This window comes from Schistocerca cancellata, chromosome 8, assembly GCF_023864275.1.
Source record: "Schistocerca cancellata isolate TAMUIC-IGC-003103 chromosome 8, iqSchCanc2.1, whole genome shotgun sequence".
NCBI classification, from domain to species: domain Eukaryota; kingdom Metazoa; phylum Arthropoda; class Insecta; order Orthoptera; family Acrididae; genus Schistocerca; species Schistocerca cancellata.
In genome coordinates, this window is record NC_064633.1 from 363,401,187 (window position 1) to 364,554,619 (window position 1,153,433).

The following is a 1,153,433-nucleotide window of genomic DNA, read 5'->3' on the forward strand; positions in this document are numbered from 1 at the left end:
CGCTTGCTAGGTGGTAGCTTTAAATCGGCCGCGGTCCATTAGTACATGTCGGACCCGCGTGTCGCCACTGTCAGTGATCGCAGACCGAGAGCCACCACACGGCAGGTCTTGAGAGACTTACTAGCACTCGCCCAGTTGTACGGACGACTTTGCTAGCGACTACACTGACGAAGCCTTTCTCTCATTTGCCGAGAGATAGTTAGAATAGCCTTCAGCTAAGTCCATGGCTACGACCTAGCAAGGCGCCATTAACCATATCTAGAGACAGTCTCACTTGTATCATCAAGAATGCTGTATACAAATGATGGATTAAAGTTAAGTATTCCAGCAGCTACGTACTTTTCTTATAGCATTCATTACGTATCCTGTTTCAGACCTAAAGCAAGCCTGCGTGTGTAAACGTGTGCCTTTCGGTTACCCGTCACTGTGGACTGGCTGTCTTGTCAGTCCACAACAGACATTGCGCATGCGCTGCTCAGCGTGCGCGTTCATAACAGCTCTGTGCGCTGCGCTTCGCACCCTCCACGGTGAAAGCTTGGCGTATCGATATCAGGTCAATTTTCATCTTAGTGCAGATAACTACATCAACTACGAAGTTTCTCTATAGCAGGATTCCAAGCAGAGTTTAGCTGATAACCACTATCTCGATTGATGAGAGTCTCGTTGTCAGACCATCTTATTTCCACAGACTCATTGATAATCGAACTCCAAAAGTTTGATGTATAGGCCAAAATTTTTTGTTGTTGTAATTCATGGAATGGTCTGCGGAAATATAATGTTTGGCGATTGCGGACTTGGTGGGTTGGAGAAGGCGAGTATGCCGTTGGTGTTCCACAATGTGTTCCTGCACAGTTCGCGTTGTTTGCCCTATATATGATTTGCCGCATTCACACGGAATTTTGTAAACATCTGATTTAAGCAGGCCCAGGTCGTCTTTAACAGATCCCACCAGTGACGAAGGAGGGCGAAAGATGACTCTCACTTGATACTTTCTCAATATTCTGCCTATCTGTGAAGAAATATTCCCAATAAATGGTAGATAAGCAATCGATCTGAAGGCCTCTTCCTCTTCCTTGTTCCGTCGTTTGTAGGTCTTCATTACTCTGTTCACTTGCCTAGGTGAAAAGCCATTCTTCAGAAATACTTTTTGCAGGTGTTCCAGATCCGCTTGAAAACTGTCGGCGTCAGAGATGGTATGGGCATGGTCGATCAAGGTTTTGAGAATGCCCATTGGTTGTGCTGGATGGTAGCAACTAGCAGCTTGTAGATACAGGTCTGTATGAGTGGGCTTTCTTTACACCGAGTGACCAAGTATGCTATCACTCTTCTGTCACACCAAGACGTCTAAAAATGGCAGACAACCATCTTTTTCTATCTCCATTGTAAACTTTATGTTTTCATGTATGGAGTTCATGTGACGTAAAAATTCTTGGAGACGGTCCAGACCATGAGGCCACACTATAAAAGTATCATCAACGTATCGCCAAAATACTGTCGGTTTAAAAGTGGCAGAGTCGAGTGCTCTCTCCTCAAAATCTTCCATAAAAAGATTGGCCACCAGGGGAGACAAAGGACTCCCCATGGTGACACCATCAGATTGTTCGTAAAATTCAGTGTTAAATATAAAATATGTAGAGGAGAGAGTGTGCTCAAACAATGCTGTAATGTCTGCACCAAACATATTGCCAATGAGATGTAGTGAGTCCACCAGAGGCACCTTTGTGAAAAGTGAAACCACATCAAGACTGACCAATAAGTCGTTACTATGCAGTTGTAGTGACTGAAGTCGGCTGATAAAATCACCAGAATTCTTTATGTGATGTACACACTTGCCTATCATTGGTTTGAGCAAAGATGCCAAGGATTTGGCTAGGTCGTAGGTGGCTGCTCCAATGTTACTCACAAATGGATGTAATGGCACATTTTCCTTGTGGATCTTAGGCAGTCCATATAGCCTAGGTGGAACTGAACTGTTTGGTTTCAGTCTCTTGATGACCTCCTTCGGTAGAGAACTGTTTGATAAAAGTTCTGCTCTTTTTCGCGCCACTCGGCTCGTGGGATCCTTATCGATGTTGCGATACACTGAGTCACATAATAAAACATTGATCTTATTAATATAGTCATCCCTTGGTATGAGGACAGTAGCGTTTCCTTTGTCAGACTTTAAGACTACTGTATCCACATCTGCTCGTAAGTTACGGAGGGCTATCCTCTCCTTGGGCGAGATGTTACTCTTCATTGCTGCAACTCTGGTCAATACACGGCAAGACTCTCAATGAACTTCCTCCCCTTCATCTGTATAAAGACGGCATACAGCTTCTTCAATGGCACTGATGAAATCCATTAGTGGCGGGGAAACAGGTGTGGGAGCAAATTCAGTCCTTTTGCTAGCACAGACACAGTCGCGTCATCTAAAGTTTTCTCTGTCAAATTAACAACAGATCGTCGAGTTGGAACTTCCTGCTGCATCTGTTTAGAAAGTCTGTCAATCTTGACAGTTTGCCTCGTCACAGCTTTATCATGGCTCCAGTTTGCCCATACATCAAACTTTTGGAGTTCGATTATGAATGAGTCTGTGGAAATAAGATTGTCTGACAACGAGACTCTCATCAATCGAGATAGCGGTTATCAGCTAAACTCTGCTTGGAGTCCTGTTATAGAGAGACTTCATAGTTGACGTAGTTATCTGCACAAAGATGAAAATCGACCTGATATCGATACGCCAAGCTTTCACTGTGGAGGGCGCGAAGCGCAGCGCACGGAGCTGTTATGAACGTGACCACTGAGCAGCGCATCCGCAATGTCACCTCAGTATGGCTTTAAATAGCGGAGCTCAGTGCGTACTCGCCAGTACTACAATAGTGGCACTCACCTGAAGATGGCCAGAAGACTCTGTGCCGAAATATCGTGGCAGGACATTACTGATATCCGGGAGTTCTCCCGTGTTTTTATGGACTATCTTCAGAATTTCTAAAATAATTGGGGAAATAGCAGCTAAAGAATTATTCAACTTAGTGAGACTGTAAGCATACCATATTTGTAGGTATCTTAAGTGTTTCAGTTAGGTGGATTGAACAATGATGTGCTGTATGGTGGAGCTAATGGGAATGGAATGCTCAAGTTGTTTTTCCTGTAATTATTGCCTAGTTTTGGAGGATTCATGAAGATGTGTCAGTGGTTACAACAGAAGATGATTGAGATGTGGGTGAAGAGATTGATGGGATGAGTGTCAAGGAAGGCAGTGTCACGAGCACATTAGATTAAGTTCACCAGAGGTGTGGTTTTTAGATGTTTGCTTTAGATAGAAGGTAGAGGGGTGGGTGTCTGGGGAGAGGTAGGGTAATGGATAACACTCATATTGTTGTTATAGATATAGGTGAAGGAGATCATCACCTGCAGAGAAACTGTGACAGAAGCCATATGATCTGATGGGAAGGAAGATGTATCTAGAGACAAAGCATTTCAGCACCTTGATGTAGACTGAGGTACGCCTAATGGATTGGTATGAAGAGAGCTGTTAGATTGTTGGCAAAGGAGAATTATTGAGTTTAGAGTATGCTTGTTTACAGGCCCAGTATCTTTTTATATTGGGTAAATTATGCATATGTCTCTGTTATTGGTAGTAGCATTTTAGGGTGTCCTAATCATGAGTGTTGAGGAAAGAGTAGTAGATTTGGCATGACTGTCTGCTCTATCATAACGGAATATTGTCAAATGATCTTTCACAAATTCCAGAGAAATTCTGGTTGTACATAATGCCAGTTAGTGCACTAGAGTTTTGCCCCATCACTCCCAAACTGAACTGAAATTTAGTGTATCAAAGCAAAAGCTGAACTTCGTTTCCAATGTTCCTTTACACAGGAAAACCCAGGAGCATCAGTCCAACTTAATCCTCATACCACTGAAAAGATTTACTGTCAGTGGTGTTGAGAAACAGCTGAAATTTTTAAAATTGAGAAAAGCCCCAGGGCCCAATGGAATCCCTGTCAGATTCTATGCTGAATTTGTGACTGAGCTAGCCCCTCTTCTAACTATAGCTTATTGTAGATCCTTTGAACAACAAACCACAGTAGAATTGATCCACTAAACCTGATATCAAATTGTAGAATTTTAGAACATATTCTGAACATAGACATAATGAGGTAACTCTAACAGAAGACCTCCTCCATGCTAACCAGGTTGGATTCCAAAAACATCAATCACACGAAGCTCAACTCACACTTTTCTCACATGACATACTGAAAGTTTTGCATCAAGGCAATCAGCCAGATGCAGTATTTCTTGGTTTCCAAAAAGCATTTGATTCAGTGCCACATCCATGCTTATTGTCACAATTATGATCATATAGGGCACCAAGTGAAATTTGTGATTGGATTGAGGGTTTTTCAGTAGGGAGTATGCAGCGTGTTATCTTGGATGAAAGTCATCCTCAGATGTAGGAGTAGCATCAGTGACAGCTTACTTCAAAATTTGAAGGACCAAAATTAAGTGAAGAATCTAGAGATATTCTTCAGCCCCCTATGTATTGCCCTTATGTATTGCTGCTCATGTTGTATATTAATGACTTTGCAGATGATATTAATAGTAACTTCAGACTTTTTGCAGATGACACAGTTATTTGTAGTGAAACACTACCTGAAAGAAACTGCATAAATATTCAGTGAGATCTTAATAAGATTTCAAAATGATGCAGAGATTGACAACTTGCTTTAAATGTTCTGAAATGTTGAACTGTGTACCCCACAGAATGAAGAAGCATAGTATCCTATGACTATAATATCAATGAGTCACAGTTGGAACCAGCCAACTCCAATAAATTCTTGGGTGTAACATTCCGTAGTGCTATGAAATGGAATGATCACATAGGCTCTATTGTGGGTAAAACAGATGGTAGACTTCGGTTTGTTGGTAGAATACCGGGAAAATGCAATAACAAATCACTCATGAAACCCATTCTGGAATATTGCTGAAATGTACGGGACCCATTCCAAATAGGATTAGCAGGGAAAATCGAATGTACACAGAGAAAGGTAACAAAAATGGCCACAGGTTGTTTGACCCATGGGAGAATGTCACAGAGAGGCAAGAAACTGAACTGGAAGACTCTTGAAGCTGGAAGTAAACTATCCTGAGAAAACCTATTTATAAAGTTTCAATAACTGGCTTTAAATGAATCTACTACAACCAACCATGGATCATTCTTATAGACATCATGAGGACAAGGTCAACTAATTACAGCACACACAGGCATTTAAACAATCATTCTCTCCGCTGTCAACATGTGAATGGAACAGGAAGAAACCCTAATAACTGGTAAAGTGGGACGTACACTCTGCCACATACCTCACAGTGATTTGCACAGTACAGAAGTAGATGTAGATGTCAAGAGTTTGTACAGAGAAGGTTGATGTGGGTAGATGGGATGAGTGAGTATTTGTATAGTAGCTTAAATTGAGGTTTGCTGTAGAACAGAATCAATATTAGTTATGTCTTCAGGATTTTAGTTTCTTATCTGTGTGTGGATGATGATGATAATGATGTCTGGTTCGTGGGGCTCTCAACTGCTTGGTTATCAACGCCGGTACAAATTCCCAACCTTTGTTCAGTCCAATCTCGCCACTTTCATGAATGATGATGAAATGACGAGGACAATACAAACACCCAGTCATCTCAAGGCAGGTGAAAATCCCTGATCCCACCAGGAATTGAACCCAGGACCCCGTGCTCGGGAAGCAAGAATGCGACTGCGAGACCAAGAGCTGCGGACCGTGTGCGGCTGTACTGCTGGTAGGCATTTGAGTTGGCATGATTGTAATTGTGGATTTGTTTGGGAGGGAAGTTATGGGATCAGTTTTGTTCGTATGGAGAGCTGCCGAGGATTGAAAGGTGGATTGATTCATGATTACTTCTAATCAGATCAAGGACATCTTTATTTATGTGTCTATTTTTGTTAGCAGATGCTATTACTATATCAGGTGTGGCAGGGAAGAGATACACGGTCTTCTGCAAGGAAGGCAGTAAACTGCTAAGTTCAGCTGAGCAGTGACTACTGATTTTGAGGTTGGTGGAAACAATGTGCGGGGGGGGGGGGGGGGGGGGGGGGGGGGGGTGATATTGGTCAAAATTGAAGTAGAATTTATATAGGATGGGATGGCTCATACAAATATACTGTGTGTGTCTCCTAAAAAACGACAATCACATTTTCCCAGGAGTTTTGTGAGATATTTGCAATTTTGTTTTTGCAGTATGTATATGGAGTCAACCCAAACAAGTACTGCTCATCTATTGATTTGTTTCTTGTAACAAACAAAAGTTTTTAAAGTGAAATTTTATATTTAGATTTATTTATTACCATCTTTAAGCATTAACAAATGCGGTTAATGACATCGTAAGCGTGCACGAGCTCTTACATATACAATTACATAAATAACATATGTGATGTAAAAAGATATTTTAGATCATTATTGTCTACCAAAATATGAAATTATCCATCATACTGTACATGATATAGGCCTACCCAATATATTCACATAAATAAGTTGGATTTAAATGAAACTACAATAACGTTAGGATCATCTTTAGGGCATATTTTGAACTCTTCTATTGTATAAAATGCTTTTTTCACAAAGCCATTTCCTCATGACACTTCCAAACATACTCAGCGACGCATTGCATGTCTGTACTGACAACATGTACCTGTAGCTTTCTTGAGTTTTCTTAAGTTTACTGACTGTGATATCAGTCTTTTGTTTTATGTATATATTACGTTGATGAGCAGATTGTCATAATTTGTGACTGTGCTGGTATTCTTTTGTATGTATTAGACAAATTATATAAAAAGGGACTTACCTGTTTGTTTTTTTTCAGTTTTTTGAAATGTTGTCGACGAGACTCATTATTTCTGGCTCCACAAATGGATTCGACTGCCTTCTTATGCCAACCAAGAACTTTTTTTGACTGCAGGGTAATTCTCCCATAACAAAATGGCATATGTCAGGTGGGTGGGGAAATAGCATCGTATGCATTCAGCAATTAACTTATCACTAACACAAGACCTTAGTTGACCTAACAAATATATCACAAGTGCTAACTTAGCACAGATACAATAGGCTCTTCCATATTAATTTCAAGTAAAGATGGCACCTGAATGGTTTAGCTGAAGCAAAATCACTTCTATTATCATTAATACATACGCTAAAGAAGGAATTTACAGTTTTTCATGATTAATACTCAATTCATTGACTTGGAACTACTTATTGGCTGCTCTGAGATGCTCCCTACTTTCCTTCTTTAATGTTCATAAGTCTTTCCCAGCTGTAACAAAACTGGTATCATCTACATAGAGTATGGATTTACACAACATAGAGTTGGAAAAGTCACTTAAATATATTACAAAGAGTAAAGTTCCAAAAACAGATCCTTGTGGCACACACTGCATGATATCCAAGACATTTGACCTCATACACCCATTCCATAGAGAAGACTCATATTTAACAATATGTGTTAATACGCGCTGCAAAACATGAGTAATAACCAACGGAAATGTTGAAAAGCCTGAATTGGCAGATTCATGAAGAAAGAAACAAATTACCCAGTGAGAGCTTACTTCACAATTTCTAGGACAAATACTAAGTAAAGAATCTAAAGATATTCTTCAGCCACCTTTGTTTTGCTCGTATAGGAACACTGACGATAAAATTAAAATTATTACAGCACTTACAGAGACATTTAACCACATGTTCCTCCCGCATTCCATACTGAGTGTTTTTCTTATTTAATTTGCATCCAGAAACTGAACACAATTCAATTCTTTGGGACACGGACGATGTTCTCAAGCACACAAAAGGCGTGACATCTCAAATCAAATGTATCACTGAAACTTTTACGATAAGCGATGCTCTAATGCCAAAGAGAAGTTTCGTGAGTCCGTTTAATATGCGACGCACAGGTTTGAAAACCGAAAAACTCAATACTTCGGTACGAAATTCATTTTGAATATTACCGCTACGAAGTACCACAGTGCAGTGAGCGGACTGCAGAGACGTCTATTGGTCCGCGCTTGCTGCCTTTCTTTTGTCAATCAGCGCTTGTGCCTGTCTCTCTTGGCGGGCGGGTCGTAAGAATTACGCTGAGTTTGCGCCGCAAATGTCAGTTCTATTTCGAAATACAAAAGGAAAATTTTTGGACAGGTAGTTGAGCGGTCTGTTTAAGACCAAGGCGACCAATCGCTACTATTACCAAATTGATATGAGTTGTTATCGTCATGAAAACAGTCTTGTCATTTGCCCATATTGTTACCATGGTAACACGAAGTAACTGTTGCGTCTCAAAACACATAAATTAAATGAAACAGTAGTGCGGTGAAGTACTTTGGGACATGCGACAATGCCTTGTGCTGTTTGGGTGATGTGTGATATTGAGCGCGATTGTAATGTGGTTGATTTATGAAATTAGAGCTGAACTTTGGAATAAACCAATGAGTTGTCGATATCAACCCGTGCACAGCTTTGGACTGTTGCTAAAGAAAAATGAGTATTTTAACAAAGTATGACAAAGATAACATTAAATCTAAAAGTTCAGTGGAAATAACGGATGAAGCGAATGTGAAAGATGAGTACGTTATTAGTGTTATTTTGTCCTGTATCTGTTTCAACACTTTTTAGTTTTGTGTAGACAGAGGGTAATGCAACGATTTTGAGCTCCCGGGCACGTTTATTTATGATCCGTTAATTACCCTCTGCTTGGCTTGTCAAACTATTCCAGTTCTGACCGTTTACAGTAGTACTAGTTCTCAGAATGAAAAGATAGTGAACGAGTTATTCGTAACATCAATATTTAAATCTGACACTACAACCAAAATTTCAGCCCACGAGGGGGGAGGGCTGTTACATTACTTTATGTTTATATTACATTAGTCGTATTCTATAGATACCATGCAGAGAGTGGCCTTGGGATGTGGAAAGAAAACGGAAATGTACATTTAATTTTATTTCTTTATTTATTTACACAAGTAAAAATTTATTCCAGATTGTGGGATACAGAACAACGCCGTAAAGATACAGATTATTTCAGCTAATACATAAATTTTTGCATTACCCACAAGAGAGTTTGCACTACTTGCAGTAGCTGCACTGTCTTGTTCTAAGTCTCTTGTATCTCAACTATTCTAAAAATTCTACTTCTAAATAGAAGCAATGATCCAATAAGAATGCCCTTAGGCTTTTACAAAAGGATGTGATTGGCGATACGGTTTTAATCTTATATGAAAGACTATTGTAAATTTGTATACCACTGTTTGTTGTGAAGTTTTGTAGGCTGATGTCTTTATTGACAGGATATGAGGCTTTTACTATTGTCTTGTATCATGCTTATGGAGATTAACATTTTCATTTATGTCTTTGAAATTCATTGTGACGTACTTACATATTTCTTGGTTGTACATACAGAGAAGCTAGAGAATTGTAAACTTTTGAATGAGGTGTTTGCAGGAATCTGTTTGTTGAACATGTTGCACTGCTCTTACAGTTCTTTTATGGGTTAAGAAAAATGAAAATGAGCATATGGCATTGTTGGTTAGGAGGCCCCATCCAGGGAACTTCAGCCGCTGAGGGCAAGTCTTAGTACAGTCAACGCCACATTGGGCAACTTGTGTTCCGGTGACGAGGATGACACGCAGTCCATGAGTGGAGAAAATCTCCAGCCTGGCTGGGAATTGAATCTGGGTCCGTCGCATACGAGGCAAGCACATTACCACTGAGCTAAGCAGGTGGACTGGTTTAGGAAAATCAGTGAACTATGTGGTGCATTACCCCAGAATATAATTCTGTAAAGTAGGATGCTAAGGAATTGAGCAAAGTAGGCAATATGGGCAGTGCTTAAACTTGCTTTAACAGAGAGTAATTATAGACTATAACATATTTTATTTAGTGTTCCATTTATTTAGTTTATTTGTGTGTGCCACTTGAAGTTATTTTGAAGCCATATGCCTAAAAACTTTGTATCCAGAGAAGATAAAATTTGGTTGGAGTTTATTGCCACATTGGTGTTGCATGTGTCATTTTTTGAACAGAAGTTCAGAATTTTTTTGCGTTTATTGGTAGTTTATAGCCCCCAAAAGATCTGTTTAAATGTGCTGTAGTTTTATCTACAACTGCTTGTAGTCGACTTGCGATGGTTCCTGCAATAAGGATGCATGTTTCATCTGCAAAAGCAGTATTTACTTGTGACTCAATGTTTAGGTCTAAATCATTTATATACAGGAGAAAGAGGGTTAGCCCAGGATTGTTCCCTGAGGGACTCTTTTCTTTTTTCTTCTCTCACTCTGAGAAACGTATCCTAGTATTTTCCTGTAGTTCATGTTTTTTTTGTATTTTATGTTCCTGCTTGTCAAGTATAATATGAATCATTTTAGCGTTGTACCTCGCCATATACTTGAAGCTTGCTGAACAGTATTTTGTGGTTGAATATGTCAAAGGCTTTACTTAAGTCTGAAAAATGCCATTGGCACTTTGTTTTCTGTTCATTGTTTGCAGGACGTTGTGTATAAAATAATTGATGGCACTAGTTGTTAATTTATTTTTCATGAATCCATTCTGAATATCTGTGAGAGTTTCATTTTTCTCTAAAAATTTCATTAACCTATTATGCACCACTTTTTCTATTATTTTACTGAAGCCTGATAATAAGGCAATTGGTCTAAAGTTTTCTATATTTGATTTGTCTTCTTTCTTATGAATAGGGACCACTTAAGCAATTTGTAAACAGTCTGAAAATGTGCCTGTCAGAAGAGGTGAATTGACTGCATATTCAAAAGGCATTGAAATGTTTGTAATACATTGCTTTACAGTGCAGTTGGGAGTACCGTCAATTCCTGATGATGTTTTCTTAAGAGTTTTGCAACATGGATGGTTACGTCTGGAGTTCTTCCACAGACATAGATTGAAGAGGAACATGATCACACTTTGTTTTTCTGTATCTTTCTAGTGTCAGGTTTGCCTCTAACTATTAAATTATGTGTGACATCTGCATAGTAACACCTGAAAAGATTTGTGCTGTGTTGGGGATTATCATTACTCTCTTATTCTCATGGTTCAGAATGATATGTTCTATTTTAGGGTACACTTCTCGAACATTTCGTTGGTGTCATACATTCGTAAAACTTCGTAACACATCTCTCCTGATAATAGGGAACTGAATGTTTCTATATTATGTGTGTTGAAATTTCTTGCTGTTACAGTTATTTTGTAGTTCTGAATGGGCAGCAAGTATCTTTGGAGGGTAACAACTGGTAACAACTTGAGTTTCATGATCACTAAGGCTTTACTTATACATCTTACATTATAGTTTGTATCCAGAAATATCTGATTTAGGGTTATATAAGAAATAGGAATAGGACATTTTCAGACAGTGTGGTTTTGAATGTGGAAAACAGGTTTGATCTGCTGTCACAGCTGGAAACTGATGAGCCACAAATAGATGTAGGAGTAGACAGGACAAAACAAACTTTCAAAAAGTGTTTGACAAGTAAGAAGTCAGAAAAAGCAAGTTAGGTAGTTCACATGATAGAGGTGTTGGCCAACTGTTGCAGGATGTACTAGGGTCAGATTACCAGGTCACAAGCTTTTTTAAACCTAGTGCAAGTCTGGGTCAGGTGATAGAGGATGTAGGTTCACTTTGTAAAGACTTCACAAAGGAAGACACCATGGTAATAGTAGGTGGGGCAGGCAACAGCGTACATAGGAACCGAAATTATTCAATTGAGAGTGACCCGGTGAAGATAGCTTCAGCAACGAGACATACTGGTGTTGGTCGTGTGTCTGTTATGAGTCTCCATGACCGGGCTCTTTTAAACTCTTCTGTTAGGAGAGTTAATTTAGAGGTGGAACCGCTGCTTGGAACGGGCATGAGGTCTCATGTCGGTGTGGTTCCTGTTGACTCTTTCAGCAGGTGGGACTATTCTAGGCATGGCCTTCACCTCAACAGCAAAGGGAAGGGAAAACTGTGTGGGCTAAGCTAATAGCAAATAACTTATGGGGGGGGGGGGGGGGGGGTGCTGTGTCACAAGTGGTAAAGTACCAGTGGTTACAAGTGACAGATCAGCAGTTTTTTTAGGGTAGGAAGGGCAGAAACAAAAGTTGTTCAGAAACAGGATGAAAATGACATTCACATTGATAAAACAGGCAGCCAGAAAGCAAATTTTTATATACACAATTCAGGCAGATAGCCTCTGATTGCAACTAAAGATACTCAATAATTGGCTGGAAAATTCGGTTCATCCAGTTGTAATCCAGCCAGTGCACAAAATCAGCTATCATTATTGCATCAGAATATCCGAGGACTAAGGGGTAAGCTTAAAGATTTGCTTATTTGTGTTGAAGAATTAGCAAACCAGTTGATATAATCTGTCTCTCTGAACATCATGTGACCACTGGTACAGAGATGTTAAAGGATTCAAGTTAGCTTCTTATTTCTGTAGAGGAAATATGGAGACTGGAGTTGTCATATTTGTCAGAAACTGTTTTGATGTCAAGAATATTGATATTAATAAATTTTGCTCAGAGCAGCACTTAGAAGCTTGTGCAACAGAAGTAGTATTTCATAGTAAGTCCTTTATAATAGTAGATACATACAGATCTCCTTCGGGAAATTTCTTTCATAAATTCAATTTCTTCATAAAAAATCTGGAAGCTCTGCTATCCCACTTCATGGCAAAAAATAAGGAAATAGTGGTTGCTGGAGATTTTAATGTGGATTTATTGGAAAGCTCTGTCAGTGAACAATTATTTCATTAATAAAGTTCATTAATGAAGTTGCCTCCACGTTTGAGAATTGTTTTCCCTGTTTTCCCCTGAAGGTAACTCAACTCACACACAAGTCAAAAAATAAACCATGGATTACACAAGGAATAAAGATATCATGTGAGACAAAAATGAGACTCTATCTACTATCTAGGAACAGCTCTGAGGTTAGAATTGTAATGCATTACAAAGAATACTGCAAAATATTGAAGCAAATAATCCAGAAATCGAAGCAGCTTTATTATGAGAAAAGGATAATTACATCAGGTAACAAAATAAAAACTGTATGGGATATTGTGAAGACAGAGACAGGTGGGGCCAAAAAGGAAGAGGAAAAGATGGCTCTAAAAATAAATGAAACTTTGGTAACAAGTACCGTTAGTGTTGCAAACCTCTTAAACAACTACTTCATTTCTGTTACTGACAGGTTGGGGTTATCAGGTTCGGTCAACAGTGCAATGGAGTATCTGAGACCAGTCTTTAAAAGTAACTTTAGTAAAATGGAAATGACACATCTCCCAAAGAAGTAGCATCCATCATAAAATCCTTAAAAATCTGAGTATTCCAGTGGGTATGATAACATATCAACAAAGTTAATCAAAGAGTGCTCATGAGAATTAAGTTCTATCTTAAGTTATTTGTGTAATCAATCCCTTATCAGCGGAACATTTCCAGACTGGCTAAAATATCCTGAAGTCAAGACTCTATACAAGAAAGAGGATAAAGATTTACCATCAGACTATTGACCAATTTCACTTTTGCTGGCTTTCTCAAAAGTATTTGAAAGGTTGTGGTCAAGTGTCTTCCTTAAGCATCTGACGGCAAACGATACATTGTCCAAGTCACAGTTCGATTTCTGAAGGGTCCTGATATAGAGAAAGCTATTTACAATTACACTAAGAATGTACTTAATGCATTAGATAATAAATTAGAGGCTACTGGTATTTTCTGTGACCTGTGAAAAACCTTGACTGTGTGTAGCACACCATTCTCTTAAGTAAATTAGAATATTGCCGTGTCACTGGCAGTGCTGCAAAATGGTTTGAGTCTTATCTAACTAACAGGAAACAAAGGTTGTTGTTGCAAAATACTGGTGCAGTAAGCAGTCAGTTTTCATCTGACTGGGAATTAATTACATGTGGTGTTCCTCAAGGTTTCATTTTAAGTCCATTGCTTTTTCTTGTGTATATTAAAGACCTCTTATCTCTTACATTGTCAGATGCTAAGTTTGTTTTGTTTGCAGATGATATAAACATTGCAATAAGTAGCAAGTCAAGTACAGATTATGAAAAGAGCTGCTAATCAAATTTTCACTGACATTAATAAGTGGTTTAAAGCTAATTCTTTGTCATTAAACTTTGAGAAGACCCACTATATGCAGTTCAGAACCTGTAAGAGATTTCCTTCCAGCCTGAGTATAACATATGAAGACATGCAGATCAAAGAGGTTGAAAGTGTTACATTTCTGGGATTACAACTCGATAATAAATTCAGTTGGGAAGGGTATACCACAGAATTGCTTAAGCACCTAAACAAGTTTGTATTTGTCATGAAAATGATGTCAGATGTAGGAGATAAAAATATAAAAAAGACTTGTATACTTTGCTTACTTTCATTCTATTATGTTGTATGGTATCATATTCTGGGGCAACTAATCAAACCTAGCAAAAGTTTTAGAGTGCAAAAGCATGTAATAAGAATAATTTATGGTGTAAATTCAAGAACATCTTGTAAAAACCTCTTCAAGGAACTGTGTATTCTAACCACTGCTTCTCAGTATATTTATTCCTTAATGAAATTTGTTGCAAGTAATATGTCTCTGTTTCCAACCAATAGCTCAATACATAGTATCAATACTAGGAATAAGAAGAATCTACATAAAGTCCTAAAATCACTTGCCTGGGTCCAAAAAGGGGTCCAATATTCAGGAACACATATTTTTAATAAATTGCCAGTAACCATTAAAAACTTCGTTTCAGATAAAGCACAATTTAAACAGAGTTTGAAAGACTTTTTGATAGGCAACTCTTTCTACTCCGTAGATGAATATCTTAACAGAGACTGTTCAGTCAGCTTAAGTAAAAATATCTGTTAGATTTCAGTTTTGACATCACTTTGTCACAACAGTCAAGATTAGGTATCTTGCGTATGATAAATTTATTAATAGTGGATGACAGTGTTTCATTCTGACAGTGTGTTAATTCTGTAAATATTAGCTGTCCCAGTTTACTGCATTGTATTAGCTTATTTTCTACTATCTCCTGACAAACGATCGGGGTAGTAAGTATTATATTCAAATGTTTTATGCTTTTATGTCATATTTTCTGACATGTTCCACACCCATGAGAATATCTCATTTTTTGGGTCTATGGAACGAAAACTGAATCATGCTTTTATGTCATATTTTCTGACATGTTCCACACCCATGAGAATATCTCATTTTTTGGGTCTATGGAACGAAAACTGAATCTAATCTCATCTAAAAAGGGCACTGGCAGTAGTTTATGTGATTTTTGTTGGGGTTCTTTTAAGTTAAAAGTATTTGTAGTGTTGAGCAGTAGCTCTTTTCTTTTGCTGGTTCCAAAAAAATCAATCTTTAAGTCCCCACTAAGCACTTTTAATTTCCGATCTAGACAGAGCAAAAAATTTCTTATCTAGATGGTGCCTGTTTAGTACACATTCAAACTAATTCAGGTATAACTCAGAATTTCCCATTGGGGAGCTTACATAAATGCTACAGCTGTATTTGTCTCAATGACTTCAGTGAGTGCCAGCTCATATTTGCCTTGGGATGCTGAAACTTATTAATGTATTTATGTTTTAGACCTTTTGTGATGAAAATTACAGTACCTCCATTCTTATAACTGCTTCTACAGAAATAATTTGCTTTTATAGAAAAGGATACAATTTAGTCAGTATTTAGCCAGTGTTGCTGCAATATGTTTGATTACCGGTACTGATTTTTACATTAACATTAGAGTTCCCTAAGGGCATTTTTATTACACAACTAACCTCATCCTTGCTTGGTAAGGATCTATCCATAAAAAACCATGTGTGTGGGAAATAAGTGAAACAATGTTACATTACTTATTACAGTGCTACATTATTTACATGGAATTTAATGTGCCCTGGTTGATTGTTGAATACATGTGTATCTGACTCCTTTCTGTATTAATGTTAACCTGTAGAGATCCTTGTAGAGATTTTTTTTGGTCCTGGTGTTACATTCATGCTTTACACTATTTATTTTTATGAAAAGTGAAATATTTGTAATGTCTAAAGATATTAATCAATGTATGTAGTGTGCAGTAAGTGTCAAAATACCCAGTTTTTTGAAGAGGCCTCTTCAGGATGTTCTTGAATTAACACCAAACATAATTCTCATAACACACCTCTGTATTTTGAAAATAATAAATTATACCTGTTACTTCAGTTTCTTCAGAAAATGATTCAATGAATCATTATTGACCAATTTCACTTTTTCCAGCTTTCTCAAAAATATTTGAAAAGGTTGTGTTCAAGTGTCTCCTGAAGCATCTGAATGCAAATAATATATTGTCCAAGTCACAGTTTGGGTTTCTTAAAGGTTCTGATATAGAGAAAGCTATTTACACTTACACTGAGAAGGTACTTAATGCATTAGATAATAAATTAGAGGCTACTGGTATTTTCTGTGACCTGCGAAAAGCCTTGACTGTGTGAAGCACACCATTCTCTTAAGTAAATTAGAATATTGCCGTGTCACTGGCAGTGCTGCAAAATGGTTTGAGTCTTATCTAACTAACAGGAAACAAAGGTTGTTGTTGCGAAATACTAGTGCAGTAAGCAGTCAGTTTTCATCTGACTGGGAATTAATTACATGTGGTGTTCCTCAGGGTTCCATCTTAGGTCCATTGTTTTTTATTGTGTCACTGTCATTAAACTTCGAAAAGACCCAGTACATGCAGTTCAGAACATGTAACATATTGCCATCCAGCATATCTATAACATATGAAGACATGCAGATCCAAAGAGGTTGACAGTGTTAAATTTCTAGGATTACAACTCGATAATAAATTCATTTGGGAAGGGCATACCACAGAATTGCTTAAGCACCTAAACAAGTCTGTATTTGCAGCAAGAATGATGTCAGATGTAGGAGATATAAATATAAAAAAAAATATGCACACTTCGCTTACTCTCATTGTATTATGTCATACAGGATCATATTCTGGGGTAACTCATCAAACTGAGCAAAAGTTTTTACCATGCAAAAGAGTGTAAATTCAAGAACATCATGTAGAAACCTGTTGAAGGAACTTTGTTTTCTAACCAAACTTCTAGGTATATCTGTTCCTTAATTAAATTTGTTGCAAGTAATATATCTCTTTATTTATTTATTTGTCCATATAAATCTCTTTTTAAGTACATATATTGTACACAGGATATTGAACAGAAAACCTTTTTAAGTATTGGTTTTTCAAATGTCAAACATACATTTTATAAATTTTTATGACAAATTGGATCCATACAGTTAATAATTACAAATTTTTGAAATATTGTATATTTATAACTTATTTCTACAATTAAAGATACAAATTACATTTTTTCTTGCGTAAGATACTGTGAGTGAATGTTTCCAACCAGTAGCTCAATACATAGTATCAATACTAAGAATAAGAATAATCTACATAAAGACTTACCTTTTCCAAAAAGGGATCCAATATTAAAGAACACACGTTTTCAATAAATTACCAGCAGCCATTAAAAACTTGGTTTCAGATAAAGCACAGTTTAAACAGAGTTTGAAAGACATTTTGAGGGGCGACTCCTTCTACTCTATAGATGAATATCTTGACAGAGACTGGTAGGCCAGCTTCGGCAAAAATGACTGTTAGATTTCTATTTTGACAGCACTTGGTCACAACAGTCAAGATTAGGTATTTTGTGTATGATAAATGTATTAATAGCGCATAACAATATTTCATTCTGACAGCATATTAATTCTGTAAATATTAGCTATTACAGTTTACCGTATTGTAGTCACCTATTTTGACAATGTCCTGACAAATGATCAGGATAGTAAGTATTATATTCAAATGTTTTATGTTTTTTTTATGTTATACTTTCTGACATGTTTCACACCCAATGAGAATCATCTCATTTTTTGAGTCTATGGAACGAAAACTGTATCTAATCTAATCTAATAATAGAGAATGGAAATATGCAGAATAAATCATTTTCTTCATTTTTAACTTTCCTACAGCAGTGATCATACCTACTGCAAACATAGCTGAACCAAGGCGCTTTATTAATTCTAGGCATTGTATTTATCAGCTGAGGTAGTGATGCGTCTGTAGTAATGCTCTCCATTTCTTGAATTTCATTGTTTGAGAAACTCATATTTGTAGTTTGTGGCATTCTGTGTGAAGTATTGGGCTGTGTGTATTAAGTCTTGTTAAGATTCAGTGATAATCTGTTTTTCTTAAGCCTTGTTAAGATTCAGTGATAGTCCATTTTCCATGAACCACTGTTCACATTTTCAAATATTTCATTACCTGCTTTTTCAGGAAGGGGGTGATATTATTTTTTTTATTTCTGTGCTTGTATCATTTGCAAAATTTGTAAAATTTGCATCTTCTGAAATGGCAAAACAAATTTAAATTAAGTTATCAGAAACAACAGTGGACCCAAAATTGAACTTTATGGCACTTCATATCTGATTGCTTCAAATTCTGAGAGCCTATTATTATGTGATTGACATGGACTATCACATTGTAACCCAAAGGAGCCCATAAGCTGTAAAAAATAGTCTACTCAAACATTGAAATACAAGAAGTAGAATGTTAATTATTTAGAACCACAGATTCTACTACATTTGTAGTACACTTGATTACTGCTATAGATGATTTAAAAATGATGAAACTAGTTTATTCTGTATGTTTCCACTCAATTCAGAATTACATAATAATTTTCGGGAGAAACTCATCTTGATGTTAGTTGTGGACATAACATGGATTAAAATGAGTCTCTACAAAGATTTCAAGGAGAAAACTGTGATGCCTGAAAGAAGTCAGATAGATGGATACACATGCGTTCAACTATCAGCCAGGACATATAAAGTAATAATAAAATAAAATAAAATGTCTTGTGGATAATGCGATGAACTAAAAATTTGAATTAATAACTTTTATTTTGGGCAATTTTTGCTGCTCCATCCAAGATTCAACAGTATCATCACACAAACTTTTACAGACAATGTTTTAAGTTTTTTATAATTACCACCAACATTGTAATACAACAATATTTCATAATTTTATGTCATTACATTATATTCTGCTTTAATAAAATGAACACATTTGACTTCTTTTCACCTCCCAGAGTGTCGTCTCTGTGAGATCCATGGAATATGGCTAGTGTAAAGTACTGAATGTGTTGGTTTATCTCTGTAAATACAGTAGGAGATGAAAGAAGCAACCACTGAAACATTTCTTGTAATTATTACAGATATTATAAAGAATATCTCGAACTGCAGCTGCAAGTGGCTGTGTGTAAGGTAAGGAGCATGCCTTTTGAAACATGCAAACTGTTTGATGGCTTAGTTATTTGCATGTTGCATGGATCATAGTTGAGACTCTTGCTATGACGTGGAATGAGTTAGTATTTTAATTGTAGAACGCTTCCCAGTGAATAGTATGGCAACATTCCGACCAGTTGTATGGTTGTCTTAAGCAATTTTTTTAAATGTTATAAATATAATTTCTTGAATTCCGAAAAGCATTTGACTCAGTACCACACCCATAGCTACTGTCAAAAGCATGATTATATCGGGTATCAAATGAGATTTGTGATTGGACTGAGGACTTTTTGGTAGGAAGGCTGTTTCTTGGATGGAGAGTCATCATCAGACGTAGAAGTAACTTTGGATGTGCCCCAGGGAATTATGTTGGGATCCTTGCTGTTCATGTCATATGTTAATGACCTTGCAGACACTATTAATAGTAACTTCAGACTTTTTGCAGATGATGCAGTTATCTGTAATGAAGTACTGTCTGAAAGAAGCTGCATAAATAATCAGTCAGAACTTGGTAAGGTTTCAAAGTGGTGCAAAGATTGGCAACTGGCTTTAAATGTGCAAAACTGTAAAATTGTGCACTCCACAAAACGAAAAAACATAGTTTCCTATGACTGTAACATCAGTCACTTACAAAACACTCATCCAATCAGTTCTAGAATTTGCTCAAGTGAATGTGACCAAATAGAACTAACAGGGGGTTTGAACATATGGAGAGAAGGGCAGCACGAATGGGTTCAAGTTTGTTTGATCTGTGGGAGTGTGTCATGGAGATACTGAAGAAACTGAACTGAAAGACTTGAAGATAGATGTAAACTATCCTGAGAAGGTCTACTAACAAAATGTCAAGAACCGCCTGTAAAAGATGACTCTAGGAATATTACAGCCCCCTACCTGTGGCTCATATGGGATCGTGAGGATAAAATAAGAATAATTACAGCACACACAGAGCCATTCAAACAATTATTTTTCCCACACACTGTACGTCAATGGAATGAGAGGAAACCATAATAACTGGAACAACAGGACATACCTTCTGCCATGCACTTCACAGCGGTTTTCAGAGTGTAAATGTAGACGTATATCAGAAGTTTTCTTTTTGAATTCTATCCTGTCCTATCCAGCATAGCCACTTCAAAGTGAAATTGTGTTGGTTGTCATTTTTGCTTTCTATTTTCAAACACCCAGCCCTCGAGTGAAGAAACTCTCAAGTCCTGCTGGGAATCAAACCTGAGATCTTGTGATCTAGAAGCATCAACGCTAACCACTACTGGATGAACTGCTGACTGTGTCTTAATAAATTGTGGTTAGTGGAAACACCAGCAAAAGTTACATATTGAAACCTCCTTGCATTCTTCAGTATGCCATGGATGTAAACCTCAGGTTTCGCTATTGATCAGTTTCTTTATGACAGCATATATTTGGCTTTTACATCCATTTGCTTCACCAGCTCACAACCAGATTTTCACTTTTTAACCTAACCTTATTCACAGTAAATATTATGGTGTAAAACATGTGAATGGAGTAAATGTTTGCAGAGACTTAATGTGCTGGTCCTTTACAGGTTTGTATTCAGTTGTTTATAAATATCATCAGAATTTTGGTCCAGGTCAGATGTTTCCCACACTTTTGATTGTTTTTTCCGCAGTAATTTTTTCATCATTACAGCATTAAACAATTATTTATTTTTATTTCTATGCAGTTTATTTCTGTGGATGCTTGGTTCATAAGGCTGTGCTTGTTAAGTTAATGTGTATGTAATATCAAATTCATATGATATTACTCATAAAATATTTTGTGAGTAGAGAATTATGTCAACATATTCACTCTTCAACCCACTGTGAAGTGCATGCCGTGCATTAAAAATAATATAAATGTAGGCAGTAGGAAGAATGTTTAAGCATTACAGTAACAGAATTGAAGGTATATGTACCACAGCCTTTGTATTCCCCCACAGGAATGAAGTTATAAGAGCGGAACTATTTGTAACCAGCCATGAAAATAATAAATTAAAAAGGCTTAGATGTGAAATAATTTTTAAAAAAGTATTAGTGTTCTCGTATACCTTTGTACAAAAATGGTGGTGGTCAGACACTTGTTTGTGATACATAAATTCAGATTGATCTGCATGTGCAGCCAAGGGCATTAACATGCCACTTCTAGCATTCCAGGAGGCGAACATGTTCTAGATCAAATCCGCTTCATGGATTAACAATCAGGGATGGCGAGCCGTCAACTCTGAATGTGGTCTTTACATCATTTCCCACATCCAACTAAGTAAATACTGAGCTGGTACCCACATCCCACCTCAGATACACACTACACAAAGATGTAGAAAACATTCTCCCACTCGAACATGAGATTACTCTAAACGCAGACAGATGGGCTACATAAAATCCATTCTGGGGGGGAGTGGTGGCATCAGGAAGGCAATCCAGACACCATCACTACCATTTACAAAACCCATACAACTATGGCAACCCCATAGAGAAATGGAAAAAGGCAAGAAGGAAAAAGAAGAAGAAGAGACAGATTGAGATTAATAGCAACAAATCAAACGGAAATGTCAAATCTCACATTGAAAGATGTTATTTGATTAACCATCACTGTAGGACAGAGGAATAGTGAATCTTTTAGAAAGTGGTAGAACAGATTAATTCGGTTAAAACATTCCATAAATCATACATCCAGTTTTATTGGTTACAGAGATAAGTTTTCATTATGCATGTTGGTATTCCAGTTGCTATGGGTTTAGCAACTGATTGTCATATTGGATTTGAAGTTCAAATTGCTATGGGTTTAGCAACTGATTGTGATTTTTGATTTGAAGTTCAAATTGTAAATTTGTTTTAGAGTTTAAATAACTGAAATTTTGAACTGTGATTGTGATTATGATTTGTTGGCCAATTCTACTGTATCATTTAACCATATTGCATATATTTACGAATGATAAGTATGCCAGTGTAGTATTTGTGTAAGAGTTTTGTAATGGAAACACTGATACAGCTTGTAGGGAATATGGTAGACCAGGGAAAAACAAGAATTTGGCATGTGAAAAAATCTCTGGCTCATGTGCCGTAGCTCACTTGCCTGTCTGCACGATTCCCACACTGCTACGCCATGGAAGATGGGGAAACTACAAAAGTGTTGCATTGAAATGGCAATACAGTTGCACTGCATATGAATTTGTTAATATTTTTGAACAACACAGCTCACAAACGAAACAAACTTTCAGTATTATTTAATTATTTTTGGTGTGCTGAAGATGTCTTATAATTTTTGTCTGGTACACAAAGTTGGCATATGGACAGCTGTAGACAATTTCACTGATTCTCTCACTCAGTTTGCCATGCACTTGTGATTTATTTAGTGTCATAATTGAAAAAAGCCTCAAATGCACATATGTTGATCGAAATATTTTATCATGTTTGCGACCTCATTAATGAGATGTGGAAATTCTTCCTGAGGAAAAAAATTTTAATGTTAGAGAATTTGTCTTTTAAATGAAAATTACATTTGTAAAAATATTGCGAAAAGAAAAGTTGCTACTCACCATATAGTGGAGATGCTGAGTGGCAGATAGGCACAACAAAAAGATTGTCACAAATATAACTTTCGGCCATTAAGGCCAGTAGCACAGACGCACACACACAAGACTGCAGTCTCAGGCAATTGAGGCCAGTTGTTAGGTATTTTGACAATCTCGTGACATATGGTCAAGGAAGTGCGTATTTATACAAATGTTTTTTATGTTATACTTTCTGACAAGTTCCACACCCATGAGAAACTTCTCAATTTTGGATCTCGGGAATGAAGACTGAATCTATTCTAATCTAATCGAAAGTAATTGATCAGTTTCATCTGCTCATGCAAAGAAGCACTTTCAACTGAAATGGCAAATTGTCTTAAAAAGAGGTGTAAGATTGGCAGTGCTTTCATCGTCACAATGAATTCTTCAAACGTCATGTTTTCTTTAATGCCAGTGAGCTTAGGGAAATGGACATTATCTTTGGTCAGAATTTGTCTCTTCCACTTATTGTCTTTTGTCAGAATTTGTCTCTTCCACATTTCAATTTTCTTTTCAAAGGTATCAGATGAGAAATAAGCTGTTTCTTGTTCTTGCTCTCCTTTTTCCTTTGTAAATTCAACAATAGCAGTTTTTAAATTGAAAAATCATTCCAGGCATGCCTATTGACTTAACCAACATACTTTTCAGTAATATATAAAGTCTCCATGCTCTTTGTTTATTTCCAGTGAAAACTGACAGTGGAATATTGCTTATGACTTCAGAAAATTTGCTATTGATACCACCAATTTCATCATGTGCTCCATGTCTGCAATTTTAGTGCAGAGTCCTTCTTGATGAATCCTGTCTGTCAATTATTGTACTTTTTTGCTCTTTCATTGTCAAATAACTCTTGAAATTTATCTACAAGATGTTGCAATGTCATTCCATAGCAAATTACTGGTATCCGTTGATTATGCAACTGTGTATCACATAGAAGATATTGAGATTTCGTATCTTTATCTACTTCTTTCTGAAAGGTTTGTGCTGATGGATTGTGAGGCTGCCTCTTTTTCGTACAAATGGCTGCTGGTCATGTAAACTTCTTTTATGCCCAAATAAATAGTGAAGGGTGATCAGTGCTAACACCATGATTCTGCAGAACTGCAGAAAATCGTGCCAACCAGAAAATGCCGCACTGTGGTGCTAAATGAAATATTACTCTGTATGGGGTACTTGTGAGATGTACCAAGCAAAGATGAGATAGGCTGAGCCTCTGCCCACACCCAACCTGCATTGTGCTCGCATGCAGTTTGGAAAGCAGTGGCTGACCCTGTGGTAGACAATTTCCTAAAGGCAGAGTAACAGATTCAAGAGTGTTCACTCATGTTTTCACTAAACTGCAAGAGACTGGTACTGTGCTCAGCAGTCATATTTCATCTGAACGTGCAAATGAATGGAGTACGGATGAAGTAGAAGACGTCATTCAGGTGACAGAACATAGTCCTCTAACAAGTTAATGCAGATATTTTGCACGTACTGGTGTTCCACATACAAGAATATGGCGAACAACATATACATAGCCTATTTCCTTATCGTTTACAATGGATTTAACATATTTGAGAAGGACAAGAAAGTAAACAACTGGAATTTTGTCATTAGGTATTTGCAAATTGCTGAGTAATCTCATTAATAATGTTTACTGATGAAGCTGCTTTCTTTTCTGATGGTATCAATATCACTAATAATTGAGCGACTGTAGAAGGATACAGTGTGACTTAGAAAGAATCTCAGTTTGATGTGATGAATGGTAGATTTCTCTAAATATTGAAAAATCTAATTTAATGTAGATGAGTAGGAAAGACAATCCTGTAGTGTATGAATACAGTATCAGTGGACTGAAGCTGGACGCAGTCACATTAATTAAGTATCTAGGCACTACGTTGCAAGGTGATATGAAATGGAATGGGCATGTATGTATAATAGTAGGGAATGCAAATGATCGACTTAAGTTAATTAGAAGAATTTTAGGAAAGTGTAGCTCATTGATTAAGGAGATGACGTATAAAACACTAGTGCAACCCATTCTTGAATACTGATTTAGTGTATGGGATCTCCACCAGTTCAGGTTGAAGTAAGATATAGAAGCAATTCAGGGCCATGCTGCTAGATTTGTTACCGGTACATTCAACCAACAGAAAGTATTACAGAGATGCTTCATGAACTTAAGTGGCAATCTGTGGAGGGAAGATAAGATTTTCTTTGTGAAGAACAGTTGAGAAAATTTACAGAACCAGCATGTGCAGTTGACTGCAGAATCATTCTATTACAGCCAGTGCACATTTTTTGTAAGGACCGCAAAGACAAGATAAGAGAAATTAGGGGTGTTACAGAGGCTTATAGACAGTCACTTTTCGCTCACTCCATTTATGAGTGGAACAGGAAAGGAAGTGACTAGTGGTGGTACAAGGAATCCTTTGCCATGAACCAGACAATGTCTTATGGAGTAGGTATGTAGATGTATAAATAGATGTAAATAACAATTAGATCAGTGGATATATGAAAACACGCATGCCTCTGTGGAGACATGTTTTCAAGAACACTTTTCTTAAATGTATGGTGTGTGTGACAGACAATCACTTACCTGGGCCTGTTGTGTTACTGCATCATCTTGCAGGGCCCATTATCTAGATTTTCTTAAAAATGAGCTTCCTGAATTATTGGAAGAGGTTCCTTTGGCTACAAGGATGGGTATATTCTTGCAACATGTCAGTGCCGTTTCACATTCTAGTCACTATCTGTCACATCATCTAAATCTAACATTCCTCAGAAAGAAATGGTTACTTTTCTTGACCATTAAGTCCTCTAGAGCTTAGCACTATAGACTTTTGTCTTTGGGAATGGTTGAAAAGTGAAGTCTACAAAGAAAAATTTAACGCAAGGGGCAGATTGATCGCTCTGATTATGAGTAGTGCTGTCCTCATGAAAGAACACCAAGACAGCCTCGGAAGAGCTGCATGTAATGTTGTCAACATAGTTGGAAAGTTCATTGAAATCAGTGGAGGAATTTATGAAAAACAGCTTTTGACTTAGTCATTTATCTTACCTTAACAGAAAACTGTGTAATAGGTGCAGAATGTGTCATGAATAGGAAGGTAGAGCAGAGAGTGAGTTACTGCAAACAGTTCAGTGAATGGATTATTCTTAAGAGAATCAACAGCAAACCAACACCAACAACAATAGCTCAGGACAAGCAGAAGATGAAGAGAGGAGACAGAATGTGTAATTCAGTATGTAAGTGAGATGAAAATCTAATAATTAAGAGTGTTTGGAGAACTGAGATTTGGAAATCAGGTATTTGATTGTAAGACATACCCAAGACTAGAACTGTCATAAATTTATGAACATAGACATTCATAAATTTTGCCTAGAACAGCATATGGAAGCATGTGCAAATTTCACAAAAAGTCTTCATAATATTAATTGTATATCGAGCACCTGCAGGTAACTTTAATCTGTTCATAAAACACCTTGAAGCTGTACTGGCCCGTTTAACAACCAAAAGCAAAGAAATAGTGGTTGCTGGTGACTTCAATGTAGATTTCCTTAAAGACTCTCCCAATAAGAACTTATTTGAGTTAGTAACACTATCATTCAACTTCATTCCCACTGTGAAGTTCCCCACTAGGGTAGCCAATTGCTCACAAACAGCCATTGATAATACGAGGGCTATCCACAAAGTACATTACATTTTGGAATTAAAAATAAATAAAGTATTGGAAATTTTTTTTATTATATACAGACGAAAGCCACACTTAAATACTACTTTTCTACATAGTTTCCATTTAAATTAAGGCACTTATCGTAGCGATGGACGAGCTTGGAAATTCCTTCGTCATAAAATTCAGCTGCCTGCACCTTCAACCACGTGGTTACCTCTTCTTTTGGGACAGAAAAGGTGTGATTTTTGTGGATTTCCTGGAAAGAGGCACTACAATAAACTCTCAAAGGTATTGCCAAACTCTGCACAACCTCAGAAGAGCAATACAAAACAAGCGCAGGGGAAATTTGGGCTCAAAGATCTTGCTGATTCACGACAACACCTGGGCCCACACAGCAAATGCCACTTGTGAAGTTCTCGAATCTTTTAAGTGGAAGTTGTTTCCTCATCCGCCGTACAGTCCCGACCTGGCACCGAGCGACTTCCACTTATTCCCAGCAATGAAGAAGTGGTTGGCTATGCAGCGTTTTGATGACGACGCACAGCTTCAAGAAGAGGTAACCACGTGATTGAAGGTGCAGGCGGCCGAATTTTACGCCGAAGGAATTTCCAAGCTCGTCCATCGCTACGATAAGTGCCTTAATTTAAATTGCAACTATGTAGAAAAGTGATATTTAAGTGTGGCTTTCATCTGTATACAATAAAAAAAATTTCCAATACTTTATTTATTTTTAATTCCAAAACGTAATGTACTTTGTGGATAGCCCTCGTATCTTTATAGAAAAGTCCAATGAACAAAATTATATTACAAAACCAATAGTCAATGGCCTCTCAGACCATGACATGCAGTTTCTTCTGTTAAATGTTAATACTGAACAGGATATAAAATCTGTTAAATCTGAGCTCAAGAGTGTAATCAATAAGCCAAAAATTGATTATTTTAGGACACTCATCAGAGACATTTACCGGACTGATGTTTACAGTGCTCATGGCATGAATGAAAAATATAACACTTTTGCTAATAAAGTGCTTACCTTATTCGAACACTGTTTTCCCCCAAAACTTACCAAGGTTAGAGCAAAGTCCACAAAGAAGCCATGGATTACTCAGGGAATAGGGGTATCTTGTAAAACACAAAGAAAACTGTATCTCAATCCGAATCAGTTCCGATGTTGATGCTATAGCACATTACAAGAAATATTGCAAAATATTAAAGACTGTAATACGGACATCAAAGTAAATATATTACAAGGAAAAGATAGTCATATCAGATAACAAAATAAAGACAAATGGGATATAGTGAAGGAGGAGACCAGTAGAGCCAGACATGAAGAGGAACAAATAGCATTAAGAGTAAATGATACATTGGTGAGAGATGTGAATAGTCTTGCAGAACTTTTTAACAAAACAAATAGCATTAAGAGTAAATGACACATTGGTGAGAGATGTGAATAGTCTTGCAGAACTTTTTAACAAACATTTTATTACTGTTACTGAAGAGATGGGGTTGTCAGGTTCGGTAGATGCTGCTATGGAATACCTCAGACCAGACATTTCAAGGAACTTCCATAATATGAATTTGACCCCTCACTACCCCAGCAGAAATAATGCCCATCATAAAATCTTTAAAATCAAAAACATCTAGTTGGTATGATGAAATATCAACAAAGTTAATTAAAGAATGTGATTCTGAGCTAAGTAACATATTTAAGCTATCTGTGTAACCAGTCATTTATCAGTGGAATATTTCCTGCGTGGTTGAAATATGCTGAAGTTAAGCCACTGTTTAAGAAGGGAGATAAAGAAATAGCATCAAATTTCCGTCCAATTTCACTGTTGCCAGCATTCTCAAAAATTTCAGAAAAAGTAATGTACAATCGGCTTTATAACCATCTTATCTCAACTAACATAATGTCAAAGTCACAGTTTGGATTTCTAAAGGGCTCTGATATTGAGAAGGCTATCTACACTTACAGTGAAAATGTGCTTAATTCATTAGGCAACTGGTATATTTTGTGATCTGTCAAAGGCATTTGACTGTGTAAATCACAATATCCTTTTAAGTAAATTAGAATATTATAGTGTAAGAGGAAATGCTGCAAAATGGTTCAAAATCTTATATCTCTGGCAGGAAACAAAGGGTGTTATTAGGAAAGAGACATGTATCAAGCATCATCCAACTGGGAACTAATTATATGTGGGGTCCCACAAGGTTCCATTTTGGGGCCCTTACTTTTTCTTGTGTATATCCATGACCTTTCATCAGTAACATTACCAGATGCCAAGTTTGTTTTGTTTGCCAATGATATAAACATTGCAATAAATAGAAAATCAAGTGTAGTCTTAGAAAGATCAGCTAATAAAATATTTTTGGACATTAATCACTGGTTCCTAGCCAATTCCTTATCACTAAACTTTGAAAAACACATTACATGCAGTTCAGAACTTGTAAGGGGTGTCCCACGAGTATATGCCAAACATACGATGACAAGCAGATAGAAGAAGTGGACAGTGTTAAATTCTTGGGATTACAGCTTGATAATAAATTCAACTGGGAGGAGCACACCACAGAACTGCTGAAGCGTCTTAACAAATCTCTATTTGCAATGTGAATTATGTCAGACATAGGGGATATAAAAACGAAAAAGCTGGCATGCTATGCTTACTTTCATTCCATAATGTCATATGGAATTATTTTTTGGGGTAATTCATCAAGCCAAGCTAAAGCTTTCCGGGCACAAAAACATGCAGTAAGAGTTATATGTGGTGTGAACTCAAGAACATCCTGCAGAAGTCTGTTTAGAGAACTAGGGTCACCAACTACTGCTTCCCAATATATTTATTCCTTAATGAAATTTGTCATTAAAAATATACCACTTTTTAAACCAATGGCTCAATTCATGGGATCAATACTAGAAATAAGAATAATCTTCACAAGGATTTAAAGTCACTTAGTCTTGTACAAAAAGGCGTGCATCATTCAGGAACACACATTTTCAATAACTTGCCAGCAGCCATGAAAAGCTTAACAACCAATGAAATTCAGTTTAAGAGAAGCCTAAAGGATTTATTGGTGGCCAACTCCTTTACTCCATTGATGAATTTCTCAGTAGAACTAACTGATTTGTGTGTGTGATATTATAACTTCTGCACAATTTCAGTGCAGTAATGTATTCATTGTAAATATGTGTGTGTGTGTGTGTCTGTGTAAAAGTACAATCTAACTTCTGCACCATTTCAGTGCAGTAATGTGTTCATTGTAAATAACTATTATAGTAGTTGTATTGCACATTTATTACCTTATAAATAAATAAAAAACTTTTTTATTTTAGATTCAGTGCATTAGTATTTGTAAAACGGCTCTTTCATATAGTGTTCATTAAAAAATGACGATCATTCCACATGGGACATGTGGAATGGTACATTAGCTTATTTGTTTTAGTTGCAAGTATTTGTCATGAATTATTGGTTTTCTGACATGTTCTACATCCTGGAGGACCTCCTCACTACGCATCAATTGAATGAAAGTAAATCTAATGTAATCTAATCTAGATATAGACTCAGATCACAGTTTAGTGATAGTGAAGAGTTCACTGAAGTTTAGGAGATTTGTCCAGAAGAATCAGTGTGGAAAGAAGTGGGATACTGTAATACTGTGAAATGATAAGGTGTGTTTAAATTTCTGTAGATCAGTAGATACTGTGATAATGAATCCCACAGTAGGCAATACAGTTGTATAGAAATGGCTATGACTAAAAAGGGCAGTCACAGAAGCAGAACAGACAAATATATATACAAGGAAGAAATCTGGGAAGAAACCTTGGGTAACAGAAGAAACACTACACCTGACTGATGAAAGGAGGAAGAACAAAAATGTCTGAAAACGAAAGAAACACAACAGTATAGTTTTCATTGCAATCGGGTCTGCAGTTGCAACAAATTTGTTGAATGAGTACATGATGCTTTCAGCTGCTGTTCTCCTTATTTCGGTGTAAGGCCATTTTCAAGATCCTCAAATGGTAGCACTAAACATTGGATACATGAGTGGTACTTGTGATTTTAAGATAGGAACCAGTCATGTCTCTAGATAAACTAGGTGCATTATAACTTACTTTATGGATGGTTCTTTAGTGGTTTATATGCCATGTACATCCTTGCTCCTATGACTGTATGTAGTTGTTATAAAATAACTTATAAAAGGTTTTTTGCTGTGTTAGGAGCACATTACTTTTGATCAGTTGTTGAAAAGCTCCTATATAAGTGGTTGATGTCTTTAACATACTTGATATGACTTGTTCCTGTGTTAAAATCACAGATGACACTAATGTACCCATTTCTAATGTTAAGGCCAAAATTGTACCATCTTACATGAAATAAAGAGAATGGCAGCTGAAGGCATCATGAAATCATTAAAAAACAGCAATAGAAATCAACAATGTAGGAAAGGAGAGATTGCTACTTATTGTAAAAAAGACACGTCAAGTTGTAGACAGGCACGATTAAAAGACACTCACTTATAGTTTTCAGCCACACCATTTGTCAGTAAAGAGGACACACATGCAATATTCATACACACACAAGCAAGCATACCTCATGCACACACAACTGCCGACTCCAGCATCTCGGGCCAGAAAGCTAGCATTCTGGCCTGAGACCATCACAAATGAAAGCAACCTCATTAGTAAATATTATTAATGAGATTACTCAGCAATTTACAACTAGCTAGTGACAAAATTCCTCTCTTTCTCAAAGATGTTAAATCCATTGTAAACCATAAGGATAGGGACTATGTATAAATAATATTTTCCATATTCTTGTACGTGGAACACCAGCATGTGCAGAATTTCTGCATGTACTTGTTAAGGGGCCATGTTCTGCCATATGAATAATGTCTTCTACTTCATCCACACTCCATTCATGTGTACATTCAGATAAAATATGCATAATCGATGGACACCAGTAATTTACTATGGAATGAAAGACACAGGCTTGATTAAAAGACATTCACTTTTAGCTTTTGGCCACAACCTTTGTCAGTAAAGAGGGCACACGCACACACACACACACACACACACACACACACACACACACACACACAAGCAAGCACATCTAATGCACACACGTCCGCCCATTCCGGCATCTTGGGTCAGAATGCCGGCATTCTGGCCCAAGTTGCTATATTTGGTGGTCGTGTGTGCATATGGTGTGCTTGTTTGTGTGTGTTTGTGTTCTTTTTACTGGATAAGGCTGTGGCCTAAAGCTATAAGTGAGTATCTTTTAATTGTGCATGTCTGCAATTTGACATGTCTTCTTTACTGTAAGTAGCAATCTATCTTTTCCTACATTATTGATACTCCTACCTGGAGTTCCCATTGTTTGATTTTTGCTGAACCATATAAGCCAGTTAGGAATGAAATAAATAGGAAATGCAGGGAAGCCAAGACAAAGTGGCAGCCGAAACAATGTGAAGAAATGTAAATATAAAATGGTGCAAGACATTGGAAAGTCTCAGAAGGATTTGTGTAAACTATAGGGGAAGATGATGTTTTCTGCAATACATATAAGAACCAAGAAATCTCAGGAGAGAAATGAAAACTCGGATACGAGTATCAGCCGCTGCCACTGACGATAAGGACCAAGAAGGTATGATAAGAATGGAAGACGAGTAATGAAGTGCTTGGATTAAAAAGGGCATAAGATAGGGATGTAGTCTGACTCCTGTATTGTCCAGTCTCTACATAAAAGAAGCGGTGGTGGGAATAAAAGAAATGTTAAGGGCTGGGATTAAAATTCAAGGTGAAAAAATATCAATGGTAAGATCTGCTGTCGATATTACTGTCCACAGTGAAAGCAAGGAAGAATTAAGGGACATAGTGAATGGAATGAAGAGTCTGTTGAGCACGGGCGGGTTTTGGAGAAAATCAAAAAAAGACGAACATAATGAGGGCTAGGAAAACTGAGATTTGTGACAAGCTTACAGTTCTAACCCATGAACATTTTAAATTTATTATGTAAAAAAGCATAAACACATGAGAGACAAAGTACTTCCAATGGACAACACACAAGTAGCCAGCAGAGCCTGGCGCTCTGGCCTACATAATCTTTAGTTCTAACAGGGGGTGCAGGTGGCAGGCTGCACACACAACTACTGTCGTACTAGCAGGCCAGGCAGCTTCTAGTGGTCAAATCAAGCGCATACTTTATGCATGAACTGTAGAGTGGCACACACGCAAATCTGGTAGTTACAGCAGTCCTCTTCCATTGTGAAGAAGTGAGCACTGTGCTTATGTCCATTTCTTCTGTTTTCAATGTTGGTTGTTGAGTCACGTGACATGCTGCCACTGGTCTGAGGGTCGGAAATGGCGTGAGTGCGGACGGGTACTGCAGCTGCCCTCCTGTGAGAGACCATAATGGTAGGATAGTGTACACAGTAGTGACTTGCATTTTCATGTCCAAATCCAACCCTGGAGAAGGAGGCTGTGATAAAGGTGACTCAATAGGCGGTGCTACTGCAATGGAAGCAGAGGCGTCAACTGCAACAGTGTGGGAGACAGCTCCCACGTTGGCCCCCAGCACCTAGGGGGCACCCACATCATGCGAGGGTGGCAGAGCCAGCCATCCATGTGACTTCATAGCAAGTCAAAGCGTCACAATTTCCTCCTCTCAGCAGTGCGAATGGTGCACAAAGGCATAGGCCACAGTGGCACTTGATGACTGCTGGCACCCATTTTGGTCAGCAGCCAAAACCACAAACCCAAACATCTATGCCAGGTTGGAAGCATTGCAGTGCCAGTGTAGGCATATGTCCTGGAAGGGGGTGTAGCAGATGTAGCAGAATCCAAGGCTAACAGCCATGCAACAACTGTGCCAGATTCTAATCTCCAACGGGGGTAAACCTATAAGAACTGAGGAACTGGTCAAGAGCCACTTCTGGTAACACATCTAAAATGTATTTTTTCATTTGAGCCCTGAATGTTCATCCTACTCATTTTACGTTGCCATTTGACTGAGGGTGGAAAGGAGAAGCCACTTTTCTTACAAAAATCTTCAATTCCTGAGACAAGAACTGGCAGCCGTTGTCTGTAACTAAAGTATACGGAAGAGCTTCCATTGCACAAATTTTTGACAGAGCAAAAATTTTGGCCACTGGAGAAGTAGACTGCACACCAATATGGAAACTTAGAAAATGCATCAATTACACAAATTGCTATTTAACTTTCTAAGCTGTAAAACAGAAAGTAGAACACGAAGGTTCCACAAATGTTCCTCTGTACAGGCAGCGGACACTACTGTGTCATCTAAATAGTTGATGCAGCCTGGAACAGATGCAATGAGTTGCTCTAGAAAGCATTGAAAACTAGCTGGTACACTTGCCACATCAAAAGTCAAACACTGGTATTGATAAAGGCCAAATGGTACATTGATAACTAGAAGGCATTAAGAATCCCCATCTAGCGGCAGCTGTAAATATACATCTGCTAAGTCAGTCTTTGAAAAATAACGACCCCCTGATAATTTTGCCAACAGCACATCAGGGTACTGAAAGGATAGGTATGAATGATGGACTGAATATTAATTGCTTTTTTAAAATCTCGAAAGAGGCATAATTTTCCTGTAAGTTTTCTTACTATCACCATTGGTGTTGACCAATCAGTGGAAGAAATAGGCTAAATAACACCAAGGAATTGAAGACAATCTGATTCTGCTTTTACTTGATCCCATAAAGTTACTGGTACAGGGTGCCTGGAAAAAACAGGAGTGGGCCGACTTTCATCATCATATGGTGCACAACCCAGTCCTGGAGAAAATAAAGAGGAAAATTCGGCACAGAGTCCAGTAACTGTTGATATGAAACTTAATCAAAAACCAAATGCACTTCGTTATTGATGGAGAACCCAAAAAAATTAAAAATATCCAAACCAAACAGATTTTCAGTGTAAGCATTGTTCATAACTAGGAATGTTAATGATCGAATCACAGCCTTGTAAGTCACAGGTGCAGAAAACTGTCAAAGAATGGGTATCTATTGTTTATTATAACTCACCAGCAACTGTGACACTGGAGTCAAATGGGGAGAACCCAAATCCACTTAAGTTTGAGAATTCACAACGTTGCTCTTGCACCTGTGTCCACCTGCATTCTCAATGGTTTCTTAATCACATACATTTCAATGGATACCTTGCTGGGAGGCACTATTACTCCTGACACACTTTTTACATTTGTTTCATTGTCACTCAGGTCTGGAAGAACTTGCAAATAGAAGCAATCTGTCCATTTTTATGGCACCTATTACATGCGGCCCAGCCACTTGGGGCACATGGTTCATTCGTGCTGAATGAAAAAAACAGTATGGGCATGAAGGCAGTAGAGCATGAGGCTGTTACTGTCGTGACACAGATAGTTGTTATTGCGAATGACGATTACCTGTATGATGCACATATCAGTTGGAGTGCTGCAGTAGCTTCTCCATTCCCTTGTGAACTGAGTGAAGGCTGGAAGGGGTGAAGAAACTGATTTCTGAAGCTTTGGACCAGGCTTCTGTCTGACTACCTGCAGCCTTTGGAACTGTAAATGGCTGAGCTGTGTTTAATACTTCCAAAAGCACAGCATTTTCACAGTGTAGAGCTCGCTCTCAAACTTCCCTATCAGGAGCAAGACATATGATTGCATCTTGAACCATCTGATCTGTATAAGATTCCGTACAAACATTTGTCACAAAATTACGACTTCAACTAAGTCCATGTAATTCTGCTGCCCATGCCCTGTGTGACTGTTTTGGCTGCTTTTGGCAGTGGTAAAACTCCAAACTAGTAGTAGTAATGTGAATATATTTACAGTGATAGATAGAAAGTAACTCGTACATCTGATCAAAAGAAGGACTTGAAGGTTCTTGTAAGGGCGTGAGCTGACGCAAAAACTGATATTTGTAAGTGTCCTAATCTTCTGCTGTGATATTGTGCACAGGGAATGGTGACGTGATTAAACTGGAAATAGCTAATGTCAGCACCTGCAGTTGCTTGAAAAGAGATTTAGCACTGCCTCTATGGAAATTACTCTCAAAGGACCAATGAGTGAAATGGAACACACGGAGTTGAATATTGTAATTGTTGCGGAGGTGTCCTAATCCAAGAACACTGTAACTTTATGACATGGAAAAGCATAAACACATGAAACACAAAGTAGGCCAGCGGAGTCCTGCTCTCTGGCCTATATACTCATTAGTTCTAACAGGGGGCACAGCTGGCAGACTGCGCATGCAACTGCTATCGTATTAGCAGGCCAGGTGGCCTCTAGTGGCTGAATCAAGTACAAACTTCAGCACGAACTATGAAGTGCTGCACACACAAATTTAGTAATTACTGCACTTACTATCATCATTGATCTCCTGAGGTAGACAAATTGAAGGAATTCTGCTACCTTCAAAACAAAACAATGCAAGATGGATGGACCAAGGAGGATATAAAAAGCAAACTAGCACAGACAAAGAAGGCATTCGTGGCCAAAAGAAGTGTACGAGTATGAAACATTGGGCTTAATTTGAGGAAGAAATTTCTGAGGATGAGGCTGTACATTTGGAAGACTGCCTTGTGTGAAAGTGAATCCTGGACTGTGAGAAAGCCAAAATGAAGAGAATCAAAGCATTTTAAATGTGGCACTATAGAAGGATGTTCAAAATTAGGTGGATGGATGAGATGAGTAATGAGGAAGTTCTCCACAAAATCAGTGAGAAGTTCATTCCTCTCCAACTATACTGCCTACTGAGCTATTCCTTATTGTCCTATCTATAGCCTTAGAGAACTTCAAACTTATGTCTTCATTGCTTAGCACTTCTGTATACCAGTTCTTTGTGTATTGATTCTTCCTGACTAATCTATTAAACTTCAACCTACTTTTTATCATGACTAAATTGTGATCACAAAATCAGTGAGAAGTCCATTCCTCTTCAACTGTGCTGCCTACTGAACTATTCCTTATTGCCATATCTATAACCGTAGAGTGCTTCAATTGTATATCTTCATCCCTTAGTACTTCTGTCTCCCACTTTTTTATGTATTGATTCTTCCTGACTAATCTATTAAACTTCAACCTACTCTTCATCACTACTGAATTGTGATCTGAGTCTTTACCTGCTCCTGGGTACGTCTTACAGTCCAGTACCGGATTTCGAAATCTCTGTCTGACCATGATGTAATCTAACTGAAATCTTCCTGTATCTCCCAGCCTTTTCCAAGTATACCTCCTCGTGTGATACTTGAACAGAGTATTTGCTATTACTAGCTGAAATTTATTACAGAACTCAGTTACTCTTTCCCCTGTATCATTCCTAGTATCAAGCTCATATTCTCCTTTAACCCTTTCTTCTACTCCTTCCACTACAACTGCATTATAGTCGCCCATGACTATTAGATTTTAATCTCTCTTTACATACTGCATTATTTGTTCAATATCCTCATATACTTTCTGTATCTCTTCATCTTCAGTTTGTGATGTCAGTATGTATACCTGAACTATCATTGTCAGTACAGATTTTTCTGCTGTTGATACTACCTCGTACCATCTGACCAGAAATCCTTGTCTTCTTGTCTTCTTTCCGTTTAACTTCCCTGACACCTAGTTTATCTAGATTGAACCTTTGCATTTCCCTTTCCAGATTTTCTAGTTTCCCTACCATGTTCAAGCTCCTGACATTCCACACCGTGGCTCGTAGAACATTGTTCTTTCATTGGGGATTTAATCTTTTTCTCATGGTCACTTCCCTCTTGGCAATTCCCTCACGGAGACCCAAATGAGGTACTATTCTAAAATATTTTGCTAATGGAGAGATCATCATGACAAGTTTTCAATTACAGGTCATATGTCCTGTGGGTAATCATTATATGTCTTTAATGCGATGGTCTCCACTGCCTTCTGTGTCCTCATGCCGTTATTCATTGCTAATTCTTCCGCCTTTAGGGACAGTTTCCAATTCCAAGGGCAAGAGAGTGCCCTGAACCTCTGTCTGCTCCTCTGCCCTTTTTGACAAGACCGTTGGCAGAATGAGAATGACTTCTTACGCCAGAAGTCTTTGGCTGCTAATATATCCTACATCCCCCCCCCCCCTTTTCTGTCCCTCCCCTCCCCAACTCACTCCATCTGACCTCCCGACTGCACCTCACTCCCCTACCCTCTCTCCACCTCACCCCTATAAGCTTCAACAAGCAGCACTTCACCATCCACCAGCCCTGCCTACTATCCTTACCCTTCCCCGCCCCATCCTCCTCCTTATCCTCTTACCATCCAGACCGCTTCTCCCATCATGCACTGTTACTCTTAGTCTGGCCTCAGCAGCCAGAGATAGTGGTCATGTGTGTGTGAGTTTTGTTTACATGTATGTGTATGTTTTCTTATTCAGAAGAAGGCCTTTTGTCGGAAGCTTACTTATTTAGCAGTCTTTCTGGTGTGCCTGTATGCAACTCAACATCTCCATTATATAATGAGTAGCAGTCTGTCCTTTTCATAATATTGTCATTATTTCTTCCTGGATGGTCCATTGTTTGAATTCTTTTTTATGTCTATATTCTTACATATTGCATGTTCATGGACATTAAGTTACATATTACAGGTTCAGGGATATTATTTGACAATCAAGGGTTATTTTAGACCTTCATTTACAGTGTAATAACTCGTATTTAATAAAATATTTAAGCTTTTAGACATAGTCCTTCTTTTAAAGTAGAAAACAAATCAACATTCTCACAAGCACAACTCTCTCTCTCTCTCTCTCTCTCTCTCTCTCTCTCTCTCTCTCTCTCTCTCTCTCTACACACACACGGCCACTGTCTCTGAGCACTGGAGCCTAACTTCAACAGCATCTCAAGTGAGCAGCAACCTGCTGGGCTGGGTGGTGGGAGCGAGGAGGAAGCATATGGTGGATAAGGGTTAGGATAGCAGGGTCTGTGAGGAGGAAGATCCTGTACTGCCTGTGGAAGCATGCAGGGACAAAGTGATGACAAGATGGGGCTAGGCTAGGTGCAGTGTCAGGAGACGTGCAGGGGGGGGGGGGGGGGGGTGTTAAGGTGGTAAAGGAGAGAAATAGTGAAGGTGCTTAGGTGCTTTGTGGCTTTGTGGGACAGAAGGCAGAAGGCATTCTTAGTTCTGGAATGGAGAAGGGAAAGGGGCAGGTAGGTGGAGGACAGGGACTAGCAAGGGTTGAGGCCACTCCATGGGGTTACGGGAATGAAGGCTATGTTGTAGGGAGAGTTCCCAACTGCCCAGTTCAGAAGCACTGGTGTTGGCAGAAAGAATCTAGATGGCACAGGCTATGAAGTGGTCATTAAAGCAAAGTAGATTCTGTTGGGTGGCATGTTCAGAAACTGGGTTGTCCAGCTGTCTCTTGGACATAATTTGATAGTAGCCATTCATTTGGAGAGACAGTTTGTTAGTTGTAGAAAGTGGCACAGACCGTCGCCTAGTACCTCACATACACCCAATGTCCAGCCTGAAAGAAACACTCCACTTGTGAGTCAGTAGCTCCCAGGACTGGAGCAGCTGAATCACATTCTCCACCAGGGTTTGACTGCCTCTCGTCATGCCCTGAAATGAGCAGTATCTGTATCACAGTTTTCACCACCTGTTTCATTGTGGTATTCAGGTGACAAGTGAATCTACGTAACATTCTTGTCCATCCATAATCCATCCCTGGTCTGAACCCATAACTTCATGGCTCATATCATTGCAACAGAATTAGATGCAAGATCAGTCCCTTATATCGTTCCACTACCATCTAGTCCAGTTCTGTCACAGGCATGTCCTACCCTGTAAACGGCTGGGCTAACTGTGAAAGCAGCTATATGATCTACCAACTAATCTTCGACCATTATGCCACTGGTGGGGAAGCGGCTGGATATGTCAGTTGTTTAGTGGTTGTAAAAAGACAAAGACATATGGCTCCAGCAGTCTAAAATATTATTTGAATATTCTATTGTTTACATTGTTAAGTGTTCAGATCATTGGCAGCCATAACTTTATTTTACCAATTTTGTGGACATACCATAGCATTAGGTGGCACTTTCACAAGCTGACCTGAAGGGAGAAGCTGAAGGAAGATGTACAGAAATATTCTGGCAATTTGTATGGCTCTTCAGGTTTCCCATCGCATTATGGAAGAAAATTATCTGGATTAACAACTAGATGATCATGGCAAACATGCACAATATTTCAACAAGAAATCGAGTAGCCATCATTATGCAGACTTATGGATTGATGATGGTAAGCTGGAGCACCAACAACAAAATGGAAAGGGTAATTTTGGGTATGCTGGACAGAATGGAAGAGCCACTCTGCCTGTCCATTGGGGATGCTGGACAGAATGGAGGAGCCACTCTGGCCTCCCTACATCAGTCTGTTGTGAGGGTTTATGCCAACGAACTGCAATATATATATATCTGTGTGTGTGTGTGTGTGTGTGTGTGTGTGTGTGTGTGTGTCTATTTTCGCCAAAGATCTTGTTGGCCGAAAGCTTATATTATGACAGTCTTTTTGTTGTGCCCATCTGTGACTCATCATCTCCTCTAAATGGTGAGTAGCAACTTACCTTTTCATAATGTTGTTATATATGTAAGAGATCAGATCAGAACTGCTCATTCACTGGAATGACTCACCACCCACTCCCAAAATAAGTAAAAGGAAGGCACATTGCCTTTTAATCCAGGTTACTAAACCTGTATTTTTATCTGATTTGGTCCTGTTTCGAAAGAACATATCAAGAGGAGTAATAATTTTGTGTTACGTCCCTAGTAATATTGAGATATAAAAGTTTTAAATATTGTCTGCTGTAAAAATTATAAATATTACAACAAAATCCTAAATATTTTTTATCAAGGGGAAAATTTTTAAGAATGAAGACTGGTCTTGTTATATTTTGATACTTTTATTGGAAAAAATACAATATAAGAATTACAGCATCACTGTAATCAGTGTGTGTCTGCTATCAGCATTTGCAGTCAGTATTATCAATTATGTACCGAAAGAGGAAAAGTTATTCAGCATTGTGTTTTATAAATAAAATCTGACCCATTTTAGTCAATGTGAGTCTGTTTCTCTTCTCAGTGCATATTTGTCGTATTTTTGAAAATATTTGTTCACCGGGCATTGACGTTGTTGTAACTTTTAGAACCAATTGATACAACATTAGCCACAGCAATTTTCTTGTTTGCATCAGTTTCTAGGCAAATATCTCTCTGCTAAATATTTGTCCAAGTCGACAGTTGCCACACTTTTCGGGTCATGACTTGCTTGAAGCTGACCTATAGTTTAATCAAACTCCTCCCAGGTTGAAAAAGTGTCAGGCATTACAGTGGTTACTGGTTAAGAAATGAGCTGTGTTTCTTCATTTTGAACAACCAAAGCAGTTAGAAATAAATCAGGACTTAGTCCAGAACCTGATGCGCTGGATGCAGCTTGAGACCCTATTTGCCTTTCTCAGAGGATAACTTCACCCAAGGTGGAAGCAGACGCCAGTGAGGACAGTTCACGAGAAATGATTTCTTGAATCTCTGCATTGATTGATGGCAATCTTCATCTGCTTCCTGACCCACATAATTCCAGAGGATGCTTCGATTTTAGATATCCCTTCAGGTTTGATGGTGAGCCAGAAGCCATGGAAATTATCTCCTGACAGTAGTGGCATTTTTGTTTTTCTCCCATTTTGGTAAAATGGTTCCATACATCACTCATAATTCTTCTAGACGAAGGGGGTGTGGCTGGCATATTGTTGTGCATCACTGAAAAGTAGGCTGGAAAAATTAAAATATTTACTGTTAATGTAGACGTTTTAAATTGTAAAAGCTTAAAGTGAAAATAAATATACATGCAATACATTATATAATCAGAAGTTATAGAGTAGGATGTAGGACGTTATGATCTGCGAAATCTGGAGCCACAGTCGTGAAGTTTTTATCGTATGCAAAAAGGTTTGAAATAGGCACATTAATTAAGGAACTCACGAAGACAAGTCTGGCAGTATGTGAGGATTTCACTGCTGAAAGATAAAAATTTTGAGTAATATGATAGCCATACTTGGACTGCATTGTGTGTGAACAAGAGATGGCCAGATAATGGTGGAGATATAAGCTGGAAAAAAGCAGTGCAAATGAACTTTGAAGACTTCCCTTTAGGAGCTACAAACTTGTCTACTCGTGCACCCATGGGTTCTGCCAGTGTGTCTGTATTGTTACTGCAGAACATAGTTGGCCATCACCTTCAACTCATTTCAATGAACTCTGCCACATATTTCAGAGTGTTGACATTCATGTCTTTCTTCTAATGAATGTGGACACGTGGTTCAAGCCAAGCATGCCCTCCAGTTCTGTAAATTTAGACTGCATTGTCCTAAGACACCACAGAAGTAACAGATGAGGAGCTGCAGTAGCAGCATACAAATGCTTTGACTTATTACTGCCTGCACTACTCACATCCAGTACTAATGAAGACAAACAAGTCAAATAAACATACATAAACATCAAAAGACAAACAAGTCAAATATATGTTTGTAAATTTCAAATCCCATAGCAAAATTTGCCTAATCTGTGTCCTCCAAAAGTGAACGAGGTAGCATAATGCTCGTAACACTTAAATATTCTGCATACAAATATTAGTCACAGAATCTAAAAGCAAAGAAATTTGTATCTGTAATCAGCTCACAACATTATTTTCATGACTTACTCTAAAATATCCAAGGAATAACCTGTAAGTGACAGCATGCAGGAACTTACAGTGTGTCATTGTACTTGAATTTGCATCAGAGGTGAAATAGATAATTTGGAAGAGGACTTCCATTCCATTCCTGGACTTGAAAGACAAGCTCCATGGATTTACTACCAAACTAACTCAGTTACACAATAAATATGCTCCCCCAATAACTGGAAACCTGAATGGAAAACCTGCACCTTGCCTAATTGAAGAGCTAAAACAGTTTATGAATCGCGGAGACACTGCACATCAGACTTATAAACGAACTTCTACTCTTGAAAATAAAATTGATTGCAAGCAAAAAGGAAACAGAGTCAATCAATATGAGAGAAACAATAACTAAGGCATGCCAATACATTCATCTAAAACATAAAGACCAGATGCTCTTAATGGAAAAGCTTGTGTGATCTAGAGAAGTATAAGCAAGGTACAAGCTGCAGCTGATCCCTTTGTCCCAACCAAGGAGTTAGACCAGTACTTGACTTTTAGCAATAAGTGTCATTGTCCCATAAACAAAGCAACAAAGCGTAGACTTACTGATTATTTCATGGAAGTATATGACAGTAGTTGCGAAAAATTCTGTCTTGAGGTGACAACGCCGTTGAAAAATCCTTCAGATTTTCATTTACTGTACAGGACAGTGTCACAATCCAAATGATGAAACTTACTGTTGGCCCACTGCTGCTCACAATAACTGCTGCTCTCTAAACATTGAAGCTCTTGCCTGGACAACACCGCAGAAACACTCAGTCCCATCAAAATACAAGCACTAGAGATCCAATTGCTAAGAAGAATAGCTGGGTACATTCTTGAGATGATAGTACTACCCAGAGGGCAGATGTTTAGGAAGACCAAGGAAACTCAATAATTTCAACCAAGAGGGCTAACAACCAAATACTTAATACATGCAGAGAGAAGAAGAAGAAGAAGAAGGAAGAAGAAGAGATATCATATTAAAATATGATTTTTTAAAGTTTTTTAATTACATATAAAACTCGAGTCTGATATAAGAGAGGTCCCAGGTGCATTAATCTCTCCAGGTTAAAGAAATAATTAGAAAATTAAACACAACAGACAGGTTGCCCCAGGATAAATGATCAATACTCAAGGAACATTCACTTGAAGCAAAAACATTCTTCTGAACGTATGCATTTTGTTTACAATGTGTCACACTAGTGTAAACAGAAGTTCAAACGAATAACTTGATACAGGACACGTGGGCTATCAAGTCAGGAAACTACCTCAAATTGGCTTACAGTACGTATATACATCCCAGTGCCTACATGTCATGTGAGATTTTCATTATTATCTCTCTTTATGCGAATTATTAAGTCCTAGAGAAAGAATTAATGGTACTTTTTTTATAGGAAATTTAATGTAGTTTAATTTTAGTCTGTGACACGTTTTCGCTACAGGCCATGGATTTTGAGTTTTCAAGGAAAACATACGAAAGTAACTTTAAATGTGTTCTGTCTCAGAAAACTTTGGAATAGGGCATATGTACATATTTAGCTTTTTCTTCAAATGATTGTTCCTGTCATAACCCTGAATAATGACCATTCTTTCTGAGGCAATTGGTATACATGGACTAGCATATATGTTAAAATAAGTATGTGTTACACATACCATTATTTTTATAAAAAGCTTAACTCGGATGGAGAGGTGTTCAGTCAGGAAGGCGAGTTGCAAGCTGTATCCCTGTGCCAAGAGTGCAGAGAACAAAGTGACACCACAAGTCACCATTTCATCTGCTCCGTGTGATCTCATCTGCGTGTGAGAGTGGTGGGGAACAGTGAGCTACCTTGCAATCCAATCTATAAGAGTTGTGGGGAGAATTGAGCAAGTGAACTACCTTGTGATCCAATCCCTGAGAATGGTGGGGAGAAGAGAGGCATTGAGCTACCTTATGATCCAATCTCTGAGAGTGGTGGGATGCTGTGAGCTAGTGGACAGCTTATGGTCCAATTGGTGAGAGTGTTGGGAGATCCGAGCTATTGGGAGGGGAGTGATGCCTGGGTTGCCTTGTGGTATGATCGTACCGCATGGTGGCTGAAGACCGCATCTTATATAATCACTGAAAACACATTCCAAATGCGATGCTAAGTCAAAAGATAAGAAGTAACATATCTCTCAAAAGTATGTAAATGCTTATTGAGCTTCTTAAATGTGAGGTTATCTTTTTGAATGAAGCATGGAAACATGATGTGGAAAGAGTTTTCTATCTCAGTATACCATTCTAAAGAAGCAGTCAGTCATTAGGCTATGGTAGCTGCTCAGTCAGGGTGGCGGATTACCAAGTGAAGAGACCCAGGTTCGATTCTCGGCTAGGTCGAAACTTTTTTATTTTTTCCACTTGGGAACTGGGTATTGTGTTGTGCTGGCTTTCATAGTGTCATAATTGACATTGCTATTGAGATGACAGAATGAGTGCGTCCTTACAGCCAATAAATTGAAAAATAAAAAAATAAATGGAGCTTTCTTTATTTCCTATTGTTTTTGTGGATGAGAAAAGCTTCACATACTAACAAGGTATGCAAATTCACATGTGCATTTGGTCTATAATACATTTTTTTAGCTTGGGAAACATTTTCCTAAGGATGTAGCAAAGGGCAGCATTGCAGCAGCCTACCAGAGAATTTTCACTTTGTCCATTATAGTGATCAGAGATGCATTCTGAAATTAGATGAACTACCATTTATTTTTTCTGAATCACCTATCACCCCCTCCAGAGAAGAATTTGGCTCTTTGAATCAATTCAGGAGTGGACTGTCCATCTCTCTCTCTTTCTTTATATTTATATATGTTCATAGGAGTTTTTGGTTTATTTTCACATGTAGAATCACCTCACAAATTAAGTGACATTACTGCTGAATCAACCTGTGTGTGTGTGTGTGTGTGTGTGTGTGTGTGTGTGTGTGCGGGCACATGCGCGCATGCCTATACACAGTGTGATTTAGTAGTAATGCCACATAATATGAAGCTTACTTTTAAGTAGAATGCTAATGCACTGTGTTCACTGTGCACTATTGTTTCATGTCCTGCTAATAAGTGACCAAACCACTGCTAGTGTCTCCTTCTTTGTAACTTCATAATTCCTCTCAAGATATGTTAACAACATACTAGCAAATGTAATCGGGCAGTGTTTCGTTCCATTTGAGTAGGTATTTCACGATGCAGATGGATCCAGTGTCATATTCTGATACATCGGTAGCCAGATGAGAAGGTACTTTAAAGTTTGAATGTACTAGCAGTGGTGACTCCGCTAAACTATTTTCCTATTATTAAACTCCACCATGCAATCTAGCAGCTGCTGCCAAGGTGTGTTCTGCTTTAGAAACGCTTATAAATGATGTGCATTCAAAACCTCTTGTGTTAGAAACTTCCTGTTATAACCCAGCATTCCAAGGTATGATTTTAATTGTTTTTATTAGATAGTTCTGTAAATATGCTTATCTACAACAAAATTGCAATAATGGAAGCTTAATAATTATTCCTTGTGAATATAATATTGTAAAAAGTTGGTCTAATGTTTAAAGGTGTTCATTCCAAGTTTTCAAAGTGACTACACTGTCTTCCATGTAAAATAATGCCTTTTTACATAGTTTCTTGCCTGTGGTTTTATCCAAAGGTCTAATAATTGCAGATCTACCTTCAAAAACAAATGCTTTATATTTCCTGGACTCTGCATGTAACTAAACCTGCCAGTACTCTGACGTAAGGTCCATTGTGCTTATATATTTCATTTCTGTAAATTTCAGCAGTAACTCTTCAATGATTGGAGACCAATCCCCTTCTGGTTCTATGATTTTGTTCATTGTTCCGGCATCTGATAAAACCATACCGATCCATTCTATTTTCTGATAGCTACCAATGGCTTGTTGTAATAACTAGGTTGATGATCCTATTACATCCTGTGAGACCATTCTACTAATTTCTTCTTTTACTACATCTTTTGCTGCTATTGCTATGGTATAGGGTTTTACAAAAAGCAGTTTGTGTAGCTTTACCTTCAGTATACCCTCAATTTGTTTAATCATCCCATGTTTTAAAGAAAAAATATCTATGTGTTTAATCCACAGTAACATTAGGTCTGACTTCTCATGTAATGACGTTCCCGGAGCTTTGTTAACTATAGACACTATATCTTCCTCCTTAACTTTCATATTATAATTATATATAAAATTCTCTATACTGTTGTACATAACTGTTTCAGCAGTGTATGATATTTTATCATTACTCAGAGCAGTTGTATCTAAATATAGTGTCACACTTGTCTTATTTATCTCATAAGGAAATATCAGTACGCCCTCTTACAATCCAATATAATCCTATGTTCTGATAACTAATTTACTCCTATAATTACCAGTACAGTTAAACGTGGTACTAAAAAATGGGGTATTCAAAGGCATATCTTTGTGGACTAAATTTTCCTAATAATTCGGTATAAATTTGCCTACCTCCCCCCATGAACCATGGACCTTGCCATTGGTGAAGAGGGGCAGCAGCCTTTTCAGTAGTTGCAAGGGCAACAGTCTGGATGATTGACTGATCTGGCCTTGTAACAATAACCAAAATGGCCTTGCTGTGCTGGTACTGCGAACGGTTGAAAGCAAGGGGAAACTACGGCCGTAATTTTTCCCGAGGGCATGCAGCTTTACTGTATGATTAAATGATGATGGCGTCCTCTTGGGTAAAATATTCTGCAGGTAAAATAGTCCCCCATTCAGATCTCCGGGCAGGGACTACTCAAGAGGATGTCGTTATCAGGAGAAAGAAAACTGGCGTTTTACGGATCGGAGCGTGGAATGTCAGATCACTTAATCGGGCAGGTAGGTTAGAAAATTTAAAAAGGGAAATGGATAGGTTAAAGTTAGATATAGTGAGAATTAGTGAAGTTCGGTGGCAGGAGGAACAAGACTTCTGGTCAGGTGACTACAGGGTTATAAACACAAAATCAAATAGGGGTAATGCAGGAGTAGGTTTAATAATGAATAGGAAAATAGGAATGCGGGTAAGCTACTACAAACAGTATAGTGAACGCATTATTGTGGCCAAGATAGATACGAAGTCCACACCTACTACACAGTAGTACAAGTTTATATGCCAACTAGCTCTGCAGATGACGAAGAAATGGAAGAAATGTATGATGAAATAAAAGAAATTATTCAGATAGTGAAGGGTGACGTAAATTTAATAGTCATGGGTGACTGGAATTCGGTAGTAGGAAAAGGGAGATAAGGAAACGTAGTAGGTGAATATGGATTGGGGGTAAGAAATGAAAGAGGAAGCCGCAGGGTAGAATTTTGCACAGAGCACAAATTAATCATAGCTAACACTTGGTTCAAGAATCATAAAAGAAGGTTGTATACATGGAAGAAGCCGGGAGATACTGACAGGTTTCAGATAGATTGTATAATGGTAAGACAGAGATTTAGGAACCAGCTTTTAAATTGTGAGACATTTCCAGGGCCAGATGTGGACTCTGACCACAATCTTTTGGTTATGAACTGTAGATTAAAACTGAAGAAACTGCAAAAAGGTGGGAATTTAAGGAGATAGGACCTGGATAAACTGACTAAACCTGGAAGAAGAATGGGTAGCTTTGAGGGAGGAAGTAGTGAAGGCAGCAGAGGATCAAGTAGGTAAAAAGATGAGGGCTAGTAGAAATCCTTGGGTAACAGAAGAAATATTGAATTTAATTGATGAAAGGAGAAAAAATAAAAATGCAGTTAATGAAGCAGGCAAAAAGGAATACAAACGTCTCAAAAATGATATCAACAGGAAGTGCAAAATGGCTAAGCAGGGATGGCTAGAGGACAAATGTAAGGATGTAGAGGCTTGTCTCACTAGGGGTAAGATAGATACTGCCTACAGGAAAATTAAAGAGACCTTTGGAGATAAGAGAACCACTTGTATGAACATCAAGAGCTCAGATGGAAACCCACTTCTAAGCAAAGAAGGGAAAGCAGAAAGGTGGAAGGAGTATATAGAGGGTCTATACAAGGGCGATGTACTTGAGGACAATATTATGGAAATGGAAGAGGATGTAGATGAAGATGAAATGGGAGATACAATACTGCGTGAAGAGTTTGACAGAGCACTGAAAGACCTGAGTCGAAACAAGGCCCCGGGAGTAGACAACATTCTATTAGAACTACTGACGGCCTTGGGAGAGCCAGTCCTGACAAAACTCTACCATCTGGTGAGCAAGATGTGTGAAACAGGCGAAATACCCTCAGACTTCAAGAAGAATATAATAATTCCAATCCCAAAGAAAGCAGGTGTTGACAGATGTGAAAATTACCGAACAATCAGTTTAATAAGTCACAGCTGCAAAATACTAACACGAATTCTTTACAGACGAATGGAAAAACTAGTAGAAGCCGACCTCGGGGAAGATCGGTTTGGATTCCGTAGAAATACTGGAACACGTGAGGCAATACTGACCTTACGACTTATCTTAGAAGAAAGATTAAGGAAAGGCAAACCTACGTTTCCAGCATTTCTAGACTTAGAGAAAGCTTTTGACAATGTTGACTCGAATACTCTCTTTCAAATTCTAAAGGTGGCAGGGGTAAAATACAGGGAGCGAAAGGCTATTTACAATTTGTACAGAAACCAGATGGCAGCTATAAGAGTCGAGGGACATGAAAGGGAAGCAGTGGTTGGGAAGGGAGTGAGACAGGGTTGTAGCCTCTCCCCGATGTTATTCAATCTGTATATTGAGCAAGCAGTAAAGGAAACAAAAGAAAAATTCGGAGTAGGTATTAAAATCCATGGAGAAGAAATAAAAACCTTAAGGTTTGCCGATGACATTGTAATTCTGTCAGAGACAGCAAAGGACCTGGAAGAGCAGTTGAACGGAATGGACAGTGTCTTGAAAGGAGGATATAAGATGAACATCAACAAAAGCAAAACGAGGATAATGGAATGTAGTCGAATTAAGTCGGGTGATGCTGAGGGAATTAGATTAGGAAATGAGACACTTAAAGTAGTAAAGGAGTTTTGCTATTTGGGGAGCAAAATAACTGATGATGGTCGAAGTAGAGAGGATTTAAAATGTACACTGGCAATGGCAAGGAAAGCGTTTCTGAAGAAGAGAAATTTGTTAACATCGAGTATAGATTTAAGTGTCAGGAAGTCATTTCTGAAAGTATTTGTATGGAGTGTAGCCATGTATGGAAGTGAAACATGGACGATAAATAGTTTGGACAAGAAGAGAATAGAAGCTTTCAAAATGTGGTGCTCCAGAAGAATGCTGAAGATTAGATGGGTAGATCATATAACTAATGAGGAGGTATTGAACAGGATTGGGGAGAAGAGAAGTTTGTGGCACAACTTGACTAGAAGAAGGGATTGGTTGGTAGGACATGTTCTGAGGTATCAAGGGATCACCAATTTAGCATTGGAGGGCAGCGTGGGGGGTAAAAATCGTAGAGGGAGACCAAGAGATGAATACACTAAGCAGATTCAGAAGGATGTAGGTTGCAGTAGGTACTGGGAGATGAAGAAGCTTGCACAGGATAGAGTAGCATGGAGAGCTGCATCAAACCAGTCTCAGGACTGAAGACCACAACAACAACAACAACAACAAATTTGCCTACCTGCCACTCCTGCAATTCTTGCTGTTTTTACACTGTTTACAGGTAATCCAGGGAACATGTAGAACATGTTGTACTGTTCTAAGAAGTATTGATCTGTACCACAGATTTCACTACCGGAATCCACAATGTTGGTCACCAGAATGGTGCCTACGGTTCCATTCAATTTTAAGTGCATATGTCTCTTTGGATTAGTACTTCTGGATTCTGTAGGTCGGAATTTCCTATGATTATTGATGTTGTTATTGTTATCGAGATTACCTGTCCACTGCTGTCTATGCTGTGTATTCCTCTGTTAATTATTTTCAGCTCTAACATTTCTTGGTCTTTGACTGTTGTTATTATTCCAGTTTTTATCAGACTGGGGTATGTTCCCATCAGAATGCCGCCACTCCAATTGAGTGTCTGCAATGTCTAATTGTTCAAAGCAGTCTAAAAGAGGATCCACCTTTCCCTGACCTCTGCCCAAGAGTTTATCCCTTACTCGCCAAGGTAGTCGTCTTATAATTACTTCCAGCAAATGTTTTTCTCTGATTGGACCAGCTAGATACTTAGCTTTATTGAAGTGGTGCTACACAATGTCTCGTTAGCCTTTCCAATTACCACTATTTTGTGAGTAACCCAGATGCAAAGCTACTAAATGCATTTTTTGTCAATTTTGAGTTGAGCACACTATTGTACAGATTTTTTCAGTGCCTACACTATGGAATAGGTTTCAGGGTGCAAAACTCATTATGAATCATTGAAATTGGCTGCAGAAAATCGTGTTCAATTACAAAAGCTGTTAACAGCACACTTGGTTGTAAAGCCCACTAAATGTCAAACATTTGCAAAACCCACCAAGTTCAACAGGAATGGCAGTCACTGTGCCATGTCCAGATGCAAAGCCTCCCAACTAATGGCAGACTTACCAATCTAGAAATTCAAAGCTGCTTTTCAGTTTAGAAGGGATATTTTAGGGATATTTTTCTTACTCAGAGTTAGGTTGGTTGCACTGCAGCGATCATGTACGCAATAGTGAAGCTCTCGCTGCCAATGCATTGTCGAAATATACATAAGCACAGTTCAGCTGATCGCTAGAATGTTTGTTGACATATTTGTGTGAGTGTTTTGAAGAAAATAAGTGATTTTGTGGACGGTTTAAATGCAGAAGATGGTACAAACAAAGTTGGAGTAATTGAAATAGTAGGAATTCTGCAAGAAGTCGAACCCAACATTTTAATTGCAAATGGCTAGAACAAGACCAAGGGTGACATTCCCTCCTAGAAACGGAAGGGGCGTTTTGATCAGTGGAAAAGAAATTATTTTAAAACGGAAAGGTAAGAACTTAAAAAGTATTATTAAAGCAATGTTATGCAATAAAAACTGTGATGACACTTATTGTTATGACATGTGGAAGGATTAGTGAAAGTACAGGTAACTTGGATTTCCAGATTCAAAAAGCCAAACAAAGCGTGTTTACAAAAAGCAAAAAAACAAGATCTGTCTAGTTCGCGGAGAGCCCTTTTACAACTTTGAAGCTGAAGAGGGGAAGAGCATCCAGGAAATGACACAACACCAATCGCAAGTGGTGTAGAACTTTCAGAAGCCAAACTGGGAGACATCAGAAAGCTTTTGGTGCTGCACTTTGGTGAAGATTGGGCGACCAATGACAAAATCAGATTCTACACAGAGGTGTTAGATGAGCAGGAAGCCACTCCTAGAGTCGCTTCTACCGTTGCTGGAATCAATTTTGAGTTGATGGGCAGTGGTGAGGTTTATGTCATTTAAAAGCAATTTTCAACTAATTTCATTTTCTAGAATTTTTTGTGTTTCTACAGTGTCTTGTGATGTAAAAAACGCAATGGTATATTTTGTTTTTAAAAAAAGTCTTGTGTTGAACTTTCATCTTTGTTCTCTTTTTGAGATTAAGTAAGTCAGTTTTTCCTAGTAAAATAATGTTACCTTCATATTTTTATATGCCAATTTTGTAGAATTTTCAGACTTCTCTTTGAAATAAAACATATTCTGTTTATGTTCACAATAATTGAATTCCACTTTTCTGTCCTTCCTAACATCTAACATATCACCAAATAGTGGATTTTGCAATTGAATGCTTGTTTTGTAATTGGATCAATATGTTTGCTAAATCTCCAAACTGCATAAATCGGATGCAAGAACTGCTAAGTCAGTATTTAACTTAAGATTTTAAATCATAAAACATAATCACAGATTTCAGCCATTAATTCTGTGCAGTTAATTATTTTTACTTATTTTTAGAAAAGAATGAAGTCTTTAAATTTAATAGTTTGGATAGGAAGAGTTTTTCGAGATTGTATCAGTTTCGTGCGTCATGCAGTTAACGGATTTTGCATCTAGGCTACTCATATGGTTTGAACCCTAATAATTCCAGAAGTAATTTCTTCTGAGTTCTGCCACTCCAATATTTCAAATTTGCACTCTGAGATACTGTAAGCTCTAAATTCCTGTAATTTAAGCATGCTTCATTGTGCGCATTTTCTATTAAATGACTGAAGACAAAACATATCTTATTATGCCACTCCACATATTTGGTAATTTCCCTGTGACAGTTTTCAAGAAAATCTTAGGCTTGCATCACCAGATGGGGGAAACTTTAGAAATTTGTGGTTTAATGTCATATTCAGCACAGTGGAAAAATCATCTTATTTATAAGACGGTGACTTATCTTTAATTAAATCAGCATTTTGGTTCTTTCTTTCTTTGTGATGTGCAAATTCAGAATTCAGTGTGACATTATTTGTTATCTATATGTGTGCTACTGTTGGTTTCTTTTGAGTTGGCTGGAATCATTTGAATTCCCATCAGTAATGAATTAAAAGCTGTATCTGCAAGGTTTTTATAATATGCTTGGGTTAAATATGCATACAGCTAATCGCAAGTTTCCTTTTACATTCTAGCTTCTGTATTCTGTGTTCTAAATCATTAATCGTGTAATTGTATCTACATATCTAGTTGTTACGTTGTGTAAACTAATTTTTGCTTGTAAAAGTTCCTTCTCAAACCTTTCTGTCCTCTTAAGTAAGTCATCTTGTGTGCCTTCGTAGCATACACACAGATCAATTTGCTGTCTAGTTTACTTGTATCTCGAACCGTTCATCTATCTCTTCTACTTGATTGAAACCCATATCTAACCTTCGTTCTAAACGATCCATTCTCCCATTTATCTGTGATGTAAAAGTGGACATTTTTTTTCCACGGTTGAAAATATATCATTCATTCACTCTTCAAAATTTGTGAATTTGTTATCCATGTGTGTTCTGGTGATCTGTCACTGGAGACAGTTTTCAGTATCAAGCCAACACGGTGTACAAGGATGTATGGATTTTTACAGTTGTGTAGACACACACACACACACACACACACACACACACACACACACACACACACCGCTGTCTTTGCAGCATATTCTGTACGAGCTATGGGGTACTGCTCAAAGAAACAGATTTTACAATAACTGATCATTCCGCCCTATTCAGTTCACTTGCGTGCTGGTATTGTATCTCTGGCATCAAGACTTACTGGCACTTATTTGCACATTTCCACATAGTTTAGTGTTTGTAATTATGTGAACTTGGTGTAACACTGATCTTTTCTGTTAGATAAGCAGACATTGTTGAACCTACAAATGGCAAATCTTTAGCTGTTGCTGTTACAGTATTCTGCACATTCCTCAAGTTTGGATTCATTCTTGGATGTAGAAGTTTTCAAGAATGTTACTGTAAGCATGTTGAAGTGGGTACTGAAGTAAGTCTGTATACACTGGGAGAACAGTGATGACATGTTTTTGATTATTTCTGTTACTGTCTTTATAAACGGGCAGGAAAAAAAATGTTAATTGTTATCCAAAATTTTTAATAATTGACTGAAACAAAGTGATCAGAAGAAAGTTTGGTGAATATCCATTTTGACACTGAAGAGTTTTTATCCTAGTGTAAGTGCTGGATGTGGCTTTAAATGTATAAAAATTGTGACAAAATTATTTCATGAACACTGTTCAGGTATTATGAACCTCTTGTGGAATAAATCGTACTTTACAGATATTTTGGAGTTTCTGTGAGGAACACGTGAAATGAAACGTGCATTTTAACTTAACTGTAGCAAAATGAGATAGGTTCCTTCAGTTTGTTGGTTGTTTGTTCAAAGTAGCAGAGACTTGTTCTGGAGTATGAAATTATGTATGTTTCTTGAGTTCTCAAAAAAAAAAAAATAAATGTAAAGAAGGGGTAGCTTTTACTTTAATAAGTATTTTAGGCATACTGAGGTGTAGGTTGTGCTTTGTATAGCCCACCATCCATTAGGACTAACTGATGCTTTGGTTAGTACTGATTTAGTGTTGAGTCTGCCCTTGCATATTGATAAAAGTATGTAGATACTAATGGAAACATATTTTTGGTGTACGTTTACCACCATTTTTGAAGATAAGCTATATATGTTGTGATTGTTCATGTTCAGAATCTCATTTCTCTTTCTCTCTAAGGCATGTCTCTCCTGTCACACAGCATATTATGAATACCTTTTCTTTAGCACTTGTTTGTCATAGATCTTAGTCTGTGTTTTCCTTTTTCTAGATTTTTGTTTTTTTTTCCCTGTTTAGTTTTCTGTTCTTCATCCATCTCTTTCAGCTAATGATGGAACGAATTTTGGTTCTTAGCCCTGCTCCTCTTTCAGAAGTTGCAGAAGAAACCTTTTCTGTCTGACTGAAAGGGAACAAGTTTTGTGTGAGCAAAACATTTCTGTCTTTGTCACATGTTTATTGTGTCCCATATTTGTATCTTTTGTCTCACTTACATTGTGTATACTACATCTAACCTTTTCCAGAGAGAACATGCACAGTTGAAGAATGAACTTAAGAAAGTTCTTCATGAAAATGATGTACTGTCTGAAAAGCTGAAAGTGAATCTGGATTCAAAAGTATGTTCCAGAGACCACAAGAATTCAGATCTTGTGTCAAATCTGGAAAAGCAGCTCCAGGCTGCACTTCAGGTACTGTTGAATTAACTAATTTACAGTACATCTCTTAATCACACACAAAATAAAGAAAAGGCAACCATTTGCCTTTAGAATACTAACATGTGCAGCATAGACAATATAACAGGACATGGTATTAACTAGCTTTTGATCTCTAGCTCTTTTTATGGTGGAAAGTACACACATTCACACACAAAACAGTACAGACACCCAAATGCTCACTACCATGGCTCCTTGACATTTCTTAACCAATGGTTTAGATATAATTATGTACTCAGATATTGTACTGTCTCATAGGATATATTTTATAGTAACTGAGGTAAGTGACCAGAATGGCTAAAAAGTGCAGAGCTGCTAGGAATTATATATATTGCATTATAATAGTATTGCTGAAATATATCACATGTAGCAGTGATTGATGAATTAAAACCACGACAGTTCTGGTGGAAGTATATTTCCATGTTATCAAAAGCTTTCTGCAGTATTACTATTGGTTGAAGAAGTACTGCATCTATAGTTTTGTGGGACCAGTCATATTTGATCCCATACTGTAATATTTCTTTCTCTAATCTTGATTGGAGGATCATTGATTGTTATCAAAAGGCAGCTTATTCAGAGAAAACTAAATCTGAATTTTTGGTATCACTACAGTGTAAAAATCACAGTCAACATTAAGATTTTTTACTATCTTTATTATAATATTTGTATTACATTTTCAATAATATTAGATTTTGTTTAACGGAGTTGAATCTCAGAATTGTATTTCTTCAGACATTTAACATTGCTAAACATTAACAGATCTATTGATGAGAATCAAAGAGCAGAAACTGTGTGACATCTTGAATAAGTTAAAAGTTACAAGCCACAAACTCCAATTATCTAAAATCCAGCTATCCAGGTCACCTATTGTCCAGATTGCTTTGAGGAAAAAAAAATGTACAACTAAAAATGTTGGTTTTCTTTGATATTTATTACAGTATATAGTACACTATAAACTAATGTATTGTTCTGAAATTAATCTGAAGCGAATGTATTAAAAGACAAAAATCTTCCAGTGCACAATGAATACAGTATGCAAATTGTTGTACACACAATGTGAGCATTGTTGTGTGTATGGCACTCATCATATTGTGACCTATATCAGTATGTGTCGTGTCCTTAATGTATAGACTGATTTGTCCCTATATATTCCATCTTCTGTGTCTTTTGCTTTGCTTTGTGCACATGGTTTACTTTACTGCCCAGCATATGTCTTCTGAAAGGAAATGATTTGTTTTATCGTTGGCAGACAAAGTAAATGTCCTTGAACAATTAGGCAAAAGCATGAGTGGTAAGCAGTTAGGTGAGATGTTTAGTGTGGGAACGTCTTCAGTTTCAGACATAAAAAACAAATCCTCAGTTTTAAACTTTGTGTTTGTCCTTGAGAATGAAGATGGGATTTCATTGAGCAAAATCAATGAAAACAGCAGGGGGGGGGGGGGGGGGAAAGCTTGAAGAGGCTGTGTTCAAGTGGTATTTGCAGCAGCGAGCATTGGAAAACCCTCTTTAAGTGCCATTTGTTTGCAAAAACCATCTTTTAGCTGAGAAAATTAACAGTTTGTGTTAATTTAAAGTGAGCAATAGCTGGCTACAGAATTTCAAGGCAAGGCACTGTATTAGCAAGATGAAGTTTAATAGTGAAAAACTATCATACACCCAAAAGCAGCAGAAAATTTTATTGAGAAATTCAAAATTTAAGCAGATCCTTATGACCCTGGATTTTCGTTCAACAAAGATGTGAGGCTTTACTTGGAAGGCCTTGTCTAAAACAACTTTAGCTTCTAAAAGGAAAACTATTGTTTCTGGCCATAAGGTTTGTAAAGACTGTGCTAATTCTATGGGAAATCACAATATACCCCTTCTGTAGATAAGAAAATCGAAAAAAAAAAAAAAAAAAAAAAAAAAAAACAGGATTTCAAATATGTCAAAAAATTTCCCATCTTTCACAAGAATCAACCAAAGGCCTGAGTGATTGCTACTTTTTTTCGTAAATGGTATGATTCAATTTTTGCAACTGGTGTAAAAAAAAAAAAAAATACCAAAAGGCCTACTGCCAAATGAAACGAATTTGCTCCAGCCAATGGGTCAGTTAGTTACCATGTTACAAAAGACAACTGTTGAGGAAGCTTTTGATAGAAGTAAATGAAGGTGGCGTTGCAACTCATCACCAACAATTAAATATAAAAGACTGCTCTCAGATGGTGGCAGAAACATGGAATATGATGAAGACAACCACATTAAAAAGAGCCTGGAATAAATTGAAAGGCATTTCAACCAAAGATGAGGTACAGAAAGACAAAGGTGAAAAGAAGAAGCATGAAAAGGAAGAGGAAGAAACAGAAGTGGTAGAGGATGAAGTATCACTTGAGAAAATAAGAAAGATCCTTTTAAAAATTCCTGGACATTCAGATTGCGGTGCAGAGGATATAGGTGAGTTACGTGGTTGTGATTCTTCGGACCTGGATTCCAAATACTCATTGATGATGAAATCATTCAAATTGTGAGAGAAGAAACTGATGGCCAGGTGGGTGACAGTGTCGCTGAACCAGATGCGCGACCTTTAGCTGGTGAAGCATTTGCGTGTCTAACATGGGTGAGGCAGCAGCCTGATTCTGACAATATACAGCCTCTCACCATCAAGTGGATGCGAGACATCACTGGATGGAAATGACTGAAGACAGCAAAATAAGTGACTCTGACCGTTATGTTCAAGAAGTAATACTACATAACTACTGTACTGTACAAAATCTAAACAACATTGTTTTGCAATCATTAAATTAATATTACAGTAGTATGTAAATACAAATTTAGCTGTTTTAAAAAGAAATTACCTGCGTTCATGATTTATTCAATTATCTGGATATTTGGTTATCGTTATCAGGTCTGGTACTGAGTCATCTGAATAATTCGAGTTCCACTGTGGGTTCTTTTGATATCAGCAGTTTATTCACTAATATACATGTACAGGAGGGCATAAACATTCTTAGACTTACTAGGTAAATCAGAAGTTAACCCAAGTTTCACAGGTGACATAAGTTTAGCAACACATACTTGACTAACAAAAAAGCCTGGAGTGAAAGCAAGTGCTGGCTAATGGTTGTGCAGCAACTTAAGTACTCCTGTGCAGAGATTTACTTTAGAGTCTCATGAGATGAGGATGCATATCATGTGGCACACAGGAGAAAAGTAATGCCGCATTTGCAGCACTGCAATCAGCTGCATGCACTGCTGACTGGCGATGCTGGTGCCTGTTGGGAGTCTGCTGGAGTCTGACACATACACAGAGGGATGTTTATGTTGCTGTTGTTGTCTGGTATGAACACAGCAGGATGTGTGCGACCATAGTTCGGATTGCCGCATGTATCTGGCTTCAGCAGAGGACGCTGAAGGTACGGCAGTCCACCTGCCACATGTGTGTTCCATGGTGGTACATTGCCAGGTGAGTGGCCAGAAATCACAGACCCTCTCCCCTTCAAAAGAGATTGTGAAGCCATCGGTCACAGACGGCTGGGAGGGGTAGGGGGAGGAGGAGATGAACGAGAGATGGAGAAGGGGTGCTGAGGGCAATAGAGGCACCAAAAAGTGTAGAACAGGATGAGCACACAGTGAGTTTGGAGGGGGAAGTAGTAATCCATAATGTGAGTGCGCTAGGTAGATGAAGCCGTTGGAGGCTGTGGCACCAATTATGCAGAAGGAGCAAATGGATTGGAACATGTGAAGGAAAGGCACTGGAGGAAAAGGAAAACCTGTGCACAAAGAAGGCACAGAAGAAAACATTTGCATCAGAGATTCACAAAAGGAAAATGGAAGACCCATCCAGAAAAGTTGGTGTCCGACTGGCGAGGAAGTGGAGCAATGCCACGCAGACTGTGGTCCAAGTTCCAAGTGCAGAAGCAGCAACAGGTGCAAAAGGCTGCAGTATGGTAGTGGACTCGCATGGTGAGGTGTGTAGGAGTGCAGTGCTGCATGTAGGAGTTTGGTGGAGCATGTAGGAGCACAGTGGCATGTGTAGGAGTGCAGTAGGTTACATAGGAACATGGTGGCATGCGTAGGAGTGCAGTGGCAACCCAGATTGTGTTGTTGGGAACAATCAAACAAAAACAGGCAATTCAGTTGGTTGTTGAAAAATAATCAACTCTACATATCAGTTGGATTATTCATTCATCCTTTTGAGTGAAACCAGTCTATGGGAGCAACCAAACGGAAAGGTAAAGGTCCCGAGTCCGAGTCTCGGTCTGGCGCACAGTTTTAATCTGCCAGGAAGTTTCAAGTTTCAAATGGAAACAGTTGACACAATCTGGTGGTGTTTTGTGTGCTGACTGAGTTATTCATTGTTCCTTTTCAAATGAAACCAGTCTTTAGTTTTTGAGTTGGTTAAAGCATATATTCTTTTGTTCATTCAACTGAAACCACTGTTTAGTTGTCTGAATTACCCAGTTATTCTTCTGAGTGAAACCAGTCTGTAGTGCTTGCATTAGGTGAAGTAAAGCAGTGGCATATGATATAAACTGGGGTATGTATACACCCAGAAAGTAGCCCCACACCAGGTATACATGAAGGCATCTCAGTGGACGTGTCAAAGTTAAAATAAGCATACAAGTTCTTATTTAATTATGTACTGAAAGACTAATTCTTCTTTTCGCAATATAAAATTGATATATAAATGGATGTGAATTACATTGTTCCAGGTGAAATTAACAACACGTAACTAATAAAGCTTTATTGAGAGTACAAACTTGAACGAGCACAAAAGTTCTGTTAGGGGTATGCGAAGAATGCATGCCAGATTTTTGCAACTGTTTGCAGTCTGTTTTACCAAAAAGATGCAATGATCCATTAATTATAAAAAGGAGCCTCTGAGCATCCTGCATGCTCCATGTCAGTATTCTGTTGCAGCCATGGCCAGGGCAACAGATGGCAGAAGGAGGTGGCCAATTGCCACTAACGCAGGTCCCGGCAGTGCTGCACTCGTGCTGGCCACTGCACCACCTCCTCATGCTGGCTGCAAACTCGACCCTGGTATTAGTAGGAGGAGCCTGTGGCGGTTGTGCCACATGCCTGTCCCAATGACTGTTGCCCTCATGGTAAAGGGTGAAAAAGTATGGGAGTGAAATCACTCAAACAGAGACTGAGAGAAAACATTCATATAACTGGTGCAAGTGACAGATACTTGCGGCAGTTGGTTGTCTCGCATCTAAGGAAACCACACAAACTAGACGAGTGAGCACAAATGTTCCGCAATGGCCACAGTCGACAGAGAGCCGGAGTCAACAGAGAAGTATGTCAGTCGGTTGTCTTGCACGGAATGAAAACATTCAGACCCATCAGCGAGTGAAAACGTTAATATAATGGCCACAACAAATGGAGACTTGTTTTAGTCGGTTGTTGACTGAAACCAATTAAACCCAGTGTGTGAGTGAAAACATTCATATAGCCCAATTTGCCACAGAGAACAGTTGCATTTGATTATTTCATTCAACTGAAAAAGTTGACTGAAGAAAAAAGCAGTTGCCTGGCCAGTCATTTGTTGAAAACAGTCAGTCATCCCATCACTACGATATGGAGGCGCCAGAAGGCACTGAAGCAGGAGGCAACTGAGTAGGAGGCACCAGAGCAGCAGGTACCGGAGCAGCTGGCACCAGAATAGAAGGCACTGGGGCAGCAGGCACAAGAGTAGGAGTCACCGGAGCAGGTGGTACTGGAGCAGGTGGCACCGGAGCTGGTGGCAGTGGAGCTGGTGGAACCAGAGCTGGAGGTCCCAATGATGCTGAAAATGGCAGGGGCCGTTTTGCAGGAGCTGGCAGGGCCTGCAGAGCTGGAGCTGGCAGGGCCTGCAGAGCTGGAGCTGCTTTGGAGGTGGCTTCTGGGGTGTAGGAATTGGCAGAGCCTGAAGAGGTAGGATTGTTGGAGAGGGTGGTGGAGCCAAAGGATTTGCCAGAATTGGAGAAGGCAGCAGAGGCCGAGGAAGTGCTGGAGCAATAGGGAGCAACAAAACCTAAGGAAACAGCAATGTAGGCGGTGATACTGAATACAGAGGAGCTGTAGGCAGCGAGCAAAGGCACATTGAGAAGCCTAGAGACATTGAGAAACAAGTTGAGCCAGTGGGTCATGAATCCGAAGCATTGTCGAGCTGTGGAGGATTGAAAATAGCTGCACTGTGTCCTGAGCTGGGGGTAGGCTTCGGAACAGTTGAGACTCTGTCAAAGAAGCTCAGTAGTGCACAGGAAGTGCCATTCAGGGTGGAGAAGCCGTGCTCTTCTGTCTTTCCGTCTGTAGTAAGTGGGGCACTTGTCACCGAACAGTGGTGAGTCGAGTGAGAAATGCCCTGGGATTGACGGCAGCTGCACTGTGTCCTGGCAGTTGCACTGTGTCCTGAACTGGGAAAGGGCATCAGAACAGTTGAGACTCTGTCAAAGAAGTTCAGTGTCATGCAAGATGGAGAAGCTGTGCTGTTCAGTCTGTCCGTCTGTAACATGTGGGGCACTTGTCATCAAACAGTGATGAGTCAAGTGAGCAATGCCTTGGGTAAGATGTTGCAAATGCAGACCCCGTAACTGGGAAAGTTGCAGGAGTGAGCATTCTAATCCAGGACAAGTCTTGGAGATCATGTAAGACCATTCCTCATTGTCTCACTTGTAAGACCTTTCTTCATTGCCACCTTTATGTCTTGGTCTTCACAAGTTGGCGAGGATAGCATGTAATGAAGTTGGTCCACAGCTTACAATGAAAGAACATTTTTATTGGTAGCACACAGATGATTAGTTCACAGTTCTGAGATTAAATGGAAATGATGGAGTTCTCACTATAGTCCAAATCAGTGTCCTAGGTCAGTGTTTGGTCGATGTCTGGTTGATGTCCTAGGTGATGATCTGGCTGGCGTCCTATTCTGTGTCTGGTGCAGGCACATTAGTGTGTTGGACAGAGTCCTGGGCCATATTGGGTCAACACCTGGTTAGAGATTGGATCAACACCAAAGACTGCTAATGAAGATCACTACCAACGGATGAGCTGGTGTTTAACACAGAGGGAGATCAAGAGCTGGCTAGTCATATTCATTGTTTTTCCCATGACTGTGGTGCACTGTTCTATTGCAAGCATTATGATTTTTTCTTGATCTTCAATTAATAATTTGGAACTGTCACTGATTGATTTGAAATAGAAATACTATATGCATACAAGTTACTAAAGATAAAAGTACTCTACTCTGTTGCTAAAGATCGTTTGCAGGACACGGCGTAGAAAAAAAGTCTGCTTACTCTATATAGAGCATTTTGACATATGACTAGGTAACGCTGCACTGAATGTTGCTGGGTTTATGTGTGTTTCACTGTAGACAGTATGCTGCTAGTTGGGTGATAACTTTAGCTGTGGCAGGGAAATTGCACTGAGGCAGCTGCGCCGTGTTGTAGAAACCCCTTCTCATATGAAACCTGCTGAACTGCATTCCAGTTACTGCATCATATTTTTGCTACGGCTTTACTGTATGGTTAAATGATAATGGCGTCCTCTTGGGTAAAATATTCCGCAGGTAAAATAGTCCCCCTTTCGGATCTCCGGGCGGGGACTACTCAGGAGGATGTCGTTATCAGGAGAAAGAAAACTGTCATTCTAAGGATCGGAGCACGGAATGTCAGATCCCTTAATCGAGCAGGTAGGTTAGAAAATTTAAAAAGGGAAATGGATAGGTTAAAGTTAGATATAGTGGGAATAAGTGAAGTTCGGTGGCAGGAGGAACAATACTTTTGGTCAGGCGATTACAGGGTTATAAAAACAAAATCAAATAGGTGTAATGCAGGAGTAGGTTTAATAATGAATAAATAAAAAGGAGTGTGGGTATGCTACTACAAACAGCATAGTGAACGCATTATTGTGGGCAAGATAGACACGAAGCCCACACCTACTACAGTAGTACAAGTTTATATGCCAACTAGCTCTGCAGATGACGAAGAAACTGAAGAAATGTATGATGAAATAAAAGAAATTATTCAGATAGTGAAGGGAGACGAAAATTTAATAGTCATGGGTGACTGGAATTCGGCAGTAGGAAAAGGGAAAGAAGGAAACGTAGTAGGTGAATATGGATTGGGGGTAAGAAATGAAAGAGTAAGCCGCCTGGTAGAATTTTGCACAGAGCACAACTTAATCATAGCTAACACTTTGTAAAAGAATAATAAAAGAAGGTTGTATACATGGAAGAATCCTGGAGATACTGAAAGGTTTTACACAGATTATTTAATGGTAAGACAGAGATTTAGGAACCACATTTTAAATTGTAAGACATTTCCAGAGGAAGATGTGGACTCTAACCACAATCTATTGGTTATGAACTGTGGATTAAAACTGAAGAAACTGCAAAAACGTGGGAATTTAAGGAGGTAGTTTCCCCTTGCTTTCAGCCGTTCGCAGTACCAGCACAGCAAGGCCGTTTTGGTTAGTGTCACAAGGCAAGATCAGTCGATCATCCAGACTGTTGCCCTTGTAAGTACTGAAATGCTGCTGCCCCTTTTCAGGAACCACACATTTGTCTGGCCTCTCAACAGATACCCCTCCGTTGTGGTTGCAGCTACGGTACAGCTATCTGTATCGCTGAGGCACGCAAGCCTCCCCACCAATGGCAAGGTCCATGGATCGGGGCGGGGGGGGGGGGGGGGGGGGGCGGGGGGGCGGGGGGGCGCATTACTTAAATATACCAAATTTCTGTAAATTTTTCCTAAAATTTATTTTATGGGTTGAAAAAATATTAAATTAGTTGATCAATATTCACCTTGAAAATGTTGAAATTGGTGAGTGATGATCAGTCCTGCAGAACAGAATTTTGCAGTGTTCAACTGTCACTTATTTTTTGTAAGGCTTCAGTGTAAAAGAGTCACTGACACACATTTTAAGACCAACATGACAGTCGTGCAATGTTGAGTAGAAATGTGGCTAATGTGAGAGGAAATAAATGGGGTGGGCACTGATAAGTGAAGGAAAAGAGCTTTCTTCTATTTCTGTAATGGTGCTTTGCAGGTATTCTGAAAAAGGGAAGCAGTATGTGAAAGATGTTGTTTCTTTTAGTGAGCATATATACATATTGGTTAGTGCACATGGGATTAGTAGCCTTCTTTTCACATTTTTATACCAAATAGGTCAGTTCATGTGGTTTGAATTAGTCTTATTTATTTAGTGTGTTGTTATTGCATATTGTATGTCCAGTTTGAACTAAACATACTGTTTATTTATAACAGGAGAAGGAAGTAGCTGTTGATATATGGCGAGTAACTGTTAAAGAAGTTGATATTTTAGAGAAGGAGTTAAAGCTTTATCAAAACAGTACACATGTGGAAACAGCCTACAGGGAGCTTAATAAGGTGACCCACTATTTGTGTAAATGAGTTATAGATGTAATAATATGTTATTTGCCTAATTATTGGATGATTGCAGACAAAGGAAGAATACTCTGTTGCTCTGAAACTCTTAGAAGCAAAATTGGTGGAAGTTAGTAGGGATGAAAGCAAAGAAAGGCTTAGAAATAAAATCCTTGAAAAAGATTTAATAGAAGTTAAAAATCAAAAGGAGGCTCTATCAAAAGAACTACAAGAAAATAGTTTACTGCTGAAAGAAGTTTTAGAAAGTAAGTGTAATATTTTATCCCTTTATTAAAATATCTGGCAAAGTATTCCACAGATCTTTAAACTCCTTTTGTCAACATCCTTCATCTTATTGTCAGTGACTTATAGTCATAAAAAACGTATCTTGTGTGCGAATTTTTTAACTGTTGCAGCTGTTATTATCAATGTCACTGACTAACATAAGACAGCTGACAGTGCAGTTATTAAATTAGTATTTTGTGAATTATGCTTTGTGCTAGTGGATTAACACCTTCCATTTCTTGATTCTGTGAAGTTTTTTCCTCTGAGTTAAACATATTTTAATTTCCATCATTAAAGAAATAGTTTCCATGACTTAAACAATGGAAAATCCAAGATGGAATGTAACAATATAATGAAAAGGGTAGTGGCTACTCACCATATAGCAGAGATGCTGACTTGCTGAAAGGCACAACGAAAACACTGTCAGAAAGTAAGAATTTTTGTTGTGTCTTTCTGTGACTCAGCATCTCCACTATATGGTAAGCAGCAACTATCCTTTTCATTAGATGATAATTAATTGAAACCCTCAGCCACCGAGGACACAGATGAATAGCACAACTGCAGGGACTTACCCCGTGCCCGCTTCCTGTGAGACCCACATTCCCAACTGTCCACAATCTACGTACGTAATGTACCTGATAGATATTTGCCCATCCACTCATTACTCGCACACACTAAGATGACGATTCCCGTAAGAGTTCAAGCAACCTGTGCACATTCACACAGGTTATCCTCGGTGGCTCAGATGGATAGAGCGTCGGCCATGTAAGCAGGAGATCTCGGGCTCGAGTCCCGGTCGGGGCACACTTTTTCAGCTGTCCCGATCGAGGTATATCAACAACACCTCCCGGCAGCTGAGGGTTTAAATTAATTATCATTTATTCTAGAGAAGCTGCACGGCCATCAGTAGTATCTGTTCTTTCGAGAACAGTTACTATCTTCATATACTTTTCATTAGTTTCCATGATTTGAAATAAATAAGAGCCTAAGCAGAAAAATGTTGCATTCATTTAATGTATTTGTGTGTGTCGCACCCACAATGAAGAACATCTTTAACAAATACACCATTTCATTCAGTTACTCCTAATGTGCAATTCTGTTATAGTTGTACATGCTTGGAACAAGTTAGCTTAGTAATATGAAAAATAATGACATGCTGTTCATTTAGTTTCACCACACTTTTCACTACTCACCACACATGTTTGAATATGACTTTTGGACACTTCTGTTAAGTCTCCATGTTTTCCCATTTGCCTGTATGAAAAACTCAACATTCACTCAGAGGGAGTGAGATCTGAGATGTTGAAGTTATGATACTTTAATAGGCACTAATAATGGCATCTTTGACACCTATCCTTAGTTCTCTAAGTAATCTTTAATTGTGGAAAATCCAGGCTGGAATAATGACAATAGTATGAAAAGGAAAGACTACTACTCACCATATTATGGAGATGTTGAGTTGCAGACAGGCAGAACCAAAAGGTTGCTACACAAGTAAGCTCTTGGCCGAAAGGCCTTCTTCTGAAGTAGACAGTACATGCATACATATTCAAGCAAACACAACGCACACGAACATGACCACTATCTCCGGCTGCAGAGGCCAGACTGCGAATAGCAGCGTATGATATGAGAAGTGGTTTGATGGCAGGGTAAGGAGGAGGCTGGAGTGGGGAGGCAGAGGGATAGGAGGGTAGGGGTGGGGAATAGTAAAATACTGACTGTGGGAGCATACAGGGATGAGATGGGAAGGTGGTAGGGCAGCTAGGTGCATTTGGGAGGTTAGACGGAGGGTGGGCGGGAGGGTGGTGGGTGAGGGGAGGGGGGGGGGGGGAGCAGAAAAGCAGAGACGTATAAAGACTGTGTGCATTGGTGGCTGTGTAGTGCTGGAATGGGAACAGGGAAGGGGTAGGTGGGTAATGGACAATGACTAATGAAGGTTAAGGCCAGGAGGGTTATGGGAGCATAGGAGATATTGCGGGGAGAGTTCCCACCTGCAATGTTCAGAGAAGCTGGCATTGATGGGAAGGATCCAGAGGGCACAGGTTGCAAAGCAGTTACCGTATTTACTCTAATCTAAGCCACACTTTTTTTCCGGGTCTTGTAATCCAAAAAACTGCCTGCGGCTTAGAATTGAGTGCAAAGTAAGCGGAAGTTCTGTAAATGTTGGAAGGCGCCGCCGCAACTAACTTCTGCCGTCGAATATATGTAGTGCTACACAGGCATGCTTTGCAGTCACAAAGATAAATATTGGCACCAAAACCTGGCGTCAGTAAATAAATTTAAAAAAAAAAAGATGGAAGATGAGCTTTTTTCTTCGCCCCAAGTTTTGACCACTGCATTTTCATACATTATCCAACGAAGTAAATGCAAATTCCGTATTGTTCATTTTCAAATGTAGCATCCTTTCAATGTATTTTGAAAATCCGACTGGCCAGACTGTTTGGGATGTTTGTCAATATTGCCAACTCTATGTTCTGAATTTTTTCCTACCTGTGGCAAGAGATGGTTGCTAATAGGAACTTTTATTAATTGTGAATCACATACAGTATTCTCTTCTCCATAAGAGTAATACAAATATAAACATTTTGCCATGTATTGTTTCGTGTTTGCTGCTATCTCATTTAAATCCTGACTGCCTAATAAACTACGAAACTAGAGTGAGACAACAGCAAACGCGGAAGATTATTCATATCATGCCATGTTTATCTTCGTATTATTCTTACGCCAAATAGTGATGAGATGATTACTCGATGTTTACTCTCTCTCTCTCTCTCTCTCTCTCTCTCTCTCTTTTTTTTTTTTTTTTTTTTTTTTTTTTTAAAAAAAGCCATGCCGCGAGCGGTGACAGGTCGGAAACACTCATTATCAGAATGCAACAAACAGTGTATGACACAGTACAATAATGCATTTTCAGCTTAGAGTGACGTAAACACCTATAACAAAGAGAACAGCACTTATCAGATCAAAGAAAAATAAGCAATCAATTCAAACCAGACGAAGCACATGAAAAAGGAAGGGTACCCGTATAAATACAGATGGAGCACCTGACGCATAGCAATGGCCACCTGGTAAAGCTTAACTGCCTAGCTTACGACTCGAACCAAACTACTGTAGTTGTATAGTCATTCATTCGACCTAAATTGTGTCTCATATTACAATGGACCAACTTTGTTTTGATTTGGAGGTGTGGCCTAAAACTGTTCTCTCCCCCTGAATTTCTAGTCTCAAATTTCAGGTGCGGCTTAGATTTGGGAAAAATTTTTTTCCTTGATTTCGAGTCTCATTTTTCAGGTGCGGCTTAGATTCGAGTGTGGCTTAGATTCGAGAAAATATGGTATTGAAATGAAGAAAATCGTCTTGGGTAGCATGCTCTGCAATAGAGTGGTCCAGCTGTTTCTTGGCCACAGTTTGTCGGTGGCCATTCATGTTGTCTGTTGGTTGTCATGTCCATGTAGAACACAGCGCAGTGTTTGCAGCTTTGCTTGTAGATGATGTGACTGGTTTCACAGGTAGCCCTGCCTTTGAAGGTATACATGACACTTTTGACCGAACTGGAGTAGGTGTTGTTGTGGGAGATCTCTTTCTGTATAAGGTTGAAAAGGTAATTTCAGTCTGTGTAGGACTCAGTGAGGCCATTGGTATATTTTGAGAGGGACTGCTCATCACTACAGATCCAATGGTCAAGGGTAGCTAGGTTGTGTGGAATGGGTGATAGCTGTGGAGGTATTGCTGGTGGGTGGTAGGTTTGGTTTAATTGCAAAATTCAGCAGATGCTGAGGAAGCAGAGGCTGTTGTACTCTTGGTTCAAAAGGGAACTCATAAATGATGACAAGTGAAGATTAGTAGAGATTCATGCATCTGTGAAAAGATCTATGCGCGAAACATACAACATCTACCACTGTCACACCTTAACAAAAGATCTTTCAGAAACCCAAGAAATTCTGGTCATACTTGAAATCACTAAGCGGGTCTAAGGCTCCCATTCAGTCCCTTGTTGACCAGTCTGGTGAGATAGTTGAAGATAGCAAAACAAAAGCCGAAGTCTTAAATTTCACACAGGAGAATCGTACAAACATACCATCATTTGTCTTTTGGACAGACTCCTGTATGGGTGACATAGTAATAAGCATACTTTGCATGGAGAAATAACTGAAAGACTTGAAAGCAAATAAACCACCAGGTCCAGAAGAATTCCTTTTGATTTTAGAAAGAGTAGTCGAAGTAGTCTATGGCCTTGGCCCCTTACCTAACTTGAATTTATTGTGAATCTCTGTGTTCAGTTTCATTCCATGTTTCACTGTAGTGTTTTGTAATCCTTGCAAGTCTTGTGCCTTGAACACATATGCGTTTACTCCAATCTTAAGTTCATTGGGAAAAATGTCTGTTGGGTTTTTCCTTGGTTTCATGACAGTCAAAGATTTGAAAGTTATAGTTTTTTTCATTACTGACACATACTGACTTTGGTTTGGTTTTTAAATTTTAAAAGGAAGCTTAGATGGATCTCTAACACAGGCTGTAGCTTCTGCCTTCCAGTCTTGATTGGCCCTCCTTTCCTAAAAGTTTGATTGTTCCATGATTACTAAATTTATCATGGCACAATGGAAATTGTCAACAAGATCATATTTTTGTTTTGACCTGTACACCAATCTGACACCAGCCATGCATTATCTTTGCCTTGAAAGTAGGTGGTTGTAGATTTATTCAACTTCCTCAAACACTGCAGAGGTTAATTCATTTGATGACTTCTCCATTTCATGCTCTGCCCAAGAATAAATTGATGCATTCTCTTTATGCAGAGCTCACGTCCACTAGAACATCCAGAAACCACTGTCAAATCATAGCAGTATAGCTGCTTTTATTAGCATATGCTTTGATCTAGAATCTTTGGTAATGGCTTGTTTTTTGCATATCATATGATATTACAGCTATATTATTTTCTACTTCCTTCATAGCATGAAAAAATCCTGATGCAGAACACACTGCTCATTAATATGTCTCTAAAACGTGATGAGATTGTGATGTCCCATGACTGAATTAAGCCTTGTGATTGGTGCTTTGTGGAGGTGGCTGTTTCTGTCACCAACATAATTTAGGGCTGACCAATACAACCAATGCAAATATTCAAAAATAATTTTGAAATGGTTCTGGCCATTTTGTCACTATAGAATGCTACAATTCGATTCCCAGTGGTATGTGCTCTTGAAATCTGTCATTATCTCAAATTGTTAAAGAAATGGAGTTGGCCATCTTTGTATCTAAGCTACAGGTGTATTTATTATATTGTGTCAGTTGTGTGCATTTGACGGGTTCATTTGCTTCCTCAGCTAGGAGGACTGTAACATTACCGTCAAGCACTGAAATGTTACTTTCATCAGCAAAGATTATTTTTTTCTCCGTGTCTTGTATTGTCTGCAAAATCATTGACATCATTCCTAATGTACTCTCCTGAGGAACACCTGTGTTAATGTGTTTTTGGTGTAATTATGACTTCACTAAAAATTCAGCTTCACCTAGAGTGTGGGCCGTCTCTGGCTTTTGACTTTGTTTGCTGCATAGGAGTGGTACCACTCATTAGCTATTCCTTTTACATCTACATCTACATTTGCATCCAAACTCTGTAAATCACCGAGAAATGTATGGCAGAAGGTATGTGCCATTGCACCAGTTATTAGGGTTTCTTCCTGTTCCATTCACATATGGAGCATGGGAAGAATGATTGTAAGCCTCTGTGCATGCAGTAATTATTCTAATCTTATCCTCATGATTCCTGTGTGAGTGATATGTAGGGGATTGTAGTACGTTCCTATAGTCACCATCTAAAGCTGATTCTTGAAATTTCATTAACAGACTTTCTTGGGATAGTTTACATCTCTTTTCAAAAGTCTTCCAGTTCAGTTCCTTCAGTATTTATGTGACAGTCTCCCATGGATCAAATGAATCTGTAACCATTTGCACTTCTGTTTTCTGCATACGTTCAATATCCCCTGTTAGTCCTATTTGGTACGGATCCCAAACACTTGAGCAGTATTCTAGAACCATTCACATGAGTGCTTTGTAAGCAATCTCCTTTGTAGATTGATTGCATTTACCCAGTGAAGCAAAGTCTACCACCTGCTTTACCCATGACTGAGCCTATGTGATCATTCCATTTCATATCCTTAGAATTTGTTACACCCAAATATTTGAGTTTGTTTAGTAGCATTTTATGGTCAATATGACCGACAGTGTCAAAAGTCTTCAGTAGTTCGAAAAATACATCTGTAACACAGTCATTCCTGTTGATAGCTTGAAGTATTATATTTATAAACTCTGTTTTGGCGTATACTGTATATCTGCTTCCTCACAAACCAACCTGTACTCATTAAGAATATTGTATTTATTCAGGTAACTCATTACTCTATCCTTCAATATTGGTGCTATTGCTTTTGAGGCTGATGAGAACAGGGAAACTAACCTGCACTTAAATTGTTCTCTGCATTACCTTCCTTTAGCTGGAGCACAATTTGTGGGTACTTTAAATGTTCCAGAAAAGTGCTGAAACTGAAAGAGTAATTTATTGTGCTTACCATCAGGGCAGAGATTGGCACCTCACCCGTCCCTCCTGCCTTTTAATTTTTGTTTGTTGATTGTGGGATACATCATTATGCTGGTTACATAATTTGTTATGCGTGCTACACTTGTTTTATGGAGAGTTTGTTGCAACTTACCCACAATATCTGAAAATTAGTAATTTTCAGAATTTCAACAATATAGAAAGGATAAATTGCTACTCAAGGAGACAATGAATCACAGACAGTTACAACAAAAGGGAATAGTAGACATATTTAAGGTTTCAAACAAAGTCCTTCCTCAGAAGTAGATCTTTCACACATTCACACAGCAAGAAACCATACACACATGGCTATTGTCTCAGGGTGCTAAGGCCTGACTACGATTGTGTTGCTCACATCAGATGCAGTCACAGTCAAACCTTAGTGCCAGGAAACAATAACCATATGCATTTGACTTGTTGTTGTGGGAATGTGGCAAGAGTTTCACTTCTGAGGAAGGACTTTGTCTGAAACCTTAAACATTTTTAGTATTCTTTTTTGTTATATGTGTCTGTGACTAAGGCCCCCTTTGTGTGGAGAGGAGCAATGTATCCTTTCCATGTTGTTATTATTTCATCCTGGATTTTTCCATTGTTTCATTTACAAAATTTTCTAGCACTCATGGATTTTCTATTGATCTATGCCCATCTTTATCTCATTGTAATTGTTTTTCCATTATCCAGTTTCTTGTTTATGATATACCATACTGCTTACTTTCTGTAATTTTTCTGAAATTAAACGATATTTATGCAGCAAGCCGTATCTCCTGCATTCTTTGTAATTGTGATGATACTTAAGAACTATTGATTAGTACAGAATTTTTGTAAAGAATTGAGGTATTTAAGATCCTCAGAGGATTTAGCAATGGAGTATCCAGGATGGAATAATGACAATATTATGAAAAGGATAGATTGCTATTTACCATAGAGTGGGGATGTTGAGGTGCAAGCAGGCATAACAAAAAAACCGCCAACCAGAGACAATGGTCATGTGTGTGTGAGTTGCATTAGCGTAAATGTGTGTGTGTGTGTGTGTGTGTGTGTATGTATGTTGCCTCATTCTGAAGAAGGCCTTTTGGCTGGAAGTTTTCTTCTACATTGTTTACTGTATAGACTTCATACCAGGTTTAATTAGCCAATTGTATCTGGCAGTAACAACCTGGGAGGCCAAAATGTATTATGCATTGGAGCACATAATATTTTTTCTTTGCAGTTAGAACTAAATTTTTTGCATTCTTTTAAATACTGTGTTGTACATGAGGCAGAGTGCATAGCTATGAATGAATCTTTGTGTTTCATTATTTCATTGATTGACTTGCTATGCATTGCTGTTTGGTAACTTTCACTTTGCACATGTTTTCACTAACAGAATACCTATTGTTGTTAATACCGATAAAAGGTGATGCAGGGGTCTTATGTACCAACACTGTTGCAAAAATATTAGATAGGTGATAAGTAAAAAGGTCCTCAGTTATATTGGCACCATACAGAAATGTGCCGTGTAGTGAGCATAAAAGAGAGACCAGTCAAGGAGAGAGAAAATAATCTTATATTGGATGCATCTCATTTCAGTGTGTCTTGTAACAGGAGGTAATAACATTTGAACAAAAAAATTCTTGTAACTTAACAGTTTGTGCATTTTATTTTCAACGCTCCATTTTTATCTCTGATATGCAGGTTGATTATATTAGGAAAATCCACCCGTTCATATTTCCAAAAAATGACTTAATGATACATGCTTTGTGCATTCACCATTCAGTTTATAGTCACTGGTGTGACATTAAAATTCAATTGCAGAAGTTCTGTTAGGAGGATGAATGATGATTTAGAAATCAAAAGTCCATAGACTGCATAGCATCTTAATCAAACATGCGATTTATTTCTCCTACAATCTTTTTCAGGTCTGAGTTGTTTTATTCCATAATGCTTTTTTCTGCCACACATGGATATTTACAGAAGACAGTAACAATAATTCTAAGAAGTGCATTTGTGCTAATAACAATTAGTCAGTTGACTTTTAACATCATATTAAATTATGTATTGTTTCCTCTTTAGTGTTTTGCATTGTATGTATTCTTTATGTCTTCAGTGAGTTTTACATTACCAGAGTCTTGCATAGTGGAATGACAGAATAAAATACTTTTCGTACTAGGATAATCCAAATAAAATTCTTGAGATTTTCACTTCTGTCAATGTCATTGTGTTCAGATGTAAACTGCTGGCTGCTGAGAATGATACAATGTCCACTTTATATGTACATGAATCACCAGTGTCCAGAACTTCGCCGATATACAAAGATGGAGAAGATGACGAAGCACTGTATGGTAGAGCCAATCCATTGTGCACGGAAGGAAGGAAGGTTAGGGTTCAAGATTCCATTGGCAGTGGGGTCTTTGGAGATGTAGGACAAGTTCAGATTGAGGAAGGAAGTCAACCACATCCTTTCAAAGGAACCATCCCAGAGTTCACCTGACACGATTTAGGGAACTCGTAGAAAATATAAATCTGGAGAGGTGGATACAAGTCCATTGTTTTCCAACTGTGTCACCTTGCTTGATCCAACCCATTGTGAGGATATGTAATGTCACATTGCGTCCCAAGAATCAACTAGCATCATTCTTTGCTTTTATCTGCTCTCCAAAGACTGCCCTGTGATGTACAAAGTGCATAATTCCCTAATCTTCACTGAAGTAATTGCATTGTCTCAGTTAACTCTTTTAATAATATTATTGTGTTATGAAGTAAGTATCATCTTTTCAAACTGTTTTTTTGTGCCTATTCTCTAGGGAAAAATAACAGAATGAATAGACTGGGAGTGGTGTCACTTCTGAATAGGCTGTCCATGTATACTCTTTTAACTCAGGCTGTTCCAACTCTGTCCCGTGAGTGAGTCACAGATGCCTGTGAGCACACATAGCTCATCTGCTGGCAAAGCACCCTGCTCTTTCATGTCTACACAGATTCTCTTATTTGTGTGATAACTAATTTAAATAATTTATACAAATTGCCCCAGAAATGATGCAGTAGATTTTGAGGGGTTATAGGGGACATCTTGAGGAACAAACCAAGAATAGGAACCCATATCCAGAAACATCATCCAATGATGCTACAGAGAGCCAAAGTTTCTGTGCTGGCTCCTGCCGCTAGTCCACATCTTCAGCAGCGAATATGACTTTGTTTGATGATGGACTGCAGGTAGAATATTTCACAGTGTTGTTTGTTATTCAGTGATTGCGACAGGTTGCCACAATTACCAGTGGAGAAGATGGAGCTAGCTGTTGTGTAGAAAGGCCTTGTCTGCTATGAATGTGATGCTCTGTTGCTTTGATGGATAATGATTTCAGACATGGGTTTCTGTCTACACTTTATTTTCCTACTGGATCCTCTGAAATCTCCAGCATTTTTCAGTGTGCAGGAGAAAAATAATCTGCACATGGAAACGTGTGCTCGAAACCATCATCCACCAAGGCAATAGAGCTTTGCATTCGTAAGAGACAATACCTTTCATGCAGCAGCTAGCTTCATCACCACCACTGGTGATCATGGCAATCAGTTGTGATCATTGAATAACAAACAAGATTGCAAGGTGTTCTACCTACAGTCAGTTCACCTACAGAGTCAGGTTTGCTGCTGAGGGGGTGCCCTAGTGGCAGGTGCTAGTGCCTATAACTTCAACATTGTGTAGCACTGCTTGATGACATTTCTGGTCTCAGGTTTCTATGCTCAATTTGTTGCTCAAGACACCCTTTACAATGACTTGAAGTTCATCACATCATTTCTGGGACACCCTTTATGTGATAATACGAGTGAAAGATTTGCTGATTATTAATTTTTATGATAAAATGAATGCATTCATGGCTGAACTGCACCTGTTTCAAAGGCAGCTTGGTACGGGAAACACAAATGCCATTCATTGTTCATGTTACCTCCAGACACATGTTTCATGGTTTTTTAACAAAAAAATATGCAGCTTTGTCAGAGTTTTTAGGCAAAGATTCAGGATCTGATTCCCTAATGTCTCAGAATGTGTCCTCTCAACCAATCCCTTTTTTTTAGTGTGGTTGTCCATAAACTTATTTTTCCCCAATTCAAGTCTGTACCTCCTCATTAGTAATTCAACCTGCCCACTTAATCTTCAGCATTCTTCTGTAGCACCACATTTTCAAAGCTTCTATTCTTCTCTTCTCTGAACTGTTTAACATCTACATTACAGTTCTGTTCAGTGCTACAATTCAGAGAAGAAAAGGCTTCCTAACATTTAATTTTTTTTTTTGATGTTAACAAATTTCTCTTTCTCAGAAAACTTTCTCTTCCTGTTGCCAGTCTGCACATTATATCCTCCCTACACCAGCAAATAACTGTTATTTTTGTGCCCAAATTGTAACACTCATATAATACTTTTAGTGTCCATTTCTTAATAGAATTCATGCAGTATCACCTGACTAATTTGACTACATTCCATTAGCTTTATTTTACTTTTGTTGGTCTCTTTTCGAGACATTATACACTCCATTAAATTGCTCTTCATAGTCCTTTGCCATCTCTTACAGAATTACAATGTCATTGGCAGACATTAAAGTTTTTATGTCTTTTCTCTACATTTTAATTCTCTTTCCAAATTTCTCCTTGGTTTCCTTTGCAATTTGCTTGAAGTATAGATTGAACTACATTGAGAAGAGGCTAAAACCATGTCTCACTCCCTTCTCATTACTGCTTCCCTTTCATGTACTTTGACTCTGTGGGTCAATATTTTATTGTGGACATGATAAAAACTGCAGAAACTGCAGGTAGGTCCTAACTTCAAGATCAAACATTGATGAGCATTCTGCATTTTGCGGTAAAACAGAGTCTGACACAAAATATTTCATCATTTGCAAGTAAAAACATAGATCGTATTCCACAAATGTAAAAAAGTTTCAGTTTCAGTACCTTTGGTTTAGGTTGAATTTTTTTATTTGGCTTAGATTGAATTTTTTTGTTTAACATGTGCTGTTTCCATAATATTTTTGAAGTTATTGTCAACTGCCTAGCCAGTATTGTTGTGAGTAAAGTGTTGACTGCAGGCCATAAGTCGCTTGCCCACCCCTGACTGTTAGTGGGTGGTAGCCTGACATAAATGCATGAGCAGTTTGTTCACCTCTGCCTGCGAGCACCTGACTGCCTGCAGGTGAGCACTGAAGCTGGAATAATCTGTTTTAGCTGAACAAGTGCTGTCGTCAAAAAGTTCCATGACCCTGTAACCACAACCAACCTCTTGTACAGTGATTAATATTAAAAGAATAAATAATATGAAAGACAGTTGTTGTGTTGATACTCCTGTCACTGACTGTATGAATTATTCATGAAATATTTTGAACAGTGAGCTGTCAACTGCACATATCACTTTACAAAATAAGCTTTCAGCCAACAAGGCCTTCGTCAAAAATAGATGACACACACACGCGCGCGCACACGCGCGCGCGCACACACACACACACACACACACACACACATGCAAACACAACTCATACACACATGAATGCAGTCTCTGGCAGCTGAAGCCACACTGCAGTGTGACAGTCTTTTTGTTGTGCCTATCTGCAACTCAGAGTCTCCACTACACAGTGAGTAACAATTATCCTTTTCATAATATTGTAACATTCCGTCCTGGATTTTCCATTGTTTAATTTTATGAGTGCGACATACAGATGATAGGTTCAGTAATGTATAGAAACAAAATTAATGTATAACATTGGAGAAAACTCACTGTCATACAGCAGAAATAAAAATACAGACAATACTCGTAGTTATGTAATGCTATTGTGTGAGAACTCCATCATCATAGAGCTGTTTATAAAGTACTAATAAATTACGTCACATACTTTTAACTTCTCAACTAACATTGGTGACCATTATTTAAAGGTTGAACATTTTATTTCAACTGACATCTGTTCAAAACAGAGAGAGTTTGATTTAATGTGAGCTTTGTTTCAAATCTTGTGATTCAGAAATATCTTATTCTATAAAAATATTGTATGGTATTTTACAAAGTGGAATAACTTTCATATTCTTCTGGTTCTACAGGAGAGTGTAAACTTATGGAAAAACTGCACTGTTCAGGAAACAAAGAGACGGAGCTTATTCATAAAACAGAAACATTGAATGCCACATGTAAAGATTTGGAAGCTGCTCTGCTGACTTGCCATAAAAATATGGAAGATCTTATAACTCGTGAGTCAGAGGCTCAAGAGAAAGTGAGAGAAGCTATCACTCTCGTTGAAGCAGCTATTGCAGAAAAAGATTCTGCCTTAATGAGGGAAATGCAAATAAATCGTTAAGTATTTACATATATTTACACCGATGAGCCAAAACATTACGACCACTGCCCACCACGAGAGTGAATGCCACCTGCTGGAATTATGGGCAGGTGATGTAGTAAGGAAAGTAGACAGACCAGAGGGGAATGGGGAATCATTCTACTGATGATATGGGCCGTAAATGGGGTAACTCACTGATGTAAGCAACTTTGACAAAGGGCTGATTGTTACAGCCCAGCTCCTGGCAACGAGAATGTCGGAAATGGGAAAACTGGTCAGCTTTTAGCAGAGTACTGTATTAGGCATCTATTAAAAGTGGTTGAAGAACAATGAAACCATGGGAACAAGTTGTTGGACATCCGTGCCTCATCACAGAGACTTGGCCACTCTCTAAAGCAGGACAGACAGTGACGTGTTGCAGATTTGATGACAGAGTACAACACTGGTGCTGGCATCATTGTTCATAGCACACCAATCAGTGGACATTGTGGAGCTTGGAGCCCCACAGCAAACAGCCCCTACCTACTCCCATTTTGATCCAATGACAATGTCAGTTATGATTGCGGTGGGCATAGTATCATTAAGATTGGTTGTGGATCCCTAGAAATGTGTCACCTTTTCAGATGAATCACTTTTCTTGTTACACCAGGTTGACAGTTGTTCCTGGATACTTCTCCATCCAGCAATCAGGCCAGTGTGGGCAGGACTATGCTATGTAGGACTTTCACCTGGGCTTTTATGGGGCCTTATTAGTAATCGAAGGCACCATGACAGTTGTGGATTATGTGACCATTATTGCAGACTGCTTATATCCATTCATACTTAAGGTCTTTCCTCATGGCAGTGGCATTTTGCAACAGGATATCTGTCCCAATCACAAGGACAGAAGGTCTGAGGGACATTATAGTGAACTCACATTGCTGTCTTGGCCATCAGTTATGCCTGATCTGGACCTAATGGAACATCTTTGGGACACTGTTGGACACCACCTCTGGGTGCAAAACTGCCAGCTCCTGATTTATGGGAGCATAGAAACCTGGTGCCACATACCTCCAAAAAAACTACCAAAGATGCCATCAGGATCACTGATTTATTTCATTCTAAGGGAAAACAAAATGTTACTGAGCAGATGGCCATAATGTTTTGGCACATCATATGAAATAATGTTATTCTAATGAAGTACCTTAGTAATTTTAAAATATGTTCTCCCCTTCCCCCTTTTCTTCTGTTTATACATTTCCCCCCTAATTTCATTGTTAAATAAACAATGGCAACTCATTATTCAAACTGTCACTTGCTAATTAATGTATATGTGTATCTTGGAACTTGCACCATTATTATGCATACTTATTAGGATGACCCCTTGAACAGAAGTCAGTCCTATGTTAGAACAAAGAAGGAAACCAAAAACTTCAAACAAAGAGGAAGATGAACAAGAACACAAAAATTCTGAAAAACTGGATTAGCTGAGAGGCAAGGCAAGCAAAAGAAATATACTTGACAGTGGAAGATTATATGAAAAATGATGGAATCAGAACATAAAGAAACTGTTTATAAACAGTAGACTGTCTTAAATTACTATAAGAAAGAAACAGAGAAGTAGATGCAGGCTGTATTGGGAATTTGTCTTCAAAGAGGTCCATGTGTTTGACAGAAACCTTGTAATTCCCATCTCTAACAAATGGGGAAACTCCCATCACCTGGACAGAAACAGTTGAGAACCAAATACAGAACTGGAAATCCACACTTACAATGAGGAAACTCCCATCACTTGGACAGAAACAGAGGCAGCCTTAAAATCTATGCCTAAAGGAAAATCTTCAGGTGCAGATGAAATGAACGCAGCCATGATAAAGGCTGCAGGTATCCAAGGCATACAGTGGCTGCAAAGAGTACTCAATGCCATATGGGCAGATAACAAAATACCTGTGGATTGGAGCAATGATGTAATAATTCCCCTGTTAAAGAAAGGTAGCAGGCAGAAACCCACCAGCTATAGAGGAATAACCCTATTGTTTCATGGGCTGAAAATACTTGAGAAGATCATAGAAAAGAGGCCGAGAACTATCATAGAACCACAGCTGGAGGAGTAACAATACGGCTTCAGAAGTAACAGATCAACAATAGATCTAATTTTTAGCACCTGCATGTTGATGGAAAAGTATTGGGAGAAAGGCAAGAAACTGGTCATTGTATTCCTGGGTATAGAAAAAGCCTGTGATAGTGTTATAAGAGATAAGATCTGGGAATACCTGAGGAAAAAGAATGTGCTGGAAGGACTCTCTACTAGCTGCGTACAAATTGGGGAAGGACAATCATCATGGTTTCAGACCAAGAGTGAAGCAAGACCAAGACAGTGGTGATGGCAGTCAACAGAGATGGACAACCAGCAAGTGTAAAATTACGAGACCACCAACTAGAGTGTGTGGACCCTTACCTTGGAAGTGTAATTTCCAGTGATAATTTGGTCAGAAATGAAATCATCAACAGAGTGCAAAAAGGATCTGAATTCTACCAACAAGTAAGATCACTTTTATGGGATGACTTGATTCCAAAACCAGCCAAACTTATGATGTTTAATAGCTATTTTGTACCAATTTTGACCTATGGTATTGAAACATGTACCCTCGCAAAAAGAGAATCATAAAGGCTGCAAGCAGCAGAGATGAAATTTTTTAGATCCACCATCCAGAAGACCAAGATGAACAAGTTAAGGAATGAGGAGGTGAGGAAAGAAGTCGGAATAAAGACATTGCTATTAGATTGAATTGGTGCATCTAGTCTTCAATGGTATGGGCATGTGATGAGAATGGAGCCAACTAGAACAGCCAAAATAAATTTGGAAAGACAGATGGATGGGAAAAGACGTCAAGGAAGACCTCATACCCGATGGATGGACTTAATTAAGGCAGATCTAGTGACCAGAGGATGGACAGTGTATGATATTCTCTGTGAACAGGTGTATTTGGACAGGATGAAGTGGAAATGGCTCATTACCAGTACCTGGGAAACTGGAACTGTTAAGTGATGATGATGATGATGTTGATGAACAAATGTGAAATTGGGTTGGCCTAGGCACTGAAAATAATAACCACATCACTCTCATTTGAATACAACAAAAAGTTGAAACTGCACACTCAAAAGATCAGTTCAAATTCTGAAAAAGCTGAATCACCAGAGGAGCAATATTAGTTTTAAAATTCTCTATAGATGAAAGTATATAAAAGAATTTAACAATATAGATAAGTCTTAAGATATAAATAATATGTCTGCTAATGTAAAATGGAAAAAAAAGCCAAAGCTAATTGTGTAACATTATATTCATTGTGCCTGACTGCAACACGGCATGTCATCATTAGAGAAAGTAGGATTGTACCCTTCTCATAATACTGCTGATATTGTAATCTGGGATTTCCATTGTTCAATATACACTCCTGGAAATGGAAAAAAGAACACATTGACACCAGTGTGTCAGACCCACCATACTTGCTCCGGACACTGCGAGAGGGCTGTACAAGCAATGATCACACGCACGGCACAGCGGACACACCAGGAACTGCGGTGTTGGCCGTCGAATGGCGCTAGCTGCGCAGCATTTGTGCACCGCCGCCGTCAGTGTCAGCCAGTTTGCCGTGGCATACGGAGCTCCATCGCAGTCTTTAACACTGGTAGCATGCCGCGACAGTGTGGACATGAACCGTATGTGCAGTTGACGGACTTTGAGCGAGGGCGTATAGTGGGCATGCGGGAGGCCGGGTGGACGTACCGCCGAATTGCTCAACACGTGGGGCGTGAGGTCTCCACAGTACATCGATGTTGTCGCCAGTGGTCGGCGGAAGGTGCACGTGCCCGTCGACCTGGAACCGGACCGCAGCGACGCACGGATGCACGCCAAGACCGTAGGATCCTACGCAGTGCCGTAGGGGACCGCACCGCCACTTCCCAGCAAATTAGGGACACTGTTGCTCCTGGGGTATCGGCGAGGACCATTCGCAACCGTCTCCATGAAGCTGGGCTACGGTCCCGCACACCATTAGGCCGTCTTCCGCTCACGCCCCAACATCGTGCAGCCCGCCTCCAGTGGTGTCGCGACAGGCGTGAATGGAGGGACGAATGGAGACGTGTCGTCTTCAGCGATGAGAGTCGCTTCTGCCTTGGTGCCAATGATGGTCGTATGCGTGTTTGGCGCTGTGCAGGTGAGCGCCACAATCAGGACTGCATACGACCGATGCACACAGGGCCAACACCCGGCATCATGGTGTAGGGAGCGATCTCCTACACTGGCCGTACACCACTGGTGATCGTCGAGGGGACACTGAATAGTGCACGGTACATCCAAACCATCATCGAACCCATCGTTCTACCATTCCTAGACCGGCAAGGGAACTTGCTGTTCCAACAGGACAATGCACGTCCGCATGTATCCCGTGCCACCCAACGTGCTCTAGAAGGTGTAAGTCAACTACCCTGGCCAGCAAGATCTCCGGATCTGTCCCCCATTGAGCATGTTTGGGACTGGATGAAGCGTCGTCTCATGCGGTCTGCACATCCAGCACGAACGCTGGTCCAACTGAGGCGCCAGGTGGAAATGGCATGGCAAGCCGTTCCACAGGACTACATCCAGCATCTCTACGATCGTCTCCATGGGAGAATAGCAGCCTGCATTGCTGCAAAAGGTGGATATACACTGTACTAGTGCCGACATTGTGCATGCTCTGTTGCCTGTGTCTATGTGCCTGTGGTTCTGTCAGTGTGATCATGTGATGTATCTGACCCCAGGAATGTGTCAATAAAGTTTCCCCTTCCTGGGACAATGAATTCACGGTGTTCTTATTTCAATTTCCAGGAGTGTATTTTTAAGCTTTACATTGAGGATGCAATGCAAGAGTCAGGAAACATTTAGATATTTGTGTAGAATACATGGCAAAGTAATGTCTATGCTGGTGACAGTTGTTTTACCTGAAAGTGAAGAATACTTCAAAACCATATCAAACGAATTGGATTAAGTTATTGAAAAAAATGCAACATGAAAATGATTCTAAAACGAAGGTAATAGTTTGCAGCAAAGAATGACAAGTCATAGTATGATATAATGTATGTGACTTACTGCAAAAATGAAGGTAATGGTTTGTAACAAAGAATGACAAGCCATAGTATGATTACTTGTGTGTGACAAGCTACTGCAACAAGTTGAGTCAGTTACTTATTTAGGAAGCAAGATTACTAGTAGAAGTAGCAAGAAGAAATAAGAAGTAAAATTGCCTGAGCAGAAAGTGTCTTAAGGAAAAAAGAAGATATTAATCTCAAACAGTAACGGCATACAAATCAAGGAAAAATCTCTGAAAACATATGTTTGGATTGTGACATTGAATGACTGTGAGACCTGGACTATGGGGTGTGAAGAAAGGAAAAGACTGAATATTTTTGAGATGTTTTGTAACAGGCAGGTCCTGAAAATCAGATGGACTGATAAGATCACAAATGAAAAAGTCATTAGAAGGGTAAGAGGGAAATGGACTTTATGAAACACTACCTTAAAAAGAAGAGTTCCAACTATTGGTCATCTGTTAGGACATGAATGGCTCCTAAAACAAACATATGTCAATAGAGAAAGAATTACAGGAAGACCAAGCCTCAAATACATCAACAACATTATAAAAGATGTTGCTTAACTCCTCTACAGAAATTAAGAAGGCAAAGCCTTTAGGAGTAAAGGAGACCACTCACCAAAAACCAGAAGCGTTGAGTCGTTGACACAGTAAAGACAAAATACTTGCTGGCTGGACACACAATGCCAGGAGTGCAGTTTTGCAGGTGGACTAGAGTGGTGTTGAAATTGTTGGGTGGGGTGGGTAGCGGGAGGGCGGGGGGGGGGGGGGGGGGGGAGAAAAGAGGGGCTGGAGAGGAGGGGATAGCTTGCAGTTTGGAGGGATGCAGCCACTTTGCTGGCTAGGAATGCAGGGGGAGGAGTGGCAGGTGCATAGGTTATGCATGTGATGCACAGGTGTTGAAGCTAATGGGAAGCAGTACATGATGAAAGTGAGGGGGAGAAGGCAATTGGTAGGCAATGATGGACAGAGGAAGGGAAGCAGTTGGGTGGAGGGTGTGAGGACAGTCAGTTAATGGAGACTGAGTCCAGGATGGTTCCAGGAGAGAAGGATGTGTTGCAACAATAACACCCATCTGCATAATTCAGAAAAGCTGGTGGTGGAAGGAAGGATCCAGATGCCCTGGGTCAAGAAGCAGCTGTTGAAACTGAGCATATTATGTTCAGCTACTGTCTTGTTCTTGGCCACATTTTGGTGGTTGCGACTCATTCTGGTGGACAGCTTGTCAATTGTCTTACCAACATAAAGAGCTGTAAAGCAATTGCAGCAGAGCTGGTATATGATACGGCTGCTTTCACAGGTGGCCCACCCTCTTACGGGATAATATAAGCCTGTGGCAGTACTGGAGTAGGAAGTACAAGGTGGGTGGATGGGGCAGGTCTTGCATCTGGATCTTCCACAGGTATATGATCCGTGTGGCAAGAGCTTGGGGGTGGGAGTGGGATAGGAATGAACTAGGACATTATATAGGTTGGGAGGGGTAGGAAGGATCTTGGTTAGGATGTCTCTCATTTCAGGGATGATGATAGATAATGAAAGCCCTTATGAAGGATATGGTTCAGTTGTTCCAGTCCAGAGTGGTATTGGAAGATGAGGATGACACTCTTCTGTAGCTGATTCTTGGCGGTGGTGGGAGGGTTAGGTATGTGTGAGGAATTGGATGGAAAACCTGTTTGCAGACTTAGTTTGGGGTGGGGGGTAGTGGTGGATTGGGCAGGTCTTGCATCTGGATCTTCCACAGGTATATGATCCGTGTGACAAGGGCTTGGGGGTGGGAGTGGGATAGGAATGAACTAGGACATTGTATAGGTTGGGAGGGGTAGGAAGGATCTTGGTTAGGATGTCTCTCATTTCAGGGATGATGATAGATAATGAAAGCCCTTATGAAGGATATGGTTCAGTTGTTCCAGTCCAGAGTGGTATTGGAAGGTGAGGATGACACTCTTCTGTAGCTGATTCTTGGAGGTGGTGGGAGGGTTAGGTATGTGTGAGGAATTGGATGGAAAACCTGTTTGCAGACTTAGTTTGGGGTGGGGGGTAGTACCTGTCCTGAAGGCCCTCTTGAGACCTCAACATAAGGGGTAAGGGAGGTCACATCACTGCAGATACATTGCCCCAGTTGGCTAGGCTGTGTGGAAGGGATGACAACTGTTGAAATACAGGTACTGTTGATGTTTTGCGGAATTAATATGGTCAGATGTTCTAACATTTTTGACGACAAGTTGGATTGCAACCTTCCCACTTCTTTTACACGAGTCATCTTACTTGGTATGCACAGCTGATTTTCTTCTCTGGATAGCCGGCTACGTCAGTCTCTAAAAACTACTTCTCCGAAGAATGATGCTAGTTAAAGTAACATATAAAACTCTCTCTTTTCTCGTGAGATAAGTAGGTACTCGAAGAATACTTTTAGTTCACTCTCAGTATATCTCAACTTCCACAAAGAACAAAAATTATCATTTCTCACATAAATATTCGACTTCTTGTAAAAGTCACCCATGTCATCTCACATTAGACACAATTAAGATACATTTACAACAGAGTTGGTTTAAAAACCACAGAAACCATAAACATGTCTTGCCTCTAGCAAGCCTGTGTTAAGAGTTCCTTAAAGTCTTCTCAACTCAACTGTTATTTTGCCACTAATAATAGCCGCAATTACAAAACAGCGCAGAATAACACTGAAGTTCCTTGGTTCTGCCATCTGCTTTCAGTACGACTTCCATAGATCGACTGACAAGTACTTGTCGGTGCTATTCGACCGTCGTGACTACAGTCTTCTCACGACAAACATCAGACCTGCACGCAAAGACAGGTGACGCGCAGTAGAAAGAGGTACTTCTTCCCACTCGCATCTAAAATATCATGTGTTCGAAATGCAGGAAGGCCGATTGGTTCTCGTATTTGGTGTGATTTACGAAATATATCCAGTGGTAACGTTAGGTGACTCACCATGTATATATGTCTGTGTGTGTGTGTGTGTGTGTGTGTGTGTGTGTGTGTGATGTAGAACCGTCATAGTTTTCATATCCATATACATATATGTGTAGGTTTCCCTATATACACATATTTTTTCCCCTGCAACACCTGGCAGTTCTCACATCGTGACAGGTTTCTAATCTGTAATTTTAATGTTTGTGTTTAAATGTAATTTTGTGTGTATGTGGATGTGTGTTCGTGTAGTCTGATTCTTCGGCCTGCTTATCTGAAGATGGGATTAAGATTATTAGAAACCACGGAAACTAGGAAGGACTTCTGCAATAGAAGTATGTGAGTATAGTAAGAGGGAAAAAATAGATAGGTCCTCAAATGAGAAGTAAGAAAGAAAATAAATAGAAATGGTTGCTAAGATTGAATAAGAGAAAGGAGATAGCCCCAAAGACAGGAAACCCTTCCCACCCCCCTTCCCCAGGATCCCTAGCTGTCAGGTACTTGAGTGAGACATCGGAGGAGATTTGGTGTTAAATCGTCTCCTACAGAAAGGACATTCCCACCTTCACCCTTGAGGTCCGCAAAGGAAATCTGAGCAACCTTATGGGAATGGCAAATAGTGAAGAATCAGGCACACTTGTTTGCGAGGGTTGTCTGAAAGGTGCAATGGGTATTTGTGTAAGCCATGATTTATCTGTTTGTGTAAATCATGCTTTTATCTATATTATCCATCCCTTTCAAACTTTATATAAACCCACCCATCTACATCACATTTCATAAAAGGTATAAAATATTTTATACAAAGTAGAAAATTTATACACTATGGTATCACAGTTGTTTAGCTCTTCATATTATATTTTATACACATATAAAATACTCTATTTTATTTTATGCCAGTATCACTTTCTTTCTTATTCTGTGATCCTCCTAAGTTTTCTATGTAATAAGATTATAGGATAGTTTAAGATTTTAGAAACAGATGACAGAATAGTTTAAGATTTGCAAGGAATTCCGTACAGGAAAACTATTTTGGAAGAAACAACGGGATCCGATGGTCATCACTCCACCCGTTAACTCAGAATGTTAATGTCCCTGGGGGTTATACAACTTCACGTCCTTTACATTGTACTTTCCCTTTTCTGATCCAGTTGTAGGATCCACTAAAAGTAATATTTTGGAGTGGGTTACCATTTGTACTCAATATGGTCCTTCATGTTTTTGGAAAAACTTGTGTGTCTCTTATTTCAGGCCAGAGCTTTGAAGATGTTGTTTTACGAGAACTAGGTCATCAACCTTGTTCTGTGGTTCAACAGATTTTTCATTATGTTTACTTACTCTTTGTTGTGCCTTTTCAACTAAATACTTAGAAACTATTTCCTGGTTAATTTCATAATTGACACTCAGTTGTTCAGGCCAACTGAAATATCTAATGAGAAGTTCTCCTACAAAGGGTTTGCCTATTACTTCTGAAGGTGTCAACCCAGTTGATAAATGTGGTAATTCATTTAGAATAAGTTAAAAGTCTTTAATTTTCATTGATCATAAAGTATGTTTTTCATGGCAGTAGGTACGGCATAGTTTTCCAATTTCCTTCATTACTCATTCACACGGATTCGAGGATGGGTTATAGTTGGATATTAACACTTGACGAATACCTTCTCATGCTAGAAATTCTTTAAATTCATTACTCACAAATAGCGGGCCATTATCCGTAAGAAACCGTTTTGGTTTACATACTTCCAGAAAATATTGTTGTAAACAGTGTATAACTGTCTGTGTATTTGCTTTTTTGATGGGATATAGTTTAACATATTTTGACCAGCACTATATGATGACCAAAATGTATGACACTCCTCCCTTTCCTTTAGGAACTGGTCCAAAAAAATCTGCTGCTGTGAGAATGTGTAACGACTTAGGAACAATCGGATACATTTTGTGTTTCACATGAGTATTATTCTCTTTCACCTTCTGACAGATTTCACAGGCTCTAATTAAAGATGCTACTTTATGCCCTAGCTTCTTAAAATAATAAAACTTATTCATATGGGCTATACACTTTTTGATTTCGAAGTGTCCACATCCTGTATGAACATACCATACAAGTGCGTCTTCCATTACCTTCGGAATGCATAAGTGCCAACATTGTGATGTTACACTGTCTCTCCAAAACAAATTATGACCTACAGTTTTCCATTTTCCTACTTGATTAGGAGGTAAGGATTTCTGTATACACATAGAAAACATTTCTGTAAAATAGGGATCATGATGGATATTTTCTGTTATTCTTTGAGCCATCTCTTGTACCCTGATGTTTGGATAGTCTACTGACATAAAATTAATTGCAAATATAATGCTGGGTCCTTCATACATTTTAATTCTTCCATTCCTATGGGTTACCTAGACAAAGCATACAGTACAATATTCTCGGAACCTGTTACATATTGTATCCTAATATCATATTCCTGGAGGAAAAGCATCCATTACATTAATCTACTGTGTAACAATCAACTACTCATTAGAAAGGATAGAGTTTGATGATCTGTATCAACATGGATTTCTGAGCCCCATACTAGTGTTTGAAATTTTTGGTTACTCAATACAATTGCCAATAGTTCTTTTTCAGTAGCTGTGTGATTCAATTCATGCTTATTTAGACTATGCCTAGAAGAGGCTATGGTTTTGTGTTCTAAATTATTTAGATCGCACTGTGCATGGAAAAGTTCTGCAGCAATTCCGTATCAAATGCATCTCTGGAAATTTTAAACAGTTCGCCCATAACCGTATGATGTAATGTGGGTGATTCAACAAGCGCACTTTTGACGTTTTCAAACGCATTATTTACCTCTTGATCCCAAATCCATGACACTCCTTTCCTTAATAAACATAAAATTTTTGGGTCTTGACCTCGTATGTACCGTCAATAGTATCTTGCCATTCCTATAAATACCTTCAACTGTCTTACATTTCTTGGGTGTGAAAATTCTTTAATAGCTTTGATGCGCTCATGGTCTGGTCTAATTCCCTGCACCCCTACAGTATGACCTAAAAACTTAAGCTCTTGGCGTGCAAAGTGTGATTTAGACAGTTTCACTGTAATACCTTTCCCATTAAATTTTTTCAGAGTTCTGCAAAAGGTGAGACAATGTTCTTCCCAAGTAGCTGATATTATTAGGATATCGTCTACATGTATTATCAGATCCCTTAATAAATCCCTAATGCCTCATCCAGCGCATGTATAAATACGGATACAGAAATATTAAGTCCGAATGGCAGTACATTGAAATGATATGATTTACCACCAAACAGAAACGTTGTATACTTTTTGGATTCTGGGTGTAATTTTATTTGCCAGTACCCTGCAGTCAGATCCATCATGCTAAAAAACTTTGCTTTTTCAAATTTGGCCAACAATTCATCAATATTAATTGGTCTGTCTCTATATGCTTACTCAATATACAAGCGTCTAACACTAGTTGTACCCCACCTATAGCTTTTCTCACCATGAACAAAGGGTTATTCATTATGCTGGAACTACGTTCTATTATATTGTCATCAATCATTTTGTTGATTTCCTCCCTCACTGCTTCTTTCAGACTTACAGGTATTGGATATGGCTTACAGAAGAATGGAGTGTCATCTTTGATTTTGAATTTAGTCGCTGATATTACCTGGACGATCGGAGAACGCTACTTCATACTCCATTAAAATTTTATATAAATCTCGCTTTTGTTGATTGGTCAATATTAGAGATTCATTAACTTTGTCTTGTATACCAATTCGATGTGTTCCTGGATCTACATTATTGATCTGTGGTGACAATTGTGCTGAAGCTGTTAATCGCAGACACTGACACTCAGTTGTTTGTTTACCAATGTAGCTGTCTGTCACAAACAGTATCCAGCATCTACTGCTCCTTTTACAAAAACAAAGAAGATTTTTCTCAAAGTTTAACATGATTTTAAATTCTAATAACCAATCTAAACCAAATAATACATCTCTGAATATTTTCTACTGTTAAAAGTGTTTGACAAAATAAGGTATTTCCAACACTGCAGTTCACTTGGGTTTCGTGTTTCACAACTTTAGTTTTCATTCCTGTTATACCGATTATGTAAGCTCCAGTCACTGGTAATAGCAGTAAGTGTTGTTTAATCTGTAGTGAAGTAAAGAATGTGTTGGAGATGAGTGATACCTCACTCCCTGAATCTGTAAATATGTTAAGCTTAGAATTCTCTGCGGTCCATGCTATTATAGGCTGTGGATTGTTGATAATTAGGTTTGGTTCTTCTAGCTGTAACCATTCTTTTTTAGGTATTCTGTGTGTGAAATTAACATACTTATTATTAACCAGGCCTCCTAGTGTATCTCTACAACCTGGGCCCCGGCCCTTGATCCAGATCGCACCACGTTTTCCTCATTATTACTAATTACTGGTTGGTTACCAAATTGGGATATTACATTAGCATTCTGGGTTCTAGCATTACTTGGTACAAATTCCTGCGAAGTTTCTGGACCTAAATTTGGAGGTGGATACTTCTTTTGATAATGGTCATTACAATTCTGCTTATTATACTGGTGTACTTTCGCAATGTAGACTTCATGCTTTTTGAAATTATTCACACTATTCCTTTTGTAATTCAAATTTTCCCCTTGATGTAAAGTTTCATTACAGTCTTTATTTATGGCATCGAGTGCGTCATCGAAGGATAACAATTCTTTATCTGTTTTCCAGCCCCTACACAAGATGTCTTTTCTTGCATAGATAAGTAATCGTCTAACTAAGATTTGAACCAACCCCTCTTCCTCCATCAGCTTATCAAAATACTTTGCCCGCATTAGATGCCACTTGAAATACTTTCTCATAGTACCCCACATATTATTGTAATACTTCAGGTCCCACAAATCTGATATTAATTTCTCCTGAGCACCAGCAGACCAGTATTTCTTTTTAAATTTCTTCTGGAAGTCTCCCCAATAAGAAAAGTTCTCAATATTTACAGTACCCCATTCTGAGGCTTTCCTAAAAGGTACCCCACAGCAAATTCAATCTTTTTAGAATCTTCCCAGTTCTTTGGCAAGACTTGGTTGAATCTTTTCAAAATATGTGTCGGATGTACATCCCTGTCCGGCTTAAACTTAGAGAATTGCCTGGATAATCCTGAATTGGTCCCCCAGTCTAGATCAGTCATCACTTCACTAGTCAGTACCATGTTAGGAGAAGTCGCCCTCTTGTCTACTCTATCCTGGATGAGTTTGAATTCTCTCCATAGTTCATCCATACCTCTCTTGGTATCACTAAGTTCAGAAGATAAAATAGGAGATACATTCCCAGAGATTACACTTGTGGAAACTTTTTGATCTATCATTTCCTCTACCTGTTCCTCCAAACTACTTACATTTATGATGTCAGAGTTCGCTAGTTTCTCTTTGAAGTTTCTTTCCACATTATCTACTCATGTATTATCTTGCTTTTCAACACTCTCTTGTAAAGTATGCAATCCCTGCTTTACAGCATCAAACTTAACATTACATACATTTTCAAATGATCCTAACTTTTCATTGATTTCAGATTCTACATTTTTCCTCAATATCAAATTAGGCCTATAACTTTTTTGTCAGCTCCTGAAAATTATTTTTATGTTTTTGGTTGAATTCAGTAAACATTTGATTTACACAAATGTTCAAAGAATTAGTTAGTTCATCTAATTTCAAAATTTCAATTTTACTATTTAGGGCGTCAAATTCAGTCTTTAAAGCATCCATGCCTTCACATAGATTACTAAATTCTCTACTCTGTGTGTCAACTTTGGCATTTAGCAAACCTAGATTTGTTGCTCGATTATTTAGAACTTCACTTTGCGCATCTACTTTATTACTTGATTGAGCATTTACTGAGTCTAACGTAAGACTCTGGGCGTTTAATCGAGAGTTTACTGAGCCTATTTCTTCACTTAGAGTCGCTTTTAAATGAGTTTTAATTAGATTTACTAACTCAGACCAGTCAGGCCCTTCTTTGGTAATTCTCATAGCCATAGTTGGTTCTGGAGTTTCCTCGACTTGCCGTACGTTATCCACATTCTTATGAGCTTTAGATCTAGTAAGCATTTAAATAATTAACTCTAAGTATAATAACTACACTAATAAATTTCACTCAACAGTTTATCCCACTATGTCCTAAAACAATAAAGTTCTGTTTTACACTCACCCAACGTAGAATTTAGGCTGTGTCGGTGAGCGGATGTGGAATCAGCACCGGTAAGCAGCAACTGGTGCTGGCGGCATCGGTTGCTGGCTTCTGCATAGGCGTCGGTGAGTGGATGTGGAAGTAGGTCAGCACCAGTGAACAGCAAATGGTGCCGGCTGTGTCGGATGTTGGTTTCCATGTCTGCATACCCGTGATGTGTGTGAAAGCTATCCCCTCCCTACACCAGATCTTCTTAGTTATATCATTCTAGGTGTATCTCTTCTTAGTCTAATACATCCAGATCTTCTCCCTGGTTTTTACGTTGTGACTTTTTCACATCTTCTTCCATATTTGCATTTACAAATTTTTCTCCCTCAGCTTCTGCGGCATTATCCAGTTTCTCTTATAATGGTTCTCTTGTCTTGTTATGCTCGGTTGCTATGGTGCAACACTTGATAGCTTTTTCTCTGGTTTTTTCTCAAAATTCCTTTTTTCCTTTGGTCCTTTCACTCCAGTTGCCACGTTCTAATGTTTTTGACGACAAGAATGTGTGAAGTTGGATTCCAGTCTTCCCACTTCTTTTACACGAGTCGACTTACTTGGTATGCACAGCCAATTTTCTTCTCTGGATAGCTGGCTACTTCAGTCTCTAAAAACTTCTTCTCCGAAGAATGAAGCTAGTTAAAGGAACACATAAGACTCTTTCTTTACTCGTGAAATAAGTAGGTACTTGAAGAATACTTTTAGTTCACTCTCGGTATATTTCAACTTCCACAAAGAACAAAAATTATCATTTCTCACATAAATATTTGACTTCTTGTAAATCACCCGTGTCATCTCACATTAGACACACTTAAGATACATTTACAACAGAGTTGGTTTAACAACCACAGAAATCATAAACATGTCTTGCCCCTTGCAAGCCTGTGTTAAGAATTTTTCTTTTTAAAATTGTCTTGATCACACCACGTATGTTACAAGAACATAGGTGACCAGTTTCAGTCATATCACATGACCATCATCACACCAGCTGAGAGGAGTGCTCCACCTACCATCATGGAAGGATGCCATGGGTCTGATGATGGTCATGTGATATGACCGAAACTGGTCACCTATGTTCTTGTAACATACTTGGTGTGATCAAGACTGAATTTTAAAAAGAAAAATTTTAAAAATTTTTGATCACTGTTCCAAAAATGTTTATTAAAATTGTTCATTTGTTAAGAGTTCCTTAAAAGTCTTCTCAGCTCAACTGTTCTTTTGTCACTAACAATAGTCACAATTACAAAACAGCACAGAATAACACTGAAGTTCCTTGGTTCTGTGGTGTGCTTTCATTACGACTTGCATGGACCGACCGACATGTACTTGTTGGTGCCGTTCAACTGCCGTGTCTACAGTGTTTTCACGAAAAACTTCAGACCTGCACACACAGGCAGGTGACACGCAGTAGATAGGGTTCCTTTTCCCCACTCACATCTAATGTATCATGTGTTCAAGACAGTGGAAGGCCAAGTGGTTCTAGAATTTATGCAGAAATTTTTGAATCGCTACAATGTGTGGACAGAGCAATCAGAGAGATAGAGGCCTGTATTGAAGCAGATGGGAGGGAAGGTGTTGAGATTTTGAAGGAATGATAATACGGTGCCTTCACCCCGAGTCCAGATCATGAAGACATCATCAAGGAGACTGAACCAGAAAAGAGATTTGGTGTTTTGGGAGGCTAGCAAGATTTCCTCGAGGTTGGTGTAAGGAGGGTGCCATGCAGGTGGCCTTGGCTAGTTTTCGGGTGGTTGATTGGATGTGTTGGTCAACAAGAATAATTTTTTTTTTCAGTAGGAGTACTATAACCAGCTACAATGGGGCATCCAGGATTGTTGGGCTTATGAATTTTGGGGAGACTGTAGAAGTTGGTTGGGTTGGGTGTGTGGGGCGATGGACATGGGGAGCATGGTTATGGGATGAGCCTGTGGATTTCACTAGATATTGGAGGCTATGTTGAACTTCTGTGATATGATCACTGTGGCAGAGCTTGTAGGTAAAGGAGTGAGGGAGCTGGAGGAAGCCTTCTGTCAGTTAATCACTGTGTTTCACCATGACAGTGGTGGAGCCTTTGTCTTCAGACAGTATGATTAGGTTAGAATCTGTTTTGAGGTTGTATATAGCTGTCCTTTCTTCTGCTGAAAGGTTAGTGTTCATAGGAAGGGACCTGAGAAGGATGGTGAGGCCAGGTTGAAGGTAAGAAATTCCTGGAAGGTGACCAGGAGATGGGAAAGGGGGAGGGTCACACTCTGTAGGTATGAACCTTTCGTCAAACAGGTGGTTGTGTATGATTACTAAAAATGCAGCTACAGCAGAGTGTTGATTATCTGAATGTATGGTGGCATGAACTGGGAGAGGCATGGTTCAATATTGGGATTAGGTTAGCTACAGTTGGAGGGATTTATGGCAAAGAAGCATTTCCACTGTAGGGATCTGGAAAAGGAAAGTAGGTCTTTGACAAATCCAACATGGTTAAAATTGAGTGTGGGACTGAAGGTGAGGCCTGAAACTTCTGTGGGATTGACGTATTTGGTGGAAAGAGTAACATCAGTGTTTTGGGTTTGCCTGGGTTCTGGATTTCATGTAGTGTTGGAAGGGAGTTTTGGAGGATGTGGAAGTTTGGAAAGGTCATATACACAGGGTGTGGGTGCTATAAGCAGTTGACAAGGTTATTCACTGTGGTGCTTGAAGGCAGGAGTAGAATCATTTTGTATGTGCAGCAAATACATGCAGAATTAACACTTTGAAAAATATTTAATTTTGGTCTTTCTCAGCAAACCTACCCACTTATGAGCAGCTAAGTCAAGCATTTGTTTCAGGACAGACATTTGATGTTGTTCACTTTTATCTCTAGCTTCAAACCATCACAATGCATTACCTAAAGATGTAAATGCTTCAGAAGCAGCTGGTATATTTTCGTCTTCATTTTCTGAACCACTAGTTGAAGAGATGCTGGTGGCATCAGATTTATCAGCGACAAGGTTAAGGTTTCGCTATCCTGCATGATTTTTGTTACATCTGTCAATGTTGACTTACCAACCCAGTATTCATTAGATAACTTGGTTGCAAATTCACTTTCCTACAACCTTTCTTTTATCTTGTATTTATTTCTCCTAGAAAGAACGGACATTTACGTCACAGCATTTCATATCACAAGTTTACTTTACCCTGCAAAATTTACACAAGTTACTATTTGGTTACTATTCACAACTCAGTGTTGGTGTATGGTAGGAGGGTGGGGAGGGGGTGGGGGGAGAATGCCATATGCAAGCGAGTATCAGTTTGGTTAACCGGTTGCTTGGTTGATCAACATTCAGATAATCAACACTCTGCTGTAGCTGCATTTTTAGTAATCATACACAACCACCTGTTTGACGAAAGGTTCATACCTACAGAGTGGAAAGTTGTACAGGATACAGTAATACACAAGAAAGAAAATAAAAGTAATCCACTGAATTGTAGACTCATATCACTCACATCAATTTGCAATAGAATTTTAGAATGTATGCTGTGTTCTAACATTTTGAAATACCTCAAAGAAAATGATCTATTAACACACAACCAGTGTGAATTCTTGCGAAATACAGCCTGGTTATCAACAGAAGTCATCAAGGTGATTTCATTATTTCTAGATTTCCAGAAGGTTTTTGATATGGTTCTTCTTCACAAGTGGCTTGTAATCCAATTGTGTGTCTATAGAGTAATATCTCAGTTTGGATTTGTCTTTTCTTACTAGGAAAGTCACAGTTCATACTGACTGATGGAGAAGTCAGCTAATGGAATTGAAATGATACCTGCATTTCCCCAAGGAAGTGTTGTAGGCCCTCCTGTTGTTCGTAATGTATGTATACAATTTAGTAGAAAATCTGAGCAGTGGTATTACATTGTTTGCAGTTGATGCTGTTATTTACTGTCAATTGAAGTCATCATAACCAATTGCAAAATGGTGTAGATAAGATATCCACATGGTGAAAAGTGGCAATTGTCCCTAAACAATAAAAGTTACGAGGTCCTCCACATGAGTACCAAAAGGAATCTGTTATCTTGTTGTTACATGATAAATAATGCAAGTTTATAGGTTATCTATTTAACTAAATACCTTGGCATTACTTTTACAAAGAATTTAAATTGGAACATCACACAGAAGAAGTTGTGAAGAAGGTGAACAAGTGACTGTGTTTTATTGTCAGAACAATTAGAAGAAGTAACAAATCTAGTAGACTGCCTACATTATGCTTGTCTGTCTTCCTCTGGAGTATAGATGTGCAGTATGGCATCCTTAGCAAGTTTGGTTGACATAAAAAAGTTCAAAGAAGGAAAGCTTGTATTATGACAAGGTAGGTGAGACAGAGTCTCAGACGTGTTGAACAACTTGGGGTGGTAATCATTGAAACAGCTGGTTTTCATTGTGAAGATATCTTTCACAAAATTTCAGTCATCAGCTGTCTCCTCTGAATGCCAACATATTCTTTGAACAATAGGAGGACCTGCATCAGCATACTACCTAGAAGGCCTGCTACCAGTCATTTTGACCAGTGAAATTTTTGCTCTCTGTTTCCAGTTTTACTTGTTAAGGTAGTTGAGTACGGCGTCTTTATAGGACAATAGTTCTTTATGCTTATCTTACAAATGCATGTTGCATAAAATTTCTGTAGAAAGTGTATTTAATTAAATAAAAAAGATCAAAATAAGGAATACATAGTAAATACAAAATTAATTTAAACTAAACTTAAAAATGCAAAGAAACATATAATTTTGCAATAACATCTTTTATCTGTGTGACCTGTACTCATTCATAGCCCCAAATAGGTCATTAACATGTATTTAGTCTGAAACATAAACAAAAATGAACACACATTACTGTAGCAATAATGAGAAAATAACATTTTTTTCTCCCTGTGACACCTTTTCAGTCCAAGCCACCATCTTCACCAAAACACGTTACACACATACTGAACACTTCCAGCAAATGGACGACGTTCAAATTTCTTCCTCTGCACACACTGATTTTTAGTTTTGTTCAAAACTTGCATCCTCCTATCTGGCAGGTCTTCCATATGATACCTTACATATTTCAGGGGTCACAGTGAATGTATGAAAAGGTCATTTCCTTGAATATACATATGCAGAGGAGAGTTCTTCTGCTAATTTGAAAAGAAATATTCACCGGCTAACTTTTTCTCGTGTTGTCTATCTGTAAAGGAACCAGGTGTTGATTCCAGCAAGGTCAAGGATGTTGAAAACATGTGCATAGGCCATCTGCGGCAGTTAAACTCGACAGTGTACAGACGAGATATCTGGCCCAAAATATCAACTTCAAATTTAATGTAATTGTAGAAGCTCACAGTTTTAGGGAGTTTCTCCTGTGTTTGTTCATCCACTGCAACTGGCTGGTGCATTGTGCTCAATAGAAGAACATTTTTGTTGGCCTTCCTCTTATAGCAAGTAGCTGTTGTGACACCAGATTTGTATAAAATAGTATCATACAAAGATCCAGCAGTAGACTTTGCTAATGATGGAACTTTTTTTTGGGTTCTGTTCATTGTACCCATCATGGTTGTGTTCTCCCACTTCAGTGCTCTGCAAGATGTTTGGCTGTGAAGATATTGTCACATGTTACATTTCTTCTATGCTCTGCATCAAGTATGTTAGTGGGTCTTGCACTTTGTTTACCCAAATAAGAAAACCCATTCACAATATATTTACAACTGGCACCTGCTGCAAGCCAGAACTTCAAACCAAATTTGTCTTGTGCATTACTCATGTATCGTGTATAGCGGCACCAAGCTTTGTGTTGATAGACCTGCTTATCCATGGGTATAAATGCACCTGGTTTATAGTTCTGGATAAAGATAGCTGCAAATGAATTCCAGACTGGAGTAGCTGCTGCGAAGCATCAGTCTTGGGTCTTTCGGCGTGAGTGTGCTTGTCACTGAATCTCAAAAATTGCTTGACATCTATGAACTTATTTCTTCCCATAGTGCGAGAAAAAATGCTTGGTTCCCACACTTGAGACGACAGAAGTTTCAGGGGGAAATTCTTTCCTCCATACACTCCACATGCTTACATTGCAGCAATGGCAGCTTCTAATTGGGCAATATCATGTAACCATGACTCATACTGGAGAAGTTCTTGGCCCCTAATTTCTGTGAAGTTTTTTATATTCTGTAGAATATTATTGTCTATCAACACTCATAATTGCCTGAAACTACAGGTTATCCCAGGAGTTTCTAACAACACATTGTGATGCACTGATCTTCCAGGTGCATTCCCTCGTGCAATTCAAGTTCACACTGTTCCGTTGACTGCAGTCTGTGCACTTCCAACTTCCAGATGGTGAGATGGATGCCATTTTTTTCTGTCCTTTTCTTCAACTGTGTGTAGGAATTTTGGTGTCACTGGAATCGAACATCTAAGCACTGGGTTATTCATATATTGTTGTACAGTTTCTGAATATTCATCTTTTGATCCTAATGATTTGCCTCTTTCTGTTTCATGGGGCTGACATTTTGTATCAGCTTTATAATCTTTGTCATCTTTATCATCCAACTCATTACAGTCAAAAATATCTACTCTTTCAGAATCTTCTTCTGGTAAACTGTTCATGTAATTCAGTAATTCTTCATCAGAACAAAAACACTGGTGCCCCATAATAATGAAGAGAATGCTAAACTTCTTCACAGCACAACTGCGTATTGACAGAGAACAGCAACTAAAGTATGTCCACTCTTCCACTAAATAGAGTAAAATGTGAAGAGAGAGTGGGAACGACATCATAACAATGAAATAAAATAAGCTAAGTGGATGAAAAATCAGTTGTTGTGCCTTTACAGACATGAAATCTACACTACTGCCCACTAAAATTGCTACACCATGAAGATGATGCAAAATTTAACCGTCAGGAAGAAGATGCTGTGATATGCAAATGATTAGCTTTTCATAGCATTCACACAAGGTTGGCGCTGGTAGCGACACCTGCAACGTGCTGAAATGAGGAAAGTTTCCAACCGGTTTCTCATACACAAACAGCAGTTGACCAGCGTTGCCTGGTGAAACGTTGTTGTGATGCCTCGTGTAAGGAGGAGAAATGCGTACCATCACGTTTCCGACTTTTATAAAGATCGGATTGTAGCCTATCGCGATTGCTGCTTGCGTTGGTCGAGATCCAATGACTGTGAGCAGAATATGGAATTGGTGGGTTTAGGAGGGTAATACGGAATGCCGTACTGGATCCCAATGGCCTCGTATCACTAGCAGTCGAGATGACAGGCATCTTATCCGCATGGCTGTAACGGATCGTGAAGCCACGGCTCGATACCTGAGTCAACAGATGGGGACGTTTGCAAGACAAAAACCATCTCCATGAACACTTTGACGACGTTTGCAGCAGCAGCTTGGAGAACATGGCTGCGGTTACCCTTGACGCTGCATCACAGACAGGAGCGCCTGCGATGGTGTACTCAATGACGAACCTGAGTGCACGAATGGTAAAACGTCATTTGTTCGGATGAACTCAGGTTCTGCTTACAGCATCATGATGGTCGCATCCGTGTTTGGCGACATCGCAGTGAACGCACATTGGAAGCATGTATTCGTCATCGCCATACTGGCATATCACCCGGCATGATGGTGTAGGGTGCCATTGTTTACACGTCTTGGTCACCTCTTGTTCGCATTGATGGCACAGTGGACGTTACATTTCAGATGTGTTACGACCTGTGGCTCTAGCCTTCATTCGATCCCTGCGAAACCCTACATTTCAGCAGGATAATGCACGACTGCATGTTGCAGGTCCTGTACGGGCCTTTCTGGATACAGAAAATGTTCGACTGCTGCCCTGGCCAGCACATTCTCCAGATCTCTCACCAACTGAAAACGTCTGGTCAATGGTGGCCAAGCAACTGGCTCGTCACAATACGCCAGTCACTACTCTTGATGAACTGTCATATCGTGTTGAAGCTGCATGGGCAGTTGTACCTGTACACGCCATCCAAGCTCTGTTTGACTCAATGCCCAGGCATATTAAGGCCGTTATTATGGCCAGAGGTGGTTGTTCTGGGTACTGATTTCTTAGGATCTATGCACCCAAATTGCGTGAAAACGTAATCACATGTCAGTTCTAGTATAATATATTTGTCCAATGAATACCCGTTTATCATCTGCATTTCTTCTTGGTGTAGCAATTTTAATGGCCAGTAGTGTAAAAAATATCTCACCAGTCACAATGACCGACTGCGATCCTTTAAGGTAAAAACATTTATAATTTGTTCAGATTTGTAATAGACATATAGATGTATGTCTTTTACAGAAATTATAAACTATCAAGATATATTGAAAGTCATAACAAATAAGGTCCATAAATTAAAACATACGCTATTTATTAAATAGTAAACAACATTCACCTGTCAGTTTGACCAGTACAGTCCTTCTAGTATTAACTGCCACGTACAGGGGAAAAAATGACCATTGTAATAAAATAAGAGGTTGCACAAGGAGATTTATGTGTTCATTTTTCCCAAATGCTATTCACAAATGGAATAGTCTATAAATACTAAAAATCAATTAAAAACAGTCTTCATTGCATTTTCATATTTTTATTCTTTAGCAGCCAGTTGGGCCCTTTCCTCAGACCATCTTCAAGGCGCTGTCGAAGTAAGGATGTCACTGCAGTGCCATCCTTACTTCTATGGATCTCGCTCTATCTGCTGCCACCAGCAGCCAAAATGGTGGGGAAAAGTTTGAAGATAGTCCGAGTAAAGGGCTGAAACCAGTTGGTAACAAATAAAGATCTGAAAACATGATCAAGACTATTTTTATTTGATTTTTAGCATTTTGTACCAATTGCTGTTTCACTCCAATTACAGAAATGTTTCCAAAACTTTAGAGTCAAGAAATAGTCTGAAAGTTTTCTGAGAACACTCTGCCACATACTTAAGTCTGAACTGCAGAGTAATTGTGTAAATGCAGATCGTGGACAAGCACATTATTTGTGCAAGTCTGTATGATAAACCCAGGAATTTCATCAATTTCAGTTGATTTTTATTCTTCGTGCTTAATGTAATGTTGTCAGAATTGATTTTGCAAAAGAATGTAGAGGCTGCTGAAGATTTTATTTTATTTTTTGTATTGTGTAAGGGTTTAGTGATGGTTTGTAGTAGCTTCTTCACAATATTTGCATAGAAAGTATTGAATATATTTTTAATTTACTGTGGGTTTGTGGCACTGAAGTTGTTGAGAATGAAAGCTGTGTTCTTGTGTTCGTGAATCAGTTGATTTGTTTTAATTCCTACAACATAGCACATTGCCTTTGGTTTGTAAAATGTAATTTTTTGTGGCTGGGAAGGTTACATTTATTAAAATGTTCCAGGCCATTATGCTGTGGTTGTGTGAATTGTTTGTTGAAACCTAATGTTTCATCTCCATCTGCGGAGGATGTCTTCAAGGGGGTGGATTGAGGGAGAGGGGTGTGTTGTAGCTTTTTTGAAGGCCTGATGCACATCCTAGCTTGCTATTGACTGAAATAAAATTCTGTTTCTGCATGCTCTCAAGTGGATCAGGTGTGGCAGAAATGACTTGTAACCAGGAGACCACCAGTTCCTGTTTGATAAGACTTAGGTACTGGCAGCCACATGTGAGTACTATGAAAGGCGGCACAGAGAAGCCATAAAGATTAATAAACACATTTAAATGTAAGGAGGAGGGTATGGAACTGAAAGCTATTTGGATTCCAGTATTGAAGAAGATCACCACACGGTGATAGCAGTAGTGGCTAACAGCACTTAATAATGACCAATTGCTCATAAGTTTTCAAAATGTTTGATGTCATGCCATTTCAGGGGAGCACATGGAAGTGGAATTTTACTTCAGTCGATAGCGAGCCAGGGTGTCTGCGTTTTGCCTTCAGGAAAGCTACAACCTTCCTTGATGACATTTCTGCAGTTAGGGATGAAACATTGGATTGTTGTTGTGGTCTTCAGTCCTGAGACTGGTTTGATGCAGTTCTCCATGCTACTCTATCCTGTGCAAGCTTCTTCATCTCCCAGTACCTCCTGCAACCTACATCCTTTTGAATCTGCTTAGTGTATTCATCTCTTGGTCTCCCTCTACGATTTTTACCCTCCACGCTGCCCTCCAATGCTAAATTGGTGATCCCTTGATGCCTCAGAACATGTCCTACCAATCAATCCCTTCTTCTAGTCAAGTTGTGCCACAAACTTCTCCTCTCCCCAATCCTATTTAATAACTCCTCATTAGTTACGTGATCTACCCATCTAATCTTCAGCATTCTTCTGTAGCACCACATTTCGAAAGCTTCTAGTCTCTTCTTGTCTAAACTATTTGCTGTCCATGTTTCACTTCCATACATGGCTACACTCCATACAAATACTTTCAGAAACAACTTCCTAACACTTAAATCAATATTTGTTGTTAACAAATTTCTCTTCTTCAGAAACGCTTTCCTTGCCATTGCCAGTGTACATTTTAAATCCTCTCTACTTCGACCATCGTCAGTTATTTTGCTCCCCAAATAGCAAAACTCCTTTACTACTTTAAGTGTCTCATTTCCTAATCTAATACCTTCAACATCACCTGACTTAATTCGACTACATTCCATGATCCTCGTTTTGCTTTTGTTGATGTTCATCTTATATCCTCCCTTCAAGACACCACCCATTCCGTTCAACTTCCAAGTTCTTTACTGTCTCCGACAGAATTACAATGTCATCGGCGAACCTCAAAGTTTTTATTTCTTCTCCATGGATTTTAATACCTACACCGAATTTTTCTTTTGTTTCTTTCACTGCTTGCTCAATATACAGATTGAATAACATCGGGGAGAGCCTACAACCCTGTCTCACTCCCTTCCCAACCACTGCTTCCCTTTCATGCCCCTCAATTTTTATAACTGCCATTTGGTTTCTATACAAATTGTAAATAGCCTTTTGCTCACTATATTTTACCCCTGCCACCTTCAGAATTTGAAAGAGAGTATTCCAGTCAACATTGTCAAAAGCTTTCTCTAAGCTACATTGGGTATCATCAAGAAATTCATCTGATGATGGCATGATAGCTTAAATATTTTAGTAAGTGTGCCTTTGCTTTGTTTCCAAATGTTGCCACATAACTGACATTAACCATGCATTTGACTGGTACTGTAACTTTCTTCTGGAGTTTGACACATTGCTTTATGTACTGGTACCTCTCATTTTGGCAGATGATAGATTTTTTTAGTATTTTTTTTTTTAGATTTAGTATTGGAGGGCAGCATGGAGGGTAAAAATTGTAGAGGGAGACCAAGAGATGAATACACCAAACAGATTCAGAAGGATGTAGGATGCAGTAGGTACTGCGACATGAAGAAGATTGCACAGAACAGAATAGCATGGAGAGCTTCATCAAACCAGTCTCTGGACTGAAGACCACAACAACAAGAGATTTTTTTCCTTTCACAAGAAATTTGTATGCCATCTGTTAAACATTTGGCTTCCTTTTAGATTATTTTGATTTAATATGTTTCAGTTTGAGAAGAGAAGCAATATGGAATTCGTAAAGGAATGTATTCAGATCCCACATATTTGCCCTGTAATACACTTGACACCATTTTTCTATTGGTAGTGAATTGTTGAAGGTTTTTGTACTTTTGCTGCTGTAATTTCTTACTTCAGTTGTCCAGCTCTTGTTACAGTTTGAAGGGAGAGATATTTAATGAATGTGATTGCTTCCAGTGATTGTTCTGCAATGGTGTAATCATACAGTAAAGACTCTTTCCACCTATTCGTACGCAATACTTCACACTTGTTTATGTTGAAGGTCAACTGTTAATCCCTGCGCAAAGTGTTGATCTTCTGCAGGTCATCCTGCATTTTGCTACAATTTTCTAACATTGCGACTTCTCTGGATAAAACTGCATCATTCATAAAAGCATCTGGTGAAAGTCTACTTACAAGAACCAACTTTAAATGAGTAATCTAGGAATATATTACAACCCCATACAAACTGATCCTGTAGGGACCATGAAGAAAAGATTGGGTTAATTAAAGACATTCAGAGGTATTTAAGACATCATTGTTCCAGTATTCCATATGCAGATGGAATGGGAAGAAGCCCTAATAAGTGTTACAATGGGAACTATCCTTTGCAATGCAGTTCACTGTAAGTTACCAAATAAAGAAAGTAGATATCTAAAAAACCATTTACAGATAGCTTCTCAAATTAGATATTCCTGAGGTTTTATAAGGAGTAACCACTGGTTGTCCATATCAAACTCTTTGGATCGATCAAGAAATAAACCTAAGCAAACTACATATGATTTATTAAACTTGCTATTTTGTCAAGAAATTCATAGAGGGCATGTGTGCTAAACCAATTTTTGTGAAATCCATATTATGGAGGTGAAGTAATATTGCTTGTGTTAAACTTTATCTTTACAGCTCTAGCTTTACAGCCATTAAACATCCACAGATCTTTACAGAAGACTCATTATACAGCAGTTGGTTGATAATTGGTTGTATTAGTGTTTTCCTCTCTCTTCTGCGCTGGTACAATTTTTATTACTTTAAACTGGTCATATATATTCTCTTTTGAACAGATACAATAATAGTATTGAACAGAGACTTTCTGAGATAGCTGACACACTTTTCATGGTGGAGGAGAGGGGGGGGGGGGGGGGTCAGCGCAGGGACTTATTTTGTGCCCAGCAGGCTTAATTTTCTTGGTATTTTGTCTTCAAATACTTTCAGTTTCACAGTCTGTTGAAAGAGATGAAAAAAAAGAAGCGTGAAGGAGTACTGTTGGTGGAATTATAGGTTGCTTATTCATAGAGTCATGCAGGCTGTTACTTGGATTTTGTGAAAATTACTCATTAAATTGACTGGCAATTTTGTGCAAGTTTTCTACCATTTTCCCCTTTTATATTCAATGTAATTTCTTCGTTTTGAAAACATTCTTTCCAGTCTGGTCATTTGATACCTGATAATGACTTGCATTCCTTTGAAGAGATTCCAATAATGGAATTATTATGAGCCCTGTTTGCAGCTTTGATCACTTTCTTGTGAAGGTGCTTTTATTTTTTGCAGTATGACTTAAATGCTACAGAGTTAATACAAACTATTTTGCTAATTCTTGTTAGGAATCTCATCTTACAGAAGTACAGAGAAAAATAAAATTTACAGTTGAAAGTAATAATCTGAGTAAAAATGAACATTGCCCGCATTTAAATCTTAGGTAACAGGCTACCAGTAATAAATAAATATCTTCTCATTGATTTGCAGACCACTTTCATTGTGTTTCTATCCACTTTCATAGTTGAACAGTCTTCTCTTTGTGTTGAGCGATATTTTTTGCTTCATTAATAGACTAGTTTTTCTTGCATGGATACTATTTTCTGAATTTGGTGGTTTTCTCTCATGCCTTTGAAATCTTATTTGATTTTCAGTGACGTCAACAGTACATTTAACAACCGTCTCATGTTTCAGTTTTACTGTCTATGTTCTGCAACTGTGCAGGGGAAAATAAAATCGATGATTGATAGTAATAAATTCAGTAAGAATGAACATTGCCGCATTTAAATCATAAGTGGTGATCTTTTCTCCATGTTCAGTGATTTTCTTCATTTTTGATGGCTTTTCTTCTACACTTAGCTATCTCTTTTTAACCTGTTTAGTAGTCCACAGCATCTCTTTGTTTGACTATATTTATTCTTTATTTAGCAATCTTTTTTCTTTGTTTGGCAATCTTCTTTCTTTCTTTGGCAATCTTTTATTCTGCAATTGATGATTGCCGTTCTTTGTTTGACACTTTTTAGTTCTTTAATTATCTCATTTCATTGTTTAGCAATGCTTTCTTTGGTTGGCCGTCTTCTCTCTATGTCTTTCGCTCATTTTCCCCTGTTTATCAACAGCTTTCCTTATTCAGCTACTGTGTTCTGTATGTTTAACAACTATCACTTTTCTGTTATATTGTGAGCATTCTTTCAGTGTTGCATTTGTCCTTATTCAGAAACCCTTCACCTTGCTTTAACCTTTTTTTCTAATTTAAGTGTACCATTCCAAGTCATCTCACATTTTTTTCAGTAATCTCAACAGATTTCCTAACTCTGTATGTAAATATCTGCATTTCTTCTGGAAACCTGCTGCTTGCACCATAGCCAAACAACAATCTCACATACTTTTCCTCCAGTCCTGCCTAACCTTTGGTACTGTTCCCAAGGGCCTTACATTTAAATAATACATTAGGATACTATATGTTAATATATATCAACAATGTTAACTAATATTTTCCGACATCTGCAACACACTGTGTACCATCAGATCACATGGAATGAATAAATAAATAATATAATTCCCCCATCTCTGGCTGCACCTCATATTTCAACAGGCTTTCTTTAAATTGCAGATTGATTGATCTTTAGCCCTTACCCACCTTGTACTTGACCATTAAAGTGCCTGTACCCTCCACCACTCCCAACATCTACTCTCTCTTTTTGTATCTCCTTGAAATCACCACCTTTTAATTCCTGGACTTACTAGTACACATTGTGCATTCCCCCTTTGAAGCGAGTCATAAACATGAGCAAAACATCTCATATTATCTTGTTGGTCAAATACATCACAAGTCATGTTCTCTCTCTCTCCCACTTTTACAACTAGCATCCCCAACACTGCCACCAACAAAATCCCTCTTCCTGGCGAATAAGCCCAGCCTGGCCTCCTTACTCAACCCCAGCACATCTTCCACCCATGCCCAACTATAACCCTAATCAATCTTCAAAACCTCACAACCCTGGCCCTCATTCAATCCTTAACCTCTCGTCCAGATCATTTACTGATCCTGAGACATTCGTTCTTTCCAAAGGCCCCATCTTGAACCCGACATGCAAATGTAATGAGAACCACAACTGGAAATACTACTTCATCACCTAATCCTAACCCAAAATTGCCAGAATGAGCATAAAATCCAGTCTATAAGAGGTCTACCCAAATCCCAAAGGGATACCTTTTCTCTTACCCAAAACCATCCACTCCAGACATTCCATAAGTTTTTCACTTCCAACATTGCCCCTCAGACCATCCTGAGAAATATCACTGAAATTCCAAACTTTTGAACTGAGTCCGTAGCTTTCCATTACCTGAAGGCACACCACTCTGTCATTATTTGCCATATGCATAAGGGCTTGACTACCGTAGTACTTGACTGGGGTAGGTGAAAGAGCAGCACTATCAATTCTTGGACTCCTTCGACATACAAATTTCTTCGTAATGACTCCGTTCCTTCCACCCAGACTCAGCAGCAGGAAATCCTGCAAACCCTAGGTCCCTCACAAGGACTCATAACTACTTTTAAAGAACTCCATGCCCATCCTGATCAACACACATCCACTTTCTACCTACTTCCTAAAATACGCAAATACAACCATATTGACCATTTGCAATAGCTGGCATTAAAGACCCCACCAAACACATTTCAGTCCTGGTTGACCAGCACCTCCAAGTCATCACACAGAGCCTCCCACCCTACTTATAGGACAACAATAACTTCCCCAAGCATCCATTCCCCCCATCTCCTACCTGTAATCCTCCTGGTCACCATCAATTCAATCTCACTTCAATTGAAGCTGACAGACTTACAGAAAATCTTAAATAGCTCTTTGCGAAATTGCTCAGCAATAAATTCCACTGCAGAATCACTAAATATTTAGAGAATAACAATTTCGTCTGCACTGCACCTACAGTATGCAGCTATACAAAGTATTAGACAGTGAAAGGGTTACCGATGTTATGGAAGTAAGCACTACAACAGAAATACAAGAAATTGTTATTAGTTATGAATAGACATAGAGATATGCAGTAACAACTCCTTATGTCTGCAGATAGCTTGACAATGGCCAAGAAGTTGAAATAAGTTTGTATCACCAGAAAATGAGTCTTTTAAAAAGTCTTTGAATATCTCAGTGGTTTAGCTTGCTACACATACACTGTAGCACCAAAGAAACTGCTATACACAGGCGTATTCAAATACAGAGATATGTAAACAGGTAGAATATGGCGCTGCAGTCGACTATGCCTATGTAAGACAGCAAGTGTCTGGTGCAGTTGTTAGATTGGTTACTGCTGCTACAATTGTAGGTTATCAAGATTTAAGTGAGTTTGAGTGTGATGCTATAGTTGGTGCATGAGTGATGGGACACAGCATCTCCAAGGTAGTGATGGAGTGGGGATTTTCCCATACGACCATTTCACGAGAGCAGCGTGAATATCAGGAGTCTGGTAAAACATCAGATTTCTGACATCCTGCAAGAACAAGACCAATGGCAACTGAAGAGAATCATTCAACCTTCTGCAAATTGCTCAGATTTCAGTGCTGGGCCATCAACAAGTGTCAACATGTGAACCATCCAACGAAACATCATTGGCATGGGCTATTGGAGAAAAGGCCCACTCATGTACCCTTGATGACTGCATGATACAAAGCTTTACACCATGCCTGGGCCAGTCAAGAATGAAATTGGACTGTTGATGACTGGAGACACGTTGGCTGGCCGGACGAGTCTTGTTTCAGATTGTATCGAGCATATGGACATTTACTGATACAGAGACAATCTCACAAATGCATGGATCCTGCATGTCAGTGGGGGACTGTTCAGGCTGGTGGAGGCTCTGTAATTGTGTGGGGCATGTGCAGTTGGAGTGATATGGACCCCCTGATATATTTAGATACGACTCTGACAGGTGAAACGTAAATACACATCCTGTATGATCACCTACATCCTTTCATGTCCATTGTGCTTTCTGATGGACTTGGGTAATTCCAGCAGGGCAATGTGACACCCCACACATCCAGAATTGTTAATGAGTGGCTCCAGGAAAACACTTCCACTGGCCACCAAACTCTCCAGACATGAACATTATTGCACAGATCTGGGATGCTGTTCAGAAGAGATCTTCACCCCCTCGTACTCTTATGGATTTATGGACAGCCCTGCAGGATTCATGGTGTGAGTTCCCTCCAGCACTACTTCAGACATATTAGGCAGGTGTACCAATTTCTTTGGCTCTTCAGTGTATAATGTCGTTACAAGACATCTATAATGCTGCAGAATCAGAAGAATTTAAAGTACCTCCCAGATCTTATTCGAAAACATATCTCCCGAGCTGTATCCTACTCTCACACTCTTGAGTAAAACAGTTTCCACTTCCAGAAAACTGAGAAGCTACCCCCCTTTTCACCTAGTACTGCCAAAGATTTGACTGCTTCAATAATTTACTTCACCAAAACTAACATTCTCAAATCAAATCCTGAAATGAGACACTCTCTCACTGTTATTCTCCCCACATTGCACACCTACTGTTGCTCTGTTAACATCCAAGTCTAACCATAAGACCATCCCAAACCGTTATCCTTACCCCAAGGTTGTTACCCATTCAATCAGCCCCTGCCCCCATTCTCCCTGTAGAACTTGCTGCAGCCATCCACTAACCCACTACCATGTAGTCCAGTCCCACCACTGGTAAATCCTGTAATATCAAAGACAGAGCAACTTGCAAAATAATTCATGTTGTATATCAGCTAACTTGTTCACTACATAGCATTTTATAAAGGTATTACCACCACTAAATTGACTGAAGGATGAGTGAGGATAGAAGAGCTGTCCTCATTACACACCTTGTACCCAGCCACTGAACATGCTCTGCAGCATGACTCTTTACTTCTCACTCTGTTCTTATTGTCTCTGGACTGAACCTGACACAGTGGTTACCAATATACCATATCTGGCCACTTTCTCAGAAAGATCCCCCTTCATCTTTGTCTACCCTTCTCCTCACTGCAGTTGAGTCTGCCTCATCTTGGAATACATGTCCTTCCTTTTCAAACTTCTTCAGCCTATCTCTCACTCCTTTCCAATGAAGGAACTACTAGTTCCAAAAGCGAAGTAGAACATCTCTTTTATTTATATGTGTGTGTGTTGGCAATACTGTACATTACACCTCCTGAAGTTAAGTACTGGCAAACATTTCTCTCTCACTATTTATTTGTTTTCTCAGTTAAATTTCTCTTTGATGCAGTATCACTGTAACTCAAATATTAGATTATTTCACTAATATTCTAGAAAAATGCTCGGTGGTATAGACTGTAGTAGCTTTTGATGAATACTAGGATGGTTCTTGCGAAAGTGCACAGCCGATTTCCTTCTATATCCTTTCTCAATCTGAACTTGCACTTTGTGTCATCGTCCATACTTTTTTTTTTATACTGGGTTTTGCCAACAAGCAGACAATACTGTCTGCCAGTGAAACTTCCCAAATGCAGTGTAACACTTTTTAGCTTTACAGTTTACTCCCTCTAATTAGATATCAATCTGGGTATCTCTCTGGTTGTGTTGCATGTTCTACTTAAACTAAACTACTTAACTTTAAAGGTTTCAGTTTGTACTACATTGACATCACATCTGGAAGTAGGCAATAATGCTTCATGTTTGACAGTGAACTGATAAGATTTTCAACAATTTGTATGTCTTTGAAAGTCATATCTGATGATAAAATCAATTTACGTGTAGACAAGAATAACAACCTTTTCAAAGTCACTGCCAATTATTATTTTATTATTATTGTTACTATTACTATTGGCATTGTAATTGTTCACTGTATTTAATTATTATTCACTTAATTTAATTATATGTACCTAGATTGTAGCAATGTTATGCCAATTCTAAGGAATAAAAAAAAAAAATGCAGTGTTGTTCAATCAGTGACTTTTATTTTATCTTTAAAAAACAGAAGAGAATGTTCAGCTCCAGAAAGTTCTGCAAAATGTATCTGAAGAAGTTAACAAGAATGTGAAGAAGGAAACTGACTTAGTGAAAAAGCACTGTAATTCTAAAATGGAAATTTTTCTTCGCGATATGCGAAACCTTGAAATGGTAAGCTGTAATTAGGACCCAGACTTTAATGACAAGCCATATTTTTTTCTGAACTTTAGAGTGAATTTTACAACAATTTATGAATGAATTTGGGTATTATAGTACAGAAAAACATATTTTTATTGTGCGTATAAAGTCATACTTAAGCCTTTTTAATGTTAGTTCCTATTTCTGCAAACTTTTGCCATGATAAGTTATATTTTGACCAATTTTGATCAACAATGCACATATTTGTCATATCCCTAAGGGTGCAAGAATAAAAACACGAAAATGTTGCTCAAGTGACAATCCTTGTAGGATGGAAATAATAAATAAAAATGAGGACAGACAAATTCATTTGTAGCAAATTGATGGGTGGCCTCTCATTGCCCCTTGCATCGGCGCCTCTTGCTTGTCTGGCACATTATACTTCTCAGCTGGGGCAACTGTGCTAAAAGATCAAGGGCACGGTGTTTCAGGTGGTTACATGTGTTTATTATGACTGTGTAGATCTAGTGACAGGAAAATTTCATGAAAATGATAATGCAAAATTAGCAGTTTTTAGCAAAGTAATGCAAAATTGGCAACTTTTATGATATATTGCATAATTTATAGCTTTGCAGTGTATAAAAATATTATAAAAATAAGGTCAGCAATTTACTAATACTCATAACTGATAGTTACTGAATGTTAAAACTGCATATTGGCTTCTCACCTCCTCAAGGCTGGGGGTTCATGTATGATCTTAAAATGAATTCCGTTTCCTGCATAACAATTTCTGTTTTGGCGACATATATAGCACAGAAATTAGGAAAAGAACTACCAATTTGCCAGAAAGTGACACCAAATTTGACAAAAAAACTCCACCAAATTGTACAAAAAAAGCACCACTAAATCCGGCAAAAATACCATTGAATTTAGAAAAAAAATCCGAATTTTGTATTAAAAAAAACTCTAAGAACTACACAGATTTGGCCAAAACACAGAAATTCGCAAAAACACTGAATCATCCCACTGATTTACCAGGTTGAAGATACCCATTTGGTAAAACAGTGAATCCAACTGCACAAAAACATCTGTAACTGTCTGCTGCACATCCTCATTCAATGGCAATTGTTGACCCTTCGAAGCCTTTTTCAAAGGACTGAAGACATAATAATTGTGCGGGAAGAGAGCCAGACTGTAGAGCAGGTGCTTGAATGTCTTTCATTTGAGTTGGCTGGCCTCCCAGATCAACCGGTGTCTTGTGTTGAATTGCAACCGGCATGGAACTCGGCACGTCATTCCCTAACAGCAGTTTTCAACAGACATGCTGCACCATACACATTCTTCGTTCTCTGATTGCTGTCTGCTGGTGCTTGTCCTTCAGCAGCCATGAAAATGCTTGGATGCATTTGGTAATAATGTCGTTATGGTTCACATTTTCCCATTTACTGCACACTTGTTGGAAAGACATGAATGCCATACCAATCCCTTGGCAACAAGTCAGTGCTTATAAACATCTACATACATACTCCACAAGCGACCATATGATGTGTGGCGGAGGGTACCCTGTACCACTACTAGTCATTTCCTTTCGTGTTCCACTAGCAAATAGAGTGAGGAAAAACAACTGTATATACGCCTTTGTATGAGCCCTAATTTCTCATCTCTTATCTTGATGGCCCTTACACGCAATGTATGTTTTTGGCAGTAGAATTGTTTGGCAGTCAACTTCAGATACCAGTTCTCTAAATTTTCTCAATAGTATTTCTTGGAAAGAACATCACCTCCACTCCAGGGATTCCCATTTGAGTTCCAGAAGCATCTATGTAACACTTACGTGTGGTTTGAACCTACCAGTAACAAATCTAGTGGCCTGCCTGTGAACTGCTTCGATGCCTCCCTTCAGTCTGATCTGGTACGAATACCAAACACTCAAGCAGTACTCAAGAATAGATTGCACCAGCATCCTATATGCGGCCTCTTTTACAGGTAAACCACTCTTTCTTAAAATTCTCCTAATTAACCAAAGTCGAGCATTCACCTTCCCTACCACAGTTTTCACATGGTTGTTCCATTTTATATCGCTTTGCAACATTATGCCCAGATATTTAAACAACTTGAATGTGTCAAGCAGGACACCAGTAACACTGTATCTGAACATTATAGGTTTGTTCTTCCTAAGCATCTGCATTAACTTACATTTTTCCATGTTTAGAATTATGTTTTATTCATCACAGAAAATAGAAATTTTAGATCTAAGTCATCTTGTATCTTTTGACAGTAACTCAACTTCAACCCCTTACCATACGCCACAACATCATTGGCAAACAACTGCAGATTGCAGCCCATTCTGTCTGTCAGATCATTTATGTGTACAGAGAACAACGGCGGTCCTATCACATTTCCCTGGGGCACTTCTGACGATACCATTGTCTCTGATGAATATTTACCATCAAGAACAACATACTTGGTTCTATGATTAAAGAAGTTTTGGAGCCACTCACATATCTGTGAACTTATTCCATATGCTCATACCTTCGTTAACATCCTGCAATGGGACGTCGTGTCAAATGCTTTCTGGAATTCTAGATCTATGGAATCTGCCTGTTGCCCTTCATCCATAATTCACAGTGTATCGTGAGAAAAGTGCAAGCTAAGTTTCACAAGAGTGATGCTTTCTTTAACCTTGCTCTTTCATGGACATAATCTTCTCAGTCTCAAGAAAGTTTAATAAATTCAGACTGAGAATATGTTCAAGGATTCTGCAGCAAACTGCAGTTAAGGGGTATTGGTCTGTAATTTTGTAGATCCATTCTTTTACTCTTCTTATATGCTGAAGTCAACTGTACTTTTTTCCAGTCGTTTGGGACTTTGTGCTGGGTGGGAGATACATGATAAATGTAGGCTAGGTAGGGGGCCAGTTCTATCGAGTACTCTTTGTAAAACCGAATGGGGATTCCATCCGTACCTGGTGATTTATTTGCTTTCAAATCTTTCAGTTGTCTCATCCATACGGAACTCTATCTGATGGTCGAATGATGGTGTGTTTACATGTTTCTCCAGTGTGAACGATTTCTTGAATGTCTTATTTAAAATGGCACTGGAGTCGCGATACATTGCATATACCGTGCATACTGTATTAGGTTTTCAAAAAGTGATCAGTTGGTACAACAGTGTACTTTCCTAAAGTATTTACACATGCAACTGTCTCCTTGTAACGTAATTAGGTAAGGATCCGTATAAAATCACTGTAATGTTATAGTTATAAATGTATAGATTTTTGTATGATGATACTAACTGCACATGAAAATGTTCAAAGGTGAATAAATATTCTACTCTATTCCTGTTTCTGCAGCAATGCCCTCAGATGGAAACTTTTTGATTGCCACTTATACATATAATATGTGTGTGTTGGTGAGTGAGAGTTGTGCAGATTATCAAATCCTCACTGGTGTCTCAATAGTATAAACCATGTCTTCTGTCACACCCTTGTTTTTATCTCAAAATCTTATGTTAATAGTGTGGAAAAGCCAATATTTTGATTTTGTTTATGCATTATGCTGCAAAAGCTTAGTACTAAGTAAATGAAAGTAATGTTTATTGTGTATAATGTAGTATGAAATATTAACAGAATCATAAAGAACAAAGTGAGAAACTTGAAAAGGCTCAGCAGGAGTGCAAGAAGCTTGAAGAAGAACTGAGGAAAGTACACACAGAAAAAATGATATTTGCAGTAAATAGCAACAAACACACAGAAGAAAATCTCAAAGCTCTATATCAGCAACTACATAAAGCAGAGAAAGATAAGCTGCAGATTTCCAGAGAAAAGGATGAGCTCCTAACAAGAATTCAGCACATCCAAGAGAGGTAATTGAATCTGGCAAAAAAATTTAAAAATGATGGTTTCGTACATAACATGATACGACATAATGCCTCTCAGAAATCTGATGCCTCTCTGATATCTCATGAACTTTTTCTCTTACTGATGGTAAATAGGCACACATTGGAGATACAGGAACAAATGCAACAGTATTTAAGCTTAGAACAGCATGTGGCAGAACTAACTGTAGCATTATTAAAAGCACAGTCTGGCGAGAACAAAACAGCTCTTCATAGCATTAAGTAAGCTGATTATATGGTCAAGTGCTGCTCATTTATATTAATTCGTTGAAATTTATCTATCAATCATTTTCATTCAAAGAACTAATCTCATTTATGCTTACAGGGAAGGCAGTTTATTAACTAGTTTACAGGAACTAAAGAAAAAAGAATTGGAGACAGCTAATGAACTTCAGCATCACCTCAATGCACAAATATCTTTGAAAAACAAGTAATAAAAATTTATTTTATGAATATGAAAACTCCACAGACAAATAACACTTGATATTCAACTTCAATTAAATCTTTCAGGTGGGAGAACACAATATTAAGCCTCATCGAGAAATTTGAATCTCGAATAAAGAATCTGCAACGGCAAAGAAATGAACTGAAGATTCGAAATAGATTTTTAGAAAAAGAATTGCAGAGAACATTACGAGAGGTGGCTTTTGACCATACTCGGTTAGACAATAGTACTTAATGTTATTGTGTTGTAAGTGCATTAGTCTTTTATTCTTCCTTATTTTCTGTTTTGACACATAATCTAATGGAAATAATGCAGGGATATGTTATTCTAGTGATTTTCTAATAATTGCATTGTAATTTATGTACTATCATATGGTTTTGTAATAAAATAAATAATCATGAAATTTATTGAATAAAAATGGATTATTAGTTAAATCATCTCTCTGTCTCAGAAATTAGGGGTAAGTGATGATTTAAGCTGTTATTATAGGATAACAGAAGCTAACTTTAGAAACTGGAGAGTCCATTGTGCAAAAAAGAAGAAAAGGCTGTAGAAAACAATAGTATTCAAAAATTAAATAAGGAAGTTACCCTTACAATATTGATTGCACTCACTGTTAACACACCTCTTGCCATGCCCAACTGCCTCTCCCAGACCAGTCTAACATCCCCATTTGGCACTTGAAGCCAGTATAAAAACCCTCTACCTTTCATTAATAGCGGGATGTTAAAAGCTCTCTGGTAACTGGTGGACACTGAAAATTGCATCTACAATGCAGGAAGTAACTTAATGATGTCTGAATAAAAGCAGGTGTCAGCTATGAGTTATTTGTCTTATGAGAGAAGTGGGATATTTTAAGATGGAGGTACCAGTTGTTCCAAAATCAAAATTTAACCTTCTCTCCTAAGGCCAGAAGATTGAACTTAAAATTCCACTTTCAGATACATTGAGTGTACAGTTACTTTACCTAAAAGGGGATGGCTAAGTACAATGCTTCAGAAAATGCAATTGTGTGGAATATCAAAAGAATGGTGTGCTTTATGATTGTCTTAAGTTATCTTTCTCCCTCATTCTGTTGACATGTTATTTCCACTGTGTGTGTGTTCAGTTCTTCTCTCTTTAATAGTACACACATTCAACTAGTTACAAGTGGTTTCGTTTCTGATTAGATAACATTCTTGTCAGAGATGGGGGATCCGCTCTTGAACTGATTCATAGAGTTGAATCTTTCAAAGGAGTGAACAATCAGTGATTCAGAAAAAAAGAACGGTAGCTCCAAACGTTTCCCACGGAAGAGAGAGAGAGAGAGAGAGAGAGAGAGAGACGGAGCATATCAGCAGCGCCTCTGCTGGTCACAGTACAGTGCACGCCACACAACACAGCCAGCGCCGGCCTCTGCCCTGCTTCTACCTTGGCTGCCTGCATTGTGCAGTGCCCCATTGGATTTTGTGTTTCACATATGCCGTGCCGTCTCTGTGCGTCGTCTGCCGCGTGCAGTGTCTGGCGCAGCTTAACTTCGCATCGCACTCTGTCGGCGATCGTTTCAGTCGGACGTCCTGCCCTCTGGGCAATTGATGCGAGCAACAGGACAGAGCCACCTAGCGGATAACATAGGAACTACTTGCAACAACCTGCTCGCAAGGGAACGGACGATTTGTTTCGGAGCGGGTGAGTTCACCGCTCACCCCACCGTCGGAACTCGCCCGCTCAACGCTCACCCCACCGTTCTCGACTCTAGCCTGAGCGTTGAGCAAAGCAACTCAGGTGTCACTCTGGTCTCTGCGGTCTTAGCTCACGCAGTAATACAGCTCGCGGCTCGACCTGATCGACTCAGTGCTTCTGCATCAGAGTTCGTCTCTACTGGATATTGTTCTTCGTAGTAATACCGCTATGTATATTACATTATTATGTTATGTATACATCATTTGTTTTTATTTTATTTTTATTTGTTTAAACTGATCAGATTAGGTTCCTGACGACTCCTCTTACTATAGGATTTTTATTATGGACACTCGAATTTTCGCTTTAATTACGAGCGAACCGATAAATGTATCGCAAAATGTGATACACCAATATTTTCCTTGTTTTATTCTGCGCAAGGCTATATGCAGCACTTTCGTTTTACAGTCAAATTTATAATTTTTTTTCTTATTCTGGTACGGATTTTGCGATTTTAGGCGTCTTCGGAAGGAAACGTTCACTTTAAAAATATATGGCTTGCGATGTATTTGTATGAGGTTAATGAAATTTTAATACATTATAGCCAAATATATTGTTAATGTAAATCTCAAGTTACAACATTTTCCGATCACCCAAAAAAACCACGATAGTGCAAAACAAATCAATAATCAAAAACTTTGTCATATTGTGGAAATTTCAATAAACAATACAAAATTCTTACTCATTATCTGTGTTACTTCAAAATAGGATCAAATAATATCAAAATACAGGTATAGTACTGGAATAAACCAAGTTTAAAGGGCAATGTGCCTTCCATTTATTTTCTATTGTAAATGAGTGGTGAGTCATGAAAAAGAGCTAATTCATTTCAGGGAGTGAACAGTTCTGATCCGATCTCTGAAAAGAACAGTTTTGCCCATCTCTAATTCTTGTGCAAACCTTCATTTTCCTGAAGAATCTCATCTCTCCCCCTTGTATTTTGGTGTCATCTTTCTTCTTATTTATCCAATTACACTTTTGCATCTTTTTATATTTTGAAGGTAAGTGTTCAAAATCAAACAGGAAAACCAAGAATGGAATGTAGCAATGTGTTCTGTTTGTAGTTGTATGAGTTAGTGAGGACCTTAATTGTATGAGTCTGACATCTGACCATCACTGTAGAGTGTATGGAGGTGGGATGCACCAATGCACATTTCAGGCACACAGCCTCATGCGTAATTTGTGTTTTGGGGCAGCTGCATTTATGGATTTCAGATAGTTCTCACTTTTTGCAAGGTAATTTGATGGCTATATGCTAGTAAAAGAGAATCCTCCTACCAACATTTTTGCAATTGGAATGTCTTTTAACAGATAATGCTTGTGCACTCCAAGCCTCAGGAATTGACCGAATGGAATAGAATGTGGGATCTACTGACATGAACCATAGTAAATTCACTTGGGACACACTGAAATTTGCTGTATGTCTGCACTGGAAACTTTCTTACACACTGGCTCCCTGCAGGAAAGCTACCACCAAAACTAAGACAAGTTTGAGCTGCAACGATCTTGTGAACAGAATGCTAAGGATGATGTTAGCATGCATATCACAAGGTGTGTAGGGAAGCAAGTTATTCAAGGTTATTGGAATAATGTGCACTTTCAGACAGACTGCCTTTCCTTTAGTTATTGTGTTGTCTTTATTTGACAGTGAAGTTAAATTTTGGTGGTTTCATGAAGCTTATTCTTTCTTAACCCCACCCGCCCCCTCATGGAACTGAAGCCCACGAAGTTTGCAGATACCAGGGGTTGTCATAAAATTTTGGCTGTTCAGGAAATGTTCCACCTCAAAAATCACTTCATTGCCATTCTTAAAATGTCTGCCACACAGTCGTTTATTGTCTGTCTGTCTTGTGCAGGATGACCCTGGGCATTGTCATGGAACGGAAACATTCCCTTGAGCAGCTTTCTGTGACACTTAACATCCGCGTGTAACCAAGTCAGATGTCAATAATATGCTCCTGTAACGTTTTGCTACTTACAAGCAAAATCTGCTACCACCACATCATGGCGGTCCCAGAAAACATTCAGAATTACCTTGTTCAATGATGGTTCAGTCATCTTATTTGGCAAAGATGAATCCAAAAATTTCGATTGCCTGCTTTACTCCCTTGTGTCAGGACCATAGTAACGCATCCAGCACTCATCCTTGGTGATTAGGTGACTTACGGAGTCATCTGAATTGCTTGACACAGCTGCAACAGTTCGGCTGTTGCATTGGTTCAGCAGGTTTTTTGGTTGTATGAGTAATCACAAAACCTAGCATGTGGTGACCTTTGTTGTGTTCAAAATGTTATGTAAGACGAAAACTGATTCATGATTGATTTTTAATTTTTCCACCATGACATCGATTATGGTACACAAGTCTTTGAGCACCAGATCCTCCACCTCATTTGTGTTTCCCAATACTTCACAGATATGCACTATGGCACTTTGTTCTCTGTCTTCACACTTGTTTGCCCACTCTGGAAGTGTGTATGCCAGCTAACCACTGTGGCATATGATGTACATGCACTTCCATGCACTCAGCACGGATTGCTGTGGTGTCGTTCCCCTTTAAATCCAGATAATGAATTACCGCCCAACAATTGACTTTATTGATAGGCTATGCCCTTTTTTTTACTTCTCTTGCAATGTGCTACAGTACAGTGTCATGGAAAGTTCTGTGTATACCAGGTTTGCAGACATGTGCCTGCTAAAGAGCAAAAATTAATTATACAACTTTTTTGTGCTGATAGTTTAATCTTTATGGTAATGCTCATTAGCTGCTGTCATTGACAGCAGGAAACTCTTAGAGGCAATCTTCGATGCTTTGTCTCTCACAATAGTGGTTGAATGTTTGAATGACATTGTTGTGGCGCACTGTAATTAGGCAGATGACTTGTTGACAATCATTCGTGACAAAAAATGCTAATACATGCACAATCTAAGCTTGAAATCAACTTTCAGGCATGTCAACAGACTGAACAGTGTACCCAAGGCACATTGTATTACCGTCTGGAAAGCCAATTGACTAGGATTGAACTGATAATGCAGGTTTACTTTTACCTCCACTACATCGCTATATAGAGATGTCCTGTGGTCAGAAGAATATTGAGAAAGAGGTTTCTGACAGGAAAAAGAAAACACAGACTGTGCTAGTCAATGGGCTTCAGAACACTTTTTGAGTAATTTATTTAGTTTAGCTATTGTACTGCCAACTGGGATTGTCTTCTTTTTCATGTATTATTTATTTGTTATATGCAAATAGTAGTCACTGACATTGACACAATTTTCAACTTGATCCAAAGTGTTTTCAAAACATATAAAATCAAATATGTTTTTTCAGATTAAATTCATTGTATTTCAATGTAAAGATGCTTTTGGGAAACTTTTTTTAAAAATTAAATTAGATTTTATTCCTTGGAGAATTGTGTCAGATGGAACTGTTATTCTATTGTTCAAGATGTTTGAATATACAGCAGACTAACACCTCTAATTTCCTTGAGTAGAACCATGCTTAGTAAAGTGCGGCAGTATTCAAACTAACCTTAAGACTGGGATAGTTTTACCTCAGACATCTGAATCTGTTCCAACAGGAACAAGTACTATCAGTAGTGCTTTAGTTTTACCACCATTTGTCAAGCAGTATTGTTATAAGGTAGCAGTGTGTGTTTGTGCATATAATAAGCAAAAGGTACCAAATTTTGAAAATATACTGCTGTTTTTGATTTGTAATGGTGGTTTCGTATTGTCTCCTTGGTGTTACTGAGTATATGTTTGGGGGGCTTAGCGTAACCAAAGAAGCAGCAGCTTTTTTAGAAATTAGCAGCTTTTTTGCTCATTTACTTGATTAAATTCAACCATCATATGCATAAACAGACAAAATGCTGGACATTAGAAAACTAGTATTTACTGTTTTCATAGATTAGAAAAGCCTTGAATAATGCAAACTTGAATATGTCTGTTGGCCAACATTTTAGAGCCAGACAAACAGTAAATGAGCAGCGTAAAACCCAAAGAGGCAACATACATACAAACAGTGAGGGCCAACAGCAGTCTTATGTTTAAAAAGCAATATGTGAGGTGTGTAACTTGTTACAGTTTGTGCAATCTGTGCATTGAGAAAGGCATTGGAGAATGTCAAGAGGATATGGAAGAATAAAGTGTGATGGAATGGACATCAAAATGATAAGTACTGTTAACTACTTAACGGGCAGTTCAAATGTATGTAGAATAATGATAGCTATAGGAGAACCCAAAGTATTAGTATAAGATCCAAAGAAATATCACTCATGGATGAAATGATTAAAATCATAGTGAACATTTGCAATTAAGTCCCAAATTTTGCAGTAGTCAAAAAGCAGTGTGTGACATAGCTAGATGGATTCTTCCCACTTGGTTTATTTTTTTCCGTCCCATAAAAATAACCAATTTTGTTGCTAATTTTATGTTATTTTTAATACATTTATTTATTGGCTTGTAACGTTTACATGAAAATCTCAAAAATCTCATTTAGACTTAATTTCACATGACGTTATTGTTCAACAGATCATTTTGGTTGTCGGACGGGATCTAAATGGTCATGTTGGTGGAAGGAAAGGTGGGGAAGGGAGGTGGCATGGAGGATGGGGGTATGGCAAGAGAAATGAGGAAGGCAAAAAGATAGTGGAGTTTGCAGTGGCTTTTGGTCTAGTGATTACAAATACCTACTTCCAAAGAAAAAGAGAAAAACTAATAACATACAGGAGCGGCAAAAATAAAAGCCAAATTGATTACATATTATGCAGAAGGAAAAATAGTGGGGAGGTGTAAAATACTAAGGTCATATACGGTGAAGGAATAGCAAGTTGATTGTAGCGGATTGTGAGATGAAAGTATGTAAAAGACAGAGGCACATAAATCAATGTGAAAGGAAAATGAAGTGGTGGAGATTAAAGGATAAAAATTTCAGAGAGGAGTTTAGTGAAAAAGTACTGGGAAAGGTAAAATTGACAGAGAGTGTGCAGAAGTGGTGGAAAATAAGTAGTGCTGTTATAAGGAAGACCGGGGAGGAAGTGTTTGGGTTAACATCTGGGAGAGGGATGCCAAAAGATAAGGATGCATGGTGGTGGAATGAAGAGGTGCAGAAGGTTGTGAAGGAAAAGAAAGACGCTAAGAGGAAGTGGGATATGTCCGGAAGTGCTGAGGATGGGCAAGCATACAAAAGTGCAAAGAAGGAGGCAAAACAAGCCATGGCTAAAACTAAAGCTGAATCAGTAAGGGAGGCATACAAACAACTACAGAAAAATCAGGATATGAGACAACTGATATGGTTAGGCAAATCAAGAGATAAAGCTTCTAAGGATCTAACAGCAATAAAACAAATGAAAGATGAAACAGGAATAATTCTGCATGACCATGGAAAATAATCCAAAGGTGGTTGAATTATTTTGAGAAATTGCTGAATGAAGAAAATGTACAAGTGAAAACTGAGGAAGGAGGGGCAAACGAAGGATTAACGATGGATATAAGTAGAGATGAAATCAAACGGGCAGTTGAAAAGATGAAAAATGGGAAGGCAGTTGGCCAAGACCAGATGCCCATTGTGGCATGGAAGTGTCTCGGTAAAAAAGGGAATTGACCTCCGTTGGGATTTAATGAAGAAGATTTGGCGACAAGAGGAGATGCCAGACGAGTGGAGAACTAGTGCACTGATCCCAATATTTAGGGGAAAGGTGATGTGCAGGACTGCAGTAACTATGGAGGTATTAAACTGATGGCACATGCAATGAAAATTTGGGAAAGAGTTATAGAAGCAAGATTACGCTAGGAGACTGTGGTGTGTGAAGAACAGTTTGGGTTCAAGCCTGGAAGAGGAACGACTGATGCAATACATGCTTTAAGGTGGATAGTGGAGAGACACAGGGAGCTATAAGCCGATCTACATATGGTTTTCATTGATTTGGAGAAAGAATATGACAGAGTCCCAAGGGAAGAAATATGGAGAAGCATGAGAGAGCAGTGCGTGCCAGAGAAGTATGTGAGGTTAGTGAAGGAAATGTACAGAGGAGCAATGACAACACAGGTGAGAAGTAGTGTGGGCATGACAAAGGAATTTCCAGTAAAAGTAGGGTTACATCAAGAGTCTGCACTTAGTTTCTACCTCTTTGACCTGATTATGGATGTGCTGGTGAAAGATGTGAAGAAGGAAGTGTTGTGGAATACGAAGTTTCTGGATGATGTGGTTCTTTGTGAGCAGAGCATCGACAGATTTGAGGAAAAGCTGGAGGATTGGAGGAAGGCACTAGAAGAAAGAGGGATGAAAATTTAGCAGGACAAAGTCAGAATATTTAGCACTGAAGGATGTGCAGATGAGGTCTTGCAAAATCCAGGATGATGAGCTGAAATCGGTCTGCAAATTTAAATACCTGGGGTTGTACATACAGAGAGACGGAGGACTGGAAAGCGAGATACAACACCGAATAAATTGCGGCTGGAACAACTGGAGGAAAATGAGTGGGGCGTTGTGTGACAAGAAGGTGAGCATTGGGTTGAAAGGGAAAGTGTACAAGTCAGTGGTAAGGCCTGCTATGATATACAGGGCAGAGACATGACCAATCACAGTAGCAGCCCAGGAAAGGAAGATGGAAGTGGTGGAAATGTGGATGCTGAAGTGGATGTGTGGGGTAACAAGAAAGGACAGGATTAGAAATGAATTTGTTAGATGAGCTGTGAAAGTGGGACTCATGGGGAAAAAGATTGGTACAGACACTTACAGAGAAAAGGGGAAGAGTATATCGGAAACAGAGTTGAAGATATAGAGATTGAAGGAGTGAGAAGGAGAGGAAGACTGAAGATGAGGTGGAAGGATAAGATATCCAGGGACCTAAGGGAGAAAGAATGGAAGAAGAGAAAGGCAATGGATAGAGTACTGTGGAGGAGAAAGATCCAGAAGAGCAACACCGACCCTACGTGACGTGGGACAAGATGACAATAAAGAAGAAGAAAGAAGATCATTTTTGTTGTTCTATGTGCATTGATGTAATTAGATAACATTAGGGTACTCATAATTTGAAAATATAATTAATTGGTGTTGGTACTGCAGTTCGCAGCATGCAAAGCCCTATGAGCTAATCAGTATATTTGAGAAAGAAACGGAAAGTCTGGCAGACCCGTTTCCTGGGTAACTACTTTAAATTATCTGAAACTAAATAATATATGCAATAGTTGACAGGGAGCTGATGGGGAGAATGAGCAGAAAAGGAAAAATTTTATCAGTGTCAGAAGGGAGGCAAAGAATCTTAAGAGCAAAGAAGAGAATATAACGAACCAGTTTGCTAGAAAAAGTTGAGGCAGAGAGCCAAACAAGATTCAAGGCAATTCTTCCAATACATGAAAAATCGGAAACATGGATTTTAGAGCCCAACTTTTTTCATTAGAGATAAGAATGGCAACTGGATAAATGACAAGGAAAAAATTGCAGAAAGATGGAAAGAATACTTCTCAGAACTGTTGAACTGCCCAGACCCAGATGAGATGTTGCCTGCAGACACTATGGAGGAAAGGAAATATGAAGAAGAATGGGAAGTTAGTGAAGAAGACTTGAATACTGCAATCATAGGACTCAGAAACAATAAAGACCCAAGGGAGGACAGAATACTTTCAGAATTAATCAAGGAGGGAGGTGAGAGCTTACACTTAGAGATATATAAACTGATGCAGTTGATGTGGGAGAAGGAGACACTGCCAGAAGAATGGAAATTGGCTATAATATGCCCAATATACAAGAAGTGAAGCAAAATGGAATGTGGTAACTACAGAGGAATCATGTTGAATGTAACATATAAGGTACTGTCCATCATTGTTGTTGTTGTTTTGGTCTTCAGTCCTGAGACTGGTTTGATGCAGTTCTCCATGCTACTCTATCCTGTGTAAGCTGCTTCATCTCCCAGTACCTACTGCAACCTACATCCTTCTGAATCTGCTTGGTGTATTCATCTCTTGGTCTCCCTCTACGATTTTTACCCTCCACGCTGCCCTCCAATGCTAAATTGGTGATCCCTTGATGCCTCAGAACATGTCCTAACAATTAATCCCTTCTTCTATAGTCTATTCACCGAGAGCTGGGACGAAACATAAACAGTGTCACGTGAGCGACTACACTCGTTTCCAGAGAAAGCATTCGATGGTCACGTGATACGTAGGGGTGTGGCAAATCCTTGGCGCACGCTTTGCAGCTGGCGGCGTTCGGCTGGCTGTCGAGCTGTCACAGCAGACCGTGGGAAACCTGGGCAACAATGTACGAAATACATTTAACAATAATGTTAAAATGAGTTCATTCTGTCGAAGCAGATTTATTTTCATTCAGGTTGCTAACAAAAGGCTCCATTCAAACACAATTATTGTAAATTTTAATAACAATACCAGTAATAATAATGACAAAGGACAAAACAAGGTTCACTGTGTCGAACTTGAACTACTTTCATTGAGGTTTATAACAAACCACTCCTCTCTCTCTCCTCAATAATGCAGTCTAATTTCCACATATGAGTTTCCATTTTTTCTACGACATGGAGGACGCACTTGTTCCAACCCTCTGCAGTCACTGTTTTACTGCTTCTTCTAGCAGTACTTTAACTTCCGGCATTTTGTATGTTTTGTTTTTCGCTGCAACATAGCCTTTGATTCTAGCCCACACTAACTCGATGGCATTTAATACACAATGGTAGGGAGGAATTCTGAGAACAGTTTTCCCTGCATTCTTTGCCATTTCATCTACTGTGTATTCATTGTGCGCTGTTCTGTGATTTTTAACTATATCTAAAAGTTCTTTCTTCGACATACCGTCTTCAAAATCGATGTTTTTAGATTTTAGCCCGTCTGATATTTCGTGCTTAGTGGAATTCGCATTGGGAACTTTCCCTTTACCTGATGGGCCCTTGCTTCCGGTGGATAATCCGGACAGAAAAGCTTGTTTTGAGGAATTTGTAGTCTCATCTACCCAGACGTAACTTCGGGTATGTCCTGCGTTCACCCACGTCTCGTTCAAATAGTAAATTGGGTCTGCCTTCATCTCTCAACCGTTTAATGGTTCGAAGATAACGCCGCCTCCATAAAATGATGTCATCCCTGTCTGTTAGCATGCTATCGCGCCCACGCCGGGCATGTTTGAAATTCATTTCTCTCAATAACTTATAAAATGTAGTTCTCCGAAAATTGCCCAGGTCTGCATCTTCGTTCATGACTGTAAGCACTTTGTCAATTGCTGGGAATTCGTTACGAAAAAAAAAAAAATCATGTACTTTCCTTCGTCTCGCATTTATATCGAAGTCATCAAAACTTTCAGAAAGTTTCTGTCGTAATTTTCCTTTCTTGGGAGACTTCAAAGAGTGTGTGGCCTTGTACTCACTTATCACACGATACACTGAAGAACGTCCAATACCTGCAGCTGCAGCTTTTTTCAAAACAATGTCATTCATCGACTGCTCTGGATGAACAGTTCCATTTTATATACATTAAGCATCATTTGCTTCTCAGAAGAACTTAATGATTTCCTCTTTGCTCACTTCTTTGGTGGACTCAGATTTGAGACATCAACCTCGCTCGCTGAATCCGTGGATTACATAATGAGGACAGCCGTATGTGATGCTAATGAAATAGTGAATATAAAAAATGAGAAACCATGCGATGCTATTGGATGCGCAGATAAACAGTGAATGCTCAGCATGACTACAAACACATATACTTACTCTAATAATCAACAACTAGTCTTTCAAGCGTCTTTACATTTGAACTTAAGATATCCTGAAATTGCCGCTGTACAACACCCACTAACGAGCTCACACCTGCAGCTGAGACGGCCACGCTGACTGAGCGCCACACCTGCGAACCGCACAATGCATCGCTCATAAAGGACAAATGGTTGCACCCATCGCATTCGAACAAACTACAAAATTAAATTAAAATCTTTGTGAAACTTTTCTCGCTTACACTCCCACATAAAAATTTAAAGGGGAAAAGTTTGTCGCTTACTATATTTCGGATGATGATTTGGTAAACGTTCTGCATCAGACGTCAGATTTTAATTTATTACTTCACTATTGCTGACTCTATTGGGGAGAAAATTTGCAGACATCATCAACATACGGTATTGAAGGCAATTATAAAATTATTTTTCTGTGCGACACACACTTTAGGACATATGGATTGATAAATTTTAATGTAATGTAAAAAAAAAAAGGTGTCGGAAGGTACTTCTAGGATCACTTTATCATGTTCAGATGACAAATTATAAAAAACACTACTTTCATTTTTTTATTTCTGACGCCCCTACCTTGTACACCCCTCGACGGCAGCACTGTGGTCATGAACCTTGCCGTGTTTACAGTACGTCTCTTGTTTCGGTGAATGGAGTATAGTCAAGTTGTGCCACAAACTTCTCCTCTCCCCAATCCTATTCAATACCTCCTCATTAGTTATAAGATCTACCCATCTAATCTTCAGCATTCTTCTGTAGCACCACATTTCGAATGCTTCTATTCTCTTCTTGCCCAAACTATTTACCGTCCATGTTTCACTTCCATACATGGCTACACTCCATACAAATACTTTTAGAAACGACTTACTGACACTTAAATCAATACTCGATGTTAACAAATTTCTCTTCTTCAGAAACGCTTTCCTTGCCATTGCCAGTGTACATTTTATATCCTCTCTACTTCGACCATCATCAGTTATTTTGGTCCCCAAATAGGAAAACTCCTTTACTACTTTAAGTGTCTCATTTCCTAATCTAATACCCTCAGCATCTCCCGACATAATTCGACTACATTCCATTATCCTTGTTTTCTTTTGTTGATGTTCATCTTATACCCTCCTTTCAAGACGCTATCCATTCTGTTCAACTGCTCTTCCAAGTCCTTTGCTGTCTCTGACAGAATTACAATGTCATCGGCAAACCTCAAGGTTTTTATTTCTTCTCCATGGATTTTAATACCTACTCCGAATTTTTCTTTTGTTTCCTTCACTGCTTGCTCATTATACAGATTGAATAACATCGGGGAGAGGCTACAACCCTGTCTCACTCCCTTCCCAACCACTGCTTCCCTTTCATTCCCCTCAACTCTTATAACTGCCATTTGGTTTCTATACAAATTGTAAATAGCCTTTCGTTCCCTGTATTTTACCCCTGCCACCTTCAGAATCTGAAAGAGAGTATTCCAGTCAACATTGTCAAAAGCTTTCTCTAAGTCTACAAATGCTAGAAACGTAGGTTTGCCTTTCCTTAATCTAGCTTCCAAGATAAATCATAGGGTCAGTATTGCCTCATGTGTTCCAATATTTCTACGGAATCCAAACTGATCTTCCCAGAGATCGGCTACTACTAGTTTTTCCATTCGTCGGTAAAGAATTCGCGTTAGTATTTTGCAGCTGTGACTGATTAAACTGATAGTTCGGTAATTTTCACTTCTGTCAACACCTGCTTTCTTTGGGATTGGAATTATTATATTCTTCTTGAAGTCTGAGGGTATTTTGCCTGTTTCATACATCTTGCTCACCAGATGGTAGTTTTGTCAGCACTGGCTCTCCCAGGGTTGTCAGTAGTTCTAATGGAATGTTGTCTACTCCCGGGGCCTTGTTTCGACTCAGGTCTTTCAGTGCTCTGTCAAACTCTTCACGCAGTATCATATCTCCCATTTCATCTTCATCTACATCCTCTTCCATTTCCATAATACTGTCCTCAAGTACATCGCCCTTGTATAGACCCTCTATATACTCCTTCCACCTTTCTGCTTTCCCTTCTTTGCTTAGAACTGGGTTTCCATCTGAGCTCTTGATATTGATACAAGTGGTTCTCTTTTCTCCAAAGGTCTCTTTAATTTTCCTGTAGGCAGTATCTATCTTACCCCTAGTGAGATAAGCCTCTACATCCTTACATTTGTTCTCTAGCCATCCCTGCTTAGCCATTTTGCACTTCCTGTCGATCTCATTTTTGAGACGTTTGTATTCCTTTTTGCCTGCTTAATTTACTGCATTTTTATATTTTCTCCTTTCATCAATTAAATTCAATATTTCTTCTGTTACCCAAGGATTTCTACTAGCCCTCGTCTTTTTACCTTCTTGATCCTCTGTTGCCTTCATTACTTCATCCCTCAAAGCTACCCATTCTTCTTCTACTGCATTTCTTTCCCCCATTCCTGTCAATTGTTCCCTTATGCTCTCCCTGAAACTCTGTACAACCTCTGGTTTAGTCAGTTTATCCAGGTCCCATCTCCTTAAATTCCCACGTTTTTGGAGTTTCTTCAGTTTTAATGTACAGTTCATAACCAATAGATTGTGGTCAGAGTCCACATCTTCCTCTGGAAATGTCTTACAATTTAAAAGCTGGTTCTTAAATCTCTGTCTTACCATTAAATAATCTGTGTAAAACCTATCAGTATCTCCAGGCTTCTTCCATGTATACAACCTTCTTTTATTATTCTTTAACAAAGTGTTAGCTATGATTAAGTTGTGCTGTGTGCAAAATTCTACCAGGCGGCTTACTCTTTCATTTCTTACCCCCAATCCATATTCACCTACTACATTTCCTTCTTTCCCTTTTCCTACTGCCGAATTCCAGTTACCCATGACTATTAAATTTTCGTCTCCCTTCACTAACTGAATAATTTCTTTTATTTCGTCATACATTTGTTCAATTTCTTCGTCATCTGCAGAGCTAGTTGGCATATAAACTTGTACTACTGTAGTAGGCGTGGGCTTCGTGTCTACCTTGGCCACAATAATGCGTTCACTATGCTGTTTGTATTAGCTTACCTGCACTCCTATTTTTTTTTATTCATCATTAAACCTACTCCTGCATTACCCCTATTTGACTTTGTATTTATAACCCTGTATTCGCCTGACCAAAAGTCTTGTTCCTCCTGCCACCAAACTTCACTAATTCCCACTATATCTAACTTTAACCTATCCATTTCCCTTTTTAAATTTTCTAATGTACCTGCCCGATTAAGGGATCTGACATTCCACGCTCCGATCTGTAGAACGCCAGTTTTCTTTCTCCTGATAACGACGTCCTCTTGAGTAGTCCCCGCCCGGAGATCCGAATGGGGGACTATTTTACCTCCGGAATATTTTACCCAAGAGGACGCCATCATCATTAACCATGCAGTAGAGCTGCATGCCCTCGGGAAAAATTACGGCTGTAGTTTCCCCTTGCTTTCAGCCGTTCGCAGTACCAGCACAGCAAAGCCGTTTTGGTTATTGTTACAAGGCCAGATCAGTCAATCATCCAGACTGTTGCCCTTGCAACTACTGAAAAGGCTGCTGCCCCTCTTCAGGAACCACACGTTTGTCTGGCCTCTCAACAGATACCCCTCCGTTGTGGTTGTACCTACGGTACGGCTATCTGTATCGCTGAGGCACGCAAGCCTCCCCACCAACGGCGAGGTCCATGGTTCATGGGGGGGTGTCCATCATTATCCTCTGAAAATTGCAACCATTTATAGAGAACAACATACAGGAGTACCAAGCTGGCTTTTGACCAAACTGACCGACAATACATCACATTTTCACACTAAGACAATTGGTTGAAAAACTCTGGGAATATGATAAAAGATATCTACAGCCTGTTCATCGATTTTCAACATGCATATGACAGCACCCACAGGAATAGCCTATACAATGCAATGCATGGCTTCAGAATCCCTGAGAAACTAGTGAGAGTGATGCAAGCTTATATGGAAGAGTCAAAGGTAGCAGTACATTTCTGAGTAGCCACTTCAGAAACATTTGATATTCAGACAGGCCTCAGACAAGGGGTAGCTCTCTCATGTGTTCTGTTCAATGTCATCTTAGGGAAAGTAGTAAAAGAGTGTAGGCAACAGGAATGGGTTGGAGTACATATGGACGGTAACTTCAATCGTCTCGCATATGCAGATGACTTAATACTACAAAGTGAATCAAAGCATGAGTTGGAAGGAATGTACCAGAAAATGGACAATTATGCACAGAAGGCAGGGCTCAGGAAGAAGACAAGAGAAGGCAGAATTTCTTGAGATAGATGGCAAGAGGTTCAAGAGTGTACACCAGTTGCCTTACCACGGACAATATAAAAATGGACATCAAGGAAAGAATAGCAGTGGGAATAAAATGCATGCATTCCCTCAGAGACGCTCGGCTCTAAATTGTTCTCAGTGAACACTAAGATGAAAATCAGCAACAAATTGATATTCCCAGCAGTAATGTATGGTTCAAAAACATGGAGCATGACTAAGCAAGAAAAGGAAAAACTATTAATATGTGAAACAAGAGTAATGATGAAGATATGGGGACCAATTTTACATAACGGAGAACGGAGGAGGAGGAAAAACGAGGAAATCTACCTTCTGATGTGACAAACAGCTATCCTACAGAAGATAAAGAGCAAAAGAATACAATGGGTGGGCCATGTAGCCCCTATGCCAGATGGAAGACAGACAAAGGTGGCACTAGAGGAGAAACCAAACACCAAACGCCCCATTGGATGACCAACGCAGTGCTGGATGGACGACAGATGAAGGACCTAGCAGCCCTGACGATTGAAGACACCTGGAGGAACTGGGCACAAAACAGGAAAAAATGGAGGCAGTTTGTGGAAGCAGCGTGTGGTCTGCAGGGCCTGTGATTGCTGGGATGTCTGTCTATCCATAGTTAACATCAAAGCTCAAGATTATTGCCATTTTCCATTGCAGATTTTATCGTAACTATTGTTGGATTCTGAACTTTGATTACATACTTTTGTTACTTAATTTTTTTGTAAAAATGACATGTAGCATTGATTAATTAACTGACTAATTAATAATTTCATGTAATTTATGTTAATTTGCAAGTTGGTGTCCATACATTCACAGTTAGTTAATTCGTTTCACGTTCCATGGATCCTTTTTACAATAAATCATAATTGTGTGGAATGAGTGGAAGAATAATAGCATCCATGTATTTTTCTAAATTTGTAACTAACAACATTTCCTATAAGCCAGAATCACATCAGTTCTGGTAGTTCACGAAAACACAAAAATCCACGCTAGCCAATTTTCAAAGCATAATGTAATTTATGTATTTACAATTTATTAATACACCCATATTGAAGTAGCCAGACATCACCCAAAAGTTGTTTTTGCACCCTAAAACAAAACAAACAAACAAACCCAAAATTGGCAGTTTGTGGACTGAAAGCTCTTGAGTAAGATATGCTGGGTGTGCTCCCAGTGTTAACTAACACCATTACTCTGCTTGTACTGCATGCAAAAATATGTGCATCACCATCCACAAAACTCAATAACATTAATGTTTAATAACTTTCGAGTGTTTTCTGTATATCAGAGGAATGAACATTTTAACTTAACTGTGTTGTAATTACCAAGAAGGTATGATGTCATTATCACCAGAGCAACCTATTGTTCAACATGGTGGTTCTCATTATGGACTGAGTTAATTGAATTACCATAGTGTACTTTTCTCCGATAAATTACTGCAGGATAGTACTAAATATGAACTGCGACTTTTTCATGTAAATCTGAACAGTGTTTAGTGCCTAAAATAAAATAATTAACTTCACCACTGAACTGTTGGTACATAATGCAGGTGCAGATCTGTTTTTATGCACCAATAGTGATCATCACAAATAATTGACTTTTGCAGGGATTAAATGTGTGTGTTAGTTTAATTCAAATTATGCACAAAAGCTAGGTCAGTAACGTTACAAATGGAGCTCATACAGAACACTGGCTAAATCTCAGAATTGATAACAGTGAGATTTTTGGGGTACATCTGAGTTAATAATTTTTTCATAATGTGGGGCCACAGTCATAGTATATTTCTTTAAAGTCGGTACCGCCATTAGACTGTTTTTTATTTGCTGTATTACATTTACACGATCATGATTTCGGCTTAAAATGCCATTATCAAGTGTTTTCATGTTATACAGTGCGTAAGATGGCATACTATCGCATTTAAAATACAATGTGTCTAATAGTGTATTTTAAATACAACAGTATGCCATCTTTGGCACTGTATAACATTAAAACACTTGATAATGGCATCTAAAGCCGAAATAATGATCGTGTAAATGTAATACTGCAAATAAAAAACAGTCTAATGGCGGTACTGATTTTAAAGATCTGAGTTAATGTCAAAAAGATAAGCTAATGGAGAATGGTGGTGGTGTATTTGTCACAGTAGATGAGATTTTCAAATGTACCAAGGTAATAGTATGTACAAACATACATACATACATGCGTACATTAATCCTTAATCCTTGTTCCATAGATCATGAATGCGACATTTCATAATGATGTGGAACGTGTCACTTTACCATAGGTTTTCTTTACACAAAATAATTAATTATTTTCTATTGAGTAGAAGTAGTTGTCATCCAGAAATTCTTTTAATTTGCTTTTAAATGTTGGTTGACTACCTGTCAGACTTTTAATGCTATTTGGCAAATGATCAAAGATTTTTGTGGCGGCATAATTCACCCCATTCTGTGGAAAAGTGAGATTTATTCCAGAATAATGAAGATCAGCCTTTCTTCTAGTGTTGTAGCTATGCACTTTGCTGTTATTTCTGAATTGGGATGGATTATTAATGACAAATTTCATGAGTCAATATATGTATTGTGAGAGTACTGTGAATATCACGAGTTCCTTAAATAAATGTCTGCAAGATGATCTTGGGAGTGCTCCAGCTATTATTTTGATTACACACTTTTGTGCAATGAATACTTTCTCTTTTAATGATGAATAACCCTAATAGCATAAGTAGCTGAACCTAACCGTTTCAGCAGATCATCTATGTGTTTCTTCCAATTCAGTTTCTCATCAATGTACACACTCAGAAATTTTGAATATTCTGCCTTAGCAACAGACTTCTGTTCATAGTCTTTATTTATCAATGGTGTTATGCCATTTACTGTACAGAATTGTCTAAACTGTGTTTTCTCAACATTTAGTGAGAGTCCATTTCCAGAAATCTACTTAATAATTTTCTGCAAGACTTTATTTACAATTTCCTGAGCTGATTTTTGCTTGTTGGCTGTGATTACTATACTTGTATCATCAGCAAAAAGAAGTAGCTTTGCATCTTCATGAATATAGAGTTTCATGTCATTAATAAATATTAAGAACAATAAGGGGCCCTGTGGGAAACCATTCTAGATACCTCCCCAGTTAGAGGACTCTGCTGATTTTTGCAGACTATCTGTACTGTTCATTTCAACCTTCTGCATTCTTCCAGTTAAATATGAATCAAACCATTTGTGCGCTGTCCCACTCATACCACATTACTTAAGCTTATCTAGAAGAATTTCATGATTCAGACAATCAAAAGCGTTTGAGAGATCACAAAATATCCCAATGGGTGATGTTCAGTTATTCAATGCATTTAATATTTGATCAGTGAAAGCATATATAGCATTTTCTGTTGAAAAGCCCTTCTGAAAACCAAACTGACATTTTGTTAGTACTTCATTTTTACAAATATGTGATGCTGCTCTTGAACATGTTACTTTTTCAAGAATTTTGCATAAAGCTGTCAGAAATGAGATTGGGCAGTAGTTATTAACATCTGACCTATCCCATTTTGTATGCAATGGTTTAACAATAGCGTATTTCAGTCTATCTGGAAAAATGCCCTGTTTCAGTGAGCTACTACATATGTGGCTGAGAATCCTACTTATTTGTTGGGAACGAGCTTTTAGTACTCTGTTGGAAATGCCATCAATTCCATGTGAGCTTTTGCTTTTGAGTGAATTTATTATTTTCCTAATTTCAGTAGTAGAGGTGGGTTGAATTTCAATTTTATTAAATTGCATAGGTACTGCCTCTTCCATATACTGTCTTGCATTTTCTAATGAATAGCTGGATCCCATTTTCTCTAAAACACTTAAAAATGGTTATTAAAAATGTTTTCTACTTCTGACTTTTTGTTAACAAACTTTTCATTTAGTTTGATAGAAATACAGTTTTCCTATGCTCTCGGTTGCCCTATTTCCCTTTTAACAATATTCAAAATTGTTTTAATTTTATTATCAGATGTGCTAATCTCAGACATAATGCACATACTTCTGGACTTTTTAATAACTTTTCTTATTACAGTGCAGTAGTTTTTATAATGTTTCACTGTTTTGGGATCATTACTCCTCCTAGCTATAAGATACATTTTCCATTTCTGTTTACAAAATGTTTTTATCCCTTTAGTAAGCCATGGCTTTTTACATGGTTTCTTAGAATTATATTTCACTGTTTTCCTAGGGAAACTGTTTTCAAATATACTCGCAAAGGTATCATGAAATAGGTTAAATTTTAAATTAGCATCATGTTCCCTGCACACCTCATCCCATTCTAACTGTTACAAGCTTTCCCTAAAATTTTGGATTGTTAAATCGTTAATTGAAAGCACTGTTTTAGAGGACTGTTTTGCATTCCTGTATGGAGCTATATCATATACTGTAACTAGCTGTGCATCATGATCAGACAGATCATTCTTAACAGGAAAAGTTTTTATTTGATTAAATTTATCTTGGTCTAGAAAACATTATCTATCAGTGTGCTGCTTTCCTGTACCATGTGAGTAACAAAATCAATAAATGATGTCAAATTGAAAGAACCAAAGTCGAGCTTTCTATCGGACTCCTTCAAAAAAGATACATTGAAATCCCTGCAAACAATAATTTGCTTCCCTCTGACTGACACATAGCACAACAAAGAATCCAAGTTTTCCAAAAATATTTGAAAATTTCCCAATGGTGACCTATCCATGGCTACAATTATAAAAGTGCAATTATTTAGATTAAGCTCACACGCACATGCTTCTATATGTTGCTCTATGCAAAATTTTTTGGTTTCCAAATTTTTCACACTAAGACAGATTGGAACAAATATGGCAACTCCTCCTCCCTCCATAGTGTTTCTACTTACATGTGCTAAAACTTATTTCCACCTACAATTTACCATTTCCATACCTATGACTATGTGCTGTTCAGACAGGCATAGTACGTCTATTCCACCCTCAGTTTCTAAATCTTCTAAACAAACAAGAAGCTAATCTACTTTGTTGTTTAATCCCCTGATATTCTGATGCAATATACTAACACTATTTTTCACTGTGCATTTATGAGAATCTTGTGACATACTAACATTATTTTTCACTGTACTGTTATGCGAATCTTGCAGTATTCTAAAATGTCTAGTACATGCCTGTATGAACTTCTCATTAAGCTTAATTTCAATCAGTGTTGGATGATTGGACACTTATATTAGCCTAAAAAGTACTCCCATGAGTTTCAGTTCTCTCACCCCCCCTCCCCCTTAAAGATTTTGCTATCATCCCAGCCATTTTACCCTTCCCTTTCCTATCGAGATGCAGGCCATGTCTTGTGAAGTCCTACATACCAGTACCATCAACTAGAACCAAACCTAAGCCTGACAAAGTAGCCACCTGAAGCAGCTGATCAAGCTCCATATTGACCCTCCTGACAGAGCTGTTCAATTGGGGCCAATCATACCGCATGAAATCAAGAACTAAGCCAACATCTGTATAGTTTGTTGCAGATGCCATTTTTACCAGGTCACACTCAATATTATAGCCCTGATCCCTGTCATTACTATTTCACGCTTCACCCACTACCACAAGATGATCCTGTTTTGTAAAACCCTTGCAGAATGATCCTACATCGTCTGTCACTTGGCTAAGACATGTACTGGGCTTGAAAATACTTGTGACCTGGTACCTGTCACCTAATTTTTCCTGCAAGGTGTGGCCCACACCTCTTCCATGGCTACTTCCTAACAACAGAACTTTCCTCCTACTGTCTACTTTTTTTTGAAACAGTTGGTTTCCTAGTGAAAGTCTGTTGAGTGCTGACTACACTTACATCTACTTGAGCCTCTTCCTTAGTTGACTGAGGTAACCAGGCAAATCTATTGTTTATGACAATGATGAAACTGTCAAATCCTGTTCTCTTTCTGTGGCCCCTGTTCCTTGCTACTACTTCCCACCTGTCTTCACTCTTCTCCCCCCTTAACCTCATCAGTTCCTCCCTAGCACTACCCAGTTTGCCCGAAGGGCTCTAATCTTCCCTTCCTGTTGAAGCTGCATGTGATATTGATTGGCCAAGACTCAGTATCAAGAGCAGGTATAAATTTATATTTGGATAATAACAATACATTGTGATGGTTAATGAAGATAGTTATATTTGGAGCTTTCTATCAGACACCAGGCTCATTCCCCAGACAAGGGCATCCATACGATAACTGAGGAAGGACAGGCACACAGCAATAGTCACAATAGATGTGCCTGTGTGCCTCTACTTCCTTATAGTCTATAGTCACTTTGCACAACAGTTCCTTATGGCATCAAAGCTGGTTAAGAGTCTCCTGAACTGGGCAAGTGCAATGTATTATAAGTACAAACATTTAAGGATCAGACTTGCTAAATCCATCCAGATTATTGTGTTTAACAAAGAATGTATTGTGAATAAGATAACACCAAGATATGAACTGACAAAATTCAACAGCAAATGCAGAAATAGGAATGTTAAAGTGCAAATGTAAGATGGTAATTACACGAACTGAGATTAGAGACTTATTTATTAAAAAAGAAATAATTAGCTGAGTTTACAGGCTGCATTTTGAACTGGCATGGCTACTAACCCCTTTGATGTTTGATATGTTATTTGATGTTGTAAGAGACATTGCTAGAAGAACAGCTAAAGAAACAAGGTTAAGACATAATAAGAAAATTCTAGATCTGATAGGTCAATCGGAATGCGCTAATATAGACAAGGAACAGATCTTTAACTCCTATCCAAGAGTGGTCAATTTGATGAACATTGCGTTAAATGAACAAGAAAAAGTAGCTCTACACAAAGATTTGAAGTACAATTTGAACACAAAAATAGGAAGTAGAGCTATCAGGGACTCACTTGTGAATGTGACATAGATACTTCAAAGGTTTCAAAACTTGAACAGTGAAAAACTGCTGTAACAGTAAATAAAATCATTACATGTGAATCCAATAGACCTGCTATATTAAAGAAAAAATGGTTGTATATCATACTAACCAAAAGCTTATTGATGACGATGCTATCATTATGAAGTCAGATAAAGGGAACTCGGTGGTGATACAAGGGTGAGTCAAATGAAAACTTTAAATATTTTTCTTAAATATTATTTATTGTGCAGAAGTGGTACAAAGCTGTATCACTTTTCAACATAATCTCCCCCACACTCAATGAAAGTCCTCCAGCACTTACAAAGTGCATAAATTCTTTTAGAAAAAAATTCTTTTGGTAGTCCGCACAATCACTCATGCACCTCATGGCGTACCTCTTCATCAGAATGGAACTTTTATCCTCCCATTGAGTCTTTGAGTGGTCCAAAAATACGGAAATCACTTGGGGCAAGGTCTGATGAGTATGGTGGATGAGGAAGACATTCAAAATGCAGGTCTGTGATTGTTGCAACTGTTTTACAGTCAGTGTCGGGCCTTGCATTGTCATGTTGCAGAAGGACATCTGCTGACAGCAATCCATGTCACTTTGATTTAATTGCAGGGCGCAGATGATTTTTTAGATCTGTGTACGATGCACTGGTGACAGTGGTCGCTCTAGGTGACAGTGGTCGCTCTATGCCTGTAATGCACCAAAATGACGTCTTTTTCATCCCAAAAGAGAGTCAGCATAACCTTCCCTGCTGATGGTTCTGTTCGAAACTACTTTGGTTTTGGTGATCAGGAATGGCGCCATTCCTTGCACGCTCTCTTCGTTTCCAGTTGGTGGAAGTGAACCCAGGTTTCGTCCCCAGTAACGATTCTTGCAAGGAAGCCATCACCTTCTCGTTCAAAGTGCCGAAGAAGAAAATGGTTGTATATCATACTAACCAAAAGCTTATTGATGACGATGCTATCATTATGAAGTCAGATAAAGGGAACTCGCATCAGCACGTTGTTCTCTCATTTCAGGAGCCAGCTGCCGTGGCACCCATCTTGCAGACACTTTTGAAACTGGAGAACATCATGCAAAGTGTGGTGTGCTGACCATGACTAATCTGTAAACATGCTGCAGTGTCACTTGGCACTTTTCCTTCACTATGGCTTCAACTGCTGCAATGTTCTATGGAGTCACAACTCGTTGTGCCTGACCTGGACGAGGAGCATCTTCCACTGAATTCACACCATTTGCGAACTTCCTACTCCATTTGTGAACTTGCTGCTGTGACAAACATGGATCACTGTACTGAACCTTCATTCGTCGATGAATTTTAATAGGTTTCACACCTTCACTACGCAAAAACCGAATAACCGAATGCTGTTCTTCCCTGGTGCAAGTTGCAAGTGGAGCGGCCATCTTTATACTGATACTGCGATGGTATGTGTGCATCTGCACTATGCTGCCACCTACAGGCCATTCTGCACTCTGTTTGTAGCACGCTTACCAACTTACAGGATAATGGCACGAAATTTCAATTTGTTATTACAGATTTAAGGTTTTCATTTGACTCACCCTCGTAGTAGGGAAGGATGAATACATCACTAAGACTAAAAAGCTTTTTGATGAAAACAGTATCAGATGAATAGATAGAGATCTAACATCAGAAGCACATAAAAAAACTGAATGATAAGTTACAAACATGTAAAGAAATCTTTCACGTAGAGAATTACAGCAACTCCAGGAAATGAACCCATGCATCCCTACACTTAGGGCACAGATTAAGCTCCATAAAAATTCATTGTCAATAAGACCAATTGTCAATGGAAGGGGGACCTATTCAGTAAAGTTGCTAAGAAATGTCTTAATTTCTTAAAGAAACATTATCATTTGAGTAAGTAATTTTGAATCAAAAGTAGTTATGAACTGACCAAGAACATTAGTAATATATGAATGTAGCAGTTACCAATACCATTGGAATCATTAAGGAAAATTTGTGCGATTAGAGTAAGCTGTCAAATGATGAAATTAACAAATTTATTGATTTGTTGTCGCAAGTTTTGAAGCACAGTTACTTTAAGTTTGATGGAAACATGTGTCTCCAAAATGATGGGCTTAGCATGGGAAGCTCCATATCCGACTTAGTGGTTGACATGTTCATCAACTGTCTAGAAAATCCAGATCTGTCAGTAAAGATAGTGTACTACTTTAGGTACGTTGATGACATAATGCTGCTGGTGAATGGCAATGATGATGTAATTCATACAATTGCAGACAGGTTCAATGGACTACATCAAAAAATCAAGTTCACCTGCTAGAAAACAATGGTTCCATTGACTTCTGAGACATAAACATAAGGAATGGATTTTCAGAAAAAATACTTATACTGATATTATTATTGACTACCATTCAAATCAAGCAAATCAGCATAAGAAGAATGCCTTTTTTTATTTTTCTGTTAATCTTCTTCTTAAGCTCCCACTCTCTCCAGCTGAACAGGAAAAAGAATTGGGCACTATTCAACACATTGCCAGGGCAAACAACTGCCAACCTCATTATGTATAAGACAGGGATAAGAAAACATTTGCTTGCCATACTATGACACCTTTAGTACAAAAACAGTATCAGTTTAAAAAACATAAAGGTTTCCTTCTCAACTACTAACAGGTTTGGCCATATTGTGACTAATGAGGTTGATAAAAGAAACATACACAAGGAATCAGGCGTGTACAGAACATATTGTCCAGGCTGTGACACCTATTACGTGGGAGGGACAGGTAGAAGACTTGATGATGATGTTTGGATTGTGGGGCACTCAACTGCGTGGTTATCAGCACACGTACAAATTCCCAACCTTTTCTCAGTCCAATCTTGCCACGTCCGTGAGTGATGATGAAATGATAAGGACAACACAAATACCCAGTCAACTTGAGGCAGGTGAAAATCCCTGACCCCGCCGGGAATCGAACCCGGGACCCCGTGCTCGGGAAACAAGAACGCGACCGCGAGACCATGAGCAGCAGACTAGAAGACTTGAGACCAAGTCTGGTGAGCATGTAGTTTTGGATAGGTGGGATATAGTTGGGAGATCCAACTTCGCTGTCCACCTAGGTGACAGTGGACACACCCTCCTCTCTCTGAGGTGAGGAGTCAAGTTGTTGCACAAGGCTGAGAAAGGCAGATTCATGGACCTCCTGGAAGAGGTGGAGATTACTACCATCTGAGGTCATCTGATGTTCACCTGCCAAGTGAGTAGATGTTGGTGAAGGGCAGCTGATCTTGGGAGCTCTTTGTTGATCTCCTGCTTTGTGGTAAGAGAGATCATGAGCCAGGAGGGATACAATATGGGAAATTCGGCCTGCCTTTAAAAAGACAAGACTTGGCATGGTAGTATGTGAGAACATCACGTATTATTAAGGATCATCATGTCTTTCTTTTTTCTGGTACTATTCAATGCTATATCTATTTTACCACCAAACAAGTGAATCACTATTCAGTTTTTGGCCTTAAAGGCAGCATAACATAGTTGGAGCTACACCATATATTTATGTATGAAATTTTATGGCAATAGAAGGCATTTGTATGTTTTACTGAATGTACCTGGTTAAACCAGCCTTGTTATGTTGATCTTCATTATTTTACAGTTACATTAACAGGTCTTCATAAAAATTGCTTGCAAGGACTTTTATATTTCCTTTATATTAAATATGCAATGTATCACTTAAGCACTATGATATGACTGACTACGCTAGGTTTTAGCTTTTGACGAATTTCAGTTTGGTATGTCTCTGTATTTTATCAAGATGATCTTCAACAAAATCTTTTTATTTCTTAATTTTTATTTATAAAACACTGTAATAATTTTGTGTAAGATAGTTGTATGAACCTATTAATGATTCTTTGCATAGGTTTTGATGGATCACTTCACCAGTAAGATTTGAGCAAGCATGCTGTAAGTTGGCATTTCTTGAATATGTTAAAGTGATATGGAAATGTGCTTGCTGATTATAGACATTTAAAAGGAGGTTTTTAAACTACTGTATTGAAATGAAACACTGTTAGTTAATTCACTACATAGAGGGCATTACTTGCACTATATTACGTAAACTAAAACTGTTGTACTTGCTGTAAAGAACCGCTACAGTTTCCTTCTATGTTAAACACTAGTAAGATCATATGGTGACGTGTACTGCCATGACTGGTATGCTGACCAGAATGGACAGCTGCCATTGAATAACATGGTGTTCTACTTATTGTTCTATGTAAAGTAAATTAATTCTGATTCTGTAATTTTCCTTGTATTGCAGTGTTGAAGATGGCTATTTTCCAAAATCTAGATACACCAGAGTAATGAAAACTATTGGGATTGCGACTGATTGCTATGTGCCCCTCCTTCTTTAGAGCCTACGGTCATTGTGCACAACAGTTCCTTATAGAATCAAAGCTTGACATACAATAGTTTCTGGAAAAAGTAGCCATAAAAAAGTTCCAGCTCTGACCCAGTTAAAAACCCACATAATACTGACTTTTAAATCATTTTCTTGAAAGAAAATGTGTAACTACACTATATTTTTTTCTATCCCTGAAAGTTAGGGGAGGGGGAATGTGACATCCCCATTGCCCCTGAGCATGGATGGCCATGTCCCTTGATGTAACCAAGAACTTGAGAGAAAACCTAAGTTTACTAGTACATATGTTCCTCAACCATACTATCACAATTCGGGGGGGGGGGGGGGGGGGGGGAGACATTAATCATCCAGCAATTGAATGGGAAAATTACTTGTCATAAGTGGTGAGCATGACAAGACATCCTGCAAAATAATATTACATACTTTAAAAAAAATTGGAACTAATAGTTCAGGAGCCCACCTATGATGAGAATATATTACGTATAATGGCTTAAGTAGACCTGACTTCTTAGTGATGTTCATGTTGAAATAAAGATTATGTAAGTTCAAAGGGTAAATAACACAAGCAGAAAGATCTCTGTGCTCAGTAAGCTAGATAAAAACAAAATCATGACATATATCAAAGAGGAAATCGAAACATTTACCTCTGGGCAGGGCACACAGAGGAAATGCAGCTCTAGTTTAAACAAACAGTTGACCACATATGTACCTAGTAGAGCAGTTCACGATAGAAGGACCCTCCATTCACTATAAAGAAATGGAACTACTGTGTAATGGGTATAAAACAAGACATAGGGATATAGGCAGAGAAATACTGAGTGAAATTTTTTGGCTGTCAAAAGGGTAAAAATGTGTCAATCCTTCAAAGACTACTGTAGCAGAACCTCATCAAAAGTTTCTCATAAAACCCAAATAAATTATGATCATATATAAATGCTGCAGTTGCACCAAAGTTAGTATCCAGAGATTCATAGATGATTCAGCAACTGAACAGAAAACTAAAAGCAAAAATACTAAATTGTTTTTCCAAATGTTCCTTTACAAAGGAAGATACAGAGTGTTGCTCCAGTTTAATTCTCACAACAATACAAAGGTGAGTGATATAGATATTAGCGTCAATGGCCAATGTTATTGAAAAACAGGTACTGTTGAACAAGGCTCTTATGTCTGAAGGAGTTTCTGTAAGATAATATACTAAATTTTCTGCTCAGATAGCTCCCATCTTAATCAAAATACACCATAGATACCACGAACAAAAAGCTGTGTCCTGTGGCTGGAAGAAAGCACAGGTCACTCCCGTCCACAAGAAGGGTAGCAGGTCTTCTTCTTCGTATATACCGTATCCAGTATTAAGCCTAGTGATCTGTTATGGTCTCATTTCATCTCCGTGCTGATCTTTCTACATCTCTTCTGTGTCTGGGTTGATATTTGAGGATTTTTCAGGGGGTGCGACTGGTCTTCGTCTGTTGCGTGTGGTCTTTCCAAGTTGTTCTGAACCATGATGAAAATGGGTTTTATTTTCAGATCCTTAACAATGTCATCAGATCATTTCCTGTCTCACTGTGTGTAGTCAGCTTTTCATTTCATGAACTGTGTCTCGGCACTCGTTAATCTCCATTTGTACTCTGTACGGAATGTACAAATTTTTGCATAGTTTGAGTCTGGTTTGCTGCTGAACAAGAGGTGGCCTGAAGATGCTATTTAACAGCCCTCTGACTTTTTGTTGTGCATTCTTTTGTTGGGTGTACACGAGATTTTGCCTTACAATATGGAAAGGATAGATTGCTATTCAGCATACAATATGGGAAGGATAGATTGCTATTCAGCATATAGAGGTGGTGTTGAGTCACAGACAGGTGCAATGAAAAAGAATGCTAGAAACATTGAGACATCGGACTAACTGCAAAGGAGCAGCACTCCAGACTGGAGCAACTGAATTATGTCCTTCACTAAGTTTTTAATTATCTGTCATCATGCCCAGAAATGGGGGTGTCCTACCCATCATCCTTGCCACCCGTTCAGAAGTGGTATTCCATTTCCCACCTGATCTACATAACCTGGTCCATTCCTATGCGCTTCCACTTCCTTGCCAGTAATGTCATACCCCTGTGGAATACTCAGGTAAAAGACCTGCCCGATTCACCCACCCAGCACATCCTACTCCAGTCCTGTCATAAGCTCTGTAGTATATCATCAGAGGCAGGGCCACATGTGAAAGCAGCCATGTCACACAATAGCTCTGCTGCAATTTCTGCATAGCATTTTATGCAGGCATGACAATTAACCAAATGACCACTGCCAAACTGTGGCCAAGAACAGATTTGACCACCTAGTTGCACAGCACACTGCTGAGCACAACATGCTTCAGTTGAATGGCTGCTTCACAACCTGTGCCATTTGGATCCTTCTCTCCAGCACCAGCTTTTCTGAAGTTTCTGAAAGTTAGTTTTTATTCTTTATTGAGTGCTTATTTATAACTCAATGCTTTTTCTATTGAGTGAGTGGTCTCCTTTACTCCTTTATTTATGGGCTATGTCCTCCATTGGACGTAGAAAATGCTCACACACACACAGCCTCCGTCTTCTCTGGGCACCAAGGCCTGACTGCTAGCTGTTGTCTACAGTCATGACTTAGCACCTGGAGATGACAGTGGCCATGTGTTTGTGAGTTGTGAATGTGTTTCAGTTGTGTACATCTGATGGACTTAGTCCGACAGCTGAATATTTATAGCATTGTTTTTCACTGTGCCTGCCTTGTGACTCAACACTAGTTCTACATAGTGAGCAGCAATCTGTCCATTCCATATTGTTGTTATTACATTCTTGATTTTCCATTGTTTGGGGCTGTACCCTAGTTATTTGAATTTGAAACTTACTCTAGAGTTGCATTCTCTGTTGAAATTTTAGTTCTCTTCTGACCTTTCCCCTGAAGACCTTAACTTTGGTTTTGTTGAGGGAACTCTCCATATAGTACATTTTTACTCTGGTGTGCAGGTTATGCACTGATCTGAGTACATTATTAACAGATCTTGTGAAAAGTACCTGGTCACCTGCAAACAGTAGCATATCTAGGTCATTCCCTACCTGGATTCTACCAAGAGGTTTTTGTCTCTATTCACTGATGATTTTATTTAAATATGAGGGTTGCGCAGAAAGTAATGCACCACATTTTTTCTCAGCTGAAAACAATGCTAAGAATGCGAAACATTACGTATGTATTGTTTGAAGTCTCCTGAGTGAGCACGCCAAGTTTCTGTCACTTCCAACAGATACCGTAGCTGCAGAACAGTTTCAAAATGCCGTCTGTAGATGATGTATGTTACAAGCAATGTATCATCATTGAATTTCTCACTGCAGAGAAAGAAACTGTGGAGAATATTCACAAACACTTGTGCAAAGTCTAGGGAGCACCTGCTGTTGACAGAAGTACAGTTAGTTGCTGGGCACGGAGGGTGAGGTCATCAGAAGTCGGTTTGCTGGAGCTCCACGATTTGCAGCAGTCGGGGAGACCATCCACGGCTGTCACACCTGACATGTAGCGAGCTGATGTTGTCATTGGTGAGGACGGACGCTTTACAACTCGGCAGCTGGTGCTGCATCTATCAATCAGCAAAGAGGAAGTATGGATGCAATTATCTGCACTCTTGAATATTCAAAGTGTGTGCAAGATAGGTTCTGGGGTGTCTAACAGTGGGTCACAAATTGCCCAGAAAAAACATTTGTCTTAAATTTGGTGCAACATTTTGAAGCTGAGGGGGAGGCCTTCTTGTTCTGGGTTGTGACAGGTGTTGAAATCAGGGTTCACCATTTAAGCCCGAAACAAAATGATAGTCAATGGAATTGTGCCATTCCCACAGAAGAAAAAATTTAAAGTAACTGCTTCCGCTGGTAAGGTCATGATAACCATGTTCTGGGACTGTGAATGTGTGATTCTCATTGCTGTGATACCAAGAGGCGGTACCATTAATTCCGAAGCATATGTCAACACATTAACAAAACTCAAGACACACTTCTGGCGACTCCACCACTGCAGCAACCCAGATGATGTTTTGCTGCAACACGATAACACTCGGCCCAACACAAGTCTGAGGACTCCTGAACACATTGCAAAACATTGTTAGACAGTGTTACACCATCCAGCCTACAGCCCTGACCCAGCCCCTTGGACTTCTACTTGTTTGGGCCATTAAAGGATGCCATTCATGGAAGACATTTTGCAGACAATGAGGAGGTTATTCACACAGTGAAGCACTGGCTCTGCCACCAGGACAAGGACTGGTACCAACAGGGCATACATGCCCTTTTTTCGTGTTGAGGAAGGCCATTGAACGGGATGGAGTTGAGGTGGTTATTTACACAGTGAAGCACTGGCTCCGCCACCAGGACAAGCACTGGTACCGACAGGGCATACAGCCCCTTTTTCTTGTTGGAGAAAGGCCATTGAACGTGATTGAGATTATGTGAAAAAATAGGGGGTGTAGCTAAAGCACAACTCTTTCATGTGTGTGATTCTCATTACGTTTAATAAAGAATTGCTAAAGGAAAGGAAAAAAAAAAAAAGTGGTGCATTACTTTCTGGGCAACCCTCATAGATGTTTAATAGAAATGGCGAGAGACAACATCCTCACCTAACTCCATGTTCAATGTGTTTCCATTTTTACATCTATTGTTCAGTTCTGCCTGAAATCACATTTTGAGTGTGTGTGTGTTCTAAATTCCTTTTATGATGTGTGTTGGAGTACCACTTTCTGTCCGAAATTTCCAAAGTTTTCGCTTGTTAACTGTGTTCTTTAAACCAATCAATGTCAGATGTGTTTCTAGGTCGAATTCTTTCCTTTTCTCAGTTAGCATCTTGAGTGTGAAATGGCCATCTTCACATGATCTGTCTTTCTGGAATACATTCTACTCTTCTTACAATAGTAGTCCATAAAAATGTTATTAACTTTGATATTATGAATACTGGAATAAATTTTACCAGTGTTGAATAAGCTTATTCCATTGCAGGTTCTGATATCACCTTCTTTATGGATTTGGATGACAACTGTCTCTGTCGTCTTTGTGATTGAGTTTGTTCCCTAGATCACGTTTATGAAGTTCTGCACCTGTTCCTCTAATATTCTATAACTGACTTTAAAAGTTCCACATTAATGCCATCCTCCCCAGGATATCTGCTACTTTTACTGGATTTCATCTGGTGTGTTAGTGTCTATTAGATATATTTCCTCTTGTCAATATCCAGTTTTATTCTAGGTCTATAGCTCTTGAAAATAATGTTGTCAAATCTCTTCATCATATGAAAGTCTGACTTGCACCTTACTTTTCTCTTTAGTTTTTTAATGTTTTTGAATGTTGAGGATTCAGTCTTTCTATCTCTTTTTCTAGGTTGTTGGTGAAATGACCCCATTTTTCACTGTGCCTTTTTCTAGTCTCTCTTTTAGCCACTGTTCATTTCCTTTCCCACTCTGTGAAATCTTCTGCTTCCTTTGTTGCCAAATATCACTTCAAGCATTTCTGTCATCTTTGAAACTTTCTTCTTATCCTTGACCCAGACATTCAGTCTTTGTTTTCTACCGCAATGTTTCTTCATTCCTATGCTTTCATTTGCTGCTGCTTTCAAAATTTGTATCACGTTTCCCATCATATTTCATCTGTTTCCCCTACTTCATACTTATATTTTTCTTAATCTGCACTGTTACAGCCATTTTATACTTTTGATCTTGTAATAGCTCCATTCTATAGTGCATTGGGTTTGACCTATGTGGCTCTCTTATCTTTGTGTTGTCATTTAGTCATCTGTGTGGAAATCTTGCTGCACCTACCGGAAGGTGATGGTCTGTATCAATTTTATAGGCCTTAAAGACTCTTGTGTCGAGCAACATTCTCAACTCGTTGGTTATCATGTAGTCTATGATTGATGCTTGTCCTCTTGCAGACAAAGTGCATTTGTGAGAGTTCTTGTACAGGAATAATGAGTGCAGCAGAACTGACCCACAAAATTGCTGTTCAGTCTCACTGATGGCCATTTGTTGTACAATACTAGAATATATTCTGAGCCGAAATATAATGAGGTTTGTACAACATAGTTTTCAACTATATTGGATTCCAAAACATTTGTAATGTGAAACCAAACTAGCACTTTTCTCACACGACATGCTGAAAGCTGTGGATCAAGACAACCAGATGAATGAGGTATTTCTTGACTTCTGAAAAGCACTTGATTTGTAACTCACTAATTTTTACTAACAAATGTACTATCACATGAAAACAAAATATGTGACCAGATTGAGGATTTCTCGTTAGGGAGGCCACGGCATGTTATACGGGATGGAGAATTGTCAACAGAAATATGCTCCAGGTAAGTGTACTGGGACTCATGCTGCTCAGTTTACATGTTAATGGTCTGGCAGACAATATTAATAGTAACCTCAGACTTTTTGCCAGTTACGCAGTTATCTATTATGGAGTACTGCAGGAAAAAAGTTGCACAGTTATTGACGCATATAAGATTTCAAAGTAGTGCGTAGGTTGGCAAGTTTCTTTAAATGTACATAAATTAAAACTGCACACTTCACAAAACAATAGGACTAGAGTATCAGTGTGTCATGATTGGAATCAATCAACTCAGGCAAATATTTGGGTAGAACAATTTTTATGGTTATGAAAGTGAATGCTCACATAGGTTTGGTTGTATGTAAAGCTGCTGGCAATATTCAGTTCATTGATAGGATACTGGGAAAACGTAATCAGTCCATGAAGGGGACTACTTGTGCATCCCACCGTAGAATAGTACCACATTTTGTGGACACATAGCAAAAGGACTAACACGGGATACTTAACATATTCAAAGAAGGCCAGCATGTAAGGTCAGGTTTGATGATTCATGGCAGAGCATCCAGGGGAAAAAAAGAGGGGGGGGAAACCACACCTGAATTGGTAGACACTTATAGATAAAACGCAAATTATCCTGCAGAAGCCTACTTCATGTATCAACCCCTTCTGTATCACTCCCACATACTAATCACAGCAAGCACAAAGGCATTTAAGCAGCCATTCTCCCTGCACTCTATATATGACTTGGATACTGTACCATGCCCTTCACCATAGTTTGCAGAGCATGTCTGTAGATGTAGAGGTCTGGAACGTGGCCCTGTATGCGTCACAGTCATGATATACCAATATATGTCGCAGAACAGAGGAACAGAGAAGGGCAGCACAATTGGTCACTGGTTTGTTTAATCTGTGGGAGAGTGTCACAGAGATACTGAAGGAACTGAACAGGAAGACTCTTCAAGACAGATGTAAACTATCACAAGAATGTCTATTAACCAAGTTTCAAGAACCAGTTTTAAATGGAATATATTACAACTCCCCACATAACGCTCACATAGGGATCGTGAGGATAAGATTAGTGTAATTACTGCATGCACAGAGGCACTCAACAATTATTCTTCCTATGCTCTATATGTGAATGGAACATGAAGAAACCGTAACAAATTGTACAATGGGATTTACCCTCTGCCATGCAACTTACAGTGGTTTGCAGAGTATAGATACAGATATAGGAAATATCTGGAGGCATTTGAAACATAGTGCTTGAGGTGGATGGAAGAAATCTTGTGGATAGCAAAATGCACAAATGAAGGAACTCTTAAAAGAATGGGGGGGGGGGGGGGGATCTCTTTACTGAGAACACAATAGTTTCTCAATTAATTTAATGGTAGGAATGATTCAGGACAAAGTATAGTGCTTTGACAAAGTTCAGCTAAAATTGCCAGGAGGATCTAGACTGCAATACTGAGCAGTTTCATGTCAGGAAATAAAAAGACCAGTAGGAAACACAGAGGATTGGGGAGGAATGGCAGCCAACTAACCTTCAAACTGAGAATTAAGAAGTAGCATTGATAACATTAAGCAGTATAGTGCTAGTTTATAGTTAGTGCAGTATATGGATAAAGTTTCTAATATGTGATTAAAATGTGAAGCAGTCACCAACCTGAAGATAGAACTGAACAAGACAGTGTTTTAGTAGGTATGGTGTCCACCTCGATAGCTGAGCAGTCAGCATGAGGGAATGACATGCTAAGGGGCCCGGGTTCAATTCCCAGCTGGGTCGGAGATTTTCTCCGCTTAGGGACTGGGTGTTATGTTGTTGTCGTCATCGTCATCTCACCCTATCGTGTCGCACAAGTTGCCAAAGTGGCTTCAAATCAAAAGACTTCCACCAGGTGACCAGTCTACCTGACGGAAGGCCCTAACCACATGACTTTGCCTTTCAGTAGGTATGGTCCTATGAGAGGTGGCATGCTATTGCCTTCATCTGACCTTTGAACTGACTTAACCAGTTACAGGGGGGCCTGCAGTTTAACATGGATTCTGAACCAAGATGCAACTCGGCATTCTGCACATTAACAAACACTGCCAGAGGTGAAGGAAGTGATAAGTGCTAGATTAAAAATCTAGAAATGACTGGGGATCTAACCTGTGACCCTTGTAGTCCAGGGCCGGCCGTGGTGGTCTAGCGGTTCTGGTGCTGCAGTCCGGAACCGCGGGACTGCTACGGTCGCAGGTTCGAATCCTGCCTCTGGCATGGGTGTGTGTGATGTCCTTAGGTTAGTTACGTTTAAGTAGTTCTGAGTTCTAGGGGACTTATGACCTAAGATGTTGAGTCCCATAGTGCTCAGAGCCTTGTAGTCTGGCACTTTGCCACTAACACTTATCTTTTGTTAATGTTTACCCTGCCCATTCCACATCCCTGAAGGTTGCCCTTGTTCATATCTATAAAACATGCTAGATGGACATAAGAATGATTTGGTGTATGTCACAAGAAGGATATTAGTCAAATCATTGCATACTACAAAAATTCTTCCTCGTGACTACATATATTATTAACTTAAGCTTGAATGATCCATGTTCCACATGACAAAGTTCAGCTAAAATTGCAATATGCATCAAATAAGTATAATGAGAAAAAAACTTATTACACTAATTTGAATGAAAATACCCAGTTTCAATGCTTCTACAGCAAAATAAAACATATGTACTTGAACAGCAGTACTGCAATTGTTAAAATAAATGCCTGACAATGATCATACATTTGCAACAAGAAACACATCACATCATGTACAATATATTTTATTTTCTAACGCCAATAATATTTTATGTAAAGTACATTCATAGTCTGAACAGATGAAATTTGCTTTGCTTCTTGACAATTCTGTATTAGGCAGCAGATACACAGGCAGCAAATAAACTTGGAAACCAATATAATACATCTTTAACATCTTGCGTGTCAATCCAAGCAAGACCTTCTTTGACCATATAATCGAGGGCTTTCTGAGCACGGTTTCTCTCCCACCGTAACTGATCCTGTAAGTCGGATACAGAGACATTTGCTTTCCCACTATTAGCAGCTTGTTGCAGAACAGCTGTGTGATCCATGCTGAGTTCACCTGGTACTGACTGAACTAAGTACTGTCCTTTACCAATTGGTACAACAGAAAATCCGTCTCCAAAAATTCTAAGTTTTTTTGCTGCGCTTAGCAGGTCGTCTACTGTAATATCCTGATGCTGTTTATTCTTGCCTCTAGCTTGTATCAAACGGTGTCTTAGTTCGTCTAAACTAATAAGGCCGCCGTTTTTATAGTTGGTTGCTAAACAGACTTCCACTATTTGTACACTTAGTTCATAGTAAAAGTCGCCAATTCCGAGAACAGACCAGAATCCTTTGCCGGACGCTAAAGGGTCGACGCCAATTGATGCACACATTTCCTGAAACTGTCTTCTGAACTGGGCGTTTTTCTTGATTTCTTTTTTATGTTTAGATGCGAATTCTTCAAGATTTGCTCGGAAAACTTCAAGCTGTTTCGTCATTTGCTCCAACTGATTTTCCTGCAGTTCAGTGCCCTTGTCTTTGTATTTCTCTTGTTCCAGTCTTTGCTTTTGTATAGCACCAACTCCTGCCCGCCGCCTCATTATCAGCTAACTTCTTTTGCGTAGACAGTTTAGACGTATTTCCTAATTTTTAATTTGGTCCCAAACCACTGGATATTAATGTTCATAAGATAAACATACTTCTTTCACGCTTAACTTGGGTATCGCACGTCTCTACGGAAACACACATCAATCTACACAACACAACTTTCGGAATGAAATGAACTATGAAGGAATTGACTTGAGGGTTGAGTCTTGACACTTCCCACTTCCCAGTCCCCCTTGAAATAAAAAAAAAAAGAAACGCAAGTCAAAGAATTTATAAAAACATCTGACTATCTCGTGTGGTTGACAGCTGCAGTGGTAGTGGTGTCTTTGGGGGTGTCTTTGATACTTGTAAATACAGTAGGATTTTTTGTGTGTAGGGAATAGGGATTATGGAATTCGTAGTAGCGCAATGTATAAGTGTGTTAGATGCATGAAAATAGTGTTAAGCTCGTGTTGTTATTGGAAAACTGATTAACCATGACTTCAAATTTAAGAGAAAAGTGGCTCGACCACCTAAATAGCACTTGGGTGAATGAAAACTGCGAATATGTAGTAACCGGTCATAATTTAGTATCGCTTTTTAGCCGATTGTTAGCAAATAAAGAAGTCATTTTGACACCAGCATCACATATCAAACCTAATCAAGATGCTGGGTTACCTGATTTTGAATGCGAATCACCAACAGCAGCTGAACTCGACCATCACATAACAAGTTTACTGGCGGCTCAATTAGAGCTTGCTCAACATGTTTGTGCAGATTCATCATTTTCGTTAGTGTTGATGCATAGACTTCTAGTTTTGCGTCGAATATTTTATGCAATTTGGGCCAAATATCACGACAAGGACAAGGTATGTGAGAATGACAGTTCTCCTAGACACTTTGGTTTATGTGTTTATGATAGAAGTTTCCGCATTGGATCCATAATAAAGAAATGACAGATGCCAAGAACGTAAGAAACTGTTAATACTTAGTAGACTACAACCGTATGTACATTTAAATGCAGTGGAGTTCAAGCAATACAGTGTTTTCATTCTTTTGTTCAGTATTGGTTTAGCAACAAGTTGATATGGTACTTGTGGAACATATTGTCCTACGTTATTTAATGTATTTACATATGAGGATACATACTGGCCATTTACAAATGTATATAGCCTATTCGTTGTAGTTCAGTAATAGGAATTTGTAAATCCTTCCCATGCTATTCATTCCCCAGAGCCATAGTAATGATATGCTATAGGATGTTGAACATTGCAGAAATACAAAAATAAAACTGATATACCCACGTTCATTCAACTTACTGGGAGTGAGATGGCCTTCAAAAATGTGGAATAAGTATAATTAAAGAAATAAATTTACTATAATTTTATGTTCTGTATGTTTGGTTTATTAGGAAAAAAAGATTACTTTGATAAAAGCCACTGCTTTCTTTTTTTCTATACCTCAGCTGCTGTTTTCTTCTTTAATCTGTTTCTGAATATCTGGGCTGTCTGATGGCTGTTGGTAACCTGTTATAGACTATTACGTCAGAGTGTAAAACTCCATACAGAACTGGATAGGGTTGCATAATTTATTGGCAGTTGTTTTTACTCCTAGTACTGTGGTTATAAATTACATAATTCATCCTGAATTCACTCGTATTGTTGACTACAAATATCATTAGACAGAAAGGGATGTACATGTAAGAATCTCTAGTTTCTGGAGGAGAGTTCTGCATGGTGTTCAGTTTTGAACATTACACAGCATTCTTGCTGCATGATTCTGTGCAATAAATAGCTTTTTGATCCTGGATGGATTATCCCTGAATATTACACCTTAGTGAAGTACTGAGTGAAAGCATCTCATTTGCAGATCAACAGAAATGCTCAGCTCTTTGCTTAACTCATGCACATGATGGTGCCTTTTCTTTTTATTATCCATCTGTATGCCTATGAATTTCACTCATGTTGCTTTATCTAGTGTACTGTTTCTCAAAGTGGGGTCCACGAGACCTAACCAGGGGGTCCGATATGCATAAAAATTGAAATTCATTGTGATAAAATGGAACTCACAGCTGTTGTGCAAGAATTATTTAAGTATGACATCAGTGTGTATGCAAGTGCGTGCCCACACACACACACACACAAGGGAAAAAGTTTTACTGTAGAAAATAGCTATTAGAGACAGTGTTTGTGGAATGTGAGTGGAGATGAATAAACAGCAGATGTATGCGTACTGATTTGTCCTCAACCAATCTTTTCCTGAGTTGCTCAACATTCTTTTGTATGGTGATATTTGTTAAGTTTGCACTGGATTGATAATTGTAATCGTCTGCAGTGACATGAAAGACTGTTGATGATGTTAAGTTGGATAATGCTTCTGAAAGTGAGCCTTCACAAGCTGCTACAAGTGAAGTTGAAGGAAAGAAGAGAAAACTAGGCAGGAATTGCGATGACTACTTTCGTTATGGATTTACGTACGTAGGCGGTGATGACAGCTGGTAGCCTCAGTGTGTCTGGTGTTATGAAGTACTGGACAATGAAAACATGAAACTTGTTCATCTTCGAAGTCAATTGGATAAGAAACATGAGGGACACATTGGTAGGTCAAAAGATTTTTTTTTTTAATAAATAACCTCGGGGACATGAAATGCAGTAAAAATGTATTGTCAGAGACTGCAGTGGTTGGTATACTATTGTGAAATCTACTTTAGCGTCATATCGTGTGTAATTGATAATTGTTATATCTAGGAATCCCCATACAGTTTTGGAAAATTTGATCTTATCAGCTGCGAAAGTTGTGTGAAATTATGATAAGTGATACAGCTGCTAAGGAAATATACTAAATGCCCCTTTCCAATGACACAGTTAAAACAATAATTGACAATATGTCTTTTAGTGTGAAAAAACAGTTAATTTCAAAAATTCAGTGTAGCTAATTTTATTCATTACAACTTGATGAAAGCAAGATGGAAAAGCAAATCTGTTGGTTTTCACCTGTATTGAGTGTAAACAGACAGGAGCTGTTGTTTTTGACAGAGATTCTTCAAACAATGACAGAAGATGTGTGCTGTGCACTTAATGAGTTAATGATAAACAATGATATTAGATGGGATAAATGTGTAGCTGTCACTACTGGCAGAGCATGTGCTTTTACAGGTTCAAAGACAGACTTAGTGGCTCCAGTGAAACCTTTAGCACCAGAAGTAAAGTGTATTCATTGCTTCATACACAGAGAAGTTTTAGCAGTGAGAAAAATACCTGAAGATATGAAATGTGTTCTGGTTGAAGGAACAAAACTTGTTAACGTCATTAAATTGCATTCTCTAAACTCCTGTCTTTTCACTGTTTTACGTGAAGAAACTGGCAGTAGACACACTCAACTTTTCTTACATACTGAAGTACATTGGCTGTCATTTTTTTGAGTTGCATGATGAAGTATGCTTGTTTCCTTTAGACAAGCAATCTTCTTTATGAAGCAAGAAATTGTGTGATTTTGATTTGTTGAGAAAAGTGGCCTGTTTGGTGTGGAACTTTCTCAATGAACTTAGATGTTAATATTTCCCAGGTTGAGAGTAAAGTTGAAGCTACAATTAAGAAACTGCAGCTGTCGACAGTTAATTAGTTAGTATGAGTACTAATAATAAATATTCATCCTTTCCAGTGCTCAAGGACTTCGTTGACTCTTCAGATGAAAAACTTTCTGCTGAAGTGCATAAAACACTTGTAGGACACTTGAGAGCATTCGCTGCAAGTTTTCAAAACTCTTTCACTGTCCCACAACCTGGTAATTGTTGGACTGAAAATCCTTTCACTCCTGTAGAAATCCATGGCATGAAGGTGTAAATCTCCTTGACACAGAAAAAGAACAGCTGTTTTAACTATCGTGCGATACTTCATTTAAATAAACTTTGTAACTTTTGGTTGCATGTGCACTGTAAATATGAAGAGTGTTCTAAAAAGGCATTGCAACATGTGATGCGTTTTCTTACCTCTTACTCGTGTGAGCACACCTTTTCTGCTGTTTGCTGTATTAAAACCCTAGACCGAAATCATCTTAATGTATAATCAGACCTTAAGATTATGGTGACAAAATTTATTATGGATTTCAGTGAAATTATGGGAAAACACAAAGAATTTCATTATTCACAATAATAACCCTACATTTGAGAACATTGTTTATCAAGTGGATTTCCTTAAAAAGAAAAGACATTGATTTCAGTTACTGTACTTACTGTACTGTTCTGTCGTACTGTGTTTCATATATTACTGTACTGTTACTGTATTGCTGTAATTTTCTGTATTTCCAATTGAAATTTCGATCACTAGGCAACAATCTTTATCTTTAGAATAAATTACTTATTGGATTATTTTTCTTGTCAATGGTAATTCTAATTAGTATATTTTTTAATACCATGTGAAGTTTCAGACAGCATTTCAAGGGGGTCCTCAGATCACTTTCTGAGTAAATAGCGGGTCCACGTTGTTGGAAAATATGAGAACCACTGATCCAGTGTATGCTAGTTGGTCTCCACTTCTGCTGCCTACATATACATATACATCCGTACTTTGCAAATCAGTGTGAAATGTATGACAGAGGGTGTGCCCCATTGAACCATTTATTAGTGTTTCCTCCCATTCCATTCACATATGAAGTGTGGGAATAATGTTTGTTAAAATACCTCTGTATATGTTTCCTGTATTTATTCTGATCTTGTCCTCATGTTACCTATGTGAGTATCTTGTCCTCATGATCCCTATGTCAATGATACAAAAGGGTTACAGCAATTCCTGTACTCATCATTTAAAGCCAGTTCTTGAAACTTTGTTGGTAGACTTTCTTGGGATAGTTCATGTCTATCTTCAATAGTCTGTGTGATCAGTTTCTTTGGCGTCTCCATGACACTCTTCCACAGGTGGTGACCTTCTCTGTATGTATTCAATATCCCCTGTTAGTCCTGTTTGGTATGGCTCACACACACTTGAGCAGTATTCAAGAATAGGTTGCACTAGCAATTTGTAGGTAATCTCCTTTGTAGATTGCTTGCACTTCCCCAGTATTCAACCAGTAAACCGATGTCTACCACCTGCTTTGCCCATAGCTGGGCCTATGTGATCATCCTGCTGTATATCCCTACAAAGTGTTAACACCCAGGCGTGACTCATTGCTATTGCAATCATAGGACACCACATTTTTTTTTTTTTTTTCATTTTGTGAAGTGCACAGTTTTACATTTCTAAAAATTTAAAGAAATTTGCCAATCTTTACACCACTTTGAAATCTTATCAATACCAGACAGAATATTTATGCAGCTTGTTTCTGACGGTACTTCATTACAGATAACTACGTCATCTGCAAATAGTCTGAAGTTACTATTAATATTGTCTCCCAGGTCATTAATATACAACATGAACAGCAAGGGTCTCAACGCACTTTCCTGGGGTACACCCAAAGTTACTTCTACATCTGGTGGTGACTCTCCTTCCAAGATAGCATACTGTGTCCTTCCTACCAAAATGTCTTCAATCCAGTCTCAAATTTCACTTGATACACCATACTAATGTACTTTTAACAATAAGCATAGGTGTGGTACTGAGTCAAATGCTTTTGGGAAATCAAGAAATACAACTTCCTGGCTGCCTTGATCAAAAGTTTTTAGTATCAAGGGAAAATCCTGGTGGAATGTAACAATATTATGAAAAGGAAAGTTGCTACTCATCATATAGTGGAGGTGCTGAGTTGCAGATAGGCACAATGAAAAGACTCACAAGTAAGCTTTTGGCACACACACACACACACACACACACACACACACACACACACACACACACACACACACACGTGCGCGCAATGCAACTCAAGCGCACATGACTGCAGTCTCTGGCAACTGAAGCCACACAGGTTTTTAGTATGAAGTTTTTAGTATGTCATGTGAGTAAAGTGTGAGTTGGGTTTCACATTATTGATGTTTTCAGAATCCATGTTCATTCTGTTCAAGATATTTCCTTATGTTTGAGCTCAGAATATGTTCTACGATCCTACAACAAATCACTGTCAAAGATATTATGCAGTAGTTTCTTGGATCAACTATTGGGTATGGTTTTTTGTTCGAGGGATCTACGGTGGGTTATAGTTAGGAGTCGGTTAATTCAGCTGCAAATTCGTTATAGAATCTAACAGGAATTCCATCAAGCCCTGGAGCTTTGTTCAGTTTTAATGATTTCAGCTGTTTCTCAACACCACTGACACTAATACTTATTTCTCTTGTCTTTTCATGGTATGAGGATTAAATTGGGGTAATTCTCATGCGCTTTCCTTTGTAAAGGGACGTTAAAAACAGAGTTAAGTATTTCAGCTTTTGCTTCAATGCCCTCAATTTCAGTTCCTGTCTCGTTGGCTAGGGACTGGACACTTAACTTTGGTGCCACCAACGGCCTTCACATACGAACAGATCATTGTGTTTTGTGAAAGGTCATTTGAGAATATTCTACTTCGGTAATCATTGAAGGCTTCATGCATTGCTCTTTTGACAGCCAAATGCATTTTATTCCACATCTATATACCTATACTCCTATGTTTTGTTTTACACATATTATCCAGTAGTCTTTGTTTCTTTAGAAGTTTCTTTACAATGACTGTGTACCATGGAGGGTCCACCCATTATGCAATAGTCTACTAGGGTACATATCTGTCTTGTGCATGGTCAACTGTTCTTTTAAACTTGAGCCATAGTTCCTCTACATGCTCTGTCCTGTGCTGAAAGTTTCAAGTTCCTTAGTGAGATATGTCATTACTGACTTTTTATCCAGTTTACTGAACTCTTCTATCTTTCTGCTTGTTTTAATTACCCTTACTATTTTGGTAATCATTGTTCCCACAGCCACATCATTTTCAATGATGCCTCTTTCAATGTGGACATCTTCAAAGAGTTCAGATCTGTTTGTTGCAATTAGATCCAATATATTTCCATTGTGAGTGGGGTCGCTAACTATCTGTTCTAGGTAGATTTCAGAGAAGGCATTTAGTAATGTTTCTCAGGATGTCTTATCATGTCCACCACCAACAAAACTGTAATTTTTCCAATTGATTGTTGTCTGATTAATATCTCCACCATTGGTTACAGTGTGACCGGGGAAATTACGTATGAGCGAAATGTGGTTTTCTCGAACAATCTCAGTTATATTGGCAGATGAATCTGATGGGCGACAGAAGAATCCAGTTACCATTTTATACCCACCCCTGATTCTGACTCTTGCCCAAACAGTCTCATATGCAGCTTCAATTTTTGTCTCGTTGGATTTGATTTTATTGTCTCCTGTGGCAAATACACCACCTCCATTTCTCATTGCCCAATAGGTCGTCATGATTTGTTGGGAAATGCGTAATATGTGTGTCTGTAAAATTAATACAAAATTTATCACAGGTATTAGAATGTATACATAGTAAATTGCACAAGTTAATTCCCTGGCTACTATAGCCAATGGTTATCAGAGGAAGATGAACTTGCTTAGTTTATTGTCACACGGAGGGTTTGCAGATGTCAGATGTCACATAGTGTTCACAAAATGTGACTTGTTAGTATACATCAGTTTTTTCTCGTGACAGCTTTGTGACTATGGTAGAGCAGCTTCTTTAGACATTTTTTTAATTGTCTCTTATTAATAACCGATACATACATCTGCTGGCAAATTTTTGAAAATGTCTGTTCCTGAACAATGGAATTCTTTCTGGATGGCAGTAAATGGCCTTGAATGTTTATGTAGATTGTTCTTATATCAGGCTATCATACCACAGATTAAAATGTTGCTTTGAAAAATAAGATATGTATTAATTACAATAAATGTCATTGAAAAACAAATATAATGAGAAACCTTAGTTGGTATACCCAAGTTTTCAATAGATTTTTGCAAGACTTTATTGAATTCACATCACAAATAATTAATAATACATGTTTTTAGACACAGTAAGCTCAAGTGTGGCTTAGTAAGTTACCCACAAATACGATACTGTATGGAACAAAATTGAGCGTTTTCGTGAAGGTATAATCTTCTGAGTTGTTGGGTCATACCGTATTTCTTCTATAAGATTAGCATTTCGAGACCTCTGCTAGGATCTTCTTCAGGGTCTTGTGGTGTCTACGGTTGACTGAACATTGTCAAGGACTGGTGTTGCATTCCCTTATAAATGGGGAGTTTTCCTGTGCTTTTGCTGGATAAATGGGATTTTTGGGCAAAGTTCCTGTGGCTGCATTGGTGTGACATTGTCATTGGATAGTAAATGATGTTTCCCAGGCCATGGTGCAGAAGTAAATTTATTGGCTGAAATTCTTGTGACTATCGTTGTCATTGGATAGAATGGGATTTTCTGCATTTATGCTAGAGAAGAGTTATTGACTAAAATTCTTCCTGCTGCTATTGGTGGACCACCACCATTGATAGAAGGGAAATGGGCAGAGCAAGAAAGGTGGAATCTTTACCAAAAGTATTACTGTCTGCAGAGGTGGCTTCCTAGATGTTGTTTGTATTGCTCGCACACTGTGGTCACATATTTGCTTCCTTGGTGACAGAGAACCACGAAGCTGGAAGTCTACAGCCATCCTCTCTATTGAAGCTATATTCACTCTTAGAAATTTCAGTCGGTTCTGAGACTCTTTTTCTATAAATGTTGGTTTCCTTAGCCAGCACACATACATTATTGAAATCAATGTAAAGGCAACAGTACTTATGATGATCCACTGTCACAGATTTTACACTTTGTTTTAGGCCTAGCTGCATGTAGCTTTCATGTTCCTTAATACGTTCCGAAATATTCTTGCTGTTTCAGGTACATACATTTTGCTGCATCAGCACTTCATGTCATATATGCCTGCATTGTGGAGGTAATGAGATGGATTCATTTTGCTCCAGAAAAAGTTTTTTTTTTTTTTTGTTTTGACTGAAAAATAGGTCTTTGTACCATTTTTCTGAAGAAATATGTGATCAGTAACCCCAGAAACAAATGGTATCTTACCAGAGTAAGAAGTTGGTTTCTCAACATTCTTTTAGCATAATTAATATTCTGTTCAAAAGCTCCGTCTTTGGACAAACTGTCATAATTATTGGCCTTCAGTGCCTTCCTTAAGGAATCCAACAACTGCTGTTATTGCTGATGTGGAAGACATTTGAAGAAAGTGTGTTGAGCACTGATTGCTTCTTGTCTGGATGGTGGTACAAAGTGACATCTAAATACCTATTTGTGTTAGTAAGCTTTCTATACACTCTTTGTCCTAGAGTGTTTTCAGATCTTCTACCAACCAACACATCTAGGAATGGGAGACTGATCTCATTCACAGCTTCCAAGGTAAAGTTGATTTTGAGGTGAATCTCATTCAAGAAATTGTGGACCCTATGTCTGCTTTTTATTTTTACATCATGTTTTGTCTGATATTTCCATTGCAAATTTAATTTATTATCTTATAATTGTGCAAGACTGAAAACAAAATCATAGTTTTTTTTACTATCAAAACTTCCTGCTGTCATTCATGACTTCTTTTCCCACACTAGGAGCTTCACCCTTAAGAGACAGATCAAGTGCCATGCATGTACAGAGCAAATTTCATCAGTCTGTCAACAGAACAAAATGCTTAAGGATTCTATTCCTTAAATAATGTCCATGAAATGTTTTTGAGGAACTGGGTAGTGCCAACCCACTGGACTACCACCTAAATGTTGGGCACTGGCCACTGTCTCTGATAATTGCTGTTATGAAGAGACAGGGCAGGTCAGTTACCATCTGCTGCGTGTGTCTATGGAGGTGGTTGCCATCCTACAGTCTCTCATTCTGCTGCAGTTCTGCGCACAGTTTACTTCATTACTGAATTCTTTGTAACTGTCTTGCCAGGTGGCACCCTGAACGTTGTACTTGTTGTTGAACCTGGTACTCGTGATGAGAAAATATACTTGTTCTAGAGGTGAAGGTGTGTTTTTATGTTTTGTGTGTTACAATGTAACTGGTGACAGTCACGGGTATTTTTCGTGATCATTTCTCAACCATGAACTGTATGCCCCGGGATACCCCACAGAGTGTTTCGATGGAAGTCATACTCCAACACTTACTGTGTCAGAGTTAGAGGTACAGAAATGTCAGGAAACATTAACCATGTTGCTCTCCTGACAGTCGGATTTGAATTTGCTGCCATTCCTTCCATACAACAAGCTCAGGAGAGGAGTGAGAGGCATAAGAGAAATGTCTCTGACAGTCTTTCATTGCATTCTCTGTAATGGATCCAACCGTAGTCAGATCCATTTCCATGTTATGGATTTTGCCTAGTATGTACAAATTTTGTACAAACTGCACCTTCTCACAGAACTGACTAATCTGACCTTTGACGAAATGTTTGCTTTGTTATTGACCTCTTTTCACCACCACTGCCATGTAATTACATCCTGTGTGGAGTTTTATCAGTGTTGTAGACAACCTAACCAATCATATCATGCATGGGCAGCTGAACTGCAGGGGCTCAGTAGGAAATACTGTTTTGTGACTTGTTCACATAAGGATTGTATGCTGAAGTGATGATTCCGGATGCTATTATTGGGAGGGGGGAGCTCCAGATAAGGAAGTGTGTCAGAAAGCTCTACAATTTGAAAACCCTGCTTTGGAGGATGTTTTAAATTACCTCAGTCCTGTGGGCCATCAGTTAGATTTTGGAGGCAAGGTGGCATTCGTCGCTTCAGAACTGGAAGAGGAATCCGACTTAGACAAAGTTTCAACTGATGCCTATTTCTGTCATACCTGGACTGTTTTCGAAAATATGTCTGAGATGACTGCCCCGATAGATGGGCACAGTGCAAGGCATACCAGAAGGAAGGCCGTTTCGTGTCAGTCTGTTGTGTTAGGGAGAAACAACACACATCACATGAGGGACAACTTCACATTAATATGATTTAATAGAAATCCTCATACCCAGGAGTTTCCCCTTGGTAACTTTTCATCACATTCACTATGTGTGACAAACAAGTTCAGCTACAGGTCGATACAGATACCTCTGCATCCCTGTTAAACTATCAAACATATCTCCAGCTGGGAGCACCTCCCTTGAAATTCACAGCTCGCCACTTGGTGGCATATAACATGTAAACCATTCCATATAAATGACAGATCATGACTGCAGCATCTTTCAAACAGGTTGTACATCACCTCACCTTCCATGTGGCTCACAGCATGGATACAGAGAATCTTTTTGGCTGTGATGTCTTTTCAGTGTTCGGATTTATCATCAAGGACTTAGCCTTGTCTTGGAACAAACACCATTTCAAGAATTGGATGACATCTATAAGAAGTACTCGGAGGCTGTCTGTGGGGTATCTTGGCAAAGCAAGGAAACTTTTGGTGCACATCACCTTAAAGAAATGAGCAAGCTCCCACCGCTTCCATACATGACCCAAGCCCCTTGCAGTATAGGATACCATAAAAAATGAACTAGACAGATTGACAGCCTTGGACATTATTCAATCTGTGTCTATGAGTGAGTGGACAACATCGTTAGTTATTGTAAAAAAACCTTGGGTAAACTGCGCCTATGTAGAGATTTTAAGGTTATAGTCAATTCCCTGTCACAGATCGGATAGATCCCATTCCAAAACATGAGAAATTTTTCTCTATGCTCCAGTATTCTTGGGGAAGGTTACATATTATGGCAAATTCATCCCAAATGTGGCATCAGTTGTGTGCCCGCTAAACAGTCTACAGGAAAAGTGTGTCCCTTTTATCTGGTCAGAAGCATGTGAGCAGGCTTTCAAGACTTTGAAGCAGGCCCTCGTATTGGCCCCATGTCTCGCAAGTTCCAACCAGATAAACAATCGGTGGTGATGACCGACCTCTCTGAATGGGACCTGTTGGCCATCCTGGCTCACAAAGTCATGGATGGCTCGGCATATTCATTCACTTTCACATCAAAAACATCCAATGCCACACAAAAGAGATATTTGCAGATAGAAAAGGAGGCCCTTGTGGTTGTCTTCACCAGTGGTGTAGCGTGAGGGAAGACTTTGAGACTTAGTCTCCCCTGTATTCGTGCTTAAAAAAGATTCAATAGTAGTTCATAACAAAAATATAAATAACTTTCTGCTAAGAGCTCTAAATGTGCGAAGACATCAGTCTTGTAGCCCGCGCCGCACCCCGAGTATTGGTTTATTTGCCTGCTTGAGACTCGACTGCTCTCAGTCTCTGCCTAACTTTCCTTACCTGGCTGTGTGCGCCTGTGCCCCCTCCACTTCCCTCTTCCACGAAGGTCGGTGCGCTGCACTTGCTAGCAGGTATCGAGACTAGTCTCTGCCGCTTCTATGCAGGATTTTAACACGGAAGTGAACAGTCACGCAGCTTGTGTTCATAGTCATTCATGTGAGATTTTAGTGCACATTTTCGTTGTGTCACCAACATGAGTGAGCAAGCAACTGAACACCTTATAGAATTTTTATTAAAAATGCCTTTTTCTACATTAATGTACCGTACGAAAAAAAGTGCGAATTGAAGGACAAACAACCTACTCCTATACTCAGTGTAGTTTTAGGTGAAGCCAAACAAAAACTCACTTTTCAGACAGCCTGGTACGAAAAGTATACTTGGCTGACTGTGAATGCAGTTAATAACAGATTATATTGTTATATGTGTTTTCTGTTTGGTGGTGAAAAGGAATGGTGCAATGAGGGCATTTGTACAACAAAGAACTTTGACCGGAAAGCACCAAAGCATCAGATATCAAAATGTCACCTGCTGAACAAAGAATAATTTCAGTTTTTGGGCAAAAGTAGAATTGAGCACGCCCTTTCTGAAGCCACTCGTTTAACAGCAATAAAATACAACGAACAAGTTGCATACAACAGGAGAGTATTGGCTTGAATTATTCAGGCAATTGTAATTCTTTGTAAACAAGAACTAGCCTTTCGCGGCCATTGAGAAGATGAATCCTCCAGCTACAAAGATAACAATCTGGACTTGTTGAATTTACTAGCTCAAGGAGAGCAGTTAATCCAAGACCATCTATTATCATCTTCAACCTTTAAAAGAACTTCTCCAGATATACAGAATGATGTAATAGAAATGATAACTCTGGCAGTTAATGAGAAAATAATATCTGAAATTCAGAACTGCAATTTCATTTCGATTCGAGCTGATGAAATATTAGGCATGTCATGCAAGAGTCAAATGAGTATAATATTTAGATACTGTATTGCAGACAAAATTGAGGAAAGATTCATTGGATATTATGATGTTTCTGGAGATAAATCTGCTGAAGGTTTGTCAAACATTATGCATGCAGTATTGAAAGAATGGAATGTGGAAAGAAAAGTGGTTAGTCAAAAATATGATGGCACTTCCGTAATGGCGGGCAGAGAAAAAGAGGATTACAACAATTGGTGAAGCAGCTTTGCCCCTGTGCGCTGTTTATTCATTGTTACGCACACCAACTGATTTTGGTACTGTTACATGCCTCCAAAGCCATACGACAAGTATGCATGTTTGTAAGTGATTTTACTGCATTCCATTTGTTTTTCAGCAAATCATCAAAACGAACTGTATTGCTAAGAGAAAGGATTTAAACTGCCACATGCAAGAAATACTCACTGGAACTTTCATTCCAGGGCAGTTTGAACAATATCTAGTCATTTCTCAGAGCTATATAGTGTTTTTAATTATACAATTGATGATACAGACTCTCAGTTGGACCCAGAATCTTTGAGCTGTGCTGCGAGAATGAAACGACAGGTGGATGATCCTACGTTTGTCTACTTGCTTTGTTTCTACCGAGGTTGCTTTGTTTATGTTGTTCAATTCTTTTATGTTCTTCAGTCAAAATCTGTCAGTATAACTGCTTGCCACGACGAAATAAGAACTGTTATCAGAAACTTAGGGCAATTAAGAATGGAAACATTCGTTGATGAATGCATTAAATGCAGTTTGTGTTTGAATGACAACTTATCATTCCGTGACAGTCAAAAGACATCTCTCAGGGCACTAACTTATGAGATACTGGATTTGCAAATTGTTTAGATGGAAAGAAGATTTCAAGTTTCCCAAAATTCAGTTTGTGAACTTTTGAATGAAAAGTGTTTCCCGAACTATCAAAAAGAATTTCCAAAGTTGAAACTGCTTTAGTTATTAGAACAGTACCCATTTTTCAAACAAGAAAAACTTGAAAATGCACTGTGTAACGTATATGCTGATGTCAAAAAACACTTATCTCCAAGAATACTCTTAAAGTACATTGTCAGCAGTGATTTAGACTCTGTTTATGAAGAAACAACGAAGTTCCTGTGTTTGGTTTTGACCATACCTGCAACTACAGCAGGCAGTGAACGAGGCATGAGTACTCTTAAACGAGTGAAGAATTATTTAAAGAATTCAATGTCCAACATGCGGCTGTCATGTTTGAGCACATTAGCAATAGAAAAGACACTACTTGGAGAGTTATCCAGTGATCAGATCTTTGTAGACCGAGTTATAGACTCATTCGTGGAAAGAAAAGACAGGCGCATTGCACTTGTATACAAGAGAATATAAGTGCTTCTTCTCTTGCTGCTGGAGTTCTTCAAATTTGTCATCGTTTCTTGAACAAATTAGTTATTATTATTATTATTATTATTATTATTATTATTATTAGTGGCGGTGGTAGTGGTGGTCGTTGTAGTAGTTGTTGTTTTATTTGATGCATTTTGTTTCATTTGTTTAAATTGTTGTTGATTGTACTATTTTGTCTACCTATAATAAATGTAGAGTCTCCCCAACCTTTACAACCACGCTACGCCACTGGTCTTCACACTGAACAAATTCTATGTTTTCCTATAACAGGATAAAGTTTCACCTCATTACGAATCATATGACGTTACTATCTCACTTCAGTCCAGCAGTGAGGATATCTGAGAGGACTGCCAGTGCTGAGCACTTTTACTCAGCAGGCACCATTATGAAATTCACAAGTGCAAACCACATGAACACGAATGCCTTTTCCCATCTCCCAATGGGATCCAATGCAGAGTTTGATCAAGACAAGATCTGGTGTTTCCATTTGGATGAAGTGGCTCAACAGTGGTGGATGCGTTCCTTATCATGGTGACATCTGTGCCGGCAATGATGATGGAAGACACCATCTTATAACAGGTGCGGTGATACATCCAACAAGGCTGGCCCGACTGCATTCCCAGTCAGGACTCCAACTTGTTGCACCATTATTTTCACCTGCACCAGCAGCTCATCCTGGAGGATGGCATTATCGTCCTCACTACTCACTATTGACAAGCGATCTCTCTGGTGGTCCTGGCAGAACCTTTGCACCAAATGAAGAACCTTTGCACCAAATGATAGTACAGCTCCTGCACAAAGGTTACTGGGGAGTATTGCGCTCTAAACTGCTCGCCTGGCTCCGGTGTACTGACCAAGCATAGAGTGGGAGGCAGAGCATCTTGTTCACAGCTGTTCTCGGACAGAACAACAGGAGATGACGCTCCACCATACATCCATTTCCTGGCCGACACCCCTTCCCCCCCCCCCCCCCCCCCCAACCTGTGGCAGTGGGCTCAATTGACTTTGTGTGACCTTTCTTGGATACTACCTGCCTTATTGTCATCAATGTGTACTCAGACATTTGTAGTTAACTGTCGGTGCATAGTGCGGAAGCTACAGCCGCATGCCCTCGATAAAACCTTCACCACTGAAGATTTTCCTCCAACGTTAGTGTCAGAATATGTACGGCAATTCTGTTCCAGTTTTCAGCAAGTTCTGCCTCTGTAATGGCGTTCACCACCTTCTGTCACTGCCTTTCCATCTCCAGTCAAACAATGAGGCTGAAAGCTCGTATACATGTTAAAGACACAGATGTGGAAAAATGCAGCCAACACTTGTCAGAATGAGGCCCTTATTCTTTTTTTAGTTCATACAGGTCAACTCTGATAAGGGAAAAGAGCCCGGCAGAACTCTGTCATGGCCGTCAGCCTTGCATGTTTCTCCACCTCATGCTGCCATTGCCAGTGTGACAGTCCAAGGCACCATCTCCCTGTTTCTAGCCAGGCACCCGCATATGAGCGTGGGCTTTCAGCCGCCAGCAGAGGTTGGATTCAAGCAGTCATCTGGTGGTAGCAGGGCCACTATGTGTTCACTCAGGACATTGGGGACCGGACAGTGATGTGCCATCAAAATCAGCTGCACTTGCGGCAGGGGAGCCAGTTGTCCCTCCTCTGGGATCTCAGGTGTTTGCCAGCTGCAACATCACTGCTGACCTCCATTTCTGTCTCGTCACATGCTGTGCTTCCTTGCCTCCTGCCCCTGGGCTGTTCCTGTCTTTGAACTCGTTACCTTGTTTGATACCCATGGCTCTGCTCTCATCTTCCTGTTTGTAGGCTGCCTGTGATTGACCAGATGCCAGCAGATGACTAGGCTGCAGTACCACTGCTGCACTTCGTCACCTCACTTCCCTTCCATGCTAGGACTCGATATGGACGTGGAGTGGCGTTTTCTCCATGCGGTGGAGATGCAGCGACACTGACCGCACTGCTGGGTGGGGACTTTTGGACTGTACATGCCTGTCCACTCCAACCAGGAGATAGTGAAGACAGAGAGGCCAACCAGCACCCCCGCTGACATTGGCGTGGTTCAGTATAGTGCCAGGATGTTCATCCAGTTTGGTGTTGCCGCACTGAGACACAGTTTGTCACTCTCCAATAAACAAAGGACTGTGGTAACCCGCCAAACTACCACCTAGCTGTCAAGCACTGGCCGATGTCTCCAACAGCAGCCATTAGGAGGAGACTTGGCAGCCAAGCAGTAATGCACAATGATTGTGCAGGCGCATTCATGTGCCACCTGCCATACCTGTTGACATAGGCAATCACTGACCAGTGCTTGCCCTCATTCTGCTCTGACTCCTCCTGCAGTTCACTTCATTCTTGAACAGCTAATAACTGTCTCTCCTACGTAGCACCCCAAACATTGTACTCATTGATAAACCTGGTGCTTGTGATCAGAAAATATACTTATTCTAGAAGTGATGTGCTTTTATGCTTTGTGTTGTGGTGATGGGCGTATCACTGGTTCTGTGTCCAGACCATCACAGCCTTGGGTTTTTTGTCATCCATCCTAATTACAGATGAAGCTACCTGAACAAGGGATGGTATCACAAGCCTCCACAACACCTGTGGGCTGCAGAGAATTACCAGGGTACAATGGCAGTGAATCATCAGCTTTGGTTCAGCCTCAGTATGTCAGTGGAGTTTATTGGTGACCACATTATCGCACCCCTCACCACTTCTCTCTTGAGTGTGGAAATAAAACACTATAACAGACAGAACATTATTGCTTGCCTGGTGTATTCACATCTGTACTTTCTATAATTGTATCATACACCATCAAAATCTTTCATCTCCACCCCATGGAATGCATTTCTGACTGTATGTGTATGTTATCTGTTTTGCTTCTAATCTACTGACAAATCATTTCCTTCAGTTTGTCTCAATTAACAGAATCAATCAGTAGAAGAAAATAAAATTTTTAATATGGAGATGTAGGGTTTTGCAGGGTATCAGTGCAATAAAATATTCTCGAGTTTCATGCTGCATCAATTTGCAATGTGTTTGTGACATCATATTCTTGTCTCAACTTGTGACCAGAAGATGTTCAGCTCTTCCAAAAAGATCCCCTTCATGACACTTACTTAACCAAGGGAGCTCTAAAACATTACAGACCCACAACAAATTTGAACAGCAAGAAATGTGATTGATGATCTTAAGGTGTTATTCATGCCTCCTTGCTTGAGTTTTATGTTTGAAATATAATGGATATGTATGTATTTTTGTTTTTTGCACACAAAAGTGAACTTTCAGACCAAGGTGGCACAGTGGTTAGCATACTCAACTCACTTTCGGGACGATGATGGTTCAAACCCGCGTCCGACCAACCTGATTTAGGTTTTCTGTGATTTCCCTAGATCACATCAGCCAAATGCTGGGATGGTTCCTTTGACAAAGGGCATGGCCGATTTCTTTCCCCATCATTCTCTAATCCCACCTTGTGCTCCATCTCTAATGACCTCCTCCTCCTCCTCCTCCTCCTCCTCCTCCTCGCCCCCCTCCTCCTCGCCCTCCTCCTCCTCGCCCTCCTCCTCCTCCTCCTCCTCCTCCTCCTCCTCCTCCAAAGTGTAAGTGATGATTAGCATGTGTGAGTGTCTACAAAATAAGTACTCAACATTCCCCAAAATAAAACCAGTTTCATATGCCTCTATATCTGTAGGATACAAGAGAACAAGAAAGATAAATTTTCCAGTGATTACATTTCAGTAAGCTTTCCAAAACCAAGTACAACTGTTGCCTCACATGCATGCACAAATGCAAATCACACACTCATGATTGCAGTCTCAGGCAACTGAACTGGTAAAAGTTCGATGAAATAAATGTGATGTAAGAATGAATATAATTTCTACCGAAAATCGATAATGATCATTGACTGTTACTCAGCCATCTTGTAGCAAATATAAATAAATAAGAATTTTTGTAAATAGTTTTCCGAGTATACTACATAACCATGATCAAAAAAATATAAGCAAATTCCAGGAAAAGGCAAATTTTCTGTTGTAAGAAATTACTCAGTCTTTGATTCATCCTTCCAGTGCTTTCCCAAGCAGGCCTGTCCTATCACTGACACATCCTTGCATGCTCTCACAAGCTGCACTAGTATCTTCTCTCACATCTATCCTGCTATTCCTTCCTCTCACTGTCCCACAACTCTTACTGTATTCCCACTGCCCATCCCAGACAGATTGCTGCTTACGGCAGATGCAGCCACAGGTGAGCCTTAGTGTCCAGAGATAGCAGGCCCATGTGTGTGTGCGTCACACTTGTGTGAATGTGTGTTTTTTTCTACTTCTGGAGAATAACTTTATCTAAAAGCTGAATATTGCTAACATTCTTTTTCATTATACCTCTCTATGACTCAACTCACACTCTGTGTGGTGAGTAGCAGTATGTCCTTTCCATGAGGTTATGTATGCTGTGTTTTGATGTATTATTCTACTGCTGTCACAAAGAATATTAGCCTTAGAGAAACAGTTTTATTTATTTATTCATTAAATAATGTTACATTACTGCATGTATTATGTTAATTGAAAATCATGAACCAAAGACTGAGTTATCTCTTACCTATATGTGCCTTGTATTGTTGTTAGTCCACCCTGGACTTTCCATTGTTCCATACACAACTTTCCATTTTATTACTCTTTTAATCAACCTGAAACTTTTTTCGTGTTAACAGTTGTATGAGGGATGCAGCTTTTGTGTTTGTTTGTGCATTATATTTTGATGACTAAACCACTCATCTTCTCCATGTGCTGCTAGCTTACTGTTACATGTACTCACTGCCTGGTTAGAGTCCAGGCTGCAAGTACACATAACAATATAACTTGCAGCATCTGAAGATGATTGCACACAAAATTGAAACAACAACTTGAACGAATACCTGGAAACTCATTATTGATTGTCTTTGCTGCTTAGCTGTAACTCCTTTCCTAAATTGTTGGGTAAGGTTATGTATGCAGAATAAGATAGTCAGTCCCAGTCTGAATTTCTGAAAGGTGTCTTCACACATGATGTTGTTTTCCACCTCACTATCTAGACTATTTAGGTTAGGGAAATATGAATAGAATTGAGTTAACACAATAATTTAGCCAGTGGACATCCATTTTATAGGAGTTTCGTTAAATCAATGACTGGGCATAATGATTTAAGTTTCCTTTGGTTTCACTAAATCATCCCAGACAAATACTGGTTGGGTGAAGATTTCATCAACAAGAAATCTTACAGATAATTTTAAGATCACTATTATTTTAAAGTATCTGAATTACGCACGTAATTATGATAGATTTTCCAGTCATGTGTAGTTACATGTGTTAACAAGTTGTTTCTGTATATCTATTCAGAAGGTCAGAAACATAGTGCATGTAACAATATGAAATTCTAAATTTTTACAAATGGACATTGCAGGTGAAATGCTTACCACACAGTCGGGATCCTAAAAGCCGGAAGGAAATAAATGACTGTTCTACAGAAAAACCATGTACAGCCTCACAAGCTTTAATAGAGATGGGTGTTAGAACTGGTCTTAGTTTATTATTTGCACTATTACGTCAAACGTGGACTTTTCCTTCTACTACAGGTATTTAAATAACAATTGCTTTTTATTATTTAATTCATTAAAATGAAACAAAACATCACGATTATTTTATCTTTACAGGTGCTCCAAATTTGTGCAACGAAGTTTTGACGACTGCAATATCTGTCGTGAGGAATCTTCCTCCTCTCTCCCTAGCCAATGAAAGCCACATAACATCCCTTGGCTGCCAGAGCCTACAAGATGTCGTAAATTTTTTGCGGGACTGTACTCTTCCAGCATCTGGGTCAGATGAAACCTGTTAGTATTTACTATTCACTAATTTCGGCTTATGTTTTTTAAGGTACTCATTAGAAGCTTTAATGCAAACCAGAACTGACAGAGTAATCTGCAGGTAGTATCAGTCTGAAAGAAACACATTTATTCCACATACATTACTACAATTATTGTAATATAACAATTTGATTCAAGATATAACAGCATAATAACATTCAGTGTCTTTACAGTTATGTTATTGTAATGGAAAAGATGCTTTAACAATTGGAGCGTGAATTCTAAATTTACACAGTCTAATTACAATTGTGCATGTAAACAACAACAAAATTATATTCACTATCCGTAACATTGTCGGAGCAGATGACGAGGTGGTTTGCCAGTAGTTTTGTCATTGTGTGTGCCAACATTATACTTGTATGTATTTGCTCTGCTGTGACTTGTGCTGACTCTGTTTCTTCTCTTATAAAATGGTGCTTTGTGTGTGTGTGTGTGTGTGTGTGTGTGTGTGTGTGTGTGTGTGTGTGTGTCTGGTGCAACTTCTGTAGTCACTAGTCTTAGAGAAGTCAATTCTGTCTTGTGATTAGTTTGATGGAATCCTTCTTGTGGTTTGTAGATATTTCTCTGTGTAATCTTGGAAGCCATTGAGCCTCCTGACATACTGAGATCAGGGCCATGTATTCTGCCTCTGTCGTGGATTGGGCTCCTGTTTACTGTTTCTGACTATTCTGGAATAAAGCAGCTCCTTTAGGTTATTCAGTTGTCAATTTTGTCCTTTGAATGTCTAACTCAATTTGCACTCCAGTGACATATGGTGTAGATGTTGTCAGCTTTAGAAAAAAGTACCTTCCTGTTCTTGGTATCTTTTAGATATCTAAAGTTAATTTTGAATGCTTGCCATTGGCTTATCCCTCGCTTATTCTGCATCTACACACAAAGCCTGCAAGCCTGAACATTCAGCATTATAGAGGGTAGCTTATACCACTGCACCATTCCTTTTCCTGTTTCACTTACAAATGAAGTGAGGGAATAAGTGCCTGTATGTTCTGTAAGAGCCCAAATTTCTTGTATCGTGTCTTTTCGGTCCTTATGTGAGACATACACTGGTGGTAGTAGAATTGCTCTGTAGTCAGTTGTGAAAGCTGGTTCATTAAACTGTCTTGATAGTGTTTTGTGAAAAGACTCTCGTCTTCCCTCCAGGGATTCCCATTTGAGTTCACAGAGCATTTCCGTAGCACTTGTGCTGATCAAACATGTTGGTAACAAATCTAGCAGCCTGCCTCTGAATTCCTGCAATGGTTTCCATAAACCTGACTTTGAGGGGATCCCAATTTCTCAAGCAATACTCGAGAATGGCTCAAGCAATACTCAAGAATGACAAGTGTTGAATATGTGTTCTCCTACATTGTCATAGAGCTCCCCCAATGTACTGAAGTTGACCATTTGCTTTCCCTACAGCTGACTACATGTGCTTATTCCAGTTCACATTGCTTTGCAACATAATACCTAGATATTCAATAGTTTTTATTGGGTCATGCAATGCATCATTAATGCAGAATTTGAACATTACAGGACTGTTTTCCTACTCATCTGCATTAACTTACATTTTTCCACATTTATCACAAGCTGTCATTCTTTGCACCAAATAGAAATTCTGTCTTAAGTCGTCCTTTATCCTCCTACAGTCACTGAACAATGACACTTTTCTTTACCTACAGCATCTTCTGCAAAAAGTTGCAGATTGCTGATGACCCTATCTGTCACATGAGCATTTCTGATGGTACCTGTATCTCTGATGAACACTCATTGTGCAGGACAATGTACTAGGTTCTATTTCTTCAATTGTCAAGCCACTCATGTAGCTGAGAACCTGTTCCATATGCTCTGATAGTCTACAGTGTGGCACTGTGTCAATGCATCTGAAAATCTAGGAATATGGAATCTGCTCTGTTGCCCTTCATCCATGGTTCACAGGGTACATGTGATGGAAGATAAGTTGAGTTTCATATGATCACTACTTTCTAAATCCATGATTATTTGTGGAAAAAAGCTTTTCTGTGTCAAGGAAATTTATTATATTTGAACTTAGTATTTGCACAAGAATTCTACAGGAAACCACTGTTAAACATATTGATTTGTAATTTTGTGAGTGCATTGTTTTACCATTCTAAATATAGGAGTCACCTGTGCTTTTTCCACTCACTTAGAACTTTTCTCTAGGCAAGATATTTGCAATAAATATACTTTGCTAAGTAAGTGGCCAATGCCGTAGAGTACTCGTAAAACTGAATTGGGATTCCATCCACACCTGGCATCTTATTTGATTTGAACTCTTTTAATTGCTTTTCAGTGCCAGGGATGCCTGTTTCAGCATTCTCTGTATGAATATCTTTGTTATGGTCAACCAATGGTATGTCTCTACATTCATCTTGCATGAATGATTTTTTTAAATACTGACTTAAAAACTTCCAGCTTCCTTTTGCTGTCTCCTATTGCCATACTAGGCTGGTCGATGACTGACTGAATAGAACCCTTTGACCCACTTAGCAACTTTGTTTAGGATCAGAATTTTCTTAGGTCCTTGTAAAGGCTTTTCACTAATATGTGATGTTGGAAGTTGTATGCTTTGCACATCAATCTTTATATATTCTGAAAAGTATACGTTGCTTCTCATAATAAAGATGACACATCAAGTTGCAGACAGACACAATGAATAGACTGTTACACATTGAGCTTTTGGCCAAAGCCTTCCTCAGAAAAGGGAATACACAAACACATTCACACAAGCAGGTTCACCTCATGCACACATGACCACTGTCTCTGGCCGCTGCAGCTAGAATGCATCTCTCGTATTAAACAAAAGTAGCAATCCTGAGTGGGGGAGGGAAGGGGTAGGGATAGAAGGGTACGAAATGGGTGAGAAAAGAGTACTATCTGGTAGAGTGTGCAGGTAATAGATGACAGGAGGACAAACCTGCCAGGCGAGGTGGAAATACAGGGGCAAAGATGTTGTTGAATGACAAGTGATGTACGAGGGGGTGGCAACTAGAAACTTGAAATTAGCGGAGGTTGAGGCCTGGTGGGTAACGGGAAGGCCTCAACCTCCGCCAATTTCAACTTTCCGCTCCTCGTACATCACTTGTCACTCAAGTCATCCCTGACCCTGCACCCCCGCCCCAACCGACACCCCCGCCCAACCTCCCCGCCCCTGCACATGTCTGTGCGCGCGCACGCGAGCGCACACCCGCCACTTGGCATAACCCCCAAAGGCCTCACACTTAAAGTTCCCATCTCTGGCTGCAACCCTTCTTTCCATCAGTCCCTATACCAGTTCCAAACTGAACAATCCATTGCCCTCACCCACCTAATCCTTCACCTACACATCAACTCAGCCAATGAACACACCCGTCAACTCCTATCCTTAATAAAAGTCCTCAATCTTTCCTCTCCCACATCCACACCGGCTATCCAGAGCATCCTCCTACAGGCCAACCGCCAATTAGAACAGCATGCCACCCTTCACCTAAAAAAAACTATCCAATCTCCTGGTTTCCCACCTCCGGAAAGGCAACTCACTCACCCTTCACAACCTTTCCAGCAAACCTCAACCACCTCTCATTGCACACAAACCCAGTCTCTCCCATCTACTCAATCTCCCACTTCCAGCTCCACTCCCTCCAAAACCTCAAAATTCCGATCAACACAATCTGGCACCACAACACCCTAATTCAGTAGTTAACCTTCCCTCCAAACCTCTCTCCCAATCCAAAACCTTTGTCCTATCCAAAGGCCTCACCTTCAGCCCCACTCCCAGATTCAACCAAACAGCACTCGTCAAAGATTTACTGTCCTACACTCGTACTCTCTGCTGGAAGTATCACTTTGCCACGAAGAAAAATGATCCTAATCCTACCCCTAATGATCCAACTCCCCAAGACACTATCCAAATTGAACCCTGCCTGGAACAGTTCCGTCCTCCGTCACAGCGGGACCCACCTCCTCTTCCTCAAAATCACCCTCTCCAAACCTTCCAGGAATTTCTGACTTCCAGCCTTGCCTCTCAATCCTTCTTAAAAAACCTTAATCCTACTCCCAACATCACCACTGCTGAAGCCCAGGCTATCCGTGATCTGAAGGCTGACCGGTCCATCGTCATTCTTCCGGCGGACAAGGGTTCCACGACCGTGGTACTTGATCGTCGGGAGTATGTGGCTGAGGGACTGCGTCAGCTTTCAGACAACACCACATACAAAGTTTGCCAAGGTAATCCCATTCCTGATGTCCAGGCAGAGCTTCAAGGAATCCTCAGAACCTTAGGCCCCCTACAAAACCTTTCACCTGACTCCATCAACCTCCTGACCCCACCGACACCCCGCACCCCTACTTTCTACCTTCTTCCTAAAATTCACAAACCCAATCATCCCGGCCGCCCCATTGTAGCTGGTTACCAAGCCCCCACAGAACGTATCTCTGCCTACGTAGATCAACACCTTCAACCCATTACATGCAGTCTCCCATCCTTCATCAAAGACACCAACCACTTTCTCGAACGCCTGGAAGCCTTACCCAATCCGTTACCCCCAGAAACCATCCTTGTAACCATTGATGCCACTTCCTTATACACAAATATCCCGCACGTCCAGGGCCTCGCTGCGATGGAGCACTTCCTTTCACGCCGATCACCTGCCACCCTACCTAAAACCTCTTTCCTCATTACCTTAGCCAGCTTCATCCTGACTCACAACTTCTTCACTTTTGAAAACCAGGCATACCAACAACTAAAGGGAACAGCCATGGGTACCAGGATGGCCCCCTCGTATGCCAACCTATTCATGGGTCGCTTAGAGGAAGCCTTCTTGGTTACCCAGGCCTGCCAACCCAAAGTTTGGTACAGATTTATTGATGACATCTTCATGATCTGGACTCACAGTGAAGAAGAACTCCAGAATTTCCTCTCCAACCTCAACTCCTTTGGTTCCATCAGATTCACCTGGTCCTACTCCAAATCCCATGCCACTTTCCTTGATGTTGACCTTCACCTGTCCAATGGCCAGCTTCACACGTCCATCCACATCAAACCCACCAACAAGCAACAGTACCTCCATTACGACAGCTGCCACCCATTCCACATCAAACGGTCCCTTCCCTACAGCCTAGGTCTTCGTGGCAAACGAATCTGCTCCAGTCCGGAATCCCTGAAGCATTACACCAACAACCTGACAACAGCTTTCGCATCCCGCAACTACCCTCCCGACCTGTTACAGAAGCAAATAACCAGAGCCACTTCCTCATCCTCTCAAACCCAGAACCTCACACAGAAGAACCACAAAAGTGCCCCACTTGTGACAGGATACTTTCTGGGACTGGATCAGATTCTGAATGTGGCTCTCCAGCAGGGATACGACTTCCTCAAATCCTGCCCTGAAATGAGATCCATCCTTCATGAAATCCTCCCCACTCCACCAAGAGTGTCTTTCCGCCGTCCACCTAACCTTCGTAACCTCTTAGTTCATCCCTATGAAATCCCCAAACCATCTTCCCTACCCTCTGGCTCCTACCCTTGTAACCGCCCCCGGTGTAAAACCTGTCCCATGCACCCTCCCACCACCACCTACTCCAGTCCTGTAACCCGGAAGGTGTACACAATCAAAGGCAGAGCCACGTGTGAAAGCACCCACGTGATCTACCAACTGACCTGCCTACACTGTGATGCGTTCTATGTGGGAATGACCAGCAACAAACTGTCCATTCGCATGAATGGACACAGGCAGACAGTGTTTGTTGGTAATGAGGATCACCCTGTGGCTAAACATGCCTTGGTGCACGACCAGCACATCTTGGCGCAGTGTTACACCGTCCGGGTTATCTGGATGCTTCCTACTAACACCAACCTGTCCGAACTCCGGAGATGGGAACTTGCTCTTCAATATATCCTCTCTTCCCGTTATCCACCAGGCCTCAATCTCCGCTAATTTCAAGTTACCGCCACTCATACCTCACCTGTCATTCAACAACATCTTTGCCTCTGCACTTCTGCCTTGACTGACATCTCTGCCCAAAATCTTTGTCTTTAAATATGTCTGCTTGTGTCTGTATATGTGTGGATGGATATGTGTGTGTGTGCGAGTGTGTACCCGTCCTTTTTTCCCCCTAGGGTGGGTCTTTCCGCTCCTGGGACTGGAGTGACTCCTTGCCCTCTCCCTTGGAACCCACATCCTTTCGTCTTTCCCTCTCCTTCCCTCTTTCCTGGTGAGGCGACAGTTTGTTGCGAAATCTTGAATTTTGTGTGTATGTTTGTGTTCGCTTGTGTTCGTTTGTGTGTCTGTCGACCTGCCAGCACTTTCATTTGGTAAGTCACATCATCTTTGTTTTTAGGTATATTTTTCCTTCGTGGAATGTTTCCTTCTATTATAACTATATATATATATATATATATATATATATATATATATATATATATATATATATACCCTCTCCCTTAAAACCCACATCCTTTCGTCTTTCCCTCTCCTTCCCTCTTTCCTGATGAGGCAACAGTTTGTTGCGAAAGCTTGAATTTTGTGTGTATGTTTGTGTTCGTTTGTGTGTCTGTCGACCTGCCAGCACTTTATATATATATATATAACAAGGATGCTGTGACTTACCAAATGAGAGAGTGCTGGTAGATAGACACACACACACACACACACACACACACACACACACACACACACACACACAAAACAAACAAATTTCAAGCTTTCACAACGTAAGGTTGCTTCATCGGGAGGGTGGAGGGGGAGGGGGGGACGAGGGGATGTGGCTTTTGGGAGAGAGGGTGGGGAGTCGTTGCAGTCCCGGGAGCTGCATTTTGGCGCGCGCTCGAGTGTATACCTGTCCTTTTTTCTCCCTAAGGTAAGTCTTTCCGCTTCTGGGATTGGAATGACTCCTTACCCTCTCCCTTAAAACCCACATCCTCTCGTCTTTCCCTCTCCTTCTCTCTCCTTCTCTCTTTCCTGATGAAGCAACCTTAGGTTGCAAAAGCTTGAATTTTGTGTGTATGTTTGTGTTCGTTTGTGTGTCTGTCGACCTGCCAGCACTTTCATTTGGTAAGTCACATCATCTTTGTTTTTAGGTATATTTTTCCTTCGTGGAATGTTTCCTTCTATTACAACCATATCATATATATATGATGTGTGGATGGATATGTGTGTGTGTGTGCGCGAGTGTATACCCGTCCTTTTTTCCCCATAAGGTAAGTGTTTCCGCTCCCGGGACTGGAATGACTCCTTACCCTCTCCCTTAAAACCCACATCCTTTCGTCTTTCCCTCTCCTTCCCTCTTTCCTGATGAGGCAACAGTTTGTTGCGAAAGCTTGAATTTTGTGTGTATGTTTGTGTTCGTTTGTGTGTCTGTCGACCTGCCAGCACTTTCATTTGGTAAGTCACATCATCTTTATTTTTAGGTATAAGGATGCTATTTATTTACTGGCTGACTTGTTTCTGGCTTTGTCAATTTTCACAAGCCACCTATTACAGAGAACAACATTTGTTATTCATTTATATACATATATAAATTATTAACAAATGTTGTTCTCTGTAATAGGTGGCTTGTGAAAATTGACAAAGCCAGAAACAAGTCAGCCAGTAAATAAATAGCATCCTTTGTATTAAAAATTTAAAAAGATGTTTTCTTCAATATTTGAAAGCTACAAGATGTGAGTTACTGGAAATGTTAAACAGGTCAATGGTATGTGGAAACATTGCACTAATAACATACACTGATCAGTCAGAACATTGTGACCACCTACCTCTTAGCCGATGTGTTCCCCTTTGGCCCAGATAACAGTGGTGATGCATCATGGCATGGAAGCAATGAGGCCTTTGTAGGTTGCTGGAGGGATTAGTCACCATATCTGCACATAGAAGTCACCTAATTCCTGTAAATTCCCGGGAGGGGGGTGATGAGCTCTGACGCCACGTTTTAATCACATCCCAGGTGTGTTTGATTGGGACCAGATGTGGTGAGTTGGAGGCCAGAACATCAATTGGAACTCACAACTGTTTCCCTCAAACCTCACACTTCTGGCCTCATGACAGGGTGCACTATTTTGTTGATAAATGCCACTGCTGTCGGGAAACATGATCATCATGAAGGGGTGTATATGGTCTGCAACCAGTGTATGACACTCCTTGGCTGTCACAGTGCTTTTCACAAGCTCCTCTGGACCCATGGATGCCCACATGAATGTTCCCATAGCATAGTGGAGCCGCCACTAGCTTGTCTCCATACAGCAATACAGGTATGAAGAAGGTGCTCCCTTGGAAGACAAAAAATTCGCACCGCCCCCTCCCCACCTCCCCATCAGCATGATGAAGGATGTATTGGGATTAATCAGACCATACAATGCTTGCCACTGTGCTAACATCTCCAGTGCCGATGATCACTTGCCGATTTCAGTCATAGTTGCCGATGCCTTACTGTTAACGTTGGCACATGCATGGGTTGTTGGCTGTGGAGCAGTGTTTGGTGCACTGTGTAGTCAGATGTACTAGTTCTCTGCCCATCATTTAAGTCTGATAATAGTTCCACTAAAGTTCACTGATTTACCAGTCTGTCCAACCCAGGACGTCCGACATCTTTGATGAGTGTTAGCTGCCCGATCCCATAGTGCCTGGATGTGGTTTCACAACATATTGAAGACACTCACCAAAACACTCCACAAACACCTGAGAAGTTGTGCTGTTTCCGAAATGCTCATACTGAGCCTCTGGGCCATCACAGTCTGTCCTCGGTTAAACTCAAATAGATCATCCACCTTCCCTATTCTACACGCGAATAGCATGCTCACTGATACTACATGCACTGTGCATGTTGCTGAAAGTTTCTAAGAAGCATAAAATGACGATATTGTAAGAACTTTGTTGTGGAACTTGGACATGTTCAAAAATACACAATGTACACTGATTCGCCAAAACTTTATGAATACCTGCTTGACAATATGTTGGTTCCCCTTTGGCATGGAATATAGCTCTAATTCTGTATGGCATGGATTCAACAAGTTCTTAGTAGGTTTCTGTAGGCATTTGGCACTAGATGTCAAAGCACAGGTCACACAGTACCTTTAAATTATGGGCTGGTTGTTTGTTAGTGTCGACCAGACACCTGATAATTCTCCAGCTGTGTTCTGTCAGGTTCAGATCAGATGTTGGTCAACATGAGAATATACAGGAGTCACAAGCTGCAGCTCACAGGACTGCTGTCTTGCTCCAAAACCTGATTTTAAACCAGATAAATACTCACTGGACTTAAAACATACAAAAGATATTAAGTAAAAAGAGGAAAAATCCAAGGTGAAGGGCATTCCAGTGGCCCCTATGACACTGGAGTCCCCTAGTCCATATGATTCTCAACACATCAGTTGTTATTGTAACATCTTAGCCGGTGGCTAATGGTGATTCTGTGGTGTGGCCTTCCACTTGTGATGGTGCTTACCTGCATTGTCCATTAAACCCTTGGAGACTACATGATGAAAGTCTCATAGAACTTCTGTAAATTAATTTCTAGGAATGGTACTGATGATGTGCACTATACAGATTGTAAAATAGCATGGCATTTTCCACATTTACTGTCACTATAAAAATTATGATGACCAGACCCTATTTTACATCAGATGTTTTATGTAAGTAGGCATCACCACTTTACCATACATGGATAAGGCATTAACATTATAAATACACCGTGAAATTACAGTCCTTTCTGAACATAATATTAACAGAACACAGCAACTGTGTGGCATAGGAACAATGCACATGTTCAAAAGAGGTTCATGCAAAATCATACAATTTATCAAAGTTAACGTGTTGACTCAAACCTACACCTGAGTGAACAATATTGGTGGCTAGTTTTTTATACAGTGTTACAAACATGGACTCTAGCAAATATGTTATGTAGGTGTTATCTGTTTGATATCTAAGCCCAAACTTTTTTAACATAGCTGTTGCTTGTTTACTAGCTGGACGGGCCTGTCACAGAGTTTTTAGTATCTTAAGAATGGTAAGCTGACTTTTTACTTGTGAGAGTAATGTGAAGATGTTGGTATAGTGAATGATTCTAGTTGACTGACTCTTTTCAAAAATCAATTGTTACATTTCGCACTGACTAGTTTGTGATTTTTTATTTCTTTGGTAGGGGGTGTTCTATAAATACCAGAATATGAACATATTGCGATTTTGGAAACTACATTTTCGAGCATGTATTTTTGTTGCTGCATGATGATCCATCCAAACCTGGAGATCTACCTGGAAGCTGACCGTTGACTCAAAGCAAATTGCATGCTGAAATATAATGCCCTCTTGTATCTTAGTCATAACTCTGGGGACATGGATTGCACCACTCTGACTGTGTTGCAACTAGACTATTGATGCCAGATATGTAGTTTGGTAATATCGTTGGCTTTGCATACTGTTTACGCATATCTGTCCAGTAGTTCCATCATAACATCATCAGACCACTGCCTAAGGTTGTGGATTTACACTGATGTGTCTTATGGAGCTTACAGTGGGAAAGTGTTGGCGTTATTTGGCACTCTTCCCCACTAAAAGTGTCATAACACATGTTGGTGCATCTCTGTGATCTTGGCCAGGAGTCTGATGACATCACAAAGTGATTGTTGCAGGGATACGTATAAACAGTTGAGCTTTGTAAGTTTGGTACTTCTATCTGAATCTTTACAACATCTGATGATGTCTCCAGCATTAGGAAATGAAATTTTAGGCACAGAAATAGACTTGATACCCATAAAACAAAATTCAACAAGGACTCGAATGCTTTCATATTGGCAGTGTGAATGTGTGTGAGATAATTGATGGCTGTTGAATCCTGCCCCTTTGAACGGAAGCTTTTTGATTGCTCCTTATATCTTAACTTAATTGTTGATAACTAGTCATTGTTGAAAGCCATTGAATTCTTACAATATTTTGATAAGTTTTGAAAAGGCACCCAGTGAGTTCCATGACTTCCAAATGTCATTTACAAAATATTCAGTGCGGCTTCCAAATGAATTTCATTGTATAAATTAGTAGCTCTACGTTGCCAAATTTTATATTCAGTAAACAATATGTATGTGTAAAGTTTGACTAATTTATTAGCACTGTTTAATTTAGAAAAATAAGTAATTACTATACCATAAAAATGAATAACACAAGCAAACAAGTGGGTAGAATCTACATAACAGCATTTACCATTTGAATATGTGATGCCACATGGGGTAGCTGAGCTGTCTGAGGCGTCTTGTCACAGTCTGCCCGGTTCCCCCTGTCGGATGTTCGAGTTCTACCTCAGGCATGGGTGTGTGTGTCGTCCTTAGAATAATTTAGTAAGTTAGATTAAGTAGTATGTAAGCTTAGGGACCGATGACCTTGGCAGTTTGGTCCCATAAGATCTTACCACAAATTTCCAGTTTTACAATATGTGATGTAATTATTACAGATACTACAGATGAAACTGGCTACTTGCTTAGAATTGTAGATAACTGAATTGCTGAACACCCAACCAGAAAGATCACACTTTGAAATGTGGCTTAAATCAGGTACACCTATTCCATTGTAGTAAAGCAGTAGGTTGTTTCACTTTTGATTCATATCAGACTGCAGCAAGTCTTTCACTCAGGGTTAGTTGTACGGTAAGAAAATGTAAAATAAACTGCAGTATAATTAACAAGGAAGTTAAAAAAAATATGATTGAGATGGCTCTGAGCACTATGGGACTTAACATCTGAGGTCATCAGTCCCCTAGACTTAGAACCACTCCAACCTAACTAACCTAAGGACATCACACACATCCATGCCTGAGGCAGGATTCGAACCTGTGACCATAGCAGCTGCGCGGTTCTGGACTGAAGTGCCTTGAACCGTTCGGCCACAGTGGCCGGCTAAAAAATAAAAAAAATAAGAGAAGGAAACCACTTGGTTGGCACATAAGACACATGTAACAGCTTGGAACATTACCATAACTTTTGCGGAAGTTCTCTTTTCCTAGTTTAAATACTCTTCTGTCACCTATTTCTGGACTGTGACAACATGATTTTTGATTTGAAAATACTTCACCAGGAACTTTTTTACAATTTGTTAAATAGAAAACTAGAAGAATGTTGACAAACATAGGTGTTTTTACACGATTTTAAATTTGTTCAGAGAGAAAAAGTGAAAGCTAAAGATTAATCTTTGGTTAATATCTGTTACAACAATTTCTTATACTGTTTGCTATTCTCATTGAGTGAAAACTTCATTAGAATGAATTCTTGAAATATGTACCTGTATTGTCATTTGCAGGTCAGATCTTGTCTTTAGAGCTAGTCTTGGAATTGGCCTTACAGCGTGGTTCGCTTAGCCATCTTCTTCAGTGGATGGATTTGGCACTGACTGCAGCTAGTAAGGAGGAGCCCCCAACTCTACCAGCATCAGTCCTGACACGAGCAATTAAACTGGTCCGGTGCTCTGCTGGAACCATGCGTATGTCTGCTTCAATCATGGATTACCCTTCATTTGATAGAGAACATGTGCTTCTCTACAAGGCTGTTATGTTGCTGATGCAAGAAGTGAGTAAAGTCAGACTCTTCATATTTTATATTATATTTTTAACATGTGCAGAACTAGTTCATGTTCTTCCAAGAAAATATTACTATAGGAAAGAGAGAAAATAAATACTTACTAATGCTGAATAAAAGAAAAACTGCTCCAGAATCTTTATGAAAAGAAATACACAGTCTAGCAAAAGGTTTAGAAATAACATTGTGGTTACACACGTGGTTTAAGTGTCACTATTAGTATGTGCCCAGGTGTGTGCCTGATGATGAAGCAACACTGTGGCACGTTGTATTGAGGTACATGGAAGAGGGTGCTGTTTGGGTATTCAGACCAAACCAAAAAGGAAGCATTAACAATAATCTTTTGTAAGTGGTACTACTCTGATTTGTGAGGAAAAAAATGTAAGGAAAAGATATGTCTTGGGACTATTGAAGACAATAATTTTTGAAGAAAATGACAAATAATATGTATGTAATAATACCAAAATGAACTGTTTCATTCTTGTAAGTTTTAGCGCTTTTATTCGTTTTTTGGAAAAAGGGAACAGTTCATAGATGCTAATTGTGGTCTAGATTTTTTCATGTAATCATATATTATAAGTTACGTGATTATTTCAGTGAAGTAAAGTTTGTGTCGTTAGTGTATTCTCCAGTAAGTAGCCAAAATGAAAAGTTTGGAAATAAGTGAGAAGTTCATATATAGTGTAGGCTCAGTACTTTGTTTACTTTTGTTTTGTCGTGTAAACAATGCAGATTTAATCATTTCTACTTCTCCACAAGTTTTGAATTAGTATCCAAACTTTATGGCTAAACTTTCTAAGATATTTGATATATTAATTGAGTAGTCTAGGAAGTTATTCTTGTTTAATTTAGACTAAAACTAAAATAAGTTTAGACTAAAACTAAAATAAGTGTATGATTGCCATAGAATTGTTTGTTTCGTGGTGTGGTGTGAGGGTTGTTGCAGTTTATTTATAAAGGTGACTGTGGAGGCATGGGAATTGGGGAAATAAACAAGATTTATTTGTTGTGTAGGATTTACTGTAAAGATAGGAAGATAGTGGCACAGGAGGAGAACATTGTTGCCCCTCAGGTGGAACTAGATATGGCAACACAAGATCTGGAAAGGTTACAGGGGGTGAAGGGAAAGGAGATGTGGAAGGTGACGACAGTTTATAGAAGAAATAGGAGTTGGACTTTTTCAGACAGTTTTGTTGTCAATGTGGAAAACAGGTTTGATCTGTTGTCACAGTTGGAAACTGGTGGGCCACAAGTAGATGTAGGAGTGGACAGGACATAACAAACTTTCAGTATAAGTGTTTGAGAAGTAATAAATCAGAAAAACTTGTGAAGAAGAAGAAGAAGAAGAAGAAGAAGAAAGTTTTGTTGTTAGTTAGTTCTCATGGTAGAGGAGTTGGCTAACTGTTGTGGGATGAAGTAGAGTCAGGTTACCAGGTCACAAGTTTTTTTAAATGTAGTGCAAGTCTGGGTCGGGTGATACAGGATGTAGGCCCCCTTTGCAAAGACTTCACAAAGGAAGACACCGTGGTGATAGTGGATGGGGCAGCCAGCAGCATAGACAGGGACCCTAAATATTCCGTTGTGGATGACCTCATAAAGATAGCTTCAGCAATGAGACACACTGCTGTTGGGCTTTTATCTGTTCTGAGGCACCATGATTGGCTTCATATAAGCTCTTCTGATTGGAGAGTTAATTGAGAGGTGGAATGTCAGCTTGAATCAAGTGTGGGATCTCATATTGGTATGGTTCCTGTTGATTGTATCTGTAGGGGGGACTATATTAGGCATGGCCTTCACTTCAACAGGAAAGGGAAGGGAAAACTGTCTGGGCTAATAGGAAATAATTAAATAATTTAATGGGGGGGGGGGGCACTGTCACAAGTGGTAAAGTACCAGTGGTTACAAGTGACAGATCAGCAGTTTTTTTAGGGTAGGAAAGACAGAAACAAAAGATGTTGAGAGGCAGGTTGAAAATGACATTTGCATTGATAAAACAGGCAGCCAGAAAGCAGATTTTAATGTACACAGTTCATTCAAATGGCCCCTGATTGAAACTGGAGGTATTCAGAAATTGTCAGAAAAATTAGGTTTGTGAAGTTGTAATCCAGTCAGTCCACAAAATCAGTTATCCTTAATGCATCAGAATATCTGAGGACTAAGCAATAAGCTTCATGAGTCAGGATAAAAAAAAAAAAAATCTATTAAATCTGAGTAGAGGAGACTAATAAATCAGACAAAAATTGAGAATTTTAGGAAATTGCCCAAAGACATGAATTGGATAGATGTTTACAATACTTCTGACTCAAATGGAAAATACAAAGAATTCATAAATGAAGTTACTTCCTCTTCTGAAAATTGTTTTCCCCTAGAGGTAACTCAAATCAAACAGAAGTCTAAAAATAAACCAAGGAATAAAGATATCATGTAGGATAAAAAGGAGGCTGTATCTAATATCTAGGAACAGCTCTGATATTAGAATTGTAATGCATTACAAAGAAGACTGTAAAGTATTGAAGTAAGCAATCCAGAATCTAACCAGCTTTCTTATAAGAAAAAGATAATTACACAAGACAACAAAATAAAAATGATATGGGATATAGTAAAAACAGAGAGAATTGGGACCAAACAGGAAGGGGAACAGATAGTTCTAATAATAAGTGAGACATTGGTAACAATACAATGAAAGGATAGTTGCTACTCGCCATATACCAGAGATGCTGAGTTGCAGAAAGGCACAAGAAGAAGAATGTTGCACGATTAGCTTTCAGCCAACAAGGCCTTCATCGTATCACAAAACCAATACTATAGGGGCTATCTGATCATTACATGCTGAATCTTGTGTTAAATGTTGAAACTTGACAAAGGCCTTGTTGGCCTAAAGCTAATTGCACGACAGTCTCTTTCTTGTGCCTTTATGCGACTCAGCATCTCCACTATGTAGTGAGTAACAACTATCCTTTTCATTATATTGTTACATTCCAGCATGGATTTTCCATTGTTAGAATTAGTAACAAGTGCATGTAGTGTTGCAAACCTCTTAGACAAGTACTTTGTTTTTGTTACTGACAGCTTGTGATTATCAGGTTCAGTGAATATTGCAATGGAATATGTCTTTACAAATAACTTCAGTAAAATGCAAATGACACTAAAAGAAGTAGCATCCATCATAAAATCCTTAAAACCAAAGTATTCTTGTGGTTATGATAACATATCAATGAAGTTAATCAAAGAGTGCTTGTGTGAGTTGAGTTCTATCTTAAGTTGTGTGTGTAATCCCTCATCAGTGGACCATTTCCAGCCTAGCTAAAATGAGTTAAGCTTCTTTACAAGAAGGGGGACAAAGAGATACGATCAAACTGTTCGCCAGTTTCAGTTTTGCTAGCTTTTTCAGAAATATTGGAAAATGTTGTGTTCAAGTGTCTTCTGAAGAATCTGACTGCAAATAATGTATTGTCCAAGTCACAGTTTGGGTTCCTTCCGATATAGATAAGTGGATTTACATGTACAATGAGAATGTACGTAATTCAGTGGATAACAAATTGGAGACTCCTGTCATTTTCTGCGACTTGTCAAAAGCCTTTGACTGTGTGAATCACAGCATTCTCTTAAGTAAATTAGAATATTCTGATGTCATCAGCTCTGCTACGAAGTGGTTCAAGTCTTAACTAACTAACAGGGAACAAAGGGTGTTGTTAAAAATACATGGGCAGTAAGCAATGAGTCTTCATCTGAATGAGAATAAATTACATTTGGTATTCCTGAAGGTTCCGTCTTGAGTTCGTTGCTTTTTCTTGTGTACATTAATGACCTCTCGTATGTTACATTGCCAAATGCTAAGTTTGTTTTGTTTGCGGATGATCAAACATTGCAGTAAATACCAAGTCAATTGCAGTAAATACCAAGTAAAGTAAAGATTTAGAAATGGCCATTAATCAAATTTTCACTGACATTAGTAAATGGTTTAAAGATAATTCACTGCCATTAAACTTTGAAAAGACCCATTATATGCAGTTCAGAACCTGTAGAGATTTTCTTCCCGTAAGTATATAACATGGAGACATGCAGACAGAAGAGGGTTGTTGTTGTTGTTGTTGTTGTGGCCTTCAGTCCTGAGACTGGTTTGATGCAGCTCTCCATGCTACTCTATCCTGTGCAAGCTTCTTCATCTCCCAGTAACTACTGCAACCTACATCCTTCTGAATCTGCTTAGTGTATTCATCTCTTGGTCTCCCCCTACGATTTTTACCCTCCACGCTGCCCTCCAATATTAAATTGGTGATCCCTTGATGCCTCAGAACATGTCCTACCAACCGATCCCTTCTTCTGGTCAAGTTGTGCCACAAACTTCTCTTCTCCCCAATCCTATTCAATACTTCCTCATTAGTTACGTGATCTACCCATCTAATCTTCAGCATTCTTCTGTAGCACCGCATTTTGAAAGCTTCTATTCTCTTCTTGTCCAAACTATTTACCGTCCATGTTTCACTTCCATACATGGCTACACTCCATACAAATACTTTCAGAAATGACTTCCTGACACTTAAATCTATACTCGATGTTAACAAATTTCTCTTCTTCAGAAACGCTTTCCTTGCCATTGCCAGTGTACATTTTATATCCTCTCTACTTCGACCATCATCAGTTATTTTGCTCCCCAAATAGCAAAACTCCTTTACTACTTTAAGTGTCTCATTTCCTAATCTAATTCCCTCAGCATCACCCGACTTAATTCGACTACATTCCATTATCCTCGTTTTGCTTTTGTTGATGTTCATCTTATATCCTCCTTTCAAGACACCATCCATTCCATTCAACTGCTCTTCCAAGTCCTTTGCTGTCTCTGACAGAATTACAATGTCATCGGCGAACCTCAAAGTTTTTATTTCTTCTCCATGGATTTTAATACCTACTCCGAATTTTTCTTTTGTTTCCTTTACTGCTTGCTCAATATACAGATTGAATAACATCGGGGAGAGGCTACAACCCTGTCTCACTCCCTTCCCAACCACTGCTTCCCTTTCATGTCCCTCGACTCTTATAACTGCCATCTGGTTTCTGTACAAATTGTAAATAGCCTTTCGCTCCCTGTATTTTACCCCTGCCACCTTTAGAATTTGAAAGAGAGTATTCGAGTCAACATTGTCAAAAGCTTTCTCTAAGTCTAGAAATGCTGGAAACGTAGGTTTGCCTTTCCTTAATCTTTCTTCTAAGATAAGTCGTAAGGTCAGTATTGCCTCACGTGTTCCAGTATTTCTACGGAATCCAAACTGATCTTCCCCGAGGTCGGCTTCTACTAGTTTTTCCATTCGTCTGTAAAGAATTCGTGTTAGTATTTTGCAGCTGTGACTTATTAAACTGATTGTTCGGTAATTTTCACATCTGTCAACACCTGCTTTCTTTGGGATTGGAATTATTATATTCTTCTTGAAGTCTGAGGGTATTTCGCCTGTTTCATACATCTTGCTCACCAGATGGTAGAGTTTTGTCAGGACTGGCTCTCCCAAGGCCGTCAGTAGTTCTAATGGAATGTTGTCTACTCCCGGGGCCTTGTTTCGACTCAGGTCTTTCAGTGCTCTGTCAAACTCTTCACGCAGTATTGTATCTCCCATTTCATCTTCATCTACATCCTCTTCCATTTCCATAATATTGTCCTCAAGTACATCGCCCTTGTATAGACCCTCTATATACTCCTTCCACCTTTCTGCTTTCCCTTCTTTGCTTAGAACTGGGTTTCCATCTGAGCTCTTGATGTTCATACAAGTGGTTCTCTTATCTCCAAAGGTCTCTTTAATTTTCCTGTAGGCAGTATCTATCTTACCCCTAGTGAGATAAGCCTCTACATCCTTACATTTGTCCTCTATCCATTCCTGCTTAGCCATTTTGCACTTCCTGTCGATCACATTTTTGAGACGTTTGTATTCCTTTTTGTCTGCTTCATTAACTGCATTTTTATTTTTCTCCTTTCATCAATTAAATTCAATATTTCTTCTGTTACCCAAGGATTTCTAAGAGCCCTGGTCTTTTTACCTACTTGATCCTCTGCTGCCTTCACTACTTCATCCCTCAAAGCTACCCATTCTTCTTCTACTGTATTTCTTTCCCCCATTCCTGTCAATTGTTCCCTTATGCTCTCCCTAAAACTCTGTACAACCTCTGGTTCTTTCAGTTTATCCAGGTCCCATCTCCTTAAATTCCCACCTTTTTGCAGTTTCTTCAGTTTTAATCTACAGGTCATAACCAATAGATTGTGGTCAGAGTCCACATCTGCCCCTGGAAATGTCTTACAAATTAAAACCTGGTTCCTGAATCTCTGTCTTACCATTATATAATCTATCTGATACCTTTTAGTATCTCCAGGGTTCTTCCATGTATACAACCTTCTATCATGATTCTTAAACCAAGTGTTAGCTATAATTAAGTTGTGCTCTGTGCAAAATTCTACCAGGCGGCTTCCTCTTTCATTTCTTAGCCCCAATCCATATTCACCTACTACATTTCCTTCTCTCCCTTTTCCTACACTCGAATTCCAGTCACCCATGACTATTAAATTTTCGTCTCCCTTCACTATCTGAATAATTTCTTTTATATCATCATACATTTCTTCAATTTCTTCGTCATCTGCAGAGCTAGTTGGCATATAAATTTGGACTACTGTAGTAGGCGTGGGCTTCGTGTCTATCTTGGCCACAATAATGCGTTCACTATGCTGTTTGTAGTAGCTTACCAGCATTCCTATTTTCCTATTCATTATTAAACCTACTCCTGCATTACCCCTATTTGACTTTGTGTTTATAACCCTGTAGTCACCTGACCAGAAGTCTTGTTCCTCCTGCCACCGAACTTCACTAATTCCCACTATATCTAACTTTAACCTATCCATTTCCCTTTTTAAATTTTCTAACCTACCTGCCCGATTAAGGGATCTGACATTCCACGCTCCGATCCGTAGGACGCCAGTTTTCTTTCTCCTGATAGTGACATCCTCTTGAGTAGTCCCCGCCCGGAGATCCGAATGGGGGACTATTTTACCTCCGGAATATTTTACCCAAGAGGACGCCATCATCATTTAATCATACAGTAAAGCTGCATGCCCTCGGGAAAAATTATGGCCGTAGTTTCCCCTTGCTTTCAGCCGTTCGCAGTACCAGCACAGCAAGGCCGTTTTGGTTATTGTTACAAGGCCAGATCAGTCAATCATCCAGACTGTTGCCCTTGCAACTACTGAAAAGGCTGCTGCCCCTCTTCAGGAACCACACGTTTGTCTGGCCTCTCAACAGATACCCCTCCGTTGTGGTTGTACCTACGGTACAGCCATCTGTATCGCTGAGGCACGCAAGCCTCCCCACCAACGGCAAGGTCCATGGTTCATGGGGGGGTAACAGTGTTAAATTTTTGGGTTTACTGCTTAAATTTTTGGATTTATTGCTTGATAATAAATTCAGTTGGGAAAGGCATACAACAGAATAGCTGAAGTGCCTAAACAAGTCTGTATTTGCAGTGAGAATGATTCTGATATATATATATATATATATATATATATGTTGTAAAACCTGTCCCATGCACCCACCACCACCTATTCCAGTCCTGTAACCCGGAAGGTGTACACGATCAAAGGCAGAGCCACATGTGAAAGCACCCACGTGATTTACCAACTGACCTGCCTACACTGTGAAGCGTTCTATGTGGGAATGACCAGCAACAAACTGTCCATTCGCATGAATGGACACAGGCAGACAGTGTTTGTTGGTAATGAGGTTCACCCTGTGGCTAAACATGCCTTGGTGCACGGCCAGCACATCTTGGCACAGTGTTACACCGTCCGGGTTATCTGGATACTTCCCACTAACACCAACCTGTCAGAACTCCGAAGATGGGAACTTGCCCTTCAGCATATCCTCTCTTCTCGCTATCCGCCAGGCCTCAATCTCCGCTAATTCCTAATTTCAATCTGCCGCCGCTCATACCTCACCTGTCTTTCAACATCATCTTTGCCTCTGTACTTCCGTCCCGACTGACATCTCTGCTCAAACTCTTTGCCTATACAAATGTCTGCTTTCTTTTTAAATATATTTTTCCCACGTGGAATGTTTCCCTCTATTATATTCATATCATTAATTTGATCCCAACAATCACGTTTGTTATTGTTATTGTCACTGTTACATTTCGTAGTCTTTTCTGTCATCTTATTTCCTCCTTCTGTTTTTGCCAGCAGTTTTACTTTCTATTCACCTTCTCCTTTTTTTACCGTAATCCAGTATACAATTTTATCCCGCCGATATATACTCAATAATACGTAATAATACGTAACCCACTTCCAAACCATAACCAAAATTTTTTTTTTTTTTTTTTTTTTTTTTTTTTCCCGCTTTCAACACTACCGCTGCTATAAAATCCCCCGTTTCCAGTTCACAAACAGTTCCTTTCAGCTATTAAACAACCTTTTCGGCTAGTTTTAATATATTTTGCTTTATTTCCAGTTCCGTTTTTCTCACATCATCGATCATTTTTAGCCGCTTCCCACAGGTTTTAACGTCATTATTTCTTCATCAGACAATTGTTAGCTTCATTTCCATAATCTGCCACCACCAAACCACCCTTTTAATACATCCTCACGTAGTTTTTTCGAAATTTTCCCGTATTTCTCCACCCTTTAACGTGTTTTGGCGGCACTAACCTTTATGCACATCATTATCTACCTACACAAGTTCACCACAGGATCAACATAGCCCAGCTCTAACCAACCCCTTTTCGCCTTTTTTCACACCAGATCTCCATTTGCTTTCTAGTTTTACCTTTATCTCTCCCCATATATTTTTATATTTATTTTCATTTTCATTTCAGCCTCGTGTTCCACTTTCCACCTTCTAGTACCATGTCACCCTCACAACACCTCCACAACGACCCCATTAAGTTTTATTTACATTCCCTCCGCAAACATGCCTTCGCCCTAGCCAGATTACACTCCCATATTTTATTTTCTCAGGCTTGTCTGACATTTGGCATCACCCCCAAAGGCCTCACACTTAAAGTTCCCATCTCTGGCTGCAACCCTTCTTTCCATCAGTCCCTATACCAGTTCCAAACCGAACAATCCATTGCCCTCACCCACCTAATCCTTCACCTACACATCCACTCAGCCAATCAACACACCCATCAACTCCTGTCCCTAATAAAAGTCCTTCCTCTCCCACATCCACACCGGTTGTTCAGAGCATCCTCCTACAGGCCAACCGCAAATTAGAAAAGCATGCCACCCTCCACCTTAAAAAACTATCCAATCTCCTGGTTTCCCACCTCCGGAAAGGCAACTCACTCACCCTTCACAACCTTTCCAGCAAACCTCAACCTCCTCTCATTGCACACAAACCCAGTCTCTCCCATCTACTCAATCTCCCACTTCCAGCTCCACTCCCTCCAAAACCACAAAATTCCAATCAACACAATCTGGAACCACAACACCCCAATTCAGTAGTTAACCTCTCCTCCAAACCTCTCTCCCAATCCAAAACCTCTGTCCTATCCAAAGGCCTCACCTTCAGCCCCACTCCCAGATTTAACCAAACAGCCCTTGTCAAAGATTTACTGTCCTACACCCGTACTCTCTGCTGGAAATATCACTTTGCCACGAAGAAAAATGATCCTAATCCTACTCCTAATGATCCAACTCCCCAAGATACTATCCAAATTGAACCATGCCTGGAACAGTTCCGTCCTCCGTCACAGCGGGACCCACCTCCTCTTCCTCAAAATCACCCTCTCCTAACCTTCCAGGAATTTCTGACTTCCAGCCTTGCCTCTCAATCCTTCTTAAAAAACCTTAATCCTACTCCCAACATCACCACTGCTGAAGCCCAAGCTATGCGTGATCTGAAGGCTGACCAATCCATCGTCATTCTTCCGGCGGACAAGGGTTCCACGACTGTGGTACTTGATCGTCGGGAGTATGTGGCTGAGGGACTGCGTCAGCTTTCAGACAACACCACTTACAAAGTTTGCCATGGTAATCCCATTCCTGATGTCCAGGCGGAGCTTCAAGGAATCCTCAGAACCTTAGGCCCCCTACAAAACCTTTCACCTGACTCCATCAACCTCCTGACCCCACCAACACCCCGCACCCCTACCTTCTACCTTCTTCCCAAAATTCACAAACCCAATCATCCCGGCCGTCCCATTGTAGCTGGTTACCAAGCCCCCACAGAACGCATCTCTGCCTACGTAGATCAACACCTTCAACCCATTACATGCAGTCTCCCATCCTTCATCAAAGACACCAACCACTTTCTCGAACGCCTGGAATCCCTACCCAGTCTGTTACCCCCGGAAACCATCCTTGTAACCATTGATGCCACTTCCTTATACACAAATATTCCGCATGTCCAGGGCCTCGCTGCGATGGAGCACTTCCTTTCACGCCGATCACCTGCCGCCCTACCTAAAACCTCTTTCCTCATTACCTTAGCCAGCTTCATCCTGACCCACAACTTCTTCACTTTTGAAGGCCAGACATACCAACAATTAAAGGGAACAGCCATGGGTACCAGGATGGCCCCCTCGTACGCCAACCTATTCATGGGTCGCTTAGAGGAAGCCTTCTTGGTTACCCAGGCCTGCCAACCCAAAGTTTGGTACAGATTTATTGATGACATTTTCATGATCTGGTCTCACAGTGAAGAAGAACTCCAGAATTTCCTCTCCAACCTCAACTCCTTTGGTTCCATCGGATTCACCTGGTCCTACTCTAAATCCCATGCCACTTTCCTTGACGTTGACCTCCACCTGTCCAATGGCCAGCTTCACACGTCCGTCCACATCAAACCCACCAACAAGCAACAGTACCTCCATTATGACAGCTGCCACCCATTCCACATCAAACGGTCCCTTCCCTACAGCCTAGGTCTTCATGGCAAACGAATCTGCTCCAGTCCGGAATCCTTGAACCATTACACCAACAACCTGAAAACAGCTTTTGCATCCCGTAACTACCCTCCCGACCTGGTACAGAAGCAAATAACCAGAGCCACTTCCTCATCTCCTCAAACCCGGAACCCTCCACAGAAGAACCCCAAAAGTGCCCCACTTGTGACAGGATACTTTCTGGGACTGGATCAGATTCTGAATGTGGCTCTCCAGCAGGGATACGACTTCCTCAAATCCAGCCCTGAAATGAGATCCATCCTTCATGAAATCCTCCCCACTCCACCAAGAGTGTCTTTCCGCCGTCCACCCAACCTTCGTAACCTCTTAGTTCATCCCTATGAAATCCCTAAACCACCTTCCCTACCCTCTGGCTCCTACCCCTGTAACCGTCCCCGTTGTAAAACCTGTCCCATGCACCCTCCCACCACCACCTATTCCAGTCCTGTAACCCGGAAGGTGTACACGATCAAAGGCAGAGCCACATGTGAAAGCACCCACGTGATTTACCAACTGACCTGCCTACACTGTGAAGCGTTCTATGTGGGAATGACCAGCAACAAACTGTCCATTCGCATGAATGGACACAGGCAGACAGTGTTTGTTGGTAATGAGGTTCACCCTGTGGCTAAACATGCCTTGGTGCACGGCCAGCACATCTTGGCACAGTGTTACACCGTCCGGGTTATCTGGATACTTCCCACTAACACCAACCTGTCAGAACTCCGGAGATGGGAACTTGCCCTTCAGCATATCCTCTCTTCTCGCTATCCGCCAGGCCTCAATCTCCGCTAATTCCTAATTTCAATCTGCCGCCGCTCATACCTCACCTGTCTTTCAACATCATCTTTGCCTCTGTACTTCCGTCCCGACTGACATCTCTGCTCAAACTCTTTGCCTTTACAAATGTCTGCTTGTGTCTTGTACGTGTGGATGGATATGTGTGTGTGTGCGAGTGTATACCTGTCCTTTTTTCCCCCTAAGGTAAGTCTTTCCGCTCCCGGGATTGGAATGACTCCTTACCCTCTCCCTTAAAACCCATATCCTTTTGTCTTTCCTTCTCCTTCCCTCTTTCCTGACGAGGCAACCGTTGGTTGCGAAAGCTAGATTTTGTGTGTATGTTTGTGTTTGTTTGTGTGTCTATCGACCTGCCAGCGCTTTTGTTTGGTAAGTCTCATCATCTTTCTTTTTAAATAAATATATATATATATATATAATAGAGGGAAACATTCCACGTGGGAAAAATATATTTAAAAAGAAAAATGGGAACTTGCCCTTCAGCATATCCTCTCTTCTCGCTATCCGCCAGGCCTCAATCTCCGCTAATTCCTAATTTCAATCTGCCGCCGCTCATACCTCACCTGTCTTTCAACATCATCTTTGCCTCTGTACTTCCGTCCCGACTGACATCTCTGCTCAAACTCTTTGCCTTTACAAATGTCTGCTTGTGTCTTGTACGTGTGGATGGATATGTGTGTGTGTGCGAGTGTATACCTGTCCTTTTTTCCCCCTAAGGTAAGTCTTTCCGCTCCCGGGATTGGAATGACTCCTTACCCTCTCCCTTAAAACCCATATCCTTTTGTCTTTCCTTCTCCTTCCCTCTTTCCTGACGAGGCAACCGTTGGTTGCGAAAGCTAGATTTTGTGTGTATGTTTGTGTTTGTTTGTGTGTCTATCGACCTGCCAGCGCTTTTGTTTGGTAAGTCTCATCATCTTTCTTTTTAAATAAATATATATATATATATATAATAGAGGGAAACATTCCACGTGGGAAAAATATATTTAAAAAGAAAAATGATGAGACTTACCAAACAAAAGCGCTGGCAGGTCGATAGACACACAAACAAACACAAACATACACACAAAATTCTAGCTTTCGCAACCAACGGTTGCCTCGTCAGGAAAGAGGGAAGGAGAAGGAAAGACAAAAGGATATGGGTTTTAAGGGAGAGGGTAAGGAGTCATTCCAATCCCGGGAGCGGAAAGACTTACCTTAGGGGGAAAAAAGGACAGGTATACACTTGCGCGCACACACACACACACATATCCATCCACACATACACAGACACAAGCAGACATTTGTAAAGGCATAGAGTTTGGGCGGGTGATCTCCGCCCAAACTCTTTGCCTTTACAAATGTCTGCTTGTGTCTGTGTATGTGTGGATGGATATGTGTGTGTGTGTGCAAGTGTATACCTGTCCTTTTTTCCCCCTAAGGTAAGTCTTTCCGCTCCCGGGATTGGAATGACTCCTTACCCTCTCCCTTAAAACCCATATCCTTTTGTCTTTCCTTCTCCTTCCCTCTTTCCTGACGAGGCAACCGTTGGTTGCGAAAGCTAGAATTTTGTGTGTATGTTTGTGTTTGTTTGTGTGTCTATCGACCTGCCAGCGCTTTTGTTTGGTAAGTCTCATCATCTTTCTTTTTATATATATATATATACGAGAGTGTATACCTGTCCTTTTTCCCCCCTAAGGTAAGTCTTTCCGCTCCCGGTATTGGGATGACTCCTTAGGATGATTAGGTCAGGATTTGTTTTGAGGTTGTGTATGGCTGCTTTTTCTTCTACTGAAAGGTTGGTGTTCTGAGGAAGGGACCTGGGGAAGGATGGTAAGGCTAAGTAGGAGGTAAGGAATTCTCAGAAAGTGACCAATGTTTGGTTTTGTGGGAGGGTGGAGGATCATGGTTTGATGGTGGTATGAACTGGAAGAAGCAGGGTTCAGTGTTGGAATTAAGTTAGTTTTGGTTGGAGGGATTGATGGCAAAGAAGTGCTTACATTGCATGGATCGGGAGAAGGAGAGTAGGTCTTTGACAAACAAGTTCAGCATGGTTAAATTTGGATGTAGGGCTAAAGGTGAAGTATTTGGATAGGACTGAAACTTCTGTGGAGCTCAGGTTTTGGTGGAAAGGTTAACAACAGTGCTACGGGAATGTTTTGGCTTTGTATTTGGTGGAGGATTGATAGAGAGTTTTAGGGGGATGTGGCAAGTTGAGAAGGTCACCTAGGCAGGGTTTAGACAGTGTGACCACTGTGAGGGATGGATGAGGAGAAACGCGTGGATAAGATTGGGGTTGTATAGTGGTGCCCCGATGAGGTAGTAGGATGTCAGGCTGGATAATTTATGGATGTGGTGTCTGGAATGCCCCTCCAGGTGCTGGAGAGCAACTGATTCAATTTGAGAGATGTGATGCATGGATTAGGAGTTGCAGAGTATGAGTATCCTGCAGACAGAACAGAGGTGGTTCTGGAATGCCTGTACCATGGAGATGTGTTTTTGCAATACCAGGTTTGTGAGAGCCATGGACTGGCAGAACCTGAAAAGTTGAAGGCCGTAGTGAAATGTGGGGTGGGATCCAGAGAAAGGAATCATAATGGTTAGGTCATTTAAGGATATGCCCCTCACACCCACAATCCTCAAGAACCAGCCACAGAGGAGTGCCCCTTTATCACCCAGTACCACCCTGGAGTGGAACAACTGAACCACATCCTCCACCAGGGCTTTGATAACATATCATCATGTCCTGAAATGAGGCACATCTCACCCAAGATCCTTCCCACTCTTCCTGAAGTTGTGCCCTGTTGCCCACCCAGCCCAATAACATCCTAGTTCATCTCTATGTCACTCTCAATCCCAATCTCTTGCCACAAGGATCATGTCCCTGCGAAAGACCCAGGTGCAAGACCTGCCCAATCCACCCACCCACCACTTTTTATTCCAGTCCTGTCACAGGTTTATCATACCCCATCAGGAGCCAGGCCACCTGAGAAAGCAGCCAGGTCATTTACCAGCTCTGCTGCAATCATTTCATAGCTTTTTATATTGGTATGACTGCCAACCAGCTGTCTGCTGGGACGAAGGACGAAAGGCCACCATTAAACTGTGGCCAAGAGAAAAGTAGACCACCGTGTGGTTCAATATGCAGTTGAACATAACATGCTTGATTTCAATGGCCGGTTCACTACCCAATCCATCTGGATCCTCCCCTCCACCGCCAGCTTTACCTATGATAACATACTGTCCCCACACCGTCCACCCAACAGTTACCATTCCTTCTGTCCTATCATCTCCTTCCCATTCTCATTGCTCATGCTCTCTGTTTGCCAACCTGTGCCAATGCACCAGCTCGTCTTTCCCCCTCCTCTCCTTTTTGGTTCCTTTTTTCCCCATCTCCTTGTCCCAAAAGATCCTGACATTGCACCTGTTGTCATTCTAGTCCCTGCACACTCTGCCAGACAGCATTAGTCTGCCCCCCCCCCCCCCCCCCCCCCTGCCTCCTCCATCTGTACAATAATATCCCTTCCTCTTCGTCTCCCCCTCCCCTCCTCTTCCCTGACTCCTCCAGATTGCTGCTCACATCCCACATGATAGTTGCATTCCAGCCTGAACTGCTGGAGTTGGCGGCCACGTATGTATGAAGTGTGCTTGCTTGTGTGTATGAATGGTATGTGTCTCTCTCTTGCTGATGGAGGCCGCGGCTGAAAGCTTTATGCAAATGCCTGCGTGCAACTTAATGTGTCCTCTTTAGAGTAAGTAGCAATCTGGCTTTTCCTACATTGTTGGTTTCCTCTTTTTGTTGATGTATGCTTTGAAACTGTAAATGAGATAATTATAATTCTTGCTGCATGTTAGCTGCTTGAATCTTTTGCATCTAATGCTTCAATTAAGTGTAAAAATAATGGAAATTCCTGGATGGTGAATACATAAAATAAGGGAAAGGCAAACACCCTCCCTTAGCGGATCCATGTGTGGAGTACAGCAACACACAACACCATGGCCACTGGAATGTTTGTTTGGGTAACTGTAGTTGCGTGCGTGAATATATGCACTGTTGCTCCAAAAAGAGCTAGTGCTCAAAAGCTTGTGTGAATGCTGCTTTCTGTTATATGTTACTGTGCTTCAGTTAACTTTAATTTTTAAAAAAATGTAGTTAGTGTTAGAACATCAATACAAAGATACATAAAATTAAATTACTAAATACATAAAACAAGTTATTGTAAATAAACATACCAAGGTGTAACTACATGGGAGATTGTAGCCTGAATGACAAAAATGGGCAACCTGAAGACATTTGAAGCTGCCTGAAGCTGATCTTTCTCAGTGCAGGTTGTGGGATTGAACTGACAGCAGAACAAGTGTACTTTGGTTTGCACTTCTCCACAGTCACAGTTGGTGATTGTTGTAACTTGGGCACACAATACAACCAAGAATGTTAGTAAAACTCTATTAGACTGCGGCATACACTAATCATCATTGCATGCACTGAACACGAGAATATACGGCAAATGTGTGCAAGCAGTAATAACGTGACAACTAAGTGCAAGTGTAGCACAGTAGGGTTTAAATAGGCACTCATATGTGGCAGGCTCCATTGGAAGTTTACAGTATTGGTTTTTTGCAGTGCACTCTCGCGGATAACAAGACACTGCAAATGCACATGGCTTTCAAGTGCGCATGCATTACTTCTTTCTTCTTCCCTTGGGGAACAGCTTGGATTCACAAGATGTCCATGATGCCTTCCTTCGCGACACACTGACTGAGATGACATACTGATACTGGGCATGTGGTTGGAAGTTCTTGGGGCACAGGCAGCATCGCAGTGTGCCTTGCTGTGTCAACCCATATGGTAGGATGGGTGATGTAGGCACGAGCTCCATGTCCATGTCAAGTCCAGAGCCGGGTGGTAGTAGAGCCCTGCAGTTGGCGTCTGAGGCAGAGGAGATGGCTCCTGTGTGGACAACAGCTACATTGGTACTGGTGGCGGTATTGGAGAAGCTGTGCCAGGTTTGCTCATTGGTGGTGGGAGACACCTTGTACATTGTGACTGGGACTCAGCCACATCTGGTGATCTGTTGAGCGAAGCAGACTGGCGTGGCAACATTGGTGTTCCAGCCAGGGTTGTCCAGTCCACATGCAGGTACAACTGGTCGTAATGTCATGCACAGGGGCCCTTCTCCTTGTGGACATTGCAGAGACGGTGGCCACAGCATTGGGAGATGGCGCACCCAGACAGCCACTTTGGGCTGGAAATGGGACAACGGCTGCATGGGTTAGCATCCCTTGTCAGGCCGCAGGAGATGCAGGAAAATCCATCGCTGATGCCCGTGGACCAGTTCGGCAGGGTTGTTGTCACTGAACAGTGTGAAGCAATAGGAAGACAGAAATTGATTCAAGGCAACGTCAGATGGGGACTGAGTCATGTACTTTTTCATTTGCATTTTGAATGCTCTAACTAACCTTTTGGCCTCACCATTGGACTGCAGGTGGAACGACAGGGCAAAAATGTGGTGAATCCTGTGGGCATTGCAGAAGGAGGCAAACTCCTGTGACACAAACTGAGAGCCGTTATCAGAGACTTGCATTTCTGGAAGTCCTTCGATGGAAATTTTTTTTGACGGGACTGCCATGGTGTCAGCAGCTGAAGTTGATGGGCAACAAACAATGTATGAGAACCAAGAGAATGCATTATTTACTATGACTCAATATGCATTAAGGAAAGGGCCCACGAAATCAATGTAGAGACGGTCCCAGGTCTGTGAAGTTTGCAGCCACTGAGACAACTTTGCCCATGGAGAAGCTTACTGTGGTGCGCATTGAGAATATGACGTAACCAAATGAGTGATGTCGCTGTCCAAACCCAACCAAAAAACTGGAGACCTCGAGCCCAAGATGCAACAGAAGGCTGAATAAAGTGGCACTTTTGCAAATTGCATTTTAACCTGGCGGCCTGTAACACCGAAAAGAGCATATGTAAGTTGGTGAGATGTTCAGCAGTGGAGGAGCTGGAGATCACAATATCGTCAAGATAATTGGCACAGCCAGTCACAGTCCTCATAAGTTGTTTGAGAAACCATTGAAAAATCACTGGGGTGCTGGGCACACCAAATGGTAACCGCAAGTACTGGTACAAGGCAAAAGGTGTGTTAACGACCAAGAGCCATTGAGAGTCAGCATCATAAGGAAGCTGCAGATATGCATCGGAGAGATGAATCTTGGAAAATTTGTTAGTGAGCGGCAAGGGATATGCATCAGTGATAGACTGAGTATTGACAGCAACTTTGAAATCGCTGCAAAGGTGTAACCATCCCAATGGATTTTTGACAGTGACACAGGGTGTAGCCTATTTTCTGGATGTGATTAGTGGGCCCGGAGACCATGAGGCAGTCTAGCTCCATCTTGACTTGGTCACGGAGTTCCATTGGTACCAGGTGAGCCCAAAAGAAACGGGGTCTGGCCAAAGATTTAATGGTGATGTAGGCTTTGAAATTATTTGTACAATGAAAGCCGGCAGAAAAAAAGGCAGAAAATTCAGAGCATAAAGTGTCAAGTTGTGTATAAGGCCCTTGATCAGAGATGAGATTAACTTAATTGAAAGTAGTAAACATGAAAATCTTAAAGGTGTCCAAACCAAATAAATTTTCAGTGTGTACATTTTTGACCACCAAAAATGTCAACAGAAGAACTACAGAGTCAAGTCTTATAAGAATGTTCCGGTTTCTTGCGACACCAATAGAACTCAAGTCAAGCGGCAATGACGTGCATCCATTCACAGATAATTCGAAAGAAGGTCGTAAAAGTAATCAAAAGAGAGTGAAGATAAGTCCTGCAGGGGGGCAAATTGGCAAAGGAGTTGGTACATGGGAGGCGATAACCAAGACAAATAGAAAGCATGGCATAAGGTAACATCAGTCAATCCAAAAGCATGAAAATACTGCTGCAACCATTTTTTGTAGGCCTCCCATTCTTCAACAGATTCATCATAAGCCAGAAATTGGGGGGGAGGGGGGAGGAGGTGGAAGGATAAATGACCAGGGTACTGACGGGCAAAACAGGAGGTGCAAGGGATAGCACAGCAGGTGAAATAGACTGAGACAGACCCAAACTGGCCAAAACAGAAACAAGCATTTGCAATACCTGGGTTTGATCGTGTTGCACTGTGGTGAATGCCTCCTGCTGTTGACTGAGACTCTGCAGCACTGCAGTAAGAACCACTAGCTGATCACCCAGCTGGTGTAAATACTCGTGAGTAGCACTGTCAGACATTGTAGATGCAATGGAGGATCAACCAGAGACTGAAAACCGCATGGAGAACAATCTCACACTCATCACCACTTTGTTGTAACTTGGACACACAACGCAATGAAGAATATTAGTACAACTTTATTAGGCTGTGGCATGTATGTTAATCACCATAACATACACTGAACACAATAACACAAGGCAAATGTATGCAAGCAATAATAACATGATAACTGAGCATATGCGTAGTGCGGCAGGGTTTATATAGGCACTCGCCTGGTTTGCGTTATATTGTGTGTTCACAGTATTGCTTTATCATGGCACACTCTCGCAGATGACAACACGCTGCTAGTGTGCACAGCTTTCAAGTGTGTGCACATTACTCCAGTAATGATGAGTGGGAATCCCCATTTTTGAAGATTACACTTGGTTCTTCCATCTCCAAAGCTTAGGCAGTTGAGAGCATGCCATATAGCCCAGTTCTCGTGGTGTCCAGGAGTGAGATTACCAGATAGTTGAGGTCAATGAGGATTCCTTACAGCTTGTACTTTCCACTTTTCCGTTCTTGATTTTGACAGCATCATTCCCAAGACGTTGCCATTTTTCAAGGAACTTTTCCTTGAATTCACTTTCTAGATAGTTACTACATAATTATCTTATGTGGCTTGGATTGGCAACAAATTTGTTCTTTAACACTGGTAGAAACCTCATGATGATGTCTGGGCAAGCAATATTTACCAACTGATATGCTGTGACAAGTGGTGTAGTCTGCAAACATCCAGTAATAAGCCTGCATGCCTCATTCAGTACCTTATCAAACTCTTTGATGTGAGCGGACTTTCAGCCTTTTATGGCAGTTCTGCTTGTATGTTAATGTGCAACCCACTTCCAGTGTCGCATCTAAGTATTTTGCATATGATGTTGCATCCAAATATACTCCCCCTACTGTGAGTCACTGCATTTATAATTTCCCTGTCTGTGGTTTAAAATGGAAAGCACACACTTGGGTTGTGATAGGGTTTCGGAAAAGTTGATTGTTATTGTCATCGTCTTATTCCAAATTTTTCCTCTATGAATCTGAGCAATTTCTCCAAGTTTATCAAGTCCCTTGTAGCAACAATACCCTTTTTCTATTATCATTAACTTCATAACATTCACATTTAAATTATTGTATCTTCCTTCAATATTCATGATGGCCCAGATATAGTTTATATTTTAGTTCATGTAATGGATAGCACTGTTCTTGAAACTTGTATATGTTTATTTTTATAAATAGCATTTGCTTACTTTTATTGTGACTATTGTTAAATAAAACAATTTACCAGTCAATTATAATTTAAAATGCACACATTTCTTTCAGCTTGTGGCAATGGCTAGCGAGTATACACGATCATGCCTGGGCACTGACAAATGCGAACCATTTGGGTCCACCCGAGGAAGTGCTATGGAAGCTTGTGAAGTCTATGTTTGTGGAAGCAATTCATCACACCAAGTTGCTGAGGAGAATCAGGAGAAAATTCTTATACCACAACTTGCAAAAGCATTCACCCAAGTACAGCAGGTACCATGATGTTAAAATGTTTTGGAAATTTAAACCCTATATGCCGTTATTTATGAAAAGCAAAAATTGTGATCAGCAGAGGCAATCATTTCTTAATTTAATGTTATATTGAACTTGATGAAATCTGTTGTGTTAGGTGATACACACTGTTTATCAGAACAGGAGGGCCAGAGGACTGGAGGAAAAGAGGAACCAGGAAGGAAAAGATGTACATGTAAGGAAACAGTGCAAGGGAGCATAAGATTTGTACAAGATTAAGATCAAGTGTCTAATTTGAGATAAATGGCATCCGAGACACAACTGTGTAGGTTACATAATAAAATAACATCAAGGATGGAAACTGTGGCTTGAATGAAGCATAAAGTGTCAGTGTTGGACATCCTGCAAGTACAGGGGGTAATGCATTGCCTCATAACAAAACTGGCATTTACAGTGATGGATCCTTTGAAGTTTTCACAATGTGTTGTCATGCAGTCCTCTTTCTAAATGTTAAATCTTTTCATGCGAGCTCTGATTTCTCTCTCATGCAGTCCTCTTTCTAAATGTTAAATCTTTTCATGCGGGCTCTGATCTCTCTCTCTCTCTCTCTCTCTCTCTCTCTCTCTCTCTCTCTCTCTCTTTTTTCCCCCCAGGATGATCATTTCCCATATGTAGGTAGGTGTCAACAACGTATTTTAGCATTCAGAGGAGAAAGCTGGTGATTGAAATTTCTTGAATAGATCTTGCTGCAATGGAAAATGGCTTTGTCTTAATGTTTGCCACTCGCAACTTGTATATAATATCTGTAACACTTGCTCTCCTGTTTCGTGATAACATAAAATGAGCATCAGTGTTTGGTTTGCCTTCCTCACAGCATTATTGTTCATAATTCAGGGTGTATAAGATCTGGGACAACCGCGAGATCCGGGAAAAACCCGGGAATTTTTTCATCCGGGATAAACCCGGGAATTTTTTGGAATTCCGGGAATTTTTAATTGTTTTAGTTTTAAGTTAAATTTTTGTAATTTGGACTGGTAAGAACTGATACTCTAACAAAGAATGTTACTGTATCCCACTACTGAAGAATTATACTTCAACAATAAAACATAAACAATAGAAAAAAAGAAAATAAATTGCAAAGGAAATGCGCCATATACGTTGATTACACACAGTGCTCATGCAAGCATCTGCCAACAGCAAAATGTGTCAAAGGCTTTAGGAAGGCTATGCTTCATAACAAATTGCCTCCGATGAGCATGAAGTCACAATTGTTTACATTAGATTCGTTTTAGCAGTTACGAGTGGGCTCGTGCGCATGCACAGTTAAGTCGCGTTTGAGCAGTAGAGTCTCCCGCTTCTGGCGACAGGAATGTGGCTGTTGGCTGTGCAAGCAGTTGCAGCAAGCAGCTAGATGCTACCGGGAAAAGGGAGTGCCAAATTCATATTCTTGAGGGAAAAAAACTTGTTTCACAAAGCGCCTAGCATCCAGCGCACGTTTGTCTATCGATTATTTATATGATTTTGAAATGCTTCCCTGTTGGTTTTGAACACATTTTAAGTTGATTTATGAATGAATCATAAGTTGATTTTTGAATGCATGGATAGTGTACGTGATGTCTCTGTCAGGAGAATCCTCGTCGCATCTAGAAATAAACTTTCTGCAAACAAAAGGGGACGGGGCTTTACGAGCAGAGCGGAGTAAAGCCGAATGGTTGAATGCTAATCGCTGTCTGATTATGTGAGGGTGTGAATGATCAGCATTGTTATAATTACTAGTGAAATCCGTAGATTCAGACTACCAGAATGGAAGTAAACGATTGACAAGAATAACAGGTGAGAAAGAGTACGTATTATCTTCTCGGTGTGTCCAAGAAATTTTGACAGAAAATGTTTGGCCAGATCGCTACACTAGTAAGGAACAGTTGTACAGTCCTCAGCTAGCAGCCGCTTAAGTTCTAGTTTGGAAGTAACACAGAAAACGTGTTGTATGAACTCGTAATAACACCTAACCGGAAAATAATCGCGGGTTAACTAAACTGTGATTTTGGCAGGGTTAATGAAGTTAGAAAATCGGCGAACAAGTTTTCACAATGGCAGGTATAGCTACAGAATTGGTGATGACAAGGTGTTAGAATGAGAAAGGAGAAGAAACAGGGATGTCACACAAATTAAGGAAGACTTACAACGATTCCAAATTTTATAAAAATTTCGTAATACTATTTTTCGATCTCATGCTTGAGAAACTGGTGTGTATGAATGAAATGTGAAACTATTTCATAACATAAAGATTTTTACTTGTGGTAGGCCTAACAGACATTTGATATTGGTACTTCGTGAATTATATTCTGTCGTGTTATAAAAATGGCCCTTTGGGCCAAAACAGTCTCGTTTATTTGGTGTGTGTTACAAAATTGCTGCAATATTAAAAAGGCCTATTTTGTTTTATCTAGCAGACAGTGACAAAATAGTCGTAATCAGATTGAGAAACAACACCAATCTTCGGTATTATTTGTGTTAACAGCTTTTTCAGTATTAGATAACGACATTTCAATTTTTCGTGTAGAAAAGTGTTTGACGAACTTTGATGAGGTAATAGATTCTTTTGCAGAAAGGAAAGCACGCCATGTAAAGCTGTAGCAAGGTTATAGAGAAAAAAATCTAGGAGCTAAGGATTGAAGAAATGTGTACTTTCTTGCTTGTCTCTTGTCTTTATTGCTTTTATGTGTCCTATATTTAATTTTATGTCACACAAAACAGCAAGTTATTAGCTAATAGGCAATAAAAAGTGCAAATTTTCTGAAGAGTTTTTGTTCTCCCGATTACAAATAATCCCATCTGATATTAATTGCGAGAGTTTTTTAAAGAGGGGGAGGCTGTCAAACCAGCCGAATGGGATCAGGATAGGCACCACAGCGGATATGTTGCTGCACATTAAAGATATTTTTCCTGCGTTTCGTTTTCTAAAGTGCCGGGAAATTCGATGCCCGTGTATAAAACCATAACAATTCAAAGGATTGATAAAGGAAAATATGCTGTCACTTAACATGGAAAAAGCGTGTTTTCACCTGGGAGAAAGTGTATTTTTAACTGGGAAATCTGGGAATTTTTTTTCTTTGTCCGCATATGCACCCTGTAATTGACAAACTGCCTGTTGGCTTCTTTCTTGGGTTTTTCGGCTGACGTTCATCTGATGATTTTTCTGATGTTTCACCAGCATGAGTGGCTGGCATTGTCAAAGTTTCACCCACCATTGCTGGTGGTAGACTGGAGCTGAGCTCATGGCCACAGACTGTGTGCACCAAGGTCTAAGGGCTTCTCTGCGGTCATGTCCAGTTCTCTTGCTATTTTCAACAGTCATTCACTGCAGCACAGGAAACTGGGATCCGTTTACCTTGAGGTTTCCTTCTTTCTTGTTCAAGTATTCTCATGTTTATGTATTATAGCTTCTCTCAACAAGCAGGTGTGATAGTTCTCAGAATTCCCGTGTTGGCAGATTTTACTACAAGATCGGTCTCTCACAGCACATGATCTGCCACAGCCGATTTCTCCATCTGCCCCAACCTGCAATGTCATTTATGTTCTGTGATCCTGGTGTTGAGTAATCGTCTAGTCACTCCAACATAAAATTTTCTGCATGTGCGTGGTATGTGGTATATTCCCAACATTGCAAGTGGGTCCCTTTTCTCCTTTGCTGATCTGAGACATTCTTTGATCATGTTTGTTGCTTTGTAAATAGTCTTTACACCGTGTTTGCACAATATACAGCTGATTCTGTCCCTCACCCTGGGAATGTATTCCAGAATGGCTGTAACCAACTGATTGTTCCCCGTGTTTTATGTTCCGTTATATGTAAATGTACTGAGTTTTTTTCTTGACACCCGTTTCACTAGGATACTGAACGGGCGCTGAAGACCTTGCTGTCGTGCGCCCACAAAACCCTTCTACTACTACTACTACTACTACTACTACTACTGTAACCAACATTTCTTTTTCTGATTGTCACTTTGCCAAGTGTTTGGTCCTGTTACACTTCTAATATAACTTGTGGAGTACCCATTTTCCAAGTGTTGTATTTTGTGTCTGAGACCCTGGGGCTCACATATTAATCTTGCTTGCATTACAAGCATATTAATCATGCTTGGGTGGGGATTTGATAGTTTGTGCAGGTATTGGTCTATGTGTCCCAGTTTTCATCATCCCTTGTAACCAGCATATCTAGGAATGGTAGCTTTTTGTCCTTTTCTACTTCCATGGTAAATTTTATGTTGGCATGGAGGCTGTTCAAGTGTCTTTGGAAGCCACCGTGCTGCTCTTCGCCCATGGCTCCACACAACAAAAGTATCATTGCTGTAGCTGTACCACACATTAGGTTTATAGGATGAAGTTGCAGTTCCATGTGAAATAGCGCATGGTGAGACATGCTTTGTGATGTCTTGTGGGAAAATGGAAGCAATGTGTCAGTTTTCCCCACGTGTGGCTAGAGCAGAGGGGCCAAGTATTTTGCTAGTTCATACATTGATGAGGCAGGAGAGCTAACTATTGGTCTTAGTGGAAAGTTATTCTTATGGATCTTAGGTAATCCGAACAGCCTAGGTGGAAGGGCATCTGTATTGTGCAGGTTGCTCTGTACATCAACCGGCAGAGAAGATGCTTTGGTTAATCGATTTGTATTCTGTGTGATATGCTGCGTTGGATCTGCACTTAGTTTTTGGTACGTTGCCAGATCTAATTGGCCCCAGATCTTCTACTCATAATCTTCGGTCCCCATTACAACGGTCACATTTCCTTCATCAGCAGGCAGTACCAATATACTCTTGTTGGCATTAAGTTTCTTAATAGCTTGTACCTCTTCTTTCTTTAGGTTGCAAGCTGGTGGTTTTGCTTGGCGCAGTATTCTGGCTGGTTCAGTGCACATTTCCTCCGCTCTTTCACAAGGAAAGGCCCAAATGGCCGTTTCGGTATTAGCAATGGTGTCCTCCATATCTATAGTTCTTGGAATGATAATGAAATTCTCTCCTTTTTGAAGGACATAAATTGTGCTTTCTTCTTCCGTCGTGGGTCAAGGTGTTGGTACTGTCTGCATATCTCCTCCCTGTAGAGACCTGTGACGGTCGTTTGCTGCAGCACGGGAAGCCAGGATCCATTTTTCTGGTTTTCTATAGCTTCTCTGAACAAGTGGGTGTGCTAGTTCTTCTCTACAGCCAGAACTTCTGTGTCGGCAAATTTTACTACACAGCTGGTCTCACACGGAGCATGTTCTGCCATGGCTGATTGCTCCACCTGCCCCAACTTGCAATGTTGCTTATGTTCTATGATCCTGGTGTTGATTCATCGTCTAGTCATTCCAACATAAACTTTTCCACATGTGCATGGTATGTGGTATATTCCCAGTGTTGTAAGTGGATCCCTTTTTCCATTTGTCGATCTAAGACACTCTTTGATCTTCTTTTTCAGTTTATAAACAGTCTTTACGCCATGTTTGCGTGTCTTCTCTGCTGGCCAACATAGAGAGGAACCTGTGCAACACAGAAGCCTTACTACCTTGGCTGAGTGGATTACCTAAGATCCATAAGAATAACTTTCCACTAAGACCAATTGTTGTAGCTCCTGGCAAAATACTTGGTCCCTCTGCTCCAGCTGCATGTGAGGGAGACTAGCACATATGTAAAGGACTCGGGACATTTCATTGAGAAGCTGAAGAAACTAAAACTTGCACCAAACGACATCCTGGTCAGCTTTGGTGTTGTTTCTTTATTTATAAAAGTGCCACTCAGTGACACTCTGGAGCAAATCACTTCCAAGACATCACAAAGCTCTTTCACGTATTTCTCACCATGAGCTATTTCACATGGAATGGCAGTTTCTACGAACAGTTGGAATGCGTCACCATGGGTAATCTTTGTAGTCCACTGGTAGCCAACTACTTCATGGAACATTTCAAAGCACAGCCACTGGACTTGACACCTTGTAAATCTAATGTGTGGTACAAATACATCAATGATACCTTTGTTGTGTGGAGCCATGGTGAATAACAGCTTGGTGGCTTCCTAAGACACTTGAACAGCCTCCATGTCAACATAAAATTTACCTTGGAAATGAAAAAGGACAAAAAACCACCATTTATAGATGTGCTGGTTACAAGGGAAGGTGAAAATCTGTGACACAGCTTGTATAAAAAAAACTGACACACACAGACCAATACGTGCACAAACTATCAGACAGAAAAGAGGCACGAGTAATATGCTTGTAATGCAAGCAAGACAAATATATGAGCCGCAGCACCTCAGACACGAAATACAACACTTGGAAAGTGTTCTGAGGAGCAGTAGGTACTCCACAAGTTGTATTAGAAGTATAACAGGGCCAAACACACAGCAAAGTGACAAACTGGAAAAAGAAATGCCGGGTACGAACTTTCTGCCATACATTCCCAGAGTGATGGGCAGGATTGGCTATATGTTGTGCAAACATGGTGTAAAGACTATTTACAAACCGTCAAAGAAGATCAAAGAGTGTCTCAGACCAGCAAAGGAGAAAAGGGACCCACTTGCAATGTTGGGAATACGCCACATACCATGCAGCTGTGGAAAACTTTATGTTGGAATGACTGTATGATCAATCAACATTAGGATCACAGAACATAAGCGACATTGCAGGTTGGGGCAGGTGGAGAAATTGGCCAGGCAGAGCACGTGCAGTAAAATTTGCTGACGCGGAAGTTCTGGCTGTAGAGAAGAACTATCACACCTGCTTGTCAAGAGAAGCTATAGAAATACATAAACACAAGAATAGCTTCAACAAAAAAGAAGAAAGCCTCAAGGAGAACGGATCCTGGTTTCCCATGCTGCAGCGAAAGACCGTCGCACGTGGGAAGAGAACCGCACCGGAAATGACCGCAGAGAAGCACTTGGACATTGGCGCTCCAGGTACATATCTGTGGCTGTGAGCTTGGCTCCAGTCCAACAATGGAGGGTGAAACTTTGACAATTCCAGACACTCGTTTGGGCGAAACATCAGAGATAATCATGAGATGAATGTTGGCCAATAAATCCGAGACAGATGCCAACAGACAGTTTGTCAACAAGTGGCCATGAAAGCACTAACAATTTTGCTCATAATTGTAATCCTAAGTATTTAGTTGTTTTCATAGACTTTAAATTTGTGGATTTATTGTGTATCTGAAATTTAATGGATTGCTTTTCGTGCTTGTATGTCCCCACATTTTTATACTGTTTAGTGTCAATTTCCACATTTCACACCATGCGGATATCTTGTGTGGTTCATTTTGCAATTGATTTTGATCTTTTGACAACTTTACCAGCCAGTAAATGGTAGCACCATCTGAAAACAATCTAACAGAGCTGTTCAGATTCTCTCCTAATATTTTATATAGATTAGGAACTGCAGAGGTCTTACATCACATGCTTAGGAACACCAGATATCACTTCTGTTTTATTAGCTGACATACAGTCAGTTACTACAAACTGTGACCTTCCTGACAGCAAGTCATGAAGCTAGTTGCACAATTGAGACTATTTTATTAGAAGCCACTTCCGGGGAACGCTGTCAAAAACCTTCTGGAAATCTAGAAGTATGGAATCAGTTTGACATCTCCTGTTGATAGCATTCATTACTTTGCGAAAATAAAGACATAGTTATGTTTCCCGAGAATGATAATTTTTGAATGCATGCTGATTATACATCAATAATTTATTCTCTTCTAGCAAATTCATAATTTTAGACCACAGTACGTGTTCCAGAATCCTGCTGCAAATTGATGTTAGTGATGGGGAGCTGTAATTTAGTGGATTACTCCTATTTTACAAGAACCACAACAATGAAAATGGATTCTTCTTTAACATTTAGTGTTTTGAGCGAATCAGTGAAGTTTACAATGATTTTACAATCATGATAAATTGGTTGTATTCTGTAAATGTAATATATAACTGCTCTCAATTACAAGGCTGGTTTGAACACTGCAGTGTTTTACTACACATGGTCCTATTGGAGGTGGTGTGCCCTCACCTTCCACTGACTTTGTCAGATTAAATTTCTGTAATCTCCTTGTCTTTTGTTGATGTATATCTTTACTCATTTCATGTCTATGAAGGTTTCTCCTTCTCGGTGGGATCCACAGAACATAATGAATTAATTAATGAATGCATGAATGAATGAATGAATTTCATGTGACAGAAAGGGTAGGTACAGGCAGTGAACATAAGATTCAAGAAAAGGGCAGTAACTTAGTGGTACTTGTGTTTGACTCAGGATTCACAAAAATGTGGAACCCAAAAAAAAATCTCCTTGAAGAAACTATAAATGTCAAGAAGAAATGAACAATATACTGCTTGTCCATGAGTAGTTGACGATTCAAGCGGTGGCTGCCAGGAATGGCAGGAGGCATCCTTGCCACTGCATTAGGTCAACCCAAGAGAGAGGAGCAGTGAGGGAAAGGTACTGTTGGCACTTGGAGCAGTGCTGGCACCATTAACATTTCATGCCTTTCAGTATGTACAGCGATATTTTGCATCTAGGGACAGCTCAATGTTGGCAGTTCTCTGAGACAAATGAATATCTTTCAACTGTGCTGATTTTCTTCTGTTCAGGGCAGGACCATTGAAATCATCAAGTTATCATGGACGAGCTTTATCACAATTGGCTACGAAACAGTAATAACATTGTTGCAGACACAGGATTTCTTAAGTCAGAAATGTGGCAAGCAGCATGTATTGCATATGCTATTAGAGTTGGAAAATGTACAAAAGTTGTTACTAAGAGAAATACAAGTTGGTATTGTTAAACATAAATGATAGCTTGCTGCATATCCACCCATGTTCGCTACTACAAACTACCTTAGTAGTGTAATACAGTTTTAGAAATTCAAACCATTTAACTCACTCTATAGTATATTTAAAACACTTTCATAATGCCTTCCCATGTTTGTGGACCCAAAATAGGAAGACTGATGTCATTCCAAAAATATCAACATCATTACTGATGTGTAGTTCCATTAGTAACAGAATGACACTCAGTGATTGTTTTTGCGCATTAAGGATAGAAAAGACCAAGGATCATGATAAAAGACCAAAAATTTAATATTGCATTTTCTACATAAGCAAAGGCACACAAGTTATGTATTTTAATAGTTGAAGTTTCATTCGTATAAGGAGACTTACGTAAATAAAACTTTCTGGTAATGGAATGACACAATTCAGACATGCATATTGTTTTCATTCATAATGCAACAATAATTCAGCTCGTCCATTTCCTATAAAAATTCACAAAAATTATACTGTGAAGAGGGATAAATGGGAAACAAAATGGTGTAGAACATAAATGCATGGAACTAATATTTTACTAACAAAATTTTAAAAAAATCGCTGGTAACGGAATGACACTTAATAATAACGGAATGACACTTTCACTTGAAAATTACCAGTTTTATTCTTCACTGCTGATTGGGTAGGGAAAATGTTACTTATTGCTCTGATCTATAGTAGGTGCAGCTAGTTTCTTTACAATTTGTCTTTTTCTGACCAACATTTATCTTCCGTTGAGGGAAATGTAAATATCTTTCCATTTGCATCATTCTTTCTAAGATATGAAATTTCGTAACCATCTTCAGCATAAATCACCTGCCCCACAAAAAAATCTGGATCTGTTTCTTACAGCATAGGAACCAAGAGCAAAATCCCCTTGATACAAAGCTGTATGATTGATCAGTTCTTGTGAATTTTCTTTGGCTGAAAATCGCTTTTTGAAATTCTGCACAAACCTCTGGGGAGATAGCGAGTAATGCTGGTACTCAGTAATATATGGAGCGATAGGTGTAACAGCATGGATGGTTTTTATATGGTCTATTGGAACTATTCCTATCCACGTTTGATCTAATTCCTCTGTATTCTCTGTAATTTGCAAGGCAGAGATATAAAAAAAAATGTTTATGCCATGACATCTTTCATGTGCAACTTTTGCAAAGTCCTCAGCACCAGATAGTATGTGTTTCCCAGCTTTGCAGATATTCTAGACTGCACACTTTACAGTTCCACCAATCCCATCCATGACGCTTTTGCCGTGTGATGTGGCAAGGAAGTTCCATGAAATATTTATTCTATAACATTCTCTGAAAAATGTCAAGTTGGCAAACAGGAAACGCTGCTTAAATCGACTGGCTGCGCCATCACCCATGAATGTGACAGATCCTACCTCTGAGTTTGTGGATATAATGTGCTGTACAATTTTACTTAGGAAAGCATGCACTGAATATTTGTTATGATCAAGTTCATCACTAACAACAGCACAAGAATATCCATCATTTTGTGAGTCCCAAACATATGCTGTAAACAAAGTGATTTGTTGTTTTGACCAGTGGGCCCTCTGGACTTCATTCTGCAGTTGAACAATATAATTTTCTGCAAAATCTACTTGCACCAAGATGTTCTTCTTGTTTGGAGAATTCTTTTTGTTTTCAAAAAAATTTGATTGTTGTCTTTTAATAAATTTATGTTGTAAGAATTGGGGTAGCATGTTTGAAAGAACATCAAGACTCTGACCAACAGTACCATGAATCTCTTTCAGAGTGATTCACCGGTTCACTGTTTGCCATTGGGTCCATTCAGTCAGCTTCTTCATTAAGTTCTCATCCAAAGAATACTTGTCTTTCAAAGATAAAGTTGCACACTTTTCACATTTTGACATCATGCAAACGTATTTCTCTTGATTGCAGACTATTGTGCTAATGAAGTCAGAAAATGTGGTTTTCACTTGTGGAACAAACCTCGTTTATAACTTCCAAAAGTAGCTTTACATTCTCATGGTAGCAGGAGAGACACACATTGTGCAGTGTATCCTGTAAGAGGCACACAAACTTTTGTCTCAATGAACAGAACTTGGACAATTGTATTGGTATTTCAGGGAATTGCTCTTTATATACAGCATGGTTTTCTTTCAGGATCATGATCATGTATCTCTTCTGGACTTTGGTTTTTCCACCTTCCTTATCCTTCACTATCACATAATCTTTCATTCCAGGAGTTTGCCATGAAATGTCATCTCAAACATAAAAAGTAGCAACAGCTTCTTCTGTGCCTCGATTTAGGTGTTGAATCTGATTTTTCAGCTGTTGTTCACTTACTAAAACTCCATGAGCAGCAGCTAATTCCAAGACAACTTTCTTGCACTTTCTTGGACTTCTAGGTAAACAAGTTCCCACATGTTTAACTGCTTTCCTTAATGTAGATTTATATGGACGATTGGTGTAGATGATGCAAGCACCACCACCATTGCCTTCACTGCTGGCTCTAACTTTATTTCTGAATTTTCTTTTATCAAGTTTCTCTTTTTCCCTTTGCTTCTTAAGTTGAGCAGGAGTTAAACTTTGCGATTTCAGCCTTTTCCTTTCCCTGTCCTTCTCCTTAATATCACCACTTAACCCTTTCTCCTTGAGTCGTTTCCGGTGTTCTCTCATTTTCTCAGCTGATGTGAGAAGCATGATAACAACTGTAAAAATGAAATATCTTGTTTGAGAATTAGTGTGGAAACACTGTAATTGTTAGAAATAAGTCAATATCTATTTTAAATTAAAAAAAATTCTATTCAGCATAGTGATCTTCTAACAACACAATACATAAACATGTCTCTATTATTTAGGCATAATAATTAGTGACCTTCAAAGATAATCAACATTCTGTTGCAGTACATAGGAAATATTGAGGTTTTCTTATAATTTGCCATTGCTATTGCTTCCTATAGAAAGCATAGGTTATGGACGAATAGATAGTTTTTATCAAAATAATTAACTTCATTCTGCGTGTAGTATGCAGCCATTTAATTGTAATCTTCACTAAGGAAGCTTATTAACTCACCTTTCAGCAGTTACTCTTCAGATTCACTGAATGTTAAGTTTCTTCTCTTGGAAAAATACATTCTTGATTTATGGGATTTCCCCATTTTTCCTCCAATTTTTACTAACAGTATAGCCAACATATAAAATTGCAGTATAGCCAGCATATAAATGTATTTGACCTGCAACATCTCAAGGAATGTCAGTGAAATTCAGTTATAAAATTATTGTCATTCCATTACTCTATTTATGTCATTCCGTTACCACATGTATGTCATTGTGCTGCCACTACAAAATATAAATCTGTATTTGCATGCCTATTTTCAGGATGCTATAAAATTGCATTGACTTTGAAAAATAAATTTCACACTTTTTTGGTAACTGAAAGACAGGAGGTAACAATAAAAAATAAATCAGCCTGGGGACTTTACTAATTAAATAAAATCAATATAAGCTGTCAAAATGTGCTGACCTAAGATAATTGTAATGTTTTTCAGATATATTTTGTTAATAAATTACTTTACAACGCATCATTGTAGTACTCTCGAAAACTAATTTCTTAGGGGGTCTAGAAGCTGAAATTTTAGATGTGCTATAAAGCCATTTGTTCATTTCCAGCACTTCTTAACATGAAAATGAAGCTTCAAATTAAAAAAAAAAAAAAATTGTGTTTCAGCTAACAGAAATGATAGTCAGATTTGTAATAAGAATATTTTTAATTTTTAAGGTTTGTGTCCATGTTCTCATGGAACAGCCCTGCTTGGGTCAACCAAGTTGTAAAAGATTGTAATGACTATCAGGAATCTTGACAGGCTTCCTTACAGCAGTATTTGTTGTGGACACTGAGCAGTGAAATCAATGTTGTTATATCCTCCACAGTATTCATGTAGCAGTGGCACATAAAGGAATTCGGAAAACTGGGTGGACAAAAATGCATATTTAAATCCTGGTTTCACAGTTACCATTAGCAGTTAGGGAAAAACTGGCAAAGATTCCATGATGGTAAACTAAATTATTAATTTCTAATTACAAATGAAGTAGGTGATCTATGAGAAGAAGTTTTTAGCAAAATGACTGGGAATGGGAAGAAAATTATTAGTTGCATGATGGAATTTGGATGGCAGTAGAGCAGACAATGTGAGGGATAGTGATTAGCAGTGCCAATGTGAGAGGAATCAGTATAAAAGATTCAACTGTGGAAGACCAACTTCTCACCCCTACAGTACTAAAGATGGAGCACATCAAAGGGCACCTAAGTATGTTAAAGATGACAAAAGTTTCAAGTAATACCCTTCTCAAAAGATGACATGAAGTTGTTTCTAACTGGACCAGACGGTCTTCAGTTGTCTTGTTAGCTGCAGCGAAGTGTCAGAAATTTTACTGCAGTTTTGTCATCAGCTACTAGAAACAGCAATATTGTAACCATTCTCTGAGCATGATGTAAGAATTATAGACAATGATAGTAATAAAAGTAGGCTAGTAAAGAAACAAGTTTGACTTGTGTTAAAGTAGAGGGAATATGGAAAATTTGTCCTTGTAGTCCCTCACTGCTGAGTTAATTTTATACTTGGTATTTTCAGAGGAGAAGAAAAACAGACTGTAAAAAGAAGTGACAGCAGTAAGTTTGTTGTTTCAGATGAAGGTGATATTGTGAGACATATTTAGTTTCCTTCTTGATGCAATAATTTACCAACAGCCGTATTATTTGTAGTTTATTTTATTTTATGAACTTCTATGTGCTGTTACCAGTTTCGGTATTACATTGATGCCATCTTCAGGCCCAACTCGTCATAGTCGTAAAGTCGCTATACACGGAAGGAGCCTTATAACTGGATCTGTGAATCAATCATCCTGCAACAGTTCTTGGTGGCCAGGCAACACAGTCTGTGTTGCCTGGCCACCAAGAGCTGTTGCAGGACGATTGATTCACGGATCCAGTTATATGGCTCCTTTCGTTTATAGCGATGTTTTTGAATTCTACCTCTTTTCCTAAACCTCACCAGTCCTCCATCACCCCTCTTTCTTCCCCTTCAGCCCATCTGTCAGATGGAGCCAGTGGCTCCAATAGCTTACAAAGTGGGTCTTCTCCTGCCACCACTTGGTGAGTAGATTTTTTTTATCTACACAGTTACATTAAATTTTCAAAAAATGATTATTTTTATTTATTTGTAAGCAGTAAAAAGCATGAGGTCCTTCATGTGAGTACCAAGCAGACCACTAAATTTCAGATCCTTTATGCATCATCCAGGTTTAAATGTTATTGATTCAACTAAATACCTAGGGGCTACAATTGTGAACAACTTAAATTGAAACTACCACATAGAAAATGTTGTGAGGAAGAAGACCTAATGATTGTGTTTTATTGGCAGGACACTTAGAAGATGCAACAAATTTACTACACTGCTTACACTTCACTTATCTATCCTCTTCAGGAGCTTTGCTGCATGGTATAGGATCCTTACCAGATAGGGCTGATGGAGGAGACCAAAAAAGTTCGGCAAGGGGCAGATCATTTTGTATTATTGCAAAATAGGGGAGAGAGCTTCACATAGATAATAACATGAGTTGGGATGGCAGCAGTTAGAACAAGGGCAATTTTCATTGTGATAAGATCTTTTCATGAAATTTTGATCAACTTTCTCTCCTGAATATGAAAATATTTTGTGGACTCCTACCTACATAGGAAGCAATGACCATTGTGATAAAATAAGGGGAATCAAGAGCTCATATGGAAATATTTAGGTGTTTGTTTTCTCATGTGGTATTTGAGAGTGGAACGGTTAAGAAATAGTTTGTAAGTAGTTCTTTGAACCCTCCACCAAGTGTTTAAATATGAATTGCTGAGAAGTTATGTAGATCTAGAAGTAAATGTAGATAAACACTGATGAAAAAAAAAGAAAAAAAATCGCAGCACCATGAAGGGATTGTGCGACATAAATGAAAGTTGGTAGGTGTGTTTCTACATCTGAAAGATCATGTCAGATTCCATGCCAGTCGCATAAGAGTGGCGTTAGTAGTTACATTTCAGATTGGACATGATGAGCTGTTGATAGTCAAGAATGCCTTTAAGGTAACAAAGATGACATTTTCAACACCACTGTGAGTTTGAACAAGGACATGTAATAGGGCTATGAGAAGCTAGATATTCGTTCTGAGTACTGTAGTAAGACATGTCAAGAATATAGCCACTGTACATGATTGCTGGCAGCAGTGGTCACGAGAATGTACGCTCACCAGAAGACAAGGCTCCTGATGGCCACATGACTCTGAACGTACGGAAGACCACTGTGTTCGGCTTATGGCTCTGGCACATTGTACTCCATCTGCAGCAGCAATCTGAGCAGCATGTGGCACCACAGTGACGTAATGAACTGTTACAAATTGGTTATTTCAAGGACAGCTCCAAGTCATATGCCCTGTAGTGTGCATTCCACTGACCCCAAACCACCACCATTTGTGACTTCAATGGTGTCGAGTGAGAGCTCATTGGTGGGCAGGGTGGAGATCTATTGTGTTTTCTGATGAAAGCTGCTTCTGCCTCAGTGCCAGTAATGGCAGTGTGTTGGCTAGAAGGAAGCCAAGTTGAGGGCCTGCAAGCAACCTGTCTGCCTACTAGACACACTGGACATACACCTGGTGGGGGGTACGACTTGGTGTGACAGCAGGAGCACTCCTGCTGTTATCCCATGCATCCTGATTGCCAGTTTGTACATCAATCTGGTGATTCAAGCTGTGGTTCTTGCCATTCATGAATAATATTTCAATATTTTGGGGGGTGGGGGTGTTTTCCAAAAGGATAAAGCTTGTCTACATACTGCTGTTTTAACTAACATGCTCTACAGATTGACAACATGTTGCCGCGCTGTACAGATTGTCAACATGTTGCCTTGACCTGCTCGATCACCAGGTCTGTCTACAATCGAGCACAAATGAGACATCATTGGGCAAAAGCTTCGGCATCATCCACAAACAGCAATAACTGTCCCTGTACTGAATGACCAAGTGCAACAAGCATGGAACTCAATCCCACAAATTGACATCCAGCACCTGCACACCAATTTGCCTGCAAGTTTGCATGGTTGCAGTGAACATTCTGGCTGTTACACTGGTTATTAATGTATCAGCATTTCACATTTTCAATGGCATATCTCGCACCTACATTAACCTATGATCTTGCAGTGTTAATCACTTAAAAATGTTACCTACATAAATGTATTCCAGAAATTTCATTACTCTTCATTAATTACTTTTTAGTGTTGTGTTTGGTTTTTCTGTCAGTGTAGAAAAATGAGAACAATGTGAGTGCCCTGCACTGTGCTAAAGTGTTCCAATTTCAGCTGCTTAATTGAAGCAAAGGAAAATTCAACTTGTAACACAGAAAGCTGAGCAGTGCTGCCTTCATGAAGTGAAAGCGAAATATATAGTATGCTGATAGACATACATAGAGTAAAGGTGGTAACACCTTTTAAAACTATTAATTCCTTCCTTGGGTCAGGGAGAAGGATAGGTTGGCAGATATTAAAAAAGGGCAAGGGCACTCAGACCCCAGGATGGAGGGACCTACGTATAGGGAGGTCAAGAGCAGACAAAAATGAAGAGGAAGTTACGAGAGCAAACATTCTCTTCTCCACTCCCCCCACCCCTGACGAAGAAACTATCAGTTCTAGAGCATGATAGGATACTTCTACTTTTATGTGTGTATGTCAGTACTAAATATTTCATCTTTTAAAGGTAAATATTGGCCAGTACTTTTGTCACTTTATTTAATAGTTTTTCCAATATGAGGTATGTAAGTAGAGTAAGAATAATGTTAAGTGCATTGGTATAATAAATTGAAGTATCTCCTATTGAAGACAACAAATAGCATTTCCGAGAAGGTTTTAGTTGCCCATGAAGGAAATATCTTACAAGACACTTTTGCCACACAATTTGCATTGTTTTCCGTATGTATGGTAATTTTACCTAATAGAATTTACTAATGTGACCAAAAAGTCCAAAGAAAAACTGCATCAATTGTCAGAAAATTGTCTGATTCATTTGACAATGTTAGTGATATGCTCAGCAAACTGGTTAGCTTCGTGATAAGGGAAGTATTGTGCATCACTTATATAATTCTGCAAGTCTGTCTTTGCAGAGTTGTTTAAAAACTTGTTTCATGCTGTCATAGGGCATATTGAACAAGGACCACAGTGATGAAGAAAGGATCCTTCTTTAACATTTAGTGTTTTGATTGAAATAGGAAAGTTCACAAAGATACTGGAAACATCATAAAGTGGTAGCATTCTGTAAATGTGTCCGAGCAAAGTGGTGCAGTGGTTAGCATACTGGACTCTTATTTGGGAGGACAATGGTTCAAACTCACATCCAGCGACCCTGATTTAGGTTTTCTGTGATTTCCCTAAATCACTTCAGGCAAATGCCAGGTTGGTTCCTTTGAAAGGGCACAGCCAATTTCCTTCCCTATCCTTCCCTAATCCGAGCTTGTGCTCCACCTCTAATGACCTTGTTGTTGATGGGACGTTAAACACTAAACTTCTCCTTCTGTAAATGTAATGAAAAACTGCTTTGAACACTGCAGTGTTCTGCTACACATGGTCCTATTGGAGGTGGTGTGCCCTTACCTTCCTCTGATCTTTCAACTGAGCTACCTTTATGTGTGTGTGTGTGTGTGTGTGTGTGTGTGTGTGTGTGTGAGAGAGAGAGAGAGAGAGAGAGAGAGAGACCTAATCAAAAAGACATTCATGCAGTAGAATAGGTGAGATGCACGCTTATAATGATACTGTGTTTATTGTCAAATTATTACTTTTTTTAAGTTGTTCCACAGCTTAACTGTATGCCATTCCCTTTTCTTGTATTAATTCATTGGTATCTAAGGTAATTAATTTTAATTATCATACAGTTGTAACTGACTGGTGTTCAATAATGTCATAGATAGGTTTCATAAATTAATTATGTTAATTTACTTTAATTAAAAAAACCAAGCATAAGGTTATTACTGACTATGCATAATTTTGTTGTACAAAGTTGTGGCAACTGCAGAGGCCTATGATACGATTTCTCCACTATTCGTCATGCACTTTTTCATGTAAGAGTTACATATCCAGCTTAAAAAAGTTAGTTAAGTTGACAAAAGTGCTTAATCCATATACCTTAAAGATTAAGTACTTATTTTGCTCATATCTTGGGGGAGGTGAACTGCACATTACTTTAATTTTGTGTGTCTGTGTTACTACAACTCATAGTGAAACATAGAAAAAATAAGTATGATTACTCAGGAAATATTTACAGTTTAGTCATTTGAAATAACTTGGCTTCTTATCTTATGCTTACAGGTTGAGGCAGGACAATATTGCTCTTTCATTATCCATACAAATGGCACACTAAGTGCTTGTGGGAAAGGGAGCTATGGACGGCTGGGTCTAGGCGACTCAAACAACCAATGTACACCAAAGAGGGTTGCAATAGATGGGATTGTAAGGAAAGTATCCTCTTCAAAAGGGAGTGACGGACACTCATTGGCCCTTACAGATGATGGAAAAGTGTACAGTTGGGGTGACGGTGAGTCAAAATTATAGTGGAACTGCAACTCTGATATTCTGTCTGTTATTAGTTCTGCATTATGGATTTATATTTGTGTGTCACATCTGTTTTCAATGAATTCCTTTCCTCATCATTAGGTGATTATGGGAAACTTGGGCATGGTAATAGCACCACTCAGAAGCAACCATTACTAATAACCGGACCATTTGCAGCAAAGATTGTGAAGTATATACATGCTGGATATAGACACAGTGCAGCTGTAACAGAGGAAGGGGAGCTATACACATGGGGTGAAGGAGACCATGGGCGCTTGGGTGAGTATGGCATGGTGTGTTCTGTATCACTTGTGGCTGTATAATGTTGAGATAAGCATTTCCAACATTATGCTGATAATGGAGAAATGAAAAGGCTGATCGGCCTGCTGAGGAGGTCTGCAGAGGACAGGATGGGGCACATTGTCTTATTCACTTGGAGGCTGTCGTTTCTGCACTACACAGGAAGTGCATGCAGTTGTGAGAATAGGAATGGCTGGCAGTGACAGCCAATAAGCTGTGGTTGGTGAAGTCAACAACCCGGCTGTGGCGTTCCTCCTGCCAGTTTCTCAGGCAGGATGAAGTGATCCTTACACCTCTTAGAACTGGGCACTGCCCCTCACACGCAGCTTTTTACTACAGTGAGAGGATCCCCCGTTTTGTGATGGTTGTGGTGTGCACATCTCTATCTGTCATATTTTAATGGAGTGCATTTTATATCGTGATGCAAGGGCAGAAGCAGATATTGGAGGGGATCTGCCCTCTGTTTATTTTAGCTCCTTATACCACTTTCTTCCTGTGTCGTTAATGTTTTACTACTGACGGAATACTTTGTTCCGTAGTTCTGTGTGGGTATGCACATAGTTTTCTGACTTTTGTTACCTGTGATTTACTTGGTGTTTTATCTTTCTGTTCTGTATATTTTACTGACACTCATCTCAATCTGTTTTTGTGCAGGTGCTAAAGACCTTGCTGTTGTGCACCCTTACAAATGTGTCTTTGTCCATGTCTAGTGGCTAAGGCTGTGTGAGGGTGGGTTTTGTCATGCAGCATGTACATTCCTCTTGTCAGCATTCCCCTCCTTTTGTTTTGAATGCTCCTTTTGAGTTTGTTTAGGGTCTCACAAAATCATTGATCCCTTTCAGTCCTAAACACTGAGGCCATGATTTTTTTGCCCTTCATCATAGTTTTGAATTTTTTGGCAGATGGGAATTAGTGTGATGCCACTGTGCTAGCCATCTTTTTGTCTCAAGCATGTAATTAGCCACCCACATTACATCTCCTGTCACAGAAGAGTTCAGGAAATTCTTGCCTTCCAATTCAAGTCACTCAAGAAAGTTACAAGTGCAATTGACCCAATTTTTCTTGTGCTGCTCAGTCAGCCGTTTTGGGACCCGTCTTGCGCACTATTTCTGGCGTTCCAGCATTTTTATGAGTGTCTTGTACAAGAGATTTCTGGAAAGTTGTACTAACATCTTAGAAGTTTCATCCACTGTCAATCAGCAGTCTTCAAGAACAGTTTCCTCGATTTTTGCACAAACTCATCAATCAAAATTGAATCTCCACCACTTCTCTGCTCGTTATGAAAAGTTTTTCTGCCTCCACTAAACACCCTACACCACTTGAAACATCCTCATCCTGTTCATAACTCCTTCACTGTAAACGATTTTGATTTGCAAAAAATTGTTGTTAGGTGTCATTTGTTTTGCGAGTAGGAAGCAGATCACAGCACGTGGCTCACACTTGGCAGGATTTCTTACCGACCTCTTTCACACAACCGGTCACAGCAATGTGAGTTTACATGCTATCATGTTCCTGCGATGCACAGTCTGGTCAGGAGACCCCCTCCCCTCTACTAATCAATGTTGCCAATCCTCAAAAAACTGCAGCCTGTTACAGTCACAGTACATTTACTTTCTGGACCACCTCATATGAATAGGATGGAAAAAAAAAAATAAACAATTTTGAATTTTTTGAGCTACTTAGTGGTAATAAAATTCAGGCAAATATTATAAACAATCACTGAAGAGGTAACAGTACTAACACAGATACAGAGCAGTCACAAACCATAGCCACGTGATATTGACATATTATTTGGTGAAGGCATTGGGCTTTCAAGTACTGTTCCCCACCCCCCACGCAGCATGGTTGTTTGCCACCCAAATGGTGATAGAGGTTGATTTGGCGATTTTAATAAGAAAACATGATCTACAGTTTGAGGCATTAGTTTCATAACTAAGTATGTACATTATGGTGTCCCTTATTTTGCTTCTTCCTTTTTTTCGAAAAATTTTACACTCACTTCTTAAATGTTTTCCATTTGGTTAGATTTAGTGTGGAAAAAAGATTTCATCTCAGTAGGATGACATTAGCCCATCCTGACTTGAGCAAGGAATTTTAATAATGAGAATTCTAGGTTTTGTAGTTCTTCGTCAGTGTAAAAGTTAATTGAGGATTGCATAAAACCAAAATTAGGTGTCTTTTTGCTTTTTAGGATGTGTTTAGTATTCTTGAGAATATTTTCTCTTTCTTGCACTCTGGCCACAGTTTACAGTATTCTTGAACACAACACAATAAAAATTCCTGCTGCTCCTCATCTACAGTAAGTAGCCCACGAATATCTTGCATTAATTTAACACACCTTTCAACAGGATCATTATCAGCTCTTAACTATCCTTTAGTGTCTAAATGTGTAGTGCTGGTTTCCCATGTTGAATGGGCATTCTTGAATAAAACTAGTGCCCATACTCCTCAGGTGAGAGAACAAATAGATCTTCACCCTTGCTTGACTCGCAAGTCAACTAATGTTTTCTTTGAAATGAAGATGAGACTAAATTAGGAGGTTCACATTAATGAATAAAAATCAGTAATAAATGGTAATCAGAATAATATTAAACTTACCGTATATTGCTCCATTCAACTCTCCACAAAAAGGAATAATCTCTCTTAAATTTGTAGATTCTCTCTGTCCAAACTTGATACCATTTTAACTTTGATTTATACATCTACTTCATCAATTAATGATAAGAGAGATAACTGCTCAGATAAATACTACAAATTGTGACTAAATTTCCTTATAGCTGCTTCAAAATGGTGGAATCCATCTTTTTACATCATTTTAAATCTCTTAAGAAGCAGAGATCTGAGTCAGTAGTTTTTACAGCTCTGCTGCTCAGAAGCTACAGGTTGACGTAAACACTTACAAAGAAGAGAATGACATCTGTCAAAGCATTTTAATTTTCAATGGATAGTTCAAGTTGTGATCTTAGAAGGAAAAATTTTAAGCTCTAAATTGCTATTGCCATTCATCTTGCTTGATTCAATGCACGATTAAGTTATATTTTCAGCTTTTTTCCCAAAGTCACCCCCCAAAAACATTACACAGAGGTCTATGAGTTCACGGCATCATGTCCCACTGTGGGTTAATCTAATTCGCTTTCAAAAAAGTCTAACATCTCTTTAGTTTCTGTCTCATTAAAAAACAAGTCCACAATCTTGTTGCTAGTGTGATAGCTACTGACAGAGATACTTTTCCAGTTTTCTTTCAGATGAAAAACTGGTATGTTTGGGCTACATGTTACACCATCTATTTTACAATCAAATACACTTAATTTAACAATTACTGGAAGTTTTTCGTCTTTTGAGCCTGTGATATTCAATGCTGGCAACAGTTTACCATCACAGTGAGCAATAAGAACCCAGGGATATCATTCCTGAAAGCTGATTTTATTGTTTCAGACCATTCTTCTCTCTTATTCTGTCTGATTCTGTGATGAGATGATTTATTAATACGGAGCTCTTCAGTATTTTATTGTTTCAGACCATTCTTCTCTCTTCTTCTGTCTGATTCTGTGATGAGATGATTTATTAATACGGAGCTCTTCAGTATTTTGACCAAGCACCTCGGCTGTTGCCAGAAGAGTGTGTGAGCCTGTTACACTAAGCTAGCTTGTATCCAAGGCAGCTGTTGATTTTTCAGTAATAAAATCTTGGTACTGCACCTAGCAGCATTCTCCAGTAAACTATTCTCAGAAGTAAATACCAAAAACTCACCATCATCAGTGTCAATTTCATCTGAAGCTGAAAATTCCATATCTGATTCTTTGGATGATGATGAAGTGCAGCAGAAGATGTAGAAGTAGATGCTGCGGTCTTTAGTTTCTCGTGCCTTTTCTCTTCCTTCAGTTTTCTCTGCTGCACCCCTTCTTTATCCGCAAGTAGAGAGTCTACTCCTACTAGGTAGCCTTTATGCCCTGGCTCTTTCTGTCTACATCTACATCTACATCTACATCCATACTCCGCAAGCCACCTGACGGTGTGTGGCGGAGGGTACCTTCAGTACCTCTATCGGTTCTCCCTTCTATTTCAGTCTCGTATTGTTCGTGGAAAGAAGGATTGTCGGTATGCCTCTGTGTGGGCTCTAATCTCTCTGATTTTATCCTCATGGTCTCTTCGCGAGATATACGTAGGAGAGAGCAATATACTGCTTGACTCTTCGGTGAAGGTATGTTCTCGAAACTTTGACAAAAGCCCGTACCGAGCTACTGAGCGTCTCTCCTGCAGAGTCTTCCACTGGAGTTTATCTATCATCTCCGTAACGCTTTTGTGATTACTAAATGATCCTGTAACGAAGCGCGCTGCTCTCCGTTGGATCTTCTCTATGTCTTGTATCAACCCTATCTGGTACGGATCCCACACTGCTGAGCAGTATTCAAGCAGTGGGCGAACAAGCGTACTGTAACCTACTTCCTTTGTTTTCGGATTGCATTTCCTTAGGATTCTTCCAATGAATCTCAGTCTGGCATCTGCTTTACCGACAATCAACATTATATGATCATTCCATTTTAAATCACTCCTAATGTGTACTCCCAGATAATTTATGGTATTAACTGCTTCCAGTTGCTGACCTGCTATTTTGTAGCTAAATGATAAAGGATCTGTCTTTCTGTGTATTCGCAGCACATTACACTTGTCTACATTGAGATTCAGTTGCCATTCCCTGCACCATGCGTCAATTCGCTGCAGATCCTCCTGCATTTCAGTACAATTTTCCATTGTTACAACCTCTCGATACACCACAGCATCATCTGCAAAAAGCCTCAGTGAACTTCCGATGTCATCCACCAGGTCATTTATGTATATTGTGAATAGCAACGGTCCTATGACACTCCCCTGCGGCACACCTGAAATTACTCTTACTTCGGAAGACTTCCCTCCATTGAGAATAACATGCTGCGTCCTGTTATCTAGGAACTCCTCAATCCAATCACACAATTGGTCTGATAGTCCATATGCTCTTACTTTGTTCAAAGTAAAAACATCCTGTCTTCATCCAAACTGATTGTTTGTTGAGCAGTGGCAGGTGCTATAGCAAATAAATTGTTGAAATTAGTTATAAACTTCTCTTCACAGCACTTAAACACATCTTGACACATTTTTGTGATTTTCTAAACTCAGAATGCAGGTTAATAACCTTTTGTGAACAATGCTGATTAACTCATGTTGTAATTCTTGCTTTCTCCATAAATATAATGTAATTGCAAACCATAAGATTAGCACTTTCACTACTGGTTAATTTTACTTCCTGTATGTTATAAAATGAAACTTCCAACATTTGTCTATTTGATGGTAATTTGTGTGCAGTTATTTGGTGTTTTATATCTCCAATTAGAAACACATGCTCCTTGGCATTGCATAATTAGTGTGAGATCTTAGATAGCGACTGGAAAATAAGTACAACACGATCCTGTTGTAACAGTTTGGTTCTCATAAATGGTTTTGTTTTGTTTCTTCAGTTTCATAAGAATAAAACTGTATTTGCAAATAAATGTGAAATGTTATATCATATTTTGTCACGGTTGTTCACAGGTCACGGTGACTACAATGGTCGCAGTGTCCCTACCTTAGTGAGAGATCTCACTGGTGTTGGACAGGTGGCTTGTGGTAGTGCTCACACAATTGTGCTGTCTGCTGATGGGCGCACAGTGTGGTCCTTTGGTTCAGCAGAAAATGGAAAGTTGGGGCACGGTGACACACAGAAAGTGCCTCGTCCGCGTATCATTGAAGCACTGCAGGGAATGTGCATTCGCAAAGTTGCTGCTGGCAGCCAATTCTCTCTTGCATTGACAGCTAGTGGACAGGTCAGTCTTGAAATGGATGCTTTTTTAACTTTACTGTTGTGGTAATTAATACTACTGCACATTTTTACTAAAGAACCTATAGTCATTCTCTTGATTGATAGTTTTTAAAATTGTTCTTCCACAAATCCCATACATGTTTTATGATTTTTTTTTTGATAATGAGCAAATACTTCAAAGTAAAATTTATGTAAATTGTGCTTGAAGACCAATATAAACAAAGCCTTTTTTTTTTTAAGGCGACAGTCTACAGAATAAATATATTTTAGAGAATGCGTTTTAACTTTGCTGTACTGAATGTTGAAATAAATATATAACACTCAATACAGCAAAGTTAACACACATGTTCTGAAACGAAGAAAAACACTAGCCAACATAATTTCAATGTATGACACCCATTTAGAATGTTGGATAAAATCCAGGTTGTACAAATTCCAGAAACAGCATTTGGGTGCATAACTCTCGAGTTGATTTAACAAGTAGTAAAACTTCATGGAGCCACTGTTAATTTTGAAGAAGAAATCAGGACAGTATAGTGGAGATGGTACTAGCTACCATCTTCAGAGTTTCACCAGGTACCTGTGTTATGAGTAATGATAAGTGCAACTGAGAAAAATGTTATAACTTTCTTATAATCCATTCACAGAGATGAATTAAATCCACCCTCACTACAATGTAAGATATTTTTGAGGTCTAGTAACTATATCTCTCTGTCAAGTTACCTTCCATTAGGGGTGTGGATGCACTCAATAACTGTGATATGACTTTCAAAGTGATGGAACACAGGAATTAGTCATCCTTTCCTTTCAGGTTTTATTAAAGCAAATCTACATTTCGGCTAGTGCCTAGCCACTATCAATGCTAAAAAATACAAGAAGTACATAGTCAGGTGGGAGTATAAAAAGTTACAACTCGTGGCATAACCTATATTGCTTATACATTAAATTACTTACCACTATTTCATAGTTTTAGTACATGTCCTAGTACGTTAGTCCCCTATTGTTTGGACTTCTGTCGAGGTTTTTTCAAGATTACTGTATAATGAAGGTAGGCTTTGTGGAGAACGCATTGGTTGGCTGTATGGCACTTTCTCCATATGAACTACATAATACGTAACACTCATAGAAAAGCAGTTATGGTCTCTACTAAAAAGCTTCAAATTTTCATAGGAATAACACAAAATAAAATACAAGTAAAATTATTTACATTGCTTTCCGACTTACTGCCACCATTAACAGTAAACATAGAAGATGTAAAAAATGCCAGGTTCACTACTTGTGAGCCAGGTTCACTCCTAGTGAGCCAATTGGTTTTTTTATTCTTTAAAACACATTGGAAACAGCAGATTGGTAAAAAAATTAAAAATATTTACAAAAGACAAGGACGCACATGCTGCATGCTGTGACTGTTAGAACTGATTTGATTTAAATATTTTTCTTTAATCTGTTGTACCAATTTTCTCCTTATTTAATCATCGGAACGAGATATGTGGTTCCTCTTACTTACTGAATACTTCATATATAGCACAAAATGTCAACAAGATGGGTAGTTGGTGTGATCTGCCATTTCATTACGGATCTAGAGAATACTAATCTTTGTGCCACTTCAAATAGATTTTAGTTAAAAATATATTAATACCAACACACTGAATTGCTGTTGTTAATAACGAATCAAACAGTCGGAAATCCAGAATGGAATGTAACAATATTATGAAAAGGGAGGTTCCTACTCACCATATTGTGGAGATGATGAGTCGCAGGTGGGCACAGCAAAAAAACTCACAAATAAAGATTTGGCCTGTAAGGCCTTCATCAAAACAGATGACACACACACAAACAAACAAACAAACCTACGCAAATGCAACTCAAACACACAAATGCAGTCTCAAGCACGTAAAACCACATTGTGAGCAGCAACACCAGTGCATGATGGGAGTGGCTACTGGGTGAGGGTAAGGAGGAGGCTGGGATGAGAAGGGGAAAGGATAGTAGGTTAGGGGTGGTGGACAGTGAAGTGGTGCAAGTTAGATGGAGAGTGGGGGAGAGGTGGGAGGGGGGTAGTGAAAAAGGAGAGAAGTAAAAGACTTGATGTGATGGGTGAATAAGGGTTGTATATTGCTCAAATGGGAAAAGGGAAGGGGGTGTATGAGTGAGGACAGTGACTAACAAAGGTTGAGGCCAAGAGGGTTACAGGAATGTAGGATGTATTGCAGGGAATTCAGAAAAGATGGTGTTTGTGGGAAGGATCCATATAGTACAGGCTGTGAAGCAGTCATTGAAATGAAGGATGTCATGTTTGGCAGCATGCTCAGTAGCAGGGTGGTCAACGTGTTTCTCGGCCACAGTTTTTCGGTGGTCATTCATGTGGACAGACAGCTTGTTGGCTGTCATGCCTACATAGAATGTAGCACATTGGTTGCAGCACAGCTTGTAAATCACATGACTGGTTTCAGGTGGACCTGACTTTGATGGGATAGGTGATGTTTGTGACCAGACTGGAGTAAGTGTTGTTGGGAGGATGTATGGGACATGTCATGCATTTAGGTCTATTACTGGGGTATGAGCCATGAGGTAAGAGGTTGGGAGAAGGGGTTGTGTAGGGATGGATGAGTATATTGTGTTGGTTCAGTTGACGGCAGAACACTACTGTGGGAGGGGTGGGAAGGATAGTAAGCATGACATATCTCATTTCAGGGCACCATGAGAGGTAGTTAAAACCTTGGTGTAAAATGTAATTCAGTTGCTCCTGTTCCGGGTGGTACTGAGTTACAAGGGGAATGCTCGTCTGTGGCCAGACAGTGGAAATTTGGGAGATGGTGGGAGATTGGCAAGATAAGGCACAGGAGATTTGTTTTTGTACAAGGTTAGGAGGATAATTAGGAACACAATGGATAACGTAGTGCATAAAGTAAAACAAAGACATCATTATAAGATTATGAGGTTGGAAAATAAGGCAACAGTGATTACTGATGGTTGTGTATCGAAGTTTGACTTCTTCTCAAGAGTGCTGAATTTGATTAAGATATATATATATATAATAGAGGGAAACATTCCACGTGGGAAAAATATATTTAAAAGGAAAGATGATGAGACTTACCAAACAAAAGCGCTGGCAGGTCGATAGACACACAAACGAACACAAACATACACACAAAATTCAAGCTTTCGCAACAAACTGTTGCCTCATCAGGAAAGAGGGAAGGAGAGGGAAAGACGAAAGGATGTGGGTTTTAAGGGAGAGGGTAAGGAGTCATTCCAGTCCCGGGAGCGGAAAGACTTACCTTAGGGGGAAAAAAGGACGGGTATACACTCGCGCACGCACACACACACACACACACACACACACATATCCATCCACACATATACAGACACAAGCAGACATATTTAAAGACCATATATATATATATATATATATATATGGTTATAATAGAAGGAAACATTCCATGAAGGAAAAATATACCTAAAAACAAAGATGATGTGACTTACCAAATGAAAGTGCTGGCAGGTCGACAGACACACAAACGAACACAAACACACACACAAAATTCAAGCTTTCGCAACAAACTGTTGCCTCATCAGGAAAGAGGGAAGGAGAGGGAAAGACGAAAGGATGTGGGTTTATATATATATATATATATATTAATCAGAGGTAAATGGAAATGCTTTGTAATGGTATGAAGGAATGTATATACAGGAAAATGGTTTGCAGGGTCATAAAAGACACAGTAGTCCATGCTAAGTATGCTGTTGATTCACTGAAAGTGCCAAAACTCGATCAGAATTAGGTATGTTTAGCGATTAATGATATTATTGGGAATGAGACAAATAAACCTGTCCCCAATTCTATAAAGGACAAAAGGGGTATTGAAAGTATTAATTATATGCTTTGTAAAGTTGATGCCATAGTAATTAGGGCGGACAAAAGGGAGAACTATTGTGACTGTTGCAAAAGATATCTATGTTGCTAAAACTCTAAAATTATTTGAAGGTAATAATATTAAGAAAATCGATAATGGTGTAACGTCCGAAGCTCAGTAGAAATTGCTTATTCAGTTAAAAACCTGCAGTGAGACAATATCACCAAAGGAACTACGAAGGCTAAAAGTGATGAACCCCGGCACCCACACTTAGGGCACAAATAAAGGTAAGCAGAGACGGCTATCCAATACGTCCTGTGTTGGATGGTAGGAGCAGTCCTTTCTATAAAGTAGCTGGAAAATGCCTGTGCTTTCTTAAAACCCATTATAAATTCCACAACCAATTATGCATTAAAAATAGTTTCAAACTTATCAATAAAATTAGAAATACACTAATAACTGATGAAATGAAATTTGTTTCTCTGGATATCATCAACTTATACAGAAATATATCTATTGACAAAGCTGTGCAGGTAATTCAGTATAATTTAATGGAACAAAACAAGCTTTCTAAGAGGGAAGTAGAAGAATTCATGGGGCTATTTACCATAATTTTGAAATTTAATTACTTTAAATTTAATGTAGACACTGTCTTATTATGGTGGGCTCAATAAGTGGAATGCTTGCTGATATATAAATTAATTACTTAGAAAACAGATTCTTTTCTGAAAATCCATCATGGGCACACACAATTTACACTACTTTAGGTATGTACACTACCCTCCATAAGTTTGGAAACACCTAGTAATTATAGACAATGGAAAGGGAATACAGTATAAAAATGCATTTTGTTGTTTTCCAAATGTTTATTAAGCTCAAATAATGCACAGGAAGATGCAACAATTAAATTTTCAATTCCTCAAAATAGCCACCCTTTGCTTTCATTACTTCCATGCTCACCCTTGGCATGCACTGCGTCAGTTTTGCCAAGGTTTCAGTTGGAATTAATCTCCATTCTTGCTGCAGGACCTTCCACAATTGTGACCCACTCGTGATTTCCTGTTTTCGGATCCTCCTGTCCAATTCATCCCATAGCAGCTCGATTGGGCTACAATCGGGGGAGTGGGGTGGCCATTCCATGTTTTTCAATATTTTACAAACCTCTACAGACTTAACATAGTTTTGACACAAGCAAGTCGTATATTTCGGGTCATTGTCTTGTTGCAAGACAAACCCCTTCTTAATCAGACGCAAACCAGATGTCTTAGCATGTCTCTGGAGAATGGTATGACAATCCTTTTGGTTCATTTTTCCATCTGTTTTCACCGAATCTCTGACTTTATTCCCTCCAAAGGATCCCCATACCATCACAGAACCCCCTCCATGCTTTACAGTTGGAATTATACAATGAGGATGCAAGCTTTTATGGGGGTAAACGGAGTACAAATTGACGACATTTACTTCAAAATATTTCAAACTTGGATTCATCAGTGAATAAAACTCATTCCCAATCCTCTGCTGTCAATGTTGGTGTGTCTTAGCCCACTTAAGCCTTTTCTTCTTGTTAACAGGGCGCAACATTGGTTTCCTTGTTGACTCACTCACCGGTGTATCCCTCATTGCATTCAGTTCAGCAGTCAATTCACTGACAGTTTTTAATCTGTTACATTTACCGGTCACTACCAAATACTTTTCCTGGCATTCTGATATTTTCCTGGGTGCTCCTGAGCGAGGATGATCTCCATAGGAGCCTGTTTCTCAATGCTGGTGTATGGTTTTGACAACTCCGCTGATGGAAATCACCAGTTTCTTTGCTATTTGTTAGACACTATTGCCTTCTTGTTTCAAAGTGATTATCATTACCCGTGACTCATAAGGAATCTGGCACTTTGGGGTCATGTTCAATTACTTTTGTGGCATGCTATACCTTTATGCAAATGCAATTACAAGTGAACAGAAATGTAAACATCGTACCGCTACATAGACATGCAGTCTACTTGCACAACCTGGTATGTTTAGTAGAACTGCTTTGACAGGTAACTTTGGTTTACATCTATCGTAGCTATACTAGTAGGTTCCAATATATATGCATATGTACAATAATTAAGTGTACAGTACTGTATGTGTCATTATTAACTGTTATTTGAGCTTGCTATTCCATATTTTAATCAATAACTCACATAGATCACCTCCATATTGCTCCATTGTAATACGCAGCATGGTCTTTCCAAACTCATGGAGGGCACTGTAGATGATACACTATTGTCAATAAAGGGTAAAGATGATGTCATCAATTCTATAGTATCCATTTCTAATATCTTGCATCAAACGATTAAATTTACATGTGAGATTGAAACAAGTAGATCTGGTACTTTTGCAGATCTGCCAATTCAGAATGAAAATGGCAGGCACACATTTGGTATCTTTTGCAAAGTAGCTTGTAATGACAGTATTGTGGATTTTACGTCAAAGCACCCAGTTCAACATAAGGAGGCATTTTTCAATTTTGCTATCTATCGGGTGTTCAAAATTCCGTTGTCAAAAGACAAACATGATGATAAAATGGCAATAATCGGGCACATTTCAAAAGTGAATAACCATCCACATGAATCTGTAGATAGGACATATACGAACATAGTTAATAAATACAAAAATAATATGACCCCTTACAATAATATGGTCTCTAAAGAAAATACTAAGCATGTTAGGTTATGTTACTATGGAAAAATGAGTACAAGGAATGCAACTGTCTTCACTTAGGATGTTATTACAACATGCTGTAGATGCAAAGAATCTGTTTCATGCTTCTGGAGTTTATAAAATTGTTTGCTGGACAGTGGAGCCTATTACGGTGGCTAAGCTGGAAGGAGGCTGGAGATGAGGTTTGGAGAACACATCACATTGGACAAAGATGCCATAGAGAAATCAATCACAGCTCCTTATCTACTTACAACAAAACATAAGTTGCCGACTTTGGCATCTAATGTGAAGTTGCTACATAAGGGTGAGGAGGACAGGTCCTTCGACCTCATAGAATAGCTACAGATCTTTTGCCATCACAAAATGTTAGTTGCAATCTGAGATTAATGATCAGATCATTGTGAAGAGTGCGCAATTTTGGGAATTGTTTGAGGGCTGCTTACTGGTAGGCAGTGATGCATGTGACCCAGGGGGTACAAAATACCTCCTGCTGTCTTGCCAATCTGTTGCATTCATTAACATATTGCTGTATGGGTATGAGTGTTATAACATTGAACCTACCATGTTACATTAGTTTAGATGCATGTACCTTGTTAACACTCTCTGTACCAGGCCTATTTTATGCACCCGTCCCTAGAAACCGGGCAATTTTACCAATATTAAAAAAATTACTGCATCAAATCTACTGTTTGGATTGTGGCAAATTTGGTACCATCTTGAAGCTGCACATTTCTACTTTAATTCTGAGTGAAAGAAACTACTTTACAATGCACAGCTTTAAGGTACAGTTATAGAAATCACTTAGATGTTTTAAGAATTTAGAAAAAGTCATACGAATAAGGGAATACAATTGTGATTTATTTTTAACCAAAATTGTGGCACTACATTACATGTTTCTGATAGTATACAGTATTACATATAAATTTCACACAGAATCATATTGTTTTTTAGTGTGGAAAATTTTAAAGCAAGGTTCCAGGCAGAGTGCAACGCCACACTGTTCACATTCGTATCGTGTCTCTTTGCGAGAAGCCTTGCCACTCTGTTTCTTGCTCCTGGAACTGCACACGTGACACACACGAGCAGCATACTTCTTAGTAGTTGCAGGTATGTGCTGCAAAAAATGTCTCTTTGTTAGCCGACCTACAGTTCCTTCATTTCTTGGAATGAATTCAAGTGTGTCGTCTTCAACAAGCTGAACTGCAAGCACTGTTATAAAGTCTGTTATTGTAATTTTCTTCCTGTGCACTGCATTGTACAGCCAAAATGCATTTGATACTCCCATAAGCAGCAAATGGAAATATAATTTTCGCCACCATTTCACAGTTCTGTGCTGGAACGGATTGTACTGCAGGCGTTGGTCTCCAATATCCACTCCAATTTTATTGAGGTTGTAATCAAGTACCTGAAGTGGTTTCAATACTACAGACCCATTTCTCTTAGTATGCGTACCAAATGTTGCTTGATGCCTTGTAGACAATGTATACACATCTCTCTTATCTTTCCACTTCATTGCCAATACATTATCTTTACGCCGAAAAGACATTTCGCCCTTTTTCAGCTTAGCAGATACTAAATCTTTAGGCAATCCTTTCCTGGATTTGTTCACAGTACCAACAGCTCCAGTGCCTTTCTCTGCCAGTTGCTGAAATAGCTCTGGACTGGAATAAAATCGATCTAAATACACAGTGTGGCCTTTGTTCAGCAAGCTGCTGTCAGACAACAATCGCAAAATAACCGCAGACGAAGAATTGTCAACAATATGCTTACCAGCATAAACTTCAAAATTTACAACATAGCCACTACTGGCTTCAGCAACAGCATATACTTTCAGTCCATACTTATGAGGCTTATTTTGCATGTAAACACGGAAACTCACACGACCTCGAAATGGGCAAATTCCTTCATCAATTGTCACTTTTTCTGAGGGACGATATGCCTGGATACATCGCTCCTTCAAATTATTATAATATGGCAAAACTTTGTAAAGTGGATGAAATCCATCTTCGCCTGGTTTTTTCTGATTTGAATTGTCAACAAGATGCAAGCATGACAGTATCTGAGTGAAACGCAAACGGCTCATGACATGGGGACAAAAGTTACAACTAAGAACAGGATTAGTGCTCCAATGGTCCGCAATTTTGGGCTTTTTCGAAACACACATGTGGAAAATAATACCCAAGAAACGCCTCATCTCACTTATAGTCACTGGCTTCCACGAACTCAAAACTGAATGGGGCTTCAGATTATTTCCTCTTCTTTTCTTCTGTATTGTCTGTGATGCATACAAATTTGTCTGTCTCTTGAGTTCATTTACGTCACTGTCAGTAAGGAACACTTTACTGCAATCCAGTACAGAACTCGACTCATCAATATCCACTAGTATCTGCCTGGGTGTCGTGTTGACAGGCAGAGGTCGGTAGGTGTCAACTGCAGTCCACTCACTGTCTTTCGGATACGGCACAGCTGCTGGATTTGAAGCAACACCTTCAACATCATTCTCGTCTTCATCTGAAGACAAACTGTCATCAATCTCGTCTTCTAAAAAGAATATCACATTATGTGTAACTACATACATCGTTTACACATGTTCAACAGATATGTGCGTACTGCACAATTACGTGGAAAATTCGGAAATACGTACCTTCAAACACACCATTGCATTCAGAATCGTCTGAATCACTCTCTACATTATCCAGAGTGTCGCTATGATTGATCAAATCCGCAATTTCTGCGTCTGATAAACCGCGCCGAAACATGATGACAAACAACTGAATGATATACAGACTGAGAACGCAAAGATAAGTTTTAACATGAATTACAGCGCTGCCGTGACATCTATGGACGCATTTTGTTAATAAACATCTGAAAAACGTATAGCGCTGGCCAAACCCGTAGAAATAACGTTGCAGTGTTTTGAATGAAATTAAATGTAGCGGCCCGTAAATTTTACGGGCTTGGTGATTTTCGCGCGATCCCAGGCCCGTAAATTTTACGGGCTTGGCGCTTAGAGTGTTAATAACAGCAACTCAGCACATTGGTTTTATTGTACCTATAATTAAAATCGATTTGAAGTGGCACAGAGAGTAGTACTCTCTACATCTGTAATGGAATGGCGAGTCATACCAACTATCCATCTTGCTGACATTTTGTGAATCTGTGATATATTCAGTGAATAAGAGGAACCACATACCTCATTGTGACAATTAAATAAAGAGAAAAATAGTACAACAGTTAAAAAACATTGTTTTTGTAAATGTTTTTAAAATTATTTTCACCAATCTCATGTTTCCTAAGTGTTTTAAAGAATAACGAAACAACTGGCTCACGAGGAGGGAAACTGGCATTTTTTATATCTTCTGTGTTTACTGTTCAATGTGGTAGCAAGTCAGAAGGCAATGTAAATAACTTTACTTGTATTTTATTTTTTGTTATTCCTATGCAAATTTGAAGTTTTTTAAATAGAGACCATACCTGCTTTTCTATGAGTTTATGCATTATGTAGTTCATATAGGGGGGCCATACAGCCAACTGATGTCTTCTCCGCAAAGCCTACCCTCATTATACAGTAGTCTTGAATGAACTGAACTGTGACTGAAGTCCAAACAGCAGGTGGCTGAAGTACTAGGACATGTACTGAAACTATGAAATAGTGGTATGTAATCTAATGTATAAGCAATATAGTTTACACCACGAGTTGTAACTTTTCATACTACCACCTGACTAAGTATTTCTTGTATTTTTTAACACTCAAAATGGCTAGGCACTAGCCAAAATCTAAATTGCTTTAATAAAACCTGAAAGGAAAGGACAACTGATTGCTGTGCTCCATCATTTTGGAACTATATCCAAGTCACTTATAATGCCAATGCTAACACAGTTGACTGACAGTATAGGCCTCATCAAGCCAATAAAAGCAATGCTGATGTAGGTGTATGGTTTATTTGAGAGTGTGTGTGTGCTTGCATAGACTAGTAAAAGAACAGTTGGTTGTTCAGAAGCTAGTCCAATTTTTTGAACTGTTACAGATGTCTGTGTGCATATCTCATCAATCAGCTGTTGCCAAATGATTTCTATTTTGAATTATCCACTATCACAATACTGATTTTTCTCTTTGTGTGGTGTGATTTATTTAATCATTTTTTGTGCACATTTTTTTTTCTACATGTGCCTCATATGAATTCTCATTTATTTTACAATAGCTTATTTTTAATGTAGGAATTTCCCTTATTCCTTGTTTTTTCCACTGAGCTGAGCTGTCATTAATCATGTATGCCAAAGCATAAATATAAAACCACGTTTATAACTTTGGATGCTATTGCAACATCATCTGCCCATGTATGATATTACCTCCATGTGCAGCCATACACTAACTTGAACATGACTTATTGATCTGATTTGGTAGCTTAATTTTCAGTAAATCTTTGTCGTTACTTGGATACCCCTACAATTAAATTTATTTTAGTTCATGATTATGTAATTTACAGCAAAATATTTTTTTTTCTTTCTGAAAGTTGTCCACCATGGAAATAGTTGGTTATTAGTTGAGGTAAGCATATGAAACTGGAAGTTGTATCATAAACTCAGTAAATCAAAATAGACATTTGTTTTAATGCTTGACAGAAGACAATGCTCAATACAACCATTTCAGTTTCATGATCACCAAAGACTTGTTTCTTTGTGCTGTTTGGTGAGAGATCACTAGCCGTAACAATATACTGATGAGCTATAATTCAACTTGTAAAAACACTCCAATGACAAAAAAGGGACTTACTTTTGTGTTATAGATGCATAAAAGATGCTTAGCAGTACCTTCCCCTCTCACATGGCTTCATCCATATCCATTCTCATACTGAAGTTCACAAAAATATTACTGTGAAACAATGGTAATTTTTAGTTCTTTGAATGAAGAAAACAGTTAATTGTGAGGGAACATTGACAGCAGGAGGAAGTGGTAGTGTAATGGAGGACACGTTGGGTGTGCATTGTTGAATAGATACACATTCTGCAAGGCAGAGATGTTAACACATTCCAGATGTTGCCCGTAGAAATTATGGATGCATAGTGACCCTAACAGTCAGCATTTGAAGAATTTCTGAGCATGGCTTTCTTGATTGTTGCTTCACGGTACAATGTTTTCTGAGCAGTCATAGCTTGGAGTTTGTTGTTCACTCTTTCAGTGGTTCAGAGAACCGCTTCCAAAATGAATTATGCGACTCGAAAAACATATTAAACACGTGATCAGTTCTTGCACATTCATTGCTGCAATGTGCTTCTGTAGTTGTTCTGATCACAAAAGTTTGTACTGGGATGGGGAACAGTTGACTGATGAAGAAATTCTGGGGCTGCTTGAAGAATCCATTTCCAGAATTGACAGTGATGGTTTCAACATCAGTGACAGAATTTCTGAAGCAGATGGTAATCTGCTTTTCTCTTTCATCGTATAAGCACAAGCCACACTAAGAAGTCAAAAACGTTTCACTTCTGGGGGACTGCAGCAGTCACTGTGGCCCGACTGGCATGTGTTAAACCAAGAAGCATCACTAAAGCTGTTAGAAATACTGCTACTCTACACTACCTGAGAATATTTTAGCAAGCTTTTACTAATTCTGTTTGTTTAGTTTGTTTAGTAGTCTTTCATATGCTTTCGAAATTAATGTAGCATTGCTGCTGTTGGTATTTTAAGTGTTTTTCTTCTCACTTAGAGTAACTTTTTTTTTAATTCTAAAAGAAATTATATAAAAGAAGAGAAGCTTTCAGTAATCTGCTCAGCATGGACAAAAAATAATCTATCCCTTTAGGCAGTGGAAGGAAGAAAACATACTAGAGGAGAAAAATAAAATAAAACAAAAAGTATGTAGTGAAAAATGACCTTAAAGACAGTCATGACTTCAATAGTGTGACAAAGGAAGAAAATATTTACTCAAGAATAAGAAGAGTGAAAATGCTGGAGGCAGAAAGTGAAAAATGTAAGAAAAATTGAAATTGAATATTTGTTCTTATTTGCAGATTTACACGTGGGGTTTTGGAACGTGTTTAGGTTGTCGATCAGGAGAGACTGTGACAGCCCTGCGACCACAGCTGGTTGAAGACCTTGCACAACTTCGTGTAGTGGATGTTGCAGCAGGTGATTCCCACGTGTTGGCACTCACACACGATTGTGAGGTTTATGCTTGGGGCAACAACAGTATGGGTCAGTGTGGACAAGGTCATACATCCTCACCACTTTCTCGACCAGGACGTGTTCTTGGACTTGACAATGTTCCTGTGCATCAGATTTCAGCTGGAACAAGCCACAGTGTGTTCTGGACAGCTTTACCTACAGACAGGTCTGTTAATTACTGATTTTTTTGTAAGACATGAGAATGACAACAATGTATATTTCAATTTTATTCATGTAAATACAAAAAATTAGTTAAATCACTGTCAGAAGCTTAGTTATTATCACAGAACTCTGATTTTTTACATTTTACTTACTGGTCTACTATGTAAAATAAATGAAAAAGAATTACTTACCTATAGCTGACTGATGTGTTGCACATAGAAATATGCAACAGAAAACAGCATTTACACTAGCTGTTGAGCTCTTGCTCTTTCTCTAGTAAAAGTACACACATTCACACGTGCAACCACATAGACACCCAAACACGCACAGCTGTGGCATATTTTTTATCGTTATTACTTTGAAAGTGGTGTGTATGGAACAGAACAACCTGGCGTAAAGTATGGTATGCTTATTGACAGAAGGAATCTACAGACACTATTTGAATATCCATGATTTCCCTAATTCACTTTTAAGCATTTGCTGCTGTCATTCTTTTCATTATTGATTCAATTTCCTCTTCTTCAGCAATTGATCCAGCAACTGATCCACTTCCCCTTGTTTAATTACTTCACTTTAACACAAATATCTTTTTGAGAAATAAGCTTTCCCTTTATATTTGTATGACTACATAATGCATTGTTCTTATTTTCACTGTTCTGAATCCCATTTTGTATGTCACTCACTGTAGACACTAAGATTTACATGTTACCACATAATCATCAGTTTGTTAAGTTAGCCAATTTATTTCATTTATTCCTTTTTGTCAGCTCATTGCCGTCTTGTTTCTTTCTCTCTATAAGCTGTGTGGACTGTGACCACTCAACATTATTTTCTAAGGGTGTCTTCATAGTATGGTTGTCCTTGTGGGTATTACGAGTCGTAGATCGCTAATAACACACTTTTGCAGTTGAATGTTATTTAAACACTGAACAAGGAGAATACAGTGTGGCTGTCCGAACATAGAACGCAGAGGGAGCTAGTTAGAAGTAGAGTCAAAGATCATCGGGTCCAAAGACACGACGCTTCACGCCATAGGCGCCACAGAGCCGCACCCCCACACCCCTCCGGCAGTGCAGAGCACGGCATAGAGAAGCTAGTTCACTTCAACACAAAATCATGGTGCTAATGCGGCAGATGAAGACGGCATCCAGTGTGCGAAGTGTGCGCCTCGGAAGCTGCGCAGACAGGGTCATGAGCGTCGGGCTGCTGCGTGGGCAGTGGAGAGTCGTTCGAGGTCACATGAGCGGGCAAGGTGTCGGTGATGGCAGGCTGGCTGGTGTGTCGGAACGTGGCTTGGAGAGGGACCATGCAGGTTTTAATTGCTTAACTGAAACTGTATTCGGTCGTCCATTGAGTAGTATCACGTAAGTATTCACTCCGTGGCGTAAGACACGTTGCAGAACGGAGGAAGGAGGTTGCAGGGCCGCACGTATGAAGTTGTCTCATAGCATGATGAATTTGCACAATGCCAGGTCTTTGTGTACAAACATTGGCGGCATGGAATGAGTGCGAGGCAGGGGTGGGCGACGTGTGCATGCACTCGTTCTACAAGGGCAGGAAGGTCAATGGCATCGGTCGGTGGTGTGTCCTCAACAAATTCAGCGGGCAGGGCAAGCGGTTCTCCATATAAGACCTATGCCAGCGAAGCATTCAGCTCCTCCTTGTGGGCGGAGTGGATGCCGAGTAAGACCCAAGGAAGTGCCTCAGTGGATGATCTACCAATGCGAACCACGTCCTTAGGTGCAATGACGTCAGGCATGTAAGAATGTGTGACTTCGTGTGCATGAACGTTTGAATTACAGTTCTTGAATGTCATCGGCACATCAGACCAAACCGAAGGTGACTGCTTAGCTGAGGGATGATTGTTTACAATGTCACTAAGCGGCGTGCACTGTCCGTGTAACAGCCATTGCTACATAGTAGCATTTGATGGTGGCCATGTTGGGCCGGTTATGGTTAAGTGGCCACCGGCATGACTGGGGCCAGGTGATTGTTCACTTTTAACCAAACGTACATTAGGAACACTAGTAAAAATGCGAGCACAGTTATAGGGTGCAAGGCACTGGCACAAAATGACACTGGTAGATCCATTGCTCCGAAGACTCTGTGGACCGGTACATGAAGTCTGTTAGTGAAGAAAAGAAGCACAAAATAATTCCTAAACACATGATGATGATGTTGGGGGTCACCACTGTGGATATTACGAGTCATAGATCGGTACTAACACACTTTTGCAGTTGAATGAATAGTTATGTAAACACTGAACAAGGCAAATACAATATGGCTGTCTGAACATAGTGTGCAGAGAGAACTAGTTAGAAGTAGAGTCAAAGATCATTGGGTCCAAAGACATGACACTTCACGCCAGAGGCACCACATCCCCACCACTTATAGACAATGGGATACTAATCTTGATGGAAAAATTTTACTACAGAATGTTCATTAAAACAGAAGGAGAAGGTTAGTGGCATATTGGAAGCTGCGTGTCAGTTTAAGCATTTTATTTATTGCTAGAGTACAACTGTATGTATCCAATTTGAGTTCTAGTTTCAAAAACCATTTTAACCCGCTGAAAATATTTAATAGAAGGACCTCTTAATTATATGTTAAAAAATGCAGTCCACTGACAAACTTAAAGTAGAAAATGAGCAGAGTAAGTGCCTCTCCTGTATCACAGTAGTGTTAGTTCTGCAGGATTAGCAAGGGAGACTCTGTATCTATTGCAGTGGAGATAGACAGGCATATTGAGTTGTTTTGTAAGGTGTGCCAGGATGGTGCAATTTGAGGAGTTCTACCCATGATTCAGACCATAGAACTGGGCAGCATAACCAAAATATTTTAACAGTTTTCTGTTTCCATCCATAGAGATGTTAATTTGCTTCTAGAATTCAGTATATCTAATGGAATGTTTTTCAAATTCTAGTAGCTTTATTTTTTTTAAAAGTGTTGTTATCTTCTGTTATGCATCTTTTTGACATGCTGATTGAGGAAACTTATATTTTCCAGGCAAGTCATTTCATGGCATCGCCCATTTTGTGTTGACCTTCAGGAAGAAACTTTTGCACTTATTCACCATTTTCTGGAAAAGTATGCTACCGTGTTTGATGAGAAAGACATGCTTAAACCATTTCCAACTCCTGAGTAAGTAATATTTCCCAGGTTGATACTGATTTTTATGTGAAAATTTCTGTTTTAGTTCATAGTTTGTTATAATTAGCTTCATTAAATATGTTGAAGAGGCTTTTCTGGCCACTACTGAGGGAACAGGGTGCAGGGAACTTGCATAATACTAGGTACGGAAAGCTGATTAAAATCAGAAATTGATAGCAGTGATGCTTATAAGGTAAATCTAAGTGTAAGTCAAAAGGATGGAAATAGTAAATTTGTCACAATACATGTGAGATTCATCATATCTCCTCAGAGAGAAATTCAGCTGCTTGTGAGATTATATGGAAGGGAATCATATCAATAGTGTGCGCATACTTATAATTGGATGTTTATACCAACATTCAGACTGACTCCCAGATGTAACCAGAAACCTTAGAGGAAACTTCAGTTTGCTAGTATGTATGTCGCCCAATCATACAGCCGTCATTGGAGGAGATTTTAATTATCCAACAAACAATTGAGATAACAACAGATTTGCAAGTGGTGGATGTGACAAAACATTCTACAAAATGATACTAAATGACTTATCTGAAAACTGTCTAGAATATATAGATTGGAAGCCCACTCATGGCTCCTTTAATCATAAGGATTGTCCTAACACAGCTACGACATTTCACTGCTGTTATCTTTTGTTAATACATACACTGGCACTTTTCACAATACAGTTATCACTTGTATTCCACATCCCTGAAGGTTCTGTTTCTTGCCTGGACCTACAGCACACAATGAACGCATGAATGAATGAATAAGTGACACTGTGCAAAGTATGCTACCAATCTTGCCTGTAGATCAAGACAGTGAAACAGAGTCCTAATTGCAAAGCAGACAAAACTGAGCTTTTTGATTAATTTATCCATGTACCAGTGCCACCTCAATTCATGATCTGTCTGGATGCCTAGAAACCTTATATTTTCCAGGCAAGTCATTTCATGGCATCGCCCATTTTGTGTTGACCTTCAGGAAGAAACTTTTGCACTTATTCACCATATATATTTTAATATACCATTTTACTTTCTCTAGTAGAATTTTATGATCTGTGCAATCAAAGGCTTTGGAAAATTCAATGCAGTAATTGTTGTGGTTATTTCTGCAGTGACATCATAGATTACATCCTCTGTGGAGAAGTTTTTATTGGAGCCAATCTGAGTGTTGTAGAAAGATTGTTGACAGAAAGGTGTTTCAATATTATTTTGTGAACTACCTTTTCAGACAATTCTCTGAACATTGTAGGAGAGACATGAGTGTGTAATTGGAAGTTAATTGCTTATCTCCACTTTTATGACTGAGTGTACATTTCAATCTTTCAGGAAATACTCCTTGACCTATTGACTGATAACAAGAGCTGTGGGCTTGTAGATTGTAGAGACCACTATCACTTTTCAGTTCCTGTTCAGTTACTGTTTAATGAAGAAAGAACAAATGTTCATGGTGAGGAAACTCATGGCCACAGTTTTTTGGGACTGAAAAGGTATTCTCCTGTTAGACCTTTTGCCAAGAGGAATGACAATAAATGCTGAGAGGCATTGTGAAACATTATTAAAGCTTAGGCATGCTATTCAAATTTGCCAGCAGGGACTGCTCTCCAGTAGTGTCGATCTGCTTCACAACAATGCTTGGCCTCACGTTATGGCAAGAACAAAGACATGACAGGACAAGTTTCATTGGGAATTACTGGATCATTCACCGTACAGCTATGACTTAGCACCACCAGTTTCCAAACTGAAGGGATTTCTTGGTGAAAGTGCTTGGAAAATGATTACATGTTGAAAGAAACTGTTGCTAACTGGTTAAATGGTCAGGTGGCAGAGTTCTCTAATGCTGGGACCCAAAAGCTGCTGCCATGACATGACAAATGTTCAAATGTTCATGGCTACTAGTTTCTCTTACTCCATTACAAATTGGTTCTTATTTTAAAAATGACTCTTAAATATAGTGAACACAACAGTGCTTTGCAGTTGCTAAATGTGTGTGGGAATTGCATTTACATCCAAAATTTCTTGGCCCCTTTTTGCTGCCAAAATATGAAACAAATCAATGAAGGACTTCCTGAGATTTGTGGTAACCACGCTTTCCCTGTATATATTATTCATGTATGTATATATTATATATATTATACAAATATAGAGTCTGTGTCTGAATGTTCATTACAGTGGTGTGTAAAAATTTGTAGGAAATCGGTGAAGAACTTTTTGAAGTTTTTGGTAACAACGTTTCACCTTTACATTTTACATATGTATTTATGTATTATATGTATAAAAGTGTCGAACTGATTCTTTTTGTTATGTAAATATAAAACATGTGACAGGAAAACTGTCAGATTCAGTGATTTTTTTTTCTTTTCTTTCTTATGTCAAAAATACCATTACCATTCAAAACTATGAAAACACACACACACACCCCCCCTGCGGGTCCGGGGTAAGAATAGGCCCGAGGTATTCCTGCCTGTCGTACGAGGCGACTAAAAGGAGTTTCAACCGTTTCGGCCTTCCATGTGATGGTCCCCCTTGGGGTTTGACCTCCATTTTTCTAAATTTCTACAGAAGTACGAACCTTTTGGGGAAGGACACCGTACGTGGTGTACCACTGGTCCTAAGTGCACTCAGACCTTGGCACTCAGCATTGCACCGGCGTTGTAACCATACCCACTATTACTCAAATTGGGCCTAAACGCCTTTTGGGTTGTCCCAGTTACGCCCATAGTGCGTCTCCATCTGCACCAGCGATCATGATGGACTTTCCATGGCACCAGAAATCCAGCACGGTAGCCAGCCCGTTGTGGTGGGGTCGTCATGTACCCTCTAGGTTGTAGCCCCCTGACAACACAGGGATCGTACTGCCGATACCTGAGCTGCACCCTCCCCATGTCGGCCAAGGAGTAGATGCCCGTCTCCTTGGGGCATCAGGACTCCCGGCAATGGTCATCCTGCCAGGTGGCCCTTGCTGCGGCTGGGTGACGCCCGTGGGGAGAGCCCCTGGTCGGAGTGGGTGGTATCGGGGCGGACGTTTCGCAGATGAAACGTCACCGCGTATTGGGTCGCTCTGCGGCCGAGTCTTTCAAAAGAAAAGGTACCGTTGCTAGTTCTGGTTCTCCTGCCCCTTCCCCCTTGGCCACTCCATGGGAGGAGGGACAGGCCCGCCGGCTTGGAGCGAAGTACTTCCCCCGCTATTTGGTCTGTTCTCGAACCGATGGGGGGACATTCGCCACCTCCAAGCCCATGTTCTTTGTTCAGCACATTGAGGACATCTTCGGGGAAATCGAGGCTCTCAGCAAGATGCGTTCAGGGTCCGTTCTTATCAAGACCATGTCCGCCACACAGTCGGCGGCGCTCCAGGCGTGCGACCGCCTAGGGGACATCCCAGTCTCCATTGTCCCACATCTGGCACTCAATAGGACGCAGGGGGTTATTTTTCATCGTGACCTCCTGCTACAATCTGATGAGGAGCTCAGGGCCAACCTGGAGCGCCGAGGCGTGCATTTCGTCCGGCGAGTCCAGTGCGGCCCCAAAGACCGTCGCATCAACACTGGGGCCTTTATCCTCGCCTTCGAGGGGGACGTTCTCCCGGAGAAGGTAAAGGTAATGTGCTACCGGTGTGACGTGCGACCCTACGTTCCGCCTCCTATGCTCTGTTTTAGGTGTTTGCGCTTTGGGCACATGTCGTCACGGTGTGAGGCTGAGCCCCTCTGTGGCGATTGTGGACGTCCTCTTCATGAGGAACATACATGCACCCCACCACCTCGGTGCGTTAATTGTCCTGGCGTCCACTCGCCTAGATCCTCAGACTGCCCCGCATATCAGAAGGAGAAGAAAATACAAGAAATCAAAACCTTGGATCGGCTGTCTTATTCTGAGGCCAGGAAGAAGTATGACCGCCTCCATCCCGTGCCATTGACCACTTCGTTTGCCCCAGTTGTGTCCACTCCTTCCGTGGTATCCTCACCCCTCTCCTGTCCCCCCTCCGCCTCCTCCGCCCATCAGGGGGCTCTGCCTCCGCCTCCCAAATCCCTCCCTTCCAAATCCTCCTCCCCCGGGGCCCCCACCCCCTCTGCCCCAGGGGCCACCCTTCCTCCTCCTTCTCCCCACACGCCACCTGAGAAGCGATCCTCTTCTCAGGCGTCCATCGGGGAAACGTTCCGGACCCCGGCTTCCGAGGTCCGGCGTTCCAAAACGGACCCCGCGCGTGAGGACCTTCTTCGGGTCCAGCCCACCATCCCTGTGCCTCCTCGGCCTTCCAAGAAGGCTTCCAAGAAGAAGTCTCTATCCCCCTCTCCACCCCGGCGCGTTTCGACTGACGCTCCATCCGTGAGTCGCCGCTCCCGGCCGTCCTCAGTTTCGCCGGGACACTCTGCTGCCAGGCGCTCAACTGGCCTTTCGTCGGCAAATGATGCTGCCCCTCCTACACAACCAGGGACAGCAGCCGCAGCTGGCGACCAGTCGATGGAACCGGATCCGCCTCCCGTCGGTTGTAGCGTTGTTCCCTCGCAACCTGGCCCTCCGCGGACGTCGAGGTGACCAGCTCCTCCCCCGTCTCGTTCCCCCAACTTTTTGATTAGCAATGGCGTTGTTTCATTGGAACATAAGAGGTATTCGATCTCATCGGGAGGAATTACAACTGCTCCTCCGCCTGCACTGTCCGCTCGTCCTTGGACTCCAGGAAACCAAGTTGCGCCCGACTGACCGTCTTGCCTTTACCCACTATACCTCGGAGCGGTATGACCTCACCCCTGTGGACGGTGTCCCAGCTCATGGTGGGGTCATGTTGCTCATTCGGGATGACGTCTATTACCATCCCATCCCATTGACCACCCCACTCCAAGCAATAGCTGTCCGCATTACTCTTTCTGCTTTTACTTTTTCAGTTTGTACCATCTACACTCCACCGTCGTCTGCTGTTAGTCGGGCTGACATGATGCACCTGATCATTCAGCTTCCCCCGCCGTTTTTATTGTTTGGCGACTTCAATGCCCATCATCCCCTTTGGGGCTCTCCCGCATCCTGTCCAAGAGGCTCACTCTTGGCAGATGTCTTCAACCATCTCAATCTTGTCTGCCTCAATACCGGTGCCCCGACTTTCCTCTCGGACTCCACTCATACCTACTCCCACTTGGACCTCTCGATATGTTCTACCACTCTTGCCCGTCGGTTCGAGTGGTATGTCCTTTCTGACACCTATTCGAGCGACCACTTCCCCTGTGTCGTTCGTCTCCTGCACCACACCCCATCCCCACGTCCTTCGAGCTGGAACATACTGAAAGCTGACTGGGGACTTTACTCATCCCTGGCGACCTTTCCGGACCACGATTTTCCCAGTTGTAATAGTCAGGTCGAATACCTCACGGCTGTTATCATCCATGCTGCCGAATGTTCCATTCCTCGTACTACTTCTTCACGTCGCGTTTCCGTCCCCTGGTGGAACGAGGCTTGTAGGGACGCTATCCGTGCTCGACGACGTGCTTTACGCACCTTTCGCCGCCATCCTACGTTGGCGAATTGTATTGAATACAAACGACTCCGAGCGCAATGCCGTAGAGTCATCAAAGACAGCAAAAAAGCTTGTTGGGCCTCTTTCACCAGCTCCTTTAACAGTTTTACTCCCTCTTCCGTCGTTTGGGGTAGCCTGCGCCGGCTGTCAGGCATTAAGGCCCACTCCTCGGTACCTGGCCTGACCTCAGGTAATGCGGTCCTTGTTGATCCGGTGGCTGTCTCCAACGCCTTTGGCCGCTTTTTCGAGGAGGTTTCAAGCTCCGCCCATTACCATCCTGCCTTCCTTCCCAGGAAAGAGGCAGAAGAGGCTCGGCGACCTTCCTTCCACTTGCTGAATCTGGAAATCTATAATGCCCCCTTTACTATGCGGGAACTCGAACGTGCGCTTGCACTGTCCCGGTCCTCTGCTCCGGGGCCGGATGACATTCACGTTCAGATGCTGGCACACCTTTCTCCGGCGGGCAAAAGCTTCCTTCTCCGTACCTACAATCGCGTCTGGACCGAAGGTCAAGTCCCCATGCGTTGGCGTGACGCCGTTGTTGTTCCTATACCCAAACCCGGGAAGGATAGACACCTTCCTTCTAGTTACCGCCCCATTTCTCTTACAAGCTGTGTCTGTAAGGTGATGGAGCGCATGGTTAATGCTCGGTTAGTCTGGATTCTTGAATCTCGACGGCTACTTACTAATGTCCAATGCGGCTTTCGTCGCCGCCGCTCCGCTGTTGACCACCTCGTGACCTTGTCGACATTCATCATGAACAACTTTTTGCGAAGGCGCCAAACGGTAGCCGTGTTCTTCGACTTGGAGAAGGCTTATGACACCTGTTGGAGAGGAGGTATCCTCCGCACTATGCACAGGTGGGGCCTACGCGGTCGCCTGCCCCTTTTTATTGATTCCTTTTTAACGGATCGAAAGTTTAGGGTACGTGTGGGCTCCGTATTGTCCGACGTCTTCCTCCAGGAGAATGGAGTGCCTCAGGGCTCCGTCTTGAGCGTAGCCCTTTTTGCCATCGCGATCAATCCAATTATGGATTGCATTCCACCTAATGTCTCAGGCTCTCTCTTTGTCGATGAATTCGCGATCTACTGCAGTGCCCAGAGAACATGCCTCCTGGAGCGCTGCCTTCAGCGTTGTCTAGACAGCCTCTACTCATGGAGCGTGGCAAATGGCTTCCGGTTCTCTGAAGAAAAGACGGTTTGTATCAACTTTTGGCGATATAAAACGTTCCTTCCGCCATCCTTACATCTCGGTCCCGTTGTTCTCCCATTCGTGGACACAACTAAGTTTCTAGGGCTCACGTTGGACAGGAAATTGTGTTGGTCTCCACATGTCTCTTATTTGGCAGCCCGTTGTACACGTTCCCTTAATGTCCTCAGAGTTCTTAGCGGTTCATCTTGGGGAGCGGATCGCACTGTCCTGCTTCGCTTGTATCGGTCCATAGTCCGATCGAAGCTGGATTATGGGAGCTTCGTCTACTCGTCCGCTCGGCCGTCCCTCTTACGCCGGCTCAACTCCATCCACCATCGGGGGATACGTCTTGCGACCGGAGCCTTCTACACTAGTCCTGTCGAGAGTCTTTATGCTGAAGCTGCCGAGTTACCGTTGACCTACCGGCGCGACGTACTGCTGTGTCGGTATGCCTGCCAGCTGTCGTCTATGCCCGACCACCCCTCTTACAAGTCCTTCTTCGCCGATTCTCTCGACCGTCAGTACGGGTTGTATGTGTCTGCCCTGCTGCCCCCCGGAGTCTGCTTCCGTCGCCTGCTTCGACAATTGGATTTTGCCCTCCCTACCACCTTCAGAGAGGGTGAGAGCCCGACATCACCTTGGCTCCATGCTCCGGTTCATGTTTATCTCGACCTCAGCTCACTCCCGAAGGATGGTACTCCGGCTGCAATGTATTGCTCACGGTTTGCCGAACTTCGTGCTCGACTTGCCGGTCACACCTTTATTTACACCGATGGCTCCAAAACTGACGATGGTGTCGGCTGTGCCTTTGTCGTCGGGGCCGCCACATTTAAATACCGGCTCCTCGACCAATGTTCCAGCTTTACGGCCGAGCTTTTTGCTCTCCATCAGGCCGTTCAGTATGCCCGCCGCCACCACCATTCATCATATGTACTCTGCTCTGACTCACTCAGTGCTCTTCAGAGCCTTGGAGCTCCCTATCCGGTCCATCCCTTGATTCAACGGATACAGCAGTCCCTCCATTCTTTCGCTGATAACGGTGGTTCTGTCAGCTTTCTGTGGGTTCCCGGACATGTGGGAGTGCCTGGGAATGAGGCTGCGGATGCTGCAGCCAAGGTTGCAGTCCTCCTGCCTCGGCCAGCCTCCCATTGTGTCCCGTCATCCGACGTTCGTGGGGATGTCTGTAAGAGGCTTGTGTCGTTGTGGTGGGATGCTTGGTCATCCCTCCAAGGAAACAAGCTCCGGGCAGTAAAACCGCTACCAACTGCTTGGACAACATCCTCCCGACCATCTCGGCGCGAGGAGGTCCTTCTGACCTGGTTGCGGATTGGGCATTGCCGGTTTAGCCACCGCTACCTGCTCTCCGGTGACCCAGCCCCGCAGTGCCCTTGTGGTCAGGCATTAACAGTGCGCCATGTTTTATTGTCGTGTCCCCGTTTTAGTCAATTTCGTGTTGTCCTGTCCCTGCCATCTACTTTACCGGATGTTTTAGCTGATGACGCTTGAGCAGCTGCTCGTATTCTGCGTTTTATAACTTTAACTGGCTTGCCCAAAGACATTTAATCTTTTTACTTATTTTGTCTGCATCTTTGTCGGGTCCTTCTGGTGTCCCCTCCATCCCCTTGAGTTTTACCAGATTCCATGTGCTCTAACAACAGTGACTGCAGTGACTGGGCGCTAATGACCTCAGCAGTTGAGCGCCCTTAAAAAAAAAAAGAGAGAGGAAAAAAAAAAAACACACACACACACACACACACACACACACACACACACACAATAAATATAAGTGAATGAGTAAATAAGTATCAAAATGATCAACCTATTCTCATGTGATGATGTTTCACAACTGATATTAATTTCCAAATTTTCCAGTGGACTTTCCAAAAATTTTCTTTCACATGAAACTTCTTTTGATTATTGCGAACACAACAAATACAAAAATCAACCAAATTTATCTAGCCATTCTTAATTGAAGATATTTCATACATACGACAATTGATGTTAATTTCTGACTTTTCCATTGGATTTTCCAAAAATTTTGTTCATAGAAACCTTTTACTGACAAAAATGAACAAAAAACGTGGCAATTGATTTTTATTTGTATAGATGAAAGTCATGTCTCCATTTATGGTTTAGTGTAGAGTTCTGTATTCTGCTACAAAAGTGACTAGGGGATTTCTGCAACTCCAAAAGAAAATTAACAAAATATCACTTAATGATTTCTGCTCTAAACTATCCAGTTCCCTATATTTGAACATGAATTGCAGGTTCTTACGGTCAGCAGCACAAACCAGCAGCAGTGACAGGAATGTGCATTTCACTTCATTCAGGAAAAGAAATAAAACATATATTAAGATAAATTACAACTGACGATGGGCCCACAGGATCCAAAATGCATTGTGTTGTTAATAAAACACGAAAAAGTTGTGACTGAAGGCGTTGTTTCATTCATACCTCCAATGTAAAGAAACTGAGGCTTTCACAGTCCAAGTGGCAGATCATCAATCATCCAGATTTGGTAATATGGTACATAATCATAGGACAGACACAGGCATTGCCCATATCACCTTCAACTGGATATGAAAAATCCCACCAAAACCATAGAAGGAGACATTTCATAGAACATTCACTGAGTGATTTAAGATGATGTATTTGGTCACACAAATCTGTTACACACAACCTGTAACTGTGTTCTGTGTAGTAATTAACATGATCATTCTGTCATCTTTGGGAAACATCTGTGTTTGCTACAATAATAAAAGGATACTGCTGGAACTGATATATCTACAGCTTTTAAAAGGGTTAGGGGAGGGGAGGTCCAACACTGCCCTTTAGAAAGGAAAACTAGACTTGCCCCTAACTTCATTCATGCCATAGAAAGGCTTTGCTGTTAACCCCAATAAAATCAATCTGTTGGAAATTAAAAATTCCATAAGTACCTTAGAACCCAAGTAAAACTGCCGGCAAACACTAATTAATCAAAGCACCTTTAAATGAAAGATATGTGATGTAGGTATTAAGGTACTTATTCACCACAAAAGTAACAAAACTAAAAGTATAGATAATTAATTATGTGAATATAATAGAGGGAAACATTCCACATGGGAAAAATATATCTAAAAACAAAGATGATGTAACTTACCAGACGAAAGTGTTGGTATGTTGATAGACACACTAATAAACACAAACACACACACAAAATGGTGTCTGTATATGTGCGGATGGATATATATATGTGTGTGTGTGTGTGTGTGTGTGTGTGTGTGTGTGTGTGTGTGTGTGTGTGTGCGCGCAGGTGTATACCTGTCCTTTTTTCCCCCTAAGGTAAGTCTTTCCGCTCCCGGGATTGGAACGACTCCTTACCCTCTCCCTTAAAACCCACATCCTTTCGTCTTTCCCTCTCCTTCCCTCTTTCCTGATGAAGCAACCGTGGGTTGTGAAAGCTTGAATTTTGTGTGTGTGTTTGTGTTTGTTAGTGTTTCTATCAACATACCAATGCTTTCGATTGGTAAGTTACATCAGCTTTGTTTTTAAGTATAGATAATTATATATTCTTCTTCTTCCTCCTCCTCCTCCTCTTCTTTTTCTTCTTCTTTTTTCTTTTTCTTCATCTACTTCTTCTTCACTTCATGTATTAGGCAAATTGCCTTTTACAGTACTCCATATTTTATATACTCTTCATATATTTCTTCTTTAAGTACATTTGTAATTTAGGGCCTTTACTGGGAATCTTTCTCAACCCATATGGTCTACATGTTCCTCCCATATTCCCATATTTTCCTTTATTTTTTCATTTAGGTTGTATATATTCACAAATCTTTCCTATCATTATGATTTCTTTTACCATCGTCCCATGTACATTTTCCACTTTTCTTAGAAACCTCATTTTTTGAGCCTGTATTCTTCTTTCTTGGTGTCTTGTCATCACTCGTATTTCACTTTCTTAAGTAAGGGTTAGTACTGCTATGGTTTTATAAAACTTCAGCTAGGTTTCTTTCCTGGCTTTGTTCTGCAGACTTTTAATGATCCTTCTACACTCCAGAAGTAAATTTACTGAATATTTGGTGCACATCATGGCTACATTCACAAGTGAAGTCGCATCCTAGATACTTAAAATGTCTAACTTGTTCCAAGATTTTTCTTTGCAAGGCTATTTTAGATCTTACTGGTTGCATGCCCTGAAGTGTCATCACTTTCATTTTATCTACAGACAATGTTAGGTTGTAATCTGTGGCTATTTGCTGTAACTTATAGACACACATCCGAGGGTCATCTTCGTTCTCTGCAATCAGAGCTGCATCACCTGCACTGTTACATTTAGTCTAGTGTCACAGTCTAAGCGTACTCCTTTTTTACTCAAACCACAGAAACTCCAGATTGGAATAACAACAATGTTAGAAACAGGGTAGATCTAGTCACAGCAAAGATGACTCTCTGAGTTGCAGACAGGCACAAAGAAAAGACTATTACACATGGAGCTATCAGACAGAACCTTCCTCAGCAAAGAAAACATTCACACAGGCAAGTACACCTTACACACACTTGGCTGCCATCACCAACAGCTCCGACCACTTTTCTCCATTTTGTATAGATGTCAGTTATGACATATATAAGAAGTGATTTGATCCAGTATTCACTCCTCGGTAAACTTGTATCTGTAACCTGTCCAAGAAATTCCTCATTTATTATTGTGTAACCTGTAACAAATGTATATCCTCTTGCTCACCAGATAAATTTATGTATCTCTTTCTTTGTACAAAAACTATTGCTATTTTTTAAATGATTGAAGGCAGTAGAATCTTGAAGTATTTTGATGTTTTCACTACACACAGTTTCTCCAAACATGGCTACTACTTTTGTAATTGGTATTTCTAGTTCTGTTACTGAAATATTCCATGGGAAATATTTGATTTTTATTGTATCTGGTTCATATAATTTTTAATTGATTGTAAAAGACCTTGTACTCGTCAATTTTTCCTTCTTGTGGGGCATACATTGCTATTATTCGTAGGATTCCTCTTGGACCTTTAATTCCGTTTAGTACAGTATGTTCATTTACATATTCATAGTCCACAATTTTCACTTCCTATTTTCTATTGATGTAGATGACAACACCTTTACTTCCTTATTGTTCCTGTTTTACTCCACAGTACATTATATAGTCATCTACATATTTAGTTCCAGATGATGTCTTCTTTGTTTCTGCAATTTCCACAAACTCTATTTAATTTGTTTCAAATGTTTAGCTAATTCAACTTCCTTAAGAGCAGTTCCCCTAACTTTCCAGGTGGCATTAAATCATTTTCTCTTGTTCGTATTTCTTTCCCACTTTGTATAATTGTCTCTCCATCTTGTTTTGAAGGCTAAGTTAAGTACTAAAAGTACATTTATTGAGTCCTTGAATGAGATACTGCCCCATCAAAGGCGAGCTTGAAAAACACCTAGATGAGTATGTTACAGTATTCCCTCTGTACTTAATGTTATGGTTATACCACCATTAGTAGTATAACCATTACATACTGTATTATTAAATTATATAATTAATTCTACAAGAAGCAGTCAAATGAAAATGACAGGTGGAAAAAAGTAAGAAAACTGTTTACTGTTTGAAATGTAATCACCATAACAGTTAATACATTTACCCCAGTGTGAGACAAGAAGGTCAATGCCTTCATGGAAAAGAGTTTGCAGTTGCCTACGGAACCATGATTGTACCCAAGTGTGCACCTCTTCATCTGAAGCAAATCATGGGCCACAAATGTCTTTCTACAGGGCTCCAAAAATATGGAAATTAATGGGGAGAGACTGGGATTGTACAGATGATGTGTGAGGGCTTTCCTGTGAAACTTCTGCAGTGTAGTGCAAACAGCCTTGGCAACATGTAGGTGGGCATTATCGTTCAACAGAATGATGCTGTCTATCAACATTCCTGGGAATTTTGACTTGGTGTTGATGTGGACATTTTGAAAAAATTGAAGTGCTCTTTCCACTCCAAATTCTCAAGAATGTTGACAGATGGCACCATTCTTTTGTAAGATAATGCCTGCCCATATATTGTCAAGGTTGTTTAGACTATGCCACAGAAGTTTCACTGGGAAGCTCTTACACATCCTCCACACAGTCCCGATCTCTCTCGATACAAATTCCTCATTTTTGGAGCCCTGAAGAAGACATTCATGGCCGTCTATTTGCCTTGGATGAAGAGGTGTTTTCCTGGGTACAATCATAGTTCCATAGGCAACTGCAAAAATTTTTCCATGAAGGCTCAACTGTCTTGTCTCACAGTGGGATGAAACAGTTATGGCGATTACTTGTAATAAACTGGATACCTTCTGTTTCTGCATCTGTCTCATTTTCATTTGTCAGCCTCTTATATAATATAGTATTACAATATTAGTCTTTGTTTGCAGTGCTTTGGCATTTAGCAGTAACTTTGGGTCATAAGTTAAACTAATTTAATAAATAACAACAATGGCTTTTTAAATTAAAATATTGTATTAATCTTACCTGTTACTACTACCTTATTTATAATTTCTTTGGATCCTAGCTGCACCACCAGATATTGATGAACACTGATTAGACCAGTTAGTGTTTCATCTCATATTTTATTTCTAATGTAAGTTTTTAGCCTCTTTAGAGTGGATAACCATATTTCACAAATCACAGAGAACACTGTCAGTGTGGCTAAAAGGGTACAAAAGTGTTCATCACACTGATCGATACCTTCCACTACAGTGGCAGGCTTTTGCTCTACAGGTTTCAAGTGATTGTGCCACATCCCACATTCTCGCAGAAATATTATTCTTGCATTTTCACCCAGAAATAAATATTTCTGGGTCCCGTATTTATAAGGCTTTCTTTTCTCCTGGAGTTGTTGCAGATTTCCTTGGATTGAAGGTGCTGCAATAGTTTCTTAATGTGGTTTGAAATGAACATTGAGTTCTGTAATTAAAAGTTCAGTAAAAGAATAGAATATTGTCATGTAGAAGGCTGGAGCTTCAAATTTACCCTGGGTTGCAGGATCCTTATAGGGCTTCATTCGAAGGATGTGGCCCATATCTCTGATCTTTCGCCGTCTTGTGTCGGGGTCAAAATCTTCAACTTCATAAGTAACATCAGCCAACTATTTTACAACCTTATAAGGTCCAAAGTAGTGTCTGAGGAGCTTCTCAGAGAGACCAACCTTCGGAGCAGGAATGAAGATCCAGATGAGGTCACCAGGCTAGTAGACAACAGGGCGGTGGCTCGCGTCATACCTTCGGCGATTGTTTTCTTGAGCCTGCAGCGTGCGGAGTCGATCTAACTGTTGAGCTTCCTCAGCTCTGGTTAACACGTGGCCAATGTAGTCGTCGTCCACATCATCAATATGTAACGGAAACACAGTGTCCATCATCGTAGTCGCGTCACGCCCATGCACCAGGAAAAATGGCGTAAATCCCATGGTGTCTTGTGTGGCGGTGTTGTAGGCAAACGTCACGAAAGGTAGCACCTCATCCCAGTTGCTCTGTTCAACATTGACGATCATTGATAGCATGTTGGCCAAGGTCTTATTAAGGCATTCAGTAAGCCTATTAGTTTGTGGATGGTAGGCGGTCGTCATGTGATGAGTAATGTTGCACTAACGGTTTATCTCTTTCACAAGATTTGAATGAAAATCTTTCCCTTGATCCATAATTAATAACCTTGGGGCACCGTGTCTTAATACAATGTCTTCCATGATGAATTTGTCTACCTCAGATGCTTCGGCTGTTTTCACAGCTTTTGTAATGGCATAGCATGTCACATAATCAGTGCAAAAAATAATCCATCTATTGCCACTAGCAGACGTTGGAAATCGTTGGAGGAGGTCAATCCCAACATGCTGGAGAGGCATTTCAGCTAGTGGAATTGGTATGAGTCGGCCAGGTGGTTTCTGAGGAACTGCCTTTCTCTTCTGGCACTCTCGACAGTGCGACGCACAGTGACGGACACTCCTAAATAAACCTGGCCAAAAATATCTCTTGCAGATCCTATCATATGTCTTAATAAATCCTAAATGTCTGGCCTCGGGTGTGTCATGGAATTTCTGTAGAACATCTAAGCGCATGTGTTTAGGAATTACTGGTAGGCCTAGCCACCTCTTTCCAAACGGATCAAAGTTTTTCTTGCAAAGTAATCCATTAACTACCTTAAATTGTCCTTTCACATCCTCTGACCAATTTAAGGTGAGCATAATTTGAGATATCGTGGCATCCTTCCTCTGCTCAACAGAGAGATCCTGGAGTGCAGCGAGATGCTTCACTATCTTAATCAAAGTCTTGATGGTCTTGCACAGGGTTTCTTGAGAGACAGTCAACATCTTGGTATTTTCTTCCACTTTTGTACGCTATGATAATGTCATACTCTTGAAGACGTAATGCCCACCTATTGAGTCTTCCTGTTGGATCCTTAAGACTTGTCAACCAACAAAGTGAATGGTGGTCTGTAACAACTGTGAATGGCCTTCCATAGAGATACTGTCAAATTTGCACATGGCCCAGATCACAGCAAGATATTCTGTTTCTGGAGCTGAGTAGTTTCGCTCGGCTTTTGTAAGTGTCCTAGAAGCATAGGCTATAACCTTCTCTTTTCCACCCACAATTTGCACCAGAACAGCACCGATTCCATACCCACTGGCATCTGTGTGTAGTTCTGTAGGTGTTCTCTCATCATACAGAGCAAGTAAAGGGTCAGTCGCCAGAGCTTTTCGCAGCACATCGAAAGAATCTTGTTGAGCACCACCCCAGATAAATTTAGCATCGGCTTTTAGCAACTCTCGGAATGGCCTCGCTTTGATACAAAAGTCTTTGCTACAACGATGGTAATAAGAACATAATCTGATGAAGCTTCTCACATCTGTAATACTTTTAGGAATAGGAAATTCCATTATGGATCTCACCTTTTCTGGATCTGGCTGCACACCTTCGTTTGACACAAGGTGACCAAGTATTTTGATTTCTTTTGCTCCAAAGATACACTTTCTTGGATTAAGTTTCAATCTGCCTTGTTGGAGACACTTAAGAATGGCCCTCAGTCTTTTTAAGTGTTCATCAGATGTCTCTGAGAACACTATAATGTCTTCTAAATAACAAAGACACATTGTCCACTTCAGGTGACTTAGAAGATTATCCACCATCCGTTCAAAAGTTGTTGGTGCATTACACAAACCAAATGGCATTAATTTAAACTCATACAGGCCCTTCAGGGGTGATGAATGCAGTTTTCTCATGATCAGCCTCATCTACTTTGATTTGCCAGTATCCTGAGTACATGTCCGTAGCCCCCTTCAGACAGTCTAGTGGAAGGAGGTAAATGTCCTTTTTAGTTAACTTATTAAGCTTCCTGTAATCAACACAAAAGTTCCAACTGCCATCCTTCTTCCTGACGAGAACCACTGGTGATGACCATGGGCTCTGCAAAGGCTGAATGATATCATTCTTTATCATTTTCTCTACCTTGTCGTGAATTATTCGATATTCCGTTCCTGACACACGGTATGCTCTCTGCCTTATTGGTTGATGGTCTCCAGTGCTAATGTGGTGCTTCACCCTCGATTTGTCTAATTTGCTTTTCACCAGTGGATTGAAGCATCAGAGAACTCTTGAAGAATGACAAGTAGCTACTTCTGTTGTTCCTTAGTGAGGTCTGGTGATAGTCGAGCTAGAATAGGGTGTATACACCACGGGACAACCGGGAAATGTGGGAAAAACCTGGGGAATTTTTTCATCTGGGAGAAAACTGGGAAAAACCCGGGAATTTTTTAGAATTCTGGGTATTTTTCATTGTTTTATTTTTCAGTTAAATTTTTGAAATTTAGCTGGTGAGAACTGATACTCTGACAAAGACTTTTACTGTATCCCACTACTGCAAAACAATAATGTTGCCATAAAAATAAAGAGACAAAAAAAAAAAAAAACTTAAGTTGCAAAGGAAATGCGCCATTTACAGCAATGAAACACTGTGCACACACAAGCGTTGGACAACAGCAAAACATGTCAAAGGCTATAGGACGAAGACTATGCAATTCTTCATGACAACAAACTGCTTCCGATGACTGTGACGTCACAACTGTTCACATCAGGTTCGTTTGAAGAGTTGCTAGCGTATGAGCGTATGAGCGGTACTTTCTACCGCTTCTGCCCACTTGAAGTGTGACTTATGAGTGTTAGCTGTATCAGCAGTACCAACAAGCAGTCAGATGCTACCTGGAAAATTTTTTCTTGTGCACCCACGCTGCTAGATTTGCACTGCGCAGAGCAGTCTGAGTTGTAGTGGGGAGGGGGAATAGTCTCCATTTTCAGTGATTTTGCTATTTACTCTTTATTTACAGCTCTCATGTTAAATGAAAACAAAATATAATTCTGTGGCCAGGAGCTATCAAGTGAATTAAAATAATTCACATATTTATGGAAGGCTAAAATATGTTATTAGTTTCAGTTTTCTGATTTTATTTTATTTCCACATTTTTGGTAGTCAAGCATTAATCGCCTTGCAGAACAATGAAGTTATTTTTGTCGATCTGCTAAAGAAATTTGCATTTTATTATTATTTTCACAGAGGCAGTAAATTTATTTGAAACAAAGTGTTTCATTCCACACCATTGGCTAGTTTCAACTATTTGCTAAATTTCAAATGCACTTTTTCATCTTCCGGCATGTATGGCATTATGCCATAATAAAGAACCAAACATGAGATAATTCATTCTGATAGGGGTGACAAAGAAAAAACTCAGACTGAAAATAAAAAGTTTAGGTACCCAGTAAAGGGTGCACGTGAGATAACCAAAAACAAAAATGATCTATTGATGCACTGGAATATAAATGGCTTTGGGGCAGAACTACCAAATCGTAAATACTCAACAATCGATGACCTATAAATTCTGCTTTCAGAATCTGTAAATATTAAAATAATCTGCGTAAACGAACACTGGTTAACAGAAGATTGTATAAAAGTATTAAATAGTATTAATAATTTTAAGGTAGCTGCTAGCTTTTGTAGAATAAGCAAATCTCATGCAGGCTCCTGCATTCTTGTCAATTCTTTTGTAAGTTATACAGTAAGAGACAGTTTTAATTATTTAAATGAAGAGAGCGTGTTTGAAAGTTGCTCTGTAGAACTACGTGATCTGGACACACTGGTTATAGCAAGATACAGAATTCTGGATGTGTGGTAACAAAAGTGTTCTTAGCCAAATTTGAATGCCTCCTAGAAAAACTCCAGAAAGAAAGTAAGAAAAAAGTTGTTATAGCAGCAGACTTCAACTTAAATGTCTTAGTTGAAAGCAATGATTCCACAAAATTTCGTGACTTAATTCAGGAATCTGGTTTCAAGCTAAACTTTTCTGAAGGCACTAGGGAAAACAGTGGACCAGTGACCTGCACTGGTAATATTATTACTAACTACAAATTTGATTGTGGAAGTAAGCACAAACACTGCTTAGACTTGGGTATTTCAGGTCAGTCGGCTCTGTTTATTGAGATTCCAAAAGCAAATAACCTAAAGACTCCAGAAGTGTATATAAAAAGGGATCTCAGTAAAAGTAAAATGGATTTATTCTGCAGTAAATTAAGTATAATAAGCTGGCCTGTGGACCACAATAGTTTAAGCTTGATAAACTATGACAAATTCTTAAATTGTTTCTTAGAGATATTTAATGAATCATTTCCTTGTAGATATAAGCAAAAGAAAGTAAATGGTAAACTCAAATGGATTACAACAGGAATAAAAATTTCTAGTGCCAGAAAGAGAGAGCTCCACAATGAGTTAAAATCAAACAGAAATCCGCATTTTGTTACTTATGTCGAAGAGTATAAAGCGGTATTTAGGAAAGTTGTAGTGGGAGCTAAAAAAATGGCAAATAATAAATTCATACGAGAACACAGAAATAAGACAAAAGCAGTTTGGTCAGCTGTTCAGTCTGAATTAGGAGCCAAAGTAAAAATTCATGAGATTTTGAAAATTAGACGTGAAAATGAAATTATAGTAAACGCTGTTCAGATGTCAAGTTGTTTCAATGAATTCTTCCTAAATGTAAGATCGGATGTGGATATGACATTCTATCAAGGCATCACAAATTTGCAAAACGGCCAGAACACATCTTTTAAACAATTTGAAAAAATCACCCAAAGGGATATGGGAAAGGAAGTATTGTCTCTAAAAAACAAAATCTCACATGGGTGGGATGAAATAACAACATCTGTAATCACGTGTGTGTACGATATTATTTCTCAGTCACTGTCAATTACTATAAATCAATTTTTTGAACAGGGATGCTTTCCAAATGTATTGAAATATGCTGAGATCAAACCTCTATTCAAAACAGGATTGACAGAAGATATGGGGAAGTACCGCCCTATCCCTCTTTTGCCGGTCTTCTCTAAAGTGTTTGAAAAGATTGCAGCAAAACAAATTCATAAATTTCTTACTGTAAATGATATAATTTTTAAAAACCAGTTCAGATTCCAACAGGGTAGAAGCACTGTGAATGCTATAAATGAGTTTATCCAAAAAATATGCTCCACGTTAGATAAGGGTAGAAAGGTCACAGGAATATTCTGTGATCTAACTAAAGCTTTCGATTCAGTGAACCATGCATTACTCCTCCACAAATTACAGATGTATGGAATTGGGGACACTGCTTTAAAATGGTTTAGCTCATACCTGTCAGGTAGGACACAAAGAGTAATTTTAACTTCAAATGGAACCAATTTTTCCTCAGACTGGAAAACAGTTTCCCGAGGAGTCCCACAAGGTTCGATATTGGGTCCCTATCTGTTTATTTTTTATGTAAATGACCTACCACTTGCTACTGATGTTCATCTAGTCCTATTTGCTGATGATACATCAGTTATATTTGAAAATGAGGTATCTGAAAGTATTCCAAAAAAAGTCAAAAATACTTTAGAAGAACTCGAATCTTCTCTCTATCTAAAACCGAAATGATGCAATTTGAAGCTAAATCAGTACAAAGGACTGAAATAAAGATAACTTGCAATGATCAGGATATCACAGAAGCAAATCACGTGAAGTTTTTAGGCCTAAATCTTGACAAAAATTTAAATTGGAAGGTACACATAGATTACTTAGCAAATAAACTGAACAACTTAGGATTTGCAATGTGTATTTTGTCAGGTGTCACAAACATGGATACCAGAAAGTCTTTGAGTCAGTTATTCGTTATGGCATAATCTTATGGGGAAATTCAGCAAATGTCACTAGGCTCCTAGTACTACAAAAGAAAGTAATTAGAAATGTGTGTTGCAAAAAATAGGGAATCCTGTCGACCACTGTTAAAAAATTTAAAAATACTATCTATCCCCTCACTTTATGAGGTGCATTCAAGTTCTAAGGCCTCCGATTTTTTTTCTCCGGACTGGAAAGAGATAGAAACATGCGCATTGTTTTAAAATAAGGCCGCGTTCATTCTCAATACGTCCCAGAGATGGCAGCACCGTACGGCAGATGGAATTTTACCGCCAGCGGCGAGAATGAGAACTGTTTTAAATACTTAAAATGGCGACGTTTTCCTTACTTGAACAGCGTGCAATCATTCGTTTTCTGAATTTGCGTGGTGAGAAACCAATTGAAATTCATCAACAGTTGAAGGAGACATGTGGTGATGGAGTTATGGATGTGTTGAAAGTGCGTTCGTGGGTGCGACAGTTTAATGGAGGCAGAACATCGTGTGACAACAAACCAAAACAACCTCGGGCTCGCACAAGCCGGTCTGACGACATGATCGAGAAAGTGGAGAGAATTGTTTTGGGGGATCGCTGAATGACTGCTGAACAGATCGCCTCCAGAGTTGGCATTTCTGTGGGTTCTGTGCACACAATCCTGCATGACGACCTGAAAATGCGAAAAGTGTCATCCAGGTGGGTGCCACGAATGCTGACGGACGACCACATGGCTGCCCGTGTGGCATGTTGCCAAGCAATGTTGACGCGCAATGACAGCATGAATGGGACTTTCTTTTCATCGGTTGTGACAATGGATGAGACGTGGATGCCATTTTTCAATCCAGAAACAAAGCGCCAGTCAGCTCAATGGAAGCACACAGATTCACCGCCACCAAAAAAATTTCGGGTAACCGCCAGTGCTGAAAAAATGATGGTGTCCATGTTCTGGGACAGCGAGGGCGTAATTCTTACCCATTGCATTCCATAGGGCACTACGGTAACAGGTGCATCCTACGAAAATGTTTTGAAGAACAAATTCCTTCCTGCACTGCAACAAAAACGTCCGGGAAGGGCTGCGCATGTGCTGTTTCACCAAGACAACGCACCCGCACATCGAGCTAACATTACGCAACAGTTTCTTCGTGATAACAACTTTGAAGTGATTCCTCATGCTCCCTACTCACCTGACCTGGCTCCTAGTGACTTTTGGCTTTTTCCAACAATGAAAGACATTCTCCGTGGCTGCACATTCACCAGCCGTGCTGCTATTGCCTCAGCGATTTTCCAGTGGTCAAAACAGACTCCTAAAGAAGCCATCGCCGCTGCCATGAAATCATGGCGTCAGCGTTGTGAAAAATGTGTATGCCTGCAGGGCGATTACGTCGAGAAGTAACGCCAGTTTCATCGATTTCGGGTGAGTAGTTAATTAGAAAAAAAAATTGGAGGCCTTAGAACTTGAATGCACCTCGTACATATATGAGGTGGTGGTGTTCCTATATAAAAATCAACATACACTAGACACTTTCTGTTTTGACCACAATTACAGAACTCGTCACAGAGATAACTTCAAACTTCCAACACATCATTTAAAACTTTATGCCCAAATTCCAGAGTATATGGGGTTAAAAATTTTCAACAAAATAAAAGGCTGTAATATATTTAAGATGGAGCTTGGTTCACTGAAAAGATTGCTCTTTACTCTTCTTGTGGAAAAGTGTTATTATTCTGTCGATGAATTCGTTGAGGACAGCTTCACAGTCTGAACACAGGGATTGTATTATATGTATTACTTTATGTACACGTATAGCTGTAACTTAGAAATGTAAAATATAATGTAAACTTTTGTATTTCTCTTAAAAAAGAGAAAAAATTTTCTTTGTAAACCTTGACATATCTCCTGTTCATCAAATAAAATGATTTGAAAATTGTGCGTGATGAGATGAATAAATCACATTTCACATATAGTATCGGTACTCCAAGAAAATTTGCTTCCCAAAAACTTTATATCAGGTTGAATCTGGACATACTTTAAACCGAATTATGTATTTTAATACTATTTACGAAATTCCGATGTTTTCAGAGTGTCATGTGATGTCCTGTTTCATTTATGACGTAATGTAAGAGCTATTAATGCTATGCAAGATCTGTAAATGCTATATACATATGAACATATGGTCTTTCTATGTGATTGTAGTTGCACGTTGGCAGTGACATCTGTTTTCTGGTGTTGTCTGATAATTGGTGAAACAAATTCTAACAGGTCGCAGGAAAATATTGCTGATTTTGGTTTGAAAAGTGTTGCTTTCAAAAGTAAATTTAATTTTATGCAAGGTGAATTATTTTATGTACTAAAATGTCCTTTGAATTTCTTAAATCACAGAGCTTTTGGCTCTCGTTTGAAGCTCAACACTTTGGAGACCAGTCATTTACATCATCATTTAAAATTTTACTGGCACATTTGCGTGAAGTATCTTAAAGTGTAACACACACGAAGAAGACAAATACTATGCATGAAAGCTTAGCTTTTCTTGTAGCTATACTGTGTACATTAATTTAAACCATTAATGTTTCCTATTTGTGTGTTAACGCTTCATAACAGTGATGTTGCTATTGGCTGACTACATTACATGCCCTGTCCTCTGAAGATCTGCTGTCATCGGCTGGCAAGATCACGTGATATTAGCTATGACTGGCTTAAAATCAACGCAATCTTAGTTTCACTAAAGTGCTGTGATTGGTGGAACTCGAATATATACTTTCGTAATATGAAAATAGGCAGCGTACAAGTTGCTGCACAAAGAAGGTTGTCCCAAAACGCTCATGTGGTATGTGTTCGTTTTCTAAAGTGCCTGGAAGTTCTACGCCAGTCTGTAAAACCTAAATCATTCAAAGACTGATGAGTTTTACAATTCTGAGGGAAGTTTACTGTCACTTAAACAGGGAAAATGTCTATTTTCACCCGGGAGAAAGTGTGCTTTTAACTGGGAAAATCTGGGTCCCCCCTCCCGTATACACCCTGTAGAAGATCTTGTCTCGTAGTGGTAACACCAATTTCGCCCACAGACTTGGCATGGGAGGTTTCTATGATGCTCAGCTGTTTGGCAATTAACGGCTCAGTGTTTGCTATGCACATGTGTCTTGGAAGGATCTGCGGTTCTCGGTGACAGTTAACTATCCACAGTTCACCAAATCCATTCTTAAACAAGACGACAGAGGCTGGGATGACAAAGTTATTCTTCAGTGGTATGCTTCTCTTACATTCCACTACAAGATCCATGGGTTGATGCATGGCATGACACATGGCAGTTACCTTTCTAGCGCTGACTGCAGGAATGATCACTTCATCCAGCACACCATAATCTCCACACACTCGGTTGCCCATCTTCCTGTCCACAGTATCTCATCTTGACTAACATAATCTTTGAGCGACCACAATCTATAATTGCCTGAGAAGCTTTCAAAAAGTCCCATCCGAGAATGATGTCATGACTACACACTTGTAAGAGGATAAATGCTAAGGGCTGTGTATGGCCACTTATAACCACACGAATGACACATCTTTCTGTAGGTTTTACATATTTCCCATTAGCCACCTTCAGCAGAGATGTTTCGTTGTCGAGGAATATGGTTTTCTGCAACTGGCGACAGTACTTCTCCGAAATGACTGAATATGATGCTCCAGAGTTCACAAGAGCTTTGACGGGTTGGCCACCCATGAGGATATCGATGTAGTTTCCTATCATTTTTGTAGTGATCGATGGCGGAGGGTTTTTGTCTTTGGTAGTGTCACCTCCAAGGAAGGTCGCAACCCCGCACCCTTTAATTTTCCAAGTTGCGGTGGCTAGGAAATTGGCTGGAACTTCTAAATGGTGATGGAGACCTTGATCAACATCATGGGGAGTGTCCTCTCCAGTGGCTAGCTTGCGGCAATGATGACCTACGTCGTTCTGTTCCCACATCTTCTTGTTCATCTCCGTCGTCCCAGAGTTGGCATCGGCTAAGATCGGTCTGCTGTCTTCTGGTGCAGGCGTCATCAAATATCCGCCGCCTTTCTTGACAATAGCCCACCACATGTCCCGGTCATCTGCTGTGGAAACATACTGGTTGGTTATCTTGTGTCCTCCAGGTGTCAGTCTTCCTTGGTACCCAAACAGGTTCCTCATGCAGCAGTGTAGGAACGTAACTTTGCTTGTGTCTCGACTTTTTCGCTGTTCTAAAGGGAAATGAAGGACGAGAAATGGGGTTCAATGTCTGTTCCACTTCCTCCCTCATGACCTCTTGAAGCGTCTCGGTTTTTTGCTCGCTGTGAAATCCAAGTGTCTTCTGAACTTCCTCTCTCACTATCTGACGAAGAACACTTGTGAAATCAGTTCCTTCCTCCATCACGGATGTCGATGTGACATTTGGAAACCGTTCAAACATCTTTTTTGCTGCATTGTCTCGATTACTGGCACCATTTTATGAAGTTGTCTGCTGTCGAAACCTCCTTCAAGAGTAGGACTTGATACACATCCACAGCAATGCCCTTCATGAGATGTGCAACCTTATCTTCCTCCTCCATTCTAGGATCCACTATTTTACACAGCTCCAAGATGCCTTGAATGTAGGATGCTGTAGTTTCTCCTGGACGCTGTACCCTGCACTTTTATTTAATTTCAGCCTTGCACTTTTGTCATTGTGTGTCGCCAAAATACTTGTGCAGTTCTGCCTGGAATACTTCCCAGCTTGTAAACTTCTCCTTATTGTTCTCATACCATTGCTTGGCAGTACCCTCCAAGTAGAAAAATACCTTAGCCAAATACACAGTGTCATCCCATTTGTTAAATTTGGCTATACGCTCATATACTTTTATCCACTTGTTTGGATCATGGCCATCATCACCAGAGAACCCAGAAGGATGTTTATGTGTTTGCACACAGTTGCTGTCACCGTAATGTCCTCTTCTTCTTCTTCTTCTGTCTCCGATAGAGTGCGATCTGTTGAATATGGCTTGTACTCGGGTTTCTTGCCACATAAAAGGCAGCTCTGTTGTGGCCTGATGGGAGCTACTGTTTCGTCGATAATGTGCGCTATCACAAGTTCCAATACCCGGCGCATCCACCAGAATAGTATCACATAGAAGAAGGTGTAATTAGATGAATGACAAACACTATTTTCACTTAATGAAGGTTTATTCAGCACTTGCACATACAAGAGTACAGAGCAACCTGCCTCCGGCCAGAACACATACGGTATATATACAGTTACAGAACATTCCAGCACAATGATTCTTAACATTTCCACATTACTTCTAGAATGTACTAGAACTGAATATGGAAATTAAAATTTTACAGTTCAGGTGACACTCAACCCTCCATGCAACAGTCTAGTATCATAACCACTACACCACAGTGACTGCGCTAGTCAGCTTCTTCTGTGACAATATGTTTTGATGGTAGTATATTTTGGCAATTGGTCCTGGTGCATTGCTGCCCTGGATTTGCCCTTCCCTATTGAAACAACTGTGGCCCTTAACTCACCTGCTTTCTGTCCTCAAAAGGGATTTGGAACCTACTTTCATTCTGAATACTTTGTAAAATAATTTTTATTGTTTTCTCATAATTGTAAATGTTCATCAAGTCCACATTGTTCTTCTGGATTGCTTTGAACAGGTTTGCTCTGTATGAAAAAATTTTCTTAGAGTAACCAGTGACATGATAAACTGGCAATTTTACATGGTGGTCGGCAGTTGGTATGCACGGACGATGATGTCACTACTAACAGTGTCTTAATCTGCTCCAAATATTGTGTATACTACAACAAGAATTTCTGCAAATCTTTCAACACCCACATACTTTTCAGCTGACCACATCTCACAGAGGCAAGTAAGCCTTAAATGAGTAGAGCTAATTCAATCTTCAATTTTCTTCAAAAATTTGCCCTGGACTGGAGCTAGACATAAAAGTTTGGTTTATTTTCTATGGTTCTGATATAATTCTGTATTATAGGCTTCTCACATGAATGCACTAGAACTAAATTAAGAATGTCTACCATACACTGTACGAATTGCATTCTGAGGTATTGTTCAGCAGTTATTGTTCTCACACCTTGTAACTGGCTCATCACTGCAGTGTCAGCAAAGCCAATTTCTAACATGGCCTCCGGTACAGTTGTTTATAGTGAGCAAGTGAACAAAAGTTGTAGTTGTGTGGTGAAAACTGGAACACACATAAATTATAACAGTGAAATAGTGAAGCTAAATGAACGTGTATCAAGCCTGCAATTAATTGTAGATGTACTAAGGCAGGACATTGCGCATTTAGAAAATGAAATTGCCGAACTAAAAAAGGCGCGTAATATCCCGATCGCCAAAGCAAGTAAAACATGGAACTGGGAGCACAGGATTAGCATGATCACGGAAGAAAGAAGCGAAAAGGTGATAAATACAACAAATGGAACAAACCGCGGCAATAACAGCAGTTTCAGTGTCCTACCTACAATAAACGAGTGCTCTGAAGTGGATATAGGCCTAAAGGCAGAAACAACAAGGCAACAAATGTTTTCTAGGCCAAAAAGGGTTGGTCGTGTGAAACCCAGTGTCTGTAGAATTCCTATGGTAACAAAAAACATTTTTCATGCACTAGATTCAGATATAAATGTGGAATCCACAGAAAACTGACGACAACAACACGCCGAATCTATATAGTGACAAGCACATGAGCAGAAACTTCCACAAGAAACGTGAAGACAAACTCGAAGTGAAAATATTCTCTAATAGCCATGGACGTGAAATTGCAAAAATGCTACGTGACAGTCATTGTATACAAGCAACTAATATTGTCAAACCAGGTGCACCCATCCAAGAACTCATTAGAAACATAGAAACTGAAAATAATCATCATATTGTCATCATAGCTGGAGCCAATAATGTATATAAAAACAATCTCCACAGTGCAACACGAAACTGTGAGGTACTAAATTCAACTGAATAGAAATCAGTCTTTGTAGTCGGAATTCCACATACGCATGACCTTTCGGAATGGTCATGTGTGAACGTGGAAATCATAAAAACAAACAGGCAATACTCAAAGATTTGCAGGGCCTACCAAAATGCATATTTTATAAGTATGGACTCCTTGCAAAGATACTGTTACATGAGACATGGCATGCACCTTTATAACAGAGGCAAGAAGACTCTGTGCCAAAACATCAGCATGATACTGAAAGCATCTGACAACCAAGAAGTAATTGCTTCTCTTCCAGTTCCTTGCTTGATGCAAGCAGAGCCTGAAGTAATGGTTACTTCTATAGCAGCAGTAGAGGTGGAAGCAGCAATTGTACCTACACACATAACAAACGCTGCAGCAGCAGTACCTAGCACACTTCATCTACAGGATTCAACAGCAGCAGAAGATGAAGCAACATCCAAATCTCCACTGTCACCATTTGCCACAACAATGCCTACAGCGGCAGCAGCAGTACTTACCACACTTCATCAGCAAGATTCAACTGCAGCAGAAGAAGAAGCAACCTCATCTCCTCAGTCACTAGATGCCACAACAGTGCCCCCACATACCATAACAGCAGTTCCATCAATTCCTGTAGTAGCAGCCTCAGCTACAATATCATAACAAGGAGGGAACAGTAGGCATACAACAGTAGATGTGCTACCACTCCAAGTGAACAATTTTGTAGTAAAAGGCAACAAGAGGCAGAAATCCAAAAGATAAGCCTTGTAAAAGGTTTGAAATCCAATCACCATAGTGTTCAGTGTGTAAGCAATAAGAGTGTGGATCTTAAAATATGTTAGGACTGAAAGATAAAGAACTTATCATAAATGAGTTTGGTCTTGATAACCAGTTTGATATTTTTTGTCTGAGTGAACACTGGGCTAATGAGAATGAACTTGCAGTTACCAAATTTGACAATTTTAGTATAGTAAATAACTACTGTAGGAAAGAGCACATTAGAGGTGATGTGGCAATTTATTCCAACCAGTCACTCAATTGTACAATAACCAAACTAGACCTAAATTCCTTGTGTGATGAACAGCACTTTGAAGTTATGGGTATATTCATTAATAGTCATAAGCTAATAGTAGTATCCATGTACAGATCACCAAAGGGAAGCATTAACATATTTTTAGAAAAAATGGACATGCTACTGAGTGAATTAAGTAATATTTAATGGCTACACTATGATATTGCAATAGTTGATGATTTGAATGCTGATTTTGATGTTACTAAATGTAAGGGTAGTGTTGCAGATCTGGAAAACTTGCTAAGACAATACAATTTACATCATGTCAATAACATGCCTACAAGAAACGAAGCACATGTAGATAACATCTTTGTAAACTTCAAGACCACCGAAAACACATGTGAAGTTGTAGTGTTCCCATTCTCTGACCATGACTTCGTTTCCCTAAATTATGCAAGTAAAATTCCCCTCAATAGGAGCAATGCAAACAGACCTGTCTCAACAGTTGTGATTACCAGACCCGTAACTGAGGATAAAATTAACACATTTCGTAATTCCCTTGCTGACAGAGACTGATTTGGCCATTGTAGTGTCGATGGACATTACACATCAAATAATGATGTGCCACCAAAATAATATTTGATAGATTCTTTAATGCATTATTGACCCTATTTAACCATAGTATTCCCATAAAGAAAATCAAAATAATGGACAGCAGCCACAAATCCAGATCTCAAAACAGACAAAATATATGGTACACTAAACAGCTGACAGATCTAAAGAAACAAGTTTTGTTACTGTACAACATATACAATAGTATGAAATCTGACTATGCCAAATCAGCCTATGTGGAATGGACGAATGAATACAAAAAAGCCATCCTGCAAGCCAAAAAAACCTACAATGCCAACAGCATATATAATTCCACCAATAAATCAAAACTGCTTGGAAAGTAATTAACAGTGCTGCCACAGATACTAAAAAAGACAAAATTAATATCCCACCTCAAACACTCAATGAGTTTTTTATTAATTCAGTGAAAGAAATAGGAGACGCAATTATCAAACCAGACATTAGTCCATCAGAGCTACTCTCCCAAAATTGGGGTAGACAGTCACTAAATACAAGCATGCTAACCTTCTCCGAAGTATCGCCTAGATTTGTACAAGTGGTCGTATAACAACTGAAATTATCTGATAGCTTAGATATATATGGCATATCATGCAACCTGCTAAAAAAAGTGTGTGATTGCATTCTGTACCCTTTAACCCATTGCATAAACAAGTGCTTACTTGAGGGATATTTTTCTGATGAGTTAAAACTGTCTAGGATCGCCACAGTATACAAAAAGGGAGATAAAAACTCTCCATCTAGTTACAGGCCTATCTCAATAGTACCCGCATTCTCCAAGGTAATAGAATGCATCATGTGCCAACAATTATCATCTCACTTTGAGAATCTAGGAATAATTAATGTTACACAATACGGGTTTAGGAAGAATCTGTCGACCATTGATGCAATCAACATGGTAGTCAGTTACATCCTCAAAGTTTTTGAGAACAAAGGCTTTGCTCAGGTCTCATTCTGTGACCGAAACAAGGCCTTCGACTGTGTTGAGCACACGCCACTGCTAGAGAAACTAGAATTGTACGGCATCAAAGGAAACAGTCTCAGACTCTTAAAAGCTTATCTCAACAACCGTAAACAGGTAGTTTGTGTTGGTAAGGAAATATCAAACATAGAAAATGTTAAAGTAGGTGTGCCTCAGGGATCTGTACTGGTCCCCTTCTTGTTTCTGATAATGATCAATGACCTCCCCGTGTTTGTTAGATCCACCACTGTATTGTATGCAGATGATACGACTTTTCTTCATAGCAGTAACAATCTTAATGATCTTAAAACCTGTGCTGAAAATACACTCACGCAGCATATTGGTTCAGAGCAAATGGTTTCCTGCTAAATGAAAATAAAACTCAGCAGATAATCTTCACTCTAAGAGACAAGCCACTATCTGATGACCCTAGTTCTGTTAAATTCCTGGGAGTTTATTTAAACGAAAAGTTATCCTGGGGCCAACATGTAAACTATATTAGTAGTAAGCTAGCTAGAGTAATTTATTTATTAAGACAACTCAGAAATTGTGTACCTGAAACATACATCAGATCATCTTATTTTGAATTTTTCCAAAGTATAATATCCTATGGCATTATCTTGTGGGGTAACTGTAGTCATATACATGACATCCTATTATTGCAGAAGAAAGCCATTAGGATAATTACAAATTCTTCACATAAGGCTCACTGCAAACCCTTATTTGCTAAACAAAAAATTATGACAGTAATAAACCTCTATATATACAATGTCTTAATCTTTACGAAGAAGAACCTACAAGATTTGAAATGTAGAGAAAATGTACGTTGTTACAACACAAGAAGCATCAAACACATATACACACTTTACCACAGATTATCAAAATCGATAAATAGCTATGATGTCACAGGGCATAAACTATTTAATAAGCTGCCACATGCTATACAGGATCTTCCTGAACATACATTCAAAGAAAGACTGCATGAATGGTTTATTGCCCACCCGTTCTATGATAGCAATGAATTCTTCAATTGTAAAATGCTGTAATCCAACAGATGACCCTCTGTACATTTATTGTAATATAAGCTAAAATATTTCAGTAGTCAATACCTTATCACACTGTATTATAAATTGTATCTTCATTTGACATTGTCAATTGCTGTAATGGCCTAAAGACAATAAAATCTTTATTATTATTATTATTATTATTATTATTATTATTAGCAATTCAATTTATCCATTTACAAGTTATAAGATAAGAGATGTGTTATAATTGTTGTTGCCAGTGCTTGATCTGAAAAATGTTCTACATAGATAAATTTAAGGAACTACTTCCTTCATCACCAGATTGAGCACAAACAAGAACTAGTATCCTAAAAGTATCATAATTGTGTGTGGATCCTTTTATTCCAATTTCTCCAGAATCATGGCACCTCTTAGGGCAGTTCCCTGGCTTCAGCAGATAATAATTGTTTCCACAATAACTTTTATTTTTTTTTTCTGATCTCCTCATCACTTTTCCTTTTTTCCTCGTCAAAGGTACATCATAACATAAGTGCTTTGCCTTCTGGGACCTTTACACCATTTGCTTACTGCTTGGCAATGAATTTATGGTATTTATTGTCTACCTTGTGATCTAAGCTCTCTTAAAGCTTTCTTCCAGTTATTAAAAGGCTTACTAACAAAAGCTCATAGTTCCCTGCATGACATTAGAACATTCAGTCCATGAGTGCCAGTGATGTTGGGGGTGGGGGGTAGGAAAGTTCTTCTTCCCAGGAACTGGAAACTTGTAAATATCTGATGGAATCCAGGGATCTTTTACTTCAGCTATTCCTCATCATTGGTTGGAGGATGACCAATGTATCTCCAGTATCATAATCCATGGACCAGCTGCAAATGTTGTCAGCACTGAGAGATATCTTCACCCCCACCCACTCACCACAACATTCCACAGGCAGTGGCTCCAAAAGTACTTAACCACTTCCCTCTCCGCATGACATGCAGCTTATGCCTCAAGAAAAATTGGGCTGACTGTAACTTAACTTTGTCACAGATATTTTTGAACCTGTAGAAAGTCAGCATTTTGGTTCGGCATATGTGGCACAGAAAACATGAACCTACATCAGCATGGTCGAACATTCACACAACCCCTCTTAAGTATTACTCTTTATAAAATTGTATCACACTGTGCAGTCTCAGTGCTTATAGTTTCAGTTTACTACAGAAGAGAGATTTGAAACAAACCTATGCTTTCTGTTATACTGCATGGAGAGAAAGTTGCTTTAGAAAAATTATAAAATCTTTTTTTAGTCATTTAAAAGTGAGTTGAGATTTACACTACCAGTATATGTGCCTCTAACTATTAAAATTTCATTATCATTGAACAAACATGTTTCAAGAGTTTTAAAATGAGCAGTTCTTAACAAAGTTGCCAAAAACATGGTCAGTTATTACTATGATCATAAAAAGTAGTTATTGAACATTAAAAACAAATTGTTTTGTGGCTTAACACAGAATCAAACAAAGAATGTATTGGAACAACAAATTCATCAATAAGCTTGTTGGTTCGCTATTTCACTTGTAATTAAAGCCTAAACTTGAGTGTTTAATAATAATAATAATAATAATAATAATAATAATAATAATAATATTTATTCATCATCGAATAATCAAATACAATCCCTAGAAATAATACAGTTTCAGGACATCATACAGATTATTCTTCTGAAAGTGTCAGTTTATAAATTACAAACTAAAGATTTGTTTGTATTAATAAATTTTATGTGGTGTTACTGCCAGACACCACACTTGCTAGGTGGTAGCCTTTAAATTGGCCGCGGTCCATTAGTATACGTCGGACCCGCGTGTCGCCACTATTAGTGATTGCAGACCGAGCGCCACCATACGGCAGGTCTAGTCTAGAGAGACTCCCTAGCACTCACCCAGTTGTACAGCTGACTTTGCTAGCGATGGTTCACTGCCTACCTACGCTCTCATTTGCAGAGACGATAGTTTAGCATAGCCTTCATCTACGTCATTTGCTACGACCTAGCAAGGTGCCATATTCCGTAATTAGAATGAATTCTGAGCAAACAATATTGTGAATCATGTACTGTCAAGAGCGATGTTCGTCATTAATGGATTAAAGTTAAGTATCAAGCTAATTACGCCCGCTTTCTGAATTCTAATTCCTTGTCATGTTCCAGACCTCATGTCAGTATAGTTCTTCCTCCTCATGCCAGCCTGCGTGAGCTAAAATGCGTGCATTTCGGCCTCCTCTAGTAACGGTGTTGGCACTTCCACCAACACAACATTTTACATTTTGATGGATTTTACATTTGGTAGTATACAATCACAATATTACAAATATTGTTTTTATCAACATTATGTTAGTTGTAGGTTACTTAAAACTATGAGCTTGACATACTTATGAAGCACTTTTCATACAGATATAATACTCGTCTAGTGAATAAAAAGGGTTTTCAATTAGAATTCTTTTTAGCTGATCTTTTAATTTGTTAGTAGGAAAGGTTGTGAGAATTTTTGGTAGAGCAATGGCTAGCTTCAGCCCAGCATGAAGTGCAGTTTTTTCATATAAAGCTGTTCTGTGGCTATTTATGTGGTATCTGAACTTTTTCCTTGTATCGTACTGGTGCAGGTCACAGTTGAAATTTGGATTTATTGTTTTCACAAGCAATATAACTTTCAATATGTATACACCTATAATGGTAAGCACACCTAATTTTGGAAACAGATTCTGACATGATTCTCAAGGTTTGGCACCACAAATAATTCTGATAACTTTTTTCTGTAGTATTAATAATGTACTTAGGTTGGCTTGAGTTGTTGCACCCCATATTTCTACAGCATAGTTTAATTTGATGAGAATAGGGCATGATAAGCAGTTTTTAGTACACACATGTCCTTACAATATTTGCTAATCAGATTTATAGCAAACACATTCTTTGACAGCTTACATGCTAAGGAATCAATATGCATGTCCCATTTGAGGCTGTCCTGGATTGTAATTCCCAAGAACTTTGTCCATTTTTCCTTTTTTACAATGTCATTTCCTATGGATAATTTCATGTCATGTGTTAAATTCCATCATTGCAGTCTTTGAAGCACTTACATTTAGATGGCTTTCATTAAAATACTTGACTATTTTATTAGTTACACTGTTGCACAGTACCTCCAGACTCTCATAGTCTTTGTGTTTACACACTATTGATGTGTCATCTGCATACATAATTTTTGTACAGTTAGGAGAACAATACTGTATATCATTAACATTTGTCAAGAAAAGAAGGGGTCCCACGACAGAACCTTGAGGCATTTGATATCAGTAATTTTAGATTTGTAAGACCCACTGTTTGTTTTAAGCAAGACAAATTGTTTTCTATTGCTCATATACGATTTTATTAGCTCATAGCCAGTTCCTCTGATACCCAGGTTCCAAAGCTTGTCAAGTAATATGGTGATGTTGACACAATCAAAAGCTTTTTCTAGATCAAGGAACACTCCAGTTACATACTCCTTGTTCTCTATGGCCGTTATTATTTTGTCTATTAATTGTGCTGCTGCTACTGATGTTGACTTGTTTTTCATAAAGCCATTCTGATTTTCAAATATTAAATTGTGTTGACTCAGGCATGTCATTAGTCTAGTATAAATAACTTTCTCAACTACCTTAGAAAATGCAGGTAAGATTGAGATGGGGCGGTAGTTTTCAATCTTAGATTTATCACCTTTCTTGTAAATCAGGGTTACTTGTACTGTCTTTAGACTATCTGGGAAACAACCTGATGCAATTACTTCATTTACTGCTGTGGCCATGGCATCAGATATGTTGTCTATGCATCTTTTCATTGTGCTGATAGACAATTCATCATAGCCTGCTGATTTTGTATTTTTAATGACATTACTATGTTTTTGACTTCCTTGTTATTGGTTGGGACCAAGTGTATGCTTTGTTTGATTGGAATGCCCCTATATCTATGCTGAAGATTCTTAAAATGGTCATTGACAGATTTTCCAACAGAAGAAAAGTACTCATTAAAAACATTTGCAATCTGACATTGACATTTCAGGATATGCCCTTTATGGTTTATAGTAAAATCACTTGTTGATCTGTCCTTACAATCCCTAAAGCTATTTATTACTTTCCAAACAGCTAAACCTGTGTTAATAGAGTTTCTTAACATTGTGGCTACATATTTACTTTTAGTTTCTAGCAGAAGATCTTTATAGTAATCCTGATAATTCTTAAATTCTACCTTTAGTCTATTATTATTGTTATTATTTATCATTGCATTTTGGAAAAGTCTAAGTTTCTCTCTTGCTGTTTTTACTTCATGATTTATCCAGTTATTTTTTTGTATCTTTTTGCAGTCATTTACTGTAAAGGTCATTTCTGGACATGAGACATTGAAGCAATAACAAAAATCTGATGAAACATCACTGAAAGTAATGCTGTTTTTTCACCCCATTGTAAGCTTTTCAGCAAACTGTTGAAATCTTTAACATTGTCGTCATTGGTGATTCTTTTTGTCACATATTGTTTCTCTTTTCTATTGACATGAAGATTTTCAGCTTCTATCAATACCTGTACTGCCTGGTGGTCAGAAATGGCAAGCTTCAGAACTGATGCACTGCATGTAAAGTGGGACATGCTAGTTATAATGTTGTCAACACATGATTTTACACTGTTGACCTCTCTAGTGGGCTCATTTATCAGAAATGTTAAGTTAAATTGAGCTAGTATTAGCATTAGTTTTTTAGATACAGAGTCATTAGACAGCAAGTCAATGTATATATCTCCAGTTAGTATTATATTAACCCACCATTTTTATTGCAGTGTTTACTGTCAATGGCAACAAGCAGGTCATTAAGAACATCAAAGAAACTATCTAGGCTACCAGATGGAGGTCTGTATAAGCCTATAATAATTAAGTTCACTTTCCTCCACTTATAATTAATTGCTGCTAGTTCCATCACACCCTCAATGCTGAAAGCACTTACATCTATTACACTATAATTACTACCACTGGCTGCAAAGATAGCTACCCCACCACCATGTTTCTCTTTTCTACTGAAGGCAGAGCAAAAGATCATGGAAAGTGGCTTACATACACTAATTAGCTCATCTGTGTACCAGTGTTCACTTATAACTAAAACATCAGGGTTATCAATAGCTGTAATGGTATCCAACTCGTTGTGCTTATTGCCAAGACTTTGAAAGTTCTGCTGAATTAATTTGAAAGTGAGTTTGGATTGTTGAACGCTTGATGGACTTGTCACCCTACCAGAACCACTTATACATTTATCCAAACTACAAATACGAAACAAACAAAACTATTGTGATTCTGCACAATATTCCATAAATTAGTTATTACAGCTAGCAAAACCTGTAAACTATAAATTAGATTGTCTTTTGAAATGAGTTCTTGTCTTTTTGTTTGGTCTTTGTTTTTCAGAAATAAAACCAAAGAGAGATTTATGACTTATCTATTTCATAGTTTTTTCAAACATGACTATTTAACAATTAAACACATACACACACATACAGTTTAAGCTCACTTGACACATACTGGCCAAAACTGTTACTTTTAATTGTTGTAAACCTCCCTTCCCCTTATGTATGTCCATACTGTTGTAAGTAGGTGTGAAGTCATTAACTGAAAAGAATGTGAGACTTGAAAGTACTTTCTCAATCTTTTCAGAGTCACATTTGCTTTTGTAAAATTAAAGAATTAATTCAGAATGACCTAACAATGCTGGAATGTGTGGAGTTAAAAATTCAAAATATTTTCTTATTTCATTTTGATCTTGAATGAAACTTTTGGTACCTGACATCTGTTGTTCATAAATTACAGCAACATTTTTGCTGTTTGCTGCATTGCATGTAACTGAATTCTTATTTGCCTATGCAGCATAATTTATTGTTTCCATAATCATACCGTGTGGCAGCTAACACATTTCTGACAATATTATGGTAAAATTTAATGTACTTCAAGTTTACTCTTTCTTCTGCCCAAAAATAATCATTAATGGGGAGGAAGAGGTATGGAAAAGGCAATTTAAGATATTGAAAGCAAGGAATAGTTGCCTATGTCATGAGAAGTACAGGTATTACCGTACAAAAATAAAACTCAGTAATGGAACTGTATGTTATAGAAAGGAGGAAAAGTCTCCCCCCCCCCCCATAATTGTAATCCTTCATCATACTATCATGATTTCAGACTATTATGCTGTTCTCAAGTGATAGCTCAGTATGAAATGTCTCAGTGCATAGTGTTCCTTTGAAGATGACACTGTCTTAGAGTCAACCATGTTTACATATTTCCTGTGCATGGCTGACATGAGGATAGTGTCTTCTGTAAAAGGAACAATATGTGTTGATACATTTCATAGTAAGTTGTGAATTGAGAGGTTTTTGTAAGTTTCTGCCTTCTGACTGGTTTGATACGACCAACCTCTTCGTCTCAGAGTGGCACTTGCAACCAACGTCTATACTTATTTGCTGGATGTATTCCAGTCTCTGTCTTCCTCTATAGTTTTTACCCCATACAGCTCCCTCTAGTATCACGGAAGTCATTCCCTGATGTCATAACAGATGGCCTATCATCTTATTCCTTCTTCTTGTCAGTGTTTTCCATATATTCCTTTCCTCTACAATTCTGCGCAGAACCACCTCATTCCTTAACTTATCAGTCCACCTAATTTTCAACATTCGTCTGTTGCTCCACGTCTCAAATGCTTTGATTCTCTCTGTACCAGTTTTCTCACAGAGTGCCATAATAGGCCAAAATCAAGCATCATGGTGAATAAACACATTCAATAACAATCCATGAGGGAAATGTGATTTCTAAAACATTGATGGACTATGGATGCAAGTAAACAAAAAATAACTGGAACTGTGTGCACTGCTGTTACATTCAGATACCTGTCCTATTACTAGAGGAAAGAGAGGATGGGATGAGAAAGAGAGAGAGAGAGAGAGAGAGAGAGAGAGAGAGAGAGAGAGAGAGAGAATGTTTGAACATCCAATTAGCAGACCATTGATATAGTAATAATGTAGACTGAAGTATTAACCTGTGAGAAGAATGTTTTTTTGAGACATATATTAGATAGAAAAAGCAGCACAATACTGTAAAGTGTGTACTGGAGATTTTTCACTTTTGATGCAGTAAATTATTAATAGCATTTTAGAGTAATGAACTGTGAGAAGTCTCATCTTAATAATGGTAAAACAGTCTTCACAGTCTATGTTCATTTTTTAAAAATGTAATAACAAAGAGAGTCGCTAGCCTACCCATACAAGCAGGCTATGTAAACAATAATGAGAGCAACATTTTAGGGTTGGTAATGATCAGGACGTTAAAATGGATGCTGTTTTGATGAGCAACATAATTTGCATGCAGATTTCTAGATTTTGTAAAAACTCCATGTAATTTTTGTACACTATGAAAGTTAAGTGATGTGTCAGCTAATCTTACCCTTACAGTGTCTTTTGTAATAATAATAATAATAATAATAACAAATGTACCACTAAAGTGGTAATATATGATCAGTAGCATGTTAACTCTGTTTACAGAGAGAAGCACTTGTTCGTGAGCCTTAACTTGCGCCTTTTGTGTGCTCACTTGTCTTTGGCTCTTACTGGTGGCTTGGGCAGTGCTGTGCTGGGAAGACAAGCTAAAGCACTACGACAGTTCCTTTTCAGGTATTTATTTGGATTTGCAAGGAACACTTATTTGATCTTAAGTAACTGTTTTCTTTATTTTGGTTGCAATTATAGTGATTGTGAATTGAGATAGAAGCCCATTCACCACACTGTAAATGAATTGCTTTGAATGGTAAATGTATCTTCCCTATGCACATTGTTAAACTTTTAAAAGTGTTATAAGAATGGAGAGTACTGTTCAGGGTATGGTACTGAAAATAAAAATTCCACAAAGGTTATTTTGTAAGTATATTATTCAAAGAAAGCACATCATAATTTATGTAAAAGAAGCTTTAGAACTACTGATTTTCTTCTAGTTCTAGTGCAGTAGAAAAAGAATGGAATCTTGAAAGCTAATGAGCTTATTGGATCATTAAGTACACCTATGAAGGACTCTTAAATTTGCATCAGAGTGGTTAACTTTATATTTTGTGTAGTGTTTCAATCCTGGCATTTTCACTATCATAAAATAATCAATATCTCATATCTGCTGTTACAGGTTGGTTGACTTGTCAACCCCACCATGTGTGGAGAAAATTATTAATGAAACACTTGCGATTGGTGCTCCAATGTTGCTTCCACCACTCAAAGAACGCATGGAACTCTTACATTCTCTACTACCTCAAGGGCTAAACCTTTCTAAAGGACAGGTAACACCTAGAAAATACTTGTTATTGTAGTTTTTGTCTGGTGTTATTTCCCTCAATGGTAACATTACACAAATCACACATTGCTATTGAAATATACAGCTTACCATTGCAACTCTCTGAAGATGAAGATGGCATGCAACAAACATCAAATTGGCATGAAGTGTACTGCGCGCTTGGATATGCAAATGATTAGCATTCCCTCACAACCCCACAAATTACGTAGAAGTAATTTCATCTACACTCTGTAGACAAGGAAAGATTATCCAGTGGGTTTCTCATTCAGATATCACATTTGATTCTTCATTGTTTTTGAGAAAATAGTGTTATGTCTTGTGTGGAAAGGAGAAAAATCTACCAGCACGTGTCATACTTTGACAGTGGTAGGATAATGGCCTTTCAAGATTGAAATTCATCGTTCCACAATATTTCTACCCACATTGGTTGAACTTCCATGACTGTTATGCAAATATAGAATAGAATTCCATCCTGGATTTTCCATTGTTTGAATGTAGAATAGATGAGTTCAAGAGGGCTACACTCAATGCATAACCTTAACTGCTCCATACAACCAGCACTGGAGAGGACAGACATATTGTTCACTCTGCCAAGCAGGATCGTACAATGATGTCATATACCTTGAATCAGAAAATGAGTTTATCTGCAGCAAGACAAGTATCTGTATGATCAGGGTAATTACAGCAAGAACACCAGGGACTATTAGCATGATGACCAGTGTTATGGCTTCCTTGACACAGCAGCAGAGAAAGATACACTGACATTAGTTAATTTATCTATTTCATCTTGGAGCATTTTGTGTGTTATTGATGTCCATAGTATATTCAAACAGAATTATACATAATGGTATATATAATAATAAAGAATATAGTTAAGTCATGTAGATTTGCATACAAACATACAATGAGTATAAGTTAAAATTTTAGACCTTTCTTAGCAAAGTCAAAAAATTTCTGTATGGCATAGAAGGCCTCCTTTGAAAGCCAGTTTTGTACAACATTTCTAAAGATTTTTTTACGAGGTAGTGTGTGCTTCTGGCAGCAGTGCACCAATGCAGATGCCCCAGAGCAGTATGCAGTATGTTATGTGGCTAATAAAAAAAATTTATAATAGTAGCTGAGCATCTTGTTTTCACACAAGCTCTAAGTTTATGTTACAGATATATGACTGTTGATAATTAAGTGTACATAGAACCTATGTGGAGGTTCCAACCTAATTTGTAATCCAAGGGTACACCAAGGAACTTAACTGTCATACAATCACTGTTGGTATCGCTAACACTAAAAATAACATTTTTGGTTTTATTTTGATTCACTGTTAATTCATTATATTTAAATCATTTACTAGAAATTCTCAGGATAGCTTTGCTTTGTTCCTTTAGATCCCCTGTGTCATTTACAGTTGCAAAAAAGGTGATATCATCAGCATACAGAACAGAGTTACATGGCTTGATACTAGGCAGTTCATTAATATAGATTCTAAAAAGTAAGGGTCCCGGTACAGAATGTTGAGGCATGGCTCTTGAAACATCTAGAAATCCAGTGCTCATACCCAACACTAACAATGGACACACACGTCACCACATTGTATTTTAAGATGAGTTATAGTTACGTGCACAGCTTCACAGTGGACATATCTATGTGTGGAGGGTCAGAGGAGAACGAACATTGCCAGATGGCATCCAGCATCATCGTACATGTTGAGCACTTGAGCACTTGATGTGAGCAGAAGGGGTGCAGTTAGGCAGTTAGGTACACAACTTAATCACTTTTAGTTTGATTAGCCGATAATTTGGACAGAGGGCACTACATTCCTGACATGTGGCTGTGCCCTATCTTCAAGGTCTCTGTGATATCTTCTTGCAAAACCACATGTTGCCCATGATGTCGTGACCTCTTTCTTTACAGGGGTATTAGGTTATTGCTCTTGTCTACATGTTCTCCAGATCTCTCATCCAGTGAAAACCTGTGGTCACAAGTTACCGATAAACTGGCATGCCACCACTCGCCAGCCACAAGGACTGATTAACTCTGGCAAAGAGTTGAAGCAAATGTGAAAGTATTTAACCCATGTCTGTCATCAGAGTTCAGTTTGACTCAATGCCCAGTCACGTTAGAGTCCTTGTTGGTGCCAGAAGTGATAGCTCTGTGTGCTAAATTTTGCCCCTTGAACAACTGAAGAAAGTGGAAAGTGTCAAGTACTTGGGGAGTGTGATAGAGGAAAATGGAAGTAATGAGAAAGAGGTCAGCGAATGTGGCAGACAGGCAGAAACATTCATGAGGAGTGTTAGGAATCTGGTTCGGAACAAAGACTTCCCACAAAAATCCTTTCCCTGCCTGCCTAACCTAAAATGGGCTATAGAACATAGACTATTCGTATTACCACACTGTTATAGTTACGTGCACAAGCACTGGTCAATTAACAATATTAAAGAACATGGAATCCTACATCTTATGGCATATGTAATGCATTTTTGAGAAAAAAGTGGACAAAGTATGTTCTTTTCCTGTATTCTTCATATATTAATGACTTACCACACTATATTCATGAAAATGCAAAGCTAGTTCCTTTTGCTGTTGTTACAAGTATAGTAATCACACCCAACAAGCAAGAATTAGCTGAGCAAATTGTAAATAATGTCCTTCAGAAAATTATTAGATGATACTCTGCAAATGGGCTTTCACTAAATTTTGAGAAAACACAGTATATACAATTTTGTACAGTAAATGGCATAACATCATTGATAAATATAGGCTTCAAACAGCTGTCTGTTGCTAAGGCAGAATATTCAATATTCCTGATGTGTACATTGATGAGAAATTGAACTGGAAGAAACACACTGATGATCTGCCGAAACACTTAGGTTCAGCTACTTATGCCATTCGGGTTGATGCAAATTTTGGCAATAAACATATCAGAAAATTAGTCTACTATGCCTATTTTCAATCACTGTTTTCATATGGTGTCATATTTTGGGGTAATTCATCATTAAGAGAAAAAGTATTCATTGCATAAAAGCATATAATCAGAATAATAGCTGGAGCCCACCCAGGATCACCTTGCAGACATTTATTTAAGGAACTTGGCATATTTGCAGTACTTTCGCAATACATATATTCACTTATGAAATTTGATACTTCTCATTGTACTGCATATTAGGGTTTTTTTCTCCATTCCATATGAGACAAAGGAAGAATGACTGCTTAAATGCCTCTGTGCAGGTTGTAATTAGTCTAATCTTGTCTTTACAGTCCTTCAGACTTTATAATTAGTCTTTTGTGGGTTAGTTGATATCTGTATTCAGCCATCTGCCAGATTTGGTTTTTCACTGTTTACATAATGTTCTCATGTGAGACAAGCTAAAATGTGACTATTTGTGCTGTCCTCCTTTGTATACGTGCACTATCCCGTGTTAGTACTGTTTGATACAGGCCCCCACATGTTTGAATAGTATTCTACAGTATGCGATTGCAAGCTTTCTCAGCATATTCCAATGATAAAATGTTTTTGGGTGATCATCCGAGTGGTTGCATCATCTTGTCACAGTATTTTAATAAGTTCTGTAACTGTTATCTTCAGGCGAAGTGTTGGGATGCTATGTTCTGCACGTAAATATATCAGCTGGAGTGTTGATCTCTTCTGTGGGTGGGCCAATCGTGAGCTTCTGGAAGAGGGTGCTGTGTCAGTGGATTGAGAATGCAGTGCAGCTGGTGGAGGAGGAACACAGTGCAGTCCTGGTGAGGGCATGATTTGCAATGTCTGTCCATTCCGTACGTAGGTGCCACCACCTTCAGAAAGGAGCAGTCCTGTCATATTTTCATAATTGTGGAATCCCACACTCTGCTGAATTGAAATCTGCTATCTCATTTATAGGTTGTTGTGCAGATGTATTTCTGCTGCCTCTGTAACAATCAAGTCCCAGAAGCCATTGGTGTTCCGTAGTTTCATCATTTGTTCAAAATCAGAGGTGTGTTCCTCATTGATGCTATACTCTGCCATCGTGGACTTGGCTGTCTGCCCTAGTCAAACATTTCTGACGTGTTCCAAATGGCACTGCCAGATGCTTCTCTGTGTCTGTCTGATGCACTACATCCCACATTTGCACTCAATACTGTAGTTGGCTGCCCTGCGTATGGCAGGAATACACGTTTGGCCTCTTCTTCTGGTTTGTCGTTCCCTCTCCTACCTTCCTTTAAGGCACTTCTTATTTGCATCTCATTGTAACCATTCTGCAGATGTTGTAAAACATTTGGCAAGCTCTTCCTTATAAGAGGATGGCACATGTCTGCCCTGGGACGTGAGGTTGGTCATAATTGAGTCTTCTTCACTGCTCTTTCTATGTGTTGGCTGCAGCTCTTTCTGTTTACATAGTGCATTTGGCCTAATGGATTGACTTTTACATTATGAACGGTCATTGATGATGACTGATTTTCAATAGAGTGTATACCTGTTTATGAGTTTTGTGTTCTTGCAGACCTACTTACTTTGTTGCTTATGAAAATGTGGCAACATGTGGTCATCTTTACTCTTGAATGTGTATAACTCTTAAGTTAAATCAAAATACACCATACTGAGCCAAGGGGAAAAAAGTTAACTAAAATTATTTTATCTTCTACACTGTTTTGAGCTATAATCACCTGGTAAAACATTAGTCATGTTCATCTCACCACATGCACCAAATAAGGGAATCTTAATTAAAAGTCAGTTTAAAAGTTGACATTTGAAATATTTGTAGAATAATCTTCTGTAATCACTATGAATTTTCTTCATTTACTCCTGCCTGTTAAGTTCAGTTTTTTGCATCATACTGCTCTCTGATCAGAATTATTTCTATATCCGCATCTATTCTCTACAAATAATGTGAAAATGCCTGACAGAAAAATTCATGTTTCCATGAGTAATTTACTTTAAATAAATTATTTCCTCCTTGTACAATTTTATCTACCTCAATATTTTCCCCCTGGCTGTTCTTCATTGGCTAAAAATGAATTAAAATAAATTAAGAATGAATGCATTTATAATTGTACTAGTTTGATGGTGCAAAATCTCCTCAGATTTCTTGACATCAGTTCACAGTGTGACCATATTTCAGAACACCTATACTCTCCTTTCGTCTTATAGCCCATCTTCTTCACAAGAAGGTGAGAGGAGACTAAGTGACTTGATTCCTTTCAAAATACGGTGGACTCACTGTGAATTGACATGGAAATAAGTATCGAAATATTTTATTGATATGGTTATAATAGAAGGAAACATTCCACGAAGGAAAAATATACCTAAAAACAAAGATGATGTGACTTACCAAATGAAAGTGCTGGCAGGTCGACAGACACACAAACGAACACAAACATACACACAAAATTCTAGCTTTCGCAACCAACGGTTGCCTCGTCAGGAAAGAGGGAAGGAGAGGGAAAGACGAAAGGATGTGGGTTTTAAGGGAGAGGGTAAGGAGTCATTCCAGTCCCGGGAGCGGAAAGACTTACCTTAGGGGGAAAAAAGGACGGGTATACACTCGCACACACACACATATCCATCCACACATATACAGGCACAGGCAGACATATTTAAAGACAAAAAGACAAAAAGCCTTTTTGTCTTTAAATATGTCTGCCTGTGCCTGTATATGTGTGGATGGATATGTGTGTGTGTGCGAGTGTATACCCGTCCTTTTTTCCCCCTAAGGTAAGTCTTTTCGCTCCCGGGACTGGAATGACTCCTTACCCTCTCCCTTAAAACCCACATCCTTTCGTCTTTCCCTCTCCTTCCCTCTTTCCTGACGAGGCAACCGTTGGTTGCGAAAGCTAGAATTTTGTGTGTATGTTTGTGTTCGTTTGTGTGTCTGTCGACCTGCCAGCACTTTCATTTGGTAAGTCACATCATCTTTGTTTTTAGAAATATTTTATTGCATTGATATACCACATAAACCTTTATTTACTTGTTTTGATGTCTTGATTGTCCTATGAAATATTATAATTTTATGGAAGTTTCAACTATGTTTTGTGATGTTTACAGAGAATGTTACTTGACATAATTTTGTCAAGCTTGGAAGACCATGGTCATGTCTCAGCACTGCTTGGCTTTAGCAGTTGGTCTGAACCAGAGGAGCAACTGGATGTACAAGATCTTAAAGCTCTCATGGAAACACTTCTTTGCAATTTATGCAATCACACTGTAAGAAATAGATAATAATTATCTCTGTTCTTTTTTACTGCTTGTCCAGTTTTCATCATCAGTATGCCTTATTAATATTGTGTTTTAATAGTTGTTGTGTATGTTATGGTTGCGCTATCTGGTGTTCCAAGAGGAATGTGCAGTATGCTTCGAGATATTATATTCCATCTTTTTAGATGGGTGTTATGTAATTTTTATTTAGTTTACGTTGCATGTTAAATAGAGTTCCATGTCTTGGAGAATGTCAAAAATAAAGTTTTCGGCCAGTAAGGCATCTCTCTCTCTCTCTCTCTCTCTCTCTCTCACTCACACACACACACACACACACACACACACACACACACACACTCACGTAAATGCAAACACAACTCACACACTTGACTGCAGTCTCAGGCAGTGTAGTTTCAGTTGCCTGAGACTACACTCGTGTGCGTGTGTGTGTGTGTGTGGTAGTGAGTGATCTATTTTTTCCAAAGGCCTTACCGGCCAAAAGCTTTGTTTGTGACAGTCTTTTTGCTGTGCCTATCTGCGACTCAGCATCTCCACTATATGGTGAGTACCAACTTTTCTTTTCATAATATTGTTACATGCCATCTTGGATTTTCCATTGGTAGACTACCATGTCTTCATATTGAAAAAGAAAAATCAGGGTCCCTTCGATTTTCATGGAATTCCACGTAATACCTATCACTGAGTCAGAATAATCGGAAACCATTGTCTTATGTCTACAGGGTAACGTCTATGAAGTGACAGGTAAGGATATTTTTTGTTCCTGTGAAGCCCTTTTGCTTCTGTAGTGTTGTGATCTGTCTTCTTAGTTGCTTGCTTTTAGCTCTGCCACATTAGTATGGATATATTCTATCTATTTTGTATCTTATAACTGAAAAACTGTATACTATGTATATGTTTCAAAATATATATATATATATATATATATATATATATATATATATATATATAACTGCAGTTTTGAAGGATATTTTTCTGTTCGCGATATGGAGATGTTGAGTTGCAGACAGGCACAAGAAAATACTGCTAAAAATGTGAGCTATTGGCCAAAAGGTCTTCTTCTAAAATAGACAACACAAACACACACACACACACACACACACACACTCATGCAAGCACAACTCACACACACGTGACCACTGTCTCTGGCCACCAAATTGTGGATTGAGATAGGGGGAGAGAACAGAAAGAAAGACTGTGAGGAAGAAGGTGTGGGTTCAGGATGAGTGAAATTACAGTTCTGGGATTGGGGTATGGAGGGGGGGGGGGTGGGTGGAGATGGGTATGGGGTAGTGGCATAGTGGAGATTAATGCCAGGTGATTTATGGGATCAAAGTGTGTGTTGGAATGACGCTTTCGTGTACATAATTCAGAGAAGCTTGTGTGTGTGTGTGGGGGGGGGGGGGGGGGGACACGTTGGAGGATTCAGATTGAAATCATGCCATTGCACACCCCCACCTCCTAGACTCCCCACCCCCAACACTAACTTTTCTGAATTTCTTATGTGAGAGTTGTCTTCAGTCTCGCAATCCTCCTGGCCTCAAGTCTCTGCTAACCCCCTGCCCCATGCCTTACCCCATCCCTGCTCCAGGACTCTTTAACTTCACTCATTCAATACCCACACCCTCTATTATGCAGTACTGAGTGTACGTGTCAGGATGGTATCAGGAGCTCGGGTGGGCATCCGGAGTGTTTTTCGTGCACATAAAATGAGAAATGCCAGGATTCAAGGAAAAATGGGTTTTATTCCCAAGAACTACTACTAATGGGTACAATATCCATGAAATCTGGATATGGCTGAGGAGTGAACCGTGCATGGTATGGGAAGAGCATTTTGCCCTTCAATAGGAGGGACTGGTGGACACTTCTAGTGGGTAAGACAGCTGGCAGGCCAGAGGGTGACCCACTGTAGCAGCCGCTACTTTGCAGACCCTCTTGCGTACCTCATGTGAAGGCACCTGTTCCCCATTGGCAGCTTTGTGGCAGAAAGTTGGAGTCTCTCACTCAGCAATACCATGGTGGTCGTGTCCCTAGCTCAACGTAATAGTATGGGAGCCATCCACACATACTGCAGTGTAGTTTTTGTAACTGCTCACGCCACTGCCTGAGGCTAATTTAAAGTGATGAAAGTAGAATACAATAAAAATTGTTACGATTATTACCCATTGCCATGTACAATTCCTTTCCGCCTTCAATGGTTGACACTAATAATCTTAATGACCAGTTCAAACCACTTTCGAAGTACATGGAAGGTAGCTGAAAGTTAGTGTTTTTTCATTGAAAAGAGGGATCTTAAAACAAATGGAGGGTTGAATTCTCATTTTTTAAAAATTGATTATGAAGTATGCAATAAGGGGTACAAAGTTTGTGTTTTTACTTTACATTTTCATTATCCATTGATGTCGCTTGAGTCATTCATAATTGGAAGTATGTGGTAATGTAATGTATTTTCTACACACTTTGCGAAGCGTTTAGAGTTGGTGCTGTGATCTGTAGTTGACTGTGTGTGAGTGTGGACCCAAGGCAATGGCGGGCACAGTGGTGGTGACCAGCTGGGCTGCAACTGAGCCAAAGTGCCTGGTCACCTGGTCGCTATAATACAGACCCAGATTCGAGTTTGTTAAACAGCCAGCTGGCCAAATGAGAGCATGTCGTGTATTAGCGACTGCAACACTCGTGTCAATGGAGGCTCACGGAACTCACAATAGACAGGAGTAAACTAAGAATAAGGTATAGATACAAATACAGGAGGAGTCTGTAAGTGGTGTAATTGGCAGCTGATCAAACGAGGTATCAAACACTTTATTTACAGATCGTTAGTGTTTTTTTACTCCAGGCATCTGAAAACTACTTTCCCATAAAATTTGCATAAAAGTTGCGTAGACAGTTATACAGAAGCTTATCCTATTGGAAGGGCCATGCGTGTAATGTTGTGCGACTCATCAGACGTTACCCAAGGTATTCACCATCTGGCTGGGGATTTGGTACAACCTCTGGTGGTGACTCACAGGTTTTATTGTAAATGTATTTATACAAAATCCATACGATATTGTCAATGATCCATAGAGCTACAGGCAGAGACGTAATGGTTGAAACGACCACTCAATTGGAATAATTCTGAGTATGTCATTCAGCATCTTGCTCAGTACCAAGTGGAGCAAAGAAGCAACACAGTTTCATGATGACCACCAAGCAGCAAAGTTGTATTTCAATACCATAAGCTTAGGCATGTGTTGTTAAAGTGTGAAGTGTTCGCTATCTTTGTAAGGCTTTACTTGCTACATGTAAGTGATATACTTGGTTAATTAATTAGGACACTGTTGACATCTTATGGCGATACCTGAGAGAGTGCGGCGGATCACTGCAACAAGAGAGGAGCAATACCTTGGTATGATGTGGCTGGAAAAGAATGTGATAGTCTTGGTACTGTCAGATTGCTTAGTCTCGATTAATCCAGCTAGCTCCACATCAACAGAAAAAAGACGTACAGACTGGGGCTGATAACATGGCAATAGGGTAAGAGATAAAAGCAGGAAGGTAAAAAAATCAACTGCAGCAGCATGCGGTCATGGACGCCAACTGGCAAGTCCAGCAGAATGGAGGCACATGCACCATGCCCCGTCAGTAGTGTAAATAACTGTGTCGAATCAATTCAAGCGTACTCGGTCTACCATAGAAATCAATAGGTGTTTAGTCTCGTGTCAATTGATAGATTACACCTTTCGGCATTTCCGTTTGCCTAAGGGTGTTGTGGCCACTAAGCCGGTTCTTCGCAGTCGGCTGCCTTATTTTTGGCTTTCTGCAGTAGAGCTTGTGGTGTCACCAAGACAATGATTCTGAATGGAACTACTATCAGTTCTCACGGGGTAATCTTTTCCTACCACCCATTCTATGGGGATTGCTACTGGGGATTGTTAAAGTAACTTGTGTCATGGCACGCACACTGTGTTTGGATTCAGCACAAAAAGTATTTGTTATGTAAAGAGCACGCAGTGAGAGCAAATAATTAATTACAATATCATATAATGGAAAATTGAGGATGGAATGTAACAATATTATGAAAAGGAAAGATGCTACCCACCATATAGCTGAAATGCTGAATCACAGATAAGTGCAACAATAAGACTGTCACAAATTAGCTTTCGGACAGTATGGCCTTCGTCAAAAAGTGTGGGTTCAGTTGCCAGAGACTGCAGTTGTGTGTGTGTGTGTGTGTGTGTGTGTGTGTGTGTGTGTGTGTGTGTGTTTATCTATTTTTGGCGAAGGCCATACTGGCCAAAGGCTAATTTGTGACAGTTGTTTTGTTGTAGCTATATGCTACTGAGCATCTCCTCTATTTGGTGAGCAGCAATTATTTACAATATTTAGGTAAGGACTTCATATTTGGAATGTTTCTCTCAATTGCTGTTTTCAAATGAACAAAGTTACAACACTTCCCCATAGCTCAGTTTGAGCAACCTCTAATTGCATTGAACACATTTATACATGACATAGTAACGTAAAAATAAAAAATATACTTCAGAATGGGGAGACAAGCTCAGAGAGAGGAGATAGACTGTCGGATAAAGTACAAAATACATAATGAAATACAAAGACATACAAGCAGAGCTCCAAAACCTTATGCTAATCACAATAAACATTTTCACTTATATTTTTCAGTAAGAGCTAGAGCAGGGGCTGTTGTAATACCTTTTCTCTCATTATCTCGGTTCTCATTTACTTCCATCTCTAGGCTGGTATATTTCATGTGAAAGTATTGAGCAATGTGTGCTTAACAGTTCTTACTGTACCTTAAGCTGTGTCATGAATTCCAATATTACTTCTACTTGTTGCTAAGACAAGAAGATAGAAGAGATAGAGAAGATCCAGTGGAGAGCAGTGTGCTTCATTACAGGATCATTTAATAATCGTGAAAGCATTATGGAGATGATAGATAAACTCCAGTGGAAGACTCTGCAGGAGAGACGCTCAGTAGCTCAGTACGGGCTTTTGTTGAAGTTTCGAGAACATACCTTCACCAAGGAGTCAAGCAGTATATTGCTCCCTCCTACGTATATCTCGCAAAGAGACCATGAGGATAAAATCAGAGAGATTAGAGCCCACACAGAGGCATACTGACAATCTTTCTTTCCATGGACAATACGAGACTGGAATAGAAGGGAGAACCAATAGAGGTACTCAAAGTACCATCCACCACACACCGTCAGGTGGGTTGTGGAGTAGGGATGTAGATGTAGATAATCGTCTTAACAGTTATTGCCTCTGTCAAATACTTTACTACTGGGTGATATATTAATTGAGGATTTGTATCATTACATGTTTTTTTTCTTTATGTGTGTACTCTTTATTACTGTAAGTCATCATTGAAGACCTTCACAGTGATTTATTCAACCTACCAGCAATATCATGTGAATTTTTGCACTGCATCAGAGGTTCTCACAGACAGCAACAGTTTATTTTCCAGCAATGAACGTACCTTGAAGTCTGAAAACCAGTTGTAAATCATAAGAAGTAGCTTTAAGTGTGTTTATTTTTTTCCCATATGTATTTTATGAGGACATGAATAATGGTGTTTGGTAAAATCAATAAGCTATTTGTATGTGCAGAGGGGAGGTTGTGGCTGTATTCCAAAGTTTTCTAGCTGCAATATGTAAGGTGCTGAATCCTGTAGCTAAGCGAGGCTCGGTGCAATTGCTGTGGCGTGATACAGTGTTATGTGCTATAGTCAACACGATCCCATGTCATATCGATAATGAGCGTACCTCTGGAGCACGAGCTGCTTGTCCAGTGCCTTTATGAAGAGCAATAATCACACGGCTGAGAAACACTGGAAAATGTATCTGGCTCATTGGTACAGTGGTAGGATCAATATCAATTTGTAATACTCCATAATTATCATTAAATATGAAAAACTAATAGTTCACTTCAATTATGTTTATTGATGTAAGGATTTGACTGGAAATACTGCAGATTGATAAGCTGTTTACGCATAGTCACTTTCAGATGCTCAAGTCCCAATAGTGTGATTGCGGCCACAAAATAAATGGCAGTTTACATCATAATTTGAGTGATGCATTACTGAACACCATTAATAGTTGGTATTTCCTCCATGGTATCCTGAGTAGAATTTTGTGGTATTTGTATCTTAGTATGCAATCTGCTTAGTTTGAAATCTCTGTTAGGAGTAAGTGTACTCGAGAAGGATTTGACTATTGCAGCGTATTATATTGTCTCTCTCTCACATACCAAGGATTTGCATAAAAATGCATATAGTAGCTGATCCTTGCTAAAATATGAATCTCCGTTAATTACTCCTGTTATGATGACAGATGGCACAGCCAAATCTGGCAGGAAGTGTTAACTGAAATTCCTAATGGGACTGGTATAATCGTTTACACTCAAAACTACGTCCATTATGGTTCTGCTTCTTCAATCACACAATGGAGTCAGGTTCCTTGAGAAATTAAAAATATTTTCTTGTTGTTGTTGTTGTTGTTGTTGTGGTCTTCAGTCCTGAGACTGGTTTGATGCAGCTCTCCATGCTACTCTATCCTGTGCAAGTTTCTTCATCTCCCAGTACCTACTGCAACCTACATCCTTCTGAATCTGCTTAGTGTATTCATCTCTTGGTCTCCCTCTACGATTTTTACCCTCCACGCTGCCCTCCAATGCTAAATTTGTGATCCCTTGATGCCTCAAAACATGTCCTACCAACCGATCCCTTCTTCTAGTCAAGTTGTGCCACAAATTTCTCTTCTCCCCAATCCTATTCAATACCTCCTCATTAGTTACGTGATCTACCCATCTAATCTTCAGCATTCTTCTGTAGCACCACATTTTGAAAGCTTCTATTCTCTTCTTGTCCATACTAGTTATCGTCCTTGTTTCACTTCCATACATGGCTACACTCCATACAAATACTTTCAGAAACGACTTCCTGACACTTAAATCTATACTCGATGTTAACAAATTTCTCTTCTTCAGAAACGCTTTCTTTGCCATTGCCAGTCTACATTTTATATCCTCTCTACTTCGACCATCATCAGTTATTTTACTCCCTAAATAGCAAAACTCCTTTACTACTTTAAGTGTCTCATTTCCTAATCTAATTCCCTCAGCATCACCTGACTTAATTCGACTACATTCCATTATCCTTGTTTTACTTTTGTTGATGTTCATCTTATATCCTCCTTACAAGACACCATCCATTCCATTCAACTGTTCTTCCAAGTCCTTTGCTGTCTCTGACAGAATTACAATGTCATCGGCGAACCTCAAAGTTTTTACTTCTTCTCCATGAATTTTAATACCTACTCCGAATTATTCTTTTGTTTCCTTTACTGCTTGCTCAATATACAGATTGAATAACATCGGGGTGAGGCTACAACCCTGTCTCACTCCTTTCCCAACCACTGCTTCCCTTTCATGCCCCTCGACTCTTATAACTGCCATCTGGTTTCCGTACAAATTGTAAATAGCCTTTCGCTCCCTGTATTTTACCCTTGCCACCTTTAGAATGTGGAAGAGAGTATTCCAATCAACATTGTCAAAAGCTTTCTCTAAGTCTACAAATGCTAGAAACATAGGTTTGCCTTTTCTTAATCTTTCTTCTAAGATAAGTCGTAAGGTTAGTATTGCCTCACGTGTTCCAACATTTCTACAGAATCCAAACTGATCTTCCCCGAGGTCCCCTTCTACCAGTTTTTCCATTCGTCTGTAAAGAATTTGCGTTAGTATTTTGCAGCTGTGACTTATTAAACTGATAGTTCAGTAATTTTCACATCTGTCAACACCTGCTTTCTTTGGGATTGGAATTATTATATTCTTCTTGAAGTCTGAGGGTATTTCGCCTGTCTCATACATCTTGCTCACCAGATGGTATAGTTTTGTCAGGACTGGCTCTCCCAAGGCCGTCAGTAGTTCTAATGGAATGTTGTCTACTCCCGGGGCCTTGTTTCGACTCAGGTCTTTCAGTGCTCTATCAAACTCTTCACGCTGTATCGTATCTCCCATTTCATCTTCATCTACATCTTCTTCCATTTCCATAATATTGTCCTCAAGTACATCGCCCTTGTATAAACCCTCTATATACTCCTTCCACCTTTCTGCCTTCCCTTCTTTGCTTAGAACTGGGTTGCCATCTGAGCTCTTGATATTCATACAAGTGGTTCTCTTCTCTCCAAAGGTCTCTTTAATTTTCCTGTAGGCAGTATCTATCTTACCCCTAGTGAGACAAGCCTCTACATCCTTACATTTGTCCTCTAGCCATCCCTGCTTAGCCATTTTGCACTTTCTGTCGATCTCATTTTTGAGACGTTTGTATTCTTTTTTGCCTGCTTTATTTACTGCATTTTTATATTTTCTCCTTTCATCAATGAAATTCAATATTTCTTCTGTTACCCAAGGATTTCTATTAGCCCTCGTCTCTTTACCTACTTGATCGTCTGCTGCTTTCACTACTTCATCCCTCAGAGCTACCCATTCTTCTTCTACTGTATTTTTTCCCCCATTCCTGTCAATTGTTCCCTTATGCTCTCCCTGAAACTCTGTACAACCTCTGGTTCTTTCAGTTTATCCAGGTCCCATCTCCTTAAATTCCCACCTTTTTGCAGTTTCTTCAGTTTCAATCTACAGTTCATAACGAAGAGATTGTGGTCAGAGTCCACATCTGCCCCTGGAAATGTCTTACAATTTAAAACCTGGTTCCTAAATCTCTGTCTTACCATTATATAATCTATCTGATACCTTTTAGTATCTCCAGGATTCTTCCAGGTATACAACCTTCTTTTATGATTCTTGAACCAAGTGTTAGCTATGATTAAGTTATGCTCTGTGCAAAATTCTACAAGGCGGCTTCCTCTTTCATTTCTTCACCCCCCCCCCCCCCCAATCCATATTCACCTACTATGTTTCCTTCTCTCCCTTTTCCTACTGACGAATTCCAGTCACCCATGACTATTAAATTTTCGTCTCCCTTCACTACCTGAATAATTTCTTTTATCTCGTCATACATTTCATCAATTTCTTCATCATCTGCAGAGCTAATTGGCATATAAACTTGTACTACTGTAGTAGGCATGGGCTTTGTGTCTATCTTGGCCACAATAATGTGTTCACTATGCTGTTTGTAGTAGCTAACCCGCACTCCTATTTTTTTATTCATTATTAAACCTACTCCTGCATTACCTCTATTTGATTTTGTATTCATAACCCTGTAATCACCTGACCGAAAGTCTTGTTCCTCCTGCCACCGAACTTCACTAATTCCCACTATACCTAACTTTAACCTATCCATTTCTCTTTTTAAATTTTCTAACCTACCTGCCCGATTAAAGGATCTGACATTCCACGCTCTGATCTGTAGAACGCGTTTTCTTTCTCCTGACAACGACGTCCACTTGAGTAGTCCCCGCCCGGAGATATGAATGGGGGACTATTTTACCTCCGGAATATTTTACCCAAGAGGACGCCATCATCATTTAATCATACAGTAAAGCTGCATGTCCTCGGGAAAAATTACGGCTGTAGTTTCCCCTTGCTTTCAGCCGTTCGCAGTACCAGCACAGCAAGGCCGTTTTGGTTAATGTTACAAGGCCAGATCAGTCAATCATCCAGACTGTTGCCCCTGCAACTACTGAAAAGGCTGCTGCCCCTCTTCAGGAACCACATGTTTGTCTGGCCTCTCAACAGATACCCCTCCGTTGTGGTTGCACCTATGGTACGGTCATCTGTATCGCTGAGGCACACAAGCCTCCCACCAACGGCAAGGTCCATGGTTCATGGGGGGGAATATTTTCTTTTCTTTTCTTTTCTTTTCTTTTCTTTTCTTTTCTTTTCTTTTCTTTTATCTACTAAAAGCTATTGGCATTAGCTTTCATACTATGATTGATATGGTAGATTGTGCAGAATACTTTCAGGTGATCCCTGAGCATTCTAACATTGGACATACTTAAGCCATTAGGCGAGTGCGTAACCGTTTATTTGATAATGGATTTAATGCCTTAACTTTACATTTCAATAATTCTTTGCTAAGCTGGGATGCAGTTGGTGATTATGAAAGGAAATGATCTACTGGTATGTTCCAGTCAGTACTGAAATGCATGTGTGCAGGTCATAAACAACAAGCGGGCATGTGGCCAGACAGATGAGCGCCATGCGACGTCAGAGCAATAGACGCCAATTGCTGCTAGAAGTGGTGAGGGAGCCTGCATGCATTTGAATCCTGCACGCGAGTGACAATGTGATGTTGCTCGCCATAGCAGCTATGCTTTCCCAATTGTAACTCCATTAATATTTTTCGTATCATGAGGATGGAAAGATGTTTACCAGGCTGTCGATAAATGATCCTATGGTGTAGAAATTTTTAGTGACACGTTTACGGTCCTGTTGCCTCTAAGTTGGCGAGAGTAAGCTTATCTTTATTAGTTTCTTGTTTTATAACAAATTTTCCTTACTAGCAAATAATAAACAACAATCTTGAACCTAAATGAGATTGAATTGCTGCCTCAGTGTGCAAAATTGAAGTGCAAAATAATAGTCAAGGCGTTGTTTAAAAGTACACTTCTAACTCAACTTGCGCAAGTTTTAAGTGTTGCATAGAAGTTAGCTGTGTTAGTGAACCATTTCATCTTCATGTAAATACAATTGGTTGACTTCAAAATTAACGCAGTTGGTAACTTGTTACACTCTGTGTAGACATTCATAGCAATTTGCTTGTGGCAGTATAAATAATTGACTGAAAAAACGTCTCATAACACTTGTTAAGAAATAGAACTGCACTATGTGTGAAGCATTGTAGGAAGAAATGAAACAGTTTCGTACTGGTAATAGCTGTTACTTGCAAGTGTTAGGTTTTGTATCTCAAGCTGTGCAATGGTACTAGTAACATTGAGTGACATGGCAGTTAACTTCTCTACATTTTCTAGGCGTTCAAATTATGGCACAATGAGTAGCTTCTGACTGACTCTCAAATGGAGCATAACTTGGGTTCTTCATGTGGATCTAACACTTACATTGACTTGCGACCACATGTGTTTCTGAGAAATGGATTACTATTAAGCATTTGAGAGGTCTTTTGCTACATTTGGCATCTATTTCACTTATAGTGACATAATACAAACTGTCTTGGTTTCCTATATTCCTTGTGGAGGTCTTTTGTCTTCCTGGGCCTGCATTAATTAAATTTAAGAAATGTGTTTGCCATGGATTCGTAACAACTTACTCTCTGTAGATTTTCTGTTTGTGACCAAGCGTAAATGGTAGATTATGTCTAACTTATGTAACTCATGACGGCTGTATCACAAACTTACTCACACTTTCATGTTTTCCTGTAACTGGCAGAAATTGGTCACAGCTGAAGAAGCATTAATTAGTTAGCTCACTTATCAGTTAGTTCTCATTACTTGAATCTTATCAGTTTCCTCTGCTCTAGTTGCTGATGCTTAACACTATGATATAATAATATGACTCAACTAGAAGCATAAAAGAGCACAAGCAATCCTTGCCCATTTTTTGGTTTTAGCAGAACAGCATGCATCTCTGTTGCACTCAGTTCTGTCCGGCTAATACATTTTATAGATACAAACAAATAAGTAAATGATTCTTATCCTTCTCATCCTTTTTCGACATTCTTATCACTACGTCCTTTTCATTTAGTCCCTGGACCTCAGGGCATAGGGATGCTTGTTTTTAAAACATAACGAGGATGTGCTGGTAGCACCCATTCTTTCATCTTTGTCTGCCTTTTAGTAGTGATACCTTTACCAGTCGAAGTGACTTCAGGGATAGAAGCAGGCAGTGCTGGTTCAGGTGGCACAGATGGGTCTTGATATGGCTTAAGCCCATCAAAGTGTACTATTGCAGTATGATCAGGTAACTGAATTTCGGCATTCACCAGGGAGGTGATGTACAATAGAGGGAAGGGGCCCTCGTACCGAGAAATGAACTTCTTAGTATGTCCCTTTTTCATCACAGGATTTTGGAACAATACCATATCACCAGGTTTATATTGAGGGACTGTAGTGCCTTTGTTGCTATGTTCCATCTGTTTTTGTGTGACTTTAAAACTACTGTATTTAACTTGGTTCCATATGACTTCGGGATGGTGGGCAAGCCTTTCAACTTCACCTGTACTGATGTCGGGGCAATTAGTCAGTCTCAAAGGGTGAATTCATTGGTCTCCCATAGACTGCTTGGTACAGGGAATATCCCATTGCCTCAAGGACACGACTATTGTATGCTGAGGCGACAAATCCTACATATCTGTCTCAATCTGAGTCTTTCCTACATAATATGATAGCATTCACACAGTAGTTTTGTGCACTCGCTCTAGGTGCCCATTGGCTTTAGGGTGAAAGGGTGTAATTTGCCATTTTTATTCACAACATTTTGCAAACTTGAGTAAAAAGGGCCATCATAAAATATGAGCCTTGGTCAGTGAGCATTGTATCGGGACTTCCAAACTGCAGTACCAAGTGATTCACAAAGGTGCAAGCAACAGCTTCAGTGGTCATACCCACAAGTGGTATCAAAATTAAATACCTCGAAAAGCGATCAGTAATTGACAATATATATTTATTATTCTTGATGCTTTGTGGAAATGGGCTGCAGATATCCAAGGCTACAATTTGAAATGGTTTTGATGCTTCTGGTAATGTTTGTAAAGAAACTTTAGTCCTTTGTGGAGATACTCTTTGTGCACAAGGCAGACAATTTTGTTTGTAGTTCCTAACCTCGGTGTGTTGACCTCTCCACCAGTAATTAGAGGCTGCTCTTGCATTCATAGCTCATTGCCCACTATGGCAGGCCAGTAAACTGTCATGGTGGTGCGCTATTATTCATTGTTGCAATTCTTTAGGTATCACTACTCTACTACCCAATGTTGTCTTGCGATATAGTGTACTATCTTCTGTAACAGAATCAGAGAGTGATGCATAGTGGTGGCATTCTGCATCTTTCTCTTGTGATACTCTCAGTTCTTCTGTGAAAACTGTTTGTGCAACTCTAACCTTTCTACATAGGCCGTCAGCATTGCTGTGCAGGCGATCAGGCTTATACTGAACTGTGTAATCATATTCTGACACTTTTAATGCCAATCTCATTAAGCAACCACTGGGATCTTTTAAACTTAACATCCACACTAAAGCAGTGTGGTCCTTAAACACAGTGAACTGACATGCATATAAGTAACACTTAAAGTAATTTACTCATTTACTCCAATCATGAGAACTAGCAACACCTTCTCAGTAGTACTGTGATTAATTTCTGCTGAGGTCATTTATCTGGAGGGGTAACCAATTGGTCTTTTCTCACCATTATATTCCTGACTTGAAACAGCTCGAACAGAGCAATATGATATGTCCGTTAAAAGAATGAAAGGTTTTTCAAGATCTGGATATGTTAGTAAATGTGGACTAGTCAAAATTTCTTTAATTTTCCTCATTGCTGCTTCGCACTCATCTGTCCATTCAAATACCGCATCTTGCTAAGGTAATTTTGTTAATGGCTTTGATATTGTAGCATAATTCTACACAAAATGGCTGTAATAGTTGGCTAAACCTAGGAAAGATTTTAATTCTTTAAAATTTCTTGGGGTTGGAAAATTATCCACTGCCTCATTTAGCTTAGGATCTGGCTTAACCCCATCTGAACTAATGATGCACCCCAGGTATTGAATCTGTGACTGTGCAAAAGAACATTTTTCTAGTTTTAAACTCAAGTGTGTACTTTGCAACCTTAGACAGTACATTTCTTAGTCTTGCAGCATGCTCTTCCATTGTTTTTGCAAAAATTACGATGTTGAGAGACACAAGACACATAGTAGGCTTTAAACCTCTCAATAGCTAGTTGGCAAATCTTTGAAAAGTGGCAAGCGCATTTCGTAGACCAAAAGGCATGTGTAAAAATTCATACAGTCCAGATGGAACCACAAAAGCAGTTATGTCTATCTTGTGGTGCACTCGGAATCTGATGATATTCAGAATGCTTGTCCAGGGTGGTAAAGTATTTGCAATTTCCTAACCTGTCTAACATCTCGTCAATATGTGGCAGAGGGTAAGTATCCGGTGTCTCATACCGAGACATTGACGATAGGTTTTCTCCTATTTGATTTTTTTGGCACGGTTACAATTGGACTGGCCCAAGGGCTTGCAGAGGGTTGAATTATCCCTGCAGCCAATTGCTGTTGAATTGTATCTTCAACAATAGATTGTAATTCATGGGATAAACAATACGGCTTTTGGGCTATTGGTCTAGTGTCTCCAGTGGGAATTTTGTGTTGTATGATGTCAGTTGCTTGCCTTTTGTCAAGTAACCATGTATATTCCTCTAAAACTGGATACAGAAGATTTTGCTTTGACTCTGGCTAATGTGCCTACTACTCTTTCAAAAGATTTCTTATTTAAGGCACTAATGCGCAAACCTTCCTCACCAGTAACTGCGTATGTCTTTTCTCTTGACACTGTTTCTGGTTTGAAACTTCTATTTTCATAGCTCCTTCGCCTCTGGCTAGTATTGTGCCACATGGGATTACTACATCTGGTTGACCAAAATTGTCAACACACACAGATATTTGAAACCTGTCCCCTTTTACTTAGACATCTCCCTACATGGACAAAGTTATTCTGGGTGAGATAGTCAACCAGAAAGTCCGATCTTGGCAGTACTCAGTCTTTTACTTCAATCCAGAGAACTTTTCCCGTTACACCGCCGATTGTTACAGGTGTAATAGTTCTCAACGGCTATTTACATGGTTCAGGTGGAGCTCGTGAGGTAGGCCACCCTTCACAGGTTCCTCGCGAATGAAATGCACACTCACTGTCTGGACAGTAGTGTGTATCACTGAACCAAACAGTGCACTTTCTACAATCTAAATAGCCTGATATTGATGTTAGGAAATCATTCCCCTGGATGATGCCGAAATCCTGCCTGCGTTTCCTTACTACTTCCATATCAAAGACATACTTTTCCCCTTCAATGTGCAGGTCTGTTACACAAGTGCTTGCAGGAATGATCATCTTGTCTCTAAGTCACTTATATTGTAGCAAGGTGGTTTTAGCATATGCTTGTCATTATTAGAACAAGAACAACACTATTTTGAGCTCCGATATCCACAAGAATTTTGACAGTCTTCCGTCTGAGCTTCCCCTCTAAAACTAAATTTTCCACCTCAGTGGTGGGGACTGATGACTTCAGATGTTAAGTCCCATAGTGCTCAGAGCCATTTGAACCTCAGTGGGCTCTCCCCTTTTCATGGGGTTCATATATTTCATTGGGGGCGAGGGTGGGTGACAGAACCTGCCCTACACTTGTTTCCCCATGGAGTAGTACTCCTATTTGATTGATAATTCTTTTTATTGCCTGCTGGCATACTCTTCTTATGGGGATTCGGCCACTTATTCTGTGGACAATGGTCCTTTTCATGTCTGACAGTATGCATCTCTTACAACAGGAAGTCTAGCAGTGCTTGGCCGTGTGGTTGGGCTTCCTGCATCTCTGGCAGTCTGTGTTGTTAATGAACCCATGTCGCCCTTCGCTGGCACTCACGAGGCGGATACTTATCTTCGCACTTTCTCACATAATAGAGCAAGTCTGACTGCTTTGTGCCAGGAGATGGGGGAAGCTACCTTTACCTCACTCCCTATATGTGGATTCATTCCACGTGTCAATACATCAGTTGCTCTCGCTTCAGCTTCTTCAATTAACACTTCATGATCCCTTCCTAGGGTGTACGTGTGACAATATACTGCACTACTACTGTCTGCCAATGTTTCAAAGTCTTCCCTGCTTTTCTGTCTGAGGGTGGACAACCAATGACAGTAATAGCTAACTCCATGCTTGTCAGAGTAGTGCTCTGCCAACCCTTTGACAAGAATTCAAAAGTGGATGCTTCCCACAACCCGTCTACTGATTCATTACATTTTCGCTCAGCTTGCCTTTTGTCAAGTAACCATGTATATTCCTCTAAAACTGGATACAGAAGATTTTGCTTTGACTCTGGCTAATGTGCCTACTACTCTTTCAAAAGATTTCTTATTTAAGGCACTAATGCGCAAACCTTCCTCGCCAGTAACTGCGTATGTCTTTTCTCTTGACACTGTTTCTGGTTTGAAACTTCTATTTTCATAGCTCCTTCGCCTCTGGCTAGTATTGTGCCACATGGGATTACTACATCTGGTTGACCAAAATTGTCAACACACACAGATATTTGAAACCTGTCCCCTTTTACTTAGACATCTCCCAACATGGAGAAAGTTATTCTGGGTGAGATAGTCAACCAGAAAGTCCGATCTTGGCAGTACTCAGTCTTTGACTTCAATCCAGAGAACTTTTCCCGTTACACCGCCGATTGTTACAGGTGTAATAGTTCTCAACGGCTATTTACATGGTTCAGGTGGAGCTCGTGAGGTAGGCCACCCTTCACAGGTTCCTCGCGAATGAAATGCACACTCGCTGTCTGGACAGTAGTGTGTATCACTGAACCAAACAGTGCACTTTCTACAATCTAAATAGCCTGATATTGATGTTAGGAAATCATTCCCCTGGATGATGCCGAAATCCTGCCTGCGTTTCCTTACTACTTCCATATCAAAGACATACTTTTCCCCTTCAATGTGCAGGTCTGTTACACAAGTGCTTGCAGGAATGATCATCTTGTCTCTAAGTCACTTATATTGTAGCAAGGTGGTTTTAGCATATGCTTGTCATTATTAGAACAAGAACAACACTATTTTGAGCTCCGATATCCACAAGAATTTTGACAGTCTTCCGTCTGAGCTTCCCCTCTAAAACTAAATTTTCCACCTCAGTGGTGGGGACTGATGACTTCAGATGTTAAGTCCCATAGTGCTCAGAGCCATTTGAACCTCAGTGGGCTCTCCCCTTTTCATGGGGTTCATATATTTCATTGGGGGCGAGGGTGGGTGACAGAACCTGCCCTACACTTGTTTCCCCATGGAGTAGTACTCCTATTTGATTGATAATTCTTTTTATTGCCTGCTGGCATACTCTTCTTATGGGGATTCGGCCACTTATTCTGTGGACAATGGTCCTTTTCATGTCTGACAGTATGCATCTCTTACAACAGGAAGTCTAGCAGTGCTTGGCCGTGTGGTTGGGCTTCCTGCATCTCTGGCAGTCTGTGTTGTTAATGAACCCATGTCGCCCTTCGCTGGCACTCACGAGGCGGATACTTATCTTCGCACTTTCTCACATAATAGAGCAAGTCTGACTGCTTTGTGCCAGGAGATGGGGGAAGCTACCTTTACCTCACTCCCTATATGTGGATTCATTCCACGTGTCAATACATCAGTTGCTCTCGCTTCAGCTTCTTCAATTAACACTTCATGATCCCTTCCTAGGGTGTACGTGTGACAATATACTGCACTACTACTGTCTGCCAATGTTTCAAAGTCTTCCCTGCTTTTCTGTCTGAGGGTGGACAACCAATGACAGTAATAGCTAACTCCATGCTTGTCAGAGTAGTGCTCTGCCAACCCTTTGACAAGAATTCAAAAGTGGATGCTTCCCACAACCCGTCTACTGATTCATTACATTTTCGCTCAGCTTTCCACCAAAAAAAGTTACAAACCTTACGGCTGGAAGCTTACTGGCTATATCTGAAACCAGTTTTTCTGTTTCAACTTTAGGGAATCTCAGATGACTTACAGTTGTTGCATTTTCGGCTGCTTTGGCTTCACATTCATGAGTTATCGCATTTAAGCCGTTTCTGTAGCTCTATTTTATCAGGTGACAGGGTGCTTGTCTGCTGTTGCAGTAAAGTAATGCAATCAGGCTCATTAAGGGCCACAGTTGCTGCATCGGGAGCTGACTCGGTCCTCTCCACTGGTTGGCGAGGACATAAATCAGGCAAGGTTGCAAAATGGGGACTGAGTCCAAACAGATGTACACAAAAAAAGTCTCACTCTATTAAAGGTGATGGAAATATCACTTCGTTGAAGTTCGCCAGGCTTGTTAACTAGCAGAATGTGTTGCAGCAACACTTACATCACACGGCGACGAAGGTGGTGTCAGTGGCAAAAGTGATAGCATTGGGAGCAGCTGGAGAGGCGACTGCCCTGTGACTGTTCTACTGCCGGTGGCCTGCCCTGGCATGGGATGCGACACTTAGCGGCATGTGGCCATATAGTGCACTGGCACGCTTGATTGAACCGTCATGGCCTGACATTTTGTCATGCGCCAGAAGGCACATCTAGTGCAAACAGCTAAGCAGCCTGTGGCAGCAAACTGCTAAGTGTCACTGTGGTTGCCAGCACATAGGATCAGCAAGAAAATATATATTTGGATCGAACAGTGGGAAAGATACTGCTTTTGGAACCAGTTTGTTCCTGTCATGATGGGTATCAGGAGCTCAGGTGGGCATCCAGGATGTTTCTTCTACATGTAAAATGAGAAATGCCAGGAGTCAGGGAAAAATGGGTTTCATTCACAAGAAGTACCACTAATGTGTACAATATTCATGAAAACTGCTATGGCCGTGGAGTGAACCACACATGGTATGCAAAGAGCATTTCGCTCTCAATAGGAAGGGCATGTGGACACATCCAGTGGGTAAAGAAGCTGGGAGGCAAGAGACCAACCCACTGTTGTGGCTGCTATCTCACTGACTCTCTTGCATACCTCACATGATGACACCCTGTCCCTCCATTGGCTGGTTTGTGGCAGAAAGTTGGCATCTCTCACTCAGCAATTTACTGTGGTGGTTTCCCTAGCGCAGCATAATAGTGTGGGAGCCAAGCACACATACTCCGGAGTAGTTTGTGTCACTGCTTGCACCTCTGCCTGAGGCTAAGTTAGAATGACGGAAGCAGAATGCAATAAAAATTTTTATCATTATTACCGAGCAAGGTGGCGCAGTTATTAGCACACTGGACTCCCTTTCGGGAGGATGAAGGTTCAAGCTCACATCTGACTATCCCGTGAATCTACTGCCTCTCCTTTCCAATCGGCCACCACCCTTTCCCAAAGATTCCTCATCCCCCCCTTCCTCTTCTTCCAGTTTCTTTGTCTCCTCCGTACTCCATCTGTCACAAACACCCTCAACCCTGTTAAGCTGCAGCAATCGTACAATGCGATTACCTGGCGCAATGTAATTGTACAGGTGTGTGTGTGTGTGTGTGTGTGTGTGTGTGTGTGTGTGTGTGTGTGTGTGTGAGCGCGCGCCCTATAGCTCTGAAAAAGGCTTCATCCAATACTTATCTTAAAGGGTTGGTTTTTTTAAAATTATTCTCTCAATTTTTCGTTAGTTTGAGAGTACTCAGTTGTGTATTACTTCCTCCTTGCATTTCAGTTAGTGTGTATGTGTGATTTTTGTGTTCCAGAAATGAGTGAATGACAGGTATCTGGCTAAAAATCCAAAAGTTCTGCAGTGACTTGTCACTTGAATTCAAAGCTACCAAGCAAAATGGCTCATTGATTGAGGCATTGCACTCAGATTTAGAGGATCTTGATTTCCTTCCCCTTGCTTCTCCATTCTGAGCTGACTTCACGTTAAGTGTTTGTTTAACCCTAATCTGCCTTCTCTTCAAAACAAGTTCTCCGTAGGTGCCTACTGTGTTCAGAAATATGTTCTTCCAATTCTAGGAATTCAATATATCTTCCCAATAGCAAGTCACCACTTTCATTAGTCTTCTTGATGCAGTAATGGAGCAACGATAACTTTCATTAGTGTCTTCTATGATCTTAGATAGCTGTTTGGAAAGTTTTCTTTTTTTATGGATTTCCAGCATGCTGGGTTAACAATGGGATAGCAGCATGTGTTAATCATTTTGATATAGAAATCAGAGCCAAGTACTTAAAAAAAAAAGAACCACAAAAAACACGACTTCAAAATAAGTGTATGTACAATCTTTACATGTGCTGGCATAAGCTGTCCCCAGCACACCAGTCGGCAAAAATGTAGCACAAAGATCGATAGTAGGCGCTGGATCAAGTGCGCCTATCACGAGAGAGGCCAGAGATATACTGACAAGCAACATGCTGCCAAAACCCTCTCAACAGCATGTATTTAGGCTGTTGCTGCTGACAGAAGGGCCTCACTGACTCACTCAGTCTACGACAGTACATAGCGACCAGATTAGTGACTATAGCGGGACCAGCAGTGAGACTAAAGTTTGTAATAGCAAGATTACCAATATGTCTGCAAGAGGATTATTACTGATAAGCTTGTACCACAACACATGGATTCTGTTCCAGTTAAGTAAATGTTTCCAATACCAGTAAATAAAGAACTGTATTAATCCACCTGTGCATTTGTGTTGTAGAAAGAGGATACCGTCCACCCATAACAACATCCTCTTCCTTGCTTCCTTATGGTACAAGACTCTACAGTGGCAATGAGGATACTACATAACATGCATTGATTTGAAAATGAGTTAACTTGAAACTAGTCATCAGTTACATAAAAAAAGAAAAAAACTGAATTTTGCAACTTTGGCTGTTTTGTACGTCAAACTAGTTCCCTGTTTTATTGTTCCAGTCTCTTTGTACTACATACTCCGATAATCAAACAGTGGAAACTCCTGGTAGGAATATCAACAATGTATGAAAAGACAGATTGCTACTTACCGAAAAGAAGACAAGTCAAGTTGCAGACAGCCACACACATACACACACACACACACACACACACACACACACACACACACACACACACACACACACGGACAAGCACAATTCCTGCATCATGCACACACAACTGCCAACTCCAGCATCTTGGGCTGGAAAGCAATATCACATGGGATACAAGCAGCAGTCTGTAGGGAGTGGGGAAGGGGAAGGGGAAGGGGAAGACATAGTAGTAAACAGGTGGAGAGAGAGAGACGAACGATGTCTGGTGAATTGTGCAGGGACTAGCCTGCAAATAGGCACAGCATCAGGAAATTGTGGGGCAGAGAGATGGGGAAGAAAGGAACAAAAAAGGAAAGGAGTGGGGAAAGATGGGCGAATGGGTTTTCAGAGGGCTGGAAATAAACAGTGGGGAGATGAGAATGGGAAGGAGATGATAGGACAGAGGGAATGGATACTGTTGGGTGGAGAGTGTGGGGACAGTATGTTGCCGAAGGTTGAGTCCGAATAATTATGGGAGCGGAATATGTGTTGTAAGTATAACTTCCATCTGTGCAGTTCAGAAAAGCTGGTGGTGGAGGGAGGGATCCAGATAGCTAGGGTAGGGAAGCAGCAATTGAAGTCAAGTGTGTTATGTTCAGCTGGGTGCTGTGCCACAGGATAGTCTACTTAGCCCTTGACCACAGTTTGGCGGTGGCCCTCCATCCTGGTGGTCAGCTGGTTGGTAATCATAGTGATATAAAAAACTGTGCAGTGGTTCAGCAGAGCTGGTAAATGACAATGCTACTTTCACAGGTGGCCTGCACTCTGATGGGGTAGGATAAATCTGTGACAGGACTCAAATAGGAAGTGCTGGGTGGGTGGATTGGGCAGGTTTTGCACCTGTGTCTTCCACAGGGATATAATCCTTGTGGCAAGGTATTGGGATTGGGAGTGGCATAGGGGTGGACTAGGATTGTTGTAGAGGTTGGATGGGTGATGGAACACCATTTTAGGAGGGTGGGAAGTATATCAGGTAGGATGTCTCCCATTTCAGGGCTCGTTGATAGGTAATCATAGCCCTGCCGTAGGATGTGGTTTAGTTGTTCCAGACCAAGGTGGTACTGGATGATGAAGGGGACACTCCTTTGTGGCAGATTCTTGGAGGGGTAGGAGGGTTGGGGGTATGAGGGGAAATGGCACAGGAGATCACTTGCCGACTGTGGGGGGGGGGGGGGTCAGTGGCTGTCTGTGAAGGCCTTGGTAAAACCCTCAGCATACTGAGCAATGGAGTTTTTGTCAATGCAGATCTGCCATCCCTACATAGCCAGGCCATATGAGATGGAATTTTTGGCGTGAAAGGGATGACAGCTGTCCGAATGTAGGTAATGTTTGTAGTTGGTGGGTTTAATGTGGACAGAGGTGCAGATGGAGCCATCAGAGAGGAGGTGGTCAACATCTAGAAAGGTGGCATGCTCGGTTTAGGAGGACCATGTGAAGTGGATGGGAGAGAAGGTATTGAGATTGTGAAGGAAAGAAAATAGGGTGTCTTGGCCCTGAGTCCAGATCATGAAGGTATTGTCAGTGATCCTGTACCAGACTAGAGGTTTTGTATTTTGGGAGGCTAGGAACATCTCCTCTAGATGGTCAATAAGAAGGTTGGCATAGGAGGGTGCTACGTGGGTGCCCATCGCTGTACTGTGGATTTGTTTATATACCTTCCCTTCAAATGAGAAGTAGTTGTGGGTAGGATAAAGTTAGTAAGGTGTATTGAGGAATGAGATAGTGGGTTTGGAGTCTGAAGGATGTTGAGAAAGGTATCGTTCAACAGTGGTAAGGCCATGAGCAAGAGGTATGTTGGTGTTCAGGGAGATGGCATCAACAGTGATGAGTCAAGATCCAGGAGATAATGAGGTGGGGGATGGTGGAGAATTGGTGAAGGAAGTAGTTGGTGTCTTTGCTGTGGGAGTCTAGATTATGAGCGCTTGGTTAGAGTTGTTGGTCAGTGAGGGCCAAAGTTCTTTCAGTAGGGCCACAATAATCAGCCACAGTCGAGCATCCAGGATTGTTGGGTTTGTGGATGTAGAAGTTGGGTGTGCGGGATGTCATAGGGGTGAGGAGGGAAATGGATTCAGGGGAGATGTTCTGGGAAGGGCCTAAGACTTTAAGCAGTGATTGGAGTTTGTGTTGGACTTCAGGGATGGGATCACCCTAGCAGAGTTCATAGCTGGAGGAGTCAGATAATTGGTGGGGGCCTAGTTCCAGGTAGCCTCTGCAATTCATAACAACAGTGGTGGAACCTTTGTCTGCAGGTAGGATGATTAGGTCATGATTTGTTTTGAAGTTGTGTGTGATATGAAGAAGGGACCTGGGGAAGGATGGTGAGGCTAAGTTGGAGGTAAGGAATTCCTGGAAGGTGATGAGCAGGGGTTGGGGGGGATCACGGTTGGATGGTGGTATGAACTGGAAGAGGCAGAGTTCAGTTTTTGGTTGGAGGGATTGGTGGCTAAGGAATGCTTCCATTGCAGGCATCAGTAGAAGGAGAGTAGGTCTTTGACACATCCAGCATGGTTAAATTTGGTTGTAGGGCCAAAGATGAGGCCTGTGGATAGGACTGAAACTGCTGTGGAGCTGAGGGTTTTTGTTGGAAAGGTTAATAACAGTGTTACATGAATGTTTTGTCTCTGGATTTGGATTTGGTGGAGGGTTGGTGGGGAGTTGTGGGGGATGTGGCAAGTTGAAAAAGTCAGCTAGGCAGCTCTGCTGCAATAATTGGACAGCTTTTATATTGATATGACTACCAACCAGTTGTCCACCAGGATGAACTGCCACTGCCAAACTGTGGTCAAGAGCAAAGTAGACCGCCCTGTGGCATGGCACACATCTGAACATAACACACTTGATTTCTATGGCTGCTTCACTACCCAAGCCATCTGGATCCTTCTGTCCACCACCAGCTTTTCCGAACTGAGCAGATGCGAGTTAACCTTACAACACATACTCTACTCCGGTAATTATCCTGGACTCAACCTATGGTAACATACTCTCCACTCACTCTCCACCCAACAGTTTCCACCCCATCTGTCCTATCATCTCCTCGCTGTTTTGATCTCCCACCCTGTTTATTTGCAGCTGCCTGTCTTTCCCTGCTCTTCACTTTTTTTGCTCCTTTTTTCCGCACCTCTTTGCTCCATGACCTCCTGACGTTGCACCTGTTGGCAGGCTAGTCCCTGCACTCCCCACCAAACAGCATTCTTCTCTCTCCCCACGCATACACTGCTATCCTTTCCCCGTCCCCTGCCCTACTGCCTCCAAATTGCTGCTTGCATCCCAAATGATGTGTGTGTGAATGGTTTGCGTGTGTCTCTTTTACTGATTAAGGCTGTGGTTGAAAGCTATATGTGAGTGTCTTCTGTGTCTGTCTGCTACTTGGTGTGTCTTCTGTATGGTAAATAGACTCTGGTAATGTGTAAAATAAATATTAATTTTTGAATGCTAGTTCCTTACCTCAAAAGTATGCAGTTTAGGATTCTCAATTTATGGAGAATTTTGACTTTAACATACTGTTTGTCAAACAATTGCTTCTTTCTATATTGATTTGTGTAGTGTCAGTGTGTAATTTAAGGCTTCACGTTGTCGTGAATGAAATGGGGGGGGGGGGGGGGGGGGGATTAATGAGAGTCTTTTGATTTGTATTTGCAAAGACTGGCTTTTAAGTCTTATTCCAGCTATAATTTTTTTGAGTTTTTTGTAGTTCCCAAAATCATGCCATATGACTATTCTGTAAAGAGGGTATGGCTACTTCATGTTCCCATTCTTCTCCATCTGAGCTATAACTCTTATCTTTAGTGGTCACAACATTGAAATTTCATTGAACTTTAACCATTCTTTACATTGTCATGATTTGCATTACTAAAGTATGTTTTCACCCTGGATACATTTTCCTAAACTGTGAAAATCCGATTTTATGTCTCATAATATGCAATGTATGTCTTGGTTTATTTGAAATATATATACTTAAAAAATGTGCACTCATCTGGTAGGATTTGTTACAGGTTCATTAAATTTGAATAGAATTATTTTAGTAAGTATGTTAGTATCAATAATATCTTATATATTCGATTATTTCTGTTTGTTTCAGCTGGACAATCTTAGTGCATTGGTTCAAAATAGTGATGAAATGGAACCAATCGTATCAGATAAATCTACACCTATACCTAATTTAAAGCACCTGCTTTCATCTTTGCAAGACCATCTACTGGCATACTGCTGTATGGGTTCGAAAAACATGGAACTGGTAAACTGTAACAGTCATTTAACTTTTCTGTTATTTTCATAGAACTTTGGCCTCACAATGGTTGTATATTTGCTCCAGTTCTTTTATTTGTGTGTGTGTGTGGGGGGGGGGGGGGGGGGGGGGGGAAGGAGGGGGGGGGGCACATGCTTGCATGTGTAAATTGGACAAGGGGGACAGAAAGAGAAGGGGGGGGGGGCGCGAGGCGAGAGAGTGAGAGAGAGAGAGAGAGAGAGAGAGAGAGAGAGAGAGAGAGAGAGAGAGACCCCAGTAGGGCCACAGGAGTGAGATAATATAGCTAACTTTTTAAGCAGTAAAAGTTGCATATAGCATCCCACTCCGCTGCATTTTTTATTTTATTTTATTTTAATTTTATTTTATTTTTATTTATTTATTTATTTATTTTTTGGTATGATACATGTACATAATAGGTATCAAAATATTCATTAGAGACTTGTTTGTTAACCGATAAAAGTTAATCTGAATTTTATACTATGTTTACCCGCTGACATAAATGGAAAAGGTAACTGTCTGGGAAGTCGAAACATTTGATTTAATTTCTTTTGTCATGATTAAAGTTTTTGGAAAACCTGGAAATGTCTAATTCTTTATTTAAATAATGAAACACTGCATCAGTTACGTATCTTTTCATGGTTAGCATGATACTATTTGAGGATTTATTCTTATTGTCAAGCACAGATGTTTACATAAGTATTTTGGGTGATGTTTGCATACTGTGTCTGTCACAATCTAGTCACCTTTTTGAGGCTATAAGGTACTGTGCATGCTCTGTTATGCAGAAAACCACATGCATGCGAGCGGCCAGCCCCCCTCCCCCCCCCCCCCCCCACCTCCCCCCCCCCACACACAGTGTTAAACATAAAAAAATACTTACATAAATATTTGCACTTGACAATGAGAATAAATTCTTGAAATACGTTTTGCTAAGCATGAAAAAATACTTAACTGGTGCAGTGTTTCATTATGTAAACCAGAAACATTTGAGCAACACAAAGGTGTCAACTAGTGTCACAAGTGGTCAAACATGTGAAACGTGTGTTCAAAGTGTCATTGTGATCGCGACAATCACAAAGTTGGGCATGCACAGCAGAGACTGAAAACTATTGTGATCGGTTATTATTTGAATGATCCTAGTTACTCCCATCAGCCACCACACCAAGTGGAGGATGGTAGTGGCAAGTGGCAGGAGATAAAGGACAAATTGTTTTGATATTTACCAGTTCAGATCTGTTGAGTAAAATTCCCCAGTGTCAAGAAACTTAACCGTATAACGTTTGTAAACACTACGCAAAGGCCAATGCCATACCAGTGTCATCATCATCATCATCATCATCATCATCATCATCAGTTATTGCTATATTAGCAGGTCCTTTGCCTCTCCATTTTCTGCGATCCATTGCTTCCTTCTTAAGGCTGCTGTATGTTGTACCGTCCATCATGTCATCCAGTATCTGGAATCTCTTCCTTCCTCGCTTCCTTTTCCCTTCTACATAACCTTCTAAAACTGTTTTTATCAGTCCGTCATTCTTTCTTAATATATGCCCAATCCAATTTCTTTTTCTTCTCTTTATTACATGTAGTAACTGTCTTTTCTCTCCCACTCTTCTCAGTACCACTTCATTTTTAACTCTGTCCATCCAACTTATTCTTTCCATCTTCCGCCATGTCCAGATCTCAAAAGCCTCCAGCCTTGCTCTGTCTTTTTTTTCCTCATAGTCCATGTTTCTGCGCCATATAGAAGAACACTCCATACAAGACATTTTATGAGTCTCTTTCTGAGTTCTCTGTCCAGACCGCTGCAGAAGATTCTCCTTTTCTTATAAAACGCCTCTTTTGCCATTTCTATCCTTGTTTTAATTTCTATGGTGCACTTCCAGTTGGTATCCTGCTTCCAAGATACTTAAAATTTTGCACCTGTTCTAGTGTTTCTCCATTCAGCATAATTTTTATTTCCTTATTTCCTCCTAGTGCCAATACTTTTGTTTTATTTGTGTTAATTTTCATTCCATATTTTTTTCCGTTAGTTGCAATGGTGTCCACCAAATCCTGTAATTCTTTTTCCCCTGTGGCTAGAAGGACCATGTCATCAGCAAATCTCAAACACCCTACTCTTCTTCCTCCAATTTCTACTCCTTTGTCATCTAATGAGCATTGGTCAGTCATATTTTCCAAGTAGAGGTTGAAAAGAGTAGGTGATAAACAGCATGCTTGTCTTACTCCTTTTCCTAGTCTGTTCCAGTTTGTACTTTCTCCTCTCACTTTAACTGAAACTTTTGATTAAGATATGATGAGTTTATAAGTCTTCTGGTTTTCCAGTCCGCTCTCTTTTCCCTCATTATAGTCACCAGCTTGTCCCAAACCACATTGTCAAATGCCTTTTCTAGATCGATGAAGCACATATATAGGTCTCTTCCTTTTTCAATAAACCTTTCTCCCAAGATTCATAGGAGCCCTATTGCATCTCTGGTGCCCGTATTCTGTCTAAAGCCAAACTGCTCCTTGCCAAGATTCTCCTCCATTACTTTTTCAAGTCTTTTATTAATTATTCTTAACCATTTTTTATTAATTATTCTTAACCAGTGTCATATTACATCAAATATGTCACCTTTTGCTCCATGAACATTTTTTCATAAAGCATAAGTTGCTGGAAAATCGTAAATATGTTGACAGAAAATTGGGTACGAATTAACATTGTGAACATAGGAAATTTGATAGGAGTCATAAAAAATGTTGTAAACGATGAGAAAATGTTAATTTTGGGAATGTAGTAGTAGATTTATACTGTGTATGATTTTGTTGTGTTCTGAAGAAGAACATAAGTTCATAATCTCAGTACAGTACTCGAGTTCTTGTTTAAGTACCTGCCCTTTGCTCAGTGCCATTATCCTATGGTGAGTGGCAGTCTTTGCTCATACCATTGTTTTACTTAAAATTTTATGAGTTATATCATTGGCGTAACATGTGTTTTAGGAAGACTCTAAATTCCCTCATTGTAGATTTTGTCTTACCTTTTGAATGATGACAGTTTTGCACAACAGTCTTGTTGCAGTTGAAACAAGTGCACCTCTTGAAATTTTCTGGCAGATTAAAACTGTGCGCCACATTGGAACTCAAATCTGGGCTCTTTGGCTTCCGTGGGCCATTGCTCTACCAACTGAGCCATCTGAGCGTCACTCGTGAGCTGCTAATTCATTCTGAAGTACACCCATTTTATAACAAGTTCCTGTTCTTTCTTTTAGTGCTAGTCAATTATATGATGTATGAAAATAGTCACCATACATCAGGTCTGTATCAACTCAAGAAGGTACTGCTTTAAATCTTCTCATCTACAATTTATGCCATGAGTGCATAGAAACTGATATTATTCATAGTTGTCCACCCATCATTGCCTTTGCAGCAGGCAAATCATTGAGTTTTATCAGATAACTGTGCACTAAAGTGTTTGTGAACTATAATTTGGGTAGAGCATGATTATAATTTTTTTTTTAAATGTTATGAATATGACATAATTTTATTTAATGTGATCAGCTTTATAACATTGGCAAATTTACTTAAGATTTGTTGCAAATGAAAATCAGTTGAGACGACTGCATCACATAAATAAATAAGTAAATAAATAAATTAGTATCTCTTCAGGATCCAAATGATAGTGGAAGGCTGTCTACAGACTGTGACTCACTTCGACTTTCTGGAAGGAGAACTTCATCTGAAGTGGAAACAGACATCAGTATGACAATTCGTGCGAAATGGTTTCTCCAATGTCTGCTCTAGAATCATCAAATGAATGCAATCCTGCTCAGTTTCTTCGAGCCAGAGGTTATTTCTGCGTGCAATAATAGCTTTTTCCTCTTTTAAAATCCTATTGGTAAAATTATATCCCATATCGCATGATGGTCTTCTAGGCAAAAGCAGTGTGCTTGACATATCCTGAAACAATGAAAAATACATTATATGGAAAAATTTTACTCACTATTAAGATTCACTTTTTTAAATAGTAAAAACTTAAAATGAGGACAGATATATGCACTTTGTACTTTGTAATCTATATACACACTAACATGTGTATAAAATTTAAAAATACACATTGTTGCATTTTCTTATAATAAACAATATTCACAATGAGCTGAATTCAAGTGGAGAATGCTGTCTGAAGAGAGAATTGATCAAACAGTGAACTGAACCAGTGAAGGAGCCAGGAATGCTGCAAGCTGAGTCAGTGAAAGAGCCAAGAGAGCAAAGAACAGGGTGACACAAGAGTCACCCTGCAATACACACCATTTGGAGTCAACAGCAATGAGTGATTGGCAAATGATGGGGAGCTGGCAGGAGCTATTTCACCTATGAGCCACTTTGTGCTGAGTCATGAGTGCTAGGGAAGTGGAGGGTGGAGAAGTAGCTCTGCGAGTCAGTTTGTTGCAGCTCTCTTGCTCCAATGTGAGCTACTGCATGCTCCTTGCAAACTATCTTTTCATGTCAAGAACAGAAATAAAAGATGAGAGAGAGAGAGATTTTGCTGCTTTAATGCAGCATTATAAAGATCTGAGTCTTTCCTTCACATCCCATCCAGTAAGTGTCCCCTGACCCGCAGTTCTGGGTGACTTTTACAACATCTACTACTTTTTGTAGAGCTCTCTACTCCTTTTCCTTCTCCCCTCTTCCTTCTCCTTCAACCATTCTGGCTCCGAAAGCTTGCCCAGTAGAGATGGGCAAAACTGTTCCTTTCAGAGATTGGATCAGAACTGTTCACTCCCTGAAATGAATTAGCTCTTTTTCATGACTCACCACTCATTTACAGTAGAAAATAAATGGAAGGCACATTGCCCTTTAAACTTGGTTTATTCCAGTACTATACCTGTATTTTGATCTTGAACACAGATAATGAGTAAGAATTTTGTATTGTTTATAGAAATTTCCACGATATGACAAAGTTTTTGATTATTGATTTATTTTGCACTATCGTGGCTTTTTGGGTGATCGGAAAATTTCATAACTTGAGATTTACATTAACAATATATTTGGCTATAATGTATTAAAATTTCATTAACCTCATATAAATACATCGCAAGCCATATATTTTTAAAGTGAACGTTTCCTTCCGAAGACGCCTAAAATCGCAAAATATAAATTTGACTGTAAAACGAAAGTGCTGCTTATAGCCTTACGCAGAATAAAACAAGGAAAATATTGGTGTATCACATTTTGCGATACATTTATCGGTTCGCTCGTAATTAAAGCGTAAATTCGAGTGTCCATAATAAAAATCCTATAGTAAGAGGAGTCATCAGGAACCTAATCTAATCAGTTTAAACAAATAAAAATAAAATAAAAACAATTGATGTATACATAACATAATAATGTAATATACATAGCGGTATTACTACGAAGAACAATATCCAGTAGGGACGAACTCCGATGCAGAGGCGCTGAGTCGAGTAGGTCGAGCCGCGAGCTGTATTATTGCGTGAGCTGAGACCGCAGCGACCAGAGTGACACCTGAATCGCTTTGCTCAACGCTCTGGCTAGAGTCGAGACGGTGGGGTGAGCGTTGAACGGGCGAGTTCCGAGGGTGGGGGGGGAGCGGTGAACTCACCCGCTCAGAGACAAATCGTCCGTTCCCTTGCGAGCAGGTTGTTGCAAGTAGTTCCTATGTTATCCGCTAGGTGGCTCTCTGTCCTGTTGCTCGCATCAGCTGCCCAGAGGGCAGGACGTGCGACTGAAACGATCACCAACAGAGTGCGACACTGCACACGGCAGACGACGCACAGAGACAGCACGGCATATGTGAAACACAAAATCCAATGGAGCACTGCACAATGCAGGCAGCCAAGGTAGAAGCAGGGCAGAGGCCGGCGCTGGCTGTGTTGTGTGGCGTGCACTGTGCTCTGACCAGCAGAGGCGCTGCTGATATGCTCCGTCTCTCTCTCTCTCTCTCTCTCTCTCTCTCTCTCTCTCTCTCTCTCTCTCTGCCATGGGAAACGTTTGGAGCTACCGTTCTTTTTTTCTGAATCACTGATTGTTCACTCCTTTGAAAGATGCAACTCTATGAATTAGTTCAAGAGCGGATCCCCCATCTCTATTGCCCAGTTATAACCTTCTTTTATGTATGTATTCTGCCGTTGCTTGGTGAGTAGATTTTTTATATATACAATTACCTTATATTATAAAGAGCTGGTCATTCTTCACTTTCTATTCTTTTCATGGATGACAAAAACTGTAAGGTATGTAAACACATATATATGCATTACTTACAGCATGTTTTTCTGCAACTTGAAGGAAATTTCTTACTCTAATGGCCTGTGCCACAGTGACTATTTCAGCATGGGATACTGTTGCAGCAGACTGCCATAGACTCCGTGTTGTTCTCACTTATATCACCAGAGACACATTTTGGATCCGAAGAACTACCGCTCCTTTTTTCTGAGTCACCAGTTGCTCACTCCGTAGAGTGCTGTCTGCAAACCACTGTGCAATGTATGGCAGAGGGTACTTTCCAGTGCACCAGTTACTACAGATTTTTACCATTCCTTTCAAGTATGGTTAGCAGGAAGGATGACTGCTTAAATGCCTCTGTGTGTGTTGCATGTAGTCTAATCTTGTCTTTGAGATCCCTATCTGTGCAATATATAAGAGGTTGTAATAAATTCCTGGATTAATCACTTAAAGTTGATTCTAGAAACACTCTAAGTAGTTTTCTTGGGATAGTCTATCTGCATGTGTTTGCCAATTCAGTTCTTTTAGCATCTTCCTGATATCTCCTATTGATGGACAAACCTATGGTCATTTGTGCTGCTTTTCTTTGTATCCATTCAATATCCACTGTCAGTCGTATTAGCTATAGGTGTGTGAGAACCAAAAATATGTTAATCACTGACTGCTAAAGCCATAGTATTCCTCATTGTGATGTACCAACATTATGCAGTAATTGCCTAAATATGTGGTTTGGACATGCAATCATTGCTGACACTAGAATACCCTGATGGATGTGCTACATTTCAACATGATGATGTAACACGTTATTGGTCTAATATTGCTTGTGGGTGGTTGGATGACACACCAATGAATTCACAATGATGGCTTGGCGCCCCACAACCACAGATCATGTTATACTAGTACATGCTCAGTGTACCCAGCAACAACAAAACAAGGACAATTGTGGATAGCACTGCAATATGTGTGTATAAATATCTCTCCAAAAAACACTAATTTTACAAGGAAGTGCTTCAGAGACTAAATCACAGAGTTGCTTGCATCCAAAAGGAGTTCCACCCTTCATGGAAGTTGCACCACGACAACATACCAGCTCACACCACCTTTGTTGTCACCGCCTACCTGACACTGATTGATGTGACAATGGTGCCGCAGCTACTCTACAGTCTCGACCTGACCCCCGCAGATGTTTTTGTGTTTCGTTGGTAGAAAAGGGACCCCAAAGAAAAGTATCTTGAGCTGGTGTCAGCATGCAAGCTACTTCGATGGTTTCTCTGAAGAGCATCCCAATTGATGTGTTCCAGAAAGGTTATGATAGGATGACTGAAGAAAACTTCACAAGCCAAGAGCACTAAAAAAGCATTTTATGGGATGGCCAATTTTGACAGAGCTATGCTGTCATCATTGGATCTTATGCTCTAAAATTTCCCGTACAACATGTAAAAAGGCATAAGAACCGATGATGACAGCATAGCTATGTCGAAACTGGTCTTCCAGTAAAATGATTTTATAGTGATCTTGACTTGTGAAGTTGCTTTAGTTATCATACATTGCAGATCGCCGCCAAACTGACAATGTCAGGAATGTGTAACCTTATGATACATGGAAGTCACACTGTCAAAAATGTGTTGATGTAGAAGGCTCATACTTTGAAGAATTTTAAGTTGTTGAAACTATCAGATTAATAATAATAATAATAATAATAATAATAATAATAATTCAATGCAATCACATTACTTTCTTGACAAATCCTATACAACAAATGTACTGACAACCACTGCCGCTTGGCTGTGTGCCAGTCCTTAAATAGAAATGTAAAAGTCTATGATGCCAAACTCATTTTTAGATTAATTGTGTTTGTAAAGTTATAACAAAAAATTAAAAGTTCATGAAAACTTGAGCATGGCAGTAAGCTTTACCATAAAACGAGTATGTTGAACACAGGTTTTTATCATAATTTGATTTTTTATGCAAAATTTCATAAAATATTCATTTTGAATATTACTTTTTAGATATGCAAATTGGTACTGAAGTGCTTCACTATTTTAATTACTACCAGTTACAGAGACTTCACTCCTAAAGTTACATTATTAGATATATTCAACTATCTTACCAATCCTGTTAAAGATTATTATCTACTGAACTGTTTACATTTCCAATAATAAATCACATTTACAGTGTTTTTGCTAGAACTCTCTATTGATTCATTTTATGAAACTATATTACACGAATGAATGATTTTCTTCTTGGATGAGAAATTATTGTTTTAACAGAATGTGTTAATGAAATTCCAAACCATTGTAATTTTGTAAAGCACAACTGACTTGTTATTTAGAGGACATTTAATTATTCCAAATATTTTCAGATAGTGAATGACAACTGTGAAAGGAAGAAACATAAGTATAAAATAACAAAATGAAAGATATAGTGTATAGAGTATGACTAAATCTCTGGATTCATATACTCCTATTTGGAATATAAGGCTGTTATGTTACACACACACACACACACACACACACACACACACAAACTTTATGCATGAGATTCAGCCAGAATATGCATGTAACAAGGAAAAAAAATTAAGTATCGGAATTATGTAGACACATGCCAAACTGAAACAGCAAAGGCCTAGATTTATTACAGGTGCCTCTATAAAGAGTAACTGTTTGCAATTTTTTTCCCAAACAAATCTAATTAATCTTCATCTCCTTTCTTGTTTCTTGTCTCTTGTTTTTTTGTTTCTTGACTCTTTGGTCTGGTCATTCACTTTCATCTCCTTTGCTTTTGAATTCTTGTTTAAGCTCCATATCAGGTGTCTCTTTTTTTCTATGAATTTTACAATATCATTAAAGCTGAATGAAACCCAGGGCATAACAGATACAAAATGCATGGAAAGTTAGTAAACGTCAGGTGGACAGATAAGTTAATATACATACTAGTTAGCTGGAAATCTGTTCAAAATTGAAATTATATGCATGTATTACCAAATATCTACAAATGTAAGTACAGTGGCAACACGATGAGCTCAGTGTCATAATTAAGCAAATTTATGTTTTATGAACACTCCTTTAGTATTACTCCAGTCTAGTTATGTGATTACTTATATAAAAGTTACAAATAAGTTTACGTCAACTCTTGGTTGCCATGTGTGTTTAGGTTATATGAGCAAATAGTGTATGTGAACGAAGAAAGATTTGCACATTATCTACAACATATAAACTTTCGCAAACTTTTATGTCCACTGTAATCCATAAGTGAGACAGCACCATTGCAATACATAGGCATTGTTTGCAAGCTTTTGGATCCAGTGGCTCCTCCTCCTGGCAGGAGGGTTGAAAGCGAAGTAAGAGGGATAAAGAAAAAGGACTAATGAGGTTAAGGAAATGGATAAAGTTTGGAAAAGTTCCTGAGGCTAGTGGGGTAATTACGTCCAGTGAAGGCCGAGGTGAGTTCATTCAGAAGCGGAATTTCCGGCCCTTACATCTAATCCTGCTCCTGCTGATTCCTTCAAAAAAAGCTTGGCAATACACCTCTTGTCACTCAGTACTATCCTGGTTTCAAATGTATTAATCTGATACTTACACAAGGCTATGACTTCCTAAAATCATGCCCTGAAATTAGATCTATTTTCCCATCACACCTACAAGCTTTTCACTCCCCACCCCCCACCCCACCCCACCCTCCAGTCTCTGCAAAATCCTGGTCAGACAATGCCCTGTGCTCCTTCTGCACCCATTTCTGAACCCTACGGCTCTTTCCCCTGTGACTGTCCCCACTGTAAGACTTGCCCTATGCACTCTCATACCACCACCTATACCAGCTGTGTATAAGGCAAAACATACACTACAAAAAGGAGGGCCAACTGTGGATGACACAAGTCATGTACCAGGTGTTATGTAAACACTGTCTGGGCTTTTTAGATTGGTATGGTTATCACCAAGTTGTCAGTATGAATGGGCATAGACAGAGGGTGTACACTGGCAGCACACAATATCCTGTTGCAGAGCATGTTCTATAACATGATAGTTGTGATCTCAGTGTCTATTCCACTGTATGTGCTGTCTGTACTCTTCCCTGGACACTAGCTTCTCAGAACTCCGCAGGTGGCAGTGGGCATTATGACATGTCTTCATTTCTCGCCACTCACCTGTCTTTAGTTTACAGTAATTTCTTCAGTCTCAGTATTTCTTCTCAGTAACTATTCCTTTCTTCAGTCCCATTTGGTTTTTCATATCTTTTATTTTCTGGCCATTTAACCCCCCTCCCTCCACACATCCAACACACACACACACACACACACACACACACACACACACACACACACTTACACTTATACCACAGACAATGTCCTTAACTTTCCGCTCTTTTAACGCTTGCATGAAGTTTTGTCAGTAACCTCTGTCTTGCTTATTACCCTATCTTCCACTTCTGACCTCTCAGATTTTCTAATCTCATCAGCTGCAGTGCCCAACAATCAGTCTTTTCTTTTCATCCCATTCGGGCACCTTCCCTGATCTGAGGTTTCTGGGTGACTTTTCCAAACTCTACCCATTTCTTAAATCTTGTCAGTCCTTTTTCTTAATTCCTCTTCCTTCCCCTTAACCCTTTTGCCAGAAGAAGGAGCCACTGCCTCCAAAACTTGCAAATTTCCTTAACATTTATATGTGCAGTTCCCCTGCTGCCACTTGAGAAATAAATTTTTTATATCTATCCAGTTATATTATATTTTCCAAAGCTATAGTTTTTTCATATGTACATTTTCCTATTGAAATAAAGTAACTGGTCAGTATGTTCATTATTAACGAAGAAAAAGGAATCCTCATTGTTTTCTTATGATATAACAACACAAACAATCAATTAATGACAAAATTATTTAATTGGATAGATAAAAAATCTACCCACCAAGCGGCAACAGAACACACACATAAAAGATTATTGTAATTGGCAAGCTTTCAGAGCCAGTGGCTCCTTCTTCTGGCAGAATGATTGAAAGGGAAGGAAGAGAAGTGAAGGAAAAGGACTGGAGAGGTGTAGGAAAAGGGGTTGATTTCGGGAAAGTCGCCCAGAACTCCAGGTGAGGGGAGACTTACATAAGGGATGAGAAGGAAAAACTGATTGTTGGGGACTTCATAGGATGAGATTTGAAAACCTGAGAGCTTAAAAGGTGGAACACAGGGTAATAGGCAGACAGAGATTACTGCTTAAACATCATCCATAAGTTAATAAGAGTGAAAAACTAAGTGCATTGTATGTAACAGAGGTGGGAGAACAGCAGTGAGAAATAGATGGGAAAGACAATGAAATATGTACAAAACTAAAACAGAGTGAAGCAAAGAGTAGTTACAGCGAAGTAAGGCTGAGATGGAAGAAACTAACGTAAATGAAGGCCAGGTGGGTGGTGAGAATCAAAGACATGTTGTAGTGTTATTTCCCACCTGTGCAGTACTGAGAAACTTGTGTGTAATGGAAGATTTTATATGGTGCTTGTGGAGAAACAGGCGCCAAGGTCATGAATGTCATGTTGTAGGGCATGCAGGTGGCTCTCCCTTTGTTAGGATATGTTTTGCCAGTTACAGGTCTGTTATAGGGGGTGGTAGGAGGGTACATAGGGCAAGTCTTGCTGCAGGGACAGTCACAGGGATAGGAGCCAAAGGGTAGAGAGATGGGCGCAGAAGGAACATAGGGTCTGATAAGGATATTGTGGAGATTGGGAGGGCAACGGAAAGTTGTTCCAGGTATGGTGGGCAAAATTTCAGACAGAATGGATCATATTTCAGGGCATGATTTTAGGAAGTTATGGCCCTGTTGAACCTACACAATATACTCATATAGCCTTACGTAACCCCTGCTCCCAACCCTTTACCTCATGGCTCATCCCCCTGTAATAGACCTAGATGCAAGACCTGTCCCATACATCCTCCCACCACCGTCTACTCCAGTCCGGTTACTAACATCACCTATCTCATCAAAGGAAGGGCTACCTGTGAAACCAGTCTTGTCTATAAGCTAAGCTGCAACCACTGTGTTGGATTCTGTGTAGGCATGAGGAGAACCAACAAGCTGTCTGTCTGCGTGAATGGCCACCGACAGACTGTGGCCAGGGAACAGGAGGGCCACCCTGTTGCTGAACACGCTGCCAAACATGGTATCCTTCAAATCAATGACCGCTTCACAGCCTGTACCATATGGATCCTTCCCACCAACACCAGCTTTTCTGAATTGCGCAGGTGGGAACTTTCCCTGCAATACAGCCTACGTTCCCGTAACGGTCCTGACCTCAACCTTCGTTAGTTGCTGTCCTCACCCATCCAGCCCCTTCCCTACTCCCATCCCAGCACTACACAGCCATCATTCCACCACCACACCAAGTTGTTTTTTTTTTTCTATTTTTTTTTATTTCTCTCTTTTTCTCTCTATGTGTTTCCTTTTTCACTACTTCCCCTTCCCCGCCTCTCCCCGGCCTGTCGCTCAAACTGCAGCACTTCACTGTCCACCATCCCCACCATACTATTCCCCCCCTCCCCGTCCCAGCCTCCTCCTTTCCCCCACCCAGTTGCCACTCCTGTAATGCACTGGTACTGCTGCTTGCAATGTTTGAGTTGCGCGCGCGCGTGCTCGCGGGTGTGTGTGTGTGTGTGTGTGTGTGTGCGTGCGTGTGTGTGTGTGTGTGTGTGTGTGTGTGTGTGTGCGCACTTATATGTGTGTATTGTTGAGAAACGCCATTGGCTGAAAGCTTTAAGTGATGTGTGTGTGTGTGTGTGTGTGTGTGTGTGTGTGTGTGTGTGCGTACTTATATGTGTGTATTGTTGAGAAACGCCATTGGCTGAAAGCTTTAAGTGAGAAAATCTTTTTGTTGTGCCTATCTCAGACTCAGCATCTCTGCTATATGGTGAGTGGCAACTTTCCTTCTCATAATATAGTTTACTATTGAACATCTACGAGCAGTGAAAACCTAACCACAAAGTTCACTGTTCTTGAAGAATACAAAGGTATGTATGGAGCAGACACTGTCATTGTTTTAACACACGGCCTAATTGTGGAACACGTATTTCACAGTTAAGTTGAAGCATTGTTATTCTAATCAACACATGTTTCTTAAACTCAGCTGTGGACTGACAGTCTTCGGCCAAAAATCGGGCCCTTATATATCCTCACTATAATAGGTGCTGAAACTACACATTGCTTGATGTTTAATTTACAGAAATTTCAATTAAAACTTAACTCATTAAATTAACTGAATACTTCGAAAAATTGGTTCTTTTTAACATATTCTTCTACTACAAGAGATAGGTTGAATTATTTGTTTAAATGATGAAATTAACACATACCGTTATGCAAACAATACTTTTGACAAAACTGTTAATTACTTTGGAGTTAATTAAGGGCTGGCTTTGCAAGCATGTTTACGAATAGAGCCAAATAGATCCTGTAAGAATACTATTAGTTGTTCCTCCAAATGTTTATAATTAGTACAGAATTTATATTTGTTTATACGTCAACAATAGAATTTAAGTTACGAAACAATCACTAATTTCATCCTATAATGCAAGTATTAACTAGGAATACTCCAAATAAATTATGAAATCAATTACATCCATAAAACTAAGCACAAAATCAGATCTTGTGTTATATTCTTTAAAACTGAGGGCCAACTTTTCTCTTTCATGAAAATGCAGATTACACTGTTATGTTAATGGTAATTAGTTAAAAGTGCAAAAAATGAATTTAAGGAGGCAGATGGTGAAACAAGGGAAGTAAAAATATCCCAGCTTGCTTTGCCACATCACCCCCTCATTGGATTGACCAGATAGATATTTCAAATAGCTAACTGGGCAATTCAGTGACCACAAGTGACCCCAGACTGTGGGTTAAAAGTCTACACACAAAAAAATATTAACTACAAAATCTTATCAAAAACTACAGTACATATGTTTTTTTTCTTCAAATTTATATGAAATGGCCTTATGAAAATCTCCATACAATATCTTTACATACAGTATATTGTACAATTGCACAAAATATCCACTAGTTAAACTTTTAACAAAAAATTAGGCATCGTACAATTGCACAAAATATCCACTAGTTAAACTTTTAACAAAAAATTAGGCATCTTCTTCATAAGTGATGTCTTTTTTTGGTAAGCAAAGATTACATTTTAAGATACATATCACTTTGTACAGGTCCTGTTTTGCTAAATAAAATAAATCCTCATGGGTTGCAAAAAGAACTTTGTACACTGCACATTGCAGTTCATTTTTAGGCAGAAAATTTCATTTGTTCAATGTTTAGTATTTTTCACAAGCACTTTCCCAATTTTAATGAGCTTTTACACACTTTCTCACCAAGTTGTCCACGCCTTCAACAGGTCCAAGTGGCAGTTAGTGAGGAAATGCACTGCTATCAGTTCCCTTGGAGGTGCTTCTCCTCTGCCACAGTACATGGAAAAAATTAGACGAAATATCCTATTGTAGTACAATTACTTTTACTACTAACTTAAGTCTAAAAAAATGTTTCAAACTAAAAAGATAGTCATTACATCATAAATAAATACTTTTCATAGTTCTTATAACATTACAATAATTAGCACTAAAATTGACTATAGTACAAAAGGTATGGACTAAAAGAAAGTTTTCAAAACAAGTGCACATTACACTACAAAACATTACTCTTTAAGTCATAACTGTCTGAAACTGGTTAAACCTGAAAGATTGGCTCTCTTTCCCATTTGCAAACTAGCAAAAACTCAAGATGTACAGTAGCATAGATTTATTAACCATTATGTTATGAAAAAAGAATAGAATCACCATTACATAATTTAATTACTACTCAAATCAAAATTAAGGGGATGGAGGTTGTACCAAATCATAGCCCCACTTGTCTACTCAACTCTGAGCACTACTATCATTCAACCAGAAAATTAAATCCTCACAAAGTGCTACCAAATAGTTGACCTGTCAGAATATTCACATCAGTCTAACACCACAGTTATCAGTTAATCAGGAAAATTATTGTTCTTCGTTCCATTATTACCAACTCAAGCTCATAATTCCTCAGAACACAAATAGAAGTTTTCAGATAACTTATAGATCCAATGATGCAGCATTATATGACTTGTACCTCACAAGAATATTGCTCTTTGTGTTAAGCTCTCATTCCCAGCTGCAGTGGCATGAATTGCGCAATATACACATTACCCAATGTTGCCTAGTTCACAATTAGATCAGCAATACAGTTACACCATATTTGTTTGTGTACAATTATCTTTTTCATTACTCAATCATGTCTGTCAACTCCATTATTTTACTAACATTTCTTACCTCGTTAACTAGTGGAGTGAATTCTGCAAAAATAACCCTACTACAGAGACAGGCTCCCTAACTGTTAATATCATAACATAATTCATTATTTTATTACATCATTATTGCTTCAATAACTAATAAATAAACACCTGCTCTGCTTATCTAATGCAAAATTGATTCTACTCAAAAACACTCCACAGTAACAGATCCTTATGCTAAGGCAATCTTAATTCTCATTACTGATCAGACAAAACTATCACTTAGAAAAAATAATTCCATCAAATTGCTTAAGATTCTAGCCTGAAGGGTGGTATACATACAAACCTTGCTTAATCTTTCCACATACATTACTGTAGATGACTATGTTTAAAGTTGCAGACGAGGTACTGGCAGAAATATAGCTGTCAGGATGGAGCGTGAGTCGTGCTTGGGTAGCTCAGTTGGTAGAGCACTTGCACGCGAAAGCCAAAGGTCCTGAGTTCGAGTCTCGGTCTGGCACACAGTTTTAGTCTTCCAGGAAGTTTCATATCAGTGCACACTGAGCTGCAGAGTGAAAATCTCATTCTGGAAACATCCCCCGGGCTGTGGCTAAGCCATGTCTCCTCAATATCCTTTCTTTCAGGAGTGCTAGTTCTGCAAGGTTTGCAGGAGAGCTTCTGTAAAGTTTGGAAGGTAGGAGACGAGGTACTGGCAGAAATAAAGCTGTGAGGGCGGGGCGTAAGTCATGCTTGGGTAGCTCAGTTGGTAGAGCACTTGCCCGCAAAAGGCAAAGGTCCCGAGTTCGAATCTCGGTCCGGCGCACAGTTTTAATCTGCCACGAAGTTTCATATCAGTGCACACTGAGCTGCAAAGTGAAAATCTCATTCTGGAAACATCCCCCGGGCTGTGGCTAAGCCATGTCTTCGCAATATCCTTTCTCTTACCCCTGCAGGTTTGGGGGGTAAGAATAGGCCCGTGGTATTCCTGCCTGTCGTAAGAGGCGACTAAAAGGAATCTCAAATGTTTCGGCCTTGTGATGGTCCCCTCTCGGGTTTGACCTCCATCTTTGTAAATTCTTCCAAAGAGCGAGCCAATTGGGGAAGGGTGCCTTACATGGTGCACTGTATCTGTTGTGAATTGAGACCTTTCGCCGGCTTTCTCGTCGTTGCAATGGTGTCCTGCTCGTTTTCCATCTATTGGGCGAGGATACGTCTCTGGGTGCGATTACCACACTGCACTGTGCAGTGTTGCTTTTAGCTGCGACGACGACCTTATACATTTTTGCACCTAAGATCCAGCACGGTAGCCAGTCCATTGTGGTGGGGCCGCCATGTACCCTGTTGGTTGTAGCCCCCAGACAACACAGGGATCGCTCTACTGATGCCTGCGCCATTTACTCCCCATGTATGCCAAGGAGTAGATGCCCATCTCCCTGGGGCATCAGGACTCCCGGCAATGGCCATCCTGCCAGGTGGCCCTTGCTGTGGCTGGGTGGCACCCGTGGGGAGGGCCCTTGGTCGGAGTAGGTGGCATCAGGGTGGATGACACACAATGAAGCGTGGCACATCATCTCTTGCTGGTGGCCAGCCACCAGCAGTCTCTAAGCGTTCGAGGGCTCATTTTAAAGCTAACGGTTATGACCCCAAATCGTTCCCATCCCTGGCCACACCATGGGAGGAAGGAAAGGCAATGAATGACAGTGACATGGATTCTCCCAGGTATCTCGTCTGTACCAGAGCTGATGGGGAATCCTTTGTATCCGTGAAGCCTCAGTTCTTTGTAGAGCATTTAGAGGACAAGTTTGGGGAGGTGGAGGGCTTGTCCAAAATGCGCACTGGGTCAGTTTTGATAAAAACGGCATCCTCCGCCCAGTCACGCAGGTTACTTGCTTGTGACAAGTTGGGGGATTTTAACGTTACCATCACACCACATAAGAGTTTATATATGGTCCAGGGTGTTATTTTCATAGGGACCTACTTTTGCAGTCTGATGACGAGCTGCACGCCAACATAGAGCGTAGAGGTGTTCATTTCATCCGGCGCGTTCATCGTGGTCCAAGGGACAATCAGGTTGCTACCGTTGCCTTCATCTTGGCCTTCGAGGGTGATACATTACCGGAGAAGGTCAAGGTGATGGTCTACCGTTGTGACGTCAAGCCCTATATCCCTCCCCCGATGTGCTGCTTTAAGTGCTGGAAGTTCGGCCATATGTCTTGCCGCTGTACTTCCAGCCTCACATGTCAAGATTGCAGACGCCCATCTCATCCCAATACTCCATGTGCCCCGCCTCCCATCTGTGTCAACTGTGGCGAGCCTCATTCACCTTGCTCGCCAGACTGCAGGATCTTACAGAAAGAACGCAAAATAATGAAATATAAGACCCTGGACCGACTGACTTACACTGCGGCTAAGCGGAAATTTGAACGGCTACATCCCATGCACATGATGCCATCTTATGCCTCCACTGTCACTCCTGCTCCAGCTCCTTTAGCTGCACCACAAACAGTCAGCTCTCAGAGTCAGAGGACCTCACCTGCCCCCTTGACGATGGGGGCCCCTTCTCTCGCTGTTGCTCCCACTCCATCTACCTCGGGAGCAGCACCCACTAAACCACCGGGGACACCAGTCCCCATGTCTAAGCCGGAGAAGCGTAACTCTTCTTCGGCTTCTCTCGCTCGGAAGGGTTCCCTTGGGTCACAGGTTCCTACCGGCGGCACAGCAGACACCAACCAGTGGCTGAAGAAGCCACAGGTCGCTGGTCGTCGAGCTTCGCGATCATCTTCGGTCCCGGAGACTGACTCCAATAAGCCCTCTCAACAATGGCAACCAAAGGAACAGCAAGAGAAAACGACATTGAAGACCCGTAAGACCAAGGCACCTGTGGTGGCACCTACTCCACCGCTACCTACACGCTCCACGTCTTAGGATGAGGTGGAGATTCTTGCATCCGCTGAGGACCTCGATCTCGCCGGTCCCTCAGATGGATAGCACTTGCACGGGTGCTCCTTCGGAGGCAGCAGGTGACCCAGCGGCGTAATCTGCCTTCCCAGTCCCGCCACGCCTTTCTCAGACATGGACAATACCAACCTCCAGTGGAACTGCAGCGGTTTCTTCCATCATCTAGCTGAGCTCCGACAACTTATCAGCCTTCACCCTTTATTCAGCATTGCTCTTCAGGAAACTTGGTTTCCAGCAATGCGAACCCCCGCCCTCCATGGCTATCGGGGTTATTATAAGAACTGGGCAGCTTATGAAAGGGTGTCTGGTGGCGTCTGCATCTATGTCCTTAACTCTCTTCACAGCGAGTCTGTCCCTCTACAAACACATTTAGAGGCTGTCGCTGTTCGGGTGTGGACGCCACAGGCTGTTACCATCTGCAGTCTTTACCTTCCACCGAATGGTGATGTCGCGCAGCATGACCTGGCTGCGCTGGTAGCCCAATTGCCGCCACCTTTCTTGTTACTGGGCGACTTCAACGCCCATAATCCTCTGTGGGGTGGGTCAGTGGCAACAGGTTGAGGCACCACCATTGAGCGTTTATTGGCACAGCTCGGTCTTTCCATTTTAAATGATGGTGCAGTCACTCACTTCAGCATGGTGCATGGCATGTACTCCGCCATAGACCTTTCGATCTGCAGCCCTAGCCTCTTACCTTCTGTCCAATGGAGAGTGCATGACGACCTGTGTGGTAGTGACCACTTTCCGATCTTTCTGTCACTGCCACAGCGTCACTCTTCTGGGTGCCCTAGCAGATGGGCTATGAATAAGGCTGACTGGGTCTTGTTCTCCTCCAGTGCCGCTATTGAGCCTCTCTCTAATGCTGCCATTTATGCGGTGGTTCACTCCGTCACCACCGTCATCGTTACTGCCACAGAATCTTCTGTTCCCTGTTCTTCTGGGTCCCCTCGGAGGAGGACTGTGCCTTGGTGGTCGCCTGAGATCGCTGAGGTGATTAAAGATCGCCGGCGGGCGCTACAGCGTCACAAGCGACATCCCTGCATTGAACACCTCATCACCTTCAAACGGCTGCGTGCACGGGCCCACCGCCTTATCCGCCAAAGCAAGCAGGAGTGCTGGGAGTGGTATGTGTCCACCATTGGCCTCCATGTCTCTCCATCACAGGTCTGGGCCAAGATTCGACACCTCTATGGCTATCAGACCCCTGTCAGCATTCCTGCGCTCTCACTGAATGGAGCAGTTTGTACAGACTCCAACGAAATTGCCAACAGCTTGGCAGAGCATTTTGCTCTGAGTTCTGCTTCTTCCAATTACCCACTGGCCTTCCGCTCCATTAAAGAACGGATGGAACGTCGGAGCCTTTTTTTTTTCAAACCCACCATCCGGAATCCTACAGTGTTCCATTCAGTGAGTGGGAATTTCACAGTGCCCTCGCCGCTTGTCCTGATATCGCTCCTGGGCCAGATAGCATCCACTATCAGATGCTGAAACACCTATCAGTGGACTGCCAGCGACGGCTCCTCGACCTTTACAACCGTATTTGGGTGGAGGGCGAGTTTCTGTCGCAATGGCAGGATAGTATTGTTATCCCCATTCTGAAACCATGCAAGAACCCTTTGGAGGTGGACAGCTACCATCCCATTAGTCTCACCAACGTTCTTTGCAAGTTGCTTGAATGGATGGTGAGCCGGCGGTTGAACTGGGTACTGGAGTCTTGGGGCCTTCTGGCTCCATCTCAGGGAGGGTTCCGTAAAGGCCGCTCCAACGCCAACAATCTGGTGAGCTTGGAGTCGGCCATCCGTACTGCATTTGCCCGCCGTCAGCACCTGGTCGTTGTCTTTTTCGACATGCGGAACGCGTACGATACGACATGGCGTCAACACATCCTTTCTATGCTTCATGGATGGGGTCTTCAGGGTCCTCTGCCAATCTTTATCTGCAATTTTCTGTCGTATTGTACCTTCCGCGTGCAAGTCGCGACCTCCTATAGTTCCTCCCGATTCCAGGAGAACGGGGTACACAGGGATCTGTCCTCAGTGCCTACCTGTTTTTAATTGCAATAAACGAGCTTGCTGCAGCGGTGGGAAATTCTGTCTCCACTTCCCTGTATGCTGACGACTTCTGCCTTTACTACAGCTCTATTGGCATTGCAGCTGCTGAACGTCAGCTACAGGACGCTATCCGTAAGGTGCAGTCTTGGACTGTAGCTCATGGGTTCCAGTTTTCGGCAGCCAAGACCTGCGTTATGCATTTCTGCCGGCAACGCACTGTTCACCCGGAGCCGCGGCTTTATCTTGACGGCGAACTTCTTGCTGTGGTGGAGACACATAGGTTTTTGGGTGTAGTTTTTGATGCCCGGTTGACTTGGCTGCCTCATATTCGGCAGCTTAAACGGATGTGTTGGCAGCATCTAAATGCTCTGCGATGCTTGAGCCACACCCGCTGGGGCGCCGACCAATCTACCGTGTTACGGCTCTACCAGGCGTTAATCCAGTCCCGTCTGGATTATGGGAGCCTGGCTTATGGCTCAGCATCCCCATCTGCGTTGTAGGTGCTGGACCCAATCCTCCACAGTGGGGTACGCCTTGCCACTGGCGCTTTCCGTACCAGCCCTGTGGACAGCATACTAGTGGAGGCAGGTGTCCCTCCACTGCAGTTACGGCGCCAACGTTTGCTGGCCGCTTATGCTGCCCATGTTTTCAGCTTGCCCGGGCATCCTAACTATCGGCTACTATTCCCACAGTCGCACGTCTGTCTTCCAGACCGTCGGCCCAGGGCTGGATGTACGATCGCGGCCTGCGTCTGAGAGCTTCTCTCCGGGCTTGGGGCTTTACCTCTTCCGCCTCCTTTTCAGGCACCTCTGCGTACACCCCCGTGGTGTGTGCCTCGCCCTCGCCTTCAGCTGGAATTGGCACAGGGCCCGAAGGACTAAGTCCCTCCAGAGGCCTTCCGCCGCTGCTTTCTTTCCATCCTTGCAACATATCAGGGCTCTGGCGTTGTTTACACTGACGGCTCGATGGTTGCTGGTCGTGTCGGTTATGCGCTAACTCTAGGGGACCATTCTGAACAACGTTCATTGCCGGCTGGCTGCAGCGTTTACACTGCTGTGCTGGTCGCCATCTTTCGTACCCTAGAGTATATCCACTCCTGCTCTGGTGAGTCCTTTGTGGTCTGTAGCGATTCCCTGAGCAGTTTACGAGCTCTCGACCAGTGTTTCCCTCGTTCTCGTCTGGTTATGGGTATCCAGGAGTCCCTGCATAGTCTTGCCCCCGGGCCATGTTGAGATACCCGGCAATGAAAATGTTGACTGCCTGGCTAAAGAGGCCACCAGTGCACCATCTCTGGAGATTGGCCTCCCGGCGACTGATTTGTTTTATTTTATTGTTTTGTGTTGATTCTGGCCTTTGGCCTACGGTTTTTAAACTGAGTTTTTAATGTGTTCTTGGTGGTTGGCTTTTCCTTTTTTATCTCTATGGTCGGCCAACCACCTTCACACTCTGTGTGATTTCAATTTGTTTCGTCTGATCTCTGTGTGAGTCTTTCTTGTCCTGTGTCATCTGCCGTCTTTCCTGTTGTTCGTTTTTATTTTCTTTGGGTGGTTTTAGTTTCTTGGAAAAAAGGAGTGATGACCGTCGCAGTCTGGTCCCTTTGATCTCCCAAACCAACCTATCCTTTCTCTCAGGAGTGCTAGTTCTGCAAGGTTCGCAGGAGAGCTTCTGTAAAGTTTGGAAGGTAGGAGACGAGGTACTGGCAGAAATGAAGCTGTGAGGATGGGGCGTGAATCGTGCTTGGGTAGCTCAGTAGGTAGAGCACATGCCCGCTAAAGGCAAAGGTCCCGAGTTCGAGTCTCAGTCTGGCACACAGTTTTAATCTGCCAGGAAGTTTCATATCAGCGCACACTCCGCTGTAGAGTGAAAATCTCATTATGTTTAAAGTTGTAATTTCGTAATGTTAGAAAATGCTCTACATGACACACTTCTGTAGGTAGATAGTTATCTCCATATACTGATTGCACTAAACACAAACACTTCTATTATACTCCAGTTAATATTAAGATCTCGTATTTAAGATGGTTTTTTACCGCATATTGCCGCTGCTTCTACACACATGAACTGACACACACACACACACACACACACACACACACACACACACACACACACCTACACCTGTCCTGCCAATTCCACATTTAATAGTACCTCTTGTTGCACACTCATTCATAGCTTAACAGTAGCACCAATAACTTTTATACCAGAAACATGCATCACTACCATAACCTCTGTATTCCTAATAGATTCAAAAAAATGCCTGTGAAATGCCATTTGAATCACTACCTCTGTCCAGTAAACACTTAACATGTATGCCATGTAGACTTTCTGTTATTACAGGGTACCACACTTTCTTTTTACTTACCATGTGATCTTCTTCATACAACAAATCCTCATTAATCGTTTCGCTGGAAAAACTATCATCCTGCTTACCAAAATGATTATCAGACATAGTCAAATGACAGATAGCATAGCCCTCTTCCTCATTACCACTCTCAAACTCGACCTCTTCATTAGGCCTAATGTTATCCCCCTTTATTCTTTCTTTACTTAACACATTGCCATCATTATCAATTATAAATTCAAATACGTCATCCTCTTCACTACTGGATTCGTCATTGCTATCATCATTACAAATACTGTCAGAATCAGACCCACTGACAGTTTCTATATGCTTTGGAATTTGTACCCCTTCCACGTTTATATTCATTTCAGTTAATTTTGAATCTACATTTTTATTTACTTTCACCAGTTTTTCCTCTACCACTACGGCACACTTGGTTTCTACCTCCTTTTCAAAATCATTTTTAATCTGATCAATTTGGTTCTCAAGTTTAACCCTGTTTTCAGCACAGAACTTTTCGGAAGCCTGCACCCTCCTACTATAGTCATCACAAAGTTTCTTTCTCTTCCACACATTTACAACTCAATGTTCATTTCTCATTAGTATTAGCACAGTCTTTAACTACTGCATCAAACTTCTTATTTAATTCTGAAAGGCTAGAGCTAACTACCTTAATTTCCTTTTAATGTCTTTCTTCGTCCATCTTTTAGGCTAGTCATTTCAGTTTTCATACTACTAATGTCTACTTTAATACTACTGATGTCTTCTTTCATACACATACTACTCAAATTTGCCTTAACATTGCTCCCAAGTTTCCATCTACCATAATCTGTTGCCCTTGCTGACTATTGCTACTAGATTCCTCCTCCTTAACCTTAATGATTTCATCCACTTCAGTACTGTTTTTGCCTATTTCGCTCACATCACCAGACAATGTAGAGGACGCTTTTATCATTTCATCTACAATAGGATTTTCATCCCCATCATTCAAAGTTACATTCATGTCAGATTGATAAGCACTATCATCTACTGAACCAGGCCTTGTCTCCCATCACACTGTCTTGTTCATGAAGGCCACTCATTATGTATCACTTGGTACAAAGCAGCTTTTGCAACGAAATTACCTTAATTTTTAATCACTCGTCTGCTGCTGCTGCTCTGCTATGGTTGTCATCTCGACTCTTCGTCTGCTGCAAGTTGTAATTCTCTCAGCAAGGCATCTTGTTTATTTCGGTCAGCTGTGTCCACCTGTGTCTGCTTGGCTGCTCCTGTACTCAGTGGCTTCTTCCATAGAACCTGCTTGCTGATTGGCAGCTGTCCTACTGTGGCCATGAAACCCAAACCCTGATTGGCTGCATCATCTCTTCCATTTAAACTGTACTGTAAACCATTCGAGTGCACAATTCACTGTCAAAGTTTGTGAGTTCTAGTTAATTGTCCCCACATACATTAGTCCTCTCCTAAGGGCACCAAATGTGACTATTCACTTTCGTTATTTCTTCGTTTGTAGTCCTCTGTGTCGACGTACTGCGTTGTGATACTGGCTGAAAAATGGTGCGTGGAAGTACATCACTGACTACTATAAACAATGTAGCCGACAGGTGCACAGTTGCATTTCACAATAGTTTACTTTCGCTGTTCACAATGCCCCAATAATACACAGTTATTTGTGGCCAGTACACTGTTGTTTTAACTTTCCACAAGCCTCATTAATAGTTTGCAGGCAAACCTCCACATACTGCTACTATAGTTTATTATTGAACATCTATGAGCAGTAAAAACCTAACCACAGAGTTCACAGTTCTTGAAGAATAGAAAGGTATGCGTGGAGGAGAGACTGTCATTGTTTTAACACATGACCTAATTGTGTAACACCTATTTCATAGTGTTGTTCTAAGCAACACTTCACTATCTTTTGCTCAGAGAGGGGTAAAATATGCTGCTATAAAAATTTTCGACCAATTACCAGATGAAATAAGATGTCTGATAAACAGCAGTAATAGCTTCAAAAATAAATCAAAATCGTATCTCCTTGACAACTCTTTCTAACTCTCGTCTGAATCTTGGCTGTGGACTGACTGTCTCAGGACCAAAAATCACGCCCTTATATATCGTCCCAATAATAGGTGCTGAAACTACACATTGTTCGGTGTTTAATTTACAGAACTTACAATTAAAACTTAACTCATTAAATTAACTGAGTACTTTGAAAAATTGGTTCTTTTTTAACAGTTTCTTCTTCTACAAGAGTTAGGCTGAATTATTCATTTAAATGGTGAAATTAACATATATCATTATGCAAACAATACTTTTGAAAAAACTGTTAATTACTTTGGAATTAATTAAGGGCTGGCTTTGCTAACAAGTTTTCGAATAGAGCCAAATAGATCCTTTAAGAATACTATTAGTTGTTCCTCCAAATGTTTATAATTAGTACAGAATTTATATTTGTTTGTACGTCAACAATAGAATTTAAGTTACGAAACAATCTTTGATTTCATCCTACAATGCAAGTATTAATTAGGAATAGTCAAAATAAATTAGGAAATCAATTACATCCATAAAACTAAGCACAATATTAGATCTTGTGTTATACTCTTTATAACTGAGGGCCAACCTTTCTCTTTCATGAAAATACAGATTACACTCACATATGTTAGTGGTAATTAGTTAAAAGTGCAAAAAACAAATTTAAGAAGGCAGATGGCAAAACGAGAGGGGAAGTAAAAATACCCAGCTTGCTTCGCCCACAAATTCAATATGGTGTTGGCCCACCCTTATCCTTGATGACAGCTTCCACTTTTGCAGGCATATATTAAATCAAATGCTGGAAGGTTTCTTGGGGAATGGCAGCCCACAGAATGCTGAAGTATTAATGTTAGTTGGTGAGGCCTATCATGAAGTCGGCGCTCCAAAACATCCCAAAGGTATTCTGTAGGATTCAGGTCACGACTCTGTGCAGGCCAGTCCATTACAGGGATGTTATTGTCATGTAACCACTCTGCCACAGGCAGTGCATTATGAACAGGTGCTTGGTCGTGTTGAAAGATGCAATCCCGAATTGCTCTTTAACAGTGGAAAGCAAGAAGGTGCTTAAAACATCAATGTAGGCCTGTGCTGTGATAGTGCCACGCAAAACAGCAAGGTCTGCAAGCCCCCTCCATGAAAAAAAAGCCCACACCACAACACCACCGCCTCCGAATTTTACCATACCCACACCCTGCCATCAGATCACCACATTGTGTACCATTATTCGTCACTCCACACAACATTTTTCCACTGTTCAATCATCCAATGTTTCCCTACTTACGCCAAGCGAGGGGTCGTTTGGCATTTCCCACTGTGATGTGTGGCTTATGAGCAGCCTCTCCACCATGACATCCAAGTTTTCTAACCTCCCGCCTAACTGTCATAGTACTTGTAGTGGATCATTATGCAGTTGGAATTCCTGTGTGATGATCTGGATAGATGTCTGTCTATTACACATTATGACCCTGTCGAGACTGTCGATGGTCTTTGTCAGTCAACAGACAAGGTCGGCCTGCACGCTTTCATGCTGTATGCACCGCTACATGTTTCCATGTCACTATCATATCGGAAACCATGAACCTGGGGATGTTTAGGAGTGTGGAAATCTCGTGTACATATGCATGACACAAGTGACACCAAATCACCTGACCACGTCCGAAGTCCGTGAGGTCTGCAGAGTGCCCCAGTCTCCTCTCTCACGATGTCTATAACAACTGAGGTCGTTGATATGGAGTACCTGGCAGTAGGTGGCAGCACGATGCATGTAATTTGAAAAACTTACGTTTTGGGGGTGTCTGGATACTTTTGATCACATAGTGTACCTACCAACAACTACTTCACCTTTCAGAGGCAGACATACAAACGGATCAGGGGTACAGCCATGGGAAGCAGGATGGCTCCTTCGTGTGCTAACCTTTTCATGGGTCACTTGGAGGACGCTTACCTGGGATCCATAAGTCTTCAGTCCCTGACTTGGTTGAGATACATTGATGACATCTTTACCATATGCGCTCATGGTGAGGGTGACCTGCTAAAATTCCTGGAATCTCTGAATACCTTCTTCCAGTTGAATTTCACATTGTCTTATTCTGAGTCCCATGCCACTTTCCTTGATGTTGATCTCATCCTTACCAGAGGCCAGCTATGCACTTCCATCCATATTAAACCTATCAATAAACAGCAATACTTACATTCTGACAGTTGCCATCCTTTCCATGTCAAACATTCCCTCTTATTTATTTGGTTGCATATTCTTTACAGCAATACACCACCATTCTCATCTCAGCATTCACTGCACGTAATTACCCCACCAGCCTAGTTCAAAAGCAAATTTCCTGGGCCGTCACGTTCAATCCTACTGCTGATCCCTCCAAAAACCAACTTTGGAGCACACCATTGGTGACTCAGTATTATTCTGGTCTGGAATGTGCTAATCAGCTACTTCGACAGGGCCATGACTTCCAAAAATCATGTCCTGAAATGAAATCCATTATATCTGAAATTTTGCCCACCACTCCTGGAACAGCTTTCCATTGCCTTCCAAATCTCAGCATGATCTGTGTCAGACCCTATGCTTCATCTTCACCCATCTCCTTACCCTATGGCTCCTACCCCTATGACTGACCCTGCTGCAAGATTTACCCTATGCACCCTCCTACCACCCCCATATAACAGCCCTGTAACATATACTATCAAAGGGAGATCCACCTGCAAAATGACACATCATATACCAGCTGTTATGTAAACACTGTTCGGCCTTCTATATCGGCATGACTATAACCAAATTATCAGTTAAAATGAATGGGCATAGGCAGAGGGTGTACACTGGTAGCTCATAGTATCTAATCTTTTCTTCACTCCATTTTAATTTTCTGCATCTTTTATTGTCTGGCCCATCTGTTTTTCACTGCTCCCTCCCACCTCTGTTACGTACAATGCACTTAGCTTTTCACTCTTATTATTAACTCAAGCATGATGTTTAAACAGTACTCTCTGGCCTGTATATTACGGTGTATTCCACCTTTAAGCTCTCAGGTTTTCAAATCTTGTCCGATGCAGTCCCCAACCATCAGTCTTTCCTTCTCACCCTGTGCAGTTTGCCTCTGCTGATCTGCAATTCTGGGTGACTTTCCCGAAATCAACCCCTTTTCCTAGACCTCTCTAGTGCTTTTCCTTCACCTCTCTTCCTTCCCCTTCAACCCTCCTGCCTGAAGGAGGAGCCACTGGCTCTGCAACTTGCCTAATTTCAACCTATTTTATGTGTGAGTGTTTTGCTGCCACTTGGTGAGTAGGTTTTTTTATCTATCCAATTAAATTCTTCTGTCAAAAATTCATTGTTTTCGTTGTTATATGCACTTTATTGTTATATATCAAACAGTTGAAACTCAGGATGGAATGGAAGAATATTATGAATAGGAAAGTTGCTACTTACCATATAGCCGAGATGCTGAGTCGCCAAGATGCTGAGTCGCAGATAGGCACAACATAAAGACTGTGACAAATGTGGTTGAAAATGAGATGAAAATGTGCTTCCCATTAGGAAAAAAAACTGATCATAAAATATGTTGATACAGTCAAGAATGGCAGCCTAAAGCCTGAACTCATCATCAATTAAGGACAGAATATGTCACAGGAGTGTTTGAGACTGCCAAATTTTGTGATGGTCTTTTTGTTGTGCCTATCTGTGACTCAGCATCTCCGCTATATGGTGAGTAGCAACTTTTCTTTTCACAATATTATTATGTATGATTGTTTGAACTGCTATATTTTTTTGTGTAAAAGTTATTCCTTTTGTTATCAAGTGTAATTTGCTAAAGCATCAGTTTACACATTGTGTTTTTGCTTAGCTGTTACAGAGCACAACCATTTTAGAGGATCATCTGAACTCATTGTTTTCCATGGCATGTAAAATTTTTGACCATACCACTGGACTTGTAGAAAGATTTCCCACTGCTTATTCTCATTTACTAGGTAAAGTAGTTTTATGAACTTTTAAGTTAAGTTTAATACAAAGCACTGCCTTACTTACAAAGGCACTGAAGTGTCTGTCACACATGTCTTTTTATGCCAAGAGTATTAGGAGAGTTAAATCAATATGGCTCCTGTTTTCATGTCATATTCTACTTCTGTGCATGTTTAGATCTATCTATAAACATACTGTAGTCAAAAGTTTGAGCTCCTCTTATGCTGTACCCTGTGACAGTGAATGAAATCATTAAAAATGTGTATTGACGAATTAATTGCAGTAGGTTTCAAAGCTTTTGACAATCCACTCTAGGACCATGATTTTTCATCGTGGTGCTATTCTGGTCTCACGAAAAGTGGAAACTCTACTGAGAAGGTAGCCGTTATCTAAGGACAAAGAGGTTCTGCAGGCATGTTATTTTCTCACAGGCCAGAACATATTTAGAAAAATTGATTTGATGAATGGTTTTGTAAGGTGAAAGGTTTTTATTGAGTTAGGTAAGGAAGTAAAATAAATGGGCCTGTGTTACAAAACTTTCCTACTACACTTTGCATAATTTTATTTTTGGTTAATAAGCCAATTTATTCCTTGATTCCATTAAGTATTAGATTTTGTCGTATGGTCATACTATTATTTTACTTCTGCTCCAGTGTTACAATTATTTGCCATAAAGAATTGTTGATTTAAATTTGTTCATATTTGTGGCAGGTGTTCTACGGGATTCTGTGGCTGGAAATATGCTTTCTAAAGTACTTCACACACTGTTATTGCAAGAAATATCTTTTGTGCAGGATGTAATGTTCTGTCTGCTTTCACTGATGCCATCTCTGAGCTCTCTAATAAAGTTACTGTTTTCAAAGAATATCTGTGCTATGGATACCTTTCTCCCTGGTAAGTGAAATATAGTAGCCTTTCTATTTTAACTAACCATTAACAATATTATGAAAATGATAATTGCTACTAATCTTATAGTGGAGATGCATAGTTGCAGATAGGCACAACAAAAATACTGTCACAAAATTAGCTTTCAGCCAACAAAGCCCTTGTCAAAAATAGGCAAAACATACACACACATCTATTTTTGACAAAGGCCTTGTTGGCCTAAGCTTAATCTTGGACAGTCTTTTTGTTGTGCCTATCTCCAACTGTGCATCTTTGCTATATGGTGAGCAGCAACTATCGTTTTCATAAGATTGTTACATTCCATCCTGGATTTTCCAATGTTCAATTAACCATTATTGATATACTATTACAATTCCTATACTTTGGTTCCAGTTATTACTTGTAATTTCATGTGTATTAATCTGTTGTCTTTACTTTGGCACTGAATGTATTCCGGGACCTGGGATGATATATTTTGAATGTGCATTTGGTTCACTTAGAACGTCATGGAATAGTAACAACAGATAATCAAAAGTGAGTTATGTAACATTTTCTTAAAAATATATTAAAGTTGTAAAGAAGGTGAGAAGGGGGCAGGGGAGATGAAAATGTGATTGCCATTAGGAAAAAAAGCTGATAATAAAATATGTTGATACAGTCAAGAATGGCAGCCTGAACCCTGAACTCATCATCAGTCAAGGACAGAGTATATCACAGGAGTGTTTGAGACTGCCAAAATTTTATGACAGAAGTACTTAAGACCACTACCAGATAACCCTCTTATTGAAGAGCAGAATATGAGCTGATGCAAGCAGTTGATGAAAGCTGAAAGTCAAAGTGTAGTAACCTGCTAAAAATCTTGAAATGAAAGTGAACAGAAAGAAGGTGAGCTTTGAAGGGCGCCTAGTTTCTCCCCGATCTCTGGGCTCACTGTCGCGCATGATACCTTAGTGGACCCCGTCGCAATTTCTAACTCGTTGGGTCAGCACTTTGCTGAGATTTCGAGCTCTTCAAATTACCCGCCAGCGTTTCTCCCGAAGAAACGTGCAGCAGAAGTGCGACATCTTGCTTTCTCCTCTCAAAATCACGAAAGCTACAATACTGTTTTCTCCATGCGGGAACTCCAACATGCCCTCTCTTCTTCTCGCTCCTCCGCCCCAGGACCGGATGGTATCCATGTCCAAATGTTGCTGCATTTATCAACCCATAGTCTGCGTTACCTCCTTCACCTTTATAATCGAATTTGGACCGACAGTACCTTTCCCAGACGGTGGCGGGAAGCTATTGTCGTTCCCGTTCCGAAACCTGGAAAGGACAAACATCTCCCCTCTAGCTATCGCCCCATTTCTCTCACGAGTAGTGTCTGTAAGGTTTTGGAGCGTATGGTGAATTACCGTTTAGCTTGGTGGCTGGAATCCCGCAGTCTTTTAACACCAGCCCAATGCGGATTTCGGAAGCATCGTTCTGCAGTTGATCATCTTGTTGCTCTCTCCACTTATATCATGAACAATTTTCTCCGGAAACGCCAAACGGTAGCAATATTTTTTGATCTGGAGAGAGCATACGATAACTGTTGGAGGACAGGCATCCTCCGCACACTGTTCTCTTGGGGCTTTTGAGGCCGGCTGCCCCTTTTTCTTCGCGAATTTATGGCAGAGCGCACTTTTAGGGTGCGGGTGAACACTACTCTCTCATGTACCTTCTCCCAAGAAAACGGGGTACCCCAGGGATCCGTGCTGAGTGTTGTACTGTTTGCCATCGCCATAAATCCAATTATGGATTGTCTCCTTCCTGATGTCTCGGGCTCCCTCTTTGTGGACGATTTTGCTATCTACTACAGCTCTCAACGGACCAGCCTTCTTGAACGACGTCTTCATGGATGTCTCGATCGCCTCCACTCGTGGAGCATCGAAACCGGCTTCCGTTTCTCACCCAGTAAGACCGTTTGTGTCAATTTTTGGCGACGTAAGGAGTTTCTTCCGCCCTCCTTACATCTAGGTCCTGTCAACCTTCCGTTTTCAGATGTCGCTAAATTCTTGGGTCTTATGTTTGACAGAAAACTGTGCTGGTCCTCCCACGTTTCCTATCTTTCGGCTCGCTGTCTGCGATCGCTTAACACCCTCCGTATCCTGAATGGTACCTCCTGGGGAGCGGACCGAGTGGTCCTTCTCCGCCTCTATCGTGCCTTAGTGCGCTCGAAATTGGATTATGGAAGCATAGTCTACTCCTCTGCTCGGCCGTCTATTCTTCGGCGTCTCGACTCTATCCACCACCGTGGATTACGTTTAGTGTCTGGAGCTTTTTACACTAGCCCTGTGGAAAGCCTTTATGCTGAGACTGCTGAACCTCCGCTGTCCAATTGACGAGCAGTCCTCCTGAGTCGTTATGCTAGCCATCTGTCTTCCATGCCTGCTAATCCAGCCCATGACCTTTTTTTCGACGCCTCCTTTGATGTAGGGTATGCAGGCCGCTCCTCCTCCCTACTACCCCCGGGAGTCCGCTTCCGTCAACTGCTCCATTCTCTTTCCTGCCGCTTTCCTAAAACCTTCTTGACAACTTGGGGTACCGCACCGCCGTGGCTCCGTCCCCGGATCTGCCTGCTCCGTGACCTTTGTCAATTTCCCAAGGATGGTACCCCTACGCTTGTTTATCGTCGGGCATTTGCTGCTCTATGTGCACAAATGACGGACGCCACATTTATTTACACCGACGGCTCGAAAACATCGTTAGGTGTAGGGAGTGCCTATATTGTTGGCGACACCCCAAATCGCTTTCGGCTTCCCGACCAGTGTTCGGTTTATACTGCGGAGCTTTACGCTGTTCTCCAGGCTGTCCACTACAGCCGCCGGCATCAGCGGATACAGTACGTTATCTGCTCAGATTCTCTCAGCTCTCTCCTCAGTCTCCAAGCTCTTTACCCTGTGCACCCTCTGGTCCACCGGATTCAGGACTGTCTGCGCTTGCTCCACCTGGGGGGCGTCTCGGTGGCGTTCCTCTGGCTCCCGGGACACGCTGGTATCTGTGGGAATGAAGCGGCCGATATAGCGGCCAAGGCTGCAGTCTCTCTTCCTCGGCCAGCTATTCAGTCGCTTCCCTTCACCGATCTACGGAGCGGTTTATGTCGCAAAGTTGCTCATTTATGGCATGCGCATTGGTCAACACTTCCCCGTAATAAATTGCGGGAAGTGAAAGCCCTTCCTTGTGCTTGGACCTCTTCCTCCCGAACGCGTCGTCGGGAGGAGGTAATTTTAGCTAGACTCTGGATAGGGCACTGTCTTTTTAGCCATCAACATCTTTTAAGCGGTGATCCTCCCCCACTCTGTCCCCACTGCTCTCAGCTGTGGACGGTAAGACACCTTTTAATTGAATGCCCCTATTTTAATCTGTTACGCTCCCGTCTACAGCTATCGCCTGATCTATCGTCGATTTTAGCAGATGACACGCGCTCAGCCGACCGCGTTCTTCAGTTTATTAGTGACAGTGAAATGAAGTCAGTCATTTGAAGTTTTTTTTGGGGACAACCACCCCCTTTCTGTAGTGGATTTTTAAGCATTCCTTCCACTTTTAGTTTCTCCAATTTTATGACTTTGTTCCCATTGCTGCTGGTTTTCAATTTCGGTTTTTTACTGTCTTAAGTCACGGGCTGGGCGCTAATGACCATAGAAGTTTTGCGCCCTAAAACCACAAAAAAAAAAAGAAGTGGCAAACCAACTGTTGCTGAATCGCAAAACTGTTGTTGGAGGACTCAAGAGTTCATACCACAGGATTTGGGGAGTGAAACCACTTCCTCAAGAATACTGTCACTATGACTGAGCTAAAGTTTGCCATTTGTGGCTTGATTCCTAACTGAGTAGTATGTTTTTGTGGACTCCAGTTCTAACCACTTTGTACCTTTGGACAGAAATGCAGAAATGGCTCCTGGTTTTGGTAAATGCCTCTGTTACCAACTTTCAGATCCCCTGAACATGAAGGAAACCAGAGTTGTTTCCCTGTTGTAATCAGAGAAGGCATCAAATGACTCAAAAAATGTCTGACCTTTGTCACTGCTCTGATAGATACTCATATCTTATCAGGGACTGCCTAGAAGAGAAATTCACACACCAACTACCTGGGTGCTAACTTCGGAAATTATGTATCAGCCAGGTACTAAATCTGATGCAAAACATTGAGGACAGATTCAAGAAAAAAAATATATGAGTTGCATTCTTTGACCTGAGAGCCACATAGGACATTGACAACAACCAAAATCTGCTGATTGAACTATACAAGCTGTCTCACATCCTTAGTTGGCACCTTCCACAGCAATAGATTATATGCCAACCTCTATGGAAAGAACCGTAGTCAGTGGAACTGGGTGAATGGCTTACCACATGAAAGCATTCTGGCTGTAGTACTGTACATTGTGAACACAAGTGACCAGGCAAAGTCAAATCCCACCAAGCAAACTTTCAACACACACACTATCTCTATTATAAAGCTATAAACCTGAAGCCAAATCCCAGCATGAGGTAGGTATAGGGTGACCAGACATCCAGATTAATCCGGACATGTCCTTTTTAGCTCTTTGTCCGGGGTCCGGGCAGATTTTTACAGTGTCCGGCTTTTTCGCAAAAGTGAGCGTAATACAGTTAAATTTACAATTTGTCCCGTTCTATTGCTTTTTTCTTAAATACTTTAACTATTGGCACAGCATTCGTGATAAACATGTACCAAGGCTTTGTTAATAGGTGGCACCAGGATCATCGATGTTATCGTTGATCGACCTAAAAGCGAATGCAAATATCAATTATTTAAAATTTTCATTTCATATCTTCGCTTTGTATTGGTCCTGTAGTGCAAGTGTGATTTGTGAGTGTAATTTTTAAGCGAGTGAGTTACGTAAAATATTTGGCTATGCCTATACGAAAGTGTACATTTTCTGATGTCCTTTCCTGCAAATAACCAGCTTTCAAGAAAGGGAGAAATGAATTTGAAGCGGAGTGTAAGGTATGTGGAGCTGGAACGTACGTCTCAGGCGCCAATAAAGATGAGAAATAACTCGATAGATTCACTGTCATGGTTTTATTTCATTGTTTTATAATCATTCAATTTATTTGTATTCGGAAGGTTTAAGTGCAGTTTACATGTCGTCAGCTGCTGCTTCAATTGTAGACGTTGGTAGCGGTGCGTCGAATGAAGGGAGGTGAATGGTCTTATGTTTTTCGCTTTGTAAACAATTCCGTGCTGTTGACATAACAAAACAATTGATGCCACACTGTCACCACAATCAATGTTCTTAATTTTTTTTATATTGCTCAGTTAACCACCACCTGACCATCAGTAACAATTAACTACCAGTTTTACCGGTAATTCTCTTCAGTCATGTGACTTGTCCAAAGCTCATGTATCCTCATCTGCAGTTGACCCGTTTGACGTGTCCTCTTTTTTCTTCCTTTGTCCTCCTTTTTGAAGCTGTTTGTCCTCCTTTTTAAACAATTGCATTTGGTCACCCTAGGTAGATATGTACTTTTCAGCTCTATAACAAACAGAAGCTTGATGAGAACTCTGTGTGCAGTGATGAGGTGAACAATTCCAGAATTGCTTACAGCCAAAATGTCTAGGTGTGACTCTGGATCACACCCTGACACAAGAAAAAACATTATTAGGACACTGAGAGGTAAGAAATGGGGTAATGATCCTTGACTGTTAGGAATGTTGTATGACGCTGTGCATGTCTGCTACTGAGTACACTAATTTTATGTGGAGCAGATGCACATACGAAGAAGGTTGATACCACAGTAAAATAGTCAGTGTTGGTTGCAGTGGGATGCCTGAAGCAAACATCAGTGCAGAAACTCTACTCACTCATTAATGCAGGTCCTAGTGGGTGGCCATCAGAAGCACCTAGTTGGAAAGATTGAGTACAGAACTGGAGAATTTTGACATCTTCCCAAGAGAAAAGCCTGTTTCTGACAGTGAGCTCATGTACACTGTGGGGCTCATTTTGAACAGCATGAGGGTGGGAGTACCACACTGCAAGACAGACTTGCAGAAGTGATACACCCTCTTGGATATATCTATGCAAGTGGTGAGATGCAATATCTGGACCAGTTACTGCATTATTGCCTGCTGTATGAACCTTGCACAATGAAGATCTTCTAAATTTGCTAGCAAGAACACTTTGGACACAGTTTTCTGGAACTAAACTTCTCCAAACAGGCATGGGAAAAGGAGGAGGAAAACAGGGTATTCTGACAGATGTTCTTATGAAAGTAAAACATGAATGCGCACTTCGAAGTTTATTGACTTGATAAAGGACATAAACTGAGGAAGGGAGCAGGGGAAGCATGAAAGTTTATGGAATTAACCCTTTAAGTCCCAATAATATTAAAGAAAAATTAATTTTAAAATTTTTCACAAAATTGACTTTTGTCATCTTTGTAAACAATGAGTACAAGAAGAAACTGGCAAAAAGTAAACAATCATTGTTGTAAGGAAGTGGTTTCCCTTTGGAATACAGTTTTAGAATTTCTCACAAACTTTACCTTTATTGCCATAGTAAGGAATAAATACAAAAAGAAATTCACTAAAAGTAAACAATAATTTTTTTTAAGGAGGTGCTTCCCTTTGGAACCACAAGCACACACAATTTTCAACCACCCATCATTTCATGAGATATATTTGTTTCATGAGATATATTTGAAAAAAATTTCATACTTTTCCAAGACAAAAATGTCTCATCTTGAAACAGCCATGAACTCATAATGCCTAAAACAAATTACACTCCTAAATAACAAGCAAAAATGGGCCTAAAATTTAAAAAGGTTAAATCAGAAGTACTTATTGCTGCACTGGTTTTATTTTGAAACTACTCATAAAAGTGGTACTACAAAGTCAGATAACTTTAGATATACTTACTTCTACTGTCAGTGGTCCCCTTAATATGATCACTATTTATTTTACGAGATTATTACACTAGTGCTAATGTATTAGTAACATACACACAGAGATTTATAATATATGAAGGGACAATTACAAAGAAAATTCTATAAATACAGACATAAAGTGATAACAATAAAAATACAAATGTACATCAAGAATTTATAAAATACAGACAGGAAAAACTAATAAATAAACAGCAAGATAGTTCTCTTCATATTCTGTAGAGAACCAGTGTTGTGCAGTTTTGAGTTGCTGTTTTGTTAGCTGCAGTACATGGATCCAGCAGATTCCTGCCAGCTAGCTGCAGATCACTACACTGGCAAAGTGCATCATTGCTGAAGCCCCCTTTCCTGAAGTTGATTTTGCATCATGTCACCTCTATTCTCAGTGTGTTCAGTCTCTTCCATGCCACTTAAGGTAGGCGGAGATTGGTCTCTTTGACTTTTGTTTGGTGTGCCTTAGGCAAAGCATCTTACCAAAGCTAGTCTTGATGAGTTCCAGGAGATGAAGGAATTGCTGTAGTTTGCTGAAGCTCTTTCTTGATCTGAGTTGGGGTCAATTAGGCTTGTGTCCAAACAAGCAATGTCTGTGATCAGTTGCCTGTTTTTTCTTTTCCTCTTATGAAGTGCTTTCTTTTGAGTATATGGCTGTGAAATACCTAAAATTTGATAGTGTTAACTAACAGGAGTTGGTTGTAGAAAACCTGTCACAGTGCATCCAGCCTCTTGTCCTCAGAATCTTTCATGGCAGTATTTCTGACCAAAATCTCCTTGGTTTTCTAGCCATTTCAATTCAAATAAAATTCTCTAGCTTTTGATGCCTATCCCCACCATTGTCTTCAGGAGTAAAACCACTGACTGCCAGGGCTGGCATGTTTTTCTGCTTATATTGCCACAATTGTGGCCTCTGGCACCAACCAGAGAGGGGCCAAAATGACACATGCACAGAAGGTGAGTTGGGCAGTTGTAGTAACTCTGGCCTGCCACAGAAACGAGTGACATCAGGAGGCATAAGGGGCTGGCGCCACATTTGAAACTGCTCTCTTGCCTCTCTAAGCATCAAGTATTCATCGTTGCTTCTTTTCGACACCTGAAGCCCGCCTCTGTGCCCTACTAAATGTGTACCTGTGGTCTGTGTTAAAATTGTTGCTTTTCATTCTAATCTCAGCTGCCCTTTTTACAATGGAATTCCAGTGTGCTGATGTGCAAGCCAAACGTCTCGAGTTTTCAGACTAAATTTTGTGGCCATTTTCCAGGCAGTGCTCAGCTATGGGTGACTTGTCAAGGTGTCTCTGTTTAAAATGTCAGTTGTGCTCAATACAAGGCTCTGCAACTGTGCGAGTTATCTGACATACATAGATGCTACAGCATTTGCAAGTGGCGCCATATATGCTGGTCACATGAAATGCTATTTCATCTTTAATAGGGTGCAGCGTATTTCTTATCGTGGGTGTGCACTGGAACACTGGTCTCAGTCCACGTTTCTGTTACTTATTGCCCCACAGTATGGCAGGAAAGCAGCTGTCTTGGCCTCTTCTGCTGATTCAGAAGGCGTCCTTCTTTCATGGTAACTGAGGGCATTTGCAATGTCTGTCTTGCTATAACCATTCTCTCTGAACACATGTCTCAGGTGCTGCAATTCAGACTGTAGGTGGTCGTCATCAGAAATAACTTTTTCTGTGTGTATTAACGTGCTCAGGACCACTTTCTTGTGTACAGGATAGTGAAAACTAGCAGTGTTCAAGTATCAGTCAGTGTGTGTTGGTGCCAGAGGCCATAGTCATGGCTATATAAACAGAAAAGCATGCCAGCCCTGGCAGTCAGTGGTTTTACTCCTGACGATGATAGCAGAGAGAGTCATTGAAAGCAAGGGAATTTTGTTTGAACTGACACAGCTTAAAAACTGAGAAGATTTTATTCTGCATCCAGTCTCGTTCAAAGCTCTATCAACATCTTTGTAATGTGCAGAATTTTGCCAAAATGTTGCAGAATTTTCTTCTGCGGGGAAACATAATGCAAGGGCTGATGTTTGAAGCACTTTTGTTTTTAGATTAGATTAGATTCAGTTTTTGTTCCATAGGTCCAAAAATTGAGATGATTCTCGTGGGTGTGGAACATACCAAAAAATATAGCATTACTACCCTGAACATTTGTCAGGAGACTGTTGAAATAGGTGAATACAATGCGGTAAACTGGAACAGCTAATATTTACAGAATTAACACACTGTCAGAATGAAACACTGTTATGCACTATTAATAAATTTGTCACACACAAAATACCTAATCTTGACTGTTGTGACCAAGTGCTTTCAAAACTGAAATCTAACAGATATTTTTACTTAAGATGGCTTTAACAGTCTCTGTTAAGATATTGATCTATGGAGTAGAAGGAGTTGCCTACTAAAATGTCTTTCAAACTCTGTTTAAACGGTGCTTTATCTGAAACCAAGTTTTTAATGGTTGCTGACAATTTATTGAAAATGTGTGTTCCTGAATATTGGACCCATTTTTGAACCAAGGTAAGTGATTTTAGGTCTTTATGTATATTGTTCTTATTCCTAGTATTGATACTATGTATTGAGCTATTGGTTGGAACAAATTTCATTAAGGAATAAATATACTGAGAAGCAGAGGTTAGAATACCAAGTTCCTTGAACAGGTTTCTACATGATGTTCTTGAATATACACCACCAAAGATTCTTATCACGCACTTTTACACACTAAAAACTTTTGCTTGGTTTGACTGCCGCAAGCGATTTCTGTAAATTTGTAGATGATGATGATCTGTGCAAATACTTCAAGTTTTGTATCTTCACAATGCTCTTTGAATGTAAGGAAATGGTTCATCATTACTCCATGGTGGTGACACTAAACCAATTGGCTGGAATATCGAGGTTCAAGATCCCATCTGATGAGGTTTTCTGTGGTTGGCCTAAATTGTTTAAAGTGATTAAGCAATGGCGAATTTCCATCTCCATTTCTGTCTACTCAGAGATTGCTCTTCATTTCTAATGCATTCAGTGTCAACATACCATTAATACATAGTTATATAAAGATGCTAGATGAATTTTGAGATCATGGAGAATTGTAAACAAATTCATAATGGTATGAGAAATATTCTGATAAAACTTTTGGTTCCATTTTTGTTCCTTTTCCCTTAAGAAAACATTTGTGTGAGATGATGATGGCTTTAAAATCTAGATGCAGTATGCCTACATTCAAAGAGAAAGTAATTGTTGCTACTTCATACTAACATTTGCTTCATACCAACATTTGCATTGTCCCTAGGTAGCCTAAACAAATGTAGCTAAGGATTGTAAAAACCCCATGATTTTCTGTATTTTCTGTTACATACTTTACTCTGAATTTGTGATTCTATCCTTTATGGTGAGGTTGGTGGCATAGAAAGCTCTACATTTGAATTGTGTGTGTGATACAGAAACAGATATAAAAACAAAAGTGCTTAACTGAAATATTTTCACATATTCGTATGTGGGATTTGTGTCTGAACTGTTTTACTGTCATACTTATACCATACTTATCAGTTTTATAGAGGATTCACAGGCAGGCCCAATGAAAAAGACTGGCAATATATTAAAGCTTTCAGACAAAGTGCTTCTTCTGCAGTACAAGACACATACACATTGACACAAGTCACACATACATGAGTGCTCTAGTACCCTGAGACAATATCAATATGTGTGAGAGTTTTGATTGTGTGTATATGTGTGTTTTTCTCTGATGCAGAATAAGGACCTTGTCTGAAAGCTTTAATATTTTAGCAGTCTTTTTCATTGTGTCTCTCTGTGTTTCAGTACCACCTCTGTACAAAGAGTAACAATCTATTCTACCCATGCTATTGTTATTCCATCTGGACTTTCCATTGTTTGATATATACCACTTTTCCGTCTTAAAGTTCAGAACAGTTATTATTACAGTAATGTTGCATAATCGTTTGAAATCCATTCTTTGTTCTGTTAGTACCTAATGAATCTCTTTTAAAATAAACCTAATTGACTCATAGCTGCTGATTCTGTTATAAAGATATGTTAATGTTTTACTTGTAGAAACACATTTGCTTATGTCTGTTTTTGCTTTGATATATGATTCACACAGATCTGGATTCTCCTGGACCAAGTCAGAGTACATATTTTTTTATAGACTTGAGTCGTACATGTGCCTTATTGGTGGGACGTTGCCTTGGCGGTATACTACATGGACCACAATTTTCTTTGGAAGAAAAGAATGGATGTCACTGGTTAAACCACCACCTGTTTTCACATGGACGTGAACTTTATGATTCCTTTGATGTCTGTAAGTTTACAACAACATAATGATCATTTTGGGGAAACTCATCCATTTATGTAATTACAGTAATTTAAAATTATTTTGTTGTATAATTTCCTTTTGTGCAGGTACATAATTTGATATTAATAAGAGAATGGAATGCAATGAGGGGAGAGGTACAAACAGTGGTAGAATTATTAATACGGCTGAGTTTAGAGCAGTTGTATTAGAGGAGCAAAGCTTTAGTTCACTGGACAATTTCAACAAGTTACTGTATGCACTCTGTCCCGAATTTGCAAGAGAGGAAGGTAGAAACATTTCTGGCTGACTGTATCACATTAGACAAAATTTAGGAATAGAAACTTGGTTTATTGCATGTTTACAAACAAATAAGACCATCATATTGTAATTATGGAAGTAGGATGAAGTTCAAAAGAAATAAGAAACAAGTGCATTGAGAAATTAGGGAATAGAGTTAAAGCCAAAGCACTAAATTTAATTGGTGGAAGAGAAAAGGAGTATAGAAAATATGAAAATAATTAAGAATCCAAAGAAAATGACACTGATTAAAAACAAAAAACTGCCTGTAACTTAGAAAACTGACAGGTTTTTTCAAGAAAGCACATAAAAAAATATGTAATATGTGATACGAAGCAATGGCCACCAAGAAACAATGTCAGTGACAAGTACAAAGAAACCAAGGCAAAATGCCTGTGAGAACAATGCAGTGAACATGTTTGTAGTGAATCAAGATATTGTGACTAGATTATCTACAGTGTTGCTATTAGAAGAGCTGGCGAGATAGCATTGTTGAATGCAGGGTAAAAAATGATGATGAAGAATTGCGGTGAAATAAGAAATGAACTTCCCAAGGAAATGATCTCCAAGTGAACAAAGTGGTATCCACATGTCATACATGCTTTATGTTCTATATGCTCGTAATCACATAGTCCTACGTCTTTGAACATATTGTCTTGGACAACAGTTTTGATATCTTGTTACGCCTTCTGCTGATACAAAGCAAGAGGTAGAGTTATATGTAGAGATGATCATAGAGTTGTCGTGCTTCATCTGGGAAGAAAGTGTTCCATACTAAATCTCTTATTGCAATGCATCAAGAAATGTCTCCAAAAAGGTAGAGTAGCCCAGACACTTCCATTTATGGCCAGCTTAGTAGGACACATGTTGTGATGACTAAGGGACTTGACATGTTTTAGATAAAGTTGGATAATGGAAGAAGTGTGTTTCACAATAAACGTAGGTGCCCCCCCCCCCCCCCCCCCCCCCCCCCCGAAGGTAGTAAATGTTGCCACTCCCATTCCCTAATTCTGTTTCATTCAACAAAGAAAATGTCAGTATAAAATTTCTGCCCAATCAGACAACTTTTAGATGAGCACTAAACACCTTTAAGTTGGAAAATATTGTACAAATTAATTAATTCTGTTTAAAAGTGGTAGGCTCTTCCCCATTTGGGTGCTGTTTTAGAATAAAAGAAACTTTTGTTGATATCTTAAGATCACTGCAACAGTTGCAGAAACATTCTGAACCAAGTTTACCAAAACATATTTTACAAAATTTCCTGATAATGTGAGAAATTTAAGAAAAAAATATATTTTGGTTAATAATGCACACTGTTGTATAAGAACAATGCATTTTCATCTTTTATTAAACCAAAACATGATGTGAGTCTAATGGAGGATTTAATATTATAAGGTTTTCTATGTTTTCTTGCAACAGTGTGTTAAACTAATTCAGTCACATCATTTTTGAGATTTTTGTTATAATATTAAACTAGTTTGCAACCTCTTTTTGCATGCAACAGCTGTCTTTGGTACGTTCTCGGTTCCACTTTCATAGCCAGGAGTATCCTTCCACAATGAAGGGGCTTTGATGAGAAAGTCAGTGTTGAGAGAAAACCTCTAGAAGAAATATTTGATGCTAATAATTACAAAAGCCAAAAACTCAATGTTGATAAAGAAAGAAAAACCAATTTGACATAGAGTGTAACTCTTTGGTCAGTGTTTTTCATCTACCTCTTGAACTTCGTGTTCTTGCAGCACAACTAACATTATATTAACTTCATCTGCTGTTGGAACATTATCATCAAATAATGACAGAGTCACAGTTTCAGGAACCAAGTACTTGTCTGATATCTGGACCAATATCCTGATAATTTCACAGTTCTCTTTGCTTTAAATTTTCTTAGTATTCATCTCACTGTTGTTTCTTCATGGTAAGATGATGATCAAAAATCAAAGAATGATTGAGTGGATGCCATCAGGCATTTCATTACCACCAATCATGTAAACCTTTCTGTAAAGTTTTGCCTTCGATTCTCTGAATCTTGTGCAGTCTGTCATGTTGCAATGTGTCATGTCTGGACCAAAGATTGCTTTACCAGGGGGTCAAAATAGGTCCTCAAAACAATGGAACGTAATAACAGAGGAGGGACAACAGATCATGACTAAATAATTTTCCTGGATTTGTAGTGATGAACTGTGTTGCTTGCCATTTTATCACAACAAAGGACCTGAATTTTTCGGTTAAACTTTCCTTTCCACTGGGAAATAGCCGTGGCTTGCCCTTCACCTTCAGGGACTCCCAATATTATTACTCCTTGCCTTGGAAAGTTACTATTATTAACATTCCACCAACCTTTTCAACACTGTGTTTGTTGGTACCAGCTTCCAGCCCTGTGCAGTGCTAATTCTTGGCAGTTAGATTTGTGTCGTAATTCAGTCTTGCTTCTCTAACTTTTTTCAGTATCTTTGAAAATAAGTTCACTTTGTTGACAGGTTTTCAATATAACACTTGAAATCTTCTGAATCCACTATAAAAATGTAAAACCCATTTTGATCTTTCATCTACACTCCTGGAAATGGAAAAAAGAACACATTGACACCAGTGTGTCAGACCCACCATACTTGCTCCGGACACTGCGAGAGGGCTGTACAAGCAATGATCACACGCACGGCACAGCGGACACACCAGGAACCGCGGTGTTGGCCGTCGAATGGCGCTAGCTGCGCAGCATTTGTGCACCGTCGCCGTCAGTGTCAGCCAGTTTGCCGTGGCATACGGAGCTCCATCGCAGTCTTTAACACTGGTAGCATGCCGCGACAGCGTGGACGTGAACCGTATGTGCAGTTGACGGACTTTGAGCGAGGGCGTATAGTGGGCATGCGGGAGGCCAGGTGGACGTACCGCCGAATTGCTCAACACGTGGGGCGTGAGGTCTCCACAGTACATCGATGTTGTCGCCAGTGGTCGGCGGAAGGTGCACGTGCCCGTCGACCTGGGACCGGAAAGCAGCGACGCACGGATGCACGCCAAGACCGTAGGATCCTACGCAGTGCCGTAGGGGATCGCACCGCCACTTCCCAGCAAATTAGGGACACTGTTGCTCCTGGGGTATCGGCGAGGACCATTCGCAACCGTCTCCATGAAGCTGGGCTACGGTCCCGCACACCGTTAGGCCGTCTTCCGCTCACGCCCCAACATCGTGCAGCCCGCCTCCAGTGGTGTCGCGACAGGCGTGAATGGAGGGACGAATGGAGACGTGTCGTCTTCAGCGATGAGAGTCGCTTCTGCCTTGGTGCCAATGATGGTCGTATGCGTGTTTGGCGCCGTGCAGGTGAGCGCCACAATCAGGACTGCATACGACCGAGGCACACAGGGCCAACACCCGGCATCATGGTGTGGGGAGCGATCTCCTACACTGGCCGTACACCACTGGTGATCGTCGAGGGGACACTGAATAGTGCATGGTACATCCAAACCGTCATCGAACCCATCGTTCTACCATTCCTAGACCGGCAAGGGAACTTGCTTTTCCAACAGGACAATGCACGTCCGCATGTATCCCGTGCCACCCAACGTGCTCTAGAAGGTGTAAGTCAACTACCCTGGCCAGCAAGATCTCCGGATCTGTCCCCCATTGAGCATGTTTGGGACTGGATGAAGCGTCGTCTCACGCGGTCTGCACGTCCAGCACAAACGCTGGTCCAACTGAGGCGCCAGGTGGAAATGGCATGGCAAGCCGTTCCACAGGACTACATCCAGCATCTCTACGATCGTCTCCATGGGAGAATAGCAGCCTGCATTGCTGCGAAAGGTGGATATACACTGTACTAGTGCCGACATTGTGCATGCTCTGTTGCCTGTGTCTATGTGCCTGTGGTTCTGTCAGTGTGATCATGTGATGTATCTGACCCCAGGAATGTGTCAATAAAGTTTCCCCTTCCTGGGACAATGAATTCACGGTGTTCTTATTTCAATTTCCAGGAGTGTATCTACCACTCCAGACAAAACAGATGTAAAAGAGTGAAAAGTACCTCAAGATGAGGGAGCTGCTGCAGCAGCTTCAGTTATTGCTGTGACTGATCTTTGCTCAACAATGATAGGTGACTTTCTATTTTAATGACCAGCATCATTGTTTCATTTGGTTACTGACAAATCATCTGTTTATAATGCACCAACCTGACAAGAAGCAAAATGTTCCAATTCTTAAGAAATCATTTTTCTTCTGGTAGCTTCCATTGGAATGTGATTCAGAGATATTTGTTTCTTGTGTTTTAGTTTTTGACCTACGCTAAAAACATAGGATGGTTGTTGTTTTTGAGATGAAGCATTAGGAAATTATTTTTGCTAAGTGATGATCCACAGTTGATAAGTACTTTATGAAATTCTTACCCTCTTCTTTTTTTATCTGTTTTAAATCTCGGAGTAAGCTATGTCAGAGAGACTGTCCATCATTTCCACAAAAAGATCTTTTTTTTTTTTTTTTTTTTCCTGCCACTACAGTTATACTCTGAACACCACAGTGAAGTGCTTGGCAGAAAATAATTTCCAGTGTACCACTCATGAGGGTTTTATCCCATTCAATTTGTATACGGAATGCAGGATCAATGATTACTTAAATGACTCAGTGCATGATATAATTAATCTGATTTTGACTTCATGGTCCTTTTGGAAGTGATGTGTAGTATATTTCTGGATTCCTCACTTACCACTGATTTTTGAAAATTTTAAGTAGGGTTCATGGGATGGTTGACATCTTGTCTTCAAGCATGTGACAGTTCAGGTTTTTCAGCAACTCTTTACCATGGATCCAAGAAGCCTCTGATTTTGTATACTGCCCTTCTTTGTATCCATTTAGTATCTGCTGATTGTCCTGGTCTTTATCTTTAACATGGGAGGCTAGGCTGTGGACAATGGGTTACATACACTTGAGCAATATTTTAGGACGAGCCACAAAAGTGTTTTGTAAGCTACCTTCTTCGTATACTGATTGCATTTCTTTAATATTCTGTGACTATATCAAAGTTTGCCAACTACATTACCTATGACTGGGCCTATGTGATTATTCTGTTTCATTGTTGAAACTATTGGATACACATAATTTAAGTAAAAGCAACAACTCCCTTAATAGCAGAGGTGTTGTTGAAAGGCACATAAACGAGACTCAGCACTTTGTTAGCTTTCAGACAAATTATTTTTTTTGAGGTAGAGTAAGTGCACATGAGTGGCGGAGAGTAGGAGAGGCAGTTGGTGAAGGTTGGCTGATGTCAGGAAGGGAATGGCAGCAGGTGTAGAGATTATAAATGTGCAAGGGAGAGGAAATAGGTGCACAAGCTAGGAATGTGTTTTGGATTCCTTCACTGGTGAGATTGTGCTGTAGATGATGACTTTGGACAGTGGATTGGCATGGGGAGACAGAACAGAAAGAAAGAAGAGACTTTGGGGAAGAGGATGTAAGTTCAGGATGCGTGAAATTAGTTTCCTAGAATAGGGGTGGAGGTGGGTGCAGGGGAAGAGGCTGTCGAAGACAGAGGCCAGGAGGATATGTGCATGAAGGATGTGTTGCATTGTTAGTTCCCAACTACTTATTCCAGAGAAACTGGTGTTGGGCGGAAGGATCTGGATGGCAGGGAATGCGAAGCAGCTATTGATAGAGCACATTGTACTTGGCAGTACATTCTGCCACTGAGTGGTCAACTCATCTCTTGGCCACAGTTTGGCAGTGACCATTCATTTAGGAGGACGGGTGGTTAATTGTCATGCCCACATAAAGTAATGTGCATAAATTGCAATAGTGCTGGTATGTGATATGACTGATTTAACAGGTCACAGAGTATCTGACAGGGTAGGATAAGTCTGTGACAGACTGGAGGAGGATATGTTGGGTGGATGAACAGGACATGTTTTGCATCTAGGTTTTCACAGAGATTTGACCCTTGTGACATGAGATTGTGAGTGGCAGTGGGTATGACATAAGGATGGACTAGGATACTGCATAGACTGGCTGGATGACAGAATACCACTTTAGGAGGAATGGAAAGATTGTGGAGAGGATGTTCCTCATTTACAGGCATGGAGATAGATAATTAAAGCCCTAGCTAAGGCTATGGTTCAGTTGTTCCAGTCCACAATCATACTGAGTGATGAGAGGGTCTAACATTCTGGTGACTTAAAGTGTGAGTGTGGATCTGGGTTATATCAGCTAATTCCCCCAAACCACCTTCCTCTTCTTTATGAGATGACTGACTTGGAATTTGCAGCCACTCTTCTTTACTGAATAGCAGGCTGCTGAAAACCCTCTTGACGTACTCTCTGTCAAACAATGCTAGGTACAGGAATTATTAGACTCTTTCTACGTATGAAATAAGTAGACATAAAAACTTTACTTTTCATCAACTAATGATGTATTTGACCTCCATACACAATAAAAATTTCACTTTCCACATGAATATGTAACTTCCTGCAAGTATCTCATACAGTTGGAAGTTAGAAACAAATAAGAGTTACAGTTAAAAGAAAGTTGGCTTCGATGCCATGACCTTTCTTAACATGAATCATAAAAATGAGTCTTGCCTCTAACAAGGTTGCGTCAAGAGCCTACAAGAGTACTTTTTCAACTGTTCTTATTTTAATTACAATAGTCAATGACACAATAAGCACAGAGCTGCGTGTAAACTCCATGGTTCTTCCTTACACACTCACTAAAACATCTATGGATTGCCTGACAGGTACTTGCCATGCTGTCCGACTGCCGCATCTACTTTCTTCCTGCAACTGATTTTAAACCTGCACACACAAACATGTGACACGCAGTGGGTAGGATTCTACCATCCCACACACATATCAACAATATCATGTGTTCAAGACTGTAGAAGGCTGAGTTGTTCTATAATTTACACAGAAATTCTCGAATCACTACAAGGGATACTTCCTTGCAGCTGGTTCATAGGGGTGGGCAGAGAATTTGTGGTATGTAAGGATATAGTATAGGAAATCTCTCTGCTGACTAGGTTTGAGAGTAGTGCCAGTCTTTGAAGGGCTTAGAAAGACCTCAGCATTCTGGGCAAGGAATTTCTTGCCATTGCATAAGTACCATCCACTCTAAACTATATTGGAGTGACTTTTGCTGTGGGAGGGATGACAGCTATCAAAATGTAGGTACTATTGATAGTTAGTGGGTTTGACAAGAACAAAGATATGACTAGAACCATTAGAGGGATGGAGATCAACATTCGGGAGGGTGGCTCTCTGGCCTGAGGTGATTAGGTGATATGGGTGGGAGGCAAAGTGTTGAGGCTTTGAAGGAATGAAGACATGGTGTCTTGGCCCTGGGTATAGATAATAAAAATATCACCAATGAACTGGAACATGATTAGGAGTTTGTATGACTACAAAAATTTCCTCTACATGATTCATAAACAGATTGACATAGCAGGGTGAGATGGGGCCTATGGCCATCCTTCAGATTTATTTGTGTATTTTCCCCCTCAGAGGAGAAGTATTTGTGTGTGAGGATGTAATTAGTTGGATGAGGAATGAGGTCTTGAGTTTGGAGTTGGAAGGACTTTGAGATATGTAGCATTCGCTAGCAGGAAGCCCATGTAATAATACTGTACCAAAAGCCATTATTTTGATATTTTTTTATTAGGCACCCTGTTTTGACATTACAGTCATGTCATCTTTAGAGCTTTCACATGAATGACACCAAATACCACTCATGCATGTATAAGACAAAGCACCAATATTCACGTCTGGTTCCATAGAAATCCGAATTTGATGAGCATGTGTGCACTTCACACATGTAGCAGCAACTGATCATGAAGTTTGGATATCTATGGACCAGATACAAATATTGGTGCCTTGTCGTATCATGCAGGAGTGGTACTTGGTGTCATTTATGCGATAGGCCTGGAGATGACATGATTGGAACATTGAAACTGATTGCCTAATAAAACAATATCAAAATAATGGCTGTTGGTACAGTATTACTAAATTTCACTGACCAGCTGCTGTTCTACACTCCTGAGCCCGAGATGGAGTCACATTTACAGTCCATGCGGGAATTCAACAAAGATGTGTAGGGATAAGAGAGATAATGGAGATGGGATGGTTGAGAGTAAGTGGTCTTTATCTTTAACATGGGGGGCTAGGCTGTGGGCAGGTGGTTGGAGGTATTGGTCATCCAGAGTGTAGATTATTTCAGTGGTAGCACGGTAACCAGCTACAATGGGGCATCCAGGGTTGTGGAGTTTATGGGTTTTGGGATGCACATAGAAGGTGGGTGTATGAGAAATTGCTGGGATGAGGAGGGAGATGAATTCAGGGAGGGATTCTGGAATGTGTCCCAAGAATTTGAGTAGGGATTGGAATTTATGTTGAACTTCTGGATTGGCATCACTGTAGCAGCAGCGCATGTAGGAGGAGGAGCCAGACAGTTGGAGAATGCCTCCTGTCAGGTAATTACTGTGGTTCATCATGACAGAGATGGAGATGGAGCTTTTTCCTGCAAGGAGATAGATTTATGGTCCTGGTAAAGGACCTGGGGAAGGAGGCTAAGGCCAAGTTGGAGATAAGGAATTTGTGGAAATTAACCAGGAAGTGGTTAGGTGGGAGTGGGGAGGGTCATTGTTAGCTGGTGGTATGAATTGGGAGAAGCAAAGTTCAATGTTATGATTTGATTGGCTTTGGTTTGAAGGGTTGGTGGTGATTGTGAGAAGGAGAGTAAATCTTTGATGAGTGCAGAGTCATTGAACCTGGATGTGAGGTTGAAGGTAAAGGGTAAAGCCTTTGGATAGAGCTGCAACTTCTGTAGGATTGAGATTTTTTTTGTGGATAGATTAATAACATTATTTTGGGGTTGTTCAAATTCTGTGTTTCTGGGATGTTAGGAGGAAACCGTGGAGGTTGTGGCAGGTGGGAAAGGTCAGAAAGGCAGAGTCTAGGTATTATGAGGGCATTATGAGGGGATTTACTGTGGGTGGGATAGCTATTGATGGACACTAGTGCTCTGAGGTGCAAATAGGATTTTAATAAATTGGAAAATTTTGGGAGGTGGTATCTTCATTGCTCAGGAAAGCAAGGCTTTTAATGTGGGAGATAGGGTGTAGTTAATTGGGGTTGCACAGTAACAGTTTCTTTTGGAGCGAGCACGGGTGGTTCAGGGATACCTGTGCCTTGGTAATTATTTCTTTGGATATATTTAGTGAGGTATTGAAATTAGCAGAATTGGAAAATATGAATACCATTGCGAAAGGAGGGTTAGCATCCAGAAAGGGGAATTTTTATGCACAGACCACTTCTTAGTTTATTGAAATTGGAAAAAGGGGGTGGGAGATGAAATTAGATCCACTCTAGTGCACAGAAATTTTCCTATAGGAAGAGTGCATCTCCCTGAAATTGCCAAAACAATAGCAGAATCAGTTGTATTATGTTCTTAATGTTTCCTGTCTTGCTTAGTTTTTCCATAGGAAACACCAGCTATGAACTGTTGTTAAATATTGTCTCACCATACAATGTTGTGCAGAAGTTGCTGCCTGATACACTTTGATAATTGACACTTTCGTGATCAACAATGTATTTGCAAATTATTAACACTGCTACCTAGACATGATTTGCAATCATTGTTAAACACAACTATGCACTATTCATTCTGTCAATACTGTCAGATGTCAGCTGCATGATGATATGGAATGAAAGGGAACATTGTAAATGCTTGCTTTTATCCCAAATTCCAGGAAACAATTTCTCAAGGTCCTAAACGACTCTTGAGTCTAATTTAACTGCTTGTATTGTACCGTGGTCCTGACATGAATCGTTATACCACTGCAATCCAGAATCATGATTGCAAGTATTTGCATTCTTTGCACCACCAGCACCAACACCAAATTACAGTGGCCACCTAACAGCCAGTGTGTTGGGAATTTCTACCTAAGGATCATACAGCCCCCTACAGGTCCATGATAAGTGCTTGACATAGTTCAATTGGTTTCAAAAACTGTATGATGCTAGCCTAGTGTGTCTGCAGTATTTACTGATCCAGTGTGATATTCAAAAGAAAAACCGGCCGGTGTGGCCGAGCGGTTCTAGGCACTTCAGTCTGGAACCGCGCGACCGCTACGGTCGCAGGTTCGAATCCTGCCTCGGGCATGGATGTGTGTGATGTCCTTAGGTTAGTTAGGTTTAAGTAGTTCTACGTTCTAGGGGACTGATGACCTTAGATGTTAAGTCCCATAGTGCTCAGAGCCATCGAAAGAAAATACTGCCCTGTGGACAAGTTGAATCCAGTTGTTACAGGCAGTATTGTCATGCTCCGTACATGTTTTCTACTCAATACACATCATAGTTCTTTAAATAATTGTCTTGACTGCTCTCTCTCAACCCACAGTTCAAATATAACATTTTTGCGCCGTGTCTTTAGATGTTAATTTTCATTTTCCATTTAGGTATAAACTGATTAGTGACAAAGTCACACTGTATACAAGAACTGAGTTCAAGTATAAAAAATGAAAGCTCCAGACAGAAAAGCTCATGTTACAAGGGGTTAATAAGGAATGAATACAGTTTAACACAACCACTGTGTGATTTCTCGCCAATAGCAGATTGATGCATGGAGCATATTAACACACAACAGAAAACAACATTCACACTAAACTTTCATGTGTGTTCTATTGCTGGAAAAGAGCTATTGCAAGAAAGCTAGTGTGAATGCTGTTCTCTGTTATGTGTTACTGTGCTTCGCTCATCAATCTTCTGTAGGTGAGTGGTTGCCTTTCCCTTATTTTATGTATTACTCCATCCAGCAATTTCCATTATTATTATTCACTGTTTGATTTGTATCTCTAACAATGAATAGTGGAAATGGTATCGAAATTGAAGTGTAAGTTGACATATTATTTTACCATGCTGGTGAACAATGCAGACAAAATACAAGATCTGTTAAATGCTATGAGCTATGTACCGCATACTGAATTAGAGTTATGCACAAAAAATTAAGTGAAAGTAATTAGGAATAATAAGTTGAAGAAAAACAAAGAACTTAACATCAAAGTTGAGAAAGATATGTTGAATGGAATGAGAAGTATTCTGAAATGAAAAATGCCCGCTATCTGGGAAGCAAAGTCACACAAAATGTATGAAGCAACGGATGCATAAGAATCACATTGGTCACAGGCAAAGGAAGGTTTTACCAGTGAAGTAAATTGATTGGCATAAAAAATTAATTGTGAAGTGATGACAGAATTGTTGACTCTGAAAGTTTGAAGTACTTTACAAGTAAGGAATGGAATTGTGGACTGCAGGAAAGACTCACCAAAGCAAATCTGAAGGGTTCAAAATGAACAGTTTTCGATGGTGTTGAGCCACAATTTTACAATATTTTTTAAAATAGTAAACTGCCGTTTGACTACATATTATTAATTTATCTTCTGTACGTCCAGATGAGCTCTTATGCCTTTCTCAGGTACAGTGTTAAAAGAATGTAGACTCTAGAAGACCCTACATTCTTTGACAGTTCATCTTAAATACATGTGTTAGTCTTCCTTACCTGCTTTGGATTGCCTTAACATATATGACATAATAATGGTCTAGCAACTTTTAGCATTGTACTTGAGAATGGCATAAAAGCTGAAATCTGGACAGTACAGAGGATAAATATATAACAACGAAGACAATCAATTACGATAAAATTATTTCATTGGGTAGAAAAAAATCTGCTCACCAAGCGGCATCAGAAGACACACATAAAAGACTGTTGTGATTGGCAAGCTTTCAGAGCCAGTGGCTGCTTCTTCAGGAAGGAGGGTTGAAGGGGAAGGAAGAAGGGTGAAGGAAAAGGACTGGAGAGGTCTATGAAAAGGGGTAGATTTTGGGAAAGTCACCCAGAACCACGGGTCAGGGAGACTTACCATACAGGGATGAGAAGGAAAGACTAATTGTTGGGGACTGCATCGGATGAGATTTGAGAACCTGAGGCTCAGGTTTTCAAATCTTGTCCAATGCAATCTTTTCTTCTCATCCCATACTGTCAGTCTCCCCTGACCCGCAGTTCTGGGTGACTTTCTTGAAATCTACTCCTTTTCGTAGACCTCTCCAGTTCTTCTCCTTCCCACTTCTTGCTTCCCCTTCAGTCCTACTGCCTGAAGAAGGAGCTACTGACTCCAAAAGCTTGTCGATGTCAACAGTCTTTTAAGTGTGTGTTCTGCCACTGCTTGTTAAGTAGATTTTTTACTTATCCAATTAAATAGAAGATAAACATAGTAATACACAGGCAAATAGTGGTTTACTTTTTCTCTTAAAAGAGTCTAAGGCATGTAGGAAAAATTAACCTAGCAGCAGAGGAAACAGCATAAGAGAAAATTGCAGAGAATGACACATGTTGTAATATAGAGAGAGATTAACGAAAATGTGAAATGCAGTGTGTATTCAAGTATGAAGAGATTGCCACTGAAAGAAAAGTAGTAGTTAATGTTCTCCTAAAGTAAAAAGGCAATCAGGAAAAAGAAATACTTAAGAAAGCTACTTAAAATAAAATTTGTCAATGAAGATGTAGTTTAATTTTTGAGATAGCTGTTAGTTTGTAATGCATTTTAAAGGTTGTTGAGGGTATGTTGATGTTTCCTTTCAAGAATGGGATTGATTTTTTATTTTGTGCAGTGTGCTTTCATATATGTGGTGTCTGTTCTTTTGGACATATCCTGCAGCCACTATGAAGTGAGTCACAAAGGAATTAAAGACAATAGCTGCCAGTGAACATTGATTTATATCAATGGGGCAGATTGAAAATTTCTGCTGGACTGGGATTTGAACCCGGGTCTCCCGCTTTCTGGGCAGTTGCACTGGCCACTACACCATTGGGCACCGTGGTCACAAAAGCATGGACCTACCCTAGCACATCTACCATCAATTCCAAATTCTCAGCTTATACCACACACTACTGATGTAGTGCCCCTGCTCATTAGCCTCATACTTGTATCACCTCCCCAGTCGCTGTAAGAGTTTGAGTTCGGTGTGCATCTGCAATGAAGGGATCATTGACTGTCATTGCCTTTGTTTCTGTATATGTGCAGATGGATGTGTGTGTGTGTGTGTGTGTGTGTGTGTGTGTGTGTGTGTGTGTGTGTGCGCGTGTATACCTATCCTTTTCCCCCCTAAAGTAAATCTTTCCGCTCCCGGGATTGGAATGACTCCTTACCCTCTCCCTTAAAACCCACATCCTTTCGTCTTTCCCTCTCCTTTCCTCTTTCCTGATGAAGCAACCGTGGGTTGCGAAAGCTTGAATTTTGTGTGTGTGTTTGTGTTTGTTATTGTTTCTATCAACGTACCAATGCTTTCGTTTGGTAAGTTACATCATCTTTGTTTTTAGATATATTTTTCCCACGTGGAATGTTTCCCTCTGTGTGTGGTGGCTGTTGTTTCAGATATATCCGAAAGAACTGACACCATTTCAGTCCTCCTGCAGCCATTATTAATCAAGAGACGAAAGAATGACATTAGCTGCCAGTGCACTTTGAGTAGTGAGACTAACGAGCAGGGGGCACTACGTCAGTAGTGTGTTACAGAAGCTGAGAATTGGGGTCTGTTGGGATGCATGCTAGGGTAGTGGAGACCACTGTGCCTGGATGGCGTAGTGGTCAGTGCAGCTGCCTAGTAAGTGGGAGACCTGGTTTCAAATCCCGGTCGGGCACAAATTTTCAGCATGCGCCATTGATGTAAATCAGTGCCCACTGGCAGTTGATGTCTTTAATTCTTTGTCTCAGTGTACTTTTGTTAACAATATAATGAAAAGGATAGTTGCTACTCACCTTATAGTGGAGATGCTGAGTTGCAGACAGACACAACAAAACGACTGTTGGAAAGTTACCTTTCAGCCAACAAGGTCTTTGTCGAAAATAGACAACATACACATATGCACACACTGGCCAAACACAACTCACACACACATGACCACCGTCTCTGGCAGCTGAAGCCAGATTGGTGTGTACTTGTTGGCTGAAAGCTAACTTTCCGACAGTCTTTTTGTTATTCCTTTCTGTAACTCAGTGTATCCACTGTATGGTGAGTAGCAACTATCATTTTCGTTATATTGCTACATTCTATCCTGGATTTTCCACTGTTTACTTTTGTTAACCTGTGGTCCTGTTTTTCAGTGAATGTTATACTGGAGCTTACAAATACAATTGTTGCTCCTGGTGCAGTTATCTCCCCTCATCTACGAGAAAGTGTCAAGCACTTAAAGCCAGATGTCAGACTGTGTGTGGAATCCTTAGACATATTTAAGAAATCAACTAGTGTACAGAATAGTGGCGCACTGTCAAATGAACAGTGTTTTTCTGCTGTTAATGAGTCTCAACTGAAGGAAGATATTTGTTGCTCTAATATGAATATGAGAAGTGCATATGGTTATTCTGACAGTGATGCTCCTAAACACTTTTTTCCATATGAAGATATGATAGAATATGCACAAGCTAATGATTGGGACACGTGTGGACTGGAGTCTAATCCAGTTCTTGAAGCTATTTCCAGAATACTACTTGCAGCTTTGCTGAAGCACACAGGATTGCTTTCAGTTGCTGTCAACAAGCAGATGTGAGTGTTTGTCATCTTCATTTTGTGTTTGCTAGTAATAATCTTACTGCAGCAAATAAGAAGTTACTGCAAGTACCAAAAATTTAAACTGTTCAGTGTACTTTGTATTTGCTTATTACAATAATTTTTTGTTTGCCATTTGACCACTACTGCTATAGAATTACACTATAAATGTTACATTCATTGCCTTCTAGTCCTTTGTAAGGTAATCATTCTGAATTTGATGACTGGACCATAAGAGAAAGAGAAATTAATTACTTAATTGTTACAAGAGTCCATAGGGCTGCACAACTTCATCACCTGTGTCCACATGTTACTTTCCTCATTTACTGCTTTGGATTTATCTTAATCTGGAACCTTTCTAGGGGTGATGGTTACCTGTAGAGTCAGCAGTATGTATGATAGGCGTATATGTGATGAAATATCAGCAAATTTTGTTTCAAGACAGATGCAACACTTAATTTACATCTACATCTTCATTTGCATCTGCATTTACATTTACATCTATACTCTGCAGACCACCATGAGGCGCATGGCATAGGGTACATCCCACTTGCCGTTCGTATGTGTCATGACACATGTGAACAGCAAGATGACATAATGTTTTGCACCATAAATGAAGTGTGAAAGTTTTGTTTTTCAGTGTATAAAATTAGCTGCAAGCCAGCCAACGAACTTGCAGATGAAAGGATCTATGCTGACAAAACGGCAACAGAAAAAGCCTTGAAAATATGCCTCAAATAGCTAGAACAGTTCTTAAAATCATGTTGTATCATACAGTAAGTGATATTTAAAGAACCCACTGATGATGGTGATATTTGTCACTGAAACTAGTTTGGGAAATAAATAAGTAAATAAATAACAAAAAGTGTTGTGCATCAAAGCATATTCACATTTCCCGTATTGTTGTTTTTCTATGCAAGCACGGACCAAATGGAGGAGTTCCAAGATAAAGTTATCAACCCTACAATTAACAGACCCTACCTTTTCATTTTCCTCCTCTTGACACCAGGCAAAACAGGTTTCCCGTAAACAGGTGAAGTGAGACCCACTGGCTCAGTTACAGTTTCAGTGAGAGACAGCACCTAAAACTTGGTGATTAGGAGGATTGGTACAACATCCTTAGTCCTCTCTGGTCCCTGTCTACCCTGTACAGGATGGCTAGCTCTACCATTGACATGCCACTTGTAGTCGAGATCCTACAGGTACACGACTCTCAGGAGCTCTTCCAAAACACCAATTTGCAGCAGTTGCCAATCGTTTGACAGTAGTCAGGGTGATTTCCAGCTGCTTACGAATGTCAACCAACTCATCCCTTGTTCGAGAACAGCATTCACAGTGGGGCTGAAATTGGGCTGGTGAATAAATAACTTTAAATAAAGCCTGCTGATTATCTTTTAATTTGTTGAGCTAAGCAATTGCCAATTCCATATAAGAGTTGAAGCAACAAATACATGAATCAAGACTTCTATTAAGGTAGCACAAAAACCTGTGGTAAAAATGATTAATTTCCTAAATATTTTGATGTTAATTATAGTTGTTAGCAAATTTGAAAGCAGAGTTAATGTACAATAAATGCAGATAATATATAGGGCTACTCGTCTTTAAGGGAAAACTGGATGTAACACAATATGTTAATTGGAATTGGAATATCTGCTACAGTAGCTAAATCACAAATGCCAATTTACTACAAATAGCTTGTAGATTATACAAAGGACAATGGTAACTTCCAAAACTTCTTAAAAACACTCATTTATTTGCTTTGATAAACAGTGAAATTCACGGGCAATGAATTCTATGGCAGAAGTATCCAAAAACACTCCTACCGATAACTTAGGAAAATATAGTTTTGTCAAAAATTCTCAAAAAGTAACCTAGTTCTCACATAATTGTACAATGCAATTAGAGAATGATCATTTTGAATGAGATTAGGCCAACTGTTCTCAAAAATTTTAAAAGAACACCATTAAGTTTAAGCCTTTAATTGACGATAACTGTACAAGTTTATTGTGGCACTCACAAATGATCAAAATTTCGCAATATATTTCAATACTAGATGGGTACTGACACAGTCAATGAAAGATTATGCAGAAGCAACACGTACAGTAAAATATGTGAATCTAGAACTTCAAATCAGCACACGAAATTTGTATGAGCGGTCTCTCACAAAGGAATATTCCGAAGTTGGCTTTTATGTATAAATAAATGCGCGTATTGCACAGATTTTTCACTCAGCTGTTTCTGTGCACCTTTTATACTGGCATGCAGTGTGAGTTAATCTTGGTCGAAATCGCTGAAATGTGCAGCACCAGCCACCAACAAAGCGTGTCTTCTGCCTGTTGCAGCTAACAGTGCAATGTATTGCAAGGTTAGAAAAACATTCACTGTCCTCTTAGTAGTAACACTTGTGTGTGATGTAGCACCAGCTGACTGTACTCTGAAGTAATGGAAAACCACTGTCAGAACTCAGAAACAGTGGAAAGATGGAACTTTGGGAAAATTTATTTATTTTTAATTTTTTTATTAAATGATACACCCAAACTAAGTTTATTATTAGAGTATGGGCTCATACCTTTATTTATCTACAAAAATCTTTGTGTGATTCAAATTCAATTTCATGTGAATACTGACCTCAGATATTCCAACTAATTTTAGTCTGTACTGAAAATTCTAAGCTAAAGACGTTTGTTTATTTTGTAGTTATACAGATTAATTTCAAATATGGTGGAAAGTGCAGTTTAATTACTCTTTACTGAAAAGACAATAGTATCACCACAGGTTTGTTATTATTGAAATTATATACACAATTCCCAATAGTATACAGTGAAGACTGCCTTTACAAATTTGTTTATAGCATTCATGCATATGTGAAGTTCACATAAGTGCTTCAAAATTGTTGCTTTTGAGCCGTTCGATTTCAGGGATACTGTCACAGAAACTCCTTTTTTGAAACTGATATTTTGGCCATATACCTTTCAGCTATCTTACGGGTGAACTGACAGTTTTGTAGCTTCAATCTGTCAGCTCACAAGGAAGATGCCAAAAGGGATGTGACCAAAATATTAGTTCAAAGAAGTTTCTGTGGCTTTACAACCAGAATATAATGGGCCAGTGAATATCCCACAAAAATGCAAAAACAAACAGTTGCTGTATAAAACTTTTATGTGATGGAATTCACACAAACAGGAGTATTGTACCAGCTCATAGTCATTTTAACGATTGCCCATCACAAAGGAACTGTATATAATGTATATTACAACAAGTCCCATCCACTGCTATCCAGAACCTGTTACGAAGAATGAATTTTGCGAGCCTCATGTTAGAGTTCAGAGTTCCAGAGGATTCACTAATATGAACACTATAGTGTAGTTCACAGAAAATCCACATTGCATTATAGAAGTAATGAAAACTGAAGTGTACTGTGTTGTTAGTGGATGCAGAGCTTTCTGTCACTGACTTCACCATCTTTGCTTCAGTAATGCTGATCCTTTATCATTTAGCTACAAAATAGCAGGTCAGCAACTGGAAGCAGTTAATACCATAAATTATCTGGGAGTACGCATTAGGAGTGATTTAAAATGGAATGATCATATAATGTTGATCGTCGGTAAAGCAGATGCCAGACTGAGATTCATTGGAAGAATCCTAAGGAAATGCAATCCGAAAACAAAGGAAGTAGGTTACAGTACGCTTGTTTGCCCACTGCTTGAATACTGCTCAGCAGTGTGGGATCCGTACCAGATAGGGTTGATAGAAGATATAGAGAAGATCCAATGGAGAGCAGCGCGCTTCGTTGCAGGATCATTTAGTAATCGCGAAAGCGTTACGGAGATGATAGATAAACTCCAGTGGAAGACTCTGCTGGAGAGTAGCTCGGTACGGGCTTTTGTCAAAGTTTCGAGAACATACCTTCACCGAAGAGTCAAGCAGTATAGTGCTCCCTCCTACGTATATCTCGCGAAGAGACCATGAGGATAAAATCAGAGAGATTAGAGCCCACACAGAGGCATACCGACAATCCTTCTTTCCACGAACAATACGAGACTGGAATAGAAGGGAGAACCGATAGAGGTACTCAAGGTACCCTCCGCCACACACCGTCAGGTGGCTTGCGGAGTATGGATGTAGATGTAGATAGATGTAGATGCCGTCCACAATTAACTACAGTATTTACCCAAGTATAAGACGATCCTGAATATGAGACGATCCCCCATTTTTTTAACAGGCTCCTTGAGAAAATTTATTTTTTAATGTATTCTGAATAATTAAAATTACAAAACTTTAATTGATGTAAGGGATCTGTCTTATGAGTTAACATTACACCTGTTCTAAATTTCTGCCTATTATTGATTGCCTACATTTTGATAATACAAAGAGAAATAAAATAAACAAAAAGAAATTGCTTACATCAATTTTTATCCTCACTGCCTTTTTGTTTACGTAGCCAGTCCATGGTATCATTATTTTTAATCATTGTCATCATCCTAAGAGGACAGCTGTGAAACTTTATCTCCTTTGCCACAGATATTTGGCTGTTTCTTCCGAATATGTTGAGATTTCTGAGGTTGTGGTTACTGTGAGACCCGAGAACATACCTTCATCATCATCTTCTTCTTCTTCTTCTTCTTCTTCTTCTTCTTCTTTTTTAATGTTCCCCACATCTCATGCTTCCAAAAATATAGTCTGCCCTTCATACCTCATGGTAAGTGTTGAGAGCATTGTAGCATGAAACATCTAGGCTTTTAATGTTTCCTACAGAAATTTATGCTATTCTTGAGTATTTACCCAATTTTAAAGTCAGTTCGGTTCCAAGTGCACATGGACTCATGCAGACTGCTGTTTAAACATGGTGTATGTTCATAAAAAGCCGAAGTATGCAGTATACATTCCCATGGTTGGCTGCACGATGAAATTTATGCCTGCTCAACACTGTCCTCTCTGCACTCATCTTATTTATCAGCCAAGCTGGGTCACTGTTGCCCCTCCAACTTTCCATAATGGTATGCTTGAGCAGCAGTGAAACATGGACGGCAATACCTTCTAGCGTGCAGGTCATATGTAACAACAGCAACTAATACATAAATAAAAGATCACAGTTGTCATTCAGTCCAATTCTCGAACTTTTGCTTGTCCTCTGATGTAGTGATGTCTGTCTGTGCTATCTACACATCGGGTCTTTCGGCTGTAATTTTTTCTTGCGACACAGTTACGGTGAGTTCAGTATGATTTATTTCATTCAAAAGACATTTCATTCTGGATTAATTTTCCTTCTCATTTCATCTGATTAAAAGCCGGTAACGATTGCCTCAGGTATTCTAATACGTTCACAGTGACCAAATTTCTCATTTGAAACCCTTGTGGTAAACCATAACCAAATAAAATACTGACTTCAGTTCATAATCAATTAATGCTTTTGAAGGACAAGATTTTTGCCTTTGGATGTCACCTTTACTTACAAAACAGCGTAATTATATGTATATGGTGTCTGAACATGCACGAGAACTTTCTTTGCAAAAACTTTGAAATACAACAAAAGTTTGCAAGTTTTAGAATTTAGTGTTATTTCCTCCTGTGTGTCACAAAACTGCCAATTTTAAGCAGGGCATTAGACACTATTAGTCACTAGTTCATAATTTCTCGTGTATTCCTTGCCTAGCATCGCGAGTCAAATGTCGCGTGACTATTTGACCAAAGTTGATACTGTATCGAGAGCACTTCGGCATATTGGGAAATCTCGAGCCTAATTGAATGCAAGTAAAACCAAGTTTTGTTCGATATAACCTTCCGTTTGGGATTGTTTAAAATAAATTTGTTTGAAACCTCAATAGCTAAAGCTTCAAAGCTTCAAAGCTTCATCTGTAAATGTAAGATGAACGCTATAATAATCTATTAAACAATGTAAAAACATTGACGTCACTATCAATAGTTTAATCTGTGAATATAATCCGATTTCATATTTTTTGAATAACTAATTTGATTTTTGGGGTTGGGGGGGGGGGACTTGTCTTGTATTCAGGTAAATACTGTAATTCAACAAATAGAATTTTTACATTTAATTTTTTTGGGTATATATTCTGTTTTCTCCTACTGTATCACAACAGTTGGATGTTTCAAAGATCCCCATCTCTCGTACTGAGGAGCTGATAATTTAACTTATATTAGATTATACATGAGACAGAATGGATACAACTGAGGCATTTCCAGTCTCATTCTAGGAGCTCATATGTATCACTTGTAATATTTAGCAAAACAACAGTGGCTACTCTGGCAGTGAGAATGTAAACTCCCAGGAATAAATGATCCTTTTAAAGCCGTCTTATGAAGGTAATTTATCATTGCATAACATTATGGGGTGTGCATATTATTGCAAATAAAAAAATAAATCAGTTGTACTTTTACCGATCCCTCTAAAATACAGCTAAGTGAATTCCAGGTTAGATATTTGTAGGCCATTAATTTTTGTTGACATGATCCACGGGACTGCATTGTGTGATATACTCTCCCATCTACAGCTAAATACACAGCTACAACACTGCTGTTAAGTAAAGTAAATTATTTTTAGCATGTAAGGCTACAGGAGAGGGCATATGTAGAATGTATTACATACTCAATTAGGATGTTATCTTGAGTCAGTGAGATGTTTGCATCATAATACAAGCTGTGGAATGAAACACTAATTTTTCTGTTGCATATGTATTTCTCTCAAAAACTATCATAGGCAACTGCCACAAAAATGACATCAAACTGTTACACAACTGATTCACCCAACTTCTATTAAAAAAAAAAAAAATAATAAATTTAAAAATTAAAAAAAATCTGTTTTATGATGGCTTCACCAAATGGCCTGGCACTGGCTCTTGTGCTGGGTCAAAACGGACTCCAAAAAACATTCAGGGATTGTTCTGGGATACCTTCAGAACATTTTGGTATAAAGGCCTGGTGGTTTCTGGCAGATCGCTACAGAGTTATTGCATTTCATTTGGTTTCTTGCCCCAATTAGCTTTGTTTCTGTATTGCAATGTGTTGTGACTTGGCAAGACAACCAAGCCACTATGATTGGTAGCCGAAAAGCACGCATTAAGCTCATGCAGGCTGGCGTGAGGTCTGGAACAGGACAATGTAATTAATATAGCCAATAAGGTACGTTGCTGCTGGAATACTTAACTTTAATCCATAATTGGTGTACATCAGTCTGACGGTACAGGCATCACAAGATAAATAGCAAATGATAATGGCGCCTTGCTAGATCGTAGCAAATGACGTAGCTGAAGGCTATGCTAACTATTGTCTCGGCAAATGAGAGCGTAATTTGTCAGTGAACCATTTCTAGCAAAGTCGGCTGTACAACTGGGGCGAGTGCTTGGAAGTCTCTCTAGACCTGCCGTGTGGCGACGCTCGGTCTGCAATCACTGACAGTGGCAACACGCGGCTCCGACGTATACTAACGGACCGCGGCCGATTTAAAGGCTACCACCTAGCAAGTGTGGTGTCTGGCGGTGACACCACACAATGAATAGTACACAACCGTGATGTTAACAATATGCAATGTGTGTCTTATTTGGAACTCAACTTGTTCTATTCACTTGCTGTAGACAGCGAAAAAGTCCACTTTACTCTTTGCTCTTAATCTTGCATTCAGTACTGCACAGTTCTGTTTAGGGATTTTGTTTTCCGGCATGTTAACAGTGATGCACATCAGTACTATGGACAGGTTTTCTGATGAAGAGTTGGCTGATCTGCATTCCCTGAATGCAACGGAACAGTGATGTGATGATGTTACGCAGAGTTGTTCCTGCATCAACAGCAATCATGTCACAGCACTTTTGCATATGAAGGTTGTTGCAGCACTCTGTGTTGTATGATGTATGTTTCTTCACTGTTGTGGAGGTATTTTCATAGAAATAAGCAAAACCAAAAAATCATAATTACATTATTACTCTGTAACCAGCTCTGTAACCGTGGGTCTCTTATACAGAAATACTCAGAAGGTATCCTAAACAATTTCTGGAAGTTTGTCTGGTTCACCCTTTATAAATAAATAATAGTTAGGGATATTACACACATTTTGCTACTAGCAGGTTCTCTTCAGTGAAGACTTAATATTGACAAAGTTCAAAGTGTGTCAGCAAGTTCTACATAACAAAGTAAACATTTAAAATTACTACAGAAATTTGTGAAATTTTATGTCTAAACAGTTATCTTTGAAATATGCAAATTATAAGTAAAACACTTTATTGTTCCAGTTGCCTTCATTTACAAATATTCCAATGCTGAAAAATTATTAATTGAAACATAAATATGTCTTAAAATCATGTTAAAGGTTGTGAAGGGTTGGAAGTGTGTACCTTTTGTATGATCAGCTGTGTCGCTTTACAATGCATTCCAGAAACTTCTGTAGTATAAATTTGTGTATTCTATCCAAAAATTGGATTTGAAGCTTCTACATTAGCTGAACTGAAATATATAAACAAAAGCTGTGATGTATGTAATTTTATAAGTTTGCATATGGAATGAAATGATAAAAATTGCCTTCGGTACGTCATTAAATTAATTTAAATGATACTGAACAGTGAGTAATATGTGTGACAAAAAGAAACATTACCAAATGTAGAACGACATAACTAAAATACAATGTATTGTATTTGTCACTTGAAAAATGTATTGCCTACTCCCATATGCATCTGGTATCAGATAGTCCTCTCTACCACTCTTGCAACAAGCCAGTTACATCCCACTAGATACCATGGGAACATAGTTCTCACAGACATCATAGCATGAATTCTTGCATACCTGTTGACAGGAATTTGCAAAAATATCTACAATTTATTTATCATATTTTGTATGTTTTCTTTATTTGCTGCAGCTTCTGTACCATCAGCAAATACGATGCAGTATATGTCATTTATATTTGCCATTATTCAGGACGTTTGTAAATTAACATCCTTGTCTTGCTTAATTTGTGGTTGTGCTTTGATTGCATTTAATTTAATTTATTTGGTCATTCCCTTGCTCCACTAGAAATTTGACAAACTCAAGAAAATGATGAATATGTAATTAGATTTTGAGGAGAGGCTCTTTCCAGTATAAATTTATTTGTATGTTCTTCATGTACTTGTAGAGTCTCTTACATTAAATGTCATTGAATGGTATCCAATACCAGCAAAAGCTATTTATATGCACGCATGCATGCGCACGCGTGCGCGCGCGCGCGCGCGCGCGCACACACACACACACACACACACACACACACACACACACACACACATTCATCCTTGCAGTTTGTGAAACCAGACTTGATATTGTATACTTTAGAGTAGAAATTAGTATATATTCTGACAATGACTTCTTTCCTTTAGGGGCAGAGAAAACACAGTAATTTGTGAACTATATCAGCTGGTATTCCAACAGCGCCAGAGACTCTTGTCATCAAAGAAACCAGAGAATAATTTGGAAACAGCTGATGACAGTGCATATCTTTCGGAGCACGAACACGAGCCAGAAGAAGAGAATGGACAAGATCGATTGGATGACACTGGTATGATGAACGCTTTATTGTGTTGGTTTTTGTTTCATTATAATCTAGGTTATTGTCTTTTGCATACTATAATTGTAGAACTGAACCATCCAGTGCGCTTTGGACAAATTCCAACACAGTTTCAAACTGTTGTGATTGAAAACATTTTAACAGTCAACAGATTTTCTATCTTGAGTTCATGTAATTTTTCTGTAAATAATATCTTTTTTTTTAATTGTAGCAATTTGTTATTCTTACTTAATTCCAGTCAGTTATGTGCCTTGTTCTAGATTTGGAGGATACTCACAATGATAGTGATGGGCTATTAATTGCAAATGATTTTGAAGACCAGTGTAAAGTGATTCTGAAACACTGTTTGTTCCTGCTCATTGTTTTAAAAGGACCAGATGATAGTGAAGAAAGTGAAGAAAGTGATGCTCCTGAAACAGGGAAGTCTCAGCTTCTACGTGATCCCAACTCAAGGTAATTGCAGCTGCATGAGTAATGTAATAAATCACAAGGTGTAGGATTTGATGTGTGGTTGACCATGGGATATTTTGTGACAGTTCGTATAACTTTGATCTATAGTGATGTGTAATGTATATGGGAGGAGGTGACGGATGGTCAAATGTTTTGTAAAATAATTTGTCTAAAAATAAGAAAGAAAATATATTAGAGAAACATTGGAACATGCCTTTGAATTATGCTTGAAATGACGTACAGCAGCTGAGATAGTCATATGTTAACGATGTAAGGAGACCACTGAATGAAATTCTGCCAGACAAATATCCTCTAGCACTCTTTAAAGAACTAAGATTTTAAGTTAAACATTGAAATTTAATTCAGTATTGGTATCTCACGTGCCATGCATGATTTCAAAGCGTCATTCAGAGGCACATCAAATGTTTCAGTAAATAATCTATTTTATTTCTTATTCTTAGGCAAATCATTTCACAAAACATTTGACCTTTTTACAAGACTTAGAGCTAAGTGGGTGGAATATAAACCACACATGATACAGTTTAGAACCAACCAATCAAACTGTGACCAGATGAAGATTATTCACAAACATGAAGATATAGAAGAAATTAACTGAATGAAATGCAACTGACCTAATAGTAGAGACTACACACACACACACACACACACACACACACACGCCTGTACGACTCATTATGCTGGCTGTACAGACATTGGAGCTTGTCTCCAACTAGAAATATTATCAAGTTCAACTGATGTGGACACACTAAAATTACCACTGAAAAGCTACTTTGAATATCTTACTAGGTTCAGTACTGATTTTTTGGGGAAGCTCAGTTAACACAGTGTGGCTACTGAAGATAAAGAAAAAAATTATTTGGAATACGTATGCAGTACATGAGAGAATGATGTCACCCATTGTTTAGAAATTTACAGCTGTTAACTCTCCCATATCTCTATCGAGGGTTGTACAGTAAATAATGCCCCATCTTTTTTTTACAATCGTTAATTTATGTGGAAAAATCCTTCTAGGTGCTTCAAATTTATGTAGTTTACTGGATTCCATTAGTGTAGCATTCATTGACCTAATCATAGCTCTTTGAAGATGCACTGTTCTGACCTTATCTTGGTTATAAGTTGAATATGTGCTACAGTATGGACCACCTTTTGGAATGTCAGAAGACAGAATCCATCTGTTCACCTCCGTTTACTGTTTCCGAGATATTGTCTATGAAAAGTCCAAGCTTGTTTCACATGAGTGGTTTTTCTTGAATCTGTTTCAGTTGCTCAAGTGAAACTTCTTAATTTTTAATATGATCCAGGATTCTGAAACAAATAAACATGTATGATATTGGTCTATGATTCTGTGTATTCTTTCTTTTACTGATTTTGTGAACAGGAGTGACCTGTGCTCTTTTCTTGTATTGTGAGACTATTTGCTGTACAAGATGTTCTCCATAAAACATAAGCAAGGAAGAGCAAGAAGGGGGTAATTCTTCTGCATGTTCAACGTAAATCTTGAATTCCCCCAGAACGTGATCCCTGGTCCACTTTGAGTTGCCCTAATTTTTTTTCAATGTCTGTTGTATTTATATCATTATGTATCACTTGTGAGTGTGTGTGGTAGTCAAATATTGGTGCTGTAGTAACCTCATGCATAAATACATTTTTAAATGTGACATTTAGATTTTTTGCTTTCTGTGTGCTGTCTTCAGTTTCAACACCAGACAGATCTGTGAAAGACTGAATGCGGTGTTTGGATTCTAAATCAGCTTTACCTCCCACTCTTCTCTCCAATACTAAATTGGTGCTCCTTTGATGCCTCAGAATGTGTCCTACCAACCAATCTCTTCTTTTAGTCAAGTTGTGGCACAAATTCCTCTTCTCCTCAATTCTGTTCAGTCTCTCCTAATTAATTACATGGTCTATCCATATAATCTTCAGCATTCTACTGTAGCATCACATTTCAAAAGCTTCTATTCTCTTCTCATCTAAACTGTTTATCGTCCATGTTTCACATCCATACATGGCCACTGTCTGAACAAATACTTCCAGAGATGACTTTCTGGCACGTTTTAAATCTGTACTTGATATTAACAAATTTCTCTTTTTCATAAACACTTTTCTCCCCATTGCCAATCTACATTTTATATCCTTTCTACTTTGATCATCATCGGTTATTTTTCTGCCTAAACAGTGAAATTTATTTAGTACTTTAAATGTCTCATTTCCTAACCTAATTCCTTCAGCATCACCTAATTTAATTCAACTACATTCCATTATCCTTGTTTTGCTTTTGTTATATTCATCTTATATACTCCTTTCAAGACACTATCCAATCTGTTTAACTGCTCTTCCAAGTCCTTTGCTGTCTCTGACAGAATAACAATGTCATCAGCAACCCTCAATGTATTTATTTCTTCTCCTTGGATTTTAAGTCCTACTTCAAATTTTTCTTTTGTTTCTTTACTGTTTGCTCAATATACAGATTGAATAGCAATGGGGAGAGGCTACAACCCTGTCTCACTCCCTTCCCAACCACTGCTTCCCTTTCATGTCCCTCGACTCTTATAACTGCCATCTGGTTTCTGTACAAATTGTAAATAGCCTTTGGCTCCCTGTATTTTACTTCTGCCAGCTTCAGAATTTGAAAAAGAGTATTCCAGTCAACATTGTCAAAAGCTTTCTTTAAGCCTACTAATGCTATAAATGTAGATTAGCCTATCCTTAACCTATCTTCTAAGAAAAGTCATAGGGTCAGTATTGCCTCATGCGTTCCTACATTTCCACGGAATCCAAACTGGTTCTCCCTAAGATAGGTTTCTACCAGTTTTTTCCATTCGTCTGTAAAGAATTTTTGTTAATATTTTTCAATTGTGACTTATTAAACTGATAGTTCGATAATTTTCACACTTTTCAGCAACTGATTTCTTTGGAATTTGGATTATTATACTCTTCTTGAAGTCTGAGGGTGTCACCTGTCTCATACATCTTTCTGACCAGATGGAAGAGTTTTGTCGTGGCTGGCTTTCCAGAGGCTTTTAGTAGTTCTAATGGAATGTTGTCTACTTCCGGAGCTTTGTTTAGACTTAGGTCTTTCAGTGCTCTGTCAAATTCTTCATGCAGTATCATATCTCCTATCTCATCTTCATCTATGTCCTCTTCCATTTCCATAATATTGTCCTCAAGTACATCGTCCTTGTACAGACCCTCTACATACTCTTTCACCTTTCTACTTTCCCTTCTTTACTTAGGACTGGTTTTCCATCTGTGCTCTTGATATTCATGCAGGTGGTTCTCTTATCTCCAAAGGTTTGTTTAATTTTCCTTTAGGCAGCATCTGTCCTACCCCTAGTGATATACGCTTCTACATCCTGACATTTGTCCTCTAGTGACTCCTGCTTAGCCAGTTTGCTCTTCATGTTGCTCTCATTTTTGAGACATTTTTATTCCTTTTTGCCTGCTTCACTTACTGCATTTTTATATTTTCTCCTTTCATCAATTAAATTCAGTATCTCTTGTGTTACTCAAGGATTTCTACTAGTCCTCTTCTTTTTACCTAGTTGATTCTCTGCTGCCTTCACTATTTCATTTCTCAGAGCTACCCATTCTTCTTCTACTGTATTCTTTCCACCTGTTTTCGTCAGTCATTCCCTAATGTTCCCTCGAAACTCTCTACAACCTCTGGCCATTTCAGTTTAAACAGGTCCCCTCTTGAAACTGTGTGCTGGACCGAGACTCAAACTCAGGACTGTTGCCTTCGCAGGCAAGTGCTCTACCGTCTGAGCTACCCAAACACGACTCCCGACCAGGCACAGGTCCCGAGTTTGATTCTCGGTCTGGCACACAGTTTTAATCTTTCAGGAAGTTTCACATCAGCACACTCTCCGCTGCAGACTGAAAATATCATTCAGGTTCCATCTCCTTAAATTCCTACCTTTGTGCAATTTCTTCAGCTTTAATCTACAGCTTATAACCAATAAATAGTGGGTAGAGTCCACATCTGCCCCTGGAAATCTCTTACAGCTTAAAACCTTCTGAAACCTTCTGGTGCCTCCAGGTCTCTTCCATGTGTACAGCCTTCTTTCGTGTTTCTTAAACCAAGTGTTACCTATGATTAAGTTATGCCCTGTGTAAAATTTTACCAGGCAACTTCCTCGTCATTCCTTATCACCAGTCCATATTCATCTACTACTTTTCCTCGTCTTCCTTTTCCTACTGTCAAATTCGAGTCCTTCATATGCCAGTGGTGCAAACATAATAAACTTCAGATGACTCTCTACACAAAACAGTTTATATACTACTCAAAGGAACACTAAAAAGTAATACTGCCATAGAACTACACGACATTAGCATACGCAGACAATGGAAAACATGATATCTTGGTGTGCAGCTGGACGAATGACTGTCATTTGCCAAACACATCAGAACAACGACTGATAGGGCTGCCAAGATAATGCACAAGATGGCCATACTCAACATAACACTCTTCATGGCACCTTTACACTCACTGTGAACTTACCATTGTGAACTCTTTGAGACTGTGGTCTGTTTTGCAGCCAGTGCACGGGCCTACTGAGCACATGTGATGATGAATCTGAACATCGTGTGGCGAGGACAGAGAAGTTCCATGGTAAGACTGTCAGGAGCCTTCAACACCACTTCAGTGGAATCACTATATGTGGTGCTTGGAACCTTCCCTATCAACATAACCATTCGGTTTTAGGCTACAATGTACTGGCTGAGGAGGAGGAGACAGGAGACTGTAATCGAGATTCTTGGACATGATATAATCGAGCAGCACCAACTCGTTAAATGGTGGGTGGATACATGGCAAAGGGAATGGGAACTAAGCAATAAGGACCATAGGGCATATCAGCTCTTCCTGACATCAGGGAATGTCTGAGACTGAGCTACATCAATCCCAGCCAAGGTGTGGTTCACTTTCTGACAGGTCACGGTCCTTACCCTGCACACTTACACTGCGGAGGCTACAGCCAGAATGCTGCTTGTAAATGTGAGTAACATGGATCCCCAGAACACATACTTTTTCACTGTCACCAATGCAGAGCAGCAAGCCAGACACCAACGCAGTATAACAATGACATGATTCGGGCAATAAGAGACAAAGATGAGTGGGAAATAGTAAATAAAATCACTGATGATGTCTCAATGACATTACATACAAATACAGATGGACACGGCTGTGTAACAGAACATTGCAACACACATGAAGCACGTAATACAGCAGTTCCAGTTTTGGCACTAACACAGACAGCAGTACCGAAACAAACACACACACACACACACACACACACACACACACACACACACACTCTCAAACAGCAAACATTTTCATGAACACGTACCACAGACAACCTTACACATCTAAAATAATTAAACTGTACCAGAATAAATGGTGTAATGCTATCAAGCCTGTAAACCTGTTCTAGCTTAAGTATAAACAGCAGGTATATCCATCCTGCGGCCATTGCGCTGCTGTTGGGATGTAACAATTGTAACTGAACCCTTAGCATATAAGCAACATCATAAGTAAAACTTAAAACACATAATATAGGAACTGAAGGTTAATTAATAACCCCAAGAAATAACGTACTTTACACTCACACACCACTGCACTTTCCACAATGTGCATAATAGTTATAGAGTTTTTGTAAATGGTGTTTAGAAATATTAATCCATAAATTAAACTGTAGCGAACTGCGACTGCAAGGCTCGAAGTAGCTCCAAGGCTTTCAGACCAGGCTGGCTCAGATAGATTAACATTTCTCTCTCTCTCTCTCTCTCTTACTATCCAAGTTGTTCCTATCATCTGTCGTCATATCTTCTTAAAATTTGAATATTTTTTGTGTTTCTTTCTTTTCAATTTCTAATGTATTTTTAATTTATTATTACTTCCATTGCAATTCCTGAAAACAATAATTGCTGTTTTTAATATGGAATATGTTTTGTAATCTACATGATTAAAACTGAAGAAACTGCAAAAAGGTGGGAATTTAAGGAGATGGAACCTGGATAAACTGAAAGAACCAGTGGTCGTAGAGAGTTTCAGGGAGAGCATAAGGGAACAATTGACAGGAATGGGGGAAAGAAATACAGTAGAAGAAGAATGGTTAGCTCTGAGAGATGAAATAGTGAAGGCAGCAGAGAATCAACTAGGTAAAAAGATGAGGACTAGTAGAAATGCTTGAGTACCGCATTTACTCGAATTTAAGCCGCACTCGAATCTAAGCCGCACCTGAAAAATGAGACTCGAAATCGAGGAAAAAAATTTTCCTGAATCTAAGCTGCACCTGAAATCTGAGACTTGAAATTCAAGGGGAGAGAAAAGTTTTAGGCCGTACTTCCAAATCGAAACAAAGTTGGTCAGCTGTAGTAGTTTGGTTCGAGTCGTAAGCTTAGCAGTTAAGCTTTACCAGGTAGCCGTCGTTATGCGTCAGGCGCTCCGTCCGTATTTATACGGGTACCCTTCCTTTTTCACGTGCTTCGTCTGGTTTGAATTGATTGCTTATTTTTCTTTGATCCGACAAGTGCAGTTCTCTTTGTTATAGGTGTTTCCGTCACTCAAAGCTGAAAATGCATTACTGTACAGTGTCATGCATTGTTTGTCGCATTCTGAAAATGAGGGTTTACGGCCTGTCGCCGCTCGCGGCATGGCTTGCTTTTGTGCACGCTACCGCCGCTTACAATAAAAAAAAAAACAATGAGAGGAATCGTCTAATTAGCGAAACAATGGCAAGAGGCTGCTATTCGTTGCTACTTACACTGCTGCTTTCTTTGATAATGATCAACAAGAACCAAATAATAGATTGCATATGATAGAAGATGTTCTGAACGAGAATTTAGCGAAAATTTTTTCCGTTTGAAAATCTTTGCAGACGCCTCTTTAGTACATTACATTATGCACAGAAATTAGAGTCATCTTAGATGTAAAAATCTAGTCGATTGCCGTGCTTCATTTCTGACTGTTTCACTATTAGGCATAAGAATAATACGAATATAAACATGACATGGTATGTATATTCTTCCGCGTCTGCTGCTGTCTCACTCTAGTTTCGTAGTTTATTAGGCGGACAGGATTTAAATGAGATAGCAGCAAACATGAAAGAATACATGGCAAAATGTTTATATTCGTATTATTCTTATGGTGAAGAGAATACTGTATGTGATTCACAATTCATAAAAGTTCCTATTAGCAACCATTTCTTCTCAAAGTTAGGAAAAAATTCAGAAAGCAGAGTTGGCCATATTGACAAATATCCCAAACAATCTTGCCAGTCGGATTTTCGTAGTACATTGAAATGCTGCTACGTTCGAAGAGGAACAATACGGAATTTGTATTTACTTCGTTGGATAATGTATGAAAATGCAGTGGTCGAAACTCGGGGCAGAGAAAAAAAAAGCTCGTCTTCCACCTTTTTTTAATTTATTTACTGACGCAGAGGTTTCGGTGCCAGTATTTGTCTTTGTGCCTGCGAAGCATGCCTGCGTAGCGCTACATATATTCGATGACAGAAGTTAGTTGTGGTGGCACCTACCAACATTTTTCAGAACTTCCGCGTAGTTTGCACTCGATTCTAAGCCGCAGGCGGTTTTTTGGATTACAAAAACCGGAAAAAAAAGTGCGGCTTAGATTCGAGTAAATACGGTAACACAAGAGATACTGAATTTAATTGATAAAAGGAGAAAATATAAAAATGCAGTAAGTGAAGCAGGCAAAAAGGAATAAAAATGTCTCAAAAATGAGAGCAACATGAAGAGCAAACTGGCTAAGCAGGAGTCACTAGAGGACAAATGTACGGATGTAGAAGTGTATATCACTAGGGGTAGGACAGATGCTGCCTAAAGGAAAATTAAACAAACCTTTGGAGATAAGAGAACCACCTGCATGAATATCAAGAGCACAGATGGAAAACCAGTCCTAAGTAAAGAAGGGAAAGTAGAAAGGTGAAGGAGTATGTAGAGGGTCTGTACAAGGACGATGTACTTGAGGACAATATTATAGAAATGGAAGAGGAGGTAGATGAAGATGAGATAGGAGATATGATACTGCGTGAAGAGTTTGACAGAGCACTGAAAGACCTAAGTCGAAACAAGGCCCCGGGAGTAGACAACATTCCATTAGAACTACTGACAGCCTTGGGAGAGCCAGCCACGACAAAACTCCTCCATCTGGTGAGCAAGATGTATGAGACAGGAAAAATTCCCTCAGACTTCAAGAAGAATATAATAATTCCAATCCCAAAGAAAGCAGGTGTTGACAGATGTGAAAATTACCGAACTATCAGTTTAATAAGTCACAGCTGCAAAATACTAATGCGAATTCTTTACAGATGAATGGAAAAACTGGTAGAAGCTGACCTCGGGGAAGATCAGTTTGGATTCCGTAGAAATGTTGGAACACATGAGGCAAAACTGACCCTACATCTTTTCTTAGAAGAAAGATTAATGAAAGGCAAACCTACATTTGTAGCATTTGTAGACTTAGAGAAAGCTTATGACAATGTTGACTGGAATACTCTCTTTCAAATTCTGAAGGTGGCAGAGGTAAAATACAGGGAGCGAAGTGCTATTTACAATTTGTACATAAAGGAGATGGCAGTTATAAGAGTCGAGGGGTATGAAAGGGAAGCAGTGGTTGGGAAGGGAGTGAAACAGGGTTGTAGCCTCTCCACATCGCTATTCAATCTGTATATTGAGCAAGCAGTAAAGAAAACGAAAGAAAAGTTTGGAGTAGGTATTAAAATCCACGGAGAAGAAATAAAAACTTTGAGGTTCACCAATGACATTGTAATTCTGTCAGAGACAGCAAAGGGCTTGGAAGAGCAGTTGAACGGAATGGACAGTGTCTTGAAAGGAGGATATAAGATGAACATCAACAAAAGCAAAACAAGGATAATGGAATGTAGTCGAATTAAGTCGGGTGATGCTGAGGGAATTGGATTAGGAAATGAGACACTTAAAGTAGTAAAGGAGTTTTGCTATTTGGGAAAGTAAAATAACTGATGATGGTCGAAATAGAGAGGATATAAAATGTAGACTGGCAATGGCAAGGAAAGTGTTTCTGAAGAAGAGAAATTTGTTAACATCGAGTATAGATTTAAGTGTCAGGAAGTCGTTTCTGAAAGTATTTGTATGGAGTGTAGTCATGTATGGAAGTGAAACATGGACGATAAATAGTTTAGACAAGAAGAGAATAGAAGCTTTCAAAATGTGGTGCTACAGAAGAATGCTGAATATTAGATGGGTAGATCGTATAACTAATGAGGTATTGAATAGAATTGGGGAGAAGAGGAATTTGTGGCACAACTTGATTAGAAGAAGAGATCGGTTGGTAGGACATGTTCTGAGGCATCAAGGGATCACCAATTTAGTACTGGAGGGCAGCGTGGAGGGTAAAAATCATAGAGGGAGACCAAGAGATGAATACACTAAGCAGATTCAGAAGGATGTAGGTTGCAGTAGGTACTGGGAGATGAAGATGCTTGCACAGGATAGAGTAGCATGGAGAGCTTCATCAAACCAGTCTCAGGACTGAAGACCACAACAACAACAACAACAACAACAACCTACATGAAAAGCTGTAAAATGAACAACCTGTTATAAATTGGCAACAGGTCTCTAAATGAGCAGTAAATCAACTCAAATCAAAATCAAATCCCCCCATGGCTATTGAATTTTTGTCTCCCATAACTATCTGAATAATTTCTTTTATCTCGTAATACATTTCTTCAATCTCTCCATCATCTGTGTAGCTAGTTGGCATATAAACATGTACTACTGTGGTAGGCATGGGCTTTGTGTCTATCTTTTCTGCAATAATGCATTTGCTCTGCTTTTCATAGTAACTTATCCATGTTCCAATTATTTTATTCATTATTAAACATACTTCTGCATTACCTCTATTTGATTTTGTATTTATAACCCTGTATTTACCTTGACCAGATGTCCTGTTCCTCCTGCCGCCAAACTTCAGTAATTCCCACTATATCTAATTATATTGTATCCATTTCCCTTTTTAAATTTTCTAACCTACCTGCCTGATTAAGAGATCTGACATTCCACACTCTGATCCATAGAATGCCAGTTTTGTTTCTCCTGATAACAATATCCTCCTGAGTAGTTCCTGCCCGGAGATCCGAATGGGGAACTATTTTACCTCTGGTATATTTCATCCAAGAGGACGCCATCGTCATTTAATCATACAGTAAAGCTGTTTGCCCTTGGGAAAAATTGCAACCGTAGTTTCTCCTGTCTTTCAGCCATTTGCAGTGCCAACACAACAATGCTGGTTTGGTTGATGTTACAAGGCCACTTCAATCAACCATCTGGACTGTTGCCCCTACAACTACTGAAATGGCTGCTGCCCCTCCTTAGGAACCACGCATTTCTCTAGCCTCTCAACAGCTACCCCTTCTTTGTGGTTGCACCTACGATATGGCTGTCTGTATCACTGAGCCATGCAAGCCACCACGCCAATGACAAGGTCCATGGTTCATGAGGGAAAACGTTGTTGTTGTTGTTGTTGTTGTCTTAAGTCCTGAAACTGGTTTGATGCAGCTCTCCATGCTACTCTATCCTGTGCAAGCTTCTTCATCTCCCAGTACCTACTGCAACCTACATCCTTCTGTATCTGTTTAGTGTATTCATCTCTTGGTCTCCCTCTATGATTTTTACCCTCCACGCTGTCCTCCAATACCAAATTGGTGATCGCTTGATGCCTCAGAACATTTCCTACCAACCGATCCCTTCTTCTAGTCAAGTTGTGCCACAAACTTCTCTTCTCCCCAATCCTATTCAATACCTCCTGATTAGTTATATGATCTACCCATCTAATCTTCAGCATTCTTCTGTAGCACCACATTTCGAAAGCCTCTATTCTCTTCTTGTCCAAAGTAGTTATCGTCCATGTTTCACTTCCATACATGGCTACACTCCATACAAATACTTTCAGAAACGACTCCTGACACTTAAATCTATACTCAATGTTAACAAATTTCTCTTCTTCAGAAACGCTTTCCTTGCCATTGCCAGTCTACATTTTATATCCTCTGTACTTCGACCATCATCATTTATTTTGCTCCCCAAATACCAAAACTCCTTTACTACTGTAAGAGTCTCGTTTCCTAATCTAATTCCTTCAGCATCACCCGACTTAATTCGACTACATTCCATTATCCTCATTTTGCTTTTGTTGATGTTCATCTTATATCCTCCTTTCATGTCTCTGACAGAATTAAAATGTCATCGGCGAACCTCAAAGTTTTTATTTCTTCTCCATGGATTTTAATACCTACTCCGAACTTTTCTTTTGTTTCCTTCAGTGCTTGGTCAATATACAGATTGAATAACATCGGGGAGAGACTACAACCCTGTTTCACTCCCTTCCCAACCACTGCTTCCCTTTCATGTCCCTCGACTCTTATAACTGCCATCTCCTTTCTGTACAAATTGTAAATAGCCCTTCACTCCCTGTATTTTACCCCTGCCACCTTCAGAATTTGAAAGAGAGTATTCCAGTCAACATTGTCAAAAGCTTTCTCTAAGTCTACAAATGCTAGAAACGTAGGTTTGCCTTTCCTTAATCTAGCTTCTAAGATAAGTCGTAGGGTCAGTATTGCCTCATGTGTTCCAATATTTTTACGGAATCCAAACTGACCTTCCCCAAGGTCGGCTTCTACCAGTTTTTCCATTCATCTGTAAAGAATTCGCGTTAGTATTTTGCATCTGTGACTTATTAAACTGATTGTTTGGTAATTTTCACATCTGCCAGCACCTGCTTTCTTTGGGATTGGAATTATTATATTCTTCTTGAAGTCTGAGGGTATTTCGCCTGTCTCATACATCTTGCTCACCAGATGGTAGAGTTTTGTCAGGACTGGCCACCCCAAGGCTGTCAGTAGTTCTGATGGAATGTTGTCTACTCCCGGGCCCTTGTTTCAACTCAGGTCTTTCAGTGCTCTGTTAAACTCTTCACACAGTATCGTATCTCCTGTTTCATCTTCATCTACATCTACATCCTCTTCCATTTCCATAATATTGTCCTCAAGTACATCACCCTTGTATAGACCCTCTATATACTTCTTCCACCTTTCTGCTTTCCCTTCTTTGCTTAGAACTGGGTTTCCATCTGAGCTCTTGATATTCATACAAGTGGTTCTCTTTTCTCCAAAGGTCTCTAATTTTCCTGTAGGCAGTACCTATCTTACCCCTAGCGAGATAACCCTCTACATCCTCACATTTGTCCTCTAGCCATTCCTGCTTAGCCATTTTGCACTTCCTGTCAATCTCATTTTTGAGACATTTATATTCCTTTTTGCCTGCTTCATTTACTGCATTTTTGTATTTTCTCCTTTCAACAATGAAATTCAATATTTCTTCTGTTACCCAAGGATTTCTACTAGCCCTCATCTTTTTACCTACTTGATCTTCTGCTGCCTTCACTACTTCATCTCCCAAAGCTACCCATTCTTCTTCTACCATATTTCTTTTTCTCTTTCCTGTCAGTTGTTCCCTTATGCTCTCCCTGAAAGCAGTACAACCTCTGGTTTAGTCAGTTTATCCAGGTTCCATCTCCTTAAATTCCCACCTTTTTGCATTTTCTTCAGTTTTAATGTAAAGTTCATAACCAATAGATTGTGATTAGAGTCCACATCTGCCCCTGGAAATGTTTTACAATTTAAAACCTGGTTCCTAAATCTCTGTCTTACCATTACATAATCTATCTGAAACCGGTCAGTATCTCCAGCCTTCTTCCGTGTATACAACCTTCTTTTATGATTCTTGAACCAAGTGTTAGCTATGTTTAAGTTGTGCTGTGTGCAAAATTCTACCAGGTGGCTACCTCTTTCATTTCTTAGCCCCAATCCATATTCACCTACTACGTTTTCTTCTCTCCCTTTTCCTACTACCGAACTCCAGTCACCCATGACTATTAAATTTTCATCTCCCTTCACTATCTGAATAATTTCTTTTATTTCATCATACATTTCTTCAATTTCTTCGTCATCTGCAGAGCTAGTTGGCATATAAACATGTACTACTGTAGTAGGTGTGGGCTTCGTGTCTATCTTGGCCACAATAAGGCGTTCACTATGCTGTTTGTAGTAGTTTACCCGCACTCCTATTTTTTTATTCATTATTAAACCAACTCCTGCATTACCCCTATTTGATTTTGTATTTTTAACCCTGTATTCGCCCGACCAAAAGTCTTGTTCCTCCTGCCACCGAACTTCACTAATTCCTACTATATTTAATTTTAACCTATCCATTTCCCTTTTTAAATTTTCTAACCTACCTGCTCGATTAAGGGATCTGACATTCCACGCTCCGATCTGTAGAACGCCAGTTTTCTTTCTCCTGATAACGACATTTTCTTCTCTTGAGCAGTCCCCGCCCGGAGATCTGAATGGGGGACTATTTTACCTCCGTAATATTTTACCCAAGTGGACGCCATCATCATTTAACCATACAGTAAAGCTGCATGCCCTTGGGAAAAATTACGGCTGTAGTTTCCCCTTGCTTTCAGCCGTTCGCAGTACCAGCACAGCAAGGCCATTTTGGTTAGTGTTACAAGGCCAGATCAGTCAATCATCCAGACTGTTGCCCCTGCAACTACTGAAAAGGCTGCTGCTTCTCTTCAGGAACCACACGTTTGTCTGGCCTCTCAACAGATACCCCTCCGTTGTGGTTGCACCTACAGTACGGCCATCTGTATATCTGTATCGCTGAGGCATGCAAGCCTCCCCACCAACGGCAAGGTCCATGGTTCTCTTTTGGGGGGTGGGACATTAAAACCACCAAAATATGACCAAAAACATATATATAATTGACATGTCTGATTAAAAATCTTAATCCTCTCCAAGACATTGTATAAAATCTAAAGAAATTAAATGTGTGATACAATGTTTATACAATAATTTGTGGAATGTATTTCATAAGTTTTAAAAAAAATCACAAATGTGTAACAGCAAGTAAAGACTCATCAAAAAATTGAAATTGGTGTCTGGGTTCAAGGTAATTGAGCTACACTGAAGTGCCAGAGAAACTAAGTATAGGCACACATACTAAAATGACAGAGATAAGTAAACAGACAGAAGACGCCACTGCAGTATGCAGCACCTAGATAAAACAAAAAGTATCTGGCACAGTTGTTGGATTGGTTACTGCTGCTACAATGGCAAGTTATCAAGATTTGAGTGAGTCTGAATGTGGTTCTATAGTTGGTGCACGGGCAGTGGGACACAGCATCTCTGAGGTAGCGATGAAGTGGGGATTTTCCTGTATGACCATTTCACAAGTGTACTGTGAATGTCAGGAATCCAGTAAAACATCAGATCTCCAACATAGCTGCAGTCAGGAAAGAGCCTGCAAGAATGGGATCTACGATGAATGAAGAGAATCATTCAACATGACAGAAGTGCAACCCATTCACAAATTTCAGCAGATTTCAATTCTGGACCATCAACAAGTGTCAGCGTGCAAACCATTCAACGAAACATCATCGATATGGGCTTTTAGAGCCTTGATGACTGCAAGATACAAACCTTAACACCTCACCTGGACTGTTGATGATTGGTAACATGTTGTCTGGTTGGATGAGTCTCTTTTCAAAGTGTGTTGAGCGGATGGACGTGACGTGTATGAAGACAACCTTATGAATCCATGAACCCTGCATGTCAGCCGGGGACTGTTCAGGTTGGTGGAAGCTCTGTAATGGTGTGGGGCATGTGCAGTTGGAGTGATATAGGACCCCTGATACATCTAGGTATGACTCTGACAGGTGGCACATACATAAGCATCCTGTCTGATCATCTGCAGCCATTTGTGTCCATTGTGCATTCCGAAGGACTTTGGCAATTCCAGCAGGACAATGCGACACCCTACATGCCCAGAATTTCTACAGAGTAATTTCAGGAACACTCTTGTGAGTTTAAACACGTTCACTGGCCACCAAACACCCCAGACATGAACATTATTGATTATATCTGGGATGCCTTCAATGTGCTGTTGAGAAGAGATCTCCATCCCCTTGTACTCTTACAGATTTAGGAACAGCCCTGCAGAATTCATGGTGTCAGTTCCCTCCAGCACTACTTCAGACATTGGTTGAGTCCATGCCATGACGTGTTGCGGCACTTCTGCTTTCTCATGGGGGCCCTACACAGTATTGGCAGGTGTACCAATTTCTTTGGCTCTTCAGTTTAGTCAGTACAGTGAAAGGCATTGTAATACAGCATGTGGAGGTCTGTGTTTTCTTATGTAGCCAATGAGCACAGTGACCTCTTAATGTATTGCTTGTAAACTTTTTCTTGTTCATTGCACTGAGTAGTCGAAGTGGAGCATTCTGCAATATTGCCTACATGCGCCATTAACACTTCTTGCTGTAGTGAAAACACAGCAGATTTCATGAAAGTGTGTACATACAAACAAGTTTTACTTCACGTGTGGTACTTATTTGTCCCAATGAATACGAAACGAAGTTAAGCCTGCTGTGATTTCAGCAATCTGTTACATTTATAACAGCTTGTCTGCTGTCACGATGCATTAAACACCATTGAGGACTGCAACAGAGACGAACAACCCATCACACAACTGTTCACTGAACACATCCTGTTAATTGTGGTGCCACATGTAGCAAATGGAGTAGCCTATATTGGCTGCAGTCAGTAGAGGCATGATATGTTCTTGATTCTGCCAACAGGCTCCGAGCAGAACTACTGTAAGTAAAATTGGGCTGCTCATAAGCCACACGTCACACCAGTAAATGCCAAATGGCGCCTCGCTTGGTGTAAGGAGCGTAAACATTGGACGACTGAACAGTGGAAAAACGTTGGGTGGAGTGACAAATCATGGTACACAAATGTGGCGATCCGATAGCAGGGTGTGGATATGGCGAATGCCCAGTGAACATCATCTGACAGCGTGTGTAGTGCCAATAGTAAAATTCAGAGTCGGTGGTATTACGGTGTGGTCATGTTTTTTAGGGAGGGGGCTTGCAACCCTTGCTGGTTTGCATGGCACTATCACAGCACAAGCCTACATTGATGTTTTAAGCACCTTCTTGCTTCCCACTGTTGAAGAGCAATTCAGGGATGGCAACTGCAACTTTCAACATGATCAAGCACCTGTTCATAGTGCATGGCCTGTGGTGGAGTGGTTACATGACAATAACATCCCTGTGATGGATTGGCCTGCACAAAGTCTTGACCTGAATGGTATAGAATACCTTTGGCATGTTTTGTAACGCTGACTTAATGCCAGGCCTCACTGACTGACATCGATACCTGTTCTCAGTGCAGCACTCCATGAAGAATGGGCTGCCATTCCCCAAGAAACCTTCCAGCACCTGGTTGCATGTATGCCTGTGAGATTGGAAGCTGTCATCAAGACTAAGGATGGGCCGACACCATATTGAATTCCAGCATTAGCGATGGAGGGCACTACTAACTTGTAAGTCATTTTCAGCCTGGTGTGTGGATACTTTTTATCACACAGTGCATATAAGTATATAAATTAAACATAAGTGGAAGCCGTGCTCAGTCCTTGTGCTATACACCGATCATATCAGCTGTACTTTGGAACAAGCTGTCAAGTAAGCTTGCTGTTTATCACTCTATATGCTAGAAGCCACCTTATTAGCATGACTTCACCATGCTAAATAGGTATTGTATGCAGGTGGAAAACAAACATATGATGTGATGTAATCTGGCAGTTTCCACTGTATTTCACAATTTTCAGTTTATTTCACCATGTATGCTGTAAATTTTTACTGTTTTTGAGGTGAAATCAAAATGAAAGAACTCTTAGAACTGCATATTTTGATGATGAGGATGATGATGATTGGTGTTTTAGGGCGCACAACCTGCATATTTTAAGGTATAATTTGTGTCAGTAGTGTGTTGGGAAAAGGCTTAATTACCTCTTACATCATTAGCGGAAGTTAGTATTTTCAGTTACATACATAAAATTTTGAAATTTATTTCTTGTTTGTTTGATTTGTTTGTTGATTTGTAGTATCTGTGCCAGTTTATACTATATAATCCAGTACTTTAGAATTTTCAAATTTTTCATAAGCTAAGGTCTGCAAACTTATTATGTTTATTAGTGTAGTGTGGTCACTGCGCCAGATGTTGGGTGACGTAACAAGTCACCAGACAAATAAGAGCTTTTTAGTCAAAAATGGCTGAAGTGTCCTTGATTCTGACTGAGCATATTCTTTGAGGCGCAGCGTATGAATTTTAAAGCTTAATGATTGATACTGTTGCTGAATACAGTACTTCAGAAATATAAGCAGAAAGATGAGACAGAATTATAAGTGGCACAAGAAAAGGTGACAGCTGGGCCCCTTCATCACATATTGGCTCGGTCCAGAACATTTCACATCAGCTGTACTGTTTTTCCATTGGTGCCGCTACCTAGCATTAGTTGTATCATAAGTGTGCGGTGAAGCTAAACATTGCAAATTATATTGGCAAACCCAATCATGGATTACATCAGCATTTCCTCTCTCACATCTCCCCTCTCTACAATGGCCTAAAATATTCCCTTAAGTCTGCCACCATCCATGGTGCAAACCATCTTGACTTTTGTGCCACTTATAGCTTGTTCAGTCACATCAAATGTCAATAGGAAGAAAAGGGGATGAAGTCAAGTGAGACGTTGAGTAAGAATGTCGAATTAAAGTAAATGTTACTAGGAAGAAACGTAAAATCAGTGAATTTGTAGCATTGATCTTATGGTTTTTTTTACAAGGGCCACGAATTTATGGTGTAGAACCATGAAAAATGTAAACTCGGAGAACGTAAAATCGAAATTCCACTGTAATGTTTTCCAACTCTAATCACAATTGTTGTCAGATGCTGATTCTGTTGTGTAATTTGATATAAGTCCCTATTTGTAATTCTAATTCAAATTTCTTTCTACGTGCCTGGTGAGTATGTGACTTCCTAGTTTTCTTTCCGTGCATCTTATAAGTCTGCAGTCACATGTAATTTTAAAGTAGTCTTGGTCCATCACTTCTTACAACATTTCTTTATTATTTCATAAAATACGTGTAGCATTTGCATTTTTAGTTCTATTTGGCTCCTTCCAAGTCTATTTTAATTTTGTTCTCTTGTGGAAGATTTTTTAAAAATTGAAGATGATGTTCTCAGCAAATTCTTTACATATGACATCTGTAATTTTGGTACAGTATCTGGAGTATCATACTGAAGAATCACTCTTTAGTTTTTACCTCTGTTTCATATTAAAACTGCTCATTATTGTATTGTAATGGGATTTGCCTTTGCAGGTAGTCAGTGTAGATAAAATCCAAAAGTGAAGAGGAAGGTTGACATTCCTGCACCTTGCAATAAGCAGCCACCTTGAAGCCCTTGGGCCATTGTTTATAGCTTCATTAACAGGACTTCAGTATGACCACTAGTATTTTTGTTAGTCATAGGAAAATTGTGGCCAGGGGACTTTCAGTATAACACAGTGTATGAATATCTGCCATGGTAGTCATTTGCCAGCCGTGACAATACCAGGGGAACAGATCTGATGTTTGATATGCCTAGTTAAGACTCATTAACACTGAAAAAGTGAGTGGCAGACTCTCAACTTATTATGTCTGTCCAGCTTCAGGAGGTGAACCATGTGTAATGTTGATACTCTTAGAGAAGTTGTGGTTGGGAAGCCTCTTCTCCAGGATGATGATGATGAGGAGGAGGAGGAGGAGGAGGAGAAGGAGGAGCCGCCTCTTCCTTCTCTAGGTGTTAAGAAACTGTGGAAGGTTTTGTTCTTGGGAGACAAGGGTGTTTCAGTGTGATGTTTAAATGTTTGAAATACACATTCAACTTCTCTATTTAACCAAAAGTGAAAACTGGGCGGTGAAGCTTCCTGGTGTTCCAACATTTTTTCTTATCGGAGTGGCATCTCAGAGATGTTTCTTATGACTCTTTCCATTTGGTTTGTGGCCTCTAAGATTTGTACTAGGATTAGTAGCTCTCCTCAACAAGGATTCAAAGTATTTAGTGTCTGGACTTGGAAAGCCTCATGTGCTGGATACTGATTATTGTGTCTTGAATCACTGTATTGGTGTAAGATACTCTGTTTTTGAGCACTTAAATTAGCGCCTCTTGGTCAATGCCTCTAGCTCAGTGATCCAGTGTACATAGAATTGCTGAAATTTCTTAGGGCTTAAAGGTTACTATGGTGGGCACAAAATAGGCATTAATTTCAGAACATTTCAACAACTTTTGCTGAAGGGCCTGTGAATACCATCACATGCAGGAAAAATTGCAAAATTTTGGTTTTGTCTTTTTGTTGTAAGTATACAGAACATCCTCAGCCACTACAACCTGCCCGGACAGCTAGGCATGTTAAAGCACTGCTTGCAGGATGGGGAGTTGTGCTGGCCCCAGATTGAATCCGCCCAGCGAACTGACGCTGAACATCCTTGTGCTGGCCAGCCAGGATGTGGTTTTTAGGTGGTTTCCACATCCCACTAGATGATAACTGGGCTGGTACCCAAGTCCTACCTCAGTTACACAATTCACGAACGTTCAGAAAATGTTTGCTCACTTTCACATGAATACTTTCATGTGAATAACACTAGCCTACACACAGACAGCTGGGGTACACATATTCCTTCTGGGCTTAACGGGGTGGTTACAGGAAGGGCATCCAGCCACCCTTTAAATTAACCATACCAAATCTGTTACTAACCATGCCAAACCTGAACCAGTGCAGGACAAGGGTAAAAGAAAAAGATGATCCTCAGTCACTAGACAGTCTTAAAGAGTGTGACAGAAAAACATGAGGCAAGTCAGCAATATGTCCATACAGAAAAGTGCTGTTTATGAAGCTACAGCACTTAACAGTGTGGCATATCAATGGTGGAGTCATATCTAGTCACCTTGACAACATAAAACAGTTAATGATGTCTTCACAAGGTGAGATGTCGCTTCGATATGGCCTGAGAAGACAACTTGTGGTTGTAGGAGTAAGTGCAAAGAGCACCACTTTCAATTAGGAAAAACTGTCAAGATAGCAGATATCTCATTTATTAGACTGGTGGGTTTCAGCATGTTTAAACAGCCATTTTCAGATTATGAACACCATTCGGCTGGAGCTGACAGCATGGAGAGCAGCTGTGTGTGAGAATTTGAAGATGGCCATTTAAACATGCCAAAACTACTTTTTCTAATGAATGAGGTATTCTGCAGTCTTGACTGTCTTTTCTAATTGGTAATCAAGAACAAGTTACTGTTACCTCCTTACCATGTCGGTTAAAATTACGACAGCAGCATTTTAGTGATATATCACTGTTTATATTACTGTTCACAAAGAATGCTATAATTGACCTTGATATTGCTTACACAAAAGGAGGAAGTGGTTATGAGAATTGCGGTATTATAGACTCTAGCACAAGCCATGTATTATACGGAGCTCAGTCCCGTCACACACTGATGAACCAAAACATTATGCCTACCATTCACTGCGAGACTGAATGCTGCATGGTGGCATTTCTGATGTGTAACATGGTAAGGAAATCATATAAGTGTAGCAGAAATGAACAGGAACCTCACTCTGATGTCTATACAGATCACAAATGGGGAAATTCACTAACTAAAGCAACTTTGACAGAGCGGAAATTGTTTTGGACCAGCGTCTGGAAATGAGCATTTCAGAAATGGTGAAGCTGGTTGATTGTGCAGTTACTACTGTTGTGAACATCATGGTAGGAAGAAAGTGAAACCACAACCAAGCAATAAGGTACTGGTCATTCATGCCTCATCACAGAATGTGGATATTGGAGGCTAGCCTGCGCTGGCACATCTGATGACAGAGTACAATGCTAGTGCAGGTACAAGTGTTCCAGAGCACATAATTCAGTGCACATTGTTGAATATTAAGGTACACTGTAGATGAGTACTACTAGTTCCCATATTGACTCGGCACTATATCATCTGTTACAATTCAAGTAGGCATGGGATCACCGAGATTGGACAGTAGATCAATAGAAATACGTCACCTGTTTGGATGAACTGTGTTTCGTGCTACACTGAGTCAACGGTCATGCCTGAATACACTGTCACTCAGACGAACAGACACTGACACGTGGGGGCAGTATTATGCTAAGGGGGACTTCACCTGGGCATGAGACATGAGGTAGTAATTGAAGATATCAAGACAACTGTGGACTACACAGACATTATTATGGACCACTTGGAACCTTTTGTCCTTGATGTCTTCCTCATTTGCGTTGGCATCTTTCAGCAGGATAACAGCATTTCTCACAAGGACAGAATTGTGCTACAGTGGTTTGAGTAGTGTGATAGTGAACATGTGTTGATGTCTTGGCCACCAAATTCATCTGATCTGAACCAGATGGAACACATGTGGGACACTACAAGGTGCCATCTCTGCACCAGTAAACCGTTGGCCCATTATTTACTGGAACTGTGTGATTTGTGCATCAACATGCTTCATACCTCTGGATTCCTACCAAGGACTTGTCAAATCCATGCTTTGTAGAATTGCTGCTGCATTGCTTTCCACAAGTGAACTAGCATGCTGTTGAGCAGTTGGCATAATGTTTTGGCTCATCACTGTATGTGGAACCATTTGGTTTTATAACATGATCACCAAAAACTATTTTCAACTAATTTAAGTATGGGTGAAAGATATTAACATGTAGTTTATCTAGCAGATTTTATGAGTAATGTAATTTTGGCAACTATGCTATCTCAATTTGAATTTCTGTAGTTTACTCACTGAGAATAATTTATCAAAGTGATGGAAGTATTATTTATTTATTTATTTGTTAATCAATCTGTAGACTGTTTTTATTGCATAGATGTGGTCAAGTTATATTCAGTTTCAAACCACACAAACAATACAGACCTAGCAATATGTAAATTATTACTCTATGAAAAATACACTCTCAAAATTTTTAAGGCTTTTGTGGCCACTTGTTGACAAACTGCCTATTGGCTTCTGTCTTGGGTTCTTCAGCCTACGTTCATCTAATGATTTTACTCACGTTTTGCCAGCACGAGTGGCTGGAATTGTCAAAGCTTCATCCTCCATTGTTGGTGGTGAACTGGAGTCGAGCTTGCGGCTGCAGACTATATGTACCTGGCGCGCCAACGTCCGAGGGCTTCTCCGCGGTCACTTCCGGTGTGGTTCTCCTCTTGCTACCTGCGACGGTCGTTCACTGCAGTACGGGAAACCAGGATCCGTTTACCTTAAGGCTTTCTTGCTGAAACTGTTCGCATGTTTTTGTATTTCTACAACTTCTCTGAACAAGTGCGTGTGATAGTGCTTCTCTACAGCCAGAACTTCCATGTCGGTGAATTTTATTATGTGGTCGGTCTCACTCAGTGCGTGCTCTGCCACGGCCGATTTCTCCACCTGACCCAACCTGCAATGTCTCTTACGCTCTTTGATCCTGGTGTTAATTGATTGCCCAGTCATTCCAACATAAACTTTTCTGCATGTGCATGGTATAGTGGGTCCCTTGTCTCCTTCGCCGATCTAAGGCACTCTTTGATCTTCCTTGTCGGTTTGAAAATCGTCATTACGCCATGTTTGCGCACTATATGGCCGATTCTGTCCGTCACTCTGGGAATGTATGGCATCATTAGATGAAAGTCAGCCGAAGAACCCAAGACAGAAGCCAATGTACAGTTTGTCAAAAACCCTCTCACTTAAAAAAACAGTGTCTTTAACATAACCTGGAAGAGACAGAAACATGGATATTAACACTTTCATGACAATACAAGAATCACGTGCTCATCTTCACATTTTCACAATATTGTGCTTTCACCATCACTCTTCAGTAGTGTACGCCATGCACTGAGTAATCTTTGCCATCTTACACTCTGGCAGCCTCACTTTACAACAGCATGTCTGTCTAGACCTCTGAAACAAACAAAAGAGGACAAGCAGCAGCAGGATCATTCTTATATAGTAAGACTTTACATGTATTTTATATTTGTGCTTACTGCTTTGTGCAAACACATTTTATGATGGCCTCCATGCTTGAACAAGATCCTCTCTACTGTGTAGCTTCTAGGTATTCATTTAAACTCTATGGGGCTGAGGAGGCTAAATAACCTTTTAATTTGTTTCTGAAAACAAGATGTCTTTTCAGTGCCTTTGATGGAAGTTTATTGTGTAAAATGCGCCCAGCAGTTATAGGATCTTTTTCGGATAACTTGAGCCACTTCCTTTGTAGGTGATAATCATCCCTATTTCTTCTATTGTAATTGTGTATACCTCTGTTTGACTGGGTAGTACTATTTGCTTTCACATGCATAATTGTCTCAAATATATATAGCGAAAGGACTGTCAAGATAGTATGTTCCCTGAATTTATTTCTGCAGGATTGTCTTGGGGTCAGATTTGCAATGCATCTCACAGTCTTCTTTTGGAGTTTCACTAATCTATGGATATGCATATGTGCAGCATTTCCACAGACTAAAGTGCAGTACGATAAGTGGGGATGACTAGACCACAGTTCATTGTTAATAGTGTGTCTGTGTTTACTGTCCTAGATATCTTCCTCATTAAGAATATGTTATTGCTTACTTTTGAGCATACTTTGTTGATGTGGTCCTCCCACATCAAATGCTTATCAATGACGACACCCAAGAATTTGTAATTCCTTATGTCTTTGATAACTGGATTACCCAGTTAAAGGGAAATATTTTCTGTCTCTGCAGTTTTATTCACTTGTAGTTGTGTGTATGTTGACTTATCCACATTTACAAACATGTTGTTTTCACTGCAATATTTGTAAGTGTCACTCACATTTGTAGAAGCACTTGATTCCAGCTCTTTTACCAAGTCACTTTTTACTTTGAGTAGAGTGTCATGTGCAAACATTACCATATTGTCACTTTTTACTTTGAGTAGAGTATCATGTGCAAACATTACCACATTGTTACCTACTGCTGACATCATATCATTTACATACAGAATGAAAAGATGGGGGCCCAGAACTGATCCCTAAGGTACATCAAACGTAACTGCCAGAAAATTAGCATGTACATTTACAATAGTGCCACTCATTTTATGTTTAACTTCTGCTCTCTGTTTTTCACAAAAGATTTTATGATTTCAGCTGCCTTACCCCTGATACCATAATAGTTGAGCTTGTGAATTAGTTTGCAGTGACACACACAGTCGAATGCCTTTGAGAGGTCAAGGAAAATATCACAGACTTTTGTTTGTTGATCTAAAGCTCCAATAACGTTGGCTTCAAAGTTAGTTGTGGCTGTGGTGGTAGATCTAAATTTTCTAAAACTGTGCTGTGCCTCATTTAGTATGTTATTCTTCTCTATAAAATGTAATATTCTATCTTTCAAGACTGTTTCCAAGTCAGTCAGAGGTTTCACTAACCACAGAGAACAGTACTTTGCTGCAGAGATATGTATCCCATCAAGATTTTACATATTTTTGTAGGGTTTAGAGTGTGAGCTAAATCAGTTCATTTGGACAGCAAAATTATAGGATATTATTGAAGTATCAACAACAGTGCTTTCTCTGCTCTCTGCATTACTTATTATTAATAAGGTGTTCACAAATATTTTACGATACTGTACAACACACAAAAAATCTACTCACCATGTAGCAACACATATAAAGGTATTAAAGTTTGCAAGATTTCGGAGCCAGTGGCTCCCTCTCGTGGCAGAAGGGTCAAAGGGGAAGGAAGAGTGGTGAAGGAAAAGGATTGGTGAGGTTTAGGAAAAGGAAAGACTTTCCTTCTCATCCTGCCCTCCAGGTCTCCCCTAACCCAGTATTATGTGCAACTTTTCCGAACTTTTCTCTTTTACCTAAACCTCACCAGTCCTTTTCCTTCAGCCCCCTTCCTTCCTCTTCAACCCTTATGCCAGAAGAAAGAGGCACTATCTCTGGAAGCTTGCAAACTTTAATACCTTTATATTTGTGTTCTCCTGCTGCCACGTGGTGATTAGATTTTTTAATTATCCCAGTTACATTATATTTTTTAAAAATTGATTATTTTCATGATGTACAACATGTATTTGATATTTTCAGTTTAATTTGTTAGTCTTAATAAACGTATATACATTTCATCACTTCAATTTCAGCTCTCGTCAAAATTTGTGCAAGTCATTGCTTCACTTTATCTGTGGTGAACCAGCAGAGCGTCAGTTACTGGCAAATTGTACTGACCAAGATTCAGGATGGGGAAGTGAACCTGATCAGTTACTGCTTGCCATGCAACATCAGGATGAAAGAGCAGAGGTACCTAACAAATTGTGATTTCATTATAAATAAGAATTGTGGTGTAATAATAAGTTATACTAAGTTATAAGTTAATAGTTGATTAAATTTCTTTCCTTTGTTTCAGTTAAGGCTATCAGCACTGAGCAAAGTGATGGATATTCTAATTGTAAATGAAGGAAAGGAGGGTGATGATGATTTTTCATTCTTCCTGAGTTATGTAAGTATAAACTGTAAAGTATATGTATCCTCAGCATGAAGTCTGATTTGGACACCACAGTGCTTTTCTAGGAACAAACCTATTGGAAGCATTATTTCCTTCCCTTGCCTTCCCCTGACCTCTTGTACATGGCCTATCCAACAAGCCGTAGGGGAACATAAAATGCAATATAGATTCTGAACCTAGTAGTAATTTGGTCATTATTCACATTAACAAATAATTGCCAAAGAAGATAGAAGTGATAAATGGCAGGTAAATGCTATGAACAACCAAGCGCTTAACCCCTGACCTTTGTATCTGTAGTCCTAGATTTTCCTACTTACGAGAGATCCCCAGTGGTGGAATCAACTCTTTGAAACCGTCTGTGTGGTGATGTAGTGCTTTACAGACTGGTTGCATGATATAATGGATAGGGTAAGACCTTCACATACAGAAGGTCATGAGTTTGAATCTAGTCAGGTGCTTTAAATTTATCTTATTTTTAAATTTTTCTACAAGTGATTTTGATCATTATTTTTGTCCAATTAATTTGTGTAAATGTGACTTTTTTATTTCCAATCCTTTGTCACAATATTTTAATTATCATATCAACTTCTTCAGTTGCTCTCATTTTTCTTTCTGTCATTCTTTTTCTGCCTGAAATCTTTATTCATATGATTTTAACTAATTTGATGTATTAATTTCGATTTAATTTCCTTCATTTTAGCATGCTATCTTTTCGTCCATGTTATTGCGTTCTGTCGTTACAAGCAGGGCAGACTGTCGTTTGACTGTTAGAACCTGCAAGTACTTAATCGATGGAATCACACTACACAAAAACCCCTTCGAACAGTATTAACATTAGCTTTGTTGATCACAGCCGCTGGAGACAGCGAAGAGTACGTGGACTGCTTGATCATTCCAAGCTTGCAGTTGAAAATAACTTAACATGCAGGGAACAAAAATATCTGCATTATCTTGTAATTATGCATGAACTGGCTACCAGCATGGAAGATAAAAAACTACAAAAAAGCGTAATCAAAGCATAACAAAAACAAAACGCACACAAATAAAACACAGTGCCTCTGGCGGCTCTTGCGGAATGTTTGGCAGTGTGATTGTTTCTAAACAGATGAAACCGACACACGTGATAGAACACTGTGTAACTACACGATGTCACCACATCAGTCACCATGGTGGAAGCGGAGCATTATTCCAAATAGTGGACTGGAAAATGGGTGCACCATCCGGATCTTAAGGTACGTGTTGGTAGGTCTGCTGGCATCTGTGAAGGTGGTGACGAGGCAGCTGTTGGGTGAGGCTGTAGTCTTGGAAGCTCTGATATTTCTGCTTCTTGGCAGACATAAGCTGGTCTGTCTGTAGAAACAATAGTCTTCTTTCCAGCAATTGAAATGTCCACTGTCTTCTCTTCCCTTGCGACTATGACATAGGCTCCTGCATATGGCAGCTGCAATAACAGTCTGATGTCTTCCATGTGTAACATGACGTGTGAACAGGTTTTCAAGTCTTGACGCACGAAGCTGGTAGCTGCACCTTGTCTGTGAGGCTGGTGTGTGTGGGTATGGTCCACGTGCTCTAGCAGTTGATGTAGGAATTCTGGTCGATCATTCCTTGGTTGTGACAGAGCGTTTGTTTCCATGAATTTTCCTAGAAGCCTCAATGTTCACCCTACACCAGTTCCTCCAAAGAAGTGTCTATATCTGGTTTGGAAGTGTTTCTAAGGCTAAGTAGTACCTTGGGAAGAGCCTTGATACATTCATTGTCATGACACATTAGTGCTGCCTTAAGTGAGTGATGCCATATGTTGATCATCCCATTACTGGTTAGTTAACAGCATGATGTTTTGTGGTGAATTGTGCCACAAAACTTTGTGAGTTGTCTGAATAGATCGGATTCAAATTGCTGTCCTCTGTCTGTCGTCATGTATAACTGACAGCTAAAGCATGCCACACAATATGACATGAAAGTGAAAGCCAGAGCTTCTGCTGTAATTTTGTCCACTGATGCAGCTTCCGGCCAGCAGGTGTAATGCTCTATTGTAAGTATGTAACATTGGCCATCAGACGATAGCAGTAAGCCAACAACATTGATATGGATGTGATTGAAACGGGCCATCTTTCTGTATAGGTGGCCACACATAGCAATTCATCACTAGGCAGGTTGTTTACCAAATACCAGGGTGGCACAAGTCATGTAGCATATGGAAGACATCCCTTCTTAAGGTAATTGGTAGGAATGGCCATTGTTTCAATGTGGTCATGTCACAGTACAGCTTGACATCGCTCCCTGGAATTTCAATAAGTTGCAGATCCAAGACCCATGTTCTGCTGGTAACAGTCCATGTAGGGCTTGATCTAATTGTTGAGTAGCAACAAGTTTGACATAATCAGTCGTGCTAGTAATGCTTCATACCTGAGACAAACAGTCGGCCACTACACTGTCAGTGCCAGAGATGTGCCAGAAGTCTGTGCTGAATTGTGAGATGAACATTAGCTGGTTGTCTCACCTAGGTGAACAGTTTGTATTTTTCTGGTGAAAGGCGTAAGTTATCAGTTTGTGATTGGTGTAGATAACAAAGTCTCTAGCTTTCAGTTGAGGTCTGAACTATTTGACGAACTCATAAACAGCCAAAAGTTCTCTGTTGTAGGCACTCTACAGCTTTTGTGTGGGTGCTGGTTTGCGCGAAAAAAACGTGAGTGTTTGCCATGTGTCACTACATCATTGTTGCAATGTTGTGCCCATTGCCATATGGCTAGCATCAACCACTAGTGCCAAACGTGCAGTAGTGCAGCATCTGCAATGCTCTTTTTGGCCACTTCAAACACCACACACATGGTATCAGTCCACGTTATAGATGAGTTACCATTTTCTTTGGGCCAGTGAGTGCTGCAATTAACGGTTCTTGTAACTTGGCAGAGTGCTGCAAGTGACAGCGATAAAAATTAAACATACCAAGGAATCAACGCAATTCCTAGGCCGTATTTGAGTGTGAAATCCATAAGATTGCTTCCACCTTGTCTGGCAGTAGTAGCGATCCCGCTGCTATCCTGTGTCTTAGGAAATCCTCTTGGGGCTGGCCAAACACACATTTGGTGGTACTCAGGATGATGCCATAGTGTTACAACTGCCTAAACACTTCCATTAAATACTGCTGATGTTGCTCTGCCGATGACGAAAAAACTAAAATATTGTCCAGGTAAGCAAAAGTAAAAGTTAGGCCCTGTAGCACAGAGTCCATTGACAAGTGTTGCCATGTCTGAGCAGCATTCCTGAGTCCAGAAGTCATAAATTTGCTCTCAAACAGGCCAAAAGGTGTGATTATTGCTGCTTGGGAATATCTTGTTCAGTTACAGTGGTCTGTGTATATTTTTGCACAGTCCAGGATGCTAAAAATAGCTGCACCACTCAATACATAGTTACAGTCACATAACAATGGCACTGAGTATCTGTCCGCTATTGTTCTGGCATTCAGGGCTCTATATTCACCACAAGTCTGCCATGCTCCACCCTTTCTTGGGACCAAATGTAGTGGTGAGGACCAGGGGCTGTTGGAAGGCCACATTATACCTTCACGAATCATACTGTCGATCTTTGCTTTCACAATTTTAAGATGATCTGAAGGCAAACTTCATTGTCTGCAAGATATGGGTGGTCTGCAAGATATGGGAGGACCGTAGATCATCTATCTGTAATGGACAGTATCATGCGTTACCTCCTTAGACACTCCAGGGGGTCGTGTCAGAGCTGGAAATCCATTCAGCAACTCCAAATACTCAATGGCTGCCACCTGTATTACTTTGGTAGTATGAACGGCTGCATTCCACCAAAATCCAGACGCTATTAAGGCTATGATGCTGTCAACTAGGCATGAGTACTTCATGTACAGCAGTAGATTGTAATGGACAAGGAAGTCTGCTCCAATGATAGGTTTGGCGATGTCTGCCACGGTAAATCCCAAGTGAAGTCTCATCGTAATCCCAGGTCTAGATTCAAGCGCAGGGTGCCATACATTGTTATGAATGAGTTGCTTGCAGCAGTGGGTGATCACTTCATGTGCAACATAGTCCATGGGTAAATGGACAAATTACACCCATTGTCTGTTAAATATTTCCATCCGGACTGCTGATCACTAACAAAGAGGCGCGGAGACACTGATTGGCAGTCAGAGGAGACGCCTACTTCTGACCTCTGTTCAGTTGTGGAAGAGATCGTCGATGACCTGCTGTGTGAGCATCGGCGGTATCGATTCCAGCTTCTGTCATTGCTCGGGTCATGTCGAGATAACAGTTCACTGATCTGCTGGGTCAATAGATCTACCTCAGGTGCCAGGAAGTTGTAATCTGCATGTGAAACAGTTGGTTTTGTGCTAGCATATTACGCAGTGACTACGCTCACAGAACAACAACGCAGTGATTATGGTGACAGAAGCCGGTGTCAATGTGTCGTGGATTTTATTGGCCAACTGCGCTAAATGCCCAAGTATGTGTCAGACTCTAACCCTATATTTGCTTTGACAGATGGTGGCAAACAACTGTTCCATATTGTGTGCAGTAAGCTGTCCAGAATGGTTCCCATGTTTGCTTTGCTTCTTATGTGCCGCAAGTATTGTGAAGGCTTTCTGTCTCTGTTATCTCCCTGAGTGAGAACTGGATAGATTCGCACTTCCTGCAGTGCTGATATTTGCCGGATCAATTCTGCTTTAAGTCATTCATAGGAGTTAGCGTCTGGTGGCGAGGTATTTATAGCTTGCTCTTCCGTGGCATACTGGTAATCTAATTGGCTTACTACCAGCGCAAACTTGGTAGCGCCTGCCAAAATTACAGAATAAAAAAAACTGGCCTCCACCTGTGCAAACCACAAAGCTGGATTGTGTGGCGAGAAAGGTGGTAGTCTTACATCCAATCGTGACACAGTGGGGTTCACATAAGTCATTTTGCAAATCTTTCCTGTAAATGGTCATTAATCCATTGATACTACGCAGGTATATCATGTTGGGATCACCACTTTGTTGTTACAAGCTGGGAATACTGTTGTTAGATCATTAGAACCTGAGTGTACTTAATTGACAGAACCACATTACACAAAAACTCCTTCAAACTCCTTATGGGATATATCCTTCAAACTCCTTATGGAAGTGTAGGATATATTGTAGGGAAAGTTCCCACCTGTGCAATTCAGAAAAGCTGGTGTTGGTGGGGAGGATCCATATGGCACAGGTTGTGAAGCAGTCATTGAAATGAAGGATGTCATGTTTGCAGCATGCTCAGCAACTTGTTGGTCCACTTTTTCTTGGCCACAGTTTGTCGATGGCCATTCATGTGGACCGACAGCTTGTTGCTAGTGATGCCCACGTAGAATGCAGCAAAGTGGTTGCACCTTAGCTTGTAGATTACATGATTGGTTTCACAGGTAGCCCTGCTTTTGATGGGGTAGGTGATGTTTGTGACCGGGCTGTAGTAGGTGGTGGTTGGAGGATGTATGGGACAGGTTTGGCATCTAGGTCTATTACAGAGGTATGAACCATGATATATGGGTTTGGGAGCAGGGGTTGTGTAGGGATGGATGAGTGGACGACAGAATACCACTATGGGAGGTGTGAGAAGGATAGTGGGCACGGTGTTTCTCATTTCAGGGCATGACGAGAGGTAGTTGAAACCCTGGCAGAGAATGTAATTCAGTTCCACCAGTCCTGGATGGTAGTGAGTTACAAGGGAATGCTCTTTTGTAGCCAGACAATGTGACTTTGGGAGGTGGTGGGAGATCAGAAAGATAAGCCACAGGAGATTTTTTTTGTACCAGGTTGGGAGGATAATTATTGTTTGTGAAGGCTTCAGTGAGAACCTCAGTATATTTCGAGAGGGACCGCTCGTCACTGCAGATGCAACAACCATGAGTGGCTAGGCTGTATGGAAGGGACTTCTTAGTATGGAATGGATGGCAGCTGTCGAAGTGGAGGTATAGCTGATGGTTAGTAGGTTTGATATGAACAGAGGTAGTGATGTAGCCATCTTTGAGGTGGAGGTAAACATCTAGGAATGTGGCTTGTTGGGTTGAGTAGGACCAGGTGAAGCAAATGGGTGAGAAGTTGCTGAGGTTCTGGAGGAATGAGGATAGGGTGTCTTCACCCTCGATGCAGATCGCAAAGATGTCATCAGTGAATCTGAACCATATGAGGGTTTCAGGATTCTGGGTGTATAGGAAGGATTCCTCTAGATGGCTCATGAATAGGTTGGCATAAGATGGTGTCATGCGGGTGCCCACAGCCATACCTTGTATTTGTTTTTAGGTATTGCCTCCAAAGGAGAAGTAATTGTGGGATAGGACATAGTTGGTCATGGTGACTAGGAAGGAGGTTGCTGGTTTGGAACCCATCAGGCGTTGAAGGTAGTGTTAAATATCAGTAATGCCATGGGTATTAGGGATGTTAGTGTAAAGGGAGGTGGGATCAATAGTGGCGAGCAGGGCACCGTATGTTAAAGGGACGGTGCTGTGGAGAGTTGGTAGAGGAAATGGTTGGTATCTTTTATATAGGATGATAGGTTCCAGGTAATAGGTTGATGGTGTTGGTCTACGAGAGAAGAGATTTTTTCAGTGGGGTCACAGTAACCGGCCCCAGTGGGGTATCCTGCGTGGTCGGGTTTCTATACTTTAGGAAGCATGTAGAAGGTAGGAGTGTGGAGAGTGGTAGGAGTGAGCAGAGTGGTGGACTCCAGGGATGGATTCTGGGATGGGCCTAAGGATTTGAGTAGCGACTGGAGGTCCTGTTGGATTTCTGGAATGGGGTGACTGTTGCAAGGTTTGTCAGTGGAAGTATCTGACAGCTAGGGGAGTCCTTCTCCCAGGTAATCCTTGTGGTACAAAACAACAGTGGTGGAAGCTTTGTCTGCAGGTAGGATTATAAGGTTGGGATTAGTTTTTAGATGGTATACTACAGTTATTTGTGTGTGTGTGTGTGTGTGTGTGTGTGTGTGTGTGTGTGTGCTGCCTATTTTTGATGAAGGCCTTATGGGCTGAAAGCTTTATTTGTGACAGTCTTTTTGTTGTGCCTATCTGTGACTCAACATCTTTGCTATATGGTGAGTAGCAACTTTCCTTTTCATGATATTGTATTTTCTTTTGGTTTGTCGGAATGCATCTGAAACTTAAAACCTACGTGAGCACTTTCTTGGCCAGAGTTTTATGTTGATCCCAGCTCCTCTGCCAGATACCAGATGCTATGTTTCATCTTTCAACTGGGTAAAGTTTGTGACCTGATTCCTTAATATTTTCAGAAAGAAAACATTTTACATCTAAAGACAGAAATGGCAACAATTAATTTTATTTGTTGACACACAAATTTTAACTTCATGGGACCTCATCTCAACAGAGGGGGCACTTGCAATATCATCATTACACTTGTGCTTGCAATGAAGCAATATTCAATGAGGGCACTAAACTTAAGGGAGAGCACTCTTGCAGCAGTAACCCATGCGCATGCACCTCCATGCCAGTTTGTACTATAAAGTTAGCAATGTTTACTAGGAATCACCACTGTAAAACACTTACTTGAAGATAGCTATATGATTTTAAGCCGTAATATCATTGCAAGATGTTGTAGTGTAATTGGATAGATAAAAAACCTACTCCCTAAGCAGTGGCACATACTCTTAAAAAAAAGAGGTTTTGCTTCTGCAAACTTTCAGAGCCAGTGGCTCCTTCTGGCAGTAGGTCTGAAGGGGAAGGAACAGGGGTGAAGGAAAAGGGCTGAGAAGCTTAGGAAAAGGGGTGGAGTTTGGAAAAGTCACCCAAAACCTCATGTCAAAGGATGCGATGGGGAGGGAAGACTGATTATTGGGGACTGCACCAGATGAGTTTTGAAAAGCTGAGAGCTTAAAGGTGGAAGACAGGGTTACTATGCAAGGCAGAGATTACTGCTAAAACATCATGCATGAGATAATATGAGTGAAAAGCTAAGTGCATTGTATATGATTAAGGTTCGGAGGGGGCAGCGAAAAGTTGTTGTTGTTGTTGTTGTTGTTGTTGTTGTTGTTGTGGTCTTCAGTCCTGAGACTGGTTTGATGCAGCTCTCCATGCTACTCTATCCTGTGCAAGCTTCTTCATCTCCCAGTACCTACTGCAACCTACATCCTTCTGAATCTGCTTAGTGTATTCATCTCTGGGTCTCCCCCTACGATTTTTACTCTCCAATACTAAATTGGTGATCCCTTGATGCCTCAGAACATGTCCTACCAACCGATCCCTTCTTCTGGTCAAGTTGCGCCACAAACTTCTCTTCTCCCCAATCCTATTCAATACTTCCTCATTAGTTGTGTGATCTACCCATCTAATCTTCAGCATTCTTCTGTAGCACCACATTTCGAAAGCTATTCTCTTCTTGTCCAAACTATTTACCGTCCATGTTTCACTTCCGTACATGGCTACACTCCATACAAATACTTTCAGAAATGACTTCCTGACACTTAAATCTATACTCAATGTTAACAAATTTCTCTTCTTCAGAAACGCTTTCCTTGCCATTGCCAGTCTACCTTTTATATCCTCTCTACTTCGACCATCATCAGTTATTTTGCTCCCCAAATATCAAAACTCCTTTACTACTCTAAGTGTCTCATTTCCTAATCTAATACCCTCAACATCACCCGACTTAATTCGACTACATTCCATTATCCTCGTTTTGCTTTTGTTGATGTTCATCTTATATCCTCCCTTCAAGACACCATCCATTCCGTTCAACTGCTCTTCCAAGTCCTTTGCTGTCTCTGACAGAATTACAATGTCATCGGCGAACCTCAAAGTTTTTATTTCTTCTCCATGGATTTTAATACCTACCCCGAATTTTTCTTTTGTTTCCTTTACTGCTTGCTCAATATACAGATTGAATAACATCGGGGAGAGGCTACAACCCTGTCTTACTCCCTTCCCAACCACTGCTTCCCTTTCATGTCCCTCGACTCTTATAACTGCCATCTGGTTTCTGTACAAATTGTAAATAGCCTTTCGCTCCCTGTATTTTACCCCTGCCACCTTTAGAATTTGAAAGAGAGTATTCCAGTCAACATTGTCAAAAGCTTTGTCTAAGTCTACAAATGCTAGAAACGTAGGTTTGCCTTTCCTTAATCTTTCTTCTAAGATAAGTCGTATGGTCAGTATTGCCTCTCGTGTTCCAGTATTTCTACGGAATCCAAACTGATCTTCCCCGAGGTCGGCTTCTACTAGATTTTCCATTCGTCTGTAAAGAATTTGTGTTAGTATTTTGCAGCTGTGGCTTATTAAACTGATTGTTTGGTAATTTTCACATCTGTCAACACCTGCTTTCTTTGGGATTGGAATTATTATATTCTTCTTGAAGTCTGAGGGTATTTCGCCTGTTTCATACATCTTGCTCACCAGATGGTAGAGTTTTGTCAGGACTGGCTCTCCCAAGGCCGTCAGTAGTTCCAATGGAATGTTGTCTACTCCGGGGGCCTTGTTTCGACTCAGGGCTTTCAGTGCTCTGTCAAACTCTTCACGCAGTATCGTATCTCCCATTTCATCTTCATCTACATCCTCTTCCATTTCCATAATATTGTCCTCAAGTGCATCGCCCTTGTATAGACCCTCTCTATACGCCTTCCACCTTTCAACTTTCCCTTCTTTGCTTAGAACTGGGTTTCCATCTGAGCTCTTGATGTTCATACAGCGAAAAGTAGACAGGTAATAAAATGAAAGATGTAGAAAACTAAAATGGATTGAGGAAAGGAGTTGTCAATGTGAAGAAATGCTTAGATGGAAGAAACTAATGTAATTGGAGGCCAGGTGGGTGGCGAGAACCAAGGGCATGTTGTAGTGCAAGTTCCCATGTCTGAAGTTTTTAGTAACTGATGTCTGGGGGAAGAAACCAGGTGGCACATGTGGTGAAACAGGCACCAAGGTCATGAGTATCCTCTGCAACAGGATATTGTGTGTTGCTTTTATAAACATTCTGCCCATGCATCCTAAATGATAACTAGGTGGTAGTCATGTCAATGTAAAAGACCAAACAGTGTTTTTGGGTGACTTTTCTGAACTCTTCTTCTTTTCCTAAACCTTTCCAGTCCTTTTCCTTTGTCCCTCTTCCTTCCTCTTCAACCTTTCTGCTGTAACAAACAACCACTGGCTTTGAAAGCTTGCATAAGTAAAACCTCTTTCTTATATGTGTGTTATCCTGTCAACGCTTGGGGGGTAGATTTTTTTTATCAATCCAGTTACTTTATATTGTTAAAGTGATTATTTTCATTGTCTATTGGCCCATGTGGCCATCATTCCTTCTTATTGAACCCTCTTGTCGGTCTTTGTTCTCATCTGTCTTATTCAAACTGTCATGTTTTCTACCTTATGTGCTAGTAGTCTGTTCACCTGTATCATCCAAATCAATCAACACTTTGCCCTACTCTTTTCTTGTACTGATTTCCATGCATGTAGACAGATCCATTGTAATTTACGAATTTGTTTACGCATCACTGCATGGCTGATTTAGTTGCAAATTTGACAGCTATTTTCTTTCCCACCCTCCCCTTACCTTATTTATACATAATTCTTTGATGTTTTTCTGTGTTTGTTTTTCGCCAAACTGCTCTGATTGACCTTTACTGCCATTTCCTATGTTACTTTATTTGCCAAGCAAAGTAGTTTACATTTTCTCATATGACTTTGTCTTTCTATTTGTTCAGACTTTTATCAGGGCTTTACCTATCAGTATTTTTCTTTCCCAATCATTTTTTCATATTATATAGACCACTTTTCTAGTAAGAAATTCTTGCCCGCTCATTACCTCTTGCTTTTTTTTTTATTTAACCATGTCAGAAACACACACTACAGCTTACAAATTATACAAAATGTTCCAAAACATGGTAATATAAGCATTACAACTACAATTAAATGCAGCGTGACCATTATGCAGCAACTTCGCATGCTTCCATGGTAGCATCGATGACACTCTGTGGCGAGCATGATGTTGGGCATAGGCTGCAGACAAGATGATGACTCATTGTCTGTTCTTCACCACATTCACACGCTGTGGAGTCGCATGCAAATCCCCATTTTTTCAAGTTGGTCTTGGTTCTTCCAACTCCAGAACGCAGCCTGTTGAGGGTCTTTCATATTGACCAGCTTTCTTCGTGACCTGGTGGGAGGCTTTAGGTCGGGATCATCCACCCTGCAAGGTGGCTGCATGTGGAATGCCATGACTTGACTCTGAAGTTTGAAGATGGTTCAGTGAGGCTATCAGTTGAATGGAGAAAGCTTTTCCATGACTTGAGCCTTGGTACTGCTGGCTGATACCTGTGTAATGTGTGGGTCTTCAGAAAAATTTGGATACAGTGCCTTAGACTTTTCCAGTCTGGATGTACATTCATGATGGATATCTGGAGGTGGGATGCCTGCTAGACAATAAACTTTATCAAGTGGTGTAGAGCTCAAACATCTCGTAATGAGTCTGCAGCTTTCATTCAAAGCGATATCCACTTGTTTAGCATGACTAGATCTGCACCAGACAATGGTTAACAAGAGGTAATATTCCAGAAACAAGCATTACCTCTTGTTAACCATTGTCTTTTCTCATGATTTTCGTATGAATTGTTATCTGTCTCCACCTTCTGCTTCTCTTTTTTGCCACTCCCACCAATGTGAACACTCCAAACTGTCCTCTCTTGCTATGATGAATCCCATCAAATATTACATATGTTCTTTTCAAAAACATGCTTTTGTGGTATCTAAACTAATTCCACATTTTGTTTCTTGAAACCTGCTTTTTTCTTGGACTTGCCAGTTTCAAATGCAGGAATCTTTTGCAGAGACCTGGCCAACTTGTTGCCTACATGCCTCATCTGCCAATTTCCACTCCACCAGATGTCTCTCCTACAAAATCTTGTGGTTATCCACTGCTCAGGTTTCCTTGGATGGTATCATCCACTAAGCCAAATTCAGACTGCAACAACATGCCAGACTTCACCTTAAAAACTTATCCCACCTTCTTCTAAACTAACTCAACAATCGTGTTTCCTTTCCGGCCCATCTGCAGCTCCCTGAACAGCCATGCCAACAACCACCACTCCTCTCCTACGAACCAAGCTTGGCCAACCCCCCTTAATGTCCTACATCCTTCACCACTACCTCCCAGACCAATAATAACTCATCACAAGAACCAGTCACTACAGTACAGTGTTCTCAATCTCTTGTCTAAAGCACTCTCCACTCCTGAAATATCTGAATATTCAAGGTCTCACTTTCAGCCCAAAATCTGCATATAATCATGCTGCTTTGGTGGAGCACTTACTTTCTTTCACATGTAACTTCAACTGGAAATATCACTTAATAGCCAAATCCCAAAACCATTCCAACAACAAACCTGACATTGAACCCTGTCTTGATGAGATCTGACCACGATCCTGGCTTGATATAGCACCACTACCTCAAAGTCATCTCTTACAAGTCTTCCAAAAATTCCTCAATCCAGTATTGCTACACAGCCCTTCTTCAGGTCCCTAAAACATGACCCTAACCCATCCTCTGCAGAACTCCAGTGTCTACATTCCCTAAAATCTGATGACTCCATTATTATCCTCCCAGAAGACAAAGGATCTACCACTGCAGTGCTTGACCAACAGGAGTATGTTAGTGAAGGTCTATGGCAGCTGTCTGTCATCTCTACATACCACATCTGCCATTACGATCCCATCCCTGTGATTCAAACTGACCTGCAGTCTCTCCTTGAAACCTCAAGCCCTTCACAAGGACAAACACCTCAATCCATAGAACTTCTTACCTTTTACCTTCCTCCTAAGATCCACAAATCCATTCCTCTTGGCTGTCCTATAGTTTCTAGCTTCAAAGCACCCACTGAACATATATGTGCTTTAGTTGAACAGCATCTGCAATCCTTATACAAAGACTTCCCTCCTATATTTAAGTTACCAACCATTTCCTAGTTCGTCTGAAATCTGTGCCCATCCCACTTCCACCACACACCTTGCTTTTCACCATTGACACCACCTCCTTCTATACCAACATCCACCTGTATATGGTTTGTGTGCTACTGAACATTTCTGCAATCAGCACCCACCTGATTCCAAACCTATGACATCCTTCCTGCTCACTTGAATCAACTTTATACTCACCGACAATTGCTTCACCTTTGAGGAGCAGACATACAAACAGACTGGGATAAGGCCTTGGGAACCAGGATGGCTTCTTGCTATGCCAGTTTTTACATGGGTAACTTGTAGGTTCAGCTCCTGGTTTGGTTTAGGTACATTGACATCTTTGCCATTTGGACTCATGGTGAGGCTGACCAGTTCAAATTCCTGAAATCTCTAAATATCTTCTCCCAGTTAAATTTCACATGGCCTTTTTCTGAATCCTATGCCACTTTTCTTGATGCTGGTTGCATCCACACTGAAGACCAGCTACAGACTTCTGTCCACATTAAACCTATTAACAAACAACAGTACTTAAATTTTGCCAGTTGCCATCCTTTCCATGTCAAACATTCCCTCCCGTACAACCTTGGCATTCGAGGGAAACTAATTTGTTCGTGTACATAATGTTTACAGCAAGACAATACCATTCTCACCTCTGCTATCAGTGCACGTAATTTCCCCACCAGCTTAATTCAAAAACAGACTTACTGTGCAATCACATTCAATCTCTACACACACACACACACACACACACACACACACAAAGCAACCTCAGAGGACACCACTTGTCCCTCAGTATTATCCTAGTTTTGAATGTATTAATCAGCTATTTGGACAAGGCCATGACTTCCTAAAATCATGCAATGAAATGAGATCCAGTCTGTCTGAGGTTGTGCCCACCAAACCTAGAATAGCTTTTTGTCGCCCCTCCGAATCTCTGCAATATCATTATCAGATCCTATGCTGCTTCTGCACTCATCTCTCTACCCTATTGCTCCTACCCCTGCGACCATCCCTGTCGTGAGACCTGCCCTGTGCATTCAACTACCTCCACCTACACCAGCCCTGTAACTAGCAAAACATATACTATCAAAGGGAGAGCCCCCTGTGAAATGACGTCATATATCAACTGTTATGTAAACACTGTTCAGCCTTTTAGATCAGTATGACTACCGCCAAGTTGTCAGTTAGGATGAATGGGCATGGGTAGAGGGTGTATACCAGCAACACACAATATCCTGTTGCAGAGAATGCTCTACAACATGAGAGTCATGACCTCGGTGCCTGTTACACCATACATGCCGTCTGGATTATTACCCCAGACACCAGTTTTTCAGAACTCCACAGTTGGGAACTAGCACTGCAACATGTTCACGGTTCTTGCCACCCACCTGGCCTTAATTTACATCAGTTTCTTCCATCTCATCATTTCTTCACAGTAACTACTCCTTTCTTCGCTCCATTTATTTTTCAGAACTCCACAGTTGGGAACTAGCACTACAACATGTCTTCAGTTCTTGCCACCCACCTGGCCTTTCATTTTATGACCTGTCTGTTTTTTGTCGTCCCTCTCCCACCTCTGTTACATACAGTGCACTTAGCTCTTCACCCTTATTAATGATGGTTTAGCATCAATGTCTGTCTTGCATATTAACCCTGTGTTCCACCTTCAAGCTCTCAAGCTTTCAAACCTTGTCTGATGCAGTCCCAAAAAATCGGTCTTTTCTTCCCATCCCATATTTAAATCTCCCTTGATCAGAGGTTTTCAGTGACTTTTGTGAACTCTACCCCTTTTCCTAAACATCTCAGTCCTTTTCCTTCACCCCTCTTTTTCCCCTTCAGTTTTTCTGCCAAAAGAAGCAGCCACTAGCTGCGAAAGCTTCCATAAGTAAAATATCTTTTTTTATGTGTGTGTTCTCCTGCTGCCACTTGGTGAGTAGATTTCTTTTATCTATCCAGTTACATTATATTGTCAAAAATTGATAATTTTCATTGTAAGATGTTGATGCCATTTGGCTGCAATCATGAAGCCTCATGCTCATTAGTCTTGCCTTATAAATCAAAACACAAATTTCATAATATCATGTTTATTCCACTTCCATACATATTTGGATAAATGTTCAACCAATATGTTTTACTTATTACTACTGTTGATAAATTTCTCATTGTTACTTTACATAATTCTCCATTCAGAACTTTGTGTTGGAAGCTCTACCATTATATTTTTGTCTGTGAGGTCTCCCCAGGAACTACTTTATACAGACATTTAAATAAATGATTTATGAATGAAAGACAACTTAATGAATAGTTGAGTCATAAACAAAACTGAGGTCTTTTGTAGTTTTCAGATGAATCCTCCTTCAGATCTTTAAATTTCACATACAGTGGAGCCTTGCATGATTCGTTCCAGAGTCATACTCGTATTGCAAAACACTCTTTAAGTGAAGCAATTTATCCCATATAAACTAATGTTAAATACGATAATGGGTTCCATGCAGATAAAGTACTAGAAGTTTTTCGTTTTATTTATTATTTATTATTTATTAGAAGAAAATTATACAAACAGTATTATGTATTTTATTATTCATGATACAAAATTAATTCTTTTTTACTAGGAAGCTTTGTATAGTCCTTTGTTCCTGTCGATACTTCAATACTTGGCAAAACTGATACACAGCATTATCATCAAATAAATTTGTAGTGCGCATGTCCACTGCTTTACTGGGGTGATGATTTTCAGTGTACAATGCAACCGATTCCCATGCTGTCATCATTTCTCTTATTGTGCCAGAAGATTGCTGCTTTGCTGTCACCATCTCCTCCTTCTCTGAAGAAGAACTACTCCTCTCCACAACTTTCTGCTGTGAAACACACTGCAACTCCTTAAGCTCACTGTTGTTCACTTCTTGGTTGTGATCTTTCACAAGCTCATCAGTATCATTGTTATCCACTTCCAGTCCCATGGTCTTGGCCAGAGAGGCACTTTCGTTGACTAAAGACTGCACAGGCACTGCCTCAGATTCACATTCGACAATGTACTCCAGTCAAAGCTTCTTTCAAGCAGATGTGAGAGTTCTAGCAGTAGCCCCTTCCCATGCCTTTTCAGTGATCTTGATGCAGGCAAAGATGTTGAAGTAATATTTCCAAAACTCTCTGAGAGTGAGATTAGTAGCTTCAGTAAACTCAAAGCAATGCTCAAAGATTGCTTTAGGATAGAACTTCTTAAAGTTAGAAATAATCTGCTTTTCCGTAGGCTGGAGTAACGAATTGGTGTTGGTAGGGAGAAATTGGATCTCGATGAATTGAAATTCTTCAAGGAGGTGGTCTTGTAGGCCTGGAGAATGGGCTGGAGTGTTGTCTATAACAAGCAAGAATGGAATGACATATTCGTCTCAAGAAAATATTTTTTCACCGAAGGACCAAACACTTTGTTGAAACCCTCAAAATCTACGAGCATCTTGAAGTTGCTGATGAAGTTGTCAGCTGCCTTTGTGTAAGAGCTGGCTGCTTCACATTGCTTCACACTGTGAATGCCTGTTTTTCTTTTAAACTTCTTGAACCACCTACGGCTTCCCTTAGACTTCCTTCGGCCGCTGATGACCCTGGTGTCTTCTTAACAAGGTTGCCGAGAATCATTCTTGCCTTTCACAAATGATGTTCTTGTTAACAGTGTCACCTTGCAAATCCTTCCATTTATCCATATAAAGTGACATCGTCCAGAATATGAAATCGTTGCTTAGGTTCTCTTATCATTCCCTTTGAAGTGCCTGTTTCCTTAATCTTGTCCTTGTTCTTGAGGTTAGTGCAAATAGTTAATGTGACTGATTACATGATCATGCTAAATCAGCAACACTCACACCTTGTTTGTGATTTTCAGTGATTTTATGTTTCATTTCTAAGATCATTTCCTTTCTCTTATGGTCATCTTCTTGCGGCTTTACCCTTGGGAACATTTCTATGAAGGTTATTAACATTTGCACACAAAGAAACACTGTGTGAACATTAGTTTAGAAAAAATGTGTGATCACAAGCTGCACTAAGATGGTAGCAGAAAGACTGCTAAACCCATACTGCAGTACGTACTAAAGACATTGTTTATACACTGCTGCTGACAATGAAAGGTCTTCATATTGTTGAACATTTCTCCTGCTGCACGCAAATGGCTGGCGACATCACACTAAATCATCGTCACTCATTATGCAAAACATTGCTCATTAAGCGAGTCTTTTTTTTTTTTACTATTTGTTTTGGTTGCTATGAAAATTGTGCAGTGTGGGAGGTGTTTGTTAAGTGAGGTTCAAGTGTACATCTGTACGGCTATATTCTCGTAGCTGACTACATTGTCTTCTGACCAACTTCATGTTACGTAAGAACATAAGAAATATTAATTTGCTGTGTACATCAAATGGATTAATTAAAATTGAACAAAAACAAATCACAGTATATGGCTCAAGCTTCATGCACAAATCACAATTTTACTGAGAAATTTAAAAATTTCCCGACATGAAGATTGTTCTGTAAAGCTCTGGACAAACTGCCAGATGTTACTAACAATCTGCCAGGGTATTGTGAGGCAGAGTTGTGTCATCATCTACAGCTACTTACTGATGAAAGTACTGTGAGCTCTCCTGTATAAAATCTTGTACCCATTTGCTACTGTCCAGGCATTGCTAGAGCACATGTTGGTCTGCTGCAAGTCTGTGCACTGCTGTGAGTGCTCTCCATTTTTGCACAGTAAAATTGCAGGACCTGCTCTACTATGTAGAGCACAAAGTCTTTCTGTAACAGGACTCCATGCATTATCTAACTGGAAACTGCCTTCCCGATTGATGGGATGGATATGTGTGTGTGCGAGTGTATACCTGTCCCTTTTTCCCCCTAACGTAAGTCTTTCCGCTCCCGGGATTGGAATGACTCCTTACCCTTAAAACCCACATCCTTTCGTCTTTCCCTCTCCTTCCCTCTTTCCCGATGAAGCAACCATGGGTTCTGAAAGCTTGAAATTTGTATGTAAAATTCAAGCTTTCGCAACCAACGGTTGCTTCATCAGGAAAGAGGGAAGGAGAGGGAGAGACGAAAGGATGTGGGTTTTAAGGGAGAGGGTAAGGAGTCATTCCAAAGGTAAGTCTTTCCGCTCCCGGGATTGGAATGACTCCTTACCCTCTCCCTTAAAACCCACATCCTTTCGTCTTTCCCTCTCCTTCCCTCTTTCCTGACGAAGCAACTGTTTGTTGCGAAAGCTTGAATTTTGTGTGTATGTTTGTGTGTGTATCGACCTGTCAGTGCTTTTGTTTGGTAAGTCTCATCATCTTTGTTTTTAGATATATTTTTCCCACGTGGAATGTTTCCCTCTATTATATCCACACACACACACACACACACACACACACACATATATATATATTTTTTTGCCTTTACAAATGTCTGCTTGTGTCTGTGTATATGCGGATGGATATGTGTGTGTGCGTGCGAGTGTATACCTGTCCTTTTCTTTCCCCCTAAGGTAAGTCTTTCCGCTCCCGGGATTGGAATAACTCCTTACCCTCTCCCTTAAAACCCAAATCCTTTTGTCTTTCCCTCTCCTTCCCTCTTTCCTGACGAGGCAACCGTTGGTTGCGAAAGCTAGAATTTTGTGTGTATGTTTGTGTTCGTTTGTGTGTCTGTCGACCTGCCAGCACTTTCATTTGGTAAGTCACATCATCTTTGTTTTTAGGTATATATATATAAAAAAAGAAAGATGATGAGACTTACCAAACAAAAGCGCTGGCAGGTCGATAGACACACAAACAAACACAAACATACACACAAAATTCTAGCTTTCGCAACCAACGGTTGCCTCGTCAGGAAAGAGGGAACGAGAGGGAAAGACTAAAGGATTTGGGTTTTAAGGGAGAGGGTAAGGAGTCATTCCAATCCCGGGAGCGGAAAGACTTACCTTAGGGGGAAAAAAGGACAGGTATACACTCGCGCACACACACATATATCCATCCGCATATACACAGACACAAGCAGACATTTGTGTCTGTGTATATGCGGATGGATATGTGTGTGTGTGCGAGTGTATACCTGTCCTTTTTTCCCCCTAAGGTAAGTCTTTCCACTTCCGGGGGTTGGAATGACTCCTTACCCTCTCCCTTAAAACCCAAATCCTTTCGTCTTTCCCTCTCCTTACCTCTTTCCTGACGAGGCAACCGTTGGTTGCGAAAGCTAGAATTTTGTGTGTATGTTTGTGTTTGTTTGTGTGTCTATCGACCTGCCAGCGCTTTTGTTTGGTAAGTCTCATCATCTTTCTTTTTAAATATATTTTTCCCACGTGGAATGTTTCCCTCTATTATATTCATATATATATATATATATATATATATATGAGACTTACCAAACGAAAGCGCTGGCAGGTCGATAGACACACAAACATACACACAAAATTCAAGCTTTCGCAACAAACGGTTGCTTCCTCAGGAAAGAGGGAAGGAGGGGAAAGACGAAAGGATGTGGGTTTTAAGGGAGAGGGTAAGGAGTCATTCCAATCCCGGGAGCGGAAAGACTTACCTTAGGGGGAAAAAAGGACAGGTATACACACACATACACATACACACACACACACACACACACACACACACACACACACACACACACACACACACACACACATATCCATCTGCATATACACAGACACAAGCAGACCATATATTTTTCCCACGTGGTATATATAGCCCAAACTCTTTGCCTTTACAAATGTCTGCTTGTGTCTGTGTATGTGCGGATGGATATGTGTGTGTATGCGAGTGTATACCTGTCCTTTTTCCCCCTAAGGTAAGTCTTTCTGCTTCCGGGATTGGAATGACTCCTTACCCTTAAAACCCACAACCTTTTGTCTTTTCCTCTCCTTCCCTCTTTCCTGGTGAAGCAACCTTGGGTTTTTTATCGTGTCTATCAACATACCATCGCTTTCTCGTTTGGTAAGTTACAGCATCTTTGTTTTATATCTGTGTGTGTGTGTGTGTGTGTGTGTGTGTGACCCATTCTTGAGTACTAAACATGTGTCTGGAATACCCACATGTTGGATGAAAGGAAGACATTGAAGCAATTCAGAGGCATTCTGCTAGATCTGTTGCCTGTTACTATTCTTCCCTCCCCTCTGAGGATACCCATTTGAATTCACAAAGCATCTCCATAACACTCATGTGTTGATCAAACCTATTGGCAACAGATCTAGCAGCATACCTCTGAATTGCTTCAATGTCTTCCTTTCATCCGACCTGTGGGTATCCCAAACATGTTTAGTACTCAAGAATGGGTCACACAGGTGTTCTAAATGCAGCCTCCTTTATAAATGAGCTACAATTTCCTAAAATTCTCCCAATAACCCAAAGGTGACCATTCGCCTTTCCTACTACCATTCTTTCATGCTCTTTCCATTTCATGTCACTTTGCAACATTACACCTGGATATTTAATTGACATTACTGTGTCAAACAGCACTGTACTAATGCTCTATTCAAATTTTACAGGATTGTGTTTCCTACTAGCCTGTCTTAACTTACATTTTTTTTCCATTTAGAGCAAGCTACCATTCATTACACCAACCAGAAATTCTGTGCAAGTCACTTAACAGTGTCGCCTTCCTGTACATCCCAATGTCACCAGCAGACAGCTAAAAAGTGAAACTCACCCTGGCAATCAGTTTGTTTATGTACATAGATAATAAGAGCAGTCCTTTTGAATTTTCCAGGAGCACTCCTGTTACCATTGTCTCTTATGAACACACTCCATTGAAGACATCATACAGTGTTATAATACTTAAGAAGACTTCATATCACTCACAAACCTGGGCACCTAATCCATACACTCGGATTTTCGTTAACAGTGTGCTGTGAGACACTGTGTCAAACACTTTCTGAAAATCTAGATATATGGAATCTACCTGTTGTCCTCCATCCAAGATTTGCAGGATATCATGTGAGAAAAGAGAAAGCTGAGTGTGGCTTAAATGATGCTTTCTAAATCCATGCTGAGTTGTGGACTGAAGCTTTTCTGTCACAAGAAAACTGATTATATTTGAACTCATAATATGTTGGAGAATTCTGTAGCAAACCAATGTTAAGTATATCAGTCTGTAATTATGCAGGTCCATTCTTTTATCCTTCTCATATGTAGCGGTCACCTGTGCTTTTTTCCAGTCACTTGGGACTTTGCATCGGGTGAGAGATTCACAATAAATCCAATGTAAGTAAGGGACCAGTGCCGAAGAGTAATGCCTGTGAAACGTAATTAGGATTCCATCCAAACCTGGCACCTTATTTGTTTGCAACTCTTCCAGTTGGTTCTGTACACCAGGGGTGCGATGGCCAAACAATGGAATATTTGTATGATCTTCTTGTGATCTTTGTCATCTTCTTCTTCCTTTTCTTCTTCTTCTTCTTCTTCTTCTTCTTCTACGTGACCAGGCCCAGTGAATTGCATGCTGCTACAAGTTTCCTCCTCCATTGTATTCTGTCCATTGCTGCTATCTGCCGTCTGTCCACATCTATTGATGCTTGGTTTAAATCTTCATGGAGGCCATCCCTCCAACGTGTCTCACTGGGGGTCTCTTTTTCTCTGTAGGTGTGAAATCCAGGAGCTTCCGAGATCATCTGTGATCTTCAATCCAGGCCACATGGCCGGCCCAATGCGTTCGTTTGGCTTTGACAGTTCCTGCAATGTTGTGCTGCTGGTATAGTTTCTCGAGCTCTTGGTTGTGTCTGATCCTCCATTTCCCTGTGTTGCATCCAGAACCAGACCGAAGATCTTCCAAAGCACTTTTCTCTCAAAAATAAGGAGCTTATGGAAGTCCTGTTTCCAGATACTCCATGTCTCACAGCCATATAGAACAACAGGCTGGATCACAGTTTTGTGTAGTCGAATCTTGAATTGTCTGGAGAGATATCTGGACCGATGCAGTTGTGCTAGGCTGTGGTAAGACAAGTTTCCTGCTTGTATTTTGGCATTCATCTGTGCTTCACATGATGAGTTCTGAGTGAAAAGTGCCCCTAGGTATTTAAATTCATGCACTCTCTTGTAGGACTGGTCTCCCACCTGCAGTGATTGTAGATGACCAGAAGTCTAACTTTGACCACGCGTCATAACGAGTTACTGTGTCCTGGCTCCATTATGTTTAGCCCAAATTTGCTGGCAGCCTCTTTTAGTGCTCTGGTCATTTGCTCCAACTCCTCTTCAAACCTATAGAGTAAACAGATGTCGTCTGCAAAGGCTAAGTATGCCAGTATCTTTCCTTCAATTTCCATACCTTTGTTCTCTTGGAAGGTCTCACGTATGATCCTTTCGAGGGCAAAGTTGAACAGGATATGGGACAACCCATCTCTTTGCCTGAGTCCTGTCACAATTTCAGATTCCTCAGTGAAGCGATTTACCATCTTCACCTTTGCACATGTTTTGCTCAGACAGATCTTTATCAGATTGATGAGTTTCTCTGCCATTGCAAACTCCTTAAACAGCTGAGCAGGCTCTTGCAATGTATAGAATTATAGGACATCTTAAAATCAGTCTTGTGAGAATGATTTCTTAAACACAGAATTTTTAACTTCAGCATTCCTTTTGCTGTCTTCTGTTGCCACACCAGACCGGTCAAAGAGTGACTGGATATAAGCCTTTGTCCCATGTAGCATTTTATGTCTGACTAAAATTTTCTCAGGTTTTCAGCAAGATCTATCACTAAGGTATGATGGAGGAAGTTGGTGTATGCTTCACACAATGATCTTCTTACAGACACAGTTAGTGCTACAGAATTTTGCATGTTGCTTATTTGCGCATTTCTTTTTGAACCGTGAGTGCAACCACCTCTGCTTTTTCAGCATTTTCCTAGTCTGATGAAAGACAATAAAAGAAAAATTATGGCCCATATTTCATGCTTTTGGAACTCTTGTTATCAATCAGCCGGTGGAAATATGACTGACTGAACCCTCTATTAATTAGGATGTTGATTTCCATTTAGATAGTGCTGGGAATTGTGTCATAGAAAAACTTCATCCTCTATGCAGCCAGTGTAGTTTGCGATTTTACTGCATGAAGATTGAGGACATGATTAGCAGCACACAGACTTGCAGGAGACACTTGTGTGCTCTGTGAGTGCATGTTGAATAACAAATGGGTATAGTGAGAATGTACTTAATTCATTAGATAATGAAGTAGAGGCTACTGGCATTTTCTGTGATGTATAAAAAGCCTTTGACTTTGTGAATCACAGTGTTCTCTTGAGTAAATTAAATTGTTATAGTGTCACTGGCAGTGCTGCAAAATAGTTCGAGTCTTACTTAACTAACAGGAAACAAAGGGTGTTGTTCGAAATACCTGTGGAGTAAGCAATCAGTCTTCATCTGATTGGAAATTAATTACACGCGGTGTTCCTCGAGGTTCCATCTAGGGTCCTTTGCTTTTTCTTGTGTGCATTAATGATGTCTTGTCTGTTACATTGCCAGATGCTAAATTTGTTTTGTTTGCAGATGATACAAAAATTGCAATAAGTAGCAAGTCAAGTACAGATTTAGAAATGGCCACTAATCAAATTTTCACTGACATTAATAAATAGTTTAAAGCTAATTCACTGTCATTAGACTTCGAAAAGACCAACTATATGCAGCTCAGAACCTGTAAGAGATTTCCTTCCAGCGTGTGTACAATATATAAAGACATACAGATTGAAGAAATTGACGGTGTTGAATTCCTATGATTACAACCTGATAATATATTCAGTTGGGAAGGGCAGAATTGCTGAAGCACCCAAACAAGTTTGTATTTGCAGTGAGAATGATATCAGATGTAGGAGATACAAATATAAAAACTTGCATACTTTGCTTACTTTCATTCTATTATGTCAAGCGGAATCATATTCTGGGGTAACACATCAAACTGAGCAAAAGTTTTTAGTGTGAAAAAGTTTGTAATAAGAATCATTTGTGGTGTAAATTCGAGAACATCATGTAGAAACCTGTTCAAGGAACTTGGTACTCTAACTACTGCTTCTCAGAATATTTATTCCTTGATGAAATTTGTTTCAAGTAATACGTGTCTATTTCCAACCAATGGCTCATTACATTGTATCAATACTAAGAATAAAAAGAATCTACAGAAAGACCTAAAATCATTTACCTTGGTCTGAAAAGAGGTCCATTATTCAAGAACACACATTTTCAATAAATTGTCACCAACCATTAAAAATTGGTGTTCAGATAAAGTACAGTTTAAACAGTTTGAAAGACTTTTTGATAGGTAACTCCTCCTTCTCTATAGACGAATATCTTAACAGCGACTATTAGAAGAGCTTAAGTAAAAATGTTTGTTAGATTTCAGTTTTGACAGCATTTGGTCACAACAATCAAGATTAGGTATTTTGCGGATGACAAATTTATTAAAAATTCATAACAATGTTTCATTACGATAGTGTATTAATTCTGTAAATATTAGCAGTTCTAGTTTACTATAATGTATTCACATATTTTGACAATCTCCCGACAAATGATGAAGGTAGTGAGTATTATATTCAATTGTTTTATGTTTTTATGTTATACTTTCTGATTAGTTCCACATAAATGAGAATCATCTCATTTTTGGGTCTGTAGAATGAAAACTGAATCTAATCTAGTCTAATCTATGCAAGCACCAGCTTATTTTGAAATTGGAGATCTCAGTGAACCTTTACCAATATATATTGGAAGATAGCCAGTAGAATGTGTGCCAAAATATTGCTGCAATAAGTTAGTGACATCAGCACTTTGCCTAAATTTTCATGGAGCACAGTTTTACTGTTTGTGAATTTCCTGTATTGGTTGTCAGGACATCAGCACTTTCTAGTGACCTACCCAATCCTCTGTGCTACATCAGTCTTTTGTAACCTTCTGAATCTGCTATGTCACATCATAAGTTCTAGTTCATCCATGTTGCTAGAAACCTCAAGCAATAAGTTGTGTGTTGTTGTCCCATTGTATGTCTTTCTCAGAAACGACTATGGACTAGAACACAGACAATTAAAAATTTTCAGAATGACCCTCACATTTGCGCTGTGCATGTATATTGTTTTTATTACGTTCCTCATACTTGGTTCATATATATATTTATTTATTTATTTTAAGATTCAAGCTTTCGCAACAAACGGTTGCTTCGTCAGGAAAGAGGGAAGGAGAGGGAAAGACGAAAGGATGTGGGTTTTAAGGGAGAGGGTAAGGAGTCATTCCAATCCTGGGAGCGGAAAGACTTACCTTAGGGGGAAAAAGGACAGGTATACATTCGCGCACACACACACACATATCCATCCGCATATACACAGACACAAGCAGACATTTGTATCTATCGACCTGCCAGCACTTTTGTTTGGTAAGTCTCATCATCTTTCTTTTTAGATATATTTTTCCCACGTGGAATGTTTCCCTCTATTATATTTATATTTTAAGATTTTAGTAGTTAATGAGATATGCAGTTTTCCCTTGGCATTACTTTTATTCCCATGTTTAAATATATACGGTGCAAGTGCACAGATTAGAGAGATGGATTGGTACAATATCTTGGCAACAGTCCACTTTGTCATTATCAAGTATAATGATGCGCTGATGTGAGAAACATATTTAATAGAGTATCAGATAATGGTGGCTAACTGCTGACATTTAAAATCAAGTTATGTGACACAAATAAGATGAACTACAAAACTACAAACATAATAAATAGAAAAGTGATGAAGAATTCAAGAAGTGTTTGTGAAACACGAAATGGAAAGATGTACACATCATCATTGGTGTCAATAAGAATTACACTCTTGTTCAGCAAAAAGCAGAATAGCTTGGATGACTGGAGATATGATGATCATATTTACAGCACATGTACATTAATATGTTCTACAGAAATGATTATCATTTGAACTATGTTGGCTTATGGGTTGCAGGTCAACATCAATATCATGATGCAAAATGTGCCTCTGGCACATAAAGTATCAGTGTGACTTGAGCAGACCTGCAGGATGCCTTGTAGATGAATGCACGAACCATATAATCAAATCAGTGAGTTTGAAAGAGGGCGCATTATTGGCGTGGGAGAATGTGTGCATCAATCCAGAAAATAGCTGCCCAAGTAGGATGAAGTGTTTCGGCAGTGCAACTGGTATGTGCAGAATGGTTCACAGAAGACCATGGAACCACCCACTCCACCGCAATATCCAGATTTGTGGGGCATTTGGATGTCACAGTGGCCAAATGTTAGACTACCTACGAATGTGGAGGCAGAAATACTCATAATGGAGGATTCAGTCAACCACATATGATAACCACAAGGGAGAACCACTTATTGTGCACAAAACACATTGTAAGCCCTTCACATCTGTGCCTGCCATCTGAGAACAAGTAATGAACCCGCTGAAACATTGTGTGTCATCCCCCAACACTGGTTGGAGACAAGCGGCAGCTGGCCTATGGAATTGGTGTCCCACAACCAGGCTGCCATTAACATGTGGACATGACTGGCATTGCATTGTGTTAGCACATTACCCAGGATGACCATTGTTGGAGAGTAGATAGTGGTGAAGGGGAATCTGAGAGTACAGCTTTACGTCACAGATATGCTGCATCATGATATTACATGTTACTGCTCATGCGACAGTATCAAGAACATTTGCATGAATTGTGGACCAGCTTGCCTCAGGAGAGGATACAGCTGTTTTATGACACCATTCCCAACCAAAACAGTGTATGCATGCAAGCAAGCCAGAGGGTATGCAATGTCATACTGATTAGTTGACCCATACTGCCAAGTTCTCTGTAAATTTGACTTGATTTTGTAATCACTTCGAGTCTTCCAGATTATACGAATATAGGGCAAAAGTGTAGTATCTGTCCAATTCTTCAAAAGACAGTTAGCAAAATATTCGAAAACGTTAACAGGTGGTTGAAACCAAATACATTATCCTTGAATTTTGAGAAGACTCAGTACATACAGCTCAATGCTTTCCATAGACTCAACAAGCTATGTAAATAGTTTTCTCAGGCAATGAGATACGAGCAATAGAAACTGATAAATTGTTTAGACTAGAGATAGACCTAGAATTAATGAAGTGCCTTAGTTCTACTACACTAGCAGTATGCATGATTACTTGTATAGAAGTTTTAAAATGAAGAAAGTTTTCAAGGAATCACAAGCACAAAAATAAGTCAGACACATGAGTACATGTGTAGTCAAACAACAAGCGGGACCATGTTAAATCTCATGTAAATAATGTGTCAGAATTGAAGACCAAATCTAAGAACTTTCTGGTGGGCAACTTCTGCTACTCCATTGAAGAGTAACTTCAGAGAACCTCTTAAAATTAATGTTTTTAGGTTATTTTATAATTAGTATTATCACTGCGAATAAAATAATCTTTTCTAATGTTATGTAATTTTATTACATTACACTGAAATGAAAGACAATGCACATCTTTGACTTCTCTTCACATTCCAGACACGCACAGACAACAGCGTGCCTATCTCCCTCACTCCCTCCCTCCATCTCTCTCTCTCTCTCTCTCTCTCTCTCTCTCTCTCTCTCTCTCTCTCTCTCTCTCTCTCCCTGTGTCACACACACACACACACACACACACACACACACACACACACTGATCTGCATGGTGTTAATTCTCTCTCTCTCTCTCTCTCTCTCTCTCTCTGTCTCTCTCTAAGACACTTCTTTTTTTCCTATGTGAAACATGTAGATTCTTTGTCTTTATATTGGCAGCAAATATTATGTTCAAATCTTAGTCTTCAGTTTGTGATGTGAATGTTTGGTGTTAAGTTTTGTCTGGACCCTTTCCAACAAATAATGGTCATACACCATATTGCATAATGGCAGTAAATTGTAAACTGTTGTTGTGTTATTAGTTGTGTAAGTCATGTAACTTAATATTGAATATTAGAGCACATCGACAATGATTTCTTACAGATACGTCAACAGTTGCTTATTGGATGCTTTGGTTTGAATATTCTTTCTGAAAAGCAACCTCGTAACATTCGACATCATTATTTGGGTGGAATAAGGGCAGCAACAAAAGAGCTTCAGCTACTGATTCAGAAGACAGCCCATCATATCTACTCATTGTTAATATCATTTCTTCAGCGGTCACAGCCAGTTTTAAGTGAGTATTTATCTTTGTTGACATAATTAGTTTAATATGAAGAATTCTTAATTTGCTCCGTGGAACTTGCATTATGTTGCAGATTGTATACCTCAACAATACAGGTACCTGTATTGGAGGTGTAACCATATCAGAAGGGTATCTATGGAGAGACCAAATTAAAACATGAGTCTTTGAGAGTGGCGGCAGTATTTTGAATAGCTGGAGGGCAACAGTCTAGATGATTTCCTGATCTAGCCTTGCAACATCAGTCAAGAGGACCATGTTATGTGTGACAACTGAAATCAAGGAAACTACAGGCATTATTCTTCCCGAGAGCATGCAACACCAGTGCATGGCATTCTCTTATGTACACGGGGTATGACTTTGCTTCTGCCATTTTTTCCCCAACATTTGAGGCTTTAATGAAACAAATTGGTTATACATCTATCATTCAAAGTATTTTCCATGACTGGCCACTACTTTCTTCCATCTTTCGGGCAGTGTATGACTCCCACGTCAAAAAAACTATTAATTTTTTGAAGCGATCCATGAATCAATTCAATTTGTGACTTCTTTATGAGATCGGAAGTGTTGGTCAGCCAGGCCATGTGTCATTGATCTAAACAGGTGATAGTTAGAGGGAGCAATGTCTGGAGAATACAGCAGGTGGGGTAGGGCTTCCCATTTTAACATTTCCAAGTACGTTTTGACCTCTTTTGCAACATGGGGTCAAGCGTTGTCGTGCTCCAAAGTATCTCTCTCTCTCTCTCTCTCTCTCTCTCTCTCTCTCTCTCTCTCTCTCTCGTGCGTGCTCTCGCTGTATTGTGTATTGTGGACATTTGTCTTTTAATGCACTGCTCAAACGCATTAATTGCATTTGATAATGAATACTTGTGATTGTTTCACTTGGTTTTAACACCTCATAGTACACGACGCCGAGCTGGCCCCACCAAATGCAGAGCATGATCTTGGAGTGGTGAATATTCAGTTTGGCCATCGACATGGAAGCATGGCTGGGATATCCACATGATTTTTTGCGTTTAGAGTTATTATAATGAACCCATTTTTCGTCCCTGGTCGCAATGCAATGCAATCTCTTCTGTTTTTGCCTCTCCAGCAACTGTTCACAAACACACAAATGCCATTCAACGTCTCTTGGTTTCAGCTCACATGGGACCCACGTTTCTTCTTTCTGAGTCATGCCCATAGCCTCGAGACGTTTTGAAATGGCTTGCTATGTCACTCCCACTAATCATGCCAATTCTTCTTGAGTTTGACGTGAGTCTTCACTCAGCAAAGTCTCCAATTCTGCATTTTCAAAAACATTCTCTCTTCCACCACTATGCCAGTCTGCGATGTTAAAATCACCATTCTTGAAGCATTGAAACCACTCACGACGCGTTCTTTCACTAATAGCATCCTTACCATACGTACTTGAGAGCATTTGATGAGACTCAGCTGCTGTTTTCTTCATATTGAAACAAAACAGTAACACCTCCCGAAAATGACAAGAATTAGGCTCATAAACTGACATTTTCAATCAGGAACAATCTTGTGATGCAGACACAAATTGACTATTGTTTGAATGAGGTTATGTTGACCAAGGTCCAAGCTAACTACCTGACGTCTGGAATCTGTTTCTTTCGACCTCTACTTACTGTTGTCGTCACCTATTGGCTAACGGCGGAAGCAGAGTTGTACACCTTTTACAATATTCTGGAGGCAAAATAATCCCCCTTTTGGACTTCTGAGCAGGGACTAATTAGACAAATATGTCATCAGTAAAAAGTAACTCTGCGATACTACTGTTGAGGTTACTTATTTGCATGTTCCATGGACTCATAATTGTGACTTCCCCCTATGATGTGTGGAACGAGTGTTTTATAATTCTAGTCAAGACAGATGTGCCACTGCAGTACAAGTATATTTGTATACTACCTTTTCAGATGACAAAGAAATTCAATGAACATTTAATGAGATGAAAGAGATTATTTAGTTTGTGAAGGGAAACAAAAATTTTATTGTGATGGGGAACTGGAACCCTGTAATAAAAAATGAAGGGAAGGGAAAAATAATTGTAAAAAACATAGACTGGGGGGGGAAAGAAATGAAAGGGGAAACCTTCTGGCAGGATTTAGTGCAGACCACAATTTAATCATTGCTAGCACTTGATTTAACTGCTCACTGTTTCAGTTCAGAACACACTTGCATTCACCAGTGCTCTGTTCCTAGGGTGTGAATGGGATGGGGGGATGGGTGTATGGTGACTGAATTTATGTTTGATTTACAGACATGCATTTTTGAAGTTTACTCAAAAGATGTTTCAGAGCACCATACACAGTGGTTGTTTCAGAACACCATACACACTGGGGGCCCACAGCTCTTTTGTGGGTATAAGTGTGCTGTGCACAGGTTGCTAAGCTATTGCAGTCTTTCTTCTCTCCCCAGCTCCATTCCCTTCCTCATACCCACTCATTCACATCCTAACTCTTCCCCCTCTTTCTCCCTTGGGGTTTCCCTTTATGACACGTCAGCTATTCTCTCAGGTCCACTATTCCTTTTTGGTCTTGTGTCTGATGTTTCCACTATCCCTTTTTTCAGCTCTTCCTGTTCCCCCTTGGGTTTTGACATCCATTTCTAAATTGTTCCCATAGTGTGAGCCCTTCCTCCCTAACATCTCCAGTATGGGTTTCTCACCACCTCCCTCCTTCCCCCGTTCCTTTCCCTCCATGACCCCTCCACCTTGCCCCTCCCCCCCCCCCCCCTTTCGCCACTCCCTTTACTAGATCACCAACACAACATGTGGAGCCACATCCATGTGGTGCGGCCGTTATGTACCCATCTGGATGAGCCTCCTGACAGCACAGAGATCACACTTCGGGTATCTGAACTGTCACCGCCTTATTCATTCCTAGGAGTGGTTGCTCGTCTTTCTGGGGAATCAGAACTTCTGGCAATGACTCCCATGCCAGGAGGCTCTTGCTGCAGCTGAGGGTGGTGACCATGGGATGAGTCCTTGATCAGAGTGGGTGCTACTGGGATCGACACTCTGCACATGAAGCTTGCTGAGCTGCATACTTCTGGCCACTCTTTTGGGCCATCTCTGCAGACAGGAACGATTCTCTCTCTTCTTCTACTTTTGTTTCCTTGGCCTTCCCCTCCCTAGCCAACCTCTGGAAGTAGTGTTAGGCCCACTGTCTTGGAGCAAAACCCTTTCACCATTACTTGATTTGTTCCAGGACAGATTTGGGGACTTTTGCTGCAAACAGACCACTCTTCTTTGTGGAACATATCAGAGATAAGGTGAAGGTGACTCACTTACTAAGGTGTGATCTTGTTCCCTACTGATTAAGTGATTTCCCTAAATCGCTCCAGGCAAATGCTGTGATGGTTCCTTTGAAACGGCATGGCCAGCATCCTTCCCTAATCCGATGAGACCAATGACCTTGCTGTCTGGTCTCCTTCCCCAACCCCTACTGATTAGTACCTTTTCTGCCAGTCAGTTGGCTTCCCTTTGTGCTTGCGAGCACTTGGGAGACAATGTGGTGAACATCTCTCCTCATCAGTCCTTAAGTATGACCCATAGGGACCCCCTCCTTCAGTGTGATGAGGAACGCGGGGCTAATCTGGCACAGTATGGTGCTTGTTTTGTGTGGCAAGTCCAGGGAGGTCCTAAGGAGAATCACATTGATACTGGCACTTTCATCCTGGGTTTTGAGCGAGTAACCTCCTGGAAAAGGGCAAAGTTATGGTTTACCATTGTGACAAGAAGCCCTATATCCCACCTCCCACATGCTGTTCCAGTGTCTCCATTTTGGTCACATATCTTCACAATCTGAGGCAAATTATATTTGCGGCTGTCGTCTCCATGTAGGGAGGTTTTGTGCCCCACTGCCCAACTGTGTGAACTGTTGTGGCCCACATTCTCCTCGCTCACTGGGTTGCCTGAACTGTAAAAACGAAAGGAAGATGCATGAATTCCAAACTCTCACCCATCTATCTTACTCTGTGGCCCTGACAGAAATTTGTCTGTTTCCACTTTGTATCTTTAATGTCTATCTTTGCTTCTGTTGCATCCTTTTCTCCTCGTACTTCTCCCCCCTCCTTACCTCTGTCCTGTTCCACTTCCCTTCCCTCCTCCCTTGCAGTTCCCATTCCCTTCCCTCATGGAACCACTTCTTTTCCGCAGCTGGAGAAGAAACCTTCTTCTCTGGCACAGCACCGGGCATGGGAGTTTCCTAGAGGGATGGAGCTCCCTCTAGGAACTCCCTCCCCATTGTCTCCAGAACAAGAAGCCCGTTACTTGGAGTTGGCTGTAGGATCCGTACTCTGTGGGCCACAAGTCTGCTCATTCTCTTTTGCATCCTGATATTTCTGCAATTTGCTCTCTTCCCAACCACACCTCTTTTGCTCTCCAATGGAGAAGAAGATGTGTAAGTCTCGGAGTGAGGCCACCTGACATCTCAGGGGGAGTTGCCCCCTCCCTCTCAATCAAGGTCTGATCTTACATTCACAATAACCGATTTTGGCAATGACCGATCTTGGTGCGTTCAATGTCCATCTCGTACTACTCTCCTCCAATGGAACTATGAGGGTTATTATTGCAGTCTCTTCTTTCTCTCTATTGCAGGAATGTCATTTTGTGGATATTCATTCACAGACTCTTCCTGGTTTCCAAGCATTATGCTGGAACCAGATTAGCCCTTTGCAAGCATCCATTGGTGTCTGTATATTGGCCGTTATGTACCCATCTGGATGAGCCTCCTGACAGCACAGAGATCACACTTCGGGTATCTGAACTGTCACCGCCTTATTCATTCCTAGGAGTGGTTGCTAGTCTTTCTGGGGAATCAGAACATTGTTAGTTCATATTCTGGAAGCAGTAACAATCTTTATCTGCCCCCCAGACCGGCCTCCTGTGCTTCCTGTTCTTTTTCCCTACTTTGACAGCTCCCTCGTCCCTTCTTTCTCTTTGGGGATCTTAACACCTGCAGCCATCTGTGATGTGGTACTGCAACCACTGGCCATGTCTGGGCTTGATCTCTGCCTCCTCAACACTGGAGCTCCCACACACTTTAATGCAGCACTTGGAACTTTCTCAGCCATTGATCTAACTGTCTATAGCCATAGATTCCTCCACGCCATTCAATGGGGAGTTCATGACAATTTGTGCAACAGCAATCATTTTCCGATCATCTTATCTTTTCTCCAGCATTACTCACCTGGATGCCCTTCCAGGTGGGCCTTTACCGATGTGGGTTGAAATGCTTTTTGCTTGGCCACCATCCCACTAACTGCTCCACCACATGACAGAGTTCATGAGTCCGTATGAAGTTTGACTGACCCCACCCTTTTGGCAGCTGATTCAGCAGTTCATTCTTCCTCGGGTTCTCCCAGACAGAAGACTCTCCCTTGGTGAACCCCTGAAATTGCTGCAGTTATTAAAGACCACTGTCGAGCCCTCCAACACTAAAAATGGCATCTATCTCTGAAGCACCTCTTGGCCTTCAAACAGCTTCAATCCCATGCCTATTATCTTCTTAAACACCAGAAACATATTTGTTGGGAATGATATGTCATTGCCATAGGACCACATACTTCCTCTTCTCAGGTATGGACAAAGATCAGGTGCATTTTTGGCCACTATCCTCCTTCAGATGTCCCGGGAATTTCCCTGAATGGTGTTATCTGCACCAGCCCAGACTCTATAGCTGAGCATTCTGCTTGGCGTTTCACGCAGGCCTGAATGTCGGTCCACTATCCACACTTGTTCTGTCTTCTCAAACTTATCTTTCATTCCCTGCTGCCTGGGGCCTTATAACATTCCATTTAGTGAGTGTGAATTCGCCAGTGCCCTTGTTCTTTGCACTGACACAGCTCCTGGACTGGACCAGGTTCATAACCAAAGGCTTCAACACTTATTGTGGCCAACTAATGCCATATACTTATCCTTTTTAACCCTCTCTGGAGCAAGGCAGAATTCCCTTCCCAATGGGGACCTAGTGTCATTATTCAAGTTCTCTAATCAGGTAAATCACCTCTTCAGGTGGATAATTATCATCCTATCATTTAACCAATGTCCCTCTGCAAGTTACTTGAATGTATATTGAATCCTTGAATCCCGAGACCTTTTGGTTTCGATCCAGGATGGTTTTCACCAAGGCTGCTCTACTGCAGATAATTTAGTCCACTTAGAGTCTGCTATCCGATAAGGCTTATGATACCACATGACATCAGGGCATCCTTGCCACCTTACATGAGGGGAGTGTGTATGGCCTCCTCCTGATTTTTATCCAGAACTTTCTTTCATGTTGCACTTTAGAGATACAGTTGGTACCTCCCATAGCACTTCCCATCTGCAGGAGAACGGGGTTCCACACTGTTCTGTTTTTTATTGTCCTTCGCTGTTTAGTGGCAATCAGTGGTAGCTGCAGGGCATAAGGTGTCCCTCTCTTTATATGCTGATGATTTTCCCATTTATTTTTGTTCACCTGCAATGGGCGTTGCTGAATGCTATCTGCAGGGAGCAAAACATTGACGACAGTCTTGGGTTCTCACTCACAACTTCCATTTTTCTGCTCCCAAGACCTACGTTATACATTTATGTTGTCACTGTACAGTTCATCCCCATCTGGATCTGTACCTTGATGGCAAATCCCTCAACATGGTGGACTCTCACCATTTTTTGGGACCCGTATTTGAGGCCTTGTTGACCAGTTGACATGGCTTCCCCATCTTCATCAACTAATGTGGACATGTTGGTTGTACCTCAATGCTCTTCGATGCCTCAGCAACATCAACTGGGGTGTGGATCGCTATACTCTGATACAGCTCTACACAGCATAAATCCATCTGCAGATCGTGGTGTAGTGGCTAGGGTTGCTGTCTCTGTATCACGGGGTCCCGGGTTCGATTCCCGGCCGGGTGGGGATTTTCTCTGCCTGTGGGCTGGGTGTTTGTATCGTCCTCATCATTTCATCATTACCACCATTTGTGACAGTGGCTAGATTGGATTGTGTAAACAAATTGGAGTGTGTGAAAATTGGGAATTCATACGGGTGCTGATGACTGCGCAGTTGAGCACCCCACAAACCAAACATAATCAAACAGCATAAATCCAGTCCCATCTGGATTGCGGGAGTCTCGCATATGATTCGGCATCACCTTCGATGCTATATATCCTGGACCCAATATGCCATTGTGGGGTCTGACTGGCAACTATTGCCTTTTGGACTAGCCCCATGATCAGCCTCCTAGCAGAAGCAGGGGAATGACCATTATGGGTTCTTGGCCAATAGCCGTTGATCCTGTATGCATTGTGCATCCACTGCTCCACATAGCGACCAAACTACTGTCTCCTCTTTCCAGATGTGGGGATCCACCTCCCTCAACAGTGGCCTGGGGTTACGATCGCCATCCACATCCAGTCGTTTTCTTCTGAACTCCAGCTTTCCCGTCTACCAACTTTTCTATAGGCGCACTCATTTGCAGCTCCATGGTGCATCCCTCAACCACATACACTCTGTGTTGACCTATCATAAGGTTTGAAAGACTTGGCTCATCCTGAGGCCCTCCACCACCAGTTCTTCTCCATTCTTGGTATTTTTTGGGGTTCAGAAGTAGTCCACACTGATGTCTCAATGGCTGTCGATCATGCTGTCTTTGCTTACTTTTGAGCTGGATGTAATTAACTCTGCTCCTTGCCGGTCGGCTGCAGTGTTTTCACTGTGGAGTTGGAGGCCATCTCTCATGCTCTCGAGCATACCCATTTCTGCACCAGTGTGTCCTTCCTCATCTGTCGTGACACTCTGACCAGTTTACAAACTCTTGACCAGTGTTATCCTTGCCACCCCTTAGTCGTGACTGTCCAGGATTCCCTTTTTGTCCTCGAACGATGTGGACACTCAGTGGTCTTTGTCTGGACCCCGGATAATGTTGGGAACCCAGGAAGTGAACTCCCTGACAGGCTGGACAAATTGGCTATCAGCAAGCCACCCCTTGTTATTGGTATTCTGGAATCAGATCTTTGATAAGTCTTATGCCAAAAAGTTCTAAGGACATGGAATCTGAATTTGCCAAACAAGCTATGGACGAAAAGGAGACAATGAATTTGTGGAGGTCCTCTATGTGGGCATCTCACTAGGACTCTATTGTCCTTTGGCAGCCATACTTGACGGACTCACGGTCATCTCCTTCATCATGAGGATCTGCCTCACTGTCATTGTGATGTCCGTTTGATGGTGGTCCACATGTTGCTGGGCTGTCTTAACCTAGCCACCCTGCAGCAGACACTTAACCTTCCTGACTTGCTACCCCCAGTGTTAGCAGATGTTTTATAGTCTATTTGTGTAGGAGGTTTTTACCATTCTCTCTAAGGAAACTCGTCTGAGCCTTGTTGGCCTATATGAGGGGTTGACAGTATGCCCTTTTGCCTCCTCTGCCCCAAACAAGTAGTGCCTGTTCAGGCATGGTGGTCCGACCCAGCCCTTGCTCTACCTACTCTTAGGCTCTTCTTGCCCCCTTCTCACATGTTTTGTTTCACATGATGTTCTTCCTCTATTTTTCTAGGCTTCTCTCACCCAGTCCTTGTTGCTAGTCTCTTCCGGGTATTGTTGGGTTGAGTGCCTCTGATATGTGGTGAGGATGGGTACCTTGCTTGCCTTTCTTCCTTTACACGCTTTTCTTCTTCCTTGTTCCTTTCTCTAGGGTTTGTTGACCTTTAGTAGACCTTGTGGTTTCTTTCCTTTGGTTTCTCACATTAGGCCCTTCTTTGGTGTGTAGTTATGTTGAATTGCCTATTGCAGGTAGAAGGGACTGATGACCTTGTACTTTGGTCCCTTAAATCATTAAAGCAACCAGAACACCATAAAAACACCCTTGCTCAGAAATTTAAAACTCTGTGTGTGTGGTCAGTTTCCAAACAGGAAGCCGCACACAGTCCCACATCACACACTTCGTGTTGGTAATAGGAATCTTTTCAGGTATGTTTTTATATACAAACTGTGCACCTCATTGATGCAATCTCCTTTTTCTTTGTATCCGGTACTTCTGTTGGAAAATATCTTTCAGTAAGCTGGACAGAAAACCTTTACAGAGACACACCAAATGAGGCAAGAAACCTATAGTGATGAGAGCTTAAGCAGTAGTCAGTGTCGTGAATGGTTTATACTGTTTAAAAATGGCCAGCCAAAAGTTAAAGATGGCCTTTGTTCAGACACCCCTTGATGTATACCGACACACTCGTCTCAGGAATGATAACAAAATCATGCATGCCGATCGAAGACTGACAGTCTGAGAGATTGCAGAAGAATGTAACATATCAGTTGAATCATGTCATGAAATGCTGACACGGCATCCTGGAATGCATGATGTTGCTGCCAAGTTCGTCCCAGGCAAGACCAGAAAGATGTTCGCCTTGCAATCTGTGAAGAGTTTTGGATCATGCAAATGAGAACGACATGTTCCTTAAGAGGATCATAACTGGTGATGAGATGTGGATCTATGGTTATGATGTTGAGACCGGCTCAGTCTTCACAGTGGGTTGGGAAAGGTTCTCCAAGACTGTGAGAAGGAAACAGCACCAAATGTGGTGAGACAGTTCATGGCTCTTGTATCACAAAAAGCACTTGCACATTCATCCCTGTTGGTACGTGACTATTGCCCAAAACATGAAGTCACTATTCTGCCTCATCCTCCATACTCTCCAGGCATAGCCACTGTGGACTTTTTTTTTTATTTTTCGAAAGTTGAAAACCCCTTTGAAAAGAAGAAGATTTTCAAAGATAGTCAAGATAAAAGAAAATTTGTAGATGGTGCTTCATGTGATCCAGTAACATGCGTACCAAGACTGCTTCCAGATGTGGAAATGGCATTGGGAGCAGCTTACCAGTTGTGGAGGAGAGTATTTTGAAGGAGACCATGCTCAATAAGCAAAATGTAAGTGTAGAAAAATTTTGTGTACAAGGTTCTGGAATTTTTTGAACAGATCTCATAAACCTATCTGCTGAAGAAGGTGCAGAGAACACAGAAATAGGTCTGATGATGCCAGTAGAGCGCAGCACTTACCAAAAATGGGTCCCGTGACAAATCATGTCAAAAACAATCAAAATATACAGCTATGTGCCAAAAGTAATATTACCACAAGATCAACATGACTTTCAGCTCCTTTAGGATAATTTTACCTCAAAATCTATTGAGGGTTAAAAATCTGAAAAACAGTTGTGTACATGGTAGAGGCCTGGAGACAGCAGAGTATTTTAAATACTAAGACAAATTTTGCACCAGATCATAAACTACAAAATATTTTGACTATATTGTATTGATTATGAAATAAAGATTAAAATTAATAAATTGTTGAAAGGTAGGAAAGTAATGAGATAGGGACCTGGATAAATTGAAAGAACAAGCGGTTGTTGAGAGTTACAGGGGCAGCATTAGGAATTCAGTAGGAATGAAAGGTAGCTTTGTGAGATGAAATTGTGAAGGTGGCGGAGGATCAAACAGGTAAAAATACTAGGTGCAGTTCAAATCCTTGGATAACACAGGAGATACTGAACTTAATTTACAAAACGAGAAAATACTAAAATGAAGCTGACAGAGAGGAATACAGGCACTCAGAAACAACAAGATTAATATGAAGTGCAAAACAGCGCAACAGCAATTTCTAGGGGAGAAGTGGAAAGCTATAGAATCACTAAGACTATAGAAAAGACTGATGCCATGTATAGGAATATTGTTAAAAGAGCAAGAGAAATTTGGAGGAAAGAGAAGCAGCGATATGTATGTTACAAACTCAAATGGAAATCCAGTAATAAGCAAAGAAAGGAAGGCTGAAAGGTGGGGGAAATATACAGAAGAGCCTTGTGAAGGAAAGAAAATCAAAAGCAATGCTCTGGAAAGGGAAGGGAAAGTTTGTGAAGATGAAATGGGGGATATGATTCAGTGAGAAAAATTTGGCAGTGTACTCAAATATTTATGTCAAAACAAGGCTTTTAGAGTAGATGATATTCCTTCCCAAGTATTAAGATTCTTAAGAGAACCAATTCTTACAAAAATTTCTACATGGTATGTGGGATATACAAGACAGGCAAAATAACTTAATTCTTCAGGGAGGATATAATAATCCCAATACCAAAGAAGGCAGGTGCTGACAGATGTGAGTATTACTGGATCATTAGTTTAATGAATCATGGTTGTAATATGCTAACATGAATTATCCTTAGAGGGGTGGAATAATGGGTGAAGCAAATGTGGGGGAGATCAGTTTGGGTTCCAAAGAAATATTGGAATGTGTGAGGAATACTGACCCAGTGCCTTATCTTAAAATAAGAGGCATGTCCAGAAAGCCAGTAGCATTTTGGCAAAATGATCATAAAAACATTGTTCAAACCAAAATTTATTTTTACAAGAAAGAGCATATCTTAGAGAGTTTTTCTACATAGTTGTTGTCAGTGTTCAGACATTTGTCACGGCAGGAAAGCAACTTTTCTGTGCCCTCTTCAAAGAAAGATGCCGCCAGTGAAGACAGCAACTGCTGAACACCGTTTTTTGCATCGTCATCGCTTTCAAAGTGCCTTTCTCCAAAATCACGCTTCCAAGTTCAAGAACAAATGGCAGTCAGAAGTTATGAGATTGAGGCTGTATGACATGGAATGCTATGTTAAGGCATGTTGTTGCTTCATGACAATGCATGTCTCCATCCCACTGGTGCCATTCAAAACCTTATTCAGCATTTCACTTGGAAGCAGCCAGCTCAACCACTGTAAGCTCCTATCTTGCATGTTTTGTTTGCCACTTGATCTTGAATTTGAAGCATGATTTTGGAGGGAGATGCTTGACAGCGATGATGATGCAAAAAATAGTGTTCAGAAGGGACTGTATTCACTGGTAGCATCTTTCCATGAAGAGGGCATAGAAAAGTGTGTTTCCCGCTCTGACAAATGTCTGGGCAGTGGTGTCAACTGTGTAAAAAAATATTTCAAGATATGGTATTTTTAACAAAAATAAATTTTGGTTTGAAGAAAAGGTTTTTATGAGCTGTTTCCAAAATGTTACTTAACTTTCCAGGTATGCCTTGCATGATATGAAGGAATAAAACACTACATTGAAGGCATTTTAAAAAGTCCGTTGATAATTTTGACTGGAATACACTTTGAAATTTTGAAGTTATCAGGCATAAAATACAAGGAACAAAAGTCTTTCTACAATTTATTCAAAAACCAGGCTGAAGTTGTGAGAGGCAAAGTAGAGGAAGAGGAGGTAGTTGTTAACAAAGTAATGGGATGGGTGTATTGTTTATCTTTCATGTTATACAATCCATACATTAATCAAATAGTAAAGGAAACGAGGAGAAAGTTGGGAAACGAAGTGTATGTCTGTGCGGAAAGGAGATGGGGAGTTGGAGGGAGGGTTGGAGCTCTATTGCAATGGCTGCTTCACAACCCACACCATCTGGATACTTCCCCCAAATGTCAGCTTCTCTAAACTCACTCACTTGCTGCTCCAGGACCCTAACTTCACTCATCGTAGCCTCACATCCTCTTCCCACAATCTCACCATTTTCTTTTGTGTCACACCCTCCCAATCCACTCCTCCATGTCACTATCATTGTGCACTACAGGAACTCCCTGTCACAATCCCATTCTGAGCAAGGAAAACACTCATCATGTGCACATCAGAACTGGTGAATTTGTAACAATGTTGGATTAGAAACTTTTGAAAACATTACTGAAAAATAACAGCAGTTTGATAGGTAATTAAAATACTTGTCAACTTTGTTCATAAGGATTTATTAAAAATTAATACAGGTAATCAAAATGATAACTGGTTTTGATTTTATAAAAAATCATCTTCAGAACATGTCCCGTCAGATGGTGAACAGAGATGATGGCTGGAGCACTGGTACCAGTGCTGTCCTTAGATACTTTTACCTGCAGCACAAGCAGGGCACTTGCTTTTGATTGTTTCTTAATGTTATTGGGTCAGATCTCACTCTTATATTCATCCTTCTTACTAGCAGACCGGTGTAGCCCACAAGTTAATCTAATTGGTTCATCAGTCTGTTCTACAAAATAATAGTCCACAGCTTGAAAATGTTGACAACACAGCCTGAATAGGTTGATTGCATAACACAATTTATTCACTGATTGTACAGCTGTAAGCAATGCCAGCCTAAGAAATTTTATTACATACACTTAGTTGCAAGTCCACAAGTCACATTAAACAACATTCCATGTACCCGAATGGATTCTAACATACCTAGTGAAATTTTTTTCATATCACTGCTTAAAGCTTAAGATGTAATAACCAGTTTTCATAAAGTGAATTACTCTACCGCCTAATCCATGTTAACACTAGCAATGAAGTTATTGTTACTTGTGTAAAATTTGTCATGAGAAACTTAAGTTCAGTATTTGTTCCATAACTGTGATTGTTACTGGATCCAAATTACCTCTTCAGAACACAAAATTCCACAGATTGATAGTGTCTTTAACCCTACATAAAGTTCATCTCTTCTGAATGTCAGAGTCCTGTAAACATTAGCAGTGCTCTGAATCTGAGACTTATTTGACTGAAATTAATTCAAAAATGAGTTCTACTGCTGCCTGACACAGCAGTTTTACAGAGTCCCATGACTAAGTACCTCTGCCATCACCAGCTCAAGATATGCTCCTCCAAGTGTGCAAACAGATTGTGGGACACATCGCCATAGGTGTGCCGGTATATCCCACACTTCTGACTGACGTCAACCAATCAGTATAATACTTAAAAAAAGAAAGGCCATTCACTTAGGTTTAGACAATCATTAAGCCTACTAGCAGTCCCTTCCTGTCCTCCCCTCCGCATCCCCTTCACAACTCTATCTCTCTGGAATGTAACACACCTTCTGTTGTTCAGGCGTTGTAAGGAGGTGGACTACGTAAAGGTTTATGTGGTTGCTGTTGCTTATCTATATCACCTGCTTGACGCTGTTGCTGTATCTTGAGACAGCAGACCCCTTTCTCAAACACCAATTATGACAAAATAAATTTGTGTGTTGCTTCTTTACTGGGCATGAATTTCCACTCCATTATATACATTCAATTTAATATTTCACTACAGCATACAACTTTATCAAAGTTTACAATACAGATTGGTATTTGTTATTTGTGCTCTGTATGTCTTGTGTGGATTTCCTATGACAAGTGACATCATGACCATTGAAATGCCTAGTGAGGTTCCAGGGTCCTGCAGCGAATCTCTGAGGTAGGCAGGCATTTTCATGGAATAACTGCCCTGACCAGCAGATGTTTTCAAGTGCCGGAATCAAAGTGCCCATTACCCCAGCCTTGCAGATATGCTGCATCCACTTTCATTCTCATGGTCTACTCAAAAGAAACAGATAATTCCCCATGCAATATGTGGCCCACAAACAAAGATTTATTTACTAAAACAACAAGATGCTATCTCAAGGTCACAACCAATCCTTCATCAGTTAGATTGGAGGAATAACACGTCACTTCTTTGAAAATAATAGGCCATCCTCATATTCCCCCCACTTATACATTGTGACAACTCAGTTATCTACACCACTGAAAATATCTTTTTTATATGTGACTTCACACCTGACATGGTAAGCTGAGACAATATTTATGTCTTGTGCATTACTTACAATTAATTTCAAAAAATAAATGTGCAGTATATCATTTCAAAAAATAAATGTGCAGTATATCATTTATAGTATTTTAGAGCTCATTTGAAAATGAGAACATAGCTTATGCCAAATCTCGTAACCCTATACTTGTATTTCAGTTCTTGAAGTTGCAAGTCTTACAAATTTCTCAATTTCCATAGCTTTCCATTTATGTGTGTCTCTTTTTCACAGAGTCCCTTTATTAACGGTACTTGACGCAACAATATTTTGCACACTATATCATCCTCGATCAACTTTACCATAATCTGCATGAACTCGCCACCCAAAACATCTGTTCCATTATTTATAACCTCCAGTTAGTCACCACTACCTTTCGAGCATTTGGTACAGCTTCATATTTCCATCTGGTGACTCAAAAACTTATAAGTATATCTGCCGGTCAGTCTCTTATTCATACGTTCATATTTACTTAAGAAAATACATAGATAAGTTATTCTAAGTTAAAACTAACCAACTCTGAGAAAAGTATTTGGAAATTCCAGTAGGTACCTCTCATATATTCCACACAACTGTGAAGTTTCTTAGGTATAAGCAGTTAACCCCTGAGGAAAAAAGCCTATGTATAAAGTGCACCAACCAAAAATAACATTTTCTTGTATCATTGCATTCTGTTTTACAACTGTGAGCCCGTACCTATTCTTTCATTATTGCTTCAGCTAACACAGTGATAAGTTGTGCTGTGATATGTCCAAGTGAGCAGCAATAATATAAAATAAACAGTGACCTACGTGAGAAAAAATTTACGATCCAAGCAGAAAATGGCCCAGATTGTGAGCTGTCAGTGCAATCTCACAATTGGGCAGTTGTTTCTGAGATAATTGGCAATCAGATAAGCGGTTGGCTGAAGTCTGATACAACTGCACTGTTCAATGCTTTAAGTGGGTCATTACTGTGGGGTAAGGATGCAACAAACCCACTGGTTGAAACCAATATCAGTATTTTAGTGCTGAAAGACCTGTATTTTTTGGTATTTCTTTGGTCCCATTTATAACAGGTGTTTTTATTTTTTGCTAATAACTGAGTTAAAAACTTGAAATATCAATAGCTGTAGCAGGAGTGCTAAAACTTTTTGTTTTTAAAGAAACCTTTTTTCAAAAAAAAAAAAAAAAAAAGAGGAGTAATTTTTATTTGTAAAATTTGCACTGGTTTGGAATATTGTGTTATTACAGAAAATAGAAGTGGTCAGTGCTATTTTAATAACTATGCTGACAGAAATGAGCAACTAACACATGTAATAAGAATTTGTACAGCATTGCTGAGACAATAATGATCCTGTTGCTGTATGTTATGGCTTAAGGAACACGTATACGTGCAGTGTGCAGGACTTGCACCCAAGTGGGCTTTATTGTGGTTTCATACTGTTGTCACCAGACATCCATTGTGCTGCAGAATGCTGCCAATCCTAGTCTGGAAATGTTTTTACGAAGACATAGTCATGAAGTAAAGTGGTTCATTTGCTTTAAAATATTAAAGCTTTGCCCACCATATCTATGAAATAACAAAAGAGGAAGGAAATTGTGATAACAGTACTAAAATAAAAACTGAGCAACAACACATCCATAGTAGACAGTAAAAATAGAAAATAGCTGATCAGTTGCCTTTGCCTGGCATAGTAAGCCTTTGTCTGCTTTTAGCCTATGAAAACAGACACATTAACATGAAAAACAGATTTTTTTCAACCTCTGCTTTCATCCTTGAGCACTAACTATTCGTAATACCCAAATAGTGATATGACCCCCAATTACGACATGATTTTTGAGCTGAGTTCATAAACATAAGAATCAGTAGGAGAATGCTGATGATATTTTGTACTATTCAACCACTAATCAATTTTTGAGAAAAGCAGTGAATGGTGGACGGACTAAGTTTTCTCTTTTGCCTATTTAATTTAATATTTTGATTCCATGTATTTTGAAACTGAAAGAGTCAAAATTTTTCAGTCTTTGTTCAATTTGCACATTTATCAAAGGAAGTAATACAAAAAAACTGAAAACTGGATATTTCAGAAACCGGTTTTTTCAGCTGTTTTAACATTCGTTAGCACCTTATTCTCTGCTAATAAAAGTTATTTCAGAAACCGGTTATTTTCAGCAGTTTTAACATTCGTTAGCACCTTATTCTCTGCTAATAAAAGTCACATGCTGAAAACTACCGTCCAATATCCTTGACATTAATTTGTTGTAGAATGTATTCTGAGTTCAAACATAATGTGGTATCTATAACGGAATGAGCTCATCAACGCCAATCAGCATGGATTTTGAAAACATTGATCATATGAAACACATCTCACACTTTTCTCGTGTGACATACTGAAAGCTTTGGGTCAAGGCAAAAAAATAGATGCAGTATTTCTTGATTTCTAAAAAGCATTTGACTCAGTGCCACGACTATGCTTATCGTCAAAAGTACAATAATATAGGATAGCAATTGAAATTTGTGACTGGACTGAGGACTTTTTGGTAGGCAGGATGCAAAATGTTATCTCAGTTGGAGAGTCATTGTAAGATGTAGAAGTAACATCAGGTGGGCCGAAGGAAGTTCATATTGTATATTGTGTATTAATGACCTTGCAGACAATATTAATAGTGAAATCAGGCTTTTTGTAGATGATGCAGTTATCTATAATGAAGTAATGTCTGAAAGGAGCTGCATAAATATTCAGTCAGATCTTGATAAGATTTCAAAGTAGTGCGGAGGTTAGCAAATGGCTTTAAATATTCAGAAATGTAAAATTTTGCACTTCACAAAACAAAGAAATGTAATATCCCATGACTATAATATCAATGAGTCAATGTTGGAATCTGCCAACTCATACATTAACACCTGGGTGTAACACTTTGTAGGAATATGAAATGGAATGATCAACTAGGTTCAGTTGTTGGTAAAGCAGGTGGTAGACTTTGTTTTTTTGGTAGAATACTGGGGAAGTGCAATCAGTCTACAAAGGAGATTGGTTACAGATCACTTGCTTGATCAGTTCTGGAATATTGCTCAAGTTTGTGGGACCTGCACCAGATAGGACCAATGGGGGATATTGAACATATATAAAGAAGGCAGCATGAATGGTAACAGGTTTTTTTAATCAGTGGGAGAGTGTCACAGAGGTACTGAAATAACTGAACTGGAATACTCTTGAAGATAGACACAAAGTGTTCTGAGAAGGTATGTTAACAAAGTTTCAAGAACTGGCTTTAAATGTTTACTCTAGGAATATACTGCAACTCCGTACGTAACCCTCACACAGTGATCATGAGGACAAGATTAGACTAATTACTGCATGCACAGAGGCATTCAAACAACCATTCTTCCTGCACTCCATATGTGAGTAGAACAGGAAGAAACCTTAAAACTGGTACAATGGGACATACAGTCTGCCATGCACCTCATGGTGGTTTGCAGAGTGTAGATGTAGCTATTGGTTGCATATTGCACATCTCTTATAGCTGTATGGATGTAAAAGTAATGAAAGCTGTCTTGATTAGTGTAATGATGTATTTTGTTTATTTGCTGTAACTGCTTGGCCATGGCCATGTGATAATTGTTGTGTGATGCCAAATAGAGTTTACACTCTTATTTACAGTGCAGCATTCAACTGTATCTTGATTAAATTATAATACACATACATATTGTAATGTTCATCAGCTTCAGAATATTATGAGCGTAGACAGATACGTTTATAGAAGCTTTATACAAGCTTAATGTTTCATGGTACATGATAACAATTGCACATCATGGCAGGCTAGTATGACACGGCTATGTCAACCAGATTATGATGACACTGTTGAAGCTACTCATAAATAAATAGTCTTATTGCAGGTTCTTGGTGATTTCTTTTGTCATCTTTGGTGACATTGATAAGTTTATGGCAATGATATTTTCATATATGTGTCTTGGGGGTACAGGTTCCACAAAAGTGGTAAGTTAGAAAATTTTCATTTAATGATACCATCTTAGTACTGTTATCTTTAGAAATGCTTATTTCTAGTACACTGAGATTCATTCCAACTTTGTTGTGTTATTCTGCATTTAATATTTATATTTGTATATTTTTGCAGTGGAAAACCAGGTGTTGACAGTATTTGCTCTGAGTATGCGATATGAACCCGCTGACATAGAACATGCTGTTGATGATGGCTTGCTGCCTTTGCTGACAAAGCTGTGTGTTCCAAAGCCTGGAGATGCAGCAACTCTTAGCACAGCTGCAACAAATTTGCTGCATATTCTTTCTATGTCCAGTGGGTAAGAATTCAGTCACTTCTTTCATTTCATCAAGTAGGCTAATCTTTCTAGGTCCATTGGATAAATAATTTCAACAAGTAATTTTAGGACATGGGCATATATTATTCAGCTACTGCTCTAAATGTTTACTTCTCAATTGACAGTTCATGTACACAATACTAACATCTGTGTACAACCTGTCCACTTTGTGAATTGCATTCTCTGAAGAAGATGATCTGCTTATGTTGTTCATTCATCATTTATTAATTTCAGGATATTAAGAAAATATGAGAGAGGATCAGAAAATAAGGCACAATAATTTTTTTCTCCCCTGGTATTGCAGCTAAAATGTTGAAATTTCATGATGATATAGTATGAAGTTTGTGCTGTTGAGGATATTTTGTTTTTATGTGCACTTCTATTGATAGAAGCCTGAACTACAAAAGAAACATGCTGTTTGTATTACTGCCATCAACTTGTGAAGAGCAGCGAAGTGTAGTTCGATATTTGTAAACCAAAGGACAGTACCTGACTGAAATTGACAGGGACATGCTTGGCATGTATGGGGATGGCCTTTTGGACTGTGGCAGTGTCTCCAAATGGTATAAATAGTGGAACCTTTGTGATTTTCCATGCTCCAGGCAACAGCTACAACCCTGCAGAAAGTTAGAGCCATCGAGGCAGCAATTTTGAATGACAGGTGTGTGCAATAGCAAACCTTATCGCAGCTGTGCAATGTTTCCTATGGTGCGGTATATGATATTGCTCATGACACATTGAAATTTCATAATGTTGGTGCTTGCCGGATGCCTAAGAACCTGACAAACAGCCGTAAGGGCAAGAGAATGATGACAAGCTTGGACCACTTAATGCATTATGCTGGAAAAGAACATGACTTTTTGAAATGAATCATCACTGGTGATGAGTTGTGGGGATACCACTTCACGCCCGAAACCAAGCAGGCTCTGTGCAGTGGTAACAAACTGCTTACGAAAAAAGTTCAAAGTGACGCAATCTGCTAGGAAAGAACTTGTGACATTGTTTTGGAATATACATAGTGTATTACTGGTGGACTTTGCTGAACACAGGACCACTGTGAATGCTACAGCTTACATTGAAACTTTGGTGAAGTTGCGTCGTGCCCTTTATAACAAACGCCACAACATTAATGCTGACCTTGTCAAACTTCTTCATGATGGTGCTCGCCTCCATATTGCTTCTCCTGTTCATGAGAAAATTGCCAAATTTGGGTGGAAGGTGGTCTAGCAACCACCATACAGTCCAGACAATGCACCATTGGACTTTCATCTGTTTAGTTCTTTGAAGAAATTCCTGGCCGGTCAACACTTTGCAACAGATGCAGAAGTGAAATCAGCAGTCTGCACACGGCCATACTCCAACTGAACAGACTCCTATGAGCAGGACATATTGAAACTGCTATCACAAAGGGAGAGATGTGTTGAGAAAATTGGTAACTATATAGAAAAGTAGGTAAAAGATGTAAATTAATTTGTGATTTTTTTTAATTTTGTTACTTATAAAACTTTTCTGTAATAAAATTATTGTGCATTACTTTCCAATCTTTCTTCATATTAGAATAAGCTGAGTGACATTCTGCACTCTTTCTTTGTTAACATTTAAATGTTACTGCATCAGGAAAGAAACAAAATGGCAATATATTGTGTGTTCAATATTGCCATTATATTTTTACAGTGGTTTTGGTTTAACAAGTATTTTGTAATAACAGGTATATGACTGACATATGTATATTTCTTTATGTACAGAATTCCTATGTTTGGTGAATAGACGTGCAACTGTACATATGGTAGTCATCACAATTAAATGCAGAGAAACAAACTTTTTTGAATGTGAATGACAACTGCTTTAAAAAGAAATGATAATACCAGGTGTATTTGCAGATGCCCCCAAAGTTCATTCAGTGTGCATGATGTAAGAGAGAGAGAGAGAGAGAGAGAGAGAGAGAGAGAGAGAGAGAGAGAGAGAGAGAGAGAGAGTGTGTGTGTGTGTGTGTGTGTGTGGTTTTGTTATCATCTTATGTTGTTATAAACAAGATGTCTCCTAAACAAGATGTCTTCCCAAAGAGCCATGAAGCAGTGAATTGAACACCTGGCACACCTAATGGTAGGGCCTACAATGTAGGAAAAGATAGGTTACTTCTTGCCATAAAGATGACATGTTAAGCTACAGATTGGTGCAATTAAAAGATACTTACACGTAAGCTTTTGTCCATAGCCTTCGCCAGAGAAAGAAGCAGACACACGAGTAAGCACACTTCGTGCACACTTGACCACCAACTCTGGCAGCTCAGACCAGAATGCGAGTTAAGGTAGCACATTAGAGCAAGACAAAATGTTTGTGTCAGAAAACAAATATTTCAGTATTGGTTATTAATTCGTAGCCAAATTCCTCTTCTTGCTTTCTCACAGATAATTACTTGACAGTCAGTTATAAATAATTGCTTTAATCTGAATCCTTTGCAGTCTCTTATATCTATATAAAGCTTTACAAATAAAATTAAAGAAAGAGATTTACATTGGCATTCTGGTCCGAGCTGTTGGAATTCACAGTCACGTGTGTGTGAGGTGTGCATAAATGGTGAGTGTTTTCTTCCTTTTTCTGACAGAGGCTATGAGTGAAAGGTTACATGTAAATGTCTTTTAATTGTGCCTGTCTACAACTTAATGTTTCATCTTTACAGTAAGAAGCAATGTATTTTTTTTCTACATTGTTGATATTCCAACCTGAAATTTCCATTGTTTAATGATAATGTCCTGTTACTAAAGTAGATTTTAATAGTTAAGGTGGCACATTAGAGCAAGACAAAATGTTTGTGTCAGAAAATTAATATTCCAGCATTGGTTACTAATTCCTAGCCAAATTTCTCTTCTCAGTTTCTCACAGATCATTACTTGACAGTCAATTACAGGCAATTACTTTAATTTGAATCCTTTACAGTCTCTTATATCTGTGTAAAGCTTTACAAATAAAATCAGAGAAAGAGATTAACATAAAAGCAAAGTAGTCAAGGGACAAAGGTCCAATTAAAATGTTTGGCATTTTGGTAGAGATTGCTGGGAAGAGTGATAAATATTTTCTACTTTTTCTCTCACATAGAGTCCATGCCTGGTCCCTTCGTCCAGAAACACTTTCTGCTGTTGTGGATGCCTTGCATGGACAACTTACGACTTTGCTGCAGGCATGTGACGATGATGGTGCAGGGAATGGTATGGGAGCAGCAGTGGAACGAGCTCTTGGTGACTTCCTTGTGCTTGCAAGACACATTTGTGGCACATTGCCATTACGTAGCCTCCTAGCTGCTCCCCGCTGGATATCATCTTTGTTGGAAGCAGCAGGTGGTCAGCGGTGTATGGGTCAGCTTCGTCCACGCCTTCTTGCACTTGCTTTACTTGAAGCTGTTCTTCCTACCCAGGATGCTCATATACATGGGTCAGAGTACAAAGAGCAGGTAACAGTGTGTTGGTTTCAGCATTATAAATAATGTTAGTTCTTTTCCTTCTGATGCTTGAGGTTGTAGAGTGATCAATATGTGTCCTTTGTTGTTCGTTATTAAATTTTTTATTGATTATGAGGTAATGTGAAAGAAAGGGGAAGTAGCAGGGCGATGTATTGCTTAATCTGGTTATGAAAGATCTGCAGTAGAGCTAAAATATTCAGCAATGTGGTGCAAAGGTAAACCACTAAGCTCATGTACAAGAGAAACTAGATTTTAATGTCAGTTTATTAAAGAATCCCACTATCGCCATTCAAGTATTAGGCATTAGGCAAGTTCTGAGTGGCAGACTGCTGCCGACCAGACAATACAAGAAGCCATGTGTAGTGGGGATAAGTGATCAGCAAATTTCCAGTCATTCCAGTAGCCGTTTTTGCCCATAGATGAATCCTGATGATGCCACTGCTTGCTTATTCAAGAGTTCTTCATTTGGCTTGCCGAGGCTGAGTGGATTCCGATCTATATCTTCCTACCTCAGAAAAAGTCTGAAGAGGTGCCAGGAATCAAACGTGGATTGTTCTGCACCAAAAGTGGCAATGCTAACCATTCGGTTTTGGAGGCAATCTGTTAAAGAATATCATGTCAGTTCTGGGCCCTTTGTTCTTGCCAAGACTCAGATTGTGCTCTGCATATAATAGCAAAATATGAAGCATATGTTATTCAAGCACAAAATTGTTCTTGTAAGTTGTTATTTTTATACAGGAATGCAGTAGGTGATCATTGTAAAAATTTACATTCTATCTTTGAAATTGCAATAATACAGACTTTCTGGCCAAACCAAACCTTCAGGAGGTAAAATTCTAAACACATGTGATAGCTACTGTCCTACCCTGTGGAACTGTGAGTTCCTTCCTGAGGAAGGAATAAGGGATAGTTGTGTAGATGTGGTGATGCAGTGATGAAGGCGGAGGTGTCGAAGAGATTAGGAAGTCAAAGACAGTACTTTGGTAAGCACTGTATCAGCTTCAGTCCAAAGATGATAGATCCACAGAGTGAGAAGTAAAGACAAATTTAAAGGAAGAGTAAAGAGAAATGAAGTGAATAGTGTGACTGAAAATAGGAGGAAAGTGGAAATAGAGATATGACAAAAACTAAAGAGTGATGAAGGATGGGGGGGGGGGGGGGGGGTTCAAAACTATAAAAGTAAAAAGTAATACAGTAAATAACTGAGTAAATATAACAAGAAGAATAACATTAAAAAATAAGGAAGGAGAATTATTGTCTTTTAATGGACATTAAGTGTGAGTATATGTTGGAACAAGGCCCTCTCAAAAGTGCAGGGAAACTAGTATCAATAGTACCAGGTGGAGTCATTCGAATAGCCCATTTGGTGTAGGCTACTTTTCCAAACACATCCCTCTTTCCTTCCTGAAGAACAAACATGAGGTTTCAAAAGCTGGATTACTATTTTCTACTTGAAGTGTTTTTGACAGTAGTACTAGAAATTTGGTCTCCTGGTGTACTAGCTAGCTACTCTGGCAACTGGTGATTTTAAAAATTTAATTTCCTATTTGATATATTCAGTGTGACTGTTTTAACAGTATGAGAAGGAAGAACTCAAACATCAGTGCAGTGAACAGAGAGAGAGAGAGAGAGAGAGAGAGAGAGAGAGAGAGAGAGAGAGAGAGAGAGAGGTGAGTGAGTTTAAGAATGTTCTATGTATAATACAGGATGTATTCTGTGCACTCACTTTGCATTTAAACCATTAATGTATAGTTCCCCATTGATTTCATATAGTGCAAAATAGCTCCAAACATACGAACGCATCTTCCTTGCCCGTGAGGACATCTGGCCTTAATCTTATTGTGTACTAATATGTGTTATCATTGACTAGTATGGCTTCCCAACACTTCCATTATTTTGTGGATTGAATGCAACAATGAGTTAGCACTACCATCAGGTTGGAAAGGGATACTTCACAGTGTGAAAGGTTCATGTCTTATTAAGTTGCTCATCAGTGTGTATGTACTCTATAATGTTGGTTAAAACTGCAACACCATTGAGATTCCATGTAACTGAAATGAGGTTTATATCATGCTTATGGTACATTAGAAGGCACAAATTGTAAAGATTAAACAGCAACACATGATATCTGACTTTGAATATTCCATAGGAAGTAAAAACGCCAGATGATGCAGTCACAGTCATGTACAATTGAGGCAGGAAATCAAAATGGGTGTGATGTCTGGGTCTACAAAGCTGAGCTATCAGGATGAACCATTAGCCAACCAGTCATTTTCCAGATATGTTTGATGGACTATATTTCAGATGAATAAGCAGGTCAAGAAAGCAAAGTGTTTTTTATCACACATCTCAAACAACATTTTATTGGACATTGCCTTGTAGGATTATGGCATGTAGAGATGTGTGAAAGAGGGGCAGCTCCTCAGGATCTACATTACTTAATTCCATTTTTTCCACAATGCCTTTGCAAGTGATGTGTCATACTGAACAACTGATCATTGTGGAATTTTTTTCTTTTTGGAGGCCAGATATCTTTGATGTAAAAATTCATCTATATGAACAAATTTTCACTTAATTCCATATTTTCCCAATGAGTTGATGAATTGTCTGCAATGGTGATTCTAGTATTTAATACGTTTACTTACATTAGAACTTATAATATGAGAAGCCCTGCAGTATTTGTCCAGCAACAGGTTCGCAAGAGATATCTGTAACTGATACAAGTATAATATGACACCTATTTTTGCATTTTGGTTGTTGTCCTACTAATTAAACTTTCAGCACAGTGTGTTACTGTTACTACATCAACTTTGTACAACTGTTATTTGTATGATGACTGACATTCTTTTGTGACTTTATAGCACTTTTCATTAATTATATTTTTTGTTGTTGTGTATGCTGAAGTCTGAAGATAGTTGTTTCAGTTAAAATATCAGCCTACAGTTCTGTGAATGTTGCAGCATTATTTTTAATAGTTATCTCACTGGCTATTATTATGCCCTGCTATGTTTATGAGATATACTAACATTTATTTCCATGTTTCCACATGATGCCTCTCATGGTCTAAGTTTGGTACAACATAAGCCTGTCCAGTGACACAGTGCGCATAGTGGGATCTATTTGTACATCATCTCACCAAAATCTTAATCTCTTGGCAGCTATTGCACTGAGACTTCTTTTCAACAAAGTATCACAAAAGTCTGCTATCACCATATCTTGTATGTTATTTAACAGAGTGCACAAGCTCGTATCCTCTTATTGTCAATGTAAATTTGAAGTAACAGTGTTAATAGTTGCTACAGTTAACAACAAAAATTCTATTCAATTGTGCTTATTGTTTTGTATGTTTATTCGCATGAATAAAGGAAATTATGAAGTGTTGATCTCTATGTCTTGTTGCTTTTGCTTGTGTGTCAGGTGGTACGTGAACTGTTCAGTCAGTTATCATCAAACATGTGGAGCTACCCACAGACTGTAGCAGAGCGGCAGGCCTTAGAAAAACAGAGGCAACTTCAAAAGAAATTGTTTCAACTAAAAACTCAAGGTTAGCATAAATTACATAAAAAGTAGTATGTTGTGGTATTTCTGTAAGTGATTTAGTCCACATCCATGGAGTTTAATCATCAGCATCATCATCATCATCATGAATAAATTAATGTTAGTCCCAGGGAGACTATGTCAATCACAGTATTAATGACTAAAAATGATAAAATTAAATGCATTGATTTTTTAAAAATTTACTTAAATGTTAAGTTGCGTAATTTTGTCATAGTGACACTCAAGACATGTAACTGTTCATGGGATACATTTAAAGTGTTAAGAAACTATTAAGGGCATTCTTAACTGATTAAGTTTAAAATTTTGATTTTGTTTAAATAGAATTAAGAAAACTAACAGACTATGTAGGGCAGTAGCAATAGAAAAACCTTAGTAACCTTTCAAAGGAACATCAGTGTACAAGATAGAATGCATGTGTGTTTTGTACTTAAGCTTTACATATTCAAAAATTAAAGATAAGTTTTGCAATTTGCCGTGCTTTATAATTGAAGTAAATAATTTCTTGATATGTTATGCGAATAGCAAAAGTGAGATGTAGATACAGTGACACAAGTTGATCTGAAGGTCTTTGGAAATTATGTAGCTGCTAACAGTTTGATGTGATAATTAACATGTTATGACAAATTTCTCTGCAGAGAAATTTAAGGATTTAGGGAATAAAATTTTCTTGCAGAAGAGAGAGCTGATGAGTATTTGTTCTTGTTAATTGGTTAAATGTAGACTGAAAGTAGAAGTGAACCGTTGGCAGCACAGAATTCCACTTCAAGAAAGTGAAAGAATATTTGCAGAATTCTAAATAAATTTTCTCTGAAAACGTTGGTGAGCTACTGGAGGTATTGAATGACCTAGTTTGATCATGAATGTATGAAATGATTTCAGTCTAAAAGAAAGAACTGACTGTTCTGATATTCTTGGAAAGTTACATGGCCGTACTATGGGGTACTGTGCAAGATATTTGAAGTAAATAGAAATGAAAATTAAAGTTTATTAAGAATAAGGGCATCTTCTTAGATCAGCAGTTGAGTGAGTGTTGAAGAGTGAATATTAAATTCATGTGTGACCGTGCTGCATTGGTTAGTATGCAAATATGCTGATGGGAAAAAAAATCACTACACCACAAAACTGATTAATGTAGAGTAATGAAACTTTGGAAACACATTTGTCTTGGGTAAACATTTAAGTGATTACCATATTTTGGATGTAATTTTGTTTAAACATCTGTGTGATAATAACAGCTTCCTGGAATTCTTAAATAAAATTATGTAGGATCTTTATCTTCTTCCATTTTGTCACATTTTGAACTTAAGAATCATATGTATGATTTGTGGTATTTTACAGGAAATTCGTGGCAAGAAGCTGATCCAAGTGATGGGAACATTCCTGTTGAAGAAGTTGGGTTTGATCCTGAGAAATGCTTTTGTTGTACTGTTGAAGGCAGACAGACCTTAGTTCATGCACCTGGTGGAAGAGGTTATGGTTTAGGAGACACTGCTATAACATCAGGTAACACTGAGCTCTTTTTGATGAATTTTGTTTTATGGACATTAGACCATGGTCCTGCCCAATGTTTTGTCTTCCAATGCTGAAGACAACATCACAGGCTATAATGACTCAAAAAGCAGTTACAATCTCAAACAAGCTAAAATTATGTTAATTATCTGATGTCAGCAATAAAGTTTTACGTATCCTTATTACTATTTGACTTACGTGAGTATTTGATTTGTAGAATGAGTACAATAAAAAGGAAAATTACTGAAAAATGAATATAATTGAATAGCACTATTGCAGTGCTGTGAAGCAGAAGAGAAAAGCACAAAATTCATGGGATAATGATATGTACGTGTACAAATGGCAGTAGTACTGCATATGCAAGGTACGAAAGGGCATTGCATTGACATAGCTGACATTTGTACTTGTGTAAAAAGGTTTTCAATGTGATTAAGGCTGTATGACTGGAATTAACAGACTATGAACATGGAATGGTAGTTTGAGCTAGATGCATGGAATACTGAAATTTGGAAATCATTAGGGAATTCAATATTCTGAGATCCACAGTGTCAAGAGTGTGCGGAGAATATTACAATTCAGGCCTTACCTCTCACCACTGACAACACATTGGTCAACGGCCTTCTTGTAACGACCTAGAGCAGCAGTGTTTGTGTGTAGTTGTCAGTGTTAACAGACAAACAACTCTGTGTGAAATAACTCTGGAAATCATGTGGGACACATGATGAACAGATCTGTTAGGCTTATGGTGAAATGTGGAGTTAATGGGCTATGGCAGCAGAAGCCTGATGCGAGTGCCTTTGTTAACAGCGTAACACCACCTGCAGTGACTCTCCTGGGCTTGTGACATCAGTTGGGTCATAGACAGCTGGAAAAATGTGGTCAGGTCAGATGAGTCCCAGTTTCAGTTGGTAAGAACTGATGCTAGAGCTCAAGTGTGGCGCAGACCCCACAAAGCCGTGGACCCAACTTGTCAACAAGGCACTGTGCAAGATGGTGGTGGCTCCATAATGGTGTGGGCTATGTTCATGTGGAATGGACTGGGTCCCCTAGTCCAGCTGAACTGATCACTGACTGGAAACAGTTATGTTTGGCTACTTGAAGAACATTTGCAGCCATTTGTGGACTTCATATTCCTAAATACTGATGGAATTGTCACCGGGTCACAATTATTCACGATTGGTTTGAAGAACATTATGGACAGTTTGAGCAAATGATATGGCCAACATGAATCCTGTCAAACATTTATGAGAAATAATTGAGAGCTCAGTTCATGCTCAACATCCCACACTGGCAACACTTCCACAGTTGTGGATGGCATTAAAGGGAGCATGGCTCAGTATTTCTGCAGGGGACTTCTAACAACTTGTTGAGTCCATGCCATGCTGAGTTGCTGTAGTGGACGGGAAAAAAAGAGTGCTGACATGATATTAAGAGGTATCCCACAGCTTTTTTCACCTCCCCCCCCCCCCCCCAATCAGTCTTGTGACCATTGAAGTCATTCCCTCATGTTTTAACAGATGTCCTATCATCCTGTCCCTTCTCCTTATCAGAGTTTTCCACATATTCCTGTCCGATTCTGCACAGAACTTCCTCATTCCTTACCTTATCAGTCTACCTAATTTTCAACATTCGTCTGTAGCACCACATTTCAAATGCTTCGATTCTCTTCTGTTCTGGTTTTCCCACAGTCCATGTTTCACTACCATACAATGCTGTACTCCAGACGTACATTCTCAGAAATTTCTTCCTCAAATTAAGGCCTATGTTGATACTAGTAGACTTCTCTTGGCCAGGAATGCAATTTTCGCCAGTGCTTGTCTGCTTTTGATGGCCCCCTTGCTCTGTCCATCATTGGTTATTTTGCTGCCTAGGTAGTAGAATTCCTTAACTTCATCTACTTCGTAACCACTAATCTTGATATTAAGTTCTCGTTGTTCTCATTTCTGCTATTTTTCATTACTTTCATCTTTCTTCGATTTACTCTCAATCTGTATTCTCTACTCATTAGATTGTTCATTCCATTCAGCAGATCATGTAATTCTTCTTTACTTTCACTGAGGACAGTAACGTCTTCAGCGAATCGTATCACCTTGAATTTTAATTCCATGCTTGAACCTTTCTTTTATTTCCAAAATTGCTTCTTCAATGTACAGATTGAACAGTAGGGGCAACAGACTACTTCCTTGTCTTACACCCTTTTTAATCCCAGCACTTTGTACTTGGTTGTCCACTCTTATTATTCCCTCTTGGTGCATATACATATTGTATATTACCCATATCTCCTTATAGCTTACCCCTATTTTTCTCAGAATTTTGAACATCTTGTGCCATTTTACATCATTGAATGCTTTTTCCAGGTCAACAAATCCTATGAACATGCTTTGATTTTTCTTTAGTCTTGCTTCCAATATCAACTGTAATGTCAGAATTGCCTCTCTCATGCCTTTACCTTTTCTAAATGCCGACTGATGGTCACTAGCACACCCTCAACTTTCTGTTCCATTCTTCTGTATATTATTATTGTCAGCAATTTGGATGCATGAGCTGATTGTGCAATAATTCTCCCACTTGTCAGCTCTTGCAGTCTTCGTAATTGCGTGAATGATATTTTTCCAAAAGTCAGATGGTATGTCACCAGACTCATACATTCTACACACCAACATGAATAATTATTTAGATGCCACTTCCCCAAATGGTGTTAGAAAATCTGATGGAATGTTATCTATCCTTTCTACCTTATTTGATCTTAAGTCCTCCAAAGCTTTCTTAAATTCTGATTCTATTACTGGATCTCCTATATCCTCTAAACTGACTCCTGTTTCTTCTTCTATCACACCAGACAAATCTTTTTCATCATAGGGGCTTTCAATGTATTCTTTCCACCTATCCACACTCTCCTCTGCATTTAACAGTGGAATTCCTGTTGCACTCGTATTGTTACCACACCTGCTTTTAATGTCACTGAAGATTGTTTTGACTTCTCTGTATGCTGAGTCTGTCCATCCAACAATCATTTCTGTTTCGATTTCTTCGCATTTTTCTTGCAGCCATTTCATCTTAACTTTCCTGCACTTCCTATTTATTTAATTCCTCAGTGACTTGTACTTCTGTATTCCTGAGTTTCCCAGAACATTTTTGTACTTTCTCCTTTCATCGGTCAACTGAGGTATTTCTTCTGTTACCCATGGTTTCTTTGCAGTTACCTTCTTTGTACGTATGTTTTTCTTTCCAACTTTTGTGATGCCCCTTTTTATAAATGTGCTGCCTACTGGCTATTCCTTATTGCTGTTCTATAGCCTTAGAGAACTTCAAGCGTGTCTTATCATTCCTCAGACCTTCTGTATCCAACTTCTTTGCATATTGATTCTTCTGGGTTAATGTCTTAAACTTCAGCCTGCTTTTCATCACTACTATATTGTGATCTGAGTCTTTATCTGCTCCAGGGTATGCCTGACAATCCAGTATCTGATTTTGAAATCTCTGTCTGACCATGATATAATCTAACTGAAATCTTTCTGTATCACCCAGCCTTTTCCAAGTATACCTCCTCCTCTTGTGATTCTTGAATAGAGCATTCGCTATTACTAGCTGAAGTATATTACAGAACTCAATTAGTCTGTCTGTTTCATTCCTTGTGCCAAGTCCGTATTCTCCTGTAATCTTTTGTTCTATTCCTTCCCCTACAACTGCATTTCAGTCCCCCATGACTATTAGATTTTCATCTCCATTTACGTACTGTATTACCTTTTCAATATCCTCATATACCTTCTCTATCTTTTCATCTTCAGCTTTTGATTTTGGCATGTATACCTGAACTATCATTGTTGGTATCAGTTTGTTTCAATTTTGATGAGAACAATCCTATCACTGAACTGTTCACAGTAATACACTCTCTGCCCTACCTTCCTGTTCATAATGAATCCTTCTCCCGTTATACCATTTTCTGCCGCTGTTGATATTGTTGTTGTTGTTGTGGTCTTCAGTCCTGAGACTGGTGTGATGCAGCTCTCCATGCTACTTTATCCTGTGCAAGCTTCTTCATCTCCCAGTACCTACTGCAACCTACATCCTTCTGAATCTGCTTAGTGTATTCATCTCTTCGTCTCCCCCTACGATTTTTACCCTCCACGCTGCCCTCCAATACTAAATTGGTGATTCCTTGATGCCTCAGAACATGTTCTACCAGCCGATCCCTTCTTCTGGTCAAGTTGTGCCACAAACTTCTCTTCTCCCCAATCCTATTCAATACTTCCTCATTAGTTATGTGATCTCCCCATCTAATCTTCAGCATTCTTCTGTAGCACCACATTTCGAAAGCTTCTATTCTCTTCTTGTCCAAACTATTTACTGTCCATGTTTCACTTCCATACATGGCTACACTCCATACAAATACTTTCAGAAATGACTTCCTGACACTTAAATCTATACTCGATGTTAACAAATTTCTCTTCTTCAGAAACGCTTTCCTTGCCATTGCCAGTCTACATTTTATATCCTCACTACTTCGACCATCATCAGTTATTTTTGCTCCCCAAATAGCAAAACTCCTTTACTACTTTAAGTGTCTCATTTCCTAATCCAATTCCCTCAGCATCACCCAACTTAATTCGACTACATTCCATTATCCTTGTTTTGCTTTTGTTGATGTTCATCTTATATCCTCCTTTCAAGACACTGTCCATTCCATTCAACTGTTCTTCCAAGTCCTTTGCTGTCTCTGACAGAATTACAATGTCATCAGCGAACCTCAAAGTTTTTATTTCTTCTCCATGGATTTTAATACCTACTCCGAAATTTTCTTTTGTTTCCTTTACTGCTTGCTCAATATACAGATTGAATAACATCGGGGAGAGGCTACAACCCTGTCTTACTCCTTTCCCAACCACTGCTTCCCTTTCATGCCCCTCGACTCTTATAACTGCCATCTGGTTTCTGTACAAATTGTAAATAGCCTTTCTCTCCCTGTATTTTACCCCTGCCACCTTTAGAATTTGAAAGAGAGTATTCCAGTCAACATTGTCAAAAGCTTTCTCTAAGAAACGTAGGTTTGTCTTTCCTTAATCTTTCTTCTAAGATAAGTCGTAAGGTCAGTATTGCCTCACGTGTTCCAGTATTTCTACGGAATCCAAACTGATCTTCCCCGAGATCGACTTCTACTAGTTTTTCCATTCGTCTGTAAAGAATTCGTGTTAGTATTTTACAACTGTGGCTTATTAAACTGATTGTTCGGTAATTTTCACATCTGTCAACACCTGCTTTCTTTGGGATTGGAATTATTATATTCTTCTTGAAGTCTGAGGGTATTTCGCCTGTTTCATACATCTTGCTCACCAGATGGTAGAGTTTTGTCAGGACTGGCTCTCCCAAGGCCGTCAGTAGTTCCAATGGAATGTTGTCTACTCCGAGGGCCTTGTTTCGACTTAGGTCTTTCAGTGCTCTGTCAAACTCTTCACGCAGTATCGTATCTCCCATTTCATCTTCATCTACATCCTCTTCCATTTCCATAATATTGTCCTCAAGTACATCGCCCTTGTATAGACCCTCTATATACTCCTTCCACCTTTCTGCTTTCCCTTCTTTGCTTAGAACTGGGTTTCCATCTGAGCTCTTGATGTTCATACAAGTGGTTCTCTTATCTCCAAAAGTCTCTTTAATTTTCCTGTAGGCAGTATCTATCTTCCCCCTAGTGAGATAAGCCTCTACATCCTTACATTTGTCCTCTAGCCATCCCTGCTTAGCCATTTTGCACTTCCTGTCGATCTCATTTTTGAGACGTTTGTATTCCTTTTTGCCTGCTTCATTTACTGCATTTTTATATTTTCTCCTTTCATCAATTAAATTCAATATTTCTTCTGTTACCAAAGAATTTCTACTAGCCCTCGTCTTTTTACCTACTTGGTCCTCTGCTGCCTTCACTACTTCATCCCTCAAAGCTACCCATTCTTCTTCTACTGTATTTCTTTCCCCCATTCCTGTCAATTGTTCCCTTATGCTCTCCCTGAAACTCTGTACAACCTCTGGTTCTTTCAGCTTATCCAGGTCCCATCTCCTTTCCCACCTTTTTGCAGTTTCTTCAGTTTTAATCTACAGGTCATAACCAATAGATTGTGGTCAGAGTCCACATCTGCCCCTGGAAATGTCTTACAATTTAAAACCTGGTTCCTAAATCTCTGTCTTACCATTATATAATCTATCTGATACCTTTTAGTATCTCCAGGGTTCTTCCATGTATACAACCTTCTATCATGATTCTTAAACCAAGTGTTAGCTATGATTAAGTTGTGCTCTGTGCAAAATTCTACCAGGCGGCTTCCTCTTTCATTTCTTAGCCCCAATCCATATTCACCTACTATGTTTCCTTCTCTCCCTTTTCCTACACTCGAATTCCAGTCACCCATGACTATTAAATTTTCGTCTCCCTTCACTACCTGAATAATTTCTTTTATTTCATCATACATTTCTTCAATTTCTTCGTCATCTGCAGAGCTAGTTGGCATATAAACTTGTACTGCTGTAGTAGGTGTGGGCTTCGTATCTATCTTGGCCACAATAATGCGTTCACTATGCTGTTTGTAGTAGCTTACCCGCATTCCTATTTTCCTATTCATTATTAAACCTACTCCTGCATTACCCCTATTTGACTTTGTGTTTATAACCCTGTAGTCACCTGACCAGAAGTCTTGTTCCTCCTGCCACCGAACTTCACTAATTCCCACTATATCTAACTTTAACCTACCCATTTCCCTTTTTAAATTTTCTAATCTACCTGCCCGATTAAGGGATCTGACATTCCACGCTCCGATCCTTAGAATGCCAGTTTTCTTTCTCCTGATAACGACGTCCTCTTGAGTAGTCCCCACCCGGAGATCCGAATGGGGGACTATTTTACCTCCAGAATATTTTACCCAAGAGGACGCCATCATCATTTAATCATACAGTAAAGCTGCATGCCCTCGGGAAAAATTACGGCCGTAGTTTCTCCTTGCTTTCAGCCATTCGCAGTACCAGCACAGCAAGGCCGTTTTGGTTATTCTTACAAGGCCAGATCAGTCAATCAACCAGACTGTTGCCCTTGCAACTACTGAAAAGGCTGCTGCCCCTCTTCAGGAACCACACGTTTGTCTGGCCTCTCAGCAGATACCCATCCATTGTGGTTGTACCTACGGTACGGCTATCTGTATCGCTGAGGCACGCAAGCCTCCCCACCAACGGCAAGGTCCATGGTTCATGGGGGGGCTGTTGATATTACCTTATACTTATATGACCAAAAATCCTTGTCGTCTTTCTATTTCGCTTCACTGAACCCTACCATATCTTGATTGAGCCTTTGCATTTCCCTTTTCAGCTTTTCTAGCCGCCCTACCACATTCAGGCTTCTAACACTCCAAGCCCCGATTCATAGAATGTTATCCCTTTGTTGTTCATTTAGTCTTTTTCACATGGTCACCTCCCCTTTGGCAGCCCCTCCCTGATATCTGAATTTGATGGAGGGAGGGGGGGGGGGGGGAGCACTATTCCGGAATCTTTTGCCAATGGAGAGATCATCATGACACTTTATCAATTACAGTCCCATGTCATATTGATACGTGTTACATGTCTTTAATGCATTGGTTTCCATTGCCTTCTGCATCCTAATGCTATTGATCATTGCTGATTCTTCTGCCTTTAAGGCAGTTTCCCACACCAAGGGCCCGCATCTCGTGGTCGTGCGGTAGCGTTCTCGCTTCCCACGCCCGGGTTCCCGGGTTCGATTCCCGGCGGGGTCAGGGATTTTCTCTGCCTCGTGATGGCTGGGTGTTGTGTGCTGTCCTTAGGTTAGTTAGGTTTAAGTAGTTCTAAGTTCTAGGGGACTTATGACCACAGCAGTTGAGTCCCATAGTGCTCAGAGCCATTTGAACCATTTTGAACCACACCAAGGACAAGGGAGTGCCCTGGACCTCTGTCCACCTCTTTCACATGCCTTTTGGCAGAATGAGAATGACTTCTTATGTCATAAGTCTTCAGCTGCCAATGCTGATTATTAATCAAAATTTAAGCAGAAGTGGGTTTCGAACCTGGGACTGAGTATGTTTTGATAACTAATCAACGACTCTACCCCTAGATCATGGGTACAATTTTAAACTGTAGTGTATTATAATTGAAAGATTAACTATGAAAAATGAAACGTAGAGCTATATCATGTTCAGTATTATTTATGTGTATTGTACTCTACATTGGGCAAATCTCTGTCAGTGTGTGTAGTTTTTCAGTATATCGTGTGTCCAAGTGAAGCACCTAACCATGGCTTCAAAGACATCTAAGAATGGTAGCTATCCATCTGTCTCTAACTCCATCATAAACAAGATATTGTCATGATGTCAGTTGAGGTGTTGCATTAACTCATTAAGTTTCTCCATATCATTTGGAAACATGACAAATTTGCTACCAACATATCTGAGGGAAAGGGCAGTTTTATATGTGGATAACTGTAGGGCTTCTTCTTCAAAATGTTTCATAAATAGGTTTGCCACCACAGCCACACTTGGCGGTGTCCTAGCATCAGTGTATCATGGCCAGATTTACATATGTTCTCAGTCCTCTTGCAAGCAGGTGGTTCCCAGTAGACCCTGATGACACAGCAGGTCCAACAAGTGTCCAGACTGCATTGCTGGATTATGTTGAGTTGGCCTCTGCTGCTCACACATTTTGTTGATCTCGGCATGCATCTGTACTACACAGACATCCAGTATCTGGTCTGCAGACCACTGTTGAAAGCAGTGAGACACTGCCTACACATTGTGCCTAACATTTAAACCAATCCATCAAGATGTCCATCCAGCTTCCCGCAGACCCAAAATTCGACCACATTCAAATGGCTGAAGATGTTAAACAGGAGTAAATACTTGTGAGAGTGTATGGTTGTACCATCGAATCAGTCAGTGTTCCGTATATTGTTCACCTCTAAACTCAGCACAATTACCGCCTGCGGAGTCAACACAGAGAGTGCACAGACAGTCCTCTTGAGCGCCATCTCATTTTTGATGACTGTGACAAATAAATTACTCACATTACTACCCCTCAGTATGAATATATTATTCCCTAGTGCCACTGAACAAAGTCCTTGATGTGTTGCATTTTTTCTGGCAGTATTTATATCTAGGAAGTAGGGAATTATTTTACTTCGCAATGAAAGTACTGGACAGAAATATACAGAAGTGCAGCAGAAGTGGTTCATTGTGAGACATTTCATAAACTGATCAAGGCAAAACGACCTAAACCCAACCTTTCAAGAGAGGAAATGGCAGCACTCTATAAGCTGCAGAAAACTGGCAGCATTATGCTCATGGGTCCTGACAAAGACAATTCCACAGCCATCATGTAGTGTCAAAATTATGAGGAAGTGGTCTTCAAATTGGATGACCTTTCACAATGATTTCTGGAAAGTGGCCTGACCAACAGAGTGTACAAGAAGTCTCAGGCCTACCAAAAAAAGACCATAAAAAGCTCTCATGCTTGGGTACCGATACCACCATTGTCCCATAGATTACAAAAATTGGATAAGGAAAGGGTCCCACTATGCCCCATAGTAAACAACATTGGTGCTCAACTTGCAAATTTTTCAAGACTGTGCTGAGACCACTTGTTATAAAGAACTGTCATTACGCACAGAACTCACCATATTTCATCAAATATATGCAGGAACGACAGATCACAGATGCTGACAGCATTGTCAGTTTTGATATAGGATCCTTATTCACCATATGCCATTAAGAAGATCCATTCTGTGTGCTTCTGCCATGACAGGCCTGTTCAGGCACATATTGACCTTGACATATTTCCTCCATAACGGGTAGTATTGTGAACAAACCAAGGGTGTAGCCATGGGTCATTTTTGTCACACAATTGTTGTGAACCTGTGCAAGGAACAGTTCCAACAAATCATCCACATATAAATGTAGCCATTTCTTCTTGTCTTTGTAGATGACATATTTGCCATAGGGTCACATGGAGCTGGTTAACGTCTTCTTACAACACCTCAACTCACGTCACCACAACATGTGGCTTTGATGGAATTTGTGAAAGATGGAACCTACTATTCTTAAGACGACATGGTGGAGCTGAGGTCAGATGGTTCACTAGACAATAACATACACATGTGGCCTATACACACTGACCTGTACTTCAAGGTCAAGAGCTATCATCACTCCGCAAGGAAAAAGGCTGTCCTGTGGACTTTGGCCCACAGAGCACATAGCTTATCAGGTGGCAGGAGCTTTGCCTTTGAATTAAAATATTTATGGGACATTTTCCACAAGAATTGGTTGCAGCATGGAGTTACCACAAGAAAAGGGGGAAAAGGGTGCAAACCTCTGTTAAGCTGAATCAATATCTTCAAAAATCAGTAGTATCCTTAAAAAGAATGGCATCAGATGGTTGGCATTTGTGATTTAACGTTTTCATGGTGAAGGAAAATTTTGAATGTTTCTTGGGTATTCATCCAGATGGCATCATCTGGAAGGCAAGGTATTCCTTATGCTTGCAGCCTACCACTAGCCAGGTGTAGTCATGGACCTGAAGTGGTGGTGAAGGAAGCAGGATGTCGACACTCCTTCCAGGGTTTTCAGTTGCACCAGATGCAGATCTCTGCCAGTGTCCTTGGCTTCTTCAGTTGCCATGATGGAAGTGGGTTTCCATCTGCTGGCATGGCAACTATGCATCTTCAGCTTCTTTAGTTGCCATAATGGTAGTGTAGATTGCCCTGTGCTTCGACCTTGCTCAAGACTGGGTCCCAGGCCTTGCTTAATTGAAACCCACTGCCTTTATGTATTAGTCTGTCAGGGTATCCTGATCTCTACAGCCGCTTCTGTAAGAATGCAATCCCAGAAGTTGTTGAACTGTTGCAACATCTTGGCACTACCACAAGTCATGGCATGTCCATGGGAAGTGGAGCTCTCAGTCACAGCAGATTTTGTTGGCTGTTCTCTGTCCATGAGGCATGTTTGCTCATTGCATATCTCGTGTGGTGTGGGATAATTGTAGCGTACATACATATTCCAACACTGACAAGGGATGCAGTAGACTCTTGGTTTCTAGCATCCTAGATCATCCTTGACTGATTCCAACAAGGTTTTTGTCTTGCCTGGTGTGTTTCCACACACTTGACATTATGTTTCTGGAGTATTCTTCTGATTTTTGCTGTTGTGTTCCTCATGTATGGGATAATTGCTGTCAGAACAGGTTTCTCTTCACTCTTGGTTGACTGTGGTCTTGGTTGCTTCTTTTACTTTTAGGTTGCATCACAGTTTGTGTGGAACACGGTTTGTAGGTGCTGCAGTTCTGCTGTTAGATTTTAATTCTCTGAGGTTTTACGTATTCTGTGATTTGGTGTGCTTAAGACACCTCCACGTTGTGAAGAAACATGACACCTGAGGCATACAAGGTACATGACAACTGAGGCATACAAGTACAAATTTATACAGGTATGTGTTGGTTTACAGTAGAAACTGTGTCCTAGTGTGCCATCTGGTCTTTTCCTGATGAGCGCTTCCAGAAATGGAAGTTGATTCTTATCTTTTATCTTGGTCATGGATTTGATGTTCTGGTGCAGCGAATTCAGTTGTTGAAGTAAGTCGTGTAGCTGATGTAGACTGCTGACTCCAGCGTTGTTTCTTCAGGTCCATCCTTAAACATATTGGCCTCTACTGGTGACAGCGGGCAGCTCCCCCCCCCCCCTCCCCCCTACTACCCCATCTGTTTGTTAGTAATAATTCCTTTCGAACAGAAAGTAGGTTGACATAAGTACAAATTCAATTTCATTAGCACTGGCCCAAACTTTTTTCCTTTGAGGCTTAGGAAGTCTCCTTGGGGTACCCTGTAAAGAGAGACCCTGTTGAAATTCACCGTGAGGTCTTCTTGGAAGCTGTGGAGTTGCTGAATGAAATGCACCAAATTCCACATACAGTGCTGGCATTTTCCCACAAAGCAGATGAGCTTCACTGTCAAGTGTTTTGTTAATTCAAATGTTGGTGCACCATTGTTGCTAACAATTGCAGAGTGGCATTCCTTCCGTGTGGACTTTTAAGTAGTCAGTAAAGCTTAGGTGGTGCAGCTGCTCGTTGATGGAGTCTGTTCACCATCGTCTTATCTGGGAATGTGTGTTGGAGAAGTTTGATGGTCTTCTTCTACACTTGATTGGTAGGATCGTCTTCAGTTCTCCTGTAGGCGTTGCCCTCTAGGAAGTTGAACATTTTTTCTTTGTATACTTGACATGTTAGCAGGACTGTACAGTTTTCATTGTCTGCTGAGAGGATGACTGTGTTAGAATATTCTCAGAGCTGCTTAAGTGCTTTTATCTCTTGCTTTAAGATTTTGGGCTTCAGTGGAGTGGCCCTAGTAACTGTATGGCATGTTTCACATTATATTTCCTCTGCAACATCCCGTGGATGTGCATGAGCAACCTATTTCACCATAATGATAAGTTCTGCTGTTGCTAGGGTCATCCCTGTCAGTGCGAAATTTAGTCCCTTTCCCATTATAGATAAGGTAGCATCATAAGTATTTTCTCTGTACATTTGATTACAATTCTCTGAGGTCATTCTTGTGGTGGTTTAGCAATAATTAATATTTAGCAGCTTGTCGGCAAGGGGCTTACTGCCATGTTCTGTTGGCTTGAGACCAGCTAACTGCATCATGGACTCCTGTTAGTGAGGGGAGAGTGTTAATGCCACTCACAGGTGGAGCATGAAGACTTTTTATGAGATCTTGTCGAATCTGCATTGAGTGTATTGGATCCTCTTCCTCCCCAGTGCCATGCTGTCTCTTTCATAACATGGTTGGCAGCTGGAGTTCTGATCTGCAAAAGGTGATACGTTTTGGTTTCCTTTCCATCTCAGCAGAAAGACAAAGGAGGATGTTTCGAATCTTGTCAAGCCTGTTCATTTTCCTGTCATCTCCTCTCTGTAAAGGTATCTGATGTGCAATTTTAGATTTTTCCAGCATAGGAAAATTTTTGAATATTTCTCAGGAATTCAGCTGGGTGACATCAGCATCATCCAGAAGGTACGATATTTCAGCAAGCTGACGTGTTGCAATCTTGTTGCATTTCTGATGACTGACAGTTTTCTGCGAGGTGTCGTCACCTACTATGCGCAAACCTCTCATCCTCGCACCCCTTTGCAACAAGGAGGAGTCCTAAGCATACTAGCACAGAGCACACAATATCTCAGACCTGAAAATCTAGCAGCTAAATTGCAGCAGCTAAAAGCTGTGCTTTACTCGAACGGTTACAGCAAACACCAAATACAATCTGCTATACCATACATCAGGAACACATCAGCAAATGTCAGAGGAATACCTTGAAACATAATGTCAAGTGTATGATCTGCCTACCAGCCAAGATGAAAGCTTTGTTGGGATCAATCCAGGATGGCCTAGGACTCTGGAAACAGAATCTAACACACCCCTTACCATCACGGAAAAATATATGTGGGCCAGACTATCTGGACAACAGAGGAGAGAGGCACTGAATATACGAGCCACACAGATAACAAACTGTCAACGAAGTCAACTGTGGCTGAGCACTGTGTTTCCCACAGACATACCATGAATTATGATGGCTCCAATTTGTTGCAAAAGTCCAACACCTTCTTGGATTATATTCTAAAAGAGGCTGTAGATATCTGACTAATGTCAAACTTATAAATAGAGGTAGTGGCTTTCAATTAAGCAAGGTTGGGACTCAGGATTGAGCAAGGGACAAAGCCCAGTAGCAATCGAGGTGAAAAGCCACTCCTAGCAAGGCAGATGAAGAAGTCGAGGACACATAATCACTACACCAGCAGAGCCCTGCATCTGATACCCTGGATTGTGCCCCAACGTGACACTTCCCCCACCACCATAGCAAATCCATTGCCTGAGCCATCTGACTGATGGCTGAAGGTAGCAGGTGGTTGGTTTGGGGGGGGGGGGGGGGGATATAAAGATGGTACACAGGAAAAAGCAGTTAGTCTCAGGAACGCCTGAAGATGCCAAGAAGTCATCTTGTCAAAATATCGTGCCTTCTGCATGATTCCCTCTGCTGAGTATCTGAGAAATATTCAAATGTGTGGGATGTTGACTGAATGAGACAAGCAGTATACTGATAAGCATTAAAGTAATTATGCTTCCACAATCCCGGAATGTACAGTATTCCGTGTCAGTGTGATGTCACATAATGATCAGGCAACTCGAAGAGGAAGGCTCAATCCTGGAAGCACGAAAGCTAGACACGTCTAGTACAACCAATCAAGTCAGCTGTCCCTGAATACTGGTATATATACCAAGATCCAGGGACAATATTATTAGGGAGATAATTGACATTAAGTTGTAAGAATATCTTATCAACACAAACATTGGCTATAATCTACATCTACATCTACATCTACATCCATACTCCACAAGCCACCTGATTGTGTGTGGTGGTGAGTACCTTGAGTACCTCTATCGGTTCTCCCTTCTATTCCAGTCTTGTATTGTTCGTGGAAAGAAGGATTGTCAGTATGCCTCTGTGTGGGCTCTAATCTCTCTGATTTTATCCTCATGGTCTCTTCGCGAGATATACGTAGGAGGGAGCAATATATTGCTTGACTCCTCGGTGAAGGTATGTTCTCAAAACTTCAACAAAAACCCATACCGAGCTACTGATCGTCTCTCCTGCAGAGTCTTCCACTGGAGTTTATCTATCATCTCCATAACGCTTTCGTGATTACTAAATGATCCTGTAATGAAGCGCGCTGCTCTCCTTTGGATCTTCTCTATCTCTTCTATCAACCCTATCTGGTACGGATCCCACACTGCTGAGTAGTATTCAAGTAGTGGGCGAACAAGCGTACTGTAACCTACTTCCTTTGTTTTCGGATTGCATTTCCTTAGGATTCTTCCAATGAATCTCAGTCTGGAATCTGATTTACCGACGATCAACTTTATATGATCATTCCATTTTAAATCACTCCTAATGCATACTCCCAGATAATTTATGGAATTAACTGCTTCCAGTTGCTGACCTGCTATATTTTAGCTAAATGATAAGGGATCTTTCTTTCTATGTATTTGCAGCACATTACACTTGTCTACATTGAGATTCAATAGCCATTCCTGCACCATGTGTCAATTCGCTGCAGATCCTCCTGCATTTCAGTACAATTTTCCATTGTTACAACCTCTCGATATACCACAGCATCATCCGTGTCCGCCGCTCGTGGTCTCGCGCTAGCGTTCTCGCTTCCCGAGCACGGGGTCCCGGGTTCGATTCCCAGCGGGGTCAGGGATTTTCACCTGCCTCGAGATGACTGGGTGTTTGTGTTGTCCTCATCATTTCATCATCATCCAGGAAAGTGGCGCAATTGGACTGAGCAAAGATTGGGTAATTGTACGGGCGCTGATAACTACGCTGTTGAGCGCCCCACAAACCAAACATCATCATCATCATCATCATCAGCATCATCCGCAAAAGCCTCAGTAAACTTCTGATGTCATCCACAAGGTCCTACGACACTCCCCTGTGGCACACCTGAAATCACTCTTACTTCGGAAGACTTCTCTCCATTGAGAATGACATCAAATTATGGGATCCAGCCTTAAAATCAATCAAAGAGCAATAGTTTCACAAGCTGTGACATAGTTGTGAATACAAGAGCACTAGAAAGTGCCATTTGAACCAAAAACTGGGAAATCTGTCACTGAAACACCACCCAAACATCGTTGAAGCTAGAATTGTGGACAAGTGAGTGGAATAGGTAATTAGTATGTATAAAGGAAAGAGAAATCCCTCTACCATCCCATTATGTCAGGGAGCATCTGATGATGACAATCAGCTATATTGTAGAAATATTGTTGTGCCAAGAAAATGTACCAGTCTATTAACATAACTCTGTGAACATTATACAGTTATGTGTTTTTCTCATTCAACCTTTCAATTGTGCATACATGGAACATTTGATGACATTAACAAGCTACATTGTCAAAATGTTGTGCCAAAAAGATGCAACACCCCAATAGCATACCCACAAGAACATTATACAACTATCTGTGTTTGCCAATCAGTTCTTGAAGTATGCTAATGGTTAAACAACTCCTTGAGTGCTAGTACAACTTTTACCTCTCTTGTTAGTTACTTAGTGATCTATATATTGCAATGTGTACACAATATAATTGTCTGTTTTGTTTTCATTATCTTTTTATTTTTTCAAATTATTTCTCTTGTGAAATTTTAATTGTACCTCCTCATATGACCTTGAAATCATTTCAAAGGCTGTTGACAGTGCTTGCCCTTCCAAACTCACATGCATCTCTTTTGAAAACTGAGGATGAATAACTGTCTGGAGGATATACTGAGAAAGTTAAAATAGGTCATTCCTAATCATTAAGGTGACTGAAATAAACTATGACCACCATGTACTTCTATAAAAAAAAATTATTATTAGTTATACTTGAATTTGTGAGTCTATGTACGTATGTGGGCTGGATAATAACATAGTGAGTGACAAAAATTGAAAGCTGTACTAAATAATTTCTTCCAGGAGCCTATAGATGTGCTCATCCCTTACGTGATACAGTCAGTATTTCATCAGCATAACAAAATTTATTTGATACAGGTTGTTACCAGTGGAAGTTCCTGATAGTGAAGGAAAATAAAGGAAATGAAGGGACATGTGTTGGTGTAGCCAGATATCCAATTAAGGACTACAGCCATCGTACTACATCTGATATGTGGCTTTATCGTGCTTACAGGTTTGTTTGAAATGTTGAACTAAATCACATTGAAATTTTAGAGAGAATATGTAATGTTCAATTCATATGTCCTTCAGCATAGGTTTTTGTGTTGTAATTTGTACAAGTTTGCACTAGAACTGCAAATTTCTGTTCTGTGTAGAGCAATAGTAAATAATAAAAAAATAGAGCAATAGTAAATAATATTAACAATGATAATATTAATAATAATTTTTACATCCAGATTATACATTCTGAACAACATCCTCCCCTTCCCCATATTTATAAGGAGTCTAAAGAAGTCCCATATTCTTACAGAAGATAGTGCTCGTCAAAAGTAGAGGAAAATTATGTCAAAACCACTTCTTGAGATAGAGGCCATTTGGCTTGTGTTGAGTCACTGATGTAGGCAGCATCCCTTTGATGTTCTCTGCACTTTTCTCATTAATTTATTTTGCCTCTGCAATTTAAATCTATGATGCTGATTTGATGCAGCATTTCCAACTGTCTCCTATGTCAGCCATTCTCTACATATTGCATCCAGCTCTTGTTGGTATAAGAACAAAATGGGTAATTTCATGCTGTGTGAAAAATGTAAACAGTGAAATAAAGTCTTTTATTCCATGTAAGAAATGGCAGACCTGGTGTTCTGTCATGGTTTAGCCAATGGTAGTAATAGACAGGCATGTGTCATGTATGCTGAATGACATCCTCATTGCCACATTCCAACGGAAAAAGTTCGAATGACTTGCAGGTGTGGGATCACTATACTGCTACAAAATCCTGTCATTGAGACTGAAATTCTGGGACAGACTGAAGTTCTGGACAATGTTGTTAGAGAGGAGACCGAGATTAAGTTGGAGAAGATCAACAGAGATACTGCCAATAATCTGATGCAAGGTATGGACTCCTGAATTAAAATTTTTAAAAGAGTGCTAAGGAATATCTATTCAGGTCATAGAAATCAGCCACTAGCACAAGACCTGGATGCCGCTGATTGCTGGTGGGGATGGACCTCCTACAGAACACTTTAGATCGGCAAGGAGTGTTTGAGAATGCCAAAGCTAGGCGTACAGAAAGATGACAGGAAGGAGTATCAGCATGTATAAAAGTTAGAACAGTTGCAATGAAATATACCTCCAGGAAAATACATGCAATCATTCAGCACAGAAGAATGCTGTCCTGAAGACGTAGCTCAGAAGAGCATGTAGCTTATCAATGAGAGGCATGCGTTAGAATTAAAATATCCATGTGATGTGTTTCATAAGAATGGGTACTCCAGTCATCAGATTGAGAGGGCTTTGCAGAGTGAAGTCACCAGAATAAAAGAGAGAGAAAAACAGGGAAACCCATAGGCAATGGTTTCTCCCCCTACACTTGAATGATCTCTTAAAAACTGTCTGAATCCTTAGTTGCTTATTGTCTCTTAGAACATATTCATGATAAATATTATGAAATGTAATGTATCAATGGAACAAACATAGAGCACATAGGAGTGCAGAAAGATGAAAGGAAGGAATATAAGCATGTATAAAAGTTAGAGCAGTTACAATGAAATAGACCTCCAGGAAAATACGTGTAATCACTCAGCAGAGAAGAATCAGATTGGCCGATTGGTGATATGTGCACGTTGGAATAACAACTGGTTTTTTTTTTTTTTTTTTTTTTTTTTTTTTATTAACCATAAATTAACACATTACAGCTTTAGAGGACAAAGATCCACATATGAGTACAACTGAATGTCCTTGTGCAATGATGCTTACCAGTGGCCACTGTGAGGAAGCCCACAATTGTTAGTAGTAGAGATTAGCTGAGGAAGTGAGCCTTCTGGAATGGCTGTCAGTTGGCTGCAGCTGTGATCCTGGTGAAGGCTGCAGGTCCAGTGCAGTGAAGCTTTCCAGAGCAGCTGACATATGGTCAGCAGCTGTGAACCTGGTGAAGGCAGGTACATCTCATTGATAATGGCAAAGGCGGTTGTTGTGGTTTGAAGCTTAGGCTTGAGGGCAGCTGGCAGTCAGTCTGGAGCCCAGAGATGAACTGAGCATTGAAGGCTGAGCAGTGATCTAAGTGCCCGTCGGTGGAGGAGTACCGGCACTTAGTCACAGGGACATTTGACTGTGCAGTAGTAAATAGATACCTGTGACTGCAGTGCTGTTTACTATGACCCACACGGCATGTATCAGTGTGGCTTGCAGCCCCATATGCTGTTGTGGCTGTAGGAAGCTAGGCAGTAAATTGCTCAGTGACTTTTCAGTTGACAAACAACTTGCAGGGGTCATGTCTAGGCAGTGAAGCATATTGTAGGTGTAATGGTCAAATATGGTGGGGTCCAGCCCTGCATATAAAACGTATATTTGGGGGCTGCAAGCTGTGCTGACACATGGCGTGTGGGTCACAGTAAGCAGCACTGCAGTCGCAGGCACCTGTTTGCATCTGCACAGTCACATGCTTGTGACACGGTACCTGAACCTCTCTGCTGACGGGTGCATAGGTCACTATTCAGCCCTTTGATGGTCACTTCAATTCTGGGCTCCAGACTGCCCGTCAGTGCCCTCGAGCCTATGCTTTGGACCATAACATGTGCCGCTGCAGCTATCCGTCAGAAGTGCCATCTCATGCCGTCACCAGGTTCATGACTAATTATTTTTATTGAAGAATTCCTCTACATTATAGGAGGAGTTGTTAAGGGAAAATATCTTTTCCTAAATTTAAACCATTTCACTAATTGTCAGACATTTTATTCCAGGGGTAGATTATGGAAGAGATTGTCAGACATTTTATTCCAGGGGTAGATTTTGGAAGAGATTTACAACTGCATATTTCACTCCTTTATATGTCAAAGCTAGATTCATTAAAGGGTAATGCAGATAATGTTTTCTTCTGGTGTTGTGCTCGTGAATGTATGTGACTCTCTCAGATGCACATGAGTTGTTGGTAATAAATTTCCTAAGTGCATAAATGTACTGTTCAGGCTGTGCTTAACATTCCCAACTGCTTAAAGGGATGCCTCCCCACATATAATTCTAGAGTTTCTCTGGAATATTGTCCTGTGGGATGCTAGTGAATGAAAGTACAGTGGAGTCTCTGTAGTCTGACAAATAAGGGACTGGGGTATGTTGGATTGTAGAAATTATCGGATTACAGGATTTTCAATGAAAAATGCTGTTTTTTTGTATTGAAGCATTTAATCGACTCGCAAAAAAAAAAAAAAAAAAAAAAAAAAAAAACTATATAAAACTCAGATCGTATGTTAACAATAATTTACGTACACATTTATAGCAACAAATATATTAATTGAAAACAAAAACAATTTAATTTTTAATTTATTAATCGTTTTTATGTTAATCTTCATCAATAGGTTTTGTCCCTTTTTTCCCCCTAAGGTAAGTCTTTCTGCTCCCGGGACTGGAATGACTCCTTACCCTCTCCCTTAAAACCCACATCCTTTTGTCTTTCCACCTCCTTCCCTCTTTCCTGATGAAGCAACCATGGATTGCGAAAGCTTGAAGTTTGTGTGTGTGTTTGTGTTTGTTATTGTCTCTATCAACATACCAACGCTTTCGTTTCGTAAGTTACAGCGTCTTTGTTGTTATATATATATATATATATATATATATATATATATATATATATATATATATATATATATATATATATATATAATAGAGGGAAACATTCCACGTGGGAAAAATATATCTAAAAACAAAGATTCTGTAACTTATGTTGATAGAGACAATAACAAACACAAACACACACACAAATTTCAAGCTTTCGCAACTCACGGTTGCTTCATCAGGAAAGAGGGAAAGATGAAAGGATGTGGGTTTTGAGGGAGAGGGTAAGGAGTCATTCCAATCCTGGGAGCGGAAAGACTTACCTTGGGGGGAAAAAGGGACAGGTATACACTCGCGCGCGCGCACACACACACACACACACACACACACACACACACACACACACACATATCCATCCACACATATACAGACACAAGCAGACATATATGTGCCAAAGTGACAGTTCGGAGCACTGTGTCCTCCATATGCATTATTAGGCCTTACTTTTTTGAATCTTTAGGTGCAACCTCTACTGTGAACTCTGTGCACTATTGTAAGATACTGAAGAAATTTTTACTCCCCAAAATGGAAAAGTATGACGAGGAATATGACACAGAAGCCTTTCAATTTCAACAGGGTGGTGCCATGGCTCATATTGCCCATCGTTCATGCCAAATTCTGTGAGAACAGTTTCCCGGCCACCTAATCTCCTTATGAGGGGATGATCCATGGCCCCCTTGCTCGCCAAATTTGAACCCTGTGGTTTTGTTCTTTGGGGATACCTCAAAGCAGAGGTGTTTACAAGGCTGAAACAAGGACCTTGGAATCTCTTAAGAGGGCAATTACAGATGTCATCAGTGGAATAATGCAAGATATGCTGAGAAGAGTTTTCAAAAACTTTTTGAATGTTTTTTTACAATTCCCCCTTCAAGTCAGGGAGTTTTTTCTGCCCCATCTTGTATAATATGAAAGTATTTCTGATCATTACTTGTTCTGGCTATTTTGTACATATTCCTTTTTCATTGTGAAGATGCTCTGATACTTGAAATAATCCAGTGACTTTCCAACATTGCATTTAATTATTTTTGCAGGAAAACTGCATCCAGAAATGCATACAGATTCATTCAAAATGTGTTGAAGTTAATGATAGCATTAAGCTCATTGCAAAACTTCACCCCATTCAACTTTTGTTAAGCTTTCTTTAAAATCTTTGGTATTTTCGTCATAAAACATCTTCACTGTTCTCCTAGATCATTTCTCAACTGTACATGAAGCTAAGTTATATAATGTGGCTAACTGTGTATTGTGATCTGACAACCCATTTATCATGCTATAGGCATATGTCACTTTAATTTGTGCTTGTTGAGTGAATAAATTATCTGTAAGGGTACTATTATCGAGCAACTCGCATTGGGAAATTTACTTTATATATCACTAAAAGCACTTCAGGATCATATTTCCTGGCATATTTCTACAAGAAATTTACATTACAGTAATAAAAAGTGAATAATCCCTTATTTTTGACTGACAGGCAGCACAATAAACCATCAAAACTTTCTTGGAAAGTTCCCAGTCATCTAGTGGGGACTATTATACTGTAACAGCCACAAGTATTACATTTCCCAGTATAAATGCATAAGCACATGCATCTACACCCTGAGTTATACAGAATTCACTTCAGGTGTATGGCACACCCATTGAACAAGAAAGCAACTGACATCAAGAGTTCTAAAGACAACTTACGCTTAATTTAAAGCATTCTTTGTCAGTGTGGCATGTCGTACTGCAGTCAAACAGTGGGTATCCAATTCCAAGAACACAATTGTCATACATGTACGGTATAAACAAGATATTCAGCTACCCCTGAACTCTGTAATACAAAATCCTGGCGGAAGTGGGAGAGAGTTATTAGAGAGGTGATTTATATTTAGTTGGAAAAAAAGATGTTATACAGAGATACCAGCTATAATCTGAGCAAGTCATGACTTAAATTGATAAAAGATTGCCAGAAAGCTCATTTCAGGCCACAAACAGTAGAACCAGCCGCTGACACACCACCTTGGATACCAATCACCACTTGTAGTGTTGAACTGTGTGCGGAATGCAGTGGATAGGGATAGAGAACTTGGTATTGTGCAATATGCGGAACACCAAAGCCAGAATCACTGAAAGATGTAGGAAGGGGGTAATCAGCATGTATAAAAGGAAGAGCAGTCCCCAGACATTTCAGCCCTTTAACTGTACACTTACAGAACTTTCAAGGCAGCTAAGGAATGCAGCAGACTTTACACAGTTTCCATACAAGATATGGAGGAGCAAGTGTTGTGACAAGTAGAATATGATCCAGAAACAAGATGGTGATGGTGGGGGGGGGGGGGTGCGGACACTCGACAGTTGTCAATTTTATGTGACCGGTTGCTTTGTCCATGTTATTTATTGTGACACAAGAAATGTGTATAAATACAGCTGTGGTGATTCTCATTGGCGATTATAGCTGTGGAACTCAACACGATTGATCAAGATTATCCATATAACTGTGTGTGTGTGTGTGTGTGTGTGTGTGTGTGTGTGTGTGTGTGTGTCCTCATGCGATTGATCAAGATTATCCATATAACTGTGTGTGTGTGTGTGTGTGTGTGTGTGTGTGTGTGTGTGTGTGTGTGTGTGTGTGTGTGTGTGTCCCCTCATGCCAGATTACTGTTCTGCCAATGGATTGTAAGATAGGGCACTGTAGATCAGTGCTTTGAGCATGCTGTTGTAACTTTGTACAAATACAGTATCAGATTCCCACTCGTCAACTTTTAGTCTGCCAACAGCCTTGCCGCAGTGGTAACACCGGTTCCCCAGTCTGCCGAGCACTGTTGGAAAGCGGGGTGGACTCGGCCCTTGTGAGGCAAACTGAGGAGCTACTTGATTGAGAAGTAGCGGCTCTGGTCTCAGAAACTGACATATGACTGGGAGAGCAGTGTGCTGACCACATGCCCCTCCATATCCACATCTAGTGACACCTACGGGCTGAGGATGACATGGTGGCCAGTCAGTACCATTGGGCCTTCATGGCCTATTTGGGAGGAGTTTAGTTTAGTTTTAAGGGATACACAGTGAAAGAAGTTAAGAATCAGTAGAATCGCACTTAACCATAGAATATGTTATGCAGAGTCTGACAGTTGAGCATATGGCATCATGTAAAGATTAGTCTGACCGAGAGCCCAGTGTGCCAGATTATATAAGGTTGTTTTGCACATGGCACCGTGCTTGCCATCTGTGCTGATGCAAGACCGTGAGGGCATTTACTGTTTGATTACACATGATCGCTGTGTAGGATTACAATACTCCTTCCCTCACAGGGAAAAGTGTTCATGCCTTGATCAGAAGGGGACAACTGCTGGAGCAGGTGTCATGCCCTCACAGGAGAATATGGTCTGAAATGGCGTGAGTGTGGACAGGCACAGTGCTCTCTCCCATGCGAGAGACCATAAGGGAGCACTGGTGATAGAGGCTGTGGAACTGGAGGTGGCCCAGCACTGACTACTCTGTCTGGTGGCAGTGGCACCCAGAATGATGGTGTCACAGGAGCTGGAGGAGTTGTGGACCGTGTCGGGGGGGGGGGGGGGGGGGGGTGTCGGCACAGATTGTGGAGACAGCTGCGGGGGCAGAGGGCTCTCCGGCACATGGTCATTCACACGTGGGCGGAGCTGGTCATAGGGTTGTGACACCAAGTTATTGGAGGTGCGCACGACGCAGATGTAACAGAGTCAGCAGCAACGGATGGCCACTGGTATTCACTTAAGGCTCTGGCCAAAATCTTGGTCTCTTATGGTGGAGCACAGATCGAATCACTGCAGGGCAGGCGCCAGCAGGTGAACGGGTGCCAACTGGAGCAGTTGTGGTTCACGGCCATGAAGCAGCTGAACTATGCTATGGTTGGTGACTAATGAACCTGTAAGACCGCAAGAATCTAGGGCTTCCTTGACAGAAGATTGAATGATACATTTTTTCATCTGAGATTTGAATGTATGTCTGGGGTTGAAAGGGAGGTACCGGATTTCACTCTTTGTACAGAAATCTTAAAAATGTTGAGACACAAACTGTGGTGGGCCTTTGTCCATCACAAGAGTATACTGCACTCCTTCTAACAAGAAATCTTTCCGAGGGCCACGGACATAGGTGGCATGTCTGGGCACCAAATCATGGGATGAAATTTTGAGAATGCATCAGCTGTTACTAGCCAACAGGAGTTAAGGAACAGACCCACAAAATCAGCATGAATATGCTCCCAGGGGTGCAGGAGCTGGGCCATGAAGAAAGAGAGGCCTCTGGTGCCACTTGGTGGATGGCACATTGCAGGCAGGCTGATGCAACAGGCATGAGCTAACTGTCAATACCCTGCCAAAACACATAATGGCAGGCCCGAAATCTTTGTACAGGAAACATCACAATGGTCCAGGTGGAGAAGGCGCATGACATGCCACTGCAGTGTGGATGGGATCACAACCCTGGGCACTGATTCTTCAGTAGCCAACTGTAAGACACCATCAAGAAGTGAGAGATGGTGTTGGAGGGTATAATTATTATGCAAGTGATACAGAGCATGGCCCATTGGGGTATCCAGCCAGTTATGGTAGACAAATTGAACAACTTGACATAAGACAGGATTGGCCGCACTGCCGCCGAGGGAATTCGAGAACTGGCAATGGGAAAACTGTCTTTCGTGTTTCACACTTCAACGTCTAAATGGTAACACAACAACTCATCACGGTTAAATGCTGGATCAGGGCCGATCGGCAATCGAGGAAGAGCATCTTCATTAGTATGTTTTGTGGTGGGTCACAAATTAATCTCATAGTTATAGCGTGTCAATAACAGAGCCCAGCATTGCACGTGATGGGCCACTTTGTCTGATGAGGATGCCAAAGGATGGAAAAGAGAAACCAGAGGTTTATGATCAGTAATCAAGTGAAATGTAGAACTGTATAGGAAAGCTTGAACTTTTTTGAGCGTGTACACAATAGCAAGGACTTGTTTTTTCTATTTGTGAGTAGCAGTGTTGCACCTGATTCAGAGTTTCAGAAGTGTACACAGTAAGATATTCAGAACCGTCCACATATTTGTGCAAGAGAATGATCCAAAGCCAAGAACAGTAAGTAATATTATAGTTTCAACTATTTGTTCACATAAATTTTCCAGGATAGGTAATACTACTTTGTGACAAACATCACAATGAATGCAGAGAGAGAGAGAGAGAGAGAGAGAGAGAAAACTCGCTCCTCCCCCCCCCCCCCCCCCCCTCATCTCCATATCTCTCTCTCTCTCTCTCTGCATTCATTATGGTGTTGTTATAAACTAGTATTACCTATCCTGGAAATCTGATGTGAACAAATAAATGGAACTATAATATTACTTATTGTTCTGACAAATGTTAGCCTTAACAGAAATTACATGTGAGGTGGCACAGTTGCTAACTTGCAGTTCATATCCATACCTGTCCACCCAAATCAAGTTTTTTTCTATAGATACTTTAAATTGCTTAATGCCAATACTAGGATGGTTCCATTGCAAGTGACATAGCTGATTTCCTTCTTCAATTTTGATCTTCCGCTGTCTCCTTAAAAAATTAATTTTTGACAAGAGATTAAACCCTTATCTTCTTATTAGCATTTGTACAGAACCAGTAAAAGATATTCCAAAATAACTGACAGTAAAACATATGGTAAATTTATGAAATCACAAACATAAGCTGGTACACAGTATCAATCAACTTAATCTACCATTTTCTAAATAACAAGCTGTACAATGAAATGGAACACCTGTCCTCTGTGGAACATCTTTGTGATAATGATGAAACAGTCTTTAACACTGTGAGGCTTGAGATAATGGTAGGATCTACATTTGTTAAATAAATCATCACATCACAATAAAGGTGCTTTACACTTCAAACTATTTCAACATTGTGATTACTGAAGCACAACCCATATGACATTATCTTCTTTTTTTCCTTCTGTTCTGTAATTTTATTAATTTGTGTAGGTGGAAGAACAGCTTTGTTGGCTTGTTTTCCATCTCAATAGTGAAGTAATATTGAGATACAAAACATCAGTTATCAGAATATTTCTCATTGTGTGAGTTGGTGCACTGGTTAGCACACTGGACTCGCATTTGGGGAGACAGCAGTTCAAACCCAAATCTAACCATCGTGATTTAGGTTTTCCGTAATTTCCCTAAACCGCTCCAGGCAAATGCTAGGATGGTCCTTTTGAAAGGGCACGCCTGACTTCCTTCTCATCCTTCCCTAATCCAATGGGACCAATAATGACCTCGCTGTTTGGTCCCTTCCCCCAAATCAACCACCCAACCAATATTTCTGAAGCTGTTGAATAATGGATAACAGAAGGGAAATGCTATTGAAAAAATGAAATCATATAGAACAATGCTAGGACCATGTAGTTATATGGTTGTCCATGTGTCACATCAGAATTGTAAGGTTTTTCAAAATGTCTGTGTACGAGGTCTATAGACCTCATTACAAATAAAGTTGTATAATTTATCTTACACTCTTTGCTACAGATTTTAACATAAACTCTGATTTATGATGACATTGTAAGTTTTAGGGAGGAAAATACAGATTCTTGACACTATCTACATGAACCGATTATTTATTGATTTCACAATAACTTCTATGTATTTTAACTGTTTGTGGCATCAAATAAATACTGTTTATTAATGCTGTTCTGGATACATTTTATTGCAGTGGCAACTTGTATCACAATGGTGAGCTTCCATTGTGTCTCCCTAGTTTCACGCAAGGTGATTACATTACAGTTGTTTTGGATATGGATGCTTGCACTATTAGCTTTGGCAAGAATGGTGAAGAACCTGTTCTAGCCTATGAAGATGTTGATGCAACAGAACTGTACCCATGTGTCATGTTCTATAGTACAAATCCGGGAGAGAAGGTGAGTTATTTCTATCGTTATTATGTTTTTAAGGCATGCGAGTCTTTCATACCTGATATGACTTAATGATTGGCTATTTTTGCAAGTATTTTTTCTTATGGAATATCTTTATGACCTTATTACAAGGGTCAACCAATACTATAAGTAAGTTTCCCTATAACGTGTGCGGCCTGCTGAGTTTGACTGGTATTTGTTGACAACACTCAAACTTGCTTTTGATGCATACTGCAGTATCCTGCTATTACACTGCCAGCTAGCATTTAGTTACACAACACCACTACAAATTGTGTCCATTTGTGAGCTGAGATCCATTATTCTTTTTTGGCACCAAAACAACTATCTGTGGACAATATCCATCTTGAGTTAACCTCTGTATATGGGGAAGGCTATATGATCATCCAAACGGTTTGACATTGGGATTTGCAGTTTTTTGAAGGGCATTATGATATTCTTGACAAGCAACGCACAGGAGGCTCACTACAGTGACACAGGACGGTCCCATTATTGCAATTTGCAATAATTTGGAGGAAGATTGTCACATTACCATTGACAGCACATAATGTGGCTATCCTTTGGTGCAGCAGTTGGGTGCTGATACATCACAGAGATCCTGAAAGACAATTGTCACTACCGGAGAGGCTGTGCAGTATGGGTGCCAGGTTCACCGAGTGATGTCCTCAAGCAACAACAGATGGTTTTGGACAGAATGTTTTCGGAAATGCTTCAGAGGGGGGGAGATCAGCTCTCCAAATGGCTTGTCACTGGTGACAAGACCTGGGTCCATCATTCAGCTGCTGAGACAAAACAGTGGGGCACGATGTGGAAGAAACCTGGCAAAAGTGCTCCAAATAAGGCAAAGGTCACACATTCAGCAGGGAAAGTTACGGCAACCATCTTTGGGCTTTGCTCATTCACTAAGAGTCCCACAACACCACAATGAATGCAGAGAGGTATGTAAGGCGTTGAGGAATCTGTGAGCTGCCTGGACTTCTGTATTGCTGAGTTCTCTTCCTTCATGACAATGGTCAACACCATGCAACTGGAATGATCCAGGTGGAGCTTGAAAGATTCAACTGGGAATTGTTCCTGCATCATCCATATTCACCAGATCTTGGCCCCAAGTGATTTTCACAGGTTCCTCCAACTCAAAGGTCAACTTGGACATAAGCACTTCAACACTGATGATGAAGTCACATTAATAGTGAACAGCTGGTTACAAACACACGACTTGACTTTTTACTGCACTGGTCTGGAAAAATTTGTCGCATTACCAAAAATACTTGGAAAAACATGGTGACTATGTAGAAAAGTAACAGAAACATTGTACAGTGCCAGTAAAATTATTTCAGCATGATAAATTGTCTAAATTTTTTTGTGAAATAGGGAAACTTACTTATGTGACAACCCTCATACTTATTCAATCCCTCAGTATGACCACTCTCTTCCAGTGAGTAGATTCCATCTCATACTTTCCTTGACATTGACCTCCACCTCACTGAAGCACACACCAAATCTGGGTCCATATAAAATCAACAGTAGTTCGATACATGAATGATAGCAATTTGTGCAAGTGGAGGGAACCACATTTTTACCAGTTCCAGGCAACAGCTGTGGCAAGCAAGTGCACATGCTTTGCACTAAAAGTAAGAATTTATCCTGCAAATTATGTGTCTCACTTGCTTGTGTTAAATTTGTCATTAATCACCACCATCACTGATGAGGATTTGCAACAAATTGAATAAAAATTCTTCAAACAACCCACTTGAATCAAGTTTAATGCTCTCATTGACTGCAAAATTCACATGAAAATGCTCAGAAAACTCCTGAACAATCATTGGTTGTCAGGTAAAACATGACATAGGTGTGTAGAATGAGCCTAAACTCGCCCGCCATTGTTCGCGACTCCTACTATAATAAGCACCAGTACCTCCACTTTGACAACTAACATTCTTCCCACTTCAAATCCTTCCTAGCCTACAGTCTAGGTGTCTGCAGCTAACCTATCTACTCTGCCACCAAATATCTCAACACCTTCATCAACAGTATTTCCAATGCCTTTCTATCCCACAACTATCCATCAGATCTAGTTATGAAAGGGAGGGGGGGGGGGGGGGGCTTAGAAGCATCTCCCTCATCACTGAATGGAGCCCCACATGACTTGGTACTGGGCCCTTTCTTCTTCTTGTTTTTATCTGTCACCTTCCTTTAAATCTCCCATTGAAGATGAGAAAAATTGTGTTGTGACTAGTTACAGTAAACACAGTAAATACAGCTGTAAGTAGGCAGAAAATAATAATAAAATAATAAAACTGCAATGATTTATTCACAGTAAATACAAGAAACTCCTGAAGATCGTGTTTCTGGTCACAGTCTGATAACTGATATCATCACCAGTTCCAGATAGAAGTTCATGGTGATACACTAACACAGAAGTGTAGCCCAAGGTCAAGGCCGGGACGGGGATAGTAGTCTGCTAGGCACAATGAATGAAGTCTAGCTGGTTGAATCCCAAGCTTGCCAGTCGATGTCTTCCAAGATAAAAGATCCTTGTCTCACATTCCAGAGGATCTCCTCACTGTGAATCAACAACTGAACAAAAACTGCATATAATTTAATCTTGCTAGATTAGCAGTGGTCGGGAGAGTACTCTAAATGAGGTGCTGCTGGGCAGTTGGCGTAAAGCCCATCATGTACTCCCGACATAGACTAGCTGTCTGTGGCTGTATGCCAGTATGCCAGTATATATACACAGTGCAGGCTATTTTCAGACACTTGATCTTCACAGAGATAAGTAGATATGAGCAACTGCACCTCCTATGGATGATAGAAATGCTGCCTGTTGGTGAAGGGGAGTGTGCAGTGACAGTGTTCTGAGGTTCTAGTAATAACAAGCAGGTGTTGTTGTCTTAGCTTGGTGTGTTGTTGTGGCCATCCAGAACTGTTGTGTCCATGAGTCAGCAACTGGTTTGGACTTATTATCTTGCTATCAGATTGCGTGTCAGGATACAGCATCCCTTCCCATCAAGAAAACGTTGTTGGCTGTCTCAGCCGGTGAGAGACTGGTGGCAGCGCCTCTGCAGGCACCCCTCCCCCCTCCTTTGGGCAACACTTTGACTGCCGGCATCTGGGGAGTTGACTGTGGCACTGAGGTCTGCCACTCAAGACCCTGGACAGTGACGGATTAGCAGAGAGAAGTTCCTTGTACCAGTGGTGGCAGTGGTGGACCAACCAGCAGGCACCAGCTGATGAATGCAGCAGATTGGAGGGAAGATTCATAAAATACATAATGGCATTTATGAAATAAAAGGACTGGTATACTAATTGGACTGGAGCCAGAAGGTTTGGAACCATGGGTGGAGGAGAAAGACGCTGCTGAAGCAACAAGCTAGGAGCATTGTAAACGATGGGACGAAATGTGCCAAAAAGCACAGGTAGAACCTGGAGGATGGACAGAGAGCCTGAGTATTAATAGTGTCATAGGGAACCCCATCACGAAAAGACTGATATGAAATGTAGCAATGGTGCATGGGTGGAACCTTCACCACCAAACAAGATGGGACAGGAAGCAAGAAGACATCAAGACTAGGGTGAGAATCATGATTGAACAGTCCCTTTTGCCCATTTACATTGGATGAGAGGCAGGAATCATTGTGAAAATAGTGATGCATCGCAGGCAGTCTAGACACACGGCCAATGGGAGGATGTAATCAAACACTGTAGAATGGAAGAATGGTGAAGCACCTGAGAATAATTGGAAAGTGTATCAGGCATGAGAACATGAGAGCCTACAAGAATGAAGGTTGTGCATGAAGATATGAGAGTAGATGGAAATAAAGATAATTCTGAAGAACACGAGAACAGATGGCAATGTAGATCATGCAGGGGAACATGAGAACAGTTTGCAAATGAAGATCCTGAGATAAGTCATGACAGATGACAAATTGCAGTACTGTATGAGGAAATAGAACCCAAAACACACTTTTAGGAAGTGAAATCTTGAAGAAAAATCAGCTGGCATATGAACAACTGAGAAAAAGACACAGACACAGTAGAGGGACACAGGTCAGGTCAAAGGGAAAAAATAAGTAGACCTGGCCGTGCAAGATCTGAAGTTGAAGTGAAATCAACTACAGATAATGGCTAGTGAATTGTATGTTCCAGATAAGCGATGCTACTCGATAACAGAGCCAGAATGAAACAGAAGGGTCAGTCATTGGTAAGACAAGAGCTGAGAAAACAGGGCAATGGTTGGGAGGCTCAATATCTATGCAATAGAACTTGGGAAAAACTTGTTCTTAAGCCTCGTTGCCAATACAGTTGTGACCAGGTATAGTACACACAGAAAATAATAGCTGCCAAGTAGACAGAAAGTAATAATTCATTTATCCAGAAAACTCATAATGGATACACTTCTCACTAAGCCACCTGAGATTGATTAGTGTGTTATAGAAAGCACAAGAACCTCTTGAAGGTCAAGTATCTGGTTACAATCTGATAGCTGATTTTCATACCAGTCCAGATAGAAGTCTGTGGTGTTGCATTAACACAGAGGCATAGCCCAAGGCCTAGGCTGGGACTGCAAGGCACAATGAATAAAGTCCAGCCAGTCAAATCCCAGGTTGGTGTCTGCTGAGATGAAAGGTCCTCCCTAATCAGCAGCAGTGGTGGGGAATGTACTCTGAATGAGGGATCACTGATCTGTCACTGTAAGATCCGAAATGTACTCCTGATGTAGATTAGCTATCTGTGGCAGTGCACCAGCTTATGTACTGCTTCCACAGATATACACAGTGTGAACTATTTTCTGGCATGCGATCTCTGTTGCGGTAAATAGCTCCGTGCCGGTTGCACCTCCTGTCAGTGATAGGAATTCTGCCTGTCAGCAAGAGAAGCACAGGTAGTGGTGGCATCCTGAGGTTCTGATAACAACAAGCAGCTCTTGTTGTTGTCCTGGCCTGCTGTGTTGTTGTGGCTATCCTAAACTTTTGCAGTTGTTCCTTGGTGATGCAGCACCAGAAGGCCTGCGAACTGACAACCCACTGGGGTGTTGTATCTAACAATCAGCCTGCATGTCCAAATGCAGCAGATTGCTCATCCAGTCTGACTCATCTCTCCAAATGAAGTACAAGATTAGTGACAAAACTGAAAGTCTCCTCTCATAGCTCATGTGCACTTCTAACCACCCAGAACCACCCTGTTCACATGGAACCCTTAAAAATTAATCGAAAAGATACTGAAAAAGTGCCAGAGCTGAAGTTTTTGGGAATGTAGATAGACAGTACTCTTAAGTCAGGACACCAAAGATTGAAACTGCTAAAAAACTGGGTACTCACTGCTACACATTCAGAATCTTCAGGTAACCAAGTGATGTAAACACTCTGAAAACTGTGTATATTAGTTGGAACATTCAGTAATAACATAACATAACATCCCTTTCTGGGTGGGTAAAATAAAACTAAAAATGAATAAAGTACCTATGCAATCAGCAACAAAAAAAAAAAATTGTAATGAACTCACTGTATAGCCAGTTCTCTGTATTTACATTCTAGGAAAAATCTCCTTTGTCAAAAAACCTTGATATATTTACCACAAATGGATAAATGCACAACTCTGGCGCACACATAAAGTCAGCTGGTGAGAAAAAATAAAATGAATACTTTTAGGTATAATGTAAACAATCCATGTCAACCACTGGCTTTTGCATCTTGCGCTATCCATGGTTCCCCTGTTCTGCACTATAGTGGTTGTGCCAGTGGTAACTGTTGTGGTTGTGGAGAGATGAGTGTTTGAAGTGGTCATCTCATCATGATGGTACTAAGCCATCCACGGTTTCATTTCTTCAGCGTGTTTTTTGGTGGAAAAAATTTGATGTTATTCTTTAATGTTCATGAGCTTTTATGAATATTGTTAATCGTGAACAAATGTCTTATAATGTTCTCTAGAATAAGCTTGAGTGTTATAGCATACAACTTGCAAGCAGCACATATTTCATTGATCTGCACTATGGCAAAATTGTCTTAACAGATGAGTTGTCAGCACCATAAAGACAGAGGAATAACCCTTCTGAAAAGTGTATCTGCATATAGAGGGAAACAATATAAACAAACAATGGTTGTGTGAGCAGACAATATTAGCAGCAATGTGTGAATAAGTTTAACAAGTATTTAGTGCATACAGAAAAAAAAAACCATATAAATCTGTTACAAACCAAGATGAAACTATCCAATAAAATTCCTAACTTCACTCTATGTTCCTGATATGCCTTCACAAGAAAGCTTCTAAATAACATGATAGAAGTGGAAATATTAATTGGAAAAGAAAAAGGCAAGCCAGTATCCATACCAAGAATTCCCTTCATTTCAACTAACTTAAGGATGTAGAGGCTTATCTCACTAAGGGCAAGATAGATACTGCCTACAGGAAAATTAAAGAGACCTTTGGAGAAAAGAGAACCACTTGTATGAATATCAAGAGCTCAGATGGAAACCCAGTTCTACGCAAGGAAGGGAAAGCAGAGAGGTGGAAGGAGTATATAGAGGGTCTATACAAGGGCAATGTACTTGAGGACAATATTATGGAAATGGAAGAGGATGTAGATGAAGATCAAATGGGAGATACGATACTGCGTGAAGGGTTTGACAGACCACTGAAAGACCTGAGTCGAAACAAGGCCCCCGGAGTAGACAACATTCCATTAGAACTACTGACAGCCTTGGGAGAGCCAGTCCTGACAAAACGCTACCATCTGGTGAGCAAGATGTATGAGACAGGCGAAATACCCTCAGACTTCAAGAAGAATATAATAATTCCAATACCAAAAAAAGCAGGTGTTGACAGATGTGAAAATTACCGAACTATCAGTTTAATAAGTCACAGCTGGAAAATACTGACGCAAATTCTTTACAGACGAATGGAAAAACTGGTAGAAGCCGACCTCGGGGAAGATCATTTTTGGATTCCGTAGCAATATTGGAACACGTGAGGCAATACTTACCCTAGGACTTATCTTAGAACCTAGATTACGGAAAGGCAAACCTACATTTCTAGCATTTGTAGACTTAGAGAGAGCTTTTGACAATGTTGGCTGGAATACTCTCTTTCAAATTCTGAAGGTGGCAGGGGTAAAATACAGGGAGCGAAAGGCTATTTACAATTTGTACAGAAACCAGATGGCAGTTATAAGAGTCGAGGGGTATGAAAAGGAAGCAGCGGTTGGGAAGGGAGTGAGACAGGGTTGTAGCCTGTCCCCGATGTTATTCAGTCTGTATATTGAGCAAACAGTAAAGGAAACAAAAGAAAAATTTGGAGTAGGTATTAAAATCCATGGAGAAGTAATAAAAACTTTGAGGTTTGGCGATGACTTTGTAATTCTGTCAGAGACAGCAAAGGACTTGGAAGAGCAGTTGAACGGAATGGACAGTGTCTTGAAAGGAGGATATAAGATGAGCATCAGCAAAAGCAAAAGGAGGATCATGGAATGTGGTCATGCCGAGGGAATTAGGAAATGAGACACTTAAAGCAGTAAAGGAGTTTTCCTATTTGGGGAGCAAAATAACTGTTGATGGTCGAAGTAGAGAGGATATAAAATGTAGACTGGCAATGGCAAGGAAAGCGTTTCTGAAGAAGAGAAATTTGTTAACATCGAGTATAGATTTAAGTGTCAGGAAGTCATTTCTGAAAGTATTTGTATGGAGTGTAGCCATGTATGGAAGTGAAACATGGACGATAAATAGTTTGGACAAGAAGAGAATAGAAGCTTTCGAAATGTGGTGCTACAGAAGAATGCTGAAGATTAGATGGGTAGATCGTATAACTAATGAGGAGGTATTGAACAGGATTGGGGAGGAGTTTGTGGCACAACTTGACAAGAAGAAGGGACTGGTTGGTAGGACATGTTCTGAGGCATCAAGGGATCACAAATTTAGCATTGGAGGGCAGCGTGGAGGGTAAAAATCGTAGAGGGCGACCAAGAGATGAATACACTAAACAGATACAGAAGGATGTAGGTTGCAGTAAGTACTGGGAGATGAAGAAGCTTGCATAGGATAGAGTAGCATGGAGAGCCGCATCAAACCAGTCTCAGGACTGAAGACTGCTGGTCTTAAGTGTAATCTTCAGAAATCAAAATTTTCTCAGGCATCTATCACGTACTTGGGGTTTCAACTCTCTCGGGATGGTATTCGTCTGCTTTAGCAAACTGTCACTGCGATCGATGCCCTTCCTCACCCTACATCTTTTAAGGAACTGCTGGCCTTCTTGGGGAAAATAGCATACTATCACAAGTTTTTACCGTCTGCTGCATCGGTAGCTCAGCCATTACATCGCCTGTTGCATAAAAATGTGCCTTTTCACTGGTCCGTGTCATGCGATGTGGCTTTCCACAAATTGAAGGCTATGCTGAAACAGGCTCCGTGCCTGGATACTTATCGACCTGGCCCACATCTTGTTCTTGCCAATGGACGCCTTTCAATACGGGGTCGGTGCCGTCCTCACGCACCGTTTTTCGGACGGCTCTGAACAACCCATTGCTTATGCCTCCAAAACGCTCACGGATGCCCAACAAAAGTATTCTCAAATTGAAAAAGAAGCTTTGACCATTGTTTATGCTCTTAATAAGTTTGGTGTTTTTCTCTATGGATCCAAATTTCATCTTGTTATGGATCAGAAATCACTTGTTTCCTTGTTTCATCCATCAATGTCACTTCCCGACAAGGCTGTACACCACCTCCAGCGTAGGGCTCTTTACTTGTCTCGTTTCAATTATGAGATTCACTTCCAGCCGACAGCTCAACATGCGAATGCTGATGTACTGTCTCACCTTCCCATGGGTCCTGATCTGGCATTCGATACGGACGATCTTTTGTGTTTCCACCTGGCTGTTGCCGAGCAGCAGATTGTGGATGGGTTCCCCATCACCGGGGACTGGCTGGCGGCTGCTACGGGTTCTGACCCTACCCTCTCCAGGGTTTTACGCTGTATTCAGAAGGGTTGGCCAGATCGTCCATCTGCTAAGACTTCTGATCCGTTGCGGAACTACTACGCTTTGCGTTACCGCCTCACGGCTAGGGATGGTGTTATCCTCCATTCCACCGAAAATGCTTCGCCGCGTGTTGTGGTACCTTCGTCTTTACGTGCTTCGGTCTTGTGCCTCCTTCACCAAGGGCACTGGGGTGTGTCTCGCACAAAATCTCTGGTGCGCCGTCATGTGTACTGGCCCGGCATCGACTCCGAAATCACACACATGGTCGGTGCCTGCGGCCCTTGTGCATCACAGGCCGCCGCCCCGAAGTCATCTTTGTCACCGTGGCCTTTGCCTGAGAAGCCCTGGGATTGTATTTATGCTGACTTCGTGGGACCTTTTTTAGGTACTTATTGGCTTCTCGTCATTGACGCCTACTCTAACTTTCCTTTCATTGTCCGTTGCACGTTGTCTACCACCGCGGCAACCACCAATGCTCTAGCTCGCATTTTATCTTTGGAAGGCCTTCCCTCTACTCTTGTTACTGATAATGGTCCACAATTTGCATCTTCCGATTTTGCGGATTTTTGTGCCCGTCACGGCATCATGCATGTCACGACCCCTCCGTTCCATCCACAATCAAACGGTGAGGCTGAACGACTGGTCCGCACATTTAAGGCTCAGATGAGGAAATTCTTCTGATGCTGATGATGCACTTCTCCAATTTCTGGCTTCTTACCGTTTCACCCCATGGGCGACCAGTGCCCGGCTGAGCTCTTACATGGCCGACAGCCCTGCACGCTACTTCATCTTCTGCGGCCTTTCACCTCACAGCTGCAGGTGCCTTCGCTTGGCCGGTTCACCGCCAGTGACCTTGTGTGGGTACGAAGATATGGCAGGCGGCCATAATGAAGTCCTGGCCGCATCTTACGACACTGTGGCCAATGTCTGTATGAAATTTAGATGGACACGGGTGTTGCAGTGAGTCATTCGGACCAGCTTCGGCCTCGTGTGCCGGCAACATCTGTTCCGGATGCCGCTACACCACCTGTGGCTCTACCTGACGCTCGGGCTCCTGGAATCTCTCATTACTCAGAACGCAGTCCTCTCACCATCATATCGGTGCCAGCACAAGAACTGACACCACCAGGAGACATGCCCACGCAGGAACCAGATGACCATCATCTGTCAGAGCAACTCTTCTTGCCTCCTCCTCCTACGCTCGTGGACACATCACTCATGTCTTCTGTGATAACAACCAGACTTGCCGGAACGGGCAGATTGGTGCACGGGGCCCCAGCAGATTCGACCCGCACATCTCCTGTTATATCGACCCATTATCACCGGGGACACTTCCGTCCGTACGGGAAGCCTCCTCCTTGAGACTTTACGGCCAGTCAAACAACACCTATGGACATTAGCAATCTACAGGCCACCTCCATCAAGAACTGTGCATAAACTTCAAAGGGGGGAAAAGTGTTGTGACTCGCCGATCTTTCAAAGTGCCGCCTTGCAGTTACGCACATCCTTTACATGCGGCGCTGTCTGCCAGCCATGCAGCAGCAGCGCCACCTAAGCGGCCAGCCAGCCAGCGGCCGCTAGACTCTGACTCAGTTGTGATTTGACTGTTAAAGTGTACACACGTCTTACTGTGTTTACTTGATCTGTGACTTTCATGTATTGCGTCGTCCTTGAAATATATTTGTTCAACTCAAAGTTATAACATAGGCAAACTTTCATTGTACACATTTCTGGTTAAGGCATGTGTGTTCAGTACATTGTCATGTGCTAGTAATTTCATTGTAATTTATGTACTTTCTTCAGATGCTAAAAATGGTCGCACGAACATATGGTAAATAACACAGTTTTGTGAAATTTGTTCCCTGTGGTTGAACCATGACAATCTGCTCCTTGTCAAAGTGACTTAAAGTAGAAGCTTTCACCATAGTCTGTACACATAATTTAGCAAATAATTTCTCTGTATCCTACAAATTTATTACATACCATTTGTACCATGATAGATGCACTCCAAACGCCTGTATTTGATTGCCTCTAAAAGTGTTCTAGGCTATCTTTTAATATAATGGATATAATGTGAAGTTTTTCTTCAGAATTCTAGAAACTTATTATATCCTAGTCCACTTATAAACATACCATAACAATTATAAATTACTTTTCCAGTAGCAGCAAGCTAGGCAGAAAGTACTGATATCAGTAAATTTGAAGTTAATTGTATTTTTCACACATATGACAACTACTCCTTTCCCCATATTTCTCCTACAGAAATGAGCTGCTAATTTATAGTATCTGTGTTCAACACATGGATACGTGTATTGGTATGATGCTCAGACAGCCATAGTATATCAGCTTCCTTTTTACATTCTAGATCAAGTAAACAGATAAGAAGTTCATTAATGTTGTTGTTGTTTCTCCCCTCTAATACTCTGATGTATAAAGGTGATTCCCCCTCTCTCAAATCACCATGGCTGCTCAACATATTTCTTTCCCCTGATCAGTATCAACTTTCCTGTCTGACATCCTTCTCCCTTCTTTCTTCACCTCAGTTATACCCATCTCTCAGATACTGAAATGTTCTTACGCAAGGATGAAATGCTGATTGATGCTTAGAGATTTTCACCTTCCTTGATCAACAAACTACCCAATTCATGTTATTGTTCTTTGTGTAATTATTTTTCTTCATATAATTGTGATGTTATTCCAGGTCAAAATAACAGACATGCAGGTACGAGGGGCTCCAAGGGAAATGTTCCCAGGGGAGCCGTTATGCGCACCTCAAGCAGCAGTATTGTCGGAATCATACGTTTCACTCATTAGGAAACTTAACACCATGGAAAGCTGGACACATCTGGTAGGACCAATATAGTATGGTTTCTAAATGTTAATTACATAAAAATGTAGTTTCCCTCTTATCGTAATGTGTAATATTTTGTAGGTGAGTGAATGTCTGGTGGAGCGCTTGAATCAGATTCGGGAACTACTACCACATACCAGTGCCAAAGATGGCAAAACTTCACTACAGATTTTGATGGAGAAACTCAATCGAGGTAACTATCCTTGTACTGAATAATTTTTACATTTTTAGCAAAACAGGTGTTTTGGACAGGTATCAGAAGGTGTTAAAAAATTTCTAAAATTTGTATAACAAAAATTTTAATCAGCATTATCTAGTACACTTTATGAATATACAAAGTGTTCCATCTAACTCGGGCATCTGGGGTAGCTGTGTTAGTCTTAATGTGACAAGAAAATTGTTCAGGTAAAGATTGTCTGGTTCCAAAATCCCCATAAGCTTGTGCTTCCAAAACTCATTTGAATGACATATTCTGAAAACATTCAGTGATCACTAGCATAAAAAAGAGGCTCCATCTCCATATTTTTACATTCACCTTCTGACAAGTGATCCTCATACCGATCTCAGCGTGTTTGATATGATTACCTTGAAGCAGATTCGTTAGTGTCTTGCAACAGAGTCACCAGTGGCTAAAACATGGAACATAGACTGGGCTGCTTGCTTTAGCCTACATCCGACTGTTTGGTGGCACTTCACATCATGATTGCACTTCTATCAGCATTTCAATTGCTATGTGTGATTCATGTGACTTCGTACTGATTCTGATAGACTATGTACTCTGTGATTGACAGACTATATTTGTGCTTGGATATTCCAAATTGTTTCTGTGGCATGGTTTTTCACTCAATTCCTGCACTCCATGTGTGTGGCGAGTCATCTGTTTTTATGATTTAGTTTGTCCAGTGAATTGTCCTCTTGGCATTTTTGACTCAGCTGCACGAAGTCCAGTAATGGAAAGTGAAAATATGTGATCAGACAGGAAGGATTGATGTGAGAAAGCAAGCCTTTTGCTGTGATAAAGCAAGGGAAATATCTCAAAATGCAAAACTGTTGCAGCTTCATAAATTTCTGATAAGTCATATCTAGTTTGCTCCACCATCAATAATGAGGTTGACTTATTTCATGAAAGTGGGCTAATCAGCACCCACCTGAAGATGATGTAATTGCAGTTTGCTTGCTGTAGAGGTGAATCCTCAAGCCAGTAGCCAACAAACTGCAGGTGGAGCTGACATTTCAAAATCCACTGTCTGATTAATTCTCCACTGTCATTGTGTTCATTCTTAAGATATATTTTTGCATCAGGTTCTTAAAGCCAATGATTCTCAGAATCATTTTACTCTTTGTGAGTTGGCACAATGGCAGATGTGAACTGGTAGAAAATTCTTCAATGAAGTGTTGTTAGGTGATGAGTCCATTTTTATGAGTCACAGAAAAGTAAATGCACACAAAGGCATTACTGGGCAGGAGAAAATTAGAGATGGTTTTGACAGGTCATTCACTAATATCTCTGGAATGTAAATATTCAGTGTTATACTTGGGGAAAAATGGACCATATTTCATCAAAATAATTTTTAATGGGGCCAAACACACTTGTTTTCTTAATTGTACATTAACAAATTGGTGGAAGACATTCCATTGTATGATTAAGATTGGCTGCAGTATCAACATTGTGACTGGCTGTCATATTTGGCACATTCAGAGTGTGATGTTCTGAATGGAAAGTTTCCAAACAAGTACTTTGGTTGGATACCATGCATCAATACCTGTTGTGTTCTCCCAATTTAACTTGTAGATTTTTTCCTCTGTGAGAACACTCCTGTACATTGTCTACCAACATCTATCAATAATGCAAGGAAATGCACAAGAGTATATTATTAATGTATATAATTCCATCTTCCCAAAAATGCTTGAATTAACAAGCAGTCAACGATAAAATAATTCCAGGAATATATTGAATCCGGTGACCATCTCTTAAGCATTTAAAAAAATAAATAAAATAGAAAATTAGATCACCTTACTTATTTCATGTGCTCAAAATCTTCATGTATTGAGAAATAAAAATCAGGTTGTGAAAGAAACTGTAAAGATAATCATATCATAGATGTTTAGATTCGTCTGAAGATCACTGGTCAAATGAAGAACATAAAAATACAGTAAAACTTGATCAATGCGGAATGTGTATAAGTCAGAAATCTGCCCAAACTGTAGCAGTATTTCAGTCCCAATACATTCAATACACTTTTACATGCTAATTTTTTCTTTTGAAGCAGATCGAGTCTTAAGCGGAACCAGAACACAAATTTTAAGACTTTATCAATAATTCATTGTGTAATGTGGAAAATTATTCATGACTCTCCAAGAACGCTACTTTTAACACACTGGACAATGCTGCTAAGTGGTGCAAAACTAAGAAAAGAGGATACGTGCTGTGGACATCAAACTGCACTACTCTGTGCAACAATGAACAATTTAACGCATAGTGTCGGTACATCAAAGGAAATGGTTCGTTTGTGAGCACTCTGTTTGTTGGGGTTGTTATTGACGCAAGGGGGGGTGGGGGGGGGGGGGGACACTGGAACATTGCAGTGCAACTGTGGACACTGCTGGAATTGCGCGGTGAAAGAGGTGAATGTTGTTCTGATAAACAATGGTTTTACCCGGCAACGTCAAGCATTCCAAAGAAATGCACTAACTGCATTATTTTCTGTCCGTTTTGGTTGATTAGTAGTGCTTTAAGTGATAAAATTATGTCGAACGAGAAGTATATGTCGCTAACACTTACATTTAATGAAAACTTTGAGGTAATCGAGATGATTGAGAATAAGTGCACAAAATAATGTTGTGTTTCAAATGTGATAAAACACAAATTTACGATACTTTAAGAAACAAGAATAAGATACTGGATTAATGGATGATTAGGGATGGGCAAATAAAAGAAAGGCGAAGAAGACAGCAAATAAAGAAATTAATGAAATAATGTGGGAATGGTTCGTAAGTGCACGGGAAAATAACTTACCTTTGTCTGGGCCAACATTGCATAATGAGCCAAAGGGCTTGGAAATACAGGGTTTAGGCATACATGGGAAGGCTGGACAGTTTCAGAGCTAGGCACAACATAGCGTGGATGAACTTTTTGGGTAAGCTAAGGATGAGAAGGAAAGTATAGCAACAGAACGTAAGACAATACTGTACGTCCTAATTGTGGATTATGACCCGAAAGATGTGTTTAGAGCTGATAAAACAGGTCTGTTTCATCGTGCACTGCCTTCAAAATCTCTAGCAATCTGAGGTGAAAAATGCACTGGTGGGAAAAGTCCAAGGAAAGACGCACTGTACTGCTGTGTGGTAACATATTACATGTAAAGGGGAAGACAGTGGTGATTGGAAAGGCAGCAAAACCACATTGTTTTGAAAACATAGACTTCAGTAACCTTCTAGTCATGTGGCAAAGCAAATAAAAAGGCATGGATGATGTGCAGTCTTACAGAAGATTGGCTGGGATATCCAAAGCCAAAATGAAAACAGGAAATTACCAAGTTTTCCTTTTCAATACAGTGTAACATGCCACCCAAAAGTCAAGTTATCAAATGTGAAACTGGCTTGGTTCCTGCCACAACCAATGGACCAGGGGGTTATTTATACATTCAAGTCCCATTATGTGTGATTGTAGATGCTATCTTGTATTCTTTGTGTTGAAGAAGCAGAAAGTGCATTTGCTCTTGCATGGTCAGTTTCTGTCCTAGATGCAGTAAATTGGATTGGCTTGGCAGTAAGGGAAATGAAGTCTGAAAGTGTTACCAAGTGCTTCAGCAAAGTGGGGTTTGAAGCTCAAGAACAAGATGCTTTGGTGGCCATTGAAGCTCAAGGAAATGCAGCAGTAATTACTTGATTAATTAAAATCCAAAACATTTCATGTACTGCAGATGACAGCATTCGAATTTATGACTTTCTGTTAGCTCACTCCACTTTTATCTGAGCAACAAATTTAACAGGAATCCGCAACACAGAAAATGATCAGGATGAAGAAAAGAAACAAAATTATGTCCCAAGAAAAATTAATTTCCTGAAGAAGCTATTGCATGTGTAAACGATGTTATGCAGTTTACTGTACACACAAATTCTCCCATGCTGTTGGAACCATATAGTGTAGGGCAAAACATTGTGTTGAAAAAACAATTTTGAAAAAGAAATTCATACAGATTTCCCTCCTTGATATGTGGCAAAAAAGTGAAATGTAAAACAAATAAACATAGGAATAATGTGTATTAGATACAACAATAAATGAATTTATAGTTGGAGTAAAAATACAGAAATGCCGTATTATTTATCAAAAACGGCTCGAAGTACTATGGGACTTAACATCTGAGGCCATCAGTCCCCTAGACTTAGAACTACTTAAACCTAACTAACCTAAGGAAATCACACACATCCATGCCCGAGGCAGGATTCGAAACTGCAGCCATAGCAGCAGCGCGGTTCCAGACCAAAGCGCCTAGAACCACTCAGCTACAGCGGCCGGCTCTATTATTTATCAGTTAGTGTAATAGTCTAGTGTTCTATTGTACAGTATACAGTCAATGAACATCTATTGTGCAGGGGTGTACATACTATGTTAATATTTTCATAATTTTATACCTTTGTGCATGATACCTGGCAAAGTTTATGTAGCCTAGTGAGTTCTCTGTAATCCAGAAACTTGTCCAATATGGAAAATTATTTTAGTCCCATGGGATTCCATTTTGAGCGAGTTTTACTGTATATGGTCATATGTCTAAAAATGTTAGCAAGCATTTTACTTTGTAGAAAATGTCACTCAACTGATTTTCAGTTGTGTAAGCAAATAGGTATTTTGGAACCAAACTCTCTTTGAACCAATTTCATTTCACTTCAAACTTAACGTTGTTGTTACAGATGCCATAGTTAGGTGGAACACCTATATTTATTGTCATGTGCAGACTTGAAACAACAATTCATTGTGAGCCAAATTGCAATTATTTACTGTGTTATACAGGAGCCAGCCATATTGCAGATTGTGTAATGCTGCTCATAATAGTGAGTAATGCTTGTTATTATTAGTGTGAGGAAATATAGCTCCTAGTCACTCAGCCTACGAACACAACTTTTACAAATACAGAAATAAACTTACACTACCATCTGAAACTTAGAAATACAGGCCCAGAAAATTCACTTTATGTCGTGACGTGGTGTTAATCACGGAACGGAACAACAGGAATAACCGTTATGTTTTATCATCTCAGTTTTATGGCATCATGCAGTTTCTCTTTGTTTTTATGTTTTTTATGAGATTGAGGCTAAGTGCAGTGGAACCAAGCAATACCCTTTTGTCCTGGAGAACCCTCCTCCACCATTACTAGTTTGTACATTAAGAACTATTCCTGCTGGAAACAAATTTCTCCCTCAGTACACGCCTACTGCACTATTGGAGTCATAACATTACATACAATATGAATATTTTAGACATCATCAGACCAATAGTATGTCTTGTGAAGTATTCAGAGTTCATGTCAAGCATCCAGTTTCAAACTGACAATAACACACATCTGCATTCAGGGCACTGATGAGTGTCTTACAGATACACTTGAGGCTGAAAGGACATATTGCACATAGTATAAATATAGGGTACAATTATTGAACTATATGAAATAAAATAGTCATAATTTCTGAACAGTTTGTATTAGGACGTTCAAAGTGCATGGTTGGCTGCAATGCAAGATGGCAATGCACTGTATGGTTTGTTTTAGCAATGAAGCCCACTTTCATTAGGATGGGTTCGTCAATAAGCGAAACTGACAAATTTGGGGGACTGAGAATCCGCTTTCATGATTGAGAAGTCCCTTCACCATCAATGGGTGACTGTGTGGTGTGCAAAGTGCAGTCACAGAATAATTGGTGCAATATTCTTTGATGGTACAGTGACTACTGAACAGTATGTGAAGGTTTTGGAAGATGATTTCATCCGCATTATCCAAACTGACCCTCATTTCGACAAGATGTGGTTCATGGAAGATGGAGCTTGACCCTATTGAAGCAGGAGAGTGTTTGATGTCCTGGAGGAGCACTTTCGGAACCGCATTCTGGGTGTGTAGTACCCAGAGGCCACTGGCATTGGCATTAATTGGCTACCATAGTCTCCAGATCTCTACACTTGTGATTCCTTTTTGTGGGGCTGTATTAAAGACGAGGTGTGTAGCAATAACCCTAAAACCATTGCTGAGCCATTCAGGAGGTCATCAACAGTATTGATTTAACAACACTTCAGCAAGTCATGCAGAATTTCAGTATTTGTGTGCACCACATTATTGTCAATGATGACAGGCATATTGAACATGTCACAATATCTATAGTGAATTTTACATGTTGAATAAAGTGTGTGCATGATGTAGTTTGTAATTAATTTATGTTTTTTTTTTCATATGGTTTAATAATTGTCACCCTGCATATCAGTACTTCCTGTATTGAGGAAAATACCATTTGACTTGAAAATATTATTTTTTGCCATTTACAACAGATTTTGACTTTATCCTTGGCAGATTCTACTTTATGCAGGCATTTCTTTGTTTGTGGTGTGGTATTCTGAAGCTAGCGCCCAACTGTGCACACCTGTGTGGCAAATGAAGAAAAATGCCGGCCATCATGGCCAAGCGGTTCTAGACGCTTCAGTCTGAAACTGCGTGGCCGCTATGGTCGCAGGTTCGAATCGTGCCTCGGACATGAATGTGTGTGATGTCCTTAGCTTAGTTAGGTTTAAGTAATTCTAAGTCTAAGGGACTGTTGACCTCAGATGCTAAATCCCATAGTGCTTGGAGCCATTTTTTGAAGAAGAATTTTTCAGCTACAACGCTTTTAAAAACAGATGTTTGCAATGAGACTAGTTTTGTAATGTACCTAATTCTAGTCCTTACACATATGTGCTCCAATTCCTTGACACTTTTATATTCATGATGAGAAATGAACCTATTAATACCTACTGCCACTCTGAAATTAATTTCCCTGACAAGAGCAGTGTATTGGTCTTTGATAGCACATTGAAACTGAAGCAAGGGTTGGATTCAGGCTGAGTTATCTAGACTAATGTACTTTCATTGTCTATCATAGACTGAATGGTGTGCTTACAGATTTCACTCATCAAACACACCTATCTGTCCAGGCAATAAGGTCCTATGACAGCTGGTAGATTAAAGCTTAATGTGACATTCAGTTCTATGAGAAAATGAGAAAACAGTTCTTAAACAATGTTCCAATGCAGGTAGGCTAACTGCGTAAATAAATTCAGCTTTTATCTCTGTTTATTCTTGATCATATACACCTCCATTTCAAAAACAAAAGTATTAATAATAGTTGCAGGCACTGTGTACTTTGTGCCCTAAATACATTACACCAGTCAGTTGTGTATTTATGCATGAGAAATAGCGGGTACCATTTTTAGCAATACCAGACTGTGGGTCAAGCCTTCTATAATGGTTCATATTACACTATACAAGGTGTGATAAAAAAGTAACAGGAATTTTGTTTTTCTTAAAGAATCATTATTTGTTCATCATCATCATAATCAGCATCAACTTTGTCGCCCTCATATTAGTCCCCCTCAGATATAATACAATTGTGCCAGTGCTTTTTCCAATCTTGAAAGCACTTATGGAACTCACTTTTCATTATGGTGTTCATCTCCTTCAGCGATTCTGTTTTTCCCTCATCAACAATGCAATTTCTGTGAGTGGTTCTGCAATAATTTTGGATGTTTTCTTTGGATTGCTTCACACAAATGGCACATACACTGATCAACCAGAACAACTCAACATGCTATCAATATAAACCTGTCCAGGCAATAACACACACACACACACACACACACACACACACACACACACAGTGTATGTAGTATTAGTGAGCGTGCTGTCCATTGTAGAACAGGGAAGGCACTCAATCTATCTGAGCTTGACGGAGGACAGATTGTGATGGCCCAGAGAGTCATCATGAGCATTTCAGAAACTGCACAACTTGTTGGGTGTTCGAGTAGTGCTGTGGTGGATGTCCTCAATATGTGGTAAAACCAAGGTGAAACCGTGTCCAGACATCGTGGGATTGGGCGGCCAATCCTCATTACAGGTGTGGACATTGTAGGCTGGGAGGGACTGATAAAATCGAACAGATGGCTAATTCTGGTGTAACTAACATCAGACTTTAATGCTGGTCAAAGTAAAAGAGTGTCTCAACACAAAATGCAATGAACACTCATAACAGTGGGCCTCCAAAGCCGATGACCCGTGCATGTGCCAATGTTAACACCATGACATCGGCAACTTCGGTTGAAATGTGCATATGACCAATGGCACTGGATGGTAGCACAGTGGCAATGTGTTGCATGGTCTGAGGAATCCCGATACCTTCTTCGTCATGCCAGTGGGAGGGCACAAATCTGTTGTCTTCCAGGGAAACAGCTCCTTGACACCTGTGCTAAGGGATGGAGACAAGCTGGTGGCAGCTCTATTATGCTCCGGGGAACATTCATGTGGGCATCCATGGGTCTGGTGAGCCTTGTGCAAGGCACCATGACAGCCAAGGAGTATTGTACACTGATTGCAGACTACGTACATCCCTCCATGATGATCATGTTTCCCAATGGCAATGGCATTTTCAGCAAGATAATGCACCCCATGACAAGGCCAGGAGTGAGGTGGGGTGGTTTGAGGAACACAGTGGTGAGTTCCAATTGATGTGCACCCCCCCCCCTCTCCCTCCCCCCCTCTCTCTCCCCCTCCCTCTCTCCCTCTCCCCTCCCCCTCCCTCCGCAGAATTTATGGGAATTAGATGATTTGTGTGAGCAGATGTGGTGCCAACTCCTTCTAGCTACCTACCAAGGCGTCATTGCTTCCATGCCAAGACACATAACGGCAGTTATGCATGCCAAAAGTGGAGAAACTGGCTGTTAGGTAAGTGATCATAATGTTCTGGCTGATCAGTGTAACTTCCAGGTGCTACTCTTTATTGACTGTATGACCATGAGGCAGGAATTCATAATGCACTTTTCAGTTGTAATCAAAGAAAACAGTTGGAAGCTCACCAGGCAGTTTCCATTGGGGCGATCGGGCCTTGGTTTCAACATCACGTCCATATACTCATGTTTCGTCACCTGTTATAACCTTCTTTAGAAGTTCTGGATCATTGTTGACTTCATTCAGCAATTCCTGAATCATGTCTATGTGAAGTCTTTTGTGGTTGAAATTCAACAATTTCAGAAAAACTTCGCTGCTACATGTTTCATGCCCAAAACTTTCGATTGAGTGAGGTGGCGCAGTGATCAGCACACTGGACTCACATTCAAGAGGATGATGGTTCAAACCCACTTCCAGCCATCCTGATTTAGGTTTTCTGTGATTTCCCTAAATCACTTCAGGCAAATGCCAGGATGGGTCATTTGAAAGAGCAAAGCCAATTTCCTTCCCCATGCTTCCCTAAACCGATGAGACCGATGACCTCGCTGTCTGGTCCCCTCCCCCAAGTCAATAAACCAACCAAAACTTCCGATAAAATTGCTTGGCATCAGCCAAAGGATATGCCAACATCATCAACAACCTTTCTGATGGTGATTCAGTGATTTTCCAGCACCATTTTCTTTACTTCTTCCACACCGTTGTCAGTAATTGATGTGACGGAGTGTCCAGGGCAGCAGTCATCTACAGTGTCTTCTCAACCCTCTTTGAAATGTTTACACCACATGTATACTCTTGCCTGCAAAATTAAAGTATTCTCATTACTTTTTGGTCACACCTCATACACTCTGTTATGAAAGTATCCTTAATAGTTTATGAGTAAGCAGTGAGAGTATTTCATATTGAAAGTCTTATTTGATTGCAACATTGAAGCTTTTCTACAAATGTAAACAGATTGTTAGAGTTTAGTGACTGACTAATTTTTTCATACTCACTGGCTGAGCTGTTACTTGTGATTATATTACTTAACATTTTCATGGAAATTAAACTTTTAGTAGTTGTTGCTGATCAGTAAATATTCCTTCTGTACCTTTCAGTGCCTTCTGTACCTTTCAGAAGTCAGAATCTGTGCATCAGAGGTACCCTAAACGAATACCAGTGGCATACTGTGTTTTCTGTGTTGCTGTCAGTACTATTGTATTTACACCAGAAGTGTCCCAAGAAGATAGCAATACTACAGCCTATTCTTAAACTGTTAAATGTGTCTTCATAACTGAATGTAAAGTGTAATAAGAAGTATTATAGAGGGCTTGAACCACAGTGCCTGCTATTCCTAGAAACACTGGTTGTCATTTATATACCATATTGGATATGGGCTGTGCTACATCATGAACACCTTGACCAAAAGCTTTAAAACAGAAACTTGTGCGAATCTAATTTTAATGGGACTTTCCACTGGGCCAGAGGGTGAGTACATGCAGCTTATCACCCCCTGTAGGACTTTGAGAAAGGTCTAATCACTTGCACCGTACTGACAAGTCACACAGACAGTTTGCTGTAGCATGAGTACTGCAAAATGAATGGTGATTAGATGGACGCAGGTCAATGCTGTAGCAGGAAGAGTAGGTGTGGGTCCTTCCACAAGTCAATTCCACAAGAAGATTGAAGGATTATTGAACTGGTTCCAATGAATTAACAGATGACAACAACTGAAATAATGCCAGAAATTACAGGCATATGCACCAAAATCTATTGGGTACAGATCACTGGAAGTTGGGTTGAGATCTGGAGCTGCCATGCTCCATTTTACATCACATCTTTCCACAGGCAACAGACTTGCATGGTGTAGAGCCAGAGTTAACTGGTACATTGACTATTACAGGGAGGTGTCGTCATTGAGTGACCGTAGGAGGATACAAGATGACTTGGACAGGATTTGTGATTGGTGTAAAGAATGGCAGCTAACTCTAAATATAGATAAATGTAAATTAATGCAGATGAATAGAAAAAGAATCCCATAATGTTTGAATACTCCATTAGTAGTGTAACGCTTGACACAGTCACGTCAATTAAATATTTGGGCATAACATTGCAGAGTGATATGAAGTGGCACAAGCATGTAATGGCAGTTGTGGGGAAGGTGGATAGTCATCTTCGGTTCATTGGTAGAATTTTGAATGTGGTTCATCTGTAAAGGAGACCGCTTATAAAACACTAATACAACCTATTCTTGAGTATTGCTCGAGCATTTGGGATCCCTATCAGGTCAGATTGAGGGAGGACATAGAAGCAATCTAGTGGGCTGCTAGATTTGTTACTGGTAGGTTTGATCATCACGCGAGTGTTATGGAAATGCTTCAGGAACTCTGTTGGGAGTCTCTGGAGGAAAGGAGGCATTCTTTTCGTGAATCGCTACTGAGGAAATTTAGAGAACCAGCATTTGAGGCTGACTACAGTGCAGTGCAGTACAGTACATTACAATTTTCCGCCAACTTACATTTCGTGGAAAGACCACAAAGATAAGATAGAGAGATTAGGGCTCATACAGAGGCATATAGGCAGTCATTTTTCCCTCGTTCTGTTTGGGAGTGGAACAGGCAGAGAAGATGCTAGTTGTGGTATGAGGTACCCTCCGCCACGTACTGTATGGTGGATTGTGGAGTATGTATGTAGATGTAGATATTCTGTGGTGTTCAGTGATCAGTTGTACTTTTGAGGTCGGACTGATACCAGCACGTGTTTTGATGGTCTGGTGAAAGGTCACAAGAAGCAGCTATTCTTGAGACCCCTGCCTCTCCCAACTCCTGGAATCATGGGGGAGCTATTGAATATGACAACAGAACTGATTTGGTGATTGTGGAAGAGTGGCTGAATTCTCACCAGTATGTGGTATGAGTTGTAAACCCGGTTTACATATCCTTCATGACCAGGGTACCAAATTTTTTTTCAGTTCAATAAACTTTACCAATAGCTTGTACACATTAAGATATTTTATTTTGAAAGCAACCAGTTTCAGCAACTCATTTTGCCATCTTGATGCCCCTGCATAATAACAGAGTAGACATGTAGTAATATAAGGGTATACAAATCAAGCTTACAAGAAGTGACAGATAATCACAATACCACTTAAGTTTAAAGATGTTGAAAGCATTTGCGTTAAATCAAATCTTTGTGTACATCCAGCACAACAGACTAAAACCTGTGTGTATACTGTATTTTTTAGTAGCAGTAAACCAAACCTCTGTGTATATCCAGCACATTAGAATAAAGCATGTGTACATATTTGTTAGTCATAAAACTATTTAACATCACAGATTTACAAGGGAACTGGTAAATTTATTAAAAAGATCTGCACTAGGCAGTGTATAATCAAGAGCTCCATAAAAACAAAACTTGTCATATTATTATTATTATTATTATTATTATTGTTGTTGTTGTTGTTGTTGTTGTTGTTACTTATTTATTTATTTATTTTTTGTTACAGTAATAAAATCCTATAAAATTCTTTTATATGAGGAACTGCCTAGTACATATGAGTACCAACCTTCATTTAAAGTAAAATGTCACACAGTAAGCTATGAAATACAATAGTATGCATATTTACAGCCTAGGCAATATCACAGATGGTAAGACAAGTAGTAGTTGTCACAGCATCAGAAATAACTGATCGCGAAACCAATGCCAGTCAACATATTACTAGAAAATAGCATGCATAGCAAACGCTAACAATATTCACAACTATCTTGTGGCCTAGATTCTACAGTAAATTGGAATAAAAGATATGATAGGTTTCCTTTATATCACTTAACAGGTCGGCATTACCACAGTGAAACAAATCAACAAGAAAGTCAAATCCTACTTAAACAAGGCGAGTCCTCTAAGTTCACAGCTGACAACTTCATACATACATGACGTATCTATAGATGCCAGACCATCTAAATACTAAGACACGGCAAGTTGTGTCACTATAGGGAATGTGGGTATGGAAAAAAATAATAGGTAAAAGAGTGTGTGAAGACCACCATATTGTCAAAGTTGAAGCCCATAAAGCGAGTATCATCATCTATCTCCATGAACACCAAAACTCGTCTCTAGTGAGATCATTATAACATCCTCCATAAACTGTATGGGGAAGTAAGGACAACACAGACACGCTGATAAACTAACCAGGTCATAATCATACTCATCAGGTGTAGTCAAGACATTCTGAATTCCCACAAGTGAGTTGAGGAATGTGTCAGTTAGGGTCTAAAAACCAACTGGCTAAAAGGTGGTAGCAGACAATAGGTAACACTAGTTTGCATTATAAGGAAGCATTAAATGCTTCATTGTCCTAAGTATTAAAGTACCGTATAAGATACCAATAAACTAAAAACATGGTCACTAATAAACATGTGCTGCTTACCGCGGGAGTATATCACTATAAAGCGGATACAGAGAGTTGTAGAAAAAAAGATCTACAAGCTCATATGTAGGTGACGCATAATAAGCTTCAGGTAAACAATCAGTGTATTACAATAAGGTTGAAAAATTACATTCATGCTAAGATTCTTAGACACCAACTCATATAAGCTTGTAGATCTTATGTACCAGCCAATATTCCCTGGCTGTAATGGACCAACAGAGAAGGGGATACCAAATGGTATATTCCAGCAGGATAATCCAAAGCCCCCCACTGCAATTCACACTACAAACATCTGGAGGAATGCCTCCATGTAACTCTGTAACTCTGATAGCACAACAATTTGTCATGGATATCCTACATCTTCATGTGTTGCATCTCATGTGACAGTATCATGGTGTCATTTTCCAACAGGACAATGCTCATCCACACATGTCTTTATGAACTGTCTGTGTGATGTTGTGCTACACCTGTGTCCAGCAAGATACCCAGATCTGTCACTGACAGATTATGTGCAGGACCAGCTCAGATGTCAATTCCATCCCAGTGCCATTATCTAGGATATCGCGGACAGTTACAACAGTTGTGGACCAGCATGCCTCAGGAGAGAACACAATCACTTTATGATACCATTCTCAATGAAATCGGTGCGTGTCCAGGAGGGTTGTAACATAATATTGATAAGTGGGCTCATACTGCCAAGTTCTTTGTAAATGTGATTCAATTTTGTAATCACTAAAATAACACCACATATTCTTTCAAACCAGGAAGTTTCATTCCTTTTCCTCCTCTACTTCCAGGTGCTTCCCTTTCTTTAGGCATTTATTTTTATTTTATTGCTCAAATTTGTTGTTATAATTGTTTCCTTAGATTTTTTGTGTTGCACATGAAACGTTCGGTTGAGTGCTATTTTCCTCTGATTTCATTGACAGTGTCCTTGAACATTGTATTGACTGTCTCCCTTCATTCTATTCCTCTAAAGCTGCTTGCTTGTAAGTCAAAACCAAATAATGACAGAAGCATCATTATTGTCATTGTTACACTCTTCACACAGGAATGTCTTGCATTTGGATTTGAATTGTATAAAAATAAAAAATTAAAAGTAATATTATTCCTGTCATTAGAAGTTGCTTTTTAAATTTTGCAGATGACAAAGAAGATGATAAACTCAAAGAAGCAGAAAAGTCGAAAGAAGAAACACCATCAGAGGTGGACACTGGTGTCGATCAACAACAAAATGTGAAAACTGACGATTGGATCAAGAAAATAAACCTAGAACAGTTATGCAAGGAAGTGAGTGCTGTCCAGAGCTTCAGCACATGTGTATTACTTTGTGATATTTCTATTCAGGAGTTTGAAAATGTTATTTCAGGTTTGGCCAGCAATGGCTGTGATTGGTGGTGTGGACAGTGGATTGCGAGTGGGTGGACAGTGCATTCACAAACCAACTGGCAGACGAGCCATCATTCTAGGAACCTTGAAGAAAGGACTTGCATCAGTGAAGGTTCAATGGGAAGATTCTGAGGGCAGTATAAGGTATTTTCCCCCTTTTTCAATCTGAGAGTTAGAAAAAAGATTTTGAAAACTGTGTTTTCAGTAATACTCATTTGTTGTAGAAAAGGAAAGTTGCTACTCACCGCCGGCCGGAGTGGCCGTGCGGTTCTAGGCGCTACAGTCTGGAGCCGAGCGACCGCTACGGTCGCAGGTTCGAATCCTGCCTCGGGCATGGATGTGTGTGATGTCCTTAGGTTAGTTAGGTTTAATTAGTTCTAAGTTCTAGGTGACTGATGACCTCAGAAGTTAAATCGCATAGTGCTCAGAGCCATTTGAACCATTGTTTTGCTACTCACCATATAGTGGAGATGCTGAGTCATGATAGGCACAACAAAAGGCTTCACACAATTATAGCTTTCGGCCATGAAGGCCTTTGTCAGCAGTAGACACACACACACACACACACACACACACACACACACACACACACACACATGGCCAGCTCTCTGAGACTGTAGACGTGTGTGCAAGTTGCGTTTGCGTGTGTGTGTGTGTGTGTGTGTGTGTGTGTGTGTGTGTGTCTACTGCTGACAAAGGCCTTAATGGCCGAAAGCTATAATTGTGTGAATCTTTTTGTTGTGCCTATCTTGACTCAGCATCTCCACTATATGGTGAGTAGCAACTTTCCTTCTCTGGTATTGTTATATTCCATCCTGGATTTTCCATTGTTTCTTTTGTTGTAGATGTAGATATGGGGCTTACATTTTTTTATTGTGTTTGAGTGAAAGTGTTATATGACTATAGTCTTATCTGAGAGCTAACCAGAAATCAACCTCCATTTCAGATAGCATAAGAAGTACTGAAAAGGCAAGTAGCAGTTGTTATACGAACTCACTGAGTTGGTCATTGTGCTTAGAGCTGCAGTAGTGAGAAAGCTGTTGTAAGACTGGTTGTTGAACAACATAGGTTTTATTGAACACCAGGTACACATAAATCACAGAACATAATAGATCTTGACTCTTCTTGAACTAACAAGGGACAAAGAATTTGTGGAGATGGATTCCTCTTGTCCATTAAAATACTGTGGAGCTTTACTAAAAAAATCAAACTTCTGTGCTGGAAAGCACTAAGTTTGTCCAAATGAGAAGCTCTTGACCACAAACTAGTTTCTTGTGAAACCTCACAGGAAGAATAGAAATAGCACCAAATTATATCCTTTCCAAGCCAAATGTTGATGGCAGGGAATGATGAAGTCCAAAACAGTGTCCGGAAAATAGCCAGTTACCATTAGGTCCATGTAAATTAGTCCACTGAAGAGCATTTAGTACAAATCAGTGAGCTGAGAGAAGTGAGGCTGAGATGTCTGTGGCAGTCCTTAAATCTGCCATGTAACCTGTTGCCATTGGATCAATTGTACATCCCCACAGGGTGTAGTCAAGTTTGGAAAGCTGTGTGGGCTTGTAATTAATATATGGTACTGAAGTTTAGAAAAAGAATCCATATTGGTTTATTTACCCTTTTGGGTCACATGGTAAGGATTGCCAGGAGGTCTGAGGGGATAACTCCAGCAGCCCCAGACCCATCTCACAGGAAAAAGGAAAATTCAAAGATAAAGGAACTAAGCTATTCAGCAACTGTTGTAGCTGGTGGCTTGGAACAGAAGAGAGAGATATTTTTCAGTCGCAGCTGTGAGAGGCCCCAATCTCACAAATAAAGCGATCCTGTAATGTGATTTTACTGGCAAGCTTCTTTGCTGATAACAATTGGGCCTATACTGGCATGAACCAGTTGGTTGCTGTCACATCAGCTGAAAGGCAGTGGACAAAAAAGGTGGCCTCTTTGTAAAATTTCGATAGTAAGGATTATGTTTGGAGCATAGTGGCATTTTGTTCATCTCCTCCCCTCTCTCTGAAAAAGTTCATCACAGGTGAACTCTGCAATCACAGTGGGGCCCTATACCTAGTGTGTGATAAGTTTTAATTTTTGTTTAACAATTCAAATCTTGGAATGTGAGTATAATTGTTATTTCAGTATGAGGTGACTGTAGTTGTCGACACAGGATTGTGATGGCAGCGACATTACAAAGTTAGCCGAAACTGGCTTCAGAGACAGGTTTGAGGAGTACAAGCAACTGAAACACTCATAGGACAAGGATTAGGATATAATGTAAAAATAATCAATAAATGTTTACAGGTCTTTTATTAAGTTACTAAAGGAAGTGCATTATTGATTTCTAGCATTATTAGAGGAGGTAACAGATCCAATGTGATTTGTAACAAAATAGGGACTGTGTATCATTGAAAGGCATTCCTGTCATGTAATCATGGAGGATGGAAACAGTGTAACTTAAATTTATTTTCAGTTTGATACCACCACCGATTATATCAAGTACCGTAGTAACTATTTAATTGACCAAATAAAAGTTAAAAAGCTGAAAACATATTAATGTGCAGAAGCCACCAAGTCAGCTACTTGGTTAAATTTTTTATGAGCATCAATGAGAATGAGGTATAAAATTAAATAAATGAAAGTAACAAAAGTATGAAGTGACAACTGCAGAACATGATGCTTCTCATGATATTGATGCAGTTTGAAACAAATAACAAAGCATTTATAGTAAACACCTGCAGGCCGGTAACCTACACCCAAATTTATGTGATTGCAAAAGAAAGTGAATTAAGTTCGGATAACCTACCTAGAAATTTAATTTAGTTTGGACAAACTACCTTGAAATATGGTAAAAATGACTCGTAACAATAAATCAATGTCAAATGAATAAAGAAGCACAGTATAAAAGACTATTGCTTGAAAGTCACAAAAGTAAGCAATTTATAAGTACAGAATAATAGTTTTTAGTTAAAGAAAACAATCCTGTGTGAGTTTACAAATTTACAGTTTGTGACAGTAGTTTCCATCCGTTTCCAGCTCCACATCCTGTAAACCTATCGGGTAAATTACCTTTTTTACTAATCCACTCAGTCTATAATGTGGTGGTTTTAATTCTCGACTGTGAGTAAGTTTAACAAACAAAACACCTTCTGGTGTGCCTGTATCAATGATATAGGTAGAATGTCTACTGTTGGTTTTACCTTGCAAAGTTATGTTTGCACCACCTGATCAAGTGTCCTACCTCTCTTACTGCATTCACTTTGAGGAAGGGTAGATTGGGGGGGGGGGGGGGGGAGAGTGGCAGAACTGCTCCTGTACCCATTTCCTGTATTTGCATTCCTTTGAGTACATCCATAGTGTATTTGGTTGTCTGAGAGATGGGGTAAGACTGATAGTTTGCTGTCTCCTACCTGGTCTTTCTACAAGTCGGCACATTCTGGTGCCAAAGCCATGTGACCTGGGTGTTTGCAATGACTGCAGTGCACTTTGCCAGTGAATACAGATTAGTGGGATTTACCCTGGAGGAAGATTTGATGAATTCCTGAGACCCATTACATAGATAAGTGAGATGCAAGGCCTCCCTTAGCATGCTCATCGAAGCACACTTCACCTCAGTGCTTACCCGTTGGTGAATCCTGTGAACAGATGCATCTACACAGTGAGCTTCTCCTTCACTGTCTTGCACTTTATTTCCTTAGTTATTTTCCCCTTGTACATATGAATGACATTACACAGCTCTTATTCTTACAGCAAAGTGCTCTAAACCCTCTCTGTAATTTTGGGATAGGGTGGAACATTGGTCCCTATAGTAGCTAACTCTTTGCTTATCTCCTTATATATCCACTAGCTCTTTTCAAAAATCTCAAATGGCTTGGTATTTGTGAGCCTTTCTGCGTAATTTACATAAGTTTGCGCATATGCTTGCAGCGTAAGGTTGGCGACTCCTGACAACACTTTGTCACTCCATGCAGACAATTTCTCTACATTTGTTAAATTTTGTATGACTATAGGGACATTTAGGCCTCACTTACCTGCAAAGATGGGAACCAGCAAACCCATTACATCAGTTACAGGCTGGGACAGCTGTGGGAACCCCAGAAATGCAGAAGCGAGGCTAGCTGCATGCTATTTTAAAATGTTTTTATTTGATTTAAATCACCTGAGCTGTATCCATCTCCTGTCCTTTTTGGACTGAATATCTTTCTTAGAGTTTTGCGTTCTTCTTTTAGGGCATCTTCCAGGTCATCTTCTCTGTGGAATATAAGCATTTCACAAGCACATAAGACTTCATTCTACATTACTGTATCATAATGCCAGATTTTTGTTTTTGTAAATGTACATTTTTTGCTGTAGAGGTTAAAGATTTTATCATAGGCTCACCTAACTTTTTGGATATGAATTTTCTGTGCTAATTTTCCCTCCCCTTCAATTCAAGGAGTTCGTCTAAATACTTGAAGTAAGGACCTCTAGTTTTGTCCATATTTTGTGATAAGTTTTTGATTAGGATGTTTTGAGCAGATGTACTTGGTTTTTTGGAAGGCTGTTTGGAGGCCAACTCTTTCATTGTGTTCCTTGAGAGTTCCTTTCTGTTTAATTGCTGTTGTCTTGTTATCTACTAGTGTTGCTGGGTCATCTGCAAAAGTTTGGAAAGAAATTTGGATGGAATTTTTAGGTCTTCCAAGTTGTACAGGTTCCCACTTGTTTTGGTTTTTGAGTTCTGTTTCCTACTTGCAGATGACTTGGTCCACAAACAAAAAGGTGATGTTGGCAGAAAGTATCCAGATGGCATAGTCTTTGACACTAACCTGTGCCAGCCTGTTCAGGGTGATCTAGAGGGATCATTACTAATCGCCCAGAATCCCAAACCTTTCACTTGCTTCAAATTCATTGATGACATCTTCATGATCTTGTTTGAGTGTGAGGGCACCCTTTCTACATTCCTCCAGAACCTCAACACTGTCTGCCTCATTTGCTTTACCTGGTCCTCCTCAACCTGGCAAGCCACCTCCCTTGATGTTGACCCCCACCTCAGTGATTGCTACGTTAGTACCAATGACCAACAATATCTCCACTTCAACAGCTGCCACCTATTCTATACCCCAAGAAGTTCCTTCCATACAGCCTATCCATCTGTAGCCATTGCATCTATAGTGTTGAGCAGTACCTCTCCAAATATACAAAGGATCTTACTGATATCTTCACAGCCCTAAATACTCTCCCAACATTGCACAGAAACAGATCTCCCATGCCTTATCACTCCAGGCACTTACCACCTCCCTTTATTTCCACCATGTGGCCTAAAGGAGCACTGTCCCTATGACTCAGTACCACCTAAGACTGGAGCAACTGAATCACATTCTATGCCAGGGTTTAGACTAGGTCTTATCATGGTCTGAAATGAGGAATATTCTATCCACTATCCTTCCCACCCCTCCCACAGTGGTATTCCACCACCCACCAAACCATCAAAGTACCTCTGGCCATCCCTACTTCACCCCTGCTCCCAACCGCTTGTCTCATGGCTCTCATTCCTGCAACAGACCTAGGTGCAAGATGTCTCCCAAATGTTCTCCCACCATTACCTAGTCCAGTCCGGTCACAAGAATCCTACCCCATCAAAGACCTGTGAAAGCAGTCATGTGATGTATGAACTAAGTTGCAACCATTGTGATCCTTTCTACATGAAAATCACAACCAAGAAACTGTCTGTCCGAATGAATAGCCACTGACAAACTGACCAACAGACAACTGGATCACCCAGCTGCTGAACGTGCTGTCTAACACAACCTGCTTCACTTTAATGACTGTTTGATAGCCTGCACCATCTGAATCCTTCCTACCAACACTAGCTTTTCCGAATTGCACAGGTGGGAACATTTCCTACAAGATATCCTACATTCTTATAACCCATCTGGACCCCAGCTTTTGCTGTCCTTCACCTACCTATCCCCTTCCCTGCTCCCACTCCACCCTCCACCTCCACACACCCACTAGTCTCTCCCCCCCCCCCCCCCTGCTCTATTTTTTTCAGCCCCTCTCCCTCCCCGCTAAATCACCGGACAGCACCCCTCCCTTGCTCTCCCTGTCCCAGTGTCGTCCTTATTCCCACCAGCCACAGACTAGTTTCCCATCAGGCCCAGTTGCTTCACGCAGTCTGGCCTTTGAAACCAGAGACAATGTTAATGTGTGTGCAAGTTGTTCTTGTGTGAATGTGTGTTTGTGTTTTCAACTTAGAAGAAGTCCTTGTGACTGAAAGCTCAAATGTGTTGCAGTCTTTTTGTTGTGCTTGTCTGCAGCTCCATGTCTTTTCTATATTGTGAGTAGCAATATGTCTTTTCCATAATACTGTAATTATTCTGTCCTGGATTTTTTATGTTATTAATTAATGTCTCTAATCCCTAGACCCATTTATTCAACATTTAAAGATAAATATTTAAAATTAATTATTGTTGCTAACTACCATACAATGAAATTTGGACTCTTGGAGATACACATTGGCTTGCTGTTCCAATTTAATCACCTGCAATGTACAGACAAATATCTTGATAAAGTCAAATAATGATTTTTGTAATATTTAATAAGTGGAAAGTAATGTTAGAGTATCCAGAAAAAAGAAGCAGGGAAACACCTGAGCTCTCAGGCCTGACCCCAACCACACCTCAGAAACTGCTGCCTATTAGGAAGAAATGGCCAAATATTTGTGATAACCAAGGGTATGCCATTTCAAAATCGTTATCTTGATTAACAAGGCTTGTTTCACTTGCAGAAATTTAACAAGTGTTGTTATTAAGTGTCCTAAGCTTCATCTATCCTACACTGTGGATCATGAAAGCTCATGCACTGTGGAAAGTTGTGAAGGTTTATTATGTTTTTCCCATTTTTGATTAAGTGTGTGTCTCTGACCTTGACAATGAACTGTATGGTACATTGCATTTATTCATACTTATTTCTAATCATGCTTCATTTTTGTCCCTCTTCTCTTTTCCTCTTATTTTCCTCCTGACATCGAGATATATAGTTTCTTTCGACTAATCTCCTCTCGCTGAATATCTGTATCTGTTGCTTACCACTGCTTCTGTGTTCCTCTCTGATTTTCTACCTTAAAAAAACTTGAGGTTATCAGTGGGTCTACAAAACTTCAATTCTTCTTGCACATGCCACACAAAGTTCCAGAATCCTTCGTCACTAAGCCACCAGAACCACAAAATCATGCCTTCTTGATGATCAGTCACCCAAACCTGATTTGTGCCCAGCTGTTCTGCTTACAGTTGATGTGACAAAGATCTTTGCAGTGTCTGCAGTTGAGGCAGCATTGACAAATGTAGCTTTCTGAAAGTCAAAAGAATGTCCGCTGCTATTGCCCATGTAGGCCTGGTGGTGTGCCAAGGATGTGATTTTGTTGCATTACATTTAAGAGACATTTATAATCAGCACACCAGAATCAAGTTCCTTTACTCTGCTACTAATTATACATGATTAACTAATCACAACACCTATGTGACTGGTTTGAATTATATTGCTATATGCTTGCACTCTGGGAGACAACCAACCTGACCACTGTATTTCCACTTTAAGAAACTTATTGAAATCCATTGCAGCAACGAGCTATCTATTATCTCTACAACCTAACATTGACCTGCCACCAGAATATAATATTCACTTGGGCTGAATCACACCTCCTTGTAAAACAGAGACTACCAAAAGATACAGATCACGTTGTTTCCCACAAAAGTTTCAAAATCTGGCTTCTGTACATCTGAGAAGCTGACTGTTCCAAGTTTCACTCCAAAGCAACACTAGATTTTTAGCAACTAAGCAAGCCTGTCACAAATTGACTGTACAGTGTCTAAATAAATATGTCAATTTTTTACCTTTTTTTTGTTAGTTTCAGTCTACCGTTAAGTTATTTTTCCAAGTGCCAGCCACTTTTTTCAAGAAGAAGGTTGTGTCCGTGTGGTGCCAGTATCTTGCACCAAACAAACTGATATAATATGTTCAACCACAAACTCAATTAAAATACAGATCAGATTTTTTATTACTGCGAAAACTCATGCGTACATGCTCAGGAATTATATTATGTACCCCAATACTAGCCAAGAAGAAGACAAATGTATGTATTGATTGTAATTAATGAGCCAATGGTATCTTGTTGTTTTTGTGGATCCTGTGAACTAACTAATCCATTCTTAGTGCCTCTCTTTCTTGAGTTTTAATAAGACTACAGACCACTGTCTGGGTTTTGCATTTGCAGTAAACCATCCTGTGTGTGCCTTCATTAACTTACAAAGGCAGTAGTCTACATTTTATGGGAAAATTCTGTAATACTAAGTAATTTCTTTTGGTTTCAGTGATGCACAGCTAACTGCACTAGAACCATGTGAACCTTTACCATTCAATGCAAATCGAATAACAGGAATCTCATCTACAACATTTTTTGAGATTGCTCGACTCAGTGGTCTGACTGATGAGGTAATAACTTTTGTCCTCAGCTATATTATTTCTGCCAGCTAATTGTATCTGTACTTCTAAGTAGTTGTTTGTTTAAATTTAGTTTTTGTCCCTAGTTATATTAATTCTGTACATCTAAGGGAGCGAAAGGCTATTTACAGTTTGTACAGAAACCAGATGGCAGTTATAAGAGTCGAGGGGCATGAAAGGGAAGCAGTGGTTGGGAAAGGAGTAAGACAGGGTTGTAGCCTCTCCCCGATGTTATTCAATCTGTATATTGAGCAAGCAGTAAAGGAAACAAAAGAAAAATTCGGAGTAGGTATTAAAATTCATGGAGAAGAAGTAAAAACTTTGAGGTTCGCCGATGACATTGTAATTCTGTCAGAGACAGCAAAGGACTTGGAAGAGCAGTTGAACGGGATGGACAGTGTCTTGAAAGGAGGATATAAGATGAACATCAACAAAAGCAAAACGAGGATAATGGAATGTAGTCAAATTAAGTCGGGTGATGCTGAGGGAATTAGATTAGGAAATGAGACACTTAAAGTAGTAAAGGAGTTTTGCTATTTAGGGAGTAAAATAACCGATGATGGTCGAAGTAGAGAGGATATAAAATGTAGACTGGCAATGGCAAGGAAAGCGTTTCTCAAGAAGAGGAATTTGTTAACATCGAGTATAGATTTAAGTGTCAGGAAGTCATTTCTGAAAGTATTTTATGGAGTGTAGCCATGTATGGAAGTGAAACATGGACGATAACTAGTTTGGACAAGAAGAGAATAGAAGCTTTCGAAATGTGGTGCTACAGAAGAATGCTGAAGATAAGGTGGGTAGATCACGTAACTAATGAGGAGGTATTGAATAGGATTGGGGAGAAGAGAAGTTTGTGGCACAACTTGACTAGAAGAAGGGATCGGTTGGTAGGACATGTTTTGAGGCATCAAGGGATCACAAATTTAGCATTGGAGGGCAGTGTGGAGGGTAAAAATCGTAGAGGGAGACCAAGAGATGAATACACTAAGCAGATTCAGAAGGATGTAGGTTGTGTAGATACTGGGAGATGAAGAAGCTTGCACAGGATAGAGTAGAATGGAGAGCTGCATCAAACCAGTCTCAGGACTGAAGACCACAACAACAACAAGTAATTATTTGCTTAATGAATGACATTTTCATTTTACTAATTATTCTGTATCTCTTTGGTGTAATGAATGTGGATTACCTACCCAATCCTTTAAAATATTCCCTTACCTACTATATTCAAAACTTTCTTGGTCACTAACTTCACAATATGGCGGGAGCAGAGGAAGTAAACTTCACCCAACACGTAAACTGCCATGGGGGAAAGGAGCAATGTTGGCACAACAAGCACTCGCCTGCTCACGCAGTGCCATTGTTGAAACTGTGCTTTGTTTTCATACCAAGCATAAGTTTGAAAGGAGAAAGGACACATGGAAGTAACAGAAACTGAAATATACCATGACAGTGCTTTATTGACTTGGTCATTTTCTATAATGATATTTGTTGCCACATTCAAACTGGCACAACAGCATGAGTTTCACTTTGTAATGACTTTTACAGTACTATCCACAGTAGTTTTATTGTCATATTTGTTATACCTGTATTAGATTGTTGCTGTTAGGTATTTGTTTGGTAATGAAAGTGCATTTAGGGTGGAGTGTACAATTCACAAGTGTAATACTAGAAGTAAAAAATAATTTCTGTATAGTCTGTGTATTCCTGTGTAGAATTTGGAATGGAGTTTTATATTGTAACGCAAAACTCTGTAATACGTTGCCAGTAGACACGTGGCAAGAAACTGACAATCCCCAAATATTTAGAATCAAAGTAGAAAAACACCTGTATATGTAGCTGCAAGTGATAGTGGTCTGTATAAAGTTACATATTTACTATTGGAATTTCAAGAAAGTTGCATTTTTATTATTGAAATTTTGAGTGAGCACTTTCCAGGAAGAGTCAGACAACGTATTACTTCCCCCCACATACACCTTGGGAAATGACCACTACAAAAAAATTCAAGAAATTAGAGCTCATGCTGTGGCTTCCCGATAATCATTCTTCCCACATGACATTCACGAGTGGAACAGGGTAGAGGGTATTAGTTAGTGACATCAGAAGGACCCTCTGCCACCACCATTAGGTGGCTTGCAGAGTGTGATGTAGATATAGATGAAAAGCTTGATTTGAAGTATTAGATGAAAAGAGCTGTTGAATAATATAAGAGGAGGAACAGCATCTACTTACTTCTTGCAATACTTCTCCACATGATACAAATATTTTTGTTCAAACGACTTTTCACAATCTACAACATATGATAGGGACATGCTATGAACTGCTACATTAGTCTTTCTTTGTCAGAATTATATGGAGCATCAATCGCCAAAAGCTTATTGAAATGTCCATACCATAACTGGTTGAATAGCTAAGTATACATGCCAGAGAAAAGCAAAACACCTCCAACTGGTCCACGATTAAAAAAAAGCTGTGGTATCCAATAAATGTGGACCAAAACTACATTTTTATCAAATACAGTACAACCAAATCTAGAATACACATAACTGTCATAAGAGTCTGAACTAATCCATACAAAGGTGCTGTGAATTAGCACAATTACAGTAATGTGTACCTGGTGAGAACTTCACACTTAATAATCAGTAGAAAATATTCACCTGTTAGGAGATGGGGATGGAGAAGAAATATGCAGTTATGTTTGTGCCTCTTGACTACCTCATTTACCCAGTTATCCATTACAGTGGGTTTACCAGTATTGAGCCTTTTCATAACAGTGTTCCATTTTGACTCCATCTCACCACAGTAATTTGCCTTTTCTAGGTCTGCAACACTAGCAGTTAGATGGTGCGGATTTCCTTGTACGTTTTTAGAAAGTGCATCCATATGCTGACTGTCAGGAAGGTGAAACCATTTCACTCACATTAACAGTCACAAATATTCTTTATTTTCATGAACAATGTTTGTCACAGTGTCATGACATGACCTAGGCCAGGCTGATTTTGAACTTGAGCACTGATTGCCTCCTTACACTCTTACTCGTGAACAGAGTAGTGGCAGTCTGGTGGGAAGTGATGGAAATGTGCACACACTGTTTCATTGTGACAACATGGGAGGAGTGACAACTGTGAAATAAGGCAGGGATGGTTTACAGTCCAAACAACAGAGGCTGCTGCCTGGGAAGCAAGGCTGAGAGTGGTGCCAGGGATGCCCAAGCACAAGATTTGCATTCGTGTGTATCACAGTTAGTAGCAAAACGTGACATGGGTGAAAGTGTACAAGTGAAAGGGGAGAGGGCATCAAATGATAAGTAGCTTGCATGGACAAATGAACTCAAACAGGGCCAGAGTATGTGAGGAATGTTTTCACAGTGGTGCCATCTAATAGGAGCAATGCCAGTTGGCATTGTGTAACACTGAGATTGTCTTTGCATTTCAATCTGCAGTGTGAGGAATCTTATCTTTTTACACAAAAAGATGGGTATGCAAATTATTTAGTATATCATAAGACTGAGTGCATACAGTAAATTCAATTTGCAAAGGCAGTACATCTCTTACCTCATCAAAGAATATGGAGATGAAAAATGTGGAGTACTTAAGTGTGTGCAGGAAGTCTTAAAACTTGAAAGGAAGGTCTCTGAAGGTGCTGAAGAAGAGGAAGAAAAAATGAGTATGCCATTCAGATGAGCTACAAATTTGCACTACTTTTAGCAAAGTCCTTGCACCCTATCACAGGTGGTGATTTAATAAAAGAATGCTTGGTAGCTGCAGTTAAGCATTTATGTCCACTTCAGGTACAAGAGTTTTGTGTGGTGGTGTTGTCAAACACGACAAACGTGGAGCCCCCACAGGTTACAGCAGATGATGTTCAGAACCAGCTTGCAAAATATTTGTAAAGAGTGGGTAGCTTATTCTTTGGTGCTGTGTGAAAGTGTAGATATCAGAAACACAGAGCTTCATGTGGCATTCTTAGCACTGTCGAAAAAAATGTAGAAAATTTAGATGAGTCATGGAATTTGCTAGTTTATGTTTCTACAGGTGGAGCCCTAGTCATTTTGGGGGATAATCAGGATTCATAGTGCAGATGAATGGGAAAACAAAAAGGCTTCCACTGGTCAGCTGCGCAGGATTAGCCGAGCGGTCGAAGGCGCTGCAGTCACGGACTGTGCAGCTGGTACTGGCGGAGGTTCGAGTCCTCCCTTGGGCATGAGGGTGTGTGTTTGTCCTTAGGGTAATTTCAGTTAAGTAGTGTGTACGCTTAGGGATTGATGACCTTAGCAGTTAAGTCCCATAAGATTTCACACACACAAAAGGCTTCCACTGGTCAATTCACACTGATCTGCAGCTTGAAGTAAATGATCGGCATTGTTGCAGGGAATATAAATGCAGTCTACGTTTTTCCAAGCATTTCCCTCAGGTTCAGTTCCCTTGTTTATAAAAGTCTCCACACAGCTCCTGACCCTATTTCATATGACAACAGAGGGATGCGGTAGTCACTGCTCGCAGGCCTGCACTCATTGTCTGCTCACAGAGCGCATTTGCTTTGAAGCCCTGATCTAGACTAAAAGAAAGTTACTGTAGAATGCCTACCATTGCATTTTAAAAACAGAAATCATGTTTTAAGTAGGGATTGTCCTATACATTTTAGTAATAATGTGTTTCGATGTCTGCATTTGAATTTGTGTGTGTGTTTACATGCTTGCGTGTATGCATGTATGTGTAGTCATCATCTTCATAAATGTGAAATTTTAAGCCCAACATGTATTATATTGATGTTAACAACTTACATGTAACTTCTTTGCCTATTTTTCTCTCATAGTTGCATTTTCCACACTGTGACCTAACATCTGCTGAAATGGAGCTTCTTAATATCCAGCAACATGTTTCATTGACTGGTAGTCAGCAAGGACGGAAGCTCCGACGGCATTCATCACACTCCATACCACATACTAGTAGCCGTGAAACTGATGTTGGGAGTCGCATGCGCACTGTTGAATCTCTTACTAATGAAATGGTGTCAAGCATTATGGGAGAAGTAACAAGGAGAGGAAGCACAGAAAAGCTTCTTTCATTAGAATCAAATGCTAAACCTACTGATCCTATCAGTGACAACAAAGACGTGACTGCAACAAGGTTAGTACATTTTGGAATGTTTCAAGCTACATTCTGCTCTTATATTCCCACATTTTTATATTACTTTTTCTGTAAGTGTGATATCAAAATGAAGTGATCAGTGTATTGTGTTAAATGTTTAATATTTTATTATCCATGTAGTTACTTCATTTCACTTGTCTGTCATTTCTTTTAAATTCCTATAACTTCATAAATATATTTTATTTAGGATCTTCATAGCACTGATTGAGTCACTCTCTCTGTTAAAGCTCTCTACTGCATGATAAATCTTCATTTTCATCATAACTAATACTCTGTTACTGCAGTGACATACCTCATATTTATTTGAACACAATTGTTTTTCCTTTTTTCCCATAGCTTTCCCTTTTCCTTCTCCTGTGGTATGTTGAATTAGGCCATATAAAATATTAAAGAGGACTTAACTTTGATTTATTACTCTTCCAACAAATTAAACTGCTATAGAATGGAAATAGATGTGTATTGTACAATTCTACACCCACAAAGATGATGAACTTTTATGATTGTAAATTTTGTTTTTCTCTTTAATCGCACCATTTACCATATACTTCTACCTATCCTTGTAAATTCTGCAATTTGCTTTACAGGCCAAACAATTGGAAGAGGGGGGGGGGGGAGGAAGGCTTTAAATAAAGTTGTGTATTCATGAAATGGAAGTTTTCACAGCTGAAATGTAACAGTTATTAAAAAACTTGTTTGGGATATTCTATGGTGATTTAATTGCTTTTATTGAATAAACTTGTGGAGGTGGCTTTCATTTATTGTACACAGCAGCTTGCTGCTGATTGTGCATCCACACAGGGCACAGTTCTGGTGTTGAAGAGCGAGTGTGCCAGACCCTCACCAGTGTGGTGGTAGTGTTAGTGTACAATAAGACAAAGCTGACAACGGCCAACTATGTTTAAATAAGAAACATGTATGATTTGGCTTTGATACTGAAGTACCTTGTTACAAAATCCCTCTCTACATGAACTTAAATTGCAATTCCCACCCCTCCTCCCTTCCCACCCCTCCTCCTGAAGATGTCTTCTGGAGGGTTCTCAAGATAATTCAGTTGGCCAAGGCATAATAAAGCAGAAAATGATAATAACTGTAAATATGTATTTTTCAACAGCTTGATGAATAGGAAATTGTTATTTCTTACAACAATAATGATTGGTACTTGACTGCTAGATACGTATTAATGACTGTAATATCCCTAAGCTTTTGAGACTGTAGGTACAGTCATTGGAAACTATTGAAATTATCATAGAAAGGAAAAGATGTAGGAATATGTGAGAATATCAAGATGAAACAACATTTCTGACACATAATATGGATTGTGATTAATTTTGCCACCTTTGAACTTCATCCCGTGTAGTCTAGTATTTACACTCAGATCCATTCTGTATATGACTATTAAGCGTAAGTTTCTCAGCATTTTCAGATTTTCTTGGAGTTATCTTCCACTTATATTTGAATCTTTAGACAAGATAAGAATTAGGAAGTTTAAGCATTAATTCATATAGTTTCAAAGTAGAGAGTGATATTTATGTCTTAATTGTTATTTGACCACAGGGCTGCAAGTGCCAAGCTAATGGAATGTGAAGAGTTATGCCTACAGATAGCTTTCCTACAGTTAGCAGCCTTAAAAACCCTTTCTGTTCTGTTGCGAAATGGTATTTATGCAGAACTGTTGCTAGTACCACATGCTGATTTTCTTGTTGCTGCAGAAAAGGTAAGTCTTTACCTAAGGACCACAGCATTAGGAACATGTTTTAATCCTTAATTAAATATTATGTTGTGTCCTTGTAGATTTACAATGCTATAGGATCTCTCGCTGATAACTGGTTTGTCCTAATGTCTGAATATGTAACTAAGGTTTAACGGGTAACAGTAACTCACTCTCATAATTTCTTGTGTCATGGACATTCAGTAAACTTTTTCGCAAGGAAGCAAAATGATGTCCCTTTTTTTTAAAAAAAATTTGATATGTGCATTTAAAGAACTCATCATACAGCAAAGGAAAATAATTTAATTGGTTTGAACTCTTATTGTAGGTACTCAATAACATCCAAAGGTCACACATAAACAATGACTATCACTAACTGTGAGGACCGGCTTTTAAAATTTATAGTAACAGTCAAAGTAAAACCTTTTTATCACAGATTGTTTTATGCAATACCTATCAAAAAGGTGAAGCAACAAGGAGCCTTATTCAAATGTTAATGTAAACAAAAATTGGGCGTGGAAATGATTAGAGCTGCAATTCTTTGTAAAGGCAGGATGGCCACAAAAGTGTGTCACTGTTGGTTCTGTTTAGTGAAGTTACCATCCCTGGTAAGGTATGTAAGGGGGCATGAACAGCATCAGATGTTGAGTGATCACTGTGAAGGATGCAGAGATGCTACTTACGTGATAAATTATTATCAGCACAGTTTTAAAAGGGCCTTATTGTGGGTCTCCATTTAGCTGAGTTGTTGGATCATGCACTATTCAGATTTTTGGGGCATTTGGATGTGGCATTGGCCTTATGTTGGACTGCATGAGAAAGTGAGGCCAGGCATTCTCGTCGTCATTGTTTTCGTTGCTCATGTCTGGCAACAGTAAGGGAGGGTGGTCATATTGTGCACCATGGACATCATGAGACTTCACATCTGTGCCTCCCATGTGAGAACAAGTAATGAACTCTGTGCAACATTCTATGTCATCCACACCTGTGATCAGGACTGGCAAGAGCTGGGCTAAAGAATTAGCACAGCATGCATAAGCTGCTGTCAACACCACAACACAAATAGCATTATTTGGAGTGGTGCTGTGACTGGGAAGTGTGCACTCCAGATGAATGACTTTCTGTTGTTTTCAATGACAAATCGTGGCTCAGCACTATCCGGAATGACCGTTGTTGGCAAGTATGAAGACGACCTGGGGAGAGGTTCCATTCTTCCAAAATTTAGGAGAGTCGCATCAGTGTTACTTCTAGTGTCAGGGTGTGGGGAGCCAATGGGTATGACTTCAGGTCACGGCTGGTAGTGATTGAGGGAAATCTGATGGGCCAGGGGTGTGTCACAGATATCCAGACATCCTGCATCCACTCTTGTTACCTTTCATATGACAGTATCACTGAACAATTTTTCAGTAGGACAAAATTCATCCACAAGTGGCACATATGTCTGTGAACTGTATGTGTGATGCTGAGGTATTCTCATGGCCAGCAAGATTTATCTGTCCCCAATAGACGTCTCCTCTGTCCCAGTGCTAGTATCCAGGGTAACAAGAACCAATTACAAAAGTTGGGGGGGGGGGGGCACCTTGCCTGAGGAAACGATAGAATGGATTTATGACATCCTTCTTAACCAGATCAGTGCATACACGCAGGCCATAGGGATGCAATATCATGTTAATAAGTAGGCTCATACTGCCAAGTTCTTTGTAAATTTGGCTCAATTTTGTAACCACTGAAATTTCAGTTTCTTCTCCCCTTATAAGTGCTTCAGTCTTTTTGTGTGGCAGTGTAGTTTTTCAAAACATTCGCCATTGAAACTCATATTGTTTTGCATTAGCACAAATTCTGTAATGACTTTCCCCCCCTCTCATGTTGGTACCTCAAAAACTAATGGTTCCAAAAGCCAACATAGTTTCTTGACAATTTGTACAGTTCTATCAACAGCACTAATAATTTCACAATCTGTTTGTAAGTACTGCCAGCAATTGTCTCACAATTTTATATTTTATGGGTATTAGGAAAAAGATATATTGCTACCACTGTAAAGATGACACATTGAGTTGCAGACAGCCACAATGAAAAGATTGTTACACGTTTAGCTTTCAGCCAGAGCCCTCTTCAGAAAAGAAAACTTTCACATATTGATTTGCACAAGTAAGCCCAGCTCTTGCACATGGGGCTGCCATATGTGACAGCTTGGACTGGAACGCAAGTGTCATTTTGAACAAAAGCAGTAATCTGGAGGGGGTGACAGTGGGTGAGGAATAGCTGAGTGAAGGCGGGGGGAGAAGAGTGGAGGCATGACAAGGCTGCCTCCAGACGCAGCATCAGGAGGCCGTAGGGCAGGGGCTTGCGGAGGGAGGGGGAAAGGGGTGTTGAAAAGGAGAGGAGCAGGGAAGGGGAAAGATGGGCGGATGAGTTGGCAGAGACTGGCACACAGTGAGGATGAGGAGACATGAATAAGGAGGATGTGCTGGGATGGAGATGGGGAGGGGACAGCAACTGTTGGGTTGGATGGAGGGCGTGGGGATAGTAGTTTAGTGTAGGTTGAGGCCAGAATAATATCAGGAATGTAGAATGTATTGTAGGGATAACTACCATCTTTGCAGTTCGGAGAAGCTGGTGGTTGAGGGGAGCATCCAGATGACCTGGGTTTCAAAGCATCCATTGAAATCAATCATGTTATTTTCAGTTGCATCTTGTGCCACAATGTGATCCACTTTGCTCCTTGCCACAGTTTGGCTGTGGCCTTTCATACTGTTGGGCAGCTGTTTGATAGCCATACAAATATAAAAAACAGTGCACTGATTGCAGCAGACTTGGTAAATGGCATGACTGCTTTCAGAAGTTGCCCGATCCCTGACGAGGTTCTGGGTGGTGAATTGGGCAGTTCTTGCACCTGAGTCTTGCACAGGGATGTGGACCCTGTGGCAAGGAGTTGGGATTGGGAGTGGCATAGGCATGAACTAGGATGTTGTGGAGGTTGGGTGGGTGACAGAACACCACTTTATGAGGGATGGGAAGGCTCTCGAGTAGGAAGTCCATCATTTCAGAGCATGATGACAGGTAATCGAAGACCTGACAAAAGGATAGGGTTCAGTTGTTCCAGTGCAGGGTGGTATTGGGTGACAAAGGGGACACTTCTTTGTGGCTGGTTCTTGGGGATGGTGGGAGGATTGGGAATGTGTGGGGATATGGCATGGGATATGTTTTGCAGACTAGGACTGGGGGAAAGTGCCTGTCTGGGAAAACCTTGGCGAGACCGTCAGGATACTAGGCAAGGAAGCTCTTGTCACTGCAGATACACCTTCCTCACTTGGCCAGACTGTATGGGAGGGATTTTTTGGTGTGGAAGGAATGACAGCTGTCTAAACGCAGGTACCATTGGTGGTTGGTGGACTTAATGTGGACAGAGGTGTGAATGGAGCCATCAGGGAGGAGCAAGCGGTCAATGTCCAGGAAAGTGGCACACTGAGTTGAGGAGGACTAGTTGAAGCAAATGGGAGATAAGGTGTTGAAGTTGTGAAGGAATGAGGATAGGGAATCTTGGCCCTGGTCCAGATCATTAAGATATCATCAGTGAACCTTAACCAGACTTGGGGTGTGATGTTTTGGGAGGCTAGGAAGGTCTCCACTAGATGGCCCATAACAGGCTGGTTAAGAGGTTGTCATGCGGGTGCCCATGGCTGTGCCACAGATTGGTTTGTATACCTCCACTTTGAAGGAGGCGTAGTTGTGAGAAAGGATAAAGTTAGTAAAATATATGAAGAAAGAGGTTCTGGTTTAGAGTCTGAAGTGCATTGGTAAAGGTATTATTCAGTTATGACAAGACCATAGGCATGAAGAATGTTGGTGTACAGGGAAGTAGCATCAACAGTGATCCAGGGAGGGATCTAGGAGGTAAAGGGATGGGGATGGGGGAGAGTCAGTGAGGGAAGGGATTGATATCTTCAAGATGAGAGGCTAGGTTATGGGTAGCAGATTGGAGATGTTGGTCAATGATGGCTGAAATTCTTTTAGTGGAAGCACAATAACCAGCTACAATGGAGCGTTCAGGATTGTTGGGGTTTTGTAGAGTTTAGGGAGAATGTAGAAGGTGGGTGTGCTGGGTGTCATAGGGGGTGGAGGGAAATTGATTCCTGGGTGAGGTTCTGGGATGGGCCTACAACTTTAAGCAGAGATTTGGCGTTATGATGGACTTCTGGTATGGATCACTCTGGCGGAGTCTTGAGGACTCAGATAATCGGTGTTAGCCTTCCGCCAGGTAGTCACTGTGATTCATAATGACATTAGTGGAACCTTTCTCTGCAGGCAGGATGATTAAGTCAGGATTTATTTTGAGGTTATGTATGGCTTTCCTTTCTTCTGCTGAAAGGTTGGTATTTTTAGGAAGAGACCTGGGGAAGAACAGTGAGGCCAAGTTGGAGGTAAGAAATTATTGGAAAGTTGCCAGGGAGTGATTAGGTGGGAGGGGGGAGTATAACAGTTTGATGATGGTATGAACTGGTAGAGGCAGAGTTCAGTGTTGGGATTAGGTTAGCTTTGGTTGGAGTGATTGGTGGCAAAGAAGTGTTTCCAATGGAGGGATTGTCAGGGGAGTAGGTCTTTGGCAAGTGCAACATGGTTAAATTTGGGTTTAGGGCTAAAGGTGAAGCCTTGGATAGGACTGAAACTTCTGCAGTGCTGAGGATTATGGTGGAAGGTTAACAACAGTGTTCTGGGAATGTTTTGGTTCTGAACTTAGTGAAGTGTAGTAAAGGAGTTTTGAGGGATGTGGCAAGTTCAAAAGGTTACACAGGGTCTGCATGCTATGAGTGGGGTTGACAAGTAGAAGCAATGTGGGTAGAATATGGATTGGATAGTGGTGCCCCAAGGTGGCATAGGGTGTCAGCAGGTTGGATAACTTATGGAGGTGGTGCCTGGAACACTCCTCCAGGTGCTGGAGACCAGGGGATTAAATTTCAGATATGTGAAGTATGTAGTAGTGATTGCACAGTAGCAGTATCTTGCAGAGGTAGCAGTGGTGGTTCTGAGATGCCAGTGCTATGGAGATTTGTTTTTGCAGTACCAGGTTTGTGAATCCAGGGAGTGTCGGAATCTGAAAAGGTGAAGGCCATTGTGAGAGGAGGGGTGGGATCCAGAGAAAGGAAACCAACCAAGGTGGCACAGTGGTTAGCACACTGGACTCACATTTGGAAGGATGATGGTTCCAATCTGCATCCAGCCATCCTGATTAAGGTTTTCTGTGATTTCCCTAAATCGTCTCAAGCAAATGTTGGGGTGGTTCCTTTGAAAGGGCATGGCTGGCTTCCTTCCACATCCTTCCATAATCTGATGGGACCAATGATCTCACAGTTTGGTTCCCTCCCCTGAATCAACCAACCAACCAACCAACCAAAGAAAGGAATTTTAATGGTTAGGCTGTTGGGGGCAGGGGGATTCCATGGTCTAGTCAGCATTTCAGTAATAGGATGCAGGAGTGGGTTTTAACCATTGAAAGGATTTTTTTTTTTTTTTTGAACTGGTGCAGAAAGATAGAGCAGTGGTCCATTGTGACAGGAATGGCGTAGGGGAAACGGGGATGACATAGAAATGGGAAATGAAGGTTTTAGTTGTGAGGGGTGCTGAATAACAGAAAACGCATATGAAAATATGTAAAGATGTGCAAAAACACACACAGATATGTAAAAATATGCACAAATACTGAGAAGTACACACAAATATGTAAGAATCTGCTAAAGTGTGTGAAAGTATTTACAGATCTGCACAAACTTATAAAAAGTGGTAGAAAAGGAATGAATGAGTTAGGGTACTATGTGTGTATTGGAACAGGGGAAATGGGGATTGATCAGGTTGAGGTTCACTTGTGGAAAGTAAAATATGAAAATATGCTATGTTGAGGGAGGAAATGTCATCAGTAGGAATGACTATAATCATTAGTGGGAAGAATTTGGCGAATCAGATGGTGCGCTGACAATCCACGTGGGCAATTTGTCATCTGTTGTTTGTGGACAAGGTTGTTGATACAGTGTGGCTCGGACATTAGAGCATGTGCGGTCTGGAAGGCTATGCATAAACACAGGAGAGAAGAGAAAGAATGGATACTGAGAGTAAGAAATATGAATTATGTAGGATACAGGAGATGACTCACCGAAAGTCAGAAGTGCTGCTTCATCGATAAGTACACAGACAGAAGGTACAGAGCTTGGTTAACTTTTGGAATGCACTTTCTTTTTCAAGCTCATAGGAAAAACATGACACACACTCACTCACATGCAAGTGCGACTGAACACAATCATGGAGACAGGCATGTGCATGTGAATGAGTGTGTGTCATATTTTTCCTACAAGCTTGAAAAAGAAAATGCATTCCAAAACCTAGCCAAGCTCTGTTCCTTTTGTTTGTGTATCTATCGACAATGCAGTGCCTTTGCCTTTGGGTGAGTCATCCCCTTTATTCCTAAATAATTTGTAATTCTAAACCAGAACTATGCGTAAGAGGAGCAGGAGGTGGCGAGTAGAAGCATATGGCAGATCTTACATCTTGACAGTTTGCGTAGGCACTTGTTTTGGGTATAGTAAGAACTGTGAAAAGCACACTTCATGTATCTGGAATAAATATGTATTTTATTTCAACAGTGTAGGAAAAGACAGATTGCTACTTACTACCATAAAGAAGACACATTAAGTTGCAGACAGGTACACTTAAAAGAACTAACATAAAGCTTTCATCGGCAGCCTTCATCAGGAAAGACAGACAGACACACACACACACACACACACACACACACACTCACGACTGAGTCGGTGGTCATGTGTGTGTGTGTGTGTGTGTGTGTGTGTGTGTGTGTGTGTGTGTGTGTGTCTGTGTGTGTCCTTACTGATGAAGGCTATGGCTGAAAGCTCTATGTGTGCCTGTATGCAACCTAACACATCTTATTTGTGGTAAGTAGCAATCTGTCTTCTCCTATATTGTTAATATCCCTACTTGGAGTTTCCATTGTATTTTTGTTTCCTTCTTTTTCATTTCATTTCTATTTATTGAAATAAAATTGACATACATTTGAGTGCCAAAAAGCTTCATATGCAAGAACCTTCAGAGATACATGCTTAATCTAAATACAAAATCTGTGTCATCCCCTCATAAAGAACCTGGTAAAACTGTTAATCATGTGTATATCCCCATTTCATTGTACATAATTTATTTCAAATTTTTTCCATGAATTCCTTATCTGCTGACATCCTGACTTTCTTCCATCAGCATGGAAGCTAGAAAATGGTAATGGATTTGTTCTTTCCGAGCCTAAACAAAGGAAGTAAAAAAACTAGCAGTATGACTTAGTTGTTAAAGATTGACTCTGAACTGGTTTTTTGTGGTTGACTTATGGTGTTACTGTACATATCAGGTACACAGAAGGATATGGCATTAGAACCTTATTAGGATTATCATTTTGGAAAGTTGCCTCCAGGAAACACTTACAGAATATTTAATAGGGGTTGTAACAATATTATGAAAGATAGAAGCTTTCGGCCAACAAAGCCTTTGTCAAAAATAGATGACACCACACACACACACACACACACACACACACACACACACACACACACACACACACACACACCACTAATAAAAGCTCCATTACTGACTTATACAGCGTTCCCTAAATTCAGGCCTTTGAGTAGCATTTCCAAAATAAAAAAATTACATACAGTTGGTGCGCTTTACATATAGCATATTAAATAACTTTTGTTTTACAGTTTTTTTAAATATAAACCAGCGAAAGTAACAGTCTTTATTTCATATTTACTATTGTTGGTTTATTTTTAGGAAACAGACAAGAAAGAATTAAGAGAGTGTGACAGTTTGGTAGAAGAAACAAAAAATGATGCTAAAGATGAAGCTGTACTACCGGAAGACAAGGATCTTGCAGAAGTGCTTAAGAATATCATGAGGTAAAGCAAAAAGAATGAGCCAAGAAGATGATGCATAGCTGCGAAGAGCTAAAACTTTAGAGAAACTCATCATAGACAGTTGGGTGCAAATGCTATCTTATCAGTTGTAATATTATCTGATCTATTTTTCAAAATCTGGAAGCAGTAATTGCTCTGACTGTGTATTTCATTTGCATATTATTTCTGTTTCATCTCTCTGACTTAATTTTTTGGTGCTTTAGTATTTATTGCAACTTTGAGAATTATAAAAGATTATTTATATATGCTTACTTATTTACCGAAAGGATGCCGAAGCATTCATAACTAATTTAATGGATTGGTTAAATTTAAAATGTACTTCTGATGCAATGATGTAAAACTGTATTAGTACTGTGTTGTTGAGATAGTGCTCCTGTTGCCACAGTGAATGCAATAATTTATTGTGCCATATGGCTGTGACATCATGAAATCTTGTACTGGCTGTTGTTGGATAGGTGAGGCTTGCAGGTTAGTGCCTCTGATAGTAATCAGATCATGGGTGCCAAGAAAATGGAACATCCAATTTTTGATGCGAAGCAGTTACTGGTCTCTTCCTGTTTTGCTGTGACAAAGATATTCCATGAGTAATTCAGTTTGGGGATAATGGGCATCAACATTGATTGGATAACTGAGCTTGAGCAAAGTGCAGCAAATAACTTAGCAATTCAGTGCTGAACAACAACAGTATCAAGTGATCAGCAGCCATACCAGTCAGAGCCACTTTTTTGTTGTGGGATACAGATACCACACCCCACTTGTGTATCAGCTCTTAGCTTGTCACAATGCACAGAGATTGTCATGGACACAGAAGCACATACAGTGTATGCTAGTAGCAAGGAAAAGGGTTGCCTGGACTGATGAGTCACAGTAATTTGTATGTACACCAAAGGCAAGGAACGAGTATGTTGAAAACCATGGGAGGCGATGCATGATATGTGCTGGCAAGTGGTATGTGTTCTCATATGTCATCGCAGACTTAGAGCTTAATCAGCATAAGTATGGTTTATTGTTGCAACTATTCACAGAAGTCATTGAAGACACTTTTTTATTAAAAGTAATAGACCCTTTCCTACAATCTGTGGCAATTTAAAAAATAAAACCAGCTGTAGTCAATATAAAAGTCAGTAGCATTTCACTCCATTTCCATATGACAACACGAACAATCTTATTTACCACTTACCTACTCACCAAGCAGCAGCACATGCATATGCATACAGGTGAAATTATTAACTTTCAGAAATACATCCATCTTTTCTGTCAAAAGAGAAGAAAGTTTTTGAGGAAAAGCAACTATTACAAGAAAATTCGCAAAAGCTGAGTATTCAAAAGTGGCAGAAACGTTAAAGGCAACTCATAGATGATGAAATTCTTGTGTTCGTATGATGTCAGCCTCTGTAAAAAAGAAGTTAAAGTCTGTGTCACAAGCCTGTGACTGAAGTGTCATTCTGACTGCCCATGAAGTGCAGCCCTTCTTTCTGTCGTGGCACTAAAAGGAGAAATTGTAGCAAGCCCCTCATTCTGGCCACTATTTACCCCCAGGATATAGCCTGCTACTCATTTTAACAGCTGCCTGAGTGGACCTGGTATTGTCCTAGGGGGACTGTAAAGAGAGAAAAATCCCTTCCCCTAACCACATTTCAACGCAGGACATCCAGGGTCAGAGTCAAGTGCTCTACCTGTTAAACTACCGCAGCTCCTGTCACACTTTCTGTGACTGATAAAATTTAATAGACAAATGATAATTAGGATAATTAAAGCATAGGAAGCCATTGAGGAGGCCAGAAATAGTGCATAAATTTCAATTCATTACTGAGCACTTATTTTTATTTTCTATTTTGTGTGTGCTGCTAGGGCAGACAAGAGATACTAAATAGACAGTCATGGGTGTAGAGGTATTATTCTGTACAGTTCATGAATCATTATTCCAGTCCATGAAGAGGTTATTAATTTTTTCCAAGATGGCTTTATCATTGGAAAAAGCACTTGTGGGAACTTGAATGGTGCCTGGCACTTGGGAACACAAGGCAGACTGTTGTGGCATCAGTGTTTGGTAACCTAACTGGTTTGAGCATCCATCCCCAAGCTATCAAAATTAACAAAATTAGGTTGGCTGGGAAAAAAAACCCTCTCTCTGTGGTCGTACAGCTTTTCTTTGAGTGTTGAGTTTTTCAGTAGTGTCCAAAGCTAGTGGTGAGTCACAGTTTGCCCTCATTTTTATTTTTATATCTATCTATGTTCCATGATTGCTTGTGAGCGTCTTTTATTTACTGACCGAGCACTGTCAGTCAGGCCCTTAATGATTGATTCTCTACAACTGTAGCTTATTTGCCACTCATTTAAGAGCCTTCAAATTTATTAACTGTTGTGAGCCTTTTTGTAAATTTACAATGAGCTTCTATGAAACAATGTATCTGTTTGGGTCTTTAGTTGACTGTTATTTAAGTAGATTAGTGCTGTCACCTCTTGCCCTTAAATTTGATCGTGCTTCACCATCATCACTGTGATCAAGTATGAGGTCGAGGCAAATTAAGCCTGCCATAGAAGAATGTTGTGCTTTAGGCAGCAGTGAGAATATGAGCCAGTGGATGCAGGCTTAGTTTTTACATTTGGTGATTGTCTTGGCTTGCTTTAGGTCTGAAAAGATCTATCAGCCAAACTGACTTTGCCCATGAGGCCCACCACCACCATCACGTACAGTCTGTTCACCTTTTTTCTCGCAAATGTGACTGACATTATTGTAAGCATGTCTCATAGACCTGGGCTTTTGCTGGAAATATTTTTCACTTCTTGGGGAGAAGCTCCATCTGTACAGAGAAGCAGAGTACATTCTTCAACAGAAAGATTCTGATACACTCTATTGCAGTGGTTTCCAACCTATCTAAGACCATTACTCCTGCTTGTAAGCAGGAATTAACTAATAACACCGGTGCCGCCACCACCACCACCACCACCACCAATACCAACATTAGTACCTAACAGAATTTTAGAATGAAAAAGAATCTTAGTTGAACATTTTTATTTGTATGTACTGAAAGATACGTGATATGTAGTTTTTGTATCTATTTTATAAACCATGAACTGCTAAGTCAATGAGACAGTTGGTACCACTTGCTTATAACAGTTTTTTTTATATAGAAACATTAAGCAGTTCTCAGTGCATAGCAAGAGCTATGTATAGTTTCTTCTTATGAAAGAGACCCAACTATCCGTATTGAGGGTAGACACTTGTTACAGAAAACTCTGCTGCACCATTCCTCTCCCTAGTGGCACGTGCTTCGCTCACACCCTGCCCACCAATTTAAAATCAATTAAATTAAAATGTGTGCATTATACTTATTATTTTTAAATCACATAATTGTCAGATTTCTTAGTTTCTTATAAAGTGGCAAAATTGGAAGACTTCAAGCTGTCAGTGCTTTGTACCTGACCATTGCCACTAACAACAACAACAATGATGATGATGATGATGATGATGGTACTGTGTAGTGTCTACAGCATTGTGGTAGCCATTACATAATAACTGTTGTATTGTGCTGTCTGTTAGTTCATTTACCTGTTGCAAAATGAATTTCTCGTCCATTGCAGGAACTACCTACAGCTCGGAGAAAGCATTTTCGTGATATATTTAAGCATATGTGACATATATGTAGTCTTATTAATTTTACTGTCGCAGATGCATGGTACAGAGCAGGAAGTATGCTTGTATTGTATAACTATGTGAGAAATATATTGTTTACACTTTTATTCCACAAGCTATGACATCCACCACATTACTTCAGACATTAATGCTATTATTTAAGAGAAAAAAAATTATTGGTAACATATGAAATTGGTGTTACAGTCGTATTAAATAACAAACATTGATCTTGTAAAAATAATGTGCTTTTAGGACTGAAATGCAGTCAAACCCCCTTGGTTTTTACCCCTCAGACAATTTTATTTTACTCCTCATCAGATGATTTATTACCAGGTTGGGAACCATTGGTGTAGTGTGTGGTTTCCGCTCCTGGCATTCTTCATGGGCAAGATGAAGAGGAATGGCTGACTTTGTTTTGTTTGATTATGCATCTTAAGAGCTACGTACCTCCCAGAATACAATGTGTGTCAGTCCTTCATTGACGGCCTTTCCATCAATAGCCCATAGAAGACTCATCAAAAGGGCTGTCACTACTGTTACTTTTAGTGATACTGGTTGTGGATGCTACATCTGGGCAATGTATCATTCTACAAGCTCTCTGAGGACCTTGTAATCATACATGCAATTTGTCTTCATAATAAGAATAGCATTGTTGAGCATATACTTTATGCCAAATTCAAAAGCAACTATCTTCCCAAATGCCTACTAAAATTCAGGCTGTTTCTACATTTAAATACATACTCCACAAGCCACCGTATGGTGAAATGGAGCAAGGGAAAAATGATTGCCCACGTATGTCCTTGGGACCTCCCCTGGGCAGAATGGGTGGCACAGGGCAAATCTCTTGCTGGTGGTCAAACACTAGCAGTCTCTAAGTGCTCAATGTCCCAGTTTAGTGCAAGGAATTATCAGCACCAATTATTCATCTCCATGCCCAGACCATGGGAGGTACACCAGGCTACAGGTAGAAGCAAACCTTATTCGCCCCAGTACCTAGTATGTACGAGAGCTGATGGGTAATCTTTCCTGTTGATGAAGCCTCAGTTTTTTATGCAGCATTTAGAGGACAAGTTTCAGGAGGTGGGGGATTGTCAAAAATGCGATCTGGGTCAGTCCTAATAAAAACAGCATCCTCTGCCCAGCCATGAGCATTACTCACCTGTAACAAGCTGGGGGATGTTTCTGTTTCCATTATGTCCCCTATGAGCTTAAATATGGTCCAGGATATTATATTCCACAGGGACCTCTTCTGCAGTCCAATGACGAGTTGCGGACCAGGTTATAGTGACATTGTGTTCATTCTGTCCAGCGCATTCGTAGGGGCCCGAAGGATAATCAGGTTGCCACCAGTACCTTCATCTTGGCCTTTGAGGGTGACACATTACCCAAGAAGTCAAGTTGATGGTATACTGATGCGATGTAAAGCCACATATATCTCCCCCCCCCCTCCCCTCCCCCCCAAATCACAAGTCAAGATTGTGGACATCCTAATACTCCATGTACCCCACCTCCTATCTGTGTCAACTGCTGCAAGCACCCTGCAGCATTCTCCAGAAAGAAAGGAAAATCATGGAATACAAGATCCTGGACCAACTAAGCTACACAGAGGCTAAGAGTAAATTTGAAAAGCTAAACCCTGTGCGCATGACATGGTCTTATGCCACAGCTACAACAACAGTTCCAGCCCCATGAGCTCTGCCATTTGTAGTTGGCACTCAGGTCTGCAAGACTACATCTGCCCCCTTGCTGGGGGGAGGGGAGAGGGGACACTCCTATCCCTGTTGCTCCTGCAACACCTACTTCGGGAGCAATACCCTCCCAACCATCAGGGACATCAGTTACCATTTCTCAGCTGGAGAAGCATCAGTCTTCTTCAGCTCTTCTTGTTAGGAGGAGGTCCTTTGGGTCACTCTCTTCCCCAATTCCCCAGGTTCCTGCCAGTGGGAAAGAGTACACCTGCCAGTGGCTGAAGAACCCACAGGCTTCAAGATCCTCGTCAGCCCCTGAGACTGAATCAGTGAAGCTCTCCCAGCCAGAGAAGCTCAAGGAGCAGCGAGAGACATCCAAAAAGAAAAATACCCCCCAAGAAAAAAGAAATTGCCATGGCCCCCACACCACCACTACCTACAAGTTCTGCACCTGAGGATGAGGTGGGATCCCCAAAGGACCTACATCTCGCTGGACCGTCAGACCCAATGGATATAAATCACAAAAGTACTCAGTCGGTAGCAGCAGGTGACCCTGAGTCATAAACTGCCTCCTTGGTCCCTTCATGCTTTCCCAGCCTCCAGACAGCATCATTCTCCAATGGAATTGCGGCAGTTCAATCAACCACCTGGCAGACCTATGACAACTGTTAAGCTTTACACATGCTTTCTGCATTGCTCTCAAGGAAACCTTGTACCTGGCAATGCGGACCCTTGCCCTTTGCAGCTATAGGGGATATTACAAAAATCTTAGTGAATATAATAGTACATCAGGTGGAGTATGCATCTACGTCCTGAACTTGGTATGTAGCAAGCCTGTGCCCCCCTCAAATTCCTCTCGAAGCTGTGGCTGTCAGCATAAGGACAATGCAGGAAATAACTGTTGCAATGTATATCTTCCTCCAGATGTTGCAGTATCTCTGAACATATCAGCTGCACTGATTAATCAACTTCCCAAACCTTTTCCACTATTGGGAGATTTTAATGCCCATAACCCCTTGTAGGGTGACACCATGATTACTGGCCAAGGTAGAGATGTTGAGAATTACTGTCTCAACTAGACCTCTTCCTTATAAATCTGGGGCCCCACACATCTCAGTGTGGCTCATGGTGCTTACTCGGCGAACGAATTATCACTTTGCAACCCAGGACTTCTCCCATCTGTTCACTGGAGAGTCCATGACGACTTGTGTGGTAGTGACCATTTCCCCATCTTCCTGTTGCTCCCCCAGCATCATTCCCCACAGGCACCTACCCAGATGGGCTTTTAACAAGGCAGACTGGGGAGCTTTCACATCTACCATCATTGTTGAATCTCCCCTATATGGTAACATTGATGTGGTGGTCTAGAGAGTAACCACAATGATCGTTTCTGCTGCAGAAAACGTGATCCCACATTCTTCAGGGCACCCCTTCTGGCGAAAGACATTACTTTGGTGCTCATCAAAAATTGCTGAGGCCATTAAAGAGCATAGGCAGCTCTACAGTGACATAAGAAGCACCCATCACTGGAGCACCTAATAGGTTTTAAATGGCTCCATGGCTGTGTTCGCCAGCTCTTAAAAAGACAAAAACAGGAGTGTTGGGAGAAGTATGTCACAACTGTTGTGTCACATATGTCTCCTTCGCAAATCTGGGTGAAGATCAGATGCATCTTTGGGTACTGGAACTCAACATGTGTCCCTGGCATTTCCAACAATTTAACGTTATCTACCGGCGCCAACTATCTACCAATGCTGACTATTTACCGAACCTAACACAAGTGCCGAGCACATTGCTGAGCACTGTGCTTGGGTCTCTACATCAGAGTATTATCCCCCAGAAATTCATACCCTCAAATGATAGATGGAAGGAAGACTCCTCTTGTTCACTAGACGCCACGGTGAACCATATAATGCTCCAGTTACTGAGTGGTAGCTGCTGTGCGTTCTTGCACATTGTCCCAATAAAACTCCTGAGCTAGATCACATACACACTCAGATGATTAAACATCTCTTGTCGGACTACCAGCGACATATCCTCGTCATCTTCAACTGCATCTGGAGTGATGGCATATTCCCATCACAGTGGGGGAAAACACCTTCATTCCAGTGCTCAAACCTGGTAAAAATCTGCTTGATGTGAATAGCTGTTGGCCCATCAACCTCATCAACATTCATTGTAAGCTGCTAGAATGTATGGTGAGTCAGCGGTTGTGTTGGCTCCTGGAGTTACAGGGCCTAATAGCTCCGTGCCAAGGCAGTTTCCACCAGGGTCGCTCTACTGCTGATAACCTAGTAGTGTCCCTCGAGTCTGCCATCCGAACAGCCTTTTCCAGACACCAACACCTGGTAGTTGTCATTTTTGATTTAAGAAAAGCCTACAATATGAGCTGGTGACACCATATCCTTGCCACTTTGCATGAGTGGAGTCTCTGGGCCCCACTCCCGATGTTTATCCTAAACTTCCTGTCACTCCGTAATTTCTGTGTCCAAGTTTATGCTTCCCCCATATCCAGAAGAATGGGGTCCCACAGGGCTCAGTATTGAGTGTCACTTTATTTTTAGCAGCCATTAATGATGTAGCAGCAGCAGCTGTGGAGCCGCCCAGCTGTGGAGCCACCCTTCTCATGTTCTCTGCATGCACACGACTTTTGCATTTCCTACTGCTCCTCCAGTACTGGTGCTGCTGAGTGGCGGCTACAGGGAACCATCCACAAGTTGCAGTCATGGGCTCTAACCCACGGATTCCAGTTTTCAGCCGTTGAGTCATGCTTCATGCACTGCGGTCAGTGCCGTATCATTCATCAGGGACCAGAACTTTACCTTGATGATGATCTATTCACTGTAGTGGAGACCTATCGATTCTTAGGACTGCTTTTGACACCCGATTGACTTGGCTTCCTCATCTTCGGCAGCTCAAGCGGAAGTGCTGGGAAACACCTTAATGTTCTCTGCTGCCTGAGCAACACCAACTCGGATGCAGATTGCTCTACACAGCTGTGGCTGTACAAAGCCCCTGTTCAGTCCCACCTTGAATATGGGAGTCTTGTTTATGGTTCAGCAGCGCCCTCAGCATTGTTGTTACTAGAGCCAGTGCGCCACTGTGGTGTTCGAATAGTGGCAGAAGCTTTTATAATGAGTCCAGTGATCAGCTTGAGGCTGGGGTCCCTCCGTTGCAGATCAGGCGCCGACAGCTGTTTGTCAGTTATGTTGTGTATATTTGTAGCTCTTCTGAGCATCCAAATTACCATCAGCCGACAGCTGTTTGTCAGTTATGTTGTGCATATTTGAAGCTCTTCTGAGCATCCAAATTACCATCTCCTTTTCCCAACCACAGCAGCCTATCTCTCACATCTGCAGTCCAGGTCAGGGATTATGATCACTGTCCACACCTAATCCCTTCTGTTTGAACTGGAGTCCTTCCCTTTACCACCTCTCCTCTGGGTCCATTCACATACACCTCCATGGTGTATACCTAGACTGCAGCTTCAGCTGGATCTTTTGCATGGCCATAAAGACTCTTGCGGCTGTTCACTGTCTCTCTTTCTTGATTCTTGACACACCCTGGGACTCTGAAGTAGTCTACACCAACGGCTCAATGGTTGATAGTCACATTGGTTTCGCCTACACTCACTCAGGACATATTGAACAGTGCTCCTTGCTGGATGGCTGCAGTGTTTTCATTGTTTAGTTAGTGGCCATATCCTGTGCTCTTGAGCAGCTTACAAGCTACTGACCAGTGCTACCCTCACCATCCTTTGGTGCAACCATCCAGGAGTCTGTCTATGCCCTGAAATGGTCTGGTTGTTCAATGGTGTTTGTCTGGACTCTGGGACACATCAGAATCACAGTAAATGAGCTTGCTGACAGGCTGGCCAAACAGGCTACTCAGAAACTGCTTCTGGCGATTGGCATCTCTGAAACTGACCTGCACTTGGTATTATGCCGCAAGGTTTTTCAAATTTGGGATATGGAATAATATAATCTAGCTATGCCCTATAAACTGCATGCCATAAAGGAGACTATGGATGTGTGGAAGTCCTCCATGTGGGCCTCTCGCAGGGACTCTGTGGTCCTCTGCCAGCTCCTCATTGGCAACACTTGAGAGACCCATGGCTATTTCCTCTGCTATGAAGACCCACCCCATTGTCGATGCACCAGCCAATTGATAGAGGCCCACATTCTGTTGCAGTCTCCTACTTTAGCTGACAACATCTCATTGACTGATTTAGTTTTACATTTTATACGTGATTGGGGGAAAGGAGGGGAGGGGGAGCAGTTATTGTTCCATTGAAGTTGTAGTGCATGTCGTTTGTCACTCTGTGTTCTCTTCCCTAGTGATTTTAGGCTAGAGGTTTTAATGTGTTGCAGAGTGGCTGGCTTATCCATTTTTATTCTCGTGATCAGCCAGCCACCATCATCTGTTCTCATATTTTAATCCCCTCTACCCATTTCTTGTGTCTCCCTGTGGTTTTCTTGTCTTTTTTTTCCATTGTAGTGTTTGTTGACCTTCTGTAGTCCTTGTGGTTTCTTATTTTCTCCAAGTTTTGTGCAGAAAATCTTGTTTGTTTTATGCTTTCCCTCGTTGACTTGTTTTATGCTTTCCCTCGTTGACTTGTTTTATAGGAACAAGGAACCGATGACCCAAGTGAATTAGTCCCCCTGCCCCCTTAAACTGATTATATCTACCTTACCTTACATTCTAAAGAATGAAATTGTCCAAAAGTAATAGTTTTATTTTATTTTTTCCAAAAGATATTTTAACTAGCTTATTAATACCCATTGGTGCAAACTATCTCAGACACGTACTGAAACTGTAATGGTAACCAAAAAGAGCTATTACTTTTGATACGTGTAACCACTAGCCTAAATACCAATCATTAAACAAAATCACCGTATTGATAATAGCTGAATTGGAGCATCTGGCAACTGCAGATGACATTAAGGCCCGTCTGCACACAACGATCTGTCTGCGCAAATGTCTGTGCAGATCACATCTGCGCAGACAGATCGTTGCGTGTGGACAGGAGATTTGCACCGACATGAGGTGTTTTGCACCGACGTGAGGTGTGTGCAAACCTCAAAGTTGGAGTTGGAGGTTTGAGCGAATCGTCTCAAATCTCTGGGTTCAAACCACATCTGCGCAGACAAGTTGGAGTGTGTGGACAGGAGATCGCCGCAAATCTGGCACAAAGCAGCAGCTTGTTCAGTCTTGTGTTTGTCTTTGTGCGCACGGAGCATTAAAATGGCTGACGCTCGTCAGTGTTCTAGACAGTTTATCAGTGAATTCATTGAACTTTATAGAAATGACCCATGTTTGTGAAAGATTAAAAGTAAAGAGTACAGTGACAGGAACAAAAAGACAGCTGCATACAATGCATTAATTGAAAAATTACGAGAAGTTGACGCACTGTCGAACTGAGAAACGGTAATAATAAAAATCGTTGTGGGCTGTTTACTGTAAATAATTATCAAAAGTTCAAAAATCTCGAAGATCTGGTGTTGGAGTGGATGAAATATACAAGCCAAGTTTGTGGTATTTTGTGATCCAAACACATCTAAAACAGCAAAAATATTGTGATTCTTCATCAGCAAAAATATTATTTGTAACTCGACAGAATTAATGTACTTGACTTGCCTTCATGAACTCATCCTTCAGGACAGCGTAAATAGCTTCACTTGTGTTGGGTATAATTTCACTCAATGCTTGTTTAGAAATTGCAGTTGAAAATTTAAAATCCTTATAGCTCCTTCCTGTTGCCAGGAATCTTAATGTCACCGTCAGCCGTTCATCGAGAAAAATTGCTCTTCTCATCAAGTATTTTTTCGTATAATATGAGAGGTTACGAGCGTTAAGACACAATTATAAGTTTCGACATCCATCTGTAAATAATTACGCCAGTCGTTAGGGTGGCCCTGCAACTCTCGCAGTAAATGTACGTGTGAAAAATGCTTTCGCTTTAGCAGCCACTATGTATACCATTTTGACCGCCCTCTCCATTTCCTGCGTTTTGTCTGAATGTTTTTTGCAACACAAGTTGTGAACACAGACCGCAACTGAATTTCTTCAGTTCCTAAATTTCAAAATAAATTAATTAAACTTCTGGCATTTTTGGCGAGTGTAATCGCTTGCCACTTTTATTTCTTTTCTACACTGACAGATGGCAGGCGAGTAGTAGATTGAAGTTTGTGTTGTGTGAACACAACACATTTGCAGCAATCTTCTGCATGTACAGACATCTGCGCCAATATCTGCGCAGACAGATCGTTGCCTGTGGACCGGCCTTTATACCGGACGGAAGTGACCTGGAAGTACTCCTTGAAATAATTCCCTAAGCAGTCTATGTGATTTCCTAAATTGTCAGAGTGTACATTACACAAAAAATTTACAACACACTGAACAGTAATTCTCTCAAATAATGGCTTGTTATTTTGGTTTCTATAACAAAAGAAACAATATGAGCAAAAATTTCATTGCTTCATACATTCTTTGTGAATAGAAATGCGTTATTCATTATGTATGCTTAAACAATGATTGCATAAATCCTTTCACAACATTCTACAGAAGAGATCCTCAAATGTTTTTGGCCCAGCATCCTCCACTTCCATCATTATCTCAAAATTTATGAACTTGATGTGTTTGCAAGAATGGCTTTGTATCTGAATGAATTTTCATGCATGCAGTGCTGTCTATCGACTCTTTAGGAAACTACTGCATTGTTGGTTTGATTCAGTAATCATTTACCAGTAGGTGACAGCAGATCACAATGGCCAAAACAATTGTACCTCCCATCAGAAGTGAAGAGTGCAGTGTGATTAGATTTTTGCTGGCAAAAGGATCTTCAGCTGCTGAAATATATTGTGAGTTATGAGTTGTGTATGGATCTGAAGTAATGAGTGACAAGAAAGTTCAAAAATCGTTTCAAGATTTTCAAAATGGCTGCATAAATGTTCACAGTGAACAGCAGAGTGGAAGGCCCAGTATTCGGACCAATGACAATGTTGATCAAGTGAACCAAAAGCTTCGGTAACTGATGATTAATGGTCTGGATAATGAATTCCAAAATGTTACTTGAACCTCAATTTACAGCGTTGTCACTGAACTGCTTGAGTATTACAAACTGTGTACGAGGTGGGTTCCAAAAATGCTCACTGGTCAGTACAAAGAGCAAAGAATGTATAGTGCACAACCATTTTTGGAGTGCTATAGATAAGTTGGAGATGATATGTTTCCCCAAATTGTTAAGGGCGACAAGATGTGGATGTCATACACCAACACAGAATCGAAACAACAGTCAATGCAGTAGTACCATTCAAGTTCACCCAATCCAAAGAAGTTTAAGCTGTCCCCATTCTCGAATTAAAAATGATGGCTACCACTTTTTGGGACGAAAAGAGTGTCCTTGTGATTGATTTCGTGGACCATGGGTCAACAATTACAGCTGACATATACTGTGAAATGCTGAGCAAACTGAGACGTGCGATCCAAAATTAACAATGTGGGAAACTGTCATGTGGCATAATCCTCCTCCATGACAATGCAACCCTCACATCGCTGCTAAAACCAATGGGAAGATTCAAGATTTCTGTTGGGAACTTTTCTGAGCACCCTCTCTCCCAGCTTTGCATAATCCAACTATTTCCCCTTCTTGCATTTGAAAAGTGTCTGTGTGGACAACGGTTTCAAAATGACAATGAAATCAAGAATGGCGTTGCCACCTGGTTCAATTACCAGGTGGCAGACTCCTGTACAGAGGGCTTAAAGAAGTTGGTGCTGTGTTACAGAAAGTGTACACATGTGAACAGCGATGATGTGGAAAACTGAAGTAGATATGTAGTAAAATGTTGCTGTTAATAAAAATCTTTTCTAATAAGCTTATTTTTGTTAATGACCAAACAGTCCTTAGTTTTGAAATACATCTCGGAAAATTGAAAACAATTCAACATTACATTTCTAGAAATAAATGTAGAACAGATTACTCAATAACAGATCATTGCTGTAACATTTATGATCCAATTTTACTCAAAATCAATATATGAATGTTTTCAAAAGGGCAGATAATGAATTGAAAATAAAAATTGGTTTTATTTAAAAAATTAAAAATCTTATTTTTTAAATTGTTATATTATGATTTTTATTTCTTTTTATTGAAATTATATATAAGAAGTTTAATGATTCACAGAATAACAAAAACATTGTTACAAATGTTTAATTAAGAGATCATTTCTCAAAGGTAAAGAAAATGCAGTATGTACCAGAATGTAATTGTGTGGAACTGGAATTTTCAATTGACGTTAAATGAAAGCAATATGGTAGCAATAAGACAGTGCCCACAGCTATCAAACTCACAAAATTTATATTATTATATTTTATATAGATATAAATCCTGCCATTGATAATGGCACAACCGTGTTGAAACATGTTTCAGGAAAGACAAACATAATTGTGTTCTTGTTAGAATGCAGAGCCTGTTAAACCTGCTATTAAGCTTTAATGTGTGAATGAGTCTATATATGAGAACTGAGTCTAGTAAAACAGTATATTATATATGAAACAGCTAATCTTAGTTTGCAGAAGCAATTTCTTGTATCCAAGACTGTATCCAAGACAGCTTTCGTCAACCTTAAGGATGGTTTGACCACCACAGTGCCATGCTAGACCGTGTCCTATCATAAGTGGTAAGCTGATTTCTTCTTTCAATCATTGAACTGTCTTGATGAGCTGTTTCAGAGGGACCTACAGTTTAATGTGGACACCAAACCATGGTTCAACTTGATGTTTTTCACATCAATAAAGACTTCCGGAGAAGAAAGAAATAAGTGACAGATAAAAACCCTGGAACTGACCGGGGGTACATTGTGAATTGTGGATAACACAGATCCTTTGCCGGCCGGTGTGGCCGAGCTGTTCTAGGCGCTTCAGTCTGGAACCGCACGACCACTACGGTCGCAGGTTTGAATCCTACCTTGGGCGTGGGTGTGTGTGATGTCCTTAGGTTCGTTAGGTTTAAGTAGTTCTGAGTTCTAGGGGACTGATGACCTCAGATGTTAAGTCCTATATTGCTCGGAGCCATTTTTTTGAACAGATGCTTTAGATTCCTAGTTCGTTACTTAGTTACGTGTTCCATTGATCAATCTCATGATAACTGTTATGATGTGGAAAGTGTCAAGTGCATATGAAATGAACAAATGAATCACGATTTTTTTTATTTTTTTAAAGGTTAAAATGTTTGTTACCTACTGCATTCCCTTAAATGGCACAAAATGCCTATATTGTTCATATAGATTTATTTATTCCTATTCAACAATTCATCTATGGTGTAGGAGGAGTCTGGCACTAATCATTGTGCCAACAAATCACACCTTGAGCATATGTTTTTCTGTTTTGAGAAAATTACTGACATTGGAAGTACTCCTATCGTAAAAATGTTGAAGATGCTATCGTCATATAAAACAAAGAAAAATAGTGAAGACTGTAACATAAGCATTTCACTCTTTGCTTGCCATGTGCTGAATATTATGTTCGTGATAGATTATTTTTAAATTATATTCATAATTATTGTCTTTATAATAAACTTTCCAGTTAACTTCTTCTTGTAAAGACTATTTATATGTTACATTCATCTTTTCTCATCAGAGCAGAAGTAATTGCTCGACAGTTGTATGTTTGCTATTTTCTGTCTCTGCAAATGATCATTTGTTGCAGACTTATGGTTGATAAGTGTGTGCAGCCATGCCGCCTGCACTCTGTGGCAACACTGATGGAAGTAGAAAGAGTCCACACTGTACTTCATTGTATGTATATGCAGGCTAGAGCAGAAGAAGTACTGCACATTTCAGAGACTGAAACAAAGCTACGTTCACTTGCCAGTAGTAAAGATGATACTCCTGTCACTACTGCAAATAGCAGCATTCAGGTAGGATATTGATTGAAACAGATAAGTATTTTCAAGAAAGAGGTTTATTTAAAAGTTTTAAGTCCTCAGGTTACTTTTTAAAAAAATTCTTTATAATTGACTTTCACCAACACACATCTCCATCCTTGCCAAAATAAAATTTAACAAGGACCTTTCTTCCTGATTGTAGGGAGTAAGATTCATCATAAGAATAAACAAAATATGATGTAATGTAAAATAATTATGAATAAGATCTAACAATGGAAAGTCCAGTTTGGAATGTCAACAATATTATGAAAAGGATAGATTCTGGCCAGAGTGGCAGAGAGAGCAGTCACTTGGGCATGAGGTGTTCTTGTTTGTGTGAATGTGAGTGTTATTTTTGATTTTCTTTCTGAAGAAGACTTTGACTGAAAGCTCAATGTGTAATGGTCTTTTCGTTGTGTTTGTCTGCAGCACAAAATGTCATATTTGCAATGAGTAGCGATCTCTCCTTTTAATAATTTTATGAAAAAGATCAGTCAGATTACACACAATAATTTGAAATCGTATATTGTTATTGTGATCTTGAGCTCATAGACTGGTTTGATGCTGCTCACTATGTTCTATTCTGTGCAAGCATTTAAATTGATGCATAACTGCTGCAGTCTTGACCATTTTTTTGGACCTGTTTCTGTAGTCAAGATTTGGTCACCCTCTACTATTTATACTCCCCACATTTACCTCCATTACCAAATTGATGATTTCATTTATGTCTCAGGATGCATGCTATCAACCAATTCTGTAACATGAGTGGCTGCATGGTGTACTTTGTACACATGTCAAGAACAGCTGTCTTTGTTACTAAGGTAAACATGTATGGGAGTATCACAGTTTAATATTAGTTTAACTAATCAATGAGAAAATAAACTTACATAATATGAGGTAAATCAGTTTTTAATTAAATAATAATAATAAAACTTCCTTTATTTCACTCTGTTGCCTCATAGAAGTGTTACCCCACAGTAATGATCCATTCGGGAAGCATCAAAGAACTCAGTTGCATCAGCTCCCAACCAAATGCTTATTTGATTGCTAATTATTTCATAGACAACTACCTCATTGTAAGACTGAGCTGTTAGCTCTGAATCTGGGTCATTTTCTTGCACAAATAATAAAGTTTTTCTCATCTAGCATACTATTTGTTTTGTATCACTGCTGATCTCAATGCAAAGTATCACAGTATTAGCGTAAGCAATAATGAAGGGATAGGTATGGGCTCGCAGTTGTAAAACAACAAAGAAACAGTACAAGACAATGTTACTTGTGGTTCACACACTTAATACATAGGCGCGCCCACTCTAGGGTTAATCAGGTTGTGCCATAAATAGCTTTTTTCTCCAATTTGGTTCAATTACCTCCTCGTTTGTTATTTCATCTGCCCATTTAATCTTAAGCATTCTTCTGTAGTGTTACATTCCAAAAGTTTCTGTTCTCTTCTTTACTGCAGTATTTATTATCCACATTTCACTTCCATATGAGGCTGCACTCATCTTACAGCCTGTTTTCAAAATGCTATCCTTTCCTCCTTTCCATTCAAATGCTCTTTCAGGTTCCCTGCCATCTCTGACGGCACTACAGTGTCATCAGCAAAACTCGAAGTTTTTATTTCTGAGCCCTGACTTCAGTTCTCTTTCCATATTTCTGTGAAATTTGAAATAGTATAACCATGTAAACTGACTAGATGGTAAGAGTACCAGAAATATGTAAGCATTGTTTCCTTTGCATTCACTTTGGTATATTGCCAGATACTTCAACATCAAAGTATTTTATTGATGTTTTACATTTTTCAGTTCTCACTAAGTAACCATACCACTACACTTCACACTTTCTAATCACATCAGTAATGGGCATTTTCATACCAGCAGCATTCCTGGGTATTCCAGTTTTCATCTTGTCCTCCCTAATCTGCTGATTTCCAACAAACAGAGCAGTGTAAAGGTAACCACTCATATAGAGATATTGAACAGTTGATACATGTAAACAAGCTCAAAATCATTGCCTAACCTTTAGATAATGTTATTCCTGAGAACTTAAAACACATTCACGCAGTGATTATATTGTCCTACCTAACTACATTGTCCTGAAGGTGAGCTTGACTTGACCCTTGCCAAATCAATTTTGTACTCCATTTTCTAATGGTAGTGTGCGATAAGAAAAAACATGTCTGCTAATGTCTAACGTCTGTCTTTCTGATATACCCAAATTTTCCTGCTCACAAATTCTTCTCTATTTTTGCCCTACTTACACATTAATAGCTTCAACTAACATCTTTGTTAAGGCCAAACATGTTACCGTCAGCACACTGTATTAATCTAAGATCTCTGCCATTTTTAGGAACAATTGCAAAATTTATCTTCGGTGAAGAAGTCTTTGCTTTTACTCCTGCTTCTGTGGTGGGATTGAATGTCATTTAATATGTAGTACATAGTCTCACTTGAAAATTACAATTAATTGTCCAGCAGTTGCAGATGACAACATTCACTACCAAGTTTCCTACAAAAAGACAAATATTGAAGATTATCTTCAAATCCTATAAGAAAGCTATGTGCATGAGTAAACTGGTAAAATGCTTACAAGTAGTGAAGAGGCCATTACTTTCTCACAGAGATATTGCAAAGAGTTGGTTGAAGCTTAATTAGGAGTTTACAGAGAGCTGTTAGTGCAAACTGCAGTTTAAAAATATAGTAGTCATGACATAAAATAGAGGACCCAAGTAGCGTATAAGGCAGTAAAAAAAATTCCAATTGCCCAACCAGTAGTAAAGTGCTAGAGGCCTCGTATTGTAACCAGTTCAGCACACAAAGATTCATTGCTGTCCTTGAATAGAAATGAAGTGGCGTCGGTTTGTACGTGACTTACTATACTCCCCATCCAGCAACTCATATTTAGATTTTCTGTGATTTTCTTAAATTGCTCCACACAAATGCCGGGACAGTTCCTTTGAAAAGGACATGGCTGATTTCCTTCCCTATCCTTTCATAATCTGAGGGTTGTGCTCAGTCTCTAATGACTTCGTTGTTGACGGGATGTTAAACTGTAATATTCCTTCATTTTGCACAGTTGATCAAAGATATCATGGCCGCATATCCCTTGCATTCCATCTTGTGAGTTATTTATGTAGCCTTTTTTGTGGCCTACTTATTGGTTTTACTACAGTAGACTCTGAGAAACTGAATAAAGAGAAATTTAATAAAAACTACTCCATGTGTACTTGTCCTATTAATTGAGTAATGACACGAGTTTTCTTCTTTGGAAGCAGGCATTTCCATCTGCTCAGGTGCGTCAAGTAATTTACCTTTTCCTACTCTGTACAGAACTTCAAAATTTCTGTATACCTTCACTTTCTTGAATGCAGCTGCTGAAGTGGGTACCATAAGCAGATTTTTGGCTTCAGTACCACCTGTGTACTCTTTCTATGGTATTCAAACTCCAGTTTGGCCAACGTTTATCTTTGAGCGCATCCTGAATTTTTCTGTTTGTTGCAGCTGCTGAAGTGGGTACCATAAGCAGATTTTTGGCTTCAGTACCACCTGTGTACTCTTTCTATGGTATTCAAACTCCAGTTTGGCCAACGTTTATCTTTGAGCGCATCCTGAATTTTTCTGTTTGTTGAAAGAGAATTACCATTTCTTATCTGTACAATATTTAATTCAGTGAGAAGCAATCTTTCCTATTTCTTATATTGTTGAAAGTACCAGATTCGTAGATGGGTTTCATGTTTGTCTTTTTCTACTTTATTGTTCTGACTTCTCCTACCCTTCATCCACTTCAGCATTTGAGATCTCCCTTTTTTTTTATTTCTGCCTTTGTGGGTGTTCTTGAAAGCTGGCTAACATGTATGACACGTAAATGGCGAGTGGGTAATGCATAACTCCAAGCACCCGGGTCAACAAATAGGGCTCGCACGTACACAGTGTGGACAAAATTGCAGACAAACCAAAGTCCTGCACTCGCTTATGCAATTGCTCAATGTCACTAGCAAAATGTTAGCCAACTGAAAGCCATGCATACCACTATCCAGCAGTTACAGTACCATTGTTGCTATGTTACAGACCATGAAAAATGTGGCCATGCAGATCTGCGGCCTACAGTTCAGAGCTATGGTTGTGAAATCATCTAGTGCTAAGGTGACGTGCTCACCTCCGCCCACTATAGTTGCTCAAAACACCAAAACCCCTTCACCCACACCAGTGAAGTCATGTGTGACACAACAAGAAGAACAGAAATTTAAAAAGGAATACTCACAAGATACTTTTTGTGTCCCTCAAGTCAGCAAATGTCTGGATCCTTGTCTTACAAACACAGGGTACTAAGAAATTGAACAAGGACAAATATTCTTCCCCTTCTCCATCTAGGAGATCCTATACAAGTGTGACACCATTCAGCACCTATGTCCAGTCGACCTCCATTTTTCTGGTGCGAATCACCAGACTAACCCAGGGAGGTTACTGGTACCTCTGAAGAGATAATGAAACAGGATCCTCCAGCCTCAGAATGCTGTAGTAGTATGCAGCCAAAATCTGGCACTCAGCAGCCACTGAAGTAATTGGCCCTTATAAGAGAAATATCTCTTATCATCTAATATGGCTGTTCTCTAATGGTACATTAGCAGCATTGGATCACACATGACAGACTTACAGCTTCTGTAGTGATCACGATGCCCGGTTGTTTTATGCCTCTTCTTTACCGCAATATGGCCTTGTTCCCTGGTGGACTGGGGAATGCTAAGACACCGTTCGCACATGGAGACATGCTCTCCAGGTCTTGGAATGCCAGGCCACAAACAAGAACTGTATTTCATTATAAACAGCCATGTTCAAAGTGTTGTCACATTATTAGAGATAGCAAAAAAGCTAGTTGGATCTTTTGTACTAATTCTTTTAACAGTTTTATTCTCTCTTTTTTTGTTTGGGGTAACCTGCATGGGATTTCTGGAAACAAGTTACATCTCCTGATTCCTGACATGACTGTAGTGAACCTATCAATATTCCAACACCAGGGGTCAATACTTTGAATGTAACTTGATTCCACCCACTACCATCCCACCTTCTTACTTCGGAAACGAGTGGTGGAGGCTCAGGAGATATATTTTCCTTCTTAGAATTGTGAATTATACAATACCATTTTTACTATGAGGGAGCTGAAGCACGCTCTCATCTCCACTCCAGGATCAGACGATATTGACATTCAAATGCTGCAACACCTGTCTGTTGATGGAAAGCATTTTCTCCTTCGTACGTATAATCACATCTGGACAGACAGCTTGTTTCCCAGCATGAAGCCACTGCATTCCCCATACCCAAGCCTGGTAAGTACAAACATCTTCCGTCCACCTATCACCCAATTTCCCTCACCAGCAGTGTCTGCAACATGATGGAATACATTATCAGTGGTTGGCTGATATGGTTGCTTTGGTGGCTTGAGTTTCAGAATTTACTAAGAATTGCACAATGTGGACTTTGTAAGCATTGCTCTGCAGTTGATCATTGTGTCACTCTTTCAATCCACATTATGAACAATTTTTTGGAGAAGGCTTACAATACCTGCTGGAGGACGGGCAGCCTCCTTAAAATGCACAATTGGACCTTGCGTTACCATCTGCCAAATTTTATTTTGGAGCTTACAAAAGACCAGGTTTTCAAGGTACTTGGTGGTTTGGCTTTGTCGAACAATTTTAGTTTTATTCAGAAGAGTGGGGAGCCTCAGGGCTCTTTGTCGAGGATAGCTCTGCTTGCTATAGAAATTAACCCTGTCAACAACTATCTCCTGTCAAGCATCTGAGGCTCTCTCTTCATTGATGACTTATGGTCTACTGCAGCTCTCAGTGGACTTGTTTACTGGAGCAACAACTTCAGGGATATCGTGACTGTTTTTAGTCACAGAGCATCAACAACGGCTATAACTTTTCTATTGAAAAAACTGTCCGTCTGATCTTGTGGTGGTATAAGAAGTTTCTTCCCCTGTCCTTAAGCGTGGTCCTGTTGCTCTTGCATTAGTTGAAAGCATGAAACTCTTGGGCTCACTTGATGGGAAACTCTATTGGTCCTCCCACATATCTTATCTGCCAGCATACTGTATCAAGTCTCTGAATATCCTACGTCTTTTAAACAGAACTTCATGGGGAGTGGATTGGAAAATCCTCCTCTGCTTCTACCACTCCTTCATCTGATCAAAAATGGCCTATGGGTGTCTCGTTTACTCATCTGCAGGATCATCTGTTTTGCATGGTTTCAACACTGTCAACCATTGAGGCATACAGTTGGCCACTATCCCAGCTATGAACCTCTATAAAGTTGATGCTGAACTATGGCTGTCCCACTGGTGTGATGTTCTGCTCAGCAGATATGCATGCCGTCTGTCCTCTGCCCAACCATCCATCCTGTGTGTCCTTTTGATGAATCCATTCATCACCAATAAGGGATGAGCACAACTTCTTTGTTGCCTCCTGGAGTTCACCTTGCTATACTGCTTAGGATACTTAACCTTACGTTACCTGTCATGTTCCCGATGGGTGAGAGCCCTTCACCACCTTGGTTCATGCAGAGTTCCACATTAATCGTGGACATAGTTTACTTCTCAAGGACACTACTCTCGACTCGATCTATCACTGTTTCTCGAATTTTGCACGCAACTTGGAGGCAGCACCTGTGTCTACGCTGATGGCTCTAAGACCACCATGGTGTTGGATGTGCTTTTGTCATTGGCAACAAATATTTTAGGTGCTGGCGTGTAGATTAGTGTCCGATTTTTACTGCAGAATTTTCCACACTCTTGTCAGGTTACCCATTACATTTGAAGGCGCAGGCTCCTCAATTGTGTGTTATGTATCGTTTCACTTAGTGCCCTCCAGATCCTCTGTGTACTATACACATGCCACCCTTTAGTACAGTGAATCTACGAATGCCTCCACTTGCTTCCTTTTGGTGGAGGCAACATGATGTTCATGTGTGTCCCTTGTCATGCCAGAGTGTTAGGAAATGAAGCTATTGATGCTGCTGCCAAAGCTGCATTCTGACTACCTAGCCTTTTAGCTGTTCTGCCCCTTCATATGATCTCTTTGTTGCTGCATGTAGAAACATTGTGTCCCTCTGGCATGACAATAGTCTTCTATATATGAGAACAAACTCTGGGGAATTAAACACCTTCCAATGGCTTGGAAAACTTCCTCGTACCCCTCTCATCATGAAGAGATACTGTTAGCTCAGCTGCGTATTGAGCACTATTGTTTCTGTAGGTGTCATTTGTTAATTGGAACCCTGCACCTCTCTGTGCTTACTGCAACCAACCATTGACAGTGCCCTGTTTTCTGGCCCATTGCTGATTTTATAACCATTTACGTTTTAATATTTGTTTGCCATCTGAATTATCTGATATTTTAGCAGATGCAGCATGAGCTTTCAATTGTGTTTTAGTTTTATTTGTCCTAGTAATATGGCAAAGGAAATTTATCTTTCAACTGTTTTGAGTGTCTCGTCAAAGGTGAAGTGAACATTTTTAGCTATCCCTCTACTCCAATTGATTAGGCTCTGATTGTTTTTCACTTCAACTTCATCCAGTAAATGGCCATTTGAAATTATGACATGGGTGCTTATGACCTCAGCTGTTTTGCACCTCATAGCAACAACAACAATAACAAAAACAGTCTGCATTGGGGCACAGTGTCAGATGCTTTCCAGATATTTAGGAATATGGAATCTACCTATTGCCCTTCATCCATCATTTGAATAATGTTATTGTATTGGATGTATAGTGGCAAGGCAGTCAAACTGATGTCTTCATTGTTATGGGCAACCTATCACAGTTCTGTCACTTGCTACAGCCTGTCACTCACTGCAGCATATCCTTTTTCTGTATATAGTTTGCGATGTTATCATTGTCATTGTTGAAGTTGTTGAAGTCATCTCCTATCATCTCCATATCTCAGCAAACCATATCGTCTGAATTATGTTGATCATCGGCTGTGAAGCAATCTTTAAAGTCATTCTTCATGTCAGTTTTTGCAACAAACTGTCCTGCAGATTTCTACATCTACAATGAAGTACAGTCTGAACAAAACAATATTATGAAAAGGAAAGTTGCTACTCATCATATAGCAAAGATGCTGAGTTGCAGTTAGGCACAACAAAAAGACTGTCACAATATAAACTTTTGGCCAACAAGGCTTTTGTCAAAAATAGATCACACACACACACACACACACACACACACACACACACACACTGGCAGTTGAAGGAGTGTGGCTTCGGCTGCCACTCAGAATTTCCACTGTATGGTGAGTAGCAACTTTCCTTTTCATAATATTGTTACATTCCATCCTGGATTTTCCATTGTTTGATTACAGTCTGAACAATAATTTACAAATATTCAGTCAGACATTGATAAGATTTCAAAATGGTGCAATGATCAGCAGCTTGCTTTAAATTTTCAAAAATGTAAAATAGTGCACTTCATAAAACCAAAAAAGACATAGTATCCTTTGAATGTAATATTAGTGAGTCACAGTTGGAATCTATAAACTCATACAAATACTGTAACACTTAACAGGAACACGATGTGGAATGATGACATTCATTCAGTCATTGGTGAAGAAGGTAGCAGACTAAGGTTTATTGGTAGAATACTAGGGAAGCGCAATAGACTACAAAGGAGGTTGCTTACAAATTACTCATGTGACCCACTCTAGAATATTTCCCATTAGTGTGGAACTCGTACTAAAGAGGAATAGCAGGGGATATTGAACATTATGCAGAGAAGGGCAGCATGAATGGTCAAGGTTGGGTTGACCCACAGGAAAGTTAATTGAGATGTTGAAAGAACTGAACTGGCTGACTCTTGAAGATAGATGTAAACTATTGTGAGAAAGTGTACTTACAAAGTGTCAAGAAACAACTTAAACTATGATTCTAGGAATATACTACAACCCCCTACATGTTGCTCCAATAGGGATCATGAGGATAAGACTAGATTGATTATGGCAGACAATGAGGCATTTAAGCAATCATTTTTCCAATGCTCCATACATGAATGGAACAATTGTACATACCCTCTGCTGTGCACTACATAGTGGTTCACAGGTTATAGATGTAGATGTAGATATGTATGCATGTTCCAATTATGCATCAAATTAATATGCAAATATTGTAAATCCAAAATATTATCTGTACTTCATAACTTTACTTTCCAGGTAAACGTCTAAGATGAAATTGCACATTATTTGTGCTTTCTAAATAAATGTGATAAGAAAAAAAATTGTTTATTTCATGGTTAGTGTTCATGACACACTCGAAAGTCCCTGTCATTTGCTAGTTTAGCTATAACTTTCTTTTGTGTAGACAAAACTGCAAGAAGGGAAGTGATATAGAGTGCATTTATTGGCTAGTGGGAGCTGTCACATTTCAAAAAGTTTAGTTTTGCATTCTCTGTCCTTGGAAGCCTCTTTTATTAGATTGACATGCAGACAGTACTGCTAACATAGTGAACAAACTTTTACACAATACTCTCCTAGGACTTAATTTTCCGGAGTAATGCAGCTGAGGTCAAAAAAAGTCTTTGCACTACTGTAGTGTGCGATGATAATAATAATGTATAAAGTTGAGAACTGAACATCTTTGCAGAAGCCTCTTCAGAGATCTAGGGATCCTTATACTTACTTGTCAATACATTTGCTCCCTTATGGTGTTTGTGGTTAATAACAAGACTGTATTTGGGATGAACTGTGTAATTCGCAAACACAACACTGAAATATTTGGTGATTTTTGTTTTATGGGCATTAGGCCATGGCTGAAGGCATAATTCTGTGCCCAAAGTTTCATCTTTCAGAGCGGGAGACATCATCAGAACCTACACTACTGGCCATTAAAATTGATACACCAAGAAGAAATGCAGATGATGAAGGGGTATTCATTGGACAAATATATTATACTAGAACTGACATGTGATTACATTTTCACGCAATATGGGTGCATAGATCCAGAGAAATCAGTACCCAGAACAACCACCTCTGACCATAATAACGGCCTTGATATGCCTGGGCATTGAGTCAGAGCTTGGATGGCATCCACGGGTACAGCTGCCCAAGCAGCTTCAACACGATACCACAGTTCATCAAGAGTAGTGACTGGTGTATTCTGACGAGCCAGTTGCTCAGCCACCATTGACCAGACGTTTTCAATTGGCGAGAGATCTGGAGAATGTGCTGGCCAGGGCAACAGTTGAACATTTTCTGTATCCAGAAAGGCCCATACAGGTTGTGTATTATCCTGCTGAAATGTAGGGTTTCACAGGGATCGAATGGAGGGTAGAGCCACGGGTCGTAACACATCTGAAATGTAACGTCCACTGTTCAAAGTGCCGTCAATGCGAACAAGAGGTGACCAAGACATGTAACCAATGGCACCCCATACCATCACGCTAGGTGATACACCAGTATGGCGATGATGAATACACGCTTCCAATGTGCGCCCACCGCAATGTCGCCAAACATGGTTGCGACCATCATGATGCTGTAAACAGAACCTGGATTCGTCCGAAAACATGACATTTTGCCATTTGTGCACCCAGGTTCGTCGTTGAGTACACCATCGCAGATGCTCCTGTCTGTGATGTAGCATCAAGGGTAACTGCAGCCATGGTCTACGGGCTGATAGTCCATGCTGCTGCAAACATCGTCGAACTGTTCGTGCAGATGGTTGTTGTCTTGCAAACGTCCCCATCTGTTGACTCAGGGATCAAGACGTGGCTGCACAATCCGTTACGGCCATGTGGATAAGATGCCTTTCATCTCAGCTGATAGTAATACGAAGCCGTTGGAATCCAGCACAGCATTCCGTATTACCCTCCTGAACCCACCGATTCCATATTCTGCTAACAGTCATTGGATCTCAACCAACGCGAGCAGCAATGTCGCGATACAATAAACCGCAATCGCGATAGGCTACAATCTGACCTTTATCAAAGTCTGAAACGTGATGGTACACATTTCTCCTCCTTACACAAGGCATCACAACAATGTTTAACCAGGCAATGCCGGTCAACTGCTGTTTGTGTATGAGAAATCGGTTGGAAACTTTCCTCATGTCAGCACGTTGTAGGTGTCGCCACCGGCGCCAACCTTGTGTGAATGCTCTGAAAAGCTGATCATTTGCATATCACAGCATCTTCTTCCTTTCGGTTAAATTTTGCATCTGTAGCACGTCATCTTTGTGGTGTAGCAATTTTAATGGCCAGTAGTGTATAACATCTTGGAATGCAGTTACAATTGCATAACAGCTCAACAAACCAAATTTGTAAGAGATTGTAACTGCTTTTTGAGTCATTATTGCCTCTGATGAGATCTTCAGTATTGGAAGACAGAACATAGAGAATTATACCTTGGACCATGGCCTAATGCACATAAAATAAAAATCACCAAATACACAAATACCATCCGTGAAAGTCTGCATTATATAACAAAACTTAAAGTAAAAATAATTTTTGTATTCACTGTGAATCTCTACCTGGGGTTCTTATCGAGTTTTCAATTCTTGTGCTTAAAGGCTGTAACTGGATGTCAGTAGACATCAGACAGGAAATTGTAAATCCCCAAATATTTAAAAAGAAAGTAAATGAATGTCTCATTAACCACTCATTTTACAATTTACTGGAATATTTGGACTCAGTAATGTAGATTCCATGTAACACTAGTACTGTAGTACTGTTTTCTTCTACAACTTCTCCCCCCCCCCAAAAAAAAAAAACAACCCTCAAGCGGCCATTCTCACCCCTCTCTGTCTCTCTATCTGTCAGAGCTTCTTTTGTCTGGTTGTGCAGCCACTAAGTCATCTGTCTTTGCCACTCTTGCTATGCCCTTCTCGTCTCAAGCACCCTTCCCTACCCCCACCCTCCATCATCAGTCCAGGCAACTGCTCTCAATAATCAATAATCTTTTTTGCTGTAATATTGTATGTTTGGGTGTCTGTGTCATTTTTCTTGTAAATGCGTGTACTTTCTACAAGAAACAGGGCCAGAGCTGAAAAGGTAGTGAACAGTGTTTTCTATTACATGTATTGTTCCATTCCGGAATTTCCATTATTGCTAACTCTAATATTTGTAAGAGATAGATTTAGACTTTGCCAGTGCGCAGACAGCTGATATTGGTCTATGTAAAATGCTTTGTTTGAAAAAAGGGGGGTGGGGTGCAAATATGTAGTTGAGTGAATCTGTGCTAGTCATACTTAGACGTTAGTATACTTTAAAGAAGCAGCCTGCAATGGCTGCTTTTGTCTATTTATATATGTAACTTAATTGGATAGATAAAAAAAATCTACTCACCAAGCGGTGGGAGAATACACACATAAAAGACTGTTGCTATTGGCAAGCTTTCAGAGCCAGTGGCCCCTTCTTCAGATAGAAGGGTTGAAGGGGAAGGAAGAACAGTGAAGGAAAAGGACTGGAGAGGTCTAGGAAAAGGGGTAGATTTTAGGAAAGTCATCCAGAACCACAGGTCAGGGGAGACTTACTGTACGGGATGAGAAGGAAAGACTGTTAACTTGACACACCCATGAAGGCAATTCACAGTGGGATTTGCAGAGTATAATGTGTGAATGAATTACTTACAAGCATCCTACATTAAAGTAACTATATTTATAATTTTGTTAGTATCTATCTTTTGTATTCCATGAGGCTCGCATAAATATTCTATTGTAAAAGCTCATACTTCCCTGCTATACAGGGGGTGAATGAAAATATGGAGATACCAAAAACACAACACATTTCTATGCCTTATATGGTGTAGGAGAACTGTTGGCATTAAAAACAGCTTCCAGTCATCACAAAATGGGTATATACAGCTCCTGTATGGTTTTCAAGGGAATCTTGTACCATTCTTCATGCAAAATAGTGGCAGTTCAGCAAACAGTGGTGGAGATGTATAGTGATCACCCACCCCTCTGTCCATAGTAGACCACAAAGGCTCAATAATATTGAGATCTGGTGACTATGGTGGCCAGGAACAAGCGACAATCCATCTTTGTGCTCACAAAACCAGTTCTGGATGATGTGATATATGTGAACAGGAGCTCTGTCATCTTGGAACACAGCAACACCATTGCAGAACAAACATTGTACCATGGGGTGGATCTGCTGGTCACACAGTCCTTGGCAGAATATCCATTGGGCCCATTGCATATCACAATATGGCTGCCCGAATCATCACCTATCACATACCTTTTTTCGCTCTTGGTCTGTAAAGTCAACCAGATGTCGGAAACAGTCTGCAACAAGATTCATCTGATCAAACTACTTTCTTCCATTGCTCTGTAGTCCAGGTTTTATGGCTTTAGCACCACATTTTCCTGTTAGGGCTGCATCATCAATTAGTGATTTTGGAATTCCACCTCACTGTGCAATTCCCTGCTTATGGACCACCCTTCTTCTTGTTTTGGTGCTGACAGTGTTCATGAGTGTGACATTCAGTTCTGCAATGACTATTGCAGGCAGCTGTCATCATCTTATTTTTCATCACAACCCTCTTCAGTGACTGTCTGTCACAATCAATCAACATGCACTTCTGTCTGCGAATCATTTTTACACTTTCCCCATATCTGGTATAAATCTATGGTATGGTGTGTTTTGAAACATCAAACACTCCAGCTTCCTTGCTTAGGAAGCTCTGCCGTATGAGCACCAACAATTTGCCCACATACAAATTTGCTTACCTCCAACATAATGCACTCAGAACTACACAAAACATTGTTCTGACCTTGACTGACAGTTGCAGCATATTGACAACATTGCACAAGTGTGAGGTCAAAGACAACAGCGCAAACTGCGGTCTTCTGTAGCATCTGCATGTATGTTCAAGCACACACTTTGCACTGTATTTCCATGTTTTTATCCAATCCCTGTACTTATTTTTTTTCAAGATCTGTTTGAAATTGATTGCTTTATTTTGTTTTAGGATGGTGTACCAGGTACCAGAGCAGCACATAATGCTACCCCTACAAACACTGCATCAGGACCATCAACACTGTCTCGTCTTATTCGTGGCATTCCACAGATACGTCCTCCTACTTCTCTCCCATTAGGTGCTTGTAGCTTTTCTGAATTATCATCTCCCCAGCCACCATATCCTTCTGCTTCCAATAAACCATCACCTCAATCTGCACCTTTGCTGCGGGCACCTCAGCTTCGTTCGCCTTCACCGCCACCGCCTCCGATAGCAGCACCACTCATGGAAATGGGCTTCTCTCTGAAGCATGTACAGAAAGCAATTAGTGCCACAGGTAAAATAACAAACCATGTAACATTACACTATGTAATATGATGATGATGATGACCATAGCATTTTTCAGTAACTGTCTCATTTCAGATGAGAAGTGATATTTTATTTGTAGTTATGATTGCTTTTTGCTTATTATTTATCAGAATATAACCCCAGTTATTAATATGATCAAGTCAGCCATGTCTGTATATAAGGGAGAAGGAAAACAAAATTATAAGAAACAGTGATACCATAGACTTCTGACACTCTGGAACAGTCCAGAATCAACTGTTATCCTTGCAGGCATACACTTTGCTATACCTTATGACATGTTGCATCTAAATTTGCATGTTGTGCAATATTCTACCATAAGTTGCAGCAATTCTGCTTTTCTTGTAATGAAATTTTTTTGCAGCTAGGACTGCCTGCTGGTGGCTATTACTTCCCCAGTTATGAACAAAAATGTAGGTTCCTGGCAGATTAAAACTGTGTGGTGGATTGGGACTCAAACCTATTACCTTTGTCTTTCACAGTCAAGTGCTGAAACAATTGAGCTATCCAAACACAAGGTGTGACCCACCATCACAACTTTACTTTCGCCAGTACCTTACAGAACTAGCTCTTCTATCAAAAAGGATATTGTGGAGACATGGTGTAGTCACAGTTGGGGTTATTTCCAGAATAAATTTTCTCCCTGGAGCGGAGTGTGCACATATTTGAAACTTCCTGGCAGACTAAAAGTGTTTGCCAGACCAGCACTTGAACCTAGGACCCTTGCCTTTTTTCCAGGAGTGCTAGTCCCACAAGGTATACAGCAGAACTTCTTTGAAGTGTGGGAGGTAGGAGATGAGGTACTGGTAGAAGTAAAGCTGGGAAGGTGGGTGGTGAGTTGTTGGATAGTTCAGTCAGTAGAGTTCTTGCTCATGAAAGGCAAATGTGCCTGGTTCCAGTCCCAATCCAGCAACAGTTTTAATTTGCCAGGAAGTTTCAGATCAGTGCACAGTTTGCTGCAGAGTAAAAATTCGTTCCAGAAATGTCCCCCAGGCTGTGTGTAAGGCATGTCTCTGCAACACCCTTTCTTCCAGGAATGCTAACCTTGCAAAGTATGCAGGAGATCTTCTGTGAATTTTGGAAGGTAGATGGTGATGTGTCAGTGAAAGTAAAATAGTGAGGGCAGGTTGTGAATCATGCTGGGATAACTCGGTCAGTAGAGCATTTGCCCATGAAAGGCACACTCAGGTGCAGAGTAAAAATTCATTCTGGAAAAGAATATTTTTGAATAGTTTAATGTGGAATATAAAAACACAGTATTCAGCACTACTATCAGTTTACTTTTACAACAACTTTTCTTAATGACTCTCATTATTCATGCAAACTAGGCAGATACCCATTTTCCATAAAGGCCATCGCGTTATATGAAAATGATCTCCTAACACTGTAACAGCTGCCACATTTTGCTCACAAACAGGTGATTCTGTGGAGATTACTACAATCTAAACTGTTTCAGTGAGTTCAAATTTCTCCTCTTCTTAATGGTAGGGTTAGTGGTAACTGAGCCCTTAGCGTGTAACAAGCAGTGGAACAGGTGAAAGGGCAAGCAAACAAGATTGATACAGTAATGTTGCTAAGCTTTACAGATAATGTTGTCACTTGTATTTATTTCATATCATGTGTGATATTTGCGTTGTTTAGCTTCCAGTACGTTCTGCCATACAAACATTGTTTAGCATCAGGAGCAAGATTAATTCCTTTCACTTCATCTTTTTTCTTGATAGTCAATTCAGAATTTTTATTTCAAATTACGGAAAATCCAGGATGGAATGTAACAATACTATGAAAAGGAAAGTTGCTACTACGGTATGTATGGTGAGTAGCAACTTTCCTTTCACAGAATTTTTATTTGTTACTCAGACAGATCTTTGTATTAAAATATAATATTTCATAAATAGGTCAAGACATTATAATAATATTTTCAGGAAGTGATAGTTGCAAAGGGGTGTTTATTTTGATGGATTAATATTGAAGTTAGACCCAGTTGATGCTTTTTTGTGTTAAGAATAGCCGGAAATATGAATGGTGGACAAGCAAAATCTAAATATGACTGAAATGGCCTGTGATGACTTCATCCTGAAGTTTCCATTGTGAAGTAATCAGAAATTTCACAATTGGTGTTTGTTACCAGGTCTTATGGTAGTGAGAAATTTATTTTCAATGCAAAACACCAAAGTCAAAAGTTGACAGTTACTGTGAAGTGATAGAGGGACTTGTGTTGGGAATAACTGCTAAAAGAAATAGGAAAGCAAGTAAATTGGTCAGGGAGCAGTCTGAAATGGAGCACATAATTATTAACAACTCTAATGAAAATGACATGTAGAAAGGTCAGCAGTTGAAATCCCCCTCTCCTCTTTTCATCCAGATTTAGATTTCCCATGGTTTCCTTAAACCACGTAAGGCAAATGCAGTGGTGGTTCCTTTGAAAAAGACGCAGGTGGTAGTCTTCACTGCTATGAGTCTGTGCTCCATTTCTAAAGACTTCATCAATCACGGTATGTAAAACTCAGATCTTCCTAAGAGTTTTCAGAAATAATTGCAACTAGTTGCCTTTTGTGGTGGTTCAGTTTTATTTTTATTTTAGCATGACCAGTTTCTAGTCACCTAACGACTTATCATCAGAAGGTACAACAGTTATTTAGTGATTTTTATAGCATTGTCAGAGATGTTGCATAGCTATGGCAAGACAGAAAAAATGAAACCAGTAAGCATTGAATGCGGTGAGGTATCAGGAATTATTTACATCATAAGGTCAGCTTGAAAGCAGTATGTCTTACATTTAGATAGATAATTGCATGATAGATGAATGAAAGAAATTCTTTGCTGGATCCCAAGAGATAAGAAAAAGACAAAGATTATGACCAAATTGAAGGTGAGGTTATGTCATTTAAAGCTTTCCAAGGCAATCTGAGTGCATTTTTTGAGAAGCTTTTCACAAGCAGTGGCTGTCAAATGATTGATGACTAAGAAGAAGAAAATGATGATCATTATGATGTGTTCATTAATTTCAGCCAAAAAATTTTAATTTTATGCCTTCAAAAACACATACACAAATACTCATTTCCATGTTGTTTGGTAAGGATGGTAGAGACCGTGTCCTTGTGGCCTCTAAATTGTATCCTGCCATTCATAGTTTGTAAAGATGATTTGCTTTCACAAATGTGTATCTATATTTGAAATTAAATGTTCATAAAAGTTAACTTACAGTCTCAGTTGGCTTTTCGTATACAAACTTATTGTCTGATTAAACTTTGTTAGATTTGCACATACCGTGTGTTCGTCTTTCATCAAGATACAACCAGTTTATAATTGTCTACTTTACTACTGCACAAAGTGTTTGAAGATTTTGAAAAACTCCATTTGCCAACTGATATGCCCTTTGTTTATGTTGTCACTAACAAGTTCAGTGTTACGATAAAGTCTGATGAGGATAGGTGGTCTATAATCTCCAGTAACCTGTCATATGCTTCATCAGTTTTCTTGCTGTGAGTAGTTAGTGCATGCTCTAAGTCCCCCCTGAGGGAGACTGCTCGCCAAAGATAGACCCACAAATCAAGCAGCATACATTTATCTGTTACTGATTGTGTCGTTTCAGGTAGGAAAATCAACAACGTAGGAATAGATGGATTGCTGCTTAACATCAAGTTGACCCACTAAGTTCCAGATAGGCACAATTAAAAGACATTTACACATAAACTTTTGGCCACGGCCTTCATCAGTAAAAGAGAAACACACACCATTCATTCACACAAGTAAGCACACCACATGCACACATGACCACCAACTCCATCAGCTGGGGCTAGAACTAGTTGCTTTCTGCAAATTAGTATGTCATCTTTATGGTAAGTAGCAATTTTATCATTTCCTACATTGTTGGTTGTGTCATTTATTTCTTTATTATTTGGGTTTGGTCATTTTGCTTTCTTTCCTTTTTCTCTTTCAATTGTTGCTGTAATGGGTTTATTTATTTATTTATTCTTTGCCCTTGGACTCCAGCTGAAAATCCAGCTGAGAGTATTGAGTGTGTCATACAATAGGCTATTAACATCAAACTTGATTTCATTATATATAAATGAACAAATAATTAAACAGAAATAGTCTATAAGCATACAAAGGTATCACATGTTTCACATTATATATACACACAAATCTAAACGACATACAGAAATCATAATTTTTAAAGCTACATTTCAGTAATGATATATTTAAACACCATCTTAGTAGTCACTCAAACTGTATATACATTTCTCTGTGAGATATCATTTCAAATGATTTTCAAACCATTTTAGGTCTGTTTCTTTTTTAATGATTTTGGGGAGTTTATTAAAAAACCTTTTGCCTGCTTCTTCAGGGGCAGTCATAGACAGTTTTAGGTTTCTGTTTATCATGTAGTAATTTTCATTTCCTCTTGTACCATGTTTGTGTACATCTTTATTTAGGAGGTGTTTATCGCTTGACCTTACCGCCATTGTTGTTGTTGTGGTCTTCAGTCCTGAGACTGGTTTGATGTAGCTCTCCATGCTACTCTATCCTGTGCAAACTTCTTCATCTCCCAGTACCTACTGCAACCTACATCCTTCTGAATCTGCTTAGTGTATTCATCTCTTGGTCTCCCTCTACGATTTTTACCCTCCACACTGCCCTCCAATACTAAACTGGTGATCCCTTGGTGCCTCAGAACATGTCCTACCAACCGATCCCTTCTTCTAGTCAAGTTGTGCCACAAACTTCTCTTCTCCCCAATCCTATACAATACCTCCTCATTAGTTATGTGATCTACCTATCTAATCTTCAGCATTCTTCTGTAGCACCACATTTCGAAAGCTTCTATTCTCTTCTTGTCCAAACTATTTACCGTCCATGTTTCACTTCCATACAATGCTACACTCCATACAAATACTTTCAGAAATGACTTCCTGACACTTAAATCTATACTCGATGTTAACAAATTTCTCTTCTTCCAAAACGCTGTCATTGCCATTGCCAGTCTACATTTTATATCCTCTCTACTTCGGCCATCATCAGTTATTTTGCTCCCTAAATAGCAAAACTTCTTTACTACTTTAAGTGTCTCATTTCCTAGACTAATTCCCTCAGCATCACCCGACTTAATTCGACTACATTCCATTATCGTCGTTTTGCTTCTGTTGATGTTCATCTTATATCCTCCTTTCAAGACACTATCCATTCCGTTCAACTGCTCTTCCAAGTCCTTTGCTGTCTCTGATAGAATTACAATGTCATCGCCAAACCTCAAAGTTTTTATTACTTCTCCATGGATTTTAATACCTACTCCGAATTTTTCTTTTGTTTCCTTCACTGCTTGCTCAATATAAAGATTGAATAACATCGGGGATAGGCTACAACCCTGTCTCACTCCCTTCCCAACCACTGATTCCCTTTCATGTCCCTCGACTCATAACTGCCATCTGGTTTCTGTACAAATTGTAAATAGCCTTTCGCTCCCTGTATTTTACCCCTGCCACCTTTAGAATTTGAAAGAGAGTATTACAGTCAACATTGTCAAACACTTTCTCTAAGTCTACAAATGCTAGAAACGTAGGTTTGCCTTTCCGTAATCTAGGTTCTAAGATAAGTCGTAGGGTCAGTATTGCCTCACGTGTTCCAGTATTTCTACGGAATCCAAACTGATCTTCCCCGAGGTCGGCTTCTACTAGTTTTTCCATTTGTCTGTAAAGAATTCGCGTAGTATTTTGCAGCTGTGGCTTATTAAACTGATTGTTCGGTAATTTTCACATCTGTCAACACCTGCTTTCTTTGGGATTGGAATTAGTATATTCTTCTTTAAGTCTGAGGGTGTTTCGCCTGTCTCATCCATCTTGCTCACCAGATGGTAGAGTTTCGTCAGGACTGGCTCTCCCAAGGCCATCAGTAGTTCTAATGGAATGTTGTCTACTCCCAGGGCCTTGTTTCGACTCAGATCTTTCAGCGCTCTGTCAAACTCTTCACGCAGTATCATAACTCCCATTTCATCTTCATCTACATCCTCTTCCATTTCCATAATATTGTCCTCAAGTACATCGCCCTTGTAAAGACCCTCCATATACTCCTTCCACCTTTCTGCTTTCCTTTCTTTGCTTAGAACTGGGTTTCCATCTGAGCTCTTGATATTCATGCAAGTGGCTCTCTTTTCTCCAAAGGTCTCTTTTATTTTCCTGTAGGCAGTGTCTCTCTTACCCCTGGTGAGATAAGCCTCTACATCCTTACATTTGTCCTCTAGCCATCCCTGCTTAGCCATTTTCCACTTCCTGTCAATCTCATTTCTGTGACGTTTGTATTCCTTTTTGCCTGCTTCATTTACTGCATTTTTATATTTTCTCCTTTCATCAATTAAATTCAATATCTCTTCTGTTACTCAAGGAGTTCTACTAGCCCTTGTCTTATTACCTACTTGGTTCTCTGCTACCTTCACTATTTCATCTGTCAAAGCTACCCATTCTTCTTGTACCATTTTTCTTTCCCCCATTCTTGTCAATCGTTCCCTAATGCTCTCCCTGAAGCTCTTTACAACCTCTGGTTGTTTCAGTTTACCAGGTCCCATCTCCTTAAATTCCCACCTTTTTGCAGTTTCTTCAGTTTTAATCTACAGTTTATAACCAATTGATTGTGGTCAGTGTCCACATCTGCCCCTGGAAATGTCTTACAGTTTAAAACCTGGTTCCTAAATCTCTGTTTTACCATTATATAATCTATCTGAAACCTTCTAGTATCTCCAGGCTTCTTCCATGTATACAGCCTTCTTGTATGATTCTTGAACCAAGTGTTAGCTATGATTAAGTTATGCTCTGTGCAAAATTCTACCAGGCGGCTTCCTGTTTCATTTCTTAGCCCCAATCCATATTCACCTACTACGTTTCCTTCTCTCCCTTTTCCTACTACCGAATTCCAGTCAATCATCCAGACTGTTGCCTGTGCAACTACTGAAAAAGCTGCTGCCCCTCTTCAGGAACCACACGTTTGTCTGGCCTCTCAACAGATACCCCTCCGTTGTGGTTGCACCTACGGTACGGTTATCTGTATCGCTGAGGCACGCAAGCCTCTCCAACCAACGGCAAGGTCCATGGTTCACGGGGGGCCATTATGCTTTGGTATATGTCCAGTGAATATACTGTCATAATATTATAGTGTACAAAAGCTTGCCTACAGGTCTGTCTTGGTGGTATTTTTGCAATGCGTCTCACTGCCGTCTTCTGAATTGTGAATATTCTATTTAAGTAGCCAGCTTCTGCACTTCCCCATATATGAACTGAATAAGACAAATGTGGGAAGACAAGTCCGTAATACATTGATCTGAGGACTTTATCATCGACCCTTTCCATTTATATTAACATTTATATTATAATTTTCACTATGCTTGGTCTGAAATACTACATTCATTGTTTTAGACTGATTCATAAACAGATTGTTTTGTGTTAAATATTTATTTGCATTTTTGATATTCAGGAGTGCTTCCATCTCAAGCTCCTCGTTTGTGTCAGCTGTGCAAATGATTGTTGTGTCATCAGCATACATTATAAGTTTCTGATTTATATAGTTAGGGAAGTCATTTACGTAGAGTATAAATAGTATTGGCCCAAGCACAGACCTTTGCAGCACACCTTGTTTAATTGTTTGCAATTCTGATCTGTAGTTTGTTGTATTTCCCCCACTAGTATGTCTGATTTCTGTACATTGTTTCCTATTTGTAATGTATGTCATAGCATTTTCCTTTAATTCCATACTGATATAATTTCATCATTAATTTTGAGTGGCTCACACAATCAAATGCCTTAGATAGTTCCATAAAAATCCCACAAGTCTTTTGTTGCCTGTCAAATAAATTAAGAATGTGCTCAATTACATCTGTTGATGCTGTTTTTGTTGACTTCCCTTCTCTGAAACCATGTTGGGATGAATGCAGTATACTGCACTTTGTTATAAAACTTACAATTCTATTCTTTATTATCATTTCATAGATTTTAGCAAATGTTGAGATCAGTGATATTGGCCTGTAATTTCCTAATTCATCCCAGTTCCCTTTCTTAAATATTGGCTTCACTTGACTTACTTTCAATGAATCTGGAAATATACCTTCTTCTATCGGAATCTGGAAATATACCTTCTTCTATCGCAGCATTCAGCATGTGTGTCAGTGGTTTTAATATACATTATCTCATTCCTTTATGAAATGTGATGTGACACTATCCAAGCCAGATGAATGTTTAATTTTAAGTTGTTTTATTAGGTTTGACACTTCTGTATCTGTTGTAGGTATGAAAACCATAGTATGATTTGTATGTGGGGGGTTTAACTATTTACTTACTGCATTTGTTTTATTTTGTCTTATTAATTCATCTGCTACAGTAATATAATATCTGTTATAAGTATTGGCTATTTCTAGAGGGTTTGCTTTGCTTTTCCCACTCATCAGTGGGCAGATGTCCTCTGCCCGATTTATTACTTTTCCTCTCTCTTCATTAATGAATGATCATAAACCTTTTGAGTAGTTCTTTCCCTTATCTATAGACATCCTGATGAATGATACTTTAGTTTCTCTGATAAAACTACAGTACTCTTTCTTTTTTATTTTATACAGTGTATTGTAGGCCTCAGTATTTTTTTGTTTGGAGGGGTCATAATACACTCTCAGATTATTTCTGGCGTGGATTACTTCTCCAGCCTTTTTTTGACAAGCCTTTTACTAACAGGACATGTAACATCATAATAATAATTGAATAAAGAAAAAAACTGGTTCCATTTGGTGTTTGCATCTTTAGCTGCATATATTGTTTCCCAGTTTTCTGCCTCTAACATCTTTTTTAGCAGATTTATGTTATGTGGGTAGTTCTGTCTTCTCATCTCCCATATCTTCTGCACTGAATCACTAGTCTTTATATTTATGTGTATCATGATTGCAAAATGGTCTGCTAATGTGGAGTTTATTACCTGTGTGTCACAATAGCATGTAGGAATATTTGTTATCACATGATCAATTATAGTTTCACTATGCTTTGTTACTCTGGTTGGTTTATCTATTTTTATTTTTAGATTGTATATGCACAATAAGTCCATTAGGGTCTTAGTAATGTCTGTAATTTTACTTGTGTCTATGTTCGGATCTTCCGGTATGCTTCAGGTATGATGATTTCTCTACCTGACTACACACTATATGCTTAGTTGGCAGAGCCCTGTGGATGTCTTATTCGACTGTTAGTGTTAGCATGTGTGTTGGTATTGATTACCACGTTGTTAGTGGTACAACATCAAAGGTAAAATTCCTTTTGAAGCCTTTTATGGCAGAGAATTACCCTTAGAAGATTTAAAAATATTTGGGTTTCATGTGTGTGCCATTGCACCCAAAGAAAAGACATTGAAACTAGATGCCAAAAACAAGATATGTTTACTTATGGGTTACAACGATGTTGTGAAGGGGTACAGTATATTTGTACCTTCCATGAAGAAAACTGAGGTGCACCAAGACATAGATTTTTGTCATCAGTAGTATCTGACTGGGAGAAGGAAACTGATGTTCCTATAATAGAATCAGATATGATTTGTTGTAATGAAGAGAACATAGATGAAATTTCAAAATCAGAGGGGCAGAAAGAAGAAATGAGATTTGAGGTTGTGGAAGAAATTAGAAGTCAGTGCAGAGAAGAACAAGAAATCACTGTAGACAGAGGAAACAGAGAAGTTTCTTTTGAGGATTCAGAGGAAAATGTAGATGGTGGGGATGAAAGGACATACAATCTGAGACCCAGGAGGAATATTCAGTGTGTGCATTACTTAGAGGGTTATGAGTTGGGCCTGTTGATCGCAGTGAATGATGATGACCTCCAAGACCTATGTGAAGTGATGTTTTGTAGCATATGCTGCAAATGGGAAAGATGCCATAGCAAGAGAGCTGCAAGCGCTGGTAGAAAACAATAGATTGGATTCTGTATGTAAGCCAAATGATTATAATGTTATTGACACAAAGTGGTTTTTTAAATGAAAAAGAGATGTGAACGGTAATGTTAAAGCTTGTTTTTTTGCTACAGGTTTCCAACAAAGACTGGCTTACTCTGAAATATACAGTCCAGTCACAAAATTAACTTCAGTGAGACTTTTTCTGACTTTTTACAACGAGAATAACATTCCCATCTATCAACTGGGTGTTTGTAGTGCTTTATCTGTGGAGATATAGTTCGAGACTTTATGTTACATTACCTCCTGGATGTTTCAGTAAAACAAATGGTAAAGTTTTTTAACTTAGAAAGGCTCTTTGTGGTTTAAAGGACTCATCCAAATATTGGAATGCTAAATTCCACACAGTAATAACCGGCTTAGGATTTGTAAGAAGTGATTTTGAGTATTGCTTTCATATAAAGATAGAAAATTGTTGTAAAACATACTTACTTGTTTACATTGAAGAGCTGCTGACAGATTAGACTTCCCAGAGTGAAATTGACAATTTTAATCTGTTATGAAGTGATAACTTTAAAATGAAGGATTTGGATATGATTAGGAACTACTTAGGAATGAATGTTGTTCAAAATTTAAGGGAGGGTACTGTTACTGTTTTTCAAAATATCTATCTTGAAAAAGTATTGAAAGTTTTTTTTTTACATGTTTGAATGTAATTTTGTTTCAACTCCCATGAAGGAAAAGTCCAGTCACAGTATGTTTACAAGAGAAAAACCTGAAACTGAAGACTTTGAGAAAAGATGTAGAAAATTAATAGGGTCACTGATGTATGTCATGTTAGGTTCCAGACCATACATGTAGAAATAAGTATTTTAAGCATGTACCAAACACATGGAAGTCTAGAGTTATGGAATGCTTTAAAACATGTGTTATATGCTAGGGATAAAAATTGTGCAAATCCTATAATTGGTTATGGTGACTCTGATGGGGCTGGTTACAGAGTAGATAGAAAGTCTACAGGTGGTTATATTTCCAAAGTTTTAGGTTTTAGTGTTTCATGGCCACTTAAGAAGCAACACACACTGTCTGTGTCATCAACAGAATCAGAATTTATAGCCTTAAGCATGGCAGCTAGTGAAACCTGTTGGCCCAGTAATTTGTATTACAGTCGTTCTGACAGTCAGAAAGCTGTTTTCTGTATGAATACAGCATATCAGTAATAAGTCTTTGCAAGAACTCACAGTCCCATCATTTGTGAGGGAGAAAGCTTTGCTAAGAAAGTTTTTTGAAGCATATTAGCACAAATGAACAAAAAGCTGATGTTCTGACAAATCCACCTTGTAAAATAAAATTTAAAAAAAAATTGTGGTCAGGACTTACTTAAAGGTTGTACTTTAGTTTTTGTTACGCTGAGGGGACATGTTAGAGATTCAGTGTTAATGTTCTTTTGGGTTCTGTTAACTACCATTTTTCAGATGTTATTTTTTTTTCCTATGTGTATGTTGTTGTCATCTGCCATTGAGTGTAACCTATTACATATTTAAATAAACTCTGTACAAACAGACTTGTAATGGAGCTTTATTTACTGCACCTGATTACACAAGTCTTGTCTGTTCAATAAGAGAGAGGGTGGGAACCTTAACTATCAGTTAATGTTTATAAGTAAAAGTCTAGGCTGTGTGTGATGGCCCCTTCTCTATTTTTTTTTTTTTTTTTTTTTCAGTGACACAAAATATTTTTATTCAGAATGTAAAATAGTAATATACACATTCTTTGGGGTCTAATATAGAGCTTTAGACTACATAGAGCTTTAGTGTAATTGTGCTAGTAGTAAAATAGTTCAGTATTTCATGAAAGAAACCAGAGAAATGGCATGTTGGTTAGTGTACCAAACTTGCATTTGGGCAGATAAGAGTTGAAATATGTGCTTAGCCTTCTGTATTTCCACTCATTGTGGTTTCTTTAAATCAGTCAAGATGAACACCATTAGGATTCCTTTGAAAAGGACACAGTCAGTTTCCTTTATCATCCTCTTTCTATCTGAACTTGTGCATTACCATAACAACCTTCTCATTGGTGGAAGGTTAAACCCAGATGTTCCTCCCTTCCTTTAATTAAATTTAAGTGCTGCAAAGACTGCAGTAAAGGAATTCAACACCAAGAAAGGCATTTGTGTGTGAAATTATGCATAGGAATTGACATAGCAAAAACAATAACTATTTATAATTTTTGGAAACTTGATTCAGGACAGTCTTCTAATTTTGGTTATGTATATCAAGTCAGTGTCTTGAAAATTGTGGAAATCATATTTACCATAAACACCATTAGTAACTACGATAAAGTACAAGTGTGTCAAAAATGGAATATAATGCATTGTTCTGTCAAATTTGAAATACGGGTATTCATTTTGGGGGTCCAGTTGGATAACAAGTTAAAACAGAATCAACACACAAATAAACAAATCAAGAAGCACAGTTCAGTATTTTTTGCTTCTAAAAGCATCCCTCACTGCACTGACCCAAATAAAAAAAATGTTTGCTTATTTTGAATATTTCCACTTCCAGTTGTGTTATGAAATTAATGTCTGGATATGTAAATAAAGCACTATTCGGTAGAAATAAGAAGTAAGATCATTGTGTAGAGCAGATAACTGTATGTCTTGCAGAAGCTGTTTTCAGGATTTTGAAATTCTTTTGCTCTAATTGTGATACATATACTCCTTAATCATTTTTGTTGCTGACAGTAAAATCAGTTTACATCGAACTATGATTTGCAAAGACACAAAATGATTTTCATATTGACTTTGCCTTATTTTCTACAGTTCGTAATATAGTCACGTAGTCTGATAAGATGATGTTCAACAAGTTCCTGTTTGACATAAAGAAACAAATTTCAAATCCCTACCAGCCTGAATTAATTTAAAAATGTACTTTATTTGTCCCTCTTTCTAAAAGTTATCTGAACATCCAGACTCAAGAATTCAAAAGTGCTGGTAGTAACGTAGCAAGCAGCTGTGTTCATTGTGAAGCTTATAACCTTCCCTCCTGTCAGCTGACATAATTTTTCAATATTATAAATATTTCTCAACTGTAGGTGTAATACTAATCTTAACCAAATCAAATTGGATCACTCATAGCAAGTGGATTGTACTACACAACAGCACTTCAAATGCACTGCCCGCCTCGATAGGATGGAAATGTTATCGTACAAATCTTTCAGTTTGATTGAAATTTTAATTATCTTTCTTTTTCCTTGTGTGACTTTGTCATCCAGGTCAGGTTCACATGCAATTTGAATAAAATAATTAATGCACTTTTGACACGTGCTTTTACATCTTGTTCAAATTTCACAGTGTGGCACAAGCACATCGTGAACCTTGCACTAACTGTATTCTGAAAATGCTTGACACAGAATGTTACGTAATGAGAACTAAACACAGAATGACTCCAAATTGACTGGTGTAGATGTTTGCTCGTTGCATGATGAGCGGCAACTGACTGCCGCTTTGCGTGCAATGCCTGTATAAAGTGACATGTAGATCAGAACTCATGAAATGGTAAAATACTGAGTAATTACATCTCCAATAATAAAATAAACATCAGATAAGGTGTAGAATAGAATATAGATTTACATTATGTACTGATGTTAAAGTGATTAACAAGTGGCTTTTAAATTTTCTAATAGATATTTTTCACATATTAACAAATTATTCTATGAAAGTTATAAATTTTTGTACTCAGAAAAATTAAGGCTACAAAACTATACTAGTGGAATTTTGACATGATTACAATTTAAGGTTTGAACATTCCAAACTACAATAAATGTAAATATGAGTATATTTTGAAACACAAAGTTTTGGAAAAAGTAAGATTTTCGTTGGAAAAAAGGGGAATGAGTGCTTTAAAACTAGGTAGGTCAGTTCTAAAACAAACAACTATTATCAGGTTTGAATTTCAAATAGTACATGGTTTTAGTGAATCTTAAAGTCAGAATTTTTCATTGAAGAAAATGTTTCCTCAGAAACCAATTATACTGTTATCATCAGTGATCCAAAAAGTTGACTTTGAGTAATAAAGATTAGGAAAGTGTAGTTGGAATAAGAGCTAGAATAATTTGTATCTGATGACAAGCCTTCTGTATGGTTTACAGAGGAAGTATAACAGACGTTACTGCCACTCAGTAGTCTGAAGACATTTGTGTGGAGTGTTGCCTTGTACGGCCATGAAACATGAACGATAAGCAGTTCAGACAAGAAGAGAGTAGAAGCTTACGAAATTTGGTGCTAGAGAAGAATGCTGAAGATAGATTGGTAGAATATGTAACTAATGAGGAGGGCCTGAATAGAATTGCAGAGTAAAGAAATTTATGGAGTAACTAGGCTAAAAGAATTGATCAGTTGATGGGACACATTCTGAGACACTAAGATCAAGCACTCATTAGTTTAGTATTTGAGGGAACTATGTTAGTGTGTGTGTGGGGTGGGGGTGGGGGGATAAAAGTTGTAGAGGGAGACCAAGAGATGAATACAGTAAGCAGGTTCAAATGCATGTAGGTTGCAGTAGTTATGTGGAGATGAAAAGGCTTGCGCAGGGTAGACTAGCATGGAGAACTGCATCATACCAATCCTCGGGCTGAAGACTGCAGCAGCAGTAACAGCAACAGCAACAACCTTATCCACTTTAATTAATATGGTTTCAAGATCTTCTGCACTTTCAGATAGGACTGCTACATCACCTGCATATCTTAAGATGTAATTCTTTGATTGTGTGTTAGTATACCTGCCTCTGAATCTTCTCATATATTTTATTCTACTGTGACTGCAACTGAGGCTGAGGGAAGAAATCTTTTGGCTCCATTATATCAATATTCTGTGTTTGCAGTTTCCTTCTTTGTATTTTAGCAAATATATATCAAAAAAGTAAGCGTCTCCCTCGTGGCAATCATAATCACAACTCTCAGGAGAACATCTGCCTCTCACTCCTTTCATTATTTTAAAGCCACTGAAAATGAAATGAAACTGTATGGTTCCAGAGTGTCTCTAACATCTGTGATGCTTATATGCAGACTGAAGTGATGAATGTAAATTTGAACCAAGGCTGGGATTTGAATCTGGGTCTTCTGCACACTAAGCAAATGAGCTAACCATTACACCACCCTGGTGCAGTGGCTTTACACAATGAAACAGACTACTCTAGCATGCCTTGCTCCACAATCCAATCTCATCCACAGCTCTGTATATACATCATAGATATTTGAGACTTGAACTGGTCTCTGGAACCATATAGTTTCATTTGATTGAAGCACTTATCCATGGATTTCAGGCAGGGTCCCCTGTTTTGTTCGATACTGAGGTGGTTGGAGAGCCTCTGCAATGGTGTTTGAGTTTAGGGGGAATACAAGGTGGGTGAAGATGTGGATGGGAATTCAGATTGAGGAAGGAGGCATCCTGGGGTATTCCATGCATTTGTGCAAAGTTACTGTGCCAGGGTGGCAAAGTGGTTAGCACATCAGTCTAGTGAGTAGGAGACTTGGGTTCGAACCATGGCTTTGGTACAAATTTTCATTTGCTACTTCACTCTGCATACATGCAACTGAAAATGAGATGCTGGCAGAGCTAAAATTGTACAAGTGAGCACCTAATTGATAATAAGGAATATTTTGTGGGAAAATTTGGTGAAAATGGCACATAAATGGAATTATCTCACAGTCAGGGGAAGTGTGACATAATCTTCTTTCAACATTTTTAAGTGCCTCTTATATATACAGGGTGAAGCTAATGGATGATAATGCACAGTCATGCCAAACTCTTTTTCTTAGGTGCACTTCTTGCTTTGTCTTTCCATCAATAATAGCTGTCTCACTTTTATGAAGATTCAGTATTATTCTTCAGTCATTATAGTCTATTCCTGCTTTTTTCAAGACCTCATACATTTTGTCTTGTTTGGTAATATTAAAGAGTTTTTCCATGTGTATGAAAGCTATACATGCAGTTAGATTCTTTTCCAGTTATTTATCTATGGCTAATTGTAGATCTAGTATTACTTTTCTGGTTCTCATATTTTTCTGGAATCCACACTGATCTAAGAGTGTAGCTTCAGCTTTCAGCTCTATGCTCAGATATAATTCCTCTTATCTAGAATCATTTATTTAACTGCAACCATGCTGTAGATGAACTAAAATAATCATGTTTTGCACATTTTGTATTGTGACAAGAGAAATATATTAAATTTGACAAATAGTTAAGAGGGAAATTGGTTTGATATCTGTTGTTGGAGAGATGTCCAGGATGTATTCTCAAACTACGTAATAAAACATTGGCTCTTGGTTTACATATTCTTGAATTGTCCCTACTTTGAATTCATTATTAAATATCTTTATACAAATATTTTAAATAACTGATACTTTTTTATTTGTAACTTTTACAATGTCCCTCGTGTAACAACTCTGACATATCATCAGTTACCACTTGCGTACTCTCTGTTGACTGTCATGGCCTTGCACTGACTCTTATATAAAAATGTAACGACCCATAATGACGAGTTCATTATTAATATTAAGCTTTTGTCAAGGTATGATGAAAAATTACATATTTGTAAAAACTTAAGTTTGACTATAAGTTTTACAGTAATGAACAAAATTTTGATACAATTTGTTTTCTTGTATATTTTCTTTCTCATACAAATTTTTTTAAAATCAAACAAGGGAAAATTCAGGATAGAATGTAACAATACTATGAAAAGGACAGTTCTACTCATCATATAACGGAGATGCTGAGTCATAGATAAGCACAACAAAAAGACTGTCACAATATAAGCTTGCAGCCAACAAGGTCTTTGTCAAAGGCCTTGTTGAACAAAAGGTTATTTTGTGACAGTCTTTTTGTCATGCCTATTTGCGACTCAGCGTCTCCGCTATATAGTGGGTAGCACTATTCTTTTCACAAAATTTTGTAAAATAATGATTTTGGACAATCACTTGTATAAAATGCAAATTATTTTGACTGCTAACATTAATAGAGGTTTTGCTGCTGTTATCTGATATAAACAGCTATCTTTTAAACCATGTTAAAAATTACTGTATTATGTCCTTAGCTGTTTACAGTTTGAGTAACTGGTTGTGATATTAAACAATGTTTTTCTAAAACTTTCTATTTGATAATTTTATGTACTTTATAGAAGAAATTTTATTATTTGATGGATAATTATCTTCTTGGATTTGAAACGATTATATTAATGGAATGGAAATGGTTGTACACAAAATTCCAAATTATCCATTTTTATAATACTGCAAATGAAACAGTATAATCAACTTTGTTATTTAAAGGTCTTTAAATTATTCATAGTAGTGTTAGATAATATCATCTACTACTGTATATAAAATCTAAGGTAGTTACATTACAGTGTGGTTCAGAACAGTTGTAGTTATTATTTTACATACATGAACTACACATTTTATTGGATTTGTCCTTTTGGGGGTATGTATCATAAAGTTTTTCTCAAAATCGATAGATAGCTTTGTTCATTAAAAATATATACAAGACTGAACACCTCTTTTTCATTTTAATAGCTCCTGATTTAAGAACTTATGTTGGACTGTCGTCTATACCAGTAGCATACACAATCAAATGGGGATGCCCAAATTTGTCAGTCAGTCCAGAGAACTTGGAGTCGCTTGGTGTAGAGTCCTCAGTCCACTATCAAATCCTTGAAGTCAGCATACATTAACACTGTGTTCTATTGTTTGCTCCTTCACTAAACTTTCAAGCCACCAGATGAATGGAAAAACCATTTCTTCAAGCTGTAACCACTTCTCCCTTGACCTGCCCTAGTACAGTAAAGTATAGCATTGACCTCATTTGGCACAGTTGTGGGAATCCCTCAGCTATCCGTGTTGAATCTTGAATCAGGTGAGCATAGTCAATGGATGTTTGTTCCACTGTTGGTGGTAATGGAGATCACTTCAAAATAACTGATACTGTTTGAATCAATCCAGGATGGTTTGCTTGATTTCAGCTGAGTTGTTGGTAGCTCTTGCAGCGAATTGTACAAGGAAGAATTTGTATGAGAAGTGATCTTCTTGAGCAAGTTTATCTTACCTAATTTCCTCCTTAGATCTTGCAGAGAAATGTTAGCTAAATCAGGTAACCACTGACTGTGAGTAGACCTAACAGTACTAGTGACCATTCTCATGGATTCATTAAACTGCACATCAGCTATGCTGTGTGTCCACTGTTTTCCCATACGGGAGCACACTGTTCATCAGCTGAACACACAAGAATGAGCGCAGCAGAACATAGAGTGTTGACATCCACATAAGACTGTCCCCAGCAATCTGCAAAGTAGATTCAATCTGGAGCCAAGTTTCTTACATAACTTGATATCTCTAACGTCGATCAGTTGTAGAATTTTGGAACACGTATTGTGTTCGAGTATAATGACTTTTTTGGAGACTAGAAATCTACTCTGTAGGAATCAGCAAGGGTTTCGAAAAAGACGGTCATGTGAAACCCAGCTCGCGCTATTCGTCCACGAGACTCAGAGGGCCATAGATACGGGTTCACAGGTAGATGCCGTGTTTCTTGACTTCCGCAAGGCGTTCGATACAGTTCCCCACAGTCGTTTAATGAACAAAGTAAGAGCATATGGACTATCAGACCAATTGTGTGATTGCATTGAGGAGTTCCTAGATAACAGGACGCAGCATGTCATTCTCAATGGAGAGAAGTCCTCCGAAGTAAGAGTGATTTCAGGTGTGCCGCAGGGGAGTGTCATAGGACCGTTGCTATTCACAATATACATAAATGACCTGGTGGATGACATCGGAAGTTCACTGAGGCTTTTTGCAGATGATGCTGTGGTGTATCGAGAGGTTGTAACAATGGAAAATTGTACTGAAATGCAGGAGGATCTGCAGCGAATTGACGCATGGTGCAGGGAATGGCAATTGAATCTCAATGTAGACAAGTGTAATGTGCTGCGAATGCACAGAAAGATAGATCCTTTATCATTTAGCTACAAAATAGCAGGTCAGCAACTGGAAGCAGTTAATACCATAAATTATCTGGGAGTACGCATTAGGAGTGATTTAAAATGGAATGATCATATAATGTTGATCGCCGGTAAAGCAGATGCCAGACTGAGATTCATTGGAAGAATCCTAAGGAAATGCAATCCGAAAACAAAGGAAGTAGGTTACAGTACGCTTGTTCGCCCACTGCTTGAATACTGCTCAGCAGTGTGGGATCCGTACCAGATAGGGTTGATAGAAGATATAGAGAAGATCCAACGGAGAGCAGCGCGCTTCGTTACAGGATCATTTAGTAATCGCGAAAGCATTACGGAGATGATAGATAAACTCCAGTGGAAGACTCTGCAGGAGAGACGCTCAGTAGCTCGGTACGGGCTTTTGTCAAAGTTTCGAGAACATACCTTCACCGAAGAGTCAAGCAGTATATGGCTCCCTCCTACGTATATCTCGCGAAGAGACCTTGAGGATAAAATCAGAGAGATTAGAGCCCACACAGAGGCATATCGACAATCCTTCTTTCCACGAACAATACGAGACTGGAATAGAAAGGAGAACCGATAGAGGTACTCAAGGTACCCTCCGCCACACACCGTCAGGTGGCTTGCGGAGTATGGATGTAGATGTAGATGTAGATGCATTGTCATTTGAACATCAAGGACTGATCCAGAGTGATTCCTAGATATACTGGATTGGGGTACTTCAGTTCAGTCAAAGTTCACATGTGGTTTCCTTTGGGCTTCTTTATTACTTAAATGTAATACAATAACTTGATTTTTATGTGAGTTAGTCTGAAGTCTCCATTTATGGAAGTAATAACTCAATCACTTCTCAGTACAATCTCAGGGTGTATAAGAAGTTTCCCCCAGAGGGCTCACCACTATTTGGTGAGTTCGTGCTTGGCTGCAATGGGCCCCCAGCCTTTGCAGCACCTTTCCCCTTTCCATGCTGCATCTCTATCCTTCTGCTATTCTTTTTCCCCTCCCATGGGGAACATGTCTGGGATATTTTTGGGAATGTGTTCTGAAGTTCCAGTAGCCTGACATCAGAACAGTCTTTCCACTGTTTTTTCTTCCTTTCTTTCCCTATTCATTTCCCGTCTCCTATTTGTCTTCTGCTTCCGCATTTGAGGTTCCTCTTTGTTTCTACTTCTTCCTGTGCACTCATAAAGGTTGACCCACACATCTGACACTTATCAGGTGACTGGGTTACAAGTAATTCCCAACCCCGAATCAACAGGTAGGGTTCACACATACCCCCTGGTACAGGCCAGGCACAGGGAGGGGTGATTTCCTGAGCTGTGACCTTCCTAAATTTGCCAATTGGTCCCTCTGTCAGAAGTTTGGGAGGTGTGACCTGGGGTGTGAACAATCACCTACGAGGGTGAGCTCCCATCTGATGCGGCCCCCAGTTGGAAGCAGCACACCATCAGAGCTACTGGCAATCAAGGCAGATATTTTTCACATTGGTCCGATCACCCTCTCAATCTGTGTCTACTAAATGTAATCCAACTGCACCTTGGTTCCTCGTGGTAACATGTACCGGAGGAGTTCAGTCCTTTGCTACAGTTAACCCATTTATTATTCAGAAAGGTGTAGATGCAATTGTAGGCCCTGTAAAATACTGCTCTCATTTATGTAATGGCACTTTGCTTTTGGAGACCACTTCTGATTTGCAAGCCCAACAACTGCTTGCAGCTTCACTCTTTGACAACTACCTTGTCCACGTCGAGGTCCATCAAACGCTGAAATCTTCATGTAGTGTTACTTACACTAGGCTGCTCAATGGCCTGAATGAGAGAGAAATCCAAACTTACCTCTCTGATCAAGGCATTGCTGCTGTCCATCAAGTAATGAAAAACATTGATGCAACATTAATGCCCACACTTACACTTTTCCTCATGTTTGATAGAGTAGTGCTTCCACCATAGATGAAAACAGGTTATGAAGTCATCACGGTCTGACCATACATAACAAATCTGATGTGCTGTTATCAATGTCAAGGTTAAAACCACACTTGAATGTCCTGTCGAAACATGGCCAAATGTGTTGCTTGTGGTAGGGATGCTGTCAAGGGCGATTGTCTGCCACCTTCTCCCCTCTGCATCAATTGCAATGGTGTCCATGCAGCCTCTTCCTGAGAATGTTCCATGTATCTTGATAAATGGGCCATCCAGGACATCCAGGTGAAAGAAAAATTGCCTTATACTGTCCCTCGCACGTTGTTGGCTAGTTGAAGGCCCTGCGTTTTACCATCTGGCACTTACAAGATTGCTCTTACTACACCTTGCTCCACAAAGAACATGGCCACATAAACTTGCGACCTCAAATTCAGCATTGCAATTGTCAAATCGCCCAGTGTCATGGTAGCACCCCCATCTTCTCTGCCTCCAGCTGTGAAACAAGCCACCAAATCTCCGCCTCTGGTGGTGAAATCATCTGCTACACAACCAGCAGGCCAGAAAGGGCTGAAGAAATACTCCCGTGAAGACTTTTTACAGCCCTCCAGCCAACAAACATACGAGTCTGCTTCTGTCGACCACAAAGGCTCAAAAAAATTAAACAAAGACAAACTACTTTCTCCTTCATTGACTCGGAGACCCTCTTCCACTGTGTCACTGCATGATACCTTACCCAGCTGACCTCCCTTCCACCGGCGTGCACCACCAACTGTTTTTCTGCCCTGGAATCTGAAGGCCGACCCAGAGATACTGCCAACATGTCTGTACATCTCAAGGAACAGGATACTGCAGCCTCTGCGCCCTGTAGCAGTGAGTCTTCAAAGGCAGGCACTCGGCAGCCGCAAGCTGTTGCAGTCTACATTTTCCTTCCTTGCTTTATCATTTCTCTTTGCAATGTTGACATCCATCCATCATTATGTGTCACCAGAGCAGACTTCCTCCAGCTTATTGGGCAACTCTCTCACCCTCCTTTTTTGCTGTTTGGTGATGTTAATGTGCACCATACCCTTTGGGGCTCTCCCAGAACCTGTCCAAGAGCTGCTCTCCTTGCTGACATTTGCAGTCAACTCTACCTCATCTGGCTTAGTACTGGAGCACCCATGTTCCTTTTGGACCCCATGCACACCTATTCCCATTTGGACCTCTAATTCTGCACTGCCCAGCTTGCCTGTTGTCTCAAATGGTCCATTCTCTGTATCACATACTCGAGTGACCATTGGAGGCTTTTTTCCTCTCTGGTGACTTTCGACAAACAACATTTTCCCAGTTGTGATGACCAGGTAGACTACCTTACAAACATTATCTTTACAGGCAGAATGTTCCACACCATGCACTTCATTTTTACTGTGCCATGTGCTGGTTCCTTGGTGGACTGAAACAAACTGTGATATAATTTGTGTGCAGGGATGGCTCTCCACATTTTTAAACATCATCCTACATTGGCAAACTGTATTTGTTATACACAGTTATGTGTGCAGTTTCATCACATTCTTCAGATAGTGGAAAAAGCTAGCTGAATTTCATTTTCTAGTTCTTTTAATAGCTCCACTCTTTCTTCCATCATATGGGCCAATTTCCGATGGCTCCCTAGGGTCAAAGTCCATTCCCCAATTTTCAGCCTGACCATAGCAGATGACATCATTATGGACCCTAATGCTATCTCAAACACCTTGGGCCACCATTTTGTGGAGATTGCAAGCTCCACCCACTATCACCATGCCTTCCTCCATCAGAAATGAGTGGAGGTGGCTTGGGTGATACCCTTCTCTCAGAACTGTGAATGCTACAATGCTGCCTTAACTATGAGGGCGCTAGATCATGGTCTCACTTCACCCTGATATTCCGCCCCAGGGCCAGATGATATTCTCATTCAGATTTTGCAGCACCTTTGTCTAGTGGGCAAGCACTTTCTCCTTCGTATGTACAACCACATCTGGGCAGATGGTACATTTCCGAGATGGTGGCATGAAGTGACTGTCATATCCACACCTAAGCCCAGTAAGGAGAAACACCTTCTTTCTAGCTACAACTCTATTTCTCTCACCAGCTGTGTTTGCAAGGTGATGGAATGTATGGCTCATGCCCAGGTGGTAAGGTAGCTCGAGTCTCACAATTTACTAAACAATGCACAATGGTGATTTTGAGCCTGCCTTTCTGTGGTTGACCATCTTGTAACTTTGTCGACCCATCAGATTGTGGCTGTGTTTTTTGATTTGTAAAAAGCGTGTGACACCTCGTGGAGTACTGGTATTCTCCATAGTCTCTAAACTTGGGGCTTCTGAGGTCGCCTGCTCTGTTCCCTTTAGGAATTTTTAAAAGAAAGAGTTTTCAAGGTATGTATGGGTTCTGCCTTGACGGACACCTTTACTCAGAAAAACACGATACCTCAGGGCTCTGTCCTGAGCGTTGTCCTCTTTGCCAAAGCCATTAATATTATTATGGCCTGTCTCCTGCCAGGCACATCCGACTCCGTTTTCACCAATGATTTTGCAATGTACTGCAGTTCTCATGTACTGGTCTCCTTCAGCGATGCCTCAATCATCTGTACTTATGGAACATTAACAATGGCTTTTGCTTTTCCACTGACAAACCCTTTTTATGAATTTCTGGCAGCACATTGGGTTTCTTCTACTGCTTTTACATCTTGGGCTTATTGCTCTTCCATTCATTGAAATTGCTGAATTCCTGGGGCTCATGCTTAATAGAAAACTTTTTTGGTCTTCTTATGTGTCTTACCTGGCCACCTGCTGTACGCCGTCTGATAGACGTCCTACGTGTCCTAAGCAGTACTTTCTGGAGAGTGGATCGGACCACCCTCTTCTGTTTTCTCCAATTCCTTGTTCGTGTGAAACTAGACTATGAGTGTTTCATTCATGCATTTGCATGTACATCCATCTTATCTGTCTAAATACAATCCACCATCATGGAATCCATTTGGCCACTGGTGACACTTAGGCTAGCCCAGTTGAGAGTCTCTGTGCAGAAGCTGCCAAACCACTACTGTCACACTGGCTTTCCTAGTGGATATGCATACCATTTAACTGCCTTGCTTGGAGGCCTATGAGTCCTTTGACCGCCAGTACGGGGCACATTCCTCTTCTCTGCTACCTCCTGAAGTTTGCTTTCGGCTACTGCTCTGGCAGCTTAACTTTGCACTATCTGCCACTTACCTGATGGGTGTGAACCCTTCACCACCTTGGCTTCGTGCAGTGGCCCATGTTCATCTTGGACTTTACTCGCTTCCTAGGAAACTACTTCAGATTCGGTCTATCACTGTAAGTTTCTCAACCTTTGCATGGAACTTAGCAGTTGTAACTTTGTGAACACTGATTGGCTCTAAGACTGACCGTGGTGTCGGGTGTGCTTCCATCATTGGCACCGACGATTTTCAGAATTGGGTTCCAGAATGCTGCTCAATATTTACAGCAGAGCTCTTCGCCTTCTGTCAGGGCACCCAGTACATCCGGTGACACAGACTTTTCAATTGTGTCTGATTCTCTCAGTGCCCTTCAGAGCCTGTGTGTGCTGTATACAGTCCATCCCTTAGTGCAGTGGGTCCAAGAAAGCTTCCACTTGCTCAATCTTGAGGGAGGCACTGACATGTTTGGGTGGGTTTTCATGTTGGCCTGACAGGAAATGAGGCTGTTGATGCTGCTGCCAAGGCTGCAATCCTCCTACCATGGTTTGCTAGTTCTTCCATTTCTTCCAATGATCTCTATATTGGCATATGTCAGCAGGTGAAGTCACTTTGGCATCATCAGTGGTTTTCCGTTCATGGGAACAAGCTTCTGTGAATTAAACCTCTCCCAGCTGCTTGGCAGACCTCGTCATGGCCCTTTCGCAGTGAGGAGATCATTTTAGCTAGGTTTTGATTTGGGCACCGTTGTTTTAACCATCACCTTTTCCTAAATGGTGATCACCCACCACTTTGTGCTCTTTGATGGTTCTCCATTTCCTGACCAAATGCTCTTTTTTTTAACTACTTACCTTGTAATGTATGTTTACCATCTGAGTTATTGGCTGTTTTAACAAATGACATGTGGGCTGTCAACTGCATTTCACATTTTATCCGTGGGAGTAATGTAGCAAAGGACATTTAATCATTTGTTCTCGACCTCCGCTGGCTCTATGGCATATTTTGTGGACTTTTGTTCAAGAGTCAGTCCTTGTTGTAGGCTCTCTTTCCTCTGATCAATTGGACTTTGCATGAAGTTGCCTGTAACTCCTTTTATATATTAGTGTTCTAAGGATCATTGGTGTCTGGTATGTCATGGCCATACAGTTTAAACAGAATGGGAGCCAGAACTGATCCATGAAGCTGACCATTATTTACAGTCCTCTATCTGCTTGCTAGTCCATCAGGAACACCTTGAAGTGTGTATCAGAGAGCATGTTGTTCACTAGAAATGCCAGCTTTTGACAAGAGATAATTTCAGTAAGCTTCAACATCAGTCCATCCCTCCATCAGTGCTTTAATGCCCACAAACTTCAGCTGATTTGAAAATTCATTGAAATCCAGCTTCTACTGCCATTGTCAATGTTGAGGCATGGTCGGAGCAACTCCAGTATTCCTAAAGCCACCTTGCTCGGTGGAGATGATTTAATTAATAGCTTCTTGAATGCTGTTGGAATAAGCCTTTCTAATAGCTTATAGGTAATGCTAAGTGTCAGTGCTGGTTGGTAGTGAGAAGCACCAATCTTTCTTTGCCTGGTTTCAAAATGGGAATTATAAGAGAGTGTTTGAAAGACTGATGATTTTCCATTTCTGAGAATCTCGTTAAAAAGTTCCGTGTGTCACAATTTTGTTTCAGGTTTTATGGCTATAAGAGACTCTGGATATACTCCATCAAATCCAGCTGCTTTATTCATTTTGCATGTTCAGGGCTATATCAGATTCTTCAATGCAGAAGTCATGTTTGTAGTCTGGACGTAGTTTTAGATGGGACCTCTTTATGTACAACTAATTTTTCATGATTCGTTTGTGTGTCTTGCCTATTTTAGTTTCCGTAATCTCCAGTAGTCTGGATGTAACAGAACTGGTGTTCACATATGTTTCTGTGCTTAATGACCTTGGCTCTGTACCAAGTTTTCTACAGAGGTTCGAGGCTCTGTGACTACACTGTGTAAAATTGAGTCCTCCTGCTGTTTTCTTCTGCTGTTCTTACTGAGGGCTCTCAAGTTGTCATTAGCTGTTGTGTCACTGAGAGAGTATCGATATCTGGCATCTAATTCATCACATTCTTGAGACCGTCTGGATTTTTACTCCTTTGAAAACCCACTAGAATTATATTTCCTTGCATTAACTTCAATCACACTCACAAATTGTCCATAATTGGATGGATTTTGGTGAATCCACTGAATGTTATCATCAATCTCTCTCTGAAACAGTTCCCAGTTCACAATCTGGAAGTTCCATCAACATTGAGGGAGGGATGTGACTGATGGAATTTCAGCACCATAATGAATTATGTCTGGCATTTACTGGCTCTGTGGGAAAGAGCTCATGACCTTCTGTTGTGTGATATCATTATTTCCAGATTATGATGCACAAATCTGGAGAGCATCCTTGAACCATCTACCAGATTGGATCTGGTGGATATTACAGTCATGCTACTGTGACAAATATCACTGTAAAATAAGGTGCAGACATTGAAGTAGATCTTAGAAGCTTCGAACTTGTCGTATAATATTTTGTGATTTATGTAATAAATTAACTGACAATTAATTTGCCTTAGTTATGTAAGTATTTTATATAACCATATTTTTTTGTATCTGTTATTTTTATCACTAGAATAACAATCAGTGACAGACAACTATTTTTCAATTAGGAAGCAGTGGAGAAATGTCAGCACGTACAATTAATGAACTGGCTACGTGGATGATAGAGAACCCGTGCATTGATTCTGATCCAGGCGAAAATCGTTCGTCATTCAATATGAGTCCGAGTCCATATGATCTCTTACTTAGACTAGAGGTATGTATATACAAATATATTGGTCAGTCCTAAAGTGAAATGACAATTTGTGAAGAAGGCTAATTTCAAAGGGTAAAAATAGTATTTTATTGACATTTAAAATTAAAAATCAAGGTTTAATCAGTAGAGTGTTGGTGACTGACTTTTTCAAGATGTTTGTAGTGTTAATAAATGATACTGTGATAAACATGTTTATAATAGAGCAGTGAAATTCTTAGCCCAGAAACTCTCACCCAAGATTTAGTTATTGTCTTGGTGGCATGTGCATATCTGTATAGCACAGTATTTCTGTTGTTTATACTTCCCTCCCCCTTTTTATCCTCTTCCAATTTTTTGTTATGTAAAAATCTTCAAATCTGTTTCTAACAATGGAAAATCGAGGATGGATGTAACAACAGATTGAAAAGGGCAGGTCTTTTTCATTATATTATCAAATATATTTGTGATAGGAAATGCTATGAACTCTGTTCAAAGTAGAAGTGAGAAGTGATATGAACTTTTATTCTGTAGCCAAGCTGGCCGGAGTGGCCGAGCGGTTCTAGGCGCTACAGTCTGGAACCACGCGACCGCTACGGTTGCAGGTTCAAATCCTGCCTCGGGCATGGATGTGTGTGATGTCCTTAGGTTAGTTAGGTTTAAGTAGTTCTAAGTTCTACGGGACTGATGACCTTAGAAGTTAAGTCCCATAGTGCTCAGAGCCATTTGATCCATTTTTGTTGTCAGCACTAGATCTGGATTCACAGACTTTTTTATACCCTTTTGAGTCACCATCTCCTTGGTAAGATGTATACATCACACCATATTTCTCCACTGACGTGTGAAATATCTTCACAACACCTTCAGAGTCCATCCCTCCACTACAACTATTAAAATTAATCAAACATTTATGATTTTCAGTTCCACTACTACAGTCATGCCAGTGCTTGGTAACACTTTCCACATCAGTGACTTTACCATTGTTCAAGGAGGTAGCTGTCACCAGACCATTTAGTGAAATATAGCCTCTTTGTTGCCAGGATGCATCCACAGCTGCAGACGTACATGTATTGCTGTCATTCTTGTCTATATTTTCCTGAACAGCATTTTTCATATAATCATTTGCTACTACTTCTAAAGTCTTTAGAATAATGGTATTGTACCTGTCAACCCTTGTAGGTGGAGATAAGTCCATAAAAGCACAGAAAATTTGTGCACTTCTGTATGCTTTGCCTGTTCACCACATAGCATAAGCAAGTTTAATATTTGTGTTATACACTCTCTGTTTAGTTACACCGCAAGTATAACAACATTTGCTTAAATCACAAAAATTACGAACAATCCTTAATTTTGATGCACAACCTCTTCTAGCACACATCTCCTCAACCACCTTTACACCACTATTGCCACATTCCTTACACTGCAAAGCTTTATTTATTAGTTCAGATAGAGCAGGGAGTTCAACAGTAACACAACCTGAATAAATAGTTGCTGTCTCTATATTATCAGCATTAATACTGTCAAGCCCGTTGTCCAAATATTTCAGTTTTAGGTTCGAAGCATTTGAAATAGTTGAAGCTGATTCAAGTATTTTATCACTTGTATTTCAGTATTAGCAGAGTTAATCCTTTTCGTGAACTGATTTCCATAAAATTTACATTGTTTAACACTGAACTTCTCAATTCTTCCCATTGCTTTCAAGTAGAATAAGAAACTCACACACACACAATATAAGAAACTCGCGCACACATTTACTTTGCTGTAAACAAAAAATATTCTTGCCAAAGCAACAGCAAACAATGACTAAACTCTCTGTATAAACAAAAGATAAGCAACTGTAAAGCAGGTCAGTCAACCTAAGGGACTAAAAAGTCATAAAAATGAAACAAAGTGATCAAAACATTATTTTTAACAGAGCTAACTGTGTGGCATGGGGACATCGTGGTACATGCAGCCACTTTTAAATGGTTCAAATGGCTCTGAGCACTATGGGACTCAACATCTTAGGTCATCAGTCCCCTAGACTTAGAACTACTTAAACCTAAGGACATCACACACATCCATGCCCGAGGCAGGATTCGAACCTGCGACCGTAGCAGCAGCGCGGTTCTGGACTGCAGTGCCTAGAACCGCTTAGCCACCGCGGCCGGTGCAGCCACTTTTAAATTCCTCTAATTTTGGTACTTTCTGTGGTCCACTTTCCTGGAAATAAACTTTCTCCCATTCAGAAAACTGCAGACTACAAACATCTAAGGACAGTTACTTCTGCACGGTTAAATCACTTTTTGTAAGGTTGTCTTCTTACTTAGCATTGTCCCACAATTTAGTGAAGTCCACACTTTTGCATCTCTGTCTCTACTTTTATGCTGTTTTATGCTTGATCAGGGTAGAGGCCATTTTGTCATAAGGTAGCAAAGTACTAAACAAATTTATCGCAACATCAAAATTTATCTATTTCAAGAAAAAAATAAACCCCTATAACAACATAATAACAGATTTTTGAAACATAAAAGAAAATCATTGAGACATTTTCTCACAGGTAATAGTAAATAACATTTATTACAGTCTATATTCATATAAAAGAGGTCATTTTGAATATCACATGGCTCCTCACACTGCTGCAGTGCATGTGGGCACTGGACTTACTTTCTTTACTCACCACAACCCTTTCTGGCAATCAGCCAGCATATCTTTAAAATTTCTATGAATGTCTCTTGCAGTAAGAGAGAAAATGTTAAACACAGAAACATGCCTGAGATCATAAACCAATGTCACCAAGGTGAGAATAATCTACAGATATGTGTGTGTTCTTGCATGTGCATGTCACAGAATAATAAATGCAGTATTGTTGGAATATTAAAAATAATTCTCAACCCTTGCATTATTTTATTGAAGGTCTGTGACAATACTTCTAATCATAAATGGCAAATAAATGGTTTTTGCATTCTGTAATGTACATAATAATCAAAATATAGTATCATTCATTAAAAGATGCCACGTGTAAGTGTAATAATATTTCTTTACATGTGAACATTCATCTAGAATAATGATCTGTAATAACTGTAGAATCTTTTTGTTTAAGCTATATTGATGTTACCAACATTGTTCTCTTTTGAAGTAAGAATAAATGATCATTTTGGCAAAATACTTTTGTTTTCTCTGTTTTGCAGGGTGTTCCACAAGATCTAAATACACTCACACAAAATGCATCCAATGATATAGAACTGTTTTTAAGCAGGCATATGCCTTCATATAGGAAACGCACATCAGATATACGCAATTATCTGACTGAAAGAACAGGTAAGATTAATTTTCCCTGCTCTCCTGCCCCCCCCCCCCCTCTCTATTTTCCTTGGCAACCTCCCCCTCCCCTCCTGCCCCCTCTCTATTTTCCTTTGCCACCTCCCCCTGTCCTGCCTCTATCTCTCTTTTCCTTTGCCACCCCCCCTCCTGCCCCCCCTCTCCCCCCTTTTCCCTTCCCCTCCACCTCTCCCCCACCCCCTCCCTTCTCCCTCTCTCTCTCCCCCCCTCACTCCTCCCCACTCTCTCCCTCTCCCTCTCCCTTCTTCCCCCTGCCCCCCCCTCTCTCTCCCATCTCATTTCTCCCTATGGTAATAGGAGTTCATTGGTACTAATCCTTTTTAGTTCACCAAAGGATATTTTTCTAGCTGTCTTGGTCCTCTTTTGTATTTATTGATAAGTCATAGTCTGTATTATCTGGATCAGAATAACATTGTGGTTGACAGTTCATTTTGTTAATTTTGGTAATTGATAGTAACCACTATTTCATGTTACCCAAGCATGTAATTTGGCTGCAGCAGCAACAGGTGTCACAAATGAATATTCTCACATTTCCTGTTAATGTGCAGAGTGGATTGTAATATCCTTACCACTATTTTGTGCACTGTTGTTACTAAGCATTAGACATTCCTTTATGTAACATTAAAGATTAACACACAGGAAAAAAAAAATATGCAGCCACTAAGTTAGTGGCTTATGTAGCGACCACAATTTCTCTCTTTTTCCCTACTATGCCATGGTTTTTACAGAGCACTAGTGTCATGAACTACTATCACATGAGGTGATACAACAGAAATTAGCATACAAATTCACATTTACTTAGAATCCCAATTCAAGTGATTACATTTCTTGTAGTGATGACTATCACAGCCATGAATAGAATGAACATTACTTTATGACATCAATTTCAATGACTTTTAAAACTGAGATGTTGCATACTTGACTATAATGGCCAAAAATCCTGTTTATGAACCTGTCTAATAATATGAATTGGAGTAAGATTTCCTATTTTATGTTTACTCATTAGGTCAAGGTGTGGCTTGATTTGTTGATGACCAGGTGGGACTGGTTATTTGAGTTCATGTTTTTGTAATACACTATACTCACTATGAAAGTTAGAATGTCTAATTGTAAAATCATGAGAGAGAATGGCCAGTCAGTACATATGTTCAAGGGACTTGTTAGTACTGCCAGTAGACACACACACTCTCCTAACTTTCGGACTGACATTTTGTTATGTGAGGAGGAGAGGGGGGCAGATTAGGGAAGGTTGAAAAGGAGAAGCAGGTCTCTTGGAATCCAGGATGAGAGGAACCCACTTGTTGTGATCAGTATTGAATTATTACCATTTACAACAAGGTTATTACTACAATATGTTTTAATATTTAGATATTATTTAGTGTATCTCAGTTTTGGTTTTCTTATGGAACCATTGATGATTCAGACTTGTACTGGTGTAGCAATATTGTGAATAAACATTCGTTTTCTGCAGTTTCAGTTAATCTTGAATCAAAATGTCAGGGATATATGTATGTATTTGGTGAGAGCCAGTAATCAGTATGAAGACACAATGGGTATGATTTCCATACTTATAATGTGGTTCCATGTTTCACATGGAAAAGAAAGAATGGGATGGAAAACATATTAGTAGTACAAAAAAATCTTGAAACTTGTAGATCAGACAGATTAATGTGTGTTGAATATAATTGTCTTCAACACTGTCGGTCATGGATCTTGCTGTTTCCTCACTGGAAAATCAGAAAATATGTTTCTGATAGCGTGTTCATTTTCAGTTATCCGTGGCATTTCTAAACCATCCAGTTAAAGTGGTTAGTGTACAAATTACATTTTCCCCTAACAGCAGCCATGGAAGAACATTTGAGGAGCATTACTGAAACAAATAATATCTGCCATCTTTTGAATTTATAAAATTTAATTATTTGTTATTTAATTTATGTCACACTAACTATTAATTTTGTGAATATAATATAGGGAAACATTCCACATGGGAAAAATATATATAAAAACAAAGATGATGTCGCTTACCAAACGAAAGTGCGGGCAGGTCGATAGACACACAAAGAAACACAAACATACACACAAAATTCAAGCTTTCGCAACCAACCGTTGCTTCGTCAGGAAAGAGGGAAGGAGAGGGAAAGACGAAAGGATGTGGGTTTTAAGGGAGAGGGTAAGGAGTCATTCCAATCCCGGGAGCGGAAAGACTTACCTTAGGAGGAAAAAAGGACAGGTATACACTCGCACACACACACATATCCATCCGCACATATACAGACACAAGCAGACATTTGTAAAGGCCAACTATTAATTTTGTATGCTGCATTCTGTTTCCAGTTAGCAGCTGAAGCTTCATTTTTCTCCTGAGAGTATAAAGCATCTTTTGTCAATGATATTCAGAAAATTTTGTTTGAATTCTAGCCCAAGACAGAGAACGTCAACATGTCCGTGGTGAAGCTCAACCTTTATTTAGTGGCTCATCACAAGACACTGACAGCAGTGATGGGACACAGAATGCTGAAGGACACAGCGTCACAACTGGTGTGGTGAGTGTGTATCACTCTTTTGGATCATTTTCCAAAGCTTCATTACATTTACAGAATCCGTCTTGATGCTCAGTCTTTGTGGACTTTTTGTATTTATTTTGCTCTTAGCTTTCCTGCTGTTTAGCCCAAATCTCTGTGGTTATGTAAAGAAGTGCTTTGTGTAGGATAGGATTGACAAATCTATATGAAAAGGAATATTGTGCTTCTTTGATCTTAGTAGCATGAAACATAATGTGTGAGGTATGGATGTACTAGATTTCATATAACTGAATATTACAGTTCAAAATAGCAAAACAACATTTAATGATACCTAAAAATTCAGATCTTCTTTCAATTTACTGTATTATGTGAGTTTGCATTTTACTTATTTTTATTGCTAGTCACAGAGCCTATAGCATTAACTTTGTCAGAATAAGCTTTTATTTTTATTTTTCATTATTGCTTATAAATCTGCTAGCTAGAAAATTTAAAGCCGTTTGTAAATATCACATGATGGAAACAATAGTTACATAGTAGAGATTTTTGATTTATTATGACTATTTGTTAATTCTACTATCTGGGTCTACTTGGCCTCAGTAATTAGCCAGTTGTGTGTTACTATCAAGTTGCCTGTCCTTAGGGGCCTGGACCCAGACCAACTACTCCTAGTTCTCAACTACCAAACTTTCAATGTAAACTCTTTATATTATTAGAGGAGAATTTTTACTCAAAATGTACAAAAAAGAAAAGACAAGTAACATTCTAGAAACATTACTAACAAGAGGTGTAGCCAACAGCTAGTTTTGATCATAAGTTGAAAAGAATCACAATAATATAAACCTATGATAAGGCTAAGCTTTTAGTGAAATGTTAATAAGAACCAAGATGCATTGACGGAATAGATCCTTAAGGTGACATATCAGGTCCAATGTTGTTTCTTACATGTATTGATAACTTTCCCAATAGTGTTACATATGAAAGAAAAAATTCTCTTTGCTGATGACAGAAACATTATGCTCATGATAGGGGAAGAAAAATGAAAACAGAGAAAAAACTCCTTGCAGGTTAAGCAGCTAAACTCCTCAAGGAAGTTTGGAATTAGTCAGTGTGCAGTCAAGTTACATTGAACGTAAAGAAAACATATGCCATGAATTTCAGGTTGAAGAGAAAAAAATAACACCGTAAAACTACATGTGGATGGTACCTCTATAGATTGCTTAACAAACACAAAATGTCTAAGAATGAATATTGACTGCTGGTTGAAGTGTTGCGAACACGCCAACATGAGTACACCATGTGAGTGTATTTACTAGTCACCTGTGCACATAAAACACATATTAATTATTGCACAAACAGAACTAGCAGTGACCATGGAACAAAATCAAGACTGAGCTTATATGTACCAAGAAAGAATAAACAAAAACTCAAACAGAATTTCCTACTAGGGAATAAAATTGTACAATAAACTGGCTAACGAGATTAAAGAGATTACTTAAACTTATTTAAAAGGCAGTTAAGAAGTGTGTATTAGGCAATATGTTCTATGCAGTAAAGGATTGCTTATATAGCTCAGAGTAGGAGTTTGAAAAACAATATAACACAAGTACCTCAATGATAATAAAACACCTCTTGTCATTCCACAACTTTTCGGGATTGTAAAATCTTTTTTTCCCCTCAGTAACCTTACTCCAAACCTCTGCAGCAGGCAACACTAACATCTTTTCCCCTATCTGAGCTCAGTATCTCACTCACTCATTGTGGAGCAATGCTGACTTAGTTTTTTCAGTCAAACAAATGGAAAGCTGCAGGAGAGAGGGAGGAGGGGAGGATCAGGATGACAGGAGCTAAGCAGTAACTGAAATTGGGTGATTTGTGGTTAACAATAATTATGTGACTCCCAGCCTGTTACAAACCCATAGGTTGTCCGCCGCTCGTGGTCTCGCGGTAGCGTTCTCGCTTCCCGAGCACGGGGTCCCGGGTTCAATTCCCGGCGGGGTCAGGGATTTTCACCTGCCTCGAGATGACTGGGTGTTTGTGTTGTCCTCATCATTTCATCATCATCCAGGAAAGTGGCGAAATTGGACTGAGCAAAGATTGGGTAATTGTACGGGCGCTGATAACCACGCCGTTGAGCGCCCCACAAACCAAACATCATCATCATCAAACCCATAGGTTTGATATTGCTGCTTATTTTCTTAAAGCAGCTTCTTACTTGGCTTCAAGAGATTGAGAGGATCCCTGTCTAGATGTGTGTTATAAAGCACCAACACTTAGCACTAGACAACAGAGATTGTGACAGTGATTCAAAGATTAAATTGCTAGATAGAGAATACAATTAACCATTCGTGTGAACACCCTCTTACCTCGTGAATCACAGTAGAGCAGCGATTAGCAATCGAACAACACTTTATTACATAGTGACAGAACATACAATACAACATGTCAAAGATACACTGTCCTAAGAGTAAACAGTCTCTCACTTGCCTGAAGAACATCACTCTGTGACATCCTCCCCACCGTGGTCGACCTCCAAAGGCACGGCCAGCTGCACAGGATGACTGATGATGTGACCTTCTGGTGTCCGGAGTATTATCATCCTTACCCTGCCATCTCTTCCTGGTAGTACCTTTTCTATCCTGACCTTCTTCCACACATGTCGCGGACGAAGGTTCTCTTGGATCAGCACGATGTTGCCAGGGCGAAAGGGGATGAATCATCCCAACGGGTGTTTAACTTCATGGTAGTTCCGGAGCTCCAGTAAGTATTCTTTAATCCAACGGTTCCAGAAACTGTCACAGAGTTGCTGTCTCAGTCGGGATTCCTTTGTTAAATTCGTGTTCGCTGAAGTCTCTGGTCCCGTCGGAAGAGTCGTAAGTTTTTCTCCCGTCAAAAAATGGGAAGGTGTGAGTGCATCACAATCATCTCCTGGTGTGATGGGCTGGAGTTCACTGTGGCTTCAATAGTGATCAAGGTGGTGTTCAGTTGTTCCTCGGTGAGCTTTGCGAGTCCCAATACCTTCCGTAGGCAACGCTTTATAGTGCCCCCCATTCTTTCCCACCATCCTCCCCACCAAGCCGCTCGGGAGACAATGAATTTCCAAGTAATACCATGGTGGGTGAGGAACTGATAAGTTTTTGTGGTAGTTATAGCCTTCCAAAGTTGGGCTAGTTCCAAATTCGTGGCGTGGAATGTTTTCGCGTTATCTGTATATATCGTGTGGGGTAGTCCGTGTCTTCTGGCGAATCACTGAAGTGTCATGAGAAACTTGTCCATTGACAAGTCTGTACAGAGTTCGAGGTGTTCAGCTCATGTGGTAGCACATGTGAAAAGAGTGATATATTACTTGTGCGTTTCCTTCCCCACTTTGATGAATAGTGGGCCAGCAAAGTCTTTTCCGGTTACAGCAAATGGTTTGGCAGGCAAAACTCGTTCAGGTGTCATCAGTGCTTTGATCTGTTGCCCTCGTGGATTCTTCAACATCTTGCATGCGAGGCATGGGTGTAGGATTCTTTTGATGGCCTGGCGAGTTCTAAGGATCCAAAATTCAGTTCGCAGTTCGGATAGTACAGAACGAACACCAAAGTGACGGAGGCGGATGTGTGTCTCTCGAATAACCAACTGTGTGAAGTGGTGGGAACCGTCAAGGAGTACAGCATGTTTTTGTTCCCTATTTAGGCTAGTGCACTGCAGTCGACCTCCTAGACGTATCGGTCCATCTTCTAAGAAAGGATTGTATCGTGCGATTTTTGACTCTTTTGGCAGTGGTAAGTTATTCTGAAGTGCATGTAATTCACTGGGGAAGGAATCTCTCTGGCCCACTCAAATCCAATACATTTTGGCAGCTGATAATTCGGTGGCTGTAAGTTCTCCTGAAGATTTATTCTTCTGACGAATGTTGTGTAGGAAGCGGAGAGTCTATGCTGTGATACGAATGATCTTCCAGTGTGAGCTGAATTTAAATAAGTCCAGAAGGCTGGTTGGCGTAGATATCGACAACACTTGGCTCTGGGTTTTCTTCCTCTTTTCTTTGGGAGGAAGTCGTACCATCGTTGGAGTATCGTTTGGCCAGCATTCAGGAGGGCGTCCAAGCCAAGGCGGCCCATGCCACCAAATATTTGGTAGCCAAGGAGTCCACGTGAGAGGTTGTCAGCAGGATTGTCTGATCCTGAGCAGTGTTTCCATTGCTTGGGAGTCGTGTGTTTGTATCTCAGTTAGACGATTACAAATGAAGGTCTTCCATCTGTTAGGATCACAGCGAATCCAACTTATTGTTACTGTATAATCTGTCCACAATATCGCATGGGCAATTTTAAAGTCTGTTGCACAGCAAAAGTAACACAATAGTCTAGTCCCAACTACTGCCGCTAAAAGTTCGAGTCGAGGCAATGTCACCTTCTTAATAGGAGCAAGTCTGTTCTTGCTACAGACTAAATGGGTTACGACGTCATCATCTAAGACAGTATGAATGTACAAAGCTGCTCCATATGCCTTTTCCGAGGCGTCACAGAATACGTGTAGCTGAGAGTCTCTTCCATGAGCTGTAGCTATCCATCTAGGGACACGTATATGTGACAATGAAGGTAAGCTAAATATTCAAGTGCGCCGTCGTGCCCCTAAGTCCCAGGGCGTAAGTTCATCCCAGCCAATTCCTCGGCATCATGTGTCCTGGAATAGCAATTTCCCAACAAGAGAAACAGAGGAAAACAGTCCAAGTGGGTCATAGAATTTAGCCGTACATTGTAAAAGGAGTCGTTTGGTAGCTGGCTCTTCTGACGACCTTCTGATGATTTCGCTAGGATCGATACAGAAGTAGTCACCTGCGGTGTTCCAGTCTACACCTAAAACTTGAGTCTGGGTGTGGAGTTCTCGCCCTTCTGCCCTCCAGATAGTTTTGAGTTGTTCACAGTTGGTAGCCCATTTTGATAAGGGGAGACTGATCAATTTCATTAGGGTTACAAGTTCATAGTATATAGTTATAGCCAAATTATCATCTTCTACTGAGATCACAAAGTCGTCCAAGTATGCAGTCTTGTTTATAAGTGGTGCTACGGTGGGAAATGCTGTCATACACTTCTCGGCAAGTTCTCTTAGTGTTGCAGAAAGTAAAAATGGGCTGCAGGTCAGGCCGAATGGGAGTCTGTTAAAACAGTATTCTCTTAGTTTGTCTGTTGTTTGAAGATTTCCTGTTTGATCCTGGCTAATTTTGAACCAGAAGAATCTGGTCAATTATTGGTTCTTTTCATTCAAGATTAAATGAAGGAAAGCTTGTGTGTTGTCCGCGATGATAGCCGTAGAATATAGTCTGAAACCCAGTAAAATTTCCAGAATCTCTGGTAATAGGTTCGGTCCTACTTCTAATACCTCATTCAGGGAAGGAGCATTGTTTTCGTGAGATGAAGCGTCAAAGACTATTCTCCACTTAGTGGTTCCATATTTCTCCTTCCTCACTGCATGATGAGGGAGATAAAATAGCTCCTTTCCTGAGAGTGGGGTGGGAGCGACCTCTACTTGCTCCTTCGTAATGTAGTCTAGCATAAGATCGAAATACATTTTCTTAAAGGTCTCTTGACATTGAAATCTTTCCCTAAGGTGCTTGAATCGTTTTTCCACGATCGGTCTGTTACTCGAAAGCACTGTATGTTGCCTTTTGGGAAGTGTAACCACTGCTCAATGATCTTTTATAGAGAAAGATGCTCTAAACTCTTCAAGAAGTCTCGTATCCTTGTTGTTCACAGGTAGATCCTGATCGGCAGTAATCCCTATAGTTTCCAAGTCCCAAAAGCGTCTGAAATCATTGTCCGAGTGCAGAGGAGATCTGTCAGTCTGAGTAAAATTTACCACGGTTGCATGCACACAGGCTTGTGACTTGTTACCACTAAGTATTTAGCCAAACAGAGAAGGAACTAATACTAAGGTTTCAGAGATGCGTATGGGCGAATTGTGCTTCACTATCTTCCAATAAATATCGCCTCCTACAAGTATCTCCACGGGAAGATCTTCTGTTGAATCGTTTTTCGGATCTGCTAGCGTAATCTTACGGGCATCTGGTAAAATCATTATATGTTGTGTAACCGAAGGCTGGTGAGAAATAACGTGAGTACTTTTGAAGGCAGTAAGTGGCAATCTAGAATTCTGCCAAAGCCCCTTCATATTAAACTGAACAAGCCTGCGTGGACGTGTAGGGTTTGATTCAAAGGAACAAACGGTTAGTTCTTGTCATTCTACCGTTTGCAGTTTCAGATCATCAATCAGCGATTTTGCTATGAAGCTGGACTGACTACTTGCGTCCAGTAGACATCGCATTGTCCTGCTCAATCCTGTAGGTCCTGAGACGCATACTTGAGCTGTCTCAAGGTACGTGTATCCATGATACCTTTCCCACAGAAGTAACGTATGTCTGACCCGCAGGATCCTAATATCCTTTCGTTCCTCACAAATGGACTTATGATGCAGTCTTTTACAGTTAAAACACCGAGCCTTTTCTTTCTTTTTGCAATTTGAGATTTTGTGCCCACGTTGAAGACAAAGAAAGCATCTGTTTGCTAGTTTCAATTTATCTATTTGATCATTAACGCGTACGATCATCTTACAGTCTTGCGCCCAATGACCGCAAGATTCGCAAAAGACGCAGAATGGTTCCTTTACGCTGGTATCCTTCGGAGTCGATCTTTTAGATTTCGTGTGTACGTGAAGTGTGGACGCTGTGGGAAGGTTACTAGAAGTGCTGGAAAATTCACCACGTATCTTCTGCATGGTAAGCGCCCCATCGACTTCCTCTTTCAGAAACTCCATCAGTTGCAAAATGTCCGTTTCAGATATTCCTGTACACTTGGCGTGAATTATCCATCTAAAGGTCCCTGGTTCGATGCCGGGTTTTGGCACCAAATTCTTACGTCGTGAATCACAGTAGAGTAGCGATTAGCAGTCTAACAACACTTCACTTTATTACATAGTCACAGAACATACAATACAACATGTCAAAGATACACTGTCCTAAGAGTAAACAGTCTCTCACTTGCCCGAAGAACATCACTCTGTGACACACCCTATTGACAAAAATTAGTTAAGTTATCCATTCTGCTGCCATCAGTAACTGTCGACACATAAACAACTGTCTGCATTTTCAAACAATGGAAACTCTGCAGTTTCCATTGTTTGAAAATGCAGGACCTCTCTCACACACACACACACACACACACACACACACACACACACACGACCGCCAACTTCCATAATCTTGCGCTGGCATTGGTGTAAGTACATCTCTCTCTCTCTCTCTCTCTCTCTCTCTCTCTCTCTCTCTCACACACACACACACACACACACACACACACACACACAAACAAAGGCATTCCAGCCCAAGATGCTGGAGTTGGTGGTTTGTGTGTGTGTGTGTGTGTGTGTGTGTGTGTGGAGAGAGACTGTGTTGTGTAAATTGGTGACACATAAATGACAAGTGTGTGTGTGTGTGTGTGTGTGTGTGTGTGTGTGTGAGAGAGAGAGAGAGAGAGAGAGAGAGAGAGAGAGAGAGAGAGAGAACTTACATTAAATAAAGGATGACTGTGTTAGAGATTGTTTGATTTTCTGAACTTTCGTGTTTGTCATGTGCCCCACATCTTCATCTGGTGATTGGTGATCTTTCATGATTTTTATCAGATTTTCCAGAGCTGGAATTTTCATTTATTTTGGGTAATTGATATGTTGTCATACCCCCATAAAATGCTACACAAGAGTTGTGGTTTGCTGTTCTTAAATAGCATCTTATTTTGGCATGGCAATAGTCCTACTCCATTTGGATGAAACACGTTTCTTAAAATATTGATACAGGAGTTGGTAATTTGGTACATATAAATGTTTTTGCACTGGGTGATTTACAAGGGTGTGACCTAGTAGCTATAGAGCAGGGAAATTACATTAGGGGTTCCACAGGGTTCAATCATGGTTCCCCTTCTATTCTTGATATATGTGAATGCCCTCCCTTATTTTCTGAAGCAAGAAGCTAAACTGACACTGTTTGCTGATGATACAAGCCTCATTATTAAACCAGTAAAAGATCTCCAATAGAAAATTATACAAATAATGTCTTGGAAGAGTTATTGAGTGGTTTTCTGAGAATGGGCGTGCTCTGAACTTTGAAAAAATGCAGTACATCCAATTTCCTACTACAAGGAGTACAGTTTGTTCAACAAGTACAACACATCAACAGATGTCAGTAACCGGGGCAGAGCATACTAAAGTTTTGGGTGTACATATAGATGAGAATCTTACTTGGAAAATTCATTTTTTGTATCTCCTAAAGCAAATAGGTTCAGCAATTTGTGCAATCAGAATAATTGCCAATTTTGAGGATATAGAAATTAGCAGTCTAACATACTTTCACTCTCTGATATAATATGGAATAATATTTTAGGGTAAGTCAACACTTAGGCAAAAAGTATTCACTGTTCAAAAGAAAGTAGTTAGAATACAGGTAATGTGTGGGGCTCATAGTCACACACCTTGTAGGCATATCTTTAAAAGGTCAGGAATTCTTACAACAGCCTCACAGTACATTAACTCAGTAATGAAATTTGTTGTCAACAACATGGACCAGTTTAAAAGCAAAAGTTACATTCATGATTATAATACCAGAAGGAAAAAAGACTTAGACCAGCCTCTACTTAATCTATCTTTGGCACAAAAAGGGGTAAAACGTTCCAATAAATTTCCAGATGAAATAAAATGTCTGACAGATGGCAGTAACAGTTTTAAAAATAAACTGAAATCATATCTCCTTGACAACTCCTGTACCAAATATGAATTCTTGAATAGGAAGAAATAAATCTGTAGGTGTAATATATGTATTTTGTGCCATTTAAGGGAATGTGGTAGGTAATAAAAAATATTCATGTGTGCATATCTTATGCACTTGACACTTTCCACATCATAATGGTTACTGTGAAATTGATCGGTGAAACACATGACTAACTAATTAACTAACACAAGGATGAAATAAGAGTGTCAGTGGAAAAGAGTCATATAGCATTGGTGTGTGTGTGTGTGGGGGGGGGGGGGGGGGGAAGGATAATCATGTCAGCAAAGGCTGTGACACTACCTTCAATGTACTTAGAAAGTGTCTGCTTCTCACAATGTAGCATTGCATTTTTCTTCAGAATCAGGCTTCTCTGCAGATCAGAATTTTTATAACAACCTTTTAAGTACATAGGGAGAATAGGTAATTCGTTCTGTCAGTAATGTGAGCAGACTGTCAATAATACTAAACTACTACACTGTACTATTGCACTTAATAAAGCATTTCATATCAATGAAGTTCTACGTTATTATGACATCTATAGAACACAATGGGTCAGTGGGCAAACTTATGTAAGATAAGATGCAGTATGGCATTGTATACCTCATCATTGTCATGTATGTTACGTCATAACAGTCATCTGCAATATGACTATAAAATGTCTTAACGGACACTGTTAAAGTTGGTCAAAGTGCCAGTGGTTTATTTGTATTTTCATCTCTTTACATCACCTTCCCTTTTCAAAAGGTACTACAAATAATCTTGGTCTGCAAGACATTATTCTCTTTGAGACCTATGGCTAATGTATAACTTCACATTACTGTACTACTAGGCAAATATTATAACCCATTGTTAAATCTATAAGTGAATCATTCATAACCTAATCTCCATAGCTTACGTTGCACTGTCACTTCATATAATAGGTCTTCATCGTGACAGTCAGTAAAATGGGAGACCCTGGGTAAAAGTAAATCATCTAGAAAGTGCAGATTACCTTTTACCTTCTATGTGAGATGGAAATAAAACAGATTGTGTCTTTCCCTTATTTGCAAGACTTTTGTGGTCTACTTTCCCTTTCTTCCCCCCTCTCTCCCTTCCTTCCTCAATCCCTCCCTCCCCTTCTCTCTCTCTCTCTCTCCCTCTCTCCTCTCTCTCTCTCTCTCTCTCATTTTATGAAGAATCTTATTTATGAAAGAGATTATGCAACTTCGACTTTTGTTAGTATATGCTATTCATTTCCAGCTATCATTAACGAGGTCTGTAGGAATCCATATGTTCATTGTTAACATCATGTTATTCATTGAGGTTTGTTCTTTTTTTCCAGTTTCCTGTTACCTCAGGTACATCAGGATCTTTCTATTCAACCTGCAGTATTTGCCATTCAACACCACCTCATCTTGCAGGACATATGTTATCAGCACATCCAGGCTGTGGCTTCCTATGGGGTGCTGGATATTGTGGCAACATTGTAGGTGTGTATATTTATGCAATAGTCTCACAAACTCATTTATGTTCTATAGGACCATGAAATAATTTTTGTTTGGCACTTAAGCTCTTTAAACAATTCATAACAAACAGCTAGTTTTGATCATAAGTTGAAAAGAATCAAAGTAATATAAACCTATGATAAGGCTAAGCTTTTAGTGAAATGTTAATAAGAACCAAGATGCATTGATGGAATAGATCCTTAAGGTGACATATTAGGTCCAATGTTGTTTCTTATCTGTATTGATAACTTTCCTAATAGTGTTACATATGAAAGAAAAAATTTTCTTTACTGATGACAGAAACATTATGCTCATGATAGGGGAAGAAAAATGAAAACAGAGAAAAAACTCCTTGTATTGAATTCATAACTGAAAAAATTTATAATTTGATTCTTCAGGTACATAATTGGTAGGTCCAATGGTGTTAAAGAGTAATTAGTCACTGACTGTTCTCTCTCATAGCTAGGGTTCTCATTGACACAGTGGAGGTGTGCAGATTGGTACAACTGAGCAAGCTGCTGCATTAGCTGAGGTGCAGGACTCGCATTTGGGAGAAGGGGGGCTCAAATTCCGCCTAACCAGTCAATTTGTAGGCAGTCAACACCACCATCTCCATCAACTGCCTCAGGAACTAGCCAAGAAAACTTACTTCATTAAGCATTTAAATGCCCCATAAGGGACCTTCTTAGCCACTGCTCAGTGGTAATGAACCTGCTGGTCAATCACTACAAGGAACTATAAGCAGTGACATTGCCAAAGCATCCATACACTGAGCATGGGCCATGGGGTGCTGTTGATGAAATATCTCACTCTGTGTTTGATGAGTTACCACTGAGGGTGCCTGCACATAGCTTTTAACACACGCTTCTACTGTCATCTAGTATCCACAGATACAAAACTAGGTACAGTAGAATCTTGTTAGCCCATTTTTGAAAGGACTAAGAATTTTGAACATCATAAGCGGGAAAACTTACTACTGAAAAATATCTAATTTGCTATTGTCATGATTTTTTTCATCAATGAAAATGCAGAATTAAGGGTACCATAATTGGGGTAACATGTGAGTTTCCCGACATGATATTTCTATAAATTGTAATTCATAATGCGCCTTTTCGAGAATGTGTTCGGAATATCACATCCAGGAACTCTCAACATTACATGTTAGTGTACAAGAAGCAAAAATGTGTTAAATACAGTTTCACTGGGTAAATCCTTTATATTGAATATGTAAACTACTACTATCTGCCAATTGGGATGCAGGAATGTCATGTGACGTGAGAGCATAATCTCTAGCATCCAAAATATGTACCTTGCAATGATGTAGAAGAAATAAAAGACACAAAAATTGTGATTTAACTACCCTTCTAAAAACAAAAGAATGTTGGGTATAAAATGTGTCTCCATTATTGAATCACCACTGGTAATTGAATAAGGGTTACCCCTTTTACAAGCTATCAGTATATCATACATCTTGTTAGAGTAACTACGCTATCACATAGTAGGCTATAATGTGCTGTCCCGTCTTCACAAAGGTTTGAAAAATGTACCAGTAGTTGACTGTTTCTTTTGTCCTGATTTTAATAATGTGTTGTCTATCTTAGTTAACTCTCCTTGCCAAGATTTTTGACAGCTCGATTTTACAAAGCAAGGTATTTTGATTAGCCCAGTACATTTTTGTGATTTAGTTGAGATAATTGAGAGAGTTGAAAGCAAATAAGTCAGCAGGTCATGATGGAATCCCAACCAGTTTTTCAATGAGTACTATACAGCACCGACCCCTTTCTTAGCTTGCATTTATTGTGAATCTCTCACCCAGCTCAAACTCCCAAGTGACTGGAAAAAGCACAAGTGACTCCTGTATCTATGAAAGGTAACAGAATAGGCCCACAAAACTATGGACCAATATCTTTAACATTGGTTTGCTGCAGAATCCGTGAACATATTATCAGTTTGAATATGATAAATTTCCATGACAGAAAAGTTTCTGTCCATGAACCACAACAGTTTTCAGAAGCATCACTCACGCAAAACTTGCGTGCCCTTTCCTCACATGAGATCCTGCGAACCACGGATGAAGGCAACAGGTGGATTCCATACTCCTAGATTTCTGTAAAGCACATACTGCCAACTGTTAAACAAGGTACAAGCATTTGGAATAGGTTCCCAGGTATGTGAGCACCTCGAAGACTTCTTAAATAACAGAACCCAGTGTGTTGTCCTCGACAGCGGGTGTTCGTCAGAGACGAGGGTATCATCAGGGGTGCCGCAGGGAGGTGCAAAAGCAACTCTGTTATTTCAGTCTCCAGCTGTTTTCTGATGATGCTGTGGTGTATTGGGAAGGTGTAATTGTTGGGTAACTTAGGAGGATACATGATGACTTAGACAAAATGTCTAATTGATGTGATGAATGGCAGTAGCTCTAAATGTAAAAAAAAAGTAAGTTAATGCAGATGAGTAGGAAAAACAAACCAAAATGTTCACGTACAACATTAAAGCTCGTGTCATATAAGACAGCGCTTCAGTGCCTAGAGACGAAGCATTGGAGGGATGAGAACTGCGTGTGCATGGCAGCAGAGAGTGGGCAAACAAAGTCCACGTTGCCAAACTGTGTTGCTGCGGACAACAGTCGGTCTCATTTGCTTTTGTTACATCATATTATAATTCAAATCTATGAGAGAAATTCAGGAGATATTAATTCATGTCCTGATGACATTGTGTCCACTGCTCCACAGATTGGCTCTGCATGATGTCAGGAGGCGAGAACAACTGACACAGCACTGTGAAGATGTGAAGTACAATTTTCCTCAAAATGACAATTGTCTAATGACAGTATCATTGAAACTGCTTGCAATAATCATCATTTATTGCGATCTGTATTATAAGTAAAAATTTAATACACAATAAAATTAACTTCGAGCACAAACCAAAATCATTACATTTGCTTGACAACTGCTTCTGCTCAATAGAATTTTTAAAAATGTGTTCAAGGTGTGTGTGTTGATGTGTTTGACTGTAGTTAACTGCAATTTCTGTGCATTAAAAATAATTAGTGGTAGAAAAGACTAATGAAAAGACTACCATAAAAATGGTCAGTAAGTTGTCACATTTTTCGCTGTTAATGGGCATTGTGAGTGTAAACTAACTTGTTTGACATTACAGTGAGAGACAGCATTTATAGTCTATTGAACAAGCAGACAATTAACCATCATCTCTGAATAACTCCAGGGAATGATAACCGATAACATTGAAAACCACCGATATCTCGACCAGTAACAGTTACTGTTATTTTAGAGCCTTATTTAGTTCGTGTCTTGAAAATGACAGGGGTCTACATGTGGAAATATTGGACTTTCGATGACTTTATCCAACTGCATTCTCACTTGTTATTAGAGATTACAACGTGGTGGAGGAAGCTTAACTTCTCCTTGGGCAATATGTTGAACATTATACTCTGCATAATTCAAAGGATACGAAGTCCTAATCAAAAAGGCTAGGAAGTTCTCAGTATGATGTATGTAACTGTTATGTTGACAACACCACGAGTCTTTAAAACTAAGACATATTATTACTTTGTTTCAAAGTCTGTATCATAATACCACCATCACTTCTATTTGAGTCTGTTTCTGAACAATCTGATTGTGAATTTAAGATGACAGGTTCAAGGCTTATATCCATCATCACTTCCCTGTCAAACTTGTCAGCATGCCACACAGACTGTGCACATGCTACAGGTGGCATGTTGTCTATTGCCTCATGCACAAGCGATGCACTGAATCTTATCTTGAATGGTTTTTTTTTCCCCTCCAATACAGCCGTATCCTTTCTCCAAATTAATTCCATAGGGCTACACTGACAGTGACACATGGGTAAACAGAAAACTGTGTGGCCCCATTCATGTGCAAGGAAGTCAAGTTTGCATGTTTTGTCACATACTTGTATAAATTAACAAGCTGCAGGAGGTCGGCACAAGTCTAGTTTATACTATACTTAAAATTTTTATTTTTTAATCCAGGGAAAAAGTATCCACTTTCCTTGTGTTTATACTTGGTTTTTTCTCTGTAACAGTTGAATTGTAACTGGCAATGACCGACTTCGAAGCAAGGTATGACAAGAATTGTGAATCACGTCACAAAATTGACAGAGATCATTTCCGAATGGTAGTCACTGCTGTTTTTCTTATACATAAATACAAGTCTACTCTCAGAAACAAAACCAGAGGAAGAGTCAGCATGCAGAATAATCATCTGAGAACCTACTTCTATGAAAACTAAAAACCGCCAGTACCATCACTCATTTTCCAGCAGATCCTTCTGGAATGATTCTAATTGGCCTGTGTGTCATCAAGCTAATACAATGTTGCACTACCTCATCATCTTGTATCATGAATCTTTATATGGGATGCAGTTCGTGCTGCACCTAAGTCACTTCTTTGAACTAAAAACTCTCTTCTTAACATATCAGGAACCAATGACCTTCAAAATTACTTACATTGACAAAGTGCTTACCATTGAAGTAATTTTCTCCTACATAACTGTAACACATTTTTGTGATGCCGGGCATTCATCATTCACATGGAGCACTGTAAAACATCATTGTTAACACCATCCATTTACATTACAGGTTCATTGCGATTTCGATGCTTTCCAGACAACATGAATCCAACCTTTTCTATGGTTCTTACAGCTCTGACACTTTCGTTTACAATTCTCTTGCTACCATCACATGGTTCTGGAGTCCGTTCTTGTGTTTTCAAATGCCAGCAGTAGGATTGCTTTCAAATCCATGTTTGAGAAAGTTATAAATTTGGTAAAAAGCTCCCTCACATGATTGTAAAACACTTCACATTTATTGCCATCACTCCCCCTGCCCCCTTTTTTAATCACACGTAAACATTTACACATAAAAATTCACACCTATACTGCTACAAGAAAAAGAAAAAAAGAAAACAGGAAAAAGAACAGACAGTTGAATGAATAATTCAGTTGTCTGTCGCTAAGTACAGCAATAGTGCAGCATGTAGGAACCAGATTCTCACTGTCTAGAAAATGTAGACTGGCAATGGCAAGGAAAGTATTTCTGAAGAAGAGAAATTTGTTAACATTGAGTATAGATTTAAGTGTCAGGAAGTCGTTTCTGAAAGTGTTTTTATGGAGCGTAGCTATGTATGGAAGTGAAACATGGACGATAACTAGTTTGGACAAGAAGAGAATAGAAGCTTTTGAAATGTGGTGCTACAGAAGAATGCTGAAGATTAGATGGGTGGATCACATAACTAATGAGGAAGCATTGAATAGGATTGGGGAGAAGAGAAGTTTGTGGCACAACTTGGCTCGAAGAAGGGATCGGTGGGTAGGACATGTTCTGAGGCATCAAGGGATCATCAGTTTAGTATTGGAGGGCAGCGTGGAGGGTAAAAATCGTAGAGGGAGACCAAGAGATGAATACACCCCAAGCAGATTCAGAAGGATGTAGGTTGCAGTAGGTACTGGGAGATGATGAAGCTTGCACAGGATAGAGTAGCTTGGAGAGCTGCATCAAACCAGTCTCTGGAGTGAAGACCACAACAATAACAACTGTAACTCGCTGCTAGCCACTCGGAAAGAGAATGAATATTATTGGCTGCCAGAGGCTAGGAAAGGGGTATGCGCAGAACGACTGAAAATTGGGCCGCCTTCCAACACGAAGCAGACTTTAGTAGTGTGCTGCTTGATGCAATTACATTGATTAAATATCTAGACGTAACATTGCAAAGCGATATGAAATGCAGTGAGCATGCAAGGATTGTAGTAAGGAAAGCAAATTGTCGACTTAAGTTTATTGGGAGAATTTTATGGAAGTGTGTGGCTCATCTGTAAAGGAGACCACACATAGGATTCTAGTGTGACTCATTGTTGAATATTGTTAGAGCGTTTGGGATCCACACCTGAGCAGATTAAAGGAAGACATTGAAGCTGTCCAGAAAAGATATTTGTTTTTAGATTCTGTTATTTTGAATGAATAGCTTTATTTTTTATTTAAATACAGTTTTTCAAATTATTATTAGTCTTTAAACTGAGCAGAGATGCAAAGTACAATAAATTTAGCATCATTCAATATTGGACCCCTGTAAAATTAAAAATGAACATGCTTTCACTGCCAGTGTAGTAAACTAGTACATGACCTCAGAATAACAAATGGCATTTTTGAACTGTCCATTCAAGTACATTTTTGCACAATGTGCACTTCACAGTTACAGTTCCTGTTCTGTGGATATTACAAAGAGATTTCTTGTGCATTCCACAACAGAATCTTGTTTTCCAATCTTCGTTCCTCTTGCTGTCTTGACATCGCCATGGTGCTGGTAACTTGGAACACTGGTGTTGGATTGTGAACCACTGCTGTCAGAATTTCGAAACCAAATGCTTTCAGTGTATCTTATACATCCTTATGGAGAGTGTTGATATTTCTAGCTCGTTCCTCCAAGTTACCTTTTCAAAATGCCAGCACAAACATGAAGAGTTTTTGTCTGTTCCGATTACTGTCTTGTCACTCAGAAAATCTATGTGTGTATGGAATATATGCATTTAGTGTTGCAGTTTCTACTGTCTCCATGAAAATTCTTAGCAGGCACTGCCATGTTCCTTTATCACATCTGTCCTCTCTTGTCATTTTTTTCTCCATTGTCTATGACTCGTCAAGTTTCATTGTAATGAAGTGTATCTGGTTTGTATTCACTTACTTCAACAATCACTTGCCTCTAATGATGTTGTATAGAGAGTAAGATTACCGAATTGCCCATTTTTGAAACACAGGAAACTGCAGTAAAGTGATTCGTGATGTTAAAAATTAAAGAACGAACTTTTTTGTTCCTGTTGGGCAAAACTTCATTCAGAATTTATTTCTTATTGGAACTCTACAATGGAAAAATTAAATAACAAAGAGAATGAGAGAAATATTTCCTAAAACCTTCATTTATAACAAATAAGAAACCATAACTATAAAAAAAATGGATCAGTCAAGAGTGTGAATACACTTTCAATCATTTTAAGACAAAGACTTGACACGGCAAGTATGTAGCTCTTGCGATAAAATTATAATAGCGTAAAATTCAACATGGGGTAGTTAGAATACCATGCTTGCTAATGCGAAGGTTAATGTGTTCACTACCTCTTCATTGACTTCAGAACTCAAAACATAACAGTTAACTGTGTCCATTGCTTCACTAGCTTTTGATGTTGTAGGAACTGGCAAAGTTTCTGGTTCATCCTTGTCTACAATTTTGTCTTGTTTTTCTGTTGTCTGATCTTGCAAGGCTTCATTAGTTGTCATAGCCTGACAGACGGCAACACCTTCATTACATTCTCACATTCAACATTTTCATTGAAGCTAAGGTAGTCAGTGTTTTCTTTTTGCTCCATTGCTCAGCTGCAATCCCTTTATTCTCTGGTGTATCTTCTGTAAGTATCCAATGAAAGCCAGCTTTCTTGAAACAGACTGAGACTGTGTTTTTGTGCACAGATTGCAGGCACTTCTTATGAAATGCGTAGCAACTAAGATGGATCATTTTGGATTACAGTATCAAGACAGACCAGTCTCTTCTGTACAATAATCTTCCTGTTTTTCTGTTTCAGGCCTTGTATAATGCCTTGGTCAAGTGGCTGAAGTTGGATTGTATAACTGGGAGGAATAAAACACCACATTTACATAATGTACATATAACATATCTTGAGAGTGTGGTGCATACATGTCAGTAAACAGGAGGACTTTCCTATTACTAACACCCATCCTTGCATCCCAGGCATGCAAGAATTTTTCAGATGTGATAGTTGTTACCCATACATTTGCATTAGATGTATATTTTCATAGTAATGCCCACACATTTTTAAAGCATTGTGGACTCTTCGCCTTTCTACTTAATAGTGCCATAAACGTTTCTGTTTTGCTTTTATTGCAACATAATAAAACAGTTAGCCTCTCTTTACTAGTTTTTCTGCCATGGCATTTTTATCCTCTGAACTCGAGAGTTTTGTCAGGCAGAAGGTGAAAAAATAAGCCCGTTTCACCTGCATTAAAAACATAATTGGGACTGCACTTTTCTATGATTGATGGAAGACAGGTTTCCTATGAGTGAAGAGTGTCAATGTTTGTTTCCAGCCTCACCTTGAACACATTTATACGCTAAATTGTGTCTGTTTGTTGACTTTTTTATCCAACAATTGGATACTTTGAAATCCGCAAGTCCAACTTTTGTGGCAAATATGTTTCTTTAACATGAACCACAATATCATAAGTTGGAATATTTGAAACATGAGGTTATTTTATCCATTTCGTCAGCTCGTTTTCCTGCCCTGGAAACCAACGTCAGGCACTCATTTTCATTTGCTGTTTCCTCATTCAAAACATACTGCTTCAGTATTTTTCATTTACAGACTGTTGTATTTCATGTTGATGGTGCAATGCTGCTTAGCCTTCACACAGCATTGACAAGCTACATGTGTAAATTTTTGTACACTTCCTGAGCAAACTCAATAACACTTGTAACTCACATCATGAACATACATTTTCAAGAATGCTTCTATGTGAAAGTATAATGTGATAGGATAGACAAACAGCTGATTGAGTCTCGTGAGTTATGGCATTGTTGTACAGGGCCCTGCTATCTAGGCATACTTGAAAACAAGCTAGCAGCATTATTGGAAAAAAATTCCTTTGACTACAAGGATGGCTATGTTCTGCCAGCATGATGGGCCTCTGCACATACAAGTTGTCAGGTGGGAAGTCCTAAATGTAATGTTCTATTGAAGATGGACAGACAGAAATGGTCATGTTTCTTGGTCACCATGATCCCTGTGAATTACCTCTTTATGTTTTTGCACATGCATATGGTTTTAACAGAAAATTTTACCAATAAAAAATAAACACAGGAGACCTATATATCAATTGGACTGTGAATAATGCTGCCCTCATAAAAGAACTCCAAGATTACATCCAAGGAGTTGCACATGGCAGTGTCAGTAGAATTCTGTTGCAAGTCTGATTCTTCAGCAACACAGTTTTCACAAAGCACAACTTACTTACAATTAAATCACATAAACTAGTAGTTCTCCTTTTCTGGAAAAACTGAAAACAGAGGACTTCTGGTGCGGGTTACCTTGTGATTGGTATTGTATTGAATGTTTGTTGAATAACTGACACATCAGTTCTGTTTGTAGGTTTGACTGGGAAGTCTTAGTATGAACCACACTCTTGATGCACCCGTATGCCATCATATCTTTCATGGAAAACACAACCATCAGTCAAACAGAGAGTGAAAAAGAGTCTGACATTAGGGAGACAGGCAAATCTGTGCACTAGCCAAACATCATCAGTAGCTAACAACAAAGTTCAAATCACAGTCCTGGAAAAAAACCACATACCACATGGATGCTGTCAATAAATACACTGGAGAGCTAACTGTAAACATTAGCTGCTTGATAAGTGAGACCATGGTGGTCTGCAGCAACCCTTAAATCTGCCAAGGACATTTTGCCACATGACCTTGGGCTGGTGGATGTATTCTTCTGTGCTGTACCTAGTGACCTTACCAGAGACATATATTCAGTGATTCATTGATACAGCTGGACAGATTACAATAAATTTGAAAGTGGATTGAAGTGGTAGGGAGAATTTATGAAAATTGACTTTGAACTTAATCATTTGTCTTTGCTTAACATCTCCTATGAGTATTTGTTTGGATTGCATTCTAACAGCTGTATGTCTGTAACCAAAATTATTGGACATATATTATTTGGAATGTTTCACTTCAATTAATTTGTATTACCATCTAAAATATTTACTGTTCCTCCTGCAAAATCCTTTATGTATTTTCACCATATGCGGATCATATTCAACTCTTTTCACATAAGTAACCATTTTGTAACGGAATGACTCTATTGTGTACAGTTGCTTGTCTACAAACTGAATTAAAGAACTGACAATTTTTCTGATATGTCACTTATAAAATTCATTAATAAAAAGATCATATCTAATTATTATTATGTTATGATTACATCTTCCTGTTAAGAACAGCATTATATATAAATAAAGGAAAATGCCTGATATAATTTTAGTATAAAGAAAGCTAGAGTCATATTGTGATTTATCCAAAGAACCTTAAAGAATTGTTATTAGCGTACAAAGGAAGCTATTAGCAAAATAATTGTTTGGTTCTTGAGTACTATATGTTAGTCTGGGGCCATTACTAAGTATGCTCAGCAGGTTAACTATGAACTTCTTCATGGGTATTTTAACTCAGAACAAGAATGACACAGAAATTCTCATCAAACTCCACTGGAAAACACAGCAAGGAAAGTACTGTAAATTTCACAAATCTTACTCTAAAAATTATGAGAACCAACATTCCAATACAGCTCAAGAAACATTTTCAGGAGGTGATACCCCACAGCCCTTATATATTTGAAAAAATGTTGTATTACCACCTTGAGCTGCTAGTAAAATACTTTATTTCCACAGCCAGTTTCACTTGTGTGACCAGATTTGATTACCTATTAGAAATGAGATAAATGTCGAGAAAATGTGTATTCATTTTCTGAAATTATGCTTTTCAAACATTAATATCAGTTGAAACTGAAAACTTTAACTTTTTTACACCTGATTCAATTCATTTATTTAATTTTAGGTACAAATTACATCCTATGCAGTGAGTGTGAAGCAATATATCGTTTAAATATGTATACGTCACCAAAATTTCCGGATTCTGGGACACCCTCTAATGCAGCTCAGTGCTTGGCTCCTGATCTTATGGGTACAGATCCCATTCAAGAAGAAGGTATTTACAGTATTATACTGTTGTGCTTAAGATAAAGTTTATTTCTTAGAAATCCATTATGTGTGTACAAACACCATTACACTTCATATTTGTTGCTTAATTGGATCACCATCGAAGTTCAGGTATGTAGTTTTGCTTCATATATGTATTTTGCCTGTGACACTCTTGAGTGTCATCGAGCAGAAATATTTGTTACGTTATAAACCCATATCCATATCGGGCATCATATAAACATACATTATCAGCATTTAATATGAAAGACAAAGCACAGTTACAATTTCATTTGTTCTTGGCACTACATTCTAACTGTTTCAACTCTTCACTGCACCATTCAACAATGGCTACAGAAAAGCTATAATGATAACACATGTTTATTTGAGAATTTAAAATTGATAAATTTGGTAAATGTAATTGTACAGTCCAGATCTGGCTTTTTAAAATATTTGGGATCTTATTTGATATGAATTTCTTGTTTTGAGCTTTATAACTACATAATCTACACCTGCTGAACAGAAGTAAAAGAAATTACATCTGATCATGATCTGTAAAGCAACTCCCCTTGACTGGAGGTGTAATACGTTAATTAGCTTCTGAAACATCTTCACAAAAAGTGGACTCTGAGAGATAATTTTGTTTTTGTTAAGACATGGAACTCTATTCTCTTACCTCGTTTGGTTTTGCCATGCTTATCTCCTTTCAGAGGATAGTTATAAAAGACTAGCTTTACTTCTGAATTAATTGCCCAAAAATTATACAAAGTTTATAACTAGAGTAGAGAAAAAATTTCTCCTAATCTTATCAGATACTCATTTGGAAGAGCATTTTAATTATTATTAATGTAGTAGCTAGTCCATATCTTTTACAAGGTCATCTCAATGTAAAAAGAAAGGAAGTCACAAAAACTGGAAATAAATAAAAGATGGCATCTCAGAAGTACTTCTGAATATGCATTCCGTCATCAGGTGTGTGTGGTAAAACAGTCACATCTATATTGATTCAGTGAAAATAATAGAGGGAAACATTCCACGTGGGAAAAATATATCTAAAAAGAAAGATGATGAGACTTACCAAACAAAAGCGCTGGCAGGTCGATAGACACACAAACAAACACAAACATACACACAAAATTCAAGCTTTCGCAACAAATGGTTGCTTCGTCAGGAAAGAGGGAAGGAGAGGGAAAGATGAAAGGAAGTGGGTTTTAAGGGAGAGGGTAATGCCCATGCATAAATAACCAATAACCAGTGGTATAATTAAAAACCACTTAACCACATAGGTAAAATCAGATAATTTTTTTACAGCTACTTTGTTTTATAGCACATACTGAACCCAAACTGACCACTGACCATACCAACCAAAAGTGAGAAAAGTTTTTGTTGCTCATCGTCAGCTTTGAGAAATGAAAAAGGGAAAGTAGAGATGGCATCTCAGAAGTATTTCAGAATATGCATTCCATCATCACATCTGTCTGGTAAACCAGTCACATCTTTATTGATTCAATGAAATACTTCCCTACACAAATAACCAATAACCAGTGGTATCATGCAAAACTACTTAATCACAAAGGTAAAAATTAGAAAAAAAATTTTGGAACAACTTTGTTTTACAATACATACAGAACCCAAACTGACCACAGACTGTACTAACAAAAGGTGAGAAAAGTTTTTGTTCTTCATGGTCAGCTTTGAGAAATGAAATAGGGAAGGTAGTGGAGTATCGAATAGGCAAAGAACAAGGCCTGGCCGATATCCTTGGACAGCACACATGATATTTAATTTAACTGACAAAATGAGAAACTGTAATAAATGAAGCAGGCAAAAGAGAGTAAGGAAGGCCTAAAAATAATGTTGAGAGAAAGTGCAATATTGCAATACAGGAATGATTAGAAGAGAAATGCAAAACTGTAGAATCATACATGCCTATGTGAAACACAGATGCCTCCTAAGAAAAATTAAAGAAATCTTTGAAAAAAAATGCCTGGTATGCAAAATCAAGAAAAATGTAATAATTCTTATTCTTTGGAAGGCAGGTGCTAAGAGGTATGAATTTTGCTGAATCACCAGTTTAATATCTCATGGTTGCAATATAATGCTAGAAATTATTTACAGAAGAATGGAAAGACTGGTAGAAATTGACCTCATTCTCAGAGAAGCTCAGTTTGGGTAATGGAGAAATGAAAGAACTTGTTAGACAGTACCAAACTTGTGACTTATCTCACAATATAGATTGAAGAAATACATATCTATATTTATAGCCTTACTTGGAAGAGGAATGTGATGTTAAGCAGTTCAGACATGAAAAGTCTAATAAAAGAAGATTTTTTTTTAATATCAACTATAAATTTTAGGGTCTAAATTTTAGCCTTGATAGATGTGAGATGTGGATGTTAAATGGTTGAGATAAGACAAAAATAGAAGATTTTGAAATGTTATGGTACTGAATAATGCCAAAAAATAGACAGAGTGGAGGAATGACTAATGGAAAGGTACCAAACCTAACTGTGTGGAAAACATTTGTGGTACAGCTTGACTAAAAAAGGGATTCGTTGACAGGACACATCCCAAGGCATCATCAGTTTGGTAATGGAGGGAGGTGTAAGGGGTAAAAATTGTAGAAGGAAACCAGGGTTTGATCACAGTAAGCAGGCTCAAATGGATGTAAACTGCAGTAGTTATGCAGAGATGAAGAGACTTGCACAGTGTGGACTGGACTGCAGTGAGCTGCATCCAATCTCTTTTCAAAATGAAGACAACAACAATTCCCAAGTAAATATATTATGTTCCATAAGCAAACTAAAGACTTGTGATGGTTCCTATCCCTACCATCTCTCAGTAGTGAAATACTTGTAGGGTGGTCAAGTTGGGTTATAGAAAGGAAGTCTCCACTTGCACTGCACTGTCTACCTATTTTAGAGTCATTGACCCATCAAATCACCCAACCCATATGAATGAAATGAGGACATATTCAGTTAAGGAAATGGAAGCAAGCAACCTGTATACATTAGATAATTAGTGAATTTATTAAGCAGAAGTAATACTTTGTGAAGTTTGTTTTTGTCCCTTTATTTTACAAAACTGAATGCATGGCTCCACCCTTTCCTCTTATCCTAGTGACTCCAAATATGACACAGCTGATTTTTACATTGAATGGAACCATATTGGAGGGACGGTGGTCCAAGATAAATTACCAAAGGTTTTGAAAAGTGCCATGTAAAACCTTTATACATTTTTCATTCAGGTCCTACACTTTTGATGTCAAAGAACTGGTTTTTTAAATGCTGCACATAAAGTTTCATCGTATGGGTAATCCATTAAATTTTAGGGATGCAGCCGTGCAATTACTACTATCCTAGTGACTTCAAATATGACACAGCTGATTTTTACATTGAATGGAACCATATTGGAGGGACGGTGGAAAGTGGTCCAAGATAAATTACCAAAGGTTTTGAAAAGTGCCATGTAAAACCTTTACACATTTTTCATTCAGCTCCTACACTTTTGGTGTCAAAGAACTGGTTTTTTAAATGCTGCACATAAAGTTTCATCATATGGGTAATCCTTAAATTTTAGGCATGCAGCCATGCAATTACTACTATTTACTTTGATATTTCAGCTGCATATTGTGCAGCTGTCCTCAGAGTGAGTCACAAGACTGACAACAAGGTGCCAAGTGTGGCCCTATATACTCCACCACAGTGATATGGTGCAGGAGTGTCACTGATGCTGGTCAGTGGCAAAGAGGTACACTTACACATATGCTGCCTGTCGTGAAAGCGTTCAGACATTCGATTCACTTATCAATGTGTATTTAGCGGCAGCAACACCTTGACAACCTTTATGCAATTGAATTACATCAAGAGCTGGATTCCATGCCTTATCCAAATTAAAATCATTATCTCTATTTGTTAAGCTATTGGTTAATCTAATTTCTATGGGATCCTTGAAAACAGAATTCCAAAAGGAGGAAGTGTATGTTAAAATCTTCATGTCACTGTAGTTCATTGAATGACCCATATCTATACAATGTTCTGTCATAGCTGACTTGGCTGGCTGTGGTAAGCATGTGTATTTTTCAGTGTTCCATGCCTCTCCCATGAACGGTGCATGTTGTCTGACTTATATTCAAAACATCACAATTTCCACAAGGAATCTGATACACGCCCACTTTACGAAGCAATAAATCATCCCTCAAATAACCCAATAAGGCTGCAATCTTCATATGAGCTGGAAGATCACCTTAACACAGTGTTTGTTTAGAATATGGCTTATTTTCGAAGAAAGAGCACCCACATAAGGCAAAAACACTCTTGATCTGAAAGTACTACTTTTCTTCTTTCAGGTCATGTACTTGCATTCTAGGATTCATATTGAATGCTCTGCAATTTATTTATTTTTTTTCCGGACATATCCATTCACTTTAAAAATGCTCTTGAGGTGTGTGAGCTCTTCTTGCAAATTATCATAATTGTATATACAGTGTGCCCTGTGCACAAGGTCTTAAGGACTCATTCGATTTGTGAAGAGTGATTGCAGCTACTGGCTCAGAAGATGGCAAGACAGTCTGTGGCCCAAATATCATAAGTAGTATTTGCATGACTGCTTGCCCAGAATTTAATGGATTATTCATTTTGCCACAAGAAATTAAAAAATACACATGATCTTATGGGAGTTCAGACAGTCCAGAACTGAACTTCACAGCACTTCATTTTCTTCAGAACACTGAGAGGCAAGTCATTTCTTGGGGTGTAGGAGAGGTGATAGTCAACTGATGGGAGATACCGTATTTACTTGAATCTAAGCCGCACTTTTTTTCCGGTTTTCGTAATCCAAAAAACCGCCTGCGGCTTAGAATCGAGTGCAAAGCAAGCGGAAGTTCTGAAAAATGTTGGTAGGTGCCGCCACAACTAACTTCTGCCGTCGAATATATGTAGTGCTACACAGACATGCTTTGTAAGCACAAAGATAAATACTGGTGCCAAAACCTCTGCGTCAGTAAATAAATTAAAAAAAAAAGGTGGAAGACGAGCTTTTCTTTCTCCCCCCCGAGTTTCGACCACTGCATTTTCATACATTATCCAACGAAGTAAATACAAATTCCGTATTGTTCATCTTCGAATGTATTAGAATTTCAATTTACTACGAAAATCCGACTGGCAAGACTGTTGTGGATGTTTGTCAATATGGCCAACTCTACGTTCTGAATTTTTTCCTACCTGTGAGAAGAGATGGTTGCTAATAGTAACCTGATGAAATGTGAATCACAAGCGGTATTCTCTTCACCATTCACCATAAGAATAATACGAATATAAACATTTTGCCATGTGTTCTTCCGTGTTTGTTGCTATCTCATTTAAATCCTGTCTGCCTAATAAACTACGAAACTAGAGTGAGACAACATCAAACGCGGAAGAATACACTTATCGTGTCATGTTTATATTCGTATTATTCTTAGCCTAATAGTGATACAGTCAGAAATGAACCACGGCAACTGACTAGATTTTTAAATCTAAGATGACTCTAATTTCTGTGCAGAATTTGATGTACTAAAGAAGCGGCTGCAAAGATTTTCAAACGGAGAAAAATTTTCGCCTAACTCTTGTTCAGAACATGTTCTATCATACGCAGCCTATTATTTGGTTGTTGTTGATCATTCTCAAAGAAAGCAGCAGTGTAAGTAACAACAAATAGCAGTCTCTTGACATTCCTTCGCTAATGAGACGACTCGCCTCTTTTTAGCTGTAAGCGGCGGTAGTGCGCACAAAAGCAAGCCATGCCGCAAACGGCGACTGGCCGTAAACACGCACTACCAGAATGCGACAAACAATGCATGACACAGTACAGTGATGCATTTTCAGCTTAGAGTGACGTAAACACCTATAACAGAGAAAACGGCACTTATCAGATCAAACAAAATAAGCAAATGATTCAAACCAGACGAAGTACGTGAAAAAGGAAGGGTGCCCGTATAAATACGGACGGAGCGCCTGACGCATAGCAATGGCTACCTGGTAAAGCTTACGACTCGAACCAAACTACTGTAGCTGTATCGTCATTCATTCAACCTAAATTGTGTCTCATATTACAATGGACCAACTTTGTTTCGATTTGGAGGTGCGGCCTAAAACTTTTCTCTCCCCTTGAATTTCGAGTCTCAAATTTCAGGTACGGCTTAGATTCGGGAAATCTTTTTTTCCTTTGTTTCGAGTCTCATTTTCAGGTGCGTCTTAGATTCGAGTGCGGCTTAGATTCGGGTAAATACGGTAAGTGCTTTAAGCTGAAAGAGGAGGGGGGGGGGGGGGGGGGGGGATCAGCTATCCGCATCATCAAACAATAGAAACTGCAGTTGGAATATCAGCAATGTAAGGAAAAAGATGAGTGCTACTCATGATAAAAATGAAATGTTGACTTGCAGACAGGCACAACAAAAAGACTGTTGCACATTTAGTTTTCAGCCAAAGCCTTCTTTTGAAAAGGAAAAAAAAAAAAACCTCACACACACATTCACACAGCAAGCACACCTCATGCACACATGATGACTATTTCCTGCCACTCCAGCCAGAATCAATCCATTTCATAATATTGTTGATATTCCAGTGCGGACTTTCCATCATTTGATCTGCCAGAGATGACAGTCATGTGTGTATGAGGTGTGATTGCTTGTATGAACAAGTGAGGTAGTGCAGTGGTTAGCATAATGGACTCACATTTGGGAGGATGACAATTCAAGCCTGTGTCCAGCCATGCAGATTTAGGTTTTCCGTGGTTTCCCAAGATCCCTCGAGGAAAGTGCCAGGATAGTTCCTTTGGAAGGGCATAGCCAATTTCTTTCTCCATCCTTCCCCAATCCAAGTTTGTGCTCTGCCTCTAATGAGCTCGTTGTTGATAGGATGTTAAACACTAATCTCCTCCTCAGTATGTGTGTGTGTGTGTGTGTGTGGGGGGGGGGGGGGGGGGGCAATTTACGAAAGCTTTAGTGTATCAGTCTTTTCGTTGTGCCCTGCTCTGCAATTCAGCATGTCATCTTTGCAGTGGACAGAAATCTCTCTTTTTTTTCTTTATTTTATCCACATCATCAGCTAAGAATAATTGAAGTAAGTCATATGTAAGAGCTACCAATAGCTGAAGTTGAAACATGGGGTGTGTCTGGAAATTAAGTTGAATAAATCCATAAAGAACAATTCTTGGAAAATAAAACTACAGATGTTTGATATTCTTTGAAATAGCACCCTTTGGCATCAATACATGTTTACCAGTGAGTCGGCCAACTCTGATAGGCTTTCTGGAACATCTCGTTGCAGTGGCTTTCACAGCATTTACCATCCCTAAGTAAAGGCCCTTTAAGGTTCTTTTTATTCGAGGAAACAAAAAGAAATCTGCTGGTGCCTCATTGTGACTGTGTCATAGCTGGGTCAGTGTTGTGACACCATGCCTGGCCAGGAACATACTAACAATGAAGGCCGTATGAGATGGTTATTATCTTGATTGAGTCGCCAATTTCCACTAATCTCCTTCCTGATGCAAAGTGCCCAATTTCAGAGCCTTTCAAATTTGCTGTTGACAGTTTTTCCGCATCTCACAGACTCTGAGTAGACAGTGTCTTTGGAATCAAAACAGATGATGAGCATCATCTTCAACTGGGATTTCATCATCTTTGCCTTTTTTGGCTTTGGAGATGCCTTCATGTGCCACTCTACCTGATTTCCCTAACTTCACACAAAATTTAATGGCCTATCACTGTTCCGTGAATTGTGGCATTTTAATCTCCCAATGCATCACTTAAACACAGGTACACACTATGAGTAATCCATACTGGGCAACAGCCAACGGGCAACTGGCAAGGAATGTGTTGCCTTCTCAATACCATCCACCATCTTTCCACTCACCAGTCACAGTGCTGCAACCTTCTGGATTGGCAGGAAAAAGTCATTCACTTTACTTTCTGGACACAGGCTTGTAAACCTTTATTCAGTGCCAGTTACAATCAATTGATTGCCATTAGGTACGATCATCATCAGGTAACAGAAATTATTTACATTAGCTTTCATGGTATGCACAAAATGTGTGAGTTTTGAACAGCATATCAGAGTTTCAAAAGTATTTGACAGTGCACTTCAGATGTTACTAATACTGACAGTTTCTTTAAATTGACCAAGAGTACACAACAATTCAGTCTGAAAACATGGGCAGCCGCTGTGGCCAACCGGTTCTAGGTGCTTCAGTCCGGAACTGCACAACTGCTTTGGTTGCAGGTTCAAATCCTGTCTCAGGCATGGTTGTGTGTGATGTCCCTAGGTTAGTTAGGTTTAAGTAGTTCTAAGTCTAGGGGACTGATGACCTCAGATGTTAAGTCCCATAGTGCTTAGAGCCATTTGAACCATTTGAATCTGAAAACATGGTTGTGGTAATTTTCTGTGTAGATTTCATTGTCTGAACTTTCCAGATTTATTGAATTTAAATAATACTTCCGCATGGATTGCTGTCTGGACTTTGCATTGATATAACAATCACTTGTTTTATCTGCTGTCTGAACATGACAAAGTTACTCCTTTACCCCTTTGGTATTGGGCCAGCAATATATTTGCAGATATTGTTATTTGTGTTTTCCATTATGGTATTAATTAAGTTATCTATAGAACAAATAGTTTCTGTTCTGTTAATTCAGGTTATCTGGAAGTGGGAACAGCAGGAATGACAGTGAAAAGTAACAGTTTCAGCAAGTCCAATGAATTCATGTTTCTATGAGACAGTGTGGACCATCCACAGGAATCATATGCAACCCTCTTAAATTCCTTCCTTGGTTCATTGAAGAAATCTTCATTATCTGTATTCAGGGCCAAGACATTCCTTCCTCATTCTTCTGCAGATTCGAAACTTTTTAAGGGAAGTCTATTTATGTATCACGAAGAGTTACTGGTGAAATAAACTTTCATTGGTTCCCATCTTTGATCGAAATAACAACAATAGTAAACATAAAATAATTATGTCACTCTTACTGTGGTATCAATAAAAATAAATTTACAAAAAGGCTATCTTATGTCACTGTCATCAAGAGTAAATAAATTTATATAACTTTATAGGGGTCACTTCTGTATTCCATGTTGCTATGTGGTGTGCACAAACCAATTGCCAACAGTACCTGTAATTTGGTGGCTATTACTTTTTCCTCAATGAAATGTGTCTCTTGTGCTGTCTAGCCACTTATGGACAATACATCTACTGTGATAAACAATCCCTTGCTCAGAATGCAGAAGGACTTGACAAGGTGTTCAGATATGGATATTACCCTCCAAACGTAGCCCATAGACAGATCTCCCACGCCATGTCTGTACATCTCCCTAATCTCTAATCATCCCCACTAACCAGCTGCAAATGAGCACTCCACCTTATTATCCTGAACTGGAAGAATTTAACTAGTCCTAACCATGGTTCTGGCTACATTTCATCATGCTCTGAAATGAGAAACATCCTCCCCATTTTTCTTACTACTACATCTGAAATGATATCTGCCACCCACCCTATCCACGAAATGTTGTGTTTCATACTTATGACATGTCTACCCTAATCTCTTATCCCAGGGGTCATATTCCTGTGAAAGACCCAGGTACAAGATTTATCTTAAGTACTCACCCACCACATTCTGTTCCAGTCTCGTCACAGGCATGTCCTACCCCATCAGAAGCAGGGCCACCTAAGAAAGCAACCCTGTGTGGACGATTTACTGTATGCTGCATGCTGTGAGTGCTCGCCGTACTTCTGCCAGGAAGTTGGCAGAATGTTTGTCATCAATGTTTCTGGATTTGGTCTTTAACATTACATACAGCAATCAGACCATTTATCTCATGACTTTAAAACAACTCAGCAACCTGAAGAGGTGCTAAGAATGAAACTGATTGTAACACAATAAATGTGTAATAATTCAGCTGAGTTGGTGTTCTTTAATCATTAGCATTAGTGCCAGCTGTGATGCTCAAAATGATGAAGATTCTGGTATGGACCTGTTAGAGTGCACTCCTGATGGCCAAAGCAGTCAGAGTAGCGATGCCAGAGTGGTTGACAGTAATGTTGTGCCAACTACTGGATTTCCATAGTACCTTTGGGGAGTGCCACTATGTCCCCTCAGAGATGTTGTAAATTTCTCTACAATAGTGAATAATATAGTGAACTAAGATGGATGTTACAAACTGGAAGAGGATTATGTGCAACTGCACATACTTATTGGATTGAATGATTGATGATGATGGTAGTTATGATAATAATGAATAATGATACACCATTCATGGAAATAAACTGTTGTTTTTAAAGTGACTGTTACTTATATGCTAGCATCTCATTTGAAAGTTACATAGAACTGCTAAGCACAGATTATGTATGTCCACTGTTACAACAAATTAAACTGTGAATAAGTAAGTCAAGATATGGGAACTAGTTTTGTGTTTTGAAATTTAATTTGTATGTTTCTTTTTAGAAGATGATGGCTTTGATGCTGGGAACTTGGAACAGATAAGCCGTCTACAAGCAGTTTTTGTGAAACTTTTAAGTGGTGAACGATCTGAAGTACCAGAGCCATTACAGTTCACTGAGCCTGATCCATTAGGTGCAAATTCTGTGCCTCAAGTGACTGCGGATGTTGCAAACCAAATGTCAGGTGGTAAATTTATTCTCTTCTGTAGATAACTGTGCCTTTATGTAGGACTTTTATGCCTTAATTTTCTACTTGTAATCCTTTAGTTTCATTATTTCAGGATTTAGTAACAGAATAACAGAACCTGTCTGTGAGAAAGTAATCTGAATTTTTATTAATAGCCTAAACATTGTAGTTTAATTTTTATAGTTTTTAAGTTACTACCATTGTATTGTATTTGCTCAAATCCTAAAGAACTGAGCTAAACACTGAAATGTTTTGGTGTTTTGTAACATTACGAGTCAAGATAGCTGTAACGGAACTTGAATAGCTTAAAGTTATTGTTAAAAACGCATGCCGCATGATTTGTTACGATTTGGTCGGCCATAATAGTAGTAACATGCTTTTGAATACAATTAAAATATAACGGCGATACCTGTTTAGTGTTATTGGAAATAATATGTAGTAAATTAATGAGTAAGGTAGCCAATCTTATAAGAAGAGGTAAAATTGGGCATATCAAGGTGTTTTGCTTTATATCGACTAAGCCGATGATACGGCGTCTTTTTTTTCGTTTACTCTTAGAAAAAGAAAAACAAACAAGTAAAGAACTGCTAATTGTGCATTGTGAAAAATATAGGGGCGAATTTTAAATAGCTACAGTGTATAATCAGACTAACAAATGGACATTCAGTTACGAGAAATAGCGGATAGCGAATTGTGGTCATTAAACTGAGTACACCTACAGGGCGGTCAATTCCGGGATAAGTCTATTCGCATCTCCAGAGGGCTGCGGTATTGAGACCGTTTTTTTTTTTTTTTAATTATATCGCAGAGAGCGGGCTTCAATTTATAAAAAGGAGAAAAGCTGTATCATTATCATTGACTGTTGGTGTCAAGCAACCAAAACTGTTCATCAAAGGGTTTCGGTGAATGAGTGGTGAATGCGAAATGAAACTGTGAACGAAGTTGTGTTAAATAAAGCAGAAGAGACAAGACAGTTTGGTCGTATCTGTTATTATCCCATAAACTGTAACATTTCTTCTCGTTGTACGAAGTCTTTATAGACGATCGTTATGACAATTTGCTTTGAAGGGATCGCGTTACGAGTTAAGTTTTGAGGACCTGGTCAAGAGGGGATATTTCGTAGATCCTAACTACTCCAGCTATTCTGGAATCAGGTGCTACCATGACCGTTGTGTGTTGTCAATTGCTTAAGTTCATCATATCTCATGCTCTAAGATCGACGCACCTTTCCTCTTGGTATAACGGTGTCTCACGGTAACAACGACAACGCCAACGGCGAAGGAAGATACGGTAGAAGTGGCGCCCAACGTGGGGCTCGATCGAGGAGGATTGCTGCATCGAGTCGAGTGTCATCCGGATTCATGAACCCTAGAGTTGGAAAATATTGTAGCAGCCAGTGAGTCTGTCCAATGAAAGAGGTATTCTTCAATAATCGCTAAAAGTGAGTGATCCTACCAGGTATGATTAAAATAACTGTGTGTGTGTGTGTGTGTGTGTGTGTGTGTGTGTGTGTGTGTGTATATATATATATATATATATATATATATATATATATATATATGGTTATAATAGAAGGAAATATTCCACGAAGGAAAAATATCTCATGCTCTAAGATCGACGCACCTTTCCTCTTGGTATAACGGTGTCTCACGGTAACAACGACAACGCCAACGGCGAAGGAAGATACGGTAGAAGTTGTGTGTTGTCAATTGCTTAAGTTCATCATATCTCATGCTCTAAGATCGACGCACCTTTCCTCTTGGTATAACGGTGTCTCACGGTAACAACGCCAACGCCAACGGCGAAGGAAGATACGGTAGAAGTGGCGCCCAACGTGGGGCTCGATCGAGGAGGATTGCTGCATCGAGTCGATGTGTGGATGGATATGTGTGTGTGTGCGAGTGTATACCCGTCCTTTTTTCCCCCTAAGGTAAGTCTTTCCGCTCCCGGGACTGGAATGACTCCTTACCCCCTCCCTTAAAACCCACATCCTTTCGTCTTTCCCTCCCCTTCCCTCTTTCCTGATGAGGCAACAGTTTGTTGCGAAAGCTTGAATTTTGTGTGTATGTTTGTGTTCGTTTGTGTGTCTGTCGACTTGCCAGCACTTTCATTTGGTAAGTCACATTATCTTTGTTTTTATATATATATATATATATATATATATATATATATATATATATATATATATATATATATGAAAGTCAAAAGGATGTGGGTTTTAAGGGAGAGGGTAAGGAGTCATTCCAGTCCCGGGAGCGGAAAGACTTACCTTAGGGGGAAAAAAGGACGGGTATACACTCGCGCACACACACACATATCCATCCCCACATATACCTCTCCTTCCCTCTTTCCTGATGAGGCAACAGTTTGTTGCGAAAGCTTGAATTTTGTGTGTATGTTTGTGTTCGTTTGTGTGTCTGTCGACCTGCCATCACTTTCATTTGGTAAGTCACATCATCTTTCTTTTTAGGTGTGACTTACCAAATGAAAGTGCTGGCAGGTCGACAGACACACAAACATACACACAAAATTCAAGCTTTCGCAACAAACTGTTGCCTCATCAGGAAAGAGGGAAGGAGAGGGAAAGACGAAAGGATGTGGGTTTTAAGGGAGAGGGTAAGGAGTCATTCCAGTCCCGGGAGCGGAAAGACTTACCTTAGGGGGAAAAAAGGACGGGTATACACTCGCACACACACACATATCCATCCACACATATGCAGACACAAGCAGACATATTTAAAGACAAAGAGTTTGGGCAGAGATGTCAGTCGAGGCAGAAGTGCAGAGGCAAAGATGTTGTTGAATGACAGGTGAGGTATGAGTGACGGCAACTTGAAATTAGCGGAGATTGAGGCCTGGTGGATAACAGGAAGAGAGGATATATTGAAGAGCAAGTTCCCATCTCCGGAGTTTGGATAGGTTGGTGTTAGTAGGAAGTATCCAGATAACCCGGACGGTGTAACACTGCGCCAAGATGTGCTGGTCGTGCACCAAGGCATGTTTAGCCACAGGGTGATCCTCATTACCAACAAACACTGTCTGCCTGTGTCCATTCATGCGAATGGACAGTTTGTTGCTGGTCATTCCCACATAGAACGCATCACAGTGTAGGCAGGTCAGTTGGTAGATCACGTGGGTGCTTTCACACGTGGCTCTGCCTTTGATTGTGTACACCTTCCGGGTTACAGGACTGGAGTAGGTGGTGGTGGGAGGGTGCATGGGACAGGTTTTACACCGGGGGCGGTTACAAGGGTAGGAGCCAGAGGGTAGGGAAGGTGGTTTGGGGATTTCATAGAGATGAACTAAGAGGTTACGAAGGTTAGGTGGACGGCGGAAAGACACTCTTGGTGGAGTGGGGAGGATTTCATGAAGGATGGATCTCATTTCAGGGCAGGATTTGAGGAAGTCGTATCCCTGCTGGAGAGCCACATTCAGAATCTGATCCAGTCCCGGAAAGTATCCTGTCACAAGTGGGGCACTTTTGTGGCTCTTTTGTGGGAGGTTCTGGGTTTGAGAGGATGAGGAAGTGGCTCTGGTTATTTGCTTCTGTACCAGGTCGGGAGGGTAGTTGCGGGATGCGAAAGCTGTTGTCAGGTTGTTGGTGTAATGCTTCAGGGATTCCGGACTGGAGCAGATTCGTTTGCCACGAAGACCTAGGCTGTAGGGAAGGGACCGTTTGATGTGGAATGGGTGGCAGCTGTTGTGATGGAGGTACTGTTGCTTGTTGGTGGGTTTGATGTGGACGGACGTGTGAAGCTGGCCATTGGACAGGTGAAGGTCAACATCAAGGAAAGTGGCATGGGATTTGGAGTAGGACCAGGTGAATCTGATGGAACCAAAGGAGTTGAGGTTGGAGAGGAAATTCTGGAGTTCTTCTTCACTGTGGGCCCAGATCATGAAGATGTCATCAATAAATCTGTACCAAACTTTGGGTTGGCAGGCCTGGGTAACCAAGAAGGCTTCCTCTAAGCGACCCATGAATAGGTTGGCGTACGAGGGGGCCATCCTGGTACCCATGGCTGTTCCCTTTAATTGTTGGTATGTCTGGTTTTCAAAAGTGAAGAAGTTGTGGGTCAGGATGAAGCTGGCTAAGGTAATGAGGAAAGAGGTTTTAGGTAGGGTGGCAGGTGATCGGCGTGAAAGGAAGTGCTCCATCGCAGCGAGGCCCTGGACGTGCGGGATATTTGTGTATAAGGAAGTGGCATCAATGGTTACAAGGATGGTTTCTGGGGGTAACGTATTGGGTAAGGATTCCAGGCGTTCGAGAAAGTGGTTGGTGTCTTTGATGAAAACGTGGGAAAAATATATTTAAAAAGAAAGATGATCAGACTTACCAAACAAAAGCGCTGGCAGGTCGATAGACACACAAACAAACACACAAAATTCTAGCTTTCGCAACCAACGGTTGCCTCGTCAGGAAAGAGGGAAGGAGAAGGAAAGACAAAAGGATATGGGTTTTAAGGGAGAGGGTAAGGAGTCATTCCAATCCCGGGAGCGGAAAGACTTACCTTAGGGGGAAAAAAGGACAGGTATACACTCGCACACACACACATATCCATCCACACATACACAGACACAAGCAGACATTTGTAAAGGCAAAGAGTTTGGGCAGAGATGTCAGTCGGGACGGAAGTACAGAGGCAAAGATGATGTTGAAAGACAGGTGAGGTATGAGCGGCGGCAGATTGAAATTAGAAATTAGCGGAGATTGAGGCCTGGCGGATAGCGAGAAGAGAGGATATGCTGAAGGGCAAGTTCCCATCTCCGGAGTTCTGACAGGTTGGTGTTAGTGGGAAGTATCCAGATAACCCGGACGGTGTAGCACTGTGCCAAGATGTGCTGGCCGTGCACCAAGGCATGTTTAGCCACAGGGTGATCCTCATTACCAACAAACACTGTCTGCCTGTGTCCATTCATGCGAATGGACAGTTTGTTGCTGGTCATTCCCACATAGAACGCTTCACAGTGTAGGCAGGTCAGTTGGTAAATCACGTGGGTGCTTTCACACGTGGCTTTGCCTTTGATCGTGTACACCTTCCGGGTTACAGGACTGGAATAGGTGGTGGTGGGAGGGTGCATGGGACAGGTTTTACCCCAGGGGCGGTTACAGGGGTAGGAGCCAGAGGGTAGGGAAGGTGGTTTGGGGATTTCATAGGGATGAACTAAGAGGTTACGAAGGTTAGGTGGACGGCGGAAAGACACTCTTGGTGGAGTGGGGAGGATTTCATGAAGGATGGATCTCATTTCAGGGCAGGATTTGAGGAAGTCAAATGAGATCCATCCTTCATGAAATCCTCCCCACTCCACCAAGAGCCTCTTTCCGCCGTCCACCTAACCTTCGTAACCTCTTAGTTCATCCCTATGAAATCCCCAAACCACCTTCCCTACCCTCTACCCTCTGGCTCCTACCCCTGTAACCGCCCCCGGTGTAAAACCTGTCCCATGCACCCTCCCACCACCACCTATTCCAGTCCTGTAACCCGGAAGGTGTACACGATCAAAGGCAAAGCCACGTGTGAAAGCACCCACGTGATTTACCAACTGACCTGCCTACACTGTGAAGCGTTCTATGTGGGAATGACCAGCAACAAACTGTCCATTCGCATGAATGGACACAGGCAGACAGTGTTTGTTGGTAATGAGGATCACCCTGTGGCTAAACATGCCTTGGTGCACGGCCAGCACATCTTGGCACAGTGCTACACCGTCCGGGTTATCTGGATACTTCCCACTAACACCAACCTGTCAGAACTCCGGAGATGGGAACTTGCCCTTCAGCATATCTTCTCTTCTCGCTATCCACCAGGCCTCAATCTCCGCTAATTTCTAATTTCAATCTGCCGCCGCTCATACCTCACCTGTCTTTCAACATCATCTTTGCCTCTGTACTTACGTCCCGACTGACATCTCTGCCCAAACTCTTTGCCTTTACAAATGTCTGCTTGTGTCTGTGTATGTGTGGATGGATATGTGTGTGTGTGCGAGTGTATACCTGTCCTTTTTTCCCCCTAAGGTAAGTCTTTCCGCTCCCGGGATTGGAATGACTCCTTACCCTCTCCCTTAAAACCCATATCCTTTTGTCTTTCCTTCTCCTTCCCTCTTTCCTGACGAGGCAACCGTTGGTTGCGAAAGCTAGAATTTTGTGTGTCTATCGACCTGCCAGCGCTTTTGTTTGGTAAGTCTGATCATCTTTCTTTTTTAAAAATATATATATATATATATATATATATATATATATATATATATATATATATATATATATATATATATATATGGTTATAATAGAAGGAAACATTCCACGAAGGAAAAATATACCTAAAAACAAAGATGATGTGACTTACCAAATGAAGGTGCTGGCAGGTCGACAGACACACAAACGAACACAAACATGTGTATATGAGGATGGATATGTGTGTGTGTGCGAGTGTATACCTGTCCTTTTTTCCCCCTAAGGTAAGTCTTTCCGCTCCCGGGATTGGAATGACTCCTTACCCTCTCCCTTAAAACCCAAATCCTTTTGTCTTTCCCTCTCCTTCCCTCTTTCCTGACGAGGCAACCATTGGTTGCGAAAGCTAGTTTTTGTGTGTATGTTTGTGTTTGTTTGTGTGTCTATCGACCTGCCAGCGCTTTTGTTTGGTAAGTCTCATCATCTTTCTTTTTAAATATATTTTTCCCACGTGGAACGTTTCCCTCTATTATATATATATATATATATATATATATATATATATATTTATAATAGAAGGAAACATTCCACGAAGGAAAAATCTATTTAAAAACAAAGATGATGTGACTTACCAAATGAAAGTGCTGGCAGGTCGACAGACACACAAACAAACACAAACATACACACAAAATCCAAGCTTTCGCAACCAACGGTTGCCTCGTCAGGAAAGAGGGAAGGAGAAGGAAAGACAAAAGGATATGGGTTTTAAGGGAGAGGGTAAGGAGTCATTCCAATCCCGGGAGCGGAAAGACTTACCTTAGGGGGAAAAAAGGACAGGTATACACTCGCACACACACACATATCCATCCACACATACACAGACACAAGCAGACACTTGTAAAGGCAAAGAGTTTGGCAGAGAGTTTGGGCAGAGATGTCAGTCGGGACGGAAGTACAGAGGCAAAGATGATGTTGAAAGACAGGTGAGGTATGAGCGGCGGCAGATTGAAATTAGAAATTAGCGGAGATTGAGGCCTGGCGGATAGCGAGAAGAGAGGATATGCTGAAGGGCAAGTTCCCATCTCCGGAGTTCTGACAGGTTGGTGTTAGTGGGAAGTATCCAGATAACCCGGACGGTGTAACACTGTGCCAAGATGTGCTGGCCGTGCACCAAGGCATGTTTAGCCACAGGGTGATCCTCATTACCAACAAACACTGTCTGCCTGTGTCCATTCATGCGAATGGACAGTTTGTTGCTGGTCATTCCCACATAGAATGCATCACAGTGTAGGCAGGTCAGTTGGTAGATCACGTGGGTGCTTTCACACGTGGCTCTGCCTTTGATTGTGTACACCTTCCGGGTTACAGGACTGGAGTAGGTGGTGGTGGGAGGGTGCATGGGACAGGTTTTACACCGGGGGCGGTTACAAGGGTAGGAGCCAGAGGGTAGGGAAGGTGGTTTGGGGATTTCATAGGGATGAACTAAGAGGTTACGAAGGTTAGGTGGACGGCGGAAAGACACTCTTGGTGGAGTGGGGAGGATTTCATGAAGGATGGATCTCATTTCAGGGCAGGATTTGAGGAAGTTGTATCCCTGCTGGAGAGCCACATTCAGAATCTGATCCAGTCCCGGAAAGTATCCTGTCACAAGTGGGGCACTTTTGTGGTTCTTCTGTGGGAGGTTCTGGGTTTGAGAGGATGAGGAAGTGGCTCTGGTTATTTGCTTCTGTACCAGGTCGGGAGGGTAGTTGCGGGATGCGAAAGCTGTTGTCAGGTTGTTGGTGTAATGCCTCAGGGATTCCGGACTGGAGCAGATTCGTTTGCCACGAAGACCTAGGCTGTAGGGAAGGGACCGTTTGATGTGGAATGGGTGGCAGCTATCGTAATGGAGGTACTGTTGCTTGTTGGTGGGTTTGATGTGGACGGACGTGTGAAGCTGCCCACTGGACAGGTGAAGGTCAACATCAAGGAAAGTGGCATGGGATTTGGAGTAGGACCAGGTGAATCTGATGGAACCAAAGGAGTTGAGGTTGGAGAGGAAATTCTGGAGTTCTTCTTCACTGTGAGTCCAGATCATGAAGATGTCATCAATAAATCTGTACCAAACTTTGGGTTGGCAGGCCTGGGTAACCAAGAAGGCTTCCTCTAAGCGACCCATGAATAGGTTGGCGTACGAGGGGGCCATCCTGGTACCCATGGCTGTTCCCTTTAATTGTTGGTATGTCTGGTTTTCAAAAGTGAAGAAGTTGTGGGTCAGGATGAAGCTGGCTAAGGTAATGAGGAAAGAGGTTTTGGGTAGGGTGGCAGGTGATCGGCGTGAAAGGAAGTGCTCCATCGCAGCGAGGCCCTGGACGTGCGGGATATTTGTGTATAAGGAAGTGGCATCAATGGTTACAAGGATGGTTTCTGGGGGTAACGGACTGGGTAAGGATTCCAGGCGTTCGAGAAAGTGGTTGGTGTCTTTGATGAAGGATGGGAGACTGCATGTAATGGGTTGAAGGTGTTGATCCACGTAGGCAGAGATACGTTCTGTGGGGGCTTGGTAACCAGCTACAATGGGGCGGCCGGGATGATTGGGTTTGTGAATTTTAGGGAGAAGGTAGAAGGTAGGGGTGCGGGGTGTCGGTGGGGTCAGGAGGTTGATGGAGTCAGGTGAAAGGTTTTGTAGGGGGCCTAAGGTTCTGAGGATTCCTTGAAGCTCTGCCTGGACATCAGGAATGGGATTACCTTGGCAAACTTTGTATGTGGTGTTGTCTGAAAGCTGACGCAGTCCCTCAGCCACGTACTCCCGACGATCAAGTACCACGGTCGTGGAACCCTTGTCCGCCGGAAGAATGACGATGGACCGGTCAGCCTTCAGATCACGGATAGCCTGGGCTTCAGCAGTGGTGATGTTGGGAGTAGGATTAAGGTTTTTTAAGAAGGATTGAGAGGCAAGGCTGGAAGTCAGAAATTCCTGGAAGGTTTGGAGAGGGTGATTTTGAGGAAGAGGAGGTGGGTCCCGCTGTGACGGAGGACGGAACTGTTCCAGGCAGGGTTCAATTTGGATAGTGTCTCGGGGAGTTGGATCATTAGGGGTAGGATTAGGATCATTTTTCTTCGTGGCAAAGTGATACTTCCAGCAGAGAGTACGAGTGTAGGACAGTAAATCTTTGACGAGGGCTGTTTGGTTGAATCTGGGAGTGGGGCTGAAGGTGAGGCCTTTGGATAGGACAGAGGTTTCGGATTGGGAGAGAGGTTTGGAGGAAAGGTTAACTACTGAATTAGGGTGTTGTGGTGCCAGATTGTGTTGATCGGAATTTTGAGGTTTTGGAGGGAGTGGAGCTGGAAGTGGGAGATTGAGTAGATGGGAGAGACTGGGTTTGTGTGCAATGAGAGGTGGTTGAGGTTTGCTGGAAAGGTTGTGAAGGGTGAGTGAGTTGCCTTTCCGGAGGTGGGAAACCAGGAGATTGGATAGTTTTTTGAGGTGAAGGGTGGCATGCTGTTCTAATTGGCGGTTGGCCTGTAGGAGGATGCTCTGAATAGCGGGTGTGGATGTGGGAGAGGAAAGATTGAGGACTTTTATTAAGGATAGGAGTTGACGGGTGTGTTCATTGGCTGAGTTGATGTGTAGGTGAAGGATTAGGTGGGTGAGGGCAATGGATTGTTCAGTTTGGAACTGGTATAGGGACTGATGGAAAGAAGGGTTGCAACCAGAGATGGGAACTTTAAGTGTGAGGCCTTTGGGGGTTATGCCAAATGTCAGACAAGCCTGAGAAAATAAAATATGTGAGCGTAATCTGGCTAGGGTGAAGGCATGCTTGCGGAGGGAATGTAAATAAAACTTAATGGGGTCGTTGTGGGGGTGTTGTGAGGGTGACATGGTATTAGAAGGTGGAAAGTTTAACATGAGGTTGAAATGAAAAAGAAAGAAAGAAATATATGGGGAGAGATAAAGGTGAACTAGAAAGCAATTGGAGATCTGGTATGAAAAAAAGGCGAAAAAGTGTTGGTTAAGTTGATCTTGTATTGAACTTGGGTTGGTAGACAGCGATGTGTAAAAAGGTTAGGTGGTTGTGTTGCCGCTAAATCACGTTAAAGGACGGAGAAATTCGGGAAAATTTCGAGAAAATTTCGAAAAAACGTATTAGAGGAGTGGTGTTGTGGTGAAAGATTACGAAAATGGGGCTAACAATTGTAGAAAAAATGACGTTAAAACCTGTGGGGAGCGGCTAAAATGACGTTAAAGGACGGAGAAATTCGAGAAAATTTCGAAAAAACGTATTAAAGGAGTGGTGTTGTGGTGAAAGATTACGAAAATGGGGCTAAGAATTGTAGAAAAGAAAAAAAAAAAAAAAAAAAAAAAAAAAAAAAAAAAAAAAATTGTAGAAAAAATGACGTTAAAACCTGTGGGGAGCGGCTAAAATGATCAGTGATGTGCGAAAAACGGAAGTGGAAATAAAGTTAAAAGTTATTAGAAGTAGCCGAAATGGTTGTTAAATACGTGAAAGCAGCTGTTATTGAACTAGAAACGGTGGATTTTATAGCAGCGGTAGTGTTGAAAGCGGAAACTAAAATCTTTTGGTTATGGTTGGGAAGTGGGTTACGTATTGTTGAGCATATATATGGCGGGATAAAATTGTATAGTAGATTACGGTAAAAGGGGGGTGAATACAAAGTGAGACTACTGGTAAAAACAGAAAGAGAAAATAAAGAGAAAAAAGAGAAATAAGACGACAGGAAAGATTTCGAAATGCAAAGGCGACAATAACAAACGTAATTGTTGGGTTCAAATTAATGATATGTTTATAATAGAAGGAAACATTCCACGAAGGAAAAATCTATTTAAAAACAAAGATGATGTGACTTACCAAATGAAAGTGCTGGCAGGTCGACAGACACACAAACAAACACAAACATACACACAAAATCCAAGCTTTCGCAACCAACGGTTGCCTCGTCAGGAAAGAGGGAAGGAGAAGGAAAGACAAAAGGATATGGGTTTTAAGGGAGAGGGTAAGGAGTCATTCCAATCCCGGGAGCGGAAAGACTTACCTTAGGGGGAAAAAAGGACAGGTATACACTCGCACACACACACATATCCATCCACACATACACAGACACAAGCAGACACTTGTAAAGGCAAAGAGTTTGGCAGAGAGTTTGGGCAGAGATGTCAGTCGGGACGGAAGTACAGAGGCAAAGATGATGTTGAAAGACAGGTGAGGTATGAGCGGCGGCAGATTGAAATTAGAAATTAGCGGAGATTGAGGCCTGGCGGATAGCGAGAAGAGAGGATATGCTGAAGGGCAAGTTCCCATCTCCGGAGTTCTGACAGGTTGGTGTTAGTGGGAAGTATCCAGATAACCCGGACGGTGTAACACTGTGCCAAGATGTGCTGGCCGTGCACCAAGGCATGTTTAGCCACAGGGTGATCCTCATTACCAACAAACACTGTCTGCCTGTGTCCATTCATGCGAATGGACAGTTTGTTGCTGGTCATTCCCACATAGAATGCATCACAGTGTAGGCAGGTCAGTTGGTAGATCACGTGGGTGCTTTCACACGTGGCTCTGCCTTTGATTGTGTACACCTTCCGGGTTACAGGACTGGAGTAGGTGGTGGTGGGAGGGTGCATGGGACAGGTTTTACACCGGGGGCGGTTACAAGGGTAGGAGCCAGAGGGTAGGGAAGGTGGTTTGGGGATTTCATAGGGATGAACTAAGAGGTTACGAAGGTTAGGTGGACGGCGGAAAGACACTCTTGGTGGAGTGGGGAGGATTTCATGAAGGATGGATCTCATTTCAGGGCAGGATTTGAGGAAGTTGTATCCCTGCTGGAGAGCCACATTCAGAATCTGATCCAGTCCCGGAAAGTATCCTGTCACAAGTGGGGCACTTTTGTGGTTCTTCTGTGGGAGGTTCTGGGTTTGAGAGGATGAGGAAGTGGCTCTGGTTATTTGCTTCTGTACCAGGTCGGGAGGGTAGTTGCGGGATGCGAAAGCTGTTGTCAGGTTGTTGGTGTAATGCCTCAGGGATTCCGGACTGGAGCAGATTCGTTTGCCACGAAGACCTAGGCTGTAGGGAAGGGACCGTTTGATGTGGAATGGGTGGCAGCTATCGTAATGGAGGTACTGTTGCTTGTTGGTGGGTTTGATGTGGACGGACGTGTGAAGCTGCCCACTGGACAGGTGAAGGTCAACATCAAGGAAAGTGGCATGGGATTTGGAGTAGGACCAGGTGAATCTGATGGAACCAAAGGAGTTGAGGTTGGAGAGGAAATTCTGGAGTTCTTCTTCACTGTGAGTCCAGATCATGAAGATGTCATCAATAAATCTGTACCAAACTTTGGGTTGGCAGGCCTGGGTAACCAAGAAGGCTTCCTCTAAGCGACCCATGAATAGGTTGGCGTACGAGGGGGCCATCCTGGTACCCATGGCTGTTCCCTTTAATTGTTGGTATGTCTGGTTTTCAAAAGTGAAGAAGTTGTGGGTCAGGATGAAGCTGGCTAAGGTAATGAGGAAAGAGGTTTTCTACAATTCTTAGCCCCATTTTCGTAATCTTTCACCACAACACCACTCCTTTAATACGTTTTTTCGAAATTTTCTCGAATTTCTCCGTCCTTTAACGTCATTTTAGCCGCTCCCCACAGGTTTTAACGTCATTTTTTCTACAATTGTTAGCCCCATTTTCGTAATCTTTCACCACAACACCACTCCTCTAATACGTTTTTTCGAAATTTTCTCGAAATTTTCCCGAATTTCTCCGTCCTTTAACGTGATTTAGCGGCAACACAACCACCTAACCTTTTTACACATCGCTGTCTACCAACCCAAGTTCAATACAAGATCAACTTAACCAACACTTTTTCGCCTTTTTTTCATACCAGATCTCCAATTGCTTTCTAGTTCACCTTTATCTCTCCCCATATATTTCTTTCTTTCTTTTTCATTTCAACCTCATGTTAAACTTTCCACCTTCTAATACCATGTCACCCTCACAACACCCCCACAACGACCCCATTAAGTTTTATTTACATTCCCTCCGCAAGCATGCCTTCACCCTAGCCAGATTACGCTCACATATTTTATTTTCTCAGGCTTGTCTGACATTTGGCATAACCCCCAAAGGCCTCACACTTAAAGTTCCCATCTCTGGTTGCAACCCTTCTTTCCATCAGTCCCTATACCAGTTCCAAACTGAACAATCCATTGCCCTCACCCACCTAATCCTTCACCTACACATCAACTCAGCCAATGAACACACCCGTCAACTCCTATCCTTAATAAAAGTCCTCAATCTTTCCTCTCCCACATCCACACCCGCTATTCAGAGCATCCTCCTACAGGCCAACCGCCAATTAGAACAGCATGCCACCCTTCACCTCAAAAAACTATCCAATCTCCTGGTTTCCCACCTCCGGAAAGGCAACTCACTCACCCTTCACAACCTTTCCAGCAAACCTCAACCACCTCTCATTGCACACAAACCCAGTCTCTCCCATCTACTCAATCTCCCACTTCCAGCTCCACTCCCTCCAAAACCTCAAAATTCCGATCAACACAATCTGGCACCACAACACCCTAATTCAGTAGTTAACCTTTCCTCCAAACCTCTCTCCCAATCCGAAACCTCTGTCCTATCCAAAGGCCTCACCTTCAGCCCCACTCCCAGATTCAACCAAACAGCCCTCGTCAAAGATTTACTGTCCTACACTCGTACTCTCTGCTGGAAGTATCACTTTGCCACGAAGAAAAATGATCCTAATCCTACCCCTAATGATCCAACTCCCCGAGACACTATCCAAATTGAACCCTGCCTGGAACAGTTCCGTCCTCCGTCACAGCGGGACCCACCTCCTCTTCCTCAAAATCACCCTCTCCAAACCTTCCAGGAATTTCTGACTTCCAGCCTTGCCTCTCAATCCTTCTTAAAAAACCTTAATCCTACTCCCAACATCACCACTGCTGAAGCCCAGGCTATCCGTGATCTGAAGGCTGACCGGTCCATCGTCATTCTTCCGGCGGACAAGGGTTCCACGACCGTGGTACTTGATCGTCGGGAGTACGTGGCTGAGGGACTGCGTCAGCTTTCAGACAACACCACATACAAAGTTTGCCAAGGTAATCCCATTCCTGATGTCCAGGCAGAGCTTCAAGGAATCCTCAGAACCTTAGGCCCCCTACAAAACCTTTCACCTGACTCCATCAACCTCCTGACCCCACCGACACCCCGCACCCCTACCTTCTACCTTCTCCCTAAAATTCACAAACCCAATCATCCCGGCCGCCCCATTGTAGCTGGTTACCAAGCCCCCACAGAACGTATCTCTGCCTACGTGGATCAACACCTTCAACCCATTACATGCAGTCTCCCATCCTTCATCAAAGACACCAACCACTTTCTCGAACGCCTGGAATCCTTACCCAGTCCGTTACCCCCAGAAACCATCCTTGTAACCATTGATGCCACTTCCTTATACACAAATATCCCGCACGTCCAGGGCCTCGCTGCGATGGAGCACTTCCTTTCACGCCGATCACCTGCCACCCTACCCAAAACCTCTTTCCTCATTACCTTAGCCAGCTTCATCCTGACCCACAACTTCTTCACTTTTGAAAACCAGACATACCAACAATTAAAGGGAACAGCCATGGGTACCAGGATGGCCCCCTCGTACGCCAACCTATTCATGGGTCGCTTAGAGGAAGCCTTCTTGGTTACCCAGGCCTGCCAACCCAAAGTTTGGTACAGATTTATTGATGACATCTTCATGATCTGGACTCACAGTGAAGAAGAACTCCAGAATTTCCTCTCCAACCTCAACTCCTTTGGTTCCATCAGATTCACCTGGTCCTACTCCAAATCCCATGCCACTTTCCTTGATGTTGACCTTCACCTGTCCAGTGGGCAGCTTCACACGTCCGTCCACATCAAACCCACCAACAAGCAACAGTACCTCCATTACGATAGCTGCCACCCATTCCACATCAAACGGTCCCTTCCCTACAGCCTAGGTCTTCGTGGCAAACGAATCTGCTCCAGTCCGGAATCCCTGAGGCATTACACCAACAACCTGACAACAGCTTTCGCATCCCGCAACTACCCTCCCGACCTGGTACAGAAGCAAATAACCAGAGCCACTTCCTCATCCTCTCAAACCCAGAACCTCCCACAGAAGAACCACAAAAGTGCCCCACTTGTGACAGGATACTTTCCGGGACTGGATCAGATTCTGAATGTGGCTCTCCAGCAGGGATACAACTTCCTCAAATCCTGCCCTGAAATGAGATCCATCCTTCATGAAATCCTCCCCACTCCACCAAGAGTGTCTTTCCGCCGTCCACCTAACCTTCGTAACCTCTTAGTTCATCCCTATGAAATCCCCAAACCACCTTCCCTACCCTCTGGCTCCTACCCTTGTAACCGCCCCCGGTGTAAAACCTGTCCCATGCACCCTCCCACCACCACCTACTCCAGTCCTGTAACCCGGAAGGTGTACACAATCAAAGGCAGAGCCACGTGTGAAAGCACCCACGTGATCTACCAACTGACCTGCCTACACTGTGATGCATTCTATGTGGGAATGACCAGCAACAAACTGTCCATTCGCATGAATGGACACAGGCAGACAGTGTTTGTTGGTAATGAGGATCACCCTGTGGCTAAACATGCCTTGGTGCACGGCCAGCACATCTTGGCACAGTGTTACACCGTCCGGGTTATCTGGATACTTCCCACTAACACCAACCTGTCAGAACTCCGGAGATGGGAACTTGCCCTTCAGCATATCCTCTCTTCTCGCTATCCGCCAGGCCTCAATCTCCGCTAATTTCTAATTTCAATCTGCCGCCGCTCATACCTCACCTGTCTTTCAACATCATCTTTGCCTCTGTACTTCCGTCCCGACTGACATCTCTGCCCAAACTCTCTGCCAAACTCTTTGCCTTTACAAGTGTCTGCTTGTGTCTGTGTATGTGTGGATGGATATGTGTGTGTGTGCGAGTGTATACCTGTCCTTTTTTCCCCCTAAGGTAAGTCTTTCCGCTCCCGGGATTGGAATGACTCCTTACCCTCTCCCTTAAAACCCATATCCTTTTGTCTTTCCTTCTCCTTCCCTCTTTCCTGACGAGGCAACCGTTGGTTGCGAAAGCTTGGATTTTGTGTGTATGTTTGTGTTTGTTTGTGTGTCTGTCGACCTGCCAGCACTTTCATTTGGTAAGTCACATCATCTTTGTTTTTAAATAGATATATATATATATATATATATATATATATATATATATATATATATATATATAGTTATAATAGAAGGAAACATTCCATGAAGGAAAAATATACCTAAAAACAAAGATGATGTGACTTACCAAATGAAAGTGCTGGCAGGTCGACAGACACACAAACGAACACAAACATACACACAAAATTCAAGCTTTCGCAACAAACTGTTGCCTCATCAGGAAAGAGGGAAGGGGAGGGAAAGACGAAACGATGTGGGTTTTAAGGGGGAGGGTAAGGAGTCATTCCAGTCCCGGGAGCGGAAAGACTTACCGTATGGGGAAAATGACTCCTTACCCTCTCCCTTAAAACCCACATCCTTTCATCTTTCCCTCTCCTTCCCTGTTTCCTGATGAGGCAACAGTTTGTTGCGAAAGCTTGAATTTTGTGTGTATGTTTGTGTTCGTTTGTGTGTCTGTCGACCTGCCAGCACTTTCATTTGGTAAGTCACATCATCTTTGTTTTTAGGTATATATATATATATATATATATATATATATATATATGAATTTGAGACTTGTGATTTTGGTAGATAAATATATATAAATACATAGTGAAAATAAGTGTATGTCTTGGTAGTGAATAATCATGTCAAAACGAACGAAATGAATACATGATAATGTGCAGTTGAGTAGAGTAATGAGTAGAGAGAGAGAGGAAAGTGAAGAGGATATGGATGATGCATCCCATGAGCTCAATGTGGGACAGGAGACAAGTACAGATAATAATACAGTTATTGATTTAGAGCCGTTAGGAGATTAAAATACAATGATAAGTAAGGTAAGCAGCGTGGGAGAACATAAAGATCTTGAGGTTTCGGAAGTAGATCAGCAAGTTGATCCTCAAAATGGAAATATTAATCAAAAAATGTTTGATATGCTGGTATCAATAAATACACAATTGGGTGTAATGAATGGAAGACTTGGTTCATTATAAAAAGATAATAAGCAATTAAAAGAGGACAATCAAAAGTTAAATGAAAAATTTGAAGCCAAATTTGGTTCATTAGAAGTTAAAATGGATTCTTTGGAAAGCAAACTGAACACCTTTGATTATAAACTGGAAAATACTTAGAAAGAATTAAAGGCGGACTGGGAGACTCAATTAAATGCGAAATTTGGAGAACTAGATGTAGAATTTTCTAACGCCTTAGAAAGGCAATATAATAAATTGTTGGGAAAACTTCATGACATAGAAAAGAAATATGAGGTAGTTTCGAAGAGTTATGATGGCCTGTCCAATAGGATGGTTAAGTGTGAAAGCAGCTGTTTCAATGCTAGCGCACAGATAGAAGAGCTTTCAAAACAAATAGTCGAGTTTGAGTCCGATGCTCGTAAGGGGATTGACAAGTATTTAGTAGATCAAACTAAAAGACTTGACGAAGATCTATCTGAATGTATAGAAATAAAAGGAAATGAAATTGTAGACAAGGTTAAGACTGCTATTGGATCCCAGCCAAATGAAAATATCAATGAGCACCTAAGTAGAATTGATGAATTAATTAAGCTCTTCACTAGCGAAATTCAGAAAATAAAAGACAAAAAGTTGATGAGTTACCTAAATGGCAAAAGGAAACCAATCATAAATTGGCAGAGTTAAAACGAAAGTCATCACAAAATTTGTTGACAGAGGACGAACGTTCGGAGAATAGGTCGAAAAACAACCGAACATGTGATAATACAAAGTACAATTGTGGTGAAAATTTGCATTGGGAAGTTGATGATTCGGTTGGTAAAGATGATGATTCTTTTGGTCAGCGAGGATATTTGTCTTCTTTAAAGGTGGAGAACAGCATTTTTAAAAGTAGACAATTCCCAACATTCTCCACTGAAAAGAACAACCTGCATCCGAAAATCTTTATCAATAATTTCAGAAGAATATTTCCATGTAGCTGGTCAGAACACAACCGACTTCAATTTATAGTATCCAAAATTACCGGAGAAGCCGCATTATGGGCCGCCGAAGTAAGTGAAAGTTGCCATACTTGCGCTGAGTTTGAACAACTTTTTTGGCTAAATACTGGTCGTTGAGTAAACAAGAGAAATTAAGAAAAGAAGTTTATCAACCTGAGTATTTTAACAGTAAAAGGAGTACTTTAAGGCAATATTTTGAAAAGTACATAAATAAGACACGTTATTGGAGTGATCCAATTTCTCACAAGGAAGTGATCAGAAATTTGAAGGGAAAGTTGCCCATAAATATACGTGAAAAGTTAATAAATGTTCCTGACCACGATGTAGAACAATTCTTGTCAGTGATTGACTCTATTGATATTATTATGGAAGACACAAGACAAATGAGTAGTAATCAAATGTTGTCTCACACTCATAGTAATACGAATAATTATAACAGGGTGTATACGACCCGGGACAACCGGGAATTCCGGGAAAAACCCGGGAATTTTTTCATCCGGGAGAAAACCGGGAAAAACCCGGGAATTTTTCGGAATTCCGGGAATTTTTCATTGTTTTAGCTTTCAGTTACATTTTTGTAGTTTTGACTGCAGAATTGATTCTCTAGCAAAGAATGTTATTGTATCCTGTTACTGGAGAATGATACTGCAGCAATAAAATATAAACGAGAGGGAAAAAAATAAAACTGCAGTGGCAAAGGAAATGTGCATTTTACGACAACAAAACACCGTGCACGCACAAGCGTCTACAGATAGCAAAAATATGTTAAAGGCCGTAGGGCACAGACTGTAATTCTTCGTAACAATAAACTGCTTGCTATGAGCATGACGTCACTACTGTTCACATTAGGTTCGTTTGACCATTGCCAGCGGTCTGTTGCGCATGCGCATTTGACTCGCGTATAAGCAGTACCTTCTCTAGCTTCCCGCTTCTTGAAGTTTGGCTGTTAGCTGCATCGGTAGTAGCAGCAAGCAGTCAGATGCAAACGAGAAAAATTTTTCTCGCGCGCCCTAGCTGCCAGATTCGCGCTTGCACAGAGTTTTCTGAGTTGTAGTGGGGAGGGGGTTAGTCTCCACGTGACCCGTGTTTACGTTAAGTGATTTCGCTGCTTCTCTTCGTGTACAGCTCCCACGTCAAATGAAAACAAAACGGATTTCTGTGGCCGGGAGCTATCAAGTGAATTAAAATGCATTCACATAATTACAGAGGGCAAAAATATATTATTAATTTCAGTTTCTGATTTTATTTTCTTTCCAAGTTAGTAGCAGTCAAGCATTAATCGCCTTGCAGAAGAATGAAGTTATTTTTGCAAGTTTGCTAAAGAAATTCCGCTGAGGCAATCATTTTATTTGAAACTAAGTGTTTCATTTAACAATTTTGGGTACTTCCAACTGTTCGGTGAATTTCAAGTGCACGTTACCATCTTCTGCTATGTATGGCATTATGCCATAATAAAGAACCAAACATGAGATCGTAGAGTACTGGTACTCCAAGAAAATTTACATCCCAAAAACCACACTGAAAAGCTTAATATCAGATGGGACCTACTTCATTGTGAATCTGGAAAAAACCAATGTGCACTTCAAGCCGAATTATGCATTTTAGTATGATTCACGAAATTTTGATGCCTTTTGGAGTATCCTCTGATGCCCTGTTTCTTTTATGGTGTAGTGTAAGCTCTCTTAGTGCTTTATACACACGAACATGCGGGCTTCCTACACCACTGCAGTTGCACACGCACAATAATTCGTTTTTGGCGCTCTCTGGCAACTGGTAAATCGAACCTATAACTAACAGTATTGCGAACGGTGGTTAGAAAAGCGTTACTTCAAAAGTAAATTTCTTTTTACGCAAGATGAATTATGTTACGTGTGTGAAAGTGGGATGGATATCTAAATCACAGAGCGTTCGAAACTGAACAGTTTGAGGACCAGCCACTTCAAGAATTTCGAGCTGAGGCATTTATGTCACAATTTTAAATTTACTGGCACATTTGTGTGATGTATCTTAAAGTATATCACACCAAAAAAAGACCAATATTACACGTGAAAGCTTAGCTTTTCTTGTAGATATACGGTACTGTGTACATTAATGTAAACCGTTAACTTCTCCTCTTGTGTGTTCGCGCTATGTAACCAGTAATCTTGCTAGTGGCTGACTATAACACGTGTCCTATGCTCTGAATAGCTGCTGTCATCGGCTGGCGAGATCTCGTGGCTTGAGATATGACTCGCTTACAAAAGGACATCACAACCTCGGTGGCAACGCTCCGGAAACTAACAAGCTGTGTTTGGTGTAATTCGAATTTATACTTTCGTAATACGAAAATATGCAGCGTATATGTTGCTGCAAATCAAAGGTCTTTCCAAAACTTCTCTGCTCCGGCTTTTCTTTTTTTTCCGGGAAGTTCTACGCGATTATATAAAACGTTAACCATTCAAAGGATTGATAAGTTTTACAGTTCCGAGGGAACTTTTTCTGTGCTAAGTGACAGTAGGTCGCCCGGGGAAAAGCATATTTTTTAAACGGGATATCCGGGAGAAATCCGGGAATAATCCGGGAATTTTTTTTCCTTGTCCCTGTATACACCCTGTATAATAATTATAATTTAACATATGATAATAATAATACTGAAAACCAGGTCAAACCCGCATCACAGGAGCGTGGACAATCTTCGTCCTATGGTTGCAATAAAAACAATGATTATAATAAATATAGAAGAGATACTTACTGTGCTAGAGGTAAACCTCGATATGGTGACGCGAATATGCATAGTAGTGATATTAATAAGAGTAACAGGTACCCAAGTGATGAACCCAATTGTATTCGACCTTGGGAAGATAATTTGAAGCATAATGTTCATCGGCAGGATGGAACAAATGCCTCGAGTTCTCATCCAGCACAAGGAGTTATACCAACGGGCGAAGGAGCCTCCAATGTGCGACGGGGTGAGAACCATAACTCGGATCATACTGTACGGATTGTGGAAGTTCATGAACCCCCATCGATGACTCAATGAGATAGATTAAACTAATATCAGTCACCAAATGCCTTCCTAGGGTGACTGGAAAGGAGAAGGAAGGCAGGCATCAATTTGAACTGAGAGTATTAAGGTACAATAATGATCAGGATATAAGGAATGAATTAATTGAAGAAAAACCTGAAGTTTCTAATAAGTGCGGACAAATTTTACAGGCAATAGTTCCAACAAGTATAAATAATGTTGATGTTGAAATATTAATTGATACTGGAGTGACTACTAGTGTCATGACGCTGGACTGTTTAAAACAGATAAGCCGAGGGGTAAAAATGCCCATTTTTCCTATCACAGGATGTACCGTGTCTGGCGCGTTCAGCGCAAAAATGCAAAAAGTTGTGAAACAGGTACGTGTCGACGTTACAATACAGGGGGCTCAAATAGAAAGTACATTCCTGGTTGTTCCTAAAATGACAGTACCATGTATCTGGGGTTTGGATTTTTTATGTGAGACCAGTGCAATCATTAATTTGGAGAAAGGTGATTGTATATTTAATTCCAATGGTAATGTTTTGACAGCTACCCTGAGAAAGGGCCGAGTAATTCCAAATCAATTATGTATGAATCTAATGGTAAAATATGTCAGTATTGATGATGAAAATGTGTATGATATCTGCCTTATTGAATGTTCTGAAGAAATGATGGATAAAATGTCATTGCAGGAAAAGGTGTTAGAATCAGAATATTTATCTGTTATCCAAAGGGACGAATTGTACTACTTGTTGGAAGCATATCAGTTGATTTTTAGTGAACGTCCAGGTATAATAAAAGACTTTGAATACCATATAAAGACGTATGCACATAAACCCTTTTGTCGTACTCCCTATTCTATCCCATGGACAAAGAAAGTAGTAGTCAGAAAGGAAATCAATAAAATGTTAGAATGGGGTATTATTGAGCCCTCAGATTCCGAATATTGTAACCCTCTTGTGGCGGTAATTAAACCCAATGGTGACATCAGATTGGTGTTGGATGCCAGAGAGATCAATAAGATCATTATACCTGTACAAATGCGACCAGAGAACCTAGAAGAGTTAGTACAAAAGTTTTATGGTGCCCGCTTCTTAACTTCTTTGGATATGCGTAATTCATATTGGCAAACTAGAATATCGAAAGAATCTCGAAAATATACTGCATTCGTTTTTCTGGGCCGAAGTTACCAGTTTACCGTCATGCCATTTGGGTTTAAAATAAGCGGTGGTGTTTTCATATCGGCATTAGATACCGTACTGGGCAGAGACCTTTTGAATGAAGTTACTTTATATGTGGATGATTTGCTAATTGCTTCTGAAACTTGGGAGGAACATTTGGAGTTATTAAGAAGAGTTTTTGCGAAATTTTTGAAATACGGAGTTACTGTAAATTTGAGCAAATCCAAGTTCGCTCATAACCAATTGAAATTTCTTGGACATATAATTACTCCTGAAGGGATAAAACCAAATCCTAAGAAGATGGATGCAATTAACAGATGTGCTTATCCAAAGAATAGAACGGAATTAAAGTCATTTATCGGCTTAGTTTCATTTTTTCGACGATTTTTACCCAATCAGTTAGGAAGCCAAGACTGTTTGTTACAGCTGTTAAGAAAAAATGTCATGTGGGAGTGGAATTTCGAAAGCACACAAGCTTTTGATAACATCCGCAATGCTTTGACTAATGCTCCACTGTTACATCATCCGAGACTTGATCAAGACTTTTATATTGGTGCGGATGCTTCTGAAACAGGGTTGGGTGCCACTCGTTTTCAGATGGACAATCCAGAAGATATCAGTACCATCAAAATAATTGGGTTTGCCAGCAGAACACTCTCTAGCTGTGAACGTGCGTATTGTACTACTGAATTGGAAGTACTGGCCGTGGTCTGGTCCCTTAGAAAGTTTCGATATTTTGTGTATGGAAAGAAGATCATTGTATTCTGCGACCACAAAGCTTTATGTTTTATTTTAACAGGAAGGATGTTCCATTCACATTTTACCCGGTGGGCCTTGCTACTGCAAGAATATGATATTACGCTCAGATACATCAGAGGGAAAGACAACATCATAGCCGATGCTCTTTCCAGACTACCGAAAAGAAAGAATGACGACGAGTATGAAGAACGGACTATTGACTTTAAAGTCATGAATTTATCAAGGCAATATTGTGAGAGGCAGATTTCACAGCTATGTCGAGGTCTTCCACAACTGCAAGAAGATGATAAGTTGTGGAAAGCCATTAGACATGCTGTTGAAAGCAAAACGCTAAGTCACTCTCAAGAACAGTATCAATTAAAATCCGGAATATTGTATCGGAGGAAGGATGAAGAAGATGTTTGGAAAGTTTGTGTTCCACATAAATATTTAGAATCACTAGTATGGTACACTCACTTGAATTGGGATCATTTTGGTGCTGCTAAATGTACAGCCAAAATAGCACAATACTGCTACCATCCAAATTTGGGCCATCTAGCTACAAATATTCTTAAGAAGTGCAAAATATGTCAGAAGGCAAAACCCATAAACTATTGTCGGAAGACAGAATTACATCTGATCATCCCACAACAACCTTTAATGTTGGTGTCACGTGATGTCTGTGGGCCATGTCCGATGACACGTGGATGGTTCAAATATGTTTTGGCTTTCTATGATCTCTTTTCAAAATATGTGAAATTATATCCTTTGAAAAATCTCCACGTTCGACCCATGTTACGCAAATTTATCAACAACTATATAACTGAGCTCGGCAAACCTATAATGATCTTGACAGACAACGCTGCTTATTATACAAGCAAAGTATGGAGAGACACTATGAAAGAACAAGGAATCCAGCATATTTACATCTCAAGATTTTACCCTTGTGGAAATCCGGTTGAGAGAATCTTCCGAGAGTTGAACCGATTTTTACAGACGTACATACCCAAACAACATTATAAATGGATCGATTGGATTTATGAATTTGAGAAAGTGTATAATGACTTATCACACTTATCGACAGGTTATTCACCTAACCAAACAGTATTTGGTGAAAGTATTGTGCCAGAAAGGATGAAGCAATTACCTGCGATAGAACAAAAGATTACCAACAAGAAAGAAGATATGGTGAAGAAGGTCTATGAAAACCTGAAGCATCAAGCACAATTGAGAAAAACCCGTTTTGATAAAAATGTGAAGAAAGTAGTCACATATGATGTAGGGGAAGAAATTTTATTGAGAAATCACCCAAAAGCATCAACCAGGAAAAGACTGAATAAGAAATGGCAATATTTATATACAGGTCCATACAAAATAATGAAAATACCTCATGAAGGGAGCTACCTCCTGGCAGATTGTGATACTGATGTAATTAAGGGCTTGTTCCCTCACATAGACCTGAAGAAGTATTATCAATAATGAGCAAAATATAGATTCAAGAAACACTGAATGATACCAAGACCACACTCAGATTGGACTAAATAAAAGCACCAGTGGATAAATACGTACTTATACTAACTTACAAAGAAAATTAAAGAGTATGCCAAAGATTTCCATGAGATACCTTTTTGGTATCAGCAACAATGATGACGCTGAGATACGATTTATCCTCTCACCGAACAGCGAGGATGGATGATTTAAAAGTGGAATTAAGAGGAAAAGAAAAGGACCAAATCCTCTCTGGTTAAACAAGTGGCCTGATAAGGGTTTTGGTCTAGGATGCCAATCGTCGAACCCGGCTGTGATCCCTGCCTTGCACAGTCGGTTGAAGAACTGAGGGCTTCATCCAAGCAAAAATGTGGTGTGAATATGAAGTGATTAGTGCGAAGTGTTTCTAAGACAACCTATAAACAAATGTGGAATTTAGTTAAGGGCATTTTGTCTAGGCCCATTAACTCAACTTAAATATTGTAGAATGTATGTACTGACTTGTTGAGTGAATCTGAGAGTGAGTGTATTCGCCGAAACAAATACCCTCTCCTGTCACAGTACACAAAAAAATGAGCCAGTTCTGTCTGGAACCCTCTTCAAGACATCACAGTCTGGGGGGCCGTGTAACATTACGAGCCAAGATAGCTGTAACAGAACTTGAATAGCGTAAAGTTATCATTAAAAACGCACGCCGCGCGATTTGTTACGGTTTGGTCAGTCATAATAGTAGTAACATGATTTTGAATACAAATAAAATATAACGGCGATACGTGTTTAGTGTTATTGGAAATAATATGTAGTAAATTAATGAGTAAGGCAGCCAATCTTATAAGAAGAGGTAAAATTGGGCATATCAAGGTGTTTTGCTTTATATTGACTAAGCCGATAATACGGCGTCTTTTTTTTCATTTACTCTTAGAAAAAGAAAAACAAACAAGTAAAGAAGTGCTAATTGTGCATTGTGAAAAATATAGGGGCAAATTTTAAATAGCTACAGTGTATAATCAGACTAACAAATGGACATTCAGTTACGAGAAATAGCGGATAGCGAAATGTGGTCATTAAACTGAGTACACCTACTGGGCGGTCAATTCCGGGATAAGTCTATTCGCATCTCACGAGGGACGCGGTATTGAGACCGTTTTTTTTTTTTTTTTTTTTTTTAATTATATTGCGGAGAGCGGGCTTCAGTTTATAAAAAGGAGAAAAGCTGTATCATTATCATTGACTGTTGGTGTCAAGCAACCAAAACTGTTCATCAAAGGGTTTCGGTGAATGAGTGGTGAATGCGAAATGAAACTGTGAACGAAGTTATGTTAAATAAAGCAGAAGAGACTAGACAGTTTGGTCGTATCTGTTATTATTCCATAAACTGTAACATTTCTTCTCGTAGTACGAAGCCTTTATATATGATCGTTATGACAATTTGCTTTGAAGGGATCTCGTTACGAGTTAAGTTCTGGGGACCTGGTCAAGAGGGGATAGTTCGTAGATCCTAACTAATGCAGCTATTCTGGAATCAGGTGCTACCGTGACCGTTGTGTGTTGTAAATGGCCTAAGGTCATCATATCTCATGCTCTAAGATCGACGCACCTTTCCTCTTGGTATAACGGTGTCTCACGGTAACAACGACAATGCCGACGGCAAAGGAAGATACGGTAGAGTTAGTAGACAACAGCAGCAAAGCTATTAACCATACATGCTAAGAATACTCATGGTATGGTGGGTGACAGGAATAGCTGTTCATCAGAAGATAGTGTACAACTTCAGACTGATATTCATTTTATCTGGTTGTTACAAACATTATCTTTCAAATGCTACATAATTAGTAACAAAGAATATACACTATGTGATCAAAAGTATCTGGACACCTACAAGAACATGTTGTTGTTGTTGTGGTCTTCAGTCCTGAGACTGGTTTGATGCAGCTCTCCATGCTACTCTATCCTGTGCAAGCTTCTTCATCTCCCAGTACCTACTGCAACCTACATCCTTCTGAATCTGCTTAGTGTATTCATCTCTTGGTCTCCCCCTACGATTTTTACCCTCCACGCTGCCCTCCAATACTAAATTGGTGATCCCTTGATGCCTCAGAACATGTCCTACCAAACGATCCCTTCTTCTGGTCAAGTTGTGCCACAAACTCCTCTTCTCCACAATCCTATTCAGTACCTCCTCATTAGTTATGCGATCTACCCATCTAATCTTCAGCATTCTTCTGTAGCACCACATTTCGAAAGCTTCTATTCTCTTCTTGTCCAAACTATTTATCGTCCATGTTTCACTTCCATACATGGCTACACTCCATACAAATACTTTCAGAAATGACTTCCTGACACTTAAATCTACACTCGATGTTAACAAATTTCTCTTCTTCAGAAACGCTTTCCTTGCCATTGCCAGTCTACATTTTATATCCTCTCTACTTCGACCATCATCACTTATTTTGCTCCCCAAATAGCAAAACTCCTTTACTACTTTAAGTGTCTCATTTCCTAATCTAATACCCTCAACATCACCCGACTTAATTCGACTACATTCCATTATCCTCATTTTGCTTTTGTTAATGTTCATCTTATATCCTCCCTTCAAGACACCATCCATTCCGTTCAACTGCTCTTCCAAGTCCTTTGCTGTCTCTGACAGAATTACAATGTCATCGGCGAACCTCAAAGTTTTTATTTCTTCTCCATGGATTTTAATACCTACTCCGAATTTTTCTTTTGTTTCCTTTACTGCTTGCTCAATATACAGATTGAATAACATCGGGGAGAGGCTACAACCCTGTCTTACTCCCTTCCCAACCACTGCTTCCCTTTCATGTCCCTCGACTCTTATAACTGCCATCTGGTTTCTGTACAAATTGTAAATAGCCTTTTGCTCCCTGTATTTTACCCCTGCCACCTTTAGAATTTGAAAGAGAGTATTCCAGTCAACATTGTCAAAAGCTTTCTCTAAGTCTACAAATGCTAGAAACGTAGGTTTGCCTTTCCTTAATCTAGCTTCTAAGATAAGCCGTAGGGTCAGTATTGCCTCACGTGTTCCAGTATTTCTACGGAATCCAAACTGATCTTCCCCCAGGTCGGCTTCTACTAGTTTTTCCATTTGTCTGTAAAGAATTCGCGTTAGTATTTTGCAGCTGTGGCTTATTAAGCTGATTGTTCGGTAATTCTCACATCTGTCAACACCTGCTTTCTTTGGGATTGGAATTATTATATTCTTCTTGAAGTCTGAGGGTATTTTGCCTGTCTCATACATCTTGCTCACCAGATGGTAGAGTTTTGTCAGGACTGGCTCTCCCAAGGCCGTCAGTAGTTCCAATGGAATGTTGTCTACTCCGGGGGCCTTGTTTCGACTCAGGTCTTTCAGTGCTCTGTCAAACTCTTCACACAGTATCGTATCTCCCATTTCATCTTCATCTACATCCTCTTCCATTTCCATAATATTGTCCTCAAGAACATCGCCCTTGTATAGACCCTCTATATACTCCTTCCACCTTTCTGCTTTCCCTTCTTTGCTTAGAACTGGGTTTCCATCTGAGCTCTTGATGTTCATACAAGTGATTCTCTTATCTCCAAAAGTCTCTTTAATTTTCCTGTAGGCAGTATCTATCTTACCCCTAGTGAGATAAGCCTCTACATCCTTACATTTGTCCTCTATCCATTCCTGCTTAGCCATTTTGCACTTCCTGTCAATCTCATTTCTGTGACGTTTGTATTCCTTTTTGCCTGCTTCATTTACTGCATTTTTATATTTTCTCCTTTCATCAATTAAATTCAATATTTCTTCTGTTACCCAAGGATTTCTACTAGCCCTCGTCTTTTTACCTACTTGATCCTCTGCTGCCTTCACTACTTCATCCCTCAAAGCTACCCACTCTTCTTCTACTGTATTTCTTTCCCCCATTCCTGTCAATTGTTCCCTTATGCTCTCCCTGAAACTCTGTACAACCTCTGGTTCTTTCAGTTTATCCAGGTCCCATTTCCTTAAATTCCCACCTTTTTGCAGTTTCTTCAGTTTCAATCTGCAGTTCATAACCAATAGATTGTGGTCAGAATCCACATCTGCCCCAGGAAATGTCTTACAATTTAAAACCTGGTTCCTAAATCTCTGTCTTACCATTATATAATCTATCTGATACCTTTTAGTATCTCCAGGGTTCTTCCATGTATACAACCTTCTATCATGATTCTTAAACCAAGTGTTAGCTATGATTAAGTTGTGCTCTGTGCAAAATTCTACCAGGCGGCTTCCTCTTTCATTTCTTAGTCCCAATCCATATTCACCTACTACGTTTCCTTCTCTCCCTTTTCCTACACTCGAATTCCAGTCACCCATGACTATCAAATTTTCGTCTCCCTTCACTATCTGAATAATTTCTTGTATTTCATCATACATTTCTTCAATTTCTTCGTCATCTGCAGAGCTAGTTGGCATATAAACTTGTACTACTGTAGTAGGTGTGGGCTTCATATCTATCTTGGCCACAATAATGCGTTCACTATGCTGTTTATAGTAGCTTACCCGCGTTCCTATTTTCCTATTCATTATTAAACTTACTCCTGCATTACCCTTATTTGACTTTGTGTTTATAACCCTGTAGTCTCCTGACCAGAAGTCTTGTTCCTCCTGCCACCGAACTTCACTAATTCCCACTATATCTAACTTTAACCTATCCATTTCCCTTTTCAAATTTTCTAACCTACCTGCCCGATTAAGGGATCTGACATTCCACGCTCCGATCCGTAGAACGCCAGTTTTCTTTCTCCTGATAGTGACATCCTCTTGAGTAGTCCCCGCCCGGAGATACGAATGGGGGACTATTTTACCTCCGGAATATTTTACCCAAGAGGACGCCATCATCATTTAATCATACAGTAAAGCTGCATGCCCTCGGGAAAAATTATGGCCGTAGTTTCCCCTTGCTTTCAGCCGTTCGCAGTACCAGCACAGCAAGGCCGTTTTGGTTATTGTTACAAGGCCAGATCAGTCAATCATCCAGACTGTTGCCCTTGCAACTACTGAAAAGGCTGCTGCCCCTCTTCAGGAACCACACGTTTGTCTGGCCTCTCAACAGATACCCCTCCGTTGTGGTTGTACCTACGGTACAGCTATCTGTATCGCTGAGGCACGCAAGCCTCCCCACCAACGGCAAGGTCCATGGTTCATGGGGGGGTACAAGAACATATGTTTTTCATATTAGGTGCACTGTGCTGCCTCCTACTTCCAGGTACTCCATATCAGTGACGTCAGTAGTAGAGCAGAATGGGGAGCTCTGCGGAAGTCACAGACTTCGAATGTGGTCAGGTGATTGGGTGTCACTTGTGTCATATGTCCATACATAAGATTTCCACACTCCTAAACATCCCTAGGTCCACTGTTTCTGACGTGATAGTGAAGTGGAAACATGAAGGTACACTTACAGCACAAAAGCGTACAGGTCGACCTCATCTGTTGACTGACAGAAACTGCCAACACTTGAAGAGGCTCGTATTGTGTAATAGGCAGACATCTATCCAGACCATCACACAGGAGTTACAAACTGCATCAGGATCCACTGCAAGTACTATGACAGTTAGGCAGGAGGTAAGAAAACTTGGATTTCATGGTCGAGCGGCTGCTCATAAGCCGCCAGTAAATGCCATAAGACGCTTTGCTTGGTGTAAGGAGCATAAACATTGGACAATTGAACAGTGGAAAAATGTTGTGTGGAGTGACAAATCACGGTACACAATGTGGCGTCCACTGCAAGTACTATGACAGTTAGGCGGGAGGTAAGAAAACTTGGATTTCATGGTCAAGCGGCTGCTCATAAGCCGCCAGTAAATGCCATAAGACACTTTGCTTGGTGTAAGGAGCATAAACATTGGACAATTGAACAGTGGAAAAATGTTGTGTGGAGTGACAAATCACGGTACACAATGTGGCGATCTGATGACGGGGTGCGGATATGGCAAATGCCCTGTAACCATCATCTGCCAGCTTGTGTAGTGTCAACAGTAAAATTCGGAGGTGGTGGTGTTATGATGTGGTGATTTTTTTCATGGAGGGCGCTTGCACCCCTTGTTCTTTTGCATGGCACTATCACAGCGCTAGCCTACATTGATGTTTTAAGCACCTTGTTGCTTCCCATTGTTGAAGAGCAATTCAGGGATAGTGATAGCATCTTTCAACATGATTGAGCATCTGTTCATAATGCACGGCCTGTGGCGGTGTGGTTACATGACAATAACATCACTGTAATGGACTGACCTGCACAGAGTCCTGACTTGAATCCTATAGAACACATTTGGGATGTTTTGGAATGCCAACTTCATGCCAGGCCTAACTGACTGACATTGATACCTCTTCTTAGTGCAGCACCCTGTGAAGAATAGGCTACTATTCCCGAAGAAACCTTCCAGCACCTGACTGAACATATGTCTGCGAGATTGGAAGCTGTCATCAAGGCTAAGGGTGGGCCAACACCATATTGAATTCCAGCATTACCGATGGAGGGCACCATGAACTTGTAAGTCATTTTCAGTCAGGTGTCCGGATACTTTTGATCACATAGTGTATTTATTGAAAATATCAATAAATTTAAATAGGGTTGTCATTAGCAAGTTTTCAGAGCCAGTGCCTCTTTCTTCAGGCAGAAAGGTTGAAGGAGAAGGAAGAGGGATGAAGAAAAAGGATTAGAGAGGTCTAGAAAAAGGGGTAGATTTCAGGAAAGTCACCAGAAAGCCCCTGTGCCACAGTTCTTGGTGACATTCCTGAAATTTACCCCTTTTCCTAGACCTCTCCAGTCCTTTTCCTTCACCTCTCTTCATTCCCCTTCAACCCTTCTGCCTAAGGAAGGAGCCCCTGGCTCTAAAAGCTTGTCAATTAGGGCCATCTTTTATGTGTGTGTTCTGCCGCCACTTTGTGAGTAGATTTTTTATCTATCCAGTTAAATTATTTTGTCAATAACTGATTGTTTTTGTTATAAATTTAAATAGTTACATATAACGTTTCTGTGATCTGTGTATGCTACACCTGCTTTCATTTACAAGTACATGGACACATTGAACACTGAACACTGAACTGTCTGGTAGCAAGAGTGGACTAGGTTGTGTGCATCAGTACTAAACAAGGTCATTTGATTCAGCTGCTACAATCAGCAAATGCATTTAGAGTCTTCATAAGAGTTTATGAGCAATAGTAGACTCTAATGCCTAAAAGAAAACAAAGGATCAAGACAGTAGGAAATGTCAAATGACCTTTAGCACAATAAAATAGATTTTGTTTTAGTATGGAAGTAAATTATTTTTGCTGTAGCGATTGGCAAGTGCCAAAACTATTGCAGCAGACTGAGGGCACTGCCTGGTATTAAGTGCTTCTTACAGCTATGTGTCCACACTACCTCATTATGAGCCATTTCCTTTCCTCCCTCCTGAACCTATTATTTACTGTTGTTATTATGCTGGTGGTATTTTTCATTATATAGACTGCCTCCCTATACCTAAAACTAAATCTGTATTTCTCATTTACACGTACCACTGGCTGTCGGACACTGTAACTGCTTCAATTCCCCTAATAACTTATCCAGCTGTTACATCTGTGGCAAAAAGTTAAATGTCACACCACCACCACCACCACCACCACCTTTAGCTTCTCCATTTTTGTCTATGAAGATGGCCAGTTAGTGTTTATTAAAAGTTCTGTAAGGAAAGGGAAATTGAGAAAACCTTAAAATCAAGAATGTGTATACTTACAAATTTCATATCTTCAACATTTAGTTCCTGGTCCTACCTGTTTTAAATTAAATTGTGGGAAAGGTAATAAAGAGCAAAAGAACTCTCAGGCCCTTTCCTCCACTATAATTCTACTTAACATGACTGTTAATTTCCCACCATCCAGGAGGAGGATAACTAACACAGGGGCATAAACTATTTTTTTTCCCTCCAGCTTTATCATTCAACTAATTTTTCACTTCAAAAATGTGTGTCACATGAATTTTAAAGTAGGAGTGTTGAATGAACTATTACTAGGCATTGCAATCCCTTAATTCTTATGTTCAGATAATTGGTGATACCTTTTAGTTCAGTGCACAATACAGTGCCGAGAAGGTATACCATGTATGAATTACATCTACACCTACATATACAGGGTGTGTCTGAAATGAATGTAGAAAATGTATGGACCAATAGAGAGGGTCATAACAAAGCAACCCCCTTTGCATCCCTTAGCGTATGGTGCTAGGTGTCATTGAACAGTGTCATGCACCACCAAGAGGTTAGGGATACAACCTGCCATCTTAGCCATCATGGTAGTGAGTCTGCGGGGCAACGATTTCAATGTCTTTGTGACATCAGTGTAATAAAGAAGTTTTATGACCTTTATTTGCAAATGATGTAGTCGACATAGCTGCGGATATTCCAGGCAGGACATCACTATGGGTTTTCCACCTCTTACTGGGACATGAATGCATTGCTTTTGGCTGTGCAAATGTCTGTTTAATAGCTGTTGCATAGAGGGCAGCACATCTGCATGTTGCAGAGTCTGGTTTTCCCTGCATAATTTTGTCATCATACGGGGACACACTTGTGTTTGTTACTGTGTGGATCAGACAGGAAACAGAGCGCTGTTCTTGGGAGGAAAGGGCAGAGATGCATTGCGCATACAGGGTGGTGGATGGAAATGCTCATGCTACCCAATGTTTGTACATTCAGCAGTTTCCAAATCATCTATTACCAGACCCATGCACATGCACTGCCGGATGCACAGATACTTACGAGAGACAGATCCACTTGAGGTAAATTCTCCACTGGCACATTCTCGTAATGGCACATGTGCATTTAAGCCCTACTTCGAAACCCAGTGTATTTATTTTGTGTTATGGGTGTGAAGGCTTGATGGTCGTGGTTGCCAATGCACAGTGCATACACGTGGGCTTGAAGAAGAGGCATTAGCACTGCTAGAAAACACACCCTCAACAAGCTTGTAGCACGTTGCATGGGAAGTGTGTGTAAGCCATTCCACAATTTGGCATGTATGTCATGAAGGTGATTTGCACCCTAAACACCTTCAGAAGGTTCACGCCCTTAACCCAGATGATTTTCCACATCGATTGGATTCTGCCAGTGGTTTTTGCAAAAGGTGTGCTATTCAAGTGGACTTTCTGAACCTTATACTTTTTATGGATGAGGCATGAGACAGTATGTTCGACAGCTACAATCAACATGTGTGGGTGTTGGAAAATCCACATGCTGCCTTTGTTCATGGTCACCAAGACTGCTTCGCTGTCAACATCTGGGCTGGCTTCGTAGGTGATAATCTGCTCAGTCCATACATGTTTCCCCAGCGACTGGAACTCATACAGATACTTGAACTTTTTATGAAAAATTCTGCCAGAGTTTTTGGAACATGTTCCACTCAACATGTGACAGCGAACGTGGTAACAACACTGTGGTGCACCTGTGCTTTTCACACATGCAATGTGAATGCAATTGGATGAAACCTTTGGTGAGAACTGGATAGGCGCAGTGGGCCAGTGACATGGCCTGCATGTTTCCCCAACTTGACACCCAATAATTTTTGCCTTCTGGACCACGTGAGATCTGTTGCCGATGAAACACCCACTGAGACTGACGAAGAGCTGCTATGGTGCATTACGGCAGCCTCTGATGCAATTTCCACTTTGCCAGGATTGTTTGAAAGAGAGTGACAGTCACTCCAGCATCATTGCATGGTGTACATTCAGGCAGGAGGGCATAATTTTGAGCTCTTTTTGTAACTGTTTTCAAATAAAGACTATAAAACTTTACCCCTATTGGCAGCGTGCGACACTGTTCAGTGACACTTAGCACCATACGCTAAGACATGGGTTGCTACGTGAAATATGCTTGTTATGATCCACTCTACCAGTGCCCTCATTTTCTACATTAATTTCAGATACACCCTGCATGCTGCGTGACCAACCATATATAAGGGGGGGGATCAAAAAGTTTCTATTTGAGGGCATTGCTGCAGTATATATGCAACCTGGTACAACTATGGTGCGGGTATGTCAGCACCAACATGTAGGCAAAAGATTAGGATGGCATTTGTGTCTTTCCGGCATGCATGTGAAAAATTCAGAAACGTGAACTACGGTGATTACCAACAAATGCGTCCAAACAGGACCAACATACTGTTATTCTTTTCTTAGCTGCCTAAGGACAAATACCAGTAGACATGCTTCAAAAAATAAAGAATGTGTATGAGGCAGCATTCCTGTCAAAAACCACCACCAAGGGGTGTTGCTGCTTCATGGTAACACACAACCCCATATTACAAATGTGGTAACACAGAAGCTGTGCGAAATCAGGTGGGAGACACTCAGGGACTCACCCTATAGTCCTGAGCTCTCCCCATGTGATTATCACACCTTGGGTCCCTTAAACAAGACTGTGAAGGATCAAAGATTCCTTTCAGCTGATGATGTGCATCAGGCTGGTTACTGAAATATTCTGGCGGCAGTACATGGTGTTTTACCAAATGAGACTCTTCAACCTGGTGTGTCGACAGGATGAGTGCTTCAATGCTCACAGTGATTTGGCCTGACTAACGTTCTGATTCTGGACTGTAAGGCCTTTGATCATAAACTGATTGCACCTTATACAGGTAGTACTTTGTAGAGGATGCAAACTGTACCTCTTGTTATCCTGTTCTGTTTATGAATGGTCCACAACATAGAATGACTGCCCGTGTTCCTCCATATGAACTTGATATAACCTCTTTTTACTGTCATGGTCATTTCAGGAGATATATATGGTAGGGAGAAATGAGTTTCCTGCTTCTTCCCAGAAAGTAGTGCCAGAAACTATTCATGATGCTCAGTGCCTCACTTGTAATGTTAACGGTTGGAGTTGGGTGAACATTTCTGTAATGCTCCACAGTTATGAAATCAACCTGTGAAGAACTATTTTGCTCTTCTGTGTGTCTTTTATATTTATAGTGTTCTTGTATAGTTCAGTTAATGAATCAATCACATCATACTATAGTATAATCATTTTTCCTTATTCTGTTACCTTCTATATGTGGAAGCTTTCTCTGTGGTAAACTTTTGATGTAAGCATTAGGTGAATTTTATTGTTCATACTCAATACCGTTAAACATCTTCAACAGGTTCAGCAAGATCGGGAAGAATTGATACAAGCCAAAAGCATTTAGGTAAACAAGCATCTCAGTTATCATCATCACAGGATCGAATCACTGCACTACAACGCATAACACTGGCCGCTCAAGTGCTAGTTGCTCGATCCACAGTCATGAGTGCACTTGCCCTTCTATCTGTCAGGTAAGCCTTTAGAGTCTGAAGTGGAATTATAAGTAAATTAGTTTTACTCATATTTTATGGAATTTATTTTAAGGAAAATACTGAACCATTACTGTTGAGGTACAGGTTTTGGCAACATTGATGCAAGCATATAGGTGTCCGAAGAGGGGGCATTGGAGTACAGAGTTTTGATTCATTACAGAATTCTCACTTCTAAAAGTGAGTGGATAACAATCTGTTTTCTGGGATGCAAGTGACTTAGTAAGCTTTTGTGTTATCTATACACTTCTGTTCTTGTGACATTACTCATCTCAAAACGGACCTTCTCACTAATAGCAAATATTTAAAAATAGCAGTTTTAGAGTCTTGCACACCTCCTCCATGTAAATATCAGCAGATGCCTACCTGAAAGCACCACAAAATTTAATATGTTTGTGTGTAAAAAAGGCTGTTCTAGAAGTAAATTCAATCCCGCGTCCGGCCATCCTGATTTAGGTTTTCCATGATTTCCCTAAATCGCTCCAGGCAAATGCCGGAATGGTTCCTTTCAAAGGGCACGGCCGACTTCCTTCCCCGCTTCCCCGTCCTTCCCTAATTCGATGAGACCGATGACCTCGCTGTCTGGTCTCCTTCCCCAAAACAATCCCCCCCCCCTCTAGAAGTAAAAGCTAATTATAAGGATAGTTTTGCGCAGCTGTACAAATGTTAGCATACTCATTTCAACAGTAATTAAGTGTAAGTGTAAAAGAACGATATAGTGCCAAACATAATGTCTTTGCAGAGATGCAACTACTGTTTGAAATTTGTAGTTGGTTATTTATTTCAATCAAAGCAGTGATGTGATATAGCTGACCATCTGAAAAATGCTCCTGCCTGAGCACAAAAAAGGTGGATATTCTCCTCTTTAAAAGAGTCTGACGGAAAAGTGGGGAACCAATCCTCTTTCGAGTTTCCTCAGCAAAAATTTTAGTATGTGTATGTATTCGTGGTTTTTTAACACCAAACATTCTGAATCCTTTTACCCAATCTCTCTTTCTAGTGAAGCCTTCACAATCGGCATCTCTCTTTCACTGTCACTGTCTATATGTCTCTTTCCTATTGTCTCCTATTTCTCCCATTGGCACTTTCCCCCGTCTGCCTCTCCCACTGTCACTTTCTTCATCCCTTTCTCTCACTTCTCTGGCAGTTTCAATGACTCTATGTCCCACTGCCATTACCTTTGTCCCAGTCTTTTTCTCACTCATTGCCACAGTCTCTCTCTTTTTTGCTTACAGCTGGGTGACTTTTATTCAGCCATCATTCTCTTCTCTCAATGCATGTCCTTGGGGATGCTTTGCTCAGGGTTTTGACCCCTAGACTGGTAAACTTCAACACATGGGTGACTCTCTCTCTCTCTCTCTCTCTCTCTCTCTCTCTCTCTCTCTCTCCACCTCTCCACCATCTCTTATCTCTTTTGCTCCCAGTGCTACTACATTCATCATCCATCTTTCTTTCTCTTTTAATGCCACTGTCTTTCTCTGACCATCACAATCTCCTCTCTCTCTTTGGTTACCATTGCTATTGTTTTCATATCTTTTCCTTTCATTGTCAGTTTCTCTCTCCCATCATCACTTTCTCCTCTCTCTTTCTCTGCCATTGGCACCATTCCCTCTGTCTTCCACCATTGGTATCTCCCTGCTACCCCCTTTCAGCACAAAGAAGTGCAAATATGTCCACATGACAAGTTTTTTGGTGAGGAATGCAAAATGAGGATTGAGGCAGCTGGTTCCCCACTTTCCTTTCACAGTCTTTTAAAGGGATGTATATTCACCTTTTCACCTTTTTTGTGCTCAGACAGCAGCTTTTTTCAGCTGGTTCCCTTCTTTCCCTCGTTAAATCATGGTGTGCTGCTTACATAAAACGACTTCTGTAGGTCAGTAAAGTTTTGCCTGTTTGCTTATAAACTGCAAGTAATTAACATACTTTGAAAAACATACACAACTAATAAGTACACATAATATAAAGTTACAAAATCATGTACCATCCAAAGTAAGTTCAGGCAATGCTTGATTTCCAACAACAAAGAATTTTGTATGACAACATAATATGGTACTTGAAGTGCAAGGTGACACAATTGAATAATTTCCAGGTCAAGACAGGCTTTATAGATAGTTTGGTGACTTCAGAACCCTTGAGATGACCACAGAACTCTTGCCATGTGTTCACTACATCAGTTAAAACTACCAGATATTACATACATATTTTACCTGCTTAAATACAGTAATTTGGAACCTCTGGTGATGGATAATGGTATAAAAATTTCAAGGTTGCCCAAGAACACCATCTTAAGAATATGTTAAAAATTTCTACTATTTGCGATGAATAAAAATTATACACATGGCCATCCCGGCGACTAGCGCGCGGTTTGGTGTTCTCGTAAAGATAAGTTATTTTAGATTATAAAACATATAGATTAGTACTGATTACGTGGTAAATAAGTGTATTGGTGTGCCGTTTAAGTGTACCATTAAAGGTTTCAATTTTCTTTACGTAATATAGCAGAAAACGCGAAAAGACCGTACAGTCGTATTTTCTGTTTACGTTCTGCTGCAGCAAATCTATAGAATTTCGTTTAGTTGTTCCTTGCTCTCTCCAGCAATTTAACTTAGCGTACCTCTTCATTATTTAACTAGCATTTCCGGAAAGTAGTGTAAAGTTTAACTTGTTGTTTCAGAAACTTTGCACTTTTGTTTTTGTTTACACACAGTTGCGTATAGGCCAAATTTGTGTAACCATATTTTCGTGTTTATCTGTAATTTAACTGACTTATTCTTAATAAATTATTACGTTTATCATGAGTGAAAAGTGCTTGACTTGCCGTAGAATAGTTAGGTCGGGGCTTTGGTGTGATGGGTGCTGTAGTTTTTTCCATGTGGGTGACTGTAGTGGCGTGGGAATAGGGGAAGTAAATGAGACTCATCAGTGGTTTTGTAGGATTTGTAGTAGAGATAGGAAGATACTGGAACAGGAGGGGAAAATTGCTGCCCTTCAGGCTGAGTTAGACAAGGCCAGGGGAGATCTTGACAGGTTAAGGAGGGAGAAGGGTAAAGAGAGGTGGGAAGTGGCAACAGGCAACAGGAGGAACAGGCCTAGAACTTTGTCTGACAGCTTTATGGTGAATGTGGAAAATAGATTTGACCTGTTGCTTCAGTTAGAAGCTGGTGAGCCTCAAGCAGTTACAGGTGTAGACAGGGCACAACAAACTTTCAGCAGCAAATTGAAAAGTAAGAATGTAGGGAAATCAGTAAAGAGAAAGAAAGTGTTGTTGTTAGGTAGTTCCCATGGAAGAGGTGTTGGCCAACTCTTGCAGGATGAACTAGGATCAGAATACCAGGTCACCAATTTTTTTAAACCTAGTGCTGGTCTGGAGCAGGTGACAGAGGATTTAGGATCACTTTGCAAAGATTTCACTAAGGAAGACACCGTGGTTATAGTGGGTGGGGCAGGTAACAGTATTGACAGAGATCCTGGGTACAGCATAGAGTGTGACCTGGCGAAGATTGCATCAGCATCGAGGCATACCAGTGTTGAGTTTGTATCTGTTCTTGGGCGCCATGACCGACCTCATTTGAACTCTTCTGTCAAGAGAGTTAATTTGGAGCTGGAACGGCTGCTCGTGTCGGGTGCGGGGTCACACATTGGTGTGGTTCATGTTGATTCTATCAGTAGGTGGCATTATACTAGGCATGGCCTTCACCTCAACAGGAAGGGGAAGGGTAAATTGGCTGGGGAAATAGCAGGAAAGTTAAAGGGGGGAGGCACTGTCATGAGTGGTAAAATACCAGTGGTTATAGGATTCAGAAAAGACCCTTTTTTAGGGTAGGGAGGACAGAAAGAAAACAAATTTTAAGAGAGGTTAGAACTGAGACAAACCTTCAGTTTGAGAAAGAAATCAAAAAACATAATTCCAGCTTATTACATCAACATAAACAGCCATTGGTTAAGAATTTTCAACTGTCAGCAGATATTTTAACTCCACCCAATTTTAACTCAGTCAATGTGAAATGTCAGCTATCTTTATTGCATCAAAATATTCGAGGACTGAGAAATAAAATTAATGAATTAACTATCTGCATAGATGAATTAGAGTCTTCAAACCCAGCTGACATAATCTGCCTCTCCGAACATCATGTGACCACTGGTATAGAACTTTTAAGTGTTACAGGGTTTAGGTTAGCATCTCACTTTTGTAGATCAGAAATGGAGAAAGGAGGAGTTGCCACATTCATCAGGAACTGTCATAAATTTAAGAACATAGACATTCATAAATTTTGCCTAGAACAGCATATGGAAGCATGTGCAACAGAATTAGATTTTCACAAAAAATCTTTCATAATATTAAGTGTATATCGAGCACCTGCAGGTAACTTTAATCTGTTTGTAAACCACCTTGAAGCTGTACTGGCCCATTTAACAACCAAAAACAAAGAAATAGTGGTTGCTGGTGATTTCAATGTAGATTTCCTTAAAGACTCTCCCAATAAGAACTTATTTGAGTTAGTAACACTATCATTCAACTTAATTCCCACAGTAAAGTTCCCCACTAGGATAGCCACTTGCTCACAAACAGCCATTGATAATATCTTTATAGAAAAGTCAAATGAACAAAATTATATTACAAAACCAATAGTCAATGGCCTCACAGACCATGACATGCAGTTCCTTCTGTTAAATGTTAATACTGAACAGGATATAAAATCTGTTAAATCTGAGCTCAAAAGGGTAATCAGTAAGCCAAAATTTGATTATTTTAGGACACTCCTCAGAGACATTCACTGGACTGATGTTTACAGTGCTCATGGCATGAATGAAAAATATAACATTTTTGCTAATAAAGTGCTTACCTTATTCGAACACTGCTTTCCCCCAAAACTTACCAAGGTTAGAGCAAAGTCTACAAAGAAGCCATGGATTACTCGAGGAATAGGGGTATCTTGTAAAACCAAAAGAAAACTGTATCTGTCAATCCGAAACATTTCCAATGTTGATGCTATAGCACATTATAAGAAATACTGCAAAATATTAAAGACTGTAATACGGATGTCAAAGCAAATATATTACAAGGAAAAGATAGTCATATCAGATAACAAAATAAAGACAATATGGGATATAGTGAAGGAGGAGACCGGTAGAACCAGACATGAAGAGGAACAAATAGCATTAAGAGTAAATGATGCATTGGTGACAGATGTGTATAGTGTTGCAGAACTTTTAACAAACATTTTATAAGTGTTACTGAAAAGATGGGGTTGTCAGGTTCGGTAGATGCTGCTATGGATTACCTTAGACCAGACATTTCAAGTAACTTCCATAATATGAATTTGACCCTCACTACCCCAACAGAAATAATGTCCATCATAAAATCTTTAAAATCAAAAACATCTAGTGGGTGTGATGAAATATCAACAAAGTTAATTAAAGAATGTGATTCTGAGCTAAGTAACATATTAAGCTATCTGTGTAACCAGTCGTTTATCAGTGGAATATTTCCTGAATGGCTGAAATATGCTGAAGTTAAGCCACTGTTTAAGAAGGGAGATAAAGAAATAGCATCAAATTTCCGTCCAATTTCACTGTTGCCAGCATTCTCAAAAATTTTCGAAAAAGTAATGTACAGTCGTCTTTATAACCATCTTATCTCAAATAACAAAGTCACAGTTTGGATTTCTAAAAGGTTCTGATATTGAGAAGGCTATCTACACTTACAGTGAAAATGTACTTAATTCATTAGACAAAAAATTGCAGGCAACTGGTATTTTTTGTGATCTGTCAAAGGCATTTGACTGTGTAAATCACAATATCCTTTTAAGTAAACTAGAATATTATAGTGTAACAGGAAATGCTGCAAAATGGTTCAAATCTTATATCTCTGGCAGGAAACAAAGGGTGTTATTAGGAAAGAGACATGTATCAAGCTATCAGGCATCATCCAACTGGGAGTTAATTACATGTGGGGTCCCACAAGGTTCCATTTTGGGGCCCTTACTTTTCCTTGTGTATATCAATGACCTTTCATCAGTAACATTACCAGATGCCAAGTTTGTTTTGTTTGCCGATGATACAAACATTGCAATAAATAGCAAATCAAGTGTAGTCTTAGAAAGATCAGCCAATAAAATATTTGTGGACATTAATCACTGGTTCCTAGCCAATTCTTTGTCACTAAACTTTGAAAAAACACACTACATGCAGTTCAGAACATGTAAGGGGTGTCCCAAGAGTATATGTCTAACATATGATGACAAGAAGATAGAAGAAGTGGACAGTGTTAAATTCTTGGGATTACAGCTTGATAATAAATTCAACTGGGAGGAGCACACCACAGAACTGCTGAAGCGTCTTAACAAATCTCTGTTTGCAATGCGAATTTTGTCAGACATAGGGGATATAAAAATGAAAAAGCTGGCATACTATGCTTACTTTCATTCCATAATGTCATATGGGATTATTTTTTGGGGTAATTCATCAAGCCAAGCTAAAGTTTTCCGGGCACAAAAACGTGCAGTAAGAATTATATGTGGTGTGAACTCAAGAACATCCTGCAGAAGCCTGTTTAGGGAACTAGGGATACTAACTACAGCTTCCCAATATATTTATTCCTTAATGAAATTTGTCATTAAAAATATATCACTTTTTCAAACCAACAGCTCAATTCATGGAATCAATACTAGAAATAAGAATAATCTTCACAAGGATTTAAAGTCACTTAGTCTTGTACAAAAAGGTGTGCATTATTCAGGAACACACATTTTCAATAACTTGCCAGCAACCATAAAAAGCTTAACAACCAATGAAATTCAGTTTAAGAGAAGCCTAAAGGATTTATTGGTGGCCAACTCCTTCTACTCCATTGATGAATTTCTTAGTAAAACCAACTGATTTGTATATAAGTACAACATAACTTCTGCACAATTTCAGTGCAGTAATGTGTTCACTGAAAATTTGTGTGTGTGTGTGTGTGTGTGTGTGTGTGTGTGTGTGTGTGTGTGTGTGTGTGTGGTTGTGTGTAAGTATAATCTAACTTCTGCACCATTTCAGTGCAGTAATGTGTTCATTGTAAATAAGTATTTCAGTAGTTGTATTACATGTTTATTACCTTATAAATAAATAAAAAACTTTTTTATTTTAAATTCAGTGCATTAGTATTTGTAAAATGACTCTTAGTGTTCATTAAAATATGACGATCATTCCACTTGGGACCTGTGGAATGGTACATTAGCTTATTTGTTTTAGTTGTAAATAGTTGTCATGTATTGTTGTTTTTCTGACATGTTCCACATCCTGGAGGACCTCCTCACTATGGATCAATTGGAATGAAAGTAAATCTAATCTAATCTAATCTAAACCCGACAACTGACATGTTCCGCACCCAGTGTGCAACTGCCTATGAACAAATGGTGCTTTTAAAGGCCACCTAAGGCCCACCCTAGACCACATCTAATGCAAAAGAACCAACTGATTTGCTCAATTTGCCTGAGCTGGAGCAAGTGTGTAATGTTTAAATTTAGACCCTGTACTGTAGGATAAGTGCAGTATGCCCATTCTTCCAGTAGGTATAGAAATGGTTGTTAGGTTGAGGTCTATCCAAAACACTTGATTCCTTATCTCTGTGATCAATAAAACCCCAGATATGACACCCTAAAAAATCACATTTTCGCACATTGCTTTTTCAGGTAATTTGGTATCGTGCACTTTTGTAATGGACAAATTACCAGTTTTGTCTTCATATCTACAAAAAGATTAAACAATACTTACCTTCATTTACTACTGCTTATAGCCACATATAAAAGACACACATTTCCTAGCTTTTGGAACTAAAAAGTACCTTCCTTGCTGAGAAGAGATAGATAGGTTCTAGATGGTTAAAATGGAAGAGCAGCTCACTCATCCCCTTGGATGAGACTGACCCAAAAATGATAGCGTTCGTCTACTCTGATGCTGACTAAACATAGGTCCCTCTAATCCTAGAATCTGATTGACTCGCTCTTTCTTTTTAACCTTTTAGAACCTATCCATCCTTCCTCCCCATGGAGAAATTATTAGGCCCAAAAGCTAGGAAGTGTTTCACTTTTGCTTTTATCAATATCTATCAGTAGCACAAACTGTGTGTGACACAGTATGAAGTGAAGGAAAACAGCTCAACATTTGATGTCAACAAAATTCTCTTTTCAGAAACATTTTTCTTGCCTTTGAGAGAGTGTATTTTATATCCCCTCTACTTTGACCTTTGTCAGTTATTTTGTTGCCCAAATAGCAAAACTCATCTACTGCTTACAGTGTCTCATTTTGTAATGTGATTCCCCCTGCTTCACCTGACTTAATTTGATTATGTTCCAATATCATTGTTTTAGTTTTGTTGATAGTCATCCTACAAAATATTTTCAAGGCACAGTCTGTCCCATTAAACTGGACTTCCAAGTCTTTTTCCCATCTGACAGAACTACAATGTCATCAGCAGATCACAGAGTTTGTCCTCCTTCCCTGATACTTCCTTTCTTTCCTTCACTCATGCCACGTAGATTGAATAATATGTAGGTTCAGGTGCAACCCTGTCTCACTTCCATCTCAACTACCACTTTTCCCTTTCATGTCCATTGACTCTTATAATTGCAAGGCAGTTTTCTGTACAAGCTGTGGGTGGAGTCTTGTTCCCTGTATTTTATCCCTGATACCTTAAGTATCTCAAAGAATGCATTGTGGTCAAAATTTTTCTCTAAATCTTTAATTGCTGTAAATGTAAGTTTGCCTTTCATCAGTCATCTTTTAACGTAAGTCGTAGGGTCAGTATTGCCCTCTTGTGTTCCCACATTTGTCTTGAACCTAAACTGATTTTCATTTATGTTGGTTTCTACCAGTCTTTCCATTCTACTATAAATAATTCTTAATGTGTTATGCAACCATGACTTATTAACCTGATGATTCAGTAATATTCACATCTGTCAGCCACTGCTGCCTTTGGAATTCGAATTCTTGATTAAGAATCTTTGCCTCAGTTATATATTTTACATGCCAGTTGAAAAAGCTGTGCCATGCTATGTTCTTTCATAGATCTTAATAATTCTGAAGGAAAGTCATCTATCCCATGTGCTTTGTTTTATCTTTAAGTCTTTCAGTGCTCTGCAGAATTCTTCTTGCATTATCATTCCTCATATCTCATCTTCATCTGCTTCCTCCTTCCTTTCCATAATACTGCCACCAAGTTCATTTCCTTTGTATAACTCTTTTATATGTTCTTTCAAACTTTTAAACTTCCTTTCATTGCTTGCTATTGGCTTGCCGTTTAAACTCTTAATATTTGTACAACTGTTATTCTTTTCACCAAAGGTTTCTTTAATTTTCCTCTAGGCAGCATCTGTCTCTTCACAGTCAAGCATGTGCCGCATCTAGCCGTTCGATCTGTCCCATTTTGCACTTTCTGTCACTCACATTTTTTATACAGCCTTATTCCCATTTGACAGCTTTATTTATTGCAATTTTATATTTTTTTCATTTCATCAGTTAAGTTCAGTATCTCAAGCATTAACCAAGGATTTCTGTTGAGCCTTGTCTTTTTGCCTATTTTGTCTTCTGCTGCATTCACTATTTCATCTCTCAAAGTTACCCATTTGTCTCCTATCATAGCCCTTCTTATCTTTCAATCAATCGTTACCAAATGCTCTCTTTGACATTACTCACAAGCAGTGAATGTTTGAATTTTTGTATGCCTGTCTCCTTGATTTTGTACATTTCTAGTTTCTTTTCTTTTTTTCTTTCTTTCTTCTTCTTTCTTTCTTTCTTTTTTTTCAACCTGCAGTTTGAAACCAGTAAATTGTGGTCAAAGCCCGTATCTGCTGTTGGAAATGTTTTTCCATTGTATAATCTTGAAATGTCTGGGTTTCTCCAGGTCTGTTCCAGGTGTTCAGCCCACTTTCATGATTCCTGTTTGAATTTTGCTGTGTGAAAACTTCTACAAAGTGCTTTCCCCTTTTACTTCTTTCTCCCAGCCAATGCCCCTACTCTTTCTTCCTTGTCTTCCATTTTCTACTACCAAATTCCAATCCCCCATAACAATTACATTTTTGTCTCTTTTCACAAATTCAATAACTTCTTTTATTTCATCATACATTCTTTGTGTCTCTTCATTTTCTACAGTGCTAGCAGGCTTATAAAATTTTGCTTATGTGTTAGGTGCTGTCTTCGTTCACTGTGCTGTTCGTAGTAGTTTTCGTATTTGCTTATCAGTCCTATTCCTGCATTACTGATATTTGATTTTGTGTTGATTACTTTGTTTTCACCTGACCAGAAATCCTTTTCTACCCGCTACCCATCCATTGAGCAAGCAGTAAAGGAAACAAAAGAAAAATTCGGAGTAGGTATTAAAATTCATGGAGAAGAAGTAAAAACTTTGAGGTTCGCCGATGACATTGTAATTCTGTCAGAGACAGCAAAGGTCTTGGAAGAGCAGTTGAACGGAATGGACAGTGTCTTGAAAGGAGGATATAAGATGAACATCAACAAAAGCAAAACGAGGATAATGGAATGTAGTCAAATTAAGTCGGGTGATGCTGAGGGAATTAGATTAGGAAATGAGACACTTAAAGTAGTAAAGGAGTTTTGCTATTTGGGGAGTAAAATAACCGATGATGGTCGAAGTAGAGAGGATATAAAATGTAGACTGGCAATGGCAAGGAAAGCATTTCTCAAGAAGAGAAATTTGTTAACATCGAGTATAGATTTAAGTGTCAGGAAGTCGTTTCTGAAAGTATTTGTATGGAGTGTAGCCATGTATGGAAGTGAAACATGGACGATAACTAGTATGGACAAGAAGAGAATAGAAGCTTTCGAAATGTGGTGCTACAGAAGAATGCTGAAGATAAGGTGGGTAGATCACGTAACTAATGAGGAGGTATTGAATAGGATTGGGGAGAAGAGAAATTTGTGGCACAACTTGACTAGAAGAAGGGATCGGTTGGTAGGACATGTTTTGAGGCATCAAGGGATCACAAATTTAGCATTGGAGGGCAGCGTGGAGAGTAAAAATCGTAGAGGGAGACCAAGAGATGAATACACTAAGCAGATTCAGAAGGATGTAGGTTGCAGTAGGTACTGGGAGATGAAGAAACTTGCACAGGATAGAGTAGCATGGAGAGCTGCATCAAACCAGTCTCAGGACTGAAGACCACAACAACAGCAACAACAACCCATCCATTAGCATACTGCTCTTACACTGGTCTCTCTCTCTATCTCTCTATCTCTCTCTCTCTCTCTCTCTCTCTCTCTCTCTCTCTCTCTCTCTCTCTCTCTCTCTGCAGTCTGGTTTTTCTTGTAGTCTCCCACCCCTCCACCCTTGTCCCCCAATTTGTTCCTTCATTTCATTGTGTGCCACACTTTAGTTGACTGAGTGGGCTGGTGTCATATTCCTACGCTGATCACTTGCTACCCTCCCTCTCACTGTAGCTATTGCCCTCCATTGTCTGAAAGGTTTGCAACAGTTTCAATATTGTTTATCTTCCCTTTGACCACTCAACACCTGAACTGTGTACTGATCATTACCTTTACTTTTTTCATTGTTTCTATATGTTATGAATTTCTTTTAGTGCAACTTATTAATTTGTGTCTCAATATAGACGTCTGTAGTCCCTCCGCAGTTCTGATAGGTTGGTGTTAGTGGAAGTATCCAGATAACCCGGACGGTGTAACACTGTGCCAAGATGTGCTGGCCGTGCACCAAGGCATGTTTAGCCACAGGGTGATCCTCATTACCAACAAACACTGTCTGCCTGTGTCCATTCATTCGAATGGACAGTTTGTTGCTGGTTATTCACACATAGAAAGCTTTACAGTGTAGGCAGGTTATTTGGTAAATCACGTGGGTGCTTTCACACGTGGCTCTGCCTTTGATCATGTACACCTTCCGGGTTACAGGACTGGAGTAGGTGATGGTGGGAGGGTGCATGGGACAGGTTTTACACTGGGGGCGGTTACAAGGGTAGGAGTCAGAGGGTAGGGAAGGTGGTTTGGGGATTTCATAGGGATGAACCAAGAGGTTACGAAGGTTAGGTGGACGGCGGAAAGACACTCTTGTTGGAGCGGGAAGGATTTCATGAAGGATGGATCTCATTTCAGGGCAGGATTTGAGGAAGTCGTATCCCTGCTGGAGAGCCACATTCAGAGTCTGATCCAGTCCCGGAAAGTATCCTGTAATAAGTGGGGCACTTTTGGGGTTCTTCTGTGGGAGGTTCTGGGTTTGAGGGGATGAGGAAGTGGCTCTGGTTATTTGCTTATGTTGTCTTTCAACAACTTCTTTGCCTCTGTACTTCTGCCTCGACTGACATCTCTGCCCAAACTCTTTGCCTGTACAAATGTCTGCTTGTGTCTGTGTATGTGCGGATGGATATGTGTGTGTGTGTACGAGTGTATACCTGTCCTTTTTTCCCCCTAAGGTAAGTCTTTCCGCTCCCGGGATTGGAATGACTCCTTACCCTCTCCCTTAAAACCCACATCCTTTCGTCTTTTCCTCTCCTTCCCTCTTTCCTGACGAAGCAACCATTGGTAGCGAAAGCTTGAATTTTGTGTGTCTGTCTGTGTTTGTTTGTGTGTCTATCGACCTGCCAGCGCTTGTGTTTGGTAAGTCACATCATCTTTGTTTTTCACTTTGTGTTTGTTTGTGTGTCTATCGACCTGCCAGCGCTTTTGTTTGGTACGTCTCAAAATCTTTGTTTTTAGATATATTTTTCCCACGTGGAATGTTTCCCTCTATTTTATATATATAATAATTACATGCAATATGTACATTTCTGGACATTGTGGTGGTATGCTTCTATGAAGAAGATATTGACGTCTACTAAATCAATACTAGGCTTCTGAAGATGACAAATCAATTTGTCAAAACTGGTAAAGCGTAATAAAAAAATATATTTGCAACTGATGACTGAAATTTGTTCTGAAAAACATACATACTACAGTCGCTGAAAATTACAGCCAGGAATAAAAAAATAGCCTTTTGCCAGCACTCAGTGTTTGATTACATTTGGTAGATTATACAGTAACTAAACTCTTATATGTGCAGCATGAATTCTTATGATAGCCTGCTTTACAATTTGTGCTGTACGCATGCACTCTTCCAAATGTTACGTCATAACTGATGGAATAACCTTCATAATCAAGGATTGAGTTATGTATGTGGTTTCTCTTACTGTGCCAGCAATTTTTCTGTTTAGCAGTTTAAATTGACGTGTCTGTCAAATGGTTCAAATGGCTCTAAGCACTATGGGACTTAACTTCTAAGGTCATCAGTCCCCTAGAACTTAGAACTACTTAAACCTAACTAACCTAAGGACATCACACACATCCATGCCCGAGGCAGGATTCGAACCTGCGACCGTAGCGGTCGCGCGGTTTCAGACTGGAGCGCCTTTAACCGCTTGGCCACCACGGCCGGCGACGTGTCTGTCATAAAGTGTTACTACTAGTGGGTTGACACAGGTTAAATGTCTATGCTGAGAAAATTTGTACTAGAATAGAATGTCAGATATCCAAATGTTAGTTGGGCTCATGTGGCCTTCTCTCCTAGAATAAATACTGAAATGCAGTTGTTGACCACATTTAGAATTCTTACTGGTGCCATTTACAATGTTTGTTTCTTATGTTCTGTTTTCCTACTTCTCCTCAGCCCCTTCTATATCTTTATCCACATGAATTTATTTATTTCTCTGCAGATCTTATTTTTTACTTAGTAGTGTACATCTGGGTGTTCTGCTGAGTTTGTATTTTCATTTTTCCCTCAATATTTTGACGACTGATGCAGTCATCTTCTTCAAGTGCTGCCAAGGTATGCTGTTATGTATTCTTACTGTCTGAACTCTAACCAGACTGTGAATTACTGTTGGTCTCAGGCTGCTATTTGTAGCATTATGCCTTGTAACATTTTAGTTGTGTTGCCTCAAGGTACACAACTTAGCAGGTACACTTGGCACATTCATTACCTCACTGTCCAGCAGTTCAGACTAATAGAGCCACCAGGACAGTGGTCGTGTGTGTGTGTGTGTGTGTGTGTGTGTGTGTGTGTGTGTGTGTGCACGCGCGGGCATGCACGCGCGCTCGCATGTGTGTGTTCTCCTTTCTTATCTGAAGAAAGCTTTGGTCAAAAGCTTAGTGTGTAACAGTTTTTCATTGTGCCTATCTGCAACTCAATGTGTCATCTTCATGACAAATAACAATCTATCCTTTTCATAATTTTTGATATTAGAACAAGGAATGCTACATTTAAGATACATACTTAGCTGGTGGACTTAGTTGCTCAATTATACTGCTGTCCATATTTGTACATTGTGTTCTTTGCTACTAACAATGCTGGTACCTAACTGGCAGTTCTTGGAGGGTAAGCGTTTGACATCTACATCTACACAACTACTCTGAAATTTACACTTAAGTGCCTGGGAGTGTTTCTCTGGCGTGTCACTCACAAATAGTGCACAGGAAAAATGAAGCTCCAATTTCTCTTATTTTATTGCGATGGTCATTTCTCCCTATGTAAGGCAGATTCAACAAAATATTTTTTCATTTGGAGGAGACGTTTGGTGATTGAAATTTTGAGAAAAGATCTGCCACAGTGAAAAACGCCTTTGTTTTAATTATTGCCACCACAGCTTGTGTGTCACATCCATGACACCCCCTCCCTGATATTCGAATAGTACAAAATGACTGGCCCTTCTTTTAACTTTTTTGGTTCCCTCTGTACTCCTATTTCATTTTTTGAGTACTTGTGTGACCTCAGCAACTTTCCAGTATTTAGGTACAGATCTTTCATCAAGCCACTGGTCATATATGATTGCTAAATATGAAGCTGTTATACCGGCATACTATGAAAGAAACCTAATGGGTATACAAAATGACCCAGAAGAGTTGCCTTTGTTAAGCGATTTATGTTTCTTTACTACACTGAGTCTATCCACTGATAAGCTACTTTTGTTGGCAGCTGTTCTTGATATGAATTCTGGAATGTTTACTTCATCTTCTTTGGTGAACGAATTTTGGAATACCGCATATAGTAAATTCACTTTAATGGCACAGTCACTGGTAACATTACCACTGCCATCATCACAGTGAAGGTATAGCTTGGGTCTTGCTGCTTGTGTACTTTACATACAACCATACTTCACACACATATAGTTACATATAACCAGAATCTATTTCAATTTTCTGCCAGATTTTTAGACAGTTTTGTTGTGGAACTGTTGAAAGGATCTCTGTTTGAAGTACGTGCAAAATTTTGAGCTTCTGAAAAATATCACCAATCTTACAGATTTAGTGTTCCTTTAAATTTGGCATGCCTGTTTCACTGAATTTGCAACAGTGTTCTGACCTGTTTTGTGTACCATCGGGGATCAGCTCTATCGTTTGTTAATTTATTTGGTATAAGTCTCTTAAGTCTCTCAGTTACTATCTATACTATAAAAATGTGTGTGTGTGTGTGTGTGTGTGTGTGTGTGTGTGTGTGTGTGTGTGTGTTTTGCTCATCTCCTCCTAAGCGACTGGACCAATTTCAACAGCCATCACTGTCAGGGTAAGAACCACATATGTATCATAGTTCAGGAGATATGACATCATAAACAATGAGATGCATGAAAAACTGCTGCACCATGTATGACATTTAAATTTATTACTTCTGTGCTACAAACTCTGTTCATAATAAATTTCGCAGGCAGTATCCACATAAGCAAAATGCTCCTACAATCTTTTATCATAGTACCATACAAGTTTATGAGAAATGACATCAAAAACACTGGAATGTATAAAAAATTGCTGCATTGTGCATGAAATTTAAATTTATTTCTTCTTTGCTACTAACTCTATGCACAACACATTTTGTAGACAGTAACCACATGTGCTGCTGAATATACCTACTCAAATATATTGTTGTACAACACATAGTTAAAGAGATATGACATCATAAACACTGAGGTACCTGATAAAGTGCTGCACCATGCTCAGAGTTTCAACACATTTATTGTTTTACTACTCAGAACTCCTACAGTCAAGTTAAACAGAAATCCCTGACACCTGGCAGTGTTTTTGACAGCTTTCATGTGCGAAGTGCAAACAGCTGTAGGCAAAAATAGTCATCATCTATAGACTATGAAGCGACATTGCCACAGAGATGTTCACAAAACTGCATTGCAGACACACGAGGCAACTGCGCCCGGCATACAGAAATGCTCATTTGGATACATTTTTACATAATGCATATTGCATTCCATGACTGTTTGAAAATTTCAGAGGTGGTGTCATGAATACATGGAAATGAATTTTTTTCGATTTTACGCTACAAACACAGTTCTTTTTTTTTTTTTTTTTTCCATTTCTAATAGAAAATTGGCAAAATGAATGTTGAGCAATGAGCAATGCTGGGTTTGCCAGCTAGTATGTTTTAATAATGGATGTACATATGTATGCATGTTTCACACCCCCTCCTAAACCACTTGACTGATTTCTATCAAACATGATACACATGTCACTTACTGTCTGGAAGGAATCGCTGTGGGGGTGAGAACCACCTAACTATCAATAGAGTGGGACTGCAGGTGAAAAAGAAGTGCCTTGACATACCAATACATAGCCTTTATTTTATCCAGTATTTGAGAGTCTATGCCTATGTCTACGTCTATGTGATTACTCTGCTATTAACAATAAATTGCCTGGCAGAGGATTCAATGAACCACCTTCAAGCTGCCTCTCTACCATTCCACTCTTGAATGGCGCGGAGGAAAAATGAGCACTTAAATTTTTCTGTGCGAACCCTGATTTCTCTTATTTTATCGTGGTGATCATTTCTCACTATGTAGGTGGGCGCCAACAGAATGTTTTCACAATCAGAGGAGATGCCTGGTGACTGGAATTTCATGAGAAGATCCCATCACAACAAAAAACACCTTTGTTTTAATGATTGCCACTCCAGTTCACATATCGTGTCTGTGGCACTGTCTCCCCTATTTCGCGATTGTACAAAACGAACTGCCATTCTTTGAACTATTTCAGTGTCATCCGTCAGTCCTACCTGATATGGATTCCACACCGCACAGCAATACTCCAGAATAGGGTGGACAAGCATGGTGTAAACAGTCTCTTTAGTAGACCTGTTGCATCTTCTAAGTGTTCTGCCAATGAATCACAGTCTTTGGTTTGCTCTACCCACAACACTATCTATGCGATTGTTCCAATTTAGGTTATTTCTAATTGAAATCCCTAAGTATTTAGTTGAATTCACAGCCTTGAGGTTTGTGTGACTTATCGCATTATCGAAATTTCTTTTAGTACTCATATGAATAACTTCACACTTTTCTTTATTCAGTGTCAAGTGCCACTTTTTGCACCATACAGATATCTTATCTAAATCATTTTGCAATTCATTTTGGTCATCTGATGACTTTACAAGATGGTAAATGACAGCATCATCTGCAAAATATCTAATAGGGCTACTCAGATTGTCTCCTATGTTGTTAATATAGATCAGGAACAATAGAGGGCCTATAACACTTCCTTGGGGAACGTGGGATATTACTTCTGTCTTACTCGATGACTTTCTGTCTATTACTATGAACTGTAACTTTCTGACAGGAAATCACGAATACAGTCACACAACTGAAGTGATATTTCAAATCTATGCAATTTGGTTAGAAGACGCTTGTGAGGAACGGTGTCAAAAGCCTTCTGGAAATCTAAAAATATGGAATCAGTTTGACACCCCATGTCGATAGCACTCATTACTTCATGAGTATGAAGAGCTAGTTGTGTTTCACAAGAACGATGTTTTCTGAATCTGTGCTGACTGTGTGTCAATAAATTGTTTTCTTTGAAATAATTCATAATGTTTGAACATAGTATATGTTCCAAAACCCTACTGCAAATTTACGTTAGTGATTCAGCAGATTACTCCCTTTTTGGGTACTGGTGTGACATGAGCAATTTTCCAGTCTTTAGGTAGGGATAGGGAACTTTCTGTGAGCAAGCAGTTGTATATAATTGCTAAATATGGAGTTATTGTATCAGCATACTTTGAAAGGAACCTGACTGGTATACAATCTGGACCAGAGGCCTTGCCTTTATTAAGTGATTTAAGCTGCTTTGCTACACAGAGGATATCTACTTCTATGTTTCTCATTTTGGCAGTTGTTCTTGATTGGAATTCAGGAATATTTACTTCATCTTCTTTGGTGAAGGAGTTTCGGAAAACCATGTTTAATAACTCTGTTTTAGTGGCACTGTCATCAGTGAATTCACCATTGCTATCCCGCAGTGAAGGTATTGGTTGCATCTTGCCACTGGTGTACTTTATGTATGACTAGAATCTGTTTGGGTTTTCTGCCAAATTCTGAGACAGCGTTTTGTTGTGGAAATTATTAAACGCATCTTGAATTGAAGTACGTGCTATATTTCGAACTTCTGCAAAACTTTGCCAACCTTGGCGATTTTTTTCATTACTTCTGCAACAGCAGTCTGACCCATTTTGTGTACCGTGGGGGATCAGTACCATCACTTATTAATTTATGTGGTATATATCTCTCAATGCCATCGATACTATCTCTTTGAAATCATTCCACATCTTTTCTCTGCTTACATGATCATATCGGAAGGAGTGGAGACTGTCTCTTAAAAAGGCGTCAAGAGCATTTTTACCAGTTTTTGATTTTAAAAAATTGGTGTACTTTACGTTTCATTTTGATAGTTGTAGGTGTTGTGATGTTCAGCATAGCAGCAGCTGCCTTGTGGGCGCTAATCCCTGTATGCATCGTGATACTCCCTGTCTGTCCAGGATTACTTGTTGCTAAGATTGCTAAGAGGTCATGGTTGCTTTCACAACCTTTTACACTTGGAGTGGGCTCATGAACTAATTGTTCAAAATAATTTTCTGAAAAAGCATTCAGTACAATTTTGGATGATGTTTTATGCCTGCCGCCGGCTTCAAACATATAATTTTTCCAGCATTTCAAGGGTTGATTGAAGTAATCACTGACTATAATTGTATTAGTGGTGTACGTATTTGAAACAAGCCTCAAGTTTTCTTTGGTAAACTACTCCTGACAGCAATAAATACTCCACCACCAACTGCATTTAATCTATCCTTTCTGAACACTGTTAGGTCATTTGAAAAACATTTTGGCTGAACGTATTTCCTGCTTTAGCCAGCTTTCCGTACCTATAACTATTTGAACTTCAGGTCTTTCTATTAGGTCTTGGAGCTCTGATTCTTTTTCAGCATAGCTACAACAATTTACAACTACAGTACCAATCATTTCTACAACTACCTTACTGTGTTTTACGTGCCCCCTTTTAGACGGACGCCCTTTCTGTGGCTTCCTGAGACCCTCTAACCTAAAAAACTGCCCAGCCCCTTCCATACAGCTCCCACTACTCGTGTAGCCACTTCCTGTGTGTAGTGGACCTACTAAGCGGAACTGGGAAACCCACCACCCGATGGGGCAAGTCAAGGAATCTGCAGGCTACATGGTCACAGAACCGCCTGAGCGTCTGATTCAGACCCTCCACTCAGCTCTGCACCAAAGTACCACAGTTGGTTCTGTCGACAATGCTACAGATGGTGAGCTTCGCCTTAATCTCGCAAGCAAGACTGGCAGTCTTTACCATTTCCACTAACCACCAGAAACCAGAGAGAATCTCCTACGATCCAAAGTGACGCACATCATTGGTACCGATATGGGCCACCACTTGCAGTTGGCTGCACCCTGTACTCCTTATGGCATCCAGAAGCACCCTTTCCACATCTGGAATGACTCCCCCCTGATATGCACACGAGGTGCGCAGTGGCTTCCTTCTTCTCCTTGTCAGCCATGTTCTTAAGGGCCCCATTATGCGCCTAATGTTGGAGCTCCCAACTACCACCAGCAAACCCACCCTCTTTGAATGCCCACACCTCGCAGACAAGAAGCTTGCTCAGGAACAGGGTGAGTGACTGCATCCAGCTTAGAGACTTTGTCAGCCACAGATAATGCCTGAAACCTGTCTGTCAAACAAACTGGGGAGGTCCTACGATCAGCCCCTTGGAAAGTCTTTCACTGCCTGCCAGACTTGGGAATGATCGCCTACTCAACCATGGGTGGGGGATCGACCTCAGTGCAGGTAGTACATGGGGTGGCCACAGCAGTGGACCAATTGGGGGACACATGGGATGTGCTTGACGTCCCTCGCATACCTGCATCTGATCCCCCACAGTGATGCCCCTTGGCAGCAGCCTCAAGGTGTGTGAGGGAAGCCAACACAGCCTGGAGCTGTGAGCGAAGGGTCAACAACTCAGCTCGCATCTGTACACAGCAATCACTCTGTACATGGAATGAGAGCACTTAGTGACTTGCAAAAAACTTTAAACATCATTTCAAACCTTTAAGAAATTTTTTGTTGTTGACAAACCGTACAAAATGATGAAAGGGAAAAAGTATATCCCTTACTTCATTTTCATTATTCATGGAGTAAAACTGCCACATGATGCATGACATTTCAATTTAGTACTTCTTTACTACTAATTGTATTTGTGACCCATTTTGCATACAGTATTCACAGATACCACCGAATCTACTAGCAAAATTATATCATCATAAAACACAGTTCAGGAGTTATCATGTCAGAAAACTGAGTTGCATGAAAAACTGTTGCTTCATGCCTGACATTTAAATTTATTACTTCTTTATTACTTGCTCTATTCAAAATACATTTTGCAAACAGTAGCCACATATACCACTGGATGTACCTGCAAAATTATATCTGTGTTCAACACATCGTTCAGAAGTTATGATGTTGTAAACACTGAGATGTGTGTCACATCATGCACACTGTTTAAATTTATTTATTTCTGTACTACTATCTCTATTCAAAACACATTTTGCAGACAGTAGCCGTATATACCAACCGATGTATCTACAAATTTATATCTTTGTATGATACACAGTTGAGGAGATACAATGCCATAAACATTGAGCCTCAAGAAAATGAAGCTGCAGGGCAAAATTCGCTAGAGATACAGGTGAACTATGCTTACAAGCATGTGTGAAATATACTTGACATGTGCGTATGTGTGCATAGCCACAGGTAAAAAGCTGATCTTGAATTTATAGAACAATTTCAGTCTAATTTGGTACACATATTAGTTATGATCTGGAAAGAAATACTGTGGAGGTAAGAACCACCAGTCTCCTATTAGGGGTTGGCTGATCATGTGTTGAGAGAAAGGGGGGAGGAGGAGGACATGAAAAGACAGGGAGGGGAAAGGAAGAGATGAAGAGGATCAATGGGGATGAGAAGATGGACATAGAGAAGGGTGAGAGGGGAGGGGGAATGGACAGAGAGGGGGGAGAGCTAAATATGGACAAAACAACAAAAGAGGAGGAGATGGACAGGGCTTGGGGGGGGGGGGAGGAAGAAGAGATGGACAGAAGGAGGGGCATGAGGAAATGGACAGAGAGTGAGGGGGGAAGAGATGGAATAAAAAAGAGAGATGAGTAAGAGATGGGCAAAGGGGAAGGAGCAGGTTGAAAGAGTAGGGAGGAGCAGATTAATGGAGAGATGGGTAGGAGGAGATGGAGAGAGACAGGAGGGAAGAGGAGATGGACCAGAGAAAGGAAATGTGAGGAGATAGGCAGAGACAGGAGAAAGGATGACATGCACTAATAAGAGACTACTCTAAATAGATAACTGTGCTGTACCAGATACTGAGCTAGTTATTCTGTACAAAATCCACTAGCCTGCCTTATATTTAAAACTAGTAATTAACATATGTTTACTTCATGAACAATTTATGTAATTTTCCAAGGCTTGGGCAAAAATTTTATTGAAGTATTTTCTGTTTTGTCTCAAATGTTGATTACCAATAATTAATTTAAGTTGAAAATCAAGACAGGACCATAAAGATGAAGGCACATTACAAAATTACAGAGTATCATGGTGTTTACTAATAAGATGTATTGTGTACTACAATAGGTGTATCTTGGTCTATTACTTTACAGACCTTTGAGTCTTTTTTGCTTTTCAGACCCCACATTGATACTCCATGAAACACTGAGAGCGTGCATATTTCAAGGAATGTCAATGGGGCTCTGCAAAACTAAAGAGCAGGCTTAGTGAACATCGAGAGCCAAGTTACAATTGGCTATAAATAGTGACATTAGACCAATAACAGTTCACAGTCTGGTTGAATTCCAGGCAATGAATACACGTAACAGCATAACTCACAGCACTCTGAGATGATGGCTGGGTCAGTCATCAAAATATTATGTGAAAATGGAAATACAAGCTCTACAAAACATCCAGAAATCATGCCGAGAAAACCTGATAGATCACTATGTGTCTGACTGCTTGCCTTGTTTGTATATTCTTTACATATTTACCATTTTACATTGTTTTCTTCAGCTTGTTATCCTCTTTTTCCCTTCCTTTCTTTTCTTATCAACCGTTTTTTTATGAATTTTATAGACATCTTTTGCTCTCATTTGTTGGTCCTTACTTATGTCTGTGTTGTTGAGCTGGTTATACACATTTCATTACTAATGTTCTAGACGCTCTGGATTCGCATTCGGGAGGACGACGGTTCAATCCCGCGTCCGGCCATCCTGATTTAGGTTTTCCGTGATTTCCCTAAATCGCTCCAGGCAAATGCCGGGGTGGTTCCTTTGAAAGGGCACGCCGACTTCCTTCCCCGTCCTTCCCTAATCCGATGAGACCGATGACCTCGCTGTTTGGTCTCTTCCCCCAAAACAACCAACCAACAAATGTTCTAGATTTTGTACTTGGTTATTTCATTCTATTGTTCATTCCGAATTATGCAGCATATATTAGTTGTTCTTCCAAGCCAGAGCTTATAATGAGTTTCAGTTTATGGTATGTGAATGACTGCCAAATTTTTTTCTTGTCCACTATACCACATTGAATGATAGAATCACCTTTTGAATCAGTTTGAAATACATGATTTCTTGCTATTTCATTTTCTATAAGTCTTATTTAGTTCCACCAGTTTTAATGATTAAGAAATAGCTTCTTTTCTTTATTGTACTGGCTTACTAGTTTTTGTTTTTCATGTCTACTTGTTAAGAGAAATATTCAACTTGTATCAGGCTGCTGAAAAGTCAATTTTATATTACAGTGGTAATTCTTGCAGTCTTCCTGCTGGCCTTGAAGCAATAGGTTTGACAGATGTGCGCAAGGTGGTGCGCCTGATGACTCTGACTGCAGCATCTCGCATTGAATTACCTGGAAATCTTCCAGCATCTTCCACGTTTGAACCATGGTCCGTCACGCCATGTGCTCCAGCTGTGACTACGGTGAAGCCCACTCTGCGATTTCCAGGAAATCTGTCTGGAGCTGCTGCAACGTGCTTGCGCTATCTTAGTTCAGCCATTGCAGCACTTGCTACTACTGATAGTGATGCTTCTAGGCTTGTTGTCAATATGTGCACAAAGGTAAGGGGACTTTTAAATGTAATTCTGAGATTCTTGTGGCATTATATTTACCATCGCAGTGGGACCTGCTCTCACATTTGTTAACTGGTCTAGGCGTAGACAAATTCGGAGTACCGGGTAGGAGGACTGGTGGCGCACGTAAACACGTTCAGAGCACATGCGGACAGGTACAAAGGTGCGCGTGTTAACACGTCCAGAGCAGTTAAAGAGTTAACAGTCAAAGAATTCATTTGTTCATCCCTATACGTAATCAGTGATATCTAGTTCTTACAGCAGAATGAAATCAATTTTTGAATTGAGGAGGATTAATGTTCAGATTTATGGCTGGCCAAACTGATTTAGATTTTCACTTAATACAAATTCTGAAATAGTATACTTGATAAAGCCCTCTCATATTATTTGTGTCAGTGCTACATTTGTAATCTCTTGTATGTCATCAACACATTAAAATTTATAATGCATCTTCATTGTGAATACTTTTTCAGAAAGTGACATAAATATTGTGCAAGGTGTTCATGTGAGGTGCAGAAGAGAGAAAGTTAGCACTCTCTACTCCAGATAAAACACTGAGTATAAATTTGAAACTGTTATTGTGGCTCATACGCTAATGTTCAAATACTCACATGACAAATAAAGCTAAATGATGCATTATTTCTGTATATTATGTTGATGTAAATTAGTTATGTGGTTTTTCTTCCTTGTATTGTGTTACAATAAATTAATTTGATACAAAGCACTTCAGATAAACCAATATAGTAGAAAATGGGAGAAGTGAGGAATACATCGTCTGCCAAGAAGTGTTCATTGAAATATAACCTTATCATATGTGGTATAAAGAATCATCTGTAGCACCCTTTTACACCATCATAAACCATTTTTCCATTAAACTGTAGGTCCACACCCAATATTGGTCAGACTGTATCACCCATCCAAGTTCTCTAGTCACGCACGTCACATTACTGTGCCTGAACAACAGTATAAATAAAGTAAGGAAACTTCTGGCATAATGTAAATAATTTAGGAGTAAAGGAAACAAATAGCAAAATTGCAGGAGCATAGAGTTGTTGAAGGGCACACATAAAAGATAAAGAAAAATTACTTGATTTCAGGATATAAATCCTTCGAAGCGATAGATTATACCTTTGGGAGGGAGGGGTGGCAGGTACACAGACTAAGCACATGATAAACAGTTACTGGAACCAGTAGTGAGGTGCAGCACACAATAAAGGTGGTGTGGAGGTGGGGAGGGTGAAGGGGTTAAGCCAGAGGATGGGGCAACTGTTGTGTAGAGAGTGTGGATGGTGGGTCAGTGGAGACTGAGGTCAGGAGGATTACAGGAGTGAAGGGTATGTTGCAAATATAACTCACTTCTGCCTAGTTCAGATAAGCTGAGGTTGGTGGGAAGGATCCAGATGACCTGCGTTGTAAAGCAGCCATTGAACTAGAGAATGTTGTGATCAGTTGCATGTTCTGTCACTGGTTGATCAACTTAGTTCTCAGTCACAGTTTGGTAGTAGCCATTCATTCTGGTGGACAGATAGTTGTTTGTCTTACATACAGGGTGTTTCAAAAATGACCGGTATATTTGAAACGGCAATAAAAACTAAACGAGCAGCGATAGAAATACACCGTTTGTTGCAATATACTTGGGACAACAGTAAATTTTCAGGCGGACAAACTTTCGAAATTACAGTAGTTACAATTTTCAACAACAGATGGCGGTTACAATTTTCAACAACAGATGGCGCTGCAAGTGATGTGAAAGATATAGAAGACAACGCAGTCTGTGGGTGCGCCATTCTGTACGTCGTCTTTCTGCTGTAAGCGTGTGCTGTTCACAGCAAGTGTGCTGTAGACAACATGGTTTATTCCTTAGAACAGAGGATTTTTCTGGTGTTGGAATTCCACCGCCTAGAACACAGTGTTGTTGCAACAAGACGAAGTTTTCAACGGAGGTTTAATGTAACCAAAGGACCGAAAAGCGATACAATAAAGGATCTGTTTTAAAAATTTCAACGGACTGGGAACGTGACGGATGAACGTGCTGGAAAGGTAGGGCGACCAGCTAGTGCAGCATGTGATCCAACAGCGGCCTCGGGTTTCCGTTCGCCGTGTTGCAGCTGCGGTCCAAATGACGCCAACGTCCACGTATCGTCTCATGTGCCAGAGTTTACACCTCTATCCATACAAAATTCAAATGCAACAACCCCTCAGCGCCACTACCATTGCTCCACGAGAGACATTCGCTAACGATATAGTGCACAGGATTGATGACGGTGATATGCATGTGGGCAGCATTTTGTTTACTGACGAAGCTTATTTTTACCTGGACGGCTTCGTCAATAAACAGAACTGGCGCATATGGGGAACCGAAAAGCCCCATGTTGCAGTCCCATCGTCCCTGCATCCTCGAAAAGTACTGGTCTGGGCCGCCATTTCTTCCAAAGGAATCATTGGCCCATTTTTCAGATCCGAAACGATTACTGCATCACGCTATCTGGACATTCTTCGTGAATTTGTAGCGGTACAAACTGCCTTAGACGACACTGCGAACACCTCGTGGTTTATGCAAGATGGTGCCCGGTCACATCGCACGGCCGACGTCTTTAATTTCCTGAATGAATATTTCGATGATCGTGTGATTGCTTTGGGCTATCCGAAACATACAGGAGGCGGCGTGGATTGGCCTCCCTATTCGCCAGACATGAACCCCTGTGACTTCTTTCTGTGGGGACACTTGAAAGACCAGGTGTACCGCCAGAATCCAGGAACAATTGAACAGCTGAAGCAGTACATCTCATCTGCATGTGAAGCCATTCCGCCAGACACGTTGTCAAAGGTTTCGGGTAATTTCATTAAGAGACTACGCCATATTATTGCTACGCATGGTGGATATGTGGAAAATATTGTACTATAGAGTTTCCCAGACCGCAGCGCCATCTGTTGTTGAAGATTGTAACTACTGTAATTTCGAAAGTTTGTCTGCCTGAAAATGTACTGTTGTCCCAAGCATATTGCAACAAACGGTGTATTTCTATCGCTACTCGTTTAGTTTTTATTGCCGTTTCAAATATACCGGTCATTTTTGAAACACCCTGTAAAACGCTGTGCAGCGATTGCAGCAGAGTTGGTAATGACGTGGCTGCTTTCACAGTGGCCCCGTGGTGGGATGGGTTGGAGTAGGAAGTGCTGGGTGGATGGATTGGGGTAGGTCTTACTCCTGAATCTTCCACAGTGATAAGACACGTGTGGCATGGGATTGGTATTGAAAGTGGCATAAGATTGGACTACCCTTTAGGAAGGTACAAAGGATCTTGGATTGGGTGTCCCTCATTTCCATGCTTGACAATTGATGATCAAATCCCTGGTGAAGAATATGGTTCATTTGTTCCAGTCTAGGGTGGTACTGTGAAGGATACAGTTCAGTTGTTCCAGTCTCTGGTGATACTGGTTGATGACGGGGCAGCTTGTGGACTAGGTGTGAGAAACAGCATCTGTTCGTGAAGGCCCTCGGAGACCTCCAGCTTCTTGGACAATGGAATCCCTGTCACTGCAGTTATGCTGTCCATGATTGACCGAGCTATATGGGAGTGATGTTTTGGTGTGGAAGAGGTGACAGCCATTGAAATGGTGGTTAGTGTGCATAGTCTGGACAGAGGTGTAGATGGAGCCATCAAAGATGTGGAGGTCAGTGTGCAGGAAGGTGGCACATTGGGGATGGGGGGAGAAGGTTGTGAGCAGTGGTGGTGGCGGCAGATTGTGTACAGGCAATGTGGCACTGCAGCACCCCCTATTTACACTTATTATCAATAACATTGAATATAATGAGATGCTTTTCCTTTAATTTTTTCTTTATACTTGTACGGTATATAATCCTTAAGTGTAATGTCAGTAGCTATCCTCCAGTTTATAAAAGAGAGAAAATAATCTATGTATAGGAGTTAGGTGTTTGATTATTGTGCACTGTAGGCATCGACATGCGAGGCTGTGAGGGACAGAGGACACTGTCACTCCTGAAGTGCCCACCCCGGTGTGCTTGTGGAAGGAAGCTTTCATTTACTCCACATTTTTAATGCTTCAAAACAGTGTACCATATTCTTGAAGGTTTTCACCTATTCTATTTGATTCTTTTTTTTAAAAAAAAAAAAAAAAAAGAAAGAAAACCGCAACCATCACCGTGCATTCTCAAGAAATAAGTTCTGTGACTGTAAGTGAACTTAAACAGCTTAAATTTTCACAACTCTCTCTCCATGAAAAAATTGCAATTAAGAAAAGAGGCATTTGATAGTCTAATGTCTCAGCCAGTAATCAACAACAACGTGGTATATATTTGTTGCATTTAACAGTGAGCAATACTGGAAGTATTACTCAAAACGCAAGAGTACTTTTCTCTAAAATTTTGACGATTCCTACAATCTTTTCAAAATCACACAATGTGTGTCCTTCTCAAGAAGCATTTGGATATCGGTGTTACACAACCATCCTCTACAACATGGAACTTAAACAATACAGACCATAAACTGGGTTCACAAAAATTTACAATCTTTAAAAAACTGCATTACTAAAATTCAGACATCAAATGCATATCCAACCATTGCAGAAGCAACAGGAATCTTAAAATACTTGAATAATGATAAAGTCAGGATTTGGTAGGGGCTTTTCCATTAGATTATGCCTCATATTGAAATAATTTACAACTAAATCCAATCTCTATAAATAAGTGTGTTTAAAGATAATGAATAATATAACAAATGTCAAAATTGATATTTTAGAATTAAGAAACTGAAGGTACTGAGAGAATTGCCCAAAGACATTCATAACAGAAACTAAGGTAGTGTGTAACCTTATAGGTGTTGATATAATGGGGAGATATTCTTCCACTACACACTTACAGCTGCTAAATTGTTCAAGAAGAAATGCTTCACTGATTTCAAGAATGAACATTTACATCTACATCCATGCTCTGCAAACCAATGCAAAGTGCATGGCAGAGGGTATGTCCCATTGTACAAGTTATTGATGTTTCTTCCCATTCCTTTCACATATGGAGAGTGGGAAGAATGATTGTTTGAATAGCTGCTGTAAATGAAGTGTCAAAAATGTCATCTGTCCAAAACCTAGCTATTTTGAGCATAAAAAGATACATTGGTGGGCTATTTAAATGTCAAAAAGGCTTCCTTCCAATCAAGTATGTTAGGAACGCAAATGAGGAGTCAGTAAGATCACGCTTTCTGAATAAAACTTTAAATTAAAAAATGGAAGAAATCAGTCAAATATTTTATGAAATGATTTGTGTAAAAGAAATAAGTAGATCAGAGAAACGTTCTACGTGCCTTTGTATGATGCTCGAAATCATGAACAGAAAATGAGGTGCACCAAACCTTTCCCTAATATTTTTTATTTCATACTTTTAGACAAATCATTACACAAAACGTTTCACTTTCTTTTCAAAAATTTTGTAAGCTTTACTTTAACAGACTATTTAGAGAATTGAAACACTTGGCTTTAACACTGACTGCTGATAAATTACGTTCGCCACATAAAATATCTGTAAAATTTCATGGTTCATTGTAATTTATTAGGAATTAAATGTGTGTGATATGCTGGGATAGGTGTGAAGCTCAAGTTCTTTGGCAAGACCTTAAAAATATACTTAGAGATGCAGTGTAAACAGTATACATAAATCTTTGTATACAGAATCGTAACTGAGCCAGTAAAAATATAAGAATGTCTAGGAATCGAACCCAGGACCTCTCCTTTAGCCGTAATTAAGAACTGTATACGCTACCCCTACAACACAGCTCACTGTTGGTCACTGGTATCAAACTGTATGTTTATGTTTGCATTTAGCATAGTTAGTCATGTAAAAGTCATTCCTCCACATTTATTGGCTGTTAAAAGTTCTTGATCATGGGGGGGGGATTTAATTTATTGATGAGATAGTCGACTGCTCCTCTGCTCATTCATGTGTATTCGAAGAACTTGTCTGGTGATCTTCTGATCTTCGTAGTTCACAATACTTATGAAATTCTCCATGGAGATTCCTCCCTTTGTAAATTTCATGCACAGTGTTCCTTTTCGCTTTATTTCCTTAAGTAAAACTAATTCTGTAGCCTTACTCTCCAGCTGCATTATTCTACAGGTTAAGGACGCCATTTTATAGAAACAGCTGGTTGGCTCTTAAGCAGCACATCTTGTAGTGCAACATGGTCGCTCGCACGCAGGACACCCAAGGTTTTTGCCTGATGTTGCTGCTTGTCACTGGAGTGTCACGTCTCCAAAAGTTGCTCGCTTCTGTTGCTCACATAGGACATGGCCTTAGTATACTTTCTCAGAATGGTTTACATGTATATTCAAGAGTATGCCAGTTCAGTTTCTTCAATATCACTGCAACACTCTCACATAGGTCACACAAACCTGTGACCATTCGTGCTGCCCTTCTCTGTATACATTCAATGTTCCCTGTTAGTCTTATTTGGTACGAGTCCCACATACTTCAACAATATTCCAGAATGGCTCACATGAGTGATCTTTACCCACAGCTAAGCCAATGTGATCATTCCATTTCACATCCCTACAGAGCATTACACCGAGGTATTTGTATGAATTGGACAATTCCAACTGTGAGTCATTGGTGTTATAATCATAGGATACATCTTTTCATTTTGTGAAGTGCACAGTTCTACATTTGTGAACATTTGAAGCATGTTGAAGTTGCCAGTTTCTGCACCATTTTAAAACGTTATTAAGATCTGACTGAAAACTTATGCAGCTTGTTTCAGAAAGTACTTCATTATAGGTAACTGCATCATCTGCAAAAAGTCCAAGGTTACAATTAATATTTTCTGCAAGATTATTAGTATACAACATGAACAGAAAGGGTCCCAACACACTTCTGTGGGACACATCTGAAGTTACTTCTACACCTGACAATGACTCTATCCGAGGTAACATGCTGTGTCCTCCCTACCAAAAAGTCCTCAGTCCAGTCACAGATTTCACGCATTACCCCATGTTATCGAACTTTCGATAATCAGCACAAGTGTGGTACTGAGTCAAATACTTTTCGAAAATTAAGAAATACTGCATCTACTTGACTGCCTTGATACAAAGCTTCCACTATGTCATGTGAGAGATGTGTGAGTTGCGTTTCACATGTTTGAACCTCATTATGTCTGAGCTCAGAATATGTTCTAAGATTCTACAACAAATTTGTATCAAGGACATTGGATGGTAGTTTTATGTGTCACTTCTACTACCTTTCTTATAGATGAGTATGACCTGTGGTTTTCTTCCAACTATTGGGCACAGTCTTTTGTTTGAGTGATCTATGATAGATTATAGTCAGAAGTGGGGCTAACTCAGTTGCATATTCAGTATAGAATCTGATAGGGATACTGTCGGGCCCTGGAGCTTTGTTCAATATGATTATTTCAGCTGCTTCTCAACACCATTGACACTAATAGTTGTATCATTCATATTTTCAATGGTACAAGGATTAAACAGGGGAAACTCTCCAGCAGAAGGGAGAGTACTGACACTGAAGCATATCCTATGACTGGCAAAGCAGGCTTGAAACTTAACTAAAAGTATTCTATTTAGGTCTGATATTTATGAATACTAGAAATTAATCTTTTTGCACAAATTAAAATAAGAACAGATTTCATTTTAAAATAAATCAGTCATGCTTGTCATTTTTAAATGAATCAATCATGCTTGAACTGTAGTGGTTTAGGTTACAGTAAGTTAATCTGTGGAGTTCAATCTTTTAGGATTTTATCAAGTATGTGTTGCCTTCGTTGTTTTTCAGCCCCTTTTTTTTCAGCAGTTACATATACATGAATTGTATAGGTTTAATATCAACTTTTGCAACTTAATGATAGCTTTATTAAGACCAAAAACTTTTTGTTTTTTCTAAAGCACCTTTAGAAGTTAGTTTTTTTGTCTACATAATTTTTCCTGTTCTTTCATGTATATGTTGGGATGACAGTGGTTCTCCACAACACACAAAAATGTGAATATGTTTTGTGTTAGTGAAAGTGTTGTGTGGTAAAATCTAACACACATATTTGGAAGAACAGGAAGAATGTAGTAAACAACAAAAGAAAATGACCACTGAAGATGCTTTAGAATAAAGTGAAATGCATTTGGTCTTAATTATATTTTCATTGAAATTTTAACCTATAAAACTTATATTTTATCAAGTTTCTGAATAAATTTTCATTCTTGTTTGCTTTTACACAGTTTTAAAAGAAATACTAAAAATTTTCTGGCGCAAAGTCCCCACTGAGTTTAGCTATGAGCCACCACTGGTATTGAGGTTTTGGAGAAATGAGAATAGAATGTCTTCCAGTCACATATGGAGTGCAGGAAGAATGACTGCATAAATATGTGTATGCATGCTGTAATTAGTGTAAGCTTGTCTTCACAGTCTCTGCAAGCATGATAAATATTGGACTGAAATATATTTCCAGTTTCTTCACTTAAGACTGCTTCTTGAAACTTTGTCAGTAGATATCATGGGATAATTGTGTGTCTTTGAGCATGCTGTAATTAGAGTAATCAAGTCTTTGAAATCTCTGCAGGGTGATAGGCAGTGTATTTCTAAATTCTGCACTTAATATTGGTTCTTTAAATGTTGTAAGTAAGTTTTTGTGGAATAATTGTCATCTGTTTTAGCGTACGTGCCAGTTCAGGTTTTTTCAGTGTTTCTTTAATCCTCTGCTGTGAGTCAAACAAACCTGTGAGCATTCATGCTACCCTTCTTTGAAAATGTTAGCGTTATTTGATATTGGCCTCACACACTTGGCTATTAGTTTAAGATGGATTGCACAAGTGTTGTGAAGCAGTCTCCTTTTTAGATTGTCATTATATTCCGAGTGTCCTGCAAATGAACTGAATTCTGTTACCTTCATTACACTATGATTGAGCCTTTGTGATCATTCTGTTATTTACACCTACAAATTGTTACATCCATGTATTTGTATGAGTTGACTGATTCTAACTGTAACTCTGATATTGTAGTAATAGAGTACTACTTTTCTGCATTTTGTGGACTTCAGACTTTTACATTTCTGTTCATTTAAAGCAAGTTGCTGATACATGCACTGTACATTGAGCAAGGCACAGCACTTTCATTGGTTAATGGCCAGTGACCACTTTAGTGTATTTTAAGAAGTTAAATGAAAATTTCCCCAAAAAGAGCTTGATCCAAAGTGCAGGTTCTATCCATTGATCCACTTCTGATGATCCTTCCCACCCACAAACTGCATGTACTTATGAACATGGATCAAGATAATTGTAATAAGAAGTTGTTTAAGCAACAATCACACCTTGAAGTTTATTTAGGAGAAAATACAATGACAGTTTTCCCTCGCTTGGTGCTATTGTGAATAGTATCACAGATGAGCAGTTTACTTTTTGTCTATATCACACTATGGCTAACAATCAAAAGAGCAAATTCTTTTCTTTCATCTCAAGAGCCACAACATAAAAGAACAGGTGCGGAACTCAGAACTCCTAGCACATTGTATGCTTGCAGTCGGCAGATGGGAATCGATATCTTTGGTGCACAGCGAGCACATACTCAACAAAATATAAAAAAATGTAGTACAGGACCAGAGGTGCATGCCTCGGTAAACTCAAGGTTCCATAGGTAACTGCAGACATTTTCCATGAAGTCACTGACTGCCTTTTCACACAGTGACATAAATGTATTAACAGTTATGGCAATTACTTTTGAAATAATAAAAAGCTTACTTACCTTTTTTTTACCTCTGTCTCATTTTCATTTGACTACCGCGTATCATTTCATTGATGTGTTAAGTGATAATATTTAATATGCATTGCCAACTGTCTTCTCTGTGTTTACAGGAACTATTAAGTGCAGCTCTTAGAAAGCAGCCACTTGGAGTTGAAATATCAGCGAATTTTGCTGTCACTCAATCTCTGGTTGGTCTCTTGTCATCAAATGGAGGTTCTTCCCTTGTTGAAAGTGTGAAAGGTTGGTTCAAAAATTAAAATATTTCAGATACATAATGTGAATCCCCTGACAAATTGAGCAGATTAAAAACAGATTTTATTTTCCCATTTCTTCTTGAAGGTTCAAGAGATTTCTCATTTTCATTCCCGTACATTGCATATTTTAAATGTGCATTTTTCTGTAGAAATCCAGTAAAGTGCGGATGCATAATAGCTATAAGACTATTGACAGAGAGAACAGGTTATAGCTTTTGCAAAAGACAAAAATCTAATAATTCTAAAACTGATGAACAGGGTGGTCTGAGAATTAAGAAATGCTTCAACAGTTATTTCTAAATAATTGTATGAGATCTGAAGTAGGGGTAAGATGGCCTATTTGTTTTAAGTTGCTCAACACAATACAAAGTATACTGATTTCTTGTAAAACCAGTCCAAATATAGTAAATAGTATCATTAACTGATTTAAGAATTATCCAAAAAAAGTACATAGCCACCACTTGACTTCTAAAGTGCTGACTAGAACTACCTGAAGGGCCAGCGAGAGGAAGTCTGTGATGCACAGCAAGGTTGAAAGAAATGCAGCATGCAGCTTTTATTTGGTGGTTGACATCAACAGGTCAACTGCAGTTACAAACTTCTGGTGCCACCTTGTGTTGCTTGTGGAGGTATGCATCAGTGAAGATTACAGGGTGTTCCAAAATTCCCATTACAGACTTCTAGGACTTGTACAGGGGTGTGAATACATAATATTTTCAATAGGAGCCCTTGTCTGGAAACATACCATTTCCATTATACAACAGTTTCAGTTCAGATGTTTAACTCGTTCACTTCTGATTGAGGAACTGAATTAGGTGTGACATAATACAGTTACTAGATAACAAATCGAAATTAAACATAAGGAAAGATCCATATATCACTTAAGCGCACTTGTTTGTATTAACACTTAAACATTATATGTCTACAATATTCCAAAACAATAAAGAACCCAGCACACTACATACAGAACAGTACTGACGCATTGCAACAGCAGCTCGATGTGGCAACCACCAATATTGTTACAGACAATGTACCTGTGAAGTATGTTTTGGTACAGTCTCTCCATCCCAACTGGTGTCACTTCAGTTTCTACTGTAGTGCCCAGAACTCATGCCAGCAAATCTTCCTTTCACTTTACAGAAGTCTTGTAAATTAAACTTTCATTATTTCACCACAAGAAGTAGTCCATACGAGTTAAATCTGGCGACTGCAATGGCTACACAGTTGGACCATCTCGGCCTTTCCATCTTTCCCCATATCATCTGTTGAGATGTCTCCGAACCACACATGAGAAGTGAGATGGTGCACCATAAAGCCGAAACCACATTTCCTGATGGACTTTCAGTGGCACAGCTTCCAAGAATGGATCCAGTACATTCTGTAGGAAGATCGAATATGCAGGACCAGTTAGCTTGAGTGGAAGGACAGATGACCCAATCACTTCTAAAGTGAAACCATTGTAGAATGGAAATGGTACATTTCCGGACATGGGTTTGTATTCAAAATATTATGTACACACTCCCCTCTGCAAATCTTAGAAGTTTGTAATGGGAATTTCTGAACACCCTGTGTATATGGTATCTACCTCACTGTTTTGCAAACGGTGATACATAGAAACCTAACATGACTGCTGCTATTAGACTGAATGGTATAAAGCATTTCTTGGAACTTGACAAATAAAGTCATAGATTATTTCAATGACTAAATTGCTTGTGAATTTTATTTTATTGGCTGGGATGATGTATGTGTTTATGTCACTTTGTCTACCATTTCAGATCTGCTGCATAGTGGTGGCTCAAAGTCTAATACACAATCTAAAAAATTGTCAGTGAAAGATTTGTTTCAAAATTGTTCAATAATTTTTCATTAGTGTCCACTTGATGCACTGTTGAATAGTTATGGTGCAAATAGAATGTTTGTTTAAAATAAAATTTGTATTTATGACTTTTGTCAGTTCTTAAAGTTGAATATAAAACTCCCCTCTCACCCCTTTCCCTACTTCATAGTTGTTCAGTCTCTGTTGTACATGGGAATTAATACATTTCAGCCTCTCTTCCACTTCCAACAAATTATATAAAAATCTCTTAAGAGTTTTATGTAAAATCAAAGGTCATTCAGCAGATAAAAACATATTTAAATAAAACACATCTGATTTTTGGAGTGATGTTTTACATAGAAATAAAACTATTGACTCACAGGCTCATTACTTTCTGTGGTTGCATTGTTGTTGTTATTGTTGTTCAGTCCTGAGAGTGGTTAGATGCAGCTCTCCATGCTACCCTATCTTGTGCAAGCTTTTTCATCTCCCAGTACCTACTGCAACCTACATCCTTCTGAACCTGCTTGGTGAATTCATCTCTTGGTCTCCCTCTACGATTTTTACCCTCTACACTGCCCTCCAATGCTAAATTTGTGATCCCTTGATGCCTCAGAACATTTCCTACCAATCGATCCCTTCTTCTAGTCAAGTTGTGCCACAAACTTCTCTTCTCCCCAATCCTATTCAATATCTCCTCATTAGTTATGTGATCTACCCATATAATCTTCAGCATTCTTCTGTAGCACCACATTTTGAATGCTTCTATTCTCTTCTTGTCCAAACTATTTATCATCCATGTTTCACTTCCATACATGGCTACACTCCATACAAATACTTTCAGAAATGACTTCCTGACACTTAAATCTATACTTGATGTCAACAAATTTCTCTTCTTCAGAAACGCTTTCCTTGCCATTGCCAGTCTACATTTTATATCCTCTCTACTTTGACCATCATCAGTTATTTTGCTCCCCAAATAGCAAAACTCCTTTACTACTTTAAGTGTCTCATTTCGTAATCTAGTACCCTCAGCATCTCCCGACTTAATTCGACTACATTCCATTATCCTCGTTTTGCTTTTATTGATGTTCATCTTATATCCTCCTTTCAAGACGCTATCCATTCCGTTCAACTGCTCATCCAAGTTCTTTGCTATCTCTGACAGAATTACAATGTCATCGGCGAACCTCAAGGTTTTTATTTCTTCTCCATGGATTTTAATACCTACTCCGAACTTTTCTTTTGTTTCCTTCACTGCTTGCTCAATATACAGATTGAATAACATCGGGGAGAGGATACAACCCTGTCTCACTCCCTTCCCAACCACTGCTTCCCTTTCATGCCCCTCAACTCTTATAACTGCCATTTGGTTTCTGTAGTAATTGTAAATAGCCTTTCATTCCCTGTATTTAACCCCTGCCACCTTCAGAATCTGAAAGAGAGTATTCCAGTCAACATTGTCAAAAGCTTTGTCTAAGTCTACAAATGCTAGAAACGTAGGTTTGCCTTTTCTTAATCTAGCTTCCAAGATAAGTCGTAGGGTCAGTATTGCCTCACGTGTTCCAATATATCTATGGAATCCAAACTGATCTTCCCCAATGTCAGCTTCTACTAGTTTTTCCATTCGTCTGTAAAGAATTCGTGTTAGTATTTTGCAGCCGTGACTTATTAAACTGATAGTTCGGTAATTTTCACATCTGTCAACACCTGCTTTCTTTGGGATTCGAATTATTATATTCTTCTTGAAGTCTGAGGGTATTTTGCCTGTCTCATACATCTTGCTCACCAGATGGTAGAGTTTTGTCAGGACTGGCTCTCCCAAGGCTGTCAGTAGTTCTAATGGAATGTTATCTACTCCCGGGGCCTTGTTTCGACTCAGGTCTTTCAGTGCTCTGTCAAACTCTTCACGCAGTATCATATCTCTCATTTCATTTTCCTCTACATCCTCTTCCATTGCCATAATATTGTCCTCAAGTACATCGCCCTTGTATAGACCCTCTATATACTCCTTCCACCTTTCTGCTTTCCCTTCTTTGCTTAGAACTGGGTTTTCGTATGAGCTCTTTATATTCATACAAGTGGTTCTCTTTTCTCCAAAGGTCTCTTTAATTTTCCTATAGGCAGTATCTATCTTACCCCTAGTGAAATAAGCCTCTACATCTTTACATTTGTCCTCTAGCCATCCCTGCTTAGCGATTTTGCACTTCCTGTCTATCTCATTTTTGAGACGTTTGTATTCCTTTTTGCCTGCTTCATTTACTGCATTTTTATATTCTTTATGGAGAAATTCGAAGAACAGGCCTTAGGTACTGCCAGAAAAAAAAACCAAGTGTATGGTTCCGATACGTGGATGTCACGTTTGTGCTGTGGAGGAACTAAGCTGGTTCCACGAACATCTGAACAGTATAAACTCGAGAATTCAGTTTACAATGGAGGAGGAGGTAGATGGCAAGTTACATTTCCTCAATGTGCTTGTTTTTAGAAACAAAAATGGTAGTTTGGGCCACTCAGTATACCGCAAACCCACGCACACGGACCGTTATTTGCACCGGGATTCGAACCACCACCCACAACAGAAGCGGGGTGTTATCAAGATGTTAGCGGACAGAGCTAGAAATATTTGTGAACCTGAGTTGCTCGACGCTGAGATGGAACATCTCCACAATGCACTAATGAAGAATGGATATTCGTCCGCCGAAATAAAACGTGCGTTGAGGCAGCCACACAGAAATCATACTGACGTACAGGCTACAGCTAAATCCAAGGTTTTCCTGCCGTTTGTTAAAAATGTAACGGAAAGAATAGGGAGGATCTTGACGAAGCGGAATATTACCGTAATTTACAAGCCCACCAGGAAGATACAGGAATACCTTAAGCCTGCCAAGGACACTCGCAAACCACTGGAAAAAGTTGGAGTGTATAGGATCCCATGCAGCTGTGGTGATGTTTATGTGGGTACCACTAAAAGAACTGTTTCTAAACATTTGGAAGAGCATAAGGGAAATTGTAGAAGAGGAGAAACGGAATGATCAGCTGTTGCGGAGCATGCTTTCCATCCAGGGAACCACAATATTCGTTTCGAGGAGACGCATGTACTAGCGGCCACAAGCGGATATTACGAAAGGCTCTACAGGGAGGCTAAACACCCAAATAATTTCAACCGAAAGGAGTAGGGTGTGAAATTAAACGTTATACGGATGCCAGTGTTAAAGAAGATGTGTACCACCCGTCCACTACTGGGTGATGGCTACGGCAATCGACGGCGACGGACAGTGGCCAATTGCACTGATGTTTTCAAAACACGTGACGTCACACCGCGGCGTGGGAGCGTGCGGACACGGAATTTAGCGGCAGTCAGTAGCGAGCCAGTGGATGTGTTGGACCTTCCATTGAGCTGCGGACCCCCTTGAACATGTCTCCTGCAGTCAGAGACGAAACGTTGGGAATCAACACAGAATTCATCAACCGATCACAACATAACAGCCCAGATAATTATAATGGACATGATATTTCTGGTCATGAAAGTCTACATTTTAGTATGGTCGACTATCTGTAAGGGAAGTATAGCGACTATCTTCTCTTGTTCAAAGTCTTCACTAATGCCTCTTACTAACAGATCATTCATAGGTGTAATGCTGTGAAAGTAGAACAAATTACTATTTCTATAAATGAATCTTTCACTCTGCATATGCACTGTTTTCCAATTTCCTGGCAAGTTATAACTGTGTGATAAACCAGAAATTGAACCCAGGACGTTGTCCATCATGTGCAATATTTGTTCCAGTTAAGGTGTCCATGTAAAACCCATGGCCCATCCCCATGACTTCAGCTACTCAAATACCCCTATCATTTTCCACATTTCAATGAAACTTATGTGCATACCTTGTTGGGCTAGCAATTGTGGAGAAAGAAATGTTGGTAAAATGGTGATGGATTTTGTTCCAAAATAAAATATTCACTCTGGTACATAGTATGCACTGTTTTGAAACTTAAAAATAGGGAAGTATTACTGGCAAGTTGAAGCTGTCATGGCTGCACTGTGAGTTGTTTGTGTTATCTCAGTTGGTCAGGGTATTGTTTGTGAAAGGCAAGGTTACAGTTTTGATTCCCTATCCAGCACATATTTTTATCTACCATGAAGTTTCATCTAATTATTTCTGTGCTAACATTGATAGCCCATTGTTGGAAAGCTATGTATTAATGCTCTTCATTGGTGTGTTTAAATCTTGCTATGCTTGATCTTCAGCTTGACTGATAGACTGTTTAATGTAGACATCACCTATAGAGTGGCATACGGAATGTATCAACATTTGTTTTGTACATAATTTATGAAGCACACTAGGTATCTCATTGATTATCTCAACTACAATAGCAGAAAAATTTGGAGATACATAGCTACGAGCCTAGTCTGTACAACATGACCTACAGTGGATGAGTAACAATGCAGCAACAATCAGCAGTTGTTACTTTTTCATGAAACAAAAAGTCCTGTTGAGACTCAGAGGCAGTTTTGACAACAGTTTAATACATGGTGGGCCCCTTACAAGAGAACCATTCACAGGCTGTGTGATTAATTTGTACAGGAAGGATCAGTATTGGAAGTAAAGCAACCTTGGCTAAAGCTTGTTTGCTCACCAGAGAATATTGAAATGGTATGAGGTGTTCCACAGAGAAGCCCCAGCAAATCGTGCTGAAAGGCAGCAGTGCAACTGGGCATATCCAGGTGCTCTGTTCAACAGATACTTCAAAGGGACTTCTGAATGTACCTGTACAAGATGACATCTGCTCAGAAGTTAACTGCAAAACACAAATGGCAGAAACTGTTGTTTGCCTGATCGGTGGGGGTTGGGAACAAATTCTGAAGAACGTTTGGTTTTCAGATGAGGAGCATTTTCATTTGGATATAGCAGTTAACAAACAAAATATACACTTTTGGGCTACTGAAAATCCACAAGTGCTTCATGAATGACATTTTCATGCTCCGAGGATTACAATGTGGGCCACAATATCCAGTCCCAGTGTTACTGGACCTTTATTCCTTGAAGAAACTGTGAACAATGTGCATTATTTAAGCATGCCCCACAATAACATCTGTTCCACAGCTTCTTGCTACTGTGTTGTCCTTCAGTATGCGTTCATGCAAGATGGAGCAAATCCACTGCAAGCACTGTCTTGGATTTCTTACGTGAGTGTATTGACATGTGAGTTGCTTCACTCAGATTCGTGGACAATTTTGGTCCACCCAATAGTCCAGACATCAACCCATGTAACATCTTTCTTTGGGTGTACCTGAAGGAAGCAATTTCCCTGAAATGTCCACATGATTTAATGGAATTTGGATACCTTATTCTTCAAGTTTCCAGTGAAATTGTGGAAGACATGGCATAAGGATATTGCTAACATCAGTGTTCATGTGAAGGAAGTTAGGAATCAGAATGGTGGACATGTAGAACAAGTGCTGGGTTAGAACTATTCTTCACAGAGTTCTTTCTGTGGTAGTATATTTTCCTTTGGGTTTGTGACAGCAAAGTGTTTATTCAATAACAAAATGGTGACATATTTTGTGCACTACCCTGTATATACAATAGACTGTGTGGGTAGGAAGTGCTTATGGGGATCTGATGTATAAATAATATAAAGAAAGCAACTCAGTATTGTTCCCTGTGGCACTCCAGATGAAATTGTATGAGGACTTGTAGATACATCGCAAGCCATTAAAATTGCAACAGCTTGAAGATAACTTGTAACAAACATCAAACTGGCATGCTTGGATACGCAAATGGTTAGCATTTTGGTGGAACTGCTCAAAGTAGGTAGGAGTAATGCCATCTACATTCTATATATAAGGAAAGAAGCAGTGGGTTTCTCATTCAGCAAACACATTGAATGTTGTTTGTTTGTGAGAATGTCATGTTATACCTTATGTAAGAAGGAGAAACCTCTGCCAGCATAAGTCAGAATTTGACAGCAGCAGGACTGTGGCCTACTGGGACTGCATTTTATTGTCCCTCAGTGTTGGTGCTCATGTTGGTAGAGTCTGCACAGGTTGCAGTGGCCAATGTGGAGTGAACAGTTTTCATCCAAAGTGCTGGGCAAGTTCATTTGTTTGTGCAGAAGGGGAGCTGACAGTGTTTGCCACCTTGTGGCCAGTCAGTGATGACTGAATAAAGGTGCACACGCGTCAATCTTTCTCAAATGATTTTCCTGAAACTGTTTGGTAAACAAATTCACTTTTACATTACTTATAGCTTTATATGTCAGATTCATGGTGATGAGCCCAACATTTTGTTAATGGTCTTAGCTATTGTGATAAGTAACACACTGTTCAAAATTTGAAAAAGTTTGCAAAGAGAAGTGGGAGTCTGTGATTTTGCATGTGGTGCATATTACATAATATGTTTTGTGATCATGCTGTGTCAGAGTGAAATATGCACTTTATTGTATAAACAGTCTGAGATATGAAATGGGATTTTTGGCATATGATAGCATGCAAAGAGGAGAGTATTTTGCCATTTGACTGCTGTACAAAACTTCATTATCTACCTCATTATTCCACAATCTACAGACTTTTTCAATGAAAGAATATAATTTTTCTAGGCCATTGATAACTGGTCAAATGATAAATAATACAGGTTTTAGAACAATGTAAGTGTAGACATTACATGTTTATTTTGTACCAAGGATGTGCTTCTTCATAAAATACTGACCTTTCTTTTTCTCAGTTCCTAACTTAATAAACAACTGTTTCAGAATTCTCTTGTAATTGCATATGCACAATATGTTACTGAGGTGATTCTGTGTAGTTGCATATGCACAATATGTTACTGAGGTGATTCTGTGTAGACTCCACTGTGTTTCACAGAGCGAGGTGGCGCAGTGGTTAGACACTGGACTCGCATTCGGAAGGACGGCGGTTCAATCCCGCGTCCGGCCATACTGATTTAGGTTTTCCGTGATTTCCCTAAATCACTCCAGGCAAATGCCGGGATGGTTCCTCTGAAAGGGCACGGCCGCCTTCCTTCCCCATCCTTCCCTAATCCGATGAGACCGATGACCACGCTGTCTGGTCTCCTTCCCCAAACCAACCAACCACTGTGTTTCGGCAAAAGAAGCAAATTTTAAAATGACAACAAGAGAAATTCGTAGGTTTTACACAAAATTCGCCACTCATGTGCTTCTATGAAACTTAGAAATTGTTAACAGGCGAGGCGAAAATAAATTGCTGCATTTTCAGCAGTATTCTTTTTAGGTACTAACCAAAGCAGAGGTGACAGATCCTTTTGAATGGTCAACAGGTGTGGGCAATGTGGGATCCCATTCAATATTTACAAAAAAAAGTGAGCATAGGCTTTGGTTTAGTACAGCTCTTCCCCTCCAGCACTTGGCATTTCCCCTACAGTGCCTGCCCACAACCCCCACCACTACCGCTATCCCCACGTGTGCCTTGCTTCAGGATGGCTGTACACAGCCCTGCAACGGTTCAATGGCCCTATGTGGTTAGTGCCAAAATAACAGACATATTTTTTTCTCAGCCATACAAGATAACACACCATCACCAGGCACGTATTCGTGTGTAATTAATCTTATCCTCGTGTTCCATAGGGGAGCAATATGTAGGGAGTTGTTGTATATTCCTAGATTCATAATTTAAAGCTGGTTCTTGGAACTTCGGAAGTAGCCTTTCTCACGGTAGTTTGCATCTATCTTCAACTTTCTGCCAGATCAGTTCTTCCACCATCTTCATGGCACTCACCCTAGGTCATACAAACCTGTGGCCATTCATGCTGCCCTTCTCTGTAAACATCAAATATCCCCAGTTAGTCCTTTTTGGTATGGGTTCCACACACTTCAGCAATATTCTAGAATAGTTTGCACAAGTGATTTGTAAGCAATCTGCTTTATTGATTGCATTTCCATAGTATTGTATTAATGAACCAGAGTCTGCCACCTGTTTTAGCTAATAATAAGTTTGAAGTGAAGTGCACAACTTTACATTCTTGAACATTTAAAGCAAGTAGCAAAATTTTGCACTACTTTGAAATCTTATCAAGATCTGAGTGGATATTTGTGCAGGTCTTTTGAACAGTAACTCATTATAAATAATAGCATCATTTGTAAAAAACAGAGGTTCCAGAATGAAATTTCCACTCTGCAGCGGAGTGTGCACTGATGTGGAACTTCCTGGCAGATTAAAACTGTGTGCCAGACCAAGACTTGGAACTCGGGACCCTTGCTTATTGCGGGCAAGTGCTCTACCATCAGAACTACCCAAGCATGACTCACAACCCATCTTCACAGCTTTAATTCTGCCAGTACCTCATCTTCTACCTTCCAAACTTCACAGAAGCTCTCCTGCAGACCTTGCAGTACTAGCTCTCCTGGAAGAAAGAATATTGTGGAGACATGTCTTAGCCACAGGCTGGGGGATGTTTTCAGAATGAAATTTCCATTCTGCAGTGGAATCTGCACTGATATGGAACTTCCTGGTGGCTTAAAACTATGTGCTAGATCGCGACTTAAAGTTGGAACCTTTGCCTTTCATGGGCAAGAGCTCTACCATCAGGGCTACCCAAGCACGACTGCTTTCCTTTATCCACTGAGTGTAGTTTTTTGTTCAAGGTATCTGCAGTAGGTTATAGTTAATAGAGCGGCTAACTCAACTGATAATATGGTGCAGTGTCTGATATGGATTCCTTTGGATGCTAAAGCTTTGTTCAATTTTATCGATTTCTTTCTCAACACCACTGCCACTAATACCTATATCACTCATCTTTGCTCTTTTGTGACAGTTAAAATGCCCCTGCTCCTAAATCTTGATTTGTAAAGGAACTTTTCAGAATGGAGTTCAGCATTGCTGCTTTCACTTTGCTGCCCTTAATTTCAGTCCCTACCTCATCCATGAGTGTTGGACATTAACTTTGATACCACTATCAGCCTTTAACAATGTAACCAGAGTTTCTTTGGGTTTTGTGAGAGATATTTTGACAATTTTCTGCAACTGTAGTCATTTTAGGGTTTACACATTGCCCTCTTGATAGCCAAAAAAGGTTCATGCAGCATATCCCTATCTATTGCCCAATGCTTTGTTTTATACTTATTATGTAGTAGTCCCCCCCCCCATGAACCATGGACCTTGCCGTTGGTGGGGAGGCTTGCGTGCCTCAGCGATACAGATAGCCATACTGTAGGTACAACCACAACGGAGGGGTATCTGTTGAGAGGCCAGACAAACGTGTGGTTCCTGAAGAGGGGCAGCAGCCTTTTCAGTAGTTGCAAGGGCAACAGTCTGGATGATTGACTGATCTGGCCTTGTAACAATAACCAAAACGGCCTTGCTGTGCTGGTACTGCGAACGGCTGAAAGCAAGGGGAAACTACAGCCATAATTTTTCCCGAGGGCATGCAGCTTTACTGTATGATTAAATGATGATGGCGTCCTCTTAGGTAAAATATTCCGGAGGTAAAATAGTCCCCCATTCGGATCTCCGGGCGGGGACTACTCAAGAGGATGTCGTTATCAGCAGAAAGAAAACTGGCGTTCTACGGATCGGAGCGTGGAATGTCAGATCCCTTAATCGGGCAGGTAGGTTAGAAAATTTAAAAAGGCAAATGGATAGGTTAAAGTTAGATATAGTGGGAATTAGTGAAGTTCGGTGGCAGAAGGAACAAGACTTTTGGTCAGGTGAATACAGGATTATAAATACAAAATCAAATAGGGGTAATGCAGGAGTAGGTTTAATAATGAATAGGAAAATAGGAATGCGGGTAAGCTACTACAAACAGCATAGTGAACGCATTATTGTGGCCAAGATAGATACGAAGCCCACACCAACTACAGTAGTACAAGTTTATATGCCAACTAGCTCTGCAGATGACGAAGAAATTGAAGAAATGTATGATGAAATAAAAGAAATTATTCAGATAGTGAAGGGAGACGAAAATTTAATGGTCATGGGTGACTGGAATTCGAGGGTAGGAAAAGGGAGAGAAGGAAACATAGTAGGTGGATATGGATTGGGGCTAAGAAATGAAAGAGGAAGCCGCCTGGTAGAATTTTGCACAGAGCACAACTTAATCATAGCTAACACTTGGTTTAAGAATCATGATAGAAGGTTGTATACATGGAAGAACCCTGGAGATACTAAAAAGTATCAGATAGATTATATAATGGTAAGACAGAGATTTAGGAACCAGGTTTTAAATTGTAAGACATTTCCAGGGGCAGATGTGGACTCTGACCACAATCTATTGGTTATGACCTGTAGATTAAAACTGAAGAAACTGCAAAAAGGTGGGAATTTAAGGAGATGGGACCTGGATAAACTGAAAGAACCAGAGGTTTTACAGAGTTTCAGGGAGAGAATAAGGGAACAATTGACAGGAATGGGGGAAAGAAATACAGTAGAAGAAGAATGGGTAGCTTTGAGGGATGAAGTAGTGAAAGCAGCAGAGGATCAAGTAGGTAAAAAGACGAGGGCTAGTAGAAATCCTTGGGTAACAGAAGAAATATTGAATTTAATTGATGAAAGGAGAAAATATAAAAATGCAGCAAATGAAGCAGGCAAAAAGGAATACAAAAGTCTCAAAAATGAGATCGACAGGAAGTGCAAAATGGCTAAGCAGGGATGGCTAGAGGACAAATGTAAGGATGTAGACGCTTATCTCACTAGGGGTAAGATCGATACTGCCTACAGGAAAATTAAAGAGACCTTTGGAGATAAGAGAACCACTTGTATGAACATCAAGAGCTCAGATGGAAACCCAGTTCTAAGCAAAGAAGGGAAAGCAGAAAGGTGGAAGGAGTATATAGAGGGTCTATACAAGGGCGATGTACTTGAGGACAATATTATGGAAATGGAAGAGGATGTAGATGAAGATGAAATGGGAGACACGATACTGCATGAAGAGTTTGACAGAGCACTGAAAGACCTGAGTCGAAACAAGGCCCCCGGAGTAGACAACATTCCCTTGGAACTACTGACGGCCTTGGGAGAGCCAGTCCTGACAAAACTCTACCATCTGGTGAGCAAGATGTATGAAACAGGCGAAATACCCTCAGACTTCAAGAAGAATATAATAATTCCAATCCCAAAGAAAGCAGGTGTTGACAGATGTGAAAATTACCGAACAATCAGTTTAATAAGCCACAGCTGCAAAATACTAACACGAATTCTTTACAGACGAATGGAAAAACTAGTAGAAGCCAACGTCGGGGAAGATCAGTTTGGATTCCGTAGAAATACTGGAACACGTGAGGCAATACTGACCTTGCGACTTATCTTAGAAGAAAGATTAAGGAAAGGAAAACCTACGTTTCTAGCATTTGTGGACTTAGAGAAAGCTTTTGACAATGTTGACTGGAATACTCTCTTTCAAATTCTAAAGGTGGCAGGGGTAAAATACAGGGAGCAAAAGGCTATTTACAATTTGTACAGAAACCAAATGGCAGTTATAAGAGTCGAGGGACATGAAAGGGAAGCAGTGGTTGGGAAGGGAGTGAGACAGGGTTGTAGCCTCTCCCCGATGTTATTCAATCTGTATATTGAGCAAGCAGTAAAGGAAACAAAAGAAAAATTTGGAGTAGGTATTAAAATCCATGGAGAAGAAATAAAAACTTTGAGGTTCGCCGATGACATTGTAATTCTGTCAGAGACAGCAAAGGACTTGGAAGAGCAGTTGAATGAAATGGATGGTGTCTTGAAGGGAGGATATAAGATGAACATCAACAAAAGCAAAACGAGGATAATGGAATGTAGTCGAATGAAGTCGGGTGATGTTGAGGGTATTAGATTAGGAAACGAGACACTTAAAGTAGTAAAGGAGTTTTGCTATTTGGGGAGCAAAATAACAAATGATGGTCGAAGTAGGGAGGATATAAAATGTAGACTGGCAATGGCAAAGAAAGCGTTTCTGAAGAAGAGAAATTTGTTAACATCGAGTATAGATTTAAGTGTCAGGAAGTCATTTCTGAAAGTATTTGTATGGAGTGTAGCATTGTATGGAAGTGAAACATGGACGGTAAATAGTTTGGACAAGAAGAGAATAGAAGCTTTCAAAATGTGGTGCTACGGAAGAATGCTGAAGATTAGATGGGTAGATCACATAACTAATGAGGAAGTATTGAATAGGATTGGGGAGAAGAGAAGTTTGTGGCACAACTTGACCAGAAGAAGGGATCGGTTGGTAGGACATGTCCTGAGGCATCAAGGGATCACCAATTTAGTATTGGAGGGCAGCGTGGGGGGTAAAAATCGTAGGGGGAGACCAAGAGATGAATACACTAAGCAGATTCAGAAGGATGTAGGTTGCAGTAGGTACTGGGAGATGAAGAAGTTTGCACAGGATAGAGTAGCATGGAGAGCTGCATCAAACCAGTCTCAGGACTGAAGACCACAACAACAACAACATGTAGTAGTCTCTGTTTGTTGAGAGGATTATTTACATTGATTTATACCATGAACTGCGTCACCCATTATGAACTGTTCTGCTAAGAACATGTCCTTCAAGTGCATGGTCAACTTTTTGTTCTTAACTTGATAGACTTCTTCTATTTGCTCCTCTCCAGAGCTAAATGTTTTGAATTCCCTATTAAGATATGACACTACTGCCTGTTTATCTAATTTGCTAACCATATAGCTCCTTCTACTTTGTAGTTACCCTTTGTACTTTGGTAATCATTGTTGCTGCAACTGCCTCATGGTCACTGGTACGAGTTACTGTGTGGACATACTAAAAGAGGTCAGATATGTTTGTTGTTAGTAATCCAATATATTTCAATCATGAGTGGGCTTCCAAACAATTTGTTCTAAGTATTTATTTGAGAACACATTTAGTAATGTTTTGCTGGAGATCCTGTCATGTCAATCACATACAAAATTGTAATTTTCCTAATTGGTCGTTGGTTGAATAAAGTCTCCTCCAGAGATGATAGTTTGATTGGCGAACATCCGTACCAGTGACTTTTGTTGTCTCTAAATGTGGTTAATCATCAGTGAAAGGATCTGCTTATAAGTTTATACTCAATCTTGACAATGAAAGTACTCAAGTTGCCCATGCTGTCCTGACCTACCTCAATACAGAAAGTACTTAACTATTGCTGTGGCTGGTGAAGTCTATGGGTCTCTCACCCACTGAAAACATGGAGTGATGAGTTGCCAAGAAGCTGGCTTGCCACCTCTCACCAGCAGCTACGATTGTGAGCTCTGGCTTTTAATTGAAGTAGTGTGGAACAACATATTCATATCTGTCATAAAAGTTCAGTTTGAGTCATTATGAAGTGTTTTTGCTACCATAAGTACTTACTTTTGCACCCAGTATGCCCTCAAATTATACTTAAATTTAATCATATGTTCTTCCTACTGTACTGTGTATGCAGAATAAGAAAAAATTAGTCATTTGCTTTCCTTATTGATCTTTCCATTTTAATGGCCAGCAGTGTAAATCGTGGTATTTGAAGAAAAATTAGCTTATTCCCAGCAGACTATATACATCTCATATGAACTTTTGAAGTGTTTCTAAGTGCTTGATATTTTTGTTTCAATAAAGGCACTATAATACTATACACTGTATTAGGCTCCTGTTGTAGTATGGTTATCTTGGTAGCAGTTTAGATACATGACTTGATATGAATAAACTGTTTACTGTTCCTCTACAACAACTTTGCAACAATTTTGTGTAACTGCAACAATTTTGGGTGTTCTAAGCCTCCATATTAGTTTTGTGTAACTAATCTCACCAATATTTTACTGGTTTAAATATGAGGTGCATTCAAGTTCTAAGGCCTCCGATTTTTTTTCTAATTAACTACCCACCCGAAATCGATGAAACTGGCGTTACTTCTTGACGTAATCGCCCTGCAGACATACACATTTTTCACAACGCTGATGCCATGATTCCATGGCAGTGGCGAAGGCTTCTTTAGGAGTCTGTTTTGACCACTGTAAAATCACTGAGGCAATAGCAGCATGGCTGTTGAATGTACGGCCACGGAGAGTGTCTTTCATTGTTGGAAAAAGCCAAAAGTCACTAGGAGCCAGGTCAGGTGAGTAGGGAGCATGAGGAATCACTTCAAAGTTGTTATCACGAAGAAACTGTTGCGTAACGTTAGCTCGATGTGCGGGTGCGTTGTCTTGGTGAAACAGCACACGCGCAGCCCTTCCCTGACGTTTTTGTTGCAGTGCAGGAAGGAATTTGTTCTTCAAAACATTTTCGTAGGATGCACCTGTTACCGTAGTGCCCTTTGGAACGCAATGGGTAAGGATTATGCCCTCGCTGTCCCAGAACATGGACACCATCATTTTTTCAGCACTGGCGGTTACCCGAAATTTTTTTGGTGGCGGTGAATCTGTGTGCTTCCATTGAGCTGACTGCCACTTTGTTTCTGGATTGAAAAATGGCATCCACGTCTCATCCATTGTCACAACCGACAAAAAGAAAGTCCCATTCATGCTGTCGTTGCGCGTCAACATTGCTTGGCAACATGTCACATGGGCAGCCGTGTGGTCATCCGTCAGCATTCGTCGCACCCACCTGGATGACACTATTCGCATTTTCAGGTCGTCATGCAGGATTGTGTGCACAGAACCCACAGAAATGCCAACTCTGGAGGCGATCTGTTCAACAGTCATTCGGCGATCCCCCAAAACAATTCTCTCCACTTTCTCGATCACGTCGTCAGACCGGCTTGTGCGAGCCCGAGGTTCTTTCGGTTTGTTGTCACACGATGTTCTGCCTTCATTAAACTGTCGCACCCACGAATGCACTTTCGACACATCCATAACTCCATCACCACATGTCTCCTTCAACTGTCGATGAATTTCAATTGGTTTCACACCACGTAAATTCAGAAAACGAATGATTGCATGCTGTTCAAGTAAGGAAAACGTCGCCATTTTAAGTATTTAAAACAGTTCTCATTCTCGCAGCTGGCAGTAAAATTCCATCTGCCGTACGCTGCTGCCATCTCTGGGACGTATTGACAATGAACGCGGCCTCATTTTAAACAATGTGCATGTTTCTATCTCTTTCCAGTCCGGAGAAAAAAAATCGGAGGCCTTAGAACTTGAATGCACCTCGTACTTAAGGTGTAGTGATCAGAATCGAACAGACCAGGAATCTTTTGAGAACCTGCAGAGACTGGCCAATGGCATCAGCAGCAAGCCACCAGAGAGTAAACAAAGAGGTGGACAACATCAAGAGAAAGACATACAGTAAAGAGGACGCGTTGGAATAACAAGCCCAATGAATAAACTAGATCGAAAACCTAAGATGCAGTTAATCCGGAAGCAAAACAATGATGTATAGCAAGATCAGTATAGCAGCACAATGGAATCACAGTGGACTTATGGAGCAACTGGTCTGCTGGCTTTAATGGGTAGCTGCAGTCATTGATAGGCTGGCAGGATGGGTGTGTTTCTGTCACCAACACTGTAGCGGTGACATGAGCACTTGCAGGTTAGAACAGTGCCATCTATTGGCCATCATTGAAGCCCATGCTTTCAGGCAAACTTTCAAACTCGCTGGACTGGGGTGTCAGATTCCTTCCCCTGAATTGGGTACACAGGGCCAGAAGCAGCCGAGACTATGCTTGTGGATATGATCTGGCAGCACATGAGCCGTCTCGACAGTAAAGCCCCACTAGCTGTAGGGAAGTACCCAGAGCGTCTGACAACGTACTGGGGCATCATGGTAGGGGAGACAATAGCCATGGAAACAGAGGTTGCAGTTAGGATGCCACCTGCATTCATGCCTCTATGGGAGCCACCACAGGTTCCCTGAAGTGCAAGTTCCACCCATGCATGTGGGGGATCGACAAAGGTTGGCATTTCAGGTCAAACTGAGCCACTGATGGTGGTGCGGTTGATAAGCATGGACAGAGTTGATTGGTATGATGGTGCCACAAGCCTCTTGTAGTGTCAACTGACATAAGGTGTTGCCTACGGGTGGTAACCATTGTAGCGAGCATCCACGTGGGTTTCGCCAAGCACGAGCGTGTCTATACTGCTGATCCCGGCAGGTAGCATCTGGTGTGCCAGATCAGACCTCCTGGGGCTGTGGGGCCAGGAGATGGAGGAGAGTATGCATCTACCATCCATGAAGGAGCTTTGCTGGGCTACAGGTAGACCTGTGTGTGCTCAGAAACGTGGTGAGCACAGCAGTGGTGATTGTGGTGGAAGTACCTACTTCCTGTAACATTTGTTGCTTAAACTTCGTACAGTCTGTTGGAGGACAGATGAAATGGTGCACTAAACAGGTGCTTGATGCCTTTGGACGTGTAGAACTGTTCAGAATCTCTCTGCATGAATTGATGCTCACTGTCTGACACGATGGTTTGGGAAAATCCTTCAATGGCCAGAATCTGGAAGAGTGCATTGAGGATGGTGTCAGTGGTAGTGAGTGCCATGCTGACCATGTATGGTAATTAGAATAAGCATCCATAACAGTGAGCCACATAGAGCCTAGAAAGGGGCTAGCAAAGTCCAGATGAATGTGGTTGCAGGGGGACATGGCATGGGCCAAGAGGGTGAAGGTCTGGTAAGGAACAACCTGGTTCTGGGCACAAGCAGAACAGCTGTGCACTGTTGCCTCCACATCCTTGTTCGGTCCCAGCCAGTAGGCATGTCACCTTGCAACGACTTTCATCCACATTATACTCTAATACCCACAATGAAGGAGTCGCAGAACCTCAAGACACAGGTTAGACAGGTCCAAGTCTGCATTCTGGACTGGCAGACTTCGAAAAATAAGTGGGCCACTCATGGAGCACATAGTGCATGACACACCATAGGACAGGGTCGTGGCGCATGTCTGTAGCAATCTGAGCAGCTGTAATGGGAAATCCGTCCAAGGTATGCTGTTATTCCACATCAGTGTAGAAATAGAAGATTTCCTTACAGTCAAAAGCTGGGTTGGGCCCTAACGGGAGATGAGAGAAGGCATCAACATTTTTGTGTTGTGTCTTGAGTTTGCATGTAATGCAATAATTGTAGGAGCTGAGAAAAAGCACCCAACACTGGAGCTGTTGTCCTGTCCTCTCTGCAAGCTGAGAGTGTGATCCAACAGGTGCTACCAATGGTTTGTGGTCCATAATGAGAGTAAACTTGTTCCTGAATAGTTAGACATGTAACTTCTTAATGGCAAAGGCAATCACTACATCTTCTTATTCAATTTAGAGTATACATTTTGAGGGGTGTCAGCCTCTTTGATGTATAGGCAATCTGTTGCTCAAAATTGTCACTGCTCTGTGTGCCAGCACTGCACCAGGGGCATAGGGAGAAGCATCAGCAGCCAAAACCAGAGGTCATTATGGAGATAAGGGTGTAAGGCAGGGCTCCAAGTCCAGCATGCACTTTAGCTGTGTGAAAGGGTTTCCACAGACAGCGGTCCACCTGAGCTGAATGCTTTTCTTTCACAACTGGTTGAGCAGATGCTTAATGTGGGGCACTTATGGGAGGAACTTAGAATAATAATTCACCTTTCCCAAAATGGCCTGTAGCTCCTGTAAGTTTTGGGGGCAGCGTAAAGAGCCAAAGCAAGTTTCTGAGGTATTTCACTTGCTCATGAAAAAAAACTGCATTTGTGCAAGTGACACTTGAGCCGTGCATCACACAACACAGTAAAAAGGGTACAAAACTTGTGCAAGTGGTTCTGAGGCTAAGCACCTGTGACAATTACATCATCAAGACAGTTGATACAAGCAGGAATGGACATAGTTAACTGTTCCAGGTACCTTTGAAAGGTTGCCAGAGTGGAAAAGATCCCAAATTGCAAGTGCTTGTATTTTTACAAGCTAAAAGAAGTGTTCATGACCATATAACATTGTGATTCCTCATCTAGTGGAATTAGCAAATACGGGGTGTTCAAAAAGTCTCTCCGCAGTGCCATATGATTGTTAGCTGCACGTGCCACATGCCACAGTGAAATACAAGTTATTAATTTGTTGAATATTCATTTTTACTTACAAATTTTCACATTAAATGTTGAAAGTGCCCCCCCCCCCCCCCCCCCCCTGTTGTTGAATACACAATTCAATTCGTGTAATCATGTTTCCAAACACAAGCTGTAACATTTCTTCTGTAACAGAAGCAGTGAACGAGGATATTGCAGTTTTCAGTTCATTGATGTATTTTGGACAGTTTTTATAGACAGTTGCTTTCACTGCACTCCAGAAGAAAAAGTCAGATGGTGTTAGATCAGGCAATCATGGATGCCAAAGTCCCTGTGAAATTATGCGATCACCAAAAACATCAGTAAGCAGTGACATTGAAACGCGAGCTGTATGTGTGGGTGCACCATCTTGTTGAAAATAACCATTCAGTATTTCACTTAACACAAGTTCTATGAATGAGTGCAGAATATCACTACAGTATTGTTGTGCATTTATTGTTTCATTGAAAAATATGGGACCCACAATCCGACGTCTAGAAATTGCAATCCAAACTCCTATTTTCACAGAATGAAGTGGTTCCTCATGAAGACACAATGGATTTGCAGTATTCCACATACGAGAATTTTGCGAGTTCATGTACCCGGATAAATGAAACCACGCCTCATCAGTGAAAAATGTTTCATTAAGAATATCCCTTCCATTTTGTTGAACGAAATTTTTGAACCATTGACAATAATGCAGTCTCTTGCCATGATCAGTATTTTTCAGTTTTTGCGTGACTGTCACTTTGTTAGGGAAAAGTTCTAATTTTTTCCTTACAGCTGTGTGTGCCATTCCAACACTAACATCGATTTCCTGGGCGAGTTTTCTTACTGACTTGTTCAGACTCATGGACATTTTATTGGAAATATTGAGTAGTTTATCCTCAGACGAAAATGCTAGGACGACCACTTCTCGGTATATCTGTCGCTGAACCCGTCCTTCGAAATTTGTTAGTCAAATCTTGCACAGTATCACAATGTGGGAGTGTTGTCTCCGGGAAAACTGAATTAAATGTTTGACGAACTGAAACTGTGTATTTATCACCAGCTTTGAACACTTGTTTGACTAAAACCACGCGTTCTTCAATGGTTAGCATTTTAACAGTGACAAAAACAAGACAATGGAACTAAACTTAAGCGTTCACGTCAACACGTAACAACATACACCAACAATACTACTGATGCTGGCTGAGATAAACAAAACAGTGGAATGTTGGGAGACTCCACTTGAAGGGAAGTAACCCAGGCAAGCAATCAATCATTCTGTACTGTGGAGAGACTTTTTGAACACCCCTTACATGTCAGCAAGGTCTATCTTAGAAAAATATTCAGTTCCAACGAGTTTCATGAGGAGGTCCTCTGTATGTGGTATGGGATAGGTTGCTACTTGAGCCTAGGCATTGATTGTTGATTTAAAATCTCCACATTGTTGAATGGAGCAATTGGATTTCTTGGGCATCACCAGGGCGATGTTCAAGGATTTAACAGGTTCAGTTTCCCCAGCTTTGTAAACACAGTTGATTTCTTGTTTAACGGTTACCCATAAGGAGGCAGGAATAGGACACACCTGACAGAAACGGGGCACTGGATCTGGACGTAAGGATATATGAGCCTGGAAATCTGTGGTGGATCCCAAGCCAGCTTCGAAGAGAGGCACAAAGGAGTACAGAGGCCGTTGAGCTCCTGGAAGGGAATCAGGTCTGGTACAAGAAGATCCTCATCAGTGATGGAGAATCCAAACAGCAAGAAGGCATCCAGACTGAAAATGTTGCCATCTGAGTGACCATTGACAACAAGCAGAGTTATCATCGTACAAACTTTTTGTCTACGGTGTTAATTGTGAATTGACCCCAAGAGGGAATTGAAATGACACCATAAGTGATCAATACACATGAGGGTGGGCAAAGTCAGGGGAACCAAGGCAGGCATATGTTTGGAGTTTAATCAAGGAAGCAGTAGCTCCTTTGTCAATTGGACATTCTGGTTTTCAGTCGTGAAGTTGATTAACAACGTAGCGATGGAAGGATCACCCTGAGAAGAAATTGCTTGTGATCATGCACTGCCCCTTGATGCATGTTGATGTAGGAAGCAGTATCTGACTGCGTCTGGAGATGTCCACCTTTCTCACAATGTGTGCAGTGTGTCAAGCAATCTGGATAGTCTTTACATGGGTGTACTGTGGAGCAGTCAGGACATGACGGGAGACTCTGGTGCTTATGCCAACAGGACATGACAGGCAGTTCAGAAGCAAATGACACTTGTGAAATAGATGAATCACAACACTGCTATCAGGAAAAAGACTTATGAGAATTCTCCAACATCAAGGTGGCAGCTGGACTGCCTGTGTGATTTGAAAGAGTGCACGATTTTCAAAATATCGTCCAAGGTAGGGATGTTTAATTTGAGGGTTTCAGTGTGTACCTCCAGATCCAGAGACTATTGAAGCACTACATCTCAGATTTGCATAGGAAATTTTATGAACGGGTAGATTTGAATTCACAATAGTGACTCAATCCTTTCAGATCTTATCATCCTGAAGGGGGGTTACTACTACCAGGTTGTTTGTAGTATTGATGGAACTCGAGGCACAATGCAGCCACATGAAATTGTTGTGAATAATAATTTCATAGCACTGAACACATCTCCTTGAATGTGATTACAATCAGATTTGAGAGAGGAGCCAACTTCTTTGGTTAGGAAAATGCTCTGGGGAAACCCAAAAAAGGAAGAGTGGCCATTGGAGTGCATCACCTGAAACCTGAAAAATGGCAAAGTTTTGTTTCAGTCACTGGAAATGTGTGTCCCAACCCTCTTTGACATCATTCAAAGGTGGAAACACAGGTGGGTGGCTCTGCACCTGGGAAGTGACCACACCCAGAATGACTTGGGAACCCTGAACCTGCAAGCAATCCAAAGAAACTGAATTTCCTGACACAGAGCAATTCAATCTGTTGTTGAAACTGCTTTTGAAACTTTTGTTGCAATTGCTGCTGCAGGAGCAGCTATTGCTCTTGCTGTTTCACAAGTTGCATGAACTTTTGCATCCATGGGACACTGCTAATGTTGTACCTCATTGCCAGTTATAGTGACGAGAATCGAACAGACTGGGGATGACTCGAGAACCTGGAGACTGGCCAGCTGTCTGAGGGACCAGCAGTGAGCTGCCAAAGAATAGACAAACAGGTGGACAATAACAAGAGAAAGACAGGCAATGGATATAGTATGGAGGAGTAACAAATCCACTAAGTAAACCAAGATTGAAATTCTATGGCATAGTGAAAATGGTGATGTAAAGTGAGATCAGTTACCAGCAGCCGGGATCATTGATAGGCCAGCAGGATGAGTGTGGTCTGTGTAAGCAGTGCAGCAGTGGCAACAGTACTGCATATGAGAGCAGTGCTATCTGATGGACTTGGAGGTCCATGCCTTCTGCCATGCTTTCAAACTCACAAGGCCGGCATACCAGATTAGGAGTATTAAATACTTTAGGAGTGAAGCAAATCAGTCACTTGCTAGCTCTTGGAGTAATCCTTTCTCAAGCATGCGCGCGCGCGTGCGCACACACGTACACGCGCACTCACACACACACACACACACCACACACACACACACACACACACACACACACCTATGCTCCTAAAGTGTGTGTGGGGGGGGGAGGGGGGGCAGTGGTGCACACACACTTGTCAGTGACACATGCTTCTGCTTTTTTGGTGAGTGGTCTCCTTTATTCCTAAAGTATTTGTAGTCTACCAGAACTTTTCTACTACAATGTTTTACGCAGATCGTCTTTTCCAAAAATTCATAGTATGTAGAAAAGTTTGAAGAATACTAAACTTTCTGAATTTATGCTACATCAGTCAAACGAAAGTTTAAATGTATGAATGATATTATTGTCTGTTGTTGCAAAACTGTGTATCCAAATGGTAGTGTTAATAACAAAACCTATTAGTTATGAAATTCAATAAATGCAAAAACACAGCTTTAATTCATCAGTAGTTGCATGAAACATTTTGAGCTACTGCAATGAGCAAAGAAAAAGCAAGGCCGAGGTGTTGTGAGTTGAGTATATGAGAATGATCTGCTGGCAATATGAAATCTTTCTCTAGAGTTTTTAGAAGTTCGTGAAAAACATTTTTGACAATCTCTTAGCTGTCAGAAACTGTTTGCACAAAATGTTCACAGAATATTTCTTTTGGTTTGTGTGAAATTTTTTTGAGAAAGTTGAGGGATTGGAGATCTTAATACAAAACTGCTATAATTCCAGGCAGCAGAGTTTCATGCACAGGATTTAAGTCAGTGATACTAATTGTGTGTGTAGTAATACTTTGGTTATGAAGAATAGTAAAGTAAATCTGGAAATTCAAAGTGTCATTTTTTAAATTGTTTTCAATTTCAAGTGCCCATTGTACATTGATTTTCTGTTGGTTTCTTGAATAAAAGTCAAAAATCCTGCTGATTTATGTGAGTTAGTCTAACAATTTTCCCACAAGACACGATTTTTCAAATTTTAGAAGTCAGTTAAAAACAGTATGAAAAAGATAAATTGCTACTCACTGCATAGAAGAAACATTGCGTGGGAGACAGGCACAATGAAAAAGACAGTTAGATGTTATTTCAGTTATCAAACTATGTCTTTCATCAGTCATAGACAACAAATACATCTCTCACACATATGACTCCTGTCATCTTCAGGTGCTAAGACCCAACTGCGACTGTGTCAGAGGTGTGAAGTGATTTTTGTTGAGGTATTTAGTGGGATTAAAGTACACAGATGATGTGATAATGGAGGGGACAGCGTTGATGGTGATTCTGCTGGGCCTATCTCCACATGGTAGTAGTTAAACAGCTGAAGGTTACTTACAAGCTCAACTTGTAAGCTATAGATATTGAGTCTGCAAATGATTGTGTTAACAGATAATGCCAGTGCAACCAATAATTCAATAGGTCATCAGTTTATTGTTAAAAACATGATGGGTTATATGATTGTGCTGAAATTGCAACAGAAGGAGCAATTTATTTTTGCATGACTTACGAACCTTTTTTTTTCTTTGTCTTTGTGCCATGTTAAAATAAGCTTCTTTTCCCAAAACACAGTGGGGCTTACACAATTTCAGCTCACTAATATTCTAATGCAGTTTCAACTATGACAGAATCCTGGAACAATCTATTATCAAACAAACAATTGAGGACAAATCAGGTCATGTAATTTCGTCATTTATGTTGTTGTAAACCCACAGTAATTCTTGTTTCAAAACCTACTGTTGGCCCTTAAAATAACTACATTATTTGATTGTAATAATCTGTAGTTACTTGTATATTGTGGTAGATAAAGTTTCTCATGTTGGCTATACCACAAAATACTCTCAGCTTTACATGCTATCATTTACCAAAAACTTATTTATCTTTAACCATTCATGAGATGGGAGGGATGTTTATGAATATTTGACTTCCGCTCTACTGTTCGTGTGTGGAAGCAGAAGTGAGTGCACTAAATACAATCCGTTTCCTCCAGATAGGAGATAGATATAAGTCTCACCTCAAGTTTAAAGAAAATTCTGTATGCTAACTAAATTTCATACACAATGGTGTATGACCGAACAGGGATCAAACGTAGACTCATAGCAACCCCTAATTTTCGTTTAGACTATTCAAATTTCTTGCAGTAGCTTACTTAATGTCAAAATATCACAGTAACTAAGATCATAAATCAAATGATAAGCAGTTCATCACAAAGCTGACAAATAAAGCTGTGAGTTGCAAGAAATTCAACACTTTTTAAATAATTTCTGTAAAATCGTTTGGAAAGTTTGCAGAGTAGCTGGCTTGCTCATGCTTCATTTCCATGGTATAGTGAGTCGGGTACTGGTTGCGTCAAAGCGGGCAGACAATGTTTAGTTCGTAACACATGAAATGCACAGCTCATTCAGTAACGGCAAACTGTGGCCACTACCCATTCAGAACAGAGAGGTGGACTCAACCAGTGTTGAAAATGAAAATGATGTTCTGCGCAGGGGCCAAGTTTACTGAAATGTGTTTTGTTACACACTTGTCTTAAAAATAAGATACATGTTTGAATTACGCATTGAAAATCTGGAATATGTTGTGGGAAACAAAATTAATTGTAGATATACTTCAATTCTTATATTGTAAAGTAACAGCTATAAGAAAACACTAATTAAGGGACTGGGTTCCATCTGTTTTGCAAAATACAAAGTCTTCTTATGTTAGTTTTCTTTCCAAAACATTTTTCAGGACCTCTATGATATCATTAAAGAGATACTATTATAATGGAAATACAAGATGTTTTGGGGTAACAGATGTGAGTTTCGGGAAAACATCTGCTTGTAGAGCTAAAAAAATCAATTGATGTTTATTTGCTACCTTTTTAAAATGTTGTTAACTAGTTATTAGTTTTTTTTATACTAATATAAGATACCTGTGGTTAATGGTAGTAGTCTTCAGTGTGATTTTTGACAGCAACTTATCGTAGCTCCGTCTGTCTGTGGTAATAAAAATTGTACTGGTTCTTCCTGATTATGTGATGTTGGATGCGATGCGTGATGAATAACTGAGTGAGTGAATGATTAGATTTTGTCATTTATGTACAAAGGAAAATACCGATACTTAACCAACTGGCTTTCACATTATAAGAAAGAAAATATGCGAGGAAAATGCCACTGAACAATATTTTGAAAATTTGTACATGTTCTATAAATATAACTCTACAACCATTACATACATCTATTGTAGAGTTCTGCAACATAACTATTACACAAGTAATAATAGTTTTATGAATACCTGACTTTGTCAGTGTATTTGAGTGTATATTATCCTTTCAGAACACTTTATTGCCAAGATCACAAGTTTTATTACATCTGTGTAACAAAATTTGCGATCTAGGTAATAAAATGTTCTAAAGGGATACTACACTCTCAAATAATAGTTTTTTTACACTGTAAAGTAACAAAATTTTAGAAAACATGTGTTCATTGTTTACAGACGCAGTTAATGAAAAGCTTCCTAACAGCCCTAATGAGATGTCTTCACCACTTCAGTTGGCAGATGCCTTGGCTGCCTGTGTTCTGTCCACTACTTTACCTCCAAACTACAGACAGTGGGCTTCTCAGCAATTGGTAACTAAAGCAAATCAGTGCTACTGAATGTACTGCAATAATTATATGAGAGTCATCCCAAAAGTAAGGTCTCCTATTTTTTTATAAGTACAGAACTCTGTTTCTGTGGCAGTTGGTCACACTGTTATGAAGAGTGCTTCACACACTGTGTGTGATCATGCGCACACCACACTGAGGCGCTTGTACTTTGCTTGGCAGCGGTTGAGAATGGAGCTCCCGTTGGATGTTACCACCAAGTGCAACTTGCACGCAGTTATTCGGTTTTTGAATGCAAAGGGCACTGCACCGATTGAAATCCATCGCCAATTGACGGAAGTGTATGGTGAGTCGTGCATGGATGTCAAAAATGTTTGTAAGTGGTGTAGAGAGTTTGCAGCTGGTCAGACCAAAATTCACGATGAACAAAGGAGTGGGAGACTGTCAATTTCTGAGCGAGCTGGTATGACATGGGCATACGAAAACTGACATAGCATCTACAAAAATGCATCAACAGAAATTGTGATTATGTCGAAAAATAGCTAAATGTTCGAGCTGTAAACTGATGTAAAACATTGTAGAAATAAATAGGTCTTTGTACTTATAAAAAATAGGAGACCTTACTTTTGGGATTACCTACGTAGATACACTAATAAACTTACCTGCACATGCAGCTTAGTCTTCAGACAATTACTGAAGGGAAGCCTACCACAATAGTGAGTGAACTAGATTTCTCTGGTGTACACTGTCTTCCTCGTCCTTTACACACACACTATTTCCTCATCTAAAATTCCACAGATACCCCTTGTATAGAGTAACACGACAGACACTCTGCTGACCAGCCACACTTCAGACATGCTTGATGGGTGACATGTCAGGTGATCTTGTAAGGCAGGGAGCTGTGGTATCCATTGTTCTTTGGAAAAGTTGCTAAGACATTACTCACTAAATGTGACTGGACATTGTCATATCAAAAAATTACATGAAATTGCTGGATGAAAGCACAGGGCCTTGGGCTCTAAATCATGTCAGATTTACTGCTTGCTGTTCAGATTTTCCCCAATTTGTAAAGGTCGAGATCACACATCTTGTGGCAAGCCAGATCATCACATTTTGTTTGTCTCAGCTAGGTTGTCTCAGGAGCATATGACTAGATTCCCATTTTGCAGCCAACATGGTAATTTCTTACTCAGATTCAGCCGAAACTATAGAACAAGCTGAAGTGGGACTCATCCTGAAACATCATATTTTGTATTTCACCTATCACGTGATTGTCTTTAATACCGTTTGCAATTTATCTGAGGCTTTTATTGTTCCCAACAATGGTGTCAATGAAATGGCATAACAGTCGCTAGAACCACTTACAGCCAGTGGTGTTGAACTGTAGACGCAGATAGGTCCACACTTGTTGCAGTGCTCCGGTATTGTGCCAACACTGTAGATGATACTTATTGTAGACTGTATCCACATAGACACATTGGTGGTCACCCTATGGTGTTATTACATTGTGTGACCAAATATCCACTCATCACTGTGTACAACACTCTTCTATCCATTGGTTCAGCAGTTGCATCATTGTTATGCCAATATGTGTCATATGAACAGAAATGTCACAGCATGATAAACAAGTGTTTTGGAGAATGGTCATACTACATCATTTGAATTCATTAACAAGTTGATAATGTAGTCCTTGGTGTCTGTGATGTAAATTGGCATTTGGTTTCACATTTCCTCTTTGTTTAATGCCTTTTAACGCATGAACTTACATAGCACTTTTTGGTCACACAAGAGAGATCATTGCCAGACCTGCCTGTACACGACCTCTTTGCAGTTTTAATTACTTGTTACAGGTAACTGTTTTACACATTATCTGAGTTTAGATTCATACAACCTTTCTTTTGGAGTGTAGCAATTATCAAAAATGCCATTGTTTATAGAAATTTTTGGTACTTGGGAAGAGGAAGTGAGTAGGGCTTTATTTTGAACTTATTAATTCAGAGTAAGATTCAAAGATGGACTTTTCTTTGTGAGGAAATGATATATTGCTGGGGCTGCAATGAAAGTTATAGTTTTCATGATTGATCTACATTTTGTCACATTTTAGCCTTAATATTGAGCTTGTTACCTCCTCAGCAGTTTCAGAGGATAAAATTTAGTACATGTGCTTTACACAGAAACTTTTTCATGTTTCTTTTTTAAGGACTTTGAGGTCGGGCTTTCCTTTTATCATTTAATTTCATATACTTGTCTCCTCTTTGTGCCAGCTTCTTCTCTTACCTTTATTTCTGAGTGTACCCCTTTTTTGTGTCATGTGCGCTGAAGGTAGCTGGTTTGAAGCCTAGAAGGACAAAGATTAGGTTTTAATGTCCCATCGACATTGAGCTCATTAGAGATTGGTGATCTGTATTGTCCAGCTACAAGAGATAGGTTCCTGGTCGCCAGACTCTACATGTGTGTCCCAGTGAAATTATACACTGATCCTCAGTATCTCATCTAGTAAGCACATATGAAATGGTTGCCAGTGATCCAGTCATCAGTTCAGTACCATTAATATTAACGGCTCGATTCATGCTATGTGAAAGAAGCGTGTTTCATACTGGGACCGGGTTTCATACTTTCCTTCCTCTCCCAAAATCAGTGACATAAACTAGAAGAATGAGGAAACTGAATATATCTCTTGTGGTTTCTCAGCAACAATGCCTTATGACTAGTGCCACCATGACTGTTATTAATATAAGAAAAACTAAGACTCGATGAGGTTGTATCACTTAAAAAACATCCATTCCCCACCCACCATTAATGGTCACTGTGGTCCAATGGACACTTCATCAATCTTCACTGATCTTTTATCCAATCCTTCCTAGCACGTAAATATATGAGAAAGATGAACTGCATATGAAATAGTAGATATGAATTTTTTTCCATTCTTTGATCCCATCTCAGGTTATTTTCCAGAACAAGCCTCATTATACCCCCGACTACCATTCACCTCTATGTAATGTGTCTGCTTTGCAAAATTCATAAAAAGAAATCTTAATCCATATCATGGTCTTTAAGATTTCTCTGGTCGCATTTTTAATGGCAATGCAAGTTTAGTATTTATTAAGGTTTTCAATTAATGACATTAAATTGTGGTAACAGTGATGTACACAATCATAAGTATTGGAAATACTCTGTTGGAGAGGTGCCAGCTGTCTAAACAGTAGCTTGCAGAACATTCTGTTGGCATTATTTGCATTTAAGTTATGTGTAAAGCTTGCTACTGACTTCTTACAACCAGAAAGCAGAATTAATTTCCTTTGTATTGAAACATGACAAATAGTCATTACTCATGTTTTCAACGTAAATTGTTTCACACGGTGAACATTAGTTCATCTGAAAGATGTTCAGCTTGGGTCAGGTCAGGGTTGCTACATCAACAAGTCTACATGATTTTTTTTTCTGTCTATAATGGAATGGCCCTGAATTATGTTAAAACAGAAAATCTTTCATAGACAGTTATTGCCAATATGGGAAACACTTAGTATTACCGTTTTCATGAACACCCGATCCAGTTTGTCGGTGGGTGACCCTAAGGTATCAAGCCCAAACAAGGAAGAACAGCTCCAAATCGTGACACCAGTTACATGGACCTACGTTGCTCTCACTCAAGTGAATAGAATTCACAAGGCAGCCTCTGTTTCTGCATATGACCATCTGAGTGCCATATAAAGTAGTGTGCCATCATACCATAAACCTCACATGACTGCTGCAGAGATGTGAAGCAGCATTGCATCCATTATTGTACTCAGTTGGTTCTGAGCCAAAACATGACTGTAGTAACTGAGGCCTCGTTTTTCTTAATGGGCCATTCAATCACTAACTTCTGTCATTGAGCTGAAGCAATAATTGACAAATGTGTCTAACAGTTTATTTGTACAGTTCAACTTACAGTGTGGCAGTCCATAAGAGACTGCATGGTTGTAATTTTTTAAGAGAATCCTCTTTCTTAATGATCTTTTGACCTCAGAAGTGCAGTTCACTAAAGCACACTATACATCCATTCATGAATAGAACAATGGAGACTGTGTCCTTACAGCCTGTGAACTTGACTGAAAGGGATGTTGTCACATTACACCAGGAAGGTGTGTCAGCAGGGGAAAATGACTGCTTAGTTGCCATAAAACACAGCAACATCAATAGAGCATCCAACTACTCGTACTATGATGGGATGCATAACTTTGAAGATCTGTCTTACACTACCAAACATGATATCCTCCATTTCAATGACTTCTTCACAACCTGTGCCATATGGTGCCTTCCCACCAACACCAGCTTTTCTGAATCGCACAGGTGGAAACTTCCGTGCAATAAATCCAACATTCCTGTAATCCATCTGGCCTCAGCTTCGTTAGTCACTGTCCTCATCCATCCAGCCCCTTCCCTGTTCCCATTCAAGCACTACACAGCCATTATTCCACCAACACACCCAGTCTTCTTATTTAACTCCTTTTCCACTGCTCCCCCCCCCCCCCCCCCTCACATCACCGCCTCTCCCATGCCCTCCATCTAACCTGTGGCACTTCACTGTCTGCAACCCGCACCATACTATCCCTGCCCCTCCCCACCCCAGCCTCTTCCTTACCCCCCACCCAGTTGCCACTCCCATCATGTACTAGTGCTGCTGCTCACAGTGTGGTTTCAATTGCCTTATACTGCAGTTGGTGTGTGTGTGCGTGCGTGCGTGCGCGCGCGCGCGCGTGCGTGTGCACGTGCGCACGCGGGCGCGCGCATGTGCGCACGCCCGCGTGTGCATATGTGGGTCTATTATTGACGAAGGCCAAGTGAAAGTCTTTGTTGTGCCTATCTGCGGTTCAGCATCTCTGCTATATGGTGAGTAGCAACTTTCCTTCTCATAATATTGTTCATTCCATCCTGGATTTTCCTCTGTTTGATTTTTGCCTGATGACTTTTCTTCAATCCTAACCCACTGCTGTTCTCCTTTGTTACTATTGTCTTTTGCATCACTATACTCGATGTCCGTCCTCTTTCTCTTCTTTCTTGTGTTTCTCTTGTCACCTTACAAACTGCCCTTCATGCTCTACTTATGAGCTACACTGTATCAACCGACTCGGCCATGCACAACAGATGGCTACAATACCACGCTGGTTGTTGGTGCAGCATCTTATGTTCCACATTACTCCCACCAATATAATTGATCATATACTTTCAATTTGATCACTTCCCATATTTTTGTGTGTTAACTCCTGCACCTTTCTGATGCCACACGATATTGTACCTCATCTTAACAAACCTTTCCCCACACCCCACACTTTCTCTGTTCTATCCCAGTTCGCACCCAACGATTCCACCATCCAGTCACATTTACTGTCCCCCTTCTTCACACTTATCCACACTCAGACCTGCCACTCGAAATAATATATATCGCCAATGTTAGTGAGTTTTCACATTTTGCTATCATCGACTCCCTCAGATCTCATCTTGTTTCCCCCTTTAGCATCCATTTCAACGTATTCATGAATTTTCACACATATTTAGGTGTATTTTGTGAAATTTTTTGAACATAGATCTTCATTATTTACGTAATTCTTTGCATTTTTCCACCACGACGGATCCTTGCTCTTTCCATCTGCGTCAATTCAGAAAAGTTTCCTTATTCCTAGCAAGATCCCACTCCCACATACTGTTCCTCCATTGTTGCTTAGCTCATGGATTTCCCCCTAATTGCCTTACCATCAAATTACCCATCTCTGGTTGCCACCCCTCCTTCCACAATGACCTCCACCTACTCAGATTCCTCCAATCTTTAGGCCTCACCAACATAGTTCTGCAAAACTATATCTATCAAGCCCAAAAATCCTTGCAGTACTTTCTCTACATTCACAAAATTCTTCTGCTATGCAATCCAAAATTCCTGGAATCCATAACACACATTGAAACTCTTTCCCTGCAGGAACCTGAGCAACATGCAGAATGACACCTCAAAAAGCCCTCCATCCTACTCGCTTCCTACTCCTGCCTTGGAGTACCACTGTCCATCACTTCTACAACCACCTCCAAACCTCTCTCATGTCCCCTCTTAGCTGACAAACCCTGTCTTACAGACCTACTTTTCTTACCCATCCTCCAAAACTCCTTTCTACCACCACACAGAATCCAGAACCTAAACAGGACCGCAACACAGCCATGAACCTTTCCTCCAGAAGCCTTAACCCCACAGAAATATCAGTCTCTTCCAAAGGCCTCACCTTTCGCCCCACTCCCAAATTCAATCATGCAGGACTTGTTAAAGACCCCTCCTTCTCCTGGTCCCTACAGTGGAAACACTTTCTTGCCACCAACCCTACCAATCAGACTCAACCAAAGACCAATAGTGAACCTTGCCTATCTCAGTTCACTCCTCCATCCAACTGTGATCCACCCTCACTGCCCCCAAACCACCACCTGTTAACTTTCCAGAATTTCTTAACCTCAAACCTTTCTTCACTATCATTCCCTGTATTTCTCAACATGCAGACTAACCTTACATCCACAGAAAGAACTGCAGTCCACCATCTAAAAATTGATCCCGACCTTATAATCCTACTTGCAGACAAAGGCTCCACCACTGTTCTTTTGAACTGCAAGGATTACCTGGTGGAAGGACTCCACCAGCTGTTAGATACTTCCACCTACAAAGCTTGCCACAGTGACGCCATTCCAGTAATCCAGCAGGATCTCCAGTCACTACTCAAATCCTTAGGACCATTCCAGAACTTCTCCCCACAGTCCATCTCTCTACTCATCCCTGCCACTCCCCACACTAACTTCTACATGCTTCCTGGAGTCCAAGAAACCTAACCACCCAAGATGCCCCATTGTGGTCAACTACTGTGCACCTTCTGAGAGTCTTTGCTCTCCTAGACGAACACCTTCAACCTATTACCTGGAACCTACCTTCCTATATAAAAGATACCAACCATTTCCTCCACTGACTCTACACAGTTCCTGTCTCTTTACTACACAATGTCCTCCTCATCACTGTTGATGTCACCTCCATGTACACTAACATCTTAATGCCCATGGCCTTACCTCTATTGTACACAATCTTTCCCAACACTCGATGGATTCCAAACCAACAACCTCCTTCCTGCTCGCCATGACCAACTATATCCTCACCCACAGTTACTTCTCCTTAGAAGGCATTACCTACAAACAAATCTGGGGCATGGCTATGGACACCTGGATGGCACTATCCTATGTCAACCTATTCATGGTCCATTTAGAGAAATCCTTCCAAAAAAAAAAAAAAAAAAAAAAAAAAAAAAAAAAAAAACCAGAATCCTAAACCCCTCACCTGATTCAGATTCATTGATGACATCTTTGCTACTTGGCCTGAAGGTGAGGACATCCTATCCACATTCCTCCAGAACCTCAACTACTTTTCCCCCCATTTGCTCCATCTGGTTCTACTCAACCCAACAAGTCACCTTCCTATATGTTGACCTCCACCTCAAAGATGGCTACATCAGTACCTCCATCCATATAAAACCTACTAATCACCAGAAATGACATCTGCTGATCTGACGTAAGCACCAATCCCGATGACTATCCTGTTGCAAACCTACCTAGCATACATGTTTTCATATGGCTGTAGCATGAAAACGGTACATTTTCAGACATGTGTTCCTATTCAAAATATTACTTACGCACTACCCTATAAAAGTCCTAGAAGTTTGTAATGGGAATTTCTGACCACCCTGTATGTAATAATGCTATGGGATGTCACAAAATTTCAAATAGTTGTGTATATAGACCTACACATTTTTTTTTGCTGAAGCTCCTTTCTTTCAGTAATTTTTGTTGCTTTCAGCAACATGATCTATCTTGGTTATAGGCTTTAGTTTTAAAATGAATGACAAAATCTGTGAAACTACTCTCCTGCTTTTGTCCTTCATTAAAATTGCATAGCTTTTCTCAGATGAATCTTCGTAACAACTAATGGCTGTCACAGAACTAGTTATCTTTCCTTCCGTTTACCATGGTGCTAGTTCTCATAGATAATTTCTTAATAATTCCATCTCACAGAACTAATAATTGCGATTTTTCTGGTGAAACTATCATTTGTGAATATTTAGAATCTGGTAGGATTTTGAATTTTCAGGCAGTATGCTCTTAATCAGTTCTATGGTCCTTGATTTTATCTTGTATTTTCTGTAGAATGCCATTATCACTGATTGAAGACAAACTGTTGTCAAAAACTTACATTGCAATTTCTTCTCATTACAGGTTAAGTGCCTTGCAGCTCGGTGCACCGTATTGCCTAAGTTAGAACTAGAATCTATAAACTTTGCAGACCTCACGAATGTGATGCCTCCCTGTCAAATTGATGAGTTAGATGGTCATGACAACCGCGTTAATAATGCTGTATTCCATTCTGGGAGACAGTTGCTAGCAACGAGGTACGTTATCTGATAAATACACATTAAAATTCATTTTAAAAACATCTTGTACCCGTGTATCATACATTCTATTCTAATGTACCTTCAGTGCTGTTCAACTTGTGTTGCTGCTCTGTCATATTTGATTGGATCTGAAATCCTACAGTGATTAGTATCTAAAGAAAATCTTTGCTTACTAAATTTAACTTGTAGAAAGTACTTGTCAATCCATAAGTCTCATTTATTGTAGTGGATATGATGGAACTGTCAGAATATGGTGTCTCACTGAAATGGCACAGCTGTTTCTGGAACATACACTGATGTTTCAAGTGTCTGGAACTGTGTTTGGTAGAGAGCTGCACGATGAATTAATTAGCCAATTGTGTTGGTCTTCATCTGGCTTGTTTGTCGCAGCTGCATTGGAAAACACGGTGAACATTTGGTACTTACCAGGTAAGCAATACAATCTTTATTGTTGTTGTTGTTGTTGCTTACATTTACTCCAGACTCAAAATATGTTGTATAGGTAAGTAAAACTTCAGATCTCTTAATTAATTCTTACAATGGTTAGTTGTAATTGAAGTGCAACTACTCATAGAGGTCCAGTGTGTGCTATAATTATTATATGGCAGTGAAACTTGATATGTTAATGTGTTAATGCAGAACCAATTTATGCTGGAAAAAAATTTGCTCCAATTTTGGACACCATTTTGAAATCTGGTGGTGTACAGCATCCTGTCAATGTCTCTGGCACTCATATACAACAAACCCGTAGAACTAATTTTCTTTTCCACTGTAAGTCGGTTCCATATTAAGGCATTACAATATCTACCAAGTTTCGCTACCATACGATAATTACAGCCCCCACTGGACGTCTGAGAGTAGATGCATTTTAATTATAACCACCAGTATATTTCACATGGTTCTGTAAAATAGACTTAAGATTTTCTGAAGGAAAACAATTTCTCACACGCCTGAAACAAAATTTGGTTGCAGTAGGCGAATATACTCTTGTTTAGAAAAAGTGCTGTTAGCAGCTATACTGGATGCTGCTCCATTTGAGTTAATCAATTGTAAAGGGGTTAAATGAAAATTATGTGTAAAATTAAAATACATGTCTTTAATATATTTAAGAAGTGTATCATGTTTTTCCATTGTGTAAAGATTATTAAAAAAAATGCAGTACCAAAGAGAAATAAATAACATCTTAATAGAATTATACATTTTCTAATAAATACAAGTTATGACAGAAAAACAAAAACTCTGTGAGAGTCAAAATTATATACAGGATGTATATGCTGTAGTGCTTCGAGAATTTCCGCGTAAATTCTAGAACCAATTGTCCTTCTACCATCTCGAATACACGATATTTTAGATATAAGTGGGAGAATGGAAGTGTATCTACTGCGCCACCTGTTTCTGTGCGCAGGTTGGAAGTTTGTTATGAGAAGACTGTAAGAGTGGTGGTTCACTGACAAAGACAAGTGTTTACTGCTTGCGCCACAGACACTGTGTGAAAGAACACGGAGTAATTATATGCTATTCTTTGCTGTGTTAGTGAATGTGATTATTGTAAAAAGAAAAACGAAGAGTTGATTATAGTCTTTTAACTTACTTCATGTCTTAGCCCTGTACGAAGTGAGATGTATGTGATGTCCATAAATCATTTGCTTGCTAGACCAATGTTGTTATAAATATGTTCAATAGAGTCCCATCATGCACTGGTGCTGCTGTTCGCAGTGTGGTTTCAGCTCTCTGAGACTGCATATGTGTGTGTAAGTTGCGTTTACGTGTATGTGTGTGTGTGTGTGTGTGTGTGTGTGTGTGTGTGTGTGTCTGTGCTGCTGACAAAGGCCTAATGGCTGAAAGCTTTAATTGGGTGAATCTTTTTGTTGTGCCTATCGCGACTCGGCATCTCCGCTATACGGTGAGTAGCAACTTTCCTTCTCTGGTATTGTTACATTCCATCCTGGATTTTCCATTGTTTGATTTTTGCCTGACGGCTTTTCTTCAATCCTAACCCTGTGCTGTTTTCCTTTGTAACTACATTCTTTTGCATCCGCTATACTCAGTGTCCATCCTTCTTTCTTTTCTTTCCTGTATTTCCCTTGTCGCCTTACGAACCGCACTGCACGCCCTACATATGAGCCACACTGTATCAACCGTCTCGGCCACATGCAACAGACGGCCTCAAGACCTCGCTGATTGTTAGTGCAGCATCTTAGGTCCAACATTACTCTCGCCGATATAATGGAGCCTATATCTTCAAACTGATCACGCTCCCTGTGTCAGATTCCGTATTTTTACGTTTTGTCTCCTGCACTTTTCCGGTGCCACACGATCTTATATCTCTAACTGCGAACCTCTCCCCACCCTCCATACTTTGCCCGTTATATGCCTGTTCGCACCCACTAAATCCATCTCATCCAGTCACATCTGCCATCCCCCTTACGCTTATCCACCCTCAAACCTGCTACCCACAGTAATATACTTATATTTATTATTGTATTTAAAAAGAAAGATGATGAGACTTACCAAACAAAAGCGCTGGCAGGTCGATAGACACACAAACAAACACAAACATACACACACAATTCTAGCTTTCGCAACCAACGGTTGCCTCGTCAGGAAAGAGGGAAGGAGAAGGAAAGACAAAAGGATATGGGTTTTAAGGGAGAGGGTAAGGAGTCATTCCAATCCCGGTAGCGGAAAGACTTACCTTAGGGGGAAAAAAGGACAGGTATACACTCGCGCACACACACACATATCCATCCACACATACACAGACACAAGCAGACATTTGTAAAGGATTAGTTATTCTCTACTTTGACCCTTGTGACTTCTCGTCAATTTTAGTGAGTTTTCACTTTCCACTATCGTCGTCTTCCTCAGATTTCATCCCCCCCGCCCCCTCCCCCTCCCCTTGTGTATCCATTTCGTCCCCTTCGTACTATTCACGCGTATTTGGGTGTATTTTTGCGGAATTTTTTGGGCGTATTTCTACTTCCTTACGTAATTTTTGCATTTTTTGCACCACCATGGATCCTTGCTCCTTCCACCTGCGTCAATACAGAAAAGTTTCCTTATCCCTAGCCAGGTCATTACCCATCTCTGGTTGCCACCCCTCCTTCCACAGAGACCTCCACCTGTTCAGATTCTGCCAATCCTTAGCCCTCACAAACATAGTCCTGCAAAACCATATCAACCAAGCCCAATCCTCCTCGCAATACCTTCTCTCCATACGCAAAATTCTCCTGCTATGTAATCCCAAATTCCTGGAACCCATAACTCACATTGAAACTCTTGCCCTGCAGGAACTTGAGCAACATGCATAATGCCACCTCAAAAAGCTCTCCATCCTACTCGATTCCTACTCCCGCCTCGGAGTACCACTGTCCACCACTTCTACAACAACCTCCAAACCTCCCTCATGCCCCCTCATAGCTGACAAACCCTGTCTTACAGACCTACTTTACTTACCCCACCCTCCAAAACTACCTCCCACCACCACACAGAACCCAGAACCTGAACAGACCCGCAAAACAGTTATGAACCTTTCTTCCAGAAGTCTTAGTCCCACAGAAATATCAGTCCTTTCCAAAGGCCTCACCTATTGTCCCACTCCAAAATTCAACCATGCAGGACTAGTTAAAGACCTTCTCTCCTTCTCCTGGGCTCTACAGTGGAAACACTTTTTCGCCACCAACCCAACCAATCAGACTCAACCAAAGACCAATACTGAACCTTGCCTAACTCAGTTCACTCTTCCATCCAACCGTGATCCACCCCCACTGCCCTCAAACCACCCCCTGTTAACTTTCCAGAATTTCTTAACCTCGAACCTTGCCTCAACATCATTCCCCAAATCCCTCAACATGCAAACTAACCTTACATCCTCAGAAAGAACCGCAGTCCACCATCTAAAAACAGATCCCGAACTTATAATCCTACCTGCTGACAAAGGCTCCACCACCATTGTTTGAACCACAAGGATTACGTGGCAAAAGGACTCCGTCAGCTGTCAGATACTTCCACCTACAAACCATGCCTCAGTGATCCCATTCCAGTAATCCAGCAGGATCTCCAGTCACTACTCAAATCCTTAGTCCCATCTCAGAACCTCTCCCCAGAGTCCATCTCTCTACTTACCCCTACCACTCTCTGCACTCCTACCTTCTACATGCTTCCTAAAGTCCATAAACCCAACCACACAGGATGCCCCATTGTGGCCGGTTACTGTGCCCCCACTGAGAGAATCTGTGCTCTCGTAGACCAACACCTTCAACCTATTACCCAGAACCTATCCTCCTATAGAAAAGAGCAGTTGTCTTGTGACAGCCAGACCGAGAGCACCAGCAGCAGCGAGTACTGTTTGTATAAAGCGTTTATTTTGCATTTTGTTTACGACCTTCCACTAAGGAAGGGATTCTATTTGTGTTTATCTGCTCTGCATAGTAACTAACAGTTCTTGATAAAACTTTACGTAGTTTTCGTGTTAGATTTCTTAGTGTTTTCCTGATCGTTTAGAACAGAAAGCGCCCTAAAACCGTCTTTGTTTGTTTCGCGGCCGTTAGCCACTAGTCACTTGAATCAGCAGTTGTCTTGTGACAGCCAGAGCGAGAGCACCAGCAGCAGCGAGTACTGTTTGTATAAAGCGTTTTTGTACTTATTTGCTGCGCTTAGCTTTTAAATAGTTTTTCTGGGAAAACCTAGCTTAGTTTTCGCGTCTCGTATTTCAGTGAGTGTTTCTTGATTATCAGAGTAGCTCATCAGAAGATTATCTTGGGAATTTGTCACCGTATAGGGTAGGGTAAACATAGTCATGTGTAAGGACTGTGGTTGTTGTGAGCGGACGCAAGGAGAATTGGCCACTCTTCGGGGGCAGGTGGAGGCTTTGTCTGTTAGGCTCATCGAGCTCGAGGCGCAGGCGTCGGCTCGTAGTGGCATTGGGGCAACTGTGGTGAGACCTATGCCTACTTCGGTGGCCTTGGAATCACATGGAACCCCTGATGTCGCTGCATCTTCCGGCAGTGAGCATCTTACCGGTCAGCCATCACTCCAGGGTGAATGGCGGACAGTGGTGGACTCGCGCGTGCCTGGCCGAAAGGCGAAGGTGGGATCTGGCCGCGTGGCAGCTACCTTACCCCTTTCCAACAGGTACGGGGTGCTTCCTAGTGGTGATGACATCATTTCCGAGCCACCACAGGATGCCTCGCCTGTTGGGCCAGTGGCCGATTCTCCGGCAAGGTCCCGACAGTCACAGAGGGCGGGCCTATTAGTTATAGGGAGCTCCAACGTTAGGCGGGTTATGGAGCCCCTCAGGAAAATAGCGGGTAGGTCGGGGAAGAATGCCAGTGTGCACTCGGTGTGCCTGCCGGGGGGTCTCGTCCGTAATGTGGAGGAGGCCCTTCCGGCAGCTATTGAACGCACTGGGTGTGACCGGCTGCAGATAGTAGCACATGTCGGAACGAATGACGCCTGCCGCTTGGGTTCTGAGGCCATCCTTGGTTCCTTCCAGCGGCTGGCTGATTTGGTGAAGACAACCAGCATCGCACGCGGAGTGCAAGCTGAGCTTAATATCTGCAGCATAGTGCCCAGAGTCGATCGCGGTCCTCTGGTTTGGAGCCGTGTGGAGGGTCTAAACCAGAGGCTCAGACGACTCTGCGACTATAATGGTTGCAAATTCATCGACCTCCGTTATTGGGTGGAGAACTGTAGGGCCCCCCTAGACAGGTCAGGCGTGCACTACACACCGGAAGCAGCTACTAGGGTAGCAGAGTACGTGTGGCGTGCACACAGGGGTTTTTTAGGTTAGAGGGACCCCCCCTTGGGCGAAACGATAAAATACCTGACGGCTTACCAGAGAGGACATTATCATCGTTGATAAAGAACGTCCGTCCTCAGAGACCAAAAACAGGAAAAGTTAACGTAATATTGGTAAACTGCAGGAGTATCCAGGGCAAGGTTCCTGAATTAGTATCTCTTATTGAAGGAAATAGTGCGCATATAGTATTAGGAACGGAAAGTTGGTTAAAACCGGAAGTGAACAGTAACGAAATCCTAGACACAGAATGGAATATATACCGCAAGGATAGGATAAACGCCAATGGTGGAGGAGTATTTATAGCAGTAAAGAATTCAATAATATCCAGTGAAGTTATTAGCGAATGCGAATGTGAAATAATCTGGGTTAAGCTAAGTATCAATGGTGGGTCAGATATGATAGTCGGATGCTTCTATAAACCACCTGCATCAGCAACCGTAGTAGTTGAGCGCCTCAGAGAGAACCTGCAGAACGTCGTGAAGAAGTTTCGTGATCATACTATTGTAATAGGGGGAGACTTCAATCTACCAGGTATAGAATGGGACAGTCACACAATCAGAACTGGAGCCAGGGACAGAGACTCTTGTGACATTATCCTGACTGCCTTGTCCGAGAATTACTTCGAGCAGATAGTTAGAGAACCAACTCGTGAAGCTAACGTTTTAGACCTCATAGCAACAAATAGACCGGAACTTTTCGACTCCGTGAATGTAGAAGAGGGTATCAGTGATCATAAGTCAGTGGTTGCATCAATGACTACAAGTGAAATAAGAAATGCCAAGAAAGGAAGGAAAATATATTTGCTTAACAAGAGTGATAGGGCACAAATCGCAGAATATCTGAGTGACCACCATCAAACGTTCAATTCTGAGGAAGAGGATGTGGAACAAAAATGGAAAAAATTCAGAAACATCGTCCAGTATGCCTTAGATAAGTTCGTACCGACTAAGGTCCAAAGCGAGGGGAAAGATCCACCGTGGTATAACAATCATGTACGAAAGGTACTACGGAAACAAAGAAAGCTTCATCATAGGTTTAAGAGTAGTCGAATCATAGCTGATAAGGAAAAGCTGAACGAAGCGAAAAAGAGCGTAAAGAGAGCAATGAGAGAAGCATTCAACGAATTCGAACATAAAACATTGGCAAACAATCTAAACAAGAACCCTAAAAAGTTTTGGTCATATGTAAAATCGGTAAGCGGATCTAAATCCCCTATTCAGTCACTCGTTGACCACGATGGCACCGAAACAGAGGGCGACCGAAGAAAGGCAGAAATACTGAATTCAGTGTTCCGAAACTGTTTCACTGCGGAAAATCGTAACACGGTCCCTGACTTCAGCCGTCGCACGGACGCCAAAATGGAAAATATTGAAATAAACGATATTGGAATTGAAAAACAACTGCTATCACTTAGTAGCGGAAAAGCATCCGGACCAGACGAGATACCCTTAAGATTCTACAGTGATTATGCTAAAGAACTTGCCCCCTTTCTATCAGCAATTTATCGTAGATCGCTGGAAGAACGTAAAGTACCTAGCGACTGGAAGAAAGCGCAGGTCGTTCCCATTTTCAAGAAGGGTCATAAATCAGATGCGAATAATTATAGGCCTATTTCGCTTACGTCAATCTGTTGTAGAATAATGGAACATGTTTTGTGTCCTCGTATTATGACGTTCTTAGATAATACAAATCTCCTTCATCATAACCAACATGGATTCCACAAACAGAGATCATGTGAAACTCAGCTCGCCCTATTTGCCCAAGAAATTCACAGTGCCGTAGACACTGGCGAGCAGATTGATGCCGTATTCCTGGACTTCAGGAAGGCATTTGATACGGTTCCGCACTTACGTTTAGTGAAAAAAATACAAGCTTACGGAATATCGGACCAGGTTTGTGATTGGATTCAGGATTTCCTAGAAGAAAGAACACAACATGTCATTCTTAACGGTTCAAAATCTGCAGATGTAGAGGTAATTTCGGGAGTACAGCAAGGAAGCGTGATAGGACCTTTATTGTTTACAATATACATAAATGACTTAGTTGACAACATCGGTAGCTCCGTGAGGCTATTTGCAGATGACACGGTTGTCTACAAGAAAGTAGCAACATCAGAAGACTCGTACGTACTCCAGGAAGACCTGCAGAGGATTAATGCATGGTGCGACAGCTGGCAGCTTTCCCTAAACGTAGATAAATGTAATATAATGCGCATACATAGGGGCAGAAATCCATTCCAGTACGATTATGCCATAGGTGGTAAATCATTGGAAGCGGTAACGACCGTAAAATAATTAGGAGTTACTATCCGGAGCGATCTGAAGTGGAATGATCACATAAAACAAATAGTGGGAAAAGCAGGCGCCAGGTTGAGATTCATAGGAAGAATTCTAAGAAAATGTGACTCATCGACAAAAGAAGTAGCTTACAAAACGCTTGTTCGTCCGATTCTTGAGTATTGCTCATCAGTATGGGACCCTTACCAGGTTGGATTAATAGAAGAGATAGACATGATCCAGCGAAAAGCAGCGCGATTCGTCATGGGGACATTTAGTCAGCGCGAGAGCGTTACGGAGATGCTGAACAAGCTCCAGTGGCGGACACTTCAAGAAAGGCGTTACGCAATACGGAGAGGTTTATTATCGAAATTACGAGAGAGCACATTCCGGGAAGAGATGGGCAACATATTACTACCGCCCACATATATCTCGCGTAATGATCACAACGAAAAGATCCGAGAAATTAGAGCAAATACGGAGACTTACAAGCAGTCGTTCTTCCCACGCACAATTCGTGAATGGAACAGGGAAGGGGGGATCAGATAGTGGTACAATAAGTACCCTCCGCCACACACCGTAAGGTGGCTCGCGGAGTATAGATTTAGATGTAGATGTAGAACTCTCCACAGTTCCCGTCCCTTAATCACATGGTGCCCTGCTCATCACTGTTGATGCCACCTCCCTGTACACTAACATTCCTAATGCCCATGGCCTTACTGCTATCAAACACTACCTTTCCAGATGCCCTGTGGATTCCAAGCCAACAACTTACTTATAGTCTCCATGATCAACTATATCCTCAGCCACAATTACTTTTCCTTTAAAGGCATTACCTACAAACAAATCCACGGTACAACTATGGGCACCCACGTGGCACCAACCTATGCTAACCTATTCATGGGCCATCTAGAGGAATCCTTCCTAAAAACCCAGAATCCTAAACCCCTCGCCTGGTTCAGATTCATTGATGACTTCTTTGCTATTTGGATTGAAGGCGAGGACACCTTATTCACATTCCTCCAGAACCTCAACAACTTCTCCCCCATTTGCTTCACCTGGTCCTACTCAACCCAACAAGCCACCTTCCTAGATATTGACGTTCACCTCAGAGATGGCTACATCAGTACCTCCGTCCATATCAAACCTGCTAACCACCAGCAATACCTCCACTTCCACAGCTGCCACCCATTCCATACCAAGAAGTCCCTTCCTTCCAGCCTAGCCACCCGTGGTCGTTGCATCTGCAGTGACGAGCAGTCCCTCTGAAAATATACCGAGGGTCTCACTGAAGCCTTCACTGACCGTAATTATCCTCTCATCCTTGTACAAAAACAAATCTCCCATGCCTTAACTTCCCATTCTCCCACCACCTCCCAAAGTCCCACAGTCCGGCCACAAAGGAGCATTCCCCTCGTAACTCTGTACCATCCGGGACTGGAGCAACTGAATTGCATTCTCCGCCAGGGTTTCGATTACCTCTCGCCGTGCCCTGAAATGAGAAATGTCCTGCCCACTGTCCTTCCCACCCCTCCTACTGTGGTATTCCACTGTCCACCGAACCTACACAATATACTCGTCCATTCTTACACAACCCCTGCTAACAATCCCTTTCCTCATCGCTCATACCCCTAATAGACCTAGATGCAAGACCTGTCCCATACATCCTCCTACCATCACCTACTCCAGTCTGGTCACTAACATCACATTTCCCATCAAATGCAGGGCTACCTGTGAAACCAGTCATGTGATTTACAAGCTAAGCTGTAACCTCTGTGCTGCATTCTATGTAGGCATGACAACCAACAAGCTGTCTGTGCGCATGAACGGCCACCGACAAACTGTAGCCAAAAAACAAGTGGACCACTCTGTTGCTGAACATGCTGCCAATCGTGATATCGCTCATCTCAATGACTGCTTCACAGCCTGTGCCATATGGATCCTTCCCACCAACACCATCTTTTCTGAATTGCGCGGGTGGGAACTTTCCCTGCAATACATCCTACGTTCCCGTAACCCTCCTGGCCTGAACCTTCGTTAGTCACTGTCCGCACCTATCCAGCCTGCTCCATGTTCCCATTCCAGCACTACATAGCCATCATTTCACCATCACACCCAGTCTTTTAGTTTCTTTTTATTTCTCTCCTTTCCGCTACTTACCCCCTCCCCCCTCCACACCTTCTCTCCTGCCCTCTGTCTAAACTGCAGCACTTCACTGTCCCCACTCCCACCATACTATCCCCCACCCCCTCCCCACCACAGCCTCCTCCATATCCCCACCCAGTCGCCACTCCCATCATGCACTGGTGCTGCTGTTTGCAGTGTGGTATCAGCTCTCTGAGACTGCAGATGTGTGTGCAAGTTGCATTTACACACGTGTGTGTGTGTGTGTGTGTGTGTGTGTGTGTGTGTCTACTGCTGACAAAGGCCTAATGGCCAAAAGCTTTAATTGTGTGAATCTTTTTGTTGTGCCTATCACGACCAGCATCTCCGCTATATGGTGAGTAGCAACTTTCCTTCTCTGGTATTGTTACATTCCATCCTGGATTTTCCATTGTTTGATTTAACAGAGTCTAATGTTTGATGACGAAGTTGACTTGCAGAAGTTGTGTCTGTGAATGATGAAAATATATTATGATTGAACTGAAAGTATTCTACGAGTACCCAATTATTTCAAGAATAGAGAAAAAGTCTAATTAATTCCTGTAACCAGCAAAAATCTTCAGAGAAGAAGCTTTTGGGATATCAACTTAGCTGAATATCCAGAGAAGGGCATCGGCTAGTCACGTCACGTAAGTCATCTGATGAGAGTGAGGTGAGAACTGCGAGTGCAATCCAGTTTCACACCGCTTCTTGTGTCTTCAAAACGTTAGAACGCCCCAAGACGACTGGAAGATTCGGGAAAAACCCGGGAACTTTTTCATCCTGAAGAAAACTGGGAAAGATCCGGGAGTTTCTTAGTATTCTGGGAATTTTAATTTGTCTTACTTTTGAGTTAAATTTTTGTAATTTTGACTGGTAAGAACTGATACTCTTAACAAATAATTTTACTTTAGCCCACTACTGTAGTATAACACTGCGGCAATAAAACATAAACAAGAGAGAAACACCGATGTAAAACTTACAACAAAATACAGTGCACACATAAGTGTTCGCCAACAGCAAAATGCATCAAAGGCTTCAGGACAAAGACTATACAATACTTCATAATACTTCCAATGAGTGCATGTCACAGGAGTTTACATTTCTGACAGGTTGTGGGAAAATGTTCCAAATGGTGGTTTGAGAAGCGTTGCTGTCAAAGTAAATTTCCTTTAATGCGAGATGAATTATGTTACGTATGAAAATATGCGAGGAATTTCTTAGATCATAGGATGGTTAACTCTCATTCAAAACTTAACACTTTGAGGACCAGGCATTTAGAAGAATTTAGGCACCAGAAGACAAGAAATCTATGTTATCATTTAAAACTTTTAAGGGCAGCACTCGATTAAAAAAAAATTTAAAAGAAACAAACAGTGTTATATGTGAAAGTTTAACTTTTCTTGTAGCTATACTTCTTGTATATTAATTTAAACCATAAACTTTTTCTATTTGTGTGTCCATTCTACTTCTGGATTTCAGTGCTTTGGAAACAAAGTGCTGTGTTTGGTGGAATTCATATTTATACTTCCATAATAGGAAAATATACAGTGCACATGTTGCTGCACATAAAGATCTTACCATAACATGTTATTTTTTGATCGGTTTCATTTCCTGAAGTGGCGGGAAGTGGTGTATAAAACCTTTACCACTTAAGGAGTTGATAAATTTTACAGTTTTGTGAGATATTTTAACCAGGAAAATGTGCATTTTCGCTGGGAAAGAGTGTATTCTTATCTGGGAAAAATCCAGGAATTTCTTTTTCCTTATCCACGTATGCACCCTGATATAAAATATCAGAGATGAAAGACAAGGATAATATGAGCTATAGACTTGGAGAGCATAGATATTAGATGGCGTAAATTTAGACAGTTTGAGACTGAGAGCAAATAAAAAGACAAACATGTCACAAAGAGAAAACTTCCATTTCTTAATCACAGAATAGTTACGAAAGGAACCTCATAAATGACAGCCACAAGTGGAGTAAGTGCACTTAAGTTAAAATTCATTTTACTTACAAGAATCTTTCTTTCTGTAATCTTTATTTTTCTTTTTCCAAGCAGCTTAACTATTTAATTAAAAAACTGTGGTGTGCGTTACGTAAGACCTTCGGTACACACACCATCAGATTATTTGACTTGTCGCTCTAACAAAGTAGGCGAGTGTCAGCAATATGTCTCGTGGTCTTATCGTGGCGTGTGTATCTTCTGCCATTAGGTCAGACGATAGAAATGCCACTTGCATGCTTAGAGTAGCAGATTGATGGTGACCAACTTTAAACAGAACTTGATTAATTTTCACACACATTTATTAAAATAATAACAAGCATAAAAATAACTTAACTTGGTTCAGGATGCTATTTACAATTGACAATCTGAAGTTTCTTTGATCTTGGTACGTTAATCTTATTCTCACATATCTCTGATACTTGACAAAGTGTCTATTCATTTATCTTCATGGTTATGTACAGGAATATGATAATCTTATTAGGCGCAGACTGAAACTTGATTATAGACTAATGCAGACTAACACAGACTAATGCGGACTAATGCAGACTAGTAAAGACTGGTGCAGACAAATGCAGACTGACTGATCGGAGGTCTGTACACTCGTCATAATACCTCGCGCGTTCGGGTATCACTGCACGAGTGTGATCCGCGAGGAGAAAAGGTTCTACGTTAGCAGCAATCTCATTGGCTGCGTTACATATTAATACGCGGATCGGCGGAAGCAGAATTTGGTCTGTCTCTAAGACAGCGCCATCTCGTAGTGCGGAGACGAACGAGCGCTGTGCCTGCACTGTTGTGCTTAGCGGGGCGCGCTCTAGTGGGAAACTTGTGTACGCGCTGACTACGCGGAACTATGTACACAACAAAAACAATATTAATACGAGGGTCAATCACAAAATAAGTTCCGTTTGGTTATATAAAAGAAATGTGCACAGATACAGAAAAAATATTTATTGTACAAAATCCACAACTCTTAAACTACTTTTCTACATAGCTTCCAAAATTTTGTAGGCACTTGTCATAGTATGGCACAAGATTTTGTATGCCTTCTTCATAGAAGACTGCCTCCTGTGTATTCAACCATGTGGTAACATGTTCTTTCAGCTCATCATCATCATCGTTGAAATATTGACCACCAAGGACAGATTTTAGGTGTAAGAAGAGAGAAAAGTCGCTAGGGGCGAGGTCCGGGCTGTATGGAGGATGATCAAATGCGTCCCAGTGAAATTCCCATAAGGGTTGTCTGGTCACATTCGCCGTGTGAGGTTGGGCGTTATCGTGGAAGAAAACAAAACCTTTTGACAGTAATTCTTGGCACTTATTCTGTATTGCATGGCACAATTTCTTAATGGTCAAGCAGTAACCATGTGCATTGATTGTTTGGCCTTGTGGTAAGAAATCAATCAGCAAAATGCCTTTTCTTTCCCAAAAAATGGTTCACATGATTTTTTGAGGTGTCAAGATTTGCTTAGGCTTAACCTTCGTTGTGGATGAAGTGTGCCTCTATTCCATTCATTGCCAGTTTGTTTCAGGGGTGTCATACGATACCCAAGTTTCATCTTCCGTGACTATCTGAGAAAGAAAACCATCGCCTTCGTCATTGTAGCGTGTCAAAAACTGAAGTTCACTGCCCATCTGTTGTTTCTTATTGGTACCCAACGTGGGCAAAATTTTCAAAATTTCAGTTTTACAGTAACAATTTCATGAATTAGTGATCGGGAGATTTGTGGAACTTCCATAGCAAGGACACTAAGTGTAAACTTACAGTTGTGCTTAATCTTTTTTCAGTTGTGTGAACCAGTTCATCAGTAACCACAGACGGGTGTCCACTTCGTTCTTCATTGTGCACTTGATCACGTACTTCATTGAACAGTCTGTTGCATCTTCTTACCATTGAATCACTCATAGCATTTTGTCCATAAACCTCGCAGATTTGCTGATGAATTTCCTTTGGTTTAACTGTCTTTGCATTCAGAAAACGAATCACAGATCTGATTTCACACACGGCTGCATTTTGAATTATGGCTGACATTATAAAGAGCACTAAAAAGCACAAGTCGGCAGCAGCGATCTGAAAATGGTGTACAGGTCTCGTCCTTGAGTCAGAGTAACTGCTGCGCTTGCTCGGAACTGCGATCATAGTGCTGTCGTTGATAGAAATAGAAACAGAACTTACTTTGTGGACGACGCTTTTATAAATTGAAAAAGTGGCTTGAAGATCATTGCATTATATATGACAAAGGGGAGGGACTAATCAGTTTAAAAATTGTTTAGTGTGACTAATTTTCAGTTACAACTACATTAGCTGAGTGCCCACATTGCCTGTGTATGTGTTCATTCCAGTCTTCTGTTAGTCCATCTCCTTGTCCCTCCTCCCCCGTGTCCACCTGCCTCTATCCCTTCTGTACATCTGCCCCTATCCTCTCTGTCCATCTCTTCCTCACCTCTCTCTTTGTTCATCCTATCTCTGTCTGTGTTCTACTCCCGCCTTCTCTCTGTCCATTTCCTCCTCACCCCTCTCAATGTCCATCTCCTCCTGCTCCTCCACCTCTCTCTGTCCATCTCCTCCTGCTCCTCCACCTCTCTCTGTCCATCTCCTCCTGCTCCTCTTCCTCCTCCTCATTCTCCTCCTCCTCCTCTCTCTGTCCATCTCCTCCTCTTTCCTTTCACTGTCCATCTCTTTCTCTCTTCATCTCCTCCTCTTTCCTTTCGCTGTCCATCACATTCTCTCTTCATCGCCTCCTCTTCCCATTTCATGCCCATTTCTTCCATCCCCTCTCTCTGTCCATTTTCTCCTCCTCCCTGTCTCTGTCCATTCCCCCTCTCCCCCCCCCCCCCCCCCCTCCAAAGGCTCGATCCATCTCCTCCTCTTTCTTATGTCCATCTGTTCCTTGCCTTTCTGTCCATCTGCTCCTTTGTCCCTTTCTCTACCTCTCCCCCCTCTATCTCCTCCTCACTCCCTGTATCTCCTCCTCCCCCCTCTCTCACTAAATGAAACTCTTCTCACAGCATAGGTATCTGCAAAACTACAAGTTGCCCAAGTCTGACCTTTTGGTACTTTTAATGAGATTCTACTAATTATGGTGGTTGACTGTGGGTTCCACATTCCAATTTTAGTCCTTGTTAAGTAAAGCTATTGTCTGTAATTGAAACTGATAATATTTTTAGTGACCCTCTTGTGTTTAATGCATCAAGAACAAAAGAGGATACAAATAATAGCTTTCATATGGTAGACTAAATGATGAAGTCACCTAAGATCTGTGATTGGGGGGAGGGGGGGGAGGGATAAGTGATGGGCGAAGGAAGAGGAGGTGAGGAGGGGAGGAGGACCAGGCAAGAGGAAAATCATTAGTGAATTTACAGCATCCAAGAAAATTTTAGAATCTAATAAGTTTGAATTGAGTACTTACATTGATTGCTGCGTTTCCCTTAAATTTTGCATGGGAAGATAGTCCATTGACTTCTCTTTATGAATATAGCTGTTCATAATGTAGAATATAGACAGTGGTTTGAATCTTCTGTTATTCATCAGATGATGCTTTGCACTTGGACTAAAAAATGAATGATATTTCCTGTTAATGTCCTTATGTGGTGGTCATTTTCCAGTTCAACTTGTTCTCCATGGTTTATAGATTTCCTTAAGTTCATTTTTTTGTATTTTTTGTGTGATTCTTTCCTTTTCCCTATCTTGTGACCTCTCCCAGTCCAGAGCATATTTACCCTGTGGTGCAGTTGTCCACTGTGGTGGACAGCTGTTAATATTGGTACCTCAGCATTTTTAATCAGTTCTGAGGCTACTAATGCATGCAGTCCATTCCAGTGGGTACTCCGTATTAGTGCTGCACTCTGCATGTGTTTTCAGCCTCAGGGTTGACTAAAAACACCAAAGAAGTGACATTAACAGCTCTCCACTGCAGTGTGGTGGACTGCACCATACATTAATGTTATCTTGCTGTGTTTTTGAAATGCCTTTGCAGTTTCTCCTCATAGAGGAGCTGTGTTCAGCTTAGTCCTTCTTTGTCTGTTCAGTGGTAGATAATAAGCACTACTGTGAATAATTTGTCATCACTGTTTTAAAATTCATTTCCATTATTTTCAGAGGGCGCACACATTTCTTACAGTGCAGAAAACTGTCAGATTGATACCCAAGAGGCATGGGTTACTGCTTTGGCTTGGCCACAGGTGGCTTGTACCGAAAGGAACTCTGAGCATCTGCTAGTTGGGACCATTACTGGCTCAGTAGCTCTTCTCACTGTCTCAAAGGGATGTGTACAACATGATGACCTTATCATTGGAACTCAGCCATACAGTAAGTATACAGTAAACTACAGGGTGTACATAAAGTCCGGGAACACTTTCAGTTGTTTGTTGCACAAGAACTAAACATTGTACAGATGTCATACATATTGCATTTTGAAGAGAAACTCTGAAAGTTTTTTTACAAACATTTGCTATGCGAACCACGAGTGGCCAGGCAGATGTCAATACACTAATCGAATTCTTGCCATGCCCATCCTAGCATGGCATTATCGACTGGGGCAGTCACTTCCCATATTCTCTCCCAGAGCTCCACTACATCACATGGTAGAGGTGGTACATATGCCAGAAAAAAGTCACACAGAGTGTGATCTGGTGATCGGGGAGGCCATTTCATGAAACAGCTGTGTCCTTCTGCAGCACGGCCGATGTATTGATGTGGCAGCTCCATGTTCAGGTTCCCATGGACTTCATGATGAAAATGGGGTGGAGCACTATCCTGCTGAAAAATGAACGGAGAGTCTGACTGCATTTGAGGCATCAGTCATTGCTGCAACATGTCCAAGTAGGAATGCCAGTGACAGTGCTCTCGGCAAAGAAGTATGGCCCGTACAGTTTTCAACATGACAAGGCACAAAAAACATTTACCTTTGGGAATTCACTTTTAAATTCAATGTATTCAGTGGATGCTTTGTACCCCAGGTTCGACAATGATGCTTGTTCACTTTCCCATTTGTGTGAAAAGTGGCTTTGTCACTAAAAATTAAGCAATCAACAGTACCATCCCCATCCTCATTCAGTTGTTGCAACTGCGAACAAAACTCAAAGAGCTTGTCTTTGTCGTCATCATTGAGCTTCTGACTAGCTCCTATTTGAATGGTTTCACAGACTGCTTCTGCTGCAGGACTTTCCACACTGTCATTGGACCCATTTCAAGTTCATGGGATGCATGACGCACTGATTTCTTTGGACTCCTTATGGATGTCTCTCGTACGTGCTCCACATTCACTTCACTTACACTATGATGTCCGCTTCTCTTTGCCGGGCGCAAGCAACCTGTCATAACGAATTTGATGTGCCAGTTGTAAATGGACATCCTTGTTGGTAGCTTCTTACTGTACTTGGTTCTAAATGTCCATTGTACAGCTGCAGCTCACTTGTATTTGTTGAACTCCAACACACAAAAAGCTCACTCTGCACCTGAACTCGCAATGTTTGCAACTAGCACTGACTATCAGCAAATTAGCAAACTAAGCTGTGGTGGTGTACCTGGGAGGGGGGGGGGGGGGGGGGAACCCTTTCATGGTTCTCTTCAAAATGACATATGTATGATATCCGTACAATGTTTGGTTTTTGTGCGATACATAATTGAAAGTGTTCCCAGACTCTATGTGCACCATGTATTTATATTGTGATGTAACTCAGATGTACATCTTTTCTTTGCTTTCTATATTACTGGTTTTCAGTGAATATGGTAACTTTCAGTGTCTGCTGTGGTACCAACAGTGAAACAAGTGATTTATAAAATTATATAATTAAACACACATTCTTCTTGTGGTGGAAGGTACCTGTCTGACTGTATTAATTTTTTTAAAGTATAATTAAGAGAATAGGTTTCTGCTGTGAGTAGAATTTTTGGTTCGTACTTGTTATTCTCAAGTCAACCATTGTCAGTGGGTTCATTTTATTTTCTGTCGAACAACAGGTAAAATTTTTGTATGGTGATATAAGTAGTTTTGGGATTATGGTATGTATAATTTCAACTGAAAAGAAAAGAATCCTCTGATGATGGTGAAACTTCACTGAAAAGTGTGTAGCTACTGTGTTTACTCAAAGCAGAAATCATTTCAGTAATGACACATACATTCCATATTTACATATAATTACAAATTGTGTTTAAACATGAAAAATTTTGCAGCAATCCAGGATAATATTTGCTTTATTATAATTCCAACCTGATCACAATGTTTATTTGTAATCAGGTTATTAATTTCAGTTCGTAATGACCATCATTAGACCCAAATAGAAACATGTAATATTAACAAATATCACATGAATATAATAGAGGGAAACATTCCACGTGGGAAAAATATATCTAAAAAGAAAGATGATGAGACTTACCAAACAAAAGTGCTGGCAGGTCGATAGACACACAAACAAACACAAACATACACACAAAATTCTAGCTTTCGCAACCAACGGTGCCTCGTCAGGAAAGAGGGAAGGAGAGGGAAAGACAAAAGGATTTGGGTTTTAAGGGAGAGGGTAAGGAGTCATTCCAATCCCGGGAGCGGAAAGACTTACCTTAGGGGGAAAAAAGGACAGGTATACACTCGCGCACACACACACATATCCATCTGCATATACACCATATGCGGATGGATATGTGTGTGTGTGCGAGTGTATACCTGTCCTTTTTTCCCCCTAAGGTAAGTCTTTCCGCTTCCGGGATTGGAATGACTCCTTACCCTCTCCCTTAAAACCCAAATCCTTTTGTCTTTCCCTCTCCTTCCCTCTTTCCTGACGAGGCAACCGTTGGTTGCAAAAGCTAGAATTTTGTGTGTTTGTTTGTGTGTCTATCGACCTGCCAGCACTTTTGTTTGGTAAGTCTCATCATCTTTCTTTTTAGATATAACAAATATCACACCATTATATGTGATGTGCAGCCCAAGTCACTGGCTATTTTGGCTATGGGATGATTGTTATTTGCCTAGTTTATCATTCATTTCCGGAATGAGATTTTCGGTCTGCAGCAGTGTGTGTGTGCTGTTATGAAACTTCCTGGAAGATTAAAACTGTGTGCCAGACCGAGACTCAAACTCAGGACCTTTGCCTTTCGCGGCCAAGTGCTCTACAGTCTTAGCTACCCAAGCACAACTCATACCCCATCCTCACATCCTCCAGGCTGTGGCTACGCCATGTCTTCTCTGTATCCTTTCTTCCAGAAGTGCCAGTTCTTCAAGGTATGCAGGAGAGCTTCTGTGAAATTTGGAAGGTAGGAGATGAGATACTGGCAGAACTGAAGCTGTGAGGACAGGGCATGAGTCATGCTTGGGTAGCTCAGATGGTAGAGCACTTGCCCGCAAAAGGCAAAGGTCCCAAGTTCAAGAGTCGGTCTGGCACACAGTTTTAATCTGCTAGGAAGTTTCTTATCATTCATTTCTTTAACGTTTTTGAAGTAAATTTATTGTAGTGATTATACTTGTGAATTCTTGTACTCACTCTCCTTTCTACACTTGTATAGTTTGTATCTGTCTACAGACTCAGGTAATGAGTTTCCTGTTAAATGTGCAGCATGTCTCCGAGCATATGGAGACGGGGAATTTGGAGATGACGTCATAGGACTTGCTGGCAAGTTTAAAGCAAGTATAGAGAACTCCTTTCTGATCTCTTGTCAGGTACTCCTCATCCTATCTAGGTGCAGGCAAGAGTAGCATGTCCCCATCTATAACTTTTAGCAGCAGGTACAACACAGATATGAAACTTTGCTATACCAACAATGCTTTCTATGGTTGCACTGATCATGGTATTGCAAAACCTCTAAAAAATCTATATTTGTGTTGCTGCTGCTATTCCTTTCCCTTCTACATCATCTTTAATCCTGTAATCTATGTATTTTTACCAGGCTTTTTCTCCTTATCCTACTCTGAACAGTTGATATTTTTCATAAAAATCTTTGCACAATGCCTCTATGTTCTCATTAATTTGGCCAGGTCTGACTCATTTCACAGTACTTGTTACTTTGTATTTTACACCCATTTTTCCTATACTATCTTACCTACAGCCTTCCCACAACAGTAGCCTAAAAGCAGGACTCTTTTTCTTTCCGTTTGATGTCGCTTCCAATGTAGCCTTTCATTCTTGTGAATCTGCTGCAGCTTCCTTTACTGAGGATACTCCTTTTTTATTTTGGGATTGGATTGTTTTGAATCATCTTTAAGTGAATTAAATATATCATGTCTAGATGCAAATTGTGTGTACATTAGAGCAACATTATAATGTTTAATATATACTTATCTTGATGAAAGGTGCAACTGTTGGGTCCTTGATGGTTTTGTTTTATGAACTTTAGTCTGTGGTCCAAAAACAGAAATCACCAAGGATGCAAATACAGGCCATAAAAGCCCACATTGTATGATACCACCATTAGCTCACTTTCTGAAAACTGTGTAATATCATTATGTTCCTTTTTCAGCATCCGTGTCACACATTGAATGGTTTGACGAGGAGAAGGATTTTGCCATAGCATTTACAGATGGCCGAATAAAACTTGGAAGGAGGCATCTTGTACCTAATATGATATCTATCGAAGCTCATCAGGTATTTGTATTCCTTTATGGTTAAAAATGAAATTTTTGGTTCTTACTTGTTATTGTCAAGTCAACCAAAATTTACCAACGTAATGATTTCTCAGTTTTATAACTCATTTATAATGAACAGAAAACACATAAAAGCTGTAGTGAACATCATAGCATTCTTCATATTAAATGCATATGGAATAATATACTGATTTCCATAGATACTGCTATCCCCAACCTCATAATCTACACAGGTAACCACTAGATTTATTGGAAGAAGGGGTGGGGGAGCTCTGTTGGGATATGCTAACAGGGTCAGCACATTTGATAAGCTGCACTTATCCCGTGGGTCATACTAAATGACAAACATTACTTTATTTACATTTGTTTTTACATGTAGTCATCAAATGTTGTCTTTTGCTAATGCTGTACATATATACAGAGCTTAACACATAACATCATTTGTATAAATATAATTTTTTTGATAAATCATAGACTACGTGATAGGGAATATGTTTCTATGATTGATTGTAAAAACTCTGTTCTGCATATGCTATTTCATGCTTTACAGCTACATTTATAATTATCTTCTTATAGCTTGTAGGTTCTCCTCTCAAGTACAATTTTGTTTCGTATCTTAGAATTCTTTCAGTTTATACAAACATTTAAGTTTAAGAAATCATTTTAATTTTGTTTCGAATGAGTCTCTAGTTTGACCACGAAGTCTTTTCAACAAATTTGTTGTACAAAAATGTTCTCATTGCACTTGCTGCATTAAGTATCTATGAAAATCCATGCTTTTGAAAATAACATTAGTATCTTTGTCATAAAGCAAATGGTTATTGTAAAGAGCTTGGATTTTCAAAAGCGTTTCTGAGACATAGTACAACAATTCTACAGAATCCAAAATATTGTCAATGTGGATGCCTAGGAATTTTGTATGTGAGGGTTTCATTAATATTCTGATTGTTAATATCTATTTCATGAGTTCAAAGTTTTTTTACTGCCTGCAACTGCATAATATTAGTTTTTTGAAAAATTTAGAATTAGGGTTTTCACTGTGGACTATTTGTGTACTTGATTAGATAGCATCTTGGTTGTAGCCTATATTGTGGAACTGGGAGGTGTATCATAATTGCTCAAGAAGTATATCTACATGTATGTTAAACAAAATGAAAATGTGTGTTAACTGTTCAGGTGACCATCTTTGCTTTGAATGATAATGATCACTCTTTGTGTGAGAAGAAATGGAGCCAATAAATTAAAATAATAACACATATTTTTATCTTATATAGAATCAGTGAGGCAGTTCAAAGTAACACATGCACAGACAGACAGACAGCACACCACACCATGTACCTTCTGCTACAGCACTAAAAAAGATCCAGTGATCAGATGCATCTGGACACAATTCAGGCAGCCAAATTAATATTTATAGAAGCAAGCCAGCTGCTGAGCCTGTTTCCAAATCCAAGCCAGCGGTCAGTTACTCAACAAGGACAAATATTTGCCAACGCACATCATGTACACATAGTGTGCCTTCATTGACACTGCATTAGCTATTTCCTCCAAGTGAAATGAAAAGATGGAAAATGGTTAGTGTAATGGAAAGGAAGAATTAAACACTTTCTTCTAGGTATCTGGTGTCATTTAATGTTTACAAACCTGATCTTTATGTCAAAGAACAAAAGAGTCTACAACTCAATCACTTAAATTTTAATCATTCATGTTTCATTTCCCATCACAGTTGAAAGATAAAAGAAAACAAAAGCAAAAAATACATTAGCTTTTAATATTTCCTGTTATAAGTTTTTCATTTTATTTGAAATTGAAAAACTGGCATTATTCTCTCTACAGCTCATCTGTTCTTCTTCTAACTCATTCTCTGAAAAAAATTACTTCCAGAGATTAACCTAGTCCTTTGGACTGAAAGTTATTAACTGTTAACTGTGATATAGTTTTACCATATTGCAGGTTGTCTCAAATATGTTTCACATAACGCAAATGCCAGATTGTTGTTTTCTGCAGTATACAGAGTATACGATCTACTGGTTTGTCTAAGAATAAATCTCCTACAGCTCAACCATTATGCATAATTGTCTGTGGGTAATTTACAGTCTTACTAGATATTAATTTTAAAAATTCTCTTTTGAACTATTTCAAACAGTAGAAAATCCAGGATGGAATGTAACAATATCAGAGAAGGAAAGTTGCTACTCACCATATAGCGGAGATTCTGAGTCGCGATAGGCACAAAAAAAAGATTCACACAATTATAGCTTTCAGTCATCAAGGCCTTTGTCAGCAGTAGACACACATACACTACCATCCCCCAGGTGGCATATTCCATCATCGGATCAAAATTGACATTGTCTTTCCACGTGTACCAACAGCCCCCATCCCTAGTAGCATATTTTGTTGACTCCCACCTACACAGGCAGAAATGACCTTCAAGATAAAGCAGGAGAAACCAGAGTGCACATAGAAGGCTGTTAATGTTCATTTTTCCCATGTGCTATCCCACAGTGAAACATCTACGGGGCGGGCGTCGTTGGTACATGTGGAAAGACGATGTTAATTTTGATCCAGTGATGGAATATGCCACCTGGGGGATGGTAGATGTACTGATAATGGTTTCAGCATCTTCTGCCAACAGGTTGCACAGTGATGTAGCTACCACAGCGCCATCTGTGTCTACTCTTTAATAGGAAATGTTCACAGCCAGATGGCTCAGTGTTGTGCAAAAGTGTGAAGCAAGCAGACAACCATGCCATGCAGTTACACAAGTGCTTCCTACAACCAACTGAGTTAGTTTGAAAGGATTGTGGTCTTCCGAATGGCTGGATGGTCCTTTCGGAGAATTCCCACATAAGTTTGATGTGATGCCTCAGTTGGACAGTGATGCATGTATTAATAGACATGTGAACATTCTCACATCTGTAGTTGAGCTTCTGGACATCCACAGAACACAGATACTCATCAGTATCATCATATTGTAAGGGCAGTAGTGGCAGATCATTCTGTTACCACAGCACAGATAAGAGAGCTTGTGAGCCCAGACATGTCAACATGAACTGTTGCGAACCAGTTATTACCAATGGGACTACGAGCCCTCACATCTCCAGCCTGTCTTCCAGTCATTGCTTGATGTGCATGGCTTGATTGCTGCCATCAGAAGATCACTTGGAAGATGGAATGGCATGCTGTGGTCTTCAGCAATGAAAGCAGATTCTGCCTGCGCTCAGGTGATGGTCATTTGAGCATATGCCATAGACCTGGTGAGTGGTATCTCATAGAATGCATTTGTCCAAGATGAATCCATCCCACCCCTGGCCTTATGGTCTTGGGTGCAATAAGCTACAATTCTCTTTCACCTTTGGTGTTTCTGAAGGGGAGGCTAACCAGTGCTCAGTACATGCAGAATGTTGTTAGACCCATTCTTTTGTAATTCTTAGTGCAGGAAGGTGATCTGTTGTTCCAATAGGATAATGCTCACCCACACGCTGCCCGTGAAACTCAATGTGCTCTTCAAGAGGTTCAGCAACTTCCCTGGCCAGCACGATCTCTGGACTTGTCTCCAATCAACCACATGTGGGATATGATGGGATGAGAAGTGACTTGTGAGACTTGTCAACCAATGACTTTTACAGGACTACATGACTTAACAGATCCCAAGACAGTATTCGCCATCTGCACAATCAACTGGATGCCAGAGTCGGCACCTGCATTGCCGCCTGTGGGAGTCTTCCACAAACTAATATGGATGCTTCAGCAGGAGTTGATACATAGTAGCACAGAACTGCTTATGCTCTTGATCTGCAAATTTTTTCATGCACTCCCAATTGCTCTTTCACACCAGTAAATCTTGAGTGAAATGGAAATGTGTAAAAGGGTGTACTAACTTTTATTCCAGCAGTGGGTTTTGCATTTGAAGGAAAAAATGAGGTGACTGAAATTTTGTGGAAAGATCTTGACATGATGAAAAACACCATTATTTTATAGATTGCCACCCCAGGTTGCATATCATCTCCATGGCACTCTCTCCCCATTCTGCAGTAATCCATATGAATTACCCATCTCTGAACTTTTTTGATGTCAGCCATCTGTTGTGTCTGATAAGGATGTCACATCATGCACTAGCACTCTAGTACAGGAGGGACAAACACAGTGTTTTTTGTAGAATTTATTAGTCTTCTAAGTGTACTTCAGTTGTTAACCATGTTGGTGCAGGAATCGAATGCCCTACAAGAAGAACTCTTCACCATCCTTATTGGCAGCATAGGATTATGCTGCAGAGCATGCTTTGCCGTCCGAGGTGAGGACCATGTTCTGTCTTTTTTAATGTCCAGGGGACCATCATAAATCATGGTGACTTCAGTGTAATAATTGTCTTTGAATAAATGTGTCATTTCCTTTCATCTCATTGTGTGTTTCTTTCTGTTATCTTCTGCACTATACTGCAATAGTTCTTTTATGTGTACAGTCCAAGTTATCAAGCTATGTTACTTGGCAGTGACACATCATGAAAAAGTTACATTCGTCTTTAATTTTTGCACAGTGGTGTATTAAAAGTATCTTGCATTGAATTCCATTCTCAATTTCAAGCTTCTGTAAAACATTGCCAATTGTAGAGGTGTTGCATCCTTTTAAATATTGTATGCCTTTTTTATTCTTTTATTTTGTGTGCCGTGGGGGGATCTGTTCCATCTTAATTAATTTAGTTGGTGTGAATCTTTCATTTTCTAAACCATATCTTGTCTGTGCTTAAGTGGTTAGTTTGGAAGACGTGGAGACTGTCTCTTAGGAATCCCTCAAACAAATTTTTCATCTGCTTCTCTCTCTCTCTCTCTCTCTCTCTCTCTCTCTCTCTCTCTCTCTCTCTCTTTAAATAGATATATTTAGTGTTTACTTTTGGTGAGTTTGGATTTTATGGTATTCAGTTATGTTACAGTGACTTTGTGATCACAGACCCTTGTATCCGTCATTGCTGTCTCTCATTGCAGAGGTTTGTTTGTTGCTGAGAGGTCTGGTGTTTTATCACAACTATTTATAATTCATGGGGGCTCCTGAACTAATTGTACAAAATAATTTTTGGAGGACATATCTATTACAATTTGGATAGTGTTTTACGTCTTTATTAAACATGTATTTTCTTTCAACATATTGAGGGTAGACTGAAGTCAATATAACTGTATGTATCAGGCACTTGCTCAAAATGAGACTCATATTTTCTTGAACCTTTCAGCACCTACATCATCTCGGTCAGTCAGTCAATAAAAGGAACCAGCTATTAATGTATTCCAGTTGTTGAGTAGAACTTCTACCCATACCAATTCTTAGCAACTATTTACTTTAGTTTCACTACAAGATAAACTACTTCTAATAGCAACAAGAATGCCACCACCAACTGAATTTAATCTGTCATTTTCTGAGCGCTGTTAGGTGCGTGGAAAAAACTTTGGCTGAACTTATCTGTGGCTTTAGCAAGCTTTCACTGCCTGTAACAATTTCTGCTGTAGTGCTTGAAATGAGTGCTAGGAGCTCTGGTTCTTGCCTAATACATCTGTGAAAATTTACAACTGTAGTACAGCTGTTTCCTAGGTCTACCTTCATCCTGTGTTTGTGTCTGAAGCCCTTTTATACACTTTCACAACCCTCTAACCTAAAAAACCAGCCGATACATTCCACGTAGCACCCAAAAACCATGTAGTCATCTCCTATGTGTAATGGACATCTGCTGTATTAAGCACATTCCAACACCCCTTCACCCTATGGCACATTTCAAGAAAGCACAGCACCAATTTTCTAGGATGAAGCATTGACTTGCAATAATACCAGCTTGGTAGGGTCAAAATGCAACACTAAACATCTGTCACTAAGCAAAGCGTTTTTGAGTTTCTGAAGTGCCTCTTGACAGTCTTTAGTCACACAAAAGGCACGTTTCCGCAACGCAAATGATGCAATGGAACTGCGATCTGAGCGGCATTCTCTAGGAACCGAATGTAGTACCTCATCTTGTCTAGTACTGACTGCAGCTCAGACAGATTGCAAGGAACAGGCAGGTCATGGATTGCAAGCAAATGAGATTGGAGGGGGTGCACACCCTGACTGTTTATCACATGACCTAAGTACTGTAGTTCAGTTTGAAAAAAGTCACTCTTTTCAAGACAACACTTGAGTGCTGCTTCTGGCAATACTTGAAAAAGGGCACGCAAATTGGCAATGTGTTCTTCTGGTATATGACCTGAGATGACAATATCATCAAGTTTGTTGTTGTTGTGGTCTTCAGTCCTGAGACTGGTTTGGTGCAGCTCTCCATGCTACTCTATCCTGTGCAAGCTTCTTCATCTCCCAGTACCTGCTGCAACCTACATCCTTCTGAATCTGTTTAGTGTATTCATCTCTTGGTCTCCCTCTACATCAAGGTAGATTGAACAAAATGGCACGTTTGCAGTGAGCTGTTCCAAGTAACATTGAAAATTGTGGGTATGGAAGCACTGCAGAAGGGTAAGCACAAATACTTGAACAGTCCGAAGTGCATATTTACAACAAACACTTTCTGTGATTTTTCATCCAATGGAATTTGCAAGTAGGCATCATGCAAATCTATCTTAGAAAAGTAACGTCTTGCTCCAAGCCTGTTCTGGGGTTCCTCAGGGCGAGGGTAATGGGTAAGTGTGAAGTACTGTCTGTGGGTTGACTGTAGACTTTAAGACAACACAAACCAAATGCAACCAGAAGACTTGGGCAACAAAATGAGAGGACTTGGCCCATTGACTAGCTTGAATGGGAGCAATTATATCTTATTTTGCAGTTGTTTCAATTCACTGGCTACTTTGTCTTAAAACAATTGGAACAGGGCAGGCCCAGAAAAACTTAGGCTGTGCATTGTCTTTCAGTGTAACAAGCAATACAAAGTTATTAACGTTTCCCATTCCTTCTGAAAATAGTTCAGGAAATTCTCTAAGCAAGCTAGCGACACTATCTTTTGGAGAAAAATCTGATGTGGAAAGTGCATTGTTTTGGATGCTAAGGCCAAACAAGTCAAAGACATCTAAGCTTAAAATGTTCTCACTGACTCTTGATTTCAGCACAGTAAAACTCACTGCCCTAGAGTGAGATTTGTAAATGGCAGGCAAACTACAGTGTCCAAGTACTGGAATTTCCTGTACATTGAGAGCAGTGAAGTGAAGTGCTTGCTAGATTTAGAAAGGCTTGGTGAGCCTAACTGTTCATATGTGGCACAATTAAGCAAAGTTACTGAGGCACCTGTATCTAACTGGAAGTTCACACACCGGCCAGCAATTTGTAATGAGACAAATAGTTTGTTAGAACATCGTTGCACAGCACTAGGGTGAGGAGGAGTCACAACCTTAATCTTACTTTTGTCAGAACCTGTTGTAGGTTTGGAAAACACAATGTTTACTGTGTGTGCATGAGCCTGTTTCTTTCTGAGAGCAGGCAAAATGGGCATTTTTGTGCCGTTGCAAACAAATTGCTTGGATGTGGCCTTTTTTCCACACATGTAACATGTTGTGTTACGTGATGGGCAATCCTGTCTTTTATGGGGAGCCAAACATCTAGGGCAAGACTTCACTAAGTTTGCAGGCCTGTTTACATGTCTATGTGGCTGTCTGTGCGGCTTTGTACGCGCTCGTTGTTATGGATGCTTGGGGTGGTCGCGAGCAAGGGGTGACTCGACCCGACAAATCAGGCTGGTCAAACTTATTGGCCACTGTGGCACCCAAATCGTATTACTCTAATATTTGCAATACTTGGGGAAGTGATGGATCAGAGTGCTTTAGAATCTGTTCTCATATTCTACTATTGAGGACAATGAATGTTATTGCATCTCTAATCATTAACTCAGTGTAAAAGTTGCCACAACTACACATAAATTTACACTTCCCAGTCATGCCCATTAATTCTGTGTACCACTGACGGTATGTCGGTTCCGGTTTTTTCTGCAAGCACTGATATCTGGCTACAGCTGCTTGAACTTGCTGGTCATAGTACTTGGTTAACGCAGCGATTACCTCGTCGTAGCTGAGTTCGTAACAAGATGCAGTTGGGAATAGTTTTTTTATTAACCTGAATTTTGTATTAACCTGATCCCGCAATCAAAAGAAAGTATTTTAGTTTTACTGTACTTTGTACTCAATGAACTTCATAGTGTGCTTGGAACTGTGGCAGGTATTCGAGCCATTCCTCTCCCATGCCATTAAATTGCCAGAACATTAGTATGCTGGTTTGCAGCACTTGTCGGGCTTGTCGGTTTGTCTGTTGGGCGGCCGATGCTGCTTGTGCAGCCAGTAGTTGTCGTACCGTCATTAGTAAGGCAGTAATTTTTTGGTTCTGAAACTGAAAAGCTTGTGTTAGATCCATCACATTGGCCATCTGTGGCTGAGGCGCAGGGCCAGGGGTTGGAGCGGGTGGGGTAGCCATGGTTTAAAAAAATATGTTATAGCAAAACGCAAGCAAAGCCTCTGAAAAGAGAAATTTGATTAGTCCTATGGCTCCAATCCTGGAATACGTGCAAGAACACAACCAGAAATTAACAATGAGAAATGAGCATCTGTGCAGGCTAAAACACAAGAGAAGCAAGCAAAACTGGCACTGAAACCCATCCTCATGGCCAGTTTTTTGTGTCGTCTTGTTGTCACTGTAGAGCTGTAACATGGGAAGCAAGGAGAGGATGTTTTTTAGTGGCCGGTTATCGCTTTCTATAACACAAACTGCACGTGTATATTAACTCGGTTCTTTATTCATAAGAATAAGGACGTTACTTAACTCAAACTTCCATGTGCTGTGGTACAAGCTCTACCTTAGTGGTCCACATTAGTCTCACTGCTGGTGACATACAAGTCCACTAGGTACACATGCTGGTCGCTAGTTACTGACTAAGTCTGAGTTAGGGGCTGATTTAACGACGACTGCAACTCCCACTGGGCTGCGACTGATGACTCGACTCATTGACTCACTCGATGACAGACTGGAACAGACTGGGCTCTGTGACAGACTGGGTCCCTGGTGGCAGTCTAAATGCCACTGGTGGAAAGGGCATTGGAAGTGCATTCTTTACGAGTCTGTCTTTGGCCTCTCTCCTGATAGGCTTGCTTGCTCTGGTGTCTATTATCGATTTTCTCACAACCTCTTTGCCGCCTAGAGTGCTGATGCCAGCTTGCAACAGCACAAGGTCCACAGTCAGTTCTGTCAATGACACTGCAAATGATTAGCTCTACCTTCATACTGCAAGCAAGACTGGCTGTCTAATTCACTTCAGGTGGCTGCTGCAAACCAGAGAAAATTTCTGATCCAAAATGGCACGTATCATTAGTTCCAGAATGAGCCATCACCTCAAGTTGACTGCACACAGTGCTCTTAATGACATCTGGAAGGACTCGTTCTGCATCTGGGATAACCCTCCCCCTCCATTATGCACACTGGACTTCTTCCCTTCCTTGGTAGCCACATGTGAAAGGAGCTCCATCACATGGTTAACATCAGAGCTCCCAGCTACCAATAATCTCACCCTGTGTGAAAGCCCAGGCCCTGCATGGTTTCCTCTGAAACAGGGCAAGTGCATGCATCTGGCTCAAGATATTTCTCAGCCACAGACAGTGTCTGAAACCTGGTTCTCAGATAAACTGGATAGTCCATTCAATCAGTCCCACAGAATCGGCCATGGATGAGAGGTCATCTTCAATGCAGGCAGTAACCTGGCTGACCACAGTAGTGGACAGATCAGGAAACTCGTGGGACGTGCTAGATGTCTGTTGGATCCCCACACATGGCACCTCATAGTAATTGCCATTGACAACAGCGTGAAGCTGTATGATGGAAACCAGCACCACCTGGAGCTCTGAGTGAACGATGACCAACTAAGCTCACAGTTTAACAGTCCTTACCCATACTAAAAATAGTGGAAATCTATGGTGTAAAAATGTATGAGAAATTTAATAATTATACAACAAAAGCACTCCAAAAGTACTTCCTTGTCAAAGTTGTTTAAGGCAGAGGATTTCCTCATTTGTAGCCCATATCATAGCTAGAATGATTCCAGATCCATATCTGCTCTGCTTTTATCCTTTCCTTAAGTCTCATTAGTCTGCATTGCCACCAGGCAGCATTCAATCTTGTAATGGGTAGTAATTATAAAATTTTGGCTCATCATTGTGTACACATGTCACCACATACTACACATAGTAATTCTAACAAAGGCAGCCGGTAACTACAGCAAAAATATTTGTTTGCGTCTGTTTTCTCATGACAGAGCCACCCCACAGAAAAACTATGGCACCAGATGTTGATATTCAGCACATTTAGTTGTTTGAGAGGTAATCTCACCACAGAACATTCATTTAATAAGTGTCACTGTCATTTCTCTTTTATTCTTTCCCAGGGTGTATTTCATTTTGTAGAAATTGATTCAGTTGTTTTGATTTCAATTCCATAATTTAAAAAATATCTTCATAGAAAAATGTATAGCCTTTAACTCAGGACTCTGATTCCAGGGTTGTATATCCAGCATAAAGTGGGACCCTACTGGCAACTTTCTTGCTAGCTGTGGCACTGATCAAGTTTGTAGACTGTGGAGAATTATTGATGGGTGTTGGAGCTGCATTTACATATTAAATCCAGCCTATGAACCAGTTGCGCTTATGTGGTCTCCATACGTAGGTGAGTGATTCCTATTGCATATAGTATGCAGGAAGTATAAATAAAAATTAAAGAAATTACTTCTTAAACGCAGTTTTTCAAATCTAATTGATGTTTGTTTAGTATATGTCTTTAGCTAACTTTGCACAGAATCATCACTGTTATTCCAGTTTTCTCAGACTTGAACGACTATTAAAGTTCCATTGTGCCAAATACAGTGTGTTGATTACATTATGAAAAGGGTAATTGCAACTTACCATATAATGGAGATGCTGAGTCACTAATAGGCACAACAAAAACACTGTCAAACAAAGCTTTTGGCCAAACAGGCCTTCATCAGAATTACACACACACTCACACACAGTGTGTTCTGATAAAGGCCTGTTTATCAGAAAGCTTGTTTGGAAATCTGTTTGTTGTGCCTATATTTGTGATTCAGCATCTCTGGTATATGCTGAGTAGCAACTATCCTTTCCATAATATTGACATTCAGTGTGTTAGTAGATAATGCAAATCTCTTGCCCAGTGCAAAGTCCCAGGGGACTGGAAGAAGGTGCAGGTGACTCATACATATAAAAGGATGAACGAACGGACCTGCAAAATTACAGACCAATATCCTCAACATTGGTTTGCTGTGGAATTCTTGCACATATTCTAAGTTTGAATGCGATAAGTTTCAAGCTTCTCCTTGCAAATCAGTACAGATTTAGAAACAATCGCTATTGTGAAACCCAGCTTGCCCATTTCCCATCTTCCAAACAAAGGAGGAAGGGCAACAGGCAGATTCCATATTCCTAGATTTCGGGAAAGTGTTTCGCATGGTGCCTACTGCAGATTGTTAATGAAAGTCCAAGCATATGGATTAGTTTCGCAGATATATGATTACTTCTTAAGTAATAGAACCCAGTACATTGTCTTCAATGGTGGGTGTTCATCAGAGACAAGGGTATTGCCAGGAGTGCTCCAGGAAGGTGTGGTAGGATCACTCTTATTCCCTATATAAATAAATGATTTGATGAACAGGGTGAACTGCAATCTGTGGCTGTTTGCGGATGACACTGTGGTGTTTCAGATATGTTGTCATTGAGTGACTGTAGGAGAATACAATATGACTTAAACAAAACAGATAATTGGTGTGATGAATAGCAGCTTGCTCTAAATCTAGAAAAATGTAAGTTAGTGCCGATGAGTTAAAAACAATCCTATAATGTTTGAATGTGGCATTAGTAATGTGCTGCTTGATGTAGTCATATCTATTACATACTCAAGTGTAACATTGCAGAGCAATATGAAATAGAAGGAGAACATGAGATTGTTAGTGGGAAGGGCAAATTCTCAACTTATTTTATTGGGAGAATTTTAGAAAACTGCAGCTCATCTGGGAAGAACACTGTGTATACAACACTAGTGTGACCCATTCTTGATTACTGCTTGAGTGTTTGCAACTCCCATCAGGTAGGATTAAAGGAGGACATCACAGGAAATCGGAGGTGTGCTGCTAGTTTTGTTACAAGTAAGTTTGATCAACTCAAGTATTACAGAGATGCTTCATGAAGTCTAACAGGAATCCCTGGAGGGAAGACAACCCTGTTTTCATGTAAAACTTTTGAGAAAATTTAGAGAACCGGCATCTGAAGCTGACAGCAGAACACTTTGACTGCCACAAAGGTACATTTTGCATAAGGACCACAGAATAGGATAAAAGAAATTTAGAGCTCATATGGAGGCAGACTGACAGTTGTTTTTCCGTTGCTCCATTTACAAGTGGAACAGGAAAGGAAATGGCTAGTAGTGGTATGAGGTGCCCTCCGCCATGTACCATTTGTTGGCTTACGGAGTATATATGTAGATGTAGATTGTTGTACAATTAACAAATCTCCTGTGACAGTATCCACTTGTTCAAAATAGACATGTATGCAGTTAATAAATTCACCGTGACAGATTATGTGAGGTGGTGCCACATGTAAACCTCGGGTCTATGTTAAGGAGGACTAGAGTTCAAATTCCCATTGAGCCATTCAGATTTACATTTTCTGTGGTTCTCCTAAATCAATTAAGGCAAATGCTGTGATTACTTTAGACAAAGATTTTACTTTTATGGAAATTGGCATTCAATAGTAGGAAAAGGAAGAGAAGGAAATATAGTAGGAGATCTGGACTTGGGAGAAAGGACTAGAAGGGAAAAGTGTGTGTTAAAATTTTGTATGGAGCACTATTTAATCATATATTGTTGTATTTGTAGAAGAGGCATGAAGGTTTCAGTAAACTGTCAGGTTATATTTAGATTACATAATAGAAGTAAGATAGAGATGTAGAAACCAGATTTTTAACTTTCAGAACCTTTTTAGGGGAAGATGAGAACACTTATCATAATTGGCTGTGAACTGTGGATTAAAATTGAAGAAGTTGCAGAACTATAGGAAGTTAAGGAGATGTGATATTTTTTTAAAAAACAGAAGTCATTGAAAGTTTCAGAGAGAGCATTAGGTAATGCTCAGCTGGAACAGGAGAAAGGAATTCTGTAGTTGACAACTGGATAACTTCAAGAGATAAAACCATGAAGGCAGCAGAGGACCACGTACACAAAGAGATTAGATTCAGTAGAAATCCTTGGGTAACACGCGAGATATTGAAATTAATTGATAAAATGAGGAAATATAAAAATGCAGCAGGCAAAAAGGAAAGAGATTGACATAAACTTCAAAGTGGCAAAGCAAGAATGGTTAGAGGATAAATGGAAAATCAAGAAGTATGCATGACTAGGGAATGATAGATACCTCCTTTCAAGAAAAAGAAACACCTATGTGCAAGTTAAGAACTTAGGTAGCAAGCCAGTACTAAGCAAAGGAGGGAAGGCTGAAACAGGGAAGGAATTTATAGAGGAGCTGTACAAGGGAATCACACTAGTAGAAATATTATGGGAAGGGAACAGGAAGTACAGGAAGGTGAGATGGGAGATATGATACTGTCATAGAATTTTAGAGAATACTGAAAATTCTTTCAGGGTTATTGAGATCCTTGGGTGAACCAGTCATGACAAGATTATTCCACCTGGTGTAAGAGGTATACGAGACAGGTCAAATGCTCTTATACTTCAAGAAGGCTGTAATAAGAAGTCAGGTGCTCACATGTGTAAATGTTATTGGACCAAGACTTTAATTCATAGTTTCCAAAACACTGATGTGAATTATTTATAGAAGGCTAGATCAGTTTGATTTCCATGGAAATGTAGAAATATATGGAGCAACATGTACCCTAAGAGTATTCTTAGAAGATAAGTTGCAGTACCTACCCCATGAACCATGGACCTTGCCTTTGGTGGAGAGGCTTGCGTGCCTCAGTGATACAGATAGCCGTACCGTAGGGGCAACCACAACGGAGGGGTATCTGTTGAGAGGCCAGACAAATATGTGGTTCCTGAAGAGGGGTAGCAGCCTTTTCAGTAGTTGCAGGGGCAACAGTCTGGATGATTGACTTGATCTGGCCTTGTAACACTAACCAAAACGGCCTTGCTGTGCTGGTACTGTGAATGGCTGAAAGCACCGGTAAACTACAGCCGTAATTTTTCCCGAGGGCATGCAGCTTTACTGTATGGTTAAATGATGATGGCGTCCTCTTGGGTAAAACATTCCAAAGGTAAAATAGTCCCCCATTCGGATCTACGGGCGGGGACTACTCGAGAGGACGTCGTTACCAGAAGAAAGAAAACTGGCGTTCTACGGATCAGAGCGTGGAATGTCAGATCCCATAATCGGGCAGGTAGGTTAGAAAAATTTTAAAGGGAAATGGATAGGTTAAAGTTAGATATAGTAGGAATTAGTGAAGTTCGGTGGCAGGAGGAACAAGACTTCTGGTCAGGTGACTACAGGGTTATAAACACAAAATCAAATAGGGGTAATGCAGGAGTAGGTTTAATAATGAATAAAAAAAGTAGGAATGCGGGTAAGCTACTACAAACAGAATAGTGAACGCATTATTGTATCCAAGATAGATACGAAGCCCACACCTACCACAATAGTACAAGTTTATATGCCAACTAGCTCTGCAGATGACGAAGAAATTGAAGAAATGTATGATGAAATAAAAGAAATTATTCAGATAGTGAAGGGAGACGAAAATTTAATAGTCATGGGTGACTGGAATTCGTCAGTAGGAAAAGGGAGAGAAGGAAATGTAGTAGGTGAATATGGATTGGGGGTAAGAAACGAAAGAGGAAACCGCCTGGTAGAATTTTGCACAGAGCACAACCTAATCATAGCTAACACTTGGTTCAAGAATCATAAAAGAAGGTTGTATACATGGAAGAAGCCGGGAGATACTGACAGGTTTCAGATAGATTATATAATGGTAAGACAGAGATTTCGAAACCAGGTTTTAAATTGTAAGACATTTCCAGGGGCAGATGTGGACTCTGACCACAATCTATTGGTTATGAACTATAGATTAAAACTGAAGAAACTGCAAAAAGGGGGGAATTTAAGGAGATGGGACCTGGATAAACTGCCTTATCCAGAGGTTGTACAGAGTTTCAGGGAGAGCATAAGGGAACAATTGACAAGAATGGGGGAAAGAAATACAGTAGAAGAAAAATGGGTAGCTTTGAGGGATGAAGTGGTGAAGGCAGCAGAGGATCAAGTAGGTAAAAACACAAGGGCTAGTAGAAATCCTTGGGTAACAGAAGAAATATTGAATTTAATTGATGAAAGGAGAAAATATAACAATGCAGTAAATGAAGCAGGCAAAAAGGAATACAAACGTCTCAAAAATGAAATCGACAAGAAGTGCAAAATGGCTAAGCAGGGATGACTAGAGGACAAATGTAAGGATGTAGAGGCTTATCTCACTAGGAGTAAGATAGATACTGCCTTTAGGAAAATTAAGGAGACCTTTGGAGAAAAGAGAGCCACTTGTATGAATATCAAGAGCTCAGATGGAAACCCAGTTCTAAGCAAAGAAGGGAGAGCAGAAAGGTGGAAGGAGTATATAGAGGGTCAATACAAGGACGATGTTCTTGAGGACAATATTATTGAAATGGAAGAGGATGTAGATGAAGATGAAGTGGGAGATATGATACTGCGTGAAGAGTTTGACAGAGCACTGAAAGACCTGAGCCGCAACAAAGCTCCGGGAGTAGACAACATTCCATTAGAACTACTAACAGCCTTGGGAGAGCCAGTACTGACAAAACTATACCATCTGGTGAGCAAGATGTATGAGACAGGCAAAATACCCTCAGACTTCAAGAAGAATATAATAATCCCAATCCCAAAGAAAGCAGGTGTTGACAGATGTGAAAATTACCGAACTGTCAGTTTAATAAGTCACGGCTGCAAAATACTAACATGAATTCTTTGCAGACGAATGGAAAAACTAGTAGAAGCTGACCTCGGGGAAGATCAGTTTGGATTCCGTAGATATATTGGAACACGTGAGGCAATACTGACCCTACGACTTATCTTAGAAGCTAGTTTAAGGAAAGGCAAACCTACGTTCCTAGCATTTGTAGACTTAGAGAGAGCTTTTGACAATGTTGACTGGAATACTCTCTTTCAAATTCTGAAGGTGGCAGGGATAAAATACAGGGAGGGAAAAGCTATTTACAATTTTTGCAGAAACCAGATGGCAGTTATAAGAGTCGAGGGACATGAAAGGGAAGCGGTGGTTGGGAAGGGAGTGAGACAGGGTTGTAGCCTCTCCCCCATGTTGTTCAATCTGTATATTGAGCAAGCAGCAAAGGAAACAAAAGAAAAATTCGGAGTAGGTATTAAAATCCATGGAGAAGAATTAAAGACTTTAAGGTTCGCCGATGACAATGTAATTCTGTCAGAGACAGCAAAGGACTTGGAGGAGCAGTTGAACGGAATGGATAGTGTCTTGAAAGGAGGATATGAGATGAACATCAACAAAAGCAAAACAAGGATAATGGAATGTAGTCGAATTAAGTCGGGTGATGCTGAGGGAATTAGATTAGGAAATGAGACACTTAAAGTAGTAAAGGAGTTTTGATATTTGGGGAGCAAAATAACTGATGATGGTCGAAGTAGAGAGGATATAAGATGTAGACTGGCAATGGCAAGGAAAGTGTTTCTGAAGAAGAGAAATTTGTTAACATCGAGTATAGGTTTAAGTGTCAGGAAGGCATTTCTGAAAGTATTTGTATGGAGTGTAGCCATGTATGGAAGTGAAACATGGACGATAAATAGTTTGGACAAGAAAAGAATAGAAGCTTTCGAAATGTGGTGCTACAGAAGAATGCTGAAGATTAGATGGGTAGATCACATAACTAATGAGGAAGTATTGAATAGAATTGGGGAGAAGAGAAGTTTGTGGCACAAGTTGACTAGAAGAAGGGATCGGTTGGTAGGACATGTTCTGAGGCATCAAGGGATCACCAGTTTAGTATTGGAGGGCAGTGTGGAGAGTAAAAATCGTAGAGGAAGACCAAGAGATGAATACACTAAACAGATTCAGAAGGCTGTAGGTTGCAGTAGGTACTGGGAGATGATGAAGCTTGCACAGGATAGAGTAGCATGAAGAGCTACATCAAACCAGTCTCAGGACTGAAGACCACAACAACAACAAGAAGTTGCAGTAAGGCATACATACATTTGTAGCACTAGTTGATTTAGAGAAAGTTTTTTACAATATTGTGTCTGCATTCATAGCTGATTGTTCAGCATAGCTGACTGCCATTTAGAGGATATGGGTTCAGTTTCCAGTACTATCATGGATTTTTCCTTGGTGGGAGGACTGGAACTGGGTCCATTCAGCTCCATGATGCCAACTGGGGAGCTACTTGAATTACAGCATTGTCTGAGAAGGACATGGCACTCAGACAGTCCCAATTGGCCTGCCTGAGGCCAGAACAGTGGAACTTTGACAATGTTGACTGCAATACACTCTTTGAAATTTTTAAGGTGGCAGGAATAAAATATGGAGAGCAAATGGTTATCCACAGTGTGCATAGAAAGGAGACTCCATTTATAGTAATCAGTGGACATGAAAGGGAAGTAGCAGTTGAGAAGGCAATGAGACAGTCATGTTGCCTATCCCCTATGTTATTCATTCTCTCCTGTGAGTAAAGGAATTAGGGAGAAGAAATTAAAACTTTGAGGTTTGCCAAAGAGATTGTAATATTTTCAGACATAGCAAAGGACTTAGAAGAGCAGTTTAATGGAATTGATAGTACTTGAAAACATGTCACAAGATGAACATCATTGAAAGTAAAGCAAGGGTAATGGAATGTAGTCGAATGAAATAAGGCAATACAGAGAGAATTAGATTAAGAAATGAGTCTCTAAAAGTAGTAGATGAGTTTTGTTATTTAGACAGCAAAATAATGAACTGTGGCCAAAGTAGAAAGGATGCATGCATCCTGGCAGTAGAAAGAAAAGCATTTTTGAAGAAGAAAGAAAGAAATTGTGAAACATGGATGATAAATTGTTCAGGCAGGAAGGGAATAAAGGCTTTTGAAATGTTGTACTATTTGAGTATGCTGAAGATTAGGTTAGTGAATCTGGTAACTAATGTTGATGCACAGAAAGAAATGGGGAAGAGAAGGTTATGGCACAGCTTGACTAAATGAAGGGATATTGTTTATTAGGACATATTCTGAAGCCACAAAGGGTCAATTTGGTATAAAGGAGTGGGAGGTAGAAATTGCAAGAGGAGTCCAAGGCTTGACTACAGTAAGCAGGTTCAAGTGGATTTTGTTTGCGGTAGTTATGCAGAAACAGAGAAGCTTGCACAGGCTAGATTATGTGGAAAGCTGCACCGAACCAGTCTTTGGACTGAAGACATCATCATCATCATCATCAACAACAACAACAACAACAACAACAACAACAACAACATTATCTTTGGTGAATGCATGTCCTGCCTCTGGACAAATGAATATTAAACACCAATCATCATTCATTCATTTGCTTCATGATATAACATTTCATGCATGTTTGTTATAGCCCTGTGTCATTTTGGTAACTCCTAACTGTAAAGACTGTGTACTCAAAACAAATACTTGTTGTGTTGTTATACTGTTCCATTGCTGACCTTGGACTTTCATTAAGGACGGAATCAGCTTGAAATCACTGCCATGCCATTCTGATTTAATTTCCCCTAAATCAATGCAGGAGGAAAGGCCGCTGGACCTGATGGGATACCAGTTCGATTTTACACAGAGTACGCGAAGGAACTTGGCCCCCTTCTTGCAGCAGTGTACCGTAGGTCTCTAGAAGAGCGTAGCATTCCAAAGGATTGGAAAAGGGCACAGGTCATCCCCATTTTCAAGAAGGGATGTCAAACAGATGTGCAGAACTATAGACCTATATCTCTAATGTCGATCAGTTGTAGAATTTTGGAACACGTATTATGTTCGAGTATAATTACTTTTCGGGAGGCTAGAAATCTACTCTGTAGGAATCAGCATGGGTTTCAAAAAAGACGATCGTGTGAAACCCAGCTCGCGCTATTCGTCCACGAGACTCAGAGGGCCATAGACACGGGTTCCCAAGTAGATGCCGTGTTTCTTGAGTTCCGCAAGGCATTCGATACAGTTCCCCACAGTTGTTTAATGAAAAAAGTAAGAGCATATGGACTATCAGAACAATTGTGTGATTGGATTAAAGAGTTCCTAGATAACAGAACGGAGCATGTCATTCTCAATGGAGAGAAGTCTTCCGAAGTAAGAGTGATTTCAGGTGTGCCGCAGGGGAGTCTCGTAGGACCGTTGCTATTCACAATATATATAGATGACCTTGTGGATGACATCGGAAGTTCACTGAGGCTTTTTGTGGATGATGCTGTGGTATATCAAGAGGTTGTAACAATGGAAAATTGTACTGAAATGCAGGAGGATCTGCAGCAAATTGACACATGGTGCAGAGAATGGCAATTGAATCTCAATGTAGACAAGTGTAATGTGCTGCGAATACATAGAAAGAAAGATACCTTATCATTTAGCTACAATATAGCAGGTCAGCAACTGGAAGCAGTTAATTCCATATGTTATCTAGGAGTACGCATTAGGAGTGATTTAAAATGGAATGATCATATAAAGTTGATCGTCGGTAAAGCTGATGGCAGACTGAGATTCATTGGAAGAATCCTAAGGAAATGCAATCCGAAAACAAAGGAAGTAGGTTACAGTATGCTTGTTTGCCCACTGCTTGAATACTGCTCAGCAGTGTGGGATCTGTACCAGATAGGGTTGATAGAAGAGATAGAGAAAATCCAACGGGGAGCAGCGTGCTTCATTACAGGATGATTTAGTAATCGCGAAAGCATTATGGATATGATAGATAAACTCCAGTGGAAGACTCTGCAGGAGAGATGCTCAGTAGCTCGGTACGGGCTTTTGTTGAAGTTTCAAGAACATACCTTCACTGAGGAGTCAAGCAGTATATTGCTCCCTCTTACGTATATCTCGCAAAGAGACCATAAGGATAAAATCAGAGAGATTAGAGCCCACACAGAGGCATACCGACAATCCTTCTTTCCATGAACAATACGAGACTGGAATAGAAGGGAGAACCGATAGAGGTACTCAAGGTACCCTCCGCCACACACCATCAGGTGGCTTGCGGAATATGGATGTAGATGTAGATGTAAATGCCATAACATTGGCCCGAGCACAGATACTTCCTTCACTTACCCTTCTACAGATGCACTTCTGCTCCACCTTTAATAACTTTTGTTTCTTACTACCGTCCTTTCCTCTTCCAGTTCTTAATTCTTAATTCGGAAGGTGAAGGTTTTGAAGATTACTTTTGCTGTGTTTGAGATTTATGCTAGTTCTCATATGCATACTGAGCTCTCTTTTCACACTTTTATCCCGAAAGTAATCTCCTTGTGCTTGACAATCCATCATAAATATGAACTTCAGTCAGATTTTTGGCACTCTGCACAGCTCCCAAACACCAATTATGAAACTCAGTGATGTTTGAAACTCATCAGTGGACAATTTTTTCATTCTTTTATTTATTTTGTCAGTGATTATACACTCCTGGAAATTGAAATAAGAACACCGTGAATTCATTGTCCCAGGAAGGGGAAACTTTATTGACACATTCCTGGGGTCAGATACATTACATGATCACACTGACAGAACCACAGGCACATAGACACAAACAACAGAGCATGCACAATGTCGGCACTAGTACAGTGTATATCCACCTTTCGCAGCAATGCAGGCTGCTATTCTCCCATGGAGACGATCGTAGAGATGCTGGATGTAGTCCTGTGGAACGGCTTGCCATGCCATTTCCACCTGGCGCCTCAGTTGGACCAGCGTTCATGCTGGACGTGCAGACCGCGTGAGACGACGCTTCATCCAGTCCCAAACATGCTCAATGGGGGACAGATCCGGAGATCTTGCTGGCCAGGGTAGTTGACTACACCTTCTAGAGCACGTTGGGTGGCACGGGATACATGCGGACGTGCATTGTCCTGTTGGAACAGCAAGTTCCCTTGCCGGTCTAGGAATGGTAGAACGATGGGTTCGATGACGGTTTGGATGTACCGTGCACTATTCAGTGTCCCCTCGACGATCACCAGTGGTGTACGGCCAGTGTAGGAGATCGCTCCCCACACCATGATGCCGGGTGTTGGCCCTGTTTGCCTCGGTCGTATGCAGTCCTGATTGTGGCGCTCACCTGCACGGCGCCAAACACGCATACGACCATCATTGGCACCAAGGCAGAAGCGACTCTCATCGCTGAAGACGACACGTCTCCATTCGTCCCTCCATTCATGCCTGTCGCGACACCACTGGAGGCGGGCTGCACGATGTTGGGGCGTGAGCGGAAGACGGCCTAACGGTGTGTGTGACCGTAGCCCAGCTTCATGGAGACGGTTGCGAATGGTCCTCGCCGATACCCCAGGAGCAACAGTGTCCCTAATTTGCTGGGAAGTGGCGGTGCGGTCCCCTACGGCACTGCGTAGGATCCTACGGTCTTGGCGTGCATCCGTGCGTCGCTGCGGTCCGGTCCCAGGTCGACGGGCACATGCACCTTCCGTCGACCACTGGCGACAACATCGATGTACTGTGGAGACCTCACGCCCCACGTGTTGAGCAATTCGGCGGTACGTCCACTCGGCCTCCTGCATGCCCATTATACGCCCTCGCTCAAAGTCCGTCAACTGCACATACGGTTCACGTCCACGCTGTCGCGGCATGCTACCAGTGTTAAAGACTGCGATGGAGCTCTGTATGCCACGGCAAACTGGCTGACACTGACGGCGGCGGTGCACAAATGCTGCGCAGCTAGCGCCATTCGACGGCCAACACCGCGGTTCCTGGTGTGTCCGCTGTGCCGTGCGTGTGATCATTGCTTGTACAGCCCTCTCGCAGTGTCCGGAGCAAGTATGGTGGGTCTGACACACCGGTGTCAATGTGTTCTTTTTTCCATTTCCAGGAGTGTATTTACCTGTCATCTTTTGTCTAATCATAACACTCATAAAAAGCAGGCAAGAGCTAGTCATGAATTTCAGTAGCTATGTCCACTCTCATTCAAAGAATAGGAATCACAGTAAATTTTATCACTTGTCAAAATTTGAAATCAACACAGAGCTATCTGTATCCAAATTTCTGACAGGGGAGCCTACAACAGAGATCTGTCAGATTGTGGAATGTTTTACTGACAATATGGGAAATGATAGTACTACTAACTGTGGAAAGGAACTTTTTCTCCATTTTTATTTAGCTTGAGCATCTACATTCTAGATAACCCTCATGTGCCTACTACTGTAAATGATTTATTAATATAAGAATGGTAATTGGGGCTGGGTAATCAAATACTCATTTTAAACACTTGGTTTGTTTTTGGAAGTGAAACAATGACATATTATGTAAGAATGTTACTTACAATGCATTAAGTTATTAGTTCAGTGGCTTCACTTCCAAACAAGTAATACTTATCAAAAAGATGAAATTGTTCATGTATATGTGGACCAGTTTCTTCTCTCTCTCTATCTATCTGTCTAATCTCACCCCTCCCCCCACCCCCCCACCCCCCAACCCCCCCACCCCCACCCCCCACCCTCTCCCCACCTGGTCCCAAAGCTATTTTTCCTTTGTTATGTGCTCTTATGTACATACACTTATATATTTTAACCTCATTTCAAAATTTATGTCCCTATGCCAGCTAAGTATTATATAGAATGAGTGGAATGTTATATAATGTGAATTTTCACAGGTAAGGGGCCGCAGAAACTTTTACTTTGCATGGGCACAGCATATGGAAGTGTCAATGTATGGACAGTTCCTAGCATTCAGGAAGGTGAGCTAATTAATACTGAAGAACCACAGTTGGTACACCAGCTACAAGGACACCTGTACCATCCTGTAACTGTCCTCAACATACACAAAGATGGCCTGCTGCTCGCTACTGGTAATTTATAGCAGATATTGAAACTAATAAAAGTATTATGATGGCCCTTGAGAGCTACCACTTGATTCTGTTTGTGTGTGTGTGTGTGTGTGTGTGTGTGTGTGTGTGTGTGTGTGTGAGAGAGAGAGAGAGAGAGAGAGAGAGAGAGAGAGTGAGTGTTGGAGGCCAAAGTGTGGGAGAGGGAGAGTGAGAGAGAGAAAGTTGAACCGTTAAAGATAGTTAGGTTAGTGTAGGTGATTGTCCTGGTATTGCTGGGTCAGTCTGGGTTTTCACATAAATGTCCCAATATCCAGAGAAAGCTGGGTTTTAGTCTGGAAACAAAATGTGTGCAATGATATTTCTCATTTAATTAAATGATTGTGAAAAACAAATTCTCTAGCAATAGAATGTTATACAGGGTGTTACAAAAAGGTACGGCCAAACTTTCAGGAAACATTCCTCACACACAAAGAAAGAAAATATGTTATGTGTCCGGAAATGCTTACTTTCCATGTTAGAGCTCATTTTATTACTTCTCTTCAAATCACATTAATCATGGAATGGAAACACACAGCAACAGAACGTATCAGCGTGACTTCAAACACTTTGTTACAGGAAATGTTCAAAATGTCGTCCGTTAGTGAGGATACATGCATCCACCCTCCCTCGCATGGAATCCCTGATGCGCCGATGCAGCCCTGGAGAATGGCGTATTGTATCACAGCCGTCCACAATACGAGCACGAAGAGTCTCTACATTTGGTACCGGGGTTGCATAGACAAGAGCTTTCAAATGCCCCCATAAATGAAAGTCAAGAGGGTTGAGGTCAGGAGAGCATGGAGGCGATGGAATTGGTCCGCCTCTACCAATCCATCGGTCACCGAATCTGTTGTTGAGAAGCGTACGAACACTTCGACTGAAATGTGCAGGAGCTCCAACGTGCATGAATCACATGTTGTGTCGTACTTGTAAAGGCACGTGTTCTAGCAGCACAGGTAGAGTATCCCGTATGAAATCATGATAACGTGCTCCATTGAGCGCAGGTGGAAGAACATGGGGCCCAATCAAGACATCACCAACAATGCCTGCCCAAACGTTCACAGAAAATCAGTGTTGATGACGTGATTGCACAATTGTGTGCGGATTCTCATCAGCCCACACATGTTGACTGTGAAAATTTACAATTTGATCACGTTGGAATGAAGCCTCATCTGCAAAGAGAACATTTGCACTGAAATGAGGATTGACACATTGTTGGATGAACCATTCGCAGAAGTGTACCCATGGAGGCCAATCAGCTGCTGATAGTGGCTGCACATGCTGTACATGGTACGGAAACAACTGGTTCTCCCGTAGCACTCTCCATACAGTGACGTGGTCAACGTTACCTTGTACAGCAGAAACTTCTCTGATGCTGACATTAGGGTTATCGTCAACTGCTCGAAGAATTGCCTCGTCCATTGCAGGTGTCCTCGTCATTCTAGGTCTTCCCCAGTCACGAGTCATAGGCTGGAATGTTCCGTGCTCCCTAAGACGCCGATCAATTGCTTCGAACATCTTCCTGTCGGGACACCTTTGTTCTGGAAATCTGTCTCGATACAAACGTACCGCGCCACGGCTATTGCCCCGTGCTAATCCATACATCAAATGGACATCTGCCAACTCCGCATTTGTAAACATTGCACTGACTGCAAAACCATGTTCGTGATGAACACTAACCTGTTGGTGCTACGTACTGATGTGCTTGATGCTAGTGCTGTAGAGCAATGAGTCGCACGTCAACACAAGCACCGAAGTCAACATTACCTTCCTTCAATTGGGCCAACTGGCGATGAATCGAGGAAGTACAGTACATACTGACGAAACTAAAATGAGCTCTAACATGGAAATTAAGCGTTTCCAGACACATGTCCACATAACATCTTTTCTTTATTTGTGTGTGAGGAATGTTTTCTGAAAGTGTGGCCGTACCTTTTTGTAACACCCTGTATAATGCATATTTTCGCAGTATATACTGAATTTGGTTTAACTCGTCCTGTGCCTAAAGAAAAAGTATCATCATAACTGACAAGAAGTGTAGTAAGTGTAGTAATGAAGTTAAGTATAAAGTATAAACACAAGTATCTCAGTTGTTTCTCTCTGAAATCTTGTCAGCTTAGGTCAGTGATCTTCAAGAGTGTAAACTATAATTTATTTAGACTTGACTGCTTGCCCTTCCTCTTTTTGTGTGTAGAGATCATAATAGTTGTTCTTAAAAACAGTCATATGTGCAGTGAGCACATATGAAAGCTGAGAGTAAACGTGTTGAGTTTGAAACACAAAACAGCAATATCACAGAGGACTGCATAGCTTTTTAATATGTATGTAGCCAAATTGGAAGTAAAATTTATTGTATGAACTTAAAGTAATAAGGTTTAGGGAATTCTCAGAAAAAATGTTCAAAGGTATACAAGAAGCAAAATTATAAATAAATATAAACTAAGTAACAATGTAAGGTGGAGAGAAACTAGAATACAATAGTGAAAACTGAGTGACCCAACAACAGAAGTAAAAAATACATTATAATACTAATAGTGATCATTGTGATATTGTTGGAGCTCGAAGCACGTTATGATATTTGTACCTTCCAACTCTGTTCACAAAATGAAAAAGTAACACATTGACAAGAATAGCACGCTGTCATAAATCTCCAGACAGACAATGCCAGTACCAATAAGGCCACTGAGCTGCAATAGTCACTGTACTGCGACCACCACCAGTGATGCTGCTCTCTACTATATCCAGTACCTTTTGGTAAAGTAGGACCACTGCCCAAACTACAGTGTTATGTAATGACGGCTATTTTACATTGTAGTTCCAATAGCGTAGTTTAGTTTAATCAACTTCTCGTTTTGTGGATCATAATTATAATCATTTGCTGCAAAGTGATACAAGTCAGATTTGCAATTATAGTATACTTTCTTTGTGAAACGTGTGACAGTATGCTGACCATTTACAGGATTTTCATGAGGTATGGTCCCTGAAGTGTAGCATGAACTTCAGGCTGCAGCTGCATGTAAGGGGAGGAAAGCAATCACACTTGGAGGCCCACAAGCAGGAGGAAGGGTGTGTGCCCTGCTACTTTGCATCTTAAAAATTTTATGGTGGCAAATGGCACACATGTATAACACAAGACTGTGACCTACTTGTAAATGTGCAGTTGCTGATAGCCATTTACGGTGCTTGTGAGACATTGCTGCTGCCTATATAATTACTCTCACTGCCATTAGTGCTGTGGATCTCTACATTGATGATGATTTGTTCTGTCATTGTATCAGTGGTCAGACCACTTTGAATTAGTGAATGGGACTGTAACAAGAAGCCTACTTGACATTTCAGGTACACCAAACCAAAGTGAATGCAACATTCTCCTTTTGTAAATATTGTTTCAGTGGGGTACAGATAAGATAGATTATGTTTAAATAAGGTGGTGATCTAAGATCTCGTATATGGGATGGATATCATCAGTTCTGTATGTTTCAAATCTTTCTTTGTTGATATTTATAAGAGAGTGCAGTTCTGCTTTTTACATAGTTTTATGAAACAAAAATGCATTTTCATGAAATTCAGTTAACTATTTCAACATTCCAAAAAGGAAAGTAAGATGATAGATTAACTTTGATGTTGTTATAATTGTAATGTCAATATTTCACCCCAAACTTAAATATGAACAATGAATTTTGTGCCAACCCATGTAGACCACCGGCATTCACAATAATAGATTATTTTCCAATAAAAACAAGCGCAAGAAGTCTTTTTTCCTATCACTACTTAAAAATTATGAGAGTTTTATAACAAGTACCCATTAATGTGTATAATAGATCTCCCATTATTACTGTACTTCTTAATGACTTGGAATTATGCAGACAATCTTTGAGATTATATTCCTTTCTCATTTATGATATCCAATTTTCTGCTATTTTTTCTTCTGTCCATATCTTAAATTATTTACAATCTCTTCTGGAACCCAATCATCTACCCATAAAGTTCTGTAGTTCAAAACTGGAAGTATTGTGATCAACATTGGGTATCCACCATCCACACTGTGGAAGGAAGGAAGAAAGAAAGAAAGAAAGAAAGATTGGGTTTAATGTCTCATCAAGATTGAGGTTATTAGAGATGGAGCATAAACTCGGATCGTGTCAAGGATTGGGAGCGAAATCAGCCATGTCCTTTCAAAGGAACCATCCTGGCATTTGACAGAAGCGATTTAGGGAAATCACAGAAAACCTGAATCTGGATAGTTGAATGCAGGTTTGAACCATCATCCTCCCAAATGCTAGCCCAGTATGCTAACCACTGTGCCTCCTCGATCAGTCATATTGTGGAAGTAACATATTGTTCAATGAATGATATGTTTATCAGAACTGTCTGTTGTTGGTTGTCATTGCTTTATGGCTCTGACACTGTATAATTCTAACATTTTATTATTCTTGCAGACCTTGCTACATATACACACTGCTCCATTGTTCTTTTTAGTGAGAGAGAATTTCTTCATGTTAATCATAGCGTCCTCTTTTTACTCTCAGTATCAAATCTAAGAATTCATGAAGAGGTACAAGAAATATAGTTCATACTGATTTTAATTACAATTATGTATTGCTCAGGGTGCTCTTATCAACGTATTTATTTATTTATTTATTTATTTTTCCTCATAGGCAACTCAAAAGGATCAAGAGGTGTAGTGAACATTTGGTCACTGCAGGATGGCAGTGTTTTACAGACATTTTCTGGTGCTGGAGGAGTTAGTAGCCTTTGCTGGCTAGGAGATGCAGGTCTGGCTGTTTGTTATGGCAGGAGTAAGGTGCAGTAACCCTACGAAACTGATTTGCTAAGTATTTTATATACATGTATATGAAAAACATTTACCATATAGCTGAGATACTGAGTCATATTCCATCCTGGATTTTCTATTGTATGAAGAACATTTACTACAAGCATTTATTGCAATTAAGTTACTGTGTAAATTGCTGTATTATTTCTTTACCTTGGTGTTAGCAGTTAAAAGAATTATTTGGCATTGACATTTCAATTAATTGTAACTTCAAAGAAAAGAAAATCTACTCCTCGAACATATGTAATTTTGTGTACTCACAATAAGGCAATGGGCCATCAACCCTCAAGTTCTCCAACCATAAATAAAGTGCGCCAGCCACAAATAACATTGTTTTGTACTGTTCCATTACTACACTCCTGGAAATGGAAAAAAGAACACATTGACACCGGTGTGTCAGACCCACCATACTTGCTCCGGACACTGCGAGAGGGCTGTACAAGCAATGATCACACGCACGGCACAGCGGACACACCAGGAACCGCGGTGTTGGCCGTCGAATGGCGCTAGCTGCGCAGCATTTGTGCACCGCCGCCGTCAGTGTCAGCCAGTTTGCCGTGGCATACGGAGCTCCATCGCAGTCTTTAACACTGGTAGCATGCCGCGACAGTGTGGACGTGAACCGTATGTGCAGTTGACGGACTTTGAGCGAGGGCGTATAATGGGCATGCAGGAGGCCGGGTGGACGTACCGCCGAATTGCTCAACACGTGGGGCGTGAGGTCTCCACAGTACATCGATGTTGTCGCCAGTGGTCGACGGAAGGTGCACGTGCCCGTCGACCTGGGACCGGACCGCAGCGACGCACGGATGCACGCCAAGACCGTAGGATCCTACGCAGTGCCGTAGGGGACCACACTGCCACTTCCCAGCAAATTAGGTACACTGTTGCTCCTGGAGTATCGGCGAGGACCATTCGCAACGGTCTCCATGAAGCTGGGCTACGGTCCCGCACACCGTTAGGCTGTCTTCCGCTCACGCCCCAACATCGTGCAGCCCGCCTCCAGTGGTGTCGCGACAGGCATGAATGGAGGGACGAATGGAGACGTGTCGTCTTCAGCGATGAGAGTCGCTTCTGCCTTGGTGCCAGTGATGGTCGTATGCGTGTTTGGCGCCATGCAGGTGAGCGCCACAATCAGGACTGCATACGACCGAGGCACACAGGGCCAACACCCGGCATCATGGTGTGGGGAGCGATCTCCTACACTGGCCGTACACCACTGGTGATCGTCGAGGGGACACTGAATAGTGCACGGTACATCCAAACCGTCATCGAACCCATCGTTCTACCATTCCTAGACCGGCAAGGGAACTTGCTGTTCCAACAGGACAATGCACGTCCGCATGTATCCCGTGCCACCCAACGTGCTCTAGAAGGTGTAAGTCAACTACCCTGGCCAGCAGGATCTCCGGATCTGTCCCCCATTGAGCATGTTTGGGACTGGATGAAGCGTCGTCTCACGCGGTCTGCACGTCCAGCACGAACGCTGGTCCAACTGAGGCGCCAGGTGGAAATGGCATGGCAAGCCGTTCCACAGGACTACATCCAGCATCTCTACGATCGTCTCCATGGGAGAATAGCAGCCTGCATTGCTGCGAAAGGTGGATATACACTGTACTAGTGCCGACATTGTGCATGCTCTGTTGCCTGTGTCTATGTGCCTGTGGTTCTGTCAGTGTGATCATGTGATGTATCTGACCCCAGGAATGTGTCAATAAAGTTTCCCCTTCCTGGGACAATGAATTCACGGTGTTCTTATTTCAATTTCCAGGAGTGTATTTTACAACTGTGAGCCCACATATAATCCTTTGTTATTGCTCCAGCTAACACAGTGATAAGTTGTGTTGTTACACACCCAAGTAAGCAGGAGTAATATAAAACAAACAGTGAGTCAGGTGAGAAAAATTTACAATTTGTGCAAGAAAATGGCCCAGATTCCAAGGTAGCAGCACAACCTCCTAATGAGACAGTTGCTACAAGATAATTAGTAACTGAAAAAGTGTTTTCCAGGGATCTGATGCCACTGCACTGCTTAATGCTCTGAGTGGGTCATCACTGTGCGCTAACACTTGAACACAGCAACAGAGTGATGCAGTAAAAGTTTAAATTAATTAAACAGTGATTTAGTTCTTACAATATAAGTTTACTTTATCGTTGTTTAATTAAACTGTGGGAAAACTGTGATCTTAGTCACTCATGTTTACCTTGGTATTATAGAGACAACTATCCTTTACATTTGTATAAAGTACACTGCACGCCAGCTTGTCTTATGAAAATCAGCATGCCCGCTCAAGAGGTAATACATCTTTCGCAATAGTTTGATGTTTACCACAGTTTCACCAGACAAAAGAAATGCTGTACATATGTATCATAGAGATGATTAGTTCAGGAAAGATGTAGAAATATATGAGACAGTGGGCACTTTTTCCCTGTGATTGGTAACATGCTGACAAATCCCTTTAAAGTCATTGTTTACTCATCAAAAGTATGTGCGATAAGATTTCAGACTAGTTTTGGTCAATTAGTGTGGGCTCTCCAAAGTTATTATCTCGGCTCAAATCTTCTTGATTAAGCTATCCTCCACTCATACTACAGTTTTAATCACTCAACTATTTTTTAAACTTTGAGTGTAATACTATGTTATTATTTTAGAATCACTGATTGTAATTAGTATTCACTTTTAATCAAATAATAACACAGAGGGGTATCTTGAAAGATACTCCCTGAAACGTGCAATCAAACCATATCAGTGAAGAAACAATACTGTGTAAGGAAAAACACAAATTTTATAGTAGAGACAAAAAACTGTCTAGAATACCTGGTACATGTCATAGGGATGCTAAATTATCATTGTGGCACTACAGATCAAAGCAAACATTGAAATAAAGAAAATATTCTTTGAAATGCTTTATTACTGTATACATGCAGAACTGTTTTGATTTTTTTGGGTTTGTTGCTTATGTGATGTCTGTATGTCACAAACTCCTATTCGACTTGGCTCTTTTACATTGTTTTTGGTGCTGAAAAAGTTAATAACAACATTGTTTTGGAAATGTTAATTATTTTTTATTCAAAGGCTTCATGGAAACTTCATACACACACACACACACACACACACACACACACACACACACACATTGTTCTGATCCTGTCTGTACATTTCTTCAAGAAAAAATTGCCAAACATTGTTCAAGTATATTATATTGTCACTCCTGAAACAGACATTCATTCATAAGGAGTGTTGTCTTTATAGCAATGACAATCGTTAGCAAGAATGGCTTTAAGTTTTTGTAGATGATCCTATTTGGATTTCTTTATTTTCAGTCTTTTCTTTTATAGTTTTGGGAATGAAACTTTTCCAAGAATTTTTCTTGGACATCTCGATATTTCTTGCCTTAAGTCTTTGCAGAGCACTTGTTTAAAGAATACCATTTGAATGGTACTATATTTCCCTGAGGTCTGTAACTGTAGGCTCATTTTTTACAGCTCTTCCAGGCCTAATTGAGTGATACATCCACAAATTTTCTTTGCATATATGGTGGAAAACGAGTAATCTAGGTAAAGGACTTTGTAAGGTCATGACTTTTTTCTTGCATCTTCATATATCAGTGCTTATTGGCTAGAAACATAACTCCATGTCATTTAAGCTTGCACTTGGTGGAACTGCGAACTGAGTTACATTCCAGAGGAGTATTACCTTTCTCCAAAAACTTGTGCATAATCAGTACTCCTGTATAAACTGCTAATATTAATGAGATAATGTCACATTTCTGTTTTGATATGTGTAGCTATAATGAATTGAACAGGATTTTCCTTAATTGTTTTGGACAGGGTGTCAATGATATGTGGGGTAAAACTTGATTCAACCAATTCCCCTTGCATTTCATAGAACCAGTAACACAGTGCATTACAAATTTGTAAATTATAAATAGTAAAGATATGTACAGTCAATCTCATTTTATGACAAACTGCACTTGCATATGAAAATAGAGCTACTTTCACTGCCTGGAAGTTCGTATAGTACACTGAACAGAGCTTCTGCCGGGTGTCTTTCTTACCTAGAACTTTTTGTAGCCTTTTCATTTTGAGTGCTGCTTCCAAATGTCTTCACTCAAGTTTCTGAGCTTGCAACTACAGCAAAATTGCACTGGTTTGTCTTGTGGGCAAATAAGATAAGGTTACCTCTCTTCAAAAATCACCTTAATGACGATTGTTGTTGTTGTTGTGGTGGTCTTCAGTCCACAGACTGGTTTGATGCAGCTCTCCATGCTTCTCTATCGTGTGCAAGCCTCTTCATCTCTGAAGAACTACTGCAACCTACATCCTTCTGAATTTGCTTAATGTATTCATCTCTTGGTCTCCCTCTATGATTTTTACCCTCCACTCTTCCCTAAATTGGCAATACCTTGATGCCTCGGAAATCCCATGATGATCCCATGACATCTTTCCCCATATTGTGTTAAATATTGTGTGCCTATTGCCAGCAGCAAATTTATGACATTTTCTTTGAATGGGTTTTTCACATATCTTCAAAATACATTTCATACCTAATTTTTGTTCCTCTCCGGGGGTATTATGAGTAATTTTGCCCCTTCACTATTTTAGAAGCAATATTCTCTGTTCCAACCTTCTCAAAAGTTTGTTGTGGTTTTTCTTTCAATCTTTGGGGCAGGCTGTAGTCTTCCTTTTCCTGTCACTGCTTCAGTCACCATAAAATTCTTGGCCTCCACTTTCATCAAGCTTGCTTCTGGCATCTTCCAGTAAGCTACGTGAATTGAGGGTGTGAAGAGGTAATATCTTCCCCAGTGGCAAATGTGACTGATGTATCATTTTGAGCAATTGTGGATACAATTGGTGCGGTTTCTGGGTAAAAGATATTTGTAAATCAACTTCAGAAGATCAAAGTTGAAGCTCAAATTCATGTATTTACAATAATGACTATATCAGTAATTTTAATAATAATATTAATAATAAGATAATAATAATAATAATAATAATCATGAGAAAAACTACCTGTGTCATTAGATAGTCCAGAAAATGTGACTGAGAAACCCATATACGAAATTAATTCTTCTTCTGTGATTGTAACTTCACTGTTCCTACTAATCTTGACTATTTCCAAAGCAGAAATGACTAAAGCACAGAATGAGTCAAGTGTGGTATTCTGGTTTACATCACACTTAAGCAAGTGTGGTACTACTAAGTTTTATAGTGTTAGTGAATTGACATTAATTCAAGGTAAATAATAAAACAATTTTCTTGCTACTGTCAACCACTCTCAGAAAGGAATCTGTGCTTTCACGCCCTAATCTTAGCCTTAAAACAATTTCTTCCTCAGTAAAAAGATGGTCTTGTAAAAGGCTCCATTTTCATGAACTGAAGCTACAAACAAGGAACCACTTCCCAAACCATGGGAGATATGTAGTAAGCAATGTGCATTTACACTATACTGTTTACCACATGCAAAACATTCTAATTACATTGTATTTAATTCTTTTTCAGTTACACAGTATTTTCATCTATCTTTCCCCTGTGTCATATTTGTGGTATAACTTTGGCTCATTTTCTTTGTAAATTATTAAAAATTTGGCATCCTTGTGGTAAGAGCAGATGCCCTCAGAGTCAAGGACATCAACTGACTGCAAATGCAAAGTTGACAATTTGCCATTTATGCAATATTGTTTCTTCATTGTTGATATGTAACTTTGTGCAATTAACTGTATAAACGATACTCTGGATTAACAAAATGTCACAATACATCTGCTGATGCATGGCCTAATATTATCATAAGTATTGTCAGCAGCCAACTTGATTTTCTTAACAGGCCTTTAATACCCTAGTTACAGGTGCAAACTGTATGATCATATGGTAGTCAAGATAATCAAAGAAATATCTTTAGAAGAGAAAATGAAGGCATAGTTAATGTAAAATGCATTTAACCACTGTGCTGCATTTGCCACTCAACTCAATTTCTTTGTTCAGATATGTTGCTCACTATATCGTACTACTTCCAACATAAAAAAAAAAATGTGCATTAGTTTTTCATGCCTTAGAAGAGATTTCTGAGTTTCCATCTTTACAAAGTGTGTTGCATGTTGGTTTTGCTGTTTCGAGCTTTACATCATTATGAACCATTAAAACATCATGTTTTATTGATTAACAAAATAATGAATTCCTTTCCTTTGCAGGATGTACATATTGCGACATATACGACATCACGTTTTATGCAAGACAGGGCATTAGCAGCTGCTCGCAGTTCATTGTTGCGTCAAGGTGCAGGAGCACTCCAAGGTTCAATGACACCTTGCCTGAGTGCACTTATTTCTGCTTTGCCACAAGCTCTGAGAACACAGTTCTGTACTGAAAAGCCAGCTGTACTGGGTGGTGAACAGTTGCTACATAGTGATCATCTCAAGTGCTTAGCAGCCTTGGCCCTAATGCTTGGACTAGATCGTGTTCTGTGTTACAAACCGATAGCACCAAATGATGGATGCTACAGTAATACTGTTGGTGAGTGTCTAAAATATCAAGGGATTTTATACTTAACTGTGGTCTAGCTATATTATTTAGAACAGGTTATTGTTGTTGTACTTAACAGAAAACTTTGTTTTGAAGCTTAGGATGGAAAATAACAAAGGAAAAGCAGGCTTATGTGGTTTCAGAGGATATAGCAAATTAAAGAAAGTACAAAACATTTATTTTATATCACTAAGGAACTACAATAAAGTATAGACATGATACACAAACTAATCAATTATAAGAAAGAATTAATGGTCAGTACTCACCTGAAGGCAAAATATTTAGTACTGCCAACAGCCACATAAAAATGTAAAAGTGATGATGTCTTCCCATCTTTTAGAACTATTTGCTCCTTCCCCTGGGAGGAGAGAAGTATAGCTTGAGGAAGGAAGAGCAGATCAACCAGACCCCAGGATGAGAGGGTACCAACTGTAGTGAGGATAAGGGTAGGCAAAGATCAAGGGGAGTTGCCAAAGATAGTAGGATCTTGGAGGTGCAACTCCTGCCCTAAGATTGTAAGGACGGAGTGAGAACTAAGCACAGATTATTGGAAAGAGAAATTAATTGTGCAGCTAAGAACAAGGACAGCAGAAGAAAAAGGAGAGGGAGGAGAATGGAAGGTGCAAAAGTAAAAACAAGAAAGAAAATAAATGAGACAACTAAATAAAAAATATGGATTAAGTATGACAGAGTGTTGGGGTGCAAGTTTCATTTCTAGAGATCAGAGAAACTGGTAGTAGATGGGATGATACAAACAGGTCATGCAGTGTAGTAAGCACTCATGTCCATCAGTTATGCTCTTCAGCAACTTGATACTCGATGCTTTGTAGGCATGTAGTTTTTCTCTGCCTACTCATGTGCACTATCAGTTTAATGGTGGTTGTGCCTAAATAAAACACTACGCAGTGGACACAAGTTTGTCGATAAATATCATGCTAAGTTTTGCAAGTTGCCTGTCTCTGATATTGTAGCATTTAGCAGTGGTGGGCTCAAGTAAGTAGTAGTAAGTAAATGAATGAGTGAGTGAGTGAGTGAGTGTGTGTGCCTTTGTAGAATAATGTTTTGTGGCATTCAAGGGGATGAAGAGAGAGGGGGAGGGGGAATTTGTTTGTGAATAAGATCTTCGAGGTAGTTGTAAGAGAGGAACTGTGTCCAAAGTTATTGGTGTAGTTATTGAGGGATGAGGTAGTGGAGATTATAGGTTTGCATGAGGTGCCTAGACTGTAGGGAAGGGAACATTTGATGTGGAAGGGTGGCAACTGTCAAAGCATAGGTATCATGATTATTTGTTGGTTTTATGTAGACTGAGGTTTAGATGTGGGCTTCAGTGAGGAGGAGGTTGTAACATAATGCACCAATAATAGTACATCATATGTCTCTTTAGTATACATCACAAAACATGAAAATTTCACTATGTAAACATATATGTATGATGATGATCTAATTTTCAACTTACACCAGTCATTTTATAATGTCACACAGAGTAACAGTCAAACTTCAGATTATAGTTACTCAGTACAATTTTATTTAAATGATGAAATCATTTGTTCATATTTTAAACACTGTTCAATTTATTGGTCTTCTCTATTAATTGGGATGGTGTCTTTTGTATCAAATTTTAAAGCTGTATCATTAGAATCATCACTCTTGTGGCCGATTAAAGTATTAATTGTTTTTAATGAAAATTACACGTTGCAATATTAATTGTTAAAAACATTCATCTTACAAAATTTAGTATTAGAAAACTCTGCATTTTATAAAAGAATTTATTCAAAATGTGCATTATCATGTGTAAATTCATTTGTACAAGTTTCTGTTTATGGTATATTACTAATGGTTATTAATGCAGCAATACTGTAAAAATGTGAACATGTATGAGGGTCAGTGATCCAGTTGGAGAATTGTTCAATAGTTGTGGTGAGTGGTGGTTGTAAGAAACTACAGTTTGTTTGGCACAAAGAAATTAAGAAAATTGACAGGATGTGTATATTGGACTTCTTTTATTTCAAAGAGTCAAAACTTAAAATTTGTAAATGTATCCCACAAAAACAAAAAAAAGATACAACCCTTGGACTTCTGAAGTGAACGAGAATGATTTAATAGCTTGATCAACAGTCGTGGACACCCTCCATCCATCAAGATAAGTATCAACAGAAATGTGTATTGTCTTCTGCACAAAGAACTACTTTTCTATCGTTTGCAGATAACACTTTTACTTTTAGAGCGCAATGCAATATCTGAAATTATAATTAAATATGTGCCTGAAATGTGAGCAGGAACTTTACAAGGTCAATGTCAAGGAAAGTGGACTTGGAAAAGGTGTGGATCAGTTTGAATTGGGAAGGGAATTAAATGGCTGCAGGAAATGAATGAGATCTTTATCATGAATCCAGACCACAAGGATGTTGTTGATAAATCATCAAAGCCAGGGGAAGAAGCTTCTGAGTCTTGAAAAATGCCTCTTCCATGCAGTCCGTAAAAAGATTTACATAGGAAGGTGTCATCCGTGTTTCCGTTGAAGGAGTTCTGTATGCTTGCTCTAGACTAGTCTGTGAGTGTTATGACATCATCTCTGAACTTGCCACCTCTGTACGCTTAGAGACTTACTAGTCTCTGCTGCTGCCCATTTAACTAAGCTTCCATCACTTGAGTCTTTTGTTGAATCCAAGTAGATTATATCAGCGGAGACCAAAACACAAATTCGCAAGTGTGTGTGTGTGTGTGTGTGTGTAGATCTAGCTACAGGAGGAAAATCATTTTTTAAGTAAGTCTAGAATTTGGTGCTAAACACACAAATTTCATTATTATGTACAGCTTCCAAATTGTCTTTTTGGTTTTTTTTATCTATTACAAAACTATAGCACTATAGATATTTCTCTTTTTTGTTATTTAATTAGTTAGTTACATTTTCTGTACATCATATTCACAGTAAAAGTTGGCAGTTACTGTTATGCCAAATGTTTTTGAAGCTAAATATCTTAACAGGCCTACTATATGGTTTCTTCAATTTAAGTTTTCACCAATATGCACATCTAAGAATTAGAAATTTTTACTTTGCGTATTATTATTATTGTTGTTGTTGTTGTTGTTGTTGTGTGCTAGGGTAATAGAAGGTGGAATATCTTTGACAGTTTTTTCCATAGTTTAAAGCAAGCCCATATGTGGCAAACCAGTCAGTAACTTTCATAAAAATGTCATTTACAATTTTCTGTGTTGTTGATTCTATGCAAGGGTTCACAAAAATGCTTGTAATAGGTCATGCTGAAAAGGAATACTTCAAAATGTTTTGTGTGAAGACATTTAAAGCTTTTTAAATAAAGCAAATGTTAAAGCTTTTTAAATAAAATGAATATTATTAATATACTACATCTCTATTCTTCATGTCTCCATGTTTGCAACCCTCTGCCACTAGAAGGCTCTGAGCTGTAGTGTGTAACATGATGCTGTGTAACATAACTATGAGAGTGCTTGAGAAACAGCATGCTGTAATAGTGTCTCGAATTTGAAAAGTTCCTACATCCATAGAGCACTCTTCCCTTCAGCATGACAGTGACAGACCACACACAAATGCTGTGATGCCTTGGGGTCACTGTCCTCAGTCATGCTCCATACAGTGCTGACTTGGTCCCATCTGATTTTCATGTGTTTCCAGAACTTAAAGAACACATTTGAGGACTTCACTTTGGTAGTGATGAATAGTGCAAGCAGATCTGAGATTGTCACTCCATCACCAAACATTCTACAGTGATGCTATCAAATCGGCCTCTCATTGGGAGAAATGAATTGGTCGCCAGAGTGACTGTGTTGAGAAATAAATATGTTGATGTGAAGGATAAAGATGTAGAATGTTAATAACATTTGTTTTATTTAAAATGCTTCAAGAGTTTTCACATAAAGATTAGGAGGCATTTCTTTGCAGTATGTCACCATATCATCTGTAAACAGGACTAATTCTGCATCTTGATTCAAATAAAATGGTAGCTCATTAATATAAAGCAAGAACAGTAGTGGACCAATAATCCTACTCTGTGAGACTGCCTTAGTAATTTCTCTCTGTGCAGATAGTGTGGCTCTTTGTATTAGTCAGACGACCTATGGCAACTTGTAGCATTATGTTTCTGAAATAAGAATTAAACCAGGCATGTGTTAAATTATGTAATCCATAAAAAACTTAACTCCTCTAATTAAATATTATGATTGACCCAATCAGATGCCTTTGATAAGTGAAGAAGAACCCAATTGGTGATATTTCATGATTTAAATATTTTGATGTTTGCTAAGTAAATGTAGAAATAACCATATCATTAGAGTGGCACTTTTGAAATACAGACTGTGTGGAGTACATTACCTTCCGAAAAAAATTTAGAAAATAATGGAAGGAGTGACAGTGGATAGTAGTCATTGCCATCTGTAGTCACACTTCTAACAATAGCATATTTTAATCTGTCTGATACATTACATAAGTGACTAAGTACATTACATATTACTGGTGATATTATTATGTTGTAGTTAATCAATTTTAATTTTTTTATTCTCTATGCAAGAAGGTAGTCTTACAAATTAAATACATATTCATGAAAACTATGTATGAGGGAAGATCAGAAAGTAACACATAATAATGTTACTAGCAAAAAGTTTAATAGGTAACAAAACAAACAACAAAATACAAATGTTTTTACATCTTTTACTTACTTTTCTACACAGTCTCCAACATTCTCAACACATCTTGGTACCGGTTTCAATCTGCCTTTTCACTGAAGTCCATTTCGTTGGAATATAGCCATCTGCAGACTGCTGAGTTCACTTTTTCATCTGTGTTGGCAGACCAGGAATTTCTTCATGGGACCAAACAGGTGAAAGTCTTACAGTGTAAGACCAGACTGTATGGTGGATGCTGGAGCATCTCTCACCCAAATTTGGCAAGTTTATCATTTACAGGGGCAGCAACATGGGAGCAAGCATTGTCATATAGAAGGCTGACACCCTCAGCATTAACGCTGTCGCATTTGTCACAAATGGCATGACACTATGTAACCAAAGTTTTAATGTAGGCTGCAGCAATCACTGTGGTCACATGTTCAGCAAAGTCCACCAATAACACACCATGCGTGTCCCAGAACACTATCAAAAGCACTTCTCTGACAGACTGAATCACTCTGAACTCTTTCCTTACTGGGGAGCCAGCATGTTTCCACTCCCTAGAGGTCTGCCTAGGTTTTGGACAAGCAGTATGCAGTGGTATACCCACAATACATGCAGAAAGTCATACCCTTCTATGGCATAATGTGTTACATGATCCAAGCTTGTCTCATTCGATGCCCTTGTGGCACTCTGTCAGGTTCTTAGGCACCCAGTGAGCACTAACTTTACTAAATTTTAATGTACCATGAACAGTATCTTACACCATACTGTAGGAAATGTTAAACTGCTGTGATAAGTCCTGCAGTTGCACACAACCGTTGTTCAAAATTGCTACCTCAATGGCTTCAACATTTTGCAGTTTTTGGTTGTTACTGGCTGCCCAGAGTGTGGTAAACCACTAAGGTTCACACAGTCCTCTTGGAAGAACGCACACCACCTGAAGAAGTTGCTACAATCCATGCCGTCATCCCCATACAAGAAATGCATTTATCTGTGAATTTCACTTGGTTTATGCCCTTTGGCCCATACATATCGAACTACACTTTGCTGCTCTTCACAAGCTGACGATGGTAACATGCACACAATTCACAATTTTTGTTTTTTAATTTATAGCATAAACCTCAAACTGTATCATCATGAAATTTCAGCTTCAGTTCCAGTGGAGAAAAAACTTATTGTGCTTTACATTCCAATCCTCCATTACATTCCAATAAAATTTTTCTTTAGGTGGTATAAAAGGAAAGATAGACTAGAGTTTAACGTTGTTTGATGATAAGATCATTAGAGATGGGGCACAAGCTGTGATTGGGAAGGAAGTCAGCTGCATCCTTCTTCTAAGGAGTGAGCCTGACATTTACAAGCAATTTAGGAAAACGATAAAAACATTAAACTAGATGGCTAAACAGATATTTGATCTTTCGTCCTCCCAGTTGCAACTCCAGTATGTTAATATTGTCCCTTCACTCTCAGTTATATTGTGTAGTGTGCTTTTTTCTATATTCATTAAGGAGCAGAAACAGATGTTTCAGGTATTTGTATATCAGAGAGAAAACAACAATATGGAAAGGATAGATTGCTACTCATCATATACAGGAGACATTGAGTAACAGATAGGCACAATGAAAAAGAATGCTGGAATATTTAGCTTGATCAGAAGTAGAACAACACACAAGCACTACACCCATACAAAGACATGTGGTCACTGTGATTTCCAGGCACTAAGGCGTGACATTGACTTTGTCTGAGCTGTACAGCAATCTAGCTAGGGTAGGGAATGGGAGGGATAGCTGGATAATGGTGGGGAAACATTGCTAGTGCTACCTATGGGGGTGTACAGGGACATTGCAGAGATATGGAAGTGGTCCGCTTGGTGCCACCAAGCTTTTGGGGGGAGGGGAGGGGCAGGGAGATTTGAGAGGAGACGATTAAAGAAGGGGAAAGAACTATGCATGTGCACTGGTGGGATTGAAGGCTTGTGTAGAGCTGGAGTAGGGAAAGGGATAGATGAGTGGAGGACAGCGAATAGCAAAGGTTGAGGCCAGGGGGTTATGAGAATGGAGGATATGTTGCGGAGAGAGCTCGCGCCTGCACAATTCAAAAAAGTTGGTAGGAAGAATTCAGATTGCAGAGACTGTTAAGCAATAATTAAAGTGAGAAACATGTTCAGCAAATAGGTGGCCCAGCTGTTTTTTGGCTGTGGTCATTCAGGTGCACAGGCAACTACATACAATATGGCACAGTAGTTTCAACTAAATTGGTAAATCAGATGGTGCTTTCACAAGTGATCCTGCCTTTTATGGAGTAAGAGATGCCAGTGACAGGACTGGAGTAGATGATAGCAGTAGTCTGTATGGGACAGAACTTGCACCTCATTAGATCACCAGAATTTGACCCATGAGGCAAGGAGTAGGAAAAAGGAATGTAGTGAGAACGACAAGCATATTGTGTAGGTTGGATAGTCAGTGGAATACCAGTGTGAGGAAAGGGAGGATAGTGGAGAGGATATGTCTTATTTCAGGGCACAATAAGAGGTAGTCAAAACCCTGGTGGGAAAAGTGATTCATTGTCTCCAGTCATGTATGGTATTGTGTCACAAGAGGAGTGACTGGAACGGTGTGCATGTGGAGGATAGTAGGTGACTGGTGAGATAGGACATGGTAGACCTGCTTTTGGACATGGATGGGAGGGTAATTTCTGTCTGTGAAGGCCTCAGAAAATGAAAGAGACTACTTGATGTGGAATAGGTGGCAGCTGTCAAAGTGGTTGGTGGTTGGTAGATTTGTTGTGGACAGAAGTACTGATATAGCCATCCTTGAGATGAAGGTCAACATCAAGAAAGGAGGCTGAGGAGGATCATGTAAAGTGAATGGGGAAGAAGGTGTGAAGCTTCTTGAGGGATGTAGGTAGTGTGACCTCACCCTCCATCCAAAATATGAAGATGTCATTGGTGCATCTGAAACTGGTGAGTGGTTGGAGATTGTGGGTAGCTAGAAAGAATCCTTCTGTATCATCCATGAATAGATTAGAATAGGATAGTGTGATGTTGGTCTCCATTGCTGTACCAAGGATTTGTTTGTAGGCAATGCCTGCCTTCAAAGAAAAGTAATTCTGGGTGTCGATATATTTAGTTGTGGTGACCGAGAAGGAGGTGAGGAGGCAGTGATGTGTTGGCAAAGGCTATGTTCAATAACATCAAGACCATGGGCATTGGGGATATTAGTGTAAAGAGAGGTGGCATCAACAGTGACGAACAGGGTGTTGGGTGGCAAAGGAACAGGAACTGTAGAGAGTCAGTGGAGAATATAGCTGATGTCTTTTATACAGGAGCTTGGGGTGTGGGGAGTGTTGGGCATGAGAAGGGAGTTAGTTTCAGGGGAAAGATTTTGGGATGGACCTAGGGATTTGAGGAGGGACTGGAATCCTGCTGGATTTCTGGACTGAGGTCACTATGGTAGGGCTTGTAGATGGACTTATCTGACAGCTGGCAGAGTCCTTTCGTCGGTAATCCCAGCAGGTCAGAATCATAGTAATGGGGCTTTCGTCAGCAGGTAGGACTATATCAGGATCAGTTTTGTAGTTGGTGGATTGCAATTCTTTCTACTAATATGAGGTTGGTTTCCATTTTCAGGGCTTTGGGGAGTGATGGTAAGGCAAAGTTTGAGGCTGGGAAATTCTGAAAAGTTTATAAGGATTAATTTGGAGGCAGTGGGGTGTGGATCACAGTTAGATGGAGGAGTAAATAGAATAAGTCACAGTTCAGTACTTGTTTTGGATTGAGTCTGATTTGTGGGATTAATGGTGAAAAGCTGTTTCAGCTGTAGGGACCTGGAGAAGGAGAGAAGGTCTAGGAGAAACTCAGCTTGATGTGATATAGGAATGGGGAAGAATGTAAGGCCTTTGGAAAGGACCAGTATTTCTGTGGGACAGAGCTTTTAGAAGGATAAGTTCATGGCTTTTGCAGGTCTGTTTAGACTTGCATTCTGTCAAGTGGCAGGATGGAGTTTCTGAAGGTGTGTTAAAAGTAATATGTCTGCAAGGCATAGTTTTTTTACTATAAGGGGATATGAGGGAGGTTTGGGGAAGGCTCTTATAGTGGTGGTGGGTAGTGGTATTTGAAGGTGAGGGTATGGTGTGAACAGATTGGACAGCTTTTGGAGATGGCATTGTGCATCCTGCTCTAATTCGTGGTTAGCAAGGTTTTCAGTTTGGGAGATGGGATGGAGGAATTTGAAATTGCAGAGCAAGGTAATGTTTGGGAGGAGGTAGTCCAAGGAGGTTTGGCCCTGATTTGTATGGTTTTGCTGGACTAGGTTGGTGAGGGCTATGGACTGATTGAATTTGAACAGACAGAGGTCATTGTGGAATGAGGGGTTGCAGCCAGGGACTGGTAATTTGATGGTCAGACCTTTGGGGAGATATATCAAAGAACATATTATTAAGATTATAGTGTGCTTTTTGTTGTTGTTGTTCATGGTGGTGGTGGTCTTCAATTTGAATACTAGTTTGATGCAGCTTTAGATGCTGTTCTATCCTGTGCATGCCTCTCCATCTCAAAATAACTACTGCAACCTACATCTGTGTGAACCAGTTACTGTATTCATCCCTTGGTCTCCCTTTACATTTCCCCCCCACCCTTCACTCTTATTACCAAACTGATGATTCCTTCATGCTTCAAGATATGTCCTATTAACCAATCTCTTCTTGCAGTTTAGTTGTGCCATAAATTTCTTTTCTCCTGAATTTGTTCAGTACCTCCTCATTAGTTCCTCAATCTACCCATCCAATCTTCAGCATTCTTCTGTATTACCTTGTGTGTTATTTAAAAATTAAAAACAACAAACTTTTGTTAAGAAAAGATTCTTATTTGTTTTACTTTCTAACCCAAGTTGGTGGAGATCAGCAAGGGTTATAAGGGGGTAGGATGAAGTGTGAGAGCAAAGGGTTTGGAGGTGTGGAGGAATGGACTCTACTTTTCATGTATTTGCCCCACAGCCCTCATGCATGTAGTTGTCCTTCTGGCATAGAGGGCAGTAAAGCCAAGCTGGCAATATCATGCAGAGTTTGTGAATTTTCAGGGATGGCTGCGTTGTATAAATCAGCCATGTTTACAGCAGAGGCATGTGATGGGTATGTTTAAACCAGTGTAGCACAGCTTTATTAATTTTTTTGTGCGATGAAGGTGCGACAAGAAGTGAATTTTCTCATTGAATATAACCTGTCTGTGGGATAGCATGCTTCACGTATGCAGTTTTGAAATGGCCAGTAGAGTACAGTGTGCCTCCCTCAACCTGCACATATACTTGTAATCAGCACCAAAATAATTTCTCATGTTGAAATGTCAGTGAAGGAGAATCATCATATAACTGTACAAGTGCTGTCACCTACTTTGAACATTGGCATGTACTCGTAATTCTTACACACATTGCTGTGTACACAAATGGGGATATTTAGAATTATGTGCATATTAAGTACCTTGACATATTTATAGTGAGCAGAGAGGCATACACCTAAGTAGGTGACTGGATTATCTGACCCAGTTCCAGAAGGACAGGAGAGTGTTCGTAGAGTGCATTGTAATGATGAATGAAATGGTGTCACCGTTTCTAAAAGACAACAAAAATGATGAGTCTGGAATGTAGACATCCATCACTGCCCAGGACAAAGAAGTCTCAGTCATTGCAGTTGCTGGAAAGTTTGTTTGAGCCTTTTCTTTGATATCCAGGGGTTGCTGATGTTGGAATGGCACCAGTGAAGATCACAATCAGTGTCCGCACCAGTGAAGATCACAATCAGTGTCCAATGCTGATACACATTACACTTGTAGAGCCATTGAAAGCAAGCAATCAGACACACTGTTGCATGATATGATTTTCCTCCATTGTAATGCAATGTCAGTGCTTAACAGGATACTCAGCTTCTTTTCCAATGGGACATGCTGGATCATTGACCTTGCAGCTTGGATCTGTTGACTTAGGATTACCATGTGTCTCTGTCCCTTAAAGAAGGCCCTGAAAGATCACTGCTTCAACTTTGATCAAGCTGTGTGTGATGCTGTGGACGAGTGTCTGTCATCAGCCTTCATCTTTCTTCATGAGAGTTATAGAAAAACTTGTACAATGTTTAAACAGTTGCCTAAATAATGGCATGATTGTTGGGTCTCTTGAAGCCATATTATTCTGCTTCCCGATTGCTGCAGTATTAATTTCTCAATCTGTAATGTCTCAAACATTGGTCTATGTTTCATTTGAATGACTCTTAGCTTTACTTCCAAATATAATCTTTTAGCTTCTAGCACTTTACAGATAATGCTGCCATGTGATACTGTTTTTGGCTTTTTCTGTGAAAGTTGGCTTTTTTATGCTCAGATGCTGCCTTTGACTAGTTTCATGTGGTTTCTACACATTATTGTTCATTACCTGTAAGTTGTGACCTTACAACACTGCCATTTTGCATTATTGTGACCACCTGCTTGTAGCTAGAGTAACTACCAATTGCTGCATTCATAGCGGTCAGACAAGCTAGAAGAGAATTAATCAGAAGCTAGTGTGTGTCCAAGAGTATTTGGCACCGTTATTTCCACTGCTTCTCACAACGGTTGAAGGCAGTATGGATGAGGATTCATGCAGTGCATACAGCAATAGAGGCAAGGTTGAAACTTCGCAGTCGTTATGTTCGTTCAGTGCTGTAGGTGTCTGTCTATGTGCCAAAGCAAATTATCTTGCTGGAAGGTCACATCTTACCAGCTTGCTCCAAAGAGGATTTATAACCAAATAATTAAAAGATGTCTTTCACACAGTTTAATGGTTCCTAAAGCATGGCAAAAACATTTTCTAACTCTGGGTATAGTGACTTGTGTTTGTTCACAAATTAGCCATGGAGTGAGTGTTTTTCTATGTTTCATGCTATACAGGTAACAGTCTAATTCCTAGACCCTGAGAAAATTCAGTTTTTTCTGTCAATGCACCTTCATTAGTGTAAGTGTGGAAAGGATTCATATTAGATGAGGGATCCATACACAGATACGTGAATCTGCTTACATTCAATTTATTTGGACACTGAGATGTTCCACTGCAGTGTACTGAGTGATTACTATATATTGTACATGTCCTGGCTGCCTCTGATATCAACACAGCATCAAGTTCCACAGTTTTCACAGTGGTGTCATTAGTACGCTTTCACATCACTTACAGCCACAGATGCAGTGCTTGAAATGTGTACAGAGCATTTTTCAGTTACCAAAATGACTGCATTTCCACATGATATAGTCATGAGCTATGTACTGCAGACATCACATCTCAGAGGAATTCACAATAATGCTACTTAGCATCACTGTTTTCTGGCAATGGCGCCTGTGAAGTCATTCATTAAACTACAGTGAGATTCTAATTTGTTTCCAATTCCTGTTTAGCACAGTAATATTGTACCGTATAGTGTATTCTTATGTTTTTTTTCTGTGTTTGAACTAGGTGCGTAGCAATTGGGGGACTTTGCAAGGTGATATAATGTATTTCAATTGCTAAACATGTAAAATTAAATATATATATATATATATTTATTTATTTATTTATTTTTTTTTTTTTCTTCAACAGTAAGAGACTGGCAATGGCTTCAAGTGCTTAGTGTAGCTGTGCGCACTGCTGATGGGCTTGTGAACCGAACAAAGCTGCCCACTGAGTTCACAGCTGACATGAGCCTCACTTACGGTTAGTATCTTGGTATAATGTTAATTTTTACATTCTGTGTAATTGCATCTTTTAGTTAGTGCTGAGACTGACTTTTCTTCTGCTCTTACCTTAAGAAAACTTTATTCATTTCTAATTTTATTTAATTAATATTTTTTGAAAAATATGAAAATATTTATCGGCAGTTATGTTTAATATGCATGGAAACATTGCAGAACCCCTTTGCTATATGTGTGTTTTTGTTGTTATTTACTAATTTGGGTTGCTCTTTGAAATTTCTGTGTATTGTTTTTTATCCCACAGAATGTTCAGTTTGAAAAAAGTAACAAAGAAATTTCTTAAAATAACAAAAGACTTGACTCCTCATCAAGTTAGATTTATTTAGTTTGTATTTACTGTTGCATTTGACTCTAGAAGTATCACAACTTCAGCACTTGGTCCTCCTCTTCTTTCAGGATCTTTGCAGGTCTCATAGTTCATATCAAAATTGTCCTGATTTATTTGGTTTAATACAATATTTAATGGCACAAGTCTGCTTGGTAGTATCCTGCATCTTGACTCTCAATGTGAGCACTAAAAGCACTTCCAGTTTAAGTGTAATCTGCACACTCTAAGTGCTTGAAAAATTTGTCCAGATACTTATCGAACACACCCTCTAACAGCTCCCGTTAATGCACTGCAGGTTTAGTCATTACGTTAAATATGCTACAGTCAAGATGAGTTAATATATACCTTCAATTAATAAAGGAATGCTACTTTTTTTCCACTGCAGGTGAATTTATTTAAAGTTCTTCTTCATTGACCATGAATATGATAAAACAAAAAGAAAATTCCAATAAATACAGCCTAAGAGACAAACGCTGCTTTCATTTAATAAATTTATGACTCTGGTGCCCATTATGAAGAAGATTCAGTTACTTCTTCACAGAGAAAGGGGAACTCATTGCTCTTGCTTGGTAATAGGCAATGACAATATGTTACTGAAACGACTTCACAGTATGAAGCTAGTGTTTTGTAACCTCACAAGATTGGTCTAGCACAATTGTACCTTGTCCATGAAGTAAAAAAAAGTTCTGCTCAGCTGACTAAATTAATTAAAAATAATTATTGGCAGAATACTGGTGGCCAGTAGATCGATGTTCAAAATCAGTTAGCTGTGTCTGATATTGAAATCCAAAGTTTCAAAAAATAATAACAACCTATGAAGTGTATACTGAATGAAATAAACAAATGGAAAATCAAAATAGGGTGCGTATTTTTTGAGAGATGGGTTTGCATAGGTACATGTGGTCACTTAATAGAGTAACAATTTTCTTTCCCAAAACTCCACAATGGTAATTTCAGTTCAGTACCCAACACAAAAAAGTAGTTTGGTAAAGTGTGACAGTGTAGTGTGTTTGCAATCGAGAGAACAAAAAGAGGTGAACCACTTGAAATAAAATTAACATGCTTTATATAATGCAAATGTAATTAAAATTTATGTAAAATTATTCCTTGCTAATTAATTACAATATATTTCACACATTTATCTGTGACTTACTGGTTTACAGCAAACTCAGTATTAGCAAATGTGTAAAATACTTCAACATTGTAGTAGCAGTTTCATTAGATCAGCCATGCCCTCTTTTCATGAAAGTAATGTATCATTTGTTAGCTGTTGTAATAAAAAAGGCTTCTGTATTTTCTAATATTTAATTATACATAAAACACACAAAAAATCAGTTGCACTCTCAATTATTTATCGAGTTTTGGGGCGTGCAGTTCATAGTTCTGCAATTTACATATGTCAGATACAGTCCTTTCACGCGTCATCCTCTCTCCTCCTCAGACCTCTTCTCACTTGTCTGTCTATCATTCTGTCTACATGTCTGCTTATCTATGTTTCCAGCTCTCTCTCAATCCTTGCTCTCTGCTCCTCTGATGTCCCCTCCCCCTCTCTTTTCATACTCCTCTGGCCTGCTCTTATCAATTTACTCCCTTCAATTTACTTCATCATACCTCCGTTTCTTCTCTCCCTTATCCATTCTTGGTCCTGTCTCCAAATCTCTTTACTCTAATTATTTTCTTACAGTTCCCATATGCTTTAAGATGGCATAACTGGGATGAACCTTGATCAGCTGATGAATCAACATTGTTTTGTTTATAACCTCAAAAATACATTTCAAGGTGGTGAGTCTGCTAGAAATGTCCCCATTATTTGAACAACATTCTGTTATTCGTTTTTTACTTGTTAAATGTGAGAAACCAGTGAATACATACTGTAGAATGTCCAAAGTTTATGGTGAAGGTTGTATGAGTCGGTCAAATTTTTACAAGTGGGTAGAACAGTTCAAAAATGGTCACAACTCAATGACTGACAAACTCCATTCTAGCCGACCAGTTGCAGTTTCAACGCCCTCACTTGAAAGTCGAATTGAAGACATTATTCATGCCGATCACCATGTGACTGTGGAAATGATAGTTGATAAGGTTCAAGTTAGTACTGGTACAGTTCATAACATTATTTGTAACAAGCTGAAGTATCGCACATCGTGTGCAAGATGGGTCCCAAAGGAGTTGACCTGGCTACACTAGGAAACTAGGTTGAGAGTGTGCACGGAGCTAAAGGTAAGTAATGAAAGAGAAGGTGAGCACTACCTCAACAAAATTTTAACTTGTGATGAAACTTGGGTTCACTATTATGAGCCAGAATCAAAAAGACAAAGCATGGAGTGGAAGCACACCAACTAACCTGTCAAGAAAAAGTTCAAAACCCAAGCATCAGCAGGAAAAGTCCTGTTGACAGTCCAGTTTTTCGTGATTATCTTGAAGAGCAGTGTACAATAAATAGCCAATACTACTTGGATTGGCTTTTAAACAAGGTGAAGCCAACCATGAGAGAGACACATTGTGGATTTCAGAGGAGAGGTGTGATTCTCCAGCAAGACAATGCACATCATCATATTGCTCAACTAACCCGTGAAACTGTCGATAAAATGGGCTGAGAGGTACTGCCTCATCCCCCTTGCAGTTCTGATTTAGCACCTAGTGATTTCCATTTTGTTTGGTGCACTGAAGGAGGCATTATGTGGGAAGAGGTTCCAGGACAATGAGGATGTGAAAAAATTTGTGGGAAACTGGTTGAAACACCAGGATAAAGAGCTCTTTGCAGCTGGAATAAAAAAGCTTGTAACTTTTTGGAACATGTGTATAAATGTTCAAGGGGATTATGTTGAAAAGTAGAAAAACTATTGTTTTGTAAAAATAAATGCTTTTTTCTCCACACCAATTTGTCTCTTTAATTATTGAATTGACCCTCAGACAACCATCATTCTCCTTGTTATACCCAGTCTGTAAAATTACAGAGTGATTAGTAGTCTTTATTTTTTCTCTCTGTTATTCAGGCAAATGTTAGAATGGTTTCTAAAACTGTACTATGGCCAGTTTCTCCCTCACCTTTCTTCAATGCAAGTTAGTTTTTACACTAAACGGTTTTGATGTTAACAGGATGTTGAATTATAACCTTACATTTTCTTTAATTTGCACAAAATTCTTATCGCCATGTACTGTTAACAGCTTACAGAGTATTCAAGCCTTCCAAAAAGGCATAAGCTTTGTTGTCTGTAGAACTGTCATAGTATGGAGTACCGTATTTACTCGAATCTAAGACGCACTCGGATCTAAGCCGCACCTGAAAAATGAGACTCGAAATAAAGGGAAAAAAAATTCCCGAATCTAAGCCGCACCTGAAATTTGAGACTCGAAATTCAAGGGGAGAGAAAAGTTTTAGGCCGCACCTCCTAATCGAAACAAAGTTGGTCCATTGTAATATGAGACAAAATTTAGGTCGAATGAAAGACGATACAGCTACAGTAGTTTGCTTCGAGTCGTAAGCTTAGCAGTTAAGCTTTACCAGGTAGCCATTGCTATGCGTCAGGCGCTCCGTCCGTATTTATATGGGTACTCTTCCTTTTTCACGTGCTTCGTCTGGTTTGAATCGACTGCTTATTTTGCTTTGATCTGATAAGTGCCATTTTCTTTGTTAAGGGTGTTTACGTCGCTCTAAGCTGAAAATGCATTACTGTACTGTGTCATGCATTGTTTGTCGCATTCTGATAGTGCGTGCTTATGACCTGTCGCCGCTCGTGGCATGGCTTGCTTTTGTGCGCGCTACCACCGCTTACACTGCTGCTTTCTTTGATAATGATCAACAAGAACCAAATAATAGACTGCGTATGATAGAACATGTTCTGAACGAGAGTTAGGCGAATATTTTTCTCCATTTGAAAATCTTTGTGGCCGCTTCTTTAGTACATAAAATTCTGCACAGAAATTAGTCATCTTAGATTTAAAAATCTAGTCAGTTGCCGTGCTTCATTTCTGACTGTATCACTATTAGGTGTAAGAATAATATGGATATAAACATGACACGATACGTATATTCTTCCGCGTTAGCTGTTGTCTCACTCTAGTTTCGTAGATTATTAGGCTGACAGGATTTAAATGAGATAGCAGCAAACACGAAAGAATACATGGCAAAATGTTTATATTCGTATTATTCTTACGGTGAAGAGAATACTGCATGTGATTCACATTTCATCAGGTTCCTATTAGCAACCATCACTTCTCACAGGTAGGAAAAAATTTAGAATGTAGAGTTGGCCATATTGACAAACATCCCTAACAGTCTTGCCAGTCGGATTTTCGTAGTACATTGAAATTCTGCTACATTCGAAGACAATACGGAATTTGTATTTACTTCGTTGGATAACGTATGAAAATGCAGTGGTCGAAACTTGGGGCGGAGAAAAAAAAAAGCTCGCCTTCCACCTTTTTTTTTAAATTTATTTACTGACGCAGAGGTTTTGGTGCCAGTATTTATCTCTGTACCTACAAAGTATGCCTGTGTAGCGCTACATATATTCGACGGCAGAAGTTAGTTGTGGCGGCACCTACCAACATTTTTCAGAACTTCCGCTTGCTTTGCACTCGATTCTAAGCCGCAGGCGGTTTTTTGAATTACAAAAACCGGAAAAAAAGTGCGGCTTAGATTCGAGTAAATACGGTAATAGTTGAACGAAGAAAACAATCCTTTAATCCTATATTGAAGATGCAGTCCAATGGCTGTTTATGAAAGATGATAATGATAACAGGCGTAGTAGTGGTAGCAGCAGTAGTAGTAGTAGTAGTAGTAGTAGTAGTAGTAATAATAATAATAATAATAATAATAATAATAATAATAATAATAATATCCTATTTACTTGCAGATGACAGTTGCTCTCCATCACCATTGGACAACTCTTCATGGAGCATGAAGGCAGATGAACAGTTGATGGCTTGGTCAGTTCAGCATCCTCATGACTGGCAGATTGGTGGCAAGTGCCAGGCATATGTCTGGGGAAATGGACAATATGGACAACTCGCTGAGGCTGGTATGCTTATAAAAAGTTTAAAGTTTCCAGAAACTATTTCAGATATGTCTTGTTTCCACATTTATGTAGAGATTTAAAGCAGCAGGAGCTATTTGACTTTCTGATGAAGCATAGTGACATATTCAGAGGAACTATTACTTACCTCTGAGTATTCTTATGTCAATTTTATTGCTTTGTGTCAAATAAGTACAAGCATTCTACAGATCTGCCTCATTCATGCCGTACCTATGGATACTAAAAATATCTGATCAAAAATATTCAGATTGCACCATGTAATCCACCAGGGACATTTCAAAGTGGAAACAACAAAGAACAATAACAGCTGCACCAGGGACATTTCAAAGTGGAAACAACAAGGAACAATAACAGCTGCACCAAACCAGGCAAGCCTCATTTATTGATGGACAGGGACCATTGAGTATTATGAATGGTGGTTGTAAAAAACCACATGAAATCAGTGGAAGAAATCATTTGCATGTTTGAAAGTGCTATCAGCAGTGCAGCTAGCATGACTGCTGTGTTTAGGGAATTAAAATGAACAGGATACGATAGTCAAGCAGCTCTTCATAAGCCACACTTTCTATAATCAGTGCTACGCAATGGTTAAGGTGTTGTAAAGAGTGACGCCACTGGACAGTAGATCACGGTAAATGAGTAATTTGGAGCGATGACTCACACTGTGGCAATCCAATGGAAGGGTTTGGGTTTGGCAAATCCCTGGAGAATGTTACCTGCCATCAACCTGCCATCATATGTAGTGGCAACAGTGAAATATAGAGGAGAGGTGTTTTGGTATGGGGGTGTCTTCCATGGTTAGGGTGTGGTCCCCTTATTGCTCCTAAGAAAATACTAAATGTGGAAGAATATAAGCAATATGTGTTCAGCATACAGTATAGGAACAGTTCGGAGACAATGTCTGTCTGTATCAGCTTGAAAATGCAACTTGTCATACAGCAGCAGCTGTGAGGCAATGGTTTGTGGACAATAACATTCCTGAAATGGTCTGGTCTGTCCAGAGTCCCAACATGAACCCAGAGGAACATCTTTGGCATAAGCTGGAATGTCTACTTTGCTGCTGTGCGGGATAGCCGTGCGGTCAGAGGCACCTTGTCACGGCCCGTGTGGCTCTCCCCATCGGAGGTTCGAGTCCTCCCTCAGGTTTAGGTGTGTGTTTTGTCCTTAGCATAAGTTAGATTAAGTATTGCGTAAGCTTAGGGACCGAAGACCTCAGCAGTTTGGTCCCGTAAGACCTCACCACAAACTTCCAAAACTTCTCTTTTGCTCCAGACCACAGCGCCCAACATCACTGTTTTCTCTGGTTCTGATTTTTAAGGAAGTATATGCTGTCATTCCTTGACAGACATTTTATTGAAAGTGTCCCCAGCAGAGTTGAAGTCATCGTAAAGGTGAAAGTTGGACACACCACATATTAATATCCACTAATGGGTCTTCAGATACTTTAGATCATATAGTATGACGGTGAAAGAAGGTTTGAAAAGAGCAATGCAATAGGAAGTCTGAGCTAGCATGTAGTGTAACATGAAATAGTTGCAACAAGATTGCAGTCTCATAAAAACCCAAAGACAGAGCATTACACTGCAGCAGTGAAGACAGAAACATAATATAGTTAAGAATACATGACACTTAACAAGAACATGGAAACGAAGGAGCAGGGAAGAAAAAAACAAATGTAAGGGAGATTTTTGAGACCAAGAAAAGGAATAGATGGTAATAAGGAAGATTAAAGTAGTAAAGGAGTTTTGCTATTTGGGGAGCAAAATAACTGATGATGGTCGAAGTAGAGAGGATATAAAATGTAGACTGGCAATGGCAAGGAAAGCGTTTCTGAAGAAGAGAAATTTGTTAACGTTGAGTATAGATTTAAGGGTCAAAATAGTTTGGACAACAAGCGAATAGAAGCTTTCGAAATGTGGTGCTAGAGAAGAATGCTGAAAATTAGATGGGTAGATCACATAACTAATGAGGAGGTATTGAATAGAATTGGGGAGGAGTTTGTAGCACAACGTGACAAGATGAAGGGACCGGTTGTAGGGCATGTTCTGAGGCATCAAGGGATCACAAATTTAGCATTGGAGGGCAGCGTGGAGGGTAAAAATCGTAGAGGGAGACCAAGAGATGAATACACTAAGCAGATTCAGAAGGATGTAGGTTGCAGGAAGTACTGGGAGATGAAGAAGCGTGCACAGGATAGAGTAGCATGGAGAGCTGCATCAAACCAGTCTCAGGACTGAAGACCACAACAACAAGGAAGATGAAAAGTGGAGGTCTGTGTAGATAAACAGGGAGGTAGGAGAAATGATACATAAGAGGAGACTAAATATGTGAACACATTACGAGAATGAGCACTAGATTATCAAAGAAAGTCTTCAGCTATATGCTGAGTTAAAAGCAATTTAAAAATAGGTTGAGGAAATGGGAAAAGATATGGATGAAGTCTGAACTAATGGGAAATAAATTTGAAATAAAGAGAGGTTATGAACTAAGGTTAGTAAATTCAGGAGGCTGCAGAAAAGCAAAGTCATAAAGATTGTATTATGACCATATATTCACCACATAAAGTACTAAAATTCTTCCATTTGTGAGCTAACATCCCATAGATGTTCAGGCTCACATGTGGTTCCTCTTCATCGAAATGTCTTGACTCAAACTCGCCTAGGGGTTGAATCGCATGTGTCACATTACACGCCCTAAATTTAGACTCTTGTGACCCTTTGGTTAAATTGTCTGCCTGATGGCATGTTTGCAAAATACATAGTTAATATAACATATAATATCCGTAATAATAATATCGGGGACTAAATTAATGACCCATAAATGTTGTAGGTCACACAGTTCCGATTTGGCTAGAATAATGTTTATTTACCAAGAAACTAATAGCAAAAGTGGTCATATTTAGAATTACTATTACACTCGAGCGCATATCCATTTGACTCAGTTTGAGAATTCACAGTCTCATCACGAAACAAGTCCAATACTCCACCTTGGTATTTACATGAAAAGTTAGAGCTCACACCAGATGCACGGCTGCTCACTGCTCAGAGACTAAGTCCTACGATATCACACAACGTGAAATTTCCTAAGTCGTTTCACTTCCTAGCTGCTTAAAGACCAACCATCTGCTTTTGCGTCTCAGTCCGAACTGTACCCTATGGTGTCTGCAGCCAAAATGTCCGCTTTCGCGTCTGCCCCAGCACTCTCCCTATGCCCGTCCCTGGCATTGTTGCCCATGCAACAAATATCCTCGCTCAACTGACTAGGGCAGTTCGCTTTCCTCAAGCCATCCATCTGATCGGTTACAGTTTATTCTACATTTTAACATATTTAAATAATCAAAGCTTGACCACATTCATGTTCTACATAAAGTAACAGTTATATCCATTACATAATAAATGTTAAATTCCTTTACACAAAACCAATACAATTTCCTTCTTAACTTTGAATGTCATGGCCAGTAGCTTTGCACCAATGTACTTTCTGATAAATAAGTAAATACGTAAGTAAGTATTATGCACTAAACTTTACAGCAAATAGTCTATTACCTAATTATTCAATAAGGTGTCATGCTGTCATCGCTCAGTGTGTTTTGTGTGGAGGATATGATGATGTGATGCCTAACCGAAAATATTGATAGTTTAAATTTACTATATCTTTTAAACAAATAAAGTTACAGAGTTGATATTTACACCGTTTGTCATTTTAATGAGGCAGTTCTAAATGAAATTTCAATCGTTAAGATCAACCAAAGCATTCAGGTTTTAGCATTCTGCGCTTTGTTACAAAATTTGTTAATTTCAGTTTGACAGGTACTCCTAAACTATTATAGATATGATCAATATTCAAGTTTTATTGAGATCACCATGAAAATTTATGGAGGATTGCAGATTAAAATTACTGTGGCTTCATTCCATGACACTACAGAATTAAATAGTTTCCATATGGCCGATCTTAGGTCCGCCATATTTAACACTGCTATGTCTCCTTGGCCACAAATGGTTTCTACTGGTTTCCTATGACATAGGTTCTCGTCTGCCTCACTCGTACACTACAGTGCTTAGGCCTCAATAGACAATAGACGCCTGTGAGTTTCCCCTTCTCATGGTGAATCTGCACCCTTTGTGGCACACGGTCCTGGATGACGGAGTTCATTTCACAATTCCTGTAGGCTAACTCTTGTAGCCATATACTTAAATGAGAGCACAATGCTCGTTAACTCACACACCTCCATTTCATAACGTGTTGGAGTGCCATATGTAATGCCAAATAAAACTATACATTTATCAAAATCGACAATCTATAGAAATGCAGCAGAAATATCAGCACCTCTGTGCTTACTTTCACAGAACCTTTTTTCACAATGAAGTCTCCAGCAGCGCTCCATAGATTCGGAGCCAAGTACCCTGCCGAAATTCTTTATGGCTCTGCATTCCATAGCCATTGTTTTGCGGGAACAAATCTGTTGAAATTTGATTCGTATGTAGATATCGGAAAACAAACACTTTCCAAAACCACCCAGGATCTGCAATGATAGCTTCCCCAGTGGAATCGATATAAACAGGTCTAAACTACACAGTAAACAACTGATTTACAGCATTTACAAGGTGCTTGTAAATTCTGCAATGATTCAGACATGTTATTCAAGTCCCACCAGAGACATGAATCGTGTGACAGATTCCCAATCAACTTCATAGGCAAATTAATATTTTCTTTTAATTTAAATAACTCCCTTAGACTCAAAACTAGCAACAAATATGAACAAATCCCCCCATTGTTTAATTCTGTACTGTGAATCTGTGTACATAAATCATTACTCCATTTAACAATAAATTATTCCCCTAAAATATTCTCAGATAAGCATACATCTGACTTTCTAGGTAAGCATTATTAATTTTCATTTTTCAAATTTCTCCGACCTCCATGTACCCAAATTGGCGTGACCATAACTTGTAACTTGGAAATTACAACTAACATAAAAGCATCCAAAAACTTAAGTCTAATACATACATACACACAAATAAATCCCTTACATACCCCCAAAAAACTAATTATATGTATACTGTGCACTGATTTTTGACGTGATACCATTCACCAAATAATTGAGTTCTCAGACCACTTTGCACCAAAATGTGCATGTAAACTATCTCTTTATAATTGCACAGACCTTATGCCAAAGAAAACACTTATGCGACAAACAACAAACAAGCTACAATAAAACATTGCAAATTACCCCTCCAAACTGTCACACACATTGTTCTCTTCATCCCAACCATGTGTAATTATGGTGTGAGCAATCTGGTTCTCCCCCGTCAAAAGATTCTTAAATTTTACTTTCTTTTTTTTACCCTCAATTTCAAAATCCAAACACCTTCCCATGCAGTGAAACGAAGTTTTATATTTACGTAAGAAATCTGTTGCCAACATCACATCATTTACAAGTCCATTCACTACAAAGCCTCCTATATGAAAATGATTCTCCTCACTCTTGAATTCCAAGAGCACTTCTTACCTTATCGGCTTACTTAAGCTGCCAACTGCTGTTTTAATTTTTACACTGTTTACAGGTAGTAATACTAACTTCATATTTTTCATCCTATGTACAAAACCTTCCGACACTGCCAGCACATTACTTCAACGATAGGTTGAACATAAATCATTTCTTTCTGTTCTAAACACTGTTTCCTCATTAAATCATTCTCTATGTCTCATCCCTTCTCTTCCATCTCTAGAATATACATACCTTCTTCGTTCCACCCCTCAATTTTGTATTCGTCTCAAAATAATTCATTAAATGCTTCTTTCGCCCCACTTTCATTTTTTCTCCCGTCTAGACCTCTCGCTACCTTAAACTTCTCTTGAGTCCACAAATGAGGCAATAACGATCATGAAGTTCTACCGTACCATCGCCAATCAGTTGCAGTAAAATCACATTCCTCCTTCAGATGCCATTCTGTCCAAATAGCACTTTCTCTATTAGAATCAAACTCACTGTATTCTCCATTAAAATTATTGACATTAGTAGCTACAACACCATTATCATGAAATAAAGCATTACTTTTTACTTCCATGTCATTACAAACACCTTCAAAAACAGTACTTTTAACAGCCGCTAATACATCATACAACTCATTACATAAAACCTTATTTAGCTCCGTCCGCAAATCACCAGTATAAGAACTGTTCATAGTTTCACCATCCTCTGCCGTTACATCACATAAATTATAGCTACAGCATTGTGCAGTTTAAGAATGAACAATACCATTAAATTCTGCTGATTTTTGGTTTAAACCCGAGCATAATACCTTTTCCTCTCCTACATGCTCCTGCGCCACATTAATTTCTGATCGCATATCAAATTCAGACACACATTCATTCTCAAACAAACATTTAAGATCCACAGATCCATCCAGACTTTTGGGTTCACCTCCATTTGTAGAAAGATATGCACAGATTCCTTCCTCTGATGTATCAATACCAGCAGCTTCAACTTTCGTAACCTCAGCACAAAAAACGTCATTACTACCTTCCTTCAAAAATAATTCACCAATATCCACCGATACTCACACAAATTCATCAACAGCTGATGAGACTAATGCTATGCCGCCCTTATTAACCTCCTTAACAACTTTCATCATCACAATATCACCTGAAACATCATCACTTTCTTATTGCAATCGTTACCGCTGGTTAGTACCTCATTAGAATTTTCTATAGCATCTAACTCCGAGCTCCACCTCAGCCTCCTTTTGGTACATACAATCTTTCATTGTATTAACATTCAAACACTCTTTTGTCTCACATTCATAAAACAAATAATTTAGCCCTAAATCATTGTCATCGCCTTTATTGTTATCTTTTATTATCTCAAGATTAAGCCTTTTATGTACGATCTGATTTGAAAATTTACCTACTTGATTCTCATCTCTTACTAATTTCATTTCAAAATACTCACGTCTTTTTGCCAGTTTATTAACACCTATCACAATTCTGTTTGCTTGCGACCTATTTATCACTGGTTTATTTTGCCATCTCCGGACCTGAGATGCAGTGACACTTAGTTTCCCGACCTCCCGTTACGCTGGTTCATTTCACCAAGTGCCAGTCCCTCAGATCTAAGTTCTTGGTGTTGGTCCCTGTCACAAAAAATCTGTTCCCATTACCCCTTTGAAATTTATCATTGGATGTGTTCTTGTTACTGTTTCCATTATCTTATAACTGTTGTTTGTGTTCTGTTGATAACTTCCCGGATGTCTTTCATAGTAGTTACTCCAACTGTAGCTATGATTTCCACACTTGTTTGCTTACTTCGTGGTTTAAATTTCAACGCCGTTTCTAATTTTTCTACAATGTCCAAAAATTCATCTATTGAGTTGCTAGGACTGTGCACTAGACCCCACTGCAAATTTTCCAGTAACCTCCTTTTCAATGTCGTAACTTCAGTAAGCACTCCCAATTGACATTTCACATGCCTTAATCTTGCAAGTTCACGTTTACAAAATTCTTGCATCGACCCATTCCTGTATTTAAATGTTGGCCCATTCAGAAACTGATTTTGGTGTTGTGCTTGCTTCGCTTCACTCTAGAACTTGTTCAGGAAACTGCTTTCAAATATTTCATAGGTAGTGAACATATCACCGTGTATATTTCCCCATGATTGTGGCTCACCTGCGGCTCACCCTTCAAATGTCTTTTCATGAGTTTTATCTTCACCTCATCGGACATTCCCCTTATAAAACCATCCCTGCATGCTGCTAGAAAATGTACTGGGTGAAATTTCCCATCCCTGTGCAAAACATTTGACTGATCCCAAGTTCATCCATGGAACACTCATCACAGTAGAGATTTGATGTGCAGCTAAAGAATTCAGTTCACTTTTTATTTCATTTATTTGCATTTTAACTGCACTAGTTTTAATTTTAATGCCAGATTCTACTTGTTCCTTTATTTTATCTACTTCTTTCTCCCCTTCTAAGCTGCTAATAGCCTCTGTCGTCTCGGCCATTAGAGCATCTTGCCTACTCATACCATTTCTCGTTGCCCCCTACACCTGCCTGCAACTTCTCCACCTTGTCACTGAAACTTTTCTCCACTTGATCTACCTTAGAATCAGGTATCCCAACTTCATCAGAAATTTTTCCCATTTCATCCCAAATGGTTTTTAATTTTCTGTTTATTAATTCCTCAATTCCACTAGCCATTTTACCTACTTCATCTTTCAAACTGAAGCCATTTCAGGTTGAACCAAATCAATTTTCAAATTAACATCAACCATATCGGTTTTAACACAGTCAATTTTTAAATTTACGCCACCCATATCAGTTCTAAAAGAATCAGGTTTGGATCCCAATCCTCTTATTGATTGCATTAATTGCGACATCATGTCTCTCCCAAATTCATCTCCCTTGCCTGATTTCAGACTCTTTGCCCTACTAAATCCACCGCCAATCATGCCCTCCTGCTCCAACTTTGGGCTAAGTGGCTCGCTAATATTTTCGGAACCACACAAACTGGCCGACTGCTTAATATTAGCAACATTTATTATTGGCGATTGAACTACAGAATCATACATATTCTCACAATCAGCGCAGGGACGTGGCTTTGTCGTGCTGGATCTTTCTGCTTTGGTATTGCTGCTGATGTTGCAGTTGAAACTGGTGCTGTAGATCTCGTAGCCTCTGCTGTGGTACTGCAACTGCCACTGCGTGATGAATTTCCGCTGAAGATGCCACTGCTGGCTGGAACCATGTGCTTTTGATATCGCCTCTCCTTCCATGTTGTTTTTTTATCATTTATAACCGCTGCTAAAACTCGGTGCACACAACTGTTGCAAAATTCGTAGCTCAGAGCCCCCACGCAAACTGCCTAAACTGCCACAAACTTGGACGCAGGTCACAGAATGTCGTTGTCGTTGTCGTTGTTGTTGTTGTTGTTGTTGTTGTTGTTGTGGTGGTCTTCAGTCCTGAGACTGGTTTGATGCAGCTCTCCATGCTACTCTATCCTGTGCAAGCTTCTTTATCTCCCAGTACCTACTGCAGCCTACATCCTTCTGAATCTGCTTAGTGTATTCATCTCTTGGTCTCCCTCTACGATTTTTACCCTCCAGTACCAAATTGGTGAACCCTTGATGCCTCAGAACATGTCCTACCAACTGATCCCTTCTTCTTGTCAAGTTGCGCGACAAACTCCTCTTCTCCCCAATTCTATTCAATAGCTCCTCATTAGTTATGTGATCTACCCATCTAATCTTCAGCATTCTTCTGTAGCACCAAATTTCAAAAGCTTCTATTCTCTTCTTGTCTAAACTATTTATCGTCCATGTTTCACTTCCATACATGGCTAAACTCCATACAAATACTTTCAGAAACAACTTCCTGTCATTTAAATCAATACTCGATGTTAACAAATTTCTCTTCTTCAGAAACGCTTTCCTTGCCATTGCCAGCCTACATTTTATATCCTCTCTACTTTGACCATTGTCAGTTATTTTGCTCCCCAAATAGCAAAACTCCCCTACTACTTTAAGTGTCTCATTTCCTAATCTAATTCCCTCAGCATCACCCAACTTAATTTGACTACATTCCATTATCCTCGTTTTGCTTTTGTTGATGTTCATCTTATATCCTCCTTTCAAGACCCTATCCATTCCGTTCAACTGCTCTTCCAAGTCCTTTGCTGTCTCTGTCAGAATTACAGTGTCATCGGCAAACCTTAAAGTTTTTATTTCTTCTCCATGGATTTTAATACCTACTCCGAACTTTTCTTTTGTTTCCTTTACTGCTTGCTCAATATACAGATTGAATAACATTGGGGAGAGGCTACAACCCTGTCTCACTCCCTTCCCAACCACTGCTTCCCTTTCATGTCCCTGCCATCTGGTTTCTGTACAAACTGTAAATAGCCTTGCACTCCCTGTATTTTATCCCTGCCACCTTCAGAATTTGAAAGAGAGTATTCCAGTCAACTTTGTCAAAAGCTTTCTCTAAGTCTACAAATGCTAGAAATGTAGGTTTGCCTTTCCTTAATCTTTCTTCTAAGATAAGTCGTAGGGTCATATTCCAACATTTCTATGGAATCCAAACTGATCTTCCCGGAGGTCAGCTTCTACAAGTTTTTCCATTTGTCTGTAAAGAATTTGCGTTAGTATTTTGCAGCTGTGACTTATTAAACTGATAGTTTGGTAATTTTCACATCTATCAGCACCTGCTTTCTTTGGGATTGGAATTACTGCGTGAAGAGTTTGACAGAGCACTGAAAGATCTGAGTCGAAACAAGACCCCGGGAGTAGACAACATTCCATTAGAACTACTGACAGCCTTGGGAGAGCCAGGCCTAACAAAACTCTACCATCTGGTGAGCAAGATGTATGAGACAGGCGAAATTCTCTCAGACTTCAAGAAGAATAGTATAATGTTGTTAACTGTGAGAATTATAATTGTGATTTCACAGCTATTAAAGGAACCTAATATTCAGTCCTGAACTGATCTCACACTTAACTTTTGTGCGAGGTCCTGCCTATTGAAGTTCAGATAATACTTTTGGACACACTTTGCAGAATTCAAATCAAATTTCAAACTTTCCAGAGTTCATATTCCACAACTAACGCTTTCCAAGTTCCTATCCCTGATGAGCCCCCAATTGTAAGTTAACATCCCATAGATGATCGGGCTCACATGCGGTTACTCTTCATCAAAATGTCTTGGCTCAAACTCGTCCAGGAGTTAAACCACACGTGTTGCATTACATGCCCTAAATTAGACTCTTGTGACCCTTTAGTTTAATTGTTTGGCTGATGGCAAGTTTGCGAAATGCATAGTTAATATAACATATAATATCCATAATAATAATATCGGGGACTAAATTAATGACCCATAAATGATGTAGGTCACACAGTTCCGATTTGGTTAGAATAATGTTTATTTACCAAGAAAACTAATAGCAAAAGTGGTCATATTTAGAATTACTATTACACTTGAGCGCATATCCATTTGACTCAGTTCGAGCATTCACAGTCTCATCACGAAGCAAGTCCAATACGGCACCTTGATATTTACATGAAAAGTTAGAGTTCACACCAGATGCACGGGTGCTCACTGCTCAGAGACCAAGTCCCATGATACCACACAACGAGAAATTTTCTCAGTCATTTCACTTCCTAGCTGCTTAAAGACCGACTGTCCACTTTTGCGTCTCAATCCAAAGTGTACCCTTTGGTGTCTGCAGCCAAACTGTCCGCTTTCGCGTCTGCCCCAGCCTCTCCCTCTGCCTGTCCCTGTCCGTATTGCCCGTGCAATGAATATCCTCGCTCAACTGACTAGGGCAGTTTCCTTTCCTCAAGCCATCCATCTGATCGGTTACAGCTTATTCTACATTTTAACATATTTGAATAGTCAAAGCTTGAGCACATTCATGTTCTAAATAAAGAAACAATAATATCCATTACATAATAAATGTTAAATTCCTTTACACAAAACCTGTACAATTTCCTTCTTAACTTTGAATGTCATGGCCAGTAGCTTTGCACCAATGTACTTTCTGATAAATAAGTAAATACGTAAGTAAGTATTATGCACTAGACTTTACAACAAATATTCTATTACCTAATTATTCAATAAGGTGTCATGCTGTCATCGCTCAGTGTGTTTTGTGTGGAGGATATGATGATCTGATACGTAACCGAAAATACTGATAGTTTAAATTTACTATATCTTTTAGACAAATAAAGTTACAGAGTTGATATTTACAACATTTGCCATCTTAATGAGGTGTTTCTATACGAAATGTTAATCATTAGATTGACCAAAGCATTCAGATTTTAGCAGTCTGATCTTTGTTACAAAACTTGTTAATTTCACTTTAACAATAAATCCTAAACTATTATAGATATGATCAATATTCAAGTTTTATTGGGATCACCATGAAAATTTATGGAGGATGGCAGATTAAAATTACTGTGGCTTCATTCCTTGACTTACTACAGCATTAAATAGTTTCCATATGGCCAATCTTAGGTCCGCCATATTTAACACTACTACATCTCCTTGGCCACAAGCGGTTTCTGTTTGGTTTCCCTATGACGTAGGTTTTCGTCTGCCTCACTTGCACACTACAGTGCTTAGGCATCAGAAGACAATAGAGGCCTGTGAGTTTCCCCATCACGTGGTGAATCTGCACCCTTCTTGGCACGCAGTCCTGGACGACAGGGTTCGTTTCACAATTCCTGTAGGCTGACTCTTTCAACCGTATATTTAAATGAGAGCGCAATTTTTTTAACTCTCACATTGATGGATGACTTAGCAGGTATTCTGAAAAACTCCTCTCTTTAGCTGCTGATGAACTGCCCCATGTCTTATGACGTCCTGTTGTCATTGTGAACATGTCTTCCCCACAGATGAATGTGGAAGATGGAAAAAAAATTTTTATCCCAAAACAATTACATGCATAACACTTGACATGAAGAATGTGCAGGCGTTTTTCTTCTTCTACTTATACATGCTCTGTTTAATCATTGAAATGGTAAATTTGTTAACAGTACATCAATCAATGCAAATTATTTAAATATTATTTTACTGATTAATTTGGAATGTAATTTTGTATTGACTTCTTATGTTCTTTCATTAGCACAATCCAATTTTACATATTTCACGCCAATTTTGAATTATAGTCAGTTCTGTCAATAGATATTTTGTTAAAGCCAATTTTTCCATGAAATGTCTACATCTGTATACATGAGAGGAAAGGTAATGTGTACGCTTACATCATGCCACAGCCTTATTACGTGTATGTGTTTGAATTACAGCATTGTGGCTAAATTTGCAAATTTGTTACAGTTAATTCATATTGTATTGTTTGAAGAATCACAGAGAGATCTTGGTCAGCTGTAACTGCCAACAGTAGCTTTCATTTGGTGTAGTGTATCTCTCAGTAGCTCTACAGATTTAACAATAATAAAATTTTTATTGATTAGTGTAATGATTTATTTAGTTTATTTGCTGTAACTATGACAGTTTTCGTCATACGACCTATTGTGAAATTTCACTAATCTCATAGCTTTAATGGATCAATAATAACTTGATTATCACCGGATACAATGGCTAACCTTTTATAAGCTACAACCATCAAGAGTTTGATTTGTAGACCATGCTTACAGTAATTTGCTTGTTCCACCCAGAGAGGCCAACCTACCACACAGATGTCAAACTATGACACCGTCCACCTTTTAAACCTTGGTGTCCCATGCTGGCTGCACATTCACTATGCTCTTCCTCTAGTACCAAGTACATCTCAGCCTGTGCTATGACAGACAGCTCTGCTGCCACTTTACATCTTATTTTGTCTGTCATGTCATATCATATCACAGAGCATTGGTATCTTTTTATTGAATGACTTTCTAAATGAATAGTATGTCCCTACAAAGGCTTGTAAAAATGAGAATCTTTGTTTCATATTTAGGTAGGTTACCATTCAGGTTTGGCTGAGCTGTAGTGCTTGTAGGTGGTCTGTATCTTGGTTTCTACTGTTAGCACACATTTCACCTTGCCCAACAGCAATCCAGATTGTTATTGTGTCCATTCTGTCTTGCCTTTTTATCTACATTCACCAGAGAGAACAGCTGGAACACTTTAGATTTTAACTACTTGACAGTCACTTCTATTTGTTTGTTCACATAAAGCCCACTGATAAGCAGATGGCTATATTCCCATTGTAATTGTTCTCTTTCTTATAGCTATAAAAATTTTGTCTTCTAATTTAACCAAATCTCAGCCTTTGCTATGGTGCCAGCTAAAGAAGATACATGAAAATTAATCTTATGTTGAAAAAATTTCAGTGACTTAACATTCACATAATACACAAACATTTGTATATCACGTAAACATTTTTCTTCCATAAAGTATCATAAGTGAGTTGTTTGTAATTTAAGACAATGGGAAAACTTGTATAATTGTGATTTTCCATTGAACATCTGTCATTAAATAGTGTATCTGGACTAATAATATGATTGTAGTGGACAAATGTGGAAACTGCTGTAGAATAGTTTGAAACTGTTTATAGTGTGAAGACTGCCTGTGTTTTGTTGCTTGCTGTGAAGCACCAGCTTGGATGAATATGTGGCTAGCCTTTGACTCTGTAGTAATTGTAGTTATTGATCAATGGCTATGTGTAAGGAGCATCTAATCTTAAAACACAAATCTGATCTGGCAGTAATACAGTAATATTTGGGACAGCTAAGAGCTGCAGTTGGCAGCAGTTAAGAACTGCTTAGACAGTTAGACTCTGATGAAATGAGTGAATTCAGGTAAGAGGTTCAAGATGCATCAAGTGTGTTACCTTAAGTCTAGACGTGTCCAACAGCTTCATTGCTCTGGAAACTCAGTGGTAGTATGTAGACAACCCAAAATGTTCATGAAAAAGTAGCAAGTTAAAGGTAGTAGTATTCAGAGAGTTGAAGAAGGACCAAAATTGTTCTTCTTCTAGGGTGAAACTATGGGAAGGGAATGTCTGAACTGGTACTGAACTGCCTGTGTAGTGAACATCAGGCAACCAGTATTTTTAATCCAACAGCAGGGCTCAGTGACAACATAATATTTAGGCTTTCAAGGAAAAGATCATGATAAAGATGAGCATGTGGTGATTATTGCTTATGCCAGGTGCAATCTGGACCACAAAGTCAACTGCACAATTCAGGATGATGTCATCAGGTATATTGTTGAGATTACTCGTCAGCATGAAGACTAGGTTATTTTTTGAGTGATATGACAAGTCCTGAATGAAACAATGAGTAAAATCCAAACTGTTGGAGTCATTAGCAGAGCACTGCAATCGAATGTGTCTGATGTATGCATCACTTCTCACAGTATACATCTGAATGTTTCCAGTAAAATGTTACATACATGAATCATTTCCAGAAGCAGTTGGTAAAACTGTAGCTCAGTCTGTCAAATCCCCGTGATTTCCAATATTTTCCTACGGCATTTTTGTTTCTGAAAGGCAGAGCATCAAATAATCAATGGAATAACAGTAGAATTTTAATGCAGTCAGCTGCAAATGCTGGTTCTCTAAATTTTCTAATAATGTTGTGTGAAGCATCTCCATAATATGTCTGCATCTCCATAATATGTGTGTGTTGACTGAACATGTTGGTAACAACAAATCTAGCAGCATGCCTCTGAATTGCTTCAATGTCTTCCTTTAATCTGACCTAATGGAGATACCAGACACTCAATTAATACTTAAGAATGAGTCACTCTAATGTTCTGTATGTGGTCTCCTTTATAGAGGAGCTTCTCTTTCCTAGAAATTTCCTATTATAATGAAGTTGACCATCCTCTCTGCCTACTACCAACTTTATACACACATCCCATTTCATATCATTTTGCAACATTACACATAGATATTTAACTGATGTGACTGTGTCAGTCAGCATACCACTAATTCTGTATCTGAATATTACATGATTGTTTTTCCTACTTATGAGCATTAACTTAATTTTTTCTCTGTTTAGAGCAAGCTCCCATTTATAATATCAAATAAAAATTCTAACACATCCTGTATTCTCATAAATAGTGAAGTTTTGTTTTATTTCTGCCTTTCATTTTATCTGGCTCTCTCTTGAGTGTAATAATCTGTCTTTCAGGTCGCAGTACACTTCAACCTGTAGCAGTTGAGTCATTCTCCTCAGCCCAGCAAATAATTTGCGGACAGAACTGTACTTTTGTCATTCAAGCAAATGGTACTGTACTTGCTTGTGGTGAAGGTAGCTATGGTCGTCTGGGTCAAGGGAATTCTGATAATTTACATTCCCTCAGCATCATATCGTCACTTCAGGGTATGACTACAATTTTAAAGTTATAGGATTTTCATGTGTGTATATTTGGCTGTAAGCTATTGTCATGTAACTGAAACATTTCAGGATTTGTGATTGTGGCACTAGCAACATCTTGTGGATCTGATGGACACAGCCTTGCACTAGCTGAGAGTGGTGAAGTATTCTCATGGGGTGATGGTGACTATGGAAAACTTGGTCATGGAAATAGTGACAGGCAAAGGCGTCCAAGGCAAATTGAAGCACTTCAAAATGAAGAAGTAGTACAGGTGATAATATTTCATTATCAATGCTTGAAGCACATATAAAATAAACCAAATAAATGTAACATTTCCAGTAATGCAGCATATTGGTATAAACAGTTTTGATGAATTTGTAGACATTATTTGGGTGTCATTTTTGTGTGTTACTTCAATTAATAGAAAGTTTCTTCACTTGAATCTTCATCTGTCTTTTTCAAGGCAGATATACTGTATATTTGAGTTTATTATAGTGAAGTGGTAAATAAGAGGCTATTCAGAGATATTAAAGTCTGTGGATGTATCATTACACAATTGTTATAGCAATTCTTCTAAGAAGGGATACTGAAAAATATAATGCAGAAAAAGAAGAGGGACAAATAATGTTATTAAAACAAGGAAACATTATTAGTTTTGAAAGTGAAAGAAAGTTTTATATTTATGAAGATCATTGAAAAACTAATTTTCAAATGGTAATTAATTTTCAAAGTGGAACAGCCAGAAGCCAAAACTAAAACAAAATATAAATGGATGAAAACATAATTTTGAGAAGTATGTTGTGTTCGAAAAGGAGTTAACAATAGATTTTGGTCCCAACAAAAAATGTAATTTAACTCTTACAATATTGAGGAAAGTGGCTACTCAACATTTCGTGGAGATGCTGAGTCTCAGATAGACTTAACAAAAAGACTTTCACAAATAAAGCTTTCGGCCAGTAAGGCCTTAATCAAAAACAGATGACAGATATACATCCAGACACTCATGGAAATGCAACTCACACACACATGACTGTAGTCTCAGGCAACTGAGGCCACACTGCGAGCAGCAGCACCAGTGCATGGCAGGAGTGGCAACTGGGTGGGTTAAGGAGAAGGCTGGTTAGATTAGATTAGATTAGATTAGATTAATACAAGTTCCATGGATCATGAATACGATATTTCGTAATGATGTGGAACGTGTCAAATTTTCCAATACATGACATAATTAAGTTAATTTAACAACATACTTAAGTTAATATATCAAATTTTTCATTTTTTGTGTTTTTTTATTTTTATTTTTATTTTTTTATTTTTTTATTTTTTTTAATATTTTTTTTTAATTTATATCTAAAAATTCCTCTATGGAGTAGAAGGAGTTGTCATTCAGATATTCTTTTAATTTCTTCTTAAATACTTGTTGGTTATCTGTCAGACTTTTGATACTATTTGATAAGTGACCAAAGACTTTAGTACCAGTATAATTCACCCCTTTCTGTGCCAAAGTTAGACTTAATCTTGAATAGTGAAGATCATCCTTTCTCCTAGTATTGTAGTTATGCACACTGCTATTACTTTTGAATTGGGTTTGGTTGTTAATAACAAATTTCATAAGAGTATATATACTGAGTATATATACTGAGAAGCTACTGTGAATATCCCTAGATCCTTAAATAAATGTCTGCAGGATGATCTTGGGTGGACTCCAGCTATTATTCTGATTACACGCTTTTGTGCAATAAATACTTTATTCCTCAGTGATGAATTACCCCAAAATATGATGCCATATGAGAGCAACGAGTGAAAATAGGCGTAGTAAGCTAATTTACTAAGATGTTTATCACCAAAATTTGCAATGACCCTTATTGCATAAGTAGCTGAACTCAAACGTTTCAGCAGATCATCAATGTGTTTCTTCCAATTTAATCTCTCGTCAATGGCCACACCTAAAAATTTGGAATATTCTACCTTAGCTATATGTTTCTGATTAAGGTCTATATTTATTAATGGCATCATACCATTCACTGTACGGAACTGTATATACTGTGTCTTATCAAAATTCAGTGAGAGTCCGTTTACAAGGAACCACTTAGTAATTTTCTGAAAGACAGTATTGACAATTTCATCAGTTAATTCTTGTTTGTCAGGTGTGATTACTATACTTGTATCATCAGCAAAGAGAACTAACTTTGCCTCTTCATGAATATAGAATGGCAAGTCATTAATATATATTAAGTACAACAAAGGACCCAAGACTGACCCTTGTGGAACCCCATTCTTGATAGTTCCCCAGTTTGAGAAATGTGCTGATCTTTGCATATTATGAGAACTACTAGAACTACTTATTTCAACTTTCTGCACTCTTCCAGTTAGGTACGAATTAAACCATTTGTGCACTGTCCCACTCATGCCACAATACTTGAGCTTGTCTAGCAGAATTTCATGATTTACACAATCAAAAGCCTTTGAGAGATCACAAAAAATCCCAATGGGTGGTTTTCGGTTATTCAGATCATTCAAAATTTGATTGGTGAAAGCATATATGGCATTTTCTGTTGAAAAACCTTTCTGGAAACCAAACTGACATTTTGTTAGTACTTCATTGTTACAGATATGTGAAGCTACTCTTGAATACATTACTTTCTCAAAATTTTTGGATAAAGCTGTTAGAAGGGAGATTGGACGGTAATTGTTGACATCAGATCTATCCCCCTTTTTATGCAAAGGTATAACAATAGCATATTTCAGTCTATCAGGGAAAATGCCCTGTTCCAGAGAGCTATTACACAGGTGGCTGAGAATCTTACTTATCTGTTGAGAACAAGTTTTTAGTATTTTGCTGGAAATGCCATCAATTCCATGTGAGTTTTTGCTTTTAAGCAAGTTTATTATTTTCCTAATTTCAGAGGGAGAAGTGGGTGAGATTTCAATTGTATCAAATTGCATAGGTATGGCCTCTTCCATTAACAGCCTAGCATCTTCTAAAGAACACCTGGATCCTACTATATCCACAACATTTAGAAAATGATTATTAAAAATATTTTCAACTTCTGACTTTTTGTTCGTAAAGTTTTCATTCAATTTGATGGTAATACTGTCTTCCTGTGCTCTTGGTTGACCTGTTTCTCTTTTAATAATATTCCAAATTGTTTTAATTTTATTATCAGAGTTGCTGATTTCAGACATGATACACATACTTCTGGATTTTTTAATAACTTTTCTTAATATAACACAGTAGTTTTTATAATGTTTGATAGTTTCTGTGTCACTACTCTTTCTTGCTGTCAGATACATTTCCCTTTTCCGGTTACAAGATATTTTTATACCCTTAGTAAGCCATGGTTTGTTACAAGGTTTCTTATGAGTATATTTAACTATTTTCTTGGGGAAGCAGTTTTCAAATGCATTTACAAAAATGTCATGAAATAAATTATATTTTAAATTGGCATCAGGTTCACGGTACACCTCATCCCAGTCTAACTGCTGTAGGCTTTCCCTGAAATTTGCAATTGTTACGTCGTTGACTGAACGTACTACTTTGGAGGACTGTTTAGTATTGCCGAATGGAGCTATGTCATATATTGTAACTAGCTGTGCACCATGATCAGAAAGACCATTCTCAACAGGCTGAGCATTTATCTGATTAAACTTATCTTGGTCTATAAAGAAGTTATCTATCAGTGAGCTGCTATCCTTTACCACCCGAGTAGGAAAATCAATAACGGATGTCAAATTGAAAGAACCGAGTAATACTTCAAGGTCATTTTTCCTATTACCCTCTTTCAGAGAATCTACATTGAAGTCCCCACAAATAATAATTTGCTTCCCCCTGTCTGACAGATAGCACAACAAGGAGTCCAAATTTTTCAGAAATAGATGAAAATTTCCTGATGGGGACCTATATACAGTTACAATTATAAATGTGCCTTTATTTAATTTAAGCTCACAGGCACATGCTTCTATATGTTTCTCTACACAAAACTTTTTTGTTTCTATACTTTTTGCACAGTGATAACTTTTGACATATATGGCAACTCCTCCTTTCTCCATATTTTCTCTCATTACATGTGCAGAGAGCTTATATCCACTTACATTTACCTTATCCATATCAGTAACAATGTGATGCTCAGACAGGCATAGTATATCTATTTCACCCTCAGCTTCTAAATCTTCTAAACAAACCAGAAGCTCATTTATTTTATTGTTTAAACTCCCAATATTTTGATGAAATATAGTTACATTATTTTTAATTATACTTTTATGAGAATCTTTCCTTATTCTAACATTTGCAGTACTCTCCTGTCTGAGTTTCTCATTGTGCTTAGGCCTAGTTGCTATACCAGTGGTCACATGGTGTTCAGAGAGGCAGATTATGTCAACTGGGTTGGGTGACTTTAATTCATCAATGGAATTACCTAGGACTGAGATACAACTTGGTGGAGATAAAATTTCTGATGATTGGTGAAAATTTATAATTGACAGCTGTGATTGATGATCCAATGTGCTAGAATTGTGCTGTTTAATTTCTTTCCTAAAATGAAGATTTGTTTCAATCCTGACCTCTCGTAGAACTTTACATCTTTCTGTCTTACCTATCCTAAAAAAGGTGCTGCTCCAACACCAGTAACCACTGGTATTTTACCGTTCATGGCAGTGCCTCCTCCCCTTAAATTTCCTGCTATTACCCCAGCCAGTTTCCCCTTCCCTTTCCTGTTGAGATGTAGGCCGTGCCTGGTATAGTCCCACCTACTGAGAGAATCAACAGGAACCACACCAATATGAGCCCCAGCACCCGACCCAAGCAGCCGTTCCAACTCCAAATTAACTCTCCCAACAGAAGAGTTCAAATGAGGCTGGTCATGGCGTCTCAGGACAGATACAAATTCAACATTGGTGTGTCTCGATGCCGACGCAATCTTTACCAGGTCACACTCTATACTGTACCCAGGATCTCTGTCGATGCTGTTCCCTGGCCCTCCCACAATAACCACGGTGTCTTCCCTGGTAAATCCTTTACAGAGTGAACCTAAATCCTCTGTCACCTGATCCAGACCAGCACTTGGTTTGAAAAAATTTGTGACCTGGTATTCTGGTCCTAATTCCTCCTGCAGAAGTTGGCCTACACCTCTGGCATGAGAACTGCCTAACAACAAAACTTTCTTCCTTTTCGATGGCTTTCCTACATTCTTTTTCAATTTTCTATTGAAAGTTTGTTGTGTCCTGTCTACACCTACCTCTGCTTGAGGTTCATCAGTTTCTAACTGAAGCAACAGGTCAAACTTATTTTTGACATTCACCACAAAACTGTCAGGCTTAGTTCTAGGCCTGTTCCTTCTGCACCTGTTGCCACTTCCCACCTCTCTTTGCCCTTCTCCCTCCTTAACCTGTCCAGATCTTCCCTAGCCTGATCTAGCTCAGCCTGAAGGGCAGTAATTTTCCCCTCCTGTTCCACTATCTTCCTATCTCTGCTGCAAATCCTACAAAACCACTGATGAGCCTGATCCACTTTCCCGACACCCACACCACTGCAGTCCCCCCAGTGAAAAAAACTACTGCATCCATCACACCAAATCCCGGAACTAACAATTCTACGGCAAGTCAGGCACTTCTCACTCATGGCAAAAATAATACTTTAGCTAGAATAAATCAATTAAATTACCGAAAATCAAAAAAGACATTACAAGAATTAAGCCTATTCACAAATGTATATAAGCAAGTTTCTGATTTAAAATTCCGCTGTTTTTCTGAGATCTGTATTAAAACAATGATGGTATACGCTATTTATTTTATATTTCACTCGATGGAATGAAAAAAAGGACAATTAAACGAGATACTTTAACTTTGATTCTCCAAAAACGTTACGAGAATTAGGCCTATAAACAAATGTATATAAGCAAGTTTCTGATATAAAGTTACGCTGTTTTTCTGAAATCTGTATTAAAACAATGAAGTTATACGCTATTCACGGTAGTTTACTTATTTGTTACCAAGAAATTAGTTAAATTACCGTGAAACAAGAAACAAACACGTTTACAAAATTTAAGCCTGAGTGCGACTTCGCGAAGTTACGGTCTTTTCGTGTTTTCTGAAAAAATACGCAAAGAAAAGTCAAACCTTTAACGGCAATACTAAATGATACACTAATGCATGTATTTAATTTGTTGTCGGCGTTAAACTAAATTATATTCCTGTTTAAATCACTTAACTTTCTGGAAGTGGTTTCTGGCGTCACTTACTCGGCGGCCATCTTGGAACAGGTGGGGAAGGAGGATGATAGTAGGGTAGGGGTGGCAGACAGTGAAGTGCTGCAGATTAAATGGAGCGAAGGGCTCTTAAGGGTTGTTTTATTTATTTATTTATTTATTTATTTACTTACTTTTTTTTGGGGGGGGGGGGGGGGTAGTGGAAAATCCATCCTGGATTTTCCATTGTTTCATTTAACACTAGCAAGATTATAGTGTTAGGCAGTTTAATGGAAAACTTTGCTAATTGTGTGTAAAACTGTGAACCATATTTTTAATGCAGGGTGACAACAAGACAGAGAAGTTTAGTCAGTCTAAGTGACACCAGTGTTTTTTTTTTTGTAACTGCAAAAACTGAATGCTCATGCACATCAGCAATGAATGAGTCAAAAGTGATAAGGGGAGTATGAAAGTGCTTGTATTCTTAACACTAAGTGCTAAGATTTTAAATTGCTTACCATAAGGTTTCTGAAACTGATTATATGTTAAATGTGAAAACAATTTAAAATTTACATTAATTGTCATTCCTTACACAAAGGTAAGTATTGTGTTTACTTATAGGTGGCACTTATCAGACACATTAAACCATTGACAAAGAATGTCTTTTAGGTTGGGAGGGACAAAGTGTGTTAGCTTGAGTGTAATTACAGTTAAGACAAATTTTAACTGTTAAGTTGTCAAGACACAAAAATCTGTAAGATTTGTGCATTTAAAAATTATCTCACTACACTGCAATTTTTTTTTCTGTGGCTTTTACATATTTGTTGAGCTTAGTTGGTCTTGTTGGTCAGATGGTTTCAAGACTATAAAACTGGTAATTTAACTACTTTATTCCGCCCATATGTAAAAACAGAAATTGTTAAAAGTTCTGAAAGAAAATAATTTGATATTGAAGTATAGCAATTAGTAATTGATAAATACAGTGAAGTTGGTTCAGCTGTAGTAGTTTTCAGTCTGTGTGGAGACTTATTAGAGAAACTTTTAATTGCTTAATTCTGTTGGAACCTCTACAGAAAATTAAAATGTCATAAGAAAGTAAAATTTGCAACTAATGAGTTTCTTGATCATGTCTTTAGATTTATATAATATTCCTATAGGCTGTAATAAAAGTGCACACGTTCACTAACAGTTTTAAAAATACCATTGTACAACTGATTAAGTTGAACTAATAATTGGGAACCAAACATAAATTTCTGTCAGTCAGCATTTTGTATTCTCACTTCAACTTGGAGTGAGAAATATTTGGATATTCAGTAAATCTAACTAAAGCTAGCAATATCACACAGTTTCAAGTGGCTGCAGCTCTTTGTACATTGATTTCAGTGATATTGATTTTAATGATAGACACAATAGTTTAAAGAAACTTACACATTTTTACTTAAATTGTTTGGAAATTGCCACTCTTACTTTTAATCTTAGTTTTTTAATGGTATAGAACTTCTACTTTCTTAATCAATCCTCTTTACCCTTGCCAATACTTCTTTCTTCTCCTTTGCCTCCTCCTCCTCCTCCTCATCATCATCATTATTATCAAACACTGTCCATAATGGAGTGCTTCAGGAGTCTGGAAACAGTGTCCATATTCATACGATGACAGATGTGTCATAAGTTACACTGTCAGTAGACTTGATTAGAAACATCATAAGAAAATGAACATCAAAATGTCAAAACCCAAATTTTGTCTTACAGTGCAGAAATAGCAATAAAATGCAGGCAGTAAAATGAAATATTTTGCTTGGGACCTAAGCTTAAGTCATAAAACAATAGACAAGAAATTAGGAAAATATGTCTCTTCTCTTTACCTGAAGCTTTGAGCGACATTTCCTTCATTTTAGTCTTGAACACTTCCTCATTTGTTCTTTGTATCATAAAACTAAAATATTAAATACATGTATATCTATAAAATTAATAGACCAATAACGGAGCATGCTATTTGTTGTATTTCTTGTACTGGGTTTTTGACAGTTGTTTGTGACTTAATTATTTCATTTGCTTGATCATAATCGCTTTTGCACTTGTATCAAAAGTGAGAAACTCTATCATGTTGTCTGACATTTCCATTTATAATTGCTGTATTTGCTTTTCTAAACATTGTTCTTATTTTTTTATTCTGCTGTAGGTTGCCTGTGGTTTTAAACATAGTGCTGTTGTGACAGCAGATGGTAAATTATTTACCTTTGGTAATGGAGACTATGGCCGTTTGGGCTTGGGAAACACAGCAAATAAAAAACTTCCTGAACGTGTGCCCATACCTGATGGACAACTAGTGGGGCAGGTCGCTTGTGGCCTTAACCACACAGTATGTGTATCAAAGGATGGAAACACAGTGTGGTCGTTTGGGGATGGGGATTATGGTAAACTAGGGCTTGGTAGTACTGCCACAAAATCTACACCACAGGTTTGTAAATGTTTGTATCCAAGGAATAGTCCTTAAATTAATAGTAAGAAAATTATTCTTAGTTTGTATTAAGAGTAAGAATGGATTAATATAATGTGGTAGCAATGTGAATACTATTCCCTTTACACCTAATATGAGAAACAGAAGTTACTTAACCACAGTATATTGGAAATTGAATGTTACATCATTGTTATACTCTGACTGAAATTACTTTGTGATTGAGGGATGGCAGTGATGGGGAGCAGAGATGCTGGCTCAAACACAACATGCCACATGTTCATGTAACTGATACCAAAAAAGAAACGAATCATGTACTTATTGACTGTTGCCAGTGTTTTAGTAAGCACTAACAGATGCACAACAGTTATATCTGAATCAGTTTGAATATCTCCTAAGTAGTCACTAGACAAGCTGTCAGAATATGTTGAAATAATAAATTATTCTTTGTTATTTTCCATGACACATCCCTTTTTCCCACACTTTTGTGATTACTTCCTTCAGGCGTCTGACAACATTGTGGTAATCTGACAACAAAGTCTCATTTGTAGCATCCTGTGTCAGTCTTTCCACTTCTGCCAGCACATATTTTTTGCTGTTCCTTTCCATGTAACACTTATGTTGAGCCAATATGAATTCAATGGAACTGAAATTACACTGATATTATGGCAATCTGAGGGCAATAAGGTCATATTTTTTGCTATCTAACACTCATATAGGTAAACATGGTTTGTTCTGAGCCACGGTGTCCAGTAATTCACCCTTTCTATGGCTGTGCGGTATGGGAATGTTTTTTGTTGTAGCCAGTTGACAATAGTCTTCTGGATGTTACAATAGGTCCCTTATTGAGAATAGTTATTACTTACGATTTGCTCACGTTTTTTATGGCCCTCTCATGTTAATAAGAGCTACAGAACAATTCATAGATTTCAGTTCGGTATGCTGTTAGCTGATTGTATTCCAGTACATTGATCAAGAACTAAAATGAAGTAATAATGATGCAATAAATTCTCAGATTTTTTGTAGAAATAAAATAACAAAATAGCTTATTCCATTAATTAAAGTATTATACAAACTGTAATGAGTATATTACTACAAGAATATAATTTTCTTAGAGAAAAGTAACAGTAAGCTTAAAAAAAGGTTGAATGTGTACCTGAACTCACATTATTTCAATTAACTGACAAGTGCTATGCTTTTATGGCAATGTGTCATACGGACAATTTTGTTTCAAATTCGTTTAATTTAATCTTGATATAGTACACTGTAACAGTAATGCAAACTTAGATTGTGGGTTTGACTGGTGTAAAAAATTGCCTAAGCAACAGAAACATCAAATGTGAATTCAGCATAGTGCATGGGGAAAACCTTTGACCCTGCAGCAGGTAGGTCCACATTATCTAGCAAGGCAAGTGCTGGAAAGGGGAAATTTTTCTGGATGTAGAGTGATTTGAATGATTTTTTTTTTGGGGGGGGGGGGGGGGGATGAAGACCAAAATAAATTCAGATAAACTAAAAATTCATTAAAGAAATTGTTATACAGAGAATGCATATGGGGTTAGATTGTCTGTATGTTGGTATTTATATACAGGCTGTTCAAATAATGTTTTGGTTTCTTTTAATGAGACAGGTTTCCTTGGCATTACTTACCTTCAGGAGATGAAATACATAGTACTGCTGATAGCACATATGAAAGTTAAACACTACTAATTTACTAATTTATACTTTGTGTAAGTGTAGCAATATGATAGTGGAATGTGCACTATGTAACCAGAAAACTTTTAATAATGTCTGATGATCATTAAAAATTTTATTGTTTTTGCCTTTAGAGATGAATAAAGTATATTTGTGAAAGTAACTGGTTTCACTAATATCTACTTTGACTCCACTGATTGTACTGAAGTAAAGCTATAGAAAAGAGTTGCATTAGAAACATTAAAGGCATAAAAATTATTTTGGCCTAAGAATATATTAGTGTACTTCGTAGGAACTGTGAATATTATTTCACGGTTTTTGCCTGTTACCTGGGCAGTAGCTGAACTGGCAAGACTGTTGATATTTAGTTCATCTTATGTAATTAAGTTTCTACTTCCCAATGGTTAGTTCTCCATGCCTTATAAAATGTTAGGAGTTTTGTTTATGAACAGAATGATAGTAAACCTTAAATCAGGTGGCCAGACCCATCTTCCTAAAATTAACCGTCAGTAGCCTCACTGGTAGTGTTTTACTTAGTTCATTTGTTCGTTTGACAATATATAATAAATTATGAGTCAGTTTTCCTTGCTAGTACTTTTCTTCAGCAGGCGAAATGTATAGTACCATTGATAGACACACATAAAAGTTACACACTACCCAGCAGAACAAAGGCCGCAAAAAAACTGGGTGAGCCATGGAGTGGCATCCCCTTGCACTCCAAAAGTAAATAGGATTAAAACTGGACATTTACTCTCACCTTCAGACAACACTGTCCCAATGCCAAACAGAAAACCAGCACTTAGAATAATATGTTGGGAAAGGTAATGAGGTACAAACTAGGGGGTTACATCACGAGCTCTTAGAACCACTGCTTTTAGTTTGTGCTTTTCTGCAGCAAAGTTTGTTTCCACTGTTTGGTGTAAATCATCTTGTGCCAAAACTGTGGACAATGCTCTGAACAAAGCTTGTGGACTGACTACTGGTCCTGAAAAACTATCCCTGTCAAGAAGATATACTGTCTTGCTGGTATCACCCCTCCAAATATTCATCAAAAAGCTGCCATCGAACATGAACAACTGGAAGCTGAGCATGTTGAAGCTCACTGCAGTTTGGCCATGAACTGTCTCAACCTGGGCTAAAATTGAGAAAAAGTCTCCTTTGAACAGCAGAATCTCTGAAACTCCCTCCATATGAGGCAAATCCATACAGTGAGTTAGAATGGAACCACAAGAAGATCTTATGATTAGCCACTATGAAGAGTATAGTGTTTGGAGATCACTTAACTGCTTAAGAATTAGTGTCAACAGGATGACGTCCTCCCTTAAACTGTGGGGCTTCACATTGGGGGATAGCAAGTGTGAGTGTGGGGATGAACAAAATGTGGAACACCTGTGCCGGTGCCCTCTTTGTACATTTACTTGTTCAACACAGGGCACTGTGTTTGCAAAAAATAGTACACTAAGTTCAAATGGCTCTGAGCACTATGGGGCTTAACTTCTGAGGTCCCCCAGAACTTAGAAGTACTTAAACCTAACTAACGTAAGGACATCACACACATCCATGCCCGAGGCAGGATTCGAACCTGCGAGCGTAGCAGTCGCGCGGTTCCAGACTGTAGCGCCTAGAACTGCTCCGCTACTGCAGCCGGCTAGTACACTAAGTGTGGCTCAATTTTGGATAAATGTCATCTGTTTTCGGATTTGTTCAATGATATTTCTGAAATTTCTGAATGTTCTCTTTTTTGTAAATATGTATATACTGTGTGCAACTGTGTTTACTGTAAAAATAGGCTTCTGACATGGCTACATAAAATCATGGAAGGAAATGCTGGTTGCAGGATGAAAGAGATGGGGTCAGAGTGATGTGCCCTTCCTTTCTAACCTTCCCCCACCATATTTCTCTCTCCCATCCTATTAGTCCTAAAAGGTGGGTAGTGTGTCCCTTTTATATATCTCTGTCAGCTCCACTACAGATTTCACCTTCTGAAGGTGATTAGTGGCTACAAATTGTCTCCCATAATGTACCAACACATAGCACAGAAAAGTGAGGAATCAGTTGTCTCAGTTCTCATTCTACCTTCCTCACTAAAAATTTTGGAATGTGAACACATTTGCATTCTTTTAACACAGAACATTGTAAATCATTTTACCCTTTTGCTCTTTGTAGTGAAGCCTTCATACTCATCTGCTCCCACTAACTGTCACTATTTATATATGTCTCTCTCTCACTGTCTCCTTTTTCTCCAATTGACACTTTCTCCTGCATATCTCTTCCACAGTCCCTTTCTCTTGTTATTTCATACTACTGCCTGCTTCTCTGCCACTTTTAGTGTATCTTCATCTCACTGCCATCGTCTCCGTTCCATTCTTTTTCTCTCCCATTGCCACTGTCTCTTTCTTTCTTGCTCACAGTCTGCTGTTTTTGTCATCAACCACCATTGTGTCCTCTCCACACATGTCCTTGGGGATGGATTGGTCAGGTTTTTTACCCTTAGACCAGGAAACTTTTACATGGTGGGCATAGAACAAGGAGGAAGGGGGAAAGTGGGCAAATATTTCCATGTTAAAGTTCCCTCTCATGCCTATGTTGGGTCTCCATTCATATCTCTTTTCATTTCCGTTATCTCCACTATTTTTCTCCCACTGCTACTGTCTCCATCCTTCTCTCTCCCTGTTTTACTGCCACTGTCTCTCACAAACCATCATTATCTCGTATCTAGGCTTCCACTACTGTTGTCTTCATCCATCTCTCTTTCTCTTTCACTGCCCCCCCCCCTCCCTCCATCACTTGTCTCCTTTCTTTATCTTCTACTGCCACTCTCCCATCATTTTAATCTTTTAAAGAGAAATTTATTTACCTTCTCTATGCTTCAACAGTAGATTTTTTTCACCTGGTTCCCTTCTTATTCCTGTTACAACAGGGTTCACTGCTTATATAAAATGAATTCTGTAGGTCAGTAAAGTTTTGACAGTTTATTTGTATACTTCAACACATTTACATACTTTGATAAATATAAACAAAAAGTAGGTTTGCATAATATAATGTTAAAACAAAATTGTCTCCCATCCAACAGAAATTTACTTTACACTACTTTTCATAAAAATGCGCAACATTTTTAGGCTACATCTACAGCATATAACATAAATTAAACTGGCAAAACTTACGGTAATGCATAATGTTAATATATAATACTAATACATGTGACCACCTAGATGTTTGAGGAAGGGGACAAATGTATGAGGAGGCCTTTAGGATATTCAAAAAGGAAGTATTACATAGACCTGGAAATTACCCAATGGTGCCACCTGGTGGCATAAGCACCTCACAAAAAATTATTTTGTTATACAAAATTCTTTGTATTTGCAAATGAAACACACATAATTTAATGTTGTGTTTGATTTACAAATCATTATCAGTATTATTAAATCACGTAGGCTGCGATGGGCGGGTCACATAGTTCGAGTGGATGAGGGCAGGGCAGCACGTAGAGTACTGGTAGGGCACCTAGAAGGAAAACGTCCTGTGGGGAGACCGAGGCATAGATGGGAGGACAATGTGAAAGCTGATTTGAGAAGCCTAGGTATTGAAGGTGAATGGAAGGAAATAGCCCAAGACAGGGACAGATGGCAAAAATACATTGCTGCGGTAATGGACTCTAGAGTCCGGTATGATCAGTGATTAAGTAAGTAAGTTTGATTTACAAATACAAAGAATTTTGTATGGCAAAATAATTTTTTGTGAGGTGCTTATGCCACCAGGTGGCACCATTGGATAATTAACAGTTCAATATAATACTTCATTCTTGAATATCCTAAAGGCCTCATCATACATTTGTCCCCCTCCTCAAGCATCTAGGTGGTGACATGTATTAATATTGTATATTAACATTATGCATTACTGTATGTTTTTTCAATTTGTCCAGAATGTAGCACACATTCACTATTGCAGTCGACATTTTTGTGAGATCATTGTATCGAAAAATTACCCGTAAGGGACTTCTAAAAAATAGGAACACATCTCATCCCATGCTAAGACAATAGTACAACAAAAGTGGCCCTTTGCCAGCTCTCGAAAGCTCCATGACCAAGGAGCAGAATTCTACTGTCTAGAAATTAATGATTGGGGGAACATTCCAAATATTCTTTATATACATGGTGACTGTTGAAAAATACTGTCATGCATCTGTGTCACTTTGGAGTATAGTGCAGCATGCAATAAAAGTTACTCGGCCAGCTATAATAATGTGTAACTTACTTTTTGAAGTCTCCTTGTTCTGTCTATGTGTAGAAAAGACCATTAAATTACAACAATGATGGAGGAGACTCAACTACTCTAGATAAGGAAGTGCACAGAACCAGACAACTGACTCAGTCAGTCTGGGACAGCTTTTGGACATTTGTCTTTTGCCAGGTTGATTAGAAACCTGTGTTAACCCTGGATGGCAAACTGTCTGTGTGTTCTTTGTGAACTTATTAGTGAGTATTATTTTGGATTTGTAATAACTTTCAGAGCTGTCCACCTTTTGGACTAAGTAAATTTCACCAAGATAATACACTAAACAGATACAGAAGGATGTAGGTTACAGTAGGTACTGGCAGATGAAGAAGCTTGCACAGAATAGAGTAGCATGGAGAGCTGCATCAAACCAGTCTCAGGACTGAAGACCACAACAACAATGCTTTGTGAACTTTAAACATGATTGTGATGTTAGATGTTTGAGGAGGACTTTAAATGCACTGCTGGGGAAAAAAATCGCAACTCCAAGAAGGGGTTATGTGGCATAAACAAAACTTGGTAGGCATCTTTCTACATCTGAAAGATGATGTCTGTTCAGATCTCTTGCCAGTCGCAAGAGAGTGTAGCTAGAAGTGCTACTATGAGGATGCAAATCAGGTTTGCTTTAAATACACGCTGTAGCGGTTGTGAGTATTAGTTACCTTTGAGATTGCACGTGTTGGGTTGATGTTAGTCAAGAATACCTGTAAGGTGACAAAGGTGCCATTATCAACACCTCACTAAGTTTGAACAAATTTGTGTAAAAGAGCGCTGGCCGGAGTGGCCGAGCGGTTCTAGGCGCTTCAGTCTGGAACCGCGCGACAGCTATGCTCGCAGGTTCGAATCCTGCCTTGGGCATGGATGTGTGTGATGTCCTTAGGTTAGTTAGGTTTAAGTAGTTCTAAGTTCTAGGGGACTGATGACCTCAGAAGTTATGTCCCCTAGTGCTCAGAGCCATTTGAACCATTTTTTTTTTTTTTTTTTTTTGTAAAAGAGCTACAAGAAAGTGGATGTTCCTTTTACGATATTGCAGAAATACTTGGCATGAATGTAGCCACTATACGTGATAGCTGGCAGCGGTGGTCATAAAAATGTATAGTCGCAAGAAGACCAGACTCCGGACAGCCATGTGGTACTATAGAGAGGGAATACCACCATGTTACATGCATGGCTCTGGCATATTGTACTGTATCTGCAGTAGCAATGTGAGCAGCAGTTGGCACAATGAACTGTTATAAATCGATTACATCAATAAGAGCTACGAGCACAGACTCTTTGTAGTGTGCATTTCACTGCCCCAAATCACCGACATTTGTGACTTCAATGATGTGAAATGAGAGCTCATTTTAGGGTAGATCTGTTGTGTTTTCTGATGAAAGCTGGTTCTGCTTTTGTGCCCATGATGGCTGTGTGTGGGTTAGGAGGAGGCCAATTGAGGACCTGCAACAAACCTGTCTGTATGCCAGACACACTGGACATAAACCTGCAGTTATGGCCTGTGGAGCGATTTTTGGTTGGTTGGTTGGTTTGGGGAAGGAGACCAGACAGCGGGGTCATCGGCCTCATCGGATTAGGGAAGGATGGGGAAGGAAGTCGGCCGTGCCCTTTCAGAGGAACCATCCCGGCATTTGCCTGGAGTGATTTAGGGAAATCACGGAAAACCTAAATCAGGATGGCCGGACGCGGGATTGAACCGTCGTCCTTCCGAATGCGAGTCCAGTGTCTAACCACTGCGCCACCTCGCTCGGTGAGCGATTTTTGTCTGCAGGAGCACTCTCATGGGTGTTCACATACCCTGACTGCAAAATCGTATGCCAACCTGGTGATTCAACCTGATGTGCTGCCATTCATGAACAGCATTTCAAGGGCCGTTTCCCAACAGGATCATGCTCGCCCACACACCACTGTTGTAACCCAACATGCTCTACAGGGTATCGACATGCTGACTTTGCCTACTTGATCACCAGATTTGCCTCCAGTCGAGCATGTACAGGACATCTCCATTGTCACCCACAACCAGCCTTAACCACGCCAGTATTGTCTCACCAAGTGCAACAGGCATGGAGCTCTATCCCACAAACTGACATCCAGCACCTGTACAGCACAATGTCTGCACGTTTGCATGCTTGTATTCAATATCTTAGCAGTTACACTGGTTATTAACGTACCAGCATTTCACATTTGTAATGACTTATATTGCACTTAGATTAACCTGTGATTGTGCAATTTTAATTACTTAAATACATTACTTTGACAAGTGTAAACTAAATCTTATGTCTGTTCTTGGTAGAACAACATTATAATAAATGAAAAGCACCAATTGGCTTTTGTACTACAGTATTACTTTTATTGTGTTAGCCAGTTTTCAGCTTACAAGGGCATCTTCAAACATTTACTGAGTACTGTCACCAAAGAAACGTCTGAAAATGGCCTTGTAAGCCGAAAACCGGTTAACACAATAAAAGTAATACTATAGAACAAAAGCAAACTGGTGCTTTTAATTTGTTAGACAAGTGTATTCCTCAAATTTTATCATTCTGCATTAATTATTTTTTGGTGTTGCAATTGTTTTCCGCATGTGTACCATGTTGTATTTCTTGCAATATCTTTATCTAATTGATGATGATGCATCATGATATATTGTCTGATCTCAGTGCTAAACCCTGAAATAGAGAGATGACTTCCATTTATGTTGATACAGAATTTGCTGGACATTGAAAAATTAGTAAATTGTGGATTTGATTTGCCAAATTTAATTTTGATTTATCTTCACTTTCCTGATGTAGACGAACAATCAGATTTATGATTTACATTTTATTGTATGATTTTTGACATTCTGCAAGGGTTTGCAGACATACCCAGACACATACACACAATGAGAAAATAAGCTGCTTATTTGTCCTAATCAGTGGACTGAATGAGTAACAGCAGCGGCAGTAAGTTTGCATGTTACTGCTCATTTGTTTGTGTTGACACCTAACAATACTGGCTCTAGTATTTCTCTCTATGCCTTCTACATTTACTCCTGAATGTTACCTATAAGTATGTAACTTTCTCCCTTTTCTTCCCAGTTCCTTTGACTATTTTCCTTTCTTCAACATTTGAAAATTGTTTGAATGGGTAACCTAGTTTTTTTTTTAAATGATTATATTTTGACTGGGTTTCAATAAAGGGTATTTTAATTTCTTCCTGCAGTTTGCAGTTTGCTTCTCTTCAGTAGATGGCACAGTGAGTATTTTCTGTACCTCACCTAGCTCGATAAAGCTTTAAAAATTCACATAAGTCTTGTTAATGGTTACCGTTCGTCTATTGCTACATAAATAAATTCATATACCGGCTGCCAGTAGCTGGTGGCAGTATTCAGAATCAATATTGTGAATAGTTTTCACTAATCAAAGCAACTGTTGCCCATCTTATAGCTGAGGATATACACTGTGTGATCAAAAGTATCCAAACACCTGGCTGAAAATGACTTAGAAGTTCGTTGCACCCTCCATTGATAATGCTGGAATTCAGTATGGTGTTGGTGCACCCTTAATCTTGATGACAGCTTCCACTCTCACCGGCATACGTTCAGTTAGGTGCTCAAATGTTTCTTGGGGAATGCCAGCCCATTCTCCACGGAGTGCTGCTCTGGGGAGAGGCATCAATTCAGTCAGTGAGACCTGGCACGAAGTCGGCGTTCCAAAACATCCCAAAGGTGTTCTTGAGTACTCAGGTCAGGACTCTGTGCAGACCAGTCCATTACAGGGATGTTATTGTCATGTGACCACTCCTCCACAGGCTGTCCATTATGAACAGGTGCTCGATCGTGTTGAAAGATCAGTCGCCATCTCCGAATTGCTCTTCAACAGTGGGAAGCAAGAATGTGCTTAAAACATCAGTGTAGGCCTGTGCTGTGATAGTGACATGCAAAACAACAAGGAGTGCAAGGCCCCAAGGCCCCTCCATGAAAAACATGACCACACCATAACACCACCGCCTCCGAATTTTACTGTCGGTACTACAAACGCTGGCAGATGATGTTCACCGGGCATTCGCCATACCCACACCATGCCATCGGATCACAACATTGTGTATCATGATTCATAACTCCACACAACATTTTTGCCACTGTTTAATCGTCCAATGTTTACACTCCTTACACCAAGCGAGGTGTCGTTTGGCATTTAGCGGCATGATGTGTGGCGCATGAGCAGCCGCTTGACCATGAAATCCAAGTTTTCTCACCTTCCGCCTAACTGTCATAGTACTTGCAGTGGATCCTGATGCAATTTGTAATTTCTGTGTGATGGTCTGGATAGATGTCTGCCTATTACACATTATGACCCTTTTCAACTGTCAGCAGTCTCTGTAAGTCAACAGATGAGGTCGGCCTGTATGCTTTTGTGCTGTATGTGTCCCTTCATGTTTCCACTTCACTATCACATCAGAAACAGTGGACATAGGGTTGTTGAGGAGTGTACAGATGTATGAGTCAACTGACACCCAATCATCTGACCACGTTCGAAGTCCGTGAGTTCCGCGGAGCACCGCACTCTGCTTTCACACAATGTCTAATGACTACTGAGGTCGCTGATATGAAGTACCTGGCAATAGGTGGCAGCACAAATCACCTAATATGAAACATGTATTTTTTGGGGGGTGTCCGGATACTTTTGATCACATAGTGTACATCACTCTTTCTTCTTTGATCTCTGCTTTATGTAGATGCAGACTCATTGCTTTGCATTCTGTGACCATAAACTAGGATGACTATTAGATTTTTCCTGCAAAATTGATGTAAAATCTCATCACTATAATCTGTGCCTTCCTTTCTTTGAGATAGAGGCTTACGTTTATACTCCCAGCTTAGTCTTCACATAACCACAACAAAGTCTTACTTTTCTGCTTCTTTTCCTTCTTGAAAGAACTAAGTTCATTTTCAAACATTTCTGGGAAGTATGGCCATTCCAAGAGTGTGACAGAGTTGACTGCTCTTCGCAAACAGCTGGAAGCTGTTTCGGCCATTGTAAACTGACTTCTTACAGCTGCTGCAAATTGCACCAGTGATGGAGGAGCAGGGTGGTCTTCCATCACAAAGGCACTTTGGAACTTGCCAGTTTTTTTCCCTGCATGGTTCTCAGTGACCTCCATCAGGCAGTCGGGCAGATAGCTGGTAATGTATGTAGGGATGCACCCAAATCTGGAGCTGTTTTGTGTTGTATGTGGCAAGTGACTGAAAAGCTAACCTGATACATCTAACAAACATCCTTGAACCATTGCCTCCTGCTGATAATGAGACAGAACCAGTTAGGCTCGCCTCGACTGCTCATACAACTGTCAATCTTCTGTCATGGGCAGATCATGCTCAGGGGGAAAAGATAGTGCCGATGGTAGGGGCCAGTTTCAGTGTTAGGTATGAGATGGTCCTTCTTAGGGAGATAGTGTCGTGCAAGGGAATAAATTAAAAGTGCATTTGGTGTTAGCTGTGACGAATTGTTCCCAATCCCAGGAGCAATTGAGAGCACAGGTTACAGGCAACTGATGATGTTTGTCACCTGGGTTCTGAGACTATTCTCAACTCTTTTCAGAGTCTGATGGAAGTAGTGAAGACAGCTGGCTTTATTACTTGTGAGGTCTCTGCACAGTTGCTGATTTGCATTTTCATTCTGAGGACTCATGAAGGCCCTCTGGTATGGAGCCAATTGAAGTGTATTAACCAGATATTTTCTCCAGTTCTGCAATGAGATCTGCTGTAGATTACTTGATCTGTGCTACTCTGTGGAGACTTGTAAAGCTGCCCTGGATATGTCAATTATACATTGTATACTGAAAGTGGCGACTTAAGTTGTAGAGTATGTGTTGAATGCACACTGTTACAATAATAATAATTATTATTATTATAATTATTATTATTTACATGTCCCCTAGTAGGAAAATCAGCATCTTATTCTTCTGCAGCTCTACGGTCCTTTGTGGACTTCGCTTTGTCAATGATTTTTCCACCAGATGGTCCCAAATCCATGCTAGTGCATTCCAGTTCCCATATCCCATTCTCTGTAGGTCTTCTTCATCCCCATCTTTCAACATTGTTTTCTGGTGGCCATGCCCTCTTTGCCCTCTCAGATTTCCAATCAGTATCTTCTTTAGCACATTTGTATCACATATTCACACCAGATGTGGTACCTACCACATTTGTGTGGAGTTAATTATTTTTCTTGTAGGTGGCCATTCATATAAGGCTTAAAGCTATTGTTAAACTGTCTTCTCTACCTTCCACCTTCTATTATTCTATGTAGTAGCTTACTCTCAAAAACATCTAGAATTTTTTATCCCTTACTATCAGTGACCAAGTTTCAGGGACACATGAGCACTGGTCTCATAAATTTCGTGTAGGTGAAGAGAAACCAGCCTCAGATACATCATTTATTTCAATTGCATAAATACCAAATCTAGAGTGAGTGTGTCTCAAAATATTAGTTGTTATGTGCCACAGTATTCACAGTAAAGTTCCAGAACTCGTGTGTCTCATAGAAAATAATTCCTTGTACATCATACTAGAAACTGAGAGTCGTTGAAACCCAAAGTTGAAAATAGGGAGATTTTCAAGAATATGTGGAATGTATATTGGAAAGATAGATTAGACACTGCAGGATGAGGAGTGTTTGAAATCACAAACAGAAGCATTAGATCTAGTGAGGTATAAAATGAATCCAGCTGTGAACTAATATGGAAAGCAGTTAGGGGTCAGTGGGCAGAGATTAATAATCAGATGTTTTTACTAATCAGCAGATTCAGACACATCACAGTAGTTTAAAGATAGCCTAAACTGAGTGGCACAAAAATATGCTGAGTGCATAGTCATACTAGGTGATGACATTAACCTGTCAGTAACGACAGAGAAAAAACACACACGTCATCAGCAGTAAAGGCATTCTTGCAAAGTAATAATGATAACATTATCTGACAACTACCTTGAACAACTAGTCTGACAAACCACATACAAAATAACATTTTAAGCTATTTAGTTGCAAACAGAAGCAATCTTTTCAAAAAATCACCAATGAGAAAGGGATTAGCAGTCATGATGCTATTACAGGAACAATTGTCATAAAAGACAAAAGGTCATCAGAAAGTTAGGAGAGTATTTATCTTTGGTCAAATTGAAGAATTACTATAATTTTCTTCTTCTTCTTCTTCTTCTTTCGTTTCACCCTCTTTGGCATATGCTGGATTAATTATTTCTTTGCGCATTGTTCTTTTCTTAGGGCCCAGTATTTCTTCATTATTTCTGATCTTCTTTTCCTCTCTTCTTCCAAGATGCAGGGTTTGGACTTTTGTGTAGATTTGTCTTGGAGCCTTATGTTTTCATCTTTAGTAATTGATTTAGCTGTTTGATCAATAAGTGAATTTTCTGAAATCTTTAATTCTACTAGGTCTTTCTCAGTTCCTTTTAAACACTCAGGTTTTGTTTTGCAGTTACGGAAAAAATCAAAGATTTGTTTAGTTAATCTGTTGGAATTCATCCTGAGAAGATGACCATAAAAATTTATCCTCCTTTTTCGCATAATATCTGAGAGTTTTTCAATTTTCTTGTAGAGAGTTTCATTTTGTTGTGTATAATCTTATTGTCTTGAAATTTTGGTCCTATGATTTTTCTTAAAAGTTTTCTTTCCTTTAGCTCAAGTTTCTCCATTTGGCCTTTGAAATTCATGTTTAGTGTTTCTGCTGCATACAGTGCTTCTGGCTTAATCACTTTCTTATAATGTGTAATTTTGGACCCCCATGAAAGGGATTATTTGTTGTATGTATTTTTTGTTGGTTGGAAGACCAATTCAAGTTTATTTTTTCTGGATTCCATTGCTTTGCTTTCCCCAGCATTCCAATTAATCCATTCTCCAGGATATTTGAATCCTTGTACTGTTTCAATCTTTTGTTCTTGAACTTTGAGGTATTTACATAAGTGCTTGATGTTTGTCAGTATCTTAGTTTTTTCAAAGGAGACGTGAAGACCTATTTTAGCTGCTTGTTTCTTTTGTTCAAGGATTTGCTCCCGTGCTTCTTCCATTGTTTCAGCAAACAGGGCCATATCATCTGCAAAAGCAATGCAATTTACTTTAAGGTTCTTTTTTTTGCAACCCAGTCTTATACCACTCTTAATATTTGTATTCCACTCTCTGACTACTTTCTCAAGCGCACAATTGAACAGCAACGGTGAGAGCCCATCCCCCTGTCGCACACCCATTTTTATTTCAAATGGTTCCGATAATTCGCCCATAAATGTAACTTTTGAAAATGTATTTGTAAAGGTCGCTATTATAATATTAGTTGTTTTCTTATCCAAACCCATTTCTTCCAGGACTGATAATAGAGATTCTCTATCAATTGAATCATATGCTTTTTTGAAATCAGTGGTTAGTATTTGTTCCGAACATGATCTACCCTTTCTAAAACCTCCCTGTATTCCTCGATTTGCGGGTCCAATTGCAGCTCTGTCCTATTCAAGACGACTTTAGAAAGCATCTTGTATTTTACATCCAGCAGTGATATTCCTCTGTAAGTGTTGGGGTCTGGTTTCAAACCTTTCTTGTGGATGGGGTGGATGAAAGCTTTTATCCATTCTGTGGGGATCTCTTCTTCTATCCAGATTTTATCGAAAACACACTGAAGGGATGTAATTGTATTTTTGTCAGCTTCTTTCCATAGTTTGGCCACTATTTGGTTTTCTCCAGATGCTTTGTTGTTTTTAAGTTCTGAAATGGGTTCACAATTCAAGAGTTTCTCAAAGTAGCCTGCTAGTATTTTGCAATTTTCCATTTTATTGGGAGCGATGGTCCCATTTACATCTCGAAATTGGAAAGTGGGTGCTTTGTTCCTTGATAATCTTTATTTGAAAGCTCTGTTAAAGCTTCTTGTGTTGTTTCTAGTAAATTCTTCATCAATTTGGAGGAGAGCTTTGTTTTCATGTGTCTTCTTAATCCTTTTTATATTTTTATCTACCAGTTTTCTAACTGTAATGAAATTCAATCTGCTTTCTTCTGTTTTCTGTGATTGCCAGTTTTGCCCTGCCTGTTTTCTTGTTTCAATGTGGGCATCACATTCCAGCGACCACCAGGCATGTTTTCTACTTATTATGTTAGGTGCTATCCATTCAACTGTAGTAATGAGGTTTTCTTTGATATCCTCCCAGTTTGTGTCTGAATGGTTTCTGTTCCTTTTTTGAATTAATCTGATTTTAATATCTTTTCCGTGCTGTACTTCCGACCCTTAATTTGTTTCATGCTGTGTTTCCTGTTTGTGATGACTTTGAACTTAATTTTAGAAAGGTAGTTGTCTGAATCCAAGTTTGCACACCTGAGTACCCTAACATTCATGATTTCTTTGTGAGAAATCTTCTTGCTTGCCACATGATCAAGTTGAAATTCCCTAAGACTAGGATTTGGGGATATCCATGTCTTTTGTCTTCGTGGTAGTTTCTTGATAGCTGTGGATTTAAGAATTAAATTGTGTGCTTGGCAAAGTTCTATTAGCCTCACACCATTTCTGTTTGTTCTCTTGTGTGCAGAATAGTCTCCAACTATTTTCTTTTTTCTTTACCAATCTGTACATTTAAGTCTCCAAGAAGAATGATGATGATTTTATCTGGAATTTTCTGAATAATGTCATCTAGATGATTCCAAAAGGCCTCCACTTTTTCTTTGTTTTTCCTGTTATCCTCATTTATAGAGGCATGTGCATTGATAATTGTTTAGATTTTGTTCGTGCTTGTGAATGAAAGACTTGAGAGTCTTTCTTATTGGAAATCAAAGTCAACTATTGAGTTCAAGATTTGTTTGTTGATTATAAAGGCTGTTCCAAGACGTGGTAAATTTTCATTACTCTCGATCCCACTTTCCCTTTGTATACCCTAAAACCTTTGGAATCAAAGGTATCTGTATCCATGTATCTGTTTCTTGAATCGCTGTTATGAGTATGTTGCGGTTCTTTAGTATATCTGTTAGATGTTTTAGTTTTCTGGTTTTCAGCAATGAGTTTGCATTGAAAGTTGCTAGGTACGTTGATTGCCTACGTTGAAATTTGTATGAGATTTCAAGACACTCTGACTTGTCTTTGTGCAATGTTGCAGACTCCCCGGAATGCGAATGTCTGCTGACATCCTGGTGTACGGTGGATCATCCACCTGGGGTAAAATAGTTTACATCACACATTCCATGATTGATGAAAGTTATTTTGGGTGTGGCCCAAGAGCCACAAAAAATGCAACCAAGATTGTGAGTCCTGGATGTAGTTCTTCCACTCTCTCCACCATTGGGAATCTCAACTTCCTCTTTCGCCTTTGAGACCATTGACCAGGTTTCACCTAGTGAACCTAGGCAGGAGCCCTTACAGAGTGCTACCATCCCGAGCCAGATGAACCCGAGTTTTTTAACAAGGTGTTACTCCTCCCCCCTCCTCCTTCCTCATCACTTACGAAATAAGGCCCCGGACTTGCGACTATCAGTGGTTTTATTTAGGATGAACTTAAAAAATTTAGTTTGAGTCTGGCAAACACAGGACAGTTGTGATTAATTTTTTAATTATATATTCAAGCGGCAGGTCACACAAAAGGTATCATTAGCTGTTTGAGTTTATTACCAAGTTGTCATCAGAATATTTGTTTAAGAAAAAGAGAAGTAGATGTTGAAATCCTAAGAAACCAAAATACAAATAAAATGAACTTCCATAATACACAGCTATACATGCCTGAATACCATATTTACTCGAATCTAAGCCGCACTCGAATCTAAGCCGCACCTGAAAAATGAGACTCGAAATAAAGGAAAAAAAAAATTCCCAAATCTAACCCGCACCTGAAATTTGAGACTCGAAATTCAAGGGGAGAGAAAAGTTTTAGGCCGCACCTCCAAATCTAAACAAAGTTGGTCCATTGTAATATGAGACACAATTTAGGTTGAATGAATGACGATACAGCTACAGCAGTTTGGTTCGAGTCGAAAGCTCAGCAGTTAAGCTTTACCAGGTAGCCATTGCTATGCGTCAGGCGCTCCGTCCGTATTTATACGGATACCCTTCCTTTCTCACGTGCTTCGTCTGGTTTGAATCGATTGCTTATTTTGCTTTGATCAGATAAGTGCCGTTTTCTATGTTATAGGTGTTTACGTCAGTCACTCGAAGCTGAAAATGCATTACTATACTGTCATGCATTGTTTGTCGCATTCTGATAGTGCGTGTTTACGGCCTGTCGCTGCTCGCGGCATGGCAGGCTTCTGTGCGCGCTACCGCCGCCTACAATTTAAAAAAGAGAGGAATCGTCTCATTAGCGAAACAATGGCAAGAGACTGCTATTTGTTGTTACTTAGACTCCTGCTTTCTTTGATAATGATCAACAAGAACCAAATAATAGACTGCGTATGATAGAACATGTTCTGAACGAGAGTTTGGCGAAAATTTTTCTCCGTTTGAAAATCTTTGCGGCCGCTTCTTTAGTACATCAAATTCTGCACAGAAATTAGTCATCTTAGATTTAAAAATCTAGTCAGTTGCCGTGCTTCATTTCTGACTGTATCACTATTAGGCATAAGAGTAATACGAATATAAACATGACACGATACGTATATTCTTCCGCGTTTGCTGTTGTCTCACTCTAGTTTCGTAGTTTATTTGGCAGACAGGATTTAAATGAGATAGAAGCAAACACGAAAGAATACATGGCAAAATGTTTATATTCGTATTATTCTTATGGTGAAGAGAATACTGCATGTGATTCACATTTCATCAGGTTCCTATTAGCAACCATCTCTTCTCACAGGTAGGAAAAAATTCAGAACGTAGAGTTGGCCATATTGACAAAAATCCCAGTATTACCAGTCGGATTTTCGTAGTACATTGAAATTCGAAGATGAACAATACGGAATTTGTATTTACTTTGTTGGATTGTGTATGAAAAAGCAGTGGTCGAAACTCGGGCGGAGAAAAAAAGCTCGTCTTCCAATTTTTTTTTTTAATTTTATTTACTGACGCAGAGGTTTTGGCGCCAGTATTTATCTTTGTGGCTACAAAGGATGCCTGTGTAGCGCTACATATATTCGACGGCAGAAGTTAGTTGTGGCGGCACCTATCAACATTTTTCAGAACTTCCGCTTGCTTTGCACTCGATTCTAAGCCGCAGGCAGTTTTTTGGATTACAAAAACCGGAAAAAAAGTGCGGCTTAGATTCGAGTAAATACGGTATGTTACTGTGTAACTCATCAACTGAAGAGGTCCAGAAATGTTCACAATGTAAATATGTCTATCCTTTGATTTTTGGAATTGAAGGCTACTTTAACTATGTAGTAATATAAAGTTGGCAACTGTGAAATTCCAAATATAAGATTAAGTACATTCATGATATAAAACTGTGAAAGACAGTCTTCTCACAGTGATAACTAGGAAAAAATTACTTACTTGCTGGTGTAGATAAGCTGTATGTGTCCCACAAGCAGGATAGATAACACCCATCCGTAGACACGATTTGTGAGTAACTCACTAATATCTGATGGTCATAAGTGTAAACTAACAAGCAGTAGAAAAGGACTGATATCAGGGTACTGTAAGAAAAGTGTAAGTTGGCACAGACCATAAACTCAGGTATAGGTCCAGTGTGTCTAGCCCTCAACTGGTCTCCTGCTGACCAACACATGATCATCATTGGCACAGAGGCAGAACCAGCTTTCATCAGAAAACACAACAGATCTGCCATCCTATAAGATCTCGCTTGACACCACTGAAGTCACAATGGTTTGAGGTCAGTGGAATGCACAATACAGGGCATCTGGCTCAGAGCTATTCTTGAAATAACTGATTTGTAACAGTTTGTTGTGTCACTGTGGAGCAAACTGCTGCTCAAATTGCTGCTGTAGATGCAGAACAAAGTGCCAGAGCCACACACCGAACACAATGGTATTCCCTCTTGCAAGTGCCATGTGGCTGCCCAGAACCCAATCCTCTTGTGACCGTACATTCTCATGACCACTGCTGCCAATAATCATGTACAGTGGCTACATTCTTGCCACTTCTTTCTGCAATATCATGGAAGGAACATCCAGCATCTTGTAGCACTATTACATGATATTGTGCAAGCCCAGAGAGGGCCGATAATGGTGTCTTTGTCGCCTTAGAGGCATTCTTCATTAACATCAACTCACCATGTCTGTATATGTGCGGATGGATGCGTGTGTGTGTGTGTGTGTGTGTGTGTGTGTGTGTACACCTGTCCCTTTTTCTCCCTAAGGTAATTCTTTCCGCTCCTGGGACTGGAATGACTCCTTACCCTCTCCCTTAAAACCCACATCCTTTCGTCTTTCCCTCTCCTTCCTTCTTTCCTGATGAAGCAACCGTGGGTCGTGAAAGCTTGAAATTTGTGTGTGTGTTTGTGTTTGTTATTGTCTCTATCAACATACCAACGCTTTCGTTTGGAAGATGCTGTAATTTACCAAACGAGAAGGTATTGGTATGTTGATAGAGACAATAAAAAACACTCAAACACACACACAAATATCAAGCTTTCGCAACTCGAGGTTGCTTCATCAGGAAATATATATTTTTCCCACATGGAATGTTTCCCTCTATTATATGCTGTGATCTCATGAATTGTCTGTAGTTTAGTGATGCTCAAAGCTGTTCTGTTTAATAATAACAACTGCTGCCTCATAGCTTTCAGTGCCATTTCTTATATGAAGGGGTTGTCAATCATTTGAGGTAGATATCTATGTTTTCATATATATACTACACAGTCCCGTGCGCAGTGCGTGATGTAGGTTACTTGTGGTGGCAGTAAAACTGTCTAAATACTGGTTCTCTTAGATGAATAAAGAAGCCTTTCATCCATAGTTTCCCACTTAAGTTCCTTGTGCATCTGTTATATCTATATCAACCAGTTATAATTGTAGCAGAATGTCCCTGAATTTTTCCAATATCTACTGCCGTGCCTGCCTGATAAGTCCACCAAACGCTGGAACGTTAATAGAGGAGTGTTGCTCTAGCAGCTTGAAATTTGTATCATTTCCTTTACCAATACACCAAACTTTCCCAGAACCCTTCCAACAAACGTAAGCAATTTATTCACGAAGATTAGCAAAGTAACTAGGTCACCCACCCAAAGCCACCCACTGACTATGATTGTCATGTGAATAGCCACTGCTCTACAGTTACCTTTGAGTTACAGAATGAGTAGTCTACTGCATAATCGTGTTAGGATATGCTGTGGAGCCTTCTAAAGTCTGCAAGATTTAAAAAGTAAAGTAAATAGCTTTATCGAGTAAATGTGTGAGAGCAATATTTGCCCACTGTCCTCTTTTCTGTTTATCCTATTGTTCATGTTTTACTGCTAATTGTTGTCATTGAGGAATTGTTTCAAGAAAATTGTGTTTTTTAGGTACTAATCATATGTTATTTTGTTGCAGAAAGTGAAGAATCTCAGCAATATGAGTGTAAAACGAGTTTGCTGTGGCACACAGTTTACAGTATTTCTCACAGATGAAGGTAGCCTTTACACATGTGGTATGGAACGCTACATAGCTCAACCTGAATCCCATATTCGTGGCCACTGCCAACCACAACGTGTAAGTACCAAGTTTATATATCAGCACAGCATCCTTTGCTTGGTATTTTCATAATAGTTCTATCTGATCAGAGGTTTTTACTACCTATTCTTTTTATAACATAATTTTTATTTAAATCACATTTGCATTACTTTGCTACATATGCTGCATTTTGCTTTCGTTGTAGCAATTGACCCGCTGTAGATTCCTCTCCCACTGTTTTCTCCACTCACCCATATCACCCTTATCACTTTTTTTCTGCACCCCAGAATTCATTATAAGATTTCAGTGTTATGTTAGCCTTATTTTGGCCTCCTACTCTGGTAAGTAGATGCAGTTTATCTATATGGGTGCTGTTCATAGTCATGATGTGTTGTGAAGAAATGTCTGTTAATGAACATATGACAATTATGTGAAATGTTAACAAAATCATGAAAAACAATTAGAACAAAAAGCTGGAATGTTAATTTGTCAAAAAAATCTTGTAATCATATGCTCATTACTGCTCATTCCTGTGTTTTAATCACATGTTACAGGTTTTGGCTCTCCAGAATCACTCTGTGGAAGATGTTGCAGTAGGTGCAGAGCATGTTCTTGCTTTGACATCAGATGGTGGTGTTTGGGGATGGGGTAACAATAGTGACGGGCAACTCGGTCTTGGACATTTGCTCGTAGTCCGAGAACCCCAAATCATACCATCCCTTACTGGAAAGGGAATAAAGCAGGTAAACCATAAGACATGTATTGACAGTTTTCAAAGAAACTTTTGCTTGATATGTGTGCATCCAAGTTTAGTGTGACAAGAATGATACTAAAGCACAATTGCCAAACAAACAAATGATATGAAAAACAAAACAAAAGAAAATCTTAAGAGAAAATTAAAATGGCTTTACTCTGAAAATTTGATAGGCTGATGAAATGATTGCTGTATCCATATTTTTTTGGAATATGAGATGGGTAACTTGACAAGGTGTGTTGGATTTATATGAATCCAAAGAATGTCATAATCTCAACTGGTTCCAATGTGTTTATGAGGTTTTCACTTTTTGGCACCATGATTAACCTTGTCTGTGAAATTTATGAGACCAAAATAAATTTTCACATAAAAATGTCTTTGAGGCCTTTGTTGAGCATGGTTTCATTACCATAAATGTGCATCTCAGTAATGACCCACTCCACACTTGATCACAAGTTAATCCCATCACAAAAAATACTTACACTTTTACAGTTTGTCTTTTCCCAGTGAAATGCTATCTGCGTTATGGTCTTGAAAATGTATTTCTTATGGTGTAAATTATGTACATCTGCTCACCAAGTGACAGTAGAACACACACATAAAAGAAGGATGTAATCAGGCAAGCTTTTGGAGCTCGCAGTTCCTTCTTCTTCAGGCAGAAGGGTTGAAGGGGAAGGAAGAGAGGTGAAGGAAAACGTCTGGAGAGGTGCAGGAAAAGGGGTAGATTTCGGGAAGGTCACCCAGGAACCACAGATCAAGGGAGACTTACTGCATGGGATGAGAAGAAAAGACTGATTGTTGGGGACTGCATCGGAAAACCTGAGGTTTTCAAATCTCATCCAATGCATATGGTAAGTCTCCCCTGACCTGTGGTTCTGAGTGACTTTCCCGAAATCTACCCGTTTTTCTGAACCCCTCCAGTGCTTTTCCTTCACCCCTCTTCCTTTCCCTACAACCCTTCTGCCTGAAGAAGGAACCACTGTCTCCAAAAGCTTGCATAATTACAACCTTCTTTTGTGTGTGTTCTGCTGCCGCTTAGTACATAGATTTTTCAGCTATCTAATTAAATTATTTTATCAAAAATTGATTGTTTTCATTGTTAAATTATATGCATTGGTATACAGCCAGTCCCAAAACTGAATAATATATTAAAACCAGCAAGGGAATATTCTTTCCTTTACACAGTAGTATACAGCAGTTGAATACTTGAACCAATATCTTCACTGGGTTTATGATTTTCTTAAATCATGTTATACCAAGGCTAGTGTTATCACTATGCCAGTTTCTCCTAATCTTTCCAGGTGTTATCTACTTCTTTTTCACTCTCACTAACTCCAAGAGACTCTTCCCACATCCCCTCCTCACTTGTAGACACTATCAATTGTTTTCAGTTTCTCCTGTTGTCAATATTTAATTTTATTTTTATTCTTTCTCTCCAATAATAGATTCTTCTTTCCTTTTCTTTTATTCTTTCTTCATGGATCTCATTTGCTCTTCTTTTTCTCTAGTATCCCTTTTCTCTTGTCAACTGACTGCCCTTTCTTGTCACTTCAAATATTTTCAGACCTATGTTGCTGCTGGTTCATTGTTGACTTTCATTACTGTGATTACCTTGACTTTGAGGTTTGTGTAACTTTACTAGCTAATCATTGCAAAGTTGCGTTTCCTCCAAGAATTTTATTTCTTTTTGCCTCAGTCCTTCAAACACCAAGCTTTTGAATACTTCTAATTTTTTCTTCATTTGATGGAGTTGCCAATTAGCTGTCACCGAGTTGTCCTTGAGTGTACTGGCTGTTCTTGGGCACTGTTTCCATATTCAGTAAAACATTTATGATAAGTTTTCAGTGTACAAATGTACAAAATTAGTACCGTAAAAGAGTACTGAAACCATCAAATTTACTTAAATCTGTGTTACAGTTCCATTACAGTTATCATATTATTGTTCCATATTTCATCCTTTTGCTGTTAATTACTGTCTTAATGTTTGACTCACTTAGTAAATAATAAAATTTTAATTTTGAAACAAATATTACAACCTACATATAAGATATTACTTTGATAGATTGCTTTTTCCAAGTGTTATGACACTACATTGCAGTATTACTGGCCCATATTTTTGTTCTTTCTCATCTTCCAGATTTCAACTGGACGTGCGCATAGTGCAGCTTGGACATCTCCTCCTGTGCCAAGGAGGACGCCAGGCACAACTATTCCGCTACAGTTTGGGTTACCAGCTCTAGTACCAGCACAATATGGTCATCTTCAGGGTATATCAATAAAGGCACTGCAGAGCCGGCTAAAGCTTTTGTATCGCTTTTCAGACATGTTGTATTCTTGCTGGCGACTACTGCCTCTGTGCCCTCAGGTACTCTTCAGTTCATCAATTGTATTTACATAAATTTATTGAACGTAAACTAAATGTTCTTGTCTCAACTGAAATAAAATAAGGTAAATGAAACATTTCTTGGAAACAGATAACATTCATCTGCTGTGCTTATAACATATGTTGCTCTTATAGTGTCTGTTTAAAATATCAGGGGATTAACCTTATCAGAAGACATTCACTTGAGAGAAGTGTAAAAATACAGGGAGACAGAACAAATAGCCAATACTTTACTTCAGAAATGAAGTTGCAGTACTACCAATACACATGTCTAAAATTAAAAAGTAGAAAAGTCTAAAACATCTTTCAGAACTTTTGCTTTCTCAGGATTGAAAGAGTGGCAGGTTTTGAAAGGTTAGAAAGGACAGTGGTTGTATGGACAAGGTTCTGGGGTATGAGTGATCTGCTCCACCTTTCCATACAGCTCTGATGAAGGATCTAATAATTCTAAAAGCTAGGTTTAAATATCTCGGATGGCATTGTTGGTATCTGACCTGTTGAAGGTAAGTTGTGACCAGAAAATTAACTTCATACACTATGTGATCAAAAGAATCGGAACACCTGTTAAAGTGCATATTAATAGGGGGTGCATATTAATAGGGGACGTTTTAACCCTTCACTTTTTTTATGGCTTGAACTCTGCTGGTGACATTTTCAGTAAGGCATCTGAATGCCTTTGGAGAAAGGCAGCCCATGCTCCTTCAAGAGCAGAAACCAGAGGTGATGGTGATGTAGGCCACTGAAGTCTGGAGGAAAGTCATTGTCCTGACTCATCCTAAAAGTGTTTCATTGAGTACAGGCTATGACATTGAGCAGGCCAGTCAATTTCAGGAATGTTATTGCCTCACAGGTGCTACTTTATCACAAGGTACATTGTTTTGCTGCTATAGTATCCTTCTCTGAACTGTTCCTTTACCATGCGCAGCACAGATCAGTGCATTTAACGTTTTCTTAAGTGCAATGAAGGGACCACAGAAACGCAATGAAAGGCCCACACCCTAACCATGATGAAAGCCCCATATTCTAGCACCACCTCATCTGTGATTCACTGTTGGCGCTGTACATGATGGCAGGTAATGTTCTCCAGGCATTCATCAACCAAACCCTTTCACTGGGTTACCACAGTCATCACTCACTTCCATTCGTCCACTGTCCAGTGGTGTCGTTCTTTACACCACGTCAAACATCACGTAGCATTGACTACAAAACTGTATGACTGCTCTACTACTGAACAGCCTACACACAGTAAATGTGTTAGCTGGATTGCTGGTTGCACTTTTAAGCTGATGATTGATTTATTTCACTGATTCAGGCAATTTTTTACAAGAAGCCTCCGCAATACTCAGCCGTCCCTGTCCATCAGTACATGGGGTCTGCTTAGTCGTGGTATAGTTGTGGCTGTCGTTAATATTTCCACTTCATGGTCACATCACTGACACAAGCGCAACTTTAGAGGAGTTTAAATATCCCGGATATGTTTGTTAATCAGGTGATGTCCAATGACAAGTCTGAATTCAAAGTCACTGAACTCTCCTGACTGACCCACTCTGCTGTTACTGCTTTTGTACTGACAATGCAATACTCCCCTTCTCCTTTTATATTGGTGTTGTACTAGGTGCCTCCAGGCCCTATCCGAAGTATTTTTTTTATTATTATTATTTAAATTTTTCAGAGAGTTGCCTATTTTGACTGTCACCTTTGGGCTGATGTGACAACAATTGACTGAATAGGCCGAGTCGTCGTCAGCAAAGCCACCTTTCCAATAAAATTGTGTCACAAGGTCATGTGACTAGTGAGACTGGAGGCTCTTGAAGCCAAGACCGTGAAAAACTCTCTCTCCTGTCCTGAGCTGCTGCTTAGAAGAGACACTATATGGCCCTAGTTTCTTCGTCTTTGCATTTTCCTTGTCCTTTGAGAGGGTCTGGGATACTGGACTTTTCCTCTCTTGTCCTCCTGACAGTCCTCACCATGTAGTCCCCATGAGCAAAGAAACCAATATGGTTTCTTTTTCTAAACCTGGGCACCTTATTTTAATTGCAAGCCCACCTCACTTTCCAGTCCTGACTACACCTACAACAGTGTGTACAGTGTGTCCACCTCGAGTGACATCTAGTGGTCACTTCCATGTTACAAAGGGATGTCTGAATACTTTCCATCAAGTATTGTGTGTTACATGTACTACTTACATAAACTAGTATTAGTCCACACATTTTTTATACTCAGAACTTATCTACAGTTATAATAGCTTGTCAGTAAAGGGCAAAATGTCTTTTTTGACTTTCATCAAGCATGTAGATGTAGAAAAAGGGCTGTTTTGATAGAAGAGCAGATCACACATAATAGTTAGTACAATAACAATATATGTGATTTTTTTAATTGATCATGTTATGTATTCACAGTATTTACTATGATGTGGAACAAATCAACAAGTTTGCAAAGATAATTCATTTTTTCAGTGAATGTATGACTGCATACCGACAAGTTATTTAAGGGATATGGTTTTAAAATTTTAGGTTATACTTAATTTATGTGTATAACAATGAAAATAATTTTTGACAATATAATTTAATTGTATAGATAAAAAATCTGCTCAGCAACCGGTGGCAGGAGAACATACATATAAAAAAAGGTTTTACATATGCAAGCTTTTGGAGTCAGTGCTTCCTTCTTCAGGCAGAAGGACTGAAAAGGAAGGAACAGGGCTAAAGGCAAAGGACTGAAGAGGTTTAGGAAAGGGGGTAGAGTTCAGAAAAGTCATCCAGAATCCTAGGTCACAGGAGACATACCAGACGATATGAGAAGTCTATCTTTTCCATCCTGTCTGCTAAGTCTCCCCTGACTTCGGCTTCTGGGTGACTTTTCCAAACTCGCCCCTTTTCCTAAACCTCTCCAGTGTTTTTTCTTCACCCCTTCACCAAGAGAGAGGGATAGTGCTTCGAAAAGTGACCCAGAATGCCACGTCAGGGAAGACATATCAGATAGGATGATAAGTCTTTCCTTCTCATCCTGTTCAGCAAGTCTCACTTGACCTGGGGTTCTGGGTGACTTATCTGAACTCTACCCATTTTCCGAAATCTCTCCAGTCCTTTTCCTTCTCCCCTCTTCCTTCTGCTTCAGCCCTTCTTCCAGAAGAAGGAGCCACTGACTCCAAAAGCTTGCATACGTAAAACTTTTTTTACATATATGTATTCTACTGTCACCAATGGGTGAGTAGACTTTTTATCTATCCATGTACGAGGTGCATTCAAGTTCTAAGGCCTCCGATTTTTTTTCTAATTAACTACTCACCCGAAATCAATGAAACTGGCGTTACTTCTCGACATAATCGCCCTGCAGACGTACACATTTTTCACAATGCTGACGCCATGATTCCATGACAGCGGCAAAGGCTTCTTTAGGAGTCTGTTTTGACCACTGGAAAATCGCTGAGGCAATAGCAGCACGGCTGGTGAAAGTGCGGCCACGGAGAGTGTCTTTCATTGTTGGAAAAAGCCAAAAGTCACTAGGAGCCAGGTCAGGTGAGTAGGGAGCATGAGGAATCGTTTCAAAGTTGTTATCACGAAGAAACTGTTGCGCAACATTAGCTCGATGTGCGGGTGCGTTGTCTTGGTGAAACAGCACACGCGCAGCCCTTCCCGGACATTTCTGTTGCAGTGCAGGAAGGAATTTGTTCTTCAAAACATTTTCGTAGGATGCACCTGTTACCGTAGTGCCTTTTGGAACGCAATGGGTAAGGATTACGTCCTTGCTGTCCCAGAACATGGACACCATCATTTTTTCAGCACTGGCAGTTACCCGAAATTTTTTTGGTGGCGGTGAATCTGTGTGCTTCCATTGAGCTGACTGGCGCTTTGTTTCTGGATTGAAAAATGGCATCCACATCTCATCCATTGTCACAACCGAAAAAAAGAAAGTCCCATTCATGCTGTCGTTGCGCGTCAACATTGCTTGGCAACATGCCACACGGGCAGCCATGTGGTCGTCCGTCAGCATTCATGGCACCCACCTGGATGACACTTTTTGCATTTTCAGGTCCTCATGCAGGATTGTGTGCACAGAACCCACAGAAATGCCAGCTCTGGAGGCGATCTGTTCAACAGTCATTCGGCGATCCCCCAAAAATAATTCTCTCCACTTTCTCGATCATGTCGTCAGACCGGCTTGTGCGAGCCCGAGGTTGTTTCGGTTTGTTGTCACATGATGTTCTGCCTTCATTAAACTGTCGCACCCACGAATGCACTTTCGACACATCCATAACTCCATCACCACATGTCTCCTTCAACTGTCGATGAATTTCAATTGGTTTCACACCACGCAAATTCAGAAAACGAATGATTGCACACTGTTCAAGTAAGGAAAACGTCGCCATTTTAAGTATTTAAAACAGTTCTCATTCTCGCCGCTGGCGGTAGAATTCCATCTGCCGTACGGTGCTGCCATCTCTGGGACGTATTGACAATGAACGCGGCCTCAATTTAAAACAATGCGTATGTTTCTATCTCTTTCCAGTCCGGAGAAAAAAAATCAGAGGCCTTAGAACTTGAATGCACCTCGTACATTAATTTATATCTAAAGCAAGTAGTTTAATTTTCTCCATAGGGAGAAGTTACTATGCTTGTAACAGTTACTTCTCCAACACATTTCTTATACCACACATTGTAATGCTCCACCACATTACCACAGCAGACAGCTAGAGAATCCAAAACAAAATGGCACAGAACTTGTATTTTTCAGTTAATGAAAAGGGTTATTCGAGATTCAAATGACCAAATATTGCCATCTCGTATTTTCTACAACTTGTCAAAAGCATTTGATGGTGCAGGTCATCATATACTTCTAGAGAAGCTCAGATATTACCATATAAAAGATCTTGCTGGTAAGTAGTTTTCATGCTAACTAAAAGGATGCAGAATGCTGCATTAAGAAACTCAGGGAGTGTACACAGTGGGACAGTGTCATCAGAATGGGAATTAATCACTTCAGTTGTACCTCAAGGGTTTTCAGTGTGCCCTTTCTTGTTCTTGTTATATATAAATCACCTTTGACCAAATATTTTAGAAGCAGAAATATTTCTATGTGCTGACACCACAAGAGTTATAATCAAGCCTAATAGAGTAACTTCAGTAATTGAAAGTGTAGATAATATTTTCTTGAAAATTAATGACTGGTTGTCTGCAAATGGACTGGCACTGTTAAAAAAAAGGTACCTGTTTAGAAATAAGCTTGAGGGTAAATCAGTACATGAAATATTCTAAATTTCAAGTGTTTGTACTGATGATAACCTGAACTGCATGTTACAGATCTTTTGAAATGTCTAAGCTCTTAACTTTTGCATTGTGGATAATATCAGATTTTAGAGATGAAAATGCCAAAAAATTAAGTTATATTTCCCTATTTGCATTTATTAATGTGTTACGGCACTATATTCAGGGCTCACACATCAGTGAAGGAAAAAGTGTATATTACACAGAAGCATGTACCGTAATAAGGATTCTAGAACCTCTCATGGACAGCTTTTTAAACGTTTGGGCACATGGACAACAGCCTTACAGTATATTTGCTCCCTTATGAAAGTTGGTGTCAATCATAATTTGAAACTAAATGGACCATTCATTAGTATAATATTAGAAGGAGAAATGGTTTAAATTTTCCATCACACTGCCTTATTGTGTCACAGAAGTTGTTGGATACTCTCCACATAAATATTGGGTCAATGATGTAAAGAATTTAACAGATAATTTTATTAACTTCAAATAGAAACTGAAATTGTTGGTGTTTACAACTCCTTTTACCCCATAGAAGAATTTCTGAATATGTAGTGTTTAAGAGAGGGGACAGAGAAAATAAACATAGTGAAGTAATTAATATAAATCACTATATGTATGGGGGGGGGGGGGAGACAAAATTTAACTCATTATGTGAATGGGAAGCTTGTTGCCATTGCTGATAGAGTGCACTGTAATTATAAGTTATGATCCATGGAACAAGCAAATAACTAACAAACAATGATAAAATTGAGTATAATACAGTAATTTGTTTTTGGCCAATCCAGATGACTTAAGGTTATGTTGAACATGTTGTACAGTGTGACTCAAGGGATCTGAGAGCCAGCTCTATACTACATGGGTTATTTTGATCCTCCCATTTGATATTAGTTCCCCCTGAACTCCAGAGGTAGGCAATTGGTCTCCGGCACATCTTTGTATTCTGATATCCTCCTGGATTTTAATCACCTTAACACAGTCCTCCATTTCTTCACCAGCACCATTTCATTTTATTTTATTTCCCTATTTCCTTTCTATTTTTTTATTGTCTTCATTCCTGCCCCCCCCCCCCCCCCCCACACACACACACACACTAAAAAATGGAAAAAGAAAAGAAAAACAACTCTTCATCACCTGTCTGTGCTTTTAATCTGTACCTCTATCCTATACGTAGGAGTACATCTTCATGTCTTCATTCCATCAGTAATGTATTGTACACATTAGTAAGGGAATTCTTGCACTTTAGGGTCTTTGATTTCTTTCCAAATGTCCTTTCATTTTCCCGATTTGTGATTCTTCCTTTTGTTTTGATATTACTCCATTATTTTCATACTAAGCTTCAATATTATCACAGCAAATCATAGTGTTTTTTACCCATTGCTGGCTAGAAGGAATCTACTTTTTGTAAGAGTCTATTCGAACATAATGTAACACTTTCACAGTTAGGCTCTCCTTCTGTGCTTTTCTTGAAATTTCTGCATGGTGACTCTGGAAATCACCCAAGATTTGCCTAATAGACCTCTATGCCTTTTCTTTTCATGGAAGGCATCTGAATATGAGGGCATCCAAATATCTTTGGCATCAACTGGAAATTGAAGGCTAGAAAATTTGGATAATGATCCACTTGTAAATGTTCATAAGAACCACCACAGCTGTGTTGAGGTACATTTATTATATCGTGAACAGTTTTGTTCAGTGATCATCATCAGGTGACACTGCCAGTAGTCCTCGTAACAAATTCTCACAGAGTTGTATCAATACTGTTATAATGAAACTTTTACTCCTTGAGCCAGTGTAGATGAAAAACTATTTGCTGTATGGGTACCCAACGTTAGAGGAATGATGTTTAGAGTATATGTTTCATGCTTTGCATTGTTGGTAGTGTTAGTGTCATGACTTGCTGTTAGGCTCCAGTACTGGAATGGCAACTTAGGGTAGAAACACAAGCAACAGTGAGCATTATAGTTGCAGCCAGTCAACATGGACAAGATGAGCAGGCCTATACTCATAAATCTGTTTTATCAAAGTAACAGCAATAGTGCTGCTGTTCTTTGAGAGTGCAGAGGCATTAAAGGGGCACAGAGAGGTCCTCCTTCCACATTGGGGTTGAAGAGCATGATTCAGAAGTTTGAATTAACTGACAATTTGGGAATTTCTCCTAAGAGAGGCTGATGGCCAGTTATGTCACAAATTGGCAAAGAAGTTCTGTTTCCATGGCTGGGAATGCTGTATGCAATGTGGGATCTTCAAGCAGTGCTGCGTCACGATAGCTGAAAGTTCCATAGTCCATCATTTGAAAAGTGCTGCGAACAATAAGTTGTGAATAGGTATCCATACAAACTACCAGGCTGCTGTGGATGCAGATGGTCATCACACTTAGCAGCATTTGTAAACCAAAATGTAAACATGGCATGCAATTAACAGATGTTAGCCTCTCATGTGGAAATTAAAATGTGTTTCTTTTTATGGTATATTCATTATTTCACTTCTGCATGTCCTTACAAGTGTTTCTACAAAGTTTCCTGTCCTATGAGCATTCCTTTTGCATGAGGGCCCTCTTTAAGTACAAAATTTGAATTATAGTCACCCTGTATAATATGTTGATTAATAAAAAATCTACTCACCAAGCGGTGACAGGGGAAAATACATCTAGAAGTTAAGGAAATGTGCAAACTTCTGGAGCCAGTGATTGCTTCCTCTGGCAGATGGTTCAAAGGGGAGGAAGAGGAATGAAGGAAAAGGACTGGCAAGGGTTAGGAAAAGGAGAGAGTTACAAAACCGTCTGCCAGAACCCCAGGTCAGGGGAGACTTACCAGATGAAATTTGAAAACTTGACAGCTTGAAGGTGGAAGATAGGGTAATAAGCAAGACAAAGATTGCTGATAAAACACCGTGCAAGATTTAATAAGAACAGAAAGTTAAGTGCATTATATGTGATAGGCAGGTGTGGGGAAAAGTTAGACAGTTCAGAAAATAAAAAATAAAGAAAACTAAAAGGTAGCAAAGAAAAGGAATAGTTACTGGAAAGAAATGCTGAAACTGAAGAAAGTAACGTAAATTACGGCAAGGTGGGTGGTGAGTACCACGGACATGTTGAAACGTGTGGTGAAATAGGCACTGAGGTCACAACTGTTATGTTGAAGAGCATGCTCTGCAACAGAATATTGTGTGTTACTAGTATACAGCCTCTGCCTATGTCCATTCCTCCTATATCACAGTTTGGTGTAGTCATACCAATGTAAAAGATGGTGCAGCGTTTACATAACAGTTGGTACATGACTTGCGACATTTCACAGGTGCCTGCCCCTTTAGTAGTACATCTTTTGCCAGGTACAGGGCTGGAATAGTTGGTGGTAAGAGGGTCCATGGGACAAGCCATACAGCAGGGATGGTCCCCAGGAAGGAGCCATAGGTTAGTGTTGGAAGTCATAGCCTTGTCAAAGTAACTGATTAATACAGTCAAGACCAAGATAGTACTGAGTGACAAGAGGTGTACTCCTAAGTTGTTTTCTGGAGGGATAAGCAGTACAATGGTTGGATGTGATGGCCTGGGAAATCTGCTTTTGAACAAGGCTAGTGGGGTAATTATGTTGTGAAGGCTGAGGTGATAATGGTAGTCTATTGCTCCAAAGAGTCTGCATCTGAACAAATACGTTTGCCTTGAATACCAAAGCTGTATGGAAGGGAATGTTTGACAAGAAAAGGATGGAAATTATCAGAATCTTAGTACTGTTAATTGATAGCGGTTTTAATGTGAGAAAGAAATATTAGCTGAATCTCAGTGAGGATGAGTCCAATGTCAAGGAAAGTGGCATGGGATTTAGAATAGTTGGTTGGTTGGTTTAAGGATTAAAGGGACCAAACTGCAGAGGTCATCGGTCCCATTTAGAATAGGACCATGTAAAATTTAATTTGGAGGATGTATTTAGAGACTCCAAAAATTCTAACAGGTCAGCCTCACCATGTGTCTGTATGGCACAGACATCATCAATGTATGTGAAGCAGACCAGGAGCTGAAGGTTACTGGATCACAGGAAATCCTTCTCCAAACAACCCATGATAAAGTTGACATGGGAAGGAGCCATACTGGTGCCCATGGCAATGCCCCTGATCTATTTGTATCTCGACCCTACAAAGGTAAAGTAGTCATTTGTAAGTACAAACTTGATTAAAGTGAGCAGGAAGGAAGTTGTTGCTTTGGAATCAGGTGGGTGCTGGTTGAGTAGTGTTCAGCAGCAAGCAGACCATTTACATTGGGAATATCAAATGTTCCCTTCCATAAAGCCTTGGCATTTGAGGCAAACATTTTGTTCAGATGCAGACTCTTTACTGCAATACACCACCTTTCTCATCTCAGACTTCATTGGATGTATTACTCCACCAGCATAGTTCAAAAGCAGATTTCCCAAGCCATTACATCCAATCCTTGCATTGCTTATGCCACCAAAAAAACTTAAAGAGTGTGCCTTTTGTCGCTCAGTATTATTCTGGTCTTGAATGTATTAATCAGTTACTTTGGTAAGGCTATGACTTTCTAAAATCATGCCCTGAAATGAGGTCCATTCTGTATGATATTTTGCCCATCACACTTAGACTAGCTTCTCATGCTCACCCCCCCCCCCCCCCCACCTCATCTCCATAATATTCTGGTCACGTGTGTATAGAACTGGAGGGGATGCATGGAAGGGGATAGGTTGGTGGAGAACAGCATCTAGCAAAGGCTGAGGCCAGAGATTGGAAGAACAAAGGATATGTTGTGAGGAGATTTCCCAACTGCACTAGTTAGAAAAGTTGGAGGTGGTGGGAAGAATCCAGACCACACAGGCTGTGAAACAGTAGTTGAAGCTCAGCACGACGTGTTGGATGCATGCTTAGCAAGTGGGTGATCTAACTGTCTCTTGGCGACAATTTGGCAGTGGCCAATGTACACTCCTGGAAATTGAAATAAGAACACCGTGAATTCATTGTCCCAGGAAGGGGAAACTTTATTGACACATTCCTGGGGTCAGATACATCACATGATCACACTGACAGAACCACAGGCACATAGACACAGGCAACAGAGCATGCACAATGTCGGCACTAGTACAGTGTATAACCACCTTTCGCAGCAATGCAGGCTGCTATTCTCCCATGAAGACAATCGTAGAGATGCTGGATGTAGTCCTGTGGAACGGCTTGCCATGCCATTTCCACCTGGCGCCTCAGTTGGACCAGCGTTCGTGCTGGACGTGCAGACCGCGTGAGACGACGCTTCATCCAGTCCCAAACATGCTCAATGGGGGACAGATCCGGAGATCTTGCTGGCCAGGGTAGTTGACTTACACCTTCTAGAGCACGTTGGGTGGCACGGGATACATGCGGACGTGCATTGTCCTGTTGGAACAGCAAGTTCCCTTGCCGGTCTAGGAATGGTAGAACGATGGGTTCGATGACGGTTTGGATGTACCGTGCACTATTCAGTGTCCCCTCGACGATCACCAGTGGTGTACGGCCAGTGTAGGAGATCGCTCCCCACACCATGATGCCGGGTGTTGGCCCTGTGTGCCTCGGTCGTATGCAGTCCTGATTGTGGCGCTCACCTGCACGGCGCCAAACACGCATACGACCATCATTGGCACCAAGGCAGAAGCGACTCTCATCGCTGAAGATAACACGTCTCCATTCGTCCCTCCACTCACGCCTGTCGCGACACCACTGGAGGCGGGCTGCACGATGTTGGGGCGTGAGCGGAAGACGGCCTAATGGTGTGCGGGACCGTAGCCCAGCTTCATGGAGACGGTTGCGAATGGTCCTCGCCGATACCCCAGGAGCAACAGTGTCCCTAATTTGCTGGGAAGTGGCGGTGAGGTCCCCTACGGCACTGCGTAGGATCCTACGGTCTTGGCGTGCATCCGTGCGTCACTGCGGTCCTGTCCCAGGTCGACGGGCACGTGCACCTTCCGTCGACCACTGGCGACAACATCGATGTACTGTGGAGACCTCACGCCCCACGTGTTGAGCAATTCGGCGGTACGTCCACCCGGCCTCCCGCATGCCCACTATACGCCCTCGCTCAAAGTCCGTCAACTGCACATACGGTTCACATCCACGCTGTTGCGGCATGCTACCAGTGTTAAAGACTGCGATGGAGCTCCGTATGCCACGGCAAACTGGCTGACACTGACGGCGGCGGTGCACAAATGCTGCGCAGCTAGCGCCATTCGACGGCCAACACCGCGGTTCCTGGTGTGTCCGCTGTGCCGTGCGTGTGATCATTGCTTGTACAGCCCTCTCGCAGTGTCCAGAGCAAGTATGGTGGGTCTGACACACCGGTGTCAATCTGTTCTTTTTTCCATTTCCAGGAGTGTATAATACAGCATAGAGGTTGCAGCAAAGTTGGTAGATCACATGGCTGCTTTCTCAGGTGGCCTTGCCTTTGGTGGTTTTGAAGATGCATGTGATAGGGCTGGAGTAGGTGGTAGGGAAAAGGTGTATGAGGAATGTTCAAAAAGTAAGGTGACTTTTTATTTTCATAAAAAAATATTTATTTATTCATCAATATTCATGTTGTACCTTTTAAAGTAATCCTCTTCAGATACAATATACATGTGCCAACGCTTCTTCCAATCCTCGAAGCACTTATCATAAGCGCTTTTTGGTACAGCCTTGAGTACTTCCAGCGATGCAGTTTCTATTTCTTCAGTTGTTGAAAATCATCTTTTTGTGGGTCTCTTCAGTTTTGGTAACAGGAAAAAGTCCCAGGGGACCAAATCCAGTGAATATGGTGGCTGAGACATGATTGTCATGTTGTTTTTGCCCAAAAAATATCTCACAAGCAATGATGAATGAGCAGAAGTGTTGTCGTGATGCAAAAGCCATAAATTGTTTTTCCACAATTCTGGACATTTTTTGAGTATTGCTTCTTGCAAACGACACATAACGCCAAGGTAATATTCCTTACTGACCATACGACTTTGAGACAAAAATTCATGATGCAACTTCTCTTACGGTAATTTGATGATTTTCCAAAACCATTTTCTTCACAGCTTGGACGTTATCATCTGTTGTTGATGTGCTGGGGCATCCAGAGTGAGGTTTGTCATTGGCATCTTCTCGACCATCTTGGAAGAGCTTGTACCCAATTGTAAACATTTTTTAAACTAAGAGAAGACTCATTGTACACCACTGTCAACATTTCGAGTGTTTTAGAGTACTTGATTCCATTTTTCACACAAAATTTTATGCAAATTCTTTGCTCCATTTTTCATACTAATCGAAAATCGCAGAGCACATTAAAGCATGTCAAAAACAAGCGAAATATGCTGTACACTTGAAACTGTGAACATATGTTTGGGACATGTGTCATGTGTACCAACATAACAAAAAAAAAAAGATCGATAATCAAATGTACGTTGCCTGCGCAATTTGAAAAGTCACCTTACTTTTTGAACAGCCCTCGTATGGAACAGGTTTTGTGTACAAGTCTGTTCTATGCATATGAGGCACAGGGCAAGGGGCTGGGAGCATGGTGGAATAGTGATATTCAGTTATATTGTGTATATGTCTGGTTGGTGTACTACCATTGTAAATGTGATAGGAAAATAAAGGGAAGGATTTTTCTCACTTCAGGACACAATGAGAGGTAGTTGCAACCCTGGTGGAGAAAGTGATTCAGTTGCTCCAGTTCTGGGTGGTACAGAGTCACGAGTGGAGTGCCCTTTTGTGGCTGAACAGTGTGTATGTGGGGGCATGGTAGGTAACAGGGGAGACAAGTCATAGGAGATTTGTATCTGTATAAAATGGATAGTGTAATTTCCAGTCTGCGAAGTCCTTAGTAAGATTATCCTTGGGAAATTTGGAGAGAGAAGTGGCTGGTTGGACTGAGGAGAACAAGCAGATTTTAAATTCTGGAGCAATGTGGATAGGTTGCCTTCACCCTCAGTCCAGGTCAATAAGATGCTTCAGTGAATATGAACCACATGATGGGTCTGGGATTCTGGGTCAGGACTGGTTTCTCTAGATGAGCTGTGAATAGATTGGCATAGAATGGTGCCATCTGGGTGCCCTTTGTTGTACCATCAATTTGTTTGTTAGTGATGCCATCAAAGTAGTATTAATTGTGGGCGAGTTGATCATGGTGACCAAGAAAAGTCAGTTGGGCATTGAGACAGGTAATGTTCATTAGCAACTAGGCCATGATAATAGATGATGTTAGTGAAAACAGAGGAGGCAAACACAGTGAGGAGTGAGGTATTGGATGGCAAGGAACAGGAACTGTGGAGACCTGGTGGAGGAAATGGTTGAGGTCTTGTATATAGGAGGTCAGATTATGGATAAAAGGTGTTGGCCCACAAGGGCAGAGATTCCTTCTCTGGGGGCACAGTAACCAGCCACAATGAGGCAACCTTGGATTTATGTGTGAAGATAGACTTTGGGGAGAGGTTCTGGGATGGTCTTAGGGATTTGTCTAGACTTTGGGGAGAGATTCTGGGGTAGACTTAGGGATTTGAAGACAGACTGGAGATTCTGCTGGATTTCTGGAACGGAGTAGCTGTGATGAGGGTTGTAAATGGATGTGCATGACAGCTCGTGGGGTACCTCGACTGGGTAATCCCTGTGGTTCATAAGTGCAGTGGTGGAGCTGTTGTTGGCGGGTAAAATTATAAGGTTGGGGTGATTTTCAGGTGGTTGATTGCAGTTTTTTCTGCAGATATGAGGTTAGTGTCCATGTTGAGGGATTTGGGGAATGACAGAAATGCAAGTTTTGTGGTTAGGAAATTCTGGAAAGTTAATCATACTGGGCTTGTTAAGGACCTTTTCTCCTTTGCCCAGACCTTACAGTGAAACACTTATTCGCTACTAACCCTATCAATCAGATTCAACCAGAACCAACATTGAACCCAACCTTGCTCAGTTTACTCTTCGAGCACAGTTGCACCAAATTCATCCCCTGATAACCTTACAGAATTTCCTAACCTCAAACCTAGCCTCACCCTCATTCCTCAAATCCACCACATAAAAACTGATCCTAACCTTGTAACCCCGTTGTTGTTGTTGTTGTTGTTGTTGTTGTTGTTGTGGTTTTCAGTCCTGAGACTGGTTTGATGCAGCTCTCCATGCTACTCTATCCTGTGCAAGCTTCATCATCACCCAGTATCTATTGCAACCTACATCCTTCTGAATCTGCTTAGTGTATTCATTTCTTGGTCTCCCTCTACGATTTTTACCCTCCACACTGCCCTCCAATGCTAAATTTGTGATCCCTTGATGCCTGAAAACATGTCCTACCAACCGATCCCTTCTTCTAGTCAAGTTGTGCCACAAACTTCTCTTCTCCCCAATCCTATTCAATACCTCCTCATTAGTTACGTGATCTACCCACCTTATCTTCAGCATTCTTCTGTAGCACCACATTTCGAAAGCTTCTATTCTCTTCTTGTCCAAACTAGTTAACGTCCATGTTTCACTTCCATACATGGCTACACTCCATACAAATACTTTCAGCAACGACTTCCTGACACTTAAATCTATATTCGATGTTAACAAATTCCTCTTCTTGAGAAACGCTTTCCTTGCCATTGCCAGTCTACATTTTATATCCTCTCTACTTCGGCCATCATTGGTTATTTTACTCCCTAAATAGCAAAACTCCTTTCTACTTTAAGTGTCTCATTTCCTAATCTAATTCCCTCAGCATCACCCGACTTAATTTGACTACATTCCATTATCCTCGTTTTGCTTTTGTTGGTGTTCATCTTATATCCTCCTTTCAAGACACTGTCCATTCTGTTCAACTGCTCTTCCAAGTCCTTTGCTGTCTCTGACAGAATTACAATGTCATCAGCGAACCTCAAAGTTTTTACTTCTTCTCCATGAATTTTAGTACCTACTCCGAATTTTTCTTTTGTTTCCTTTACTGCTTGCTCAATATACAGATTGAATAACATCGGGGAGAGGCTACAACCCTGTCTCACTCCCTTCCCAACCACTGCTTCCCTTTCATGCCCCTCGACTCTTATAACTGCCATCTGGTTTCTGTACAAACTGTAAATAGCCTTTCGCTCCCTGTATTTTACCCCTGCCACCTTCAGAATTTGAAAGAGAGAATTCCAGTTAACATTGTCAAAAGCTTTCTCTAAGTCTACAAATGCTAGAAACGTAGGTTTGCCTTTTCTTAATCTTTCTTCTAAGATAAGTCGTAAGGTCAGTATTGCCTCACGTGTTCCAACATTTCTATGGAATCCAAACTGATCTTCCCCGAGGTCAGCTTCTACCAGTTTTTCCATTCGTCTGTAAAGAATTCGCGTTAGTATTTTGCAGCTGTGACTTATTAAACTGATAGTTAGGTAATTTTCACATCTGTCAACACCTGCTTTCTTTGGGATTGGAATTATTATATTTTTCTTGAAGTCTGAGGGTATTTCACCTGTCTCATACAGATGGTAGAGTTTTGTCATGACTGGCTCTCCCGAGGCCATCAGTAGTTCAAATGGAATGTTGTCTACTCCCGGGGCCTTGTTTCGACTCACGTCTTTCAGTGCTCTGTCAAACTCTTCACGCAGTATCTTATCTCCCATTTCGTCTTCATCTACATTCTCTTCCATTTCCATAATATCGTCCTCAAGTACATCGCCCTTGTATAAACCCTCTATATACTCCTTCCACCTTTCTGCCTTCCCTTCTTTGCTTAGAACTGGGTTTCCATCTGAGCTCTTGATATTCATACAAGTGGTTCTCTTCTCTCCAAAGGTCTCTTTAATTTTCCTGTAGGCAGTATCTATCTTACCCCTAGTGAGATAAGCCTCTACATCCTTACATTTGTCCTCTAGCCATCCCTGCTTAGCCATTTTGCACTTCCTGTCGATATCATTTTTGAGACGTTTGTATTCCTTTTTGCCTGCTTCATTTACTGCATTTTTATATTTTCTCCTTTCATCAATTAAATTCAATATTTCTTCTGTTACCCAAGGATTTCTATTAGCCCTCGTCTTTTTACCTACTTGATCCTCTGCTGCCTTCACTACTTCATCCCTCAGAGCTACCCATTCTTCTTCTACTGTATTTCTTTCCCCCATTCCTGTCAATTGTTCCCTTATGCTCTCGCCGAAACTCTCTACAACCTCTGGTTCTTTCAGTTTATCCAGGTCCCATCTCCTTAAATTCCCACCTTTTTGCAGTTTCTTCAGTTTCAATCTGCAGTTCATAACCAATAGATTGTGGTCAGAATCCACATCTGCCCCAGGAAATGTCTTACAATTTAAAACCTGGTTCCTAAATCTCTGTCTTACCATTATATAATCTATCTGAAACCTGTCAGTATCTCCAGGATTCTTCCAGGTATACAACCTTCTTTTATGATTCTTGAACCAAGTGTTGGCTATGATTAAGTTATGCTCTGTGCAAAATTCTACAAGGCGGCTTCCTCTTTCATTCCTTCCCCCCAATCCATATTCACCTACTATGTTTCCTTCTCTCCCTTTTCCTACTGACGAATTCCAGTCACTCATGACTATTAAATTTTCGTCTCCCTTCACTACCTGAATAATTTCTTTTATCTCGTCATACATTTCATCTATTTCTTCATCATCTGCAGAGGTAGTTGGCATATAAACTTGTACTATTGTGGTAGGTGTGGGCTTCGTATCTATCTTGGATACAATAATGCGTTCACTATTCTGTTTGTAGTAGCTAACCCGCACTCCTATTTTTTTATTCAATATTAAACCTACTCCTGCATTATCCCTATTTAATTTTATATTTATAACCCTGTAATCACCTGACCAAAAGTCTTGTTCCTCCTGCCACCGAACTTCACTAATTCCCACTATATCTAACTTTAACCTATCCATTTCCCTTTGTAAATTTTCTAACCTACCTGCCCGATTAAGGGATCTGACATTCCACGCTCTGATCCGTAGAACGCCAGTTTTCTTTCTCCTGTAACCCCAGGTACCAAAAAGTTTCCACCACTGTGTTAATGAATGACAGGGATGATCCAGTGAAGGGATTCTACCAGCTGTCTGATATGTCCATCTACACATCCTGCCACAATGACTCCATTCCAGAAGTCTAGCAGGATCTCTAGCTGCTTTCCAAATCCGAAGGCCTGCCCAGAACCTCTCCCCAGAGTCTGTTTTCCACCTCCTCCTCCTCCTCCTCAGTCCACCTTGTTTTATGGGCCACAAGTGGCCCATCGGGACCATCCAACTGCCTAGTCATCCTCAGCTGCGGATGCGGATTGGAGTGGCGTGTAGTCAGCACATCGCTCTCCTGGTCGTTATGATGTTTTTCTTTGACCGGAGCCACTGCTGTTCAGTCAAGTAGCTCCTCAATTGGCATCATGAGGCTGAGTGCACCCCAAAAAATGGCAACAGCATGTGGCGGCCCAGTTTGTCACCCATCCAAGTGCCAGCCACGCCCGACAGCGCTCAACTTCGGTGATATGACGGGCACCGGTGTATCCACTATGGCAAGGCCGTTGTCACCCCTCCTTATACAAGCTTCATCAAGTACAAAAGCTAAACGACCCAGACACTCCATTGCAGTTGGTGACTGCATGCCCAGAGAGAGGATACCTGCTCTTGTGGACCTATTATCCACATCCTACCCTAACTCAACACACTGCTTCTTACTGTCGATGCCACCTCCCTCTACACTAACACTCACAATGCCCATGGATTTGCTATTCTTGATCACTGTGACAATAAATATCTTCACCCACAAGTACCTCTTCTTTGAAGGCTTTGCTTACAAACAAACTATGGTACAGCATTGGGCAACCACACAGCCCTGTCCTGTTCTAACCTATTCAGTGACTGTCTAGAGGAATCCTTCTTAACAACTTAGAATCCCATCCACTCACCGGGTTCAGAATCATTGACAACATCTTCATGGTCTGGACTGAGAGTGGGGACATGTTATCCACATTCTCTGGTCTTGCTCAGCCCAACAAGCCACTGTCCTAAATGTTGACCTCCACCTCATGGATGGCTACATCAGTAACTCTATCTATATCGAACTTACCAACCACCAACAATTCCTCCAGTTTGACAGCTGCCATGCATTCCACACCAAGAAGTCCCTTCCATACAGCCTAGCCACCTGTCATCATTTTATCTGTAATGATGAGCAGTTCCTCTCTAAATTTGCCAAGAGTCATCTCACTAAGCCTGTCACTGTCCAAAATTACCCCCTCCTCCCCTTCACCTTGTCTAGAAATGGATATACCATCTATTGTCCCATCATTCACCTACCATCCCCCACACACCCAAATTCAACTGCAAAGGAGCACTCCTTTTGTGACTCAGTACCACCTGGAACTGGAGCAACTGAATCTCATTCTCTGCCAGGGTTTTGACTACCTCTTTTCATGTCCTGAAATGAGAAATATCCTCCCCACTACCCTCCCCAAACCTCCCACAGTGGTACACTACAGCCCATCCAACCTACACAATATGCTTGTCCATTATTACCGTTCCCCTGTTCCCAATCCCTTTCTCCCACAGTTCTTATCCCTGCAATGGACCTAGATGCAAGACCTATCCTGTACCCCATTCCACTACCATCTACTACAGTCCTGTAAGTCCTCTCGCAGGCATGTCATACCTCGTCAGAGGCAGGACCACCTGTAAAAGCAGCCATGCGGTCTACTGACCTAGATTAAACTATTGTGCTGTATTCTGCATGGGCATGACCAGTAACAAGCTGTCTTTCAGTGTGAATGGCCAGTGTCAAAGTGTGGCCAAGAGACAGCTAGACCATCCAGCTGCTCAATATGCCACTCAACACAATATGCTTGACTTCAACTACTGCTTCAAAGCCTATGACATCTGTATTCTTTTCAGCAACACTAATTTTTCTGAATTGTATGGGTTAGAACTCTTGCTGCAACATAGCCTTCTTCCCAAACCCCTTGGCCTCAACGTTTGGTAGTCCATGTCTTCCACCTGTTTATACCTCTCCTTGCTCCCACTCCAGCCCTATACATATGTTCTATCCTGGCAGTGCACCTGCATCATCCTTTTCCCTTCTCTACTTGTCTCCACTTGCCTTTGCCAGAACTACGTGTTATCTGATGTTTTGGCTTCAGTGCTGATGCTGTATTCTGAGTCCAATAAGCAAGTGACATTAATTCCAGAAAAAGATGTCCTGCATTCTCTCTATTAGAAGTTGATAATTAATTTGTGGTGTTTCCTGATGTGATTCCATTACCAACTGCAGAACTAGTAATGGCCAAGTGATAGAACCTCTCACCACAGTAGCAAACCTCACAATCCAATGATCAGAATTTTATACAAACAGCATGAGAGAAATCATTTACTGAAACAGACGAGTCAAGTACTGTGCACTTCACTCTGCAACCTCTATTGAAAGAATGCTTCACTACTGAAGTTTACATATCAGACCCACAAACTAGTGCTAGTTTATGAACTAATTTTTTTAGAAGTTAAGCTTACATGAATTAAAATGAAATAAATCAACATCATAGTATTTGAGTATGTGTGATCATTAGTTTAAATTTACTTTTGTTCCATTTGAAGCTTATGAGTTCATAAATTATAGTGCCAACATTTGTGACAGATTGATTAATACTGTAGGTGAATCATGTGATATGATCTCCTTTACCCAGTGATATCGTATTCTTTGAAAATTTTTCCCAAGTTCTATGAAATGTGAATTCATGAATAATGTTTTAATCTGAACTCACCAGTTTCTCTGTTTCTTGTGATTTAAACAGAATGTATACCCAGTTGCTATCATAAAGCATATTACAGTGTTTACTGTAAGCTACACAAAACAACTACGGAAGTATTAAATATTCCATGTTAAGTCTCAACTTTGTTGTTTTATCACAGCATATTCATTTTGAAACTTGTTAAGAGTACAAAAAATATGACTATGGTTTAAAAGCTCAATATTTTACAGCATTGTGAGTGGCTGACACCATCATTCCAAGTTTTTGCCTCTCCACAACTGAGGCTTCTTCTTGCACCATGCGTATACACTTTACCACTTGTTCGTTCTATTGGGCGCACAATGGTTCAGGGACGTAACTATGGACCACAAGTAACAGTGCGGCGTTTAGCAACACATGGTCGGCGCTGTCGTCCCATTTTTGTTCAGGTTGCACGCCAGGTTGTTACTATGAAGCCCTCTGACCTTCGTTTACCTTCACGTGCTTGGAAGGTAAGCTTGAGAGTCATTTTAGAAGTAATGGACATTAAGTTTAAGCACACTTGTACCATCTAGACTCCAGTACATCGAAAAGAAGAACTGTGTGCTTGTTTCACCAAATTTCCATTGGCATTGTTATTATCTCCATGCCAAATATTCATAAATGCATGAATTATTTTGATATTTTATAAAAGGTTTTACAGGCAGTAGTTGTTACAATGAATGTAGAAGGAGGAACCTACCTCATACATTTGTCTGCAATACCAATTATATATAACAGGAACTACATGTTATTAGTGACTGGGCCACACCTCTGATGCTCCAACTTTTGATTTTTTTTTCTTTTTTTTCCAGTTTTCTCTTTGTAAGTATAGCATTAGAGCATGTACATTAATGATAGTTAATAAGGGGCTCTATGCACACTGCACAGATGCAATAAGAATCTGTGATGTTTGCAACAGTACATATCTATACTGTTTGTTTAAAAGAGCCTTATACATTGCTTATACTTTATTGTGTAGTAATATAATAATGAAAATTGCAGGATGGAAACAACAAGAGGAACAAACACTTGCTTCTGGCATTTATGCTACCTTTTGGTCAAAGGATTCCCATTCAGTGTTGAATGAGTCTTAATATTAAATGGAAGCAAAAGCATAGTGATGACCGCTGATTTTTAAAGTGTTATGTATATCTTACAATAAAGCTGTTGCTGGTTTAATGAGAAATTACTTGCTGTCAATGAGGTGTGCAGAACAAAACTGATAAAAAAAGGAAAATAATAATATCACTAGAACATATCAGTTAATTTCTTCCAGTCACCCTATTTCATTTTAAAGTATAACTTATAATGTATGCAAACTGCTCTGAATTGATATATATTTACTTGTCTATCCATTTATTTGTCATCATATTTAAAGGTTGCTGCCTAGTGGTTATGTTTCCCTGATGTGCAAAAATTTCTAATGCTATCTAATACTTAATATTTAATAATTGAGTAATCACACAAAATTTGTCTCACAATCTGATCTGATCTACCCATTTTATTTTATTTATAAATGTAATATTACAACTATAAATTACTTTTGTACCATGTTCCTTAAGGCAGCATAATTTTTTCATTTGCTAATGCATATGTGAGCATGATGTCGTCGTATCAGCATAAGAAACATATAAACCTAGTGCATCTTTCCATGGGCACTCTGTTCTCTTCATCTCCTATGTGCTGCATCATTGATATGATGCTACCTTCAATTACCTTTCAGACAACTAACAATCTTTCAGACAACTAATGAACATGAGACTGTTATATCTGTTAGTTTCTTGGGTGATGCATTGAGTTTCAGACATATGTCCTTGACATACTTCTATAGATTTCTGTTAACTAAGAAAATTATTTAGTGAGTTAATCTACTTCTAGACTTTTTGTGGTGTTAAGTTTAATTATTGGTAACTACTTTTATATGACATCACTGTAGTCTTCTGTGATGGTGTTTGTTGTTATTTTCACATTAGTGTTCTCTCATCTCATGTGGACTGTCTTCATTTTCATGATCTTCAGCTGTATTTCTGTCCCATTCCTCTCTTCTTTCCTCTCCATAGGATGTCCTCCAGGTTCCACCTCTGAAATTTCAATGCCTTCCTGACAGATGCAACTCGTGATGACATTGTCTGATATACCTCATCCAACATGGCACCACATTCTATCCCTGATTATGTCGTGTATGCATTTGTCCATCAACATGTACTTTCTTCTTCTATTAAATATCTGTGCATTGCACATTCCATGATGATGTTCTTTTGTTACCCAACCTCTCCATTGCCACATACATCACTGTTTCATTTTTTATCCTATTCTGGTATGATAGATATGGTCTGTGACCAGATATAAAGCGAACATACCTGCATAATGGATTGATATTGCCCATCAGTTATCTTTCCTCAGTGTTAAGAAATATATTGTAAACATGTCTTCCTACCAGCTGCCCCTTAGCCATTAACTTGTGTCTTATTTTCAATTTGCTATCTGCATAACCACCCACAGTGTTGTGGAGATTCTCTTAGACATCTCTGGAGCCAGTACACTGCTTGTCTATGTCTTATAATAGAGTCAGTGTGCCTAACCTAACCTAACCTAACCTAACCTCTCTCTCTCTCTCTCTCTCTCTCTCTCTCTCTCTCTCTCTCTCTGAGCCCAAACACTAGCTCCATATGCCACAGTACTGGTTAGAATGTCGTTGTGATACATTCTGATTAGCTGTAACAAGAGTTTGATTCTATTTTGAGCAATATTCATGGTTTTTGTGGATTATGGCTAACACTTTGTTGCTGACACCAATCCATGCACAAGCAATATTCACGGTTTTTGTGGATTATGGCTAACACTTTGTTGCTGACATCAGTCCATGCACAAGCAATATTCACGGTTTTTGTGGATTATGGCTAACACTTTGTTGCTGACATCAGTCCATGCACAACAATGCACAGTAGCAGTATGTTCCAAAAAGCCATGCATGAAAATGTGATTTTTCAGGGGGCTGTAACTCAAGTTCTATTGATCGCAAAGATAAAGGGTCAAATTTTTAGGATTTCCTTTGGCCTAGCAAACATATGTACACCTATCAGAATAACCGACTTACTGTAAATAGTCTACAGTACAATGTCAAAATTTAAATATTACACACTTCCTCCAGTCCAGGCAAATTGAGCACAATTGAGCACATTAGTTGGTTCTTTTGCATCAGGTGTGGTCTGTGGTGGACCTCGGGCAGCTTATAATAGCACCATTTGTTCCTGGACATTTCCCATGAAAACCCCCAAAAACCATAATTTTTGGATACAAAATATACATATTGTGGGGATGGTCACTTCTGTACTTTCTTTCTTCTTCTTCTTCTTCTTCTTCTTTCGTTTCACCCTCTTTGGGGTACGCTGGATCAATTGTTTCTTTGCGCGTTGTTCTTTTCGTAGGGCCCAGTATTTCTTCATTCTTTCTGATCCTCTTTTCCTCTCTTCTTCTGAGATGCAGGGTTTGGACTTTTGTGTAGATTTGTCTTGGAGCCTTATGTTTCATCTTTAGTAATTGATTTAGCTGTTTGATCAATAAGTGAATTTTCTGAAATCTTTAATTCTACTAGGTCTTTCTCCGTTTCTTTAAAACAGTTGGGTTTCATTTTGCGGTTATGGAAAAAGTCAAAGATTAGTTTAGATAATCTGTTGGAATTCATCGTGAGAAGATGACCATAAAAATTTATCCTCCTTTTTCACACAGTATCTGAAAGTTTTTCAGTTTTCTTGTAGAGAGTTTCATTTTTTGTTGTGTATAATCTTATTGTCTTCAAATTTTGGTCCTCTGATTTTTCTTAAAAGTTTTCTTTCCTTTAGCTCAAGTTTCTCCATTTGGCCTTTGAAATCCATGTTTAGTGTTTCTGCTGCATACAGTGCTTCTGGCTTAATCACTGTCTTGTAATGTGTAATTTTGTACCCCCATGAAAGGGATTTTTTGTTGTATGTATTTTTTGTTAGTTGGAAGGCCAATTCAAGTTTATTTTTTCTGGATTCCATTGCTTTGCTTTCCCCAGCATTCCAACTAATCCATTCTCCGGGATATTTGAATCCTTGTACTGTTTCAATCCTTTGTTCTTGAACTTTGAGGTATTTACGAGAGTGCTTGATGTTTGTCAATATCTTAGTTTTTTCAAAGGAGATGTGAAGACCTATTTAGCTGCTTGTTTCTTTTGTTCAAGGATTTGCTCCCATGCTTCTTCCATTGTTTCAGCAAACAGGGCCATATCAACTGCAAAAGCAATGCAATTTACTTTAAGGTTCTTCTTTTTGCAACCCAGTCTTATACCACTCTTAATATTTGTGTTCCATTCTCTGACTACTTTCTCAAGCGCACAATTGAACAGCAATGGTGAGAGCCCATCCCTCTGTTGCACTCCCATTTTTATTTCAAAGGGGTCTGATAATTCGCCCATAAATTTAATTTTCGAAAATGTATTTGTAAGGGTCGCTTTTATAATATTAGTTGTTTTCTTATCCAAACCCATTTCTTACAACCAAGATTGTGAGTGCTGAAGGTAGTTCTTCTGCTCTCTCCGCCATTGGGAATCTGAACATCCTCTCTCGTCTTTGACACAGTTGACCAGGTTTCACCTAGTAATCCTAGGCAGGGGCCCTTACAGGGTGCTACCATATGGAGCCAGATGGAACCAGGTTTTTTAACGAAGTGTTACTCCTCCCCCTCCTCCCTCATCACCTGCGAAATGAGGCCCCGGACTTGGGATCAGCAATGGTGGAGTTTTCTGTAGTTTCTATTCATAGCAGATCACCAAAATTTTTCGTGTATGTTCTCAAGGTGATATTCTCAGGGAAGTTTGAAACTTTTCTCGATATCATTATGTGTTATTGAGATCAGGAGGTTCAGAGTTACCATACTTATTCTGAAAACTGCAAAGACTACTTTTTAGCCATTTTTGCTCCATTTTCTGCAATTATCTAAGTAACTGACCATAGCAAATGGATCAAATTTAGCTGTTTGTTCTTTAGACGTTCATCTAGAAACACCATTTTCGGAACTCTGTATCCATTATCAAGATATCTGAAAAGCCATGATTTTTGGGTACCAAAAGTACCAGTTGTGGGGATGGCTACTTCTGCAATTTCTGTTCATGGCAAATCAACAAAATTTTTACACATATTCTTGAGATGATGTTTTTGCAGAATATTGAATCTATTTTCAGTATCATTATCTGTTACAGATCCAGAGGTTCAATGTTACAGTACTTATGCATGTAATATCCAATATGAGGTGTAAATGTAGTTTTAACTGACATAGTGAACCCATGAAAAGGGTCCTAGGGTCATCACAAGGGTTCTAAGGTCACCAAGACTGCATTTTTAGTCAGCATTTTTTACCAATAAAATATGACATGCTATCTCTGAAAAATGGGCAGTTCATGCCTATATAAATATGCCCAAAGTGGTAATACAGTGACAAAAAATGGGCTAAGAAGGGTCTTAACACAACTGAAAATAACTTAAAAGACTGTCAAACATTATGTAAAACTGGAGAGCCTCTAAATCCAATAAAATATTTCTAATACCTTATTACTCATTTAAGATACAAATCATAAGCTTCATGTTTATGATGAATTGCGATCAGTGAGGGGAAAAAAAAGATTTTGTGTTGACCTTGTGTTGTGAACACTTATTTGTTGTTTACATGTGTCAAAGTATATAAATGTGTTGAAGTATATAAACGAACTATCAGAAATATACCAATATATAGAATTCTAAAAACAAAGATGATGAGACTTACCAAACAAAAGCACTGGCAGGTCGATAGACACACAAACAAACACAAACATACACAGAAAATTCAAGCTTTCGCAACAAACAGTTGCTTCGTCAGGAAAGAGGGAAGGAGAGGGAAAGACGAAAGGATGTGGGTTTTAAGGGAGAGGGTAAGGAGTCATTCCAATTCCGGGAGCGGAAAGACTTACCTTAGGGGGAAAAAAGGACAGGTATACACTCGCGCGCACACACACACATATCCATCCGCACATACACAGACACAAGCAGACATTTGTAAAGGCAAAGAGTTTGGGCAGAGATGTCAGTCGAGGCGGAAGTACAGAGGCAAAGATGTTGTTGAAAGACAGGTGAGGTATGAGCAGCAGCAAATTGAAATTAGAAATTAGCGGAGATTGAGGCCTGGGGGATAGCGAGAAGAGAGGATATGCTGAAGGGCAAGTTCCCATCTCCGGAGCTCTGACAGGTTGGTGTTAGTGGGGAGTATCCAGATAACCCGGACGGTGTAACACTGTGCCAAGATGTGCTGGCCGTGCACCAAGGCATGTTTAGCCACAGGGTAATCCTCATTACCAACAAACACTGTCTGCCTTTGTCCATTCATGTGAATGGACAGTTTGTTGCTGGTCATTCCCACATAGAAGGCTTCACAGTGTAGGCAGGTCAGTTGGTAAGACACGTGGGTGCTTTCACACGTGGCTCTGCCTTTGATCGTGTACGCCTTCCGGGTTACAGGACTGGAGTAGGTGGTGGTGGGAGGGGTGCATGGGACAGGTTTTACACCGGGGGCTGTTACAAGGGTAGGAGCCAGAGGGTAGGGAAGGTGGTTTGGGGATTTCATAGGGATGAACTAAGAGGTTACGTAGGTTAGGTGAACGGCGGAAAGACACTCTTGGTGGAGTGGGGAGGATTTCATCAAGGATGGATCTCATTTCAGGGCAGGATTTGAGGAAGTCATATCCCTGCTGGAGAGGCACATTCAGAGTCTGATCCAGTCCCGGAAAGTATCCTGTCACAAGTGGGGCACTTTTGGGGTTCTTCTGTGGGAGGTTCCGGGTTTGAGGAGATGAGGAAGTGGCTCTGGTTATTTGCTTCTGTACCAGGTCGGGAGGGTAGTTGCAGGATGCAAAAGCTGTTTTCAGGTTGTTTGTGTAATGGTTCAAGGATTCGGGACTGGAGCAGATTCATTTGCCACGAAGACCTAGGCTGTAGGGAAGGGACCGTTTGATGTGGAATGGGTGGCAGCTGTCATAATGGAGGTACTGTTGCTTGTTGGTGGGTTTGATGTGGACGGACGTGTGAAGCTGGCCATTGGACAGGTGGCGGTCAACGTCAAGGTAAGTGGCATGGGATTTAGAGTAGGACCAGGTGAATCTGATGGAACCAAAGGAGTTGAGGTTGGAGAGGAAATTCTGGAGTTGTTCTTCACTGTGAGTCCAGATCATGAAAATGTCATCAATAAATCTGTACCAAACTTTGGGTTGGCAGGCCTGGGTAACCAAGAAGGCTTCCCCTAAGCGACCCATGAATAGGTTGGCGTACGAGGGGGCCATCCTGGTACCCATGGCTGTTTCCTTTAATTGTTGGTATGTCTGGCCTTCGAAAGTGAAGAAGTTGTGGGTCAGGATGAAGCTGGCTAAGGTAATGAGGAAAGAGGTTTTAGGTAGGGTGGCTGGTGATCGCCGTGAAAGGAAGTGCTCCATCGCAGGAGGCCCTGGACATGCAGAATATTTGTGTATAAGGAGGTGGCATCAATGGTTACAGTGGTTGGTGTCTTTGATGAAGGATGGGAGACTGCATGTAATGGGTTGAAGGTGTTGATCTACGTAGGCAGAGATGCGTTCTGTGGGGGCTTGGTAACCAGCTACAATGGGACGGCCGGGATGATTGGGTTTGTGAATTTTAGGAAGTAGGTAGAAGGTAGGGGTGCGGGGTGTTGGTGGGGTCAGGAGGTTGATGGAGTCAGGTGAAAGGTTTTGTAAGAGGCCTAAGGTTCTGAGGATTCCTTGAAGCTCCGCCTGGACATAAGGAATGGGATTACCTTGGCAAACTTTGTAAGTAGTGTTGTCTGAAAGCTGACACAGTCCCTCAGCCACATACTCCCGACGATCAAGTACCACTGCCGTGGAACCCTTGTCCGCCAGAAGAATGACAATGGATCGGTCAGCCTTCAGATCACAGATAGCCTGGGCTTCAGCAGTGGTGATGTTGGGAGTAGGATTAAGGTTTTTTAAGAAGGATTGAGAGGCAAGGCTGGAAGTCAGAAATTCCTGGAAGGTTTGGAGAGGGTGATTTTGAGGCAGAGGAGGTGGGTCCCGCTGTGGCGGAGGACGGAACTGTTCCAGGCAGGGTTCAATTTGGATAGTGTCTTGGGGAGTTGGATCATTAGGAGTAGGATTAGGATCATTTTTCTTCGTGGAAAAGTGATATTGTGATAGTGTAGGACAATAAATCTTTCACGAGGGCTGTTTGGTTAAATCTGGGAGTGGGGCTGAAGGTGAGGCCTTTGGATAGGACAGAGGTTTCAGATTGGGAGAGAGGTTTGGAGGAAAGGTTAACTACTGAATTAGGGTGTTGTGGTTCCAGATTGTGTTGATTGGAATTTTGAGGTTTTGGAGGGAGTGGAGCTGGAAGTGGGAGATTGAGTAGATGGGAGAGACTGGGTTTGTGTGCAATGAGAGGAGGTTGAGGTTTGCTGGAAAGGTTGTGAAGGGTGAGTGAGTTGCCTTTCCGGAGGTGGGAAACCAGGAGATTGGATAGTTTTTTAAGGTGGAGGGTGGCATGCTGTTCTAATTTGCGGTTGGCCTGTAGGAGGATGCTCTGAACAGCCAGTGTGGATGTGGGAGAGGAAAGATTGAGGACTTTTATTAAGGATAGGAGTTGACGGGTGTGTTCATTGGCTGAGTTGATGTGTAGGTGAAGGATTAGGTGGGTGAGGGCAATGGATTGTTCAGTTTGGAACTGGTATAGGGACTGATGGAGAGAAGGGTTGCAGCCAGAGATGGGAACTTTAAGTGTGAGGCCTTTGGGGGTTATGCCAAATGTCAGACAAGCCTGAGAAAATAAAATATGGGAGCGTAACCTGGCTAGGGCGAAGGCATGTTTGTGGAGGGAATGTAAATAAAACTTAATGGGGTCGTGATGGAGGTGTTGTGAGGGTGAAATGGCATTAGAAGGTGGAAAGTGTAACATGAGGCTGAAATGAAAATGAAAATAAATATAAAAATATATGGGGAGAGATAAAGGTGAACTAGAAAGCAAATGTAGATCTGGTGTGAAAAAAGGCGAAAAAGTGTTGGTTAGAGCTAGGCTATGTTGATCCTGTGGTGAACTTGTGTAGGTAGACAACGATGTGCATAAAGGTTAGGTGGTTGTGTTGCCGCCAAAACACGTTAAAGGGTGGAGGAACTTGGGAAAATTTCGAAAAAACTATGTGTAGATGTATTAAAAGGAGTGGTTTGGTGGTGGCAGATTATGGAAATGAGGCTAACAATTGTCTGATGAAGAAATCATGACGTTAAAACCTGTGGGAAGCGACTAAAAATGATCGGTGATGTGAGAAAAATGGAAATGGAAATAAAGCAAAGGTTATTAAAAGTAGCCGAAAAGGTTGTTTAATAGGTGAAAGGAACTGTTTGTGAACTAGAAACGGTGGATTTTATAGCAGCGGTAGTGTTGAAAGCGAAAAAAAAAATTTTTTGGTTATGGTTTGGAAGTGGGTTACGTATTATTACGTATTATTGAGTATATATCGGCGGGATAAAGTTGTATAGTAGATTACGGTAAAAAGGAGAAGGTGAATACAAAGTGAAACTACTGGCAAAAACAGAAGGATGAAATAAGACGACAGAAAAGACTTCGAAATGCAACAGTGACAATAACAAACGTAATTGTTGGGTTCAAATTAATGATAGGAATATAATAGAGGGAAACATTCCATGTGGGAAAAATATATCTAAAAACAAAGATGATGAGACTTACCAATCAAAAGCGCTGGCAGGTCGATAGACACACAAACAAACACAAACATACACACAAAATTCAAGCTTTCGCAACAAACAGTTGCTTCGTCAGGAAAGAGGGAAGGAGAGGGAAAGACAAAAGGATGTGGGTTTTAAGGGAGAGGGTAAGGAGTCATTCCAGTCCCGGGAGCGGAAAGACTTACCTTAGGGGGAAAAAAGGACAGGTATACACTCGCACACACTCACATATCCATCTGCACATACACAGACACAAGCAGACATTTGTATGTCTGCTTGTGTCTGTGTATGTGCGGATGGATAAGTGTTTGTGTGTGAGTGTATACCTGTCCTTTGTTTTAAGGGAGAGGGTAAGGAGTCATTCCAATCCCGGGAGCGGAAAGACTTACCTTAGGGGGAAAAAAGGACAGGTATACACTCGCGCGCGCGCACACACACACACACACACACACACACACACACACACACACACACACACACACACACACATATATATCCATCCGCACATACACAGACACGAGGTCTGGCATGTCGATAGACGTAAGTTCAGAACCTCCCACAGAAGAACCACAAAAGTGCCCCACTTGTGACAGGATACTTTCCGGGACTGGATCAGACTCTGAATGTGGCTCTCCAGCAGGGATACGACTTCCTCAAATCCTGCCCTGAAATGAGATCCATCCTTCATGAAATTCTCCCCACTCCACCAAGAGTGTCTTTCCGCCGTCCACCTAACCTTTGTAACCTCTTAGTTCATCCCTATGAAATCCCCAAACCACCTTCCCTACCCTCTGGCTCCTACCCTTGTAACCGCCCCAGTGTAAAACCTGTCCCATGCACCCTCCCACCACCACCTGCTCCAGTCCTGTAACCCAGAAGGTGTACACGATCAAAGGCAGAGCCACGTGTGAAAGCACCCACGTGATTTACCAACTGACCTGCCTACACTGTGATGCATTCTATGTGGGAATGACCAGCAACAAACTGTCCATTCGCATGGATGGACACAGGCAGACAGTGTTTGTTGGTAATGAGGATCACCCTGTGGCTAAACATGCCTTGGTGCACGGCCAGCACATCTTGGCACAGTGTTACACTGTCCGGGTTATCTGGATACTTCCCACTAACACCAACCTGTCAGAACTCCGGAGATGGGAACTTGCTCTTCAATATATCCTCTCTTCCCGTTATCCATCAGGCCTCAATCTCCGCTAATTTCAAGTTGCCGTCACTCATACCTCACCTGTCATTCAACAACATCTTTGCCTCTGCACTTCCGCCTCGACTGACATCTCTGCCCAAACTCTTTGCCTCTGTATATGTCTGCTTGTGTCTGTATATGTGTGGATGGATATGTGTGTGTGTGCGAGTGTATACCCGTCCTTTTTTCCCCCTAAGGTAAGTCTTTCCGCTCCCGGGATTGGAATGACTCCTTACCCTCTCCCTTAAAACCCACATCCTTTTGTCTTTCCCTCTCCCTCCCTCTTTCCTGACGAAGCAACTATTTGTCGCGAAATCTTGAATTTTGTTTGTATGTTTGTGTTTGTTTGTGTGTCTATCGACCTGCCAGCGCTTTTGTTTCGTAAGTGTCATCATCTTTGTTTTTAGATATAAAAATAGAGGGAAACATTCCACGTGGGAAAAATATATCTAAAAACAAAGATGATGAGACGTACCAAACAAAAGCGCTGGCAGGTCGATAGACACACAAACATACACACAATTCAAGCTTTCGCAACAAACAGTTGCTTCGTCAGGAAAGAGGGAAGGAGAGGGAAAGACAAAAGGATGTGGGTTTTAAGGGAGAGGGTAAGGAGTCATTCCAATCCCGGGAGCGGAAAGACTTACCTTAGGGGGGAAAAAAGGACAGGTATACACTCGCGCGCACACACACACACACACACACACACACACACACACACACACACACACACACATCCATCCGCATATACACAGACACAAGCAGACATTTGTCAAATGTCTGCTTGTGTCTGTGTATATGCGGATGGATATGTGTGTGTGTGCGAGTGTATACCTGTCCTTTTTTCCCCCTAAGGTAAGTTTTTCCACTCCCGGGATTGGAATGACTCCTTACCCACTCCCTTAAAACCCACATCCTTTCGTCTTTCCCTCTCCTTCTCTCTTTCGTGATGAAGCAACCGTTTGTTGCGAAAGCTTGAATTTTGTGTGTTTGTTTGTGTTTGTTTGTGTGTCTATCGACCTGCCAGCGCTTTTGTTTGGTAAGTCTCATCATCTTTATGGCAATATGTCGTAATATATAGAGACTTTTTTTTTAGTAATCTAGACAGTTTTATTCATAGAAGCCTACGAAGTACAAATGAAAATATTTTACAAAATGGGTAGCTGCTTTGTAACCTACTTATAATTATTTACAAGGAATGTAAAAATATATTTGTTAAAAAAGTAGCCGCTTATTAGATAAACATAATGTTGTGTTGTTGTTGTGGTCTTCAGTCCTGAGACTGGTTTGATGCAGCTCTCCATGCTACCCTATCCTGTGCAAGTTTCTTCATCTCCCAGTACCTACTGCAACCTACATCCTTCTGAATCTGCTTAGTGTATTCATCTCTTGGTCTCCCTCTACAATTTTTATCCTCCACGCTGCCCTCCAATGCTAAATTTCTGATACCTTGATGCCCCAGAACATGACCTACCAACCGGTCCCTTCTTCTAGTCAAGTTGTGCCACAAACTCCTCTTCTCCCCAATTCTATTCAATATCTCCTCATTAGTTATGTGATCTACCCATCTAATCTTCAGCATTCTTCTGTAGCACCACATATCGAAAGCTTCTATTCTCTTCCTGTCCAAACTATTTATCGTCCATGTTTCACTTCCATACATGGCTACACTCCATACAAATACTTTCAGAAATGACTTCCTGACACTTAAATCTATACTCGATGTTAACAAATTTCTCTTCTTCAGAAACGCTTTCCTTGCCATTGCCAGTCTACATTTTATATCCTCACTACTTCGACCATCATCAGTTATTTTTGCTCCCCAAATAGCAAAACTCCTTTACTACTTTAAGTGTCTCATTTCCTAATCCAATTCCCTCAGCATCACCCGACTTAATTCGACTACATTCCATTATCCTCGTTTTGCTTTTGGTGATGTTCATCTTATACCCTCCTTTAAAGACACTGTCCATTCCGTTCAACTGCTCTTCCAAGTCCTTTGCTGTCTCTTGACAGAATTACAATGGATTTTAATACCTACTCCGAATTTTTCTTTTGTTTCCTTTACTGCTTGCTCAATATACAGATTGAATAACATGGGGGGAGAGGCTACAACCCTGTCTCACTCCCTTCCCAACCACTGCTTCCCTTTCATGCCCCTCAACTCTTATAACTGCCATTTGGTTTCTATACAAATTATAAATAGCCTTTCGCTCCCTATATTTTACCCCTGCCACCTTCAGAATTTGAAAAAGAGTATTCCAGTCAACATTGTCAAAAGCTTTCTCTAAGTCATAAATGCTAGAAATGTAGGTTTGCCTTTCCTTATTCTAGCTTCTAAGATAAGCGGTAGGGTCAGTATTGCCTCACGTGTTCCAACATTTCTATGGAATCCAAACTGATCTTCCCCAAGGTCGGCTTCTACTAGTTTTTCCATTCATCTGTAAAAAATTCGTGTTAGTATTTTGCAGCCGTGACTTATTAAACTGATAGTTCGGTAATTTTCACATCTGTTAGCACCTGCTTTCTTTGGGATTGGAATTATTATATTCTTCTTGAAGTCTGAGGGAATTTTGCCTGTCTCATACATCTTGCAAACCAGATGGTAGAGCTTTGTCAGGACTGGCTCTCCCAAGGCCGTCAGTAGTTCTATTGGAATGTTGTCTACTCCCAGAGCCTTGTTTCAACTTACGTCTTTCAATGCTCTGTCAAACTCTTCATACAGTATCACATCTCCCATTTCATCTTCATCTACATCCTCTTCCATTTCCATAATATTGTCCTCAAGAACATCGCCCTTGTATAGACCCTCTATATACTCCTTCCACCTTTCTGCTCTCCCTTCTTTGCTTAGAACTGGGTTTCCATCAGCTCTTGATATTCATACAAGTGGCTCTCTTTTCTCCAAAGGTCTCCTTAATTTTCCTAAAGGCAGTATCTATCTTACCCCTAGTGAGATAAGCCTCTTCATCCTTACATTTGTCCTCTAGTCATCCCTGCTTAGCCATTTTGCACTTCCTGTCGATTTCATTTTGGAGACGTTTGTATTCCTTTTTGCCTGCTTCATTTACTGCATTGTTATATTTTCTCCTTTCATCAATTAAATTCAATATTTCTTCTGTTACCCAAGGATTTCTACTAGCCCTTGTGTTTTTACCTACTTGATCCTCTGCTGCCTTCACCACTTCATCCCTCAAACCTACCCATTTTTCTTCTACTGTATTTCTTTCCCCCATTCCTGTCAATTGTTCCCTTATGCTCTCCCTGAAACTCTCTACAACCTCTGGATAAGTCAGTTTATCCAGGTCCCATCTCCTTAAATTCCCCCCTTTTTGCAGTTTCTTCAGTTTTAATCTATAGTTCATAAGCAATAGATTGTGGTCAGAATCCACATCTGCCCCTGGAAATGTCTTACAATTTAAAACCTGGCTTCGAAATCTCTGTCTTACCATTATATAATCTATCTGAAGCCTGTCAGTATCTCCAGGCTTCTTCCATGTATACAACCATCTTTTATGATTCTTGAACCAAGTGTTAGCAATGATCAAGTTGTGCTCTGTGCAAAATTCTACCAGGCGGCTTCCTCTTTCATTTCTTACCCCCAATCCATATTCACCTACTGTTTCCTTCTCTCCCTTTTCCTACTACCGAATTCCAGTTACCCATGACTATTAAATTTTCGTTTCCCTTCACTATCTGAATAATTTCTTTTATTTCATCATACATTTCTTCAATTTCTTTGTCATCTGCAGAGCTAGTTGGCATATAAACTTGTACTACTGTAGTAGGCGTGGACTTCGTGTCTATCTTGGCCACAATAATGCGTTCACTATGCTGTTTGTAGTAGATTACCCGCATTCCTATTTTTTTATTCATTATTAAACCTACTCCTACATTACCCCAATTTGACTTTGTATTTATAACCCTGTATTCACCTGACCAAAAGTCTTGTTCCTCCTGCCACCGGACTTCACTAATTCCCACTATATCTAACTTTAACCTATCCATTTCCCTTTGTAAATTTTCTAACCTACCTGCCCGATTAAGGGATCTGACATTCCACGCTCCGATCCGTAGAACGCCAGTTTTCTTTCTCCTGATAACGACGTCCTATTGAGTAGTCCGCGCCTGGAGATCCGAATGGGGGACTATTTTACCTCCAGAATATTTTACCCAAGAGGACGCCATCATCATTAAGCATACAGTAAAGCTGCATGCCCTCAGGACAAATTACGGCTGTAGTTACCCCTTGCTTTCAATTGTTCGCATTACCAGCACAAAATGGCCATTTTGGTTATTGTTACAAGGCCAGATCAATCAATCATCCAGACTGTTGCCCCTGCAACTACTGAAAAGGCTGCTGCCCCTCTTCAGGAACCACGCGTTTGTCTGGCCTCTCAACAGATACCCCTCCGTTGTGGTTTGACCTACGGTACAGCTATCTGTATCGCTGAGGCACGCAAGCCTCCCCACCAACGGCAAGGTCCATGGTTCATGGGGGGGGTTATATGAAGCACCGAACAAGTTTTGAACTCGGAACCTTTCGCTTAGCAGCCAAACACTTTCAGCATTACACTAACATAAACATAAATCAAATCATTAAAATGAGAGACACATCATTGATCTCCATCTCCTCAGTGTCATGAAAAAAAAAGAGAAACAAGAACTATCTGTCCTCAGTTTCTGATCCTTTATCCCATTTCCTGACTTAACAATATGCTTTTCTTCCTTGCTCTCGTGGTGATTTATTATTTGTGTTATTTGAAAATATTCTTCATAAAATAAATCATTTTACTCATTTGGTAGGCTTAATTAATACATAATAATTACTTACAGTAATTTAACTTCAGCACCGTCTAAATAAATAGAGTTTTTTCCCAAAACCAAAGTCATTCCTGTTACCTATAATTATTTTTAAATGCACTGTGCCATTCCAAAACTGGTTCTCTTTTCCAATTGGAAAACACTGAATCGGTAATGAATTTCAGGCAAGTCCTCAACAGATAGGTACCATTATGAAATTTTTATCTTAAATTATTTTTCGTAATCCTACTCACTGTTGATACAGCAGAAACATGATTTAGTCATTTCAGACAGTACTACATACACTTAATTACAAAATTTATTTTTTATATTTCGGATATTATATTATATTTTGTTCATATGATCTCAGAAAGACTTTGATGGAATAAAAATAATGGAGGAAGTAAAGTAACAATTCACCATACAGTTGGGATATTGGTTATTTTATAGACACAGAAACAAGACTGAAAACATTGCTAAGGTTTCAGCTGATGTCTTTCTTCAGAGATAATTAATACAGAAAAGGAATACACTCAGCTGCACAGTTATATTGTATGCTTGGAGGGTGAAACTGAGAGACAAGTGGAGGGAATGGTGGCTGGCAGCTAGTGCCCTGGGTAGTTATGTGACACCAGGAGTTCCTTTACTCTCAGAGGTAACATATTCTTTGAACCAAAAATAATTGTTTTTTGTCTAGCTTACTATCTAAGTGTTTAATCTGATTCACCCAAATTCTGACAAAACAACTCACTGTGTGGGCAATATTTTCTCCACACACAAAAAACCGTCAAGAGTTTTCTGTTATGTGTCCCTGGACCAGAACTCTCAAAAAATTACTTTGAAATTTGGTTACTGACTACGATTTTTGTTTTTGTTTTCTGTATAGCTAAGTAACATGCTGTTGGCTTTAATGCTACTATTAATAACAGATACCCTACATATTCTGTTAAATAAGTTTCAAATTCTACATACATGGCTCCATTAGCATCTGCCTGTTTTCTGAGGGTGTCATTATGTATGATACTTCACTAATTCTCTGCAATAATCAGTTCACCATACTTCAGTATAATATTTTTACTGCCTTTATGCCTGTAGGCCTTGCCCTCTTCATGTACAGATTTATAATTTTTCTCACAGGCTCTATATTTGTTTGTAAGTTTCCATTTTGGCTCTGTTATGTGTACATTAATTTAGCAGTGTTTCTACCATGTCTTGAAAACATTAGTAACTGATTCTATTTGCACAAACACTAAGTTCCAGTTTGGCTAACATGTTGTTTGTATTCATTCTTAAATGTTCTCATTTCTTCTTTGATCTCAGATCTAAATGCCACAAGCTCCATCCTTACACATATTCATTACTGCACTTTATCCCAATTACTTGAGACCCCATCAGTTTCATGAACTCATTTACATCCTCTTCAAAGGCTGCATTTCTCCCTATGCTCTGTACAGGGGTTTGGCCACTTCCAGATAGACTGTGAACATAACCACTATCCTCAAGTGACTGCCCACTACTGTCTGTCTGTCAAAGGTAGCTGTTTTTTGTTTTGTAACTTTTGGTTACAACTGCTCAGCTCCATTAACAAGATCCAATTTACCTGTATGGTACTAACTGTCTTTTGCCCTGCCATGTGCAAAGTCACAGCCCTCATTGTTTACTATTGTCACATGCATTTCATTCATTGTGCCATCCTGCTCTGGTGTGTCACCTTTCTGACTTACTTCCACAACAATTGAGAATTCCTCTCACCTTTGAGCTTGAGTGTGAAATGCTGCCTTCTGTCAATCTGCACATGTGCAGTGCTGCCAGTTGGTAATGTGTGATGAGAGGTCACCTTCTTGGGTGACAATCACACCACTGGCTGGAACTGCCTGCTGCTTAATTCAAGGGCTGTGTACATTCTGTTGTCCTTATGGATGGGCATGCATCATTTGCTGTTCTACAGTCCACTTGGCATAACACTCACTGAAGCTATCCTTTGTTTAGTTTAGGGATTTCCTGCATCCCAGTCATTCACCATTACAAGAGCACTGATTGGTGCAAGTTATAGTTTTTTCATACTAATGTACTGTTTCCTTACATACAGCTACTTTGCTCCTTGTCCTCTGGTCAGTTAATATAATCCAACAAATTCCCAGCCAATAAACCACAAGAAATATGTCAGTTTCTTACACAATAAAAATTCATACTTTGTTTGTTCGATAGCACGTAATATACTTAAAAAAGAAAACACTGCTCTTACATTCACAGAGCATTTCCTAATACCTTTTCACTCATCTCTTAGACACACTCAAAAAACAGAGATCAAAAATGCTGTTGACAGGCTAACATACAACCTGCTGCAGTGAGCTCTTCATATTGTCTCCCACAGTTACAACAGCACTACCTGAAGAAGTAAACCTTACCAGGATAGCCAGTCTGACAACTGCTAACCTGATATGTTTCAATGTGTCAGTATTAGCAGACCATCCATTTAATAAGTCCTGGTTGCAAAATACTAATCCAAATTATCTAGAGAAGGATGGAACAAATGTATAATCTGAGCTAGGGGAAGAGCAGTTTAAGGTGTGGTAAAAGGTAGGAACACACAAAGTGATACATACTGACCCTATGTCTTACCTTATAAGATAGATTGAAGAAATACAAAACCATGTTTATAGTATTTACAGACTTAATAAAACGTTTTTGACAGTATCAGCTTGAATATATTCTATAGTCCGAAGTATCAGTGCTAAAATACAGGAGGCAGAAGGCTAACAACAACTTGTACAGAAACCAGACTACAGTTATAAGAGTCAAAGATTATGAAGAAGGAAGACTTGGGTTTCAAATCCCATCAGTGATGAGTTTTGTTAGAGATGAACATGTGCTCAGTTTGGGGAAAGATGGAAAGGGAAATCAGCTGTGCCCTGTTCAATGCAACCATCCAAGCACTTACTTTTTTTGTAAAGTTCTGGTTTTTTACACCTTTTTGTATTGAACACAACAGAAAATGTGACAAAACAGGTAAAAGGCAAGCTACTATTTTTATCTGAAAGAAGGCAAGTTCAGATACTTGCACTGTTCTCCCAATTCGGGTTTTTTACTTTTTCTCTAACTGCCACTTGTGCTCAGTGAACATCTCGTAGAATCAAGTGGGCTATACCTTCCTGTTGTGATTCTAGTGGAGTTAATTGTTAGTTAACTACCATCTTCAATATTATACAACTGTGAGAAAAATTAAACTTACATAAATTAGGCTCGTAAATTCAGCAAGCGAATAAAAACAACACTGGAGCAGTATATTGGTAATGTTTTTATTTAATGAGTTCGTACTATTTTTGATTAAGTAAGGCAATTTATTGTAAATTTTGTTGGTTATGTACTTCACACTACCATGTCATTTATTCAGTGAGATGATTACTACCACTAATACTGCTGTGTTAATCATTTATATCATTACCTGATATAAATATATGAAGATTATTATTTAAAAATAAAATTGTATCTAAGATGTACACTAATGGAAAAAGTACCACAACACCAAGAAGGAGTTGTGTGACATAAACGAAAGTTGGTAGGCATGTTTCTACATCTGAAAGAAAAAAAAAAAAAAAAACTCCATCTTGATGCCAGTCATATAAGAGTGGCACTAGAAGTACCATAATGAGGATGCAAATCAGGTTTGCTTTAATACGCACTGTAACAGTCAAGAGTGGTAGTTATCTTTGAGATTTGACATGATGAGTTGATGTTAATGAAGAATGCCTTTAAGGCGACAAAGACACCATTATCAGCCCTCCCTGGGTTTGTACAAGGTCGTGTAATAGGGCTACAAGAAGCTGGATGTTCCTTCCATGATATTGCAGAAAGACTTGGCAAGAATATAGCCACTGTCCATGATTATTGGCAGCAGTGGTCATGAGAATGTATGGTCACAAGAGGATTGGGTTCTGGGCAGCCACATGGCACTTGCAAGAGGGAATACCATCGTGTTCGGTGTGTGGCTCTGGCACTTTGTACTGCATTTACAGCAGCAATTTGAGCAGCAGTTTGCTCCACAGTGACATAATAAACTGCTTCTAATCAGTTATTTCAAGAATAGCTCTGAGCTGGATGCCCTGTATTGTGCATTCCAGTGACCTCAAACCATTGTAACTTCAGTGGTGTCAAGAGAGAGCTCATAGGATGACAGATCTGTTGTCTTTTCTGATGAAAGCTGGTCCTGCCTTGGTGCCAGTGATGATCATGTGTTGGTTAGGAGGAGACCAGTTGAGGGCTAGACACACTGGACCTATACCTGAGGTTATGGTCTGTGGTGCGATTTTGTATGACAGCGGGAGCACTCTTGTGGATATCTCATGCATTATGACTGCAAAACCTGGTGATTCAACCTGATGTGCTTCCATTCATGAATTGTATTTCGGGGGTTGTTTCCCAACAGGAATGTTCGCCCACACACCACTGTTGTAACCCAACATGCTTCACAGAGTGTTGATATGTTGTCGTGTCCTTATCAATAACTGGATCTGTCTGCAATCGAGCAGCATATGGGACGTCATCGGACAACAACTCCAGCATCATCCACGTACAACATTAACCATCCTCCCTGCATAACGCAATGCAAGCATGTTTGCATGCTTGCATTCGACGTTCTGGTGGTTACACTGCTTACTGATGTACCAGCATTTCACGTTTGCAATGGCTTATCTTGTGCTTTCATTAACCTGTGATCTTGCAATGTTAATCACTTAAATATGTTACCTAGACAAATGCATTTCTGAAATTTAATTACTCTCCATTAATTATTTTTGGGTGTTGAATTTTTTTCAACCACTGTATATTTATGGAACTGGCAATATTCTCACTTCCTCACAAACTGTTGTAGGGGTTGCATGTGATGATAATTGTACATGATCTTAACAACTTGTTATTGCATAAGACATTTTTGTGTATTGACCCACAGAACCCAATATGAAATGATGTGGTATAAGAGCCTTTCACTGCTGTTGCCTAAGTCAGCTCTTATCAGCTGTTGATAAATGTTGCATAAGAGGTTGTTCATATCAGCAGTGATGATGTGTTTGTAATAATCAATTCTAAAGAAAGACATTGTCCACAACCTGAGCAGCTTTTTTATTCTTATTTGTGTTCTTGTTGACCACTCACTGCGTCAACTATACAGTGCGTGGGTACCTTTTTTCATTCCATTTGCTCTTCACCCAGAACTTACTGTTATAATATTTGGTCTTATATCAGTTTTTTCCTAATGGAAAAATAACTTCATATTATCTAGAAATATGTCTAGTTTTATAAATAACAACTTTTGTCTTTGTGGTTCCTGCGATACTAACAAAGGGCAATTATTTGTGCAGGTAAAGCTTGTTGGAGAGGGTGCAGATGATGCAGGTGGTGTGTTTGATGATACAATTACTGAAATGTGTCAAGAGCTTAGCAGTGGAGCAGTGCCTCTTCTGGTGCCAACACCTAATGCTGTTAATGACACTGGATATAACAGAGACAGATACTTGCTCAACCCACAACTTTCTTCACAGCAACATTTGCTCTGGTTTAAATTTTTAGGTTTGTGCTCACTGCATGTTCTTTGATTCAAATAACTGTAGATAAAAGTTCAGGTTATGTAAATGCTGTACAACCAACCACTAAATGTTATATTTATTACTTGTGATACATTTCTGAAACTTAGTTTCACACTGATGAAAAACTTGTAGTTTATTATTTTCATTCTTAAACTGGCATCTACTGGGAAGTTGAAGAAACTGCGGCATTTTTACACAGAACTATGTACTACCTCTGTTGGTAATTTAGTGCTAAGACATGTGAGGGTTCATAGCAAACTTTCTCTGAAAAGGACATAATGAATATCTGAAATATGAAGACCAATGCATCAATATAAGTTCTTTGCTATTACTCAATGCTAATGTGACAGAATAGGTGATGTCCGACTATAGTGTTTCGACCTTCAGATGTAGCACGTCCTCCATCTCTAACATGCTGTATGATAGTTCCAAAGATTCTGCTTCTCACTCTATTCATATTCACATTTCTTCTTTGCTGTATTAATTCTTACTTATTTTATTAGGCCCAACGTTTTTCCTCCCACTTATACTTTTTATAGCTTGTCTTGCAACTCATCTCCACTTGTCATTGTTGGTATTAAACACAAACCATGACACCCAACTGATGGAAATAATGAAGTTGTTCATATATCTTTATTTCTCCAACTGCATAATGTGAAACATACTCATGGATTAAAAACTTTGCCAGACTGGAACTCAAGTTCTTGACTGAGTCCTGAGTTTGAGTTCTTCTCTGGTGCAGTTTTAATCTGTCAAGAAGTTTCAGGGAACAATACACTCCTCTGCTGCAAAGTGAATGCTCTATTCTGGAAGCAATGGTGTAAACCACTAGTCCCCAGACAGGATCTCATTACTGTGTGTGTGTGTGTGTGTGTGTGTGTGTGTGTGTGTGTAGTGTCATTAGTGTTATTTATATAATGGGAAGAGCTTTTGTTGATCACACTTATATTTATTTTGTATTGGATTTATCTTTGCCGTTTACTATCCTCTACATATTTTTGCAAATGTGGCTTCACTTTTTATGAATTATTGTTATTATTATTATTATTTTCTTTGACTTTTATATGTATTATACAAAATATTTAAACAATAGAAAGTCCAGGTTAGAATATCAACAATATTATGCCAAGGATAGATTGCTACTCACCATAAAGATGACATGTTGAGCAAGCAAGACGAAAAGATGGTACACGAGAGCTTCTGACCAAAGCCTTATTCATAAAAGAAAATACACACACACACACACACACACACACACACACACACACACACACACACACACACACGACTGTTATCTCCAGCTGCTCAGACCTGAATGCAGCTGAACCATGTCAAACAGGAGCATCAATATGGAATGGGGCAGGGAAGGGGGAGCAATAGCAGAGCAAGGTTGGTGGAAGAGGAATCAGTGCTGCCTGGCAAAGTGTGCAGGGGCTAGAGGTGGCAGGGCATGGCTGCCAGGCACAGCTATGGAAGGCTGTGGAGAATGGAGGGGGGAAAGTGGAGTGTGGAAAGCAGAGGGGAATAGAAAGGGAAAAGACTGGCAGATGCACCAGCAGAAAGCAGTGCACAGTGAGGAGAGGGAATGTGAATTAGGTGGAGGTGAAAGGACAGAGGGGGTGTAAACTGTTGGGCGGAGGTGTGGGGGTCTGTAGGTTACTGTAGGTTGAGGCCAAAATGATTTTGGGAGCAGAGAATGTGTTGTAAGGGTAACTCCTATCTGCACAGTTCAAAAAAGATGGTTGTGGAGCGGAGGATCCAAATGGCTCAGGTTGTGAAGCAGCCATTGAAATCAAGCACACTATATTCAGCTGGCCTGTTGTGCCACGAGGTGGTCCACGATGCTCATTGGCCACAGTTCGATGGTCTCCATTAACCCTGGTGGAACACCACTTTAGGAGGGATGGGAAGGATTTTAGGTATGATGTCCGTCATTGTGGGGCATGATGAGAGATAATCAAGGCCCTGACAAAGGATGTGATTCAGTTGCTGCAATCTGGGATAGTATTGGATGATGAAGGGGACACTCCTTTGTAGCTGATTCTTGGGGTGGTGGGAGGATTGGGGGTGTTTGGGGATGTGGCACAGGAAATCTGTGGATTAAGCCAGAGGGATAGTGCCCTCCTGTGAAGGCCTTTGTGAGACATTCAGTGTACTGAGCAAAGGAGTTCTTGTCACTGCAGATATGGCTTCCCTGCATGGCCAGGCTGTATGGGAGGGATTTTTTGGTGTGGAAGAGATGTCAGATGTTAGAAAGCAGGTTCTGTTGATGATTGGCAGGTTTAATGTGAACTTGTGTGGATGAAGCCATCTGAGAAGAGGTGGTCAATGTGCAGGAAGAGGACACATTGGGTTAAAGAGGACTAAGTGAATGGATTGGAGATAAGGAGTTGGAGTGAAGCAATGAGGAAATAGTGTCCTGGCCCTGGGTCCAGATCATGAAGGTATCATCAATGAAACTAAACCAGAGCTCGCCCATAAGCAGTTTGGCATAAGAGGATGCCATGTAGGTGCCCATGGCCATGCTACAGATTTGTTTGTGCTCTTCATAGGAGAAGTAGTTGCTAAGCAAGTGGCTATGGCTGTGTTACAGTTTTGTTTATATACTTTCCCTTCATAGGAGAAGTAGTTTTGTGTTAGGATATAGTAACTAAGGTGTATGAGGAATGAGGTAGTGGGTTTGGAGTCTGAAGGATGGGAGAGATAGTGTTGAATAGCAGTAAGACCATGGGCATGTTGGATATTTGGTGCATAGGAAAGTGCCATGAACAGTGATGAGCGGTGATTCAGGAGGTAAAGGGGTGGGGATGGTGGAGAGCCAGTGAAGGAAATGGTTGGTTCTTCAGGATTTCTAGGTTTGTAGATTTTTGGGGATCATGTAGGAGGTGAATGTCATAGGGGTAAGGGGTAAATGAATTCACAGGAGAGGTTCTGGAAAGGGCCAAAGGCTTTGAGCAGGAATTTGAGGTATGTTGGATTTCTGAGATGGTATCATTCTGTCAGAGTTTACAGGTGGAGGAGTCAGACAGTTGGCCAGGGCCTTCCACCAGATAGTCACTAAGATTCATGATGGCTGTGTTTGAACTTTAGTCTGGAGGTAGAATGATTAGGTCAGGATCTGTTTTGAGGCTGTGTGTGGCTGTCCTTTGTTCTGCTGAAAGATTGGTGTTCTTAGGAAGGGACCTAGGGAAGGACATTGAAGCCAAGTCACAGTTAAGGAATTCACAGAAGGTGACCATGAGGTGATTAGGTAAGTGTGGGTGTGGGTGGGGGGGGGGGGGGGGGGGTCATGGTTGGATGGTGGCAGGAACTGGGAGAGGCAGGGTTCAATGTTGGAATTTGGTTGGCTTTGATAGGAGGGATCGGTGGCAAAGAATTGTTTTCATTGCAGGGATTGGGCAAAGGAGAGGAGGTCTTTGACAAGTCCAGCATGGATACATTTTGGTGCAGGTGTGGAGGTGAGATCTTTGGATAGGACTTAAACTTCTGTAGGGCTGAGGATTTAGATGGAAAGGTTAACAACAGTGTTCTGGGATTTTTTGGCTCTGGATTTAGTGGAGTTTTGGGTGATGTGACAGGTTGACAAGGTCAGCTAGGCAGGGTTTGGGTGCTTTGAGGGGTTGATGGGAAGGATATGGGTTAGGTAGTGGTGCCCCAAAGCAGCAGTAGGATGTCAGAGAGTCGATAATGTATGAGGGTGGGTATCTAGAGTGCTTTTCCAGGTGCTGGAGTACAATCGATTCAATTTCATAGATGGGTTGTACGTAGTAGGGCTGCACATTAGCTATATTTTGCATAGGAAGGAGAGGTGGTTTTGGGAAGACCAGGCCATGGAGATGTGTTTTTGCACTACCAGGTTTGTGACGGAGAGGGTCTGGCTGAATCTGAAAAAGTCAAGGTCATTGTGAAAGGAGGGTTGGGATTGAGAGAAATGAATTTTTATGGTTAGGCCATTTGTGGAGATTCCAAGGTTCAGGAAGCATTTATGGAACAGGATGTGGGAATGGGTTTAGCTTACACAACCTCAACACTTTCTCTCCCATCCACTTCACTTGGTTTCCCTCAACCCAGCATGCCACCTTCTTGGGCATTGACCACCACCTCTCCAATGGCTACATCCACAGCTCTGTCTGTATTAAACCCACCAGCCACCTACATACAGTACATGCATTTCAGCAGCTGCCATCCATCCCACACCTAAAAATTCCTCCCATACAGCTTGGTCATCTGGGCATGCTGTATATGCAGTGACAAGAACTCCCTTACCCCAGTTTGCTGAATGTCTCACAAAAGCCTTCACAGACAGGCACTATCCCCTAGACCTTGTATGCAAACAGATTTCCCTGTCTTACCCTCACACAACTCCAATTCTCCCACCACCCCCACTAACCAGCTACGAAGGGGCAACCCATTTGTCACCTAATATCGATCCAGACAGGAATAGCTGAAACACATTCTTCATCTGGGCTTTGATTATCTCTCATTGTGCCCTGAATTGAGGCATATCATGCCATAGACCCTTCCCACCTCTCTTTAAAGTGGTGGGTCATCGCCTACCCAACATCCACAGTCTTGAACTCCATTCCTATGCCACCCCAGTCCCAAATGTTTGCCACTGGGATCATATCCCTGTGGAAGACCTAGGTGCAAGAGCTGCCCAATCCACACCACCCTACACTTTCTATCCCAATCCTGACACAGGCTGATCCTACACTATCAGAGGCCGAGCCACCCCTGAAAGCAGAGGCCAAGCCACCTCTGAAAGCAGCTATGTCAATTGTCACTGTGCTGCAACCATTTCTCATCTTTTTATTTTGGTATGACACCAGTGTGAATGACCACTACCAAAGCGTGGCCAAAGCAAAGTGGACATCTCTGTGGCATAACATGCAGGTGAACATAACAAGCTTGATTTCAATGTCTGTGTCTGCTTCACAACTCAAACCATCTGATCTGGAGCCTGAGCTGAAGGCATCACTGGATGCGGCTCTTCTCTCTTCTCTTCTTTTTTTTTGGAGGGGGGGGGGGGGCCACTTGTGGTCAGCAAACTGCTCTCCCAGTTGTTCTCAGCTTTTGGGACTGGAGTTGCTACTTGTGGTTGGCCTCTGTTCTGTCATCTCCTCCCGATTCACTACTCCTCTCCCTCATTGTGTGCTGGTCTCCGCTAACAAACCCACCTATCTTTTCCCTTTCTCTACTTCTCTCCTTTGCACTCCCCCTTCCCCACCGCCCTCTGGCCCTCTCCACACAACCTCCCAACTCTATGCCTAGTAGACATGGCCTACCACCTCTAACCCCTGCATGCTCTGTCAGGCAGTGCTGATTCCTCTTCCCACACCTGTACCCTGCTATCCCTTTCCTTTCCTACCCCACTCTCGATCGCTGCTCCCGTTTGAAGTGCTTCAGTGCATTTTGACCTGATCAGCAGTTTGTGTGTGTGTGTGTGTGTGTGTGTGTGTGTGTGTGTGTGTGTGTGTGTGTGTGTTGTTTTAGGAAGAATGTTTTGATCAAAGCTCTTGTGTACAGTCTTTTATTATGTCTGTCTGCAGCTCAATATATCATATTTACAGTGAGTAGCAATCTATCCTTTACACAAAGTATTTACTCATTCTGTATATCATTGAATAGGTATCTTGTTTGGGGTTGCGGTACGTACAAAGAAGCCACTAGCCGTACCATTAGCTCCTATTGTGTGGAAACTGCTGGTTGAAGAACCAGTGACAATGGATGATTTAGAAGAGACAGATATTCTTTACACGCAAAGTCTGAGAGGAATAAGAGACATACATTTGTCTGGCATAACAGAAACAAATTTCTATGAGGTAAGTTGCTAAAAAAAATAGCTCCTTCCATGTTGTGTTTCATGTTTGGAAATTCGTTGTTTAAATAATGCAATGATATTGCATGTATGCTACCCCACCATGAAAATAATAATGCAGGTTATGGTAAGTTGTTCACTCTTCCTGAAATTACTTTTTATTTTATGAGGGTTTACCATTTTTGTTGTAATGCAGATAGTGAGTGGTTGAATACTCAGTGATAGCATGCTTTGAAGATGTCACATAACCATATGTTTAGCATCTGAGACAAATAAAGATTGGCAAGATTAATAGATTAATTGTGCAGCTTGTTGTTAGACATGGAGATTCTTATCGCTGCTTTCATTTTTTACAGTTATAGTAAATCACTGAAGATTGATTGATCGATGTAAGTCAGAAATAATTTGCCCTTCAAATATAGAGAAAGTCCTTAGAATACTTAGATATAAAGTGTTGTTGTGATCTTTAGTCCAAAGAGTGGTTTGATGCAGCTCTCCATGCAAGTTTATTGTGTGCAAGCCTCTTCATCTCCGCATAAGTAATACAACCTATATCCATTTGAACTTGACAATTTCTTGATGCCTTAGAATGTGTCATATCAACCAGTCCCTTCTTTTAGGGAAGTTGTGCCATTTTTTTCCCTCCAATGTGATTCAATACCTTCTCATTAATTATTTGATTTGCTCACATAATCTTCAATATTCTGTACCACCACATTTCAGAAGCTTCTATTCTCTTCTTGTCTGAATTGCCCATCATCCATGTTTCATTTCCATACCATATAAATACCTTCAGAAAAGATTTCTAACACTTAAATTTACCCAAAAACTAGCTAAAAGCGAAGGTACAATATATGTGACAGTTATCTGACTGGAGTTGGTGACTGAGTTGTCCTTTTCTGTAACCACTGTTTTATTGATCTGATAGTATTACCCTTGAGGCAAAAGAACAAAAGTAAATAACTAAGAATCTTAAATAATTCTTCCTCACTGCAAAATCACAATTTATCGTGTGTGTGTGTGTGTGTGTGTGTGTGTGTGTGTGTGTGTGTGTGTGTTTTGAGTGAAGTTCAAATATTTCATCGTTTGTTAGCTAGCAACATGGGAGTAGATCTCATTAATTTTCATACTGTTTCATAAATGCACCCATTCATTTAAACTTGTATGTTTTACGGGAGTTCTCAAAAGTAAAATATTTCCATGTTCTTCTGTTTTTTAAAATTGCGTTCTTAATGACTGTACCTTTTTAAGTTACTACATATTTGACTGAAGTTAACCTGTTAATTTGTTTGCTATTAGTTCCACTCTTCAGATTTAAATTATATTCTATTTTGCATTTGAAGGCATTGTTGTACGAAAATGTAGTTGTTTTACATATTTAAATTTTTTGTAGTTTATGTAAATTCAAAACCTGCCAGACTAACCATTCCACGTGGGAAAAATATATATAAAACAAAGATGATGAGACTTACCAAACAAAAGCACACACAATGTGTGTATGTTTGTGTGTCTATCGACCTGCCAACGCTTTTGTTTGGTAAGTTTTATATATATATATATATATATATACACCTAAAAACAAAGATGATGTGACTTACCAAATGAAAGTGCTAGCAGGTCGACAGACACACAAACGAACACAAACATACACACAAAATTCAAGCTTTCGCAACAAACTGTTGCCTCATCAGGAAAGAGGGAAGGATATGTGTGGATGGATATGTGTGTGTGTGTGCGAGTATATACCCGTCCTTTTTTCCCCCTAAGGTAAGTCTTTCCGCTCCCGGGACTGGAATGACTCCTTACCCTCTCCCTTAAAACCCACATCCTTTCGTCTTTCCCTCTCCTTCCCTCTTTCCTGATGAGGCAACAGTTTGTTGCGAAAGCTTGAATTTTGTGTGTATGTTTGTGTTCGTTTGTGTGTCTGTCGACCTGCCAGCACTTTCATTTGGTAAGTCACATCATCTTTGTTTTTAGGTATATTTTTCCTTCGTGGAATGTTTCCCTCTATTATAACCATATATATATATATATATATATATATATATATATATATATAAAAAGAAAGATGATGAGACTTACCAAACAAAAGCGCTGGCAGGTCGATAGACACACAAACAAACACAAACATACACACAAAAATCTAGCTTTCGCAACCAACGGTTGCCTCGTCAGGAAAGAGGGAAGGAGAAGGAAAGACAAAAGGATATGGGTCTTAAGGGAGAGGGTAAGGAGTCATTCCAATCCCGGGAGCGGAAAGACTTACCTTAGGGGGAAAAAAGGACAGGTATACACTCGCGCACACACACACATATCCATCCGCATATACACAGACACAAGCAGACATTTGTAAAGGCAAAGAGTTTGGGCAGAGATGTCAGTCGGGACGGAAGTACAGAGGCAAAGATGATGTTGAAAGACAGGTGAGGTATGAGCGGCGGCAGATTGAAATTAGAAATTAGCGGAGATTGAGGCCTGGCGGATAGCGAGAAGAGAGGATATGCTGAAGGGCAAGTTCCCATCTCCGGAGTTCAGACAGGTTGGTGTTAGTGGGAAGTATCCAGATAACCCGGACGGTGTAACACTGTGCCAAGATGTGCTGGCCGTGCACCAAGGCATGTTTAGCCACAGGGTGATCCTCATTACCAACAAACACTGTCTGCCTGTGTCCATTCATGTGAATGGACAGTTTGTTGCTGGTCATTCCCACATAGAACGCTTCACAGTGTAGGCAGGTCAGTTGGTAAATCACGTGGGTGCTTTCACACGTGGCTCTGCCTTTGATCGTGTACACCTTCCGGGTTACAGGACTGGAATAGGTGGTGGTGGGAGGGTGCATGGGACAGGTTTTACACCGGGGGCGGTTACAGGGGTAGGAGCCAGAGGGTAGGGAAGGTGGTTTGGGGATTTCATGGGGATGAACTAAGAGGTTACGAAGGTTAGGTGGACGGCGGAAAGACACTCTTGGTGGAGTGGGGAGGATTTCATGAAGGACGGATCTCATTTCAGGGCAGGATTTGAGGAAGTCATATCCCTGCTGGAGAGTCACATTCAGAATCTGATCCAGTCCCGGAAAGTATCCTGTCACAAGTGGGGCACTTTTGGGGTTCTTCTGTGGAAGGTTCCGGGTTTGAGGAGATGAGGAAGTGGCTCTGGTTATTTGCTTCTGTACCAGGTCGGGAGGGTAGTTACGGGATGCAAAAGCTGTTTTCAGGTTGTTGGTGTAATGATTTAAGGATTCCGGACTGGAGCAGATTCGTTTGCCACGAAGACCTAGGCTGTAGGGAAGGGACCGTTTGATGTGGAATGGGTGGCGGCTGTCATAATGGAGGTACTGTTGCTTGTTGGTGGGTTTGATGTGGATGGACGTGTGAAGCTGGCCATTGGACAGGTGGAGGTCAACGTCAAGGAAAGTGGCATGGGATTTATAGTAGGACCAGGTGAATCTGATGGAACCAAAGGAGTTGAGGTTGGAGAGGAAATTCTGGAGTTCTTCTTCACTGTGAGTCCAGATCATGAAAATGTCATCAATAAATCTGTACCAAACTTTGGGTTGGCAGGCCTGGGTAACCAAGAAGGCTTCCTCTAAGCGACCCATGAATAGGTTGGCGTACGAGGGGGCCATCCTGGTACCCATGGCTGTTCCCTTTAATTGTTGGTATGTCTGGCCTTCAAAAGTGAAGAAGTTGTGGGTCAGGATGAAGCTGGCTAAGGTAATGAGGAAAGAGGTTTTAGGTAGGGCGGCAGGTGATCGGCGTGAAAGGAAGTGCTCCATCGCAGCGAGGCCCTGGACATGCGGAATATTTGTGTATAAGGAAGTGGCATCAATGGTTACAAGGATGGTTTCCGGGGGTAAGAGACTGGGTAGGGATTCCAGGCGTTCGAGAAAGTGGTTGGTGTCTTTGATGAAGGATGGGAGACTGCATGTAATGGGTTGAAGGTGTTGATCTACGTAGGCAGAGATGCGTTCTGTGGGGGCTTGGTAACCAGCTACAATGGGACGGCCGGGATGATTGGGTTTGTGAATTTTGGGAAGAAGGTAGAAGGTAGGGGTGCGGGGTGTTGGTGGGGTCAGGAGGTTGATGGAGTCAGGTGAAAGGTTTTTTAGGGGGCCTAAGGTTCTGAGGATTCCTTGAAGCTCCGCCTAGACATCAGGAATGGGATTACCATGGCAAACTTTGTAAGTAGTGTTGTCTGAAAGCTGACACAGTCCCTCAGCCACGTACTCCCGACGATCAAGTACCACAGTCGTGGAACGCCTGGAATCCCTACCCAGTCTGTTACCCCCGGAAACCATCCTTGTAACCATTGATGCCACTTCCTTATACACAAATATTCCGCATGTCCAGGGCCTCGCTGCGATGGAGCACTTCCTTTCAGCATGGATACGACTTCCTCAAATCCTGCCCTGAAATGAGATCCATCCTTCATGAAATCCTCCCCACTCCACCAAGAGTGTCTTTCCGCCGTCCACCTAACCTTCGTAACCTCTTAGTTCATCCCCATGAAATCCCCAAACCACCTTCCCTACCCTCTGGCTCCTACCCCTGTAACCGCCCCCGGTGTAAAACCTGTCCCGTGCACCCTCCCACCACCACCTATTCCAGTCCTGTAACCCGGAAGGTGTACACGATCAAAGGCAGAGCCACGTGTGAAAGCACCCACGTGATTTACCAACTGACCTGCCTACACTGTGAAGCGTTCTATGTGGGAATGACCAGCAACAAACTGTCCATTCGCATGAATGGACACAGGCAGACAGTGTTTGTTGGTAATGAGGATCACCCTGTGGCTAAACATGCCTTGGTGCACGGCCAGCACATCTTGGCACAGTGTTACACCGTCCGGGTTATCTGGATACTTCCCACTAACACCAACCTGTCTGAACTCCGGAGATGGGAACTTGCCCTTCAGCATATCCTCTCTTCTCGCTATCCGCCAGGCCTCAATCTCCGCTAATTTCTAATTTCAATCTGCCGCCGCTCATACCTCACCTGTCTTTCAACATCATCTTTGCCTCTGTACTTCCGTCCCGACTGACATATATATATATATATATATATATATATATATATATATATATATATTTAACAGGTCGATAGACACACAAATAAACACAAACATACACACAAAACTCAAGCTTTCGCAACAAACTGTTGCCTCATCAGGAAAGAGGGAAGGAAAGTCCCACGTGGAATGTTTCCCTCTATTATATATATATATATATATATATATATATATATATATATATATATATATATTTAAAAAGAAAGATGATGAGACTTACCAAACAAAAGCACTGGCAGGTCGATAGACACACAAACAAACACAAACATACACACAAAAATCTAGCTTTCGCAACCAACGGTTGCCTCGTCAGGAAAGAGGGAAGGAGAAGGAAAGAGAAAAGGATATGGGTTTTAAGGGAGAGGGTAAGGAGTCATTCCAATCCCAGGAGCGGAAAGACTTACCTTAGGGGGAAAAAAGAACAGGTATACACTCGCACACACACACATATCCATCCGCATATACACAGACACAAGCAGACATATATATATATATATATATATATATATAATAGAAGGAAACATTCCACGTAGGAAAAATATTTAGGTATATATATACCACTGTGTTGTGTACATTAGATACGTTGTGAAAAGAATTTTGTGACCGCATATATAACAGAATAAAGGGATATAATGAGCCAAGGATGATCTCCACTGACAGAATGTACATTTTTTTCATGGGAATAAGATGACACTTACAAATTCTTTTGGAACATTGGTAATGGTTTAGGTGGATTGTTGAACTGTACAGACTGTCAACCCAACAAACCACCACAGGTGTACATCCACTGTTATCACAGTAGCACATAGCTTTTCTCCACATGTAGGGAAATGACAGAGAGTGGCAATTGGGATTGCAGTTCCAACATTGAAATAGATTACTCTTGCTCCATATTGGATCTGGAAGGTAGATTAGGGTTTAACATCCTTTGGCAACAAAGTCATTTGGAGACAGAGTTGAAGTCCAAATTGGGGGAAGAAAATCGACTGTGCTTTTTCAACGGAACTATCTTGGCTTTGCCTTAAGTGATATAGGGATACAATGGGAAACCTACTGGATGGATATTTAAACCACATTCCTTCCAAATGTGAATCCACTGTCCAATGTGTAAACCGTTGCACCATCTTGTTTGTTTTGGACTCCCCGCTGTCAGTATGTAACCTGTTCACCTTACAGTTAATGTTTATACATAGATTTCTACAAATTGGATGAAAAGAGCAACACATGCGGTGTCTCGATGAAAAAGAACTCTCTTTAGTCGTAGTTGGCTGAGTCACAGGCATGCAGCATCCAGTGCTACAGCATATCCACCTGTTGGTTTCTGTCAGTTCATTCACATCAGCAATGTTCCTGCCTTCCAAAAACACACCCGCCTTACCTGCCTTGTACAGTTTCCAGCATGACTCCCCAGCTGGTGGCACATGCACAACCTTTGAATGAAATTATGTGCCTGGGAAGAGATTGGTTGGCCAGCAAATAAGTACCCAGTGCCTCCGGTAAAAATAGACTATATTGTTGGATATAAGGAGATTTAAGCAAAAAATTAAAATTTATACCAAGACCAGGATTCAAGTGTAGGTCTCTTGCTCATAGGTAGATGTGCTAACCACTATGTCGCCATGGCACAGTGGCTTTGCACAGCTGCTCAGACTACGCTAGTACTCCTCCCTTCTCAAACCAAATTCCCATTCATGTATCAGCCCACTTGATATTCCTCTAAACTCAAACAGCATTTGAGGAGGGAGGTGTGCTGAGTTGTGCAAAGCCACTGGGCCAGAGAGGTGTAGTGGTTAGTGCATCTACGTAGTGAGCAGAAGACCTGAGTTTGAATCCTGGCCTTTGTGCAAATTTACAGTATCGCCTCAGTCTGCATATATACTGCATAGATGTTTGAGACCCGAAAAGGATTCTACAGCTGCATAGATTCATTTGATATATTGTTGGGCCCTGTGTCCTCCAATTAAAGTGTTGTATACCTATATCAGTTTCAGATCAAAGATAAATGTACATCACATCAAAGTTCAAGGAGCCTTCACAGAAGCCACTAAAACAAAGTAATTGTCTCCCTGGCATAACTTTTGATACCTAGGAACCCCAGTGAGACAACTTTCAAAATAAGCTGCCAGACAGAAGTTTGTTTGTGAAATATCAGGATAGTCTTGATTTTGTTCCACACTTCACCCCACAATATTCTCCACAACTATTAAACTTCCACACTCGGTCATGACCAGAAGGTCATATGTGATTATCTTCCACAACAGTGAGCATATATACAGCAAGATAATAAACATAGCCCTACTTACCTGTACCATTGAGAGACGTAACACAGTAGCACAACATACACTTTGTTCATCTGACCTAATCGTGTCTAAATCTGTAGTTACAGTCACAGTTCACTACAAAACAATTTGAGCACCAATCAAAGTCACTTCCTGTGCAACAGTACATGGTTATAATTTGCAGACATCATACAAACTAAAAACAAAGCTCATTGCACCGCTGAGGTTGAGCTGTTACCAGCTGTTTGGTCTAACCTCAGCCAACACCCATTGTGATCTGCTTAGGACACGGGGACACTACCTTTATTTGAAACTTCTCAGCCAGTGATGGCAGACATGTCATTTTTCCTAATATTCATTATTAAGCTACTTGTGGGAGTCACAATAGTAATGCAAACTTCAGCTCACTCTTAGCCAGTTTTGTGATAATTATAAGATCAATCTGTCTCATACATAACATATTTTCCCAGAAGATCTATTTCTTTCCTCACACCCATTAAGTACAAGTGTAGCTCTTTTACAACTACAAATTATACTCTTCATCTCATCAATAGTTTCTAGAAATTAAGTATCTTGTTCACCGAAAGGGTATGATGCTAATGGATGGAATCCCTTGGACCATCTCAGTGCCTTGCCTCTGTTCCAAGACTGGTGAACTGCACATTTGTATGAGGTCTAAAACACTTTCACAGCCTTTAATCTTCAATACTGTTGCTTGACCTCTATTGAAATGACTTTTGTAAATAGTCCATGAGCAAAGATATGTTAAGAATCCATTCCAGCAATAAGTTAGCTTCAGTAGACAGAGAAAGAGCAATTTGCACTAACGCATGTCTTTAATTATGAACATAAGTTTAATATATATTTGCCAAATTAATCATCATAGTGTGCACATTTTGGATATGAAGAACTTTAACTTGACAACAGATTGCATTCATAAACTCATGTAGGAAATATTTTCTGTATCATGTCCTTTTATTTGGTTGAGTGCAAAGGTACAGTGATGAAAGCACTGGGCTCATACTTCTTTAAATTACTGAAGATAAATGCCTTCAGTGAAGGAGTTCCTTCCCCATCCTTGTCCAGTTCAAGCTTATTTCATTTCTAATGTCATAATTGTCAGCACTACATTAAGCCAAATCTTATTTCTTTCATGCAGTTTTCTTTGTGAAAAGAACTGCTCCTGATACCAAGTACCAGGAACTTGCTACCTTAATTTTGGATTTCTTTGCTACAGAAATGAATGTGCTTGTTTTTAGTTAGGTTACATCAAAGATGGTGTGTCGATGACTTCAATGCCACATGGTATGGAGTAGCTGAGGAAAGGATTAAGAATAATATTTATTGTGCCATTTTACTTATACGGCAAGATTTAGAATACCATATTGTGGTTGTTGCGTCTCTTAGGGCTGCCACATTGAAAACGTATTTGGTGGTTTAGCACTTGTGGAGATTGTCTGTCAATAAATGTGTGTCGTTTGACTGTATCCATTGATATTGTTGCAAATCCACTGTACAGTGGGTACGGACAACAAAAAGTATCTTCTGTGCTTCAGCAATGTCACAGTAAAACCCCTCCATCGCTGACCTTCAGTATTTGGTGTGATTTACGCAGGCCAGAAAGGCTCCTTTGGTGCTATGGTTTCCATATTCACCAGTGTTTCACATGTGCATTTCAGAAAAAATCTCAGTTTTAACTCCAATAGAGGGAACAATAAACCGGCTGAGAACATAACTTACATCCTGCATAGTGTAAGCTTCAGTTACTGTGCAATACATACCCAGAAGAAAAAAAATTGTAAAAACTGCTCATTACCTTACTTACGTGAAGTGGGAAATTCAGGGTGGGATAATAATAATATGAAGAGGATAGAGTGCTACTCACTATATAGGGGAGGTGTTGAATCACACTCAGGTAAAATGAGAAAGAATGCTAAAAAATTCAGTTTTTAGGCTATGTCCTTCATCAGAATAGGAAACCCACACACTTTCACAACTCTCTCTCTCTCTCTCTCTCTCTCTCTCTCTCCCCTCCCCCCCCCTCTCTCCCTCCTCCCTCTCTCATTGAGGCGCACGCGTCACACACACACACACACACACACACACACACACACACACACACGGCTCACTGTTGTCTCCAGGCACTAAGACAACACCGGCCAAATGTCACTAAGTGGTGCTGATGTGAATGTATGTGAGTTTCCTAAATGTGATGAAGGACTGAGCCTAAATGCTAAATATTTCTACCATTCTGTTTCACTCTATCTGTCCATGACTCAACACCTCCTCCATGTGATGAGTAGCAATCTAACCTTTCCTTATTGGTGTTATTGTACCTGTCTGCAACACAACACTTCCAATGTGTAGTGAGTAACTGTTATAACGTCAAGTTGAACACACATATTTCAGAACGACACAACACATATAAGTCACTGAGCAAGTTGACAAAGCAAGACATGTGAACAAGGTAACATTCAAATGAACACTGAGTCCAAGTCTAGCGGCCACTGGCTGGCTGGCCGCTTAGGTGGCGCGGCTGCTGCATGGCTGGCAGACAGCGCCGCATGTAGACGACGCACGTAATTACGCGGCGGCGCTTTGAATGATCGGCGAGTCACAACACTTTTCCCCCCTTCGAAATTTTTGCACTGGTCTTGATGGAGGTGGCCTGGAGAGTGCTAACATCCATAGGTGTCGTTTGACTGGCCATAAAGTCTCGAGGAGGAGGCTTCCCGTACGGACGGAAGTGTCCCCGATGATACCGGGTCAAGATGACAGGAGACGTAGGGGTCGAATAGGCTGGGGCCCCGTGCACCAATCTGCCCTTTCCGGCAAGTCCAGTTGATATAACAGGAGACATGGGTGATGTGTTGGCATCCTTAGGAGAAGGAAGCGAGTAGATTAGCTCCGACAGATGATGGTCATCCGGTTTCTGCATGGGCACGTCTCCTGGTGGCGTCCATTCTTGTACTGGCACTGAGATGACGGTGAGAGGGCTGCATTGTGAGTAATGAGAGATCCCAAGATCCCAAGCATCAGATAGAGGCGAAGGTGGTGTAGCGGCATTCGGAACAGGCGTTGCCGGCACCCGAGGCCGAAGCTAGTCCGAATGACACACTGGAACACCCGTGTCCGTCTGGATTTCATACAGGCGTCGGCCACGGTGTCGTAAGATGCGGCCCGGACTCCATTTTGGCCGCTTGCCATATCCCCGTACCCAGACAAGGTAGTTGGCGGTGAACCGACCAAGCGAAGGCACCCACGGCCGTGAGGTGGAAGGCCGCAGAAGATGAAGTAGCATGCGGGGCTGTCGTCCATGTAAGAGCTCAGCTGGGCTGTGGTTGCCATGGGGGTGAAACGGTAAGAAGCCAGAAACTGGAGAAGCGCATCATCAGCAGCAGAAGAAATCAGTTTCCGCATCTGAGCCTTAAATGTGCGGGCCAGTCTTTCAGCCTCACCATTTGACTGTGGATGGAACGGAGGGGCCGTGACATGCATAACACTGTGATGAGCACAAAAATCTGAAAAGTCAGAAGAGGCAAAATGCGGACCATTATCAGTAACAAGAGTAGAGGGAAGGCCTTCCAAATAAAAAATGCAGGCGAGAGCACATGTGGTTGCCGCAGTGGTAGGCGATGTGCAACGGACAATGAAAGGAAAGTTAGAGTAGGCGTCAATTACAGGGAGCCAATAAGTACCTAAAAAGGGTCCTGCAAAGTCAGCATGAATGCGCTCCCAGGGCGTCTCAGGCGAAGGCCACAGTGACGAAGATGACTTGGGGGCGGCGGCCTGTGACGCACAAGGACCACAGGAGCGACCATGTGAGCTATTTCAGAGTCGATGCCGGGCCAGTACACATGATGGCGCGCCAGAGATTTCGTGCAAGACACACCCCAGTGCCCTTGGTGAAGGAGGCACAAGACTGAAGCAATCAAAGACGCAGGTACCACAACACATGGCGAAGCATTGTCGGTGGAAAGGAGGATAACACGATCCCTAGCCGTGAGGTGGTAGCGCAAAGCATAGTAGTTCCGCATGGATCAGAAGTCTTAGCGGATGGACGATCTGGCCAGCCCTTCTGAATACAGGGTAAAACCCGGGAGAGGGTAGGGTCAGAACCCGTAGCAGCCCCCAGTCGGTCCCCGGTGATGGGGAACCCGTCCACAACCCGCTGCTCGGCAACATCCAGGTGGAAACACAGAAGTTCGTCCCTATCGAATGCCAGATCAGGACCCATGGGAAGGCGAGACAGTGCATCAGCATTCGCATGTTGAGCCATTGGCCAGAAATGAATCTCATAATTGAAACGAGACAAGTAAAGAGCCCAACGCTGGAGGCGGTGTGCAGCCTTGTCGGGAAGGGACGATGATGGATGAAACAAGGAAACAGGTGGTTTGAGATCCAAAACAAGATGAAATTTGGAGCCATAGAGAAAATCACCAAACTTATTAAGAGCATAAATAATGGCCAAAGCTTCTTTTTCAATTTGAGAATACTTTTGTTGGGCATCCGTGAGCGTTTTGGAGGCATAAGCAATGGGCTGTTCAGAGCTGTCCGAAAAATGGTGCGCGAGGACTGCATCGACCCCGTATTGAGAGGCGTCCATGGCAAGAACAAGATGTTGGCCAGGTCGATAAGTAGCCAGGCACGGGGCCTGTTTCAGCATAGCCTTCAATTTGTGGAAAGCCACATCGCATGACGCGGACCAGTGAAAAGGCACATTTTTATGCAACAGGCGATGCAACGGCTGAGCTACCAACGCAGCAGATGGTAAAAACTTGTGATAGTATCCTATTTTCCCCAAGAAGGCCTGCAGTTCCGTAACAGATGTAGGGCGAGGAAGGGAATCGATCGCAGCGACAGTTTGCTGAAGAGGGCGAATACCATCCCGAGAGAGTTGAAACCCCAAGTACGTGATAGATGCCTGAAAAAAATTGTGATTTCGGAAGATTACACTTAAGACCGGCAGTTTGTAAGACATGAAAAAGTGTGCGGAGGTTCTGAAGATGTTCTTCAGTGGTGGAGACAGTGACAACAATGTCGTCCATGTAATTTATACACCCAGGGACAGGGAGCAATAATTGTTCCAAGAACTGTTGAAAGAGAGCAGGGGTACTGGCAACCTCGAATGGCAATTGTTGGGATTGATAGAGGCCGAAGGGCATGTTAAGGACCAGAAACTGCCAGGTAGCAGCGTCGAGAGGAAGTTGATGATAAGCTTCTGACAGGTCAATTTTAGAAAAAATACTGGCCACCCGCAAGTTTAGTGAACAATTCTTCAGGTCAGGGCATAGGATAAGCGTCAATGAGGCATTGTGGATTTACAGTGGCTTTAAAATCGCTACAGAGACGAATATCACCATTGTGCTTAGCAACAACGACAGGAGAGGACCACTTACTGGAAGTGACAGGAAGCAAGACCCCTGAAGTAGTGAGACAATCCAGCTCCCGTTTTACCCGATCATGAAGGGCCACAGGAATCGGCCGAGCCCGAAAAAACTTAGGCCCAGCAGTGGGTTTGAGCGTGATATGAGCTTCAAAGTCGTTTGCACGGCCTAACCCAGTAGAAAAAAGGGACAAAAATGTCATTGACAAGGAATCCAATTGAGCATAAGGAATAGCATCAGAGATGATATTGATAGAGTCATCTATGGAGAACCCAAAAATGAGAAAGGCATCGAAACCAAAAAGATTTTCTGCATTGCTCTGGTCGACCACAAATATGGGAACAGTGCGAACGACGGATTTGTAAGATACCTCAGCATTAAAATGTCCCAAGAGAGAAATCTTCTGTTTATTGTACGTCCGTAATTGCAAGTGACAGAAGGTATGTCTGAGAATTAATTATAGTGGCAGCAGAACCAGTATCCACCTGCATGCAAACATCCCGACCAAGGATTTGGACAGTGAGGAATAACTTCCCTGAAAGGGAAGAAGTGCAATTGACAGACAACACAGAAGCAGAATCAGCGTCACGGTCATGAACATCATGTATGCGGTCGGATTTGCAAACGGCAGACAAATGACCCTTCTTTTTGCAATTGTGACACACGGCCCAACATTGGGAACAGTCCTCCCGTGAATGTTTCGTAAAACACCGCGGACATGAAGGAACTTGCCATGGGTTTTGCTGCAGTTTCTTAGAGGGTTGTTTACGGTTAGGCCGAGGCTGTGCATGGGAGCGTACTGCGGCCACGTCGGCCGCCGGGGACGCATCGCACGCGTCGTCAACAGCGCACAGTGGTTTTATTTCCCCAGTGTCACCCCACGCCTCTATTTGCGCCCCAGTGGCGCGAGAAATTTCAAAAGACTGCGCGATGGATAGGACTTCATCTAGAGTCAGATTTGCCAACTGAAGGGCACTTTGCCGAACTTCTTTGTCGGGCGCCGACCGGATAATAGCATCCTGTACCATGGAATCGGCATAGGATTCTTTGTGAACGTCAGTAACAAATTGACACTTTCAATTGAGGCCATGAAGTTCAGCAGCCCAAGCGCGATAGGATTGATGTGGTTGTTTTTGACAACAATAAAAGGCAACACAAGAGCCTACCACATGTGTTTACTTTTGAAAATAGACAGACAGAAGTGAGCACATTTCAGCAAAGGACAAAGACGCAGGATCTTTCAAAGGAGCCAATTGCGACAACAACCGATACATTTGAGGTGAACTCCATGAAAGGAACAGAGACTTACATGTTTGTTCGTCCACGACATGAAATGCCAAGAAGTGCTGTCGAAGACGTTTTTTGCAATCAGACCAGTCTTCCGCCGTCTTGTCGTAAGGAGGAAAAGGAGGTATAGACAACGACGAGAAACGCCCCGCATTTGATGCCACGATGAAATCGCGAATCACCGATGTTAGAAACGTTTGCTGTTCAATGAGACCTTGCAATAGTTGCTCGACAGTAGCCATGGAAACCTGTGGGTCAACGATGAAAAGGAAAAATCCACTACCTCGTCGCCGATTGTTATAACGTCAAGTTGAACACATATATTTCAGAACGACACAACACATATAAGTTACTGAGCAAGTTGACAAAGCAAGACATGTGAACAAGGTAGTATTCGAATGAACACTGAGTCCAAGTCTAGCGGCCACTGGCTGGCTGGCCGCTTAGGTGGCACGGCTGCTGCGTGGCTGGCAGACAGTGCCGCATGTAGACAACGCGCGTAATTGCGCAGCGGCACTTTGAATGATCGACGAGTCACAACAGTAACAGTCCATCCTTTCTCTGTTGTTGTTATGCAAAGTGATGAGAACTGTCCTGGATCACTGGCTAGTTGATAGATTGAGTGTGAACACAGCTTTTATGTATTATTATTATTATTATTATTATTACAGGATTAATTAAGACAGAAATCAGTAATAACAACATTTTGTTGTATTCCTGTTATCTTCTGCCGAGCCTCTCTATTCAGTGCCTCCTCCTTGGTTATTCTGCGATTCTCCATTATTCTGTTGATGTGGTCATTCCAAGAACATTGTGGTCTCCTGCATTTACATTGGCCAGGTGGTTTCCCGTCAAAAATTTTCTTTGGCCATTGATGATCTGGCATTTTCAACAGATGTCCATACTACTTAAGAAGTTTTCTTTCAATTCTGTCTATTGGTGTTTCACCTGCCTTCGTTTGAGTCCTCACTTCATCATTGGTCTTCTTTTCAATTCTTGATATTGTGGCACTCCTTCACAAATAGTCCATTTTCACAGCTATTATTCTGACCCGTACCATAGAACAGATTCAACCATTAGCCTGCCCACTCTCTTTCTTATTGTTATTAGAGATATTCTTGTCCCACCAAAAATAATTTATACTCCCAATTACTTTTCTGCTTTGTTGTGTTCTGAATTTTATTTCTGTAGTACACAGTCCATTTTAGTCAATACAGGGTCTTACTAAAAGGTACGGCCAAACTTTCAGGAAACATTCCTCACACACAAATAAAGAAAAGATGTTATGTGGACATGTGTCCGCAAATGCTTAATTTCCATGTTAGAGCTCATTTTAGTTTCTTCCACCTACGCTCAATGAAGCACGTTATCATGATTTCATACGGGATACTCTACCTGTGCTGCTAGAACATGTGCCTTTACAAGTACGACACAACATTTAGTTCATGCACGATGGAGCTCCTGCACGTTTCAGTCGAAGTGTACATACGCTTCTCAACAACAGATTCAGTGACCGATAGATTGGTAGAGGTGGACCAATTCCATGGCCTCCACGCTCTCCTGACCTCAACCCTCTTGACTTTCATTTATGGGGGCATTTGAAAGCTCTTTTCTACCCAACCCTGGTACCAAATGTAGAGACTCTTCGTGCTCGTATTGTGGACGGCTGTGATACAAAACGCCATTCTCCAGGGCTGCATCAGCGCATCAGGGATTCCATGCAACGGAGGGTGGATGCATGTATCCTTGCTAACGGAGGACATTTTGAACATTTCCTGTAACAAAGTGTTTGAAGTCACGCTGGTACATTCTGTTGCTGTGTGTTTCCATTCCATGATTAATGCGATTTGAAGAGAAGTAATAAAATGAGCTCTAACATGGAAAGTAAGCATTTCTGGACACATGTCCACATAACATATTTTCTTTCTTTGTGTGTGAGGAATGTTTCCTGAAAGTCTGGCTGTATCTTTTTGTAACACCCTGTATATGCCCCAAGATAGTTAAATTTTCTACCTGTTTCATAACTGCTCCATCATTGGCGTGAACTTCAAATTTAGTGTCACTATTCACTACCAGATATTTGGTTTTTGTCAGACTCACTTGCAATCCCCGTTTATCATACTCTCGATATAAACAGCGTATAATGAACTCAAGGTCAAATTCGTCTTGTGCTAGAACAGCTTGACCATCAGCAAAACTTAACGAAAACAGCTGTACATCGTTAATAATAATTTCCATTCCTCTGCAACTTTTCTTCTACCTTCAGAGTGTCCGTTTGTGACGTTAATAGGTTCTGCTAATTTTGACTCTCTTTTAATTTGTACCTTATTATCTCTGTACCTTTCAATAATACTCTGTAAAATTTAATCATCCATATAAAATCTTTCAAAGTTTCCCAGAGTTTTGCTCTAGGAACTGTGTCATAGGCTTTAACTAAATCTACACATGCGATGTGTAGCTCCTTCCCTACTGCTATGAATTTCTCAATTAGCTGTTGTAAAATAAAAAGGTTATCTGTACAGGATCTGTTCTGTCTGAACCCACTCTGGTCTCCTCCAATATGGTGTCCAACATTCTATCTTATTTTCTCACACACAATTTTGCCAAATAAGCAGCTCATCATGCAGTTCCCACTTACGTCTCTGCAGCAATCAGTGTCTTTTCTAATTCTCTTCTTGAAAATGGAGACTATTACGATCTTTTCCACACTGATGGAACTTCAATCTGTTGACAGCAGTTGCTCATAAGTTGGTATTCTTTTTGTTAAATGGTGTCCTCAAGCTTTCAGTAACTCCACAGGAATATTTCCAGGACCAGGTGATTGGCCATTCTTCATTTTAGCTAATGCACTGTGTACGTCCTCTGTCGTGATGTTCATATTCCAAACTTTTTGTTCTGTCCTATCTTGGTCTGTCTTCAGTTAGAAAATCAGTATAATGCTTTTTCCATTAGCATAAAGGAATTAAATTGTTTACTGCTTTGTTTCTTGGAGTTTTCTTCATACCAGCGATTGTTCTCCATACTTCTGTTTGTGACCCACCTATTAAACTCTCAGTTTGGATGCATTTCTGTTCCCACATCTTGTTCTTTTCTGATTTAATTCTGTTTCGTAATTTCTGATTTATTGTCTTGTAATTTTGTCTTGAGGTACATTTTTTTCATTTCCCAAACCAACTTCTTAAGGTCATCTGACAGCCATGGAGGATCCTATTTGTCTACACCTTTACTCTGTCCCCAGCACCTCTAGAGCAATTTTCCTAATTGTTTGTATAATATTCTCATGTTCCCTTTCAACATCATCTTTTGGCACCATTTTTAATTTACACTCTAATCATCATTGAAATAAATCATTTGTGCTGAATTGATTTAGGAGGAAGATCTTGTACCCTGTCTCTTCCAGTTTTTCTTCATTGCTCTTAATTTTAGCAATATTTTTTGTTTATAATTGTTAATATTTTGTATTCTTTACCCTGCAGGTAATACCACTGGAGTGTTTTGAAGGCACTAGTTGTACAGGAAAAGTTATGCCCATTGTACCAGGTGGCAGAAGCATTCCGCTCACATTCCACAATCGTTTGCAGTATGTGGAACAGGCTGTCCAGTTCAGACTACATGAAATGGACCTTCAGGTAAATAAGATTGCTGTAATTTTAAATTTTTAGTGTTATGTTTTTCATTGATTAATTGCTTCTTTATGCCTCATTGTGTGGATTCCATTGTGTCACTCAGTTTCTATCTAACCTCATAATGTACCTCTCTTTGTCTTTGTCCTGATTTTATACTCAGCTGTGTGACTTAGTATGTGGTCAGAATTGTTGCCTGAACCACTATTACTGATCTTCTTCAGCAACAATGCTTGTTAAAGAAGTGACATCTTGTGGATCTTACTGAGTCATACACTAGGCTTAAAAGTGCCAGTAATGTAATCATTCAGTCGTTCCTTCATAATGTTCTATAGATCCCATCAAGAACGACAGTATTTATGGCCATGGAAAGAGTCATTGCACATATTAACAAAAGACAAATACAGCAAAGAAAATATTTGTTACATCTGTAAATACTAAATATTACTTGTAGTGCAGCTTCATAATAAACATTGTTATCATGAGGAAGTATTGAATAGGATTGGGGAGAAGAGAAGTTTGTGGCACAACTTGACCAGAAGAAGGGATCGGTTGGTAGGACATGTTCTGAGGCATCAAGGGATCACCAATTTAGTATTGGAGGGCAGCGTGGAGGGTAAAAATCGTAGGGAGAGACCAAGAGATGAATACACTAAGCAGATTCAGAAGGATGTAGGTTGCAGTAGTTACTGGGAGATGAAGAAGCTTGCACAGGATAGAGTAGCATGGAGAGCTGCATCAAACCAGTCTCAGGACTGAAGACCACAACAACAACAACATCATGTTGCTAACAGAGCCTTTCAGTCCTTGAGTTTAGATATTCAGATGAATTGCAGAAATAGTGGCTAATGAGGTAGGTATTCAATTTTCTTTTAAATTGATAGGGATTTCCAATTCTTTTTCTTTATGTTATATGGGAGCTTGTTGATTATCTTACCACCAGAGAGCTTAACTCTATTCTGAACCCTGAAGAAGGAGACAAAGCTTACATGAAAATTATTTTAGTGTCTTGTGTTGTGAGTATGTGTACTACAGCTCAGCTGAAACTGATTTTTTTTATTGTTGCTGTGGTCTTCAGTGCAAGACTGGTTGGATGCAGTCCTCTGTGCTACTCTATCCTACACAAGCTTCTTCATCTCCAAGTAATTACTGCAACCTACCTCCTTTCGAATCTGCTTAGTGTATTCATCTCTTGGTCTCCAAGTATGATTTTTACCCTCCACACTTCCCTGCAGTACTAAATTGGTTATCGCTTGATGCCTCAGAATGCATCCTACCAACCAACCCCTTCTTCTAGTCATGTTGTGCCACAAATTCCTCTTCTCCTGAATTCTATTCAGTACCTATTAGTCACATGATCTACCCATCTAATCTTCAGCGTTCTTCTATAGCACCACATTTCGAAAGCTTCTATTCTCTCCTTGTCTAAACTATTTATTATCCTTGTTTCACTTCCATACATACTTTCAGAAAGGACTTCTTGACACTTAAATCTATACTCGATGTAAACAAATTTCTCTTCTTCAGAAATGCTTTCCTTGCCATAAGCAGTCTACATTTTATATCCACCACACTTCAACAGTCATCAGTTATTTTGCTTCCCAAATAGCAAAACACATTTACCACTTAAATGTCTCATTTCCTAATATAATTCCCTCAGCATCACCTGATTTAATTTGATTACACTCCATCATCCTTATTTTACTCTTCTTGATGTTCATCTTATATCCTCCTTTCAAGACACAGTCCATTCTTTTGAACTGTTCTTCCAAGTCCTTTGCTGTATCTGACAGAATTACAATTTTATCGGCAAATTCAAAGTTTTTCTTTCTTCTCCATGGATTTTAATTCCTACTCCAAATTTTTCTTTTGTTTCATTTACCACTAGCTCAGTGTACAGATTGAATAGGCTACAACCCTGTCTCACTCCCTTCTCAACCACTGCTTCTCTTTCATGCTCCTCGACTCTTTATAACTGTCATCTGGTTTCTATACAAATTGTAAATAGCCTTTTGCTACCTGTATTTTAGACCTACCACCTTCAGAATTTGGAAGAGAGTATTCCAGTCAACATTGTCAAAAGCTTTTTCTAAGTCTACAAATGCTAGGAATGTAGGTTTGCCTTTCCTTAACCTATCTTCTAAGATAAGTCATAGGTCAGTATTGCCTTGCTTGTTCCAACATTTCTGTGGAACCAAACTGATCTTCCCTGAGGTCGTCTCCTGCCTGTTTTTCCGTTTGTCTTTAAAGAATTTGTGTTGGTATTTTGCTGTCATGACTTATTAAACTGGTAGTTTGGTAATTTTCACACCTGTCAACACCTGCTTTCTTTGGGATTGGAATTATTATATTCTTCTTGAAGTCTGAGGGTATTTCACCAGTCTCATACATCATGAGAGGGTTTTGTCATGGCTGGCTCACCTGAGGCTACAGCAGTTCTAATGGAATGTCGTCTACTCCTGGGGCCTTGTTTTGACTAGGTCTTTCAATGCTCTGACAAATTCTTCACACAGTATCATATCTCCCCTCTCATATTCATCTGTGTCTGCTTCCATTTCCTTAATATTGTCCTCAAGTACATCGCCCTTGTATAGACCCTCTATATATTCCTTCCATCTTTCTGCATTCCCTTCTTTGCTTGGGACTGGTTTTCCATCCGAGCTCTTGATATTCATACAAGTGGTTCTCTTATCTCCAAAAGTCTCTTTAATTTTCCTGTAGGCAGTATCTATCTTCCCCCTAGTGATATATGCCTCTACATCCTTGCATTTGTCCTCTAGCCGTCCCTGCTTAGCCATTTTGCACTTCCTGTCAACTCATTTTTTGAGACGTTTGCATTCCTTTTTGCCTGCTTCATTTACTGCATTTTTATATTTTCTCCTTTCATCAATTAAATTCATTATCTCTTCTGTTACCCGAGGATTTCTACTAGCCCTCTCCTTTTTATCTTCTTGATCCTCTGCTGCCTTCACTATTTCATCTCTCAAAGTTACCCATTCTTCTTCTACTGTATTTCTTTCACCTGTTCTTGTCAGTCATTCCCTAATGCTCTCTCTGAAACTCTACAACCTCTGGTTCTTTCAGTTTGTCCAGGTCCCATCTCCTTTAATTACTATCTTTTTGCAGATTCTTCACTTTAAATCTACAGTTCATAGCAAATAAATTGTGGTCAGAGTTCACATCTGCCCCTGGAAATGTCTTACAATTTAAAACCTGGTTCTTATATCTCTATGTTACCATTATAAAACCTATCTGAAATGTTTCGGTTTTTTACTATGAGCAACAAAAATAATAGTGTTACTACTTACCTCTGTTGAACAAACACTTTGTTTACTTTATGTTCACTGCCCAGAAAATAATTCCATAAGACAACAGAGGTGAAATACACTAGCCACAGGATCTAGACTAAGCTGTTAGATTTTGCCTTTCAGCATTACAACCTAATAAAAAGGCATGGTGTTGACATGCATTATCCAGTAGAATTAACATCATTGGATTTTCTGCACCTTTGTCCACAGTCCTCATAGCACTGGACCTCTCAAAAGTGCCAGAATATTTTTCTATAAAGTTGAACCACATGCAAGTTGCATAAACAGCAGTCATTATGAAAAACATTTCTCAATATTCCACAGCAAATTCAACATGTTTGTATGCTTTGCAATACTTAAATTGAATAACCAATCCTGTTTATATTTATATTTGTCAGAAAAATTATGTTTAGTGGCATTTGTGATCTTTTTAACACTACTTATTTTAGCTAAATATTTTTGTTCATGACATGTACTTCATAGGGAATAATACTTTTTATAGTTCTGAGCAGAAACAATGTAAGGTGATGTGAAATACTTGTACCCTCCACCATGCACCATCGGTGGATTGTAAAGTATCTGTGTACATGTAGATGTAACACAGTTACATGTAATCATTATAAGAACTGGTCTAGTCTTGTATGCCAAACTGATAAAAAGCACCTGAAGAAGAGCTTCCAGGGCTGGAAATGCATCATGCACTGTCTGGACATCAATGATATGTGGTGTCTTATTCCTAAATAATTATACTTATTTAGTTAAATTTAGTTAAATAGTACTGTGAATGAAATTGTTCCATGGAAGTTCATACTAATTTTAGGTAGCAGCTGTGCGTGAAGGAATGGCAGGTATTATACCTGTACCTCTGCTTTCATTAATAACTGCTTCACACCTGGAGCAGCTGGTATGTGGCTTACCCCATATATCTATTCCACTTCTTAAGAAGGTTGTGAGGTTAGTAAAATTGTTATTTCTAATTTATTATTATTTAATAGAGATCTAATGCTACACAAACAATATAAACTTAAGTAAATTATCACAGTATGAGTCATTCAACCAGAAATGAGTAGCTTTTTGCTTCTAAGTAATGGATTTTTTTCTCTTCATATTGTTTACATTATTTCAAGCACTCATACTACTTGCCAATGAAATTTTTTATTGTGTTCATAAGTCTTGTCTGTGGATTGTTGATACATTACTACTTCTCTGTCTCAGTCATATATTTGGCCATCATACATCCATTTCTTGTTTTTGATAGTGTGACAGAAATAAGTGTGGAGTGTTTCGGAGTACCAGGCAGTAGGTGAGACTTTCTGCCTTTGTCATCAAGCTTATAATAAAGGGTCCTATAGGTTAAAGACTATCATGAATATCAGTTTCTCTGCAGTTGGGGAATTTATGAACTTTTGATGGCATGTCAGTGTGATGTTTCCACTGCATGCTGTGTCACTTTCTCTATCGTTTCTATTGCATTCAGCATACTTATCCATCTGCTACTTTACGCTGCAAGAAAATACCTCCCTTTGGTTCATACAACAATTGATGCAAACTCAGCACCATTTATTGCTGGTTCTGAGAGACATTTAAACATGTATGTTTCACCCAATTTATGTTCCTGTAATGATACATCAACATGGGTATATACACTCCTGGAAATGGAAAAAAGAACACATTGACACCGATGTGTGAGACCCACCATACTTGCTCCGGACACTGCGAGAGGGCTGTACAAGCAATGATCACACGCACTGCACAGCGGACACACCAGGAACCACGGTGTTGGCCGTCGAATGGCGCTAGCTGCGCAGCATTTGTCCACCGCCGCCGTCAGTGTCAGCCAGTTTGCCGTGGCATACGGAGCTCCATCGCAGTCTTTAACACTGGTAGCATGCCGCGACAGTGTGGACGTGAACCGTATGTGCAGTTGACCGACTTTGAGCGAGGGCGTATAGTGGGCATGCGGGAGGCCGGGTGGACGTACCGCCGAATTGCTCAACACGGGGGCATGAGGTCTCCACAGTACATCGATGTTGTCGCCAGTGGTCGGCGGAAAGTGCACGTGCCCGTCGACCTGGGACCGGACCGCAGCGACGCACGGATGCACGCCAAGACCGTAGGATCCTACGCAGTGCCGTAGGGGACCGCACCGCCACTTCCCAGCAAATTAGGGACACTGTTGCTCCTGGGGTATCGGCGAGGACCATTCGCAACCGTCTCCATGAAGCTGGGCTACGGTCCCGCACACCGTTAGGCCATCTTCCGCTCACGCCCCAACATCGTGCAGCCCGCCTCCAGTGGTGTCGCGACAGGCGTGAATGGAGGGACGAATGGAGACGTGTCGTCTTCAGCGATGAGAGTCGCTTCTGCCTTGGTGCCAATGATGGTCGTATGCGTGTTTGGCGCCGTGCAGGTGAGCGCCACTATCAGGACTGCATACGACCGAGGCACACAGGGCCAACACCCGGCATCATGGTGTGGGGAGCGATCTCCTACACTGGCCGTACACCACTGGTGATCGTCGAGGGGACACTGAATAGTGCACGGTACATCCAAACCGTCATCGAACCCATCGTTCTACCATTCCTAGACCGGCAAGGGAACTTGCTGTTCCAACAGGACAATGCACGTCCGCATGTATCCCGTGCCACCCAACGTGCTCTAGAAGGTGTAAGTCAACTACCCTGGCCAGCAAGATCTCCGGATCTGTCCCCCATTGAGCATGTTTGGGACTGGATGAAGCGTCGTCTCACGCGGTCTGCACGTCCAGCACGAACGCTGGTCCAGCTGAGGCGCCAGGTGGAAATGGCATGGCAAGCCGTTCCACAGGACTACATCCAGCATCTCTACGATCGTCTCCATGAGAGAATAGCAGCCTACATTGCTGCGAAAGGTGGATATACACTGTACTAGTGCCGACATTGTGCATGCTCTGTTGCCTGTGTCTATGTGCCTGTGGTTCTGTCAGTGTGATCATGTGATGTATCTGACCCCAGGAATGTGTCAATAAAGTTTCCCCTTCCTGGGACAATGAATTCACGGTGTTCTTATTTCAATTTCCAGGAGTGTACTTATTACTGGTATTGTGCTGCCACATCATCTCACTACCTGTCCAATTCTGATCTGTACAGAAGAGAGTACCTGCTTTAAAACATTTCATTGGATTCGCCTTTGAACATTTTACTTTTATCAGTGTAAATATTTAGATATAAAGCTAAAAGGAGTAGCTCATAAAATTTCATGATATTTACATCAATAGCTGTGTTACATATAACGTCAAAATCATGTGTGTGGGAACCTGTTAGCAAATCATTTTATACATATTATTTGTATTTGTTAGTGTTTTCTAGTGTTAAAACTTAGTGTGACTGTAATTAGTGAGTGTTTTGTCGCTAAAACATTCCTCATGCTTTTTTACTGAGTAGTATGCTGGCTTTTTTTCCTTAAACCACTCTGCTAAAACAATTTTAAATGCACTGTGGGGAATAGATGGGCATTTTTCGGAAGTCAGTTGGAAATTCTTAGGCCAAGATATTTGTGGCTGTTATGAAACTTAGCTACACTACAGTTCTTGTGTTGTGTACATCTATTGACATCCGAAGGTTACAATTATTTGAATTGAGGAGCCAACCATACATATAGGGGCCAGGCTCCATCCACAAGTGAACCCAGATTAGAACACTGAGTTGAAGTTTTTAAAATACCTCAGAATACTATAATAATTTTTTTACTAATTATTCTGTATATCTGAAAAAACTTTGAAGATTATTAATTGCTTGTGAACTATTTACTTTTTCTTTCAAGGAAAAATGCTTATTATGTCCAGTGACTGGTACAGAGCTCAGCATTGTGCAAATGTTGTCTATTATTGATTGGCTGATGGTTGTAGTAATTGTCATTCAGATAGTTAGCAGTTATGAATGAAAGAAAAACTGCCACCAAAGTTTCTGCAGGTTCTGTTGCTTTTTACCACAAGCCAACAATCATTACCAGATTACGTAATGTTTGCATAACATGATTCAGGACCAGTATCAAGTATCATTTGACATGAACACCAAGAATTAATTTTAGGTTAGCTAACAATAAAAGTTAAAATGCAGTGTGATTCAACACAAGCAGTTGAAGTCCTTTGGCCAACTTAAAACCAAAACAAATACATTTTTTGCAACACTTAACATACAAAACTTTGCAACCAAGTAAACTTCATAAATTGGGAGATACCTTAAAAGAACAGAAGATTCAAATTTTGGCACATCAAGAAACATGAATGACGGACAATAACACCATGGATTTTGGCAGTTATTGTCTTCTTAAAAGTAAAACTGATAAAAGAATACTTAATAATACACTACATCTGGGAGTTGCTTTTGCAGTCTTCAAAAATATTTTAAATTAATTAACAGAGGTAAAGCCCATCAATAATGGACTAATGGCAATTTCTCTTAAATGCAGAAATAAAGCATACACTTTAATTAATGCCCATGTGCCAGTCAATGAGGATAACCATAAAAAACCTGAAGAAGTTAATGAAACATGTGAAACGTTAGGAAGCATCATCTCAAAAATTCCCTCAGACATGTTGACATTTTAACGGGTGATTTTAATGCTCAATTAGGTAAAGAAAAAATATAAGAAAATGGAGGGTGGATTTCCTGTGCATAAATGGACAAACCAAAATGGCTAACGAGCTGTTGAAATGTGCAAAAATTTTAACCTTAAAATCATGTCAGCACATTTTAAAAAGATGTTTGCATAACATGATTCAGGACCAGTATCAAGTATCATTTGACATGAACACCAAGAATTAATTTTAGGTTAGCTAACAATAAAAGTTAAAATGCAGTGTGATTCAACACAAGCAGTTGAAGTCCTTTGGCCAACTTAAAACCAAAACAAATACATTTTTTGCAACACTTAACATACAAAACTTTGCAACCAAGTAAACTTCATAAATTGGGAGATACCTTAAAAGAACAGAAGATTCAAATTTTGGCACATCAAGAAACATGAATGACGGACAATAACACCATGGATTTTGGCAGTTATTGTCTTCTTAAAAGTAAAACTGATAAAAGAATACTTAATAATACACTACATCTGGGAGTTGCTTTTGCAGTCTTCAAAAATATTTTAAATTAATTAACAGAGGTAAAGCCCATCAATAATGGACTAATGGCAATTTCTCTTAAATGCAGAAATAAAGCATACACTTTAATTAATGCCCATGTGCCAGTCAATGAGGATAACCATAAAAAACCTGAAGAAGTTAATGAAACATGTGAAACGTTAGGAAGCATCATCTCAAAAATTCCCTCAGACATGTTGACATTTTAACGGGTGATTTTAATGCTCAATTAGGTAAAGAAAAAATATAAGAAAATGGAGGGTGGATTTCCTGTGCATAAATGGACAAACCAAAATGGCTAACGAGCTGTTGAAATGTGCAAAAATTTTAACCTTAAAATCATGTCAGCACATTTTAAAAAGATGTTTGCATAACATGATTCAGGACCAGTATCAAGTATCATTTGACATGAACACCAAGAATTAATTTTAGGTTAGCTAACAATAAAAGTTAAAATGCAGTGTGATTCAACACAAGCAGTTGAAGTCCTTTGGCCAACTTAAAACCAAAACAAATACATTTTTTGCAACACTTAACATACAAAACTTTGCAACCAAGTAAACTTCATAAATTGGGAGATACCTTAAAAGAACAGAAGATTCAAATTTTGGCACATCAAGAAACATGAATGACGGACAATAACACCATGGATTTTGGCAGTTATTGTCTTCTTAAAAGTAAAACTGATAAAAGAATACTTAATAATACACTACATCTGGGAGTTGCTTTTGCAGTCTTCAAAAATATTTTAAATTAATTAACAGAGGTAAAGCCCATCAATAATGGACTAATGGCAATTTCTCTTAAATGCAGAAATAAAGCATACACTTTAATTAATGTCCATGTCCCAGTCAATGAGGATAACCATAAAAAACCTGAAGAAGTTAATGAAACATGTGAAACGTTAGGAAGCATCATCTCAAAAATTCCCTCAGACATGTTGACATTTTAACGGGTGATTTTAATGCTCAATTAGGTAAAGAGAAAATATAAGAAAATGGAGGGTGGATTTCCTGTGCATAAATGGACAAACCAAAATGGCTAACGAGCTGTTGAAATGTGCAAAAATTTTAACCTTAAAATCATGTCAGCACATTTTAAAAAGACCCATTCTAAAGAAAAAAACTTGGCTGGCACCCAGTACATTCATTGTGGAATTTCAAATCAATCATGTAGCAATTTCAGACCCTAACAACAAAGAAATTTTAAATGTCTAAGTTAGGAAAGGCACTGATATTGATTCTAACCATTATTTAATGTGAATAAAAGTAAAACCTCAACCTCTTCAAAACAAAAAAAGGTATCCCAATACTTGACACTGCTAAAATGACCCCAATTCTAACCAGCAAACCTGTCAAAAAACACTCCAACAGTTGACAATTCCTAAAAGAAAAGTTAATCAAAACAGCATGAAATTTAATTCTGCTTCAAAAGAAAGAAAAACGGTCTTGGTGGAACACAGGTTGTGAAACAGCAGTTAAGTCTAGGCATGAGGCATTCAAAAATTGGAATAGGGACAATACTGAGAATACATACATCGTCTTTCTAACAATAAGAAAAGAAACATCTAAATTAATCTGACAGACTAACAGAAACTACGAAAATGCCCAACTTTCAGAAACCGAAAAAGACTTCCAAAAGAAGAATACAAGAAACTTTTATAGAACATTCAAAATAAAACTAACCAGTTACCAACCTCAAAGTCTTTGCTTCAAAAATGAAAATGGCAGTTTGGCTCTTAAGAACCAGGAAAATTGTAAGGTACTTGCTAATTATTTTGAAAAAAACTATCAAACTATCCAGAACCAGCAAATAAATTCCTACCACAGCAAGCTAATAATACCAACTCTAACTTTAAAGAACCTTATGAAATCGAAATAACTGAACAAAATAAGAGATTTTAAAACAATAAGGCATCTGGAGAAGATAATGTAATTGCAGAGCTATTAAAATCGGGTGGTCCTAACAGTATAAAAGTGATCACTCAACTAACTAACAGGACATATCTGGCAAACTGAGAAATACCTGAGGACTGGAAAACTGCCGTAATTCATCCATTGCATAAAAAAAAGTAGAACCGGTGTTATTAATTACAGAGGAATCTCTCTTCTGCCTGTCAGATACAAAATTCTCTTGCAGTGTTTACTTGATTGAGCCCAAGAACAGTTAGAGCCTAAAATTGGTGAATACCATGCAGGGTTTAGACCAAACAAATCCCATCCAGAACACATTCTTAGTTTCAAACTAATACTTAGGCACCAAAGGTTTTCTCGTAACAATATTGTATGTACATTTGTGGATTTTAAAAAGGCCTACAACTCAGTCGATTGTGAATCTCTTTTCCAAATTTTAAAGTAACAAGGGCTAGATAATAAAGCTTTAATGCTGATTAAAGAAACGTTAACCGACACTAGCAATAAATTTAAATTCATGTGAGAAATTTTTGAACCATTTCATATTAAGACTGGTGTTATACAGGGAGATAGACTCTCCCATTATTGTTTAATTGTGTTTTGGAAAAGGTAATTATAGAATGGCAAGAGCTAAAGTCAAATCAAAACATAGATCAATCAATCAAGTTAGGTTGAAGTAATATTAGAGTAGATTGCCTCGCCTTTGCAGATGATCTGGCAATTTTAACTAGGAATGTTACCACAGCTCAAAAACAAATTGAAATTCTGAATGAAGTTGCAGAAAAAGTAGGAATACAAACATGATTCAAAAACATGGAATATATGACATGCAACAAACAAGCACCAAAGTTTTTGAACACGAAATTTGGAAAAATAAAAAGGGTTTCTCAGTTTAAATACTTGGTGGAAAACAAACAAGAAAACTGTCTGGAAAAAGTTGTAAACAAAGTTTGTTGTCAAAAAATAGCAACTGCATTCAGATTAACATAAAATATTTCTAATAAAAAATCACTTTCTTAATTCAGTAAACTTACATGTTACAGCACTGTAATCAATGTCTTTATGAATGTCTTTATAGGGTGGGAACTTTAATTTTAAATAGAAAGAGGGATATTGAAGAAATGCAAAAGAAAGAAAGATTATTATGAAAATATTAGGCCCCAAAAGTAGTGATGGAGAAACTTAAAGGCTGAGAAATAATAAGGAAATAGAAGAATACACAGACATACACTGAAGAGCCGATGAAACTGGTACACCTGCCTAATGTCGTGTAGCTGCCTGCATGCAGAAGTGTCACAATATGATGTGGTATGGACTCAACTAATGTCTGAATTAGTGCTGGAGGGAAATGACAACATGAATCCTGCAGGACTGTTCAAAAATCCGCAATAGTACAGCACATTGTAAGGCATGGGAGTTTGGTGGCCATCGGAAGTTTTAAACTAAGAAGATTGTTCCTGGAGCCAGTCTGTAGCAATTCTGGACATGTGGGGTGCCGCATTGTCCTGCTGGAATTGCCCAAGTCCGTCGGAGTGCACAATAGTCCTGAACGGATGCAGGTGATCAGACAGGATGCTTACATACGTGTCAGCTGTCAGAGTCATATCTAGATGTATCAGGGGTCCCATATCACTCCAACTGCACACACTCTACACCATTACAGAGCCTCCACCACCCTGAACAGTCCCCTGCTGACATGAAGGGTCCATGGATTCCTGGAGCTGTCTCCATACTCGTACACATCCATTTGCTTGATGCAATTTAAAATGAAACTCATGTGACCAGGCAAAATGTTTCCATTCATCAACAGTCCAGCTGGTGTTAATGGGCCCAGGCAAGGCGTAAAGCTTTTTGTCGTGCAGTCATCGAGGATACAGTGGGCCTTCGGCTCTGAAAGCCCATATCGATGTTGTTTCATTGAATGATTCACATGCTGGTACTTGTTGATGTCCCAGCATTCAAATCTGCAGCAATTTGCTGAAGGATTGCGATTCTGTCATGTTGAACAATTATCTTCAGTCATTGTTGGTCCTATTCTTGCAGGATCTTTTTCTGGCCGCAGTGATGTCTGAGATTTGATGTTTTACCAGGTTCCTGATACACACAGTACGCTCGTGAAATGGTAGTACAGGAAAATTCCCATTTGATCATTACCTTGGAGATGTTGTCTCCCGTCGTTCATGCGCCGACTATAACGCCATGTTCAAACCAACTTAAATCTTGATAACCTGTGATCGTAGTAACAGTAACCATTACAACAACTGCACCAGATGCTTGTTGTCTTATATAAGTGTTGCCGACCGCAGCACCAAGTTCTGCCTGTTTACATATCTCTGTATTTGAATACGCATGCCTATACCAGTTTCTTTCGTGCTTCAGTTTATATGCTTTTAACATTTACAGTATTTTACTACTGATAGTTTTATAGTTGAAGACTGAATTTTAGTTATACCCTGGACTCAATCAACAGTGTGCTTCCCCATTTGCGCCAGTCTTTAGGGAAAAAATGAGCTCAAGAGCCCTAGGGAAGCCTACAACCTTGAATCACATAATTGCTACATTTGTCAGAGGTAATCAGCTTTTCTTTCGAAACAATGTACTGTTGTGATCAGTTATTATAGTGTTATCAAATACACTGCAAATTGTACAAGTTACATGTTCAGAATAGATTGTTGAATATGTGATTTCAATTTTTCAAAGTTTATCTGCACATTCAATAACGGTGTGTCAATTGTATATTTTGTTCCTTTGTTTTGAAGTTACTGTAGGACTTGTATTTTAATTACGATGTGGGGAAAAGACTAGCATTTCTTCAGTTAACAAATATTCCCCTCTGGAGACAAAAGTAGCTGAATCGTGATATCGCAATGACGTCAGCAATGTTGTCGGTAGGGTGATGTTTAAGAATGTTGATTGAGAATTTTGAAGAGCCATACTGGATTTTAAGCTGTGGGTGAGGTTGGTTTGATGATCAGCAACACCATCAGGGATGGACAACACATCTCTTGAAAGGTGTATGCTTGTCTAAAGCCATTTTGTGCATGAAGTGTAATCCTTTTCAAATGGTTGAAAATGGAGGCTTCTGAACTCTACTAAAAGTGGTTGCACTTTGTGTGAAGTACCACCAAGGCAAATTTCCAAGAGGATCCAATTTCAAGCTGCTCAGAATTGCTTCAAAAATAAAATCTGTATTGTGGGCACATTAACAATCATGACACACAATTGTACAGATACAATGCATTGTAGAAGATGTGACATTCATTATCTTGATGACTATGAAATGGAAATGGCTACAGGTACTATCCCTGAGTATACACACAGGTGAATATATTTGAAGCATGTTATTGTAGATTTGTAACAAATGAGGAATAAATAACATCAATTTTTTTGCAATGGTTACTGATGCAGGATTTATCATTTTCCAAATGTAGGAATTATGTTATAATGTTCTTGCCCCATTGTTTTAAATTCTACAAACTCTTCTACACACATTATATGCTACACAAATTAAACAAAAAAATTCACAGTTGATAGTCTGGCATAACTGTTTAGCTTCAGATTGAGCACACCAAATGAATGTTACAACATTGCAGATCATCTGTGTTTGAGCTTGATTGCACATTGTAATGGCTTTGAAAGCAAATATTTCATACTTTTCGATCATGCCTTGGATAAAAATGGTTAGATTGGCAGGCATTTGGAATGTGAATGATCTATTTATTTCCTATGGCTTTTATATTTGGCTTGATGTCTCTCAAAGCCCTTACTATGGCTGATTTTTTTTTTTCATTATGATAATTTTCATATTTTTGTCGATACTTAACTACTGTCCATTATTGGTCATCAGGGAGATGTAGTTCAGTAGATGAATCTTAGTGACAGTATGATGATACTGCCATTTTGGTGAGTGTATGATGTGATTGCCATTTTGCACGTGGGCCACACAGATGTCTGGTTTCCCAAAAGCATATAGCATTCTCATTTATACCGAGTTTTGAGTGTAGCTGACCAGTGTTCGTGATTATCAGTAAAAGTGAATCTTCTGTTGAAAGCAGTACGTGGAAAGTGATTGATTCATTTTGAAAAGAGCAGCTAACATTTGCTGTAAAGATTATGAAATTCTTTGGAACAAGGCAGTGATGAACCAGTGTCTTTTGTATCATGTATCATAATTTTAGAACTGGAAATGTTCATGATGAAGAGCTAAAGGTAAGGATGAAAAGATAACTGTAAGGATCACAACATCAAAAATTGCTTTTGGATTTTGGATCAGATGGATAGGAGGAGCACAGCTGCTACACCCCAACAGGAAGCATCCTTACTCTTATATTTTATTCACCTTCCTTAAACTTACAAACTATTCCATGTGTGGAGGTGGAACTTGCAACAGTATGTTAAAAAGTGCAGTGTTTTTTCATTTTTTCTATTTATTCCAAAAAAATTTAAGAAAATACAGAAGAAAGGCCTATCTTGTATTTGATAACATAATTATTTCATGCTAGAAAATTCTTATTATTGAAATTAAGAACACATATTGTGAACAAAATCTTAAGACTAAACCTTATTTGCAACCTTCCAAAAAATGTTGTAACATGATGTAAATGGGATGCATAATGCTCTGCCAACTTACACAAATCATTAGTGGACACCCATTTGATTTCGTTATGAGAATCAGGTGCTAGGTAATTAACCTGTTTTCACATTTTTTTAAATTGCCCTATCTTTTCAATATAACAAATATGAAATTAAAATTTATGCATATTAATGAATGTGAGATTGAATTACTAAAGTGAACATCATTAGGCCTCAGTAACATTACCAATACTTACATTTTTACAAAAATATTAGTTTTTGTGAATATTTGGAGTGCACAGTTTACAATGGTAAGCAGCTGTAAGGTAAATTATATACACAGCTTATAGTGACATAAAAATAAAAGGAGATAGATTTAAACTGTGATTTACTTCAGTGAATATTAAACTTGAAATGTTGAAGTTAGAGTGAATGTTGCTTGAGTGTTAAGTTAAAAGTTAATGTGCTTCAAAAAGAAGTTTTTCCCTTTAATTAAGAGTACTGCCATGAACCATGGACCTTGCCGTTGGTGGGGAGCCTTTCGTGCCTCAACGATACAGATAGCCGTACCGTAGGTGCAACCACAACGGAGGGGTATCTGTTGAGAGGCCAGACAAACGTGTGGTTCCTGAAGAGGGGCAGCAGCCTTTTCAGTAGTTGCAGGGGCAACAGTCTGGATGATTACTGATCTGGCCTTGTAACAATAACCAAAATGGCCTTGCTGTTCTGGTACTGCGAATGGCTGAAAGCAAGGGGAAACTACAGCCGTAATTTTTCCCAAGGTCATGCAGCTTTACTGTATGATTAAATGATGATGGCATCCTCTTGGGTAAAATATTCCGGAGGTAAAATAGTACCCCATTCGGATCTCCGGGCGAGGACTACTCAATAGGACGTCATTATCAGGAGAAAGAAAACTGGCGTTCTATGGATCGGAGCATAGAATGTCAGATCCCTTAATCGGGCAGGTAGGTTAGAAAATTTAAAAAGGGAAATGGATAGGTTAAAGTTGGATATAGTGGGAATTAGTGAAGTTCGGTGGCAGGAGGAACAAGACTTTTGGTCAGGTGAATACAGGGTTACAAATACAAAATCAAATAGGGGTAATGCAGGAGTAGGTTTAATAATGAATAAGAAAATAGGAGTGCGGGTAAGCTACTACAAACAGCATAGTGAACGCATTATTGTGGCTAAGATAGACATGAAGCCCACGTCTACTACAGTAGTACAAGTTTATATGCCAACTAGCTCTGCAGATGACGAAGAAATTGAAGAAATGTATGATAAGATAAAAGAAATTATTCAGGTAGTGTAGGGAGACGAAAATTTAATAGTCATGGGTGACTGGAATTCGAGAGTAGGAAAAGGTAGTGAAGTAAACATAGTAGGTGAATATGGATTGGGGCTGAGAAATGAAAGAGCATAACTTAATCATAGCTAACAGTTGGTTCAAGAATCATGAAAGAAGGTTGTATACATGGAAGAACCCTGGAGATACTAAAAGGTATCAGATAGATTATATAATGGTAAGACAGATATTTAGGAACCAGGTTTTAAATTGTAAGACATTTCTAGGGGCAGATGTGGACTCTGACCACAATCTATTGTTTATGAACTGTAGATTAAAACTGAAGAAACTGCAAAAAGGTGGGAATTTAAGGAGATGGGACCTGGTAAACTGAAACAACCAGAGGTTGTAGAGAGCTTCAGGGAGAGCATTAGGGAACGATTGACAAGAATGGGGGAAAGAAATACAGTAGAGGAAGAATGGGTAGGTTTGAGGGATGAAATAGTGAAGGCAGCAGAGGATCAAATAGGTAAAAAGACGAGGGCTAGTAGAAACCCTTGGGTAACAGAAGAAATATTGAATTTAATTGATGAAAGGAGAAAATATAAAAATGCAGAAAATGAAGCAGGCAAAAAGGAATAAAAACGGCTCAGTAATGATATCGACAGGAAGTTCAAAATGGCTAAGCTTGCATGGCTAGAGGACAAATGGAAGGATGTAGAGGCTTATCTCACTAGGGGTAAGATAGATACTGCCTACAGGAAAATTAAAGAGACCTTTGGAGAAAGGAGAACCACTTGCATGAATATCAAGACCTTTGATGGAAACCCAGTTCTAAGCAAAGAAGGGAAAGCAGAAAGGTGGAAGGAGTATATAGAGGGTCTATACAAGGGCGATGTACTTGAGGACAATATTATGGCAATGGAAGAGGATGTAGAATAAGATGAAATGGGAGATATCGTCGCTAGGCAATGAAAACCTTGTAACTCAAATTGGTCAAATTTTACAGGAGAAACAAAAAACTAATTATAGAAATCACATGAGGACCTGATTAGTGAAATGTAGTGGTTTCTTCTACACCATATGGATCTGGTCATTGGTACATAAGACTTTATTATGCACTTCAAATTGTCTGCTGGTTTTTGGAGTTACGAGGTTTTCACAGTTATTTTTTTGGTAGTGATGGAGATAAGAGGCATGTAACAAGTGCACGGTTAAGAATTGAAATGAATTTGTTTTAAAAAAAACTTACTTAAATTTTACATTATTTGTGTATTATGAAAACATTATTTGTGTATTATGAAACGTCTGTAACGATACATTGTTACAGATATAAAGTGAAATGAATAATTTCACTTTGATCAAAATATTGGAATCTGGATGTTAATAAATTGCAGTGTTTAAAAAACATAGAAACAATGTTGTTAGCATTAATTAACCTTTTATTACTGTAAATATTTGTGCAGTTTATCAACATTTATTATTGTTACTATTGCTGCTACACTGACAGTCATAGATGGCTGTAAACAATTTTATTTTCAGCTGCATTTTCTTAGACATGGACATGTCCTCACATTACAAATGTGAGGCAGTGTGTCATAAAATGAATGCACATCCTTAGGAAGGACCAGCTTTAGTTGTTGCAAATGCGTAAACTTTTCTGTGCTGATCTTTAGTGGTGAACTGTAGAGAGGGAGCACTGTAAATGAGCTGGGTATGTTTGACATCCTTGTTGGAAGTGGTTCCCGTGTATCGCTGAATTTCAATTTATATTCCATTTTTCTGGAGGGATCATACGTGAGACACCGGATATCAGTCACTGTTGGATCCCCAATTTTGGATCCTGGCCGAATAGACGAATACAACGAGAGTTTATCATAGGACTTGAAAAACGTGTGGTCCAAATAATTGACAACATAAGGTCTAGGACTTTGTCTTGCGGTAGCACAAACTTCTACATAGCCAGCAGGAGTATAAATGTGTCTGTTTTTTAACTTCCTTTCTATGGTGGAATGCATAGAATCACACTCCATTTGAGTGTGACCTTTCTCCAGAAATTTTTGCACTATTGTAATGCCTTTCTGATTGGCGAGATAAGCCAGTGCATTACTCATGACTGAGTTTCGATTCTGGTATGTGCATCCGTTGCTATAGAAAATAGCTTCTGAATCATTTTGGACGTACGTTTCTATACAATGCACGAGTATACTGGCAAATTCCAAAGCTGTTAGTCCACCTTCACTCTCGTGCCAAAGGTAACAATAACCATCGTTACTTTTTAAATGATAGATGGTAAAGTTGTGGACCTTCAGTTAGCTTTTATAGTACAGTGCAGATACTTTTAGTCTGGGAGAAAGGAGAAGTGCCTGAAGGTCCATTGTAAACACTCTAGCTGATCCTAATTTATCACTATTTTTCGCTTCCCTTGCCTCAGTTTTTCGGGCCATATGCAAAGAGTATTCATTGTCTGAGAGATTGCCTGTCTGGTGAGAACAACAAAGATCGCACTGGTTCTTTTTAGGCGAAAATAAGTTAAGATTATTTTCATCGAATACCTCGCAGAACTGTTTGTAAGCAGCTGGGATTTGTCCTCTTTTTCTTGCAAAATTGTGTATATTCCCTATGTAGTTCTGATTTACTCTGCCAGTTAGGTTCCAAGTAGAGTTTTGTGGAAGAACGACGGCAGTAATGCGATTCCAGTTTCGGCAACTCTGCAAAAAAATCTGCCGTCCACCTGAAATTTTCGTTGGTCTCTCCTGCATTTGAGGCCCTTCTGCAAGCGTTCTTCCTGGTGCACTAGATGCCCATGTTCTGACACTCCATTCGCCTAAGCAAGAAGTATTCAGGAACATAGTCTTGCAGACAGTTTTTCTCTGTCCTACTACAAAATTGTAATATAGTGTGTTAAGAACGGTGAGATTTATTAGATTCTGAATTATTTCTGCGTCTTTTAACTGGAACGTAGTAGACATGGCTTCCAACAAAAATTTTTCTTTCACCCCAAGACATATCCCGCCAGAAATGATTAAATATTCGCTGTCTCTGCTCTTCTGTAATATCCTTGCAATTCCTGTTCCGATTTAAGGAAGAATGTTTACAAGTACATCGTGGTTTCATTTCCCTCCTGCTCCTGCTCATTGTTGGTCTCTTTTTGCCAAACTCATCTTTTTGCATTCCTAAATAATCCTGTCCCCTCATACGTTTTTCTTTCTGCAAACTTTGAAGTGATTGATTGCTTTTCCTTTTACGGCGCTGCTTAGTACTCTTCACTCCCACATCAACTTCGTCATCGTCGTCTTCCTTGCTCTTGTTACTGCTATGGTCATTTTTGTTTTTATCTGGATCGTACGCATCACTACTGCCACTGGAGATATCATCCTCGCTGCTGTGTTCGAAAAGACTTTCAAATTCAGAAGTGGAATTCGCCTCTGTATGGCTTCTTTTTCCGCATTATCTGTAGTGTAAACCATAACGTCATCGATAACATTTAAATAATTTAATCATCTCAACTTCCAAACAAGGATCTTACTTCCAGTTACAACAATAGAAACTACGGTTTACCTTCATTTTGTAGGTCTACCCTTTCTTTTGGTGCAGGAGAAGGAGGAACCTGACTAGAATCTTCTTCCGGTGATTTTATACGATATGATCCGTTGTCGGCTTGTTTCACAAGGTGAAGAGTGAATTTACTCTTTTTACCCATAGCTGAAAACAAAGTAGTTACTGTAGAATGTTTAGGATTCTGTTCAGTTCTAAAATTAGAACCTCCTATGTACCGAGCGCAGTCTGCTTTACACGCGATGAAAAACTCGTAAGTCAACATTGTATTTAACGAGGTCATTATTAATTCTGTATATTAAAATACAATACAGAAATACCTAGAAATACTAACACGTACCTGTAGCAATAAAGCAGTGTTGGGTCTGTCAGTCAAATAAGTTACTATCACGTCAAAAAACGTTTAAATCTCGGAGTATGTGTTCGCCCTGCACACTAACAATGGCGATTATCGGAGATGCGAGGTTTACAGCATAAAATACATATCGCTGGAGATGTGAGGTTTTCATTATTGCCGCTAGATAGCAACACCGTTCAACTCGAAGATGGAAGGTTTCAACAGCCTGTGGGGCATAATTTTCTACATTTGGTAATGCAGTTACGTGGATTTCATTGACAGATGGAGTTACGAGGTTTTCATTGCCTAGCGACGATATGATACTGCGTGAAGAGTTTGACAGAGCACTGAAAGACCTGAGTCGAAACAAGGCCCCAGGAGTAGATAACATTCCATTAGAACTACTGACAGCCTTGGGAGAGCCAGTCCTAACAAAACCCTACAGGCAAAATTCCCTCAGACTTTAAGAAGAATATAATAACTCCAATCCCAAAGAAAGCAGGTGTTGACAGATGTGAAAATTACCGAACTATCAGTTTAATAAGTCACAGCTGCAAACTACTAATGCGAATTCTTTACAGACGAATTGGAAAACTGATAGAAGCCGACCTCGGGGAAGATCAGTTTGGATTCCGTAGAAATGTTAGAACACGTGAGGCAATACTGACCCTACGACTTATCTTAGAGAATAGATTAAGGAAAGGCAAACCTACATTCCTAGCATTTGTAGACTTAGAGAAAGCTTTTGACAATGTTGATTGGAATACTCTCTTTCAAATTCTGAAGGTGGCAGGGGTAAAATACAGGGAGCGAAAGGCTATTTACAATTTGTACAGAAACCAGATGGCAGTTATAAGAGTCCAGGGGTATGAAAAGGAAGCAATGATTGGGAAGGGAGTGAGACAGGGTTGTAGCCTATCCCCGATGTTATTCAATTTGTATATTGAGCAAGCAATAAAGGAAACAAAAGAAAAGTTCGGAGTAGGTATTAAAATCCATGGAGAAGAAATAAAAACTTTGAGGTTCACCAATGACATTGTAATTCTGTCAGAGACAGCAAAGGACTTGGAAGAGCAGTTGAACGGGATGGACAGTGTCTTGAAATGAGGGTATAAGATGAACATCACCAAAAGCAAAACGAGGATAATGGAATGTAGTCGAATCAAGTCGGGTGATGCTGAGGGAATTAGATTAGGAAATGAGACACTTAAAGTAGTAAAGGAGTTTTGCTATTTGGGGAGCAAAATAACTGCTGATGGTCAAAGTAGAGAGGATATAAAATGTAGACTGGCAATGGAAAGGAAAGGGTTTCTGAAGAAGAAAAATTTGTTAACATCGAGTATAGATTTAAGTGTCAGGAAGTTGTTTCTGAAAGTATTTGTATGTAGTGTAGCCATGTATGGAAGTGAAACTTTGACGATAAATAGTTTAGACAAGAAGAGAATAGAAGCTTTCGAAATGTGGTGCTACAGAAGAATGCTGAAGATTAGATGGGTAAATCACATAACTAATGTGGAGGTATTGAATAGAATTGGGGAGAAGAGGAGCTTGTGGCACAACTTGACTAGAAGAAGGGATCGGTTGGTAGGACATGTTCTGAGACATCGAGGGATCACCAATTTAGTATTTTAGGTCAGTGTGGAGGGTAAAAATTGTAGAGGGAGACCAAGAGATGAATACACTAAGCAGATTCAGAAGGGTGTAGGTTGCAGTATGTACTGGGAGATGAAGAAGCTTGCACAGGATAGAGTAGCATGGAGAGCTGCATCAAACCAGTCTCAGGACTGAAGACCACAACAACAAAAACAAGCTGTAAGGACTGTCCACTATGTATGTGTTTAATAAGTTTACTTCTATAATAATAGGTGCGCACAGTCACCATAATGATCAAGTGGTAGCAGTATGAAACTGTAGCCTCCACACTGCACACTGCTGCTATTGCACACCGCCCTCCTGAAAAGCTTATTTAAGTTTATTTCTCAGGTTGGACATGAGTGGCTACCTACACTTGTATCATGATGTGGGATTTATGAATGTAGTCATTTCAGTTCTTGGGGGAGAAAATATTTGAGAGATACAGTTCCAGCGCAAAGATGGCCTGTTGTGAAGGAACTGGACAACATGCAGGCCCAAACTAACAATCATAAAACTGCAGATATGAATGTCTAATTGTGTGCTTATGTAAACTTGAAGCAAAATTTTCCAAAGTTGTTAAAATGGTGATATTGCTCACTCTGAAAAATATTTATTTATACAATAGCTCTCTTTAATAAAAGAACCAGTTTCATATTTCTGTTCACAAGATATTGCACCTCAGTGTTTAAACAAACTTAGTTCTCTAACTAATTCCATAATGGCTGCCATGCAACAATGCAAGTAGATCCGCTTCAGCATTACATCTTTCTATTCCAATATCTCAAGCCACAGTAAAAAATATTATTAAGCAGTGTCAGGGATGCTATACCAGCAGAGAGTAGCATCACCTATGCAAAGTTTATTCTTGCAGTCACTTTCTTTCCCTGCCCCAAAATACATTAATTCTCAAGCGCACATAGGGTGGAGTTTGTTGAACTACAGTCTATGCCATACAACATCATCAGTATAGCTGATATACACAACCATCTCAAAATCAGCACATTTCTTATCTCTTAAGTCAATTTGTGTCATTACATGATGCTCCTTGTGGTAGCGAAACTTTTTTAAATAAACACATTTTGCTACCACTAAGAATGACTAAAGACAAGCAAGCATGTACTCAGTATGAAATGCTGTAAAGAACACAGCAACAGCTGATACAGTCACTGAAGATGGCATAAAACAACAAGCTAGCATTCAGTAAGGTTGACTATATTGGATGTTCAGGTACAATAGAACAGCCAGTTTTGCCACGGCAATTTATCTTTAAGATTTCCCCATTTGGGCAAGTCTCTCCAGAAACCTGTGGAGAACAATGAGAAAGACCCGTCAGCCTTCTGCTCACCTGACTCCATACCAATCACCATCATATGAATTTACAAGATAAATAATTGATAAGCTTAAATGGTTTATAACCCAAATAGGATTTAAATTGAATGAATAGAACTGTGAAGGAGCAGTTGCATACATATTGGTATTACATCACAATAATTGTCCTTTGCATAATGGGATAAGTTTTCATACCATTCATCAGTGTCTATTCATGTTTGCTGTGAGAGTTAGGTGTAATTAATAATGTTCAAACGCGGTTCTTGAATCATCGGTGGGACTTGAAGACACCATTGGTGACTTGAAAGGCAACATTGGCAAATTGCACTATAGTTGGGAATGGAAGGTGAAGAGCTCGAGGGTCTAGAAAGCCAAAGAAGGGAAGTCCTCCTTGGTGGAGAAGCAAGTGGGGCAGAACAGGAACCGGATTGATCATCAAATCTCAGAATTTTGTGGGACATGATAAGATTGTCAGAAGTTGATTCATGTTTTAGACCATCACTACCTCATTAGCAGTAGCAGAAGATTTTCTGCACAAATGTCACAGATTGTTCACAGAATCTATGGTACACTCACAGCTTTTAATTATCACCTCATCCAAGTCTTCTGCATTCAACTCTCATATTCACAGTTTGTGTGTTTCGACAACTTGGGCTTTCTTTTTATTTATGTCTTTTTATATTTGAATTGAAGATTCACGTCACTATAGACACTGCCACTGCCACTGCTTCACTAGAAGATCATAGTTGTATGTATCATGACATCCATCCTCAATATTGATGATTATGGTACAAATATTTTAAAACAATACTCTCTTCCATCTTCCATTTAAGTTTGATTGTATATTCTGAACCGGAAAATTTTATTGGGCATGATCATTTATCTCTTAGCTAAAAATGAGCTGAAGGCTCGAATACATATAAATACTCTCTCCACAAGATTTCAGCCTACAGTCCTCACCATAAATCCCTTTACCAGCTGCCCTACTAATACAATTTAATGATTCATAGCAGTAAAAACATGGACTAAATTCATTACACGCCACACTTGTGACACAAAATTATCACATGTAAGTTATGTGTTGTCTAGGGTCCACAGAACTTAACTTTTTGACAAATCATTATGGAATATAATTAATCTGGCAATCCTATCTCAGAAATAGAAACTTAACACTACACAGAGAAATCATCAATCACTATATGAAATAACACATATGATTATTATAAACTCTCATCTCTTTAGGAAAATTGGTCATGTTTAGTACACACATTCACATAAGTGTACTCAAAATTCGAAATTATTCCCAGGTTTCTTTAACAGTTGAGGACACAATAATAAACTTACTTACTACCAAGAAGTCATACTTACCACATCTACTTAAATATATTATTTACAAGAAATTATCTTCATATTTACATTTCATCTGGGATTCATCTCCTCAGGAGAAATATCGCTTTTATGTCCTGATGTGGGTATAACCCTTGTATCCTTTGCATTCCTGGATAGTCTAATAAGTAAGCTCCAGGGTGTGAAATTCTTAGTATTTCAAATGAACCAACATCTAATAGTTGCTATTTACTATTTCACCTCTTCAAGAGTGAAGATTTCAAATGAGTCCACAAAAGTACTTGCTCATCTACATTATATGTTTGCATCCGCAATCTCCTTTTGTCATATGCCCGTTTCCAAACCTGAGCTTGTTCAGTCAGTTAGACTAATGGTTGTCTCACCTTCTCCTTCCACTGAGGATTCTCAACTGGTATCCTGGGTATCTTTCGCACCCACTCATCCCTCTCTTCTTGTTGGAACATCAGCTCCACTGCTGTGAACTGGGTTGTCATACTTGGTAAATGGTTCATAATTTCTTCATACTATGCCAAGTAGTCAATCCATTTTGTCTGCCTGTTGTGGCAGTATGTCCGCACAAATTGTTTAACCTGGGTGACTCTCTCAACTGGTTTCCTTTTGGGCTGGTACCTGGAATTTGGTACCTGCTTGAAACCTGCTCTTTTGAGTGCATGCCTTTGAGCAAAACATGTGAAATTTGCTGCATTGTCTGAAAATACAGCATGTGGTTTGCCATTTCAGAATAGGAGCATAAGTTGCTTTTTTCAATGGGTGCACCTTGACATACTTCATAAATACATCAAAGAATGCTACAATGCACCTACATCCACTTCTGGCTCAGAGTACTGGCCCACAGATGTCCACACACATGATGGCCAGGGGCTTGTCCAGTGTTTTGTGGTGGTATGGTCCTTTACTCTAGTGATTATCCAGTTTCTTTTCTGATATATTTGGCAAGACTTGATTTCTTCAACATACTGTTGGAAAGAGCAAACTCTCGAGTTTTACATGGTTCCTTCTAGGTATCAGCAGTTCTAGTAAAAATGGTGCCAAGATAACAGGAAGCGTTTTGTGTTCTACATTTTGTGCAGTGCGAGTCAGTAATAACTGTTCATTGTGGCTTTCATACTAGGTGTGATGTGGATCCTCCTACAGCACACAGCATTAGCCGATGGCATGAACAATTCTGAGAGGGACTCTCCAAAATTTAATGTGTTTTGTACAGTTGCCGAGAACACTGTTGAGAACTTTCTTTTCCCACCGTTGGAGACTGATTTGAATGACTTCAATCAAAAACAGGATGGGGCACCACCACACTGGCATCTGGAAATGCGGGAATTTTTAAATCAATGGGCTACTGAATGCTGGATTGGTCACACTGGACCAAATGATTCAGCATTGCATTACTGGCCTCCAAGGTCACAGGACCTCACTGTATGTGATTACTTATTGAGGGGGTTTATGTTATGTGCCTCCATTACCAACAACAATGAATGAACTGAGACATCGCAAAACAACAGCTGTGGAAGCTGTAACTGAAGACATATAATATCACATTGACATGTTCCATGTATCTCAAAAGGGGCGAGGGGAGATTTAACTCCTATGAAGGAAAAAAAAAAAATAATTCGCATTCATCGAAAAACAAAATTCATGGTATATGTTTATTAGTTTCAGAAATGTAGATGTGCCAAATCAGATGATTCTTTTTGATACACCCTGTGTATATGATTTTAAAATTGTATTCTTGCAGTGCCAAAATCCATCTTGACAGCCAGGAATGCGTTAATTTACAAGTTTGCAAGAACTTTAGAGCTTGTCACAAAATACACAACTGTGTTGGCTCCAAACTGATAGTAACTGAACTTGCAGAAAGCCCAAACCTCTGCCAGCGCTTCCTGTTCTGTTGTAGCATATGACGTTTTGTATGGTGACGGTGCTCTGCTAGCGAGTGCTATTGAACAAAACATTGGCTTTCTGCCCATCATTCTCACCTGGAATAGGCAGGCTCTTAATCCAACTGAAGAGGCATCTGTCATCAGACCAAAATCTAGTAACATGTCTGGGTGGTACAACAGCTTGGACTCTAACAGCACCTTGATAGCATTAAATTCTTCATTACATTTGATTGTCGAGTGCAAGGCGGCATTCTTCCATAGCAGATTAAACAATGCTTCTGCATTAAATGACTGATCTGGCACGAACCTTCAAAAGAATGAGATAAGTCCCAGAAACTCTGTCAATCGTTTTTCATTCGTGGGATATGAACATTCTTAAGTGTGTGAATCCTCTCAGAATCAGGCAGAATTGCTTTCATATGAAGCAAATGGCCAAGAAACTTTGTCTTTTCCAAGCAAATTGTGACTTTTGCAAATTTGCTAGCAACCCAGCTTTTCTAAAAGCTTTCAGTACATTTGTTTAATAGCTCTGTGTGTTCCACCAAGTAGCTGTTGCTATTAACAATTCATCCACAAGGAGTGCAAAGGGATTTGTCACTGCCCAGATCCCAATACATAATCCACTCCGGCACTTATATTAAGGCCGAATGGGAGAACCTTAAAATGGTAGCTTCTTCCTGCATATAAGAATGTTGTATACTTTCGTGAAGGCTGATCAAGGCTAATCTTCCAATATGCTGAACACATATTTATACCGATCAAGTACTGTACACCATGAAAGTTTTGTATTAACTCATCAATGTTCCCTGTGTACATATTGGAACGATTATAGTATAATTCATGGGGGCAATTGAGTACTAGGTGAGCTTTTCCGTCACTATTCGGTACCATGAGGAGCAGGCTACAATAGAGGCTGTTCAAAGCTCAGTTAAGTCCCACAAAAACAATTCAGCTGATCTCTTCCTCTACTGCAGATTTGCAGATTACCCAGGAGATTGGATAAAAGGCAGAAAGTCTTATGTGAGTAAACTTCAGGGTGGTAGTTTTGTCCCTTTACATGGCCAGGTCTTTCCTCATAGACCTCATAGTAACTGTTCATTAAGCTGGCTAACTGATCTATATTAAGGTGTGCTGGCTCTTCTCTAATTTCTTACAGACCTGTTCCTCTAATCTAAGAGCTGTCTTATCTCTGTTAATACGCATGGAGTAATTACAGTTGCTGTCCGTAATCAATTTAATATGTGCCCTCTGCAATATCACTCGTGCTTACTCCCTTGCCTGAGAAGGTGTAATTGGACTTTGGCACCATCTATTTTAAATAGAAATCTGCCTGTCGAGAAGTTGATACATTCATCCTTCTCACAAATGCTTTCCCAACCAGCGATACAATCAACTAATAACTTATTTATCACAAGGAACATTCATTTCATCACTACATTTCCAAGTTCAACTACCAACATTGAACGTATCTTATTAATTATGATTGCCTGCCAACTGCATCAACTGTCCTAAAATTGCGGGTCGAAGACGGGACAATCTTTCCTTAAGTAATAGTTTGCCAGAAAAACTGCGAGAGATTTCGTTAACCAGCACAACCATATCCAACACCATCTCGACTAGAATGGTTAGTATCTGCACAGAGCTCTTCTTTCAAGTCAACACCTTCATTATATTGGATGACGTTAACCTTCTGTTGATAGTCCCTGTAGTCCTCACAGACAGAACCTCTGGGGCAAGGCGTAGTGCCCTATTGTAGAGCACTATTCTCAGTCATATCCCTGATTACTGGCAGCTGTTCCTGCCAGTTTGCATCCATGTTTGTGATTGTGACATCTGACTGTCTGATTCCAATGGTTGTTATGGCTCATATTATTGTTGTTCCCATACATTGGGTTGAACCTACAGTTTGGTCAGTTATGCTTGCTCTTATTTGGCCTAAAAGTAGAACCTTTTCCATTTGCTTGGTTATAATGGTAATGACTATCATTTCTGTATTGGTGATCTTGTGGGTGACTATTGTTACTACTGTTGACTATTTGACCACTCATTTTGTTATAATTGCATGCACAGCTGTTGTACTGACTAGAGCCAGGCATATTATTACTCATTGGTCCTTCTATAACTTTAATGTCCTCTTGAATCAGCTCTATTGATTCTAACACTGACAAGAACTCTTTGACATTATACTCATTGGCATGGATGAGTTTGTCCCTGATTTCAACTGGCAATTTTTATTTTAATATGCACAGCAAATATTTATGGGCAATTGTCTCATCCCAATACCATCTTAAATATTTGTTTTTGTAAGAGAAGACTTCTCAGTTAAACATTTGTTCTTTAAGCGTCTTTTGTTTGCTACATGACCAAAACTTTGGTAGAAAAGCTCTTTCAAACTCTTCATAAGTATTGCACTGCTCAACCATACCTATAGCCCATAACATAGGGTCCCCTTGGAAATAGCCAACCACATGCCTAATTTTGTGAGTTTCAGTCCATGCTCTTGGCAAATCTCCATGAAATCCTCATATGAAAACAACTAGATTTACAGATTTTTTTCTCATCAGAACTAGATTTACAGATTTTTTCTCATCAGTGAAGGGCTGAAACTACCTATGTTTCAGTAACTTATCTCCATGAGTATGGTCACATATAGGTTTGTTGGTGACAGTACACCTGTAGCAGCAGCTGAATTGCAATTTGTGAGTGCTTGATACACTTGCCAATTACTTGTATTGTGCTTGGTATGGGGCTGTAGGTCTGTGGCATTTGCACATAACATTCCTCTACCTTTGGTGTTTGTAGCACCTCTTGGTCCTCTGCTACATCTTCTGAAAATTTCTTCACTTACTCATTAATCTGCTTCCTCCACTGGATGAAGTTAGGACCTATTTGTTCCTTTATTTTGCATTCGGTACTGGAGAGTAAAACTATCTACAGTTGCTTGTATAGTTTGTTGCACATGAGTCTCAACTTGCTTCTCTTTAATTGTAGCAATTCTTCAAGTTTTCTAGAAAAAAGTTTGTGATGCTCATCAACTTTTCTACATTAAACCCTATGGTAGCAATCTGTGCATTCAACTGATCTACTGCAGACTTAACCGTACCTTGACATTCCCGCAAAAGTTTGATTTCAAGTGCCATACTCTCATGCTGTGGGGCTATCTCTGTTACATGTGATATTATCTACTCCAAACCCTGCTTAGTCATGATATCTTCCACCTTACTATTTGTGTCGCCCTGACTAAGACTTACAATCAAACAGTGGAAAATCCAGGATGGAATGTAACAGTGTTAGAGAAGGAAAGCTGCTACTCACCATATAGTGGAGATGCTGAGTCATTAGTCTCTGTCCTCACCCATCCAGCCCCCTCCCTGTTCCCATTCCCACTAAACAGCCATCATTTCACCAACACACCCAGTCTTTTTATTTCTCTCCTTTTCTGCTACCCCCCACACTCCCTACCTCTCCCCTGCCCTCCATCTAAACTGCAGCACTTCACTGTCCGCCACCCCCACTGTACTATGCCTCCCCCTCTCCACCCCAGCCTCCTCCTTACCTCCACTCAGTCGCCACTCCCATCATACACTGGTGCTGCTGCTTGTGTAGTTTCAGTCACCTGAGACTGCAGTCATGTGTGGAAGTTGTGTGCGTGTGTGCGTGTGTGTGTGTGTGTGTGTGTGTGTGTGTCTACTGTTGACAAAGGCGTTAATGGCCGAAATTGTAGGAATCTTTTTGTTGTGCAGATTTGCAACTCAGCAGCTCCGCTATATGGTGAATAGCAGCTTTGCTTCTCTAATATTGATTAGTACTTACTTCGTTCACAGTAGTAGCCACAGTAGACACTGTTGTGGTTAGTTAATCTGTTTCGTCTATCTTTGTTCTGATTTCATATATTTTGTCTACTTGAGTCACCAAAAGACATAATCTGTTCAATATTTCCATTAAAGGCTCCATGTTCAACCTAGTAGTAGCTATTGGCTGAACATCCAATTGCTGTTCACTCTGCATTTTGCAAAACTAAGCACAAGTCCTTACCATACCCCAGTAACAATACACAAATCTTGCACCTGATCTATCCTTACACTGAATTTACAGTACACAAAAATGAAATATAATACACATATAACACACAGTACTATAATGTATGTACAAATCACTAACTACTAGAAGATACATTCAATACATCACATGTTCTCATTAAAGAGTTTGTGTCTTAGAAGACTGGTACAGGAGTCTACAGTCAAAGGCAATTTGCTAATCTTGCTTGTATTAATAATTGTTGAGTCTGGAAGATAGTTTGTGATGGACCGTGCTGTTCAGCTACACAAGTATACCCAGCTCCACAGCAAGCACAAAACAAAATTTACAAAACAGATATTACACACTGTACATCTACATCTATAATCTGCAAACCACTGTTTAGGGTTTCTTCCTGTTCCAATCACATATGGAGCAAGGGAAGAATGGTTTTTTGAATGCTTCTGTGTGTGCCATAATTATTCTAATCTTATCCTCACAACCCCTATGTGAGCTATACATAGGGGGCTGAAGTATATCCCTAGAGTAATCAGTTAAATCAAGTTCTTTATACTTTGTTAATAGGCTTTCTCAGGATATTTTATGAGTGTCTTCAAGAGTCTGCGATTTCAGTTCCTTCAGTATCTCTCTGACACTCTCCCATGGATTAAACAAACCTGTAACCATCTGTGTTGCCCTCCTCCATGTATGTTCAATATCCCCTGTTAGTCCTATCTGGTACAGCTCTCTCACACTTGAGCAATATTCTTGGATGGGTCACACGAGTGATTATTAAGCAATCTCCTTTGCAGACTCATTGCACTTCCCCAGTATTCTACCAATAAACTGAAGTCTACCACCTGCTATACCCACAACTGAACCTATGTGATCATTCCATTTCATATCCCTAAAAAGTGTTACACCCAGGTATTTGTATGAGTTGTGAAATACAAAAACTTCCCCCAAAAGTCCTACTGACCATCCTGTACAATTTTGCCACTTTTGGTGTGGCAACAGAAAAACAAAGGGAGAAGAATTTAAACGGTGATTTACTTCAATGAATATTAAACGTGAAGTGTTAAAGTTGGAATGAATATTACTTGAACATTAAGTTAAGTGTTAATGTGTTTCACAAAAAAGTTTTTTCCCTTTAATTAGGAGTGCTGACTTTAAATGGATCAAAGCTTTCAGGACTGTCCACTATCTGTATGTTTAACAAGTTTGCTTGTAGGATCTAGGTTTGTACAGTCACCATAATGATTAAGTGTAGCAAAGCTGTAGCCTCCGCACTCCACACCTCGCTCTACTGCTGTTGCACATTGCCCTTCTGAAAAGCTTATTTAAGTTTATTTCTCACATTAGACATAGATGACCACCTACACTCATAGCACACTCAGGGGTGTATGAATGTAATTGATTCAGTTGTCGGGAGAGAAAATATTAATAAGTTACAGTCCCAATGCAAAAATGGCCTATTGTGATGGAACTGGACCACATGCAGGCTCAAACTAACACTCATAAAGCCGCAGATACAAATGTCTAATTGTGCATGTATGTAAAGTTTGAAGCACAAATTTCCAAAGTTGTTAAAATGATGAAACTGCTCACGCATGAATAAATATTTATTTATATAGTTCTCTTTAACAAAAGAACCACTTTCTTATTTCTGTTCACAAGATATTGCACCTCAGCGTGTAAATAAACTTAATTCACTAACTAGTTCTGTAATGACTGCTGTGCAACAGTACTATTAGATCCGCTCCAAAAACATGTCTTTCTATTCCAGTATCTCAAGCCATAGTACAAAATATTATTAAGCCGGTGTCAAGAATGCTGATCGCCTACATCGAGGTTCTTCTTGCAGTCCCTTTGTTTCGCTGCTGCAAACACGTTAATTCTCAAGTGTGTATACCGCAGAGTTCATTGAACTACAGTGTGTGCCATAAAACACTGTCAACACAGCCGATACACACAACCCATTTAAAAATTATCACATTTCTCATCTCTTAAACTCGAAATCTTGCCTTTCACAGGTAATGCTTTTACGAATTGAGCTACCCAGGTATGACTCATGTTCCCCCCCCCCCCTCCCCCCCCCCCCCCCCCCCCCCCTCCTCATAGTATGTAGTGCGACAAAAGAATTTTTCACTATGGATATTGTTTTTTGTTTTGCTCCTTACGTATGTTTACACTGATCAAAGCAACCAAAACTTTATAATAAATGTGCCTTTCATCCTCCAATTTACAAGTATTACATAAGCATATCACCCACACAAGATATTACAATATTCGTTTTCTGTGATTTCAGTCTTATTGGTTTCTGTTTTGGCTGTATTTTTACTATTCACGCTTTCAGTCAGACACCAGCATGTAAATTTACACCAGTGAAGCAAAAAATAAAACTGACATTTTTAAACTGACTGACAGGAAGATTGATGCATGTTGGAGTTCCTGTTTGCACTCCTCTTATAAGTGATCAATATTTTTGATTTTAGAATACACAGTAATATAAATGAATAAAAAAGTGTGTCTTTTTTGTAAGCAGGTCCCAGTTATTTTGTTTTATAGTTCTACTCATAACACCTTTGAACATTATAAAATGTTTGAAATATTTCCACAGATACAGAGAACTGGATGAGAACAATATCCTTGTAAAGTGGCTTTGGGAAATACTTGAAGGATTTAGCAGTGCTGAGAGAGTGCTGTTTATGAGATTCGTATCTGGGCGTTCACGTTTGCCTGCCAATCTTGCAGATCTGTCTCAAAGATTTCAGGTATGGTTATAGTACATTTTTGATACTACTTAAGTAAGTTCTTGTTGGAGAGAAGTGCAACAGTGTATTTTGAATGACCTACATTTTGTTATTAGAAAGACAATACTAAAATTTTCTGTTCATATTTAACATTTGGGCTTAGAAATAGATAATGCATTTGCTAATGAAAAACCAAGGTAGATATTAGATGTGTGTGACTCGCCAAGAGGATATGTGCTATCCAAACCAGAGTCATTACTGCTTCCCAATATATTTATTCCTTAATGAAATTTGTCATTAAAAATATATCACTTTTTCAAACCAACAGCTCAATTCATGGAATCAATACTAGAAATAAGAATAATCTTCACAAGGATTTAAAGTCACTTAGTCTTGTACAAAAAGGTGTGCATTATTCAGGAACACACATTTTCAATAACTTGCTAGCAGCTTAACAACCAATGAAATTCAGTTTAAGAGAAGCCTAAAGGATTTATTGGTGGCCAACTCCTTCTACTCCATTGATGAATTTCTTAGTAAAACCAACTGATTTGTATATAAGTACAACATAACCTCTGCACAATTTCAGTGCAGTAATGTGTTCATTGAAAATTTGTGTGTGTGTGTGTGTGTGTGTGTAAGTATAATCTAACTTCTGCACCATTTCAGTGCAGTAATGTGTTCATTGCAAATAAGTATTACAGTAGTTGCATTACATGTTTATTACCTTATAAACAAATAAAAAACTTTTTTATTTTAAATTCAGTGCATTAGTATTTGTAAAATGACTCTTAGTGTTCATTAAAAAATGACGATCATTCCACTTGGGACCTGTGGAATGGTACATTAGCTTATTTGTTTTAGTTGTAAATATTTGTCATGTATTGTTGTTTTTCTGACATGTTCCACATCCTGGAGGACTTCCACACTACAGATCAATTGGAATGAAAGTAAATCTAATCTAATCTAATCTAAAAAACTGTGTGCCTGGTGACAGAGCCAATCAGATACTAAGTTGTGATGAGATGAGATAGTGAGTGTAAGAACATAAATAAAATGAAAACTTAGAATGATCCAAATTCATCTCCACTCCCTCCTGATATATGCCTAAAATATGGCAGAAAGCAGATATAAGACAATAACATTTAGATTCTTAGATTTACAGTTTGATAATAAATTGTTCAAGTGTGTCATACCACAAACTGCTGAAACACGTAATCAAGGTTTTGTTTGCAATGCGGATATTGTCAGACAGTTGGGAAAGATTCACTTCATAATGTTATAAGGGTCATTTCTTGTGGTAACTCGGCTGTTTTCCTATGCCAAGATAATAAAAATATGAATTACTTGTGGTGTGAACTGAAGAATGTCCAGCAAAGACCTTTTCACAGAACTGTGGATACCAACTACTCCTTTCCAATATATACTGTCTGACAAAAAATATAAGTTAAGCAACCTGAGGGGGTGGAGGAAATGAAGTGAAACTTCATGAGTTGGATATGTGAATTTATGTCAGTCATTACAAAGTCAAGTCAAATTGACCAAGAATGTGTCTTTATGGGCCCACTTATCAGTATGATATTGCATGCCCTCTGACCTGAATGCATACACAGATTTAGTTGCGAATAGTGTCATAAAACCATCATTTTCTGCTTCCACATATGTACTATTGGAGACAAATCTGGGGACCTTGCCAGCCACAGGAGTACTGTAATGTCACTCAGATAATTCATAGAGACACTTGCCATGCTTGGATGAGCAATGTCCTGTTACAAATGGCACCATGATATTGTCACAAGAGAAGTTACACATGAGGACACAAGATGTCTGTAACATACCATTGTGCCATCGGAGTTCCCTCAATCACTACCATCCATGACCTCAAGTCATACCCAATGGCCCATCACACCGTAATGCTAGGAGTAACATCCACCATAATGTCAGGAATAACATTGCTGTGCCTCTCCAAAACACTGGAAAAATGGAACCTCTTCCCAGAGTGGCACTGTGCTCACCAATGAGAGCCATCTAAACAGCCTGTGCACAGGTTGATAATTCCCAAATCCATCTGCTGCTAGTCTCTGACCTTGCACAGTCTGACCAGCCAGCCAAATAAAGACTACAATGAGGCCACTTTCTACCTCTGTCAGGTGCTGATAATGCTGTCTCACGTGGGTGTATGGCATCTTCAAGACCTTCACAGTGATACTCAATGTCTGATGCTATTCACACCCCATATATACCCTACCAGGCCTAGAAACAACACTGAACACCAACACCACCAAAGCATTGTGGTGGCCATTCTAGATGTCAGAGAGAACTGCAACTCCAATCATTTTCATATTCACCAGTGATGTGTACAAAGTTACACTGACATTTAGCCAGCTCAGTTCATGGAGTCATTACTAGAAATAAGAGTAATCTGCACAAAGTCACATATAAGAGGTGATCAAAGAGTTTCCATTTGAGGGCATTGCTGAAGTGTATATGCAGCACAGCACGACTCCAATGCGAGTATATAAGCATCGACATGTAGGCAAGGGATTAAGGTGGCACCTGTGCCTTTCCGACATGAGTGTAGTAAATATGGAAAAGTGAACTATGGCAATGTTATTGCTAAATGCATAATAACAGGACCAACATGTTGTTGCTCCTTTCTTGACTGCGAAGGACAAACACCAGTAGACATACACCGGAGACTGAAGAATGTGTGTGGGACAGCACGTCTATTGAATGGTGCACCAAGGGGTGCTGCTGCTTCATGATAATGCACATTCCCATACTGCAAATGTTTTAACTGGGAAGTTATGCCAGCTGAAGTGATGGACTCTCAAGCACCTGCCGTATAGTCCTCTCTCTGTGTGATTGTCATGTATTTGGTCCCTTGAAAAAGGCCTTTAGGGATGGATGGTTCCTGTCAGATGAGGATGTGCAGCAGGCAGTTACAGACTACTTCATGCGGCGGGACATGGTGTTTCACCAAACGGGTATCTTCAACCTGGTGCATCAATGGGATGATTGCCTCGGTGTCCATGTGGGTTTTGCCTGATTGACATACCGATTCTGAACTGTATGAGCTTTCTAACAGAAACTTTCTGATCACCGCTTATACTTTGGTCCGAAAAGGTGTCCATTATTCAGGCACACACATTTTCAGTAACTTGACTGCAGCCATAAAAACTTTATTAGTAGTTAAAGTTCGGTTTAATTGACAGATTTCTTAGGAGAACTGAGCTGAAGTCAGTTCCATAAACAAATTTGGGAAGTAAAAGTAAAGTTGGAGTAGTATAAGTACAATGTACAGTGAAGAATTAAGAAATTATATCATTATTTCACCTGGCACCTAGAACTACATACAAGGGTTGGAACTTTAATAGTGGCAACTATTTATTTACAGTTCGTACAAAATAGATACATGTTTCAAAGTTTTACTGACCTTCAAAGTAGTCACCAGCATTGTGTTTAACTCATTGTCAGCAATGTGGAAGTCGTAGGATACTCTTAGCAGTGCCAGTTGTGTTGACAGTTCAAGCGGTGCGGTCTATTGCCCAACGAATTTGTAACAGTTCTGAAGCGAATGCCATGAAGTGTTTCCTTCAGTTTAGAAATCGAGTTGAACTCATAAGGGCTTAAGTCAGGGGAGTGCAGTAGGTGGTATAGTACTTAGCAGCCCTATCAGTCAAACAAATCAGTAACAGCTTGCCCTGCATTGTCCTGCAAAATGATGGTCAGGTCCTGCAGAAAGTGTCATCACTTCCGTCTCCAAGCTGGTCATAGGTTGTGTTCCAAAAATGAACAGCATAGAAACAGAAGTGATGACACTTTCTGCAGGACCTGACCATCATTTTGCAGGACAATGCTCAAGCACGTACAGTGCAAGCTGTTACTGATTTGCTTGACTGATGGGGCTGCTAAGTGCTGTACCACCTACTGCACTCCCCCTGACTTAAGCCCTTGTGAGTTCAACTCGATTTCTATACTGAAAGAAACACTTCACGGCATTCGCTTCAGAACTGCTACAAATTTGTCGGTCAATAGTCTGCACCACTCGAACTGTCAGCACAACTGGCACTGCTAAGAATACCCTAAAACTTCCAGATCGCTGGCAACAAGTTATACACAATGCTGGTGACTACTTTGAAGGTTAGTAAGACTTTGAAACATGTATCTATTTTGTATGAACTGTAAATAAATAGTTGCCACTGGGTCATTCCATCTCAAATCAACTAACAGTCTGAACCTTGATATCTCAGATTTGGATGAATTTTTTTTTTTTTTTCAGGTAATGTACCCACTACCACTAGTTTAAATTTGAAATTTCAGATTTTTCTGACCTTCAGTTTTTGAGTTTCAAGGGTTTAAAAAAAAAAAAAAAAAACCTCAGTTTTTGATCAATCGATGATTGTTTTAAAATGCTGTAGCTTAAAAACTATACAACCTAGAGAACTCAAACTTGCACCATTGTTTTCCTCTATAAATTCCCTTCAATTTGATATGTTACATGACTATGCTACCTAAATCTGAAAATTTTAAAGTATTCCAAAAAACATTTTTTGAAATTTCCAAAATACGTACCCTCGGATTTTTTTTATAAAAATTGTATGTGTTGTCCAGTCTGACTGACTACATGTGTGCAAAATTTCAAGATGGGATCTCAATGGATTCTTGTATAAAATAATATTTTACTACCGCAATACACACTAGTGAGGTGAAAAGCAGACTTATTTCTATGCTATGAATATTAAGGTAGGCCTATGTAATTCTAACAAACTTAAATTATTATGTTAGCCTTTTTATGCAACATTGCCCTCTTATTGTTTGTTAATTCATTAAATGATATTTTAATGTGAGAATAAAATATATAAAAGATAATAACTTAAGAATCTTACGATTTTGTACGACAGTCACTTTTTATTATAAAAAAAATGAGATTTTCGTATAGGGTTAAGGCTCTAGTTTTGGCCACTACCTCACTTATGGCCACCTTGATGTAACAGGGAAGCTAAACTGCATCCTTTCATCATATATTATAAATGGGAGGGAAAACTAAAACATCTGCAGTATGTCTTCATATCAGATTGCCTGAAACATAATGCAGTTACTTTCTACGTATTCCAGAAAAAACTGCTAGAAATAATAAAGCAAAACTTGCCTTTTGCACTTAAAAAGTTACTTACTTTTCTGATGGCAGCGCTGCACAATATAAAAATAAGAAAAACTTCCTTAATTTGTGTTTGCATAAAACTGATTTTGAAGTTGAGGCAGAGTGGGAGTTCTTTGCAACATCCCATGGCAAGAGCACATGCGATGGCCTTGGTGGAACTGTTAAGCGGCTAGCTGCTAAAGCCAGCTTACAAAGGCCATATAACCATCAAATCGTAACACTCAAATCAATTTATGTATTTGTCATGGAAAACATAAAAAACATTGACTTTGAATATTGCACAACAGAGGACTATGAACTGACCAAAGGATACTTACTTCCTTGGTTTAGTGACTCAGAAGTGATTGTGGGAACACAAAAGTTTCCTCATATAAACCCTGCACAGAGAGTCAAATTACTGTCAAGCCTTATCATTTTAGTGTGGATGAGTCTCTTGAATATGTGACAACACTGAACCAAATAACACCATCACATATGGAAAATATTACTTCTGGTTTAGTGACAGTAGCATATGATGACTCTTGGTGGCTAGGATGCATTGAAGAAAAATACAGTGACATGTACTGAATAAATTTTTTACATCCAAAGGGTCCAGCCCAGTCTTTTTACTATCCACAGCCAAGAGATATATTAGATGTACCAGGAAACACTTTTTACAAACAGCAAATCCAATAACAGCTACGGGAAGAACCTACACTTTAAGTACTAAAGAAATGAAGTTGTCTTCTCTTGCTTTGGAAAAATATCTTAAAAGTTCATAAAAGAAGCACATTCAAATTATGTTACACCTACCCTCACTAAACACTAAGTTGTATAAATACCATGTGTATTAACTTTGTAAATACCAACTGGTTGTAGAAATACAGTTCTATCCATGCAGATATCAACAAGTTAATCTTTTTCCCGAGTGAAATTACTTATATGCCAATTTCTGATATAAGGAACTTGTTGTAAATGATTACAAATAACACTGGAAAACCAAGAAAAAGATAATATCTCCATTTACAACTAAGGATGAAGGTGAGTGGCTTTATTCAAAATTTTAACTTGTAGCATGTATATTACCAATTAAAATGTGGTCACTTCCTTATGATGCATAGTTAAAAGAATCATGAACATTAAATTAAAACAACACTACATCATTTAATGAATTAAGAAACAATAAGAGGGTAATGTTGCATAAAAAGGCTAACATAATAATTTAAGTTTGTTAGAATTACATAGGCCTACCTTAGTATTCATAGCCTAGAAATAGTCTGCTTTTCACCTCACTAGTGTGTATTGCGGTAGTAAAATATTATTTTATATAAGAACCCATTGAGATGCCATCTTGAAATTTTGCATGCATGTAGTCAGTTAGACTGGACAACACACATAATTTTTATAAAGAAATCTGAGGGTAAGGATTTTGGAAATTTCAAAAAATGTTTTTTTGGAATAGTTTAAAATTTTCAGATTTAGGTAGCATAGTCATGTTACATATCAAACTGAAGGGAATTTTTAGAGGAAAACAATGGCACAAGTTTGGGCTCTCTAGGTTGTATAGTTTTTGAGCTACAGCATTTTAAAACAATCATTGACTGATCAAAAATCAAAGATCAGAAAAATTTGAAATCTCACATTTAAACTAGTGTTAGTGGGTACATTACCTGAAAAAAATTCATCCAAATCGGAGAGGTCGTGGTTCAAATCATGTAGTACAATTGGTTGATTTGACATGGAATGGCCCCACTATTAAATTTCCAATCCTCATATAAAGAACCTATATGGCAGCCACACTGTTATTATGGGTATGTTTGCAGTGTATTTAATGTTTACATAGGATTTAATAAGTGGTAGTGGTGAGATCAGTATAATGGTAAACAATATGTCATTCCTTCTGAAGTTTTAATTAATTGCGTTTCAGGTAATGAAGGTAGATCGTGCACCAGATGGCCTCCCTACAGCACAAACATGCTTCTTTCAGCTCCGGCTTCCTCCTTATACCAGTCAAGAAATAATGGCAGAGAGATTACGCTATGCAATCAATAACTGTCGATCAATTGATATGGACAATTACATGTTGGGTAGAAATGCTGATGTAGGTCATGGATCAGATGATGAGTACTGAAAAGACTGATGTGGAGGCACCAGAGCCAATGTCAAGAATTTATGTGCTGTGTTTTTGTCGACATGCTATGATGATAAGCCATCATCATTCTGTGATATGTTGAAGTATCATTTAGATTAAATTTGTTACAACCTGCAGGGTGACATTCTTTGTGTTTGCTGAAGTAGCTAGTAGTAAGTTCCATACACTTCAAAATACTTTTTTGATGGTGAAAGTTAAGGTCATTTTCATTAAGATACTATTGTCTTTCTCCCCAGGTTGTTCCTGTGTAAGATACATCTCACGTCTAGGGAGTAAATTCAAAAACTAAATAAACAGTCCATATTATTTCATATTACTGACAAAAATACTGCATTGTTTTGATTCGCACCTTAACCTGTTGCGTAACACCCTTGTGTTTGAGAGTAAATAGTACAAAATCCAGATGCACATATTAATTAAGTTGAAAGTCACAAATTATGCAGCTGTCATAATTATTCCCCCAAGTATTAACCAGAAAGCCTGTTGTGCACCCTACTATTGTTTGACACACATAAAATGGTAATAATATTTTTAACACAGTTTGAAGGAATAATGAAGTGGAAGTGAGACAGGTTACTTTAGCAAGTGATCATATGTGCAGAGAAGTTGAACAGAACTAATTTTTTTAATCATTTTGTATGCAGTTGAGAGTCATGACATGTGAGCATTATTTATAATAAAAGGAAGAAGCTGTTGTTTACTGAGGTAATTTCTGTAACATACAGCAAGTCTTGTTTTTGTGTATGCGAACTTAAAAAACAACCATTAAAAGTTTGAAAGTTGTCTTGTCTAATGAATGCCTGTGATTAATTTTTAGCTTAATATAACTGAAAATGCTAGGTGATGTTGAATTGCTTCATCACACATGTGTAAATATATCTGAGATAGAATTGTTGTACTGTTTGTTTAATTCCCACTTTTTGTGAGCAAAACTTGACATTGTTTGGTGTTTTGTGTGTGTGTAATTTTTTTCTTCTCCTTTTGTAATTAAAAGACAATGTTAGCATCACCATGTTTCTGTAAAATGCAAATCTTACGAATGATGGAATGCATTATTGTTAAACTACATTCCTAACAATTTATCTGTTGTACACTTCAGAGTAGAAAGGAAATAGGAAATGGCAGACAGTACCTGAGAGTTCATGAGTGACATTTACCAAAAATATTAATGTTGCTGCATTGTGATTCCAACTATTTGTTTATAATAATAATAAAATGTACACTTACATTTGTGTTGACATGACTTGCGAGTAAAAATACATAACTTGTTCATACATTCCATTGGTATCTCATTTCAGTATTCTTTTTTTAAGCATAATAGGCAGTATTTATTGATAAAAACTTAAAACTCAAGTGTGACAGTTCAGATAAATTTATAAAACTTAGTACATAAAATAAGCTGCATATTGTTAGACTCTGCTTTTGGACATGATCAATGCCCAATTCTGATTCTAAATAAGAATATTAGGGCTGCAAGTTAAAAACCACCAGTTGCTGATTTTCATTAATCATGTTCTGTTCTATTCTGTCTTCTTTGACCCTTGTTCCTGAATAAATACTGGAACAAACCATTTAAAATTACTCTTTTTTTTTATCCTCCAACATTTCCTCTCTTGCTGGAAGACATATTTTATTTATTTATTTTTAGTAGTAGTATGTCTGCTCACTATTTCCAGCAGTAATGTTACATTGAATGAGAACTATTTCCAAAGCAGGACAGGTAACCTGCAACAAAGTGGTTTTATGGGGAATAAGTTGCTCATGGGATAATTTGTATGAAGGCAACTGAGGTATTGAAAACAGCATGTCACATTAGTTTGCATGCAGCCTAAACTCTAAACGGAAACTTCAACAATGTGGTAAAGTCAAAACTGAATTTAAGAACTGAAATATTATTAGAAGAGGTCTGCCAAGTCAGCTAGAAAAGTATAAAAAAAAATTGTCTTCAGTGAAACTGGTCTGTAGTCTGCATAATTCAGTTGTTTCTAGCTGCAAATTAATCTTATGTGCTGTGATCTAACAGCAAAATGAGGTAACCCCAAAGGGGGGGGGGGGGGGGGGGCTGATGAATGATGAGTGTGTGCCTTTACTTTGATGAGGTACAGCATCTTCAAATACATCAGGGATAATGTGCATGTGGCAGCAGTCTATACTTCCACATGTTTCAATATGGGTTACAGGCTATGTAACTGCCTTCTCTAACTAAACAACACCACTGCCAGGGTGACACTCAATATCAATACACTTAATAATTAACATGTTTAATACGAGTAAATTTCCTGCACAATTTTGTCAATGTGTTGTGATAAAATCTACATCCATACTCCGCAAGCCACCTGACAGTGTGTGGCGGAGGGTATCTTGAGTACCTCTATCGGTTCTCCCTTCTATTTCAGTCTCGTATTGTTCGTGGTACACATCTGTAGATTTTAAAAAGGCTAGTGTGTCTGTGGGCAGGACCACTTTATTCAGAGCTGTGGAAGAATTTGGGATAAGTTAGAAAACACTCACTTCTCCAAAAACTATGAAAATACAAAATCTAAGCTAAAAACATCAGACCTATTTGAGATTTAGACATGAGTTAGACAAGTTAATGAACTACCTACAATTTTGCTTTACAGTATACCTGGGAAAATGATCAGAGAATGGGGAAAGACTTTGAGAGAATCTGGCATTGAAAGTGGAGTATAATTTTGTTAGAAAAGGGTAATCTCAAAATAGACTGTTTAGCATTTGCAGATGATTTACTTCTTCTGACAAAACATTGTAGCACAATACCAGATACAAATACCTAAACAGAAGATTCATTTCACTCACCAGTGATTCATTCTCACATTTTTTCCATAAAACCCATCATAAAGTAGACGCGAAACAAGTCAAGTTATACAGGGGTCAGACAGAAATATGGAAACACCATGAGAAAGTCGTGCTTGAATGTAAATGAAGATGCTAGCCAAGCACACAGGTTGCAGTGTTGTGTTTGACAATGAACAGCACCTGTGCATTATTCTCATTACATTAGAAGTGACAGTTGTCAGCAGGAAACTATTATGTGTAGTTGTGAGCGCATTATGTTGAAGGTCAGTCATTTGAATGTGTATCCATAAATAAGGTAGCCAAAGTGTTTGGTGTTTCAAGAGGCCCATACAGAAGATTTATACAACATACATACTCTAAGTCACAACATGGATGAAAGTGTGTGTCGAGTGATTGTGATGCATGGCTATTGAAGAGGATAAGGAAGAAATAAGAGGACAACAGTTGCAGTATTCATTTTAGACCTTAATGTTGCATTCACCAACCCTTTCAGTGCCAAAACAACTCAAAGGGACTTCCATAATCAGTGAATTGAAGGGCGATCTGGAATTCCAAAACTACTCATCAGTGATGCAAATGCCTTTAACAGGAAAACATGGTGCTGAAGCCATAAAACCTGGCCTGTGGAGCAATGGAAGAATGTCATTTGGTCATATAAGTCTAGTTTGACACTGTTTACAACTTCTGGCTGAGTTTATGTCCCAAGAATGAAACATAATGGTGTTCAATGCTGATTTGTGCAGCCATATTATGCTATTTCATGGGACCCATGCTTACTCAGAATGGTCACATTATTTCCAAGGATTATATGACCATTTTAGCTGATTGGATCCATCCCACATTACAGTGTTTGTTCCCCAATGGTGATGTGTCCCAAGATGACAGGACCTCTGTTCATACAGCTTGTACTGTTCAGCACTGGTTTTGTGGTGCCTGTTTCCTGGCCACCACGGTCGCCAGATCTTAATATTATTGAGCCTTTGTGGTCTACTTTAGAGAGAAGGGTGCATGATTTCTATCCACCTCTGTTGTCATTATCTGAACATGCCATTATTTTTGTAAGGAAACAGTATAAGGTTACTTTGAAAATCACACAGGACCTGTATTTATCCATTATAAGATGAATGGAAGCTTTTTGGAATGAGAACTGTTTTCCTGCCAGTGTTAAGCATGGTAATATGCTGCTGGTTAATTCTGTAAAGTATATTAATAACGAATTGTGACTAGTACTCATCTACACTGACAATCATCCTAATCACTAGTAGATGATTTTTCTTTATGTTTATTGGGAAAAACAGCAACTTTGAAAAAAGCCATTGCTATTGCTCTTATAATACTTCAAACAAGTCATGTATGCATCTTTACACAGACCATTATCAGCTGTGTGTATACTGACAAAATCAAGATCTGTGTAATAGATATATATAATACAAAAGCAAATTTACTCGGTTTTTTCATTCCTGAGTCTAAACATTATGCTAAACTGTAGGAGTGACTAACAGTAATTAGTTGCAAATGCCATTTAAGACCACAGAGGATGAGGTGTAGTCTACATGAAAATTATTTTTACTTATAGATTGTGGTTGTGAATTGTGTAGTTCACATCAAAGATCGCTCTTGTTATTAAACATAAATACCGTTGGCAGTGCATGTACTGACACAGGGCAAAAATGCAGAGGTCCCTAAAAATGCTTCTGGAAGGTGTTCAGTTTCTGACTTTACACAATATTCTTATTGCACACTTCTCCAGAGCAAATACTTTTTTTCTGTGTAACTATATTGCCCCAGAACATATGCCACAGCATAGTCCTGTCTGCCACTTAACACAAGAAGAGAGAGATTTCTGAGTGCAGAGTGGAGAGAAATGAAATTTTTGGTTAACTTATCCCCACAATTACGCTACCCCAGGTCATTATCCAGGAACTCCACACATGGAGCCTCATCCGGTGAGCACCAATTGCACTACCTGAAGTCATTTTTATTACTTTGGAATTGCATAATATGAGATTTTGTAAGGTGAAGGGTTAAGCAGTTGGCTGTGACCAGTTATAAGCCTGTTCCATTATTCTCCTGCCTGTGTCTGTACAGACGTGTTTACATCCTTTATTAGTATCCCTATATCACCAGCTAACACATTTTGAGGAGTCTTCAAATGTCCTGTGTAAATCATTTATGGAGACCAAGAACAGGAGCAGGTGAAGCACCAAACCTTGTGATGTATCACGTTTGTTTCCCCTACTCCAAATTAATTCTTACTCCTGCTGCATCATTTGCTAAAGTGGTCATCTGTTTCACACATGACCCATGCAAGGAGAAGGCCTTAAATGCCTTACCATTATAGTTCATGTTACAGACTTATACGATCTCTACAATCGAAGGCCTTGGCAAGTTCACAGAAAATGCCAATAGGGTAATTTTTATTGCTTGGTTCTACTAAAATTGAGTTCATGGGTTCATACATTGCATTCTCAGTAGAGAATCCTTTACTTCAGTCAGACCGAGCTGTCGTCGAAAGATTATGTTCAGAAAGAAGTTTCACTATTCCTTTCTCAGCTGCCTTCTCAAAAAGGTGGAGAACCTAGGATGGAGGGAGAGTGGTCTGCATTTAGAGGTCAGTTGCCTGTCTCCACTTCTATAAATGGGTATTACTGCTGTGTGCTTCAGTCTTTCAGGGAATAAACCTTGAGCCATTGCCTGGTTACTATCATAACTGAAAGATGACACTACCAAGTCAGCACAAGATTTTAGTAATTTGGCTGAGAGTCCACCACAGCCAGAAGATTTACTGTTTTTTTATTCATCTAATGATTTTTGTGATCTAACAGATAATTTGGCAAAACTGATGTCTGATGGTGGATTATGCATTGATGTCTAAGTAAGTCTAATGACTCTGTTTTTGATAGACAATTTTTTGTCCTCATGTTTTCAGTTACAGCTAGGAAGAATTTATTGAATTTAGTAACCAATTATTTCAATTTCATATCATCTGACTCCCTGCTACTGTTGTTGGGGGAGTTCAGTATAATTTGCCTTACCAAGTTAATTCATTTCATGCAACATAAAGCCATCACGTTGCTGTTGTTATTTTTTTAATGATACAAGGTTTTTCTCTTTCGGGTGACACACTGAAGAATTTGACAGCGCTGCTTGTAGTGCCTTTCAACTCTTGAAAGGCACAAGATACTTTCATCCTAGGCGTTAGCGTAACTTTTTCTTGGCTGCCACTGTAATTTTCCCTGACCAATTATAAATGAAAACGAAATTCATAATGTTGTGAGAACATTTTTAGGAAATAATTAAAAATTAAATTTCTCATCTACAGTGTGTCCTTCAATTTGTCACTTTACATGTTGTATATTCTCCTTGAATAATGTGACTCAGTCAAAATTGATAACTGCTAAATTTTACTTTTCCTCTCTCAAACATGACCAGTGAGGCTGCTTTGTTGCTGGTCTTATTATTGCCTTTCTTAATTGATTAATAAAGTTGAAAACATTTCTTGTTGATGGCTTGTACATTGTCAGAACCACTACCTTCTGTGTTTCCATGTCTGTTAAATTTGAAGAGCTGTTCAATGCAGTATTCATTAAGGTTTAATGCCTGGGATTTCTTTTCAACTTTTTGTTTAAAATTGTTATTGTAAGTCTCAGTTGCAAATAGTCACAGTTGATAACTAGTTTTGATCACACATAATGATCATCTTGAGATCTAAAAATAAAATAAAATGTTAATAAATGACTTGTTGTGTAGATAACATAGATTGAAATATTTAAAATTCATAAAATTGTACCTGAATAAGCAGATGGCAGTGTAGCTGCAGGTAGACTGAGCCTTTTGTACACAAGCAGAAAAGACATCTCAGGCACCCTCTGATGAAAACTGCGTGCACCAAATGTTTTATATCAATGTTTTAATTTAATTATGAATTTTAACAAGAAATTTCATTTATCAATGTTAGGTGCATTTTCTAAATTGTGTCTCCCTCCCCTATGTGTCATTCAAGACATGTCTGAATAATATGTAATGGATGTAGTAAACTAGTACATGCCATGGAATGTTGCCAAATGTGTACTGTAGTGCTGTTCCTTTCATTTTACAGCTTATGACTATGTTCTTTTTAAAGAATTTTAACTTTTCTCAACTTGTAATTATTCAGGTACAGTTTTACAAATTTTATATATTTCAGTCTATGTTAAATGTTGTAGGAAAGTTCTTGTAGAATGTAAATACTTTAGGACTAAAGGAGACTACTTACTGAAAAGCGGAAGCAGGGAGTTGTGGATGGGCACACATGAAAGAAAGAAAACTTGCTAGCTTTCAGGGTTTCCTTTGACGAGCTGGAATAAACACACACACACACACACACACACACACACACACACACACACACACACACACAAGTGGTATGAGTGTATGTATTTTACTGCTGCTCATCAAAGGATAACTCTGAGAGCCAGCAAGTTTTCTTTCTTTTGTGTGTGCCTATCATCAACTCAACACTTCTACTTTTTGGTGAGCGATTTCCTTTCATTCTAAAGTATTCCAATCTATGTTGTCTACAGAAATCATTATTTATTACTGTTTTATTTTATTTTTAATTCTGAAGATGATCAATACATGTTATCAAAACTAAGTTATCAAGAATAGCTATTTTTAACTGAGAGACTGTTACCATAAATATTTTAACAAATTACACAAATGTCACAGCTCTTGTAACAGTATGTCAGCCATTATCAACTCTTTGTGTATACAGTTATCTGCCACTTCCTCATATTAAACCTACAGTAACATGATGCTAATATGTATCCATCTAGGTGAGTCTGTTCAATTTCTGTGATTCCAAATTATATTCTTCTGTGCATAGCACATCTGTAGAAATCCTTTAGATTTTTCAGTATATGATTTGTAGGCTGGGGGGGGGGGGGGGGGGGGGGGGGATTAAATGACAAAACAGTGAGGTCCTCAGCCCCACAGAATTGTATGAGAAAAGTACACGAGTGGCAAAAGCAAACACACCTGTGATCTTCAAAGTGAATAGGGGGCAAGTAATATCTTCTTTCTGACAGTTGGTCAGTATGTTCCCTGGGATACCCATGTGGCTTGAGACAGAGAGAGAGAACTGGGCAGACAATATGATTAAGTTCAGCAAGAATAACAGATGTAACAGAGTGATAGGAGTAACATTGGTCAGTGGCCTGGATACAGCTCACTGAGTCACTATATATTAAAATGCAGACAAGACGGGCTTGTTGTCTAAAGCAGAGAGCTCTGTTAATGGTATCAGCTCTGCCATAAAATCACTACATGTTCCTGCAACGTGTGGCTTTCTTCACTGACAGGACATGTAAACGTGTACCCCATCCTATCTACGATTTTGGAGTCATCAGTGTAAAAGACAGTAGCACCCTGATACTTCTGAATAACTGAAAGGAACAGACACTGAAAAGTCACGTGGTCAACAGACTTTAGGACCCTGATTAATGGCTTCTGTACCAACCAAGGGGATGAGGGATAGGGTGGAACAGGGAATAAATTCTAAGTAGAATAGGCAGATGTTTTGGCAGAGGCCTGCAAGGTGCATTCCAACTTGTAATCCCACCGGAGAGCGGATGTCAAGGATTCTATATCAACATTGTTGAAGGGGAATCCAGTCAGTGACATGTGTATGAACCAATGTACAGGCTCCTGCAGATCCCCTCTCGGGAGAAGGACCATTCCAACCGAATGCAAGATAATCTTGGAGCATTGGAGAATGGTCAGCAGCAAAGTGTGTTTCTTGTACAGCAATGCAAATAGCAGAATAGGAGGAAATAGGTTGGTGTAGTTCCAGCAGGTGACAGTTGTATCCATTACAGTCCAATTCAATGATAGCATATGGGTGTCTCAGATACGCATGAAGGAACCAGAAGGACCAGTCACACTTCAGAATCACAGCCTGTCACCTCTGGGTATGGAACCACATCAACGAATATTGGTTCAGAATCTGACTGCGGGAGCAGGGGGGTTCTTTCATTTCTCCTTCTGCTCTTTCACAATCTTTGGTAGCCAAGATTCTTTCTCTGATTGGGTATGGGAAGTAGTTCCCAAAGATGGTGTCACAAGAACCACAAGAGTTCAGGACAGTTGTAGATCTTGTTTGGAAAAAAATGAGGTATGTGAGGGGGAGGAGGGGTTGAAAAAGTAGCTTTTGCATAATTGGTCGTCATGTCAATAAGGGTGCAGGGATTCATAGTTTTTTCTTGTCTCAGTATATGGTAAGCAGTCAAGTTAGCTGTATTATTGTATATTTTTTCTTTGTTAAATACTGGGTAAACCAGAGCACAAGGAAGGTGGTGTTCAGCGCAATTGACGCACAAGTGTGGTTGTATACAAGGACGACCTGCGTGGAGTGATGCCCTGCAGTTTCAACTTTGCAGGTCTGCCTTATAGCTGGATGACCTAAGACCAGACTGTAAACATCACAAATACCTCGTAAATGGCAGGACACAAGGTTTCATGTAACACTTGTATCCCATAACTAAATTTTCTTTTGGGAGGATATTTCTGTAGGTATATGTTCGGTTATCATTGGGACCTTTTTATAAACATCGCAAAAAAGTACACCTTGCTGCTCAAGATTGCCTTGGAGCTCGTCATCCGGGTAAAAGATAACCTCTTGCATCATATTCAAAGTTGTACATGAGGCAACAGTCACTGGTATGTTACTCAGTCATTCACATGCCTGAAGAGGTTAAGACTGCACAGCAGAGGAGTTCTTGGCCATCATTGTGCCTTGCACAAGCTCGACCGGACCCATGAATGTTTCCAGAGCATAATGGAGCTGCTGCCAGCTTGTCTCCTTCCCGCAATACAGGTGTCAAGGAACTGTTCCCCTAGTAGACAAAAGATTCTTGCCCTTCTATTCGCATTATGAAGAAGGTATCGGCATTCATCACACTATGCAGTGCTCTGCCACTGCATCAGTGTCCAGTGCCGATGGTCAGGTGCCCATTTCAGTTGTAGTTTTAGATGTAGTGCTGTTAACACTGGCACATGCAAGGCTTGTTGCCTGCGGGGGCCCATCGTTAGATGGGTTCGGTGCAATGTGTGTTCAGACACTCATGTACTCTGCCCAGCACCCATCTTTAGGAATGTTCAGTACTATGTGTGTTCAGACACGTGTACTCTACTTCGCATTAAAATTGAATGTTACTTCCATCATAGTTCACCGCCTGCCCTGTTTTATCCTGTTTTACCAGTCTGCCCAGCATATGACATCCGACGTCCCTAATGATGAAGTGTGGCCATCCAACTCAACAACGTGTAGACATGGTTTCACCTTGGTTTCGCCACGTGTTGAAGATACTCACCACAGCACTCCTGGAACAGCTAACAAGTCCGGAAATGCTCATGCCAAGCCTCAGGGCCATCACAATCAGCCTTCGGTCAAACTCCACACACACACACACACACACACACACACACACACACACACACACACACACACACACACACAAAAGTGTGTGCATGGGCACACAAAACATGCACACACACACACACACACACACACACACACACACACACACACAGAGAGAGAGAGAGAGAGAGAGAGAGAGAGAGAGAGAGAAAGAGAGGGGGGGCGGGGGGGGGGGGGGGGGAAGCTATATACACATTAGACAATCATCATTAGCAGGTATCAATCACAGTACAATACTTACAGAAACAGAAATTAATAAAAATGAATACTGAGTTACGTACAGACTGTAGGCTAAAAACTCATGACACTTTTGAATGCCTTAGAAAATTTTCTTACTAACTTAAATACGTAGTTGACAGATGCAACCCGTAAATTAGATACAAAGTTTACTAGTATGTACAATCAGCTAGACACAAAATTGTCTATTACGAGATAACATCAAGGTCAACTTAAGGAACATGCTATGGCACATGGTTGTTTACAAAGTGTTGATGGAAACTTAGCTCAAGTGGTAACAACAATTCAAACACAAGTATCTGAAATGAAGTCTGTGTGTGTCTGGATGATGTACAAAAACTCAGACAATACTTAAGATTCCTGACTTCAGCACAAACTTTTTTGAAAACTTAGTACGAACATATCAATAAGGATAAGATTAAATGAGAGAGCTGAGGCCGGTGCCTTTGAGAGCGATTCTCCCCATGCTGAAAAGTGTGTCAGGCAACAAAAAACTTATGTAGACATGTCTGAAGAGATCGTAACCAAAAGAGAACATAAAAATTCTCACTAAAGTGGATAGTGATATGAAAGCAATGTAAGTTATTTAACTGGAGAGATAAAAAATCTGCTCTCCAAGCAGTGGCAAAACATACACATAAAAGATGGTTTTAATTGGCAAGCTTTCGGAGCCAGTGGTTTCTCCTTTAGGCAGATTGGTTGAAGGGGCAGGAAGAGAGGTCTAGGAAAAGGGGTAGATTTCGGGAAAGTCATCCTGAATCGCAGGTCAGGGGAGACTTACCGTACGGAATGAAGACTGATTGTTGGGGATTGCGTAAGACGAGATTTGAAAACTTGAGAGCTTAAAAGGTGGAACACAGGGTAATACGCAGACAGAGATTACTGCTTAAACATCATGCATGTGTTAATAAGAGCGAAAAGCTATGTGCATTGTACGTAACAGAGTTGGGAGGGGGATGGTGAAAAACAGATTGGAAAGACAATGAAAGATGTAGGAAACTAAAACGGAATGAAGAAAAGAGTAGTTACAGTGCAGAAATGCTGAGACAGAAGAAATTAACATAAATTAAGGGCAGGTGGGTGGTGAGAACCAAGGACACGTTGTAGTGCAGTGTTGCTTCCCACCTGCAGAGTTCTGAGAAACTGGTGTCTGAGAGAAGAATCCAGATGGCACGTGTGGTGAAACAGGTGCCGAGGTTACGTAAACACTGTTCGTCTGTCTACATCTGCATGATTACCACCAAATTGTCAATTAGGATGAACGGGCACAGGTAGAGGGTGTATAATGGCAACTCGCATTGTGCTCTACAACATGACATTCGTGACCCTGGCATCTGTTTCATCACATACACTTGGGATGAGAAGGAAAGACTGATTTTTGGGGTCTGCATCAAATGAGATTTGAAAACCTGAGATTTTCAAATCTTGTCCAATGCATGCTGTTAGTCTCCCCTGACCAGCGGTTCTGGGTGACCTTCCTGTAATCTACCCCTGTTCCTAGACCTCTCCAGTTCTTTTCCTTCAGCCCTCTTCCTTTCCCTTCAACTCTTCTGCCTGAAGAAGGAGCCACTGGCTCCAAAAGCTTGCCAGTTACAACCGTATTTTATGCGTGTGTTCTGCCACTACTTGATGAGTAGACTTTTTATCTATCCAGTTAAATACTTTTGTCAATAATTGATTGTTTTCGTTGTTATATTGGCCCATGTGGTTATCGTTCCTTCTTATGTAACCCTCTTGTCCGTCTTTGTTGTCTTCTGTCTTATTCAAACTGTCATCTGTTTTCTACCTTATGTGTCAATCCATTCCTTTATTTAACTGTATCCCCAAGTTTAATCAACACTTTGCCCCTACATCTTTTCTAGTGCTGATTTGTGTGCTGGTAGGTGGGTCCATTTTTATTTGCATATAACAATTCCATTGTTATTCACAAATTTGCGTACAACAATTTACGGTTCATTACACTGCATGGCCTTTTCCGATCGTCTTTCACCGATTTATTCGCAAATTTGACAGCTATTTTCTTTTCCAACCATCCACTTATTTTGTTTATACGTAATTCTTTCACGTTTTGTGCGTTTGTTTTTCAGCAGACTGCTCTGATAGACTTTTATTGCCGTTTCTTACGTCACTTTAATTGCCAAGCTAAGTAATTTATGTTTCCTCCTATGACTTTCTCATTCTGTTTACCCTGTTTTCACGACTTTCCCAATCGATTTCTTCCTTTTTTCTTTTCCAATCATTTTTTTTGTATCATATAGGTGGCCCACTCATTACCTCTTATTAATGATTTTTGTACGAATTTCTTTAATTTTTCCGACTTTTTCCTTTGTTTTCTATCTTTTCCACTCTCTACCTTTTTACTTTTTTGCCAGCCACTCCTACAATTTCTAACTCTCCAAACTGTCCGCTCTTGCCATGATGAATTCCATCTCAAATTACATCCGTTCTTTTCGAAAACATGCCTTTGCATTATCAAAACTAAGGTCCCACATTCTGTTTTTTGTAACCTGCTTCTCCCTTGGTGTTACTCCAAAATACGTAACATTGAAAGTTCCTGTTTCTGAATGCAATCCTACCCTACACCATGCTCTTTTACAGTTTCAAATACAGCAATCTCTTGCTCTTAACCAGCTCATCTGTGACCTATATGGCTCATCAGCCAATTTCCACTCTACATACTTCTCTCCTCCTACAAAATCCTGCAGTTATCTGCCCCTCATATTTCTTTGAATGGTATCATCTGCTGAGACATCTTCAAACTGCAACAAAATGCCAGTCTTCACCTCAGAAAGCTATCCCACCTTCTTCTAAACTACCTGAACAGTGGTGTTTCCCTTCCTGCCCCTCTGCAACTCCCTGAACAGCCACACCATCAACCACCACTCCTCCCCTACAAACTGAGCTTGACCAACCTCCTTAACATCCCACAGCCTTCACCACTACCTTCCAGACCAAGAATAACTCATAATTCCAAGAACTGGTCACAACTGTACAGTGTCCATAACCTCTCATCTAAAGTACTCTCCCCTCCTGAATTATCTGTATTATCTAAGGGTCTCCCTTTCAGCCCTAAACCTGCATTTTATCATGCTGTTTTGGTGAAGGACCTACTTTCCTTCACATGTAATATCCATTGGAAATACTGCTTTGTGACCCAATCCCAAAACCTTTCCAACAGCAGACCTGACATTGAACCCTGCCTTGAACAGTTCAGACCACGATCCGAACTTTGTCTACCACCACTACCTAAAAATGACCCTTACAAGCCTTCCAAGAATTCCCCACATCCAGCATTGCTTAACAACCTTTCCCCAGGTCCCTACAACATGACCCTAACCTGTCCTCTGCAGAAGTCTACATTCTCTAAAGGACAATGACTCCATCCTTATCCTCCCAGCAGGCGAAGGATCTACCACTGTAGTACTTGACAGAAAGGAGTATGTTAGTGACAGTCTACAGCTAGCTGTCTGACAGCTCTACTTACAGTGTCCACCATCAAGATCCCATCCCTGTGATTCAAACTGACCTGCAGTCCCACCTTAAAGCCTCAGGCCCATCGCAAGGACTAACACCTCAATCCATAGAACTCTCACCCCACCTAAACCACGCACCCCCACCTTTTACCTTCTTCCTAATGTCCACAAACCCACTCATCCTGGCTGTCCTATAGTTGCTGGCTTCAAAGCACCCATTGACCATACATTCACCTTAGTTGATCAACACCTGCAACACATAGTATGAAGATTCTCCTACATCAAAGATACCAACCATTTCCTAGATCATCCAAAATCTGTGCCCATTCCACTCCAACCACACACCTTGCTTGTCACATTGATGCCTCCTCCCTCTATACCAACTTATATGATCTGTCTGCTGCTGAACATTTTCTCAGTCAGCACCCACCTGATTCGAAACATATGACATCCTTTCTACTCATCTTAATCAACTTTATACTTACCAACAACAACTTTACCTCTGAGGGGCAGACATGCAAACAGGTCAGGGGTACGGCCATTGGAACCAGGATGTCTCCTTCCTATACCAACCTTTTCATGGGTCACTTGGAGGGGGCTTTCTTGGGATCCATAAGTCTTCAGCTCCTGGTTTGGTTTAGATACATTGATGACATCTTTACCATATGGACTCCTGGTAAGGCTACCCTGTGAAAATTCCTGGAATCTCTGAACACCTTCTCCCAATTAAATTTCACATGGTCCTATTCCGAATCCCATGCTTTATCCTTGATGTTGATCTCGTCCCCAAGGAAGGTCAGCTACACACTTCCATCCACATTAAACCTACCAGCAAATAAAAGTACTTACATTTTGACAGTTGCCATCCTTTCCATGTTGAACATTCTGTCTCGTACAGCCTTGACAACCAAGTCAAACCTATTTGTTCAGACGCAGACCCTTTACAGCAATGCACCACCATTCTCACCTCAGCCTTCACTGCACATAATAACACCAGCAGTCTAGTTAAAAACCAGATTTCCCAGGTCATCACATCCAATCCTGGTACTGCTGATCCTTCCAAAAAAACAACTTCAGAGCACACCATTGGTGGCTCAGTATTATCCTGGTCTGGAATGTGTTAATCAGTTACTTCGACAGGGCCATGACTTCCTAAAATCATGCACTGAAATGAGATCCACTCTGTCTTAAATTTTGCTTGCCACACCTAGAATAGCTTTCCAGCAAATGGGATGAGCATTTGCACAAATTAAGAAGTATATTAGACATATGTTTCACTTATAAAGTCACAGTTAACTTAAAGAAATCTGAATTTGCCAGGAAAGAGATGAAGTTTTTAGGATGCATTATTTCATCGAGAGGCATACGGCCTGATCCATGCAAACTAGATGCCATTGGACATCTTTCTATCCCACAAACTAAAACACAGTTAAAAGCATTCATGGGCTTAGCCTCTTACTTCTGTAAGTATGTGCCTAACTATCTACTAAATAGTGGCGCAATGCTCACCTTCTGTGGAACACCTGCATGTGGCTATGGAGAGAAATTTGTAAGGAGGACCTTGATGCCATAAAACAGCATTGGTAAACTCTGACATATTAGTACACCTTGATGTGACACAAGAATTTTGCCTCAGTACTAATGTATCCTTGCATAGTCTGGGGACAATATTGTTTCAGATTGAACATGATAATGAAAATCAAAAGATAAATCTAATCTGTTTTACTAGTCGCACACACACAGCAGAATGTGAAGGAGCTTAATCCATAAGTGAGCTTGAAGCACTTGCAGTGGTTCGGGATTCCAGAAATCCCAGTAATTCCTATCGGGTAATCACACCAAAGTATATTGTGATCATCAAGCACTTTCATTCTACAAAAGATTAGCCAGATGGTGTCTTTTTCTTCAAGAATTCGATTTTGGGGTAAGTTATATAAAAAAATGAACAGAATATTTTGGCAGACACCCAGTATACACTTCCAAAAGCATTAAATGAATGTGCAGAATTTACAGAACAAACATGCAACTTTAGGATTCTACTCATGTGCGATGGTATAAAAATATGAGTCTGCTTCAAGAAGAAGATACTCTATGGAGCAAGGTAAGGCAGCAACTAACAAGTATTGATAATGCAGACTTGAGAACGCATTATAAGTAACAAAATGGAGGTTTTTTTCCAACAAATGCCTCAGTTTGGTAACTGGTGTGTTTGTTTACCTGAAGCATATGGATACAATTTTATGAAGTATACACATAACTCGTGGGGTCACTATGATGTAGCCAAGTGTGCTCAGAAGATAATGTCATACTGCTATATCCCTAATTTTAGACAAAGAGTACAACAGGTCCGCAAGTAATGTGTGATCTGTCAAAAGATCAAATAGTCAAACAGATGATTCAATGAATTACAACCTATTATATCAGTAAAGTCCTTTGACCTTGTATCATTCGATGCTGCAGGATCATTTCCCATGTCAAAAGGAGGAGTGAGATATATAATACGCTTGTGTTATGTGTTTTGTAAATATCTGCAGATGTGTGCCACTAAAACTCTAATGGCGGGGCCTATAATCAATTGAATCATGGGAGTGGGTAAACTGAAAGCTATTCTGACTGATAATGCAACTAACTTGACAACTGCAAAGTGGAAAAAAATTGTCAAGTCACGTAACATGAAACAGTATCCAAATTTCATTCAGAGACCAGCCGAATAGAATGAGTATTTCCTGAGTTTAACAGGTTTATCAGAATGTGTACAATTCTCTCTCTCTCTCTCTCTCTCTCTCTCTCTCTCTCTCTGTAAATTCAGTGAATAGTATGTCATTTGCCACTCTTATCAATGTACGAGAAGTATAAATTAGGTGACTGGAATAAACCCTTACCTAAAGGTTCTGAGAAAGAGATACCGTTAGAAGAAAAGTTTAGGCAAGCTTCAATAATGTTGGAAGCTAGGGGAAAAAAATATGATAAAAGAATAGGTCACATAACAACTTTTCACTCTGGACAGGAGGCGCTACTGCACACTCGTCTTCAGTCTACTACATATAAAAAGCTGAACAGAAAATGGCAGTAGTAGTACATAGGACTCTCCATTATACAGAGAATAACACAACTGGGATGCTATTTGTTGAGCAACCCAAAAACAGGGAAAATATATGGATTATATCCACAGAGAGATATCAAAAAAAAATTATATGCAAAACATAACAGGTCAATGCATCTCAACCATTTCAGAGCCTACAGCCCTTATTGGAAAATACAGCAGTCTATAATCCTTATAGAAAACTGGAGAGTCAGTCTGATAGTAAAAAATGAAAACATTTCAGGGTGTGTGAAGCAATATACAATTTTGCTCAACTTCAAGCAAAATATCCATATTACTTTTGAATCAAATTGGAGAATCTCATAATGAATGTTAGACTAGCTGTAATCCACGATCAGTTAGAAGATTCTTTGAAATCCGTTATGAAAAATTTGGTATTCCATTTAGAGCAAAATGAAAATATACAAAATGTACATTAAATATATTTTCAGAAACAGTGAATATGAATGATAACAATACAGTCTGGCAGCCTGTGCTTGGCACAGCACAAGGGGAGGAGTTAGCTGAGTTGCGGGTGGTAACCATTTCCCTCCCCCTCTCCCCCCCCCCCCTTCTTCCCTCTTTCAACCTAGTCTGAAATGGCCATATTCACACATGCAAGCTATACCCAGCATGCTAGTGCACTATTTAACAAACAATGACTGAATGTAAAGCCAAGTTCAGGCACACAACAATAGTGCTGCTACAGCTAGTGGCAACAGTGTTTCAATGAAGTTGCATGTGTGGTCTCCCAGTTGAATAGTTGCTGAGGGGAATAGGAGAATAGGAAGGGGGTGTGCATAAAATATAATATATAATGAAAACTGATTAAAAATTGCTGCTTAAATAATTAAAAAAGAAATTTTGAAAGAATCATTGAAATAAATTGGAAAGTACTCATACCCTGAGCAAACTTTAGCTGGCATTAATATCAACAGACCTTCAATATTCAATACATTATTAGATTAACATTCGTAAATTTATGTACATCCTTTTCTTGTTACCACTATTGTGCATAGAGATTGGTACAACAATACTGGTTTCAGATTGTCCCTCATCTGCTCACACAAATTCTTATTGTTAGCTTCGATCCTCTTGATGCAGGATTCACGGTGCGTCACAGAAGAATGAACAGAATATGACCGTGTGAATAAACTTTGTTATCCTGATAACCTTGTATAACACTTTTTAATGTACGATAAGAATACACATTTTTTAACAATATTAACTTGGCAGAATTCGTAATACATCCGCCCACTATCACTTATTGAGACAAACAGGTGAATATATAAAAATTCATCAGTTGAAGAGCATATCTCTACTAGTTTTGTTTCTATGCCAATATTATCTACGGTACAAAATTATTTTTATTTTATATATCTATGTTATATGTATAATTAGAAAAGAACGAGGGAGAGAAGAAAAGAAAGGAAAAAAAAAAAATAATATGATGTATTACAATTGCCCCCCCGCCGTGCACTGACGTCATACTGAGGTGCACAGTGTCTGAGCTTATTTCTCTTTTTATGGATTGATAACTCTGGCCGGTGTGGGCATAGCCTTTATTTTTCAGCCGTTGGAGGTATTCTATATGGTTACCATATATGTTACAAATAGGCATGTCAGCTTCCTTAACACACAAGTTCATAGCAAAGTGCTTGCTGCAACCTCATAGTCCCATTATTGTCAGTCAGTATCCACCCAGTGTTTAGCTGGCGAAGCATGTGCACGCAGCTCGACATCTGTTACCATCCTAGCTTGCTTTCACATGTTTAATACAAAGTCAGAGTGCCCATGTCGTGTGCTCACATAGCCTTCACTGCACAAATTCGTGAAGCTCGTGTTCAGCAGCATGATGATTCGTGAAATCTTTGATGCATTGACAACTGGTTTCCATATTAGTGGCCAGAGGAATGAATTTCACCTCATTGCTCGCACTAATTCAGTGGGGACACCAGCCGTACAACCAACAATAAGATTAGTTTCTTGCCACTTCTACGACATTGTTGAGAGCAGAAAATTCATGTTACACAAAGTATTGTCATTTTTAGTTCATCACACACACACACACACACACACACACACACACACACACACACACACACACACACTTAACACTTTGCAGGCAGATTTTGTATGTTTTTGAGCTTTATTTTTGAGTGTCTTTCATACTGTCAGTGATAGGCATGTTTATGTTCGCTTGTGAGGTGGTGCAAGGCAACTGCCGGCAAGTGTTGTTGCATTGTGCAGCCTTCGCTATTTTCCTTCGATGGGCTAACCCCATATTGTGGGTAACCAGTGAGGCTATCTAACTTCTCTAAAAGCATAGTTTTGTTTTCTATCATATGTTGTTTTGGAATGTCAGTAGTTTTAGCAACACTGCCTTGTAACCTTTCCTCTGCTTCCTTTAAACCCAAGTCTATTTTAGCTAGAAGATGACTTTCTTTCTCTTTTAGAGCTTCTTCTACAGTACCTACATAAATCTTGCATCTTGGCACTAACTTTGCAGCAAGGGTGCTGCCATTATCCAGCATCAAGGCTTCAGCTTTCTCAGTTATTTACTTTACATCTGCACATAACTTATCTCTCTGTTTTTTGGCGAATTTTGACTCTAAACTTAAGTGATCTACTCTTAGACTCAACTTGTGTATTTCAGTAAGTAGGTTTTTGCATACATCTTGCAGCTCGCTAACTGTGTTCATCGCATTTTTTACCGACACATCCACTTGGGATTGCCTCTCCTGAAACTGAGAATACCCTTCACTAAGGTTTTGTAACTGACTTGTAAGTTGTTCCTATTTATTGTCTACAGATGATACTTTTCCCATTGTGGGACATGTCGGTAATTATTTCTTGTTTTAGTTGTTTATGTGGATCAGTCAACTTCCCGGATAGTTCGTCAGATTACTCGGTGCGTATAGTTTTGCTCACCTCACTCAACTGTTGACTAATAGTATTCTTGAAATTGTTAAATGTCTGATTTTGCTGTGTGAACTGTTGTCCCATATTTTCCTGATGTCTTGTGAACTGCTATGTCACATCCTTAAGCTATTGTGTTACACTTTCCTGAAATTCCTGTTGTTTTGTAAGCTATTGTTATTAGTTGCATGAGTTGTGTCAAATTGTATCACTAGTATTTACATTGCTTTTTTTAACTGTTTCCTGCTCTTGCATTCATGGCATAGTGAGCAAATAGTCAGAGGAAGTTTCACTGTTTGGAATAATGTTTCCCCGTGAGAAATAAGAAATTGCCTCATTGGGCATTATAAAAGTGACATCATTATTAGTTATATCACCAGTGTCATCAAATTTTAATAGTGGGACACTAACCTGGTTTGTTTGGTAGCCATCAGTCAGTTCACAAGTTAGTGCATTACTTTCAACTGTTGCCAAGTTTGGATTCCTGACATGGTGGCATACTGCATTTCGTAATGAGTTTTCAGCAATGGCCATTTCCTTTGACTCCATTGTGATCAGTATTTTAAAAAAATTATGAAAAGAAAAAAATTAAACATGAAATTTTGTTTGTATTGGTACTTTTCAATTACAGGAGGTTTATATGCGTATTCATCAATGAATCTGATTATTCTCTGATACAGTTTTACAGAATTTGAATGAATTATTGTGCACTTTAATGTTGAATTTACACAAATTTTTGTCTTTCCTTTAGAAATGCACTTTCCATAAAGGACATTAAAGGGAAGGAAAAGAGATTATTTATTGCGTGAGAGATGGTGCCAGGGCAGCCATATAAGCTTCACCTTTACCGCTGAAATAAACATTCCCGGTGCGTCTCGTTTGTAGGCAGTATTTAATTTTTAATTTGCTCCTTCAAATAGTTAGTAGTTCCACTCTCACAGGCATGTAACAAATGCAACAAAGGATTCAGTTTCTTGTAACGATAAAAGGGATCACTTATCTAAAAAATTTTTATCTCAACAATTGAAATGTCTGTTCATATTCCAATTGCCGCCATCCTTTGAATGGTTGCCATTGAATAGTTGCTGAGGGGAATGAGCATGAAATATAATATAAATGGAAACTGCTTAAAAATTGCTGCTTAAATAACTAAAAAAGAAATTTTGAAAGAATCATTGAAATAAATTGGAAAGTACTCATGCCCTGAGCAAACTTTAGCTGGCATTAATATCAACAGACCTTCAATATTCAATACATTATTAGATTAACATTCGTAAATTTATGTACATCCTTTTCTTGTTACCCCTATTGTGCATAGAGATTGGTACAACAATACTGGTTTCAGATTGTCCCTCATCTGCTCACGCAAATTCTTATTGTTAGCTTTGATCCTCTTGATGCAGGATTCACGGCGCGTCACAGAATAATGAACAGAATATGACTGTGCAACTAAACTTTGCTATCCTGATAACCTTCTATAACACTTTTTAATGTACCAATACCAAAGAAGGAAAGTTGCTACTCACCATATAGCGGAGATGCTGTGTTCTGATAGCCACAATAAAAAGATTCACACAATTAAAGCTTTCGGCCAATAAGGCCTCTGTCAACAGTACACACACACATACACACACACACACAAGAGCGTGCGCGCGCGGGCAACTTGCACACACGTCTGCAGTCTCAGCTGAGACCACACTGTGCTCTCTGAGACAGGAGACGTGTCTGTGTGTGTGTGTGTGTGTGTGTGTGTCTACTGTTGACAAAGGCCTTAATGGCCGAAAGCTTTAATTTTGTGAATCTTTTTATTGTGCCTATCGCAACTCAGCATCTCCGCTATATGGTGAGTAGCAACTTTCCTTCTCTGGTAATGTTACATTCCATCCTCGATTTTCCATTGTTTGACTTTTTAATGTACAATTCAAACACACATTTCTTAACACTTGTAACTCGGCGAAACTCATAACACATCTGCCCGCTATCACTTATTGAGACAAACAGGTGAATATATAAAAATTCATCAGTCAAAGAGATATCTTTACTTGTTTTGTTTCTACGCCAATATTTTCTATGGTACAAAATTATTATTATTTTATATATCTATCTTATATGTATCAAAAGAAAAGACTGAGGGTGTAAAGAAAAGAAAGAAATAATAATAATAATAATAATAATAATAATAATAATAATAATATGATACATTACACAGTTTTTAGTTGCGCAACTTAAGAGGCACAACTTTCGTCATACCACAAGAAGTTCAACAAGTTCAACTTGCTTGTACTTTGTTGCACCACTTTCCTTCCACCAATGCTCCCTGGTGGCTGTATTTCGAAACATGAACATTCTGTCACAGTTATCATGCAGTAATTACTGCTGTACTACATTTGATTTCACTGTGTTTTCATTTTATTACTGAAAAAAGTGAAAACAATGGTTGGCTGCTACACTTCTGCAGTTTTTGGAACTACAAGAACAGCACGCTAAGCTTGATATACTCCGCAACTCTCTCATTCTCTCTCTCTCTCTCTCTCTCTCTCTCTCTCTCTCTCTCTCTCTGGGTGTGTGTGTGTGTGTGTGTGTTTTGTACAAATTGAGGATTATATACAAGAAATAGCTCCGAAGTGCAATGTGGCAGCTGTTTAATTACAAATTAGTTATTCAAAATGCCTATATGAACAAATACAATAAGAATATAAAATCTTGAAAGAGTGGCATGTCAGCAAGTGATATTTACGTGGTAGCTGTTCATTAGCTTGCCGTTTCAGACAGTTTTTTCATCTCTGAGTGTTATTTCTTTCATGAATGTGTTTGTGGCCCCTGATTTATCCCTGTGAAAAATCTGTTTTCAGAGTCACCATTTGGGTCCTTGTATTTAACTCTGGTCACAACTCTAGTGCTATAACTTGCACCATAATATTCATTGCCACCCATATGATTTCAATTGACGCCATATTGAAAGCTGTGCAACTAAGTAGAATTTGTGGAGTTCTGTGTGAATGGTAGCTCACAGAGCATCACAAGCTGTGGCGCCACATTAGATGTGTGTTAGAATCTGGCTTTCGAGACATTGCACAGCATTCGGACATTAACTAGTGAAAATGACAAAATGAGGCCTAACTGTGCAAATGAAATGCTATGAATAAACTACATTAAGTAAACAAAGACACCTAAGTAAGACCAAATTACAGAAAATTCAAACATGTGAAGCAGCATATTTTCCATGTTATATACATACAACTAATTAAAGGAAGAAATATTGCACCTGATAACCCTTGTTGTTATTGTTATTGTTGTTGTTGTGGTCTTCAGTCCTGAGACTGGTTTGATGCAGCTCTCCATTCTACTCTATCCTGTGCAAGCTTCTTCATCTCCCAGTACCTACTGCAACCTACGTCCTTCTGAATCTGCCTAGTGTATTCATCTCTTGGTCTCCCTCTATGATTTTTAGCTTCCACACTGCCCTCTAATACTAAATTGGTGATCAGAACATGTCCTACCAACTGATCCCTTCTTCTAGTCAAGTTGTGCCGCAAACTCCTCTTCTCCCCAATTCTATTCAATACCTCCTCATTAGTTATGTGATCTACCCATATAATCTTCAGAATTCTTCTGTAGCACCACATTTCGAAAGCTTCTATTCTCTTCTTGTCCAAACTATTTATCATCCACATTTCACTTCCATGCATGGCTACACTCCACACAAATACTTTCAGAAATGACTTCCTGACACTTAAATCTATACTCCATGTTAAGAAATTTCTCTTCTTCAGAAACACTTTCCTTGCCATTGCCAGTCTACATTTTATATCATCTCTACTTCGAACATCATCAGTTATTCTGCTCCCCAAATAGCAAAACTCCTTTACTACTTTAAGTGTCTCATTTCCTAATCTAATTCCTCTACATCACCCGACTTAATTTGACTACATTCCATTATCCTCATTTTGCTATTGTTGATGTTCATCTTATATCCTCCTTTCAAGACACTGTCCATTCCGTTCAACTGCTCTTCCAAGTCCTTTGCTGTCTCTGACAGAATTACAATGTCATCGGTGAACCTCAAAGTTTTTATTTCTTCTCTATGGATTTTAATACCTACTCCAAATTTTTCTTTTGTTTCCTTTACTGCTTGCTCAATATACAGATTGAATACATCGGGGAGAGGCTACAACCCTCTCTCACTCCCTTCCCAACCACTGTGTCCCTTTCATGTCCCTCAACTCTTATAACTGCCAGTGGTTTTTGTACAAATTGTAAATAGCCTTTCGCTCCATGTATTTTACCCCTGCCACCTTCAGAATATGAAAGAGAGTATTCCAGTCAACATTGTCAAAAGCTTTCTCTAAGTCTACAAATGCTAGGAATGTAGGTTTGCCTTTCCTTAATCTATCTTCTAAGATAAGTGGTAGGGTCAGTATTGCCTCACGTTTTTCAATATTTCTATGGAATCCAAACTGATCTTCCCTGAGGTCGGCTTCTACCAGTTTTTCCATTCGTCTGTAAAGAATTTGCATTAGTATTTTGCAGCAGTGACTTAATAAACTGATAGTTCAGTAATTTTCACATCCGTCAACACCTGCTTTCTTTGGGATTGGAATTATTATATTCTTCTTGAAGACTGAGGGTATTTCATCTGTCTCGTACATCTTGCTCACCAGATGGTAAGGTTTGGTCAGGACTGGCTCTCCCAAGACTGTCAGTAGTTAAATGGAATGATGTCTACTCCCGGGGCCTTGTTTCGACTCAGGTCTTTCAGTGCTCTGTCAAACTCTTCACGCAGTATCATATCTCCCATTTCATCTTCATCTACATCCTCTTCCATTTCCATAATATTGTCCTCAAGTACATCACCCTTGTATAAACCCTCTATATACTCCTTCCACCTTTCTGCTTTCCCTTCTTTGCTTAGAACTGGGTTTCCATCAGAGCTCTTGTTATTCATACAAGTGGTTCTCTTTTCTCCAAAGGCCTCTCTAATTTTCCTGTAGGCAGTATCTATCTTACCCCTAGTGATATATGCCACTACATCCTTGCATTTGTTCTCTAGCCACCCCTGCTTTGCCATTTTGCACTTCCTGTCAATCTAATTTTTTGAGACATTTATATTCCTTTTTGCCTGCTTCATTTACTGCATTGTTATATTTTCTCCTTTCATCAATTAAATTCATTATCTCTTCTGTTACCCAAGGATTTCTACTAGCCCTTGTGTTTTTACCTACTTGATCCTCTGCTGCCTTCACTATTTCATCTTCTTCTACTGTATTTCTTTCCCCCAATCCTGTCAATTGTTCCCCTATGCTCTCCCTGAAACTCTGTACAACCTCTGGTTTAGTCAGTTTATCTAGGTCCCATCTCCTTAAATTCCCACCTTTTTGCAGTTTCTTCAGTTATAATCTACAGTTCATAACCAATAGATTGTGGTCAGAGTCCACATTTGCCCCTGAAAATGTCTTACAATTAAAAACCTGGTTCCTAAATCTCTGTCTTACCGTTATATAATCTATCTGATACCTTTCAGTATCTCCAGGCTTCTTCCAGGTATACAACCTTCTTTCATGATTCTTGAACCAAGTGTTAGCTATGATTAAGTTATGCTTTGTGCAAAATTCTACCAGGTGGCTTCCTCTTTCATTCCTTACCCCCAATCTGTATTCACCTACTACATTTCCTTCTCTCCATTTTCCTACTATCGAATTCTAGTTACCAATGACTATTAAATTTTGCTCTTCCTTCACTATCTGAATAATTTCTTTTATCTCATCATACATTTCACCAATCTCTTCGTCATCTAAGTAGCTAGTTGTCATATAAAGTTGTACTACTGTGGTAGGCATGGGCTTCGTGTCTATCTTGGCCACAATAATGCGTTCACTATGCTGTTTGTAGTAGCGTACCTGCACTCCTACTTTTTTATCCATTATTAAACCTACTCCTGTATTACTCCTATTTGATTTTGTATTTATAACCCTGTATTCACCTGACCAAAAGTCATGTTAGTCCTGCCACCGAACTTCACTAATTCCCACTATATCTAATTTTAACCTATCCATTTCCCTTTTTAAATTTTCTAACCTACCTGCCCGATTAAAGGATCTGACATTCCACACTCCGATCCGTAGACCGCCAGTTTTCTTTCTCCTGGTAATGACATCCTATTGAGTAGTCCCCACCCGGAGATCCGAATGGGGGACTAGTTTACCTCCAGAATATTTTACCCAAGAGGACGCCATCATATTTAACCATACAGTAAATCTGCATGCCCTCGGGAAAAATTATAACTGTAATTTCCCCTTGCTTTCAGCTGTTCACAATACCAGCACAGCAAGGCTGTTTTTGTTAGTGTTACAAGATCAGTCAATCATCCAGACTGTTGCCCCTGCAACTACTGAAAAGGCTGCTGCCCCTCTTCAGGAACCACACGTTTGTCTGGCCTCTCAACAGATACCCCTCCATTGTGGTTGTACCTATGGTATGGCTATCTGTATCGCTGATGCACGTAAGCCTCCCCACCAACAGCAAGGTCCATGGTTCATGGGTGGGTGATAACCCTTATTGCTGGCCAATGTATTAACCCTAAGAATAAACATGAATAAGGAGAATTATTACCACTTAATATGTATTTTCTACACAATTATGCTAGTAAGAAATATTTTGTCTAATGACATGTCCATTTTGCCACATCATTATGTGACAAACTTCAAAACTAACTTTACGTGTATGACAGTATGTAGACATAAGACTTTGTACAAGAAGAAAGCTACATCAGAGTAAGAAGCTATATACAAAAGAAAGAGCTATGGTCACACATGAGGAAAGAACTATTTACAGAAAGGTTACGTTAATACTAAAGTAATAAATAAAATAAATGCTAATCAGTAAGCTAGAGGAACAGGCTAATGAATATAGTAATGGCACTAGAATTAAGTGAAATTTATATCACCTTACACTACACTATTTACAGCCACTTACAATAAGAAAGAACTACACTTTTTGTATATAAAACTACAACCAATTAAGCTATGACGATTATACAGTACTTTATAATATTCTATTGAAAACTACCTCTACACTAAATATAAAAACTAATGTACTGTGTACAAAGGATTAACAAAAAAATCAAATTAGGCATACAAGATTAAAATGGCAAAAACTTTGCATAGTTAGCAACTACAAACCTCAAGGTCCATTATGGCAAATAAGCGTTATTCACACACACACAGAATGCAGCGCAGGCAAATCATTGTGAAAGAGCATGTAAGGAAATATGTAGTTCAGACAGAAATATCTGATCATCATGGACAACTAATCAGCTTTTTCAGACGTAATGACACAGTATCAGAACCAAAACGAACAACCAAAGAAATTAGGATCATCAGTGAACAAAATATCAACATCTTTGGAACAATGTTAAGTAAGGAAACCTGGAATGAAACCCTACAGGCCCAGAGTGTAAATAAAAAATACGATGCATTTATTTTAATGATTAAATACCATTTTAATGTAGTATTTCCCAAAGTAAAGATACAAGAAAGGCTGCAAGATCAAACACAGTGGATTACCAGTGAAATACTAAAACAGTGAAGGAAGCTGCAGGATCTGAGATGGATGGGCGAAGCTGAAAACTATAAAATGATAAAACAATAAGAGAAGAGAAACAATAAGAGAAGCAAAAGCAAGAGCAATTGACACCACCATAACGAACTCAAAAAACAAGGCAAAGGCAGCTTGGAATGCAATTAATGCTGAAAGGAAAAAGATGGTCAAACAAAGAAGAAGGTATTAGGTAAATTAAAATAGACAACACAGTGGTCACAGATAGTATCGAAATAGCAAACTTAAAATTGGAAAAAAAAGTCAAAAACAGAAGGGTATTAAGGTACCAAAAAGATCACGCAGTACTATGTTCTTAAGACCAGCCATGGAAGATGAACTATGGAAAACTATACAGAAACTGAAGTCCAAGAAATCAGCTGGTGATGATGAAATATCATATCATGTAATAAAGCTGATAAGTGAGCAGATAATAACACCACTGCTGAACATAGCAAACTGTTCTTTCAGAGATGGAATTTTTCCAGAAAAACTGAAGATAACGAAGGCGGTGCCAGTGAACAAGAAAGGGGATAAGGATGACTCCAACAACTACAGACCAGTTTCACTTATATCAGGTTTCTCAAAAATCCTAGTAATGCTTATGTATACCAGACTAGTTAATTATTTGGAAAAACATAACATTCTCATAGCCTCACAGCATGGTTTCAGAAAGAGTAAATCTACAGAATCAGCAATTGCGAGTCTAACAGAATACATTTTACAGTCCTTAGATGAAAAAAAGGTTGTCTCTGCAATGTTTCTGGATCTTTCAAAAGCATTTGACATCATTGACCATGAAACGCTGATACAAAAATTAGGCAACTATGGCATTCGAGGGCAATCAAGTGAATGGATACAATCATACTTGTGCAACCGCAAGCAGTATGTATCATTAGGAAACTCACACCAATCGGAAACCAAACCCATCAAATATGGAGTGCCGCAGGGTTCGGTAATGGGGCCATTGTTATTTGATGTGTTTGTTAATGATATAGGTGTTGAGGAGGAAGAAAAGAAAATATTGTATGCTGATGACATGACAATACTAAATTCTGACCAAAATATGGAACAGCTTGAGAGAAGAGCATATATATCTGCAAATGTCACAGCTCAATGGCTGTTGGAAAATGAACTGGTTATAAATCTAAAATAGACTATGTATGCAGTGTTTAAAAACAAGGAGAAGGCTGTAGACATGGATTTAGAGGTTGATGGAACAAGGCTGGAAGAAGTAGAATCTGCTAGATTCTTAGGTATTCTTTTGGATAATGAACTGAAATGGAAAAAACATATTAATAATGTCTGTAAGAAACTGAGCTCTGTCATATTCTTAATGATGCAGCTATCACAGTATTCAGACAAGAACCTTCTGTGTACAGTGTATCATGGACTTTTTGAACCATACTTACAGTATGGAGTGACTGTGTGGGGAAACTCAAGCAAACAAGAGACAAAACAAGTGTTCACATTGCAAAAAAATAGCAATTAGGACCATTTTAAGAAGAAAGACCTCTGAAACGTGCAGAAACTGTTTCAAGAAGTTAGGTATCTTAACTTTTTCATTGTTGTATGTATACAAAACAGTAATGTACATCATAAAAGGTAGTGATGACTGGATTACAAATGGTAGTGTACACACCCACAATACAAGAAGGAAGAATGAAGTACAGAGCATAACCCACCGACTGGCAATACTGGAAAAAGGACCCCAGTACTCTGGTATCAGACTACTAAGAAGTCTGCCTAAAACCCTGCAAGATAGTGTACTTGACAATGACTTTCCAAAGAAACTTAAAGACTATTTCATTGAAAAAGAGTTTTACAGTGTCGCAGAATACTTATGCCATTAAATTTGTATATGTTGTTATTCATTATCAATGATGTAATAATGTAAGCTGAAGGGGTAGAAAAATAAGTGATAATGAATGTTACTACTTTGACACGTTCTATATTACACGTACATTTACTGTACACAATGTAATCTTACAGGATCAAATAAAATTCAATTCTACATCTACATTTATACTCCGCAAGCCACCCAATGGTGTGTGGCGGAGGGCACTTTATGTGCCACTGTCATTACCTTTCTTTTCTGTTCCAGTCGCGTATGGTTCGCGGGAAGAACGACTGTCTGAAAGCCTCCGTGCGCGCACAAATCTCTCTAATTTTACATTCGTGATCTCCTTGGGAGGTATAAGTAGGGGAAGCAATATATTCGATACCTCATCCAGAAAAGCACCCTCTCGAAACCTGGCGAGCAAGCTACACCGCGATGCAGAGCGCCTCTCTTGCAGAGTCTGCCACTTGAGTTTGCTAAACATCTCCGTAATGCTATCACGGTTACCAAATAACCCTTCAATTCAAAATATGCCAAGTTGTACCTTATGTGTCCGTATGTGTGAATGGACATGTTGACTGACCTATCGGAAGTTGGGTAGTAACAAAAATTTTGTAATGAATGAGGCACAGTAGCACATCCCACTTGGAGAAAGGATTGAATTGGAGGTGGAAGGTACCAAATGAAAGACCCCCCCCGATTAGTTTATAAGTTATGTATAATTGCGTATGTGTGTGAATTTATGGAAAGGAGGATATTTAGAAATTTATATTCAGTAACGTAAACGCAGCTAAAGTGAATCAGGCATTCTAGAGTCAATGATTTACGTTTGATTTCAGATTTTTGAGTTCTGTCATCTACTGGACACAGATAGAACTACAAATTCTGTCAAGCTCAAGAAAAGTGTTTTGTTATTCCAGTGTATATAGTGTGTATCTTGGTGAGTTTTTTGAATCATATTTTCAATTGAATTTCAATTAGCTAAAAGGCAAACTACAGCATATTGTGGTTTAAAAACGATAATCTGATAAAATTTGTAGTCGTAGTTCAAACATGTCTGCAACAGTGCTATGGAGTGCCCATTTTTAGTTTAAAGTGTTTTCTATATATGATTATTTAAGTAATTCCATAGTTTGTTACTTTATCGGGTAATATCGAACATGCCAAGAACAACTGAAAAATAAATGTGCATTGGATGGAATAAAATGTATGATGAAAAACGTTTTCAGTCAGCGGTTGAAGCCATGACACTGGGTTACATGAGTATCACAAAGGCTTCCCATGCATATGTTGTGCCATAGACTACATTGAATGACAGAGTTAATAATAAAAGTTATGGGTGGCAGACAGCATTAATCTGTGATGAAGAATGACATTTAGTGGAGGGGTGATGACATTTGTGATTTTTTTTTTATTATTATTATTTATTTACACGTCAAGTTCCGTAAGACCAAATTGAGGAGCAAATCTCTAAGGTCATGGAATGTGTCAGTACATGAACTTACAACATAAAAGTAATAACAGATAAAAATAAATGTTCATGAACCTGCAAGAAAATCAGTCCATAAGTTTAAGCAAATGCTATCAGCTACACAATGAGAATCAGCTTAATTTTTCAAGGAACTCCTCGACAGAATAGAAGGAGTGGCCCATGAGGAAACTCTTCGGTTTCAATTTGAAAGCGCGTGGATTACTGCTAAGATTTTTGAATTTGAGTGGCAGCTTATTGGAAATGGATGCAGCAGTATACTGCACACCTTTTTGCACAAGAGTTAAGGAAGTCCGAGCCAAATGGAGGTTTGATTTCTGCCGTGTATTAACCGAGTGAAAGCTGCTTATTGTTGGAAATAAACTAATATTGGTAACAAGAAACGACAATAAGGAATATACATATTGAGAGGCCAATGTCAAAATACCCAGACTCGTGAGCAGAGGTCGACAAGAGGTTCGTGAACTCACACCACGTATTGCCCGAACCGCCCGTTTCTGAGCCAAAAATATCCTTCTAGAATGGGAAGAGTTACCCCAAAGCATAATACCATATGACATAAGTGAATGAAAATAAGCAAAGTAGACTAATTTACGTGTCGAAGTATCACTCACTTTTGATACCGTTCGAACAGTGAAAATGGCAGTATTAAGTCTTTGAACAAGATCCTGAATGTGGGTTTTCCACGACAACTTACTATCTATCTGAACACCTAGGAATTTGAACTGTTCAGTTTCACTAATCGTATGCCCATTCTGTGAGATTAAAACGTCAGGTTTTGTTGAATTGTGTGTTAGAAACCTTAAAAACTGAGTCTTACTGTGATTTAACGTTAGTTTATTTTCTACAAGCCATGAACTGAGGTCATGTACTGCACTACTTGAAACTGAGTCACTGTTGCACACAACATCCTTTACTACCAAGCTAGTGTCATCAGTAAACAGAAATATTTTAGAGTTACCCATAATACTAGAGGGCATATCATTTATATAAATAAGGAACAGGAGCGGCCCCAACACTGATCCCTGGGGCACCCCCCACTTGACAGTACCCCACTCAGATCCCACATCACAGCTGTTATCAACATTGTGAATAATGACCTTTTGCTGCCTGTTGCCAAAGTAAGAGGTGAACCAATTGTGAGCTACTCCCCTTATTCCGTAATGGTCCAACTTCTGGAGCAATATTGTGAGATCAACACAGTCAAATGCCTTTGTTAAATCAAAAAATACGCCAAGCGTTCGAAACTTTTTGTTTAGCCCATCCAGTACCTCACAGAGAAAAGAGAATATAGCATTTTCAGTTGTCAAACAACTTCTAAAGCCGAACTGTACATTTGATAGCAAATCGTGTGATATAAAATGATCAATTAACCTTACATACACAGCCTTTTCGATAACTTTTGCAAACACTGATGGCATAGAAATAGGTCTAAAATTATCTACATTATCCCTTTCTCCCTTTTTATAAAGTGGCTTTACTACTGAGTACTTTAATCGCTCAGGAAACTGACCATTCCTAAAGGAAAAATTACAAATATGGCTTAATACAGGGCTAACATGTGCAGCACAGTACTTTAATATTCTACTAGACACTCCATCATAACCATGAGAGTCCTTAGTCTTCAGTGGTTTAATTATTGACTCAATCTCCCTCTTGTCTGTATCACAGAGGAGTATTTCAGACGTCAATCTCGGAAAGGCATTTGCTAAGAAATTTATATGATTTCCTGTAGAAACTAAATTTTTATTTAATTCACCAGCAATGCTCAGAAAATGGTTGTTAAATACTGTACATATATCTGATTTATCAGTAACAGAAATATTATTACTGTGAACTGACTTTATATCATCTACCCTGTGCTGCTAACCAGACACTTCCTTCACAACTGACCATATGGCTTTAATTTTATTCTGTGAATTAGCTATTCTATTTGCATACCACATAGTTTTTGCCTTGCTAATAACATTTTTAAGCACCTTAAAATACTGTTTGTAATGGGCTACTGTAGCTTGATTGTGACTACTTCTAACATTTTGATATAATTCCCACTTTGTTCTACATGATATCCTTATCCCACTAGTCAGCCAACCGGGCTGTCCATTACTGCTAGTACCCCGTTTAGAATGTTCTAATGGAAAGCAACTCTCAAAGAGCATGAGAAATGTGTTATGGAAAGCATTGTATTTATCATCTATATTATCGGCACTATAAACATCTTGCCACTCTTGTTCCTTGACAAGTTTTGAAAAACTTTCTATTGCTGTTGGATTAACTTTCCTACGTAGTTTGTAATTAAATACGACATTGGTTTGAGTACAAAAACCTTTTAGTGTTAAAATTTGTGCATCATGGTCTGAAAGGCCATTCACCCTTTTACTAACAGAATGCCCATCTAGTAATGAAGAATGAATAAAAATATTGTCTATGACTGTGCTACTGTTCCCCTGCACCTTAGTTGGAAAAAACACAGTTTGCATCAGATCATATGAATTTAGGAGATCTACCAACATCCTTTTTCTTACACAATCATGTACAAAATTAATATTGAAGTCACTACATACAACTACTTTCTGGTACTTCCTACAAAGTAAATCAAGAATCCTCTCTAGCTTAAGCAAAAATGCTCTGAAGTCGGAGTTAGGGGACCTATAAACAACAGCAATTAGAAGTTTAGTTTCACTAAATTCAACTAATGCTGCACAACTTTCAATTATCTGTTCAGTGCAGTGTCGTGATACGTCTATGGACTCAAATGAAATACTGTTTTTTACGTACAGAGCCACTCACCCACCCCGCAAGGAACTCCTCGAGAAACAGCCAGCTAATCTGTAGCCTGGTAAAGGAAGCATCTGAATTATCAAATTATTTAAGTGGTGCTCTGATATACCAATAATTTCAGAGTTAACATCTATTAGCAGTTCACTAACTTTATCTCTAATATCTCTTATATTTTGATGAAATATGCTAATTCCTTCTCTACTTGGAAGCATTACATCCTCTGGAGGTGAGTCCTTAGTTAGAGGCACTTCCTTTAAGCAGGTATACCTATCAGCTGACTTCAGTCTAAAAAAGGTGCAGCTCTAACACCAACTACTACAGGAATTTTTCCATGAGTGACACCACTACCACCACCACCACCCACTACACTGTCACCTATAAGCTTAGCCAGCCTCCCCTTCCCATACCTACTGAGGTCATGCCTAGTGAAACCCCATCTACTGATAGACCCAACTGGCACCACTGAGATGTGATCCATGCCCTCCGCCATCAGTGCCCTCCCCAGCCCCACATTAACACACCTAACAGCCACATTAAGGTGAGGCCGATCATGACGCTGAAACAGTTGCACGAAATGCACATTAGTGCCACCAGTTTGAGTAGCTATCTTAACCAAGTCACCACTGACATCATATTCCCAGTCCCTATCGAGACTGTTCCCTGCTCCAGTCACTATCACTACCTGATACTCTTTCGTAAAATTCTTACATAACTCCCCTATGCTTTCAGTCACCTGAGCCAACCCTGCACTAGGCTTCACAATGCTGGTGACCTGGTACTCACTGCCAAGCACTTCCTGCAACTGTTGGCCCACACCTCTACCTTGGGAACTACCTAGCAGCAGAACCTTCTTTCTGCTAGACTTTGCAATTAGCCTAGGCCTCCTAATTGCTGAGGACTGCTGCAAATTATCTACATCTACAGCTACACGAGGCTCCTCTCCACTCAACTCTGACAGTTGGTCGTATCTATTGCATGTATGCAAAGTAAAACTATCTGAATACCTCCTCTTCCTAGCTACCTTCTTGCCAACTGCCAGTTCCCATTCCCCACCACCCTTCACCCTCCTCAACCTATCTAGTTCCTCCTTTGCGCATTGTAGCTGCACCTGAAGGGCACAGATCTTACGCTCCTGCTCCTCTATTAACTTGTTTCTACTACAGATTCTACATTCTGAGGAGAGGATCTCCCTAAAATGACCACTGGCTTCCCCACTGCATTCCCCCCAATGAAAATACTTTGAACAAATCCGACACCGTAATCCACTACTCACAAAGCTACGACAGAGCCCACACTTTTCACTCACGATAAAATTTTACAGTTACTGAGAAAAACTATATGTCTACATTACCAAAGTTCAGTTACACCAGTAGAACTATTTAAGAACTAACAATAATGATCTCGAAATTCTCTGCCTACTAAGAAAGCAGCTACTTGTATTAATACTACTACAACACAACTGATACCAATTCCAGCAAAACTTCACAAAATTATTAGTTAAAACCAAAAAATTAAAACTTCCGCTGTAACACTAAGTGAAGTTAAAACACTAAATGAAAATTTAGTAGATCAAGATTATTTGAATGATGAAGGAAAAGTCAAACGCAGATTTATAGATAACTTACCAGGAAAAGGAATGGGTAAATAAATTCATGCAATGGAATAAAATATTAACAGCCCAATTATGTGAGAATGTAAAAAGACCAGGATGTGCCACGACAAGAGAGAATGAGAGACTATTTTACCACTCTAAAGGAAACCCTCCAAGTTGTGCAACCATCCAACATACTTAACTTTGATGAAACCAATTTTACCGATGATCCAGGAGTCAGCAAAATTTTGGTAAAATGTGTGTGGTGTAAAACATATGGAGCAGATTCCAGACTCCTATAAATGAAGCACAAGTGTAATAATTTTTGCACTGGCTGACAGACTGGTCCTTCCACCTTATATAGTGTACAAGGCAAAACACATCTACCCTGGATGGTGTGAAGGAAATGTGAGAGGAGCAGATTTCAACCAAAGAGCTAGTGGTTGGTTAGATTTGCCAACTGCTACTCATTGGTTCAGGAAACTGTTGCTCCCACATGTAAGAAAATTAATTGGGCATAAAATTGTAATTTGTGACAATCTATCCAGTTACGTGTTTTTGGAGGTAGCTAAACTCCTTTTTACTAACTCCACGCTCTCCAGTTACGTGTTTTTGGAGATAGCTAAACTCCTTTTTACTAACTCCAAGCTCAACACCATCTCTGTCAGCCTTTGGATGTTGCATATTTCAGACCTTTGAAGAGAATGTGTTGAATGTGTTGAATCAATGGAAGACCAAGAACAGAGAGCTTGTTTGCAAAAGTGATTTTCCAGCTGTCCTTTGTGAAGGTCTGAAGTCTGTAACAAATGTAAGGCAGGGTTTATGCCCTCTAGGATATACCCATTCAATCCTGACAAATTCTGCGACAAAATCCCACACATAATGACAGTATGTCCAGCAAACCATCCTGGACTGATGCCTTCACCACTCATCTACAGAGAGGTCATTTCAGAGAAACTGCGCAGTCAGCCACGACAAAGAGGAAATGAGTGTCCCTTCCACCTGGGAAAGGTATTCACTAGAAATATATTTGTTGCAGTGAGAATAAAGATGATACAGAGTTAGGAGAGAGGGAAGACATGCCTGATGAAATTAATAACCAGAGTGAGCCCTCAATCATGATGAAAAAAGCAAGCAGGAAGAGAAGACATCTCTAACAAACCTAATACTGAGAGTGGTTCCGAGGAAAAAAATATTCACATTGTTCTTCTTGATCTGAAAGACAATAGTGGAAACCATAAATCTTTTGTTGAGAAAACTATTGGTATTAACAATGAGGTATAGGACCTCACAATCAGTTTCATGAGGAAAAGGGTCACTCCAAAGAAATATATTCTCTCTCCTGAAGCTGTTGATGAAGCTTCTGTGAAGTAGGCTGATAATTGTAACAAAAGTAAGAGGTCGAGATATTAGATGAGGTTGATACTATTATACCAGGTATTCATATTACACATATCAGTTAATGTATTGACATTTTTACAGTGATGAAACAGAATTATTTATTTGTGACAGGCTATGCCTTGTTGAGAAACATTATTCCCATGGATGTTAAATAAGTCTAACGTGATTTTAACATTTCCTACAGTTTGTAACTCACAAATAAAGTACTAATTAATAATTACAGTATGTTAATAAAGGCTTCCAGGTGATTTTTATTTTGTATTTGTTCCATCTTTTTTTTAAATGTAAAACAGAAATCGACTGTACTGTCAAAAAATTCTTAAGTCAGCCTCTGTGTTATTTCCATGGTGATAGACTTTAGCAGCCTCCTACGCTTAAGTTGATCATTGTTGTTTCAATTACTAAGTGTAAATAATTACAGATGTGCACCTAATTTTTTTCATGTTAAAAAATAAGAAGGATAGAAGATTCAAAATTATATTTTCCCATTTTAATTAATTACCAAGAGAATAATAATTTAAAGACAGTCGTAAATTCTGACTGACTTTAGCAGCATTTATGGAACATTCCAACATCAAAACGAGATTGTAGCTCCACCAGCTAAAGAATAATAATGAATACAGTGAATCTAACATTAGCTCAGCCTGCATGTTAAGCAATTATGTAAACCTTTGAGTGTTATGTCCAATGAAACACACACATAGCTGTGCCAGCCACATTTGAGGGTACATTAACACTTATGTGAACACTGTACAAAGAGTAATGTACTTGTAAAACTAGTGATGCAGAAACACTTGAACACTATATTCAAACAAGAGTTACCACTGAATCTGAACATAAAATCCAATGAAAACATATACAAATAAATATCAGTTTGTAGCATAAAAAGATGGTTTCAACAGTGATTAGATGAGTGAAAAATATGAATATTACAAAAAGGATTTTGAGATGAAATAGGAATATAAGAAACACTATGCTGTGACCAGAACATGGACTTAAAACCAGCATTTCACCTATCCTCATGGCAAGTAGTGTAAATTGTTTGTGAAACCAAATGTTAGTACATGAAGATGCATGATGTTCAATCTTAAATAGAAGTTGCTTCATGTATTTCCTATGCTTTTTCTTTCTTTCCTCATGTAGTAGCGAAATTGCTCTTGATTGTGTTGATGATAACATCAGTTTTCAGGTTGTTACGGGAGATATAAAGATGTGTTAGATGTAAAATCTTCAAATAACAATGAGAAAATTTTCTTAGAGCTAAAAATAAAGGTGTCAGCTAATATTAGAATGTATATAAGATTTTTTTTTGTAACTGTGCCTTTGTAAATACATTCATGTATATTTTTTTAAACCTGCGAAAACCAATCTTATTTGACATCAGACATATTAGAAACTGCAAATATATGTAAAAGAGTGCTACATAAGTTGTGAAAATCCCTTCAAATATGCGGAGTTGCCACCTAGTGGTTAAAAAAATAATGCTGTGTGACAATTCAAGTTCGCAATCACCAAGTGATTCATCATCTGCAATGCAGAAAGTTTAACGAATCGGTAGTGCTGAGTGGAGCAGTGGCACATATGTGCTAATGGAAAGGTGAACACTCACCAAAATGCTGACAAGGATTTCATCCAGATGTAGTTGGTCCAGTAGTACCCTTCAGCTTCAGATTACAGAATCCATAGTCAGGTGTAAATAGTTACCTTGAGTAGACACCATGAAATTATCACATTCCATCATGTATGCATATAACACTCTGCGTGGTGCAGAAAACAATAGCTGTGAGGAACAGAGCCAGTGCATGCCAACAACTCAATGACAGTAGAAAAGCAAAGGATGGAGAAAATACAAATTTTTATTGCAAACTGAAGGAGATACACACAGAAGTCATGCATGTAAATAAAGAAAGTTAAATATTTTATTGAATGTGAAAATGGACTCATGATGTTAAACAACATTTGTAATATTTTTCTTATGTGTGTAAAGAAAGCGATTTATTTGTAATTTTAATATAACATTAAGAAATTTTTTGGTAAAATATGACATATAAAGAATTTAATAAAAACAAGGTTACCACATAGCCAACACACAATAGTCAAAAGGTATGTATTTGCCAATAATTGAACACTCAATATAAATGTTTATCACCCCTCGGCCATGAAATCAGATGATTGCACCTTGCTCCTCTGGGTGAAAAAAACATAAAATTAACATATTAATAAGAAAAGCACATTTTGTACTGTGTGCTGTGTATATGAATTCACAGCCCACACTATGGTGCAGGTGTAATGGCACTTGCTAGATGTTTCCAAAGAGGTATATGTAAGATAAAAAAGAAAGTGACACTGTTAGATGAAAGGAATGTTACTGTCACTTTCTTTTAAGTCAGGAAAAAAGAGAGTAGTTTGTGGTGTGTCTTGATGACGAGAGGACGTGAACACTTTTATCGTTCTCCCGACTGTAAGTTTTGTTAATAATACTGGATTTTGGGTTAATATAAATCACATGACACGAATTACAGTGCCTGTCTATTTATTTGATAAACTTTTCATCTCATCACATCTGAATATGAGTTTCTTTCATTAGGTGAGACGGTAAACAATTAGCAACTTCTACGCAGCTGTATTTGAGGTGACCAGCACAGAAAATTGAAAGCTTATTTCAGATATGTTTGATGGTGTCTGTTCAGCAGGTGGCCGTAAACGCATTTCATTAACTTCCATTTACGATTTCACAGTTAAACATCAGAAAATATTTCCAATTCAAAAAATAAAAAATGCAATATAATACACCTGACATCATGCTTAGCTGCATAGCTGAGACTATAATCTAATCTGTTCCTGATAACCTCAATAATCACAACATGCCTTTTACCAAGATCTTTTTCCACAGCACCTAAATCCGAGGTGCCTCTGATCAGCCTTTGATTTAAAAATACTAGCTGTTTGGTAGTTTGTCTTACTGTACTGAATCTTACCTCTTAATGAGTAATGCATTTTAATTTCAGTCACTATTTATATGAAACATAGGACATCAAATTTTTGTTGCCTCTGGAGGGCAGTAGATAAGCAACTTATAACTGTGTCTAGGTTCTTTGCCCTGAGGTAGTCACTTAGTAATATAGATACACTGCTGGTATCGATGGCCATAATGTCAAGAAAGATGTATAAGCCCTGCTCAAATTAACTGTCATGAAGGACTGGTTATTGATCAGTAACTCATGGAAATAGCTCCATAGTGCAGCACTTAGAGTCCATGCCAAAATGATTTACTTCTATTGTGTGTATCTAACAAAGTTATTCAGTAATATGTGTGAAAAAAATGTTCCTGTGTTCAAGTGTGTTGCAGCTATTATTTTTTATGTTTCAATGTTGCTTTATTTCTTCATAATCTGTTACTGAACTACATGCCACCCCCCCCCCCCAAAAAAAAAAAAAAAATAAAATAAAAATAAAACACACACACACTCTCTCTCTCTCTCTTTTAACGGAAATGTTATTCTTGAATTTCTAAATATTAGTCAGCATTTCATTAATGATTCTGACAAAGAATTTAAAAGTTATTTCCATGTTTCCTGGGAGAATAGGGAGGCTGAGATAAATAATGTTGCTTCTTAAGAAGATGGGATACCTGTGGTAGGGACCACCTCTGATTTAAAAAGAATGGTACTTTAGTACAAAATAAACTTACAGAAGCAAAACCACTGGTCATAGTAGTTTAGTTGAACCAAAAGGAATCGTCCTGATATCGTCATATTAAGGTGGCATCAGTGAAAAACATATTAGACAGCGACTTCTCAATGTTTTTTTAGAAAGCATCGTCTGCAGAAATTATAGGCAATTTCTTGCAAATTCTTGGTCTACTCGTTTCTGTTTTGGTAGTGGTTAGCATTGAAAGTTTTTATTTATAGAAATAACTTTCAGAATCCCCCTGTGGTCAAAACAGGCAGCTTTCTTTGAATGTGAATAAAATCTGTGGCTCAATCAGATAATCTTCCAAAGTTCAGGGTTAAGTTAAACTACATCCTTCCCCCCCCCCCCCCCCCCCCAAGATGCTTTCACTTCTTCCATTGTTGTTAATGTGGAAAATGTGAAGTTTCACCATGCTTTGGAGTCCAAGTTAAACTGTAGGTCCCCCTATACTCAGCTAGATAAGTCAGAGCAAGGCCCAAAGAAAATAATGTCATACCACAAAGCAATACAGTGTACCAACTACCCTTCAGGCTGAGGACAGCTTTCCTCTCAACTAGATTACAGTTAATGTGAATTGGTTGAAGAAGCATTCCTGTAATGTCTGAATATAGCATTAATGGCATGCTATTTGACTCAGTCACTTTGATTAAACATTTAGGCATAATGTTATGAAATAACATAAAAATGGAATGAGCAGTAAGGCCAGTTGTATGGAAGGCAACCTTATGTTAAAAAAGGGTTATAAAAGTTATTAGAAAGGGCAAATTTATTCATGTATTTACATTAATCACAACCATCTGTTCATCATTTTGCCTGCACTGAGAATCCTGTGTAAGCAGTTTCAAAGCAGACATGAGGAATTTGCATGAGTAGCGGAGGGGCAATCCTGTATCGGCATTATCATAATCAGCATTAAGAACAACGGAACTAATGTGAAGCAGTAAGTAACTTAAATGTGAGTACTGATCTTAAATGTATTGACACTAAGGTCTGTTGATATTAGTACCAGTTACAGTTAACCCAGTATATGTGTATAGATTTATAAATTACCTTCCAATCAATTTTTTTAAATTATTCAAGCAATAATTACTGATCAGTATCCATTATTTGCCCTCCCACCTAAATACCACTATTTGATTGCCACCGTTGAAAGGACAGGACTGAGCAGAATATGAAAAGGCTTCTCAATTGTTGAAATAAAAACAAAACTGAGATAACAGATTAATTTTATTGTCACACGAAACTAATGAAACTGTTGTTGCCTTTGTTGCATGAGTGCAAGAATAAGAAAAAACTGAAGGAACAAATTAAAAATAAATTCTGCCTACAAATGAGATGCACCAGGAACGCCGGTTTCAGCGGTAAAGGTAGGAAGCTCCTACGCAGTATACTTATATGGACGACCTTGGTACCATCTCTCTAACAGTAGATAATCTCTTTTCCTTCCAATTAGTATCCTTTACAGAAAGTGCATTTCTACAGAAAAGACAAAAATTTGTATAAAGTCATCATTAAAGTGCAAGATAAGTCATCAAATTCTATAAGGTTGTGTCAGATAACAATCAGGTTCATTAGTGAATACGCAGATGAATCGACCTTAGTTGAAAAGTACCGATAGAGACAAATTTTCATTTTTGAAAAACAATTTTTCATGATTTTGTTAAACACTATTCAAAATAAGTCAAAGGAAATGGCCACTGTTGAAAACTCATTACAAAATGCAATATGCCAAGATGTCAGAATTCCGAGCTTGGCAACTGTTGAAAGTAATGCACTAACTTGTGAATTGGCCAATGGCTACCAAACCAACCAGGTTGGTGTCCCACTATTAAAAATTAATAACAATGGTGATATAACAAATCATGATGTCACTTTTATGACGCTCGATGAGACAATTTCTCAGTTCTCACAGAGAAACATCATTCCAAATAGTGAAACTGAAGTGAGTGACAGCAAAACTTCCTCAACTATTTGCTCATTATGCCACACAGGCAAGGGCAGGAAACAGTTCGAAAAAGCAATGTAAATACTAGTGATACAATTTGACACAACTCGTGCAACTAATAACACAACAGCTTACAAAACAACAGGAATTTCCAGAAAGTGTAACAACAGTTTAAGGGTGTAACACAGCAGTTCACAAGACATCAGGAAAATACTGGACAACAGTTTACACAGCAAAATCAGAAATTTAACGATTTCAAGAATAGTATTAGTCAACAGTTCAGTGAGGTGATCAAAACTATACGCGCTGAGTTAATTTGACGGACTATCCGGGAAGTTGACTAGTCTACATAAACAACTAAAAGAAGGAATACGAGGGTGAGTCAAACGAAAACCTTAAATTTTTTAAAAATATTATTTACTGTGCAGAAGTGGTACAAAGCTGTATCACTTTTCAACATAATCTCCCCCACGCCAAATGCAAGTCCTCCAGTGCTTACAAAGTGCGTAAATTCCTTTAGAAAAAAATTCTTTTGGTAGTCCGCACAACCATTCATGCACCACGTGGTGTACCTCTTCATCAGAACAGAACTTCTTTCCTCCCATTGCATTTTCGAGTTGTCCAAACGCATGGAAATCACTTAGGGCAAGGTCTGTTGAGTATGGTGGATGAGGAAGACACTTGAAATGCAGGTCTGTGATTGTTGCATTGTCATGTTGCAAAAGGACACCTGCTGACAGCAATCCATGTCGCTTTCATTAGATTGCAGGCCGTAGATTATTTTTTAGGAGATCTGTGTATTTCGCACTGGTGACAGTGGTCCCTCTAGGCATGTAATGCTCCAATATGATGCTTTTATCGTCCCAAAAGAGAGTCAGCATAACCTTCCCTGCTGATGGTTCTGTTCAAAACTTCTTTGGTTTTGGTGATGAAGAATGGCGCCATTCCTTGCTTGTTCTCTTTATTTCCGGTTGGTGGTAATGAACCCAGGTTTTGTCCCCAATAACGATTCTTGCAAGGAAGCCATCACCTTCTCGTTCAAAGGGCCGGTTAAGTTCTTCACAAGCATCAACATGTCGTTCTCTCATTTCAGGAGTCAGCTGCTGTGGCACCCATCTTGCATACACTTTGTGAAACTGGAGCACATCATGCACAATGTGGTGTGCTGACCCATGACTAATCTGTAAACATGCTGCAATGTCATTCAGTGTCACTCAGTGGTTTTCCTTCACTATGGCTTCAACTGTTGCAATGTTCTGTGGAGTCACAACTCGTTGTGCCTGACCTGGACGAGGAGCATCTTCCACTGAAGTCACAACATTTGCAAACTTCCTACTCCATTCGTAGACTTGCTGCTGTGACAAACATGCATCACCATACTGAACCTTCATTTGTTGATGAATTTCAATAGGTTTCACACCTACACTACACAAAAACCGTAACAGAAGGCTGTTCTTCCCTGGTGCCAATCACAAGTGAGGCAGCCATCTTTATACAGATACTGCGACGGTGTGTGTGCATTTGCACTAGGCTGCCACCTACAGGCCATTCTGCATGCTGTTTGTAGCACGCTTATCAACTTACAGGATAACGGTGCGAAATTTCGATTTGTTATTACAAATTTAAGGTTTTCATTTGACTCACCCTTGTAATTACTGACATGTCGCACAATGGAAAAAGTATCATCCATAGATGATAAACAGGAACAACTTGAAAGTGAGTTACAAAACCTTAGTGAAGCATATTCTCAGTTTCAGGAGAGGCAATCCCAAGTGGATGTGTCGGTTCAAATGGCTCTGAGCACTATGGGACTTAACTTCTGAGGTAATCAGTCCCCAAGAACTTAGAACTACTTAAACCTAACTAACCTAAGGACATCACACACATCCATGCCCAAGGTAGGATTCGAACTTGCGACCATAAGGGTCGCGCGGTTCCAGATAATGCCTAGAACCACTCGGCCACTCCGGCTGGCTGGATGCATCGGTAAAAAATGTGACAAATGCAGTTAGCGAGCTGCAAGATGTATGCAAAAACCTACCTACTGAAATACACAAGTTGAGTCTAAGAATAGATCAGTTAAGTTTAGAGTCAGAATTTGCCAAAAAACAGAGAAATAAGTTATGTGCAGATGTAAAGTAAATAACTGAAAAAGCTGAAGCCTTGATGTTGGATAATGGCAGCACCCTTGCTGCAAAGGTAGTGTCAAAATGCATAATTTATGTAGGTACTGTAGAAGAAGCTCTAAAAGAGAAACGAAGTCAACTTCTAGCTAAAATAGACTCGGGTTTAAAGGAAGCACAGGAAAGGTTACAAGGCAGTGTTGCTAAAACTACTGACATTCCAAAACAACATATGACATAAAACAAAACTACGGTATGCTTTTAGAGAAGTTAGATAGCTTCTCTGGTTACCCACAATATGGGGTTAGCCTGTCGAAGGAAAATAGCGAAGGTTGCACAATGCAACAACAGTTGCTGGCAGTTGCACCTGTCGAGCAAGTGCAGTTGCCATGCGCTACTCCACAAGCAAATTCAAACATGGCTGTCACTGACAGCGTGGCATGTTTGTCAACATTACTTGCAGATGAGGGCTTACTTAGGCATCAAAAATTTCCCGTTTTTACTTCCAAAGGGAAAAGAACACACCCTGTGGTTTTTATCATACCATTTTGAAATGTTTTACCTCATACCTGGGCAGAAGCCCAGAAAATTAGATTTGTTGTTGGATACACACAGTGTGACATTCTGCTATGGGCTACGGACATGGCGGAACATTGCCACTATTATGAACAGTTTGAGAGAGCATTTATGGATAAGTATTAGTCTGAGTCCATACAAGAGAGGCTCAGACGTGAAGTATTCAACCCAGCTTCGTTCAATAGCAAGTATGGAAGCTTAAGGGGCTATTTAGAAAAATATTTGAATAAAACCAGATACGGGACGAACCCGGTATCTCAAGTAGACATGCTGAAAATTTTAAAGAGAGGTCATCCTGCCAACATTAGGGAAAAGCTCATTACCAGTCTGCAACACGATACTGAAGACACAATAGATTTTATATACAAAGAGAGAGCAGTACAAGCCAAGCCTGTTAATACACCGATAGCGACACAGAGAGTTACAGACCAATAAGTAAACAACGGATTCGTAGTACAACATGGATGGCAACTTTACCCCACACAGACCTATGGTAATGGTAACAGTAATCACAACGGTAATGGAGAAAGCCGTAATTTCAAAGGCAGATATAAAAGAAATGAGTAAAAATTTAGCAAAAACTACTACAATGGGCAAGTAGTGTATGGCCAGCCTGTACAATATGTACAGACACAGGCTACCGGCAATAATCAGCCAATCGCTTAATGAATGCAAAACAACAACAGACAACCGAATACCCCACAGACAGCGGAATTCGGCCGGCAAAGTCACACAAATATGCCGAGTAACATGCAAGAGAACTTCAGTCGAGAGCCTCACAGGTTACTCATTTGCGTAATCAAACACCAGCATTCCATTTAGTATAAGTTATGTCTAACCCAGACTGATGCCACCATGATGCCAGAAAACTTGAACCAGTCACGGTAGGCCCCCGTTCTGTGACCTTGGAGGAGAGTGGGGGCTTGATGTGAAAGATGATCTTTATCAAGGTAATGAGGATATACAGAAAGACTTGACAGAGAACAAGGTACAAGCTACTGTTGTTGTTGTTGTTGTTGTTGTTTTCTTTAGTCCAGAGACTGGTTTGATGCAGCTTTTTTGTCCATATGCCATCATTTTTATTTGCGAGTCAAAATGTGCAGGACTATCTATGAACACACTTTTCTCTTCTTCAAAACATTCTGAGAATGTCTTGAACACTTGATTTATAAATATTCAGTTCTTCAGTGATTCTGCGTGAAAGATGACAGCCAGGTTTCAAAATATCATGAACTTTCTCAATGTTCCTGTTTGATGGACTTGAGTCAGGACACCCTGACTTCTTGCTGCCCCAAGTAACACCTGCCCTCATTTGAAATGTTTAAATATTCAAACATTCGTGCATGACTTAAAAAATTATTGTCATAAGCCTTTTTCATTGATTCAAATGTCACCATAGCAGTTTCATCAAGCAAAACGTGAAATCGAATCATTGATTGTTGTTCCACTGTAATTCCTTTATTTATTTGTTTTTACAAAGTGTTACACTTTTCCCCCCATTCCATTTATTTTCATATTGACACAAGAAGAATGCTTGCTTAAGTTCCTCTGTGTACACTGTAATTAGACTAATCTTCTCTTAGCAGTGCTTGCAGGAGAAATATGTAGGGGGATGAAATATACCCTCAAATTTCTAGTTAATATTGGCTCTTGATGCTTTGTAAGTGGGCTTTTATGGGATAGCTGGCATTTATTTACAGTGTCTGCTAGTTGAAGATTTTCAGCATCTTCAGAATGCTCTCCAATGGTTCAAACCAACCAGTAAAAATTTCTATTGCTCTTTTTTGTGCACATTCAGTGTCCCCTGTTAGTCCTATTTGGACTGGGTCCCTCATGCTTTAGCAATATTCTCAGTTGCACGAGTGTTTTGTAAGCCGGCTCCTTTTAGACTTACTGCATTTTCACTGTATCCTACCAATGAACTGAGCCTATGTAATCATTCCATCCCATATTGTTATAAATTATCACATGCAGGTATTTGTATGAGTTAAGAGACTTCAACTGTGACTGTTTGAAATTGTAGCCATAGGATACTACATTTTTGCATTTTCTGAAGTTCACAATTTTACATTTCTGAATAATTAAAGGAAGTTGCCAATCTTTGCATCAGTTTGAAATCTTCTTAAGGACAGAGAAAAATATTTTTGCAGCATTTTTCACAGTACTTCATTTCAGAACATTGCACCATCCAAGGTTACTAATAATATTGTCTGCCACATCATTAATACACAACATGAACAGCAAGGATCCTAATATATTTCCCCTTGAGTTATGCTGAAGTTACTTCTATATTTGTTGATTAGGTTCCATCCAAGTAATGTGTAGCATGCCATGAAATCAACCCAGTCAAAAACTTTGTTTGATACCCCATACGGTTATCCTTTCACAAATAATTATTTGTGCAGAACAAGAGAACTGAGTTTTGCATGACCAGTGTTTTCAGAATCTATACTGGTTGGAAAAGATGAGGCCAATTCTGTTCAAGATGCATCACTGTGTTTGACCTAAGAATATTCCTCACATTCTACAGGTGTAAATCTATTCCCTTTGTCAGAAAAGTTCCAGGACAGGGTTGTGTTGCCAATGTTCCTGGAGGTCTTGGAAGCAAGCAGGGAAATTTTCAAAAGCAATGACTGTAAGCTTATCTGTCACAGCCCATTGGATGTCTTTGATATCCTGACGAAGCTTTCCTTTCAGTTGCCTTTTCACTCACAGAAACAAGAAAAAATTGTAAAGTGAGAGGTCAGGCAAATATGGTGGATGTGCGATGACAATAACAGAATGTCTGGCCAGATACTTGGTAGCAAATAAAGTAGTGTGTGGTCTTTCATTGTTATCCAATAAGAACTAGTCCTGAGAATGCCAAAAATCAGGGCAGCAACATCAAACTGCTTGTAGCCAACATTTCCAAGACTTTGATGTAAAGAGTTTGGTACATTGTTCGACCTGAAGGAACAAATTCATGATAAAAGAATGCAGTCAACATGATATTTGTTCTGGAAGGTTGTCATTTGAATTTTTTGTTTTTTGGCTGGTGATCCAGTACTCCAACATTCAACACTTTGACGCTTCATGCGAGGGTCATGCTTGTGAGGTAACAGGCGAGTTGTGGCGCCCTGAAAATATTCTAAGTTGGGAGTTGGAGTGGCCGTGCTAGGGCCTCTCGGCGGCCGCAGCTTGTCGACAGCCACGTGGTGCCGAACGTTAGCCAAGGTCCAGGCCGGCCCGTGTGACTGGGAATTCCATCGTGACGCTGTGTCAATGGAAACATGCCAGGAGTGCCAAAGATGGTGGACCTTGTGAAACCTTTAATGAATTTCCAAAATTTAAATGGTTCATCCGATTTACTCGATTGACATGTCTTTAGAAAGCTATTAGTGTAAACCTAAATTGGTACAAATTACAGGTGTTTAACTTGAATAGTACCTGAATTATTGGAGGTCAAAGTGGCCGATTACTATTAATCGCGTCAGGCCATAAGTACTCCACAGTTACAAAAAAAAAAAAAAAAAAACAGTAGCAGCATGCTTATAAATATATTTATTCATCTATGTCTTTGTTTATATCCAATATATACTATTCATGAAGAAATTGGTCAGTTATTTCCTGTGTTTTAGAAAGCATTGAGACATTAGACTACTGGCTTACTTCTGTTCTATTCCTTTGATATATGTTTATTTAATAATGTGTGTTAGAGCGTGTTTATGGCCCAGAAGTAGGAATATTTATTTAATTTCAAGTTATTTAAATGTAAATGCAGTATTCTGAATGTGTTTCATTATGTTTGTGAGAGTGCGTTGGCTTGAAGACATGGCGGGAGCGCTCTAGCCAACCACAGCACTCGTGAATGGGGAGACTGGATGGCAATGAGAGTACAGTACGGGACAAGATACGAAAGAGTCCTGGACAGTACGGCGCGACGGACCCGCAGTCGCGGGAAGACTTGGAGAGTGTAGCAGTTTTGCATGTGGTAACGGGAAATAGAAATATTTCATAGTGCTGACTTGTGCACTTGTGAGATTTCCGTGGCTTCTGCAGTGAAGACGTAGTACGTGTTTAGAAGTGAATATCTCATGAGCTATGTTGTTGTTCATAACTAATTACGTGAAGGAGGAATCCATTGTTTCCATGTTACTCAGTAATAAATGGCATTCTAAAAGGTACTTCTGCTATCGTACTCATCATTTAAAGTTGTTAAGATAGTACCTGCAGATTTTATGTAATTGCAATCTGTCATTTATAAATTACTATGTTGCATTAGAAATTCGCAATTGCCGAGTGATAGGAACCTTTGACCATTCGATTCATGTGTCTATTTATATCGTATACTGTAGACTCAGCAGTATTTGGCTTGTAATGCACCAACTATGTATCCCAGCCCCTATACAACAAAACCAGCCAAAACTTTTAATATTTCAACTCCGAGTCTGTAGGTATGTAGTTGAGGGCCACCACACCCTCATCACATTCTTTTTTATTTGAAAGCCCGCATGCTGGTAGCACCAACTTTCATTCCCACCGATAATCTTTGACAGAAATGTGGGAACATGTCTGGCTCTATCCAATAGCTCAGCAGAAATTATTTGTCTTTTGTATTTCTGTTTGCCTGTTACAGTGTCAAGGACAAAAGTTTACGTTTCCCTATATCTTCATGTAAACTCTTATGACATACATCACTATTCAAATTAAGTTGTTCTGATATTGCAGTTATATAATGGCCTTCTTGCAGTAACTGTCTTACACATTCCATGTTTGCATTGGTACATGCTGTAGACAGGCGACCGGTTCTGGGATTGTCTTGCACTGAATCTCTGCCTCCACCGAAACCTTTTATGGCATTTGAAAGTGTCTTTCCAGGACATGCTTGCTTAATCACTGACCATGTTTATGAGGGGTTTTCCCAAACTTAATGCAGAATTTGATGTTCACCATTTGCTGACAATCAACATCCACTGTGTCACCATATCCAACGCTCCAAGAATCCAAACAGTATGTTGCTATGCACAGCCATGCCACCTAGTGAGTCTGCGCAGGAACATGGCCAAGGTCATTTAAAGGACGCACAGATACCAGGTAACAAAGACAAAATTTATTCCTCTTTAATATTGGGGACTCTGAAGCATCCGCAGCTGCGGGGTAGCACATTTTTTTGACAAGAACACCACAAACAGCTGTATTTCAAACCCATTTTTTAAGGCACTACTGGTGTTATGGCTTATAGCCACAGCATCAAATGTGTTATCTAAGAAACAAAAAATAAACACTGATACTGACAGTGATTGGATCCCTACACATAAAAGTAACAGTGGATCCATAAGCACCTAATTATGAGACTACATACAAACAAAAGTGTACTTACAAACATTAAAACATAGTAAACAACATAGTGGAGAATACGAAAGACTAAACCTGCATAGTTAAAACCGTAATATCCATAGGGCAGATAGTCAGTGAATAAAAAGTTTGGCAACAGAAAACATCCTGTACCCTGTAATAAGGATGCACCAATAACCAAAGAACGAAAGTGAAACACTGGACCAAAAGCAACATATTGTTGAGGTGACAAGCAGATGGCCTCCCAGCAAGTCATCACATCATGGAGCCACCTGGCCGGTGGTTGCTGTGGCTCACTCAGATGGCTCCATGATGTGGTGACTTGCTGGGAGGCCATCTGCTTGTCACCTCGACGGTATGTTGCTTTTGGTCCAGCAACTTTAGTTATAGGTGCGTCCTTACTACAGGGCACAGGATGTTTTCTTCACTATGTTGTTTACTATGTTTTAATGTTCGTAAGTGATAATGAGGTCTCATACTCCAAGGAGTGTAGGGAATGATGCAGGAGACCCGCACCGCCGACTAGGTCGTAGCAGAGGTGGTTTGCCATTGGTTCAAATGGCTCTGAGCACTATGGGACTTAACAGCTGTGGTCATCAGTCCCCTAGAACTTAGAACTACTTAAACCTAACTAACCTAAGGACATCACACACATCCATGCCCGAGGCAGGATTCGAACCTGCGACCGTAGCAGTCGCGCGGTTCCGGACTGCGCGCCTAGAACCGCGAGACCATCGCGGCCGGCGGTTTGCCGTTGCCTTCCTCCGACCGTAATGGGGATGAATGATTACGATGGGATGATGATGATATTGATGATGATGATGATGAAGAAGAAGACAACAACACGCAGTCATCTCGAAGCAGGGAAAATCCCTGACCCCGCCAGGAATCGAACCCGGGGCCCTGTGTGTGGGAAGCGAGAACGCTACCGCAAGACCACGAGCTGCGGACATGTTTGTAAGTACATTTGTGTTTTTATCTGTTACCATAACTAGGTGCTTATGGTCGCACTGATGCTTTTATGTATAGGGGTTCAATCACTACCAGTGTCTATTTTTTGTTGTTCAGATAGGCAAATGTTTTCCATTGCCCAACTATTTATACATTGACCTCACCTACGGACATTATGGTTTTAAATTTGAAGGTTCAGCTTTCTACATACTCTGCCATATCGTTTACCACATTTTAATGTTTGTAAGTGCACTTGTGTTTTTATCTATTCTGGCTTTGTATCACTTTGATATAAAGAGGTTCAATCCCTATCACTGTGTCTCGTTTTTTAGATCTGCACCTGGTGATGTGGCTATAAGCCACAAACGTGGCAGTGCCTTGATAAAACTCGTACAAAATACAGGTGCTTGCAGGGTTCTTGCCATAAAATTTCTTGCAATTGCTGGGGCACAGATAGATGGCCTAACTTACTGCAAATCCTACATAGTCTGATACGGAATCCACTAGGCCACATACCTTTCAACTTGTTCAATGACACGGAAACTCATATTAATGTCGTACACCTTTTCAGTGGTGCAGGAATTAGATTGGGACAGTACTCCTGGATTTTCCTTTGTAAAGAAACATTCGAGGAGAGTTCAAAATTTCTGCATGCTGCTGTATTTCTTACCATTCAAAATGATCAGGCAGAAGTGTTATGGAAATGCTTCATTACTTTGTATCCTTACAGTGAAGTTGGTGATCTTCTGGCAAAATGTTACTGTGGAAGTTTAAACAACCAAAATTCACAACAAACACCATAATAACTATACTGTCTGCAACATTCACATAGTGTAAGGACAAGATAAGGTAGACTGGTTTAATAAAGGCATTCGAGAATGGAACAGAAAAGGGGATGGTTAACAATGGTTCTAAGTACCCTCCAACATTTACTACACAGGGGCTCACAGAGTATGTATGTAGATGTAGATAAATTCCAAGATCTGGTCACTATACTGTAAACATGCAATGATCACTACCACTTTTTAACTTTCAAAGGCTCCTTCCAAAGATTTTGGTAATCTTAGAAAGAAGAAAGCCTCAGCATAACATACTGAAGTTAAAAATCCACATAAACGCTCCAGCTTTCCTGTAAACAATACTTTAGTTCTCACTTTAATCAATCCCTCCAAGATCCTTACTTTGATCAGCTAATTTTACACACTCAGGTAAAAATCTTGGGTTTTCAGCTGCAACTACTCTACCACTGTTAATGGTAACAGACTGCCTTGTAGATGCAGTCCTACTTCTGTAGCAATTGTATTGGCTGTGATATCATCAACACTCAGTCCACTGCTGTGCAAGACAAAGTTTTTGTCTTATACCTGCTGTGCCCATATTAACATCATGATGGCCAGCTTCCTTAGTGTGCTCAGCTGCAAACTGCTGTGTTCTGTGATGGTGTGATCAGGTATTTTGATCTCTGTAGCTTCTTTAATTAAATTATCCCAATAAGTGTTAGCCTTTGTGATGATGGGGATGTCTTTGAATGCAATTTTGTTTCCATTTTTCAATGCATATTCAGCCCCCTTCAATTTCTCACAATAGCGAAGAGACTCACAATGTGAAGAAAATTGTCTTGGGCTTCCAGACACATCAATTCTTTATCCATGCAAGAGTTTTCATCTATCTCTGTTGTCAAAAACTTACCCCAAGAACTGGACCACCTACAAAATGTTTTCGGTGAAAATGGCTACAATAATAAACAATGTTAAACAGATATCACAAGTTTATTTATCTCCAAAGGTTTAAACCTCCATCACAGGTGGATTTATGTTAATTATTATGGCATTTGCGTGTGTTGTGTTACAATTTTTTGCAGGAACTTGTGCCACTGTTTAGTGGGGAAACAAAATACTATTTCAGAACATGGTTTTGGGTTTCTTTTGACAAAAAATTAAACATGTATCTAATGGTAAACATAAAAATAAGTAAAATAAAGTACCTCCAGTTGTCACAGGTTCCCTTCACTGTCGTAACACATCACATGTATACTGTCATATTTTGTAAACAAATATGGCGTCGGAAACTATTGGATGCATGGATCGTATAAAGGCAGAAAATTAGACATCCTTGAAACATCCCAAATATACAAACAAACAAACAAAACAACCTGAATCCATCTTAAATGACAAAAATTACAATATTTACAATAGTATCCTCTCTGAGAGATGGAGGGGGGGGGGGGGGGGGGAGGGAGAGAGAGAGAGAGAGAGAGAGAGAGAGAGAGAGAGAGAGAGAGAGAGAGAGAAAAGGAAGTGTGTGTGCGCACGCGCACGCACACGCACGCACATGCGCACGCACGCACACGCACAACCTACTGTTGTTGTTGTGGTCTTCAGTCCTGGAACTGGTTTGATGCAGCTCTCCATGCTACTTTATCCTGTACAAACCTCTTCATCTCCCAGTACCTACTGCAGCCTACATCCTTCTGAATCTGCTTAGTGTATTCATCTCTTGGTCTCCCTCTATGATTTTTACCCTCCACGCTGCCCTCCAGTACTAAATTGGTGATCCCTTGATGCCTCAGAACACGTTCTACCAACTGATCCCTCCTTCTAGTCAAGTTGTGCCACAAACTCCTCTTCTCCCCAATTCTATTCAATACCTCCTCATTAGTTATGTGATCTACCCATCTAATCTTCAGCATTCTTCTGTAGCACCACATTTCGAAAGCTTCTATTCTCTTTCAAGACACTGTCCATTCCGTTCAACTGCTCTTCCAAGTCCTTTGCTGTCTGACGGAATTACAATGTCATCGGTGAACCTCAAAGTTTTTATTTCTTCTCCATGGATTTTAATACCTACATCAAAATTTTCTTTTGTTTCCTTCACTGCATGCTCAATATACAGATTGATTAACAACGGGGACAGGCTACAACCCTGTTTCACTCCCTTCCCAACTACTGCTTCCCTTACATGTCCGTCGGCTCTTATAACTGCCATCTGCTTTCTGTACAAATTGTAAATAGCCTTTTGCTCCCTGTATTTTACCCCTGCCACCTTCCGAATTTGAAAGAGTATTCCAAAAATGCTAGAAACATAGGTTTGCCTTTCCTTAATCTTTCTTCTAAGATAAGTCGTAGGGACAGTATTGCCTCACGTGTTCCAACATTTCTACGGAATCCCAACTGATCTTCTCCGAGGTCGGCTTCTACCAGTTTTTCCATTCGTCTGTAAAGAATTCCTACAATTTACAATAAATATTTAGTTATGTTACCACGACAGCCCCCGACTGTACAAGAGATTGACCTCATTTACAGATATATCAACACACCAACAGCTTGTACCCCTTGTCAGCTTGAAACTATATGTACATCACCTACTGGCACAAATTGCACATCCATCTGCATATTTTTAAGCATTAAACAATGTATTACCGCAACCTTTAGGCAGTTATTACATGTAACAGATAATCTTCAAGACCGTTGCCTTGTAAAGTTTGCTCTCATACAATCACTCTTTCCACCCTCTCTCCCCCGCCCAGTTTCTCTTTCTCTTGCTCTCCCTCTGCCTCCAACTTTTCATATCTATCTATGAATCCCCACCAAAATTGTTATTTGTGTATAATTTTAACACTGTGGCCAATATGATTATTGTATATAAAGTTTGTAACACTTCACCTGATTGTATAAATGAGTATGAATTTTAAGATATTTTATCCTGTCAGAATTGCATTTATATACCATCTGAGGTATTTATTCCAACAAATGTATTCAACACCTCAAACAACAGCTCCAAATTCCTTAAAAAAATTTATTCTGTAATAATGTTGTTAGGATGTATACTCTTTGTACTTTGTCATAATGCTTTCTCTTCTGCTACACGATCCATGCACCCAATAGTTTCTGACGTCATATTTTTTTACAAAATATGACAGTATACATGTGACGTGTCACGACAGTGAAAGGAACCTGTGACCACTGGAGGTACTTTATTTTACTTATTTTTATGTTTACCATTAGATACACGTTTAATTTTTTGTCAAAAGAAACCCAAAACCATACTCTGAAATAGTGTTGTTTCTCCACTAGACAGTGCCACAAGTTCCTCCAAAAAATCTTCACACAACACACACACAAATTTCAAATTAACGAATGTACATCCACCTGATGATAGAGGTTTAAACCTTTGAAACGCATCATGGAGATAGATAAACAGTTACTGGTAACAGTAAACATTTTGTTTCATGTAGTCAATAACAGTCACGGTAAAGCCTAACCTAAAATGGCCGCATTTAAAGATATCACAAGCATTTCATTTCAGGAAGAACCTGCAAATGGAACACTGTCGAGGAGGACAGTTAAAAAGATAGCATTTTTGCTATTGTGTGTTTCAGTTACAGGGAAGATTAACTGACTCCTGAACATCAACTCAATTTTCAGTCTCCAGCTAAAATATGCCAATTCGTAAGTCCTATTAACAATAATGTATGCCTCAGAGCTTCTAGCATTTATAAAAATTCGACGTATGAGATTTGACAGTAATACATCTGGGTCGACCATGCACACAGAACACCAGGCTGTGATTACACTATAAGGAGAAATTGGCAGAAGCCGAACATGCACTGAAAAACTGGATGCAAAGTTGCATTCAATGACACCTCTATCACCACAAAGGCTAATGGTTCCTGGGATGGCATAATAAAGTGATTACATAGATCAAAATACCTGATAACACCATCAAAAAAGACTGCAGTTCGCACTTGAGCACAGGATAGAACCCAGTCATCACAACTGTAAGTGGTCATGGTGAATGTGGGATAGAAACATTATCTTATGTGGCAATGGACATAGTACTGCTGATGTCACAGCCAATACCATGGCTATATAAGGACAGGGCAGTAAGCACACGGCATTCAGTTACCAGTTGACACTGGTTGAGGAGTACTTGGATGAAAGCTTGTGGAAGTGTAATCTCTTGACATGGCTGGAAGCATGAGAATATTATATTTAGTCAAACTGCCATGAAACCATGTATTCATACAAATTAGTTGTCTGATTCGTACTAAACTACTGAAAAAACTTTTTTAAAAAAATCACATGAGCTTGGACTAAATCCTCATGAGTTTGACTTTGAAATCAACAAATGCTGATCAGCTATTATTGTAGCACAGTTGCTGCCATAAAACCACACATGCCTATGCTAAAATGACAAAATTTTGTCTGTGAACCTTTGGGACTGCCAACACCACATTGCACAAAGGCCTTTTTGGGCCTGTCTTCTTCCTTTTAGAGTGTGCATGACCGACTTGCAAGTTTAAGCTACTAGCATAGTCTATTAAACATGTAGTCTTCTTAACTGTCTCTGTAACTGCAGAACAGATGGCTTGTTTCACATTGGTTCAGCCTCTACTAAACTTAGTCCAACATTCCTTGACACTGTCACCTATCAGAATAGCACTTGTAACTAAATTTGGCAAAATTATGACCAGAACATTTCTCTTATTATGAGAAACCCTCTGAAAACGCCACACAGTGAAAGCATTCCATGAAGTACACTGTGCTCAGATTTGGGGCAATCCACCCCCCTCCTTCCCCATCATAAATCTGCCCCCAGAAGTGATATCCCAGCACCTGCACAGTTCAGATTGTCAATGACTATGGCAGTCTGCTGAATAGCAATGAAAGAGCATAAAATTACTCTCTGGATTGAAATATGGATCAAATTACTTCTCTGATCACCCATTCCTGCTGGTTTGGAAATGATATACTCCATCATTTAAAACTATGAAATCCCTGATCATGTGATCAGATATTAACTTTAGGTTGATAACCACAAATGAAAGCTGCAACTGTATTCTTGTGAATAAAAGGACCATCAAGAGAAGATAAGGACCCACTGTAACATGTCGAAATAAACAGAACAGTTACAGCTTGAATAAAATAACTTTGTGACTGACAGACTGCAGTAGCTGGTGCAGTTTTGCTAGAGTGCAGGCAGCCCCAACTGACGAGGTCCAACATTTACCAAAACAGATAACAGTGAGCATGTGGAACTTAAGAAATAACTGAAATTCTCAGGTACATGTCCAATACCACTCACTTCATTGAGAGGTCAGTCACAAAATTATTTTAATCTAACAAGTCAAATTCAGGATTCTGCCACTGAAAGTTAATTTATCAGAAAATTAGAGAGACAAATATGCACAGAATACTGAACAGTAAGATAAAGGCAACATAAAAGAATGTACAAAAAGTTAATCATACAAAGAGAAGGGAGTATTACAAATAAACAGTAGCTTAAAAATTCTGCATATGATACTGTATTAATGTTTTTTTTAATGTAGGTAATAATATTTTTAATTCTTCAAAAAAGAAAACAGGTGACCTGAGATAAATGTTTGCTAAGTAATACTTAGTAGAAATTCATCAGTTAATAATGATTACCACTATGTACTTTCATTTATCAAATAATATTTAAAAACACCATCATTTTGTTAAAATGTACATAATTACATGTTCATTATGTCATATCTCTTTGAATGATATTCTATAATTGGTAGGAAGTTTTGACAGGAATATAAAGTTGGGGAAAGAGCATGGAAAAAGACTATAAGATACAATAAAAATCAATATATTATGACAACTGCAGCAATTGTCTGTATGTACAAAAACATTCATTACAATTTTTGGAATATCAAAACAGGCACAAAGGAAGGTCACCTTTGACACACAAATGAGACCAAAAGTGAAGCTGAAGTATCACTTAAGAGGGGAGCCCAAACTGACATTTTTAATTTCTCAGTCAAGTTTTGGAAGAAGAGGAATATGGGAACTTAAATGGATTGTTTCTACAATCACCAAGTATGATCACGTATATTAACCCTTGCTCTTCTTATATAAATTCCGAAACTGAAAGTGCAATGTACTTTATCCAATAAGCTCCTCCTCTCCTTTTTTTACTTTCAGTTTCACAGTAGCTCTCTCAGCTATGATTTCAATCATGTTAACATGACAGTTAAACAACATGTTTACTCATGCATTTACACTGAGGCAGCTGCAGTCAACACCATCATGATGTCGTTGTCATCAATGTCTGTCGATTGAATAAATACTGAGTAATGCCACTCAAATACAGCGGCACAGAATGATGAATATGGAGGTTTTCCTGAATAAAATCTGGTAGAGATGAAGAAAAGGCTGTCTCCAACAGGTCAAGACTATCATCAGATTTCATCTGCAAAAAAATGTAAAATGTAAAAGTTTTTGTCCATACCAACTAAAGTACTTGAAAACATTTTTACACTTAACTAATAGACATTACTTAACAAAAATGGTTCCAGAAAACATATTTACAGACTGTCACAAATAGCTGTTGCTGTTTTGTATATTGTCATTTACACACAGTTCATAAGGAAACTACAACAAATGTATCATGAAATATGTTCTAGATCTTCTATTGCAAATGCAAACACATAGGCACACACCAAGTCCCACTTCCCCTATGAACAAGTGATCCTTGTGAACTCATAGTCAGTTGTTTACTGAAGATCACCTAATAATCTGACAACTAGTTAGAAATAAACAAAAATCAGTAGAACAAAAACAGTTTACTTGTTGTTGTTGTTTTCAGTCCACAGACTGGTTTGATGCAGCCCTCCATGCTACTCTATTCTGTGCAAACTTCTTCATCTCCCAGTACTTACTGCAACCTACACCCTTCTGAATCTGTTAAGTGTATTCATCTTTTGGTCTCCCTCTACAATTTTTACCCTCCGCACTGCCCTCCAATACTAAATTTGTGATCCCTTGATGCCTCAGAATATGTCCTACCAACTGATCCCTTCTTCTAGTCCATTTGTGCCACAAATTTCTCTTCTCCCCAATTCTATTCAATACCTCCTGATCAGTTACATGATCTACCCATCTAATCTTCAGCATTCTTCAGTAGCGCTACATTTCGAAAGTTTCTATTCTCTTTTTGTCTAAACTGTTTATCGTCCACGTTTCATTTCCATACATGGTTACACTCCATACAAATACTTTCAGAAAAGACTTCCTGACACTTAAATCTGTACTCGATGTTAACAAATTTTTCTTCTTCAGAAATGCTTTCCTTGCCATTGCCAGTCTACATTTTATATCCTCTCTACTTCGGCCATCATCAGTTATTTTGCTCGCAAATAGCAAAACTCCTTTACTACTTTAAGTGTCTCATTTCCTAATCTAATTACCACAGCATCACCCAACTTAATTCGACTATATTCCATTATCCTCGTTTTGCTTTTGTTGATGTTCATCTTATACCCTCCTTTCAAGACACTGTCCATTCCATTCAACTGCTCTTCCAAGTCCTTTGCTGTCTGTGACAGAATTACAATGTCATTGGCGAGCCTCAAAGTTTTTATTTCTTCTCCATGGATTTTAATACCTACTCCGAACTTTTCTTTTGTTTCCTTTACTGCTTGCTCAATATACAGATTGAATACATCGGGTAGAGGCTACAACCTTGTCTCACTCCCTTCCCAACCACTGCTTCCTTTTCATGTCCCTCGACTCTTATAACTGCCATCTGCTTTCTGCACAAACTGTAAATAGCCTTTCGCTCCCTGTATTTTACCCCTGCCACCTTCATAATTTGAAAGAGAGCATTCCAGTCAACATTGTCAAAAGCTTTCTCTAAGTCTTCAAATGCTAGAAACATAGGTTTGCCTTTTCTTAATCTATTTTACTTGTTATTCAATCTTAAATATTGATTCAGAGACAGAGGATAGGAGAACTGTGCTGTAATGGAGGAATGTTCTCAGCTTGCAATTCACATGTGAATATTTGGGTAAGGGGGAGGCAGCGAGGAGGGGCTGAGGATGGGGTAGTGTGGGGTGAAGCAGCATTGCAGTTATCCATGTTGCACTGGGCAGCATGCTCTGCCATTAGGTGGTTAACTTGTCCTTGGCTAAGCTTTGCCAATGGTAGTTCACAGAGGTGGACAACTGCTCATTTGTCCCCTTGTTAACTTGAAAAGCTTTGCAGCTGTCATTCATAACCAAAATAAAAAATGAGTTTCACAGAGGGCCCTGTCTCTGACGAGAAAGACATGATATACCAATGGCAGAATTATGACAAGGGGGCATATGTAGACATGCCTTTTATAGAGATATGAACAACCAAGGAAGGAAGATTAGCATTAAATCCTATTGCTGCTGAGGTCATTAAAGATGGAGATATGGACCAATGGAAGGAACTGGCATTCGGGTGGATCAGAATACTTCTTAGGTTGGCCAGTGATAAAGATTTTATGCACAATGCTACTCATTTTAGGGCACAAAGCACGACTGTTAAGTCAAATCTCTGTGCAATAATAATGCAGGGTATTATTTACAGTAGGCATAAACGTTTAGGCAATAAAACCGAACAAAGTTACAATGGTTGTTGTTTGGTATTAATAAAACAATGTCACATCATTCTGGGGTATGTAATTACTGTGGCTGTCAATGCAACAACACAGTGTATGACTATTATTGTTCTCTTATGCTTAAAGAATGATTGTCAAATTGTCTTAACAGAATACATCAATTTTGTGTTGTTATGCCAATGTAAATGCATGACAGCATATGCTGGATAATTCTCATTATAATATGTGAGATATATAATGTAAGTCAATGGTTATTTTTGGAAATATTAAAAGAAAAAAATTAGTGTTTAATGTCCCATCGAGGATGAGGTCATTAGGGGCCGTGCATAAGTTTTTGCTATTGTTGTTTTCATTATTAACCACCACTGTTTCTGTTTCATCTTTTTAACTACACAAACATCATCATCATTATCTTCCTTTCAAGGATTAGGCTGGTGACTGTTCTGAACTCTCAAAATCAAGTAGGCTACCGTACCTAGAGGTGGCAGCGCCATCATGCAACTTAATCTGCGCAGTGTTCAAAACGCAGCTAGGGTGCTTATAAAGTTAATGACAGACTCATAAAAAGCATCAGATACAGGACTGGATCAACTGAACTATACAAATATTTAAAGAAATCTTTGATGGATTGTAAAATTTTCTCTCTGTTGTTAGTTTCATCATAACTGGTGAAATGTGATCTCTACGGAGCATAGGGTTCTGTTCTGTTTAGTTCACACTCTTACTGTTTCTTTTACCCCAACTTTTTATTCTATCAGGTAACATCCACATAAATACATTTTAAGAGTACTTCAGCTTAATCCAATATATTCTCTCATGTTCCTATTAAGTCCCCTGTATATGATAACTTCTTGGTCAAATTTGCTGTCCCCTATCCATGGGTTTGTCACACAAGTGTGCAGGTGTTACAACAAAGTCTGGCAATTTTAATCTTATTTTTGAAGTGGCTGTCACACTATGCATATCGTGTCACGAAGTATTTTGACACTATTGGGAATTGCTACCAATACATGCAAAGCATTTCTTGCACAATGTATAAAAAAGAAAAAGAAAACAAAATGCTGGTCCACAGAATGATTGAAATACAGAAAAAAAAATATACACACGAAAATCTGATAAAGGAAACATTGCACACTGAACATGATGATTACATCAACTTTAATTTATTTTTATTTCATTCAGCTCCCACTTTTGCGTTGTGCATGAAATTCTGGTTTTCATCTTAACATCTTGCTGCAGAATATATGCCCAGGAAAGACACAACACCTTAATCATTTTGGTAATTGCTGGTGCTCTTTTTCTCCATCCATATTTTCTTTAGATCATAGTTTCCACAGTTGTGGAAACTCATGAAGCAATGAGACAAACTATAATAAAAATTCTCTCTCACTTGCATTGCAAAACACCACATATCTCTCAAATCGTCTGTCAATCAAAATTTCTCTCTGGCATCTCAAACACATCAAACGAAGCTGCACACTGCCACATAATTTGACAAACTAATGATTTTTCTACCTACTTACAAAATCTTCTGCTGTAAATATAAGTATGCTGTAAATATAAGTACTTTAATCAAATAATTGCCTCTTTCATCTATGTCTGTATAACCATTATTTTTGAAGACACTGAAATTGTTTGCCAACTATCATCAGGTATGTCACCCAATTCTTAAGTATGTTACCTTATTCCACATTTCTGATTTCTTCCAAGTGACTGTATTTGTTTATAGTTTTCTATCTTTTTTATTCTACATCTCGTGAGTCAAAAGTGCTTTAGGACCATCACATATTCAATAATTTCTTTACTGTTTCACAAAACTTATTCACTTTCATTTCTTCCTTACCTAGTCCTTTTATGCTTGTTTCTTTTGAAGGTGTGTTGAGGGGAAACGTGTTCCTCTTAGCAACTTTTGCTAATGTATTATAATCCAAAGTTCCCCACTGAACAAGAACTGTTTTAGCTTTTGTCCTATTACTTTTGATTAAATTTCTCAGCCCTCCCCCCTCCTACCCCCAATCATCTTGTGGTGTTGGTTGCCGTCACTGAACAGATTTTGTAACTCTTCATAGACCACCTCTACCTCATCAGAATGTGAAAGTGTTGGATCAAAGACTTCAGCGATTTCTATAAAATATATTTGTCTACATTTAAAACAATTATTACAGTTCTGTCTGAGATTACTTCAATATCTGTAATAATGTTCTCAATTTTCTAGTTCACTGTAAATCTTGTGTGTAATAATAAAACTTATTTCCCGAGTTTAATTCAAACACTTCATTCTTTCAGCTTACTTTTAATAACCTTATTATTTCTCATTTAATGTTATGTAACATCTCCTCTTACGGCTCCACTAACACACCTTTTAACTCTGAAGTTCAGCACTTTATTGTTCCTAAATAAGTAGTAGTCAAAACACATGGGGTTTTAAGGTCTCTGCTACTGCCCATTCAGCCAATCTTTGTGTAGTGCTGTGGAGGCACAGATGGACATGGGCAGAGCATGGCTCCTAGCAGCCTCAACTCAGGCCTGAGTGCTTCTATACATCAGAGCTTTAGATAAACATGGCCAGTTCACATACTGATCATGCACCAAAGGAGGCCTCAAGTCCATACTGTAATTAAGGTGTCAGTCTTTGACAGACACAGAGCAATCAAGTATAAAGGATTGAAACACCATGCATTATGCAGTGTGGTTTAATGATCAGTTCATCCATATTTGCTCCTTAAAAATGGATCCATCAAGCTGGTTACCTTATGAGTCTAACAGTTGCACAACCTTGAACAAATTGAGAGGAGATGAGGATCTACCATAGGTGGTCTCCTTGATCATCATTAACTGTTTCATTGCTGTGGGTGTGTATACACATCCTCCCACACCATTCCTGAGGTACTGCAGACACACATGCATGCACCACACGGGTTTCCTATAGTACTATGGACGTCCATATGCATCCTGGGCCACCGCCCTATCACTGCTGCGGATGAGTTCCATATCTCAGTGAACAAAGAAATTTCATACAATATATGGGACTCATAGCATGCTATCATTTGGGGGGAAGAAGAAAAAAAAAACTCATTTTGACATCTTGAATAGTTTATGAGATGTGACAATTGTTATGACCACATGATTTGCAATGTGCAAGGACATGAATGGGAAGTAGATATTGTTTTGCTCTAAATTTTAAAACAAAAATTCGAAATCGTATCTACATTTCATTTAAAGCAATACACGAGCTAAAATCAACCACACACAATGGGTTTTTTACCTCTGCAAAATCTTTAAAATTCTGTGCAGTGATGTACTTAATTTGATTCAGTGCAGCAACTATTGCATACTTTATCAAGCAAAGACAAGACTTTAAGATGTGCAAAAATCAAATTTTTTCACCAAATAATTTTTGCAAAATTGGATGATAAGTATTTCATATTGGCTGAAATGTAACATTTCAGCACAGGCATAACAAAAAGCATTTCAGCACAGAATACAGAGAGGTCATTTGTAGCAGTGAAAGTGTTAAGATGCAATCAAGTGAGAAACCCCCCACTCCAAAAGTAATCACCACAAGAATTAGTGATTAGGAAATATTTTACTTCACATACTTTTTCAATTTTGGTTAATAAAACCTCACTTGGTCATTTGCACAAATCATTACAAACTAACCATTCCATAAAAGCAGATGATGTTAAGACTTTTGGAGTGAACCATAGTGTTTCTTCAAAGCCAACAAGGGAAAATTTCTCACTTTTATAATCTTATGATGAAGAGTCATCATTCACATCTCTAGTAACTACAGAATTGCAAACCACCACAGCAGCAATTATGTAACAGTATCAGTTTCTTCAAGTGGATTAGGCATTTATGTGCTCTGAAGACAGTCTTTCATATTATGTTAAATACAATGTATCTTGAAGTAAAAAGAACTCACTTCACATTGAATACCATCTTCAGCAGCCATGTCCTACCCTACGTAGCTGTAAAGGTGTATCTTACATATTACTAGAAGTGGTATTTACCAGCACTTATTTAAAATAACAGATAACCCCGACCAGTCTTTTCTCAGTTGTGAGGCTGATATGAAATGTTACCACTTCAAAAAGATTCTGGTTTCATTGAATTAAAATATTATCTAAACCTTTTCCACTGTAGAAACCTACTCCTTGCAAACACCCTCTTACTCCAGTCGCACCACTATAATTGTACAAAATCACAGACACAGCAACATACGAAAGCTCACATGACTTACCAACTAATGTGTGTATAGATCTGATCTTTATGTAGAAATGACACTACTAATCTGGCTGAATGTATAATTGAAAGAGACCTGCTTGTTTTTGGGTGTCTAGCACCCAGTTGCAGCCCCTACTCCGCAGTGTGGCTAATGTGGCCTGAGTGTTAACACTACCACATGATCATTTGAATCCTCCCACCTATCATTAGTGCTCCTGAACTCTATAGATGAGAACAACCTTGAATTCTGCCACACTTTATGACTTAACAACCATTAGTGTATCTTCCCTCCCACCCTTTCTTTCGTGGTATTTATTAGAATTTATGATTTGCCTATTTATTTTCCTTTTTCACCATCTCTTTTGCCCTTTTTTCCACCACAGCACTTACTCATCTAATGTCTTTCTCATTCCTCACAGCAGGTGGCCCCACTCAAGCTATCTTCTGGATAACGAGCCCATTTAACCCTTCTGTCCCTCCATCTTTTCTGGAGAATGAACATATTATTAGGAAATCTAGAAGTATTGTTTCCTATTTTAAATATTTCTATTATTAGTATAGAAACTTGAATCTTCTTAACAGAGGTACTGGGCTAGTCCTCCTACATGTCTATAGTTTTACCACCACTTAATCACAACCATTGGTAACTGAAGATGTTTATATCCAGTCCTTCAGTATGGCAGAAAATTTTAATAAGGAATTATGATAACTCATCACAACATACTTGAAAAGTATGTTTTCATCATTCAGTTCCTTGGGTACTTTGTGTGAAACCTCTGTAGACACATCACATCAAACCTGCAGTTATTTCTTGAGTTACCCACAATGAGTTAATTTACAGTTGCAATTTTTCACATTTTCCTCTCATCAGCTGTCTCCATGTTGTAACATTTTCCATGTCATTGCATTTATAAAGAGGACTCTGTTACATATAAGTACCTCCAACATATTCATCTCAGGAGAACAGTAGCATTTTACTGGTTAAAGCCACAGGTCATAATGGTCTCTTGATATGTCTTCATAAGTCTCCATGCTCATGGACAATTGTCTCACTGTTTTAATGTTATTAACATGACAGAGACTGCGTCCATTTACACAGCACTTTACTCGCCATCTGGTATAAGTTTTGTGTTTTCCCATATACCTATACATCAAATTGTACAGAGATGAAGAAAAACACAAGGAAAGCCACACAAATGCATTAGTTAATTACCAACACTGTATTGCATATACAACACAGCCTGAAATAAGACCATGTTGGTGTCTCAAGCTGCTGTTTACAGGGAAACTTACCTGATAAAAGCAATGTCAATAACAACCTGGGGAAGAAATATTAAAAGGTCAATTAAAACTGGAGACACTAGTAAATGATCTCCAATGACATATCACTGGATAAGAGGGCTATAGTTTATAAACAAAGCTTCTGGTACAGATTTCTGTATCAATGCTATTCTATATGAGACACAAGATATAATTCGTTGCATTAAACAAAAATGTAAAAATGAAGCATGATTACATATAAGAACATATAGGTCACCGAGTTAATGGAAACATAGTACAGCCCATTTGAGTCAACTTTATTATTATAAGAGATTCACTGCCACAGGCCCAAATTAGTATTACAGCTACAGAAATGACCTAGAGAACAAATGAAATGTTCATTCTGCTTCTCAAATAAATGAATCAAACTAAAATATGAATATCCTTATCTGGATGACAGGCATATTACGTTACCTTAAACATGAGGTGATCATCTTGTGAATCTGCATACATGCTTGCCAGACGGTAGTGATTCTGTTGAATGCGATCTATCTTATAACCCAAAAGCACATAACAAGCTTCACGAAATTCCTGGCCGGAAGATGTAAATGCCTCTTTCATTCGCTGCATTTTGAGCTGATAAGACGTCAACTGCTCACGGAGTTCTGTAAGAAGCAAAAATATGTTTTTATAAAACTTCTTAACGTCTAACACATTCAATAAAATAGAAGAGATTAAAAATTATGGGCACAGACTTAAAGATATTACACATCATAAAAGAAAGGCATTGAAGAAGCACTAAACTTTCTCCACAACTGATTACATTGCTAACGCACCGATCAGTACTAGCATTACAGCTGCATTATGGCAATTACTGCTGTGGTGTTGCCACCACCAGCAACAGAACATTCAGTCACAAAGGCGACATCTGTACGTGATTGGCCAGCCAGCCACCAGGACACTGAGCTGCTCAGCCACTATATCTGTATGGCCACCATACAGCCAGGCCCTGAGCAGTTTGACAGTCATCCGTTCAGGACCCTAGCAGCCAAATGCACCCAGCAACAACTGATCCATCTGTCAGGAACTAATTCATCAATTTGGCATCCACAGAGCATGTGTTGTTCATTAGACTACTGACACTTGCCAAGGTTTGGAGTTTGGCACTGTCCCATCTCAAAGTCATCCCCAGCACTACAGCTGTTGACACCAATGTTAGGTATCCCTGATCTATCGCCATGACAGTCAACCACCACTGTGTGAGCTCTCAACTGCAGTCTGACACTACACTATATGACATACTGTAGTGTGAGCAAGACATATGGACAGGAGGTGGATATTGTATTCTGCCATTTCATGAAAGAGGACATATGGACAGGAGGTGGATATTGTATTCTGCCATTTCATGAAAGAGGGGAAAATGCAATTGCTGTGATGTGCTCCCCATAAATGTTAACACAGGAAAACTTATATGCAGCGTCAGTGAAAGATTATTGTATAAACAACTCTGTAAGAAGTGCACACAAGTTTCGTCGAATAGGGGCTCATGGGTATCCATGGCAGTCAAGATGGAGTAAGAAATTTGGACCTGCCTCCAAATGGAGTATGGAAGGGAAGGTGTTGGTATATAAATTAACAGCTTGATGACAGGATTATAGAAGAAAGTACCAGCCCATTAGCGGCACCCATGGTTAACTGTATCCAAAAAGAGCAGAAATGAGAGAAGGGCATACTTATGCTGTGATTATCAATATTTAAACCAGTGGTTAGTCATAAAATGCTTACACAATGTTGAATGTTATGGAAACACTGAAAAACAAAGGCTTTACAATAATGGATTTGTAATGCAGGTACCATCACTTGGCAGTAGCACAAATTGATCAATACAAGACTGGGTTTACAGGTGCGTGTGCTTGCTATTCATAACACAAATGCCGTTTGGATTGAAAAATGTACTGGTGATGTTCCAACACCTGTTAAAAAGTGCCTGAAACCAAGGCATTGTGTATGAGAATGATGATGCTGTGTTTTCAAAGGACATCCAGGAGCATTTAGCATAGTTACATATGTATTTGGTCAACTATGAACAGCACAAATTGGAGAAATGCCACTATGTGTTAAAGGAGGTTCACCTATTAGGCCATATTATTGGCCAGTATGGTTTGTAGACAGATCCTCGACTTTTACAAACTGTATGGGAATTTCCTATACCTAATGAAGAGAGATACCTGCAGTTCTTTATGGGCATGGCTAAAATATTACCACAAATTTGTGCATAGCTTTGCAAAAATTGGGACACCCCTCATATATCCTCTGAAGAGGTGGGTAGTTTTCTTGAACACCACATTGTGAAGAAACCTTTATGTGGTTGAAGGACTTATTGAACACGGATACTATTCTTGGCAGATTACCAGAAGCAGCCTATACCATTGTGACGGCTTTGGTTTGTTTTGTTTTGTCTTGTCTTGTCTTGTCTTGTTTTGTTTTAGGGTGCAAAAACAACTAGGGTCATATGCGCCCATGTCAGAACTGTAGAACACTAAGACAAAGAAAGGAGTTAAAAATGACTACATGTTAATCTCAAAAGACAGAAGAGAAGACAGCTAAAACCATGGAACATATAGAAAGGTCTATAAAATATGCCACCGAGAAATGGAGGTCCTAAACCAAAAATTAAATGGCCTTCTGCCATATTGCTACAACGGGTAAAAAGTGAAATACTGTCGACAGCCAAGTCATTCACTAAAATGACTGATAACTCAGATAGCAAACACAAATGAGAATGCAAGTGGTTTAATAAAGGGAATTCTGTCAGGAAATGGCAGACTGTCAAAGGTTCAGGTCAATGACCACAAAATGGTGGGAGAGCACAACTTAACAAATGGTGAAGGCTAAAAAGACAATGCCAGATGCTCATCCTAGCCAAGATGATCTCCTCAGAGTGAAGGAGCTGAGGGGAGGTTGTCCAAGCCCCTGAGAGAGGCTTAATAACCCAGAACTCGTTCCCATGAAGGGAGGACCAGTGGTATGCCAAAGTGGCACCACCTGTTGACAGATGGCAACACAGAGACCAATGTGACCAGAAACCAACATAAACATCACATTGGCTCCATCAAGAGTGAGCAAGCGACAACTTTCACCGACGCGTCGCACTAAGGGATGGATGGTGTAGAGCAGAGAGTTAGAGCAGGTGACGAAATGCAAAAGCCTGTGTCACTGGATGTACTGTGTCACCTGATGCAGGATGAAGATCTCTGCTGTAAATACTAAGCAGTGTTTCAGAAGCTGTTACTGAAATACATCGGTGCCGATGACGAAGGCACACTCGACACTACGGTCAGTCTGAGAGCCATCAGTATCCCACAAAGGTACTGTCGCGAAGGTCCTTGCGTAGGTCATGAAACTAAAGGCGACAGAGCGAGGCTGGAGCAGTGTACTTAGGAAGCGAATGAAGGCCTAGGTGAACGAGGGCTGCTGCACGAAGCCAAGGTGGTGAAAGGCACCCACCCACCGGGAAAGTGGTATGGAGCGTGAAGTTAAGCTGCCAGGGCAAGAGCCAAAAGCGAACTCCAGGAGGTAACAGAGACATAATGGTGATCAAAGGAATCACCAAAGAAGGAGGCATAGGTTTGGAAGCCACGCATAGCAGACAAACGACACGCATATCTGCTGAGGAGAAAATCACGGTAGTTTGGCAGCTTCTGCATACAGATTTGCAACCGGGCTAGTGTAAAAGGCGCCAATGGCCAAATGGATGAGATGATGGTGGATAATGTTACATGGCGTAGGAGGAAAGGATGTGCAGATGCATAAACAAAACAACCATAGTTTAGTTTCAAACGGACAAGGGAACACTACAAACGGAGGAGGGTGGTACGATCTGCTCCCCAGGTAAGTACCGCTGAGGACACGCAAGACACTGAGGAACCGCATTCAGCGGGCTGCCAAGTAAGGCACACGGGAGGGCCAAGATAGTTTCCTGTCAATCACGAGCCCTAGGAATTTCGTAGTTTCAACGAATGGAAGAGCAACAGGCCCTAGATGTAAAGATGGTGGAAGAAACCAATTGCGCTATCAGAAATTCATACAAATGGTTTTGTCAGAAGAAAAATGAACGCCATTGTCGATACACTACGAGTGAAGACGACCGAGACATTGCTGAAGATGCCACTCAATGAGACAAGGCCATGGAGAACTGCATTATATGGCAAAATCGTCAACAAAAAGTGAGCTCCAGATGCCTGGCGAGAGACAGGTCATTATAGGTTTAATAGCAAGAGCAAAGAGGGCAACGCTCAGGACAAAACCCTGAGACATACCATTTTCCTGCGTAAAGGTGTCAGACAATGCAGACCCCACAAGTACCTTGAAAACTCAGCCATTTCAAAATTCCTGAAGGAAATGCGGCAGGCAGGCAGGCAGCCACAGAATCCCCATGAGTAGAGGGTACAGATCCTCTGGCATTCTACCCTTTCTCCAGTAGGTGTTGTAGGCTTTCTCCAAATTGGAAAACATGGGGCACAGTCTGCGATTTCCGCAGAAAACCATTCATGACATGGGTGGATAAAGTGATGAGATGATCAACTGCAGAATGGCGCACTCTAAATCTACACTGTGCAGTGGTTAGTAGATTGGGAGACTTGTGCCACCATACCATTACCTTGCAAATACAAATGGTGAGAGAAAAGGGGTGGTAGCTAGAAGGGAGGTGTTTGTACTTAATGGGCTTAGGTAGGGGTGTGACAGAGGCTTCACGCCAATGTCTGGGAAACGAGCCCTCTGCCCTGATGTGGTTGTACATATGAAGCAGAAAGTGCTTGTCCCCAAGAGAAAGGTGCTGCAACATCTGAATCTGAATATTGTCTGGCCCTGAGAGCATGATCTAGCTCCCTCATACTAAAGGCAGCACTGTAGCATTCACGATTCTGCGAAGAGAAGAGAATCGCCCAAGACTCCTCCATTCATTTCCGATGGAGGAATGCAGGGTGATAGTGGATGGAGCTCGAAATCTCAAAAAAATAGCGGCGAGAGATAGCAATAGTGTCCACTATGACATCGTCTGCTACTGTCAGGCCAGAAATTGGGGAATGGATCTTGGTCCCAGAGAGCAGTCGGAGGTTGGCCCAACCGACAGAGAGTGGAGATGTTAAAAAGAACTAGTGAATGACATCCAGCTAGCTTCTTTGGTACACTGTAGAATGCTATGACATTGTGCACGCAATTGTTTATAATGAATGCTGTTTGCCATTGCAGGATGACAGTTAAAAACGCGGAGAGCACGTCTCTGCACGCGAATTGCATCGCGGCATGCATCAGTTCACCAAGGAACTGGCACACGGTTGGGTACAGAGGAAGTGCAAGGAATGGAACACTCTGCAATGGTAAGGATAATGTTTGTAAGATATCTGAATAGTCATCACAACTGGGGAAATATTCTTCATCGAAGGTTGCCATGGAGGAGTAAAGCCTCCAGTTGGCCTTAGTAAGCTGCCATTTGAGTGTGCATGTAGCTGGGGTAGGATTCCGCAAACAGATAGCACATGGGAAATGGTCGCTCAAGTATGTGTCAGAGAGAACAGACCACTCAGGATGATGGGCAAGCTGGGCATTGCAGAAGAATAGGTCCAAATGGGAATAGGTGTGTGTGGAGTCGGAAAGGAATGAGGGTGTTCCTGTGTTAAGGGGTTAGGTAGCTGCCCAAGAAGCTGGAGGAAGTCTGCCCTGGTGGCATCAAATGACGGAGGGAGGAGGGATGTAAAAGGTACAAAGGGAAAAGGTGAAGTGAGGAAGGAAAAGGTAAACTGCAACAGCTTTAAGGTGAGTAGTCAGGGAGATGGGCTGGCTATGAACATCATCCCATATGAGTAGCATGACTCTCCCATGAGATAGAATGCCGTCCTTGTGGGGGAATGACAAAACGGACCAGGAAGAAATGTAAGGGCTTAAAGTGGCTGTGAGGATGCAATTTTGTTTCCTGGAGGCAGAGAACAAGTGAACGCTGAAATTCTAAGAGCAGCCATAAATCGTCTTTGTTTGATCGAAGACCACAAACGTTCTATTGAAGGAGACTATAATGAGGAAAGGGGAGGAGCGAAAAAAAAATGAAGGGGTGTCACCTCGGTGGCTGCCGAGTGCCAGCCTTCAAAGACTCACTGCTACAGGGTGCAGAGGGGCTAGAGGATCCTGCTCCATGAGATCTACAGAGGTGTCAGCATTCTCCCTCTGCTGATATGTGGAGTCCAGGGCAGAAAAACAGTTGGTGGTGGGCACCGACAGCATGGAGGTTGGTTAGGTGAGGGTATTGCATGGGGACACTATCAAAGAAGGTCTCCGAGTTGGTAAATGAGAAGACCGTTTGGCTTTGTTTGAGTTCTTAAATACTTTCTGGTTGGCAGAGGCAGACTCAGATGTTTGTTGGCTGAAGGGGCATAGGAAGTCTTTGTGGGAGTATTCCTTCTGTCCTTTCCGGCCTGCCAGTTGTGTAGCAGGTGACTTCAGCCCAGGAGACAAATGTTTGGTGGCTTGTCGCACAGCTGGATGAGGAGACAGCAATGCTACCATGACACTGGGCGATTTCACAACCTCAGTGCTGAATCTGGAGGTCACATGTCTGTGTGGCCACGTCCTTCATGGAGTGAGATGTAACAAAAACAGTACTGTAAGTGCCAGATGGTAGAACGCAGGGTTTGCAGCTAGCCAATAACTTGCAAGCAACCGGAAAGGATACTTTGTCCTTTACCCGGATATCCTGGACAGCCCGCTCATCGAGATACACGGGACAATCTCGAGAGGAGGCAGCATGGTAACCACTGCAGTCGATACATGGGGAGAAGGAGATGGACAATCGCCCTCATGCATTTCCCTACCACAGGTTACACATTTGGCCAGGTGTCAACAAGACACTCGAGTGTGGTGGAAATAATGACACTGGTAGCAGCGCAGCGGATTCGGAATGTATGGTCGGACTATGATAACTTCATAGCCTGCTTTGATCTTGGACAGAAGCACCACTCTATCAAAGGTGAGAAAAATAGAGCTTTTAGGCTCTAAGAATGCATCTATCTTTTTCATCACCTGATGGACGGCAATGACACCCCGATCAGAGAGGTTAGTTTGGATTTCTGCCTCGGTCAGACTATCGAGCAGCCTAGTGTAAATAACACCATGGTAAGAACTCAGAGCTCTATTGGCCTCAATACAAACAGGATAGCCATGGAGAAGCGAAGCGGCACACAGTTGTTGTGGTCGAGAATCAGAAGTCGTTTCCAAAAGCAAAATGCCACTGCAAAAACGAGAGCAGGATTATACAGGACCGGCAATTGCATCAACACCTTTCTGAATAATGAACGGATTTACCATAGCAAAGGATCGACCATCTTCAGTGTGTGAAACCACAAGGAACTGTGGTGCAGCTGGGAGGGTCTTTGAGTCAGAAGCTTCATTCCATTTACATTTGGTAGATGTAGAGTATGAGGATGATGATGGGCTCATTGCGAGAAAATTCCCCATGACTGCCAATATCTCCAAAATGGCACACTCCTCCCAACTGGGGCCCTGCATCTGAGGGGGGGGGAGTCACCCGCCTTAGGTGATTGTTCACGCTTCAGGTCGCACCTCCTGAACACCTGACAGAGGGACCAATCGGCAATGTGGGATGGTAGCAGCTCAGGCAATCACCCCTCCATGGACCTGGCTTGTACCAGGGGGCATGTGCGAACCCAACCTGTCAACCTGGGGCTGAGAATTATGTGTCACCCAGTTACCTGTTAAGTGTCAGACACATGGGCTGGCCTTCAGGAGCACACAGGGAGAAAGAAGAAAGAGAGGTACCTAAAACACCAAAGCAGAGGAAGGATACGAGAAAGTGAATGAAGAATAATAGAAGAAACGAAAAACAGTGGTTAGACTGTTCTGATGTCTGCTACTGAAAATGCAGAACACATTCTGGAAACACCCCAGACATGTTCCCCAAGGGAAGAGAAAAAGAACAGCAAGAGGATAGACATGCAGAATGGTAGGGGAAAGATGCTCCAAATGCTGGGGCCCTGTAGTAAGCAAATGCAAACTGTCAAAGGGTGACGAGCCCCTGTGGATATATCACTGTGATGCTAACAACCACACCTTAGAACACATGTTAAGTAAGAAGAATGTGGAACAGAGCACCTAACAGCCTATGCTCCTAGGCATTTGAACAAGGCTGGAAGCAACTTTTCTACCATGGAGAGCAAGATGCTGTGTGTGATTTATGATATCACATATTTCCATTGCTACTTGTATGGTGTATGCTTCAAAGTAGTAACTGCTCATGCAGAATTAAAATGGCTAGTAACCCAGAAAGATTCAACTAGCTGCCCCATCTGAGGGGCCTTATGTCTCAGTGAATTTAACTTTGGACTTCAACTCTTGGTAATGCAGATGGTCGAGTCGAAATGCATGTGCAATAGAATGTGTTGGTATTTCTGCATGTGTATGGTGAACTGCACAAGCTGCTAACGGAGACTGTCAACAATTCACAATACAAGCACAGTTGTAGGCTGATGACAGGAAACTGTATTCAACCTAGCGTGGTCAATGTATAGTCGTTCCAGCAGCTCTACACAATGAGATGTTGAAGCAGGTCCACAATCCTATCTTGGCAAAATACTGAAGACAGCTACATCTGAATGCTTGATCACAGTAAATTATTGGTGGTGGGCCTTCAAGTGAGATTTAGAGCAACACAAGGAGAAGCTTACCTTGCATGCAAAGGGCAGAACTTAATCATCAGACGATGCCTTCACAAAGATTACTGGAAGTCAGTCAACCATCTAAAATGAATAAATATGCACAAACCCCTTTGGCAAACACCATGGGGAATCATTATGCCTTGACGACTTCTTGCATTGACAATTATTGCCATCCCAAATCAGCAGGCTCAAACAGTGGCAAAAGCTGTGGTCAATAGTTAGGCATGGGGTGCTCTCCTAACTGATTAACATGCCAATTTTATGTTGCAACTACCAATGGAGTTGTGCCATCTCCAGTGAATCTGGAACTTATATACAAGCACATAACTCCTGCAAACTGATGGAAAAAAAGAGCAGCTATTTAGAGCTTTAAATAAGATGCTAAGTCATTATGTTAACAGCCATTATAATGATTAGAATGCCTCATTGCCGTATGTTATAATTGGCTAGCACTTTGCAAAGTTCTCTACAGTTAATGAAACCATGCCTTGGAGAGGTCATTTTAACCATCTGTGGATTCATGACAAGATTCTAAAGCAGTGTGGCACCAAGTTCAAAAGACAATCACTAAAGCTACAGAAAGCCTGGAAGCAGCACTATGAAAGTAAGCCAAATGATCAAAATTCCACAACAGTTAGTGGATAACGCTAAATAGTTTATACACTCCTAGGGAAGGAAAAAAAAAGTTTACCACAAGATATGAGAGGCTCCCTGTCAGTAGCTGAAATGACATCTCTGGTTAATGTTAAATTACAGCTTCAGAGTCGAGCCACCATGGTACACATGGAGCAATTTTGACCCTCAGTGGTGCAACAGTGGGCAACATGGGGGGCAGCTCATTCATTTGATGAAACTATGGATTATTCTTGTATGACCAATGTGGAGGCAACATAGGATGATAGAATTCTTCTGTGAAGAATAGAAGGTGGACTGCCAGGCAGCCACAATCTCCTTGATGGCTCGATAGTTTATTAGGGAGAGCGGTAGCCCACCAGATGTTATTCCATATCTGAGTGAGTAGAGGTCTTACCTGCACCTGCAAGTTCACAACGAGGATTGTCAAAACAATTGATTGGTGAGTAATTGCTTATCTAGCCAAGTGATCGAGCAGTTCATTCCCTGAGATACACACACATTTTGGGAGCCAGCGAAAGGCAACTGAACAAGTATTATGTGGACACAATTTTTTTTTTCCTCGAATGAAGAGACTAATCCCGGTGCATAAAAGGATTTGAATGCGAATCTCACCACAATAAAAGGAATAAAAGGAATCAATGATCTCTACGACCGTTATGTCAGTTTTGCTTTCGTGGAAGCACAAAACGCAGAAGTAGGATGTTAGCCCTTCAAGAGGGAGGTGGGGCTTATTCCCTCATACTGTTCCTCTCCTCTCAGGTAGTCTAAGTTCTCATTTGTTTATGGTCACGGCCGACTGTCACAATATACTGTCCACATAACAGTATGACTTAGCTCTAAGAGAAGATTGCAAATAGCAGTTGCCACAGGGTGACAAGAGTAACATCAATCAAGAGCATGGAGACTCATTGAGTCACTATAAATCAAACCATCATCAAGGGAGATAAATTTATTAAAATGTAGAGCTCTGTTAATGGCTATCAGCTCCAGCACATGTTTCCGGCAACAAAAGTTGTTTCTGACTGGGGAAGATGTAAAAGCATATGCTTTTCCTGTCCATGGTTTTAGAACCAAGAATGTGAATCATGGTAGAACTATGACACTCTTGAAGAAGTGAGTGGAACAGAGGTCAAAAGGTCATGGGGGCAGCTGAAACTTTAGGTCCTTGCAATAAATTGATCCTAATTTAAAGTCTGTATAGTAAGCAAAGAGCAGTGAATGGGAATACAAGGGAACACGTTATTAGGGGAGTAACTGAACATCCCAGAAGAAGGTCTCAAGGTGTATTTAAACCGAAAGTCCCAACTGAGACTGAGCATCAGATAGTCAACCTCTCCTGTATTTTTTTTTTTTTTTTTTTTTTTTTTTTTTTTTTAAAGAGTGAGTCTGACAAGTTAGACGACTAGGAAATTGCCATATGGTGACCATGTAAGTAAGGAAGAACTGGTACCATTGGAATATAAGAATTAAAAACCACAGTTTAGCGAAGAGCCTGCCTACAGGACTAGTCTGGAAGGCACCGGCGACCAGTCTTACTCTACAATAATGTATTGGGTCTAAAAATTTCATTGGCCAAGGCAAGTACAGTTCAGTAAAGATGATACCAAGGACCAATAAAAATTAAATAGAGTTGTGTGATCTGCACTCCAAGAGGTGTTGGCGAGGAAGCAGAGAGCATTAAGCTTCCACATGCAGCTAGTCTGACGTAGACAAATAAAGGGAAGCCACGTCAGCTTTTTATTAAAGAGGAGTCTCACAACCAGGATTGCATAACTGTGTCCAATTTTTGGGTACACACACAGTGCTCTGAGTCAAGATGAAATCATTATGCAATGATAGAAAGACATGACACACATTTTCACAGGTGAAAACCAGAAACCACTGGAAAGGGTATAAGAAAATTTGTTGTGAATTGTCCATCCCAGAGACCACACTGATAAGTGTACTGATAGCAACGTGGGTGATAATAAGTGTTTTTTGAGGTCACAGAGCCTAGGACATTATGTACAGAGAAGCGTGTTGCCACTGAGTTTTGCGTCACACAGAGTGGAACTGCAGACAATGATGTTATTGTAGATACTACAGGAAATGCGCAGGATGTTGCAGATGTTCACAGCTGTGTTGCAGATGTTGTGGAGGAAGCAGTACAGATGCATAAGCAGGGTAAACATAGGAAAAAGAAGAGGAGATATAGTAATCAGGCTGATAAGGCTGAATCTTTTGAGTGTGGGCTTGAGGTTCGGAATGTTACAGTAGTGTAGGCACTATGTCACAGCCTAACAGAGCAAGCTGCTGACAAATGCTGTAAGCTGCTTACCATGCAGCCGCAGTCTGACATGCGAGACAGGGATAACGTAGGCGAAGAGTACGACGAAACCCTGAAAGTCAACTTTTCCCTACTATCATGCCAAAGTTGACCTTCAGTGAGTCATGGAAAAACGTGAGGGAACAAAATTCCAGCTAGGAAAAGCTGTCAATAGTGGAGTACTGTCACAAGGTTCACCTGTCTTAAGCAATACTGTGAACAAAAGGCTTAATTCGTATGATGTAGTGCTATTAGACACTAGGAAGTTGCTTTCTATGAACAGGAGTACCCGAGGGTCAAACATTTTGAGAGAAATCCAGTCTGTGATGAGCATTACTGTGAGTGAGTTAAGGGACATTACCTGTCGACAAATGAGTGTAGTAATATATGTGGTACAAGTGTGAGGATAGTTTGGCGAATTGTTTTATGGGAAAGCATAAGGGGAACTGTTGTAGGGCAAAGTTCTGACAATGTTTCTAAAAACCAGGATAAAAACCCATCATACTGACAAGGGAGGTGCCAAACAAAGGAGTTTAGTGGTGTCAGACTGTACTGATAAACGTGATTTGTTAAGGATAAATTATTAAGACAAAGAGTATTTCAATATTGTTCTAACTTGTAAGTGAATGGGAAAAGTAAAAGATAATCATTTTGTGTGTGGACAGTATTAAGGGGAGGTAATGTAGAATTGCCATTATTTTTTGAATATTGCTAAAGAAACTAACAGTTCAGCCGCAGCAGTTGGAGGCAAATGGTATGCACTGAAATGTTGGCATGCCCACTGCAGCACCAGGGCTGTTGAGTATACAGCACGAGGTGGACTACTGCACTGGTGAGCTGCCTCTCGGCCCTCCACTGCAGCAGTTCTGGAGGGCAATGGAACAAAACTGGCATGGTACAGCTGCCCACGTTTCCGTGCTGGAGCTGGAGCAGGTGCCTAGGTGCCACATGCTGTCACCCACAGGAGTGAGATCCATCACCAGATGCTGGCATGATCTGCAAGCGCAGCAGTCTTCAGGACAGCTGGCCTCATGCACATACCACTGTGTAAGCTTCTAGCTTCTGGAGCAAGATTTCCAGGGTACCAATACCACATAGCAGTCAGTTCACCACTGCCACATGCTGTGTGTGTGTGTGTGTGTGTGTGTGTGTGTGTGTGTGTGTGTGTGTGTGTGTGTGTTTCATGACTTTTGATGCTGTTTGTCTAAGCTACTAACAGACCGCTCCCTCCATCGACTCACTTTGCACAGAAGTAGCTCTGCACCCATGGACCACTTCATGTGTATCAATTAATCACTGCTCAAAACAACCAGACTGGCCTCGAACATTTATTCCAACACATGCACTGATACTGCAGGAACTACGAGCACCAAGCTACCATGATGGGAACCTCATCATCGGCCACCATCTTAGTCCTGCTTGTGGCATGTGCAGTGTGCTTCTGCCACTGATGGAAAATCAGCCAAACCTCACGCTCATTTTCTTCTGCCTACAGCTCTGCACCAACACAGTCATAGTTACAGGAAAAGTCATCATGAATGAATTAAAGCTGTGTCAGGTCAATGTGAATTATTTCATGTAAATAGTTTCCCATGAACCAGCCTCAATGAATAATTTGTGCACGGAAAGTATTGAATGGAGGAGGAATGTTACGGTGTAGCATACTTTCCACACCTTTTCCTCACAGGTGATGGCAGCAGTAGTGCACTGACTGCTACCAGTATTAAAACAGCATTACAGCAAGCCATGAACTTGGTCATCGAATTAACATTGAGGCAACCATCGAAATGACACTGCCACCAACTGTAGCAAAACATACAGTCACTGAGATGCTATTCATATGCACAGTCTGCCACCAGGGCACTGAGCTGTTCATCGGCTGGGCAGCCATTGTATATTCCACCAACCAACAATTGTCATCGAGGTCTGGAGTTTGGTACCAGCAATAGTGTCGAACACTATGGTCGTAGACTGTAACACTGGATGACCAGAACTGTGGCCATGACAACCAGCTGCCAGTGTCAGCTCTCAGCTCAAATTACAGTATAAGACAATGCCAACCTTCAGCTGCATGTTGGGCTGGCCCTCTGACTATCCACTATGCCCAATGCTTTGCCACCACCATACTCGATGTGGTCCAGCTTACTATACCAGATCAAATTGCGGCACATGGGTGCCTTTTTGTCCCAGCATTTTTGGGTCCTATTGTTAGTAAAATAATTCAGTACAGGTGCTGGCATTTTGCTGAATGGACCTTGATCATCCAAACTGCTATTTAAAACTGAAGCACCTGGGAGACGAGTGGCACTACCATCCTGACAAAAAAAGAAAAGTTTCCCCACCTCCAGTTGTGGCCCTACAAACCCTGCCACTAATTAAATTTCTCAGTGCAACTTGTTTAACATTTGATTTGCATTATTTGAAAGAGAAATGACCAATAAGGTACATCCGTTGTGTTTATTTTTGTTGTTTGACCTCACACCCATCACTGAATCGAGACATCACAAAAATCTTTAAAATTGGAGCACACGCATGCCCACAACATGTGCCTAAGATACTTCAAGCTGGTTAGATATGTAAGGTAGAGTGAATCCCTTAAGTGGTAATCATATCGATTTGTAAATATACAAACTCTGCAAGCTGTATTATGGTATGTAGTAGTGGACACACTGAATAATATTCATTCCTCCTCCCTGATCCAATTGCGAATGATGCACACAATGAATGACTGTCGGCAGAACTGTGTGTGATGGTTCACCATCCACTGCAGAATGTTATCTACATATCTTGTGAAGATAACACTATGATAACCACTTTGGCAAGTAATATCCTTTCCAGGTTTCAAATAACTGAGTCACATGGCCTTGATCCACTATATTTATGAATTAGTCATACTTCAGTATATTTCATTTACTTGATGAAAATACCTTCTTAAAAGCTGGCTGATTATAGAAGACTGTGTACATAAAGTTCTATAAGACACTTATTATTAATTTTGGTTGGAATTTTACTACACCCTAAAGAGTCTAAATTTCTCATTGTCATTAAACCTAAATAGCACAATACATGACAAAGAACATACATTTAAAATTCATTAGGTACCTGTTCTTGGGAAACAGAAAAATTATTTCCTTATCACAAATACATTAAGTCACATCTTACAAGGAGACTTCCCCAGACATGGAATTGGTATTTTGAAATCAACTACACAGTGGGGCAGGTTCAGGTCCCAAGTATCACACCAAGTACCCACTCACACTGATAGACTCTCGTTTATGAGCAATCAAGAAAAAAGTATTTCTCATGATGTACTAGAGTTTGAAAATAACTCAAATCTTCAAAACTGTGCCATGCTGTAGTGGTAAAGTTGCTTCGCTGGTGTGCTGAAGGTTGTGGGTTTAAGTACTGTTGGGTGCTATCTATTTTTTTAGATCTTTATCAAAATGATTGATCATTATTTTTATTTCATTTTAACAACAATGAAAATTCCTGGATGGAATAAAATGTAAAATAAAAGCAACCATTAATCTATAGCTGACTGACATGTGGCACATAGAAACACTCAAAATAATGCAGTACTTACACTAGCTTTCAAGCTCTCGCACTTTCTCTAGCAAAAGTACACATATTCACACAAACAGCTGACAGGCATCCAAATGCTCACACCTGCAGCTGCAGGTATTTTCATGTTACGCCATTTCTCTTATTCAAAACATGCTGCAATATAATAATATACCTTTCACTTCCTTGCTCCCAGCCACATTTTCTTCCACAATTTGTGTAACGTTGACTGCCTGGCCCGCCTCTAAAACTCTTACTCTTTCCCGCAAACGTTCACATTCGACCTGGAGATTAGACAGCTCCTCTGTTCTCTTGTTATGCATTTCATCTGATGGATTTGACCTGTTAAGAGAAAAGATAAAGATAAACATTAATCAGGAAAGAAAATATTTACCACCCGTCTTCGGAACTTCTTTTTATTTATTAAAGGGAGAATTACTCTTAAAATAGATAAATTATATAATAAACAGGTGACCTGAGGAGGATATTTAGGGCATCATTTGTAAACTAGCTCTGCAAGCCTTGGCTAGAACTGGGAGAAGTAAGGAAAGTTACAGTTAAAATTCCTGCCAATGGTGAGGTCATTTGACCTGGAAGATGTGAGGTGCTGAGAACCACAAGGGCCTAAAGCACATCATCATCAATTGTGGGATTTCAGCATTTATTCATGCTTCTGACATCTGTTGATCTTATGGTGAGTCAGGTTTATGTATGCTGTGGAACCAAACAAAGAGTGTAAATATATAGGGTTCTTATGGTTCTCAGCACCTCATACGCTTAGACTGGACAAGGATGGGGAAGAAACCTCTCCACAGTGTGTCGTGAAGTGAGAGCACACGACACTGTTGATGGTGACCCATCCGTCAGATGGGGATGTTAAGTTCAGTGGCCCCCTTGGTGCTCTTTGAGAGGAGCAGGCTATTGCCGGCACCAGGTTTCACCTTCTCCCTTCTCTTGTCTTCTCCAACACGAAGACATGAAGACCACACTACACCACCCAACGCTCGACGCACACCCGCCGTCACTTTTCTGGAAGCTCGATACAGGAAAATGGAAACGACGACACAGAAATAAACAAACAGGGGAGAAAAGCAGAAGCATTTCAGAAGAGTGTCAGAAGCCTGATATGGAGCAAGGATGTACCCCAAATCAGTAAAAAGGTTATATACCGGTCATACTATGTCCCGATTCTGACGTGTGCATCAGAAACCTGGGTTACGAAAGGAAGAGAGGAAAGCGAAGTACAAGCTAGTGAGATGAAATTCTTGAGAAACAGTATTGGAGTGACAAAGATAGACATGTTAAGAAATGAGAGGATCAGAGAGTTAATGAAGGTGAAACCATTACAGGAGGAGATAGAGAAATCAAGCCTAAGATGGTATGGACATGTTAAGAGAATGGAGGAGAAGAGGATACCCAGGAGGATACACAAGATGGAACTGGAAGGAAGGAGACCAAGAGGAAGACCGAGATACAGACGGTTGAAAGGAGTAGAGCAATGCGTCCAGAAGAAAGGAGAAGAATGGACCGAGGTGAAGACGGAGAGATGGTGGCAAGACAGAAGACGATGGAGAGGCCTATGTTCCCTACAGACCCGGCCAAGGGCTGGAAAATGTCCAAGATGATGAATGAATGAAAAAAATCTAAAGCTGAGTGCTTTAATAGGGATATAAATCTCACCTTTTCCAAATGAGAATCCAGTGACTTAAAACCAGTGTGCCATATCACTTGAGTGAAGTATCTTTTTCCTGTTAAGTCGACAATCTGATCTGCTGACTCTTCATATTAGTGATATGATACTCCAAAATCTCATTTCAATCACAGCACACAATTATTGATGCTGATTGTTGTTGCTGTGGTCTTCAGTCCTGAGACTGGTTTGATGCAGCTCTCCATGCTACTCTATCCTGTGCAAGCCTCTTCATCTCCCAGTACCTACTGCAACCTACATCCTTCTGAATCTGCTTAGTGCATTCATCTCTTGGTCTCCCTCTACAATTTTTACCCTCCACGCTGCCCTCCAATACTAAATTGGTGATCCCTTGATGCCTCAGAACATGTCCTACCAACCGGTCCCTTCTTCTAGTCAAGTTGTGCCACAAACTCCTCTTCTCCCCCATTCTGTTCAATACCTCCTCATTAGTTATGTGATCTACCCATCTAATCTTCAGCATTCTTCTGTAGCACCACATTTCGAAAGCTTCTATTCTCTTCTTGTCCAAACTATTTATCATCCATGTTTCACTTCCATACACGGCTACACTCCATACAAATACTTTCAGAAACAACTTCCTGACACTTAGATCTATACTCGATGTTAACAAATTTCTCTTCTTCAGAAACGCTTTCCTTGCCATTGCCAGCCTACATTATATATCCTCTCTACTTTGACCATCATCAGTTATTTTGCTCCCCAAATAGCAAAACTCCTTTACTACTTTAAGTGTCTCATTTCCTAATCTAATTACCACAGCATCACCCAACTTAATTCGACTACATCCCATTATCCTTGTTTTGCTTTTGTTGATGTTCATCTTATATCCTCCTTTCAAGACACTGTCCATTCCGTTCAACTGCTCATCCATGTCCTTTGCTGTCTGACAGAATTACAATGTCATCAGCGAACCTCAAAGTTTTTATTTCTTCTCCATGGATTTTAATACCTACTCCGAATTTTTCTTTTGTTTCCTTCACTGCTTGCTCAATATACAGATTGAATAACATGGGGGAGAGGCTGCAACCCTGTCTCACTCCCTTCCCAACCACTGCTTCCCTTTCATGCCCCTCGACTCTTATAACTGCCATCTGGTTTCTGGACAAATTGTAAATAGCCTTTCGCTCCCTATATTTTACCCCTGGCACCTTCAGAATTTGAAAAAGAGTATTCCAGTCAACATTGTCAAAAGCTTTCTCTAAGTCTACAAATGCTAGAAACGTAGGTTTGCCTTTCCTTAATCTAGCTTCTAAGATAAGCCGTAGGGTCAGTATTGCCTCACGTGTTCCAATATTTCTACGGAATCCAAACTGATCTTCCCCCAGGTCGGCTTCTACTAGTTTTTCCACTCGTCTGTAAAGAATTCGCGTTAGTATTTTGTAGCTGTGACTTATTAAACTGATAGTTCGGTAATTTTCACATCTGTCAACACCCGCTTTCTTTGGGATTGGAATTATTATATTCTTCTTGAAGTCTGAGGGAATTTTGCCTGTCTCATACATCTTGCTCACCAGATGGTAGAGCTTTGTCAGGACTGGCTCTCCCAAGGCCGTCAGTAGTTCTAATGGAATGTTGTCTACTCCCGGGGCCTTGTTTCGACTCAGGTCTTTCAGTGCTCTGTCAAACTCTTCACGCAGTATTGTATCTCCCATTTCGTCTTCATCTACATTCTCTTCCATTTCCAGAATATTGTCCTGAACTACGTCGCCCTTGTATAGACCCTCTATATACTCCTTCCACCTTTCTGCTTTCCCTTCTTTGCTTAGAACTGGGTTTCCATCTGAATTCTTGATATTCATACAAGTGGTTCTCCTTTCTCCAAAGGTCTCTTTAATTTTCCTGTAGGCAGTATCTAGCTTACCCCTAGTGAGATAAGCCTCTACATCCTTACATTTGTCCTCTAGCCATCCCTGCTTAGCCATTTTGCACTTCCTGTCAATCTCGTTTTTGAGACGTTTGTATTCCTTTTTGCCAGCTTCATTTACTGCGTTTTTATGTTTCCCCCTTTCATCAATTAAATTCAATATTTCTTCTGTTACCCAAGGATTTCTACTAGCCCTTGTATTTTTACCTACTTGATCCTCTGCTGCCTTCACTATTTCTCCTATGCTCTGTGCAAAATTCTACCAGACGGCTTCCTCTTTCATTTCTTACGCCCAATCCATATTCACCTATGTTTCCTGGTCTCCCTTTTCCTATACTCTAATTCCAGTCACCCATGATTATTAAATTTTCGTCTCCCTTCACTACCTGAATAATTTCTTTTATCTCATCATGCATTTCATCAATTTCTTAATCATCTGCAGAGCTAGTTGGCATATAAACTTGGGTACTACTGTAGTAGGCGTGGACTTCGTGTCTATCTTGGCCACAATAATGCGTTCACTATGCTGTTTGTAGTAGCTTACCCTCACTCCTATTTTTTTATTCATTATTAATCCTACTCCTGCATTACCCCTATTTGATTTTGTATTTATAACCCTGTATTCACCTGACCAAAAGTCTTGTTCGTCCTGCCACCGAACTTCACTAATTCCCACTATATCCAACTTTAACCTATCCATTTCCCTTTTTAAATTTTCTAACCTACCTGCCCGGTTAAGGGATCTGACATTCCACACTCCGATCCGTAGAACGCCAGTTTTCTTTTTCCTGATAACGACGTCCTCTCGAGTAGTCCCCGCCCGGAGATCCGAATGGGGGACTATTTTACCTCCAGAATATTTTACCCAAGAGGACGCCATCATCATTTAACCATACAGTAAAGCTGCATGCCCTCGGGAAAAATTACGGCTGTAGTTTCCCCTTGCTTTCAGCCGTTCGTAGTACCAGCACAGCAAGGCCGTTATGGTTATTGTTACAAGGCAAGATCAGTCAATCATCCAGACTGTTGCCCCTGCAACTACTGAAAAGGCTGCTGCCCCTCTTCAGGAACCACACGTTTGTCTGGCCTCTCAACAGATACCCCTCCGTTGTGGTTGCACCTACGGTACGGCCATCTGTATCGTTGAGGCACGCAAGCCTCCCCACCAGCGGCAAGGTCCGTGGTTCATGGGGAAGGAATTATTGATGCAATGAATGTAAATTCTAATAGTTGTTCCAAAGGCATGACAAAGTCATGGAGGAGGAGAGCAACCATGGTGAACCACGTGTGTAGTCTGTAGAAAGCTGAACAGATCACAAGGTAATAAGTCACTACTGAATACAAAATGACTTTAATGGATCAATAAAATCATTTTGTATTCAGTTAATGACTTAATACCTCATAACTGATTCTGCTTTCTACAGACTACATGTATCTAGTGTTTCAAAATCTTAAACTTGGCTGCGAAACAGTAACTGTGTAAATCTGAAGAGGCTGAAAAATCAGACAACCTTTCTGCAACTGGTCGGCTGATTTATTTGCCAACCTCTTCATATATTTAGTAGTTGTGGTCCTGGTGTTGGGGAACGTAAGAATATCTTCCATGGGAAGGAAATACCCAGCTCTGGATGCTCTTATAAATTTCAAGACAAACAAAATAATTTATTTTGATAAGTTTTTAAATAATGTTAGGGAGACGAAACCAGGATATCCGGATATCACAGTGACCTACAGAAAAAAATTGAGAGTAATACCAAATTTTGCTTTAAAATAGTAAAATTAAACTACTTTCAAATTATACACATTACTAATAAATAGGTGAAAGGATCTTCTTATAGTCTGAGAACTGTATTTCATTGTATAATCTACAACATAATGTAACTCATACAGTTGACACACTGAGTCATCAATAAGTGCATAAGCTCCTGGCCTCAGTCTCCACTAGCCCCTGATCCGAATCCACTTCCATCCCTGCCCCATGACCCTGACTTCACCTATCCTGCATTCACACCCTCCCACTCTCACTCTCCTCCCTTCCCCCCACCCAGTTCATTCCTTCATGTCAATTGTGTGCCAGGCACAACTCACCCTGTCTATGGCCAGAATGACCTCATCAGTGCCACACACCTATCCCATGAGCACGCAGCTTTTCACGCTGAGCTTTCAGCTGCCCCCCCCCCCCCCCCCCCCTTCATGCCTTCGCCCACTCCATCTGACAACTACTCACCCCGGTCAACTTCCAGTGCCGGCCCAATGTAGTCGGCAGGAGCAATGTAGCCATGAAAGCATATGTGTGTACCTATCTATTCTGTTCGCTCTCTAGACGGTAACGATAATTTAAAAACAAACATTCTTTGGCAACTAGATTGATTACTTCAAATAAATTAAACTATCTTATATTCATGCAGCAACTCATTCTATAATATTTTAGTGCCATTCATCCAAATAAGAAAATTGTTAGGAGTATCTAATTAGGATGAGGCTAACCTTTTAGGGGCTTACGGAGAAAAAATTTACATTTATGTCACTATGTAACACCACAACCCCTTGGGATCCTGTATCCTATTCCAATCTCATCTCCACTCTCTCGAAAAGGGCATATACAGGGTGATCCATTGATAGTGACTGGGCCAAATATGTCACGAAATAAGCATCAAACGAAAAAACTACAAAGAACAAAACTTGTCTAGCTTGAAGGGGAAAACCAGATGGCGCTGGGGTTGGCCCGCTAGATGGTGCTGCCATAGTTCAAACGCGTATCAACTGCATTTCTTTAAACTGAAAACCCCACTTTTTATTAAATATTCGTGTAGTACGTAAAGAAATTGAATATTTTAGTTGGACAACGTTTTTCGCTTTGTGATAGGTCGTGCTGTAATAGTCACAAACTTATAAGTACCGGGTATCACATAACATTCCGCCTGCGCGGTCGGTATTTGCTTCGTGATACATTACCCATGTTAAAATGGACTGATTACCAACTGCGGAAAAGGTCGATAACTATGTTGATATATGACTATCGTGATCAAAATGCCCAACAGACGTGTGCTATGTATGCTGCTCGGTATCCTGGACGGCATCATCCAAGTGTCCGGACCGTTTGCCAGATAGTTACGTTATTTAAGGAAACAGGAAGTGTTTAGGCACATGTGAAACGTTAACCACGAACTGCAACAAATGACGATGCCCAAATAGGGGTTTTAGCTGCTGTCACAGCTAATCCGCAAATCAGCAGCACAGAAATCAGTAGCACAGAAATTCTGCGAGAATCAGGAATCTCAAAAACGTCGGTGTTGAGAATGCTACATCAACACCGATTGCACCCGTACCATATTACTATGCTCCAGGAATTGCATGGCAACGACTTTGAACGTCGTGTACAGATCTGCCAATGGGCACAAGAGAAATTACGGGATGATGACAGATTTTTTGCATGCGTTCTATTTAGTGGCGAAGCGTCATTCACCAACAGCGGTAATGTAAACCGGCATAATATGCACTATTGGGCAACGGAAAATCCACGATGGCTGGGACAAGTGGAACATCAGCGACCTTGGCGGGTTAATGGGTTAATGTATGGTGCGGCATTATGGGAGGAAGGATAATTAGCCCCCATTTTATTGATGGCAATCTAAATGGTGCAATGTATGCCGATTTCCTATGTAATGTTCTGCCGATGTTACTACAAGATGTTTCGCTGCTTGACAGAACGGCGATGTACTTCCACCATGATGGATGTCCAGCACATAGCTCGCATGTGATTGAAGCGGTATTGAATAGCATATTTCATGACAGGTGGATTTGTCGGCGAAGCACCATACCATGGCTTGCACGTTCAATGGATCGGACGTCCCCAGATTTCTTTCTGTGGGGAAAGTTGAAGGATATTTGCTACCGTGATCCACCGACAATGCCTGACAAGATGCATCAGCGGATTGTCAATGCATGTGCGAACATTACGGAAGGCGAACTACTCGCTGTTGAGAGGAATGTCATTACACATTCTGCCAAATGCATTGAGGTTAACGGACATCATTTTGAGCATTTATTGCATTAATGTTGTATTTACAGGTAATCACACTGTAACAGCATGCATTCTCAAAAATGATAAGTTCACAAAGGTACATGTATCACATTGGAACAACCGAAATAAAATGTTCAAATATACCTACGTTCTGCATTTTAATTTAAAAAGCCTACCTGTTACCAACTGTTCATCTAAAATTGTGAGCCATATGTTTGTGACTATTACAGTGCCCTCTATCACAAAGTGAAATAAGTGGTCCAACTAAAACATTCATAATTCTTTACGTACTGCACAAATATGTAATAAAAAATGGGGGTTCCTATTTAAAAAAAACACAGTTGATACCCGCTGGACCTATGGCAGTGCCATCTAGCGGGCCATCCATAACACCATTTGGTTTCTCCCTTCAAGCTAGACGAGTTTCGTTCTTCGTAGTTTTTTCGTTTGACACTTATTTTGTGAGATATTTGGCCCGGTCACTCTCAATGGACCACCCTGTGTATAGTAATAATAGTAATTCATACTAATTTAGACTGTTGTTTTGACATTGTTTACAATGAGCCTCACCAGTATATAGAATGAAGGAAACATGCTGGATTAAAAACTAATGTACCACCATAATTCATATGCAATACAAACTTCAGGCACATGGGACGAATAATTTTGCTGTTGTAATTATGGAGTAACTAACGATTAAAGTTCGGATATTTCCAAGTCATCGGGAGACAGCTATTTTTATGTTTTTAAGCCAGAAAATTGTTTGTATCCCTAATAAAAAACATGACACAATGATTTTTCAGTCAGAATTAAGCATACTTATGATGTAATTGGTGCTAGATAATAGAACAGTTATTACTACCATACAGAATGGTAAAATTATCCTTGTTCAAAATTTAATTAATCGAATCTAGGCCTTTCATTCAATAAAACTAATCGCTCTGATCACCTGAAAATGATAGCATGATTTTCCTTTAAGTAAATAAATTGTATATGCAAATTAACGAAATATATTGTTTCAATGATAAAACATGTAATTTATAGTCTTAATAGAAACAGATTCCTTCCTTTCTTTGTATGAAATTATTCACTTTTATTCCATGTAAATATCTATGTAATTTGGGAAGCTGTATGCAAAAACTTTAATTGTTTAAATCCAAAATTCAGTATGTAACAATGACAGTAATTGTTTAAAACCCTATATATAGAGGCAATTTGTACGCTGCCAAAGGTCTTAGGTAAATCTTACTTCAGTCTTAGACCAAATATTGTTCAGTAACGTCAAATGAACCTATGGCAGCATCAAGATGTGGCACCCCGGATTACACATTTGGTGGAGAATATCTGAATTTAAACATGATTACTACACATTGTTTTTCTTGTGTTAAACAACGATACACATCCCAAATTTCACCACAAAAATATTGTTGCCACATTTTACTACAACTGTAAACAGCTACTTAATTTTCTGTATTTAATAGTCTGCAGAGCTGATGAAAATTTGTATCACATTTCATCTATCTGAAATGTAACTAACAAATTTCCTTAGCTTTGATTCATATGTCTTGTACTGGGAGAAGTTACGTTGCACTTACCTTAAATGCAACACCTTTGTGGTCATTGGATTGAAGTCACCCTTAAGAGCTCTGTATTCAAGTTCTATCTCAAGCTCATCTCTCCGTTTCTGTAGAGCTTCTTTTTCCTTCTTCAAAGATTCACATTCACTTTCAAGTTTTTGCAGTTTGACTGAAAGTTGCCCACCACCTATAAAGACAGATATTCTGATTCTCTCAGCTGTCTGATTCATGGCTTATAGATGTATTTATCACATCTCAAATGGAAGTTATTAAGGAATAAGGTGCTCGTGGGAGAGGAGGTGCAGGAGGGGGGGAGAGGGGGTTGCGGGAGCAAGAGAGAGGGGGTTGTGGAAAAGCAGGAGAGAGGGGGCGTGCGGGAGCAGGAGAGAGGGGGCGTGCGGGAGCGGGAGAGAGGGGGCGGGCGGGAGCGGGAGAGAGGGGGCGGGCGGGAGCGGGAGAGAGGGGGCGGGCGGGAGCGGGAGAGAGGGGGCGGGCGGGAGCGGGAGAGAGGGGGCGTGCGGGAGCGGGAGAGAGGGGGCATGCGGGAGCGGGAGAGAGGGGGCGTGCAGGAGGAGGAGAGAGGGGGCGCAGGAGGAGGAGAGAGGGGGCGCGGGAGGAGGAGATAAGGGGTGCAGGAGGAGGAGAGAAGGGGGGCAGGATGGGAGAGAGAGTGGGGGGGGGGAGAACAAAATAGAAATCAAATTTTTTTACCTTAATCTTTACTGGATGCAAAAGAGAAAATTATGAAATTATTCGGTTGCACACTACATTAACTGCCCAGAAACAAGTTCATTGTCAATATACAAACTCCAAGAAATTTCAAACACAGAAATTTTACTGTGTCTGCTTCAGTAAGTACACCGTTTTGAAAAAAAATGTTGTTAAAACTTGAGCTCTCAAACTATTTATTGTAATATCTACAGATTAACAGAGGATGTTCTACAGATTCGTGGTTTCTAGTTGGTGTGCACAGCTGGACATGAACTCGGTGATTAAGTTCCGAGTAGAACATGATAGGTCTGGGCTGACAGCAGTAAGCAGCCGGTGCTATCAGTAGACAAGTTAACCGAGACTGCTGTTTCGGCTGTGCAAACTATTCCACTCTGACACCATGATGACACTAATGTTTACTCTTATTGAAGTTATTAGCTATGACACCACAACACACTGCATGTCTTTTGTATTGACAGCAGCAACTAGTACAGTAACATAATACTGACGTTGCACTATAACAAATTGGAATGTACTTACATCTTCAGTACACACAAATCAGCTAATGATTGTGACACCATGTTTTGTTGGAATATGGTACGATTTCAATAAGCTGAACACCCGGAAAACACCCAGATATGTAATACATCAGGAAAGTATTAGGTCAGATATATGTCTCTTATTCCATTAATATGGATAAACTACACAACAATTTTGTTGAGGTTTTGCAATCACAGAATTGTTTCAAAACTTGAAAAGTAGTTTTGCAGCACTAACCACATTAAATAATAGACTACTTTTCCCACTCGTTAGGAAGAGAGAATTTATCATAGTAATAGATGGCTTGATGGACACTATGTGATCAAAAGTATCCGGATAACTGGCTGAAAATGACTTACAAGTTTGTGGCGCTCTCCATCGGTAATGCTAGAATTCAATATGGTGTTGACCCACCCTTAGCCTTGATGATAGCTTTCACTCTCGCAGGCATACATTCAATCAGGTGCTGGAAGGTTTCTTGGGGAATGACAGCCTGTTCTCCACGGAGTGCTGCACTGAGGAGAGGTATCGACATCAGCCGGTGAGGCCTAGCATGAAGTCAGTGTTCCAAAACATCCCAAAGGTATTCTATAGGATTTAGGTCAGGACTCTGTTCAGGACAGTCCATTACAGGGATGTTATTGTCATGTTACCACTCCGCCACAGACCACACATAATGAGCAGGTGCTCAATCATGTGGAAAGATGCAGTCGCCATCCCCAAATTGCTCTTCAACAGTGGGAAGCAAGAAGGTGCTTAAAACATCAATGTAGGCCTATGCCGTGATAGTGTCACACAAAAACAAGGGGGGCAAGGCCCCCTCTATGAAAAACACGACCACACCTCCGAATTTTACTGTTGGCATTACATACGCTGGCACATGACGTTCACCGGGCGTTCACCATACCCACACCCTGCCATTGGATATGTGTACCATGATTCGTCGCTCCACATAACATTTTTCAATCGTCCACTGTTTACGCTCCTTACACCAAGTGAGGCGTCGTTTGACATTTACCGATGTGATGCGTGGCTTATGAGCAGCCACTCGACCATGAAATCAAAGTTTTCTCACCTCCCATCTAACTGTCATAGCACTTGCAGTGGGTCCTGATGCAGTTTGGGATTCCTGTGTGATGGCCTGGATAGCTGTCTGTCTATTACATATTATGACCCCTCTTCAATTGTCAGCGGTCTCTGTCAGTCAACAGACGAGGTCAGCCTGTACGCTTGTGCGCTATATGCATCCTTTCACGTTTCCACTTCACTATCACATTGGAAACAGTGGACCTAGGTATGTTTAGGAGTGTGGAAATCTCGTGTACAGACATATGACAAGTGACACCCAGTCAAGTGACCATGTTTGAAGTCTGAGTTCCACAAAGCACCCCATTCTGCTCTCACAATATCTAATGACTACTGAGGTCACTGATAGGGAGTACCTGGCAGTAGGTGGCAGCACAATGCACCTAATATGAAACACCCATGTTATTGGTGGTGCCCGGATACTTTTGATCACATAGTGTAAATAGGAAGCATTTACATCCACTGCACCTCAGGTTGTCTTCCAATAAGTATTGTTCTTTCTACCTTAAATGTATCTATCAGCTGTACCTCGAATTCCACGTAATGAAAGTAAGTACTGGTCAACCATTTTACTTCTTGAATGTTATAATGAAGTTTAATCCATAGTCTTTTCCTCTCTACAACTAATGTTACCCAACCTGTTGGATAATGTTGTAATAAATTTAATAGTTTCACGTCTCAGAGCCTAGCCCAAAAATTGTTAAATCAAAGCTGAGTCAGAGGAAGTAAGTTCTGAGAAAACATCACAGATAATATTACTAAGATTGGCACAGGAAGTTATCTAAAAGAATTTCCATCATGAGTTTGATGATCTACACAAATCAGTGATTCAGTGAAGGAAGGAAGGAAGGAAGGAAGGAAGGTAAAAAGTAAGTTTAGTGTTTAACATGCGAGGATGCAAAGAGATGTAACTGCAATTCTTTCAAAAAAGAAATAAATAATCAATGACAATAATAATTAAGGTAATGAGGCAATAAACAAAATGTTCAATAACAGATGATTCAAGTCTGCAAACTGATGGAACTCAGTTTGGCACAAGGTGTATAATGGACAACAAATTCTCATGGTTATCTACTGTAACTCTTCACTGCAGGTGAATTTATACTCATCTAAATCTAACTGCAAGTACAATATATCAATACTTTCCATTAACTGGAATTCAATACTTAATTCACCTGGTCTGGGTCAGTGTATGCTGGTCTACTGACAACTGTATTTTAAATTAAATTATACTTCAATATAAATAACAATAAATAAATCTCTGGTATTATAGCCAATAAAAACATCAAACACAACTGCGTTTACACAGATAAATATTATTATGCAACATTAACATGAAGAATGTGCCAACCATGCCAATAAGCAGTTAAAGAACAGCACCAAACTGATCATTACTGGATACATGACTTTTGCACATGAAGAGTAAAAGCATACCTCCCCCATCCTGAAAATTTGCCACTTCTGCTTCTAATCTTTCTACAAGGTCTTTGTAGCCATCAAGAGTCTTTTGTAGTACTTCTATTCTGTTTGCCTGTTGTTGGGTCCGAGACATTGTTGAAGGAGATGCACAAAAGGTAAGTTCATTTTCATAACTATCCAGCTGTGATCTGTAACTGTCCCTTTCCTGAAATAAACTTTTTGTGTTTATTACAAAAGAAGAAACATGTATAACTCAAAATTAAAATTCTTTTAAGGAACAAAATTTACACAATTCAATCAAACACAAAAAAATGAGGAATAGCATAATAAAAAGAGAAATAGAGTCAATGACAATAGTCAATGATGAAGGGAATGTCTTTTTCAATGAATGAAACAATGAAGTTGACTTTCTGTCAAATGGTCACCTTTCATGGGCAAGCTATGAAGTTTAGAAGGTAGAAGATGAGGTACTGGTAGAATTGAAGCTGTGAGGATGGGTTGTGAGTCGTGCTTGGGTAGCTCAGATGGTAGAGCACTTGCCCGTGAAGGGCAAAGGTCCCAAGTTTGAGTCTTGGTCCAGCACACAGTTTTAATCTGCCAGGAAGTTTCATGACATCCTTCCAACCATCACCAGCTTTTATGAAGTGCGCAGGTGGGAACTTTTCCTGCAATATACCCCACGTTCCCGTAACCCTCCTGGCCTCAACCTTCATTAGTCATTGTCCTCTCCCATCCAGACCCTTCTCTGTTCCCACTCCAGCACTAAACAGCCCTCTTTCCTCCATCACACCCAGTTTTTTTTTACTTCTCTCCTTTTTTGCTAACTCCCACCCCACCCCACCTCTCCGCTGCCCTCCGTCTAACCTCCCAACAGCACATAGATGTCCTACCCTCTTTCCATCTCATTCCTGTGTGCTCCCCAACAGCATGTCACTGTCTGCCACACCTACTGTACTATCCCTCCTCCTCCCACCTTCCTCCTTAACCCCACCCAGTCGCCACTCCCATCACGTGCTGATGCTGCCGCTTGCAGTGTGGCCTCAGTTGCCTGAGACTGCAGTCATATGTGTGAGTTGTGTTTGCCCGAGTGTATATGTGGGTGTTTTTGTCTAATTTTGACAAAGGCCTTAGTGGCCAAAACTATATTTGTGACAGTCCTTGTGTAGCACCTATCTGTGACTCAGTATCTCCTCTGTATGGTGAGTATCTACCCTCTTCACAGTATTGTTCCAGTCCATCCTGGATTTTCCACTGTTAGAGAATAAGAAGAACATCATTTTGCCTCTGGCTGGAAATGTTTCAACTTCTGAGGAACATCTACTGGGATTCAGAGTTGAGTTGACAACTCTGAGGCAAGCAAGATGGTTTTTGACATACTCTTGTAAAAAAAGAGTGTTACTGCTTGGGTAAAAACAGTAAATTATGTGAATGTTACAAAGTCAATAAAAATATTACAGTAACATTCAGAGTTAAAAACTCACTTTTAAAGAAATCCTACATTTAACAACTATTCCTGTCTGTGCTGGTGAAACTCCCATATGAACTATTTTATTCCTCCCTATGTTTAATGAACCTCATTTTAAGAAAAAGTGGTCTTTTAAGGAATAAACAGAAAAGATTCTGCAAATTAGAATCCAGTTTTATTCAATTCCTAACATGTCCAAGGTAGTGTCATGCAATAAGAGTAAAAGGTAATCGATTCTTTGAGTCAACCTGTACCTAGATCATTGTCTTTTGGTCGACAGCTCCATTTCCCTTGTAATGATTCCGGAAAATGTGTCAAATCAATCGGAAAGCAATTTCTGCCCTGCATATCACGTGGCCTTGGTCATATGATCTGATGTCACAGTCACTGAATCTACGAAGTGCGAGCTGAGGAGTGTAGTTGTTTAATGTCAAATTTATCAATTTTTACTTCAGTAGAGTTATGACCTGCAAACATAGAAAGCTAACAATTTAGCAAAACCTTATCGTCATCCACAATGTTGAAGATAAATGTAACAAAAAAACTTTTCAGCATGATTTGACACAGTCTTCATTGTGCAGCATATTCAAAAGAAAGAAGCAATCTTACTTGCCGACCCTAGTGCTTTGTTTGGATCCAAAGGGAAGAACATTCACATGTCAATGTTCAATGATGTGGATTTTTATTTTTTATTTTTATGGTGTAAAGGAATAAGATGTGGCAGCATTCCTATAAGTGGGAACATATGGCAAGAGAAAGCACATGAAATTTCCCTGAAGAAAACAATCAACTATTTTTTATTTTTAAATAAAGGATATATATAAGGCACATTTACTTTGGTGTATATTTCCAATTTTGTTTTTGTAATGAGTATAACCCACCCACTATATTATTGCACTTCACCTCTCATGGCTGTTATCACAAACACATGGTGACATTGCAGTAAAACAAGTACAGTAGTGACTAAGGAAAACAAATCACATTGTGAATGATTTCAGGGGAGTTGTGCATATACTATCATCAAGTGGTTCAGTGTGCTCTTGTGAACTACCATGATAAAATCTCATAAGCTGCTTGAAGTGCCCTCACTCCCACATGCAATAATATTGTGGTTAATACATATTACTAAAACAAATATCACACTAGACTGATTTGGGATCACTACACATAAAACTCTGCTTTTAAAATTAATTTTGTTTAATGGGAAATAAACCAATTTCTTTTGTCAGTGCTGGATCTTGCATGAAAGACATGGTGAGTAGTATTTGCTTAGACTGAGTCCATATACATATTGGCAAAAATAAAATTGCAAATATCTGACAAAACACCAGAAAAATGCACCTGACAACACTTTGAAGAAAACACACTCACAGGATATTAAAAAAAGTTTTCCAAAAATGTGAGAGGTGGTAAAACAGACCAAAACAAGGAAAAAATGTCCAACAAACATGGGGTCTAAAATCCGTACCTTAAGAGCTATGTGCACTTGTTCAGTAGAAAATATATTTTTTATAGTGGCAGAGAACAACAAGTGCTCATTTCCCCTTTTAGGGTCCATGTTTACTGGAATTTTTATCTTGTGCTGATCCATTCTACAACCTCTCAAAACATAAAATAATTTTTGTAACACCTTGCAACAACTGCAACAACTTACCTATAGTTGACTGATGTGTGGCACATAGAAACAAACAACAGAAAACAATATTTACACTAGATTTCGAGCTCTTGTTCTTTCTCTAGTAAAATTACACATTTTCATACACACAACCACATGGAATGTTTGTTCCTCTAGTAATATTACACATATTCACACACACAACCACACAAAATATGTATATGTGTAATTTTATTAGACAAAAAGCAAGAGCTTGAAAGCCAATGTAAAGACTGTTTTCTGCTGCATGTTTCTTTTCATGCATGTGCTGTATTTAAAATTGTATCACAAGATATTGGTAAGTTTGTAATTAAATGGCACTTATATCACTTAAACATCCTTGAATTATTATTTTGGGTCATTCCTTCCATGCACTTGGCTTCAACCCACATTTAAGGGAAACTTCTGTTGAAAGAAAAATATTTGGGTCTTCTGAGAGTCATTAAAAAGGGCTTTTGTTATAATACTTGTCATAATATACTCTGGTTAATGGTTTCATTATTTAAATGTATTGTTAGCAAGAAGCAAAATACCCTAACTTGCACAGTGTAGCATTAAATTTGTTAATATTCTCGGCAAGAAATATAGAAAGACGATTTGATTGTTGCAAAATAACTAGTAATAAAACACTCATTATCTAGAGAACTATGTATTTTCTTCGAATACCAGTGTCTCTGAATTTCAGGGACATAAATTTGCTATCCAACATATCCTGGACTTAAACCTTTATTAGTCTCACCCCATTCCCACTTCTCATATTAATGTTTGTCAGAATTTCATCTTATTCCAATAGACATTTATTTATTTCATCTTCCGCATGTGTGTGTCCCCTTTTCCCTCTATCTCTCTTTTACCGAGCGAGGTGGCGCAGTGGTTAGACACTGGACTCGCATTCGGGAGGACGACGGTTCAATCCCGCGTCCGGCCATCCTGATTTAGGTTTTCCGTGATTTCCCTAAATCGCTCCAGGCAAATGCCGGGATGGTTCCTTTCAAAGGGCACGGCCGACTTCCTTCCCCGTCCTTCCCTAGTCCGAAGAGACCGATGACCTAGCTGTCTGGTCTCCTTCCCCAAAACCAACCAACCAACCACAAAAGGCAATCTATCTCTCTTTTCTTTCTTCTTCATCTCTACCTCCATTATTTTCACATATTTTCAATTCTCTTTCTTTTTCTCTTTAATCCATCATTACTTCACACACTCTCTCTTGTATCACCTCTGAGCTGTGGATGGTGTAATGCACTAACTCCTACCTTCAATATTGTTCCATCCCTTTTTCATATCCAAGCTCCCTAACCATTTCCTTGTTCCTCCATGAAGAGGGAAACACTGGTAGGAGTTAAGAGTACTACGATCTGTTCTATTGTGTTTGCACCGAAAGTAGGCAAGTTGTTCCTCCTAGTTGCAATTATAATAATAACTTTACAGACAAGTTTTCCGAATAAAATCATATCACAAAAGCAACTGTAAATGGTCTCTCAGACCATGACATGCAGTTCATAAAGTTTATTAACACTTATTAAGGCTAATACTTATTGAAACTAAATGTGGGAGATGTATTATTATAAAGAAATGAGAGTATTTTAGGAGACTGTTCAAAGCATGAACTTATGGCTTGAACAAAAATACAATACATTCACTAATGAAACTGTAATCTAATAACGTTTTCCCCTAAAAGTAACTCGGATCAAATAGATACCAATAAGAAAGAAAAGGGAATAGCACCTGGATTACTTTAAGAATAAATACATCTTGTAGGACAAAAAGGAAAAATTCTGTAATTTTCGAAAAGTTATGATGTCAGTGAAGCACATTAAAAGGAGTATCATATCTGTGAAGAAAATAATCCTAACATCTAAACTAATGTATTAAGCAATAATACGAAAAGGATAGTTACTACTCACCATATAGTGGGGATGCTGAGTCACAGAGAGGTGTGGGAGGTGGGGGATAGCAGAAAAGGAGAGAAGTAAAAGACTGGGTATATTGGTGGAATGAGGGCTATGTTGTGCCGGAATGAGAACAGGGAAGGAGCTGGATGGGTGAGGACAATGACTAATGAAGGTGGAGGCCAGGAGGGTTGCGGGAACATAGGATATACTGCAGGGAGAGTTTCCACCTGCGCAATTCAGAAAAGCTGGTGATGGTGGGAAGGTTTCATATGGAGCAGGCTGTGAAGCACTCACTGAAATCAAAGATGTCACGTTGGGCTGCATGCTCAGAAACAGGGTGGTCCACTTGTTTCTTGGCTACACTTTGTCGATGGCCATTCATGTGGACAGACAGCTTGTTGATTGTCATGCCCACATAGAATGCAGCACAGTGGTTGCAGCTTAGCTAGTAGATCACATGACTGTTTTTACAGGTAGCCCTGCCTTTGATGGGACAGATAAGGTTTGTAACCATACTGGACTAAGTGGTGGTGGGAGGATGAGTGGGATAGGTCTTGCATCTAGGTCTATTACAGGGATATGAGCCATGAGGTAAGGGGATGGGAGCAGGGAATACCATAGTGGGCAGAACATTTCTCATTTCAGGGCATGATGAGAAGTCAGAACCCTGGAGGAGAATGTAATTTAGCTGTTCCAGTCCTGTGCAGTAACAAGTTACGAGTGGAATGCTTCTCTGTGGCCAGATGGTGAGACTTTGGGAGGTGGTGGGAGACTGGAAAAATAAGGCAAGGGAGATTTGTTTTTGTACAAGGTTGAGAGGATAATTACAGTCTGTGCAGGCGTCAGTGAGACCCTTGGTATATTTCAAGAGGGACTGCTTGTCATTGCAGATGTGACGGCCACGGGTGGCTAAGCTGTATGGAAAGGACTTCTTGGTATGGAACTGGTGGCAGCTGTCAAAGTGGAGGTACGGCCCAGTTCTTTAACAAGTATTTTCCATCTGTTACCGATAACAGTGGAGTAGTTCAATTAAGTAAATAATGCCACAGAATAACTCAGGTTTGCTTTGCAGATAATTCCAGCAGCACAGATATGAAACTTACTTATTTTACTGGCACAAGTAACATCAACCATAAAATATTCATTCCATACGATCATCCAACAATGATACTGTCCTGTAGACTACAACGTGATCAGTGACCAAATTGATAATGATGCTGAGCCTATTTGATAAAAAGTTTATATTATGGAAATGATAGACAGCTACTTAACATACAGAGGAGATGTTGAGTTGCAGGCAGGCACAACAAAAGGGCTGCTATACATTTAACCCTTAACTGGAATTGTGGGTCATTTTGGACTCGCCAACAAAAATAAAACTGTCTAGCAATGGAAATGTCGAAGTTTCAGTTTGGTGCGCCAATGTAATCTCAGTACATTGTGAAGTGCACCAGGGACCGGGAGCTCGCTGGTTGAAATTTACTGGAAGTGGTGGTAAGTGCCATTGACCAGCGACTACAGATAAGGATTTTTTTAGTCAGTGTATACAGACTTATTTTGTGGTGTTTCAGGCACTTAATTGCCACAATGCAGTGGGGTCTAACTGAAAAAGAAATCTGTGAACTATTATTAGAGAAAAATTATTCAGACACAGAATCTTTAAGTGATTTTCAACCTTGTGATGAAGAGATCATAAGTGACGACGAAATAAGTGACGATGAAAATACACAACAAGAAATCTCTTCCGATTCAAGCAATTCGTCGTCTGATGATTCAGTAGAGAGAGATAGCCGGCTGCCAAGTAATGCATATTTTCGAGGTAAAAATCGATTCAAGTGGTCTACTCATCCACCAACTAGGTAAAGAGTCAGAAGCCACAACATCATCACTCACCTGCCTGGTCTCATCAGTACAGCTCATGAAAAACAGAATGCGTCACTAATTGAATCATGGCAGTTGCTGATATCAAATGAAATGACTGCACATATTTCCACTCACACTAATCAGAAAATTACAAAATATTCAGAAAAGCATGAAACTGATGCTACTTACACTAACAATGTGAGAATTATGGAAATGAAAGCGTTCTTTGGGTTGTTGTTGTTGTTATCAGGAGTATTCAAATCTGGACATGAACACATAGAAAGTTTATGGGCAACTGATGGAACAGGCCAAGATATATTCAGAATAACGATGTCAGTAAAACCATTTATGTTCCTGTTATCTGCTTTGAGATTTGATGATGTGAATTCTAGGGAAGAAAGAACAACTTACGATCACGCTGCTCTCATCTCAGAAGTAATTCGAAATTTCATTCAGAACTGTCAAAAAAACTATAGCTGCTCAAAATATTTGACAGTTGATGAAATGCTTTGCCCTTTTAGGGCAAAATGTTTTTTCAGAGTTCATATGAAATCAAAGCCTGCTAAATATGGCATCAAGATTATGTGCCTTTGAGACACTTAAACACACTATTTATACAATGCTTTTATCTAGATGGGCAAAGTAATCACTAATAAAACAACCCAACTTTCACTTCCAACACAGAATGTACTGCAGCTTGCAGAACCTTTATTTGGAACAAACAGAAATAACTGCTGATAACTTTTTCATTTCTGTGGAGCTGGTTGACAAACTGATTGAAAATGGTTTGACTTATGTTGGAATGATACGCAAAAATAAAAGGAAAATACCACCAGAATTTTTAGCCAATAAACAACGGGTAGTAGGATCTACGTTATTTAATTTCATGAAGAATAAAACATTGGCATCTTACATCCCAAAAAAGAATCGAAGTTTAGTGGTGATCTCATCAATGCAAGTTGACAATTCAGTCAATGAAAACAGTGGAAAACCTGAGATAATTGAATTTTACAACAGAAAAAATGGTGGTACTGATACATTAAATCAGAAATGCACCATTTATTCAGTCTCTAAAAACTCATCACTGGCCATGTGTAGTTTCTTCAGCAATATTGAATTTTGCGAATACAAATGGATTCGTATTATGGAAGGCATCAACTGGTAGAAAACGTATGAAACTTAATCATTACATAAAAGAAATTGGACTAAATTTGATAAGGCCATTTATCACAGAAAGAAAGATGGTATATTATTCATTTTCAGCAGATTTGAAGAGGGGGATAGATAATTTTCTAGGGGCAGATGAAATGCAAAAGACCTATGACTGGAAAATTCACTTGTAATCAAAGTAGCTCACAAGAAAGAGGAAGATGTTATTTATGTGGTCCTAAAACTGACAGCAATCACAAAAATGTGACAGATGTTTTAAATTCATCCGTGAACGACAAGCTGAAAAAACGAGAGTTCTGTACCAAGTGCCATTCTTAGTTCAGGTACTGATATAGATAACATCTGAACACTTCCATGTTTCGTTTTCATTACCATATTTACTCGAGTCTAAGCCGCACTTTTTTTCTGGTTTTTGTAATCCAAAAAACCGCCTGCAGCTTAGAATTGAGTGCAAAGTAAGAGGAAGTTCTGAAAAATGTTGGTAGGTGCTGCCGCAACTAACTTCTGCCGTTGAATATATGTAGCGCTACACAGGCATGCTTTGCGGGCACAAAGATAAATACTGGCACCAAAACCTCTGCGACAGTAAATAAATTTAAAAAAAAAGGTGTAAGATGAGCTTTTTTCTCCCCCCCGAGTTTCGACCACTGCATTTTCATATATTATCCAACGAAGTAAATACAAATTCCGTGTTGTTCATCTTCGAATGTAGCAGCATTTCAATGTAGGGCTACTAAGAAAATCCGACTGGCAAGACTATTTGGGATGTTTGTCAATATGGCCAACTCTACGTTCTGAATTTTTTTCCTACCTGTGAGAAGAGATGGTTGCTAATAGGGACTTTTATGAACTGCGAATCACATGCAGTATTCTCTTCAACATAAGAATTATACGAATATAAACATTTTGCCATGTATTCTTTCGTGTTTGCTGCTATCTCACTTAAATCCTGTCTGCCTAATAACCTACGAAACTAGTGTGAGGCAGCAGCAAATGCTGAAGAATAGACATATCATGTTATGTTTATATTCGTATTATTCTTCATCTACATCTACATCTACATTTTTACTCCGCAAGCCACCCAACGGTGTGTGACGGAGGGCACTTTACGTGCCAATGTCATTACCTCCCTTTCCTGTTCCAGTCGCGTATGGTTCGCGGGAAGAACGACTGTCTGAAAGCCTCTGTGCGCGCTCTAATCTCTCTAATTTTACATTCGTGATCTCCTCGGGAGGTATAAGTAGGGGGAAGCAATATATTCGATACCTCATCCAGAAACGCACCCTCTCGAAACCTGGCGAGCAAGCTACACCGCGATGCAGAGCGCCTCTCTTGCAGAGTCTGCCACTTGAGTTTGTTAAACATCTCTGTAACGCTGTCACGGTTACCAAATAACCCTGTGACGAAACGCGCCGCTCTTCTTTGGATCTTCTCTATCTCCTCCGTCAACCCGATCTGGTGCGGATCCCACACTGATGAGCAATACTCAAGTATAGGTCGAACGAGTGTTTTGTAAGCCACCTCCTTTGTTGATGGACTACATTTTCTAAGGACTCTCCCAATGAATCTCAACCTGGTACCCGCCTTACCAACAATTAATTTTATATGATCATTCCACTTCAAATCGTTCCGCACGCATACTCCCAGATATTTTACAGAAGTAACTGCTACCAGTGTTTGTTCCGCTATCATATAATCATACAATAAAGGATCCTTCTTTCTATGTATTCTCAATACATTACACTTGTCTATGTTAAGGGTCAGTTGCCACTCCCTGCACCAAGTGCCTATCCGCTGCAGATCTTCCTGCATTTCGCTACAATTTTCTAATGCTGCAACTTCTCTGTCTACTACAGCATCATCCGCGAAAAGCCGCATGGAACTTCCGACACTATCTACTAGGTCATTTATATATATTGTGAAAAGCAATGGTCCCATAACACTCCCCTGTGGCACGCCAGAGGTTACTTTAACGTCTGTAGACGTCTCTCCGTTGATAACAACATGCTGTGTTCTGTTTGCTAAAAACTCTTCAATCCAGCCACACAGCTGGTCTGATATTCCGTAGGCTCTTACTTTGTTTATCAGGCGACAGTGCGGAACTGTATCGAATGCCTTCTGGAAGTCAAGAAAAATAGCATCTACCTGGGAGCCTGTATCTAATATTTTCTGGGTCTCATGAACAAATAGAGCGAGTTGGGTCTCACACGATTGCTGTTTCCGGAATCCATGTTGATTCCTACATAGTAGATTCTGAGTTTCCAAAAACGACATGATACTCGAGCAAAAAACATGTTCTAAAATTCTACAACAGATCAACGGCAGAGATATAGGTCTATAGTTTTGCGCATCTGCTCGACGACCCTTCTTGAAGACTGGGACTACCTGTGCTCTTTTCCAATCATTTGGAACCTTCCGTTCCTCTAGAGACTTGTGGTACACGGCTGTTAGAAGGGGGGCAAGTTCTTTCGCGTACTCTGTGTAGAATCGAATTGGTATCCCGTCAGGTCCAGTGGACTTTCCTCTGTTGAGTGATTCCAGTTGCTTTTCTATTCCTTGGACACTTATTTCGATGTCAGCCATTTTTTCGTTTGTGCGAGGATTTAGAGAAGGAACTGCAGTGCGGTCTTCCTCTGTGAAACAGCTTTGGAAAAAGGTGTTTAGTATTTCAGCTTTACGCTTGTCATCCTCTGTTTCAATGCCATCATCATGCCGGAGTGTCTGGACATGCTGTTTCGAGCCACTTACTGATTTAACGTAAGACCAGAACTTCCTAGGATTTTCTGTCAAGTCGGTACCTAGTATTTTACTTTCGAATTCACTAAACGCTTCACGCATAGCCCTCCTTACGCTAACTTTGACATCGTTTAGCTTCTGTTTGTCTGAGAGGTTTTGGCTGTGTTTAAATTTGGAGTGAAGCTCTCTTTGCTTTCGCAGTAATTTCCTAACTTTGTTGTTGTACCACGGTGGGTTTTTCCCGTCCCTCACAGTTTTACTCGGCATGTACCTGTCTAAAACGCATTTTACGATTGCCTTGAACTTTTTCCATAAACACTCAACATTGTCAGTGTCGGAACAGAAATTTTCTTTTTGATCTGTTAGGTAGCTTGAAATCTGCCTTCTATTACTCTTGCTAAAAAGATAAACCTTCCTTCCTTTTTTTATATTCCTATTAACTTCCATATTCAGGGATGCTGCAACGGCCTTATGATCACTGATTCCCTGTTCTGCGCTTACAGAGTCGAAAAGTTCGGGTCTGTTTGTTATCAGTAGGTCCAAGATGATATCTCCATGAGTCGGTTCTCTGTTTAATTGCTCGAGGTAATTTTCGGATAGTGCACTCAGTATAATGTCACTCGATGCTCTGTCCCTACCACCCATCCTAAACATCTGAGTGTCCCAGTCTATATCTGGTAAATTGAAATCTCCACCTAAGACTATAACATGCTGAGAAAATTTATGTGAAATGTATTCCAAATTTTCTCTCAGCTGTTCTGCCACTAATGCTGCTGAGTCGGGGGGTCGGTAAAAGGAGCCAATTATTAACCTAGCTCCGTTGTTGAGTGTAACCTCCACCATGCCTAATAGTGATACAATCAGAAATGTAGCACGGCAATTGACTAGATTTTTAAATCTAAGATGACTAATTTCTGTGCAGAATGTAATGTACAAAAGAGGCGTCTGCAAATATTTTCAAATGGAGAAAATTTTTAGCTAAACTCTCATTCAGAACATCTATCAGACGCAGTCTATTATTTGGTTCTTGTTGATCATTAGCAAAGAAAGCAGCAGTGTATGTAACAACAAATAGCAGTCTAAAGCAAGCCATGCCGCGAGCGGTCATAAACACCTATTATCAGAATGTGACAAACAATGCATGACACAGTACAATAAGGCATTTTCAGCCTAGAGTGGCGTAAATACCTATAACAAAGAGAACGGCACTTATCAGATCAAACAAAAATAAGCAACCGATTCAAACCAGACAAAGCACGCCTGACACATAGCAATGGCTACCTGGTAAAGCTTAACTGATAAGCTTATGACTCGAACCAAACTACTGTAGCTGTATCGTCATTTATTCTACCTAAATTGTGTCTGATATTACAAAAGACCAACTTTCTTTCGATTTGGAAGTGCGGCTTAAAACTTTTCTCTCCCCTTGAATTTCGAGTCTCAAATTTCAGGTGCGGCTTAGATTCGGGAAAATTTTTTTTCCTTGATTTCAAGTCTCATTTTTCAGGTGCGGCTTAGATTCGAGTAAATACGATAGTTAGGGGGAAGTTGTGAGAAACTCCATAGTACATCTAGGTTTTTTAATCTAAGCCTCTTTTGCAATCATATGGCATTATATAGTAAGGTACTAAAAATTCTTGTAAAATATGAGACAAAGGACTTAAAGTTAAAAAAATAACACAATCTAAAATTTTTGCTCAATAAAAGTTGATTTATATTTGAAATGAAACTTATTTTAAAAGAATCATTACACATTTACATTTGAATTATATCTTTTATGGAGATTATGTGGCATTTTTGTTCAAGGATCCACTTGGACCCGCGATTCCAGTTGTTGTTGTTGTTGTGGTCTTCAGTCCTGAGACTGGTTTGATGCAGCTCTCCATGCTACTCTATCCTGTGCAAGCTTCTTCATCTCCCAGTATCTACTGCAACCTACATCCTTCTGAATCTGCTTAGTGTATTCATCTCTTGGTTTCACCCTACGATTTTTACCCTCCACGCTGCCCTCCAATACTAAATTGGTGATCCATTGATGCCTCAGAACATGTCCTACCAACCGATCCCTTCTTCTGGTCAAGTTGTGCCACAAACTTCTCTTCTCCCCAATCCTATTCAATACTTCCTCATTAGTTATGTGGTCGACCCATCTAATCTTCAGCATTCTTCTGTAGCACCACATTTCGAAAGCTTCTATTCTCTTCTTGTCCAAACTATTTATCATCCATGTTTCACTTCCACACATGGCTACACTCCATACAAATACTTTCAGAAATGACTTCCTGACACTTAAATCTATACTCGACATTAACAAATTTCTCTTCTTCAGAAACGCTTTCCTTGCCATTGCCAGTCTACCTTTTATATCCTCTCTACTTCGACCATCATCAGTTATTTTGCTCCCCAAATAGCAAAACTCCTTTACTACTTTAAGTGTCTCATTTCCTAATCTAATACCCTCAACATCACCCGACTTAATTCGACTACATTCCATTATCCTCGTTTTGCTTTTGTTGATGTTCATCTTATATCCTCCCTTCAAGACACCATCCATTCCATTCAACTGCTCTTCCAAGTCCTTTGCTGTCTCTGACAGAATTACAATGTCATCGGCGAACCTCAAAGTTTTTATTTCTTCTCCATGGGTTTTAATACCTACTCCGAATTTTTCTTTTGTTTCCTTTACTGCTTGCTCAATATACAGATTGAATAACATCGGGGAGAGGCTACAACCCTGTCTCACTCCCTTCCCAACCGCTGCTTCCCTTTCGTGTCCCTCGACTCTTATAACTGCCATCTGGTTTCTGTACAAATTGTAAATAGCCTTTCGCTCCCTGTATTTTACCCCTGCCACCTTTAGAATTTGAAAGAGAGTATTCCAGTCAACATTGTCAAAAGCTTTCTCTAAGTCTACAAATGCTAGAAACGTAGGTTTGCCTTTTCTTAATCTTTCTTCTAAGATAAGTCCTAAGGTCAGTATTGCCTCACGTGTTCCAGTATTTCTACAGAATCCAAACTGATCTTCCCCGAGGTCGGCTTCTACTAGTTTTTCCATTCGTCTGTAAAGAATTCGTGTTAGTATTTTGCAGCTGTGGCTTATTAAACTGATTGTTCGGTAATTTTCACATCTGTCAACAGCTGCTTTCTTTGGGATTGGAATTATTATATTCTTCTTGAAGTCTGGGGGTATTTCGCCTGTTTCATACATCTTGCTGACCAGATGGTAGAGTTTTGTCAGGACTGGCTCTCCCAAGGCCGTCAGTAGTTCCAATGGAATGTTGTCTACTCCGGGGGCCTTGTTTCGACTCAGGTCTTTCAGTGCTCTGTCAAACTCTTCACGCAGTATCGTATCTCCCATTTCATCTTCATCTACATCCTCTTCCATTTCCATAATATTGTCCAAGTACATCGCCCTTGTATAGACCCTCTATATACTCCTTCCACCTTCCTGCTTTCCTGTCTTTGCTTAGAACTGGGTTTCCATCTGAGCTCTTGATGTTCATACAAGTGGTTCTCTTATCTCCAAAGGTCTCTTTAATTTTCCTGTAGGCAGTATCTATCTTACCCCTAGTGAGATAAGCCTCTACATCCTTACATTTGTCCTCTAGCCATCCCTGCTTAGCCATTTTGCACTTCCTGTCGATCTCATTTTTGAGACGTTTGTATTCCTTTTTACCTGCTTCATTTACTGCATTTTTTATATTTTCTCCTTTCATCAATTAAATTCAATATTTCTTCTGTTACCCAAGGATTTCTACTAGCCCTCGTCTTTTTACCTACTTGATCCTCTGCTGCCTTCACTACTTCATCCCTCAGAGCTACCCATTCTTCTTCTACTGTATTTCTTTCCCCCATTTTTGACAATTGTTCCCTTATGCACTCCCTGAAACTCTGTACAACCTCTGGTTCTTTAAGTTTATCCAGGTCCCATCTCCTTAAATTCCCACCTTTTTGCAGTTTCTTCAGTTTTAATCTACAGGTCATAACCAATAGATTGTGGTCAGAGTCCACATCTGCCCCTAGAAATGTCTTACAATTTAAAACCTGGTTCCTAAATCTCTGTCTTACCATTATATAATCTATCTGATACCTTTTAATATCTCCAGGGTTCTTCCATGTATACAACCTTCTATCATGATTCTTAAACCAAGTGTTAGCTATGATTAAGTTGTGCTCTGTGCAAAATTCTACCAGGCGGCTTCCTCTTTCATTTCTTAGCCCCAATCCATATTCACCTACTACGTTTCCTTCTCTCCCTTTTCCTACACTCGAATTCCAATCACCCATGACTATTAAATTTTCATCTCCCTTCACTATCTGAATAATTTCTTTTATTTCATCATACATTTCTTCAATTTCTTTGTCATCTGCAGAGCTAGTTGGCATATAACTTGTACTATTGTAGTAGGTGTGGGCTTCGTATCTATCTTGGCCACAATAATGCGTTCACTATGCTGTTTGTAGTAGCTTACCCGCATTCCTATTTTCCTATTCATTATTAAACCTACTCCTGCATTACCCCTATTTGACTTTGTGTTTATAACCCTGTAGTCACCTGACCAGAAGTCTTGTTCCTCCTGCCACCGAACTTCACTAATTCCCACTATATCTAACTTTAACCTCTCCATTTCCCTTTTTAAATTTTCTAACCTACCTGCCCGATTAAGGGATCTGACATTCCACACTCCGATCCGTAGAACGCCAGTTTTCTTTCTCCTGATAACGACATCCTCCTGAGTAGTCCCCGCCCGGAGATCCGAATGGGGGACTATTTTACCTCCGGAATATTTTACCCAAGAGGACGACATCATTATTTAATCATACAGTAAATCTGCATCCCCTCGGGAAAAATTACGGCCGTAGTTTCCCCTTGCTTTCAGCCGTTCGCAGTACCAGCACAGCAAGGCCGGTTTGGTTATTGTTACAAGGCCAGATCAGTCAATCATCCAGACTGTTGCCCTTGCAACTACTGAAAAGGCTGCTGCCCCTCTTCAGGAACCACACGTTTGTCTGGCCTCTCAACAGATACCCCTCCATTGTGGTTGTACCTACGGTACGGCTATCTGTATCGCTGAGGCACGCAAGCCTCCCCACCAACGGCAAGGTCTGTGGTTCATGGTTATGTTTGTCAAAATATCGATTCCAGTTAAGCACAACTCACATACACCTCGCCACCATCTCTGGGCACCGAGACTGGACTCTTGTTGCGCACATCTGCGACTCAATATCTCCTCAATATGTTGAGTAGGACTCGGTCTTTTTCATAATATTGTCATTATTCCATTGTTTGAGAAAATGTTTACCTATATTAAGAAAATCAGAGGTCTTATAATGCATTGTTGGTGCACACTCAATATTAATTTTATTTCTGTTGAACGTTTGCCAACAACTCTGATGACAAACTGGGATGTGTCTGTTATAATTATTTAAGGCAATCGTATCTGTAAAGGTAATGCATATGATCATAGTTTGGTAATTCATGGATAATGCTGTCTAGTGTCAAAAACCCTTCAGGAATCTAGAAAAACAGGCTCTATATCCTCACCTGCCCCTATTATTTACAAGATGCAGTGAGTAAATAAATCAAGTTGTGTTTCACATGAGTTGTTTTTCCTGAAATTGTGCTTATTCTCTGACAGAAGCTTCTTTTCCTAGGCACATCAGAATGTTCAGCTCTCAACACATTTTAGCATTCTGTAACAGACAGATGTTAGTGGCACACTGTTCTTTTACCATTTTTTACTTTGCCTGATAAAAGTTGAACACCCAGAAGACATGGTTAGTTATCAATGTAACTTCATACATACATACACTACTGGTGGATATGTAAACAATTAAGAGATGCAGTTTTCTGCAACGATGAAATGGCCACCAGAGTAAATCAGTGTTGTTCATGTGTAATGTTGTTATCAGGCCTAGTATGGTATACAAGGGGCACGAACAGTGCCAAATGTGGAGTGATGACTGAAGTACATGAAGATGCTGCGTATTCGTGTGAAACAGTGTTAGCATCACATGACAAAGTTATGATGGCAACCAGGGAGTAGGTCCCACTCTTTCAAAGTTTTGGTGTTTCTTCTGGTGCCGTGATATGGGGAGCTATCATGTATGACTTCAGATCATGGCTTGTATTAATAGAGGATACTGACAGCACAATGGTACATCACACACAGCACTCACATGTGCCATTTATCAACAGGGCAATACTTGTCCACATATGGCATGTAACTGTATGAAATGCCTGTGTGATGTTGAGGTACTCCCCCATGGCCAACAAGATCCTCAGGTCTTTTCTCAATAGACAATGTGTGGGACCAACTTGGATCTCAACTCTGTCCCAGTGTCGGTATTCAGAACATCAAGGACCAGTTACAAAAGTTGGGCCAGCTTGCAATAGGAGCAGATACAACAGCTTTATGACAACCTTCCCAACCAAATCAGGGCGTAAACCCAGGCCAAAGAGAGTGGAACGTCATACTGATAGTGAGCTCGTAATGTGTCAAGTTATACATAAATTTGACTCAATTTTTTAATCACTAAAATAACATCACAGACCTCTCAACTTGTTAAGTTTCATTTCATTTCCGCCTCCCCTTCAAGGTGTTTAACTTTTTTTGTTGCACAGTGGATAGTTAGTCGTACGAGGATTATGGAGCACAATATATTCTCAACAAATATGAGTCAGTAAATCTAAAAGGTGTTGCAATAAAAGGGCTAATTATTTGAATATATCTTATTTACAGGTTTATGCAATGGTCAAACATTTGTTTGGTAATGTCAATGATACATGGATTTTCAATGAGAAAACAGTTCAAACACAAGGATACTCAGTGAGCAATGGACAGATGCACAATGGGAGTTATTAGAAAAAAATGTGGATCAGGGAACAAATTGGAGTGTGAGATGTTAAGTATAGCCGGAATGAAAATAAAACGTAGGTGGGCAAGCAAATGGGTGCTAAATTTCACAAGGAGGTATTTTTTGAGTTCCAAGAGATAAGAAAAGAGAATGAAGATATCTAACAGAAAGTAGGTAGAGGACATCAGAAAAACTGTTTTAGTAGAAAGAATGTATTTACAGTAGCAGAAGAGTGGAATGCATTGAGAAGCCAGAAGGAAGTCTGGTGAATACAAGTACATATCACATGCCTGATGATGGTTTCTTAATGTCAGTGACTTTTTTATATTTAACATCTGCACATCCTAAGAATGATAAAAATACTGTTTACACTACATTTCATTCTCTTGACGTCAAATGATGTAGGAAACCATACTTCCTCCTGTTCACTGTCTATCAGATACTAGCCACTTACTGTCACTATCTTGCAATGATATTTGCACTCACAGTACTCACCTATTGATTCTACAACTGGTTGTGCATATTTTATGCATAGTTCCATAACTGACATGAGTATTCCAAGATATATCATCAGAGTTTGTGTCTGGTACCAAAGAGGGACTATCAGGAAATGGATTATCTTGCACTGAGGTTCACCTTTTTTGGTATCTTCCTGACACTCTATAAATTATTTTGAATGACATGCTATTCACAAGTCGCAGATAGGCACAACAAAAAGACGGTCACAAATAAGTTTTTGGCCAACAAGGCCTTTGTTAAAAGTAGACAAAATACACACACACACACACACACACACAGATGTACATGTGTGTGTGTGTGTGTGTGTGTGTGTGTGGTGTCTATCTTTGACAAAGGCCGTGCTGGCCAAAAGCTTATTTTGTGACAATCTTATTGTTGTGCCTATCTGCACATCAGCATCTCCGCCTTACGGTGAGTAGCAAATATCCTTTCATAATATTGTTGCATTCCATCCTGGATTTTCCGTTGTTTGAGTGATGTTCATTTTTTTGACACCCTCTTCAGATATCTATGTAAGATGGTGACCCATCTTCAGTAACTAAAAACTTCTCAAACTACACTGCAAGAAGTTGCGAGCACTTGCAATTGTAAACCCCATCACTACTCTGCAATTATACACCAGCTCACGGCACACACAAGCTGGCCAATCTCTGTTGATAAATCTACTCAATCAGTTGAATTACTTCACTAAATCTTTCCAATGGCAGTACATCGTTTGATTTTCAGCAACGAATTTCTCATTTCCATTTGACTGATCTACATAAATAATCCTAATTTAACTGATTATGCAATTATTCATGTGTATGTTCTAGAATCAAACAAAAACTGCTCAAAAGTAGCCCATAATTCTACAAATTCCTGTTTTGACACATTCAGCAAACAATATTCAATTGCTTCTGTACACAGGAATCTATTGGTAATTTATTGCTTTTTCAGGTGAGCCAAAAGGGCTATGAATGCAACCACATAAACACGTAGTATGTGGCCTGTACTTGAATGAGTTCTCACCATGTCTGAGGGTGATTTGGCCACATTAATACACAGCAACTGTTGTGAATGCAAATGCATCTGTGATATCATGGTTAACATAAAAGGGAAATAACAAGAATGAGGATAAATGTGGGAGATAATATGGAGAGTTCTGAATTTGGTAAGTGTCCACATTGTTTTATGGGATTATTTTTACTATTTAAAGATGATGTGTTTTTAACAAACCCCGTTTGCTAAATATACAACTGCTACATAAAAATAAAAGAACGGAGTTGGGAATAAACATATCTTTTTAAATTTAGAACTAACCCCAGAAACAAGAAGTAGTTTCTTCTGTAGTCTTCGAATCAGTAATGTTTGTTGCTCAGCTTCTGTCTGGTTCTTGGCAGTATCTGCTTTTATCTTATCTAGTTCCGATACAACAGAATCAAATTTCAGTTGTAAAGCCTTCAACCTGAAAAGAAAAGTAAATAAAATTTGTGATAATTTCTGAGACAGTGGGAATGTTAAAGCTTGTTCCTGTATATAACATTACAAAACTGATATAAACTGTACTAAAACCATCACATACCAAAAATAAATTAAATAATATTTAAGTTATGAGATTATGTCTTCACTCATGTTGATAATGTGTCACCATAAGCCAGAAACAAGTAGACTACAACAAATTGAGTAGCATGTCCAAATTAAATCTTTTGAAGGTTAAAAGCACATATGTGTGGTTTCACATACTACTATAGTTCTCAAGAATGGTCCAACAAATGAGCAAACTCAAGTACATCTCCTATTTTGTTCAATCTGTCTTTTCACCTCTCCCTCACTTTATTTACAATGTGAGAGCCATTCCAGCACCAATAGAAACACATTTTTTTCTCTTCCAGTTTCATGCCATTTTTCAGATAATATCTATACCAATAGAAAAAAGTTATAAAGATGAAGGACAAATGGGCAAAGTATCACTACTAGTGTCTGCAATAGGTTCCTGTAAGCTGGCATGAGATAACTGAACAACATAACAGATGCAAAAGAATGTAAATGAAATTGGGGTGGGGTGGACTCTGACAGACAGATGCCAAGACAAATGCAGGAAGAACAAAATAAAGATCACATAGCGAGCAACCCTTTAATATGAGAACTGGGTGAATAGTGTTATTGGCATGAGCTACCAAAAACTAAATTGAGATATCTGATGCTATAAACTATTTCTATATTAATTACAATAATACTAACTCTGTGCTCAGTGATCCATTCTCTGACTTCAAAGACAGCTCCCGCTGTTGCAAGGCCCGAACCACAGAGCGAACCTTCTCAGCCATTGGAGTAGTAGCGGAAGCAGATGATTCACTTTCTGCAGGCCCACAGACCTCTTGCCCTAGAGTCTCCCACTCCTGAAGACAGTGTTGCAGGGTCTCACAACTGGCCTGAACACGAACCAACTCTCGCTCCCGTTCATCTGCTCGCTCTTGTCGCTGCTTTAGATCTGCTACCATCTCCTCCAGCAGTAACTTGTTTTGCACAGCGTTCCTGTAAAATGTTGTTGCTATTATTTGACGTTTTATAATGTGCTGAACAAAAGTAGTTGACATCTCAGTACCACATTTTACAACTGTAAGGAAAGCATGTTCTGAACTAGACAATGGCTTAAAAAGTTTGAGTGAGGCTGAATTTTCATCTGAAGTGCCTTACATATTAAAATTGTGCACCAGACTGGAACTCAACGTGTACCTTTGACTTTCATGTGCGATTCTATTCCTGACAGACAACCAGGTAGATGTAGCAAACCAATACAAAGCTCCATCCCTACAATAACTCTAATCTACTTTCCTAATTTTACAGAAACATCACTGCATACCTGGTCTATAAATTATTTCCAGAATGAATATTTCACTCTGAAAAAATGTGATTTACACTATTAGTAAGCTCACAGACAGATTAATGCTGTGTACTGCATTAGCAGTTGAATCAACAAACATCTACATCTTCATCTATATTCTGCAAACCACTGCAAAGTGCAAGACAGAGCATACTTCCCACTGCATCAGTTATTATGGCTTCTTTCTGTTCCATTCACATATGGAGCGTGGGAAAAATGACTGTTTCAATGCCTTTGCAGATGCTTTAAACAATCTAATCTTGTTCTCATGATCCCTATGGCAGTGATGTGTAAGGAGTCAAAGTGTATTTTTACATTCATTCTTTAAAGCTGGTTCTCAAAAATTTGTATGTAGGCTTTCTTGGAATCATTTGCAACTATATTAAAGTTCTGCCAGTTCAGTTTCTTCAGCATCTCTATGACACCGTTCAATGGTCAAACAAACCTGTGCGCATTCATGCTGTCCTTCTCTGTATACATTCAATGTCCCCTGTTACTCCTACATGAGTCCTACACATTTGAGCAATGTTTTAGGATGGGTCACATTAGGGTTTTGTAAGCAATTTCTTTGCAGACTGATTGCGTTTGCCTAGTACTCTACCAATGAACCAAAGTCTGCCACCTGTTTGACCTATGACTGAGTCAAAGTGATCATCCCATTTCATATCCCTATAAAATGTTACAACCAAGTATTCGTGTAAGTTGACCGAATCTAGTTCTGACTCATTGATATTGTTGTCATAAGACATGACTTTTTTTGTATTGTGAAGTGCATAATTTACATATCTGGACATTTAAAGCAAGTTTCCAATATTAACACTATTTTGAAATCTTATCAAGAACGAGTGAAATGTTTGTGCAGCTGTTTTCAGACAGTACTTCATTATTACTACATAATCTGCAAGGAGTCTTGGAATATTGTCTAGTCTGCATAGTGTCTGCATGGTTGTTAACATACACTGAAGTGCCAAAGAAACTGGTATAGGCATGGTTATTCAAATGCAGAGATACGAAAACAGGTAGAATATGGTGCTGTGCTCAGCAACGCCTATATGAGACAACAAGTGACTGGCGCAGTTGTTAGATCGGTTACTGCTACTACAGTGGCAGGGTATCAAGATTTAAGTGAGTTTGAATGTGGTGTTGTAGTTGGGGCATAGCAATGGGACACAGCATCTCCAAGATAGTGATGCAGTAGGGATTTTCCCTTATGATCATTTCACGACTGTACCATGAATATCAGGAATCCGGTAAAACATCAAGTCTCCAGCATCGCTGCAGCCAGAAAAAGATCCTGCAAGAATGCGACCAATGATGACCGAAGAGAATCGCTCAATGCAAATTGCTGCAGATTTCAATGCTGGGCCGTCAACAAGTGTCAGCATGCGAACCATTCAATGAAACATCATCGGTATGGGCTTTCAGACCTGAAGGCCCACTTGTGTACCCTTGATGACTGCATGACACAAAGCTTTACGCTTCACCTGGGCCCGTCAACACCAACATTGGACTGTTGATGACTGGAAAAGTGTTGCCTGGTCGGACGAGTCTCGTTTCAAGTTATATCGAGCAGATGGACGTGTATGGGAATGGCGACAACCTCATGAATCCATGGACCCTGCATGTCATCAAGCTGGTGGAGGCTCTGTAATGGTGTGGGGCGAGTGCAGCTGCAGTTACATGGGACCCCTGATACGTCTAGACATGACTGACAGGTGACACACATGTCAGCATCCTGTCTGATCACATGTATCCATTCATGTCCATTGCACATTCTGAAGGACTTGGGCAACTGCAGCAGGACAATGTGACACCCCAAACGTCCAGAATTACTACAGAGTGGTTCCACTGACACTCTTCTTAGTTTAAACACTTCTGCTGACCACCAAACTCCCCAGATATGAACATTGAGCATATCTGGGGTGCCTTGCAATGTGCTGTTCAGAAGAGATCTCCACACTCTGCAGGATTCATGGTGTCAGTTCCCTCCAGCACTGCTTCAGATGTTACTAAGTCCCGCTACGTTGTGTTGCAGCACTTCTGCATGCTCATGGGGGCCCTACAAGATACTAAGCAGGGGTACCAGTTTCTTTGGCTCTTCAGTGCATAGCACGAGCAAATTAGTCCCAGCACACTTCCCTGGGCAAACATTTAGTTACTTCTACACCTGACATGCTGTGTTCTCCCTAACAAGAAAATTTCAATCCAGTCACAATATTACTCAATACCCATACATATGGCCGTACTATCAATAGTAAGTGTAGGTGTGGCACTGAGTCAAATGCTTTTTGGAAATCGGGAAGTGCAGCACCCGCCTGACTTCCTGGATCCATGGCTTTCGGGATATCGTGAGAGAAAAGAAAGTTGGGTTTCATATAATCACTGTTCTCAGAATCCATGCTGGTTGGCATGGAGAAGGTCATTCTGTTCAGTTTATCTCAATATATGTCAAGAATATTGTATGGTATGAAACTTAATGACAGACAGATTAAAACAACATGCTGTACTGGGACTTGAACCAGGGACATTTGCCTTTCACAGGCAAGTGCTCTACCAACTGAGCTACCCGAGCACAATTCATGACACATCTTGGCAGCTGCACTTCTGTCAGTGTATCATCTCCTACCATCCAGACTTCACAGAACTTCTCCTGTGTAACTTACAGGACTAGAACTCCGGGAAGAAAGGATATTACGGAGACATGGCATAGCCACAACCTGGCAGGTTGTTTCCTGCATCTCAATATTGGATGATAGTCTTGTAGACCTGTTCTGCTACTCTTGTAGATGGGTGTGATTTGCACTTTCTTCCAACTACTGGGCATGATTTTTGTTCAGTGGATCAGTTCAAAAGGGGGCTCATTCAGTATAGAATCTGATAAAGAGTCCACCAGGACCTGTAGCTTTGTTTGATTTTAGTCATTTCAGCTCTTTCTCAACATCAGTGCATTTGTCTTGCCTTGACAGAATACACATAGTACCTTTTCCAACAGATGAAATGAGCCTCACTGGCTCACTTTCAGTTTCAGTAGGAGACAGCACCTTGAACTTATGGTTAAGGGGATGGGTGTAACACTGTGAGTTCTCCCTGGTCCCTGTCTGACCTGTACAGGATGCCTAGACCTACCACTGGCATGCCTCTCACAGTCAAGTGGGCAGGTACCTGTAGATACTGTACTTGCTGTATAGGAGACAGGATTTACAGGAGAGGACAGCACTTGAGGTACCTCCGGTATCTCTGGCATACAAATCTCAGGAGCCCTCTAAACAAACTCATTCACAGCAGCTTATGAATATCAACTACCTCGTCCCATGTTTGAGAACAATATCCACTGTTGGGCTGCATTATGGCTGGTGCAATGTTTTGGACAAGAGTAAACAAACAACTTTAAAACAGACCCACTGATTATCTTTTAATTTCTGGATCTGTTAACCTAAAGGTATTACTACAGTTTCTACATAAGAACTGAAGAAGTTAACAAGTAAAAGAAGATTTCTGGAGGGGAGGGGAAAAAAAGAAGAAAAAGAAAAAGAAAAAGAAAGAAAGAAAGAAAGAAAAAGGTTGAAACTTTTTAAAGATTAATAATTCATGATAAATGCAGACAATATACAATTCTGTTGAAAGGGAAAACTAAATGTGATACGATACAAAGTTATAATGTGTGCTACAACTTTAAATCACACACTGATTCACTAATTTACTATAAAATACACTATCAGATCAAAAGTGCTGAGGCCGCCTACTTCAGACATTGTAGCGCCTACTGCATTGATATCCCACTCCATGTCCAACCAACACGGGATGCCTGCATCAGGGGGTGTATATTCACAAGGAAAACCTACGTCATCTGTTTTGTCAACACAAATACTTACCAGTGGCCACAACCCAACACGAGGTCTTCACCAACGGCCACCAGGGACCACTACCAGTTTGCAGAGCCTGCAGAACAGCTTCACCAGAGGTCATAGTTAGCCCAGGAACTACTTTGATACATCAGGCATGTGATCGCAAATAGTTCTGGCAGATAAATCTGACAACAGGCTTTATAAGGCGGCGCACTGCTGACAAGAGGGAGTTTGATGCAGCGCTTTGAAGGATACAGAGCTGCCGCCCCAGCAGCCAAGGCCAGACGCCTCTTCTAGCTGGCTGATCTCTTGTAGATGGACTTGGTATAGTCAACGAACCTCTTGACATTGTAGAATTGTTTATTGTGTTCGTTCCCCATGAAGAGGCGGGTATTTTCTATTATTATTGTTTGTTATATTGTATTTGTGTCAACCCCCAGTAGAGAACGAGTTGGTCGTTCTTTTGGAAATTGTATTATTGTTTCGTTTTGGTGAGTCCAATAAATTGTTTTCGGATTTGTGTTTTCTGCATTTCTATTCTGCTAGTGCATATACTTCAAAAAGTGTCCTGACACCTATTAGTGGAACTGATATGGAGTGTGTTCACCATTTGCCTTTACGATGGCTTGAACTCTGGTGGGGAGATTTTCAGTGAGGTGTCTGAATGTCTGTACAGGAATGGAAGCCCATTCTTCCTCAAGAACAGAAATCAGAGAAGGTAGTGACATTGGATGAAGGTGATTTTGGATGCTGCAGTTTGGAGTGAGGTGGACTTTCTAGTTCATCCCAAAGGTATTCCATTGAGACTCTGGACAAGCCAATCCATTTCAGGAATGTTACTGTTCACAAACCATTGCCTAACAGATGTTACTTTATGGCAGGGTACTCTGTCATACTTATACACTAGTCTTCAAACTGTTCCTCTGCGGTTCCAGTGCCATAAAATGTGTTCACATACTCCTGTTTTTCTCATTTTCTTAAGCACAATAAGGGGACCACATCCTATCCAGAAAAATCACCCCAATACCATATACCCCCTCCTCCATACTTCTCTGTAGGCATTACACATGACGGCAGGTAACATTTGTAACATTTTCCAAATATTTGCCAAACCCTTACCCTTCCATCAGATTGCAACTTTATGTAGCATGAATCATCACTCCAAATCACTCATTTTCAATTATCCACTGTCCAGTGGTATCACACCTTGCATCACCTCAAAAATTAGTACTGAGTACAAATATGTTTGGATTATGAGGAGCTCCTGAGCATTGTACCCCATTCTTTTTAACTCCCTACACAGTCATTATGTGAGCTGGACTGCTGGTAGCATCTTGGAATTCATGAGTGGCCCTTCCGCAGATTTCATGTGATTTTTTACAACCACCCTCTGCAATGCTCGATGATCCCTGTTCATCAGTACATGAAGTCAGTATTGATGAAGCAATGGTTCTTCCTTCGTGTTCCCACTTCAAAATCACATCACCAGTAGTTGATCTGGGCTGGTTTAGAAGAGAGTAAATGTCACTGATGGATTTGTTACACACATGACATCCAATGACTAGTCCACATCTGAAGTCATGAGCTCACCAGACTGATCCATTCTGTTGTTACAGCTTCTCTACTGACAACACAATAATTCACATGCCTCTTCTTATTCTGGCGGGTCAGCCTCTCTTGATGTGTTTTTGTTTTTTTTTTTTGTTTTTTTGTTTAAGGGCGCTCAACTACTGAGGTCATTAGTGCCCAGTCACAATTGTTAGAGCACATAGAATCTAGTAAAACTCAAGGGGGGGGGGGGGGGGGGGGACACCAGAAAGTTCTTACAAAGATGCAGATAAAATAAGTGAAAGAGTTAGATGTCTTTTTACAAGCCAGTCAAAGTAATGAAACGAAGAACACGAGCAGCTGCTCGGGCGTCATCAGCTAAAATATCCTGTAAAGTAGATGGCAGAGACAGGACAACACGAGATTGACTAAAACGGGGACACGACAATAAAACATGGCACACTGTTAATGCATGACCACAAGGCCACTGCGGGGCTGGGTCACCGGAGAGCAGATAGCGGTGGCTAAACCGGCAATGCCCAATCCGCAACCTGGTCAGAAGGACCTCTTCTCGCCGAGATGGTCGGGAGGAGGTTGCCCAAGCAGTTGGGAACGGTTTTACTGCCCGGAGCTTGTTTCTGGGAAGTGAGGACCAGGTATCCCACCACAACGACACAAGCCTCTTACAAACAACCCCACTAACGTCAGAAGACGGGACACAATGGGAGGCTGGCCGAGGCAGGAGGACTGCAGCCTTGGCTGCAGCATCAGCAGCCTCATTCCCAGGCACTCCTACATGGCCGGGAACCCACAGAAAGCTGACAGGAGAGCCACCATCAGCAAGGGAATGGAGGGACTGCTGGATTCGTTGCACCAAGGGATGGACCGGATATGCAGCTCCAAGGCTCTGAAGAGCACTGAGTGAATCAGAGCAGAGTACATATGATGAATGGTGGTGGCGGCGGGCATACTGAACATCCTGATGGAGAGAAAAAAGCTCGGCTGTAAAGCTGGAACACTGGTCGAGGAGCCGGTATTTACGGGTGACAGCCCCGATGACAAAGGCACAGCCGACACCATCGTCAGTTTTGGAGCCATCAGTGTAAATAAAGGTGTGACTGGCAAGTCGCGCACGAAGTTCGACAAACCGTGAGCAATACACTGCAGCCGGAGTACCCTCCTTCGGGAGCGAGCTGAGGTCGAGATAAATATGAACCAGAGCCTGGAGCCAAGGTGGTGTCGGGCTCTCACCCTCTCTGAAGGTGGTAGGGAGGGCAAAATCCAATTGTCGAAGCAGGTGACGAAAGCGGACTCCAGGGGGCAGCAGGGTAGACACATACAACCCATACTGACGGTCGAGAGAATCAGCGAAGAAGGACTGATAAGAGGGGTGGTCGGGCATTGACAACAGCTGGCAGGCATACTGACAAAGCAGTATGTCACACCGGTAGGTCAATGGTAATTCGGCAGCTTCAGCATAAAGACTCTCGACGGGACTAGTGTAGAAGGCTCCGGTCGCAAGACGTAACCCCCTATGGTGGATGGAGTTGAGAGGCGTAAGAGGGATGGCCGAGGAGACGAGTAGACGAGGCTCCCATAATCCAGCTTTGATCGGACTATGGACCGATACAAGCGAAGCAGGACAGTGTGATCCACTCCCCAAGATGAACCACTAAGAACTCTGAGGACATTAAGGGAACGTGTACAACGGGCAGCCAAATAAGAGACGTGCGGAGACCAACAAAGTTTCCTGTCTAGTGTGAGCCCTAGAAACTTAGTTGTTTCCACGAATGGGAGAACAACGGGACCGAGATGTAAGGATGGCGGAAGGAACACTTTATATTGCCAAAAGTTGATGCAAACCGTCTTCTCTTCAGAGAACCGGAAGCCATTTGCCACACTCCATGAGAAGAGGCTGTCTAGACAACGCTGAAGGCAGCGCTCCAGGAGGCACGTTCTCTGGGCACTGCAGTAGATCCCGAAGTCATCGACAAAAAGAGAGCCTGAGACATTAGGTGGAATGCAATCCATAATTGGATTGATCGCTATGGCAAAAAGGGCTACGCTCAAGACGGAGCCCTGAGGCACTCCGTTCTCCTGGAGGAAGACGTAGGACAATACGGAACCCACACGTATCCTAAACTTTCGATCTGTTAAAAAGGAATCAATAAAAAGGGGCAGGCGACCGCGTAGACCCCACCTGTGCATAGTGCGGAGGATACCTCCTCTCCAACAGGTATCATAAGCCTTCTCCAAACCGAAGAACATGGCTACCATGTGGCGCTTTCACAAAAAGTTGTTCATGATGAATGTCAACAAGGTCACAAGGTGGTCAACAGCAGAGCGGCAGCGACGAAAGCCGCATTGAACATTGGTAAGTAGCCATCGAGATTCAAGAATCAAAACTAACTGAGCATTAACCATGCGCTCCATCACCTTACAGACACAGCTTGTAAGAGAAATGGGGCGGTAACTAGAAGGAAGGTGTCTATGCTTCCCGGGTTTGGGTATAGGAACAACGACGGCGTCACGCCATCGCATGGGGACTTGACCTTCGGTCCAGACGCAATTGTAGGTACGAAGAAGGAAGCTTTTGCCTGCCGCAGAAAGGTGTGCAAGCATCTGAACGTGAATGGCATCTGGCCCCGGAGCAGAGGGTCGGGACAGTGCAAGTGCACGTTCGAGTTCCCGCATAGTAAAGGGGGCATTATAAGTTTCCAGATTCAGCGAGTGGAAGGAAGGTCGCCGAGCCTCTTCTGCCTCTTTCCTGGGAAGGAAGGTAGGGTGGTAATGGGCGGAGCTTGAAACCTCCGCGAAAAAGCGGCCGAAGGCGTTTGAGACATCCACAGGATCAACAAGGACCTCATTACTTGAAGTCAGGCCAGGTACCGAGGAGTGGGCCTTAATACCCGACAGCCGGCGCAGGCCACCCCAGACGACAGAAGAGGGAGTAAAACTGTTAAAGGAGCTGGTGAAAGAGGCCCAACAAGCTTTTTTGCTGTCTTTGATGACTCTACGGCATTGCGCTCGGAGTCGTTTGTATCCAATACAATTCGCCAACGTAGCATCGCGGCGAAAGGTGCGTAAAGCACGTCGTCGAGCACGGATAGCGTCTCTACAAGCCTCATTCTACCAGGGGACAGAAACGCGATGTGAAGAAGAGGTTGTACGAGGAATGGAACGTTCGGCAGCATTGATGATAACAGCCGTGAGGTATTCGACCTGACTGTCACAACTGAGAAAATCGTGGTCCGGAAAGGTCGCCAGGGAGGAGTAAAGTCCCCAGTCAGCTTTCGGTATGTTCCAGCTCGAAGGACGTGGGGATGGGGTGTGGTGCAGGAGACGAACGACACAGGGGAAGTGGTCACTCGAATAGGTGTCAGAAAGGACATACCACTCAAACCGACGGGCAAGAGTGGTAGAACAGATCGAGAGGTCCAAGTGGGAGTAGGTATGAGTAGAGTCCGAGAGGAAAGTCGGGGCGCCAGTATTGAGGCAGACAAGATTCAGATGGTTGAAGACATCCGCCAAGAGGGAGCCTCTCTGACAGGATGCAGGAGAGCCCCAAAGGGGATGATGGGCATTGAAGTCGCCAAACAATAAAAACGGCGGAGGAAGCTGAACAATCAGGATGATGGAGTGTAGACGGTACAAACAGAAAAGGTAAAGGCAGAAAGGGTAATATGGACAGCTATTGCTTGGAGTGGGGTGGTCAATGGGATGGGATGGTAATAGACATCGTTCCGAACGAGCAACATGACCCCACCATGAGCTGGAATACCGTCCACAGGGGTGAGGTCAGACTGCTCCGAGGTATAGCGGGTAAAAGCAATATGGTCAGTTGGGCGCAACTTGGTCTCCTGGAGACCAAGGACGAGCGGACAGTGCAGGCGGAGGAGCAGTTGTAATTCCTCCCGATTACATCGAATACCTCTTATGTTCCAATGTAACAAAGCCATCGCTAGTCAGAAAAAAGGGGGAACGAAACGGGTGAAGAGCTCGTCACCTCGACGGCCGCGGAGGGCCAGGTTTCGAGGGAACAACGCTACAACCGGCGGGAGGCGGATCCTGTTCCATCGAGTCGTCACCAGCTGCGGCCGCTTTCCCGGGTTGCGGAGGAGGGGCAGCATCATTCGCCGACGAGAGGCCAGCTGAGTGCCCCGGCAGAACTGAGGACGGCCGGGAGCAGCAACTCTCGGATGGAGCGTCAGACGAAACGCGCCAGGGTGGAGAGGGGGATAAAGACTTCTTCTTGGAGGCCTTCTTGGAAGTCCGATGAGGCACGGGGATGGTGGGCTGGACCCGAAGAAGGTCCTCACGCACGGGGTCCGTTTTGGAACGCCGGACCTCGGAAGCCGGTGTCCGGAACGTTTCCCCGATGGACGCCTGAGAAGAGGATCGCTTCTCAGGCGGCGGCGGGGGAGGAGGAGGAGGGGTGGCCCCTGGGGCAGAGGGGGCAGGGGCCGCGAGGGAGCAGGATTTGGAAGGGAGGGGTTTGGGAGGCGGAGGCATAGACCCCGGATGGGGTGAGGAGGTGGAGGGGGGACAGGATAGGGGTGAGGATACTGTGGAAGGAGTGGACACGACTGAGGCAAACGAAGTTGTCAACGTCACGGGATGGAGGCGGTCATACTTCTTCCTGGCCTCAGAATAAGAGAGACGATCCAAAGTTTTTAATTCTTGAATCTTCTTCTAGTTTAAAGATCTAGGCGAGTGGATGCCAGGACAATTGACGCACCAAGGTGGTGGGGTGCATGTATGTTCCTCACGAAGAGGACGTCCACAATCGCCACAAAGGGGCTCAGCCTCACACCGTGACGATATGTGCCCAAAGCGCAAACACCGAAAGCAGCGCATAGGAGGTGGGACGTAAGGTCGCACGTCGCACCGGTAGCACATCACCTTTACCTTCTCCGGGAGAACGTCCCCCTCGAAGGCGAGGATAAAGGCCCCGGTGTCGATGCGACGGTCTTTGGGGTCGCACTGGACTCGCCGGACGAAACGCACGCCTCGGCGCTCCAGGTTGGCCCTGAGCTCCTCATCAGATTGCAGCAGAAGGTCCCGATGAAAAATAACCCCCTGCGTCCTATTCAGTGCCAGATGCGGGACAATGGACACTGGGATGTCCCCAAGTCGGTCGCACGCCTGGAGCGCCGCCGGCTGTGTGGCGGAGGTGGTCTTTATAAGAACGGACCCCGAACGCGTTTTACTGAGAGCCTCGATTTCCCCGAAGATGTCCTTGATGTGCTGGACAAAGAATACGGGCTTGGAGGTGGCGAATGTCCCCCCATCGGTCCGAGAACAGACTAAATAGCGGGGGAAGTACTTCGCTCCAAGCCGGCGGGCCTGTCCTTCCTCCCAGGGAGTGGCCAAGGGGGAAAGGGCAGGAGAACCAGAACCAGAGACAGTACCTTTCTTTTTAAATGACTCGGCCGCAGAGCGACCTGACACATGTTGACGTTTCATCTGCGAAACGTCCGCCCCGATACCACCCACTCCGACCAGGGGCTTCCCCACGGGCGCCACCCAGCCTCAGCAAGGGCCACCTGGCAGGATGACAGTTGCCGGGAGTCCTGATGCCCCAAGGAGACGGGCATCTACTCCTTGGCCGATTTGGGGAGGGTGCAGCTCAGGTATCGGCAGTACGATCCCTGTGTTGTCAGTGGGCTACAACCTAGAGGGTACATGACAACCCCACCACAACGGGCTCGCTACCATGCTGGATTTCGGGTGCCATGGAAAGTCCATCATGATCGTAAGTGCAGATGGGGACGCACTATGGGTGTAACTTGTGCAACCCATCAGGCATTTAGGCCCAATTTGAGGAATAGTGGGTGTGGTTACAACACCGTTACAATGCTGAGTGCCAAGGTCTTAGTGCACTGAGGACCAGTGATACACCACGTAAGGCGTCCTTCCCCAAAAGGCTCATACTTCTGTAGAATTTTGAAAAATGGAGGTCAAACCCCAAGGGGGACCATCACATGGAAGGCCGAAACTGTTGAAACTCCTTTTAGTCGCCTCTTACGACAGGCAGGAATACCTTGGGCCTATTCTTACCCCGGACCCGCAGGGGGACTCTCTTGATGTGTAGTGGTCAATTCCCAATATGTAGGGATTTTCAGATGCTGTTGCTCATATAGCGTATGTTATGCACTACACTTTTAACAGCCAAAAATTCTCAAAAATATATGATTATACAAGTAGGTGTACACTGAAATTCGAAGTAAACATCTTTTTTTATTATTTTATTTATTTATTAACTTTTTTTCTGAGGAGATGACTGCTGAAATTGGGGCAGCTAGTAATGCAAAAATGCAACGCAAGCTTGACCTTACGGTGATAAAAAATTTTATGGTAAATTATTAAACTGCACTTCTGCACAGGATTTACATTTTAAATCAAAGTAATCACAATATCTTTAATTACACTTGAGTGTGGCATTTGCTTATTAAGTAACAATGATTAGGAGTGCCAGCAACAAGAATTTAGGGAGATTAGTCATAAATAAATCTCTTTAGACCACAGTTATTCAAATCCAATTTACAAATTACTTTTACTCATGAAAAAGGAAATAATAATTTGCCCATTATCAATTACAAGTATCTCAGGGTCATTACCAGGGTGTTCAAATTGTGATTGCTATGAGTCAAATGGAACTGGCAGGCAGACATAGATGAGATCTGTAGCGTGTTTTACCACACAGTGATCTGGCTGCTATTGGTGTGGTGTAAGACATGCCGCAGGTCAGCACCATGAGGGCAGAAGGTAGAGGTGCTGTGATTGGCTGGCGTATCTCCTGGCAGTGTATAAGTAACAGGCAGCGCTGTCTCAATGACAAGTCTCCTATTTCCAGTACCTGCCATTAAGTGACCCCTTCAAGGTGATCGCTTCGTGTTCTCCAGAGGCATGGTCCTGGGCATGGCCATGAGCTCAACTGGCTAGTTTATTTTCTCTTCTGGCCAATCAAACTGTTGTTCAGCATTATTGTTAAACATTTTGTGCCAGCCACAATAATCATGGCTGGATGACCACATTCAGATTTTATTGTGGGTGGAATTCCTTCATTGGGCGAACTCCATGTCACCAGTTAAGAACAGATATCCTGTGATTGTCTACCCATTTGTCACAGTATGTGCAAATGCTAAAGAGCATTCACAGCAAGCATTCTTCCTCTTAGCAAATTGTGTGATGTTGTTTTCCATTATCACCTCACATCCTGTCTGTCCTCTGCTCCACCCACTAACAGGTCACTTCTACTCTTCTCAAAAGCATTCTGGTGTATGATAGTGACTGTCCAGGGGGCAGGGAGTCTATTGTCAGCATGAACCATGCACACTTCGCAGGCTAACTGAAAGATTTAATTTGGCAGTAACACTTATCAAAGTACTTGTAACCAAAATAGTTCGACTGATATGAAAAATGTATTGTATATGTTACAGTGGAAGTGGAAGTGAAGTGGAAGTGGAAGTTTCAGGGAATGTATACCATCACTGGTGATACTGCACCTTCACTGATCCATTTAGTGAAAGTGGATTACTCATTCCAGTTCTGCCACAAAACACATTGACTAGGGATAGTGCATCACTAGTGAATGTATACCTTCATTGTCAAGAGGTAAGGAATGTGAACCATGGCTATAATAACAAAACAGTTGTACTTTGAAAGTTGCATTTATCACCTATAGCTTGAAAACATAGTCATATTATGTAAAATTCATTTATTGCAGCAAGGACATGCACCATGGCACTTTGAGTTGCACAACACATTTTTGTTTTTGCAAAAGCATCCCACAGTCTGGCATTTTTGCTGGGAGTTCCATTTGAAGAATCCCTGGTCACTTCCCATCGACTGTCCTCAGGGCAATAGTTTTCTCTGCTGGAACTTCCTCCTCCGAGATTATTCTTAGAGAGCAAGTACTGAACTGGGAACTAAAGCAAAATGTTGTAGTTATAGCTTCAGTGGCATACCGTATCGTCCCTTCCACAATTATTTAAAAACAAACAATTTATTACCGTGCATATAGTTTGCTCAGCACACCATCTCTCATCCCGATTCAGTAGAAGCCATAGACGGTTGTCTTGAGGATGATGCCTAAGATTGTCCTAGCATCTCCTCTTCCTCTATCAAAGTCAGGAACTGGAACTTTCCACTGTTGGAAAGCAGCGATCTGAACAGTGCCACGTTCTTTGCACTTGTTATTCTAAGCACTTGTATGCTTCATTTCTGTGGTTTTTAATAGCCCAAGTTGAATCGTCTAAATCAGTCAGACAGTAGTCATTATTGTTAGGAATACTTTCTCTGTGTTTTCAACCTATGTTCCTGTTGGTATGTTACCCTCTTGCAATGAAGTTTACTGTGATCATTATCCTGCAACGTTTCATCCCTGTCTCACTGCTAACACTCACTTGATTAATTCTATTTTCACAGTCACCCTCAGAGTGAACATTCATCAATGATCCAGGATATACACTTGTTTAAGACAAACCATGTTTAGGAGGGCAGCCAACAAATTTAGTGAGATGGTCCTGATAAACCATTATAAATCTGTAATCACTTCGTACGGAGATCTTTAATTCCAAAATGTACAGCACTATTCTTCATTAGCTGTCCAAATCTTAATGCATGGCTCCACTCCACAGTGTTGTGCTCCTGCATCCATGTAGTTAGCATATTTTCTATGTCTTGATTTGCTCACTCTACACTGCCTTGGCTCTGACTGTGTCTAGGTTTACCGTGGACAATCTTAAAATTGACCCATAGTTCAGTTGAGCTGCTCATTATTTTGTTAATGAACTCCCTACCATTGTCAGACTGCAACATACTGAGGGAGCGCCTAACAACGTAAAAATATCAATAATGTTATCGCATATCTCTGTTAGCTACTTAACTGCCCCAAACTAAGAAAGGGTATAATGCGAGGGAGGGCTGGTAACCCCACCCAGGCCGCCAGTGTGCCCTTCCACTCGGCAAAATCAGTGGGCCCACGTGAAGGGGGGAAGACCGCAGGTGAGGACAGGCAAAGAGGGCTAGGCCCAAGTATTGTGCATCACTCACCCTGTAACTACAACCCAAGGAAGGAGCCACACAGCAGCGGCCCAGCTGCAGGAAGACTATGCTTTGAAAAACAAGGTCCCCCTGTAACCAATATGCCACTATTTGGCTACCTTAAGAGAGTTTTGGACTTCAGTGGCCTGAGAACAACGAATTTAGTAAGGTGGTCCTGATAAACCATTACGAATTTGTAATCTCCATCTGGTTGCGATTGCAAGTAAATGAGATCAACCTGACATCTGGAATTTAGCTCCTTGAACAGCATTGGCTTCACTACTATTCCTTTGTTCTGACCTTTTTGCTTTTGTAAACAAGGCTCACACAAACTGATATAAATTGAGACATCTCTGTATGCTATATTACAGAACTTTGACTTCAAGCATTTTATCATTCGGTCCTGTCCACCATGGCCAGTCATTACATGAGCTTCAAGCAGAATATCATACAGTTCTTCATCATAAACATAGTATTTAATCTTACTTGCTTCAGTTACAGGTTGTATTAATTTGGTTATGCCTTTCACTTCCAGCACTTCCTATCGCTTCAAAAACTTGTAGTAGTTGCCATTCCTCCTTTGTCCAGGTTTTAATGATTTAGCATTGCTGATAAGTGACTCGTACTTTGCTCTGTCCATGAAGACAGAATTATACCTGAGATTTCCCCATTCCACTCTAAGATGTTCGTAGAACTTCACTGATTCAACCACAGCTGCACTGATGTGAACTGTAACTGCAGTACTGTCAACCACAGCTGCACTACTGTCAACCACAGCTGCACTACTGTCAACCACAGCTGCACTACTGTCAACCACAGCTGCACTACTGTCAACCACAGCTGCACTACTGTCAACCACAGCTGCACTACCGTCAACCACAGCTGCACTACCGTCAACCACAACTGCACTACCGTCAACCACAACTGCACTACCGTCAACCACAACTGCACTACCGTCAACCATAACTGCACTACCGTCAACCATAACTGCACTACTGTCAACCATAACTGCACTACCGTCAACCATAACTGCACTACCGTCAACCATAACTGCACTACTGTCAACCACAACTGCACTACTGTCAACCACAACTGCACTACTGTCAACCACAACTGCACTACTGTCAACCACAACTGCACTACTGTATAACATAATAATGAGCTGATGACAATTACATTCATGCTGATGCGTGGTAACATTGTTGGACACACCGTTAATAAGCCGAGAGCAGCAGTGGTACACCTTCACTAATGGATAATATGCTTTGTTCACGTCGCCTAGCTGAGTACAGTGATGGTTCACCTTCACTAGTGGATGCGTTTTTTTCACTTTATGGTACACTGTCACTGATCATTTTAGTGATGGTATATATCCATTAGGGAAGGTTTGCCTTCCCTAATCTTCCACTTCCACTATGACATATACACTAGAGGTGTAGCAGAGAGGGCTGTGAGATGATGTCAGCCAATTGCACACTGTCTGACCCCTCTGCAGGACGACAACGCAATGGCAGCACCCTCTACACGAAAAGGACATAAGCGCCGGCCGCACCACCTGGCTGCAGCCCAGTTCTGTGAGTTCTACAGCAGTGAGTTCAAGAATAGCATCAAGACTAGTCATTTCACTTCTACTATGTAGCATTTTCTATACTGAAGAGCTTTCTTATTTTGTCTGTCACCCTTTGCTTGTGACATATCGGTATTTCACAAAGTTAAGAATTGCAATAATTTCCTTTTGTAATATACTTAATTAATATGATTTCCTTGAACTATTGTCTAGCGATCCGAGAAAGCAGGTTTCCTAGGCACCCCATATTCGACGCGTAGGCAGGATACCATATTTACAAATTAAATTAGGTACAGAAACTAGTCAATGTATAGTACAGGTTTCTGTACTGTTGCGCAAAAATTTAGATTGTTTACTGCACCTGCTGTTGGAGACTGTAACGAAATTATGACTATTCCTGAAAATATTTTCATCTGCGTGTAGGTACAACATTTAACTGCTTTTGACAGCATGAAGATTCTAATATTTATTTTTAAAATCCATAAAACAGACACATGATAAAGATATCTGCAGTTATTTCTGTACTTTTTGAAAGAAACTGAACACAACAAAGGACCATTTCTCTACAACATGAAAAAAAAGGGGAGATAAAGTTCATAATGAGTAAAAATGGAAGAATTTTTGATAAATGAAAGGAACAAAATATTCAACGATTAGCACAAAATGTCAATACTCAAAGAGAAAGTCGTTCATACACTGCTGAACTTGGTACTAATTGCTTCACAATTGTAGATAATTTTTTAAATAGTCAATTCTCATGAGCAGTTTTTTGAGGAGAGCTAAAAGCTATTAGCATTTCTCTCTGTTTTGTTTGATGACACGAAAGTACCTGCACCTATAAAGAGCATGCAAGCTTCCTCATTTAACTTTTAGTGACAAATACTAACCTTTTCACCAGGGCACTGATCTCATTCATATAATGGTTGTAGTGTAGCAATGAAACAAGTAAGCCTATACATTTATAATTTCCTGAAAGCAAACCTTACACAAGATAACAACAAAATACAACTTAATAATACATGTAAGTTTTCACTGAGATTAGACTCCACTAAGGGAGACGGAGGTACAAGAGGTTGCACAATTGCTTCAAATAGACATTTACACAACTGTGGATAATTGTGCCTAAATAAGAAACTAGGAATGGTACTGCCACAGATAAGCTGCTTCTAAACTGCAAATCACACATCATGCACTATCATTACATACAGTTTCCTTAAAATAGCAGCAACAATGATCTTACAAAGACAACCTACCTCAGTCGCTTGTTTTCCTCCTTTAACGAGGCAGCTTCTTTCTCTAAGCTTGGAAATGCAAGTAGTTTCTGTTCTTGAGACTTTGCAAATGCTAGTGTCTCTTGATATGATTCCTGCTCCCTTTGTAAATCCTAAAATTGAAGTCCATAAATTAGCTGGATGATTAAACCCAAAAATAGATGGATCTTGTTGGTATAGGTATTAGCCGAACAATTGCAACAGTACCTTTATTTTACTATTAGCAAGCTGCAAATTATCTTCTGCATTTTTTAGTTTATTTTGCATATTTTTAAACTCTTGCAGTTTCTCCTCTAAACTGGTATTTCTCTCCGACATATCAGCAATTTGCTGTTTTGTATTTTTCAGTTCATGCTTCAGCTGCATCATTTGTCGCTCATTAGCTTTAATATTGGCTTGTACATCAAATTCAAACTGTGAACAATACACATGTATCACTTTCATGATAGGTTGTTTGGGCATTAAACTTTACAAAAATATTGTTTCTTAATATAATACCTTGAGAATAATAATAATGTACCAGTGCAGAGAGCAATTCTTTAGCGTCTAACCACTACATTTATAATGAAAAATATATAGACAACAGTGTGTATGAAACTGCATTGCACATGTGATAAGCTTCGCTTACAGCGTTATCATTTTGGACAAACAGAAGAAAGATTACAGATACTCCACCTACATCAAGCACCAGCTTCAGAACAGTAGTTTGATCGAGTGAGGAGCTAGAAGAAATTGGCTGTGATCTTTAAAGAACAATTCCATCATTCACATCCAGTAATGAAAATCTAAATAAGAATGGCTGAAGCCTGCAACCCCTAACACAATTTTTGTGCAAGGATAACACTACATCATAAATACTTTTACAATAGTGAACACAGGAGATTGAAATAAGATATGCTTCAAGATATTAACTATCAAACACTACACTTAGATTAGATTAGATTAGATTTACTTTCATTCCAATTGATCCATAGTGAGGACTATATGTTCTGCTGCTCTAAACAGACAGACATGTGAATGTATGTTGTAAGTAGTTTGGTGAGTTACCAAATAATAATTTTTCTGGACTTACCAAATTACTTATATTTTTTAATATCTGATAAGAGTAAAGGAACAAGTTGTCAATTCACGTTTATCTGCACAAAAACTATGGCTGTGGCAGCAACAGCTGGGCAATACCATTCTGGATACATTCACACTGTCTGTTTGCTTAAGAGGGAGGTAATAATACTTATCACTTTTCTGTCCACTGTGACAGCTAGTTAAGGACATTCTGTCATGAAAAATAAATAAGCTGTGGAGAGAAGCAATGCAAACAATAAAACCAAATCATTACCAGCTGCAAGCATTGTATGCAACTGATTGGACAACTGCCCCACAGTAGAAGAGCATTGTGACAATGGTAGACAGTATAGAAAGTGGGATCAAGCTCATTCTCTGGTTGGTTGTTGCTACACTTACTGTCATGTAAACAATTAGCTGCCAATCACTTTGTTGTTCTGATACAGGTATAATACTAGTTAAATATAGCTATCAGCGATCGCTTTGCACAATATATTGTAATGATCAGGATAGAGCCAGGTAACAGAATTAGTAACTTAATTTGTATCTGCAAATGGCTGCATCTTGACCATTTACAGATGAGATTGCAGAATACCATACAATATTTAGTTTAGTAACTTGAGTACATATGTAACACCTCTGCACTACATAAGCTGAAAGTTTCTACATGAAACCATATGTGATCATTATTTATATTGAATGATCACTTACTTAAGGATTTGAAATGCTTGACTGATATAAGTGAAAGTCAAATTACATGAAGAACAATGAACGTAATTTATCTTCTAGTACTGTAATTAAGTGTGTCATTATTCCCCATGAACTACTGATTATTTATGACAAATTTCATGAGACAAAATAAGATGTCGGACAAAAAAAAAAAAAAAAATAGTCACCCCTACAAGCAATCACACCAATAATGCATAACTGTTTTGTAATTGTATTAATGTTGTGATGAATACAGCCTAAAGATTTCTTCACGTACACCCAAACCAGCTGAAGATTGTCAGATCCCACACAGATACCAAACTATAGGGATGATGATGGCAACGTTTCCTCTACTGTTTCAAACTGTCTCAGACTTTTCCACACTATATGTGACAATGATTTTACCTGCCTGTAAATCGGGCTCTATCTTTTCTCAGGTACATTTAAAATCTTTTGCACTGAAGCAATTAATTATACTTAAACTGTATGATTCAAACCAAGTTTCTAGGTATTTTTTCTCTCACATTACTTTAGAAAATCTACAACTGAATCACCACACTCATAGTTTGCTCATCTGGTCTGACAGATGGCATAAAAAATAATCAGAATGCCTCACAATCAAAGTCTTGCAGGAAGTATCTATATACAGTCACAAGTGCTTGCTTCTGTGTCCTGATCTTTGCAAATTTTACTTATTTCAATTTTCCTAAATTGCTGACCTGCCTTTATATAAGTGGTAACAACTCCTTTTCTATATTTAATCTACAAAATGAATATCCTACTGTATAATAACTTACCGTAAAATGGGGCGACTTTGTGACTGGTGGGGTGATTTTGTGACAAGGGATCGAGTTTTCGTATTTTAAATCTCGCGCCGCGACCGTTCGTCTCAGGAAAGAGCTGAACCACGCATTTCGTTTGTCAGACATGCCACGCCACGTAGCGGCAGCAGGGTGAAGCTTCTGCACACGCATAGTTCCTTCCGATACCGTTGCTTAGAAACGCTGTTATTTACGTTTTCGTAAAACGAGGGAAACTTTATATTGTGAAAACGTTTATGTTAAGGACGCAACTAAAACAGGTATGTACATTTGTTTGTTAATATGTTGGGCAAATTATTGTAGAATATCGATTAAATCAAGCCATGTTTGTTGAACATATGAGACAAAAACTGAAATGCACGCACTTTGTGTGGCGACTTTGTGACACCCCAACTTGTCACAAAGTCACCCCACCATGGTTTTAGGTTATATTTTATCACGTTTTTTTGTCTTTCAAGCACTGAAAAGAAGATGAGGTCTTATAAAAAGAAGTTGGGTGCAAGAGCCTATAGAAATTACTCTCCAGAGATGTTAGATGAAGCCGTTAAATTGGTTTTAACAAAGAAAATGACCCTGCGAGCAGCATCTGAAAGATTAGTGGCAGTTCTTTAATTTTTCATACACTGTCACACAGGAAGTAAACGTTTTATTGGATACTGTAAGGCTAAAATAGACGTTTAGATGACCATCTGTTTGGCGTTTTTAAGCAAATTCTTCTGCTTGAATAGGGAGCAAAATACAGCTATGTACACCAGGAAGGTACCTACATTCCTTTATTTTGTTACAAACTTTACTGTCATAAAACGGGTTTTTACACCAATTTGCAACTTCTGGCATTTGTAAAGGAAGCATTTATGCAAATTTTAAACCTACCTTCGTAAAATTCTGATATTTTTGGCATTTTTTCTATTAAACATCTTTTAAAAGGTATGGTATTTTTTTTCTGAGTTATACCATACTGGTATATATGTTTTATACGTTCGTGGTATATATGTTTTATACGTTCTTTCTCTCTGCTTTTAGGTTCAATATTCATCGAAACACATTGTGGAACAAAACCAAAGAGATAAAACGTTTGACCACCTCAAACTCAGAGACAGTCAAACCTAAAAGACAGCATGGGGGTCAACCTATTTTTACAAAAGAAGAAGAGGATACATTTGTTGCTCATTCCATTGCAATGGCATCTTATGGTTTCCCAATGACATTACTTGATTTGTGCTGTGTCGTCAAATCATATCTAGATCGAACCGGAAGAAAAGTTCCCGTGTTTGGAAATGGAAACTTTCCTGGGAGAGAGTGGGCCATGTCATTTATGAAGCGGCATAAGTATGTTCTCTCCGAACGTGTCGCCAAAAATATCACATATGCAAGAGCTGCGACTAATACTGAAGTGATTGACTCATATTTTGAGCATTTAGAGAAGGAGTTAGAGGGTATTCCGCCAGAAAAAATTTGGAATTACGACGAAACGAACGTCCAGGACGATCCGGGAAGCAAAAAAGTGTTGGTCGGAAGAGGAGCAAAATATCCAGAGCGGATACAAAATTGTTCCAAAGCGTGTACTTCGATTATGGTCTGTGGGAACGCCGCAGGACAGTTGGCTCCACTATACGTAAATTACAAGGCCGAGAACATGTGGTCGACCTGGACCGAAAATGGACCTGAAGGAGCCCGCTACAATCGTACTAAATCTGGATGGTTTGATCACCAAGTGTTTGAGGACTGGTTCATCAATCTTATGCTCCCTATACTGAAACAACAAGATGGCCAAAAAGTTCTTATTGGCGATAATTTGATTTCACATATTAACCTAGAGGTTATTCGACTCTGCGAAAAGTATGGGATAAAATTTATCGCACTCCCACCAAATGCGACACATCTACTGCAACCGCTAGATGTTGCCATATTCAGAGTTCTAAAACTGATTTGGCGTGAAATTTTGTCAGATTGGAAGCAATCGACATCTGGTAGCCGGTGCACATCAGTTCCAAAAGATGAACTGCCTGGTCTGTTAAAGAAAATGATGGACAAGCTGCAGGAGAACATCATAAAAAATCTCCAGTCAGGATTTAGGAAGACTGGGATTTTTTCGCTTAACAAAATGGAAGTCCTCCAAAGACTCCCGAAGGCCGTCTTGGAAGAGAGCCTACAGTCCTTATCAGGAGTGGTTGGTGAGATCTTCATAGAAGAACTGCAGAAGAAGAGAGAAGAGGTTACAGGATGCCGGGCCCCCAAGAGAAGGAGAAGGCTCACTGTTCCAGCAGGCAGAAGTATCTCCAGTGCCGAAATCGAAGCCAGTAGGGCGGAACAGCCGAAAGGGAAGAACACAAAAGCCAGCACTTCCTCCAGACCCAGCGGATCCAAGGAAAAGGCTATACTGGCAGGTGAGATGTCTGAAGAAAGCTCTTCAGATGAAGACAACAGCAGAGAGAGGAACTGGATGGATGAAGATCCCAGTGACCCCGACGTGCTGGATGAATCTTTCAGCTGTTTGGAGGATTCAGAACCTGAAATGTCTCCCACAAAAGTGATTCCAAATGATAAAGACGTCTTGGGAATCGACAGCATGGCTCCTGAAAAAAACGTTTTCAAAGTGGATGATTTTGTAGTGGTGAACTTTGAAGGGAAACTTTTTCCAGGAAGGGTGACTGAAGAAAAAAAAGAGGGCTACATTGTCAGCGTTATGGAGAGAACCAAGATGTTCTGGAAGTGGCCTACTAAAGAAGATGCTATTCTGTACTCCAAAGAAGAAGTTTTGTACACTATCGACCCCCCAAGACCGGTAGGAAAGCGAGGGTTCTTTGAGGTGAAAAATCTAGATTAGGGAGCTCCTTTTTCATCACTTGTAAAAATGATGTAGCTCTACCAAAGCATCAAACACATGTACATTGATTAAATATACTTTTTGATAGGTCAAAATTGTGACATTATTTTTTTCCCATACTTTGTAACCCAAAAACAATGTTGTCACAAAGTCACCCCACAGGGTTGGGTGACTTTGTGACAGAGTTTTCCCTTTATATAGTCGTTCATAAAGAAGTTACAAATTTTTTGAAGACATAATCTTGTAAAGGAAGGTTGTAGCTATCTTATGATGCCATCCGTTTCAGTTTATGTTAAAAATTGATCAGTGTACGAGTGAAAACATGCAAAACTTGCCACAAAGTCGCCCCATTTTACGGTATGCTTAACTTCCTTATCCCAGTGGTTATATAGTGTTCAGGCAGGCACAAGGTATTATTATGCATTCGTGATCTTTAGGTCATTTACCTTATTTAATTCCATGATATTCTCATGAAATAAGCTAATGCTAAATCTGAGGAATTTCTTACAAAATAAGTAGAAATTTTCTATAATTGAAATTCCCATGTACAATTGTATGTATAAGGAGAAAACTGAAAAGAAAAGTCACATATGCCTTTGCAAATGACAATATTTTTACAAACTGGACATTCTCCTGCCTTGTGTCTGACTAATGGGGTTAACAATTTTCCGCATTTTATGTAATGTGGTTTCTCATTCCTCCCACCACTTCACTATCCACTGCCAAAAGATACACCAGGCGATTCTCCTAAATACTGAAGAGCTGTGAGTATTTTTTAATAACTTCTTTTATTTTCCTATTCTCTAATTAGTCATGATACAACACTGAACTTACCTCTTGTATCTTATCCTTTAGTTCTTTGTTTTCACTCTTCAGTGAATTATTACTTCTCTCTAAATTATTCACCTTAGTATTCATGCTCTTTTTATATTCTGAGTACTCTTCCATGGCTTCTTCTTCCCGCATTCGAATGGCTTCAAGGTGATTTTCCAGTTCTAGAATCTAAAACAAATTGTTGTAGAGGGAATGGGTATTATTTCGAAGACAACTGAAAAAATACATCAAATAATCAATCAAGAAATCCCCTACAAAAACAGTGTGTAGAAAAATCCATTTTCAGCCACAAACAGCAATTTCCAAGACTAATATCAAGATGAATATTGTTTCATTAACACTAACAAGAATTTACACCATGCAGAAAAGCTGTCAAAGGGTGTGAAGAAACTCTGAAATATGTATAGTGATATTCATACTATTCAATCATGACAAGCAACAAATACACTTCTCTTTACTTACAACTGTGTTGATGCTGATAAATCAACAGTGCACATTCTAGATCATTTTATGTTACTGGTTTTCAATTTTGTCACTGTGCAATTCTACATCATTTGTGTCCCTTCTTGTTTTCAGTCTTCCATCCATTGGTTAATTTCATTCTGGCCTATATTGTGCTAATCTTTTCATCTCTACTTCAACATCCTCAATCTGTTGTACACAACACCATTTTTGTCTTGTTTTATTAAATATTTTCCAACTACTAGTTTTCCCAATGCCAAGTTGGTTGAGCCAGCTACGTGTGAAGGGTGTGACTACTGGTTTACAGGAGCATCAAAGTTAGAAGGGTAGAAGAGCACTTACAAGAAATTACATTAGATTGGAGATGAAATCGCATTTGCATTTCATACATTTGCTGGACATGAATTCCCAGCAGCTACTGAATGCAAAGGCTACTGCTTGTTGTACATGTAGAGTCAAGTAAGCAATAATGAAGCCTGTTCATTTGTTCATACATCACCAACAATTCTTTTTGTCAACTTAAGAGACCACTGGCCTTACTCATGGAATGGAAGGAAGGAAGAAAGGATGGGGTTTAACATCCTATGAATAACATGGTATTTAGAGATAGAGCTGGAGTTTGGAATGGACAAGGATGGGAAAGGAATGTATGTCCTTTTCGAAGAAACTACCAGCATTTGCCTTAAGTTATTTACCATCAGTTCTTTGATTACACAACTGGCAGCCAAATACTGGAAAGAGTCACTCCTGTCGAACATCTAGGAACCTGCTGCTACAGAAATTTGAAGTTGAACAACAATAGTAAAACTAGTCATTGGTAATTCAGATGACCGATAGATTCTGTGCAACTGAGATTCACCTACAAAGAAGGTAGCTTATGAAACCCTCCTTTGACAGATTACTGATCACTTTTTATCAGTCATGGAACCATGCATGGTAGGGTGAACAGAAGAGAATGAAAAAGGCACAAATGAGAGCAGCATGTTTCATCACATGTTTATTTAGAAAGTATGAGAATATCAAGGAGATGTTCATCCATCACTAGGGGCAGATGCTACAAGAGAGGCGTTGTGGGTTATGTAAATGTTTACTACTAAAATTCTGAGATTCCAGCTACATATTACCTAATTCCAAAAATATCTTTTGAAAGAACTGTAACTGTAAAATCTAAGAAACTCAAGCTCATTCTTTCTGTGTATCATTCAAAAATGGGTTGACATTTATGACTTATCTCTTGTGTGCTGGGATCCACACTTCTGACTGCCATACATTGCTATATCTTTTGCATTACTGCCTGGCATATGAGAGAGGTGAGCTCATAGTGATGTTCCACACCTACTGTAATGACATCTGGCTTTCAGTCATACCTCTTGTCTGACGCTTTTCTGTTGCATCTCCTCAATTCACTGACACCACCACTTTAATTCCTCTGTTGTCATGACATCCTTCATCAGACTACTTCTGTGACATCTTTCAATAAGTGTGAGATTTTGTCGGCCTTTGTCATACTCAGTTTAACTATGTGTTGTTTCCCAATGAGATTGACCCTGTTCTTCAAATGTTGTTCTTCTATGTGGACTTGCTGCTGATTGTTGCATTCTGCCTGGAATTAGCTCCAGCTATTGAGCCTCTCTTCAGTGCTTATGAAGCACTGCTGGACTGTACCATCCAAGTAAAAGCAAACATTTGCCAAGCACATCATGTCACCCCACTTATTGTATTTGGTGGCTCAGTCGAATCCTTAAAGCCATTTCATCGGGCCCTGACCAATGCCTCAGGAAAACACTAATAGCTGACTTACCACTGTTTTGGAATCAGTATGCCTTCTGAATGTACGAATCTTAGGAGCGATGTAATGCTTGTATTTCAATTCCTGTCCGTGTAGATGATGTCTCTTGTATTGCCTAATTGGAGCTACAGTGTAGCAGAATTTTTGAAGTATCCAGTGTGTCCATCAATTTCATGTCGAAACCACAATCAAGTCAAAAACCAAAGACAGGATCATCAATGAAGTACAACACTTAGAACTGGAACGATGTTTAGTACTGACACTAACGTACAGCCATGACAGAACTAAGTGCAATTATTTATACAAATGTCAAATATTCCAGAATTAACACATAATATGAACAAAAAATGTTTTAAGAACATTCCAGAAGAAGTAAGTCTTAAATAACAAATAATTGTGAAAAGTGAAACAACAAACAAGTGAACTGCAGCATGCCAAACAGCAATGGTAACCATTACACTAGACTGTGTGCGCCATAGCTCAGGACAGTATCGGACTTTACATGTGAATGAACTGAAGACTTCTTAGCAAATAGAGTTCAGTACATTTTTTCCAATGACAGGAGACTTTATGGTGAGAAAGCCATCTTAGAGGTTTGACAAGACTGTTGTCACAATGTACATAAATGATCTGGCAGATAATGTCAGTAACTCAAATTGTTCACAGACCGTATAACTGTACACAAGGAGGTGCAATTACAAAATCTTAATTCTTCACTCTTTTCTGGTGATCCGCTGGCATCTTCACATCAAGTATTTTGTTGGATATCAGTGTTGTTCATGCACAATTTTTCGACAACATGTCAGTTGTTCTGCGATATATCAGTGGTGTCTATGCACAATAGTTTGACAACATGACCTACCTTCCTCAGATATTATCAGAGACTACCTGTCAAGAGGAACAGGTCCAGTATTTACAGCTACTGTCTTCCCCCTCCACTGACAGATCTATGTGCTCCACGTGCAGTTTGTTACCACCAGAATCATCCTGACATTTTCCGTTATCAGTCCAGCGTGCCTGGCAGCAATCTAATTTTCTGTTGTCAGAATGGTGCACCTGGTGCTCTGTCTGGGGTTTGGTCCCCACATCCACATGTTCAGTTATTTTTGTTGAGTTCTCCTGCTGTGACCATTGTGTTTTGAGCAACTCCAGTGCAGGATCCCAGGCTTGCTGAATTGTGTCATGAGCAGGGCTCTCTTGAAGACAACAGGCATGCTTGAAAGGGTCATCAAACAACAATCAGGAGTGCCAGTTCCACCAAGATTGTATGGAATGCCTAAGGTACACAAAAGTGGTTGCACCACTACACCCAATTGTCAGCAACATTGGCACATCATGCAATTTATTTGAAGACACTACTCTGCCCATATATGGGCGAAATGGATTCACCACATCCACAACTCTTAGGACTTCATATATCACCTCAAGCAACTACATACCACGGAATCTGATACAATGGTTAGTTTTAATTGGTCTCCCTGTATAACATAGTACAACAACAAGATTCACTGGAACTTATTGCAGAGAAATTAGATGATTCCGTAGTGGACCTGTTCAGGCATATACTGCCTTCAATGGTTGCAGCAGTAGAACTCAACAAAAAGAAGAACTGAGGAAGTGGACATAAAGAATGAACCCCAGACAGAACACCAGCTGCACCTTACTGTTCTCAGTAAATGATGGAACTGTCCACTCAAATCAAAGTCTCTAGTAGCATCTGATGATGCTGAGTCATACATTCAAAATACAAGGGAGGATCGGAAAGTAACTCGCAATAACTTTTTTCTCACGTGGTATTGCAGCTGGAATGTTGAAATTTCATGATGATATAGTTTGATGTTTGCACTACAGGGGGAATTTTGTTTTCATGTGAATCTCTAGTGAGAGAAACCTGAACTACGAAACAAACATGGCACGCATGTCACTGTCCTCAACTTGTGAAGAGCAGCGAAGTGTAGTTTGATATTTGTGGATCAAAAGGCATAAACCAAGCGAAACTGACATGTAAATGTGTGGTGTGTATGAGGATAACCGTATAGACTGTAGCAATGTCACCAGGTGGTGTGCATTCTTCCCTAAGCGCCGTACGAACCTTATTGGTTTATGATGCTCTAGGTGGCTGGTAACAGCTGCAACCTCACAGAATGTCAGAGCCACTGAGGCAGCAATTTTGAAAGACTAGCACGTGCAACTGCAGACCTTACCACAGCAGTTCAGCATTTCCTATGGTGCACTGTACGATATTGCTCAAGACTCACTGAAATTTCGTAAAGTTAGTGCTTGGTGGGTGCCTAAGAAACTGACAGACAACCAAAAGGGCAAGCGAATGATGACAAGTTTGGATCACTTAACGCATTAGGCCACAGAAGGGCACGACTTTCTGAAAGGAACTGTCACTGATGATGAGTCGTGGGCATACCACTACATGCGTGAAACCATGCAGACCTTTAAGGGTTGTAAACAGGATGCTTCCCCCGATAGGAAGAAGATTCTAAGTGACTCAACCTGCTAGGAAAGTGCTTGAGAGTGTTATGGGATATGCATGCTGTGTTATTGGTGGGCTTTGCTGAACACAGGATCACTGTGAATGCTGCAGCCTACGATAAAACTTTGGTTCAGATGCGTTGTGCCCTTTGTAATAAATGCCACAACATTAATGCTGATGGTGTCAAACTTCTTCACAACAATGCTCATCTCCCGTGTTGCTGCACCCGTTTGTGAGAAAAATCGTCAAATTTGTGTGGGAGATCTCCAGCATTCACCATACAGTCCGGTCCTGGCACTGTTGGACTAACAAATGTTTTGGTTCCACGAAGAAATTCCTGGCCAGCCAACACTTTGCAACAGATACAGAAGTGAAATCAGTAGTCCACAGATGGCTATACTCCAACAATGGACTTCTATGAAAACGGCATATTGAAATTAGTATCATAATGGGAGAAATGTGTTGAGAATGTGGGTGATGACGTAGATGTAGACAAAAGTAGGTAAAGGATGAGAGGTCACTTGCGACTTTTTTTTGTTTTGTTACCTATTACCATTTTTGGTAGTAAAATTACTGTGCGTTACTTTCCAATTCTTCTTGTATTATGCGTGGGTAATACTGATAGCTGGTAGAACACCTCGCACTTTCAAGGTGTCAATACGAAAATTGCTGCAAATCGTAGAAAGACCATCAAATTGTCAAAATTTGGATTAATGACTGACAGGTTCCACAAATATAATAAAATACAGGGTGTCCAAAAAAGAATGACCCAATTTTAAATAGAATTATTTATTATGAAGAAGGGCTTAACACCAACAAATTGCATATTAAATTACTCAGAAAAGACAGAAGTTTATAAAAATCCATCATAAATGTTCAATATGTCCTCCACTGGCTGCACAGACGACATCTAGCCAATAGCCAAAATCATCCCAGGCTGAGGGTAAGGTGTCTTCTGTCACTGAAGCTCCAGCAGCTGATATTCTGGTTTTTAGCTCATCAATGTCACAAGGTAAGGGAGGAACTTAAAACACATTGTTTAACATATCCCTACAGGATGAAAACACATGGTATTAAGGCAGGGGGCCTAGGAGGCCAAGAGTGTAAAGCCTGGTCTTGCGGTCCTGTACGCCCTATTCAACATTAAGGCACGTTGGCACTGAGGAAACTGCGCACGCTGTAGTGCCAGTGCAATGGTGCTCCATCTAGCAGATAAATGAAATTATCAGAGTCACGACACTTACACTCAAATGCTCGTCGGATTTGTTCCATGGTTTGTTCAGGAACACATGGCCGGCCAGGACTTTTGCCATTACAGAGGCACCCTGTTTCTTCAAACTGCTTATACCACTGTTTAATGTTTTTGGTGATGGTGGTTTAGCAAGAAATCGAATATGAAACACCCACTGAACTGCGATCACTGATTGAGTATGACTAAATTCAATAACAAAAAATGCCTTCTGTTGCGTGGATGCCATATTGTGCGAGACTGGCTGCATGCTCCAGGTCAGCGCTCGTAGCGACATCTAGCAGATTTTTTCTGAAACTCTAGACCATGCTGATTACATCTAATGCCGTTTCAGTTACCTAGTGACATTTGTCTCAATATTATTACAAGTTAAAATTCGTTCTTTTCGGGACACCCTGTATAACAAAGTATACAAATAACCAAAGGACTTGAAAGTGAGCAATCACTGAAATTAGTTACAGCTGTCAAAATTTAGGTACAACTGTAAAACATCTAGATGTATCCACGGAATGCAGTTTACAGTTGAATGGTCATTGCTCATCAACCTAAGATTCTTACCAAGATGGATTAAAGGGAGAAGACAGAGAAAATTCAAATAACTTTGCAGTATGCCACACATTTAATGAAACAGAGAACTGCCATTGGTCTACATAATGTAATGTACTATAAGTACCAAAAGAAGTACAGACAAAACCTGAAAATATCACAAGTGCATAGACCTATGTAAAATAGTCAAGAGAGAAGTTTCTACATGCTGCAATATGAAAACCGGAAATGAAATGTGTTCTAAGTGTGAAATCTGACTTTTGTCAGGAGAATGAAAAAGCAAAGTAGCTCTGTTTGAACATAAACGATTTGTATCCAAAAAAAATTAAGAAGTTGTTTTCTTTTACTACAGGATTCTGCTGCTCGCTGTATCACTCCAAAAACAATGACGCAAAGTATGTAATAAATACTTTATTAAGAATATTCTACATGCCATACCTGGAAATTGTTTTGTTTTAGAGTGCAAAAACAACTAGGGTCACATGCTCCCACTCAGAACCATAGAACAGGAAGACAAAAAAAGGAGATAAAACAACTATGCATTAAGCCCAATCAATGGGAGGAAAGGCAGCTAAAAACAGGGACTTGGAAAAAGGCCCATAAAATACACCATAAAGAAATGTCCTTCACCGTATTAATACAACAGATACACTCAGATGGCAAACATAAATAAGAATGTTAAGCGATTTAAAAAAAAAAAAAATGCATTCTGTCAGGAAAACAGCAAACAGTCAAAGGTTGTGGGTAATGAGCACGAAGTGGTGGGGGAGTACCACTTACAAGTGGTGATGGATAAAAAGACAGTGCCCAATACACAACCTACCTAAAATAATCTCCTCACAGCAAGAGGGCCGAAAGGAAGTCGTCTAAATCGCTGTGATAGGCTTCATTCTCTGAAGCTTCTTTCCATGAAGGGAGTACCAGTGGTGATGTCAAAGTGACACAACCTGCCGACAAATGGCAACACAAAGATCATCGAAGGGAATGGAAGAACTAACGGGCCAAGGCACGAGGACTACAGCCTTGGCAGCAGTGTCAACGGCCTCATTTCCCATCATACCAACGTGACCATGAACCGAGACAAACATCACAGTGGCTCCATCAACAGTGAGCAAGTGACAGCTTTTCAGGACCCGTTGCACTAAAGGATGGATGGTGTACAACACAGTGGCTCTGAAGGGCACTGACGCAATTGGAAAGCCTGTGTCACCAGATCTACTGCATAGCCTGATACAAGGCGAAGAGCTCTGATGTAAATACTAAGCAGTGTTCCAGATGCCAATACAGAAAATCTTAGGTGCCAATGATGAAGGCACACCTGACACCACAGTCAGTCCGAGAGCCATTAGTGTACAGAAAGGTATTATCATGAAACTTATAGTGATGGAGCAAGGTTGGAGTAGTGTCCTTAGTAAGTGGATAAGGCCAAGGTGAACATGGGCTGCCGCACGAAGCCAAGGTGGTGAGGGTTTCTTACCCGCTGGGAAAGTGGCAAGCATGAAGTTAAGCTGCCGGAGCAAGAGCTGAAAGCAAACTCCATGAGGTAACGAAGAAAAGGAACATGCCCCATACTGGTGATCTAAGGAGTACATCGAAGAAGGAGGAGTAGGATTGGTGACCAGGCATGACAGACAAACAGCACGAGTATCTGCTAAGGAGCAAGTCATGGTGGTATGACAGCAATAGTTCGGCAGCTTCTGAATACAGACTCTCAACCGGGCTAGTGTAAAAGGAGACAATGGCCAAGTGGATGCCACAATGGTTGATAATATTGAGACGGCGTAAAGAGGGACGAATGTGCAGATGCATGCATGGAACATCCATAGTCTAGTTTCAAATGGACAAAGGACCAGTATAAACACAGGAGGGTGGGCCAATCTGTGCCCCAGGAAGTACCGCTGAGGACACGTATGAAATTGAGGGCTGTGTACAGCAGGCAGCCAGGTAAGACACGTGGGAAGACCAAGAAACTTTCCTGTCGAGCATGAGCCCCAGGAATTTCATAGTTCCAGGCCCAAGAAGTAAAGACAGTGGAAGAAACCAATTGTGCTGCCAAAAATTCATACAAACTGTTTTGTCAGTGGAAAAATGAAAGCTATTGTTAATGCTCCATGAGTAAAGCCAATCGAGACATTGTTGAAGATGCTGCTCAAGAAGACAAGTCCATGGAGAACTGCAACAGATCACAAAATTGTCAACAAAAAGGGAGCCAGAGATGCCCAGTGGGAGACAGGCCTTAATATGGTTAATGGTGATAACAAAGAGGCTGACGCTCAGGACGGAACCTTGAGACACACTGTTTTCCTGGATAAAGGTGTCCACCAATGCAGAACCCACAAATACCTTGAAAACACGGTCTTTTGAAAATTCCTGAAAGAAACGGGGCGTACGACCATGGAAGCTCCATGTGTAGAGACTATGGAGGATACCAGTCCTTCACAGGTATCGCAGGCTTTCTCCAAATCAGAAAACACGGCCACAGCCTGGTATTTCTACAGAAAACCATTCGTGACATGGGTTGACAAAACGACAAGATGGTCAACTGCAGAACGGTGCGCTCGAAATCCACACTGTGCAGTGGTTAGTAAATTGTGAGACTCGAGCCACCACACCAGCCAGGCTTTTGCAAACAAAGCTGTTGAGAGAAATGGGGTGATAAGTAGAAGGAAGGTGTTTGTCCTTACCGGACTCAGGTATGGCTATGACAGTGCCTTCATGCCAGCGCCTGGGAAATATGTCCTCTGCCCAGATGTAATTGTATGTACGAAGAAGAAAGTGTTTGCCTGCAAGAGAAAGGTTCTGCAACATCTGAATGTGAACATTGTCCAGTCCAGGGGCGGAGGGTTGGGCCGAAGTGGGAGCATGATCTAAGTGCCTCATACTAAAGGCGGAATTGTAGCACTAATGATTCAGAGAAGAGAAGGGTATCACCCAAGCCACCTCCACTCGTTTCTGATGGAGGGAGGCAGGTTGATAGTGGGTGGAGCTCGATATCTCCACAAAATAGCAGCCCAAGGTATTTGAGATAATAGTAAGGTCCACTATGACATCAGCTACTATTGTCAGGCCAGAAATTTGAGAATGGATCTCAGTTCCAGAGAACCATTGGAGGTTGGCCCACATGATGGAAGAGGGAGTGGAACGGTTCAAAGCACTAGTAAAGGAAATCCAGCTAGCTTTTTTGCTATCTGAAAGAATGTGACAACACTGTACACACGACTGTTTATAACAAACACAGTTAGCCATTGGTAGTATGACAGTTAAAAATGTGGAGAGAATGTCTCCGAGCGCAAATTGCACCTCAGTCCACCAAGGGATCGGGACAGGGAGTGGTAAAGAGGAAGTGCAAAGAATGGAAATTTTGCGGTGGGAAAGATAATGTTTGTTAGATATTCTGGTTGGTCATCACAACTGGGAAAATGTTGTTCATCAAAGGTCAACAGGGAGGAGTAAAGCTTCCAGTTGGCCCTAAAAAGCTGCTTTTTAGGTGTGCACATAGGTGGAGTACGAGTCAACAACTGGATAGCACACCGGAAATGGTCGCTCGAGTATGTGTCCAAAATAACGAACCACTCGAGACAATGGGCAAGCTGGGCAGTGCAGAAGGAGAGGTCCAAATGGGAATAGATGTGCATGGAGTCTAAAAGAAACATGGGTACTCCCATGTTAAGGCAGATGAGGTTATGTTGATTGAGAAGGTCAGCCAAGAGAGCACCTCTCTGACAAGTTCTAGGAGAGCCCCAAAGGGGATGGTGTGCATCCAAGTCACTGAGCAGCAGAAAGGGGTGACAGAGTTGCCCAAAAAGCTGGAGGAGGTCCGCCCTGGTAACACTAAATGACACAGGGATGTAAACAGTACCTAGGGAAAAGGTGAAGTGAGGAAGGAAAATTCGGACTGCCAGGTGGCCAGGGAGACGGTTTGACTATGAATGTCATCCTGGATGAGCAGCACGACTCCCCCATTAGATGGAACGCTGTCCTTGGGGGAGGGGGGGGGGGGGGGGTCAAAGCAGACCAGGAAGAAATCCAAGAGCACAAGGTTGTCACTAGGATGCAAGTTTGTTTCCTGGAGGCAGAGACAAAGCGGATGCTGCAATTCCAAGGGCAGCCATCCTCTTTGTTGGATCAAAGGCCACAAACATTGCATTGGAGGAGAGCCATGACGAGGAAAGGGGAGGAGCAAAAAAATGAAGGGGTGTCACCTCCATGGCTGTTGAGTGCCAGCCTTCCAAGACTCACTGCTACAGGGTGCAGAGGCTGAGAATTCTGCTCCATGGGATCTACAGAGGCCTCAGCATTCTCCTTCTGTCAGTCTGCGGAGTCCAGGGCACAAAATGGTTGGCAGTGTGCACTGGTGACACGGAGGTCGGCTGTCAAGCATATCATGTGGTGACACCACTGAAGAGGATCTGCAATCAGTGAAGGAGAAGACCGTTTGCCTTTGTTTGATTTCTTGGAGCCTTTATGGTTGGCAGAGGAAGACTCAGATTTGTTTGACTAGAGGGACATAAGAAGTCTTTGCGGGAATACTCCTTCTGCCCTTTCCAGCCTGCCAGTTGTGTAGCAGATGACTTCACCCCGTAAGGTGAACGTTTGGTGGCTGGTTGCACAGCTGGAGGAGGAGACAGGGATGCTACCATGACACTGGACAATCTTACAGTTGCGGTGCTGAATTTGAGGTCACAGGTTGCATATTTGGCCGGGTGTTGACAGGGCATTCAAGTGTGTTTGTAACAATGACACTGGCAGCAGCACAATGGGTTTGGAATGTACGATCAGACTGTGGTAACTTTTTAACCAGCTTTGATCTCTGATGGGAACACCCCTCTATCAAAAGTGAGAAAAAAAAGTGTGTGGACACAACTGATCCATCTACCTTTTTTATCACCTGATGGACTGCAATAACAACCTGATGAGAGGGGTACGTTTGGATTTCTGTCTCAGTCAGACCATCAAGCAGCCTAGTGTAAGTAACATGTGAAGGATTCAGAGTTTGATGAGCTTCAACACAAACAGGATAGGTATAGAGGAGTGAAGCCGCAAGTGGTTGTTGTGACTGAGAATCAGAAATAATCTCCAAAAGCAAAGTGCCATTGTGTAAATGAGAGCAGGAGTTCAAAGGCTGGCAACTGCACCAACACCTTTCTGAGTAATAAACAGATTTACCGTAGCAAAGAACTGACCATCTTCAGTACATGAAATCACAATGGTGCAGCTGGGAGGGTCTTTGAATCGTTAGATTCATTCCGTTTACGTTTAGTAGATGTTGACTGCAAAGATGATGATTGGCTCATTGTGAGAAACTCCCCCATAATTGCCACTATTTCCAATAGTGTGCTCCTTCCAAATGAGGGCGCACCCACCTCAGGTGATTGTTCACACCTCCTAAACACATGCAAACCCTACCTATCGACCCGGGGCTGAGAATTACACATTACCTTGTCACCTGCTGTGTGTCAGACACATGGGCCGGCCTTCAGGAGCGCATGGGGAGGATGAAGAAAAAGAGGAACCTCAAACACCAAAGCGATGGAAGGACAGGAGAAAGGGAATGACAAGAGAAAAAAAGAACAAAAAACAATGGAGAGACTGTTCTGATATTAGCTACTGACAATGCAGAACACTTTCCCAAAAACATCCCAGGCGTGTTCCCTAAGGCAGGGAAAAAGAATATGAAGAGGACAGACATGCAGCATGCTGCAAAGGCTGGGACCCTGTGGTAGCCACAAATGAACCTGCCAAAGAGTGATGAACCCCATGGGGGGGAGGGGGGCGGGGACCAGGAAACTGACTGGCCCTAAGTGCCAATAAGAAAGTGTTTACAAGCTGATTGTTGGAAAGAAGAAAACAGCAACTATCCACTATCAATAATGCTATTTATTTACACAAACAAACTCAGTACTGATTTGGCCTGACACTTATCTCCAGATGGTTGTTCAAGATTATATCACATTTGTTGCTGTTTACATTACTTGTTGATTGTTTTTTCCACCACTGAATTTAACAAATGTGAACAGCTGAAGAGAAATACGTCAGCTTGAAACCGGTAGTGGTGCTATCTTCGTAAATAAACAGCATTATTAACAGTGGCTGGTTGCTGTTTTCTTCTTTGCAAGAATCAGTATTTTGTACTCAACCATGTTCTCAAAAACGTCAGTTTTCAACAAAATAGAAGGCAGAATTTTTTTGGTCCACATGCCCTTAACACTGAGGCATAACATTTCATTTGTGATAATACACACACAGTAACACAGTATTGTGTTTTTAACTAGTAGAACCATAGTCAAGAAAACCCACTTATAATACCTTTTAAATTTTGGTACTCCAGAGGGAAGAATAGCTTGGCACAATGACCCTGTGCCATCTACTAATGTATGTTTGAAAGAATTTCTCTATGGTTTGTATGCCTTTCCCCTGTTCTTGTAAATCATTCCCTAAAGCTCCCTGTGAAGCTATGTACAACCTCTGGTTCTTTCAGTTTATCCAGGTCCCATCTCCTTAAATTCCTACCTTTTTGCAGTTTCTTCAGTATTAATTTATAGTTTACAACCAATAAATTGTGGTCAGAGTCCATGTCTGCACCTAGAAATGTCTTACAATTTAAAATCTGGCTTTGAAATCTCTGTCTTACCATTATATAATCAATCTGAAACCTTTCGATGTCTTCTGGTCTCTTCCATGTATACAACCTTCTTTCACAATTCTTAAACCAAGTGTTAGTTATGATTAAATTATGTTCTGTGCAAAATTCTATCAGGCGGCTTCCTCTTTCATTCCTTTCCCCCAGTCTATATTCATGTACCATTTTTTCTTCTCTTCCTTTTCTTACTACTGAATTGACTATTAAAGTTTTTAAATAATTTCTTGTACATCATCACACATTTCTTCAACCCTTTCATCAACTGCAGAGCTAGTCTGCATATAAAGTTGTACTACCATGGTGGGTGTAGGCTTCATGTCTATCTTGGCTACAATAATGTGTTCATTATGCTGTTAATAGCAGTTTATCCACATTCCTATTTTTTTATCCATTATTGAATCTACTTCTGAATCACCCCTATCTGATTTTGTATTTGTAATCCCGTATTCACCTGATGAGAAGTCATCCCGTATTCACCTGATTCATACTTTATCTTAATTTTTATTTATTTTCTATTTTAAGAGTACTGAATTGAAGTTGATGAAGAAATGTGAATTCTTAAACTCCGTCATTTGATTTAGGATTCCATTTTTCCACTTTTGGCCATGCATGAAAATTTCCATTTCCTCCAACATGTCCATTTTCCAGCTGTTTTCTAAAGTATGCCGAACTTTTTTATGTACAATGTACTCTATTGTGTTTATTTATGTCTCATGGTCAGAAACATTAAGTGGGAATTTCTGTGCTCTGTTTACAAAGGATCTGAATGCAGTTTGTATATGTGAGTTGGGGGTGTGTGGCTGTGTTTGTGCACCCTAACGTTCAGTGTCTGGTTACTGTCACATACAAAATATCTATTTTGTTGTGTTTCTGGTGTTCTATGATAAAGTGGATGTTTTGTGTAAGTAATTGAATCTACTTTAAAAAGCTTATATTTTCTCTTCAATTCCATTATATATCAAGAACACGTCATCTACATACCACCAGTAGCATACAGTCTTCTGTGTGAAGATATCCTTGTTGTTCAGAAGCTTACTTTTGAAATGATTAGCAAAAATGTCTGCAATGATCTCAATGAGTCGAGTACCCATTGCTAGGCCTACATTATTTCATTAAATGTGAAATAGTTGTGGGAGTTTGACAACATCTAGTAATTCTATTAGTCCAACTATTCCACCTGTGGACACAGTCTTAAATTTTAATAAGTTATATTTATTTTACATCTATGGATTCTTTGACAGGTATGCCACTGTATACGTTTACTATGTCTAGGGAAATAAACTTTGCATTGCCTGGGATCTGAAATTTTTTGATGCCTTAAATTGCTTGGTAACTATTTTTCACAGAAAAGAAGGTTTGAAATTTGTATTAGAAATTTTTATACATGGCCTAAAGTGGAAAAATGAGAACCTAAATGAAGTGAAAGAGCTTAGGAATTCAGATTTCATCATCAACTTCAATTCAATACTACTAAAATAGAAAATACATAAAATTAAGATTTTATATGAATATAGATCCCAGCAACCTTTTTGTAAATCTTTAAAATAAATTTGTCTGTCATTTTTAACATAAAATCATCACAGTCACTCTTTTTGTTATATATTTCGATAAACAACATCAGTAATGTGACAGCAAGACATGCAGAAGGCACTGCAACTGACTGGCAACACCAAGATTGACATACTGACAGTTACATCAAAACGGGCTTTGTTTTGAGTGCCATCTTGCTTTCTCTGCATTGTTGAATTGTTTTTGATATTGTGTGTCAAATTGTCTTTAGAAATCTGTGAACAATGGCTAATAAGTTCAAAAGAGCCAAAGAAATAGAGGCACCTGATCACATCGTAAGAAGACAGACACATTACAAGAACACATTGAGGGATTATTGAAAATTTTTCTTGTGAACAGCACAGCAACAAACAAAGAGACATCACCTCTTATCAGGTTATCCAACTCTTTCCCTGCAGGGTGACCACAGCACATGCCAAGACTCTGCATAGAAACTTTAATATCTATGTGCACTTGCGTTAAATGCTTTTTGTACTGCCACTGTACCCTGATGATGAGATCTAACCTCAAAGCATGTTGCTAATTAAATGATTTAAGCAGTCAACAAATCCTGTGAGTGGTGAAAAGCTTCTCCAAATACCGCTACATTTTTGAAACAGTTACAGCCAATTATCTGTCGATACGGCTTCATAGTTAATGCCAGATTACTATAAATATATTCTGTCTCTCTCATAGACAAGAACACAAAAGTTGAACGCTGTAGATTTTGTATTACAACCTCTATTTTCCAAGACTGCAATGTAGAAAACATTGATTACTAGTTTCAACAACATTAATGGCCATCTTCAGATTAAGATACAAACATGCGGTGCCTACCTCAAGAGAATAGATAAGACATATCCTTGAAAATTTAGAGACAAAGTGTTTGTATCCTAATATGAAGTTTACAGGTAGCTCTCTCTTTCTATACCAGCTATGACAGATAATTAAAAAACAAAAGCTGATTACAGCATACCGTAATACAGATAACAAGACTACCCCAAGCAAAATAACCACAATACACTTCAATATTATCAACACTAGTAAGTAAACCTAGTAACAAATCTACAATCTCCAAAATAAAATAAAATGAAAATTGATCAGTTACCTTGCATCTATCAGTTGCTTGTTGTGTTTGCAACAACTGTTTCTCACTTTCAAATGTTGTTTCCATTTCCTTTCGTAAAACATGCAGTCTTTTAATAGTTGTTTCTAAATCAGTAATTTGAGCTTTCGCTACTGCTAAATCTGCTCTGATGCGTCTGCTTTCCCACGGAGACTCTGCACACAATATTTCAATTTAAAAACAAATTGGCTATAAATGTTAATAAAATGATTATGCTGACACTCATTTCAAAATTAAAGTAGTTTTATTTGACATAGTAATTCCATTTGGCTTAGTTTGCTCATGTTAAGAGTCATGAGGAAACATGGCATTCAAAAAAAAACATTAAAGTACTGTATTTCTTATGTACTGGTCCACAGTCACTGACTCATCATCACAACAAATGGGCTTCTCCTATAGTGAGGTCTGAGTGACCTTTTAAAGTTTCCCAATCTATCTCTGTCTCCTTCTTCAGGAAAGAACTGTCAGTTCCAAAAGCTAGGATAGTGTATGCTTTTTAATGTGTTTCTATTTGTAATACTGACATTTCTCCTGAATGTAAAGAGGGCTAGAAATGCTGTCTCCTGATTTTAAAGTACATTTCTGTTCTTTTATTTGACAGAGAAATATAGCACAGTGGCTTTTGTTGTATTTTACACAGGTGCCGAAGTCACTACTGCATTAATAATCTTGGTACTGAGGAAACTTTATTTATTTATTTATTCAGTACCAGTTGCAATAATAATGACACTAGCAAAACAAGTGCATAAATTCAACAACAAATAAGACTTGTAATTTTGCTACACAGTGCACTTTTCTGCTGAAAGGTAGTAAAATCAAATGTTGACATACTATGAGTAAGGCGTATGCATGTTCTCCATAAGAGAAATCAAAATTACTTTCATACAAAGCGTACAACCACTATAATAAAAACAAAATTTGGATTCATAAATATATTGTCATGTTATAAACACAATCAAGAACAAATCAAAAATATGACTGCAGATTCAACAATTAAGTACAACACTTAGCACTGAAAACAAGTTTCTTTACAAACATAATTTTATAAAAGCTTTCTGTGAGAGAATTCATCTGTGGTTGGTAGGCAATTGGCATTTTGTGCATAATATCACAACATGAAATTAACTCCGATATTCATCTCAAATGTAAAACTTTTTCACAATCAGAGATCATCACACAGAGTGTCTATACTTCAAAATGATGTCTTCTACATGGAACCTTGCAATGTCTGGAGCTATGGCTGTGGGCCCAGCTTTGGTGACAGCACAGCAGTATGAGTTAGTCAGTGCAAAATATTGTCCATTGATTCCTGTTCGTTGACTGAGACCATCCCCAAGAGGTTGACACTAATTCAGTGGAATGGTACTGCTGCATGTGGAATTATTGGTATCAGGTGCCTTGTAGGTAACAGTGGCATGTTTGTCTATTGATGGCATTCTTTGAAGGGGCTCACATAGTGTCTAACGGATCAGTAGAGACCTGTTCAGTTATACCTGCCTCTGATTCAGTCTAGAGTCTTTATAAATCCCAGGTGACCACATGTTGGAGCACTGAGGAAATATTTCAGAACAGCTGGTCATAAGTGAGCTGAGATGACAACCAACCATTTCCACCATACTGAAACACCGTTACTCTTATACAATGCTCTGTTAATTAACTGGAATTCTCCTTTGGTAAGTTCCTCCACCTTCAAGGCTTCTACGGATTTCAACACTGTTCAACCTTTCCCTGTTCAGCAGCAATGTCATTTAAGGCAGCAATGACTGAAATCTCATCCACATTGCAGTGTCCCATCAACAGATTCCTTCTTGTGTTTGCATCCACTTTCGTATACCACTATGACACTGTACTCTCAAACCCTCAGTGCCCACTCACCAGTAGACCTGGCAGATCCTTCAGGCTAGTCCCCTAACAGTAGAATGATAATCCATCACAATCACAAATGGTATGCCAAATAAATATTGTCGGAACTTACACATGGCCCAAACAACTGCAATACTGTCTTTCTTGGTTGCAGAGTAGTTCATAACAAAATTGAAGAATACCGTGGAAGCAGCTGCAGAGTACCCAGGAAGCATAAGCTCTTACATTTTCAGCACCTTCCTGAACTTGTACTAGAACTGTCCATATTCCAACACCACTGATGTCGGTGCGATGTTCTGCCTTGGCACACACATCATACAATGCTAGAGCTGGAAAAGACTGGCCTTGGTACAGAAAGCCTAAGTTTCAAATTGTCGGTAGTACATGTACATCCCAAGGAAACTTGTCACATCATGAATCTGCCAAGGAGTTGAAAACTCTGTGACTGCTTATTTTATCTGGACTGGGGCAGACTCCATCACCAATCATGAGGTACCCCAAGACTTTTAATTTTTTTTTTTTTTTTTTTTTTTTTTTTTTTTTTTTTTTTTTTTTTTTTTTTTGGAGTGACAAAGAGGCAGGTTTTTGGGGTGACAAAGAGGCAGGTTTTTGGATTCAAATGGAGGCCTGCAATCTGAATGCAGTACAGCATGGTTTTCAGGTGGCTTGGATGTTCTTCAAAAGTCTTCAAAAAACTGACACCGTCATACAAATACCAAAGACACATTGTCCATTTAAGGTATCAAAATGTAACTTACTTGGATCTACTAATTCGCCTTCGGTTGTCTCATAATTTGCTGTCTAGAATCACTGTTCTAATATTAATCAGTCTGACTGACATAAGCTAAAGAACACACTGCAGCACTTAGTTTTCAATTCCCTCATACTTTATGATCAGCTTTTTAACAATCAGCAGTCTCAATATTTAAATCAGATCAGCAAACTACACACACTAATAAAGCACCACACTTGATTAGTGGCAGATTAGATGAAACATATACATGTATACTTCAACCACACATTGATTCACAAATGCAAGATGTTAATGTAATGTTTGATACCTAAAGATTAAATACATGGTACTGTGAACTTAAGACTGACTCCCAAAGAAGTATAAATTTCATGGACTTACTGATGATGACATAGCGAGATGTTGACATTACTGATGAATACTGCTGACTGACTTGATCACTGTCCAAGCACACTTACTTATAAACACGTGTAAGATTAAAAATCAAAATATTACAACACAAAAACAAGTTATTCTAGTAGAAGTGAGAAAAATCATGGCTAGAAAACTACAGGACTAAATTTTAGAAATAAGCACAAATTAAGATTCAAACATTATAGAACACAACAAGGCTGTTGATAATCGATAATTTTTCAAATAGGAAATTTTGGGGAAAAAAGCAAAATACTTACAGGGAAGAGGGATATGAGGGCTTTGAAATGAGCTACATCTACTGGGTCAGAAATACCTATTATCTCACTGCAAATTTCATATTCTTGTGTACTTTATGAAACTTAAATTACGCTTATTTCTTTAGGAAAATTAGTACCAGTTAAACCAACTGTACTATTATCATTACTCACGAAATTGCTCTGTGACTAATATAATTTTAAGAATTACTGCTTGAATAAGATAGTACAGTAGCTACATTGTGTAGCTGTCGTATGTGCTATCAACAAAATGGGATCAAATAAAGTAAAAGAAAATTCTGTAGATCCCAGGAGTGGTACAAGAACAAGCAGGAAGGTTACACCTTGCTCTGTTACAGAAGTGGGTAGACCACCACATGTCCACAGGCAGACATTTGAACTCACAGAGGTCATAATGAGTTATAAAGACTGTCTTTTTCCTAGTCAGCCTCGTCAACCATGATTTTCCAGCAGCCTGTTTCCACATTCGTATCTGAAAAATACCTGGTTCCTTTCAAGCAGTCTGCATTGTCATGAGTGTGAAGCAATGGATAGACATCTTTCTTCACAATTCTGTCATGTCATCAGTAGTTGTCACAGAAATGCCATGTGCCATTCTTCTTCTTCTTCTTCTTCACAAAGACCACAGGGAGGATCAAGACCTCTCTGAAGGTTCAATGACCATCTTGCAGCATGTGCTGCTAAACTGATGACACCATACACGAGCACTGGTTAGTTGGCAGATGATCCCCAGTGTTGATATAGTGTTTTACTATGGACCGCTTGGCCTGTCTTTTTCTCTATTCCTGATCTGAAAGCAGCCAAAAACTGGCACAGAACAGCTAACGCTCGTCGACATTGTTCAATGGTCAGGCCAGATCACATTGGCAGTTTGATAGTAGCTGCCTCCAATGTTTTGTCTGTAGTGGTTGTGGAGCTTCTTCATTGATGGGACTGAACTTCCTCTGCCAGACAGGTTTGACAGTTCTTATGAAAATATCTTTTGGGGTAATTTGTGGCCGCTCGTAACAGTTAGTGATCCAATGTTCTCCCTGACCACCTACAATGCTTATGATTATTGCTGGTATGTAGATTTATTTTGTGAAGTTTCTGCAATCAATAAAAACTTCAGTTTAACTGAGCATCTATACTGGAGCCTGGGTCTTACTGGTGATGGTGACAAACAACTGCCATGAGCAATCTTTATCTTCCACAGTCTATGATTGCTTGTGATACCTGCAATAAGTCCTATTCGGAACAACATTATGGCAACATTCTCCTAAAACAACAAATCTGAAGGGCCATGTTTTGTCACGGATAGTTATTCTTACAAAACATGTTCGTGTCAGGCAGACACATTTCCCTTTTATGACCTTCAGCACAATCACTTTCATCTTTAACGGGCCATGATAAGCTTTTGAATTTACAGTAAAAGAAGCCACCGAGTTGACTACCACCTGGACAAGTTTGTTATCAATGAAAATTTCTGACATGTTGGTAACTGTCATTCATGGAGAATTTTCATCTGTTGTGGTTTCTCCTCTACAGACAGTTGCTTCGCTTCTTTTTCTGATTGTGGTAGTAAGTCAAGCAGCAGGTACCTTTACACAGCTACAGAGAAGAGCTGTGGTCTGGAATGAACTATCCAGGGTATGGCGATGAGCTTTGCCCCACAGGTTGACTGTAATCGTCTGCAGCTGGCCAGTACGAACAAGACTGTAGTGATGGCTGAAGTCTTGCAGCATAATAGTTCCCAAACACTGGTATTCTATCTATACAGTAGTGTAGAAAGTGCCCAATGCATCCACAGTGGAGACATACTGGTATGTTGTCCTCCATCTTTTAAACATCTATTCTTCTGTGCAGTGTTAAACTTGGCATTCTCAATTGCCTCCTGAGATAGGGGGCCAAAATTCATGGCTGCTCTAGTGTACCTGATCTGATGATTCTGGCTGCCATAAGCTGCTGTGTCTCTTGTCTTATAAATAATATATGAGAGAGGCGAGGTTGTGTTGGTCTTCCATGACTGTCATAGTGACCACATTCAGGAGTTAGCTACACTTCTTCACCATTTGATTAGATTAGATTTACCTTTCATTCCAATTGATCCATAGTGAGGAGGTCCTCCAGGATGTAGAACATGTCAGAAAAACAATAATACATGACAAATATTTACAACTGAAACAAATAAGCTATGTTCCTTCCACAGGTCCCAAGTGGAATAATTGTCAATTTTTAAATGAACACTACATGACAAAATCATTTTACAAACACTAATGCACTGAATTTAAAATGAAAAAGCTTTCTTCACACACACACACACACACACACACACACACACACACACACACACACACACACACACACACACCAGTTGGTTCTACCGAGAAATTTATCAATGGAGTAGAAGGAGTTGGCTTCTCTTAAACTGAATTTCATTGGTTGTTAGCTTTTTATGGCTGCTGGCAAGTTACTGAAAATGTGTGTTCCTGAATAATGCACAACTTTTTGTACAAGAGTTAGTGACTTTAAATCCTTGTGAAGATTACTCTTATTTCTAGTATTGATTCCACGAATTGAGCTGTTGGTTTGAAAAAGTGATATATTTTTAATGACAAATTTAATTGAGGAATAAATATATTGGGATGCAGTAGTTATTATGCCTAGTTCCCTAAATAGGCTTCTGCTGGATGTTCTTGAGTTCACAGCACATATAACTCTTACTGCACATTTTTGTGCTCAGAAAACTCTAGCTTGGCTTGATGAATTACCCCAAAAAATAATCCCATTTGACATTATGGAATGAAAGTAAGCATAATATGCCAGCTTTTTTATTTCTATATCCCCTATGTCTGACACAATTCGTATTTCAAATAGAGATTTGTTAAGACGCTTCAGCAGTTCTGTGGTGTGCTCCTCCCAGTTGAATTTATTATCAAGCTGTAATCCCAAGAATTTAACACTGTCCACTTCTTCTATCTGCCTGTCATATACTCATGGGACACCCCATCTGAACTGCATGTAGTGTGTGTTTTCAAAGTTTAGTGACAAAGAATTGGCTAGGAACCAGTGATTAATGTCCACAAATATTTTATTAGTCGATCTTTCTAACACTATACTTTATTTGCTATTTATTGCAATGTTTGTATCATCGGCAAACAAAACAAAATTGGCATCTAGTAATGTTACTGATGAAAGGTCATTGATATACACAAGAAGAAGTAAGGGCCCTAGAACGGAACCTTGTGGGACCCCACATGTAATTAGTCCCCAGTTGGATGATGCCTGATAGCTTAATACACGTCTCTTTCCTAATAACACCCTTTGTTTGCTGCCAGACATATAAGATTTGAACAATTTTTCAGCATTTCCTGTTACACCATAATATTCTAATTTACTTAAACAGATATTGTGATTTACACAGTCAAATGCCTTTGACAGATCACAAAATACACCAGTTGCCTGCAATTTTTTGTCTAATGAATTCAGCACATTTTCACTGTAAGTGTAGATAGCCTTCTCAGTATCAGAACCCTTTAGAAATCCGAACAGCGACTTTGACAGTATGTTATTTGAGACAAGAATGCTGGCAAAAGTTAATTGGACAGAAATTTGATGCTAGGCCTATTTCTTTATCTCCCCTCTTAAACAGTAGCTTAACTTCAGCATATTTCAACCATTCAGGAAATATTCCACTGATAAATGACTGGTTACACAGATAGCTTAATATGTTACTTAGCTCAGAATCACATTCTTTAATTAACTTTGTTGATATTTCATCATACCCACTAGATGTTTTTGATTTTAAAGATTTTATGATGAACATTATTTCTGCTGGGGTAGTGAGGGTCAAATTCATATTATGGAAGTAACTTAAATTTCTGGTCTGAGGTATTCCATAACAGCATCTACAGAACCTGACAACCCAATCTTTTCAGTAACAGTTATAAAATGTTTGTTAAAAAGTTCTACAACACTATACACATCTGTCACCAATGTATCATTTACTCCTAATGCTATTTTTCCCTCTTCATGTCTGGTTCTACCGGTCTCCTCCTTCACATCCCATATTGTCTTTATTTTGATATCTGATATGACTATCTGTCCCGATTGTATTATATTTGCTTTGATGTCCATATTACAATCTTTAATATTTTGCAGTATTTCTTGTAAAGTGATATACCATCAACATCAGAACGGTTTCAGATTGACAGATAAAGTTTTATTTTTGTTTTACAAGATACCCCTATTCCTTGAGTAACCCATGGCTTCTTTGTAGACTTTGCTCTAACCTTGGTTAGTTTTGGGGGAAAACAATGTACAAATAAGGTAAGCACTTTATTAGCAAAAGAGTTACATTTTTCATTCATGCCATGAACACTGTAAACATCAGACCAGTGAATGTCTCTGAGGAGTGTCCTAAAATAATCAAATTTTGGCTTATTGATTACCCTTTTGAGCTCAGATTTAACAGATTTTATACCCTGTTCAGTATTAACATTTAATAGAAGGAACTGCATGTCATGGTCTGAGAGGCCATTGACTGTTGGTTTTGTAATATAATTTTGTTCATTGGATTTTGCTATAAAGATATTATCAATGGCTGTTTGTGAGCAATTGGATACCCTAGTGGGGAACCTTACAGTGGGAATTAAGTTGAATGATAGTGTTACTAACTCAAATAAGTTCTTATTGGGAGAGTCTTTAAGGAAATCTACATCAAAATCACCAGCAACCACTGTTTCTTTGTTTTTGGTTGTTAAATGGGCCAGTACAGCTTCAAGGTGGTTTATGAACAGATTAAAGTTACCTGCAGGTGCTCGATATACACTTAATATTATGAAGGATTTTTTGTGAAATTCTACTTTTGTTGCACATCCTTCCATATGCTGTTCTAGGCAAAATTTATGAATGTCTTTGTTCTTAAATTTATGACAGTTCCTGATGAATGTGGCAACTCCTCCTTAATCCAACTACAAAAGTGAGATGCTAACCTAAACCCTGTAACACTTAAAAGTTCTATACCAGTGATCACATGATGTTCAGAGAGGCTGATTATGTCAACTGGGTTTGAGGACTCTAATTCACCTATGCAGATAATTAATTCATTAATTTTATTTCTCAGTCCTCGAATATTTTGATGCAGTAAAATTAGTTGACATTTCACATTGACCGAGTTAAAATTGGGTAGAGTTGAAATACCTGCTGACTTGAAAATTCTTAGGCAATAGCTGTTTATGCTGATGTGGTAAGCTAGAATTATGTTTTTCTTTGGTTTCTTTCTCAAACTGAAGGTTTGCCTCAGTTCTAACCTCTCTTAAAATTTGGTTTCTTTCTGTCCTCCCTACCCTAAAAAACTGTCTTTTCTGAACCCTATAACCACTGTATTTTATCACTCATGACAGTGCCTCCCACCCTTTAACTTTCCTGCTATTTTCCCATCCAGTTTACCCTTCCCTTTCCTGTTGATGTGAAGGCCATGCCTAGTATAATCCCATCTATTGAGAGAATCAACAGGAACCACACCAATGTGTGACCCTGCACCCGACATAAGCAGCTGTTCCAATTCCAAATTAACTCTCTTGACAGAAGAGTTCAAATGAGGTAGGTCATGGCGCCCAAGAACTGATACAAACTCAACACTAGTATGCTTCGATGCTGATTCAATCTTTGCCAGGTCACACACTGTACTGTAACCAGGATCTCCGTCAATACTATTACCTGGCCCATCCACTATAGCCACGATGTCTTCCTCAGTGAAATCTTTGCAAAGTGATCCTAAATCCTCTGTCACCTGCTCGAAACCAGCACTAGGTTTAAAAAAATTGGTGACCTGGTATTCTGATCCTAGTTCATCCTGCAAAAGTTGGCCAACACCTCTTCCATGGGAACTACCTAACAACAACACTTTCTTTCTCTTTAATGAATTACTTTGCTGTCTTAACATCCTTCAGCAGAAGGGCTTGGTGTGCATATCTTCCTTCTGAGGCTTCTTTCATCATGTGTGAGATTTTGTCACATTTGGATTCACAATTAGGCTTAGAGAGAAAACATTCTGTATGCAAGACCATGAATTTTCCGATGACATTGCACCCTGCTCTTCAATTGTTCTTCCACTATCTGGCTTCTCTTCACTGTTCTCGAACCATTGCTGGACTGTCATCCAAGTAAAAGTACACATTTGTCACACATATCACATCATCTCCTCTGTTGTATTTGGCAACATGGTCTATTCCTTTCAGACATTTCGTGAGACCCTGACCAGTGTGTCTGATAAACACTGATGGATGTTTGATGTGCTACTGACTTACTGCCATTTTGGAACCCATTGGTCTCTAAAATATATGAACCTTGGTAATGATGTAAGCTTGTATTGTGGTTCCTGCCCTTGGACGTAACAGCTATTATGTTGCCTAATTAGAGCCATGGTAATGTAAATGTTTCAAAGTATCCAGCGTCTCCACTATGCAATGTCATATAGTAACTACATTCAAGCCCAAATCCAAAAGCAGGATCATCAGAAAAAATAATATCATTTAACACTGAAAGCACATTCTTTACAGACTCTGATGTACAGACCAAAGAGAAATGCATTTTGGATGGGGATTTGAATTGTCAACCTGCAGTACACAAGACAGCCGTGGAGAGAGAGAGAGAGAGAGAGAGAGAGACGTACACATAAATTCAACAACCAGACATTACAGTACATTAAATGTCATGTATATAACCCAGTGGACTTGAAGACTGAATTAATGAACATTCTGTCGAGCAACTACTCCTGCGCACTGAAGAGTATCTTGACACAAACTCCTAAATTTAATGTTTTAGGTTATTTTGTAGTCAGACTTAGCACTGAACTAAAATAGGCCCTAATGTTAAATCATTTCACAGCAGTGTACTAAACTAACTGGACATCTTTAACTGTTTTCTGCATCAAAAATTGCGCTCTCCGTGGGTTCCGTGGGCCAGCTCTAATGGAACGTAATGTATTACACAAATACTCCCAAATAATGCCACATGTGAAGCAAACTACGCGAATGTCATTCTAAACAGCAGGACGTAAACAAAACATGTAAAGCACTTGTTTAACAACACATACTATTAACACAGAAATAACATCTTGGAAAAAATTAACTACATAAACAAACAATTTAAATCTGCATTAAAGTCTACTTGGTTTAAGGCTACACAGACAGACCTTTAGGTACAGTCGGAGAGGTTTCATCCCTGTATTTCTTCCCTGGTGATGGTGAAAGTTCTTCACATGGTATTAACTTCCTTTTCGCAAGAGACATGTCCCTCAAATTTAACTTCTGGGGATATTTTTTCTGGGTTGTTGAGAGAGGCCTGAAGTCATTCAGCATTCTAGTGACAGACAGCGGTTCTGATTTACGAACTGATGTTTTTCCGGTAGATACACTACTTGCAGAAGGGTCACGCCGAGTGTTCTGTACGTCGGATGCCGTTGATGGGTCACTACAAGCGTGCTCAGATTCAGTTGTCAAATCCAAAGTCATCTGTCCACTTTCCGATGTCTCACCAGGCGATAGAAGAATGGATGTCGAATACCTCCTGCCATAAGACAATGTTCTAAGTTCATCCAGCATGCTGATAACAGCAGTGGAATCAAACTCTGCACTTTCGTTCTCCATGTCACTATCAACTTAACTCGTTTCTCTCTCATTCAATTTTCACCCGCCATGAGCATCAAAACAAACGCTTACACATGCAAAGATCTACTACCCTTTATCACAGATGCTCCACGGACCACACAGCTGAACGATGTTTACTCGACCCTAGAGGAATAACCGCCTTGACTTCACTCATAGAGTATGTATATCAATGGAGTGACAATAGTCTGCTGCGCATATTCTCAATATCAAACAGAGCTAGTTGTCTACAATTTGCGGTAATAGCGAAACTCGAATATTGCACTTATTCGTCTTGTTTCATATACGTTTCTACAGTTTGAGTTTTAGTAACAGCTGGTGCAGTATAGTCGTTGCTACGAATGTAAAACGACGTATATGCACAAGAGGACCAGTTACTTTTCCTATATATGTACATCAATTGTATAGCTGTAAATGTCATATTATTATGAGATACCGTATAAGTCGAAAAGTATCAAGACGCGGTGTTACAAAGCCTTTCTTATTTTATAACAATTTTTAGAATCTCATTTTCGTTTGTAGGTATGGATTTATCTGTTCCGATGAACCCTGATGATTTACGAGAGGCTATGGGCGAAGACATGTTGTCCACGATTTGTTTTTTGCAAATGTGTGGTCTCATTGCTGAGTATGTTCGATGTCATGAGTGCAGCGAACATATGCGCCTCACAAGTGTATCTCGTCGCCGTACTCACGATTTATTCGTATAGCGCTGCAGCAGAGATAGGTTGTGACGATCCATTAGAAGAGAGACGTGGTTCGAAAAATCTAAGCTCGCCTTGAGAGACATTATAAAAATCACTTACTGTTGGTGTTTGAGATATCCTCTGTGGCTGTGTGTGCATGAATGTCGTGTTAGTAAGAATACAGTTGTGGATTAATATTTTCTTTTTATAGGGAAATGTGTGGGGAGTACATGAAATATAGGGGGCTGTTGGGGGGGGGGGGGGGCGACAGGTGTTATGGTCGAAATTCACGAATCACATTTTGGCAGAAGGAAGTACAACAAGGGGGGACCTCCGATCCGGTGGGATTATGGGTTTGGGGGGCAGTAGTTTCAGGTCAGGAGTGTGACGATGTAGTATTCAAAGTAGTTCCCAATCGAAGGAAGGAAGTCAGCTTAATTGAAGATCACGTTTCAGAGGGTTCCACTGTAATTTCAGACGGGTTTTCTTCATATAGGGATTTAGGGGAAAGGGGTTATCAGCATCTCATAGTAAATCACAATATTGAGTTCAGATCATTATCCACAGGGGCTTGCACAAATAACATAGAGGGCTATTGGTCAGATGTGAAATCTCTTGTAGGGAAAGGGAAACGCCAGATTTCCACACTTCACAGTCACCTAGACGGATATTCATGGAGACATAGTATTCCCCAAACATATTGCCCGTTTAAATGTTTTATTAAACATGTTGGGCAAATGTACTGTCCGAAATATCTTAGCCAATTTCGCATTAGGATGGGGGGGGGGGGGGGGGGCTGAATGTGTGTGTGTGCCTGTGTGTGTGTGTGTGTGTGTGTGTGTGTGTGTGTGTGTGTGTTTTCGTTATGCTGTGTTTGTTGTGTATGTCGGTTTGTGATTTTTGTTGATGTCTTTCTAGGCGAACTTCGGTTCTTTTAGGAAGTTCTCATCTGGTAAGTTCACGTTTCCATTTTCTTCTTTTACTGCATTTGACTATTTTGACGTATATCATTGTTGTATTACACCAATACGTATGTTGTCGTGTAGTCCAGTATGTAATAGAAATGTCGCAGCTGTCGTTCTTCTTTCGTTTCCCAGCACTAGTATCAGTACGATTTTTACGAATCTGTACCAGCAATATTGTAGGCGAAACGGCCGACACAACTGAAATTTGTATCCTGTCCTTCAGTTGACCTTTACAGTGACATTACGTTTTCGAAAAGAACGACATATCTAACATTGATGAGATTTACCAATATGTGTCAACTGGAGAGCAGAACACAAATGTTGTGTATAGCTATGTAGCTCAAGTAAAGAATGGGATACTATTAGGCGAAAAAAAAAACTGTACCCCATAGTGAAGTAAGGGATACAAATTCTATATGTGTCGTCTTATTGCCTCTTCGCGTAGTTCAGCTGAGGTACAGGTTACAAATGTAATGTACATCCATTTCAGGGTTTTCGTTAGTGTGTACGTATATACAGTTCAACAGAAGTATGGGATACAAATATTATGTACATAGCTTGTTGTGCCATCAGTAGTTCTAATATCTACTTAAAACAGACTGTTAGGGATAGCGGAGGCGAAATAAACAACACATGTAGAATTTGTATCCCGTGCTTCATTTAGGGTTTAGTGAAGCAGGGAATACATAGTTCTACTGAACAACGGGACACTAATGCTAGTGAAAACAAGGAAATCGACATACACCAAACATATATCTCACACTGCACTTAAGCAATACAGTTTGAATGAGGTTCGAGATACAACTCATATACAGGGTGGTCCATTGATCGTGACTGGGAACAAATATCTCACGAAATAAGCGTCAAACGAAAACACTACAAAGAACGAAACTTGTCTAGCTTGAAGGGGGAAACCAGATGTCGCTATGGTTGGCCTGCTAGATGGCGGTGCCGTAGGTCAAACGGATATCAACTGCGTTTTTTAAAAATAGGAACCCCCATTTTTATTACATATTCGTGTAGTACATAAAGCTATTTGAATGTTTTAGGTGGACCACTTTTTTCGCTTTGTGATAGATGGCGCTGTAATAGTCACAAACATATGGTTCACAATTTTAGACGAACAGTTGGTAACAGGTAGGTTTTCTAAATTAAAATACAGAACGTAGGTGCATTTGAACATTTTATTTCGCTTGTTACAATGTGATACATGTGCCTTTGTGAACTTATCATTTCTGAGAATGCATGCTCTTACAGCGTGATTACCTGTAAATACCACATTAATGCAATAAATGCTAAAAATTATGTCCGTCAACCTCAATGCATTTGGCAATACATGTAACGAGATTCCTCTCAACAGCGAGTAGTTCACCTTCAGTGATATTCGCACATGCATTGACAATGAGCTGACACATGTTGTCAGGCATTGTCGGTGGATCACGAAAGCAAATATCCTTCAACTTTCCCCGCAGAAAGAAATCCGGGAACGTCAGATCCAGTGAACATTCTTTGACGGCCAATCCACCTGTCATGAAATATGCTATTCAATACTGGTTCAACCGCACGCAAGCTAAGTGCCGGACATCCATCATGTTGGAAGTACATCACCATTCTGTCATGCAGTGAAACATCTTGTAGTAACATTGGTAGAACATTTAGTAGGAAATCAGCATACATTGCACCATTTAGATTGCCATCAATAAAATGGGGGCCAATTATCCTTCCCCCCCCCCCCCATAATGCCGCAACATACGTTAACCCACCAAGGTCGCTGATGTTCCACTTGTCGTGGATTTTCCGTTGCCCAATAGTGCATATTATCCCGGTTTATTTTACCACTGTTGGTGAATGACGCTTCGTCGCTAAATAGAACGCGTGCGAAAAATCTGTCATCATCCCGTAATTTCTCTTGTGCCCAGTGGCAGAAGTGTACACGACGTTCAAAGTCATCGCCATGCAATTCCTGGTGCATAGAAATACGGTATGGGTGCAATCGATGTTGATGTAGCATTCTCAACACCGACGTTTTTGAGATTCCCAATTCTCGCGCAATTTGTCTGCTACTGATGTATGGATTAACCGCGACAGCAGCTAAAACACCTACTTGGGCATAATCATTTGTTGCAGGTCGTGGTTGACGTTTCACATGTGGCTGAACACGTCCTGTGTCCTTAAATAACGTAAATATTAGGCGAACGGTCTGGACACTTGGATGATGTCGTCCAGGATACCGACCAGCATATGTAGCACACACCCGTTGGGCATTTTGATCACAAGAGCCATACATCAACACGATATCGACCTTTTCCGCAATTGGTAAATGGTTCATTTTAACATGGGTAATGTATCGCGAAGCAAATACCGTCCGCACTGGCGGAATTATATGTGATACCACGTACTTATACGTTTGTGACTATTACAGCACCATCTATCACATCGCAAAATGTGGTCGAACTAAAATATTCATATTTCTTTACGTACTACATGAATATGTAATAAAAAATTGGGGTTCCTAATTACGGAACGCAGTTGATATCCGTTTGACCTATGGCAGTGCCATCTAGTGGGTCAACCAAAGTGCCATCTGGTTTCCCCCTTCAAGCTATACGAGTTTCGTTCTTTGTAGTTTTTTCGTTTGATGCTTATTTCGTGAGATATTTGGCCTGCTCACTATCAATGGACCACCCTGTATATGTGACGTGATGTATTCCATGCTACCAATATTTTCCATCCATTTTTTATCATTCATTTTCCAGAGAAATAATACGATACAAACAAGTGATATCCTTAATGTGAAAATACTATTGGCCTTATATATGTCAACTATATTTTTCGTCTCTCGTATTCCTTTGTTTCTGAACATTCTTATCAGCTCTTTCATCTGTGTAATAAATGCTCTCTGGTCAATTCTGACATCATTGGTCAAAGCCAACAGATTGTATCCCCTGCTTCACTAGACCCCAAAGTCTTGTATTGTAGAGTTAATGTCTGCGATTTTATGATAATGTGTTTATGAGACAAGTGCTAGATAAATTTGCAAGAGCGTATGAGTAAATTGCCACTCAGTGTATAAATATTGGTGCTAAGTTCGTATATATACAGGGTGATTCAAAAAGAATACCACAACTTTAGGAATTTAAAACTCTGCAATGACAAAAGGCAGAGCTAAGCACTATCTGTCGGCGAATTAAGGGAGCTATAAAGTTTCATTTAGTTGTACATTTGTTCGCTTGAGGCGCTGTTGACTAGGCGTCAGCGTCAGTTGATGCTAAGATGGCGACCGCTCAACAGAAAGCTTTTTGTGTTATTGAGTACGGCAGAAGTGAATCGACGACAGTTGTTCAGCGTGCATTTCTAACGAAGTATGGTGTTAAACCTCCTGATAGGTGGTGTATTAAACGTTGGTATAAACCCCCATGAACCATGGACCTTGCCGTTGGTGGGGAGGCTTGCGTGCCTCAGCGATACAGATGGCCGTACCGTAGGTACAACCACAACGGAGGGGTATCTGTTGAGAGGCCAGACAAACATGTGGTTCCTGAAGAGGGGCAGCAGCCTTTTCAGTAGTTGCAGGGGCAACAGTCTGGATGATTGACTGATCTGGCCTTGTAACATTAACCAAAACGGCCTTGCTGTGCTGGTACTGCGAACGGCTGAAAGCAAGGGGAAACTACGGCCGTAATTTTTCCCGAGGACATGCAGCTCTACTGTATGATTAAATGATGATGGCGTCCTCTTGGGTAAAATATTCCGGAGGTAAAATAGTCCCCCATTCGGATCTCCGGGCGGGGACTACTCAGGAGGACGTCGTTATCAGGAGAAAGAAAACTGGCGTTTTACGGATCGGAGCGTGGAATGTCAGATCCCTTAATCGGGCAGGTAGGTTAGAAAATTTAAAAAGGGAAATGGATAGGTTAAAGTTAGATATAGTGGGAATTAGTGAAGTTCGGTGGCAGGAGGAACAAGACTTTTGGTCAGGTGATTACAGGGTTATAAATACAAAATCAAATAGGGGTAATGCAGGAGTAGGTTTAATAATGAATAAAAAAATAGGAATGCGGGTAAGCTACTACAAACAGCATAGTGAACGCATTATTGTGGCCAAGATAGACACAAAGCCCATGCCTACTACAGTAGTACAAGTTTATATGCCAACTACCTCTGCAGATGATGAAGAAATAGATGAAATGTATGACGAGATAAAAGAAATTATTCAGGTAGTGAAGGGAGACGAAAATTTAATAGTCATGGGTGACTGGAATTCGTCAGTAGGAAAAGGGAGAGAAGGAAACATAGTAGGTGAATATGGATTGGGGGGAAGGAATGAAAGAGGAAGCCGCCTTGTAGAATTTTGCACAGAGCATAACTTAATCATAGCCAATACTTGGTTCAAGAATCATAAAAGAAGGTTGTATACCTGGAAGAATCCTGGAGATACTAAAAGGTATCAGATAGATTATATAATGGTAAGACAGAGATTTAGGAACCAGGTTTTAAATTGTAAGACATTTCCTGGGGCAGATGTGGATTCTGACCACAATCTATTGGTTATGAACTGCAGATTGAAACTGAAGAAACTGCAAAAAGGTGGGAATTTAAGGAGATGGGACCTGGATAAACTGAAAGAACCAGAGGTTGTAGAGAGTTTCAGGGAGAGCATAAGGGAACAATTGACAGGAATGGGGGAAAGAAATACAGTAGAAGAAGAATGGGTAGCTCTGAGGGATGAAGTAGTGAAGGCAGCAGAGGATCAAGTAGGTAAAAAGACGAGGGCTAATAGAAATCCTTGGGTAACAGAAGAAATATTGAATTTAATTGATGAAAGGAGAAAATATAAAAATGCAGTAAATGAAGCAGGCAAAAAGGAATACAAACGTCTCAAAAATGATATCGACAGGAAGTGCAAAATGGCTAAGCAGGGATGGCTAGAGGACAAATGTAAGGATGTAGAGGCTTGTCTCACTAGGGGTAAGATAGATACTGCCTACAGGAAAATTAAAGAGACCTTTGGAGAGAAGAGAACCACTTGTATGAATATCAAGAGCTCAGATGGCAACCCAGTTCTAAGCAAAGAAGGGAAGGCAGAAAGGTGGAAGGAGTATATAGAGGGTTTATACAAGGGCGATGTACTTGAGGACAATATTATGGAAATGGAAGAGGATGTAGATGAAGACGAAATGGGAGATAAGATACTGCGTGAAGAGTTTGACAGAGCACTGAAAGACCTGAGTCGAAACAAGGCCCCGGGAGTAGACAACATTCCATTTGAACTACTGATGGCCTCGGGAGAGCCAGTCATGAAAAAACTCTACCATCTGGTGAGCACGATGTATGAGACAGGCGAAATACCCTCAGACTTCAAGAAGAATATAATAATTCCAATCCCAAAGAAAGCAGGTGTTGACAGATGTGAAAATTACCGAACTATCAGTTTAATAAGTCACAGCTGCAAAATACTAACGCGAATTCTTTACAGACGAATGGAAAAACTAGTAGAAGCTGACCTCGGGGAAGATCAGTTCGGATTCCGTAGAAATGTTGGAACACGTGAGGCAATACTGACCTTACGACTTATCTTAGAAGAAAGATTAAGAAAAGGCAAACCTACATTTCTAGCATTTGTAGACTTAGAGAAAGCTTTTGACAATGTTAACTGGAATACTCTCTTTCAAATTCTGAAGGTGGCAGGGGTAAAATACAGGGAGCGAAAGGCTATTTACAGTTTGTACAGAAACCAGACGGCAGTTATAAGAGTCGAGGGGCATGAAAGGGAAGCAGTGGTTGGGAAAGGAGTAAGACAGGGTTGTAGCCTCTCCCCGATGTTATTCAATCTGTATATTGAGCAAGCAGTAAAGGAAACAAAAGAAAAATTCGGAGTAGGTATTAAAGTTCAGGGAGAAGAAGTAAAAACTTTGAGGTTCGCCGATGACATTGTAATTCTGTCAGAGACAGCAAAGGACTTGGAAGAGCAGTTGAACGGAATGGACAGTGTCTTGAAAGGAGGATATAAGATGAACATCAACAAAAGCAAAACGAGGATAATGGAATGTAGTCAAATTAAGTCGGGTGATGCTGAGGGAATTAGATTAGGAAATGAGACACTTAAAGTAGTAAAGGAGTTTTGCTATTTAGGGAGTAAAATAACCGATGATGGTCAAAGTAGAGAGGATATAAAATGTAGACTGGCAATGGCAAGGAAAGCATTTCTGAAGAAGAGGAATTTGTTAACATCGAGTATAGATTTAAGTGTCAGGAAGTCGTTTCTGAAAGTATTTGTATGGAGTGTAGCCATGTATGGAAGTGAAACATGGACGATAACTAGTTTGGACAAGAAGAGAATAGAAGCTTTCGAAATGTGGTGCTACAGAAGAATGCTGAAGATAAGGTGGGTAGATCACGTAACTAATGAGGAGGTATTGAATAGGATTGGGGAGAAGAGAAGTTTGTGGCACAACTTGACTAGAAGAAGGGATCGGTTGGTAGGACATGTTTTGAGGCATCAAGGGATCACAAATTTAGCATTGGAGGGCAGTGTGGAGGGTAAAAATCGTAGAGGGAGACCAAGAGATGAATACACTAAGCAGATTCAGAAGGATGTAGGTTGCAGTAGATACTGGGAGATGAAGAAGCTTGCACAGGATAGAGTAGCATGGAGAGCTGCATCAAACCAGTCTCAGGACTGAAGACCACAACAACAACAACATAAACAGTTTACAGAGAATGGGTGTTTGTGCAAAGGGAAAAGTTCTGGACGGCCGAGAACGAGTGATGAAAATGTAGCACGCATCTAGCAAGCATTTGTTCGCAGCCCAGGAAAATCGACTCGCAAAGCTAGCAGAGCTGCAAATTCCACAATCAACTGTATGGAGAGTCCTACGAAAAAGGTTAGTTATGAAACCTTATCGTCTGAAATTGGTTCAAGCACTGTCTGCAGCTGATAAGATTAAAAGAATCGATTTCTGTGATTTTATCCTTGCTCAAATGGAAACAGATGACTCTTTCGTTTCAAACATTGTGTTTAGTGATGAAGCAACTTTCCACACTAACGGGAAAGTCAACCGTCACAATGTCTGTATATGAGGCACTGAGAATCCGCGGGAAACAACTCAGTATGAACGTGACTCGCCTAAGGTGAACGTTTTCTGTGCCATTTCAGCCAATAAAGGTTTTGGTCCCTTTTTCTTCGAAGGTGCTACTGTAACTGGACTACAGTATCTGGAGATGTTAGAGAATTGGCTGTTCCCTCAGCTCGAACAAGAAGCACAACAATTCATATTTCAGCAGGACGGAGCGCCACCACATTGGCACTTATCTGTCCGTAACTACCTGAACGTCAACTACCCGAGCCGATGGATCGGCCGCCAGGCAGCCTGTGACAGAGCACTTCATCACTGGCCTCCAAGAAGCCCTGATCTTACCCCCTGCGATTTTTTCTTATGGGGGTATGTTAAGGATATGGTGTTTCGGCCACCTCTCCCAGCCACCATTGATGATTTGAAACGAGAAATAACAGCAGCTTTCCAAACTTACGCCTGATATGCTACAGAGAGTGTGGAACGAGTTGGAGTATCGGGTTGATATTGCTCGAGTGTCTGGAGGGGGCCATATTGAACATCTCTGAACTTGTTTTTGAGTGAAAAAAAAACCTTTTTAAATACTCTTTGTAATGATGTATAACAGAAGGTTATATTATGTTTCTTTCATTAAATACACATTTTTAAAGTTGTGGTATTCTTTTTGAATCACCCTGTATAAAATTTATATATAGCAGTCTGATTAACCCTTGTGCCTCACAGCAAGGTCCTACGAACCTCGAAGTATATTTTATTGTATGCTGCAAAAACTAAGCTGGCTACAAATTATTGAAACTTAGGATATATTAAGTTGTTAATAGTGCCTACATGTATACAATGTTAATTCAAACATTTACATTGTGGTAGCGGTAATGTAATAAAGATTGTTGAGCATATGTGGGGTCTTGATATCGTCAGTGGGAGTTCTGTGTAGCTCATTTATACATATTTAAGCAATACAACATTGAAATACATTCACAATTCGTGCATTAGGTATGTATTACAATATATGCCATATCTTCCCAATTTATGCCTAAAAAAATCTGTTATAAACTATACTTCTTCAGCTAAAATCTGCTGTAGTGTGGTAGTCCAATGTGAAGTCCACATTTCTGATTTGTGCAGATTAGGAAATTCATGATTAGTTAAGTATAAAATATTGAAATATATATTATATGTAAATTATGTTGTAACTGTTTCCTGTAATTGTATCCCTATATATTTTTATTTCGCACCTACAGTGAGTAAACGACTCAAAACAGATGAAGGTATGCAGGTGATTCACAAAGATATGAAAATAATTTAATATGTTACTCTACAAGTAAAAGTCAAGAGAAAAGTTCTGATAAATATAGGTCAGCAAATGTTTAGTTATGGAGTTACAGTTAATAAAAGATTTTGCCTGACATTTAGCAAATTCGCTAACAGAAGCCATTGCAAAACCGTATAAAGTTAAAGTGAAGCACGATTTCCATTTATTTTGTTGTTATTGATATGGTGAATCTAATAAAACATGTCCCAGATGTGTATCTGCTGTAGCTTTCCAGATCACCCAGAGAAGTAAAGAAGTAATTTCGTAAAATTTGTAATTTATTAACTACTTGGCCCAATTTCTTTTTTAAATTCCAAACAATTGCAGAAAGTTTTCAACGGAAGTTGTAGAGAATTTAATTTTGAAAAATTATGCTAATTACGTTAACTGAACTGTTTTGTCCGACAATCTGCTTTTATTAATATCATAGCATATGTGAATTCATGTTAATCTGGAAAAAAAACAATTTCAGTGTTAAGGATGTTGTGTAGTGTACATACAATTTCACAATACATCCACAATAAATGTTCAAAAAAGTCTCCACCGAGTTTAATGATTTAGCTGCACATATATGAACAGATTTTGTTGCACATTTCAGTTTCACAGTGCTGTTCTTAATTTCGTCTATTGCATTCATCATGTGAGCGAGTAATGCCTCATCCCCATACACCATTGGTGTCAAATCGGGAGATCTGGTTGGCCACAGGCGTGTAGCATCACGAGCAATCCATTTCTGGGGAAAATGTTCATTTAAATGTGTAGTAACGGCGTTGATGAATTGTGGAGGCTCGCCATCATGTTGAAAATAAATTTGCAATCGCATAGCAAGTGGAACATCTTTGTGCATATGGGGCATTTCTTCTTGAAGGAATTGTAAGTACTTCTCGCCAGTTAGATGTCCTGGGAAAATAAATGGTCCAATAAAGTGTGTGTTGATTATACCATACCCCACACTTATGCTAAACCTCTGCTGGAATTTGCTTTGCACTGTTGCATGTGAGTTTCCTTCAAACCATACATACTCTTTATGTAAATTGTTTATCCATCTCGAGTATACTGTGACTCATCAGTCAATAAAATTTATTTGTGTAACTGCAGATTAGTATTTAACCAGTTGCACAACTCCAAGTGAAGGGCGGGATATCCCAGATGTAAATGATGCAGCTTTTGTTTATGGTAAGGATACAAATTATTGTACTTCAGTGTACACCATACCTTAGATTGTGAAATGCCTTATTGTTGAGAGATACGTCGTGTACTGGTACCTGGGCTATGTTGAACAGCATCCATAATATCCTCATCATCGTCTACACATAGCGAGCCCTTGTACTGATTGTGAATGCTAGGAAGAGAGTCAGTCTCCCACAACATTCGAAATACTCCACTAATGGTTCGTGCAATTGGAATCCTTCAGGTTGGATAATGTACGCAATGTTCATTAACTGCAGCCATAGCGTTCCATCACATTTTCCATAAATAAACAACATATCGGCGTAATCCTCTGTTGAAAATTTGTAAGGCATCCCTATTTCATAAATAATCTACAAACTACAACATTTACTATGTGGGTTCACTTAAATACCCTGTTGTTTTTATGTTATTTCACTAAACAATACAGAAAATTAACATGTTTCAAGGTTAGGAAGTGACTGAAACAGCTCACTATCTGTTGCCGACAATGACATAAACCTTTCTACATTCTTAATGGAAAGTAAGCAAATTTACTTGTGTAATAATCTTTGCTTCTCTGGATGTTCTGGAAAACTACTGCAGATAGACGTCTGGGAAATACATTAGACAAATAACAACAAAATAAATGGAAATTGTGCTTTACTTTAACCTCATACAGTTTTACAGTTGCTTCATAGTAGCAAAGCCACTAAATTTCAGGCAAAATCTTTTATTAACCATAACTCCGTAACTAAACATTTGTCTACCTAAGTTTATATGAACCTTTTTCTTTAGTTTTACTTTTAGAATAACAAATTAAAATATTTGCATATCTTCGTGAATCACCATGTATGTAATGCCTTTATGGACAAGTTGGACAGGAAAACGATTCTGATGAAGATCCTTATTTTGTCGAAACAGGGAATCATCAGGTATGAAAGAGAGTTGAGAAGATGATGATGATAGACATGGTAGTTCTTCCAACTCAAATATCCTTCTACATAAAAATGGCTATAAGTGGTCTTCAACTGTATCATCTAAGAAGGGAAGAACGAAATTCAGACATTTAGTTTCTTTTCTCACAGCAGCAAAAATACATGCAAGGTACGTTTCCAGTCTAAGTGAACCATGGTAATTACTATTGACAGATGAAATGCTGGACTTGATTGCCACTTACATGAACTCGCAAATGTTCTGCAGTCAGAAACCACTGAGTTACCAAAGCTAGTAATGATGTGGAATGAATCCTCTTACATTCACATTGCCTTCCTTAACGGTTTTCCTCCACGTTTCTCAGTTGTTTGTTGTTCTTTTCCAGCCCCGACTCTCATACTGGTGAGATGCACTATTACAACGTAATTCCGTCTTCTTCTAGGTCTCCCTTTTCGCCTAGCTGAATGGATCACACCTTTCATCATTTTCTTTGGAATTTTATCCCCTCCTATTCTCTCCACGTGTCCTAGCCATCGTATTCATTGTAATTTCACAAATTTTACTATGTTCCTACCTAATATTAATTCCTGTAATTCGGCGTTGTAGCGTGTTTTCAGCCTTCTTCCTCCCGTTTTGGACCATAGATTTTGGTTAGTATTTTCCCCTCAAAAGTTGTCATGTTCCGTCAACACCCATACCCCTGACCCATACGTGATCTCTGGGTGGACTATGGAGTTACATATTAGTAGCTTTGTTTTTCTTGTAACAAAGCTATTTCTGAAAAGCTGCATATTTGCAAAGTAGGCTCTGTTTGCTGCTTGTATTCTTTCCTTATAGACTTTCCAATACAGTTATCATTTGTTATTAGGTCCCACAAGTATTTACAAGAGAACATTCCTTTGAAGCATTTCCCATTGATGTTTAGGTCTTTAAGGGTGAAAGACATGCACTTCATTCACCATTCAGTGTTTGTATTTCATACTTCTAATCCCAGCATTCTGGTATTCGGTAAAATAATAATTCAGACAACATTAATAATTTCTATGGGTTGCCTGATTTATTTGACGATTTTTACAGTTGTCTCACACTGATCTGTGAGAGGAGCTTAGCCCCAGGAATTTTCTTTATTTATGGGCGAGGGCAGCAGTCTTCCTAGCAGCCATGATGGCTTCCCGTTTCCCAACCTTTTTCCGATCGCCAGGTGGTATCGTTTGAACATTCAGTAGTGGCCAAAGTTTCTCCTGTTTCTCAGTTCTCCAACCTGCCTTACCAACCTTGTGAACGCTATTTCTGCTCAATTTTAACGTCGCGAGGTCGCCTCCCTGTGAAATTCCGGTCCTATGATTGGTTAGTTCAGGTGCGCGTCTGTTTTTCGCGGGCGCGCGCCAACCGCCCTCCGCAGATGGGTGGTTGACAAAGGGGCAGTAGCTCAGTTCTAGTGTGACCGTGCCGGAGACCGGAGGTGCCGCTTCCAGGAGATGAAGTTCGGTAAGCATGAGCGCCGACGTGCACTGTATATTCGAGCCCTGCGGCCCAGAGGGAACCTCATAGATCATTGTGAATAGTTTCGCGTCTTGCGGGTTTTATTGCTTTAGTACGGGAGGCTACCTAGCGATTCACGCACAGTAGCATCTTCTTAGTCTTTGGCTGATTCCTGCTGGTGGTCGTTACATGCCTGCAACCCCTTCCTTTAGAAAATTGGACCCAATTTGACAATACGGCGATCGTTTCTGAAATTCCTTTCCTCCTGCTATGGTGGCTTGTTATGAACGTACGTTGGGGCAGGCTGCTGAACTCGTATCTTTCTTCCCTCCACCCCCACTTGGTTGCATTATTTTTCGATTCTCAATTGTTTAAGAAATGAGTCCATTAATCTTACATTCTCTCTCTTTCATTACGTGAATTCACCCCTAGTGTAACAGAATAATGCAGAACAATAACGGTTGCTATAAGGTCGTGCAGGTCTCGCGCCATTAATGATAGTATAAAGATTCAATATCGCGTGCCTGGCATGACCATTGCACGCATGGCACCAATAACAGTAGTAATCATGTTCAATTATTCCCCATTGATAAACTGGGAAGTGTTCACGGCTCAGTGTGAGAACGTGAGCACTAAATCCACTTGATGTGGTGGAAGTAGTGGCCTCTGTTTTATCTAACTGGTTCAGACAAAAATATCAAAAATCACAGCCCCTACAGCAAGGAATAATAACCTGTAAAATAAAATGAGCCACCGCTTTTAAGGGTCCTTCTGGCCCCTGGTTGTTACATCGCCATTTTCATTTACTATGAGCCAATTTTTAATGTTTCCATTGTCCAGTATGTTTCTTGGAGTGTATTGAGGTTTCTTCCAGCTATAGCAGTGTCATCAGCGTATGCACATATCTAGCTAGTTTTCATAAATGTGGTGCCTCTTTTGTTGGCTTTATTTATTACACTGTGCAGGGCTATATTGAATAGGAAAGTGGAGAGACTATCCCCTTCCTTCAAGCCTTTACGAAAGTCAACACTTTCACTTGTTCTGCTAAAGACCTTTACTTTTGTCCTTGTTCCTGTCATTGTCATTCTGATTAGTCTTATCAGTTTAGCAGACATGCCAACTTCTTCCAGTACTCTATGTGGTTCTTGCCGGTTTATGCTAAAAGGCCTGTTTGAAGTCGATGAATAGGAAATGTAGATCTGTATCATATTCATAGAACTTCTACCTCCTTTTGTTTTATGACAAATGTCTGTTGTTTCTCTGCCTGGTCGAAAGCTACACTGATATTCACCTAGTACGTCTTCTGTGCACTTCTGTATCCTTTTGCTTAATATACTTGTGAAGATCTTATAAACTGTGCTTAGGAGTGTCATACCTCTATAGTTTTCATATGCTGTTCTATCCCTTTCACATAAATGGGGATTATTATCCCAGTTTTCAATTATCAAGCATAGTTTGTGTTCTCCATACATCCGATATTCATGTGTGCAGTACCTTTATAACAGTCTGTCTACCAGTTTTTAGTAATACAGGGATTATGCTGTCTTTCCCAGGGGCTCCATTGTATTTCGTCTTGTGCACAGTCGGGGAGACGTTGGCTTTCTTGCCTCATTGGCATCATTATCTACTTCCAGCTCCACTCTTTCCTCCTGTGCAGCTGTCTCTTCATCTTATAAGCTGGTATTTAGTGTGTCTATGAAATACTCTGCCCATCTTCCCACTATCTGTTCTTCCTCCCTTATCAATTCCCCATCTTTACTGGAGTATGCCATTACTTTGGCTGAAATTGGCTCTTCATTTTCCCTACAGCATGATAGAACTTTCTTATTTCATTCTGTTCCTTTAACTCTTCTAGTTCTTGAAATTTCTTCTTAGTCCACACTCTTTTCTTTCTCTTGCACAGTCTGATAGCTTTTCTCCTTAATTATCTATATTGTTCCACATTATTTCTGGTTTCACTCTGCTGCATTTTTATTCTTGCCCTGTTGTTTTCCTCAATCGCTCACCTACAGTTTTCGTCTAACCATTCCTGCATTCTTATATTCCTTCTTATGCTTATTATTTCTTCTGCAGCATTTTTAATGGCTTTTTCAATCCTGCTCCACCTTTCATCTACTCCTACTGCAGTCTCTTCATTGCTCAATTTTCTGCTTTGTATTACTTGGTATTCTTTTACTTCATCAGGGATTTTCAGTTTGTCAGTATGTGTAATGCATAAACAACTAGCTCCCAATATTAATTTATATGAATGTTTTCTTTTGCTCATTAGTAATAAGAAATTTATACATTGCCACAGAACACAACAAAGATAGGCTTTTAAAACTATCTATTAACAAAAGAAAAATGTCTGGAGAATATTCAATTTTTTTAAAACTTTTGTTTCAGTCTCGTTTGAGAGTATCTTTTAGATCTCACACAAAAAGGATGTGTAATTTTTACTCACATGTCAACAATGTAGTAGTAAATGCTGTGTGTGATAAACATGCAAATATATATATATATATATATTAAAAGTTATAGTAGACACATGAATAGTTTTATTTACAAGCATGAGATTTACCAGCAATCATAAGAAGATGCAGCAATTTCTTCCATCCTGCAAGAAATCTAAAAATATGTTTGTGCTAATCATCAAGATTTAGTGGCCCCACTGTATGAACGGCAACCACAGAAAATTAGAGGTAAAATGATGTCAGCATAACTTAATAATGACTTCTATTATATGTATGTGTAGTAATCGAACAACTGACTTTTTGTTAAGCACCAAGTTTGCTGCAAAATACAGTTTGTGTGACTTCAGTATTGATACGTTGCATTGTATTTTTCTTATGCTGCGAGGAGGACTGTTAATGGCACCAATTCAGTTCTAACAAGAATTTATGCTGCAATTCCAGTATTGCAAGTAGTAATTATCTCTCATCATGTAAATTTCATGCCGATTCATACTCTTTGTGTTGCTGTTGAGCTGCCTCCCAAAGTCGACCAACAGAACTAACAAAAGTATTCCAGTTCATCTTTTTTTCTGTTCTGTTGCCATTTGTTAATGACAGTTCATCTCTCAAGACTGATTTTATCACAAAGTAATCTAAGTCACAGTTTGGTCCCCTGCAGCTCTGTAAGTCTGTAATTGAGACGGAATAGCGTGGAATCACTACAATATCGTCAATCTGACTGACTACTCCTTTGGCTGCAGACTTCTGAGTACTCAGATGGATCCTTTTGTCTGGGAAGAAGGTACTTATAATAGTCATATTATTCCTTGCTGCGAATTGGCGTAGAAAGTCTCCATTCTCGTTTTCGTCATGTATTGAACATTTTGAAAAACTCTATATTGATGTTTGCCTCCATACTTTGCATTTAAAACTCCTATTATTAACATCAGGTCACATTTAACTAATGTACAGCATAGTTTTTCCAACTCACCATAGACCTGTGCTTTAATTACATCCTCTTTCTCCACTGTGGGTGCAAGTGCATTTACTATTGATATAATCCTAAATTTCCCTCTAAGTGAGTGTGCACATCCTTTTATTTAAGGATTCAAATTCTAATATGCTTTCCCTAACTTCCCTACTTATTATAATCCCTGTTCCAAATTAGCCTGTTCTTTCTTCTAGTCCACTATACAGGGAGGTCCACTGATAGAGATCGGGCCAAATATCTCACGAAATAAGCATCAAACGAAAAAACTGCAAAGAACGAAACTCGTATAGCTTGAAGGGGGGAAACCAGATGGCGCTATGGTTGGCCCACTAGATGGTGCTGCCATAGGTCAAACGGATATCAACTGCGGTTTTTTAAAAAGAGGAACCCCCATTTTTATTACATATTCGTGTAGTGCGTAAAGAAATATGAATGTTTTAGTTGGACCACTTTTTTCGATTTGTTATAGATGGCGCTGTAATAGTCACAAACGTATAAGTACGTGGTATCACATAACTTTCCACCATTGCGGACGGTATTTGCTTCGTGATACATTACCCATGTTAAAATGAACCGTTTATCAATTGTGGAAAAGGTCGATATCGTGTTGATGTATGGCTCTTGTGGTCAAAATGCCCAACGGGCGTGTGCTACGTATGCTGCTCGGTATCCTGGACGACATCATCCAAGTGTCCGGACCGTTCGCTTGATATTTACGTTATTTAAGGACACAGGAAGTGTTCAGCCACATGTGAAACGTCAACCACGACCTGCAACAAATGATGATGCCCAAGTAGGTGTTTTAGCTGCTGTCGCGATTAATCCGTACATCAGTAGCAGACAAATTGAGCGAGAATTGGGAATTTCAAAAACGTTGGTGTTGAGAATGCTACATCAATATCGAATGCACCCGTACCATATTTCTATGCACCAGGAATTGCATGGCGACGGCTTTGAACGTTGTGTACATTTCTGCCACTGGGCAAAAGAGAAATTACGGGATGATGACAGATTTTTCGCACGCGTTCTATTTAGCAACGAAGCATCATTCACCAACAGCGGTAAAGTAAACCAGGATAATATGCACTATTGGGCAACGCAAAATCCACGATGGATGCGACTAGTGGAACATCAGCGACCTTGACGGGTTTATGTATGGTGCGGCATTATGGGGAGGGGGGGGGGGGAAGGATAATTGGTACCCATTTTATCGATGGCAATCTAAATGGTGCAATGTATGCTGATTTACTACTAAATGTTCTATCGATGTTACTACAAGATGTTTCACTGCATGACAGAATGGTGATGTACTTCCAACATGATGGATGTCCGGCACTTAGCTTGCGTGCGGTTGAACCAGTATTGAATAGCATATTTCATGACAGGTGGATTGGCCGTCAAAGGACGTTCACTGGATCTGACGTTCCCGGATTTCTTTCTGCGGGGAAAGTTGAAGGATATTTGCTTTCGTGATCCACCGACAATGCCTGACAACATGTGTCAGCTCATTGTCAATGCATGTGCGAATATTACTGAAGGTGAACTACTCGCTGTTGAGAGGAATCTCGTTACATGTATTGCCAAATGCATTGAGGTTGACGGACATAATTTTTAGCATTTATTGCATTAATGTGGTATTTACTGGTAATCACGCTGTAAGAGCATGCATTCTCAGAAATGATAAGTTCACAAAGGCACATGTATCACATTGTAACAAGCGAAATAAAATGTTCAAATGCACCTACGTTCTGTATTTTAATTTAGAAAACCTACCTGTTACCAACTGTTCGTCTAAAATTGTGAACCATATGTTTGTGACTATTACAGCGCCATCTATCACAAAGCGAAAAAAGTGGTCCAACTAAAACATTCATATGTCTTTACGTACTGCACGAATATGTAATAAAAAATGGGGGTTCCTATTAAAAAAAAACGCAGTTGATATCCGTTTGACCTATAGCAGCGCCATCTAGCGGGCCAACCATAGCTCCATCTGGTTTCCCCATTCAACCAAGACAAGTTTCGTTCTTTGTAGTTTTTTCGTTTGACGCTTATTTCGAGAGATATTTGGCCCAGTCACAATCAATGGACCACCCATATGCACTCTGGTTTACCTGTTTGCTCATTTCCTTGCCATCTTATTTTCTGTAACTCCACGACGTCATATTTAAATTTTAAAATTTCATTTGCTATTTCTTTCATTTTTCCAGGTTGAAGCATAGCCCTCACATTCCATGAAGCTACTATCAGATCGTTTATCCATTTTCTTTGCAAGGGTTGTGATACATGTTTTCCGTCCAGTTTCTGAGGCTTCTGTCGAATTTTCCTAATATTTTTTCTTCACAATATGGGGATATTACCACCATGCCCAACCCCCAACATGGTGGACCAGGATTTGTGTTAAATTTACTCCTCTAGGGAACCTGGCTTCACTACGACCTCCCTGCCATATGTTGTGGGACACAATCTGTCTGGCTCCTCAGTCGAGATCAGTCCACCTTGGGAGAACCTGCCGCTAGCTATACTATCACTGGCACAGCTCTTGAGTACAACAAAGTAAGCAAACCCTCCAACCTGGCACTGAGCTGCCTACTACAAGGTGGTGTCTGCTGGGAGAGTTGCAGATGAATTACCTCAGAACCTTATTCCATATGACATTACTGAATGAAAATACATAATATATGTCAACTTATTGATTCGTCTCTCCAAGATTTGCAGTGATTCAAAGAGCATATGTGCCTCAACTAAGCTGTTTTTGGTGCTCATTAACTTGTTCTTCCAATTTAAATACTTGTCTATATGTATCCCAAAAATTTTGAAGTTTCCACCTTATTTATTACTCCCTCAGCATTTGTCACACTTATCATTGAGTAGTACCTCTAGATGTGCAAACTGAATATGCTGTGTTTTTTCAAAAATCATTTGCAGAAAGCTAGTCAGTGAGACTTATGAGAAGTTTGTTTTGCATTTCTTCTGTTTTTATATGTAGGCTTGGACTGATTACAGTACTAGTGTCATCTGAAAAAGGAACTAATTCTGCTTGTTATATACTAGACAGAAGATGGTTTACATAAATGAGGAACAGTAGTGGACCTAAGATTGAATCTTGGGGAATATCATACGCAATTTCTAACCAGACAGAATTATGTTCCTGTACTATGTTGCTTGAATTACTAAGTACAACTTGTTGCATTCTTTTGGTTAGATATGATGTTATCCATTGGTTGGCTACAATATATATCCCTTAAAACGTCAATTTATCTAGGAGAATACTGTGATTCAAACAGTGAAGTGCCTTAGTGAGGTCGCAGAAAATACCAACTGGCGCTATTTTATTATTTAATACTTGTAAAATCTGTTGAGTGAACATGCAAATTGTGTTATCAGTAGAGTGACCCTTCTGAAAACCAAACTGTAATTTGCTAAGGATACTGTTATTGCTAAGGTGAGATACTATTCTAGAATATATCACCATCTCAAAAATTTTGGAGGAATATGTAAGCAGTGAAACAGGTCAGTAATTATTGACATCTGCTTATCACCTTTATTAAAGAGGGGTTTAGCAACAGCATATTTAAGTATCTTTGGAAAAAAAACGCATTGAGTTAATGTTGCATTACGTATTTCAGATATGACTGGGATTATTACTTGGGTAAAAAGTTTTAGTATTCTACTGGGAACATCATCAAAACCAGATAAGTTTTTATTTTTGAGAGAATGTATAATTTTCTTAATTTCAGATGGAGAAATACTACAAATATTGTAGAACTAAGAGTTGTCATTGGTTTCTTGTTTGCAGAGTACACAGGGCTGCTGAGAAGAATTTAGAAGAACTTTGGTCTCCTAAATCTGTCAACGCCCTGTTTCATGCTTCAATGTCACAAAGGCAATTTGAGTTTTTGACTAGTTGTCTAAGATTTGATGGCAAAGCAACCAGCATCCTAAGAGAACACAAAGACAAATTTGCACCCATTTGGGACTTTTGGACCAAATTTGTTAATAATTACAAATCCCTATACACACCTTTCAAACACTGTATGATAGATGGGCAGCTAATGGGTTACTGTGGAACTGCCCTTAGAGAATATATATGTCTTCAAAACCCGACAAATATGGAATTAAGAGTTTGATGTTGAACGATTTCAAGACTTATTACATGCATAACGCTATTTTCTCATACATTGACAAGATAATAATAGAAAAAATGAAGCTTTTCTGTCTTATTCTATGACAAAGTTATCAGAACCCACTCATAGCACTAATAGAAACCTGACTGTTGACGATTTTCATCAGTGCCTCTTAATCATACAATGAGTAAAAACTTTGGTTTGACAGTGTTGGTAACTATAAGAAAAAATAAGCCTGAAATACCACAATCATTTTTATGGTTCCACAATATTGGGAAAACACAATTTGCCTATGATGTCAATGAGATGCCGTTATCATATATTCCAAAGAAGAATAAATGTGTACTCTTGCAGTATACCATGCACTACTCAAATGATATCGATGAAACAACAGGAAAACCTGAAATGATAATTTCATACAATAAACTAAAAGGAGGTAGTGACACTTTGATCAACTGTGCAAAACTTACACAACTGACATGCAAAAACAAGATGTAACATGAGGGTTTTCTGTGGCATTTTGGATCAAAGTCGTATAAGTTCCCTAGTTCAATTCACCCTTCCAATACTGAAGTAAAGAGGCCATGTAGAAAATTTCTTCATGAACTGGCATGGAACTTAACTGCCCCACACCTAAGGGCTCGATTGAATGTGCTTACACTATGAAGGAATTTAACGAGAACCCTGGAAGAAATGTTGTAAACAGACACTGTGATTCTATACAGACGAGAACCTCTAATCAGCAAAGTGAGATACTCACTATGTTCAAGAAAAAAGAATTATAAAAACCAAAAAATGTTGAAATGTTGTGAAAGGGCGATCTGTGATGAATGTTGAGTACTAATTTGTACTGAGAGTGCTCACCGACAGCACACAGTGGCTGATATTAGTTACAGTTTCTCACTTCGCTCTAATATACATGAGTTTCATTTTTTTATGAATTTTTGCATAATATACTATGATAGTAACTAATTTTGTAAACACCATATGCTAAAACAACCTGTAAAAATCACATAAAGCATCATATTATATTACCTTATATATTGAAGTTCAGATTCATGTTGAGTAGAAACATGTAATTAAACAAATATAAAAACTAATTTCTGGTTTAGTGTTGAAGTTTGACCTGTAACAAATTCGTAAACACACTGTGTTACTCATTGTGATAACTAAATAAAGTCAAATAAGTCATTCAGTTACACTATACACATTCAGATATAAGAAAACTAAACATTAAAAAATAGAAAATATTGTTTATAAATAATACTGTGCACATTTTGTGTATACCCTTTGTTACTCATTCTTGTAATAATAAAAAAGCATTTAAGAAAACTATATAGTCATTTACAACCTCCTATCTATATAAGAAAGTCCATTGTTTAAATAATTTAGCTTACAGCAGTTGATATATGATAATATTTCACTAGCATGCAGTGGATTCCTCTGTGAGGTGCAAGGTCACCCAGAGCAACTGTTTGTGTTAATTTCCCCCAATTTATGCATGTTCAGAAACCCTTGTGTGAATCTAAGTACTTCTGTATGAGACAGTTTCCTATGCAGTATCATTGTAACATAATTGATTGGATCAGATGCAGCATTACGAATCAGTGTAACAGAAAACCTAAAAAAAATATATTTGGCTGTCATTTATTTTATTATGCCGAAATTCGGACACTGACCTTGCAATTTTTAATTTTTTGTGCATAGTGTATGGTTTTACTTTTCTGATGAGATACCAAAAAATTATATAATTATTTTCAAATCGCTGAAATGGCTCTGAGCACCATGGGACTTAACATCTGAAGTCATCAG

The 1,153,433-nt window shown here is 39.9% G+C and overlaps 4 protein-coding genes and 1 non-coding gene across 5 annotated transcripts; 3 read left to right on the forward strand and 2 right to left on the reverse strand.

The window, feature by feature from the left end:
• The first annotated feature begins 8,311 nt into the window (after positions 1-8,311).
• LOC126095275 (sodium channel and clathrin linker 1-like) lies at positions 8,312-115,266 on the forward strand. The gene is made up of 11 exons (XM_049910033.1): positions 8,312-8,614; positions 19,284-19,332; positions 54,746-54,910; positions 64,162-64,284; positions 64,358-64,547; positions 77,219-77,467; positions 110,490-110,632; positions 114,228-114,463; positions 114,593-114,718; positions 114,822-114,926; positions 115,007-115,266. The coding sequence occupies exons 1-11, from the start codon at positions 8,529-8,531 to the stop codon at positions 115,173-115,175; spliced, it is 1,641 nt and encodes a 546-aa protein (XP_049765990.1). The 5' UTR covers positions 8,312-8,528; the 3' UTR covers positions 115,176-115,266.
• Positions 115,267-150,873: 35,607 nt separating this feature from the next.
• Positions 150,874-152,194, reverse strand: LOC126095277 (vacuolar-sorting protein SNF8). Its single transcript, XM_049910035.1, has one exon. It carries the CDS (start codon positions 151,958-151,960, stop codon positions 151,208-151,210), a length of 753 nt encoding a protein of 250 aa, XP_049765992.1. The 5' UTR covers positions 151,961-152,194; the 3' UTR covers positions 150,874-151,207.
• Positions 152,195-152,313: 119 nt separating this feature from the next.
• Positions 152,314-966,336, forward strand: LOC126095271 (probable E3 ubiquitin-protein ligase HERC1). The gene is made up of 72 exons (XM_049910030.1): positions 152,314-152,815; positions 171,947-172,118; positions 172,197-172,373; positions 184,658-184,923; positions 205,223-205,423; positions 223,577-223,802; positions 223,922-224,098; positions 229,685-229,956; positions 242,519-242,838; positions 245,841-245,975; positions 284,016-284,144; positions 284,644-284,794; positions 290,825-290,983; positions 315,696-315,851; positions 344,580-344,703; positions 345,407-345,589; positions 356,617-356,814; positions 371,232-371,670; positions 381,027-381,205; positions 381,475-381,667; positions 406,789-406,945; positions 407,052-407,144; positions 435,031-435,223; positions 453,953-454,136; positions 457,251-457,602; positions 461,029-461,155; positions 462,508-462,672; positions 479,289-479,424; positions 489,706-489,910; positions 501,592-501,738; positions 501,823-501,934; positions 516,242-516,387; positions 516,467-516,630; positions 524,826-524,946; positions 529,768-530,081; positions 531,657-531,816; positions 539,632-539,756; positions 554,805-555,015; positions 568,973-569,297; positions 596,045-596,190; positions 599,337-599,466; positions 601,906-602,030; positions 612,125-612,272; positions 622,945-623,094; positions 633,559-633,738; positions 669,625-669,796; positions 692,940-693,255; positions 703,129-703,258; positions 730,021-730,154; positions 738,399-738,571; positions 738,801-739,003; positions 754,901-755,110; positions 759,254-759,378; positions 769,871-770,036; positions 782,207-782,401; positions 787,078-787,223; positions 793,442-793,763; positions 806,003-806,116; positions 811,342-811,506; positions 827,153-827,344; positions 827,429-827,610; positions 835,698-835,976; positions 856,367-856,525; positions 857,041-857,229; positions 859,378-859,605; positions 879,795-880,055; positions 900,701-900,908; positions 906,554-906,747; positions 924,240-924,392; positions 928,515-928,648; positions 957,331-957,484; positions 964,534-966,336. Exons 1-72 carry the CDS (start codon positions 152,444-152,446, stop codon positions 964,735-964,737), a joined length of 13,653 nt encoding a protein of 4,550 aa, XP_049765987.1. The 5' UTR covers positions 152,314-152,443; the 3' UTR covers positions 964,738-966,336.
• On the forward strand, positions 332,102-332,176 carry Trnal-caa (transfer RNA leucine (anticodon CAA)). The gene has a single exon. It is a non-coding gene; the product is annotated as a tRNA-Leu (tRNA).
• A 56,135-nt stretch (positions 966,337-1,022,471) lies between the features above and the next one.
• On the reverse strand, positions 1,022,472-1,130,511 carry LOC126095273 (mitotic spindle assembly checkpoint protein MAD1). The gene is made up of 12 exons (XM_049910031.1): positions 1,129,979-1,130,511; positions 1,119,481-1,119,653; positions 1,103,654-1,103,821; positions 1,097,609-1,097,815; positions 1,097,384-1,097,514; positions 1,079,480-1,079,773; positions 1,078,559-1,078,703; positions 1,059,118-1,059,307; positions 1,055,365-1,055,533; positions 1,046,343-1,046,509; positions 1,031,414-1,031,604; positions 1,022,472-1,023,277 (listed from the first exon to the last, which is right to left on the reverse strand). Exons 1-12 carry the CDS (start codon positions 1,130,430-1,130,432, stop codon positions 1,023,113-1,023,115), a joined length of 2,454 nt encoding a protein of 817 aa, XP_049765988.1. The 5' UTR covers positions 1,130,433-1,130,511; the 3' UTR covers positions 1,022,472-1,023,112.
• Positions 1,130,512-1,153,433: the final 22,922 nt, after the last annotated feature.

Coding starts and splice junctions, on each gene's coding strand:
- LOC126095273 (XM_049910031.1), bottom strand. CDS start 1,130,432: ATGGAGAACGAAAGTGCAGAGTTTGATTCCACTGCTGTTATCAGCATG. Junction 1,119,654..1,129,978: donor CTCTCCGACTGTACCTAAAG/GTCTGTCTGTGT, acceptor TATTGTGTGCAG/AGTCTCCGTGGGAAAGCAGA. Junction 1,055,534..1,059,117: donor AAATTTTCAGGATGGGGGAG/GTATGCTTTTAC, acceptor CTGTCTTTATAG/GTGGTGGGCAACTTTCAGTC.
- LOC126095271 (XM_049910030.1), top strand. CDS start 152,444: ATGACTTCAAATTTAAGAGAAAAGTGGCTCGACCACCTAAATAGCACT. Junction 290,984..315,695: donor GCAATTTATGCAATCACACT/GTAAGAAATAGA, acceptor TGTTTGTTTCAG/CTGGACAATCTTAGTGCATT. Junction 703,259..730,020: donor CCTTGTTGAAAGTGTGAAAG/GTTGGTTCAAAA, acceptor CATTGTTTACAG/ACGCAGTTAATGAAAAGCTT.
- LOC126095277 (XM_049910035.1), bottom strand. CDS start 151,960: ATGAGGCGGCGGGCAGGAGTTGGTGCTATACAAAAGCAAAGACTGGAA.
- LOC126095275 (XM_049910033.1), top strand. CDS start 8,529: ATGAGTATTTTAACAAAGTATGACAAAGATAACATTAAATCTAAAAGT. Junction 64,548..77,218: donor GCTGAAAGAAGTTTTAGAAA/GTAAGTGTAATA, acceptor CTGGTTCTACAG/GAGAGTGTAAACTTATGGAA. Junction 114,719..114,821: donor ACAGCTCTTCATAGCATTAA/GTAAGCTGATTA, acceptor TTATGCTTACAG/GGAAGGCAGTTTATTAACTA.